Source organism: Notamacropus eugenii, chromosome 4, assembly GCF_028372415.1.
Source record: "Notamacropus eugenii isolate mMacEug1 chromosome 4, mMacEug1.pri_v2, whole genome shotgun sequence".
NCBI lineage: Eukaryota > Metazoa > Chordata > Mammalia > Diprotodontia > Macropodidae > Notamacropus > Notamacropus eugenii.
Window position 1 is genome coordinate 45,480,694 of NC_092875.1, and position 864,911 is coordinate 46,345,604.

The following is an 864,911-nucleotide window of genomic DNA, read 5'->3' on the forward strand; positions in this document are numbered from 1 at the left end:
AGTATCCCCTGCTCTTTCACATACCACACAGTAACTACTTATTCAAATCTCCTATGTGCCTAACAGTTTAAGATTGTCTTTCATAGCATACAACCAACATTTCCCAAGATTGTGGCACTCATGTTTTGAGGATGATTTTTATAAAGCCACATGGTAAGTGGAGTGTGCTCTGGAAGTTAGGAAGTTCTAAACCCAGCTCTGCCAGTGTATGGCTTTAGGCAAGTCATTTCATTCATGCCATTTGTCAGTCAGTCAATTAACACTTATGAAGCACCTTCTATGTCCCAGACACTACCCTAAGCACTACGGATGCAAAAAGAGGCAAAAGACAGTCCTTGTCTTCAAGGAGTTCACAATCTAATGCAGGAGTCAATAAGTAAATATATACAGAGTAGTTCCATACAGCATAAATTGGAAATAATTTGCAGAGGGGAGGTGCTAGAGTTAAAAGGTGTTTGGAAGGGTTTCACGCAGGTTTTGTTTGTTTGTGTTTGTCCTTCCTTGCCGAAGAAGACCATGCCATCAGAGAAATGATGACATGACTTGCACTTGACTTTAGTGAGGGGGGCTGTGCAGGTCACCAGCCTCACTTCTCCTCCAGAGCCATCAGAATCCAGTGACCTGATATTCCTCAGGAAGACTGGAGATGACCCAGGGTGCACTGGAAGACCTTGGGCCCTTTAGGCCAAGGTCTTTGCAGGTACTCAGGGTGAGGCAACGCCCATTTATTGAATAGGCCTGTTTAAGAAGTAGCCAGGGCAAGGCCCCTTTAATGAGGTAGAGAAAAAGAAAGACATCAGGCTGGGTGGGAAACAGCACCAGTTGCTATTGATAATCATTCTAAAGCTAGGAGGGTCCAGAGGAGCCCTTAGGCAGGGGCCCACTGAAGTCCCAGCTTCAGAGTGCAGTAGGTTCAGGGCTTTGGGAGAGGACAGGACATGACATGTAGGTTTTAGTTAGAACCTGAAGGAAGTCAAGGAAGCCTGGATGTAGTGATGAGGAGGAAGAACATTCCAGGAACTGGGGAGAGCCAGGAAAAATGCCCAGAACTGAGATATGCAACAGCAAGGTGGCCAGTGTCACTGGACAGAAGAGTATTGGCTGGAGGCGGGCAGGGAGAGAAGAGAGGAATATAAGGTGTAGCAAGAATGGAAAGGTGGTAAGGAAAGTAGTAGGTTATGAAGAGTTTTGAATGTCAAAGATTTTGTTTTTGACCCTAGAGATGAGAGGGAGTCATAGGAGTGTACTGAGGGATGACATGGTCAGAACTGCACTTTAGGAGCAATATTTGGGGGGCTGAATGGAGGGCGAATGAGAGTCCATAGAGACTTGTGGCAGGTCAAACCACTTGAAGATGTGAGGTGGTAGCAGCATTAGAGCAGTGGGAGTATTTGAGAAATGTTGCCAAGATGAAATTGACAAGCCTTGGCAACAGATTGGATGTGGGAGGGAGGAGAAAGAATGAGGAATTAAGGATGACACCTAGGTTGGGAGCCTGGGTGATAATGGAAGGATGATAATGCCCTTAATAGTTATTGGAAATTTTGAAAGGGGGAAGGGTTTATAAGTAAAGATAATGAATTCAGTTTGGGACATGTTGAGTTTAAGATGTCTAATGGACATCAAATTCAAGATGTTTGAAAGGTAGCTGGAGATGTAAGACTGGAGTTTAGCAGAGAGGTTAGGGATCGATAGGGAGGTTTGAAAATCATCAGCATGGAGAAGATAATTAGATCCATGGAAGCGAATGAGATGATCAAGTGAAGTAGAAGAGAGGAAAAAGAGGGACCAGACAGAGCCTTCTAGGAAACCTGTGGTTAGCAGGTGGCTAGTGGTGTAGGATTCCAATAATGACTGGGGGTAAGAGAAAATGGCTGGACACTATCACCCTTCCAGTTCATCCTCAACTTCTCATTCCACTCTCCCCCATCCAATCTGTTGCCAAGGCTGGTCAAGTTCATTTTTATAAGATTCCCTCCAGCTTTGATACTATATGATTTTAAGTAGTCTTTGCCAGCGAAAGCTTCTGTTACTTAGTACTTGTAGAAAGAATACATTACATTTACTTATCCTTTCAATGACATATAAATAAGTCCAAGGGAACTGAGTCCTAGTTGTAATATCTGAGGATCCAAACCCATGTTTTCTCTCTACTTAGTTTGGATATCCCCATTCCATGATAAAACTGTTCTGAGATGAAAGAATTATTAATTGGCTTGGAAAAGTATGGCTTGGAATGGAATGGAAAAATATGTAGTAAGAACTTATTCTGTGCCAAGCACTGGGATACAGATAGAAAATTTACTAAGTAGTGCTATATCACTGCTAAGATTATATTCAAAAGAAAACAAAGAATAAAAGGTCCTTTATGTACAAAAATATTTATAGTAGCTTTTTTAGTGGTGGCAAAAAAAACCTGGATTTTAAGAGGATGTCTAATAATTGAGGAAAGGCTGAATAAGTTATGGTATGAAATGAGGAAGCAGATGATTTAAAAAAATAGAAAGACATGAATTGCTGCAGAGTAAGATGAGCAGGACTAGAAAAACAATTCAAACTACAATATCAATACTATAAGAATGAATAATTTGGAGGACTTTTATAAAATAATGAAGAATGAAATGAGTAGAACCAAGGGAACAATTTATATAATTTTACAACACTGTAAAAACAACTTTGAAAGCTGTAAGAACTTTGATCAATACATTGACCAGTTATGATTCCAGAGGTCTAAAGAGGAAACATGCTGTTCATTAAAGAGAGCTGATGGATTTGGGCTGTAGAATAAGACACATATTTTTGTATACAGCCATTGTGGAAATTTTCTTTGCTTGACTACGCATATTTATTCAAAGAAATTTGTTTTTTTCTTTTATTTTCTTTTTCAATGGGGAGGGTTGAGAGGAAGAGAAAAGAGGAGTTAATTCTTTTTCAAGTAGAGAAGTAGTGGATGCTACAGATGTGAAATGTTGCATGCACTTTCAGATAAGGTAACTGTATTAGTTTTACTTAGCTTTTACTTTGTTACAAGAGACCTTTCACAGAGTGACAGTAATCTGTAAATGTATGTAATATAAAAACAAAATACATCAACTGAAAGTGACTAAAAAAACCCATAAAATAGTACCTGCTCTCAAGGTACATAGAGGTCAGTTGCAGTTGATGCAAAGGCTCAGGAGTCTGGAGGGCAAAGTAGAGTTGACCTTTGGGAGTAATGACAGGGTAGGAATAATGGCCAGGGTCCTTGACTAATGACAGTTGGGAAATTAGCAGTGATTTTGAGGGTAGGAGTAGGGTAGTCAACTCAGAGAGGGGTAGGGATGGGATTTAGCATCCAGGGCTCAGTGGCAATTGGGATTGGGGTCTCTGATGCCTGTTCCTGTAGAATCCTGTTGTGCCTCTTGGCATCTAGGGAGCAGAAAGATTAGGACAGGATTGGGGCTGAAGGGAAAAGCACTGGTCTGCAAAACCAGGTAGCTCCAATAATAATAGTCATAGTCAGACACAGGCAGGACTTGAACCCAGGTTCCCAACACTCTTTCCATTATACCATCTGCTTCTAGATCAATTCAACAAATATGTAAGTTCCAATTGTGAACCAGAAACTGATGCTGAGTGATCCTCTTAGATGACTCTATTGAGTAATTATTACAAGATGAATCCTAGGGGAAAAAAAGGAACTATTGTTAAAATGTTAAATTCAGTATCTTCATACTAATCTTCCTGATTTTCTCTTCTTTTATCATAATTCAGCCAACAAGTTCACTGTAGCTGTGTGTTCCAGTATATAAGGAGATAATAGATGCAGGTGTCTTTGAGATTTTGAATGAAAGGAATTTAATTAGTCAATTAGAATTAGGGTTTCAATGGGGTCATCAATACAGGAACTTTAAAAAAATCAGAATATCTCTCCTTTATCTTTTACTTTTAAATTTTGAGGCATTTGTATTATAAATAATTTTTACTTGCATCAGTTTCTATAACCATCGAATTAAATCAAATCAGGTAAGGAGAAATAATCCACACAAACATTAAAGAGATACACGAACACAAAGTATTAACAGGTATTTTTACTTACAACAGAAATATTTCTGATTGAGATCACAGATCATTAGTAATACTAATAAGTGTCTCCATCAAAATCAGATTCTGCATTCATGTAAATACCTTTAAAAATCACAAAAGATCATAAAAATGGGGAAAGGATCCACATATGTAAAAATATTTACAGCAATTCTTTATGGAGTGGCAAAGAACTGGAAATTGAGGGAGATGTTCATCAATTGCAGAATGGCTGAACAAGTTGTGATACATGGATGTAATGGAATACTATTGTGCTATAAGAAATGATGAGCAGGTGGACTTCAGAAAAATCTGAAAAGACATATATATGAACTGATGCTGAGTGAGGTGAGCAGAATCAGGAGAACATTGTACACAGTTACAGCTACAGTATGCAAAGATCAGCTATGAATAACTTAGCTCTTCTCAGCAACGCAAGAGGCTCTTCATGTAAAATGCCGTCCACATCCAGAGAAAGAAATTTGGATTCTGAATGCAGATCAAAGCATCATATTTGCTCTCCTTTTCTTTTGCTCTTTTGTTTTGCTTCTTTTTTTTCACGGTTCATCCCATTGGTTCTAATTCTTCTTTACAACATGACTAATGTGAAAATACTTTTAATATGAATGTATATGTAGAGCCTATACCAGATTGTACATCATCTTGGGGAAGGCGGGAGGAAAGGGAGGTGGAGAAAATTTAAAACTCAAAAGCTAGTGGAACTGAATGTTGAAGACTAAAAATAAATAAGTTTTTTTGAAAAGAGAAAAAAAGAAATTGGATCCTGAAAACAACGAAAAATATGTTAATTTTTTTGGAAAAAAATCACACAGTAAAAGGAACTATCAACACAGAGACATAAAATCGGCAATGCTTGCCCTCAACTTTATTTGTGGAATTTTTTAGTCCATGAGATTAAATAGTACAACTTTATTTCTGGTTTCCTTGCTCCATCTGTTGGCAATATCCCTGAACATCTTTCTGATCTCAAAGAATACTCTAGAAGGGGATGGGGGAGTTTACCAACAAAAAAAGATACTCTTTCTTGCTAAGAAACAAAACTATCGCTCTCGGAAAAATCCAGTTATCTGGACAAGTATTGCACATTGTACTTTTCTTTGCTAATATACAGAAGCTACTTAAATCTTCCTTTGGATTCCCATAGCAGTAACACAGTCAGTGCTCAGGACTTAGTAAGGCCCAGGGTCTAGAGCTCAAAGAAACCTTAGAGATAAATCTAGCTTATCTCTTCAGTTTACTTTTAATTATACTGTGTAATAAATTCTTTTCTCAGATGATAATCTCCTATCCTTTCATCTTTCTTTCCACTTCATTCTACCCAAGTAGAAGGAGGAAGCTAGGTGGGGCAGTTGAGAGAGCCCTGGTTCTGGAGTTAAAAATCTGGCCTCAGAGGCTTCCTAATTGTGTGGGCAAGCCACTTAAAACCTATTTACCTCAATTTCCTCATATGCAAAACGAGCTAAAGAAAGAAATGGCAAGCCATTCCAGTATCTTTGCCAAGAAAATACCAAAAGGTGTTATGAAGAGCGGGACAGAACAAAGAAAAAGCCACACCGCTTGTTAGGCGCACAACTTTTTCTACCATGCCTGTTACTACTTCCACACCATTTACCCCACTGAACAGAGAGAAGAGAGAATTAGGAAAGGCTGGATTTTCCCCAACCCACAGCTGAACAATTCTTCTGTTACAGGTCACTGCAAGGTAATGCATAAATATTCTTCCTTTTGGAAACAACACTTTTCTACACTAACCTATGAATTTTCAGGGTTCACTCAATACATCTGCTCTCAGCTTCCAGGGAACTTGCAAATTCAAACACTACTAATGAAGCTTTACGAAGCGACAAGCCCTTAGGAACAACCCTGAAGAATGAAGCCTTATTCTACACTCAGCCCACAGCCCTGGAGAAAAGGGGTGAGTGAAGGCGTAGAAAAGAATTGTTGGGCTTTGTATGTATCATTAATATTAGTAGATACCTCTTAGTGATAGGATTTAGGTCTGGAAGGAACCTTAGAAAGTAGCTAGTCAATTTCCCCCAAGGAGCTCAAGAGCAATTGCAGTCAATTTCCCAGGTGCACGTGTTCCCTTGTAAAAAAAAGTGGGCAGGTAGTCCACTAGGCTGACCTCCAGTCAGACGCCTGGGGCTTCATCAGAAAACCTCTCAAACCTGGGGAGAACGAGTTCTTCCTGCCCCTCCCCACTACGTGCCCCGTGAAGGACAGACATCCCGTGAGGTTCGGGGAAAACTAGCAAGTTTTTCCTACGTCTCCAGAACATGCATAGTCCTGATCAGACGCTGCCGGGGGTTCCTAGCGAGACCTGCGAGCCTCCTCAGTGTCTGCACCCTCGAGAGCCTTTTAACTCCCGCCTGGCCATGGACAACCCTGACTCGAAGGGATTTTCGGGTCTCCAATTGATCGGGTCACACCAGTCCAGTCATTGGCAAAGGTCGTCCACTACTTACTCTTACCGAGATGAGGTGAGCTCCCTTGCAACTCACAATTTACCGAATAGCCCAGCTTTGCCCAGACCAAAGTAGAGCCCTTGGTCACATTATTCCTGGGCTTGGCCCGCGCTCCACCCCGGCTCTAAAGGATGCTCGCGGACCTTGCATACATCCCTGGGTAGCCAATGGGGCCAAAGTGTCCGCGGGGACCGTGGGCGGGGCTGGGCGACGGCCTCGGGCTTTCGCCACGTGCTTTTAATGCCACGTCTTAATTAACTTAGAGTTTCTGACCCCTCCGCCCAGAAAAGGAGATCCATGTCCTCCCTTCCTCTGTCTGCCCAGTAGGTTAAGTTCTGGAGTCCCAGGACTAGCTTACAATGTAGGGGTCACTAGGGAGATTTTGCCAAGCGAAGACTGGGGAAGTAGCCCATTGAGTCCTGGGAAGTGGGAGGCTGGAAACTGGCTGCGGAGGGATCGCGCTGACCGCTGGCCAGCGGCTATAAACTATAACCGTTGGGGCTCGGGGGGGAGTCAGCCGTTGTTGCTCCAGCACCGGGTGGGTGTTGGGGGTCAGGTGGAGTACACCGTGGAAGGCGATTAAGGAGTGTTGCGCAGAGGGACTTCTGCTGGTGAGAATGGTTTGCCACCTATGATAATGCCCCAGTAACGGGGCTACTTGGAGGAGGAGGTCCTGAGGAGGCTGGGTCGTCCCCACAGTCTTGTAATAGAGCCATTTGAGAAGGTCTCGAGCTTTGAGTCGTAATTGCGAAGCAACTTAGGGGTAGACATCTCTTCGCAGCCATGGAAAAGGAAGGCTGCCTCACTGAAACAGAAGGTTATCGTTGCTCTTGATTTATATAAGGGGCTGGGCATCTTTGCTTCACCAAAGATCTTTGAGTTAAGTTTTCTCCCCGCCTGAATTCCGGTCTCCAAGTACTCTCTCCAGGAGGTGCTAAAGAAGGGTTTCTATTAGCACAGCTGATTTCTTTTCAGCAGACATTAGGGAGGGTGATCTTTCCCCGCCTGGCTAAACAGATGAAGTGTTTGTTATTCGTGTTCCAACCTCCTCTCTAAACCAGACCTGCCAAACCCTCCTTGACTTGAGTAAATTACACTTTTTAAAATGTTCAGTTTACACTTGGTCCAACAATAAAGTGGAGAACATGCAGTGACTTCTGTACCATTTTGTTTTCTAATGATTTGACGTGATTTGCCCAATAAGACAATGTTATTAAATGTAACACTATTTTAAGACAACCTTGGATTGACGACACAGGAACGAACTTAACTTAGGAACTGGAAATTATTGTAACCAATATGTAAATCGCTTTTTAAAGTTCACATGCCTTTTTTTTCTTCCAGAATACACATGGACTTCTGGTAAATAGCCCAGGAAAATTCCCCTAACTTTTATCACACGAAGCATAATGTAGTACTTCAGGTCAAAAAAGACAGCTTAAATGCAAGCACTGAGGCCTTCCTTTCTCTCTTCCTCTTTAATAAACTGACTTCTCATCTCCCTTATCCCACAAATCACCTATAAGCCAAGCCTCAGGGTAAAATTAAGCCTTTGTATACATTTACCTTCGAGACTAGTCATTTTTGTGACATTGGCAGGGTAAACTCTAAAGCACAGCTTTCCTTCAACTCAGTGGAGGAATAGTTGAAAACATGGAAAAATGTGTATTGATAATGAAATTTTAGTTTAAGTAAAGAGAAATGTTAATATGTTGAAGTAAATGACAAGGGCAGAATTCTGCTTGAAAAAACTAAATCAGTTATAGCAAAGAATCGTTGTAAATTTAGTTTGAAAAACATTTTATGTTCTTGGGGCAGGTTTTCCAATGTATATTTTCATGCTTGGTTACTCAGGAAAAATTTAGAGCATTTAAACCAACCTACTTTATTTTTTGCGTTTAGAATTTTTAATTTTGGGGGACTTTATTTTGACAAAAGTTTTCAAATACAGAGAGAACTTAATTGAAAGTCAAGGAATTGACCTTCAAATTGATTAGTGTACTTAGAACATATTGCACATTTCAGATTCACACATTTTCAGAAAAAATGAGTGGACGTGCTCGGGCCAGAGCAAGAGGAAGGGCTCGAGGTCAGGAGACATCACAAATTGTGGGACCTGTTACAGTAAGTGTGTTTTTAATTACTGAGGGAACATACTAACCTCATTATTGAAGGACGTGTTAATCCAATACTAATCAGTGAATTAGTGTGTTGAAAATGACTGAAAACTCTGTTATATGAAGGAGGCACATGCAGATGGTAAAAAAGATTAAGGTCTTATCATAATTATAGCTCATCCTATCATATCTAATATTGAGGACTGAAGGAGTGGAAATAGCCTTGGACTTGGAACCAAAAGAGATCAGATTTTGATACTGACTTTGGGATAGTGGGCAAAGACCTTGACCTCTAGTTCCTCATCTGCAAACTGCAAAATAAAAAGGGCAATACCTGTAGTAGCTACCTTACAGGATATAGGTAGATAAGATGAGGTGCATATGAGTGTATGTAAATAAAGCACTGAGAATCTAAATGTCATCTATCCATGAGGACTTTGTAACCTTCTGGGAAATTCTTTTCCCCTGTTCGCTTCCCCGAAATCAATTTGTCATGAAATCCAAAAGTAGTTTTAAAATGCTTTTTATAACTTTGGACCAGTGTAATGACTTTTCTTTTGGGAATCACCCTTTTTAGTGGAAATAGGATATTTGCTTATTGAGAAGATAAAAGATGAACTTGAAAGACTTATTTAAAATAAATTGTAGTACTTAATTGTACACTTCTGTCCTCTACTTGTATGTGTAAGTTATGCTTTTAATTGCTCCTTTTCCCTTTAACAAAAAAACAAAACAAAACAAAAAACACCTCTCAGAGTCAGCAACCTGGATATTTGAAGCCGAGACCTCAGCAGCCAACCACTGAAGGTGAACTTGTTGGGCGTGGACGACAGAGAGGAGCACTAGGAGCAACAAAATCTCAAGGTGAAAGGAGAATAGAAGGGACAGTTATTTTTCTTGTTAAAATTCTGTGCTGGTAACAGATATAAGTAGAAACTCTAGGTCAAAAATCCCTGTCCACCAAATCTGGATCAGATTATTTAATCATATTTAGTTGATTTCAAAGCTATTTGCTGTTTTACACCATGTTCCCTAGAAAGTGAGCTTAAATTCCAGTGGTGAGAAGACAGCCAGAAGCCAATTTTCCTATATACAGATAAGGATTGTACTGTTAATCTGTAATTAAGTACCTACTACGTTCCAGACAATCGTGCTAAGTCTTGGGACTGTAAAGACAAAAATGAAACAGTTCTGCCCTTAAGGAGTTTAGTTCTATGAGGAACCAACTTGTTCTTTGTGTAACCAAGTCTATATAGTGGTTTTCAGAAAGGGCACTAGCATCTAGAGGGCTTAGGATAGGCGTTATGTAGGAGTGGCACATGCATTGAGCATTGAAGGGAATTGGGGTGTAGTGAACTGCAGGTGAGGAAGTGCTTTCCAGGGATTTCAGAAAATCTGCAGTCTTGGAGAAGGGAGATAGAACATTGTGCTGTGGGTCCGTTTTCACTATACTGAGGTTCATGAAGGGAAACTATGTAACGAATCTGGAAGATAGGCTGGATCCAGATGCTGAAGGGCCTTAAATGCCAAATAGAAATGGGTGAATGACTGTGTATTTCTCTCATATATATGTAGATATGTAGATATATGTAGATATGTAGATATATGTATATGTGTTTCCCACTCCCTTGGAGGCAATAATAAAATGGCTTATTGAATGCTTTTGAGTGACATGGTCAGGTTCATACTTTAGGAGTATATTTCTTTGCCAGATCTGTGGAGGATGGATTGGACTAGGAAGAAATAGGCTGATTTGGAGGCTGTTAAAATAGTCTAGGTGAGATGTAATGAGGGCCTTAAGTAGAATGGTTATGGTATGAAAAGAAGGAAACAGTTGTTGAGATATTGAGGTAGAATGTTAAAAATTGTCAAGTGAATGGGGAAGGAGAAGGAAGAGCTGAAGGTAACCATCTTTTTTAATGCAGGTGACTGGATGGATGGTGGTATTCTCAACAGAAATAGGAAAGTTAGGACATGATGAGTTGGAGATGTTGAAGGGACATGAAGCTACCAATATGGTACTGAAGCTCAAGGTAGAGATTGATTGGATGCATAGATCCAGGAGTCATCTGAGATAACTGAAGCTCTGGGAATTTATGAGATCACCAAATGAGGGTGTAAAGACAACAGATGTAGGTCCTGGAGAGATTCTTAGAGTTATACCTGAAGGTAAGGGCAAGGACAGTAGTGATGTAGTGAAGAGTAAAGTAGTAAAGAGGGTTTGAGCCAGATGGTAGGTGAGCCAAAAGAAAGCAGTCATTAAAATCCAGAGAGAATAGGCTATTCAGGAAGGGAGAGTGGTCAAAAGCATAAAACGCTGTAGAGAAATCAAGAAGGATGAGAACTGAAAGTTCTTGGTTTTGACAGTCATTAGTAAGCTTGGAGAGAGCAGGCACTCAGCTGAATGATGAGGTCTGTGTACTGAAGTGCTGGGATACAAAGAAAGGCAAAAGATAGTGCCTGCTCACAAGGAGCTTACAGTCTAATGCGGAGATGTGTAAACTACTAAGTACGAACACGCTATAGACAGGATAATAAACAGAGGGAGGCACTAAAATTAAGGAGAATCAGGAAAGGCTTTCTATAGAAGGTATAATTTTAGCTGGGATTTAAAGGAAGCCAGGAAGTGGAGATGAGGAGGAAGGGAGTTCCAGGAATAAAGGACAGTCAATGAAAATGCCCATAGTTGGAGTATCTTGTGTGGGGAATAGCCAGGAGATTAGTGCCGCTGAACTGTAGAGCATATGGAAGGGAGGAAGCCTATGGTGTAAAAAGGTGAGTGGAGGAGGAAGGAGGCATGTTTTGAAAGTCTTTGAGTATCAAACAGGATTTATATTTGATTCTGGAAGTGATAGGAAGACATAGGAGCTTGGTGAGCAGGGAGAGTGATATTGTCAGACTTGCACCTTAGGAAGATCACTCTGATAGCTGAGTGTAGGATGTATTGGAATGGAAACACTTAAGGCAGACAGACCTATCAGCAGACTTTTACACTAGTTTAGGCTGAGGTCTATACCAGGGTGGTAGCAGTATGAAAGGAGAAAAGGGGGCACATGTGAAAGATGGTACAAAAGTAAAATTGCTAGGCTCTGGCAACAAATTGGATATATGTCGGGTGAGAGTGAGGAGTCAAACATGACACCTAGGTTGTAAATCTGGATGACTAGGAGGATGGTGGTACAATCAACAGTAATAGAGAAGTTAGGAAGAGGGGAAGATTGGGGAGAAAGAATGAGTTCACTTTGGATATGTTGAGATGTCCATTAGTCAGTCTGAGATGTAAGATTGAAGATCAGCACAGAGGTTAGGGCAGGATGAGTAGGGGACACAAAAAGTGCCCCTTTGGGCAAATAGGTGTGTTTAAGGCACTTTAAGTCTTAGGGATCAAATTTTGAGTTACTACTAAACTGTTTGTAACATATGTTTCAACCAATATAGGAGCTGAATTTTAAAGGATCTCAAGCAATTTGGTCAACAAAATCATCCCGCAAATATTCATTCTGCTGAAGTTTTTCCTTACACTAAGTTCTAACCTGCCTAATAACTTGCCCCTTATGTCATTTTCTTATTTCCAACCTCTGTTTATCTTCTTGCTCTTTCACTTTGCCCTACTCATCTTTAAACTTTGATTTGACCTGCTGTATACTAAAGTCATAATTCTCTTCCCTTTCAAAACTGCATCCTAGAGAGCACTGTCTCCCTCTTTTGCCTCTTATTTCCTCATCTGTCTTTCCTCAAGTCCTTCTGGTGTTGCTCCTTACTTCGCCATTACAGTGAAACTGTCCTTTTCAAGTTTACCCGTGACCTCAGTTGCTAAATCTGATGGTCTTTTCCTCTCATAACCTTAATACCTTAGCAGATTTCTCTGGCACATGGGTTCTTAATAAATTTTAGTTTTTATCTTGAGCTTTCTTTTTTCTTGGTCCTTCTAACTTGTACTCACTGAGATTTTGCACCCTCCTGGTTACGTAACTTTCTTTGCCCATCTTTTCCAGCACTAATTGAATTTCCATAGACATCTCCCAACTCACCAGTAATCAAATGGGAGTTGGGACTCTCCTTGTTCCCCCTTGTCACTTAGAGGCATTCCTTACACCATCACTCAGTAATCTTCCTTAAGGTTCATTCAATCCATATTCATCACCTAATCAAGATTCTGGTGAATACTGTCTACTGACCTCCAGGACACTGACTACCCTTCCTTTCTCAGTGAGTTCCGTGCCTGGATCTTGGTTTCTTTCTCCTCTCCAACTCCTGTGCTCATATTAGGAGACCAGCATACCTACTGATACACAATTAAAAACCTCAGTTAACTCATTTCTCATGGCCTACTTCTCTACCCCACCTTAGACAACTCCCCCCATGCACATGGTTATTCCTTTGAACTTGCCATAACCCACAAATGCACCACACCTCCATGGTCATGAACTCTGGAATTCCCTTATCAAATCATAATCTTTTTATTGCCTTTCTACCTCTCCCTCAACCTAATCAGTACCTGACGCTTTTCTTCTTCCACCATGACTCTCAATTCCTTGACCTCTTAGTTCTTTCCCAGACTATCACTTCTGCACTGGTTACACTGTCCTCCCTTGTCCATTTTGACCTCTTGGTGAACCACTTCAACTCTACGTTGTCCTCTTCTCTTGAATTCTTTCACTCATTGAAAGTATTTGACAACATGGCTGAACACATCATACTAAAAAGCATGGGAGCAAACACACAGCCCTGTTTCACTCCATTGGTGACTGGGAAAGCACAAGAGCTTTGTCCATTATCTAGAACCTGGGCAAGCAAGAAATTGATGGGCAATGGCTGATGAACTTCTCGAGCAACCAAATTTTGACAGTTTTCCATAAGCCCTCACAACTAACAGTATCAAAGACCTTGGTCAGATCTACAAATGTTGTGTATAGACCTCTGAACTGGAAACAGCAGTCTAATTGGAGACAATATGCAAATAATTATGTTCAAACAAACTATAAACAGGATAAATTGGAAATAATATCCAGAGAGGAGACACTAGAATGAAAGGGTATTGGGAAAGGCTTCTTATAAGTTAGGATTTTAGCTAGAACTTGAAGCAAGTCAGGAGTAGCGATGGTCACTTACTACTGAAGACTTGTGCATGTATCATGACTTGTTTAATAAGATTAGACCTGATGAGCCAGGCCTAAATCCTGTCACCTTATAGTTCAGACTCTTCACTAACTAGATTGTCTTTTCACTCTCAGAGCTATAAGAGACTTGAGAGATTATTGAGTTTATTTCCTTCATAGGTGAATAAGTAGGCCCACAAAGGGTCAGTTTGTGTGATCCCATGATGTGGGAATATTTATTTAATATTTAATATGGGCTAGATGGGTTATGCTAATGCCTTCAACTTGCTTAGATCTTGAAAAATCTTAACTCTATATGCTCCTAAAACTTCAAAAAGGATTACTAATTACTTTATCCAATGACTTTTTTTCCCCAGTGTTCCTCTAACTCTAATCAGTTTTGACACAACTGAATAAATCCCTCCTTAACTGGATAATCACTTCTGGTTTTCCTTCTTACTCTATTTTAAAATTTTTATTTATGTTTTTTGTTTGTTTCATATCACTTAAATTTATGAAAGCGCGCATTCTTCTCCCAGAAAGCCATCCTTTAAAACAAATTTAAAAAGAAACAAGAATTCAGCAAAACTAACACACGCCAAAAATATCTTGACTTTCTGCAGTGTTCCACACTTACTGTTCCCAGCTGAAAAGAAAAGAAAGTGAGTATTTTTTCTGTCTTTTCTTCTTGGCCAAGTTTGGAAATAGCTTCACAGCGTTCGCGTTCAGCCTTTTCATTGTTGTTCTCTCTATTACATTGCTATAGTTGTTATGTATACTGATTTCCAGGTTCTGACTACTTCATTTCATATAAATCTTCCCAGGTTTCTCAGCAGGAGTATGCTGGAAAATGTTTAACTGGCTCTCCGGAAAAAAAGTAGGCACTACTGATTTTAAAGTTGTATCTGCATGATTAGCATTTATCTCCATCACTTTCTTAAGTCTAGATGACCAAAAAACAATAAATTAAGCCCTAATTTGCAGCATTTGTTGATTTATGAGGAGCAAAATGTTCATAGTAAAAATTTAATGATCAGCTCTCACAAGCCAGTATGAACTGGCTTGAGCTCACCACTGTTTCTCCTTATTCATCATCTTAACTTTTTAATAATGTTGTCATATTGCATTACATTTATATACCATAATATGCCATTACCAAGTCGATAGGCATCTACTTTGTTTCTAGTTCTTTTTACTATAGAACGTGCTGCTATAAATAGCTTGTCATAAGTGACACGTGTCTTAAAAGTATATGCCCAACAGTGAAATTTCTGGGTCAAAGGGTATTGACCTTTCAGTCACTTCCTTGGAATAATTCCAGATTACTTTGAAGAATGGTTGTACCACTGTATACCGAGCTCTACCAACAGTGCTTTAATGTGCCCATATTTCTATCACCCATTCAACAGTGGTTATTCTTCTGACATATATAATAATGTGCTGTGTGTGAGCCAGAACCTAGGGGATATTCTGATTGGTATTTCCCTTATTAGTGATTTGTAGCATTCTTTCATTTAGTGGTCAGTAGTTTGCATTTCTTTTGAGAACTGTTTTTTCAGATCCTCTGACTACTTATCTACTGGAGAATTTGTTTTAGTTTTATATGTCTTAGTTGCTGGTTAGTCAATAAATATATGTTAGGCAACTACTATAAACCAAGAACCTTACTAAGAATTGGGGATAAAAAGAGAGGTGAAAGGCAGTTTCTGTTTTCAAAGAGCTTACAGTCTAATTGGAGACAATATGCAAATAATTATGTTCAAACAAACTATAAACAGGATAAATTGGAAATAATATCCAGAGAGGAGACACTAGAATGAAAGGGTATTGGGAAAGGCTTCTTATAAGGTAGGATTTTAGCTAGGACTTGAAGCAAGTCAGGAGGCAGAGATGAGAAGGGTGAGCACTTTAGGAGTGGAAGAAAACCAGTGAAAATGCCCAGATTAGGGAGAAGATGGAGTAGGTTGTGTAAGGAATATGAAGGTTAGTGTCACTGGCTTGCAGAGTATGGGAGAAGGTGTAGCGTTGAAGATGTAAGAAGACTGGAAGAGTAGGAGATGGGGAAAAATTATGAATAACTTTTAAGTGATTTCTTATTGGATCATGGAGGCAATAGAGAGCCACTGAAGTTTGTCGAGGAATGATGTACTCAGATCTACCGATTATTAGGAAGATAGCTTTGACAGCTTGGTGGAAGATGGACTGGAGTAGAGACTTGTGGAAGGGAAGTCAACTTACAGACTATTTGTAATAGTCCAGGTGCGATGTGATGAAGATCTGCACTAACATAGTGTCAATGTCAAAGGAGAGGAAGGGGCACATGTGATAGATGTTACAAAGATAAAATGGTACCAGACAGGATATAAGGGGAATAAAAGGAAGGTTGTAAGTCTGGGTGACTGGGAGAGTGGTAGTACCATAAATAGTAAAGTTAGGTAGAGGGGAAGGTTTGGGGAAAAATAATTTAGTTTTGGACATGCTAAGTTTAAGATGTCTACAAGACATCTAGTTTGAGACATAATAGGCAGATGGAGCTGCAAGTCTGGAAGTCAGCACAGAAATGTGGACTGGATAAGTAAATTTGATACTCATCAGCATAAAAATGATAACTGAATCCATAGGAGATAAGATCACCAAATCAAATAGTATAGAGCAACACTTCTTAAAACTGTGGATCGCAACCCCACATGGGTTGAATCATTGATTGTGGAGGGCACAAAAAATGTGTGGCAACAGTAAAATGTTTTTGAACATGCAACAACCAAAAATTAATTCAGAGTCAAACGCTAATGAATATGAAGTGTTTCTGGCAGTGCTTGCCATCGTGTTGCAATGTAAAACTTCACTGCAGCCTTGTTTCTGAATGCAAAACATTTGCACTACACATGCCATCGTGCCATGCAGTGCCAACAAACATTGCTAGAAACACCTCAGCTCAGATTCAAGACTATTGTATGTTATAAATTGCAGTGTTTTTTACTGTACATATAAATCATTAAATGAATTTTGGCTTGGGATTAGAACAGAATTTCTAGCAATTTCTGAAGTGGCCTTAAACACATTTCTTTCATTTTATATTTATGCAAAATGGCACTCTTAGCATTGATAATTCTACAATCAAAATATCAGTCAACTTTGAAAAATACGGAGGATGTTCTGCGTCCTGCAGAATCAGATATTCTGCCAAGATTTAATTCTTTATATAAAAATAAGCATATCCATTTCAGTATGCAAATGTACTTTCATCTTTAATAAATGGCAAAATTATGTGTATACCAAAAAATTGTTTTAAAACAGATTTCTTTATGATTTAGAATTAGCAAATGTTGGATTTGTATACCTGTTTTATATATTTGTATGCCCGAGGTTCTGTAAAAAATTTCTTAGGTGAAAAGGGATTGAATGGAAAAAATTTAAGAAACCCTAGGGAGAAAAGAAGGACCCCAGACAGATCCTTTGTGGGACGCCATGAAAATTCATCAAAGGAGACCGAGTTAGGAGAATCAGGATTAGGAAAATGGGGAGAAGAGAGTGCCTGTGACTGTGACAGTGTTAAGCTACAGAGAAGTCAGTGAGGGTGATGACTGAGAAAATGTCATTAGATTTAACAGTTGAGAAATAATTGGTTTCTCTGGAGAGAATAGTTTGTTGAATGAAGAGGTCAGAATTCAGATTATAGTGTGTAAGAATGTAAGAGGATGGGAAGTGTAGGCACTGATTGTGGATGGCTTCCTCAAGGAATTTAGCTGGAAAAGGCAGGAGAGAGATGGGACAGTAGCTTGGAGGACTGACGCATCAAGTGAGAGTTTTTGGAGTTTGGAGGAGACATTTTTTGTTGTTGGATAAGTAGGTCTTGGGAAATGACTAATCTGAGGAACTGAAGGTTGGTGTGTTTGAAGGAGCTGCTTATTATGTATCTTATGTTTCAATCCAATGCCTAAGGTACAAAGATTTTTTTTTTTCTCAATTGACTCCAAGTGGTGTTAATTTTTTTGGTGCTTAACTGTACAAAAAAAAGTCTTCCAGTTCCATGCAGTTATCTGTTTTTGTCCTTTCTAACCAATATTATTTCACTATAAATTATGAGCTAAACTCCTCAAATTTTGCAATATTACAATAAAGAAAGATGGGAATTGTGTGGGAAACTTTTCACTTACATTAAGTTTATATTTAGCTTGGTGTGGTGCAGTAGAAAGAGCTCTGGGCCTAGGGTCCATAAGACCTGAGTTCATATGTAGCCTCAGAGACTTACTAGCTCTGTGATCATGGGCAAATTAAATAAGTCTTCCTCAGTTTCCTCACCTACAAATGGAGATAGTAAGAGCACCCCCTCGGCCCCAGAGGTCTGTTCAGGTCCTGTTCCTCCCAGTGCCATGTGGCCGGAGCTGGGCTCTGCTCTGCTCAGCATTCCGTGAGATAGACCTTTCCTGTCAGCCTTCCAGGTTACCTTTGGCTGGAAACCTCTTTCACTCTGTCGTTCTGTGGCTTCTGCTGCTCTAGAATTTGTTGAGAGTCATTTTTTACAGGTATTTTGTGGGCTGTGGGGGAAGCGCTAGAGTATATGCATCCTTCTACTCCACCCCACCCCCAAGTCATTCTTCTGATTTTGCTCACCTCGGTATCAGCTTGTGCAACCCTTCAAATTGTGTTGAATGCTTTATAATCATATCTTATGGTATCGTACTGTTCTTCCACCATAATCTGTTAAGCCATTTCCCAGCTTGACAGTTTTAAAGGTAATTTAATACAACAATAGGTCTTCTAGCAAGTCCTTTTGTACAGATGTGTACTTTCTCTCTTTGTTCTCTTTAGAGATATATGCATTGTAGTGATATTGCAGGCCAAAGGATTTGTGTAGTTTAATGACTTTGGGCACAGTTTTGAATGTTTTCCGTTCCGTTGGTTGGACCAATTCAGAGTGGTACCAACTGTAGATTAACGTCGATGTCCTGGCTAGTATGTCCCCGCAGGAGCCATTTTCCTATTTTTGTCTTCTCTGTAAATCTGATGGCACTGAGGTGTGGAGCCACAGAATTATTGTAATGTATATTTCTGTTATTATTGATCTGGAGGATTTTTACATAAGTTAGTTGTTAGCTTGCTTTTTAAAAAAAATCTGAAAAATGGCTGTTCTTTTCTTTAAGCCACTTAACCTATTGGAGAACAGTGCTTGTTCTTATATATGTTTGTATCAATTCCTTGTATATTTTGGATATCAGATTTATATGAGAAATTTTCTCTGAAGATTTTCCCTATTTTCTTGCATGTACAAAAGTGTTAAAATTTTAATGTAATAATTGCCTGTTTTATCTAATGTGATGATCACCTTTATCACTTTTTAGCTGAGAATTCCCCCCTTCCTTGACATAGTCATAAAGGTATCTCTTTTCATTTAGAATTTGTTGTAATATAAAATGTTGGCTGAAACCTAATTTCTGCCAGACCATTTGCAATTTTCCTAGCAGTTTTTGTCAAATTTGGGAGTTCTTACCCTAAAAGTTGGTTTCCTTGGTTTTATTGAAAACTGGATCTTATTTACCTAATATGTTCAATTGATTAACTTTCCTATTCTTAACAGTACCAAATAATTTTAATTACTGCTTTATAGTTTGTGTGTGTGCAATATATATATATATATATTATATATATATATATATAGAGAGAGAGAGAGAGAGACAGAGACAGAGACAGAAACAGAGACAGAGTAAGATAGGGTCTTGCTAGGCCCATTTAACTCCTTCCCCCCTTATTTCCCTTGATATAATTGAACTTTTGTTATTCCAGATGAATTTTATTTGTAAAGTAACCTCTTGTTAGCATTTTCTTCTGAACCTTTGATATGGGTTTCCCAGTGATCTTTCCTTGTCCATGTCATTTCCTTCAGATGTCCACTTCTATTCAGATTACTTTTCAAATCCTGAGCTCTCTGCCTGTAGTTTGTACCTCAGAGTCAAACTGTATCATACTACCCTACCTCAGGAGTCAATTTTATTTCCCCAAAGTCTTGAGAAAATTAGTGTGTTGACTAGAAGTCCTTGGACATTATGGATGGTGACAATGAAGATTTTGGGGCAGTTAAGACCAGGTTTATGCACAAAGAAAGGAAGCTTGCTTGTGGCATCGTAGTGAATGATTGATAAAGGGAGAAAATAGAGGTAGGAATACTCATTAAGAGGTGTATATACAGATGGTTGGTAAATGAGGGACAATATACAAAGATTTTGTGCAACTTAATGACTTACAGAAGATGAGATAAAAAAACTGTTGACAGTTTTGGCTATAAGGTAGGAGAGAAAATAGAGTCTAAGAATTTCTGAACATGGGAAACTAGCTGAACTATTGCTCATAGAAAAAGTTCAGTCAGGAAGGCACAGGGTTGTTTGGTTGGGGGAAAGAGAAGTTAGAGAATAGAATGTTTAATATACAATTTGACTTTTAGATATTTGTTGGACATGGCAAGTCATTTAAACCTCTTTGTGTTCCTAAGATACTTTCTGAATTATGAAAGAGTTGTTAGTCTGCTTTGGTAAAGTGAGTTACATCATTCTGAGTTTTCTGTACAAAGCCATATCATAGCAGACATTTAATGAATTTTGTTCCTTTCTCATGAATACAATGGTAAATGGTGTGTGTGTGTGCGTGTGTGTGTGTGTGTCAGATTCAAGAAAATGGCCTTATTCAGTGAAAACAGTGCTTTTTCACTTAGGAAGAGGAGTTTAATTTCAGTTTGGAGATTTAATTTGCCTCCAAAGATGAAGTACAGACTTATCATATCTTGCCTGGGCAATTGTAACAGCTTCTTACCTCTGTGACACGAGTCTAGTTTCTAAATTATCTTTCACAATCAAATTACTTCTTGTAATATCCCCTAATATCTATATACTAAAAAACAAATATAATTTATCATTTTATTAAATCCTTTCAAAATCTAGCCGTAGTTTACCTCAATAGCTTTACTGAATATTTTTCTCTTTTACACACTACTGGACATGTCCTTCTGCTTCCAAACATTCATGCAGCCTCTCCCCCATACTTGGCATGTATTCCTCTAAATCTGTCTTTAAATGAGTCATAAAGGAAGAAAAAGATTCTTAGGTGCTGCCTCAGTGAAATCTGAGTCCCCTTTTATCCCTATCCCCCACCAGCTGAAAGCAGTTTTCTTCCACTTCACTTATTTCTAGAACAATTCAGGTCCCTTCTTTACCCTCATACTCTCATCAGATTCCTCTTTTATTATTTATCTGATTTGTAATATATACTTATCTGTGTATATCATGTTCTCCTTTGCTCTTCCTCAATATGGAATGTAAGATTTTAAGCATAGGGATTGTATTACTTTATTTTTGCATCCCTAGTGCCTTATTAAATGTTTGAATTGAATGAAGCAGTATTGTATATGTAACTGAATCATAGTGGGAAGAGGAGAGAAAGATGCTAGGTTAAGGAGGATGTGGTATGTTAACAGCCCTGAAATGTTAAAGGAGGTAAGCTTATCATGTATTTGAAAAATGACAGATAGCTGGAGTGCTGCTCTATTTATTACCTGTGGAATGTTAAGCACAGAAAATCTCCACCATGTTTGTTATATCCTACATAGGGGACAAAAATTGTCATTGTTGAGAGCGTAAATCCATAGAACTGTTGTATATAGCCATGAGCAGATATGAACAATGGTTTTTATTTTTGCCAGGCATGTTTATATTGGGTGCCTTTTCCATCCAATGGCAAATAGTTTTAAGAAGGTAAGGAAATGAGACCCGGGAAGAATATTCTTTTTTATATGAAAAACATTAATTAAATCTTCCCAATCTCTAAATTAAAATGCAGCCTTGCCTGTAGCACTTATCAATATGTTTTACCTACATGAGTGGCAGTTTTTAAATGAGACTGGTCTGATAGCACAGATTTGAAATAAAAGTTCAATCTAGGAGAAAAGTACAAAATACCGAGTTTAAGTTTAAGCACATAAGACCTTGTTAGTTCTGGATGGGAGGGAGTAAAGAATTATCTTTATTCATGATCTCTATACCCAGATGGGGAAAATTACTTGACAAAGATATTGGGCACATACTGAACAAATTTCTATTCAAACTCAATACTTTTACACATTCCCTCTAAAGGAACAAAGCAGTAACAGCAGAAGTTTTGGTAACTTTCAAGTGTTACCTTGGCTTTCTACTACTTAGAAAACTGCTGTTGAGTGCTATCAATGTGATAAATGTTTTAGTGATGTAATAAAAAAAAATAATATATAGACCAGAGAACAAAACTTGTACAGGTCTAAGTAAGAGATACTACCTTGATGATATTTCAAATTTCTGAAGTCATGTCTTCTAAAGATTGAGAAATTCTTAAGGTTTTATTTTACTGATTATTTTGCCAGCAGATAACTGGAGCAATGTTGCTTTGAGGACTTTAGCTGCTTTCAGGGATCTGTTTTAATAGCATTAGGGAAATGAATCTTTTATAGTCCCTTATTTTCATTTAGGTGGTTTTATTTCTTAACTAATGTATAATTTTATTCTTCAAAATCATGAAGAGCTTCAGATTTCAGCTGGATTCCAGGAGCTATCTTTGGGGGAGAGAGGAGGCCGTCGAAGAGATTTTCATGACCTTGGGGTGAATACCAGACAGAATTTAGAACATGTTAAAGAGTCAAAAACAGGTACATCAGGTTTAAGGAATGTCCTTTTTTAAGGTTGCATCTTAAGTCTATTAAAGTACACACAAGTGTGGGAAGGATCTATTAAATAATAAACCAGACTGTAAAATTGGAGTATCCCATTTTTCTGTCTCTTCCATTTGCAATTTAATATTATATGCATTTTAAAGCAGAAGAGATGGTGTGAGGGTTCTTGGTTTGCCATTTTTATTTTTTTCTCTTACCCTATCTGTCTTGGGGGAAAAACCAGAATTCTCACATCTTGCTTTGAAATGAAACATGTCAAATCTCATCTCATGATTATGAGAGATTGTTAAAATTCTTTACTTTGCCATTGTTTCTAATACTATGTGAAATTTAGTGGGCCATTGGCTAGTTCTTTAACTGTAGTGAGATTATTTAGCAAGTATATGTGATGATAAATAGTAGACCTTGGTAGGCTTAATTGGGTGAGGTAGTGATCTTTAAAGAATTGGTTATAGGTGAGACTGTACTCTTGAGTTTTTTTGCCTATTATTTTAAGGAAAATGATCTACTTAGATTTTTATTTGAAATGTGTTTCAGGGAAGAATGAGCACTTTAAATATTTCACAATGGGATAATCTCTTGCTTTACTTTTCAGGTTCTTCAGGCATTGTAGTAAGATTAAGCACAAACCACTTTCGACTGACATCTCGTCCCCAGTGGGCTTTATATCAGTATCATGTTGACTATAACCCACAAATGGAAGCCAGAAGACTCCGTTCAGCTTTACTTTTCCAGCATGAAGAGCTAATTGGAAGGTGTCATGCCTTTGATGGGACAATATTATTTCTACCCAAAAGACTACAAAATAAGGTTGTGATTATTTCTTTAATGCCTTTTGATATTAAAATCACTTTTTTAAAGATAGGGGAAATCATTAGTTGTGATACTGGATAATTCAGAATATTATATCAGTTTTAAGAGAATATCTAAAGGGTCCCACGATGGAAATTTGGAATTAAACTCAGAGCTACATTGTTTGGTAGTCCTAACTTTTTTTAAAATCCATTTTGTGATATCACCGATATAGGGAACTCTCAATTAAGAATCTCTCTCTACCAATGCAGATCAGCAACAATTGAGCAACTTATCATCTTAAAGAGTTTCCTAGGGCATTAGGAGGTAAAGTGGGTTCTCTAATTGTAATTTTCAGATAACATAATTGAATTGTAATACAAATTTACCAGTATTCTGGATTTTTTAAATGCATAAAATTCATAGTACCAAAATGCCATTATTGATATTGGAGTTACACATTTTACGTTTGTATGCCATTTTTTGTTAACACTATGTTGAAGTACTATGTAAATGGAAATATTTGAGGGTTTAGAGATCACACTCTTTAACATGAAAGCATAATTTAAAAAAAGGTAACTCAAAAAAGAAAATCTAAGAGAATAGTTCTTTATTTTTAGTATTGGCCAATGAAATCTGTCCTTTAGATTCTTTGTAGTTAAGAATAACTATTTGTATGTGTTTCAAAGTTAACAATTAATATTGTGCTGTACGACTTTATTTTTCTCTTTTTAAAAAATTAACTATTAATGGAATTGTTTCTAATGCTTTGCCTTCCATCCTGTCCCCAGCCTAGGCTGTCCCAAAATCCATCCAGGAAGTTTGGACTGCAGGGAAAGCTCACCATCATCAGGCACCTGGCTTCTTGCCACTTTCTTTTGATTTTACTGTTTGACTTCACAGGGCTTGGATAAATTGAGAGTTAATAATTCCATTCCTTTTGATGAAACAGAAGACCACCAACCAATATCTTCCCTGCCATTGCCTTTCAAGATACTCAATCTGCCTTGTAGGATATCATCTTAACTGCATATGTAACCTAAGTACCTTTGGGCCTTGCCGTCTGCCCCACCATTTTATTCTTTGGGATTTGTGAGCCTATGTTTGTATTTTGTGCTATTCTCCCCCCATACCATCCCCCAGATTTTGAATTCCTGGAAAGCTGGGACTGTCCTTTACTGTTTGTATTCTCAGCACTTAAGTATTATTCTAAGCATGGTATTTGGCGCACACAGTGAGTGCTTAATAAATGCTTTTTTATTCATCCATTCTTCACAGGTTACAGAAGTGTTCAGTCAGACTCGAAATGGAGAAACTGTGAAGATAACAATCACTTTAACAAATGAACTTCCACCCACTTCACCAACTTGTTTACAGTTTTATAACATTATTTTCAGAAGGTTTGTTAAAACTTTAGTGTTTCTTACTGATAATGTTGACTATTCAAGGACTAGGTGGTGCAGTGGATAGAGTGTTAGGCCAGGAGTCAGGAAGACCTGAGTTCAAATCTTGCTTCAGACTCATACTAGCTGGACAAGTCACTTAGTCACTATTTGCCTCAGTTTCCTCTTCTGTAAAATGGGGATAATAATAGCACCTACTCTCAGGGTTGTTGGGAGGATCAAATGAAATAATATTTGTAAAGTATTTAGCATAGATCCTGTCACACAATAAGTAAATGTCAGCTGTTAGCTGTTATCCATATCATGTTGAAGAGCAGCTTCTTATAGTTCTAACATTTTTATATGGTATAGCTGTTTATATTTAAACAACTTTAAACACATAATTTTTCTGGTTACTCAAGGTTCATATTTCTGTTCTCATTTATTTTCTAGTTGTCTGTACTTGTGGGTCTTTTCTACTTTATATTATTTTTTTCACTATATTATTTCAAGACTTTTTCTATTCCTTGTGCTTACTGGTTTTAATTATAATATTCTGTTAGATTAATGTACCGCATCTTATTTATTTGGCCATTCCCTCATTTGATGTTTAGGTGGATTGTAGGTTTTTTAATTACAAATGATGCTGTTAGGAAAGGCTTTAAACAGGTGACTCTTTTATAACATCATTAGGGTGAATTCCCAATAAATGGATCCAAGGTCAAGGGTATTGATTGTTTTTACCACATCCTGCGCAATTGGCTTCCAAAAATGTTGTACGAGTTTGCAGTTACTCTAATAATTAATGTATACCTCTTTCTTCACGATATCATCAGCATTTAGTTTTGATATTTAAATTACTTTGTCTAGTTTAATGGGTATGAGGTAGTATCGCAGAGTTATCTGAATCTGTCTCATTAGTAAGGTTGATAGTTTTAAGATTAATGTGTAGCTCTTCAGGGTCCTCAGTTGCCACGACCAAGAATCACAAAGGGTGGAGAAATTATGAGTTGACTGTAGGAAAAAGGAAAGCTCACACACCAAATGATACTCACCAGTAGTATATGTAGGGTCGACATAGCTATATTAGGTAACCAAAGATGATAAAGCAAAACAAATGCCAATAAAACCTTTCTGACATTTTTAATTCCAGGCTTTTGAAGATCATGAATTTGCAACAAATTGGACGTAATTATTATAATCCAAGTGATCCGATTAATATCCCAAATCATAGGTCAGTATATATCTTAGACATTTTGGGAAGAAAAATGAAAGCCTTATTTGATGATTATTTTTCAAGTGTGGCAACTATTAGATAAAAAAACTCAGGACTCTAGAATGTTAAAGTCAGATTAAGTTAGACTAGCTAATTACTAAATGCTCCTTTTATTCAGATGAGGAAAAAGGCCCAAAATACTAAAGCATGAACCCCAAGGTCTTTCAGTCAGTTTGTCCTATAAAAAGTTTAATGACATGTTTAACTTCCTGATATACATCAGGTATAAAATTAGAAATCTTTTTTAAAATCTAGGTTGTTTATAACACATTAGAGAAGTTTAAAATTTTTATTTTTTTGTTGGGGGTAAGGGGAGAAAGGAATTATGAGAAGGTAGGAAGAGCAGTAAAGGGTCTTTTAGGTTAATTAAAGAATAGTTTAATATTGCCAGTGCTAAATTTATAAACTCTTTAGCCAAATCTTATCAATTTTTGGATCTCTTAAGACAACAGAGATTTAACAGCCAAAATCATAAGATTCATTTTATAAAGTCTTACATTGGGCTGAATCAAAGGATCCACCAAAAGGCAACACATGCGGTAGAAGGTGTTAGATTTGGAGTTGAGAGATGTGGGCTCAGATGGAATCTCAGTTACTCAGCTTGTGACCTTGGGGCAAGACACTTAACCTGTTTGGGCTTCCGTTGTCACATCTCTCAGTTGAAGGGGTTGGGTGAGCCTCTTGGGTTATAAATTTGTGATTTCAGAATTAAAAGAGGCCTTAGATTTCTAATCCATCCATTTGACACCTGAATAGTTTCCCCTCCCATGTACACTATCTCCTGAAGGCTTTCACCACCTCTGAAGGTGGTCCATTTCCCCTTTGGGTGCCTTTAATTTTTCTAGGAAGTTTTTCCTTATATTAATCCTGAATCTGTTTTTTTCTTCCTAGTTCTGTTTTATAGGACCAAGCAGAAAAAAAGCTAATTCTCTTTGACAGATTTTCAGATATTTGAAAATTATCATGTGTCTTGAATCTTTTCTTTTCCAAGCTAAACATCCTTCAGCCAGTATAATTATAAGCATGATCTTGAGAATCTTCATGTTTTTCACATTCTTCTGTATATTTTCCAGCTTAGTGAAATCCTTTTCTAAAATATAGGGACCAGAACATAATATTTAATTTGTGGTTTGACCAGTCCAGAGTGGAATGAGATTATCACCTGGACACTTTATGACTGGGCAGACTTAGTATTTCACTAGCTCTTTTGGTCACTATAACACAATGTTTAGTCATTTTGAGTTTTCAGACCAGTAAATACTACCCTTCCTTCTAGTCTTTCAGATGAACTGCTAAACAGTTCATCTGCTGTATATCCCTGAATGAAAATGATTTTAAAATAAGTTTGATATTCTTCACCAACCAAAAAGAAAGAACTAATGACAGTTTAAATAGACTAATGAGATTACCAAATGAAACATAAAAGCTTTCGTTGATACTTTTTGAAGTTTAAATGTAAAACATAGAAAATAAGTAAAAGAAACCTGAATTATGGGTCATGTGTAAATTTAAGATTAAGCATTTATAATACAAACTCTAAAAAAATTTTACACTCTTTGACAGGTTGGTGATTTGGCCAGGATTTACTACCTCTATCCTTCAGTATGAGAATAACATTATGCTATGCACTGATGTAAGCCATAAAGTTCTTCGAAGTGAAACTGTTTTAGATTTTATGTTCAGTCTGTATCAGCAGTTTGGTGAACATCGATTTCAAGAACAAGTCTCTAAAGAATTAATAGGATTAATCGTTCTTACCAAGTGAGAAAGCTTCATTTTGTTTTTACTTTATAATTTTCTATAGAGTGTTTCTGTAAATTCTTCACAGTAAGGATATGGTACTCTTAATGCATGTTATTCGTAAGTGCAGACTGCACCTGTGGCTGACAGGCCAGTTGAATCCTTAAGATAAGGAGAATAGGAGTAAGGGAGAAATAGTTGTCCCTATGGACCATCTCAGAATTACATAGCTTTATTTAAAGGATTACCTTGCTGTACATTTTACCTATACTTTGAAGTGCAAAAGCAACATCATAGGAAGATCTTTAATGACTTGTTTTTCTGATGTGTAAGTTCAGAGATGGCTACCTCTCTCAGTTATCCAGAACAGCCTCCTCAGAATGTCCTTCTTTCTAGGTTTTTTTAAATAGTTCATTTAGAGCTAACTAAAAAAAAATTTGCGCTAGAAAAGACCAAAATTTTGATTTAAGATTCTATCACCTTCAGAGCTACATTAAATCAGAAGAACCACTTAGCTGCTGTTCATTCATTCTGTTACCTAATCTTATTTATAGTAAAAGTTTGCAATTGTCACTTCTGGATTATTGAAATTCTTGGAATTGCTTCACAGGTACAACAATAAAACTTACAGAGTAGATGATATTGATTGGGAGCAGAATCCAAGAAGCACCTTTAAAAAAGCAGATGGCTCTGAAATCAGCTTTTTAGACTACTACAGAAAGGTATAAAAATAAGCTTTAATAAACTTACGTGGTTCCCTTTTTCTCTCATTTATGCTCTCAAGGTAGGTTATAATGATATATGCAGAATAAAAACATTTGTATATACACCTACACAGCAAGACGCAATAGTACCTTATTTATCTGGATGTCACCTATTTAGCAGCTCCAGCTATCTGGAAAGGAGAGGCGGACAAGGGTCTCCGAGCAGCCACAATCACTGTCATAAAGTCAATGTGCCTTGAGACTCTTCACTTGGTGCTTGTTTACTACCATTTTTTTTAGCCACAAAACTATCATGTTTTTATTTTATTTTGTTTTTATTTCTTGTATAATCTATTTATTTTTCAGTTATTAACATTCAATTCCACAAGAATTTGAATTCAAAATTTTCTCCCCATCTGTCCCCACCCCCCATTCCAGGACAGCATGTACCCCATCCACCTGTCTCCAGTCTGTCCTCCCTAATATTACACCCTCTTCTTCCATTCCCCTTCCCTTCTATCTCCTGTAGGGCAAAATAGATTTCTAATACCATTGCCTGTATAGCTTAATTTTCAGTTGCAGGCTAAAACGATTTTTAACATTCATTCTTAAAGCTTTGAGTTCCATATTCTCTCCTTCCCTCCCCACTTACCCTCATTGAGAAAACAAGCTATTCAATATAGGTCATACATGTGTAACAATGCAAAGCACTTCCATAATAGTTATATTGTAAAAGACTAACCACATTCCCCTCTGTCCTATCCTGCCCTTCATTTGTTCCATTCTTTCCCTTGACCTGTCCTCCCACAGTAGTGTTTGCTTCTGATTATCCCTTTCCCCAGTCTGCTGTCCCTTCTATTATCTTCCCTCTCCTGTCCCCTTCCCCCTTGCCTTCCTGCAGGGTAAAATAGATTTCCATATCCAGTTGAGTGTGTGTTATTCCCTCCTTAAGCCAAATCCCATGAGAATAAGGCTCAATATTTTCCTTTCATCTCCCCCCTCTTCCCCTCCATTGTAAAAGCTCTTTCTTTGTTCTTTTATGTGAGATGATTTGCTACATTCTACTTCTCCCTTTCTCTTACTCCTAGTACATTCCATTCAACAGTAAATTTTATTTTCTTTAGGTATTCTCCCTTCATATTCAGCTCACCCTGTGTCCTCTATGTATATATGCATATAGACATGTGTATACACACACATATATACGCACATACATATACACACATACATATACATCCCTATACATATATAATATACACATACATACCCATACACACCTATTTATATATCTATATCTATATCTCCTCTTAACTACCCTAATACTGAAAAAGGTCTCATGACCATGGAAAGAGCATCTTTCCATGTAGGAATGTAAACAGTTCAACTTTAATGAGTTTCTTAAGGCTTCTCTTTCCTGTTTACCTTTTCATATTTCTCTTGATTCGTGAACTTGAAAGTCATATTTTTCTATTCAGCTCTAGTCTTTTCAACAAGAATGGTTGGAAGTCCTCTATTTGATTGCAATTCATTTTTTCCCCTAAAGTATATTACACTCAAGTTTTGCTGGGTAGGAGATTCTTTGATCTCTGGAATATATTCCAAGCCCTTTGATCCCTTAGAGTAGAAGCTGCTATATCCTGTGTTATCTTGATTGTATTTCCACAATACTTGAATTGTTTCTTTCTGGCTGTTTGTAATATTTTCTCCTTGACTTGGGGACTCTGGAATTTGGCTACAATATTCCTAGGAGTTTTTCTTTTAGGATCTCATCAGTGAATTCTTTCCATTTCTGTTTTACCGTCTGGGTCTAGAGTATCAGGACAGTTTTCCTTGATAATTTCTTTGAAGATGATGTCGAGGCTCTTTTTTTTAATCATGGTTTTCAAGTAGACCAATAATTTTTAAATTATGTCTCCTGGATCTACTTTCCAGGTCAGTTGTTTTTCCAAAGAGATATTTTACATTGTCTTCTATTTTTTCATTCTTTTGGTTTTGTTTTCTAATATCTTGGTTTCTCATAAAGTCATTAGCTTCCATCTGCTCCATTCTAATTTTTAAAGAACTATTTTCTTCAGTGAGCTTTTGAACCTTCATTTCCATTTGGCTAATTCTGCTTTTTAAAGCATTTTTCTCCTCATTGGCTCTTTGGACCTCTTTTGCCATTTGGGTTGGTCTATTTTTAAAGGTGTTATTCAGCATTTTTTGGGTCTCCTTTAGCAAGCTGTTGACTCGTTTATCATGATATTCTTGCATTGCTCTCATTTGTCGTCTCAGTTTTTCCTCCTCCTCTCCTACTTGATTTTCAAAATCCTTTTTGAGCTCTTCCATGGCCTTCAACCATTGCATATTTTTTTGGTGGTTTTGGATGTAGAAGTCTTGACTTTGATGTGTTCCTTTGATGGTATGCTTTGTTCTTCCTCATCTAAAAGGATGGAAGGAAATACCTTTCCACCAAGAAAGTAACTTTTTTCCCTTTTTGAGGTATTTTCCCAGCCAGTTACTTGACTTTTGAGTCCTTTGTCAAGTGGAGGATATATGCTAGGGACCTGTAAGTTCTCAGTTCCTCCAAGGTGGCACAATCAAGGGAGCCTGCGCTTTGGTCTGGGAGCAACCACAAGCACTCTTTTCTGCCCAGGATTTGCGAGTAGGATTCCCTCTGCAAAATCTCCACCAGCTCCACCACACCAGTGTTCCTCCTCACTTCAGGACTGAGACCCAGATCAGTTGCTGAATTCTCCCAGGGTCTTTAGGGGAGGGCTTCAAAAGTGAATGCTGCTGCTGCTGCAGTGCCTGTTGCTTTCCTGTGGCTGGGGTCAGACCAAGCTCCCTTCTCACCCAGGTGAAAGAGCTTTCTTACTGACCTTTGCAGCTGTCTTTGGCATTTGTGGGTTGACAAATCTGGGAACTGCAACTGCTACCTGTGATTCCGTACCCTGAAGCCTGCTCCAGTCCTATAACGTGCCCCATGGCCCAGGCTCAGCTGTGCTCCGCTCTGAACCTGGTGCAGTAGACCTTTCCTGTTGGCCTTTCAGGCTGTCTTGGGCTGGAAATCTCTTTCACTATGTTGTTTAGTGGCTTCTGCTGCTCTGGAATATGTTTAGAGTCATTTTTTTACAGGTATTTTATGGGCTATAGGAGGAGAAGTAGAGCAGGTCCTTCTTTCTATTCTGCCATCTTGGCTCTGCCCCCCATGAATAATCACCAAGCTATCATATTAAACTTAGTTGTCTGGTTTCCCAGCCCATGGTTGATGAAAAGGAAACTGCTAGAGGTATATGAACACTTAAAGCAGCAAGAACTAACAGCTGATACACTGCTCACTGGGGAGAAAAAAATAAAATCGCAAAACTCCTAAACATGGTAATCTAGAGACAGACAATTCATGTAGTAGCCAAAAGGCACTGGAGTAACCCTTGACAGTCATCCCTCTAGTAGGATATTTTGCAATAATAATGATGACTTTTTGTCATCAGGAAAAAAATATTCAACAGACTTTTAAAAATAGGCTAATGAATAATAAAACTTAGAATGAGTTCCATCAAAAAGGGCTAAAATAAACATTTAGTTATTTAGAAATATAGCCTTCAGTTGTCTCAAATCTGGTTACATGCAACTATCTCTTTAACATGGATGCCAGATAAATGAAGTTTTACTGTTTTTTTCATATCATAGGTAATTTTCATCTCAAAGATACTTGTATTTTGGTGGTGATGACAATGGGGACAGTTAGAGACCACTAGGGAAATCTCTATTTTTTGGTTAATAGGCACTTAAAGTTAATTCAATTAAATGAATACTTATTGAAGTCCAATATAGAAAGTATTCCAGGGCTATCTGAATGAACTTGGCAGAGGTGAGAGACAATATTTTTGACATTTTAAACACAATTATAAATAACAAAACAGGTTGAAAAGTTTTAGGTTTAAGGCTAGAATTTATCCAAATATCACAGTCAAATATGTAAGTATTCATGAAAGATTTTCCTATAGCCTTACTGTATAAGACTAAAAAAGAAATCTAACTTATGATGTAAAAAGCCACTTAAAAGAGAAGGGTGGAAACACTAGGACAGATTGATTGATAATTGTTATTGATGAGCTCTTTCAGTCACATCCAACTCTTCGCTTGGCAGATACTGGAGTGGTTTGCCATTTTCTTCTCCAGTTCATTTTACAGATGAGGAAACTGAGGCAAACCAATCTGCATTGGTAGTAAGGGGTTTTGCTCATCCAGGAATTTTCTTTAACAGTGAAGTTAGGTAACTTGCTCAGGGTCAATTAGCTAGTTACTGTCTGAGACTGGATTGGAACTCAGGAAGAGGGGTCTACCTGACCCCGTGGGTTCTATTTACCACCTACCTGTCTAGTATGGGCCATGGGAACTAGCATTAGAGGTTTATGTTTTGATTTTGTTTTTTATCATGTCATCCTGAGATACAAGGCCTTGATTTAAGATGGTAATGGTAGAAATATAGAAGTGTTCCTGAGCTACTCCCATCCTTCCTTAATAACACCTTGTAATTATTTCTGAGAGAAAGGTATGGGTGGTCTAGAAGGCATTTTGATCCTTCAGTCTTAACAGAAATTACTAGTTGTAAAAGGTGAGTGATTAGACATTACTATATATTCTTCAGTGGCTGAGAATCTTTAGTGTAGGCAGCACTCTGATATTGATAAACCGGAGGACTACCCAGATATGATGATAAGATGTTAAACTACACAATGAAGAAATCAGTTGAACATAAGTACTATTTTGGTTGAGGAGGGAACTACTTAGGGAAGTTACTTGTAATCTTCAAGTATTTGGAGGATCCTCCCTGGAATAAGGATCAGTTTTATTTTTTCTCTAGAAAGGATTAAAACTAGTTGGTGTATAGGTATATTTCATCTTCACATTAAGAAAACTTTTTAAAATGAGCTGTCATAATTGATAGTGAGTAGCTTATATTGGAGCCTTTAAGTAGAGAGGCTAGATAACACGTCAGGAATGTTGCAAATGGGATGCCTGCTCTAGGCTGAAACTATATGACCTTTGAAATCTTTTCCAACTCTAATGCTCTGTAACCTGTGGCAAAAAAATCAGCGTAGCATACTACAGAGGTGTCAGATACATGATGCACAACACTCCTGTGTAGCCTAAAACATATTAAAATACATTTAACAAAATTAAGATAAAATAACACAAAACATAGATACTACATTTCAAAACTTAAGTCAAAATGCAGTCCATGGGGACCCCTTATGGACACTTTAATTACCCCCGTTTTTATTTGAGTTTGACAACACAGAGGTAGTGGATAGAGAGCAGGTCTTGGAAAAAGTAAGACTTTATTTTAAAGCTTTGTCTCTGACAAAGTATGACTGGGCTCACTTCAATCTATCAGTGCTCTGGACAACTTTATGAGTTGTGTTTTGCAGCAAAGGTGCAATCTGCATTGGTAAAAGGGTTTTGCTTATCCAGGAATTTTCTTTAACAGTGAAATCATAGGAATGAAGAAAGAAATGGCCTTTGGGTAGAATGGGCTGGATGTAAGGAATTAAGAACCATAAAGAAAAAACTTCTTAATCTCTTTCAAAGATGGAGTGAGACGGAATAGGCAGAACTAAGAAGAAAGGAGCACTTATTCAAGTTGCTGTTGGGGATAACTGGTTAAATGTTTTGTAGACAGTGTCATAGGTATCTGAACTGGGGTGATGGGAAGTCAAAGGAAAGAAATCCTGTGAGTTGACAATGACATCATGTGTAGTGATAAAAGTAAGGAAGACAAGACGATTCCCTGATGGATCCTAAGTGGCTTGATACAACCACACAGAATAAACCAAAATTGCTACAGGCATAGGAATTAGGTGAGAAACAGATACTTTAAATAGAAATTGAAGAGAGTGAACAGGCATGATTTATTGTCAAAAGCTTTGAAAACTATCCGGATTTGGCCTTGAAGATATCCTTAGAATTTAGCAATTATGGTTGAGAGAATGCAAGAGTAAGTTTGTCGTATAAGAATTTACAGAGGTTCATCAGTATCATTAAAATGTTTTTTTCTTATAAAAGGCCATTTAAATAGTCTGCAGTTTATATAATGTTTGCTTTTTTATGATGCACATGGAATATTTCATTGCTTTGCTTGCTTTAATGTACAGTATGACTCTTTATTACAAGTATTAGAAGGACTTAATATTAAAACTCCTATAACCTGACTTCACAGCATGGCTCCCTTAAAATAGCATTAAAATTAAGTTCCTTTTAGAGGTGCTATGACTTTAATATGAATAGACTCGGACAAGAAAAATAGTGAAGACTAAAACTTTAAAGTTTAACACGTGACTCATGAAACAAAGAAAACATCTCTTTAAAGATTTAGAGCTGGAAGAAACCTCACAGACTGTCCAACTCCCTTATTTTAGATATGAAAAGGAGGCCCAGGGAGGTTAGGTGACCCTATTAATTAGGAATCAAACACAGAACTGACTACTAAATTCAGGACTATTTCTGTTACACCACAAAGAACCCTTCTTTACATAACTAATATTGCAGTTAGTAGTCCCAGTATTCATTGGTATTGGTAAGAACATTCTGGTATGTCTTTTGGCCATGAAAATTTCATAAGGAAAAAGGTGACATTATTTCCAAGGTATACAAACTGTAAACGATTTTGTGGTTAGATTTAAAAGTAAGACAGCTGTTAGCATTTGTTCTTGTTTTCAAAAGTGTACTTAAGTTTTCTTGTTACTGTGACTGTTACTAAGGATATTTGTTAATGGTGACAGGTTTTCTTCTCTTAAATAGCAATATAACACAGAAATCACCGACTTAAAACAGCCTGTTTTGGTCAGCCAGCCTAAGCGGAGGAGGGGCCCTGGTGGTGTATTACCAGGACCTGCTTTGCTCATGCCTGAACTCTGCTTCCTCACAGGTATTAAATTTTATTTGCTCTGGAGAGAGATGAAAAGCTTACTTTACTATTTTTGTACTTAGTCAACTTTTTTCCTAGAGTAATGAACTCCTTCAGATTTTTTGCCCTTTTCTATTTATTTGGGGGACATAAATTAACTGTCTTTGCGCTTCCTGCTTCTCTGCTCCTTCAGTTACTTGTGTATCTGTTACTACTCTATTCCTCTTCTTCCCCCATTTCCCTTATTTTCTAAATAGTCTTACTTCTTTGTTTAAACATTTCTGCACGTATTTGCATTTAAAGGTCTAACTGATAAAATGCGCAATGATTTTAATGTGATGAAAGATTTAGCTGTTCATACAAGATTGACACCAGAACAAAGGCAACGTGAAGTTGGAAGACTCATTGACTATATTCACAAGTAGGTCTCCTGAAAAATATAATGGGCTAAATGACTTACTAAATAAAATTTTTATGTTAACCAGTCATTACAATATATGATAAACTGTCCGAATTTCATTAAATAGTCTCAACATATTTAGCGAGTGAATTTTCACATAAAATTTCAGAGTTGGAAAGGACCTTCATGCAGTCCATAATCAAAAACATGTCCAGCAAGACAAATAGCTTTTGCAGTAGCTATTCCATTTATGAAACCTAAATCTGCTTCTTTGCAGCTCCTATTCATTTCTCTGAAAAACCATGTGTTCCCTGAGTCTCTTCTAGACTAAAATCCCCAGATCCTTTAAGCCAGTGTTGGCATGAACTCATCACTCTGGTTGCCCTCCTTTGGGTCTTCCCCTTCTTATCAATGTCTTTCCTAATTTTGTGTACTGAATTGAACATAAGAGTTCAGATGTGGTCTCCCCAGGACAGAGGATAGTAGGGTAGAAAAGCAAAATTTATTTAAACAAGTAAAGCAGCTTTGCATGGATGATTGAGTAGAAGTAAGCAACCTGAGGAATTCCATTAGAGGATGCCAGATGAAACAAGATGATAGCAGATACATAAGGCATTTTGTGGTTATTTCTGTGAAAATAAAGTAATATCCTGAAGAAAAAAATTCAAAAATGCTAACCGTAAGAACTATTGTAAAATAATTTCCTTGGGGCTATAGTTAATTATTTTGATTTGTTTTTGTGTCCTAATGTTTTAAATTAATAGAGATGACAATGTTCAGAAGGAGCTTCGTGACTGGGGTTTGAGCTTCGATTCTAACTTACTGTCATTCTCAGGAAGAATATTGCAAGCAGAAAAGATTCACCAAGGAGGAAAAACAGTTAAGATTTCCTAAGTTGCTTTCTTATAAAGTCAGTTTGGTTGAAAGTAAAATAGTTAATTCAGTCATATACTTTACAAAGTTAGAAGGCTATTCTCCTTTAAGGACTACTGCTGCCTGTGGAAGGTGGAGGACAGGACATGGAAGGAAAAGGACTGTGAGGGTTTCGATTGTAAAGTAGATCTTTTCAGACACTGTCAGGAACACAGCCAGCAGTGCTACCCTCTATACTTTGCACACTTTTGCCAAAGAAATTGTTGATTTTGTGCCTTATGTTCTCCTTACTGCCTTCCAAATAAGGGGTATAGGTCAGAATGTACTTTGGGCACAAGGCTGATTTTAAAAATGGGGGAAGATGGTGTGAAAGAGGAGTTGCCACTTAAACCAGGATGCTGAGAACAAAGTTCTAAACACTGGATATGACATACAGCACTTTATGAGATTAGTTTGGCTTCTGTAAAATTCAGTGGTAAGTGGTTTGGTTTTTAACCCAACAGTTCTTCGTTGTTTATGATTTATAAAGTGCTTTGCCATAATTATTTTTATAATAGTATATCAAAAAAAGTCAATTTACAGAATCACAACAATTACTAGACTTGGATTGGGGACATCTCAGGATACCCTTTCTCAAGGAGGATGATATAGCTTTTTTTTTAAAGTATTAATTTTATATTGTAAAACACAGGTTACATCCCCTACTTTTAAAAAGAAAATGGTAGTTTAGAAAAGCAAAAATTTTTAACAAATCTAGCAATTTTATACACACTTAAAGTCATAATAGAATCTGTTGGTGTTTACTCCAGGGTTGGAAATTTTAAATCAATTTACTAATTTTGTTGCATATTAAATCAGTTTTAGACACACTTAGGAATGAAGTGTTCTTTTGTAAATCATGAACTATAGCTTTTATTGGGGCAGGGTTCAAATACAGTTTAGCTGGTGACATATAGCTCATAATTTGTTTTCAAACTTCCTCTTCTAGTTTGATTACAATCCACAATTTGCAGATTGGTCAAAAGAAACAAGAGGTGCTCCATTAATTAGTGTCAAGCCACTAGATAATTGGTTATTGATTTATACGAGAAGAAATTATGAGGCTGCCAATTCACTAATACAAAACCTATTTAAAGTTACACCTGCCATGGGCATACAAATGAAAAAAGCAATAATGTAAGTACAGTTTTAAATAAATTTTAACTTTTCTCTTATTTTGGATGTTGACTATTAGTACGTGATACACTAAATTTAAACCTTAAGGGTTATTTTGTAGAAATCATTCTATTTGCATGAGACTGAAGAATAGTGAAGGAAGAATAATTAATTAAACTGTTGAGATTATAAACGGTTAAAGATCTGAAATCCTTGGCATTATATACTATAATATTTTGAATATATATAGGAAGGCATTCTCTAGTGTTAGTAACTTGAAGAAATAATGAAAAACCTATTTCAGATATGTTCGAAAAATGAGAAATATTATACTGATGTTTTGGAAATTTCTTGCTAAAAGGCCCGGAGAAAACATTTTGAGTACCATAATACTGAAGGAGTAGTAACTGTTACAAACCTTAAAACAAATGATTATCAGATATTATGAGCAGCATGTGTTCAACTTTAGTGGCATTTCTTGTATGTAAGCATTAAAACAATTACATAAAGATTATCTACATTATGTAGAGATTATATAAATGCAACATTATGATTGTTATATGCACATGATTTAGTCTTCTGATGATAAATATGAAAGGACGGCTGTGTGTGAGTATGGAATTGAAGTGATAGTGCTGGAGTCAAATGAAAGCTTAACTGTTTAATTTTAATTTTTTTGAGCCTCCTTAGCTTGTTTTCTTAGCTGTGTTGATGACACAGACTTGAATTGTTTTGATCTTTTACGTCCACCGTGAGCGGAGCTTGAATAAAAATGAGTTTTCTACAATTCTCCTACATAAACTTAAAAAACAAAAGTTAGCAACACCAGGAAGACCCTCTCACTGAGTGGCTTTTTGCTTCATTTTTGCCAGAGAAAAGAAAGTTAAGTTAAAGGAACAATTTACTTATCATTGACAGAAAAGGGGAAAGAATCAGTGAATCACTCTTTCCCTTCTGTTACTACCTTTATGGTCTGTGTCCCAAACTACTGCCACTTCTAGCCCAGTGGAAAGCTATGGGCTAGGCACCCATTTAAAAAAAACAAACAACCCGTCAGTCCTAAGTATAAAGTACTTTTGCTTACAGATGTTCTCCCTTGATTTCTCAGTCACACTGTGTCTGAAGTCAAATTGGCTGAAAGAAAAACACTAGATCCAAATATTTGTTGCCTTTTTGTAATACGGGCTTAGCTACTAGGAGGTAAGCTGTTATTAGTTCTTGGACAAAATGGGAAATGAAGCATTTTGACAGTTGTTGGAAGTTAGTATGAATGTGGACAGGCCTGGTACTCAGAAGTTCCTTATTCCCATCTGCAGGCTTATTTAGAAGATGAGGAATGTGATACTTTGAGAAGTACAGTTTGTAGCATTTAAAGTGTGTTTGTTACTGTTATCAAATACTAATTTTTCATAGTACTGGAAAATCTTCCCCTCTCCTTTATTTCTAAGGCACTTAAAAAAAAAACTTACCATGTTTTAGCAGCATTTGCTTTTGGGCACAAATAGATGGCACAATGAATCGAGCACCCAGCCCAGAGTAAGGACGACCTGAGTTCAAATCCAGCCTAAGATGATTTTCAGTTTAACCTCTGTTTGCTTCAGTTTCCTCAACTTTAAAATGGGGTAATAACAGCACTTAACTTCCCAGTTATTGTAAGGATCAAATGAGGTAATAACCATAAAGTGTTCAGCGCAGTTCCTGGCACGTAATAAATGCTTTACAAATGTTAGCTGCTATTCTTGCTGTTGTTGAAGTTTAGGTTTGTGTCCTTGATGTATTTTTTATTCTTCTTTTCAGTTTGAGTTTCATGAATCATTTCTTAGTATGTAAAATCTGAAGTTAATGAGATTTGTATGAATACCACCCTTCCTACAATTACATGAATCTTTCATTTTTGCTGCCTTCTGAATGTAAGCTAATTCTTTTCGTAGGATTGAAGTGGATGATAGAACTGAAGCCTATCTTCGAGTCTTGCAGCAAAAGGTTACATCAGATACTCAAATCGTAAGTAGCCAATTTATATACAGGCATTTTATAATTGAAGTGTTGTTTAAAAGTTTAAGATCTAGTTATTTAGAACTTGGAATGCATTTTTCCCCCAGAAAAGTGTTTTATAATTGGGATGAGGTTCCCAGGCTAGCTTGGAAAAATCTATTTAACTTGGTGTTAGCCTGTGTTCTTGAAGAGCTAAGACCAAAATAATCTACAGACCATGCCAACATTTATCTGGAATGCCTTTGCTTATGCTAGGCCCCTTTCTCTGTCTCATATTTCAAGCTCATCCCATCTTTTTAAATTTTCCCATTCAGAGTTTAACACAAGCCTTAATTCCTTCGTAAACATGTCATCAAGCTTCCCATAGCTCCATATATCAATGTATTTGGCTTTTCCTCCATTCCCAATGCATTCATTTAGTTTTGTCTCTCCAACTCGATTACTCACCTCCCTACCTTCCCAGGACTAGCACAGTATATAGTGTTCTAGAGTGGGAATCAAGAGTTGGAAGGAACCTTAGAAGGGTGTCCCCTGTTACATTATAAGCCCCTTTGATCACATGATCTTTTGGTCTCCCCAATCCCTTCAAAATGGAAAGCACCTAAATTACTTTGAGTGTATTGAATCTAGTACATTGTTCAGTTGTGGAGGTTATTTCCAGATCTAAATCTTTGACTTTTAATTTTTTTCTGCTAGTTTTGTAATCCATATGCTAGTAAGAGCAGAGAAATACTTGTTCATTTACTTTTATCACTTTAACTTAGATTCCTGAGAAAATTACACAAGTACTACATTGATACCTCCCCTTTCTCAAGTGCCTTGTGGTCAATAGGAAATTGTAGTGTGTTGTGAGGATGCAAGTAACCTTTAGATAAAAATGAACTTTGGGCTAGGGAATAAAGGAATAGAGATTGTGTTCTTTCTTGGCCCTTTATTTCTATAATTCAATGCCACCCTCAGGTTACCATTGCTATATTTAGCTGAATGGTGAAGGGGCACAAAAGGAGTAGTGTTGGAAATAATTTCACCAGTCTGCAAAAGGAAATCTAAACAAACATTTAGTAGTAGTAGTAGTAGTAGTAGTAGAGAAAAAAGGTTAAGAAATAGGTCCCTATTCCTAGACTGCTCACAATTGAGTGGTGCAGGGAAGATGAGATAAAAATAACTAGGATAGGAAACTATACATAAGCATGAGAGGAGGAATAAAAAACATGGTGTAAGTGAGAATCATTGCTGGGGCAAGGAAAGGGGACATGAAGATATGCAAATGGCCCCATGGAGAGGCTACAGATGACCTGTGCCTCGGTAGGTAGGATGTTAAAATGAGGTGGAATAAAAGTGTATTTATTGCCAGCTAAGAGGAACAGTGTGGTTAAGGGGAGGCAGGAACAGCTTGAGGATCAAGTTTGCCTAGGGTATGTGGATGGGGAAATCGCATTTATCTTACTCTAAATTGTCTTTATTGCGTTAAATAAATAGCACTTAAAGTTTTCTATATGATTGCTTGAGAACTGCTTTTCTCTCCCAACTGAATTTCATTTGAACATCCACAGTACACATATTCTACATTTAGCCTTCTTCCCCACACCTCCATTCCCCTCTCTCACTCAGTTTTTATTGGGGCAGCTAGGTGGCACAGTGGGTCTGGAGGCAGGAAAACTCTTCTTCCTGAGTTCAAATCTGACCTCAGACACTTACTAGCTGTGTGACCTTGGGCAAGTCACTTGATCACATTTGCCTCAGTTTCCTCATATGGAAATGGCAAACCACTTTGGTATCTTTGACAAGAAACCCCACATAGGGTCACAAAGTCAGACATGTCTGAAACATGACTGAACAACAATGTTTTTATTGATACAATTTTAAAATATCACCACAGTTTCCTGAAGTATTCTCCCTCCTAGAAAGTCATTCCACATAGACAATATTTTAAAGATAAAAGAGGAAAATGACAAGCAAAAAAGTTGGATAACCAATCAGTATATCAAATGTCTTGAAAATATGTGCAGTGTGTACTATACTTGTGAACCTTTCACTGCTGCAAATGCATGGGTGGGTAAGGGTGGTGTTTTCTCTTCCAAGCCATTTTTGCTATTATCGTAGATATTTGAAATTCAGTTTTCGTGAGAAGTGAGAATTTTATGTGCCACCATCCAATTAGCTATGTGGTAGTCAAGAAATATATGGTTACCTCATCTATTGCAACAATTTGTCTAGAGAAGTTAAGTTGAAATTCTTATGCTTTTGTTTGTTTTTCTGTATTTTTCCCCTAAGGTAGTTTGTCTGTTGTCTAGTAATCGGAAAGACAAGTATGATGCTATAAAAAAATACTTATGTACGGATTGTCCTACTCCGAGTCAGTGTGTGATAGCAAGAACCTTAGGCAAGCAACAAACTGTAATGGCCATTGCTACAAAGATCGCCCTTCAGATGAACTGCAAGATGGGAGGAGAACTTTGGAGGGTAGATATGCCTGTGAGTTTGACTTTACTGTACTCTTTGTTTTTGATGTCTTTACTCTGTCTGGGTTTAACAGTAGTTATATAGAGATCTAAAGTTTTACGATGCTTTTACGCCATTTAAGTATGGCGATTAGAATGGATATTAATTTAGAGCAGAAATCCAAATAAAGTAAAAAAGTAAAAAAAATAAAGGACTCAGGTAAGACTTGTCTATTACATCTGACAGTTTAACAGGGTAGTCAATTTTAAATATTTATATAGACATAAAAATGGCTAAATAAGAAAGTAAAAAAACTAGAACTAAATTAGTACTTAAAATTAATTAGTACTGCTTGTATTCGTTTTAAGAAAATGTATTTCTCTGATTTTGTTAAAATATTTTTGTTGATATCTTTGGGGTTTCATATCACATTTCCAATATAGTCTTCTGCCCCATCATATCTCTTTAGGGCCACGGTTGGTCAATTATTAATTTTTTATCATTTAGTTTTGCATCTCCTTGATTTAAATTGTCATACTTATAACTTATGTGACTGAATTTACTTTTTTTCCCCTTAAGTTAAAGCTAGCAATGATTATTGGTATTGATTGTTACCATGACACTACAGCTGGGCGACGGTCAATTGCAGGATTTGTTGCTAGTATCAATGAAGGAATGACACGGTAAGAAAAGTTTACTATGGAATAGCTTGAGTGAATTTTACAATTAAAAGCCAGAGCTATGACAGAAATGCAAAGAGACCAAACAAGAAGTCAAGGAAGAAGGGAGGATGACTTGCTGGGTAGTATTCTTTTCTGTGCCTAATGTCTCTCTGACCCTGTGGCTGCTAATTTTTCTTGGACACTTTCGGTGGAAGCCAAGGCCTAGAAAACTTTCCCACACTAGAGTCATCTTCTAAAGAGATAGTTATTGGACTTTAAAAGTTGAGGAGAAGCAAGAAGTGTCACTGGCTTATAGAATGATGCAGAAGACTTGGTGGCTAAGGTCTAGGTAAAAGAACTGGGAGTTGTATAAAATAGACCCATTTTCCTTTTGGAAAGAAATAAAAAAAAACATAACTCATCTAGTTCAGTTGCCTGATGGTCAAATCTTAGTTTAAAAAAATACATTTTATTGATATTTTTTACTTTTATATCACCTATCTTTCCCACTGTGCCTTTTACCTTTTCCCCATTCTACAGAACCATCCCTCATAATAAAGAATAACAAAAGAAAGAACAAGAAGTTCCACAAAACAAACCTATCAAAGAACTCTTATATGCAATAGGAGCAGAGTGAGATGTCTCATATTTCTTCTTGGAGGCCAAGCTTAATTTATAATTCCACAGCTTTTAGTTTTGGTTTGTTGCTCCTCACACTTATGTTGTTGTAGTCACTGGGTATATTGTTTTCCTAATTCAACTCGCTTCACTTAGTGTCATTTCTGTCTTTTTGTGTTTCTCTGTATTCACCATTTCTTATAGTGCAATAATATTCTATTACATTTATATATCCCAGTTTGTTTAGCCCTACTGATGGTATTTAATTTCTTTCTAACTCTAGAGTCTCTGGGTCAAAGTATTTGAATATTTTAGTCACTTTTTTGCGTAATTGCAAATTACTTTCTAGAATGGTTATACTAATTCAGAGTTCCACCTAAAATGCATTAATATGCCTATCTTTTCAAAACTACTCCAACATTGACTATCCATTATTGTTTTGATTTGCCTTTCTTTATACAGTTTGCAGTGCTTCTTTTGAGAACTGTCTGTTCATATCCTTGGCCAAAGCTTATTTGTACGATTTAATAATAGAATATAGACAGACTACTTTTGAGGTCATGGAGGGAAGGTTATTTCTGTATCTGAGGTTATATAGCCATTTCAAATATCTGATTGGCTGCTTATAACTTAAAAATAGTTTTTGCTAAAGCCTTCCCTTTGATTAAAAAATACCTGCTTCCTTACCACTGGATAACACATCTCATATAGAGGTGATGTGTAAAGAAAGCTATATTTGGAATGAGAGGATGTTTGTTCAAATCTTGGCTCGTGACATTGTGAGATCTTGAACAAATCATCCTGAGTCCCATGTTTCTAATCTGGAAACTGGGGGCATTGAAATAAAAAAAATGAGAACATTGCAACAAAAAGTAAAGAAGATGAGCATTATAGTTCTAAATCTGTTCAGCTTAAATACAGATCGTATTCCAAAATTTATTTTATAAATCTTGTTTGAAATTCTTGTGTCAATTATCCTGTAAAATAAACTTCATTGCTCAACATTTTTAAGTATTTAATATTGTTTTTAATATGTTGTAAACTCCATTAGGTCAGGAATTACACCTTAATCTGTTTAGTTCCTCTAGCACAAAGCTGTACATGTAGATACTTAATAAATATTTAGTAATGAAGTTCTTTCTGCTGGAAAACAAGCTGAATTAGGTATAATTATGTATTTATAATTAAGTGCATAATGAGAAATAATGGCAAGTGCTCTGTCAGTGTAGAGGTAGGTAAACCTAGACTAAAACAAATTGGGAAAATAGGTAAAACTTCAGGAAAGAGGTGGTATTTCAGTCTTAAGAGAATTATACTTCAGTGTATAAAGCTGGAAAAAGTAGGGATTGTGGAGTAACTTAAATGCAGGGAACTTAGTGAAGGAGTTTTAGGAGAAAAATGAAATGATTTAGAGCAGTGTGTTCAGAAGACTAGATGATGATGGATGGATTATTGTAGGGCATGAAGAAGCCATGTAGTAATGGAAGCCTACATAGGATAGTGACTGGGGGAATATAAAAGGAATGATTCTGAGAGAGATGGTTTTCAGGAATTGCAAAATGTTCCTTAGGTCCCAAGGATCGCCCACAATCACCAAATCAACTACCTGGAAGACAGACGAACTGTATATTGTGTTTAAACTAGCTTTTATTGACTACTTTAGAATGACATGCTTTAAAACAAAGCCTTTATTTGAAGAAGGGGTGAGGGGGAGAAATGACTTGCCAAACCTATCCTCTTTTGACTAATAGGTACATTTTGATATCTAATAGTACTTCCTCATTTTTACATCTTAAAATTCCTAGCCTCTGTTGAGGTTCAGTTCAGGTGCTACCTCTTAAACTACACCTTTCTTAATTCTGCTCCTTTGTCCCCCAGATAGATCCAGGCATTAGTGCTCTCCCTCTTGAAATTACTTTTGATTTACCCATCTGTTTACATGCTGTTCATCTCCCCAAGAGAATTGAAGCTTGAGGGCAGGGATAGTTTCATTTTTCTGTTTACCAAGCACATAGCATAGTGTCCTTTATATGTTAAACTTTATGAATAAACTTGTTAAATTATGTAGTGAATGTGCACTTCAGTGAATCTGTGATGTCACCATTGTGTAGATGACTCCCTTACTGCCCATTCTGTGACGTTTTTCAATGCTCTTCTGTTGCAAGTTACCCACAAGAGATTCATCGAGCCCTTCATTTAGATATCATGACATTGTAAGGATGCCTCTGGAAACTATTCGTTTGGTATCTATATGTCTGGTCCATCTTTTCCACAAACAATATATTCCTGACATCATTACCCAACATGGCCTATGTAGTCCTCATTTATGATGTTTGTTCTTGTTCATACCCAGTGGTGATGTGACTCATGACAGTGGCACTTTGGGTAATCAACATTTTTTGAGGAAGATTATAAAAATCTATCATACATGGCCTTTGTAACACCATTAGCAGAATACTGATTTTAAAAAACATGGGCTTCTGTTCCACAGAGAAGCTTGGAGTCATTAAAAGAACCACATAGTTTACTAAGGGCAGTCTAGTCTACTTCTTTTTGGTTATGGGTCTAGCTCACTATCCATTTGCAGTGTTTTGCCAAGATTATGTGATGAACTCTATAATGTAAAGAGATTGATGACAGTTTGCCAAAATTTTGTATTTGTAGGCATTAATATGTTCAGCACTGATAAACTAATGTAGGTATTATAGTAGAAATGTAATAATATATGTGGTATCTTGGCTCTAAGCTTTTGTTGTTTTTATGTAGTTTTCAGACATTAACAGTTTCTATTTTTCTCTGAAAAGCTGGTTTTCTCGCTGTGTCTTTCAAGATAGAGGGCAGGAACTAGTAGATGGGCTCAAGGTCTGCTTACAAGGTAAGGATCTGATTAGCATCTTACTTTGGCTCTTAAAGGAAGCTATATTTAAAAGCAACATCACTGAAAAATACTTAGCCAGAAATGCTCAGTATTTTGTTCAGAAACAAACGACTTTTCAGCCTTTTGTTCTTTTAAAAACTTTGTTGATTTTCTTTCAGCTGCATTGAGGGCCTGGAATAGTTACAATGAATATATGCCTAGTCGAATTGTTGTGTATCGGGATGGTGTAGGTGACGGCCAACTGAAAACCTTGGTTAATTATGAAGTACCACAGTTTCTGGACTGCCTAAAATCTGTTGGTAAAGGTTACAAGTAAGCACACACAATATAAAATGACTTTCTATGTTATTCTCATGATCTTCTAAAACTCTCGTAAAATTTTTATTGTAACTATAGGGGATAAAGGAAGTATGTTAATCATGGTTTAAAGATGCATAATCAGTCTTGAATTGATGGTAGAAAGTAAAGGAATATATTTTTCCCTTTCTCATTTTATCTCCTAAACAAAGCAGAGTAGGAATGATAGAGTAAAATTTAAATCCTTTCAAGGAACAACTAAACTTTTGCTTTATCTCATGCTCCAGTGTTCTGAAACGTTTTGGTTATAGCTGCTGCCTTGAAAGAGCGCAGGCAACCAGAAAAGGCAGCATCTATATCGACATGCCTCTCCTTACCGTTCCTACTCTTCTCTTTTTGGAATTCTACCATTTTTTTTCCGTTGAACTTTTTATGTATACCAATGCTTTAGCTACTAATTAGATACATCTGACTAAAGTTTTATGATCAATAACCTCAGCGTTTCCTTTCTTTTTGTCCCTTTTTATTCACCATCCCTAAATGGTAAGCTTCCTGAATGCAGGAACTGAGCCTCCTACTTTTTCTTTAAGTGTCTAGCCAATAACCTGTGCATAATAAAAATTTTATTTGGTTCTTTGGGGGTATCTTGGTTGAAAATCCCAGAAAAAATTTGTACAAGGATTTTTTCCCTCCCTAAGCAAAACTTACAACTTCTATTTTGCATTTAAAAGGAAAAGTAAGGAAACTGACATATAGATTAGACATTATTTTTATTCAGCCTTTAGAGCTGATCTAATAGCTGAAAAGTACACCATAGCCCTAAGACTATACACTAGATAATTTTTTCCTCTGTAAAATGAAATATGACACTTGCTTTCCACATTCAGAAATTTTAAGTTTTTGTATTCTGTTGAAAGTAGTGGGGGAAGACATTTTAAATCTATGACCAACGAAAGTATTATTGCCTCCCTAAACTGTCTGCGGTTCCTGCAGTGTGTGTACGTGTACACACACACGGCAGTATTGATAAATCAGAACTTTTAGTAAACAGGTTTTCTTTTTGCTATTGATTCCCTGTCTGCTGCCTGTTTTTCCAACTCTTTAACGTTACATATTCTCATCTTTTTTTTAATGCACTGTTCATATTCTTTAGTAGTTTAAAGAGGAAAATCTTACAAAAGTCGCAAGGCAAGTATGTCATATCTGATACACTATTTTTTCTCTGATCATACACATTCTGTTTTACCTGTCCATTAACTACTTGGGAAACGTGGAAGTATAGTACATATACTATACATATAAAACATATGCCAATGTCAGCAATATCTCCTGCCTTATTTCATTAGCTCTTTTGACTCTGTTAGTTTACTTAAACAACTGGGATGATATGCTAGTTACTTCAGTTTTAGGTCACACAGAAGGGAGGCCCCAAGAAGTAAATAAACATCAGTGTCAAAGTTAACATGCCCATTTGAAACAGTGGAAAGTGGTGCTGAGGATCAGAGTACCAGGGTCTGGAAGCACAAGTTTCCTGCCACAAAGCTAGAGGACTTTTCCTCTGAAGTCTTGGCACAAAAGGAAAGTATTGCTGTAGAAAGAGAACTGATAGCATATAGGACTGAAGTGCCATGGAGTTGACTGTCAATTGATGGCAAAAATAAAACACAAAAAACTGAGGAAATGTGATTTTACATAATTCTCGAGATCCCTTTGGAAATAGTAATTTAAAATAAGCTCCCAGCAATTGTTTGTTCATTTCAGTCATGTCTTACTTTTTGTGACCCCATTTAGCAAAGACAGTGGAATGGTTTGCTGTTCCCTTCTCCAGCTCATTTTACAGATGAGACTGAGACTAAACAGGGCTAAGTGACTTCCCTGGGGTCACACAGCTAAGTTTCTGAGACTGGATTTGAATTCAGGTCTTTCTGACTTCAGACCCAGCACTCTATTTAGTGTGCTTATGAGCAATGTCGTCTATTGAAACATGTTAAATTAATGTTTTTTTTAATCACTCAAAGTAGTTTTTCATGACTATGTAATTCAAAGAAAAAACTTAGTACATTTAAAAAAAAAATGGATGAAATTTATCTCCCTCTCCCTGTGATGAGGTATCAAATTATCCTTTTACCTCCTTAGCTTTTTGCTTTAGTTTGAATGAAGCTAGTAGTTACTTATAGGAAACTGATTATTTTTTTAAGTTACTAAACAGTAGATAGGGCATTGGATCTGGAGAAGGAAGACGATTTAAGGGTTTCAGTATCTTTATTTGTTCAGAGTAATTAAACTTAATTAAATTGAGTCCCTACCAGCTTTAAAGTCCTAATTATAATCCAGCCCTTCTACTTGGTTTCTAAGGTATTTACAAGTGTGTCTAGGAAGGAAGTGGCAATGGTGGCAGAAAAGCTCACTCTAATTGGCTTTCAAGAAAGGTCTTTATTTGATTCAGTTGTACTGGAGATGCCTTTCTCTTGTTCTATCCACATGCATATTGTTGTGGGGCCTTGTTTAGGTTTGTCTGTAACAGTGGTTCTCAAAGTTGGCTTTTATAACCACTTTTTGTAAAACAAAGAAACCTATGACATATGTGCCCTATTTCACTTGCCACTGGGAGAAAAAACTCAAGGAAATATTGGGTATTTATTGTGTATATAATAAAGTTCTGAGTGCAATGAGGATATGATAGTGTGAGAAGCATTCCTGCTTAAAGGTGCTTTCTGTCTGCTTGGACAGTTAACACTCAAATTTTAAAAAACTGACAAGGTAAGTGCTAAAAATGAGAGAGAGAAAGCGTGTGTGTGTGTGTGTGTGTATGTATGTATGTGTGTGTGTAACACGTGCTGATCAGAGGAGGGGAAATTTTTCACATATTTTCATAAATACTGTATACATTGGGACAAAGGATACATATTTTTACCAGAGCAGAGGCTCTTTTGGAGAGTAGCAGAAAACTGTGCTGTACAAAGCTTAAAATAAGGAGTACAGAATTTATCCTGTACGATGGTAGTGAGCCACTGTAGGACTTATCTGAGACCTGAGAGGGGTAGATAATACTTATATAGCACCTACTAGGTACAAGGCACTATGCTAAGTTCTTTTATTTGGGGTTTGGATCCAAAATAGATAGGGAATAGGACAAGATGATGGACCTAGGAAGTCAGGTTTAGGTCCTAAATTTTAGAATACATAAAAAAAAAATCATCTCTGCTCTTTGTGAAAATTCAATGATGATTGTTATTTTATTATTTCCTTAGGAAACAAAGTATACATGTCTCCAAATTATAAAATGTAATGAAAAGTTTATAGATTACACTTCCTCCCACCCCCCACATACCTGGATATTTGGACACAATGTTACCAAAAGAATCATAGGAATGCTGGAATTAAGTTATCTGTGTTTTTGAAATACTTTTTAAGAAGAAGATTTTAAATGTGCGATAGATATGCAATGATAATACTAGGGAAGAAAGAGCTTCTGAATAATACTGGTCCATTCTGCTGTTTTCCACCCTACTATCCAATAATTCCCTTCTGGTTTTGCAACTTAATATTGTTTTTAGTAGAATTAATGCCCATAATACCATGCACGTAATACCTTGTATAGATTTCAACTAGTACAGAGGATTTAATTTCATGATCCTTTTTAAAAATAAGACAATATAAGAATGCTTTAAAAGCTTTTAAGGAGTAATTTTATGATACTTATCACAATATTTTATTAATCTTTAAGCCCAAGACTAACAGTAATTGTGGTGAAGAAACGAGTGAATGCCAGATTTTTTGCACAGTCTGGAGGAAGACTTCAGAATCCACTTCCTGGGACAGTTATTGATGTGGAAGTTACCAGACCAGAATGGTAAGTTCTAATGGAAGATGACTACACTGGGAACCCAAGGAATCCAATAAAGTAGAAAGATTTTCTGGATGAAATCTTAACACTATTACTGTACTTTTTTCTGTAATCTTCACTATATGTAGACTTAACCTACAAGCTCACTCTTTGATTCCTGACATTTTTCTTTATAGATTCCAAGTTCATCTTCATGACTGATTTGTCCTGTTAAACTCAACAAAGACCCAATTGTATTTTCCAATTACATTTTTTGTGATTTATTTTTCCTTAATAGGTTTTTCCAATTACATGTAAAGACAGTTTTCAGCATTCATTAGTGTAAAATTTTGAGTTCCAAATTTATCTCCCTTGCGTCCCCAAGACAACAAGTAATCATGATAACCACATTTCCACACTAGAGAACTAATTTTCTAACCCAAATTCTTAACACTGCCACTTAGTGGTCATATTTCTTGGAGCTTCAGCCATATGAAGCATAGCTGGAGATTCATAACCAAATTGTTGAAGGGAAGAGAGAACCTCTAGGCAATAAAACCTAATGTATCCTTTTATCCAGGGCCATCTTTTTGTTCATCACCTATATAGTTCTTTACAAAGTATGAAGCCGGTTAGAAACAGCACATTGATAAGGAAGAAGAAAGCTGGTTACTGTTGTATAAAAAAAGAGTAGAGCAATCTGTGATCATTTAGTGTATGAAGAAAGCACTCATTAAGTATTGTGCAAAGCTAAGAGCAGGGGGTACAAAGATTAAAAATTAAAGTCTTTGCCCTTAAATTCCCCTGGGAGGAAACTGTATGTCTGCAGCTAAGTAAGGCCCCTCCCACCTCAGATGTAATTGATTATCAAATAACTTCAGATTTAACATAACCATTTATTTTATATTCTAAGCTTAATCCAGTCAATGAATACAGAGTATTTACATACAAGATAGGTTTTACTTAACCAATCCTGAACACTCAACAAATGTTAAATAGAAGCTGTTAGGCAAGCAAGATTTCCTGACCAAACATGCCACCAGGTAGCCAGGAGCCTTGAAGTTGAAGTCTGACCAAATATACAGACATCTATCTATATCTACAATATAACTGATGGGAAATTAAACTTGAATTACAGCTTGATAAAATTATTTATGCTCATGTTGACCCAGTCTTTAAGGATTAAATTATATTTAACATACTGTATTTAACAAAAAGAAGTGCATATTCAGCCTAGAAAGATGCATTAGAATTAAGTGAATTTTCCAGATAACTAAAAGCTTAAGTCTTTTTAAGCATTAAAGCTTAAAATGATGCATCTTATTTCTGTATAGTTAGCTATTACAATCCAAATCTAAAAATTACTTTTGTGATTTAGTTGGCAATATTTTAACTTCCAATTTGTCTCTCAAGCAGATGTTAATTTTCAGGAGGGTGGTTCAAAATGGCTCTGGGTGACAAGGTGAGACTTGAAAATACTGCAGAGATAATGAATTTCTTCATGTTAGTAGCCACATAGCCTTAATTTTTTCACAAGTTGCATTTGTGCTTCATTGTTAAAACTGACATACATTATACAAGGTACCAATATAATTTTCTAATAGTTAACATCAACAGATGTCTGAAGTAGAGTAATTGAAGTGACTTGACAATAGTGTTTTGTGCTAAAGTCCCATAACCAAGAGGGTAAAATAAAATATTTCTGTTTATTGACTTTAATGAAAAATTGACAAGAGATACTTAAAATTTTTGTTCATTTAACATATATTTACTAGAAATACTTTTTTCATGTTACAAAAGGTACCAGATCAGTTAAAATATTGTAAGTAGTACTTTTCAAAACTTAAATAAATGGTAAGATTATTATTCTGAACTGCTTTGCCTGATACTTTCTCAGTTCTCAAAATTTAGCAATACATCTGTGCATCTTATAATTTGCAGGTATGACTTTTTTATTGTGAGCCAGGCTGTAAGAAGTGGTAGTGTTTCTCCTACGCATTATAATGTAATCTATGACAACAGTGGCTTGAAACCAGACCATATACAACGATTAACTTATAAGCTCTGCCACGTGTATTATAACTGGCCAGTAAGTATTTTCCACACAAATTGGTGATTACTATTTTTAAAATTTCAGTTTACTAATGTATTCATTTAACATTGGCAGCATTTGTACCTTTTTCAATACGTTTTATTTCCAGTAACTTTTTACTTCTCTCTTCTCCCTTAAAGGGTGTCATTCGAGTTCCAGCTCCTTGCCAGTATGCTCACAAACTGGCTTTCCTTGTTGGCCAAAGTATTCACAAAGAACCTAATCTGTCACTGTCAAATCGTCTTTATTACCTCTGAATTGTAGAAGAACAGAGAGAATAGTCTGAAAGACTAGCTTCATAGATTTTTTTTTTTCCCTTTCTGCAAATGGAGCTTTCGGAAGTCTTCCTGGATGTAGCATTTTTTTCCCCCTTAACAACTATAACATGGAAAAGGAGATAAGAAATGTGAGTTCTATTGCCAACTCTGCTATTGACTCATTGTGTGACTATGCAAGTGACTCATTTACAGATGGGGAAACTGAAGGAAGAACATTTTATCTTGCTTTTTACCTCTCACAAGGATGTTATAGTGGTTTCGTGATAAAATGTGGATACAGCACTTGAAGCACCAAACAAAAAGGCTATTTGGGAAAACAATGGGCATTACTCATGTTGGATTATTTCTGTAAACAAGTGACATAATTGTATATTTTTTTAAATTGATAATGCCGATATTGTGGGACAGTTTTATTTTGGTTTTTTTAACCTCCTTTATCTTAAAGATATGATCTGCCATTTAAAGATAAAAGCTATACAAGATGGGGAGAAGCTAGAAAGAACAAACTGACATTTTAAAGTTGGAAGCTTCTAGTGATAGAAACAGTTTGGTGCCTTTCCACCAATGGAATAAATCACGGGCTATATTGGCATAATTCATGGGGTTTCCCCCCCATCATTCTAAGTGTTGTTGAAGATTTTGAAATGTGACATTCTGTTAGCTATATTATGTTCTGACAGAGTACTGTAAGCAGAAGAGAACATTACAAGTCTATTTAGGTGAATTCAGAACTATTTTTTTAACTGAAAAGTACATTCATTACTTAGTGAGGTCATGTTGAAATATTCTGCTCAGAAGTTTAGAGAATTCTCCATGCCCTAATTTTCTCTTACCACTTAACTGAAGGGATAGAGTATATAACAAAAACAAAACTTAAGAATGAGAGCATCTACTCAGAAGCGAAATTGAAGTCTATTTTTTTTCTCTCCACTTGAAGAAAAATTAGAGGGAAGGAAAAGGCAACTTAATTTTAACTTTAAATGTCAACAGAGTGCAGTCAGATATGTTTTTCTTAAGTTGGTGACTTGACTTACACCAAAACTGATAGAGAATTTCTTTAAGGGAGCAGACAAAAGAACAGTTAGGTGGCTACTCAGTATTTGAAAAATTAGTGCATGTTGAAATAAACACCTATTCTCTCAACTTCTGTAAAGACAATTTCAGCATCGTCATTCAACATAGACAGCAACATAAAGACACTGTAAATTTAAAGTGATATAGTTTGTTTTAAAATATATATGTTACTATTATATTTGCATCTTGTTGTGTTAGTTATACCTTCTGAACCTGTTAGAAAGTTTTATTTTAAAATTCTCAGTCAATCTCAATCAGCAATACTTTTTTTTGGGCCGCTTGCTCATGTCTAATTTCCTTCCCTCAAGTACTTTGGAAATTAGGGAAAAGAAGCAGTATTTTGTGAAACTTTTGAAGGAAAAATTGATGCCCCAAAGCCCCAGGTGTAAAAGATGCTAAAGTTTATCACAATATTAGAAGAGTACATGTGAGAGAAACTGACTTGCAAAATGTTGTCAAGAGATGGAATAAATTCCATCAGCTTGTAAGCTCCAACGGGGCAGGAACTGTCTTTAATTATTTTCGCTTCTCCCCCAGCACCTGCACAGTGCTTTGAACATAGTAGGCGCTTAATAAATGGTTGTTGAATGAATTTTGTCTGTTTAACTTTATCCATTTATATAAATGAGCTAAACTTTCAGGTGAGCTGGTACTAAAAACTGTTCATCTTAAATAAAAGCCTATCCAGGATTCTCTCTGTGGGTAAAACCTTGGTTTGTGGAAATTTATTTTAAAAGTTAGTTTAAGTTCATCTTGTCCATGCAGTTTTGAGTTTTTCCAACTTATTGGAAAATAGTTGCCTGGACAAACTATATACAGCAAATGAAACTGCTGTCACTAGCTAAAACTCAGGTTTTACCTATTATTGTCTTGTTCAGGGATAGGTAAACATTTTTTAGTAGGCACAGGCCAGCTGTTCACGGAACTTCATGTTTTCCTTTGTGTACAAGGTTTTTTACAAGTTTCACCTTGTTCATATATAGTCAGCTTGTTTATTTCATCTTAAAATATTGTAATAAAAGCAATAGCTGACATATAGCACTTTCAAAGAGTTTATGTTATCTCTTAACCCTATGAGATATGTACTCTCCCCACTTCACAGATGGAGAAACTGCGGCTGAGTCACTTAGCCTAAAGTCACATCTATGTCTGAGGCAGAATTCAAACCCAGGTCTTCCTGACTCCCCAATTCACAATATCCATTTTGCCACCAGCTACTAGTATATTCTGTTTATGTTGTCCTTAAGTACATCAATTTCATTCAATATAGTACACAAGGAATATGCTGAATTTGGAATTGAAAGACCAGAATTTAATCCCAGTACTGTCACTTGAATTACTTGTATTACCTTAGGAAAGTCACTTACCCTGTCTTCCTCAGTTTCCAATTTGTGAATAAGGAGATTGTACTTGGCTCTTAATATCCCTTAAAGCTCTAAATCTATATTTTTCTGGCAACTGAGCCATTAGAGTGCGTTTTTTTTTTTTTAAAGTATAGATTGCTCTAGGGAAGATGCCATCAGATTTTAATTTTTATCCTTATTTAAGTTAAGGTAGATGAATGCTTTGATGTGCAGCTAGGTGGCAGTAGCTAGAGTACTGGACCCTGAGTCAGAAAGACCTGGGTTCAAAATTTGGCTTCACAGATACAGATACTTGTGCAAGTCACTCAACTTCTAGCTGCCTCAGTTTCCTTATTGGTAAAATGGCAATAATAGCACCTGCCTCACTGTGAGGATAAAATATTGCAAAGCATTAAAGCATTATATTCATACTAGCTATTAATATTTAGTCACGTATTACCCTCCCCCAAAGTGAAGCTTAAGACTATTTTATGTCCCCCAAGACTATATTCAAAGGTATGTGATGATGAGTGCAGAACATAGCTTTGATTTAATAATTAACATATTTGCATGGCCCCTGCACTAAATGCACACTGCAACCCCCTTTATTGTGCCTTTGTCAATAGTCTTGGGGTTACTGTGAAAAATTAATTATTGTGGAGCTCTCTTGAGGATGACCCTCTCCCAACACAGTTAAAAGGATTAAAGTGGTAGCACTTGACTTGCTAGATCAGGAAGATCTGAGTTCACTTTGGTTCAAATTCAACTTCTGGTAAGTTGTGTGATAAGGCAGTTGTTTTGAAAGCTATTTCCTCACCCAAAATGGGGATAACTGTAGTTCCTACATCTTATCGGGCAGTTCTGAGGACTGACAATGTGTGTATAACGCACTTTTCAAATCATTAGGCTGATTCTTGGGTGCCAGTTAAGACCGTTACTAGGGTCTTTTACTCGACCTCCTCATGTACCCTTAACCCTTCCCCAGCCCCTTTATTTCCCATTAGTCTTGGTGGGGATGTCCAAGTTCTGTGGTAGAAGTTCAAAGAGTGTCCTATGTCGGGATGTAACATCAGAGAGGACTTAAGTGAGGATTTTCCTTTTATGAAACTACTACATAGCAGGCATTCAATGAGTTAAATATGTCTCTAGGGGTTATTTACAGAGCAACTAAGGGACCAGTGTAAGAAAAATCTAGAGCTACCTAAAAGAAAGAACAATGTCAACCATTTACCCTACACGCGTGCTCCGCATGTACGGTGAGTGTTTACCAAATGTTAAATATTACTTGTGTTTCTGTGCATCTACTAATTTCTTTGGGCAAACTCTGTTCAGTGTGAAAGTTACTCATGCAGTATAACCCAAAAACAACGTGGTTAGAGGTCTTTCCTTTGTACCCACCATGTGAAACCCAAGGCTTGTGTGTGCAGTTTCGTTACACAGTGGCTAAGAAAAGGCTCTCCAAACAGAATAAACTGCATCCTATAGAACAGATTTTTATTTAGATGAACTATACACATGCACACACAACTATGCTATTTTAAACACTTTGGCTAGTAACTGAATTTTTTACATTTAGCATGATAATACATTTACAAAAACTTGCAGTAGAGATCTCCAAAGACACTGGGAAAAGCTTTGATTTTGATTTTCATACAGTACAAAAAAGTTACAAGTGGATGAAAATTATACAGTAGCAACTGCGTAAACTACAGTATTACTTTTGTTTGGGGCAACGTTAAAGGCAGGATCAAAGAGCACTCTGTGTATGAAGGTGCCCAAACGTCATTACCTTAAGGAAGATATTCTCCCCCCAACAAACTAACCATGGCTGTGACCTTCTGGAAATAGCATGGGACTATTTTCAGGAGTCCTGGAATATAATTCTAACACTCTGTGTTAGGATACATAAAAGAAATAGAACTTTGCTGACTCTTTTTCCCAATCTGGAAAAATAAAAGGACTACAATAAATTGGGAAATAAAGATTCCCTTTGCTTGGATGCTAAAAATGAGTAGAAGCATAATATTTTAAAACAGGCAAGACTAGAGTTAGAGTGACACAAATATCTTGTGACAAATATTCTGAAAATGAATTGCCTACCTATAGAGGAAATGCACAAAAGATCACAGAGCCAGGAAGCAAGCTCGATAAGTAGTTATAACCTGTCCTTAAAATTAAAATTTCCCCAAATCAGACTTAATCAGAGTAGATAATTGGCAGCAACAACTTGGGAAATTTTTTTTTTCCTCTTTGTAAAATTTCTCCTTATCTTGATTTGGTGGTAGGTTTAGAATAATTGCATCAGTATCTGAAGACTACTAGTTGGTTAGTGAGGTTTTTATCCAATGTTGGAAATTATTTTCTACCTATACTACAGATGGCTGAGAGATCACTTGTGGGAGAAAACAAAATAAAATAGGACCTTCCTTATCAGGCCAGTTTCACCCTCCCCCCCATTCATTTGAACATTCAGACTTGGGCTTTTCAAATCTCTGTCCCCCAAAGTCAGGCTTTTTAATAATTATGGGCTGCCAGTACTACTAATGCATTGTTGGAGCTGTGAACTGGTCTGTCCATTCAGGAAAGCAATTTGGAATTATGCAAAGAAAGTCACTAAAATTTCCATACCCCTTGACCAAAGATCACACCACTAGACATAATACCCTCAAGGAGGTCAATGACAAAAAGAAGGCCCTATAAACACCAAAATATTATAGCAGCACTTTAGTAGCAAAGGATCAGAAACAAAGTATCCACAGGGAAATGGCATAAACTGGTACATGAGACAATGAAACTATTGTCCTAAGAAATGATGAACATAACAGAACTATGGGAAGACCCATGAGCTGATGTAAAGTGAAGTATACAAAACCAGGAGGACAATGTACACAATGACTACGACAATGTGAATGTAAAGAGGACGAGACAAAAAAACTGAATGTGTACAATTTTAATGACTAGTCTTGGCCCCAAAGAAGAAGAAATAGTCACTTCTCTTCCTCCTCTTTGTAGGGGTGGGAAACCATGTCCATGGAACACCACATTTAACACACTTCTTTTGATATGATAGTTGTGCTGAATTTTTTTCTTCCTCTTTTTTCTTTTAAATAATTGAGGAGATGGAGAAGACGTATATATAGTAAGAAAGTTTGGGTAATATAAAAACGGTCAATAAACATTTATTTTAAAAGAATTATAAGCTGACAGTCAATTATTCATTTGGGATATTGCTACCCTGTACAATCAGAAACTGTAAATTCCACTCACCCACTGTGCCTGTGGTTGGCTAGATGAAAGCTTCCATACCAGGGGAAGCAGGTTAGGTTGTTAAGGGTGTGTCAGAGTCAGCTCTTGTCAAATGACTTAAATTTTCAGTATGAGCATTTGTATTTCAGAAATCACTAAATGCTACAAATTGGGCTAGATTTATTGTTTTGTGGACTGTCTAGACTGAAGAAAGTGATGAAGAAAATGTGTATAATGTAGATTGAACCTAAAATGAAGTTTGTGCTTTTTTTTTCCCTGAGAATTGTTAAACATTTACCAGAACACTCCTAGGGATAGAACTTACATTTCAGTTCTTCCTGTGCTGCCACTGCCTGAAAAAAAAATCTTAAAAGGGAGGGAAATAGTGAGAAAATAAAGGAATCTTTGCAGGTGATACTTTTTCCCCTTACACTTCTCTGCTTCTGTTCAACCTAGCATCCCCAGCAGCTCCCCTTCACCATGGCCACAAAGTTGTGGTCCAGTTCCCTAATCTAGATGGAACTTGTTATCAGGTTTTAGAAGAACAGAAGAGTGACAAAGAACAAACAGGATGAGAAGGAAGCCTGAGGACCCTGCTGCAGCTGGAGGATCTCTGGATTACGTGTAAATTGATGACATTCTCTAATTATTCTGGTAAGAACTATGAGATACGGGGAAAGATTAGAAAACTGCCAAGTTAAATTTGGGGGCTTCTTCGTAAACTCATTTATTTGAAGCTGGAGGGAATCTTGGGGATATTCAGTCCTGTCTCCATTTTGCAGGAGAGAAATAGGCTCAGAGAAGTTATCTGACTTAAGGTCAAAAAGGTATTAAGTGGCAGGACTGTGGGATTTGAACCTTGTTTCTCTATCTTTAGGTCCTCTTTTCCTTACACTCTAGCTGTGCATTATATACATTATTCTCAAAGGTATTTATAGAGGTGGGAAAATAAGCTTATATGAGTTTTTAAATGCACACTTCTATCTTCTAAACTTTTTTCAGCCATAGCAAAGCATGAGTATGGACTATGAAGGCATGGAAGGCTTGTGTGTACAAACATAACACAGAGTTTAGGGTTATATCTGAAGGAAACTATTAAATGATTTGGCAGTTTTACTGCCAAATGGGATCACAGTTACCTAGTGAATTAATTACACTTGCTAAGCAGATGTAGAAATGCCCCTCCCCAAGAGAGGGAAGCAACTTGAGATACGTATAATTAGTGTCCCTCGACCAACCTAATCTAGTAGAGAAGCCCAACCCTAGTAATGACTAGGGCAATGCTGCCCCTCTCTTCCCACTCTCCAGCCAGTTCAAATGCCTGCCCTAACGCACTGGGAATCAAGGTTCCAGCTTTTCACAATGGGGTGAGGGCTTAGGTAATCAAAATTAAGTGAAAGCAGCCTCTCTAATGCCCTACATGGACATTTAAGAAACTATGCAATTGTTTAGGGGTGCTTATCCCCACCCTCTCTGAAGGGGCCCTTTGGTATAATCTCCCATTCTAGGAGAACAGTAATAGAGTACTAATCTATAATAGAAATAGAATGACTAGGTTGCCCCAACCTTGTGCTGAAGTTTGAGTGAGGCTTGGCACTTGGAAATAATTGTTCCCAGACAGAAGACAGTTCAGTGCAATGGAACTTCTACAGCACATGAAAGCTAAGACACGTCTTTCCAAAACTGTAGGCTTTGGGTCATCTCTTCTGTGATCTTTCTTCAGTACAAGTGATCAAACGTCAATCCTAAGACTGACATGCCTGTCTTAGAAGCATAAGTCTTAAGATTGGAGATCTCGGGTCACTTGGTCAGAGTTGCTGCATTTGAGAAGACACTACCAATGAGGGAAGAAAACCAAACTTTGGCCTGACAAGAAGAAATCGCTGTGAAGCAGACAGTGAAGAGTCAAAGTGAAATGTAATAAAGCCTATTCAGTCATCCCACAAACTTCCTTAGTCAGCAAGCATTAAGTGCCTAATACGTGCCAGGCACTTGGTAACTGCTGGGGAAACAAAGAAAGGCAGAAGATAGGAAACCACAGGATAAACAACTACATACAAACAAGATTATGTAAAGGATAAACTGGAGATAACAAAGAGAAGGCATTAACATTAAGGGGTATAAGAAAAGGATTCTTGTAGGAGGTGGGTTTTTAGCTGGGCTGAAGGAAGCCAGAAGGCAGAGATGAGGAAGGAGAAAGTGCCAGGCATGGGGGACAACCTGTGAAAATGCAATGGCCATAAAGAAAGCTAGTGCCATAGGATTGCAGATACGTAGGAATGAGCAAGATAAAAGAAAACAGAGTAAGAATGTGAAGGACTTTGAACAACAGAGGATTTTATGTTTGATCCTGGAGATGACAGGGACCCATTAGAGTTTAATGAATGGAAGAGTGAAATGGTCAAATTCGCACTAGGAAGATTATCTCCAGAGCTAAGAGAAGGACAGACTAGAATGGGGACAGATTTGAGGAAGGGAGGTCAATCAAGAAGCTCTTCTCCAGGTACAAGGTGATGAGGACCTGTAGCAGGATGGTAGCAGTGTCAGAGGAGAAAAGACGACATATACAAGAGATGTTATGAAGGTAAAACTGAAAAGACTTACTAACAGTTTGGATGGGGGGGAATTAGTATGTAAGGAATTGAAGGAGATGCCTTTATGAACCTGGGTGACTGGCAAAATGGTGCCCTCAGAGGGGAGGTTTTGGGGGGAAAATAATATATTTGGAGACACATTAATTAAGTGTTATTAGACCTCTACAGGTCAAACAGTTCCAAGATGTGCAATAGGTAGTTAATATGCTAATATTAATGTTAATACGGTGCCAAGAGAGAGATTAGATTTGAATAACTAGATCTGAGAATCACCAGCATTAAATCCATGGGAGCTGGTGAGATCACCAAGTGAAATTATATAGACAAAGAAAACAAAAGACAGCTGGTAGCAAGTTGAAGATGGCAGAGTGAGAAGAAGCAATTGAGCAAAGTTCACTACTATCCCTTCTCCACAACAATCTAGAAAATGCACTAGTTCAAATTCTGATGAGGATAGCTAAGAAAAAGTAACAATGAGTCATTTTTCCAGCCTTGGACAGTTTAGGGAAAGAGGTCTGTAGATACTGGGGATAGGATCTGTTCAGAAGCATCCACTGGACACTCCAGGGTTCAGGGACAGACAACAGGCCACAATAGGGCAACAGGGCAAAAATGGATCCCAGGGAATCCCCGAATTAGCATTGGGTACAAAAACAGGTGCTACTGCTTATTACCTAGTTTTGGGTCACAGATCAGGGACCGAGCTGCATACTGAGTAAGAAACAAATTCAAGAAAGGTAGCAAGTGGCTTTGATCTCAGGAGCAGAGGGATGATTCAGGTTAGTCTTTAAACCAGCATCTAAGCCTGAAGTAGAATAATGAGGGGTAGGAATCCTAGAACAAAGAGGAGCCAGCAGTTCATTCATTCTGAACCGTTAGAACCTCTAGATAGACTAACAGTGATTGAGCCCAGCAGCCTACTTAAACTCTCAACCACAAGCCAGGAATTTGTAGAGCTCAGAATAGGCGGGTAGTAAACAATCCTTTCTGGATTATACCAATCTGGGAGTACTGTAAGTTTATAGGTGTCCAAACTGAATTCTAAAAGCTGCAGAATGAGGTAAAAGGACAGAAGCTTTGGCCAGACATTTCCCCAACTCCCAAGAAGTGCACAGAGCCTGGTATTCCAAAGGCAAGAAGCAGGCTGGAAGAAAGAGCCAAAAAAACCCTACTCATTATCGTGACAGGGAAGCTTAAGGAACAAACACAGAAAAGAAGGCTTGAAAACATCTACAAGCAAAACCTCAAAAGAAAAATGCAGCTTGGAATAAACCCAACAAGAATTCCTAGAAGAATTGGGGAAAGAGTTAAAAGCAAAAATAAAAAAAGATTTTAAGAACCAAATAAGAGCTCAGAAATATATGAAAAAAGAATTAACATCCTGAAAAAAGGAAAAACACCTTATTTAAAATTAGAATTAGCCAAGTGAAAGCAAATGACTCAATGAGACATCAAAAAAAATAAGATAAAATCAAGCCTAGAGAAAAATAGAAAAAAATGCATAACACCTTAAAGGGAAAAAAATCCAACCTAGAAAATAGATTGCAGAGAGATAATTTAGGAACTACTGGAGAATCTGAAAGCCATAAAGAAAAAAAAAGCTTAGACATCATATTTCAAGAAATCATAAAAGAAAACCACCCAGTTTTTTACAACCAGAGGGCAAAGTAGAAACTTAAAAGATCCAACAGTCCTTACCCTGAAAGAAATTCCAAAACAAAAACCTCCAGGTGTTTTGTAGCCAAAATTCAGAACTCAAAGGTCAAGGAAAGCAGCCAGAAAGAAAGAATTCAAATATTGAGGAACCCCAGGCAGAATCATGCAAGATTTAGCAGCCACAAAGATAAAAAGCATGGAGAGTTGAGAATATATTCTAGAAAGCAAAGCTCTAGATAACTACCCAGCAAAGCAATATAATGCTACAAGAGACAAAATGGACCTTTGCAGAAATGGAGGACTTCCAAGCACTCCTGATGAAAATATCAGAATTAAGCAGAAAATTTGACATACAACATAGGACTCAAGAGAAGCATAAAAAGGTAAATTTAAGTGAGAAATCATAAACTATTTATATTCTTATATAGGGAGACAATAAAATGTTAAGTCCTCAGAGCTTTATCATCACTAGGGTCTTGGAGTCTTCTTAAAGGGCCAAATGTAATTCTATTATATTTGGATGATATAAAAAGAATAATGGAAGGGCATGGAATGCACTGGGAGAAGAAGAGGGAGGGGACAGTAGAGGGAGGGGAAAATTATCACCTAAGTGGGGTACACAAGCAGCTTATATAATGGAGGGGGTTTAGAGGGCAGATGACACTTGATCTTCACTCTCATCAGAACTAGTTAAAAGAGTGATGAATAGACATACACAGAGTTGGGTACCAAAATACATCTTACCCAACAGGCAAATAGGAAGGTAAAGGGTTAAGAGGGGAGAGAGGGAGAGTAGATTAAAGAAGGAAGTAATTAGAAACAAAATAGACTTATAGAGGGAACCAGGGAAAAGGAAAGAAAGTGTAAGGAAAGAAAAGTGTAAAAATAGTTTGGAAGATAATACATAGTTAGCAATCATAACTGTGAATATGAATGAGATGAACTTACCCATAAAACCGAAGTGAATGGAATGGATGAGAAACTAGAATCTAACAATATGTTGTTTATAAGAAATACACTTGAAATAGGAAGATACACAGTTAAAATAAGGGACCGGAGCAGAATCTCCTATGCTTCACCTTATATAAAAAAGGTTGGGATAATAGTCATATCAGACAAGAAAGGCAAAAAACAGATCTAATTAAGAGAGGAAATTACATTTTGCTAAAAGGTACCACAGGCAACAAATTCAACATTAAACATATATACCAAATGGCAGAGCATTTAAATTCTTAAAGGAAAAATTAAGTGAATTATAAAAATAATGGGGAATCTCAATTTACCCCTTCCTGGGCCCAAATAAATCTAATAATAAAATTATTAAGTTAAGGAGATGAATACAATTTTAGAGAAGTTATATATACTAAATATCTGGAGAATATTGAATGGGAATAGAAAGGAGTATACCTATTCTTAGTTGCTCATGGCATCTTCACAAAAATTGACCATTTATTAGGGCATAAGAATATCACAAACAACTAGAATATCAGAAATATTAAATACATCTTATTCTGACCATAATGCAATAAAACTATTCAATAAAGGGTCTGTGAAGCAAATATTAAAAATTAAGTCAAAATTAACAATCCAAAAGCATGGGCAATCATTTCATTAATGATTATGACAACAATGAGACAACATACCAACATTTGTGGGACATAGTCAAAGCACTACTTAGGTGGCAAATATCAATGAACTGGGTATAAAACTCATTAAACTAAAAAAACCTAGAAAACAAAAATTAAAAACCCCAAATAAACACTAAAGTAGAAATCCAGAAATCAAAGCTCTCCCAGCATTGAAGTCAAGCTCTTTGTTTGAAGACCCAGCGATCAGTAAATTCACCAACATGATGATGAAAGGAAGAAACGAAATACTGGCCAGATATCCAATGACTGAGACTCTGGGAACCCTCAAGAGATAGTAATTTAAAAATACCATGAATCTACAGCCAAGGAATGGAAGGCCATCGTGTGCAATCCCTACACCATCTTCTACCAGGCCCCACGCAACTGTCAACTTGTCTGTGGCCTGGTCAGTATCCCAGTCCCTCTGGCTGACAGACACTGGCACTTCTTGCCCATGAAACGGTGTGACACTAAGCACCCCAACATATATGGGGGGTCTGCTATCACAGGTTCTTAGATCTGGCATTTATAAAATGAAAGCAGCTTTCAAGGGGTTAATCACTTCAATCAAGCACATGTATCATTCCTTTCACCAAGCACACATAGCATTCACCTAGCAGGAGAATCAGCATCCCGAACTTCAAAGAAAATAGAGTTATCAAAGATCAACAGACATGGCTTCCTCTGCCTGAATTCAACAGGTCCAACTGTCTGACCACAGTTACCAGAGAGTGAAGCATGGACATCTGGGTTTTCAAAGCCAGGGCACTCTTTTAGAGGTTTTCCAGAGTCCTCATCTGGCCAAACAAAAACTTTCAGCCAATAAGCCCCAAAGTAAAACCTCAACTCAGAGTATTTATATCTTTTTTTAGAGCCAGAGGGCATCATAACCCTTGAGAACCAGTGCCTCATTAACAAAAGGCTTGGGCCTTCCCACAAATTTTCCCTAATCAAATTCCCCTTAGTGGGGAGACCCATTAATGGGTGTGGAAGATCTTTAATCACATTAAAATAATTAACAATACAAATACATATACTGTTTCTAGTTAAAGAAACTCTTGTTTCTGTACTTCTAGTAAAGACTCTTGATTGATAAAAGGCAAGATTCAATCAGCACTTGATTATACTAAAACAAAAACAGCAAAAGATCTTATTCTGCTTGCCATCACAAATGGATGATTCAAGAATTCTAGGAGAAGAAACGCTGGTAAATGCTCATGCCAGAAAAGCTGTCTCATGAATTACAGTAGGCCGTTCACAAGCAAGGCCTTGTGGTTAAGAATAAGCATGACCTGCACAAGATGGTGGAGGCTAGCTGAGTATTTGTGCTCTAGTGCTGGTGGCAGAGGATGGAAAGAGGATTGAGCCACAAAGTGAGAGGCTGGTATAATTATTCAGCCTCCTGTCCTTCTGCTGGGAAAGTCAACCTGAGCAGAAGAAGGTCATTGACTTTTCACCATGCAGCGGGGTAGGGAGTCACTACCCAGAGTGCAGGTTTCAAGCTGAAGAGTGGTTAGAGCTTAGAATGCACTGTCTTCAAGCTTCCTCTCCTGTAGCCTTTCCACTATCAGCTATTCTTAACAGAAATTAGAGTAAAGCATCCATTTAGTTGTTTGGTTGGTTGTTGTCCTTCATTCTCGAAGAGAACCAAAATGATATCGCCATGATAAAGTGAAATCTCAGTGTGTCCGACTGTGGCTGATCAGACCAATACGAGCTCAGAATGCTCTGCCACTGGTTGGGCACAGATAGGCTGCATGAATATTTGGGGTGGTTACTCCAAATTTGCTTATCCTATGTTTAGCTCCACCCCCCTGGGGCTCAGGATCTCCTCTTGGTTCACTGAGGTGGGGCTGTCTGGGGCAGCCCTGGTGATGCACTGGTCCCCTTCAGCCACAGCAAGAGGGACCCCCCTGCCTTTTGTGATTTTCCTAGCTTTATGGGCTAAGAAACTGTTTACCCCTTCGGCTGATTCCACTGTTCCAGGACTTTTCCTGGGGAAATGTTCTATGGGTTTTTCAAGGTCAACAAGAGGAGGGATAGAGCATTTACCGATCCCTCCACCATCTCAGCTCCCTGAAGTTCAAGTAGGCGACTTACAGACATTTAATCTGCAGCTGCTGTAGTTACCTGGGGTTCTGTGGTTCTCTCTTGCTTGGTTCCACTGGTCTCCCATCCTGAGCTGATATGTTTGAGATTCCGCAGTGCAGCTGCTGCTCCAGACTGCCCAGGGCTTCCTGCTTGGCTTTGCTATGGTGGGGTCCACACTGGTACTCTACAGATACACTTCTTTAGGAGGTTAGCCACAAAAGGGAAGAGAGATAATTAATGGGAATGAATGGATCAAGTGAGGATTTTTTGAGGAGGAAGAGACATGGGCATGTTTGTAGGCAGTAGGGCAAGCAGCTTGTAGACACAGACTGAAGATTGGTTGAGAGAGTAGGGATGGATAAAAGGGACAATCTGCTGCAGAATATGGGATGTGGTGGGATCACTTGTACATGTATTACAGTATTACATACAGGCTTTCCTTCATAAAGAGAAGGATGACCTTTCCATTTGAGGAGGTAAAGTTATTTCATGTTTTAATGTCTAAATCTTGACTTCCCACAAGATTGAGTTATTACTTAGTGTTAGTATTTTAAGTTTCCATGCTCACTTGTGAGAGCTTGTTATGCTTAGTATTACTGTTGTGAAGGGGCAATAAGTCCCAAACCTGTTTTTTTACCATACAATGAACATTTTTTCTTCTCCCTGTCTTCTGGGAGACATGAAATAAACCTAAACTCTAAGTAATTTTTCCCCGAGGTGTTGTGGTTGATGTGAAATGAGCCAAAGAGTGAGTATAAGATAAGGAATACAACCTTTCTTCTAAGGGGTCAGCTTCTCCTAGGTTTAAATCTCACTAAAAGCATGTATCTGGATCCAAATCAGAATTACTACTCCTTATGGAGAAGGAGAAAGAATAAAGTATAATTATTTCTCACCTGGCTGTCCTACTTTGGGACCTCTCTGAATGAACAGCCCTCTACCTCAAGTACTTTCCTCATTTGTCTCTCCCTCTTCCCCTGCTTTTCAAGCCTTTTGTCTGCTGTCTTCCCCCATTAGACTCTAAGGTCCTTGAGTACAGGAACTGTTTCCTTTTTTTCATATTTGTATCCTCATTACTTCTAACAGCTCCTGGCACACAGTGTAGGTGTGTAATACTTATTCAATAACTACCACCCCTTGGCTTGACACTTTCTAGGACTAGATTAGTATATAAAGTATAGACAAAATAAAAACAAAGTTTTGTGGAAAAGGCACTAGCAGCTGGGGGATCAAGAAAGGCTTAGTGGATATTTCTTGATCTGAGTTTTAAAGAAAGCAATGAAATCTAACGGAGAAATGATGAACAACTGAATTTCAGGCAGAGGGAAAAGTGTAAAGTCATGGAGCTGGTAGGTAAATTATTATGTGTTAGGAACAGTAATAGAGCCAGTTTGGCTGTATCATAGAGTGTGAAAAAAAGGAATCAGTGATGTATATATAAAAAAGGTTGCTTACTGAAGCCAGTTTGTGAAAGGTTTTAAATGCCAAATAGAGGTGTGTTTGTACTTAATTCTAAATATAATACTGGAATTTTTTCCCTCCAGCAGGGAAGCAACATAGTCAGAACTGTGATTTAGGAAAATTACTTTGGCAGCTGTGTAGAGGGTAGTTTGGAATAGGGAAAGGTTTGAGGTACACATTAATTAGAAGGCTATTAAATAGTCCAGGAAAGAGATGATTATGGCCTGAACTTCAGTGACAGTAGCTCTGTTAGGGGAGAAAAGATGATGGATTTAAGAGATGTTATTGAACTAGACAGGTAAAATCATTTTGAGGGGAGAAAGAAATAATAAAACTTAGTGACTTTGCATATATGAGAAGAGAGAGCACTTGAGTAGTTTGTAAACTTGGGTGATTAGAAAGATGGTGATGAACTTCATGGAAATAGTGTAGTTGAAAAGAGGGGTGGGCTCTGGGGAATAGATAAGTTCCGGTCTGGACAGAATTTGAGATAGTTATGGGGCTTTCAGTTTGAAATGACCATTAAACAGTTGGTGATACAGAACCAGAACTCAGGAGAGAGACACCTACTGGAAATAGAGATGTGGGAGTTATCTGGAACTTTTTTTGGCTCATCTGGCTGCACTCATTCTTTATTTCTTTGACTTTACCATGCCTTCAAGTCAGGCACAACCACATCCCCCATCCCACACACACTTTTCAGATTTCTTTTGTGTGTCTTCCCTCATTAAACTGAGAGCAAGGACTATCCTTTTTTTTTTTCATATTTGTATTTCTAGACTTACCCCAGTGCCTGGTACATAGTATGTGCTTAGTAAATGTTGATGACTATTTACTATCTGCAAAAAGAAAATGATGCCCATAGGAGTCGATGGGGGTCACATAAATTTCTTCACGTTCTCATGTGTAAGCTTCAGTCTTCCCAGATTGCCCCAAGGAACAGGCAAGAGCACCACAGGATAGTGCCTTGGTACCACAGTTGCAGGGTGGCAAACATGATAATCCATCAAAGAAGACTGGGAAAAAGCAGTCAGACAGATGAAAGGAGATAAATACAAAAGACAGTAATGTCATAAAAATCCAGAAAAGAGAGAATATTCAGGAGAATAATCTTAAGAGAGCTGCCTGGGAAACTGTGAAGTTGACTTGCCCATAGTCACACATCTAACCTGTGTCAAAGATGTAACTTAAATACAGACCTTCTTGCTACAGTCATAATCTACTGCCCAAAACCAGATATAACATTATTATAGAATGTGTGTGTGTGTGTATTCGTCCTTTGTTGCTGAAGAAAACCATGCCATTGGAGAAATAACGACATGACTTGCACTTGACTTTGTTTTGAGTGAGAGAGAGCTGTGCAGGTCAACAGCCTCATTTCTCCTCCAGAGCCATCTGAATCCAATGATCAGATATTCATCAAGATGACTAGAGATGACCCAGGATGAGGCACCTAGGGTTAAGTGACTTGCCCAAGGTCATACAGCTAGTGAGTGTCAAGTGTCTGAGGTGAGATTTGAGTTCAGGTCTTCCTGACTCCTGCACTGGTATTCTATCCACTGTACCACCTAGCTGCTTCAGATTATAGAATATGAATTTTATGAATATCTATCAGTGTTCTTATCAAAATCATCCATCAGTGTTCTTATCAAAATCACCCCATTCTCATGTAAATACCTTTAGCAATCACAAGGAAAAAGCTATATTCACAGAAAGAGAAAGAGAACCAATGCTATGTATTCTATTCATATTCAATAAGTCCATCAATAATAATGGTTGAAGGGTTGGGTTGTTTTTTTTTTTGGCAGGGGGAGTATGGAATATTATATGTAAAAATTTATTTCCTGCTTAATTGCTCCACCTGCTGGCAAGATCATATAATATCTGTTTCTGGCAAAGGGGTTATTCTCTACAAGTTGTATAAACAAATGCAAATATTTTTTCTTACTAATTCAGTAATATCTGACCCATATGAACTCACTCATTGGTTCAATAAATATTTACTGAGTGCTGCATTATGCTGAAAGATGAATAGCAAATACATGAACTCAAAAGATATATTAGCTGGAAGCATTTAGTCGAGGGACAAATATTACTCAACAGACCTGTTTTATAATACACTATTATAAATAAATGGTAACAGTACATATCATTCATATAGCATTATACAATTTATTAAGGTGTTCTCACCACAACTTCGTGAAGAAGGGCCCTAAAAATCACAGGGTCCCACTAGACACATAATCAAAGGATATTAAGAGTCAACTGACAAAAGAGGATACAGAGACTACAATCACTTGAAAAATGTTTAACTGTATTAACAGAGAAATGCTATTACATGAGGACTTGATTAGGGTCAGGACCCTGTCAGTTCAGGTTCAATGCTGGGACAAAATGAGGTACTTCAAGGTTTACTTAACCCTGTGTGTGTTCATCCTTCATTGCCGAAGAAGACCATGCCATCAGAGAAATGATGACATGACTTGCACTTGACTTTTTCTTTTGAGTGAGGGAGGGCTGTGCAGGACACTAGCTTCACTTCTCCTTCAGAGCCATCTGAATCCAGTGACCAGATATTCATTAAGAGGACTAGAGATGACCCAGGATGAGGCAATTGGGGTTAAGTGACTTGCCCAAGGTCACACAGCTAGTGAGTGTCAAGTGTCTGAGGTGAGATTTGAACTCAGGTTCTCTTGACTCCTGCACTGGTGCTCTATCCACTGCACCACCTAGCTGCCCCTAGCTTTGAAAGGATATTCAACAAGGATACAGTGGCTCTTGAGTAGAAATGGTACACTCCCCTTCCCCATATGGAAATGGATCAGGAGGGTAGAGTGTGGTTACTTCTGCAGTTTCAGGACATCTGCCAAATGTGAAGTGCCCCAACCCAATGGAGGTGTGTCCTGGTGATCAGTAGACAATGTCAATATGGCAAGAGGCTACCTGGAAATGGTGTCAAGGGAGGCTTAGCCTAAGGCATCCCCAGGCCAAACGAATCTGAGCATGGTCAGCTTTTAGGATGGGGAACCTGCTACCTCAAGGCCACATGTGGCCTTCTAGGTCCTTGGGTGTGGCCTTTTGACTGAGTTCAAGTCCTACAGAACAAATCCTTTTATTAAGGGGTTGTATTTAGTCTAGGGGGATGGCAGATATTGGGTATATTACACATGCAAATTAAAACAACTTTGAGGTAGTACTTCATATTCATCATGCTCATAAAAATAAACATAAATATCCTAACTTCCCAGTCAGCAAGGTGCCCAACTTCACTTCTCATCCTCATCACCCCACCCTGCCCCCGTAGCCAACATCATCATCTGGTAATTTTACCTTTACAAAACATTTTACATATACCCCATTCTCAACTCAGACCCTGTCATCACCCTGGTGTAATCTCACAAAACTTCATACCTGGATTATATTACAATAGTCTGCTTGCCCCATTCTATCCATGCTTCACTCAGATACCAGTGTCCCTCCTATAAAGTACAGACCCAACCATGTCATGAACTTACTCAATATACTCCAATGGCTATATCACCTCTTGGATCAAATATAAAATACTGTCTGGCATTCAAAGCCCTTCAAAACTTCCCTTTCCCCCACCACTCTGATCTTCTTATCCCTTACATTCCACCCCCCATCCCCCTGGATGACATACTCTTCAGTCCAGTGACTTTGGCTTCCTGGCTATTCCTCAAACAAGACACTCCACCTCTCAACTCTGGAGATTTTCACTGGTTGCTCCCCATAACTGTAATTTTCTCCCTCTCTGTCTCTGCCTCCTGGCTTCTTCTGGTTTCCTTCAAGTCTCTGATAAAACCCTACCTTATGCAGAAAGCCTTTCCTGATTCCCCTTAATTCTAGCATTTTCCCTCTGCTGATTATGTCCAATTTGTCCCATATGATGTTTGTTTATACATAGCTGTTTGCATGTTGTCTCCTCAATTAGACTTTGAGCTACTTGAGAACCGGGACTTTTTCCTTTCTTTGTATCTCTAGCACTTAGAATACCACATAGAAGGCATTTAATAAATGTTCCACTACCAAGAAATCCTATTCCACTTAGTTACACCAATTACTCAACAGAACTCTATTCATAACTACAAAAAACTGAAAAGGACACAAATGGCCAATAACTGGCAAAAAGCAGAATAAACCATGGATCATCAATGTAACAAGCTATAATACTATTTAAAATGCTAAAGAAATATAGAAAGACATGAAGCAATATGGAAGGGGGGGAGTAAACTACCCATTTATTAAGTAACTACTCCATGCCCAGGAAATAAATGCTATTAATCCCATTTCTCAGTTCAGGAAATTAAGAAAGGTTAAGTGACTTGCCAGAATGACACAGCTAGTAAGTATTCAAGGTCAGATTTTAACTCAACTCTTCTTGACTCAGCACTCTATCCACCATGACACCTAATTGTCTAAGGGAATGAAGAAGGCAGAACAGTATACATGCTAACTGCAATTATACTTTGATACTTCAATATATCTATGGTATCAGTACACCACTGGTGCAGATAATAATAGCTAATATTTACATAGCGTCTTAAGGTTTACAATGTTTCTTATACATATATTACTTTATTTGATCCTCAAAACAACCCTGTAAGTGCTAATATCCCATTTTACACATGAAGAAACTAAGGTTGAGAGGTTTATATGATTTGTCTAGGCTCACACAGAAGTAAGACTTGAATCTGGATCTTCCTGACTCCAAGTCCAGCATTCTATCTGCATAACTTAGCTGCCAGTTAACAACACAGTAATATATTCTTATTCTTGTCATCTTGTTTACTGTTAATAGAATAGGAAGATCTTCCCTGCCCATTAACAGGCCTAACACATGGAGCCTGTGATCACATAGAGCCTACAGTCACAAGGAGCTCAGACTGGGAAGAGCTTGCCCAAGTAGGAGGGAGAGTGAGGGGGAGAGAGAGGGAGATGGGGGTGGGGGGAGAGATGGGGTGAGGAGAGAGGGAGAGAGGGAGGGAGAGAGGGAGATGGGGGTGGGGGGAGAGATGGGGTGAGGAGAGAGGGAGGGAGAGAGGGAGAGATGGAGGGAGAGAGAGAGAGAGAGAGACAGAGAGAGAGAGAAAGAAGCAAACTGTAAGTGGGCAGAGGGAACTTGTTTTTTGTGGGGAGGTCTGACAGAAAGATGGTTTAGGATGTTGGTGCTCCCTGGATTAGCGATAAGTGCCCTGTTAAATCTTACCTCCTGGTGTTCTAATGATGATCCAAATAAATATTTTGGTTTTGCCTTTGAAGAACAAAGTTTATTATATTTTGCGAATTTACCCTGGAAATACGCATGCATATTCACAGCAGGTACTATGGGTATACCATTGGTGTTATATTCTACTCCTGTAAAATCTCCAGCAATTAACACCTTGAGGGCCTTCCTCTGGGTCTTTAAAATTTACAAGTACCAATGTGCAGTCTCTCTCTCACTCTGAATAGTAAGCCAACCCACCTTTATCTCCTAAGTTGCTTTCTTGGTATATTTGGTACTTCTTCTCACCATACCTTTGTGTTGGTTATCTCTATGCCCAGGATGTTCTCTTTCCTAACTTGATTGTGAGAATACCTGAATTCTTTTTGCGATTAAGCTCAAGTCTTACCTCCTATAGGAGGTTTTTCTCAGTATCCCCAGCCGTTAATGCCTTTCCCCTTAAAGTTATCTTCCATATACTCTGTATTTGCTATGTATTTATATATATATGTATGTACGTACATATGTATATGTAGTCACATTAGAATTTTAAGTTTCTCAGAACCAGAACAATTTATACAATAACAATATTGTAAAGAAAAACAACTGTGGAAGGCTTAAGAATTGTGCTCAATATAATGACCAATAACAGTTCCAGAGGACTTGATAAAGCAACCTACACACTGCTGACAGATAGATGATGAACTCAAAGTACACATATATTTTGGATATGATTTTTAGACTAATATCAATTAGTTACAGAGTCCACTGAAAAGGCCCCCATAGTATTCTGGGTTTTGATGAAATCAGGCTAGTGTCATATACAAACAGGTATCTGGAGAATCTTCTCATTCAAAGGGAATCACTCTTTCCTTTATATTCCATGCAGGGCATCATTCATGATAGTAAACACCTTTGGTAAGCATTTCTCCATTTTATATACTGTTTGATAAGGATGATAAGTATTGAACAAAGTCAAAGTTTTTTGGTCATTGTATCCATCAAAGAATCATAGTAATCTTATAAATAAGAGACACTGTTGAAAGAGGCTCTGTCAACCAACATTTTGATCTAAAGTCAAATAATATTTTGTAATCAACAAAAAAAAATGTAACCTATGCGTCAGAAACACAGTTATAGATTTTCATAGACCAGGTTAAATTCTTAGGAACTCTTCCTGACCCTCCCCTCAACATTTTGAGAAAATGAAGTTTTCCAAAATATCAGTTTGGCTCATTTTGCCCATACAGAGGATTTTTACAGAAGAAATCAGAATATGACAAGTGTCTAAGACTCTACAAGGAAGATCTAGGGTCTTCAGCTACCATGAAATTAGTTAAATTGATTTTTCCATAAATTCAGTATGTACTTTGGATGACAGACCTTTATCAAATACACCTGATACACAGATCTTTTTCAATCAAGTTTCTCTTCATATACTAGTTAGACTGATTTTGCTAATTTAAAACATCTGTCTTAAAATAAAACTTGCCTATATTTTCTTTTGTGGTTTCCTCCATCACTTAGGTCATTAAATTTTCTCTAAACTATAGATCTTAAAGGTTTCCCCTGTTCTTCTATAGGTAGATTTGTTTGCCTTTATGCTAACGTCACTTATGTAGTCAGTTTGTTTTGGTATACAGTTTAATATGCTAGTCTAACTCTAATTTCTACCAAACTTTTTTCCAGTTTTCCCAGAAATTCTTATTGAGCAGGCAGTCTTTTGCTAAGCAGTCTTGTGTTTCTGAGTTTGTGGAACACGGGGCTACTGTGTTCAGAATGTTTCTGGGACTTGTTTATCTAGTCCATTCCAGTATTTTAACGAGTACTGAATAACTTTGATAATTACATTGTTTTTGTAATATACTTTGAAATCTAGTAATGTCAGGCACCTTACAATCCTATTTTTCATGATTTCCTTAAAATTCCTGACTTTTTGTTCCTCTCAATGAATGTTATTATTTTATCTAGTGTTAAAATGTAACATGATTGTTTGATTGGCGTAGCACTAAATCTGGAAAATAATTTAGGTTACATCACTATTTTATTATGCTCTCTTGCTCTATTTAAGTATTCTTATACTATTGTAAAAGGTATCTTAGGGTAATATTTACTAGGTCTTAGCCTCAAATACCTACTATGTACAAATGCTCATATCTAAGCAACAAGGGAGAGACACTACAGGTTCTACAGCACAGAGGAAAATCTGACTTCATGGGTATCAGTGAGCTTTTTTAGGAAGAAATTTGGATTTAGATAGCTATACCATACAGGTAAAAAGGAGCAATATTATATATTAAAAAGGCATACTCATGTGAGAAATTCCAGAAATCAGAAGAGGAAAAGCACTTGAATAAGGTCAACAGAGGAAGATAAACAAATGATTTTTGTCATAGGTGTCTACTCTAGAACACTTGGACAAAAAGAGGAAAGAGCAGTTTCGGAAAGATAATGAAGAGGTGTAGTTATAACAGCAATGAGGGGCTTCAATTGACCAGATACCTATTCTTTCTCTGTCAAAAGCATAACTATTCATTTCTTGACTTGCCTTGATGATAACTGTGTATTTCAAAGATGAAAAAAATCAAAAAGAAGCAACTATTTTGAATCTGATTCTCACAAGAAAGAATTGGTTGCTAGAATGGTAATATTGAGAACCTTGTTGATAAGTTAACATTTCCTCTGAGAGTTTGTGACTGGGGTGTAAAATCTTGGCATACTCTGATATGCACCACAGATTTGGAGATTTCAAAATTCAGAGAAAAGATAAGTAGAATCTCATGGACTAAAATTTTACAGGTAAAGTCACCCAGGAAAGATGGAAGATAGGTACAGGAATAATGAAACAATTCCAATGAGGACCAAAAAAGTAAGGAATTTGAAGAAAGCAATGTGTATACACAGGGAACTTCATAACTTGAATTTTTATTTTCTAAAATTCTGATATTTTTGTTTTTCAAGTCTCCTACAGTTCACCATATAATTATCCCCTCCCTTATAACAAAGAATAAATGGAGGGAGGGAGTTTGGAAAAACAAATCAATATATTAAAAAAAGACTGACATTTTCAGTGTTCTATATTAATTGTCATCTACCTCTTCAAAGAAGAGAGATACATTCTCACATTTCTTCTTTGGAACCTGGGTCATTAAAATTTAACAGCATTTGAAATCCTGGAATAGCCAAGCCAGCAGAAAGATGGAATGGCACAGTCTTTTAGCCCAGGAAACTTGAAGAATCATCAAGAAAGGTCCATCTCACTTGGGTAGAAGGGAGTGCATTCCAGGACATGAAGCATCTCAACAAGCCATCAGCAAGCCCCAACTCAGAAAACCAACAGGAGATCCTGATCCCCCACATGGTGAAGCAGGCAAATCCCAATATCTGGACCCCCCATATGCCTTAGCCAGCAGAGTCCAGCTTGGAGAACCACCACATGCTTCAGCAAAGCCCCAGGCAGGCAGGTGTTCTCTGGGGGCAAGACCTACATAAGCTTCAGTGTAACCCCAGGGAAATGTAGAAAATCCCACCTGGATTCAGCACACACCAGACACCACCAAGTAAGTTGTGAGATACCTACAGCCTCCCACTATCATCACCTGAGGCTCCAGCACAAAAAACTATGACCAGGACCCCGGGTCCCAGCACAAGAAGCTTGGGAGAGTGCTTTCTGTGCCCCAGCAATGAAAGAGCAATTTTAAAAGCCAGAGAAAAGGCAAAAAAGATGAGAAAGAAGCAAAAAAGAACACTGACCATAGAAAGTTACTAAGACGACAGGGAAGATCAAAACACAAACTCAGAAGACAACACTGACAACACACCTACATCCAAAACCTCAAATGGGAATATAAATTGCTATCAAGTTCAAAAAGCCTTCCTGGACAAGCTCAAGAAGGATTTCAAAAGTCAAATAAGAGTGACAGGGAAAAAAATGTGAAAAGAAATGAAAGGTATATAAGAGAGAATCAACAGCTTGGAAAAGGAAGGGCAAAAACAGACTGAAGAAAACAATTCTTTAAAAAACAGTTGGCCAAATGGAAAAAAAATTCACTGAAGGAAACAACTCCTTAAAAAGTAGAATTGGCCAAATGGAAAAGGAGGTACAAAAGCTAACTGAAGAAAGTAATTCCTTAAAAATTAGAATTGGGCAAGTGGAAGCTAATGACTATTAGACATCAAGAATCAGTCAAATAAAATCAAAAGAATGAAAAAAACAGAAGAAAATGTAAAATACCTCATTGGAAAAACAACTGACCTGGAAAATAGACCCAGGAGAGAGAATTTAAGAATTACTGGATTACCTGAAAGCCATGATTTAAAAAAAAGAGCCTAGACAGAATCTTTCAAGAAATTATCAAAGAAAACTGCCCTGATATCCTAGAACCAGAGGGTAAAATAGTCATTGAAACAACCCACCAATCAACACCTGAAAGAAATCTCAAAATGAAAATTCCAAGGAATATTGTAGCCAAATTCCTAACCTATCAGATACAGGAGAAAACACGCAAGCAACCAGAAAGAAACAATTCAAATATCAAGGAGCCATAGTCAAGATTATTATATAGGATTTAGCAGCTTCTACATTAAAGGATTGGAGGTCTTGGAATATGATATTCCTGGAAGGCAAAGGAGCTTGGATTACAACCAAGAATTTGCAAATTTGAGCACAATCTTTCAGGGGAAAAGATGGATATTTAATGAAATAGACTTTCGATCACTCCTGATGGAAAAACTAGAACTTAACAGAAAAGCTATTCTGATCTTCAAATCTGATCTTCAAATACAATACTCAAGAGAAGCATAAAAAGGTAAATAAGAAAGAAAAAAAACACCATGCTATACAATAAGGTTAATCTTTTTGTATTTCTACATGGGAAGATGATATTTGTAACTCTTGAGAACTGAATCTCTTTTAGGTCATTTAGGAATGGTATACTTAGAAGAAGTAGGTATAGGCTGACTTTGATGTGATGATAAAAAAAGTTAATGGGTGGAAAAAAAAGATTGTACTGGGAGAAGAAGAAAGAAGTAGTAGAAAAGAGTAAATTATATCACATGAAGAAGCATAAAGACATATTACAGTAGAATGAAAGAAAGGAGGGGGACAAGAATTGTCTGAACCTTACTCTCACTGGTCTTAGCTCAAAAAAGAAATAAAATACACACTTAGTTGAGTATAGAAATCTATCTTGCTCTATAGGGAAGTAGTGTGAAAAAGGAGAAAGTAAATGGAGAAGGGCTGATAGAAGGGAGGGCAGATTAAGAGAGGTGGTAGTCACAAGCAAAACACTGGTGAGGAGGGAAAGAGTAAAAAGAGAGAGAAAACTATAATCAGGGAGAAAACAGCATGGAAGGAAATACACAGTAATTATAACTGTGAATGTAAATGAGGTGAACTCTCTTGTAAAACAGAAATGGATAGCAGAGTGGATTAAAAACCACAGTCCTAAAATATGTTGTTTATAAAAAATACATCTGAAGCAGAGAGATACGTAGAGAGTAAAAGTAAAATTATGCTTCAGCTTAAGTTAAAAAAAAAAAGTAAAATAAAAAAGTTAAAAAAAAAAAACAGAGGTAGCAAAATCCCGACCTCAGACAAAGCAAAAGCAAAAAGAGATGTAACTGAAAGAAAAAGGAAGGATACTACATCTTCCTAAAAGGTACCATAGACAATGAAATAATATCAATACTAAACATATGAATCAAGTGGTATAGCATTCAGATTCTTAGAGAAGTTAAGCGAGTTACAGGAAGAAATAGACAACAAAACAATACTAATGGGGGACCTCAACCTCCCCCTCTCAAAACTTGATAAATCTAATCACAAAATAAACAAAGAAGTTAAGGAGGTGAATAGAATTTTAGAAAAGTTAGCTATGGTGATCTCTAGAAAGGTGAATGAGGATAGAAAGGAATGTACATTTTTCTCAGAAGTACATGGCACTTACACAAATACTGACCATGTATTAGGGTATAAAACCGTCACAATCCAATGCAGAAAAGTGAAATTTCAGTGTGTCTGACTGCGGCTGATCAGACCAATATGAGCTTGGAATGCTCTACCACAGTTTGGGCACAGATAGTCTGTGTGAATATTTGGGGTGGATATCCCAAATTTGTGCATCTGCATTTACTTTCTGCTGTCTCAATTCCGCTTTGCTCAAAGAGCACAGCACCCTTTCTGATGTGGGCATGCCATGCTGAGTAGTCCTGTGCCAGTGTCTCTCATGTTGCACAGTCAAATCCAAAGTTCTTGAGAGAGACTTTGAGAGTGTCCTTGTATCATTTCTTCTGGCCACCATGTGATCACCTGCCCCACGCGAGTTCTCCATAAGATAATCTTTTTGGCAAGTGTACATTTTGCATTTGAACAATCTGGCCAGCCCATCACAGTTGCACACTCTGAAGCATAGTTTGAATACTTGACAGTTCAACTTGAGCAAGGACTTCAGTGTCTGGTACCTAATCTTGCCAGGTGATCCTCAGAATCTTCCTAAAATAGTTCAAATGGGAGCGATTCAGTTTCCTGGCATGGTGCTAGTAGACTGCCCATGTTTCACAAACACATAACAATGAGATCAGCATAACGACTCTGGAGACCTTCAGTTTGGTAGTCAGTCTAATGCCTCTTCTCTCCCAAACTTTTCTTTGGAGCCTCTCAAACACTGAGCTAGCTCTGGCAATGCATGCATCCACCTCATTGTCAATGTGTACATCCCTGGGAAATACACTACCAAGGTAAGTGAGCTTATCCACAGCACCTAAAACTTTTCTATTTGTTGTAACTGATACGTATGAATGGTGTGGTGGTGGTAGATAGAGCACCTGTCTTTTCTTGGTGTTAATTATTAGGCCAAAATTAGCACAGGCAGCAGATAATTGATCCATAGTTTGTTGCATCTCAGCTTCAGAGGCTGCATGGAGTGCACAATCATCTGCAAACAGAAAATCATGCACCAACACTTCCTCCTTTACTCTTGGCTTGTAGCCTTTTCAAACTGAAAAACTTGCCATCAGTATAGTAGTTGACCTTGATGCTTTGTTCATCCTCATTGAAAGCATTTGTCAACATGGCTGAAAACACCATGCTAAAAAGCATGGGAGCAAGCACACAGCCCTGTTTCACTCCACTGGTGATTGGGCAGGCACGAGAGCACTGTCCATTATCCAGAATCCAGGGACACATACCATCATGAAATTGACGTACAATATTGATGAACTTCTCCAGGGAACCAAATTTTGACATAATTTTCCATAAGCCCTCATGACTAACAGTGTCAAAAGCCTTGGTCAGATCTACAAACATGTACAGACTCTGTTCTGTTCCTGGCATTTCTCCTGGAGTTGTCAGGCAGCAAACACCATATTGACTGTTCTTTGGACCTTTGTGAAGACACACTAGCTCTCAGGTATATGACCATCTTCCAGGTGAAGGATCAGTCTATTAAGGAGGACTCTAGCAAGAATTCTGCCAGCAGTGACTAAGAGAGAGATCCCCCTGTGATTGTCACATGACAATATATTCCCTTTGCCCTTACAGAGATGGACAATGGAGGTATCCTTGAATTCCTGGGGATAATCTTCTCTAGCCATATAACCTGGAAAATTTCAGTCAGCTTTTGTATGAGCAACAGTTCCCCCCCCACTTGGTAAATCTCACCTGGAATACAATCAGCACCAGGTGTTTTGCCACATGAAAGGGCCTAATGGCCCTCAAAACCTCTTCCTCAGTTGGAAGTTCAGCTAAGGAGGGATTGATTTCAACCTGAGGTAAATGGTCAATGGCCTCAGCATTGACTGATGATGGTCTGTTGAGAACACTATGGAAGTATTCAGCCCATTTCTCTAGGATCATGTCCCTATCACTAATCAATGTGGCTCCATCAGCACTGAGTAGTTGTGATGGACCATAGGTTTTTGGTCCGTAAATTGCTTTCAGGGAATCATAAAAGCACTTTGGGTTGTTACTATCAGCATAAAAATGAATTTCATCTGCCATCTTACTGAGCCAGGAATCCTGCATCTCCCAGAGCTTTGCTTCTATTTTACTTTTGATGGAATTAAATACTGCCTTCTTAGAGGTGGATGAACTATCCTGCTGGTAAATCCTGTGGGGTTCTCATTTTTCCTTTAGCATATTCTGAATTTCCCCATCATTTTCATCAAACTAGGCTGGTGTTTGTGAGTGTTCTGCCCCAGATAAGCAAATGCAGTGCTGTACACTAAATCTCTGAAAGCTGCCCACTCCTTTTCCATCCACTGTTGCCAATGGTGTGTTGCCTCAACTTTCCCTCCAAGTTAGCTCAGAGATCAGCTCTAATTTGTTGACATTAATTCTTCTGGTAGTCATTTTGCCTTGGGGGCAGCACTTCTGATGAATGCAAATATTTAGCTTGGGAAGCATAAGTCTATGCTCAGCCCAGGACTCTGCACCACACATTGCCTTTGTCACTCTCACTTCTTGTCTGTCTCTTCTCCTTACAATTACATTGCCTATTAGATGCCAATGTTTGCTGCAAGGTTGCATCTATGATGTTTTATTGTGTTTAGGTAAGCAGAAAACAGTGTTGTGATGAGAAGGTCATGGGACGTGCATGTCTTCTGCAGTAAATGACCATTGCTATTGCTGTTTCCAACTCCATTCCTTCCTAGGACTCCCTGCTAAGTCTGGTAGTCTGAGCCTACTCTAGCATTAAACTGGCCCAGAATTATAAGCTTGTCCTCTTTTGGCACATTGACAATAAGGTCTCTAGGTCTTCATAAAATTTTTCTTTGACTTCATCAGGGTTTGTCATGGTGGCAGCATAGGCACTGATGATTCTGGTATGGCGTTTTCCTGTGAGTGGCAATCACATTGTCATGAGCCTGTCATTCACTCCTTTTGGCAGTCATACCAGCTTGCTGATTAGATTAGTTTTGATTGCAAATCCCATGCCAACTTCACGGTGCTCACCTTCACTGTGCTCATTCCAGAAAAAAGTGTATCCAGCTCCAACTTCAGTAAGCTGGCCTTCATTTGCCAACCTTGTTTCACTCAGGGCTGCAATTTGGATGTGATACCTGTTAAATTCTCTTGCAACAAGAGTAGTTCTTCTTTCAGGACTACTGGATTTTGTGTTGTCTATTAGCATGCACATGTTCCATGTGCCAATGGTGAGTGGAATCATCTTTGTAGATGTTTTATCTTTTGTATGTTTTTTTTTGTTTCAATCACATAGTAGGATTCCCTGCCTGTCGTGGTAATCAGGCCAGGGTTGGGTAAGCAGACAATGTTTAGGGTACCTTTTCTAGCCCCCTTCCTCATACCAGGAGGTGAGTAGTGCAATCTTTAAAAGGCTGCTCAGACACCCAGGGGGCTCCTGAGTCCCACTGCTGCTTCCAGTGAGAAATGACCCTAAGGCCTGGGCCATCTGTGTGCAGGGTTGTGACTACAGCTCCCAGCATATCCACACCTGCTGCTTCATCACTTGCCTGTCGCCACAGGACTTTGAGGTATGATATTGAAATGGTATAGGTGATGTCTTTTGATTTGTGGGTAAATTGGATTTAAGTGAGGCAGAGTTACACGAAGTTGTCAGCCTCATTCTTTCCTCCAGAGTCATCATAGTCCAGTGGCAGGACAGATTCAAGACAGTGGATGACCTTGGCATCTTTGGTGTCTAACCAATCTCTAAGTGCTCCACATTATCTGCTTCATCTGCCTTCACGGCCATTGGAACAGACTGTTCTCATCTACCCATTTCACCAGAGGAAGTCTTCACATGCTTGGGGTAGACACTCCCCTAACTCATCAATGGGTTTGGGAACCCTTGGTTACCCTCAACCTGGTTTGGCCCGTCTGCCAAAATAGTTTACCAAGGAGTGGCCGTTGCACATGCTGCAGCTTCTTGGAACCATAGGTGAGACTTAGGTGGAACAGGTGGACACCAAAGGTGGAAAAACCCCTGAAAAGGGCTCTGCAGCCATCACAAAGGTACTGGTCCTCCCTGAACACACCCTATACCCCATAACTATACCAAATCTTAAATTATATTATAAAGCAGCAATCAGCAAAATTATTTGCTGCTGGCTAAGAAACAGTCATAGATCAGTGGAACAGGTTAGGCATGCAAGACAGAGTAATCAATGACTACAGTAATCTACTGTTTGGTAAACCCAAAGACTAAAGCTTCTGAGATAAGCTAGTTGATAAAAACTACTGGGAAAACTGGAAAATAGTGTGGCAGAAACTAGGCACAGACCAACATCTTATACTCTACACCAAGATAAATTCAAAGTGGGTACATGATTTAGACATAAAGGATGATACCATAAGCAAACTAGAAGAGCAAAGAATAATTTACCTGTCAGATCTACAAAGAAGGGAAGAAGTTATGACCAAAGAAAAGATAGACAACATTATAAAATGCAAAATGGATAATTTTGATTATATTAAAGTTTTTGCACAAAGTCAATGCAACCAGTATTAGAAGGGAAGGAGAAAGCTGAGAAACAGTTTTTACAACCAGTGTCTCTGATAAATGTCTCATTTATAAAATATATAAAGAATGAAGTCAAATTTATAAGAAGGCAAGTCATTCCCTAAGTTATAAATGGCCAAAGGACATCTCCAGGAAATTTTCAGATGAAGAAATTAAGGCTATCTGTAGTCATATGAAAAAATGCTCTAAATCACTATTGATTAGAGAAATGCAAATTAAAACAATTGTGAAGTACTACCTCACACCTATAAGATTTGTTAGTATGACCGAAAAGGAAAATAAATTTTGGAGATGTGGGAAAATTGAAACAGTAATGCATTATTGGCCGAGTTGTGAACTGATCCAATCATTCTGGAGAACAATTTGGGAATTATGCCCAAAGGGCTGCAAAACTATGCACATAAAACTATAAAACTGTGTATGCCCTTCGATCCAGTAATGCCACTACTAGGTCTGTATCCCAAAGACATATAAAAATATTTACATCAACTCTTTTTGTGGTGGCAAAAAATTAGAAACTGAAGGGTTGCCCATCAGTTGGGGAATAGTTGAACAAGCTGTGGTACATGAATGTGATGGAATACTATTGTTCTATAAGAAATGATAACCAGGCAGATTCCAGAAAAATCTGGGAAGACTTATATGAACTGATGCCAAGTGAAGTGAGCAGAACCAGGAGAACATTGTAGAGTAAAGGCAACATTGTGAGATGACCAGCTTTGCTACTTAGCTCTTCTCAGCAATAAAATGATCTAAGACAATTCCAAAAAACTCATAATGGAAAATGCTATCTATCTACAAAGAAAGAAATATGAAGTCTGAATAAATATTGAAGCATACTATTTTCTCACTCTTTCTTTCTTGTGGTTTTTCCCTTTTGTTCTGATTTTTCTTTCACAGCATGACTAATGTGGAAATATGTTTAATATGATTGTACATGTATAGCCTATATCAGATTGCATGCCATCTTGGGAAGGAGGGAAGAGAAGGAGGGAGAAACAATTTTGGAACTCACAATCTTATAAAAATGAATGGTGAAAACTATCTTTACATGCAGTTGGAAAAAATACTATTAAATGAGGGAAAAATGTAACAGCATTCAATCTTTTTTTTTGTTCTTTCTATTTACATTGCTGTTTTCTTTGTTGTGATTACTTCAGTTTGCATCATTTCATGTCTTCCCATGATTCTCCACAATCATCTCTTACAACAGTAATAATTCCATTATACTCAACAGAACACTCAACATAGTAATATTGTATTACACAATTCGTTTAGCCATTCTCCAGTTGATATGCATCCATTTTGTTTCCAGTTTCTCAACACTACAAAAAGTGTTGCTATAAATTTGCTCATATATATGAGACTTTTCTTATCATTAAAGTCTTTGAGGTATATGCATTGCATTGTGAACTCTGGATCTCAAGAAATAAAATCAGTCACTGCTAAAAAGCAAAGTTCAAACTACTTTCCAGATTAGCTAGACCAATCCATCAATATATTAGTGTGCCTGATGTTTCACTGCCCTGCCAATATGAACTATTCCCATCTGTTCACAGATGATCATGCACTCAATGCAGCTTCTGAAGTATTGAACAGAATATGAATTGATTCTCTGCTGCTTGTGCTAATTTTGGATTGATAATTAACATCAAGAAAACAGAGGTTCTCCACCAGCCAGCACCACATTATCTATACATGGAACCATCAGTTACCCAAAATAGAGAAATATTTAATGTTGTGGATAAGCTCACTTACTTTGGCAATATACTTTCCTAGGACGTTCACACAGATGATGAAGTTGGTGCAAATCTGCTTGTTCCCATGGCTATGCCAAGGCATGCAGGGGTGGGGAGCAGGTTCCTGGTGTTGGTACTTGCCTATTCTACTACCTTGGGACTCAGGATCTTCCTTTGGTTTGCTGAGGTGGGGCTTGCCAGGACACTTCTTCCCCACTCCAGTCCTGTACTGCTCCCCCTCTACCACAGCAAGAAGGACCTTTAGCCTCCCAAGCTAAAAGACTGCAGAATCCCATCTTTCTGCTAGCTATGCTATTCTAGGATCTTTCTTGGGGTGGTATTTTCTGGGTTTTTTGAGATCAGTAAGGGAAGGTGAGAGCATGTTGCCTCCTCCATTAGAATTTGAACTCTTTCAGGGCAGGGTCTGTGCTTTTGTCTCTCTTTTGTAATCCCAGTCCCATGCTCATAGGCTTTGGGAGTCTCACTACACCTAAGGGCTTGCCATACTTTGTATCTCTAGCACTCAGCACTGTGCCTGGCACACACTAAGCTCCTAATAAATGCTCGTAGAATGAATAACTCACCCCCTGAAACTGAACTATGCCTACTTTGCTGGCTCTGAAATAAAAAATTTCTCTTCTGAACAAAAAAGTTTCTTGTTAAATAGTAATTTCAGGGATCACACCTTAATGGGGAAGTACTATTGGGGAATGCACCCTGGGAAATAAAATAGCCCTATTTTGCTATTTCTGAAGTTCACTGGACCATCCAGCTTTTTCCTTGTCAAAAAAGAAATTCAATCACCATTCATCAGGTGGAGGGCACCCAATCCTGAAATCACACCAGGCCCAGTTTGTTGCCCCTGACACCAATCATAAGAACAGAAGACTTCCTACTTGGACCCAAATGGTGACTTTTTCCTTGTCACAAAGGAAATTCAATAACCATCTGCTTGCTGGGGAAACATCTGGGGTACACCCGTCTCAAATAAATACTAGATGTAGTCTAGAACCACTCAGTGTTAGAGCTGGATTCTCTGGGTGAGAGGCAGGAAATGTTTAGTTTGCATCCTGCCTCAGATTCTTACTAGCTGTGTGCTGTGTGACACAGGGCAAGTCGCTTTCTCTCTCTATTCCTCAGTTTCCTCATCTGTCAAATAAATAAATACATTTTTTAAAATTCAGGGTTACAAGACCTCAGAGGTTCCTTTCCAGCTATAAATCTATGATCCTATGAGATCCAGCTTCTTGATTTTAAAGGAAGAAACAGAGAGCCAGGGGAAATATCAAAGACCCTTGCCTGATGTCACTAAAGAGGCAGAGCATGGGTCTCAGCCCTGGTCCTCTACCTTAATTCTTCTGCTCTTTCCTTTAATAACAATAGGGAGCATTTCCACAGTGTTTCAAGAGCTTAACAGACTGATCTCATTTGATCCTCACCACAACCCTGTGGGGTGGGTGCTATATTATTAGGGCTATTTTATAGATTCTCACCTGGAAATGACTCCAGAGCTGACTAAATCTGTAAGGAGGGGTTGAGGGGAAGGCAGAGGATGAGGAATGTGCGGAAAGTTGAAAAGGATGGGAGCAGGGATGGATGAAGGAGAGGAAGAGGAAGGGAAAAGGGAGAAGGCAAGGGAAGAGGAGTTGGGAGAAAGAGAAGGAAAAAAGGAAGAGAGGAGGAAAAGGAAGGAGAAACACAGAGGCAGAGGAAAAGGGAGGAGAAAGGGATAAGGGAAAGGGAGCGGGAGAGAAAAGGGAGAGAAGGGGAAGAGGGAAAAGTAAAGGGTAAGGGGGAAAGAAAAGGAAGGAAAGGAGAGGAAGGGGAGGGAAAGTGGAGAAGTGGAAGAGGAGGAAGGGGAGGGGAAAGGGAGGGAGGGGAAAAAGAAAGAGGGGGCGGGGGGAGGGAGAAGAGGACGGAGAAAAAGAGAGGGGGGAGGGGACGGAGGGTCACACTTCCCCACTCATTCAAAACCCGCCCACCAGGCCTAGCCCCGCCCCTCATTTGCATCGAGCTCTTCCAGGCCCCTCCTTTTTTTTTTTTTTTTCCCAGGCCCACATGAAGAACTTTCAGTCAGGATTTACCCAGCCTCAACCTTCGCCTCTTGACAAGGCCTATCAGGCCGGGCCGCCTCAGACCCACCACTTCCCGGACCCGAAGCTTCCGAGCCGGGGCCAGGAACCTCTGCCTTACCTCCAAGGGGAGCTCCTTCCCGGCCCGAGGCCCCAGGCTCCCGGCCGCCGCTCGGCCGCCCCGCTCCTCCCCGGGCTTCGTCCCCTTCGAGGGAGAGCGCGGGATGACAGGCCCAGGCAGCCAATCCCGGGGCAGCACGCGCGCTTGTGGGCGGGGCCTGGCGGGGGTTCGTCAGTTCTCACTACAGGGCGTATTGGTTTATGTCCTTCCGCGCTGAGAAGGAAAAGAAATCCTAGGGCTGGTCTCTCCTGTCCGCCCAAATGCGGCGAAGCCCTGAAGGATGGGGTTTAGATTGTGTGTGTGTGCGTGTGTGTGTGAGGGGCTCTATCGTGGAATTTTACAAAGGGAAAAAGAGGGGAGAATTACCGGGTGTGGGGAGGCGGAGGGATCGAAGTGATGGGGCTACCTCGAGGGGCTATAATCAGAAGGGCTCTGAGGGGCCGGAGGGGCTTTTACGTCTCCCTTGGCTGGAGGGGGGGGGTCTCTCCTTGGAAGGAAGAGGAGAAGGAGAAAGGAGTGATTTTGTGGAGGGGGTTTGCTGGTACCTCCAAGGGTAACTGCCTCTTCTTTCCACTTTAGCCCTGCCCCCAATCAACGGAACGCGTGGGCTCGGCGTCCTGGGAGGGGCTTGGCGTCCTTGGGGGCCTCGGCGTCCTTGGGGGGATCTCTCCCTTCGTGGATGGGGCTGGCGGGATTCCTAACTCCCCCGCACCCCCCTTCCCTGGTGTGTTTGAAGACTCCCCCTCCCCCACCCTAGGAAGCACCCTGGAGGAGAATTATGAAGGTCCCAAGGCCCCCCACTGTGGAGATCCTTCCTATAGCAGGGGCTGATGGAAAGACACGCCCCCTCCCCCCCCCCCCCCCCCCGTCTCCCAATTTGCATATCCCATGGCTCCCACGAGGGATCCATTTATCGCTCCCCTTCATGGAAGGGATTCCTTTGTGTTGCTGTCTATACATTATCCCGTTTGAGTCTTAAACTCTACAAATATTATGGCCATTATAGTAACTATTTTAGAAATGAAGAAACTGAGCTTAAGTAACATAACCATGGTGAGTATACATCTTGTAGAGTCAGACTGGGTTCTTCGTGCTCTGAAGTCCAACACTCACAGCATACTGGAACCCAAAGAACTCAGAATTAGAAGGCAGAAGATCAAGCCAGGTTTGGTGTTTCCATCTCATACTTATGTGATTGCATAGCAGAATACGGAGAAATGAAATTAAAATCTAACGATCTTGGGCAAGTGACTTCACCCTAAACCTTTCCAAGTCTTGGTTTCTTTATCTGTAAAATGAATTTTAAATTAGATAATTTCTAAGGTCCCTTCTAGATCTTATAATGTTTCTTTATAAAACTCAAAGCTGATCAGTTACAAAAAATGGTAAGTCAAGTTTTCTAACTTGAATTTTCTTTCAGGACTAAGAAGCGGGGAAAGATGGTGACTTTTTTATTCCTTGTGCCTCAGGTGTTCAAACTAATGAGAAAGGAAGAATCCTTGTTAAAATTTTGAATTCTATGATGATTTCTCTATATGGTATTGATATTATTAAACATGGAATTGAAATAAATCCATTCAAGATTCCAGTTGTAACTTTAAATGTAATTTGAAAATTTTTTTTCTTTATTATGGTAAGCTACCTATGATGACTGGAATGTCTTGTCCCAAGTGAAAAGGACAAGTTGTGTTTGTTTGGTAAATACATGCTCTTCAGAAGTTCATTTTGAAAGGTTAATCAAAATAAGAGAAATTCAAGGAAGTATTAAGGAAAAGTGAAGTTTAGTGTATTGCTCATTTCTAGGGGAAAAAAATGAGTGGTCGAGCCAGAAAAAACCCAATGGCAAGAGGAAGGCCACCAAAGGAAGCCCAGAGTAGTGCACCTGTTGAGGTGAGTACTCTCATTTCCATAAATGTGGACATACTGAGAGCCATCCATCCATAGTCTTCTGCTGGGCATGTTTGGGAATTCAACATCCCTTACATATTAAGGATAAATGGGGTTAAGTTGTTGAATATTATAGATGGGACCTGTACCAATAATTGGCAGTCTTGCTCTTTTCCCTCCAATTAGCAACCCTCCCTGCCCCCCAGTCTCTCCCCAAAGAATCCTGAAAAGCTATTGCAATTCTGTATCTGCCTAATGACTCCTTTCCAAGTTATTTGACTATGGTGACATGATGCATATTTCCTAATATCCCTAGTTTCCATGAGAGAGTTCCAATGGTAGCTCATAGTATTTTTCTGTTCTGAAAAATATTTAAATGAGGAACAACTGAATAGAAGTCTGGTGTACAAATAGCCTTCAATTCCCTTTTTTAAAATTCTCATGCTGTCTTCTATTTTGGGGATAGTTGGTATTTGTTATTTTAAATATCCTTTCTTGACTATAAAATTGAATCTTCTACTGGCATGTGAGATTAATGCTACTTTTAATTGCTAAAAAGTATATAAATAAATCAAACTGCAGGGTCAGCAAGCTGGTAATGGGAACTCTAGGCACCGACAACAGCAAGGGCAGTGGGCACCGGGCCCAGCTCCAGCTCTAACGCCAGTTCCAGCTCTAGAAGTGACTCAGGCACAAGCCCCGACTCAGACACCAGCGTCAACCCAAGCACGAGGTGGGGCAAAAATAACGGCTCAGCCACCAGCAACAGCTAGGGCACCAACTTTGGCAGAAATATTGGCTCGACCCCCAGGACGGGCTCGGGCACCAGCACAGGCTCGGGCACCCATGCCCATACCACCATCACCGACTGTAGTATCATCTCAGGCACCAGCAGCACGAGCATCCACACCAACACGTGGTCTTGTTAGGCATGAAAAACCAAGAGGAGCAGAAGGAGGAGCTGAGGAGGGAGCATTCATATTTCCAGGTGATGTTGTGGGAATGAGATTTTAAAATTACTAGGAGATATTTTTCCTTCTCTCTTTTTAAAAATTAATTTATTTTTTAACATTCATTTAGAAAATTTTTGAGGTCCAAATTCTTTTCTTTACTCTCATTCCCCCCCCCTTACCTATTAAGAAGGTAAAAAATGTGATATTGATTATACCTGTGAAATCATGCAAACATTTCCATATTAGCCATGTTGCAAAAAAAAGCAAGAAAAATAAAGTGAAAAAACTATATGTCTGTCTGCTTTCAGACTCCATCACTTCTTTCTCTAGAAGTGCATATAGTATTTTTCATTATAAGTCCTTCAAAATAGTCTTGGATCATTGTATTGATCAGAATAGCTAAGTCATTCACCACTGATCATTGTGGAATATTGCTGTTATTATGTAACGTGTTCCCCCTGGTTCTGCTCACCTCACTTTGCATCAATTTATGTCTTTACAGGTTTTTCTGAAATGATCCTGCTCATTTCTTATAATGTGGTAATATTCCATTATAATCATGTACTACAACTTGTTAACCCATTAGCCAATTGATGGGCATCCCCTCAATTTACAATTCTTTGCCCCACAGAAAGAGTTGCTATAAGTATTTGTGTACATGTGGGTCCTTTTCCTTTGATCTCTTTGGGATACAGACTCAGTAGTACTAAGTGGAACTGTGTAGAGTGATATTTTATGCACAGTTTTCTAGCTCTTTGGGCATAATTCCAAATCAATCTCCAAAATGATCGAATCAGTTCACAATTCTACCAACAGTGTATTACAGTGTCCCAGTTTTTCCACATCTTCTCCAATATTTGTCATTTTCCTTTTCTGTTATGTTAGGTGTGAGAATTGTACCTGAGTTGTTTTAATTGTCAATTCTCTAATCAATAGTGACTTAAAGTATTTTTTCACAATTATAGATAACTTTGATTTCTTCATCTGAAAACTGCCTGTACATATTGTTTGAACACTTATCAGTGACTCATATTGTTATAAAGTTGTCTCAGTTCTTTATATATTTGAGAAATAAGGCATTTATCTGAGACACTTGTAAATTAGTTTCCTGTTTTTCTTGTAATCTTGGTTGCATTGGGTTTTTTGGGGAGGAAAAACTTTTAAATTTAATGTAATTAAAATGATCTATTTTATTTCCTATAAACCTGTCTCTTGTTTGGTCATAAATTCTTCCCTTATCCATAGATCTGACAGGTAAAATTTTCCGTGCTCCCCTAATTTGCTTTTTATATCAACCTGTATGTCTAAATCATGTGCCCATTTTGACCTCGTCTTGGAATATGGTGTGAGATATTGGTCAGTACCTAGCTGCTTTCTAGTTTTCACAGCAACTTTTTTCAAGTAGTGAGTTCTTGTACCAAAAGCTTGGATCTCGGGGTTTACATTACTGTGGTTATTTACTATTAAGTATTATATGCCTGATCTATTCCACTGATCCACCATTCTATTTCTTAACCAGTACCAGATTGTTTTGATGATTACTGCTTTGTACTACAGTTCGAGATCTGGTATGGTTAGGCAACCTTTCTTCACATTTTCTTTCATCGATTTCCCTTGGTATTCTTGGCCTTTTATTCTTCTAGATGAATTTTTTATTATTTTTTTTCTAGCTGTACAAAATAATTTTTGGTAATTTGATTGGCAGAGCACTGAATAAACAAATGATTTAGGTAGAATTGTCATTCTTATTACGTTGGCTTGGCCTATCCATGAGCAAATTCTCTAGTTGTTTAGATCGTTATTATTTTTGTCAAAAGTGTTTTGTCTTATTGCTATAGTTAGCTTTTCTAGTGTGTTATTGAATGTTTCCATTTTGAAGAAGAAAACCCTGTTATCCATGCCCTATTATCAGATGATCTTCCTCTTTAGGTTTTTTTGTGGCCCCATTTCCTCCTGTTTCAATCATTCACCAGTTACTTTGTATGCATTTACTATGTGTCAGGCAGTTTTCTAAACTCAGATACAAACCCAAAGAATGAAATAATCTCTACTTACAATGAGCTTACATTCTAATGGAGACAACAAGTACATATAAACGTATGCACAGCACAGGTGTAAAGTGGATAAGTACAAATATGTACTTAAGTAAAAGTTTGGAAAGGAGGGCAAGAGCAATTTGAATGATTGGGAAAGGCTTCATATAGAAGATGGTGTTTGAGCTGTATCCTAAAGGGAGAGGGAGAATAGTGTATTTTAGTTATGGGAGATGCCTAAGGCAAAGACTGGGAGGCAAGACATCAAATATCTTGTGTGTGAAGAGCAGAAAGAGGGCCAGTTTAGCTAAAACAAAGTGTATGGAATGGTGAGTAAAGCTCATTGAGGTTGGAAAGATAGATTGAGGCCAGCTTGAATAGGACTATCAAAGCTCAGTAGAGTTCATGTTTTTCCCTCATATTCTCCTCATACATACCTAATTGTTCCTGCTGTGTCTGGTTTCCTAGATCCATGCCCCTTCTTAAATGTGTAGGTATACCTAGGGCTCTGCCCTGGGTCATCTTTTTCTCTCTTTGTAGTCTTGGTGATCTCATAAGCTCCCGTGGATTTGAGTGTTATCTATATGCAGATGTCTCCCAGTTCTCAGTATCCAGCTCACATCTTTCTTGTGAGCTCTAGCCTCCTATCACCAACTACATGCTAGGTCTTTCCACTCCTTTATCTTCTTGGTGTCTCAAACTCAGCATGTCCAAAGCAGAACTCATTAGCTTCTACCTTAAGCCTGCCGCACTCCCTAAATTCACTCTTGTCTTGAAGAAACCAACCAGTTTCCCGGGTTCCAAACCGACTTAGGCTTCTTCATGTGCATCAATTCCTGCTCATCCAACTCACTGCCAGGTTCTATTGAATGTCACAGCTATTTTGTTCCTTCTATTCTTATAGCAAACCACCCTAGTTCAGACCTTTATGGTCTCTCACTTGACCTACTGCAGTCTCCTAGTTACTTTTCCTGCTTCCATCTATTATTCTCTCCTAGCTCATCATCTACATACTTGCCAAATTCATATTCCTGAAGCATGAATCTGAATCTGTCACTCCCCTGTTCAGGAAAACTGTAGTTAATACTAAGATAAAAAATACATGTTCTCTGCATTTAAAGCCCTTCACAGTCTGCTACTAGCATAAGTCAATGTGTTACTTTCATGTTACTTTCCATCAAGTCCCCTACTTTATAGCCAAACTGCTCCACTTCCTATTCCCCATACATTCCATTCCATTCTGGACTTAGAACCTTTGCACAAGTTGTGTTCTCTTCAAGGCTTAGCTCAAGTTCTATGCCATTTACAAAAGGTCTTTTTTATTTCCTCACCCCCATATTAATTCATACGTGTTTTATATTCATTTATCTATGTATCACGCAGTAGTATGTTAGTTCCTTTAAGGTAATGCCTATTTCATTTATCTTTTGACCCCAAAACTTAATACATTGCCTTGCATACAGACATCTGATAAATGCGTGTTGAGTTGGGAGAAAAATTGACTTAAAAGATGTAGCATGATAACAAGTATAAGAGAAACGAAGTCATTTAAACTGCCGATTTTAAAATTGTCATTTCTAGGCTAAAACTTGATTGGTTTCCTTTAAAGCACTGCTTCTAAACGTAGAATACCAGTAGAATCATGGGTGGGAATGACCTGTCTTTATTAAATCTATGCTTTATTATACCACCCAAATATATCTTCCTTCCTCTTATCTTGTATTCGAGTTTTCTATTGTAATATTACTTGATATCTAAATTTCTTCTGAGCTGTAGTCAGTTTAAATGCAGTCTCTCAGTGATTCAGAATTTCTTGAGGAGAGAGTGAGGTTGATAACTTTGCAGAGCTCTCTGCCTCACTTAAATCCAGTCACAAGCAAGTCGGGACATCCCCTCCGTGATGTCATTAGTCCTGTAGGAGAACAAACAGCAACAACCAGGTTGAGGTAGCCATTGAGGTAAGACTGTAGCTGGTTTTTATCCAAGGTCAACAAATAGTTGTTATAACAGTGAATGAGACCTTTTCTGCTTTATATAATTTGTTATATTTTATTTATACTCATTTTTCACTGTTAGGCCAGCAGAGAATTTGGGAATTTTTACATGGTTAGTCCATCAAAGTGTCCTGAAATAAGTGTGGTTCCTATTTTTCCCTCATAGGTATCATCAAGCAGAGCAGAAAAACCAAGGGAACATTAAGGGGAAAGAGTGATTGGCTAGACTGTGGACTACAGCAGGGAGAATAAGAAGGTTGATAAGTGAAGATGTCACTATGTTGTCAATAGCATTTTGAATGCCAGGCAGAAGAGTTTCAGTTTTATTTGTCCAGCAGTAGGAACCAAAGAAGATCTAACTAGAGGAGTGATGATACTAGCTTTATGAATTAAGAAGATTAGCATAATATTCTTAAAGCAGAATTAGAAGTTGATTAGAGGTTGAGAGACAGTTAAGAGGCCATTGTAATAGTTCAGACCTGTGATAATGAGGCTTTGATCGACAGGTAAGTCAGCAATGCAAAAGAAGGAGCAGAGGCTAGAGATCTTAAAATATATAAAAAAAAAATAGAAGGCATGATGATTTTAGCTGGAATATGACTGAGAAAGGAGAATCGACTAGGTACATTGGACGATAGATACAGCTGACAAATAGTGAAGGCAAAAAAGGAAGAAAGATTTTTGGGAGGGAGGGGAATGGGAAAAAATGTATACATTTTGCCCAAGTTCATTTGAGATGACAACAGCCTCTTAAGTAGTGATAGACTATAAGCAGTTGGAGATTTTGATCCCAACCTCAGAAAAAATCTCTAGAGAATTTTTTGGAATCATCTGTATAGAAGTGGTATTTGAATATCTTAAGTCAATGATAGAGGTGTCATGGCATAATAGATAAAGGAATGGATTCAAGGAGATCTGGGTTTGAATCCTGTGTCTGACATATACTGACCCTGTCACCTTGGAAACATCACCTAAGCTTCCTGAACGTCAGCTTCCTAAGCTGTAAAATGAGGGAAGTTGGACTCAGTAACCTCTAGGGTCTCTTCCCCCTCTAATCTATGATCCTGGCTATTTTAAATTAAATTTTATTTTTTAATTGTCAAATATTTACTTCCCCCATCTATGATCCTATGACAGTACTGAAAAAGGAGACCCATAAATATATTGGGGAATACCCATATTAAAGAATCAGGAAGAGACTAAGCACCTAGAAAGTGATCAAAGACTTTATAACTGGAAGATATTTTGAAAATGATGTCATCCAGATCTTTTTCCTTACAGATGAGGAAACTGAAACTCAGAGGAATTGATTTCCCAAAGTCATGACACCCATGTAAGGAGCAGAGCTGGGAGATAGAAAATGTGACTAGAGAAGTAAAGGGAGAACAAGAATATGGTGTTTCTGAAGTCAAAGGAAGAGATGGAAGAGGTCAGTGGTGTCAGAATTAGTGAGGGAGTCACAAAGAATGAAATCTGAGTCAGGGCCATGGATTTGGTGATTAAGAAGTCATTAGTCCAGTTCTGTCTGCCCCTCCCCATTCTGTAACTGACAATACTTACCTTCATTTTGAACCTCTTCCTCTTGTACTCCTTTTGTCATCTAGCACTCATAGAAACCTGGTTTCCCCCAGATGACCTGGAATCCTAGTCATTCTTTCTAGTACAGGTTGTACTAACTTTCACTTTCCTAACTCCCTTCAACTCTCCCATCCCCATGCTGGTACTACAGAGATATCAGAATTGTTCTTGCTTTCCATTGTCAATTCTAGATTCTCTCTTTGATGCCTGAGGATGTTCAGCACCCTCTCTTCCACTGAAGTTCACTATCAAGTTTTATTATCCAAATACAGATGATAGAGGCTATTGCATACTGTCCTCCTAGTTTGTTCTTCCTTTCTCCTCGAATTTAGTACCTAGCTAACTGTCTTCCTTCCTTTTCCAACTCTTGCATTACACTGAGGAACTCCAGCATTCGTGTGGATATTCCAACACCCTAACCTCCAGTTCCTTAATATTTTCAGATGCCATGACCTACTTCTTAACTCTAGCTACACATGGTGATGCTTGCACCTTAAATCTCACCCTTATCTATAAGCGTTCCACTTTTTTGACCCAAAACTCAATTATTGCTTTTTCTGATCATAATCTTTCATTCTTCCCTCTTTTTGTGTGATTTACCCTTCTTGAGCTTATTCTCCAGTCTCATTGTGACCTACAATTCCTGTTCATTCTTCAGCTGTTACTCCTGTCCTGACTTCAGTTCACAACCTCTCTGACCTTTTTTATAAATTTCTTTATCTTAAACTAAATAAAAAATAAGAAAAGAGGGGGAGGGAATTGCCACGTATACAGCAGTCCATAAGAGAGGATTAAATGTAAAACAATACATTTCCATTTCAGGAAAATCTATATAATAAATGCTATATATGGTAACATGTAAGAGTCCCTCCCTATCCTCTTCTCCCACCCTTAGCCCTTGTCCTCATTTCTTTATGAATTTATATTTTTATACCCTTCTGGATATATATGTAACAACCTCTTTAACCCATTCCTGATGAGAGAAAGGTTCCAGCAATACCTGTCCTCCCCCCACTAGCTTCTTTTGTATTAATTTTTCCTTATATGCCTCATTATGTGAGATAATTACTCCTTTTTATCTTTCCTTACAGAGTTTTATTTTTTTTTTAGAATAACCTGATCATACTCAGCTTAGCTCATGTCTTTCTTTCAAACTACCCAAATAATGAGGACAATCATAAGAGTACTGCTAACATTTTCACATGTGTGAAGTAACAATTTGACCTTAATGAGTCCCTTATAATTGGTCTTCAAGCCTTACCTTATGTCTTTCCTGAATGTTATGTATTGAAATTTCCCTTAAATTCTGAAGTTTTTGTCACAAAACCCATAAAGTGTTTGAGTTTGTTAAATGTGCATTTTTTTTCATTCAGGATTATTAATTTTGCTGGGTGAATTACCCTTGATTGTGACCCCAGTTCTTTTGCTCTACATAGTATTGTATTCCAAGACATGTGGTTCTTCAATGTAGTAGCTGCTAGTTCTTGTATAATCCTTATTATAGGTCCATGATATTTAAATTGTTTTTTTCTTGTTGCTTCCAATATTTTCTCTTTAATCTGTGAGCTTTGAAACTTGACTATGATATTCTCATAAGATTTCCTCCTGGGATCTCTTTCAGGTAATGATAGCTTGATTTTTTTCAATTTCTACTTTGCCTTCTTGTACTCAGACTTCTGGACAATTTTCCCTGATAATTTCTTGTAATATTGTATCAAGATTGTTTTTTTTATTGTAATTTTCAACTATTCTTATATTATTTCTTTTTTAATAATGATTTATTTATTTTTCAGTTCTTAACGTTGACAAGAATTTGAATTCAAAATTTTTTCCTCGTCTCTCCCCACCTCCATCCCCAGGGCAGCATGCACCCCATACACCCCTTCCTCCAGTCTGTACTCCTTTCTGTTACCTACCCTTCTTCCATCCTGTTTCCCCTCTATTTTCCTGTAGAGCAAAATAGATTTCTATACTCCATTGCCTGTATAGCTTAATTTCCATTTACATGCTAAAACAATTTTTATCATTCATCCTTAAAGCTTTGAGTTCCATTTTCTCCCCCTCCCTCCCCACCCTCATTGAGAAAACAAGCAATTCAGTATAGGTCATACATGTATAACAATGCAAAGCACTTCCATAATAGTTATGTTGTAAAAGACTAACCACATTCCCCTCTGTCCTATGCTGCCCTTCAATTATTCCATCCTCTCCCTTGACCTGTCCTCCCACAATAGTGTCTGCTTCTGATTATCCCTTTCCTCATTTTGCTGTCCCTTCTATTATCTTCCCTCTCCTGTCCCCTTCCCCCTTGCCTTCCTGCTGGGTAAAATAGATTTCCATATCCAATTGAGTGTGTTATTCCCTCCTTAAGCCACATCTCATAAGAGTAAGGCTCAATTATTTCCTTTCATCTCCCCGCTCTTCCCCTCCATTGTAAAAGCTCTTTCTTTGTTCTTTTATGTGAGATGGTTTGCTGCATTCTACCTCTTCCTTTCTCTTACTCCTGTTACATTTCATTCAGCAGTAAATTTTACTTTTTTAGGTATTCTCCCTTCATATGCAGCTCACCCTGTGCCCTCTGTCTATGTGTATCTATCTATAACTATCTGGCTATCTGTCTGTAGATATACACATACGCCCATGTACATATACATACATACATACATAACATAAAAAAAATATATATACATGTACATATAATATACACATCCATACCTAACCATACACACCTACACACACACACATACATACATACATATATATACACCCATGTGTAATATATATATTATAACATATATATATATAACATATATATAATAACATCTTTCCATGTAGGAATGTAAATAGTTCTACTTTGATGAGTTCCTTAAGGTTCTCTTTCCTATTTACCTTTTCATGTTTCTCTTGATTCTTGTATTTGAAAGTCAAATTTTCTATTCAGCTCTGGTGTTTTCAACAGGAATGCTTGGAAGTCCTCTATTTCATTGAAAGACCATTTCTTCCCCTGGAGTATTATACTCATTTTTTGCTGGGTAGGTGATTCTTGGTTTTAATCCTGTCTCCTTTGACCTCTGGAATATCATTTTCCAAGACCTTTGATCCCTTAGTGTAGAAGGTGCTAAATCCTGTGTTATCCTGATTGTATTTCCACAATACTTGAATTGTTTCTGGCTGCTTTTGATATTTTCTCCTTGATCTGGGAACTCTGGAATTTGGCTACAATATTCCTAGGAGTTTTCCTTTTGGGATCTCTTTCAGGATTTTCTATTTTACCCTCTGGGTCTAGAATATCAGGGCAGTTTTCCTGGATAATTTCTTGGAAGGTGATATGTAGGTTCTTTATTTGATCATGGTTTTTAGGGTAACCAATAATTTTTAAATAATGTCTCCTGGGTCTATTTTCCAGGTCATTTGTTTTTCCAATGAGATATTTTACATTGTCTTCTATTTTTTCATTCTTTTGGTTTTGTTTTGTAATATCTTAGTTTCTCATAAAGTCATTAGCTTCCATCTGCTCCAGTCTAATTTTTAAAGAACTATTTTCTTCAGTGAGCTTTTGAACCTCCTTTTCCATGTGGCCAGTTCTGCTTTGAAGGTCATTCTTCTCCTCATTGGCTTTTTGGACCTTTTTTTCTATTTGGGTTAGTCTATTTTTAAAGTTGTTGTTTTCTTTAGCATTTTTTTGTTTTCCTTTAACAAGCTTTTGGTTCACTTTTCATGATTTTCTTGCATCACTTTCATTTCTCTTCCCAATTTTTCCTCCACTTCTCTTACTTGATTTTCAGAATCCTTTTTGAGCTCTTCCATGGCCTGAGAACATTGCATATTTTTTGGGGGGGGATTTGGATGTAGAAACCTTGACTTTAATGTCTTCCTCTGATGGTATCCTTTGTTCTTCTTCATCTGAACGGATGGAGGAAAATACCTGTTCACTAAGAAAGTAACCTTCTATAGGCTGGGTTGTGCTCTGCTCTGAGCCTGGAATGGTGCAATAGACCTTTCCTGTCGGCTTTCCAGGCTGTCGTGGACTGGAAATCTCTTCCACTCTGTCGTTTTGTGGCTTCTGCTGCTCTAAAATTTGTTTACAGTCACTTTTTACAGGTCTTTTATGTGCTCTGGGGGCAGAGCTTCTACTTGGTCCATTCTTCTACTTGGCCACCTTGGTTCCGCCTTCATATTCTTATATTATTTCTCCTTGATCTGTTATGCAGATTGGTTGTTTTTCTGATGAGATGTTTCACTTTCTCTTCTTTTTTAATTCTTTTGATTTTGTTTTATGATTTCATGATGTCTTACAATGTGATTAGCATCCCCTTCCCTAATTCTAGTTTTCAAGAAATTATTTTCTTCTTTAAGTTTTTGATTCTTTATTTTCAGTTGGTTGACTTTCTTTTCATTATTTTCTTGATTTTCTTGGATTGCTTCTATTTTTTTCTAATTTTTCCTCATTCTCTCTTATTTGATTTTTAAAGTCCTTTTTAAGTTCTTCCAAGAACTCTTTTTGTGCTTGGGACCATGTGATGTTTCTCATTGAAAAAGGAGTGGGTTTTTTTTAGCTCCATTATCTCCCTCTTAATATGAACCCAGATCTTCTCTATCCCCATTGTAACTATCCATTCTTGGATTCTTTCCCTTTGCTTGCTCATTTTAATTTATTTATTGTTTTATTTTGTTTTTAGCAGCTATTAGTATAGTCAAGTTGTAGTCGTGAGATATGGGGAATGATGCCCCAAGCCTCAGACTCTTTTTACCCTTATTTTCTGAAGTCTGTCTTGGGGCCCAAACTTGGACTTTCCTCTCTACTCCTAAGTCACAGCTAGGGCCTCCAGCCATACTGTCCTGCACTTGATCTTATTCCCTGCAGTCCCTGGGTGGCTGTACACTACAGCTGTCCTCTCTCCCCCAGCTGAAACCAAAGACTCTGCTGTCCTGCAAGTGCCCACAGCCAGAACGGTCCTCACCTCTCTGCTACTACACTTACCATATGTGTGCTAACTCTTTCTTCCTACAGTCACAGCCTAGAACACGTCTGGTCAGCCCAGCTGTGCTTGGCTTCCCTTGACCCTAGAAGGTCCTTCAGTCGTCTACTCAGCCATCAGACCCCCCCACACTGTCTGGGAATTGAAAGTTTCCAAGGCTTAGGTTCCTTCTCACTCAGCTGCCCCAGAGCTTATTGCTTATTGATTTGCAGAATCCCCTGGAGGTGTTTGCACTTCACTCAGCCTAAACATCTGCCCCTAGAGGTCTGGTCTTTCCTAGGATCTTCACAAATTGTCTAAGGAAGACAACTGCTTTCCCTCTGTTTACTTCTGCTGCTCTGAGGCAATGCTCTGTCTTTTTTTTTTTTTTGTGGAGGAAACTTGGAGAGTTCTCTGACCTACTCTGCCATCTTCCCGAATCCTCTCCCTGTCCTCTGCTCTTGAATTCTTACCTTCCTGTTGTTTCTTGTACCATGCCAAACTTGAGCCCTAGATAACTCCTACCATAAGCTTCTTCAGCTTATGTTCACACTATGAGGAATGGAGCTAGAGAAGTAGTTCTCAAATTTTTGATCTGAGGACTCCTTTAAATCCTTAAAAGGGATTAAATCCTTTAAAAGGAGGCTAGAGGTGGCTCAATAGACAGAGTGCCAGACCTGGAGTCAGGAGGACTTGAGTTCAGATTTGGTCTCAAATACTTGCTAGCTTTGTGACCCTGGACAAGTCACTTAACCCTGTTTGCCTCAGTTTCCTCATCTGTAAAATGAACTGGAGAAGAAAATGACATATCACTCTAGTGTCTTTGCCAAGAAAACCCCAAATGGAGTCACAGAGTTAGCCATGACTGGAAAATGACTCAACGACAACTTTACTAACTGGAGACCCAGCACTTTATTTACTGTAGCTGCACTTGGTATACAAGCTACAATGCTTGTAGTCAATCTGAACTGTGGAATTTGTAACTCTTGTCCCCTCTACTATCCCTCTCCTATTTGGCTTCAAGAGTTACAGAGGCTGGAGAATTCTTTACCAAGATCTCTCTCTCTCTCTCCATGATCATCTCTATCAAATTTTGTCTTTCCCGTTACAACATAAGCTCCTTGAGGGCAGGGACTTTTCTTGCTTTTTATTTGTATCCCAGCTACTGCCACAGTGCCTAACACACAGTAAGCACTTAATAAATGTGTATTGATTGACTTACTGATTACTTGCTTTCACTACTTTCCCTTAATAACACTAAGGGGTTGTTTCTTTTTATTCAAATAAAATGAGAATGAATAGAAAGCTTAAAATGCCACTAGAACTCATGCTGTTATGATTAAGTTTTGCATCTTAGTATATTTTTAACTTTATTTTTCACAAACAGAAGAAGAGGGTAAAGTCTCAGAAAGACTGAAGGAACCATCACAGAGGAAGAAACAATCTGTTAGACAGAATTTTTATGACCTTGGTGTGAATACTCGAGAAAAACTACATCATTTCATAGAGTGCAAGAGAGGTATGTCAGTTTCTCAAGAGTCCAGGATTATCTCTTTTCTCTAGTGCTCAGTATCTATGAAGGTAACAAGTACACCTTAAGCAGGATAGGTTAAACTTGGCATGATGGCAGAATCCAGGCTTCTCTCTCACTTTGTCTACATTTTTTTCTTTCTAGTTCAGTTTTATTAGAGGTGGTGTTATCTAGTTGACAGACAACTGACCTTAAAACCAGCATGCTTGGGTTCAAGCCCTGCCACATAGTGTCTGTGTGACCTTGAGCAAGTCACTTAACCTCTCAGGACCCTAGACAACTAACTCTAAGACTCTAAAGTGCTGGGAATATTCCCTGTCTGAATCTGTAAAGAAGGGAGTCCCCCCACCAGGGAAGGGGGGACTGTGTCAGTTATGTCATAGGTCTAGCATCTAAACCTCTAATCAGTTTTACTGTTTAGCATGAGAAAGCCCTGGAAGATTTGGGTCATCTTTTGTCCTTCCCTATGCGAAAAGAATTTCCATTATTTCTTTTTAAACATGAAGCCCACATGAATCAAGCATTATGATTAACTGAAGGAATATCCCTTTGCTCTGAATCCTGGCTGCACCAAATGTAATCCTTTAAATGGGTCGTTTCATTTTTAGAAACATTTGCTCTAGAAAGGTTTTCCTTTTAAAGGGATTTGGCTTTTTTTAGGATTAATTTTGTAAGAGTGTTCTTTTTTGTTTGTTTTTTATAAGATAAAGCAATATATTTTCAGTTGGTGTTATTACTTTGAGATTTTGATTTTGTTTTTGCTTTCGTGACTGGCTTTGATAGTGACCTTATCTTGACCAGAACCAGGACATCACACCACTTTTTGGGCATTAACAAATTATGCTGCTATACTTCTATTCTCGTCTTCACCTCCCATCTCCATTTTCTATTCCCCCCCTACTTTTGATCTCCCCCATTATAACATAAGCTTCTTGAGGCAAAGACTTTCTAGCTTGTGTTTGTATAATCAATCAGTGCTTACCACAGTACCTGGCACATAGTAAACTCTTAAGAAATGCTTTGTCCATTCATTCATTCATTCATTCATTCATTCATTCATTCGTTCGTTCGTTCGTTCATTCTTACACAGCTGTTCTCACACCCTAAGCCATGAGGTAGGTCTGAGGGTTTCTCTGTTGCCAGACTGTCAGCTGAGATGCCATCCTTTGCCCTTTTGTAGAAGATGACTGCCTGTTTAGTAGACAGTACATTAAAAATGTGGACCAGGGAGAATAAGCCAGTTTGCTATTTTACAACCGATTCAGTCTAGCTCAAATCTTTGAAATATGTAGGTCATTGGGTAGTTCTTAGAAATCTTTTGCAGACCTGAGCTTTTCATAGGAGTCTTGATATTACTAGATTAGACCCTTGACTAAGTTCATTTACTAAAGGCATACTTTTGTATTCACTTAAATGGCTTTTAAATTAGTGTCCCTAAGAGTCAGGTTTCTCTCTAAGAACTTCACTGTATTGTACCATTCTAACCTTGAGCCTTGGGAAAACGTCCAGTTAGATTAGAGCATTAGAAATGATGGAGAAGAATAAGTAGACAATGTCTCACAGGCTGTCAAATCTGGCTCAATCTTTCAGGTACTTCAGGGACAGTGGTTCACTTGAAGACAAACCATTTCCGGCTGACATCTCTTCCCCAGTGGGCACTGTACCAGTACCATGTTAACTTCAACCCACAGATGGATTCCAAAAGACTCCGTTCAGTTTTACTTGATGTGCACAAACAACTCCTAGGAAAACTTTATTCTTTTGATGGGGCAATATTATTTTTGCACCATAGACTACAAAACAAGGTGAAATAATATTTTTGATTGATGTTACAGCTTTAGGCTTTTAAAGAAAATGTGGTTCAGTCACTGCAGTTGTGATTAAAGTTAAATAAATATAAAGTAACAGTGTAGTCAGTTTTTAAGGTGGTCCCCAGAGGTCTTATAGCTGGTAGATCTTTGATTAAAATCTAGGAATACCACCCTTTTTGGATTCTCCATAGCCTAAAACAGTATGCTTGTCTTAATAAATGTTTGTTGATTGATTTAAATTTGGATACTGATATTTGCACATGCAAATTTGAGTAAAAAGTTTTTTGCAATAAAGGCACCACATTAATCTAGGCTACACTTCCCCTCACTTACCAAATTGTCTGGCTTGCACAACAAATCTTATTAAGTATCCACTGTGGGCAAAGTCCTGTGATAGGAAGCCTAGTTGTAGCCTGTAATTGTACTCTGAAGAATTTTCCTGTGTATCTTGCTTTCAAAGATCTACATATTTGCACTAATTAAGGTATAGTAGATAGCACCAGACCTGGAATCAGGAAGACTCATCTTCTTGAGTTCAAATATGGCCTCAGACACTTACTAGCTGTGTGACCCTGGTCACTTAACCGTCTTTGCCTCAGTTTCCTCCTCCACAGAATGCAAACCATTCCAGTATCTTTGTCAAGAAAACCCCAGATGGGGTCACAGAGAGTTGAACATCACTAAAAAATGACTCAGCAACAGATAGTTTTTTTGATGTCACACTTTTTTTCAGAAATGTCAGTAGTAAAGTTTCCTCTACTATTTTCTAATACAAAAGTAATTTTTTAAAACCAGTCTGATTGAAAGTTAAAACCAATCTGACTTTGGTTGGGAAATCCTGGGTTCAAATTCTGGTTCTGGTACATTCTGACTGTGTGACTATATCCTTGTACTGCAGGTTAGCTAACTTTACTAACCTCCAAGTCACTCACCTCTTAGAGTCTCTAAGACTAAGTTGCAGAGCAGGTGCTGATCTTCAAGGGAGAGGGAATGTTCTCATCAGAGGGTTCTCTAAATCAGTAAAACTTTAGATACAAACTCTTCCTCTCCCTTTTCCCCATCCCCAAAGGGATGTTTGAAAGACAGGTGACAGTCTTGACAAAGACACAGTTACTGAAATTTGGGTTCCTTGTCTTGTTTTTGTTCTTTGCTATGGTTCCTCTTCCCCAAATTCAAAGCAGAAGTATTTCTAAACCAGACATCACCAGTTCTTTCATTAAACATTTGCTTGAGGTGAATTTTAGAAAGCTAAACTGTATAATTGGATATTCTTTCTTTTTAAGTTTTTATTGCTGGGCTTAGCAATCTGTTTTTAATGAAAATAACTTCCATTTAATAATAGATTATTAGGTTTGCCCCCAGGGTTGACTCTAAAATGCTTGTCTTTTAAATCTGGGCTAATTGTGGAGAAAGAGACTCATACTTCTGGGAGTATCTCAGAAAGTAAACTGCTTTCATAGTTTTGCTTTGCTGTTTGTCGCTGTTGTTTGTCCCTTCTGATCATCTGCTAGGCATACTTTTTATTTTTTTTTTCAGGTCACTGAAGTGTTTAGTCAGACACACAGTGGAGAGAATGTGAGGATAACTATCACTTTAACCAGTGAAATTCTACCTAATTCACCAACTTGCTTACAGTTTTACAATATTATTTTCAAAAGGTTTGTTTGACCATTGTCACTTCCTGGAACTCAGAACATTGTATATTTAGGTATGGTGAACGTTACTGAAACCAAGTGCATCCCTGTAACCCTTTGTGTTTTTTGAATTCAAACATGTGGAGATGGTAAAGGATTACGTAGGCAGTTTGTTCTTAATGCAGACTTCAACTCCCTCCTTTCCTCAATAACTTCATGGGAAGGAAGATCACTCTGGAAGAAGATTGCTTGTTATAAGTATATTTAATAGAGACAAACTATAATCGTTCCAATTTCCTGCTCTGTAGACCCTGAGTCTAATCAGCAGCTTCATAGGATCAACATTGAAAGTATTGGGTAGATTTTTTTTTTTTCTCAGTAAGTGTATTGGACTCAATTCAATAAGTATTAACTAATTCCTTTACAGAGGGCTAGGTTAGTTACTGGTAGAGAGATAAGTTTAGGTAAAACCAGGGTTCTTCTCTCTTGGACTTGGAGTTAGGAATACCTGAGTTCAAATGTGGCCTCAGACATTTATTTACTAGCTGTGTGACTCTGGGCAAGTCACTTAGCCTCTCTCTGCCTTGGTTTCCTAGCCATAAAATGGGGATTATAACGATGGGAAGGCAGAGAAGAAAAAAGCATTTATTAAATGCTTGCTGGGTGCCAGGCACCGTGCTAAGCACTTTACAGATACTATCTCATTTGATCATCACAGCAACGTGGCAAGCTAGGGGTTCTTATTATCCCCATTTTAATAGTGTGTACCTCCTAAGGTTGTAAGACTCAAATGAGATATTTGTGAAGCACTTTGCAGATGCATAAATACTAACTATTATTGGAACTTCTTTTGAGAGGGAAATGTAGTAGATATCTCAAAAGCTAGCGTTCCTGTAACTCTGTAAGGTTTGCATGGAACTTTACGTAAGATAATAATAATAATAATGATAGCTAGCATTTCTATAATACTTTAAAGTTTACAAATATTGTCTCATTTTAATCAGTCTCATTTTCTTCTTGGGAATAAAGTAGAACCAACAAATAATAAATCTTTTGTGTCCTTTTAACTTTTAGACTTTTGAATACCCTGAAGCTTGTACAGATTGGACGCAATTTTTATGACATTTACAACGGGGCAGAAGACATGAGAGATTTAAGGTTTGTATAATAAGAATGGACATTTATATAGCATTAACTCAATAGAACTCTTCATATTTTCTAAGCAAAAAAAAAAGAGCTTATAACCCTTCAAATTATGATGGTGTGTTTTATAAGTGTTATAACCACTGTTAGATTAAATGGTGCAATATCAATTGGGGATAGATTGGGCTTTCAGTTTTTTAAAAGTATATAATTATTATGGAAAACTTTGAGTTCTTTTTTCTTTTATGAGATAGTGTCTTGTATCTATTCATGGCAAAGTTAACTTTTAATCAGACTTGTTTTTTATTACTTATCTATTGGCGAACAGTAGAGAAATCTTTACTATAAACATTCCTGGAAATAGATATAGTTGTGTTAGTAAAAGATTGAGTCTTTTTCTTTCTTGTTTTCGATTTATTGCTTTTAGTGTAAAAATTCATTGATCATGGATCTTTTACTTCCTTTAACTTCTGTTTGTCATAGAGCTAAGAATTTATCTCTTTTATTGTAATCAAAACAACTTTGGGTGAATGGGTATTGCAAATGAGAAGATAACAGAATGTTGTATTTATTCAGAATTTATTGTTGTATATGTTGTGAAATATTAATCTAATAAGCATTTTTTTCAACAAATTACCATCCAATTTTCTGAACAGTTTTTTGTTAAATAATGTATTCCTTCCCTGCTCTGATCTTGGATTTGTTAAACACCTGATTTATTATAGTCCTTTGGTTCTAGCTTTAGATTATTTAATCTATCGCATTGAAATTGAAATACTTGCTTTTTTCATTTAATACTAGATGGCTTTAATAATTGTAGTTCTTTGTTAATTATAAGTTATGTACTATGTATAATGCTATGAGATGTTGTGATGTGAGTATATATTCTTCCTTTTCCCCCTGATTTCTCTTACCAATTTTGTCAGTTTTATCTTTCACGAGATTCATCTACCTCCATTGAGTGTATTCTAATGGTATTTTAAAATACCTTGAATAGTCAGTCAATAAACATTTACTGAGCACTTACTATGTTCCAGGGACTGTCTGAAGCATTAGAGAGGCAAAAAAATAGCCCCTGCCTTCAAGGAACACACAATTTAATGGGAGAAACAAAGAGCAAACAAATGTGTATAAACAAGCTATATGTAGGATAAATAAGAAGTTAACAAGAGGGAATGCACTCAAAAGGGGTTAGGAAAAGCTTCCTGTAGAAGATGGGATTTTGGTTGGAATTTAAAGGAAGCTAGGGAGGGCAGTAGGCAGATATAAGGCTGGCAAGCATTCTAGGCATGGAGGATAGCCAATGAAAAGGCCAGGAGCCAAGAGATAGAGAATCTTGTTCATGGAACAGCCAGGACGTCATTGTCACTGGGCTGAAGAGTACAGGTAAGCAAGTAAAGTATAAGAAGAGTTCTAAAGGGCTTTGAATGCCAAACAAAGGATTTGGTAATTTGATCCAGGAGGCAATAAGGAGCCTCTGGAGTTTATTGAGTAGGAGGATGACATCAGCCCTGCACGTTAGGAAAAATCACTTTGGTGGCTGAATGGAGGATGGACTGAAATGTGGAGAGTTTTGAGGCAGGTAGACCTACCAATAGCTGTTGCAATTGTCGAGGCATGAGGTGATGAGAATCTAATGCAGGGGAGGGAACAGAGTGCGAGGAGAGGATGTATTCAAGACGTGTTGCAAACATGAAATTGATAGACCTTGACAACAGCTTGGGTATAGGGGGTGATAGTGAGGAATCCAGGATGACTTCTAGGTTGTGAACCTTAGGAACTGGGGGGATGTTATCTTCTACAGTAATAGGGGAGGGAGGTAGGAGTTGGGGTGGGTTTAAGGGAAAAAATAACTCTCTAAAAGGTAGAGAAGATAATTAAATCCCAGGGAGCTGATGAGATTACCAAATGAAATAGTACAGAGAGGAATAAGAGGAGAGGGCCTTGGTCAGAATCTTGTGGGACACCTATGGTTAGAGGTTACGATCTAGATGAGGATTCAGCAAAGGAGACAAAAGAGCAGTTAAATAGATAGGGGGAGACAGGAGAGGGTGGTGTCCAGAAATCAGAGAGAAGAAAGAGAGTGACCCACAGTATTAGCAGCTGCAGAGAGGTCAAGGAGAGTGGGAACTGAGAAAGGACTAGATTTGGTGACCAAGAGATCATAACTAATTTAAGAGAGAGAGATACAAAAGTGAGAAGAGAGAAAGTGGAGGCACTTGAATATAGTATTATAGTATATTATAGTATAGATACTTTGTATTACCAAGGCAACATTCACAGCACTGGTGGTGACTCTGAACATGCCTGTGTAGTTCTCAATTGCAAACCATAGCAGACCCTTCATAGAGAAGGCAGAAGAAAAACATTTGTTCAGACGCTAGAAAGCCAAATCCCCAAATCAGAAAGCTAAATCAGTCTTAGTAGTCAGTAAGTCAGTGCACATTAGCACTGCTGGGGACGAAGACATTCCCAAGCCTCTTGGCCGACCCCCCTTTGCTGGGGCCTTCCCACAAAAAACAGACACTCAGGAGACTAGCTGTCTGCTTGCCTGTGTCCTCTGTCTCTCCATCCTAACTGCTTTCACTTACTTCCTCTCAGTTCTGCTCTACCCTTCCTGTTCCACCTGTTCAACAAGGTCCTCCCACCACATGTGACTTAGGCTTCCATGTGATTTAAGCAAGTCACATGGTTCTATTAATGAATGAGAAAGATCTTCCCATTTTAATTACCATTATAGGGTTTAGTTGTCTCTATACATTGAATCAGTTGGGGGTGTGTGTGTGTGTGTGTGTGTGTGTGTGTGTGTGTGTGTGTGTGAGTGATAGTAGTAGTAGTAGTGGAATATTGTAAAGATGGAGAAAGTAGCATGTGGGGTGGTATATATTTTCTTGGCCTATATGTTTTGGATAATTTTATGAAGACTGAGACTTTTATCAAGCTTTTTTACTATCTCCTCTCATTCAAACACTTTGGGAATTGATCTCTTAATGCCCTTGGAATTATCCTATCCAGCTTTATTTTCTTCATCTGGCTTAATGACACTAAAGAAAATATAGTGGGAAGAATATCATCTCCTTCTTTGTCCCGCATGTTGGTGTGTGAGAAACAGAATTATTTCTCTTTTATATGAATAACTAATTTTTGAATCAGGACCAAGGTTTTTCTCCTTTTCTCCTTCTTCATCCAGAAATCAACCAGTGTAGAAAATCTTTCTCAAAGACTTATCCAGGTATAGAAATTGTAAGTTTAGGCTAATGGGTAGAGATTCCTGTTCATTGTGTTTACTCAAAAAGGTCTAGGAAAATGTTGATTCTCCCTTTTGTCAAACAGTGATAAGGAAATTGATGTCTCTTTGACCAAGACTTAAGTGATCCAAGTCATGTACCTCAAAAGCCTTATTGTGAATATAGCCCCCGCATTATAATATACATTCTTTCAATAATTGTTAACCAGTCAGAGTTGATTGACATTCTCAGGAACGCTTCCTTTACCAAGGGCATATAAACTGTAAGCCCACCTTCATGAGGGGTCTTTGGCATTTGAGAGTGCCATTGACCACTTTTATTAATAACATGCTAGCCTTATTACATTAAAACAGTTATTAAATTACCCAGAAATGATATCTCTCCAACATTCTAAATGTCACAGATCTGTGATGTTGAGCTGCAGTGTGATTTCTCTGCTTTCTTCAATTCTCTATCATTGTCAGAAAGAGTTCATTAAAAATAGAGCCCCATTTCTCTTCTATCTGCTTTACTTCAGTCAGTTTTGTCCTAAAATGCCCTTGGGATGACTTTGCTCAGTTGCCAGGCTTTCCCCTTTAATGCTGTTTTATCAAGCGACACCACTTATTTCCTTCTACCATTCTCTTCTACAAATCTTACAAATGACTTTATATTCCAAACCATGATTGCCCCTAGCTGTTATCACTCTCCTCTTGGCAAGTGGATGAAGTGTTTGTCTCTGCTGTTTTGATCTCTGCCTTGTGACAATTGATTTACATTGGTTAAACATCATTAGACAATGGTGATAGTCTGTGTCAATGTTTTTTAAATCATTTTGGATTTTTTTTTTCAGATTCAGCAGATAATTTTAAATATGGAGTTGCCTTAATTTTTACATTTTTTCATTTTTATTCTAATTTGGTATTGATTTTTCTTTGTTCTAACAAATCAGTTTTTTGACTCTATGTGGAAACAGTTTATTTGAAGATGGTTCCATGTCAATAAGCAGCCAATGCCTGTCTTTTAAAATGTAATCATTTTAATTTTGTGGGGGCATAATATTTGGTCTTTCTCTTGCTCAGTGCCTTCCAGTGCTTCTCAGAGAAAGTGTTCATAATATAAAGGCATCAATCCTCTGCCATTTGTTTTTTAATGCTATTATATTTTCCTGTGGTTCCAATGTCATTTTTGCTTTCTTTTGCAATGAAGTCACTGAATATTAAAGTGTTTGTCTGTAATTTTTTAACATAGCCAATGTGTGGATTTATTTTGACTGTGTTTTTGTTACAAGGGAGGAATTTTAAATGTTTTGGTGATAGAATTGAAGGGAGAAGGGAACTTAATGACATGTTAATGATACTAAAAAAAAAAAAGGGAAAGAAGAAAGAAAGAAAAGAAATTCTTGCAGTCTGTTGCTCAGGACAACCTTTCCATCATGGTTGAACCTAATCAATTTTATACCTCTGGTAGAGCCTTCCAGAATCCAGGCTCAATATTAAAATTGCTTCATGGTTGTCTTCATATGAGTCATATGTTTGATGTTCAGGTTTTTGATGCATTTTATCATTAATAGCATCTCCCTTCCATTCCATTTCTTGTTTTTCTGAGTGATAGAGAAATGTTGATCTTTGTGGATTTATCTTTTGTACTTTTACTAGGGCTACGCTAGCCCCCACTACTAAGTGGGGTTACTGTTTGCTAAAGTCACTGATTATAGAAGGCAATTTGTATTTCATCTGACAGGTTGAGTATTTGTCCAGGTTTCATTACCTCTATCCTTCAGTATGAGAATGACATTATGCTGTGCACTGATATAAGTCATAAAGTTGTCCGAAAGGATACCATCTTAGACCTCATAAAGGACTTTCAGAAATCTCGAGGACCTACATCCCGAGAAGATATTTTGAAAGAAATACGAGGGCAAATTGTTTATACCAAGTAGGTCTTTCTGCTTTGTTTTCCCAGTTCTTTTTAAATAAGCAAATGTTTCCTCTAATGTAACTTTATGCTCTTAAGTGCTAAGCCTGGGTAAAATGTAGCAGAGGTTCTGAAGGTAGGAAAGGTATAGCAAGAGGGGAGGGAAGAAATGATGATTGTCCCTTTTTTCCTCCTCAGAATGATGCAACCTTAAGTAAAGGCTGCTTGTATGTGAGTCACCCCACCCACCTGCCCCCCTCACCCCTTGGAAGAGAAAATGGCCTTATTGAGGGAGGATCATTTATTTTTCCTAGCCCCATATTTGTAATTGACAAGTAGCTTCTATGCTGTATCTAAGACACAGCTCTTCCAGAATCTTCTGTTCCATTACTACTTCTGTTAAATGTGTGTATTTATAACTCACTTGGAAAGTGCATAGTTTTTAGGTACTAAACTTTAATCCCTCATCATCCTCAGACCACTGAACCTAGAGAAGATTGTTGGAAGAACCAGTCAGCTGCTACTTTTTTCCCAAATGTTATTTCATGTAGAGAGGTACCAGGCAACTGTCATAAATTTCCAAATGTATTCCTTCCACAGACACAACAATAGGACTTATAGAGTTGATGACATTGACTGGGAACAGAATCCAAGAAGCACTTTTAAAAAAGATGACTCTGATATCAGCTTCTTAGACTACTATAGACAGGTAGGAAACTGACTCTTAAGATTTTATTCTCTATTCCAAAATATTTCAGTTGTAGCAGAACTTCAAAATGCCTTCAATAGAAATAGTTTTTTCCCATCAGTTACAAATTACCTACAGACAAGTGATGCTTTAGAAGCTTCTTTTATAAATACGAATTTGTAGGAGAGTGACAGTCATTTTTGATGCATTATTTTCTGTTGTTTTTGCTTACAGTACTATGCATGTAGTTATATGTCATATTCTATACTTAAACATTTTCATGTGTTTTCTGCTCTCTCAAACATTATTATTTTAAGATGAGTTCAGAGAGATATTATAGTAGTGTTTAAAGAGTAAAAGTAGTATTTAAAGAGCTGGCCTTGAATTCAAAAAGACCTGGGTTTAAGTCTCATCTTTAACACATTGACTGTGTGATCCTAGACAAGTCACTCGGCTACTCAATGTACCAGGCAACGCTGTGCAGTTGAAGGTGATTGAAGCAGTTTTCTCACCTAGGAATTTGTGTACCAGTGAAATCAAAGGTCTGGTCCTTCTGCTATCCCTTAGGTGAACTGGACAGATTTAAACATGTAGATGACCAGCTTTGTTGGTGTGGTTGTGTTTATCCTTCGTTCTCGATGATGACATGACTTACAGTTGACCTTGATCTGAGTGAGGGAGGGCTGTGCAAGGTCAGCGGCCTCGCTTTCTCTTCTGAGCCATCTGGGTGCAGTGGCCTGACATTCATCAGGACGACTAGAGATGGCCCAGGATGCCATGTGAGCATCAGGAGGGAATGGGTGGAGAATAAAAGAGGGGTGGGGATGAAAAAGCTCAGAGGGGAATAGTTACAACTATCAGTGTGATTGGGATGAACTCCTCCAGAATGGAAACCAGCATTTGAATAAGACAAATAGCTAGAGAGTTTTCTACCATGTATATCAAGACTAAGTACATTCTTCTTGTGGTGGCTTAAGAGGTAATAGTGAGACATGTGTGCCTAAGTAAAGTAACACCAGTGAGTGCTGTCCTTTTTGGTATGTCTAGAAGTGCAGTAAAAAAAGCACCAACTTTTAAGTAAAAGGATCTAGATTTGAATCCTGCCTCAGATTCCTTTCCAGAGGGGTCAGTTGGCCTCCCCATGTCTCAGTTTCCTTATTTTTAAAACAAAGGAGTTGAATTAGAAATATTTCTCATCAAAATACATGATCCTATAATCATTTTACAGTGGGGGCATTGGGAAAAGAAGAAGAAAGAAAGCAAATATGGGGAAGGGAATGGGCATTTAGTAAGTGTCTAATATGTGGGCTAGACACTCTGCTAAGCACTTTACAGATATTATCTATCTTATTTGCTCCTGACAACAATCCTGGGAGTGCTATTATTATCTCCATTTTGCCATTGAGTAAACTGAGTCATATACAAGTTAAGTGACTTGCCTAGGATTACACAGCTAGTAAGCGTCTAAAGTAGCATTTGAATTGAGGCCTTGCGGACTCCAGGTTCAGTACTCTGTGCACTGTACCACTTAGCTAGCTGCCTCTAAGAGTTCCTAACCTTGAGTCTGTGGACCCCCAAGACATCCTCTGTCTTACATGGGGGGAAAATTATATCTGTTTTCATTAACCTCTAAGTGAAATCTAGCACTTCCTTCAGTTAGGAATTACTAAAAACAAATGAAAAAAAAAAACCTACCACCACCAAACTTATTCTGAGGAATCTATAGGCTTCAACAGAAAAGGGTCCAGAACACAGAAGAGGTTAAGAACTCCTGATTTAGAAAATCTTGTATAGGAATAGGTTGTTAGGAGTTATTGGTAAGACAATTTGAGAGGAGGCCAATAGGAGGCATTCTTGAGATGGTACATCTTGGAAAGACATCAAAACAGGTGCTGGTTCAGGTTAACTGACTGATAAATAGTAGTTGAAATGAAATGTATGGGACAGGCTTGGTTAAAGGAAGAGGTAGTTCCATTGTAGCCTAGGATAATCTGGTGGATGGGACCTCTAATAGGATGAAGACATTTTTACCTTGTAAGTGCTCTATAACATGGGTGTAGTTCAGAATCATGGAACATCTTTTGGGAAGTTGGAGTGCTGATAGACAGGTTTGAGGGTAGAGTGGGAAGTGGACATTAATTAGAAAAACCTAGGGGAAGAATATGGTATTTCATTAGAATTCTGTTTAGAGGCAGAGGTATATAAGATGTTCAGGAGGACTAGTACCTCTGGTGTGAGGGCTGCTCATCCACCTTTGTTGTCCCCCTGCCACCCAACTATTACCTGTGGCTCCAAGAAGCTATATAGCAAGTGCAGCCACAGCCAGGTAAAACAGGCTCAGCAGACAGGCTAAACTAGGTTGAGGGTAAATAACTGAGAGGCCTCAGACTTATTAAATTAGGGAGATGTCCATCCCAAACATGTGAAGAATGAGTGAGAACGGTTTGTTCCATCTGCTATGAAGGTAGCTGAAGGTGGCCGGGGTCATCCACTGCATTCTGAGTCATCACCAGCTGTGCTGACTTTTGTCTTTTCGGTGGACTTTGAAGATTCTGGAAGAGAGAGTGAAGATGATGATTTTGTGCAACTTTACCTCACTTAAGTCCAGTTCAGGAGCAAATCAAGACATCAGCCCATGATGTCATTGGTCTTCTTTGAAACAAAGGACAAACCACCACAACTGAGCAAATGAGAACCTCAGAGCATTTGAAGATGAGGCCTGTAGTAGACTAGTTTTGTCTTTATGCCCCCAACCCTTAGTACAGTGTCTGGCCTTACATAGGAACTGCTTAATACATACTTGTTAGCTCATCGCGAGTCAGTGTAGCTCTAGTCAATTAAGTAGCAAAACAACACATTCTTTAGGCATTGGTATTTAGGCAACTAAGAATAAACTTGATCAAAAATAAGCTATTAGAACATTTTTGTGGTGTCTTGAAAAAACTAAATATATATGGTTTGTATGTACATATATCTATATAGACATGAATATGTGTGTGTGTGCATGTATACATTTTTTTTCTTTTCTTTCCCTGGACTTTTGAGGAGCTTGTCTTGCCAAAGCAACCTTTACCAATGCAGATAAGTTATTACTCTGAAATTTAGAGTGGCTGGGGAAAGAAGAGAGGGTAGGGGCAAATAAAAGGGTCAGTGACTTGCCTAGGATCACGCAACCTATGTGTGTGTTTGAGGCAGAACTTGAACCCAGCACTTTCTGATTCTAAGGCCAGCTCTCTCTCTTTCTACTACTACTATTCTGTATTGTCTCTGACCTGGTATGTTGTTAATGGATAAGGATCATTCCTGCATTTTCATTGCAATAGGGATCTCACCAGTGAAGACACTTCCTCTTCTAAAGCAGAGAGACACCTTCTCTGCAATCCATAGCTATAGAGGTGGGGCAGGGTGATCTTCCCAGGGTGACATAGCCAACATGTGTCAGAGGCAGGATTTGAACCTCAGTGTTTTGGGTTCAAAGACCAGTTCCTTCATCCAATATGTCATATTTCCTCTATTTTTTTTAGCTCCATCATTGTAGATTATCAGCATGAGCTTGCATACATTGATGAGGCATGGAGTGGAGCTATCTGCTTGTAAAGATGCTGAAAGGGAGCTGTCTTCCAGTGACTAAACTGCCTCCATGACTTAACAACTATGGCATTAGTATCTCAGGGCTTTAAAAAATTGTCAGCTGCTCCAGCTAAGCCCTCACCTTGATTGGGCTTTGATCCTGTGGCTTATGTTCTCTACATTCATGAGTCTGAGGGTCAGTCAGGTAACAAACATTTATTGAGCACCTTCTATATATGAGGTACTATGCTAAGCTGTGGTTTGTCCTTCATTCTGGAAGAGGACCATGACATCAGGAAGATGATGCTATGACTTGCAAGTGGATTAGATTACAGTGAGGGAGGGTTGTGCAAAGTTATCAGCCTCACTATCTCCTCTAGAGCCATGTGGATGCAGTGGCCAGATATAGATCAGGACAACTGGAGATGGCCCAGGTTGCAATGGGAGACCTTGGCCTTTTTAAGCTAAGTCTTTTTAAGTCTTTCCTAGTTCTTATTTTAACTGAGGCAACACCCATTCAGTGATGAGGGCTGTTTAAGAAGTGAACCAAGGGATGGCCCCTTGAAAAAAAAATCAAACTGGGAGGAGAAGACCCTCAGGATTGTTTCTGACCAAAAGAGAAACAATGACTATTTATATTCACTCTGAGCCATCTGGACCCAAAACGTAACCATTAAGTAGTGCTTGGGCAGGGACCTATCGTTGGCCAATCAATGACACCTGGATTGAATTGGGTTTCAGTCATGGTCTTTAATAAAGAAATCTAGCCAGTAAACCCCAAGATATGAAGGGAGGCTTCAGGCATCAGAATTTACCTTTGGGCAGAGTACCCTCAGGTAAGGACGTGACCCATAGAGGAGAGGGAAAGGGAGAGAGTTTACAGAGAAAGGCAAAAATCAGGCCTTGCTTTCAAGGAGCTCACACTTTAATGGGGGAGGCAGTATGCAAACAACTACATAAAGAAAGGATATAGACAGGACAGACTAGAGATAAATTACAGAGAGAAAGGGCTAGAATTCCAGGGAATCCGAGAAGGTTTCTTCTAAGCAGGGTGATTTTAGCCAGAAGTGGGATTTTAGCCAGAAGTTGAAGGTAGCACAAGGAGGAACAGAATCCCAGGCTTTAGGACAACCAGTAAAGATGCCCTTGATCGTAAGACAGCATCAGTACATGAAGAGCCCTGTCCTAGCCCCTCTTCTCATCTTGTCTTTTTTTTCTTCATACTGTTTCATTTGGTGATCTCATTGACTCCCACGGGTTCTATAATTATCTGTATGCAGAAGATGCTCAGATCAGCTACAAACATTTTACCCACCCTCTTCAGTTTCCTGCTTTTCTTCTAATTTTAGCAAAATTGTATTTGTTAATGAAAGACCTTTTTAATTTTATCTTTTCAAAAGTATCCATTTTATCTCCCATGAGTCTTGATCTACTCTTTAGCATTTTCTGAATGCATTATATCATTTAAAAATATTTTTTTTCCTCTTTCTTAATTCCTATTCTCATGATTTCTTTTGTACTATTACGCCTAACGTTTATAGGATACGGTAAATAGTAGAGGTAATAATTAACATCTTTGCTTTACTTTTGATTTTATTGGAAAGTTCTCTAACTCTTCTCCATTATAATGTTTGATCTAAGTTTTAAATAGGTGATGTTTACTTTATTAAGAAAAGATCCACTAATTCCTGTGTTTTCTAATGTGTCTTTTTTTAAAATAGAGACAAGCACTGGATTTTGTCAAATCCCTTCTCAGCATGTTTTCAAGATCACTTAACAATATATCGTTAACATTATTTATCATATTTGTAATCTTCCTTATGTTGAACAAACCCTTCATTCCTGGGATAAATCCAACTTGGTCATACTGTTTAATCTTTCTAATATATTTTTGTAGTCTATTTATTAAATTTTATTTAAAATTTTTGCATCATTGTTCATTAGGGATATTGTTCAGTAGTGGTTTTTTTCTGCTTTGTCTCTTCCTGGTGTAGTTAACAAGACCGTATTTGTATCATAGAGATTTGAGGGGTTCCTTCATTTCCTATTACTGTTAACAGTTTATATTAAATATTAGAATTATTATTCTTTGAATATTTGATAGAATTCACATATAAATACATTTGGTTTTGGAGGTCTTTTTATCCTTTTGGGGTTCTTTTATGGTTTTTTAAAATCCTTTTTCTGATATTGGTTTATTTAAAGTCTAATATTTCTTTTGTTAATATTAACATTTTATATTTTTATAAATATTCATCCATTTCCTTTAAACTTATCAGTTTTATTATCATGTAATTGGTCAAAAATAATTTCTGATAATGTGTTTTGTTTCATCTTCAGTTGATTGTGTGCTTTCCCAGCATCTAACACATTGCCTGGCACGTAGTAGAGACTTAATAAATATTTGTTGATTGATTGATTTGATTGGTTTGGAAACGACTTATATAAATAATAAAGTTATTAGCACCACTTATATTAGTTAGAAACAACTTGTTAAGTGTTCCAAAATGTCCTTGCTTTCCTACTAACCAGCATGTCTGTAGGCATTTCTGGGTCTGAATTTACCTATTTATAAAATGGGAGTTTCAACTAGGGGATCTTTGAAGATCCAGCTTTAAACCTATGATTCTTTTGGCAATGAGAGTTCTGGGGCTGGAAAAGATCACCAGAGCACCTACAATGCCTAACACCACTCACGGGCATCCTTCAGTTTTCCCAAATCAACACAGCTTCTGATTTCCAGGCTTTGTCTTAATAAGAAAAGCTAGTGCTTATATAGTACTTTATGATTCTCCCCCAAATCCTGAAAGTTACACACTCTTAGTATTCTCACTTTACAGGGAAGGAAAATGAGGCTGAGAGGAGAGACCTGCTCAGGGTCATACAATGAAGAAGTATCTGAGGCAGGATTTGAGCACTCAGGGGCTCGGATAAAGTGGGGTCTTTACTGTGTCCACTGTTGGAAGAAATAACCATTAATGATGATGACCTCTCTTCCTTTCTTTTCTTACACAGCAATATAGGACAGAAATCACAGACTTGGAGCAGCCAGTCTTGGTCAGCCTGCCCAAGCGGAAGAGGGAGCCAGATGGAAGACCCACAAACCCTGCCTTGCTCATGCCTGAACTCTGTAATCTCACAGGTACTGACTGTGTGATTATCTTTTCTTTGGAGGGAAGACAGACACTCATCTATTTCTTTCTTGCCCATTAGTTCCACTTCTCTGCTTCATTTAACACCTCCTCTTTCAAGTGCTCTGGACTTTGTTTGAGACCTCCTCTTTGAACCCCTTCCCAACTCTTCAAGAGAAAGCTGCTCCTGCATCCCAAAGCTCACAGCAAACTTAGTAAGCCTTCTTAGCTCCTGTGTCTTTATCCTAAAGGTCTCACACGCTCAATGAGAATGAATGATAGGATCACTAAGAACATAGCTAAACTTACAAGGTTGTCACCCGAAAGACGGCACAGTGAACTCAGAAAATTCATCAAAAGTATTCATGGGTGAGTTTCTTTATTCTAGGGGGTCACAGCCTTTTTGGTGTGTCTTTTGGTAGTCTATTTTTAAATGCACACTATAAAATAAAGGATTGAGGAAACAAATTATATTGAAATACAGTTCTCAAAATACTGAAAAAGAAAAATTCTTAGACCCCAGGTTAAGAACCCCTGTACATATAATAGGTGAGTGATTTATGTTATCAAATTTTCATTCTCATCTTTGGTAACAGATGCTCAGAGTTGGTCAGATCAATCCAGTTCCTAGTGTCCTTCCAAGTTTAACTCAATTATCACCTCTTATATGAGACCTTTCCAGATTGAAATGACTTTTTTGGGTCTGTGTGTATGCATATGAGTATGTATATGTGTATATTATACATACACACATGTATGCACACGTACACACACATAGTAGATAGGTGTGCACACTCTCTCTCCCAAGACAATACAAACAACACAAAAATCAGGAATTGTTTCACCAGTGCCTTCGACATAGCAGGTCCTCAGTAAATATTTAGTAATCAAATCAGGACAATATCAGCTCCGTAGATAGATAGGCAGCAGACAACTGAAAGCTAAACTTAGAGTCCATTCTTACCTTTCTAGTTTGTACCAGACAGCTGTAATAGGAGACACAAGTTAAATGAGTTGGGACAACTCTAACTGTTTCTCAGCTCTGTTTGTCATTCAGTTGCTGGAGACAACCCCAAAAGCAGAGTAAGACAGGACAAAGAGCTGCCTTTGGGCTATCTTTGTGTATCTTGGGGTGACCACAACTTTGTCAGAGCTTGAAGTGGCTTTTCAGAATCTCAACCCAGAGAGGTACTGATGGCTTTGGGAACCCCCTTGAACTCTCCTTGAATCTTTCCACTTGATCTGGTGTTTGCCTGAGGCCATAAGCTTTCATTATCTCTATGTCCAAATCTGTTACCCTCAACCTAGCCTAACACTCCATTGTCTCTCCTATCCTTAATCCTATTCTCTTGGTTCCTGGAGTCCAACCTCTAGTCACCCCTGTTCCTGGCCACTCCCATCAAGACTGTCCCTGGACCCTTCCTCCCATAGTCCCAGATTACTTGGTCACCCCTAGATCCCTCCCACAGTCTTTCAGTACATAAGATCCTTCTTGCCTCCAAGAAAATGCTCAGAGCTCAGATTCAATCTGGCCTGCTGGCATTAGCATTACAAATGTTCAGATTCCTTAAGACTCTGCCCAGTATGGCAGATCTTTAATTTGTTTTTCTTTGGCTGAAAGAAGGCTTGAGTCAAATTCATTTTGGCAGGACCCAGTATGTTGGTATTTTGGGGTCCTGAGCACCCCTAAACCTCAACACTACCACCTAAGACTTTTGGTTAGGAAATGTTTGTCTTGATTCTGGTTCATCTCTTATTGAATATCATATCACTTTTATTTATCAGTGCCCCAATACTTTTAACTTGACAGTAATGCTGATGTCCAGAAAGAGCTTCAGGAATGGGGTTTAAACTTTGAAAAACAATCATTATCTCTCACTGGAAGAGTTTTGCCGGTACAGATACTCAATGAGGACAGAAAAGTAAGTTTCTTGGATTGAGTTGGGTGGTTTTTTTAATCATCAGTTCAGTTTGGTCCAGAGTAAACCTACTCATACAAGTAGAGAGAAGAGCAGAAGTTTTACCTTGTTCTTTTACTAGGCTTTCTGCTGTATTTCCACCTGAATGGAAAAAGTAAACTAACTTACCACCATAAGTATAGTTTGTTGTTTTTTTACAGTGTTTAAAGGTTTGCAAAGTACTTTACAAATATTATCTCTTGTGATGCTCACAATAACCCCCAGAGGTAGGTGCTATTATGATCCCCATTTTACAGATGAGGAAATTGAGACAGATAGGTTACGTGAATTGCCCAGGGTCACACAGCCAGGAAGTGCCTGAGGTCACATTTGAACTCTGGTCTTCTGACAGCAAATCCAGCGCTCTTATCCACTAGGCCCCCTAGTTGCTTCATCACAAATAAGAAACCATTAGTTTGACACATTCCTCTTTAGAAGCACAAGTTACCTTTGTAGACAGTAATGGCATGTCTGTTTTAGGCCTGGGGAGAGTGTCTCTGCTCTTGACTCTCCCTCCTTTCACAGCTGCTGAAGGGATCTTCTTAAAGCATGGGTCTCCCCTTCTCTAAAAGCTCCAGTGGCTCCCCCTTTGTTCTAGAGCAATGGGCTCCTCTGTCAGATATTTATAGCCCTTCACAGCCCCATTCTGTCCTGTCTCTCCAGGCTTATTGCACCTCACCCCCCTTTATGCCCAGGGCATTCTAGCCAACTGGTGTCCTTAGTGTTTATGACTCCATTTCCCATCTTTAGGCTTCCTGCCTCCTCTGCCTGGAATGCTCTTTTACTCCCTCTCTATCCCTTAGAATTCTTAGCTTCCTTCAAAACCAAGCCTAAGTGCGACCTCCCACTGGAAGTCTTTCTTGCTTTCTGTTGTCACCCTTCCCCCGCCCTTCCCCATAAGCACTGTATTAGCTTGCCTTGCACATTTATTGGACAGTTGGCTGGTGCCATAGGGCACAGGATCCCAGAGTCAGGAAGATGCATCATCATGAGTTCTTATCTGGCCTCAGTATTGGTTGTCTGGCACTTGAGAGGCACTTAACTTATATATGTTGACTTATTGGAATTTAAATAGTTGTAAAGCACAGTTAACTTTTTATAACATGTCTTTTAACTCTTTCTTACCTAGGCTGTCTCTATCCAGTGTACAGATTGGTCAAGAGAAATTAAAAAGGGACGCTTGAGTTATCCTAAAGCACTAACTAATTGGCTACTTGTCTTTAATTATGAAAATTCAAGACTAGCACGAATGCTATGGGAGAAACTAAATTTAATTACACATGACTTAGGTATAAATTTGAGGCCCCCCAAATGGTAAGTACAGTTAAATTTTTCCCATGATTTAGAAATTAAATGCTAGTAGTTGACAAGTTATGCATTTGGAGGAGTTTTTTTGCAAATACTTTGAGTCAGAATCTAGGGTTAAATAATCCAGTACAGATTGTTCAGCAGTTCTTAAAATATGCCTTCTTTGACTGGTTATAAAGGGGACCCTTGCTATTTGAGAAAAATAGAGCTTTCACCTGCTGCCTACGTCCCCTCAAAAGCCCTCAGTCCACAAGGTTTGATCCTGGCTCCTTACCTCTAAAAGGTCGGTTTCTCTCTTTTGCCTATGGCTTCAATTTCAGGGGCTCATTTTCCCCAAAATATAGGTAACAGTCTTTCTCAACTCCGACAAAGGCAGTGAGTGTACAGTATGAGTATCATGTGAACATTGTATGTTATGGGTATCACAACCTTTCTTTCACCTACCACAGAAAATTCAAAAGACACACAGAAAACTCACAGGAGCCCATGAATGGATACAAAACCATAGTCCTGAGATAATCCATTAGACTCTCCCACACTCATCCCAGAAAGGTCAAAATACTTTGGGGACTACTGAACAAGCACACTGCATTGATCTTGAACTGGCACTATCTGAGAAGCTCACATCAATAGCAGGGAAAGGTGGGCAAGAAGATATGTTAAAAGACAAGAGGGTGGCATGGTTATTAAGAGGATGCTCATGGACAGCAATCCAGGAACTGGGGCAGAGCATAGGGGTGATGGTCACCAGGGATAGGAAGAGGGATGTCATCATCTGAACATAGTACGTTATGTTCCCCTTAGACCAAAAGAGGAACCAAATGAAGGAATCTGGCCCAGAATGACAATGAACAAGTGATGAAGACTTCATTTCTTCAGTTATCTGATGGACCTATCATTTTTCCAAAGAAACAACAGCAAATAATTTCTTAATTTTCCAAAATGGTAATTCCATTTTTCAAAAATAGGAGGAACCCACTTGGGGAAATACATTTTCTATCTGATTCTCTCCAATGTGGAAGAACTAGTTTCTGCGGCAAAAATGATGAGAACCTTGGGGAGAATGTGGGCTAGTATTAGCTGATTGCAAGCTGAATTTGGGTCAGTGGTCTGATACCTCTCTGATTCGAGGGATGGAGGACAGAGCGAAACAATCCCTTCACAGAGAGCTCCAAATGAAAGAGTTCTGCATTTGTCACTGGGATTTTTGCGTGGATTCAATTCATCAGTCATTCAGTAAACACTTATTAAGCACCTATCAAGTGCCAGGCACTGTGCTGCTAAGCACTGGAGATATGAAAAGATACAGGAGACCATCCCTGCCCTCAAAGAGCTCACTCTCTAATGGGGGAGACAGCACGGAAAGAAGCAAGCTGTAAACAGGATAAGGAGGGGAAAATGAAGAGAGGAAAGGCACTTCTTCCTGTAGAAGATGGGATTTTAGTTAGGATTTGAAGGGGGCCGTGGAGATCAGTAGTCTGAGTTGGAGAAGAAGCCCCCTGAGCCAAGAGAGTGAGGCCGCTGTCACTGGACTGAAGACAGAGGTGTAAGAAGACTGGAAAGGGAGGAGGGGGCTAGGCTTTGAAGGGCGTCAAACACCATCATCATCTTCATCACGCCTTGCCCAGGATGAAGTCATCCCTGGGAAACTCAGCATCATGTAGATCGCTTCAGCTTTGCTGCTCACACTTCGTCGATACCCTGTCGGTAATTTCTTCTCTGTAAGACTGGAGGGTAGAGCGGAAAAGCCTCCTGGCATAGCATAGCCTCCTTTTATAGGTAGTAGCTCAGCATGACAAACGGCTCTTCATTTGCCCCCAGTAACTCTATTTGGTTTCTGCTCTGTCATTGGCTTCTCCCATCCCTTTGAGGCACCCTTAAGCACCTCCAAATCCCAGCTGCTTTTTGTGTTTTCTTCCCTTCTTGAGAGCAGGGGCTGCCTGTCTTTTTCTTATTGAATCCCTAGCACTGGAACGTGGTGGACATTTAATGAATGTTATCATGCTGTTTGTCATATTGCATACCTTAAATAAGAAATCTAATTTAATTTGAGGTTACCTTAAGAGGCATTTTATGGTGTATAGAGCATAGGATATGGAGCTGGGAAGACCTGAGTTCAAATTCTACTCAGACAGCTACTTAGCTATGTGACCCTGGGCAAATCTCAGTTTCCTCATTTGTAAAATGGGAATAATAATAACACCTGCCTTCCAGGGCTGTTGTGAGGATCGATTAAGTTGATATATATAAAGCACGTAGCGAACTTTGAAGTACCATATACATGCTATATATTACTGTCAGTATCGTTAGTCCGATTGTATTTTGCTCTGGTCAGATGGTATTATCATTAGTTCTGAAAACTGCCTGTCAGGAATGACGTTGGTAAGCCTCCAGAGGAAGGTGCTGTGGGTGGTGAAAGACTTCAAGACCTTGCCATCTAAGGACCAGCTGAAGGGAGTAGGGGGCTCAAGGGAGGCACACTTGTCCTTATGTATTCTCAGGATTGTTGTGTGGAATAGACTTGTTCTTCTGGTTTCCAGAGGGTAACTGTCGGAACAAGAGGGAGAAGATTCAGAAGGACCCTCTCCAGGAGACCTGTAGCTAATCAACAGGGCATGCACGGAAGGTGGTGCTTTCCTTCCTCACTGGAGGTCTTTAAGCAAAAGGTAGATGACTTCTTGTTGGCAGTATGGTAGTAGAGATTCTCTTTGCTATGGATGGGACTAAGTGGCCACCAAGGTCCCTGCCCATTCTGAAAAATATCTATGCTTTCTTCTAAAATAGAGTTCTTGTTATTTATCCTATCAATTTAGTCCATTTTTAATGAGACAGCTCATCTACAAATGACTTCCACTTTGGTAAACAGGAATTTTCTAAAACAGTTTTATGTAATCCTAGGGAAATCCATCCAGTCTTCCTTCTTTCACTCCTCCTTCTCTTCCTCCCTCCCTCCTTCCTTCCTTGTTTTCTCCTTTCCTTTTCTCTCTTCCTTTCTCCCTCTCCTTCCTTCCTTCCTTCCCTCTTCCCCTCCCTCCCTCTCTTCTTTCCTTTCTTCCCTCTCCCTCCTAGACTGATTCTGAGAAAATTTTGAGATTCTCCTGTGTAAAAGGCAGCTTAGCTTAAATACGTGTATTTTGAAATGTTTCCTTCATTAGACTTGAAATAGAGAACTCCTTTGCATCTGTAGCCATAAATCGGTCATTTCATTTTCCTGTGCCCAGATGTGGACCCTGAGGTGATTTTCGCACCTGTTCTTGCCTCAGTATCTGCCTGTCACCTCAGCGGCCACAAACCATCTGAGATTCTGAACTCAGTAAATTTGACTTTTAGACTTCTTACAAAAGGAAAGCAGAAGGGTCTAAGAGGAAGGACTTCAGGTTTGCTTCTTAGTAGATTTTTTGGTGCTAAACTTGGCTTTGGACTTAAATATCATCACTGGTTTGCTCTGACAGTCTTCAGTTTCTTGGCCTTCTTCAACTTTGGGCTTATTGGCTGGAGCCTTTGTGGAAGCATTCTTCTTGGACTTGGGCACTGTCTTTTGTGAGGACAGGATAAAGGATAACTTCTGTGGTTTGTGATCTCTTGCCCTCAGTTGGACTTCTGGATTGCAAGAGAAGAATCAGGAGTCATGGGACCTCAGAATACCATAACTGGGGATGCAAGGAAAAGATGTGTCAGTATCTATAGTCTAAAAATAAAGGCTTCGAATCCTGCTTAAGATTGGTTCTGTGATTGGGGATAGACAGTGGTAATCATTATTATTTGCACCTTTTTCCTAAGAAAAGTGAGTCTCTTCTCTTTGTTCATTTGAATAGAGCTTATGTGGTCCTTTGCGCAGAACATCCAAGAGGGAGCAAAAGAATGGAAGGAGAGAGAGAAGTGGAGAGAGTGGGTTAAGGGAAGGGAGAGTGAGACTGAGAGGGGAAGAGAAGGTAGAGATGGTAAGGAAGATGAGAGATGGGGGAAAGGCATGGAGAATGACCTTTTAAAAATATTTTATTTTCATGAAGATTTATCTGTCCTCCCTCCCCCCAGTAAAGCAAGAAAAGAAAACAAAACTTGTTACAAACCTTCATAGTCAAACCAAACAGTAAAAACCTACACATATGTATGTGTGCGTCCTACACACACACACACACACACACACACACACTTTCATAGTCAAGCTAAACAGTTTCTCACATTGACCATTTTCAAATATATACGTATGTACATACATATAATATATATTCACACATATACATACATAAATACACATACAAGTACATATGTACGTACCTGTGTACGTGTCCTGAGTCTTTCTCTTTGTCAGGCCCTGTGGCTGACAGGCTCATTCTGAATGAAGCTCCACCTGGTGGTCAACTCAAATCTTGACCTCCAGGTTTATGTAAACTCCCTGCCTGGATTTTTACCTGTTCGACAACATACATGAACCAGTGCTCCAAGAAAATACCACTCGTGGTAGTCACATCCGAAGACTAAAAACCAAGTTTTTTCTTTTAAAAAAAAAAAAAAACAAATACAAGGAATTTCAGTTCTTGGATTTTAGGGACAAACTTCTATTAACTGTCTTTGATAAGGATGTGTATTTATATAGCCCTCAAAAGTACATTCTTCACAGCATTCTTGATTGGTAAGCAAGGCAAGTATTATCCTCATTTTATAAAAATGAAAACTATAATTTCAGTGATTTGGCAAGGGTCATACTACTAGTGTCAGAAGAGGAAGTCAGTAGACCTGGTCTGGAGCTCAGGCCCTAATGGTGACCAGCCCTGCTTCCAGCATGCCCAGGGGACACTTGCTACAAGCAGATGGGAAAAAGTTTAGGATAATACCATTCATTTGGCAAAGACCCTTAAACTTTGATCCTGAGAATTGAAAGGAAACCTCAAGTATAAGTGGTTTATAGGTAATCTCTCAGTAAACATCCGGATTCTGATTAAATAGAAGTACTGAGAAAAGGATCCAGTTTTCAGTTAACTATAATGCCTGTTATTACTACATAACCTTGGGCAGGTTAGTGCCCTTTAGTAGATCAAACTTTGTTGCTTTGGGGTAAAAGCTAATAATAAGAGGAATATTGAAATGAATGAAGATCAGAGGTGCCATAATAGATAGGAGGAACATTGTATTTGTTAAGAATGATGGGGAAATAATTCCTTCTATTAGAATATCAGAAAGCAGCACATAAGCATATATGATAAAAATCTGTGAGTGGTGTACTGACAGTGAAGGGAAGAGATTGGAAAGGAAAAAATATATGAATATATAGTATCAGATGTTTTGTAGGCAAATCTGGTAAGGGATTGGAAGGTTTTTTCCCCTCCTTTCTGTTGACATTTTTAACAAATATTTTTAGTCATTTCTGGGTGCCTTTATACTATTTGAATTTTTATTCTTAATACCTTTTTGTATTGCCATCTTTCTATTCAGATTTGATGTTCTGAGTTCATCACTATATGAAACCTTTTCAAGCTTGTGTGAGTGATATGGCTTGAACTGGCTTCTGATTTTTGAATATAATGAGAGTGTATTTATTCCCTTCCTAGGTGTCCAGCACGAGATAAAATTGAAGAGTATCTTAAAGTCTTAAAGGACAATATTACACCAGAGACTCAGATTGTAAGTAGCCAGTTGTTCAGTTCTGAAATAGCAAGTATTTGATTCTTTATTTCTAGATGGCTACACTCAACTGCCCTCCTGTGACTTCACACTCAAGAGAGTTAAGAATGACGCGCTGGGGATGCAAAAACAAAAATGGGATGCCCTGACTGAGCCTATGTTCTCTGGTGGGGGTGTTGGGAGAGCTAAGAGAAGGCTATACCACAATCACATATATGTAAGTTGAGGGAGAAAAAACCAGCAACTGGAAGAATGAGGGAAGACTTTGTAAAGGAAATGTCCCCTGGGCTGACCTTTGAAGGACGGTGCTGGATTGTGAAAGATGGATAATCCAGAGAACATTCCAGTAATGGGGGATGGCTTGGGTGAATACAGAAAAGCAGGAGATAGAATGGCAGGTTTGGAGAAGACCGTTTTTTTTTTTTTTAACTTTTATTTTATTTATTTATTTATTTAACTTTTAACATTCATTTTCACAAAATTTTGGGTTCCAAATTTTCTCCCCTTTTGTCCCCTCCCCCCACCCCAAAACACCGAGCGTTATAATGGCCCCTGTCTGTCAATCTGCCCTCTCTTCTATCATCCCTCTCTGCCCTTGTCTCCATCCTATACCCCTTTACCTGTATTTCTTATTTCCTAGTGGCAAGAACAGTACTCAACAATTGTTCCTAAAACTTTGAGTTCCAACTTCTCTTCCTCCGTCCCTCCCCAACCCTTCCCTTTGGAAGACAAACAATTCAATATAGGCCAAATCTGTGTAGTTTTGCAAATGACTTCCATAATAGTAGTGTTGTGTAAGAACTAATTATATTTCCCTCCATCCTATCCTGTCCCCCATTACTTCTGTTCTCTCTTTTGATCCTGTCCCTCCCCATGAGTGTTGACCTCAAATTGCTCCCTCCTCCCCATGCCCTCCCTTCCATCATCCCCCCCACCCTGCTTATCCCCTTATCCCCCACTTTCCTGTATTGTAAGATAGGTTTTCATACCAAAATGAGTGTGCATTTTATTCCTTCCTTTAGTGGAATGTGATGAGGGTAAACTTCATGTTTTTCTCTCCCCTCCCCTCTTTATCCCTCCACTAATAAGTCTTTTGCTTGCCTCTTTTATGAGAGATAATTTGCCCCATTCCATTTCTCCCTTTCTCCTCCCAATATATTTCTCTCTCACTGCTTGATTTCATTTTTTTAAGATATGATCCCATCCTCTTCAATTCACTCTGTGCACTCTGTCTCTATGTGTGTGTGCGTGTGTGTGTGTGTGTGTGTGTGTGTGTGTGTGTAATCCCACCCAGTACCCAGATACTGAATAGTTTCAAGAGTTACAAATATTGTCTTTCCATGTAGGAATGTAAACAGTTCAACTTTAGTAAAGTCCCTTATGACTTCTCTTTGCTATTTACTTTTTCATGCTTCTTTTCATTCTTGTGTTTGAAAGTCAAATTTTCTTTTCAGCTCTGGTCTTTTCATCAAGAATGCTTGAAAGTCCTCTATTTCATTGAAAGACCAATTTTTCCCCTGAAGTATTATACTCAGTTTTGCTGGGTAGGTGATTCTTGGTTTTAGTCCTAGTTCTTTTGACTTCTGGAATATCCTATTCCACGCCCTTCGATCCCTTAATGTAGAAGCTGCTAGATCTTGTGTTATCCTGATTGTATTTCCACAATACTTGAATTGTTTCTTTCTAGCTGCTTGCAATATTTTCTCCTTGACCTGGGAACTCTGGAATTGGGCCACAATGTTCCTAGGAGTTTCTCTTTTTGATCTCTTTCAGGCAGTGATCTGTGGATTCCTTGAATACTTATTTTGCCCTCTGGTTCTAGAATCTCAGGGCAGTTTTCCTTGATAATTTCATGAAAGATGATGTCTAGGCTCTTTTTTTGATCATGGCTTTCAGGTAGGCCCATAATTTTTAAATTGTCTCTCCTGGATCTATTCTCCAGGTCAGTTGTTTTTCTAATGAGATATTTCACATTATCTTCCATTTTTTCATTCTTTTCGTTTTGTTTTGTGATTTCAATTTTGAAAGAACTATTTTCTTCAGTGAGCTTTTGAATCTCCTTTTCCATTTGGCTAATTCTGCTTTTGAAAGCCTTCTTCTCCTCATTGGCTTTTTGAACCTCTTTTGCCAGTTGAGTTAGCCTATTTTTCAAGGTGTTAATTTTCTTCAGTATTTTTTTGGGTCTTCTTTAGCAGGGTGTTTACTTGTTTTTCATGCTTTGCTTGCATGTCGCTCATTTCTCTTCCCACTTTTTCCTTCACCTCTCTAACTTGATTTTCAAAATCCTTTTTGAGCTCTTCCATAGCCTGAGCCCATTGAGTGGGCTGGGATACAGAAGCCTTGACTTCTGTGTCTTTCCCTGATGGTAAGCATTGTTCTTCCTCATCAGAAAGGAAGGGAGGAAATGCCTGTTCACCAAGAAAGTAACCTTCTATAGTCTTATTTTTTTTTCCCTTTTCTGGGCATTTTCCCAGCCAGTGACTTGACTTCTGAGTGTCCTCTCCACCCCCACCTCGCCTCCAGATCGGCCCAGCCAGCACTTGGGGTCTGAGATTCAAATGCTGCTTCCCAGCCTCAGGGCTTTGGGCGGGGGCAGGGCTGCTATTCAGTGTGAGATTAAGTTAAGGTGCTCAGGTCAGGGCAGGGCCTCCTCACGGACTCAGTTCCCTCAGGGGGTTTATGCAGAGACCTTCAACAATGGATCCAGGCTCCTGCCTACTTGGGGAGCCCTGGTCTGCTCCCGCCTCCACTGCTGCCTCCCGAGGGGGCCTGAGTTATGGGGGTACCCCACACCCCTCTCAACCCGCCAAAGAGACCCTCTCACTGACCCTTGTCACCTGTAGGTGGGGGACCCACGCGGCCGCTGGAGATTCTGTCCCTGAAGCCTGCTCGGATCTGCTCCTTTCCACACCATGCCGCAGAGGCAGGGTTGGGCTCTGCTCCGGGTCCGGGGTGCGAGGGGCCTTTTGCGAGAGGTTTTCAGGCTCTCTGGAGCAGAAATCTCCTCTGCTCCATTGTTCTGTGGCTTCTGCTGCTCCAGAATTCGCTGGTGGTTCTTTTTTTACAGATATTTTATGGGCAGTGGGTTCGGAGGTAGTGTATGTGCGTCTTTCTACTCCGCCGTCTTGGCTCCGCCCTCTCTGGAGAAGACCTTCTAATCCAGTATCCTTTTACCTTCCCATCCTTATCACATCTTCATGTATTCTCCCAAACATACCATGGTCCTTTTATGCCCTTTGCATGTGCTATTGAATCACTCTCTCTACCTGTCCTTCTGGGTTCCACTACCTTCTCTCAGATGTTTCCACTCCGCCCTCAGTCTGTAAGGATCTTAACTCCCACATCAAGTAACCTGCTTGATCTCTCTGTTTTTAACTATAACTTAAAATAATGCCTCACATATGAATTCTTTATAATCCTCCCAATAGATTGAGTCTGAAATCTTATCTTATTAAAATTTTGTGTCTCTCCTGATGTCTAGTATGAGGCTAGATACTTTGTGAGGGTTTGTTATATGTAATTGAATTCCATAGGGCCAAATTAGGATCAGGAGGTGAGGGAGGCCAATTTAAAAAAAAAAAAATTATTCAACTGTAGAATTGGCTGACTCATAGTAACCGTACTAGTTGATATTGATAATGCCCTTGGATATTTAAAAAACTATTTATTTGATTTTCTTCAGCCACCCTGGTGAGCACAATCACCTGTCTAGTAAGTGCCAGAGGTAAGATTTGAATATAGGTTTCACCTGATTCCAAGTCTAGCCATTTTTGGACTATACCATGTTGCTCCTTTTTTAACCATAAGCTTCAGTTTGCTACATGTGTTGAGGCAGCACCATGAAGACCATCTGTCAGTGATTTGACAGACTGACCCAAAGCTTTGTATAGGAAATTGGAATAGATAAATTCCTGGTATCTCTTCTCCATATAAGATTCTAATCTTGCTATGGTATAGGGTTTAAGACTTTCCATTTTCTGCCTCATACTGGTACATCCTTACTGGTTATTGTTCTGGAGTAGGACTTGTGTCATGTAAGCTGCTATTTGAACTGCTCCCCAAATTCAGGGTTGTGGTTTGCCTACCTACTGTTGTTCCTGCTATTTTGAGGGGGGGGGGCAATTTATAGATCTATATGTTTTCTAATCATATGCATTTAGGACTCAATTCAAGAGTTCTTTGATGAAATGAGAGCTGGCATTTATAATGCTTTTTAAAGTCTGTAAAATACTTTACAAATACCTTATTTTATCCTTTTGACAGCCCTAGGAGGTGGGTGCTAGGGAGGTCCTCCCTATTTTATAGTTGTGGAAATTTAGGCTTGGAGAGGTTAAGTAAATTGGCTAGGGTCATACAGCTAGTAAGGGACTGAGGCCATATTTGCACTTGGGTTTCTCTGTCTCCAGGTCTACCACTCTATCTACTATGCCACCTCATTTGCCTTACAACTTAATGAGTCTCTAGGAGTGGTTGGTTATCTGCTTTTATTTTATAATCCTGTTAAGGTAGTCTATAAACTCTAAGGGTTCCCTTCCAAGAATCAAGAAAGGGATTGTGTCAGGAGAATTTCTGGCTCAGACTTCTTGCTGCCACTGGGGTAAGAGAAAGACTATGATGAGAAAGGAAACCTGGCTCAAAAGGACACTGCCTCAGCCTTTATTTTGACCTTCTAGACATTGTTCCTTGAAAGATCAAAGGTCACAAAACCTGCAGAATCAAGATTGGAAAAGGAGCCACAGCTCCTTTTTTGTCCAGCTCTGAAAGGTGTCCTTATTTTCCCTCTTCTGTTACTTGTTTCCAGACATATAGTTCTGTAAAGTTCTGCATACTATTTATACTCTATAGATTATCTCTATACCATTTACAGAGTTCAGGTAAAGATAGAAAGCACAAATAATTATGTGAAAATGGAAACTCCAAATTTCAAATTTTCAGATGAGTTAGCTTAATTTGATGTCTTCCCTACAGCTCTGATGTTTATAAGGTTAATTCCATAAGGTGTGATCTGGATTTCCTGGAAAGGTCTAACAAAGGCCAATGTAATTAGGTTTTGTAAGACCCTACTAAGTTATAATCTTAGCACGAGCAAGTTTAAGCAACATGACCTTCCAAAAACTCTTTAAGTGGCCTAGAACCTAGAAAGTTGATCTACTGGAAGAAATCCCTCTGCAAATCTGCCTTAGAAAAGAAGATCCATTCCAGTACTGTTAAGTAACATCCCAATTAAAGATACCAGGAATATCTCAGAGTTTAGGTGGACCAAACTAGACAATTTGTGGATAGTAGGATGGATGGCTTTGATACAGAATTTTCAAGGGAAAGTGCTTCTCAGAAGCAGATAACTTCTGTAGATGAACTTTAAATAACTGTAAATAACTTTAGTAGATGACTAAACCTAGGATGACAGGATAAGAAATCTATGATTCAAATGTACATTAACTGAATGTTGCATATGTGTTTAACCAAACCACTAATATCACGAGGCACCTGAATTGCATTGTGTTGGGATTGGAAGCTCAATTCCGTGTGGACAGTCTCGGGCGGGTAAAGGTGGGAGCTTCTAAATCTTAGAGCTCTCACGAGACCCACCCCAGGAAACGGCAGGGAATCGAGGTGAACCGAGCTATCTCGAGTAATTCCGCCTCTTCCCGTGAGAAACGTGATGGGAGAGAGATCTCCCCGCCCTCGAGATGGTCCCAGATCTGGGCACACCTAGTTACCTAACAGCACGGTATTCAGATGCAAACTATGCGGCTGAAGGTTAAGTAGGATTGAGGAAGCCTGAAAGCGCTCTTAGCACGTGAGGAGCCAAGAGGACAGTAGGCTCCGCTTCTCTTCTTTCCTCTCTCCCCTCCCTCTCTCTCCCCGCTTGTACTTCTACTTCCAATCCCTTAAGATCCTAGCCTCCTTAACTTTCTGCTTAACTTTCTGCTTGCCTGGGTCCTCTGTCCCTCCCGTGTTCTCCCCTCCCCTCTCTCCACTTCCACTCTCATTCCAATCCCACCCTGGCCTCTCCGGCCCTTCCTTACAAAATTCTCGGAGGTCGTTTAACTCTATAGTGACCCCCGCCTCCCTGCATTCCCTGTAAAGTATCTCAGCCCAGACCTCCTGTTCCTCTGGCTTTATTACTGGCAGTAGATTCCCCATCTCTGCCCTTTTCCCATGGGTGTGGGAAGCTTCTCTCACTCTTTCTCTCCTTCCGAATCTAGGATTCGGGACTCGCTTCTTTCACAGCCCCTTCTGGGTGTTCCCCCAAAACACCCAGGATATCTGCGCTCCTGTCCCTGTTCGGAGACGCCAACTGCCAGGCCTAGAGGCCTGTGTGGGCTACCCGAGTCTTCTTACCTCACCTCCGAGGTCTTCGGTTGGCCAAAACCGGATGCTCATATGAGAGAAAGGACGTTCCAGAGTCGAACAAGGGTTGAGCTTTATTTCAGGGTCTCGGTTACAAGTGCAGGGGGGTCTTCCTTAGGAGGAAGAGGGGGAGATTTCCTAAGGAGGCTAAGATCTTAAGGGATTGGAAGTAGAAGTACAAGCGGGGAGAGAGGGGGAGGGGAGAGAGGAAAGAAGAGAAGCGGAGCCTACTGTCCTCTTGGCTCCTCACGTGCTAAGAGCGCTTTCAGGCTTCCTCAATCCTACTTAACCTTCAGCCGCATAGTTTGCATCTGAATACCGTGCTGTTAGGTAACTAGGTGTGCCCAGATCTGGGACCATCTCGAGGGCGGGGAGATCTCTCTCCCATCACGTTTCTCACGGGAAGAGGCGGAATTACTCGAGATAGCTCGGTTCACCTCGATTCCCTGCCGTTTCCTGGGGGGGGTCTCGTGAGAGCTCTAAGATTTAGAAGCTCCCACCTTTACCCGCCCGAGACTGTCCACACGGAATTGAGCTTCCAATCCCAACAGCATTGGGTGTTAAGGAAGGATCCAGAAGAGATTAAAAACGTGAAAGGATATTTAACTGGGACATTGGGGATTTGTTGCCAAGAATAGTCTGGATCAGGGCAGTTTTGAAAACACTGTGTTTTATAATACTTTATTGTGGTAGTTAGTGCTTCCCAATACTTGCATCTACCTGTACAAATGCCTGCCAGATAAATAAAAGTATCTGTAGAAGAAAACAACAGTATATAAGAATGTAGTTGGATCTTATGTGATATTAGACCAAAATGGGCACTGTGGCAGGAGGTCTCTTACTGCCACTGTGATGAAAGAACACATTGCCCAGTCTCTATTTTGAACTTCCAGACATTCTTTTTGAGAACTTGAGGGTCAAAATACCTGCAGTGCCCAACACATGGAAGGTACCAAATTCAGGTAGCCTTGTTGAATCATCATTTTCTATGAGTGAGATTATCTCTGTGCAGATTACTCTCAGAGCTATATATCCAGCTCTCATCTCTTTCCTGAGCCACAATTGTTAAACATTTCCAAATGGATATCTCATAGACATCTCAAACTCAATCAAGTCTAAAGTAACTCATTTTCTTGCCCTCTAAACCTCTCCTTCCTCTAATCTTCTCTTTTTCTCTTGAGAGATACCATCATCCTTCTCATCAGTTCTATACCTCATCTACTCATTGCTTTCCATTTCTATCTTCATGCCTTTGCACAAGCCATGCTTCATGCCTACATTAGCTTCTTTTCTTATTTCTACCCTTAAACGCCTTAACTTCCTTTGCAATTCACCTTAGGTTCAGTGTTCTCCTGGAAGCCTTCTCTGATCTTCCTACTCATTGTTATGTTCTCTCTAGCCAAATTACATTGTATTTACATATCTATCCCAATTCATTGTTCTTCTGGTAGAACAGAAGCCCCTCAAAGGCAGGTGATAGTCTTCATTTCACCTTCCTGCCTCTCTGCAGTGCGTTGCACCATGCCTTGTATACAGTAGGAACTAAATACATGCTTGTTGAATGAATGACTCTTTGTGATAGGAGTTATCTTTTGTTTTAAAGGCTGTTTGTCTGCTGCCCAATAATAAAAAAGACAAGTATGATGCTATAAAAAAATACCTGTGTACAGTCTGCCCAGTTCCAAGTCAGTGCATAGTAGCTGAAACTTTAAACAAGCCCCAAATTCTCCTGACAGTTGTTACCAGGCTGGCCCTGCAAATGAATTGCAAGATTGGAGGACATCTTTGGAAGGTTTCTATCCCTGTAAGTTGTACTTTATTGGAATGTCTCTTTTTTTGTGAATATTTACAGATTAGTGTTTTTGGCTGTAGTTTAGGCATATTTAGAAATTTTGATACTTCTGAGCAATAGTATTGATGGAATTTAGGAATTTTCTTCTGGAAGCCTGGAAATTCAGATAGAATTGAATGCCCTATCTATACAAGTCAACTGAGTAGATGGTCTTCCTGTCAAGCATTAATATAGTGCATGACTACCAGGTAACATGGTAGGCAACTCTGTTCTTATTTATGCTCATGTGATAATTGAGAAAGCTTTTCTTGAGACCTCCTATCATGGGTCATTCAAGATTTCCGTGATAGACTTTTAAGAAAATTTCTTGATTTTTCCATGTATCTTTTTTCTTGTGTTTTTGAGTATTATATTCCTTTTTTTTCCATTTAAGCTCACAGACGCTATGTTCATTGGTATTGATTGTTATCATGATTTCACATCAAGAAGTCAATCAGTCGCAGGATTTGTTGCTAGCCTGGATACATCATTGACTAAGTGAGTAGGACTTGGTAGGTGTAAAATGAATTTTACAAAGCTTTTTAATTTGAGTTCTCTTTGGGGTAAAGACCAAGGGGATTCTAGAGACTTGAATGTCAAGAAGAAAAGATTAGAGATATTTTTTCTGTGACCTAGATCTTTTTCTTTATTTCACTTGACCCCTAGCTTTCATTGAAAGTATCTTCATTGACATTCTCATGCCACTCATTTACAGAGGTGGGAAGTCCACACTTGTTAACTATTTGTATATTTTCAAACTTATATGAAGTATTGATCAGTTATGCCGATTTTTCCCTCTTTTATTTTTTTCTTTAAAAATACTGTTTGTTAAATGGAATGGCTCTCTGAGAAGGTGAGTGGGTAGAGTTACTAGGGAAACTATGATGAAGTAAAAAAACCAAAAGATCTGAATAAAATCCTTATTTTTTTAAGTGTTTCTATTTGCCCTCCCATTGATATTATCAGATATGGTGACAATGAGGAATATGATCTTTGGGGCTAGAGAGTATTTTTTTTTTGCTTGTTTTTCTTCTTTGAATCCAGACCTGTGAATTCATAGGTTTGAGGAACTTCAAATGTGAAAGCTTTCTCCACCACTCAATATCAACTGCCTGCCAGAAATTTAGTCTTAGAGAGTTGCCTGCAGAGGGGGAGGGAGTGGGGATGGAAAGAGGGGTTAAACGATGCCCATCTAGTATGTGTCAGAAGCAGGAAACTTGAACTTGGACTTCAGTCCTAATTATGGTAATTATAATGTTCATATTTATATTATACTTTAAGGTTTGCAAAGTACTTTACATATGTTACCGCTAGATGTAGGGTGTGTTCAGGGAGGACCAGTACATTTGGTGTGATGGCTGCTGAGTCCTTTTTGGGGGCTCTTTCCACCTTTGGTGTCCACCTGTTCCACCTAACTCTCACCTGTGGCTCCAACAAGCTGCAGCATATGCAGGGGCCACACCCTGGTAAACTCTTTTGGCAATGGGCCAAACTAGGTTGAGAGTAACCAGGGGTTCTCAAACCCATTGGTGAGTTAGGGGGATGTCTACCTCAGGCATGTAAAGACTTTTTCTGATGGAATGGGCAGATGAGAACAATTTGTTCCAACGGCCATGAAGACAGATGAACCAGATGATGTGGAGCACTTAGAGCTTGGTTAGACACCAAATGACACAAAGGTCATCCACTGTATCCTGAACCATTGCCAGCTATCTTGATTCTGTCCTGCCACTGGTCTATGATGACTTCATGCAACTCTGCCTCACTTAAATCCAACTTACGCACAAATCAAAAGACATCACCCATACCGTTTCACTACTATGCCTCAAAGTCCTGCAGCGACAGGCAATGATGAAGCAGCAGGTGCAGATACACTGGGAGTTGTAGTCAAAATCCTGCACACAGGCAACCCAAGTCATAGGGTCATTTCTCCCTGGAAGCAACAGTGGGACTCGGTAGCCCACCAGGTATCTGAGCAGCCTTTTAAGGATCACACTGCTCACCTCCTGGTGTGAGGAAGGGGGCTAGAAAAGGTGCCCTAAACATTGTCTGCTTACCCAACCAACTCTGGCCTGATTACTGTGTCAGGCAGGGAATTTCACCATGTGGTTGAAACACAAAAAAATGTACAAAAGATATGAAAACATCTGCAAAGATGATTCCATTCACCATCGGCACATGAAACGTGCACATACTAATGGCACAAAATCCAGTAGGCCTGAAAGAAGAACTGCTCTTGTTGGAAGAGAGCTCAACAAGTATCACATCCAAATTGCAGCCCTAGGTGAAACAAGGTTGGCAAATGAAGGCCAGCTTATTGAAGTTGGAGCTAGATACACCTTTTTCAGGAGTAGGTGCAGTGAAGGGGAGCACTGTGAAGCTGACGTGTGGGTTTTGCAATCAAAACTAATCTAATCAGCAAGCTGGTATGCTTTACAAAAAGATTGAATGATAGGCTCATGACAATGCAATTGCTGCTCGTAGTAAAACGCCATGCCACCATCATCAGTGCCAATACTGCCACCATGACAAACCCTGATGAAGTCAAAGAAAAATTTTATGAAGACCTAGAGACCTTATCGTCAATGTGCCAAAATACTGGATGACTTTAATGCTAGAGTAGGCTCAGACTATCAGACTTGGCAGGGAGTCCTAGGAAGGAATGGAGTTGGAAACAGCAACTGCAATGGACTTTTACTGCTGAAGACTTGAGCATCGCATGACCTTCTTATCACAACACTGTTTTCTGCTTACCTGAGTGCAATAAAACTTCATGGATGCACCCTCATAGCAAACATTGGCATCTAATAGACTATATGATTGGAAGGAGAAGAGACAGACAAGAAGTGAGAGTGACAGAGGTAATGTGTGGTGCGGAGTCCTGGACTGATCATAGACTTTTCCTTTCCAAGCTCAGTATTCACATTCATCAAAAGTGCTGCCCCCAAGGGAAAATGACTACCAGAAGAATTAATGTCAACAAGTAGAGCTCTTCTCTCAGCGTGAATAGTTTGTTGCCAACTTGGAGGAAAAGTGAGCCAACACACAGTTGGCAACAGTGGAGCAGAAAAGAAGTGGGCAGCTCTCAGGGATTTGGAGTACAGCACTGCATTTGCCCATCTGGGTCAGAATACTCCTGAATACCAAGACTGATTTGATGGAAATGATGGGGAAATTCAGAAGCTGCTAAACGGAAAATGAACACTACAGAATTTACCAGCAGGATGGTTCCTCCACCTCTAAGAAGGCAGGATTTAATTCCATCAAAAGCAAAGTATAAGCAAAGCTTAGAGAGGTGCAGGATTCCTGGCTCAGAAAGAAGGCAGATGAAATTCAATTTTATGCTGATGGTAACAATCCAAAGTGCTTTTATGATTTCCTGAAAGGCATTTATGAACCAAAAACCTATGGTCCATCACAACTACTCAGTGCTGATGGAGCCACATTGATTAGTAATAAGGACATGATCCTAGAGAGATAGACTGAACGCTTCTATAGTGTTCTCAACAGATCATCATCAATCAATGCTGAGGCCATTGACTGTTTACCTCAGGTTGAAGTCAGTCCCTCCTTAGCTGAACTTCCAACTGAAGAAGAGGTTTTGAGGGTCATTAGGCTCCTTTCATGTGGCAAAGCACCTGGTGCTGAGTCTACTCCAGGTGAGATATACAAGGTAGGGACACCATTGCTCATACAAAAGCTGACTGAAATTTTCCAGGTTATATGGCAAGAGGAGGTTATCCCCAGGAGTTCAAGGATGGCTCCATTGTCCATCTCTATAAAGGTAAAGGGAATAGATTGTCCTGCAACAGTCACAGGGGATCTCTTTCTTAGTCATTGCTGGCAGAATTCTTGCTAGAGTCCTCCTTAATAGACTGATCCTTCACCTGGAAGATGGTCATATACCTGAGAGCTAGTGTGTCTTCACAAAGGTCCAAAGAACAGTTGATATGGTGTTTGCTGCCTGACAACTCCAGGAGAAATGCCAGGAGCAGAACGGAGGTCTGTACACAATGTTTTTAGATCTGGCCAAGGCCTTTGACCCTGTTAGTCATGAGGGCTTATGGAAAATTATGTCAAAATTTGGTTACCTGAAGAAGTTCATCAATATTGTACATCAATTTCATGATGGTATGTTTGCCTGGATTCTGGATAACGGACAATGCTCTCATGCCTTCCCAGTCACCAGTGGAGTGAAACAGGGTTGTGAGTTTGGTCCCATGCTTTTTAGAATGATATTTTCAGCCATGTTGACAAATACTTTCAATGAGGATGAACAAAGCATCAAGGTCAACTACCATGTTGATGGCAAGTTCTTCAATCTGAAAAGGCTACAAGCCAAGACCAAAGTGGAGGGAGTGTTGTCGCATGATTTTCTGTTAGCAGATCATTGTACACTCCATGCAGCCTCTGAAGCTGAGATGCAACAAAGTATGGATCAATTCTCTGCTATTTGTGCTAATTTTGATCTAGTAATGGACACTAAGGAAACCCAGGTGTTCCATCAGCCACCACCACACCATCCATATGTGAAACCATTGTTTACAACAAATGGAGAAGTTTTGAATGCTGTAGATAAGTTCACTTATCTTGGTAGTGTACTTCCCAGGTATGTACATATTGACAACGAGGTTGATGCATGCATTGCCAGAGGTAGCTCAGTGTTTGGGAGGCTCCAAAGAAAAGTTTGGGAGAGAAGAGGTATTAGACTGACTACCAAACTGAAGGTCTCCAGAACCGTTGTGCTGACCTCATTGTTATATGCTTGTGAAACATGGACAGTCTACCAGCGCCATGCCAGGAAACTGAATCACTTCCATTTGAACTGTCTTAGGAAGATCCTGAGGATCACCTGGCAACGTAAGGTACCAGACAGTGAAGTCCTTGCTGGAGCTGAACTGCCAAGTATTCAAACTATGCTTCAGAGAGCACAACTCTGATGGGCTGGCCATGTGGTTCGAATGCAAAATGTACACTTGCCAAAAAGAGTATTTTATGGAGAACTCGCATGGGGCAGGTGATCACATGGTGGCCAGAAGAAATGATACAAGGACACTCTCAAAGTCTCTCTCAAGAACTCTGGATTTGACGGTGCAACATGAGAGACACTGGCACAGGACTTCTCAGCATGGCATGCTGAGGTGCTGTGCTCTTTGAGCAAAGCAGAATTGAGATAGCAGAAAGTAAATGCAGATGCACAAATTTGGGATATCCACTCCAAATATTCGCACAGACTATCTGTGCCCAAACTGTGGTAGAGCATTCCAAGCTCATATTGGTCTGATCAGCCGCAGTCAGACACACTGAAATTTCACTTTATCATGTTGATGTCATTTTGGTCCTCTTTGAAGACGAAGGACAACAACCAACTATACATGTATGCTTAACTGTAGCCTTTGGGGGTTAGAGGAGGGAGGAAAAAGAACAAACTAAAAAATACACAGCAGAGAACAAAAGAAAATTTACAAGGAAGTAAAGAAAAAATGGACAGCTCTGAACACAATGTGTATTATGTGTAGTATTTATTGTATAAGTTTTCTTCCAGTGGAAATTTATTCCAGTATATTTTGAATCCTCTCATGTTCTGCTGTGCACATAGCAGTTTTTTCTTTTTTCTTTCATATATAAGTTTATAATGTTTCTTTTTCTTGTGTATTTAAGTTTAAAATAAATTAATAAAAAGAGTAATATGGATAGTAGTGGGTTTTTTTTTTCTCAGAAAGCGGTAACATTGAATTGAAACACAAACCAGGATGTTGCTTGGGTTCAATAGTAATTGTAGACTTCACTCTTTCCAGATAAGTTAGAGCTTTCTCAAAATCAGATCATTATGGCTTTTTGTAGTTATCTTAGACATCCATCTTAAAAAATGTCTCTCAAAATGTTTTACATTTACCACTTGGCTGCCTTCTTGTAAGAATAAAGTAACCTGTCCCAGCACAGTCTAAGTTTCTGACAAGTACTTCCTGGTTGTAAAAGCTTTGATTGTGTGTATAATTTTGGGAGGGCACTGGACATAGTAATTCATGAAACTTTCTGCTAAGGCATATGGGGGGAGGGGGAGATATTGTGATGTGTATAAATGGGAAGTGTAGCCATGTAGGTGAAGTTAGACTCTGAATATTAAAGAAGAAAATCTCATGTAGTTAGAATTATAGTAGAGGAAGAAATAATATCTATATGAGGGTAGCTAGGTGATACTGTGGATAGAATGCTGGACCCAAACAAAAAGACCTGAGTTTGAATCCTGTCTCAAACTTTTACTAATTATATGACCTTGGGCGAGTCATTTATCTTCTGTCAGCCTCAGTTTCCTTGTCTGTAAAATGGGAGTACTAATAGCACTTCCTTCACACAATGATTACACAGAGCAAATGAGATAATGTAGTATTTTTCCAAAAATCTTAGTTCAATTGAAAGCTAGTAAAGCTTTATACACACACATACACACACACACACACACATTCACTCACAGTTGTTGAGTTTCCAATGCTTTATTGAACCTATTTTGGGGTTTTCTTGGCAAAGATACTGGAATGGTTTGCCATTTCCTTCTCCACTTCATTTTACAGCTGAGGAAACTGAGGCAGGTAGGGTTAAGTGACTTGCCTAGGGACACACAGCTAGTAAGTGTCTGAGGCTGGATTTGAACTCAGGAAGATGAGTCTTCTTGACTCCAAGCCCCATGCTCTATCCACTGTCCCACCTAACTGCCTCAGGGGAAATGGGCATACACCTATATAGATGTTGGAACATAAAGACCCATTTTACAGCCCAGCGTCCATTCTCCAATAAAGTTCTTCAATGAGATAGGAACCCCAAATACAGTCTTGTCTTTTAGAAAGTTATTCTAATCTATCTGAAAGCCTTATATAAATAAGTGCTACTTAGAATTACAATCATTATTATAATGTAAAATATTATATAATATTGTTACATTGTAATAATCAGAATTCTTATTATATTGTAGAAAAATCACCTGTATATGAATTTGACCATTTTCTTCTTAACAGGTGGTTTTCTTGCTGTCTCTTCCAAAACCCAGGGCAGGAGTTTCTAGATGGCCTCAAGATTTGCTTAGAAAGTAAGTTTCTCAGTACTTAATTACCAATATCTCAAGAAAAGTTAGTTTATTTCCCTTTTCCTCTCTCACTTAATAGTATTTTATTTTTTTCCAATTACGTGTAAATTTTCAACATTCACTTTTATACAATTATGAGTTCCAAATTTTTTCTCTAAATTTCCCTTCCCCAAGACAGCATGCAATGAAAGGTTAGTTTGAATTGAGTGAGTGACTTTACAAGCAACAACATCAACAAATATCACCCCACAATTGGAACCAAGGATGTTTTTTCCAGGTTACAGTCCATCTGAATTTTCTCCATATCTTTTCAGCTGCATTAAGTGCCTGGAGGAGTCACAACAGAGAGTGCCCATTGCCTAAGTTTATTTTCGTGTATCGGGATGGTGTAGGAGATGGTCAGCTCCAAACTATGGTGGATTATGAAGTACCACAGCTGTTGAATTGCCTGAATTCTCTTCCTCATTATTCTTACAAGTAAGCACATGTGAATTAGAAAATGATTACTGAAACAAGCTCTTACCTCTAATCTTTAAAAGCAGTCTATATCAGAGGATCTTCACCTGGGCTCCTCAGGCCCCTCCAAGGGAATAGATTTAAAAGGATGGGAAAGATTACATCTCTGCTTTAATACAGTTGACTTCCTTTGCAATCCTACATGTTTTACATCCATTCATAGACTTCACCAGACTTCCCAAAGGGTCCATAATACCCCAAAATGGTTAAGAATCTCCGAACTACATGGAAAGGAATTTTGTCTAGCATGGGCAGTAGGGCTTGTGGTGGTAGGGAAATATAATTCCAATATTCCAATGAATTAATTATCTCACCAATGTGATTATAACCTACAGTATTAAAGACTACAGTCCATTCATACCTGCCCATCCTATTCAGTTCTCATCCATGTCTTCCTTGGGAGAACCCACAAAATGTGCTGGGAGCCTTGTTTATGTCCTTGACATTGCATTCATACTGTTCAAGCATGTGTACTGCCCATCAGCTGTCTCCAGCTCACCCACCCATCTTTTTTTTTGTCATGTATCTTTTATACTATTTCTCTTTAATTCTTTGTTTATAATATGTTGCAACTTAATCATGATGGTATATGCCTCTTCATTACCTTTTGGGAGAACCCATCTTCATTCTTCAGAGACTGTAGTGTTCAGTGCCTTGCAGATATCCATGTAACATAATCAGAAGAATGCCTGTTTGAATGGGTTTTGTTTCATGCAGAAGCTTGGAATACTGAAAAGACCCAAGTCCAAAGTTGATCTACCCTCTTTCTTCTTGTATTGTTCTGGACCCAGTTCAACATCCATTTGCAGTGTCTGACCCAGATGTGTGTGTGTGTGTGTGTGTGTGTGTGTGTGTGTGTGTGTGTGTGTGTGTGTGTATAGATCCCACCTGCACAGCCTTTGTGTAAAGGCACACCAAAGGATTCCTCTACATACAAAGGATGTTTTCTTTTACATTTTTTGCAAACCATCCAAAATCCTTTAGTGTGCCACAAGCAGTCTGAGGACTATAAATGGTGGGCCGCAGGTTGTGCAGGCCTGGGTTAGATGGATGGATGGATGGATGGATGGTGGATGCACAAACTTGATCAGTTGTCTGTTGAACTGCACATCACAGTATGCATTTACAGTCATTCTTTATTCAGTTTTCCTCTCTGTGTAGATAGTTAGAATTGCCACATAAAACTGAAGGGAATTTTTTTTAAAGTTTGGCAAGAGACCCAACTGAGCGAAATCATCCCAAAGACATTTAAGAATGAAACTGGAAAATGGATAACAGATAGACAAAATGGAAAAAAACTGGAATCGTATTTATAAAAACCTCTTTTTGCCATCAAGAGTTGTAGAGCCTTTGCATTTGAGCTCTTAACATTACTGCCCTACATGTGCTTCCAGAGGAATTGGAATTGGCACTGAAAAAAAAATAAAGACAGGAAAAGCAGCTGGATTAGACCAAGGACATAGAGGTCTTTGCCCTGGGCCTCACAGTTTCTAGGGCCCTGAGGAACCTGGTCTCCAGATACTTGAAGGAAGGGCAGTGTGATACAAAGGTGAGATGGGAGAAAGGAACAGAAAGACTTAGCCTTTCTCATTTTATCCTCTTACCCCCTGCAGCAAAAATCTAAGCACAAGAGGACTGGTGGGTTCGTTTTACTTGCAGAGTTGTTTTCTGTTTTTTCTCCCCATATGTAGGGAAACTGAGGCTTTTCTATCATTTGTATAGCCTAATGCAGAGATGGGGAACCTATGGCCTCAAGACCCCATGTGGCCTTCTAGGTCCTTGTACAACCTTTAGACTGAGCCCAAGTTTTGCAAAACAAATCCTTTTATTAAGGAGATTTGTTCTGTGAAGTTTGAATTTAGTCAAAGGGTGGCACTTAAGGACCTAGAAGGCCACATGTGGCCTCGAGGCTGCGAGTTCCCCTAATCCTCTAAGTGAGCTCCAGTGTTCAGGGAGAGAAAACTTTTCCCAGTATGTGCAACTTGTTATTTATATTTCTGCTGCTGATTGAGGAAAAGGTCTTCTCAAGAGAGAAGAGTATCTTAGAAAAAGAAATGGGATTTGGATTTCAGGACAAGAGCTTAAAATATAGGAATGATGGAATGCATTTCACATGAGCTAGCACAGTATGGGAAGTATGGCAGTAGGAAGGCAGCCACTTACATTTGCTCAGTGGATCACTGAAGGGGGGGGGGCAGCTCCCTCAGGTTCAAAGGTACTGTGTGGGTCTATACTCTGAAAATGTAGCTCATGAACTCTCTTTATTATCAGCCTGAGATAATGAGCTTGAAGCAAAGGCCCTGTAATAGTATGAGCAGTAGCTACAGGTCGTCCCCTACCCCTCTAATATGAGGCAGGCCCTTAGAGCAGACAGAGCATCAATGGGAAGGAAGCATGGTCCCAAACTGAGAGGACTCTCGTAGTGAGGCCCATGTGGTCAAAGCAGCTCTCATGTTCAGTGTTCTCTGGCCCTGTGGCCCCTTCTCCAGTGGTGTCCTCACCCTTCTCCCTCTGGAGCAGGGTTACTGTGGGCTTACTGGGTCTCTTCTTCTCTACAGCCCAGCTCTTGACTAGGTTTAGTTCTGTCTTGAATTTCCAGAAGGAAGGAACACCACCCCAAAACTCTAGTAGAGGAAGGAGAGAGGACCCCGCTAACCCTTCTTCACTTGATTAGAGACACACAGGTCATGCCACAAATCTACTCCCTGCTTTGACTGTACCTCATCTCCTTCCAACTCGGCTGGCAGGCTTAGCTTTTTAAATGCCATCAGAGATAGAGCCAATGTTTCTTCAGCCAATTTAGAATGCCTTCACAGTGCATCCATGGATGACTAGGCATAGACTCACCTTTGTGCTTTTTTTTAAACCATATTCACATTTATTATTAGCACATTACTTTCTGTGATTCCATCAAATAGCTTGAGATGGAGGAGAACCAAATTTTCTCCACTTCAGACAAACCCAAGGAGTCTTATTTATATATAAACACATGAAGAATGGATAGTGAAAAAATTTAACTCCAAATTTGGATGGAAAAGAGACAAACAGAAACTTCCTAGCTATGCCACTGAATGGCATTGACCAGATGGATTTTGGGCTTTGAATATGGCTGTAGGCTATGTATTTTTGCTTATTTAAAAGAAAAAAAAAACAGGCTGACCCTTTTCCCCAAGATGACACTGAAAGTGAAGAAGGAAGCTATTGTCTCCCCCCAGACAGAAGCCAAGTTCAAGGCCTTGAAGGCCAAGGAAACGATGTTGAAGGCGTCCATAACCACAAGAAAAGGTCTGATCATCCCCCACCTTCCACCAACCTAAGACACTAAGACTTTAGAGGCAGCCCAAATACACTCAGAAAAATGCCCCTCAGAGAAACAAGCTTGATCTTTATGCCATCATTAAGTTTCCCATGACACTGAGTCTGCTGTGAAGAAAACTGGGGACAACCACACCCTCGTCTTCATTGTGGACATCAAGAGCAACAAACATCAGATTAAACAGGTGATGAATAAGCTGTATGACATCGACGTGGCCAAGGTCAACACCATGATGGGCCTGATGGAGAGAATGAGGCCTACATCCACCTTGCTCTAGACTGTGATGCTTTAGATGTTGCCAACCAAATTGGAATCATCTAAGTTGTGTCCAGCTATCCCACTCCACGTACAATAAAAAGTTTTTCAGGAAAAAAAAAACAGGCTGAGTAAGAGGTAGGTTTCCATTACATATTTAGATATATTCAATCAAGTCTTTATCACTGTTAGGTGTTAGGAACACAAAGACAAAAAATAAAATAAAATGTAAACTCCTTGAGGGCAGAGATTATTAGTGGAGACAACTTTACGTGTGTGCGCGCTCAGTGTACCTGTGAGGAAATTAGGAAACCAGAAAGAAGGCAGCATTGTAAAGAGTGTTTTTGCTAAGGATCAATAGTAGAAACACAAGCAGCATCACAGGGGAAAACTTCAGACTATCCACCTGGAGGAAATAGATGAGAAATTTTGGAAGCAGGTGACAAACTGGCTATGGAATCATGATGATGTCATAGCAATGAAGGGGTCACAGGACTCAATTATCCTGACATTGGAAGCCCAGTTTCTGCCAAAAGCCAAGCAGTTGGTAAATTATTCTTTCTCTTAATAGCCAATTTTATTCTTCAAAAATGACTGTTCTATTTTATAATTAATAGGATTGTGATTTTTAGATCAAGAAGGTACCTTTAGAAGTAATCTGGTCCATCTCTCATTTTACATATGAGAAAACTGAGAATCAGAGAGGTAGAAAATGTCAAAGCCAGGTTCAAACAACATCCACTTTCTTTTTTCCTTGAATACATCAATGATAAATTGGATCAGTTACGTGATAGATGTGGGAGCTACTCCAATATCATCAATGCTTCCTCATTTTTTATCATTCATATCTGTTTACCATTAAGTATCAATGGTGGCTTTTCTTTCTGTCTTTTCACATTCTTTGGGCACTGAGTGCCTTCAGTCTTTGCTCTTGTTTCATAACTGATTCATATCCCTTTCCAATTATACATTTTCTGGTTTATCTACTTTTTATGCCACTATTCACACAAGTAACCCCTGGCATGTCTTAATTTTGAAAGCACAGATTTCAAAGGATTCCAAAAACGGAATGAATGGGATCTTACAGCCAAATCTTTGACAGAGGAAGTTGGCTGAAGACAGAGAGGAGATTCTCAGAAATGAAATTATGAATACATAGGCTCTTTTGATGAAGAAGAATATGAGAAGTGACCAAAAGGAACCAATGTGGATAATTTTGGGAGTAATTAGCTAAATTAGATTAAAAAAATTTTTTAAATAGAAATAAGGGCAAATAACTGAGAATGAGAATATTATGATTGTTTAAGGCTGTGACCAAAAGTTCTAAGACAAGATGCTCAAGGAGAGAAGAGAAAAGACCAATATTCAGGGCAGTTGGGATGATAAGAAAACAATTTTTCTTCCATAAGCAAAATGATCTTTAGGCTAGAAAGTACGGAACAAAAATAGAGAGAAATTAAAACCCAAGAAGTGGAGAAATAATATAAAAAAATCTAACAGTCCTCCATGAATTCAAGTCACCAGACCTAGATGGACTACATCCCAGAATATTTCAAGAACCAACTGATATGATTAATTAGCCACTGTTGCTCATCTGGGGAGAATGCACAGGATGAGAGGTGTTCAAATGTTCCATTTTTTTAAAAAGGGAAGCAAGTAATACCATTAAATTCTAAACTGTTGATCTTGACTTTATCTCTTGGAAAAATCCTAAAGTGCATTGAAAGGATGACTTATGAACATCTAGAAAAGGAAGTGGTGGTCAAACAGAACTGGCATGGATTCATAAAACAAAAGCGAAACAAAAAACCAGGCCATGTCAGATGAGCCCTATGTCCTTTTTAAGAAGGCTTACTAGGTTGGCAGAGTGGGAGAGTACCATATATGTAGTATAACTAAGCTTCAGCAGAGCATTTTGTGCTGTCATTGTAGGCAAGATGGAAGGATGTGGTCTAGGCAGTAAAACATGTAGGGGTCTCAAGTAGATTAAATGATGATGCAAGAGTGGTCATTATCAAATCAGTATTAACAAGGAAGAAAATGTGTAGTAGAATGCAGGAGTTTATTCTAGGACTTCTAGGGTTCAGCATGTTTGTAACCTTGTCAGTTTTTCTCCTGATCCAGCATGAAGATCATTCTACTTAGAGGAGAGAACAGTCAGAATAAGAATTTTACCCCCTTTCCATGGTTTATCACCCAGTCTCCCTCTCCTTGCACTCAGTGTCTCTGTCTCTGCTTTGATGTTCCTCTTGCTTCTGAGATCTGATATGGTAGAGCAGAAGGAGTCTTGAATTTGGAGTCAGAGGAACTCGATTTTAAATCCCAGTTCTGTTATGTATTAGATGTGTGACCTTAGAGCAGGCACTTAACCACTTAAGGTTATAGTTTCTTTATCTAGAAAGTCTTAAATGAGACAGTTGCTGTGAATTGGGAGGGACCTCAATGGCTGCCTAACTAATTTCTTCTTGTACCATGTAGTCATCTAGCCTTTGCTTAAAGATCTCTGCTGAGGTAGAAACCACCATCTCCTAAGGCAGCTTGCTCTCTTTGGGGAAATTCCAATTGTTTGGAATTTCTTCCTTACTTCAAGCCCAACTTCACCCCCTTTATAACCTTTACCTGTTTCTTTTTCCAGTTCTGCCATCTGGGGTCAAGATGAGTAAGTCCAGCTCTTTTGGATGTTAGCCTTTCAAACACTTGAAGAAAGCTATCATCTCAAACCTTTCACCACTCCTATCCTCACCTCACCCAATAAACAAATTCCTGTGTTCTTCAGCCAATCCTCAAATATCATAAACTTATAGCTCTTCAATACACTGATTGCTGGCCTTGAATACCCTCTCATTTACTAATGTTCTTAATATGTGCCCAGGACCGAATATAATGCTCCAGATATGGGGTGACCAGAGCTGAACTGTTACCTCTTCATTTCTGGATTCTATAACTTTAAATTGCATGTTAAATCATGTTAGCTTGACTGACATATACTGTTGACTCATTGAGCCATTCTAAATCTGTGAGCCTAAAAACTGGATTATGGCATTGATATTTTGTTGATCAAGTTTACAGATGGCACAGGAGAAAGAACTAATAAATGAGATGAGTCATGATTCCAAAAGATTTTCTTCAACCAGAGGCTGCTAGGTCACTGGGTCAACTTAATAAGGAGAGTTTAAATTTGAAATCCTCTTTGAGTGCTTCCTTGTGGCATAATAGTTACCCTGAAAATTTAAAGATTATGCCAAGAGTTAGAGTGAACTCTTGTCAACCAATCTACAAAGGCTTCAATATGATCCCAGCAGTGTGTTTTCTAAGACTCAACCTAAGTATAGAGAAACTCATCACTAATATATGAGCCTCTCAATGACACATTCTTTGACCTTTGACCATGAAACAGAATTCTAAAAAATGATCCTTTGTTATTGTGTGGATCCCTTCTCTTTCTACCGTGATGGAAAAGGCTGAAAAAGGAGGCAGAGGATGCTAAGAATCACAGTTTAGACTGGGAATAAATATTGACTTCAATACTAAACCCTTTTCTGAAATTGATAAGATTTAATTCACATTAGTTTCTTTTCTTATCCTAGACACATTAGTTTTATTTGTACAGAAGCGTTGTGGTTTCACAAAATCAAAACTATCTAGTTTCTCTTTTTGTGATTGCCTCTATCCCTTGTTTAGTTAAGAATACATCTCTCTCCTATAGCTGTGGGAGGCATATGATGTATAATCTGCTTCCCTTTCATTTTTTTTGTGTGATCTTTAATATTCAAGTCATATATCCATTTTGAATATTTTGTGGAATATGGCATAAGATATTTGTCAAGACTGATTTCCCCCAGATTTATAGTTGTTTTAGCAGTTTTTTTTTTTATCAAATCAGGAGTTTTTTCATAAGTAATTTATGCTTATCAAAGACTGGGTTATTGAGTTCTATTGTTTCTAATTCCTCCTTGTCTATCCTGTTCCATTGATCTGTTTTTCTGTTTTTTAAATAACTAAATGGTTTTGATGATTACTGCTTTATGATATAGTTTCAGATATGACAGTGCTAGTCCTCCTTCATCCTTACCTTTTTATCATTTTGTGCTTTGACTTTCTAGATTTCTGTTTCTTTAAATGGATTTTGTCATTTTTTGAGTTAAAGTAAAGTAAGTGGTGGATATGTGGCACAGCAGATAGAGTACAAGGACCAGACTCAGAAAACCTGAATTCAAATCTGTCCTCAGACACTTACTAGCTGTGTGTCCCAGGGCAAGTCACTTAACTCTGTTTGCCTTAGTTTCCTCATTTGCAAAATGAGCTGGAGAAGAAAATGGCAAGCCATTCCAGTATCTTTGCCAGTAAAACCCTGCATGGGATCATGAAGAGTCAGATATGACTGGAAAAACTAATCAACAACAAAAAAGTAACGCTTTGATAATTTGGTATAACATTGTAGCTGTAAATCAACTTTGATTGTATTGACTTTCTTTTATTATGTTGGCTGGGCCCAGCCATAAGCAATGAATATTTCTCCAACTATATGTGACTCTTTATTTTTTTTTTTTTTAGGGAGTGCTTTGTTATTAATTTTTTCAGTATCTTCAGTGCTTTCCTTGAATTTTCTGTGTAAACCATCATGTTATCACCAAATAGGAATAGTTTTATCTCATCTTTGCCTATTTTTATGCCTTTAATTTCTTTCTCTTATCTTCTTCCTGTACCTAGCAAGGCTAGAACTGTATCAAATAACAGTGGAGACAGCAAGCACCTTTGCTTTATTCCATTACCGGGAAAGCAAGTTGATTTAATTTTTTTTCTAACATCACTTCCTAGAAAGTCATATAACAGTGTTTTTTAAGACCAAAGAAAGAAAAAGAAGGGGAAAATTAGTATAAGTTGATCAATATATCAGTGAAGTCTGAAAATGTGTACAATGTACAACAGTTGTGGTCCTTTGCAGAAGGGTGGAATGGGATTGATTTTTAAACCAAAGATGCATTCCCTTATTTAGAGAAGTTAGGTAGGAGTTGTGCATGATTTTTTTTTTTTAATAAAGCATGTAATCATTTCAGAATGATTCAGCTCTCTCTAAAATATCCAATTTGAGTGGCATTTGAATGGCAGTCTTTAGGTCCAGAACAAGGAAGGTAATGATTTCTCTGTTCTGCACCACAGTGTGCATTGGAATATCCTGTAGGTACTCTAGAAGACTGGCAAGACTAGAACATATCCCAGGGAGGAGGAATAGTCTATTAAGTAGACTTGAGATCATACCTCACAAAGATTAATTGAAAGTATTGAGAATTAGTAAGGAAAAAGGAAGAATTAAAGGAAGACAAATTAGCTGTCTTACAGCATTTGAAGGGCAATTAAGTTGAAGATTCTTTTGCTTGGTCCTAGAGAATGAAGCCAGAAAGTTGCAGATTTAAATGCAAATTTAGCCTCATCTCAGGAAAACAAAAACAAATTTAAAAACTTTCCAGTAGAGCTAGCCCGAAGTAAAACGGGTTGCTTCACTATCATTGGATTCCTCTCCACTAGATGTTTTCAAGCAGGATCTGGATGATCAGAATAACAGAAAAGTCTGGAAAGGGGCCTGAGAAGTCATCTAGGCCAACCTGTAGACAAAAACTTCCCACTAATATCCCCAATAAGTGAGGGAAACCCACCACTTAGAGGGCCAGCCATTTAATGAAGTTTTCCTGACCTTGAACTTAAAATTTACCTCTGCAGTTTCTACCCATAACCCTTGGTTCTGCCCTCTGGGGCCAAACAGACCAAATCTCTTATCTTCTCCATACTTTGAAACACTTTGAATATAACTTTCCCAACCTCACCCTGTCAGAGATATAGAGAGCAGACTCCATTCCACAAGGGACTTATACTAAATGACCTGTCAGAACTCTGAGTATATGAGAGTGTAGTCTTTAAATCTTACATGGTCTTTTATCATTTGTATCATAATGTCATGGAAGCCAGTCAATAAACATTTATTAAGTACCTGCTGTGTGTCAAGTACTAGGAATGTACTGCTGTATACTGGTGTATACTGGCCCCCCAAAAGAGGCAAAAAGACAACCTCCTCCTAAGTTGCTCATAGGCTACTGAGAAAGAGAGCATGCAAACAGTGATGTACAAACAATATAGCAACAAGATAAAATGACGGAAATCCACAGAAAAAGAACTCCAGTAGGACCCTCTCTTTGCCAAAGTTTCATACCCTAACACATTAATTCTTAGTTTTGTAATTTGGTGGTGTTTCTGATAGATTGAGGTCCCTTATTCCCCTCCCCCAATTTTATCAGGCTGAGTTAGAGCATTTCAGAGCTAGAATGAATCTCAGAGACCATTTAATCTATATCTTATCTAGATATCTATCTTTCCTATATCATTCCTCTGCCTGAGGCTTTTCCACCCTAGAACATCTCTCCTGCTTGCCAGTTCCCTTCTCCCATTGGTGAGTTCCCTCTGGAGGCCGACGTTTTACGTATAGGCCAAGCCAAGCAGACCATGATTCATTCAGTTCCTGGCTGTGCTGCTGACTCTCTGGACTTTGCCACCATGTCCCTGATTACCAGCTCTCCTTCTCCATTTTCAACCTCCTTATGTACCTTGTCTTTCCCCATTAGAATATAAGCTCCTTGAGTTTAGAGACTATCTCTTGTTTTGTTCTCAGCACTTAGCAAAGTGCCTGGCACATATTAAACATTAAATAAATGCTTATTACCCACCTGTAAAAGTCTGACAAATTATTCCTTATACAAAGTCACTCCTATGTAGTCATTTAGTCTCCCTTGGAAAATGTGAGGGGAGAGCTCACTCTTCACATAGCAGTCCATTCTGCTTTGGGTAGCTACGATTCTTAGGAAATTTTCCCTTATATCAAAATGAGATTGTATTTTTCCGTTTAAAAATTTGGTTTTTAAATGTTTAAAAGATGACAAGGTAGCATGTATTGTTTTTTTTTCATTAATTTGTTCCTCTGCTACTTTCTCCTCTACCACCCCAATCATAAATCTATTTCTTTGCAACTTCTAACTATTATTTTTTTGAGGCCAAGAAGAACCAGTCTGATCCCTTTTCTGCAGTATTCCTTTTCAGTTACTTAAAGGGGAAGGAAAAATATTATAACTTGGTTTTCTTTTCTGCAATCTAAACAACCTTAGTTCTTTCAACCAATTCGCATATGGCCTGTCACCTCCTTATGCTGGTTGACCTCTTCTTGACCTTTGGTTTCCTAATGTCACACCTAATACATGCACTCAGACTTAAATGCAGTATTTCAGATGTCCAACTTGGGTAGAAAACAGTGAGACTGTGACCTTCCTTGGCCTGGGCAGTACTCCCCAGTAAAGGCAAGGATTATATTAGTACTTTTAACTATTGAATCTTAGTGACCCTGCTGAGTTTTCAATCTACTAAAGCTGCAACATGGTTCTCTTGCTTTTATATTACTGATCTTGTAGTAACCCCTTCCCCTATTCTGTCTTCAACTCGATCCTTTTGAAACCAAATGTTCCCTAAGGTAAAATATTCCCCATATTGGGGGGGATAGGAGTGGGGAGTGAGGTCTTACATATTTTTTTCTTTTAAATGAGGCATGTGAGACTTTCCAAATGACTTAACTCCCTTGAAATTATAGACACTTTGAAGGTATGACCTCAAGGACATGCAAATGAAATGCACCATCTCTTATCTTTTAACCCCAAGACTTATAATCATCGTGGTGAAGAAACGAGTGAATGCCAGATTTTTTGTAGACAAAAATGGACATCTCGTAAATCCAAACGCTGGGACAGTCATTGATGGGGAGGTGACCAGACCAGAATGGTAAGTTCAATTAAAAAAAATGAAGGAACAGAGATTGGGGATCCAGTGAAGTGGGAGGAGTCATTTTCACGCCTAATTTCTGTAAATCTATTTGAATGCTGCTTCTGCCATTTAGTGTTGAATACATTTGTAAAATTCAGACTTATCTGATTTCTGTAGTTAGGGTATATGAAACTCTTAAGTTCTTTTCCACTGCTTAGATCCGTGCCTGGTATACTAGGCCCTTAATAAATGCTAGTTGACCAACTGACTGACCATGACTAATTTGTTCTTTCAAATGAGATCCAATCTATGTTGCTTTTAAAGAAGTTCTTAAGTGTTACATCCTTTGCTTATCTAGTTATCATCCATGGACATAATGATTATGATATGAGCATAATCTGAGCCAACTGATAGGTTGTCATTTTGGTTTATTTTTGGAATGTATTGTTTCTTTCAATTTTATTTCCTTTGGCTATTTTTATTTTTAAAGATTCCTTGCTGTAATCCAGGATTTGTGGTTCAGTCGTTCAGTTGTGTCTGACACTTTGTGACACCATGAACCGTAGCATGCCAGGCCCTTCTATCCACTGCCTCTTGAAGTCTATCCAGGTTCATGTTCATTGTTTCCATGATACTGCCTATCCTTCTCATTCTTTGCCAACTCCCCTTCTCCTTTTGTCTTCTGTCTTTCCTAATATCAGGGTCTTTTCCATTGAGTCCCATTTTCTTATTATGTGACCAAAATATTTAAGCTTCAGCTTTAGTATTTGACCTTCCAGTGAGTAGCCTGAGTTAATGTCTTTAACTACTGACTAATTTGATCTCTTTGATGTCCAAGGGTCTCTCAGAAGTCTTCTCCAGCACCACATTTCCAAAGGGTCAGTTCTTCAGTGCTCAGCTTTCCTTATAGTCCAGCTCCAGGATGGTGATGGGGTAATAAAAGTGAAGATTTAAAAGCAATGTCATTTACAGATTTAAAACTTCATGTCCTGTTCTGATAGGGTCCTTGCAAGAGCTTTTCATGGCTAGTTTGGCTGTCAACAGGTTACTTTAGGATGAATTGGGCTGAAAAATGGTGAGTACCAGATAATACCACCCACACACACCCACACACCCACACCCACACACCCCCACACCCACACACACACACCAGATGAAATTGGTTATGGAAATGGCTTGGGTTTTTTGTTTGCTTATTTTGTGGGGCTTTTTTTTTTTTCAGGTTGAAATTCCCTATTTTATTCAGGCTGGAAATTCAGTGGTCACTCATGGGCTTGATTTCAGTGCTGCCTGGCATGGAAGCTTTAACCAGCTCCATTTTTCCAACCTTAGCTGGTTCACACATCCTTACTTGGGCAACATGGTAACCCTCTGTTTTCAGGAGGTCTTGGTATTGTTGCCAGACTTAGTGTGAACATTCTACCAGGGATAGTCCACCTCCTGGGCAAATCCATCAGCCTCCTCGGTGGCAGGGACTTCAGGTATACACTACTACCCTTAGCCAGGAAATGATCTGTTACTGTTATGGAAATCATTCCTGAATGTGTAATTAGTCTGTGTAATTAGTCCACTGGCTTGTTGGAGCAAAGATCAAAAGTGATATAAAACTAGAAGAATAAAAATGAGAAATATAGATTGTACAAGTAAAACAGCCCCAACCTGCCATAAGTAAATAACTTGATAACACAAAAGGGAAAATGGATGGAGGAAAGCTGATTATAACAACTTTATACCAAAGTATAAGCCATGGAAATCAATTGTCATAAGGAAGCCAAAGTTACCTAAAAACCTCTAGAATCAGTAAATTCTCAATCTCCTTGCCAAGGAAAAAGATAGGCCCATGAAAGGCAGGAGCAGCTTAGAAGACAACCTTGTTTATAAAAACCTCACGAAAAAGGATGGTGGAAAATAATGAACAATGTTTCCTCAGACTGAGAAGCAGGAGAAGGGGTAAAAAAGATTCTCCCAATTATCTATCTGCAATACTTGGCCAATACAACCCTACTGGGGCTCACTGTTGAGCTGCATTTTTGCACAAATACACACACACACATTTGTCTCGTTATTATAGAATTCACCGAGGCAACTTGGCACATTCCTGTAATCCCTGCTACCAAAGAGACAGGAGCTGGTGGATCTCTTGAGCTTGGGAGTTCTGGGCTTTAGTAAGCTAAGTCTCACATCACTATGGTGAACCTCTTGCAGCGGGGGATAGCCTAAAGAGGGACAAACCAATCCAGATTGAAAATGGAGCCAGTCAAAGATTCTGTGCCAATAAAAAGTGGGATTGAGCCCTGAGTAAGTAACAGCCCTTTCTGCCCTTCCTGCCTGAACAAGATAGGGAAACTCAGTCTTAAAAAAATAAATAAGTGAATAGAGAGAGATAGAAATTTAAATATATGTATATATTATATATATGAAAATATTAGTTCACGTGCAGCCCAAAAGAATCTGTACAACCTTACATAGAACCTCCTTAGTAAAATCTTTGTTTAGAAAACAAAACTTCACCTGTGACTGTTGTCAGTATTTAGAGCAAGTGTTTCCTCCTCAGCTCAGAACTTTGGCATAATGTCTATAATCAAAAGACTTTTTGGAGCTTGTCAATGTGACATGAATGATTGTGATCATCTTGTCTGAGCAAAGCGTTCAAAGCTGTGTCCTTTCTTCCTCTACTGAGTCCAGTGCTTTTGAAAAAATCAGTACATAACTAGCAGTTCTTCTGTTCTTTTCCTGTCCATAGTGTGACCAGAAGGACATGTTGTACAACAGGGAATTGCCTGTGGAAGCCTGCTCTTCTCTCCTTGTGTTTTCCTTCAGCGTACTCTACGTGGATGTGTCATAATCAGCTGCATGATTTTCTTTAGAGTTGAGAAAGGCGTATATGAGCTGAGTTGTTAATGTTTGTTTGGTAAAAAGCAATTTCTGTGGTTTTTTTCTGTATCTTTGGAAGTTTCACTTCTTTGACAGAGTTTTAGAGTTCTGCCACCATAATCCTTGAAATATTTCCCTAGAGTTCTCTGGAGACATGGACAGGGCCAAATGTGGTGGTACGTGCCTGTCTCGCTCCCACTGGGAGACTGAGGTTGGTAGATTGATTGAGTATAAGGAGTTCTGAGTTAACTCTGTTGGGCATGAAAATGGTGAGCAGGTGGAATGAGGAGGAGGATACATCAGGCTGTTCAAGAAGGAGTGAAACAGTCTGGGTAAAAAATGGTTAGTCAGTAAGGAGTGGCTACAAATAGGTCCTATCCCACTCCAAGTTTCCAGCTTGGGCAAGATGGGGAGATTCAGTCTTACAATTAGTGAGATATGTGTGTGTGTGTGTGTGTGTGTGTGTGTGTGTGTGTGTGTATATGTGTGTGTACTATATATGTTGTTGCCCTGACCTGGTTAAAATGCATGTGTACACACACATATTACATGTACATTATATGTGTATTATGTGTTTGTATATATGCAATGTAACATATACACATGCACATACATAGATCTCTGGTCATCTGTCCCTCTCAAGTACATTGTTGTCACATGGGCTATTAGATGGATATCAGAATGGCAGCATTCAAATGTGGCATTCCATTGTTGCTGCCTATGACAACAGATCCCACAAAAACACTGGCAGATCCACTTCATTTTATCTATCCTTCAGTTTCATCTAAAAATGCTCTCAAATCTTCAGAGGCTCTTTTCCCCTTAAGTGATTTTCACTGTTTTGTGAAGTTAATAACTTTTCATATGCTGGCAAAGGTTTATCAGCTCTCTGGCAAAAAAAGAAGCAGCATGAATATGTATGTATATACATAAGTTTATTTTACTGATATAAAGGATATATAGCACAATTTGCAAATAATAATGAAATGTATAGTACTCTTTATTATAAATTCTGTATAACCAATATCTTCTCACAAATGCTTTTGTTGATTTTTGCCAAACTCTTTTATCCACAGACAATCTATGGTTGTAATTCAACTATAATTTGACAAATTACATTGCCTCACAATCCAACAAATCTTTTCTCAATAAATATATTGCCATTAAATCTGATATGTGATCTGCTGTTACATTATTTCTTTCCCCCATACAAATTATGTTTTATTAAAATGACATCTCTTTCAGCTTCTGCACTAGTGATGACAGTAATATGCTCTTTTTAGTTTCCTGAATTTTGGGAATTGAAACATTGATTCTACACCATTATTTAAAAATTTTCCCAAATCCTTTAAAACAGTTGCATATTTTCAAATTTCACTTGGCTGATATAGTTTGTTCCCTCCAGTGGCTATCCATGATGAAGTTAGCTCTTCATAAGTCTAAGTAGATGGTTCTAATAAATCAGAGTAATTAAAAATGCTTTCATTGGTGAAAGATAAATTCATGTGTTGAAGTATATTTTCTAATAACATATTCCTAGGAAGAGGATTACTAAGTGGAAAGTCTTTAAACTTATCTAACAGTCAAATCTTCAACTGGAGAGTTATACTTTCCAGTACCAGCCTTCAATTCTCCACAGGCTTCTTGGTCCTCTCTCCTTTCTCCTCCCTTATGAGCCTTCTTTTGTGTTCTTTTCCTCTATTGTATTGTAAGCTCCTTGAGGGTAGGGATTGGCTGGTTTTTTCCTTCCATATTTGTACAATCAGCATTTAGCACAATGCCTGGCACATAGTACGAACTTAATAAATATTTGTTAACTGACTGAATATCTGACTATTTTCCTGAAGAGCACTGCAAGCAGAAAATGAGGTTTGAAATCTAAAGCACAAAATATTTCTTTTGGCAGCAATTTTGATATCTTTTATTGTCTGTCTAAACCTCTGTCTTCTCGTAACCCATGCTTCTTGACTCCAAATGCTTGAAATGTAGTAAAATAGTTGTTTGTAGTCTCAAATTAAAAGCTCTCACTATATATTAATGATCCCTGTTGACTCCTCACTTTTCTAATAGGTGGACATTTTTGTGTTTTGGAATTACAGGTATGACTTCTTTATCATAAGTCAGTCTGTAAAGGCAGGCAGTGTGACGCCGACACATTATAATGTGATCTTTGATAATACTGACCTGAGCCCTGACCAGATACAGTGCTTAACTTACAAGCTGTGCTACATGTATTATAACTGGACTGTAAGTATATTTTTTCTTCTGCAGAATTTCTTAACCTAGGATCCCCAGACCTTTAAGGGGTCCATGGATAAAATTTTTGTGAGGATATATATATGAACTTGGCTGGGGGAAAAAGTACATTTTTGTGTTCACTAAATTTTTGTTTTCTTTGTAATCTCATGAATTTAATCTTATGCATTTAAAAAGCTTATTCTGAGAAGGCTTCCGTAGACTTCTCCAGACTGCCAGAGGTCTGGGATGCAAAAATGGTGAAGAACACTTGCTATACCAGCATCTAATTTATATGTAGATTAAATTTATGAAAGCTTGGTGGATGAAATGCTATCCACAAGTCAGTCAGTTAAGAGCTTTCTATGTACTAGGTGCCATGCTAAGCAGTGAGGATACAAAAAAAAAAAAGACAGAAGTTCCCATTCTAATGGGGAAGAAAAATGTAAATCTATATTTACTGGATATATGCAGAGTGGTTGATCAGTAATCTCCTAGGGAAGGCTATAACTTGGAATCATGAAGACTTGGGTTCAGATGTCCTGTCATACCAGTTGTGTGACCTGGGCTCAGTCTACATGCAAGGATTTATCTACTAAGAGTTACTGGATAGCAAGTTGCTGTTGGTGAAAAGACTTACTGATGTTGCTAAGATTAAATTAGGAAAGTGGTTTTTCCAAGTGGAAACCAATGATGTAGATGCTTAATAAACCCTTACAGACCGATTCATTTCTCAGTAAGCTTTTACTTTACTTAACATTGAAAGGACTTAAAATATGGTCAGCAAACTAACTGTTGAATTGTTTTCCTCTCCAACAAAGGGTGTCATTCGAGTTCCAGCTCCGTGTCAGTATGCCCACAAACTGGCTTTCCTGGTTGGCCAGAGTATTCATAAGCATCCCAGTAAAAAACTGTCAGATCAGCTTTATTACCTCTGAATAGCAGACCCTCCAGACTTCATTCACAGAGGGAGATTTTCAGAAGAAGCTTGGAATCACCTTTTTCATAGCCATTACACTAGCTTTCTTCATGGAATACAGAATAGGAATACAGAGATTTTCAGAAGAAGCTTGGAATCACCTTTTTCATAGCCATTACACTAGCTTTCTTCATGGAATACAGAATAGGAAGGGACATGAGGGAGAATTGAGTTTTCTTTACACTTGTTGATAAACATTTTGAAGAGACATTGGCTTCCATGAGAATCCTTCTGCAACACAGTAATAGAATGACAAAGGAGAACCACCCACAGTAGGGGAAGTAGCCATTATGGAGAATGAGACTCACAGAATCTGGCAGACAGGGAAAAATAGTTTTATTGTAGTGATATAATCATGGGTTCTAGCTAAGACTGTGATAGAGAGTCAAGGTTAAACAATGTAGCATTAGCATAGAGGATATTCTTAATTTGTTTAGTTAAAAGTTTCACTTTTCATGTTTTATTTAAAAATGTATGTGTTATTGCCTCTGAACTTAAATGATAGAATACTCCATTTAGGACCTTAATGGGTCTTGGTCCTTGTTGTTCATCCATGAGTCCTCTATTTCCTTTGTCAGTTAACCTATGGAGTAGATTTATAAACATTGTTTTTTGAAAAGTAGGGATCATTTCGCATCTTATCTGTACCAAAGCATCCAATTCCTTTTTTCCAGGAAAAGATAGAGAACCCATAGTTTTCTAGTTTGTTAATCTTTGTAAAAGTATTCATGATGTGTGAATGAACAATATGAAAAGTATGGATAATAATGATAAGAAATGAACAATAATAATACGACATGTCGGTCTTAAATGTAAACCCAGCCCTGGGTATTCTCAGGGTCATGGGGGCCGGGGTAGGTCTTCCTTTTCCAGGGCTGCCTTCTTTCTCATACCCTATCCTGTCCTTTGTTTTTGCAAAGAAAGAGGCTGATCAATAGTACATCCCCATCAAGCCATAGACATAGGATTGAATAAAGTAGAGAAAGGATGTGAACGCATACAAGTTTACATTTCCAGTTCTGATGCAAGAATCATCAAGTGCTTCTTCTGATTATTGATCTTTCCACACTCCCCCGACAGTATAGAACAGTCAGATCCACTGGAGTGATCAATATAAATTGCTTAAGAGTGTCTAAGTAGTTAAGATGTATAAAAGAGCTTTCTCATTGCAAAAAGAATATTGAGACTGTACATGAAGATACCTGTCTTTAACCAGAGGTGAATGATTTTTGCACATTAGATAATGGGCTTCCATGGATTAATTTTTTTAAGTCTAAAATTTCAGTATTTTGATTTAGACTGTTATGCTTAAATAATAACAAATTAATGCTTAAAAGGAACAGTGATCTCACCTCTTAAGGAATTGTATACAAAAAAGTCCCAAATGCTACTTTCCTGTAAATGTGTTAAAGTCATGATAGATAATGGTTGCAGTTGTATTTGAGATTAAGCTGATATTATAGTTAAATAAAATTATGCATGTTACTACTGTTTTGCATTTTGTTGTCATTACAATAGTAATCTTTTCCAACTGGTTCATGAAAACTATTAAACATATAAAGTCAGTCTCAGTAGGTCTCTTTGGCAGCATGCATTTTCCTTAGTCAGTTTCTTATCATTTTGGATTTTTACCCATCCTGCTTCACTTACTTAAACAGAAATCAACAAAAAAATTAACCCGTTGGGAAAAAGATGTTCAAAATCATAAGAAAGAAAATAACTCCTTGGAAATTAGAATTGGACAAGAGGAATATTATGATGTTGCAAGATACCAAGAAATAATAAAAAAATAGAAAAAAAATAGAGAATCTTAGACATCTCATTAGAAAAATAACTCATCTGGAGAATAGATTGAGGAGAGACAATATAAGAATTGTTGAACTACCTGGAAGTTATGATCATAAAAAGAATCTGGATATACAATTATAAGAAATTATTAAGGAAAATTTCCCTGAAGTTCTAGGACACAAAGTAAAGTAGAAATGGAAAAAAAAATACCATTAACCACCAAAAAGAGATTCCAGAATAAAAAGTTACTGCAATGTTATAAACTTGAGTTTCATGATTCCCAGGTTAAGGAGAAAATATCACAAATAGGAAGGAAATAAAAACAACACCACAATACAAATATTGCAGAAATACAATCAGGATTTTGCAAGACCTAGCAACTTCTACACTAAAAGACCATAGGTCTTGGAACATTATATTTCAAATAGCAAAATAGCTGGGGTGGTATCCAAGAATAATTTATCCAACAAAATTGAATATAATCCTGAATGGGAAAAAAAATGGAAATTTGAGGAACTGAAGAACTTGCAGATATTTGTAACAAAAAGACCAGAACTCAATGGAAAATTTGATATAAAAGTCCGAAAGAAATATAAAGAAAACATTAAATACTAATTATAAGGCACTCATTAAAGTCAAAACCTTTACTTATCGTGTGTGTGTGTGTGTGTGTGTGTGTGTGTGTATAAATAAACGTTATCAATATTCTTAAAACTCATCATTACTAACATAGTTTGAAAGAAAGGTTGGTCTGAGTTGTATATGATGGGAGGATTCTATAAAACAAAACTGAGCAGGAAAAGGTAAAAGGAAGCAATTATAAAAATGGGGCATGAAAGGAAGAACTAATACAGAGAAAGCAAGTGGGGGGGGCGGTGTGGAGGGCTGGTTACGCTGGAACCTTACCCTCACCTGGGTTGAAAAGGAAACAATGTGTACATCTAGAAGGGTATAGGAGTCTTCTGAACATGTGAGGTGAGAAAACTGGGGGACAGGGTGGAGGAGGAACTTCTAGGGGGGTGTAGATTAAGATTAGGGGTGTGGGAGGGGATGGGGGACACCTGAAGGGGTGGGTGAAGTGGGGAGTGGGAGGGTGGGGGGAGAAGGTAAGGTAACAAGAGGTTGATAATAAAATAAGATGGAGGGAAATCCACAAATAGTCATTATACTGAATGCTAATGGAATGTTTATAGCAGCTCTCTTTGTGGTGGCAAAGAACTGGAAACTGCAAATATCCCCATCAACTGAGAAATGGCTGAACAAGTTCTTGTGTGTGGTTGTGATGGAATACTACTGTGCTATAAGGAATGATGAGCTCAGTGATCTTAGAATAGCATGGAAAGACTTGCATGGTGTGGTGAATAGTGAAATAAGCAGAAACAAGAGAACATTGTAAACAGTAACAGCAATATTATTTTAGGAATGACTTTAAGCAACTAAACCATTCTGACTAAAAATAAAGGACATATGAAAAAAGATGCTATCTGCATCCAGAGAAAGAACTGATAAATAGAAGTATGTATAGAATAATTTTACATATATATATATATACATATATATGTATATATATGTAGATAGATAGATAGATAGATAGATAGATAGATAGATAGATAGATAGATAGATAGATAGATAGCTATTTGTGTCTAATGGTAGCCATCTCTAGGAAAGGGGTGGGGGAGGAAGAGGAAAGAAAAAGAAGGAAAAAAAGAAATTTACACGATAACTTGGTGGTATATTTGGAGGGAATAGCAAATTATACATGGCAGATTTGCATATTCATGTGTAATCATCTTTTTTATTGTACTGTATTATGAAAATGCTTTTGTTCCATGAATTGAAAACAAATTTTAAAAACTACTATTATCTGCTCCCTTAAATATAATTTAGTGGTTCAAGCTAAACCCCTGATCACTGTTTCTTAATGGGGAAAGGCGACCTCAAGTTTTATATCAAAGGATTGACTCCCTTTCCATTAAATACCATTTCCACAATGAATATATCTATATCTATACACACACACACACACACACACACACACACACACACACATGTTCATACATAATAGCAAAGAAACCCATTTATCCAAGTTAATAGGAAAACAGAAATCCAAGATTATAAAAATCTTAGGCAAGAAACTGAAGATGAAGGGGACATATGTCGTGTTTTAATCACTTGCCTAGTGAAGAGACAGTGTGAAAAAGAAATATAATCTGGGAAATGAACCCCTGGATGAGATGACAAAATGAGATTTGGATTTCTGCATCACAGGTTAAAATATAGAAATAAGAATGTCCTGTCCAGGAATGAAATTAATCTAAGAAATCATGGTAAGAATAAATTATTCTGCATATAATGTGCCAGCCCCATCCTAGAGATACAAAGACAAGGTGGGGCAATCTTTGTTCTCAAGGAGCTCACAGTCTAGTTGAAGGCAGGGGAAACAACATGTACATTTGTAGACAGATCAAAAAAATATATAAGGTCATTTTAAAGGCGGGGCATAGCTTCTGGGAAAATAATGAAAGGAGCACATTTAGGGTTAGCCCTTGAGATGAGCATTGAAGGAAATGAGGATTCTAAAAGGTGGATCATGAGCTCCTTAAGGGCAAAGACTGTGCTTAGTCACTTTGGCTGACCTGGTATATATATATATGAAGGGAAGCAATGAAAGAGTTTATATTTGACCTTTGAATCAACAGTTTGTTGAGTACGGAAGGAATATGGTCAGATCTGTACTTAAGGAAAATTACTTTGATGGCTATGTAGAAGATACATTGGTGTGGAGAGGCTATTCATGTTATCTAATGTCAACTGAGCCCTTGCTGTAGAAAAGCAATCCTTTTAACTTCCTCCCCTGAAACTCAAACAATGATCCTCTACCCCTATTCCACAGAGACTATTCCAAACTTTCTCTTCTCTCCTCACAATTCCTGTCCACTGTTCCATTAATCCTTACACCTATAGACCTCACCTCATACTCTACTAAGAAAATAGAGACCATTCACCAAGAGTTCCATTTTCTCCCTTTCTCTCTAGTCCTTGACATTATCTCCCATTCTGTTCTCCTTTATATCAGTCTCTGATGAAGATACCTTCATACCAAGTCCAACCAACCCTCTACATGTGCCCATGATCCCATTCCTTGAGTGTATTAGAGAGGTGTGAATAAGATCACATTCCAGAATGGACAGAACTAGAGAGGTTTCTGGAAGGAGGCAGCATTTGAGTTGGGCTTCAAAGGATAGTCCCCAGTTGCAAACAGTTGAGCCCCCAAAATGTAGGACAGGGATAAACTTTTCAAGGTAGATAGCATGGATTGCTTTAGGGAGTCAGAACCAAAATGGCTAAGAGTTCTTTCCATACCTGATGTGAACTATTACATTCATCCCCAGCCACTGCCACAGCCCTCTGGCCAGCACCTGAGACCAGCCAGAAAGTCCACTCCCCCTTTCCCAACCCTTTCTAGTTATGAAAGGAACTTTAGAAGATTATCTACAGCCATATGAGCTCATTACACAGCACTTCCTTTCATGCATCCCACGTTCTAGCCAGACTGACCTACTTGTCTATAGAACTTATCTTCTATCTCCCTCCTCCATACCTTAGCCCATGTAGTCTTTCACATCTAGAATACATTCTCACCTCACTTCTACCTCTTAGAATCTCTGATTGCCTTCAAATCTTTTCATGCTCTATCTCCTATTAGAAACTTTGTCTTCCAAGTTATTAGTATTGTAAGTACATATCTATTTACATGTAATCCACAGTAGAATATAAACCCCTGGAGGGGAGGGAATATTTTCCCTCTGCTTGCTTGATTTTCTCAATGCTTTCTGTATTTCACTTAATTAGAAGTACATTATCATTTTCTTGGAGCCAAAAGAAATCTTCCTTCCTTTTCTTAGTGAAGATTCCCCTCCATCTACCCCCAATCTGGGCTGTCTCAAACAGTCATCCCCTCTGCCTCAGTGATGGGCCTACCCTTCATGCCCACTCTATGAAGACCCTAGGGGGAAAGCATTTCTCAGTAGCATAAACTGAATTAGGTGAGATAAGACAAAATCTCTTCTTGGATCTTTTCAGATGGAGCAGTGAGCTGTTTCTGTTCAACCCACCAAGACCTTGACTGACATCCTGGTCTTTGGGTACCAGATCACCCCACAGTGCAAAGAGGCACCTGATCATGATTCTGCTCACAATTGCCTTTAATCAGAGCCTTAACTAGGGCAGAGTGATTGAGGCTTTGACTCAGCTGGGGTGCCAAAATTAAAATGACACTGGTAGCTCTTCAAAAACAGAAACTGCTGACTTTCACACCTCATTATCAAGAAATAACAAGGGAAAAAATGCTCCCAGCTGGTATGCCCATGGCTCTGGCCCAAGTGAACTCTTCTCTGAACCCCTACTGCTGCTTCTCACACTGACACGCCAGGTAGTTTTGTATCTGTGCTACTTGTCCAATCTTGCATTGACTGAGAGCACATTTCAGAAAAACTTGCAGCATTAATATTTTTGTGTGTCATGGACCTCATTCCTTGGAAGTCTGATGAAATCTACAGACAGATTCCTCAAGGACAATGTTTTTAAACACATAAAATAAAATCCACAGGATTACAAAAGAAACTGATTATATTTGAAACACAGTTATACCTAGAAATACTCAGAGTTCCTCTTTCTACTTGAAGGAAGCGCATTCCCCTTTCTTTATTGTGTGTATTTATGTACATGACTAAGTCATACAACATTAATGAGCAAGCCACCAACAAATACAAAGAAATGTCTCAACAACATTCTATAAAATATCAAATATTTTATTTACATAAAATATTTTACATGAACTGTACACATGCACACACCCACACAATATTTAACCACAAGTTTAGGCCAGTAGTTGTCTTGAATTTCATACATCTAGCACACACAAATAATCGCTTTTTTTTTTACAATAATTTACAGTCGAGTTCTTTGAAGACACAATGGGGGAAGCTTTGATCATTTATAAACCTTTCATAAGTTACAAAAGAAAGGCAGTCTGAAAAGTATGTATAAACAGTAAAAACAATTTTCAAGGGGACAAGAGTTACAAAAGAGCTACTGCCAAATAGATTGGCCAGCAACTGGTAAGACCGCTTTTGTTCAGCAGATGCCAATACTGAAAAATGGGCATGGAAGCAGGTGGGGCTCAGAATTCTAGGATGCCTTCCTTGTGCCTTTTGTGTAGTGTTTTTGACACACACGCACATGTGACACTTCACTGATGAGCCCATTTCCATAAGTTCACACTGACATCAATAAAATGAAATATGATTGAACCAAAATTTGCACAGCTACAGAAGAACACGGAAGGGGCAAAAATGTTTGCTTTGCAGCTGGCTGAAGGACTCAGACATTACGTGGAGGAGAGTAAGGACCCCAAAGTAGGTCTTTCTAGGGCATGAGAACTTTATAATTAAGTTGTATGTGGAATTCTTTGTTTTTCCCCCAATTAGTGAACTCAAGCCAATGTCTAAAAACAAAGTTAAAATGAAATAACTTTCCTTTTTCCTTTTCCTTTTTTTCCCAAATTACAGACATTAAATGGAACCAGAATAGGTTATTCAATTTCAAACTTGTGTTTCAATGAGAATGAAGACATTTGAATGTAGAACACATACAAAGTATACACTGTATATTTACTAGACAGTACAAATCACTGTGCATTTTATAAGGCAGAACATCAAGGCTGAATAAACTAGGAATTTCAAGACCATAGTTAAGTGACATTTACGAATCATGAGGCAAGCATTTGGAAAAAGAGAAACTTGAAAGTCATCCCTTTAAGGGCAGATAACAAATGCAGAAAGATGAGATATTGTAGGTGGGGAGTGGGCTACCCCAGTAGCTGTTCATACACCCGTTGTTTAATGGTTCCCTCCTCCCCCACAAATCATACTTTGGGAAATTAGAACAGATTGGCAACAATGACTTGGAAAGAACAGGCCCACTTTTACTCTTGCAGTCAAAGTGGACCATAGTGCAAAATTGCATTTTTTTCCCCTACTGATGTCAGAAAGGAAAGGGGGGAAAAGGAGATGGTTTTAGAAAGTACTTTTTAGTGAGTCATGAAAGCCCTAGTTTGGGATGAAAGGAAATTACATAGGCCAGGCGTTACAAGTCGTCCAGAAGTACATGGGTCACTTCACTGCACCCAGTTTTCTCAGAAGTTTCTTCCCTTTGGAAAGCAGACCCTTTTTCTTTTTCGAGGCCCTTTCCCTGCCTCTCCCAGGACTACCAGAACCCATAGATGACGGAGGTGACCCAGAATGGAGATGGACTGTGGGGGATGGTGCTCTCCTTGACGTACCTGTATTCTCAGGAGGAACCTATTAGGTATATTGTGACAGTTTATTGAATGTTTGAAAGCCAACAACATCAATTCAGTGAGGGTAACATCTTATGGTCCCATTTCCCACCAGAAAGGGTCAAAGAGGCTCATATCTTCTATCAGTGGCTTAAAATATACCAAAGGCAAATTACATATAAGCGACACCTCCCAAAGTACAGCGGCCACCAAGCGTTAAGACACATGCTTTGGGGACCCAATGGTTCTGAACAATTGCCACATTTCATTTCGCCAAAATAATGGCAAAAGAAAAAAGAAAATTTCGGCAAATGATAATTTGAGTTTTTTGAATTCACATAGCAGTTAGCCCAGGATAAGTACAATGGGCTAAGTACCAGCAACTGAATCTTAGGAGCAAAAGTTTCCCGAAGAATTTCCTACTGTATTCAGAACAAAACAAAACAAAACAAAAACACTATTTGATGATGTAAAATTCTGATGTCCTTGAATCCACTTTGCACAATTTACTGTGCTATATGTATATATTGGAGAGAGATGGCACATTGGTTAAAAAGAAAAAAAACTAAAATGAACCTTAATTGCAATCAAAGAAAGCTTAAAGACCCTTATTGTTTTGAGCGTGTGCTTTGTATATTTCAAAGTGAAAATGAATTTTTCTCAGTGCTTAGGACTTGAGAGGGTTTCAGTATATTTTAAATATAATATAACACCAGTCCTTGAACCCCATGGACAGAATTCTTTTGCTCTGATCATACAATGCAGTTACTGTTTGCCTAAAGGAGGCTACAGTTAGATGCAGATTTTAGAGTAGTAATAGAATTCACTTTCCCTACAGCCCTTATTATTTCAGGTCAGACCTTATTTTAATACAAAATGTTCCTTGTTCTACAGAAAAGAAAATTTAGCCAAGGGTCTTCAAGCTTCCTTAGATTTAAAATCAAGGCCTAATTCTAATGGAAAACAACTTGGTAAAGCATCCCAAGTACACCTGAAGATACCATGTATTTAGCCTAATGCATTCATCCACTGAGCTGCATCATCCATGACAATTAACATTGCATTGGTAAACCAAATACTATTCAGGGTCTCCCAGAAGTCGTTTGGTTTGTTTCTTTGTTTCTTAAATGACTGTTACAAGCTACACATCATCGCGTTTTTGTAGTACAGAAGTCGAACTGCCTAAGAAAACATTTCTAGGTAGTTCAAGCCAGGATTTGAGGTTGCTAATGTCATGAGACAACTCCAGGCCAACTTAATTAAACTATTTATGTAAATTATAATCTCCCTTATAATTTTTTTGGAGGGGTTGATAAAAATCTTTACAAGTAAGAGACTGTGCTTTTCTTTTTCCCAGGGATTGGCTAACAATGCAATCTGCAGCTTTTGCTTTTTAGAATCCTTAGACATTGGAACACTTCTCTACATAAACAGAAATGCTTTCTTCATTAAGAAATATGTTCCCAATGTTGACCATTTCATGAATTAGTTATAATATCATAGTGATGAATGGACACGAGAGAATTTGTTTTATGACAAATTCAGTTAAGCTCTATAACTGAGAAAATGCAACATCCTCAGCTTTTTGGGCCAATGATTTTTTGAGACATATTTCTTTTTCTGAATCCCACAGTTAAGTCTTAAGACTACTGCATTAGTTATTGCAAAGTAGCTTAAATTGGTATCTTTATTGGTATCTTCAGTTGCTCACTTACGTGAAGGCTACATTGCCTTATTAAGGTGTGAAATGAACACTCTTCTTCTGTTTCCAAGCAGATGAGCAAAGAAATAAAAATATATATAAAATATATAATATAGAAAAACTTGAAGTGATGAAACAAAATAAAGATGAAACACTCAACACGAATGTAATCTCAGATAAAAAAAAGTATTGGAAATAGTACACCAATGTTAATGTTAGAGGGGGATTGATAAACCTTAATGGAAGGCAAGCAAATAGCAATCATTGCTCACCAAATCAATTTAGGTTTTCTCCATAAAGAAGAGCTATTATCCTTTTGTATTTTATTATATTTTCTGTTTTATCATCTAAGTAAGTAAGACATGGGAAGCTTTTTTATGAATACAAGCTGACCAGATTATAATTAAAGTGGAACTGCTTGGTAAAGCAAATAAAATATAGCTTAAAATTTTAGATTCAGTAAGAAACCAACACTGAGCAACTAGCAGAACACATTGCCATGTTTCAGGTGGTACATTTCCCCTACCCCACTCCCAACCCCCAAGTGTAAAATGTCCATGTGTAAAAAAAGCATGAGACAACATATTATGAAAGACTAGAACATAGATTAAAAATATGTAATATAACTGCTTACCCTTTTAGCCTTGGTACGCATTGGGGCGTCTTGAGAATAACGGGATGGCGTATCTGAAAGGTAGACTTCGACATCATCAGGCACTTCTTCTAGAAAGTTTGAAGGAACCAGGCCCTTTTGTCCATTGAGCTCTCCCTATGACATAGAAAAATGTGTATGTGAGAAGAGAGGGAAACCATTGATTAAGTTATTAGTCTAAGATTAAGTTTTTTATTTCCTCTTAATTTTTAAAGTTTTGTTAACTCAAGTGTATATACACACATATACACAGATGTATATATTTATATATATTTAAAAGCTCTATTTGAATGTTTGACTAGTTTAAAATAACGGATTAATTAAACAATAGTCCCCAATATCTTACAGCTAGTAGTTTAGACTTGAAAGTGTGAATGAATGGACATGAAGTCACTGGGAGTTTTTGGCCAACTAGCCCCACCACAGATGAAAAGGCCAATTCCAGAAACATTTCAACGTCCTGCCACTCAAGTGCTACTTAATAACGATGACTTAAACTGACCATGGGCAAGTAATGTAAAACCTCTCTAATCCTCGGCTTCCTCAGCTGAAAAAGAAGGGGTTGATGGACTAGATGATATATGATGTTCCTTTCTGTGAATGACTGCACCTCTTTGACATCTAGATAACTTTATTTCGACAGCTTATGTGCGTTAGAAGGGAAGTGGGACCAAATCACACATGAATAAGAGCGGTAAGAATAATGAGTTTTATCTGATGTATATAAATCTCTTTAATAAATACATATGACTCAAAGGAGCCTATAAACTACTTGACTTCTTCAAGGACCTGAGAGTGTGATTTTGTTGGCGTGGGGGCAACCTGTATTGACATGTGTCAAAATCTCTCTGTGCCAGATGAGATAGTTATACAAGATACTAAAGCCACAAAAATATCCATCTCCTGGCAGCCAACCGTCAGGTCAAGAGCCTCTACAAGTTTATCCAGGCTAGCCCTGGGCCCACACTAGAAATCTTTGCTGCTTGGTGGATTTGATGGATCTCCAATGACAATAACTGTCAAGAGGCAGTGTTGCTCTCATGAGGGAATTGGGGTGGACTTTAATTTCATAATATATAGCATTCTAATACAAGTGCCTCTCCCTGGCCATCACTCCTTTCTGTGGAACTGGTCAGAATCTAAGCTCCATGAGGTTACAGGCTGTCTCTGCTTCTTTATTTGTACCCCCAGTTCTGAACATAGTGTTTCATGTACTCAGTTTGTGTGTGCTCAGTCTGAGAATCTAGGTGATACCATGAATAGAGTGCTGGACCTGGACTCAGGAAAATCTGACTTTAAATCCTGCCTCATATACTTACTAGCTGTGTGACCCTGGCCAAATTATTTAACTTCTGCCTGCCTCAGTCTCCTTATGAACCAAATGGAGACAATACCTCCCAAAGCTACTGTTAGGATAAAATAAAATAGCTTTTTTAAAAGCATTATATGTTGTAATTTGTTGGTGTCGAGTTATTTCAGTTGTGTCTAACTCTCCGTGACCCCATTTGGGGTTTTCCTGACCAAGATACTAGAGTGGTTTGCCATTCCCTTCTCAAGCTCATTTTACACATGAAGAAGCTGAAGCAAACAGGGTGAGATGACTTGCCCAAGTTCACCCAGCTAGTAAGTGACTGAGGTCAAATTTGAACTCAAGTCCTCCTGACTCCAGGGCCAGTGCTCTATCTACTATGCCACCTAGCTACCCAAAAGCAATATTTAAGTACTAGCTATATTATTATTAGTATTAATCATAATAATTACTTTTAAACTGATTCATTCATAAATACAATCACATGTTAATTTCTATTTTAAGGATACTTAATTTTTATAACTGCTCTTACAACACAGAACATGGTCCCTCTATAGCTTAGCAGAGAGACTTTTAAAGTTATAGTGGGTAAAAAATGAATCCTTTTCACCCCACTTAGCCCAGTCAGGGATGTGCTTCTCCTACCTTAGCTCATGTCTATGATACTCTGTCTCTGGGCCCATCCCTGAAGTTCTTCTAACCTGGTAGTACCTACTAGAGATTCTGACCCTTTGGCATAATTTTTGAGCACCTAAATTAATACTTTTAACTTGTCCTTGGAAAGAATTTGATTTCACTCACAGCAGTCTCTTTTGGGATACAGATCTAACAGTGGCATTACTAGGTCAAAGGGTATGCATGGTTTTATAGCCCTTTGGGCATAATTCCAAACTGCTCTACAGAATGGTAGAATCAGTTCACAATTCCACCAACAATACATTCATATCTCATTTTTCCCACATTCCCTCCAACATTTGTCATTTATCTTTTCTGTTCTATTAGCCAATGTAATCTGTATGATTCTCATGGCAGTCAAAGTTTTTGCTGACAAATAAGGTTGGGAAGAAATTGTTCAATGGACTAGAAGCATATTTATACTCTACCACCAACCCTTGGGTTCTTCCCAAGGCCTGAAAAGAGAAATTCTGTGTAGGGACAAGATCTTTTGTTCTCTCAAACCACAGCATGTATGATGAGGCTTTATAAGAAGAGTTATTAGCTTAGAGTTCTTAGTTATTTGTCTTACTCTTTGAATGATTTTGTACCTACATTAACAGAGAGAGTTTCTTTCTTTGGGAGATACTCATATCAACGAAATTACAGACTGAGTCCCTCTTCCAATTTAGACTTTCAGCATATTTGGGGTTGACTTACTGTATGTACAAAGTTGTTTTTCCCAGTCTTCTAGGTGACTTGAAGATCCCTGAGGGTAGGGCCTGCTTCCATTTTTATTTTTAATCTCTGGAATCTAGTGTGGCACAGACTTTGTTCTTAGATCAGACCTGTGATTTTCTTGGTATAAGAAACTCCCTCCACCATGAAAACTGGCACCTTCTCTACAACTTAGAGGTTTAATGAGTGGCCTGAGAGCCGTGGAAAGGTTGTGACTCACCCAAGGGTCACGCAGGCCAGAGGCCAGACTTGAAGCCAGGTCTTCCTGGCTCTGAGGTTGGCTCTCTACCTGCTACACTACATTTCCTTTTAATTAGTGTATTGTAAATGCTTAATAAGTGTTTTCAGAATTAAATGAAAATAGAAGATATCTATATTGATCTATATCTATATCTATATACATATACAACACACATGTATACAAATAATATAGAGATATTTCAGTTCTGCAATGGATATATAGTTTTTATATTTTGCTATTATTCTTCCTTCCTTTCCCTCTTCCCTTCCACCTTCGTTGAGAAGGCAAGGAATCTGATATAGATTATATATGTGTAGTCATGCCAAATCATTTCCATATTAGTCATGCTACAAACGAATCAAAGAATGGATACATTACTGTAATGAAATTAGAATTATTTCTTTTTCACTGTCTTTCTTCTTCGTCTCTTTCTCTTCCTACCCTTTCCTCTCCCTTTTCTCCCCCTCTCTCCCTGCCCCTTCTCTCCTCTTCTTTCTCTAAGTTCTCTCTCTCCCTCCCTCCTTTCCCCCCATCTCTCTCTGTCTGTCTCTCTGTCTATCCCCCTCTCTTCCTGCTCCCTCTGTCCTCTTCTTTCTCTCAATTCTCTCCTCTCTTTTTCTGTCTTGCTTCCTCCCTCTTCTCCCCACTCTGTCTCTCTCTGTCTCTCTTTTTTTTCTCTGTCTCCCCCTCTCCCTCCCTGCCCACAAGCTAGCACTTTCTCTGTGTCTTAGAAAGTTTCCTAGAGCACAGAGAGTTTGAATGACTTGTATAGGGTCATGCAGACAGTATGTGTCAGAAACAGACTTGAACCCAAGTCTTTCTAGATCAAAGATCAATTCTGTACCCTAACCCTGCTGTACCTCACAGGTGAGTGTTTTGTGCAGGTACACACACACACACACACACCCACTGACACACACACAGATGTAGCAAAAAAACAGGCAAAATTTGTTAGCTAGATTTTCCATAGTTCAAATGAGTCTCATTTCAGGGGGCAACACACACACACACACACACACACACACACACACATACACACAAGAATAACCTCTTTTGGTACATCCAAAACTTACATAGTAAAATCCATCTTCATCAATTTCACCAAACACAGTAATAATGTCTCCTGTGCAAAATGTCAGTTCTGCCTATAAAGATAGGAAAGGAAAGTAGTATTAGGTTGTAATAAAGGAATAGTTTTGAGAAGAAATTTGACATTACTGTTTCTTCCATGTGGTTATCTTAGAAATGGTAGCATATACTTGCCCTATGAAGCAAGTTTTCCCCCTGTTTACTGAGGCTGGCATAAAACCATACAGACTGTCAGCTACCTGTGGACAGAGTATTTCATTTTTGTCTCTGTATCCTCATGACCTGACACAGTATATATTGTGAGTATCTAAGAAGAAATGCTTGTTAAATTTAATTAAAGAGAATAGCACAGAAGGTCAGGAAGGAAAGAAAGAAAGAAGAGAGGGGAGAAAAAAGGGAAGAAGGAATAGAGGCAGAGAGAGAAAGAAGAAGGAGGGAAGGAAAAAAGGAAAGGAGGGAGGGAGGGAAGATGGAAGGAAGAGAAAAAGAGAGGAAGTCAAGGGAGAAAGAGGGAAAGAAAGAAGGAGGAAGGAAGAAAAAGAGTAAGGGAAGATGGAAGAAAGGGAAGGCAGGAGAGAGAAATATAAAAGAGATAGAGAGGGAGGGAGTGAAGAAAGGAAGGTGTGCTATCTTTACTTATCTTGGTTTAGATTTATTTTCTTGCCTGCTTTCCTTTGCAGCATATCTCAAAACTGACAAGTTCCATTCATATTCCCTCTCTTACCTCCTTACGTGTTGTATACACCTAGTAGACAGTAAGCTCCTTGAGGGTAGGAATTGGTTTTTGTCATTGTTTCCTCAGCATGTATTGTATGCACATAGCAGAAATTTAATGCATAATTGGTTGACTGGATTGGTTGGCTTAGAGGGGCTGCACTCAAAAGAACAAGGTTGAATTCCAAATCTGCAGCTAATTGTTAGCTTCCTAATTAGGAGAATTAGGAGAAATCATTTCCCACCTCTTGATCTCAGTTTCCTTATCTACAAGATAAAGTGATGGGGGCAGATGATCTAGAAGAGCATTTTAGCACTGAATCCACTGTTCTCTTTGGAAAATGGTAGAGTACCGCATTCGGAGTCAAAGGATACAGATTTGAATTAAGGTCACCTGTGCGACCTTGAAGTCGCATAAACTTCTTTGAGCCACAGTTTCCTTATTTTGTAAATGGACTGGCTAAGTGGACCCTTCCAGCTCCAAATAGATGATCCTTTCTCATTAGATTGGAATCTCCTTAATGTGAGATCTTAATTTTTAAGAGCATAGGGGCCTTGTCGAGCTGTTCAGTTATCTAGTTGTATTCTAATTGTCTAGTTATTCAGTTGTATCTGACTCTTCATGACTCTGGGGAACATACTGTCCATGAGGTTTCCTAGGCAAAGATACTGGAGTAGTTCACCATTTCCTTCTCTAGCTCATTTTACAGATAAGGAAACTGAGGCAAAGAAGGTTAAGTGACTTTCTCAGGGTCACACAACTAATGTCTGAGGCCAGATTTTAACTCAAGTCTTCATGACTCTGGGTCCAGAACTCAATCCACTGTGCCACCTAGCTGGGATCAGGCATATTTTGAAAAACATGAAAATACAATGGAAGATCCTGAGGGTAGGAATTTTTTTTCAGTTGGGGCTATGTAACTCACTATATAGCACGATACTGTGCATAGAGTAGGCAATTTATTAGTGTTTCTTGAATCAAGTTGCAAGCAAAAACAAGTTGTACTTTCACTATTACCATAGAAATGCCTGTTTATAGTTGTAAGTAAATGAACATAAATCCCACTTCCTCGAAAAAAAAAACAAAACAAAACTTGTTCCATACAGTAAACTTCTTGAGACAAGGGACTTTTCCATCCTTTTCTTTTTTTAAATAAAGTTGGTACTTCACAAATTCTTGCTAAGGTTCAGAGGAGTTTATTTGATTTGTCCAAGGTCACACAGGTGCCCATAATCCTGCCTTTTGAGTACTCTAGTTCCCATAATGTCATCATTTTATAACTTGGTATCTGCAAAGACATGCAGTGGAAAGGGCACAGGGCTTAGAATGAGAGGATCTCCTTTGCGTGTCTTGGAGAAGTCATTTTAATATTTGTGAATCTCAGTTTCCTCCTCTTTAAAATACAAGGTTTGAACTAGGACTCTCTTATTAGCATACCACAAACGTTTCTTACACAAATAAAGTCAGATCTAAACAATTGGAAAGATATCAATTGTTCATGGATAGGCTGAGTCAATATAATAAAAATAACAGTTCTACCTAAATTAATTTACTTATTCATTGCCATACCAAACAATATTGTACAGAGCAAGGACGTCCCACCTCAGACTCTGTGATTTTGTAAATTCTACTGGGATTACCTTTCTGAGCCCCAGTTTTCTCATTAATGAAATGAAAATGACAATAGTAATCAGTTCTATGAGAAACCTTAGTGATCATCTCATCTAGCCTCTTAATTTTGCAGAGCTAGAAACCAAGATGCAGAGAAAATAAATAAAGGGACTTGCCTAAGCTTACGTAGTTAAGTTGCAGATTCAGGATCTGAAACCAGGATCATCATACCACAATTCCTACCTTATAATATTTGACTTACCTCAATCAGTTGTTGTGAAGAAAATCACTTTGAAAACCTCTAAGTGAGAATGAATTGTAAGATATAACCAAGATTTGCAGTGTCTACATCTATACAAAGTTCACTTGCCTTGATTTGATATACTCCAGAGACAAAAAGCTTCATATCCATTTATTTCTTGTATTTTTTCAGGCCCGCCCATTACTTTCCTTAGAAAACAATGGTTCTGGAATGATAACAACTGAGCATCCCTTTTCTCACTCCAAACTGCTGGCAGCTAAGTGCTGACCTCAATCTTTGAAACTAGTGCCTGAGGGTTTGGTGGTGCCATCTGTGTCCACAGGAAAATATTAAAGGGACAGGTGGTCATGTAGCTAGAGAGGCTGACCATATCTTTTATTTCCCTTTGGCTGTTTCCAAGCAGGGCTGGGCACTATTGCTCTGGCAGGGGAACAATAAAGGCCAAAGTCGATGGGATGGTGTTGGTGGTGGGGGCTTTGACAACCAGCTCTCCAAAATAAATGGACACACCACATACTCTTAAGTTTAATTTGCATTATTCTCATTTTATCATCACTTTCTGAAGTCTAGACAACCAATAGAACAATACACCAAGCATGATTTGTAGCATTTACCAATTTTGAAGGTATAAATGCTCATGTTGAAAATTTAACTATTGGCTCTCTTGATTAGGCTAACTAGCTGCCTCTAGCACCCCACTGGAAGGGGCCCTCTTTCGACAAGGTGGCAGGAAGGGGGTTTTGTAGGAACAAACCAAAAGAGTGTTGATTCAATACCTCTACATCAACATTAGGAGAGCTTTCTCTTGGGTCATAGTCGTAGAGGGCAACCATTCTTCTCGTAGACACTGGGTGCTGCCGGCCACTCCGTCTGTTCCTTTCTGCTCCAGGGGGAGGGGAGAAGAAAGCTATCATCAAGTATTTTAAACATAGACAGTGTTTGTCCTCCCTAATGTGGCAGCCATATCACAGATCTAGCAAGCTAGATAGAGACCTACTCCATCCAAGAGGATGGAACAAGATCCAACCAAGGCACAGCACCTACTCACAGAACGAGCTGTTGTTCCTTTACATCAGTTGCCTTGGATTTCATTCGTCCTGTTTTTCTTTTTTTTCTTAAAGAGGTCATTATTCATCATTGGATTGTTTCCTTTTCTCCAATTCATTGGTTAAATTACTTAAAATTTAGGGAGGGAGAGAACAAACTCACCTGGCAAGGGTTTGACTCTACCCATATTGAAGTCATCCAACAAAACTTTTCCCATAAATAACTACATGCCTGGAACATTATCTGGTACAATTGGTTGTGTCCCCCTCCTTCCCCTCACCTAGAAAAGTATAAGTTCCCTGAGAGCAAGGACACTTTTGTTTTTGTCTCTATATTTCTAGCGACTAGTATAAAATATAACATAAAATAGGCGTTTAGTAAATAGTTAATTGAATTAAATTGAATACTCTAGCTATATCAGGAAACAGGACCTCAAAAAATACAGATCATATAAATGTATTCTAGAAATATATATGTGGAGGAAGAAATTCATGATCCCTTGGAAATGATTGGTCTAACGCAGGTGTTCTTAACCTGGGGTACATGGATAGATTTCATAGGGTCCATGAATTTGAATGGGGATAATATCTTTATTTCAATATATTTTACTTCTTTTATAATCTTATGAATTTTATTTTATACATTTAAAAACATTATTCTGAGAAGGGATCCATAGGCTTTACCACACTGTCTAAGGAGTCCATGAAAGAAGAATGGTCAAGAATCTTTGGTCTAAAAGATCTATCTCTCTATCTATCTCTCTATCTGTCTGTCTGTCTTTCTGTCTGTCTGTCTGTCTATCCATTCATCTATCTGTCATCTATCTGTCTGTCTGTCTGTCTGTCCTTCCATCTGTCCATCGGTCCATCCATCCATCCATCTGCCTATCTATCTGTCTGTCTGTCTATCTATCTAATGTATCTCTCTTTCTATCTAATATATCCATTTATACACATACGTGTGTATGTATGTATACACACAAACACACACACACATTTCAAAGATGTGTTTATTGCCGGTGACAGTGGTGGTGGTGGTGGTATGGAACTTTGCTCCACTCGTACAGATAGATTCCACCCTTTTTAGGCCTTAATAAATAGTCTTTGTGAGTTACTGTGACTGAAAAATTCACCTCCCTCTAGCCAACTTGGCGAAGTCTCTCTCTGATCTTAGCTAGACTGGACTTTGGATGATAAGAGTCCAGTGGTAAGCTTACACCAAGAAAATCATTCTGTAGCATTTAAGTGATCAAACTAGCTCTGTGAATGGCGTCCTCTCCCAGAAGAAAGATGGATATTTCTTCCATCCTTCTAAATAGAACCAGGGTCAACCCCTCTCCATCAACACTATTTTTGAAATTCTACCAATAGTGATTAATTTTTTCCTGGTAGTACCAAAAAAATGAAAACACATCCAAGGCAAAAGGTTTAAAAGCAATGAGAGCTGGTCCTGTTCCTTTTGAGTGACCACAAGTGCTTTCTGTAGACTTTCAATTTGTGTTTCCTTAATATGAAGAAATCAAAGCACATCCAAAGCTTACAGGTTTCTTTTTCTTCCCCCCGAAGTTGGATGTGATATGAAAATAGAAGTGATACAATTACAAGGAAATTTGAGAAATGCTCCATCTTAGGATAATGAGAGGCATGGATGATTTTGAAGCGTGGATGAAGCGATACAGGAGCAACATGCTGGTTAGTTTTACTTACAACAAACACTGGGGGCTGGCCAGATGAGCTAGTGAATGACATGGCTTCCTGCCACACAGTACCCTGAACTTGGTAACAACCTGAGGACTGAAGTTCCAGCTGATAGCTGGATCAGCCATGGAAGGAGGGTGGCTGTGAGAAGGAAGCATAGTGAGAAGTATTCTACTCTGGGTCAAAAGAAGGAAGTGTGTGTGTGTGTGTGTGTGTGTGTGTGTGTGTGCATGTATGTATGTATATATACATATATATACATATACAAATATATATATATGTATATGTATATATATATATATATATACATATATATGGATGGATAGATAGATAGATAGATAGAGAGCCTTTTTCCACTGACATGGCAACTAATTCAGAGAAGTTAAGTCTCCTGAGGGAAAGTTGGACAGATATAACATTAATTGTAATGCTGAAAGGGATAAGATGAATCAAGATAGAGAAAGCAGGAGAAGGGAGAATAAAATGAACATATGTATGGAGAAGTAGAAAAGTTAAAAACAAAAAAGGTGGAAGGAAAGAATTGAGACCCCCCCCCTTCATCTTGGACATTCTGCCTTGGGAAAATGAGAACCACCACCCTTGGCACATTTCTTAATAAGTTAGTGGGGCAAGTAGATACTAAGCCTGGATGTCAAGGGTCCCTCTACTACAAGCAAAAAGGAAAAAGAACAAGAAAGAAAAAGAAGAAAAATAAAAGGCATTAATTGAAAAGTCAATCTAGACAGTTCAAAACATTTCCCCTAATTGATCGCATGAATCAAGTTACTGTTTCTTAGCACAGACCTCTTTTAGACTTTTGGGATCTGCAATATAAAGAGAGAATGCTCTCTTTGAAACGATCATAGCTGATTTCTGGGAAGGGATACATACAAATAAAAAAGAGGAGAAGATATGAAGCTGTTCAAAGACTTTCACTCTCTTGGATTTAATGTCAAGGTGGGGGGAGTGAAAAGATACTCATATTTAAACCTTGGACCCTGGGGGTGAGTTTGAACTTGAAACAATGTAGCTATTTATAAACAATTCCAAAAAGGATGGGATGTCTCTTGGAATGGACTTGGAATGGAATTTGGTTGTACATATTTTTTAATTTGAGAATTTGAAGTGGAATTTTTGAATTCTGAATTAAAATGCTTAACCCCATTTTTAAAGAATTAAAATATTAGATCTAAATAACATGAAACTGGACTTTATCTCCATTTCTGTAGCTGTTTAGAAGAAGTGTATGGGGGTGGGGAGATTTTCCCTATTACTTAAAAAAAATGAATAAGGGATGTAAAAGAATTCTGTTGAAGACTTGCTGAAAATGGTTTCAGCCAACGCTTAACCACTGGTTTAAGATCATTGGTTTGAGGTGAGAGGTTAAGAAAAATGAGTGAATGTCAAATACCTAACCAATTAAAACATTAGTCACATGTACCCACCACCACCACCACCACTACCACCACAAGAAAGCTTTTAAACCTTTTGGATAAGCAGTATTAACTTGAAGGATGCAATAACCCTTTGTCATCATCCTTTCCTATTTGTTGTAGATAGGATATTGTTGAAAGAATTAAAAAAGCATAATAAACAAATTGTTATTTTATGCTTTCTAGTTGGGGAACTCTTAGGTACAAATAAAGCGATACTTAAGCATTGAGTTCTATTAAGAAGAGGGGTCTTATGTGTTCAGGACCCTTTTGGTCTTTGAGATATCCAATAAGACCACCAAATCTCTCAAGAACTTTGGATTTGACTGTATAACATGGGAGACACTGGCATAGGACTGCTCAGTGTGATGTGCCCACATTAGAAAGGGTGCTGTGCTCTTTGAGAAAAGTAGAATTGAGACAGCACAAAGTAAATGTAGGATGCACAAATCTAGAGTATCCACCCCAAATATTCACATGGACTATCTGTGCCCAACTTGTGGTAGAGCATTCTGAGCTCATATTGGTCTGATCATCCACAGTTGGACACACTGAAATTTCACTTTACCATTCATCCTCTGATGACAAAGGACAACAACCAACCAAGACCATTAAAATTTTGCCTTGACAAGTTGATTTTGCCCAAGGCACACTGATATTCTCATTTTCCAGAGAGTATGCAACAATTAAAAGACACAGAACATATCCCCTAATGAGCTGACCGTTACAAAATTAGAGAAACAAAAGCTTTAACAGCCAAGGCAACAGCCCCCAAACCTCAGACCATGGGTTGAGCCTTACCTATTTTTTCCACAGGGGTATTCAGAGGGAGAAAGCCTTGTTTAAGGAGCTGGTCCATCATTTCTTCATCATCAGCTTGTATTTCTGAGACCATGTTACATGGTATAAGGCCAAGTCGGGCACAGGTTTCCCCACGGTAGAAACCATCAGCATCTTTGTCTCCATAAACCTAAATGGTGTGTAAAAGTCATGTGATTATATGTGGTCACCTTCCCTGAGGGAAGGAACTGGTTTTTTTTGTCTTTGTATCCCTAGAATATCACATGATGTCTTATTCCTAGGTATAGGGAATAGACACTGATGAGATCACTAATATTATAAGTTGTTAAAATATATAAATAGGGGGATGGATCTCTTCTATAGGTACTCTCTCCCCTATTAGACTCTCTCTCCCTCCTTGAAAAGAAGAATGGTCTTTTCTACTTTTATTCTCAATGTCTAAAACAGTGCTTTCCATAGTAAGCACTTCATAAAGTATTCATTTCATTCATAGAAGTGAATACTGGACCTCTTATTTCTTTTGTATTGGGAAATCCCATATGACAAAATTTCCTCTGTCAATGCAAGCTATAATCACCTTCTCTTCAATTTATGACCTTAGATGCCTAGATTATTGAGAGGTTAATGATTTGCCCAGTGTAATACAGTCAGGATTTGTCAGAGGCGTTGGAATCCAGTTCCTCCTGACTCAGAGGTTTCCTCTCTGTCCACTTCCCCATAGCTGCCTCTTGCCTTGCACATAGCAAGCACTTAATAAATGCAAAATGACTTGGATTGCAAGCTGTTCGTGGGAGGAGTTCTTAATTATGAATTTTAAAAAGTATATTTTAATGATTGAATATTTTGTCTTCTTTGTAATCCTGCATATTTTAATTTATACATTTAAAAATATCGTTCCATGAAAGGATCCAGAGACTTTGTGAGGTTACCAAAGTGGTCTACAATACAAAAAAAAGGCCAAGAACCCTGAGGCTGGCAGGTCTTGCCAAGCTGGATAAACTATGAGTATATCCTGGCAATAAATTATACCTGCTCCCTGAGGAGAAGTATGAAGAGGTTCATCAACCAGCAGGTTATCACTGAGTGATTAATCCTTTGGCCATGAAAATTCTCAAAATGAATTTTGAAAAATACAAATAATGGCAGTCTTTAAATTATGCAAACTCATATTGCCTTGCTAATGGCATTGTGAATCATTCATTTAATCTAACTACCAAATGTATTTAAAATTGGGAGTGAATTAATCATTGGGTTCAGTTAATATTACAGTTATCAAGGTTCTTTTGGAAATCACTAGGCTGACTACTTTTCCCATGGAGGAAAAAGGAAGACTTTGGGAGGCATGGAGGGGTGAGACAGAGAAGGAGATCGAGTATTCCATCCCGTTGCACCTTAATGATCTGTCCTTCCTTAAATGGTAGCTCTTCTTCTGCCCCATCAGGATTGGGAGACATTGTATGTGGATCGTAGTCAAAGAGAGCGACAAATATTCGGACTGAAAGGTCCTCGGCACCGGGGTCTGTTTCAGACTCCTCATACAGTTCTGGAGACAGTCGATCCCGGCTGCAGTATCCATCTAGAAGCATAACATGAGGAAACATAAAACTTGGTGGTTCTTATCAATTCTGTCCCTTGGTTGAATTGAGAAATTCATCTCTGCTTTGGCAGGAAATATGATTTCAAATCAAATTCCATCTAGAAACCTTGTTGGATACTCATTTTTGTTTTTTCTTACATATAAAAATTAATTTAATTAAAAATGAATGCATATCCAAAACCACTTTGAGGAAGAAGACATTCATTGGGCTAGGCAGAAAAATTGTAAAATGGCTATCATTCCTCCGTCTGGTGTTAGCAAACATGACATAGGAGGAAGGGGCAGTTGTACATCTCTTTGAGTGGATTCTTTTGGATCAGAAACCGTGGACAGGAGAAATCTATTTCCCAAGCTGATGGCCTTGTGTAATATAAGAGTCAAAACCACAGCATAGTCAGTGTCTCATTTCGGTAACCAATATTTTCCCTAATGCCGTATTTGTTTTAGTGTTTTTATGGGAATATACGAGTGAGAGTCAAACAGGGCAGGCAGGCTTTGGATGGATTGTAATTTATATAATCAGAGGGACAGTGTCCACATTGATAAAACCATAAACTCACTGAAGTGTGGGATAATGAATAGCCAAGGTATATATGTAATTAGATAGAAATGGGGACTTGACCTATGATTTCAATGATATAGGGAACCCCCTTCCTCCAGTTCATACAAGGAAGTACCTTCTCTGTGACTTGCTGCCTTTAGAGAGTTTTTTAGACTCTAGAGCACTGAGTCATACAAGTAAATGGCTTGCTCAGTCACACAGCCAGTGTGTGTAAGAGGCAAAAGTCAAACCCTGGCTCCGAGGCCAGCCCTATATTCACTATGCCACATGTGAATAAACAAGGGTTAATTCATTATTAGTGAACCAGTACCTAATTTTATTTGCCCTGGAAATAAATGGCAATCTGTCATAACTATTAACCATCACCACCAATGTTTCAACTTTTCGAAAAAATACAAGTTGAATTTTTTTTAGTAGTTAGGTGTTGATTTTTTGGTTGGAAAACTGAAATAATATACCCATATGTATGCATATAGATACATATATATATATGGAATGACATTATATGTATAACTATATAGCTATACATGCACCATAGTGGGTTGATGGGAGATGACTGATGTATATACTAAGTATTCTTTTTGTCCTAAGGTTCAGCAGGAGGGAGGAAGGCAAATGGGAAGATCTAGAAGTGAGGAGGTTGGAAGGACAGTCGAGTTTAGTACCAATACACACATGCACATATACACACAGAAGGGAGAGGAGAAGAAGACAAAGGCATGTAAGAGAAGTGAGAAAATGAGGATAGCACTTAACAGAGCTTTTATTTTTTTTCCCTAAAGGCAACGATCTTCTTTCAAGGGTTGAATGTTCATCTTCTTCCAAGGCATACATCAGTGTCTACTTCCTCCACAAAGCCTTTCCTGGTCCTTCTCTACTCTCACCAGTACTTCTTTAGATTACTGTGTATTTCTGTCTGCCTCTGTGGTTGTCTTCAGGGGCCATATAGATGCTCAATATTAGTGAATCATACTTGAAGGACAACCATCAGATTCATTCAGTAAAAAAAAAATGTGATTTACTCAATAAATTTGTGTACTCTGAAAGCAGTACATTGTATATGTATGTATTATATAAATTATAAAAATATATAATTGTAAATTATAAAAAATTATTCACCCCCAAAATTATAAGAATTCAAATTTTTTCAGGTAAATAATTTTAAAATAATTTATAATTATATATTTTTATAATTTATATGTAATATATTCAATATAATTTCCATGTTCTGTAATTACATATATAATATATAATGATAAATGAATATATAATTTATAATATAATATAACTTTTATATAACTTTTAATAATTTATATTTTTCAGGCAAACAATGATTTGCTTCATAATTGCTCCCTGCTAAGAAACAGGACTTCTAAACATTATTTTGTGGTCCTGGCCTGTTATTTAATTGAGGCTGGGGATCTCCTGGAAAAAGACTCAAATCTGATAACTCAATTTGTTTGTTTTTCCCGGATGTCACACTGCTATGTTCGTGGGCCTTGTGAGGGCTAGGAAAATGCTTTGTTTTTGGTTTGTTTTTAACTTTTAACTCTATTTCTCCAGCACCAAGCTTAGTGACTGGCACATAAAGAGTCAGTTAATAAATAATTGCTGATTGATTAAATTTGTTGAGTTAATGAGTGGATATGTAAGGTATGATTCTCCAGGGTGGGGAAGTTCAGGGCTGGGTAAAAGATGCTTCTGTATATCTTAGTTGGGATGTCAAAGTTTTGCTAAGGAAATCCACATTATGTACATGATAAACATTTATTTAGCACCGACTACATGCCAGGCATTGTCCTATGCTCAGGAGGTATTCTGCTGTGTGCTTATGAGCGTCAAACAGCTATGGAGAGAGAATGGATGATTTCATAGAGGTTCATGAAATGAAGTGTTCCTAGCTTTAAAAAAAAATGCATTATGAAAAAGTTTTCTGGAGTGCAAAGTTGAGAAGTTTGAGGCTTCCCCCCGCCATTTTCTTTTGGGGATTAGGCTGGACTGAATCCCAGAAACTTACCTGCGGTGATACCCCCTTGGCCTCCTGTTAGGCCCTGACATACAAAGTTGTCACAGACACGGAGTTTGATTAATACGCAGTTGGAAGATGCGTCTTTGTGATAAAGGAGGAAGAAATTCTGGCATACCGTGTCTAAGGCCAGGGGTCATGGCACGATGCAGAGGCCGCATTCTGTGTCCACCCATGCTGCGACAATAAGCTTCTTCGTTTACAGAGGGGATATTTCCCTCACTACCTGACCGAGACCGACCGCCTTCACTGTTACTGTCCATTGTAATTTCTATGGAGAAAAAGGGAATGGTCTATTAAACAAAGCCTCCTTTGGCACGGGAGGACCATGGAGATGAAGGGCTCCTTTTTAAAAGGCCAACCTTCACTGATTTCATCTGATTCAGGAATGGGGACAAGTTATAAAAACTGAAGTAGAGTCACCCTGCAGGAGACTAAGCGTGTGTGGAGGGGGAGAAAGAAAGTGGATTTTTGCAGCAGATTCTTACCCTGAATATGCTACTGTTTTGGAAGATTGGACTAATATGACAAGTCCTTTGCACTGATGAATAAAAAGCTAAATTAATTTTAAAGAATTGAGGATTCTGAGAAAAAAACTCCAAGCATAATTAATTAGGTACTTCCTGAAGATTATCTTTTATTGTCTTGCTTAGAAACCCTTTGATACTGGCAGGATCTCCTGGTGTTGATTTTTTTTTCATGGCTACAGAATTTTTGTCATTTTAAATTGAAATGGAAAGAATATTAGTTTTGGAATCAGAGAACTTGAGTTTGACTACAGGCTATGCTACCTACTCCCCCTGCAAGAGAGTAAGTCACTTCCCCTTGTTCGGTTTCATTTTCCTCATCTGTAAAATGAAAGCGTTGGACTAATTGATCGCTTCCGTCTCTAATGTGATCTCTCAAGAGTTCATAGAGAGTCCTCTCCACCAGCCCACATCAGCCTATCTATAACCTAAAGCCCTTAGAGAGTTGGTTGGAGATCAGAGAGGCAAAAGGATTCGTCCAAGATCAACCAGCTAACATCAGAGGTGGGATTTGAACCCAGGTCTCCCTGATAGCAAGTCCAGCACTCACTCTTATCCACCATGCCACACTACTTGATACACTCTAGCTGGGAAATCAGAAAAGGAGCTTCCTTAATAGCCAGGAGTTCCACATAGCATTAAAAGATATTCTTCGTTGTGTGATCACTGGGCATTAAATTTAGCCTTTAGGAAGGGAGATCAGGCTTCTGTTAAAACCAAAACTCATATTTTTGTTTTGTTTCACTTTCACCATATTTATCATAAGGAAAATGTGGATCAACAATTATGGGTGGTCTATTTAACTGGTAGGGCAGCAACGGGTGCTACAGAAAGAACGTAGAATGCAGGACCTAAAGTCAGAAAGAGTTACCTTCCTGAATTCAAATCCAGTCTCAGACACTTACTACCTGGGTGACTCTGGGCAAGTCCCTTAACTCTGTTTGCCTCAGTTTCCTCATCTGTAAAATGAGCTGGAGGAGGAGATAGCACACCCACTCCAGTACCTTTGTAATTCTAACCCTAACCCAAATGAGGTCATGAAGAGTTGGACATGACTGAAATGACTGAACAACAATATTTAACTGGTAGAATCTAATCATTTTCTTGGGTCCTCTGTCCAGTTTTTCCTTCCAAGGGATAAAATGGGCACATTTCCTCCTTATGTTCTCTTTGAAAATGTCAAAAAAAAAGAAAATGTACCCAAATGATCACAATATTGCCCTCATTTTAATGAGGAGAAAAGCTTAATGATTTCCCCATAGCCACAGGTAATGGGCATCAGAGTTGGGATTTGAAAACGAGTCTTTTGTTTCTAGACTCAGTTCTCTCTCCAACACTAGCTCCCGATCATGTTGAAGTAATGTGTTCTATTGAATCATTCCTTCCTTCCTCATTTCTTTGTCTGCTATCAAACTCATTGGAACTCAGGGATCTGACACCTGTGGGATTTCCCTATCCTCCCAGTTCCTAAGTTGTATTCTTGTGATGTGTTTTGGGATTTGTTTCTAGACCTACATTCAGAGGTAGTTCACAAAACAGACTACTGGAAAGCTTTCAGTATCAGATACTCTATTTTTCTCGAATTTGTGAAGAGTCTACTAAATAAAGAGATGTGCCCATACTTGACCTATTCTATTTAAGTACTCATAGTTGCTTACATTTACAAAGCATGTACAAAAACTCGACATACATGACCACATTTGATAGTTCGGACTCCACTGGTTCTGACTCCACTGGTTAACTTGGAGTTAAAAGGGAACTTTGAAGTCATGTACTCCAACTCCTTTATTTTACAGATAAGGAAACTGAGACAGGGAGGGAAGGGTAAAGGTTAGGTGACATTCCTGAAGTCACACAGGTAAGTAAATGGTAAAACCAGGATTTGAACCCAGGCCTTCTGACCTAGAAGTCAACAATCTTCCTGCTACATCTTTCTTTCCTGTCTTTTTCCTAGTGGTCAAAGGGAAACTTCTTGACTTTTCCAAGTCCTCTCAGGCAGCTACTGGGCAGGACCCACCTGACAGTTGGGACAGATATCCAGATGCATTCACATTCAATCAGTGGAAGTGCATAGGACTTTTGGCTTTGGAGTCAAAAGAACTAGGTTCTTTAATGGTTCTTCCCCGACTCACTTACTCTGGGATCTTGGGCAAAACTCAGTCCATCAATGCATGGATCTCAATTTCCTTCTCTCTAGAATGAAGCACCCTAAGGTTCCTCCTTGTTCCGAAGTTCGTTGACTTTATGGCTCTAAATTCTGGAAGTTTTAGTTCAGCAGACTTTACATTCTTAGTCTTAGGTCACTAGAATTTATTCCCACTGTATCTATAAATACAAACTACGTGAATCTGTTGAGTAGTTCAGTTAGCAATAACTCATGGGAACAAGGCATGATTTTAGCCTTCTCCTAATATCTTGACTAAAGGGAAATTCAGAAAACAAATTCAGTGGAGGTTCTCAAGAAGAAATTAAAGGAGTCCCACATGGTTACCAAGTCCTGTTGATTTTACCTTCAGAACATCTTTTGTATATGCTCCCTTTTCTCTTCGGACTCTGCTACCTCCTTGGTAGAAGACCTTATCATCTCTAGCCCAGACTACTCCCATAGCCTGGGAATTGGTCTCCCTATTTCAAATCTCTTCCCATTCTAGACACACTCCAATTGACTGTCAAATTGGTCTTCCCAAAGCATAGGAAGTCAGTAAGACTAGTTATCTATTAACCCAAGGCCAACCCCAGCCCCATTCACTACACTTTGGAGGCTCTTGTCACTTGTTTTATATATAATATAATGTAATATAATATAACATAAATGTATATATATACATATATATATACACATACATATATATATATATATATATATATCAGATACAAAATCTTATGCTTGGCTTTAAAGCTTTCACAACTTGCCCCCTTCATACCTTTCCTGTCTTATACCTTCCTCCTCTTCATACATTCTGTGATTCAATGACACTGGTCTCCTGCCTTTTACTTTAGCAGTACGTTCCATCTTCCAATCGCAGATTTGTCTCCCAGGTCTGGAATACTCTTCATCCTCATCTTTGGCTACTCTGACTTCCTTCAGGTCCAAGTCAAAATCTCATTTTCTACAAGAAGCCTTTCATGATTATGCCTAATATGAATGCCTTCTTTCTAAGATTATCCTCAATTTATCATCTGTAAATCTTGTTTGTGGGCAGTCAGGTGGCTCAGTGGATAGAATATTGGTCCTGGAGTCAGGAAGACTCATCTTCCTAAGTTCAAATCTGGCCTCAGATACTTACTAGCTGTGTGATCCTGGGCAAGTCACTTAACCCTGCTTGCCCCAGTTTCATCATCTGTAAAAATGAGAAGGAACTGACAACCCACTCCAGAATCTTTGCCAAGAATATCTCAGATGAGGCCCCAAAGAGTTGGACACAACTAAAAAATGACTGAACAACAACAAATTTCTTTTTGTACATAGTTGTTTCCATGTTGTTTCTCCCATTAGCCTTTGAGCCTCTTGAGAACAGGGACTGTGTTTTGCCTTTCTTTGTATCTCCAGTACTAAGAGCAATGCTTGACACACAGTTGTTGCCTTAAATGTACTTGACATGGTAGGGTCAACTCTCATTTGATTCTGAGATGTCTTCACGTTACCATCTTAAATCTCTCCTTTTCCAAGCCAGTCTCCTAGAAAAAGCTTTCCAGTTTCCTTGCCTTCATTTCCTCTTAGTTACTTCTTAATATTTTGCAGTTTAGATTCTTACTTCACTGAAACCTGTCTCTCTAAAGTTATCAATATTCTCTTAATTGCCCGTTCTGATGCCTTTTACTGTCCTCATCTTTGTTGATGTCTTAGTAGCATTTGACACTATAGACTAATCTCTTCTCCTGGATACTCTTTCCCTTCTGGTTTTTCATCACACTGCTCCCTCTTGGATCTCCTCCTACCTGTCTGACATTCCTCCTGTGTCTTCATTACTTCATCTACTGAACTCTAGGGATATCTTATGTCTCCATTCAGGCTTTCTTCTCTTCCATTTCCACATTGTCTCTTAGTCTGTTTCTTGGTTTAATTAATTAATTATAGTTTCTTTGCAGATGATGCTGAGATCTATTTATTTAGCCCCAGTTTTACTCTGAGTTACAAACCTCATTACCAACTGCTTGTTAGATACTTTCTACTGCATGTCCTGTAAGCATCTCTAACCCAACATGTTCAAATTGAACTCATTATCTTTTCTTCCAAACCTACCCTTTTCCCAAACTTCCCTATTACTAGTGAGGGTACCACCTTTCTCCAAGTGGCCAAGGTTTGTAGCCCAGGAGTCATCGCCTAATCCACACTCATCCTTACCCCAACACATCAAATCAATTGCCAGCTCTTATTGAATTTACCTCTGCAGTATTGCTCACATCTCTCCCCTTTTCTACTCACATGGCCACCATCTTAATTAAAGCCTTCATCACCTCTCACCTGGGTGTGTGATTGCCACAGCCTCCTAACTGCTCTGTCTACTTCATCTTTGCCTTCAATTCATCTTCCACACTACTGCCAAAACAATCCTTTTAAAGCACAGGTCTGACCACGTCACTTTCTTGGTCAATCAACTCCAGCAATTCCCTATTTTCTTTAGAATCTAAAACAAATTCCTCTGTTGGGCATTTAACACCCTTCAAAAGTTCACTTCATCTTACCTTCCCAGCCTTGTTATTACTCCTCTTTATGTATTTGATTGTCTAGACTAACTGGCCTGCACGCTGGACCCCAATGCCCATCTCTGAGCCTTTGCATTCTTTTTTTCACAGAAGGCACTCTCATTCATTTTCACCAAGTAGAATCTTCAGTTTCCTTCCAAGCTCATCTGAAGTGTTGACTTTTGCATGAAGGTTTTCCAGATCCCCCTGGATGTTAGTGGTTTTTTGCCAAAATTAATTCATATTTATTTTGTATATGTCTTGAATGAATAGGATGTTCTGAAAGTCTTAGAAGAGTATTAAACTTTAATAGCTTAAGACTTTTGAGATACCTCATACTTAGGTATGTATCATTTTCTCTCCCAATAGAATATAAACTCCCTGAGGGCAAAGACTGTTATTTTTGTCTATGGGCAGCACACAGTGCCTAGAGAACATATCTGGCACTTAATAAATACTTACCGATCAGTTGATTAAATGAATAGATTAACTCACCTGCCAGATTGCCTAGTTGTCTTCCTTTCTTTCCCTTTATCTCTCCTTCCCTTTCTTCCTCTTCCCTTCGAGATTAACATCCTCCTTTCTTTCCTTCATTTTTCTTTCTCTTTTTCTCACTTTCTCCCTTTCCTTCATCCTTCTCTCTCCTTCTTTTACTCCATTTTTCTTTTTTCCTATTCTTCCTTCTTTCTGGCTTTCTCCCTCCTTTATTTTCTTTCACATCTTGCCTGGTTTCCTTATTTTTTTCTTTCATTTCCTCCCCTTCTCTCCTTTCTTTTTCCTCGTCCACTCTCTCTTGTTTAGTTTCCTGCCTTCTTCATTAATAAAAGGAAGGCAAATCTTTGGGTAATGATGATAAATCTAATCTCTCTCAAAAACAAATCAAAATTTGTAGCTAGCATAGAGAAACTTCTATACAGAATGAATGCAGATTTGACAAGTGAGGCTTGTTGAGATTATGAATATTTTATAAACCATTATGGAACAAGTTAGGAACCTCACCAAATTCTTTCTATTTGTTCAAGTTGATTTTCAATGCTTTTGATTGCTAAAGATGTTTTCAAGGACAGGGAGTGCTTGGGACTTCTCACATCACTTGAAACCTTGCCATGCTTTTTTAAAAAAATCCTCCCAATATTCCATCAGAATTATACTGACTCAAAAACTAGAATGAGGTAGTCAAGCCTGGTTATACTGAGCTCTCTTAGAGTAACTGGGGGAGTTCTATTATAACTGCAGAGGTGACAGGAAACCTGGAAAGAGAACTCATTGCCCCTTTAGCATTTAGGAGCAGAATCTTGTTAGTGGCCCAACATCAGATGCCTAAATGTTGTCTTTTCTCTGAACTATCTGATAGAGAAACAGCATTTGTTTCTGGTTCTTTTCTTTATTTTTAACTTTATAGTTTATTTGCAATCTTGTTATGCTTTCAATTTTCTTTGAATGTGACAGAGGTTGTGCAAGTGTGTATGTAAGTGTATATGTGCATGCACAAGTGTGTGTTTGTGCATGCTTAAAAAAAACACAACTTCACTCAATAATTGGGTTCCATTATCTTGTGCATGATACTTTTTGGAATTTCTTTCTTTTGTTTTTCCTTTCTTTTCTTTCACTTTTTTCTAGAACAAACCTTTGTATGATCCTGATTCATTCAAACAACAGAAAAGTGAAACTGCCCCAATGTGTCCCCTGACATTTGTCCACAGGCTCGTTTTAATCCAATGGATCCAGTGCAACAGATGGAAGGACAACATTGGCTCAACTTGCTGAATTCCAAAAAGTATTTAAGAGAATGGAAACTGAAAGTTGGATGATGATCAACGAATGGAAGGATGGCTAGGTGGGTGAAAGGAGGGGAGCATCAATTTCAGATTCCTGTATCCATGCCTTGGACTGTCATTCTCTTCAGCTTAGTTTTAAATTGTATCAATCAACATTTCAATATGCAGTCTTCTCCCAGTCATTGCTTTTAGTTCTCAACAGTACCATTTGTCTGGATTCACCTGATCAACTGTCCCTTCCCCCCATTGTCATATTAACTCTCAGTGATCCAAGGACTGATGAACCATTTTGTGGATTTCATTATCTCTTGTTTTTCTTTCCTCTTCCGTCAATTTCTTATCAGTGCCCATTCTAGGATGAACCTCTCTAGGAGAGGCAGAGAAGTTCAGACTGCTTACACATGGGTGCTGAATGGTAGCTCTCTTAAAAAATACAACTGGATATTGAATTAAAGGCTAGCACAAGAAGGCCTTTCCTGATTCCTCTGGGCATTAATGCCCTCTTCCCTCACATGCAATTATGTATATACTTTACATATCTGTTTTCATATTGCATTCCCTCAGAATGTTATCTTCTTGGGGACAAAGATTTCATTTTTGTCTTCGTATCTCCAGTGCCCAGCACTAGTCTGGCACATAGTTAGAAATTAAATTGTACGTCTTAGATTGAAGCAGATTGCTCTTCCTATCTTATACTAACATGGATTATTGAGAGCCGTCTCTATTTTAGCTTTAATACTATACTTTCACATAAATAAATATATGTACACACAACTATATAAACACAAATACACATATGCTATACATAAAGGACTAAGAATTCACTCTGTACTTGCAAAGATCAGAAATGTACCAAACAGGTCAACTGACCAATGGAAGGGACCATCATTGGCCGGGGCCTCTGAGGTCCAGCACTGCCATGTGATAACCTTCGACCCGGGTGATCCACCCTATCCGTCCGTCCGGCAGATGCTGGATTTCCTAAAAGCTGAAGACAAAACAACACAACAGAGTCACAAATTTCACCATCACTAGGCTCATGGACATTTGCAAAGATCATTTCGGTTGGGGAGCAGAAGCTCTAAAGGCAACTAAACTTAGCTTTTAACTGAAAGGTTAGCTGAAGCGCCTGAAAGAGAAGCAGACCAGCGTCAATCTCCAATTAAGTCAAGTTTGGCCATGTTGTACAAAATGATTCACTTGGGTGCCATATTTTGGGTCTGCTGTTGCTATCCATAAAGAACTTGAACAAAAATTGCTAAGGCTTATATTCTGGTAGAATAAAATACAATTGATCATTAAAGACAATGGAGGTCTTCCCTCTACAATTTGAATTCTAAGGTGCCATATGAGTTGTTAATGTGTAGCCAAGGGATGTATTTCATTGGGTCTCTTTCTACCCAGGCAGTGTGGGGTAATGGAAAGAGCCCTGAACTAGAAGGCAGGAGACCCAGATTTCAGTCCCATCTCTGTCATTAACTAAGTATATCACCTTGTAGCAAGTCCCTCCTTTTCTCTGGTTCTCATTTTCCTCTTTTTTCAGAATGAGTAAGTAGGCACTAGGACTTCTACAGTCTCTTCTATTTGTAGATATGATCCAATGATCCATTCATCTCTAGGGTTCTTCCCACATCTACCATTCTATTGCCTGAAAAATTCAAAATTTTCCAAATGTACTGTTTGGAGCATAGCTATCTATGTAACGGTAATAAACCTGTGGACTGGAATTTCCTTTGCATGTTCAGATTGTCTAAGCCTAGATCTTTCTATGCATTGCTCTAAAACAAACCTCAGTGACTTATGGTGAACTAAGGGGAACTCCTGGGTCAGTTCACTGCTCATTTAGATGAAAAGCTTCAATTATTCCAAGGAAAAAACAAAAGATTTGTAATGTTTCATGATACTGATTTGAATACAAGAGCTTATGATGAACAAAGGGAGAGCATTATAATACTAAACTTCCCAAGCTGTGGGCAAGGAGTCCTGGGTGTAGAGAGGTTAAACCCTTGAGACTTCCTGGACTGATGGTGAAATCCTTGCTTGGTGATGGTCTCGTATTTAGTGTCACTTGCAGCAACATAATGGATTGCACCAACTCAGGCTTGGGGGTGGCGTGGGATGGAGTGGATGAATGAGGTTGGGGGAGGGTTTAGGCTAAGCAGTTCAAAGCTTCACCTGCATTTCCATTCCAGCGTATAGTATACAGGAGGGGGTGATCTGAAAAGGGGGTGCAAATTAGAGATGTATGGGAACCAATTCAGTGTAGTAGACAGAATACTGGACTTGTTCTTTGGAAGAGTTGGGTTCAAATACCATCTCTGACACCTGTTGTATGACCCTAGCCATGTTGTTTAATCTCTCTTTCCTTAATATGAAATGGATTAGGTTCAATGACCTCCAAGATTCCTTCCAGGTCCATGTCTTTGATCCTATGAAAACATTTAATCTCTCTGAGCCTCAATTTCCTCATCTGTACTATGGAGGTAATAATATCTGGACTAATAATATCTACACTGCATAGAATTATTATGAGACTCAAATGAGATAATGTCTGTAAGGGTTAAAAAGTGCTTTTCAAGTTTTAAGGAATTATACAAATGCCAGTTATTATTATTATCAAACACCAACTCTTTTAGTGCTAGTAACTCAGGTCCAGGGAACAGGTTAGAGAGCTATCTTAGATAATGAGTTCAAAGGATGGCAAAGGATAGAAAATTCTTCCTCGAATTTGGGTGGTGGGAAGGGTAAGGCAAACTAGAAGCAATACACAGTCTCATTTATGAACTCTTCCCTTCAATTTTGTTTTAAAGTCAAAGAATAAAAGCCAAATACTTCAATCCACAATGATCTTGTCATCAGCAGCAGTCATAACAATGGTGATGGGTGTATAGAGGAAGGGGAAAAAGCACCAAGAAAGCCAAACTTTCTGATAATTCTAGTTCAGCTAACCCTTAATTAAAATTTAGATTCAGTTGTCCTTTAATAAAAGCAGCCATTATTGTAATTCGTTCTGTGGGAAAATCATCATTATAAGCAAAGTAAGGAGGTCTTGAGCATGGTAAGAAGCCTGCAAAATGATGAGGCTGAGAAAATAAAAAAAAAAAATGCATGAAGAATGGAAGGAGAGCCAGTGGAGAAAGTTCCCAAAGATGGGCATCAGAAAATTAAAAGAAGAAAGAAAGAAAACCGATTGGATTGGCAAGCAGATGGTAGAAGGGAGGATTTACTTCACACACCAAAGAACCTTCTCCATCTCTGGGAGCTGATTTTGTAAGCAGGCCAGGAGCCCTGCTGTCACTCATCTGGACCTTCCAGGCACAACAAGGGTCTTCTGGCTTCATGGGATCACTGTAGTGACTCTTCCTGGGGCTAGTTCTCTCGGGGCCAGGTGTGGTCCCATTGTTCCTGATGACCTCACTGGGGGCAAACTGCTCTCCAAAGTCTTCCTCAATGCTGGTCTGCCGGGTCAGTGTTTTCCTACGGGCTAGAAGGGGCCTTGGACTTCTCCGGCATGAACAGTGGCTGCGCCCTGGGCAGCAGGGGGGGCCAGCGTGAGGGGATGGATGACCATGAACATTTCTGAAGCTAAACCGAGACTCTTCTTCCTCACTCCCGCAGTCAAGCCCACTGTCTGGGCTCCGGGTGAGGGCCCGGCTAAATCTGTAACCCTTATCTTCAGGGGCAGAGTCCTCTGAGTGGTGAGCAAACCCAGAGAGCCTGTGCTTAGTTGGGAACCAGGTGGCCTGTTGGGCTTTGTCTTCAATGCAACATCTGGGGAACCTAGGCCCTCTGGGCCCTGGGGCTTTCACCTTATAGGACAACCCTAAACCTTGTTTGTGTAGCAGCTCAGAATAGTCTCCATCCTCTTCGGCTACTTCTGGGATACTAAAAAGTTTTTTACTGTGGTGGGTCTGTTGGGGAAATTCAGGTTGTTCCCAAAAAGTTGCATCGGTGGTAGTCCTATTTTCACAGCACTCCTTGAGTAGTATGGGATGTTAAACCAAACAAAGAACATAACAGAAGAACAGGTGCAGAAGAAAAGTTGAACGAGAAAACAGAAAATGAGGCCAAAAAGGGAAGGAAAGAAAAATAAAGACAGAATTAGTTTTAGACATGATGACAAACGGAAGGCATGCGGCTTACTCAGTGGAAGGGGAATGGCAGGCTCTGGATGATTCTCTGAAAATAAAGACATGTTGAGAGTGTTGGAGAGAAGGCAGGAGGTCACAGTACAAACAGAGGGCAGGCATACTGATGCTTGAAGAGGAAGGAGCCAAAGCAGCCCATTAAAAGAGAGGAAAAAAAGAGAAAGAGAGAAAATCAAAAGTGGTACCTTAGGGAGAGGGGCTAGATGAGGGACAGGTTCTAGGTTCTATGGGGATCAAGTTAAGGATAGTCCCAAGCTCAGTGCCTAAGACAGATTCTTCTGTGTTTTCCATGCTGACAGAGTGGTATCAAGGGGTTACGGTCTATTCTGCTTTTCCCTGGACTGTGTGCGTTTGGAATTCACCATGGATGGGGGCTCACATCTCAGTCAACCTAAGTTCCTGGCCATGTGTCCTGTTGGTTGGGACAAACTTTATGTAGTACCCTTTCTTATTGGCAAAAGGCACCTGCCACAGGGGAAGTACTCCCAGGATGGTACCCCACACTGTAACTGGGGACCCCCACCAGCTGATGACAAGATTACACCAGCAGTTCTTTCACCTCTGAGTTGAAAACTTCACCCAACCAAGAAGCCTGAGACCTTAAATCTGACTTGAAGCCCTCAACCACATCTTGCTCCTAGACACCAGCCACCCCTGAGGAACAGAATACATACCGGGTAGAGAGGATTGCCATTCAGAAAGGAGCAGCTGGAGGGAACATTCCATATAGCTGTTTCTCAGATAGTACATGAGAATGAATTTGTCTATTAAACATGCAAAGTACCTCCATATACTGGAGAGCACATCAGTATTATGGGGATGGGTACCTTTGTGTGTGGGACCTGAGGATGAGCTGGAGAGAGAGGGGGAAGTAAAGATTTCATTGGCTTTCTCTTATGGGGGTGCCACAATGTTTCCCCCCCGGAGGAAGGGTTGGTAATTAATTTCTTTCCTTGGGAGTCCTTAGAGACTGATGCATTTTACCACTATTGAGAGACCCTGTTGGGTGGGAAGGCAGCATTGCTCAGTTTGATTGGACCCTACAAGATGTACATGGAATAGTAGGACAGGAAGGTTATAAAGCAAAATATGGGGAAAAAATCATCAGGCCCCATTTGCACAAAAGCAGAAAAAAAACGGGGGGCACTGTTGTATTGCAAAAGGTTCTGATTAAAAGAGCTTCAGTGCCCAGCAGGGACGAAGTGCAGATTGCTTGGACCAGTCCATAAGGTAGGTGCACTACAATGTCTGGGAAGATGGAAGAATCATCATGCTTCAGATCTGAGAGGGATTTTAGAACTCATCCAGACCAGCCCATGTCTGAACAGTTATTCAGTCTGGTATATCATCATCCCCTCAGTAGAATTTAACTCCTTGAGAGCAGGGGCTGTTGGGTCTTTGTGCCCCCAGTGCCCAGCCCAGTGTCTGTCCTATAGTCAATGCTTGGTAAATGCTATTGGATTGAATTGTTGAACTGCACAATTGAGGATTTAACACTGGTAAGGCACCTCAGAGGTCATCTACCCAACTCCCTCCTCTTACAGATGAAGATGGTAAGACCAGTAGGAAGTTAAGCAACTTGTCCAAGGACATACTGGTTATTAGTAGTAGAGTTGGGATTTGAATACCTTTCCCTTAAAGACCTCCAGTAAAGGGGAACCCAAAAGGTCTCAGTGAGATTTGAACTTTGGTCACTGGGTTCATTACTTTAGAACCATTCTTTTTTTTTTTAAAAGAATCATTTTTAAAGTAAAATAATTTCATAATTTCTTCCGACCCTCCCTCCCCAACTATAGAATCCTCATTTCCCACTGCTTTGTATTTTAACTTTCATGGGATTTAGTCATGGAGGACCATGTCAGCACTGGCCAAATAAATGAGGTATAGAGATATTGGATTTTTGATCCTGTAGACTTTTTACCATGGAAGTTACAGAGGAAATTCCTGGTGAAATATAAGCTCCTTGAGGGCAGGACTATTCCATTTTAGACAGTGCTTGATGCTCTGTAAGTAGGTACTCAACAAATGCTCATTCACTGAGTTTGAATGCAGCTGACTTTGCTGACCTTTAAGGTCCTTTCTAGTTCTGAGAGTCTGGGGCAATAGGAATCGCCAGTAGGGGATAAACCCACTTAGCATAGAATTTGACATTGTTACTCTTGAAGGTCAGGAGGCATGAGAGTCTATGGAATTAGCAGTGGTGGGGCTGTCAAAGTGCACAGTTCATGGGAAAGGAAGGTTTTCAGGATCTAGTCATGGCACTTTGGAAGAACCTGAATCAGATCTATCTCTATGCAAGGCACCACTGACATGGTAGTCATATTGAGATGATGGGTTTGGTGTCTTCCATTCAAATTGCATGAACCAGTGCTCCACTATGGCTCACGGATTTTCATTGGAGAAACAGAGGAATTCAGAGAGCTTTGTTGAGGGCAAGGGGGAGGATTCCACAAACTAGAAAAAAAATTCTCTGCATTCTCTCCCAGAACTGATATGCTCTTAAACTGTTGGAATAGGGAACAGGGCAGCTCCAAGGAAGGAGGAAAGAGAGTAGGTATATCTATTCTGATATGGGTAAGAGAAAAAGGGGAGGGAAAAAGGGCTATATCCCATTTGTGAGATTATTTTTCTTTTTTATGGACCTATGATTTCACAAGTGTGTAGGAGTTTTCCTTAGGACAGGGAGGAAACTTCCTCTGTCAATGCTGATCAGTACTTGCTCTACAACAGATGGTCTTAGATGGGATACTCAGAGGTTAGGCAACTCACTGAGAGTTACAAAGCCAGATCCTTTTCTCTAGCACCTAGGCCAGCACTTGATCCATTATACCTTTATCCCTCCCTAACCTTACCCCACAATATATGGTTCCCTGGCTCAAAAGGTTCCCCACTGATGCCTCATTACCTTTGGGACAACTTTCCTCCTCCTTAGCATGAGACTTTCATGACTCATTTGATCTATTCTCTCCTACTATGGATAGAAAACCAGTCTTGGACTCAGGAAGACCTGGGTTCAAGTCTCACCTCTGAAACACACTTGACTGTGTGATCATGGGCTTTATTTTTCCAACTTCACCTTTTACCCTCAGTGCTCTAGATTCTCTTTAAGATTCTAAGTTGCAGAAAGGGTGTCTATCTGCATTGTTAGAAGAAGTTTCTTCATCTGAGAGCTCGCCATACTGCTGAAATCACAGATCCAGTTTCCATCCCTATCCATAGTACATTCTGAATTCATTGAAGTGCATCCAGGAAGTATACAACAAATATTTTGTAAGGACCAAGGAGGAAAGCTTATTACTCATGGGAGCATGTGTGTGTGTTCATGTGTGAAATCAAGGAAGGTTTCATGGAGGAGGTGGCATGTGCATTCAGCTTTTAGGATGGGTGGGAATCAAGCAGACAGAGAGAGTAGAAGGGCATGCCAGTCACAGAAGAGGGCACACAAAGTTGGGAAAATATGGTGTGTACTCAGACAGAGAATAGACTGCAGAGTATATGGGGGTCAGGAATATAAGATAAGGCTGGGAGGGCATAGTAATACCAGGTTATGGAAAGTCTTGAATTCCAAGGAAAGAAGTTTGAACCATCCTTGATAGGCAATAGGGAGCCACTGAAAATTTTTGACCAGAAGAATTGTATAACTAAATCTCTCCACCTTATTTCTTCAACTTCAAAGAAAACTCACAAAGGGCAGAATTAATGTGTTAAACTTCACTCCTAATTTAGTTGGGCACATAGAAGGTGAATGAGAAATACCTGCATTGGCTTTCTCCTGCCCCTCCCATGACCCAAAGGGGAATTATCAGTGAAGTGAGGCAGAGACATACATGCCATTTCTGATGCCAGGTCAATAGAAAGAAAGAAATTGCCTTGAGATTGAGCATTTTACACGTGCAGTTTGTGGGACCATCTGGAACCAGGGTGCCTGAGTAGAGATGGCCCAAAAAAAGAGAGACTCAGACTCAGCTAGAACTGTTCCTGGCCACTGACCTTAAGAGTGTTGTGTGGGGTTCCACTGGATCTCCTCCTGCCCCCATCCTCCAGCTGCATTTCTGAATAAAGCTCCTCCTCGTCCTCTTCCATGATGTCAGACAGATCAGAGCCCCGGCTGCTCTCCGTGTGGTAATCCTCTCCATGACCATAGTGGGACTGCAGAACCAGAGTTGAGAGAATGGGATACTTGCTGAAAATGGGACCTTGGCTGTCCTCATAGCACATCTTTTTTCATGCAGGATGCTGGGGTTTCTCTAAAAATCTAAATTTTTTAGGATTTAGAGCTGAATAGTCATTTAGAGATCACCAAAGGAGAGAGCACAGACTCTCTTAAATAGTGAGTTAAAGGCACCTAAGTAGCACAATGAATGAAGGGTTAGACTTAGAATCAGGAAGACATGAGTTCAAATCCATACTAGCTCTATGTCCTTGGGCAAGTCATTTCATTTTTTTCACAGCCTCAGTTTCCCCTATCTGTAAAATAGGAATAATAAGAACCTGCCTTACAAATTCTTCTTCTCCTTCTCCTTCTCTTCCTTCTCTCCTTCCTTCTCCTTCTTTTTCTTCTCCTCTTCCTTATCATCCTCTTTATCTTCCTCTTCTCCCTTCTTTTCAATTTTAACATAGGTTTTCTTATTGACAAGTCCAGTTGTCATTTTCCCTCTAGGCTTTTGGAGGTGATCTTGGATTTCATTGTCCCATTTGTCCCACTGAGGAAACTCCCTCTGCCAATACAGATAAGCATCTACTTCTGGACTTACAATCTTTGCTCCTCAGGGCATTGGGAAGGTAAATGTGTTGATCAGGGTTACACAGTCAATACATATCAGAGGCAGGACTTGAACCTAGGTCTTCTGCTGCTAACCATGCAGCCTGATGTTAGGTTGGGGATTCTTAAAATGAAGTCTGTGAATATTTTTTCCCTAATATTTTGATAACGGTATTGCAGTATAATTGGTTTCCTTTGTAATACTTACTGTTACTGTTCTCAGTCGTGTCTGACTCTTTGTGATCCCATTTGGGGGTTTCTTGCAAGAGTACTGGAGAGATTTTCCATTTCCTTCTCCAGATCATTTTACAGATGAGGAAACTGAGGCAGACAGGGTCAAGTGACTTGCCCAGGGTCACACCACTAGTAAGTGTCTAAGACCAGTTTTGAACTCAGGAAGAGGAGTCTTTCTGACTCTCCAGATCCAGCTGCCCTTTTGTAATACCATATAACACATTTCATTAGCAATCCAATAAAATATGAGCTCCTTGAGATCAGGGACTGTCTTTTGACTTTCTTTGTAACCCCCGGATTTAGCACAGTGCCTAGTTTGTAGTGGGTATTAAATAAATATTTGTTGACTAGTTATCTAGGTATTTTATTTTATATATCTAAAAACATTATTCTGAGAAAGGATCCACAGGCTTTATTAAAGAGGCCATGATTTTAAAAAGGTTAAGAACTCCTGCTTTAGGTTAATGAGTGGACCATTCCAGATAAAATATGAGAGAAGGATCTATCTACAGGAGAGAGATCAAGGCCCATATTTTTTACCTTTGCAGGTCAGTTCAATATATATTATTAAGTTCAATATATATGATTAATAATTATATTATTAATATATTCATATATATTATGAGAGCTTTTGATGGGGAAAATTGAATTCTTTGTCTAAAATGACACCTTGGAAATAGTAAAATTCAACTCCCCAGGTGGTGGCCAGATCACTGCCGCCATATGGGAACCATTAAGAACTGGCCACTGCTAGCTATATGGGCTGCCAATTACCTTGCCAAGCTCAGAACCCTTCAGAAAATCATCCACCGAAGCTCCTCTCCTTTTGATGTCTGGTGAGTCATAGCCATCTTCTTCCTCCTCATCAGAGTTTGCATAATGTCCAGCCCTGCTCCTGTCCTCAAACAGGCTCCTTTTCTCCAACTTGGAGGGAAAAAAAAGGAAATACAAGTGAGGTAGAGTTAGTTATCTCTAGTAGAAACTGAAAAAAAAAAAGATGAGTTGGTGTTAGGGATGAGAATAACAGACCTTTATATGTCATTTTACCATCTGCAAATTATGTGAGCTACATGATCTCACTAGAGCCTCACACTGGTGAGGGATATTCTATTATTATATCCCCCATTTTACTGACAATGAAACAGGTATAGAAGGGTTAAATGACTTGCCCATGACCACAGAGCTAGCAAATATTTTGGCAAGATTTGAACTGAGTTCTTCCTGCCTTTATCTTTGAGAATGGACAAGTGGTTAAGGTGCTAGACTTGGAGTCAGGAAAACCTGAGTTCACAGCCAGCTTCAGATATTCCCTAACTGGGTAACCCTGGGCAAGCCACTAAGTCTGTTTGCCTCTGTTTTCTGAATTATAAAACAAAGAACTTTGACTACATGACCTTGGAAATCCCTTGTAGCTGTAAGTCTATGATCTTATGGAATTCTGTGGGCATCTTTGTTCATTTAGAAAGGAAAGGTTGGCATAGATGACCTCTGATGTCCTTTCTAGCTCCAAGTCTGATCTTAAGGGCCTCTCTGGGCCTATTCGCTCATCTAGAAATAGAAACGTTAGCATAGATGACCTCTGAGCTTTCTTCTAGCTTTAGATTGATGAGGTCATGACTAATAATGACTTGACCATTTTACACATAAGGAAAATGACTTGCCCAGGGTCATACAACTAGCATATGTGTAAGGCAGGATTCAAACTCAATTTTCCTTTTTCTAACTATGAAATTCCACTTTTCATATTTAAGACTTGTGTGATCTTGAGAAAAATCATTATCTTCTTCTCTTCACACAGTGCCTAGCACAGAGTAGGTGCTTAATAAGTATTTATTGATTGATTGATTGGCCTTAATGTAGGTTACAATCACATTAGCTTTCTTGTTGGCCATATCACATTGGTGTCTTATATGGAATTTGGAGTCCTTTAAAACTCCCAGGCTTTTTCCAGTGAAGATGCTGCCTAGTCCTATTGTACCCAGTTCTTAGCCTTTAAAAATATACTAGTAGGGAAAAACAACAGCTAGCAAGTGAATTTCAGAGTGGGTCAAGCCATCCCTGGCAAAGTCATTGCAGAGAGTCTCAGGACAGTTGGAGTCTTGGGTTCACTTGTGGTGTCATTTTTAAGGACATTGTCTTGAATATCTTCAGTGGGGTGGGTGGGTGAATGACATGAGACATGATTTTAAGCATTTGAAGGAAGAGAGACTTAGACCTTCCTCCCTTGGCGCCAGAGCACGAACTCATGGGTAGAGGCTGTGAAGTTGACTTAGGCTTGATGTCAGAGAACTGTCCAAAACTGAAAGGGGCTATCTACCATGACAGGTCTTTAGTTCTCCTCCATGGAGGTCAAGCTGAGGCTGGATAACCTTGTCAGGGATATTGTAGAACCTCCTTTCTGCCCTGAGATTAGAGGAGACTGTGCTCCAACAGAGAATCTGAGCTCTACTGAGTGGTCATAGCGGTCATTCTAATTCAGTCCACTGGGTGGCACTAAGTGTTCGATTCTAAAGATTTTGTCTTAGCTCTGTAGATGCTTTGGAGAAGAAATGTAGCATTTTACTGCTCTTGACTACTGTATCGACCAACATCGGCTTTATAAGTCTGGCTTAGCCTCCTGGATTTGGCTTTCTGAAATCCTAGACATTCAGAAAAGACTCTTCATTAAGTAGAACACAGGGGCAGCGAGATGAGGATGCCTGCCCAGAACAGAGAAGATTCATGGGGAACAAGACAGTGTCTTCATGTATTTGAAAAGTTGTCCTAAGGAAGACGGATTAGCCTTGCTCTGCTCTGTCCCAGAGGGCACAGCCAGGAACAATGGGTGGAAGCTACCACAATGCAAATTTAGGGTAGATATCAGGAAAATGTAACAGTTAAAACTGTCCAAAAGTGAAATAGGCTGAAGGTAGTAGATTCCCCTTACTGGAGGTCTCAAGAAGAGGCTGGATGATTGGGTTTTTTGGTTTTGGCTGCTAATGGATAGAGCACAAGGCTTAGAGTCAAAAAAATCCTGAGTTCAAATCCAGCCCCAGATACTCTCTAGCTGTGTAACCATAGATAAGTCACTTAAGGTCAGTATTTTCAACTGTAACATAGACATGATAATAGCACTTACCTTGTAGGGTTATTGTGAGGATCAAAATGAGAAAAGATTTATAAAGTATATAAAATTTATAAGCTTAGCACAGTGCCTGGCACATAGTAGGTAATGCGAGTGTGTGTATATTATCTGGCAGCAGCAGCATTTTCATCATCAATCATCATCATACGGTAGAGAGTATTCTTAGTCAGGTATGGGTTGAAATAGATGGCCCTGAGTAAGATCCCTTCTAACTCTAACATTCTATGATTCTGAACAAAATAGTGAAAGAGAAAGAAGAAACGGAGGAGACCCTTATTAAGACAAAATTCCTCAGAAAGGGCCTTGGGATTTGGATATTCCAAGGGGTCAGAGGTCCCCAGAAATATCACAACTCCATAAAGAGACTTGTTTTCACACAGATCGTGAGGATGGCATTAGTCTGGTCTATTATCATGGGTGGTTTATATTTGTACCTTTGAGAAACTTTCTCAAGGACTGTATTCTCAGTAAAATCTTGCAAATTTATGTGGCTTTGTTGAGACTATATTTTTGAATTTGAGTCATCCATTGAAAGGTATCGGTCTTAAGAGAACCTAGTTAGCACCTTATATTTGCCACTTTCAAATTGGCTGATCATAGGGAACTGGGAACAGAGGGAGGAAAAAGTAATGGCTCTAAAGTCAGATGTGGGTTCAAATCCTGCCTCTTGACATAGTACCTGTGTGACCCTGGGTGAGTCACTTAGTCTCCGCAGCCCTCAGTTTCCTCATGTATAAAAAAAGGAGTTCCCTTCTAACATTAAATCAATGGTCTAATGAACCTTGTTTTCTTCATCTATAGAGTGTTATTAATAATGTGTACACTACCTACCTCTGAGAGCTATAGAAGGAAAGTCCCTTGTAATCCTTAAAAGGCTATAGAAATGTGTCTTTTTAAAATTATTTATTCATTTTTCAAACTTTTCTTTGTCGTACATTAAACTGAGGGAAATTTGCTACCATGGCTTCAAAGATTGTCTGCTGTGTCCTTTTCATGGCTCTGGACTATTTGTGCCTAGCCAGCGTGTAGTAGAGCCCTCTGAGCTCATATTAGTCTGATCAGCCATAGTGAGACATACTGTATATTGACCGACACAGTGATGTCATTTTGGTCCTCCTCTAGAAGAAAGGACAACAACCAACCATTGGCAACTCCCAGGAATGGGTCGATTGACATAGCCTCACTCTTAGGGGGATCTTAAGTTATTAAATCCTGAGACTACACTAAAACTTTAGGGACACCCTCCATATTCCAGAAGTTGTGTCTTATATGTTAGATTTGTCCAGAGGAAATTGTACATTTCTGGATGAAGGTACTAGGATTAGACTACACTTTGCTCATTCAAGAATGGCTAAGAAGGATCCTTCTGTATATTCTGGTCAAATCTTATAGAGACCACCTGATGCAGTGACTCAGCCTTGAATTCAATGAGATGGAAGATGAGAGAAGGCAGGGGACAAAGAAGGGGAGGGAGGAAAATGTAAGAAAGAAGAAAGGAAGGGATGAAGGAAAATTTGAGAAAGGAGAAAAAAGGGAGGGAGAAAAATATGAGAAAGAAGAAAGGGAGGGAGGAGGGAGACATGGAGATAGAAAAGAAGAAAGAAAGGGAAAGGAGGAAGGTGATGAGAAAAGAATGAAAGGAGAAAAGAAGGAAGAGAAAACAGATATCAGGCTCTCCTGCTTTGGTATTTCTTGAGATTCAGGGGAGCAGGAAGTAAGGAGACTTCCAACACAGACAGAACAGATGGTTCCAGTACAGACTGGGCGGAAGGGAGCAAAGGGTCAAATTCTTTCCCAGCAGGAACCACGTCTGTTGCAGTTTGCCCCGTGTCAGCTCCAGCAGAGACCCAAGTGAATGAGGATGAACGTGGGAGAGGCAATCACTTAGGCAGCTCCAGAGCCTCCCTGCTTCGTGCAGAGGAGACAGATACTGCTTTAGATGGGAATTCAGTCCTGCTCAGCCAGCATCTCTCAGGACCTGGAACAGGGGCAGGGATAAGAAGGTCCCTCCTTTGAGCAGACCTGTAGTATCTTAGGACCCAATCCTCTTTTAGATAAATGGTGGTGTTCAGATCATCACAAAGCCTTAGACTGTCAGAGAAAAAAGGGTCTTCAGAACTTGAGTTCAACCCCTTTCTTTTCCTGAGTCCCAAGGAACTACGATTTGATTTAGGTGGTGAAGTGGATAGAGCACTGGGCCTGGAGTCAGGAGGACTCTTCTTTATGAGTTCAAATCTGGTTTCAGACACTAATTATGTGACCCTGGGCAATTCACTTCACCCTGTTTGCCTCAGTTTCCTCATCTGTAAAATGAGCAGGAGAAGGAAATGGCAAACTACTCCAAGATCTTTGCTAAGAAAAACCCAGATGGGGTCATGAAGGATTGGGTGCGAGTGAACAATAAAACTGTGCACATTTCCTGGCAATATGGTGGCATAGGAGAAGACCTAACTTCCCGGGTTGCCTCTTCTCCTTTCCTTTAAAACACCTTCATTACCAGAAGGCCCCTGATGACACTCCCCAGCCTCTGAAGCCCTCATGATGGGGTTCAATTATAATAATCCTTCTAGCTCTAACTCTATGGTCCTGCATAGTTTTACTTTAGTGGTAGATGAATATCTATCTCTAGCATAGAGATATCTAATATCTATCTAACTCAGCATAGCAGTTTTTTTGGAGCTGCTATTTCATTACTATTGGTGAGAAAATTTTTAATAATGAGGAACTTTTCTCTTCCAGCGCAGGTAGCTATCTTCTCTGCAACCTAGAGTCTTTGAAAATTTGCTTGGCACACCTGGAAGTTAAGCCGCTTGCTAGTCACACAGTCAGTCACATGTACCTGTATCAGAGGCAGGGACTGAAGCCAGATCTTGACTCAGAAGCTAGTTAGCCATGGCACCAAGCTGGTTCTTTAATAATAATAGCACTTTATTATTATTAATCATAATAATACTTTAATATTTGCAGAGCACTTTGCATACGTTACCTAATTTGAGCCTCACAGTGACCCAGCGAAGAAGGAAGAAGGAAAGATAGGAAGAAAGAATGAAAGGAGGAAAAGAAATGTAAGGCGATGAGGGGGAAAGAAAGGAAAGAGAAACAAGGTGGGGGAGGGAGGGAAGGGAAATAAATATTTATTATGCATCTTTTAGGTGACAGGAAATGTTCCAAGTACTGGAGAAAGGGAGGAAGAAGGAAGAAAAGGAGAACAGTGGGAAGGAAAGTAGGAGAGGAGATAGAGAACTATAATCTCCACTTTACAGATGAGGAAACTGAGGCAACTTGCAGAGCAGGTCCCCCAAGGCCAGGTCAGCACTCTATCATGACACATTTCCACTGTTAATTACACGTTTCCTGTGTTTAGAAGTTCTGTCATCCAAAACAAATCATGAGCTTTGGAAGGGCAGGGACTGCACTGTATAAGTTTATTACAAAGTCTTTTGTTAGAAAACAATAAATGACTGAGATGAGAAAAGTAGTCAAAATACCAAGGAACCTGGTGGTAGGAATTATTATCTCCTGGGATATTCTCTTCTCAGAACATTTCCTTCCTCTATTATCACCTTTTCAAAACTGAAATCTACGATCCTAATCAGAGCAAGTCCCACGGCATTTACGAGCGGTGACCATATCACACGTGTGGTCTCTGCAAGTAGTTAGCAGAAAACAGGTGGAAAGTGATGAAAAGATATTTCTAGGGGAAGAGAACATTTAGCAAGGGTTGAAGAAACTCTGAAATTTTACTCTAAAAGCATGGGGAAAAACCCCACTTTTTTGTGGGGGAGGATTAGAAATGCCTAAGTTCAAATCCAGTCTCAGACACCTATTAACTGTGTGACCCTGTTAAGACCTCCAAACCTCTCTCAGCCTCAGTTTCCTTATCTGTAAGATGAAGATAATAATGCCCTGTACCTCCCAGGGATATTATGTGGATCACATGAGAACTCCTAATATAATATACGTGATGCCCTTTACTAAATTCAAAGAACTATATAAGTGTTTGCTATTTTTAAAATTACAGCAACTTTTAGGTTTCAATTATTGACTTCTGAGTCTTGCCTCTGACACAAACTAGGTGTGCAGTCGTAGACAAGTCCTTTACTCTCTCAGTGCACTCAGGCAACTCTCTGTGACTCCATGGTATAGAGGAGTAGCCCCACAGAAAAGGAAATCCATACTGATGAAATTACTGCCCCATCCCCCTCCTATGACTGTAAATAATTATATGAGAATATATTGCATCCCTCCAGCAGAAAATAAGCTTCTTGAAGGCAGGCATTGTTTAATTTTGTATCTCCAGTATCTAGCATGTAGAAGGCAATAAATGTTCAATGAATTGAAATGAATTAAACCGACTGGTAATATTCTGTTAGGCACATCCCCAAGGAAAGCCAACCAATGAGGGCAAAGGGATCTTTACTTACTCGATTGCTCTCTGCCATCCGTTGTGCGGCTTCCCGGGCCATGGCTTTAGCCACAGTGTTGGGGACAGGGGCACCCTGTGGCTGTGGGAGAATCCGATTGGGTGAGGGTGACCGCCTCCCAGGAGTTGAACTTGGAAAATTGGATGTTGGAGGTTCCAGCATATGGCCGTGTGTGGGGGCAGCCAAGCGAGTCTGCTCCCAAGACTCATTCATTTTGATGTGGGGACCCAACTGTTCGTCTTTGGTATCTGGGGCTCCGGCACTTGCTAATGGCTTAGGTTTGGGAGTAGTTCGAGGGTGTGGGGTTGGAGGCACCAGTAGGTCGGGTGGAATGGCAGCTGTTAAGGAGTCCATGGATTCACCTTGGGTGGAAAGTGTTCTCACGGTCACCTCCTTGGCTTCCAGGTTCCGGATGCGTATCAGCTCCACCGTTGTGCTGTCAGCTGTCGGGAAGATGACTTCAGCCACCTAAGGACACAGAGAGCCAGCTTAAAGACTGGTCGACAGATGCCCTTCCTGGTGCTATCTATTAGACTCAAATCATTTCTCTTCCCAATAGTCAGTGAAGGGAAAGCTGGCTGCTGTGAGTAGTAAGTAAATGCTAATTACTGCCAGGTCTAACTGCCCATCTAACTGGAAGAAATGTGGAGTTTGCCAAGCCAAGTTCAAACTGGGCAGGAAATCCTGTGCCAAACAGACATGGCTTGAACAAAATATGTTTAATGAGAAACATTTGGGACCTAATGGGTCCAATGAGAGGGGGCCATCATCTTTTCATGTCTGATATGAAGGGATCAGAGGCTGGTTTACTTGATGGCAATCTTTATCATCTAACAGGAAGGTGGGGAATAATCCAAAGTACTACTGGTCTATTACAATGCTAGTTTTAGAGGCTCATTCCTCTAGATCAAGGGTTTTTAACTTGGGATCTATGATCTGTGGACCAATTTCAGGGGGTCCATGAACCTGGATGGAAAAAAAATGACATCTTTCTTTTTACTACTACTGGAATTGTTTCCTTCAATTATTTAAAAGGATAGTTCTGAGAAAGGGTCCCCAGACTTCACCAGGCTGCCATGGGGAAACAAGATACAAAGAAAGGTAACAAACTCGTGTTCTAGATTAAGGCAATGTCCTCTGTTCAAATGTCAATACCCCAAAGAGGCATAGCTCCTTTTAGCCATGATTTCCTTTAGTAATTAAAGACAATTGTTAACTAGGAAAATTAATAATGAGGGATAACTCTTTCTAGCTACCAATAATCCAATTAATAATTAGTAGCAGTATGCTATAGTGTAAAGGTCTCTAGGTCTGGAGGTGGTTGACCCAAGTTTGTAATTCAGCTTTGCTGCTTGCTACCAGGATAACCTTGGGGAAATCATCACCCTTCTGGATCTATGTTTCCTCATCTGAAAAATAATAAGTTTGGATCAAGTAACCTCTGAGGTTCATTCTAGCTCTCAATCTGTGGAATCATGAACCTTTCTAGAGCTGGAAAAGACCTTAGAGAGTATCTTCTCCAGCAAATTTAACTGAGGTTAGCTGGAATAATGTCTTAATATTGTCCAAGAATGGTACTCAGGACCTTTGTTGGGAGTTACAGGAAGGGTTCAGAGAAATGCACTGAGAAGTGTTGGCTAAGGTGAGATACTGAATGGAAATAGAGAGGGTATTTGGGGGTTAGGTTAAAGGTTTCAGGGACATTACTGAAGAAGGAATGCTGAAAATGGAGAGAGCTCCCCTTGCTTCAGAGCATTTTTTTCCCTGAAATTGGTTTTGAGGAGGCCCAGCTGGTCAATGGCCTCTACGTTATACAATAAAATCCCATGGTGCTCAGCAGCAGTGGGGGTACCGTTCGCTTTTTCTTTGGGAGGCATCAAATCCAGTGATGCTGAGAATTGGAATTTAGATATAATATGATAGAATCACTGAATGTAAGAGTTAGAAAGTTGCTTAAAGCTCATTTAATTCAATTCCCTCTCTTTACAGATGAGGAAAGTGAAACCCAGAAAGATTAGATTGACTCACCCAAAATCTTACAGCTAATAAGTGATGGAACTGGAAGTCAAAGCCTCATCCTTGGGCTCCAAATTCAGTGTTCTCCCTACTCATGTGGCACTACTTGGGAGAGGTGGTGTGTGTGTGTATGTGTGTGTAGGGGTGTGTGTGTGTGTGTGTGTGTGTGTGTGTATATAAAACTCACCCTCTGCCCTTTTGCATAAACACCATAACCAGACACATTTGCTCCATTGGACATCCCAGTGGGTGTGAGAGTTGGTGGTTTCCAGGAGACCTGTATGGTTGCTGGAATGGTCCCGGCTTGAATGGTGACATCTTGAGGTGGAGCTGGAGGACCTACAACAGATCAAGAGACCCCACTTTTCATTGAATGACTACTTGAATTTGGAGGGTGGCTGTCACTATTTCTGTTGTTGTGAGATTGAGAGGGTATGTCCTTCTGTATATGACCTAGGATCACACACAGCCTCAGAAAAGCAAAGCCTCTAGGGAAATAGGAAAAGGAATAAAAACTATTTGGGAAATAGTGGGAAAGGATGTCAATAACTAGTTTAAATACAGGGAAAGTGGAAATTACAAAAGTTACAGAATCACAAAGCTAAAAGGAACCTCAGATGCCATCTACTCCAACATCTTGAGCAAAAAATCTACTCTGTGCCATTCCCAACCAGTGACCATTGGATCTTTGCTCAGAGACCTCCAGTGAAGGGGAACACACTAGCTCACAAGGCAGATCATTCTACTTTGGGGAATAGCACTAATTGTTTAGCTTCCTGGTCTACCTGATAGGTAATGAAAGATTTAGAAGGGAAAACAAAAATCCTATATATGGAACAACCAAACAATAACCATGGATTGGATTCTATGCCCAAATAATTCCTCTTTTTCTTCTCAAGGGTCCCCATCTTTTAGGAACCCCCTTGCTCCTAGGAGGGTATCTTTTCTGCTGGGGAGAACTCTTCTCCCAGTCTTTATTTGAAATAACAATTTTGCATGGCTTGGTTCCCAACAGAGAGACAAGTGTATGAAGACTCGAGGCATCGTAATTGCTTTGTGTTTGCCAAAGGCAGATAAACAAATACTTACTGTCTGTCCCTGGAGCTGCCCTGAGATAGATAAATGCCTTTGTTCACAGCATTTCAGCTATGGCACAGATGCAGAAGCTGCCAGGAAAACAGCTGCTTCTTGCTGGGGAGGGCACCTTATCCATCAAAAATCATTTATGGTTTGTTTGGGTTTTTTGGTGGCTTTGTGGGCTCTATGGGATGATTCCACCAATACTGGCCCACAAACCTGATCCTATGTGCTGGGCTAGCATGGTGACTAGCACAAAGTAAGTACTTGATTAACTAGTATTTATGGAAAAATTTAAGATTTGCAAAGCATTTTATGTCCGTTATCTCATCTGAGCCTCACAACAACACTGTGAGGTAGGCACGATTATCACTCACATTTCACAGATGAGGGAACTAAGGCTGAGAGAGATGAAATGACTTACTCAGGGTCACAGCACTAGTAAGGGTCTAAAGCAGAATTCAATATCAGGTCGTCCTGTCTCCAAGTTAAGTACTCCATCACCTATCTCAGCTAGGAGACCACTAAATACTTGTTGAATTGAACTGAATTCTATAATACAAACCCAACATTAGACACGATGACTAACTTATCCTTTTAAGAGCATCTGTTCAAATTTCTCTCTCCAAATCAAATGGAAATCAGGGTGGTCAAGCCATACAGAAGGAGCACAAAGTTCACTAGATGCAACTTTTAGATGAACCAACATTTATTAAAAACCTACTCTGTTCCAGGCAGTGTGCTAATAGGGATACAGGAAGAGCTAGGGAAAGAGCCAAAACAAAACCAGTCCCTGTCCCCAGGAATTTTAATGGAGAAGACAACCTGAACATCAATACAGAATGGACGGATGGTAATCTCAGAGAGAGAGAGAGACATTGGGACATTAACGGAGGCCCCGAGGAGAAGATGGAAGCTTGAATTGAACTTGAAAGAAGCCAGATATTGAGAATGGTTAATAATAGATAGGCATTATGATGAAAACTTGTAAATGAATAGACTTTTTGGTGGGATTCTACTGTTAATATACATGTATCTTCAGCAGTTTAAGGTCATCTCTGAGCTAGGTAGAACAGGGATGGTTATTCCCATTTTAAAGACTGAGGTTGATAAAGATTTAGTGATTAGTTCACATTCACTTAGCTAGTTGGGATTCCATACCTGGTCTTCTCGACTCTACTATGTAAGATGAAACTCATCTTATTCAGCAACTCCCCCTGATGTAGCCCTTTCCTTGCTCCATGAAGGAGGAAGGACAAGTATTGTCATTCAGCTTTTACAGAGGAGAAAACTGAGGTCCACAGAGAAGTGATTTGCTCAAGGCACACAAGCAGTAAGCATAAGAGACAGGTTTTTAACCCAGTTTCTGGGATTCGAGATTCAGTGTTCTCTCATGTCCTATTGCCAAATCTTGTTACTTCTATCGCTATGGTATCACATAACCTGGTACAGCACCTTCATCACCTTGTGCCTGGACTATCACGATAGCCTTTTGATGGCTCTTTCTGCCTCAAATATCTGCCCACCCCAATCAAAAATTGCCAAAGCAATTTTCCTAAATGTTTTCTAAATCACATGTCAACCCTACCCAATAAGCTCCAATGGTTTCCTCTGTCCACCCTAGTACCATCTTGCCAGGTCTGGAGTCAGAAAGACTCATCTTCCTGAGTTCAAATCCAGTCTCAGACACTTACTAGCTGGATGATCCTGGTCAAGTCAATTAACTCTGTTTATCTCAGTTTCCTCATCTGTGAAATGAGCTGGAGAAGAAAATGACAAACTACTCTAGTACCTATGCCAAGAAAATCCTAAATGGGGTGATGATAACCAACTGAAGAACAAAAAGTAACAATAATAGCTAGATTCTATATAGCATCTTAAGGTTTGTAAAGCACTGTTCATATATTATCTCATTTGATCCTCAAAACATAGATTCCTTCACTTGATGGTTATTTTTTATAATTTTGAATCCCTTGACCATCTAGCTTTATTCTCTGTTGGATGTCCTCCAAATTATCAATGTCCTTTCTGAAATGTGAAACCCAGAACTTAATATACTATATCAAATATGGTCAGGGAAGAGCAAAGGACTGTGAGACCATTACTTCTCTGGTTCTGAACACTATTTGCTTTTACCTCAGTCTGCCATCACATTTTTACCTATGTACATGAATCCCCCTCACCACCACCAGAAGAAGGTAAACATCTTGAGGGCAGAGATTATGCCATTTCAAAAATCTTTGCCTCTCCAGCACCGAGCACAGAGCCTGGCATATCATAAATACTTAATAAATGTTTGCTGAATTATGGATAGTGTATGTCCAATATGAATAGATTCCAATCCCATCTCTTCCATAGACGAGGAAACTAAAGCCTACAGGGTTTAAGTGAATTATTCAAGGTCTTAAAGGTAGTGAGTAGCTGTGCTGAGATTTGAGTGAATTTGCCTATTTCCTGAAGGTCTTTTTGACTCCCAGAGGCAGTCTGTTATGTAGCTTTCAAGGTAATGCCCAGGAAAAGACAATTCAGTAATCAATACTATCCAGAGCAAAAAAAAATGATAAAAATTATTGTTACTGTTGTTTAGTTATGTCTGACTTATTGTGACCCCATTTGGGGTTTTCTTGGCAAAAATACTGCAAGTGTTTGTCATTTCTTTCTCCAGCTCATTTTATAGATGAGGAAACAGAGGCAAACAGGATCACACAGCTAGGAAGTATCTGAGGCCAGATCTGAACTCATGAAAATGAGTCTTCCTGATTCCAAGCCCAGTAATCTAATTACCTTCTCTGAAAGTGGCAAGCATAATTGAAGCCAATGTAAAACACATTCATTAAGCAGCATGATATGGAGAAAGGTCAGATTTGAAATCAGAAGATCTGTGCTTTGAGATTTATTTTCTGAGGGATTTTTTTAACAAGTAACTATACATTTCTGAACCTCAGTTTTATCATCTGAAAAATGAGGGGGGTTGAAAGTTAAGATTTCTGGGGTCCTTTCCATGTCAATCTATAATCATAAGCATCTCTTATGGGCCCAGCTTGCACTGTGCTAGGCTCTGGAAAGTCAGTCAACTTGTTTATTAAGCATTTAGTAAGTACCTACGATGTGCTAGACACTATGTTAAGTACTGGGAATAGAAACAAAAGCAGATAATATTTATCTGTCTTCAAGAAGTCCACAATCCAATGGGAAAATAATATGCAAAAAGCTATGTATAAATAGAATACATATCTAGGGTACACTGGAGGTGATCTCAGAGGGAAGGCACTAATATTAAAGGGGATTGGGAAAGGCTTCTTGTAGAAGGGGACATTTTTGCTGGGACTCGAAGGAAGTCAGAGAAGGCAGCAAGGATGAAGAGGGAGAGGATTCTAGGCATGTTACTATCTCTCAAGAAAGAGTGGATTATTGTAAAACAATGAAAAGGACCAGAGGTATTGAAAATTAATTCAATTTAATAATCCAAGAAGGGATAGGGCTGGAAGAAGCAGTGAGTTTGGAGGTTGGATAGATTCAAATATTAACTCTGCCACCTGTGAGACCTGGGGCAAGATAGTTTCTCAGAGCCATGGCTCTCTCCTCTGTAAAATGAGGGGACTGGACTAGAAAAGCTAGAAGATCCCTTCTAGCACTAAATTTATGAATCTATGGGGAAAAAGACAAAAATGAAAATAGCTCCTGCACTCAGGGACCTTGCATTCTGCTGGAGACACAATGCTATCCATTATCTCCAGTGCACAAAATCCAGGCATCATAGACTTTGTGGTGAAAAGGACTTCAGAGGCCACTTTCTCCAACTCCCTCCTCTTACAGGCAGAGACTTCTCCCAAGTCTGAAGTAAGGAAAGAATCTTTCCCATCATTATCAGTAGCAAAATGGGCCAGAGGCTTCCTCACTGGTCCCCCAGCTGCTGAGTGGTTACTTTTCAGGAGGTACCTTACTAGTCTGGTGAAAAGACTGTTACGTTTTGAAGGAAATCTCATCCTTGAATGACAGGCTTAAATTACATTCATTCCATGGAGACTGAATTGAAGACAATTCATTTAGTAATGCCTCATTAGCATGGGTGATAAGGTATTGCCAACCTGGAAGGTTAACAATCACTCTGCTAAACGCCCTTTGCAGGAAAAGACTTATTAAAATGATGACTCTATCTTGAAGCAAAAAAAAAAAAAAAAAAAGAAAGAAAGAAGTAAAAAAGAGGAAGGATCACTAGTAGCTAGGTAGTGGTAGATTGAGTGCCAGGTTTGGAGTTAGGAATACCTGAGTTCAAACTCAGCCTGAGACACTTACTAGTTGTGTGACCCCAGGCAAGTCCCTTTACCCTATTTGCCTCAGTTTCCTCATCTATAAAATGAGCTGGAAAAGGAAATGGCAAATCACTCTAGTATCTTTGCCAAGAAAACCCCAAATAGGATCACAAAGAGTTAAACACAAGTTATCGACTAAACAACAACAAAAGATCACTAGGGAGAGAGACTAAAATATGAATGAAACTTCCCATTCCTCAAGTACAAGATCATAAATGCTCATGCCCTGTCCCAGGTGGAAGGGAAACAAAGGTAATTTATTTCTCAAGTCTATATGACCTTTCCCTCCTCCTCTGAACAGAAGACCGCAGTTCTTACTTTATTGAGGAAAATGGGACTGTCCATCACAAGTTTCCTATACTGTCCCTCAAAATCTCTTTCCGTCGTCATGTATTCTCTCCTCCTTTGTTGCAGGATCTTACCAGTGGTGGTTTTTTAGAGATACCTGACCCCAATACCTTCTTTTTACAGATTTTTCAAGTAGAGGCCCAGAGATATTAAATGATTTACTCTAGATAATGCAGGTATTCTGTGGCGGAGCAGAGACTGAAACTAGATTCCTCTGATCCAGTCCAGAGCTCTGTCCCTTACAGCAAGCTAATTAATTGTTCTAGCCAAAGTTGTCTTCTTTATCATCAGAGACCAAATGTAGACCAGCTCTAAAGCTGGAAGGGAAGTGCAATCCCCCCCCCCCCACCTTTTTTTACAATTGAGGAAACTGAGGCCCAAGGAAGGCAAGTGACCTATTTTTATCTTTTATCCCATCTTATTTGCCTCTTCAGTCATTATTACCTCTTTCGTTTCTCCTCTTCAGTGTCTCCTTAACAATTTGCTTCCTACAAACATTCCTGGCTCACTTCAGCCCTTCATATGCCTTCATATAATCCTGATATCCTTTCAAGCCATCATCCCTAATCTCTCCCCCTTTTCACAGGTAAGAGGTTCAGTAGATAGAACTCTGGACCTGGAGTTAAGAAGACCTGAGTTCAGATCAGGTCTCAGTCACTTAGTAGCCATGTGAACCTGGGCAACTCACTTTTAACCTGTTGACCTCAGTTTCTTCATCTACAAAATAGGAAAATAATAGCCCTTCACCTCTTCTCTATCTACATTCTCTCTCAGTAATCCCATGAATTCTAGGAGTTCAATTATCACGTCTATTCTAACGATTCTCAAATCTGTATTGGTAGCCTTCATCCCTCTCCAGAGCTCCAGCTAATACACTAGATTTGGAGTCAGGAGGACCTGTATTCAGATCCTGTCTGACTTGTGTGACCCTAGTCAATTCTTTTCTCAGCCTCAGTTTCTCCTCGGCAGTAAAATGGGGATAATAATAATACCTCACAGTGTAGTTGTGAGGATCAAATGATAATCGCTATCATCATTATGGCTAGCATTTATATCAAATGAGATCACACATGCAAAGTGCTTTGCAGACCTTAAAGTGCCATGTTTTATGGTTAATGATTACTATTGTGATGGACATCTCCACCTAGAAGCCAAATAGGCATCTTGAACTTAATATGTCTAGAATGGTACTTATTATCATCCCCCTGTTAGAGGGGAAATTTAACAAAACTGAGGCAATTCTCTGAGCAAGATAACATTTATTAATAGTGACTAATAATATAGCTGTCAATAAGTGTGTCAATGACTTGCCTCCATTTATGCCAAAGATCCCAAGTATACAAGTAGTTCCCTTTTTTTTTTCGTTTCTGGGGAATACAGAACAAAGAAGAGAACAGATGACATCATGAGATTGAGGACAACATGACTGGTTACAGAACTGAGGAACATGGAACAATATGATTGGTTGGAAGTTTGGTAATGGGAGCTAGCAATGATCACACCCCTCCTTCTCTCTTAACACTAAGAAATGTTCATTCTTGGAGTGCAGCTGCAAGGTTTAGAGATAGACTAGGTCTTTTGGATAGCCAGCTAGACATCCCTGAAGGACAGCTTAGTGATACAAAGATACTAGACGTGATTCTATTATGTTCACATCCATTCCCCAAGGTCAGCTAAATTTCTTGAGGCGAGAACAGATCAGTGATTAGCAGGAGAGCTAGATCTTTAAACTTACCCCATTATGCATCAGCTGAATCTCTGAGACAAAGAACTATAGCTTAAGTAGTTACAGTACAAAAGCAATTAATTATAAACAGGATCCATAAGAAAACGATAGAGGATCAATTCAATTTTCTCACCTTCAACCTTGCCTTCCTCTAAATTTGCCTACTTATTTTAAAGGGAACCTACATCTTCCCTTCCACCCAGGCTCTAAAGCTCAATTCTCCCTTTACTCTTACTCACCACACTACTCACATAGCAATATATTTAAATCAATAGCCTAGACTTGTTAATTCCACTTCCACAACATCTTTCATATCTGTTCTTTTTTATCCACTGCCATGGTGACCTCTCTTTCAGGCTCTTGTCTAAATCTCTCATCTAGAATACTATAATAGCTTCCTAACTGGACTCCCTGCTTTCAATTTCTCCCCTGCCTAATCCATCCTCTGCACAGTTGCCAAAATAATCCTCCTAAAACACATGCCTGACCTGCCAGTACTGGTTTAAGAATATTGAATTCTTCACTTACCACTTCCTAAGCTTTCCCCTTATCTCTCTGTTTCTTTTCATAGAGCCACTGTCTTTTCTACTCCCCAAGGCTCACCGCCTTGGAGTCATCTAATAGTAGCTAGTATTTATTTAGTGCCATAAGGTTTGCAAAGTGCTTTACAAATAATATCTCACTCAAAAAAAAAGGGGAAAGGATTTATTTGTACAAAATATTTATAGCAGCTCTTTTTGTAGTGGCTGAGAACTGGAAATCAAGGAGATGTCCATCAATTGGGGAATGGCCAAACAAGTTGTAGTATATGATTGTAATGGAAGATTATTGTGCTACAAGAAATGACAAGCAGGATGATTTCAGAAAATCTTGGAAAGACTTATACGAACTGATGCATAGTGAAGTGGGCAGAACCAGGACAACGTTGTACATAGCAAGAACAATATTGTATGATAAACAGCTGTGAATGACTTCACTATTCTCAGCAATACAATAATCCAAGATGATACCAAAGGACTTGTGATAAAACAAGCTATGTATCTCCAGAGAAAGAACTGATATTACATGAATACAGACTGAAGCATACTATTTTCATTTTTTTCACCTTCCTTCCTTCTTTTCTTTCTTTTTTCTGTTCAAGTCTTCTTGTATAAAATGACTAATATAGAAATGTTTTATATGATTGCTCATATATAACCTCTATGGAATTGCTTATCGTCTCAGGGAAGGTGCAGGGGAGGAAGAGAGAGAATTTGGAACTCAAAACTTTTTTCAAAATGCTAAAAATGGTTTTAACACGTAATTGGAGAAAAATTAAAATACTATTCAAAAACCAAGAAAAATATCTTATTTAATCTTTACAACAACCCTGGGACATAGGTGTTACTATTATCCCCATTTTATAGATAAGATAACTGAAGCTGACGGATGTTAATTGACTTGTTCAGGGTCACACAGTCAGTGAATGTCTGGGCTCAAATTTGAACTTGTGTCTTCCTGACTCAGGTTTGAAACTCTATACGCTATGCCACCTGGCTGCCTTTGATTCATCTTTGTCTCTTCCTGGTCCTTGACTGCATGTATTCAGCCAGTTGTCAATTTTTTCATTTTTCTAACCATAATACATTCACATCTAAGTCCCTTCTTTTCTCTCCCATTGCCATGACCTCAGTTCATGTTCTTTTCTAACCTAGGTGATTATGCTAATCTCTTCTGACTTCCAGTCCATCCCCTCCATCCCTCCCTTATTTTTGTAGGCAAGAGATTGGATCTCCCTATCTCACCCAGATGTGATGACAGTTCATGAGGCCAAACCCAATACTGATGAGCCCAGAAGCTTTACCCTGATATTATCTGATATGAGGAGTGGTTGGGAAGTGTGGTATCCCTCCATTTACAGGAATTCACCATATTGATGCCAGATTTAGTGTGAATTTGTTCTAACCTTACGCCAGGTCAGAACTCCCAAGCTCAAGTGATCCACCAGCCTTAGCCTCCCCAGCAGCAGGACATGCAACCACCATGTCCAGCCAGTAACTAAACCCTTTAAAATCCATCCTTCACTCCTCTTGTCTGAGACATCACCCTAATACACCACATGAAATACATGCATCCCCTACTCAGAAACTTTTAGGGGATTCCCATTGTTTATCAAAGGCCTTCATCATCCAGTTGCGAATCACCTGTCCAGTCATAACTTGGGCTGTGTTCCTTCTTAATTAACATTAATTAACTTAATCAATATTCTAGCCAAACTAGATTACTCTTCATCCCTCATTTTACCCCTCATTCCCTCCCCTCTTTACTCACATCCTTATAGGCAGCTAGGTGGTGTAATGAGTAGGTGGAATCAGAAAGGCATGAGTTCAAATCCTGCCTCAGACACTTATGAGCTTGTATGACCCTGAGCAATTCAGTTAACCTCTCAGCCTCAGTTTCCTTGTTTGTAAATGGATATGCCCAAGGTAGTAAATATCTTGTACATATTTACTTATGTACATATAGTCTACTGAACTGGAATATAAACTCCCTGAGGGCAAGGATGGATTGGTTTGGGTTTTTCTTTGTATTCCCTAGTACTTAGTGCAGGGTCTAACACACATTAAATAATAAATAAATATTTGCTGATTGATGGACAATGTAAATGGCTTTGGCAGTCTCAAGATGCTAAAAGAAATTAAGGAAGTACTACCCAGCATGCCTGGCATGGGATAACACGGGGAAACTGCATAGGATGGGTGAGCATAGATGGGTTTTGATTTCCACCTTTGAAGGGAAAATTTGCATTTAAGAGAAGATGCATCCATTGGAGTATTTGAGTATATGATAGGCACTGTGTTAGGTGCTGCAGATAAAAATGAAATAAGGCCCTCACCTCAAGGAGTTCACATTCTATCTGACCTTCTTGGAGTTTATTTAGTATTGATTTTGGCAGTTAGGTGGCACAGGGTATGGAATGAAAAAGAACTGAGTTCAAATCTGGCCTCAGACACTAGCTGTGTGACCCTGGAGAATTTGCTTAACCCTGTTTGCCTCAGTTTCCTCATCCTTAAAATGAACTGGAGAATGGCAAACCATTCAAGTATCTTTGCCAAGAATATTGCAAATGGAGTTATGAAGAGTCAGACATGACTGAAAGCAGCTGAACAACCAGCAATTGATTTTAGCATTAAGTATTAAGTGGGAGTCGTGGGCAACATGAGAATGAGAAAACAGATAGGGAATGTTTGGTTAAAAAGAATAAGTGAGAGATGATATAAAAAAGCTGTTCATTGGAGTTCCCATTATTGCCTCCTCACCCCCCACCTTCACCCTCTTCTCATTGGACTTTTCCTCTGTCGAGTAAGCCTAGAATGAAACTTTAAAAAGAAAAAAAGTGCTTGGAACATAAGCAAATGATTTCACTTCTTGTCCCCAGCAAAGTCCTCCCTCCCCACCTTCCATACCTACCACATATTTTATAGCAGAGGTTCTTAACATTTTTTATATCATGGTTATTTTATTATTATGTTTTTTATATTATTATATACATGGTTTTTATTACATGTGTCAGACTGGCAAAACCTCAGGATAATAGCCTTCATTCATAATTGAACGGAATGCTAAATTTCAGTTAGAGGATATTGAAAATAAAGTCATTTTTTCCCCATCCAGGTTCACTGATCTTTTGAAATCTATCCATGGAAGGTTAACAACTTCTTCTTCAAAGAGTCAAGGAATATTAGAGGTGGATCAGATCCAACGCCTTTATTTTCCAGATGAGGAAACTGAGGCCCATAAAGTTTTAGAAACTAACATAAGGTCACACAGCAAATGAAAGACAGAATTGGGATTCAAACCCAGGACCCTTGACTCCTAGGCCTGAGCTCTTCCCACTCTCCTATGGAGCCAAGATATATGTGGCTTTGTGTGGTGTAGGGGTCAGGGAGAGTGGGAAATCCTTCTTCTAACTCTGCCCCTTGGTTCCTGATGAGAAAGCTCCCCTAATGTGTACAAAGTCAAACCAATTCTAGCCTCATTTCAGCCCCTAATGCATGCAAAATAGAGCCAAATCGACCCATGACCCTTCAGCATGTCTCCTTTCTTCTCTAAAGGGGTGACCTCATACTGGTTTTCCTGACCTGGATCTCTCTGCTAGGGGAAGCAGGCAGGCTGAGTTGCTAATGAGCTGCTCACTGAGCTGCCCGTACTTCCAATAGTTTTAGATGTTATTATTGCTGTTATCATTATTTAGAATTAAGTGCATTTTCTCTGATGATTATCTTAGCCAGAAGAACAAAATACACGTCCTGCTTTCTTGTTGTCTAGGACTGTTGGGGGCCATTGGTTTTATACATTACAGCCCTTTGGAAATACCATGGCTGATCCATGACCATATCTGGTGTCTCCTTTTCTAAGAGCCAGAGGTTCTAGTCATGTTTATAGACAAAGATCTTAAACTCATCATGGTAGTCGATGGGTATTAGGATAAGAATTGGTTTTGAATGGGTTGATCCAGGTTCTCACCTCAGCTCAGCTTCTTACTAATCAAGTCATTTTCCTTCTCTTGGTCCCAGTTTCCTCATACGGAAAATGAGGAGGTTGGATTAGATGACCTCTAAGATCCTTCCTAGCTCTAAATCCTATGGGGACTTTTTGGAGGTCTTTCTAATGCAATGAAATCAAGGGGGTAAGAGCAGGTGTTCTACTTCCAGATTTAAGACTCCTACTACATAAACGGGAGAGAGGGGGAGATGAACTCTGTATTTTACCCCTTTGAATATGGCGACTGTATGAATAAAAGGTACAAGTGGGATGGCAAGCATGGATAGCCATAAGCTTGAAGGCCAAAGGCTTAAGGAAAGGACCATGATGTGAATCCAACTAAAAGAGAAGGGGGGAAGAAAGAAAGGAACTGCAAGAGGGAGGGGGAGAAATGGAGGGAGGGAAAGAGAAACAAAGAGAGACAGAGACAGAGAAAGAAAAGAAGGATAGACCTGAGTTCCAATCTAGGCTCCAATACTTACTAGCTGGATGGCCCTGGACAAGTCACAACCTCTATTTGCCTCAGTTTCCTCAAGTGTAAAATGAAGATAATAATAGGGCCTACCTCCCAGAGTTGCTGTGAGTATCAAATGAGATAATAATTGGAAAGCACTTAGCACAGTGCCTGGCACATTCATTGTTTAGTCATTTTTTTGGTTGTGTTGAACTTGTGACCCTGTTTTGGGGTTTGCATGGCAGAGACACTGAAGTGGTTTGCCATTTCCTTCTCTAGCTCATTTTACAGATGAAGAAACTGAAGCAAACAAGGTTAAATGACTTGCCCAGGGTCACATAGCTACTAAATGTCTTGAGTCTGTGAATTCATTCCAGATGGCCCACCTCTATACTCTGGTCTTTGGAGGTGGGTTCCAGAATTTGTACCCCCTCCCCCTTTTCCAAACTTCATCAGCCTCATTGGAGTTTCTGGGCAAAGACACTGGAATGGTTTGCCCTTTCCTTCTCCAGTCCACTTTACAAATGAGAAACTGAGGCAAACAGGTTTAAGCAACTTGCCCAGGGTCACAAAGCTAATAAGTGAATGAGGCCGGATTTGAACTCAAGAAAATGAATTCCAAGCCTAGTGCTCTGTGCACTATAGTGCCACCTAGCTGCCCAAGGGGCTGGTACCCAACCTTTTAACAAGGATAACTCTTTTCTTATCTACAGCATTGTCTTCTCCACCCCTAAAGGACCCACCTAAGGGAAGTGCCTTCTACTACTATGATAAGAAGGCAGCTCCATGCCCCTTATTCAAAAAAGATTCTCTATCCTGACAACCCAGCCTTCCCACAGGGGAATGGGATGAATGGGATGGTGACTTGGTCATATAAAAATTCTGGATTGTAAACCCCAACTGTCTTTTTCTATATTGAGATCTTTGCTTTGTTCAAGATTCTGTGAAAGTTACTCAAAATTATCTTGGGGCAGAAAGCTATGTCAATGGACATGGAGGGCTATTCCTATTTGGTTATCTTTCCCTCCAAACTAGAAGTTTCTGTATATTAGATTAATGCTAAATAAAATAAAATTGTTTCTCCTAGATGAACCTAAAATATAGGGTATAGTATTCATATTAATGTTGTTTCTTCAATAATTTTATTATCTATGTATCTCCAGTGCCTAGTACAGTGCCTTATACCTAGTAGGCTGAATGGAACCAACCTGCTGGCAGAGTAGAAAACTCCACAAAGGCTTCCTTCTTTTCTCTTTGCTCCAGAGGAAGCTGCCACGGCATCTGGTGGGGTTTCGCCAAAACCTTCACTTTGTAAGCCATGTTGGGCTTCAGGTTAAAAAACTGATACTTATACCTTGCGGCCTTGACGATGTCAAACTCCTCCTCATTGAGAAAGATAATGTGGCTGTAATTGCTATTGGTTGGGAGCCAGGAGAGCTCAGCTGAAATCTGAGTGATGTGGTCTACCCGTAAATGGGAAGGGGCCACTATAACATCCTTGCCCACAAGCAAAGTGCACTGGAGCTCGTCTGAGTTTCCCCGGCTAGTGATGCTCTGCACGGAGATCCGGTACGTGCAGGCTGCAATGTTCAGCTTTTCTATCAGGGCTTTAGTTCTGCTTCCCAGCGTGAGATTCATGCGGGTCTCGTTGTCAACAAGGACATTGTAGCTGATCACTGTCCCCCATCCTGGTGGCACAGCCGGGGGATCCCAGCCCACAATAACACTTTTGGCTAGTTGTTTGATAAGGGTGATTCGTCTAGGGTAAGGCACAATGTCTTCTCCAATCTCATCAATGTTCACGTCCAGCGTCCCAGCCCCATTGTTGATGATGCTGGAGTCTCCTTGGGTGGGCGAATTCAGATCTAGGATACTTTCTCCTTCCAAGCCCACACCAGAATGATTGAGGAAATTCTGATCCTGTTCACTCCCCAGCGTGTTGGACAGACGGGATTCATTATCCTGGACAAAATCCACAAAGTTGGAAGGTACCAGTCCTCTCTGTCCATCTAGTAGTTCCCCTGTTGTGGACAAAAAACAGCATTATCACAATGAAAATAACTGGAATTTTCCCTTGCCTTGACACAACAGCCAGAAACACACTAGGAAGGTTGAGAATCAGGGAGGCATTCTATCTGAAAATGGTCTTGAAGGACATACAAACCCTGAGTTTCTGTGAAGTTCACACAGTTCGATAATACATTACTGTTTGAACAGTTTTCCTAGCCTTGTGAAACCTTACTTTCTCCTATCCTGCCATCCAGTGACACCTGTCTCCTTGCTTTTTCTCCTAAAAGACACCCCCTCCCCTGATTCCCAGCATTTTTACTGTCTGTCCCCCATGCCTGGAATTTTCTCCCTCTTCATGTCTGCCTTCCTTCAAGTCCCAGCTAAAATCTCACCTTCTACAAGAAGCCTTTCCTGATCTTCCTTAGTGCTAGCACCTTCCCTCTGTGGATTATTTCCAATTTATCTCATATATGTACTGCATATATACTGTATATGTATATGCTATATATGTATATGCTGTATGCATCCATCTATTGATTATTTCCAATTTATCACATATACTATATGTGCGTGTGTATATATATCTGTCGATTCTATCCAGTTTATCATGTATATACACACAGTATATTACATACATCCTGAATATGTATATGCTGTATATATGTACACACACTGTGTACACATATATTACTGTATACATATCCCTCCCTTGATTATTTTCCATTTATTATACCTACTGTATAAATAATTCATGTGTACTATATAGGCATATATTTTATATATCCCTCTATTGATTATTTCCAATTTATCTCACATATGTACTGAATATATGCTGTATATGTATGTACTATATATGTATGCGCTGTAGACATCCCTCTGTTGATTGTTTCCAATTTATCATATATACTATATGTGTGTATATATATATCTGTTGATATCCAATTTATCGTATACATACATACTATATATTGCATATATCTTGAATATGGATACTCTCTCTCTGTCTCTCTTTCTCTCTCTATATATACCGTGTACACATATTTTACTGTACACATATCCCTCTGTTGATTATTTTTCATTTATTATATCTATTGTATATACAGTTCATTCATACTATATATGTATATATTGTATATATCCCTCTGTTGATTTCCAATTTATCATATATACATGCAGATATGTACTGTATATATACTGTGTCTGCATGGTGGATTATTTCCAATTCATTATATATACTATATATAATTTGTGTATACTGTATATACCCCTCTTTTGATATTTCCAGTTTATCGTACATACACCACATAGCAATTTATCATGTATACTGCACAAATACTTTATATATAATATATACCATATAGATCCCTTTTTTGATTATTTCCAATTTATCATATATACTGAATATATTATATATGTAAACAGTATATACTGGACACACAGATATAATAAATTGGAAATCATAGATAAACTTGTTTATACATATCTACGGATGTGTTCTTTCCCCATTAGACTTTGAGCTTCTTCAGCGCCAAGATTTTATTTTTTGGTTTTCTTGTGCTAAGTATTCTCAGCATTTAGCATGGCAAATAATAACTCAATAAATGTTTGCTGACCTGTTCACTTGACAGAAGGGCTCTAAATAGGCTCTGCCCAAGGACACTGAAGTTTAGAAGGCTTAGGTGACGTTCATCTTTCTTCATCTCCCTCAACATCGTCATCATCCTCACTGACTACCTATGTGATCTGAGGCAAGTTATTTAACTTTCTAGTCCCCTCATCTCTCAAATATGGGAGCTGTACTAGATGGTCTCTATTTCTAGGTAGGTGATCCTATGATCCTAAGTCATGTCACCTTTACTGAATCTCAGTTTCCTCAGTTTCATCTGTAAAAAGAGATGGTTGGGTTGAATGACCTTTGAGGTACCTTCCATATAAATTGAGGCTCCATCTGGAAACAAAACTAAGCTTAGCTGTTATTCCTCCTTTTTCAATGGAATTTTTCTTTTAAAGTTGATTGGATGCTATATTTCATTCTATTTGCTCCAGGGACATTTCTGGGAAGTTCATGCTGGGTGCCCAAAGTGCTTGTTATAGCTTTGTAGAAGAGTAATGTAAAATACAATTAAAAGCTGAAACACACGCTGATTTTTTCCCATGGTAGAAACAAGCACACAAATGCTGCCTCTTAATCCTCTTAATCAATACATCAGTTCTTCATGGATCTCTGCAGGTTTTCTTTCCATTGATGAAGATCACAGACCTTTTATGCTTTGTAAATGGTATTCGGGATGGAAAGGATGGAAAAATCCTTCACCCTTCAGCCAACCTAGCAAAGAGCCTCTTACACCTTAGCTAGGAGTGGTTCTTGGATGACGGTACAGTGGAAAGAGTGCTGGATCCAGAGCTTGAGCAGTAGAGTTCAAGTGTCACCCTTGAGTCTTACTGCCACTAGCTCAAGCACCTCAGTTTTCCTGATCTGTAAAATGGGGGATCATAGCACCTCTTTCACAGGGTTATTGCATATATGTGAAGTGTTCTGTATAACTTAAAGGTTATGTATTATTATTATAGAGATTGGAACTAATCCTGTGATTTCACTGGCATTGGGACCTCCCGGGTGAGGAAACACTTTCTTCCAATGCAGTTTGGCACTCTCTCTTCTACTCAGAGTCTCACAGAGAGCTCACCTAGAGCTTTGTTGTTCAGTTGTGTCTGACTCTTTGTGATCTGATTTGGTATTTTCTTGGCAAAGATGCTGGAATGGTTTGACATTTCCTTCTCCAGCTCATTTTACAGTTGAGGAAACTGAGGCAAACAGGGTTAAGTAACTTACCCAGGGTCACATAGCTAATAAGTGTCTGAGGCTAGATTTGAACTCAGGAAGATGAATCTTCCTGATTCCAGGCCCAGTGCTCTATCTACTGCACCACTTAGCTCATCTGGCCTATAGCACAGAGAGATTAATCAATTTGTGCATGGGCACATAGTGTATGCTGGAAACAAGGCTTTAACCCAGGTCTTCCTAATTTTAAGACTAGTTTTTTAGTCACTGTATCACACTGTCTTGATAATAATTATTGTTGTTCAGCTGTATCTGACTCTTCATGAACTCATTTGAGGTTTTCTTGGCAAAAATACTGGAGTGGTTTGCCATTTCCTTCTCCAACTCATTTTACAGATGAGAAAACTAAGGCAAACAGGATTAAGTGACTTGTCCAGGGTCACACAAAAAGTAAGTATCTGAAGCCAGATTTGAACTCAGAAAAATGAATGGCTCCCTGTTGTCCCTTTTCTATGTGCTAATTTTATTTCTACATGCATAGGAGAGAAACCTTGGAGATGTAGCCAAAATCATGGTCCTTGTGGAAGGAGAATCACAGAATCATAGATTCTCAGAATCCAAAGGAACTTCCAAGGTCATTGAGTCCAACTGCTTGATCCCTGAACAAGAATCCCTCTCATGACATCTTTAACAATGGATCATTCACCTTTGGCTTAAAGACTTCAAGTGAGAGAAAATCTCCCAAGACATCCTGTTCCATTTTTGGATAGTCTCTGATCTTTATAGTAAGTTGAGATCTGCCCATGTGCAACTTTTCTTTATTGCTCATCTCTAGAGGCAGCCAGGGACTGGGTAGAGTACTGGACTTGGAGTCAGGAAATTCTAAGTTTAAATCTTTTCTCAGACACTTACTGCATGTGTGTCAGGTCACTAAACCTCTCTCCATCTCTGTTTCCCAATCTGTAGAATGGAGATAGTAGTAGTACCTACCTCTCAGGGCTGCTATGAGGAAAAAATGAGATGATATTTATAAAATTCTTTGCAAACCACAAAATATTCTATCAATGCTATCCTCCTCCTCATCATTATTGTAAGAACTAAATTAGATAATAATCAAATGAGATGTAAACCTTAAAGTACTACAGAAACCTCGCCATTATTATCCAAACACCCTGACAATTAATTCTGCACAGTTTTGTCAAAATACTTTTGGAATCATAGACTCACCAGCATTAGAGCTTTAAGGAAATCTAGTCCAATTTATGACTCAGTCAGTCAACAATCCCTTATTATTCACTTGTTATGTGCTAAGTTCTGGTGATATAAAGAAAGGCAAAAATACGGTCCCTGACCTCAAGGAGATAAAATTCTAATGGGGGAGACAAGATGGAAATCAGTAGGCACAGAACAACAACAATGATAATAAACTAGCATACGTGTGTGTGTGTGTGTGTGTATACATATATATATATATATATATCACTTTAAGATTTGCAAAGCACTTTATATGTTAGTATTGTCCCCTTTTACAGATGAGGAAACTAAGGGAGAAAAAGTGACTTTCTTAGAGTCATAGAGCTAAGTGAGGCACGATTTTAACCCAGATATTCCTGACTCCAGGTCCAGCTCTCCATCCACTGAGTCATCTAGCTGCCTGGCTAGACATTGTACAGAGAGTAGATAGATGGTAATCTCAGAGGAGAAAGCAGCAGCAGCTGATGGGACTGGTGGGAGGTGGGATTTGAGAGGAAGGTGGGATTTGAGATAGTTCTTAAAAGATGACAAAACTAAATCAAACAGAAGGGACATGAATTTCTCCAAAGTCACAGTGGGAATAAATGGAAAAGCAACCTGGAAGGAACAGCATCCTTTAGGCAAAGCCACAGACTTGTAAGATCCTAAGCATGGGAAAAGGACAGATCAAGACTCTGTCTCCAAATGTCTTCTTCATTGTTTAATACACCAGAGATATTCAACGTTGACTAGATATCTGAGAGGCAGGAAACATGGGATACGACAGGTCACAGACTAACATTTGAGTTTAAAGTAGGCTCTGGGTGTGGTGACAATATTCTCAACCTACTTATAACTAGTCCCATGGGCTTAGGATTTGGTCAATTCAAAGCCATCCCTGTCCTTGGTTCTGACTGCTCAGAGAGGACCACACTGCTATTGCTACCACTTACCATTCTTGCAGTCATGGGATGCCATGGGCACCCATGTGTTTAGGCTTCAACAATGACTAAGGAAGGCTTTCCATGTAACCAAAGTGCTGCTCATTGGCAGTTGTCCTTGGGCATGGATCCCATGTTCCTGTGTGAATCAATACCAGAATGGTAATTTATGCCAAGGACTCACTCTTTGCTACCAGATGCCTTGGAATTATTTTGAAGATTGAAACAGAAACACTGTGCTAAAAAGTGAACAGGCTCTCAGGAAGTGAATCAGCAAGCCTTCAGAATCACCATGTACAAGGGCCAACAGAGATGACTTGAGAGTGTGCACAAAACCTTCAAGGGTGTTTCAGCCAAGGCTGCACCAAGAAAAAGTGGTAAGGTTAGAAAAGAGGGGTCCATTGGTATGGTGGTTCCAAACCAAAGGAACTGTGTGTTGTTTCACAGCATTTCTATTAGCAAAGGCAAACTGGAAGAGATAATTGATTTCTTAGTTTTTAATTGAATAGTTTAGGGAATGAATTAACTAGACCCTTTGACTGCCAATCCATCCAGCTACTGCTACCAAGTTTACTTGTTTCTCTCCTATTTGTAGAGCAGAAAATGTGACAAATGTATAAACCATTTCAGAGAACTGCAGAATCACATAATGGGTCAGAGTTGGCCAGGACCTCATCGCATTTCAAATCCAATCCATTACTTTTCCCTCTTTTTTGCATCTTTTAAAAATATTTTGTTACCAAATTATATGTAAAAATAATTTTTAATATTCATTTGTGCTTCAAATTCTCTCTCCCTCCTCATTGAAAAAGCAAGCAATTTGATTAAGGTTTTACAAGTGTAGTCATGTAAAACATATTTCCACAGTAGTCATGTTGTGAAAGAAAACACAACCCCCCCCCCCAAAAAAAAACCTCCAAGAAAAATAAAGAAATTAAAAAAAAAGTTTTCTTCTGTCTGTGTTCAGATTTTATCAAGTATTTCTCTGGAGGTGGATAGCATTTTTCATCATAAGTCCTTTTGGAATTGTCTTGGATCAATCAGTGTGTTACTGAGAATAGCTAAGTCACTCACAGTTGATCATCATACAATATTGCTATTACTATGCACACTCCTCTGGTTCTGCTTGTTTCACTTCACATCAGTTCATGTAAGTCTTTCCAGGTTTTTCTGAAAGCATCCTGCTCATCATTCCTTATAGTACAATAATACTCCAATCAACCCATTCCTGAGCTAGAATCCTCTCTATAAGGCTGAAGAAAAGTGGATATCTAATGTTTGCCTGAAGACCTCCAATGAGGGGGAGTTCACTACCTTCCAGGGCAACCAATTCTATTTTTGTTTGCCTCTAATAGTTGGGAAGTTTGTCCTTAAACGGATCTAAAATTTGCTTCTCTATAATTAATACCCATCACTTGTAGTTCTGTCTTCTGGAGTCAAACAAAACAATCTAATCCCTTTATCATATGATATCCCCTGAAATCATTGGATATATCTGTAATGTTCCTTTTTCCCTCAATGGTTCTCTTATCCAGTCAAAATATCTCATTCCTTTCACTGAATTATATGGCATGAGTTTGACATTCTCTATCAATGAACTAGTCCTCCTATGGATAATGTCCAGCATATCAGGGTCCTTTTTAAAATGACATGCCAACAAATGAATATGATGCCTCAGATGAGACCATACACTGTTTTGGTTGGAAAATTCCAACTTTCTTATTCTGCGTACGGATGTGATCAGTTTGGTGGCGACTGAGAATGGCATAAATAGAAAACATCCACAATTCCCACCTGACCCATAGGCTCTTGGTTATTTCCATAGTTTTACTGTTTCTATGCAACAACTAAATGGGGGACTCAGAAGTATGTTCTTTCTTGAATCTGGGAAATGTTACACTGATGTGTGTTCTGACCTGGTATGCAAGAAAAACCAGTTGTGTAGGTAAAGAAAGAACTGGGTGAAGAAATCCTGACAGGCTAATCCTGTTGAATTTCCCCCTAGGTCTTAAAATTGTGGTTTTCATACTGTGGTGACCAACCCTTAATGAGCCATGGAGTTATTGTATGGTGGTCAGGTGGTGGAGTGGACACAGCACTGGGCCTGAGTTCAAATCTTGCCTCAGACACTTACTATATCTGACTCTGAACAAGTCACTTAACCACTGTTTGTCTCAGGTTTCCTCAACTGTGAAATGGGAAAAATAGCTACTACTTCCCAGGGTTATTGTGAAGATCAAATAAGACAGTATTTGCATAGTGACTGGATCATAGTAGGTGCTTGATAAATACTTATTTCCTCCTTCCTTGAATCCATTGATGAATACATAAACAAGCAAACATTCCTTCTTCAGGCTAAGTAAATAGCATGGGTTACACACGTGTGTCTTATACTATTGAAAGTTACATAGGTACTTGAGATAACATGGTGTCTACAGGGTGCTAACTCGAAGTCAGGAAGACGTGAATTCAAATCTAGCCTTTGACACTACTTGAGTAATCATAGGCAAGTGAGTTAATGCCTCTGAAAGGTAGCAACTCAACAGTTGCCATGTTATAGAAGCCTTGGGTGTGAGGAGGAGTGAACTTCCATTACTATTTCACTCACCCATGTAGATTCTATCATTATTATTAAAAATGAATCCATTTACCAAATTCAGGACTCTTAGTTGCAAAGAAGATATACTTGTGCATTGGTAGAGGCAGCTTCCTTACTGGGGGGATGGCATGGAGTTCCCTTTTTGTTTTTGTGAATCTAATTGGCTATAGGGAATGCCAGATGATGACAGGACTTCTATCAATCCAGATAGACAGCAGTACTGCTATTTATAAACCTCATTGTAACTGCTCTTCTCAAAGTCATCAATGATCTCTTGATTTCCCAATCCAATGACTTTTCTTAATCTTCACCCTTCTTGACCTCTCTTTAGCCTTTGACACTGCCAACCACCCTCTTTTCCTTGATACTTTCTTCTCTCTAGATTTTCATGATACTGCTCTCTCCTGGTTCTCCTCTTTTTCTCTGACTGCTCCTTCTCAATCTTTTGCTGGCTCTTGATCCAGGTCATACCCATTCATCATAGCTGTCCCTTAAGGCTCTGTCTTGGGCCGTCTATATTCTTTGGCTCATCTCATTGGCTCCTGTAGATTCAACTATCTTCTCTATATAGTTGATTCTCAGATCTATCTAGCTCTAACCTGTCTCTTGAAACCTAGTTTCATGTCTTCAACTGCCCATTGAACATCTTCAACTGCATATCCTTGAAGATATCAAACTCAACATGTACAATGCCAAACTCATTATTTTCTCCCCTCCCCTATTCCTGATTTCCCTATTACCATGAAAGGTACCATCATCTTCCATTACCCAGACTTAAAACTTAGGTGTCATCTTTGATGCCTCAGTCTCTCTCACTTCTCAGGTCTAATCTTTTGCACAAGTCCCATCAATTTTACTTTCATAGCAACTCTCAAATATGCCTCCTTTTCTCCTCTACTTCTACTCTACTGGTTCAGGTCCTTATCATCTCATGCCTGGACTGTTGCAGTAACCTGTTCATTGGTCTTCCTGATTCAACTTTCTCCCCACTCCAATCCATCCTCCACTCAGCTGCCAATGCGCAGGAATGAGCATGTTACCCCATAGTCAATAAACTCCAGTGACTCCCTGTTATGTCCAGGATCAAATAAAATATCTTCTGTTTGGCATTTAAAGTCCTTTAACCCCTTCTGATCCTTCTGGTCTTCTTGTACTATAATCCTCACCATGTATTCTGTGATCCAATGCCAAAGACGCTCCATCTTCTAAGGCACAGAGTCCTTTCACTGGCTGTCCCTGGTGCCAGAAATTCTCTCCTTCCTTGTTGCCATCCTCAAATCTCAGCTAAAATTCCACTTTCTGTAATAAGCCTTTCTTGGACCTCCTTAATCCTAGTACCTTCCCCGTGTTGATTATCTCCAATTTATCCTTTATATTTATTTGCATGTAGTCATTTGTATGTTATTTTCCCTCTTAGAATCTGAGCTTGTTGAAAGCAGGGACTGTCTTTTACCTTTCTTTGTATCCCCATTACTTAGCACGGTGCTTGACCCATAGTAGGGGCATAATAAATACTTGTTGATTAACTAAAATCCTCCCAAACCTTCTGAATCAGCTTTCTTCACAAGGAGTTGTGTGGTGTGGGAATTAAGGGGGATCAGAAAAGGCTTCTTGTAGAAGAGGAGACTTCATCAGGTACTTGAAGGGATCCAAGGAAGCCAAGAGGTCAAAATGAGTAGGAAAGGATTACAGACAGGGGGGAAAGTCAGTCAAAAGACCCAGGAGATGAAATGTCTTGTGTGAGCAAAAGCAAGAAAGCCAGTGTCACTGAATTTCAGAGTACATGGTAGGGTGAACACGGTTTAAAAAGACCAGAATGGTAGGAAGTAGTTCCTGATGCCTGTGGGAAATTATGTTTGGTCAAAGACCTTCATATCAGAGAAACCTATGAAGATGTGTATGAACTGATGAAGAGTGAAGTGAGCAGAACCTGAGCAATTTATATAATAACATTGTAAAACAATTTTGAAAGACTTGACTGATTAACGCGATGACAAAGCACAATTGAAGAGAACTCATAATGAAGCATTCTACCGACTTTCAAAGGAGAGGTGGATTCAAGATGAAGACTGAGATGTAAATTTTTGGAGAAGGTCAGTGTGAGGCTTTTTGTTGTAGTTATTGTTGACTATACCTATTAGTTAGTAGGATTTTGTTTTAATTTTTGTTTCAGTTGAAGTGGGTTGGTAGGGAGAGGATACAATTGCTTATTAATTGAAATAAAGTAAAATGGAAGTAAAGAATATAACGACCTTCGTAGAATCCATCTTCATCCATGTCACCATATACATAGAGGTATTTTCCTGCTGTGAGGGGAAGTTCGGCTTCCGGGTTTTCATTTGGTCCATCAAAGGGATTGTAACTAGAATAAAACAAATTTAGAACAAATCAGTGGGAGAATGTGAATTTGATCCAAACTTCTCCTTCTTAGGGTTACTTTTCATCTTCACTCAGATCAATGAATCATAGCCAGATGTGGCAGAATCATGGGATTTCTCAATGGAAAGGAATCTCATTATTTCTTTTTTAATCTTAGTACCTTTCCTCTGAGCCAACTCCCAATTTATCCTGTATATATCCCGTTTGTAGATTTTTTACATGTTGTCTCTCCCCAGTAGATCAAGTTCTTCAAGGGCAGGGATTACCTTTTGCCTTTTTTTGTATCCCCAGCATTTAGTACAGTATCTAGAGCATCACAGGCACTTAATAAGGACTAGTTGCCTGACTGACTCAGAGGACTGACTCTACCTGAACAGGAATCCCTTCTTATGGCACACTTAACAGGCGGATCATCTAGCCTTGGAAAACTTCCATTGAGAGGACACTCACCATCTCCCTCATTAGATTATAAGCTCCTTGAGGGCAGAGACTGTCTCTTGCCTCTCTTTGTATTTCCAGTGCTTAAGTGCCTGGTACATAGTAGGTGCTTAATAAATGTTTATTGACTGAATGGTCATTTGATCTCAAGGCAGCCAATTTTTCTTTTAGATAGCTGTGATTCTTAGTAAATCTCTCCTCCTATCAAATCTAAATTTGTCACTTTATGAAAAACTTCCACCTGTAAGTAGAATAAACTATTTAATCTGTCTTCAATATAATGTCCCACCAGATATTTTAATATAGCTCTCTGCTCCTGCAAAAGTCACCTCTTCTCTAGGATCAATGCTCCCAATTCTTTCCTCGTATGGCATGACTTAAAGTGCCTTCAAAATCTTGGTTGCCTCCCTCAGTTTATCAGTGTTCATCCTAAGGTGAGCACAATGCCCAATATATGGTTGGGCTGGGGCAGAACAAAGGGGATACCATCATCTCCTAATTCCTGACATTCTTCTGCTCCTGATAGAACCTAAGATCACATTATCTTTAGTTTTATACATCTCACTGTTGACTCACATTGAAACTGCAATTCACTAAAATCCCTGGATCATTTGCAGGCAAAATTCTGTCTAACCACATTTCCTCCCAGGAAGTTGATTTTTTGAACCCAACTAGAAGGCCTTATATTTATTCCTATTATATTTCACCTTACTGATCTTGGCTCAATGTTTTTGCCCATCAAGGTTTTTTTAATTTCTGGCTATTAGCTAGCCTCCCCAGTACTGTTCTCTCTGAGAAACCAGTTCTCTTAGCTGAGTCCTGAACCCTTGGTATCTGATAATGGATATATAATATTGAAATCCCCTGAACTGTCTGTGCCAACTACTCAAACCTGCTTCAAATCATAATGTATTTGTGTATCTGCATTCATGTTGTATCCTTTAGCAACAGAATACGTTCTCCTTGAGGGCATGGATTTGAGATGCTCAGATTTAGAGACATCTCCCTCCCAAATGATTACACAGACTATTTGAGTCCAACCTGTGGTAGAGCCTTCAGAACTTATGCTGATATGATCAGCCACAGTTGCACACAGTATACATTGACTCCAACATCGTGAGGTCATTTGAGTCCTCTTCCAGCATTAAGGACAAGCAACAACTTCTTGTTTGTATCCTGTGTTTTGTATATACAAGGTGCTTAATAAATGCTTCTGTGGCTGGTTCCATTCACCATCCCTCTGACTTAACAAAAGAAAATACCATTCCCTGGCCACCATCACTCCCTTAAATCTTTTGATTCCCCTTATTAGATTGGAAGCTCCTTGAGATCAAGGACTATCTTGCTTTTGAATTTGTATACTTAGAATTCAGCACTTGAGGACCTAGAGGGCCACATGTGGCCTTGAGGCTGAGGGTTCCCCATCCTTGTTCTAGAGTCATCAGCTGAAATCTTTGTTCTCCTCAGTACTCAAGCTTAAAAACAGAAATCAGTCAGATGGGGTGGGGGGGAGAGTGGGAATGCTGTTGCCAGAGAATCTGGATGGGCAAAGAGCATGAGGGAAGCAGTCTCTAAGTCCTATAGACCTATGCACATGTCAGATCCCATGAGTTGTGACCACCCTCTGAAAAGAGGCAGAAAAGGGGAAAGAAATCTGAGCTGACCAAAACTCCCGTTCCCAGCAGCTGATCTGGAAATAAGTGTCAGCTCACAGAACCACAGATCCAGAAACAGAAGGGGCCTTTGAAGTCCTCTACACCAATCCCATTACCTTCTACATGAGGCTTTTCCTGATTCCCCCTCCTTGCCACATACAGCCAGGTTCTGATTAGTGCAAAAAATGAATTCCATGCAATATATTCAAATTCATACTATTTGAAGTTATAATTAGGTAACATACAATCAACTCCAGCCCAAAGGAAAACATCTAATGGGGGTCTGAACGATGGGTCCTCCTCAGGAGATTCCTTATTTGTTATTGGGCATCCAGATGTAGCTTGTATTTTTGGATTGGTTTTAGAAAGACATATTAATAACACAGACATGTCTATCCCAAAAGAATATAAGCTCCTCCAGGGCAAAGACTTTTTCTTTTTTGTCTGTCTGTCTGGATCAAATGAAATAATATTTTTAAAGCCCTTTAGCACATTGCCTGGTACCTAGGTGATATGTGTGTTTGTATGTAGATGTATGTATGTACACACATACATATGTGCACATGTATTATATGTGTACACACATATAAATGTACATACGTATGCACATACATGCATAGATATATGTGTATATACACACACATGTATATATATGCATGTACATATGTATATATATGCATATACATGCACACAATATATATGCATGTGTGTATAGGTGTATGTTTGTGTGTATGCATATATTTATATGTTCTCCTTTCCCCACCCCTTCATCATTATCTTTCTGGCACCTAACCTGGTATTTAGTAGGTATTTAACTAATACTTGTTAATTGATTTTACGGATGAGGAAACTGAGGCCCACTGAGTGACTTGTCCAAGGTCATTAGGGTTGTATACAAGACAGGATTCAAACCCAAGCTCTGTGACTCCAGAGTCAGTGTATTTTCTCAATATCATGCTTTTTCCCATCAGGCTTTTTAAAGATTTCCTGTTTAATTGCTAGTATTTTCTTTCTAAGCAAAACCATTTTTCCAGGTAGCATCTTGCTAAGCTTTCTGAGTTTAAGCAGATGTTTCACAATCTCTTCCCCAGTCCAACCCTGTGGGGTGCACTTCCTATACCATTCACATTTGTTTTTTTACATTAGTTGGGGGTGAGGAGGAAAGAAAACAATCATAAAAACTTCACTGTTGAAATATCGACCACAGTGAAGCAACCTTAAATGGGAGATAACTCCTGAGAATTGTGTTTGGTTATCCACAGCGACTTAGTAATTAAAGTTTAATAAATAAATTAATGGGGTAATTGTATTTTATTTTTGCCTGGTTTCCTGCTGGCCAGGGAAGCAACTGGCAAGCTATGGAAGCCTTTAGCACCTGCTCCTCAAACGGTCTCTTCCTTCTCTGGGGGATGTGAAGTTAATTCGAGCCTGGCAGGGGGCTGTGTGTTTCCCTGAGTTTCCATGTTTTGTGCTCCTGATCTGCTGTGTCAGGCCCATTAGTGGGAAATGGGACAGGCTTAGCTGGCTCAGTGTGTGCCAAAGGAAACAAAGCTTTGTGATAACATTCTCTCCATGTATTATTCAGTACCTGCCTATCACCACTGAAGTATCCAGAACATCACCCCATAACTGGGCTGCAAAAATATTTGGATGGTTGGGGTCTCTTCATAATTGGTGCCTCCTGTAAAGTTCTGGCAGAACCAGGTCCCATTTCCTCTTAGAGAGGAAGCAAGATGTCCTGAGCTGTTTGTTGGTCCGTCCCCTGCTGTTCAAGCCCCAAATAATGAAAACTTGGCAAGTAGGACAAATCACCCAGCCACACTATCTTCACAGAATTGTGGAATATTATTTTGGAAGGCAGTTTTAGAAATCATCTAATCAACCCCACTCATTTTACTCATCAGTCAACAAGTGTTTATTAAGCACTTACTGTATGCCAGACTTCCCATGGATAACCTGAGTTAAGGTAATGCTTCAGAAAAATTAGAGAGTACAGGATCTGGAATCTGAGGATCTGGGCTTACTTCCTAATTGTGTGACTGTGGGTAAGGAACCTAACTTTCATAGACTTGATCAGTTCTCCCAACTATAAAATGAGAGTGGTGGGCTAGATGACCAAGATCCCTTTCAGTTCTAAATCTACTCTGGTCCTTTTATCAAACTGAAGAAATGATGATTTGGAAGAAAGTGAGGAGAAAAGTTGCTGGCTTTTACCTGTAGCGGGCAACACACAGATGAACCTTCCCCGAGTATTTCTGCTTTGAGGTATTGGAATTCCGTTCATTATCCATCTATTAAAAATACAATGAATTCTTTGGTTGTTGAGGATGTTAAGTATGAGAGCTCAATGTTACAAACCCATGAGAGTTCCCATTCCTGACCCCATATTTTCTCCACTTATACCAGAGAAGTACCCTAAAAATTGTGGTATTTCTCATACTCTTTTAATATAATCATAATCCTTAAATTTGTTTGTTAGGGGCCCAAAAAAGCTTTCTATATCTAAAGTCTTTCTACATCTAAAGACAGTTATGTCATAGCTGAAAATCATGAACATTTAAGCATAACAAAAGCTGACTATAGACTTCAGTATTCTCAAGTTAAGAGGTGACTGAAGATTGGGGACTTCCTATAGGGCAATGGAACATCTGCTTGGTCCTTTGAGAGGCATTGCTATATTTTGAGACTTTTTTCTTTCATGGAATTTTTTATTGATGATTTCTGTTTCTTATATTACCATGGTATCCCACATATCCTTCTTGCCCCTCTGCCCCCACCAGAGCCACCCCATATGAAATATGCAGTTTGTTTAAGGAAGGGAAGAAATCAGCAGAACTGATTGTGAAAGTCTGAAAACACATGCAATTTATAATATCTGTAGACCTCCCACTTCTCTTTTCATATCTCTTCACTTGATCTTTATAATTTCTTTGCATTTTTCATTTTTTGGTGTGTATTGTTCCATCCATTTACATTGTAGTTACTGACTTTGGATTTTTTTGTGGGGGTTGGGAGAAAGTGGCAATAGTTCGACCATTGAACTTCGCAAGATTTCTCTGGGATTTGTGTATTCACTTGGTGGGTGCTGTCCAACTAACACCACCCCTAAAAACTCTTTCTACCGCATCCCCCACCAAGATTCTCAATGCTTTCAGATGCATTAATAACTGGTTCCTAATTCAGCATGAAGACACTATCCCAGCAGTCCAGAAACTACTACTGTAAGTTATATGTAATTTATATATATCTAATACCAGCAATGTTATACCCATCATGATAAAAGTCTGAGAGTGTAGTTAAAAGTTTAAAATATATAAGAAAAAAAATTCCGAGCCATGATTGCATCCTGGTGGGGAAACTTCTTTCAGAGTTGTAAATTAGCAAATTGCTTATAATTAAAGAGTAGCCTGAAGGCACTGGGAAGGTCCCAGAATCAATGTGTCAGAGGCAATATTTATACCCATTCTTCCTGACTACAAGGCCAGCCTTCTATCTACTACCAAAATCCATACTTCCGTAGTTCTTCCTTGGTCTACATAGTATTTTTGCAAAATAGGTAGAGGGAAAGGTTTGGGATGAGCACAACAGAGTAATTAATTGCAAATGGAGTGCTTTGGGTAATTATTAGAAAGAATACAAAATTCTCCAAGCAAGTTATAGCATACTGAGACTACAATCTGAAATTCCTATGTTTCAACCTGGAAAAATTCAAAATCTGTGGGCCATGAAAGGACCAAAAGGTGTATATTCATTCATTCAACTTTGAGACTGGATACTTTACCCTGCTTGGAAGTCTGGGAAGACTTGGTTACCAGGGCTGGAGTCTCTTGAATGCCAGGGGCTAGGAAGCCCTTTGAGGCAAAGGGTATTTTTTCTGCTTTCTGTGCAAGAAGTCAGCTGACTGACTTCATAAGTCACTTATTTTTGTTGTTCTTCGTTCTTCATTCTCAAAGAGGACCATGATATCAGGCAGGTGATGCAGTAACATGCAAGTGAATTGGATTTAAGTGAAGGAGGGTTGTTCAAAGTCACTAGCTTTACTTTCATCTCCAGAGCCATCTGAGTCCAGTGGTGAGATATAGATCAGGATAACTGGAGATGACCCTCAGCGCAGTGGGAGACCTTGGTCTTTTTAAGCTAAAATCTTTAACAGGTTTTTGTTTGATTGAGGCAGTGCCCATTCACCCATTCAATGATTAAGGCTAGATAAGAAATGAAGCAGAGAATGGTCTCTATAGTAAAAAAAAATCAATCTGAGAGGGCAAGATCTTCATGGTTTCTTATTGTACATGACAGGACAAAGGAGCCATGGGAGTACAGGGATGGGCCAAGCCAAAGAGTAGAGCATTCATCTCTTGCATGTGCATCAATAACTTCTTAGCACTCAGTCTGAGGATCATTTATATTACCACATGGCCACTAACAAAAGACCTACCTCATCAAGGGTTTCTTAAAGTCCTTCTAGTAAAGTGGTGGTCTTCCCAGAGATAGTCATCATATCCTCTTGAAGAATTTATACTCATGACATACCTTAGGCCCTCTCAATCAGCCTCCTTAACCATTGCTAATGGCTTAATGCTTGAGGCTTCAAGGATGCTTACTTTTCAAACAGGATCCCTAGACTTCCAAAGTGTCTTCATTGAAAAAATGAGCCTGTCACTTTCACTAACACTTAACGGGCAAACAGAACAAACATGGGACATCAAGAGGGTGAAAGGAAAGGTTGGAAGACAAAATTGTTCCTTTGCATACCCATTCCTCACAGAGGTGAAGACTGGGAAGGGGCTCTTCTGACAAGGACATAGGTATTGGGGAACAACTATCTGTGGAGTGATGTGAAAGGAAGCCTATGTCAGGATGGGATCCATTAGAGGAAGGGAAGAGGGAAAGGAGAGAGAGAGGAAAGAGGGGAGAGAGGGATGGAGAGAAGGAAGAATAAGGGAAGGAAGGAGGAAAGGAAGGAGGAAATCATAGAATCATAAAATTCAGGAGTTGGAAGGTGTTTCAGTGGCCAAGAAAAGGAGACCACACCACAATGTACCCAACAGGAAAGGAAGGAAGAAAGAAAAGGGGAAGGTAAGAAGGAAAAGGGATGAAAGGAAAAGAGGAAAGAAGGAAAGAAAAAATGAGGGAGGAAAGAAGGAGGGAAAGAAAGGAAGAGAGTAATAGGGATGTTCAGGGGAGGAGTGAGGAAAAAAGGGAGAAAAGGAAGGAAGTGTGAGAGAGAAGGAAACAGGGTGGAAGAGAGAGAAAGAACATGGAGGAAGTAAAGGAAAAAGGGGAAATGAGGTCATGGAAGAATGAAGGAATATTGAGGGATTAAAGGAAAGAAGGGAGGGAGAAGAAGGAATAAGAAGGAAAAGAGAAGGAAGAGGAAGAGAAGGCAAAGAAAGGCAAGGGAAGGGGAGGCAAAGGAAGGCAAGGAAAGGGAAAGAAGATGCCTCCTTCTTGAATGTAGTAGTATAATAACATTGGAACTGGCAAATCCATCCATCCCCTGGAACAGTCATATCAGGACTCACGTCTGCTTCAAATCTGCATCCTGGGCTGCCAGATCTTGACCTGGATAGAAAAGTAGGTTTGACAGACAGTGGTTCAGGCTTGTCACCGGAGAGTGGTCGGGGTCGAATAAATTCAGCAAACACAGAATGACTTCCAGAAGTACTGTCCTGACCTGGCCATGAAAATAAAATAAAAAATAGAGAGAAATAAAATAAAATCTGAAACACACATGTACACACACATAGAAATCAAAGAGACAGTTATGTGAACATGGACATTGATGACAGCAGGACAATTCTATTGGGTGTGATCAGAAGTGATTCACCATAGTGGTGAGATACAATGTCACCTTGGGTATATCACTCCAATTTCCCTAGCTTCATTTTCTCCATCTGTAAAATGGGGGGTGGTGGTGGTAATAATCCTACCTATCTCTCAGAGTTGTTATGAAGATCAAATGCAATAACATATTTCAAGTGCTTTGCAATACTGGCTATTGATCACAATAAAAAATCAGGTTCAATCCCCAGTAGAGTCTCCCAGGAGTCCTGCTCCTGAAGGCAGCACAGTATAATATAAATAGGACTTAACTGGTTCCTGAGACAGAATCCTTCTGATGTTTGCTACCTCTATGATCTTGGATATTGTTTCATTCCCTCACTTAATTTTCCTCATCTATAAAATGAAAAGATAGCTATCAGCAAGTTTGAGGTTCTTTTGAGGTCTTTGAAGCTATGATAAGGGTTATTATTCCCCTGAGTGGGAGACTTCCTCTGGGGGGGACCTGATATTTCCTTGGGGATGAGAGCTTTTATCATCTTCTCCTAATGAGGGACCAGTTGACTTCCTGGGTCCTAGGTAAGAGGCAGTTGAGATGTGGTTCTATTGTATGAGGGAGTTAAAGGATGGGGTGAAAAAAATTGGAAGAGTGACTAAAATCATTTCCCTCATATGTACATGTACTCTTCAAGAATTCCCACAGATGTAGACAACTAGTATTCTTTCTCCCACTCTTTTAAGGGTCAGTTCAAGTACTGTCTAACCCATGAAACCTTTCTTGGTAACTCAAGGTCTCTGTGATCTTTCCTTCTTCTGATTTCATATTGTCTATACCACTCTTCTGGAACTTACTATATAGTATCTCTTATTTTTATCTATTTATACATTGTGATATCCTCTCCTTACAATTTCAGGGAAATGACAAGCTCCCTGAAGGAAGGGAGTGTGCCATCCACAGAGTCGAGGTGCTTCAGTCATCTGAAACTTATTATGGAGTATCTCTTACTTTTTAATCTAGCTATTTGTCTCTGTCTATAGATATCCTCTCCCCAGTGAGCTTGTAAACTCCCTGAGGGAAGGAAGTGTGTTATCCACAGTGCCTAGCATAGTGTTTCACATTCATCTGAAACTTACCATGGAGTATCTCTTATTTTATCTATCTTCTATCAATTATCAACTGTCTACTACTCTATTCTATCTATCTATCTATCTATCTATCTATCTATCTATCTATCTATCTATCTATCTATCTGTCTGTCTGTCTGTCTGTCTGTCTGTCTGTCTGTCTGTCTATCTTTCCATCTATCTCTATCTTTGCATCCATCTATCTATCTATCTTGAGACATCCTCTCCTCAATGAGATTGTTAGATCCCTAAGGGAAGGTAATGAGTTCTCTACAGTGTCTAGAATAGTGCTGAGTAGGTATCTGAAACTCCTCATGGACTGTCTCTTATTTTTGTCTGTTTGCATACTGAAATATCCTATCCTCATTGAAATTGTAAGCTCCCTGAGGGAAGGGAATGTGCCTTCTCCATAGTGTCTAGAACAGTGATGAGTGCAGAGAAGACATACATTGGGTCATAGAAGGAACTCCCACCATCTCATTTTACAGACATGTAAACTGAGGCTTGAGAGGTTGAATGACTTTTCCAGGGGCTTGTTTCCTTTATAATAAAAAAGCCTGTGTCTCTGAACTCTTACAGTGCTTCTGGTCTAGTTCATTTTCTCCACTCAGATGATATAGTGCAGTACTTTGGAAAGAGCTTTAAGTTTGTGGTATGGTGGTTCTAGGGCTGGATTTGGAATCACGATGACTTAGGTTCAAACGACTATGTGGTCTTTAGCAAGTTGCTTAACCTCTCTGGGCCCCTTCATACACTCTACAGCAGAGGTGGGGAATCTTGGGCCTGGAGGCCACATGTGTCCTTCTAGGACCTCAAGTGAGACCCTTTGGTTTGGATTCAATCAAAGGGCTGCACTTGAGGACCTTTGGCTGAATCCAAACTTCACAGAACAAATCCCCTGAATAAAAGGATTTATTCTATAAAACTTAGACTAGGTCAAAGGGCTACACCTAAGGACTTAGAAGGTCGTATGAGGCCTCCAGGCAGAAGGCTCCCCATCCCTGATCTACATCCTTCCCTGTACTCCCCATACTGTGTAGTACAGTGACTGCTTGCCATTCATTGAACAAGACTCTTCGTCACCAGACTTCAGGCATTTTCTCCATGTCTGGAATGCTCTGCCTCCTAGTTCCCTGGAGGGAAGTTCTTCCTTCAAAGCCTACCTAAAACCCAATCTTCTAAGGGAAGCCTTTCCTGATCCCCCTTAACCTAGCCTAGGGATTATCACCAATTTAAAGTGTGTTGTCTCCCCGTTAAACCGTCAACTTCTTGAGAGCAGGGACTATTTTTCTTTTTTTCCTTTCTTTGTATTCTCAACTCTTAGGACAGTGCTGAGTATTATAGTAGACATTTAATAAATGTTTAAGGACTGACAGACTGGGCCTCAGTTTCCTCACCTTTAAAATGAGAGGCTTGGACTGACTCTTTTAATAAGGCAATCAGGATTAAGTGATTTTGCCCAGGATCACACAGCTAGTGAGTGTCTAGATTTGAACTCAGGTCTTCCTGGCTCCAGGGCAGGTGCTCTATCCAATGTACCACCTAACTGCCCCAAGAGGGAGTTTTCTCAATGGAAGTTTCATATATTGATAAAATTCAGATTTAAGAAAATATTTAGGGCACTATGCTTGGCACTGGAGGATACAAAAGTGCTTATGGTCTTCTAGGAAAATATAACAGATCACCAGGTAAGTGTATATAAGATAATTTGAAGAAGGGGAGAGTACTAAGAAACAGGTTGATCAAGAAATACTGTGGGTAGGGGGTGCATCTGTGGTGAGCCTTTAAGGATGCTAAGAGTTAAAAGGAAAAGACAGAGAGCATTCTAGGATGAGCTGTTGTGTGTTGGGGTGCACCACTGGTACAAAGGCCCAGGGGCTGGAGGTGGGAGGCTGAGTTCAAAGAACTAACTTGGCTGAAACATAACAGTTCTGGAAGGGTAATTATTATATAATGATGCTCAAAACAGTAGGTTAGAGGCAGACAGAGAAAGACTGTAAATATCAAACCAAGTTCTATTCTAGGGTCCTCTCAATTGTCCTGATCAGCATTGCTATTTATTATTCATTCCATGCAACTTCTCCCAGGCTGTGCCTCATGGCATCCATTCTACCCTCCTCCAAGGCTGCAGTGGCCTCCTCCTGCCTTCTGCCTGCATGCTGCGTGGCTAGTGCCACTCCAGCTTCCTCATCTGGGGATATCTCAGCCTGAGTCCTGTTACTCTGAATGTCAATAAAACAGATGCTGGATCATCAATTTTTCTTATTCAGGACCATAGACTTGAACCTTAGAGATTGTTCAGACCAACAGCTTTTTCATTTTTTATAGAGGCAAAGTTTGATGTCGAAACTAGAGTGTTAACTTCTGACTCAGGAGTGAAAGGAAAGAAGAAGGGAGAGAGAGAAGGAAGGAAAGAGGGAGGGAGGGAAGAAAGAAAAATAGAAGGAAGGAAAGAAGGGAGAAAGGAGGGAGGAAGGGAAGGAGGAAGGCAGTTGGAGAGAGGGGGAGGAAAGAAGGAAGAAGGAAGGGAAAGAAAGAAAAATGGAAGAAGTCAGGGAGGGAGGGGAGGAAGGAGGAAGGAGGAAGGAAGATTTATTTAGCTAAACACTTTACAAATATTTCCATTTCATCCTCACAACAACCCTGGGAGGGAAGTACTTAAAGACTCTGAACTAGGAGGAATGTTTGAGGTCATCAAGTCCAATTGCCTCAGTTTTACAGATGTGGAAACTGAGCCTCAGAGACATTAAGTGATTTACCTAGGGTCACACAGCTAGTAAATGTCTCAGCTTATAGAGACCTGGAGTGCACCTTGGGACAAGTTAAGTGACTTGCCTGGGGTGTCACAGCCAGTATGTGTCAGAGGCAGTACCTGAACCCAGGTCTTCCAGCCTCTGAGTTCAGTTCTCTCTCTACTGTGTCATAATGCCTCTTACAAGGCACTTATGAGAATAAAGTGTACAATGTACTTTGCAAACCTTAAAATACTATGTAATTGTCAGCGACTATTAGTTGGATTTTTTCAACAGATGAGGAAGCTGAGGTTCATAGAGGTTAAGTGATTGTCCTTGATTCCACATCCAGTGGTTTCTCCCCACTCCTGGGCTCCCCCTCCACTGGGATATATGAGATTCTGTCCTTTGTTTAAACAGGTTAAACCATTTCACAAGGCAGAAAAGCAATTAATCTACACAGGAAGTGTTTGTTGTGAATGTCTATGTGGCCAGAGCTCAGATCCTGCTGGGTTTCCCAACAGGGAGACCTGCACAATCATAAAACCTTGAGAACTGGCCTTCTTTGTAGAGAGGATATTTTAAAAGATTTGCTTTGCGAAACTGTTATTAAAAATATATGTACTTCAATATTGCTTTGACCAGAGTGATAGTACTTCTAGACTCTACTAAGCATCTTTTAACTTTTTAAAGGGGCTCCCAAGCAGCTATTGCGAAGGACTCATTGATTTGTCCCTGCTGCAAGATTGATAAATCAGAAGTGTCCCAGTGTATGGCATCCTTCCAGGAAGCCCAGTGGCCTGGCACAAATCACCACTGGGTCCTCCTCCTACAAGAAGAAATGCCAGAGGAATTCATTGGTCTACAAATACTACCTACTTCATCTTTAGATACTTGGAATAGTAAATGGAACCTGGCATCAGAGGGATCAGAAAGGAGGCAGCTTGGGGCAATAGAAAGAGCTCTGGCTTTCTAGTCAGAGGACCTGGATTTAAATTCTGCTTCTCATGGTTACTACCTGCGTAAACTTAGGAAAGTCCTTTAACTTCCTGGGTCCATCCATTAGTGTGTAAACTCCTTGAGGGCAGGTTTGTTTCTTTTTATCTCTCCAGTACTTAGCACAGTACCTGGTGCTTAGTAGGTGTTTAATAAATGTTTATTGATTGATCTGTAAAATGAGGTTGGGCTAAATGGTCTCTAAGGTCCCTTCTGGCTCTGGATCTATGAACCAATTACTCTGAGCCCTATTGTGACCTCAGACCTCTACCGCGACTGTGACGCCAGTGAAGCATTTTGTAAACCTCCCACCCCTTCCTTTCCCACAGGCATCCACATCTGAGTCCAAGTCCTTCCTATTACGGAGGAAAACACTTACAAAGCTCATTCACACTGACCTGTGAAAGACTGAGTATAGTACCCCATCTCTCTCAGGGGAGTTTGCATTTTAAAAGTAGAGTCTTAAGGAAATCAATACAGAATCCAAGGGAATTTACACATAATAGGGACACCTTGGGCAGCACCAGGAGATATATTTTTACTCAGAGGACTTGCTGGTGCTTCTCCAATTGATTTATCAATTGATCAACAGGTATAGAGGCAGAGGAGCTGGGTTCAAAAGCTGTTCCTGATACTTACTAGTTCTGTGACCTTGGGCAGGTTATTTAACCACCCTTGGTCTCACTCTATGCATCTATAAAATGAGCGGTTTGGACCAGATGGGCTCTGAGGTCTGGTTCGTGGTGCAATCAGGAGTTTTGCTGGCCACTGGTGGACACCTCTGATGAAAGTCACATCCAACATACCTCTAGGTAAAAACCTCACAGAGTCATGGAACGTCAGTGCATGAGAGGATCTCATTGGATGTCTAGCTCAAGAGGTTGTGCAATCTCTTCTTGAAGACCTCAAATAATGGAGATTTCTCCATATTCCCCTTCCCCCACATGGTTTCTGTCCCTCTGACTCTCTCCATCCATCCTTTCACAGATATAGACTTGGAGCTAGAAGGGACCAGAGGTCATCTACACTAATCCACTATTTAACTCACCTAAGTTAACATATATAAAGTGCTTTGCAAACATTAAAGTGCTATGTGAATATTATTGTTATATGGTATATGGTATTAGTGTAATTATTAGTTTACAAATAAGTAAACAAGTCCATAAGGATGAAGTGACTTACCCAATAAATGCCAGTAAATGGTAGATTCAGGATTTGAAACCTAGTCCTTTGTTTCTATATCTAGCATCTTTCCTTTATGAATATATCATCCTGTTCCTAGCCATGGTCATCATCTCTTAAATGTTCTCTAGCTTATATTGACAATTTCCCCAGAAAAATATTGTGCCCAAAACTGTATGTAATAGCCCAGATGTGGTCTGACCAAGGAAGAGTGTAATTGAGACTACTGCCTCTTTTCCTTCTGAAAACTATACCTTCTTAATGCTGCCTATAATCTCATTAGCATTTTTACTGCTACTTCACATTATTGAACAATACTGAACTTGCAGTTCAACCCAGATCTTTTTCAAATGAACTATTATCTAACTGTATCTCCTCTATTTGGTAGTTAGGAAATTGACTTTTTGAACCCAAGCATAAGACTTTACATTTTAACTCAAATTTAATCTTAACTTGATTCCGCCCACTGTTGCAATTAAATATCAGCCCTGTAAAGCCCATGGATGAGACTGTAATGTGGTAAGGATATATTTGAGAGTGTCCTGGAAAGACAGAACTCATAAACACATACAATGGCCACCACTGTCACTTTAAGAGCAAGATGGTGTAGGGATGACGAGCTGACCTCGTAATCAGGAGGACCTGGGAGATAAAGTTCTACCTTTGACACATACTGTCTGTATAATTGTGGGTAAGTCATCTAACTTCTCATTGTCCCAGGCAATTTCCTAAGTTCATGAGATACAGAAGAGGTGCTGATCTGAACTGGACATTTCCCATGACCTCCTGGTTGGCTTCCTTACCTCAAGTGTGTCCTCTCCCATGTCCTTCCTCCACACATGGTTGCCAAATGAATATTCCTAAGTCACAGGTCCAACCTTCTTATTTCCTTGCTCAAAAGGGTCACATGGATGACTCCCTACTCCCTTTTGGATAACATATGAACTTATTTGGCATTTAAAGCCTTTCACAATCTGGCTCTGTTCTACCTCGGCAGGCTTCTTACATGTTACTAGATATCTACATTTCAGCCAAACTGGATTGCTTGCTACTCGAGGGCATGGTCTCTTTCTCCCAACTCTGTGGCTTTGTACAATCTTTCTCCCATGCCGAGAATGCGCTCCGTGGTCCCCTGTCTTTGATAACCCCCGCTTTCTTCAATGCTCAGTTTATGTACCACCTCCTACGCAAAGCCTTTCCTGTTTCCCTCAGTGACTAGTCCCCCACTTCTAATTACTTTGTTACTTACTTTGTGCATATTTTATATTTTTAATTTATGTTCACACTGTTTTCCCTAAAAGAATATAAGTCCCATTTTGTTGTTTCTGCATCCTCAGAACCCTAGGACCTTGTTCCTCTTGAGTTATTTTTCAGTCGTGTCTGACTCTCCATGACCCCATCTGGGATTTTCTTAGCAAAGATACTGAAGTGATTTGCCATTTCCTTCTCCAGTTCATTTGACAGATGAGGAAACTGAGGCAACCAGTATTAAGTGACTTGCCCAAGGTCACACAACTAGCAGGTGTCTGAGGCCAGATTTGAATTCAGACGATAAGTCTTCTTGACCCCAGGCCCAGCACTCTATCCACTAGATTCCTAGCTTTCCCCATTTAGGGGCTTAGAGGTAATCTAGTTCAGAGGTAACATTCTCAAGCATAGAGTCAGATTAAAATGTAATTGGAAATATTGGACAAAATAAATAAAAAATACAAAAAAACATAGCTCATGTTCATATGTGCTTTTCTAAGTCAACATGCACTCCCTGAGATTCTTGTGTGTGGTTTTTCTATTTGAGTCTGACACCGCTGATCTTGGTCAATTCTCACATTTTTCAGACCAGGAAATTGAGACACAGAGAAGTAACAGAAGTGGCCTGAATTCACACAGAAGAGAAAGAGATGGAATTCAAACTCTGGTCCTCTGATGGCAAATCCAGGCTTCTTCCCATTGCTTCAGAAATTTAACCCATGTATCCAAAGAAGTCAATGTAGTAGCATTCTTCTGTCTGTTTAATTGAATTTATTTTAATTATTTTTTTCTTTTCTATTTTTCTACTTTTTTTTTAATATCACTAACTACCCAGTTGATTTAAGGACATATTTCCTGCTGCTTGCCTCTAGCACTAAAATTGTTTGCTATGTTTACTGTTCCTAGGGCATCGCAGTAGGAGGACCCCCTAACTAGTCTATGAACCAATAGAGGGTACTGATCCCCCCACCCCCAACAAGGAACCAAGAAAGATCTGCTAGATCTACCCTGGACCAGGAAAAACCTAGATTGTGTTTGATACATCATAGGATCATAGATTTAGAACTAGAAGGAAGACAAGTCGATATTGAGTCCAATCCTCTCACCCCCATTTTACAGATGAGAAAAATGTGCACAGAGAAGGTAGATGAATTATTCAAGACTTGACAGCTGGACAATGTTCAAGGCAGGACTTGAAACCAGATCTTTCTGGATACAAGTCTACTGCATTAGACACTATAGCATGCTATGTCTCTCTCTTTTGCTATTTTTGTTTCAAAGATTAGGCTTTAGTACTTAGCTTTTCTAGATTAGAAAAGGATCAGTTTCTAAAGGCAATGAAATCTAGGGACTCTGGTCTTGCTCCATTTAATTTTGTGTGCATCACGGGCCCCAAACTGCTCTGAGTGTTGCCTAGACTTGCAGAGCTCCTCCCTCTCATCCCTCGAGTTTCCTTGAATAAACCCTGTGATGTTTTCGCTTGTGATCAGGTTCCCACCTCATACAGCTAACACGAAGCTCAGTTGCTGTCACCATGGTGTTTTCCAAGCAGAAATTTCATGGCTAAGATAGAACTTCATCACCACTTTCCTAAGCACTGGTTTTTTCCAAATCAAAGTAGCTCTGACACCTTTGTGGCGATTGTCATCACTGGTGAATTATGGTGATGCCCTCACATATGAATTCCTAAGAGAAGTAGTTATGATTCCTCCCCCAACACAGATGGCAATGATGACTCTGAGTGTAGTGGTATCAAACTCAAATGAGGCCATGAAACCAGACATAAGGATCCCTGTGGGCTGCAGATTGACTCAGAAAACCACATAATCGCATTCTCTATGGTTTTTAAATTTTTATTTATTTTGTAAAATATTTCCCAATTATATTTTAATCTGGTATAGTGCTGGGGTGTGTTGTGGGCCTCATGTAGCCAACATTTTTGACACTTCTGACTTAGTCCACAAGTACTCTGCAGCTGTCCCTGTCCGAGGTACAGGGAATCAACCAGGGTCCCATAGTTAATCACTGTCAGAGGTGGGATGTGAACTGAGGTCTTCCTGACTCCAACTCCAATACTTTCTGACTTCAAGTCTTTTCCTCTCCTGAGATTACCTCAGTACCTACCAGGGGAAATTGAGTTAGGAAGAGGTTTCTGATCTCTTACCTTTGCCAAAGGAGGTGGCTATTCCATTCATAAAGTGGGTGAAAGGCTTGTTAGGGGAGCCCGGGATATCCAAAGACACCACAGAGTTACTGCTCAACAGATCAATCTTCCCCGCCTGCTTCCGAAACTTCTCCAGCTCCCTAGACAGGAGGTTGAACTGCTCACTTTGGATCCGACATTTCTCTTCCAGCTCTCGAACCTTGGACTGCACAACAGGGGCATGGAGATAGGGTCAGTGGGGAGGCAGGCCCCCCAGAGTGGGCTGGTATGGCAGGAGACTGGCTCCTGGTTTGTGGAGTGAAGAAAGGGAAGAGTGGGTGAAAGAAATTCAGGCTATGTGAGGCCCACACAGACTGCCAGCTGAGTCACTGGCCCAGTTCCATCCCATATTAACGTATAAAATCATAGGTACCAAACTGTCTGGCAAGCATTAGGAAGATATTGCTCAGGATTTCTGGGCAGCCTGAGTCTTTTGGGAGTGGGAGGAGTCAGCTTCTGTCTCTGGAAGTTTGATTTGAAGGCATTAGTCCGGGATGTAGGAGGAATTAGGTGGAGTTGTTCATTGGCTATCATCCATTAGACGTACCTAAGAAAATAGCGTTTTTCACCAGGGGGAAGTTAATCTTGGTCTGTCTCCACCAGGGTCAAGTGTACAATGTCAAGCTCTCATAGCCCTTGTATATGTTGTCTCTCCTGAGAGAGTAAGGATTGTCCCATTCTTTGTATGTGCATCTCCAGAGTCTATCAGAGTGCATGGCACATAGTAGGTGATTAATGCTTATTGAACAATTGATTGTTCTGGTGAATATGGTTAGGACAAGGGCAACTGGCAGGAAGGGTCTTTACTCTAGATAAAATTAGGAAGGACAAGTTCAATCAATCGGCCCATCAATAAACATTGATTGGTTACCTACTATGCACCAGCCACTGGGCTAAGTGCTGGAGATAGAGACAAAGACAAAAGAATTCCTGTTTTCAAAGAGCTTACATTTTAGGATGAGGAGATGACATGATAACATATATATCAATATATGCAAAATAAATACATTCAGCTTGGGAGTAGGGGTAAGGAGGGAGAATCAAGGAAGACCTCATGTAGAAGAAGGTAGTGTTTGAGCTGAACTTTGAAGAAAAACTCAAGAAGACTTCGGCTAGACCCTTCTATCTCCTCTTTCCTCTCCGTCCCTGTTTGCTCCCGTCTGTCCACCCCTACCCAACAAAGCAGACCTCAGCATGAGAGAGTGTAAGTCATGCCATGCCACTTCCCAAGGTCCTTAGCCTCTTCATCTCCCATCGTGACACATGGGGCTACGAGCTTCCCTTGGAAGGCTAGCTGGGTGATCTTGGGCAATCTTGCCCTCAGGTCTCTGAGCCCCAGTTTCTTCATCTGATAAATGTGGATAAAAACAGTCCCTGCCCTCCCTGTCCTGTCTACCTTAAAACATTATAGCGTGCATGTTCAGGATACTTACTGGATGGAGCAGAGTAGAAAAACCTTGTGTTTGAGTTTCACTCATAATACATAACATCCTAAAAGTCTTAGGGTTATTTAAAGCATTAATACCTAAAATAGTTATTAAGTAATTATTTAAGGGAGGGGAGGGACAGGTATAGGCATTTATGTAGCATCTACTGTGTGCCAGAAATTGTGCTAAGCCCTTTTAAAAAATATCTCATTTGATCTTCACAGGAATCTTGGGAGTTAGGCGTTGTTATTATCCCCATTTTACAGAGGAGGAAACTGAAGCAAACAAGAGTTTAAGTGACTTGTCCAAAGTCACACAACTGATTAAGTATCTGAAACCAGATTTGAACTCAGGTCATCCTGACCTGAAAAAATTAATTAATTAATTTCTGACAAATAAATAAGTTAGTGGATTTCCGGACTTGCTAAAACATTTAAAAATATTTATTTGTTATTAATTTAATTATTATTTATTTCTGACTTGAGGCCCAACACTCTCTCCACTGTACCACATATTTAATTAATTCAATGATCTTAGGTGAGTTTCTCTGACAGTGAGTTTCTCCATCTGATCAATGAACATAAAAACATTTGTCTGCCTAATCCTGCTCTGCCAACTCTGTGGGATTGTTCCAAAAATCAAACGAGTTCCTCTATGGAAAGGCGCTTTGTGAACTATAAGATGCTATTATACACCTTTAAAGATTATTAATAACGATCATCATTTATAATTCAACCCACAAATAATGATTCACATTTGTAAGATGCTTTAATGTCTGAAAAGCACTTTACAGCATTGTTTTATTCTATCCTTCTTAAATCCTTGCGAGGAAGGTAATATGATTATCCCCATTTCACAAGTGAAGAACTAAACATTGATTAAGCTCCTAATGCATGCAGAGTCTTGTGCTAGGGGACAAAGATTTAAATAATCTCATAACTGATACTATAGAATAAAAGGGTTTGTTCTTATTCAAGAAATTTCAGGAAGAAGGTGGCAGAAGATCCTGTCAGGGGAGGGAGCATAACCAGTTCCCTTGAAATCATGTACTACATAGAAAATCACTAATAATATCTAAGGTTAGATTTGAACTCAGGTCTTCCTGACTCCAGGCCCAGCACTCTATCCATTGCATTTAACATAAAACCTGCTCAGTCCCACATCATTTTATTACAGGGTCTCAGAGTGGAAAGGGATCTCAGTGACTATTTAATCCAACCCATCCCTGAACAAGAATCCCATCTACAATACCTCTGACATGCAGTCATCCAGGTTTTGCTTGAAGTCCTCCAGGGACAGGAATCCACTATCTCCTCTATACTCAGCTGATCTGGATTCTTTGCCTCATGGGACTTCCTTTGGTAAAGCCAACGACTGATATGAACTCTGTACTCCAATCTGATTCAAAGTTCTGGTATTTTAAAATGACGGTCAGTCTTCCTCCCTCCCCCACAGGCAGTAAGCCTGCTGATTTCCCTGGTACAGAATGAAGCGCTATTTGTTTCTGTGAATACAGCTTTCTAAAAATAAGTCTAATGAATTCCAAACCTATAATTAATCTCTTCAATTCATAAAATATCAGTAAGTTTATTCCTGCTCAGAAAAAAACAAACTTGAATGGATTAGGCTGGTGATTTATCCTTCCATGGATGGAACAATCAACAACTGAAACCCACGGACTGCTAAAAAAAATGTCCTTCCAAGAAGATTACCTTTGTCTTCCTTGGCCTGTTCATGTCTAGCTGAGCTCAGTCCCCCAAATTCCTGAATTCACATTGACTCTGTTTCTTCTTAGAATTCCCTGGTACCATTATAGGTTACAGATCATAGAGTCACACAATGTCAGGGTTGAAAGGGACCTCACAGACAACATAAGAATCCTCACTACAATGTATCTAACAAAAGGTCAATCTAGCCTTTGCTTGAAGACCTGTAAAGAGGAGGAGTTCCTTGGCTCCTGAGGGTCAAAGTCAAATCCAAGGTCAAAAAGTAAAGGGCAGTTCCCATACAGTTTTCCATTCAAGGAGAGATAGCATAATGCAGTAGATTTGGGTTTGGTTCTAATCTTGGCTCAGCCACCACCTTTGTGACTTGGGCAAGTCTGTTTCATTTTTCCCATCTGAAGGGGCTAGGCTAAATGATTTCTAAAGGTTTTTTTTAGCTCAAAAACCCAAGATTCTAGATGTTTAAAACATAAAACTTATGGATCTTTCCCATTAGTCTTTATAGAGTCAAGGTCAGTGACTTTGACATAAGAGAATGGGAGTTTTCTCATTCTTGAAACTCCTGGGAAAGAAAGACAGTAGGCTAAATCAAGGTGAAATTAGGACAACAAGGAAAATCTTAGGATGACAGCAAATCCTATTCCCTCATTTTACCAATAAGGAAGCTAAGGTATAGGGACATTAATAGTAGGGAAATTAATCAGATGTAAAGTAGTCCAAAGTCACAAAGGTAGTCATACTTGTCCTACCTATCACAGCAAAACAGAATTTGAACCCAGACCCTCTAGGACCAAGTTGTCCAGGTCTTCTAGGACCCACCTTCCCCTCTACCTACACCACAGCACCTTTTCTCAATGCTGATTACATTTCTACCACCAAGGTTAGACCCAAGGATATATAGGACAGAAGTTAGGCAGGGAAGGGATTATGGTTATTCTTTGTCCCATTTCCAAACAGTTTCTGGTAGGATGATTGACCTCAAAATTCCTCAAAATGCTGAGCAATCAAGGGGCAGGGATGTTAAATGAATTTAACTGGGGCTAATTGCATAATACTAGATATGAGTTACACCATAATAGTTTGTCCCACTGTGGCCTGCACTAGAGGGCCATTGAAGCTACCCTGGCTATACCCCTACCCCCTGGCTCGTGGGGTTTGAGGAAATAGCCTACAATGAGCTCCTCCCATTGAAGAAAAGGAATGCTTAATATAGAGATCATCTACCTATATCTTCTCAGATGTAAATTGATCCTCATTGGGTCTCTGTGGACCCAATTTATGCCTCATTCAGGGAACTCAGATATTTTTATCAATGATTTAGAGAGGGATGTAGATGGCATGTTTACCAAATTTGAAGAAGATATAAACTGAAGAGGAAATTATAACTAACATTTTGAATGATAGTCATAATCCAAAAATACCTCAACAGCCTAAAACATTGGACCAAATTTAATAAGTTGAAATTGAATAGGGATAAATTTAAAATCTTGAAAAAAAATCTTTCCAAGCACAAAGTGAGTAGCATAGCAAAGTTCCTCTAAAAAGATCAATGGTAGAGGAAGCAAAGGATTTAGCGAGCTTCAAATAAAGGTTGATTTTATGCTATAGATCCATATTTGACAAAGTTTAATAGGGACAAATATAATCCAATATTTGGCTAAAAAATCAATTGCATAGGAAATGGAAGGAGGTTCATGTCTGGTCAACAATTCATATGAAAAAGATCTCTGGAGGTTTTAGTATACCACAAGCCCAATATGAATCAAGAGCATGACCCAGCAACCAAAAAAAAATGCTAAAGTGATAGTAGGCTTCATTAAAAAAGAAAAGATCCAGGGAAATGGGGACTATAGTCCCTTTGTAGTCAAGCTTAGTCAGATCATATTTGGAGTGGTGGGCTCACATCTGGGTACCACATTTTAGGGAAAATATTGACAAAATATTGAGAATATCCAGGATGGTAAAGGAACCCAAGTTCAAGTCATTTGGAAAGCCAGGGATGGAAAAGGAAGACTTGGTAGGGAACACAATAGCTATGTTTGGGTACTAAAAGGGTCAGTATGTAGAAGAAAGATGCCTCATTCCATTTGGTTCCAAGAGAACAAAACGTTAGACCTACAATGAGTTACTTGGAGGCAGATTTTGGTTATATATGCACAAAAATGTCCTTACTGAGCTATCCTCAAATGGGAGGTGGTGGGTTTCTTATTATTACTGAAGGTTTTCAAGTGGAAGCCAGAGAGTCATTCATCAGGGATGCTTTAGAAGGGTTTCTCTATTAAAAAAAATGTCAGTGGTTCCCTTGGTTCATTTTCTATTTTCTAGTGTTATACTATCCCCCTTTGTACACTATGTTTCAGTTAAACCAGACAACCTTGCCTCCTGAAAATATGTGGACCTAGAGCATGGACCAAAGTGTACCCAGGAAAGCCAGCACACCCAGGGTCAATCATTACCATAGATTCTTTCTCCTTGTCCTCAAGGTCCATACTGTATGAGGGTCTATGCTTCAGAATATACTCTGTGCTCTCCCATCTCTATACTTTTGCTCATAATGTGCCCTGGGCCTCTACCTGTTGAATTCTTACCCATTTCCTTCTTGAAGGCTCTCCTGTATTCAAAGATTAGTGATGACTTCCCCACTTAGAGTACACATACTTCTTTCTTTGTACCTCTCTAATGCATTTAACCAATAATGCTTGTTTCTTAGTTTCTTACTAGACTATGATGTCCCTGAGAGCAGAGAATGTCTTATTTATTGTGTCTCACTCAGAAGCTCAGGACTCTTTGCTCACAGTGGGTATTCAACAGATATTTATAAAGTTTGATTCAACACATGTTCATGAACTACTACTATGTGCAAGATATTTAAAAGTATAGTGTGGTGGCTAGAGTGTTGACCCTGTGTCAAATACAATTTTGTGACTCTCACAATTTACTTAAGCTCTACGAGCCTCAGTTTCTTCATCTGTAAAATAGGAATGATAATGATAGCACCTATCTCACAGGATTTTTGTGAAAATCAAATGGCACAACATAAAATTCTAATTAATATTATTATACTGGCTCTATGGCCCTGGACAAATCCTTTCACTGCGCCCCTCCCAGCACCCTGGGCAACTTTTTAAAACTCTTAAGTTGCAAAAAAAAAACTCAATAAAACAACAAAAAAAATAACAATCTACATTGGTTCCCTTGGCCAGTGAAGTTACAGGTCTTGATAAAAAAAAGAAAAATTGTGAGATATGTTATTAGGTATTGGATGAATAGATGAAAGAAAGAATGAATGATTTTTCAGAAACAGTCAGCTCCTCAAGCAGGTAGAAATGAGACACTTGAGAAATCTGTCTAGTTTTTCAGGGCACTTGGGCATAATTTTTTTCAAGCCCCAACTCCAGCATCTACTCTCTCTCTCTCTTCCCCTAGGCATCACCATCATAGAAAAGAAGGTGAAGAGATCTGGGTGTATCACTATCCCTTCCCCATCACCCCCAGGTAACTCCCTTGCTATTGAGCCCTGATCTGTAGGAGAGTTATCAATGGATCTATAGATTGGTTTTTGTGGCTCAAGCAGTCACACAGTATCATAAATAAACATCTGGAAGAAACCTCGGAGACCAACTAGTCTAACAACTTCCTGTTACGGATGAGGAAACTGAGGTCTAGGGAGATTAAGTGACTTGCTTAAAGTCACACATACAGTAAGTATCAGAAGAATCCAGGTCAGAGGATCCTATATTTAGAACTAGTGTCCAGCTAGTCTGACCCCATCCCACCCCTGACTTTACAACTGAGGAAACAGTCCCAGAGAGGTAATGATATACCCAAGGATACACAGGGAGTGTTAGGGAAGAGATTTGAACCCAACAAATCCATTCCTCTTGCCACTATAAAACTTCCTATTGCCTGATACTATTTGGGGATGGGGAGGGCACTAGCCACCCAGGGAGGGAATCCCCAGCATGGGACTTTAGGGTCTCCCGGGTCAGCAGCTAGGATTGCTAAGTTTTTGTCTTTTGGAGTTCCAGAATGAAAACCTCCCCAAATGTTGGCAGCCCAGAGGAGGCTTGGATGAATGATGCTCTGGGATATAGCTGAGCTGGAAAGGAGTAAAGAACTGGTCCCTACTAATAAAGGAAAACTGTGCCCCTGAGCCTCCTGCTTCCTCCCTTTTTGTAATCCATGCTCTTCTGCAGCAGGCTGGTTTATTTGCACACCAATATTTATTTTGGGCATTCAGAGGTTTGCCATTTCCCTGGTTCAACTCCTCTGCTGGGTAGGGTGGGACCGTGACTGCATTAACCCTCTGCTGCATTTCTAAATCACTGTTTACACTTGTCCTGATTCTGAGCCACCTGCACCTTTGAAAGTGGCACAGAACCCCAGCTCGGAATCTGCTCTGAGCCGGCAGGCCGCGGGGGCAGCGGGTGGCAGCGGGTGGCAGCATCCCCGTCATCAGGCAGATGAGTTATAATTGGAAGCAACGGTGGAAACTTGCAAATGTGGATGTGGGAATTTAGAAAAATGAGTAAAACAAAACGCAAAATCATGATTTCCAAGAGTCCTTTACTTGGCTTTTTATTTGTCAGACACAGGAAGACTCTTCAAGATGAAACTCTCCAGGGACACAGATATCTATTTCTTTGTTTGGACAGGGACACGTAAATTGCATCCTTGCTAAAATCTGCACATTTGAGTATGTCAGCAATGAAGAAGGCCAATTAATAAATTCATGGGATTAGTGAAGTCACTAATTAGGGTTAATAAGTAAATCCATTAATTAGGGGTTCAGTACTACTGCCTTTTGTGAGGGTTCCGTTTCTAATTCAATGACAATTCTAACGTTTATTTCTTTTATTTAACTTTTTCCATTAGACAGCCTGAGTTCCTTGAGAGAAGGGACAGGTTTTTTGTTAACTTTTAGCCTTTCTTTTTATTCTCAGTGCTTAGCCCAATGTCTGTCACATAGTAGGTCTTTAATAAATACTAGTTAACTGCCTTTGAGCTAATGTCCTCTGCTTTCATTAGTCACTGGTACCAGAAAATGAAAAAAGTATTTGAAGTTAAATATACATGTGTTTGTGTTATAGGTGCAGACCAACATCCTTAGCTGGGCTGAGTCATTTACCAATGCATGACTTGATCTATGAACTTGGAAGTTGGAATGAGCCTTGAATATCATAAGCTTATAGACCTAGAAGGAACCTCAGTGGCCATCTAGTCTATTTTACAAGATGAGGAAACTGAGACCCAGTACAACCTGATCATTTTACAGATGAAGAAACTGGGGCCCAGAAAAGAGAAGTAATTTAGCCCAGACTACACAGAAAACTGGTTGGTGGCTGACCTAGGATGAGAGCCCAAGTCTTGTGACTCCCATTTCCAGGGATCTATATGCGACACCATTGCAATAGTCTCTGATGATCACTGAATTTATAATTTATACCCTTTCAATTGTGGAAGGCCTCCTTTGATTTAAATAGCTATGAAAAGCTTCTAAAGTCATTTCCACAGAACCCTTAGTTGGACCTCAGACTTCTTGCCTTCTGTAGAAGACACTGGAAGAGAATCAGTCACTATGTATATTTTTCATACCATATCTGTCATTTATTCCATAAACATTTATTATTAAGAGTATACTTTGTACAAGAGAATGGCGATACAAAGAAACAGTGAAACTGCCCCTGATCTCAAGGAATCTAAATGCTATTAGAACGAACATCATGTACACACATGCTAAATGTTAAAAAGTATAAAGCAATTTTGCGGGGTGGGAAACCAACAATGAGGGGATCAGGAATCAAGAGGCAGTACTTGAGCTGAGCCTTTAAGGAAATATTTTCCTTAGATTAACAAATGAATACCCATCCCAACAGAAGGACAGAACCGAAATTCATACATTTGTCAACGATTTATTCCTAAAGATATTACCCTTAAGCCATGATATACAAACATCTACATGTCTATCTGTATATATGAATGTATGTATCATACGTATACCAACCTACCTATCTTCTTCTTCTCTTTCTTCCTCCCTCCCTCCATTCCTTCCTTCCTTCCTTCCTTCCTTCCTTCCTTCCTTCCTTCCTTCCTTCCTTCCTTCCTTTCTTCCTTCCTTCCTTCCTCTCCATCTTTCTGTGTCTCTGTCTCTTTCTCTCTTTGTGTGTGTCAATAAACTAAGTGGCATAATGAACAGAGAGCTGGCCTCAAAGCCAGGACATCCTGGGTTCAAGTTCCACCTCTGATACATGCTGACTGTGTGACCCTAACCAAGTTATTTAATTTTTTATGTAATTTTTAGGTGCCTGAGGTAATTCTCTAAAACTATAAATTGTCAGGGAGGGAGGAGGGGAGGGAGAGAATTTGGAAATCAAAATTTTAAAAAATGGATCTTAAAATTATTTACATATAATTGGGGAAAATGAAATATTATTTAAAAATAAAAACAAAACTATAAATTGCAGAATAGTTATAGATCTACATTGGTAGAAGGATTTTTCTCACCTGGGAGTTTCCTACACTGATAAATTACAGGTCTGGATCGAAAAACAAACTTAAATATCTATACAACAAAGATTCTTAATCCAGAGGCCTGTGAACTTAAATGAAATTTTACTAACATCGAGCTGAAATTTAGTATTTCTTTAAAAACATTCTGAGAAGACTTTCCTAGGTGTCACTAGACCACCATGGGAGTCCATCACACAGAAAAAGATAAGAATCCCTGATGAACAGCTGTTAAAAAGAGCAGGGACTCTAGAGTGAGAGAGATTGCGTGCAAATGTTAGCACCAACACTGATGAGTTGTGTGCCCCTGGGAAGGTAAGCTCATTTCACTCATATATGATAACAGAATCAGTAACACTTAGCAAGGACCCTAGGCAGGAAGGTCCAATCACCTCATTTTATAGATAGAAACTAGGACCCCATGAAATGATTTGTCCAATGTCCCGCATGTAGCTAGTAACTTCTCAGATTCCCAATCGATCACTTTTTCAACTATATCCCACTTCTCTGGTGTTAGAGCTTTTTGAGTCTGAGATCTGTATTTTACAGGTGAGGAAAATGAGGTCCACAAAAGCTAAGTGACTTAGTGAAGGTAATGCAGGTAAGTTGTACAGATGATCCTATGATTCTGTGTCTAGTATTCTCTCTCTCCACTGGGCCTAGCTGGAGTAGGCCTAGACTTGGGGAAAGAAGGAGTATTCTATATGATAATCAGGGGTCTCTCTTCTTAAGGTCACTGAGGTCGTAAGTGAGATGCCTGGTTTTCTTAGGAAATCAGATGGAAGTGGGTCCTGTCATTACAACTACCTTGCTAAACAGTAGCAGAAAAGACAGACACACAGCACAGGACTGAAAATTCCTTGTGGGCAGGGAAGGCTTCATGTTTGTCTTTACATCTCCAGACATTGCATAATGCCTGGCATTTATTAAGTGCTTATTGATTGATAGCATCCTAAGTGCCAGACTCAGCTCCAAACACCAGTTCTGCTGATTAACCTAATCCTGAGCTCCAAAATTCTGAGAAAGTGCCTTTCTCTGCTACAGGAGAAGAATCCACTGAAGATGGAATGACCTCACCACCTCTACTGTTGGTCCCTATGATAGGGAAAGAGAAAAACATCCCACAACTTCCCATTGATCCTTAACCTGGTCCCTGGAAATCAAAATCTTCATGAACCTTCCAATTGGCCTTTCCCTTTGCTATCCTCTTGAGCAGATTAGGATTTGGGAGTGAAAGTCATGTTTTCTTTCACTGTTGTTTTTTAGAACCATGCTGAAGTTCCTCCTCCATGGGATGTCCACATCCTGGAAAGAAAGCTAGGTTGACCACTCCTGACCTTCACCAGCCTTTTTCATTAAATAGACAATCTATGATTTCTCATTTGAAAGTCTCTTCTGAACTGAATTTAGGGCTGCCTTTGCCCCTCTCCCCACCCCCAAGCTTCCACTCAGATCCTTACTCAGATCCTCCTAATCTTATCTTTCCCACGATTAGGGAAGAATCAGTCATTCCTGAGACACTGAAGAACTTTCATGGGTGTTCTAAATGAATAATAATAGCTAACATTTGTATAGCACTTTGAGGTTTGCAAAGCATATTACATATTTGGAATGAATCCTTATTTCTTCCATCTCCTTCTTCATCCCAGTAGCCTGACTACTGACATTTGAACTAAACACAGAGCTGAGAATCATTTCTATGCAGATAACCTCCAAATCTGTGTATTTAGCCAATGTGTCTCAACTGAGATTCGGTCCCACATCAACAATGTTGGACATTTCAGTTTGGATATCTCAAAAGCATCGCAGATTCCGCTAGTCCAAAAGGCAGTTCACTGTCTTTCTCCCAAACTCTTTTGTCCTTGAAGCTTCCTTATGTCCATCTTCCATTTCTCCAGGTTTGACAGTTATCCCCCTGATAGAATGGAAATTCTTTTTAAATCTAAGGATTGTTTCCTTCCTTCCTTCCTTCCTTCCTTCCTTCCTTCCTTCCTTCCTTCCTTCCTTCCTTCCTTCCTTCCTTCCTTCCTTCCTTCCTTCCTTCCTTCCTGCTTATCTATTTTATATCCCTGCCACCTATTATACTGCCTGAAACACAATAGATATTTATTAAATGCTTGTTGATTGAAAAATTGAGCAATAGTATGAAGGCAGGATTATTTTTGTCCTTGTATCCCTAGGACATGAGGTTCTGTTTGGGATATGATTTCATTTTTTTGGTCTTTGTATCCCTAGTCCTGGCACATGGGAGGTGCTTAATTGATTATACTTATTGACTAACCTTCCCTCTCCTTCATCCTCTATGTTCAATCAGTTGCCAAGTGTTGCCAATTCTACCTCCACAGTCTCTGTCACATTTCTTTCTTTTCACAAATCCTGGTTCAGGCCCTCATCACCTATCGCCTGGATTATTGGAACTGACTATTAGTTGGTCTGCCTGGCTCCAATCTTTCCCATAGCCAATTTATTCTATACATATCTATGAAGCTAAAAGCATAGATCTGACCAGGTTATTCCCATAGTGAAAAAAATTCCATAGCTTTCTATTATCTCTCAAAAAAATAACCTTCATCCTGTCACGTGAAACCACCCATAGTTGGGTTCCCATCGCCTTTTCATCTTATTCTTTATTTTAAACCCTAGGTCATAAATCAGCCCAAGGTTTCATTCCTGAGCCCTATTTTCCCTGTTTTACTGATCTAAATCATGGCTTCTTAACCTTTTTTGCATCATGGGTTTTTTTGTCAGTCTGAGAAAGCCAATGAATCATGCTTCTTGCCTGTATTCCTAATAGAAAGAAAATGCTAATTTTCAGTTAACAGTAAGTGAAAATAAAGATGTGACTTTTCCCATCCATGTTCATGAATCCCCTGGAATCTATCCTCACATCCTTTGGGGAATCTATGGACCCCCAGTTAAGAATCCCTGCCTGAACTTACTCCTTCAGAACTAGTGTTTCAACAAAGCCTTCTGCATAGATGACTCTTAAACTTGCATCTCTAGTTCTGTCTTTCTTCCAAGGTCTAGTCCTGCATCTCCAAATGCCTGCTGTTCAATTTTATTTCATAAGATTCCCCTTCAAACACGCTCCTTTCCAGTCAAGCCAGTTTCTTAGCTATTCCCAGGCCATATCTAGCATTCCATCTTCTACCTCTGGAGCTTTTGCACAGGCTGTGCCCTATGCCTATGCCTTTCCCACCTCCACCCCGTGGAATCCCTAGTTTTCTTCAAAGCACAACTTAGTTGCCACCTTCTCCAGGAAGTCTTTCTTGATCCTTCCAGCTCTTAGTTGCTCTCTCCTTCTTAAAATTATTTCACATATATTTATGTGTGTAGATGTATCTTCACCCCACCCTATCTTCCACCACCACCCCACTCTGCCTCCAGGCACAGTTCCAGTAAGGAATTTTTTTGGTTTGTCTTGGTGTACTCAGGGCCCAGCACATAATAGGATAGCATGAGGACTAGACTGATCAATTATGTTGGTACAGGGAACTCCAGGTGAGGAAATTCTCTCTACTAAAGTATGTGTGCACCTTCTCTGCATTTTATAATCTTAACCCTGACAAGTTAAGTGAATTTTCCAAGGTCAGAGAGCTAGTATATTATCACTACTACTTCTACTACTACCACTTCTACTAGTACTACCACTACTACTACTACTACCACCACCACTAACACCAGCACCAGCACCACCACCACCACCACCACCACTACTACTGCTATCGTCACTACTACTACCACCACCACCATCACCACCACCACTACTATTCATTACTATCACCACCACCATCATTACTCTACTACACTACTACTGCTACCATCACTACTACTACTATGATGACTGATAGCAGTAATAAATAGTATTTATATAGCATTTTAAGGTTTACAAAGTGCTTTGCAATTAATATCTAATTTTATCATGTGTCAGAGATGAGAACTGAACCTAGATCTTCCAAGTCTGACTGTCTACTACACCATACTGCCTTTCTGCACATAGTAAACATTTGATAAATGTTCACTGAAGAAAATAATTTTAAGTATTTTTTGGCTAAAAAATTCAATGAGTTGTTTTATCAAGGGCTATCAGGTACCACGCAGATAGAATCAAGAGTGACTGTCTATCAAGGAATGATCAAGAACTGCTTAGCTTTCTATGCCTACACATAGATCACCAAACTGAAACTCAAAATATTTTTAGACCAAGACACCATTGAATCTGATCTAATTCTTTGCTGCCCCCACATCCTTCACTAACTTTGGGTTACCACTATAGACATAAACAATCATTGTTGCAATGGAAATGTACGGAAGCAGTGATAGGCCCTAGGGAATTCTAGACAACAGAATGCCAGATAACAGAGGGTTTCTATTCCAGACTCTTTATGGAGTCCTCCTATTCCAAACTTGCCCTGGTTGTCAATTGTCAGGCTTTTGGAAACTCCAGTATCTCTTCTGGGAAGAGGGAAATAATGGGCTGTTTTAGATTGTTGGGAAAGTTGGAGTCCACTTGCAGACTGAAATTTGGCTCTTGATAGGCTGAAAACATTGTCACTAGAGTGAGTGAGTCTAGTTTCCCCCATGCCTTGGAGTTCAAGGACAGAGGTAGATGCCTATAAAATAAAATGCTCTGAGAGCATGCTTAGGAGGTAACAGAAACAAAAAAAAAAACTCAGTTCAGGTGAATTCAGGCAGACTCAGATCCAATTCTCAGATCCTTACTCTTGGTCCATTCTTTAGCTGTGTTACATAGAGAATCAGTGAGGATTAGCTCTGGGGCAGGGCGGAAGATACCCAGCTTCTCTCTTCTGGGGTCATTTGAATTAAGAGGACATTTTCAAAGCCTGAAAGTTACAACCTGGACACTAGAGTCAAACTATGTTCACTGGGTCTGCTCAGGGAGTAATGTTGATACTATTTGGTTATCTAGGACTTATTATTCATAGAATCATAGATCTTGAGCTTAAAGGGATCTTAAAGGTCATATAGCTCAACCTCTTTATTTTATTGATGAGGAAACAGAGGCTCAGAAGTTACTTGCTCAGGGTCACAGTTAGTCAGTAGCAGAGCCAAAATTTGCCAAAAGCCAAATCTTGTCTCTAAATTTAGTGACAATTCCCTCTGCTCCACAGCTGCCTCGTGTATTTATGTAGGAGTTAGGACCCCTTCCCCATTGCGAGCCAGGCAGAGTGACATCCCAGTTACAGAACCCTAGCAACCCGCTATTTGGGTGAACACATTGACCTGTGCAGAAGGCCTTCTGAGCTGACCCAAGTCATAGTGACTCTATGGTAGCTTCCATGCAAGGGGAAGCACTCAGGGCAAGCACACACCAGACTTGAGGACAAATTACGCTCCAAATACCTGCATGCTGTCCAAGGTGGTCTGGAGCAAAGCAAAATCCCAACAAGACACAATAGCAAAGACGAGATAAGGAAATGAAAAAACAAAACAAAACAATTTTCAGCACATCTGGATTCTTTCACCAAACCCCCCCTCCCATTTAAAAAAAAAACAAATAAAGACAGTGACCACATATAAAAGCATGCACCAGGTCAACCACACTGGAGGACACTAATAAAAAAAAATAACTCTGGCACTGTGCCTCAATCTCAGCAAGCAGATTTAAACCATTACAAAATCTCAAACAAACAGGCCTCAGCCCAGCTGCGAAAAGCAATAATGAGTTTCCATCTCTAAGATTATGGCAGATGGAGGCTGCCTTATACAAAGCAAAGGGGTGGGGGAGCATTCAGGCCAGGGGAACCCAGTGATATTTCAGGGAGATAAATGGCCATTTGGAGAGCTCCTTATATCCCCAGGTGTTGCTTCCGCCCCTGGTCCCCCTTATAATTCATCATGGGTTTCCTACTAGGGATTCATTACCTAATAAGTGCTTAAAAATCAGTTTTAAAATGTAGGAGAGGACTGATGAAATCTGCTCCTGGGGGAGGAATAGACTTGGTAAGGCAACCTAAGAGATGTGTTTTCATTAATGGTTTCATGTTCCCTGGGGCTGAAGGAAGGGTCCCTCTGGGAAGCAGCAGCTGTACAAAGGGCCTGGAGATTGGAGATAGGGAAGACAAGTACCCCTTGGCCTTTCTTAATGGAATTAGGCTGCAGGGGAGTATGGGCTTATGGTAAAGATCACTGAATTCTAGGAGTCTAGATCTTTGATGAATTTATGTATGATGGCAGACCATTAAGGGTATGACCTTTGTTTTAAGCAGGTAGGAATCCCTGGGCTCATTATGGCCCATTCATTATGGATGAAGGAGCAGTGGGGATGGGAGGGGAGGGGAGTCTTCAGGTGTCTCACTCCACCCTGGGCCTTGGAAACCAATATGTCCTCAAAGGAGAGAATATAAGCCAAAGACAGAGCTTGAACGTTTGGAGAGAAAACTCTCTAAAAGTTCTCCAAATGGTAGCGATGCATTTATCATCACAAAAACAGTACCCCTAACAATATCCATGGAACCACATTTAGGAAGTTCCCAACAAGTCAGTCTATTTAGTTGGCTTTGGGTGGAGTCATGGATGTTTAGCAAATAGAGAATAACCGAATTTCAGAGTTGGACCTGGATGACCATCTGTTTCAACCCATATTTCCCAAAGAATCCCAACTGCAACTCACCCACAAGTAATCATCCATTCCTAGAATTAGTGGTTATCTTATCATCATGATACACCTCCTTCCCCTACCTGGGTGCTTGTTTGGCAACCTTATTTTTCAGGCAGAGAGCCATAGCAGATGGAGAGCTAGTCTTGGACTCAGGAAGTCCAGGGTTCAAAATTTGCTCCTAGCATGTGCTAACTGTGTGACCCTGGGCAAGTCACTTAAACTCTCAGTGCCCTCAAGTACTTTCCAAGACTTTAAGTTTTAGAGCAGGTGCCAATCTGCACTGGTAGAGGGACTCTCCTCATGTGTAAATATTCTCCACCAACAAAATCACAGGTCCCAGTTAAAAAGGTACATATTAGTAGATGAGAAAAGATTGGTTTTTATCTATTGTCTATATACCAGGCAGCCTTTATATGGGAAAAGAGCTCAGAAATGATCTCATAAAACCTCTTGGTTGGTCTTCCACTCCCCATCAGCTATTCCCTAATGTGAAGTTCAGAATGCATTGGGTTGCTCATTCTAGCCTGGGCTTCATTTTTAAAATTCCTGGCTGTCTTCTTGTTACAACTTTGTGACAGCCTTGTCAAGAATGGACCAACATGTTTCTGCACAGACTTTTGGCGGCATTTAAAAGGTGATTCCTCCCATTGAGGACATCTTCAGGGCCAACTAGAGACAATGATTTTTTTGGCCTCTCTCCCTAGATGTAATCAAAAGGGATTGGTGAATATCTTGCTGTCACTTCCCCCAGTGGTGGGAAAGGGGCCATACAGTATATATGGCATTGGAAACCAAGAGCTTGAAAGAGCCCTGTGTGTGTATGCCATTGAGTGATACCAAAGGAGAGAAGAAGAAAAACTGGTTCACACTCACCTCTAGCAGCTGCACTGCTCCTTCATGCTCTTTCTTGGCTTCAACCTGAGCCTTTTTGTGAGGGAAAGAAGGAAGAAAACCAAGTTAATTATTCAATATCATCTACTTCATCTCCCTATTATACAGGTAACTAAAGCCCAGAGAGGTTCAGTGATTTGCCCAGTGTCATGTAGATAGGAAAGGTCAGGGGCAGAATCTGAACCTAATTCTTTTGTCTCCACACCTAGTTCTCTGTACTCCCTGGAAGTGCTTTATTTTAAATGTTAATCCTTTATACTGTTGCTTGTTTTTCAGTCATGTCTGACTTTTCATGACCCCATTTGGAGTTTTCTAGGCAAGGATCCTGGAGTGGTTTGCCATTTCTTTTTCCAGTTCATTTTCCAGATGAGGAAACTGAGGCAAACAGGGTTAAGTGACTTGCCCAGGGTCACACAGCTAGTAAACGTCTGAGGCCAGATTTGAACTCAGGAAGATAAGTCTTCTGGACTCCAGGCCTGCTGCTCTATGCACTATGGTACCACCTAGCTGCCCCAAATCTTTATATTAGAGATTCTTAGCTTTCATTCACCATCTGTAGTTCTACCTGGTTTCTACCACATGGAACAAGGTGCCTCCATGCTAGACACTCCCTGATGTTCCCCCAACCCCCACCATGCTTTCTAGCTTCCTTTGATATGTTGTCTTCCCCCATTAAAGGGCAGGAACTGTCTTCTTCTTATTTGTATTTCCATTGCTTAATGTAGTGCCTGGCACATAGTAGGCACTTAATAAATGCTTAATGAATTGAACCTGGGGTCTATGAAATTGGTTTTTAAAAAAAATATTTTGATAATTAGCTCAATTTAATTAGTTTTTTTATTGTGTTGTATTTCATGCACTTAAAAAAAACCCAACATTTTCCTGAGAAGTCCGTCTTTTTACTGAACTCCCCAAAGGCTCCACTATATAAGAAAGGCCAAGAACCCCCACTTCACATTAATATCTCACCCTGTCCCCACAACCCTACCAACAGCTAGTGCAAGTACTATCCTACCCATCTGAGAGATGAGGAAATAAAAGTGCAGAGAACCTCATCTTGGGTGACACAGTTCACAGCGCTAGCACTAAGGTTAACTGCTCTTTCCAAAAGGAAAAGAGGCTGCCCCCGGAGTTAGTCGAAAGACTCCCTTTCCTGGAGACTTTAAGCAAAGGTTGCATGACCTCTTGTCAGGCATGATTCAGTAGTGAGCCATGTTCAGAGATGGGTAGGCCTCTGACCTCTCTTCTAGCTCACATTCTGGGTTTGTGGATGAGAAAATGGCAGCTCCTATAGCTAAACTGGCATGCCCGGAGCTGTGTGCCAAGAAAGCATGGAGTTGAAAACAGATCTGCTGACTCTGACACTCTTTCCACTATACCAAGCTATCTCCTGACTATTTTTGTCTTCCTTAGGTTCCTCCTGAATCACAGGACCTACCTGAATGGCATTACATCTTCCCAAGACTGATGGACAGTGCTTTTGTTCTGATTTTGTGGCTTTTGGGGGGAATAGGAGAGAGGGGTGGGTACCTGCCAGAGATGATGGAGAGAGTAACTGCCAGGATTCTGCTGGGTCTGTGAGTGGGGGTGAGGGATCTAGAATGGAAATCCAGAATGGAAGAAACATTCATGTATGATCTATTTGTTACCCCCTAATCCATTTCCAGTGTTTTCAGATGGATTGGCAGTACAATAGAAACACAGATTTAGGGTTATTAGAAAGGACCTTAGAGGTTACCTAGCCCAACTTACTTATTTTACCAATGATGAGGTCCATGAGCCCAGAGAGATTAGATAATTTACCCAAGGTCACACAGGAAGCAAATGGCAGAGCTGGGATTTGAAATCTAGTCCTGTGACCCCAAAGGCTCATTGCTCTTTCCACTGTATTGTATAGCTCCAAAATCCTTTCTGATTTCTTAGAAAAACCAACATCAACTCAGCTCTCTAACAACCCACAATCCTTTTAAATCTCTGCAAGGTTGCAGAGACCCATTCCAGAGCTCTGATGCAGACCACTTTGGATTGGGTTTGCATAACTAAGTGCTGACCAGCTAGAGGATAGCTGGGTCAACTACCCCACCTGGTTTCCTCCAAACTGGCATATCTTTGGTGAAATCCTTCACCTTGTCTCTTATGCACAATGCCTAGAACATAGCAGGTGTTTAATCAATGTTCATTGATTGATTGATACTTTCTGTCTTGTGTGACCTTGGCTAAGTCCCTTCACTTTCCTGGGTCTCAGTTTCCTCAATTTACAAACGAAAATGTTGGAGTACATGGCCTTTGAAGTCTCTTTTATCTTTATCTCTGTTGTCTCTGTCTCTCTCTGTAATCCTCTGATCTTCCCAGCTAAAATGTCTTCCTCCACGTGGTCAGGACCCATGTAACATTTTGAGTAGGTAAAGAGTGGCATTCTGCCTATTTTGTAGGTTGAAAAACTGAAAAGTCTTATCTTCTTCTCTGATTTATCACTGCCCCTTCCATATATTCTGACCATCTGGTCTGAGAATAACTTTATAAGTAGCCTTGTGTGTCTGCTTCCAAAGAAGACTCTGGACATCCCTCCTCAGAGAGGATTATCTGGGAACTCCACTGAGCACCTGCCCTTTGGAAGTCTTTACTGTTTAGAAGGAATTCATGAGCAAGACTGATTTTTACATAGAGGATGCTGAGTCTTTGAATTAGTGATGGATATAGCCAAGAAACAACAAATGAAAAGATAAGCTTAAATTTCAATGGTTTCCCATTTCAACTTGCATCATTCCGTGAAGAGATTTCTGGCCTATCAGAGCTGAAAGGGATCTCAAAGGCCAACCCACACCTGAATGAGACTCCTCTTTCCATTTATCCTTAACAAGCGGTCACCTAGCCTTGACTGGGAGACCTCCAGTAAGAAGAAGCACATCATTGTCCCACTTGCGGATGGTTCTCCTGGGAAGTACCCAGTCTTCCTCTTAGCACTTTCTGTTCTGGGTTCAGGAATAAGTCCATCCCAGAATTCATGAGTCGCAGAAGACTGCAGCAGACATACCTTTATACCATACCTAACAAGTTTCTACTCAAAGATCTTCAAATGGGGGAGGGGTGGGGAATACTCTATCCCAAACCAGCCCTTTGCCTCTGGCACTATTCCCCTTTTTGGGAAGTTTGTCCTGAACTTAGACCTAAATTTGCCCCTAGTTTGCCATTGCTTCTGGAACAAATGGGACCAAACTGAAAGAATCTCATCCTTTTTCCATGGGACAACTATTCAAATACTTGTTGGGGATTATCCATGATTATCTATCAGGAGTCTTCTCTTCCTCGGGCAAACATCCCTTAGTTACTTTAATAGATTCTCTCACAGCATGGAATGGAAGCACAAAAGTCAGGAACTCATCATAGCCACTACTTTCAAGAGCCCTGGAAAGGCTCTCGTTCACCTCTCTGAACCTCAGTTTACCCATCTGAGTAAGAAGATGGATCAGATGATCTTTAAGTGATTGGAAAGCACATCCATTATCCCGAAAGAGAAAGAGGAGGAAGAGGAAAAGGAGGAGGAGGAGAAGAAGAAGAAGAAGGAGGAGGGAGGAGGAGGAGGAGGAGGAGGAGGAGGAGGAGGAGGAGGAGGAGGAGGAGGAGGAGGAGGAGGAGAGAAGGAGAAACACCAGCAACTAATATTAAATAATGTTTACTATGTGGTAGGCACTTTGCAAAGTGCTTTGAAATTATTATATCACTGATTCTAACCTTAGGGATTAGGTGCTATTTTGCATTTTATAGATGATGAAACTGAGGCAAACAGAGGTGAAGCGTCTTGCCCAAGGTTACGGAGCTAGTGAACGTCTGAGACTGGATTCAAACTCAGGTCTTCCCGACTCTAGAGCCAATTCTCTGTGCACTATGGCACCCCCTAGCGCCCCCTCTCTCTGAGATTATTGTTCATTTCTGTTTTTTATATCAGCAGGTGCTTCCCAAATCAGGTGTAAGTTCCTGGAGTGGTGAGCTCTTGCCTTTTACTTTCTCTCCATCTACGATGCTTTACAGAGTGTCTGGTGCATAGTAAGTACTTATCCTCATCAGCATCAGTTATTAAGCAATGCTTGTTAAAAGATTGAAAGGCTGCTTAGATGGGGTGTGAATGGGTATTCCCTTGCACTATTTGTAGTAAGGAATTGATGACTTTCCCACAAACTTTCTCCTTTACCTCTTCATCCCCACCCCCACACTAGGGAAAGTTCTAAGGATCATTGGGTATGGAGTTAGAAGGGACCTCTGAAGTTTTCCAGTCTAACCCCCTACATTTTACAGATGGAGAAACTGAAGTCCAGGAAAATTAAATGATTTTTAAGATAATAGGATCAAAAATTTAGAGCCAGGAGGGACTTCAGAAGCTGTCTAGTTCAGCAAGTGGGGAAATCCAGGCCCAAGAAAGTCAAATGATTTAACACAGGATCCAAGACCTAGGGTTGGAAGGAACTCAGTCCAATCCTCTCATTTGACAGATGAGAAAAACTGAGACCCAGAGAGAAGTGACTTGCCCAAGGTCACATACCTAGAAATATGGTGAGGATTCAAACCCAGCTCCTTCAATTTCAAACCCAGAGCTCACTACTCTCCAAGAGGAATCTTTTTCAATCAGGTTTTCCCTCTAGGTCCTTAGGGTCCTTTTTACTAAGCTATGGTCCCCTCCAAACTGGACACAATCATCTTGAAGTCATCAATCAGGATAAAGGACAGGCTAGAGAAACTATCAAATCCCTAGACTTGAATTAGGGCAGTGAGGTGGCACAGTGGAGAGAGTGCCAGGCACAGAGTTAGGCAGACCTGAGTTCAAATCTGGTCTCAGACACATAGCTGTATGACTCTAGACAAGTCACTTAACCCTGTTTGCCTCAGTTTCCTCATCTGTAAAATGAATAGGAGAAGGAAATGGCAAACTACTCCAGTACCTTTGCCAAGACAGCCTCAAATGGGGTCAACAAGAGTTGGACATTACTGAAACAACCAGACAATAAAAACAATAGTCTTGAATTTCATGCTTCTCTTCACAAAGTAAAGAGTCTTCTTTCCATAGCACATCACACTGGTGGGCAACTGAGTAACCTCATGGTCCCATCATTTATTTCATTCTATGCCTATTTGCAGTGAGTTTATTGGCAGCAAGCGGTCCTAGGAGAACACAGGAAATTAATTACTTCGCTCTTTAAATCAACTTAATAGTTGTTGCCAGAGACGTCAATTTCTCAAAATGGCAGAAAAAAATTGGAGAACATATAGAGCAGATATAAATAACAGCCCCAATGATTCAGTGGACTCAAAGATAATTGTCAACTGGCAAGATTTAAAAATTTTTTTAAAAGCAACAACCACCGCACAACAGTAACAGGCAGCTAAACCTCAGCCAAGTTGGTGATAACAACACTGTTTCTAAGTTGAGCTGAAAATTGGGAGCTCATCTTAGCAGCTACTTCTGAACAGAGGCATTTTGGGGAGGGAGAGTTGAAGGGGACTCAAAGGAGATTATTAAAACTTAACAGTTAAAAGCACAATAATAAACTGAGGCAGAAGGCTAGAAAGGAAGTCCCATGGTCCAGTGATAGCAATTCTGGATACAGTCAGATGATCCAGGTTTGAATCCCAACTATGGTACTTAATACCTATGTAAGTTTTGAGCAAAGGCCTTAACTTCTCAGGGCCTCAGTTTACCCATATATAAAATGAGGGTGTTGGACTAGCTAACTTCCAAGGTCCCATTCAGCTCTAACTCCATGACTGTATGACCTTATGACTTTGAGTGAGGTCCTTCTCTGGATCTGTTTCCTCCTCTGTAAAATGAAGGAGTTAGGCTCTAGTATAGTAGAAAGAATTCTGACGCTGAAGTCAGAAAGATCTGAGTTTGAATCTGACTCTTATTAGCTGCGTGACTTTGGGCAAGCCAGTTGTCAACTCTAGGTCTCAGTTTCCTCATCTGTTCAATGTGGGGATGAACTCAATAATCTCAAAATGTCTTTAGTTCTAAGTTAATGACTCTCAATAGCTCTGGTATAGCTTGTCTCCAGAGGCAACTGGGGGTCTCCAAAAAGGCTCTGGCTACTAAGGCATGTAGTAAGACTTCAGACAAGACTTTCTGGAGGTGGTGATCAACTCAGAGAGAAATACTGTCCTTGTTTACTGGCTCATAGATCAAGGTCTAGAAGCAACCTTAGAGATAATCTAGGTGAAGCGTCTCATTTTGTAGATGAGGAAACTGAGTCCCACAGAGGGGAAGCCAAGTCAATAAGCAGTCATTAAGCACTTATTAAATACCAGGCGGGTAGCTAGAACGCCAGGTCTGGAGTCAGGAAGACCTGAGTTCAAATCCAGCCTCAGAAAAATGTATTAGCTGTGTGACTCTGGGCAAGTCACTTAACCTCTGCTTGCCTCAGCTTCCTCATCTGTAAAATGGGGATAATAACTGTACCTACCTCTCAGGGTTGTTGTGAGGATCACACGAATTTGTAATAATTAGCACAATGCTTGGCACAAAGTAGGCATTATAGAAATAGAATTGTTAGCAATTATTACTTTTTTTCCATTGTACCATGCTTCCTCCTCGAGAGGCCTGAGTGCCCTAGTCCAAGTATGGTGGCTTGGGGGGATGTCATTAATTCTACTACTGCTAAGAACACAGTGGTATGACTATTTCTGCCTGGTCTAGGTAGTCCTAATTTCTTTCCAGTGTCCCTTAGAATTCCAGCACGTCTTAGAAATTGTTTGATTCATACCCCCACTGAGGCTTAGGTGAAGTGAAATCCTGTAGGTCACAGAGATTCCAAACAACATTCTACCACATTGGAATGCCTTCCAACGCCAGCTCCAGTGATCTTCACATCAATAATCCAATAAGCGTTTACTAATTTGTGCCAGGCACTGTGAATACAAAACCAAAAATAAATAGTTCCCACTTGAATCCTATTATCTCACCCCTTTTTTTTCTTTTCTGAGGCAATCAGGGTTAAATGACTTGCCCAGGGCCATAGAGCTAATAAGTATCTGAGGTCAAATTTGAACTCAGGTCCTTCAGGACTGGTAGTCTAATCACTGAGTCACTTAGCTGACCCTCACAGCACACTCTTTATCTAAATGGTTGGATAGGAAAGTATCTCACTCAAATAAACCTAGTTCTAGCATGGGTATATGACAGGGGACCATCAGATTAATCACATACAACCAACACAAATAATATGCCTATAGGTTGTTGGAATTTATATCCAGGGTAGCCAGGAATGTTAGTAGAAGCCTTTCAATGCTTTTGTGTTTGCAATGTGTCCTGGGGAAAATGATTATTCTTGGCAGATCCTGCCTTACCCATGGGTCCTCCGTGTCTCCCAAAGGCACAGAAAGTAATTATAATCAGAGAACCCAAGAGAAGAGTTTGAAATCCCCCAGGAACATTCATTATAGATCTTTAAGTTGGGTTTTATGCAATTCAGTAGCAGCATTTTAAAAAACGAGGAAAATCATTTCACAAGTATGAGAGATTAAAAATAATGACCAAATCAATCTGGCCCTCTAACGAATTGGAAATGTGTAAAAAGTCATTTTATGGTAAAAGCTTCATCATTACAACTGCCGTTTGTGATGGAAAAAAAAGATGGGGGATACTAGGCGTGGAGGAGATAGGAGTTTGCTGTCAAGAAGACGAGTGCACCCAGTCCATTGATAGCTATCAGCCTTTGCCAGGATAATGTTCCTGTCTTCACATTTTGTAACTTTCTGAATAAACTCAAGCAATTGGAAATCTTTCTTGTGGATGTGTTTCCATAGATTGCCCATGTAAATGAGAATGTAGGGAGAGACAAGAAGCTAGAGTTAACAGAATATTGAATTTGGAGTCAGGAAGACCCTAGTTAAAATTCTACCTTAGTCCCTGGGGTCACTGCACCCGCTTTCCTCATTTGTAAAATGGAGAGGATAATAGTAGTTTTACCACAGTGTAGTGAGGATCAATGAGATAACATGTAAAATGCTTTGCAAACCTTAAGGTCCTATATAAATGTTATTATTATCAATATAATTGTTGTTGTTATAGCTAGAAGGGACCTCAAAGCTCATCTAATCCAATCCCCTTATTTTATGGATCAGAAACTGAGATCCAGGGAGGTTAGGTTTGACTCACTCAAGATCCTACAGCTAAGAAATAACTGAGACAAGGGATTTCAGCCCTGGTTCTGCGGCCCCCCCTTTCCATTGTTCTATATCAACTTTTCTATCATATTTCCTTCTCTGAAGTCAGATCTTCCTGGGGTGAACCCAGCCTCAGGACATTGGGTCCAGGGCTGGGAGGAAGAATGAATTCAGATGTCAGGGAAGCACATTCATCTACAGCTCAGTAACAAAGACTTTGGCACCACAGGTGATGAGCAGACTCATATTTCTTCTAGGGCCCTAGTAATATCTCTATCAGATAGCATCTGATAAAATATAGCTTCTTGGGGTGCTAGCAAACCCATTATGACAGCTAATGGAAACCATGGCATTGCCCCTCCCCCTGGCTTAATAAAATCTCCCCTTAATATGAGATCTTGATAAATGATTAAGAATACAATTTCAGGAGTTATCACTCAGCAAGCCAGCGGGGGCTGCTCATAAACTCCAGAGGAGAAAAATCACTTCGTCAGATTCCTATCGACAGTGAGGTTGAACAAGCAATATGATGCTCTTCATTTTGTGATCAGAGAGCTGGATAAACAGACTGTAATCTGTGGGGGTAGCTATATATAAGAAAGAGTAATTATTTGCTACCTTATCACCAGGGTTAAGGAAACACATCAGGAGGCCACTGTCATTAGTTTGGTTTCTGGGATGCCTTTTGAGAATCGCTGAATTTCAGAGTTGGCAGGGAAGCTCAGAGATGATCCTGGCCAACTCACCCCAGAGCAAAAGTTCCCTCTACAAGATCCCTGGCAATTGGTTATCCCGAGCCTTTACTTAAATACCTCTGACAAGGGGGTCCTCCCTATCCCTCCAGACTGCTCATTTTACTTTTAGCTCTCAGAATGAGGACGATCTTCCCTACATTAAGCTAAAATCTGTGCCTCTCTGATTTCCATTTACTGTTCCTTGTCTGCTCTCTGGGACCAAGGAGGTGGAGGATGCTGTGCTATACTACAATCAGAAACCTGGATTTCAAATACTATCTCCATCACTTACTACCCATGTAACCTTGGGCAAGTCACTCCCCAGCCTCATTTTCCTCATCTGTAAAGTGAGAAGGTTGGAATAGATGACCTGTCAGTTCCCCTCCAATTAGACATCTATTAGTAGCTGTCATTTCAATAATTTTTTAGTCATGTCCAACTTTCTGTGACCCCATCTGGGATTTTCTTGGCAGAGATACTGGAGTGGTTTGCCATTTCTTTCTTCAGTTCATTTTACAGATGAGGAAACTGAGGCACACAGTGTTGAGTGACTTGCCCAGGGTCACACAGCTAGGAAATGTCTGAGACACATATCATCCTATGTCTAACCCTTCTTTCCTGTGGTAACTGTTCAAATTCTTGAAAGCAGCCATCCCACGATGCATAATGTTTGTGAGCATCTGATCTAGCTCTCTCAGGCAGTAAATTAGCATCTATTAAGCCCCTATTATATGCCATGTACTATACTAAGTATTGGGAATACAAAAAGAGATAAAAAGTTCCTTCCTTCAAGGGGCTTACAATCCAATGGGGTAGACAACGTGCAAATAAATGTATACAATTTATAACAATTTATGTACAGGATAAATAGGAGATAATTAACAGAGGGAAAGCACTCTTATTAAGAGGGACTGTGAAATACTTTCGATAGAAGGCAAGATGATAGCCAGGACTTTAAGAAACCCAGCGAAGCCATAAGGAAATATGGAGGGAGAATACTCCAGGCATGAAGGACAACCAGAGAAAATACTCAGAATGGAGAGATAGCGTGTCTTCTTCATGTTATAGATGAGGAAACAGAAGCTCAGAGAGGAAAAAATTACTTGCCTAAGTCACAAAAGTGGTATAGCCGGTTATGCTAATTTGACTCCAATAACAAACTAACAGATTTAGAACTGAAAAGGACCTTGGAGATCATCTTATCCAGAAATGTCAAACTCGGGACCACATGGACTACCAAACTCCTGAGCAGGCCTGAACCAGATTAAAATAGAATTGAGAAATGTTTAGCAAAGTAAATAAAAATACAATAAAACACGGAGAATGTGAATCTGTAGTTTTCTGAGTCAACATCTAGCCTTTTCTCTTTGAATTTGATGCCGCCGAATTCTGATTTGGTCTTCTCATTTTACAAATGAAGACAGTGATGTGACCCGGGTCACTTAACTGATGACTTGCCCATGGTCACATGGTTAGTAAATGTCAGAGATAATATTCAAACCCAAGTCCTAGAATTCCAGTCCAGTGTGTTTTCCATGGTATGATATGGCCTTTGCTATTGACTGAAGAACTAATATTTCTATCTACAAGAGTCATCGGGTCATCATTACTGGTCCAGGTCTGTGAAACTTCATAGTCCCAAGGAAATTTCAGAAGTTTGATAACCAAAGGTTAGTTAGTTAGGAAACATAAATGTGTGATATGGTGGAAATTTCTCTAGACTGGGAGTCAGAAGATTTGGGTCTGAATCTGGATTCTGTGTAACCCTGGGCAAGCAAGCCACTTCTCTCCAGACTTTGGTCAAAACTCCTGGCTGCCCCAGGGCCTTTGTTTCTTCACCTACAAGATGAGGGGGTTGACTTAGATGACCTCTACACCCCCAATTCTAAAACTTTGGATTCTGTTTATGATAGAACCTTTAAAAATCCTGATTCTAACACAATAGCTGTGTGACCTTGGGCAACTCCATCAACTCCTCTGAATCTCAGTTTCCTCTTCTGTAAAATGAGGTCGGGTTAGGAATATGGACCGGGGAGAGGGACTTCAGAAGCCTCTTAGTCCAATTCTCTCATTTCATACATCAGGAAACTGAGACCCAGTGAGGTTAAGCAATTTTGCCCAAGGTCACTTTGGTAGTGAGTGACAAAGACAGGTCCTCTGCCTCCAAAGTCAGTGGTCTTTCCTTTGTACCATGCCATCTCCAGATAATCTCTAAAGGTCCTTTTTCACTCTTGTGCTGTTTCCATAATACCAGATTTTGCTTCCCCTTTTAGCAGCATCTAGGATGATACAGTAACCCTTGGGAATATATGCTCTGAACCTTTTTGTCCAAGGCATAAAGAATAATAAAAAGAATAATAAAACAAAATAAAATATTCGTGGGAGAAAAGGCATGGCAAGAAGGGGGCCAAGCCCAGCATCTCCCCTCACCCTCCCTTGCAGGCTTTGCGCTCATTTTCCTTCTCCTGTCACTACACCCCACCTTGCCCCCTCTCCCAGCCCAGACCCCAAGTCACCCACTCACCTTCTGCAGGAGTTCAATTTCCCGCTGCTTCGCGTTGAGAACAGCCAGGGCTTGCTCATGCTCTAATTCCAACTGTTGCCGCCGCTCCGCGGCCTCTCGCATATGCTATTGGAAGGGACAGAAAGAGAATGAGAAAGGACATTGTGTAGAATCCCTGAGGTTTGTGGTTGGCTGCAGGGATGCTGTGGAGCACGAGTCGGCTCCCGGCGTCTGACTCAACATGGAACATTCAGTCTAGCTTTGGAGGCGGTGAAAACAGATGGGTGTTTCCACCAAGGCTGTCCTCCTGAGCAACGAGCAAAGTGGGGGATGGAGGTGTGTGTGTGGGGGGGATCTGCCACGCCTTTATCTCCCATGGGGAGGCCTGCCTGAGCAAGGGAGACCTCTTCTGATGGGAAGCTCCGATGACAAATGTGCCTTCTCCCTCCTGTCTCGTGACTCTACATTCCCAAGAAAAACCTGTCCTCAACTCCCACATTTCCATTTTCTTCTTTTAAATCTCTCTCTTTCTCTCTCTCTCTCTTACTCTCTCTCTCTCTTACTCTCTCTCTCTCTCTCTCTCTGTCTCTCTCTCTCTCTCTCTGTCTCTCTCTATCTGTCTCTCTGTCTCTGTCTCTGTCTCTGTCTGTCTCTCTGTCTGTCTCTCTTCCTCTCTCTCTCTCCCTCCCTCCCTCCCTCCCTCTCTCTCTCTCTCTCTCTCCCCCTCTCTTTCACTCTCTCTCTCTCACTCTCACTCTCTGCCTCTATTTCTCTCTGTGTCTCTCTCTGTCTCTCTCACTCCTTTTGAGGTTTTTCTCTGTGACATATAGAATAAGAGAAGTCCTTTAATTTCAGGTTTATGTAACTACTGTTCCGATTGTGTCACTTTCCCACTCCAAAAATTTCAAAGTCTCCCCTTTAGCTTGGGAATAAAAGGCAGAATTCTTGGTCTCACATTCACTGCCTCTGGTGGGTAAAATGGACTGGGCATGCTTTTCTTTGCCATAAGTTAGATTCAGTGGCCTTTGAGGTTTTCTCTAACTCTGAGATTCTGTGATTCACATTGCGGTCAGGAATAATTTGGTTCCAAACTACTTTTCCAGCCTTTCTCTACACCCCACAATGCAATGTCTCTGCCAAGGGAACATGGGAGTAAAACCTGGAAAGGACCTCAGAGATCACGGAGGCCAAGTCTCTCACTTTGCAGATGAGGAGCTGAGAAATGAGGTGAGTGACCTGGCTAAAGTTGCACCAGCAGCAGATTTCAAGGTCTGGGGTTCTTCAGTTCCAAATTCCATGTTATTTCCTCTGAGACTTGCCATCTCTCCCGCTTTGGTCCACCTCTCCAATCCCTTTCCATCGTGTAAGACCCAACTTTATACTGTCATCCTCCACTCTCCCAAGTAGATGTCACCACTTCTGAAACCTAATGTTTTCCTTCTATCTATCCTGTGCATTTGTAACATTCAGGAACAGAGTAAATGCTTCATAAGTTAGTCATTCATTCATCCAATCATGGTGTGTTGTCACCTGTATATTTGCCTTACCTCTTGAATAGATTGTGAGGTCTACGAAAGCAGGAAATTTATATTATTCATTTTTCTATCTTCTAGTTCCTAACGTATAGCTGACACAAACAGGGCATCTCAAAAGTCTTAGTGTAGCTATAAGCTTTTAATAAAAGAAAACTATACTATGACTTTTCAGACATATGCTGACTTTTAGTATTGTAAAGGGGTCAACATAACAAAGCCATGTTTTCTCCTTCCCTTCCTCTCTCCCTTTCTCTTTTCTCCCCCCCTCGCTCTTTTTACCTCTGAGTTTCTATTTCTGTATTTCTTTTTCTTTCTCCCTTTCCTCCTTCCCTCCCTCTTTCTCTGTCTCTGTCTCTGTGTATGTGTGTTTCTCTGTCTTTGTCTCTCCCAAATTAATTTGCTTATTTCAAAGTCAGCAAGTACTTACTAAGCATCTACTATGTGTAAACACCATGCTAGGGACTGGAGGTAAAAACACAAAAATGAAACTTCCCTTGCCATCAAGGAGATCATTTTGCACTGTGGGGCTTCCCTCTTTACACAGAGAAGTAAATAAAACAAGACTTATTTTTTGCTCCAGACTAGTAACTCTGTTGTTGCAAAGGACCCTCAGTTCAGAAATGCTTTCTGCCGAAGCAGATCAGCAACTATTCTGAAAGTGGAATCTTAAAAGAATTGAGGCTGCAAAATATTGGAAAGTATTCTAGAATAATAGGAAAGATCTCCTGCGCTGGGTCCCACCTGAGCTCTGCTTTGAAGATTCTAAGGGAATGTATTCCAGATGGAGTGTACCAATTGCGCAGAGATGAAGGCAGGAAAGAGAAGGCTATCCATCGTTTTCTAGGTGTCCTTAAGCTTTCAGGTGTGTGTGTGTGTGTGTGTGTGTGTGTGTGTGTGTGTGTGTGTGTGTGTGTGTGTGTGTGTGTGTGTGTGTGTGTGTGTGTGTGACTCCCTAACTAACCTCTAGATTCTTTGCAAGTAAGGGCCAGGTTTTCTAGTTATTCCTTCCCCACAATTAATCAATTGATCAAGAAGCACTTGATGAGTGTTGTAGATGCGATGGAAAATGTGTTAGTCTATAGCAATACAAATACAAAAGTGCTTTCAAGGAACTTACATTCTATAAGGGGGAGATAATTATTACTACTAGTGTTATTAGTATTAAGGGAAGAGAATCTTATAGGTTGGTAGATTTAGAGTTAGAAGCTAATGACCTTAGAGACCACTGAGTCTAATCCTCATTTTACAGATGAGGAAACCGAGGCACAGAGAAGTCAAGTGACTTGCCCAGGATCACATGGAGTCTAAGACAAACATGTCTTTTTCATTGCAAATTTAGCACCCTTCCCATTAATGAATCTCTAGTCATATAATTTCTTAATACCCCCAAGCAATACTCTAAGACTTGAGGTTGAAGGAAATGCACAGATCTGTAGGAGTAGGGGAAGCTCTTACCAAGAGTTCTCTACATTGAAGAATGAAGTTACAAGCCCTATAAAAATCTCTATTTCTCTATCTTGCTTTACAGACGATTTCATTTGAGTGTCATAATAACTTTTGTGGGTAGGTATTATGAAGCCTGTTTTACAGATGAAGAAACTGGGGCTTTCAAAGTTAACTTTCCAATGGTTATCCAACTAGTATCAGAGGCAAGATCTGAACCTATGTGTTCTTGAATCCAAATCCAGCACTATCCATTGCATAATTTGGTTACATTCTAATCAGAAAGTGATTTTAGGTAAAAAGTAGAGTATGACAGTATGCATGTACTAATTTTAATAATAGAACAGCACCTCTATGAAGACCAACACACATCGGAAGAAATAGAGAGCAACGTACTTCATTTTAAGGTATTGTTCATTAAATTTTTGTTGTAGGCAGAATTGATTAAGCTTTAAAATAAAACAGTAAAAGAATAGGTAGCCATATGGTGCCTGTTTTCAGAGCCACATGGAAAATATCTCCCCCTTAAATATTCTGTCCACCCCCATATATTTGTATTTCTACAATGAGGGATTCACTTGGTTGTTTCTTCCATGGTTTTTTACAAAATTTAATTAATTTGTTTTCAGTTTTCAACAATCACTTCCATAAGTCTTAAATTTTCTCCCCCTCTTTCTCTCTCCTCCCTCCCTCTCTCTTCTCTCCCCAAGACAGCATTCAGTCTTATATGAGTTCTACACATGCATTTTTATTAAACACATTTTCACATTAGTCATGTTGCATAGAAGAATTAAAACGAATAGGAGAAATCATGAGAAAAATCTTCCATGGTTTTTAATCTTCTGAATGCAAATACCATTGATAGGGGAAGCATCTTATACTTTTCAGACTATAGGATTTCACCTTTACAGAGGTGAAATCATTGCAGAATTGTGACCCAGAAGTGAGATGGGACAGAACTCAAGGGGGAAGGCTGGATGTGCTGAAAATTCTGGAATGACATTTCCAAATTTGTCCATGGGTTTTTTCCCCAGGTAGGAAGCTGGACGATTTCTATCAAGGATATGGGGTCTTGTGTTCCCACCATCCAAAGGACTTCTGCCCATGGGTCCTTAGCAGTTTGTTTTAAAAAATAAAGTCCTGAACGTAATTTGGCATATTGCTTGAAAAACCTACATGTGCTTGGTATCAGTGACTACCCATGCTTAATTTCTTTCTCTTTTTTAAATCCAACAACCTTTGGGTCCCTTGTACCATCTGCAGATATGGATAGCGTGAAGCTGTGATAGCAGAAGTGGTAATTACCACCACACTCAGCAGCAGGCAGGTGGTGGTTTCCCCAGTGCCATGAGAGTTCTCACACGGACTCATGAAAACAGGAATATAAATCTATGTACAGAGAGGTCTTCAAACCAGATCTAGTTAGGGTAAGGACATATAGCAGGTGTCCTTTGATAATTAAAGGACAGTGTAGCTCAGGAATTGAAAAAACAATTACTCCCCATCTAGTTTTCATTAGTCTTAAACCCTATGAAGGTCAAGTCTTGCTAAAGAAAGATTATATGTTTTTCAATCAACATGAATTTATCATGTGTTGGATAAGTAGATCTCTAGATAGATAGAACATGTATTAAGCACTTAATGTATATCTGATACTGGGCTAAATGCCAGGGATACAAATACAACATAGTCCCTGTCCCTAAGGAGATTACATGGTAGCAAATAAGACATAAAGGAGAGCTAGCAAGTGATTGGGGAAGGGGGAATGCATGATGACAAGGAAACAGAGAGAGCCAGAGAGGAAGCACAGAAAGGAGTGTTTATTAAGCACTTACTGTATAACAGCCACTGGGCCAAGTGCTGGAGATAAACAAGTCAACTTCTACTGAATCCCACAGGATAATATTGAACATATAAGACCAAAGTCTTGGTTCTTCAGACTGGCCTTCCTGATGTGATAGAAGGACTACGCCCAAGCTCACAGCTTCGGTTTGCTACCTCACTGAGTTTAATCAGGCTTAAATGTTCTCAAATTTTTTAATTGAAATACATTTTCAGTCACTAAAATTTAAATTATAAGAATAAATGTGAAAAACAAAGCAGGTAGAAGAAGGATAGTGGGAGAAGAGCTATGGCTGAGAAGAAAAGAGCCTTGATTTGCAGTTAGAAGATACAGGTTCTAGGCCCAGCTACTTTCCTTTCATCCGTGTGACTTTGAGCAAATCAGTTCCCATCTCTGGAAATCAATTTGCTCACCTATAAAATATAGGTGAGGCAGTGGATAAAGCACCAGGACTGAAGTCAGGAAAACTTATATTTATGAGTTCAAATCTGACCTCAGAAACTTCCTAGCTACATGACCTTGGACAAGTCTCTTAACCTGGTTTGCCTCAATTTCCTCATATGTCAAACAAGCTGGAGAAGGAAAACAGCAAACTCCTCCAGTATCTTTGTCAAGAAAACCCCAAATGGGGTCACAAAGAGTCAGACACGACTGAAACAAATGAACAGTATAATTTCCTTCCAACAAGTCCTAGGAATTCTAAAAACGGAGTCCAAATCATTGAACTTGAAAACTTTATTAGAAAGCACTGGACTCTTCCAAAGCACATCAGCAGATTTATAAAAAGTAGAAATTGATTTTCCTTTCCTCTAAGTCCTAATCTATATAATGCGGACATGACCACTCTGTTTTACCTTGTTCCCTGGCATCCCAGTTAGGGCTGATGACTCTGTTAGAATCTGGAGTCTCGAGCCGCAGAGAGAATTATTTACCTCATCTTCCAAAAACTCTGCAGGAGGCCTATGCTTGCACTTGCACCTGGCACGTTCACACATTTGGACTGTTTAGTTAAATGTTTAAATGAATTGGCATTAGAGGGAAGAAAGGTTTTCACCTCCCTTTCAGCTACCATAGTTTGGTGCAACAATTATACAGCTGTTTAATTACACAATTATTCCAGCTAATTTTTGTGCTTCTGTTTATTTTAGAAATGGGCAATGCAAAGTGCAGGCTGGTAATCTTTATTTAGCTCTGGGAAGGAAGTTATTAGCTAGTGGCGGAACTTGCTCCTTTGCAAGGTTTCATTACCAACGTTAACTAAATATGGAAACAATTGGTCTAGACGGGCATGTGTTGCCAGATTCTAGCTTGGGCCCATCGAAGCCCAATGGAGAGGGATGATTTGGGATGGGACATGATAACTAAGAGGTTTGCTTCTGGGGTCCTCTTAATTAGGGTCAGAGAGTAGAGGAAGATGGCACGATTTCAGTCAACATTTATTAATTGCCATGATGTGCCAGGCAGTGTGCTAACTGCAGAGGATAGAAAGAAAGACAAAAAAAAACCCAGACCAGTCCATGCCCTCATGGAGCGTACACTATAGACGGGGAGACAAGGTGTAAATAATGATAAAAGTAGCATTTTACACTCTTCTTAATAAAACAAATCAGTATGAAGGTGATGTCTAGAAAAAAAATAAGAAAAATATGGCCCTCTTGGAACAATAATCTTAATGAGATGATGTGAGGTTAATTACAAAAGAAACTCTGGTATCAGGCACTATTTAACATCATCATTCTCTCTGCCTCTTCAAATCATTAGATGCATGGGGAAAAATGTTCAATCCATAAACATTTTTTAAAGTATATACTAAGCACCTACACAGTCCAGATGTGTGACCATGCCAGGTGCAAGCATAGACCTCCTGGAGATTTTTTGGAACATGAGGCAAATAATTCTCTCTTCAGCTTGAGACTTCAGATTCTAACAGAGTTATCAGCTTTAACAGGGACGCCATGAGACAAGGGAAAAAAGAAAACAAAGTACTGTGCTAAGCACTGGAAATATTGTATGTGTGTGTTCGTCCTTCGTTGTCAAAGAAGACCATGCCATCTTAAAAATAATGACGTGACTTGTACTTGACTTTGTTTTGAGGGAGGGAGGGCTGTGCAGGTCACCAGCCTCACTTCTCCTCCAGAGCCATCTGAATCTAGTGACAGTCATCAGGATGACTGGAGATGACCCAGGATGAGGCAACTGAGGTTGAGTGACTTGCCCAAGGTCATACAGCTTGTGAGTGTCAAGTGTCCGAGGTGAGATTTGAACTCAGGTCCTCCTAACTCTTGCACTGGTGCTCTATCCACTGCACCACCTAGCTGCCCCACTGGAAATATAAGAATAGGCAAAAGATAATTCCTACCTTCGAGGAGCTCATAATTTCTTAAATGGTTACAGAAATATAGAAAGAGATAGGACTTTAAAAACCACCTAGCCCACCAATCTTCTCATTTTACAAACAAGAGAAGTGAAGGTTAGGGAAACTAAGTATCTTATCAGTGGGCACATGGAGATGAAAGGCCAGAGGAAGGACTCGAATTCAGTCTTTTGGGTCCCCAATTCATCTCTCTTGCCAAGGTACGATGTTACTGCCCTCTCAAGACTGCCTACGGGAATAAAGATTTGGGTTGAAAGAGACCTTAGTGATCAGTTAGTATAGCTTCTCCATTTCACAGACGAGGAAACTGAGTCTCTACAAAGGCAGAGGGGCAGAGGGGATAATGGCATTGGCTCTAGCATCAGGGACACCTGAGTTCCAATCCCATCTCTGACACTTCCTGACCACCATCCAACGCACTCTGAGTCTGAGTTTTCTCATCATAGAGTTAGTAATACTTGCAGTCCTGACTCATACAGTTGTGAAACAAGATAATCAAGCTCATTATCACTGTTTGGCAAACTAAAGCGCCATGTATATGTCAGGACTTACTTGTCCAATCCCACACAAGCAGTACTAGGTTGGAGAACTGGGATTTGAACACAGGATCAGATGCCGATCTCCATGGTCTCATGTCCTTTCTGCTGTACCATACTGCTCCCCAAAGGCATAGTGTTAGCCCTCTAGGAAGTCTTCCTTGTCAACACATTTATCTCTAAAGCATATTACTTGTTGTCCGACTCCTTGCTTGGTGATGCATCGCACCTGTGTCCCCAAGTTTGAAGTTTCATGAGGGCAATGACCCTGTCTTCCATTTCTCTTGGGATACTCCAAGATGCAAAGACAGAAGTGGGTAGTGACTCCTTACCCAAAGGGAACCTGGGGAATCTGTCTAGACTGTCTCTGGCTTCACCATAAATCATAATGATGAATGACATTTATTTTACATTCATTTTTACATAAATATGCATATATGTCTATATACATGTGTGAGAGAGTATGCATATGTATATGTGTATGTATATATGCATATATAAAAATTTTATATAAATATATAATATATTTTATATAAATTTATATATATAAATTTTAAGACTTGTAAAGCACTTGATATCCATAAGTTTTGTTTAACTCTCAAGATAACTCTATGAAGTAAAGATTATAGGTATGTTATACTCATTTTAAAGATGAGAAAACAAGTTTAGATTTATTATTATTATTCACATAATAATAACTCGCATTAATATAGCACTTCAAAGTTTGGCAAAAACTTTATGAATATTATCTCATTGAATCCCCATAACAGCTCTGTTAAGTAGGTGCTAAAATTATTCCCATTTTACAGCTGAGGAGACCGAGGCTTAGTGGTTTGCCAGTTTATCCACAATCGTGCAGCTAGTACCAACAGTGGAGATCTCATTTGACTTCATGTTTGGCACTAATAGTGGACATTGAAAAGGTGGAAAGAGATTGCTTGACAGAGATATACACACCTCCAAAGGGTTTGCTTAATGTCTGGCTAAGAGAAGACTTAGTGGGCATAAGGTGGCTATCTTTCAACACTTGATGGTCTGCCATGATGAAGGATGCAATTTGTCCTGCTGGGTCCCAGAGGGCAGGGCTCTAAGCTAGAGAGAGGAAGATGCAGAGAGGCAGAATTGAGCTGGCTAGGAGGAAAAGCTTCCTGAAAATTAGAGCTGTCCAAAAGACTAATGGGCTTCTCTCCGAGGGGGTAGGCTATCCCTGCTCCAGAGTTCTTAACCAGAGGCTGGATGATGCCCTGTTCCATTGAGAAGAGGAAGCATAGTATAGTAGATAATGCATTGGGCTAAGAGTCCCACCTTAGACACTGATTAGCTGTGTGACCCTGGACAAGTCACGCATCTTGCTTTCTGAGCAGGGATGCTTTTGGGCAACAAAGCAAGAAACCAATTTAAGAAGGAATAAGTCAATGCAAAACTTTATTTAGAGATGATAGGAGGGAGGATGATACAATGAAACGAGCCCTGACTCAGAAGGCAGAGGATCTTAGTTCAAATCTTGTCTTTGACATTCACTACCTGTAAGACCATGGGAAAGGCAATAAAATGAAGGAGTTGGATTATGAAGAAGATAGATACAGAGCTCTAGTATATATAATCCTATGACCTCTCTGAGCCTCAGTTTCCTCTTCTGTAAACTGAGCAAGTAAGGACTAAAGGGCATCTGAGATCTATCACCCTATGTGATCTTCTCATTACATCATCACACTCATTTTTACTCCATAAAAACAAAAACAGAACCCCAAAATAACACTCTGTGTCTCACTTCAAGAACGATATCTGACATAAAAACAGAACTGAGTCAGCCCTTCCTTTATCATCTCCATTTCGAGGCCTTGGGTTTTAAACCAAGCTAATGAGCAGTTTAAAAACATTTTTTCTATTCCCACCAACTAGGCAGATCTCAATCTAACTCTGGCTTTTTTGATAAGTCTTAGGTAAGGGGTAGACTTTGTAACCATGTCTTGACTCCCAATGCTACCCACCAGCAACAGGAACTCTCAAAGTAAATACAAAAGACATTATTATTCCCATTTTCCAGATGAAAAAACTGAGATTCAGATAAATTAAGTGACTTATCCAAGGTCACTCAGCTAGTAAATATCAGTGTGTTTTTTTTTAAAACAGGTGTCTCCAGATGCCAACTTGAATATTCTTTCTAGTTTAGCATTCTGCATGTCCTAAAAAATGAGAGCAAAAAGCCTCTATCTTGTAAGTGTGTGTATCTATGTGCAATTGCATGTGTGTGTGCCTGCACATGTGTGTGCATGGGTGTGTTGGGGAGGTGGGAAGGCATCTGGGTGTGTTGGGGAGGTGGGAAGGCATCTTGAAATGGAGAACAAGAAACGATGAGGGGAGTTGAGCAGTAAGGTGGGAATCAAGAGTCCACACGGAAGCTGATTAGAGCCATTCCTTGTGCCAATGGGAACAGCTGTTAACTGTTCTTCCTGACAACATTGACAGGCAGTAATTAAAAACCTTGTTAGTGGTGAAGAAGCCCTACACTTGCTGAGAAAAGGAAAAGGAATGATCTTCTTGTTCCTGTAGTTTGGACATAAACAGATTGCTGCCATGGTGTCTCCAGATGGTCCTCAGGACGCCCCACGTTGGGTTAGGGTGTGGTGCCTGGGTCTGGCAGCATGATGTTAATGTCACAGTAGAACAATCACTGGGACTTGGAGTCAGAGGACCCGAGTTCAAATCATGATATAGTTACTTACTTTATTTCTTGGACAAGTCACTGATCCTCTCTAGGGGTCAGTTTTCTCCTCTGGAAAATGAGATCTTCAAAGATCAGCTCTAAGTCTGATTCTAAGATTGGCCAAGGGAACTGCCAGCCAACTCAATGGGCTTCTGGAGAAGGGATGATGGTATACTTGGGTTCTGGATAGTCTTAAAATTCTTCAGCTACCACACAAAAGACTGGCACATAACAGGAGCTTAATAAATGTTTGTTGAATGATTATGTGCATTTTGTGTCTATGGTACAATGGATAGAGCACCAGCCTTGGAGTCAGGAGGACCTGAATTCAAATCCAGTCTTAGACACTTGGCTGTGTGACTCTGGGCAGTCACTTAACCCTGTTTGCCTCAGTTTCCTCATCTGTAAAATGAGCTGGAGAAGGAAATGCAAAACACTCTAGTATATTTGTCTAGAAAACCCAAAATGGGGTCACGAAGAGTCAGACACAACTGAAACAATTCAACACATCTGAGGCAGTTAAGATATTCAGTACACAGGATCTGAGAGGGGCAAAGCCAGAAGACATCCTTGCACCTTAGCAGAGGAGGGCTATTACCATCACGGCATTATTTATGCCTGTAATGTTTCTCTCTCTCTCTCTCTCTCTCTCTTTCTCTCTCTCTCTCTCTCTCTCTCTCTCTCTCTCTCTCTCTCTCTCTCTCTCCCCTCCCTCCCTCCCTCCCTCCCTCCCTCTCTCCCTCCCTCCCTCCCTCCTCTCTCTCTCTGTCTCTCTCTGTCTCTCTCTCTCTCTCTCTCTCTCTCTCTCTCTCTCTCTCTCTCTCTCTCTCTCTCTCTCCCTGTCTCTCCCTGTCTCTCTCTGTGTCTCTGTCTCTGTCTCTGACCTCTCACATAGCATTAAAACTTTGGACCTCTCTAATGTAGTAACCCTAATAATAACTAACATTTATATAGCACTTGATTGGTAAAATAAAATACTTTACACATAATATCTTATTTGAGTCTCTCAGCAACCCTGCAAGGCAGGCACTCTTGTTATCCCTATTTTAAAGATGAGGAAACTGTGGTACACAAAGGCTATGAGACTTGTCCAAGGCCACAAAGCCAGTAAGTGTCTGCAGTAGGATTTGAACTAGCACAGGGGAAGTGCTTAACAAATTCCTGTTGATCAATAGAGCTTACATCTTCTTGAACCCTACTGGCTATCTCTAATTTATCCAGGGAACAACTTGTTTCTACATAATTGTTTACATGTTGTTTTCTCAATTAGACTGTGAGTTTCTTGAGAAAAGAGATTGATTCCCCCCTTTTTTAGTACCCCAGTGCTTAGCACAGTACCTGACACATAGTGGGTGCCTATTGATGTGGTTGGTTTCACTGAACTCACGTAACATTGCTTTTCATAGTTACCTGATTTGGTGTCTTATCCTGCTGTTAGTGTGTAAACTAACTTTCCATCTTTCTCATTTGTGTAAATGTCAGTTACTCACTTCATCCTTTACCCAGCTACTAAAATTATTTTCCTTAAGTGGAGGTGTGACTATGTCACTCCTATTCTATAACCTCTGGTGGCTCCCTATTACCTCTAAGATCAAATATAAACTCTGCTGTTTTGTCATTTGAAACCGTTCACAGATAGAGCAATCTATTTTCCCAGACTATTTTTTATATGTTAGTATCCTTAACACACACTATGGTCCTGCCTTCTCATTCCTCTCTCTCTCTCTCTCTCTCTCTCTCTCTCTCTCTCTCTCTCTCTCTCTCTTCTTTCCCTCCTTCGCTCTCTCCTTTTTTGCTCCCTTCCTCCCTCCCTCCCTCCCTTCCTTCTTTCTTTCCTTCCTTCCTTCCTCCCTCCCTCCTGGCTATTCCATGACCAAGACTCTCCATGTCTCAGCTCTGGGCATTTTCTCTGACTGTCCTCCATGCCTGGAATGCTTTCCCTCTTCTGCTCCAACTACTGATCTCCCTGGCTTCCTTTAAGTCCTGACTAAAATCCCAACAACTACAGGAGGTCTTCTCTCATTCCTCTTCATTCCCTCTGTTAATGATTTCCTCTTTATCCAGTATATACTTTATTTATAAATATTGGTTTGCTTGTTGTCTCCTCCACCAATAAGATTGTGAGCTCCTTGCGGGTAGGGAGAAGCTAGATGACGCAGTCGATAGAGTGCTGAGCCTAGAATCTGGAAGACATCTTCCTGAGTTCAAATTTGACCTCAGGCAGTTACTAGCTGTGTGACCCTAGGAAAGTCACCTAACCTTGATTGCCTCAGTTTCTTCATCTGTAAAATGAGCTGGAGAAGAAATGGCAAGCCTCTCCAAAATACCTTTGCCAAGAAAACTCCAAATGGGCTCACAAAGAATTGAATGACTAACAAAAACATGAAGGTAGGGACTATCTTTTGTCTTTTTTTGTATCCCCAGTGCTTAGCATAGTGCCTGAAATATAAGTAGGTGCTTAATAACTATTTATTCATTGACTGATTTTACTTTTAAAGGATGATGATTATTGCCATTTTTTTAATATTATATTTCCTGATGGACCTCATCTTCTCCTGGAAGATTTCTACAAGCTCCAAGATTTCTCCAATCTCTCCAAGGTTTTATAGATGGAGAAAATAGAGTCAAGAAAAATCAAGTGACTTACTGAAGTCACTTAACATGGAAGGTATTAAATGACAGGTCTGGGCTTCTCACTCCAAATCCAGTCATTTCCCACTGCACCACACAGTCTCCCTGAAAACCTCTCCCCAGTCTATTGTATGCATCTTGGATCTCCCTGTCTTGGGCAGTAAGGCAGGAAAGCCAGGAGGCCAGTGCAGGATGCTTCCCTGCCCCTCACTTGGCCTCAGTTTCCTCTGGTGACCTTTTAGAAATGAGTCCCATGTTCTCCAGCATGGAGAGCTAGAAAGACTTGGCTTCCTTTCAGCAACAAAGCTTTCACAAATCTCCACATATCCCTTTTTTAAAACATTTTCTTGATTCTAAGGGCATGAAATATGTCAAGCAATGCCAAGTCAATTGTTTTCACTGGGGGAGGATTTCACAGCTAGGAAGTGCACCATAGGACAAGCACCACAAAGCAGCAAAACCCATCAAGAAAGCTTTGCCAGTGGCAGTATGTATTTTTAAAAGAGATATTTATAGTGGATGTCGACATTAACACTGCCTCTTAAGTCGCCTTACTCTGGTTAGAGTCTTGTTTCCAGAAGATAAGGAGGGTGTGACACTGAATGAATGAGCCTGCTTGCCTGAGCCATCCCCCTAACTCGGATTGTTGAGATCAAAGGAGGATTGGTTCTGTAGCCCAGAGCCCTCCCAGTCATAGCAAGGGGGTTCAGCAAAGAGGTTCAGCAAAGAGCTGTTTCTCCTAAGGGGATAGGTCCAACCCTCAGGAGCCAGCACCAAATGGATCAGAGCCACTTTAGTGAGTTCTGTTTCGACAAATTTAGAATCTGGTATGAATCACAGAAAAAAGCCAAGGCTTTTGTTAGCCTTTGTTCTCTCTCCCCTTTTCTTTCTCCCTCCTTCTCTCTCTCTCCCTTCTCGCTCTCCTTTATTGTCTTTCTCTTTCTCTATCTTCCTTTTCTTTCTTTTTTCTCCATCTCCCTTTTCTTTTGCTTTATGTCCCTTTTCTTCTTTCTATTTCTCCCTTTTCTCTTTCTTTTTTGGTTTTCTTTCTTTTTTCTGCCTCTTCCTTTTCTTTCTCTCCCCCTTTCTCTTTCTCCCCTTCTTTTTCTTTTCCCTTCCCTTCTCTTCCCTTCTTCCTTTCTCTTCCCTGAACACATTATACCTTCCTTCTTCTAAAACACATAATTATTTAATGCTTGCATAGACTTATTTGGGGATTGAAATAATATCGAAAAATAGATTAACAAATATTCAACAATTCTTGTCCTTCTCTCTTTCGAGGTTGGAAGGGGAATACTCGATGCAATTAGAAGTAGTTTTAAGTTTATTCTTGTCTTTGGAGTATCCTTCAACATTGACAGTTTAATCCAGGAAAAGTCACTTCTCCTTTCTGAGCTCCTGTTTCCTTATCTATAAAACCAGCATATTAATTGCACTGCCTACAGGAACTTGTGAGAAAGTGCTTTGTAAATCTTAGAACTCCTCCTCTCCTCCTTCATCTCTTTTTTCCTTCTGCTCATCCTTTCCCTCTTTTCCTTACCTTTTCCTTTCCCTTCTGTCCATTTATTTCCTTCTTCCTCTGTTCTCCCTTTCCCTCCTTCTCCTCCTCCTTCTAATTCTTCTCCTCCCTTTCCTAATTCTTCTACCCTTTCTGTTCCTCCTCCTTTTGTCAATCCCCTGTGTTTTTACATCACAATCACTTTTTGGAGTCACACACCTTTTTGTCTCCATCCCCACCAGTCCCAACCCCAAGTTGAACTCTCCCTTATAACAAAGGAAAACAATTCAGCAAAAAACTATCTGAGATACAATGACCTTGCCTGACAACTTAGACACTTTGTACCCGTCTTCACATCTAGAAGCCGGCAAAAAGCCACATTTTATGACAGAACTCTCCTTCAGAGTTGTTTTGAACCATGTGCTCCCTTTCAGAACAGCCTAGGGATTCCACAATCTTCAGATTGTCAGATCCTGAGCAAATCTCTGAGGCTGTATTCGATTTCAGGAATGGGGGGAATCTACTCCCTCTAGCCACATGTGGCCCTCTTGGTCCTCAAGTGTGGCTCTTTGACTGAGTCCAAGTTTTATAGAACAAATCCTTTTATCAAGAGAATTTGTTCTGCAAAGTTCCCCACCCTTGCATTAGAACAATAGCCTCCCCTAAGCCTTGCTCTAAGATTCTGACTTTCCTGAAGAAAGTCTAGACAGTTCCTGTGCACTTATTTCTCCTGTGAGATATCTTTTTTTCTAATTGATCAGGATATCTCATTTCATAGTACTTTGAGGTTTACAGAATACAACACCCTAAGAGGTAGGTAGTGTAGATATTCTTTTCTCCATTTAACATATGAAATAACTAAGACTATAAGAGGTAAAGTAATTGATCATGGGAACAATCAACAGACTTTTATTGAATACTTCCTAGGTCCCAGTCAACAAGCTAAGTGTCCTTGGATACAAAGAAAGACAAAAACAGCTCCTGTCCTCCAGGAGCTTATATTCTAAGGAAGGAGAGAATTCCTAAATAGGAAGGTACATACAAGATATACACAAGAAGATACGGAAGGTAAGTTTTTGAGGGGAAGGCTCTAGCATCTGGGGGTGGGGCTGAAGAATCTAAGTCAGGATTTAAATTCAGGCCATTCTGAATTCAGGGCTAGCAATCTCTTCCCAGTGCCCTGCTATCTTTTTGGTTCAACTTTCAAATTCACTAGAGCAGTATATCTCACTTCCAAGTTCTCTGCTAGAGCCCAGAATCCCAAGAAGAATCAGTCTACTAAGAACCAAAATGCTGGGTTATTTTTCTCAGATAATATTTTTAACTTGTCTCTCAAAAACCCACAGTGACCTACTACTTTTACTGTATCAGTCTGAACACTTCAGCCTAACATTTCCATCCTTTAAGTAATGACATGGTGTTGTAAGGAAAATGGTAGATTTGAAGTTAGAGGATATGGGTTCAAATCCTGGTTCTGTCACTTGCTATGTGACCTTGGACAAGTCACTTAACTTGGGTGGGGGAAGGAGGGTCTCAGTTTCTTCATCTGATAAAATTACAGAATTGGACCAAATCACAGGATCATAGACTAAGAACTGAAAGGAACCTTAGAGGTCTTCCTAGTCCAATGCACTCATTTTACAAATGAAGAAACTTAAGTTGAAAGAAGTAAAAGGACTTACCCAAGGTCACATAGGTAGTGTGACAGAGAGTGTAGAAGGGGAAATTGAACCAAGTCTTCTGATTCCCAATCCAGTCCTCTTTCTGGAGTCCTTCCCAACTCTAAATCTATGACACAATTTATTCCCCACTATTTCCCCCCAATATGATTTCTCTTCTCGTCAAGTCACTCTCAGTATTCCTTGAATAAATCTTTCATGTTCCTACCCACTGCTCACATATTATCCCTCTGTCTGGAATGTATGCATCCTTCTCTCTGACAATTTGTCTATTACTGGCTCCCTATTACCTCCAGAATCCAATACAAAGTCTTCTGGCATTTAAAATTCTTCACAACTTCGCCCCTTTCAACTTTCCAATCTCCTTACACTTTACCCTATTCCATGTTCTCTAGCCATCCCAACAAACTCGTTCATTGTTCCTTGAACAGGACTCTTCATCTCCCTTCTCCATTTCTTTACACCTGCTATGCTCCATGCTGAGCATGCCCTCCCACCTTACCTTCACTATGCCTCTAATGATACAACCACCTCACACTCCATCAACTGTTTGACGCTTTCCAAAGCACATCCATTTTTAGAAAGAACACTGTTCTTGATTGTACTAGTTGCATAGGAGAACTGGGTTTGAAATCCACCTCAAATATCAACTGGTAGTCCCTTAATTGTGCAATCATTTTCTCAACTGGCACATATACCATTCCATCTCCTACCTGAATGTCTTTTCTCAGGCTGTGTCCCTGGAATCCTCTCCCTTCCCCCTTCCACTTTTTGGAACTGCTAGTAACTCCCTTCAAGATTTCACCTCAGGTACCTTTTCTGATTTTTCCAGTTGACCTCTCTCTCCTCCACAACTTTGTATATAATTGGTTAATATCAAGTATTTACTTATCTATAAAAACATTGTATACCCTCTAGGAGAGGGGAGGTTCCATTTCACTTTTGTCTTTCTATTCCCAGAGCTTACCACAGTGCTTGGCACCTAGTAGATATTTAATAAATGCTTGTTGATTGATTGTACACATATTATTCTCCCCTCTCTCAGTGGAATGTAAGGTCTTTGAGGGTTTTGTTTTTTAAATGCTGGGCTTTTATTCTTTGTACTTGACACCATGTTAAATACTTATCAGTTGATTGGTCAGTCTGTAAAATGGGATGATGGTACTTGTACTCCCCACCTTGCAAAGTTATTGTTAGGGAAATGCTTTGGAAATTTTGAAATGCTCTAGAAAGTTAACTCATTATTTTCATTAGCATTATTAGTATTTGTTCTTTTACAACTGCCTTTTGTAGTAGGTGGGGAAGGTCTGATGGATGTTCATTTTATGGGAATTAAATGGGAAAAAAGATAAGAAAGCCAAGGAGAAGAGAGGGTCCCTTAGCAAGTTAGTGAAAGAAGACATCCAATTTTCCAGCAAAGTTGATATTTTTTTTTAATGTGGAAAAGAAGGCTGGAAGGGGCCAGGGAAGAAGATTCATATCTCTCTTGCCCAAGTCACAAGTCAAAGAAGAATGCTAAGGAAATCCATCACTGTCTAGCCATGGTCATTGGACAATTCAGCCTACCCCTGGTCCACCCGTCACAGAGCCCAACTGACATTGTGGAAGCAAAGCGATCTAAGCTAGCAGAGTCTCTTATTAAAAAAAAAATCTGTCTCCATATGTGTGTGTGTGTGTGTGTGTGTGTGTGTGTGTGTGTGTGTGTGTAATGAAACCTCCAAAGTAATACATTTCCTGTGTCTCAAGACTGTCTGAACTGGTAGATAAGTTCTCCAAATATTCTCATTAGACCAGTCAATCCCTGTATGCTGTTCCTATCAGCTGTCGTGCAGCACAGAATACTGTCAGGGACTTCTGGTGGAACAGAGGAAATGAGTTTGAAAACATTAATTAAACTAGAAAACTCCGGTGGAGGGTGTTTGATTCCTTGATAAACCAATGTGACCTGTCATACTACAGAGGCAGGAGGGGCCAGGAGAGAAGTTAGAGTGGTAAAGTCTATTAAGATGATTAGGATCATCATATCCCAGAATGAGAGCTAGAGGAGGGACCTCAGAGACCAGCTAGTCCCACCCCCTCTTTTTATAAAGAAAGAAATTGAGGCCCACAGACATAGAGACATTTGTTCAAGGTCTCCAGCTCTAGGAATTGAGTCCTGGGTATTTTATACTGGAAATTGACAGGCCGGGCCAGATATTAGAATTTCACTTGGTGTTAAGGATCCCCCCCCCGCCCCCACTCCTGTATAACGTCATTGAACGATGGTGCCTTTGCTAAGTTAAATACTGCCACACAAAGACATTTCTGTTTACTTTGGCAAAATCAACTAAGGTTCAAATTAAGAGTTTACTTCCCTTTCTGTGGTGTGTGCCGGTTGAAGAAGGAAATTAATTAAAGTGTTGTTTCCTTAAGGAAGGGGACCATTTCTCCTTTGTCTGCGTATCGCCAGCACAATATAATTATAGCTAGGATTTATATGGTACTTAAAGGTTTGCAAAATATTTCACAGTTAAGTAGTATAGTAGATAGAATAGGGGGCCTGGAATCAGGAAGATCCAAGTTCAGATCCAGCCTCAGACACTTAATACCTGTGTGACCTCTGGCAAGTCATTCAAACACTTTTTTTTTGCCTCAGTTTCCTCAACTTCAAAATGGGAATGATAACAGCATTGACCTTTCAGGGGTGTTGTGAAGATGAAATGAGATAATATTTGTAAAGTGCTTGACACAGTGACTGGCATATAGGAGGTCCCATGCAAATCATTCCCTATTCCCCTCATACAGTTCGATCCTCACAACAATCCTTTGAGTGAGGTAGTTGCCATTATTATCCTTACAATGAGGAAACTGAGGCAGAGAGAGGTTAAGTAACTTGCCCTGGTTCTGAGGAAGGATTCAAATTCAGATCTCCCTCATTACAAGTCCAAAGTTCTATCCACTCTACCCGCTAGCTGCCTCCTTAAAGGGTGGATCTGAAATTTCAGTGGTATAAAGATTTGCAGATGAGGAAACTCTCTTTTCCAATGCAGGCTGGTACCTTTTCTGGACTTTGTGGTTTAGAGAATATAGACTGACCCACTGAGACATTGAAGGATTTGCCTAGGGATACAAAACTCATACGTGTTTGAGGTAGGACCTGAATTCAGGTCTTCTTGGCTCTAAGGCCAGCTCTCTATCCATGATTGCCTTCATATTATGCCTCACCTGTAGTATGTGCTCAATAAATGCTCCATGAGTTTGACGGAATTACCACAAGCTAAGTGCTTCTAAATAAAGGGTAGCAGAATTTTCTTATTTTTGGTCGGCCGCCTACCACAAACACACGTACTTAGACATAAAGGATGCTTGGAAAAATGGATCAGTGGTCAATGGATATGAATAAATAGCTTTCCGATAAAGAATTATAAGCTATTGACAACCATAACAAAGACTCAAGTATGATTAAATGCTAGTCATCATTTTATTATAGAAACTTTCTTTACAACAATATTTAATAATTACAGTTTTAAAAAACCCCAACAACACAGTCCATTAAACCAAACCAATCCAACACATCTGTTCTGAAGTATCTTTTTCTTTGCCTCAGGAGAAAAAAAAAGATAAATTAGTCTTCTATTCAGAATACAGCCAATGAAAATGAATGACTTCTAAAGTGTGGAAAGAGTTTTGGACGTCAAAATTATTTTTAAGGGCCAATTCACTATGTTACATTCTTTCCTAAATTAGATAATTATCCTTTTGAACACAGACCACTTCTCCCATAGCTGTGGTCCAGAGTCTGCACGCATGATCCTTTTTGAACGCTATCATTCCCTTGGATCTGAAGCTGAGAAGTCCCACCTTGCTTGGCGTTTTACATTTGTTCACTTGATTTGGAGACTTTCCCAAGCATCCACTGAGTTTCTCGGAGAAGTTTCTGATCTCACTGGTCACCACTAAGAAGGATACTTACATTAAAAGTGGTGAGAGTCCCTGAAGGATTTTTGTCAGAGTTTTGATTTTAATTTAAAGAAGTGCACAAATAGCTTTTCAATTGCTTGAAAATATGAGTGTGTATTTTGGGAGACATCGTAAACTCCTTGAGGTGGTATTTCTGTGTTCCCAAAGTACTGGGCATGTTGAAGACATTGATTAGATATTTGATGACTGACTGGTTTTAGGCTGGGGTAAGTGAGCTATGGCACTGGGGTCACCAAGGGGTTTCTGAGATAGGAGTTGGTACCATTTTATCACCCATCAATGAAAACACTTCTTCCATTTTCTTCCTTGTTTCTTTTCCTTCCTTCTCTCTCTTTGCTCTTAATTTACTCCTTTTAACTCCAGGGATCATGGATCTAGAACTGGAAGGCACCTAGAGGTCATTCAGTTCAACCTACTTACTTTACAGATGAAGAAACTGAAACCTAAAGATGTTAATAATGACTTGCTCAAAGCCATGAAAGTAGGAAGAGGTAGAGTTGGGGTTCAAACTCTTGCCTTAGTACTTTTTTCCTTTTTCTTTTTCAACGAACAACTCTTTATTTTCTTCTCTCCCTCCTCCCCCTCCCTAATTTATAATAAAAAGGAAACCAAAGAAATGGCACCTGGTATTAGAAGTGGATAAGCACCTGGAGAAGACTAAGGCTTCATTGTAAAATGCTTTAGATTATACTTTTGGCTCTACTTAGCTTTGGCAAGGAGAAACACCACATCATCATGTCAGACAAGGATGAAGGAGATGACTGTGGCAGGAGGTATCTGGGTAAAGGGAGATAAGGAGGGAGAAAGAAGAGGGAATTCTCAGTAAATGGCCTCCATTTTATTTTATTAAAAAATGAGGCAAGGTTCTTAGCTGAGAGGGTGGGAAGTGGGGGAAGCCATGGGAGGTTTGAGGAGGGATGAAAAGGCTTGGAAGTGTCATTTTGGTAAGTGGGATAGTGAGTTGATAGGGGTGATGTAGAGGTATTGCCTAGCAGCAGTGAGGGCTCAGTTGACGTTATATAACATGAGTTTGTAGTGGACCCAATCAAAATGGTTGTGTGATTTGTTTCACTTGTGTGTAGCTGCACAAGTGTAGAAGGAAAGGCAGCAGATGGTGAGAGTGATCCAAGGTTGAGCCTTGGCTGGAAGATTAATTTGACATTAAAACAGAGGATGATAAACTTCTTGGATTTCACAAAGTTATTTATATTTGAAACCAGTGATGCCCATGGCTACCACATCTTTCTGATTGACAAGTAAGTCGAGTGTTTGCTGACTACAATAGTTTTTCAGTTTCCTTTGGTGTCCTTGGGACAAGTGATTTATGTTAAACTTTTGTATGAAATTGGCATAAACAGTGTCAATGTATTTATTCCATTCATTTCCAACTTTTCAGTCTGAATAACATGTTTAAGTAGGTCAGATTATAATTGCCTTCATTGAAATTCATTTTTCTGAGATTTATTCTTTTTTCTAATTTTGCATTCATTTCAATCTTTGTTCTGATTAATCAGTACAACTCTCTATAGTGAGCTGATTCAGCAATGACTACTATATCAAGAATAAGTAGCTTTCTATTTGTCAAAATATAATCAATTTTGGTTTTGTGATCTTAGTTGGTGCTCACCATGGCAAGCATCTTCCAAATCTTTTTTTAAGAAAGTATTCATGAGGGGGGGCGGAGCCAAGATGGCGGAGTAGAAAGACGCACATACACATAGCTCTGAACCCACAACCCATAGAATGGCTACAGGGAAGTAACTCACGGCGAATTCCGCACCCAGAGGCCACGGAACATTGGAGCGTGGGAGATTTCTGTTCCAGAGAGACCTGCAAACCTCTCGCGGGGGGGTCCTTCGCGCTGCGGACTGGGCGCCAGGACTGGGAGCTGAGTGCAGCCCTGCCGCGGCCGCGGCACCGAGAGGAAAAGATCCGAGCAGGCTTCACAGACAGGATCTCCAGCGGCCAAGCGGGTCCCTCCACCCACAGAGGGATCTGCAAACCTCTCGCAAAAGGTCCGTCGCGCTGCAGACACAAAACCCAGCCCAGACCTGCTGCGGCCACAGCTGCGGCACCGAGAGAAACAGATCCGAGCAGGCTTCAGGGACGGGATCTCCAGCGGCCACACAAGTCCCTCCACCCACAGGTGACAGGGGTGAGTGAGAGAGTCTCTTTGGCGGGTCGAGAGGGGAGTGGGGTGCCCCCATAATTCAGGCCCCCCCCGGGAGGTAGAAGCTGAGAGGCGGCTGCAGACAGGGGCTCCCCAAGCGGGCGGGAGCCTGAATCCATTGCGGAAGGTCTGTGCATAAACCCCCGGAGGGAACTGAGCCTGAGAGGTGGCCCTGCCCCGACCTCAGCACCAGAACATAATCTCATACTGAATAGCAGCCCTGCCCCCGCCAAAAGCCCTGAGGCTGGAAGCAGCATTTGAATCTCAGACCACAAACACGGGCTGGGAGGATCAGGAGGTGAGGTGGGTGTGAGGAAAATATTCAGAGGTCAAGTCACTGGCTGGGAAAATGCCCAGAAAAGGGAAAAGAAATAAGACTATAGAAGGTTACTTTCTTGGTGAACAGGCATTTCCTCCCTTCCTTTCTGATGAGGAAGAACAATGCTTACCATCAGGCAAAGACACAGAAATCAAGGCTTCTGTGTCCCAGCCCACCCAATGGGCTCAGGCCATGGAAGAGCTCAAAAAGAATTTTGAAAATCAAGTTAGAGAGGTGGAGGAAAAGCTGGGAAGAGAAATGAGAGACATGAAGTCAAAGCATGAACAGCAGATCAGCTCCCTGCTAAGGGAGACCCAAAAAAGTGTTGAAGAAATTAACACCTTGAAAACTAGCCTAACTCAATTGGCAAAAGAGGTTCAAAAAGCCAATGAGGAGAAGAATGCTTTCAAAAGCAGAATTAGCCAGATGGAAAAGGAGATTCAAAAGCTCACTGAAGAAAATAGTTCTTTCAAAATTAGAATGGAACAGATGGAGGCTAATGACTTTACGCAAAACCAAGAAATCACAGAACAAAGAGAGAAGAATGGAAAAATGGAAGATAATGTGAAATATCTCATTGGAAAAACAACAGACCTGGAAAATAGATCCAGGAGAGACAATTTAAAAATTATGGGACTACCTGAAAGCCATGATCAAAAGAAGAGCCTAGACACCATCTTTCATGAAATTATCAAGGAAAACTGCCCTGAGATTCTAGAACCAGAGGGCAAAATAAATATTCAAGGAATCCACAGAACACCACCTGAAAGAGATCCAAAAAGAGAAACTCCTAGGAACATTGTGGCCAAATTCCAGAGTTCCCAGGTCAAGGAGAAAATACTGCAGGCAGCTAGAAAGAAACAATTCAAGTATTGTGGAAATACAATCAGGATAACACAAGATCTAGCAGCCTCTACATTAAGGGATCGAAGGGCATGGAACAGTATATTCCAGAAGTCAAAGGAACTAGGACTAAAACCAAGAATCACCTACCCAGCAAAACTGACTATAATACTTCAGGGGAAAAAATGGTCTTTCAATGAAATAGAGGATTTTCAAGTATTCTTGATGAAAAGACCAGAGCTGAAAAGAAAATTTGACTTTCAAACACAAGAATGAAGAGAACCATGAAAAGGTGAACAGCAAAGTGAAGTCATAAGGGACTTACTAAAGCTGAACTGTTTACATTCCTACATGGAAAGACAATATTTGTAACTCTTGAAACATTTCAGTATCTGGGTACTGGGTGGGATTACACATGCACACACGCTCACATACATAGAGACAGAGTGCACAGAGTGAATTGAATAGGATGAGATCATATCTTTAAAACAAAATGAAATCAAGCAGTGAGAGAGAAATATATTGGGAAGAGAAAGGGAGAAATTGAATGGGGCAAATTATCTCTCATAAAAGAGGCAATCAAAAGACTCATTAGTGGAGGGATAAAGAGGGGAGGTGAGAGAAAAACATGAAGTCTACTCTCATCACATTCCACTAAAGAAAAGAATAAAGTGCACACTCATTTTGGTAGGAAAACCTATCTCACAATACAGGAAAGTGGGGGTTAAGGGGACAAGCAGGGTGGGGGGGATGATAGAAGGGAGGGCATGAGGAGGAGAGTGCAATTCGAGGTCGACACTCATGGGGAGGGATAGGATCAAAAGAGAATAGAAGTAATGGGGGACAGGATAGGATGGAGGGAAATATAGTTAGTCCTATACAACACAACTATTATGGAAGTCATTTGCAAAACTACACAGATATGGCCTATATTGAATTGCTTGCCTTCCAAAGGGAAGGGGTGGGGAGGGAGGGAGGAAGAGAAGTTGGAACTCAAAGTGTTAGGATCAACTGTCGAGTAATGTTCTTGCCACTAGGAAATAAGAAAAACAGGTAAAGGGGTATAGAAAGCTATCTGGCCCTACAGGACAAAAGAGAAGATGGAGACAAGGGCAGAGAGGGATGACAGAAGAGAGAGCAGATTGGTCATAGGGGCAATTAGAATGCTTGGTGTTTGGGGGGGGAGGGGACAAAAGGGGAGAAAATTTGTAACCCAAAATTTTGTGAAAATGAATGTTAAAAGTTAAATAAATAAATTTAATAAAAAAAAACCAAACAAAACAAAAAAAAAAAAAAGTATTCATGATATATAGGCATGAGGCTTTGGGTAATCTACAAGTATTTGGCCTCTCTCACTGCTTCCTCCTGAACCATATTTTTCCAAAATTTTTTTTGGCCATTTTTGCCTCATCACTTTTGCAGCATGGTATATCCATAGAACACAAACTTAGAGGCAGGAAGACCCAGATTCAAATCCTGTCCTAGACACTTAATTGTGTGACCCTCAGAAAGTCAGTTTGCCTCTGTCAACTTTGAGTTTCCGTATCTGTACAATGGAGATAATAACAATGTTTATCTCCCAGAGTTGCTGTGAGGATCCAACAAGACAATGTACATAAGGCATTATTCACGATGATCAAATTACTAAGTATCAAAATATATGTCAATTTAATTAGGAGTGTTTTGCTGAGTTCTTCATACGATTTCTCTATTTTATTAATTACAACAGAGGCCACGTATAAGCTACAATTATTTTCATGGTGATCTATTTGCAAATACTGAACACAAGCACTTTGATAGAAGATGATCAAATGTTCCATGAAATAATGCTGCTTGGGCTGCCGGTGAAACCAAGTCTGCCATGTCTTTTATTTGCCTCCTGTGAGTCAAATCTTGAACAAGTGTCATCAGAAAACTGCCCAAAGGCCAAATCTGGCCAGCTGCCTGTTTCTCGATGAGATGACAATGATTTTTATGCTTTAAAATAAAATTTTATTGTATTTAAAAGGTAAAAACATTCTAGGCTGTACTCATGTTAATCAACCAATTACAGTTAGCCATAAACTCCTTTTATCATTTGTTTTCATTTATAAGGGGATTTTCAAGACAGATGTGATTCATTTGGTCCAGGAGTATGCCCACTCACTGGCATTTAGACAAGGATGGGCATAGGGATTGGACCCATGATTTCGTTATCATGGGGAAATCCTAAATTAGAATCTCTTCTAAAGCAAGCTGGCTCCTTCTCTTAACTTTAGTCTTAGGGAGTTGTCTGGAACAGTGAGACTTGCCCAGGGTCACATAGTCAGTATATAACAGTCTAGAGTTGAATCTAGGACTTCCTGGCTCTAAAGGCAGCTCTCTAGTCATTGGAGAAGGGTCTCTGATTTTAAGTACCAACAACTATGTCAGTGTCTGCAAATAGTATAAAACTGATCTTTAGTGTCCTTTCCCCACCTCTTGGCCACTGTCACAGCAAAATACAAGGAGACCATATAGGACCATGGGCCATGTTGCCTATGTCTTTGTTTCCTGGATTGCCATGGTCAAAGAATTCCCCACCAAAGATTCAATCTTCTGATAGGTAAGCCTCACTGTCCTAAAACAGACTGATCCCCTTAACCAGACACAATCTAGTTCCAAGACTGTTCTCCTTTCCATCAGTGTAGAAAGGATCATGTGCTCCATTGGCATAGTCTTCTATGCCAACTTGGGTTCATGATGAAAAATCAAAGAGGAGATCTTTCAAGAGGACTCTCACATACAGTAATCACTTAACGAATGCCCGTGGAATTGAGTTGAATATAAATTTTAATATAACTCATGCTTGGTTGGACTCAAGATAAATACGGTGCTTTAATTCAGTAAATAAAATTTGAAAACAAAGAACTGACAAGAGGGCTGCCCTTTCTCCTATTGTTAAACATGAGAGATGAGACTTTGACTGTTTTCCAAAACTAAGTAGCCCAGCGGTTTATAAGTGAAAAATTACAATAAACTTTTTATGAATTTTCAAAGAAAAATTGAACTTTTTATACAATAATGCCTTTCCACTAGGCTGCAAAGGGGTCCAGGATACACAAAATGTTAAGAACTCCTGCTCTAGGCTCATTATCCAGGCCAACTAGACCCTAACTCCAGAGTTGTCCAATGTCTGCTGCTCTTTTATTCAGGGGTAGAAGACAGTTCTTTATTCATACCTAGTTATCTTACGCTATTATTTCTTAGTGAAAAGTTAATTAGCATTGCTCAATATGGCTATAGATACCTCAACAAAGAACTATCCATCCTTGGTTTGATTGCTTAAACAGCCAATTACAGGGCAGTCAGCAAAGGCCCTGTGCTGTCTTTAACTAAATGTGATTGTCAATACTAAGACATGAAAGGGTAGATACGGTAGCACATGCCTGAAAAACCTGATATTGGGGAGGCCAAGGCTGGTCAGTTACTTGCTGGATGTTCTGAGTGGCAGTGGGCTAAGTCAGTTTGATAACCACATTAAATCCGGCACCAAGACGAAGGGGGAATGGAAAAACGGGAGGAGGAGTGACCAACACAGGAGGACTGATTCATAAAAGGGTCAAGTCTGTGAGTGGCCACTGTACTTCCAGCATGTAAAAAAGACAGTCTCAGAATAATACTATACTAATAATAATGACAAGATAGAAGTAAGCAATATTTATTTGGAAGCTAAAAAGTCAACATGAGATGATGCTAATGGTGGATAGTAACTTAATATGAAGTTCGGAAAGGCCCTGCAATAAATGTGGTACTGTACGTAAAGGACTCAGCAAGTCTGAAAGTTCTCCTCCTCTTATATTTGATGGAGTTCTTAAAGAAACAGTTCAGGGACAAGTCATCTTCCTGTTGTTGTTTCTTATGTTCAATAACCAATCACCAAAAGGATTGCTTTTGTCAACTGATAAAATATTAGGATGCAAAGAAAGAAGCATTTGTTGTCATCTTTGTGCAGAGCACTTTATAAAAATATTATCTTATTTGACCATCACAACCACCCTGGGAGGTAGACACCGTTATTATCCCTACTTTACATTTGAGGCAACTGAGACAGACAAAGGTTAAGTGACTTATGCAAGGTCACACAGATAGAAATGGTCTAAGGGATAGATCTTAACTCAGGTCTTCCTGACTCCAGGCCCAATGCACTATTCACTGTGTTACCAACCTGCCTTGCTCTTAGCTCTTTTCTGGGTAAGACTTTGGCCAGATTATTTAAGTTCTCTAGGGCTCAGTGCCCTTCTCTGTAAAATGAGGGGGTTGATTAAAAGGTCTACAAAGCCCCATCAAGATCTAACTCTATATTCTTACATGCTCAAATGTGTCTGTTTTCCTAACAGTTGTCTTAATGCTTTTAATGCTCCCAATCCAGCCAATATCCACAGGGACAGAAAACCTCCCCTTTGTAACACATCTAACAAATGGTCCTTCATCCTTTGCTTGAAGTTCACTAGTCAGGAGGGACCCACTCCTCCTGAGGTGGCCCCTTCTACATTAGAACAGCAGGAAATGATAGAAAACATTACCTAGCATCAAGCCAAAATTTGCCTCTTTGTAACTTCTACCCACTGGCTTTCACTCTGTCCTGGGAGACCAAACAGAACAGGGCCTATACCTCAAATACTAGAGGTTAGTTCTTATGTCCCCTCCCCATGTCTTCTCTAGCCTAATTGCTCCCAGTTATTTTAATGGGTCTTCATTTGGCAAGACCCAAGACTCTTTACCATCCCAGTGAATGCTCTAGGGTCTCCCTTAAAGCAGACAGAACGTTACAATAGAAGGAATACTGTCAGAGGACCTGGATTTAAATGCTACCTTTGTTGCTTATTAATTAATGATCTGGGACAATCAATGAACAATTATCTATTAAGGATTTATTAAGGATCTATTATTATTGTGGAGCTGGGTCTGAGGAAACAGACTCTTTTCCCAGGGAACTTCCATCTTCCATTCTGGTAGAGGAAATAGCACTTGTGTACACACACACACACACCATGAGCACACGTGTATGTACATATATACACATATGTGTACACATGTGTGCATATACACAAAGAATGCCTTAGAGTCTTTGTATACTTGTAAACTTTATATATGTAGATCCACACATATACCTACATTCATATGTATGTGTCTCTGTGTATGTGTATATGCAAGTACATGTATGTGCATATATAACACATATGTATATCCAAAAGAGATAAGAGCAAACCTTGGCAGAGAAGGCATTAGCAGCTAAGGGGACGTCCTGCATAAGTTGCCATTTAAGATTCTTGAAGGAAACCGAGATGAAGCAGAGATAGGGAGGGAGTTTCCTGGGCTTGGGGGCCAGTCAAGGCAAAGGCACAAAGATATGTGAGGAACAGCAGGAAGATGAGTCATTTCTTCTCTGTTTCCTCATCTGTCAACTGACAGGGTTAGACTACAAAGCCTCTGCATTCCCGTTCATTTCTATTTATAATCCCACGATCCTCTTGGTCTTCTTAACCTGAGGTTTGCGAACTTGTTTCTGTGTTTTTAATTTTTTAATTCTTTGATAGCTGTATTTCTTTTTTTTTTACTTTTTTTATTTTAAAATTTATTTTATTTTGAATTTATGGAATAAAGGAAGCATTTTTCTAACAGTATAATAAAAAAGATGATTGCACATGAAGCTACAAATTCATTATGTACTACTTGCTATTGCCTCTAAATATGCAACAAAGTTAACATGTAAATTCCTTTTTTTCCTTGTCTCCACAATTGGTTTAATCTGTGACCCAAAGTATTTTTATCTGAGGCATTGAACGATGCTATTTTGAGAAGGGATTGGTAGAAATCTTCAGGCTGCTACTGAAGGGGTCTGTTTCACAAAACATAATTGAAGAACCCTTGTTCTAGAAGATGTTCTCAACCCAGCATTTCTCCTATGGAACTGCGAACACCAGATATTCGAATCACAAAGTCCCATTATTGTCACCTGATCATCACACTTGGCTGGTATTTTGTTCCCTCAATAATTAGGTGAGAGCATCCTCCATCCCTCTCTCCTTTTCCAGCTGACCTATGGCAGCAGAGGAGAAAAGGTAGGGATCCCATTTGGAAACAAGGCTTCAATTTGAATATGTCCCATCTCCAAACACACTTGGGCAGCTTTGACAAGCAAGGCCTCTTTCCATGTAACAACCTCATTACTGAAGCACCTCTTTGCCCTATATTGCAACTAAGAAAATTATACATCTGAAATTTCCTTGCCCAGGGCCATCCGACTTCCAATGAATAAAACTCATAGGATTGCTATGCAAATTAAAGATGGCATGTTAATATATGCAACCTTATTGATACTGCTTTAGCTCAGAGTATGCCATTTGTACCTCATGGGGAGGATCATATGTCTCTCTGTGTCAAGATCACATTCCTTTTTGTCCTAAGGATGAGGTGATCTCATAGAAAGGAATGTGGTCATGTGAAAAGACTAATAAATTTGGAGTTACTGGCTGTGAGTTTGAATCATGGCCCTGCCACTCATTGTCTGTGTGACATTGGGCAAGTCAATTCATCATCTAGGCCTCAGTTTCCTCATCTGTAAATTGGGAAGGAAAGTTGTCTTACAAGACTTTAAACTATATAGACTATATCCCTATGATCCTATAAATGAGAATTTCCTCCCCAAACTTGGCTAATTTCAGAAACACAGAACTGGAGAATTGGAAGGGCCTTTAGCAGCCGCTGAGTCCAACCCAAATATGAGGGGAATTCCTGCTACACCATACCTGACTTGTCTAGACTCGGCTTGCAGACCTCCAAGGAGGCATAATTTTCCACTTCTTGAGGCAGTCTATTTCCTTCTAAACAGCTTAAATGTTAGGAAAATTTTCCCAACATCAAGACTAAATTGACCTCTGGGCAGCTTCCACCCATTGTTCCTTGGTTCTAACCTCTGGTGTCAAACAGAATGAGATGATGTATGAGAAATGGTTTACCTATCTTTAAGCAGCATATAAATATTAAGGATTGTGAGACATGGGACCAGTCTTTGGAGATTCCTAAGTCCAATCCCTCCTTTCTCACAGATCTTCAGATATTCAAAGAGAGCTCTCACCCTGCCCCTGAGTCTTCTCTACTCTAGGCCAAACATCCTCAGTTCTTTTATCCAGTACTCCTATCGTCTGAGTGCAAGATCCTTCACCATCCTGGTTTAACACCCTCTGGACAGCTCCTAGATTTTCTCATAGGGACAAATAGCCCACAGATACAGAGCTAGAAGGGACCCCAGAGATCTCTTAGTCAATAATAATAATAAAGGGACAGCTAGGTGGTGCAGTGGATAGAGCACCAGCCCTAGAGTCAGAAGGACCTGAGCTCAAATCCACCCTCAGACACTTATCAGCTGGGCAAGTCACTTAACCCCGATTGCCTCCAACAACAATTATAATAACAATTTGTCCAGAGTCAGTCACCCAGCCAAGAGGAGTCAGAGGGAAGACTTGAATCTGGATCTTCCTGACTCAGAGGCTAGCTCTCTACTCACTAGGTAATACTGCCTCTCAGTGTCTCTACATCCTGTTCACTGATCTCGTGGTAGAACAAGGAGCCTTGTGAGGACACAATTACAAATCTGACCCAAGGGAAAAAAAAACAATAACTGACATTTACTTCTATAGTGCTTTAGAGGTTGGAAAGTACTTTATGTACAGAAACCCATTTGAAAGGTAGATACTATAGGATTTTAATGCTTTTTTGTTCCCATTTTACAGAACAGGAAACTAAGATCAAGAGAGCTTAAGTGACTTGCTCATGGCCAAACAGCTGGCCTTACAGGAGCTGAGCCCTAGTCTTTCTGGCTCCAAGTCCAATACTCTATCCATGATGCTACACCTCCAAAATGGACAGATAGGTGGTGCAGTGGATAGAACATCGGGCCTGGAGTCAGCAAGTCCAGAATTCAAATCTGACTTCCCCATATACTTACTAGATGTGTCACCCTGGGCAAGTCACTTCATCCTGCTTACCTCAGTGTTCCCATCTGTAAAATGAACTGGAGAAGGAAATGGCAAACCATTCCAGTATCTGCCAAGAAAACTCCAAATAGGGTCATTAAGAGTCAGACACAACTGAAATGACTGAAAAACAACAAAAAATATATGTGGTACTTTAAGGCTTATAAAGCATTTTACATGTTAACTCCTTTGATCTTCACAACAACCCTGTGAGGTAGAAGCTATTGTTATCCTCATGTTACAGAGAAGGAAACTGAGGCACAGAGAGGTTGAGTGATTTGACCAGGATCACACAGCTTATAAGAGCCTGAGGCAGGATTTGAATGCAAGTCTTCCTGATTCCAGGTCCAGCATTCTATCCATTATATCACCTGGCACTTTGTGCCAATATTGACTGGCTTAGTCAATATTTGCATGAAGACAATACTGGCCAAGAGTAGCAGGGGCTTTCCCAAAGTCACAGAATGAGTAGCAAAGGCAGGATTTAAACCCAGCTACCCTGATTCCAGATCGAATGCTCTTTCCATTTCAACACATTATGGCCATATGTTCTGTGTCATGGAGCATTTAAACATATGTGTCTACTCAGGAACTGGTCAAGACTGACCCCCCCCCCCAATTCCATGTTTTCTTTTGGGTCAATTGACCACTATCTGCCTCTCATTAGAGATGTCAATTCCTTGTTTTACTTAGAGCAGGAATTCTTAACCTGGAGTCTGTGAACTCAAGGCATGCATGTGTACAAGCATGTATGTTTATGGATATATGCATACATGTGTGCATATGCATGTACATGTAGATATAGATAAATATATTTCAATAGAATTGGTTCATTTGAAATCCCATTCTTTAATTTTCTTTATTTTAAGACCTTCTTCTGAGTCTCAGCCCCCAGGATTCACCAGACTGACAGAGACCCAATGACCTCTGGAGAGACTGATTGCCTCACACAATCCATCCCTTTGAATTTCACATCTAAGTCTAGAATGATTTACATGGGTTATGAATAATCTATTGTTGTTGCTAAATGGTTCTAAAACCAATTAGCCAATCAGCAAAAACATATTTAAGTACCTACAGAATGCAGCAGCTGGGCTACATGTTCGGAGAAAAATAAAACTTAGAAAGGCTTTGTAGTGTAATGGAGAGAGAACTGAACTTGGCATCCAAAGACCTGAGTTGGAAACTGACCTCTGACATCTACTCACTGAGTGAGTAGTCATGTACTTACACACTGACTGTGCAAGTCACTTAACCTCTCTGTGCCTCAGTTTCCTCATCTGTAAAACAGGGATGAATAACAGTGTTCACTTCACAGGGTTGCTGTGAGGACTGAATGAGATGATGTATGTAAAACACTATGCAAATTTTAAAGCCTTCTATAAATGTCAACTCTTATAAGAGATGGGGCCTATCTTTGTAGACTCATAAGATTATAGAATGTTAGCACTAGAAGGACATTAGACATCTAGTCCAGTTCTCTCATCTTAATAATAGATAACATTAATACAGTACTTTAAAGGCTTGCATATATTACATATATTGTCTCATTTGATCTTCATAACATCCCTTGGGAGGTAGGTCCTATTATTATCCCCATTTTCCAGATGGAGAAACTGAGGCTCAGAGCGATGAAATGATTTGCTCGGAGGTGCACAGCTAGTGAGTGTATGAAGCAGGATTCAAACTCAGGTGTCCTGACCCCCAATCCACTACTCCATTCAGTACTGCATCATTGGATGTCTGACAGATGAGAAAATTGACATTCTTCCATGGTAACCCTATTCCAGTACCTAATTGTGACATGAAGTTCAGGTGGTTTATAAGCATAAATCAATCAATCATGCTGTTTGTAGTTTAATAGAGTTATAAGACACCAATACCAAGAGTTACAATGTTAATATTCTAAGTATGTTGGATAATTACAAAGTCAAGAACATTCTCCACCTGAGGAACGAAGGAAGTCTTCCTGGAGGAGGTGACATCTTAGGTGAGCTTGAAAGACTAGGTAGTTATTCAAAAGGAAAAGACAAGGTAGGAGGACATTTCAGGTCTGAGGAAGAGACTAAAGAAAGGTCCTGTGGGTTGAGAATGCAGAGTGTGGTCCCAGACGCTTGGGGATACAGGGGAAGGAAGGAAAGAAGAGAGGGAGGAAGGGAGGGAGGAGGGAAGGAAGAAAGGAAAGAAGGGAGGGAGGAAGAGGAAAGAGGATGGAAGGAAAGGAAGGAGATAAGAAGGAGGGAGGAAGGAAGGAAGGGAGGAAGAAGAGAGGGAAGGTAGGAAGAAAGGAAGGAAGGAAGGGAATAGGGAAGGAGGGAGGAGGGAAGGAATCTGGGCTGTTTGTGCTTAGCAGAGCTGTGATTCAAACTGTAGCATGGTACTTAGATTCCCTAGGCCTCAGTTTCCTTGTCTGTAAAATGAGGGACTTGGGTTAGATGGTCTCTGAGATTCCCTCTAGCCCTAGAACTATGAGATTATGATGTCATTGAGATTCCCCATTCCTCACCAGGAAATGAGGCTCATAGAGGGGAAGGGGCTTCACCTAGGTTATACTTCTGGCAGAAGTGAACTTAAACCTACTTCTGTCTCCCTTTACAAGGCTCACTTTGTTAAATCACACTGCTTCTCGCCCTGCTCCTAGCTCCTCCAGCACTCACTTGGACACATGTTGATAGACTTAAAATTGGTTGAGTTCTTACTACATACAGAGCACTGTGCTTGGTGCCTTGACTACATAGAGGGCTACAGAAACTTCTTTGGGGAGTTTACAACACAGTGGTAAGGGAGGTGTGAGGAGCAGATCAAATTCACAAGTAAAAAAAGGAGAGAAGACGAAGTGAGATAAGTGACAAGGGAGAGTTCACACTCCAGCACACAAACAAGAGTATTAGATCTTCTGCGAGGGGATTGCCTAAGTGAGAGGTAATGCCAAATGGGATCTGCCTCTACCCAGAAGGTATGATACCTCTGTGTAGAATTCAGATGGAGTTGAAGATGTGAGGGGAAAGGACTAGACAGTGGGGCTTTGGCATGAACTTTGGAAGCCCAGCTCCCATGGGCAGAAGCCATTAGAGAATTTAGAATCATACCTCAGGGCTGGATAAAGTCCTCTGTGAGCTGGATCTTTGATTGTAACCCAGTTCTGTTTGGAGGTGACCAATGGAATAAGGTATGAGGTTCAGATTCAGAGCACCTGACTTCAAATCCTAATGTGGCATAATGGCTAAGACACTGATAATACTGGGCTTAAATCCCTACTCATTATCTTTGTGATCCCAGGCACATCACTTAATTTATGGCTCAGTTAATGTTATGCCTCAGTTTCCCCATCTGTAAAATGAGGACATTGGTCTTGATAGCTGATGATGCTCCTTTGACTCTAAATCTATGAACTTATACCTCTAAGACTGGGGGCAAGTCTCTGAGTCTCAGTTTCTTTATTCTAAAATGAGGGGGTTAGACTGGAGAGTATCTGTGATTACTTCCAGTTAACTTCTGAGTTCCAATCTCATCTCTGGTACTCACTAGCTTTGTGACTGCGAGTGATACACTGTAACTTTCTCAGTTTCATATCTTTCTACTAAATTGTAATCTATACCTCACAGGGTTGTGGTGAGGTTTGAATGAGATAACATAGATGAAACACTTTCAATTCAATTCTTCAGGCATTTGTTATATTCCAACCATATGCTAAGCAGTATACTTTGTGAGAGGGGATTTGATATAGTGGATAGCTCCGGAGTCAGGAAACCCTGGGTTCAAGTTCCATCATATTGTCAATTCCATAACTGACACATGTTGACTGTGTGTCCCAAGGTAAATTTCAACCTTTCACTGCAACTTTGAGTTGCAGAACAGATTTATATTTGTAGATGTAGGTTCCTCATCAGGAGTTCCTTACATCAAGGAAATCACTCCGTCTCCCAGGACACGTGCCAGGATTGTGCCTCACAAATGTTATAGGGCTGTGTTATGAGCAAGGCTGTTTTTGGTTGTCTCTCCCTACTCCAATCCATTCTCTACTGAGCTTGCCTCTCAATAAACCCTAGTGACTCCCTAATACTTACAGGATCAAGTAGATTCCATCCTTATTCCAGTGTTCACCTCCAAACAGAACTGGGCTACCATCAAAGATCCAGCTCACAGAGGACTTCACCCAGCCCTGAGGTATGATTCTAAATTCACTAATGCCTTCTGTCCATGGGACCTAGGCTGCCAGAGCTCATGACAAAGCCCCAATGTCTAGCCCCTTCCCCTCACATCTTCAGCTTCATCTGAGTTCTACATAGAGGTATCACACCTTCTGGACAGAGGCAGATCCCATTTGGCATTGCCTCTCACTCAGGCAGATTTTGCCATTTGCCTTTTTTTAAAAAAGGAAACTGGTTCCTTCCTACCTTTCCAGTGTTTCCAAACCTTATCCCTCTCTATGTGTGCTACAATCCAGCAATACTGGCCTTGTCGGCTTTTATTCCACAGAACATTCCACCTCCTGACTCTGCCTTTTTGCACTGGCAAATTCCTCATGCCTAGAACACTTTCCTTCCTCATCACTGCTTTCTATCCTCCTGGTCTCTAAGACACAGATTAAACCTTGCATTGTGCACAAAGCCTTTCTCAGTCCTAACTCCCTCTTCCACTGCTAGTATCATCTCCAAATTATCCTTAGTCTATCTTGTATGTATGTGGCTTCTAGGTAGTCTCCCCCATTAAATTTCATACTTCTTAAGGGAGGGGACCACTTTTTCTTTTGCCTTTTGTGCTCCAGTTCTTTGTACACTGCTGGGCGCATAGTGGACTTATTACTATCGACTGACTGGTTGTGAATTGGAATTCTTGAAAATAGACCAGTGAGGACTCATTTTTCATCAGTGAGAATGATGAGAATGATGTGACTACAGGCAGATCAAAGACAGTGGTGACTGGTCCATTCAGATGCTCTGCAAGAATATAGCTGGGAGTTGCTCAGAAACTTATCCTAAGTAATAGAACTTCTTTGCCCAGTGAGCTGTTCAATATGCCATTCCTACATTACTACTAAAGAGTAGAATGATTGATCCCACTGCTCAGGAAAGGGTATGAGTTTAGCATAAGCAATGATTATCCTCCAAAGATATCAGAAGAAACTGAAAAATCCTGAACCAGCATAAAATGGATGCCCAAATGTCCTGAGGATGTAATTATCTCACCACTCTAGAGGAGGGTGGATGGAATATTCTCTCTCTTAGAGGAGAAAAGTCTGGAAAGCTCCCTTCTAGAACTCAGGGGAAGGAGGCCACCACAACCTGTTTCCCAGTGTTCTCATTCACCAAGCCAGCCTCATTTCCCCAGTTATAGGAACTTGGCAAGATCACATAGGATTCTGTAAAAATTGCATAGTGATGATTTCCTTTCAATTATTTAATAGCACATAATTGCCCTCCCTCCTGCCATACTCCTTGTTTGAAAGGACAAAACTCTTGATCTCTCTTTATTCTTTATCCACTGTTTATAGCACTTGGAAATAGCTATGTTTTCCTTCTGAAAAAGGCCACTCTTCAAGGCTGATTGTAAATAGACTTGGCAGCCAGGATGAGATCTAAGTAAACTTATGAAGCGGGCAAAGTTTGCTTTCTCTCTCTTGCTGTGCATAAAAGTCTCCTTTTTTCCTTGCCTCTACACACACAGACACACAGACACACAGACACACAGATACACACACACACACACACACACACCTTCAGCACTCCAAACTTGTCAACCCATGATGAAACCTTGATCTTCTCTCCCTATTTGCTAATTAAGACAGGGTTAATAAATCAAGAGGTGATTTATGCTGACAAGCTGCTTATCCAGTTAATATTACTTCAATTTCATCCTCAGGGGTCTGTGGTCCCATTCATGTGGATTCCTCAGTTTCTTTCTTTGTGCAATGAAATGGGTTGGAGCAGATGATCTCCTTTGAACTGATACATTATGATTGAATGATCCTTCTCCATCACTGCAGATAGCAGCCTCTCCATGACCTAATATAGTAGTTCCACCTGTTTCCAGGCCCTTGAAGCTTGGACCAGAGATTTGATCCTGGGGGGTTTAATCCTTTCAGTTATGGAATTGTCCTGAGTAATGAGAGTCTCTCTTGAGTCACTATTTCAGTCAAGCTCAAGCTTTATTTTCTACTCCTCAAGCCATTTTTTGCCTCATTTCTTACCTAGCCTTTAATCACTGAAAGGGTGTTGCCTGAGTCAAACTAAGAACAGAGAAAGACTTTAAGCCCAGGTCTTCCACTGTATCCGGAATCATCTCCAGTCATCCTGATCTATCTCTTACCATTTGATCCAGATGGTTCCAGAGGAAAAAGTGAGGCTAGTGACTTTGCACAGCCCTTCCTCACTTAAATCCAATTCATTTGAGGTCATGGTCATGGTCCTCTTTGAGAAGGAAGGACAAACAACTCCTCAAGCATGTTCTCAATAGCTACTCAGCTTCCTCATGGATACTTTCCACCTCCACCCCTTCCCACTTTCTAGTTCTGTAACTATAATCAAATTGACACTGTCATTGTTCCTGGAAATGGTGTGTCAATGTATTCTCCCAATGCTCCACTGACCAGCCTTACAATTTTCTTTGTGCATGTTTTTCCCAAATTTATTATTTTTGTCATTCTTTTTTTAAATTTTGAATTCCAAATTCTCTTCCTCCCTCCCCTCCATATATGATGCCAATTCTACATGTGAAATTATGCAAAACATTTCCGTATTAGTCATGTTTCAAAAACAAAAAAGCAAGAAAGACATATTCTTATGCCTTTCAAAAGTATAATCCTCCTCCATGACATAGATGGGCCAGTTGTGGTGGTAGCATATTCTTTCCTCTACTGACTACTGTAACTAAAGAGTTTTAAAACTAAACTTATGTATTGCTAAGAAGTGTGCAGTGTCTATGGACCCGCCCTATAAATTTCCCTAAATCATCTTTGTAAATGTTTTCTCCTATCACAGAAAAACTGTCTTAGAGTTGGGTGGAAGGAACCTCAGAGGTCACTGAGCCCAACCCACACCTGAACAAGAATCCTTCCTATAGCATCCTGGAAAGATTCTTATAGCCTTGACTTTCAGACTACAGGTGAGGGAGAGCTCACTACCTTCCAAGGCAGCCATTCCACTATGAGACAACTCTCCCTGTCAGGAAGTCTGGTGCATACAGCCACGACTGAGTCATATTATTCTAGCATCATATGATCAAAAATGACTCTGATACATGAAGAATTGGAGGAGGGTATGGAGAACAAGATAGGCAAGTCACTTCAACCTCTCTAAGCCTCAGTTTCCTCATTTGTACAATAGTAGTGTTATTGTTTAGTTGTTTTTCAGTCACATCCAACTCTTCATGACCCCTTTTGGGGTATTCTTGGCAAAGAGACTGGAGTGGTTTGTCATTTCCATCTCCAGTTTATTTTATAGATGAGGAAACTGAGGCAAAAAGTGTTTAGTGGTTTGTTCAGGGTCACCTAGCTAGTAAGTATCTGAGGTGAGATGTAAACTCCAGTCTTCCTGACTCTGAGTCTAGTGTTTTATCCACTTGTACCACCTAGGTGCCCATAGCAGTAGTACTCATAGAGTAGTTGGGTATAAGTTGAGTATAAGATGAGTACATTATTTTTAACCTCTCTGAGCCTGTTCCCTTCTCTGTACAATAAGGATAATAATAACAGCAGTCCCCACCTTATGGGGAAGTTTAGAGACACAAAGGTGAAAGTATCTATATACTGTTAAGCAAATTTTAAAGCATTATAGAAATATGAGTTGTGATTACTGTTACTTCATTGTAGAAGGAACTCCCAGGTGCAGAAGTTCCATCTACCAATATATATCAGCACCTCTTTAGCAATAGTAGAGTCTTAGAGAGTTGCCTAGAGCACTGACCCAGGGTCACATATACAGTGAACTCAGGTCTTCCTGAATCAGGACGGTAGTTAGGTGATGCAATGGATAGAATGTTGAGCCTAGAGTCAGGAAGACTTGAATTTAAATCTGGCCTCAGACACTTACTAACTGTGGGACTCTGGGCAAGTCCCTTAACCTTGTTTATCTCAGTTTCCCCATATGTAAAATGAGCCAAAGGAAATGGCAAACCACTCTAGTATCTTTGACAAATGGGATCATGACGGGTCAGACACAACTGAACAACAACTTCCTGAATCAAAGGTCAACTCTCCATCCACTACACCATACTGCTTCTCAAGTAGTTAACATCATCATCATCATCTTCATCTTGTTATGGGTGAAAGATGAATGACTGAGGAAACAAAGGCTTGATCTTCCAAGTATAACAATTTATTAAGCAATGCATGAAAATTGCCTAATTAGGTGGGACCAGACCTCCTCAGATTAGCTATGGGCCCCAGATACAGTGGGAAACAGACTTTTGTACTCTAAAAACAATTAGTCAAATAAGACCAATTAATTAAAAGGACACAATACAACATTAGGTAATTTGATTTCTAATTAGAGGAAAGACTCAGGGTTTTCCAAATAAGAGGATAAGTATGAATAGGTACAATTCCCTGAGAAGGAGGTATCCCTCTCCCCCAAATGGCTGTAAACAATCAAAGGAACATGGAAACAATAACTGATTGATCAGTATGGAACCAGTTTTCAGATAAGACATATAGGTTGCCTGAGATGTACAATTGTGAGAAAACTCTTTGGATGTATCTGAATTTCTGTTCAGCATAACCTAGGTCCTTGGTCTCTAAATAGCAGATAGATGTGTCCAGCTTCTCAGTCATGCATGGCTAGGTTAAAAAAATGCTAAGGTTTTCTCCCAATTCCCACAGTTGAATAATATTTTCTCATGAGACAATAGTTGGTCCAGACCCTTAACCGAATAGAAAGTGAGCTAGCTCCAGAACTGAATAACCAGATGGGGTCAAGGTGGTTCATTCAATTCCCACTACCACTAATCACCTCAATTTCATCATCATGGTCATCTCTCATCTTTGTGTCCTACTGGACGTTAAATGGGAATAGACAACTTCTCAATGTTCTCAAGAAGCAGAGTTCTACAGCTGAAAGATTTCTAGATTTGGACCCAGTGGATCTAAGAGTGATTCTCAATTCTGCCACTTTGGGGCAAGTGCCTTCCCTTATCTGATCCTCAGTTCCTTCTCCAGTAAAATGGGGGCACTTGGGCCAGTTGCTGTCTGGAAGATTTGTCCTTCAAGAATGTGGGTTCCAAACCTTATTTTGGCACCTCCTGGGTGACTTTTGCTGTACTTCCCTGGGCTTCATCTTCCTCCCTTATTAAATGAAGGGAGTTGGATTCAGTTGCTTCTATAGCCTTTTCCAATTCTTTATCTATGATCCTATCATCCTAATGTACAAAGAGCCTAAAAAATACTGGAACCTCACGGTCTCAGAAGAGCTGAGCTGTTTGCAAATCAATTACTCTGTGATAATCTATAAATGAGAACAAAGATCACCTGGCAAATCACACTAAAAAGCCTCACTTGACATTTCTACAGTTTTTAAGGTTTTGCAAAATATTATAAATCTATTATCTCATTTTAAAAATAAAATTTTACTATCTTTTGTTTCTACATCACCAACATTTCCTCCTTCATCTCCCCAAAAAATCTTCCATATAACAAAGAATTTTAAAAGAGAAAAAAAGTTCAGCAACCCAACCAACCCATGCCAAAAAGTATGAAATTATTTTTCTCATCGTTCTACACTAGGAGCCTCCCATCTCTGCAAAGAGCTGCCTTCGCATGGCTCCTCTTTGGTCACATTCCGGCATTTTTAAACTGTTTTACACTTTTATTTTATTGATGTCTTGTTTTAGACATTTACATGTTGTTCCCACTTGGTGAGAGGTCTCATAACAGAGTGAAAGAATAGGCAAAATGAATAATACAGTGACCTTAATGAAAGTGTATACAACATTTCACTCTTGCATTGTTACATTCATCATACCCATATGTTATCTTGTCTCTGCTTCTTGTTGCTGATTCATTTCAGTTGTGTCCGATTCTTCCTGACCCCATTTTGGGGTTTTCTTGGCAAAGATATTTAAGAGGTTTGCCATTTCCTTCTCCAGCTTATTTTACAGATGAAGAAACTGAGGTAATCAGGGTTCAGTAATTTGTCCAGGATCGTACAACTGGAAAACTCTGAGGTCTGATTTGAACTCAGGAAGATGCATCTTCCCGATTCCAAGTCCAGTATTCACTGTACCAACCACCTACCTACCCTTGCCTCTGCTTACTTCCAACGATCTCATTGGAGGCAATAATGAGAGGGTATTAATCTCATTTTATACATCAGAGGAAAGTGGCTGGTTGTCATGATTCTTTTTTGAAATCAGTCTCACTGCTGCAGCTGGGAGGCTACCCGAGCAAATTCCTTGCCCCAAACACCTCAATTAGTTGTTACAGAGATTTTTTTTTAAATTTTCCATAGAGAATTAGGGGGAGGGAGGAGAAACAAACTTTGCCACATTTTCAAATTTTCTCCTGCTTCCCTTTATAATCAGCTTTAGACACTTCCAGATAGAACACCTTCTTGCATTGAAAGGTGACAGATCTAACGCCTCTGTCATCTGCATACTAGCTTGCAAAGTATGAATTAAAATGACTTGTCTACAGGAGGCTATCAGAACTCAAGTCAATTACATCCTTAGCAAATCTGCTCTCCTGTATGCTGCATCCAGGGGAATGGTCTGTTTAAGCAGATTTCCATCCATCAAAAATGCATGGCTAGTAGCCAATTACTTGCTTCCTGAGAGAGTAACTTTTTGATCTAACTCTCCTCATTATAATAAAGGTTGTTAAACATCTGAGAAACAGCTGAAAACTCATGAATTTTTCTTTTTTAAAAAACCAATTCAGATACCTCAAGCCTTTCAACTTAAGTAAGCTACATTTCTAGGTGAATAGCTCTCTGCTCAATCTCCCAGCTCAGTTGTATTTAACTTCCTAAGCCATGGAAATGCATAACTGGTTTTATAGCATTGCTTCCCAAAACATTAATGCTTCATTACTTCGTGTGTTTTTTTCCTTAGCCACTGAGAGTTGTCCCAGAAGTCCATATTGTTTACATTCCAATGGTCCCATGATCTCATTAACTCACCACCCTGTAAATCACATTCTTTCTATCCTGTGAGACCTTTATCCATGGTGTCCCCAAAGTTCACCATAATGGATCCAGTCACATGGGCTGGTAGTCTTTCTCATATTCACTTGGCATAATGAGGCTATCTGGGGAGCCCATCACTCACTTTTACCAAATGACCATGTTGCCATGTTCTTTTTCAACCATGTACTTCTTTGATGATATCCTTTACTGCCTGTCTTAAACGTACCCTATCTTCCACCGTTCTTTCTCACATAGGTCTTGACAGATCCAAAAATGAGACACAATGCTGGACTATGTTCCTTACCTTTAGGACCTGCTCTAGATTCTCCAGTTTGGCTTGGAGCTGGTGTTTCTCCTTCACGGCCAAATCACGTTCTTTGGTCACTATGGTGAGGATGTGGCTGAGTCGATCATAGTCTGCTTTTACCTTTAAAAAAACGGGAGAGAGAAAAGTAGAATATAAGTTTCCTGAGGCATGGACTGTTTTCAAGTTTGTTTTGACTATGCCCAGTGCTAAGCTCAGTGCCAGGCACATAGGAGATATTAATAAACATTTGTTGAATTGAATTACGTAGAATCAAAAGAGACTTCATGTAAGACAGTCCATGAGAAAATAAAGACAGAATATTCCTAATGTCACCACAAAAAGCACAGACACACAATTCCAAACCTTTCTTGAACATGGATAAATTCAGGGGAATAATAAGTCCCTAATTTATTTACATAAAAGCCCCTAGTGGTCAAGGATACACACTCATTTGCTAACCAAGCTACTATAGCTGCACTTCTGGTATCATGGAAAGAGCACTGGGATAGTAGACGAGACTTAGTGTTGAGCTTCACCTCTGCTACTTACAATCACTGGGGGGCAGCATGGGAGAGTGGAAGGAGGGCTAGGGTGGGAATCAGAAGGGCCACAGTCCAATCTACACCAGTCAAACCAAATTTGGGTCATTGTACTCAGTTCTGGGAGCTGCAATTTAAGAAGGGCATTCCTTAATATGAGAAGGACCAGAGGAGAGAGATGAGAATGTTAGAGGGCCTCAAGTTTATGCAATATGACATGAAGGAACTGAGTGTGACAGCCAAGAGAAAAGAGAGTTGAGGGGCAGGCAGGGTATGAGAGCTGCGTCTGAGCATTTAAAGGGCTATCATGTAGAGGAGGTATTAGATTTAGGTTATTTGACCCTAGGTAGTGCACTGGATAGAGCAGTCAGGAAGACTCATCTTGCATGAGTTCAAATCTGGCCTCAGACACTTACTATGTGACCCTGGGCAAGCCACTTAACTCTGTTTGCCTTAGTTTTCTCATCTGTAAAATGAGCTGGAGAAGGAAACAGAAAACCAGTATTTTTGCCCAAGAAAATGCCAAACGACTCATGGAGAGACAGCCACAACTGAAACAACTGAACAACAACAAATTTGACCCCTGAGAGAACTAGGAGAAATAGACAGAAGTTTCAAAGAGGCAAACTTAGGAAAAGCTTCCTAAAAGTAAGAAGTGCTCTCAAGTGGATTGGACTGCCTTGGGAGGTAATGGGTTCCTCCTCATTGGAGGTCAAGACAAGGTTAGATAACTACTTGGTAGGTTTACCATGGAGGGAATTCTTGTTCAGAGATTGATTGGACTCCATAGTGACTGAAGTCCCTCAGGAATTCCACAGTTTGAGAAAATCCTGACTCTGATCTCACTAGCTATGTGACCATAGGCAATCACTTGATTTCACTAGGATTCCATTTTTGCCATTTGTAAAATGAAGGATAATTTAATTACTTACCTCAGAGGAACTTTTTAAGGAGCGCATTATAGAAATGTATTACCTAGGTTCTTGTTCAAACCTTTTTGGTCATGTTCAACTCTTCTTGACCCCATTCAGGGTTTTCTTGGCAAAGACACTGAAGTGGTTTGCCATTTCCTTCTCTATCTCATTTTACAAATGAAGAAACTGAGGCAAACAGGATTAAATGACTTGCCTAGGGTCACACAGCTAGTAAGTGTCTGAGGTTGGATGTGAATTCAGATATTCTCTCCAGGTTTGGCACTGCACCACCTAGCTGCCCCAAATCACTTCCCTTCTCTTGCTATCAGTTTCCTTCTCTGTAAAGTAAAAGATTGGACCAAATGTTCTCTAGCATCTCTTCCAGCTTTAACATTCCATGGTCCATATGTATAACAGCAACTAGGACTCTTTTTGTTTAACTTTATATCTTATTTTAGACTGACTCTCTCTAACTCACCCAGGGTAAAAGCACAGTAGCTACTCACTGGGCTGATCCCAGTTCTGGTCAGTACAGAAGAAGCTCTGACCTGTTCCATTTTTCCCATCTGGACTTGTTTCACCCCTCCTCTGGCAGCCTGATGACCCTCTGCTCCCAAGGCCTTATATTGGTGCTGGACTCAGTGCAGACACACCCAATTAGCCTAACCCTTATTGTATTTCAGAAACCCTTGAACTCAAGTAATCCACCAGCCTCAGCCTTTATCAGTAGCCAGGATTACAGGCCTGCATCAACATATCCAGCCCTTGTCATGATTTTACAAACAATATGACTCATAGAGGGCACTGTGGCATGGCAAACAAAGGACCAGCCTTGGATTTAGGAAGGCCTTTGCCACTAGCAGGATGACTGTAGCTGTATCACTTAACCTTTCAGGGCCTTGAGTAACTGTCTAAGACCATAAGCTATAGACGAATTGCCAATCCATGTTGGTGGAGAGAATTTCAACACCAAAATTCCCTCTATTGATAGAGTCACAGGTCTAAAATCCCCTCCCCTGCTCAAAGCTCCTAGCTTGTTAGTGCTGGAAGAGACCTTTACAATCATGCTGATCCCAAACCTCATTTTACGGATGAATCATTTAAGGATGATGACCTTTCGGGGATGTCCATTTACTCCAAATCTATCGTTTGACTTCAAACAAGTGTGAGTCACCAGAGAGAGATCCAGAAACAGTTTCCCATTTACTTTCAAGTTCTTTTTGTTGATGATAATCCAGAAAGAGTAGACCCATTTTAATCGAGCTGAACATTTGCTTTCTCTCTAAACATTTTCACATGAATCATGCTGCTATAACAGGTCCTCTGAAGGTCATGCTCTTTTGGAGGGGAGCTTCATTGATTCCAAACACTATACATGTCATGATGTTTGCTTAAGGTGACAAGTCAGTGCCACTAGACAAGCAGAAGGTGGGAGCATGAACTTTCCAGCCCCTTCACTGGGATGTTGTTATCTACCTGGAAAATGTTCTTAGAAGGGGTCATGGAAAGGTTTTGTTGATAAGAATATCTTAAAGCAGTTTTGTTTTAGGTGATGCATCAGACAGCCAGAGACAAAAAGAACTTCTAAGTTCTCAGGGGTGAAAATGTCCTGATTGGTCTGTGACTTGCATCAAACCTAGAGGCAGAGATATTTTGATATATTTGACATTTATTCATTGAGTGTGCAGCCATTTAACCCTGTTTGCCTCAGTTTCCTCAACTGTAAAATGAGCTGGTTTTTAACATTTAGCTTCCCAAAACACTGGATTTTTTTTTCCAGGGAGCTGGGGAAAGGGGAGAAGAGAAAAAGGACACTATGGTTCAAGAAAAGCTATTTCAAAGTGGAATGGGCTACCACAGGAAACAACAGGCTTCCAAACATTGAACCAAAGGCTGGGTGCTCCTCGCTGCTGGATGCCCATCCTGTTCCTTCTAGTTGTTGATGAACTCTCCTTAGAAATTACTTCGTAATATATTTTGCATTAATTTTTATGCAGATATCATATAAATGCCATCTTCTTAATGACATTCTGCATTACATTTTTAATGCATGTAAGTGTCATCTTCCTGAGGGCATGACCTTTGTATCCCTGATGCCTACATACAGTAGGTGCTGAATACGTGCATGGTGAATTTGATTGAATAAGGAAAGATGTAGATAATTTGGAGATCATTCTAAAGAAGGAAATCAGGATGGTGAAGAGTCTTGAGATCATGTGATATGAGGATCGACTGGATGAATTAGAATGTTTAGCCTGGTGGAGATTCAGGATGATCACCTTCAGATAGTTGAAAGATTTTCACAAGAAGGAGGGATTAGCCCTAGAGGAAAGAACTGGGAAATGTATAGAATTTGCAGAGGGACATAATGAAGCTTGATAAGAGGGAATATCTCCAGACCGTTAGAGTTTTTCCAAAGCAGAATGGCTTCCCGAGAGGATGAGGGATTCTGGATCCCAAGAAGTCTTCAAGCAGAGGCTGTGACCACTTGTTGCTTATGTAGAAGACATGTGGGATAACTGTTACTGTATGTGTTGCAATGCCTGCCCACTGGGATCCTTGACAAGTCTGACAACTCTGTGTTTCTTTGAAGTGCTTTGCTAGCTTAAGAAGTAGAATACACCTCTCACTATTCCCATGCTAAAGACTTCCATAAAGCATAAGTTCACAATTATTCTTTGTATGGTAATTGATATGATTAGTAGGGAAGTAGCTAGGTGGTGCCCTAGTGCACAGAGTGCTGGGTCTGGAGTCAGGAAGACTCATCTTCATGAGTTCAAATCTGGCCTCAGATACTTCCTATTTATGTGACCCTGGGTCCTGTTTGCCTCAGTTTCCTCATCTGTAAAATGAGCTGGAGAAGGAAGTGGCAGACCACTCCACTGTCCCAAGAAAACCCCAAATGGAGTCATAAAGAGTCAGAACTGACTGAACAAGAACAACAAACCATTAGTAGAAAGCAATCTGGAATTTTATTTTGATAGATATCAAAGCCCAAGATCTAGTAGAGCTCAGAAAAATCAGGAAATATGTTTTAAGGGTCTTGGTCAAATATAGGCATCTAGGTATTACAGTGGATAGAGTGCCAGATGTGGAGTCAAAAAGAACTGAGTTCAAATCAAGCCTCAGACACTTCCCAGCTATGTGACTGTGGGCAAGTTACTTAATCTTTGTATGCTTCAGTTACTTCATCTGAAAAATAGGATTCATAATAGCACCTATCTCACATGATTGTTGTGAGGAGATATCTGTAAAGAGCTTAATAATAACTAATATTTATAGAGAACTTTTATGGTGTTCCACAAATGTTATCTCATTTGGTACTCACAACATCCCTGAGAAATGGGTGCTATAATTATCCCCGGGGTAGGTAGGTGGCATAGTGGAATAGGGCACTAGCCTTAGTTCAAATCCTGCCTCAGACACTTATTTGTTGAGTGTGCAAGCCATTTAACCCTGTTTGCCTCAGTTTCCTCAACTGTAAAATGAGCTGGAGAAGCAAACAGTAAACCACTGCAGTATCTCTGCCAAGAAAACCCCAAATGGGGTCATGAAGAGTTGGATACAACTGAAATGACAGAAAAATAACAAATCATCCCCAACTTCCAGATGAGGACTATGAATCTGAGGGAGGACAAGTGACTTGTCCACAACTGGTTCCATAGCAAGTAAGCTTGTGAGGAAGTATTTGAAAGCAGGTCTTCCCAAGTCCAAGTGCAATCTCTATCCACCATATCAAGGCCATTTCAGGTCTAAGTCTATGGTACTAAGTAGATACAACAGACCATAGGCACTTGGGAGTGATCCTAGGCTGCAAAGAAAAGGTGAACCAGCCTAGAGGAAGATGAACTTTAGCTCAGATGCTTCCAAAATTCCTGGACACGATACCTGACCTGTTTTCCCAGCGTCCCCAACCTTGCTGCTTCAGTGTAGAATTTTATATGATTATAAGCAAGAAATCTAGGCTGGTTCACCTGCCTGCCTCAAGTCTAATCCCCCACTAGCATCCCCAGCCTCTACTTACCAATCAAACTGATCTTTCTAAAAAGTGCAGGTCTGACCATGTCACCCCCTTACTCAGACTCTATTGGCTTCCTATCATCTCTGGGTTCAAATATAAAAAAATAAGAATACATGAAAATATAAAAATAAAAATACATGAAAATATCAAATAAATAACTAAGGGTGTCAAAGTCCTTCCTAAACAGCCCCACTCCCAATCTTTCCAGTCCTTTTGTTCCTTACGCCATGCCCCTCCTCAAAAATTCTTCCATCCAGTGACACTGGACTCCTTACCGTCCCTCAGACAAGGCATTCCATCACTGAGCATTTGCACTGGCTGTGCCCCACTCCTGGAATGCTCTTCTTCTTCATCTCTGCCTCCTGGCTCCCCTGGCATCCTTCAAAACCTAGCCCCAATTCCACCTTGTACAGGATACTTTCCCCACCCTCCTCCCTTAATTCTAGTGGCCCCTGGAAGATGGCCAGGGTCCTTCTCAAAATTTCCCCCCTTGGATCCTCTCTAATTTGTCCTGTATACATTTTATCTGCACATAGTTGTTTTCATGTGGTCACACTCATTAAGCTATGTGTTTCTTGAAAGCAGGAACTGTCTTTTCCCATCCTTCATATCCCCAGTGCTTAGCACAGGGTCTGCCATATAGCAGCCTATTAATAAATGCTCATTGATTCATAGCCAGTATTCCTGTTATGGTGTGGGTTCAATCAGATGCTCTCTCAATTCCCTTCCAATTCTGAGAGTCTGTGATCTTTCTTCCTCACACAGACATACTTTCCCCAGAGGCAGACTCTCTGTAAGCAAAGACTGACCTTTCATTTTTCTGTCTCCCCCTACAGGGGCTAGGAGAGGGCCCATTCTATTAGTCACCATTGACCCTGTCAGGTATAAAGAAGATTCCCCCCAAGTCTCTCTTTAGTGCTGATTGGATGGTGGCCTCTGACCACTCATGCTGAATCTGCAACACAAAGCTCTCCCTAAGTGTGAGTGCAATTAAACTCTCACCCAGCCTTCTGCCCAGGAGCATGTGAGGCATGCGTGGAAGGGGATCACGTGAGGTGCACAGCCGCTCTGTGCTGCTGTACCCTGTGGCAATGGCAGCTGACCCAGATGGTTGCATGGACCACAGGCCTGGTGGGATGATGAAAACACTCGGCATCCCTGGCTCTGCCAGGCGCTGCTCATTTGCCTCGCACTTCAGTCCTGCTGTGGGCCCTTCTCCACCACCTGGTGGGTGATAGTGTTGGCCTGGAAAAAAATCAGCTCAGGAGACTGGAAGAGAAATCAGTTTCTAGACTCCTAGGGCTCCTATATTAGGAGTCATGCAAAGCACAATCTTTGCATGGAGTTTGCACTTGGCTGCCCCCCAGATGGTCTCTGTCTATTGGTGCTGGGAGAGGCCATGTGTACTGGGAAGTGTGCAAGAATTAGTTCAGCTTCTGCCTCTTCCACTAACTCTCTGTGTGGCCCTGGGCATGACACTTGATTTCTCTGGGGCTCAATTTCCTCAAATGGAAAATGGGGCCATCAAGTCCTCCCCTAACTATCCTACAGTCACAATGTGCTTTGTATAATGTAGGCATGATCTGCAGGGCAGTTGTATGGGCAGCTAAGTGGAACTATAGTGCATAGAGTGCTGGGCTTGGAGTCAAGAAGACTCTTCTTCCAGGGTTCAAATCTGGCCTTAGACAAGACCCTGGGCAAGTTGCTTAACCCTGCCTGCCTCAGTTTTCTCATCTGTAAAATGAGCTGGAGAAGGAAATGAAAAACCACTCCAGTATCTCTGCCAAGAAAATTCCAAATGGGGTCATGGAGAGTCAGATACAACTGAAAAACCATGGAGCAAGCATTTAGTTAGAGAAGTAGCAGGTACTGGGGTTAGAGTCCAAAAACCCTGAGTTCACATCTTGCCACTAATATATACTGGCTATATGACCATGAATAGGTAACAGGATAACCTCTCTGTGTGCCTGGGAATTCTTTAAGACTATAAATTACAGAGCTGCAATTGCTACGGAGGAGGGACTTTCTATGCTGGGAGTTCTTGCATGGATGAATTCATAGGTTTGGGGAAAATAAGTTTCACCCGAAGGAATCTGTGCTCCCATAGGTTTGAGATCACAGGAAGGTAGTAATACTAGGGATAATAATTCGCAATTACAAAGAAAGATATTGAGAAATTAGAGATTATTGTGAAGTACTTGATAGGGGGGTAAGGGTGGGAGGAAAGGGTCTTAAGACTCTACCCTGCCATGGCTTGTAGTCTCTGCATTAACCATCTCTTAATAAATCACATGTTTCTTAAGTACCTACTATATTCTGTTGTTCTTTGTCCATCACTCTCAAAGAGGACTGTAACCTCAGGGAGGTAATGCTATGACATGCAAGGGAACTGGATGGGCTAGGTACTGTGGTCAGCACCCATGATACAAGGGTATATGCAGAGGTGATCCTGTGCTCCCAAAAGCTCTGCTAGGGCAGCATAAACTCTGGAAAAGCTACAAGTGTGGGACAAGGGATGTGACAAACGATATGTCTTTTGTCCGAGGATCAACCAAGTGAAGTTGGTTGAGCATCATCTCTTTGAAGATGACAAACATTCCTGATGCAGAAACTCAAAAAGTCCACTTGCCTGGGTGACTTTGTGCAAATAAGTCACTTAACCTCCAAGGGCCTCAGTTTATTCATTTATAAAAATGATGAAGTTAGACAAGAGGATCTCTAAGTCTCCTTCAAACTCTAGATGAAGGAACCTGGGTCCCCACTATACTCAGGTAACAGTAGCACTTCCAGTGGCAAACCATCAGTTCCTTAAGGTACTTCAGGATTATGAAATTTTTAGCTACCCATTTCCTATTTATATCACCATCCTTTCCACCCAATCTGATTGCCTCCCTTCATCTATCTGACAAGGCGACTGACTCAGGGGAGCTGCCACTGAATATTTCAGATGGTCCAATGTTCTATCTTTGCCTCGGTATGCCAATTATCTCAATGCTGACTTCAGGGAGGAGGCAGGCAGAGTGCTCCTTGCATTCACAATTAAGGGTCCCGATAATGAATTTTGCTCTTTCAAGCTCTGCTACCAGTGAAAAGATTGGAAAGCAGGTAGTAGAAACTAAGACCTGTCCTTCCCCAGCTTCCAGAAGGGTTCTGTGTGCCCTTGAAATAGTGTTGATGCCATTACACAAATCTAAGCTGGCACTATCATCTTTCCTGGCTGCCCTCAGATTCAGATGGCTTAAAGTTTTTTATTTATTTCTTTATGTGAACATTTCAGTTTTTTCATCTGTAAAATTGGAAGGGGGAGCCTTTGGACTTGATGGCTTCTGAGCTCCCTTCCAGATTTACATCCATTGTTTTTGCCTTTTTTAAAAACATGGTCCTTGGCACATAGTAGATACTTAATAAATGCTTATAGACTGACTATGAGCCAATAGAGTTTTCCTTCATTACACTGTGGGCACTTTGAGGGTAGGAATTGTTTCATTTTTGCCCTTGAATCCACAGTATCCAGTATAGTACCTGGCATATAGTGGGTGCTTAATAAATGTTTATTGATCAGTTGATTGGTAAATGTCAGAGGTTACAGAATATGGAGGAAGTCACTGCAGAAATCAGGCTCTTCTAGAATACAAGATTTTAGAAGGCAGGAGTTGGTTTCATTTCTGTCTCTTTATCCCTAGAATCTGCACAAATGTTTATTGATCAATCTGATTGAAAGAGAGCTCTGGCAACCAGGACAGACATTTTAATTCAGGTACTTAGACCCCCCACACTTTGCTCTCTGCTACTTAGACAAGAGAAAATCTGATGCTGGGAAAGAAGGAAATGCCAACCAAGAGCTCTGGATGACTTAGGACTTTGCTTGCTGGACTTTTCAGGACCCTGTCATCCTCTCTCTGTCTTTGCCCCTTTCTGCTCCCTTGAAGCTGTGCTATGAGGCTCCATTTACACAGCTGTCTCAAGCAGGCACTGGGGGATCAAAACCTCCTTTTTTAAGGAAGGAACAAGAAAAAGCTGTATAGAGAACAGACTGTGGAGCCAGGGATATTGGGGGCATTATTAGAAAACATGAGCCAGACCCCAGGAAAGGAGGCAAAGAGGCTGTGTGCTTGCCAAGAGGACTATTCACTATTTGACAGCTGCCAAACATTTACCAAGCAGCATTACCGAGCAAATGCCCCGTGTTCCTCAGTCTTGAGCAAAACAGTTTTTATTTTTAAAATGTGAAATTATAGGGATAAAAGAATTTTAAAAAGTGTGATCTGTGATTTGAATCAAACAAGCAAGCAACAATCTTATAAGCACTTATTAATCTCTTTCTATGTACTAAGTACTATGCTAAGCACTGAGGATACAATGGAAAAAATTGTAAACCATTCCCTGCCCTCAAGGAGCTTACATTCTATTACTCTCAACTTGATGAAGTATTTCTTCTCTATAGCCCTTAATCTATGTACTGACTACACCCCCTCCACCTCAGACAACAAACATTGAATTATTAATCACATCCCAGATGCCAGGCACTGTGTCAAATATTGGCAATATAAAGACAATAGGGAAACAGTACCTTCCCTCAAAGAGGGAATATGTACATATACATGTACCTACACATACATGCACACATATATGTACATATAAAATACATATGCGTAGACATACATGCACACACATATATGGAATAAATACAAGATAGTTCTAAGAGGAAGGGAATAATTAGATCTAGGTGCTAGACATCCAAAAATCAAAAATCAAGATGAGTTAGCTTCACTGTCTAGTCTGGAGTTTATTTTGGCAGAATATTTTGCCTCTTCAAAGTATTTTAAGAGAATTGGGGACATATCAAATTCCTCTCTGGAATGTATCAGCCTGTCTCTGACAACTGCAATTCCACCATGAGAGATTCATTCCTTTGGTTTAACACTATGTTCCATCTTCTCCAGAAATGAAATGGGCTACCCTATGAAGCAACGGGATCCCTTGCACTGGAGTTTTCAAGCACAGGCTAGATGAGCACTTGCTGAGGGTATCATTGAAGGGATTCTTAGGAACTAGTTGGACTAAATGACTTTGGAGTTCCCTACATTTTCTGTGATTTTGGGTTGTGTAAAATACCCCTGGGAAAGCTGACATGTTAATGCAAATTAGTAGAACAGAATATGAGTATGTGTGTAATCAGAAATAATAAAGGAAAAAGAAAAAAAAATCCCAACACCAAGAACTGCAGGATTTTTTTTACGTTGTTGTTTCAGTTGCATTTGACTCTTCATGACCCCATTTGGGAATTTCTTGGCAAAGATACTGGAGTGATTTGCCATTTCCTTCTCCAGTTCATTTTACAGATAAGGAAACTGAGGCAAATTTGTCCAGGGTCACACAACTAGAAAATGTCTGAGGCTAGATTTGCCCTCAGGAAAAAGAATCTTCTCCGGGTCCCATGTTCTATCTGCAGCAACACTTAGCTGATTTTTTGCAGCATAATATTTTTTTTTTAAAAACCTTAAAACATGTTTGCAGGACAACCAACTGAATATTCCACACAGGTAAGGTTCCATTGGTTCCTACAGGGCACAGAGAATCTTAGAAGATCTTGGAGACTGAAACACAAACTATGCATCAATTTCAAACTTCTCTCCTGAAGCCCTTGATCCTTCCTCTCTCTCTGTCTCCCTGTCTCTGTCTCCCTGTCTCTGTCTCCCTGTCTCTGTCTCCCTGTCTCTGTCTCCCTGTCTCTGTCTCTCTGTCTCTGTCTCTCTCCAATATTGACCCCTTCCTTCCTGCCTACAAATATGATTGGGTTTCCCCCAACCTTAAAAGACACACACACACACACACACACACACACACACACACACACACACATATACACACACACACAGAGAAAGAGAGAAAGAAAGAGAGAGAGAGAGAGAAGCCCTTTGATTGACTCAACTATTATCTTCAATTATCCAAAGATATCATCTTACATATTTTCAAGGCCAAACTCCTAGAAAAACATACATGTGTAACTCCATTGCCTTACCTTCTACGTATTTCTTCCTGTTATTGTTTTGGTCTATTTCAAATTTAATACAGTACTTTCAGCACTGCCCTGCTTGCACATGTCCCCTGATGAACTAACTTCCCTCTGTTTTCTGCTGTCCTCCTACTCACTCCTGTCTCAATCCCTTGCAATCTGGCTTCTCACTCCACCACTCTACTGAAACTTCTTTCTTTCTCTTACATCTCACAAAGATGTCCCAAGTACTAAATCTAATGAATGGTATTACTCAGTTCTTGAATCCATTGTCCACACAGCTGCCAAAATGTTTCTTAAGGCACAGGCCTGGCTGTATCGCTCAACAACTTTCAGCAGCTCCCTATTGTCTCCAGGATGAAACATAATCTCCTCCACCTGGAATTTAAAGCTCTCTACAGCCTAGCTCCCACTACCTTTCTAGTTTGTTTGTTTGATTGTTCTCCCACAGTACCCTCCCCCAATCTCTCTTCAATCCCTAGGCATTCTATGTCCTGACCAAACTAGTTTTTACTAGCTGTTTCCCAAACTCTGCATTTATAGGATCACACATTTAGAGCAGAAAGCGACCTTAGAGGCCAGCTATAGTCTGACCCCCCACAGATAAGAGAGCTGGAGTCTAGATAGGTGACTTGCCCATGGTCACACTGTTAGCAAGAGACAGAGATGGGATTCGAACCATGCTCTTTTCACTGTAGCACTTCCCACACAGGCTGTCCCTAATGCATTCCCTAACACACCACCATCTCTTAGAATTCTTATCTTCCTTCATAACCCACCCCAGGTGCCATGTGTTATCAGTCAGCTCTTCCTGGTCCCTCCACTGGTTAGAGTTCTCTCCCTCCTGAAACTAGCTTGTATCAACTTACCTGTGTACATGTTGTATCATCTGGCAAAATGTAAGTTCTTTGAGGGCAAGGACTGATTTTTGTCTTTTCATCACCCTTGATTATCCTGTACAGAGCAGGTGTTAATAGATATTTGTTTTAAAATATTGAGATTAAACCTTTAGCTTTGCAGAGAATGAGAGAAGGTAAAGGGTTTGGTCCAGGTCACATACGCTGGTATTATTATCCTCATTTAACAGATGAGGAGGCAGAAAGAAATTAAGTGACTTTCCCAGGGTCATACAACTAATAAGCATCTGAGGCCAGATTTAATCTCAAGTGTTCCTGACTCATAAGTTCACGGCTTTATCCACTACACTACTTAGTTTTCCTCTATGACATCGACAATGTGGGAATTAACTTTGTTCAACTATGCATTTTTATTATGAGGATTTTGTTTTTATTTTTCTCAATATAAGAGATACGGGGCAGGAGGGAAAGAAAATGAGTTTTTTCTTGACTGAAAAACAATAACATTAAAACACTTTTAAAGGAATTCCTGTAATGATCCGACCAGCGGACCTTGTGTCTCCCTACAAGCGGAGCTATGTTGAATGATTTCCCCCCACGTCGGGTCAGTGAATGCGCATGGTTACCTGCTCATACTGCAGTGCCTTGTGGGAAAGGTTAGCATACTGGAGTCTCAGGCGACTCTTCCCTTGTGCAGCATCCTTTAGTTCATGCTCCTAGGAGAGAAGGAAATGGTCCCATGAAGCAGCTTTCATACAGGTCTTAAGAAGTCAGCTAGGTGGGAGGGGGAGGGAGATATGGTTGGGATAATAATAATGGCTGAAACTGACGGCGTGGTATAAATGAGAGGCAAGGTAGAGGTAAAAAAATAGTTATGCTCTGGGTTCAAATTACATTTCTGACAAAATATTAACTCTATGATATTGAATAAATTGCTTAGTCAATCTGGGTCTCATTTTTCTCATTTGTAAAATGAAGTTGATAATACCTATAGTTTCTTCTCATAATTCTGTATAATTTAAGGAAGGAATAAGCATTTATATAGCACCTACTAATATGCGTATAGGGGCAGCTAGGTGGTATATCAGGCCCGGAGTCAGAAAGACCTAAGTTCAAATCTGGCTTCTGACACTTATTAGCTATGTGCCCCTGGGCAAGTCACTTAACCTGTTTGCCTCTGTTTCCTTATCTGTAAATTGAGCTGGAGAAGGAAATGACAAACCACTCCAGCATCTTTGCCAAGAAAAACCCAAATGGGGTCATGAAGAGTTGTACACAACTGAACAACAATATATTTTTATAAATTTCATCTCATTTGACCCTCACAACAACCCTGTGAGATAAATGCTGTTATTAACCCCCTTTTACCTTGAGGAAACTGAGGCAAACAGAGGTTGAGTGACTTGCTCAGGGTCACACATTTAGTAAAAGTCTTAGGTCATATTTGAATTCAAGTCTCCTTTACTTCAAGCCCAGTGCTCTGTCCACGGTACCACATAATTACCTTAAACAAAATAATGTGTGAGTACTTTATAAACCTTAAGTCACCATACAAATGTTCTTCTAAAGTTTTCAGAGCACGCATTTCATGGCATAATAAAGTTATGTGTAAGAACTCTGTATTAATTAGTTCCCCTAAATATTTCAAGAAGTACTCAGACTTGGCTGGGATTATACAACTAGTCAGTGAAAGAACTAGAATTTGAATCAACAATCATTGACGCCCTTCTCACCACCCTATGATGAGGAGATAGCAATCACTTTCCCAGATTCTGGAGTGAAAGGTGAACAAGAAGGTCTATTTTGTGGTGGGCTCTCTTAGGGAAATTAGAATTTATGGTCGAACTTTCTAGAAAATTAGGGTCTGTGGGTAGCAAATATTTGATAGAATGCAGGGGACTGGGAGATGAGGCATTTTGCCCTAGGCCATCCTGTCTCTGTCCCTTTTGACCTGCATGAGCTGAGGCAAGTCACTTACATTCTCTGGGTCTCAGTTTCTCCATTTATAAAATCAGGGGTTTGGGTTAGAAGGCCTCTTAGGTGCCTTCTATCTCTAAATCTATGAATCAATGATCTCCAGAAGGAGTCCAAGGGAGGTGGGAAGGTAATTTGGCCAAGATACTAATAATAACTCAAATTTATATAATACTAAAAGATTGACATTATAATTAATTATCATTAAGCATTTATTAACCACCTACTATATGCCAGGCACTGTGACTGGGCTTCCCTTGAGTGGGCAATGTGGCATGGTATAGAGTCCTGAATATGGCTTCAGACCAACTGAGATCTTTCTGCTTCTGACACCTACTACCTGGATGATCTTGGAAGGCATTTGGTCCTCAGTTTTCTTATCTGTAAAAAGTGAGGGAATTGAACTATCCAGCCTTCGAGGTAGGTCACTTCTGGCTATAAATCTATGATCCTATGAGCCATTCCATTTCACTGGAGGAAAAGGTAGCAAGGAATTATAACAGCTAGGAAATGCGAGGTTACTGGTTGAATGAAAAACCATTTATTAAGTATCTACTGTGTGCCAAACACTTTGCTAAGTGCTAGTGATACAAATACAAAATGGAGATGGTCCCTGCTCTTAAGGATATCACATTCTCACAGGAGAAGGGAACGTACATAGGAGAGTCATGGCCAGAGCAAGAAGTTTCTATAAGGCGAAGCACAGGGAAGTTGAACAGATCCAAAGGGCAGTAAATTGACATGCCCTTTCTATGTGCTATAATAATCTTGATATGATTACTGTATGAGAGCAGAGGTATGTTCTGTGGGGCAAGTTGGATAGGGACATGGTCAAAGTGGACAGGTGCCAAGGTCTGTGTGGTCTCTGGGGCTGGTTAGATAGAGTAAGCCTAGGCAAGTCTGCACTCACCATCAATCAATCAATCAGATTGACCAAGGTAGGAGTGAAATGAGCAATAGATTAACTCCTCCATGGAATGGACTTAATGGATGACTTGGGGTGGCAGAGTCCAAAGGTTCAATCATTTACAGTGGTATTATGACAAAGGGAAAGGGATAAGGACTGGATTTTGCAGTTAATTATTCTTATGTATGTATCCCCAACCAAGTGTAAGCTAGTTGAGGAAAGAAACCATCATTTTTGTCTGAAGAGGGGGAATAGGAAGAAGGGGGGATGGGCAAGAGCAAAAATGGGGAAGGAGATGAAGGGAAGAAAAGGGAGGTGAAAGGGGGAGAAAGATAAGTGTGAGAGGGCAGGGCAAGAGAAAAAAGAAGGGAGGGGTGGGAGGAAGAAGGAGAGGAAGAGAGGGAGAAAAGGAGAAAAGGGTGACTAGAGAAGGGAGAATGGAAAAGGAGAAAAGGGGGAAGGAGAGAAGAAAAAGGAGAGTCAAGAGAGGAAAAGGAAGATAAGTGGAAGAAAGGGGCAGGGCAAGAGGAAGAAAGAGAAAAAGTAGGAAAAAAGGGAGAGAGGGAGGAAAGAAAAAAGAGAGGAAAGAAAGGGGAAATGAGAAAAGGAGAAGGGAAGGAGAGGAGGAGGAAAATCTTGGATTTAATAAAACCTAAAAGCTCCTGCCTGAAGAAAACAGGTTTTTTATGGGCCCAGAATCAGCTCCTTGTTTGCAATCAGTTCTATAAAATGCAAATCCCTATCATCCATTCCTCATTATTCTTTGTGTCTCCTTTGGAGTCCTCTGTTGGTGGGAATATTACTTGTTCTTGACTGTATGTGAATGTCTTCTAATTAAAGTTGACTCCACATTCACATCCCAGAGCGGCTGAGATAGTGATTTAGAACAGGTCAGTGCCATGGTGACAAAGAAGAAATCTCAATATCCCCGCTAGAAAAAATAAAAAAAGCAGATCAGAGGCGGAGAGAGAAAGCCAAACCCATGGAGATGAGATCTTCTCAATATCAGTATTTTTCTTCTGATTCTTACACTTTGAAATATAACACCCAGGAGGATTCTGGCTTCCTGGCCGTTTAATCTAAAGTGCAAGAGGGTCTGGAAATTCAATTCCATGTGATCCAATCCAGCAAATATTTTCTAAGCTCCTACTATATCCCAAGAATTATGTCGGGGCTAAGGATAACAAGACAATAAAAAAAATCAATCCTTGACTGTCTATGGTCTACAAAGAGACCACTCTGTGAGGGGGACAAGATGTATGCGGATTAGTAAACACAAGTCATATACAAAATAAATACACAGTAACATGTGAAAGTAAATACAGCATAATACTTAAAAAGAACAGCTAGATGGCACAATGGAAACAGTCATTGCTGGAGTCAGGAAGACTCATCTTCCTGAATTCAAATCTAGACGCAGACACTTTCTAGCTGTATGACCCTGGGCAAGTCACTAAACCCTGTTTGCCTGATTTTCCTCATCTGTAAAATCTGCTGGAGAAGGAAATGACAAAGCACTCCAGTATCTTTTCCAAGAAAACCCCAAACGGGGTGAAAAGTAAGACATGACTGAAAAACAATTGAATAATACTTAATACGTACAAGGTAACTACAAAATAATTTGGGGGTTAGGGAAAGCCTTAAAAATAGGGAAGGAATCAAAAGAGTTCTTTTGAAGGAAGTGGTACCTGAGCTGAGCCTTCAATGTTAAGGCTTGGGAGAGGTGGAGGTGAAAAAAGAAAGCACTCCAGACAGAGAGCACAGTTTGTGCAAATGCATGGTGATGGGAAAAGAAATGCCATCTATTGGTGAATAGAAAGCAGGTTCATCTGGCTAGAATACAAGGAAATGTGTTGGGGAGTAATGTGAAAATTTCAGCCCAATCATGAAGTGCTTCAAAGTCCAAAATGAGAAGCTTGTATTATATCCTTAAAGCAATAGGGAGCTACCAAATCTCCTTGAGCAGGTGAGTGTCATGGTCAGACTTGTGTTTTTAGCATACTAATTTGACAATTTGCTGTGTTGAGCCTGGTGTCAAACTTAAACAAAGACAAGGGCCAATAGACTATATGAGAATCGCTAGTCAGCATGTTGAGCTAGAAAACCACATAGTAACATTATCTATTTTGTATCGTATCTTTATTTTGTTAGACATTTCCCAATGATATCTTAATCTGTTTGCTACGTCATTTGAGTTTTGTGGGCTGAATCTGACACCTCTGACTGTAGAGGACAGATTGGGGAGGCAAGAACCTAGTGGCAAAGAGACCAATTAGGAGGCTATTACAATAGTCCAAGAAAGAAACAGGAGTTTGAATTAGGGTGATAGCCCTGAGAATGGACATACTGAATTAGATGCCAGAGAGGTGATCTCAAGGGAAAAAAAAAGATAATTTGTAAGACTTGAGTAACATCTGATCTCTGTACCTTTCTAGGAGAGACTCAGACTCTCAGGCAAACAATTACCTATTACTCTCCATTGACATAAATATTATCTCCTTGTTATATGTTAATACATTGAAGTCAGGGCCAGTTCTAAGCAGATACACACACACACAAATACATACATACATATATATACACATGCATACAAATACATGTAGGTATATATGTGTGTATATGTGTGTAGATATGTACATATATATGTACAGTCTGTCATATCAGGTTCTCTCATGTTCCCATTATTAAAACCATTCTTTTGGCTTTTGTGTGTCCAGAAGTGGTTATATTATATTTGCCATTAGACAATGGCAAATGCTACAAATTGGCATTGGATTTATCCTTTTGTTGATTGTCTAGACTTAAAAATGATGGAGAAAAGGTTAATGATGCAGGTGAAATGGAAAAGTGTGTTATGCGTACATATTTCTTGGAAGATCTGGTTGTTAAACATGCACCAGCACAGCATTTTCCTTAGTCTTTCTCTTCTGCTTTCCTCCCCAGCCCATGCCAATATCACCCAGAAACACAAATGGAAGAACAAGGAGTGCTCACTAATCTAATGTTCTGAGAGATAAGCATGCCCCTCTGGCAGGAGAGAGCAGGGACATGACAGACAGAGAAGGATATGAGCCAGGCCCAGAACTCTCACAGAGAAAGCTAATACATGTGCAAGAGTGAGACTTGAATTCCAAGTCCAGTAGCCATGTGGCCTATTTATCAATCAGTGAGCATTTATTAAACACCTGCTGTGTACCAGGTGTGTCTCACAAAAGCCAGACATCCCTGTGCCCTTGGGGAGCTTAAATTCTACTGAGGAGGGGTGCACCATGTTCACAGGTAAGTGATGGGGCAGGGAGAGGGGACATTGTTGAAACTGGGGCAATCAGGAAAGGGCTCGTGAATGAGGCCCTTGAGCTGAACTTTGATGGGACTGTAGAGGGGGAAATTGAGGGGCATGGGTTGAAATAAGTGGCAAACTGAAGTCCCTTTTAGTTCTGAAATTCTACAGTTCTGAATATAGGAAACTGGCTAAAAGCCTCTCCATTTAAGGCGAGGGGATGATGGGCTTATGTTACCACTGTCATTCACCTAGGCAACAGAGAACACTTTCTTACCATGGTTCACTGAAGCAGTTCTGGGAAGGTCTCTTAAAAAAAACAGAACCACAACATGAGAAACATGAACTGGAGAAAGAAGGGGATTAGAAGTTAGAAGGCAGAACGGACTAGAAAATTAAAGGAGCATAGACTTGAAGCTGGAAGGGGCTTAGAGACCACAGAGCCCAAACCCCTCATTTTACAGATGAAGAAACTGAGGCACCAGACAAATTAACTCTGAAGAGTCCCAGAGAGTGGAGAAACCAGTAAAAGACATTGGGAAGGAGACCGGACTCCAAGTCTTCCCTGCTAACATATTGTCTGTGAAAGGAATAGATGATGGGAGCTGTAATATGAGAACTACAAGTGAACTGTTAGTTCAAAACTTTAGTTGTTCTGTGGTGACTCAGGTTCCACAAAGCACATTATCCTCACAACCTGGGAAGTAGGTCCTATTAGTATCTTCATTTTTCAGATCAGGAAACTGAGGCTTAACTGAGGTCAAGTCATTTACCCAGAATCACACAATTAGGAAGGACATGAGGCCAGATTTGAAGTCAGGTCACTTAAAGTGATCTAGCATGTAGCACAGTGCTTAGTACATAGTAGGCACTTAGTAAATGCTCGTTGACTAATAGGTTTTCCTGACTCCAAATCTAGCACTCTATCCATGGTACCATTCAGCTCTCTCAGAATGATTTGAACCCAGGATCATTTTGGATATGTAATATATTCATGTTTTAATTAGCTGACATTTATATATATATACATATATATATAGACACACATACACACATATGAGGGACGGAAGGAAGAAAAGGAGAGACAGAGAGAAAGGGACAGAAAGACAGAGAGAGACAAACAGACAAAAAGACAGAGACAAAGAGAGAGACAGAGGCAGAGACAGAGAGAGAGACAGAGACAGACAGACAGACAGAGAAAGAGAAAACAAATAAGGTGATGGTATTTATCTACGGCCAGACCTGGAATAAAGAGGACTTGAGTTCAAATCCAGTCTTAACTTACTTGCTGTTACTGTGGATAAGTCACTTGACTTCTGTTTGCTTTAGTTTCAACTGTAAACCAGGAATAATAACAGCACTTACCCTTCAGAGTTGTGAAGATCAAATGAGATAACGCGTGTAAGGCACTTAGCACAGTGCCTAGCACATAGTAGGTGCTATATAAATGTGATGATGATGAAGGAGGAAGAGGAAGAGGAAGAAAAAGAGAAGAAGGAAAAGGAAACGAAGACTATAGGGATGATTTTAGTTCTGTCTTTGTATACCTAGCGTCTGGAACATGCTAAGCACTTAATGAAAGCTTGTTGATTGATCTGACGATGTTATAAACACAAACCCACACAGAGACACAATCAAAACATAACAACTTGGCACTAAATTGTAGAGAAAAAGTCCACAAGACTATGGAGAACTCACATTTCTTTCTAAAGCACTTTGGTTTACACTGTGCATTCATTACAATAACTCTGATGTAGAGAAGGGCCAGTACTATCAGCCACATTTTATATCTAGGACACTAACAGAGCCAGAGAAACCAACCCTTGCTCACGCAGCTAATAAGTATCAAAGTCAGCACTTGGACAGAGGGTTTCCTTGGTGTCCTTCCCACAGTACCAGGCTTCCTCTCAGAAGGTCCAGGGAAACCAAATTCTCCCAAAATGCTGCATTCAGTTTCACAGCCCTATTTACAGCTTTAGATTTGTCCACATTAAGAGAACGAATGAATGAGCTTTAAATGGTCACTATTTACCAAGAACTTGATGAGGAGTTGGGAATGTAAAGACAAAAGTGAAGATAATCCCTGTCCTCAAAGAACATACATTTTAATAGGGTGAAATCAGACAACTAGCATTTATTAAGCACCTACTATATACCAGGCACTGTGCTTAAGGCCTGGGAAATAGAAAAAGGGGACTGATTACCAAGAAAGAATATTTGGATTTAGAAAGTTAAAGATATGGCGCATGGAACCACAGAGGAGTAGAGTAGCTCACCCTTCCTAGGAGTAAAGGTGGAGTTGATTTGATCAAGGTTCCAGAATTGGAAAGGTGGTAGAGTGATGGTATGGTTGCTATTGAAAGAGTGGAGAATGAAGAAAAGTCAGTGTATTTTAGAATATATTTCCGACGAAGGTAAATAGTCAGTGTTGGAATTTGTGCAAAGGTGAAAAGAATACTGAATATTCTGTCTCTAGAGATAAGGCTAACAGCTTATGATGTTGACCTGTCTTAAAGTTTACAAAGAGTTATTTCAAGGATCCGAGAATAAGGAAGACCAAACTGAAATTGGGAATGGAGCCCTTTAAAAGAGGTTTTATAAATAACACTGGTGGGCAGCTCTAATTTCATAGGATTGAAGAATTGTTGATTTAGAACTGGCAAGAATCTTTGGAATCATTTAATACAAGCTTCTCCTTTTAATAGAAGAGGATATTCAGGACCAGAAAGAAGTGGTTTATCCAAGATTATATGAATAGTAAGGAACTGAGCCAGGATTGACAAGGGTCAATAACTGCTTAGCATTAAGGGGCACTGACTGGGTCCGAGTGTTGTCTATGAAGTCCACTGGTAGGTCCAAGGCTAAAACAGATTCCAAAGAAAGAAAGAAATGCAGAAGGTAGAATTGAGAGAGAGGGAGAGAAAAGAGAGACAGGGACAAAGACAAAGAGATGGACTGAAACCGAGACAGAGAGATTGAGAAATCTCCATTCCTTTACTCATCCTATTTCCTCAACTTGGAATGTCCTTCCTACAAGCTCTGATTATCTGGTGCCATTTCCTCTTTTCTAGGAGGTGTTTGGTACAATGGAAAGATCTATGGATTTGAAGTTGAGAGCCTTGGGTTTGAATCCAGATTCTGCTACCTATCATGGACATAAATCATGTGAATTCAATTCGTATTTATTTTCTCATCTGTAAAATTAGAGATTTGACTAGATGACCTCTAAGTTTCCTTCCAGCTTTAAATCTATTACCCATGATTCCCCCCTCTCTCCAAAGTCCAATGGCACCTCCCTTATATCTCTCTTATTACACTTTTTGTGCATATTTTAAATCTAATTATATGTGTACATATAGTCTCCCCCAATAGAACAATAAGTACCTTGAAAATAAGAGCCAATTTCATTTTGTCTCTGTGCTCACAGTGTTTAGTACACGTTAAGCACTCAATATATGTTTAATTAACTGACGCTTTTTATGAAAATTATTTGTGCATCTGCTTAGACAGTATCATAAAGTGAAAGGATTGTAAAATTTGAAGTCTGAAGACCTTCATTTGAATCTGGGCCCTGGCATTTATTACCTGTAGAATTCTAGGCAAATCCTTGCTAGCATGAAATCTAGGATCTCTGAATTTCCATTTTTCTAGTGTTTTAAGGTTTGCAAAGTTCTTTCCTCAATATGGGCAGAGCTATCACCGAGGTAGGGCAATTGGATCACCTTTGTACTAGCACACTAAAATTTCAAGGTTAAGAAAACATTAGACAGACAGCATAAAATGACAGTCTCCCCTCCCTCCTACTTAACAACAAATAAATTGTATTATTCTCACAGGATAAACTGCAAAGCTGATTAGAAAGTAGCTTCACATTGTCTTCCATGGGGCATATGAATTTGCCTCAAGCACCAAGATTTCTAGTTACTGTTCAATCAACAAACCTTTGAGGTGGCTCACTTTTTTTTTTCTGGGTCACAGTTCCACATCTGGAAGATGAAGAGATTGGACTAAATATTGTTGAAAAAGTTTGCTTTTTCAAATTTGCTGCAAAGAATCCTAAAATACTTTGAATTTTTAAAAAATGAACATTGTATTGTTTTTTTAATAGACATTAAAATAATGATTTTTGAGGACTTTGCTGTAAGGGTTGTGCTAAAGTTCAGCTAAGCTGCAAAGTTTTGTCATTGTAAAAAAGTTTGAGAACCACCAGGCTGAGGTTCCCCCTAACTCTAAAGCTAATGGCCTATCTTCCTCTCTGTTCTAGTACAGAGGTCCTATCTTTGTACCTGTATCTGTAGCATGCCTTACTAAATGTTTTCGGGACATATAAAGTATTTAGAAGGGGTGCTGGGAGCCAGGAAGACCTGGTTTCAGATCCTTTCTCTGATACCTAATAGGTCTATGATCCTATGGGAGACCTTTCATCTCTCTGGGTCTCAGTTTCCCCATCTGTAAAAAGAGGGGGTGTTCTGAGGTCCCTTCCAATTCTAGATCTTCTTAGCTTGTGATCTCTAACTGGTGATCCTAAAGTGATAGGCTGAAGACCATTTGCTAATAGGTTGTAGAAGGTCTTGTCTTGGCATGACTTGTCTACAATGGTTTCAGAGATCATTGCAGCAAAAGTCAGATATTGGCAGTATTGAGATAGAGGTCAGTGTTCCTAATTTAGAAAAAAAAAAGCACTGAGATTATAAGGGTGGACTCCTGGAGTAATTCTTTATTTGTCGTTGTTGTTGTTCAGTTTTATCTGACTCTTCATGACCCCATTTGAGGTTTTCTTGGCAAAGACCCTAAAGTGGTTTGCCATTTCATTCTTCAGCTCATTTTACAGATGAGGAAACTGAGAGTAGGATTAAGTGATTTGTCCTGGGTCACACAGCTTGTAAGTGTCTGAGAGCAGATTTGAATTCAGGTTTTTTTGACTCCAGACCTAGTGCTCTGCGCACTATGGTATCACCTAGCTGCTCTACTAAGTCCTCATTGCCTTTAGGATAAAACTTCAAACTCCTCAGTCTGTTATTTTAAACCCTCCACAATCTAACTCCAGGATAACTTTCTAGCTTCATTCCACATCATTTACTACCTAACACAAACTCTTATGTTCCAATCATCCAGGATGACTAGCTTTCCCCTCAAATGCTGCAAAGCTATTTCCTGCCTATGGTCATTCATAAAGGCTATCCCTCCTACCTGAAATGCACTCCTCCTCCTAATCTCCCTTGAAGAAATGTCCTCTATAAACAATATTCTACAAACATGTCGAGCATAAATTGGCACCTGGAAGTGACTTTAGAAATCACTGAGTTCAACAATTATAAAACACTTTTTGCACAAATAAAGTCAGATCTAAATCATTGGAAAAACATCATTGCTCATGGGTAGACTGAGCTAATATAACAGAAATGACAATTCTACCTAAATTAATTTACTTATTCAGTGCAAGACCAATCAAAATTACCAAAGTTTATTTTATAGAGTTAGAAAAAGTAATATCAAAAATCATCTGGAAGAACAAAACATCTAGAATATCAAGGGAATTAATGAAAAGAAATGCTAGGGGAGGTAACCTAGCCATATCAGATTTTAAATTATATTATAAAGCAGTAATCATACAAACCACCTGGTTCTGGCTAACAAACAAAGGAGTAGATCAGTGGAATAGGTCAGGCACACAAGATAGAGTATTCCATGATTATAGCAGTCTACTGTTTGATAAACCCAAGGACCCCAGCTTCTGTGATAAGAACTCACTATTTGACAAAAACTATTGGGAAAACTGGAAAATAGCGTGATGAAAACTAGGCATAGACTAACTCCTGACACCATATACCAGAATAAAATACATATGAGTACAAGATCTAGGCATAAAGGCTGATATTATAAATAGATTAGGGAAGCAAAGAATAGTTTATTTGTCACATTTATGGAGAATGGAGGAATTTATGACCAAACAAGAGATAGAGAACATTATGAAATACAAAATAACTTTGCCTACGTTAAATTGAAAAGATTTTGCACAAACAAAGCCAATGCAACCAAGATTAGGAGGGAAGCAGAAAACTGAGAAAGAATTTTTACAACTAGTGTCTGTAATAAAAGCCTCATTTCTAAAATATATAGAGAACTGAGTCAAATTTATAAGACTACAGGTCACTGCCCAATTGATAAATGGTCAAAGGATATGAAGAGGCAGTTTTCAGAGGAAGAAATTAAAGCTACCTATATATGAAAAAATGCTCTAAATCATTATTGATTAGAGAAATGCAAATCAAAATAACTCTAAGGTACCATATCACACCTATCAGATTGGCTAAGATGACAAAGCAGGAAGATGATAAATGTTGGAGAAGATGTGGGAGAGTTGGAAAACTAATTCATTGTTGGTGGAGCTATGAGCTAATCCAACTATTCTGGAAAGCAATTTGGAACTACACCCAAAGGACTATAAAGATATGCATGCCCTCTGACCCAGCAATACAGCTTCTAGGGCTGTGTTCCAAAGAGATCATAAAAATAGAAAAATGACCCACATGTACAAAAAATATTTATAGCAGAACTGGAAATTGAGGGGATACCCATCAATTGGGGAATGGCTGAACAAGTTATGTTATATAAATGTAATAGAATACTATTGTGCTATAAGAAATGATGAACAGGTAGACTTCAGAAAAACCTGGAAAGACGTATATGAACTGATGCTGAGTGAAGTGAGCACAGCCAGAAGAACATTACACACAGTAATAGTCACAATGTGTGAGGACTGTTTTTTATAGACAGCCCTTCATAGCAATGCAAGGACCTAAAACATTTCCAAAGGACTCATGATGCAAAATGCCATCCACATCCAGAAAAAGAACTATGGAGTCAGAATGCAGAATGAAGCAGACAGTTTTCTCTTTTGTTATGTTTTGATTTGTTTTTCTCATGGTTTCTCCCATTTGTTTTAATTCTTCTATGCGATATGACTAATGTGAAAATGTGTTTCATAGGAATGTATGTGTAGAACCCTTATAAGATTGCATCTTGGGGAGGGAGAGGGAGAAAATTTGGTACTTATGGAAGTGATTGTTGAAAATGAAAACAAATAAATTAATAAATTTTGGGGAGAAAGTCAATGAGTTCAATCTCCCTCATTTAATGAATGAAATTGAGACACTGAAAAATTAAATAATTTGTTCATGCTGACATGGCTGATGCCATGTACTCAGATCCTTCTGACTCCAAATCCAGCATTAGATCCACTAGCTATTCAGCCTTTCATAGATACTTAATGAATAGAAATCTCCACCATAAAGAGACAACACTCAGCATAACCCATCCAATATTGTTCTCCGAAAGGCTTCCCCAAGGAACTCCACCTTAGTATACTTGCCATTTCCACTGAACACTAAATCCTCTTTGATATCAAAGGCAGCTCAAAACAATTAAGAAATTTATTGAAAGAGTCCAGTCCTCAAGGAGTTTTCTTTATTGAGTGGGCTCATAATGAATTGAAGACCAAGCAGAGCTCCTCTGGGAAAGCCTGAACAGGCAAAGCCTTTTCCATGGAGTCTGCTGACCAACCCTCTCAGGAAGTTGATTAATGCTAATACCTCGGTCCCTTGGGTAACTCTAGAAAGCACCTTTGGAGCTATGGAATTTTCCCTGGGTGTGCGTATGTAATGATCATAACCACCTGCATTTCTAGAGCACTTCTAGAGAAGGGAAAGTGTCCTCTCATAATAAGTCTGGGAAGGAGACAGTTTAAGCCTTAAGAGATTCTTCATTATAGATGAAGAAATTGAAGCTCTGGGACTTTAACTTGCTTACAATTTCAGTCACTTATTTAGCACCTATATATGCCAGACACCATAACAGGTACCAGGGATTTGAAGATAGAAGGTGAAATAGTCCTTTCCCTCAAGGACTCTTTGAGAATGGAGGAATTTATAGTATATTTCCAATTAGAGTATGAATTCCTTGTGAATACACTGTCTTACTTTTCTGTTTGTATTTCTAGAACTTAACAGAGCATTTGGTACATCATAAGTGTTTAATAATCAGTCAATAAACACATATTAAGAACCCACTCTAGATGTTTAGCTAAGCACTAATATCTGTTCCTTCATTATATAATCACCCACTTGGTCTGAGGTCAGAATCAAACTTGGGTCCCTCTAATTCCAAATCCAAATATGCTATCTATGAGGAAGCTAGGTAGTTTAGTTGATAGAATGTTAGACTTGATGTCAAGAAGGCCTGAGTTCAAATCTTGCCTCAGCTGTTTTTTTTTTTTAACTATATGACCATTGGTAAATCATTTAACCAGTTAGGGTTATTTGCCAGTTTGGGTATCTGTAAAATTGAGATCCACAGGGCAACTAGGTGGCACAATAGATAGAATGCCAGACTCGGAGTCAGGAAGACCTGAGTTTAAATCGAGCTTCACTTATCATGTGATCCTAAACAAGTCACTTCACCCTGTTTGTCTCAGTTTCCTCATCTATAAAATGAGCTGGAGAAGGAAACAGCAAACACTCCAGTATCTTTGCGAAGAAAACCCCAAAAGGTCTCACAAAAAGTTGGACACAACTGAAACACACAAATCACCATGATAAATCTTAAAGCCCTGCTGTTATTATTAAGTCACTTTGCTTCTCAAGAGATGTTCTCCTTGTGATATAGAGGGCTGGCCCAGACAATACATTTGTGTTTTATTGGTGTCTAGCTAGGAAAGTGAAACTATTCTCTCCCTGATGGATACTTGTACTACTATGAAGTTGTCATTATCTTCTCAATGGTATACTCTTTTCCTACAGATAGCTTGGCTTGCTGGAGATAGAGAGATCTGGATTCATGTTCAGACCCTGTGAGCATCAGAAGAAGGAACCAGGGTATTTAGCTTAGAGAGGAGAAGGCTTAGGAAGTATAAGAAAGCTGTCTTCAACTATTTGAAAGGCTACCATGAAGAAGAGGATTGGTCTTACATGGCTAGGCTTTACTCAGTCACTTACTAGCTGTGTGACCCTGGTCAAGTCACTGTTTGCTTCAGTTTCCTCATTTGTAAAATGGGGAGAATAACAGCATTACCCCCTCCCATGGATTGTTTGAAGATAAAATGAGATAATATTTGTAAAACATTTATAGTAGACACTTAATATGTATTGCTTTCCTTCCCTCCTTCTCATGAAAAGCTTCCTTCCTCATTAGAGTAATGACCACTTGTCAGCTATGATATATAAAGGATTCTTATATATGTACAGGTTAGACTAGATGGCCACTGAGGCTTCTTCTAACTCTTTCTAACTCTGTGGAATCCAACTCCTTCATTTCATATGCGTTAGAGATGATCTTTACCTTTGCTACATACAAGGCCCAGAGAGGTCACATAGCTAGTAAGTAGCAGTGCTGCAATTCAAGTCCAGAGCTATTATCTCGAGATTTAATATTTTTTCCACTAGATAACTCTGCCGCCCTCCCTCACCCCGAGCTGAGAACTCAGTGCATCTGTGCTCCCTTCACTGAACCCCTTTGTTACACTCCCCTGTCCATAGTACAGTCTCTGCCTCTTGGTTATGCTGCTGAACAGCTGTGAATATAATAAGCAAATGTATTTTTAAAAGTAGCAAAATAGATTTTACAGGATTAGTATCAATTTGGGAGTGAGTCAGGAGTATTACTAATCAGCTGCTGAGCAACGCCAACAGAGCCAGCTTGAGCCCAGATTGGCTTGATAGAGCACACTCAGCAGAGGACCAGCATTGTGGGCACCGAGACCATTTAACAAATGGCCAGCAAGCACAGAGCCCAGAAAGGAGTGCTCACTACCCAGCTCTCTGGTCCCATTGGACAAGGGGAAGGGAAAGTACATTCATAGAATCTCAGGGTTGAAAGGGCACCAGAAGCTTATCAAAGATTTCAATCTGAAAGAAAGCTGAGACGTTCCTGAATCCAACTCCGTTATTTTCCAGAGGAGGAAATTAAAATTCAGGAGAACCCATGGATGCACAGCTGGTAAATGTCATGCAGGATTTAAACCAATGTCATCTGACATCAAGTCCACCATACTATCATTGTACTAGTGTGCATCAGAAGTCATCTGATCCAATGTAAAACTGAATAAAAACCTTTTCTATACCATATTCAATATGTAGTCATCTAGCCTGTGCCTATAGACCTCTAGTAAGGGAGAATTCACTCCATCTCGAGGCAAGCCATTCCAATTGTTAGGAAGTTTGCCCTTAACAGAAGCCTTAACTTGACTCTTTTCTCCACAAAATTTATTAACTTATTTGTTTTCAGATTTCAACAGTCAGTGCCATAAGTTCCAAATTCTCTCCCCCTCCCTCCCACTGCCTCCCCGAGGCAACATGCAATCTTACATGAGCTCTACACATACATTCCTATTAAACACATTTTCACATTAGTCATGTTGCATAGAAGAATTAAAACGAATTGGAGAAATCATGAGAAAAAGAAAACAAAACATAACAAAGGAGAAAATAATCTGCTTCATTCTGCATTCCGACTTGATTTTTCTTTCTCTAGATGTGGATGGATTTTGCATCGTGAGTTCTTTGGAAATGTTTTAGGTCCTTGCATTGCTGTGAAGGGCTAAGTCTATCAGAAACAGCCCTCACACACTGTAGCTATTACTGTGTATAATGCTCCCCTGCCTCTGCTCACTTCATTCAACATCATCAGTTCATATAAATCTTTCCAGGTTTTTCTGAAGTCCACCTGTTCATCATTACTTATAGTACAATAGTATTGTATTACATTTTTATACCACAACTTGTTCAGCCATCCCCCAATTGATGGGCATCCTCTCGATTTTCAGATCTTGGCCACCACAAAAAGAGCTGCTATAAATACTTTTTACATGTGGGTCCTATTCCCATCTTTATGATCTCTTTGGGATACAGCCCTAGAAGCTATATCGCTAGGTCAAAGGGTATGTATATTTTTATAACCCTTTGGCCATAGTTCCAAATTGCTTTCCAGAATGGTTGGATCAGCTCACAGTTCCACCAACAATGAATTAGTATTCCAAATCTCCCACATCCTCTTCAACATTTATCATTTTCCGGTTTTGTCATGTTAGCCAATTTGATAGCTATGATGGGGTACCTCAAAGTTATTTTGATTTGCGTTTCTCTAATCAATAGTAATTTAGAGCATTTTTTCATGTGACTGTAGATAGCTTTAATTTCTTCCTCTGAAAACTTCATATCCTTTGACCATTTATCAATTGGGGAATGACTTGTATTTTTGTAAAATTTGACTCAGTTCTCTATATATTTTAGAAATGAGGCCTTTATCACAGAGAACACTTGTAACAATTCTTTCCCAGTTTTCTGCTTCCTTCCTGATCTTGATTGCATTGGCTTTGTTTGTGTAAAATCTTTCCAATCTTAACTTGACTCTATAATTTCTACCCATTGTTCTTAGTCTTGACCTCTGGAGCTAAGCCAAACAAATAAGATAATGTGTGCAAACTATGTAAATGTGAACAATTTCAAGAATTCATTAAGTGCCTGCTATGTGCCAGGCCCTGGGATAAGTGTTAAGGATGACAAAGGGGAAAAAAGACAAAAATATACACAGTCCCTTCCCTCAAGAAACTTACTTTCTAATGGAAAGAACAAACACACGATAATAAAATCAAAAAGTGTAACTGATGATAGACAAATGAAACAGTGTTACTGAAAATAACACAACTGAATAGTGTGACTGACAACACTACAGCTGAATACTCTAACAATAATACCCTTAGAATGACAAAACCAAACACGGTGACTGACAATAACACAGCCAGGTGAAACTGACAATAACACAGCCAAGTGTAACAGACAATAACATAGCCAAGTGAAACTGACCATAACACAGCCAAGTGTAACTGACAATAACAGAGCCAAACAGTGTAACTGACAATAACACAAATGAATAACAGTAACAAAACCAAACATTGTAACTGACAATAACAAACCTGGATGGTGACAATAACAAAGTTGAACGCTGTCATAGACAATAACACAACCAAATAGCAATAAAAAAAACCCCAAACACTGTAACTGACCATAACAAAAGAGACTCCTGTAACTAACACTATAAGCTTTGTCCCAAAGAAAAGCTGAAAATATTCAACTCTCTTCTTTGTAGAAGTGGGGGACCAAGTACAGAATATTGCATAATGTTCTAGTCTTAGCATAGTGCCTGGAACATAGTAAATGCATAATCAATGGTTGTTATTTAATAATGCCTCAATTCCACACTCCTTTCTTTCCTATTCTTGGTTACCTGGGATGACTCATTGGGCCAGAAGCACAGGAAGGTTAAATAAATATAAACGAAGGTGATATAAAAATAAAAGATATTAGCAACAACAACTTACTCCGTGAGCTTCTAGGAAAACTGTTCCTACAACTCTTTTTTCTACATTCTAGCATGATTCGTGACCAGACCCACATTTCCCCCAGAAAGACATAAAGGCAAAAAGAGATATACATTGTCCTCTTCTCCCTTCTACTGTTCAAAACTCTTCAATAGAAACTTTCAGGCTTTTTCTCCCAGGTCAGACCCCAAAGTAAATGAGTAATTGATGAACAAGTGTACCATTGAGCATGCCAGTGACCTCTCCTGTCAAAATTCATTTTCCTTATTTTTAGCAAAGGCAATTGTATGAAAGCAGCCACTAAAAATAATCTGTCTACTCTCCAGTTGTTATCAAAAAATTAAAAAAAAAACTGAGGCATAGCAGAGAAGCAGAGATAAAAGCTTCCAGCTTGCTAAGAAGCAGAACAGTATCATGGCTAAAGAGTTGAAAACCACACTAAAATAATCCAACCTCGTTAATATAATGGAACCAGCATAAAGTGAGAAGCCAGGAGCACTCAGGGTTTGCTAAGGAACATTATGGAAAGGATGGATTCAGGATAATTTCAACAAACAGTACGAATTTTCAGAAATACTACAAGAGTCAAATTACTTTCTCTAAGAAGCTGAAGTTGGACATTACTTATCTCTCCATTGTCACCCCCTGCCCAAATTTTCTTATGTTTATTATGCATACATTGTATATATAGTTATATGTGCATGCTGTCTCCCCTGTAGAATATAAGCTCCTTAAAGTCAGGGGTTGATTTTATTTATGTTTTCTATCTCCAGCACCTTGCACATCCAGATAGAAGACAGAAACAAGGGCTAAGATTTCACTGCTTTAGGGGACTTCCACATAAGGGATAGGGTGGGTATGATTGTCTACAAAAGCAGTTTAGCCCTTTCTCTGCCATATGTAACAATAGGGAGTTGCCTGGACCACTCAGTTGTTAAGTGATTTGCTGAGGGTCACATGTCATAAATTGGATTTGCTCCCAGGTTCTCCTGGCTTCAAGGTCAGCTATTCACTATAGTACAATACCCGGCACATAGTAGGTGTTTTATATATGCTTATTGATTAGTTGATTCCAACGTCTGATCTCTTGTTCAGCTCCCTTGGCTAATCTGAGAAATGTTCCAGATACCCCTCAAATATTTATAGTATCACTTTTTCAAATAGCCAAGAACTAGAAACAAATAGATGCCCATTGACTGGGAAATAGCTAAACAAATTATGACCCATAAGTATAACAGAATATTACTGTGTTGTAAGAAAAGATGAATATGAATAATAAAAACAAACATGGGAAGACTTAAGGGAACTAAGGCAGAGCAAAAGAAAACAGAACAAAAACTATCATAACAATGAGTAAAACGACACAAATGTAAAAAGTACAACAAAACAACTGAAACTGAATGCTGTGAAATGTCCACAGTTTGGCCCCAAATTAAAGCATCAGAAGGCAACTTCCTTCGTAGAGGTGAGGGACTATGGGACACTGCTTATGGCTTCATATTTTTCAATATGTAGAAAAGCTTTGCTAAACTTATTTCCATTTGTTTCATCTTTTTTATTCTTCATTATAAAGAATGACTCTATTGGGAGTGGAGAGAGAGCTACTGTGAGAAATAGATATGCTCTGAAAATAAAAGATTTGAAAGGAAAGGGGCCTTAGGTTATCACAGAGCAACCAAAAGTAAGGGTTGAAAAAGGCCTCCAAGACCAGCTAATTCAACCACTACTTGAATCCCTTATACAGGAATAACTATGTAACCAAATAAGATAACATATAGTACTTTGCAAACCTTAAAAGCGCTATATAAATGCTACTAATATACTACCACTAATGACTATTATTATAGCTCGCTCATTTTACAGATAAGGTAACCAAGCCCAGAGCAGTGAAGTTACCTGCTCAGGGTCACTCAGCAAACAAATGGCCAAACTAAGACTAGAACCCATGTCTCCTGACTCCTAGTTTAGTGTCATTTCAATTTACTACATCTTAGATGGCTCTTTTTCCCCTTGATTATTTATCTCCTTCACTTAGAGAGCTTCTAGAATCTAGCTATCATTTGCTCAAATTTGTTCCATGCCAGGAAAACAGATGGATGCCAGGTGAGTGTTCTCATATCACTTCCTCTTTTTGACAGCTACTGGTGACAATAATTCCCTTTCTCCCATGAATCTCAGAGCTGGGGAAGACCTCCAACTCACACCTGGACAGGAATTCTCCCATATAGTGCCACCTGTGCTGTAGGTCTGATGACCTCCAACGAGGGAGTAACCCATCACCTTTAGGAAGTTTTCCCAGATATCAAGTCTAATTTGCAACGTCCTATGCTGATGCTAGTACTGCCCTATGGAGCCAACCACAATGATGCTGAGTCTCTTTGACCAGGTAGCTTTTCCAATACTTGAAGACAGCTTTCAGCCCCCACTAGTTTTCAGTGACACATGAGCTGCTTTCGCAATGTTTTCCATTCACAGAAATAAGGGAAGACACACAAGGGCTAGCTAGTGAGCAAAGCTGTGGAATGACTCACTCTTGAACTGTTTGTCCTCTAGCACAGCTGTATGCCTGTTCTATTCAGGCAAAGCACTCCTGCCTTGACAAAGCTTTGGTTTCCTTCAACTCATTTAACCTTGAAAGTCTGACCAAACCATCCTTCCTTCCCATTTGAGACTCTTGTTTCTAAGGAGTGTGAGATATTTGACCAACATGATATAACACCACTATCGTCACCACAATGCTGATGACGATGGCAATGATGGCGATGATTATGATATTAACTAAAACTTATTTACTACTTGAACATTTGCAAAACACTACAAATACTACCTCATTTGCCCTTCACAACATCTACGGGAGGTAAGTGTCATTATTCACTTTTATAGATGAGGAACTGAGGTAGACAGAAATAAAGAGACTTGTCCAGGGTCACATAGCTTCTAAGTATCTCAAACTAGATTTGAACTCAGGTCTTCCTGACTCCAGGTCCAAGGCTCTTGGCATTATGCTGCCTAGGTCTAGGGCTTGAGAGCCAGCTCAGAAATACAGGTAAGCATGGACCAACATTAAGAGTTAACATTTACATAAAGGCTGCTAGGTGGTTCAGTGAATAGAGAGTTGGGCCTGGAGACAGGATCACTTGAGTTCAAATTAAACCTCAGATACCAGCTGTATAATGCTGGGCAAGTCATTTCACTTTTGTCTACCTCAGTTTCCTTCTCTGTAAAATGTAGATAATAAAAGCACCTGCCTCCCAGGTTGTTTGTAAGGATAAAATGAAATAATGTTTATAAAACACTTTGTAAATCTTAAAATGTGATTCAAATGTTAGCTCTTATTGTTACTAATATAATTATTACTTTAATGTTTGCAAAGGGCTTGTCACGCATAACCTCCTTTGAGCCTGGCAAGGTATTATTATCCCCATTCTGTAAACATGGAAATTAGAGCACAGAGAGGTTGTGACTTGCCTAAGATCACACAGCTAGTCAGAGAAGAGATACAAAACCATATCTTCCTTACTCCAAGCCCAAAGTTCTTTCTCCTGTAACATACTCCTTATTATTGAAATAGTAGCCACTATTGGTAAGGGAGATTGAATACAGTGTGGACTTTACTCTGAATTTATGTTCTTTCTCCATTGAGCAGTAGAGATGATGATAAGAGGGTAGAACCAGGGTTAGTTTTGTTAACTGTACTTGCGTAAATAATGATAACAGTGTGTGTGTATGTGTGTGCATGTTCATGCTTGAATAAAACAAAATTTTCAGCATTAGAACACTCCACCCTGACCCAGGTCGCTGTCCATCTAGGAAGCCAGGTGGTAAAGGAGAGGGCATGAGAAAGATTATTGACTCTTAAGTCAGAGGACTTGGGTCCGAATGCTAACTCTGTCACTTACTCCCTGTGTGATCTTGGGCAAGCCACTTCACCTCTCAGAGCCTCAGTTTCCCTATCTGTAAAATGAGGAGGTTGGACTAGATGAATCATAAGCCCCTCCTAACTTTAAATGTATGATCGTATGATTTCATATTCAAAGCAAAATAAAATAGTTCTCCATCTTCCCTAAGCATATTTCCTACTCTGTCATCCCCAGCCTGGAATGTGACTTCAGCAGGCAGAGAAACATCAGGATACACATAGAGCATACTGCACAACTCTGAGTCCACCAACCACAGATTCTGTTTAGAAACATCATGCCCATAAGTCTCCATTTTCTAAAGCTTCCTTGAGGTTGAAATGAATGTTGATCACAGATCTGCATAATCCCTGGATGCTGCCAACATTTCTAATCCACAGAGTGGAAAAGGAAACCATGAAAGTTGGGGGGAGGAGGAGGGGAACAATCTCAAGATTGAGCCTTCCAATCTCAAAGAATTAGATAAGCAACGATGGTGTGTCCATCAGCTGCCATTCAGGTTTGCATAGAGGAAATCCTGTGACAAGCAGAATATGACTATCAGACACAACTTCCAGACCAATCCCAACTCTACCCCACTCCCCCAAATCACAGAACCATGGAATGAATGTCACATAGCATAACCCTTTCAGAATCCTTCACTAAGCAGTCATCTGGTGATTCCAAAAAGGTACTCTTCTGGGACTAACACTTAGGACATGATTCATTCCTCCAGGATGTGGGCCATTAATGGGAGACAGCAAAAGAGTTGTCAGGGTAAGGGCCCTTGACTGTGTTCTAGAAACCAGCTGCACCACTGTTATTTATTCATTCTCCCATCATGTACCTGTCATATGCTAGGTGTCATGATAAGGGCTGGGGATAGAAGACAAAATATAAACTGTCCCTGCCCTCAAGAAGTTTACAATTTATCAGAGGAAACAGCATATTGAAAGGTAAGTATATGTAAAACATACACATAATAAATATGTAGCAAATTTAGGGACATTAAACTATAAGGGACAGATAGGTGGCTCAGTGGGTAGAGCAAAGGGTCTAGAGTCAGGAAAACCTGGGTTCAAATCTGACCTCAGACATCTACAAGCTGTGTCACCTTGGACAAGTCACTTAACTCTGTTTGCCTCAGCTTCCACATCTGTAAAATGAGCTGGAGAAGGAAATAGCAAACCACTCTAGTCACCTTTGCCAAGAAAACCCCAAATGCAGAGTTGGACGTGACATAAATAGCTCAACAATAAGAAAATAAAATACATAGAATTACAAACGAAACCAATTATATTAAAATGCAGTTATCAAAATATTTTTAAAAACAAATTCACAGACAACAAGTTAAGAACTCTTGGGGAGGGATTCAAAGAGGTTGGACTCTCTTGTAGGTGGCACAGCAGATAGAATGCAGCGCCTGGAGTCAGGAACATCTGTGTTCAAATATGGCCTCATATACTACCTGTATAACTCTGGGCCAGTCACTTAACCTCTGTTTGCTTCAGTTTTGTCATCTGTAAATGGGGATGATAACAGCACCTACCCTCCCAGAGTGATTGTGAGGCTCAAACAGGATAATACTTGTAAAACACTTAGCACATAGTAGGCGCTATATGAATGTTCTTGTTGCTTTTCTTGTTGTTATGGATGAAGGGAAGGTGAGGGTTTACTGTAAAGACTTCATGAAAGGTGGAAGGGAGAATGGATACCTGTTATCATTGATCTAACCAGGGAAGAAAAGTGAATCTTTACTTTCTATGGGATGATAGGATAATAGAGCTCAGATTCTATCTGGTCCAACCCTCTCATTTTATAGATGAAGAAATTAAGGCCTAGGAAAATTATTTTTCTGTGACTTCCAGGATGTGGGAATTACCTCCACTAATGCAACCCATCTCTACCTGAGCTGGATCAATCATAGAGATGTGCTCATGATGCAAAATGGTTAAATGATGTCACCCAGTTCACATAGAGAGCAAGTATAAGATGTGAGATTTGAGCCCAGGTCCTCTCAATCCAGAACCAGGAATCACTCTACAGGAGACCTGGGTTTGGTTCCTAGCTCTGTCATAGATTCATGATGGGACCTAAAACCCATGTGCTGGACAATGGGGTTAGGCTTTTGTTTTAGATTGGACCAGTAGTTTCATCAGCATATGGAACTCCCAGGGTGGTAGTACTTTTAATCAGTGAAGATTGGTGATATGAGAGATACTAAAGTTGTCAATGGCTCCAGTGCTGGATGAGGGTCCTGACACTTGGTCATGGTCATAGAGCTGGTATTTATCAGATGTCATGGTCATAGAGCTGGTATTTATCAGATGTAAGAGATATCAGACTTATTAGAGATATTTCAGTTCAGAATCACAAAATCTGAGTTGGGAGGGACCACAAAACTTTTTTATTCCTGTACTGGAAAAAGAATTCCTTCTATAAAATACTAAAAGTGCTCTTTCATCTTCTGCCTAAAGACCCCAGGTTATTCCTGACTCCAAGTCTTATCTTGTTCCCACTTCAGTATTCTGCCTCTTTGAAGGCATTTTATTTGATCAATGCCAAGGGGAAAAAATACAGATGCATAAATGAATAGGGCTCCATGTCTTTATAAAGGAAGGAGGGCTAAGATCAAAATTCATGACCTTGAGTTCCTGCTTTTATGAGGTTTGGTTAAAGGAATTTAAAGTAATTTGCCTGAAGAAGATGGCTGGGGTGGGGGAGGAGTTGTCACATGACACAGCAGTCTTCAAATATTTGAAAAGTTCCAATGGGGAAGAGAGATCATGGATTGTTTGGCCCTAGAAAGGAAAGCTAGAAAAAGTGAGTCAAAGTGCTAATAGGCAGACTTGGCCTTCATCCACTCTGATCCATCTTCCACTTAGCTGACAAAGTGGTCTTCCTAAAGTGTGTCTGACCATGTCACTCCCTTACTTAATCAGCTCCAATGATTCCTTATTACCTCTGGGATCAAACAGAAAATCCACAGTTTGGCATTTAAGGCCTTTTATGACCTCATTCCCTCCTACCATTCCAGCCTTCTCACATGTCACTCCCCTCTATCACTCTAGTATCCAATGACACAGGGTGTCTTGGGGTTTCTCAAACAACACACTCCATCTTCTGTCTCTGTATCCCAGACTCTGCCCCATACCTGGCATGCCCTGTCCCTCCTCTCCTGTGCCTCTTAGCCTCTTTGGCTTCCTTCAAATTCCGCCTCCTACAGGAGGCCTTTCATAGTCTGGCCCCTTTCCTACCTCCCAATGCTACTGTTTTCCTTCTGAGATTACATCCCATTCACACTGTACATATCATGGATTTACATAGTTGTTTTGATATTGTCTCCTCCATCACAATGTGAGTTCTTTGAAGGAAGGGACTGTGTTCTTGACTTTCTTTGTGTCTCTAGCACTTAGCACAGTGTGTGACACATGTTAAGTGATTAATAAATGCTTGTCAACTGGTTGATCAGGAAAGAAACAGAATTAGAGCTGTCTAAAAGTGGAAGGGGCAGCCTTAGAAGGAAACAGACACAGACAGAGAGATAGATAGAAAGAGACAGAGAGATAGATAGAAAAAGCCAGAGTCAGAAAGAGAGGGAAAGGAAGAGAGGGGGAAGAAGGAAAGAGAGAGAGAGGGAGAGGGAAAGAGAGGGGAGAGGGAAAGAAAGAGGAGAGGGAAAGAAAGGGGAGAGGAAGAGAGAGGGAGAGAGATAGGGAGAGAGAGGGAAAGAGAGGGAGAGAGAGAGGGAAAGAGGGAGAGAGAGAGGGGGAGAGAGAGAGAATATTGTAGTAAAACCTAAGTGGTCATTTGTTGGGGATGTTGTCAAGGGTTTAGGTTGGACTAGTAGCCTCTAAGATCCTTTCCTCAGCTGAGATTCTGTGATATTCCTCTGTCTGTGAACAACAAAACACGACCTTTAGTGATTTCTTCCTTCCTCCCTCCCTCCCCTCTCTATCTCTGGCTCTCTCTCCTCCTCCCCTTCTCTTTCTCTCTCCTCCTCCCCTTCTCTTTCTCTCTCTCCCTCCCTTCTCCTCTCCTTTTCCCTCCCCCTCTCATTTTTTCCATCATGCAGTCAAGAACTGAACCTCTTACTCCAGTATTTTAATCACTTGCCAACAGCACCTCCATCTGAGCAACCCAGGCTTGCAGAGAGGGAAGGAGATCAATGCAGTGGAGCAGGAGGAAGTCAACATGGAGTACAAGAATGGAATAGAACTAGGCATCATGGGAAACAAAGGTGAGGGGGTGAGGAGAACAAAGGAGAGCCCGGGCAACAGAGGATGATTCAGTCTGAAGTCTAGAAGATGGAGGAATCACAGAATCTCAGAGATGGAAAGGACCTCTAGTCCAACCCATCTCAGAACAAAAACACCTTCCTCAACATGCCCAACAAGTCTTCATTTGGCCTCCATTTGAAGATCCTCAATGAAGGGGAACTCACTCTCTTCAGAGACAGCTCATGCTACTCAGATATTTCCTACCTGGATTCATCCCTCTGAACACTGCCATCGTGCCCCTGGACTGGGCACCTCCCTCCTTCTTTTGGTTTCCTTCTCTGTGTTGTCTGCCCTATTAGACTGTAAGAGCATTGAGGACAAGGACCCTTTTTAAAAAAAACTCCCAGCACTTAGAACAGTGCCTAGAACATAGAAGGAGCTTAATTAATGTTTACTGACTGACTGCCTGATGGTTAGGAAGGTTATTTTCTCCCTAATCGATGAAATATCCTTCTTTTCAGTTTCTACTCAATGGTCCAAATTTTGTCCTCTGGAGTCAAGCAGAATATGCCTAATTCCTCTTTCATGTGACAATCCTTCAAGCTTCCAGGCCCCTTAGAGCTCATTTAATTCTCTCATTTTATAGATAATGAAACTGGGACCTGGGGAAGCTAAATAAATTGCCCAAATTTACCAAAGTGGCATCACTTGTTGACAGTTACCATGTGACCCTCCTCCAAGATCTACTTTCCAAGTCTTCCCTTCTCCAAGCTAAATATCCCCAGGTCCTTCATCCTCAGCCCTTCACCATATTGTTTGCCTTCCTCTGGACACTCTTCAGTTTACCATTTCCTTTCCTCAAATATGCCACTTAGAATCTCATATGCTGCTCCTGATGAAGTCTGAGTACTTGAGAGCATCATTCGATGTACAATCATCTCCTCATTGCCAGAAACCATGCCTCTCAGTAAGGTCCAAACTTACCTTCGCTTTCTTGACACACTACATTGCTGACTCACATTGAGGTTAGAGGTCCTCTAAAGCCCATAGATCTTACAGTCACAGAATCCTAGAGGGGGAAGAGACCTGTAGTCCAAATTTTTCTTAAAAAGAGTCCTCTTTACAACATACCCAATGAGTGCATCAACCAGTTTTGTCTTGAAGACCACCTGTGAGGGGCAGCCCATTCCACTCCATTTTGTAGGTGGATTAATAACTGAATCTGCTTCTCAGCAATTGCTTCTACTTATTCCTCTTAGAGTCTGGTCTCCTAAGACCAAGCAGAATGAATCCAGTTCCTCTTTCCATAAGACATCATTTCAAATACTTGAAGCCAGGTCAAGCATGATGACTATCTATAATCCCAGCTACCAGGGAGGCTGAGGCTGCTGGATCTCTTGAGCTCCTGACCCATGATGACCCATGCCAATTGGTTGACCGCACTAGCTTTGGCATTAACTTGTTGATTTGTGGGAAGGGGGACCAGGATGTCTGAGGAGAAGCATACTGCTCCAGGTCAGTAATTAAGCAGGTTAAAGCTCCCACGCCCATGCAGGCCCACGAGTATTGCTTATACTTCCAACCTGGATGACACGGGGAGACCCAATTTTTAAAAATATTAACAAACAAAAAACCAACACTTGACTATAGAATGAGGATCCAGTCTACTGTAACTGAGAGGTCAGTGTTTCTCTCTCTCCCCCTTCTTACAGAGGGGCGCTAGCCAGAGCGAGGCATCTGGACGAGCAGCTGCACTGCTACGTGATGTTGACTGCATGGGGAAAATTGAATTTGTGAGACCAAATTGAAGTGAACTATGTTTCTGCCTATGCTGTCTCCAACAGTGCCAGGCTGCTAAATGTCTTTCTTATTGACAATGTTATGGCTATTTGACTCATTTCATGCTTCATGAGTTTCATAAACCTAGACTGCCCAGCAATCAACATTTCCGTTTGTTTTCCTTGACAGTGTTATCTGACATTTTTAAAGTGACTTCAGGATTATCTAATTCCTACCCCAGCCTCCTCAGTCACCACTCAGTTTATTTTTAGGAAGGAAAGAGTCATTGATCACGATATAATTGTGCCAGTAGGAAAACAGGAAGATGAAAGAATGAAAAGGTAGAGGGGGCTGAAGATACCATCCAGAACAAATTTCTTTTTTTTCCTTCATTATCTAGTCATTTTCTTTTATTAAGGTTATTTATGCCTTTTTGTTTTTACAACACAATCACTCCAGGATCCATCTTCCTTCCCTCCTCCCCTTCAGTGAGGCTTCCCTTGTAACAAAGGGAAAAAATAGCTAAACAAAACCAAGAGACACATGGACCATATCTGACAACCCGTGTAACAATTCCATACCCATAGCATCTTTTCAATGAATTAAGAGAATTACACTTCTTTATTTCTTCTTCATCTAACTCCTTCAGATAGAAAATGACCTCAGAGCCAGAAAAATCTGGGTTTGTGTCCCTTTCTCTGACCTGTATTGGCTGTGTGACCCTGGGCAAGTCCCCTAAGCTCTCTGTGATCTAAGCAACAGTCTGGGACTGTAAGCTGCAAAAGAAGTGCCAAGCTACACAGGCAGATAGAGTTTCTTCATCAAGGAATTCCATGTTATAGTGAAATCACAGGTTTTCTCCCTATACTTAACCTTAGTATCTCTGTCAGCTTCTCACCACTTATAATTCCACCATCCTAGTTCAAAATTTCATTTGATGTCTCTCAGACTATTGGTGTCCATGTCTCTCTCCCTCTCTAATCCATCCTTGCCATCTTCCTAAAATCCAGGCCTAGAATCCACTTTACTTCTGTCCTCAAAGATCTTCAGTGACTCCCTATCACCTAAAGGATAAGATGTATGTTCCTTACCATGACATCAGATCTTCCACAGTCTGGCTCCCATCTATCTTTTCAGTCTTATTTCATATTAGTCTTTTCCCATACACCTCCATCTCAATCAAACTGAACTTTGGGATATTTCCTAGACTCATCTTGCCCTCTCCCACCATCCCTGCCTGGTATACCCTCACTCCTTATCTTGACCTGAAAAAAAATCTTCTTTCTCCAGAGTTTTGCTCCAGGTTAATTTTCTCCATGAAGCTTGCTTTGCCCCCTGCCCAAGTGAAAGGATTTTCCCTTTCTCCACACTTTCCCCAGAGTATTTTGTCTGGCTTTCTCTTGATCATGAGGAAATGCCTTCTGTCAATGTAGGCTTAGTACCTCATCTACAATATATAGCTTTAGACAGTTACCTAGAACATTGCAAATTTAGGCGACTTGCCTAGGGTCACATGGTGGCATGTACAAGGGTAGGACTTGAATTCAGATCTTCCTGGCTTTGAAACTGTCTACTCACTGTGGTACACTGTCTCTACTACCTTCAATGAGCACCTAATAAACAATGATTGAATTCCCTCAGCACCTCTCAAGGGATGGATATATAATAAACACTTATTGGTTGGAATTTTCACCCACCGGAGGGGCCCCAAAACCTACATAGCAAATATTGATTGGGAAACAGCTTTCTTAACCCATCTTTCTAGAGTCCAGGGGTGGAGAACCTGTAGCCTCAAGACCACATGTGGCCTTCTAGGTCCTCAAGTGTGGCCTTTTTGACTGAATCCAAACTTCACAGAACAAATTCCCTTAATAAAAGGATTTATCTAATAAACACTTTCCCATTATTTCCCATTACTTGGTATATTTCAGCACCCTGGCCTGCTTTGCAGAATCACAGAATTTGGGAGTTGAAAGGGACGTTTCTAGCCATATGTTCCAAGCTTTACTAATTAATTCCTCACTATAAGTCCAAAAAGTCCCTAGCACTGAGATGATGTTCCCCTGTCCCCATACATGGGGTCCTATCTCCTGCTCTTATTCCATTGTGTGAGCTGATCTCCCTAGCCTAGAAGGTTTCTCTTTATCTTCACCCTCTTCCAACTGCTAGCTTCCTGTAAGGCTCACCTCAAGTAGCTCCTCCTCCAGGAGGTCCTTCCTGATTTCCCCAGGGTTAGTGTTCTCCCTCTCCCTCCCTAAGTGCCTTGTGTTTATTTTGTCATGTGTTTTGTGTGTATTAAAACACCTTGAGGTCAGTGATACTTTTATCTTGCTACCTAGCTCAGTCTTGGCACATAACTGATGCTTAAGAAATGCTTGGTTGATCATATACTTTGAAATGATTTCTATGCATACCCATTATTCCTAGTAGAATCTAAGCTTTTGGGGGGTAAAGATTGTTTTCTTTTTGGTTTTGTATCTGTAACCTTAGAGAGGAAGTGGGACATGATGGATGGAGATGGTCTTCAAGGGAGGAAGACCTAGACTTGAGTTCCATCTTGTGAAACAGACTGACTATGTCATCTTGGGCAAATCACTGAGCATCTTCAGCATCCCAAAACAACTCCTTAAGATTCTAGGTTGCAGAGGAAGCTAAGTGGTGCAGTGGGTAGATGGGGCTGGAGTCAGGAGGACTTGAGTTCAAATCTAGCCACAGACACTTACTAGCTATGTGACCCTAGACAAGTTCCTTAACCCCAATGACCTAAAAAAAGATTCTATGTTACACAGCAAGTGCTGATCTGCTTTAGTAGAGGGATTTTCCTCTACAGGAGCACCCTACTCCAATGACATCCTAGGTATGGTCCAAAAATATCCTCAGCACCCAGCATAAAGCCTAACACATAGTTGTTTGTAAAGTAAATCAAACTGAATTCTCTCCAAATCAGATGATGATTCTCATACTAAGAGCAAGCTAAAATCATTCAGAGTTTCTTTGCCCTGAGAAAATTCAAGATGGGAAATGATTCAAACTGAGAGCATTGAGAGATTATAACAAGTGAAGGAATTGGGAGAGAAAGTAGATTGCTGAGCCCCACCGATCTACACATCAGAGTCCATCCAACCCTTAGCAAGGGCTCAAAGTGCTTAGAACAGGGCTTGGTACCAGGTACTATATGAATATTAACTACAGTTATTACTATTATTATTAACCTAGGTCCAAAGAATGCTCTCACAGATGCCTGGTCACCTGCAAACAAGGGAAAAGAAAGGTCACTTCTTAGCCCTATGTTTCAGCATATTGTCTTCCTGTCAAAGACCTTGGGTAAGGAATATGGCCTCCTCCCAATCTAATAGGAGGTGCAAAGGATCAGCTTAGACTTAACTCTTGTTGAGGCACCATGGAGAAAATTTAAAAAACAAACAAACAACTCTGCCTCTTTTTGAGTGATTACTTCCTTTCCCAGTTGCCAAAGTAAGAAGATGAGATGAGGATTTGTATGATACCTTAGAAGGTATAGAGCCTGGTAGATTCTAGATCTAGATGCATCAATAGCATCCTCTCTCTTACAATGAATGAATGAATGAATGAATGAATGAATGAATGAATGAATGAATGAAAAAGGTATTTAGTTAGCAACTACTACGTGCCAGTCACCAGAGATACAAATACAGAGACACTCTCTGGCCTTAAAGACATTACCTTCTAATATGGTAAGATAATACATACAGGTGAGCTTTGGTCAAGAAAGGGAATTTTGGTCTGTGTAGTCTCAGGATGGTGAAGTGATCCATAGGATAGTTGTTAATGTGCCCTTTCTGGAAGCAATATTAGCCCTGATTTGATTACTGTGCCTGGAGCAAGACAGAAAACCAGAAGAGAGAGGTCTAAGAAGGTAAATACATGCAGTAAAAGACAGACAGTAAGATGGCAAGGGCAGATGACTGGATATGCTGGGAAGCCTGTTGTGGGACTGGTTAGATATGGTGGCTTAGGTTCATGAAGTCCATACACACTCACCTAACAGATCAGCTCAGACCCAGGGTGGGATTTCGAAAGTCTATGCATTTTGCTTCTGAGGGAAGCAGAAAATAGGTTTAATCTATTGAGGCATGTCTAGGGTCTAGGATCTAGAGGGAGAGATGGAGCTCTGCACCAGAGCAGATGGCAAGCTGCCCAAGGATGGCTACCTGGCTAGGCTGGAATAACACTGCTTTTAACTTTCTCCTCTTTATAAAGGATTCAATTCAGTAAGCAATGATTAAGAACTTACTCTGTGCATGGAATAATGATGCTAGGTGGCTATAAATATAATAATGATGGTAGGTGATGGGGATATAAATGTAGCCCAATTTTAAAGAGTAACAAAAGGGGTCTCATTCAAAGCCCAGCTTCAGAATGACAAACATCAACTAGTCACTGCCCTCAGGGAACTTACATTTTACTGAGAAGAGCTATAGATACAGAGAATTAAATACAAATTAGACCAAGAGTAAAACAAAGTAATTTCAAGGAAGAACTCCAGTGCCTGGAGGCAGTTGGAAAGGCCTCATACATGAAGGTGGCATATGAGTTGTTCTTTAAAGGAATATACAAACTGGAGGATCACAGCTTGGCAGAGTTTAGAAGCATCAGATCCACCTTATTTTGCATCTGATTAAACGAACACACATGGCAGTTAAATGACTTGCCCAGGGTCACACAATAAGTATTTGAGGTAATATTTGAACCATGATCTTCCTAACTCTAAGCCAGTGGAAGGACACACTATACTGTGCTGCTTCCCAAGGATTCCATGAGGCAGAAGTGAGGAGAGAGCCTGAAGGACAGGTTGACATTTAAGGACCATCCCTCAAAGACTAAGAAAGATCCCCCAGTCAATAAACTTTTATTGACAATATGTGTTTGGCCCCATGCTAAGTGCTGAAGTTATAAAGAAAGGCAAAGATAAAGTCTGCAAGGAGCTCACCTTTTAATGGGAGAGACAACCTGTACCCAGCCATGCTCAAATAAGACATGTATGGGGTAAATTGGAGTGAAAGAAACTTTGTTCATGATTCTGCAGCAAAATGCCCTAATCCAGACTAAGAAATCTGGTTTAATCCTCTTGTTTATTAACCAAGGACTTCAGTTCATATAGGGAGCTAGGGGGCTCAGTGGATAAAGCACCAGACCTAGAGTCTGGAAGACTTGACTTTAAATCCGGCCTCAGACATCTACTAGTTGTGTGACGCTGAGCAAGTCACTTCACCCTGTCTGCCTCAATTTCCTCATCTGTAAAATGAGCTGGAGCAGGAAATGGCAACCACTCCAATGTCTTTGCCAAGAAAACCCCAAATGAAGTCTTAGAGAGTCAAACATGAGTGAAACAATTGATTGGCTCCTATGATGATGTACTTGACAAACTGGGGAATATGAACTTCAGCAGAAGATGGGCTCCAAAGGGAGGATGTTTTCATGTATCATCTTCTAACTCTGTTAGCAGAGTTAGTATAACTTTAATCAGATGTCCACATTTCACACTAACGTTTGCTATTGAAATTATTTTCAAATGGTTATCATTCTGAGGCCTCAGGACATCATAAAAGTCAATGGAAGCATTATGATCCCCACAATGAGTTATGGAAGATTATATCGCCTCCCAGCACAAGAGGGAAATGAAATCCCTGATTTATTGTCCTGTGTCAAGTCTGAACAAGGGAAGGTCTTGGCTGTGAACGTAGAGACTGAGAAGGGACTGTGAGAAAAAGATAAGAGTAATACGTATTTGAGCTGCACCTGACTTCTCAGTGTGTTTCTCCATAGAAAGCAGAGACAAGGAGTCGGCCACCTAGGGTGCAATATTTAAGGTGGGGTACAGCAGTGGTGGAGTAGAAGGTGGGCTGGATTTGGACTCAGAAGATCTAGGTTCAGATTCTGTTTCTGCCACTTACTATTCATGTGACCTTAGGCAAATGACTTACCTTCTATGGACCTTGGACTAGGTCTGATGGCCTCTAATGTCTCTGCCAACTCTAAATCTTGGTCCAGTAATGGCTACTGTTCAATACACCTTCACAAATGCAGGCATATTAATGCCAAAAAATTCTGTTTTCCATGGCAGATAGGTATGTATGTTGTGGGAAGCCAAATTTCATTCACTACAATGAAGATGCAAGTCAGAGTCAGAGGATGTGAGTGTGATCCATGGCTCTACTATTACTCTCTCTGTAACCTTGGAGATGAGGGACTGAAGTCAGCAGCAGTAGGTACAACAATGGACTTGTAGATGGTGCTTTAGAGTTTGAAATGTGCTTTAATTCATTTGGACTATCACAATAAACTATCACAAAGGTTTGTGGGTTTTAGATGGAGCAGTGGATAGAGCATTGGTCCTGGAATCAGGAGAACCTGAGTTCAAATCCACCTTCAGACACTTACTAATTGTGTGACTCTGGGAAAGTCACTTACCCCTGTTTGCCTTAGTTTCCTCATCTGTAAAATGTACTGGAGAAAGAAATGGCAAACCACTCCAATGTCTTTGCCAAGAAAACCCTAAATGGGATCAGGAAGAGTCTGATAGGACTAATCAACCAAACTAGAACAACAATAAGAGAGCCATTACATGCATTATCCACAGTTTATGGATAAAGGAAGTGAAACTCAGAGAAAATGGTATGGCATTGATAACACAGCTAGTAAGTGTCAAGGGCAGGATCTGAACCCAGATTTTCTCTCTTAGACTAGTTCTCTGAAGTCACTGGATGTTGAGGAGCCTGTTTCCTCATCTGGAAAATTAAGCTGTTTAACTAAACACTTATCAAGATCTCCTTCCAGTTCTAAATTCTACTTTCCTCCCATGGTCAGTCATGCAAAGGGGACACAATTTTCAAACCATACCTAGGTGTGTGCCTCTGTCATTGAATTCAGTACTTTAAACAGTCAGTCAAGCAACATTTCTTAAGTGTTTAGCGTGCCACAAAGAAAGACTAAAACAGTCCCTGCTTTTGGACCAGGAAGTTGGGGTTAAAAAGTAGATAGAAGGTCTTGTCAAACACAAAGGTTTGTCCTGGTCAGCCAGGGTGCTTCTAGGCATCAAGTACTTGGGACCAGCTGACTTCCAGACCATGTGAGCAACGAGATGGAGGACCAGACATTTCCTCAGATCCCCATGACCTCTTAAAACTTCCCAAAACAGAAATCTGGACCAAAGATAAGAAACTTCAACTGTCTCCATGGTCTAGGGCAGCCAGATTAAAGAGTTAAAATAACCCCAAAACCTCATGAATTCATGTTTGCTGATCTGAAGATCACTCAGTATCCCTCCCCCACCTCTCATACTACCAGCAGCAAAGCTTTACTAGCTCAAGAACCTGACACAGAGGTTGAGGCTTGTAACAAAACCCAACCCCATACGTTGGTCCCTCCTCCCTTTTTCCAATTTGAAGGAGACTCTGGCTTCAGGCTGCAGAAGTTTGCTCAATAGCAGGGAAAGTAGCAACTCTTCAGGAGCAAAAGCCTACTATGCAGCACCAGCAGTAGCAAAGCCCTTAACTACTGGTGCTTCAATGAACAGGAACCTTGTAGAACCAGTGTGAATTGTCAGTGCCAGGGTGTATAACCTCTTAACACTAGCATGGAAACTCTCTGAACTGCCTAGAGAGAGTGGGATAAGAAATCAGGGCTAGAACCTATGTGGCAGGTGAGTGGGGAGGGTGGGAAGGGCCTGAAAGGGACTGTGCAGAACTCTACTAAGCCTGAGAAAAAAAGCACATCCAATTGAATCCAGTTCTGAGCACCCAAAAGTCACTTGGGGCAGAGTAGGATGTTGAATCATGAATTTTCCAGTGTGAGAGGAGGCTAAAAATCTTTGAGAACCAGCTCCCAAGGAAACCACCAGAGGATAAAATCAGAAAGGGAAGAAGGGAAAATTGGGGAAGTGGAGACTGAAATCACCAAAGATCTCAGGAAGAAGAAAACTCAAAGACCTCAAACATAAGTGGCTATGTCAATAGTGAAAACATTAACAACAGAAGGAAACATGGCCTCGTAGATTTAGCATCTATGAATAAAAACTACAAAACAAAAGAAAATTAATAAACATTTGATGAGACAGGGTCTTGTAAAATGTGAGAACATGGAACCACGCAACATACTCTTCTTTATTAGGTGGAACTTCTTATCTTCTCAAAAGATAAATGAGAAAAATAAGGGCAGGATTTATGATAACAAGTGGAACAGAAAAACTAGAATCTGCAATGGTAGGTCTCATAAAAGAAACAAAAGAGAAAACAATGAATTGGGAATGCAAATATGCAAAAAGGAAGGACAATCTAAAAGAAGAGAAGCAAAAAAAAAAACGCTAAGATTTTTTTAAAATATGCTCACTATGTAAGCAAAACATAATGATCTCAAGGACAGGATATGTAGAGACAACCCAAGAACAATAGGTCTTCCAGAAGAACATGATAAGAAAAAACTTTAAAATGATAATGCAAAAAATAATAGAAGAGAACTGCCCAGAACTTCTGGACATCAAAAATTCAGTTCAGAAAGAGGTTCTACATATGATCAGGAAAACATCTTCAAGTACAAAGGAAAAGAAATTTAAATACACAAGATTATTCTTCACCTACCAGAAAAGATAGGAGGTAATGGAATAATATGTTTCAAAGAGCAATGGAGTTCATTATGCAGCCCAGGATGTCCTAATTTGCAAATAGAAGTTTAGCCATACATGAAAAAAAAAAAGGATGCTCGATAATAAAGAAGCATTTGAACATTTTCCAAAAGAAAATCAGAGGAGATTATTTACTTCTTAACTCTCCCAAACAACAGAAATGAAGGAGAATGAATAAATGAAGAAGTCAAGGAGAGCGACAAAATAAATACAGAGACCAGAAAGAATTTTTTTTTCTAAATGTACATAAGGAGATAAGAGTGAAGGCAGAAGTTCTGTAGAGGTAACACAGAAGAGAAGGTTCTGGGACATTATAAACACAATCGAATGACACCCTTAGTAGGACTACATTACAACACAGGAGAGTACATGAAAGGGAGGAGCAAAACAGGAATAAAGAGGAATGTGTGATATTCCAGGGTCAAATCTAGAACTAGCAATATAGGGAAGAAGGAAGAAGCTGTAGGAGAGTGGTTAAGGAGTAGGTGGGAAGGATTAAAAGTGGGGGAAGGAAAAGAAGGAGACTTTGCATGGTAGTTCCATTGATGAATGCACCAAGACAGACAGACTGTGAAGGGAGAGGGGGACCTTGAGCTGGGTATGGTCTAGGAGATTTGGTGCTTGGTAAGTGTAATTATCCTATATCAGGAAGAGATGAGTTGGAACACCTGGAGGAGTAGGAAAGTATGAACCCAGGGAAAAGATTTTGAGGCAAATGGGGAAAAAAAGGTAACCAGAGGAGGGTATTGATCAATGGTCGGCAGCCTCATCAGGGACATGGTGGAGGAGGAGCCCTATCAGGGGGCAATGTCCTCTCTAACAGCTGCAGTAATTGGTATTGTTCTGAGAATGAGGCACAGTGGAAAAGAGGAATCCATAAGGCAAGCTCTGTAAGGCAGAGCTAAAAACCATCTAGAAGGGAGAGTCTAGAATGGATACTTTGGGAGTTTTGATCACATAAGGAATACAGAGAAAAGAAAGAGAGCAGATAATTATAGAGATCATGAATCAGAGAAAGAGAGTGTAGAGCAGACAGAAAGAGAGGGTCGATAATGAAGAAAATGAGAGAAATCTTTTTTGGAAAGGGGTGCAAAATGAAACTAAAATAAAAAGTAATAAACAGAACTAATTGAAATGGAGGAGAAAAGAAGGAATTTATTTGACTGAAAGGAGAAAAAAATGGGGAAAGAATTATGTAACCAGATAAAATAGCAGAAGATAAGGAGCTAATAAGCAAAAGCCAAAGGCAAAATGAGTAACAAATGACAGGAGGGGATCAGGGTGAAGGGGAAGAAAGTCAGTGAGAATGGGGGTAACTTAAAAAAGATAAAGTAACTGAAGGAACATAATACTGTATTGATAAAAGAAGAGGAGGAAAAAACACAACTTGAAAAAAACTCAATATTACAGACGGAGGAAGAGATAGACCTAATTCCTATAGTTTCAAATGTAAATTGATTAAACAATCCAATAAAATGAAAAAGAGTACCAGATTGGATAAGTAAGCAAAACTCTATAATCTGTTCCTTACAAGAAAAATATTTAAAAAATAAAGATAGATACTGAATACATATGAATAATAATAAACATGAATATATGTTTATATTTAAAATATTCATAAACATTAGATTTATAATATATTTAATATATAAAAACATATATCTAAAATATATATTTAATATATAAAAACAAATAAAAATTATAATTATAAATAAAATAAAAATAAATAAAACTGAAAGGATGGCCAAAAATTTATTATGCATCAAATGAATTTTTAAAAAGCAATAACCGAAATCATGCTGAACATGAACAGAACAAAAACAAACATTTAAAAACTAAAAAGGGATAAATAAGGAAACTATTTTCAGCTGAATCATAAACATCAAGCACAATAGTAGCAATAAATACATTATGCCTTTGCATCTGAGAGAAATGATTCTTTCCCTCTCATATCAATAATCAGTTATTGAATTAGGACCAAGATTTTTTCAGAAGCCTGTAGGTTGTTCAGTGTCTGAAGGACACTGCTGATCATGAGACTCAATTAACTTTCTCCTCAATCTTATTCAGACTCAACCCAACCTTACAAGGAATTTAATCTAAGGTGGGGAAACCCATTGTGCTCTACACAGGTTTGGGTGGGGGATAGATTCTTTGATTAGATTGTCCAAGGCTAGGCAATTTAGAAGTAAATGACAAAATCAAAATTATATTCCCCCAATCCCTCATTAGAATAGGTCCACCTCTCATTGCAATTTTCATTCACTCCCAGCTATTAACGAATCAGAGTTGATTGCCACCCTCAGGAACACCTACTCTTCCCAGAGCAATATACTGTGAGCCCATCACCATGATTTGTCTTTGGTATTCGAGAGTGTCACTGAGCCATTTTATTAGTAATATGATAGCATTATTAATAAAATGATTGATTATCCAGAAACTATGTCTCTCAAACTTTTTAAACATCACACATCCAAATTCAAAGAGCTTGGGGACGGGCGTGAGGAATCTCCTGAAGAGTAAGCACCCATTGCCATTATAGTTTTGAGAAACAGACTACCTCAAAAGTAGAAAAGCTGCTAATGATTCATCCCCCATCTACTCCAGTGACTGGGTGTGTTAGGGTTTTGCTTTTATGAAAAGAACTCTAGGAAAAGATGTTCTGAGTATTAAGCTAAGAGGGCAAAGGCAGAGCCCAACTCCTCCTCCTCTGAGGAAATGTCAACACCTAAAGCTAAGAACTCCTAAAGCCAGAAGTTAGAAACAGAGGGGAGTAATACCTTATTACCTAGTAAAACCATTCTTGGAAGTAAGCAGCAGGGACTGTGGAATCACTGAAGCAACATGAAGTAAAGCCCCAATAAGTAACAAAATCTAATAGAGATTACAGGCCATAGCCACATGCCTGGCAGTGATTACAGACTTGGCAGAGGCATCATGCCACTGGGAAACAATAGGAAACAAGCCCAGCAGAACTAGTAAGGTAACATTACCAGATGCATTGGGCAGTATTACAGATCAAAGTCATGAGCTGGTCCTCCACAAATATGCCCTGAACATATAGGATCCATATATGTGTGACTCTCCACACATGTTCTCTACATGTATTCATTCTTTCTATTGATAATGAAAACATTTGTGAGCACGTATACTCAAGATATGATGGAAATATTTTATTACTACTATCCCTCTGATGATATTTAATGAAATGCTTTTGTGGTTCAACTATTATGTCCTCTGATAAATTAGTAAAGGTGAATACATTGATAGGGACTCAGGCGCTAGGATTTTGAGTGGATATGGATCCACAAGGTAGTCCAACACTGGAGTGACCAGTTGCTGAGGGACCAGCTTAGATGTTCAAAACAATGAGAAAACTGGAGGCAAAGGAGATGAAGTGATCTTAAGAAAGAAAGGACAGTAAGAAAGAATTGGGATGTGAAGCCAGTTCTGACTCCAAACTCAGTGCTCTTTTCACTGTGCTATGCAGAAGATACCACTTGAGTGAATTTAAAAGCTCCTGGAGAGAAAGAAAGGCTGCAATTTGCCTTTGGATTGAAATAAGAAAAAAATCAGTGCTTCATATGCTTATCTGGGGAGCTCAGCAGGCTCCCAGCTCTGAGCCAAGAGTTCCCAACACCATCACACATCCCACTTCCCCTTGCTCTGTGTCGGGCTCAGACATGCCAATCACTTCCCACACCCTCATCCTGAGGAGAGTCTCATGTCCAAAAGAAATTGAGAGAGAGAGAGAGAGAGAGAGCTGAAAATGCTCAGAAAGAATCCCTTTTCCTCCAATAAAAATAAGTGGGTGACATTTTGATTAAAAGGAAAAAAATAAAACAACCATCTACCAAATACCAAGAAAGCCTGGGGCTTTGCAACCTAAACGAAAACAATTTTGGAGCAGAAAAGTGAGGCTATCTATCTACAGCCATTCATTGGACACTTGTTCTGTACAAGGCCCCATAGTGGGGGTGGAGGGAATTACAAAGATGGATCAAATGGGTTCCCTGCCCTCAAACCTCTCATAGTCTAACAAAGGAGATGAGGCATAAATGTGAAAAAAAAAAAAAAAAGGAACAAAACAAGGGTTAACAAATATATCTAATGTTTGTAAATAATCTGTTAAAAAAGTTTGATAAACTTTCTTTAGCAGTTTTATATTTTATATAGATAAAGTTTGTACAGATATTATATCGATGTTATATTATTTTATATGGATATTACAAGGGAACCCACAACTGAAAGGCTTAGCACAGTGTTCAGCACATGGTAGGTGTTTAATAAATGCTATTTGACTGACTATGAGATCATGCCTTGGGGGGATCAGCTGAGGTGAAAAAGAATATTTAGCTGAGGAGGAGAAGCCTTGGTGAGGGAAAGATTTTGTTGTTCAGGCATATTTGATTCTTTGTGACCCCATTTTGGGGTTTTCTTGACAAAGATACCAACATATTTTGCCATTTCCTCCTCCAGTTCATCTTATATATGAGGAACCTGAAGCAAACAAGGTTAAGTGACTTGCCCAGGGTCACACAGTTAGTAAGTGTCTGAAACTGGATCTGAACTCAAGAAGATGAACCCAGTACTCTATCCACAGGGTGGAGGAGAAAATTGGGGAATAAATTAGTTGTCCTCAACTATTTTAAAAAGCTGTCATGGCAGACAGAAAAGACACTTTCTGTGTGATCCCAGAGGGTAGAACAAGGATCCATGGGTGAACAATGCAAAGCGGCACATTTAGTTTGGATGTCAGAAAAGACTTCCTCCCAATGGGAGCTGTCCCTAAGTGTAATGACCTGCCTCAGGAGGCAGTGAGTTCTCACTGACTCTCTCCATTCTCAAGCAGAGGCTGGATGCCCATTTGACAGGAGAACTGCAGAGAATATTTGTTTGTTGGGGTATAGGTTGGAGATGGCCAACTGAGGTCCCCTCTGGTTCTGAAATCTTGTTCAAGTTGGGGAAAGATGGGCACAACATAGACAGGAAATCCTTGGATTCACCTTACTCATAGACTTACGATCATTTTAAAGAAAATCTTTCATTCCTAAGATGGCAGCATTATGGAGGAAGTAGGTCTTGGAGAATGACTCATTGGGCGCAGCAGAGAAGTGTTTGTGTTTACATGTGTGTGCATGCATGTTTATATATATGTGTGTTCGTGTATGTTTATGTGCATACACACATGCATATATGTGGGGGTGGTATTCACAGAAAGGGAAAATAACATGCTTGAGGAACATTGTACAGATAAGTTTAGTTATAGAAAAGGGCTTAATATAGAGGAGCAACAGAAATAGGACTGCCAAAGTAGGTTAGGGCCAGATGGTAGAGGGCCTTGAATCCCAGGGCGAGAGATTTACATCACTGAGCTAGTTCCACAATGAAATAAATAGTCCTGATAGTTTAATTTGCATTCAACATAACCTGCTCAATCTGCCTTGGGTATGAGAATGTTACCAGGTAATGGCAGGGGGAGAAGAGGTCAATTATGGGATACAATAGAAAGATTACAAGATGTGATCACCTTGAACACACATTGTTACTTTAGCAATGGGTCTCGGTTTCCTCATCTATCAGGATCAGTGCAAGGATCAAATAAGGTATGGTGCAGTGCGTAGAGCTTGGGGTTTAAAATTGGGAAGTCCCAAGTTCAGATACAGGCTAGCTGTGTGAATTTAGGCAAGTCACTTAAATCTCTATCTGCCTCAGGTTCTTCATCTGTATAATGGGGTCAACAATAGCCCAACTTCTATCAGTCTTAGTTTCCCCATCTAAGAAATGGGGCTAATTATAACACCAACCTCCAGGGCTTTTGTAAGGATGAAACGTAAAGGACTTTAGATGTCTTAAAGCGCTGCATAAATGTTAGTGATTACCACCATGCCTGTCATTTCAAGTGTCTATTCAAAGATCCAGTTTCTTTTTTCCCCTTTATGGGAATTTTAGATGCCTTGAAATTACTTTGTATTTACTTTGTATCTGTTTCCCATTTACTTCTCTGTATACATATTGCCCCCCTCCCCGTTTCCAATAGAATATAAGCTCTTTGAGGGCAACAACTGACTCATTTTTTTAAAATGCCTTTTTCCCCTCAAATACCCAGAGGGACCCAGAAAGAACATAGTCAGTGGTTAATAAATGCTCCATGCAATTCAATTCAAATGCATCACAGGGTACATAGATCACTCGTCCTCATGACCAGTTTCAAATCTCCAAGTAGCCTAGACCTTCCACTAGACGTTGGGACAAAACTCAGAAAAATCACCTTGGGTACAGACAATTAGATTACAGGGATAGCAATGCATCCAGTGGTTTCCCACTTCATCTGAAATAAATGAACCATCAGGCAAAACGTTCCTCCAGTAGAGCAGCTTCCTGAGCCATGTGTTAAGGCGGATAATGGGTGTGCTTGCCAGAACACTTGAGCTGACACCCATGAGGCCTGATTCCCCAATCCTGAGCTGAGAGGGCATTGACACTGAAACATGGAGAGCTCCTTCCTCTGAGAAGGGATTAGAATAGTAATTGGTTTCCTGGGTTTAGGGAAAGAACAGATGGTAATTGATGTTACTTGGGGTGTTTTCAGATAATTTGTGAGTTTTGATGAGCAGAAATGCTAATGAATCAATGTCTTCTCATAGTTATAGGAGGCCAAAGGTCCTTAGATTTAGATAGCTTGTAAGTGGACCAGAGCTTGCTACGTTGGAAATGCCCCTGGCACCTTATACGTGATTTGCAGATGACAATAAATTCACACAAAAGGAAACAGTCATGGCTCCACTGATAATTGCATAAGGCTTCCTAGTCTATCTCTAAAAAGCTCATGGGGGGTAGACTAGGAAAAGCTCTGCGTTTAGCGTCAAGAGGTTCTTATTTTTGTAGAATTCTTCCCTACTCTTTGTGATCCTATTTGGGGTTTCTTGGCAAAGATACTACAGTGGTTTGCCATTTCCTTCTCTAGCCCATCTTACAGATGAGGAAACTGAGGCAAACAGGGTTAAATGACTTGCCCAGGGTCACACAGCCAGTAAGCATCTGAGGTTAGATTTGAACTCAGGTCTTTCTGCTTCCAGGCCCCATGCTCTATCCACTTCACCACCTACTTACCCTATTAGATATAGGCTCCTTAAGAGCAGGGACTATTTACAAATTTTCCTTTGTGCCACCAGCACTTAGGATAGTGAATAGCACTTAATAAATACTTGTTGAATGATTTGACTGTTTTATTTGATCTGAACTCTGTTGTCCCAGTTTTGTCTTTCTAGTTATATTTTTGCAGTCGTATATATTATCCTTTTGACTTTTGATTCTAGAACTAGACACAGATGAGAAATAAGAAGCCCTTCAGTTCAATCCCTGCATTTTATAAACAAAGAAACTGAGACCTGTGATAGTTAAGTGATAGTAAACGTCCAATGTAGGATTTTGGTCATGGCTGCAGTGAGGAGGAGTTCAAATCCAGCCACAGACACTTACTAGCTATGTGATCCTGAACAAGTCACTTCACCCTGTTTGCCTCAGTTTCCTCATCTGTAAAATGAGCTGGAGAAGGAAATGGCAAACTACCCCAATATCTTTTCCAAGAAAACTCCAAATGAGGTCATGGAGAGTCAGACAGGACTGAACATGACTCAGCAACAAAAGATCCAGACAGCAGTCTGATTTGAACTTAGGAAGGTGAGTCTTTCTAACTTCAAACCTGGCACTCTATCCACTGCACCACCTAGCTGCCTGGCACTTCATGAATTTAAGTGACTGCCCAAGGCAAGGTTACTTTACCCTCCTGGGCCTCAGTTTCCTCATCTACAAAATAGGGAGTGAGGTTTGAACAGGATGGCCTTGAAGATGTTCTTCCAGCTGTAAATCTATAGCCACATGAACTCCACAGAAGAGCAGAAGTAAAAGAAGTCACTGAGGAATTATGAGGTAGGAAGAAAGGATAAGCTGATTATGTGAGTGAGAGAGCTGACAGGTAGACTCCCAGAGTACTCCAATGGTACTCATGAAATCTTGGGAGAAAGAAAGGAAAGCTTCCAGCATATTGGATGGACTCCCCTTTGGTGAACTGATGAGAGACAAGTGCCACATGATACAGGCAGACATGAATGGGTTGCAATCTTCATGGTTAGAAGGAAAATTCATATTGATGAGATCATAGATTTATCTGAATATTTCAATATAAGCCTAGAAGGTATCTAAAAACAATCAGAGGCAAATTTTTAAAGTGATCATTTGAGGAATCAGGAGAAGCTGGTGAAGATGTACCTACATATTGGGGGTGGAACATCCTTCAGGAGTCAGGGAGTTGAGGAGACAGTGTTATGCTGCGGAAAAATCACTGCATTTGGAGTGGGCAGATTTGGAAGGTCCAGTTACAACCTACTACCTGTGTCAATAAATGACTAAGTGACCCCCCTTCCCAATAAACATGTGGATCATGAAGACTTTTTTTGCATGATTGGGTCTAAAAAGCTATGGGGAAACCATTCAGGGTTGCATCTAAGGGAAGAAGTCAAGACAAAATGGAAGGGAAATGCTTTGACCAGTCATTCAAATTCATGTCTCCTAGGAAGTTTTCAGATTTTTTTTAATTAGGAAAGGATCCACATGCAAAGTAATAGTTTTCAGGTTGCCCTTCCTGATCTAAAAGGAAATGGCAGGGACTTTTCTGTCCAGTTCCTCTTTAACCTTGGAAATCTTTCTCTAAACTTGTTAAGAGATGATCACATAATAGCCCTTATAAACAATCCAGCAGATACACCAGGACGGGGGAAACTGTTTGCAGTCTTGCTATAAAAACATATGTCCCAGGCTTGGCAAAACTTCATGATGATCTGGCTTCACTTTTTAAAACAATAATTAAAAGGTTGCTGTGGTAGAGTAGCTTGGAGAAAGATGTTTCAACAAACCAGACTGATTGTGATGAACAAAGAGGATGCAATGCTGAACAGGGATATCAGCAGTTGTCATGACAACCACATGGCCCAGCAGGTGAACATTACTGGCCTCTTGTACTTGGGAAGGGAAGATGAAAATGAATAGACTCATGTTCATTTCTGAGTGGGGCTCAAATTGCCTTGTAGACTGCTGTTTCTTTTTTAAACAATTCTTTTTAAAGCCAGCCCTGGAGCGATGTGTTGGAGTTTTTGCACTGCCCCATGTCATGTGTGATGGTTACAAACTGTCTGAGGTACTAGCCTCCACACTGTAGGTTCTGGGTAGCACCAGCACTAGAGAATTTCTTAGATCAGGGAAGGAACACACCCAAGGGATCCATGGGTAGAATTCAAGAGTTTCATGAACTTGAATGGGAAAGAATTATAACTTTATTTCCAAGTGGTTTCCTTTGTAATTCTATATATTTTACTTTCTGCATCTAAAAACCTAATTCTGAGGAGTCAATAAACTTCACCATACTATCAAAGGAGTCTATGACACACACATAAAAGGTGAAGAACTCATACCTTAGGTAATATTCATAGGGTACCTTATAGGTATCCAAAAGTAGGCTGAGTTGCCTCAAAAAGAAGTGGGTTTCTCTTTGCAGGAATCACAGAATATGAGAGTTGAAAGAGACCTGAGCAGCCATCTAATTCAACTCCTCCACAAGAGGAGTGCCCCCATTTAACATCTGAGGTAAGAGGTCATCCAGTTTGTGCATGGGGAGCTCATTACCTCTTGAGACAGACCATTCTTTGAAGGAGGTCTTTGAGAAGCTATATGATTCCTTGAGGGAGATGTCGTAGAAAGCATTCTTGGTTAAGTCTAAGTTAGAATAAGTGGCCTATGAGGTTTCTTTCAACTCTCAAATTCTATGATTCTGTGAATCTAATGGCCAGAGGTAGTTTCCCTGGCATCACTCGGACCAGAAACCTACTCTATGATACTGATACCTACACTGATATTACTTGACTTATAGTTATGAATGAAGTATTGGGTATACACTGTCAAAACAATAATAATATCAATAATTAACATTTATATGATGCATTGAAGTTTACAAAGTGTTTTACATATATTATCTCACTTAACCCTTATGATGACCCTGTAAAATGGTGCTAATATTCTATCTGTTTTACAAATGGGAAAGCTCATTTTACAAATAAGCGGTAAGTGATTTGGTAATGGTCAGCAAGCTAGAAAATGTCTGAGGCAGGATTCACATTTAGTTCTTTCTGACTCAAGTCAGGTAATCTATCCATTATTTCAAATAGTTTTCAGGCCCTCAAGAAGTGTATATTCTAGCAGAAGGTGGTCAATAGAGCTGGAGAGAGAGCATTTAAACAAATGTATAAAAGGAGAGGAAATGAGCTATGACTTCATTGACGTGGTGAACTCCCCATGAGTGGACACCCTCTCTGTGCCAATGCAGGTTGGCACCTTCTACAAAACCCAGAGAATTGCCTAATGCACTTACGGATTAAATGGCTTATCTAAGGTTACATACTGGGTATACGTCAGTTGAAAGACTGGAACATAAGTCTTAATGGCTCTAAGATCAGCTCTCTATCTGCTAGGCACAACTTCTTTCTCAAATATGTGTATATAGACATAAAATCTGAGAGGGGAGGGAATTGAAAAAAGGTCATTAGATTTGCTAATTAGATCACTGGTAACTTTGGAGAGAGCTATTTCAGTTGAGTGGTGAGGTTAGAATTCAGGTTTCAGAGGGTGGAGAAGAGAGTGACAGGAGAGGAAGTAGAGGCAATAAGTACAGACAAATTATGTAAGGAATGTGATTGAAAAAAAGAAAACATAAGATGATAGCTGATGGGGAAAGTAGGGGATAGAGAGGGGTTTTTAAGGATGGTGAAGATTTAAAGATGTACACAACAAGAAAGGAAACCATACACAGGGAGAGTCTGAAGATAAAGGAGAATGATGGTAGGGCTAACCTACTAGAAAAGACGAGAGGTATTAGGAATCAAGGATACATGTAGAGGGGTTTGTCTTGGTAAGGAGAAAGAACTACAAAGTTTTTAGAGACTAAAGGACAAGGTAGTGGGGGATGATGGTAGTTTCAAGATAAGGAAAAGAATGAAGAGGTAGTTTATGGTAAATAGCCTGGATTTTCTCAGGAAAAAAATGAGGGTGGTCCTTAGCTGAGGGAAGAGTAGTGTGAAAAAAGAGAGAAGTGAAGATTTGAAATAGCTGCTGTGGACAGAAGGAAAGAGAATCTGTTAGGGAAGAATAAAAGATGGATAAAATGGCAGGATCTGAAGACAGGAAGACCTGAGTTCGAATTTGACCTCAGATACTTACTGTCTGTATGACTGTGAGTTAGTCACATCTCCTCTCCCACTCCCAGTTTTCTCAATTGTAAAATGAGGATAATTATAACACCTACCTCCCAGGTTTGTTGGAAGAATCAAATGAGATAATATTTGTAAACAATTTAAAAAACTTTAACATATTCTATAAATGCTAGGTGTAGTGATAATAAATATTCATCATCATCATGGAATTGTCTTGCTACAGCAAGGGCCTGGTTGAAGCTGTTGTAGATGTTCAGCCAGTTTCAGTTGTGTACAACTCTCTGTGATGCCATTTTGGGTTTTCTTGGCAAAGACACTAGAGTGGTTTGCCACTTCCTTCTCCAGCTCACTTCATAGATGAGGAAACTAAGGCAAGCAAGGTAAAGTGATTTAGCCAGGTTCATACAACCAGCAAATATTTGAGGCCAGATTTGAACTCAGGTCTTCCGGACTCCAGACTCCCATGCACTATCCATTGCACCACATAGCTGCCCAGTTGAGGTTAGATAACAAAAATTTGTAGGGGACCCAGGCAATATGGTAAAATGACTTTCAGTTTCATTCAGTTTGTAGACAGGAACAGAAAAGGGTCAGAGTTTGTCAAGGCCTGAACACTAATCAGACAAAGGAGAAGGTACTAGAGAGGATAAGATAATATGAAGTTGAATTAAACAAAAGGAATAAAACAAAATTGGGAAAGAAGCAAAGTGTAGTCGAATAGTCAGAATGATGGCCTGGAAAAATACTTAGGGATTGTAACAGGTCACAATAGGATTTGGAGGAATAAAGTATAGGGGAAGATGGAATGATGGGCAATTATCAAAACCCCCAAACCTCACTGATCTCCCTATTGTACCATCCATCCACAAATAATGACTTTCATTTATCTAGAGTTTAAACTCTTATCCAAGAGTTTAAGACATACACAGAAGGGAAGGGCACAAGAGTTTATTAAGTACCTACTCTGTACCAGGCACTGTGCTAAGCACATTACAAATATTATCTCATTTGATAATAAGCATGGTTTACAATAATCTTAGCCTGCACCTCCTCCCTGCCCCCAACTCTGGCTGGTTTCCATGACTTTCTTCTCTTAGGCATCACTCGCTCTCTGCCAGCATTATGTACTACATATCTCACTTGTAGCTAACTGTAGGGCTCTCAATATATCCCCAGAGCTCCACATTTCCCAATGGCAGAATCTTAGGACTAGACATAGGAGGTGGGGAATGGGTACAGCAGGAAAGCAGGGAGCAAGGAGCAGACATGGAACAGACCTATGACTGGCCCATAATGTGATTTCAGTAAGACGTTGAACATCGTCAGCACAGCAGACAGAGCTCTGGACTTGGAACGGGAAAACTTGGGCCCAAATCTCTTTCCTTACCCTTACTAGCTATGTAACTATAGATAAATAATTATCTTCCCTGTGCCTCAGGGTTCCCATAGGTAAAAAGAGAGAATTGGACCCAATGGCCTTTGACATACCTTCCAGTTCTAAATCTATTATTTTATGATCAATCAACATCCAAATACAAACATCTTAGGCCTCATCTACCTGGCCCCAAGAGTGGTTTGTTAACTATTAGAAGGGTCTTACAAGGATCAATTACTGATACAAGAGAAATTGCCTTTCATTTCAACTGTTTACCTAGCTCTTAAAACAAGGCTGAAAATGGTGACTGTATAAAGAAGATTTTAATCAACTAAAGGAGAAAGAGTCCTGTTGCCAGAGGGGAGGAATTTTTCATCAAATCATCAGCCTGGGCCAGATTTCATCTTAACACCATCCATAGAGATGTATTTTCATTTTTTAAAAGTATCAATTCATTTTATTTTGACAAAACAGATATTTCTCAATGATCATCCAGACAATCCCCATGCCCTTACAAACTGTATTCCCCTAATTAGTTTATTGATTGTTGACTACAGTACTAACATGGGTCACCTTAACTGGCTAGAATTCTATCATCTCTCTGTGTTGACATGATCTACGTTGTTGTACTATTTGTCCCTGAATTTCTCTTGTGCTTAACAGAGAGCCTTGCACATAGCAAATGCTTAAAGAATTTAGGCTTAATGTCAGGATAAATTTCTTTTTTATATTTAAAGTAATTTTTTCCCTTTTTTATTTGTATTAATTTATTTTAGTCAACATTCATTTCCACAAAATTTTGAGTTCCAAATTTCCCCTCGTCTCTCCCCTCTCCAAGATGACTTGCATTCTGATTACTCCTTCCCCCAGTCTGCCCTCCCCTTTAAAACACCCTATCCCCCTCCTATCCTCCTCCTCCTCCTCCTCACTTTCTTGTAGGGCAAGATAGATTTCTATTGCCTATACATCTTATTTCACAGTTGCATATAAGAACCAATGTTTAACATTGGTTTTTAAAACTTTGAGTTCCAAATTCTTTCCCTTCTTCCCTCCCCACCCACCCTCATTGAGAGGGTAAGCAATTCAATATAGGTTATACATGTGTAGTTATGCAAAACACTTCCTTAACAGTCATGTTGTGAAAGACTAACTATATTTTCCTCCATGCTAGCCTCCCCATTTATTCTATTCTCTCCTCTGACCCTGTCCCTTTTCAAAAATGCTTGCTTCTGACTACCCCCTCCCCCAATCTGTCCTCCCTTCTATCATCCACCCCCATCCCCTTCAGCCTACTTTCCTGTAGGGTAAGATACCCAATTGAATGTGTATGTTATTCTCTCCTTAAACTAAATAGGATAAATATCTTGATAATTAGAGTTTCCCAAAGTGGAATGAGCTACCTTGAGAGATGGTGCCTTGGAGGTCTTCAAGCAGAGTCTGCATGATCACTTGGCTGTCTTATAGTCTGGATGTTCTTCTGTGTATGGGTTAGACTTGATGGCAGAGGAGGTGAGTCCCTTCAACTATGACTGTGAATTCTTGTTTGATTCAGCATGTTATCGTTGTTATCATTTTAATCTTTGCTCTCCTTGCTCTGTCTATGTTGTTTCTCCCAATCCCACCTCCCAAACCCTAGAATATGAGTTTCTTTAGGATAAAAATGGTTTTCTTTTTTATTTTATCTACTCAGGACTTAACACAGTACTGAGTACATCAATAGTCAATACTCAATAAACATTTAGTAAGTGCCTACTATGTGGCAGGTACAGTGCTAACCACTGGGGATGCAAATAATAAAAAGAAAGGCAATCCCTACCCTCAAGGAGCCTATGATCTAAGAAGAAAGATCCTATACAAAATAAAGCAGAAAAGGGAGGTAGGGCAATTAGAGGAACAGAGGATATGGAGGTGTGAATATCTGATGAGGTATGAGAACCAAAACTGATTCAGTCTCAGTGGATGAGTTCAGTCTCTGAGTTTCCCAGAGGCATGATCATGATGAAATCCAGTCCAAGGAAGGCAGCTGATGGGAAACGAGCTGACTTGCACATAGTAGGTGTTTAATAAATAAATACTTATTAAATTAAATTGTATCACTACATATGTCTTCATACGTTTCTCTGAATTCTTCATATTCACCTTTTACGTGCTGACTTGGATGACAAAATCTTTCCTCTTGGCCACTAGCTGGGTTTGAACTCCTTGATTCCTTATGTCTTCTTGACAAAGCTTAAATAATGTTGGATCATATTCTGAAAGGAAGACAGATACTCCTGGAGGGGTCATGTGGTTGAATGGCCCTCTGAAAGGGTTAATACCCCTTCTCTTCGGGCTTCTGATTACAGAACTAGTGCTTTGTACCCTATGGTTCTTAAGGGCACCTAAGCAAAACGTATCCATACAATGACCATGTCCAATATCTAATGTTCCATTCTGTACCGAGAGAGTCAACAACCTCTTTGTAGAGAGGAGAGTGGGTATCAATTCTCTGGAGTTAAGAATAATCATGACTTATCTGGATGTCTTCTATCTTTCGATTTAATTTTCCTTCACATTCCTGCAGTGATAGGATAAATTGTGAAACATATTTTCCAAGTCTGTTCATTCCTTAAAAGGTAGAGCCTAAGGCAGTCAGACCTAGAATCAGGGAGACCTGAGTTTAAACATTGCCTCAGATATTTACAAGCTGTGTGACCCTGAAAAAGTCATCTTTTTTTACCTCGGGTTCCACATCTGTAAAATGGGGATGATACTAATAGTACCTACAGTGTAGAGCTGTTATGAGAAGAAAAATTAAATAATGTTTATAAAACACTTTGCAAACCTTGACATGGTATAGAAATGCTAGCTACTATTATCATCATGTTCCAGACACTGCTCTGGGTTTATGAGCTCAAACTTTAAATCACAGAAAACCTGAAGGATGCATTTTCATCTTTCCATATCTGCTATGCTTGGAGCGAGCCAGTCTGACACAGTGCATCCCCTTGATTAACTGCTTCTGAGAGAGTCAATCAACACTAATCAATGACAAGGACTCACTGTGTCACAAAAACAGTTTCCTCTTACTTTGCACCACCTGAGATTGTTTCTGAAAATATCCTTGGATGCGTCATAGGGTAAAGAGCCCTACACTTGCAATCATAAGCTTTGGACATCAAATTTGGTGACACTGGTCCAAAGCCTCCAGAGCTCTGAGTCTTAGTTTTCTCATTTGAAAACGAAGGAGTAAGACCCCATGATCCTGAATGCCTTCTGCAACTCTTAAACAGAAATCAGAGATGGCTGGCTCAGATACCTGGGCAGACAAGCCTTCCTCTAACTCAAAAACCACATTCTACATGATGCCCAAAGGCATCTCAACATATTATATCAACATATTATCTCAGCTCATTAATTTTTCCCTAAAGCCTCCTCTCCTCTAAACTTCCATATTTTTAGCAATGTCACCCAACCTTCCCATTCACCCAGACTTTCAATGTTGGTGTCATCCTCAATTTCTCACTCACACTATCTATTGCCAAATCTATTGCCAGATTTGTCTATCTTCAAAACATCTCTTTTATATCTCCTTTTTCTTTCTTTCCTTCCTTCTTTTTCTACTACCACCACCACCACCACTGCCACCATTACCACTACTTCTCCTCCTTCTCCTCCTCCCCTTCTTCTTCTTCCTTCTCTTCTTCTTTATCCTCCTCCTTTTTCTCCTCCTCCTTTCAAACAAGCATCATTCTTCTTCAGGACTTCATCATCTCTATTCTAGACTATAACCATAGCCCATTGGTTAGTCCCCCAGTCTCAAGACTCTCTCCACTCCAATTCATTTTCCACTCAGCTGCCAAAGTGGTTTTCCTCTAGCACAGGTAGGACCATGTCACCCTACTATTATATAATCTCCAGTGGCTCCCTATTATCTCTAGGATCAAATAAAAAACATCCTGTGTTTGGCATTTAAAGTCTTTTATAACCTGACCCCTTCCTACTCCTCCAGTCTTCTCAGACTTCTCTCCCATCAATGCACTCTATAGTCTAGCTACACTGGCATTTGCTGTTCCTCACAGACCATACTCCATTTTCCAACTCTATGCCTTTGAACTTGCTGTCCCCAAATGCCTGGAGTGCTCTCCCTCCTTACTTCTGCAACCGGACTTCCTTCAAACCCCAACCCCCTTTCCCATTCCTATTCCCCTCTCTTTTACCTCCCATTACAAAAATTTCCCTCAAGATAATCTTCCATTAACATTGCATGCACCATGTTTTTGTCTGTTGTCTCCCCTATTAGAATCTGAACTCCTTGAGAACAGGGACTGATTTCACTTTTTTTTTGTATCCTAGGGCTCAGTGAGTCCCTGGAACATAGAAATAAGCTCTTAGTAAATACTTTTTGACTAAGAACCAGAAATTTAAGGAAGAAACCACACAGTTAATGGTAATCTGTAGCAGCAAGCACCCTGACACATCCGGGAGGGCCTGCTAGCACAGGTTCTTAGATCTGCTTTTCTGAAAGGAAATCAACTTTTGAGGGGTCAACAATCTTCTTTAATCACATATACCAACAGAGAAAATACAAGCAGAGAAACAAAGACCAAGAGACAGGGCTTCTAACTGTCTGACCATAAGCAATACGTATGTCACAGATCAATAGACAGATCCAACTGTTTGATCATTACACATATACATAGTTACCAGAGAGAGAAGCACCAGCCTTTGGGTTTTCAAAGCTGGGGTCTTCCTAACTTTCTGAGACTCTCTTCTGGCTTATGAACCTTCTTCCAAAAAGTAAGCCCTAAAGCAAAACCTCACCACAGAGTATATTTATACTTTTTAGAGCCAGAGGGCATCATGACCCTCAAAACTCAGTGCCTCGTTAATTAACAAAAGCTGTGGACCTCCCTACAAAACAAGCCTTCCCTAATCAATATTCTCTTAATGGGCTCCACCTGAGGTCTATTAAAGGGGGCGAAGAAACGATCTTTAACTTGCATTAAAAGAAATCTCATTAACATTACATAAACCTACCAGATGCTCCAAACAATAGCCCCATGCTCATCCCCAGAGTTCACCACTATACCCAACAGATGACTGATAGCAACTCAGGCAACATTCTCCCGGACACCACCACTGCCACCACCACCACTACAACTCTCCCTTCGCCTCAGTGCACTCAGAACTGATTTTACAGACTGGATTCTTTTTTCCCCTGTATTCCAAATCTCAAGCATATTAATTTTGCTATTTCAATTTATTCATGATCTATCTTCCAGAAAAATCTTCTTACCCTAAATATAAATTGCTAATCATTTAATTCACTTAGAATTATCTAACTCCAGTACATTTATACATGTTATATTCCATTCTCTAGAAAGACCTTGAATATATACATCTTCCACCTCCACTCCTTTGCATAGGTGACATGCCCCTCCTTCTCACCTGGCATCTGTCTCTTGAGAGTCCTAGATCTCTTGAAGGCTCAACTTGGATATCATCTCCTCCAGGGTGCCTTTTTTGACCTTCTCATTTGTTAGTACATTCACATCAACTCCAAGCCTTCTACCCAATCCCCTTTAAATTACTTTGTGCTTATCTGTCTAGAGAGGCCACAAGGCAAAGGGATAAAGGATCACCCATGCTGGTGAAATCTCAAATCCATTAACAGATGAGAGTAAAATGAGTCATTCCTTTGCCTTAATAATCATAACTGGGCAGATGGGTGGCTAAGTAGATAGAGTGCTTGGCCTGGAGTCAGGCTAAGCTCAAATCTGGCCTCAGACACTTAATAGCTGTGTGACCCTGGGCAAGTCACTTAACCCTGTTTGCCTCAGTTTCCCCATGTGCAAAATAAGCTGGAGAAGCAAATGCAAAACCATTCCAGTATCTTTGCCAAGAAAACCCCCAAAGTCAGATACAACTGAAAATGACTAAACAATACACATCTATAAGTCTGTGTATATATAGGTAGTATGGTATGGTGGTTAGAGAGTTAGCCTTGAAACCATTAAGTCCTAGGTTCAAATCCTATACCCTGACTATTTAAGCTGGACAAATCACGTAAACTCTCAGAGCACTAGGTATTTCTCTAATACTATAGGTTGCAGAGAAGGTGCCAATCTACATCAAAGGGAAGAAATTACTCCTCCAGGAAATTCCAATCCTTTCGTACTTTCCCAGTGAAAGCCCAAGTCTGGTCCCTATTCCTATCTATGTATGTTGTGATCCTCTCCCCAGAGGTATGTAAGTTTATTGAGGGTAGCCACTGTTTCAATCTTTTGATTTTGTGCCCTCAGCCCCTAGTAGTCAGGCAGCCAGGAAATAGTTATTAGGCTTCTACTTTGCACCTGTAGCTTTAAGTGCACAGGATACAATTAAAGACAGCCCTGCCCTCTAGGAGCTCACAACCTGATGAGGAAGAAAGCAAACAGGTTAAACAAGCCATGTACAAAAAAACCAGGTTATATTAAAAGAAGGAAGGCACGAGAATTAAGAAGGGTTTGGGAAGGTGTCCTGTAGAAGATAAGATTTTAGTTGGAACTTTAAGGAAGCCAGTAGGCAGAGATAAGTAGGGAGAGCATTCCAGGCAACATAGGAAACAGCAGAGAAAAATGCCCAGAGCGGAGAGATGGAGAGTCTTGATCAAGGAATAGCCAAGACCAGAGTTATTGAATCAAAGGAGGGGCAGAATAAAGTCCAAGAAAATTGGAAGTTGGGGTGAGGGGCTTACTAATTCAGGCATTTTATGTATGATTCTGGAGGTGATAGGGAGTCACTGCAATTTATTGAGTAGGAGGTGTGACATGGAAAGTCTTGTGCTTTAGGGAAGTCACTTTGGTAACTGAATGAAGGATGACTGGGATAGGGAGAGACTTGAGACAGGCAGACCCACTAACAGCTATTGCAATGGTCCAGGTGCGGGGGTACGGGGACCTGTACTAGCTGAGAGGCAGTATCAGAGGAGAGAAGGGGGAATATTCCAGAGATATTGCAAAGGTGAAATAGGTCCTACCAACAGATTGGATATAGGGCAAAAGAGATAATGAGGAGTAAAATATGACATCAAGGTTGTGAGTCTGAGGACCCCAGAGAATGGTGGTGTCTTCTATAGTAAGAGGGACAATAAGAGTGTAGGAGAGTTTGTGGGAAAAGACATTGAGTTCAATTCTGGACAAGTTAAATTTAAGATGTCTACTGAACACCTAGTTCCACATGTCTGAAAGACAGTTGGAGATGTGAGATTAGAGGTTAGCAGAAAGGTTTGGACAGGAAAGATAAATTTAAAAACCATCAGCATAGACAGGGTAATTAAATCCACAGGAGTAGATGAGTTCACCAAGGAGTATAAGTAGAGAAGATTGTCCAGGAAAGAACCCTATGGGACAGCTATGGTTACAGAGTGTGAGCTAGATAAGGATTCAGCAAAAGAGACTGAGGAGAGGTCTGATAATTAAGAAGAAAACTGGGAGAGATTCATGTTCCAAAAACCTAGAAAGAAGAGACTATCGGGGAGAAAAGGTTGATCAACAGTGTCAAAGACTGAAAAGAAGTCAAGAACGAGAACTCAGAAAAGGCCTTTGGAGTTGCCAACCAAGAGATCGTTGATAACTTTGCAGTTTCATTGGAATGATGAGATCAGAAGCCAGATGATAAGGGTTAGTATGAAATTAAGGGATTAAGAATTGTGTGAGAAGAGAGAAAGTGGTGGCATCTTTCACAGATGGCTTTCTCAAGAGGACTAGTCACAAAGGGCAGAAGACATATGGGATGAAAATTAAGAGGGATGGAAAGATCGAGTGAGGGGTTTTTGAGGCTGAGGGAGATATTGGGCATATTTGTAGACAATAGAGAAGAATCTAGCAGACAGAGAAATTGAAAATAAGTAATAGATGATAAAGGGAGTGATCCACTGGAGGAGACAGGATGGAATGGGATCATTTGTGCAGGTTGGAGAGGTAAGGCCTTGGCAAAGAAAAGAGTCATCTCTTCACATGATACAGGAGTGAAGGAGGAGATAATGGCAGAAGGCTCCTGAGTGATAGGAGATGGGGCAGAGGAGAGAACAGGGAGCTTTTGGTGAATGGTACAGTGCCTGACGCCCAGCAGACATTCCATAAATGCTTGTTGGTAGATTTAATCTTTGCATCCCTGAGACCCATAATAATGCCTTGCACATTGTCATTGTTTAATCACTTAGAGTAGTGTCCAACTTTTCATGACCTCATTTGGTATTTTCTTGGCAAAGACACTGGAGTGATTTGCCATTTTCTTCTCTAGATCATTTTACAGAGGAGGAAACTGAGGCAATCAGGGTTAAGTGACTTGCCCAGGATCATTCAGCTAGTAAGAGTCTGAGGCCAGATTTGAACTCAAGTCTTCCTGACTCCAGTTCCAGAGCTCTATCCACTTTGCCACCTAGCTGCCCCTTGTATAGTAGGTTTCATACACACACACACACACACACACACACACACAGAGTTACTAAGTGCCATTTGAATTGTTGTTAAACTTATATCTATTTTCCTTTGATGGAGGGACTGAGTGACTGAGGGACAGAGGATGCCCTTATACTCTGTTTCTGGATCCATTTCCCAAAGCACATGGTTGGATAAGAGTCAACAATTATGGGAACCTGCACAGGGAAAAGCCTTATCTTCAGCAACACCCGGTAAAGTAGAGACAAAGAGTCTGCCCTGGCAAACAAGAAGTGGCTGTGAAGCTACAAAAAATGGTGAAGACATCTTCCAGAATTACAGTATCTCCAAGTTGGAAAAACGGGAAAGGAACAAAAAATTAGATACTTATGACATGCCTACTATGTACAAGGCACTATGCTAATTAGGTACTTTACACATATTATGTCATTTAATCTTCACAATGTCCCTGCAAGAGAGATGCTGTTTTTATCCCCATTTTATAGGCAAGGAAACGGAGACAGATAGAAGTTCAGTGACTTGCCTAAGATCACACAGCTAGTGCCTAAGGCTGGATTTGAACTTAGGTTCCTCCTGACTCCAGGCCCAATGCTCTACCTCCTAGCCATCCCACCTGAAGATGAAACCTTTCTAAATAATACCCAACAAGTGGTTTCTCCAGCCTCTACTTCAAGACATCTAATTAGAGGGAACCCTAAGGAACCTCCTAAAGACAGCCCATTTTACTTTTGGCTAGGTCTCCCTTTTAGGAAGCTTTTCCTTCTATTATGCCTAAATTGGCCCTTCCCCAACTGCCACTCCTTGTCCCTAGTTCTACCTTTCTGGACTAAGTAGAACAAGCCTAATCCTTCCATAAACTCCAGTGGCTCTCTATTTTCTCTAGGATTAAATAGAATTTCCTTCGTTTGGCCTGTAAAACCCTCTACCACCTGGCCCCAACCTATCTTTCTAGTCTGATGATGAATTTCTCCCTTTCATATACACTACACTCTAGACAGACTGTCTTTACTCTTCCTCGAACATGGCATTCCATCTCCCATCTCCAGGTCTTTGCATTGACTATACACCACACCAGGTTATTTTCAGTGATCCCTTACAAGCACCACCTTCTACATGAGATCTGTCTTGATGTCCCTAGAGGTTAGTGCCCCCTTCCACCCCTGCCAAATTATTTTGAGTCGATTTTATAATTATCTAGAGATATCCAGAGCCAACTGAATGGTTCAGTAGATAAGAGTGCTAGGCCTGGAGCAGGAAGACCTGAGTTTAAAATCAGCCTCAGATACTTATTAGCTATGTGACCTTAGGCAAGTCAATTAACCTCCATTAATCCACTGAAAAAAGAAATGGCAAACCACTTCCATATCTTTGCCAAGAAAACCCCATGGACCGTATGGTCCATGAGGTCCTGAAGAGCTGGACATGGCTGAACAACCAGAGACATCCATGCTATTTCTCCTGGTAAGACTACACACTATTTAAGGGCATGAACTGTATCATTTTAATCTTTAGATTCTCAGTACTTAGCACAGTGCTGGGAAGAGAGTAAGAGCTTAAAAAGTAATTAATAATAAATAATGTTTATTGAATGACACATGACAACTCTTTAAATACTTGAAGCCAGATGTCATTCCATTCTCCTAAGTCTTTTCTTCTCCAGGTTAAATATCTTCATTCCCTTCAATCAGTCCTCATGTGTCATGGATTCAAGGCCCTTCCCCATCAATAAAATAATTGATAATAATAATAAATGCCCCAAATAATGCCCCCATCTGGATGTTCTCTACCCTATCAAGGCTCTTTCTAAACTGGACACAGTTCTTCTAATGTACTCAGAGCAGGACAGTCAGTAAAACATCTATCCAAACACTTCTGCCACTTGAGGGGACTTTGTCTCAATGAAAACAGCTCACCAATGGTACAGTAACTATTAATATAAAAATACATCTTAGAATAAATTTTCACCACAGTTATGATCAGTTTGGACATCTGTGATCACAATATTTGTGATAATAAATATACACACCTCTGAAGAGGCGAACAAACACAGCTGCATAGTTGTGAGGCTGCCTTATCTTTTTACCCAGTTTCTCAGAATAAATGCACAATTTCACCTCACAGGGAATACTAGCACTGGGAGATTTAGGTCCTGCAACCTTATATCCCAAATTAGTCCAACCAAGTGGTTCTTAACCTGGAGACCATCGGTAGATTTCAGAAGGTCACGGAACTTGGATGGAAAAAAAGAATTCTGTCTTTATTTTCAATGATCCCTTACAAAATTTAGCATTTTCTTCAATTATTTAAAATGTGATTCTCAGAAAGGGCTCATAGGTTTTACCATATTGGGAATGGGGTCAACGACACACAAAAAAGTTAGGAATCCCTGATATAATAGGGAAGGGCTCATGCTATCATTCTATATGGAGCATATCAATGTCAAACTTTTGGTTTTCAAAACCCTTGAGAATATAAGTGAAAGGATTGATATCTAAACTGATATAGCAGCTAGGAGAAGCTGGGGATGGAGTCAGGAAGACCTGGTTTCAAATCCTGGCCTCATATACTTAGTTACGTGATCCTGCATGATTCACAAAACCTCTGTCTCAGTTTCCACAACTGTAAAATGGGGGTATTAATAGCAACATTTACCTCCCAGGGTGGATGTAAGGAACAAATGGGCTATTTGTAAGCCTTAAAGCATTGTATAGAAATGACCAGTAGTTAGACCACATCTAGTAAATATTTATTGAATAAAAGAATGAAATTGGAATGGTCTTCATTTCATAGATGAAGAAAATGAAACTTGGAAAGGTTAAGGAACTGTCCGTGATCTCAAGCAGAATTACACCCAGGTCTTACTGTCTTCAATTTTATACCACATCACTGATATGAACGGAATGAGCCAGCCATGGTCTGACCAGGAGACAATACAATGAGACCACCTCTTTGTTCCTGAAAGCTCTTCTCCTTAAATAGGCCCAAGGCCCCTTTTTCCCTTTGGAGGAAAGAGCACCATGTAAATCTAACAAAAAGCATTGCCTCCTTTCAAGCAGGCCAGGCTATAAGCAGAACAAAGCTTTTTAAAACTTTACGTTGGCAAGCTAGGTCTACTTAGCCCATGGTAAGGTCAGTTCATCTGACTTTTTGGTATTGCTGTTCAGTCAGTTTCAGTCACGTCCAACTCTTTGTGACCCCAATTAGGGTTTTCTCGGCAAAGACACTGGAGTGATTTGCCATTTCCTTCTACAGCTCATTTTACAGATGAGGAAACTGAGATAAATAGGAGTAAGTGACTTGCCCAGGGTCACCCAGCATCTGAGGCCAGATTTAAACTCATGTCTTTCTGACTCCAGGTCTGAGACTATTCACTGTATCACTTTGCAGCCCCAAGGTTACTCTGATAATCCCAGCTCTGTGTGAGGAAGACAGAGTAGTATTCAGAATGGGGGAGACCTGAATTCAACTCTTCCTTTAGACATTTACTCATTGTGTGACTCTGGGCAAGTCACCTAACTTCTTTCAGTTCCCTATAAAATACACTGACTTCACAGGGTTGTGGTGAGGACAAAAGGGGATCAAATAGTGTCCCAAAAGTCTTAGTGCAGCTTTAGTTCATCAAACTCAGAACTGGACTAAGACTTTTGGTATAACATGGATATATGAAATGTTTTGCCAGCCTGAAAGCACCATATAAATGTTAGCTGCTGCTGCTGCTGCTTCTAGCATTACTACTAGAATCAAGAAGACCTGAGCTCAAATATGGTCTCTGATACTTATTAGTAGTGTGACTCTAATCCAGTCACCTAAAAAAAAAAAAAAAACCCTCTATTGTTTCCTCATCTGTAAAATAGGGATAATAATGGCACCTGCCCCCGAGTTGTTGTGAGAATCAACTGAGATAATAATTGTAGAATAGTGCCTGGCACAAAGTAAGTGCTATATAAGTGTTAACCATTACCACCACCACCACCACTACTTCTTCTTCTTCTTCTTCTTCTTCTTCTTCTTCTTCTTCTTCTTCTTCTTCTTCTACTACTACTACTACTACTACTACTACTACTACTGTTACTACTACTACTACCATCACTGTGACCTTGAGTAAGACCTCTCTGGACCTCAGTTTCCTGAGCTGTGAAATGAAGTTAGTAGGTGAGATGGCTTCTAGAATCCCTCCCAGCTCTGTATCCATCATCCTACCCCCCACCCTCAAATCTAACTTAAATTATCTTCGCAAAAAATAAAATAAAAATTATGAGCCTTAACTTAAAAAAATTGCTGTCTTTCCTTACCTCCACCCAATTGTAAGCTAAATCAGAATTTTCCTTCCACAACCATAGGACGGATGCCTCTCAGCAATACCTAAAATTGAGTTTCAGAAATATGAATCCTCCCTAGGCAAAGGTAAAAAAAAAATTGTGTGTGAGTGTGTGTGTGTGAATGAATTCTGCAGCTACAACTTCTTCCCTTCCAGAGAGCTCCAGAAAATATTTTCCTCCTTGGATATTCAACTTAAATTGTCAAGAAGAACATGGATTCTTCCCTGGAGTCCTTCCATACGCATCTCAAATTGTGTTTTTTTGAAAGGAGAGATGAAAGGTGATAAACATTCTTTAAAATGTAAATAGAAAGTTTTGGTTTTACTTATTTAATCAACAAAAATGAATGCATCCTTGTTGTGCGTAGGATTTCTATTCTGACATTACAAACACTTCATCTCCTGACTCTGGGCATTTTCTCCGGCTTGCCCCCAGCCTGGAATGCTCTGCCTCTTCATCTCCACCTCCTGACTTCTTTTCAAGACCCAGCTAACACCTCATCTTCTTTAAGAAAATCTTCCCAATTCCCCCAATTTTAATGTCTTTCTTATATTGATTATCTCTAATTTATCCTGTCCATTGCTTGTTTTTCCATGATTGTTTGCATGCTGTTTCCTTCATTTGAATATCAGCTCCAGGAGAGCAGGAATTGGCGATACAACTGTCTTTGTATCTCCGGAACTTTACATAGTGCCTGGCACATAGTAGGCGTTTAATAAGGTTGATGTCACCTGATGAGAGCATTTGCCATAGAATGCAGTATTCTAAAGCCTCATTATAATACAGCTCCAACCAGGTGTACAAAGAACGCCATATTCGGAGTTAGAAAATCTGACTTTAAGGTCCTGGCTTTTGTGTTTACTACCTATTGTGGCTTTGGTTGAGTCACTTAGCCTACCTAGACCTCATCTATAAATGAAAGTTTTGGACTAGATGATCTTTTAAGTCTCTTCCAATTCTACATCTGATACAATTAATGCAAACCAGCATTTATTAATCACCTACTATATGCCAAGAACTGTACTAAGCATTAGCATCACTCAAATGCATCTGGAATATGATTGATTTGGAAGTTATCTTTAATTGATCATAATCAATCTGTATCTAACCATATCCTTCAATAATTTGTCCAAAGGGGGCTCCAACATGCTGGAAGCCCTCCTTGATTTTCTCCCAACATGGACAATCCATAAAAGCAAGATGCAAAGATAAAAATAAAATAATACCTGTCCTCAAGAAGATTGCATTCCATTGGTTATATAATATTCTGAGAAGATCCAAAGTTCTTTTCCTAAATAAATTTAATCTTTAACAATGTAGTATGTGTTGCTTTATGAATCTGGTCTCTATTAGCAAATATTCTGTAATTTAATTCATTCTCAGCCACAGGGAAAGCTGTGGTCATACCTCTGACTCTCATTGTCTTTGATGGCATGAGATATTTAAATGACGCGGGAATGATGCATATTTGTGCACATTTGTCCAAACCAAAGGACTCCTATTTCAAATGAGCTTTGTGCTAGTACAAAATTTGTACATTTGTCCAACCCAAAGGACTCTTATTTCCAATGAGTTTTGTGCTAGTACAAAATTTCATGCAAAAATTCAGCCTTTCAGATAATTACAAAAAATGGGCCAGTAAAACTTTGACCAATTCTTCTCACACTATGCTCTGAGAAGCTACTAGTTCTTCCCACATTATGCTTTGTAGTTTCCATGGTTACAGAAACTCAGATTTCCCTACAGCTTGATTTTTCTTATGACTTGTATTCTTCTCCAGGCTTAGACCATGGGGTCATTTGAATGACTGGGAGGTTGGTCTGCCTGCTTTTGCTGAAAGGATCTGATGAACTTACCCAATGGAGACATCCTATTATTTCTGGTTCAATTTCCTTCTTTCTTTCTTACTAGAAAGAAGTTATGGGTCTAAATTATGCGGCCAATTACCTTGGCTCTTGATTTTATCTTCACTAGATTGATCATCCTTACACTCTCTGTATTCAGTAGGAATTCTTCAAGTTTGCATCATGTGCTCAATGCTTATTCTTTCCTTCTTCTATCCATCTGTCCACTGTTCTCTATGGTCAACAAGTCTCCATGGAGGCCACCAGAATATCTACCAAGTTCCATGTTTTGGTTATAAGTTTAAGTTTTTCTTCTGTCCCAGGTGTGAACTAAAATTAAAATCAACTTAGAAGCATTTGTAGCTGCAATTTTGTTTCTTCCAAAGAAGTTGTTGATGACTTTGGGTTTCTTTTTCCTATTTAAGCTAACATGTATCATTGAATGACAGAAGGTCTTCAGCAGGCTAGAATGAGGCTGGACCCAATAAGATGATTTTCAATAGAGACAAATGCAAGGTCTTATACTTGAATCCAAAAAAATCCACCATAAAAATGTAAGATTAAAGAAGGGAGGTTAGACAGAAAAAAGATCTAAGGTTTTTAGTCAAGTTAAGTAGTATTTACTAACCACCTACTATGTGCCAGCCACTGTACCATTCACTAAGGATACAAAGAAAAAGTCCATAACCAAAAACAGTCCCTGTCCTCAAGAAGATCAGAGTCCATTAGATTACGAGCTTCTTGAGAGCAGAGACTGTCTTTATTTTTCTTATTTGTATCCCTAGAGCCTAGCACAATGCTTGGCCCATAATAGGTGCTTAATAAATACTTGTTGAATTAAATTTAATCTAACGAGGGAGACAACATGCAAATAGCTATGTACAGATAAGATACTGTCAAGAAAAATTGGCAGTAAGTCTCAGAGGATTGCATACTCAACATGAACCAACAGCATGGCTCATACCAGCTCAATGATCTCTGGTGTGGCCACATCTGGAGCACTACATTTTTGAAAAATCATTGATAAAAGCATGCAGAAGAGGGCAACCAGAATGTTGAAAGCACTCGGGTTTATTTCATATGAGGTTCAAGTGAAGAAAAGGGGATATTTATCCAGGAAAAAGAGAAGGGACATGCAGGAAATAACTGTCTTCAAAAGTACTTTAAGTGTTGTCACATGAGATGGGAATTAAATTTTTTGTAGTTGAAGAGTATCAGAGAATCACAGAATGTGAGAATGCAAGTAGTCTTCTCATTTAACTGTTACATGAAAGAAATACCCACTAGATCATATCCAAGGAGTGGTCTTCTAGCCTCTGTTTGAAAGCCTCTAAAGAGGACCCTGACCTCTTGAGGCAGCCCGTATTTTAGCTGTCATCTGATACTACTAACACACATTGGTCTTGAAGTCCACTGAAACCCCCAGAATTTTTTTTTAGAATATCATTAGTCTAAACATGCTTCTCCCATCTTGTATTGGTAACACTGATTTTTTTGTGTGTGTCGAAGTGAAAGATTTTATATTTATCTGTATGGAATTTTATCTTACTAGGTTCATCCCGATGTTCTAGCTTGTCAAGATCTTTTGGGATTCTCTCTGTATCATCAAATGTGTTAGTTGCAACACTCACAATGTACCATTAATGGCCACTCTGAGTCCAGACATACAATTATTTCTGAATCTAATTGTCCATATTATTCCAAATGATTTTCAAAAATTATATGAGATACTTTATTAAAACATTTGCCAAAATCAAGGTAAGCAATACCACTCTCTTCTCTTTGAGTTGTTTTTCAGTCATTCATGACCCTATTTGGGATTTTCTTGGCAAAGATACTAGACAATTTTTCTAGGAAGCAAAATCTAAGTTCATGGTTTGCTGACTGTTAATTCCTCTTTTGAAATTTGGGAGAATTGTCCTTCTCCAATCTTGTGATATTTCTCTTATTTTGTATGAGCTTTCAAATATCGTTCATGGAACCAAAGCCATCCCACCTACCATTTCTCTCAATACCCGAGGATGTATCTTATCTGGGTCAGGTAAATTCATCAAGGGCAATTAGATGCTTTCTTACTTGTCCTGTGTATCATTCACCCTGTTACAGAATATCGATCTCTTGTTAGCCACTTTTATTCTATCATTCTACTCCAAAGGTCATCCTCCTTGGCAAAGAAAACAGGAGCAAAATACCTGCCATCCTGTCCACACTAAATAAAAAGGCTTATTCCTTCTTTAATCCCCCTTTTTCCCCTAATAGAGATAATAAAAAAATGTTTTTCTAAAATTCATTTTGCTTCCCTGGCCAGCTTCAGTTCCATCTAGGTCTTAGCACTCCTAAAATTTTTATGTGGCTTGCCCATCTTCATCATCTATTATATGCCCTTCCTTTAATCTTCCCTATTTCTTTTCAACATTTAAGTTAGCTGGGGAGTTCCCTATGTATCCACATTGGTATCCTCAGATAAATCCTATTTTTTCCTTTTCATCACAATAGTTTCTTTTTGTTTCTTTGGAATTTTATTCTTAAGCATCTCTCATTCCTACTGGGCTGACTTCCACCTGACAAATCAACAAGTATTTGTTAGGTGCTTACTATGTGTCCATCACTGCTAAAAGCTGGTTAAAGTATTTATTCCACTTTATTCCAACTTACATTTCATTTGAAGCCTTTGAAATACATTTTACCAAAATCTAGGGTGAGGATGTCAGATTCTGCCCAGACTTCCTCTCCTATAACAAACTCTAGAGTAGAATGGTCACTTTCCCACTTTCTAATCCTACAGAATGGAACACAGTAGGACCATGTTCTTTTTTTGCACACAAGCACAGTGCAGTAAATTTGGAACTTAGAGTCAGGAAACCTGGATTCAGATCTTGCCTCAGATACTTATTAGCTGTATAACCCTGAGTAACTCACATAACCTCTCTGAGTCTCAGTAGAAGTTGTAAGGAGGAGCAAATGCTTGTAACAATCAAGCTCTCCAAATAGGGAATAAGCTGTCTTAGTTTCCCCAACTGGAACCCTCAAAACAAACCACTGGAGTGTGTGACTCTATGGGCAAAACCAGAAATATCATCTAATTTATTGCTATTCAAATAAGACAAAGGAGATCAAGTAGATGGACTTCACCAATTGCTTTTAGACTATGGAGGGGAAACACAAGTTATTGAATTGTGTCTGACTGTTACCCCATTTTGAGTTTTCTTGGCAGAGATACAACAGTGGTTCACCATTTCCTCCTCCAGCTCATTTTACAGATGATGAAACTGAGGCAAACAGGGTTAAGTGACTTGCCCAGGGTCACACACCTAGTGAGTGTCTAAGGCCAGAGTTGAACTCAGGAAGATGAGTCTTCCTCACTGCAGGCTTGGTGCTCTCTATCCACCACACCATCAAGTTGCCCATGAAGGATGGGGCTTGGAGTCAAATGCCCTGGGCATAAAGTCTAGCACTGAACCATTGACAAATTGGGCAATATATAGAGAAAGCCATTAACCTCTGGGGAGAGGAGAAGAGAGCCTTTGACATCCTGTATATGGACCAATTTTTCAGTAGGAAATTGCTTTGCCCTTCCTATTCCACAAACTCAATAAATGAATGTTTAAAGCCATATTCCAAGTACATTTTTAGTCTCAAAAAAAATTCCCCAGGTTTCACAAGCATAAAGGGAGCCATCCACATATTACATGTTCCAAAGAAATCTTGAAGGATGCTGTATATCTGACACCTCATCAAAATTCCCATGAGCACTTTCAAGGGAGAAAGGAATTGAAAAGTCAAAAGAAAACCATGCACTGTATGTAGCAACTCACTGTATATCGCCAAATCTAAACAACTCAGTGTCACTTGTCACCATATGCAATCACCACCTGACTCCACTGGTCAAATCTTTCTTGCCACTGAGAATGAAATGAGATCTCGAAGTCCAACTTCTTTGTTGGAAAAAAATTATTATTCCACATGTGGAACCAGCCCTGTAAGAGCTTTTCAAAAAGCATTTTAGAATTTCAAGAGGCAAGTGACACAAAAGAGCCCTTCCTGTCAATTTGATGTCTTCACTTTCATTTTTACCTGTCTTCATTTTCCTCACGTCCTTGGTGCCAGACACTTGAAAAGCCTCTCTGTGTCCTGCCATGCATATTCACAACAACATATCTTTGTGGTGCCAATTCAACCCAATGATCATCCCACTAATTATTTCACACACAAAAAAACTAAATTCTCTCCAAGGCTGAGTGGAGAAGGAGCTCAGACAGTGTGCCTGGATTTCAGTGGGTTAATATTTCAAGATCAAAGGCTAATCTAAAGATTTGGGACCCTCCTCATTAACAAATGAAGTCACTCAAAAGAATAAGTAGACAAACTACCCAAGCAAAATGGCAGCATCTCATAAAGAACATGGCTCTTGGAGGTTTGTGTTTTAAATTTAATATCAGATCCCAAGGCCATTATATCATGCTATCTTCCAAAGGATTATAGATTTAGAATTGGAAGGGTCATTAAATGAAATCTAGACCAAGTCTTCTTTTTACAGGTGTTGAAAGGAAGGCCTGGGGAGATGAAATTTGGCCTTTTGTGATCTTGAACAAATTACTTAAATCTCCCTCATTCTCTGTTCACTGGAAAATAAGGGAATTGGTCAACATGACATCTGAAATGTCTTCCAGCTCCCTAGGAAATCTTTGGTTCCACTTTAGGACAGCTCTAAATATTATGGAGTTTTTGTTGCGTCTTTTTTTGCATTTTCTTTCTTTAAAAAATTATTTATTTTTAGTTTAAAACATTCCGTTCCACAAGCTTTTGAGTTTTATATTTTGTCCTCTTCCCTCACCTCTCTGCCTCCTCAAGACAGCTTGCAATCTGTTATGGGCTCTACATATACATTCATATTCAACATATTATCTAATTAGTCATGACACAAAGAAGAAATAATATAGTCAATAATAACAAAGAATTATAAAGAATAAAGAAGAAATAATATAACTAATGGAAAGAATCATGAGAAAGAGAAACAAAAGAAAACAAAAAGGAGAAGGGCAAATATGCTTTGATCTGCATTCATATTATTGAGTTTTTGTTTTGGAATTGCATGTGTATGTGTGTGCATGTATGTTTCCTAATATCAATCTTAAATTTGCCTGTCTGAAACTTCTAGTCACTCTTCCCACTTCATCCATCTAGGGTCAGGCAGAATTGTACTTAAAGATGGTCATCATGCCATGTCACCATTCTCCATTCCTAAAATCTCACAGTTGGAACAAACCAATATCAATGAAATCCAAGGTCCTGAGATCCCTATTTGTGTAAATCCTTATCTAGTTCAGTAAGAATTGTAGAATCATACCTCTAGAGTTAGAAGAAACCTCAGAAACCAGTTAGCCTACTCCCTGATTGACTCCCTCAGAGAAAACTGAGACTCTTGGAGTTTAAGTGACTGTACTTTGTAAGCTTCACAGGAGGGATTTGAACCCAGCCTCTCTGATTCAAGAACCAGTATTTTTTTCCACTGTACTGCCTCTTTTTGCAAACAACTTGGCTTGCATGGAAATGGACATCTCATTTACTATCATACTGGAAGCCCCAAACTGACTCCTTTGCATTCTCCACTACTACCTGCTTCCCAGGAACACAGTCCATCCACTCTCGCCACTGATCCCGTGAGCACTAGAGATGCTTGTCACTTATGCAGTGAATATTACCTTGTGTTCAAAAAGGATCAATATAAGGAATCGTTTTCTTGTACCAAGCCTTCCCTCTGAAGGTCAGAAAAACATATCGAATAGTTGACCCACAGAACAGCACAAGCATCCAATGCTAAGATTTCAAAGTTAACAAATAAAAGCAGACTGTTTCTTTTGAGGGCTGCTATTGTAGGATATTTTGACTCACTTATATCAGAGAATTAAAAACAATACAACCATCACTAGTCTCTCTGTACATCATCTTGGACTTAAGCATTCAGTAACTGTATAATTTCTAAGACAATATCTCTCAGCTCTAGCAACAGAGGACAAAGTCTGGACAGAAGAGATTTCCTTCTGTCTTCATTGAATTAACTTATGAAATATCAGGACACACTACAATCGACCCAGCTTTCTAATGAGATGGAATACTGCGACATCACTAAAGTGTGCTGTGGAGTAGAGGAAGGAGCAAGGCTTAGGGACAGAAGAATTAGGTCTCAATTCCGCTCCACCCATTCATTAACTCTGGGACCCTGGGCAATTTCACTGCTCCATGCCTTGGTTTGCTCCCCCATGAAATGAAGGGATTGGACTGGATAATCCCTAAAGTCTTCTGCATCTTGGCCCCTGTGCGATTCAGAGAATAGGCATCCTTCCTCAGAGTCGGACAGCTCCTTTAAGCATGGGGACCATACATCTAAGCCTGGAAGAAAATTCAGAAATCATCTAACCAGCACCTCACCCACCCACCCCCAATGGGTAGCTAGGTGGCACAGTGGATAGAACACTGAGCCTTTAGTGTTCTTTAGTCTTTTTTAGGGAAAGACCTGAGTTGGAATCCAGCCTCAGATACTCACTAGCTGTGTGATCCTGGGAAAGTCACTTAACCCTGTTTGCCTCAGTTTCCTCATCTGTAAAATGAACTGGAGAAGAAAATGGCAAACCACTACAGTATCTTTGCCAAAAAAAAACCCAAATGGGCTCACAAAGAGTAGGTCACTACTGAACAACAACTTTTTTTAGAAAAGCTTCCACAGTGTCTCTCTTATCAATCCCCTTCTCTCCAGACACAGCCACCCTCTTTGTTCAGGCCCCCATCATTTTTCACCTGGGTCTTGCAATGACCTCCCCTCTACACTGTCTACATTCAATTCTTTCCACCCTCCACACAAAGATCTAAAATCATCTTCCCAAAGCATATATTTGCCCCTATCTCTTCCCCTGTCCAAGAACAGACAAGTCAATAAACTTGTACTAAGTACCTCCTATGCATCAGACACTGGGGATACAAAGAAAGACAGTCCATACCCTCAAGGGGCTCAGTGTCTAATGGGGAGACAAGATGCAAACAGCTATGACCAAAGAAGATCTAGACAAGAAAAATTGGAGACCATCAGCAGAGGGAAGGCATGAGAATGAAGAGGCATCAGAAAGGGTACTTGTGGAAGGCAGGATTTTAAGCTGGAAATGAAGGAAGCCAGGAAGCAGAGATGAGGGAAGGAGAACATCCAGGCATAGGCGACAGCCAGCGGAGCAAGAGGCTGAGCCAAGGTTTGAACATGGATCTTCTAACTCCAGTTCTCTTGCTATTATTCTATAGTATGTCTACAATTGGTATGTGCTACTGGGGGGAAGCGATGCCTGCTAGGGGTGGCGGGGCTCCATATTTGGAGCATTCTCTGCTCTCGATAGCTGAGAAACAGAGACAGAGAGAATTGAAGAGAGGGAAGGGGAGAGAGAGAGAGCGAGAGAGAGAGAGAGAGAGAGACAAAGGGAGGGAGGGAGGGAGGGAGAGAGAGAGAGAGAGAGAGAGAGAGAGAGAGAGAGAGAGAGAGAGAGAGAGAGAGAGAGAGAGAGAGAGAGAGAGAGAGAGAGAGAGAGAGAGACAAAGGGAGGGAGGGAGGGAGAGACAGAGACAAAGAGACAGAGAAAAATAGAGACAGAGGGAAATAGAGACAGAGAGATATAGACAGAGAGAGACAGAGAGAAAGAAGGGGAAAGAGGGAGAGGGAGCATTAAATCTAAGATTTGACCTCATAGACTGAGAAAAAGAAAGCCTGTTGTAGGGGAAAGACTTTCTACCAGGATGAATTCAAGGGACCTCTTTTCCTCTTAAACCCACCAGCAGAGTAAGGGAGTCAGAAGGAAAGTGAGTCAGTCAAGATCCACCCAAGTTGGAAGGGTGCATGGCATTTAGGGATGAAAAGCCTGGTGTCTTCAGTGACCCCAGACTAGCTGCTGAACATGAATAGAAATAAACCTTAGCTAATAGTTTGTGCAGATTGGAGAATCAGTCAAGAAATGATGATACATGAAAAATACATTTCCACTGAGGACTGATCTTTGAGTCAAGAAGATTTGGGTTCAAATCTTGCCTGTGACCATACACGTTGGTTATATGACTATGAACACTCAACTAACTTCTCATTGTCCCCTTGTCAGTCTACTAGATTCTAAGCTGCCTGTTTGCATTAGTGGAAGAAATTTCCACAAAACCACCTCCATTAAAGAAGTCAAAGGTCTGACACTGATAGGAAATTGAACTCTAAATAACCATCCCATACTAACCAACTTTGGTCTTCGAGATTAAGTAATGAAGCATACTTCCCCCCTTCCAGCATAAAGAATAGGTATTATGAGAACAGAATGTTACATACATTATTACATACATGTATGTACATATATGTGTTATATACATAGATATGGTCAGTGTTAGCAATTGGTTTTGCTTAGCTGTTTCCCCTCATTACAAGTGAGGATTCAATTTTCAGGTGTTAGGGGAGTAAGAGTATCAGAAATGACTAACATAAAAATAAATCATGGGTTTCCCTCAAATCATATCAGCTTAGAGGCCATATATCCTATCTGATGCATTGCAGGAGCTGAGTTCAAATCTCAATTATGATAATCATTTCCTAGTTGATCAGATCTGGAATACAAGATATTAAATTGCCTCACTTACATCACAAGGTTGTTGGAAGGCATATTAGCAGCACAATTTTGTGATTATTAGTTCAGTGTTGGGCGGGGAGAGAGATCAGAGCAGAGTGAAAAGAGGTGTTAGGAACAATCAATCAATCAGTACACATTTACTAAGTCCCTACTATGTGCCAGGCACTGTGCTAGCACTGGAGGCTTTGTGGTAAGGGCTGAAACAAAGTTGATCATTTGGAAAGGGAAGGAATAGAAAAAAAACAACAATGAAAGACAGAAAATCTAAATGGGTGAAAAGAGGAAAAAATCTACCACTAGATTTTAAGTTGGTCAAAATTAAAAATCTGTCTCCCAGTTAACAAGCTAATCCAACAAATGCTTACTTTGCACAAAATGCCATGCGATGTACAGTTAGGTGCTACATGATGTCTTAAACAACTGTGTCCAGAACATAGCCAGTGCTTAATACATATTTATTGACTTATTGATTACTTGATAAATAGGCAGCACATTGATTTCCAAAGATCTTATCTCAGTCGGTCATTCCCAAACCTGACTTTAAAGTTTTGACAACTCGACCTCCCAGGGTCCCTTTTTGGGGAAGATCAATCTAATATGAAATGAAGAATGACTCTGGATTGAAGATAACAGATTTATCTTTAGCTTCAAAATTCATAAATAGTTGAGAGGGGGGTTTTATAATGCTCTGAGTGAAATCAAAGTGCCTGTCACACTAATAAGCCCCTTTTGTAAATTCCTCCTATGTATTCCCCCTGGTTCCCTAAGCAGAAGTGCTCTGCTCTGCTCAGAACATCCCTAGTCCCTAGCACCACCTCAAGTCACATCTCTGAAATAAATATTTTGACAATGATGCCTTTTGTTTAAAAAAAGATTACGTTTCTAGATCCCAGCTGTTAGCAAAGAACCAGATGCTTCTTGGTGAGCAAACTATGCTGAGAGAAATATGGGTATTTTAAGAGACACATCAACTTCTTCTAGACCCCAGGGGAACCATTCAACAGAAGAGGCTAATAATTTACTGAGAGGAATGCATGGAACCAAAAAAGAAAAGATAAAAGGAAATGGAAATGGATCATGCAGGTCCGGGAAGACCTCTGACTATGAAAATATTAATTTCATTTTCAAAAATCTCCGGAGAGAAATCCTTTCTGTGGAGCCTCTCCACACTACTGATATATTCATTATCTACACCAAGATGTTTGGGCATCTTTTTGAATCCTTCAGTGGTTCATGCAAGGCTCTGCCTACACTATTATGTGCAAGAGGAATTAGGATCTTTCCATTTGACCTCAGAGGAGAGAATAGATCCTAGAGAAATGGGTAGATATTAGAAAGAGTAAATTTAAGCTCAATATCAAGAAAAGCTTCCTAATAATTAGAGCTGTACCAAAGTGGAATGGTTTTTCCCAAGAAATGGTGGGATGGGGTGGAGCCAAGATGGCAGAGTAGAAAGATGGACCTATAAAAGCTCTCCCACATAACCCATAAAATATCTGTAAAAATGATTCTAAACAAATTCTAGAGCAGCAGAAGCCACGAAACAACAGAGTGAAAGAGATTTCCAGCACAAGGCAGCCTGGAAGGCTGACAGGAAAGGTCTATCGCACTAGGCAAAGAGTGGAGTGCAGCCACAGAGTGCAGCAGGGACAGGACCTGGAAAAGGACCTGGAACAGGCTTCAGGGAGCCACCAGCAGAAGCAGTTTCCAGATTCCTCAACCCACAAATGCCAAAGACAGCTTCAAAGGTCAGTGAGAAAGCTCTTTTACCCAGGAGAAGGGAATGCAGTCTGGACCACTGGCAACAGTCACTGCAGAGGCAGCATCAATATTTGGAGCCCTCCATCTAAAGCCACTAGGGGAATTGAGCAGTTGATCTGATTCTCAGTCCTGAGTGGCTCTTGGGGTGAGGAGAAGCACTGGCATGGTGGAGCTGGAAGTGGTTGTGAAGAGGGAATTCTACTTGCATATTCTGGGCAGAAAAGTTTTTGTTTGCTCTCAGACCAGTGCACAGGCCAGGAGTAAACTCCTCTCCCTTGATTGTGTCACCTTGAAGGAACTGAGAACTTACAGGTCCCTAGAGTATACCCTCCTCTTGACAAAGGACTCAAAAGTCAAGTAACTGGCTGGGAAAATGCCCAAAAAGAGGGGAAAAAATAAGACTATAGAAGGCTACTTTTTTGGTGAACAGGTATTTTCTTCCATCCTTTCAGATGAGGAAAAACAGTGCATACCAGCAGAGGAAGTCAAGGCTTCTGCATCAAAAACCTCCAAAATAAATATGCAATGGTCTCAGGCCAGGGAAGAGCTCAAAAAGGATTTAGAAAATCAAGTAAGAGAGGTGAAGGAAAAATTTGGAAGAGAAATGAGAGTGATGCAAGAAAATCATGAAAAGTGAAACAACAGCTTGCTAAAGGAGACCCAAAAAAATGCTGAAGAAAATAACACCTTGAAAAATAGGCTAACTCAATTGCCAAAGAGGTCCAAAAAGCCAATGAGGAGAAGAAGGTTTTAAAAAGCAGAATGAGTCAAATGGAAAAGGAGGTTCAAAAGCTCACTGAAGAAAATAGTTCTTTAAAAATTAGAATGGAACAGATGGAAGCTAAAGACTTTATGAGAAACCAAGAAATTACAAAACAAAACCAAAAGAATGAAAAAATAAAAGACAATGTGAAATATCTCATTGGAAAAACAACTGACCTGGAAAATAGATCCAGATGAGACAATTTAAAAATTATGGGACTACCTGAAAACCATGATAAAAAAGAGCCTAGACATCAACTTTCATGAAATTATCAAGGAAAGCTGTCCTGATATTCTAGAACCATTGGGCAAAATAAATATTGAAAGAATTCACTGATCACCTTCTGAAAGAGATCTGAAAAGAGAAACTCCTAGGAATATTGCAGCCAAACTCCAGAGTGCCCAGTTCAAGGAGAAAATATTTCAAGCAGCTAGAAAGAAACAATTTTAATATTGTGGAAATACAATCAGGATAACACAAGATCTAGCAGCTTCTACATTAAGGGATCTCAGGGCTTGGAATATGATATTCCAGAAGTCAAAGGAACTAGGATTAAAACCAAGAATCACCTACCCAGTAAAACTAAGTATAATACTTCAGGGGGAAAAACAGTCATTCAATGAAATAGAGGACTTTCATGCATTCTTGATGAAAAGATCAGAGCTGAATGGAAAATTTTACTTTCAAACACAAGAATCAAGAGAAGCATGAAAAGGTCAACAGGAAAGAGAAATCATAAGGGACTTACTAAAGTTGAACTGTTTGCATTCCTACATGGAAAGATAATATTTGTAACTATTGAAACTTTTCTCATTATTTGGGTAGTTGGAGGAATTACACACACACACACACACACACACACACACACACACAGAGGAAGAAAGAGAGAGAGATGGAGAGCACAAGGTGAGTTGAATAGGAAGGGATGATATCTAAAAAATAAAATTAAGGGAAGAGAGAGGAATATATTGGGAGGAGAAAGGGAGAAATGGAATGGGGCAAATTATCCCTCATAAAAGAGGCAATAAAAAGCTTTTTCAATGGAGAAGAAACGGGGAAGTTAGAGGGAAAAAGTTCAGCTTACTCTCATCACATTTGGCTTAAGAAGGGACTAACATGCTCACTCAACTTGGTATGAAAATCTATCTTATAGTACAGGAATGTAGAGAAGAAGGGGATAAGTGGGAGGAGGGATGACAGAAGGGAGGGCAAATGGGAGGAAGGAGTAATTAGAAGTAAACACTTTTGGTGAGGGACAAGGTGAGAAGAGAGAATACAATAAATGGGAGACAGGATAGGATGGAGGGAAATATAGTTAATCTTACACAGCATGACTATTATGGAAGTCTTTTGCAAAACTATACATGTATAGCCTATATTGAATTGCTTGCCTTGTCAGTGAGGATGGATGGGGAGGGAGAAAGAGAGAGAAGTTGGAACTCAAAGTATTAGGAACAAATGTTGAGAATTGTTTTTGTGTGCAACTGGGAAATAAGACATTATAGGCAATGGGGTATAGAAAACTATCTTGCCCTACAAGAAAATAGAGGGGATGGGGATAAGAGAAGGGAGGGGTGTGATAGAAAAGAGGGCAGATTGGGGAAAGGGGTAATCAGAATGCACTCTGTCTTGGGGTAAGCAGAGGGGAGAGACGGAGAAAATTTGGAACTCAAAATCTTGTGGAAGTGAATGTTAAAAACTAAAAATAAATTAGTTTTAAAATATAAATGAATTACAGTAAGTTGCTTCCTAAAACAATTAATGTTAAAATTATCTTTACATGCAATTAGAAAAAATAAAATACCATTTAAAACAAAAACAAAAAAAATATTCTACAGGGATAAGCAAGAAAGTAGATTATTCTCAGTTAACAATTTATTCCCTGAGCTCAAGCAAGGGTTCTAAAGATCGGAGACTAATTTATTTTGTCTTTCTGTCCCCAGCATCAATCATTGTGTCTAGCACTAGAGTCCAGACCTTTAAAAAATGCTCGCTGTTGCAGAGTATTGGAGCTAATTCCAAAGGAATATAAACCCCTTGCAGGCAGGGTCTGTTTGATTTTTGTCTTGGTGTCTCCAGCTCCCTGCACAGTGCTCAGCACTTTATTTATTGTCCATGCTTAATAAATCTTTATTAGTCCATTAAAGTGCCACAGCCCTTGCTTTATAACAGCTGCAGAACTAGGGCCAAGGACTTCCCAAACTTCCCCAAGCTTTCCACATAATTGTTATTCCAGAACACATCTGGGAGTTCTAATTCCCAAAAGACAAAATGGAAACACTCATTTCATGTCCAAAATTTTATAGACGGTATTGGCTTTATATGCCACAGAAGCTTCCTGCTCTGTCATCCTTCTCTTCCTCCCTCCACCCACACCCCCAGCAAATAGAAGTTTCTCTTGTAACAAGAAGAAAAAAGTTAAGTACCAACCAACAAAGAGGCCATGATCAACAAGCATATACAACACTGTTCCTACGGCACCTCCCTTCTCATTCTCTACCAAGGGAAACACTCTTTAAGTTTGTTTGTTTTTTTATTCTGGTTTGTTTTTTTTTTTTTAATCAAATGGGGGAATATGATTTTTCCCTGCCATAAGAAATAAAAAAAGACCCGAGCAAGCACAACATTTGCCAATTAAAATTGAACACTATTAGACCAAAGGCCAAAATTCAACCCACAATTCTGCTGCAAAGGCAGAATTCTGCTTTCTTTCAAGGCAAAATGCCTTCCACACTCAGAGAAAGAAATATGGAAGTCATTCACAAAATGCAGCAGATCATGTTTGTGTATGTGTATGTGTTTGTGTATCATGTTTTGATTTGTTATATGATTTCTTTCATTTATTTTAGTCTGACTACATAGCATGACTATAGTGAAAATATACTCAATAGGAAAGTATATGTAGAACCTATACAGAATTGTATGCAGTAGTGGGGAGGGAGGGGGGTAGTGGGGGGTAGGTGTGGGGGGGATAAAATCTCAATTGTATGGCAGTGATTGTTAAACATTAAAAAATAATAATAAAAAAAAATTTTCCTGAGTAAATATGATGCTCTTAAAAAATCTTATGTTTGTAGTCTAGAAAATTAAATTATTCAAATGGTTGGCACAAAAAAAAAAAAACGAATTCTGCTTTCTTCCTCAATTTCAGCAATTTCCAAATGGCTCTCCTTTCCAAATCATTGATCTTTAAAGAGAACGAAGAGGTCTCCCATACTTCCTTTCTCTGGGTAGACAGTTGGAGGGTAGGGTAGGGGTGTGAAATGCCCTGTCAGATGGATTTGATGTTGTTTTTGCTTAACCATTTTCCTTTGCTACAAAGGAGAGGTCTACTGGAAAGGGAGTATGGTACAAAAATCATTAGTAAGACTTTTCAATGGGGAAAAGGAACATACCTGCTGAAAAGAAACTATGGTCTATCCCAAACCATAGTTAATCTTAAAAATAAAACCATAATAATCATGAAAATAAACACATCCTCATACCTGGGCTTTAAGAGAAATGGGGTGATGGACTCAACAAGAAACTTACAATCCTTCACCTTTTTGTTGTTTTGTGGTTGTTCTTGTCTCTTTATTTGAGATATGAAAATCCAGGTCCCAATTCAGGAAGGGAAGAGGGATTCTAACTCTCTTATATGAGAGGAAGCAGATGGGTGCTTGTCTATCAGTCTGATGAGTAAAGTACTTTTCTGATGCTTAATCATAGCAGAGGGGTGACCCTGGGTTTTCAGAGACTACTCCAGCAAAGCAAAAGTTGGCTGCATCTACCAAGCTGTAATGACTTTCACTATGAGCTGGTGGATGGACTCTATGTTTGTCAGTTGAGCATCACAAGTTCATGTCCTTTGGAGGATGAGAACTGGAGAATGGATGCCACATGCAAGTAGGAAGTAGGATGTTTAATCAGAAGAGTAGGGTCAGGGGAGCAGGATCACTGTCTTCAAATATTTAAAGGGTTGCCCCACCAAAGCGGAATGAGAATTGTTCTACCATAAGGTAGAACTAGGAACAATGAGTAGAAGTTAGAGAAAGGCTGATTCACATATTTAGTTTTCATGCCAATGCCAGTTCAGCAAAAATGGAACGGGCCAACTTGGAAGGTGTTGGGTTCCATCTCACTGAGGGATCTTCAAGCAAAGACTAGTTTCATTCAACAAACAATAATAAAACATATACTAAAATGCTAGGCCCTGGAAATACAAAGACAAAAACAAAATAGACCCTGCCTTCAAGGGGCTGATATTCTAACAAAGGAGGTCCTGCCATGCTGGAACTTCTTTAAAGATGTGCCTTACAATGAATTATGTGTCTGTCACCTGAGAATCAGCCCAGTTAGTCAATCAACAAGCTTTTATTAAGCACATACTACCACAGGAAATTTGAAGGTTTAGTCACAGGATCCAAAGTGATAATAATATTTCCCTCCAGGAGTTTACATTTTAATGAAGGAGATATCATGTACACAAAGAAGTATATTCAAGAAGCATACAGAATAGATTCAAGTTTAGCTTACAGAGAAAGGCATTAGCTAAGATCAGAGAAGGGCAACTAGGTGGTGTAGTGGATAGAGCACTGGGCATAGAGTGGAGTTCAAATATGGCTTCAGAAACCTACCAGCTGGGTGACTGGACAAATCACTTAACTCTATTTGCCTCAGTTTCCTCATCTAAAATAAGCTGGAGAAAGAAATAGGAAACTACTCCGCTATCTTTGCTAAGAAAATTCCAAATGAGGTCACAAAGAATCACATATGACAATAAGAGGTCCATTAATCCATTGGCCACATGAAGAATTTTTCTACCATATGAATTCTCAAAGACCTAGCCTGGGGGAGAAGGTAGCTACATGTAAGAAAACACACTCTTCCATTTCAAAAGCACTTATTAAGCATTTCCTGGCATTGTACTAGACACTGGGCTTGCAAAGACAAGGAATCAAGGAGGGAGTTGGGTGGAGGCAAGGAAGGAAGGCAAAGTAAGTAAGCTGAAGAAGTGTCTGAAACTCGTGCAGCTGACTGCTTCTTGGAAGCTCATGCTGCATGTAGAGGAGGTGGGGGGCCTCTTGGTGGCCTTGGAGTGCCAAATATTCATAGTAATTCCCCTTGTTTGCCAAGAGATCTCCTGCCTCTTTCTTCCCAATGCCTCTTCCCTGGCTCATTTCTTTCAGCCTTAACCCATGGCTCTGTAGATGAGATGTGCATCCAGGAGCACAAAAAATTGTTCCCAGGTAAATAACAGGCATGGATGTGAGCAACCAGGTCTGCCCTTTAAAGAAAACAGGAGAGCAAATTTAAAATCTAAGACTTATGGAAGTGATTGTAGAACACTGAAAACAAATAAATTATTTTTTTTAAAAACAGCAAGTTTCAACTTAAATGTACTGTCATTGAACTTGAGAGGCTGAATGGAAGTGGATAGAGATTCAGTCTTGAAGGCAGGAGACCTGGATTCAAGTTCTGACACATACTGACTGTGTGACCCTGAGCCCACCTCTCAGAGACCCAGGAAATTTTCTAAGAAAATTAAATTACAGAACAGCTTGTGATCTGCATTGAAAGAGGGAGTTCCCTCATCTGAGAGTTCCTTACACTCGTGAAATCACAAATAAGAACTAAAAAACAAAATTATTTTGTACACGAGTACATGCCATCTCCCAAATACAAGCTCCCTGAAGTCAGGGACTGTTTCATTTCACTCTTTGTAGCCCTAGCTCTTAATGTTTAATAAATGTTTATTAACTGATTGCGCAGGATGAAGAAGCACACCTATGAATTAAATTGTAAGAAAATTAGAAGTAGAAGGAGTCTTAGAGGTTATCTATTCTTATTTTGCAGTAAGAGAAGCTGGTACCCAGGAGGTTAAGTAATTTGCTACAGACATACGAGTAGGAAGTGTCAAGAGTGCAGTTGGAAGCCAGGAATCAGCCAATCCCCAGGCTTGCTTATGCCCAAGGCAAAAAGTGGTCAACGAAAAACCCACCTGAGGTAGGGAGCTTTTGCCAAATCATTAGGAAGCAGTTTTTCTTTGAATCTCTGGAGTGGGAAAAGCTAGGAGGGTGAGATTGGATTAGCATCACTGTGGTGATGATGGTGGTTGGTCTTTCTCTTCCTACAATGTAGAGAAATCTGCTCCTGGGAGCCTTGCCACGAAGGCTAAGGAGCATATGGAGGCACCACATGCTGCAACTTGAGCCTCCTGGATCCTAAATGAATCACATCAGGAAAAAGATTGCAGAACACCAGAATTCTGATGGCAAATATAAAGGCACTATGCCTCCAAGCTGCTAATCCTTAAGCAATTAAAACCTAAATATGAAGTCAGGCCCATGGAGACAAAGCATTGGAGATGGAGTAGAGGTTCGGGAAGATTTAAATATTAAAACTAGAGGCAATAAAAAGGAGACTCAAGGTTTTTTGAGTAGCAGAGTGACACAGGAAGACTCGTGTCTAGGAGCATCAGGGCAACTGTGTGAAGGATGGGTGAGAATAGGGAGACCAAATATAAGTAGACTGTAATATTCCAGGCATAGGAAAGACCTTGATAAGTTGTAGAATGTCAAGACATGGTCAAACATCATAGTTATGAACAGCAGTTTCATGAGGCTCAAAAGGGATATTAGTTGTAAAACACTTTGCAGAATTACAACTCAATTCAAATGCCAGTCATTACTATCATTGTCATTGTAATTATTAATTAACTTATATGACATTTTTAAAAGTTTGAGAGACATAATTTCTGGGTAATTTAGTCATTTTATTAATAACGTCTGCATTTTAATAAAAGAATGGTCATTTGGCTGTCTATCTCTTAGACTAAAGACCATCATGCTGGCAGGCTCATGGCTAAAATATATCCATTGGAAGAGATGTGTTCCTGAGAGTGGCAATCAATTCTTATTGGCTAATAATTAATGAAAGAATGAATATTGCAATGAGAAGCTGAATCTGAACTTTGATCAGGTCATCCACTTCTAAGTTATACCCAATCTTGGTCAATCTATTCAAAGAATTTATTCCCACTCAAACCTGAGTAGAGCACAATGGCTCCCCGACAAAGGTGGGGTCTAGTTAGAGGAGATGGTCAGCTCAACCTTCAGAGACTGAGGTCTTGAAATGAGAATAAAAGAAAAAGGGGGAAAATATGAATCTCTCTAAATGATTCATTATTTCTTTGGCCTCCAGTTGCCAGATCTTCCAGTCTGGTGATGGCTTCATTCCCCAAGTCTTGTACTACCCTTCTGCTGACCTTCGGCAATACTCAAAGAACATACTACTTATATGTGCTGGCAAACATTTAACCAGCAGGCTCCTAGAGGGAAAGTGCATGCACAAAGGTTTTAAGGTTAAAAATATGTATTATTGACACTTTCTTAAATCTAGAAAATCAGTCAAACAACAAATGAAGCCCTGATTTGTAGTGATTCACCTTTCTAAAGTGTAGATGCTTACAGTGAACATTTAATAATCATCAACTCTTGTTAGCTAAAAGTTAGAGCAAAGCCCTGGTGAGATCCTTGAATTCATGTCAAAAAAGGACTGATTCAGGCAACTGAGAAGGGTTGGCTTGGAGAAGAACAGAACTGGGAGAGGAGGAGAGGATATAATAGCTGTCTTTAAGTGTCAAGAAGGATTGGTCTTATTCTGCTTGGTCAAAGAATTAAAGAACCAAGAATTATGGAAAGTTGCGAAGAAGCCCATTTAGACTTCATATAAGAAAGAATTTCCCAACAATCAAAGCTTGGCAAAAACTGAATGGGCTGCAGGTAGTAGCAGATGTCCATCTCCTCCTAACCTCCGAACCCGGAGGCCTTCTGGAAAACTAGGATGGCCTCTTGTTGGTTATAGTGTGGAAAGGATTTTGCTCAGTGGTCTCTTAGATCCTAATCCTAAAACTGTGATTCTGCATTAAAGATCATAAATTTAGAACTGGGACATTAGGAACTAGTTAGTCCAGGGGCTTTTAACCTTTTAGTGTGTCCTGGACCCCTCTGCCAATCTTGGGGGGAGCCCTGGGAACTCATCTCACAATGTTGCTTTAAATGCTTAAAATAAAACTCATAGGATTACAAAGGAAACCAATTATATTGAAATGTAATTATCAAAATATTTTGAAAAGAAATTCCTGGATTCAGGATAAGAACTCCTGCTTTAGCCCAATGCTTCATTTTAAAGACAAGAAGAGGGTGATTTGCCTAGGATCACATCAGAGGCAGGATTTGAATCCAAGTTCTGTGACTCCAAAGCCAGGGCTCTTTTCACCATGGTAGGCTGATTTAAAGCTAGAAAGTACCTCTGAGATCATCTAATCCATTTCCTTCATACTATGGATGAGGACACTGAATGGAAAGGACCAATGGGACATTTTAGAAATAATGACCAATTCAAACTCTTACAAGGCAGGTGTTGAGAGTCAGGAATTAACAGATATAACTAAAAAGAATATAGGAAAATAGGATCACAGGTCTAGAGCCAGAAAGGATCTTGGAGGCTATCTAAGCTAACTCCCTCAATTCACAGATAAGGCAATTGGAGATACAGAGACAGGTAAGTGGCTCCATGGATAAAGAGTCAGATCCTGACTCAGTCACTTACTAGCTCTATGACCCTAGACAAGTCACTTCACCTGTTTGCTCAATTTCTTTAACTGTACAATGGAGATAATAACAGTACCTACCTGCAAGGTTGTTGTGAGGAATAAATAAGATAATATTCGTAAAGGGTTTAGCACAGTGCCTACACAGAATAGGTGCTATATAAATGCTAACTATTAGTAATGGTAGGTACAGAGAACCATAGTTATTTAGGATCATAAATTTAAAAGAGTCCTTGAGGCCATCTAATCCAACCCCCTCATTTTAGACTGGGAAACTGAGGCCAAGAGAGGTGTTGTGACTTGAACAAGGTCACACATGTGAGTAAATTGCAGAGCCAAGATTAAAACCCAGGTCCTCTGACTCCACCAGCCACTGCTTTTTATACTATATGATACCAATATCTATATGGGGGGGGAGACCTTAGAAACCCTCAAATCCAACCCCTTTATTTTACAGATGGGGAAAATGGAGGCCTAGAAAAGTTAGGCAACTTGCCTGACGTCACACAAGTAGAAAGTAGCAGGATCGGAACCTATGTCCTCTGACTGCCAGTCTAGCATTCATCCTCCCATATCACTTGCTGCACATGACACAGCTTAAGAGCTTGGACTGAATTTTTCATCTGAAGAATCAGAGGTAATATGGGGAAACCCAAAGCATCTTTCTCAGGTGTGGCTTAGAAGATAGGAAAAAAAGACTTGAGAAGAAAGAGTGGGAGACAAAAGTCTGCATTTCAGGGAAGCTCGTGACTATATAAAGCTGATCAGCCCTGCTAACGAGCAACTGAAAAATCCATGTTCTTTTTCTCTGTCTTAACATCATGGTATCCTGGACATCCTCAGTCATCTCAGCAAAACACAATTATCTGTTTCAAGGAGAAACACAACAGAGGATCTAGGAAAATAAAATGTCATTAATTCCATTAGCTACAGCTTACCTCCCACACAACTGAAATATGCACACACACATGCACACATGCATACACATTACTTTTAGCAACCCAACTCCCTCTTTTTGTCCTTTTTTGTCTTTCCAGTAAAAAAATCCGATTTTTAGGAGGAAAAAAATAATCCCACCACTTTCTGGCTGGCCATCCCCATACAATGCTTCCTCCATTGTGGCACTACTCCTCATCTCCACCTCCATGGAACCTTGGACTCTGCCTCTGGGACTCCAGGCATCCCTACCAAGAAATGCCCAGAACTCAGCCTCCAAGCCACTGTCAGCCCATCTCTATACCACACTCTCCCCACCCTTCCCCTCTCAATTCTTGTTCTTGTTCAGTTGTTTTAGTCATGTTCAACTCTTCAGAACCCCATTTGGTGTTTTCCTGACAAAGATACTGGAGTGGTTTGCCATTTCCTTCTCCAGTTCCTCTTCCAGATGAGGAAATTGAGGCAAGCAGGGTTATGTTAAATGACTTGCCCAGGGTCATGCAGCTAGGAAATGTCTGAGACCAGATTTGAACTCAGGAAGATGAGTCTTCCTCATACCAGGCCTAGTGCTCTGTGCACTATGACACCACTTAGCCATCCATACAAATACTAGCTATTATTTAATTAAGAACACAAACCCAAAATAGAATAATGGGGGGTAGTGAGTTCCTTCTCATTAGGGTTTTCAAGCAGAGGTTGACTGGCCCTTGTCAGGGAGGTTACAGAGTACGTTGTCCAGTTTGGGGCTGAACTAAACAGCTACTAGGATCCCTTTTGTTCTTAGGCAGCAAGGTGAACAGCACGTGGGGCCTGAAATCAGAAAAGTTTCCTCGCTGTGTAACCTTGGGCAAGTCACTTCATCTCTGTCTGACTCAGTTTCTTCAACCATAAAGTGCTTACCTCCCAGGGTTGTTCTGAGGATTAAATGAGAGAATGTTTGTAAAGCACTTAGCACAGAGCCTGGCACATAGTAAGGACTACATAAATACTAGTTTTTATTACTACTGCTTTTATTACCACTATTAGTTTCAGGAATGTTATGGTTCCCATGCAAATTTGTGGGTATCAGCCACTGTAATCATAATAACAACCTTTATATAGTCCTTTAAGGTTTGCAAAGAGTTTTTAAATATAATATCTTATTTTCTCCAATTACGTGTTAAAACAATTTTTTAAACATTTTTTAAAAAGTTTTGAGTTCCAAATTCTATTCCTTCTCCCTTTAAGCAATTCGATATAGCTTATAGACGTTTTGCAAAGAGTTTTACAAATATTTTATATACTCCAGCCTAAGGCTTGCTCTTAATTAGGACCACAGCAATGGTTCAAAAACAAATCAGTGTTAAAAGAATTCAATCAGATGGGATCCCCCCCCCCCCCCCACCAAAACGACTCCGATATTCATGGTCTAATGTGTCCATTAGAACTTCCAGGCTCACACCTTAAGTCCTATCAGAAATTGAAGAAGGAATTTAGAATTGATTTCCAGAAGTGCTTTTTTTGTGTCATGTACTCTTTGTTTTCTAGGCTAATGAGCATTTTCATCTCTTTATAGAAAGTGATATGTTTCAAAGAAACAACTCCATCAGGCTGAAGTTGCTAAGCAGGGGAAATCTATCCCAGTCTAATGAGCAAATGAAAATTCCTGGTCACATCACCAATGGGATTGACATCAGCTGTTCTCAGCATAGTTGAGTCCCGTTAGGGGAGGGAAATTAGGTCTGGTAGAAGTTGGACGTCCACCTTCCTCCCCAAAGCCATCCAAAATAGATCACTGGAGTGCCAGGCTCAAGTTCAGCATCCTCTGCTAAGTGACAGCATTATTCATGGTTCTTAATTAGTGATCATCTTCTCTAGACACTCAATGAGGGATCCCGAGGTGAGCTGAGCTAAAAAAGACAGTGAGAGCTTTTGATCCTCCTCCAGGAGAATAACCCAGGCCTGCTCTGCATAGAGCCCCCTTCATCTTAGTAGTCTTTGTTCAGGACGCAGAGCCACCTTGAAAAGCACTGAAGGGTGCTCAGGCATCCCATCACACCCATCAAATCAATAAAGATAGGAAAACTCATTGCTGGAGGGCCAGGGGAAAGACAGGCACAACTCCTTACTGTGAATTGGTTCAACTGTTCTAGAAAAAATATTTGGAAATATGCAAGAAAAGTAATTTAAAGCTATTAAATTATTAATTGTTAAAAGCTAATTATTATCTTGATCCAGGGATCCTACTGCTAGAAATGATAGCCCTAAGAAGTTAGAGGCAAGCAGCAAATTTCCCAGTGTACAAAAATGTTCACGGTAGAATTTGTGATAACAAAAAGAAAGGAAACGAATCTATTCCTGTCAATTGAAAAATGGCAGAACTGTTGCATGGATGTTAGAATGGTGGATAATAATAATTCAGAAAAATGAAAGACTTTATGAAGTGATTCAAAATGAAGAAAGTAAAGCAATAATCCAGTGGAAAGGCTCTGCACTCAGAAGTTAGTTAGTCATTTTTTAGTTGTGTCCAATCTTCGTGACCTCTTTTGGGGTTTTCTTGACAAGGATACTGGACCACTTTGCCATTTCCTTCTCTAGCTCATTGTACAGATGAGGAAATTCAGGCAAACAGGGTTATATGACTTGTCTAGGGTCACACAGCTAGTAACTTTCTGAAGCTGGATTTGAGCTCAGGTCCTCCTGACTCCAAGCATGATAATCTAGACACTGGACCAAAATCCTACATTGGACCCTTGCTATCACTTAACCATGAGAGGCCTCAGTTTCTTTGTTTATAAATGAGGGGATTGAACTAAATGGCTTCGGAGGTCTCATCTCTGTCTAGTTCTTGGATCAAAAGCTGAAAGAACAACATATACAATGACTAAAAAAATAAAACTAAAAAGGCAAGATAGAAGCAACAAAAATCAGATTAAGTAAAATAAACCAATCAACAAGTATTTGTTAAGTGTCTACTGTATTCCGAGCATTGTGCTAAATGCTGGTGACCCAAAGAAAAATTCGAAAATAGTTTCTTCCCTCAGTAGCTTACATCTAATAGGGTAGGTAGGTAGGTGGTGACATGGATAGAGCATGGGGCCTGGAGTCAGGAAGACGTGAGTTCAAGTCCAACCTCAGGCACTTACTAGCTATGTGACACTGGGCAAGTCACTTACACCTGTTTGCCTCAGTTTCCTCACCTGTAAAATGATCTGGAGAAGGAAATGGCAAACCATTCGTGTGTCTTTGCTAAGAAGACCACAAACAGGGTCACAAAAATTGGGCATGACTGAAAAACAAACATACAACGTGCAAAAAAATAAGATATAAGATATGATACAACATGCACATAGAAGATATAATTATGTAAATGTAAGATCATCTCAAGCACTAGCAGTGGGGGAAACTGGGAAAGGCCCTCTATAGAAGACAGGATTTGACTTAAGCCTTGAAGGAAGCCAGGGGACAAGAGGTAAGGAAAGTGAACATTCCAGGCATGGACTATAGCCAGCACAGTCATAAAGCTGGAAGAAGGGGTGTGACATTTTTGTACAAAGGGGCCTTTGCTGATTGTCTTTAACTTGTCATTGTTATATTTCTGGTAGTAGGATCCCTGAATCAAAAGAAATGAATAATTAACTTTTCCTGCCTTCTTCCAAATGTTTTTCTTGAACAGTTAAACAGTAAAAAATAAAATCAAACAAAGCAAACAGTTTGGCCCAACCATAGAGTTTGGAGAGAAGAGCTGTATTAAAAAATTAGAAAACTGAGGCCAGGTTGTGAAGAGCTCTGGGCTCTAGTTGGGTTTCTATTTGATTCTAGAGGTAAGAGGGAATCACACACCCCCATTCTCCAGACAAAAATACCGAGTCATTGAATGGTTAAATAACACACCCAGGAATTGAATCCAGATCCTCTGTCTCTAAGTCCAAAGCTCTTTCCATTAAGCCATATTTTCTCCAATACCTTCTCTACTATGTGTATGTACACGTATGTCTGTGTGTTTATGTGTATGTACGCATGTGTATATAGGGGGATGGAAAATCAAAGTTGCTTTGTCCAGTGATATTGTTTAAAAGGGAAGGCTAGTTGATACAGCAGATAGCAGGTAGGGTCTCGAGTTACAGAGACCCCAGTTCATATTTGACTCCAGATACTTAGTAGTTGCGTGACCACTGAAACAAAGGTTCATCTTTCTAATGACGATATTCTCCTGACAATACTGTACAGCGATGAGCCATGGAATACCACTCTAAGGTTTAGCTCAATATCTGGTACATAGTAGGCACTTTAAAAAATGCTTACTCACTCATGATGAAAAGGTATGTGAAGGGGTTAGGACACATAAGCAAACAAGAATTGTATGGAAGAAGCAGCATGAGGGGTGTCAGAGAGTTTGGGGGCTAGTCACATAGGGACAGCAAGGGGGACCTCCAGATGATGGATAGCCTGGACTCTCTGTGGGCATTCACATTATGTCAAAAGATGTAGGGATGGGGCAGGTAGGTGGCACCTTCCCCCTCCAAAAAAAAAAGATGTAGGGTAAGCTCCTGGCATGCTGAGTGCCAGGATTGGGGAGAATTATGAACAAAAGTTGCATAAGATGAGAAGACATACATAGGTTGCAGTTGGCATTACAGACACTCAGGACTGCCTGAATTCATGAACTCTGAGATCCACTGGAGCATCAAAGTGAACAAAGGGAATTCTACAAGGAGGTTACATGACTGGCCCAATGTCACAAGCTAGTGGATGATGGAAGCAAAATCCACACCCAATTCCTATTGACTCCAAATCTTGTGCTCTCCCCAGTTTACCTAGGTGCCTCATGGGTACAGGTGACAACATATCTGCAAGAAGAGACTGTCCCTTTTTTTTCCCTCCACCCAGAGATTCAAAGACTCTTATACACATTCTGCTGTCTCAACACTACATCCTCACAACACTGAACAATTGGCTGGTGGGCAAAAGTGGTAGGTCATCATGGGGGCATGAGCATGACATCAGCTCTGTCTGAAGTATTTGGAACACCACAAATATATTCCTTATTCTGATAATCCAAGCTCAAGCTCAGAGATTCATTTTTTTTCCCACTGGTGTAGAATCATGGGGTGAACGTGTTCCTGTTAGCACACAGCTGAAATTATTGTTAATCTGTTTGGACAGGACTTCACGATCTGCGACTCTGGGCATGGCAGGGCTCAGAAGAAGAGTAAAAGCAGATAATAGTGCAAAGATTGTTGGATGAAGCCTCTTGCAGAAAGGACAAGTGCAGATATGCAAAAGCAGGGACTGCCCCCCCCCCCCAAAAAAGCCTCCACTCTTAAATCCTGGAGGCAGACTGGTCCCTGGTACCAGGAACTGGCTCTGGTCTCTGTCTGGGGACATGGATTGTTGTGGCCATTGCTTGGCCTTCATTCAAAGAGGACCATGGCATCAAGAAGGAGATGCTATAACTTGTAAGTGAATTGCATTTAAGCGAGGGAGGACTGTGCAAAGTCACCAGCTTGACTTTCTCCTCTAGAGCATCCATGGGGTGGCTAGAACCCTAGAGACAATATAGTATAATGCATAGGCAGTAAGGCTTGGGCTCAGAAAGCCATGGGTTCCACTCCCACCACAGATATTTATTAGCTATATGAGAGTGGGTAAGTCATTTAAACTTTGGAAGCCTCAGTTTCTTCATCTGCATAATGTGGTTAACAATAATGATGATAATAATACTTATATGGTTATGAAGATTTGATGAGATAATTGGTTTGAACAATACTTTTTTAAACCTATACCAAGTGGTAGTATGTTAAGAATGCCAGACCTGGAGTCAGAAAGACCTGAATTCAAATCCAGCCTCAAACACTTACTAGCTGTGTGACCCTGGGCAAGCCACTTAATCCTATTTGCCTCAGTTTCCTCCTCTGTAAAAATGAGCTGAAGAAGGAAATGGCAAACCACTCCAGTATCTCTGCCAAGAAAACCCCCAAAGGGTTCACGAACAGTCAGACATAATGAAGACAATATAATAATAACAATAAAAAACCTAATATTATTATTAACCTGGTTCTGTAACTTAGAACATGTATGTCTAAGTTTAACCTCCCTGAGATTCTATTTCTCTTGTAAAACTAGGAGAAGAGGGTGCTGATACAGATGCTTTCCAAGACCTCTGGTACAATCAGGAAAAGTTTCCTGCAGGAGGTGGTGAGATGAGCCTTGAATGAAGTCAGAATTCCAAAAGGGAGAGGCAAAGACTGTGAAATACGGGGAAAGAAGCAATTTCCCAGGGTGAACCATGAGCCTCTTTTTAAAATCACCATACTTGGCGGCCTGTGATTGTTTCCCTTCTAGCTGTAAAAAAAGGCAATGTTCACCAAGTATGCTAACACTTTAGGACATTTTTTTAAAAGCCAGGCACTGCTGCTCTGAGATCTCTGACACCTCCGCTTATCACAATTTATGTTTATGGGAACATTCATTTCACTCTCATGGTGCTTGCATGGTTCCTCCAAGAAAGAACTTCAGACACATTAGAGGCTCTGGGTGACTGTGAGAAGATTTCGTGGTGAGTGAAGAAGGTGGTAGAAAGTTCCCCAAAGCAGGAAAAAAGGAGTTTGTGAAAAAGCTAGGCTTATTCCATGGTAAAGCTCCCAAGATCAGAGGTATAACTAAAGTGCGACAGATGGGCCTTTGTCCCAAGTCACTGGTGGTAGAAGGGGGGCTCTTTTCAGGGTCACCACTGTCTCTATGCCTCGCCTTAAACACATCCACAGTTTCAGGTCAAACGTGGAACAATTAGGCAGAGATGGCAGGTATTCATTCCATGTACCTATGGTCAGACTCTTGCTGCCCAGCTCAGTCCACCTTTTCTCAGCTGATTTTTGCATCAGACAAAATTATTCCTTGTTATCATTCTGGCTAAAGAGATATAAAAAGTTAGTAGCAAGAGCACTGGGTTTGGAATTAGAGAATCCAGGTTGGAATTCTGGCTCTGACACATAGTATTCATGTGTCTTTGGACAAGTCACTGACCTTGGCTGGACCTCAGTTCATCTGCAAAATGAGAGGATTAGATTAGAGGACCTTTAAGCTCCCTTTTAAGCTTGAAATCTACGACCCTATTGCCTGCTTCTTGTTTTAAATGGAAAAAAAGACAAGTGTTGTTTTTTATTTAAATTTATTTATTTATTTTTAGAAGAACAGGAAGTTTAATAAGAAAGAGATTGGAAAGTAGTCAGCACGTGGGAGAAGACTATCTGACAGTAATGGGAACAAGTGAGCACACTGTCCTCATTAGCTCTTTAAAGGGAGCCAGGAAGACGGAGCCTTGACTTTCTCTACCCTAATTGTCCCTGGACTTGGTGCTCAGAGAGAAAACTTGGCCCTAGATCAGGGGTTCCTAACTTTCTTGTGGCATGGACTCATTGGGCAGTCTGATTATGCCTACAGAACCCCTTCTTATTCAAAATAAGGTTTTTAAATGAACAAAATATATAGGATTACAAGCGAAACCAATTAGAGTGAAATATAATTCTCAAAATGTTTTTAAATGAGTTAAGAAGTCCTGTCCTAGATTGCAGAATTAAGGAAATCTTTTCTGCTAAGAAAGGATCTTTAGTTCCCCAAATGTGTGTCTGTCCTTTGTTGCCAAAGAAGACCATGCCATCAGAGAAATAATGACATGACTTGCACTTGACTTTTGATTTTTTGAGTGAGGAAGGGTTGTGCAGGTCACCAGCCTCACTTCCTCTCCAGAGCTATCTGAATCCAAAGACCTGATATTCCTCAGGATGACTAGAGATGACCCAAGATGAGGCAATTGGGGTTAAATGACTTGCCCAAGGTCACACAGCTAGTAAGTGTCAAGTGTCTGAGGTAAGATTTGAACTCAGGTCCTCCTGACTCCTGCAGTGGTGCTCTATCCACTGTACCACCTAGCTGCCCCAGTTCCCCAAATAGTTATAAAGGGGGAACCCAGACTCAGGCAATAAATCTATCTGCTCCCAGGATGGGTTCCTTGTATTAAGGGTTCAGAGCCCTCATAAGCAAACAGAAGCCCAGAGAGGCTGAATAACTTGTTCAGGGTCACAAAGATTAGGTAGTACAGCTGGGATTCAAACCCGGGTGCTCTGACTTGAAATCCAGTGGTCTTTCCACTGTACCATTCTGTCCTCACCAAAGGTCTAAAGAGCTCTGTCTTGAGAAGGAGAACAGTATCTGGGATCTGATGACTTATCTGCTTGTTTTTAATACTGACCCTCAGAATGTACCCAGAGCCATCTTCAATACAAACTGAAATGAAGGAAACAGGAACATTTCATTCTTGGAAGTAGCTGAGGCTTGAAGTTATTTCTAAGCATTATAGGCTGGCATGGCCTGCTCACTGAGCTAGCAGGATCCCACAGGCTAGGGTACAGTGTTGGGCATACAAGCACTCTGAAAAATCCTAGTAACTTCAAGAATGTTAGTAGCATCTGTTGGGTGGGAGAAAGCTGCAAAGTTTCAGTTCCCAGAGCTTGGGGACAGACCCAAATTGGGAGATGATCCAAGCAGAATCGCTTGTTAGAATAAAACAAGCCCCATGAAAAGCCCCTGCTTAGCAACATCTGCTCAGACTACCTCCACCCCTCCTGCTGCACCATTCCTACCTCACTCACTGACCCAGGCCTATGCTGCCATGGGCTGTGGTTTCCTGGAAAATGCCCATCAAAGTCACCTCAGGAGTCAGCACTGGTGCCAGCATCCCTTTGCCCAAAGGAGACACTGAAAATTGACTCTACATTTCCTCCAGGGTAACCCTGAATCATAGGGGGAAAAGGCAACCAGAATCTGTCCCTTGGGAGAGCCAGCTGCTGACATGCTCTGGTACCTCTCATTCATACCAACTCAGCCAAGGCCCAACTTTTATGCCCAAACTAAATATACTAGTGACCAACCCCTTCTCTTCTCTCTCCTCAATGAGAAACTAGAGATGAGGGGATATTGATCATATTTAAAGAGTTTACCTCTCCAGCTTTGTCAACTACCCCTGAAATATTGAGGGATATGCCAAGAATGTAATCTAGGCAGAACTGAAAAAACAAGCCATTTTTGCTACTGGTCCAAGTCATAGACAGTTGGGGGTAGAATGAATTACATGGGATACAGAAGAAGGGAGGGAGCTCTCCATAGGACAGCAAGGATTGTATATACCTATCCAATGTGCACCATCTGCTAAGAGCACCCAATGATGAATTATATTTAAATGGAAATGTTATGCTGGAGAGAGAAATGTCACTTTCTGCACCTATCTTATAAGTTCCCTTCAAAAATTTCCCTTCTTTCATTAAGGTCATCCCCCACAGAAAGAGGTATTATCAACTTGAGAGAGACAAACAGACAGACAGACACAGAAGACAGAGAAAGAGGCAGAGAGACACAACAAACAGACAGAAAGAGGCAGTAGCATTGACCCTGTAGTCAGAGGACCTAGATTGAAATCTACTCCTATATCCATAGGACCTTGGACAGCTGCCTAACCAGCCTGGACCTCAGTTCTCATCTGAAAAAGGAAGGGGTCAATGGTCTTCGAGTGTCCTTCCAACTGTATTTCATCATATCCATAAGGGGTGATTTCGCCCATGTGGGAACTTCTTCCACTGGCTCAGAAAGCAATCTGTCTACAGAAATAATGAGAGAGTTACTAGAGGCTCAGAGATGTTAAACAATTTTCCTATGACAGCTAAGTGGTGCAGTGGATAGAGCTCTGGGTCTGGAGTTGGAATAGACCTGAGATCAAATCCAGTCTCTCACACTTACTAGTTGTGTGACCCTGGGCAAATCACTTCTGTCTGCCTCAGTTTCCTCAACTGTAAAATAGGAGTCATAATGGCATTTCCTTTCCAGTGTTACTTTGAGGTTTGAGTGAGATAATTATCATTACTGAGCACAGTACCTGACACATTTTATTCAGTCATTTCACAGTCACGTTTGCCTCTACATTATTTGAGGTTTTCTTGGCAAACACGCTTAAGTGTTTCACCATTTCTTCTCCAGCTCATTTTTACAGATGAGGAAACCAGGGCCAACAGGGTTAAATGACTTGCCCAGGGGTCACACAGCTAGTAAGTGTCTGAGGCTGAATTTGAACTCAGATGAATCTTCCTGACTCCAAGAGCATCATTCTATCCACTGTGCCAGCTAGCTGCTGATATACAGTAGGTGCTTAATAAATGCTCCTTTCCTTCCTTCCATGGTCATGCAGCTTTTAAGTATCAGAAATGTGATATCAATCTCAAATAGAAATGGATTCCTGCTGCCTTAGAAAATCACAAATTGACACCATTTCCCAATTACATTTTAAACTGATGCCTAAAGCCCGTTTAAGTTTTACAAGGTGAGTGGGGACCCTTGGGACCGAGAGTTTGGTCCCTCTGCCCTATATCCACTGTTTTTGTGCCTTTTTGCATCCCCAGCACTTAGTATGGCATATGGTATTTAGAGGAAATGCTTTAATAAAGGCCTGTTGACTTGACAGTGACTCTACAACAAGAGATTACTGGAAGAATATTAGAGACAAGATGTAAAATCTACCATCTACAAAAATCAGATTGTTTCCCTTCTGCTCAGATAGAAACCTTTCAGACAAAATCCTATCAGGAAATGGTCTATAGACCCAAAGGTTCCCCTGGGCATGGGAAGGTTCATGCTCAGCACCTCTTTCGACATCCAGTTAAAGTACCTATTCTTAGAGTTAAAGGCAACACCAGCTAGGCAATAAAAATGATTCATTCTCCAAGCACCTCTGGGTTTCCTCAGCTCAGTAAGGAGGATGCCAAAGAAGCCAAAAGCAGGGAGCAGAAGGGAGCTTACCTCCTCATGATTTATTCCTCAGTTCCTGAGAGGATGGGAGAGGGGAGATCGGAGCTTACAGACTGGAGAGCATCGTGGGAAATTAATTCCTTCTCTGCTAAGCTGCAAAGAGCAGAAAGGCTCAGCAGAAACTGGATGTGTTCAGTCCCCCCCAGCCCCAGCCCCTGACTCACCAGGATCCGGAAAACGTGCCTTCCATGATTACTAAGAAAGACTGACAAATGCTGCTGCACCCAGGGCCTTCCTGAAGCCAGCTTAAGAGCTGTTCTTCAGACTGCAGCCAGCCTGTTCTGCTCGGCAGGGTGCAGAGGCTGAGCCATTGGTGAGGGGCGTGGGATGGCTAAGAGGCCTTGCCTGGTTTTAGCTGGCCCTGACCCTAGCACTCCACCCCTTCCTCAATGCCCCAGCCATGTCTGGCTTCAGCACTTCTCCTTGCGACTTGACTTGGACCTGCTTCCCCAGCCCCAAATGCTCCCTGAGCCCAGCTGAGTCTCCATCCCACCTTACAAGCCTATGTCTCCAAATGCTACCTGTATCCTGACCTGCCTCTGCCTATGCCCTCAATTCTACCTGACTATAGATTCTCTCCCCCAAACTCCCAGACTTTGGCTAACCTGAGGGAGCCTGAAATAACAGGAGAATTGTGACTGGAGGATTTTTAACTTAGAAAAATAATTCCTCATCTCTACCCTTGCTCTCACCACCATGCCCTTAACCCTGGGAGACTTAACCAGATCAACTGCCACCCTTCTGGTTTCAGTTGACTGCTCTTTCCCTTTGGCATGGCATATCTTTCCTCCAGCTTTCCTTACCTTCAGCTGAACCTCATTGGCTGACCTGTCTCCATCCCCAAACTCCTAACCCTGCCTGACTTCAGCTGTTGTCTCCATCTCCAACCTGCATCAGCAATGCATCCATGCCCCCCTCCAACCATCTCCAAACTCCACCTGGCTTCTTCTTGTCCATAAAGCTTTTCTCTTTGATATGATTATAAACTCCTCAAAAGCAATTCTCTTTCTTTCCTCCTTAAGTCTCCCCAATGGAGCCTAGCATGGTGCTAGCCATCCGGTAAATGCCCCATCACTACTTGCTGCCTTATTTCTTCAGGTTTCCAGAATCCTCTCTCTCCCTTCTTTCTTATTCTCTCCCCCTTTGATTTCCCATTTTACTCATGGTGAACGTATAGGCATTGTTTCATAGTAGTGTTGGGAGTCTGCAATGGAAATTTCGCCACCTCCACACTCATAATTTATGAATAGTATCATTATGATTCTTCACCCTGCCTCACATCTGTATAGGGCTTTTATTTTCAAAATGTTTTGCATTGATTATTTCATTTTATCCTCAACATCCCCATGAGGTTGGCAGGGTAGGTATTAGTTGCATACCACAGAAGCTCAATTAAGACTGATGGTTTGATTTTAACTTCTCCATTTTATAGATGAGGAAAAGAAGTACTGGCCTCAGTTTCCTCATCTGTAAAATGAGGAGGTTGGCCTAAATATCCTCTGAGGTCTCTTGAAACTCTACAACCATGATCCCAAGAGCCTGTGCAAGAGTAGGATGGTTTGCCCAAAGATTATACGGCAAGTTAATGGAAATTCAGAAGCACAGCTAGGAATTCTGCTACCTGAGTGGGGCTAGCAAGGACGGATGGAAGGGGGAAAGAGGAAATAGTCTACCCTGGTCTGGCCTAGACATGCAGGGGAAAAGGGGTCCATTACTCTGAAAGTCCAGACCCTCTAGCATGGCTGACAACCACAAACCTCATAACTTATGGGAGGAGGTGAAGGGAAAAAAGGCATTCAGTCACTAGGAGAAGGCTAGGAAGGACCCTTGGTAGTAGCAATCCCCAGCATGGTATCAGCAAGCCCAAGGACTGGAAAGAGGAGAAATCACACCCCTGGATATTGGCACTCTGGGACCTGCTTGTCTGACTTTACTTCTAACTCCCAACTAGGGAGAACATTCCATTCTCAGCCGCCAAAATGGTTTTCTGAAAGCATATGTCATTCCCAGACTCAATAAACTCCAATGGCTCTCTATTGCCTCTTAGATCACAGATTACCTCCTCTGTTTGGCTTTTAAAGGCCTTAATAACCTGGCCCCAACCTATCTTCCCAGACTTATTATACTGTACATTACTCCCCTCTACACATTTCTATAGTCCAATTAAATGGGTCTCCTTACTGCTGTTCACACATAATACTTCACCTCCTATGGTCATGTGCATTGGCTGTCTCTCACACCCAAAATGCACTCAGTCTTCACCTTGACTTGTTAGGTAGAAAACAGGTCAGACACCACTATCTAGATGAATTTTTTCCTGATTCCTTTCCATCTCACCCCCAGCATCTAGCACCTTCCTACCCAAACAACCCTGAATTTATTTACTGGGGGATCCAGTTTGTTTATGCTTATAATGTATACATTACTGGACACATTGTCTCTCCACTTTAAAATGTGAGAATATTAAAAGACAGACAGTATTGTGCTTTTGTATTTGTGTGTTAGCACCTAGTAGGGTTCCTGACACGGAGTGGGTGCTTCATAAATGCTTGTGGATGGATTGATTGATATAGGGACATTGGGGTGAGGCAATAAGGTGGTAGAAGTCAGGAAGAGCTAAGTTCAAATCTGGCCTGTGATACTTACTGTGTGTGCCTGGACAAGTCGATTAACTGCTGCGTGCCTCAGTTTTCTCAACTGTAAAACAGGGCTAATTAATAGCACCTATCTCCCAGGGCTGTTGTGAGTATTGAAGAAGATGGTATGTGTAAAATGTGTAGCACAGTGCCTGGCACCTAGTAGGTACTTGTTTCCTTCTTGGATACCAGCCCATGGCTCTTTTCACTAGACAAGCATATCAGATAGAGCTCCTTCTGATGGAATGCCCTCCCGAAGGAGTTAGGGCTTCTTTTTCACCAGCTGTCACCTTCCAATTATGCAGCTGCTTTGCCCTATTCCAAAATCAGCCTTTGGGAAAGGAAGGTACCCGCCTAGTCATGAAGATCAGTCACCCTCCGAGTACCAACCTTCCCACTAGCAGTCATCCTGCTGCATGAAAAGTAGACTTTCTCACTAGCTCTCCTGCAGCCAAAGCAGTCTATTAAAATTACATGTCTTTTAACAAACCTTTCCGATTGCCTTGAATAATTAACAGCTGCAATTGCTTTTGAAAATGATGAAGAGATACATTTGAATGTTAATACCAGCCAAGGAAAGGAGGGAAAAACCTTCAAAACGATTTTTAACCTTGGAAAATATTTCCCGGTACCAAGGAAAATGTCAATGCTTAAGTCACAGACCACAGAAGGAACATTAATAGATTGCCCCTAGTATATCCCCTGCATTTTACAGATGGGGAAACTGAGTCAGACTAGGAAAAGAGATCTTCTCAAAGCAACATACCAGAACCCCAGTCACTGTATCTCATGGGCTTTTCCTACTACACCACACACTATTTTCATTCTTTCATCTTAAGTAAGACGTTTGGGCTTCATTAGTTATTCTTGTCCATGGATAGACGGATATGTATTTGGATTCTGAATTTTTCATGAGATTATAGATTTAGAGAAGAAAGGGACTGAGAGACTAGTTAGTTTAAAGTTTCTGGGTCTGGGATCCATGAACTTTTAAAACGACATTTTAATATTTATTTCAATATAATGTGTTACCTTTGTAATCCTGTATATTTTATTTTATGTACTTAAAGACATAATTCTGAGAAGGGATCCATGGACTTTACTGGACATGGCACACACAAAAAGGCTCAGAACCCTTGATTGGATCCAACTCCCTCATTTTACAGGAGAGGAAACTGGGGCTTAGAGAGGTGAAGTGATTTGCCCAAGGTCACACAGGTCAGGTAGTGTCAGAAGTGGAATTTGAACTCACCTCCTTTGAATCCAAAACAAGCACACCTTGTACTGTCCCATGTCTTATCGTTTAGTACAGGGATCCAGGTATAGCACAGAGGCTAAAACTTCAAAGTGGGGTTACTTCTTAAGGCAAAAGTTAACAAATAATTATCCTCAACAACAGAAGCCTGAATAGAACCCCCCACACTCTCTTGCCTCATCCCACTTCTAGCATGGCTCCACATTGCAAGAGAAATGGGATTATGGGTCAGTTTGTAGCCAGAGTTAGAGAGAAGAGGCACCGTCTGGTTATGGAACAAGGTCAGTGAGTCAACAAACATTTATTAAATGCCTACTTTGTGTTAGGCACTATGCTAAGCCCTAGGGATACAAATAAAGGCAAAAGACAGTCTTGCCCTTAAGGAATTCACAGTCTAATTGGGGGAGAGAACGTGCAAACAACCATTGGATATTGGATATTGGAGATAATCAAGGAAGGAATGCATTAAAGGAGATCAGGAAAGATTTCTTGTAGAAAGTGGCATTTTAACAGGGATCTAAGGGAGGCTTGGAGGTGGAGATGAGGAGGGAGACACTCAGGGCAGGGATGACAACCACAGTCAGGAAATGGAGAGCCTTTTATGAGCAAAAGCAAGGAGATCAGTGTCACTGACCCGCTTAGTACAAGTTGAAGCCAATTGGTCGGTACTGGGATGGAATCTGTGACCTAGGCTTCATGAGCACTGTGCTTTGGCCAGCTGTACTACCTGACCTAAGTCAAGCAGGGCTGAGGGTTCCTTAATCGTAATCATTGCCTTGGCTCAGAGAGCTGTCTTCAAGAAGGCAGGCAGCCCTTATGAAAAATGGGAGAAGCCTCATGGCATCCTAGGATTTGAAGCTAGAAGGGGACTTAATGATTATCTAGTATGGTATACATGAGGAAGCCTACGCCCAGAAAGAGGAAGTAACTTGCCCAGAGGCACATAGGAATATAGCTCTTCATTAATGTCTTCCTTCATCAAAATGCCTTGCATTTATTTCATGTATACTTTGTATATACTTACATGTATGTGTGTTGTCTGCCTCCATAAAATGTGACTTCCTTGAAGGTAAAGATTGATTCCCTGCCCCAGATTCAAATATTCATATGGGTCTCCATCACCTCAACCTGGAAGTTCCTTTCAATGACACAAACTGTAACCCATCCAAGCCTGTCCTTCCATGTGACTCTTATTCATCTCCCGCTGTCCCAAGACAGCAAGAGTTCTCCACTATGTGCTTGAGATCTTTCTGTTTTTCTTCTGACATCCTGAGGATACCAATGAAACCCTTTGGCTATCCCTCCCCCTCACCATATGACCAGTCCATCCTCTCCTCCTATCAGAGAATTCCTAAACTTGGCACAATGATTGCTGGGGACATGGAAGGCATTTCATTCAAATCTCTCCTCAGACACTAGTGGTGTGACACTGGATAACTCATCATTTTTCTCAGTCTCAGTTTCTTTATCTGTAAAATGAGAGAGTGACCTCAAGGTCCCTTCCACCTTTAGACTTCTGATTCAACAACTGGAACCTCTCTTCAGCAATATGGTTATTAAACCTGAGACTACAGCAAGATTAGCCTAGGTCTTGGCAAGGATGATGAGAAAAGGAGTGAAATGGCCCATTTTCTTCCCTAGTTTAAATGCTTTCTTCTTCCTCAGATTATCCTGAATTTATCTAGCTGTTTATACATTTCATTCTTTAAGTAAATTGTAAATTCCTTGCAGGCATGGATTGCTTGTTTTTGTCTTGGTACCAACAACACCTAGTACAGTGCTTTGTGCATAGTAGGGGTTTAATAAATTCTTGCTGGAAACTTTGACTCAAATGCACAGTTGTCTTCACTACACCAAGTCCCCTCTTTCAAGATGAACATTCCATAGAAAATGGTTGAGGGGAAGGCAACCAACTAATGGGATGCTACATCGTCATCATCATCACTGACATATGGACCACATTGAAGTCTACAAAGTTCTATAGACAAACCATCTCATTTAATCTTCGTGTTGGTGCTACAAATATCAATATCTCCATCTTACAGACGAAGGAATGAGGCTCTGAGAAGTAACCTTCCCAAGATCACAGAACTAGCAAATGTCAGAGCGGGGAATCAAAGTCCAATATTCCTATTACTCAGAATCTTATGGGATCATAGATTTGGAACTGGAAGGGATCTCAGAGGCCCTTGGGTCCCACCCTTTCCTTTTACAAATGAGGGAGCTCAGACCCGGAGAGGTAGAAGTGACTTGTCCAGGGTCGCCTAGCTAGTAAGTGTGGGAAGCAGAATTTTAGCCTGGGTCTTCCTAACTCCAAATCAAGGTCCTCTCTGGTATGGTATACCCTACTGCCTTTATCTTGTTGGGGAGGAAGAAAGGTTAATTTTTGTAACTAGCTGACTTTTTTAAGCACATGACAGTAAGAGGCAGCGTGATCTAGTAGATAGAGTAGGGATCAGAATTAGGAAGACCTGAGTTCAAGTCCTGCCCCAAATATACTGGCTGTTTGACTCTTGGCAAGTCACTTGATCTAAGACCATAAATTAGTTCAGGGTAGTGACAAGCTTAGGCAGAGGGAACATTGTTCACTGGAAACCAAGGAAATTACAAGTCCAGTCCATGTACAAGATACTGGTGATAGAAAAACAAGCATGAAATGGTCCCTTTCCTCAAGGAAATTACACCCTGGGAGCAGGGAGAGAGAAAGAGAATGCCAACAAGAAAATTGTGGTGTGTAAGAACACTGACAGTGGAGGATGAGGCAGTCAAGAAAAGTGAGTTGAGCCTTGAAGGAAAATGAGTCACACAGGAAGACATGAAATTCATTCCAGGCACTGAAAGTGACTTGTATAAAGCTGAGTTTGAGGAGCACCTCAGTATCCAGTTTGTCTGGAATGTTGGGTTCATGACTTTATGGTCCACACACTCCCCAACTCTCTGGGGTCCTCACTCAGATCTCCATCTGGAGAGAAGCAAAGGCAGAAGGCAATTTTGTGTTTCACCTAATCCCTGGAGCTGCATAAGGAAAGAAAGTAAATTTACTAGAGAATCTGATTATCTCCTTCTCTTTCTTTTTGGATTTCAGACCAGCGGCTTTGTGGCCAATCCATCATCTTGGACTGTGATTTGGGTCCCTAGATAAGAAATTAATTTACTCTTTGGTCTGGCTTCCAACTTGATGACTTCATTGAGTTTGCCAGGGAGCTGATGCTGAGCTTGCAGGCACAATTTGGTCCCAGACTAGAGGTTTCAGTGTTTGCAGAGAGGTTTATGAGGTCCATAATACGATTACCAATCAGCACATACAGAATCCTTATCTTCAAAGACACTTTGGATTGAGCCAGGGCCCTTCCTGCCCATGTACCTGGGGATAGAAGGATTGATCTAATTTATTTAAAAGGATGTGCTCAGACTCACAAGGCCTCAAAGACCTGATAATGGCTGACATTCATCTAGGACTTTAAGGTTTGCTAAGCACTTGACTTTCATAATCTCAGGTGAGCTACACAATGACTCTGTGAGGCAAGCACTGGAACTTATCGTTTCCATTTTTACAGAAGGGGAAACTAAGGCTCAGCAAGGTAAAATCACTTGCCCAGCATTATACACTTAGAAAATGTCAGAGATAGGAGCCAGTCTCTGATGTCCAGCACTCTATTACACTACATTCAGGAAGACCTGAATTCAAATGCAGCCTCAGACCTGCTAGGTTTATGACTCTGGGCAAGTCACTTAATCTCTGTTGATCTCAGTTTCCTCAACTATAAAATAGAGATGATAATAATAGCACCTACCCTCCAGGGATGTTGTAAGGATCAAAAGAGATAATAATTGTAAAGTGACTAGTAAAGTGCCTGGCATACAGTAGGTGCTTAATAAATGCTTACTTGTCCTTCACATTAGAGAGGACTATGAGTTAACTCTTCTAGATGGCCAGTTTGCCACTCAATGTACCTGAAGAGGCAACTGACTCACTTTATAGGGGATTACCTTTAATTGCTATAACCAACTCTTCAAAATACAACCTGTGACTCAGTCCCAGAACTCTGGGCTCACAAGGTCCAGTTTCAGACTTGGAAGCGTTCTTAATGATGAAAACCCTAGATTTAGAGCCAAAAGAGGCATTAGAAGTCATCTAGTTCAACTCAATTGTTTTATAGGTGGGGGAAACTGATGATCAGATCTGTGGGGTGGCTTCCTAGTCACAGAGGAAGCAAGAGGCAGAACTGAGATTTGAACTCAGCTCCCCTGATTTCAAAGCTAGCACTCCTAGTCCTAAGCCATTTAGGCATAGACCCTAAACCAGAAAAGCATGGACTATCCAGGTTTTCCTCCTCCACCACCACCACCACCACCCATCTTCTGTTCCATCTATTGCTCTTGTAAAAGCAATTAAATCAATATTGTCATCACTACCACAAAGGGTATGACATTAGCTGGTCAGGACTCCATCCATCACTATCCCTTTGACTGCCTAGACCAAAATTCCTTTACCTGGCCACTGTTCTTTTATACCCTTTTAGAAAGAGAAGCAGTGCTGTATAAGTGGAGTTACATTAAAATGGCATTTGTAACTCCACAGCACTCTTAAGAAACTACTTTTGTAGGTAGCTTAGAAACGTGGAGTCTCAAAACAACTCTCCCAGCTATTGATAATATTAAACACAGACTTAATCTCACTGACTTTTTGATTAAACTTTCAGTGAGAAATGAAAAGTAAAACTTCACATTCTTTCTTTCTGCCTTTACAACCCTGGCCACCATAGAGATTTTCAGAGACAAAGGCAGACAAGAAAAGGAAGAATCTTCTTTCTGGTTTGTAGAAATTGATGGCATTATAAAATAATTAGAGACTAAATTTGTAACTGAAATATAATAGCTTTACTGTAAATTTCCAAATTATGGTTTAAAGATTTTTGTAACTGCTAAAATATCTTAGTGGATTTTTGAGATTTGTAGCTAAGTTTAAAATTAAGTAAAAATAGCACATATTTTTCTCCTCTTCCTGGAGGGCTGTTTTAAAGGAACCAAAAAGGTTTATGGGAAAGTGAAAAGGCCACTATGAAGGTTTGAAAGTGTGCTAACCAAAACAGTGGGCTCTGAAATTTGAAGGGCTGACAGCTAATGGCCCTTTGGAAAATTGAGATCTTGAGTATTACCATTAGCGATTATAAATCCAAATTTGATTTGGTTGAAATTTGTCCTGAGACTAAATTATAATGTGGTCTCTTTTACAAGGAGATGTATTCTACTATTATGGTAATTGTGGTAAATCAGAACTTAGTGCAAAATACATTTACTATTTGGCATTAAAGCAAAATGCATGGGAAAATGTATGGGTTAGGAAACTGAGTTCCTAAATCATAACTTAATGCAAAATACATTTGCTAAGGCAATATGCATGTAAAAATGCATGGGTCAGGAAACTGAATTCAAATCCTCCAGTCTCAGAAATTTATTACCTGTAACCTTAAACAAATTTCTTTACTTCTGTTTATAGAAGCTCCCTAATCTATAAAATCTATAAAAACCTCCCAGGGTTGTTGTGAGGATCACATGACTGTAAACTTCCTACATGCCTGGCACAAGTAAGCACTAGATAAATACATAAGTAAATATAATATAATAATATAATAAATATGTATGTAAGTAAATGTAAGTACTTCATGTTGGTCTTGAATGTCATCAGTATAGAATGTCAAAAGTAATTAAAAAAATGAATCATTTTCTATGGAAATGTATTTAACTGAATTGATGTCATCTGACCGGGAGTAATTTTTGTTTCATATTTTAGATACATGATATTTTATATATTAATATTGTGTTTTCTAAAATTATTCTTATATTGTGAAATTTGGAAAACCATTATATCAGAAATGCTGTTAGAAAAGTAACTTCTCTTTTAATCTGGATGCTGTTGGATTATGAATTGAGCTATTAAAAGAATGGGGTCAAAATGTTTGAAAACTGTAAACTAATGGGACATATTTTGCTTTAAAATTAATAACTTACTGTTAGGAGAAAAGTAGCAAAACCTATTTAGTTATCTTTACCTGTGTGGTCACTTGGGACTTTCTATTCCAGCAAGGTCACAGGAACTTTTCAGCCCTGAGAGCAGCAGGTTGTAAAATTCCCAAGTACTGAGGTTGAAAAACTAGGACTATTCCCTGCCCAAGTGGGGAAACCTACAATTTTGCTTACAGTAAAGAGCAAGATACATCTGAAATTATTTGACCATCACTTACGAAAATTATGAAATTGCAGCACTTAAATAGTATGTATTGACATTTAAGTCAACTTAGTAAAAACAGACCTTAGATTCAAAGATTTCATTTTGCTGCAGAGGTTAATAGACAATACAAATTGGAGGCTTGATGAAGTCAGCATTTTTCTGGGGCTTGGAGTCACCTGTCATGTATTCACTGTATGTGTGAAATAAAATTATTCTTAAATTATAAATTAGGAGTAAATAAAATATCCTTCCATGTATACATTGTTAACTATTATTCAAACATGAGGAAATGATAATAAACTAGCCCTAAGCTGTGAAATGTTGTTATCTGAGGCAAACTCTCTTGAGACTGTAATTTGATATTATTCTGAGTTCTGATTTCATAGATGATTGTCCAAATTGTCATTAAGTCCACTAATCAAGGGGAATGCCATATGCTGCACAAAGGAAGTGTGGTCCGAGAACTGCTTCAGGTGAATGTATGTGTCTGAGAAAGTTGAGGGGTGACCTTGCACAGGCAAAGATAAGATTCTTTTGGTTTATTTTCCCATTGTGCTAATTCCTTTCTGAACAAGAAATTTTTCCACCTGGTTAACCGTGAGACTGATTTTTTGATACCCTGTGAATAATGTGGAATTTTGCTACAGATTGGCTGTTAAACATGACTAATGCCGGGAATCAGAAAGAGCTAAAGGAGTTTTCTCTGTTATGGCTTATGTCAGCCTGGGCTCTTTAAGGGACAGCCTTGATATCATGATAACCATATCCCTCCTTTTCCTTTCATGGCAAATTTCTATGATCAGGGAAGGTCAGGACAGAGGAAGTTGTATGGTTACAATACGAAACCTATTAATTAATAGATTAATATTTCGACATCTTTAAGTTACTTTAATAAGATTCAAGGATGAAAGACTTTACTATTTTAATCCAAATTCGTGGACAACTTGCTATTTTTATCAACTAGGCAAAATGACTTCTTAAGTTTGTCAGTCTTCACATGGACTAGACTGTCCACTGGGGTGCTCAAGAACCACCTAAAACACTGTTTATGCCTTCTGCTAGTGCAACTACTGTCACAGGATCATGACAAGAGACTGTTGACAAGACTTTGGCAAGAACTGACAAGCGACTGTTCTACAAGATGAATTGTGGGTTGTACCAGATACATTGTATCCATTGCATATAAATGATTAGTTGACCTCTTGAAACAACAACTCCATACCCAAGGAACTGAGACCCTGAGGTCCATCCTGTGTGTTCTAGCTGTTCTTCTTGATAACAGACCAACTCCTTGTGGAAGAAAACCATGACAAAAGTGAGGAGAAAGTGGGTGATGCTACTATTTGAATTCCTATAGACTGAACTTAATGACTTACTAAAGTCTATGGACTTTAGCTATGTTGTGATGTGCAGAGACCAACTGAGTCATTGATTAAAAGCCTTTCTGGTGACACACATAATAGCAAGCACAACAGCAAGGTGTCTGATCGAGGACATAACACCAAGATTGACCAGCCATATACTATTGATTACAACCAAGGGCCAAACTTTATTGCAGAAGTAGCTAAGCAACTCTCCAAATGCTTGGAGATAACTCTGAGCCTGACCAAAAGGGATAAAAACCTGAGAAGGTATGTGATACTTCTGTCTATTTCTCTTTTACAAGTCTGGAAGGAGGCAGCCTTAACACAAATTCTTCCTTTGGAAAAATCCATTTAGGCCAGGAGAGGAATCTGCAATTTCAAGAAGACATCTAGTCTCCAACTCTTCTAGAATGGCCTTTTTTTCAGATCTGGATGACCAGTCATCCTGCCATCAAGGTTGCTGGGTAGATGACCTGGATACATCATTCCCACATCAATGTCCATAGGCATTAAAATGTACTTGATTTGCTTTCTCCCTCTAGCAAAAAGGCATTTTGAAAAGAAAGTCCCCTTAATGTTGGTTAGGTTTCTACAGCAGACCCTTATCAATAAGTTCTTCAAATAAGTTACTTCTCTACTTTGCAGTGACATTGTTATAGTTAACCCTTGGGATGAATAGGGGAATTATTACATTAAAATAGCATGAGTAACTCCATATCGCCTTTAATCACCACTTTGTAAATTTCAGCATCTCATAAGTCACCTAATTTTGGGAAAGTCACAAGACCATCCCCCTCAGTTGTTACTTTGTTCAATCGTTTCAGTTGTATCTTACTCTTTAGTGACTTCACTTGGGGTTTTCTTGGCAGAGACACTGGACATGGTTTGTAATTTTCTTTTCCAGCTCATTTTACAGATGAGAAAACTAAAGCAAACAGGGTTAAGTGGCCTACCCAGGGCACATAGCTAATAAGTGTCTGATGTCAGTTTTGTTTTGTTTTGTTTTTTAACAGTCTTCCTGACTCCAGCCCTGGCACTCTATCCACTGCTCCACCTAGCTGCTCTTAAGACTACTCTCCTCTCTCAACTCTGAAAGTCCCAGTTCTCTCCACAATAAGAAACAAGATGACTCAACCTCTACATCCTGTTTTTTTACTTCCTTCAACTGTATAATATCTTTAGAAAATAAGGTTCAGGGTCCTTGCAGTGAATGGAGAGCCTTGAACCTGAGTTGTTTCTGCATCTGCATGCCTTGCTAAATAAATTGTTGTACAGATGTAACTCAGTGTCTTTATTTTCTATAAGAGAATGGAAAGAGCTAACCTTAAAGTTAGTAAGACCTGGGCAAAGACACTTACTAGCTATGTGACTGTGGACAAGTTATTTAGATTCTTAGTTCTCTGAGAAAACTTGAAAGCTACATGTTTCAGAGAAAATGCTGACCTACATTGATAAAGGATACTCCCTCACCTGAATTTCCTACATGAAAGAAATACAGGTCCTGTACCTATCACCCTCTCCTTCCACTCCCAATGGAATGAAAGTTGTTTGGTAGACTTCAGAAAAACCTGGAAAGACTTACATGAACTGATGCTGAGTGAAATGAGCAGAACTAGGCGAACGTTGTACACAGTCACAGCAACACTGTGCCATGACCAACTTTGAAGGACTTAGCTCTTCTCAGCAATGCAAGGATCTTAGTCAATTTCAAAATTCATGATGGAAAATACTACTCACATCCAGAGAAAGAACATCTGAATGCAGATTGAAGTATACTCTTTTCTCTTTTCTTTTCCTTTTTCATGGTTTTTCCCTTTGTTTTTAACTCTTCTTTACAACATAACTAATGCGGAAATATGTTTAATTTGATTGTACGTGCATAGCCTATATCAGATTGTATGCCATCTTGGGGGTGGGGGAGGGAGGAGAGGGAAAGAAAATTTAGAACTCAGAATCTTATAAAAAATGAATGTTGAAAACTAAAAATAAACAAAAAGAAATTTTTAAAAGAAAAAACTTAATACATCTAATAAAATAAAATTAGGACATCGGACTAAAAAAAAGAATGAAAAGCTGCTTGAGGGTAGAGTATTCTCCTAACTTTTGTATTTTTAACCCCAATGAATAGCAGTGACCAGCACATAGTAGGTCCTTAATATGTGCTTTTATTTCATCATCCTTACCACCACCACAACCACCACTAACATTTATATAGTGCTAGCTATGTCGCAAGCACTGTCCTAAGTGCTGATATTTCTATAGAAAGAAAAATAACAATAGCTACCACTGATATAGCAATTACTATGTGCCAGACCCTATGCTAAGCACTTTATGATTACTATCTCATTTGATCCTCACAATCACCCTGGGAGGTGGGTGCTGTTACCATCCCTATTTTACAGATGAGGAAACTGAGGCAAACAGAGGTACAGTGACTTGCCCAGAGTCATATAGCTGTTAAGTGTCTGAGGCTGGGTTTGAACTCAGGTCTTACTGACTTAAGGTCTGTTGGTCTATACCACATTCATCTCTTTGTCTTATGTTTTCCCTCACCCAGGGATACCTGATTTTAATTTTTCTCTCTTCTTTATGGTTGGCTGTTCAATTTCTTTTGGAAGAAGCCAAGGTTAGCAAGACATGAAAGAAAGAGTGAGTTTGGAACACAAAATAAAGCATACAGAAAGCATTCATGTCAGAACCTCTGAACAACTAGAAAAACTTGCCCTATACATGGTGTCATTAGACTAATCTCTGTGTGAGGTCCTTGAGAACAAGGACTGTTTTTCTTCTCTTTTTTCCCCCTCTTTCCTTGTATCTCCAGCACTTGGCACAATGCCTGATACACACTAAGTGCTTAATAAATGCTTAATGATAGGACATGGTATATACCTTTTCCAGGTATACTCTGATGTAAGAGTGCCACCCTGTGGTGGAGGCCCCATGTAAGAAAAGAACTCGGTTGCTAGTTAGTCAATCGACAAACAGTTAATAAGTGCCTACTGCTATGAGCCAAGCACTGGCATTTTTACATGGTGAAAATGCCCAGAGCTGAGCAGTGGAGGGTCTTATTTGAGGAGTACCACAGAAGCCAGGATCTAGACTGACAATTACTAGAGTTGGGGTTAAAAAAGACTAGAAAGTCAATGGAGGTAGGATAGTTGGTGAAGGGTTTTGAATGTTCCAAAGAAGATTTTCTAATCTTCTCGTTCCTCTTGCATGCACCACCTTTCTTTCCCAAGAACTTAAATAGCTGCTTCAGACCTAGGGTGGCACCCTATCCTACCTTTCCCTCTCTAAAGTTGAGGAAAACTTGAGGTAACTAGAAAGGCAATTCTTCTTCTCCAGGATCTGCATCCTCCCATCTAAACCATTTAAGATATACGCATACAAAACTATCTTCCTTGTCTCTGGTTGGTCCTGTTTCTCTTTCATAGAGAAGTTTCCAGCTATCATATCAATCACATAAAGTGGTAGTTGCCATTTAGTTATCTTATTGCTTTAAAACACAAAGTGGTGCTACACATCTCCCTCCAGGATGTCATCCTAGTGATTCCTGACCACAGGGAAAAAAAACATTGAATTTTCAGAAATCCAAGGTGTAAGGTAGGAGGGGATTCTTTCTTCACTTTCATTTCCATATTCTCTTTAAAAAACAGGTTATATCACAGACATTAGAGCTGGAAGCAACCTCAGAAGTCATCTAGATCAGGGGTGCAGAACCTGCAGCTTCGAGGTCCAGTGGACCTAGAAGGCTACATGTGACCTCGAGGCTGCAGGTTCCCCACCCCTGATCAAGACTAATCCCCCTATTTTTATTCTATAAATTAAGAAATTGAGGCCCATGATTTATCCAATATCATGGAGCTAGTAAGTGCCAGAAACCTCAAAGGCTTTCTGTTCTAATACCCTTTTTATACAGATGAGGAAACTGAGGCACCAGAGAAATAAGTGACTTGCCCAGAGTCACATATGTGGCAAATGCCAGAGGCCCTTTCAATCCAATTCAACAAATACTTACTAAGTGCTTACTATATGTGAGGCACAATCCTAGGTGCTTGGGGATACAAAAACCAGGATTAAAGAATAGTGCTTCCTCTCAAGGAGCTTATTTCTTTTTACCTCTTTTCTGAGTCCCAGAGAAGTTTAGTAGCTTGTTTGAAATCACACTGATAATAAGTTGCAAAGTCAGTCAACTAGCTATTAATTATTAAACCCCCGAAGAGCCAAGGTTTGGATTTTAGTGCTTATTTCAAACTAAAGTCTGTTTCTGCTTTGTTATATTACCTCTGAAGTCCAGAAAAGTTGGGCACCTGGCCTAAGGTCCCATGTATCACTACACATAATTAAATATAGAGAAATGAGGGGGATGTAGCAAAAAGGGACTATGGCTGAGCAAACATTTTCGATCACATTCTGCTGAGTGACTTAGAGAAATCCCCCTTAGTCATTAGACATGGAGAGATTTCACTTCAACTTGTTTTCATCCAAACTGCAATAAAAAAAAAAAAAGCTATCCATGATATCCGTGAGACATGATGTGGTTTGGTAGGGGAAAAGCACTGAATTCAATTTTCTGAGGACCCGGGTTCAGTGTCCAGCTTTGCCACTTAATGCCCTGGTTCTCCAACTCCTTCCCCACAAAACTGACTTGTATTTATTTTGTACGTGCTTACCTGTGACCATGCCATCTCCCTCAGTTGACTATGGGGTCTTTGAGGAAAGAAACCCTTTCATCGCATTTATTAACCCAGTTCTTGACACATAAGTAGGTGCTTAATAAATGTTTACTGATGGATAAATCATGGGACAAGTCATTCTGGATCATAATATCAGTCTCCACTCTACACTTCCTTTACTAATCCCCCCAAATGTCTCTCCAGTCTTAGAATTCACACGTTGGAACTAAGCTCTACCCTGATCACCTACATTCCCTCTGATTGGTTGGGTCCTCTTTGAACCTCCATGTAAGGAACCATTTCTCAGTCTTCTCCAGAACACACTCCAGAATACCTCTATCAAATCCTTTCCTTACCCCCCCGCCGCCCCGCACCCTTCTCAGCTTCTTTTTCTGTGTTGTCTTCCTCCAATAGAATAGAAGCTACTTGAAGGCAGATACTTTCTGCTTGTATCTGTATTTCCACTGCTTAGTAGAGTGTATGGTTGAGAGTAAGCATTCAATAAATGCTAGTGACTATCTGGCTGATCAGAGTTAGAGCTAGAAGAGATGTTAGAGGCCATTTAGTCTAAATCCAACATTTTAAAAAAATTAATTTATTTTTAGTTTTCAACATTCACTGCCATAATATTTTGAGTTCCAAATTTTCTCCCCATCTCTCCCCTCCTGCCACCCCAAGACAGAGTGCATTCTGATTACCCCTTCCCTCAATCTGCCCTCCCTTCTATCACAACCCTCCCTTCTCTTATCCCCTTCCCTTCTATTTTCCTGTAGGGCAAGATAGATTTCTATACCTCATCGCCTGTATGTCTTATTTCCCAGTTGCATGCAAAAACAATTTTTAGCATTCATTTTTAAAACTTTGAGTTCCATGTTCTCTCCCTTCCTCCCTCCCCACCCACTCTCATTGAGAAGGCAAGCAATTCGATATAGGTTATACATATGTAGCCATGCAAAACACTTCCACAACACTCATGTTGTAAAAGACTAAGTACATTTCCCTCCATCCTATCCGGCCCCCCATTTATTCTATTTTCTCCTTTGACCCTGTCCCTCCCCAAAAGTGTTTACTTCTGATTTCCCCCTTCTCCCATTTGTCTATCCTTCTATCATCCCCTCCTCTTATCCTCTTCGTCCCTACTTTCCTGTAGGGTAAGATAAATTTCCATACCCAATTGAATGTACATGCTATTCTAAATCCAACATTTTCTAAAGAGAAAATCAAGACCTAGGGAGGTGAAGTGACTCACTCAAATTCACCTAGGCAATAAGTCACAGCCTGGATCTGAACCTCTGATTCCAAACCCAGGATCCTTTCCAAAACACTCAACCTCTGACTCAAACCCCTCTGAGCCTGGCTCAGTTTCCTCAATTATAAAATGAAGGGAACTGGACTAGATGACCTCTAAGGTCCCCTCCCAGCTCTAAACATATGATTCTCTAAATTGGGGGTGGGGCTCCCAATTCATGGTCTTACAATAACCAGAGATCTCACATTTCTGCTAGTTTCAGGAACTTGAGACTGGGTTTCTCAGCCCTGAGAATACAAATTGGGGGGGGGGGGGGTCGCAGGGGAATGGGAACCAGTTTTACATGACATATAAACTCTGCTTGTCTGACCAGAGATCCTGGACTTCCATGAGTATCCCTTCATCAGGAGGATTCTCTAAATATAGACCCTGGATAATCCTATAATAGCCATGTCCAGAACACAGCATCACAGATTCCAACCTCCAGAAAATTTTCATTAAGCATCTGACAAGGTTCTTTCTACAAGGAGGAAGTGACACAGGGATCATTGCATATGTACTGATCTCAATTTAAAGGGCTAATTAGGATCTAGTTAATAGACCATTCCCTAATTCTGAGATTTTCTCCAAGCTGTTACATACCCACACCCACTAATTGTCACTTTCTGAGCATTCAAAGACTTCATGAGATTCCAGCCACATTTCATACCCAGAGCTGTGTTGCCACATCCCTTTGGGGAATGCATGGCTTATCATGATGTCTAGATCATCTAGTAGGAACTTGCTCAGAGGCAGGAATGAAAACACCACCTCTTTATGTTATCTGGATATGCAAATGTTTCTCCCCATTCAACCATAGAGTGAGTCAGACAACACCAGGATTACAGAACCACAGAATTTCAGAGTCAGGAGGAACCTCTATGCCCATCAAATTCTATAGGCAAGAAGCTTCTCTCTAATATATCTAGCTCAAATATCCAGGCTCTGCTTAAAGGTCTTACTGAGGGGAACCTCAATAAGCACCAACCAAGGCAGTCCATCCTATTTTAGTGGCAATTTCCAAAGTATACTTTATTTCCCTAATTGTGGAGAATACTTCATGGATCACAAATGTCACCAAGCAGAGTCACTGGGGTCATCCCAAGGACAGCCATAGGCCCTGATGGCCCCCAACATTCCTGTCTCTGCCTTTCCCCTTTCTATCACTGACCCCTCGTTTACCTAATGTCATAGGAACATAGATTTAGAATTGGAAGGAGCCTAAAAGGCTGCTAGTTCAACCTCTTCATTTTACTGAGGAAATTGATCACAGAAAAGTTAAGTGACTTGACCAAGGTCACACAGATAATAAATAGTAAGCTGGGATAGTTCCTTTTTCATTGTACTATATGTGCCCCTCTGGCTATAAGTCAATCAACTAGATCCTACTAAGCTCCTACTACGTTCCAGGCACTATATGGTAGATATTAGCAGGGATGGGGAACCTGCACCCTCGAGGCCTGTATCAGTAAGTACCACAACATACACAGGGGAGCCTGCTATCACAGGTTCTTAGATCTGCATCTATAAAAGGAATTTTGAGGGGTTAACGATCACTTTAATCAAGCACATGTATCAATCCTTTAGTCAAGCACATATATCATTCATCTAGTTCAGGGGAGTCAGCACCCCGAACTTCAAAGAAAATACAGAGAAATTAAAGATCAACAGACATGGCTTCCGCTGCCTGAATTCAACAGACAATTTCACCCTGACCACAGTTATCAGAGAGGGAAGCGTGACATCTGGATTCTTAAAAGGGGGGGGAGGAATTCCATAGTGGCTTCCCAGACTCCTCCTCTGGCCAAACAAACATTCTTACAAAAGCTAAGTCCCAAAATAAAACCTCACCCCCAGAGTCTTTATACACTCAGAGTGCATCACATCTCTTGAAAACCAGTGCCTCAATAACAAAAGGCATGGACCTTCTTACAAATCTTCCCGGGCTTGACAATGGATGGAAAAGATCCTCCTTGGTCAAATTTAAATAGAGGCATTATACTTCTTGATTATACAAAAACAGCAAAAAATCCTATTTTACTTGGCATTTCAAGACCACATATGGCCCTCTAGGTCCTCAAGTGCAGCCCTTTTATTAAAAGGATTTGTTCTGTGAAGTTTGTATTCAATCAAAGGGCCACAGGCAGCAGGTTCCCCACCCCTGCACTAAGGCTACAAAGTCAAAAATGAAATCATTTTTGCCCTCAAGGAGTTGGTATTCTATTGGAAAGGACTCGAAGGTTATGTTCCAGAGTCACACCACCTTGGAAATTCAATATCCACTCTCACTCCCTTTTATGTAGGTTCAGATATCCCTTCAAAGTCTAACTACAAATATGTCTACCCATTGCCATGTGCTTTTGCTGTAAGTCACCATTGCAGTTTCTGAGAGGGCATGGAAGGGAGAAATCCTTTCCCCATGCCCATTCCTACATACTTTACAACCCTCCAGAGAAGACTGACTCAATCACCAAGCTTTTGTTAAGTATCTACTACGTACCAGGAACTGGGGTTACATGGACCATAAATGGAACATCTTCTACTTTGAAACATGTAAGGTAAAAAAATCGCAGCCCTGTGTTTAGCATCCAGTATTTTCATGCTATCAATCAGATGCCAAGGGTCACCAATAGCCATGCCTCTGATGGGCAGTCATTCATTCAAGAATTGCTTGTTATTCACTTACAACATGCCAAGACCTATGTGAAGTGCTGGCGGCAGTATAGAGATCAACAGCCATAATAACTCATTCATTTAGCACTTTACAATTTACAATATTTTATCACAACAGCCCTGTCCTGTAAGGTAGGTGGTGCGCATATCTTCATCTTCATTTCACAGATGGTTACAGTGAGACTGGGAGTTAACTTGCTAATGAAACCAATGAACGTCATAGCCAGGAATGAAACTCAGGTCTCTGACTCCCAGGTCTAAGAATTGTTCTCACTCTCCCACATCATCGCTTGAATAAAGTTAGGTTATTTTGCAATAAGTACTTTAAGAATGTAGATTAGGTTAAGAACAAGAAAAAGAGAAGAGAACTGAACTAGGAATTAGGAGATGTGTGTCTCAGATAGATTTCCAAGGTCGGTTCTGAGGTATGCCCATCCCTCCAAGATCAGCCCTGAATCAGTAGTGCAGTGATCAGAGCTCTGGACTTGAAATGAGAAAAACCTGGATTCCAATCCTGTCTCTGACTTTACTGGGTCTTAAGTCTAGGCCTTTCTATGACATTCCTTCTTCTCCTTCATCATCAACATCATCAACATCGTCAGTATTTATAAAGTTCTTTGAGGTTTGCAAAATGCTAGAAACTTTGTGCAAAGATTTTGCAATTAAGTACTCCCTACAAATTATATCCTACATAAAATTATTCTATAAAATCTATAAATTATATCCTCCTTCTATACGTTATATCCTCACATTGGACCTGGTCCCATGAAGCTACTGAACAAGGCCCTTTTCCATGCCTAATATAAGGATCTCTGATGACTCCTGGCTTCATCAGCTTGATGAACCCTTAACCATTTCTTTTAAATCTTTCACTTTTCTAAAAGCAGTGTCCTCAAGAATGTACCAGAGAAAGCAGCGCAGCTAAGTGGTGCAGTGGATAGAGCACCAGTGCAGGAGTCAGGAGGATCTGAGTTCAAATCTCACCTCAGGCACTTGACACTCACAAGCTGTGTGACCTTGGTAAAATCACTTAACCCCAATTGCCTCATCCTGGGTCATCTCCAGTCATCCTGATGAATATCTGGTCACTGGATTCAGATGACTCTGGAGGAGAAGAGAGGCTGGTGACCTGCATAGCCCTCCCTCATTCAAAACAAAGTCAAGTGCAAGTCATGTCATCATTTCTCTGATGGCATGGTCTTCTTCAGCAATGAAGGATGAACACACACACTAGAGAAAGCATGTCCAATTTAGTTAAATTCATTCCAATTCAATTTTTAAAAAGATTTTTTAAGTGCCCACTCCCTAGATACAAACATTCAAAGGAAAGAATAACTGCCTTCAGTGGACTTATATTCTAATGGGAAGGGTTTGTAGGGAAGGAGAAGAAAAGGGCAGTGATGGCAATATGACAAGTAAAAGGATAAGTCAATATAAAATGTATATGAAATGATTTCAAGAGGCCAGAGCACCCACAACAGGGAAGGAAGAGATGAGTGAATACATGAGCATTTAAGAAGTTAATGGCCACTCATTGGGTATACAAATACAAAAGTCACATAGTCCCTGCCCTCAAGGAGCTCATATATTAATAGGATGAGAAAATAAAGACAAGAGAGTAATACCTGGGGGAGAGAATTTTGGTCTGGAGAATCACAGCAATAGTGAATTGATCATAGAACAGCGTTGGCACTCCCTTTCTAGATTTGATTTCAGTGCCCTTTATTTTCCCAACTCTACCCTGGATTCTCTGGACTTCTTTCCCAGGTTGAGCTGCCTTCTACCCCTGGAAGATGCCTCTCTTCCCACAGCTCCCTCCTCTAACTAGTGATTTCCTCACAAAACCACCATCTTGAAGAAATATCCAGGACAGTCAAGCTCATTCCTTTGTTCCTCCCCTGGCACTGTTTCCTGGTACCATGTTGAGTTTCTTCTCTCCCCACCTTCCACCTCACTGCCCACTCCTCTTCCACTCTATTTTAGTTGCTGTTCGGAGTGGAGCCAAGATGGCGGAGTAGAAAGACACACATACGCTACCTCCGAACCCACTGCCCATAAAATACCTGTAGAGAAAAGAACCACCGGCAAATTCTGGAGCAGCAGAAGCCACAGAATGGAGCAGACGAGATTTCTGCTCCAGAGAGCCTGAAAACCTCTCGCAAAAGGTCCCTAGCGCCCCGGACCTGGAGCAGAGTCCAACCCTGCCTCAGCGGCGCAGCGCCGAAAGGAGTGGATCCGAGCAGGCTTCAGGGACAGGATCTCCAGTGGCCGCATGGGTCCCTCCACCCACAGGTGACAAGGGTCAGTGAGAGGGTCTCTTTGGTGGGTCGAGAGAGGAGTGGGGTGCGCCCATAGCTCAGGCCCCCTCAGGAGGTGGCAGCGGAGGCTGGAGCAGACCAGGGCTCCCCAAGCAGGCAGGAGCCCCAATCCATTGTTGAAGGTCTCTGCATAAACCTCCTGAGGGAACTGAGCCTTCTGTGATGGCCCTGCCCCCACCTGAGCACCTGAACTTAATCTCACACTGAATAGCAGCCCTGCCCCTGCCCAAAACCCTGAGGCTGGGGAGCAGCATTTGAATCTCTGACCCCAAGTGCAGGCTGGGAGGATCTGGAGGTGAGGTGGGTGTGAGGAGAATATTCAGAGATCAAGTCACTGACTGGGAAAATGCCCAGAAAAGGGAAAAGAAATAAGACTATAGAAGGTTACTTTCTTGGTGAACAGGCATTTCCTCCTTTCCTTTCTGATGAGGAAGAACAATGCTTACCATCAGGCAAAGACAAAGAAGTCAAGGCTTCTGTATCCCAGCCCACTCAATGGGCTCAGGCCATGGAAGAGCTCAAAAAGGATTTTGAAAATCAAGTTAGAGAGGTGGAGGAAAAGCTGGGAAGAGAAATGAGAGACATGCAGTCAAAGCATGAACAGCAGGTCAGCACCCTGCTAAAGGAGACCCAAAAAAATGCTGAAGAAAATAACACCTTGAAAAATAGGCTAACTCAATTGGCAAAAGAGGTTCAAAAAGCCAATGAGGAGAAGAATGCTTTCAAAAGCAGAATCAGCCAAATGGAAAAGGAGATTCAAAAGCTCACTGAAGAAAATAGTTCTTTCAAAATTAGAATGGAACAGATGGAGGCTAATGACTTTATGAGAAACCAGGAAATCACAAAACAAAACCAAAAGAATGAAAAAATGGAAGATAATGTGAAATATCTCATTGGAAAAACAACTGACCTGGAAAATAGATCCAGGAGAGACAATTTAAAAATTATGGGCCTACCTGAAAGCCATGATCAAAAAAAGGGCCTAGACATCATCTTTCATGAAATTATCAAGGAAAACTGCCCTGAGATTCTAGAACCAGAGGGCAAAATAAGTATTCAAGGAATCCACAGAACACCGCCTGAAAGAGATCCAAAAAGAAAAACTCCTAGGAACATTGTGGCCAAATTCCAGAGTTCCCAGGTCAAGGAGAAAATATTGCAAGCAGCTAGAAACAAACAATTCAAGTACTGGGCAAATAAAATCAGGATAACACAAGATCTAGCAGTTTCCACATTAAGGGATCAAAGGGCATGGAATAGGATATTCCAGAAGTCAAAGGAACTAGGACTAAAACCAAGAATCACCTACCCAGCAAAACTGAGTATAATACTTCAGGGGAAAAATTGGTCTTTCAATGAAATAGAGGACTTTCAAGCATTCTTGATGAAAAGACCAGAGCTGAAAAGAAAATTTGACTTTCAAACACAAAAATGAAGAGAAGCATGAAAAAATAAATAGCAAAGAGAAGTCATAAGGGACTTTACTAAAATTGAACTGTTTACATTCCTACATGGAAAGACAATATTTGTAACTCTTGAAACTATTCAGTATCTGGGTACTGGGTGGGATTACACACACACACATGCACACGCACATGCACATACACATAGAGACAGAGTGCAGAGAGTGAATTGAAGAGGATGGGATCATATCTCAAAAAAATGAATTCAAGCAGTGAGAGAGAAACATATTGGGAGGAGAAAGGGAGAAATGGAATGGGGCAAAATATCTCTCATAAAAGAGGCAAGCAAAAGACTTATTAGTGGAGGGATAAAGAGGGGAGGTGAGAGAAAAACATGAAGTTTACTCTCATCACATTCCACTAAAGGAAGGAATAAAATGCACACTCATTTTGGTATGAAAACCTATCTTATAATACAGGAAAGTGGGGGATAAGGGGATAAGCTGGGGGGGGGAGATGATGGAAGGGAGAGCATGGGGAGGAGGGAGCAATTTGAGGTCAACACTCATGGGGAGGGACAGGATCAAAAGAGAGAACAGAAGTAACGGGGGACAGGATAGGATGGAGGGAAATATAATTAGTTCTTATACAACACTACTATTATCGAAGTCATTTGCAAAACTACACAGATTTGGCCTATATTGAATTGCTTGCCTTCCAAAGGGAAGGGGTGGGGAGGGAGGGAGGGCAGATTGGCAGACAGGGGCAATCAGAACGCTCGGTGTTTTGGGGTGGGGGGAGGGGACAAAAGGGGAGAAAATTTGGAACCCAAAATTTTGTGAAAATGAATGTTAAAAGTTAAATAAATAAATAAATAGGAAAAAAAGAGAAATATTTTAGTTGCTGTTCAATTAGGATGTACGTTCCTTGAGGGCAGATATTGTCTTCCTTTTTGCTTGTATCTATATCCTTAGCACTTAGAGACAACTGGGTGACAACACAGTGGCTAGAGCCATGAACCTTGAATCATAAAGACTTGAGTTTAAATCTGTCCTCAGACACTGAGGCAAGTCATTTAACCTCTGTTTGCCTCAGTTTGGTTGCTGTTCATTCATTTAGTCATGTCTGACTCTTCATGATCCATGGACCATAGCCCATCAAGCCCTTCTATTCTCCACTATTTCCCAAAGTCTGTTCAAGCTCATGTTTCTTGCTCCCATGACACCATCTATCCATCTCATCCTTTGTCATCCCTTTCTCCTTTTGCGTTCAATCTCTCCCAGCATCAGGGTCTTTTCCAGTGAGTCCTGTCTTTTCATTATGTGGCCAAAGTACACAATCTTCCAATGAATAGTTGAATTAATTTCTTTAAGAATTAACTGATTTGATCTCCTTGCTGTCCAAGGGACTCTCGAAAGTCTTCTCCAGCACCACAATTCAGAAGCATCAATTATGCAGTGCTCAGCTTTCCTTATAGTCCAACTATCACAATCATATATTACTACTGGAAAAACCATAGCTTTGACTATCTTAGCAAGGTGATGTCTCTACTTTTTAGGAGGTCCAGACTTGCCACAGCTTTCCTCCCAAGGAGGAAACGTCTTTTCATTTCATGGCTGTAGTCACCATCTGCAGCGATCTTTGAGCCTAAGAATATAAAATCAGACATTACTTCCATTTCTTCTCTCTCTTTTTGCAAAGAAGTGATGGGACCAGTTGCCACAGTCTTAGTTTTTTTTCTTTTAAAGATAAGCTTCAAGCCAGCTTTGACATTGTCCTGTTTTACCCTCAATAAGAGGTTTTTTAATTCTTCTTCACTTTCACTGTTCAACAGTAAAATAAAATAATAACATCAGCTACCTCATGGAGTTGTATTTGTATAGCTAATCCTGTTTCTCATGCCTGGAAAGTCCTCCCTCCCTAGCTCTGCCCTCTGAAATCCCTGATATTCTAACAAGTCAGTACAAGTGCTTCAGGAAGCTTGTGCTCTCCTCTCCCCTACCCATCGGCCAGTGCTCTCAACTCGAAGGTTGTCTTGGGATTTAGTATGCCTATGTGCCCATTCTCTCTACTCCAGGACTTAGCAAAGCACCTTTCGTGTAGAAGGATCTTAACAAATGCTTATTTCCTTCCCTTGCTCCCAGTTAGCACAGTATCTGGCATTTAATAAGTGCTTAATTACAAGAAATGAAAAGGAGAGAGAGGGCAAAGGGTAAAATGGGGCCATCAGCGTGGGTGATTGGACGGCATGGGAAGCATTCTGGGATAAGCAGACAGAGCAGGCGAGATGTATTAGCATTTACTCACTTACCAATCTTAAAGACAGCTCAGCCCCAAGGTCTCATTTGTACATTGAAGAAATCTAGGCATTTTCTAAGTCAGAGGTGAGGAAAGAGTGCATTCCAGCTTAAATTGGTACACTAAGGCTTTCAAAAAAAAATCCACTTCTCTCCCCCTCTTTCAACCAAGCCCTTTTTCTTAGCCTGCCCGCTCCTGACACAAATTCTCAAGGGGAGTAAATGTTGCTTTAGACTCAATTCAAGATTGGAAGAAAACTCCAGCATTGATCTCCTATGAAGCTATTTCCTCCTCTTGGACTAACCCCAGTTGTTTTTTTCCAATAATTAATCTTGAGTTTTTCCAGTTGATAAATGGCCAAAGGATATGAACAGGCAGTTTTCAGATGAAGAAATTAAATCTATCTGTAGTCATATGGGGGAAAATGCTCTAAATCACTATTGATTAGAGAAATACAAATTAAAACAACTCTGAGATACTACCTCACACCGATCAGATTGGCTAATATGACAGAAAAGAAAAATGACAAATATTAGAGAAGATGTAACAAAATTGGAACAGGAATGCATTGTTGGTGGAGTTGTAAACTAAGCCAACCATTCTGGAGAACAATTTGGAACTATGCCCAAAGGGCTATAAAACTGTGGATACTCTTTGTTCTAGTAACACCACTACCAGGTCTGTATACCAAAGAGATAATTACAAAAGGAAGAAGGACTCACATGTACAAAAATATTTATGCAACTCTTTTTGTGGAGGCAAAGAATTAGAAATTGAGGGGATGCCCATCAATTGGGGAATGATTGAACAACTTGTGGTATATAAATGTAATGAAATACTATTGTGCTATAAGCAATGATGAAATTTCAGAAAAATCTGCAAAGACTTACATAAACTGATGCTAAGTGAAGTGAGCAGAAGCAGAACATTGTACACAGTAACAGCAACATTGTGTGATAGCTCTTCTCAGCAATGAAATGATCTAAAACAATTCCTAAAAACTCATGATGGAAAAAGCTCTCCACATCCAAAAAAGAAATATGGAGTCTGAATGCAGATTGAAGCATACTATTTTCACTTTTGTGTGTGTGTGTTTTTTTTTCCTTTCTCTTTCCCCTTTTGTTTTGGTCTAAGATGAATATATGTTTAATAAGATTGTACATGTATAACCTTTACCAGATTGCTTGCGATCTTGGAGAGAGGGGAAAAGAAGAAGGAAAAGAAAAATATCTGGAACTAAAATTTTATAAAAATGATGCCAAAAACTATCTTTACCTGTAATTGGGGGGAAAATACTATTAAGTGGAAAAAAATGAAAATAGACAAAAAATTAGTCTTGAGTCTGGACCCCTTATTGTAAAAGCAACAAATGAAATGAATATTGTTCTTTTGACTTTCTCCGTAGTCCACTAATATACTGGGCAGCTATACTAAATATTCAGTGCATGGAGTGTTAGGTCTGGAGTCATTAAGACCCCAGATCAAATCTTGCCTTCAGACACTTATCTAATGTATGACCCTGAGGAAATCTCTTAACTTTTCAGCCTCAATTTTCTCATCTGCAAAATGAGGGGACTAGATTTGCTGGTGTCTAAGGTACCATACAGTTCTAAATCTATGATCCTATGTTCCTCTATACTAGAAATTTGGGTGATGGGGGCAACCAGAGCTAGAGCCAGCAGCACTCAATAGGGCCAAGGGCCCCCATCCATAATCTCAACCCAGTTTTGTAACAGATAGTGTGAAAATAAAACAACTAAAAGCAAATTTAGAGAATCACAGCTCTAGATGGTATCTCAAAGATCATCTTTCACAATCCCCTCATTTATATAGATGAAGAAACTGAGGGTCTGAAAGGTTAAGAGACTTGACCAAGTAATGGTAAACAGGAAAGGCAGGATATGAATTGTTCTCTGACTCTCTTTCCACTGAATTGTGCAGCCTCTTTACCAATGGAGTAAAAGAGAGAATATTACCTTAAGTGCTCAGCTGATAAAATCTCAGATTCAAAGGCTTTCAGGAGACATTTAGTCCAGCCCGTGGGACTCAGAGACCCAAACTCCTCCTATTCCCTCCTACAGAGCATGCAGAAAGGAAAGCAACATTGGGGTTATCAGCCACCATTGTTAGAGGGAAGTAATTGCTATCAAAGGGAGAGTGGGATCGATGTTGTTCTCCTTGCCAAGGAGAGGAAGAAGAGGAAACTTTCTAATGGAATGGGACAGAGGGTTTCTTCATCAATGAGGAGAGAGGAAGGAAAGACCCATAGCTCCTGGAATAAGGATGTTTTTGATTCCCTGCTCAACATCTAAACTCATATTCCCCTCTGTTTTCCTTCTACTCTGCTTACCAAAGGAGCAGATGTGTTAAATTTTTGTCCTGCTCAATTTCCCACCTTGGGGTAAAGCCCCAGTGGCCACTTGGAGTTACAACTCTCACTAGCTTAATTTACAACCAGCATCCCTTTCAGGTTATGGCTTAAAGAGGATGCTGCCAATCTCAGGGCTTCAACCGCAGGTATAAATTGCAGACATTAACTCTGATAGCAGCTAAAACATTCTTAGATAGAATTTATTTCTATCCCAAGGACTGCTTGAGGTTCAAAAGGTTTCCATCTTCTTGATTTCCTGGGTTCTCTACTGGGTCTGAGATACTGACCGTAATCTCCTACAAACAGCTCTATTCCAGTCCTGGGACATCTGAGTGCCTTTTGAAAAGGAATTATTAATTACACATTTTGTGAATAGCTCATTCCCAGCAAGCACGACACAGAACACTTGTCTACCCACTTGCTGAGAAGGTAGATGCTTAAAAGTAGCTAAAACTGAGGATGCTGAATACTACTCTCAAGCTTGCAGGCTGTTGTAAGGACAACCATGGCCAGGCACAAAGACCTCTCTCTTTGTAAGCCCTAGGCAGGAAGTGGGGAGAAACCTCCCCACATCTGCTACTGTCTTTGCCCATTTAGGAGGCTAAGCTGACAAAGCAACTAGAGAGGACATGATCGTAGGGAAGAAAAAATGCTGAAGGGGTCACAGGCAGAGGAATAGCGCTGGACAGGTAGAAGTAGACAAATCTTCTGGGGAGGTCCTGGTACTCTCAGGTCCCATAACTCATAGTGCAGGCTCTCATCACCTTATGCCTAGACTATTGAAAAGCCTTCTGGGTAATCTTCCATCCTTAAGTCTGAGACCTTCAGTCAATCCTCCATTCAGTTGTCATACTGATCCTCTTAAAGTTCATGTCTAGGACAGCTTAGGGAGCTGTCCCTGGAGTCAAAAGGATGTGAGTTCAAATCCAGACTCAGATACTTGCTGGGCAAACCAGGGCAAGTCACTTCATCCTCTCTGCCTCAGTTTCCTCATCTGTAAAATGAGCTGGAGAAGGAAGTGACAAACCACTCCAGTGTTTGCCCAGAAAACCCCAAATGGGACCATAAAGAGTTGTACACTGAAATGATTCAACAACAACAAAGTCCAGGTCTAATCCTGTTACCATCCCACTCTTTCAAGAAACTACAGTAGCTCCCTATTAACTCCAGGATCAAATAGAAAATCCTCTACTAGGTTTTTAAAGATCTTCAGCATCTGGGGCTTCCCACCTTTTCAGTCTTCTTATACCTTACTCCTCTCTACATATTCCATGATCCAGCATGATCAGCCTTCAGCAGCTCCTGGAACATGTTCTATCTCCCAATTCCACGTTTGTTTCACTGGCTGTCCTCCATGCCTGGAATGTTCTCTCCCCATCACTGAGTCCTCCCTTCCCTGGTTTTCTTCAAAACCACTTCAAATGCTACCCTCAGCTAGAGGCCTTTCTCACTCTCCTCCTCCCTCATGCTAATCCCTTCTCTCTGAGATTATTTCCAATTTATGCTGCACATAATTGTTTGGATGTTGTCTCCCCCATTATACTATGACCTCCCTGAGGGCAGGGACAGTGTTTTTTGCCTTTCTTTGTATCCTTAGTGCTTAGCATAGTGGATAGAATGCTGGGTTTGGAGTCAGGAAGACCTGAGTTCAAATGTGGCCACAGACACTTACTAGCAATGTCCCTAGTCAAGTCACTTAAACCTCTCCCTCATTTTCCTCATCTATAAAAGGAGGATAATAATAGCTCTTCTCTCCTAGGGTTGTTGTGATCATCAAATGAGATAATAACTAACACACTTAGCACAGTGCTTGTCACATAGTAAACATCATGTTAGTTATCATTATTATTAATACCAGTAGTATTGAAATAGGAACAAGCTAATGTTTCACTTCAAATGACAGCCTTCAGAAAAGTCAGAGATGATAACTCAGTATAGAGGCATCTGCTCAGCAAATAGGACTGGGCAGGTCAGAGGACTGGATGGGACTGGAGAACAAACACTTGGGAGAGTGAGCGTATCTTTAATCTACATGCACAGGCTCACTTCTTTCTCTCTCCTTTTACTAGAGCTTCCCTGTGACAACTGAAGTCAATGCAATCTGACACTGCATAAAAAAAAAAAAAAAAGCCATGGTGTCCAGGAATAAGGGAGTGATAATCTCACTATGCTCTGCCCTAGCCAGACCATATATTTTAGTATTAGACCCCAATCCCCAGACACTTGAGTGTCTTGGGGAGAAACTAGTAGAGAAACACATGCTTTCACCAACATGGCAGCCACAGAAGAGAACCACATAATCTGAGTGGTGGGAGTCTGTGAGCAACACCTATATTGTGAAAACTGTACTAAATAATAGAAAAAAGATTGTATCCTGTTAATGTCTTTTTGTGATACCAATATATTTCTGAGCCTGAAACCAGAGGGGAATTGAACAGAGAAATAAACCTACAGAACAACTTTACTAATGAATATGGATATAAACATTTGGGACAGCTAGGTGGTACAGTGGATAGAGTGCTGGCCCTAGAGTTAGGAAGACCCAAGTCCAAATCTGGCCTCAAGCCCTTACTAGCTGTGGGACCCTAGGCAAGTCACTTTACCCTGTCTGCCTCAGTTTCTTCATCTGTAAAATGAGCTGGAAAAGGAAATGGCAAAACATTCCTGTGTCTCTGCCAGACACAGCTGAACAGCAAAATAAACATTTTAGATGAAATATTAGCAATGTATAGCAATATATCTAAAAATTATTCATATGACCACTTATAATAGGAATGCAAAAAATTGAAATAATCAGTAATATAAGTAGCATATCAAAAGATAGATCTAAAGGGGTTTTTGACAAAATAAACATTTATTTATGTTTTTAAAAATCCTAAAAACCATAGGTATTGAAGAGTCTTAATGTAACCAAAAGTATATAGCTAAAACTAAAAGCTATCATTATTTGCCCCAGAAAAACAAAACAAAACAAGGAAAGCTTTCTCAATAAGTAAAGGGGTAAAGCAAGGGCATCCCTTCTACCCATTATTATTTGATGTAGTACTAAAAGTTCTAGCAATAAGATCAAAGGGGAAAAAACTAAAGAAGCAAGCATTAGAAGAGGACATACAATTTCCTCTATTTTCAGACAGGATGATGATTCATTACGAAAACTTCAAAGAATCAAATAAATCAATTCCATTAATGGTTTTAGCAAAATAGCAGAACAGAAGATGAATCCACAGAAATCATCAGCATTTCTATTTAGTCCTAACAAAAACTCAGAGGAAAGATAAAAATTTATAGGAAAATTGCTGCAAAATACATTAAATATCTAGGAGTAACCTACTAAGACACAATGAGGATATCTATAAGAACTATACAATGGAAGATAAATTATTAGAGAGTTATTTATTGGGCCATGATAATATAATCAAAATGACCCTTTAAGTTCCAATTAAATTCCCCTTTTCTACATGAAGCCTCTCAATTCTAGTGCCTTCCCTCTCTTGTTTGCTTCTGATTTATTCTGTATAGCTTGTTTGAACATATTCATTTGCATGCATGTTATCTCCCCTAACTAGATTATAAATTCCTTGAGGGCAAGGACTGCTTTGTAAAAAAAAAAACAACTTTTTGTTTTTCAGTGCCTAGTATGCAGCAGGTGCTTCATATGTGTTTACTGACTGTTAATAATGTTACATAAATTAATTTACACATTAATGATATACCCAAAAGTCTACCAAGAGATTATAGAACTAGTTAAAATTACAATAACAAAACAAAGTCAGGCTTTTCAAGTGAAATAATTTTAAAAATAGGTATTTTTCAAATCTAGCTTTGACAGATCTCAGAACATATTATGGATCAGTAATAATAAAAATTATTCCATAGTAGTTTAAAAATAGGAAAATAGATCAGTGAAAGAGACTAGAGAAGCAAACAAATATAGTAACCTTGTGTTTGATAAAAAAAATTACAAACAGCCCCCCAGCACCCTGGTCCCATGCCGCGCCTCCGACACCAGACTACCCCAGCCCTGACATGGCTCATGGACAGCAGAAGAGTCAATCTCAGTAGAAAAATGTCAAAAAACAAGATGGACAGAAAAAGAAACAAGGACATGATTAGAAGACTGCTGTTAAGGCTGCCTTGATATATACTTGCACTGCCTGTAGGCCATAAATGCCGGACCCCAAGACCTTCAAACAGCACTTTGACAGCAAACATCCTGACTCCACTTCCTCCAGAATTGGCTGATGTTAAGGCATAAAGTTGTTCACAGGTCACTGATTTTGTTTGTTTGTTTTAACGTCAGAGTTGTCCAAGACGGCATGACCATCTCCTAAAATAGTGAGATTAATTTGTCTTATGGCATAAGACTTGTCTGACGAACTTCATAATTGTACGAAAAGACCATTTTGCAGTACTTCACACCACCTCTTCAGAAAACCAAATCTATTTTAACTTGTGCTACTTTAGCCGTGGCCAAAATTAAAAAATAAATGAATGAATGAATGGGGAAACTGGCCAGCCCTGGTCCTCCCAGAATGGAAAAGATAAATTAACTTGAAGAGAATAGTTAATACAGCTGTATTTTGAGAGACTTTGCTTCCCGAAATGATGCAGGTTAATGTAGGTAAGCAGGATAATGCAAGTATTTTACTTGGTGCATGCTGTGTTCTAGTACAATAGGAAAAAATTCATGTATTGTAATCGCTAGAAAACAATCAATTTTCACTCTTGATGGTTTGTTTTGGATTCTCATGCCTCATCCCCCCATCACACACACACACACACACACACACACACACACACACACACTCCTTTAAACTGTCTCTTAGTAAACTGGTCAAAGATCTGTTGCTAGGGTAGTAAAAATCCAAATAGCTATAAAGATCAACTGAATCTAGAGAGTGCTTTTCTATAAAACTCATTGTCACATGTCTGGTTTATTTCTTTCTTGGGCAATGTAAGCAGTATGTAAGAGTAATGTTGTGTAACTGTTACATTCACTGAAAACCTATTCTTACATTTTTATAGGTGAATTCATGGCACCTATTGACTCTTCTACTATCTCAGACCTTAGGTAACAAACCTGCAGCTGCTTTTCTAACTACTGATCAGCGAAAAAAGAGGACTGCAGAAACACTCATTCTCTCGGGCTTCACGCAAAGATAATTTGGTGTAAATGTACAGTTGGGCCCTGATTTGGAAATCCTGAAAATCAGTCCAACCTTGTTATAACAATTTTTTTACAATTGTAATTATATTGATGTTCATATTGGGTAAAATAACTCATTTAATAAAGTAGTCCTTTGATTTTACAACAACAAAAAAAATACAAACACAGTCTACTGGGGAAAGAATGCCCTATTTATCAAGAATGTTGAGAAAGTTGGAAGGCAGTTTGACTGGAACATAGAACAACATAGAACAAACTCCAAATGGATAAGGAACCTGAATGAAAATAATGACATCTTTTAAAAAATAATTAGAGGGGAAGTGAAAGACATACCTTTCATGATTATGTTTAGTAGGAAATGCCATAACCAAACAAGAAACATAGGAGATCCCAAAAGATCAAATAGATAGTTTCTAGTATATAAAAATTAAAACTTTTTGCACAAACAAAATCAATGCAACTAGAAAGTGGCAATGCAACAGAAAAAAGTATTTGAATTTGAAAAGTATCTCTGATAAAAGTTTGTTATTCACTATATATGGGAAATTGATGGAAATATGTAATTATTATGAGTAATTCCCTAAGATATAAATGCTTTAAGGGTGTATATATATATATATGTAGATATATATAGATATATATAGATAGATAGATAGATATAGATATATAGATATAGATATAGATATATAGATATAGATATAGATATATACACACATATATATAGTTTTCTAAAGAAGAAATGAAAATTAATACTATATATAGTTTTCTAAAGAAGAAATGAAAATTAATACTATATGAAAATGTACCAGAAAAATAATACTAAGAATAATTCAAATGAAAATAGCTGTCAGTCAAGTTTTGGCTCATATCTATTAAATTGGGAACAATTATAAAAGACAAACATTGTCAATATCTGGTTGGGGACAGAATGGGAAGATAGGCAAACTAATATACTGTTGATGGAACTAGATTTGTCTCACTTCTAAAAACATTTGGAATCACAGAAGACAGGTTACTAAACTGTTCATACCACTAGACCCAAGTGATTCTAAGTGCATAAACTTTCAAGAAGGTCAGAGTCTGAACTTTATGAAAATATCCACAGCTTCCCTATTTTTACTAGTGAAAAAGTGGAAACAAAAGGAGTGTCCATTGATTAAAGAAAAGCTGAACAAATTGTTGCATATGAATATAACAGAATATTACTGTAGTATGAGAAAGGATCAACATGAGGGACTAATGAGAACTAGAGATATTTAATGTGGAGAAAAGAAGACTAGGGGCAAAGAACACAATTGCTCATTTCAAGTATTTTAAGGACTGACATCTATAAGGAAGATTAATTTTTGTTTTGTTTTTGGAAGGTTTTTTGTTTGTTTTTTGATCCCTGAGTCCACAACTAGAAGCAATGGTGGAGGTAGTACAAAGGTTGATCAAAGGAAAAACTGTCTAATATTTGAAGTTGCCCAAAAGTGAAATGGATCAATTTGAGAAGTAATCACCATCAACCCCACTAAAGATCTTAGAGTAAAGACTGGATGACACCTATTGGGTACATTGTAGACGGAATGGTACATTGGGTGTAGATTAGATTGTGGGGCTCTTGAGGCACTGTCCAACTATAAAATTCTGTGATTTTGTGTGACTTTGAGAAATTTTGATTGGAGTGGGCATAACTTTTGCTCCCTCCTAGAGCCTGCCTCCAGCTGATAAACTATCTTCTCTCCAGTGCCTGGCACATATTAAATGACCAATAAATGCTTGTTGACTCTAATAGAACACTGAGTGGCTTCTCCACTGTCATGGTAGAAAAAGCTTATTAACTCCTGATTTCATTTCTCTGCTCATCAATCAGGATGAGTTACACAGAGATGTCCCTTATGGAGGCTCATGTAGAAGTAAATTCATGTACTTTTTGATGCCACCCCTTTTCCCATACCCAACCCTTTCATTCTGAAAGGGAAAAAAACCTTGAAAAGTGTTTCATTCTCCCCTTTTCTAACATGAATTAGTCTTTCAACCGAGCAGAAACCATTCTCTCCTCTTCCTTTTCTTTCTCTCTTCCTTTCATCCCCTTCCTAATTCTCTTCCATCTTCTTCCCTAAATTTCAGTCTTCTGTCCCTCTCTCCTTATATCTCTCCCTTCACTTCCTCTTCTCTCTGTTCTCGCCTCCCTCTGATTCTCTCCTGTATCTCTTGTTACATCTCTTGACTCTGCCTTATCTTCATTTCTTACTTATCTCTTTCTCTTTCATTTTATTCTTCCTTTTTTCTTCTTTTCTTCTCTTCACTCCCTCTATTTCTCTGTATATTCCCCTCTCTTCTTTTCTTTCTTCTTCACTGCTCCCCCTCTTTTCCTGTTCTCTCTCTCTCTTTCTCTCTCTCTCTCTCTCTCTCTCTCTCTCTCTCTCTCTCTCTCTTTATACCTTCATCATCTCTCACCTCCTCTTCCTTTTTCTCTGTTTCTCTCTTCCCTTCCCTGTTCCTTTCATTTTGGCTCTCTTGTTATGTTTTATTCCTTTTTTCTCTCATTTCTCCTTTCTGCTTCCTCATCTCTCTCTCTCTCTCCCTCTCTCTCTTTCTCTCTCTCTCTCTCTCTCTCTCTCTCTCTCTCTCTCTCTCTCTCTCTCTCTCTCTTTCTCCTCACCCCCCCCCCAGCTCTCACTTTCTCATCTGTAGCATAAGTAGGTTGAACTTCATAATCTTTACATTTGCTACAGGACCCATGATCTTTCTATCCTAACCTTCTCCTTGTGCCTCTCCTCCCTTTTACCACCTCCCCCAATCCCTTTATATGCATGCAAAAATAATACAACGCTAAGGATTTTTCAAAGGAAAGTCAAAGACCTAAGTGATTTTTTCCATCATCTTCTCCTTACCTCCATATCTGTGACTGTATCTAATTAAGTGCTGAGAAAGCTCTTCTGTCTACACATGCCTTGATGGGAGAAGCAGAGGAGCTAATGCATATTGGGGGAGGGGGGAGACAGACAGACAGAGACAGAGACAGACAGGAAGACAGTCACTGTGTGTGTGTGTGTGTGTGTGTGTGTGTGTGTGTGTGTGTGTGCGTGTGTTATAATCAGGCATTGGAGCTATCCATTTATATATCCTATTCTCCCAATAGACCATGAGTTGTCTGAGGGTATTGCCAGGTCTTTTCTGTTCATCACAGGACTGTGCACAAAGGAAGAGCTTTAATGTTTGCTGAATTGAATTGGCTGAATTGAATTGGCTGAAAGGAAATGAATACTGAATTAATACTACTTCCTTTTTTTCCCTTCTCAATAAATAGGTGAGGGAGACCTCTTTTTATCAGGCATCCAAACACGCATTCTATATTTGTTGTTTGCTAAAGATCTGGGGCTTTTAGTGGACTACAAGCTCAATAAAAGTCAACAACGTAGTGTGGTTATTACAAAGGAGAATTGAGATGCTTAACTGAATTGAGACACAGAGACAAGGACTGGGGAGTCGTAATCCCACCGTCCTCTGCTCTGGTCAAGCCACATCTGGAGTATTACAAAAAGACTTTGGGGATCCTTTCTCATGCTTGGCTCTCTTGTGAAGTCACCTAAAAATTTCTGACTACAGCGTGAAAATCAGCTGATATTTCCAACTTTTCCTGATTGGTTGACACTTTCTCCAAAGTTTTCCAGCAATATTCACTTTACCTTATTCTTGCTCCATTAAAAGGTCGCAATCAAATAATGTGATGACAATCAGAGTTACTGATGCTCTGCTAAATTAGGATGAAAGAAATAATGCGAGATTAAAGATGATGACTCATCACTTGGAACCCTGAGATTCAATCTAAGTACTGTCAAAGAAAGGGCTCTATGTCTGGAGAGTTCTGTAGGTATTTTAAGAATATATAGGAAACCTTGGTACTTAGCACACTATTCATTTACTGGGCTAACATTCACTTTTTTACACTCTCAGAAAGAAAGTTCATTAAGCAAATTAATAGGCTAAGCAAAATTTGGAGGGCTGACAGGGACTGTTTATCCTACTTAAGACGAAGGCTAACAAAATGTTTTCCAAACTCCTAAAAATAACTTTGGCAGTAGTTATTTCTATACAAAGTACTCAAGTGTTACTTCAAAAATGATTCTCATGAGGTCATTAAAGGGAGAAAATTAAATGGATAGGGAAATGATGTAGAAAATATACAAGACTTTTCTCCTTTCTTTGCAGAGGTGGGGGACTATGGATATGACATTGCATTCACTCTCAGATCATTTGTTGTGTGGGTTTTGCTGCAATTATCTCCCCTCTCCTTCCCTCTGCTCTCTCTCTTTCTCTCTCTCTCAAACACACACACACACACACACACACACACACACACACACACACACACACACACCTTGAAATATTTGAAGACAGTGCCTGAGTCTTCTCCAATCTAAATATCCTTAGTTTTTTCTACTGATTGCAGTCACCTCCATCTTCAGTACAGAAAAGGATGGGATTCCACAGAGTCAATCAGAAAGATACTGTCATAAAAGAAACTGACTTCACAGCTTCCTGGCTCCTGCGTTATGGATACAAAAATGAAACAAAAGACAACTTTCATTTTTTGTCTTTTTTTAAGAAGCCAAATCCCCCTGAAGTAGCAGCTTGAGCACAGCCTGAGAGAGAGAAAGCTCATCCAGTATTCACACAGTAATGTCAACAAGGTTGGATCCTCCCCAGTCCCGTGCCTGTAGATTTACAAGAGGCCTCGAGCTTTGAGCACCCTTTAAGGATTCAGCTTGTCTCTCAGGTGGGTTGAATGCCAAAGAAATACTTTGAAAAGGGAAAGTCAGAAAGATGTCATTCTTCTGAAGCATTCAGATGGAAAACTTTTTCTCTTCTTGGGATGCTAATCACAGAACTGCCTAAATTTCTGGAGACGAAAGGCAAAGAAAGGCTTTGAATGTGGATAAGCCAGGGGAGACCAAAGAGGGTCTAATACAAAGCCTGTTTTAGTGGGACTAAAGTGGGAAGGACATTAGGCTTGAAGGAACAGGACCTGGGTTCACATCTCACTTCTGGTGCCTAGTACTTGTATGATTAAGCAAGACATTTAACAAGCCCTCGGTTTCCTCAACTGTAAAGCGTGGGGGTTGGGCTAGAATCTAGCCCTTAATAATCCTCTTAAAAAAAGGATTTGTTCTTTGAAGTTTGGATTCAGTCAAAGAGACGCACTTGAGGACCTAGAGGGTCACATGTGGCCTCGAGACCGCAGGTTCCCCACCCTTGGGCTAGATAGTCTCTGAAGCAACTTCCAGTGCTAGAAATCTATGATCTTATGGATACTCTCTTTGAACCTCAGTTTTCTCATTTGTAAAATGAGGGAGTTGGATTCAATGGTCCTTGAAGTCTCTTCCAGTTCTAAATCTAGTAACCTCTGACTAGTAATTTAACCTTTCTGAGCCTTAGTTTACTCAGCTATAAAATGAGAAAACCAAGGTCCAGAGAGATTGTGAAAGTGTAATAACAGGGTAGTAGATATAGTTTTGGAAGGGAATTTAGAAATCATCTGAGATGAGAAACCCTCATTTTACATATAGGGAAACTGAGGTCCAGGGAGGTGAAATTATTTGCCCAAGGTCACAGAGGTAGTTAGTACCAGAGCCAGGATTTGAACACCGAATTCCTCTGATTCCAAAACCACTTTTTCCTATACTACACCACATAGAATATACAGGAAAGAATATATGTGTGTGTATACATATATGTATACATACAAAGAAAAATGGGGTATGGGAAAGAACTGCGGAATATGAATAATTAAGTACGTACAAAGTAACTTTTGGGGACAGCATTAACATCTGGGGGGGGGGGGGGGTCAAGAAAGGTGTCATATGGGAGTTGGCATCTACTCCAGGCCCCACCATAGGGCAATGAACATAGATCATTGATTGGCAGAGTTGAAAAGAACTCCCAAAATCATCTAGTTCAACCGCAACATTTTACAAATGGGAAAATAAAGGCCCACAGATGTTGACTGACTTGTAGAAGGTTATCTAGGTAGTGAGTACAAGATTCAGGTTGCTCTAACTCCAGATCTAGTGCTCATCTCACACTCTACTATGCCCCTTCCCCTTAAGGAGTCCCTTAAGAAAAGATTGCTAGAGCAATGATAAAACTTACCTGCCCAAGAAATGGGGTGCCCACACCAGTTTTGTAAAATGAACAGAGGCAGCTCTCTTTCTATGGTTTACTCTTCTCTTTGCCTTTGCCTCTGCCTGGATTCTACCCTGAATTAACCCTAATATTAGTAATCTCTCTTAATGACCTGCTGACATCATCAGTCTCTTGGCTACACCCAGTATCCCCATAGGAAGCCAATCATGAAAACTCTCAGAAGACATGGACATTATCCCATCTCATGTCTTGGAGTCCAACTAGTTATTCAGGAATAGCCCCAGTGAATTAAACACAGTTTTCAGGGATTCTAAATGCTGCATTTTCTTTAAGTGAGATCAGAGGAGTTAACTTTTAATTCCCAAGAACACTGCGTGCTTAGAAAGATAAAAGCAATTCTTGTCTGATGTGTGTCCATCACTGAGCAAAGTCATGTTGCCATAGGGACTGGGTCTATACCATGTCCACAGGTAAAAGTTAAACTACATCCGTTGTTGTATCCCCTTATCAACGTCCTTTCCAAATCCAAAGCACTTTAATTTATACACTGGGAGCTAATACTCTTTTGTTGATTGCCACAGCCCAGAGGAAATGCTTCCGTTGCCTGGTTACTAATGGGTAACCAGTGCAAGCCCCAGTTAGAGGCTCCCATTCAAAGACTAATGATAGGAAAGGAGGGCTGAATGGCATCTATGGAGACTGGGTCCTGGGGATAGCTGCCTTCTATACCTTTCAGTTCTTTCTATCCTACAACAGAGCTGGGGGGAGAGAGAGAGGAAACAAAAAATGATTATGGAGCAGATGTTAATGCCTGCTTAACACCTGGCAACAAGATGAATTGAACAGAGGAAGGCGTGGACTTGGAGCTAGAGACTGGGTTCTAATCTTGCCTCAGACCTTTACTAACTCCAACCTTTTGGCTAGGTCACTGAACCTCAGTTTTCTAATTTGTAAAATGGGGAATAATAGTTTCACATATCATAGGGTTGGCATGAGGAAAGAAATCACCAGATCATAGATTTAGAACTGGAACAAACAAGGTCATGTGGTCTAACACCCTCATTTTACTATTAAAGAGCTGAGATTAAGTGTGCTTGCCCAGTCACACATAGATAGTAAGTGGCAGAGTTGGGACCTGAATTCAAGTCTTCTGACCCTAGATATGGAGTTCTTTGCACAACACTAAACTTATGAAAATTTGAATTATTATTATATCAAGTACCCCAAAAATCTTCGCACCACTTTGGAGACACAACATATATATTCCTAATGAACCAGGTCAGAAAAGAGCAGGTTAAAGCTCCTATGCCAAATAACAAAGAACTAGGACTGTGTATAACCCCCTGTTCTTCTAGCCTGAGGAAGACAGAGTTATCCAGTCTTATAAATGAATGAAAGAATGACAATCCACCTTTGAGAGAAGTACTAGAATGGACAAATCAGAACATATCCAGAGAATGGACCTGTTTCCTCAGTAGAGTTGTCCCAAATTAGAATGAGTCACATTGGAATGTAGCTCCCCCCTCACTCTGTATTCTCAAGCAACAAGTTGATGACCACTTGGTGGGGGCATGTTTTTCCTTCCCAGCTCTATGTCTTAGAATCTCTACCTTCATTCAAGGCTCATCTTTAGTGCTCCTTTCCAAGTAAAGCCTCCCCTATCCACTCAGTTATAAATGTTTACTCTTATCTTGTGATTTTAGTGTGTACCACACTCACATATAGCCTAGATGAGGAGGCCACTGACCTCTCTTATCTGCAACTGGCCCATCTTTCTGATTCATTCTTATCCTAGGTTCTAGGGTACTCAGTGGCTATGTTCTGATACTTCCACATTAAAGCACTGGCAACTTCTTATTAGACAATTCTCTGTGAGCCTCCACTTTGGTTAACTAAGTAGTACTTATTTAAATAAAAAAATCTCTTTGCATAAATAATTGTGCTCTGTTCCCTCTTTGTCTCTGTCTCTTTCTTCTCCCTTCTCTCTCCCCCTCTGTCCCCCTCTTTCCTTCCTCTCTTTCCCTCTTTATCCCTTCCATCTTTCTTCCTCTATTCCTCACTCTCTCTCTCCCCTTTCTTCTCTCTCTCCTTGTTTCTTTTTTCCCCTCTCTGTCTCTGTCTCTCTCTGTCTCTGTCTCTCTGTATATCTGTGTGCACATCTATGTATGTATGTATATACATGACATAAATATACTACATACATATATACAATCAATTTTAGGCCTAAATAATTATCAAAGCTACTTGCTATATAAATTATCAACAGAATGACAAATAATAAAGGGAATAGGGACAAGATACATGAATTCATTATGATAGTAAACTCCCTGGTGATGAAACTTCCTATACGAATTCAGGTAAGCACCTTCTCTGCAGCTTATAGCCTTAGCTGCCTGGAGAACTAAGAGGACTTGTCCACAGAAACTCAGACAATATATGTCTGAGGCAGGACTGGAACTCAAGTATTCCTAGATTTGATGGTAGCTCTCTATCCCCCTAACAATGTAACACATTGATTCTTAATAGCAACCTTTCAGCTGTGGAAAGAATCCCTGCCAGATTCTCCTCTAACCATCCCTGTTCCTCTTGACTTTTCTTTACTTCTGAAACACAGTTCCACCATTCAGATCTCAGGATAACAGGCAAAAAAATGTTTCTTCACAAAACAGAAGTTGCTACAGTTCTCTCAGTATAGGAGTTCTTTTTGTCCTTTTCCTCTCTGTACTTCATGAAATCATCTTTGGCGATGACAATTAGCACAGAATCCAGAATGACGTAAATTGCTAGACTCTCAACATTTATTTGCCTTTTTAAGATACAGTAATACTTCCTATAATCTCTCTGAGAGAGGCTATTGAAGCTGGTGTTACACTCCTTGGAATCCCTAGCTTATTTCAAGGCTCAGCTCAGGCATCATTCCAGTCCCCTCAATTGTTGCCTTGTATTTAATTTTCTCTGAAGCCAACCCGAACCTCCACCCCCCAAAAAATGGAAACTCGTTTAAAAGCAGGGATTAGTTAGGGTTTTTGTTGCTGTTGTTTTATGAAGGAAAGAATAGAAAAGCATTTATTAAATGCATACTATGTACCAAGCACTGTGTTCCAGAATACAGGCTTACATCTAGCAAGTTCTTATGAAGTATTTGATTTTTAAAAATGTCCATAGATCTAAAGCAAGAAAGGACCTCAGAGACCATCTGTCCCCAACCCCTCACTTTGCACATGTGGTAAATGAGGCTGAGGGTGGCTAAATTACTTGATCAAGGTCACAAAAGCAGTTCATGTCAGAAGCATGATTTGAACTGAAGTCCATGACTCTTGTGCACTTTCCATTTGGCTACATCTCTGTTAGAAATGAGGAAACTGGGGATCAGAGAGTGGAAGTGAATTAGCAAGTACACCCAGTAAATCAGAGGCAAAACCGAGATCAAACATGATACTATCAGAACAGATTTCAAGACCTTCTGAGCAGTTTTCACTGTTTCTGCTGCCAGATCTATATTTGGCCATGAAATTAAAATAACTAAAGCCTTGTATTTTTCTTGGCTAGCATAGTATAGATAAGACCAAAGAAAAGTATCAAAGAATCACACACATCAAGAATAAATGGCAAATTTTGATGGATTGCTGTGAGCATTCTGAGTGGGAGAACAAGAAAGCCTGTCCTGCTTTGATTTCTCTCTCCAATTTTTTTTTAAAAGTAAAGGAAATGTAAAATCCTTAATTGCTCTAATGATGAAGGATGATGGCATCAGGGGCTGCTTTCACAGTGCATTTCCTCTAGAAATAACATTATATTGAGACAGTTAGTCCTGAGGTACAGGCAGATACTGATCCCTGGAACCTGCTTGGAGAAAAGCAAAGACCTTGTCTGATAATGCCATTCCAACTTTGATTCTGAAAGACCAGCTCACTGGGCAGCCAAGGAGCCATTCACACAATGGCTTGGGCCAGCCTGAAAGCAAATGGAGGGACCAGTCAGGACGATGGCCATGTGGCCACCTCCCACCCACAGCACAGAAGGGTTTGGACTGCTTCTTCTCTAGAAATGCATCGTAATTAGATGCAATATGTCCTCCAAGGACCTAAGACACTTTTCAGGGTCTTGACTGGACTTGAACTTGGAACGTCCCAGGTCAGATTCCAGCCCTGCCACTGATTCCCTTGGTGTGGGATCTGGGGCAAGACCCTTCCCTTTGGGACATCAATTTTCACAAGTACAAAATGAAAGAGACCATCCTCCCAGTTCTAATCACAATGGGATTATTTTCTATTGTTCTCCACACCCAATCCATGACTTTGCACATGTCTACAATGCCTTCTAGAATCAAAGGAACATGGATCTAAAATTGGAAGGGATCCAGTGGCCACCTAATTCAACCCTCTCACTTTACAGAAATTAAGCGACTTGCCCAAGGTCACATAAGCAGGATTCGAAATCAGAGCTTTTGACTCCAGAACCAATGACCAATCCACTGTATCCACTGTAGTATTGTCTCAGAGAATCTCTAGCTTCCTTCAAAGCTCAGGAGCTTTCCAGTTGATCCCTGAAGTTGTTAGAGCTCTCTACAATGATTAAATCACTTTGCATATACTTTGTATATATTTACAGGGTGATGAGAAGAGAGGGGTTCAACTTTTGCCTCTCCTACATAGTAGCTGTATGACCATAGGCTAAGTCACTTACCTCTTGATGTCCCAGACATCTCTAAGAATGTAAGTTATAGAGCAGTTGGCAATTGACATTTGCAGAAACGGCTTCCTCACCAGGAGTGTCCTATTTCCCAGTAGTGTCAGACTCAAGTAGAAACATAGGCCAATAAACCATGTACAAGAATCCCTTCAGGCTGCATGTTGACTTTAAAAAACACTTGTTAACATTATTTATGTTCAGCTTTATTTTTATTTATTTTGGTAAATATTGCCTAATTACATTTTAATCTGGTTCTGGCAGCACTATGGAGTAGTTTGGCCCCTCTGCCCTATATTAATGATTAATCAATCACCCACTAAAGATTTATTAAGCACTTACTGCATGCCAGGCACTATGCTAAGTGCTGCAATGAAATCCCAGAGTCTCAGAATTTGAAAGTCAAAGGGATCTTGTCCAATGCTACATGAATGGAATTCCCTCCAGACCACAGCTGACAGTTAAGCAATCATCCAAGCAATACATGAAAACCAAATAAGGAAGGGTACCCACCTACCCCCACACTCCCAAGCAGCCTGTCCCACCTTGGACAGCACCAATTGTTAGGGTGTTTGTCCTGACATCAAGCCAAACTTGGCCTCTTTGTAGCTCCCAGCCCTCTGCAACCAAACCATAATGTCTAGGGTTTTCTCCACAGGATAGTCCTTCAGGTACTTGAACATGACTATCACATCTGCCCCAAATCTTTCCTTCTCCAGACTAACCACACCCATTTCCTTTAACCAATCCTCATATGAAATGATGATAAAGAGAAATTTCTCTCTGACAAACTGAGGAAACTCTGTGAAATATACTTCTGTCTACCTCCCCCCTGCCCCCCACCTCAACCTCTAATTAAACATCTAACCACCTTCAGGAGTGATTAGTCTGCCTCCCAATTTGGAATGTCACATACTGGGCTCTCTACACCACTACCACTTAGAAGAATCATTCAACATTTCTACCCCAAAACATGAGAAGTTAAATTTAAATGAGAAAAAATATAAACTTTTAATGTTGCATCTGCAATTTAACACAGCCAACATTTTATCAAAAAGTAAGATAGGCCAAGTCCAAATTTAGGAAGAACTAACATGCACTCATCAAGGTTCTCTGATGCTTTCAAAATGAGAACAGAACCCAGTCCCAATTAGACATTCTGTGACACAGTCAAAAAAAAAAAATTGGGTAATACATTCTCTATATAACCTGCCTGCGACCCAGGGAGAAGAGAGAGAAGCTTCCAGGCTATGCAAGTTGGTATTGAAAGAATGACCTTCTTTTCCATAGAATCACAGAATTTCAGATTTGAAAGAGACAAAAGCAGCCTTCCACTCAAACTACAGCATGAAACCAAACCAGGAAAAAGAATCCATTAACCAACATTGTCAATATCCAGGCCTTCAGGGAAGGGCAGCCCATCACCTCCAGAGATGCCCCATTTTACTTTTAGACAGCTCTTATTGTTAGAAGGATTCTCTTACTTGAATAAAATCTGCCCCTAGTTCTGCCTTCAGGAGTAGAAAAATCTTAACCCTTCTACCACTGATAACTGTATGACTATGTTTCTTTCTTCTCTTCTCTGGACTAAACATTCATATTTTCTTCAATTGTTTATTCTTTAGTATGAACTCAAGTCCCTTTTTTAAAAAAAAGACTGAATAGGGTTGTTGTGAGAATCATATGAGATGAAAGAAAATGATGTACACAAAACAGTTTTGTAACACTTAAAGCTCCATAGAAATGTGAATTATACTTTTATAATTTATTTTTAAAATGTTAATACTATCCTGGTTGTTATTCTCTGCATATTTTCCTACCTGTCAATGTCTTTCCTGAAGTATGGCATTCAGAATTGAACTCAATACTCCAGATGTGCTCTGCCCAGGGTGGGACCATCATATCTTTATTCTGGGATATTTTGCTTCTCTTTATGTAGCCTAAAATCTCATTAGATTTCTTGTCAATTCCTCTTCTGATAAACCATTTCCATGAAAGCTCTGTTAAGGACACACCTTGGAGGCCTGGGGGCCATTCTAAGGAAGCATTTCATCATTACAGATGCCCAGAATAGCTGGCAGGATGCTCAATTTAATTATATCAGTAATGATAATGATAATGGTAGTGGTCATGGATGATGATGGAGGAGGAAGAGGGCACTGATGATGATCATACAATGTTAAAAGGATCTTCCTAGAAACTCCCCTCCAAAGACCCTGCCTAATGAGACTTTTACAAATTAAATTATGTGTTTTTCATAGCTGGATCCAACACATTCTTTCTTACTGTTCTCAGAGAAAATAAATAAGCATACAGGAAATATTATATCTTGACTCTTATAGCTAGTCCATGTAACATTTATAAGACCCATGCATGCAAATAATAAAAATAATAGCTGATGTTTATATAAGGATTTAAGATTTAAGAGAATTTCACACATTTGATCTCATGTGAGGTTCAATAGTTATTATCCTCAATTTACAGATGGGGAAACTGAGACTTGGAAAGGTTAAAGTGACTTGCCCTTGGTCAGGAGTGCCAGTGTCAAAGGAAGGATTAGAATCCATGCTTTCCTGATTCAGAGTTTAGCACTTTGTCCACAACAACTAAAGTTTTATTGGACTTCTGTCCATGAATCTGTGAATCTGGTCCACCTTTTGTATTAAGGAAAATTGCCCTAGGCCAGGCTCTAGTGAGATTAAGCATAGCCTTCTTCACAGAGAGGGGAAATCAGGTAAGTCTTCTACTTGCAATTGTCTTGCCCAAGGAAAATAAATAGGCACCTGAAAATAGAAAGCAGTCACACATAAACTAAATGGGAAGATTCCTCTTTCTCCCAACAATTCAGGTCAATGGACAATTTGCACTGGCTAGGGTCCCTCCTTCTACTTCCTCCAACCTGGAAAAGTCCAAACAGTAGGATTTCCTATGCAAGTTGATGGGTATGTGCCCTCACTGCTAAATGGGAGAGCCCCTGCCTTTCCTGTGGCAACATATATGAGCCTTTCAAACCCTGCTAGGTTGAGACCCTGTGCTACAAAACATTTTTGCACATGCACCAATATTACTAAGAGTGGGATCCCCAATTAGAAAAAGAAGCCTACCCAGTGTCTAAGCTTAACACGACCAGGACACTGTCACAAGATCATATATTGAGACCCAAAAGGGCATCAAGTACAAGTCTTCCATTTTATAGATGAGGAAACTGAGGCTGGTGAAGTTTAAGTGATTTGCCCAAAGTTACACAATTAGTGAGCGTCCTAAGTGGTATTTGCACCTACAGCTTCCTGATTCCAAGTTAGTATGCCAGTTCTAATGGGAGTTCACATTTAGCATCACAAACACAAGAAATCCATCTGAAAAGTAGACAGACAGCCCTCAGGAATGGGTTCCATCCAGTTGATGCCTCTGAGAGGGATCACCAAGAGAAAAATGTAGCCAAAAGGAAAATAGGAAACTTACTGCAAGGCTCCAGTGGTGAAGATCTGGGTTCAGAGCAGGTACATGGGCTGGAGAAGTCTGTGGCCGCTCTTCTAAAAGTCGGAACTGACCAAAGGCTTTTTGGGGGACTGCAGACTGCAAGTACAGATCATTTCTGAACTGTGGGGAGAAAAACAGGTACATGTCATCAGATGGAAATTATCTTCCCTTCTCTCCTCTCACTTAGCTTTCTCACAGCCCTGTGAGGCCAGCCAGAGCAGGAATTATTGAACCTAATTTTTTTCATGCAGGCACTGAGGTCAATAGATTTAACACACAATAAGTGAATGAAAAAGTAAAGTGAACAAACCTGGTCTTTTAGCTCAGGGTTTTTGCTCCTAAGTCCCACTACCTTACAATGGAAAAAGGAGGCAGCTATTTATTCTGCCCATTTTATAGAGAAAGAAATAGAAGCTTGAAGCAGCTTGCCCATGGTCACACAGACTAGATTTGGACCCACCTTTTCTGGATCCAGAGTCTAGACATTTATCTACTACATCAACCATTGTAAGATACAGCCATGCCCAAGAATCTGACTTATTATTGCATTAGAAAAAACCCTCAGGGGCAAGCCCCAGTGACTTAGAGGATAGAGCACTTAGATGGGAGTCAGGAGACCTGGGCTGAGTCCAAATTCAGACACTTTTTAGCTATGTGGTGGTGGCCAATTCATTTAAACTCCTGGAGTCTCAGTTTCTTAATCCATAAAGTGGGTTTGATAATATTTGTACTACCAAACTCACATCTATTGTGAAAAAAACATTTTGTACATCTGAAAAGGCTACTAAAAATAGTCACCACTATTTACAGGACACACTAAGGTTTGAAAAATACATTGCATATGAAATAGCATTTGGTCCTCACAGCAAACCTGGGGGACATATGTTTCTAACATCTCCATTTTACAGATGAGGAAACTGAGGGGTAGAGAAATCAAGTTACTTGTTCAGAATTGCAGAGCTAGTAAATGTCTTAGGCACAACTTAAAGTCAGGTCTTCCTAAGTCAGTCCAACACTCTATCTACACTAGCCATGCAGCTACAACAGAAATGAGTATCATTTTTTTAAAATCACCTCAAAGGATATGCACAAATGCTGAACCAAAGGTTTCACCAAAGGGTCCTCTTGCTCTCACTAGAAACCTGCCCAAAGGAATAGGTTTGGAGGACCAATGACTGTCAGCAGTAGCTAATTAAGTGTCATGGGTTCTAACCCTACCTCTGATACTTATAAGCTCTGTGACCATGGGCAACTCTCTTTAAGCCTCAGTTTCATCATTTGTAAAAAGAAGATAATTAATACTTGGAGTCACTACCTCCCATGATTGCTGTGAATTTTTATTAAGATAATGTTTGGAAAGCACTTTACAAACTGTAAGGAATTATATACATGTCAATTACCAACACCATTATTAGCTGTAAGGTATTCTGGAATCTGGACAGAGACCAACAACACATTATTTAGCCAATTTCCTCTAGAAGCATCTGTAATTATGCAAGCATGACCAGATGCCAAGTGTCTTATGGGTAGTCTGATTATTGGTTGAATTAATTAATAAAAATCAATAAACACTGGCAGGTTGGTTAAAGCAAATGATCAAGCATTTCCCATGTCTCCCCAATAATTCAGGGTCAGTAGCCTCCATCTTCTATTAACCCTTCATATTCTCCTCATTAGCCACAACACTCGCTCTCTGTCTCGGTCTCTTTCTCTGTGTATGTGTGTATGTCTCTATCTCTATGTGTGTGTGTGTGTGTCTGTCTGTCTGCCTTTGTCTATGCCTGCCTGTCTTTCTGTCCCTTTCTGGGTGTCTGTCTCCATCTCTGTCTCTGTCTGTCTCTCCCCTTTTCAATTTCATATCAATAATTTGATAAGGTGAGGAAGACTTACAGAGGCAGCTGGAAGCCACAGATCTTTCAGAAGATCCCAAAGTCACCAGCCCTAATTTCCATTCCCAAACCTACTCACAGTGTGCAGGGAGAAGTGGAAGAGAGGATCTGTGTATGAGGGAAAGAATTCAACAATGGAGAAAGTAGAAAAGACACCCAAGCATGGTCATTTATTAAGCATCTGCTATGCTCCAGACACTCTACTATGTGCTGGGTCATGCAATACGAAAGGAAAACACTTTCTTCCCTCAAGGACATTATATTCTACCAGAAAGACAATATCAATCAATCAACAAAGATTCATCAAGTATTTACTGTGTGTCAGGCTTGATGCTTAGTCCAGAGAATACATTCACTGCCCTCTCCTCTCCTTCCTGAATGCTCTGTCCAGGGGAAAGTACACTTCCATGGCCAAAAGCTGCCTTTTTTCCTTTGGGTTTCCTGGCTAGATTTCTTGCTCAAAGACCAAACTTAAAACTCACTTCACTCTGGAGCTCATAGACTGGACAACAAGTCCCTGCCCACCAAGCACAGAATGGATGTAAATACTAAATAATAACTGTTTCTCTTTTACCCAGGAACCCTCCCAGTTTGATTTTTTTCAAAAAAAGGGGCCATCCCTTGAGTAACTACTTAAAGGGATCTATTCACTGAATGGGTGTATCTCACTCAAAGTGAGAATGTGATAAAACCTTAGCCTAAAATGGTTAGGGTCTCCCATTGCATCCTGGGCCACCTCCAGTCATCCTGATGAATATCATGCCACTGGACCCAGATGGCTCAGGAGAAGAAAGTGAGGTTGGTGATCTTGCACAGCTCTCTCTCGCACAAATCAAAATCAAGCACAAGTCATATCATCTTCATGTCATGGTCCTCTTTGAGAACAAAGGACAAGCACAACAACAACATTCACTGCCTTTGAGGAGCTGACATTCCAATGGGGGACACAGTGTTGTCATGTCTGGGTATAATGACAAGATACATACAAAATAGGTACATGGGGAAATTAGAGGGGGAGGCATTAGCATGAAAAAGGACTAGGATGACAACTGAATTGAGGAAGGAAATAAGGAATTCCTAGAGTTGTAAATGAAGATACATGGAGGAGAACCAGTACAAAGACATGGGGTCAAGGGATAGAAAGTTGTGTGTGAGGAACAATAAGGCCAGTGTGGCTGGACTCTAGAGTCAGAGCATAAAAGTTCTGCTATTTCCTGCTAGGATTACGAGATTCAGAGCTGCAAGGGATTTTATTGATCATCAGACCAACTTCATAATTTTACAAATAGGGAAACTGAGGTATGGAGAGAAAAAATAAAGTCCCACAGCCAATAAATAGCTAAGCTGGGATTTGAATTTACATCCTCTGACTCCAAATTGACTGTTCTTTCTACTGTACTATATCTATAATACTTAGCCATGTTTCCATTTTCTCTCCTCATAGTTCTATAGTGTAATGGAAAGAACCCTAGATTTGGGCTTGGAGCTTCTGTGTTTGAATCTTGGCTCTTCAAGTCACAGCATCATAGCTATAGAGCTGGAAGAGATCTTAGAGGTCAACTCATTCAAGTCCCACATTTGACAGAGAAGAAAACTGAGGCCCAGAGAGAATGAACACTTGAGACTGGAGAGGGTGGTCAGGGACACACTGCTGAAGATTCAGGTTTCCATTAGCACAAGAAGATGGGAAAAGGTTGGAAACATCCAGGATAAAGAGAAGTTTGTTGTTGTTTTTCTTAAACAATAGCGTGGTGGTTGTAGATGACATAATGGAATGAATGGAAGAGTAGAGAAGGATTTAGGCTTTGATGGAGTAGAGCTGAGTCAAATAGGGAGGAGAATACAGATGTGACTTCTCTCATGCTCCCTGAAGCATTCAGCCAGAAAAGGGACAAGTCATATTCTTTTCTCCTCGCTCCCAACTCAAGACTGTCCCTTTGCCACCACTATTCAGCAACCACTCCCTATTGCAACAATCTACTGGCCTCCAGGTAATCTTCCCTCCTCTTCCAAGGAATTCAGTGTCTGGTTCATTGCCTTCCTCTCTGCACTAACCACTGTCCTCAGACTTGACCATTTTGATCCCCTTGTCAATGTCCCCTCAAACCCCTTGTCTCCCCAGTCATCAGCCTACTAAACTTCCATATCTTCCATCTTTGCTTGGCCTCATACCTGCACACAGGAATGGACAACCCTCAATCCTAACTACTCTACTTAGATGACACAGAATTCTAATACTCTTGTCCCTGAGTACAACCTCCTAGCCTTATAGAAGCAGCTAACAATAATAGCTAGCATTTATATAGACTCCACTGATTGGGGCAGCTAGGTGGTGCAGGGACTAGAGTGCTGGGCCTGGAGTCAGGAAGATTCATTTTCATGAGTTCAAATCCAACCTGAGACACTTATTAGTTGTGTGACACTTAAACAGATTGGCCTCAGTTTCCTCATCTGCAAAATGAGCTGGAGAAGCTCCAACATTTCTGCCAAGAAAACCCCAAATAGGATCACAGAGTCAGACACAGCTGAACACCAGCAGCCTGACTCGAAGTCTAGAACTCTATCCCCCCAAGCTGCGTAGCTGCTAATCTCTCCTTATGACTCAGTCCTTTCAAACCTTTTCATCCTCATCAATTCCCTTTCATCTATCACCTCTGTTCTGGCGTCCCTTCCCAGTTTTCACCCTATGGTTTTCCAATTCAATCATACAATATCTGGGGCTCTGAGAGGTTATAGGATTTTCCCTGAGGTCACATAACCAGTATGGGTCACAGCCAGACTGGAAGCAAAGTCTTATAACCTCATGCTGGCCCCTCCCAACAGGCCCTGTCTCACCAGGGTGTCAGAAGAGTTGGTCAGGGTTTGTAAAGCTCTTAAAAGATGAAAGAGGACTCTCAATGGGATGTGGGAAGCACAGCTATTATTAATTCAGAAGCAGTCGACCCAGCAGTGCCTTGGAGGGGTGGTACAGAACCAAGCCCTAATGAATCAACAACAGTGAGTACTGAACTATCAAATGCCACTTCAGACAAAGTTTTAATTAACAGAGCTGATCGGGCTACTCTGGGTCTGAAAATAAAGACTTATTGATGTATTTTTACTGCCTGGCATAAACTACCTGGAGAAACATAAAACACCACCCACCTGCTCGCCTCTAGAAAAACACCTTCAGCTAAGAGCATGACATGAATTCTCTTACCCCAAGGAAAAGGTCTGATTTTCTACCACTTCCTGGGTTACACAGGCCCTGTCCACTTAATCTACCCATCTGTGGCAGGATTTTCTATACATAGAGAAGATGAAAAGATTTCCTAACCTTCTGATATCCAGCAACATACCCATGTCCAGGAACTTGTAGCATAAATAGAATGGACACCCAAGGAAGGCTGATTTCAAAGAATAATGTTATACCTTCTCTTAATTCTCTGAAAAATTTAAATAGTTCAATCGTAATATTCTGTTAAAAGTAGTGTTGTTGTCTAGTGCTAGTTTTCTTGCTTAACACTGAAAGTCTATCTGTATAGAGAGCTCCCTAGTGATGAAGATCTACTAACGAAGATAAACGAGTCTTCTGCAGCTTAGAGTCATGGACAGCTGCCTGGAACCCTAAAAGGCAAAGTGACTTGCCCAGGGTCACATGGCCAGAGGCAGAATTTAGAAGACAGGTCCTCAGGATCTGAACCCTGGTCTTCAAGGCAAGATCTCCTTCCTTGGAGTTACATGGCCTCTACAATAAAAATTATATACTTATTTCTAATAAATTATTATCATTTAGGTTGTTGTTCAGTCATTTCATTTCTGTCATGTTTGACTTTTCCTGACTCCATTTGGGGTTTTCTTACTGGAAGTACTGGAGGGGTTTGCTGTTTCCTTCTTCAGCTCATTTTACAGATGAGGAAACTGAGGCAAACTTAATGACATGCCCAGGGTAACAAAGCTAATAAGTTTATCTGAGACCAAATTCAAACTCATGATGATGAGTCTTCCTGATTCCAGGCCTGGAGCTCTATCCACTGAGCCACCTAGCATTTTATATTCTATATTTTATTATAAATTATACATAATAAATTGGTTTTTTATAAATTATATCATGAATTATGCTACATATTTTAATTATATATGTAATAAATTATTTTATGTTCTGTTTTGTTCTAAAATTATAATAAATAATTTTTATTACTGTTATTAAAGAGATAACATGTTGTAGTGAGTAGAAATCTGACCTCAGAGTCAGGAAGATCTGAGTTCAAATTCCGCCTCTGACGTGTGGCTGTTCAACCAAGGACAAGTTACTTAATTTCTCTGGACCTCAATTTTCTTCTCTGGAAAATGGAAGTAAAAATAGCACTTCACATGTTTTACATGTGTATAGACATATATATATACACATATACATACATACATATACACACATATTATATATATCATATACCACACAGATAATATATATATACATATATATATACAACACTTTGAATACCTGAAAGCTCTATTAAATATTAGTAATTAGTTGTTAACCTCTCAGTGGTCAAAGACCTAAATTACAAACGAGTTGCAATTTGCATTGATGGAGAGTTTCCTCACCTGAAATTTCCTACACTAGCAAAACCACAGGTCAAACCACATTCCCAAAAAATCCCTGGCATTTATACATGGTGTCCCAAAAGTCTTAGTGCCATATTAAGATATTAAAGCTAAAAACTGCATTAAGCCTTTTTAGAGGTAGCACATTATCTCATTGGAACCCCCAAACAATCCCTGAGGCAGTTACTACAAGTATTATTAGCTCTATTGTACAGATGAGGAAATTGAGGCAGGTACTATTATCTGCCTCAATACTTGTTTAGCATCCTCATTTTATAGATGAGGAAGCCCAGACACAGAACTACTAAGTGTCAGAGTATCTGACCTGGGGTATCTGAACCTAGGTGTTCCTGACTCCCAACTCAGCAGTCTATCCACACAAGGTTGCTTCAAAGATTCACGTGAGACTATGCATGTTGAGAGCTTTGCAAAACCTTAAATCTTTATAAAAATGTTGCTGATTATTATAGTAAATAACTAGTATTCTCCCCAGCCCTTGGTTAAGTCTGGGAAGAGAAACTGGAACCAGCCTGCTTGTAATATGATTCTGTCTATCATACAAAGTCAGAACAAAATGTGGCCTTGAGAGACCAGGATTAAATGTTAAAAATGTTAAGGCCATGGATTCCCCAAGGAGGCAGACCCCTGCAGAAGTCATCCAACACATCCCCTGGCCTCAGACTGCAACAACCAGCCCCTCATTCAGTCTAGACAGAACAATCACCACCATCTGAACAGAGATCAAAGGACAGCCAGGCTTTATTTACAGTTGGAATCCCTTCCTTTTACAGATGAGGTCCAGGCAGGTAAAGGAAAAAATCCTCCTTAGCTAGGAAATAGGAGAGGTAAGATTTGAGTCCACATTCTCAGCCTTCAGATCCACTTTGTAATCACAGATCTATAGCTAGAAGTGACTGCAGGGACCGTTCAGCCTCCCCCACCCCGACCCCCAGTCATTTACAGAAGAGGAAACAGACCAGAGAAACCAGAGGACTCCTGTCCGTTTCCCAAGAGCACACAGATAATAAACATCAGGGGCAGGATTTGAATCCAGAGTCAGTGCTCTGTGCCAGATGCTCCTGCCACTTCACTTCCCTCATCCTGTATCACAGCATCAGCCTACGAGTCTCCCTTGATTGGCTCCTTCTGGGAAAATGCTAGTACTTACGAAATCCTGGCTGTAATCTGGGGCTGCGACACACTCCTAGCCGCCCAGACCCCATGAGCTCTCTCAGATCTGAGCCAAGGATGTGGCTGAAGCCCAGCCCCTCGAGCACTCAGGAGGCCTCTCCACCCGCCAGAGCGAGGACTCTCTGCCTCTCTCCCTGGAAGGCTGGTTACTTATTCATGTGCTACCTAAGCGGGACCAATAGCTTCTTTGTATCAGCTGAACAGAACGGTAATTCAATCCCCCAAATGGGAACAATTCAGCCCACGCGGCATCCATCCTAATGAGACATTCTGATAAAAGGAATACTTTTTATCTACTAGCAGTTGCACTTGTCCATCAACTCTCCAGGCTTGTAAGACTTCTGTTCTGATAAATAGGCAGTGGGTAAACATGGCAGAGAGGGGTCCCCCTCCTTCTCTCTCTCTCTTCCTCTCTCTCTCTCTCTCTCTCTCTCTCTCTCTCTCTCTCTCTCTCTCTCTCTCTCCCCCCATCTCTCTTTCTCTCCTCTCTCTGTCCCTGTCTCTCTTTCCTCTCTCTCTGTCTCTTTCTCCTCTCTCTGTCTCTGTCTCTGTGTTTCTTCTCTCTTTTTCTCTTTCTTTCTCCTACCCCCGTTTCTCTCTGTCTCTGACTGTCTCACTCTCCTCCTTTATTTCTGCCTATCTCTCTCTTCCCTCACCTCACAAAGCATCTCTTTTTAAAGATCTTTGGGCTCCTGTGTAGAGGAAACAAGAGTAAAAGTGTTTATGCCCTCAAAGGAGATCAGAGGATCATAGACCTAGAGCTGTAAGAGACCCTAAAGGGTCCCTTACAGATGAGAAAACTGAGGTCCAGGCAGGATAACTGACTTGCCCAAAGCTGAACAGGTAAATGCCAGAGTCAGTATGCAAATCCAGGCTCTCTGACTCCAAATCCAGCCCTACTTCCACTGAACAACACTGCCTCCATTCTATGGATTCTAAGTCTACAATGTCCCTCTCATCTGCCCAGGTCACCACATAGCCCAGGTCCTCCAGGTCCTTAAATGAACATTTAAGTTCATTGACTGATTGCTCAAATGATAAAACATTTAAAGGGCTTTGCAAACCTTAAAGAGCTATATAAATGCAGGTGATGGAGTAGTAGTAGCAACAGCAGCAGCAGTAGTGGTGATAGGAGTAGTAGTAGTAAAAGGAGCAGGAGGAGGAGGAGGAAGAGGAGGAGGAGGAGGAGTGTTATAGGCATTGGGAGGGAGTATCCAGGGGCCATAGGTTGTTAAAGGATGGTGGAATGGTACAAACTCTTTAGAAACTGAGTACCAGACCTGGCAGTTCTGAATCTCTCCCCATTCTCCATCCCCTACCCTGCACACTCATAATCAGTCAGAGTGTCTGTTTTTAACAATGACTTTGTCAACCCCCAAAAGTTCATTTACAGTTTTCATTAATGTCTGTGTCCCTGGTGCCCAGAGATAATGGGAAAGGCAGAAAGGGGAAATAATCCTATGCAGCAAGGAAGATCTGAGATCAGGAGTGGAGGATATGAGGTTAAATGATAGATATAAAAAAATTGAAGCTATATTCTGGTTCTAAGAGGAATCATGATTAATAGGAACATGTAATTTGGACCTTCCCACCACCTCCAACTTGGGTTGTTGTGAAAAAGGTACTTTGTAAACTTTCAAGTGCTATAATAAATATTAGCTATAATTATTACTGGGATAGAGATAGACACTGAACTTGGGATTTCCACATTATCAAGAACTCCCAGGTGAGCAAGCTTCCCCTACTGATGCAGATAGCACCTTCTCTGAAATATACATATAGTCTTGGAAAGTAGTTTGGAGTACTGTGAGGATGAGTGACTTACCCAGAGTCACATAGCCAGTATAGTATGTGTTAGAGATGAGATTGGAACCCAGGTCTTCCTGGCTTACAAATAATCTCTCCTCTATCCACTATACCACACTGCCTCACATCATTATTACTAATGAATTTATTAATTACATGATGTAGTTACTAGCAATCTATCCTATCATCATTACTAATGATAAGTGTTTTCAGATTCCAATAGAGATAGCCCAGGACCCTTAATCTAGTAGCCTTGGGCACAACAGAAATGGCTAACCACTCTAGTATCTCTGCCAAAAAAAATCCCCAAAGAAGTCACAAAGAGTCAGGCATAACTGAATCAACTGAACAACAAAGGCCCCTCCCAGTTCTGCTTCTGTGCTCTAAGATCCCTTCCAGCCCTAATATTCTGTGTTCTATGGCCACCTCTTACCTCCAACCTTCTGTGCTCCAAGGGCCCATCTAGCTCCAACATTATGTGCTCTAAGCTTCTAGAATGTTCTAAGGCCTCTCACAGTCCTAACATTCTACATTTTAAGGACCTTCCCAGCTCTGACGTTCTATGTTCTAAGGTCTATCTAAGCCCCAGCAATTTCTGTTCAGCCCACACCAACAGGAACTATTTCTGAACAGAAAGAGATAGAACTGATTGGGAAGCAGAAATGAATGGGGCAAACAGAAGAACAACTTTCTCCCAGAAAGTCAAGGGGAAGCCAGTTATCCAGCAATTGGAATTAACCAGGTAAAGAATGAGCAAGCATAGACCAAACAAATCAATCCAAGAAACGTTCGCTTTGTCTTGCTCCAAGGGCAGAGTCAAGCGCAGATTTCAAGAAGAAGGCCTGATTTTTCATACAGATGATGACATCCATCACTTTTTGTCTGACAGCTTAAACTCTTTTGGACTGCTCAAGTGTAACTATTCCATAGAGTTTCAAACAATATTGAGGACAGAATGATACAGTTAGAGAAGCAAATTATATGACGATTTCTTATTTGCCTTGGTTATGGTACAATGCCCTTGGAATGGTGGAGGAGAGCAAAAGGCACATTGAAAGAAAAATCTCAGAATGCTAGAATTTCAGTTAAAAGGACACAGGAACCTTCTAGAACTACCTGGACTTAATAAGAATATCACCTCCAACACCTGCAGCAAAGGGTCATTCAGCCTTTACTGGAACAAAAATGTTTGATTATATGGAATATTATCACATGTAAACTCATTAAGAAAAATAAATTTATTCCTTCAACAAAATTGATGCAGATGGGTTAAATCTTGATTTTGTAGGTTAAAAAATTTCAAGGTATCTTTCAATTCAATAAGTTTTTATGAAGCTCTGTTAAGAGCTAGTCACTGGAAATACAAAGGCGAAAATGATAATGAGACCCTGTCCTCAGGCACTTTAATCTTATTGGGGTTGGGAGAGTAGGGTGGGACATACAATATACAAACAGAGAAATATAATAGAATTAAAGGACTAAGAGAAAGATAGCAAGGAGGAGGAGGGGTGGCAATGATCGGGAAAAGATTTCCATTGGTTGGTTTCTCAAGGAGTGAAAGATGAAAAGGAAAATCCCATATATATCAAAATGTTTAGAGCAGAACTTTTTGAAGTAACATAGAATTGTAAATAAAGCAGGCCATTAATTGGATAATAGATAAATAGATTGAGGTGCATGAATGCCATGGAATATTAGTTCACTGAAGCCCACTATAAATATGAAGAATTCAGAGAAGTACTGAAAGTCTTATATGATCTTATAAAAAATGAGGTAAGCAGAACCAGGAAAATGCTATACGTCTTCACTACAGCAAAGGAAGTGGAGAGAACACCATTGACAAAACAAATAAAATGTAATTCTGTGTATTTTAAATTTTTTAACTTAATTTTTAATTATTTTTTTAAATTTTCAGTCCAAATTCTCTCTCTCCTTCCATACCTCCCTGATCTACCACTGAGTAGAACGTTGTGTATTTATAATGATCAAGTTTGTTCCCCAAAGAAAAGAAGAGAAAAGAAGGAATCTCCTTCCTTTCTTTGCACAGTTGGAAGACAAAATCTGGAATACTGTCTATACCATTGGGTTCTTTGATGTATTGATTAGTTTTGGTGAATTCTGTGTGTGTGTGTGTGTGTGTGTGTGTGTGTGTGTGTGTGTGTGTGTGTGTGTCACAATGGGAGAGGATGGGAAGGGATATATTCAGAAAAAAAGGTGATGTAAAAAACTAAAGATAATCCAAAAATGGCTTCTCAAAGGATATGGCAACTGAGTTGAACCTTGAAAGAAACTAAGGATTCTAGGAGGTAGCTGAGAGAAGATGGGGGAGGGAGGGAGGGCAAGAGAGTACAATCCAAGTGCAAGAGGGGCTGAAAATAGCATTCACAAATGCTACTCCTCCTGATTCCAGCCCCATGTTTTGGCTCAATGCTTGGGTACTTTGAGAATGACTGGTGCTTTCTTCCCAGCAATATGTCACTAAGTATTCTTACACCTTTGAGATACTAAAGCTGTCCCTTATTGGCTTATTTGGCAACTTAGCAATAAGAACTAATGATTCAGTGGCCCTTTAAAAAGGAAGTGATGCCATCTTGGATGCTCTCTTCTATTGACTTTCTCCTATGTGGCAAGTTGTTGTCCCTTTCACTAAACATGAATTGGAGGGTGGGGTTGGAGTGGGGTAGGGGAAGACTTGGTACCTACTCCAACACAACAGCTGGATGAGCTTGTACCTGGGCCTTTAATTGGCTTTTCTACTTTGTGTTTCCTTTCTTTAGTGACTAAACATAATTCTTGAAATGAAAGTTTCTTCGTTTGGAAGTGACCTTGTGAGTTCAAGAGGTCCTGGGTCTTTCAGGTGGCATTAAGTACTAGTAAGTTCCTTCCTTGGAGGAAATGACCACCAGCAGAGGGATAGACCCAATCCCCGACCTGAATGTGGCAGAAGACACTGACCAAGAATTGTGTGGACAGTTCAGAACCAAGGTGAAAAGTAGAATATCTGTCTGGTGGTCTCATAAAACTACTTTGTGTTTTGAAGTTTATGATTCAACCTCCCAGCAGATGATAAATAGTAGTTATATAAGTTACTGCTTGCTTATATTTTGGTGATGTGCATTGTAACTCTTTTGTGTATAGAAAAAAATGCCTGCTCCATATCTGATTTGTGCCTTTTTCCCCCTAACCCTTTAAGGGACACCCTTAAACAGAAACCTAAGCCTTATAACATTTCCCTGTAGGATTCCAGGATAGGGGACATAGCTAAAGATAGTAAGGGGAACTTAGCCCCTCTTATTGGAGGCTAGATTTGCAAGGAATTAACCTTGTCTGTCAATGTGCATGAATCTAGTGAGAAGGAATCTGGTGGAGAGGAAGAAGGGAGAATGTTGCTACCCTCACCTCCCCACACCATGTAAGTGAGGCATTTATTGTTCAAGAAGTATGGGAAAACAATGAATCAGCTTGTTTGGTAGGAGTATGTGATGAACAATAAGTCTGGAAAGGTTGTCCTCATCACATTCTGGCAGTTGTTACATATACTATTTTATTGTTTTGACTATCATCACTGTACATCAGTTCATCATCTCTCCTTAGTCTCACTTCCAGCCAAAGACAGTCACATTCTACTTCTGCTCTATCTGTCTGACCCTCTCGTCCAAAAGAAATATGTGTCCTGAACCCAAGGACTGAAGCATGAGATGGAAGAGAATGGAGATACTCTATTTTTCCAGAGTTAACCCTTTCACGTCGATCAGTAGGAAGGCTAGACTCCTATTTCATAGCCTGTTTTTCCACCCTAAGCCTAACTCAAAAATATTTTATACCTTTTCTTTGGATACTTAAGTATTTTCAGTTCTTGATCTGGCATCATGCAGGACAAAAAATGGAGGCCCCAGTAGGTCCATTGTTGAAACATACAGTCCCTTCCCCCATCCAAAGCAGAAGAGTTGTCAATACCCCAGAAGACCCAGAACAATTGATGCAAGAATTTTTAATAAAATTTTATAATTATACCATAATTACTCCCATATGTGAAAATATACTTTAAATACAAAGGATTATAAGCACACATTATAATTCTACTTGGAAATAAAGATTTGCATCCTTTCTCCAGAGTTTAGTACAATCCTTGGCACATAATAGGTGCTTAATCAATATTTATTGATGGACTGATTAGTATGTGCAATTAACATGGTTGGTTCTTTGAGGCATTCTTAAATTCTGGTCCTTAATTAATTAATTGGTGAAAAAATTCCAAAGAAAGACCATAAGATGTAAACCAAAATTGTGAGAAACTTAGTGTCGTGGAAAGGGATTTGGCATAGTAGCACTTTCATTCAAATCCTAACTCTACTGTATACAACCTATGTGAACCCAGGTAAAGCACTTGACCTCTCTGAGAAATTCTGTGAATTTCTTTATTGTAGAATATGGAGGTTAGACCAGATGACCTCCCTTCTAGCTCCAAATCTATAAATCTATGACTTACCTTCTCTGAGTTCATTGGTAAAATAAGGGAGTTGGACTAAATCTCAACCTCTTTCCTGGTATTGGCTAGAACAAATGGCCTCTGAGGTTACTTTCTACTTTGTGACTCTCAGATAAATTGTAAAGGTCCCAGAAAAGTGTTACCCTGCCCCACCCTGTGACTTGGAGATTAATTATTCAAAGATAATAATCGATAAGGAAGTGACTTCTGTGAGATGGCTGCTTATAGAAAATAAATTATAATAGGGGAAAGAGGGCATGAAGTAATTTTGTAAGAACTGAGCCTTTGGGCACTCAATGAGGAAGACTGAAAAGGGAGAAGTGGAAGATGAGAACCAGTAAATGTGTTTGTAGGTCTGTCCCAGGAAGGGCTGATTCCAGGTGACCGATGCTGGTTCTTTAGATGGCAATATCCCTGGAATGGAGGGGAAAAACATGTAAAGTAATATTCTCTTGATTTAAGAACCATTCTGCTACCAACCAATTTCCTTTCTGGATGCATCTTTTTTACTATAATCTAGGCTCCTGAGTGGACCTATCGAGCAGGAAAGGAAGGAGCTCATGTAAATAACTAGGATGGCAAATAGAGATAACTACCCTTATTAATGAATATTTGAGTCAGCTAGATGAATCTGGAGTCAGGAAGACCTGAATTCGAATATTGCTTCAGATCCTGGACAAGTAATAATAATTATGGTTAATAATATTTATTATACATTACATATAATATTTTTATATTATGTTATTATTAATTTATTGTATGTTGTTATATAATAATCAATATTATATAGTTACTGCTCTGTACCAGGCACTGTGCTAAGTGTTTTTGATAAATACTATCTCATTTGATACAACAACCCTGGGAGGTAGGTGCCATTTTTATCCTCATTTTACAGTTGAGGAAAGTAAGGCAAACATATTAAGTGATTTGCCCAGGATCCTACAACTAGTAAATGTCTAAGCCAGGTTTGAACTCAGGTCTTCCTGACTCCAGGACCAGCACTCTATTCACTTTGTTACCTAGTACATATGCAAGTTTATATAAAATAAATGGAATGAGAGACAACATGGCACAAAGCATAAAGACACAGAGATGCCCCTCCCTGATACTACCTGCTACCATCCCCCAATGCCTTGAAATAGGTTAGGAAAGGCATAGATTGGCCTCTCCTCAGACAACTGGTTGTAGCACTTACATCAGGAACCCAATATGTTAGTCCCTAAGCCATTGGTGGTTCCTTATCCTAAGGCTAGAGAAATGAATTAGAGTGGAGAGAGATTAGTGGAAGGGAGGCCAGTGAGAAGAGTATTTTACAATAGTCAATTCAAGGGGTGATGAATATTTGAACTAGGGTGGTGGCTGTGTAGAAGAAAAAGAAAGGAATGAGGGTGAGCAGTAACAAATAGGTTAAAACCAAGAACAAGCAACATCTATAATGGAAATAAACTTGAAACCTTCTCAGGAAAGTCAGGGGTGAAGCAAAGATGTCCATTATCACCATTATTATTAAATATTATACTAGAAATACTATATGAGTAGGACAAGAAAAAGAAGTTGAAGGAATAAAAATAGGAAATGAGGAAACAAAACTATCACTCTTTGTAAATGGAATGACAGGATACTTGGAAAACCCTAGGGAAGCAACTAAAAAACTAATTGAAACAATTAATAGCTTTAGTAAAGTTGCAGGACATAAAATAAACCCATATAAATCCTCAGCAATTCTATATACTGCCAACAAAACCCAGCAGGAAGAGATAGACAGAGAAATTCAATTTAAAATAATGACAGCTAATATAAAATGCTTAGGAGTCTACCTGCCAAAACAAACCTATGGATACAAACATAATTACAAAGCGCTTTTCACAGAAATAGAGACAGATCTAAACAGTTAAAGAAATGTTAATTCCTCATGAGTAGACCAAGTCAACATAATAAAAATGACTACTCAACCTAAGTCAATTTACTTATTCAGTGCCATACCAATCAAACTACCAAAGAATTATTTTATAGAGTTAGAAAGAAAATAACAGAATATATATGGAAAAACAAAAGGTAAAAAATATCAAGGGAATCATTTTTTTTTAAATGTGAAAGAAAGAAGCCTAGCCTATACCAGATCTCAAACTATACTACTATAATATATGTATATTAGTCATTATCAAAACACTACTGGCTAAGAAATAGAGGAATGGGTCAATGGAATAGATTAGGTACAGAACACACAGTAGTAAGTGACCATAGTAAGTGTTTGATGAATTCAAATATCCAAACTTTGGGAGTAAGAACTTGCCATTTGACAAAAAAAAAAAAACATTTGGGAAAACTGGAAAGCAATTTGGCAGAAACTAGAAATAGACCAACATCTCACACCAAGATAAGGTCAGAACAGATAAAGATTTAGACATTAAAGGGTAATAATATAAATAAATTAGGGTAGCATGGAAAAATGTGCCTGTTAGATCTATGAACAAGGGAAGAATTTATTACAAAACCAGAGACAGAAAGGATCATGGGAAATAAAATGGATAATTTTAATTACATGAAATTTAAATACTTTTGCACAGACTAAACTAACACAGTCAAAATTAGAAGGAAAAGAGGAAGGGAGGGGGGAATTTTACATCAGATTTCTCTAATAAAGACCTCGCTTCTCAAATATATGGGGAACTGAGACAAATTTATAAAAATAAGAATCATCCTCCAGTTGATGAATTGGTCAAAGGATATGAAGAGGCAGTTTTCAGAAGAAAAAATCAAAGCTATCCATAGTCACATAAACAAAATGCTCTAAATCACTATTGATTAGAGAAATTATACTGAGATACTACCTTTTATCTATCAGGATGACTAACATGACAGAAATGAAAAATGACAAATGCTGAAGGGAATGTGGGAAAACTGAAATACTAATGCGCTGTTGGTAGAATTGTGAACTAATCCAACCATTCTGGAAAACAAATTGGAACTATGTCCAAAGAACTGTAAAACTGTGTGGTCCATTTGACCCAGAAATACCACCATTAGGTCTGTACCCCAAAGAGATCAAAGTAAAAGAACCTATTTATACAAAGATATCTATAGCAGCTCTTTTTGTGGCATCAAGAAATTGGAAATTGAAGGAATGTCCATCAATTGGGGAATGGTTGAATAAGTTGTGTTATAAAGTTATGATAAAATACTATTGTACTGTAAGAAATAAGCAAAATGGTTTCAGAAAAACCTGGGAAGATTTATAGTAACTGATGCAAAGTGAGTGGAACCAGGAGAACACTGTACACAGTAACAACAATACTGTATGATGATCAACTGTCAGTGATTTAGCTATTCTGATCAAGACAATAATCCAAGATAATTCCAAAGGATCCATGATGAAAAATGCTACCCACCTCCAGAGAGAGAACTGATGAACTCTAAGCGCAGACTGAATTACACTTGGTAAAAAATTCTTGGGGGAGGAGCCAAGATGGAGGAATAGAAAGATAAGCATGCTAGCTCTGAACCCACAGCCTATAAAATACCTGTAAAGAAGAACTCCCAACAAATTCTGGAGCAGCAGAAGCCACAGAACAACGGAGATTTCTGTTCCAAAGAGCCCTGAAAAACTGACAGGAAAGGTCTGTCACACCCCAGACCTGGAGCAGAGCCCAGCCCTGCCTTGGCCTTGCAGCACCAAGAAGAGCAGATCCGAGCAGGCTTCAGGGACAGAATCTCCAGCAGCAGCACAGATCCCTCCACCCACAGACACCAAAGTCAGTGAGAGAGTCTCTTTGGCTCCCCAAGAGGGGAGCGGGTGTCTCCATAACTCAGGCCCCCTTGGGAGGCAGCAGAGGAGGCAGCAGCACACAGGGGCTCCCAAAGCAGGCAGGAGCCCCGATCCATTGTTGAAGGTCTCTGCATAAACCCCCTGAGGGAATTGAGCCCCGCCCCAGTGGCCCTGCCCCCACCTGAGCACCTGAACTTACTCTCACACTGAATAGCAGCCCCGCCCCCACCCAAAGCCCTGAGGCTGGGAAGCAGCATTTGAATCTCAGCCCCTAAGCGCTAGCTGGGGGTATCTGGAGGCAAAGTGGGTGTGGAGAGGACACTCAGAAGTCAAGTAACTGGCTGGGAAAATGCCCAGAAAAGGGGGAAAAAAAAATAAGACCAAAGAAAGTTACTTTCTTGGTGAATAGATATCTCCTCCCATCTGTTCTGATGAGGAAAAACAATGCTTACCATCAGGGAAAGACATAGAACTCAAGGCTTCTGAATCCCAAGCATCCAAAATAAATATACCATGGGCTCAGGCCATGGAAGAGCTCAAAAAGGATTTTGAAAATCAAGTTAGAGAGGTGGAGGAAAAACTGGGAAGAGAAATGAGAGAGATGCAAGAAAAGCATGAAAGGCAGGACAACAGCTTGCTAAAGGAGACCCAAAAAAATGCTGAAGAAAATAACACCTTGAAAAATAGGCTAACTCAATTGGCAAAAGAGGTTCAAAAAGCCAATGAGGAGAAGAATGCTTTCAAAAGCAGGATTAGCCAAATGGAAAAGGAGGTTCAAAAGCTCACTGAAGAAAATAGTTCTTTCAAAATTAGAATGGAACAGATGGAGGCTAATGACTTGATGAGAAACTGAGAAATCACAAAACAAAACCAAAAGAATGAAAAAATGGAAGATAATGTGAAATATCTCATTGGAAAAACAACTGACCTGGAAAATAGATCCAGGAGAGACAATTTAAAAATTATGGGACTACCTGAAAGCCATGATGAGAAAAAGAGCCTAGACATCATCTTTCATGAAATTATCAAGGAAAACTGCCCTGAGATTCTAGAACCAGAGAGCAAAATAAGTATTCAAGGAATCCACTGATCACCACCTGAAAGAGATCCAAAAAGAGTAACTCCTAGGAACATTGTGGCCAAATTCCAGAGTTCCCTGGTCAAGGAGAAAATATTGCAAGCAGCTAGAAACAAACAATTCAAGTATTGTGCAAACACAATCAGGATAACACAAGATCTAGCAGCTTCTACGTTAAGGGATCGAAGGACGTGGAATATGATATTCCAGAAGTCAAAGGAACTAGGACTGAAACCAAGAATCACCTACCCAGCAAAACTGAGTATAATACTTCAGGGGAAAAATTGGTCTTTCAATGAAATAGAGGACTTTCAAGCATTCTTGATGAAAAGACCAGAGCTGAAAAGAAACTTTGACTTTCAAACACAAGAATGAAGAGAAGCATGAAAAGGTAAACAGCAAAGAGAAGTCATAAGGGACTTTACTAAAGTTGAACTGTTTACATTCCTACATGGAAAGACAATATTTGTAACTCTTGAAACTTTTCAGTATCTGGGTAGTTGGTGGGATTACACACACACACACACACACACACACACACACACACACACAGAGCACAGCACAGAGTGAATGGAATAGGATGGGATCATATCTTAAGAAAATGAAATTAAGTGGTGAGAGAGAAATATATTGGGAGGAGAAAAGGAGAAATGGAATGGGGCAAATTATCTCTCATAAAAGAGGTAGGCAAAAGACTTTTTAGTGGAGGGGAGAGAAAAGCATGAAGTATACTCTCATCACATTCAACTAAAGGAAGGAATAAAATGCACACTCATTTTGGTATGAAAACCTATCTTACAATACAGGAAAGTGGGGGAGAAGGGGATAAGGAGAGTGGGGGGGGATGATGGAAGGGAGGGCAATGGGAGGAGGGAGTAATTTGAAGTCAACACTCTTGGGGAGGGACAGGATCAAAAGAGAGAATAGAAGCAATGGAGGGCAGGATAGGATGGAGGGAAATATAGTTAGTCTTACACAACACAACTATTATGGAAGTCATTTGCAAAACTACACAAATATGGCCTATATTGAATTGCTTGCCCTTCCCAAAGGGAATGGGTTGGGAGGGAGGGATGATGAGAAGATGGAACTCAAAGTTTTAGGAACAACTGTCGAATTCTGTTCTTGCTACTAGGAAACAAGAAATACAGGTAATGGGGTATAGAAAGTTATCTGGCCCTACAGGACAAAAGAGAAGATGGGGAAAAGGGAAGGGAGGGATGATAGAAGAGAGGGCAGATTGGTGATAGGGGCAATCAGAATGCTTGGCGTTTAGGGGTGGGGGGAGGGGACAAATGGGTAGAAAATTTGGAACCCAAAATTTTGTGAAAATGAATGTTAAAAGTTAAATAAATAAATTTTTTAAAATTCTTTATTTTTCTTGGGATTTTCAAATCTATACTTTCTTTGCAACATGTTTTTTTTATGAAAATGTGTTTTGTAAAACTTCCCATGTATAATTGATAACAAACTGCTTTCCTTCTCAAGGAGGGGGGGAGGGATTGAAAGGGAAAAATTTGGCACTCAAAATTTTAAAAAATGAATGTTAACTAATTCACATGTAATTGGTAAATATTTCATGAAATATGCAAAATATGTTAAAAATAAAAATAACAAATGGAAAATGAAATTGAATGCAGAACAACTGAATAAACTGTAGTATATGAATGGAATAAAATATTAAAACAGTAAAATAATAGATATGAGAAATTCAGAGAAACATAGGAAGATTTCTATAAATAAATGCAAAATCAAAGGAACAATATATATCATATTCATATATATAAAATGTGTCTGGTAAGGAAAATGAAAACAGTACTCAGAAACAGCTAGATTCAGATTAATAGCAATGAAAAATCTTTAATATTGACAACAGAAATTGCAATGTATCCTTCCTCTTGGTAGAGAGGTCGGTCAATGGTCAGGTTTCATTGGTTGCACTGTTGGTTTTGCCTGACTATTTTTCTTTGTTATAATGGAAAGTTTGAAGTGTATTTCAGAGAGATGCTAAAAAAAAATGAAAAAAAAAATACAGAAAGGGAGCTATTGCCATCAATGACAAAACCTTTGGACCTTGCTCATATGAGGAGGCTGCTACTTTCCAAAGATTTTATGACTGCTAACCAAATTTGGCTTCTGTCCTGTTCACACCAGCCCTCTTCCCCCAACATCCATCCATCCACCTGAACTTATTGAAGTAAGGAGGTGCCCTTCTCCTTTGGAATGGAGGAGGTCCCTATGTTTAACTCCTAGAGTGAAGATCCAGGAGAAATGTGATAATGACCCAGCTGCTCATTTCTGGAATATTAACCTAGATTATATTTAACATGTCTCTTTCTTTGTCAAGATTCATGTAAATATTATCTGGGATCTTCCAGGGGCAGACAATCATGCCAGAGGCCATGTATCACTTTGTACATCTCTTTCCAAACTAGAAATAGTTTGGATATAGATTGATGATATATTAAATAAAATTGTTTCTTGTAGACCTGAGCCTAAAAACACAGTTACCTGGTTGTTCAATTGTGGAATGGAACCTTGGCTGTATTTTAGCATATCTTTTCCTTTTTCAAGATTTTGATAAATGCTATGTGAAATTTTCCTGAGGCAGAGAGTTATGCTGGAGGGCATGGAGACTGTGCCAGTTTATACTTCTCTCTTTCCAAGTTAGAAATGGTTTGCATATAAATTCATGACATATTAAACTGGATAGCATCAATGGGCCAGCCAGGTGGCACAGTGAATAGAGCACCAGGCCTGGAGGAAGGAAGATCTGAATTCAAATCCAGATTCAGACACATACTAGCTGTGTGACCACAGCCAAGTCACTTCACCCTGTTTGCCTCTGTTTTCTCCTCTGGAAAATTAGCTAGAGAAGGAAATGACAAACCACCACAGTATCTCTGCCAAGAAAACCCTAAATGGGGTCATGAAGAGTAAGATATTACTAAAAAACAAGTGACCAACAATAAAAATATTACTTTTTTTAGAGATTTGAGCTTAAAAACAAAGTATAGCATTAGTAGTAACAGTTTCTTTGACACAATATAATGTGTAATGCATGTATATATTATGAATATTTACATATGCATAAATATGTGTATATATGTAGATAGATGGATGGATGGATAGAAGGAGAGATACATATAGACAGACAGACAGACAGACAGACAGACAGACAGACAGACAGACAGACAGACAGATAGATAGATAGATAGATAGATAGATAGATAGATAGATAGATAGACAGAAAGAAAGAAAAATTCATTTCAGGAGACTGGTATTTTCCATACAAATTTACCTATGTAAAACCCTAACAAGTCAATACTCAGTTTGCTGGTCCATGAGAGATCCTCCTAGCATCTCTGCTCCACCATTTACTGTCCTGCTGAAGGGGACAAGGGATTTAAGAAACATTAGAGTTAAAGAACTAACCTTAGAAATCAAAAGTCCAATACTCTATTTTGCAATCAGAGAACTGAGGCACAGGAAGAGGAAGGGATTTGCTCAAGTTCTGATAGTCAGTAAATGAAAGTCAGAATCTGAATCCAGAACTTTGCATCTCTAAACCCAGTGTTCTCAGCATAGCACCATACTAATGTTCTACCATGACAGGTGGCTAACTGCATTAACAATTCTTGCATTGGAAGGGCAGGTTGCCCATGGAGGTTTTCTCACTATGCCACCTGACATCTTATATTTCCCATCATGTTGGGAGGATGTTAGCAGAAAGTCTTCCTTTTGAAAGGAATATATAAAAAGGCCCCCATGCCCAAAAAATCCAATCCCAGCTCAAATCAGGACGTCACCAGGACCTAGGAAATAGGACTGCTTCTGAGGGCCAACCTAGATCCCTGCTCAGCCACCAAGAATTCCTGCCCTGTATTTAATTAAACACATGAGCACTCAAAAGCAAGTCCATCATCTTAAATGAAAATTAATTTGGCTGTCTCTAAAAGGGAGCACTGGAGTAATTATGTACCCAACCACCTTCTAGCACAGAAGATCAAAGTTTCCTATGGCCTAATTGTCATTAAAAATAGCCCCCCTTTCCAATTATTTGACTTGCTTGCTAATCAGAAGTCAAAAGAAGCTGGCACTGGCCTATGGGAAGCAATGAGACCCTGGGGAAGGTTCTACAATACTTCACAAAACCACTTTAGGGTCACATCATATTATAGATAGCAGATCTGTTAGCATGTTACCCTCATCCCCAACAAACTGCAGTGGCTCCTTATAACTTCCAAAATCAAAAACAAAACCTTCTGTTTGCCCTCAAAGTCTTTCATAACAAAGACCCTCCCCCCAATCTTTCCAATCTTCTTACACCTTATACTCCCCACCTCCAATGACACTGATCTCCTGGCTGTTCAGGAATAAGACATCCCATCTCTGGGCTCCGGGAATTTTCTCTGACTGCCCCCATACCTGGAATACTCTCCCTTCTCCTCTTCACCTCCTGGCTTCCCTGGCTTCCTTCAAGGTCTAACAAAAGTCCCACCTTCCAAAGGAAGACTTTCACAAGGCCTCTTAATTTTACTACCTTCTCTCTATTAATTATTTCCTATTTATCCTGTACAGAACATGATTGTGCATATATGCTTGTTGTCTTTCCTATTTGATTGTGAACTTCTTGAGGGTAAGGACTATCTCTTGCCTTTCTTTTATCTCCAGCACTTAGCAGAGTTCCATGGATATAGGTAGGAGTTAAATAAATGGGTGTTGATTGACTGACTGACAAGTAGATATGGTCATTGAATTTTGTTACTCAAAATCAGGAGAAAAAAAATGAACAGTTAATTCATTCATTTTAAATTCAGCAAGTATTTAAGATGGTGCAGTAGATAAGGCTTGGATTCAGGAAGACTTGAGTTCAAATGTGACCTCAGACAATTACTATCTGTGTGACCCTGGACAAGTCACATAACTTCTATTTGTCTCAGTTTCCTCATCTATAAAATGGAGATGGGGCAGAGAGGTGGCACAGTGGCTAGAGTACCAGGCCTGGAGTCAGAAAGACTGATTTTCCTGAGTTCAAATCTGGCCTCAGATACTAATTAGGTATGTGGCCCTGGGCAAGTCTCTTAACTCTGTTAGCCTCAGTTTCCTCATCTACAAAATGAGCTAGAGAAGGAAATGGTAAACCACTCCTGTATCTCTGCCAAGAAAACCCCAAATGGGGTCACAAAGACTTGGACATGACTGAAATTACTGAATAACCAGCACAAAATGAGAAGCATAATAGAACTTTCCAGGGTTGTTGTATCAAATGAGATAATATTTACAAAATATTTATAAAAATGCTCAGCACAGTACCTGGCACATATGGTAGGCACTTAATAAGTGCTTATTCCTTTGCCCTTCTCTTTTAAGTATCCTCTATATTCCAGGCACTGGAAACTTACCAAATTGTCCATATTTCCTAGGAGAAATGTATATTCCTTTGAGCAAAGATGATGAGCACATCAAGCTTTGCTGATTGGGAATGGGCCAGTGGAAATATGGCAACAACTGAAGATGGTTGGCAAATGTTAGATCTTATGCAGATTTAAAAACAACAACAACAGACAAGTCCAGAAATATCCTTTAAAAGAAAGATGCAAATCAACAGAACAACTCCAGACTATTTCTGTAACCAATCATGCAAAGGGGAACAAAGAGCAGTCATTTTATTCCTCTGGCATCCATGCCTAGAGCTAAAAGAGTTTCTAACATTCTCCTGAAAGACCGAACTAGCAAGTCATTTCTTGGATTCTCTCTAGAAAATGAGAGTCCCCTGATGCTAACAGAAGCATGTAGGTGCATGGAAGTTCAAAAACCTAGAGCTGGAGGAAAGGTGCTCATTTTACACATGAGGAAACTGAGGCCCACAGAAGTAAAATGAATTGTCTAAGATCAAACAATTTTAGAGGCAGGATTTGGGTCTTTCTCCTAGGTGGTACTGCCTCTGTGATGGCTACTGGGAAATTCTTCATGAGTAGAAAAAATGTGTCAGATGTGCTGCTGACCCTGGCCTAGTTAGGTAGTCTAGGTATCCCTTTGGGGGTCCCTTAGTACTTTGCATTCAAGACCACGCTAGACCCAGCTGCAAGCATGGCTGTGTGAAACACATCGACAGAATTCATAAGCAGGACCTGAGAATTTCTACATTAAGAAATTCCAAACATGATCAGGCCTAAATTCTCTTCAGTTCATTTTTCTATTTGTTGTTATTTAGAATTAAAAACCATATTTTGTGTGTTTTTTAATCTTACATTTATTCTCTTAGAGAGTTTCCCGTAAAGAAAAACATCTGCCTGGGTACACTTGTAAAGGATTACGATGAGAGTGGGGTATCATTGGTTAGACTGTTGAGTTTAGGGATAAAGCTAACATACAGCAACTCTCACTGTACTCAGTATTTTATCCTCCTTCTCTGTTTCCCCAAAGCTGGGAAAATCTTATTGTACATCCCTCCCTTCAGGTATTTCTCCAAACTAACTTAATGTGACCATACTACCAGATCTACCATCAACCTCTTCTCTCCTCTCTCCTGAGCTTTTCATAAAATCATAGATCTGGCCTCAGAAACCACAACATTCTATCCCTTCATTTTCCAGATGAGGAAACTGAAATCCAGCTCCGTGAAGTGGTTTCCCAGGTAGGAAGCATCAAAGTTGAGATCTGAACCCTGCTCCTCTAATGCTTGAGCCAGAGAGGGATTTGCTCCTCCCCTCAGTCCCTTCCAGCTGACATACCCTCCCATCTCTCCATGTTCAACTAAAAGGCCACCTGTAAAACCTCTCCTTGACTCCTCCCACCCACCTAACCCAGGCGAAGATGAGTTCTCCTTCCTCATATATCTCAGTATACCTTACTTGTACCTCTCCTCTGTACTCATCCCACTCTCCCTTGAACTATTTTTATTTGTGTATGCCATTCCCTTTCCATTGGAGGGTAAACTTTCTGAGAGCAATATCTGTTATTACGCCTGATCCTGGGCATGGAATGAGGACATTGGTTGGGGAGAGACACGAAACTGACTCTGCCCTGGAGCAAGTCAAGTTCAAGCCTCTCTTCCTGGCTTTGAAGGATGGCCCTCTACATCCTAGTACCAGCATCATTTTGCAGCCTTACCTTATACAGGTATTGGCCCCCTACATTCTGGTACCACAGTTATCTTTCAGTCTTATCTTATACAGTATTGTTGTTCAGGCATTCTTTGGTCATGTCTGACTCTTCATGACCCCATCTGGGGTTTTCTTGGCAGAGATACTAGAGTGGTTTGCCATTTCCTTCTCCAGCTCATTTTACAGATAAGGAAACTGAGGCAAACAAGGTTAAGTGATTTGCCCAGGGTCACACAGCTAGTAAGGGTCTGAGGCCAGATTTGAACTCAGGAAGTTGAGTCCTAGCTGCCTAGGAAGGAACTCAATCCTCTCATTTTACAGATGTAAGAGCTGAGGTCCAGAGACATTTAGACTTGCCCAAGGCCCCACAGGTAGTAAGTGACAGAGACAAGATTTGAACCCAGAAAAAAGATCTAGGGTCTGAACACAGATTCTCTAAGATCAAATCAAATCAAAGCCTGTTGCTTTCCCTAGGTAATCATACAGGCATCTCTTTATGCTTTCTATTGGAATGAACTAACATAGCCTGTTGGACTCACCTGGGGATAATTATAATAACTAATACTGAAATTTATCTTCAAAGTTTGCAAAACACTCTACCATCATCATCTCACTGGAGTCTCATAATAGCTCTCTGATGTAGATTGTCTGAGGAACTCCTGGTAAGGAAATTCCATCTCCCAATAAAGATCAGTAACTATTCTATAACATCCCACTGGAATGCCAGGACCCAGCCAACATGAACATTATGCCATCTGTCTTCTCACTGACTGTCCCTCCCCACCATAAATAGTGATGCTCCCAGACTTCCAGAATTCTCTTTTCCCATGGGAGATTGGGGGAATCAGTAGGGTATTCTGTCCTCAGCTTTGAGAGTTCCCCTGGGGCTACTGCATTTCACCCATTATCATCGTACCTTGTTTTGTTTTGGTTTGTTTTTTAGCCCCCAAACTGGTTTATAACCCACGGTATAATTCTGTTTATCATGCCACTTAAAAGGTAAACAGAGCAGCAATGTATTCATTCACCAGTGATATATGGATTCACATTTATCTCATGCATTGCAAGCCCCAGCCTAGAACTCTCAGCCCAGACACTTTGTTGGTATATTCCGAAAAGTGGACTTACATGATTTGTTTAGAGTTGCAGTACTAACAGCTAACAGTTGCTCAACCCAATGAAGAGTGGTAGATGCAAGGGGAGCAGGTAGCGAGAAGCTGCCATGAATAAGTCACATGATACAATAAGACTTGCATCTTCCTCATTTTAATGTATATTTGTGAGTATTGGATGCATCTTAATCTTGAAGCAAACACAATTTAGTAATAAATGATTTTTAAGTTTTATTGGCACAGCTTTTTTAAAAGCTTCATATAATGGTCATACTCTATTTTTTTGCAAAAATAGTAGCATGAAATATGCCATGATTATGCAGAATACAGTAAGCTGTCCTAGACACTGAAGAATGTATGAATTAAAACCCAGCTCAGATCTCTATGATGGTCTAGACTTAGACGGTGCTTTATCAAAACTCAGCCACCCAATCCTACTGCTTTCCATCCTTTACTTAGGAAACAACCATCAAATCACTGTCACCACTGCTACTGGAAGTCATGTGAGTGTCCACTATCCTACTGTTACATTTACATTTTTGCAAATGCCTAGTCCAAAGCTTTCTGACCTGGCTATTAGCCCTGCTGTGTGTTCTAAACTCCAGAATATGACCTTCTTACTGGTAGCTAAGATGGCACCATAGTGCACAGAGAATCAGACCTGAAGTCAAGAAGACTCATCTCCCAAAATTCAAATTTGACCTATGCTTAGCTATCTGACCCCAGGCAAATCACTTAACCCTGTTTGCCTCAGTTTCCTCAGCTATCAAATGAGCTGGAGAGGAAAATGGCAAACCACTCCAGTATCTCTGCCAAGAAAACCCCAAATGGGATCATGAAGAGTCAGACATGACTGAAAAATGACTAATAAAAGGAGGGGCAGGGGAAAAAATTCACATCTGTATTCCTCATACCTAGAAAGTAACTGGCACATATTAGATACTTAATATATGTTTGTTAAATGAAAAGTCCTAAAGACTCATGTCAAGACCTGTGATTTCATCAGTGCAAAAAATTCCCAGTCTCAGTGAGAATTAACTTCACAGAAGCTTATTGTCTGGGAGAGTTGGCTGGGGCACTGTAAAATCAGGGGATCATTGGTTTAGAGTAGAAAGGGACTCTGAGACCAAATTTGTTATTTTTTAGCTAAGTAACTGAAGCAAACATATAAGTGACTTGCCCAGGGTCACACAGCTAGTAAATGTCTGAAATGGGATTTGAACCCAGGTCTCCCTGACTCCACATCCAGTGCTCTATCCACCACACCACAATGTTTCTTTAGGTAGTCACTCCAGAGTCAGAGGCAGGATCTGAACCCAGATCTTCCTAAGTATAAGTCCAGCTTTCTTTCCACGAGCCCCATGACTGAATAGAAGACCCTGTTCTCAATAAAGTTGGTAAGGGCCCCTTCAGTTTCCCAAACCATCCATTTCCCTTCCATCTTCAATGCACTGATTATTCTAAACCACTTACAGATATATGACATCATAATTAAAGAGTTCTCCAAAGCATTAACTAGTTTTAATTCTTCTTTTATTATGCCCCATTTCAGAGATAGGACACTAAATAATTAGCCAGACTATACCACCTGATCCTTTACCCAAGGGACAAGCCTTTAAGTGGTTGGAGAATAATTATGCTTTACAGATAATTTCTTCTACACTAAGCCTTACATCACAACAGCTTATTTTCAGGATTACAATTACAGTCAGTTTTCCTCCCTCCCCCATCATAATTTCAACTTTTAATTCTCTTCTAATCAACCACATGGACTGATAGCCACTCATCAGTGACTGAAAATTAACTGCTGAACTGCTTGAGAGCAAATTGTGTTCCCCAGCATTGCATGGCTTGGAGAAAGCATCCATATCATCTGAGCAGTGGAAGCCCAGACCTAGAATAGTCTGCTAATCATAGGAACTACGAAGGAAAAGGGAAAAATAGAAGAGATTGGGAAACTGAGCACTCAGTCTAGCAAGTGGTTGCCGCCACTAAGCCGAATCTGCTACCATAGAATAAAAAGAAGAAGACGAGTTAGACAAACAAAAATAATGATGATGACAATGATAGCTAGTATTCATACAATGCGTTAATGTCGACACATTACCTAACATATGTAATCTCATTTGACCCTCATAGAAACCCTGCAAATTAAGGTTATCCCCATTTTACAGATGAGAAAACTGAATCTCAGAAAAGTGATATGACCTGTCCAGGGTCACACAGCTAGTAAGCAGCAAGGGAGGATTGAAACTCAGGTTTCCCTGACTCCAAGTCCAGCGACTCTTTTCCTATCCAGTAGAGTGGAAAGTGGCCCAATTCCGAAGGCAGACATCCAATAATTCAGTTCTTTGAGTCAAAGTTGGCTGATTCCTTGTCAGAGATAGCTTAAGGATTCTTATTCTGCCATAGGTTGTAACTTGTAATCCTAAAACTCTGGAATATATCTGTGAATCTAGTTCAATCCAACATTTATTAAGTGCCTATTATATATAAGGTGCAGAGGTGAGCCCTAGGCTCTAATCTCAGAAACTCCAGAGTTAGAACTAACCTCAAGAGGCCAGATAACCCAATCCATCAGAATGCAAGGTGGGAGGAAGGAAGAGATGGGGAGAAAAATTGGAACTCAAAATTTTGTGGAAATGAATGTCAAAATCTAAAAATAAATAGATAAAACTACTAAAAAAAAAGAATCCCTTGAAGGATTGGGATTCTCCTCTCCCACACACAGGCCTCCAGGACACTAGGACACTCCAGAGAAAGCCATGAGACCATGGGGAGAATGCCTTGCACAGATGACCACAAAGCCTTTGACTTTTCCCAGGCCAATCTGATCCTTGTAGGATCCTAACATTACCTCTGCCTCCTAAATACTTCCTCCAATTCAATTGAAAAATTCATGAAATGTCTAGTATATACCAGGTGCTATGTTAAAGGATAAATACAAAGACAAAAAAAAAAGCATCCCAGTCTTCAAGGAACTAACATTCTACTAGGAGGGAACAATATGTGCAGAAATAAGTAAATACAAAATATATAAGATGTAAGAGGGAGTGGAACTAGCTGAGAAAAATGATTTTTAATATATTAATATCCAATTTTATATAGGAGACCCAAAGATCCTCTTTTTATTTCATCATTCCAAGTCCAGTCTTTGCGAAGAACTGGACTGAAAAAGAGATGGTCTCCTCAATTTTGGGACCGACCCCACCCAACTGGGAGAGTTTATTTCTGATTAAAGGGTAAAGAGAATCTAATCTAGGTGAATTCCAGCCCATTGTTCTACTCTGGTAAGACTGGGTGGAGATGAATCCTTTGGTCTAGATTGTTCAAGGGAAGTGGTCTGTCTTGAGATGAGTCTCTCTGTCCCAAGAGCTCTGACAAGATCAGTCACATCACCCAGCCACTCACTAGAATAAGCCCACCACAATATTCATTCTCTCATTAATTGTTTACCAATCAAAGTTGATTTCCACCAGTCAGGGAAAACTCCTTTTCTGGAGGCATATAAACATTCAAACAGCCTCCAGTTGGGGTCTTCTGAGAGAACCATTGACCTCAATTGATTGATTGTCTGCTAGCCCAATTAACAAATTGATTATTATTTACCCAGTAACTATATCTTTCAGACTTTTCATTCATTTCATAACAAATAAAGTATTTGGAAATGGCTCGTGTAGAAGGCATGAGTCTTGAAGGGAACTGGAGATTCCAAGAGGCAATGGGCCAGTCAATAAGCTGTTTGGTTGTTGTCTTTTTCCTCAAAGGGGACCAAAATGCCATCACCATGATAAAGTGAAGTTTCAGTGTGTCCCACTGTGGCTGATCAGACCAATATGAGTGCAGAATGCTCTACCACAGGTTGGGCACAGATGATGTGTGTGAATATTTGAGGTGGATATCCCAAATGTGCACATTCTATGTTTACTTTGTGCCAATCAATAAGCACTTATTATTCAAATAACATAGTGCCTACTATGTGCCAGGCACCATTCTAAGATACTCAACAAATACTTTGCAAATGAATGAAGCCCTTCAGGTGGGGCATCACCTCAAATGGCAATCTGTCAGCCAGTCCCATTAAGGATATAATCAAAAGGGATAAAAGTCATTTGTCATGCTCTCACCTGAGGGTGCCAGCTGTGGAGGGGGATAGGGGAAGGATTCAGACACCTCAGTCTCTGTTTTTCATGAGCTTTGATGGGGGTGGGGTGGAGACAGAGACACAGACAGAGACAGAGAGAATATACAGTATATGTATGAGAGAATATATAATATATGTAAAGAGACAGAGATTGTAGAAAGATGATAGAGAGATAGCAAATATAGATATTACTGTTATTAAGACAGTAGAAAGCCTTAGGGGAAACTAGATGACACAGTGGATAAAATGCCAGGCCTGGAGTTAGGAAGATTCATCTTCTTGAGTTCAAATCTAGCCTCAGAAATTTACTAGCTGTGTGACCTGGCCAAGTCACTTAACCCTGTTTGCCTTGGTTTCCTCATCTGTAAAATGAACTGGAGAAGGAAATGGCAAACCACTCCAGTATTTCTCAAGAAAACCCCAAATGGGGTCATGAAGAGTTGGATGCAATTGAAACAACAGAATAATGACAAAAAAAGCCTTAATTTAAAATCTTTGATGTAAGAATGGACCTGTGATTTCACCAATGTGGGTGATTCCTCCAAAAGAATACATTGATTGGACTTAGAATTGTAGGGTACAGAACTACCACATTACAGAATCTGAGAGTTTCAGAGCTAGAATGGATGGATCTTGGAAGCCATCTATTGTGATCCATTCTTGAAAATAGAATAACCATCCCAACACATCAGATGAGTGCTAGAAACCAATTCTGTAAGAAAGACGACTTGTTGCCATCTTCCCAGACTAGAATCAGCTCAAATGGATCTCACCACCCTTACAACATTTAATCTGGTTCCTTGACCTTTGTATCCTTGATTAGGCATGCAGCAAAACCCAGCCTAGTTACACAAATTGCATTAAAAAGCCCAATTCAATAATAGATTAGGGCTGTGTCAATGGCTTCATGCATTAGCCTCTGTAAGAAGATTAACCATTAAAAAATCAATACAAATGGGATGGGGAGATTAAAAGTGTCATTATTTCAAAAGGGCTCAACTTCAAGAGGAAATTAATTTGTGTCAGATGGCACCTGGTCCCAGATCCAACCCCAGAGAATGAGACCTGGAAAGTAACCTCACATTTCTCTAATTTTTTCAGGTTTGGCTAACTTTTCTCACAACAGGTAGATCTGCAAGTATAATTACTCTCATTTTACAGATAAGAAAACTGAGGCTCTAAAAGGATGAGTAACTGGCCAGTGGTCACACAACTGTTTTTTGTTGTATTGTTTGTTCTTCATTTTTAAAAAGGGTCAATGACATCACAGGATGATGTCTTGACTTGTGACTGAATTGGATTTAAGTGAAGTGGATTTGCACAGCCGTCAGCCTCACTCTCTCCTCCAGAGTCATCAAGGTCCAGTGTCAAGATGACTGGCAATGGCCTGGGATGTGGCGTCGTAGATGTTTGACCAAGCTGTAAGTACTCCACAGCACCTGCTTCAGCCTCTGGTCAGAACAAATTGTTCTCATCTACCCTTTCCATCAGGGAAGTCTTCACATGTTTGAGTAGATATTGCTCCAACTGAGTGACTGGTTTGAAGCTCATCATTACATTCAACCTGGTTTAGCCCGACTATTAAGTATCTGAGGTAAGGATTCAAGCCCAGATTTCCTCCACTGAAAGTTCAGCCCAATTTCCACAACACCATGCTTCCTCTCATAGAGAGTAGGTTTTAAAACACAGAGAATGTTTAGTTACATTTGGGTGTATGAATCATTTCAGAATAACCAAAGACATAGTTATTCAATTAGGATGTAAACCCCTTGAGGAATAGTATTATTTAATTTTTGTCTTTGTATTCCCAGCATGTGGTATGTGCCTGACACACAGTAGGTACTAAATAAATGCTTGTTGAATACAATTTCATTGAAATGAATTGAATAAAAAGTAATTGAATTGAATGAAAATTTACATTGAATTTAATCAAAAGGAACTTAGTTGAGCTGAGTTGGGTTGAGGTGAGTTGAGTTGAGTTGAATTGAATGATCTTTGGAAAGACCTCAGACCAGACTCAGATGTTTAGAACTAAGGATCTTCAGTTCCCTCTGACTGCTGCATGTCTCAGGTGAAAGCCTTCATGCTCTCCCCAGCATCAAGGAAAAGTAATTAAAACCCAACTGATTCACTTCATGAAGCACTTATTAAGCACCATGGTATGCAAAACACCATTGAGGCCTTGAAAAAGATGGCAAGCTTGGATATGACACCATGTCTGTCTTACTGTAGCTTGCACCCTTTGAGGAGGGGGTGGTACTCTAAAAAGAGGAGTCTGTGCCCAACTAAACTCAAACCCTACCTCAAATATTTTTTTGCTGTTTCCCTATGGCTAACACACCAGCCTGAGTGAGCCAGGCACCTCACCACAACTCACAAAGACTGTGTCTTGAAGCCAGCAGCTGAGTCACGAGGCCAAGAAGAATAAAGCAATCTTAGCAAATTTATCGAGTAGGAGCTGACCTGCATTCATCCCCATCCATGTCATACTATTACAGAGGAAGCTATGATCTAGTGGAAAGAGACTTGGATTTGGCTTCTGGCAAGTGGGCAACATAATGGCTAGAGTTCTGGACTTGGAATGAGGAAGTCTTGAGTTCAGATCCTGCCTTAGAGACTTAATATCTGCCTGATCCTGGGTAAATCATTTAATATCTCCTTACCTGAAAGATTTGGATGATATATTTCACAAGGTTGTTGTGAGAATCAAGTGAGATAACATGTCAAGCACTTTACAAATCTGAAATCATTACATAAATTCTTTCTTGTCTTTATTCAAACATGTTGGATTCTTCATGATCCCATTGGTCATCCCCATTGGGGATTTTCTTGGCAGAGATACTGGACTGGTTTGCCATTGCCTTCTCCAGCACATTTTGTAGATGAGGGAACTGAAGCAAATAGGGTTAAGTGACTTGCCCAGGGTCATACAGCTGTCTTCGTCTGAGAATGGATTTGAACTCAGGTCTTCCTGACTTTAGGTCCAGTACACTCTCCATTGTGCCATCCAGCTGCCCCATATAGCAATGCTAGCTCGTTTTATGAGACTGAGTTTAAATCCTGGCTCTGTCATTTACCACCTGTGCGGGTGTGCCCTTAACTCACCAGCAGTTTCCACAAGGTGAGTATAATGCTCACATAATAAAAAGAGGTTGGTAAGGTGAAAGAGCATGATTTTGAGAGTCAGAGGACCCTAGTTTAAATTCCACCTTTGATGTTTATCTGTGTGATACCTGGTGAGTCACTTTACCTCCCTAGATTCCTGATTCCTCATCTATAAAATGAGACGGGTGGCATAGATGACCTCCAAGGTCCCATCTAGCTCTTAATAGATTTGTGATTCTTGGATGAGCCATTTATAAGCTCACCAAACGTCATTTTCCTCATTCATAATACATTAACAACAGCAACAACATTACCTGAATGTAGTGGAAAGAGCTTCATCTTTGAAATCAGACGACCTGCATTTAAATAGGAACTCACCACTGTGACTCTTAAATCACTTGAAAACTTTTTCACTTCCATAATCTTAAAGGAAAATGTTGGTGAACACCACTCAATATTCCAACCAAACCATTTAACTCTATGAATGGAGAGCAGTGGAGCACAGCAAGGCATTAAAAACACAAGACAAAGAAGGACGTGGATGGGGGAGAGTTAGAGGAGGGTTTCCATGGCTCATAATGAACAACCCAGCTCATCCCATTCTCAAGGTATAATTTCGTAGAAGAGAAGACTTATGGGAGGACATAATTATTGACTTCAAAGCATATGGAAGAGGTATTATACTCATTCTTCTTAGCCCCTAAGAACAGAATTCTTGTTCAGTCATAACTTGTTGTTCAGTTGCATCCAATTCTTCATGACATCATTTGAGATTTTCATGGAAGAGATACTGGAATGGTTTGTCATTTCCTTCTCCAGTTCATTTTCCAGATGAGGAAACTGAGGCAAACAGTGTAGTGACTTGCCCAGGGTCACATAGTATCTGAGGCCAAATTTGAATTCAGGGAGATGAGTCTTCCTATTCATTGAGTCACCAACGTGCACAAAAACAGAACTACAAGCAATAAGGGGTGGAAGTTGCAAAAAACGCAAATTTAGGTTTGATTTATGGAAAAGTTTCCTAACATGAAACCTGTCCAAAGGCTTCCTTCGAAAGTAGTAGGCTCCCCAAGTCAACAAGTACTTCTTAAGTGCTTATTGTGCTAAGTACTGCGTTAAAGCATTGGGAATAGAAATACAAGCATTAGAAGATAATCCCTGCCTTGATGGAGCTTACATTCTAATGAGGGGAACATAACACATAAAAGGGAGCTGAAAAGCTAGAGACAAGAAAGAAGAAAGTACCCTTGTGTGAGCATGGTGTTCCCCCAGAATCAGAAGTGAACCCAGAGAAGGAATGAAGACATGGCTGATCTAGGCACATTCCTTTTGTTTTTTTAATTCTGACATTCATTTTTTAAAAATTTTGGGTTGTCAATTCATTTTTCCCTACCTCCAGCCCCTCCTCCACCCACCAAGGAGGCAAGCAATATATCAATTATGCATGTGAAGTTATGCAAAACATTTCCAAATTAGCCATGTTGCAATAACAATAGTTAAAAGGTACAGAAAAAAATAGGTGAAGAAGTATGTTTCAATCTGTGGTGAGTTCATCAGTTCTCTTCCAGAAGTTGATTGTATTTTTCATCATTCTTACAATATAGATGATGATGAGTCCTTTGGAATTGTCTTGGATCATTGTCTTGATCAGTGTAGCTAAGTCTTTCACAGTTGATCATCCCTAAAATATTGTGGTTACTGTGTGTAGTGTTCTGGTTCTGCTTGCTTCACATTGTATCAGTTCAAATAAGATTTTCCAGGCCTTTCTGAAATCCTCCTCCTCCTCATTTCATTTATAGTGATATTCTATCACAATCACATTCCACAACTTGTTTAGCCATTCTCCCAGTGATGGCATTCCCTTGATTTCCAATTCTTTGTCACCTCAAAAAGAGCTGCAATTTTTGTACAAATAGTTCATTTTCCTTTTCCTTTGATCTCTTTGGGACATAGATCTAGTAGGGGTGTGTGTGTGTTCATCCTTTGTTGCCAAAGAGGACCATGCCATCAGAGAAATGATGACATGATTTACACTTGACTTTGTTTTGAGTGAGGGAGGGCTGTGCAAGGTCACCAACCTCACTTTCTCCTCCTGAGCCATCTGAGTCCAGTGACCAGATATTCATCAAGATGACTGGCGATGATTCAGGGTGAGGCAATTGGGGTAACTGGGGCAATTGGGGTGGCTAGGTGGTACAGTGGATAGAGAACCAGTGCAGAAGTCAGGAGGACCTAAGTTCAAATCTCACCTCAGACACTTGACACTCACTAGTTGTGTGACCTTGGGCAAATGACTTAACCCCTAGTAGGGGTATGTTGGGGTCAAAGGATATGCAGAGTTTTATAAGCATAATTTCAAATTGTTGGAATGGAATAGGTCAGAATTATAACAGCAGTGTGTTAGTATACCTATTTTTCCACATTCCTGAGCTCCTTCCTAAAAATGGAGGTTCTGGGAGGAGGTGACCACTCAGAGGAAGTGACCACAGGGTCAAAGTGAGCATCCAGAGTGAGAATATGGTAGAGAAAGTTCTAATGGAATGGAATGGAACCCAAAAATTCTCCATCAGTGGAAGTTCTTAAACAAAGGATGGTTGAATACATATCATGGATTCCCTTATATCCCTCTTTTCCTTCCAAGACATCTCTCCTTTACAATAAAGAATATTTCAAGATTAATTTTCTCATACAGGTTGAAGTAGATAGTATCCAAAGCCCATTCTAATTCTTAGATGCTATGGTTTTGTGATTGTTCTAATATACACTGCTGACACAAGGGCCACATTCTTAATGAAACATGTATTCCAGTCTAAACCCCTTATTTTTCAGGAGAAGGGCAAAGCTTAAAGAGGAGAAAGGATTTACCTTCAATCAGATGTATGACTTGAATGGGAGCATTTGGCATCCCAATGAGGAGATACCTCCATCAATAGGAAGTCTTACTAGGGAATGGATCTCAACAGTTATAAGAAAGCTCTAGAATATAACACTCTAATCAAAACTATAACTAGGTTATTGTGGCCAGGCCTTTGTCCCAGGGTGCCAAAATTTGGACAATGCTCTTAGCACTTGTACTTCCTTCAATAGAAAAGACACAATTAAACTTTCATTGGTTCATTATTTGTCCTTTGTTTTCAAAGAGGAAAGATGAAATCAGGGGTGTTAGCTTGACTCACACTGGAACTGGATTTAAGTGAGGCAGAATAACAATAATACAGAAATTCTTCAGCCTCATTCTCTCTTCCAGAGTCATTGAATTTCAGTAGCAAGATAAAAGTCAAGATAACTGTCAATGGTCTGGGATGTAATGGATGACTTTGGCATCTTTGACGTCTGACCAAGCTCTAAACGCTACACAGCTCCTGCTTCTGCTGCCTTGATGGCCATTGGAACAAATTGTTCTCATCTGCCCATTCCATTGTGGGGAAGTCTTCACATGCTTGGAGTAGACACCCTTCTAACTCACCAACATGTTTGAGAACTGTCAGTTACCCTCAACCTAGTTTAGCCCATCTGCTGAGATGGTTTACCAGCGTGTGACCACTGCAGAGGCTACAGTTTCTTGGAGTCACAAGTGAGAGCTGGGTGTAGGTGGACACCAAGGGCGTGTGAGGGCTCAGCATACACCCCAACGGAGCTTGGCACCTAGTTAATAAGAATACTTAGATGGAACAAAAAACCCAACCACACTCCTCTCCCCCTCCAATCTCTGTACCCTCTCCAGCTATATTTGGGGGCATATTTTGTGCTTACTGACCTGGGTTTTTTTTTTTTGTTATATTACATTATTACATTGTTATATTACGTTATATATTTGTTATATTTTGTTATGTTTGTTGCATCTGCTAAAAGTATTGTAGATTATTGCGCTACTTCTAAGTTACCTGACCAACCTAACAGCGAGATCAGTCATACCTTTCCTCGTTACAGCCAGAGTCTACATTCATTGATTCATTCATTCAGCCACTATTATTTAAGTATCTTTTCTGTTCAAAGACAGAAGGAGGTGAAGAAATTCTGAGTTTAACGAAAAGCTTATAGACTGTTCTGGTGGGAATGTACAGTATATGAAAGATAGCAACATGAAATAATCCTAGAAAGGAAGGCTGAAGCTAGATTATGAAAGGTTGAAGTACCAAGCCAAGGACTGTAAGCATTATTTAAGCATTTAACCCTGTGCTCAGCACCAGAGAAATAGGATTTGGAGCTTGGAAGGGATGTAAGAGATCATATTGCCAAACCTTCTCTTTTTAAAGGTGAGGAATGAGAAAGAGAGGTTAAATTATTTGCCCAAGGTAACAAGATGAGAATCAGGCCTTGAACCTGTCTTCAGACTCCAAATCCAGTGTTTTTTTCTCTTACATGTTGTGAGGTCATCACATCCATCTTCTTGTCACTGGGTTGACACTGTCTGGTCTCACTATCTCGATACACACTGTCTTTTCCATTCTTAAAAATCCCCAGAGGAGAAGCTAAGCTTTCTTTGGTAGCATGGCACATCTTTGTATCTCACTCTCTAAATATAGCCTCATTTAACACTGTATCTGTGCTTTTTATATTTGCTACTTCCTTCTGCTCAGCTGGACCAGTGCGTAAGCTCATCATAGCACACCATTTCCCCTTGCTATGGCAGTGGAGGAGGGGAATCCCAGCAGGAGCCCTCACTGAGATTAGTCCTTTGTAGAGGGCTCTCTGACCCCACCCCCTCTAACCTTGTAAATTAAACCAATACACCCTTTACACTGTTCTCTGCCCTCTCCCCTGGCCTTGGCATTTGAAATTGATTAGCAAGGTCCTCAAGATCATGTTGTCATATATAAATCTGTTCTTCAATCCTCTAACGAGGGAAGCCTAAATTTAAATGCCCATGGACTCCTGATGTTCCTCCGATATTCAGTCAGAACTGTTTGTGGTTTGAATGGAGGGCTGTTTTCTTTGGTGAACGAGTGAAGTGGGCCCAAGAAGAGAGACTTCACTTCAAACCTGGAGACTGCTTCTGGAGTTTAAACTAAGCCCACATCTTAAAAGAAAATGGCTTGTAATAAGACTGAGCTTACTGACCTTGAAGGGAAATCACAGGGAATTAAATTTCAACTAACATCATCTTGAATCAAAATTATTCGCTGTGTTTGTGCTCCCACAAACAGCTTTGTAAATGTCACAGGAATGATGATAATCCAACAGACTGAGAAAACATTCCAAGCAAAAAAAAAAACACACAAGGGTACACACAAGCACAAGCACACACACACACACACACACACACATACACACATACACACACACATTTCCTCCTGTCAGAAGAGGACCAAAACCTGGATTCAGCAGAAATAAGCATCATCCCCACTATACTCATTAATGTCCTTATTTCAGTGCCTCAAAAGATGGGTGATCTTATTAACGCAGGCAACCCCTTTACCATCACAGGTCACACACCATCCACACCTGCCCTTCATGTGTGACTCTTGTCCATTTGCCTCCATAATTCCTTCATATAAGATCATCACAAAGCATGGGAGACCTTCCTCTGGATTTCAGAAATGTTTATGGATCTAGCAATTTTGACCAACATCCAAAAGGTCACTAAACAGCACACCTTTTGATTCAGCAATACCACTACTAGACATATGACCCAAGAAGGTCAAAGACAGAGGAAAGGAACCCAGGTACATAAACATATTTATGATATCACTTTCTGTTGTAGCAGAGAATTGAAAAGAAAGTGGGTGCTCATCAACTGGACAAGAGCTGAACAAATTGTATATGAAGATAAAATGGATTCAGAGAAATTTGAGAAGACATGTATAAACAGAGACAAAGTGAAACGAGCAGAACCGAGAGAACAACTTACACAATGACCACTATATTATAAGGGAAAACAACTCTGAAAGACTTTAGAACTCTGATTAAAGTAGTGACCAGTGATCATTTCAAAAGACTGATGATGAAGCAGGTCCCTTGTCTCTTGATGAAGAGTTAGTAGACTAGAGGTTTGGAATGAGACACATGTATGAATTTGTTTTATTTGGTTGAAGTCAAAATAAATCTGGTGCTCTTTTTACATCCTTGATGCAGTAGTTGTGAGAAATCTGGCTGCCCTGCTTCCATTTAACTCTGTTATCTTCAAAAGAGTTATTTTATTGTCCTTTTTTCATCTTCCAATGACCAGTGACTTCAACAGTGCTTGCAGTCTATTAAAACTTTCAGAACATTGGCATGCAAATTGTTGTCTAGCCACACCTCCCCCATCTTGGGTTCATAAATTTTGGGGGTTTTTTGAAGTCCTGTAAGATTTATATTTATCCTTATTCTATTTTAGCTCATTAGATTTGTCCCAAGGTTCCTTCCTGAGGAGATCTTTGGGAATCCTGATTCTTTCATCCAATGTTAGCTGTCCTTCCTAGGTTTGGGCCATCTTCATATTTAATAACTGTATCATCTACACTTCCATTCAAGTCACTTATAAATATCTTCAACAACATAGGGTTAAGTACATATCCCTACTGCACTTTTGACATATGTTAATAAAAAAGATAATAAGGTGAAGCACATAAAGAAAAGTACAGCCTGAAGGTGCTATATGTGTCCATAGGGTAGAACAATCATTATGGTCTGAGGCAGTCAGGAAAGCCTTCATAGAAGTGATAAGATGATATGGAATTTTAAAGGACAAAATTTTGGGTAAGCAGTGACGGGAAAAGGGAAGACAAGAACATTCAATGTGGGAGGCACAAAATCATGGATGTAGGTAGGAAGAGTCTGAGAAATATTTAGCGGGGTTGTTGCTTAGTCATTTCAGTTACTTTTTGTGATCCTTTATGAGGTTTTCGGGCAAACATACTAGAGTGGTTTGCCATTTCCTTCTCCAGTTCACTTTACAGATGAGGAAATCGAGTTAGTAAATAGGGTTAAATGACTTATCCAGGGTCATCCAGCTAGTAAATGTCTGAGGCTGGATTTGAACTCACAAAGATGAGTCTTCTGGACTCCAGGTCCGTTACTTACCCACTGTGCTATCTAGTTGCCCTGTATTTAGGGGGTTGGTGGTATTCAAGACCCCCCGCCTTAATCTAGGTGGCATAGTGGACAGACTGATGGAATTGGAATTGGAAAAAAAAACTGAGTTTAAAACCTCTTTCATATACTTAAGAGCTTTATGACTCTGGGAAAATTATCTCACATTCCCCAGCTCATTTCTTCATCTATAAAATATAAAGGATAATAATAGTACCTACCTCATAGTGTTGTTGTGAAATTAAATAGATAATACATGTAAAGAGCTTTGTAAATCTTAAAGCAATATGTAAACGCCATCTATCTATGTATCACTATTATTTATTACTATTCCTGGCTTCTTCTCTACCTTCTTAACCTTACTTCCTATGATTTCCCTTTATACACTCAACACTTCAGTCAAACCGGAAAACGCTGTACCCAAATACTTTGTACTTTCCTGCCCCTGACTTCTGGCTCACACTATTCCTTATGACTAAAATCCCCTTCCTCCATTCTTGTCTTGACATACTCTTTAAAGCCCATCTCAAATGGTATCAGCTCCATGAATCCTTTTGACACCCTCCTGATTGGTAAAGACCTTTCCCTTCAAACATCTAGTAGCAACTTGTTTTGAAACTCTTTGATACTCTTATTATGTGATATTGTGTATTATAATTGGGCAGCCAAGTGACACAGTGGGTAGACTGCCTGGCCTGACGTCAGGAAGACCCATCTTCCTGAGTTCAAATATGGCCTCAGACACTTACTAGTTGTGTGATGCTGGATAAGTCACTTAATCCTGTCTGCCTCCATTTCCTCATCTGTCGAATGAACTGGAGAAGGAAATGGCAAACCACTCCAGTGTCTCCACCAAAAAAACCCCAGATGAGGTCACAAAAAGTCAGACAGAACTGAAAATGACTGAATAATAAATATTATAATTATCAGTATTTATGCATATCCTACAATTAAAATGAGATGTCTCATATAAATTTTGCATTGCCACTCATTCCAAGCATTGTGGTTTTCACAGAGGAGGCATTTACTGTTCTTTGAATGACTAAATGAATGAATGAATTTCAATGAAGAGGCAAACTTTCTGTGCTGCAGTTTTGTGTTAGAAAGTAACAGACCATAACATGAGAAAGGTAGCACTATACTAAGTGCTGAGGAGGGGATAGAAAGGGAAATATGACAAACGGTCCCTAACTTCAGTGAGCTTGCCTTTTTTTAAGAAGACATTATACACAGATGCTATAATTAAAGAAAACAGAACAAAATGAATAAGTTCTAAATTGAATAGATTTAAGTACCAAAATGTGTACATACAGGTGATGCTACAGGTGGTTGGGTAGAAGAGGGTTAATGTAGAATAGAGTTTGGGGAAAGGTTACATGGAAGAGGTAGGATTTGGACTGAGCCTGGAAAGTAGAATTGTATGTAGTTATAGAAAAATTAAGGAGTAGCAGAGAGTAGGGAATGCATGTAAGTACTGGGAACAGGATAAAGACTGGTCTCATTAGGTGGGAAGGAAGGAAGGGAGGGAGGGAGGGAGGGAGGGAGGGAGGGATGGGTGGAAAGAAGGGAGAGAGAGAGAGAAGTAGGAAGGGGGAGGTAAAAAAGGAAATAAACATTATTATGCACTTACTATATGCCAAACACTGTGATAAGCAGTCTACAAATATTATCTCATTTGATCCTCAAAAGACCCTACAAAGGAGGTACTATTATTATCCTCATTTTATAGTTGAGGAAACTGAGGCAGACAGAAGTTAAGTAACTTGCCCAGGATAATACAGCTAGTAAGTGTCTGAAGCCAAATTTGAACTTTGATCTTTCTGATTCGAAGCCTCTATCTGCTGTGCTACCAAGCTGCCTTGTAGTTAAAACACAAGGTCCTTATTTAGGAGTAGTTTTAAAAAATCACCTGAAGACTTCTTCAGGAGATTATATACCTATCTAAGGTCTCTTCAGTTTCAAAGCCATGTGTAAAAGTTTTAATCCAAGAAGAGATGTCTTGAGTTCTGAAAGCAATCCTTTAAAAGTGTTTATATTACACCAAGACTCCTAAAATTGAGTGGGGAAAATGCTATATTTAAAGTTTAAGGATCTGGGTTTGAATCCTTGGTATAGAATTTACTATCCCTGTGACTTTTTGCAAGTCCCTCAAGGTCACTGGTCCTTAGTTCATTCTCTGTGAAATAAGCAAGTCAAACTAGATCATCTCATAGGATTCTTTAAGCTTTAAATCCACAGTCCTATGATCTTGGAGAGAGCATGATATGGTGGAAAAACCACTGACCCTACCATTCCAGTTTTCTTGCAGCTTACATCCCAACACACTCTTCAATTCAGTGACCCTGGTTTCCTGACTGTTCCATGAACAAAATCACTGCATCTCTTGGCTCCTGGAATTTTCTCTAGCTGTCCCCCATACCTGGAACACTCTCCCTCCTCAGCTGACTGCTGACCTCTCTGATTTCCTTCCATTCCCAAATAAAATCCCACCTTCTACAAGAAGCCTCCCCTAACCCCTTTTAATTCCAGTGCCTTCTCTCTGCTAATTATTTCCTATTTATTCGGTATATAGCTTGCTTTGCATATGTTTGTTTACTTGTTGTCTCCCCCATTAGACAGGGATTGTCTCTTACCTCTTTTTGCATCCCCAGCATCTAACACAGTGCTGGGCACACAGTAACCACTTAATAAATGTTTACTGACTTTAAACGACCTGAATTCAAACCCTGTCTCTAATACTTATTAACTGCATGATCTTTCATGGACTTCAGTCTTCTCATCTTTGAAATTAGGTGGTTGGAATAAATGGCCTCTGAGGACTCCTCTGGCACTTCATCCATGTTCCTAGTTAGCTGCCTCCCATTTGTATGCCTTGTCTCCCTGATATTATGTTAATATGTATGCCTAGTCTCTACAACCTGACTGTTAACTCCCTGAAGGTTGCTCTTGTTTTCTCCACATCACTAGACATGACACACAATAGGCACTCCTTATAGACTTCGAATAGATTTGAACAGGATGACTTGTGTTCATAAAATACAATGAAAGGACAGCCTATTTTTCTAACAAAGAAAAGCTTTAGACTATGGACTTACAGAATGAAATGAAGAAGTAACACTTTCAAGAAGGTTAAAAAGAGATGCTGCATTTATGAGCCCTCAGCTTGGGGGACTCACTTATGCAGTAAGCAAATGAGATGTTTGGCTTATTATTTAAGCATAAAAACATCAGGAGAATCAAAATAGAGAGGATGAAAATGACAGGGGTTATTCCAATACTTGAGCTTTAGGATATAATCTGATTGCCAACTCAGTTCAGGGAAGAGAGAAAAAGAGATGGTGATTCCGATAACTAGTATCACCAAGCAACTAATTCTTCTTTTAACTCAGAGTGAATTTCAGTTTATTCAGCTAAGATAAGGAACAATAAAATATATTTTTTAAAAGACTGCTAGTATATCATGCAAAAGAAGAATTTCCCAAATCAGAACAGGCACTCAGCAAACTTGTGAAGTAAATGAGATATGGCTTTGAAGCCTTCTCTCTTTATGTCCTCTTAAAGGGGGACAATAGATCACATCTCCCTGCCTTCACTTCCCCCTCTCTGTTAGTCAAACCTGGCCAGAATTCCATATAATAGTTGTGCACTGGATATGAATATTCACCCATCTCTATCTAGACCCTAATGTTAATTATTCAGATGTCACACTGGAAAAGATTAGAAAAGTTAATTTAAACTAAAATGAATTAGTTATTACGTCTGGTGTCTCCAAACACTTTAGGTTAAGCCTTTACAGGGACACTAACCCCTTGACATATAGTGATAGTACCAAGTTCTGCTACAAAAACACTAGGCACCAAGGAAAGAGACACACAGATACATATATTTTCCTTTAGCTAGGATCCCCTGGGGTCATAAAATCATAAGATTATAAATCCTAGGTTGATAGATCAGTGCAATGGAGAAGAGATACAAAATTAGCAGAGAAAGGCAGATAATACTGCTTAGTAGGGTCCTTCCTCTGCCCCAGAGATTCACCTGGATATTAATTGTGACTATGTGACTGACAATGCATAAACACAGAATGATCTAATTATAACTACCAAGCCCCAGTACAAACCTGTCCTTTTTAAATAGCCTGAGTAATAAATATATTGTGAAGGCAGCTGCAAGGTTTGAAGCTATCCACTACCTCAGTGCTGAATCATCCATCACCCCTAAGCTTTAATATGACTGCTGACCACAGTGCTGAAATAATAATGCTAACAGGGATTAATAATAGCTTTGTGGGTCAGTCAACTAATAAACAATTATTAAGTGCCTGTTATGTGCCAAACACTGCTAAGCACTGAGGATACACAAAGAAGCAAAAGATAGTCCTTGTCCTCAAGGAACTTAGAGCCATTTTTTCCTGGGGTACCTCTCCAACTTTGGCATTATTGAACTAGTGACTTAGGAGAGGGAAAGTTGAAGGGGAAAGGATCTTCTCACTTCTCTTCTAATCACACAGTGGATTTGGCTGGATATTCTTTATATGCCATAGCTCTGGAATTTTGTCATTATTAGATGATTATGGGAACAACATGATGGAAGGACTGGATATCAGGTCTTCTGATAGGCAATTATCTCTGACAATGAACAGCAGACAAAGTTATGCTCTAAAAGGTCCTTCTGGGTACTTTTTCTGCCCCTATGTTCTTAAGTAGATGGCACTGCTTTGAAGTCAACCAACTCAAGTTTAGGTTCTAAAAACCTACATGTAATCGTTTCCCTGGTGTGAGGAATGGAATTAGCAGAGATGTACCAGTTCTCTCCTTTCAACATCTGGACATAAGTCACATGAAAAAGGAAGAATAAATGTGGCTACATTTTTAGGTTGAGATGCTTTGATTTAAGAAAAAAATCAAGCAATTTGGTCACACAAAAGAAAGAAATAATTACAATGTAAATCATAATCAATGCAGAAAGGAGATCCAAACAAAGTTTCCTTAATAGGATTTAGAACTAAAAGAGATATCAAAAGGGACATCTTTGTAAAATACTTCTAATTTTTGCAGTCAAGGACACTGAGGTTTAGAGAAGCTAAATAATCTATTTAAGATCACACAGATAATAAATAACAGATAGGGTGTCCTGGAATCACAGTCCCTGAAGTTAATAAATGAAATTTAAAAGGGATAAAAACAACAACATATTCTTGGTTTAAAAAATTGACTTTGCAAGTACAAGGCATGATTAGACATAAGTTAATTTCAAAACCATTTGAAGGACTTGGAGCTCAATATGAGCCAACAGTATCACATGACAATTAAAGAAGCTAATCTAGAGTCACATTAAAAAAATGAAAAAAAAAGAAATTTACATGACAACTTTATTATATATGTAAATGGAATAGCAAGTTGTATATAATAGATTTGCAGTTTCATTTGCATTCATCTTTTTTTAATTACACTGTGCTATGGAAAGAATTGTTTTATTCCATATATTAAAAATAAGATAAATTTCAATATTTTTAAAAGAGACCTACCTTTCATAAAAAAGAGATAATAATCATGTTCTGGTCAGGGCACACCTGCAGTATCATGTTCAATTCTGGATATTAAAGATGGGAAAGGTGAAGGTGTCTTTTCTCTCTTCAAGTTTTTGAAGAAGGATTAAACTTATTGTGTTTGCCTCCAAAGGGTAAAAACTAAATGATGTGTAGAAGTGGTCTATTCAAGCAAAGGGCATAACTTTGTTTTTTAACAGTTAGAACCATCCTAAAATATGTTAGGGTATATCAAGAGGCAGTGGGGTTAGTTGCCCATCATTAGAGGTCTCAGCTGCCTGCACTCCATGACCACATATTGGATATCCTGTAGGAAGAATCTTTTTTAAGGTAGAGGTTAAAGTAGGTGGTTTCTGAAGTTGCTTCCAACTCTGAAATTCTATGAAACTTTACAATAAGAATATCTTGGATTTATACAGTGCTTTAAGGTTTGCAAAGGACTTTATAAATATTATCTCATCTTATCCTCACAACAACCTTTATTACTTCCATTTGAAAAATAAGGAAACTGAGGCACAGAGGAGTGTCTTGCCCAGGATCACACAACTAGTAAGTTCTGAGGCCAGATTTAAACATAGTCTTCCTGACTTTAGGCCCAGTACTCAATCCAACATGCCACCCAGCTTGACCAGTTGGAAACCTTTCAAATCATATTGAAAATATTCTTTTATTGACTGAAAGACAAAACAAGGATTATATTAGCCATCCAATGATTAATCCCATGGTTGGCTTTGTTTCCCTATTCTTTGGTCCCATTTCAATATCAGGTATTTCCTTGATCTTTTCCCAATCCCTGAAAAATAACCCAATTTTCACGAACAAAAGATTCCCAAAGAAAATGCCACTTTTCCCTGTAATAGATATAATTTTTTCATTTAAACTGAGTTTCCAATAAATATCTGTTTAATATTTTAGAATGAAACCTTAGCATTTTCCCCTGCTTCTGGACATTGGAGAGGTACCATTCTCGTTTGAAGTCAAGTAGCAATCCCTATCATTTGACAAGAAATTGTCACAGATTTCTTTAAAATTATACATCCTATATTTCAGGCAATTGTAAAATACTTCTATATCCATGAGGTCAAAGCCAGCTCTTACGTTAAGTTAACTCTAAGATTTCTTTCATATCTTTGATAATTCTATCTCCTGCTCAACCAAATCTAAGGTATCTCATCATCTCTTCACTGCCTGCTGTTCACCATATGTGATATCATATCTTTCACATCCACACCTTTGCACCAACTTTCTTCCATTCTTGGAATGTTTTACCTTCAATCCTTGGAATCCCTAATTCCAAGTTTTAGATCAGGTACCCCAATGTAAGGCCTTTCTTAATTCCTAAAGTTCTTACTGCTCCTTAAAATCATGGTGTAGTGACTTAGGCATATATATGTATATATGTGTGTATGCATGTATATCTGCTTATGTATTTATTGTACATATGTGCGTATAGTTGTTTGTCATTCATTCATGAAGAAGACCATGACATCAGGAAGGTGATGCCAAGACTTACATGTGAATTGGATTTAAGTGAAGCAGGCCTATGTAAGGTTGCTAGCCTTGCTTTCTCCTCCAGAGTCCTCTGGGTCCAGTGGTAAGATATGGATCAGAACAACTGGAAATGACCCAGGATGCAATAGAAACTTTGACTTTTTGAAGCTAAGGTTTTTAACAGTTCTCAGTTTGACTGTGGCACCACTCATTCAATGATTAAGACTGAATTAAAAAATGAGGCAGAGAAAGGTTTCTTTACCTAGCCAAAAAAAAATCATCCTGGGCCATCTCCAGTTGTCCTGGTCTATATCTTGCCACTGGACCCAGAAGGTTCTGGAGGAGAAAGTGAAACTGGTGATTACATATATGTGTGTGTATATATATATGAAGATATATAAATATGTATATATGTATGCATATGTCTTTATATGTGTATTGTGTGTGTATATATGTGTGTGTGTGTGTGTGTGTTTATACATATGTTATTTCCTCAAATAGAATATATGATCCTTAAGGAAATGGACTTTTAATTTTGTCTTTGCTTTTACTAAGGCCCAGCACAGCACCTTGTACATTACAAATGCTTAATAAATCCTTGTTGAATTATATAAAATTTCTACACTGGGACTACGATCTAGGAGTGAGTGAATATACAATGGTATTCTCTGAATTCTCATGATGAATTTTAAGACTTCCTTCTGAAGTATTTAACTTTTCATTTCATTATAACAAATGTTTATAGGATATCTATGTGTGCACACCAAATTACTTTACCAGTTCTTTGGAACAAAAATCACAGTTGTTATCCCTTGAAAAGGTATCTAATTGTCCTTATCGGTACTGTCCACATATGTGTATGAGAGAGAGGGGTGTCATATCAGATTTGTGATTTTGTTGGCATAAAGAACTTTTGATGAGCAAATTCCTGCTTCCACTTTCTACTGGTACCTACTCTGTAGTCTATACTATAGGTTTAAAGACCTGCCTGGGGAAGAAAGAGGCTATGTGACTTGCCATATAACCAGTATGTGTCAGAAGTGGGATTTAAAGCAGGGTTATCCTCATTCTGAAACAGGCTCTCTATCTATTCAATCAGTCAACATCTATTAAGCACCTACTATGTTCTAAGCACCAAGAGTGCAAATACCACACTGGCTAAAAACCAGCCTCTGCTCCATAATCCATCTTGCACCTAGCTGCCAAATTGACATTCTTGTCACTTCTCGTCTTAAGAAGCTTCAGTGGCTCCCTAATGCTTCTAGGTCAAAAAATAAACTTCTCTGTTTAAAGTCACAGCACGGGTGGCTCATGAGCCTGCCAGCCTTTCTGGGCTGATTATACAATCAGTCTCCTCAATTCAATTCAATAAGAATTTACTAAGTGTCTATGATTCGCAAGCCACAGTCGAAGATACAAAGGTTAAAAAGCTATGCAATCCCCTCTCCGTAAAGAGCTTGTAGTCTCCTGGGGGAGTATACTACATACACTAATTGCACTAATGCTTTACAATCTCTCCAAAATCTCTCATCCTGCATGACTATTGTCTCATGTGATGCAATATGTACTCTCTTTATAATATGATCATCTATGTACCTGCAGTTCTGTATTTCAATGCTAACCTTAATCAAGTCCTTTGTCCTTTTTGGACTCCAGTTTCCAACTTTGTAAAATAAAGGGGTTAGAATAAATTATCTCTAAATTTGCCTTCATCTCTAACATTCTCTGCATTTATAATTCTTTAATCAAATGTAGAGACAAAGATATAGTTTAAAAAAACGGGGAGTATTGGATACCATGCGGCTACTTCAATTACAAAAAAAATGCTAAAAGGAGTCCAGGAAAATCATATTTCACTGGGCAAATTAACAAAAGGTCAAAAAGCTTGATCTTTGCCACTGATGTATTGCTTTGAAAGCTGAGTTGCCATTTAAATATTTATAGGAAGGCCTTGCAGCTGCAGTTTGTGATGACCCCAAATGTATGTTAAAGTGGGGTTGGGACCTTTTTTGGAAGAGATAAACAAGTCATTCCCCCTCCCCCTCAAATGAGATCTGCATAAGTGTTTTGCCCACCAGCACCTCGATCTGAATGTCCTCTGTGCTCAAAGCACTGTGTGCAAAGTACTAAAAGAACCAGGATGTATCACTCTTGCAGTCTGGGAGCTCCAAATACAGGCATGAAAAAGTGTAAGAGCATTTGGACAAAGAACTGACTGTCTTGACCTTGGTATAATCCATAGCACATACCACAGTGCATGGTACACCATAGATCGCAATAAAAAATAAATGCTGATTGATTGACTAATACAGGATGAACTGAGTCTCTCGATTCAAAAGGAAGTCCCAGGAGCAAAGGAGCTATGGTGCATGTGGATGTGGGAGAGTTGAGGGGAAGCTGGTTGGGAGCATATCTACATATAAGAGCTGAGTCCCTACCTAGCTAATTCACAATACAGTACAATAAACATTCATGCATGCTTGAATGCGTATATTCATTCAACAAAGAGGTATGAGTTACCTACTATATGCCAGACACTGGGGACACCAGAACAAAAACTGTCAAGGAGTTTATATTCTACAGGGAGGAAAACAACGGATATACAGATCAGGAAATAAAAAATAAATTCAAAGAAATACAAAGTCATATCAGGAAGAGGAAATCCTCACAATAAACTTGGCTCCCAGCTGCTAATGGGAGAAAGCCCAAACCCTTTATCCTGGTGTTTGAGGTCATTCCTCCTCTCTCCTTAAATCCCCCCCCCGCCCCCACTGCCCTTCAAGTCTTACTTTAGAGCCTTAGCTCCCTTCATAGCTTAACAACTGAAGTGTTGTGTGCATGGGAGTGGGGAGTATTGGGAGATGGGCAAAGAAAGAAGCTGGACATTCTAAAAAGCATCAGATGCCTATTTTTCTAGGTCCTAAGGAAGATAGAAAGCTTAGATGTGAGAGTCCCTATGTGCTGCTCACAGCGAGAAAGGAAAGAAATAAGCACTTATTAAGCACCTACTATGTACTAGGCACTATGCTAAGTGCTTTATAGATACGATCTCATATTAAAGTGCTATTATTATACCCATTTTACACTTGAGGAAACTGAGGCAAACAGAAGTTAAGTAACTTGCCCAGGATCACACAGCTAGTAAATGTCTGAGATTGGATTTGAACTCAGACCCTGTCCTGACTGTAGGTTCAGTGCTCTATCCACTGTGCTACCTAGCTTCTTCACAGAGTAGCAGGGGAATAAGACACAAATAAAGGTAGTCACATTACCCTAACCTTAAGTGCATTCAAGAGGCTAATGTGAGGCGTGAGAAGGAAGGCCATTACCAACAGGAAACTCTGGGAAAGAAGGCAGAGGTATGGAGATAGTGGGTTTGAGTTAAAGGAAAGAAATGGGGAGAGAGAGGTCACTCCAGATAGAAAAGAACACAAACAAAAGAATATGACAAGGCAGGTGGGGAGAGGTTAGTACATATTTGCAAGGAGGGACAGAGACTTGTCATGTCAAATTTGGCTAGATTAATGTGGAGTCACACTGGACGGAGCACTGGGCATGAAGTGAGGAAAACTCATCTTCCTGAGTTCAAATCTGGTCTCAAATGCTTACTAGCTGAGTGACCCTGGGCAAGTTATTTAACCCTGTTTGCCTCAGTTTCCTCATCTGTAAAATGAATTGGAGAAGGAAATGTCAAACCACTCCAGTATCTCTGCCAAGAAAACCCCAAATAGGGTTATAGAGAGTCAGACATGACTGGAAAATCATTTGAAAACAGCACTGTATAAGGCTGGAAAATGACTGGTATCAGGATGTAAAGAGCTTTTCCTCAAAGCCAGAGAAAGAGGGTTGAACTTGACTTGCTCCGGGGTAGAGCTAGTTTTCTGTCCAGTATCATGACATCCGCATCTCCCACCAATGTCCTCATTCCATGCCCAGGAGCACACCTAATATTATGTCATATTCATCCCTCTTAAGAATAAAGCAAGCTAAAAAGGCGGTTCAGAGAAGACATTTACCATGTTTTGCCATCATTCTTCCCAGAATGAGAGTTTATGAAAACCTGCTATTGACTAGAGATTGTATAGAAGCCGAGAGCACAATTCATTTCTTCTACTGCTACTGTGGGGCTGGTAGAGAATAGTAATTAGGAAGCATGTCTGAAATGCAATTTATTAGGTGGGGCTGAGGCTTGAACAACCATCTGGATGGAAGCTCAGCTGAGACACAGCTATTCTCATGTCTGAAACAAGGTCATTGAACCATGTCCCTGGACCAGATGCAAATGGCAGTGGGGTGTTACATTCAGATTGGGATTTTTAAAAAAAAATTGTCTTTGTATCCCCAGAACCTAGAACCATGTCAGCCACATAGTTACCACTTAAAAAATGCTTGTCGAATGAATAAATGGAAGGAGACCCTCTTCCAAAAAAATACCAGGATTAACTCATGGGTATAAGTCTGACCTTTAACTCCATACAGATTACTGAGTTTGCTCAAAGGGAAGGAATAGTAGAAAGGACTTTAGAGATGGATACATGCCAACATTATTCATTTTAAAGATAAGAACGCTTCATGGTACTATGGAAAGAACTTTGCCCCTAGAGTTAGAGAATATGGATTCAAATCCCATTTCTGACACTACTTGGGTGACCTTGGACAAGTCATTGTACCTTGTTGGGCTTTGGTTTTTTCATTTGCAAAAGAAAGAGTTTAGATTAGATGAAGTCTGAAGTTCCTTCCAGCACTAGGTCCATGAGAAGGGATATGACTTGTTCAAGGTCATACAGTGAGTCCCAAGCCAAGTATTCTGACTCTCAGTTCAGTATTTATTCTGAGTTGCTTCTCAGCTTTATCACAGCATGAAATAAAAAGGCAACCTGGTATTTGTGGAGAGTAGGGAATCAATTATCAGAGTCAGGAGGACCTGAGTTCAAATCCTGCCTCTGACGTACAAGGTATTCCAAAATTCTTAGTGCTGTTTTATGACACTAAAACTTTTGGGACCTGATGTATACTATGTCATTTAACCTCTCAATGTTGCCCCCTAAGCCACTAGAAAATCTCTAAAAGTAGGTTTTTAACCTGAGTGAGGCTGCAAGCTCTGGATAGATTCCAGGGAATCTATGAACTTGGATGGGAAAAAAAAAAATACATTTTTCTTTTGTATTTTAACTGAAATTTAGCATTTCCTTTAATTATTAAAAAATTTTAAATTACTTAAAATTGTTTAAAATTAATTTAAAATTTCATCAGACTGCCAGAAGAATTCAGGACTCAACTAAGGTTAAGATCCCTCTTCCAGAAACCTATAAATGGTAGTTTGGGTATGAATCTGCACTGATGGAAAAGTTTTCTCTTTGGATGTTCCAGGAACCAGTGAAATCCCAAATCTTATCCTGAAAATAATAATAACAATAGATAGAGCCACTGGGCTTGTAGGGTTGAAAAGGAAGTGTTCCCATTTGAAGACTCTTGGGCATCTCTCTGCATCCCCACCAGGCTCTGCTTGGGTTCTTTGGACCCCCAGGAGGTGATGCCCTAGGGAACTTTCTCAAGACAGTAGTGGTAAGATAGAGTTATGGCTGGGAACCTACAATGATTGATAGCAAGAGAAGGCAGAGCATCTGTTTCCTCTGCTCCTCCTCCTCCTTCCCTCCATTTGCAGGCACAGAGCAGGCCAGCCATCCCAAAGACAAACAGGAGAGAAAAAGACAGATGGCCACTCCTAGGCACGACCAGTGATATCAAGCTGACAATAAAACAAACCCACTACACTTTTTGACTCAGCTTGACATTACAAAAATCCACAGGCTGAGTAGTCCCCTAGCAACCTTGACCAGGGCCAGCGAGAAAGGGAATGGTTATCAAAAGGCAATCATGTTTTCCTAAAATAGTCCTTTCCTTAATGAAATGGATACTAATGCCCTCAAGGCAGACCAATGAATAGGAAGAGACTTGAGCTTTCTTGCCTCCTGGAACTGAGCTGAATTATGAGGTCAGCGATATTAACAGGAAAAGAATTTGAAACAAGGGGTCCCCCTCTGTGATTTCAATGAAGCTTGAAGCTAAACATGGGGCCCCTGTGACGTCTACATCTACCAGCCAAATACCACTCACATGCCTCCCAGCTGGTGGGAAATTCAGGCAGCATTTCCAACAGAAGGTATTGACTTTGTCCTGGCCCTTAAGAAGAATTAAGGTTACATTTAGGCAGAAAGGTTGTGTTCAAAGGTGACCAGGTGAGGCAGGGGACTGGAGACTGTATCTTGTGAATGTTCTTTGAAAGAAATGGGATGTTTAGCCTGGAGAAGAAATCTATCAATCACCATTTATCAAGTACCTACCCTGTCCTAGTCACTGTACTATATACTGATAAAACAAAGCAATGGATGTATGGAAAAATATTTATTAAGCACTTTATCATATGCAAAGCACTATGCTGAGAGCTGAAGATGGGAAGTAGCACAGTGGATAGAGCACCAGTCCTGGAGCCAGGAAGACCTGAGTTCAAATCTGACTGCAGAAACTTAATAGCTGAGTGACCCTGAGTAAGTCATGTATACCTGTTGGCCTCAGTTTCCTCATCTGTAAAATGAGCTGGAGAAAGAAATGGCAAACCACTCCAGTATCTTTGCCAAGAAAACCCTGAATGGGGTTACAAAGAGTTGTACACAACTGAAAACAACTAAACAACAAGTGCTAAGGATCTAAAGAAAACAGTACAGACAATCTCAGCTCCCATCATTCACCCCTAAAGGGTGAGACAACCCACCTAGGAGGTTTTAGCTATGAGTCAGATGAAAAGGCCCTGTGATCCTCAGGGCAGAGGGGGAAAGGAGATGGAAAAGTAGCTTTTCCAGTGTCATTTCCATTAATAAAACCATAACGACTCCTGATGCCAAACCATCTGACAGCACCCAGGACTTGGGTGGTGAGAATGTTGTTTTTTACATCTTCAGCAGCTGTGGCTGTAGTGCCCACAGAGGCATTTACCAGGGGGCATCTTCACAGGGGTTGCTCATAAGACTATGGCTAAGGAGCTAAGCTTGGGCTTTTGGGGGGCAGAGTGCCACTGTTCATAAGGCTCTTGGGTAAACCTGCCTCTTAGCAGTGGATCCCTCTTTCCACAAAGGTTTCTCACCATAATGATGACTCCAGAGCCAGTGTCCTCAGCATCACTTAGGACTCTTGGTTTCAAGGTCTTGAACTTTCTCCTGCAGGGTCTGAGGGGAAGTGATTTGACCTGCCTAGTATATGCTGACCCCTGTCTCTCCTTTACTATTTCAGCCACTTCACCTTTCCCTCTCATCATTGACAGTCCATCTGCAGTTTTTTGTGGGGAGGGGGATGGCGGGCTCCTTATCCACTAGGATTGCTCTGCTTGTTGAGGCTATAAAGACCAAGCAGAGGCAATAGTGTGTTTTGGGGGAGGGTTCTATTCCCAGGATTCTTGGGCTCAAGGTCCTGGGCTTTCTCTAGCAGGCAGTTGAGGTAAATAATCCTCTCTTTCCAAGGGTGTTTTGCTACTTCAGCTAGGCTAGCTTGTCTTTTTCTTCATTAGGAACAATTGGTTGGCAGTTGATGCTGGTGGTCTTGACCTCAAGGGGCTTCCATTCTAGGGGGTAGGGGCAATCACTTTATCTGCATATATATCTAATCTATATCTGCGTCAGCACATTTAGCAACTATATACTTACATACTGTATATAAAAGATTAAAATATACTATACATATACTTAAATGTCATATATACTTATATATAAAAATTATATACTGTAGCATATATAAATACATAAAATAGCATATATACTTATATACAAAATATTATATACAAGAATTACATATATAAACCTATATGTGTATATATGTGTACGTAACTATGTACACACACACATGAAATAAATAGTAGACAGCTTATGGGGGAGGCATTAGCAGTTGACAAGATCAGAAAGGACCTCAGGTAGGAAGTGATGAGTCATGAAGGAAACCAAGGATTGAAAGGGGCACGGCCAAATGGGAGTATATTCTTATAAAAATACTTACTAGAGATTTGATAGCTGTCTCCAAGAATTTGAAAGATTTGGGAATAACGATAGCTAACGTTTATATAGCATTTTACAGCTTCTGTGTAGTATCTCATTTGATAATTATATATTTGATTTTTTATATCAATATACATATTTGATACTTCACGTTACCTATGTGAGGTAGTGCTATTTGTTTTTTTATTTTAAAGACATACTTAATATTTTATTTTCCTCTGATTGTGTGTAATAACATTTTTTTAAACATTATTTTGTTTGTTTGTTTATTTTGAATCAGTTCACAACTGGTAGCCCAACAAGGTTCGACGATGTGTCAAAGGTCACAAATGGTAGCCCGTTTCTCCAGACAGGTAAGTGGAGGCTGAGAGATGTTAAGAGATTCGCCTAGGGTCCTTCAGCTATTACATGTCTGAAGTAGGATTCAAACTCAGATCTTTGTAGCTACAAGTCCAGCTCTCTATTCACTAGCTACCCAGAAGCACAATAGTAAATTCATTCTGCTCGGCCCCAGATGACCACAGTAGGAGCAGAACTGGAAGTTATAGAGAAGTAGCTTTGGATTCAATGTTAGGAAAAAATGACTAACAATTAGAGGCACCCAAAGGTGGCTGCCTTGAGAGGCAGTCCATTCTAAATGCTTTTTTTTCTTTCAGTCAGTCAAGGTGAAGTGACTTGCCAAAGATCACACAGCTAGTAAGTATCTGAGGTCCAAATTGAACTCATGTCCTTGGGACTCCATCCACTACACCATGTAACTGCCCTTATCCTAAAGGTCTTAAAGTGGATGGTGAATCATAAATGTTTGTTGAGGATGATGGAGAGAAGATTACAGCCCAAAATATAGGCCTTTTGTTCTTAGGATTCCTTCACACATTTAAAAAGTATTGAGGATCCCAAACAGCTTTTGTTTTTGTGGGTTATATCTATTGTCATTTACTGTGTTAGAAATTAAAACATCTTTGTATTATGAAATAGTTTGCAGATGCTCTGAAAGTATCTCAGGGACTCCAAGGATGCCAGGGCTACATTTTCAGAATTCCTGGGCTAGGCTAGGGTTCAGAGATTTCATGCTAGAAGGCACTTCAGAAGCCATCTTGTCATCCAATTCCCTCATTTTACAGATGAGGACAATGAGGCTTAGAAACATGGAGAGGGTTGCCCAAGCTCACACAACTACAAAGTATTCAGATTAAAAAAATGAGAACTGAATATGACCTTGGAAGACAACTGGTCCAAGTCTCTGCTTTTATATATTAGGAAATGAAAGCCAACAGAGCTAAAATGATTTGCCCAAGGTCAAACAGCTGGCAAGTGCTTATGGTTTCATTTAGAGCTAGAAGGGGCTCCAGATATCTTCCAATCCTGAGATTCTATAATTCTGTTCCTCAAGGTGGCTCCCACCAACAGGCAATTCAACTTAACAAATGCCTTTTGACTCCTATTGGTAGAAACACAAGATTAGATAGACAGGCAGATCTTGCACACTCATGACAGGCTTATGGGGAGACCTTCCCCACTTCTAACTATGGGGCATCCTTGGAAAGTCTAGATTGGTAAGAAACGAATCTGGATCTCTCAATCAGCATCAGAGATATAGAATCTCAGAGTTGGAATGGACCTCAGATGGCGTCTAATCCAATGAAGCGCGTAGTGGTAAATATTTAACAACTGTCTCTCCAGAAAAAAAAAAGTATGAATAGCATATATTAAAGTTTAATCTCCATTATTAACATTCTTAAATCCAGACAATCAATGAGACAATAAATCAAGCTGCAATTTGTAGCATTTTCTCATTTCCAAGGCGTAAATGCTCATGCTAAAAATGTAGCAACTGGCTTGCATGTGAGCTGGTTTGAGCTGATTCCAGCACACCCCTGAATCCAATCTGTTCCAGGGCAGCAATCCTGAGCACATCTGACCAATTGTCATCCAGATTCCACTTGAAAATCTGCAGTGTTTAGTGAGGCAGAATCACCCTCAAATCCAAGATTTCTTCTGCAAATGTTTCACTAGCCTCTACCTTAGGATATCTTGCTCCTGAACTCCCACTGTCCCAACCATGGGACTCTTCATTTTTTATTTCTTAGCTCCTATTCTAGGATATTCATCACTGGAAGTAGTAATGAAACTGAGCTTATTCCAACCACTGAAAAATCATGGTATGCAATCTCCATTGGGTACTCACCACTGTTCAGCAATCTTACTTTTTCTTTAGTAACTTCCTTCCTTCCTTCCTTACCTGAACTGTTCTAAACCATTTTTGTGATTTTCTGTTGTCCACTACCCACCATCACCACAGATGATTTAGCTTCCTATTTCATTAAAATGATTGAATCCATCTAAAGTGGATTCCATCAAACTCCCTCCTCCACTGCATTAGTGCAAAAATTAATTTATTAAGTATTCACTATGTGCCAGGCACTGTGATTGAGCATTAGGAACATAAAGGAAAAAAAAATAACAGTTTTTACTGTCAAGAAGCACAGATTCTATTAGGTAAAGATAGCACATAGAGGAAAGTAGTGACCAGGGACAGGTTTTTAAGCTGGGAAATCAAGAATGGCTGGCATTGATATGTCATTTTAAGCTTTACAAAGAATTTTACACATACTAAATCACATAATCTTCACAACCCTGTGAAACTGTTCTCTTACTATAGCTGCACTTTATAGATGAGGAAAATGGAGTTCAAAATTAAACCTCTAGGAAATGGCTAAGTCATGATTCATGTATGCTGTTTTCTCATGCCAGGATCCTTTACCTCAATGTTACTTTACTCAGATTTTCATAATGTCTACTTCCTAGAGTTGTTATGAGAATATGTATGTATGTGTGTGTGTATACACAGTGCTTTGTGAACCTTAAAGTGCTATAAAAATATGAGCTATTATTATAGCACTCTCTCCCAAAAGAATGGTTATCCTTATTACAAATTAAGTAAGGCTTTACTCCTATTCCCTCCTCTCCCTCAAGGGCCTTGCTGCATCAGTCATTCTCTTTCTTCTGCGTGTGTGTGTGTGTGTGTGTGTGTGTGTCTTTCTCTGTGTTTGTCTGTCTCAGTTTCTGTCTCTCTGTTTCTGTCTCTCTCTGTCTCTTTGTCTCTCTCTGTCTCTGTCTCTTTCCCTGTCTCACACACACACACACACACACACACACGCACACGCACACACACACACACACGCACACACACACACGCGTGCACACACACACGCACACACACACACACACGCGCACACACACGCACACACACACACACACACACACGCACACACACACACACGCACGCACACACACACACACACACACACACACATATACTCTCTTGCACATGTGTACTCTTTCTCTTTCACTATTGGGGAATTGCTTCTCTTAATCATTTATCAATTTCATATTCCAAAACTCACTGTCCCCTCCTCTTTATTCCCAAGATTTCATTTTCATTAATTAGCCCTCATTGACACCCCCTTGAACTATTGTAATAGCCTTACAACTTCCACTCTGCCCTTGACAATTTGCCATCCTTAGGATTGCCAGGAAAAGCTTTCTTTTGTATGGATCTGTTCGTCATCCCTCTGCACAAAAAACTATCAGTACCTCCCTCTTACAACATAACACTAAACTTGGAGGACCAAGAACCTAACATAATGGCTTGAAAATAATAGGTATTTAATAAATACTTGTTGAAGTGAAATGAATTGAAGAGTCTCCACCACGTTGGACTCAATCTTATTTCATGTTCGTGCCCTCCACACACTCTGGGCAACTGTCTGTCTTCCAGTCATGGACTGGGCTTCCATGTTTCTACCTCTAATGCCTTTTCTCACACTATTTCTTCAGTCTGTAAGGCCCTCCCTCTCCATTTCTACCTATTGAATTTCTTCCCATTTTTTAATGCTCAAGCCAAATGATGCCTCTTCTAGAAATCGTTCTTGATTCTATCTGTCTATAATCACCTTCTCCCTCCAATTCACATAGTACATTTTTGGTAACTAGTGCATGCACATATCTTGCAATATTGTGCATTATAGCTATGTTGGTGTCTTACAGTATCTTCCTGCTACAATGCAAACTCATGAGAACACAGACTGTGTCTTACCTCAAATGTTTTCTCCCCCCAGTCTTATACAGTGTTGTGCACAGAGTAAGTGTAAATAAAAGTGTGCTTTTTGTTGTTTGATTGCTTCTTTTAAATAAGGAGTGCTTGATTCATGGATTCCAAGTACATATCTCATTCAAAGTATTAAAGTACCCAATAAGTTCTACTTTTCCATAGCCATATCTTTTTATCTACTTTCCATAGATGCTCTTCATCATTACCTACCAGGCTTCCTTTCCCACATTTTAAGCCTCAGTCTAGGAATCCAAATTCTATTATGGGTCAATTTTTTCTTAAGCAGTGGTTCACCTCCCTGGCAAACATCACCAGAAGACCCAGTCAAGGAGAAAAAAACCCACCTCTGCCCCTGATGCATTAAGTTAACATTCAGTCCTTCTGACAACCAACCCCACAGGCATTCCACTAAATCATACTATGTTCAGAATGATTCCCTAAAATTCCCGCTCATTTATTTTTTTGGAAGGAAGCAACTTTGGCACTGGGAAACCAATGACTGGGACATATCAGAGTAATGATAATATTCACATGGTACTTTAAAGGCTTTTTACAAAATTTACAAAGCACTTTACCTACATTATCTTAGCACAGAAGTCCTTTGAAGCAGTTACTATACTTATTACTTGTGCTGATAAAGAAGCTAGGACACGGAGTGGTTAAGTGACTCCCTGGTCATACAGCTAGTAGTATTGGAGGCGAAATTTGAATTCAAGTCATCTTGACTCTAATTTTAGCAATTTCTCCTCTCTTAGAAAACAGCAGGACCCAACCAGGCAAGTGTCAAATACCTTCTCCCAAAGAAAAGGTAACACTTCATGCCCAGAGGCAGCTGGGTGGCTAGAGCACTGGTCCTGGAGTCAGAAAGATCTGAGTTCAAATCCAACCTTAGACACTTACTAGGTGTGTAGTAATTTAACCTCTATCTCAATTTCCTCAACTGCAAAATGGGAATAATGATACTATCTACCTCCTAGCATTTTGAGGATCAAATGAGATAATATTTTTAAAATGCTTAGCATAATGCCTGATGTGTAATAGATGCTTAATAAATACCTATTTCTTCTTTTCCTTTCCCTTCCCTTTCCTTTCCTTCTATTCTCTCCTTTTTTCTAGAAGGAACTTTTAACTGTTGTTATTCATTCTTCATTTTTGAAGAGGACCATCATCACAGGAGATGTCTTCACTTTTGCATGAATTGGATTTAAGTAAGGCAGAGTTGCACAAAGTCATCAGTCCCACTCTCTTTCTGAGTCATTGAAGTTCGGTGGCAGGACAGTAGGCAATGGTCCAGGATGCAGCAGATGACTTTGGTGTCTTTGATGTCTGACCAAGCTCTAAGGGCTCCACAGCGTCTGCTTCAACCACCTTCATGACTGGTGGAAGAAATTGTTTTCATCCACCCATTCTGCTGGAGAAGTCTTCACATTCTTAGGGTAGACATCCCCTTAATTCACTGACAGGTCGGAGGCTTGTTGGTTACCATAAACCTGGTTTAGCCCTTCTGCCGAAACAGTTTACCAGGGTGTGGCCACTGTTCATGGAGCCACAGGTGAGAGCTGGGTGAAGGTGGAGATCAAAGGTGGATGAGCAGCCCTGAAAAGGGCTTGGCAAACCCTCATACCAGAGGCACCAGTCCTCCATGGACACCCTATATACCTCATTTGGCTCCCCAAGAAGCCATTAGCACCTGCTTAATGCAAGCTTCTTGAGGGCAGAAACTGTTTCCCTTTTCAATATGTATCCTGGGCATCCACCACAGTGTCTACGATGCAGTAGAACATGAAAATGTCTTTTGATGAATGGATGGATGGATCAATCACTCTAGAACGGACTGTCCTTATGATTGAGTTTGCTAGATACCTATTGAATAACACAGAAAAGCTTCTTTTGACCAAAAATGTCTTAGGGCTCTCTTATCCCAACAGAGGCAGAGTGCCAGCCCTGAGATGCTGAGTACAATTGTCTGGAACCTGTCTCCTCCTCTGGCCTTGTGTCTGGTTTCCACTGCCATGAAGGCAAGAAACTTGTGGAGATGGAAGCATTTTGATGAAGACTGAGAATGGTGGTTCTATTTTCCCCCATTTGATGAATTCTGGGCCAAGTTGTTAATTACATCAAGACTCAACATTAGGTTGGAATAAAAAAAAAATGAGGCAGAAGGAAACTCATTGTCACTTTAGTTGGGTTATAATTTAATTCCAAAATGGTCCACCATTTGACTGCTCTCCTGGGAACTAAACAATGTGGAGTCTTTAGCATCACAGCTGCCCACTCAGGCCCCAGGGGTGGGAAGTGGGTGGGCCATGCCCAGTGCCTCATATTTATCAACTCTGTACCAGACAGGGCCAGCAACTGAAAGTATCTCCAGCTGCTACCAAAATGGCTCCTAGGCCAAGACCCTGAGAGAAATTAGACCAGTGTAAGACTTATGTTTCTATTCTGAAAGGGTTCTTGATATTTTTTATGTTAGTACTTATATTATCATGGAATTACAGAGTTGGAAGGGTCCTACTTATCAGAGGAGAGGATTACTAATTTGGAGCTGAATGGGACATTCAAGATCATTGAGGCCAACCTCATCATTATGTAGATGAGAAGAGTGAGACAGAGAGAGGTTTATAGCTAATAAGTGTTTAAGGCAGGATTTGAATGTTGGTCTTCCTGATTCCAAATCCAGTGCCCTCCATTACACCATAAGAATGCCCTGTACAATATACCCATCGAATGGTTATCCAGCCTTTGAGGAAACATATTATGAATAGATTAATTAATAGCAAATTAATAATAAACTAATTACATTACTAAATGGGGGAGGGGGAAAGGGAATACGCATTTAATGAGTGAATGAATAAATGAATGAGCAAATGAAAAAAAATATGTTGAGAGCCTACAATGAGCCAAGCACTAACTCTCATTCTCCCACTTTGTGACACCTCTAATTATTAGAACACTTTTTCTGACAACCAGCCTAGATTTGGTTCATTGTAACTTCTATCCACTGTTCCTAGTTCTGCTCCCTTGGATCCAACCAAAATAAGTCTAATCCTCTTCCCTATGATAGCTCCTCACCCCACAAGTACAGATTAATATCCCCTGCACACCTTAATAGATAAGAAGGAGCCTTATTCCTGAAATGCTGCTCCAGACAGAGTCATTACTCAGCTATAAACCTGGAGATGGACCTCTTCAGATTTAGCTCATCTGGTCCTTCAATGGTAGGCACTCATCTTGCCTCCAAATCTATAACTGAGGCCTTTCGATCTTCATGAGACTTCCATGTCATTGTTGTGTAGTGCCCCTTCAAGAATTCAGCATCATCCCCATGATATGAAAAGGCATCAGAGGAGGACTTAGGATCATAGATTCAGATACTTAGAAAAGGAAAGGGATTTAGAAGCCAACTAGGCCAACTCCCTCATTTTAGAGGTGAGGAAACCAAGACCCAAAGACGTAAAGTAACTAGTCCAAGGTCACATGAATAACAAGTATCAAAGCTAGGACTGAATTCAAAGTTCCTTTGGATCCAAAATTCCCAGGTTCTTCCATGGTACCACTTCACTCTGTGTCTGCTTCAACTCTAGAACAAGGTGTTCCTCCTTGGTTAAGTTCATCACCTCTAATCTCATCACTATTCTGCTAACTCACTCCTTGACTGATACTACTTACCTCAACTTCCTCCACCGTCTGATTGGAGGGCTGGAGGGCAGAGTATCAAACTGCTCCCAATGTCTTCTTTTATAGAGGGCAGAAACTGGACTGGGAAGAATAGGAACTGTCTGGAGATTTCTGTAGATTAGCAGATGTTGATACCTTATTCATAAAAGTGTATTGTCCCAAGACACTCTGATCAACCCTTACTTTATTAGTGGACTATCTGGTTTCATCAGTTTGGATTTAAGTAGCCATTAGGAAATGGTGTGTGTGTGTGTGTGTGTGTGTGTGTGTGTGTGTGTGTATGTATGTATGTACATACATATACATACACGTATTTATTTAAATACTTTTCCCTGAAACAATATAAACTTATTGAGGGCAAGAATTATTTCTTAGTTGTCTTTATATCTCTACCACCAACCCCAGGTACTTGGCACATAGTATTTAATAAATGATTATTTATATACCTACCACAGTCCTTCAAACATAGTAGGCACTTAATAAATGCTTCTTGACTGACTAATAAAGAAACTTCAGACCATAAATGGCAAATTCCAATCCCTAGCCCTCAACTCCATAAAGTTCCTTTAAAGATTCAAGCCCTTCCTCCCTTCTCCTTGGCAAAGATGGACGTTGGTAAAAGTTTATTCTTTGGAGGATGGGAATGGGTGAAAATCTTTACAATTCCTTTTCTCTTCTAGTTCAAGGCTGTTATACCCAAGGATCCAAAGCCACATCTGTACATTAAAGCACTAGTGATGTATCAGATCAGTGAACAAAAAATGGAGTGAGGGCAAAACAGGACATGTGGAAAAGGACCTATGAAAAAGAAGATCCAGCTTTCATATGAAACACAATTTAAGAAAGGATCCAAGAAAGAAAAGTAAACCACTGAGCCAAAGAACCTGAAAATGACAAGAGACTGAGAGACAACAGATAGAATACTGGGAAATGATGTATTAGTTCTCTCAAAGGACATGCAAACTATCAGCAAAAAATTCTCCTTCCATCCAATTAGGAAATTGAACATTCGTCTTGGGGATGGTCTGGCATTGCATCTGCATGGCATTTATACAACAAAAGAGCTGGTACAGCAAAAGATCATTGCCCCCACAAGTTTCCCCCCAGGGGATCTATTTGTCCAGTTGCCTTGAACCCTTTTTACATCACTCATTAACTAATAAGAGCCATCCTTGCAGTGCCTGGAGAAAATATTTATCTCCTATTATTTAAAAGAAAAACAATGCTTCCACATGTGAACACCAGTGATTTCTTTGTCATTCTCCAAAAGGTTATTTGAAAGGGGAAATGTTAATGCCTTTGAAATAAAAATGCTAATCATACTACTTCATTAATATTTAATGATTGATGTCATTCCCCAGAAAGCCAAAGGCACAGAGTCTAGAGTATCATCAACATTGCCCTTTGTCTCAAAGCACAGCCACCCCCAACTCTCACTACCACTAATATAGTCCAGGCATGTTCTTGTAACTTCCTGCCTGGGCTTTCAGAATCACATCCCGGTGGCCTCCCCGCCTTTTCAATCCACTCCATTTCCCATCCCCATCCCCAGACTCATCTTAGTGCACAGACTTGAGGAACAGCAAGGCCAGGGAGCTGGCTTTGGTCCTGGGGTCAATCCTGCCTCTGTCACAAAGTCAGATTCAGACCCTCTTACCCCTACCTCTAATAGCAATGGGCCTACTATTCATGTGGAGAAGACAGAGAAATATGGATTCAATCAGATGGACTCAGAACCAGTCTGATGACCTAACTCAAAGGCCAGTTGTTAATAATCAGACTGTGAGCTACCTGAGAGCAGGAATGATCTTTTGCCTTTGTATGCATTTAGCACAGTCTAATAAATTAATAAATCTTTGCTGACTTCTTGACTTAGGTCCATGACAAAAAAAAGAAGGTCTCTAGTGGAGTACCACAGGGATCTGTGCTTGGTCCTGCATTCTTTAACATTTTTATCAATGACTTAGATAAAGGCATTGATGGCATGCTCATTAGATTTGCAGATGACACAAAGATGGGAGGAAGTGCTAAGACACTGGATGACAGATCAAACAGAATGTTGACAGGCTAGAGTACTGGGTCAACAAAAGCCCTAAGTAATAATAGAACGTTGAATCTAATAAGATGAATTACAATAATATTTTCAATGTAAAATCTTATACTTGGGAACAAAATATCAACCACATAATCATAAGATATCAAAGACATGATTAGGGATCAATTGTTTAGAAAAGGATCTAAGGGTTTTAGTAGACCTCAAGTTCAACATACTAATGTGATCTTGACCTTTATTAAGGGTCATAGTATTCAGGACAGTTTCACTGTATTTTGCCCTAATCAGGCCTGAACAGTATTCAGTTTGGGTTCCACTGGTTAAGAAGTAAATTGATAAGTGAGACAGCATACACAAGGGGGCAACTAGGTTAATGAGGGGCCTTAAGTCCATGTCAGATGAGAACTGGTCAAAGAAACTGTTCATATCTGGCTTGAAATAGAAAAGGTCCTGGGAAGACATGGAGGCTATGAACAACCTAGACTTGTATTTAAGGAACTAGACTTATCCCATTTGGCCCCAGAGCAATAGATGGAAGCCTGAAAGAAGCTAATTGAGGCTGAATGTTGAGACAAACTTTCTAAGCATTATGGCCATCCCAAAGTGGGATAAGCTGCTTAGATGGGTGGTGGATTCTCTCTCCATGGAGGTCTTCAATTAGAGACTGAACCATCACTCACTGGTTATATTATAGTGAGGATTCCTTTTGTCTAAGTGTTGAACCAGATGACCTCTGAGCATCCTTTCAATTTTTAGATATTGTGACTCTATAAACCTTGATTTTCCCTGTTGTGACTGCTCTCTCTCCTCAGATTACCTTAGAATTACTTATTTTACTGTATTTGTTGTATGTCCCTAGTAAAAGCAAACTCCGTGAAGGTAGGAATTGTTTTATTAGTGTCTTTGCATACCTAGAACTTCTCACAATATCTTGAGCGTAATATTGTGCTTAACAAATATATATTGGGTCACATTGAATGTTATGGGGAGGCAGTATATGATGGAGTTGGCCTTAGACTCAGGAAGATATGGGTTCAGATCCTGCCTCTGACACATTCTGGTCATATGATCCTAGGAAACGGATTCATCCTCTCATTGCTCTAGGCTAGTAGTGGTAAAAATCAAAGAAGAAGGAGGGTCATTAAACTGTGCATAAGGGCCCTCTGACTTAGAAAACCAAATATTAATATTTTCTACGTTTTATTGTGATTTTATTTACTTTGTTAGATATTTCCCAATTATATTTTAATTTGGTTTGGGCTGCGTTCTGGAGTGTTGTGGACCACACAAGGCCTGGAGGCTACATGAGACCCACTGGCCAAGTGTTTGACACTCTGTCTAGTAACTGCCTAAGACCATAAGGAGTTTCTTTGTTAAGAAATGACAAAATCACAAGCCTCCCCTCCCCTCTCACAAGCTCCTTCCCTCTCCCTGACCAAATCACCCTGTAGTCCCTATGAACATCAAATGAAAAGATGTAGGTAACATGCTTTGCAAATTATAAAGTGCTACAAAAATATGAGCTATTTTCATTCTTCTCAAAGGCATTCAAAAATTCTCAAATGCCTACAGGATAAAGTCCAATTCTCTTATCCTGGCATTTAAGGCCCTCCACAAAGCTTTCTTCTATTTACCTTTCCAGCCTTAATCTTACACTATTTCCCCACTGATATTACATGCTCTATCTTGTTGCTGAGTTGTATCTGACTTTTAATGACCCCATTCGGGGTTTTCTTGGCAAAGATATTGGAGTAGTTTGCCGTTTCCTTCTCCACTTCATTTTACAGATGAGGAAACTGAAGCAAACAGGGTTAATTGACTTGCCCAGGGTAACACAGCTAGAAAGTGTCTGAGGCCAGATTTGAGCTCATGTATTTCTGACTCCGGGCCTGGTGCCCTATCCACTGTATCACCCCACTGCCCAAGTGGTTTGGGCCCCTCAGCATTTGGCATATGTACTAGCCCTGATCTCCTACATTCTAGGCCCACTTTATCAAAAGCTTACTGAATATTTTGAACTGAATGGTCCATTGACATCTGTGATAGGGATCTCCACATAAACTAGGCTAGTTTTCCCCTAAAAATGCAATGAAACAGTCCCAGAGACTTAATTAGTTTCACCATTAACATAGTCTCCCTGTCACCCAAGATGTAAAAAGTGAATCTAAGGACTCTAAGTTTCTTAGGTTTAGCTCACCCTTCAGACCCACCTGTACCATGTCAAATTCAGAGGCAAAGGGAGTGACACTCATGTGTATCAATGCTGTGTTGTTGAATAAACTCCTGCTGTTTCCCTCCCAGCTTATGTCTTTCTTTTTCTTGGCCTCATCAAAGGGGCCATGCCTTGTCTACTTCTTAAACAGGCCTATTCAATGAATGGGCATTGCCTCACCCTAAGCACTCATGCCTAAAGGGCACAAGGTCTCCAAGTGCATCCTGGGTCACCTCTAGTCATCCTGATGAATATCTGGTCACTGGATTCAGATGGCTCTGGAGGAGAAGTAAGGCTGGTGACCTGCACAGCCCTCCCTCACTCGAAACAAAGTCAAGTGCAAGTCATGTCTTCATTTCTCTGATGGCAGGGTCTTCTTCCACCACAAAGGATGAACACAAAACAAACAAGTTGTTGAATAGCTTTTCCATACTATTATTAGATAACTTTCTTTTGTTAAATGTTTCATGATCTATGAGCATCTCATTTCATGCCAACTACCAGACTGTGTCAGGCCTAGCCCACAATGAAATCTCAAACCCAATATGTCCTACATAAAATTTATTGTCCTCACCTGAAAGCCCACTCCCACTTCCAAACCTCCCTATTTCTGTCAAGGGCATAACTATTCTATTCTCCTGGTTTCATAGCCCCTGTGTTATCCTTAATTGATTTGGAATATTTGAAGATTAATTTTTTTCCACATCAGGAATGTTTATTCTACTTCTAAGTAACTTTTAAGTAAGTCTCTAACTTGTCCAAAATATCATAGACCACAATATATTGGAGATCCCTCCATTTCAGCCTGCCTCTTATCTTATCTAATTATCCCTTTCCTTGCATCCTGACTAGGGACTAGAGCACGTCAGAAGCAGCACAGAAGAGAGGAGGGGAAGAGGGAAGGAAGGAAGAAAGAAAAAGAAAGAAGAAAAGGAAGGAAAGAAGGAATGAAGCAAGGATTGAGAATAACAAAGACAGGATTGTGTGGAGAATAAGGGGCTTGGTAGAATATCTCAAAGACAGGGGAAAACCTGAAAATGAGGGACAACACTTTAATTCATCCCAAGGAGGCTACAGGACATGGCAGTTTTGGTATGTCCAGCTCCCAAGTAAGAAGACCATGTGAACTGGGTTCCTCGAATGTTTGTATAAGATGATGAAATAGAGGTAGCTACACTTCTCTTTTCAAAACATAACAAAGAGGGCAGACGTCCACATTACGCACACATTGCCAAACTACCAGTCATCTGACTTAAGAGGAAGTCTTCAAGTATGGATTTCCAAAGGCCTTTTCTCTAATCAGCACTTTGGCTAGCACCATAATACACATGAAATAAATAGTTTTGAGACGCAGAAAGTTTCTGTGTTTCCAGGGAATCAGAATTGCAAAAGGGACCAAAATATAGAGAGAAAGAAACAGATATATAGACAGAGACAGAAAGAAACAGAATCAGAGAAAAAACAGACAGACAGAAACAGATAAATAAAAGAAGGGAGGAGAGAAGGAAGGGAGGGAGGGAGAGAGATTTTTCAGCATAAGGACCAAAAAAGGCACAGATGTGTAGTCAGGCATATCAGCTGGCAGACCCCCCAGGGCCAAATGGTACAGTAAATTTCCACAATTTATTGCCTGGCATTGTAGATGCTCATATTTGAAATGCCAGCTCCTTTTTACATTGGGCTTTTATTATTTCCTCTCCAGAGGAAACTGATGGATTTCCTTTACATCTAGATGGAACAGACAAACTAATTGCCACAAGAAAACTACCAGTGATTTAGTACAGAAAATATTATCATACTTCATAGCCTGAAACATTTCACACACAGTCATACATGCATATAATTTCCCTCTTCTCCCTTCTGTCCTCTCCATTTTCTCTTTCTCTTTCTGCCTCACTGTCTCACTCTCTCATTCTTTCTTCCTCGCTTCCAATCACTCTCACTCTCTGTTTCTCTCTGTTTCCCTCTCCACTTCTCTCTCTCTCTCTGTATATCTCTCTTCTCTGTTTTTCTATCTGTTTCTGTCTTTGGTTCTGTCTGTGTATCTCTCTCAGTTGTATATTATACTGAGATTGTTTTGTATTTATCACATAAATTTTAAATTTCCTCATCTGGGTACATACTGTTTCTCTCAGTAGGATTTAAACCCTTCAAGAGTACAGACTGATTTGTCTTTGTCTTTGTACCCTCAGTAATGTCTGGTATATGGAAAGAGCTTAAGAAATACTTATCGGATAGAATTCTCTCTCTTCATAGGTTCAGAGGTGTTCTTGCCTGAACTATTGCAAGGATCTAATTAGGTCTTCCTGATTTGTCTCTCCTCTCTCCAATCTTCCATACAACTACCAAAGTGACTTCCCTAAAGTTCAAGGCTACCCATATCATTCCCCTACTCAATAAACTCCAATGGCTCCCTATTGCCTTTAGTTTAAAACTCAAGTTCTTCACTTAAGTTTTTAAAGTCCTTCATATCTGGTCCCAGGCTACCTTTCCATTCTTATTGTACATTACTCCTTTTACATCATTCCTATTTTCACACTCTAGAATCCAGTCAACATGGGTCTTCCATTTCACACTTGCCTTCCTCCTTTGTACTAGCTATACCCCATGACTGGAATTTCCTCTCATCTTTGTCTCCTGGAGATACATTATCTTATTCACATCTCCTTTGCACTCACTCTTTCTATAACTCTCTCTCTCTCTCTCTCTCTCTCTCTCTCTCTCTCTCTCTCTCTCTCTCTCTCCTTCTCATCCCTCCTTCACCCTCCATATGTCTATGGGCAAATGTACACAAGAAATGGATTAAACAGAATGGGAGATGCATTGTACCATGGCAACAGTCATTGTTCCTGGGAACCAGGTTTGAAGGTTCAAAGGAAGAAAGGGCTTTAGAGATCATTTAGTAAAATCTTCCCTTTTTACAGACAAGGAAATTAACAGAGAAGTTAATTTACTTGCCCAAGATCATGCATGTTATCAGGAGCAGGGTCAGAATTTGAACCCAGGTCCTCTGAGGGAAGAGTCAGTGTTTTTTCCTCTTCATCATGCTCTCTCACCATTAAAAGATCTTTGTTTCTAATTCTCTGAGACTTTAGGAAAGATACTTAACCCTTAGAACCCTGGGTCCTCTTCTGTTCTCAAATGAAAGACAATGTAGTATTTACCTCATACATAGGATTTTGAGATGATTGAGTGAACACTACTAGTCTCATTAAGCCAAAAAACAAGCAGAGGGGGGTGTCAAGTCAAGTTAAGTCAATAAGCATTCTATTAAGCTCTAGTATGTGCTAAGCATTGGGATTACAAAGAAAGGCAAATCTCAAGAAAGTTCTAGTCTAATGGAGATGACCGGGTGAATGGGACCTGGATTCTGAATTTTCCCACACAACCCAGTCCCAGGAGTTTCACCTGAGGCATCTGGCCCATCCCAGCCTCCCTAGAAAATCAATAACCCTTTCAACTGCCCTTTTTTCACTATGGTTCTCCACCACTTACCTCCTTTTATTGTCTGCACTTTGACCATCCCAGGCTATTTACCATTCTTTAATCCCATTCAGATCTTTTCTCAGTCTTTTCTTATGTATAAGAACCAATCTTACCCTCATTAAATTGCACAGATTCACTTAGAGTCCTAGCCTGCTTCTGTTGGCATCACAAATAAACCTCACTACTTTGACTGAAAGAAAACTTGAGTGGTTGAATTCTTTCAAGGCAGACCCACCCCGTACCCTTACATTTCAAGGTTTCCATCACTCCAAACTGCAACAGAGACAACATGAAAACAGCTATATACAAAGAAGACAAGTAGATATATGTATATGTCTACATATATATGCATATAATAAATTGAAGATAATCAATAGAAGAAAGGCAGTAGCAGTAAGATGGGACAGACCACATGCTCTATGAGGGCAGAGCCTATATCTTAACTAAACTATGTAAGATTCCCGAATGCCTAGAACAAAATAGGCATATAATGCATTTTTAATTGAATGAGCTAAAGTAAAGATGCCAGTGGGGACAGGAGGTGTGAAGCATGTCTTGGGTATAAGACTGAGTCTCAAAAAGACAGTTTGCATGAACAGAGGTCCTAGTCTGACCATGCAATGAAAGCCAAAGGGTGAAGTACCAGGAATTTACCAACCCAGAGTATGGTACAGTGTCTCAATATGAGTGTGCACATGATGTTTATTGATTATTTATTGTTTATTATTATTTATTTATTATTATTATTTATTATTTATTGTTTATTGATTTCAAATGAATTCAGAGAAGCAAAGAATCCCAGAAATCACTGAGTCCAGCCTGTGCCTAAATGGGCATTTCAGATTTACTTATCTAGACCTAATCTCTCTGACCTCCAATGTTACATTTCCAACTGCTTATTGGACATCTTGAACTAAGATGCTTTATAAACATCTTAACTTCAATCTGTCCAAAACTGAAGTCATTATCTTTTCCCTAAACACTCTCCTTTTCTAAACAACCCTATTACTCTCAACAGTACCATAATCTTCCCAGTTACTCACACTCACACAACCTAGGTGTTCTTAAATCTGCACTCTCTCACCCCACCCACCCCCACATCTAATATGTTGCTAAATCCTGTCTATTTTACCTTTCTAAAAGTTTATCCATTTCTCCTCTCTACTCTGACACTGTCAATATCCTAATATACAGACCTTCATCACCTGGAGTATAGCAATAACCTAGTGGCTGGTCTCTCTTTCACTCCAGCCCATCCTCCACTCAGTTATCAAATGAACTTCCTGCCTGGCACATAGTAGGTGTTTAATAAATGTTTATTGATTGATTGACCATGTCACTACCCTCCTCACCTCCAAATTTAATAAACTCCAATGACTCCCTATTATCTCCAGTATCAAATATTAAATGCTTTGGCATTCAAAAATGTTCATATCCTAATTGCTTCCTACATCTCTAGTCTCCTTAGACCCTGCTCCTTCCATGTACTCAGTGAACTAATGATATTGGCCTCCTTGCTTTTCCTCACACACAACACTCTTATCTCCTGAATTCTAGCATTTTCACTGGCTCTCCTTCATGCCTAGAATACTTTCTCTCATCTTTGCCTCCAGCTTCTTTCAACTAAGGTTTACCTTCTACACCAAGCCCCTCCCAAGTCTCCTTAATCTTACTGCTTAGTGCTTACAGACCCCACCCCACCCCAATTATCCTGTAGATATCTTGTTTGCACATAATTATTTGAATGTTCTCTCCCTCATTAGACTATTAAATACTTCCCTTACAACAAGACCTTCCCCCCTTTACTTTGTATCTCCAGCATTTATACAAACATGCCCATAATTAAGTATCCCATATTTTTGTGGTGTTTCAAAAAGCTCTTGAATACTGGGCAAGAGAAAATGGGAGTGATGGTGCAGTAGAGTAGGGAGATCCCTTTTCTATGTTCTCTAAGCTCCTAGTAGTTTCACACATTCTCTGAGGGTAATCTGTCCAGAGCACTTTTCTGTTTGACCCTGAACTTGAATGGGGTTAATAGAGTCAGCCAAGAGAACATGAGACAAAAAGGAAAGTCACAGACTATAGCCTGACAGGATGACCGGAAAATGGTGGAGTTGGAAGCCAGAGAGAGCAGCAGGATCACTGGAGTCTGGATGCTGAAATCTCTCGTTGAACTTTGATCTGAGTTCATGTATTGCCACTCCAGAACTGAAGAGCAAGGGAGAGTATCCCAGAACCAGCTAGTGATCATCTGGGATGCAGGAATGGGACAATGATGAAGTTGTCTAGTAATGGCGACACTCCTAGCTTTCCTGGGGACAGAGACTCTCTCACCCTCCATTGGGCCCCATTCTCCTATATTACCTTATATTACCTGTTCTCTGGATGGAGAGGAAGCTAGTCACACAGCTCTTAACTTCCCAACCCCCACCCATGGCAGCCGACTCTAGCTGCTCTTAGAACTGCTATTTCTGTAAACCATATTATTTTAAGCATTCTCTTATTGCGTGTGAGTATTAAAATCTGGATGGCCATTTAAATCTGTGCCAGCTATACTTACTTTAATGCTAAAAATGAAATTGGAACTCAGGGAGGGCAAAACTCCAGGAGCGAAAGAGATATAAATGACTAGGGTTTAATCCCAATATGACTCAAGTTAATGCCACCAAGGCAAGGCTGGAGATTCTAAGAACCAGGCATGAAAAGAGATGATAATTTATTTGAGAAAAGGAACAATTCTCTGAACCAGATACTCTTAGCACAAATATGAAGGGGGAGTCAATTAATAGTTACATGGCCGCATTTCTTACCTTCGCCTGTTCTTGGTTTTCTATATGAAACCTTTTCAGATCACCCCCACTGGGAAAGTCATCCTCTAAAAACTACCTTGTATTTATTTTGTCCATGTTCTCCATATACTTATACAGGTATGTAAGGGTGAGAGTCCATTAAGTCAATTAACTAAATTACCCCACCCCACTTAAAGTAACTGACAAGATACAACACCTTGATACAACTGTACAAAATATTTATAGTGGCTCTTTTTGGGGTGGCAAAGAATTGTAAATTGACAGAATGTCCATTAATTGGACATTAATGAACATGAACTTGGACAGACTTTTGGAAATAGTGGAGGATAGAAGGGTCTGGAGTAGTATATTCCACGGAGTCACAAAGAGTGGGACACAAATGAAAAACTGAACAACAACCATTAATTGGAAGAGTGAGTGATTGTCATTGTTGAGGCATATGATTATGAAGGAATATTATTGTGCTATAAGAAATGATGAGGAGGATGATTTCAGAAAAACCTCAGAAGACTTACATGAACTGATGCAAAGTGAAGTGAACAGAACCAGAAGAACATTGTACATAGTAACGGCAATATCATAGGGATAATCAACTGTGAAAGGTCTTAACTAATCAATACAATGACCCCCAAAATGTTATTCTTCTCCAGAGAGAGAACTGATAAACTCTCAGTGCAGATTGAAGCATATTTTTTCACTTTCTTCATTTTTCTTGCTTTTTTTGCAACATGGTTAATATGATAATATGATTAGCATGCCTTCATGTATAACTGATATATTACTTGTCTTCTCAACGGATGAGAGGGAGGGAGAAATTTGGAACTCAATATTTTTGTAAAATAAATGTCAAAAAATCAATAAAACCTTTAAAAATAAAGGCATTGGGTGAATTGGAGTGACGTTGTACTTATATTTGAATTGGCTGAGAAAACTTGGTCACACACTGTGGATCATCTTTGGATGACCCACAATGCAACTAACAAACCAGTTTGTAACCCAGAGATTCAAGTGTCTGGCAGCAGAGGGGAGAGGGAATCATTCCTAAAACAGAACAGTTTAGGGAAAGAGGAAAGATAAGAGCTCTGGAATCAATATCTGTCTCCTCCCTACTAAGTTGGCCAGGAAAGGATCTTAGGAATTTCAGAGGACTGGAGGATTTGGACTTTTTCAATGCTGTCCTTAGCCTTAGCAGTGTAGCTGGTGTATTAGAATAAAAAAATGAGAACAAACGAAGTATGCTGAAGAACTGTAGCTTCAAGTTTCTGTAGGAAGATGGAGAGGAAAGGACTTCAACCAAGAATTATACTTTCTCCAAATTTGAGTCTAATTTCTCCTGGACTCTCTGTGCACTGTTGGAAGACTATGTCCCATACACTGGGGAAGGGAAAGGTTTGTACCAACTGTTCATTCTATATGCTATGCTATATGATATATAATGCTTTGTGATGTTATGCTATACTCCCTTAGTAAACATCCCTTTCTAGGTAGACTTCGGAAAAACCTGGAAAGACTTATATGAACTGATGCTGAGTGAAGAGAGCAGAACTAGGAGAACATTGTACACAGTGACAGTCATGTAGTTCAATGACTGACTTGGATAGACTTAACTCTTCTCAGCAATGCAAGGACCTAAAACAAGTCCAAAACACTCATGATGGAAAATGCTATCCACATCCAGAGAAAGAAGTGTAGAGTCTGAATGAAGATCGAAACATACTACTTCTCTTTTGTTTTGTTTTTTCTTTCTCATGGTTCCTTCCATTTGTTCTAATTCTTCTATCCAAAGTGACTAATGTGAAGTATGTTTAATGAGAATGTATATGTAGAGTCTATATTGGACTGCAAGCCATCTTAAGAAGGGAAGATGGGAGAGAGGGGGAGAAAATTTAAAACTTATGGAAGTGAACGTTGAAAACTAAAAATAAATTAATAATTTTTTTAAAAAACCCTTTCTAAAAGCTGTTAAAGTCTCTGACTAATTGATAGCAATGAATAATAGTCAGAGGAAGTACATTCGGGGCTCTTGAGCCATAGCACTACAGGTGGAGGCTGGGAGAATCATCCCAGAGAATATCCTAGAGGTACCTGCTGTCTCCCCAGTTAGAATAGCAGCTCCTAGAGAGCAGGTATTATTTCATTTTTGCCTTTGTATCTCCAGGGCTTATTATAGTACCTGTCACATATCGAGTGCTTAAGAAATAGAAGCTAGGTAACACAGTGGATAGAATGCCAAGCCAGGAGTCAGGAAGACTCTTCTTCCTGAGTTCAAATCTGGCCTCAGATGTGACCCTGGGATAAGTCTCTTAATCCTGTTTACCTCAGTTTCCTCATCTGTAAAATGAGCTGCAGAAGGAAATGGTAAATGGTCCCGTGTCTTTGCCAAGAAAACTCCTAAGCATCAAACAATATTGAAATGATGGAACAGCAACAAATGCTAGTTGATCTAACTTCCTAAGGCTTGGCTCTGACAATAATAGTCCCTTATTCAAATGAACTCCAATGGCTCTTTGTCATCTCTAGGATCAAATATAAATCCCTCTTTCTGGCACTTAAAACTCCTCATAACTTGGCCCCTTCCTATCTTTCCTGTATTCCTACACTTTCCTCTCCTGTTTACTCTATAATCCAGCAACATGGCTGTTTGTCGAACATGATACCCCATTTCCCAGCTCCATCTCTTCTCATTAACAGTCCCCTCATGTCTGAAATATTCTTAGGCAATCAATTGATGATCATTTATAAAGTGCCTACTATGTGCCAGACACTTTGATAAGCATATTTGGAGATAAAAAAACCCCAAAAGGTGGTCCCTGCTCTCAAAGAGCCTGCTCTAATGGTAGCAACATGAGAGCAGCTATATATAAACAAGATGCAGATAGATTTTATTGAAAATAATCATTTGAGGGAAGGTACTAGCATGAAGGGAGATTGTGAAAGGTTTCTTGTAGAAGGTGGATTTTTAGTGGGGAAATTGAAGAAAGTCAGGGAAACCAGGAGGCAGAGGTGAGGAAGGAAGGCATCCTAGGCACAGGGGAAAGTCACCAGTGAAAATGCCCAGAGTTGCCTCTCCCCTCTACCTCTTGGTTACTGTGGCCTCCTTCAAAATCCAGCTTAAATTTTACCTTCCTTTCCCTGTCCCCTCCATTGGGACATCCAATGCTTTCTTTCCAAGATTACCTTTCATCTACTCTGTAGGTACATACTCTTACATGCACAGTTTGCTGCATTTAATTCTGCCACAACCATCACCTATGATGTCCTTGAGGGCAAAGACTGTAGCTTTTGACTTTTTTTGTATCCTCAGGATTTAGCACAGTGTCTAAGCTCATAGTAGGTACTTAATAAATGCTTGTTGACCAACTACCTAATTAAGACAAACTTTGTATGATGTGATCTCCATCTCCTTCACCATTCTGGTTAACCAGAATGCCAGATGAATTGAGTTGAATTCCAGGACAGGCTGTTCTGTGACACCCTTTCCAGTCCTCTTGGGGGCATTCTGGTGGAAACAACTGGGAGCTATAGACACCCCTGGGTGTCTGAATCATAATGGTTTGATTTATGGGTTTGGGGTTTTATGGTTGGAGAACCCTAAACTTGCTGACTAATTAATTGTCCAAAACAGCTGTACAAGCTCTGCTGAAAAGCACCAGGTGCTAATGAAAGGCATGAAAGGATTGATCATTTTGGTCCTCATCCAATATGAATCTCCACACCAGGAGCATCAGTTGCTCAGATGCTCAGGGTCCAGAAGGAAGGCACCTACCTGGAGAGAGTCAGAAGCCCATGTGCCTCTTTGCCTCCTCACACAGCCCATCCTCTGTCACTGTCTGACCTGAAGTCAGGTACTGCTGAAGCCTCTGTACAGAAATGGGAATGCATTACTCTGAACCTGTCCAGGCACAAACATCCTAGAGCTGGGAAAAGAGCCAATCGTCTTCCCCCTTGGCCATCCTGCTTTGAATATTCCATCGACCTTCATCCTGACAGGGTCAAACCCACCACAGTGGGAGACATCTCAAAAACCTGCAGGAGGCCAAGGTTAATTCATCTTTCCCATATTCTGTTTTCCCAGCGTCATTAGACCCTTGAACGAGAAGGAGGTCTGTAATTTTTTACTCTGAAAATAGAGTGAGTGTATTAATAAGTTTCTAGAAAACACTAACAGACTTGTTAAGGGAAATAAGTGGGTTCAGAGGGCTGATGGTGAAATATACCTCCTTCTTCTTGGTGGAAAGGTGGAGAGAATAGGGTCAGAACAAGACATAAATTGCCAGACATGGCCAGTGTGTTCCTTTGTTTTGCTAACTGTATTTCTTTGTTTTGAGTGTAACAGGAGGAAGGCTAGGGAGTAGACTTCGGTGTGCTAGGCTGATGCAAAAATCTCCTAAGTCGAAGAGGCTGAGAGAAGGGTTGTATGACAGAGATGGGGTATTCTTATCAGAAATTAACAGAAATGTAAAAGGATTAAAAAATGGAAGTAGATTATCTGGATTCAGACAGTGTTGAGTGGGTCAGAAAGCATAGGTATAGACATTTAGAACTGGAAAAGGCATTAAAGGCCATTCTAGATCAACCCATTCTCTCCATGCTGGCAGCATCTCCTGTCCGATCACCGCCTCTTCCTCCTTCTCCTGTTGGTGAGTTCTTCCCCAGGACTTCCCTTTGAGGAAGTAGTCATATTTGTCCTAATCAGCCTTCAACTCTCCAATTTTCCATTCAGTCAGTCACTATACATTAAGTACCAACTATATGCCAGATTTTGTTCCAAGCACTGGAGATACCAAAACGGGGGTGGGGGGGCACAAAAACAGTCTCTTCTCTCAAGGTAATGTGGAAGACAGCAAGCAAACGACATTGTACAAATAAGCTCTATACAGGATAAATAGGAAGTAATCAACAGACGGGAGGCACTGGAATTAAGGAGGCTTGGGAAAGACTTCCCTATAGAAAGTGAGATTTTAGTTGACATTTTAAGGAAGCCAGGAAAGCCAAGACATAAAGAGGAAGAATATTCCATGAATTGGGGGGGGAGGGGCAGCCAGTAAAAATGTCAGGAATTGGAAGATATAGTGTCTTGTTTGAGAATCAAGGAGGCCACTTACACTGTAAGTGCTGAATAAATTCTCTCTCTTTCTCTGTTTCTCTCTGTCTCTCTATTTCTGTCTGTCTCTGTCTCTTTCTCAAATGTTTGAATTAACAGAATAGATGAGTTACTGAGAGTATCAGAGAAGACTTACTGGAGAAGGTGGCATGTAAATTGGACTTTAAATGTTCCACCTACCCCTAGATACTTACTAGTTATGTAACTCTAGGAGAGTCCTTTAAAGACTCTCTGCCTCAGTTTCTTCATCTGAAAATGAGGGGGTTGGTTTCAATGAACCTATGAGGAGAGAATTTGAAGTATGGGGAGCAGTTTGTACCAAAGTCTAAAGGCAGGAACAAGCAGGCGATGTACAGGGAACATAGCAGGTTGGCCAGTCTGGTTAGAGCAAAAATTAATACTTTGTTGCTGGGATCATAAGCATGAAGGCAGTTCACTCATGCTGAACCCAACTCCAAGTTTACTGAAATACCTGCAGCTGTTGGGCTAGAAAGGGGAGCCTCAGAAGTTGCCTGCAGGTACACACACTGACGGTTTCTCTTCAAGAAGCAGCTTCAGGGGGGCGGAGCCAAGATGGCGTAGTAGAAAGACTCACATACACATAGCTCCGAACCCACAACCCATAGAACAACTACAAAGAAGTAACTCACGGCGAATTCTGCACCCAGAGGCCACAGAACATTGGAGCGAGGGAGATTTCTGTTCCGGAGAGACCTGCAAACCTCTCGTAAAAGGTCCTTCGTGCTGCGGACTGGGCGCCGGGACTGGGAGCTGAGTACAGCCCTGCCGTGGCCGCGGCACCGAGAGGAACAGATCTGAGCGGGCTTCAGGGACGGGATCTCCAGCGGCCGCACAAGTACCTCCACCCACAGGTGACGGGGGTCGGTGAGAGAGTCCCTTTGGCGGGTCGAGGGGGGAGTGGGGTGCCCCCATGGCTCGGGCCCCCTCTGGAGACAGAAGCTGAGGGGCAGCGGCAGACCAGGGCTCTCCAAGCAGGCAGGAGCCTGGATCCATTGTTGAAGGTCTGTGCATAAACTCCCTGAGGGAACTGAGCCTGAGAGGCAGCCCTGCCCTCACCTGAGCATCTGAATTTAATCTCACACTGAATAGCAGCCCTGCCCCCGCCCAAAGCCCTGAGGCTGTAAGCAGCATTTGAATCTCAGACCCCAAACACTGGCTGGGAGGATCAGGAGGTGAGGTGGGTGTGAGGAAAATATTCAGAGGTCAAGTCACTGGCTGGGAAAATGCCCAGAAAAGGGAAAAGAAATAAGACTATAGAAGGTTACTTTCTTGGGGAACAGGCATTTCCTCCCTTCCTTTCTGATGAGGAAGAACAATGCTTACCATCAGGCAAAGACACAGAAATCAAGGCTTCTGTGTCCCAGCCCACTCAATGGGCTCAGGCCATGGAAGAGCTCAAAAAGAATTTTGAAAATCAAGTTAGAGAGGTGGAGGAAAAGCTGGGAAGAGAAATGAGAGACATGAAGTCAAAGCATGAACAGCAAATCAGCTCCCTGCTAAAGGAGACCCAAAAAAATGTTGAAGAAAATAACACCTTGAAAACTAGCCTAACTCAATTGGCAAAAGAGGTTCAAAAAGCCAATGAGGAGAAGAATGCTTTCAAAAGCAGAATTAGCCAAATGGAAAAGGAGATTCAAAAGCTCACTGAAGAAAATAGTTCTTTCAAAATTAGAATGGCACAGATGGAGGCTAAGGACTCTATGAGAAAGCAAGAAATCACAGAACAAAGCCAGAGGAATGGAAAAATGGAAGATAATGTGAAATATCTCATTGGAAAAACAACTGACCTTGAAAATAGATCCAGGAGAGACAATTTAAAAATTATGGGACTACCTGAAAGCCATGATCAAAAGAAGAGCCTAGACATCATCTTTCATGAAATTATCAATGAAAACTGCCCTGAGATTCTAGAACCAGAGGGCAAAATAAATATTCAAGGAATCCACAGAACACCACATGAAAGAGATCCAAAAAGAGAAACTCCTAGGAACATTGTGGCCAAATTCCAGAACTCCCAGGTGAAAGAGAAAATATTGCAAGCAGCTAGAAAGAAACAATTCAAGTATTGTGGAAATACAATCAGGATAACACAAGATCTAGCAGCTTCTACATTAAGGGATCGAAGGGCATGGAATAGGATATTCCAGAAGTCAAAGGAACTAGGACTAAAACCAAGAATCACCTACCCAGCAAAACTGAGTATAATACTTCAGGGGAAAAATTGGTCTTTCAATGAAATAGAGGATTTTCAAGCATTCTTGATGAAAAGACCAGAGCTGAAAAGAAAATTCGACTTCCAAACACAAGAATGAAGAGAACCATGAAAAGGTGAACAGCAAAGAGAAGTCATAAGGGACTTAACTAAAGTTGAACTGTTTACATTCCTACATGGAAAGACAATATTTGTAACTCTTGAAACATTTCAGTATCTGGGTACTGGGTGGGAGTACACACACACACATGCACACATGCACACACACATAGAGACAGAGTGCACAGAGTGAATTGAAGAGGATGGGATCATATCTTAAAAAAAAAAATGAAATCAAGCAGTGAGAGAGAAAGATATTGGGAGGAGAAAGGGAGAATTGAATGGGGCAAATTATCTCTCATAAAAGAGGCAAGCAAAAGACTCATTAGTGGAGGGATAAAGAGGGGAGGTGAGAGAAAAACATGAAGTCTACTCTCATCACATTCCACTAAAGGAAAGAATAAAATGCCTACTCATTTTGGTATGAAAACCTATCTTACAATACAGGAAAGTGGAGGATAAGGGGATAAGCAGAGTGGGGGCGGATGATAGAAGGGAGGGCATGGGGAGGAGAGTGCAATTTGAGGTCAACACTCATGGGGAGGGATAGGATCAAAAGAGAATAGAAGTAATGGGGGACAGGATAGGATGGAGGGAAATATAGTTAGTCCTATACAACACAACTATTATGGAAGTCATTTGCAAAACTACACAGATTTGGCCTATATTGAATTGCTTGCCTTCCAAAGGGAAGGGGTGGAGAGGGAGGGAGCTAAAGAAGTTGGAACTCAAAGTGTTAGGATCAACTGTAATGTTCTTACCACTAGGAAATAAGAAATACAGGTAAAGGGGTATAGAAAGCTATCTGGCCCTACAGGACAAAAGAGAAGACAGAGACAAGGGCAGAGAGGGATGATAGAAGAGAGAGCAGATTGGTCATAGGGGCAATTAGAATGCTTGGCATTTGGGGGGGGAGGGGAGAAAAGGGGAGAAAATTTGTAACCCAAAATTTTGTGAAAATGAATGTTAAAAGCTAAATAAAAAAAAATAAAAAAAAAAAAAAAAAAAAGAAGCAGCTTCAAAGGCTCATGGGAAGAATATTACCAGCTGGGAGGCAAGAGAATCTGGATTCTGTCTCTTGACTCCTGATTCCCTTGGGAGCATTTAAGTTCACTGCCTCTCCTTTTGCCCACCTGTGAATCAGGTGGAGGAGCAGGTTAATACTGCCTGTTCTCACTAGGTCTAAGAGAAGTCCATAGAAAATGAATGAATATGAACACCATCTACCTCTTTCATTCCACAGTCTCTGAGTCTACAGTCAGGGGATTTGTATTCAAATTCCACTTCTGATAGTTAATATCTATGTGACCTTGACTAAATCCCCTACCCTGTCTAGACCTCAGTTTCTTCATCTGTAAAATTTACTAGACAGCCTCAGAGGTTTTATTTAACTACAGATTGATAATCTTATGATCCTACAATTTGTCCAGTACCCAAATTGGTGCTGAGATCCAATACTGGTGCTAGAAGATAGCAGTGAAGGACCATCAAATTTAATACTAAGAGGAACTTTAGACATCATCTAATTCAGTTCCCTTACTTACAGAATAGGAACAGGACACTGAGACTCAGACCCGAGGCATTAAAATCTAACTGGGAAGATTCAGTGCATATATAACTTTAAAAAAACACTTAAGAAGGCCTGTATTGTGGCATACAGCTTATATGTGGTTAACACACTCACAAGTGTCATCATTGCAGAGTGAGACAATCAACCTACGTCTTCTGAGCTCCATTCTACCTCAGTAGGATAAAAACCTCTTTACAACGACCTTAGATGAGTGGTGAGATTAGAGAAAACTACTTAGAGGAAGAGGGTTGTGAACTGGGTGTCGCATTGACATTCTAAAGTTCTGAATCAAAATCTGATAACAAGAAAGAACAAAGCAATATCAAGGAAGTCTTCCATCAAGGGTAAGAAAAACTGGGCAAGGCTGACAGTGTTGCAGAATTCAATCCATAGGGGAAGGCTGGCACATAAGGCAGTCTAATCATTCCAGTCATATTGGGACAGGATGGGACAGGATTGGGAAAGATAGGACCCATCTTGTTTTTTGCTAACATTCCAGTAGGGGTTGAGGAAATGTGGGCACCACGGTGATGGGTCCCCAAGAGTGATGTCTTAGGGGGAGTTGTACCTCGGTGGCAATAGTCCAGAAGACTCTCATTTGTGTGTATATTAACATATGTATGTATGTGTATGTGTGTGACTGTATATGTGTGTGTGTGTATAGTTACCTCCCACCAGACTTTAAGTTCTTTGAGGGCAGGGATGGTTTCATTTTTGCCTTTATAACTCTAGTGTATCGCACAGTGCCTAGTACATAAGTACTTTTGAAAAGATTTGTTAATTGAGTTGCAAAAGGGAAGATTATGCCCCATAGATGCTGGTGCCCTGTGACAAAGCTCCATTTACCTTGTGCTGATGTTGACTGCGGGTTGCAGGTGTGGTAGAGAGAGAAGTGATACAAAACAGAAGAGACTGTGCAAAGAAATTCTGCTGGACCTAGGATACCTGAGTAGCTGTCGAAGACTGACCCCAGTCTGGCTCAGAGCAGCCCATACAGAGGAACGCTTCTCATCAGCATTACTACAGTGCTAATATCATTCTCCTTCTTTCCCCCTTCTCTGTTTTGCTTGTTTTCAAATGAGCATTTTAATTGCCAAAGACTGAGCAGTGAAAAATGAAAAATGATTTGTTTGTTCCGTGTTCTTTTTTTGATTCGTTAAACTTTAATTAAAAACCATTAAAGGAAATCCATTAAAAGAACCCAGCCCTAATTCAAAAGAATAAGTAACATTAACCACTAGGGGGCTCTTCCCAGCCCAGTATTTTTCCACCATACTCTGGGTTCCCTTGGAAGGGGTGCCAGTGGGCCATTTCCAAACCTAGACAATTTATTTGTGAAAAGGGAACTCCTGTGTAACCCATTTGATTCAGCAAATATTTGCTAAATGCCTGCTAGATGCAAGACATTATACTAGACACTGAGAACAGCCTTTGATCACCCTAAGTAAGTGCTTGCAACTTGACCTAAAGGGCCCAAGGTCTCCCAGTGCATCCTGGGTCATCTTCAGTCATCTTGAGGAATATCTGGTCACTGGATTCAGACGGCTCTGGAGGAGGAGTGAGGCTGGTGACCTGCACAGCCCTCCCTCCCTCAAAACAAAGTCAAGTGCAAGTCATGTCATTATTTCTCTGATGGCATGGTCTTCTTTGGCAACAAAGGATGAACACTACCATTGTTGTAGCAAATAACCTCTAATCCAAGGCCATGCCTTCTCTGCCTAGAGTACTGAGAGAATGAGTGATTTGCATGTGATCACATGTGTGCCAGTATGTGTCAGGAGCAAGATGTGCCAGGCTTTCTCCATTTTTCAGGTTATTTTTCTATCCACTATAACATGATACTGCTCATGAACTGAAGATACAGGGACAAAAAGCTAAAGCCTCTACTGTCAAAGACTATCTAATAAGAGGACTGTGACCTTCACACACTAATGCATGTTAGAAGGTTGGGCGTGATGTATTGTTGCCTCCCTGTCATTCCTGCTATTGGGAAGATAGAGGCTGGTGGATGATGGGATGTCAGCACTAAGTCCAGCACCAATATGGTAAGCCCCCAGAAGCAGGGGACCACCAGACATTCCAAGGAGGGGAGAAAATGGGTTCAGTCAGAAGGGAGCACGCAAAAGTTCCAGTGACAAGTAGTGGTGAGTTCAGGCACATGAATGGCTACTGAACTTCCAATATGGGTGATATAGGGAGATCCAATTTCAAAACCTGGGCAACTAGGTGACACAGTGGATAATGCACTAGACCTGGAATCAGGAAGATCTGAGTTCAAATCTGGGCTCAGACACTTAGTAGCTGTGTGACTCTGGGCAAGTCTCTTTACCCTCTTTGCCTCAGTTTTCTCATATGTAAAATGAGCTGGAGAAGGAAATGGGAAACCACTCCAGTATCCTTGCCAAGAAAACCCCAAATGGGGTTATGTAGAGACAGATGCAACTGAAACAACTGAACAACAACAGCAAATTTCAGAAAAATCAAACAAAAACCCAAATACTTATGAAAAAAAGATAGAATGTTATAGGGGCAAATCAGGGATCTCTCCGGCCCTCAGTTTCATGCTTTGTAAAAAATAGGGTGTTTGATTCTGTGCCAATCAATCAATACACATTTGAAAAATAGCTACTTTTTTCAGGTGTGGTAGTAGATGCTGGGGAGTCAACGACAATAATGACACAGTACCTACCCTCAGGAAGCTTATATTCTATTAGGGAAATACTGTGCTAAATTCTAAGTCTAAGATTCTGTAATTCTATGGAAGTTTAGATATCATATGACACCTGAGTTCCTGTTTACAGTCCAACAAAGGAAACAGACATAACATGTGCCATTAGAATATACATTATAGAATAGGAGGGGTGAGCTCTAAGAGGACCTGCACAGCCAAAAGAAAACTTTTCCAGGATGGCAACAAGGCTTAGTGAAGAGTTAGAGGACATGGATCTAAATCTTGGCTCTGCCACTTCCAACCTGTGTGGGCAAGTCACATTGCCTCCCTGGACCTTACTTTCCTTACCCGTGAAATAGGTATGAGGGGAATGGTTCAGATGAGTTTCCATAGTCCCTTCTAACTCTAACACACTGATTCTATCAACTGGGATGTATGGGGAAAGAGTGAGACAAAATAATCTCTAAGTTCTTGTCCAGCTTGATGATTTCTGATGGCTAGATAGTATCTAAGGTCCCTTCTCACATTCCCATTGTATTGTTCCACAATCCAGCTCAGTCGGAATTGGACTCAACTGAACAGCCACAGAACTGTCAGAAGAAGGCATGCTGTGTGACTTGTCTATTTGCTCAACACTTACCTGCCATATATAGTAGGCACTTAATAAATGCTCCATCTATCATCTATCTATCTATCTATCATCTATCTATCTATCTATCTATCTATCTATCTATCTATCTATCTATCTATCTATTCATCTCACCAGATGTCATGGACTCAATTATTATGTCTATGTCTATGATTCTCAAATCTACTTATCAAGTCTCTCTCTTAACTTTAGACTAGCATCTCCAACTGCTTATTGGGCATCTCAAACTAGAAGTCCCAATAGAATTTTAAACTCAATATGAACTAGTTATCTTTTCCCCCAAATTCTCCCATCTTCTAAATTCCCTCATTACTGTAGAGGGTACCACCATCCTCCCATTCCCTCAGGTTCACAACTCTAGTGTCATCCTCAATTGCTCAACCTCTATATCCAATCCAGTTGCTAAACCCTGTCAATTTTACCTTTGCTTTATTCCTTCTTTTCTCCTTTGACACTGCCATCACTGTGGTTCAAGTCTTCATCAACTCATATTCCCAATCTTTCTTGTTCAAAAACCTAATGTTCCCATCAGCTATGCCAGCAAGTTCTTGGACAGGATGGAACCTGGATGGACTAATCCCACCATACCCACTATGGACACAAATTGTCATAGATGTTCATAGATGTATTAAATAGGATGCTACTCTCACTTGGGCAAGAAAGGGCAGGTTGAGCTCAGTTCCAAGTTATTTGCTCTCATTCTTCTTTGCCCACCTCCAGTACATGCTTCGTCTTATCATTACAGATTTAGAGTCGGAAGCATTTGAGACATCTTCTGTTACAACCCTGTCATTTTTCAGATTTTTCAAAACTAAATACCTAGAGAGGTTACATGAGTTATGAAAAGTTGTAGCAAAAAAAAAGACAGTCAAGCAAGCTTCATCATCAGTCATCTAGAATAGAAGTTGATTATTCTATTGATCAGAGTTTTCAAGCTTTTCAAAGCTGTTTTTCTTTACAATGTTATTATTGTAGAAATTGTTCTCTTAGTCCTTCTCACTTCACTCTGCATCAGTACATACAGATCTTCTCAGCTTCTCTGAAATCATTCATTTCATCATTTCTTACAGGTTAGTAATGCATTCTCCAATACATAGGTACCTTCTTAGTTTCTAGTTCTCTGCTATTTTTTTTAAAAAGCTACTATAAATATTTTTTATACACACAAGTCTTTTCCCCCTTTCATCCCTTTAGAGTGTAGAACAACTTGTGATATAGCTGGGTTGATTCAACCTGTTTTCCACTCATTCATCAATGTGAATTTCTTAAGGCATAGATCTGATGATGTCTCTCTTCCCTCTATTCAATTAACTCCAATGGCTCCCTATTATCTTCAGGATCAAAAATAAAGCCCTATATTCATTGCACTGTCCTTCACCACTCTATAGTACAGCAATATGTGCAGTTCCTTGAACCCAATAATCCATCTCTTGACTCCATGTCTTTGCATTGGGTGTCTTCCCATGGTTCCAATGGCTTTAAACTCAAATACTCTCCTTTACAGGAAGGCTTTCACCTTACTAATGCCATTCTCTCTGAGATTGTCTTCCATCAACTATATCTCTATCTATCTATCTATCTATCTATCTATCTATCTATCTATCTATCATCTACCTACCTATCTATCATCTATCATCTATCTATCTATCACCTATCTATCATCTATCATCTCTCTCTTTCTATCTATCTATCTATCTATCTACCTATCTATCATCTATCTATCATCTATCTATCTATCACCTATCTATCATCTATCATCTCTCTCTCTCTCTTTCTCTATCTATCTATCTATCTATCTATCTATCTATCTATCTATCTATCTATCTCTCCCCTCATTGAAATGTAAACTCCTTGAAGAAAGGAATGAAGATTTTGCTTCTATTTGTATGTCCATCTCTTACCATGATGCTCATTAGACCTAAGCTCCTTGAGGGCAGGAGCTGTCTCTTGCATCTTTTGTATGTTCACAGCTTAGCATAGTGCCTGGCACACAGCAGGTGCTTAATAAATGTTTGTTGATTGATTGACACATAGTGATTAATAAATACTTATTAATTGACTATCTGCATGATCATGAATAAAACATTTCTCCTCTCTAGACCTTGGTGTCCCTATTTGTAAAAGGAAAGGATTGGACTGATTCCTGAGGTCCCTTCAAGCTCCAAGTCCATGATCTTATTACTGTAAACTCCTTGAGGAGAAGGATCCTAAGACCACAGCTCTAGATCTAGAAGGGATTTTAGAGATCATCTACTTCCACCCTTCATTTACAGTGAAGGAAACTGAGGCACAAAGAAGTTAAGTGACTTCTAGGGCCACAGAACTAGGACTGGAAGGAACCTTTGAGTTAATATAGTTCATCTTACAGTTGTGGGAGCTAAAGCTAAGAGACGCTAGGTGGATTGCTCAAGGTCACACTGGTAGGTGACCAAGTTAGGGTTGAAATCCAGGTATTCTTGATGGGAAACCCAGAATCCTTTCCACTATTGCCATACTACCTATCATTGCTTTTGACTACCATGGTCTTGAGCTTTCTATAACAGAAAAATACAGATTTGTTGATTTGGACAGGATTAATAAAAGGCTCACTAGGACAGAATATTCCGTTGAATTATATTTTGGTCAACCCCAAATATGAGCCTTTCTCCTTCACTCTGGTGGCATTTTTTAAAGGGGTGGGTGGTTCTGAATTCCAAGTTTATCATTATTGCTTTCTTAGGCTGTAGGACCCTCGAAGAAAATTCCATGGGGCCTAATGCCTGTTTTCTAATGTTCCTATTTATCTTCATAGACCAGTTCAGTTGTGTCTTCATGAACCCACTGTGAATTTTCTTGGCAAACATACTGGAGGGGTTTGCTATTTCTTCTCCAGCTCATTTTATAGATGAGGAAACTGAGACAAACAGGATAAAATGACATGCCCAGGGTCACACAGAGCTATTAAGTGTTTGAGGTCAGATTTGAAATCAGGCAGATGAAGGTTCCTGACTCCAGGTCTGGTGCTTTGTAGACTACACCTCCTAGCTGCCCTCTTCATTAGTCATTCCTCTGTCAAACTGTTGGGTTGGGAAAGTCTGAAAGAGGAGAGCTGGATCTTAGAGGGACACTGGGCTATATGCTGCTCAGATATCCTTTACCAGCTTACTTCCAATAGGTAATGGGATATCTCATTACCTTCTAGCCTGTCACACTGATCCTGCTCCCTTTGTTCTAGTGCAAGAGTAAGGCAGATAATGACCCTGGTGGAGCACCCCTTGTTGGAGATGCAAGAGACAAGGAAGAACTTAGACTCTAGGTGGTGAGATATGAAACATATACACACATGTACAAAACACCTTTGGACAGTTATGTAGCAATAATAGCAGCTAGCCATTATATAGCATTATATAGCTCTTAACATACGTTGTCTCATTGGATACAGCAACTCTGTGAAGTGTGTTATGATTATCCCATTTTAAAAATGAGGAAACTGAGGCAAGGAAAGATTAAATCACTTACCTAGTGTCACATAGCTAGTAAATGCCTGGGGCTGAATTTCAACTCAAATATTCCTGACTCCAGCACTCTATTTACTGTGTCATCAGCTGCGTACTAACAAAGGTTATTTAGGAAATGAAAAAATAACAGGAATTTTAGAGGATCTGAGAATTGGAAGAGGAGGCTTCAAGGGTGAGAGAAAGTAGAAAAAACCTTGAGATTTGGAGTCAGTGAAGCTGGATTTCACCTGCAACTCTGCTTCTTTCTACTTGTCAAATAACTTAATTTCTCTGTCCTCCATTTCCTTACCTATAAAATTAGGCAGTTGGACTACATGCCCTCTAAGGAAGGAAAGAAGGAAGGAAGGAAGGAAAGAACAAAGTAAGGAAGAACAATTTTAAGCAAAACAAACAGACACGAAGATGACACCTTGGTAGTATATGCAACATGCTTCACCCATACTCTCCCATCTCTCTCCTAAAAGGAGCAAGGTTATTTTCCTCATCTTTCCTCCAAGGCCAACATCAGACTTTCTAGACCATTTTACAAGAGAATGAAGCAAAAAGTGATCTTGAACAACCCAAGCCATGAAACAACTAGCCTTGGGGACCAAATAATAAAGAAACATAATCACAGCTTCCCTTCCAGAAACCCTTCTTACCTGTACATCTAGCTACTATGTCTTGCTGCCTCCTAATACATCTATCTCAGACTTAAGGAAAGGGAAGAAGGAGGATGAAGGGTCCCACTGGGTAAGGGAAGAGCGACCCACATCCTTGTAGCCAGAGGAGCATGTGTCTGGGCTGTAATCACACTCACTTGAGAAAATTGAAGGTTTATTGTAAAACTACTTCCCTGACTGTAGGGAAGAAAAATCTGATGAAAGAGCAGTCTAACTTGGGGAAATTTGTCATGTGCTTGGATTCTGGAACAGAAAACAAAATAAATAATGAGCCTGGGACTCAGTCCAGACTTCACTTCTCTGTAGCTGGTATAAAAAAAAAAATTTTTTTTAACGTGAAATACTGTATTCAACCTGGGGAGTTTTCTAGCCTGGAAATTAGCAAAGGAACTTTTGGGCTCTGTGAGCTTCTAATTATAGTTTCATTTAAAAAAGAAAAACCCAAGCCTCATTCCCACATCAGTCTTTTTCTGAGATTCTCTCTCCTTGGAGATTGCTTTCCCCTGCTTGTAGTCTGTTCTAACTAACGTCATTGATGGAGGACTTCCAGGAGTCAAGATGGTGGACTAAGAAGTAAATCACTATAGGTCTCCCATATTCATCCTCAAACAATCATAAAATGGCATCCCAAAACAAATCCTGAAACAGCAAAACCAGCACAAAGACAAGACAAAACAATCTTTTAGCTCAAGAAATTTGGAAGTTCTCCAGGAAAAGTCTGTTTTACCTGGGTAAAGGAAGTGTGCAGTCCAGGCAGCAGCAAGCCAGCAGGCAACTGCGAACCCCAGTGCAGTGGAGTAGACAAATCCAACACCAGGATCACTCACATGCCTCAGCATAGCCAGTATAACGAGCAGATTTCAGGTGCAAAAGTCACATAACCCCAGACAATCAGGCAGCCTCTAGCAGCCAGACCACCACATGCTTCAATGTGGCCCAAGGAAATGAAGAAACAATCCACTGGCCTCAGCACATGCCAAACACCAGCATTAGGACTCTGGCTGAGTCCCAGGTACAACCTCCAACACGGCCACCCAAACCCCCAAAACCCTCTCAGTACAGCACCAGATATGAGGGTCCCCCATAAGCCTCAGGGAAACATTGGTGAAGCACCAGGTAAACAGCCAGGGCCTGTAGCCACTGGCACAAGAAGCCTAAGATAATGCCCCTTCTATCCCAGGAAAGGAGCGCAAATTTAAAAGAAAGGAAGAAAGCTGGAAAAGATGACCAAAAAATCACCAAAAAAAGAATCTGACCATAGAAAATTACTATTGTCACATGGAAGATTAAGACACAAACTCAGAAAAGGACAACAATGTCAAAACCTATGAGCAAAATCCCAAAGAGAAATGAGAAGTGCTTTCAAGCCTAGAAAGAACTCATGGAAAAGCTCAAACAGGAGCTTATAAATCATATAAGAGAGGTAGAAAGAAATGAAAGAGAACTATGAATAACAAGTCAATAGCTTGGGAAAAAAACAACTGCTTAAAAAAGTACAATGGGCCAAAGGGAAAAGGAAACAGAAAAACTAATTGAGGAAAACAACTCCTTAAAAGTTAGAATCAGGCAAGTGGAAGCTAATGACTCTATGAGACATCAAGAATCAAGCAAGCAAATTCAAAAGAATGAATAAACAGAAGAAAATATAAAATACTTCATTGGTAAAACAACTGACCTGGAAAAAAAATCCAGAAGAGACAACATCAGAATCATTGGACTACCTGAAAGTTGTAATCAAAAGGAAAGCATCTTTCAAGAAATTATCAAATAAAACTGCCCTGATATTCTGGAACCACAGGGCAAAACAGGCATTGAAAGAATCCAAAAATCACCTCAGGAAATATATTATAATATAAATCCAAAATAAAAACTCCAAGGAACATTATGGCCAAATTTCAGAACTATTAAGTCAAGGTAAAAATACTGCAAGTGACCAGAAAGAAACAATTCAAACATCAGGGAGCTATAATCAGGATTACACAGGACTTAGCAGCTGCAACATTAAAGGATTGGAGGTCATGAAACATGATATTCTAGAAGCCAAAGGAGCTAGGACTACAACCAAGAATCACCTACCCAGCAAAATTAAGCTTAATACTTCAAGGGGAAAATGGTCATTTACTGAAACAGAAGGACTTCAAGCTTTCATAAGGAGAAGATCAGAACTGAACAAAAATTTGATCTCCAATATCAATACCCAAGAGTACCCCAGAAATATAAGAAGGGAAGAGAAAACATAAGGGTTTTAATGAACTGTTTATATCCCTACATAGAAAGATGATACTTGTAATTCTTAAAAATTGTACCACTAATAATATAGTTAGAAGGAATATACATAGACAGAGGGTATGGTTAAAAGGTGAATTTGAGGGAATGATATAAAAATAATTAAGGGATGAGAAAGAGGAATACACTGAACACTGAAGAAAGTGAAGGGTAGAATGAGACAGATTTCGCATGAAGAGGTGTGAAAAACCTATTACTGTAAAGGGAAAGCTGGAAGGGTGGGTGATAGGCAACACTTAAACATTACTCTCATAGGGACTGGCTCAAAGAGAGAATAATATGCACAATTAGTTGAATATAGAAATCTATTTTACCTGACAAGAAAGTAAGAGGGGAGAAAAGTAAGTAAGGGGAAGAAGAAGCTTGACAGAAGAGAGAGTAGACCAGGAAAGGTGGCAGACAGAAGCAAAACACTGTCAAGGAGGGAAAGGGTGAAAGGAGAGAGAGGACAAACAGGAGGTAAAAATAGGATGTAGGGAAATACACAGGTAGTAATCATAACTGCGAATGTAAATGGGATGAACTTTCCCATAAAACAGAAGCAGATAGCAGAGTGGATCAGAAACCAGAATCCTTCCATATGCTGCTTACAAAAAACATGTTTGAAGCAAAGAGACACACAGACCAAAAGTAAGAGACTGGAGCAGAATCTCTCATGTTTCAGCTAAAGAAAAAAAGTAGGGGTAGCAATTCTGATCTCAGATAAAGCAAAAGCAAAAATAGACTTAATTAAAAGAGATAAAGAAAAAAACTACATTTGCTAAAGGTACCATAGACAATGAAGTCATATCCATAATAAAATAGTCTACCTGTCAGATCTATGAAGGAAAGAATTCATGACCAAACAAGAGATAGCATTACAAAATATAAAATAGATAATTTTGATTATATCAAATTAAAAAGCTTTTGCACAAAAGAAACCAATGCAACCAAGATTAGAAGGAAAGCAGAAAACTGGAGAACAATCTTTACAGAAAGTGTTTCTGATAAAGGTCTCATTTCCCAAAAATGAAGAGAACTGAGTCAAATTTATAAGGATACAAGCCATTTCTCACTTGATAAATGGTCAAAGAACATGAATAAACAGTTTTCAGATTAAGAAATCAAAGTTGCCTATAGGTATATGAAGAAGTGCTCTAAATTATTTTTCATTAGAGAAATGTAAATTGAAACGACTCTGAGGTGTACCACCTCATACAAATCAGAGTGGCTAATATGACAAAAAAAGGAAAATGACAAATTGGAGAGAATATGGAAAAATTAGTACATTGATGCACTGTTAGTGGAGTTGTGAACTGATCCAATCATTCTGGAGAGCAATTTGGAATTATGCCCAAAAGACAACCAAACTGTGTATATCCTTTGATCTGACAATACCACTATTAAGTCTATATCCCAAAGCGATCATAAAAAAGTAAAAAGACCTATATGTGCAAAACTATTTATAGCAGTCCTTTTCATGGTGGCAAAATATTGGAAATTGAGGGAATACCCATCAGTTGAGAAATGGCTGAAGAAGCTGTGATACACAAATGTAATGGAATATTATTGTGCAATAGGAAATGATAAACAGGCAGATTTCAGAAAAAACCTGGAAAAACTTGTACAAACTCATACAAAGTGAAATGAGCAGAACCAGGAAAACATTGTGTATGGTATCAGAAACACTGTGTGATAATCAGCTATGATTGATTCAGCTCGTCTCAGCAGCACAATGATCCAAGACAAGTATAAAGGATTTACAAAGGAAAATGCTATTCATATCCAGATAAGGAACGGATGGACTCTGAATACAGATCAAAGCAAATTTTTTTCACTTACTTTATTCTTTCTCATGTTTTTTTCTTTTGATCTATTTCTTCTTTCACAACTATGACTAATATGGAAATAAGTTTTGCATGATAGCACATATATAATCCAAATCTAATTGTCTACCATTTTAGGAAGAGGGGAGGGGAAGGAAGGAGGGAAAAAATTTAGAACTTGAAATCTTTTAAAAATGAATGCTAAAAATCATCTGGACATGTAAGTGGAAAAAATATTATTTTAAAAAATAAAGTCTTTGATGGAATATTCCAAGATCTATCTTGCATAGTAGTTGTGGGGCTGGCTTAGGAATCAGAGGAACAGGGTCCTTTATATTCTGGTTCTGCCACTTTATGACCTGGACATATCATTAGGCCTCAGTTTCCTCAACTGTTAAATGAGGGTTGGACTAGATGACCTTTCAATTCCTTTCCAGCTCTAAATATATGATAGTTTTAAGATAACAATAATAATTAGTAGTATAATATAGGACCAGATCATCTACACCAGAAACTACAGAAGGATTGTCCTTAACCAAGTTCTCTGATCCCAGAGTCATAATAGTAGATAATTAATAAATATTTCTTGAATTGAAGTAAATTGAAACAGGACTTTCATGCTTTTATTTATCCCCATGGAAAAAGAAAGGTGGGGAATCTCACATGTCTTTTTTGCTGCTGCCTCTGTTTTCTGCCCTGGTGTGGGTGACACAAAGGACAGAGAGCTGGGCCTGGATTTCTTCCTGAGTTCAGATCCGGCCTTAGATCTTTTTTAGCTATATGAACCTGGGCAAGTCACTCAACCCTGTTGGCTTCAGTTTCCTCATCTGCAAAATGAGCTGGAGAGGGAAATGGCAAACCACTCCAGTATCTCTGCCAAGAAAACCCCATATAGGGTCACAAAGAGTCATAGAGGACTGAAATGACTGAACAACAAGTAGGTGGTAGGGTTGGGAAAGATGACACCAGTGCCTGAACCCTCTCATTCTCCTGCCCCCTAGCCTCTTTCCTAGAGGTTGTAGCACATTTCCTCTGTGGATTATCTCCACCATTTCCTGTCTATATCTTGTTTGTCTATATCTTGAGTGTCTCATCTTGTTACACTGTGAGATCTTTAAGGTGAGAAATTGTCTTCTGACTTCATATTTCAGGAGATAACAGACTAGACATATTGTAGGCACTTAATAAATGCTTGTTGACTCTACTGATGCAGATTATACAAGAAAATGGGAAAAACTGTAATACATCACTTCAGGCTTCCAAAAATTTAGCATCTACTGAATACAATGCAAGGCAGCCAAGTGACCAGAATTATGCATCAAAAGTTTTCTGTTTCATATACTAATACACAACAGATCCCTGTACTACAAATACAGATCTCAAATATCTCTGAGAATTTAACTGATAAACTGTAGAAAAAGGGCAGAGTATTTTCATCTTCAAAAGTGTCAACTACAACCACCTGGACAGAACATTTAATTCATAAAGATTTAAGGATATTTTAATACCTGTGTTCTGATAAAGATTTAATAAACAAATCTTGGGAGGGGGTTAGCATGTGCAACACAGTTTTAAATGGAATCTGCACTGTTATCATTTTCTCAATCACTTTCTGAAGTCTAGAAAACAACAAAACAACCAACTGAGCCCTATTCTATAGCATTCCAGGAATAAAGGCTCACATTGAAAATTTATCAATTGCCTCTCACAAGCTGGCTTGAACTGACTCGAGCTAGCTCCAACATACCACTCAGTAGATGTCACCATACCAGATATTCATAATTTCCAAACTCTCTAGAATGAAAGACCTTCAAAATATATATGTACATATGTGTGTATGTATGTATATATACACACATATATGTGTATGTGTGTGTATATATATGTTTGTGTGTATATATGTATGTGTATATGTGTATGTGTGTGTATCAGGATAGAAAACATCCAGATAATGACTTGCCCCAGGATCACTTCTATTTGAATGCCATCAATGTGGATCATAATTACCACTGAAATGCCTGTAGCACTTTAGGGGTAAATATTAACCTCATCTAACCTTATTTTCTTCATCTACAAGTTGAAGGGATCTGGACTAGATTAATTTCAATTTCAAACTTCTATTCAAAAACCACTTACTAAATGTCTCTGATGTACCAGGCACTGTGTTTGACATTGGGGATACAAAGACAAACCAAAACAGTATGTGCCTTCAGAGAGTTTCCATTCTACTTGATAATATTCAAGGTCACTTTCAGACTTATGTCCTCAGAGTCTATAATCCTGTCACAACAGTGCAAATTAAGACAATAAAAGAAGCTCACAAAAATCTTTGTGTCAAATGCAATGGATGAAGTTGGCACTGAAGTATCAAGATTGAAGTCCTTCATTTCTGTTAACAATCAGTGAGCTATAAAAATTGTAAATGACAAGCCCTATCTATCAGACAGTCACTCTATTACATGAAGAGAAGACTTTTTTCCTTTAAATAAGCAAGTGGTCTCATTCCATCTCATCTTTTCTAGCAGATTGTGCCTTCTATCCTCTCCTCTGTCACAAGTCTTCAGTATTTCTGAATCTACTGGCTGATTTCCTGATGTCTATAAACATACCTGTGTCTCCCCCATTCTCAGAAAACCCTGACTTGTTCCATCTGTCTCCGTTAGCTTTCATCCTATATCTCTCCTCCCTTTCATGGATAAGTTCCTTGAGAAGGTCATCTACAATCTATATCTCCACTTACTTTTCCTTCATTCTCATTTTAACTCTCTATAGTCTGACTTTCAACCTTGTCGTCAACTGAAACTGCCCTCTCCTAAGTTACCAATGATTTCTTAAATGCCAAATCAAATGACCTTTCCTCCATCCTCCCTCATCTTTCTGGACCTCTCTGCAGTCTTTACACTGTCAATCACTTTTTTTCCTGATTACTGTCTTCTTTCTGGATTTCATGACACTACTCTCTCTGGTTTCCTTAATGAAAAATGGCAGTTTCATGGCAGTGAATTTTTTTAAGGAGGATCCATAGTCATGCAGCTTCTTACCAGATACCTGTCTTCCCCCCCACATCTCATGCTCCAAACACATTCCTTTGGATGGCAGATATGACCAAGTATGTGTCTGCCAAATTTAGGATACCTCCTTGAGAAATAACCATGAATAATTCAATTCAATAAAAATTACTCACATTCCTATAGTACTTTAAAATTTTACAGAGTGCTTTCCATATAGGAACCCTCTGAAGGAGTCCGTATAACTGTTACTCTTTACATTTTATAGATATTTATATAGAAAACTGAGTTTTGGAGGTAGATTAAATTGTTCTAGATGACGTAGAAAGTCACTGGTGATTACTTCTTCACTAGATCATTGATTTAGACCTGTAAGGAGTGTAAGAGAAAATCTAATTTACATAAGAGAAAACTGAGGTCCAGAGAAGTTGCCCAGGGTCAAGAGAGCTGAAATTCAAACCCTCATCCTCTCCAAGTCTATCCGTTTTGTCCTTGCACAATCAACAACAACTAATCCTCTGCTCTCCAGTCTCCTAACCTGGGCTTCTATGACTCTTAACCAATGGATCTCACCTTACGTAAGCTGCAAGTCTCAAAGGAGGCTGTTTTCAGTCATTTCAAGTAGTCTACAAATTCATATTGTGCCAGGTATTTTCATTTTTGTATTTATTTATCTCCCACAAAATAAGGTGATGCTTGATACAGAGCAAAATCAGCAAATCTGAGAGAAAATATGTCCAATGACTACACCGTTAATCATTTTTTTTTAAAAGAGTATCAAGCAAGTGTAGGCAAACACACAGAAGGAAAAAAGAAGTGAAGAAGAGGACACAAACAAGCAACACATAAAATCTACACTCAACAGATGTTCACAATTTCACGTATAACCTTCTTTTTGTTGTTATTTTTGGTATGTTGAAATGTTCCTTTTGGTTGATGATTAAATACAAAATAAAAAGGGAAATTAAAGACGAATGAAAAGATCACTAAGAGGCAGCTAGAGTCTGTGGAAAGACCCTAAGAAGCAACATGACATGGACATGTGCGTTGTTGTCAAGAAGACACCTCCAGAAAGTCCTGCCCCTGCCAATCCTGGCTCTGTGTGACTCTAAGCTGATCACTTAACTTCTCGATACCAGGGAGAACTCTCTGACTACCATACTGGCCCCTGGGACGTTTCCCTCCTATTGGAGAGCAGAGGGCTCCTCCCAGGTTTAAGAATGGCATCCAGGTCAGTCATTGCTTCATCTCCCCCCAGACCTCATTCCTGTGATTTTTCCATCTTGTCCTTTTGCACTGAGTACCTTCTCTCCAGTAACAGAGCAAACTATCTTGATGTGGGTGGGCTCTCAGCACCTCCTTTCTAGATTTAAAATAACCTTATAGACTAAAATAATAACCTAAAGATTAGACTTCAAATGGGTTGGTATCCTTGCCTCAAGTCTTTCCTCACTTCAATCTAAATATGACTAAGCTCCGGAAGTGATTTTCCTAAAGCTCATCTAAATGACATGTAACAAGCCTGTCCCAATGTACATGCAAATTGAAACATGAATAAACATAAAAAGGAATGATATCAGACAGTATACAGATAATAGAACACACATAAACAGTAGCATATATGCCAACAGATAAATGACAACGTTGTTCTTATCTAATAGGTTAATGAGTCTGTCTTATACAAATGTGCAATTAATTACCACGTGCTTCAGTGAACACATGCAATTACGTGCAAGGAACAGACAGACAAAAACACTAGTACTGTCGTTGGTCTACATAACCCCTTCTCCTGTTTCTCAATTAATAGCATCGGTTCATCTAATCACAAGTCTGTTAGACCTAGGACTCCTGCTGACCCATTTTTCCTTGTTCTTGGACTAGCGGATGATGTGAATTGATCCAAGTCCTCATCAGAATCAGAATCCTGCAACTCAAAAGCTGGATATATGGAGGCTCCAACCAGGCTCACTGAGATCTTAGGCTCAATATCCCAGGATCATCTACAGCTAAGGAAGGTTCTGTCTCTGAATTCTGTTCTCTCCCCCTGATTGGCCTCGTTGTTAGGTTAGAGTGCACTCAGTTTTCTTCCCTTGAAAAGTCAGTTTCAGAGTCATCGGGTAGTTCAGACAGTCTTTGAAAACTCCACGGGTTGTCTCTTCTGCCCAGAGTGCCCTAAGCTCAGGTAAATACCCTTTAGTCTCTTCCTGCCCATCAGGGAGTCAGACTTACTCTCCTTTAGACAGTAAGTAGTAGCAGTGAATTGTCTCTACAGGACCTCCCTTTCTTCTAGTTTCTGGAGCTATATTCTGTAAGTGGGCAAGATGTCACGTCTCTCAACAAGCAGGAATTGCTTGATCTGCTAACTCATACATCTTATGAACAACAACATTGCTTTTAAAATGGATTTTTGATTACTTTTGCTTTTACATCACTGAGATATCCCCCTGTATCCCTTCTTCTCCCCTTCCAGAGATCATTACTTACTACATTTTTTTAAAAGAAAGTAGAGGAAGAAGAGGGAAAACAAATTCCATAAAGTTGATCAAAAAGACATCAAAAAAGTCTGAGGATACAGGTGATGTTCTACACCTCTGGACACCCATCTCTGAAAAGGAAGAGAGGAAGGTGTCTACTCATATCTATTCCAAACACCAAAATTTCTTAGCAAAATTCTTGTCTCGTTGCTATTATCAACCTCAAGTATCATTTGTTTCTGTCAAGGCTCTTGTGTAGCTAGGAAGTAAGTTTTTTTCAGTTTCTCAGCCAAAAGTATGCAATTGTTAATAATGATCATGATAATAATAATTAGCATTCATTTAGCACTTTGTTTTGCAAGGCACTGTACAAATATCTCACTTGAGTCTCACAACAACCCTGAGAGATAGGTCCTCTTATTATCTGTATTTTATAGATGAAGAAACTGAGGCAGACAGAGCTTAAATGACTTGCTTAGGGTCACACAACTAGTTAGGTGTCTGAGATCAAATTTGAATTCAGGTCTTCCTGACTTTGAGTCTAATGCTCTACCCATAAAGCTACCTTATGTCGTCTCTTTATCTTCAGAGTTCACAAAACATAAGCCACTAGGTAGGTGGGGTTTTCATCCCCCTCAAATATCAGCAAATATGGTGTCAAGCCAGTATCTTTACCAAGAAAATCCCAAATGGGGTCATGAAGAGTTGGACACAACTGAAAAATGATTAAACAACAACAAAAATGAATCATGTAAAATATATAGCATCCTTCTTGGTAATGTTGAAAGTCTGTGTGCTGAGAGTGTCATTGAGATGTCTGTTCTAGTCTCCATGTGGCCAACATGTCCAGCAGTGAACAATTGAGGATATCGGTGACCTTGAAGATGATTGGAGGTGGTCCTAGACTCTTATTTTAAGTGGTATACTTTCAAAGTCTCTTCCTTGGTCCAAATAGACGGATCCTGAAAAGAAGTCCTTATACTGAGGAATATTTCATCCACAATAATTGAGGAAATTTGCTGGTTTCTGGTTCTGGTCTGCCTGTACATACCTTGTGAAATGGGCAGTCATCTCCAGACTATGACTTGTATTCTTACTCTCTCCTTCCAAGACAGAAAATCAATGCAAGCAAGTTCAAAGGGATGGCAAGTGCATATATTCTCCAAATATATGGCATGAGGTGGTAGTACATTTCTTTCCACACAATGAGCACGAGTCTCATACTTCTTAGTGCTTCTAGCAGTCATTTGGGACCAGTAAAATCTGTTCCTTACTAGCTCTAGGGTTCTCTCTTGATCCATATGTCCAAAGTCATCGTGTAAAGCCTTTAAGATCACAATGCACTATGCCCTGAGTAGCATCAACTGTTTCCTGGTTCCATGTGTGGGAACAGTGACAGACAGGTACAATATTCAGTGGCATTATTCAAATCTCTTCTATTGTCTCAACAGTAGGATAATATCTTTGGATTGGAAATTTAGTGCTCTAGCCCAGAGGTGTCAAAGACATGGCCCACGTCACTCCTGAGTACAGCCCAAATCAGCTTAGAATATAATTGGGAAATATTTAACAAAACAAATAAAAATACAATAAAACATAACATAAATATGCAGTTGTCTAAGTCAAGGCAGCCATAGGGATCCTTAGGTTACCAGGGGCTCCCCATCTCTATTTCGATTTGACACTTGCCTTCCTTCTCAGCTGTATCACCCATCACCCATCAATGACCTATAGGCAACTGAGGCAGGGAAGGTTGGTTCAGTGGAATGACATGTCCTGGTGGCATTCTATCTAATGGATGTCTCAGACTCTCATGTGTAGCTGTCATTTGCCTATAGTCAAATTCAGTGAGTGTCACAAATAGTCTGACATCCTTAGGTATCGCTATAGAATTGGTGTCACATGATCTTCAAGAAAAGACATCTGCATTCACATTGTGTGTGTATGTTCATCCTTCATTGCCGAAGAAGACCATACCATCAGAGAAGTGATGACATGACTTGCACTTGACTTTGTTTAGAGGGAGGGAGGGCTGTGCAGGTCACCAGCCTCACTTCTCCTCCAGAGCCATTTGAATCCAGGGATGACTGGAGATGACCCAGGATGAGGCAATTTGGGGTTAAGTGACTTGCCCAAGGTCACACAGCTAGTGAGTGTCAAGTGTCTGAGGTCACATTTGAACTCAGGTCCTCCTGACTCCTGCAGTGGCACTCCATCCACTGTACCACCTAGCTGCCCGCATTCACATCAGTGTTTCTCTGCCAATAGTGCTGGCTGAATTCAATTACTAATAACAGTAATTGGCAAGTATACATGGCTTTAAGGTTTGCAAGGCCCTTTACAAATAAAATCTCATTTTGATCCTAACAATATCCCTCGGATGGTAGGTGCTTTCATTATTATCTGAGGAAATTAAAACAGGTTAAGAGAGTTGCACAGGATCACACACTTACTAAGTTTCTGAGGTCAAATTTAAACTCAGGTCTCCCTGCCTCCAGGTTCAGTGTTCTGTCCATTGTGGTCCTTAGCTGGCTCTGGACTAATATTGCCACCTATCTCTGCCAAGCAGCCTGTAACTTGGCACTGGTTAGAATATATCTATCACTTACTTGCTATGTGACCCTGAGCAAGTCACTTCACCCAGTTTGCCTCAGTTTCCTCATCAGTAAAATGTACTAGAGAAGGAAGTGGCAAACCACTCTAGTATCTCTGCCAAGAAATCCCCAAGTGGGATCACAAAGAGTTGGACATGACTGAAAAAACGACTGAACAAGTATATCCATAGATTGTTGTCAGTCTATGTCTGCAAATTGATTTTATGTACTTAGTCTCTGAACTTTAACTGAGAGCCAACTTCAAAACCAAAAACTCCACCTTACGTATGTGAAAATGAGTTTCTCTGTCATTCAGTCCTCTCCTGGCAAATACAGTTGGTTTCTAGTGACCATCTCTTTTGGTAAAGGACTACTCCTAACCCCTCCAGGCTGACATCAGGTTGTTTTTTTAGGGGGTGGGGGAAGGGAGATTTGTTTGGGTCATCATTAGCCAATACTTATTCAAGTGTGGACTCTTGGAAAGCTTGTTCACATCTGTCCATTTGGTTCCCAAAGGTTTTGTGAATTTTAGGGCAAATTACCCCTTTTTTTCCCTTTTGCTTCTGATTCAACTCATTTCAGTGATTCAATATTCAATCATGAAAGCACAAAGGAAACTATTTAGTGGTTTAGGAACAGAAATATAGTCTGTAACAAATTTCTAGTAGGCTTGGCAAAGGCCCTGGCACATCTAGGTTCTTAGTAAATGGTTATCGACTTGACTTGACTTGTGATACTTGCCTGTTAGGTTCTATGGGAGGGGCCAAATAAAGTAGGCATCTCTCTTTTCTGGGTCAGTGCTCACACCTTATCCAGGTACTAGTGACCCATACTCATACTTGAGAGAACTCTTCAAAACTCTTGTTTTTCCATTGAAAACCTCAGGTAATAGTCCTCTGACCCATTCTACATATTAATTATTGGGGATCTTCCCCAAAGACAAAGATGTCACCAGCATAAACTAAAAATACTTTCACAGGTTACGCCTCTAATCACATTTTCAGTGAAGTATTTGGAAGTGGCAAGTGCCCCTGATGTGCCTTGGGGTATTTGTTCACATTGGTAAAATCCAGTTGGGGAAAGAGAATAAAAGCCATATTTGTCCTCCTTGCATTCCTCTGCTCGTGTCCAATAAGGAAAACCTTAAAGGTAGTTCAGAGTACTTTCCTCTGTGAGTATCTCTCCTGGACTCAGGAACCTGACTTTTAAAGTTCACCTGAGGTATGTCTTCCTATGCTTCATCCTGTGGTTTGGGGGGAAGGAATTCCCTCTCTGATTCATCCAAGAGACTAATTCTACCTCATAAAGTGTCTACCTGCTGTGGCCATTTAATACTTTTTTGTATTAGGTTGTGAACTGTTTTGCACTCTGTTATAGGACACCATTCAAGCAGAGAAGGGGATCAATGAATATTTCCAGAAATAACAGTAACAGAAAACCAAAAGGCGATAATACAACTTAACTGAAAAAAAAAATCTATGCAGTATAAATACAGCTATTATCATAGGGGAGAGGGAAAGAGGAGAAGACAACTGACTCAGTCCATTAAGTTGTTCATATTGTTGTTGGGGTAGGGGAGGGGAGGTCCGTGCCCAAAGGAGACTCTAATATAAAAACAAAGGGTATCAATAAATGCATTCTTTAAAACAGTAATTTGCAGTGAGAATGCATCTACTATCAAATTGTGTTCCATGAAGGAAAGATGTGATATAAAAACTAAAGGGAATTTTTTTGTTTTAAAAGAGGGATATCACCATCCAGAAAGGTTGTTTCTAGGTCCAAGAAATTGTTGGGAATAAAAAGATAGATAGATGGATAGATAGATAGATAGATAGATAGATAGATAGATAGATAGATAGATAGATGGACAGATGGAGGGAGAAAAATGGATGTATGGATGGAGAAATAAATAAATGAATTAATCAATCCCATGGGAAGGAGTTCACATAAACAATGCTTTCAGAGAAAACTGTAGGATACAACGGTAGGAACACTAGATTTGGGATCAGAAGACACAGAGACTAGGCACAGATTGAAAGCTATAAAAGATGTCTTTATGTCCTATACCCCTATAGAAGTCAGTCTGACAAAGCCCTATGGACCCCTTTAGCAGGCTGGAAGGAAGAAGCCATGATGGAAGGAAAGGTTGATCTTCAGCTAGCGGTCAGTGAAAGTAAAGATGCATTTGTTGCTATCCAAGTACATGGATCCCAAATTAAGAACTCCTAATCTAATCCAGACTCCTCAGTCTGCAAATGAGGAAACAGGCCCAGGTCACTAGATTTAAGCCTTACCCCCAGAGATCATGCTCAGGACAAGCTAAGCCAATTAGCCCTCAGCTCCCTCCCTGGCTGTTTTCCAGCCTCCCCTCCCCAATTCCATCTCTGGTCTTAATCAAATCAACAATACTGGAAAGGCTGTGACTGTGAGCTGTACTGTGGTTCTACCCAGAAAGAATCTCAGAGGCTTTCCCAGACCAAAACACCACTCCCCTCTATATGGTATCTGCCCCATAAGAATGTAAGCATCTTGAGGTCAGCCTTGTACCAGCTGGGTGGGGCACTGGATAGAGAGCCTGGAGTCAGGAAGACTCACCTACCTGAGCTCAAATCTGACCTCAGATGCTAGCTGTATGACCCTGAATAAGTTACTTAACCCTGTTTGTCTCTGTCTGCTCATTTGTAAAAAGAGATGGAGAAGGAAACGAAAAAGCACTCCAATATCTTTGCTAAGAAAATCCTAAATGGGATCATGAAGAATTGGACACAGTTAAACAATAACAAGTAGTTGACAAATGTTTTTTTATCCATCCATCCATTCATTTTAGAGCTAGAAGGGACCTCAGAGGACATCTTTTTACAGATGGAGAAACTGAGGCCTAGTTAGATTAAATGATTCACCTAAGGTCACATAGGTAATAATTATGGAAGGCAAAATCAGAAAACCCAGATCCTCTGACTCAAAGGCAGACATTTCCCACTGTTCCACATTGCCTCATTACTTTCAGGAGAGCACCATCATCAGGACCCCAGGCAATGAATGCCAAGTCCAGCACAGTCTTTGCTCCCATCCCAGTTCAGTCATTTTACTTTCCACGAAGTGACTTGAACAGATCCATTTTACCCTCCAGGCCTTGGTTTCTTCATCTATAGTTTTAATGGACTGGATTAGTTTAGAGGATCATACATTTAAATCTAATCATCTAGCCTACTTATTTTACAGATTATAAAACTGAGGTCCAATGAGGACTTGCCCACAATAGTAGAGGGCAGAGCCCAGATCTGAATTCATAATCCTCTAATTCCAAATCTAGATTTCTTTCCACTACATAATGAGGTCCTCCTAGCCCCTTCCTTTACAGATCTAGAAGCTGAAGCCCAGAGAAGGAAAGTTAGGAATAAGGGTATAGAAGAAAACGAGCCTTTATTAAGAACGTATTACATGCCAGACACTGTGCTAAATACTTTATAGATATCTTACTTGATCTTTATAACAACCTTGGGAAGTAGGTGGTATTATTATGTTCATTTCATAGTTGAGGAAACTGAGGCAGACTGAGCTTACATGACTTGCCCTGGATCACACAGTTAACAAGTGTCTAAGGTCATTGTTCACCCAAGATCTAATATTCTTCTCACCAAACCTCACTGAATCTTAGCTAAAAGCAGATAGAGAATGGGCGGAGAACATGGTCATATCAAATCAAGTTGCATTTATTAAATGCCTCCTAGGTGCCATGTTCAATACTAGTCATATAGAAGAATGGGTGGAGTATAGGACACAGAGTCAAATCCTGACTTGGGATGACTCTCTAAGCCTCAGCTTCCTCACTGGCAAATTGTAGAGGGTGGTGCAGTAGATAGAGCACCAGGCCTGGAACCAGGAAGACTCATCTTCATGAGTTCAAATCCTGCCTCAGATACTAGCTATGTGACCTTGGCTAAGTCTGTTCCCTTAGTTTCCTCATCTGTAAAATGAGCTGGAATAAACCCCAAATGGGATCACAAAGAGTCAGACACAAGTGAAATGAGGCAATAGCAACCACAAATTGTGGATAATAAAAGCATGAATATCCTAGCTTTGTTATGAGGCTCAAATGGGATGAAGTTCATAAAAGGCTTTGCAAACTTTACATGAATGGTGGCTGTTATTGTGAGTCATAGGAAGGGACCTGAGATGCTGGCTAAGCCGACCTCCTCAGGAGGTCAGGAAGCCTAGTCCTAGAAGAGTTAAATGAAGGTCACATAGGTTACAAACATCAAAGGTAGGATTTGCACTGTAGTCTCTTGATTTAAGAGCTATAATGTTATAACTTATAAATGAGACTTCTGACTTTCAACCCTCTAGTCCTTTGTGAGCCCGTTCTGATGCAGATGAGCTAAACTCCCTAGTCTGACAATAGGTGCTGGGGCAGGCAGGGACTGGAGTCGGGGGCATGGCCCACATCCTCCTCCCCTCCAGTATGACCTGCTCTTGCCTGAGCCTGGCACAAACACATCAGGAATCCATCCGTGCCCTCCTCCCAAAGATCCAGACCTGGCAAATAGCTAAGCCCTCTTCAGCCTGGGTAACTGCTCGCTGAGCTGCCTGTCAGGTGGGCCCAGCTTGGCTGCTGCCTCTGCCCAGCTCCCAGCACACACACACAGTCTCTGCTGCCAGCCAAGATTATGTAACAGCAGCTCCAGAGGGCATTACCTCTCACGTGACTCTGATCCCCTAATACCTCGGGCTGCCACCTACAAATTCTAATTAGCATGCTGCAAACAAGCCCCACACTCCAGCCTCCTCTGGAGTGAGCAGAGCTAGGAGGCTTCTCTTTATTTAAATAAGATTAGGGTTTGGTTGTTTCTAAAGTGTGATGTTGTGGGTTTATTTTAATGGTCTGGGGAAAAAAAAACATTCCAAAACAAGCCCAACTAGGAAAACAATGGGGGAGAGGGGAGGGCGGGGGAGGAGAGAGAGGAGAGAGGAGAGAGGAGAGAACAGAGAGGAGAGAGGAGAGATGAGATCTTGGCTTGACTCCCTCCATTCATGGGCCCTCTACCCTAATTCAGACCTTCGTTATCTCTCTTGGACTATAAAAATAGTCTCCTAATTCACTTCAGTTCTCCAGCACTGATTAAATGCCAGTTATGTGCCATGCCAAGATGCCAACCTGATATTCCTAGAACACAGATTTGACTGTGTCACTACCCTACTCAAAAGGCTCCAATGGCTCCCTGTTATAGCATGGCCTCTGAGATCCCCCCACCTCTTTTTTTCAGTCCTATTTCCTAGTATTCCTCTCCATTTCAGTCAAACTGACCAGGCAGACATCCCCTATATACAATATGCAATTTCCCGTCTCAGTGACTGTGGGGAGGGAATTCCCCCAAGTTTGGAATCCTTTCCCTCCCTCCCTTCACAACTCGAGTCACCTCCTACATAGCAGTGATCCACCAAGTTGTTCCTGCTTTCCCTCTCTCGTTATTTTGTATTGACTTGTGTCTCTTTGTTTATCTGTATCTGTGATGGGCAGCCCCAGAACCTAAGCTCTTCGATGAGAAGGATGGTTTATTTGTGGTCTCTGCATGCCTGACCAGAGCCCAGAAGATGGTAGGCGCTTAAAAGCTGACTGATTAATTCATTGGTAATCCCAACACCTAGAAAAAAACCTTGCACAGAGAACGTGCTTAATTAATAAAAGTTTGTGGGTCCCATTCAAATCCTCTTCAGTGGGAATCTATAAAGCTTTGTTGTTATAATTATTCATTAACTTAAATTAAATTAATTAAAATAACTGTACTTTCATTTAATCCTCATAACTACCCTTTAAAGGAACAGGGCAAGGGTAATTATCCCCATTTGAGAGATGAAAAAACTGAGACTGAGAGAGAAAAGTGACTTAGTCAGCATCACTCATTAAGTTAGTCACAGAAGTGAGATTAGTTCTAGGGAGTAACATGGCAGCAGCATCAGAGGACCTGAGTTCAAATTCCACATATGATGTTTTTTATTGTTCGATCATGTTTGACTCTTTGTGACTCATTTAGGGTTTTTTTGGCAGAGACATTGGAGGGTTTTGCCATTTCCTTTTCCAGGTCATTTTAAAGATGAGAAAACTGAGGCAAACAGGGTAAAGTGACTTGCCCAGTTAAGTGTCTCAGGTCAGATTTGAACCCAGGTCTTCCTGACTCCAGTTCGGCCATCTATCAGCTGCACCACCTGGCTGCTCCTGATCTACCCTACCTGGGTCTCAGTTTCTTCATCTATAAAATGAGAGACTGGACAAAGAGCCCCAGAGGCCTCTTCCACCTCTGTATCTGTGATCCCCATTCTTCTGACTCAGGCCAGTCTTTGGGTCCCCATATTCTGCTCTAATCTTTACTTCAAAAGCAATTACATTTTGATCCAGGTAGTTGATTTTTCTTTTCTCCATTTAGACCATCATTACGTAGTGGATAGAAGGCTAACCTAGGAGTCAGCAAGTCCTGTGTGACCCTGAGCAAGTCACTTAACCTTTCCCTGCTCCTAGAGGAGGCTAGAGAGACCATAGGACATGGGAGAGTCACTGATCTTGTAGGCAGAGGGGATTTCTAACCCTGGGAGTTCCCTACACTCTTAAAATTGTAGGTCAGTGTCCCCTCCTCCCCACACCCCACCCCCAAAATAGAGTCTGCCTGAAAGAGGAGTTGGAAGATGGGGGAGGAGGGATGCAAACAAAGCCATCCTAGCCACTTCCCTGGGCTTCCAGTCTGACTTGCTGGGCAGCCCGTATATTAGCAAAATGCACTCTCTTCTATAAAAATCCACTGTTGTTTCCTATGCACTTTGCACTGCCTAATGAAAAAAATCAATTGCAGGGGCTTGCTCCCATACTTAGGTATTATTACTCCTATAACCATCTTTAAAATCTCCACTTTAAAAATCAAAAAACTGTTTTCTTCATAATGCTTTGCTGGGTATAGGAGGTTGGGTATAGATGGGCTGCTCTGTCTAGTCTCAGCAGTCGGTTTGCTCAGATTGAGGAGAGGAGAGCAGACATCACCATGGCCCAAAGCCTTCAGGCTCTGTAAATAGAACTGTCACCTCCCTGTCCTGACAGTTTAATTCAACAATCATTCCCTGAGCACCTATTAACCACAGAGAGCCCTAATCTAGGCCTTGTGGTATGGTAGAAGAGAGGAGCAGACTGGGAACATATCAAGAGGAGTGTGCTGGAGCCAACTCAGAGCAGCCCTCAAGCCAATTGTTAAATTCTCAAGGTGAGCATTTAGACCTCAGAAACTGGGAAATACTACAAATCAGGGCTTAATTTATTGTTTTGTTGATTAGGTAGACCTAGGAAAGTGATAAAGAAAATGTGAATAAAGCAGATTAAACTTAAAAGTGTGTCATTTGCATATATATGTATAGTTTTTTTCAGGGAGCCAGTTGTTAAACAGTTACCAATATACCCCTGCTTACATGATCAGGACACAAACCTTGAGTTCAGGGGGCTTATAATGTATTTAGTGATTCAGGCATGAGGATGTGGCTTGCTGTCCTGAATTGAAAGCTGGATCTAGAGTTAAGGGACCTGGATTTGAATTCTACCACAGGAATTTACTAGCTACTTAATCATAAGCAAGTCACTTGCACTCAGTGCCTCAGTTTCCCCATCTTTAAAATGGGAATAAGGAGCTAAATGGAAAAGTGGAGAAGAATTCTAGAATTGAATTCCAGGGCTTAAATCCTGTCACTGACACTAGTTGTGTGACCTTGAACAAATCACTTGTGTGTCTTAGGTGAATCCTTAAGGCACCTAGATGGTGCAGTAGATAGAACAGTGGGCCTGGAATTAGGAAGACCTGAGTTCAAATCCTGCCTCAGACACTTACCAGCTGTATGACCCTGGACAAGTCATATAACCTTTGTTTGCTTCAGTTTCCACATCTGTAAAACGGGGATATAATAATAGCACCTACCTCCCAGGGTTATTGTGAGTATCAAATGAAATAGTATTTGTAAACTACTTTCTGAACCTTAAAGTGCCATATAAATGCTAGCTGTTACAATTTTTATCAAATAAGTCATAGATTACAATATGCATTGGTGGAGGCAGTCTCCATCCCATCTGTGGTAGGAGCAACATCTACCAAGGCTCTCTCTCATAGGGGTTTTTTCGCACTCTTTTTTCACTAAATGGCAACAGAGTTATCCTCCAGACTTAATTGGGCTAAAGAATTAAGGCTTGAATTGTTGATGAAGTACCCTGGCTGGCTAACTATAAAAAAGTCTAGAGACTAGTTTGTGTGATCTTGAACACTTGATTTTTTAAGTCTCAGTGTGCTCATCTGTAAAATGGAACACACTTATAGTATGTACCTCATATAGCTGTTGCATGATTCAAAGGAGATAATGTGTGTAAAGAGCTTTGAAAAATTTAAAACTACTGTCAGTTAAACACAGTCACTTGTGTCGCTGGATGAGTCACCAAGCCTTTCCTAGCCTTAGTTTCTTTAGTTGCGAAATGGGGATAATAAAAGCGTCTACCTCACAGGACTGTGAGGCTCAAGTGAGATAATATAGGAAAAGCCATGTACAGAGCTTAAAGCACTATATAGGAAAGATTTCTATTATTATTACTACTAGCTAAGGAATACAAGTGCTGTCAATGCCTTATAAATTTTGGCAGCCAGAGGAAAAAGTCCCAAATGTCCCACCCTAGTTACAGCTCTACTTCCTATAGCACATCCTTTAGCCCTACTGACAAAAACACCATAACTGGAAAGACCCTTCCAATCTGTTAACTTTGGCAAAATATAGAATCAGCTTCAAGAATTAGAGCTTCCCTGTCTAGGAGGGCTGAAGCAAAAAAACAAACATTCTGAAGACATAACGCAATTAGTACTGAGGCTAATGGCCACTTACGCTGATTAAAGTCAATCCAGTACCAACATTCAGTTCCCACTGTGCCCTGAACCAGCGTTCAGGCTGATTGAACTATTAAAGGGATAATAATACATTTGCTCTCTGCACCCCAGCATCTGATATATGATTGCATGGGTCTGACCTCATAACTATGGGACCCTTCTAGCTAGTGAATTTGACAGAGTGCAAGGGATCCATGGCATAATAAACAGGGCACTTTGAATATTCAAGTCAGGAGAAACTTCCTGGGAAATAACAATTCAATGTGAGGGCTAGGCTAATATTTGCTTCTGATGAGAACATTCACATCGTGCATTTCTTGATTATCCTGAAGCTCTAAAATTAGGATCCTTCCATTTGACTTTTTCCTCTGTATTGAACTTGGAGTCACCAGACTTAGACTTAGGACCTGACTCCAGCCCTGGAAAAGCATTGAGGTACAGTAGAAGGAATAGTCAGGGAGTCAAAGGTCCTTGGTTCAAATTGCCTCATTGATGTCAAGTCATTTCATCTAATGGAAACTCAGTTTCTTCACTTGCATGTAATGGTACAGACTGGTCAATTGGGTTGGGGGGGGGGGGAGAGGGCAGTCTTTGATGGATGGATAGATATTCCCTGCCTGATTCCAGCCCAAATGATCATGTAGAAACTGGGTAGGAAGGGAGGTACTTTGTTTCTGACCATGTATAAAAAGGGACTGGTACCTCATTGTGATGAAAACTCTTCTAAATGGTTACAAAGCATGAAGAACTAATGACTTTAGGGATTGCTGAGCCAGAAAGAGAGTGCAAAGGAAAGGAATAGCCTAACCATCTTTCATCTTTTTCTTTGTAGCTGAGGATCTTTTAAGCCTGTCCTGAGAGTTAGGCAGGAGAGGTACAGCAGCCCTATCTCTCCGTCTTGGACATGGTGACTGTGAACATAGGGCTGCCTTTAACTCTTTGTTTGAAGAAACACAAAGTCTTTATTTTAGACAAAAAAATATTCTGAGACTAAAGTACTGGAGTAATCTTGAGAGGTTACATTGGTCATGCAGTGGATGGAGTACCAGGCCTGGAGTTAAGAAGACCTGAGTTCAAATCCAACTTCAGACACTTATAAGCTATGTGGCCGTGAGCAAGTCACTTAACCCAGCTTGCTTCAGTTTCCTCATCTGTAAAATGAGTTAGAGAGGGAAATGGTAAACCACACCAGTATCTTTGCCAAAAAAAAACCCCAAAACAGGTCACAAAGAATTAGACGTAATTGTAAATGACTAAACAAGAACAAGAAAACCTTGAGAATCTGGGATATCCAGAAGTCCCTTTAGCAGTCAGAGATGAATGATGCCAATAGTAGTAGCCTCTGAAGTGGCAGTTTGACCAATAGTGATGGAAGTTGCTTCATACAAATGTGGAAAGAGTTATTTGAGGACTGCAGCAGCTTCAGGGAAGTGTGATCTTTCATGGCAGAGAGAAGTGTTAACTATGAACTCTAGAAAGGCATGGATCCTTGCAGCCTACCAGAGGGCTCCTTAAAGAGGGTTACCTGATGAAGACCTCAGAGAACCAGTCAACTAGGATTTATTAGGCACCTACAAGGTGTTAAATTATACGTTAGAGATATAAAGAAAGGCAAAACCCAATCCCAGCTCTTGATGACCTCTCAGTCTTGTGGTGGGGGAAACAACAGAATCCCAACAAGCTACAGATAATCTCAGAGAAAAGGCACTAGCACCATGAAGGATTGGGGTCAACTTCTTAAGGAAGATGGGGTATTAGCTGAGACTTGAGGGAAGCCAGGAGATGGAGATGAAGAAGAATGTTCAGGTAGGGATGGGGCAGCCACTGAGAACACTCAGTAGAGAGATGGATCAGTCTTTTGCAAGAAAAAGCAAAGAGGTGTTGGAGTCAAGGTATAGTGAGTCCAACTGTGGCTGATCAGACCAATATAAGCTCAGAATACTTCACCTTGTATGGTATGGGGGCATAAGGTATAAGAAAAATGGAAGTTGAGGGGGAACAATAGGTTATGAAGAGTTTTGAATGTCAAATATATTTGATTCTGGAAGAAATAAGGGACCCACTGGGATCTAATCTCTATGTTTTGTAGAAGAGGAAATAAAGTCCAAAGAAATAAAGCAATTTGTCCAAAGTCATAGAAATAGTTACAGAGACAGGATCTGATCTCAAGCCCTGACCCTCCAAAGTCAGTGTTCTTGTAATAATACCTTGCTGTCAGACAGGGTATGAACCAAGGGATATGCACCCAAGTCTTCTTGGCTCCAAGTCCAGGACAGAGAGAGAAACATCACTTGGTGTTACCCTTCCCAATCCTCTACTTCCCTGAGGTTCACCAATATCATTGATCCTCTCAAATCAGCAGCACCTTCCTGAGCGATTATCATAAGCACTTGCCACAGACTGCCCCTCAACAGAAAGGCAGATGATTTTTGGACAGCACTGGGACCAGTAGCTATTTCTTAGTTCAAACCAAGGCTAACTGATATTATCTGGGCTCCCTCGTGGATCATAGATCTAGTTGGAAAGGATTTAGGGACCATTGAGGCCAACTTCTTTATTCTATAGATAAAGAAGTTAATTCCAAAGAAGCCAAGTGATCTGTCCAAGGTGAGCCAGGTATTTAGTGCTGGAACCACAGCTTGAACATGAGTCACCTGAGTCCAAATACAACATTCTTTACTTTGTATCATGCTGCCTCCATCCAGAAAGGAGCAAAAAACCACCCGTGCTGCCTTCTTTTTTCCACTTATCTCTGGATCAGATGTAATGAACTGGCAACATTTCATCGGGGAAAATCTGAAAAATTATGGGGGAGTATTATTTCATTGGAGGAGTATTATTTCATTGGGGACAATAAAGTCAATAATGACGATTAATAATCCGATTGTTAGAAAGCACTTAGATCCACCAATGAAGTAGTCTCTTCTAACTATCATCATCAATGCTCACATGCTGGCTTTGGCTGCTGGACTGTTTCATCAGGGAGGAAATCTTACCAAAAGTCTCCCTGCTAGATGGGTTTGCTTCAGAGAAGAACTTTCATTGAATGAATAAATGAATTTTTAAAAAGCATTTGTGATGTGCTTACAATGTGCCCTGCACATGGGGAAAAGAAAGATAAAAACAAAGGCAGTTCTTACCTTCAAGGTGCTTATATTCTTAAGTGAAGGAGACACCCCACTTAGGGGAGTGGTGGTCAGGGAAGGGTGTTTTGGTCTGGGAAGCCTGGGAATGGTGAGGAGAGCCATAGGAAAGTTGACTAAGATACACTCTGTAGGGACAACGATAGTGTTGAGTTTCAATTTCCCAGAACAAGAAGTGGAGGTGGAGGGTAAATAGTACATGTAGCTCATCTGGGGCTGGCTAGATAAATAGACTAGAATCATAGCCCAAGCACGGGACCAGGGATCCAGAGCTTCTCCAAAGCAATGTCTCTAGAGGTTCCATGGTAGCAGTAGATTGGGAAATGAATGGGGTAAGGGAGTATTGTTGGATCTGGGGCAGTGAAATTTTGCTATAAGAACAGGCTGTCCCTAGAATGGGAGACTGGTCCATCATCCAGGAAAGGGTTAACGGGCAGGGTAACTTCAAATTCCAGAGAGAAGCAAAGAGTTTCCTCCAGGCATGTCAAACACTGGCCCAGACCACTGATCCCAAGACTGATGTGGCCATGACATGACAAACTTTCAGCCCGATTTTTAATCTGCTGCCAAGAAGCCTGCGACCCAATCATAAAATCATGGCCCTAGGAAATCTTGTCATCTCCATCCTTAGTCTGCTACTCCTCAAAGAGCAAAGGTCATAGTATTGTGGGTTATACAAGTAGAAGGGACCTCAGGAGCCATCGAATCTGATCCTCTCATTTTACAAAGGGAGAAATTGATGCCAAGGACCATGAAGTGACTTCCTCAAAGTTACGCAGTAAATAACAAGCTGAGATTGGAGCCCAGCTCCTCTGACTTCATAGAGCAACTTTTAAATGATTAAATAAAGCACTTAAAAAAACTTTTAAAATTAAAAACATAGCACTTTAAAAATCTTTTAAAATTAAAAAATATAGCACATTTAGAAACTTTTTAAATAAAAAATATAGTACTTAAAAAACATTTTAGATAAAAAATACAGCACTTTTTAAAACGAAAAGCTGTGATTTCCCCTCAATTTTTAATGGACCCTCTCAAAACTAACTTGTATTCACTCTGTAAATATGATGTAGGGATGGGTACGGGAATAGATTTATTATTTCAAAAGAACTCTGTTCTAGAGAAACTCATTCCATTAAGGCACATGGGTACCTTCTCTGAGAGCTGCCCAGAAAAATGGAGTCAAACTAAAATAGAAACCAAGGGCCCCAAGAATGTACATCAGGATCACTGGGGTCCCATATTAACTCAGAAAATTGACTCACATATTAACATTATATTTTATTGTATTTTTATTTTATTAAATATTTCCATTTTACATTTCAACTCACGAGCCCCATTTTTGATGCCATTAGTCCAAAGCATTATGGCATTAGAGGCATCATTTGCACCTGTGTCTTCCTGGCTCCAAGGCCAGCTCTCCATCCACTACACCAGGTTACTGCTTATGTTTTGCAGAGACATATGTATTCATGTTTTCTCCCCTATTGTATTGTGTTCCTTGAAGACAGAAATCAGGTCACTTTTATCTTTGTATCTCCAGAACTTAGCTCAGAGTCTAGGACATAGTAAAAGTTTAATAAATGCTTGCTGGGTTGAAAATTAAAATCCAAATCTCAAGATTATTCCAGATGATTTTTAAGCAAATAAAAACGTTAAAATATGTATCTTTTTTTTAGGAGGTGGAGGAGATGGGGTTGAGGTCAGGACCCAAGATTGCATAGGAATAGGGAACTTCCAATATGTAAAGTCCTTCTACTGATATAGATCAACAGGTCATCAGAAATATTATAGAAACACAGGTTTAAAGCTGAAAAGAACTTTAGAAGCCATTGAATATAATGCCCTCATTTTAGAGATGAGAACACTGAGGCAAAACAAGGTTAAATAATTGGACTGTCATAAAAAATGCCAATGATAAGCCCCAATCCCATTTTCTGTGCTGTTACTCTGGGCTCCCTAGTAGAGCACATGTCCTCTCCTCTCTGCTTCTCATCTCTCTCTATCTCTGTCTCTCCCTCCCTTTCTTCTCTGTCTTTCTGTCCCTCTCTCTTTCCCTTCCTCTTCCTCTTCTCTCTGTCTCTCCCTTCCTCTCTTCTCTGTCTTTCTGTCCCTCTCTTTTTCCCTTCCTCTTCCTCTTCATTCTTTATCTCTGTCTCTCTGTGTGTGTCTTAACTCCTCTCTCCCTGTCTCTCTGTCTCTAAGTCTGTTCTCCGTCTCTTTGTCTTTCTATCTCTCTCTTTGTCTCTGTCTGTCTCTCTGTCTTTCTCAGTCTCTCTCTCTGTCTGTCTCTGTCTCTCTCTCCCACCCCCACCCCCATAGGAAGGCTTCTCTAACCACAGCCTACCATGATTCTGCCTCCCTTGTCTAAATGCCTGTGGTCCACATTGCTGGCATCACTCCTGGGAGCACTTTGTATTATTAACTTTTCATGTGGGTATGTACATAGGCCCATAGAAGCTGATGATTCTCAGATCTACCTATCCAGTCCTACCCTCTTTTCTGACTTCCAGTTTCACATCTCCAACCACTGATCATCCATCTCAAACCAGATGTCCAATAGACATCTTAAACCCAATATATCTACAACTGAACTCACTAGCTTTCCTCCTAAACCTTCTCCCCACAATTTTCCTATTATTGTAAAAGGTATCACTAAGCTTCCAGGTCCCTAGGCTCCCAACGTAGGTGTCATTCTCAACCCCTCACTATTGCCAAGGCCTGTTGATTTTTGCCATTTCCTTCTCAATTATTTATCCTTCTCTGATTTTGCCACCACCCTGGATAGATCCTCATCAATTCATGCTCGGACTATCCAATAGCCTGCTGGTGGGTCTGCCTGTCACAAGTCTCTCCCTACTCCAAACCATCTTTCATTCAGTTGCCGAAGTGATTTTCCCAAAGAATAGGTTCTATCACATCACCCATCTACTCAATAAACTCCAGTGGCTCCTTATCACCTCCAAGATCAAATATAAAATCCTGTTTGGCATACAGAGTCTTCCATAACCTACCCTCTTCCACACACAAACACAACTTTCTAGGCTTCTTACACCCTATGCCACCAAAACCCACACTTATTCTTTGATCCAATGACACTGATCTGTTGGATGTTCCACAAACAAGACACTCCATCTTTCAGTGATGGATGTTCTCTCTGGTTATCCCCCATGCCAGGAACGTATTCCTTCCTCCTCTCCAACTACTGACCTCCCTGGCTTCTTTCAAGTCCTCACTGAAGCCTCACCTTCTACATGAAGCCTTTCCCAACTCTTCTTAATTCTAATGACTTCCTTCTGTTAATTATTTTCTATTTAACTTATATATAACTTGTTTGTGCATACTTGTCTGCTTGTTATCTTCTCCATTGGACTGTAAGATCCTTCATGGCAAGGACTATCTTTTGTCTTTCTTTGTATCCTTGTAGCGTGGTGCCTGGTATATAGTAGGCACATAATAAATGCTTATGGATTGACTGACAATATAGTTGGTTTCTTTTGAATTCAAATTGGATGCATTTTAAAATATTATTTTATTTAATTAAATAAAAAATTAAATTAAATATTCTTTTATTTAAAAAATATTAAAGTATTCTTATAAGAAGGGGTTGACAGCCTTCACCACACTGCCAAAGATCACTCTGACAAAGAAAAGTTTAAGACCCTTTGCTTCTAGTCAAATTGTGAAGTTAGCTGTGCCCCCCTCTACTTAACATTCTATCCCCCTCTTCTACATTGTCATACTAGTAGAATGTACTTCATATCCTAGGAGCATGTAGTTACTATGCCACTGGTATAAGACAAGATTATCATGTCTACAGAGCTTCTTTCTTTTAAAAAAAGGTTAATTTATATCTGTTGTTGTTCAGTTGTTTTCAGTCATGTCTGATTCTTCTTAACTCCATTTGGGGTATTCTTGGCAAAGATACTGGGGTGGTTTGCAATTTCCTTCACTAGCTCATTTTACAGATGAGGAAACTGAGACACATAGGGTGAAGTGATTTGCCCAGGGTCACACAGCTAGGAAGTGTCTGAGGCTGAATTTGAACCCAAGTCTTCTTGACTCCAGGTCTTACACTCTCTCCACTCCACTATCTAGTTGCCCTTATTTTATATCTAAACATTGTTAAAGATGAAGTAATATATGAAATTAAATTTTAAGTACATTTGTTATTTAATATAGCACTTGCCATCAGTCAGTAAAAAAGTAAATATTTTATAAGTAACTATTCATTTTTCTTGATCAGCCTAGATGGTTAAAATATTTTTTAATATAAATCTCCAACTGTCAACAAAGAAAGTGCATAAAATTGCTCTACTATCACATATTTGTATGAGCAAACATTTTTTGTTGTTTAAACCAAGATACAGAAATAAACCCAATGAAGAACCAAATTTAAGATTGCATTGGCTTAGTATTGACCCCAATATTGCAAAGCCTTTGTTCAAATAAAAAGGCCCAACATAGAAATTAAATTTACATATTTTTATTATATTATACTAAATATCTTCTCAGTTGTAACTTATTTCATTAACAATTATATTCACGTTCAAGAAAATTTGTAAAACAAAAAATTTTTATGGAGTCTTATGGATAATAGTAAGCACATGAGGTCTTAGTGGATTACTTCTTTTCATTCTTAGAGTATATCTCCCAATTATGAAAATCATCATAATTATTTTATAATTAAAGTTTTCAAATTTCATAGCATTTTCATAATTATAAATAGAATCCAATTTTGTTGTTATTATTCAAACATTTTAATCATGTCCAGATCTTTGTAATTCCATTTGTGATTTTCTTGGCAGAGATACTACAGTAGTTTGCCCTTTCTTCCTCCAGCTCATTTTATAGATGAGGAAACCGAGGCAAACATGGTTAAGTGACTTGTCCAGGGTCATATGTAAATGTCTAAGACCTGATTTGAATTCATGAAGATGATCCAGGTCCAGTGCTCTATCCACTGCACCACCTAGCTGCCCTTAAAATATAATTTAACATGTCATAATCATAATAATATAATGTACATTTTAATTTGGAACTTTTGAGGGTCAAAAGTTATGAATGTAGCTATTATAAACTCTTAACTAAATCTAAGAGAATATTATGAGTCATACATTAAATGATCCTTGTAGTTAAAGACACATTTTGTTGTGTCTTTAACTAAAGGGAGCAGGAGTTTCTATCTAGGTTTTGTCTTTGTGTCCCTAGGCCTTAGCATCATGTCTAGTATCTAATAGGAATTAATTACATGTACCTGATGTCTCTGCATAAAATGCAATCTTCTTGAGGGTAGGGACAGCTTCATTTGTGAAACTTTATATCCTCAGCACCTAGCATAGCTACCTGGCTTATATTAAGTATTGAGTAAATGTTTGTCAATGAATTGGTTGAATGACTAAATACATATTGAATGGAATTGAATAGGCAGTACTAGAATTGTTTTGACCGCCTTCATGAGTGAAACACTAGGAGGCTCAATGAAGAAGCGAGTCTGGGGAACCATCATTGGTTCTTCAAATAAATTTATGTTTGGGAGATTCAAATTCTCTAGAAAACTCCAGAGAAGATACATTGCCATACAAATCAACCCTCAAGCTGAAGAACTCTTCACTGTTGCCAGACCTCAAACAGAAATCTTACTTCTCTGCAGGAAAACACTAGCCTCTTCTGCTCAAGTAACTTTATTTTTCATGGAATCTATGGAGCTCTTGGAGGACTGACAGTTAGAAGGCTCCTTAGAGACCACTTACTTTGATCTTTTCATTTTACAGAGGATAAAACTGACAGCCATAGGAAAAGAGGCTTTCCCAGGGCCATACAACTAGTAACACTTGAACCCAGGACTCATGGACACCTTGCTGCTTCTTTCCATATTTCTCAAGTTTCTTTAAGAAAAAAAATCAAATGAGTACTACTACTAATTAAGAATCATAATTGTTATTGTTATAGCTAGCATTTATATAGTGTCTACTATATGCCAGACACTGTGCTAAGTATTTCGTAAATACTGCCTTCTTTGATCATTTGGATCGTATTAATTTCCAGTTTTCTGGGAAAAGAGGTAATGAATATTTACAAATTCTGGATAAAATCAGAGATCCTATGTACCATGAGAGAGGAGTCAGCAAGGAGGTCTTTGGATCCACTGGCCAATGCTGGCTTCCCTAGTTCTGCCTCTAGCTTCATGCTCTTGGTCAAATCATCTGGCTATCTCCAGATGCCAATAAGGCTTCTGCCATAGGCACTTCAGCTTCAGCTTGTGACTGTCCTTCCACACCCCATGGACACTCACCAGGGACAGAGCATTAACCTCCTAGTCAGCGCCTCCCTCTTTGTGCTAAGCCTACAGATCAGTAAACAAAGACAATGAAATCAAGATTCCAAGGGTCAGCTTGATTGGTCCCCTGTCAGCCAGGAGGTAGAAATTCAATTCATTTGGACCACGTACCTCCAAGATAACCACAGACACCCTTCTTTGGACATACATACCCCAAGAGACTTTAACAATATTTGGTTTTCTGGACAAGTAAACAATAATTTCTGAACTGAATATGTTGAATGCTGTTATTTTTTTAAAAAAGGAACTGAGAGAGGAAAGATTCAAAAATTATCTAAGTAGCCTTCACATGCTTTTTTCTGCGTCCTGGGTAAAATACCATATGGCCATGCATTGAGAATTCCTAAGTATTTCTGTCTGCCTCTCTCCATGCTGCCCCAGTCATGGGAAGGGAGCCAGTCTGTCTCAGCATGAGGTAAAGGAATTTGGAACCTAGCGGGGATGGAGGGCAGAGATCATACCCTGTCTGCATAGATGGCCAGGATATCCTCTTTATTCAACACATAATCTGTGTCACATTCACCATCACTCTACTAATTGTCCCCTGTGATACACAAGGATCCCCAGAACCAGACAAGAAAGAAATGGTGATAGATTTCAGCAAGACTGAGGGAAATGTTGGGGTGAGGGGTGGAAATATTTTCCAGGGATGATTTGTCACAAAGGGTAAATCCTGGTCAACTTTGGTGGGAAAGCCAGTTTTAAAATGTCTACCCTGCTAACCTCACACACACACACACACACACACACACACACACACTATATGTAAATCATGCAAACATATATTGTATACATACACTTGATATATATTATGTCTATACATACATATATCACATAATCATATGCCATGGAAAACACTTTATATACAACTATACATATATGCATACCACCTACATATCCTATACACTTCTGTAACCAATACCCACACCACATACAGATGCATGAACACATATCATACATGCCATATACACAATGTACATGACAAATATCATACATATATGAACATATCCTGTACGTATAGTACACTCTTATATGTACCAGTTCCCCGTATCACATATACACCCATTTAATGAAACATAAACATGAATACACACACTAAAATATTACCACAGATATATACATCTCACATTTACAGCATAATCTGCTCATCTCATCCATAGACATGTACAATCAACTTTCACATAGCACACACCCATATATATACCACATGCATGAACATATATACACAAATGCTATGCACACATACACAATACAATACATACACAACATAGAGATATAACTCAAACACACAGACATACCATATACACCCAACCTGCTCTCACACACATATATATCTCACATGCATGAGTACATATATACAATGCTACATACACACTTCACATGTTATATATACACAACATACATATACAACTCAAACGTATAGATGAACCATGTACACCCAGCCTACACACACACACATACACATGCACACACACACACACCACCACACCTAATCAATCACTAGTGATGGTGGAGGGAAAAAAAAACTTTCCAGGTATCAGACATAAGAAAGTTATTGTAACTGCTAGCTGTCCTGGTCCTCACATGATACTACTTCATATCTTATCTATCTCCCATTGGAAAAGGTTTCTCTTGTCTCCTTTTCTTTCTACTGCTTTCTCTGTTCTTTGCTAATTCTTCTCTTGGAGCAGTGATTTTCCCTTCCCTTAGTTGTAGCCTCTCCATCCGTCTCTGCCTCCCCCACCCCACACCCTCCATGACTGCCAGGATGCTGGGATGGAGATGTGCTGGAGGTCAATGGAATTACTCCAGGGTCTTTAACACATGCTTTTAACTGTTCTTGAGAAATCACTGCTTCCCCCCTCCCCTCCCTGGCTCCAAAGTGTGACAAGGCAGAGTGATGAATGATTCCCCAGAGATGGCCTTCATCATTCTCCCCTTAGCTTCTCCTCCCCCTTGCCTGACTCTCCCAGCCTGGATTGAATTCTTTCAGAAAGGGCACAATCTCTGAATGGCCTCTTCTGTATGTTTGTTGCCCCTTTTCATGGAATGGATGCTTTTGGAATCCTGTGGCAGGAAACAAACCACTTTGGAGATAGTTACCAGACCACCCCTCAGCTCTCACTCAGACTCAGTCACAACTTACTTCAAAGCCTGGTCAGGCACGGAGATCTGGCCATGCCCCTCCCAGGGCGGTTTGCATTTCCAGGTGAAACTGAGCAGTGCATTCTGATCACACACTGGCTCTTTGGCCAACAGCCCACGCACCCACGCCTGGGGAACATCTGTCTTGACAGATGAATTATTCAACTTGCTCTCTGAGGGACGTTCTGCATGGAATGAGCCTTTTGCTCAATATCTTTTAGATCAGAATGGGCCTGGAATAATACCATCTACCTATTGCACTGCCTTGGACCACTGACCCCGACAGGACTGATGTGGCTGACACTTGGGTGCTAACCTCTGAAGCCTTCCTTTTATCCAAGCTGGAAGGGGTGGGGGCGGGGGAGGAGACCATCATCCAGGATGGTGACTAACTTTGCCCAGAGGAGAAAAGGAATAGGAAAGAGAAAGCAATACAGACAAAACCAGACAGACCACCATCACCAAAGCCAACCCTTGAGAAACCTGTCGTCCCTCTCCCAGGAAACCAGTAAAACCTGGTGTAAAAGAAACAAAACAAAACAAACAAACCAACATAAACCCAGCAGTCCAAGGGTAATGGGCTAAAGTCGGTTTGAATCTCTTTAGGCATCCCCTCTCTCCCACACCCCACAGCCAGCCAGCCAGTCCATCCTTCCTTTTGGACAGCTACCTGAAACGCACACTGAAGGACATTTGCAAAGGACTGCAGGCTAAACTTTATCTTTCTGGCCTGAGAGTTCCAGCCTGGATAATATGGCTCTCCTCACTGCAGCTTTTTCTTTCCCCCTTCTTCTGGTGTGCTAGAAGGTGATGGAAAATGGTCAAAGCTATTTTTAGGAGGAAAAGAAATCTCAGCATACCTTGGAATCGAGTGCTTCCCAAGCTCTCCAGCGACCGGCTGCTGAGACAACTGCAGTCTACTGTGTCAGATTACAAACTGGGGGGAGAGAGAGAGAGGAAGAAGGGGGGGAGAGTCCAAGAGAGAGAGAGGAAGGGAGGGGTGGCAAGAGGGCAGAGGCAGCGTCAGGCGGTGGAGGCAGCGGCGGCAGTAGCCCCTAGCAGCCCCACATTTGTGTGTATGCCCTGCCTGGATGAAGGTAGAAATGATTCATTAGCTGTCTGCAGGCAAGCAGAGAGAGAGAGAGAGAGAGAGAGAGAGAGAGAGAGAGAGAGAGAGAGAGAGAGAGAGAGAGAGAGAGAGAGAGAGAGAGAGAATCATCAGCCATGCAGCAGGAAGCTAAGCCTATGAGATGGCAGTGTTCAGACGCTCGCAGACACACGAGGACAGGGACACGCACGCACACACACACACACACACACACACACACATGCATACATATACATACGCATGCACGCTCCGCATACACATACACTCACACACGCACACAAAGATGGCTATCCCCATCTCCCCCACTCTCTTTTCAAGTAGATTAGTCCTGACATTATGACCAGCACTTTGGACAGAGACATGAAAGAGTGGGGCACCTCTCAACCACGCAGGGCTCTCTTACAGGGTCTAGAGGTTTTTTGTGGGGAGGAGGCTATAACTATTGGACTTTTGTGTAATAACATCCCAGGATCTTCCCCACAGAGGACTGGGAATGTACTATAAGGAGTTCGTCCATGGCCAATGTTGAGATATTATTTTGCTTCCCCACCACTGCCCCACTCCATAAAATAGAAAGATGAAATACTCAAACGCCCTAGGAATTAAGAGATTACTTGGATCATCCCAAGCTGTCACTGTCCTCACTATCTTGTTCCTCCTCCCTCTAGCCCTTGCTATATAATCATACTATATATGTGTATACATAGAATCCATACAGTCATATTATATGTGCATGTACATATATGTATGTACAAACACATATGTGTGGAGAGACAGACACAGATAGACAGATAGACTTGTCTACCACCCCCAAAAGTTCAGGTTCTGGTTCTAACTCTCCAGCAACAAGGGACAAAGTTGCTTGGGGAATGGTCTAAGAAGAATCCCAAATCGTGAAGCACATGTGCGCAGGCCCCCTCCCCTTCTTTCCTAGCAGTACAATGCCTGTATCTGTTATTTAAAGATATTCATTTAACTAATCTAAGAGACTGCCACAGGAGAAGCCTCAGAGTGCTTGTATGCCCTGACTGGGGCTCCAAGTGAGACTATTAAAAGGTAATTGCCCATATGATAGTACAGAGGTGGGTTAAGTGAAGTCTTCGGTTATCTGCCTGGACTTGGGGGTAGGGGAAGAGGGAATGCAACTCCAGGGTGCTCTGCTGTTTCTTCTCTTATTCTGGACACTTTGGAAAACACAATGAGCTTGGGGAAGAAACATGACCCAGGAGTTACCCACAACACCTGTCCAGCCAACATTGCATCAATATTTACCCTCAATTAGCTGGTAGAAAATAAAAGGTAAAAATGAGAAAGGAAATTCTCTCCAAACACAGCTCATCCACCATCCTGGCACTGGACTTGGAAGAGAATCTCACGTGCCAAGACTCACTCTTCACTCCCAGAATGCAGGCATGGAAGGGAAGACAAGCCCGGGGAGTGTTGCAGGGGCTGTCCTCTAAGGCTTAATCTAAAAAGCATATTAGAGCTCATTTCCTCTAGCCCCTTCATTTGACAGATAAGAAAAATGAGGCTCAGATTTACCAAATGATTTGATTTACCTAAGTCTTACAAGAAGGCAAGCAGCAGAGTTGGAGCTAGAGGTTAAGGTGGACTCCCAGTTCAGGATTCTTTACCTGATAGCATACAGATGAGGTGGTCATTTGTTCCTCCTTCTCAAGGAGGACCATGATATCAGGAAAGTGATGCCATGACTTGCAAGGGAAATGGATTTAAGTGAGGCTGGACTGTGCAAAGTCAGCAGCCTCACTTTCTCCTCCAGAGACAACTGGATCCAGTGGCAAAACATAGATCAGGACGATAGGAGATGGCCTCCATACGGATAAGGAAACTGAGATCTAAGGAGGATAAATTACTTACTTGACATTGAGTTAGTTAGTAGTGAGGAGAACTAGAATGAGGACCTGACTTCCTAATCCAATACTCAGTAAATTAGAGGAGAAAGTCACCACAGAGGGCATCTAGTCCAACCCATATCTAACCAAGATTCCACTCTACTCATCATCCTCTCTGAATTATTTTCATAGGTTCATGAGCTGGAAAGGGACTCAGAGGTCACCTAGTCCAACTCACAGCTGTACTCCAGAATCCCCTCCACTGGGACATCCCTGATAGGTGGTTCTCCAGGCTCTTCCTCAGGATGTTCAGTGAGAGGGAGCCAACTGCTTCCCAAAGGATCCTCTCCACTTATAGACATTTCTAATTGCTAGGAGGACTTTTCTCACTTTGAACCTAAATTGTCCCTTTATAACTTCTATCCATTGTTCCTAATTTTGTCCTCTGGGACCAAGAAGATCCTATCACATGACAGTCCTTCACATATTTGAGGACTGTAGCCCATGTTCTCCCTGAGTTTTGCTTTTTTTATTTTTAATAATATTTTATTCAAAATTGTATTTATTTGAAAACTATTTCAATAAATTTTATTAAGTATATTTTATTTGCAATGTAACATGTAGATATTATTAATAAATATATTAGTATCAATAATCATAGCTAATGCTTATAGAGACCTTTAAGGTTTATAAAGCACTTAACATGTTATTTTATTTGATCTTCACAATAACTCCTTGAGGGAGGTGCTATTATTATCCTCATTTTACATATGAGGAAACTAGGTGAGAGAAGTTAAGTGGCTTGCCAAATGTAACATAGCCAGTAAATGTCTTAAGCAGAATTTGAGCTCAGGTCTTCCTGAGCCTTTTATCCATTGCACCACCTAGTTGTCTTTGTTCAATTGATTTTTATCAAGCATTATCTCAATTATTTTTCATCCTGTTTGCATCATCTGGTCATTCTCCAGCTTATCAATATCCTTCCCTAAGGACAGTGCCCAGAATTGAATGTAATCCTGTATTCTTACAGGCAGAATACACTGATGCCATCGTCTCCCCAGTCCCGAATACAAGGCTTTTCTTAAAGGTGCCAATGAGGGCTGCCATATTATATTGCTGAATCATTTTGACCTTGGGATTCAATAAAATCCCAGATCTTTTCCATTCATACTACTACCTTGCCTAGTCAAACTTCCACTATTCTCTATTTGTAAAGTTAGATGTTTTTGGACCCAGGTTAAGGATTATAAGTTTCTCCCCATTTGGTTTGTTCTTACTATTTTAGCCCAATATTCTAGCCTGTCAAGGTTATTTTAGAACTTTAATCGTTATCTAACTTCTTACAGCTCTTCTTACAAACTCTGAGTCATCTGAAAACTTGATAATCATTCAACTGATAATCAACTTGATCCAAGTTATCAGGGGAAAAAAGTTTAAATAGCACAGGGTCAAGTACAGATTTTTGGGTTACTTCACTAGAGACCATCTAAGTCAGCACCAAACTGTTCAGCAATGTGTACATCAGTTCAGTCTTTTTCACTTGTGTCAGACTCTTTGTGATCCTATTTGTGGTTTTCTTGGCAAAGATCTTGGGGTGGTTTGCCATTTTCTTCTCCAGTTCATTTTATAGATGATGGAACTGAAGCAAGCAGGGTTAAGTGACTTGTCCAGGCTCACACAGCTAGTAAGAGTTTGAAGCCAGATTTGAACTTGGGAAGAGGAGTGGTCCTGATTCCAAGGGCCACACTCATTCCACTGCACCACCTAACTGCCACATATATGGTCTGTCTGTCTGTCTATCTATCTGTCTGTCTGCCTGCCTGCCTGACTATCTGTCTATTTATCTATCTGCTAATCTGCCTTTCCAATCTGTATATTTGTCTATCTATCCATCAATTATCTGTCTCTCTGCCTACTTGTCTGCTTCTCTCTCCTTTCTCTTTCTCTTCTCTTCTCTCTCTGTCTCTCTGTCTCTGTCTCTCTCTCTCTCTCTCTCTCTCTCTCTCTCTCTCTCTATATATATATATATATATATATATATATATATATATAATATATATCTGTCTGTCTTACTATATCTATCTATCATCCATCTCCCTATCTAGATATAGCATATATGTCTATCCCATATATACAGGACTACCAAAAGTATTATTGAGATATGTGTGTGTGTATATATATATACATTATACACACATATGCATATAATATAAACATTCCCACGTAACCCATGTGTATGTGTGTGTATGGGGAAAGAGAGAGTGAAGAGACACAGAGAGATAAGGAGAAAGGAGGGAGTAGGGGTATAGTGAAAAAGCACAAGCTCTGGAACTAGAAAACCTTCAAATTTCACTTCTAATTATTATTAGCTGTATGACCTAGGGCCACTAATTTCACCTCCCTAGGCCTCAGTTTCTTCATTTGTAAAATGAAAGCTTGCACAAGATAGTCCAGGAGGTCCCTTTCAGCTCCAAATCCAGCATCCTCTGATCCTAAGACTATTTTTTGAGCCCTGACATTCAACTAGTTCCAAATCCACCATACTGCGCTATCACTTAGCCCACATGTCATCATCATCTACACAAAGATATCATGAAAGATTTTGTTTAAAAAAATCTAGGTAAATAAATGTAAGCCTTTCCCTTGAACTATCATAGTAATACTGTCAAAAAAGGAAATGAGGTTGGTCTGGAATGAATCGCTATTGATGAACAGCTCTTGGTGCTCGTCACTTCCTTTTCTAAATGTTCAGTAACCATCTGTTTGATAATATAATACAGAACTTAGTCAGACATTGAAGTTAAACTTACTGGCCCAAGGTTTGATGACTACTCTTTTTAAAAATCAGGACACATGTGGTTCATAATACTTTTCCCAGTCTTAACAATACTTCCAAGATCATTGACATTGGCTCAGCAATCATAAGCACCAGTTACTTTGGTAACCTAAGATATATGTAGTCTCAGCTTGGTGATCTGAAACTCATCAAGGGCAGCAATGTACTCCTTTAGTATCTATCTACCAGCCATTTTTTTTCTATTCCTTCTAATCCAAAGGTTGGTCTCCTTGACAGAGAAAACAAGCAAAAGCAAAGTTGAGTATTTTTGTCTTCTTTCCATCGTCCATTATCATGGTCCTGCCAACCCAAATTCTAGCAATTTCCTGATTATCCTCTTTTTTCCAACATTTTTTGGTCTCTTGATCAATCAAGTAAATATTTTGATAATGATACCCTTTGACAGATGACAGGCATAGTATCAGGGCTATCGTTTCATTCCTGATTCATACCCTCTCACCCTCGCTAACTAAAGTTTTCTTGTGTGTTCTCACATTTTCTTAGAGGACTTTGTCTAGATCTCCACTTCTCTCCCTTTATACCCAACTTGGACCATATTTATCCATGCATATGCCGTATATAAGAGGCAGCTTGGTGTGGTGGAAAGACAGCTAGCTTCCGCACTGAAAGACCTGGGGTCAGACCCCATTTCTAACAGGTACTGGCCATTTGATCCTAAATAAGTTATTTATCAGCTTGGTGTTCTAACCCACCCTGTAAAACCCTAAATTCTGGAGATGTTGACCTACTTTGGTAGAAGGAATAGACCAATGAAATCACACATCTGGTACCCTTCTCAACATAGATGGGGAATAGAGCACTGGATCTGGAGTCAGGAAGACATGAGTTTGAATCCTGTCTCAGATTCCCTGTATAAGGGTCATACATTCTGACTGCCTCAGTTTTCTCCATATAAAATAATAACAGCACTTATTTCCTAGGGTTGTTGTGAGGAGATAATAGAATCAGACATGACTGAACAACAAAAATATTTTAAAAGCTCTTTGTAAATCTTAAAGAGCTTTATAAATGCTAGCTGCTGTCATTATTATTATTAAGTGCAGGAACCAGATCATTTTTAATCTATGTATCCTCAGTGCTAGTGTCAGTGATACGGATGGAAATCTTGAAACACTATATAGTCTCTGAAAAATTGATAATGGGCACCACCCAGAGGACAATGGAGAGGCTCATGGTGAATCTGAGCAGGCTACAGTACATATGATAAATAGGGAATCATGGAGGAAAGCAGGAATAGAATCCTCTATTATCCGTGGAGTATATAAGCATAGAAGAGGGGTTAGTCATTAACAAGAGCAGGTGATAATCAATGAACAATAAGCCTATGTGTTCTCTCAGTATCCTTGCAGTGTCATTGGGCCAACCCACCATGGTGGATTTATGGAAGGATATGAACAAGGGTTAGGCATAACAGATGGGTATATTTGGGTTGTATTCAACACCATGGGACCCACATCAGTGAGTTCACAGATCCATTGCAATATTAGGGCTTCCTGAGCGCTTAGCAAAGCTCCTTTTTACGTAACAGATACCTAATAAATGTTTATTGAATGAATGAGTGACCTTCACCTAGTGCAGAAAAAAAGAGCATTAGATTTGGAATCAAAGAAACTGGGTTCAAAACTTAGCTCTATGATTTACAATTGTGGGCCCTTGGTGAGTCAGTCACTTCACCTCAAGAGCCTCAGTTTCCTTATCCTTAAAATGAGGTGGTTGGATTTGATGGCCTGAGGTTCCTTCCAGAACCTGGGACTTCATAGTAACAATGAAGAGTGGTGGGGAGGAAAGAAACCAAAATTAGACTTTCCCCTCACTCCCACCACAATCACTACAAGAATAGGTCATTTCTTTGGAGAAGTCCATGCAGTATTTTAAAATGTCTCCCTGGCCCTGATTTCCCCCTCAAAGACGCTATTGATTAATGCAGCTTTGGTGCATATTGAGACAAGTCCAAAGCCAAAGGTCCTGAGAAATCAGGCAATGACAAAGAAAGCAGGCCTTTTTAAAGGACACCCTCCTTGCAGGCTACAGCCATTCACCTGATAGATCCACCAGGACCATCAACAAGACTTAGTTATCTCTACAGGATACAAAGGATTCTTCCTTCAGGAAGGGGTAGAAGTAAGTAGCCTTTGAGGTCCTTTGAATTCTAAGATTCCATGACTCTATGGTTCTATGAATTATCAGTCCCATTTCCAGCGTATTTTAGGCATTATCAAATGAGGTAATAGATTGAATTTTGCAAAACTTGAAGTGCGTTATTGTACTTTATTGTATTATATTTTATATTGTATTACATTAACACTAGCTATTATAATAATAATCTGCATAAAAATTACTATCATGATTATTAAAAATAATAAATAACATAGGGTCATAGCTCTAGAGCTGGGAAGGACCTCAGAGGCTCCATTAGTCAACCTTCTCATTTTTCAGATGAGAAAACTGAGACCCAGCAATTACGTTTCAAGTCCTTACTAAGCACCGGACTCTTTGCTAAGCACTAGGGATTCAAAGAAAGGCAAAGAATCTTTGCCTTCACAAAGCTTACATTTTAATGAGGAGGACAATATGCAAACAACGATGTACAAACAAGCTATCTATAGGATAAACTGGAGGTAATCTTAGAAGGAAGGCATTATCAACATTAAAGGGAATTTATCCAAGACCACACAGCTAGAAAATGATGGAGCTAGGATTTAAAAACTAGGTCCACCCAATCAGTAGGTGTTGGGGTGGCCCAGAGAGCTTAAATTAGTTACATAATTAATTAATTTACACAACACAGCTTGTAAATGGTAGAGCTGGAATTTGAACCCAGGTCCTTCCAATCAATAGGTGCTGTGGAGGATCATGAAAGTTAAGTACTTAGAGTGTCATAGCTCTAGAGCTGGAAGGGACATCAGAATCCATGTAGGCCAATCCATTTTACAGATGAGGAAACCAAGACCCTGAGAGGTGAAGAGCCCAAGGCCACACACATAATCCCAGAACCTGGATTTGAGTGCAGGTCTTTAACTCCAGAACCAATGTCCTTTCTACTGTACTTCCTTTTCTTCCTGGGCTTTAAGGTTCACAGAGTTCTTTGCACAAATGTCCTCATTGGAATCTCCCAACAATCCTGTGAAGTAGGTGCTATTATTATTTCCATTTTACAGATGATAAAACTGAAACTGAGAGGAATGAAGCGACATCCTGAGGGTCACACAGCTATTAAATGTCCGAGATGTCCTTCAAACACAGTTCTTCCAGACTCCAAGTCCAACACAATCTACCATTCACAGCTCTAGAGAAATCAGTCTATCAATACACATTTATTGAGTGCCCACTATATGTCAAGCACTGTACTAGGTGCTAGGGATACAAAAAGAGGCAAAAGACAACCAAGGAAGTTTCAATCTGATGGAAAGTTAGCAATAAATCCATTGTTTACCCAAATGGGAAAAACACATTCCAGAGTGGATACAGGACCTTGGAAGTGCCATCCTGCCCCTACGGATCCCACTTTGATTAGATGGTTCTTCTGAGAAGCTCCATTAAGGAGCACGCCTCTTCATTTCCTAACTTCCTTTGGTTGTGGTTGTTCAGTTGCATCCAACTCTTTGGGGTTTAATTGGCAAAGATAATGGAACAGTTTAGCATTTCCTTCTCATTTTGCAGATGAGGAAACTGAGGCAAACAAGGTTAAGTGACTTGTCCAGGGTCACACAGCTAGTAAGTGTCTGAAGCCAGATTTGAGCTCAGGAAGATGTATCTTTCTGATCCCAAGCCTGGTCCTCTATCCATTGTGCCACCTAGCTGCCCCTGCTAGCTTCCCTGGCTTCCTGTAAATCTTAGTTAAAAGTCCCTTCTTCTAGGAGAAGCCTTTCTCAATCCCCCCTTGATGCTACTTCCTTCCCTCTGTTGCTGATCTCCAATTTAGACTGCATATAGCTTGTTTGTACATGATCGTTTGCATGTTGTCTTTCCCATTAGACACTCCTTGAGAGTAAAGACTGTCTTCTGCTTTTCTTTGTATCTGTAGTACTTAACACTTTGACTTAGTGCTTAATAAATTCGTGATGTTGTGACTGTGGTTCACTGTTGCTGAATAGGTGTTATGGTACAGTAGTAACAGAACTGAGTCTAAAGTTAGAGGACTCAGGTACAAATTCCCACGTTGTCATTTTCTACCCTTGTGCCAACCTCTCTGGGTCTCACTTTCCTCCTCCATAAAAAACAGTTGAACTAGATCATCTCAAAAGTCCCTTTCAGCTCCAAATCTATAATTCTATGATGCTAGAAATTCAAAATAGTTGGAAGGAGTCATCAGGTTCTGAAACAATAAGCTTTCCCCTACCAAGGGCAACTTCAGCTTAGAAATAAAAAATCAACTCTTTGGATGCTTATTATAGATACCTTATAATCTCCTGACAGAGAAATAACCCTCACAGAGGCATTGCTATTAACTTGGGCTATTCAGCTATTAAAGAACCCTATAAATTATTCACCATTTGTTTATCTAGACCTAGATGTAATGGGTCTTGCCAGATGTCAAATATGCACCAGCTGCAAAGTTGCATAATTACCATTCAAAGAACTGGAGTTTTCCAGTGCCACACAAAACAAAAACATAACTGGACTGTTTCCACTGGGAAATGCAATCAAGGGAAACACCAGCCATGACTTTGATGCAACAGTGTTTGGAAGGTCAGGCAAATTTTGCCATTGTCTTTTGAGTCATAATAGTCTTGAACTTTGGGGAGGCAGTGGGAAAAAAAGATTAAAGTCATGTGGTATAGAGGAAAAGAGAGTTGAACCTGAAGGCAGAAAAACCTATTTTTTTTCATTCCATCTCTGATACTTATTAGCTATGTGACCACAGGCAATCAGTCAGTCAGTAAGCATTTCCTAAATGCCTCCAATGTACCAGGCACTGCACTAAATCCTAGAGATTAAAAGAGAAAAATTAAACTGCCCTGCCCTCAAGGAATTTATATTCCATTGTGGGAAACAACATGTATAAGTAAATAGAAAGATATACAAAGTAGGGGAGGTGGGATTTAGTAACCCTACTGGAAAAGAGCCGTTGACGCATTTTTAAGTACAAAGAAGATAACAAAAGAAAACACAAACAACTATCTTATTTGGAGGTAACTGGGTTTAAGTTACTTGGCCAGGGTCATACAGCTGCTTTGAGTCCAAGGCTGGATTTGAACTCAGGTTCTCCTAATTCCAGGACCAGTGCTCTATCCACTGCACCACCTAGCTGCCTCCAAAGCAGTCTTTGATGCTCGGAATTTACATATTTTTTTAAAAATTCAAATTGATATTTTTAATTATGTATATTTTTAAAAGTACTATAAGGTAGAAATTTCATATATGATCTTCTGTATGTTCTGCTATTTATACAGAGATTTCCTTTTTGATGTTTAAGTTCAAAGTAAAATATAAAACGCTTTTAAAATATACAAAGTAAATAAAAGGTAATTTTTGGATAGAGGTTGCACTTGAAACTGGAGTGAGAGGGGTCAGGAAAGGCTTCATGTAGGAAGTGGTCAGAGATATGCTGGTAAATATTTAACAACCAGCTCTCCAAAAAGCACAGGTGGCACAATGAATAGCGTGTTGGGCCTGGAGTCAAGAAGACCCAAGGTCAAATCTGACCTCGACATTTACTAGCTGTCTGACTCTGGGCAAGTCATTTAACACTGTTTACCTCAGTTTCCTCATCTATAAAATGAGAAGGAAATGGCAAACCACTCCAGTATCTTTGCCAAGAAAACTCCAAATGGGATCACAAAGAGTTGAACTTAACTAAAACAACTGAACAGCATCAACAAAAACTTCCTCTGCCCCCCCCCCAAATGTAGTAATGACACAGTTTTAAGTTTAATCTGAATCATTCAAATTTTCTCCATCATTTTTTCCACTCTAGGCAATCAACCAAGCAATAAATCAAGCCCTGATTTGTAGCATTTTCCAGTCTCAAGGTGCAAATGCTTATGCTGAAAATTTATCAATCAGCTCTTGTGAAATGGCTCAACTCAGCTCCAGTACACCCCTAGAAGAGGGTCATAAGCAAAACTCTGAAAGATGACTGAGATTCTAAGAGTTTATGAGGAAGAGGAGGTACTTTCCAGGCATAAGAGAGAGCCTTTGCTAAAGCACACGTGGGAAATGAAATGTCATGTAGGAGGAAAGTAGGACAGTTTGACTGGACCACAGAAGGCATGAAGACAAACTACTTTATCTCCACATACATAAAATAGAGATGACAATACCTGTATCACCTAAACCAAATTTTCATGAGGCTCAAGTGAGATGTCTGTAAAGCACTTTGTAAATCTTAAAGTACTATATGAGAGTCAGTTAGCATCATCATCATCATCATTTATTATCATTAGTAGTAGAAAGTAGAAGTACTAGTAGTAGTAGTAGTAGTAGTAGTAGTACTAGTAGTAGTAGTACTAGTAGTAGTAGTAGTAGTAGTAGTAGTAGCAGCAGCAGCAGCAGCTAGGTGAGACTGCCTCCAAATTTTTACATAGCACAATTAGACTTCTCAGTGAATGAGCACATATTAAGTCCCTACTATGTACCAGGCACTGTGCTAAGTACATATAACTTGTCTAAAAGCACAGGTCCAATCACAGGGCCACCTTACTCAAAAATCATTGGTTGCTCTCTATTGCGTCTAGGATAAAATTGCCTCAGATTGGCATTCAAAGCCCATTATAATCTAGGTTATATGGGGTGTTCAAGAGAACTAACACCTCTGGTGAGAAGATTTGTGAACTTTTTTCAGAGCTGCTCATCCACCTTTGTTGTCCACTTTTGCTGAACTTTTGCATGTGGCACCAAGAAATTGTAGCATGTACAGTGGCCACATCCTGGCAAAACAGTCTCAGAAGACAGGATAAACCAGGTTGAGAGTAACTCACAGGCCTCAAACTCATCAAGGAATTAGGGGGATATCTACCCCAAGCATGTGAAGATGTCCCCTGGTGGTGGGTTGGATGAAAACAATTTTTTTCATGGCCACAAAGGAGCTGAAACAGGTTATGTGGAGCTTTAGAGGTTAGACATCGAAGATGCCAAGGTCATCCAATGCACCCTGGGCCATCATCAGTCATTCTGACTTTTGTCCTGCCATTGGACTTTGATGACTCAGAAAGAGAGAGTAAGGCTGATGACTTTGGGCAACTCTGCCTCACTTAATCCAATTAACTTGCAAGTTAAGATGTAACCCTGTGATGTCATTGGTCCTTTCCAAAAAAGGATGAGCAATGACAATAATCTCACCACAGCCTACTATTTCAACTAAGAATACCTTTCACATACTAGAAGAAGCAACCTATTAGCCCAACTCCAAACCAAACTAGCCCAAACTTCAGAACTTTGAAGTTATGTTTGATTTTTCCTTCCTCATAACTTCTTGCATCTAGTAATTTACCAAATTCTATCAATCCCAATTCTTCAAGATCTTGTTATCCATCCCCTCTTCTCTGTTCCCACAAGCAGCAGCCTGAAATGCCATGGTACAAGTACTATGTACAATCACATAGTACTGACTTTGTTGTCATGGTCCTTTGTTCTCAAAGATGACCAATGGCATCTGGAAGGCGATGCCATGACTTGCGAGTGAATTGAATTTAAGTGAGGGAGGTCTGTGCAAAGTCACCAGCTTCACTCTCTCCTCTGGAGCCACCTAAGTCCAGTGGCAAGATGTAGATCAGGACAAGTGGAGATGTCCCAGGATGTGGTGGGAAAACTTGACCTTTTTAAGCTAAGGTGTTTAACAAGTCTCAGTTTGACTGAGGCAACTCCCATTCAATGATTAAGGCTAGGTAAGAAATGAGGCAATGAATGGCCTTTTACCCAGTCAAAAAGAAAACACACCTCAGTCTGGGAGGGGAGGGTGGGAATCCTCAGAGTTTCTGGCCAAAACAGAATAAATTGCTATTTATACTCACTCTGAGCCATCAGGGCCATGGGATGAAACTTATTGTTGGCCAATCAATGAGGTCCTTAAGAAAGAAATCTAGTCTGTAAACTTCAAAATATCTTGCAAGGTTTCAGTGATCAAAATTTACATCCATTTGGGCAGGTTACCGACAGGGAAGAGTATGATACCCTATGTGTACAGAGGAAAAAAGGGAGGAAGGGGAGGGGAAAAAAGGAAAAAAAAGGAAGGAAGGAAGGAAGGAAGGAAGGAAGGAAGGAAGGAAGGAAGAAGAGGAAGGCTGTGTTGCTCAACTGGAACTGGCCATCTGGGTCTCCAGAGAGGCAACTACTATTATCCATAGGTTGTTGTTTGTCCTTTGTTCTCAAAGAGAGCTGTGATATCAGGAAGGTGATGCCATGACTTGCAAGTGTATTGGATTTAAGTGAGGGAGGGCTGTGCAACGTCACCAAACTCACTCTCTCCTCTAGAACCCTAACTAGAGAGCTTCCTAATGGGTCTTCCCATCTCCTTTCTCTCTCTGCATTCAATCCTTCCTTCTTACTGTCATAAGAATGATCTTTTGTAGGCATGTAACTTATCACTTTACTTACAAATCTTTATGGCTTCCTGCTACCTACTGAGCAAAGTTAATATTCTAGTATGTGTTTTCTTGCCCTCTGTTAGAAAGAGATGGAATGTCTTGTTTTTGTATTTATACCTACAACCCTAAGCATAGTACTTGGAACATAAAAAGAATCCAACAAATGCTTTTTCATTCAGTCATTCAAGGCTCTAATAGACTATGAGCTCAATGAGGGTAGCGACTACCCTTTTTTAAGCTGTATAACTCCTCTAATTCAACCCAACAAAGAGCTGAAACTATACACAGTCCTTAATAAGACAAAGTGTCTGGCACATAGTAGGTGGTTAATAAGTGTTTGATGACTGCATTAAAGTCCTATTCATCATATGAGACTTTTCCATCTCACTTATTGTTTCTCCCATTAGAATATGAGTTCCTTGAAAGCAGGCATTGCCTTATTTTCCTATTTGTACCCCTAGCACTTACTACAATTCTTTATACATAAATGCTTAATAAATACTTCATTCATTCATTCAATCATCATATCATAGAGGTCACTCTGAATTCTTAGACAAGACTGGGCAGGTGCTCCTTGAGTCAACAGGGTATAGTGGCAGACCATGCTCAAATCACTTAACTTTTCTGAGCCTTAGTTTTCTAACTTGTAATGGAGATAATAATATCTATGCTTTGTTGTTCAGTCATGTCCAACTCTTTGTGATCCCATGGACCATAGAATGCCATCACTGTCCATGGAGTTTTCTTGGTAAAGATACTGGAGTGGTTTGCATTTCCTTCTCCAGCTCATTTTACAGATGAGGAAAGTGAGACAAACAGGGTTAAATGGCTTCCCTAGGGTCACCCAGCTAATAAATGTCTGAGGCCAAATTTGAACTCAAGTCTTGACTCCAGGCCTAGTGCTCTATCCACTGAACACCCAAGCTGCCTCAAATACCTAAGCTACCTACTTCCTGGTCATGGTGAAATTTAAATTAGAGAATATACATAAAAATCTTTACAACTTTGAAAGTGCCATGTAAATGTAAGTTATCATCACAACCACCACCACCACCACCATCACCAAGCTGAAATAGGCTTCCAGTGAGAGTCAATGGTGCACTAGGTGTCTAGAACTCTGCTCATCTGGAAAGCAGCCTTGAGATGCTGCATGGCACCATGGATAGCAGGCTGCCTTTGGAGTCAGGAAAGCATGGGTTTAAGTCTTACCTCTGAAGTGTACTGGCTGCCTGACCCTGGGCAAGTCATTTCCCTAACTTCTCAGGACCCCCAGTCAGTTCAGTGAGACATGACGGAACAATGACAATTACACTTGAGAATTCCACATTAATGAAATCGTATCTCCAACTCTACTCCCCCAAGGACACAAAAAACAAAAACACAGCTTAGCTAAATACAAAGAGGTTCATCACTATGCTCCCCATACAGTGATGAATTTTTTCTCCCAAGGCAACTCTTGAAAACAATGTACTGAAGCTGCTTATGGGAAGCAATAATGAAGGACTATCATCATTTTACACTAATGAAATCGGAGAACCTTAAGGTATTAATGAATCAAATGTATTAGAAATCTTTTTTTGCAAAAGATGACATAATATTGTAATTAATTATGATCATAATTAGGTGGCACAGTGGATAGAGTGATGGGCCTGGAAGCCTAAAGATGAATCTTCCTGAGTTCAAATCTTCCCTCAGACACTTCCTAGCCATGTGACCCTGGCCAAGTCACTTAACCTTATTTGTCTTAGTTTCCTCATCTGTAAAATGATCTGGAAAGGAAATAGCAAACCACTCCAGTGTTTCTGCTAAGAAAACCCCAAATAGGGTCACAAAGAATCAGACACAACTGAATAGCAACAACAAAACTAAGTGTAATAAATTAATATCAAACATACTTATTAATTACAATAATTAATTCTTAATATGTGATTGCAATTATTGTCATCATTATATTTTGCTTAGGCTGAAGTTAAAATTGAACATGTATTCGTTGAGTACAAACTAAATGACAACAAAAGAAGAGAGAGAGAAGAACCTGACGAGGCAGAGGGAAACTAGTCTTTCTTCTAATAAAAATCACTCGCTGACAACCAACTACTAACTGGATAATTCACACATGTATAATTAGGAGTCAACGAGAATTTTAGACTTTTAAAAAACTATTCTCTGTCTTTCTTTGTTTGGGCATTCAAAAAATATAAGACAAAGTCAGCCTTTTTTCCCCACCCACACCCCATGCAGTCTGCCTGGAGGCAGATGGAGCAGGGACTTACTTGGTCGGGAGGAGGCAGGAGGTAGGTGGGACTTCCTGTAGAGACGAAGGCCAGCTGCCTCTGTAGCCAAAGCAGCTCCCTCTGAGACTGTTTGAGCAGCTGCTCCATATCAGCAGGCTTCTGCCCGATCAGCCCTTCCTGTGGCAGAAAATGGTCCCTCCTGAGCAATCATTCATCTACCAAAGCCCAGCCAAGGGGACCCAGAACCCAGGGGTCATCACCAGGACCATGGTCTTTGGAGCAAGAGCATCTGGGTGTTTCTGCTTACATTGGCCAGGAAAGAATGGATCCATCACACCATTTAGTCAATTTCTGCCTAGTCAGTAGTATCCACTTACTCCACCTTGAGCAGAAGATGCTACTTTTTCCTTTTTTTTTTTTTTTAATGAACTAATAGTCTTGGCTGGAGATCTGTGTACTAAAACCTTGCAGTCAGTGGTTGCTCCCATCAGAGGCCCATCCAGGAAGTCAATGCTTAGCTAGACAGAATAAGAAACCCTTTACGTCAAGTTTTGTCTGATACATTGCGCTGGTCTCACTATTCAAGCAAAGGAGAGTTCATTTTTAGTATATTTACCCACTAAAACAATGGGACAGAGGATGAGGAGTGACAGGTGGGATAATAAATAGTGTTGGACTTAGAGTCAGGAAGCAGCAAGTTCAGATACTGTCTCTGATACTTATTGTGTGACCATGCACAAGTAACTTAGCCTATCCCATCCTCAGTTTCCTCATCTGTAAAATGGGGATAACAGCATCTACATCATAGATGTTATGAAGATCAAATACACTAACTGCACTTTGCAAATCTTGAAGTGTTATGTGAAACACAATTTTAAAAATTTTTCTTATTACTACCCATAGAAATAGAAAGCAGGATATGATGGAAACAGCAAGGATTAGGTACATATAGTACTGGAGTTAGAATTCAAATACCACACTTTCTCTAAACTTTGGAAACAGGCAAATCTCAACCTCCGAGCTTTGACTTCCTCATCTGAAAAATGGAGACCACAGACTCTTTAGGATCTGCTTCATAGAGTTGTGTTCAGGCTCCACTGTGACCAAGAATGTCAAATGACTCTGGCAGGAGGCCTTTTCTGATCCCCCTAGCTGCTAGGACTTCTACCACACCGATTGATATTATGTACATAAAGAACTTTGTCAGCAATCAGCATCATTTGTGATTATTATTTCAGACTCAGCATTCTAATGAATATGTTGAGGAGATGTTTGATATTGCCACAGAAAGAGCCCTGAATTTTGAGTTTGGAGACCTAGATCTGAGACCTTACTCTGCCAATGGCTTAATGAATAACCTTATACAAGTCACTTGCCCTGTGTGCATCTCCTCAGCCTCCTCCTCTGTAATGAGGGCATTATACTACAGATCCCTCCAAATCTACGATGCTACCATTCCAGGATACTGGCTAATGAGCTACCTCCAAGAGACTGCAAGTTTGGCGAAATAAAATGGAATCACTTTTTCATTATCTCCAGGAAGGGAGAAATGGTCATATCCACTTCATATTATCCTTCTAGGGAGGGAACAAAGCATAGTGGAGAGAATAGTGGAATTTGAGTCAGGAAGACCTTGTTTCCAACTGGGTGGTAGAATGGATAGAGTCAGGAAGACTCTTCTTTGTGAGTTCAAATCTGGCCTCAGGCTCTTACTGGCTGTGTGACCTTGGGCAAGTCACTTAATCCTGTTTGCCTCAGTTTTCTTGTCTGTAAAATGAGATAGAGAAGGAAATGGAGAACTGCTCTAGTATCTCTGCCAAGAAAACTGAAAATGGGGTCACAGAGTCAGACATGACTGAACAATGCTGAAAACCAAAAGATCTTGTTTCTACCACCCGACTAACTGTATGACTCCGGGTGAGTGATTTGATTTCTGAGATTCTCAATTCCTCATCTGTAAAGTAGAAATGATCACAAAACCTATTTCTCTTATGAGGCTCCAGTGAAATCACATGTGTAAAGTACTTTGCAAATCTGAAAGTACTATTCAGAAGCAAGCTTCTAACTTTTGCTTTCAGACCTCATCTGGAGAGCAGAAGCACTAAATGGGACATGGAGAGGGATCTCCAGAGCCCATTTCAAGGAAATCTCATTACATTGTTCCAATGTTTTCTCAGAAGCTCACACATAATATTCAAACACAGAAGTCCCTGAGATGCACTTTCCAACTATTTTATCTTCACTCCAACTAAAATATGTATTTTTCTCCAGTCCCTTGAAGATGATTGCAAAGGTTGGTTTACTGCAGTTGGACTGTCTCCAAAAGTTTATGGGGGCATAGCCCCAAGACAGCACGCTAATGACTGCCAGACAATGCCAGGTTTCCTGTACATGCCAATGGAATTTCTTTCTGTGTATCTGGACAGTTTAAAGACTATATGAACATTGAGAACTAAGGATCAGAGATGTCTATGTCAAATACCTTTGGGATGGGATACAAAGAGTCTTTGAAAGACTGTTCCTTAAGCTATCTATGAAATCTTGAGATCATAGGATTTTAAAATCAAAAGGGTGCTTAGAGGTCACATTATTCAAGTTCTTCCTTTTCAAAAGATCACAGATTGAGAGCTGGAAGGGACCTTCACAATCATTCACTTATTTTACACATGAGAAAACTGAGGAAATAACTTTTCCAAGGTCACATAAGTCAACAGTGGCAGAGCTAAGATTCGAATCTAGGATTCCTCACACACAGTGCCTAGGACTCTGTACAAACATCACACGAGACTCCCCAGCTATGCCCTCTTAGCCTATCAATCTCTTATTCATCAAATATTTTTCAGTGTCTCCTATGTCACAGGGCTGAATTAGGTACTGGGAATCAAAAGGAGTCGGTCCCTGTCCTCAAAGACGTTCCAGTCACAGAGGGAGACAAACAAGTAAGGAAGGAATCAATCAACTTGCATCTTTTAAGAGTCTACACTATACTTTTTGGCCCTAGGGATACTAAGAGAAAAACTAAAATATTCCCTAATTTCAATAAGCCTACTGGCTAGCCAGGGGAGACCTCTGTCTATATGTGTACCTATATAGATATATAGAAAATAGAACTAAGCTTTAAAGGAAACTAGAGAGTCTAATAGAGATGTGTATGTGTGTGTGTGTTGCATAAAAACATATCATATAAATATATTAGAGATGTATATGTTATATAACATGTTATATAGAGAGATAGATAGATCATGCATGCTCTCTATATAATCTATACATTATATTTGATATGCGCATATATTATACAGAATATAATACAAATTGATATGTGTATATATCCCATATCACACATATAATATAATATACATGTATTGTATGTGTATATTTTGTAACACATACATTTATTATATGTATATATTCTATATAACACACATACACATATATTATGTGTGTATATTATATATATAACACACACAAATGAATATATACACATTCACATATATAGTGTATATATACCTATATTTATAGGTATGTATATATATTTATGAATATATACAATTATGAATATATGTATATATTTGTATATACATGTATTTATCATATATAAATATCCTTTTCTCTAGACAGATATCTCCCTAGAGATAGATGGGTAATTTGAGAGGGGATACTAGCTTTGGGGTTGGGGATCACAATTCAGAGCTCACCAAGTATAGGCTTCACCTCCAACATCCCAAGCAGCTCAGTAAGAGCCATTGCAGACTATAGATAAAGCAGGTTCCTATTTCCCAGCTAGGACCTCAGTGCTGAATATGGCCAAGGTGGAGTTCAAAAGGCCTGTGTCATCTGCAAGGTCAAAGTCAAGTAGACTTCACTCTCTTTCACCCTAGCTGGTGATATGGCTGTAGGCACAGATTAGCTATGGTTGAACTGAAAGCCTAGGGGCTGAACAAAGATGAAAATGCATTAGTCTGTCAGCAAGCTTACAATGTGAGCACTGTGGGTACACTGCTGGCAAAAAAAAAAGTGTATAATATCAAATATGCTCATAATAACATTAGTGGCTGAAGTGGTGCCATCATCAGAATAATGGGTGACATTTATATAGCATTTTAATATGCATAAAGCATTTTACATGTATCATTTAATTGAATCCAAAGGCAATTCTATAGGGGTAGACACACTAGTTATTATCCCTGTTTTACAGATGAGAAAACAGAGGCTGAGAGCATTGTAGTGACTTATCCAGGGGCTCAGGTTTATATGTTTTGAGAATCTATTTAACCTAGAGAAGAGAATATTGAGAGGGGGAATGAGAGCTGTGATATGGCAGAGAAATTAGACTTCTGTTTGATTCCAGAGGACAGCTAGGTGACGCCATAGTGCCCAGAGCCCAGGGCCTGGACTCACCTTCCAGAGTTCAAAGCCAACCTCGCTTACTGGCCTGGGCAAGTCCTTAACCCTGTTTGACTTAGTTTCCTCATCTGTAAAATGAGCTGGAAAAGGAAATGGCAAACCATTCCAGTATCTCTGCCAAGAAAACCCCAAATAGGGTCATGATGAGTCAGATACAACTGAATAGCAAGCCTCTTTTTCTCATCTGTGAAATGGAGGCGTTACAAGGTTACTACGATGCTCAAAGGAGATAATGTATATAAAACATCTGTCATGAGGCATTTTCTAGTACTTCTAACTAACTACTGCTAGTCCTTCCCCCAAGACCCCAATAATTATTATTTACTTTACACACACACACACACACACACACACACACACACACACACACACACACAAAATGCCTGATAGAGGTTTACATTTGCTTTGTATACAGAAAAACAAAAGCTTGAGAGAGGTAAGATACAAAAAAAAAAAAAAAGAAAAGAAAATTGTATACACAGATACTATACTTGGGTGTCTATGTTGCATTTTGTTTCCTCCAAAAGAAACTAAGTTCCCTGAGAACAGGGGGTCTTTCATTTTTGTCTTTGTATCCCTAGAAGGAGCTTGTTAAATGCTCGATTGAGTAGCTGAGCTAGCAGGATTCCTGGGATAGAATATTACATCTGCTTGACCCTATTCCTTTTATGTATCAAACAGTTATTAAGCACTTATTGTCGTTCAGTCATTTCAGTCGTGTCTGACTCTTTGTGACCCCATTTGGGGTTTTCTTGGCAAAGATACTGGAGTGGTTTGCCATTTTCTTCTCCAGTTCATTTTACAGATGAGGAAACTAAGGCAAACAGGTTAAGTCACAGCGTCACACAGTTGGTAAGTGTCTGAGGCCAGATTTGAATTCAGGAAAATGAGTCTTCCTGACTCTAGGCCTGGCACTCCATCCACAGCACCAACTAGCTGCCCAATAACCTACCACGTAGGCTTAATCAATCCATAAGTATCTATTAATTGCCTACTACGTTCCAGGTACTGGGGATGCAAGTCCTCATAGAATCTTAGGTCTGGAAGGACCCCAGAGGCCAGCTAGTCCAAGCCCATTATTTTATAGATGAGAAAAGTGAAGCCCAGAGATGTTACGTCACTTTCCCAAGGGTGCATAGTTAATACATGTCAGGGCCAGGATTCAAACTCACACATAGATCTAAAACTGAAGGAGACTCTAGAGGCCATGTATTTCAACTCCCTCCCATTTTATAGAGGAGAAAACTAAGGCTTCAAGTAAGATGGCTTGTTCAAAGTCACATAGGTAATAAGAAACAAGTGGAGACTGAATCCAAGTCCATTGACTTCAGTCAGTATTTTTTTCCACTTCACCAAATGGTGCCTCCCATGCACTGATCACTCTTCTTAAAGATGTGGACACTATCAAACCCTAGTTAGTGCAGGAAAAATCTGACTACTCCTGAATAATTTATCTCTTTCTTTGGAATTCCTCCTCTTCTTGTGGCAGGAAGAGATGGAGAGTCAGGAGACACAGATCCCATAGAATGAGGAGGCTGTTTCCAAGGAGGCATCTACTGTATCTTTGGTGAGGAAGATAGCTCTGAGTCATTAAATAAAAGAATTCCCTCCTCCCCAGAAAGAGCTGACCAGCCTCAGAAATGACTCAGGGGATGATCAGAGAGAAAAGCTGTCTCACCTCACAGGGTTCAGCCCACTCTCTTTGGGCCAGGTCCCTGAGTCCATGTCCTCCAGCTTCCAGACTCTCTGGTGGGCCCACAAAGCGAAGGGGATTGACCCGAAGATGTCCCAGCTGGCCCCTGAGCTCCTCGTGCTCCATCTGCAGCAGCTGGATCTCAGGGTCTTTGGTGGTAATGGACCCCTTGGGGGTGAGCTGGAGCTGGGGTGCTCCTCTGCGGCCCAAGTGACCTTTGGGCATCTGAGAACGTCCTGTCCTTGGTTCGGCGGAAGATGAGGATGAGGATAATGAGCTGCTCTTCTGAAAGGAAATAGGAGAGACCCTGAATGTCACTCAATTTGAGCTTAGATTGGGAAACGAATTTATTACAAACTCAAGGAAACATCTGGGGTGAATCAAGCTCCATCCTGTATTCCTGGAGCCTCTTCTCCTCCCCAAAGAAGCTATTTATACAGATAGACTATGGACTTAATTCTAAAATCCTGATTCAGGCAAATCTCCCATGGGAAGAGAATTATGCGCTGGACTCATAGTTCCTATTTTCCTACCCCAAACTGAACACTTACACATCTGTTTAATTATTAACATGCAGCAGATATATTTAAGATATGACCATAGCATAAAATATATTTAAAACACAAGCGTTTCCATTATGCTACTAAATAAAGAATGAGATGTATCAACCATGCCTCCTTCTATCTCCTGGCTGCTCTCACACCCACTTGTAGATGATCAATCTCATCCTACGAAGGAGAGGATGCCAAAGAGAGAGGAGAGTGTGGCCCCAGAGTTCTAGGGGGAAAAGATTCAGAAAAGAGTAAAGACCAAAGTGGAGTGTTCAAAGTCAAAGGCTATGTTCTCCAAAATGCTTTCTCTGATGTCAGAACTAAAAATGAACATGATACCATTAAAGCTAGGTGCTAGATTTGTTTTCAAAGGACTTGAGTGTGAATCCTGATTCTGTCATTTACCGCTTGTAAGAACCTGAGTTCACTTCATCCCTCTGGGTCTTGGTTTTCTCATCTGCAAAATGAAGGTGGACTGGAGAACCTCTGAGGCTTTTTCTAGCTCTGTCTTTCATCTTATATCCCACATGACTTTGGACAAACCATTTAATCTTTTGTGCCTCAGTTTCCACATCTGTAAAATTAGAGATTTGGTCTAGACAGCATGCCTCAAAGGTCCCTGTTAGTTCTCAATCTATCATCTGATTCTTCTCCTTTTCAGTCATATTGTAATCTGCATTATATTTATTTGGGATCATAGTTTATCTCCTTGCCTTTTCATGGGGTGTCCCCAATGCCTGGAATGCTCTTCTTTCTCAATGTCAATCTCTTAGAATTCCTAGTTTCCATTAAAGCTTAGCTTAATGCCATCTACAAAGAAAGAGGAAGGGGCCTCTGATGTATCTTAGCATGAGCAAAAACAATAATAACTAACCGTCATATGGTTCTTTAAGGTTTTCCAAGAACTTTGTAATATTCTCTTTTATTTCTCACACAACCCTAGGAGGTAAATACTATCTTGATCATCTTTATTTTACAGATGAGGAAAGACAGGTTGGTAGATTACGTGACTTGCCCAGGGTCACATAGCTAATAAGTGTAAAAGGCAGGATTTGAATTTGATTCTTCTCAATTCTAAAACTGCCATGCTTTGTATGATTCCATCTACAGCAATTCCAACAGATAGATATCCAGTCTCTGCCTGACCACCCTCCTCCACAGAGCTTACTTCATCATTGCCATCATTAAAGAATTCTAATTGGGAAGAGCTCTTTCTTCATACTGAACCAAAATTGGCTTCCATGTGACTTCCATCTATTGTACTGGATCCATCCATCCATAAGTTCCTTCTAGAGATACAAAGACAAAAATGTTCTCAGGGAACTAGTTTCTTTTGGAGGAAACAACCTTTAAAGAAAAGGATCAGAATTCTTTAAAAGCTTGAGATTATTTATTCAGAAGATTTTCTATGAAATGATCATCTTCTTCACCTCTGCAAATTGTTTTGTGTCTCAATCTAAAAGATTCAAGGTTATTTCCAATGTTGTTTCCTCTTACAAGATCTTTCACTTCCAAGGGCCACTCTTGAAGACCAAGGATAATTTTCTCAATCTTGAAATTTCTTACACAGTTGCTTGCTCCTTCCTCAGGCCCATTCCAGGAGTACAGATGCTCTGGCAAGTAAATGCTACACTCAGGAACCCACCCGCTGATTGGAGCAGATGTAATGGCCCAGAGAATTGCTGAAGCTAATTCTTGCTACGTATTCTGAGTGCCTTAAATAGGCCTTGGCATCTCATGGACCTTCAATTACTTAATGATGGAATTATAGGCCCTAAGGAGCCCTTGGGAAGAAAGCCAGACAGATGAGGGGGTGGGCTGCTCTGAGGGACAACAGGCCCTTTGCCCGAGCTACTACTTCAGTATTTCAAGGTGCTGCAGTTTCTGCTCAAACTATTAGATGATGATAGAGATGAGGATGAAGAAGATTATGATGAAGATGAGATGATCATGAAGATGATGATGAAGATGATAATGATTCACCTATATATAGCATTTTAAGGAAAGAGTTTAAACTTTTCTTCTCTTGCAGGTCCAATACATGATCTTGCCTGTGGACTTGCTCAAATACTCATTGAATTTAAGATACCTGACTCAGCTAACCTATCACAGAATTCAAAATCCTCACTCCTAGAGTCATTCCTCATCAGTAACTACGTCAGACAAGAGGCTTAGGACAAAGTTTTATGGGAGGTAATGTTGAGCACTGGAGTTGGAGTCAGAGGACCTGGGTTCAAATCCCATTTGCACTACTCACTATGTGTGTGACCTTAGCTTACCTATTTAATATCTCTGAACTCCAGTTTCCTTCACTGAAAAATGAGGAGTTGGGGCTAGTTGGCTTCTAAAGGCCCTTTTGTTTCTAGGTCTATGAGCCTATGCGCTCTTCACCTCCAGTCCTATCCCCAAGAAGGACACTATTATGAAACACCAAATGTTATAATCTTACTGTGGTGCCTCTCAGCTGGTTGATGCACGATGCTCACAAGACCAGAGTCACGGGTTCAATCCCTGTATATGCTAGTTAGCTTTGCTCTGTTTCCCAAGGCTACTAGTCATCTCAGAATCTTAAATTCTAGACTCAAGGTCTTCCTGGTGACATAGTGCAGATAACTATTACATTGACCTTCTCACTTGGGGATAATCAATCCAGAGAAGAAAAGGTACAAAGTAGGAAAACCCATCATTACTTTTTGTTATCTGAAGACTCATCACAGGAGAGACATCAGGCTTTTATGTCATTTGGCCCCAGCTGGCACAGTTAAGATAAATGAATGAAAGATACAACCAAGTAAATTTCTGTTTAATGGAAGACAACATGGAGACCTCATATAGAGGACAGAAAGCTAGCATTGGAAGTTAGGAAGATTGGGTTCTGTCTCTGATGCATCCTGCCTCTGTGACCTTGGACAAATCACTTACCTTATCCCAGCAACTCTCTAAGACTTTGCAGAACAAGTATCAATCTCCATGGACAAAGGGAATTTCCTTTTATGAATGAAATCACTATATAAAAATTAGTTTAAAAAAAGACATGGTGGTATATAGGTAAGAATATTGAATATGGTTTCAGAAGATTTATGTGCTGTCCGAGGCTGTTTCCCCATTTCTAAAATGAGGGCTTTCAACTAGATCAAAGGTTCTTAACTTTTTTGTGAGTTATGAATGCTTTTGACTCAGTTTCCTCTTGTGTAAAATGACCCAGTTGGACAAGATGACCACGGTCCTTTCCAACTCGGAGTCCAAATACAGCAGAAAGAGCTTTGGTTTTGGAATTATGGGGTCTGGATTCAAATCCAAGCTTTGCCTCTCATACCCTGAGAGGCTTTGAGGCAGTGCCTTATTCTCTTGGGCTCAGGATGTTTCTAAATGCGTAAAATACATGGAGTTATGAAGGAAGCCAACAATGGTGAAATGCAGTTATCAAAAAAAACCCAACCCTAATCAAGTTCTAGACCCTAGTGGTGACTCTGCCTGGAAAAAAGAGATAAACATAAGGACTGGAAATGTGATTTTACTGGTATAGGAAACTCATCAATGAGGAAACTCCTTTCCCCAATGTGGGTCAGCACCTTCTCTGTCACTTATAATCTTAGAGCTGAAGTTGTTAACCATTTTTGTGGTCATGAACCCTTCGGCAGTCTGGTAAAGCTTATGCACCCCTATGATAATGTGTTTACATGTAAAAACAAACAAAGATACATACAACTATAAAGATAAAAATTTAGTGAAAACAAAAATCATAATTTTCCCCCATCCAAATTCACAATGTTTAAATGACTTGCCCAGAGTAATATAAACTAGGATGTGTTTAAAGGCAATACTTGAAGCTAGATCTCCCTGGCTTAGAGGTCAGGTCTCTATTCCCTATTCCACTCTGCCTCTTCTCCAGTTCCATACATTGCAGGAGTCTTTCCAGTACAAAAGGATTCGCTTTTGACTTCTCTGGGTCCCCATATTACCCCAAACAACCTGGTTATTTCCGCCTCCCAGAGCTCAGAGAGGATGAGGACATTCCTCTTGAGAGTATTCTACCCTATCCACTTCTTTTTCTCTTTCCTCCTCACTAACATCCGACCCTGCAGGTCCTCAGAGGATATTAGACATAGTGCACCCCTCTTTGGCAAAGTCTTTCTGTTTATTTCCCCATCAGCTACTCCACCATTTCTCCAGACATGTCCTCCATTGACCTTTGTTTTGGACCCACCTGCAGTAGATTATCTGATTTTTAAAGGCCGCTTCTTTAAGCTTTTCTGCACTTTGTAAAGCCCTGGGTATACTTACAGCACCCTTGATAACTATAATTTGTTATTACCTAACACTGCAACATGGCATTTCTCCCATCAAAGATTGCTGGAGCCAGAGAGGAGCTCTCCAGTTTCAGAAACATGGTGGCCATCACATTCACAGAGATGTGGACTGGATTGGCAGGGACCAGGGAAGGGGGAAGAGTCTACCTACCCCTAACAATTAGAAGACAACTTAAAACATACAGCCTACCAAAAACATGGATCTTTTGGTCAATGGTCTGATAGAAAGGGTCCTAACTTGAAAATCCAGAGAAACGGGCTCTTGCTCCAACTCTAATTTGCTTTATGGTCATCTCTGGACGCCAGATGCCTTTATTTGTAAAATAAGGGATTTAAATGTGATGGTCTCTTGACTACCTTAGAGTCTGGACATTCTTTGAGAACAAGGACCACTAATCCATCCATAAGGATCTCTAAGGGCCAAAATGATAGTTGTTAAATGTAACATTCTCTATGTATTTTTGTTTTGTTACATATTTCCTGATTACATTTTTATTTGGTTCAGACTGCACTCAGGAGTGGCAGCATATTTGACATCTCCGATACCACAGAAGAGCACTGGTTCTATAATCAGGAAGACCTGGGTTTACATCCCATATCAGATACTAACTATATGATCCTGAGAAAATCACTCAATGTCTCAGCCTCAGTTTTCTCATCTGTAACATGAGGTTAGTAATTCCCCATCTTACCTACTTCTCAGGAGTTTTGGAAGTCGGTTACCAAGCATTTATTAGAGTTTATTATGTGCCAAGCACTGTGCTATGTTAGTCCTGGGGAGCGCAAAGAAAGGCAGAAATAGTCTCTGATCTCAAAGAGCTTAAGATCTAATGGGGGAGACAAGATGCCAGCAACAACGTAGATACAAAATATAGGCAATGAAACGAGAGGGAATCTCAGAGGGAAGATGCTAACATTAGCTACTGGTAAAAGCCTCTTGCAGAAGGTCAGATTTAAGAGTCTTAAAAGGCTAGCCCAAGAGAATAAGGACTGCCTCAAAGCCCGTCAGGGTATAAGAGGCAAAGCTTGGATAAGAATGCAGACCCCCTAATTCCAAAATTAAGGCTCTTTCTGCTATATTTAGACTCCAAGTCAGAAAGGACCTTGGTCATCTTGTCCAACTGAGTCATTTTACACAAGAGGAAACTGAGCCAAATTGCCCAAGGTCACATACTTAATAAACAGCAAAGCTTGAATCCAAGTCCTGTACCTAGAAATACATAGCGCTCCTCACTTTATCTCGCTTTACTTTTCTGGGTCTTGATTTACTCATCTATAAAATAATGACAACACCTCTCCTACTCCCCCTATGGGGTCAAAGTAAGGATGAAAGCTTTTTGTAGAGCCTATAGCACTATGCAGATGTGAGAATTTGAAATTATAATTTGCCTGTATCATCTCCAGTTAAACACTTTGCCCTGCCACCTCTCAGATAGGAGTCTATGGTAGGCATTGGGGACACAAATAAAAGAATGAAACAGTCCCTACCATCAGAAGGCTTATATCCAAATGGATAAGATGGCATGTACATATGTCACCATGCATATATAGAATAAATTAAAATAAATGCAAGGAAATCAAATACAAGGTAGATAGAGAGGGGAGAACTGGCTGATAGGTAGATATAGGCAGCTAGGTGGTGCCATAGTTAGTACCCAGAGCACCTGTCCTGGAGTCAGACTCATCTTCCTGAGTTCAAATCTAGCCTTGGATTACTAACCAGCTGTGTGACCCTAGGCAAGTCACTTAACCCTGTTTGTCTCAGTTTCCTCATCTGTAAAATAAACTGAAGAAGGAAATGGAAAAACCACTCCAGTATCTCTGCCAAGAAAAACCCAAAGGGGGTGGGAGAGTTGTACGTGACTGAAAAATGAGTGAACCAGCAGTAGGGGGGTGGGAGGAGGATCAGGAAAGGCTTTGGATACATGGGAGTAATTAAAATAAGAAAAGGATTCTATAAAATGGATACTAGCAGGGAGCGCAGTGTGTTCCAAGCATGGGGAATGACCAGTGCATAGAGAGTCATGGGCAAGTCATTTAACCCAATTTGCCTCAGTTTCCTCATCTGTAAAATGAGCTGGAGAAGGAAATGGCAAACCACTCTAGTATCTCTGCCAAGAAAACCCCAAATGGAGTCATGAAGTCAGACACAACAGAAATGACTGGACAACAACAAAAGAGCATCATGTATGAGAAAAGAAGAGGTCACAGAGTTTTTAGTAATATATAATGAGGCTGTCATCTTGAAGGAATTCATAGAAGTTGTATTACCTTTAGTACTTTTTCAAACTGTGCTTCTAGACAACTTAAAGTATTTAAATGGAACCTGAATGTACTCTTTGTAGATTCCCACTTTTAGAATCTTCACTTCCTTCAAGACAGTTTATGTACCACCTCCTACAGGAAGCCAGTCCAGATTTCCCTTCTTATCAGTACTTTCTACCTCCTCAAATTTTCTTTTACTTACTTATCTGTATACATGTTGTGTCTACCCTGTAGAATGTGAGCTTCTTGAAAGCAGGAACTATTTTTGGTTTTGTCCAGCTCTCTCCAGTGCCTGACTCATAAAAGTTTCTGTATGAAGAATTGTTGAATTGAATGAGGTCTGTGATCTCTATCAGTCAGGAAGCCAATAAACTTTTATTAAGCATTTAACTATGTTTTTTGCTAGGCATACCAAAAAAGACTAAAAAGAAAAACCCAAAACTCTATCCTTACTCTCAAGGAACTCACATTCTTGTGAGGAAGAATACTTCTAAAAAAAAAAAATGTCATACATACAAGTTGTATCTAGAGTAAATAGAGGGTAATTTTTTAGAGAAGGCAGTAGCAGAGGGGAGAGGGAAGGGGATACTGGGAGGAATCTGGGGTGGGGCGCAAGGAAAGAAGGGAAAGACCAAAAAATGCATCCTACAGAAGGTGATCCCATTGTTGGCATTCATTCTTATCAGTGCTGATCATATCCCAGTGCTTTCTCATTCATGAAACCCTGAAAAGGCTATGTCCTGAGAAATCCGAAGTGCCTACCACAGTGTCTGGTGTATAGTAGGCACTTAAGAAATACTTGCTAACCAACAAACGATCAAAAGTCAATGTTACACAATTACAAAGAATAAGAGTGACCCAAAAGAAAAGCTATAAGAAGACTTCCACAACCTAATCCTTTGCAGAGGTGGGAGGTCCACAGGCATGGTACTTTGCATATATTCAGATTTTTCTCAATATATTGATTAACTTTTGTTGATTTCTCCTTACTTTTTCTTTTATTTTTAAAAATATTTTATATTTAATTTATTTTTAAATGGTATTTCTTTATTATCTATATTTTTTAAAATATTATTTGAGCTGTATGTGATGAGAGATTTCAGCATGTATCTGTGGAAAGGGGTAATATTGGGGTATCACATTAAGATTATACAAGGTTCATTGACTCAGAGTTAGAAGGGAACTCAGAGGACCATCTAGCACCACACCTTTATTATAAAAAGAATGAATTGAAAACCAAGAGTGATTAACTGAATTGTCCAAAGTCACCAGGGCATAAGTTACTTCTTGGCATTAGACCCAGATCCTTTCATTTCCTAACAAGTGCACTTGTTAGGAATACCTGGTGCATAGCCTTAATAAAACGTTGACTGACTACTCATTCTGCTTCACACCACGATAAAAGTTAGTATTGGGAGTGGGGTCAGTCAACTATCCGTATCTTAAAAGACAATTGTGTAAACACTTTAGATTGAAAAGAAAGATAAAAAGACAGTCCCTGAGCTCAAGGAATAATGAATAATGATAGAGGTAGCACGGAAAGGAAAAGATGAAATGAAATAACGAAGTCACTAATCCTTATTCATTTTTAACAGACCATGGGCTACTTGATAGGAAGGAGTCTCGTGTTGGAGGAGACACTGAGGTCTAAAAGTCAATCAGAAGTCAGGAGAAACATCTCTGAAATTATCCTGAGCAGGTTTCGGGACAATGAAGCGTGAGCCGATAAAATTCAATTTATGTTATTTTTTTTTTAACAAGGGACGGATGAACCAGCTAATGACAGAGGGAGGTTGCTCTATACTTGGGAAAGATCTCTCCCCTCAAGTAACTGGGAGACACTGACCTCTAGTGTTCTGTCTAGGATTCTGCAGCCCCACTGTCCATCCCTCCACCTAGAGAAGTTGGCTTTGAAATCTTAGCTTTTCTTGTTATCTCAAACTTGACATGTCCAAAAAAATAACTCACCCCCAAACTCTCTTCTTTTCCAGATTTCTCTGGTGCTATTGAGGGTAGCACTATCCTTCCAAGATGTCTGGAAGAGGGCCAGATAGGTGGCAGAGAGAGCACCAGCCCTGGAGTCAGAACCTGAGTTCAAATTTGACCTCGGACATTTGACAATTACTAGCTGTGTGATCCTGGGCAACTCATTTAACCCTGATTGCCTCACAAAAAAAATGACCAGAGGAATAAGTGAGATAACATAGACAAAGCTCTATGAAAAAAAATAAAGTGCTGCCTTAGCTAGCGAAGGCAGTGTTACTGTTGCGTGGTGGTGATCTCATTCAGCCAGATATGGAATAGCAGTGTCATCCTTGGTGCCCCTCTCTCATACCATATAACCAATCACTGGCCAAATTGTGTCATTTCAATCTCCACATCTTTCAGGTATGTCCCCTTCTCTGACACAGCTTCCATATTCATTCAGACCCTCTTGCCTATAGACCAGTAGCTCTCAAACTTTTTTTTCACAAGATTCTTCTACACTCATAAAAATTATTGAAGATACCTGAAGAACTTTTGTTTAGGCAAGTTATATTTACTGTATTAAGAACTAAAAATATCTTAGTATTGTTATAAAAATAGTTTTACCCCATTGATCCCCTGAAAGGGTCTTAGGGGATCCCTAGGGTCTCTAGACAACACTTTGAGAATCCCTTGTCTACCAGGAGTTGAGGGGGAGGGCAGCTAGAGGGTGTAGTAGATAGAACACCAAGCCTGTAGTCAGAAAGACCTAAGTTCAAATCCAGCCTCAGAGAGTTATTAACTGTATGACCCTGGACAAGTCATTCAGCCCTGTTTTGTCTCAGTTTCCTCATCTGTAAAATGAGCTAGAGAAGGAAATAACAAACCCACTTCAATGTATTTGCCAATAAAACCCCCGAATGGGATCACAAAGAGCTGGACATAATTGAAATGACTGAACAAGAACAAAAGCCAGGGCTTGACAAACTATGGCCCATGGTCTGTTTTTGTATGACCAGAAAACTCAAGTACAAAAGCATTCAGTGGGCTGATCTGGCCTGCAGACTGTGGTTTAAAGCACCTGACCTAGACTGTTACAAAAGCTTCCTCTTTTGGTTTCCTTACTGTATGTCTCTTCTCCACTCCAATCCTTCTCCACTCAGTCACCAATGGCTGCAGTACAAGTCTAACCATGTCATTCCTCCTACTTAAATTTTAATAACTGCCCATTACCTGGAGGATTAACTATCTATTCCTCAGTCTGTCATTTTGAGTTCTTCATAACCCATCACCTTCCTTTCTCTCCATTTTTCTTACACATTATAGTTTAGCCATATATATCCATTCACTATTTCTCACACAACAGGGAAAGTCTTCTATCTATGACCTGTCTGCTGTGTCTAGGATGCCTTCTATCCCCTACTCAGCCTCTCAGAATCCCAAGGTTCCTTCAAACACCACCTTCCACAGGAGACCTTTCTTAAATTCCTTTTTCTAAGCTGTTTCCTCCAAAGCTAACTTCCATCTACTCTGTATGTATCACATACATAATTATCTACGTACATGTTGTCTCCCTCTTTAAAATGTAAGCTCCTTGAGGGGAGAAAATACTTTTTCTTTTTCTTTTGATTGTCGGAGCTCAGCATAGTATCTAGCACATTTGTGGTTGTTGTGCAATTGTTTCAGTCTCTTTGGTGACCCAACTTGGGGTTTTCTTGGCAAAGATACTGGAGTGGTTTGCCGTTTCCTTCTCCAGCTCATTTTACAGATGAGAAACTGAGGCAAACAGGGCTAAGTGACTTGCCCAGGGTCACCCAGTTAAGGAAGTGTCTGAGGGTGGATTTGAATTCATGAGGATGAGTCTTCCTGATTTCAAGCCCAATGCTCTACGTATTGGGTAGATGTCACCTAGCTAAGTTGGTACATAGTAAGCACTTAATAAACATTCATTGATCATTGATTAATTCCAGAAGAATAGAACCTTAGCTCCACAAAAACATTCGTTAAATCAACAGAGGGAAGGCTGTCATTGGTGGCAGGGCCCAAGTTTGAACATAATTTTCCCAGAGGAGAAGACATTTAGGTATGGATTCCAATAGACCTTGACACTGACCATTTACTCCTTCTCTGAAGGATATGCAGTTTCCCATCCTTGAAACGGTTCATTTTTGTCATGAATGAACAGCCAAGAGAATTGAATCAGGCTAAAATGGACCATGAATATTTAAGAGATGAGCTGCTACTAAGTAGTTGGATACTAAGTAAATGGCGGGAAGTCTTCACTCCCTTTTTGTCTCCCCCTAGACCCTAGCAAACTCAGTGATTACCAGACACTTAAACTCTTACTGGTCTCTTTAAGTGAGTTTTTATAGCTTATACAAACTACAGTTGGCTGAAGACCCTAGAGACTGGAGAGTCCCTCTCATTCATCCCCAGGATGGCTGAAGGTAGCTGCTATTGATCTATCTCGTTGCTCAGAGACCCAGGCAATGATCCATTCAAGAGAGTGGATCAGCCAGGAAATATATCTGTCACAAAGGAGGACTGTAGAAATCAAAGAATAGATCTTCCTCCCCCAGTCTGAGAAAAAGTATACCAAAATCTAAGGGCATTTGCTAGTATAAAGTATTGTTCTTGTACATAGGAAATTTAATCAGATCTATTATATAGGTTTAATAGAGGTTTCTTGAATTGAACGGTAATCACACACACACAAACATAAGGAGCTTTCCCATGGCCCTGATTTGGGATGGTAAAAGACAAACCTAAGATTTGTTGACTGCAGACCCTACCCCCTGACCCTACCGCTTACACACACACGCACACACACACACACACACACACACAAACACACATACACACATTTTTTCAACAACACAGATTCAACAAAAATTCACTAAGAGAGAAAAGAGGAAGTCAATTCACTGAGCATAGATGGCTTTTTCAAGTTTGAGAAAGGGAAGAGAAATTTTAGCCTATAACTAGTAATAAGGGAAGGGTCTAGTGATATTTTTATAAGAATGAGGGAGACCAGGAGCAGCCCTGGAGTCAGGACCTGACCTGACCTCAATTCAGTTCAATTCTGACCTCAGACATGTACTAGCTATGTGACCCTGGGCAAGTCATTTAACCTTGGTTTGTTTCTATTTCATCATCTGTAAAATAGGAATATCAACAGCACGTAGGATTACTGTGAGGACTGAAGAAATAATCATCGTAAAGTACTTAGCATAGCACCTGCCACATAGTAAATATTTAATTATCTATCTCCCTAGAGAGAAGCATGAAGAAAGATAACACAAAAGACCCAGGTTTGAATCCTATCTCTGCCACTTCTAACATGACCTTGGGTAAGTCTCTTCTTTCATAGACCTCAGTTTTTGCCAAATGAGGGTTGCCTGGACTCTACACCCTCTAAGGTCCCTACCATCTTTAAATTGTAGAAAATGTTCATTTGACTAATAGGAAAAATGAGGAATTGTTGGACTTCATCCTTGCACATAAGTAGAGAGGATAAACATTCTATTCAGTTGCGTACCTTATGCTAAACATCTGAGGAGGCAGTTGGGTGGTGCCATGATGCACAGAGTCCTGGGCTTAGAATCAGGAAGACTCATATGCCTGAGTTCATATATGGCCTCAGACACTTACAAGTTGTGTGACTTTCAGCAAGTCACTTAACTACGTTTGCCTCAGTTTCCCATCTACAAAATGAGCTAGAGAAGGAAATGGCAAGCCACTATGGCATTTTTAACAAGAAAATTCCCAAAATGGGGTCCCAAAGAGTCACAAACATCTGAGAAAAGCCAGAGATCAAAAAAAAATTTTATTTTAATTTCTTTTTGAACTTTTTTTTAATTTTAAGAAGTTTTGATAAAATTGAGTAGCTTTTGGAAAATAAGGCCTCCATTGTGGCCTTTGTTGTGGTATCTGGGATCAACTTGATCGCAGAAGCACAAGGAAACTGCTTCTGTTTTTACTCTGCCCAGAAGAATGACTTTTGGACTGGAAAGAACCAAACAAAAATGACCTATAAATAGGTGATATACAAGATAAATAGACAGATAGCAAGAAAGTCCCTGGCTGCCCTTGATGACTTCAAGTCTTTTGTTGTTGTTCAGTCATATCCAGCTACCTGCGGCCCTCTTTGGGGTTTTCTTGGCAATTATACTGGAGTGGTTTGCCATTTCCTTCTCCAGCTCATTGTACAGATGAGGAAACTGAGGCAAACAGGGTGAAGTAACTTGCCCAGGGTCACACAACTAGGAAGTGGTTGAGACTAGATTTGAACTCCTGAAGATGAGTCTTCCTGATTCCTGGTCTAGTGCTCTGTCTACTGTACCACCATCATCTGTCTCAAATGAGCTACATCATAAGTTACTGAAAGAACCACAGCATGTATTAGAGAGTAACTATCAATGAACAACTGTTCATTGAGCTATTCAGAAATGAAATGAGTCTCTCTGGGAGACAGTAGCCTTCCATTCATCAGAGTTTGACCAAGGAAAGGCTAGATGACCCCTTATTACTGTATCATAGTAAGTATTCTTTTTTCTGTTTATAGGAGAGACTAGATGTCAGCTAGGTGGTGAAGTAGATAGAGTGCCGGGCCTGAAATAAGGAAGATTCATCTTCATGAGATCGAACTGGTCTCAGACACTTTCTAGCTGTGTGACCCTGAGCAAGTCACTTAAGCCTGTTTGCCTCAGTTTCTCAGTCTGTCAAATAAGTTGGACAAGGAAAGGGCAAACCACTCCAGTATCTCTGCTGAGAAAACCCCAAATGGGTCATCAAGAGTCAGACACAAATAAACAACAACAAAAGATGTGTGATACTTAGGTTCCTAGCAACTCTGAAATTCTGTGATTCTGTGACATTGCCTAACCACCACTATCACCCGCAGCCCTCCCTCATTTAAATCCAGTTCTCTTGTGAGTCATGGCCTTCCTGATGTCATGGTTCTCTTTGGGAAAGAAAGACAAATAACAGCCATCACCCCCTCAGGGAGATTGTAAACTCATTGAAGGAAAGGACATTTTTTTACCTAGCACAGCAACCAGCACGTGTATTTGTTGAGTTCAACTCTTTAGTAAAGACCTTGGGGGACAAAGTTTTGCTACTGCCCATACCTTGCTCTTCCCCACAGACCCAGGAACCATGCTGACTGGCGGGGTGGCCTGGACTCCTCCTCTCTGAAGTGGATGTCTCCCCACAGTATTTCTCGTCACCAGCTGGTCACAGTCGGCTGCTTTTGCCTGCAAAATATATTGTGGATAGTGAAGCTTCTGAACTTGAGGTCTTAGGATTTGGGTGCTACAGGGGATGCAAGGATGAATTCCAACAATTCGTCAACCAGTTTATCATGTGGGGCAATGTAGCAATGACAGGTGATGTGAACTGTTAGAAAAAGCTGGTAATAAAAAAGACCTGTGTCTGAGTTTTGCCTCTCATACATACTACCTTAATGACCTTGGGCAAGTTCCTCAACCTTTCAGGTCTCTGACACTACTAATTGTTGAGAAATTAATGACCTGTGTGGGTTGAGAGAGTTTCCTCACCTGGGACATGAAATCATCAGTCCAGTTCATATCCAGTGGTTAGAGCAATGAAACTGTACCTCTGGCATTTACTGGCTGTGTGATCCTGGGCAAGTCACTATGTATTTCTCCTCAGTTTTCTCACCTGTAAAATGGGGATAATGTTATCTATAGGACCCACTTAAAGAATCTTTATGGAGATCAAATGAGATAACATATGCAATAGGCTTTGTAAACCTTCAGCCACTACACTGATCAATCAACAAGCATTTATTAAGCACCTACTCTGTGCCAAGCACCATACTAGGTGCTGAAGATACAAAGACAAAAATGAAACAATCCTTGTGCTCCAAGAGCTTAAATTTAAGTTTTTTTCATCATCATCATCATTTTCAATCAATCAACACGGCCCATGAAACTATCACTTCTGTTTGGTTTGGCTTGGTTTGATTTGAAACTGGGTTTGCTTGTCTTGCCCAGGTTGGAAGTACAGTGACCATTCACAGGTCCAATTCCTATGCCAATTAGCACCAGAGTTTCAATCTACACTGTTTTTCCAATGTGGGCTCTCAGATTCTTAGTTCTCATTTTTAAGAAGTTTTTATATAGTTCCTACTACGTGCCAATGTTTATCCTCAAAACAACCCTTCTATAGCTAGGTGCTATTATTATCCCCATTTTACCAATGGGGAAACTGAGGCTAAGTGGTTTGTCCAATGTCACAGAGCCAGTAAATCTCTGCAGCTGAATTTGAGCTTGAGTCTTCCTGACTTCAGGCCCAGAGCTCTATCCACTTGGCCACCTAGATGCCCCTAAGGGGATGTTTCTTGAATTGAATTTCAATGGACCTCTTTTACCTTCAGTTTCCTTTTGTAACAGGTTTTCAAACATGCTCAGTTCACCTAAAATGGCAGCGCATAGATCTCATGAAGGGACCTGCTCTTAGCACGTGGGTGGGTTTAACCTCCTTTCATTGATTGCATAACTGGAATGGCTGCATCTTTAAAGGTGGCCAGGCCCTCTGTGAGTGCCACCCTCTTTTCTGTGTGCTCTGTCCTGTGCAGGAGGTAGATGCCCCCATTCATCCACAGCATAGGCATCATGGACTGATCCAGTGACAGGAGAAGACTTCTTCCAGTCTCTCTGTCTCTGTCCTCTCTCTGTGTCTCTGTCTCTGTCTCTCTCTTTCTCTCTGTCTCTCTCACTGTCTCTGTCTCTCTGTCTCTCTCTGTCTCTGTCTGTTTCTCTATCTTTGTCTCTGTCTCTCTCTTTCTCTCTCTCTGTCTCTCTTTCTGTCTCTGTCTGTCTCTGTCTGTCTCTCTGTCTATCTTTGTCTCTGTCTCTCTGTCTTTGTCTCTGTCTCTGTCTTTCTGTCTCTCTCTGTCTCTCTGTCTCTCTGTCTCTCTGTCTCTCTCTGTCTCTCTCTCTGTCTCTGTCTCTCTCTCTCTCTCTCTCTCTCTCTCTCTCTCTCTCTCTCTCTCTCTCTCTCTCTCTCTGCCTCTCTCTCTCTCTCTCTCTCTCTCTCTCTAGCTCCAAGTAATGAGCCCAGGGGAATGTTGCTCTCTATTCTTTGTCATCTCACCTGCAATGATTTCCCCCTGCCCCGCCGTGACACAGGTTTGAGTCATATTGACCATGGAACTAAGATTCCAGGCAGGATGGTACAACTTGCCAGTCAGGCAGGGAAGGCCAAAAAATTGCAGCTGCCTGAAGGGGATCGTCTGGGGCAGGGGTGGGGTACCTATGGCCTTGAGGTCACTTATAGCCCTCAAAGTCCTCACATACCTGGGTGCCTGGTTGGGATTGTGCACTCGAGTAGACATGCCTTGGGACAGGGGCAAAAAGAAAGTATAATTGAGAACTGTTTTAAAAAATTAATGAAGATACAATGAAATATGGAAAATGTTAATTTGTGGTTTTCTAAGTCATCATTTGGCCCATGGGGATTTATTTCTATTTGGAGTTTGATATAGCTGTTCTTTTGGAATTGAACTAAATTCTGCACCTAATCCCCTTCCCCTACCCAGAGTCTAAGATTGTACAAAAGGGAAAGAAGATTATACCTCTTAGTATTAGAGGAGTAAGTTTGTATATTTGTGGGTATATCTTTGAGTAAATATTTCCTTGTAAAATCTAATCCGATTGTTAGTGGCTAAATGGAACTGGGGTATAGGGGATCGCCCCCTACAGTTGGAGGCTGGAGTCATTGGTGAAGAGCCAAGACACCCTCTTACCCACTTTAAAGGTAGTGGAGAACCTTGGGGAAGGGGTAAAAATTTAACACACTTGGCCTTCAGGCAGGAATATTAAAAAGTGATTCAAATGTGTAAGGACAAGAGCTAATGCCATAACTGACAAATGATCAAATGACATAAACAAGGAAAATCTTCAAGGAAGAAATCCAAGCTCCTTATAGTCATATACATATATGTGTATGTATATATATATATACACACACACACACACACACACATATATCTAAAGGCTCCACATCACTAATAATTAGAGAAACATACATTAAAGCAATTCTGAGGTTTCATCTCACAATCATCAAACTGGAAAAAGTAAAAGAAAAAAACAACAGAAAATGACAAATGTTAGACAAACTGCAGGAAAACGAGAACATTAGTTCACATTTGGTAGAGTTGTTAACTAGAACAGTCATTCTAGAGAGTAATTGGGAACTATGTCCCAAAAGTTATTAAGCTGCCCATATGTTTAACCAGGGATACCCTACAGAGATCAAAGAAGAAGAAGAAAAGGTCATATAAGTATAAAAATATTTATAGCAACTCTTCTTGTGTTAGCAAACACCTGGAAACCAAGGGAAACACCCATCAATGGAGGCAATGGATGAATGAACTACAGCATATGACTATAATGGAATACTATTATGTCATAAGAAATGAAGAAGGGAATGGTTTCAGATAAATCTGAGAAGATTGGAATGAACTAATGCAGGGTGGAGTTATCAGAATCAAGAAAGCAATTTATAGACAGCATCATCAAAGCCTCCAGAACTCTGATCAACATGATGATGAGTGGCGATTCCAGAGGACTAATGAGAAAGAATGCCTTCTTGCTCCCGACAAAAAGGTGATGAACTCAAGATGCAGACTGAGACACAATTTTGGTTATAGCTAATGTGGGAATTTATTTTGTTTGACTGTATGTATTTGCTTATAAAGATTTTGTTTTGTTTTTCCCAGGAATGGGAGGGAGAGAAAATAAATGCTTGTAAATTATTTAAATTAAATTTAGTTTTAAAGAAAAGTCAAAGGGCTTAAACACAATTTAAAAAAAAATGAAATAGTCATATTGAAGCAAGAAGTGGTATAATGTAATAGATGAAGAGTGGGCTTTGTAGCCTAAGGAGACCTGTAGTCAAGTATATGTAGTAACATCCTGTCCTTGTGACCCTGCACAAGTCATTTCATCTCTCTACTCTCTAAGGCAACTTTGTAAGATTATAAATTGCAACAAAGATGCCAACCTACTTTGGTAAGGGAACTTTTTTCTCCTGGACATCACAGGACCAGTCTCTATATCTGACCCTAATGTTGAGGCAAGTGAAAAGGATTAAAGCTAGATATACTAAGTGAAGAAAAGAGGGGTCAGATGCCAGTTGTGGGTGAATTATTTCCCCTTTCTAGGACTCAGTTTCTTTCTATGTAAATTAAGGGAATTGGAATAAATTATTTAGAAAGCCACTCTTGTCTTCTCCTTCAGTTTAATAAAAGCATGGTCCTTCTTTTCTGGGGATATTCACAGCTCAGAAAGGGAGGGTTCTTTTCCATGTCCTGCTCCCCATCCCCACCATCCCCACCTGCTTTTTCTGTCAACTAACAGCTGTTCTCTCTCTTTATGTAATGTTTAATCTTAGTTAAAAACAGCTGGTTCCATTAAACAGACTGATTGCAAACACATCATTTCCTTCCTGCCTCCCTCTTTTCTACTCTCCCTTTCTTCCATCATTTCCCGTACCCCTTGCCTTGCCACTGAAACATTGCTAGCTGGGTCCCAGATCATAGGATTATAGACTTAGAGCTGGAAGGCCCTCTAGGACTGCACTTGGTCCAACACCTTCACTTTCTAGACAAGATAACTGAACCCCAGAATAAGTGAGCTGAGAGTAGTGTGTATGGTGTGATCTAATCTTTGGGAAGGAGTCTGCCCATTTCAAGAACATCTCCAATGACTCAGAGAGCTCCCTCAGGAAACGTGGGAGCACCTTGTGCTAAGAATTCACCATCCCTCAGGAAAACAGAAACCCTCCTGCAGAATTTCTAGGGGAATAGTTTGGGTAATTTTGGGTAAATTTCTTGGATAATCAAGTTGGCTAGATGCTCTAACCATGGCTCTTTCTCTTAACCAACCAACGGTCTTTTTCAACATATCCATCAGGATAGCCCCATGCTCTTGAACAGTTTTAACCATGACTGAAAAAGACATAGAATTAGTCCTCATCAAATGTGCAGGTGACACAGAGGCATGTCAGGGATGACTGACTGGAAAGAGGACTAGTATACTGGCTGACAGAACCAGGTTTCAAAAAGATACCTGCTATGTTGTGAAAAGAGTGGTCAATGAGTTCAAATCCCAGCTCTGTATCCCAGTATGACCTTCGTTTCCTCACCTATAAAATGAAGGAGAAGGACTATCTGATTTATGATAGGTGGCACAGTGAATAGAGTGGTGGGCCTGAGTCAGGAAGACCTGAGTTCACATTTAACTTCAGACACTTACTAGCTGTGTGACTCTGGGCAAGTCACTCAACACTATCTCAGTTGCCTCAACTGTAAAATGGGAGTACCAAAAGCACCTGCCTCACATGGTTGATGTGAGGATCAAATGAGACACTTCTGAAGTACTTAGCACAGAGTTAAATCAATGTTTATTCCTTTTCTCCCTCCCATGATCTCCCCACCCCAAGTCTAGATCATTGACTCTTTCATCTCAATGTTTTGTTGGTCCTTATTGTCTAGGAAGAAATTAAATAAGTATAAATGTAAAGTCTTACTCTGGGGCTTAAAACATCAATTTCCTAAGTACAAAATGAGGGAGGCGGAGTTGGATAGAAATTTGACTGAACAAAAGATATGGGAGTTTCAGATGACTGAAAGCTCAAGATGAATCAGTCATGTGGTACAGTAACCAGGAAAGATGAAATGATTTTAAACTGCCTTAAGAGAGAGATAGTATTCAGGAAGAAGGTGATGTAGTCTGCTGTACTCTTACTTCATTAAACTACTTCTGTTCAGTTCAGAACCAATATTAGAAAGAACATTTAAGAGTTATTCCATCATCAACAAACTTCCCTTCATCTTTAAATCCTTTATCATTCCTGTCATCTTTTGTCACTCACTATGAGGTGGCTCCTTCCTGATGACACTATTTCCCTTGCCAACCAATCTAATCCAATAAACATATATTGAGTGCTCACTATGTGGCAGAAACTATGGGGACATAACTAATTTAAAAAATAATTAATAAAAAGAAAGACAATCTTTGCCCTCAAGGAACTTACAATCTACTTGGAGAAGACAATACACAAAAGAAGGCAGGAAAGTGGGATGTGAGAGGATAGAATCAGAGGGTACGCCATCATGTTCTATGGAGTTGAAACCAGGCAGGGCAGCAGATGCAAAGTGGAGCCACCCTTTCCATTACTGGGTATACCTTCCAGAGTTTCCAGGTCAAATAAAAAATACTGCAAGTAGCCAGAAAGAAATAATTCAAGTACCAAGAGCCACCATTAGGCTCACATAGGACTTAGCAGTCACCACTATTAAGAAAAAGAAAACTTGGAATCTGATATTCTAGAAGACAGTGAGCTTATAGCCAAGAATAACTTACTCAATGAAACTAAGTATAATGCTACAGAAGGGAAAGAGACCTTTAATGAAATAAGAGGATTTCTAAGCATTCTTGATAAAAAAAAATGCAACTATGGAGAAACCTTGAAGTACAAACACAGGAATGAAGAGAAACATGGAAAGAAACATCATGATAAAGGACCAAAGATGAACTGTTTACATTCAAATATGGGGAAATAAAACACACATTCCTTCTGATCCCTATCATCATCAAGCTTCATAGAGGCAATTCAATTAAATAAGGTCTGAGAATGGTTCTGTTATGTCTTGATGATCTTTAAAAAAGTATGGAAAAAGAGGAAAGAATACACTAGGGAAGGGGGTGGAGAGTAAGGTTAGAGAAAAATGTCTCACAAAATGAGTGTTCATAAGTAGATATCTATAAAAACAAGAAAGAAGGGGTATGAAGGAGTGGCTGACTCCTGAATCTGAACCTCCTCTGACTTAGTCTAAAGAAAGAACACACACAGTTGGGTATAAAAATACATTTCACTCAACATGGAAATAGGAAGGAAAGGAGAGAAGGGAGATGGAACTGGAAGAAGGGTATTAATCTAAAGGAAGGATTGGACTTCAGCAAAACAAATTTTAAGGATGTACAAAAATATTTATAGTTCTTTTTGAGATGGCGAAAAATAGGTATCTGGGGGGTACCCACAAATTGGGAAATGGAGGAACAAGTTATGATATATAAATGTGATGGAAAACTATTATGCTAAACTCTTTCCAGTATAATGACCACACAGTATTGCAGAGAATGAATGATAAAACATGCTACCTACCTGCTGATAGAAAGGTGAAGTATTCAGAATGTGAATTGAAAAAAAATATTTTTAGGACATGGCCAGTAGGAAAATTTGTTTTTAATGTACTATATATGTCTGTAATGGGTTTGTTTTTCTTACTTTCTCAGCGTTGGAGTCTGGGGTAGAGGAAGCAGGAAGTGGAGAGTTGCTCTTTAAAATTAAATTAAATTTTAAAAATTTTTAAATAAAAAACCCTCTTAGCCTCAGTTTCCTCATCTCTGAAATGGAGAGAGTAATAGCATCTACCTCACAGGATCATTGTAACGATAAAATTAGATAACCTGTGTAAATTGTTTTGTAAATCTTTAAGTGATATATAAAGGCTAGCTATTATCTTTGTTATTATTGTTATAAGATTTTTCTTTTTTTCTTTTTTTTTTTAGTGGCAGGGACAGAATGGAGAGGAGAAAAAAATGGGTGGCTAACTGAAAAAAATTTTTAAAGAAAGTAAAAGTAAACATGGAGTATATCCTAGACAGATGACATAGATCTGAGGGTCCCTACACTGGCATCTAGTTCAGTCCTCTGCTTCCAGGCAAGATAGCACCTAAGTCAAAGGTCAGTGGAGATAGCCACCAATGTGTTTCAAATGCCACCTTTATGAAAACCCCATGATCAGAGGTTAATAGCCCTTGTTCTAAATCGATCTGTGTTTGAAAAAAAGGAAAATTGCCATTAGCTTCAATGGAAATTATTCTAATGTTTAAATACTTTCACTGTCTAAGAGATTCTTCCTTGTAGCTAACTTAAATCTTACCTGCCACTTGAGCATTCAGGTTATCAGGAAAAAGATTCAAGGTTATCCCCAATAGCAATAATTTTAAACAACTCTTGCCTCTTTTCCCTTTCCCTTCTCCCCTTAGAAGGTCAAAATCCACAATTCTCTTGTGTTTGACAAGATCAGCCTCGCTACAGTGATGATGAAATATTGAGACTCTTGCTCCCTAAGTAAAGTACAGGATATAGACATAGGATTTGGAGTCAGAGGTCCTAGATTTGATTGTCATTTACTACCTGTGTGATAAGTGTAAGACAGCTACATGATACAGGAGATAAAGGAGTCAGGAAGACCTGAGTTCACACCCTGCCTCATTTACTAGTTATGTGACCCTGGACAAGTATGCTTCAGTTTTTTTAATCTGTAAAATGGGGATAATAATAACACCTACCTCTCATGGTTGTTGCAATAATTTTGTAAATAATTTGTAAGGTTCTTTGCAAACTTTAAAGTTCTATGTAAACACCAGCTAGGATTATCATTCTCCTCTTTGAGTCTCAGTTTCCCCCACTGTAAGATGAGAGGGTTGGACTAAATGATCCTTAAGTTCCTTGTCAGCTCGAAGTCATATGTGCTAACAACCACATCTACTTCACTCACCAGCTTTCCAGAGTCTTCCTGGGATTGGTTATTGATCTCCTTTTCCTTCTTTGTGGACTTGAGGTGCAGGCTATATTCCCCAGGGGTACTAATGTAGCCATTAGGATGGTCATCCCTGACCACTCCCTGTAAGAGAATTCAAATTCAAAACTCATTCAATCTCTCATAAAATAAGACGAAGAAATCAGGATGGAAAGCTGACTTGGCTTTACCAAAACTAAAGTATGTTTCCTGGGGGGAAAAATCCAGGAAACTATTGCTCTCCACCACCCCTATTGCTTCTCTGGATTGAATGTAGGAAATACCTGTGCCAACCCAATTCTATTTGGAGGAGCCCATCCATGAGGTATGAGGTGCCTTGGTATGTGTGTTCCCAATGTATATGCCCCTCTACTAGTGTATTCTGCATGTGTACCAACTCTTCCTATTGATGCTATGTATAGTTCTGGCAGAGTACACTCCAGGTTTTGAGAAGTGATGATTTTCTGTTTTCAGTATGTCATTATAGTTAATGTTTTTGCCTTCAGTTAATCGTATCAACTGGCTGACTAAAAAAAGTGAATGCACCACTAGGGGCTCATGAGTTATTTGTGGTATTAAGAATATGAACCTACATAAAACCCTGAAACTCAGGTAGCCATTTACCCTTGGGAATTAATCTTCAAGTGTGAGTTAGGTGGGTGTCTCAGAAGGGACACTACAAACACAATGAATGAATGAGTGAATGAATGAATGAATGAATGAATGAAAGGATGGATGGATGGATGATGAATGAATGAATACAAGATAATTACATCTATCCAGACTTAATCTTCATATCTCCACCTGAATGGTCTCATCAGCAACCTCAAACTAAAAGTATCTCTGTCTAATTCCCCTTTCAAAAAGCTGCCAAAATTACATTTCTAAAACCCAGATCTGAGCCCATTATTTCCCTGCTCAAAAATTCTCTCTCTCTTTTTCTCTCCATATATATGTATATATACACATATATGTACACATATACACATATACACATGTACATATGCACATATATATGTGTGAGAGAGACAGAGGAGACAGGAATCATGAAAGCTGATTTGGAGGCCATTGCTAGGTGAGGAATGATGAGGGTCTGACCTAAAGCTGTTGGACATATGGAGAGGGGTCTAGATGCAAGTTATGGAGGTAGAATCAAAATGACCTGACAATTCACTGAACGTGAGAGCGGAGGATGTGGGAGAGGGAAGAGTCAAGGTGGAAATGTGTGTGTGTGTGTGTGTGTGTGTGTGTGTGTGTGTGTGTCTGTGTGTGTGGAGAGAGAGAGAGAGAAAGAGAGAGAGAGAGAGAGAGAGAGAGAGATACTGCTTGTAAAATAAAAATACAAACTCCCCAACCTCACATTAAAAGCCATTCATAATTTGGCTCCCATTTACCATTCGTGAGTTATCTTATATTACTCTTGTACATATATTCTTTAGGCAAACTTACATACTGTTTCTCAAACTTGACATCCTATTTTCTCCTCTCTCCTTGCTAATGCCCACATAGTTTTCCATGCCCAAAATAAACCGCTCCTGATTCCTGCATAGAGGAAGCAGCAAATAGGCCAGTTTGTTTGGAAAATATAGTTTTTTCCCCAAGGGAATAATGTGAAATCCATTAGAAAAGACATTTTTACAGTGTTGCTGTAAATGGCTTTAAATGCCAAGCATTTAAAGAAATATCTTTATCCTAAAGACAACAGGGAATCACTGAAGCTTCTTGAGCAGAAGTTATTGATTTGGTCATATCCTTATTTTAGAAGTATCAATTTGGCAAACTGTGTGGAAGACTGATGGGGGGGGAATTGGGGGCTAGGAAACTAATTAAAAGGTGAGAGATGATGAGAGCCTAAACTAAGGTATTGGTTTAATGAATGGAGAGAAGGGAGTGAATAAAGAGACATCAATGGGGTAGAATCAGTAAGATTTGGCAGCCAGTTCTGTGTAGGAAAGGGGAGGTAGGTGAGGGTCCAAAATGACCTTGAGGTTGTAAACCTAGGTGTCTAGAAGGAAGTGAAAGAGAAATTTCTAGAGAAATAAGGAATTTGATGTAAAGAATAACTTTTTAATAATTAAAGTTATTCAAAGGTAGAATGTCTTGGCAGATAGCGAATTTTCCCTTATTACATGCAAGAAATACATAATATCAAAGGGCATGGATGGGTTAAAATACGCATTGCTGCCGACGTGGATAGCAAGAGAGACAGACACCATGTTGCTGTGAGCAGTACCCATGTCAGATAGTAAGACAGAAAGAGACAGATTGAGAGACAGACAGAGAAAGAGAGAAAGACAGAGATACAGAAACAGAGACAAACAGAGAGAGACAGAGAGGCAGAGAGAGGCAGGAGAGGCAGAGAGACAGAGAGGCAGAGAGAGAGAGAGAGAAGGTGGGAGAGAGAGGCAGAGAGAGAGAGAGAGAGAGAGAGAGAGAGAGAGAGAGAGAGGCAGAGAGATACAGAGAGAGACAGAGAGAAATAGAGAGAGGCAGAGAGAGAGAAGGAGGGAGAGAGAGAGAGAAAGCATTTATTAGACATTTACTAAGTGCTAGGGCCTGTATTTAGCACTGGAAATGTGAATATAAGCAAGTAAAACAGTTCCTACCCTCAAAGAACTTGTATTCTAATGGGGGAAGACAACACATGAGAGGAGCTGGGAAGCAGGTGGGGAGGAAGATGGAGCATGACATGGAAGTGACCTCCATGTTTGATGGCGGCTTGGATTTGGGCAAGAGTCCAAGGATGGTTCCAGGAGCAGAGTCCAAAGACTGGTGAGGAGGAAGAGATGATAGACCCTGTGGAGACTGTATGTTGTGTAGATAAAAGTAAATACTTATAAAACAATTTAAGTTTTCCAGTGTACTTTCCCTATAACTGCAAATATCAACAGAAAACCCAAGACAGACAGAAAAGCCAAGAAAGAGAAAAAAAAAAATTCTTTTTCTCAAACTATGAACCAAATTCCAGTCCTTTCTTCTGAATTATCCTTGCCTAATTATTTCATTCCAAACATTCCAAACACAAGCTCCTGAATTTCAACCTGTGTGTACCCAGTAGCCTCATTTGATCCCTGCGCTCTAGACTAGAGGGAAACTCATAGTGGAGGGTGGATGGGGTAGTGGATAGAGTCCTAGCCTTGGAGGCAGAAGACATCTGAGTTTATATCCCAACTCTGACATTAACTTTAGGGGTAAGCCACTTGACCTCAGTTTCCCCATCAGTGGTACCTAGTTCTTCGGTTTGTTGTGAACCTCAAACAAGGCTCTCTCTCTCTCTCTCTCTCTCTCTCTCTCTGTCTCTCTCTCTCTCTCTCTCTCTCTCTCTCTCTCTCTCTATATATATATATATATATATATATATGTGTGTGTGTGTGTGTGTGTACATACATATATACATACATATGTACACATACATATGTGTGTATATATGTATGCATGTATATACATTCATATATGTATGTATATATATGCACACATATAACATACTTCTGAAACAAAGCCTGTCTTTTTTTAACATTCAGTGTTCTTCTTCTGATGCTGTGTGTGTCTGAATAGGGTATCCCAAAAGTCTTAGGGAAGCTTGATGCTTCAATCGCTTAATAACCTCAAGTTTTAACAAAGATTTAACAATAAAGCCATTTAATAGTTTAAAGCTGCCCTAAGACTTTTGGGACACCTTATCCTTAGGATGGCGGAAAAAGAACTCAAATTTCCATAACACTTTAATGGGGTTTTTTCAGACATTCATTATTTTAATTCTGAGTTCTAAATTCTCTATTTCCCTCTAGACCCTCCCCCACAATAAGCAATTTGATGCTTATTATACATGTGAACCCATGCAAACCACATTTCCATATTAACCATATTGCAAAAACAAAACAACACTTTCAGATTTAATGCCACATTCTATGGGAAGTCTTTCCAGGTGCCCCCCACCCGTAACTGCCAGAGCCTTTCCTTCTAAGGTAACCTTGAGTATGCCACTCTGTACACATCATATATGCACCTGGTTATGAATATACTTTCACCTACTATAAAGAACTTCGGTTTCAGAGAAACCTGAGAAGACTTCTGTGAACTGATACAGAGTGAAGTGAGAAAAACCATGAGAATGGTTTACATAATAACACAAATAGCAGAGACAGTTTTGAAGGGCTTAAGGATTCTGATCAACACAATGATCAACCATGATTCCAGAGGACTGACAATAAAGTGTGATACCCACTTCTTGACAGAGGGGTGATGGACTAACATGCAGAGTGAAACACTCAACTTTGGATTTAGCCATTTTTGTTTCAGTTGAACATGCTTATTTCTTATAGAGTTTTGTCTGTCTTTCTTTCCCCCTTCCTTCCTTCCTTTCTTCCTTCCTTCCTTCCTTCCTTCCTTCCTTCCTTCCTTCCTTCCTTCCTTCCTGGCTTTCTTACTTTCTTTTTTTCTCTCTTCCTTTCTTATTTGTTTTCATTGGAGTAGGTGAGAAGCAGAAAAAATAAATACTTATTACTTTTACAAAATAGCATTTTAGTTTTTAAAAGATTGTAAGGTCCTTGAAGTGGTGACCATTTTTTTTTTATTTTCTATCCCCAATACTCAACACAGTGTCCGGTACCTAGGAAGGACTTACTAAATGCTTATGAGCTGACTGATTTGCAAAGGTCTTTCCTCAAAACAACCCTATGAGGGTGCTTAATGCAAGTATGGTTAACTCCATTTTACAGATGAGATCAAATGCTTCCTAAAGGTCACATTGGTACTAAGTATAGGAGCCAGAGTATGACCATGCCATAATCTCTGAAGAATTCAAGTCAAAAGTTCACCTAGACCGCAATGGAGAAGGGCATGAAACATTGCCAAGCAAGAGGTGGAATGCCAAGGATGTTTTCAGAGAGATGGATGACAGGAAAAGAAGCCCAGCTGGGCTGGTTATATTGGGAGAGTGAGGTATAACCAGTGGATGGTCTCTATGCTTGGACAAGAGCCGTAGAGTTTTTGTTTCTTTCATTTTTATTTTATTTTTTTGGGTGAGGTAATCATGGTTAAGTGACTTGCCCAGGGTTACACAGCTGGTAATGCTAAGTGTCTGAGACCAGATCTGAACTCAGGTCTTTTTGACTCCAGGGCTGCTGTTCTATCTACCGCGCCACCTTGCTGCCCCTCATATAGGATAAGAAGTCATGGATGGATTGGGATTTCTATCCCTGGAGGGATTGCCCATATTAATGAAATCACTCTGCATAAATGCCATCTCTCACTGCCTGGGTGAGGTCAAGATGTAGTTGCCAAATTCCACAGGACTTTTCCCATCCCCTGTGGTCCTCAATGTCAACAAGTACCACGTGTGAAATTCTCCAACCTGAGCTCACCACATCCCAGTATCTGAAGAAACTGGGGAAAACTCCTCCTTGGTAACAAAGTCTTCAGTGTGACTGTGTTCCCCCTCTCTTGTCTACATCAGGAGAAGATGCCACCAGGGGAAATGGCCCCTGCTGCAATGATTCAGCCTGGAAACTATGGAGGCCTGACTTAGGGCAATTGGGACAATGCTAGATCAAGAATGAAAGGATCTGGGTTCATATCCTCACTCCTTAGTAGCTATTTGTCTTTGGGCAAGTTATTTAAATTCTCTGTGTTCCAGTTTACTCATCTGCAAACCATTCTACCACTCTGGTTCTTCCTCTGTAAAATGATAGGGTTCAATTAGATCAGAGCTTCTTAATTTGTTAAAGAAAATCAAGACCCAGGGCAACTAGGTGGTGCAGTGGATAGAGCAGCAGCCCTGGAGTCAGGAGGTCCTGAGTTTAAATCTGGCATCAGGTATTTACTAGCTATGTGACCCTGGGTCAGTCACTTTACCCCAATTGCCTCCAAAGAAAAAAGAAAGTCAAGACTCCCAAGACAGTCTGGTAGAAACCAGTCCTCAGAATAATGTGTGACTTGTTCATGTTGTTTGCAACTAGGTCTCTCCTCTCTGGAAGTACAGCAGCTACTTACTGTTTTACCCCACTGCTGGTCCACGCTGAAGCTTTGATCAGTTCCATTCTAACCCGGGTTGGCTTGGCCCTCCATTCCTAGGGGCTCATCATATGGATGGGCAGCTAGGTAGCACAGTAGATACAGTGCAGGCCTGGGGTCAAGACTAATCTTCCTGAGTTCAAATCCAGTCTCAGACACTTACTAATTATGTGACCCTGGGCAAGTCACTTAACCCTGTTTGCCTCAGTTTCCTCATCTGTAAAATGAGCTGGAAAAGAAGATGCCAAACCACTCCAGTATCTCTGCCAAGAAAACCCTAAATGAGGTCATGAAGAGACAAGAAATGACTGAAAATGACTTAACAACATATGGATGCCAGGCATAGTGAGGTCACCCAACCGACTTTAGCTCTGCAGCAACTCAGAATTCCCAACTCAAGCCATCCCACAGCCTCAGCATTCCTATAGCATGGATTATGGGGATTTACCACCCTACTGGAGGATAATAATAATAGCTAACATTTGCATAGCACTTAATATATAACCAGGCACTAGTTAAGCACTTTACAATTATTATATTTGATCTTCACAACAACCCTAATCTTATTTGTGAATCTGATTTGAGGTAGGTGCTATTATTATCCCCATTTTACAACTGAGGAAACTGAGGCAAACAGAGGTTAAGTGACTGGCCCAGAGTCACATAGCTTATAAGTGTCTGAGGATAGATTGGAATTAGGGTTTTCCTGACTTCAGGCTCTATCTACTATGCCACCTAAATGCACAAAATAAAATGAATAGGATGGTAAAGGAAGTCAATTATACTGAAATACAGTTATCAAGATTTTTTTTTAATTCTCAACTCCCAGGTTAAGAAACCCTTAACTACATATGTTGAGGATCTCTTCCAGCCCTCAATAGATTCTAGATAGAAATCCCTAGAGAACTCAATAGATGTTCATCAGGCATTGCTATGGCCAAAAATTCATTGCCCCTTGGACCGTCATGGGGATGAGCATCTCCAACCTTTCCTTGATTGGTTGATTTTCAGATATCTGACACGGAGCCCAGTGCCAGGTTGTACCACAGATCCTTAGGTCACAGAATGCCTCTGAGCCTCAGTTTCTTGATATATATAGTGAGGGCAATAATAACTACAGTGTCAACTTCACAGAGTTATTTTAAGGATCAAATGAGAAAGTATAGATTATTAAGTGGCCCAAGAAATAGAGGGTTGGAGCTGAAGTCAAAAAGACCTGAATTCAAGTCCTGCCTTATACACTTACTAACTACATGACCCTGGGCAAGTCACTTAACCTCTATTTACCTCAGTTTCCTCATCTGTAAAATGGGGGCAATAATAAAAGCACCTATCTCCCAGGGTTGTTGCAAAGATGAAATGAGTTAACATTTGCAAAGCACTTTGCAATCCTTAAAGCTCTATATAAATACTAGTTATTATTCTTACAGATGGACCTGACACCAGCTAGCACCATGTTGATTTAGATTTGATTTGGGGATGAAATGAGGCACTCATAAGTCATTGACCATTAGAAAGGAGATTTACTTTGCCCTAAGACATCAAAGATATGCAAGCATGATACAACTGGTATTCCAAAGAGATAATTAAATAAGAAAAGGACCTATATGTACAGAAATATTTAGAGCAGCTCTTTTAGTGGTATCAAAGAATTGGAAATTGAGGGAATGTCCACCAATTGGAGAATGACTGAACAAGTTGTGGTATATAATTGTGATGGAATACTACTGTGCTATAAGAAATGACAAGTAGGATGATTTCAGAAGAAACCTGGAAATATTTACATGAACTGATGCAAAGTGAAATGAGCAGAACCAGGAGAACATTGTATACAGAAAAAGGAAAAATGGATGCTGATCAACTCTGAATGACAACTGTTCTTATCAGTACAATGATCCAAGACAAAAAAAAAAGCAAAGATACAGCTGTCATTGGAAAGTTTCTATAGATCAACTCCCCTTATCTCCATATAGAAACTATTCTGGCCAGCAAGACAGGGTATGGTGACTCCTATAATCATCAAGTTGGAGGGACCTTGATTGCACAGAAGTGAACTGCATCAAGGGAGGTGGATGTCAATAAGGTCCCAGGGATGGCTTTGTTGTCCTTTAGAAAAAATTAATGCCTATTGCAAGGGGCAGAGGGAACCCTGGTAGGTAAAATGCATTATAATTGTTGCAAGCCTTAGCGTTCCATGAAAATGTCAGGTATTATTTAATGTTACTCCTATAGCTGAAGCCCATCCTGCAAGGGAATTTGTTCTCCATTGGCATGCTCTCTGAGAAGTAGGCACTGCTCTTTCTCAAAATAAACTATTAGGACAACTCCTTGAGCGAGTTGCAGGCAGAGGACAGGGCAACTGCATCTCTTTGCGCATCTCTTAGATTTTGCAAAATGTCCTCCTAACAGCAACCCTGAGAAGCAGGAAGTGCAAATATTATTGTGGATAAGAAAATTGAGGCACAGAGGGACAAATCAGCTTGCCAAAAATCATACAACTAGCTGGAATTTGATTCCAAGACTCCTTGCCTCCAAACCTAGTTCTTTGCACTGTAGACATTGATACAGATTGCTGACAGTGAGTGGGTTTAGAACATCCTAGAAGAATTAATAATGGACAATAGAAGGAATGAGCTGTCATTATCACAGGCTGTCCCAAACGTCTTGAAGTTTAAAAGCTGCACTAAGACTTGGGTTTGTAAAGTATTTTATAGACCTCTCATTTTAGCGGGAGTTTGGTGCATCAGTGAGAGTACTGTACATGTAGTCAGAAAAACCTGGTTTTGAATCTCACATTAGACACCAGTTGTATGAGCCTGGGCAAGTCACTTAAATTCTTTGTGCCTCAGTTTCCTCATCAGCAAAATGAGGGGGTTATCCTCCGTGGCCTTTAAAGTTCCTTCCAATTCTAAATCTATGACCCTCATAACCACCTGTGATTTGAGGTATAACAGGTATTATTGTCCCAACTTTATACATAAGGCTCAAGTATGAATACAAGGTAGTCAGCACCAGAGGTTAAGATTTAAACCCAGGTATTCCTGATTCCAAATACAGAAATCCATCCACTATGCCAGAATGAGAAAAGCCTTCTCAGCCAAAAGATCAGGGGCAATAATTCTTTCAAGGCTAAACAAGGGGTCTACCAAGTGCTCATGTGGGCTGAATCCTTGTAATAGTAAGGAGAGGACCTTACATGGGGTTGGTGATCCTCAGGAAACCAACTCTTCAGACCTCTTGGGGGATTCTATTTTTTAAAGTATGCATAGCCTGCATGTATATGTACTCCCCCAACTAGAACCAGCCTGGCTTATTTGCAGGAAGCCAAGTCATATGAGCACCCCCAGCCCCACTTCCACTTCCCCCAAGAGCTATTAGGAAGGTTTTGTTCCAATTTCTAAGCAGTAGATAGTCCCACTGGCCCTTAGAGACTAGCCTAGACCTAGGGTACGGCAGCTAGGGCTTTGTTCCAGGGTATCAGAATTCGGAGGCAAAGGTAGCAACCTTCAAGCCTTCATCAGACAGAAACATCATATTCTTCCTTCCTTTATTTCTTCCCAATCTGGCCCTATCCCTGTCTCCTTCATAACATGGAGCAGTGCCCTCAGATCTCATAAGCCCCACAAGGTCAAGTTTCCCTGGACATGTGTATCACCCCTTTCCTTATATTTGCCTCAGGTCAGATTTTTTGCCCCTGCAGCTGTTGCTGGTCACAGCCCTTCCTAGAGGGGCCCTGCCTGGGGAATGTGGGTGAAAGGGAGGCGGAGACAACAGCCCCTGCACCCCTCTGCTGCAGTCTGCCTTCCCCTCCCAAGCTGACACATCCCCTAGAATGGGGCGTTTGCCTGCAGATGGAACTCCCCCGGAGCTCCAAGCAGTCGTGATCAGTCACCCCCGTTTGCCCAGGCCTGCTGGGAAGCTGTGAAAAGCACACAGAGATGTTCCTTGTCCTCCCCTCCCCCTGCCTCTGACCTGAGGGAAATTTACCCAAGACATGAATCAGCTTGCTCCTAAGTGAGGGGAGCTGGAACAGAACAGTAAGGGGGAAGGCTTCTGCAGAGGCAATAATTTGGGTGGGGAGAAGAAAAAAGGATGAAAAAGAATTTATTCAGTGCCTACTATGTGCCAGGCACTGAAATGTTATCTCACTGATTCTCACAGCAACTTGTGAGGTACGTTTTATTATGATCTCCATTTTACATTTGAGGAAACTGAGGCACACAGAGGTGAAGTGACTTATCCAGGATTATACAGCTGGTAAATATTGGAGAGAGGATTTGAACCAAAGTCTTCTTGACTCCTGGACCTGTGCCCTACCAACATACCACCCAGCTGCCTCTAGCTCCCGCCAGAGACTTTGTGTAAGATATAGGGCTTAGGCAGAGTTTTGAAAAAAAAACTTAGGATTCTAAGATGCAGAGATGAGGAGGGAGGGTATTCCAGGCATGGGGGACAGCCAGGGCAAAGGTACAGAGATAAGAAGTCAACTGTGGTGTGTGGGGAAAAACAATAAAGCTGGCCTGGCTGCCCCACTGGGTGCTCAAAGGGGAGTGGGATGTACTAGGCAAGGTAGGACACAGCTAAGTGACCCTAAGCTGAGGGCCAGCTAGGGGACACCACAGTGCATAAAGTCAGTAAGACTCATCTTCCTGAGTTCAAATCCAGCCTCGGACACTTACTTTGTGACCCTGGGCAAGTCACTTCACCCTGTTTGCCTCCGTTCCCTTACCTGTAAAACAGGCTGGAGATGGAAATGGCAAAGCACTGAAGTTATGGAGAGTTGGCCATGACTAAACAACAGTAAGAGGGAATAAAAAGATTTAAGTGCCAGAATGTTTGTATTTGAGTCTAGAAGCAAATAGGGACTCAAATTTAGGTGTCCTGCCTCTGCAAAGCCTTCCCTGACCCCACCTCCAGTCCAAATTGTTCTCAAACTTCTCACAGCACTTGGCCTGCCCCTCTCTGTTGCCTGCTCTCCCTCTCCCTCATGGCTCTCCCTTCTGGTTATTTGTAAATACACCTCCCACTACTCTACTTGCTCAAGTTTTCTGTTGTAAGATCCACAGAGGACTGGCTTTGGGCTCATAAATCCCACATCAAATACTTGCTGGGCAAGTCATTTGACTTAAGCCTCACTTGTTTCAAATAAGAAGACTGTGTGTGTACATATACATATATATGTATGTATGTATATACATACACATATGTATGCTACATGTATGTATATGTAATGCTTGGTAAACTTGGAAGCACTACATCAACGTAGTTATTTTAATTATTATTGGTACATAGTAGGGGTTCAATAAATATTTCTTCAGTTGAGTTAATGGAAGTAACATGGAAAAGAGGACCTGGTTTTTCCTTTCCAGGAAAAGAGATGGAGAAAGATGGAAAGAGATAGAGGGGGGAAAGACAGAGGAGAAAGGAAGAGAAGAAGAGAGAAAAAAGACAGAGAAACAGAGGAACAGGGAGAGAGAAAAGTAAAGATAGAGAAGGAGAAAGAGGAGAGAAAGGGAAAGAAATCAAAGAGAGATGGGAAGAAAAAAGTGTCAGAGAGAAAGAGGAGGTGAGAATGAGACAGGGGAGACAAAAAGACAGAGACAGAGAAAGGGAGAGAAGGGGAAAGGAACCTGAGGGAGAAGGAGTTGAAAGAGAGAAACAGAAAGAGAGGCAGATAAAGGTAGAGAAAGAGAAGGGGAGGGAAGACCAGTGGAAGAGGGGGGAGAGAAAAAGAGAGATAGAGACAGGGAGACCAGGGGGAAACAGGCAAAGAGAAGAAAAGGAAGGAAGACAAAGACCCAGAAAGCTAGAGTCAGAGAGTAAGATGACGGGAGAGACCAAAACAGAGAATCAGTTAAAGAGAGCGGGAGAGAGAGGTAAAAAAGAAGGGGACAAAGTGATAAAGAAGACAGAGATGAGAAACTGAGGCAGAGGGAGGTGACTTGCCCAAAGTCACATAGACAGTTAGGATCAGATAATGAAACATGTCTCACTCCTTACAGAAAAGAGGTAGGGAGACCACTCAGGTAGAATATTATAAACATCACAGGAAAGAAGGAAACAAGTATTTATTAAGCACTTACTGCATGACAGGTACCATGCTAATCACTTTACAAATATTATCTCATTTGATCCCATCGACAACAGCCCTGGGAAGTAGGTGCTATCAATATTCCAATTTTACAGATGAGGAAATTGAGGCAGACAGATAAAGTGACTTGCCTAGGGTCACAGAGCTTGTGTCTGAGGCAGGATTCTCCACTGTACCATCTTGCTGCTTCTAGGCATCATAATCAATTGGTTTTGCTTCAGTATTTTTCTTGGTCACAGAGAGGGTTTGCTTCTGGGGAAGAAAAGGGTAGGAAGTTGGATTGTCAAGATATACCTACAAAGGCCACAATTTTTTTTTGTAAAAACGAGTCATCAATAAGACATTAAAAATAAACATAATCACTTCTTTTTTGTCTTCAGCTTACTACCCTTTCTCTTCATCCCTTTTTCCCTTTTAGTATTTGAAATATGGCCCTAACTTTTGAGCATTGTTTTTGCAACCTAGATGGTGTTCCAGGTCTACTCAAATGTGCTCCATAATCCATAGGACTGAGTTATCTAATAGCTGGCCCCTTTTTTTTTCTTTCCCTGCTCCCCCTCTTCTTAGCCTAGAACCCTCTGTCTTAACCTAAAACCATCTCCTTTGGCCTTCCATGTGACTTCATGTTCCTCCCTTTACAATCCTACAAGGGCAACAACTGTAGACAGTCTCTGCCATGTAGAATCACATAAAATTTTAGACTTTGGAAGGACCTTGGTGGTCATCTACTCCAATGGGTACCTGAACAAGAATTCCCTTTCCCAACATATTTGTCATCTAGTCTTTCCCTGAAAATGAGTGAAAAAAAATCTAGGGTCACTTTTACCCTCTGTGGACAATGACAGACTATACACATGCTAGGATGGCCCTAGAATTCAGTAAGATGTCAAGGACTGGATTGCTTTATTGTTTGCTAATTGTCCCTAATTACAAAAGAAAATTTCCAGTCACTTAAAATGAACAAATGGATGATTTTTAAATGAAATTGAGAGTGGTTCCCAGCATTCTAAGTGTGACCCTGTGGCATCCATTAACCACCCAGAGGATGGGCCCATTGACCACAACCATGGTGCATTGAGATTCCATCTACCAAAGACCCATTTCCTGCATCTCTGGGAGAGTATCCAGTCAACGGGCAATTATTGATCTCACCAAGGACTGGTTCTTTGCTAATGCATGCCCAGGAAGCCAGTGAATCCTCCAGGGTCTTCTGTTTGCTGTTTCTTGTACTCACTTTTCTCAAGGGAGACGAGTACAAGATTGTATGCCAAGATTGGATCTACACTGGTACAGTGCTCTTTCCTTTCTCTACTAGCCATGACCACATATTCTCTACTTATGCAAGAAAGACCCCAGATCTAATGAAATGCAGAAATAAACCCATGTCCTAAATGGAGCTTACTCTGATTTAAACTGAGTTTGTGGCTGTAACTAGGGCAGGACAGTTAAGTTTTTTCTCCAGGGAACCAGCATCTAGTAGGGCCTGCTTCCTCTCCACCATTCCCAAGACTAATGATTCAGGAGCCAAGATGGCGGAGTAGAAAGACACACATACACTAGCTCTGAACCCACAACCCATAGAATATCTGTAAAAAAGAACCCCCAGTGAATTCTGGAGCAGTAGAAGCCACAGAACAGTGGAGCAGATGAGATTTCTGTTCCAGAGAGCCCTGCAAACCTCTCACAAAAGGTCTGTCGCGCTGTGGACACAGAGTCGAGCCCAGCCCTGCCATGGCCACATGGCACCGAGAGGAGCTGATCTGAGCAGGCTTCAGGGACGGAATCTCCAGCAGCCGCGCGGGTCCCTCCACCCACAGGTGACAAGGGTCAGTGAGAGGGTCTCTTTGGTGGGATGAGAGGGGATTGGGGTGCCCCCATAACTCAGGGCCCCTTGGGAGGCAGCAGCAGAGGCGGGAGCAGACCAGGGCTCCCCAAGCAGGCAGGAGCCCAGATCCATTGTTGAAGGTCTCTGCATAAACCCCCTGAGGGAACTGAGCCTGTGAGGCGGCCCTGCCCCCACCTGAGCACCTGAACTTAATCTCACACTGAATAGCAGCCCTGCCCCCACCCAAAGCCCTGAGGCTGGGAAGCAGCATTTGAATCTCAGACTCCAAGCGCTGACTGGGAGGATCTGGAGGCAAAGTGGGTGTGAAGAGGATATTCAGAAGTCAAGTCACTGGCTGGGAAAATGCCCAGAAAAGGGAAAAGAAATAAGACTATAGAAGGTTACTTTCTTGGTGAACAGGTATTTCCTCCCTTCCTTTCTGATGAGTAAGAACAATGCTTACCCTCAGGGAAAGACACAGAAGTCAAGGCTTCTGTATCCCAGCCCACTCAATGGGCTCAGGCCATGGAAGGGCTCAAAAAGGACTTTGAAAATCAAGTTAGAGAGGTGGAGGAAAAGCTGAGAAGAGAAATGAGAGACATGCAGGTAAAGCATGAACAGCAGATCAGTACCCTGCTAAAGGAGACTCCCAAAAAAATGCTGAAGAAAATAACACCTTGAAAAATAGGCTAACTCAATTGGCAAAAGAGGTTCAAAAAGCCAATGAGGAGAAGAATGCTTTCAAAAGCAGGATTAGCCAAATGGAAAAGGAGGTTCAAAACCTCACTGAAGAAAATAGTTCTTTCAAAATTAGAATGGAACAGATGGAGGCTAATGACTTTATGAGAAACCAAGAAATCACAAACCAAAACCAAAAGAATGAAAAAATGGAAGATAATGTGAAATATCTCATTGGAAAAACAACTGACCTGGAAAATAGATCCAGGAGAGACAATTTAAAAATTATGGGACTACCTGAAAGCCATGATGAGAAAAAGAGCCTAGACATCATCTTTCATGAAATTATCAAGGAAAACTGCCCTGAGATTCTAGAACCAGAGGGCAAAATAAATATTCAAGGAATCCACAGAACACCACCTGAAAGAGATCCAAAAAGGGAAACTCCTAGGAACATTGTGGCCAAATTCCAGAGTTCCCAGGTCAAGGAGAAAATATTTCAAGCAGCTAGAAAGAAACAATTCAAGTATTGTGGAAATACAATCAGGATAACACAAGATCTAGCAGCTTCTACATTAAGGGATCGAAGGGCATGGAATAGGATATTCCAGAAGTCAAAGGAACTAGGACTAAAACCAAGAATCACCTACCCAGTGAAACTGAGTATAATACTTCAGGGGAAAAATTGGTCTTTCAGAAACTAATGATCCAATGTGACGTTTGTCTTCTACCAAGAGTTCATCGCTATAAAGGGTGAGTGGAAATCTAGGCACTGGGAGAGGGAAAAAGATTGGAGTTTGGGACCCATGAAGGATGGAGGATGAAGGGAAAAATAGGTCAGAGGATACCCCTATGCCTTTACAATACTCCATACCTCCAGGTTGTCCAGTGAGCCATCACACAAAACATACAACATACACACAATAAAACAACAGTTTTTGACTCAGATTAAAAAAATATTCCTAGTTATGCCTTTTCAAGGGCTTAAAGAGAAACTAATAAATCCATCCTGATTATCAAAGGAGTCAGCCCACAATTTAGAGCTGGAATGGGACTTTAACTCACTACCCTGTTGGTGGTGGTGGTGGTGGTGGTTGTTCAGTCAGACTCTCCATGACCCCTCTTGAGGTTTTCTTGGCAGAGATAATGGAGTGCTTTGTCATTTCCTTCTCTGGCTCATTTTGCAGATGAGGAAGCATAGGCCAAATAGGATTAAGTGACTTGCCCAGAGTCACACAGCTAATAAGTATCTGAAGCTAGATTTGAACTCAGGTCTTCCTGACTCCAGGCCTGGTGTTCTATCTCCTGTACCACCTAGCTGCCTCTTGTTTTTTGGGTTTTTTGTTTGTTTTTAATGGGTAAAACTGAGACCCAGATAAGTGATTTAGCCAAAGTCACACAAAAGAGAAGAGAAAGAACCACAGCATGAAGTCATATTTCTTCACTCAGATTCTAATTCTATGGTCGTCACCATCACATGGAGCAGCAAACCTCCATGGTGACTTCTTTTCCTGTAGCGAAAACATATTTAGAGTTATCGTTACCACTCAGTAAATGGGCGCCCAAAATAGCCCACTCATACTCAGCCTTTCAAATCCCATCTGCCAAAGTCAAATACTCTGACCATCGAAGAGGATGCTACGGCATGAAGCGTGAGTCACAGCCCTTAGGAGGAAGCTAGTTGTTCCTTCAGATCTCCTACGACAGGCAGTGTGGACATCCTACTCAGGAAGAAGCACCCAAGGAGTTCTTGAAACTAAAACACCAGAGCATGAAATGATGACGTCCCCCACTCCGGGTCTCGTCCAGTTCTCAAATTCAGAGGCAGCTATGTGTCACAGTGGTTAGAGTCCTGACCCGGAACCACGAAAACCTGGGTTCAAATCTAGTCTCAGTGATATCCTAGCTGTGTGATCCTGGACTGTCTGCCTCAGTTTGTCCACCTATAAAATAACCTCCCAAAGTTGTTGGGAGGATAAAATGAAATCATATTGTTTCAGTAGAAAGAATATTGGACCTGAGTTCATATCTAGCCCCAGAAACTTCCTAGCTACATGATCCTGGGCAAGTTGAGTAATCTCTGCCTCAGTTTCCTCAACTATAAAATAGGGATAATAACACTACATACCTCATAGAGTTGATGTGAAGATGAAATGAAATAATATTTGTAAAGTATTTAGCACATTTATGGTATTATTATTCAGTCAAGTCAGTCTCTTCACGATCCCATTTGGGGTTTTCTTAGCAAAGACATTGGAGTGGTTTGCCATTTCCTTTTCCAGTTTACTTTACAGTTGGGGAAACTGAGGCAAACAAGATTAAGTGACTTGCCCAGGGTCACACAGCTTGGAAGTGTCTGAGGCTAGATTTGAACTCAGGTCTTCCTCACTCCAGGGCCTGTTGTTCTATCCACTGCACCACCTAGCTGCCCGACACAAAATAGGTGTTTTACAATATTTATTCCTCTTCCTTCCCTGTCCTCTCTCTTATTTGTAAAGTGTTTTACAGATTTCAATATGCTACATAAATGCTATTATTATTAAATTCTGTGATTCTGAATTTAAGATATGAGGGACCTTAGAAGGGAAGGAGAAGGGGAAATGCAGGGAAGGGGATATGTGTGTGTGTGTGTGTGTGTGTGTGTGTGTGTGTGTGTGTGTGTATTTTTCACCTATTATATACCAGGCAGTGTGTTAAGTGCTTTTTACAAGTGCTAGAAACACAAATAGAGAAATTAGTCCCTGCTCTTAAGATGCTCACATTCTGATGGGGGAGGCAGCATCTATAAGAGCGTCCAGCCACAAGTCATATGGATAGGTCTCAGTGCAGAAGAAAAGTGAACGGTAATGTATCTTCCTCAACGTCATCTCCACCATTTACAAATTCATTTCTGATACTGAACCACTGGCTATTTCCAAGGACTTTGGTGGTAAGCACAGGGATTTTACAGTTGTTGCTGTTTCTGCATAATGCAAAACGAGATGTGTATCTGCCTCTCTAAAAGAGTCCTTTGCATTCTACGATTATCTCACTAACCTTTGCAACCAACAGTGGAAGTGGAGTGGGGAAAGATTCAGAATTCAAATCCTCTGTCTGAGGCTCCCTAGCTGTAGGACCATGGAGAAGTGTCTTGGCTTGTCAAAGATCTTACAGATAAGATGAAAAGCATTTATTAGTGAATGGAGAATTGGCCTTAAAGTCTGAACAATATGGGATCAAGTTCCATTTCTGATCATCCTGATAGAGTGATATTGGGCAAGTCCCTGAAGCACCTCTATATAACCAATAACTGCAGACTAGGGGTGAATATTAGAAGTTTCCTGTACTAATGAAGCTACAGGTATGAACAAAAATAAGTAAATGAATGAATAAATGCATTGATGAATAAATGAATGAGTAGATAAATAAATTATTAAATAGATAAATGAATGAAAAAGATAGATGAGTAAACAAATGAATGAATAAAAATAAACAAGATGAGAGTGTGGGATTACAATATATCTAATATTCATTTTCAATTTAACTCTTTTTAATCTGCAAATAAATAAATGGAGGAAGGTTGTTTGATTTTAGGACTAGGAAAGACTTTATACAACATATAGTTTTACTGCCTCATTTTACAGGTTAAATTTATTTCAACAAGTCTTAATTAATCACCCACTCTATCCAAGACACCATGACAGATGCTCATGATCCAAAAGGAAAAAAAAAAAGAAAAATCATCCCTACTGGAATATGTAATAATAATAAAATAAAAACAATAATGCCTGGATATTTTTTAGCATTTTTTACATCAATTATCTCCTCAAATTACTCTTGGGCACTCCAGGCAAAATGATCTCCATTTTGGATCTCAGAAAACAGAGACACTGGGAGGTTAAGTAATTTACAGATGGTTCCATAGCTTAAAACTGTCAGAGAGGGGATCTGAACCCAAGATTTTTCCCTCTGAGTCAAGTACCCTGAGTTCCTGGAAGAGGAAACAATTTCTCCAACATACCCACAAATACCTCACAATTTCCCCAATACACTCACAATTTCTCCAACGTACCCACAAATACCTCACAAAGTGAGGTTGCCCAGGATTACAAATCTAGAGCTAGACAAGACCTTAGAGGTCATCCAGTCTGACCCCTCATTTTATAGATCAGCAAATGGAGGCTCTGAGAGTTTAGCGGTCCTTCCCAAGATCACAGAAGTAGTAAGGGTCAGAAACAGAATTTGAACTGAGGTCTTCTCTTCTCCAAGTTCAGCACTATCTACCACATCATGCATCACATCTCGTGCATTTCCTCAGTGTATAAAGGTAGACAATGAACTAAGAGTTTTCTTTCATGGGAATTTTTGAAATCCTATGATTTTAGTAATCAGGTAATTGAACATTTCCAGAATTCCCACAGAGCCAAACTTAATGCTTCGGGCATCTGATCAATACTATTTTACTTTGACTTCTCAAATGTGGACAAGCCTACAGAAGCACACAGCAAGAAGGGAGCATCATTGATCACCTACCTTCTTTTTCTGCCTTGAACACCAGGGCCCTTGCCCCATTCAGAGGGCAAGGGTTGGAGAGCAGCTGCCTGGACAAGATCACTGAGTTTCCCTTTGCTCCACTCACAGTTTCCAGAAGTCAGCCCTCCACTCCTTCCTTTGGGAACTGTTAAGTCCAAAAAGTCTCAGGGTCACTTTGCTTTTAGAAAACTTGCCTTCTCACAACCCAAGTTCCTTTAGAGATGCCTGAAGCTGTGTAAGGATAGAAACTCCGTGGTCTGCTTTGCTGGGAGCCTGGATCCTGGTACCTCCCTCCTCTTTCCCCCACCACACACACACATACACACACACACACACACACACACACACACACACACATACACACACACACACACCTCTTCTGGGTTTCTTTGGGTGCTCCAATATCCTTGAACAGAAGAATAGTGGCCAGCCTTTGAGGGATCCCTTTGGGTCTACAAGCCAAATGATCTGGCCCATCCGAAGTGCTACAGAGGCAACGCTACTCAGAAAGAACGAGATGCTCTGTTTCCATAGCCTCCTGCTGAACAGCAGCGATGTCTCAGGCAGAATGGGAAAAAAATTATCCCTCTGGCTCTCATTGACAAATGGAAAAACACACAAGTCTCTCACCCACAGGAGTGCCACCAGAAATTCCAATCTCCCCCTCCAGCATCATCAGCTACAGAATGCCCAGCTTCCCTGAGGGGAGTCCAGATGCCCTGAGTGTGATAAGAGTCAGCCCAGTGGGGGAGTCAATGGAGCTCCTAGGGGCAGGAGAAATGTCAGGTACAGGACAGGAGTTTTCTTGGAGAGCACATGATTCTGCCCACATCTACATGGGTGGGAGAAGTTGGTATCTGAAGATTACCCATTAGACTCCAAAGCAGAGGAGATCTGTTTGCCAGTGCCCATCTAGGCGGTGAATTCCCTCCCCCCAAGCCATCCAGAGAAATGTGTCATGCCTTTCCTGATTGCCCAGCTGCTAGTGCCTTCCGTCTGTAACTACCTTATAGTTTTTCTTCATGTATTTACATAAGAGTCATAGAGCTAGAAGCGGAAAGGACCTCTAATTCAACTGCAGATGAGGAAACAGGCACAAGGTAATTGAGTGGGTCACACAGACAAGCATCAAAGGTAGAATGTGAACTCAGATTTTCTGACTCCTACTTTACCCTGCTGTATCTCTCCATGTACATGCTGTCTCCTCCAATAAAATGTAAACTCCTTAAGAGCAGGGACCATTTCATTTTGTTTTGTGGGGGGAGTTGTATTCCTAGCACTTTACAGTGTCTGTCACATAGAAGATGCTACTTCAATATTCAGTGATTGATCCGAATCTGAGTCCATTTTCATCCCTGTTCAAGTTAGAAAAATGGGGAGTGTGTGGTAACATAGCTTAGATTTAGGGCTGGAAGGGGCATTCAAGGCTATGAGTCCAATCCTCCTCATGTTACATGAGGAACAGAGAGGTTAATGATTTGGCCAGTGTCACACAGGGAGTAAGGTAGCAGAACTGGGATTCCCACCCTGGCTGTCTGTCTTCAAAGGCAATGTTCTTTCTACTGTATTGAAAGCCATTCAGTCTACCTAGTCCAACTCATAACCAATCTCCACTAGAAAAATAGTTATCCAGTCTTCACTTCCAGTAAATTGGAATCTGCTGATTCTAGAGGCAGCCTGCTTTGCTTTGAACTAGCTTTAGTTATTGAGCAGTTCCTGACATCAAGCTTAAATCAGTCTCTTTGCATTTCTCCCAGTTCTATGGTCCCTGGGACCCAACAGAAAAAAAAAATCTAATCCTTCTTCTAAGTGACAACCACTCAAAACTCAAAGACAACTATCATTTTCCTCCTAAGGAAATTTTCTCTTTTTCAAGCTAAGCATCCCACTTTCTTCAACCAGGGGTCCCCCTGCTAGAAGTCAATGATAAAAAGAAAGGAACCATATATACCAAAACATTTATAGGAACACTTTTCATGAGAGTAAAGACCTGGAAACAAAGTGAGTTACCCATTGATTGAGCAAGTTGTGGTGTGTGAACATAATGAAATAATACCCTGCTGGAAGAAACACTGAATATGATGAAGATGGAGAAGCATAAGAAAATTAGTGAACTGATGCAAAGCAAAGCAAAGCAAACATAACCAGGAAAAATCAATATGCTCAACGACTATAATAATATACTCAAAATTTACAGCAATGTGAATAGAAGTAACGACCACAAAAAAATGGATGCTGAATGCTGCAAAATTATGACAAACAAGCTTGTCCCTAAAGGAGAGCTGTAGAAGGGCACGTCCCTTCCTTCTTCACAGGTGGGCACCTATGAGTGTGGAATACCACAGATAATATCAGACTTTTTTACATATGGTGGCCAGTTTTGCTGAATTGTCTTCCCTTAACTCCCTATTCTTTGTTTAAGGGATTGCTGTCTGGAAGGTGGGAGGAGGCATACTTTAATAAATGTACGTGATTAAGGACAAAAGGTATCAATAAAAATTAATTTATAAACTATGACAACATGAGGGGGGCTGGTTAGTGTACTACCCACTTCATATTAAGACAGAAGTGGGATACGGTAGCCCAAAACAAATACTATTCTTTCTTATTGTTATTCAACTGCGTCTGACTTTTCATACCCCCATTTAGGGTTTTCTTGGCAAAGATACTGGAGTGGTTTGTCATTTCCTTCTCCAGTCCATTTTACAGATGAGGAAACTGAAGCAATCAGGGTTAAGCAAATTGCCCAGGTTCACCCAGCTAGTGTCTGAAGCTGGATTTGAACTTGGAACATCTGAGCCATCTAGCTCACCCAAAATATACTGAAATGGTTTACTATTTCCTTCTCTAATAGATTAAGGCCAACAGAGGTTAAGTGACTTGTCCAGGGTCATATAGCTAGTGAGTGTCTAAGGCAAGATTGTACTCAGGTCTTCCTAACTCCAGGACCAGCATTCTGTCTACCGAGCCATCTACCTAGCTGCCTAAATACCATCCCACACTGCATTAAAAGAAATACGGTACCCAAAACAAGGTATATGGGTTCCACTATACATGGTGTACTTCATGCAGATCACATGTAGCCTATTACATTTAATTCTAGGTTCCACACTTTAGGAAAGACAGACACATGCAGAAGAGAGTGAGGAGGATGGTCAGAGGACCAGAGACTTTGAGGACAGATCGAAAAAAAAAAAACCCTGCCTATTTGGCCTTTCTTTGTATCCACAGTGGCACACAGTAAGGACTTTATAAATGTCTACTGACTGATTAGCCTAGAGAAAGGAAGACTAGACAGATGTGAAGAAGGACTTTGTTTTATTAATAAGGCAGCCTGTCATAGTGAATAGGGTCCTGGATTCAGACTCAGAAAGAACTATGCTCAAATTTTGCCTCCAGATGCTTACTAGCTGTATGATCCTGGGCAAGTTACAGAAAATCTCTCAGTCTCAGTTTTCTCAAATTTAAAATGGGGATAATAATAGCACCTGCCTCTCAGGATTGTTCGGAGGAAGAGGATGAAATGAGATAATATATACAAGGTGCTTTGCAAACCTCGAAGTGATATATAAATGCTAGCTATTATTGTTGTTAATTTGTGTGTTTCTGGGCAAGTCATTTAACTTCTCTTGGCCTCAGTTACCTTATCTATAAAATGGGGATAATAATTGCTCCTATCTCATAGGCTTGTTGGATCAAATGAGATAACGTATGCAAACTTTGAAAACCGTAAAATGCTGTATAAATGCTATTATTATTATTCTCAATAATAATAACTATAATCTGTGTGACTCCGGGTAGCTTACTTAACTTTTCTGTGCTTCAGGAATGAGAAGTTCCAACCAGCTAGTTATAATCAAAACTCTTCACTCACTATTAGTCCTATATTTCCAGTGATGAAACTCTCCTGCCGGACTCTTAGTCAAAGACTTTTTTGAGGAAAATTGCCCAAGGATATGTCAATTCAGGAAACTATTCATTCCTCCATCCCATCTGGAGAAGCAAGAGCAACTGTCATGAGTCTTCTGAAACTAAGTGGGGAAAAACAGAGTTCATGTACTGAAATTGGGTCATGGAGTCTTTCTTCTGGCCAGTCCAAATCCACTGACTTCCTCTTCATTCAGATTTGGGACCTGCCCTATCTTTAGAACCATAAGAATCCCAGAATGTCAGAAGTGAAAGGAACACCCGAGGTTATCCAGTCAGACCTTTGCTTATACAAGAATCCTGTACAAGAGGTCTGGTTTTGGAGTCGGGGGGCATGGGTTCAAATTCTGACTGTCACTACCTGTGTCAAATTGGGCAAGTCCCTGAACCTTTCTGGTTTCCTTCTATATTAGATGAAGGGCATCCAATTTCCCTTCCAGTTCTATATGTACGATCCTATGATTCTTTGACTTAACTTCTTTGAGACACAGTCTCCTCATCTGTAAAATGATGTGGTTGGACTATATAGCTTCCAAAGTCCCTTCCAGTTTATAATTCTATGATAATGATAACAGCTCAAGTAAAGCATTCTATACACATGAACTCATTTGATCCCTGCAACATACCAGAGAGCAGTGCTATCCTTTATCTGACTTTGCAGAAGAAAAAATAGGCTGACACACATGGTAAGATCGAAGACTTAGAGAAGGAAAGGAACTTTAGAGGTGCAGGTGACAAGACTGAGGCACAGAGGAGTAAAGTGTCTTACCTAAATTCAAGTGGCCAACCCGGGATTCAACCTAGGACCTCTGACTCTGAAACTCTTTCCACTGTACCAGGACACCTCTCAGTACTAATGCTGGCTAGCACTTTAAGGTTTGCAAAACACAACATATAGCTAGACAGACTCCTGAGTCTCAGCTCTCTGAGGCAGCTGAGTGGCAAAGTGGGCCTGCAGTCAGGAAGGGCAGAGCTCAGATTCCTCGTCAGACTAGCTGTGTCAAGTCGCTTAACATCTGCCTCAGTTTCCCCATCTGTAAAATGGGAATAATCATAATGTCTATATCACAGGATTGCTGTGAGGATAAAAATAAAATAAAATGTGTAAAGTGCCTTGCATATAGTAGGTGTTTAATAAATGCTTGTTTCCTTCCTTCCTGACTTCAAGTCCAGCCCTCACCTAGCTCCCTCCAAAGTACAAGTCTGATTCGCTCCTGCTCAAGAAAGTTCAATGGTTCCTCATCTCCCTTAGCATAAAATATAAACTCCTCTGTTTGGCATTTGAAGTCCTTCCCAATCCATCTGTATGCATCCTTTAGATCATAAGCTCCTTGAGGGCAGGGACTATCTTTTTATTAACTGTATCTCTAGTGCTTGGCATGGTACCTGGCACATAGCAAGAGATTAATAAATGTTTACTGAATTACCTTACAGGGTGATTATACATTATTCTCCCTCACATACTTCCCAGGCCTTTTTTTTTTGGAGGCAACTGAGGTGAAGTGACTTGCCCAAAGTCACACAATTAGTATGTATCTGAGACTGTATTTGAACTCAGGTTCTCCTTACTCCAGGGCCAAGCTCTATTCACTGCACCACCTAGATGCCCTTTCCTAGTCTTCTCACATCTTAATTATTCATTGTTCAGCTGTATCCAACACTTCATGACCCCATTCTTGGCAAAGATACTGGAGTGGTTTGCCATTTCCTTCTCCAGTTCATTTTACAGATGAGAAAACTGAGGCAAATACTGTTAGCTGATTTGCCCAGTGTCACACAACTAGTAAGTGTCTGAAGCCAGATTTGAACTCAGGGAGATGGGTCTTCCTGATTCTAGACCCAGTGCTCTATGCACCTAGCTACCTCTTACTTGCTTATATCCCCAACTAACTTTTCAAGCTAGTGACACCAGCCTCCTGGTTATTCTATAAGCAAACCCCTCCAACTCTCAGCTCTAGGGCATTTTCTCTGGCAGTCCCCTGCCTAGAACACTGTCCCTCCTCATCTCCCAGTGTCCTTGGCTTTCTTGAAGTCCCAACTAAAATCTCACCTTCTTACAACTCACCTTTCCCAATCTCCTCTGTTAGTGTCTTCCCTCTGAGGTCGTCTCCTTTAAGAGAGCTCCCAGATATTCGAGATTCATCCAAATCACTGTGCATGGGTATGTGCATGTATAAACATAAATAGATATCTTGTATGTACTTATCTATATACATGTTATATCCCCCTGGTAAATTATAAACACTTTGAATATGCTAAAAATAACATGATAATTTAATATATGTAATCATATAATATATAAACATAAAATTATAATCAACATAATAATAATAGCTAATAATAATAGCTCACTTTTACATTTGTAACCCAAACTTAGAGCTGGGAGCTGAGAGAGGTAATCTGCTCCAACCCCCTCATTTTACAGATGAGGAAACAGAGACTCAGAAGAGTCTCTTTCGAGACTCATTCAAAGTCACACAGCTAGTAAACAGAAGATCAAGGATTCGAACCCTAGTTCTTTGACTCCAAATCTAACATTATTTTCAGTGCAAGAGATGCATCTTGGAGAGACTGTGGAGCATGTCCAGCCTCAGCTTCTTTATCTGTAAATGTGTACACATTTGATCATTGGTTCTGGTTGGTTAACCATATGGTTGGGAGGAGCCTCATTCAGTTGACTGTGTCGCTGGAATTATTGGCATCTTCCTAACCATTTTGGCTTTATCCAGGGATTTCTTCCCCAAGAGTATCCGATAAAAGACTACACCGTAAGGAGAAAGGTCCCTGGGCTTTCTTCCTCTCTGAGACTCTATGGTTCCTGAGAAATGCGCTTCAGTCCTTGGCCTTTCCCTTTTTTCCTATTCCAGGAAAAGGAGTATAGTCTCTGACCTTGGGAGTTTCAACAGTCAGGAGAGAGAACCACAGGAATTTGGAAGTTGGAATCCAGGCTGAGTGCTGAAGCCAATGAAGCATCGTTGCTCCAAACAGCAATCTTCAGGAGTGACCTTCAGGACTCTAGCCTCTAGTAGAAAGACTCAGCCAACAGTCATGACACATCTGAATTTGATGAGACCCATGCTAGGTAGAAGGTAAGCTAAATTTTGAGTCTATACTCCTTCAGCGACCAAGTTGCTGCCATGGGACAGTGGATCACAAAGTTTTGGGAGAGGGGGGAATGCCAATTTGTTCTTTCTATATGTTTGAAGTAAATATCCCTTTATAAAAACTAATTGATGCTGAATGGTTAAATGGAAATGGGGCACTAGTAACTGGCCCTCCTAATGGGGGGAATGCTGGTGGGGGCTCAAGCTGATGGCACTGGAGAAGAAAGTTCCTCTGTATAACCCTGACGGTTGATGTGAAAGGCCTTGCTCTGAGAAAGTGAGCCAGAGCCTACTTGTTACACATGGAAATGGAGGAAACTGCTTTGATTGTTGTTGAGTAGACCTGAAATCAAACCAAGCTGATATCTATGAGGTAGGTGAGATTTAGACACAACCAAAAGCAACCCTGCATCACTCTCCTAACAGGGTAACGCAGGCCCAGTTCACAATCCGACAGCTGCTCTGTGATGAGTAATATGTTGGCCAAGATGCCTCACTGGAGTTGACTCTGCAAAGTTATTTTTAAATGTATTGTAGCGTGGACGCCTGAAAGCTGCTGGTGGCATTTTAGAACACTGACAATATAGGAAATATGAGGTGTTGCTGCGTCAGGTGCCCCAGGGATTTCATCAGGCCAGCCCATTTCCACTACAGGTTTGGGAAAAGGGCTGAGGGTTTGTTGAGTGCTCCTAATGGCATATCATACCATCGACAGATCTTACAGCAAATCCTGAGATACTAACTAGCTGTTGGATCCTGGGCAAGTCTCAACCTCAGTTTCCCCATCTGTAAGATGGAGATAAAAATAGCTCCTATGTCACAGGATTGTTGTGAGGACCAAATGAGACAAGATATGGAAAGCATTATGTAATTGTTTGTTATTTTTATTATTAAAGTCACAGAACCTGGGTTCAAATACCAGTTCTACCCACTTATCACCTCTGTGACCTTGGATAAGGACCAGCTTACTGTCTGTTTCTAGCACAGGTCACTCCACCTCTCATCTCCATGCCTTTGCAATGGCTGTCTGCTATACCGGCAATGCTCTCCCTCCTCACTGGAAGCCCTGGTTTCCTTCAAGACAGCTCAGACTCTACTTTCTATTGAAACTTTTCCTAATTCCTTCAAATGGGAGTGGCCACCCTCCCTCCCAAAACTACTGTGCATGCATTTTGCCCATATATTTACATACGTCAATGTTGTCCATCAGAGTGTAATGGACACTTCCTGGTGGCAAGGTCTGTTTTACTTCTGTCTTAGTTTCCCTAGTGCTTAACCCAATGCCTGGCATATATACAGAACGTAACAATTGCTTGTTGTTTGTTTAACTAACCTCATCACTCTGGGCCTTAGTTTCTGCATTTGTTAAGTAATGAGGTTAAACGGTCCCTAAGGTTCCTTCCACCTGTCAATGTATGATCCTAAATTAGAGTGGGTTCAAACAGCAGACCTTAAGTTTTGCTTCCAGGCTTAAGTTTGTATTCCCTGGGAACCAGTCTCTCCTGGCTCCCACTCTCTTTCCCTTCTAAGACAGGAACATGTCCCTCATTTCTCTCTCCCTCCTCAGTCCCCCCAAGATCCAGTTTTGATGCTTCACCTTAAAGATGGTTCTAAGGCCATCTTAGGACAGATAAATCAGGGACTCACAGCCTGAGATGGACTTACTGGAGCCTATACCCAACACGAAAGTGGTCCATGAACATCTGTTTCAGACGGTGGGTGGTGTGACATTTCTCTTAGGTAGAACTCATATCCTGTTCTTTAGTAACCACAAAATATGTTGATTTATGCACCTATTGGGCTTTCCAGAACCCAAGAGTAAAGGATCCCACCTCTACTCACTGACCTAGGAATCTTGATAGTATTCATAGTATTCATAGACCTAATATAGAATAGCCATAAGGGTACAAGGTTCAAGAATGTGGGTTTTTTGAAGACTGACCAATCACCACCACACCTCATGATCTAGACTCTTGGATACTGCTTTCATGGAGGCCTCCTTTCACACTGAGACTCAAAGACAGCTGCTTAACAAAGGGAAGGGGGTAGGGCAGTGTCGACACATTTGATAACAGCAGCGTTCCCAGAACACTCCAGGAGTGCAGGATTATGGCGCCCAGGGTCAACCAGTCAAAGAAAATTATAAAGTGCCAGGCATTGGGTTACAGGGCTACAGGGACAGAAGTGGAACAAACCCTGATCTCAGGGAGTTTATACTCTAATGGGGAGCAACCCCTTCAGGATTGCTAGGAATGGACCACATGACTGTGATTTCTACCTGGTCCTTTATCTCCTTCAATAAATATTTCTAGGATTTAAGTTGTTAATCCTTATTCTCATGTGACAACTAGGTGGTGCAGGAGATAGAGCCCTAGACCTGGAGTCAGGAAGCTCTGAGTTCAAATATGGCCTCAGTTTCTCCATATGTAAAATGGGGGAAATAGCAGCACCTATCTCCCAGGGTTGTTGCGAGGATAAAATGAGATAATATTTGTAAATCATTTTGCACTGCTTACAGCACTATGTAAATGTTGGCTATAATTATTATGTAGCTATTTTCAGCACCATATAATTCAAACGCAAGCACTGATTGGCTGTTCTGTCAGCAGACTAATAAAGGAATGAAGAAATAGGTATTTTTTTTCCTTCTATCACTCTCTTTCACATCCTCTGAAATCTGGCCCATTCAATAGAAATTAGTCTCTCCAAAGTCACCACTGATCTCCTAATGGCCAAATCTTTTGGGGGTTTTTATTTTCCTCAGTCCTCGTTCCTCCCGACCTCTCTGCAGCCTTTGACACGATTCATCACCCTATTTTCCTGGAAAATCAATCTTTCCTCTCCAGGTGATCCTGGCAATGATCCTCCTCTGGTTCTCTTCTACATGTCTGCCCTGTCCTCTCCTTTGCCTGTTCATCTATGTCATGACCACTAACAGTGGACATGCATCTCCCAAGACTCCCTGGTCACTTTTCTCTTCCCCTCTCCTATACCACTTGGTAATCTCATCATTTTCCATGGGTTCAATTATCATCTCTGTGGAAACTATTCCTAGATCTTTACCTCTATCACTGGGTTATCTCTTGAGTTATGGTCTCATATTACCAATTTTAAACATCATTGGGAGTAACTCAAATATATCATGTTTAAAACACAAATCAGTATCATTTTACCCAAAAACTCCATTCTTTAGAACTTCTCTATTACTAGAAAGGGCAACATTATCTCCTAGTTACTTCAAGGTCAGTTTCAATGCCTCACTCTCAAGAATGCTACATATACAATTTGTGGTCAAATCTTATTGCGTTTACCTGCACAATAACTGTTTCAACTGTGTCCTCTCCCTCACACAGTCACTACCCTAATTAAGGTCTTTGTTATTTCTTGCCTTCTAATAGATCTACTTACCTTAAGTTTCTCCTCACTCAAAACGAAGTCAAATGTAAGTCATGTCATCATTTCTCTCTGATGTCATGGTCTTCTTCAAAAATGAAGGATGAACACAGACTCTCCTCATTTCAATCCTCCCTCCACTCAACTGCCAATACAGGTGTGACCAAGTATTATTGACTCAGTCGATAAACCCCACTGACTCACTCTTACTTCCAGAATCAGATATAAAATATCCTTTGGCATTTGAAACTCTCCAGAAACTGACTCCTACCTATTTTTCTAGACTTCTTACACTTTACTCCCCTCCATGAACTCCACAATCCAATTATGCTGGCCTTACTCACACAGAGGACACTCCATTTCCCATCTCTGCCTTTACATCAGCTGTTCCTCATACTTAGAGCTTCCTCCTCATTTCTAATTATCCCTGGCTCCCTTCAAGGCTCAGTTAACAAATCCCACCCTCCACAGGAGGCCACTTCCTGACCCTTCAGCGATTAACGCCTTCCCTTTTCATATTAACCTCCATTTACGTTATTTATACAAGGCAGCTAGGTAGTACAATGAGTAGATACTGGGCTTGAGAGTCACAAAGACTCACTGAGTTCAAATCGCCCTCAGTCAGTTACTAGTTGTGTGATCCTGGGCAAATCATCTCACCCTGTTTGCCTCAGTTTCGTCATCTGTAAAATGAGTGGACAAGGAAATGACAAACCACTCCAGTATCTTTGCCAAGAATATCCGAAGAATCGGACGGTTCACAGGGTCGCAAAAAAGTTGGACATGACTGACTGAAAACAACTGAGCAACCAGAGAGACAAAAGTATGAAATGAGAAACGCTTTTTTCTCTCTGTCTAGTTTTATACCTTTAAATGATGCTTTCCCATGGACCTTCTGCTCTCCCTTCACCTCACTCCCCTGCCCCCTCCAAGACGTTCAATTAAAAAGCTCTTGAAAAGGATTTCCCCATAAATGAGAGTGAAGATCCACTGCCCCATACTGTTACATTTCTGCCCCTGAAATAGCTTTAACTTCTAATTTCAGATCAGTGGGGGTATCCATCTACATTTTTCATATCTGTTAACGTTCACTGTTTCTTTCTATTATATTTCAGACTTGCCCCTTCCACTGAGAAAACCCAGGAAGAACTACATCTACATTTGACCTAAGACATCATAAATTAAATCACAGACCCTTTCAGATCAACCTGCCTCTAGACAATTAGGATGTTGAGCAAGACTTGATCAATAGGTATTTATTAAACACCCACTGTGTGCCAGGCACTGGAGATAACAAGTACAAGGAATGAAATAATCCCTACTCACAAGGAGGTCTAAATGGGAATGAATGGATGAGGAATGAGGAAAGCATTTAAGACTTACGAACAAAGTACTGTGCTAAGCACTAGGAATACAAATAGAAAAGGGGAAATAAAAGGATACATAGATAAGTGCAATGGGAAGGCTGGAACCCTTATTGCTTCAAGTACATAGCATCTAACTATAAAGAGAATAAATTGTAATTAAGTACATGGAAGAGGGGTAAGGGAGGGCAAGCATTTGGGAGGCCTAGAAAAGGCTCCATGAAGAAATTGGCACTTGATCTAGGTCTTGAAGGGAGAGAGATTTTATAAGGCAAAGTGGAGAAAGGAGTGCATTCCCCACATGGAGGATGGTCAATGCAAGGTAATGGAGATGGGAAATGAATATCCTCCTTTGTAAAAAACAGAGATGGAAATACTGTTTATGGACAAGTTGTGAAATGCTCTAAAGGCTAAACAAGAAAGACTAGTTGACTGATTGATTGATTGACTGATTGATTCTAGAGGTAATAAATAGTGAGCCACTGGAGCTAATAGAGTAGGAGAGTGGCATGGTTACATCTGCTCCTATGGAAAATGATTTTGGCAACAATATGGAGAGTGGACTAGGGCAAGAAAGAGACTTGGGGCAGGTGGATCAATTAGGAGGTAGCTGTAATAATCTAAGAGAGGACTGAACTAAGGTGGTAGGTGCAAAACAAAGGGTAATTTGGGGGAGACAAATGATTAGATATATGAGGTGAAGAACAATGAGGAGTCAGGCATAAGACCCAAGTGATGATCCCTGCAGACTAGAGGGATGGGAACTGATAATTTAAACACTGAAGTACAACCCACCCCCAACCTACAGCCACGCCCACTGAAAGCCAACAATACTGTTTTCAAGCTGTCATCTGTGTATTACAACTAAAAATAATTAACTCTAGAAAAAGTCTTTTATTAAAAAAAATAATGTTCAGGAAAGCTTCAATGTATATTCCTTTTTCCTAATATAAATCATAACCAAATGCACATGTATACTTTAGGATAGTGACTACATCTTGTAGTCTCTAAGACACAGAACACTTTTTGTCTCTGCTCTTGGAATGGAATACCAACTTCATCTCCACCTCCTGGAATCCCTATAAGCCTTCACTCAGACTCAGCGCAAGTGTTATGGCATGCCTGAAGCCCTGTCAGATCCCCACATCCCCATCCCTACCCCCAAGTTCTGAACCAACATACACATATCAGGGCTCTCCCCTGCCTTATTACCTTTATTATTTTCCATGTTATGTTCCCTCCCATATTGAAGGCCCCTCCCTTAGTAGAACACAAGCTCTTTGAAGGCAGAAAATTATTTGGTTTTGACTTTGTATCATACACCAGAGATATCAAACATGCAGACAGTATGGGGCCCACAATGCTCTCAAGTTTCGTGAACCAGATTAAAATTTTAATTTTAAAAATAAATGATTTTAATATGTTGATATATTGATAAAAATAAAAAAGAAATATACAAACATGTGGATTTTTCTGTCAATATGAGGCCCACAGGAATGTACAGAGTACTCGCCCACTACTTCTATTTGAGGGGGCAGCCAGGGAGCATCATAGTGCACCGAGCTCTGGGTCTAGAGTCTGGAGGACTCATCTTTATAAGTTCAAATCTGGCCTCAGACACTTACTAACTGGGTAACCTGGGACAAGTCACTTCACCATATTTGTCTCAGTTTCCACATCTGTCAAATGAGCTGCAGAATGAAATGGCCAACCACGCCAGTATCTTTGCCAAGAAAACCCCAAATGGAGTCACAAAGTGTCAAACATGGCTGAAACAGCTAAACACATTTCTATTTGAGCTTGACACCCCTGTTTTTCATTGCCAAAACAACTGTCACGCAACTTTTGTTTGAGGTAGCCTGGATTTTGCTCTTTCACTTATTCAGTATTTAGAATTGAAGCTCTTGGTAGGTAGGGATCATGTCATTCATAGTCCTGGTATCCTCCTGAATGCCTAGCACAGCACCTGACCCACAGTAGCTGTTTTCAGAAATGCTTATTGACAGAACATGATTGCCTGACACAGTGTCCTACCTTTATCAGGTGTTTAAAGATGCCTGTTGAACTGAATTAACCTTGATTTGATTCAATCCATCCACAAGTGACTTGGAGAAGTTACTTACCCAAAGTCACATAAGTGAGAAGTACCAGAATGTGTAGATCTTCAGACAAAAAAATTAGAGCAGGGGTGGGGAACCTGTGGCCTCAAGGCCCCATGTGGCCTTCTAGGTCCTTGGGTCCAGTCTTTTGACTGAGTCCAAGTTTTACAGAACAAATCCTTTGATTAAGGGGATTTGCTCTGTCACATTTGGATTCAGTCAAAGGGCTGCATCTGAGGACCTAGAAGGTCACATGGGGCCTTGAGGCCAAAGGTTCCCCACAATGGAGCTAGAGCATGGCCTCTGTGCACATCAGGAAAATCCTTGGTTGGTGCTTGGACACCTGTTGATATTGCTTGCTTGAGGTGATCGGAGATTTGGATTTTAGATTGGAAGGTAGTGCTAAGGTCACAGAAAGAGCATGGTACTTGGAATCCAGAAAGACCTTAGTTCAAATCCTTCCTCTGACTTTTCAAATCCAATAGGGCCTCAAAGTTACATCAAGAGCTGGTATTCACTTGACAAACAAAAGAGCCACTTTGCAAAAGTATACATCAAATGACTTTCTTTGGGCAAGAAATAATCAAATTAAAACACAGCTTTCTCAGAACTGGCCCATTCCATAAAGTAAGTACACTAAGATTGGATCACTGGGTCAGATTTCCAACCAATTTTGCTTTCTTACAAGGAGAAGACCCAAGCAATGAGACTTGGGTGGAAGGGGTGGGAGAAGAGAGGTTAGGGTATGTCAAGCGTTGCTCTAAATCTCATCTCACTTCACATTCAAAGTGGCAGGATGGCAGGATGTCACACTAATTAAATTATCTCCTAGTCTTTCTTCCTAGCCATTCTGAACACATCCAATCCATTTCCACACTCTTAACTGCAAACAATTTCAGCTCAGTACCCCACTGCAATCAACCGTTTGCTGACGGCTGAATGTGACCAAAAATGTTAAAAATGAGCATTTAACAAGAAACAACAGCTCTGTCAAGGCCTGCTGGTACTCACCATGTCCATTTTGTCCCTTGTAAAACCGATCCTGTTCCCCAACACAATTAACAAAAACAGCAAAGCTAATCATTCACGTAAACACTTATGTTTCCCAATACTCAAGGGATGCTTTTCATTTTCAGGAACTGTATTTTTCCTTAAGAATACTTGGCCTCGGAGAGTCCAGTTTTCACTTAGTTAAGACTGTTCTGAAGGCTCAGACTTAGCACGCTTTTCTGTGTTCTCTAAAATAGAGACGGTGACTTCGTAGCAAAGGAACCAATCGCCGTACATAGGGGAAGAAAAAAAAAAACCTTGAGCTGCTTCCCAGGTGCAAGGATTGGCCCACTGACCCAAGTCAGAAGAACCCTTGGATATTTATATTTAGCCTGGTACATGAGTCACATAGAAGAATATCAGCACATTTAATACCAGCTCATAGCTGTTTCTGAAGCTTTTCCAGAAGGCCAAACCTTATTAAATATCCTGTGGCTATTCTTTTTATCACTCACCAGAATGATTTTCTAAAATAAGCTTGTTGAGGGTATTTTTTCCCCAACGCCTAACAAAATTCCTCCCCCCAAAACTCTCACTCCTTCTCCCCGCCCGTTATCATAAGATCATAAGATTTGAAGCTCAAAGGAACCTTAGAGATCAGCACCGCCAACCCCCTCATTGTCTAGATGAGGAAAGGAGGCCCACATTTTCAAATCTGTAGTTTTCAGAATTCTAGGAAAAATATGGGTTTGTTCTTAAAAAAAAAAAAAAAAGGTATCTAAGTGATCACCAGTAAGCCACTTAAATCTTCTAGTGTTCCAGGCAACTGTTGATCTACATTGGTGGGGAGGGACGGGTTTCCACATGGGAAGTCCCCTAAACCAAGGGTGTCCTCTTAGACATGCTGGCAGACAACAATCCCAAATTAAAATGTCATTGGGAATCATTTGACAAAATAATCAAAATACAATCGAACATATATGGATAATGTTAAAATGTGGTTTTCTAAGTTAATAAGTGGCCTGTCCAGTTCAGTGCCCCTTCACCTGAGTTGATAGCGTTACCCTAAACCGACTAAATAAAAGGGTCAAAATCCACCTCCCCCTCACTCCACCAAAAAAAAAAATTACCTTATTTTAATTTTCTTTTAAAAATATGTGAAGGGAAACAATGATTCGGTTCAGACTGGAAATATTATTTCTGAGATATTCAAAAATTTTATCTAGATATATAAGAATTATTGGCCCTGTGACTTTACAGCAGATTGTCTCATTTTTTTTTATCATTCATGTTAGTTTTGACAAAATGCTTTCCGTGATCTTGGAATTTCCAAAAAAAAATGTTAGATAATAGTATGTGAGGAAGAAATGTTTGAGGAGGATAGGATACTAATAACTGATGACAGAGTTGATAACTGATGATAAATGATGATTCTGTTTTCCGTGCCAATGAGAATGGTCTTTAGATTGGAAAAGACTGAAATGATTAATGGGGAATAGTTATCCAAGCTAAGTCACTGGGAGCACCAAGCTACCCCTGATGAGGTCATCACCAGGCCCATATAAACAGCCTCTTTGGGTACCAGTGATCTCTCAGTTGCCAAATCCAATGGCCTTTTCTCAATCCTCATCGTTCCTGACCTCTCTATGTGAAGCTGTTAAACGTTCACTCTTTCTTGATATTCTGTCCTCTCTAAGTTTTCAGGACACCACTCTCCTCGGATTTTCCTCCTAAATATATCTCCTTTTGTGAATCTTCATCCAAAACATCCCTACTAACCTTGGGTGTCTCACGGGGATGTGTCGTGAGCCCTCTTCTCCCTCTATTCTATTTCACTCAGTAATCTCATCAGTTCCTATGAATTCAATTACCATTTTTATGCTGATAATTCTCAGGTACACTTATCTAGCCCTATATTCTCTTCTGTCCTCTAGTCTCCTATCACCAACGGCCAATTAAGACATCTCAAGTTGGATTTTCCGTTGACATCTTAAACTCAACATGTTGAAAACTTGACTACTTTTCCTCTGAAAGAAACCTTTTTTCTAATTTCCCTATTTCTATGGGCATCACCATCCTCCTAGTCACCAAAGCTTGCAACCCATGCGCCATCTTTGAATCACTGCTCTCTGCCCCACCTCTCTGCCCCAATCAGTTGCTACAGCCCATCGATTCGATTTTTTCTAACATCCCTTGTATAATGTCTCCTCTCCTCTAAATACTGTGGTATAATAGGTCCTAGTCATCTCCTGCCTACACACCTATAAAAGCCTGCTGGTAGATCTGTCTGCTTCAGTCTCTCCCTACTCCACCTATTAATAGTGCAGGTGTCAGCCCTCAGACCTTCTATCCAACAAACTCCAGTGGTTCCTTATTACCTCCAGATTGGATGGGAAATCCCATGTCTGCCTTTTACAACCCTTCAAAAGTTGACCCAGTCAGCTTTCCAGTCTTCTTATACCTTATGACCCTCCACTCTACCATTCAGTGACACTGGCCTCCTGGCTGATGCTCACAAGCACTACTTCATCCCCCTTCTCCAGGCCCTTTCTCTGGCTGTCCCCCATGCCTGTACTGCTCCCCCTCCTCATCTCTGACTCCCGGCTTACCTGGACTCCTTCAACTTCCAGCTAAAATTCTTTCCAATGTCCCTTAGTACTAATGCCTTTTCTCTGAGAATAATCTGAATTTATTCTGTACATATTTTGTTTATATGTAGTTTTTTTCATGCTATCTCCCCACATTAGACAGTAAACTCTTTGAAATAAAGACCATTTTGGGGGGCTCTTTTTGCTTTTCTATGACTCCTCAGCCATTAGTGCAGTTCCTGGCACACAGAAAGTGCTTAATAAATGCTTGTTGAAAATTACTAATATGGAAATGCTTTACATGGTTGCACATGTACAATATATCAGATTACTTACTGTCTCAGGGAGGGGAGAGATGAGGAAGAGAATAAAATTTGGAACTCAAAACTTTAAAAAAATATTAAAAATTGTTTTTATGTGTAATTGTGGAAACAAAATACTATTTTTTTAAAAATTAAAATAAATGTCTGTTGACCTGGCTTGATTAAAAGAACTGGCAGTTTTGATGACCAAGCCACAGTGACCTTTGAAAGGCCATGGAAAATGAAGGAAGTCCTACATGACAGGAGAAAGGCAATTGTTGTCCTGATTTTTCAAAATGGGGAAGAGAGATGAGACTTGTTCCACTTGGGTCCAGAAAGTGGAAGTAGGAGCAATGGGTGATTATGCACAGAGGTAAATTTAGGCTAGACCTCAGGAGAAGACACACACATACAAAACCAAAAAAATCTCTCCCAAGGTGGCATGTGTTCCTGAGATGGTAGTGAACTTTCCCTCCCTGGAAGTCTTCAAGTAAGGGCCTGGTCACCCCTTGGGTATGTGGCAGACAGGATGCTTCTTCAGGCATGGGTCAGGCTGAGGGCTGAAGACTAAGGCAATTCTGGGGTGAAATCAAGAACCACAGGAGGTAAGATAGAATGTTGAAGGTCAAGGATTTCTGGTCCAATGGTTCAATGCAGAACTTTGCATTTATATAAAATGCTTTCAGATTTCCAACGAGCTTTTTATGCATTGTCTTGGTTTGGTCTTCACAATCACCCTGTGAGGGAGGGGCCGCTATTGTCCCACTTCACAAACAGAGTAACTGAGGCTTAAAGAGGTAAATGAGTTGTCTAGGGTCACATAGCAACTAGATACCTGGGGCAGGATTCAAACTTGGGTCTTCCTGACACCAAGTGGTCCAACCTTTTAGCCACTGCCTCACTGCCTCTCTCCTTGGATGCAGCTCTCATGAATCTGGTGAAGGCTGTACATGACAAGTAAGATTTCTGAAAAGAACCCAAAACATGGCACTACCTTCTATAATGTGAAAATTTCCAAGAAGTGAGTTCGCCCTCTCTTCTGCCGCTTCCAACCAAAAACACATCTCACTTATGTAATGAATACTGTCACCCATGAGCATCAGGGGTGTCAAAGTCAAACAGAAAACAGATCCCTGCCAGCCCCCTACTGACTTAGAAAGCCACAAATTAACATTATCTGTGTTGTACTGTTTTAATTGATTTTGTCAAACATTTCCCAGTTACATTTTAATATGTCTTCTTGCAGGGTGGTCTGAAAGCGTGACACCTCGCTACCCAATTCTCCATAAGCCAAGGAAGCCCAACTGAGTTATGGTTGTGAATTTAGGGATAAGCATTTTAAAGGCTCATGGATACATTTTAAAATTAATAAAAGCAAAAATATAAATACACAGGATCACACATTTTTAGCTAGAAGGGTCCTAAAACAGAATTTGGTACAAACCCTTCATGTCCAAATAAGGAAACGGAGGCCAAAGAAGCGGCATGTCCTAGTTGGTACAAGCATTCAGTAGCAGATGCTGGATTCCAACCTAGCTCCTCTGTTTCTGAACCTAGAGCTCTCTCCTCGCTGTTATTAACTTGCAGATATGTAATAATGGCCACAGACAAAATACTTTTCTTTAACAGAACAATTTATTAATGCAGATGCAATAAAATATTTCTCCCATAGAGCTTTCCAGAAATAAGAATGCAAGCATAAATTTCCTGTGTGGAACCTCTGTGAACTTTTTTTTTAATAGAAACATGCAACATTTAGAGAACAATGCAAACTATAAAAAGTCACAAAGAAATCTACAAATATATTCTAAAATTCTAACATCAAGTAAGTAAATGATTTGTGTACATTAGTGTGCCATCTATGGATTGAGTTAAATATCTAAAAATAAATCAAGATCATTTCTATCAATTCAAACATACACACTTAAAAAAAAATCCAATACTTCAAATGAGGTCAGAAAGACGCCACCAGAATAAGAATTATTATGAATGCCAAGTTCCAATGTGACCAAGCCCAGAAGAACCAGGACTCGAAGGCACAGACAGTTGGTTGTTCAACATCACAAAGTTCTACAATTGTACATAATTCTGACAAATAAATGTACAAAAGCCCATATAAAACAATTTCACTGACAGGGATTCTAGCTAGAGAAGCTTAGTATCCAAATATCCAAAGGGCAAAATATGTACTAGATTAATAAACATATTGTGCTTGATGTGTCTGTTTAAAGATACTCATTAATTCCAAAATGTACAATCATGTATAAAAAGCAAACAAAATGCAGCACTATAGAATGAAGAAGATATATTTGAGAATATACTCAGGAATGTGAACGAAACTCATAATTGTATTAAAGAAAAAACCTGCCTTTAGCCATTTCAATACAACTATTGTATACCTATGCTTTCATCTTACAGGTTGTATACAAATGCAACTAACTCCACGTACATTCAAACAAACATCTGGAAAGAGGCCCGTATTCCCCCTCAGTCATAAGTGGCTCTCCTGCCCCACCATGCAAGCTGACTTTCCTTTGGAAACACTCGAACATTTACTCTGAACGTGAAACTAGTGGAAGGGATATATGGTCAGCAGGAACACTTCACCCACTTGAAGCCCCAACAGCAGTCCTTCATACTCAGAAATTCCAAAGAAGCTAAGTAATGAGACTCCAGGCCTTGAAAACATCATTGAGTCATGTAAACTTCAAGAAACTAAAAGATCAATGGTCTGCAAGTCATCAGACACAAGCCTACCCAGCACTGTAAGATTCCAATAAGCAGGGAAATGATCTCACTGGCAAAGTGTGACTTAAGAAGAAGATCATTCCTTGGATTTGTGCCCTGGTCTGGAGGTTTCACCATATTTCCATTTCGAGCTGAGTTTTGCAAACCAGGGAAACATGTAAACAATGAACAAAGAAAACAAATCATTATTCCAGGGTAGTAACTAATTTATTATCATGGGTAACAAAACAGGAAGAAGTAGAGCGAAATACAATAATCTAGACTTTTCTAGAGGGTATAAAAATCATCTTGAATTAATCTGTAAATTGCTAATAACAAGATTTGCTATTTGTTAATAACAGAAGGCACTTGAATTACTATTTGGGTGTTTCATGTCCATTGTTCTGATGATGATGGCAACTGTTCTTTATTGACAAACTTACTTAAGGATACTGTACAAAGATGGATTAAAAATTAAAGAAGCTTTTATACAAAGGCAATCTTTAATATATAAAAATAGGATAAAGAAAGATGTTAATGTATTAAGTTAATATATTAAAATTGTCTACATTTTACAAAAGAGTTGTTTGGATAATTAGAATTATTTTGCCAACAAGAAATAAACATGAATAAACATAGTAGAAAAACTTCTCTTAATGAGCACACACAAGCTGTGGAGAGGAAGAAAGTCACCGAGCTGGAACCCAACTGCTTCATAACAGCATGTATTCCTAATTAAACTTCACATTAATTTAACACTGAAATGTCAACAATTGAAGTCTTCGATCATTCCTTATTTTAAGGCCACTAAAGCACATTTCCCATTGTCAAATTCTTGGTGTCTGTCATTTACAATCAAAGGGTATTTGTGGTTAACTCACGACATCCATCACATCTCCTCTGGTCGATCCTGTGCACGTCACTCTCTGGAATTTTTTCCCTGAAGTCACTAGTCGTAAGTGGCAGCATGTCTCAGCGTGTGTGGTGCGTTTGTGAAAAGATGGGGTGTGGGTTTCACCACAGATGTGCTCTGAAGCTCCAAAGATAATTAGCTCCTGAGATGCATTTGCTATGACAATGTTGTTGCTAGGATAATTCCAAGGATCACAAGCAAAATAATTACACAAATAATTACGAACATCATTTTCTGTAAGATAAAGAAAAACCTCAGTTAATTTTTCAAATTGTTACAAAAATGGATTGCATCAACAGGAAATAAATTACAAGTGTCACTCCCTCGGACAACATCTGGCTACAACAGTGTGGTACCAAGAACAACAAAAAATAATGAAGTCAAAACAAGAAGGACCACAAGGAAGGTGTATTTACTTCAGGAATATGGAAAGTTATTGGTTTAGTACTACATCTTAGGACACCCTAATGAAGGCATTACAACGCAAAATGACCAGTCACATTTATACTGGTTCACTCATACTTTGCGTGACTGTATCTGACAAAAATGGACTTTTTCTAGGTTTTCATACCTAAAAACTACTTGAAGTTGGTTTCTCCCATTTTGTTTATGACCTCTATTTTATCCAGTACAACATCCTGTTATGTTTATGCTGGTTTGCTTAATAAATGCTTTCATGATGCAACTGTCAAGAAAATGCTTCCACCTGTATGCACGATGACATTTTTTCAAGCCTTTGATGAGTTTCTATTTAATTTGGTTAATAAAATATTGCTGAATTTGGTTGTAATTATGCCCATTTGATCAGGTTCTCAGGTTAAAACATTTTTTCTTTAAATAAAATGTGTCAAACACGCTACTATTGACTTCCTTCCTATGGAAACATATGCCTTGTATGAGAGTTCCATCCATCTCTGGCTAAAAGCCACAGCACTTCCCAAAGGATGGAGGGAAGGAGGATTCATGGGTCAAAGGTCTGTTATACTGTAGGATCTCCCCTTTCCTTTTAGAAAGCATAGACTCTAGAGAATGCATCCTCCTTGGAAGTAGAGACCTCTTCATCTTTCCACCTCAGGGCCTTGCACAGAGAAAGCACATAAGACATATTTGTTGAAGTGAACTGAGTTATCAGCATTTGAACTAAGGGTACCAAACTTCATAGTGAAGGGCCAAGGCAGAGAATGGCCTCTTCCATCAATGTCTACAGCCCCTCGCCCAAGAGTGGGCTGGGGACTCCTTAGGCCTCTATTTTCAATGAAATTTCAAATTGCTCACAAGTCCCTTGAATATACTTTTACCAACTGAGAATTTCCCCTGTTGTTCCATCATTAGGAACCAGGCCTGTCCCCCCTTTCTGATTGTATCTTCTTTGCATTATTAAGTGTATATTTCATTATTAACTGCAATGTATTCCCTTCTCCAACAATGTATATCTCTCATCTCCTTCAAAACCTAGGAAGCCCTCCTCTCATACAGTTAGCCTGCCTTCTAGATTAACCCCTTCCTATCTACTTCCCATGGGAACTTGGAGAACAAGAATTTACCCAACTAGTTTGACCTTCAGTTGTACTATTTCTAAGTACTCTACTGTTTTATGTGTATATATTTTGTCTCCCCTTGAAGACTATCAAATCAATTTTTCCTTTTCTCTTCTCTAACACCCCATACCATCCTCTGCATACAGTAGGTGCTCTGTATCAGTGTTTCTTAAACTGTGGGTTGCAACCCCATGGATTCATGAAAAATTTGGCAACAGTAAAAGGTTTCTGAACATGCAACAAAATAAAAATTAATTCAAAATCAAACACATAATGAATTCAAGGTGTTTTTGGCAGCACTTGCCTGAGTTGCATCTAGCAGCTTCACTGCAGCCTTGGTTCTGAAAATGCAGCATGCGCGCTTTGCACTGCACATGCCCTCAGGCCATGCCACAATGAAGTCTGCCAAAATGAGAACAGGGGCAGGAAGTAGAAAAAGCAGAAGCCCAGTTCTATGTGAAAGACAACAGCTGCCTAAAGCAGGAAGTGCTCCTCTAAACGATTTGTGAATCTATCAAATAGCATTCCAGCATAGTGACTGAACATACACTGAACAACTGTGAATTCATATAACTGCATTGAGGAACTGTGAATACATCTTACAAGAGTCCTGCTCTCATGCCCTGCTTACGGCTACAAAAGTAATGCCTGGGCTTAACCTTTGCATCTAGTTTTACATTTAAATCTGTATCAAATCTATAGAATTTTGTAAAAAGACAAATTTCTTCTGTTCTTCAAATACAAATATAAGGAGGCTGTACTTGGTGTTTTTACCATATTTTTGTTAGAATTATACTGATTCATCCATGTTTTCTTGCACTAGTAAAACATCTGGCCAGAGTTAAAGGTTTAATGTGTGAAACAAAACACTTTAACACTAAATGCTGGTCAACTGCATGTTTTACTCAAATTGGGGTGGCTCTTGGGATTGATTCTACACTAGTTAGGAAATGCTGCCTTGATGATGAAAATGTAATAATATTCAATTAACTATTTTATGTTCATAGACCAGTGTTTACCAATCATCTTAGTCTCAAGACCCCTTTACATCCTTAAAAATCGCTAAGGAGCTTTTGTTTATGTGAGTTATACCTACTGGTATTTACTATACTAGAATGTAAAATGTCTTAGCATCATTATGATAATAGTTTTGACCTCACAGATCCAGGATCAGTGAGTACAGGGCTCTCAAGACCACACCTTGAGAACTGATGGCATAGACCACAAACTGAGAAACTCTTGAGATATCACATTTTAGGAAAACTTTGAAGAAAAACAACAAAACACAATGATTCCCTTATTAACATGGAACTGTTTCCCCTGAATCTCATGTATCATAAGGTTTACTGAGGGGAGAGACGACTAGAAGTCATTTAGTTTAACCCACTTTCACTGAATAAATGAAGCATCCAGGGGGGCGAAGCCAAGATGACAGAGTAGAAAGATGGACCTGTAGAAGCTACCCCTCCATAGCCCATAAAATACCTGTAAAAATGACCCTAAACAAATTCTAGAGAAGCAGAAGCCACAAAACAACAGAGTGAAAGAGATTTCCAGCCCAAGGCAGCCTGGAAGGCCGACAGGAAAGGTCTACTGCACCAGGCTCAGAGTGGAGCAGAGCCCACAAAGCCCAGCCCAGCCTTGGCCACTCTGCACTGGAAGGTACAGGACAGGAGCTGGCCTCAGGCACCAGAATCCCTGGCAGCAACTGCAGTTCCCAGATTCCTCAACCCACAAATGTCAAAGACAGCTTCAAAGGTCAGTGAGAAAGCTCTCTCACCTGGGGGAAAAAGAAATGTGGTCTGACCCCACTGGCAGCAGCAATTGAGCCACTGATCTGGATCTCAGCCCTGAGTGGCACTGCTGGGGTGAGGAGGAGCACTGGCTGGCATGGTGGAGCTGGTGGAGACTCTGGAGAAGGAATTCTACTGATAGATCCTGGGCAGAACAGAGTGCTTGTAGTTGCTCACAGACAAGAGCGCAGGCCAGGAGAGGAGTAAACTCCTCTCCCTTGATTGTGCCATCTTGGAAGAACTGAGAACTTATAGGTCCCTAAAGTATACCCTCCTCTTGACAAAGGACTCAAAAGTCAAGAAACTGGCTGGGAAAATGCCCAAAAAAGGGAAAAAAAATAAGACTAGAGAAGGCCACTTTCTTGGTGAACAGGTATTTTCTTCCATCCTTTCAGATGAGGAAGAACAATGCAAACCATCAGAGGAAGACCTAAAAGTCAAGGTTATTCTGCATTCAAAACTTCCAAAATAAATATGCAATAGTCTCAGGCCATGGAAGAGCTCAGAAAGGATTCTGAAAACCAAGTAAGAGAAGTGGAGGAAGAACTGGGAAGAGAAATGAGAGCGAGGCAAGAAAATCATGAAAAATAAGTCAACAGCTTGCCAAAGGAGACCCCAAAAAAATGCTGAAGAAAATAACACCTTTAAAAATAGGCTAACTCAATTGGCAAAAGAGGCCCAAAAAGCCAATGAGAAGAATGCTTTAAAGAACAGAATTAAACAAATGGAAAAGGAGATTCAAAAGCTCACTGAAGAAAATAGTTCTTTAAAAATTAGAATGGAGCAGATGGAAGCTAATGACTTTATGAGAAACCAAGAAACTACAAAACAAAACCAAAACAATGAAAAAATTGAAGACAATTTGAAATATCTCATTGGAAAAACAACTGACCTGGAAAATAGATCCAGGAGAGACAATTTAAAAATTATGGGCCTACCTGAAAGCCATGATCAAAAACAGAGCCTAGACATCATCTTTCATGAAATTATCAAGGAAAACTGCCCTGAGATTCTAGAACCAGAGGGCAAAATAAATACTGAAAGAATCCACTGATCACCTCTTGAAAAAAGATCTGAAAAGAGAAACTCCTAGGAATATTGTTGCCAAATTCCAGAGTTCCCAGGTCAAGCAGAAAATATTGCAAGCAGCTAGAAAGAAACAATTCAAGTATTGTGGAAATACAATCAGGATAACACAAGATCTAGTAGCTTCTACACTAAGGGATTGAAGGGCTTGGAATATGACATTCCAGAAGTCAAAGGAACTAGGATTAAAACCAAGAATTACCTACCCAGCAAAACTGATTATAATACTTCAGGGGAAAAAAATAGTCATTCAATGAAATAGAGGACTTTCAAGCATTCTTGATGAAAAGATCAGAGCTGAATAGAAATTTTGACTTTCAAACATAATAATCAAGAGAAGCATGAAAAGGTAAATAGGAAAGAGAAATCATAAGGGACTTAGTAAAGCTGAAGTGTTTACATGGAAAGATAACATTTGTAACTCCTGAAACTTATCAGTATTTTGGTAGTTGGAGGGATTATACACACACATAGAGACACACGCACACATACAGAGAGAGAGAGAGGAAGACAGACAGAGAGTATGGGTGAGTTGAATAGGAAGGGATGATATATAAAAAAAATAAAATTAAAGGGTGAGAGAGGAATATATTTGGAGGAGAAAGGGAGAAATGGAATGGAGCAAACTATCTCTCATAGAAGAGTTAAGAAAAAGCTTTTTCAATGGAGAAGAAAAGGGGGAAGGTGAGAGGGGGAAAAGTGAAGCTTATTCTCATCACATTTGGCTTAAGGAAAGAATAACATGCACACTCAATTTGGTATGAAAAATCTATCTTACACTACAGGAAAGTAGCAGAAAAGGGGTAAGTGGGGTGGGGGGATGATAGAAGGGAGGACAAATCAGAGGAGGGAGCAATTAGAAGTAAACACTTTTGGGGAGGGACAAGGTCAAAAGAGAAAATAGAAGGAATGGAGGGCAGGATAGGATGCAAGGAAATATAGTTAGTCTTACATAACATGACTATTATGGCAGTCTTTTGCAAAACTACACATATACAACCTACATTGAATTGCTTACCTTCTCGGTGGGGATGGGTGAGGAGGGCGGAAGGGAGAGAAGTTGGAATTCAAAGTTTTAGGAACTAATGCTGAGAATTGTTTTTCATACAACTGGGAAATAGGAAATACAGGTAAAAGCGTACAGAAATCTATCTTGCCCTACAAGATAAGAGAGGAGATGAGGATAAGGGAAGGGAGGGGTGTGAGAGAAGGGAGGGCAGATTGGGGGAAGGGGTAATCAGAATGCACAGTGTCTTGGGGTGGGGGAGAAGAGAGATGGGGAGAAAATTTGGAACTCAAAATTTTGTGGAAATGAGTATCAAAAACTAAAAATAAATAAACATAAAAAAAATAAACGAAGCATCCAGGACCTCAAGAGATAAAGTAACATGCCCAAGGTGACACTGGTGCAACCAGTGGGATTCAAACACAGACCCCATGGACTCTAAACCTGTGGAGTAACTGTACTGCTCAAGTGTCCAGAAATTCTGGACAATAAATGTGCTAAAAGTTGTGCTAAAAGCACAAATTCCAACAAAGCTGGAAATGGGACCTGCTGACAGCATTGCATTAGTCTGTTGCTGAAACAATGAGGAGGAGAGTTTTGCCACTAGAACAGATGACTAAGGGCACATCTTAAAGAAAGAAAAATTACTCAATTCAGAGGCAAACTATGAGTAACAGTTTACTTCACCTCTGACATGAAAGTCCATTCTAATGCTCATGGTATAACAGAAAAACTGCCCTTAAATTAAATGAGGTAAAATTTCCCTTGTATTCCATCCATCACATTCTTTCTTTTAGTTATGATGAAGTTAATAAAATCTTATTAGAAACTGGTTTGTAACTGCTGTCTTCTATAAGAGTTAAAATGTCGAAATGTTATAACATCTTAGAAACATTACCTCCATTTACCCCTGTTGAATAAAATCTGCATTTTTCTAAATAATTTTTTTAATATTAATGATTTTTTCAATTAAATAATAACAGAGCAGTTAACTGGCACAGTGGATGGAGTGCCAGGCTTGGAGTCAGGAAGACTCATCTTCCTGACTTCAAATCTGACCTCAAACACTTCCTAGCTGTGTGACCCTGGGCAAGTCACTTGACCCTGTTTGCCTCAGTTTCTTGAGCTGGCGAAGGAAATGGCACACCACTCTGGTATCTGCCAAGAAAATCCCAAAAGGGATCACAAAGAGTGGGACATGACCGAAACCCCTGAATGACAAAAAAACAGTAACGAAACACATTCATGCATAAAAAGATGAAAGGTATTCTAGATTTAAAAGAACTGAAATAAAAATTTCAGTAAAAATGTTATTATTGTCATATTGAAGTAGGTGATTCTAGGGTGAAACTCCAGAAGAACCCCCATTCAAAAACTAATAAAATTCCATATAATAAAATGACTTTCATTAGAAAGTGAATTATCGAGACCAAATGCACTACTTTGGGGGCACAGATTTCCAAAAGACAGACCAAATGACCCATGGAGGATAGCATTGGCACCATGCATTAGAAAGGAATAGGTGAGGGGACAGCCAGCAGCCAGGCTTTCATTACTTCTAAAGGGGAACTAAAACGGGATTATCGCTACTGCTGCAAATCATGAAAGTTGAAAAGTAACAAAAACAAAGTTAGTCACTTAGTTACTTACTGCCGCAATGGCAGAGAGGCAAGCATGCTGCAGTTATCCACACATCATCATTTGCCAACTGATAAACCAATAATTAGGGCAAGGAGGGCAGCCAGCGCCAGCGAGACAGCAACAATTATCCACTTTTTCTGTCAAAGAAAAGTAAGCTGATTATATCACAATTAATGTTCAGCCTCAGGATTACGACCTCTTTGGCATTTTAATACAACCCAATGGCCTAACACAAGTCAATTCAAACTCCAGAAAATGACTCCCTTAACCTTGTTTGACCTAATTCTCAATTTAAAAAAGTTATCATTAATTTGCTACAGTGAGACCATTAGGCATAGAAACTGCCCTACAAATACAAATATTGCTAAACTCCTATAATCCTCAGAACCAGGCTATACATTAGACAGATACATGAAAATCCTTTGATACTTCATGGTAGCTTGACAGTAACTCTGGATTCTTAAAGACTGTGTTAGTAAAGTGGATGTCCAGGTAGGCAACGTAAGCCTGAGCTGAGAAGGCTTTGAGTGTGGACCCAGAGCTGGCCTGTCCTCCTGTTCCCAAGAGCAGCTGGGCTAAGCTTACAGATGCTCCTTAGCAGATGGGCCACAGTTCAGTGATGAATTCTTCAGCCAGAGTACTTCTTGGAAAATACCTACGAAGGGGCAGGGCAGTGATTCTCAAAGGGCATGTACAGCACAGGTGCCATAGGATGTTGTGTTATTGCTGACAAAAGGAAATGTATGAATAGCTGATGTGCTGATGACTTGCCCCACATGTGCAGTAAGATAAATAAAGCATCTACAAAATCCATAAAACTTGCCTATCACAAAGATGCACTATCCACAAAACACATCAGACCTTAAACCTGCAAAGACCTCAACAAAAAGCAATGCTCTTAGTGCAGGAAGCCTGCAGTTACACAAACTAGAGTCTCCTACCCTCACACATTTGGTGGAGTGGGATTCCTCCTGGCAGAGGAGACGGTACCTGACACTCACTGGAATACATACACAGAGGGTGAGTCACATCCATGAGGGGGCAGTCACACTGACCAAACCCCACTTGTGGATTAGAGGAATGAGTGAACTTGAACTTTATGGGAACAACAATGTACTCTGCCCTTTTAATCTGTCTCTAATGTCCTAAGATTACAGAGCACATCTCTGAACGATGCTAAATGCTTCAGTGCTACCTACTGGGTCACCATGTTGAGCCAATCATGTCACCAATGCTACGTGGCACATACCACACAAAACTCCACTGTCATTTCAGCAGCAATGTTGCAATATAAAGGGGATGCTTGTGAATGGAACACCCAAGTTCTAGAACAGGAACAACAGTGAGTCTAAAAAGCTAATGAAAAAGCTGTCAAGAGCTCTAAGCGTTAGCCATCAGGTTCAGCTGTCTCAACAGAGTCATGGAATCAATGCACAAGAACAGGCATCCCAGGCCCAGGTCCTTTACACTCTGGAGGATTAAGAATCCCTATGAATAAGGTTGTGTTTACCTAACCAATTAAAAAAATAAAAACACAGTCAATGTGTATGCTCTATCTAGAGACCATGGCAAACAATTTAGGACTGTTCTCACTGTTAACTTGCTACCCCTACACCTAATTAAAGAACCCCTTAGATTCTCCTGCCCACAGCCCAGGGCAGGAAAGGAAGATAAACCAGAGTAAAGCTGAAGGGCATGAATTTTACTTTAAAAATCAATACCAAATCAATGATCAATTCTGAGTATTTTCTTGCTTTTAACTTCTTCCTAGTACTACTGATTTCTCTGCTTAAGTATTTGGTGACAATATCATTATTTCTGCCTCTTTTCGCTCTGATACTACCACCAAACTAAAAGGAGAACCTGCCACCAAGAAGACATTTTCGTTCAAAGTTGTCTCCCCTACCTCCAGGCGTGTTCTGAAGGACAATGGTCTGACAGTATCCTCAGGTGGTACTCTGAGAACAACTCTCCTTAAGACAATGTTTTATGCTAGTCTCTCTATCTCCAGTATCACTTGGGAGCAAGAAATTGAATGGGGAAACAGGACAGAGAATACAGGTGGCTTTCCAGATTTTTAGCCAGCTCTTCACTATTTAGTGCCAATAACTTCTTTTAAGCGTTTTGAAATTCCAAACACATCTACAATTCAATATGAATATAAACGTGCATTCCCAAGCCACATGACATTTTTGCATTATTGTAAAATGCTAACTGCTAAGTTCCATTAAGGCCAAATAATCCAAAAATCAAGGGAAGAGCAACCAAACAAAATACATAGCAAACTATTAATTTAAAAATTTAATGAGAAAATAGATTAAAGGAAACATTTTATTCTGATCTGACACTGTTCTTACAAAGATTGACAGAATAAATGCAGAAAATTTTTTCTACTTTAAAACAAATAACTGTTTCAGTCAGTCTAGTATGTGAGAAGTGAAACATTACTTATGGTTATTTGTAAAGGATCTGTGCTTATTTTGAGTACCACAAAAAAAAAAGTGTAGATTCAGCAGAATTTACCTAATAAACTTCAATGCATTCAACAAATGCGTTATGTTTTAGCCTCGAGTGGAACAAGCACCTAGCTGTATTTCTTCAACAAACTTTCTAGCAAAATGGCATCAGTGTGCTATGAGCACAGACCAATTTGTAGCATATTATTAAATGTTCGTTTTTAGCAGCTCTACTCCATAAGCTTACCCTTCTGGCTTTGCTCTGGTATTTAACAGCTTTTTTAGTTTCCTCTTTAGCATGCTCTACATAGTCTGAAGCATTCATCACATTCTTTTCTATGTTGTTGATCATTTCACCCTAAAAATAAAAATTTTAATTTTAGAAGACATTAACTTCCAGATGTCTACCCAAAAGCAGCCCCATCACATCAATAATGATTTTGAGATCAGAATGCATCTTATGGAAGGGATGCCTGAAAGTTTTCGTTCACTTAGGAAGAAGATAAAATCTCTTCTACACTTCGCCAAAAACAGTGGTTTAAAATTCCATTCCAATTTTTAAAATTAAAGATAAGATAGATATGGTTTCAATGATGATAATTAAAGGCAGATGAGTTTTTCTAAGTAGAAATAGTAAAAAACAAATTTAAGGATGAGCATAAAGATGGAAAGGAAGCTAGTGTTGGATTAAATATTTTACTACATGCACAAACATACTCTAAAAACATACATATATACACACAAAGAGATTGACAGTTTTTCAGATGAGTGTAAAACTTTCATTACTTTTACAAATGTAACTATACTAAACATAGCTTATACATTGACACTAAATTGGCTGAATTAATGAGCAAATTTTTAAACAAGGAAATGTGGTGAAATGTTAGGGAAGAAAACACATTACCTGGTTTCTGTCCATTCGCAGACATAATCTGCAGCAGTGAATAGCAAAGCATTGAAGAATGATGCACAAGTAACTCATTCATTCACAGATCTAAATTTCCCAACACAGACTAAACCAGATTCGATCAACACAATTACTATTCCCAAGTGTGCCCATGTAGGAGGAATTATGCTAATGATTTCTACAAGTAATTGACAAGACAAATCTATAAAGTGCTAAGATTTTTCTAATGAATCCTAATGAAATTGCTTTCTTTCTGTAGGATCTGTATAACAAAACAATAACTCAACAAATACAAGCATGCTGTAATAATTCTCACCTAGCTAATTTGTTTTCTTTGGGATAATTCAGGAACCAGGAAATTAGTGGTACTGTCTGTTAATCCATTCATGTTCACTATCATTAATGGACACTACACAAATACAGAGTGCGAAGGAAAGTGAAATAAGCCCTTCCCCAAACATGCACATATATACAGTAGTGGTTAACTTCTTTCGGCAAAAATGCTGCAAGTGTATGCCAACTTCCCTTAGTCAACTTTATTGTCTGTTATTTAAAATAAAGATGTCATACTGAAAAGGTCACAGAAGTCTACATTACATGAACCCTTGTCATGAACCTCCTCCCCCACAAATTACGAGAAACATAAGAGGACCTAAAGTTAAGGAACCTTCTCAAGATGAGAATAATGCTTACGAGTGTCTCACTGCCTCTATACCTTTAATCATAAAGAACTCTTCTGCCAGGAGCACACAAGAAAGAATAATTTACCCAAATTTTTGCCAGAAGGAAAAGTGCAGATTGGAAAAAGGTTTCATAAAAATCCATTTATAAGGAAATAGTCTATTGTTGTATTTGGTGGGGAGAGAGGAAGGTGAAGGGCAGGTATTCATCTTTAATGGACCCAATGGATCCACACTGAGCTAAATCAAGACCCTCCAAGGCTGGACAAAAATCAAGAGCAAAATCTCTTCAGGGTGACACAATCTGAACTCTGGGGCCCACACTTAGTTTTACACTTTATATTTTCATTAATCATTTAGAGAAACTGAAATACCATTTACAAAATCTCCATATTGGAAAAGACCTCAGAAGCCACCTGATGTAACCCACACAAGAACGAGGGGCCCCTCCTCAGCATCCCTGGACAAGCAGAGATCCAGCCTCTGCCTGCCCAATGGGGTCCAGTAAGGAAGAGCCTCCTCTTGATCTAACAGAACAGAAAATACAGGCATACTAGAAGCTACTATTCAACCAAACATAAAATCACAGGCATGAAAGGAAGATTTCCTTTTAAAGAAATTAATTCAAATCAGTTTAGTTACCTGAGTCTCAACAAACATAGCCATATCCATAAACATTTCGTGTAGCTCTCGTATACTGGACTCCAATTTCATAATATCTTTGTGACGTGACTCAATTTCATTGAGAGCTTGCCTAGTAATTTGAGAATCTGATATTATCTTTGGAATGGAGAAACAAGAAAGAAATGCTAATGAACATATGGTTGGTTTGCAATATTTTTTTAAAAACAAAATGCATATCCAGTCCTAGTGACATTTGTATGCTTACATCTGAAGTGAAAATAGAAGGATTCCCACTTTCCAACATTTCTTCTAGTTCCTCATCAGTGGTAGTTTTTCCAGCTAAGAAAATATTAACATAATTTAAAACACTTCAATTAGAGTGTTGTACTTCAAAAATGATGTATTTCTTACCATAACAATAATGACTCACACTTATACAGTACTTTTCTGACAACAACCTTGTGAGGTACTAGATAGTGCAAGTATTCTTATCCCAATTTTACACTAAGCAAACCAAAGCTCAAAGAAGTTAAGAGACTTCTTCATGGTCACACAGCTGATGAGATTTCAGCCAATCTAACAAGGTTATTTACTCACTTATTTCTAGTTGGCGCTGTATCCGTCCTTTGCTTCGTTCCCGAAACAAAGTCTGTGTTTCATTATACTCTGTCATAACTTCCACAAATTTCCGAGACAGAACAGAATGCTGTAAACAGGGATAAAACTGATCAAAATGTTACATTTTTCCTCCCATTAAGAAAATGAATTTCAACAATCCAACCTACTACACTATTCCTCCAAATGGAGAAATACACATATTAAGTATATTTCTTTATACTCCAACTCTTACTAAGCATACTCCAATGCCCAGAGTAGAGTTATGTACCATGTGAGCACTAGGCACTTCTTGTGGTTGTTCAGATATTTCAGTCATGTCTGACATTTCCTGACCCCATTTGGGGTTTTCTTAGCAGACATACTGGAGTGGTTTGTCATTTCCTTCTCCAGCTCATTTTACAGATGAGGAAACTGAGGTAAACAGGGTTGAAAGACAGGGTCACAGCCTGTAAGTGTCGGGGGTCAGATTTGAACTTCGGTCCTCCTGACTCCCAGGCCCAGTGCTCTATGCACTGTACCACCTAGCTGCTATTTCTAGATACTTAACAACTAGCTACCTTAATAATTCTGCACATATTACAGCCCCTACTTTGAAAACAGACTGTGTGAAGAGAAACATGCAATCAGAAAGGAATGACGGAGATTTTACTTCCACCAAATGAAGCTGATGGTCAAACCTGTGTTTTTCGTATCCGAAGATCCACTGACGTTCGGTTGGCATTCTCATCTTGATCAAAACTTTGTTCGATAGCTGAGGACAAACAAAACAGCTTTCACTTTCTTTTGTTTCAAATGAACCACGGAATACTGACCACAGATTGCTTGCTTTTTGGCATGGGATCCATTTCTTTCTGATCTCCTCCCCTAAACAAAACTAAGTTGATAAATTACTAAAGAGAGATTTAAAAAATAAGTTAAGAGATTACTATTGATTAAATTGAAAATTTTGGTAGAAAGAGACTTTGATTTTTAAAAGACCTGTGTTTTATCATAGTCACAAAGGAATCTCTATTTTTAATTCACACACGAAGCAAACACCTCAAAAACCATTGCTACCAAAATTGAGTAATATTAAACCATAAAATAAGTTACATTATGCTGAAGCTTTTAAAATGCCAGGTCTAGGTTTCTCTTTTTTCCACTGGAGTGGCAGAACCAAGGTGGTGGAGAAAAGGCAAGGACTCGCCTAAGTGCTCCCAAATTCCCCTCCAGGTAACTAAAATAATGCCTTTAAACAAATTCTGGAGTGGCAGAACCCACAAAAACACAGGATGAAACAATTTTCCAGCCCATGATAACTTAGAAGGTCAGCAGGAAAGGTCTGTCTCATGATAGTGAGAATGCAGTACAGGCCAGAACACGCTGCACCCCAGTAAACCAGCAGCAGACTTTGAGGCCAATTAAATCAGCAGTAGTGACTCCCAGAGCTCTCAGCTCAGATAGTGAGGGGCTTGGAAAACTGGTCACAAGGAGATCACAGGGGTCCTTTTAGCAACAGAGACATTTTATTGCCCACATGCAGATCCAGGCCACAGTCCTGGATGGGTCATAGTCCCAGGGTGATGAAGAGCATTAGTACACTAGAGCTTGAGGCCACAGGGAAGCAGGTACCCAGGTCCCAGTTTCAGAGTGAAAAAGACTATTTGTGGTCACTCACAGACCACAGCATAGGCCAATAGATTAGTAAACATGCTTCTCCTTAGACATATGACCTTGGAAGAACTGAAAACTTACAGACCTGCAGAAGAACTGTGGAAACAGTTATATAGAAAACCTGAAGTAAACAGTGCCCCATCTACTTTGAGAACAGAGCCCAACTTTAACATAAAATTAAAAGATGGTCTAGAAAAACGAACAAACCACAACAAAAAAGGACCTGACCACAGAAAGAGCCTTCCACCGGAAGATCAAAACACAAATTAAACGTAGACCACAAAGTCAAAACTGCTGTATCCCAAGTGTCACTGAATTAGTCTCAAGCCCAAAAAGAATTCCTAGAAGAGATCAAAAAGGATTTTAAAACTCAAGTAAGAGAAACAGAGGAAAAACTGAAAGAAGAAGTGAGTGATGCAAGAAAATTATGAAAAAAAAGAGTCAATACCTTGAAAAAGGAAACACAAAAAATACTGAAAAAAATAACACCTTAAAAAAATAGAACAGGCCAAATGGTAAAAGGAACACAAAAATCTACCGAAGAGAACTCCCTGAAAAAAGCAGAATTGGCCAAATGGAAAAGGACTTGCAAAAACTCACCGAAGTAAAGAATTCCTTAAAAATTATAACTGGGCAAAAGAAACAAATGATATCATGACATATTAAAAAAACAATAAAACAAAATCAAAGGAATGGAAAACCAGAAGAAAATGTGAAATATCTCATTGTAAAAACAACTGACCTAGGAAAGAGATTCAGGAAAGATAATTTAAGAATTACTGGAATACCTGAAAGCCATGATCAAAAAAAGAGCCTAGACATCATCTTTCAAGAAACTGTTGTGGAAAACTGCCCTGATATTCTAGAACCAGAGTGCAAAATAGAAATGGAAAGAATCTACCAGTCATCTCCTGAAAGATATCCCAAAAAGAAAAATCCCAGGAATGTTATAGTCAAATTCAGAAGTACTCAGTTCAAAGAGGAAATATTGCAAGCAGCCAGAAAGAAACGATTGAAGTATCATGGCGCCACAGTCAAAATAACACAAGACTTAGCAGCTTCTACATTAAAGGACTGGAGAGCTTGGCATATGATGTTCCAGAAGGCAAAGGAGCTAGGATTACAGCCAAGAATCTCCTAACCAGCAAAACTGAGTATAATCCTTCAGCAGAAAAAAATGGAATTTCAATGAAATAGAGGATTTTCAAGTATTCTTGATGAAAAGACCAGAGCTGAACAGAAAATCTGACTTTCAAATACAAATCTCAAAAGAAGCATGAAGAAGTAAACGGGAAAGAGAAATCATAAGAGATTTGATAAAGTTAAACTATTTATATTCCTAAATATGAAAATGATAACTTGTAACTCCCAAGAACTTTGTCATTTTTAGGGAAGTTAGAGGGAGGATACATGGAGAGCATGGGTGTCAGTTGAATATGATGGGATGACATCTGAAAAAATAAAATTAAGGGGTGGGAAAGGGAGAGGTAGAAAAGGGTAAATTATCTCACAAAAAAAGAGGCACAAAAACGCTTTTATAGTAGAAGGGAAGACCAAGAAGGTGGACAGGAGTCCTTGAACCTTAGTCTTATCAGAACTGGCTCAAAGAGAGAATAACATGCACACTGAGTTGGGTACTGAAATCTATCTTACCCTACAGGAAAGTAGAAAGGGAAGAGGGTAAGAGAAAGGGGGGGTGGGAAGGGAGGCGGGGAGGATTGAGGATGGAAAGAATGAAGGGAGAGAGCTGGATAAACAGGGGTAAAATAAGATGGAGGGAGTACACAGTAATCATAACTGTGAAAAAGTTTTTATAGCAAGTTTCTCTGATAAAGGTCTAATTTTTCAAATATATAGAGAACTGGGTCAAATTTATAAAAATAAGATTCATTCTCCAAGTGATAAATGGTCAAATGATACAAACAGGTAGTTTTCAGATGAAGAATCAGTTACCTATAATCATATGAAAAAATGCTCCAAATCTTTACTGATTTAAGAAATGCAAATTAAAACAACTAGAAGGTAGTGCCCCACACCTATCAGATTGACTAATATAAAAGAAAAAGAAAATGACAAATGTTGAAGGGGATGTGGGAAAATTAAGATAGTAATGCACTACTGAAGAGTTGTATACTGATTCAACCATTCTGGAAAGCAATTTGAAACTATGCCCAAAGAAAACTGCATACCCTGTGATCCTGCCATACCACTACTAGGTCTGTATCCCAAAGAGCTCAAAGCAGAAAGAAAAGGATCTATATATTCAAAAATATTTATAGCAGCTCTTTTAGTGGTGGCAAAGAATTGGAAATTGAGGGCATGCCCATCCATTTGAAAAAGGCTGAACATGTTGTGACATATGATAATGACAAGCAGGATGACTTCAGTAAAACTAATTATTGCATATTATAATTAACTATAACTAACTATAACTATAATTAACTATAACTAATTCTCATTTCAGGGAGGGGAGAGAGGAAAGAGGAAGGGAGAGAATTTTGAATTCTTAATTTTAAAAAACAAATGTTTAAAACTGCTTTTACTTATAATTGGGGAAAAAATAAAATATTTTTTAAAAGGGCCACTGACCACATACAATATACATGAGTGTGCACAAATGTATACATACACACATATATATAAGATCACAAATTATCTTGAGCTTGAAATAACAGAAATTTAGTAAAAACAGTATCAAAAAATAAAATGTGAGACTATGAGAGATCAGTGCACCATCAAGTGCTCCAGGTAACACAACTCAGTGATTGATACTATTGAACAGAGGCAGTGACTGGCACAAATGATAAGAATCAATGACGTTCGTGCTCCTCGCACTCAGCTCTTCACAGTAGTCAGTTGTTCAGGGATCCTAAAGCGGATAATGGACGGGGCCTGGAAACTCAAGCAATGACTTCCAAGCAGTTAGACATTCAAACTCACCTTTTAACTTGGCTCTAATTTTATTAGCAATTTTCTTGATTTCTTTGTTCAGTTCTTCCAGCTCTTCTTTTGTTCCTTTAAAAATAAAGTGCAATCAGAGATAAAAAATTTAGAGACCAAGAGTAAACAGAAAAGCAATGCAACACCACTGTTTGTTACTTCTGAGGCTCTCTCAGCAACAATGCACTGGCATTCACCCCACTAATGATCCAAGACAGAACTTACTCCAAAAACAGACCCAAGCCTTCTTGGGGTGCTTCAATTTCTACCACATTCCCCACACACCCATCGAATAAAGACAATCATCACTACACCTTGTTGTCACACAAGGACCTTCTATGGTACAAGACCAACTGGCTAGCACAAGGATATTTTCCAAATGGCAGCCCATTAGTAACATCTTAGCAGGTGCATAACACATTATGATGTTACCATCTATACATGGTCTTACATCCAGAGCCAAATACAATCATCCTGATCTGGATCTGGCCACTGGGCCCAGATGGCTCCAGAGGAGAGAGTGAGGCTGGTGTCTTTGCAAAGCTCTCCTTCACTTCAATCCAATTCACTTGCGAGTCATGGCATCAGCTTCCTGACGTCATGGTCTGCTTCAAGAATGAAGGACAGAGCGCAGCAGGGCGGAAGGGACCTGAGAAGCCTGAGAGTGGCGGGCGAAACCAGCTGAGCAGGAGACAAGCCAAACCGAGCTGGTGAGAGCTGCTGAGCGCCAGATATCAGCGCAGCAGCCCCTGAAACCTTCAGCCTGAAGACTAAACTTCGGTAAGTCACCTACTTGAACTTCCGGGAGCCAGGATGGCGGAGTGATCAGTAAATGCTCTCTCCTCCCCCCTGATGACCGTGAAAGAACCATAAAATATTTCCCCAGATAAATCCTGGATCAGCGGGAACAGCAGAAGGGGGCAAATAGTTTCATAACACCAGAGGCTAGAAAAATAGCAAAGGGGGATTCTTCCTACTGTGGCGGAGGCGATCTGGAAGGACAGACAACCCAGGGCAGAGAAAATTCGCACTGAGACCCAGGCAAGCCTCAGCACCGGGAGACGAGCCCCAGGAGGGGCGGGAACACGCATTAGCTTCTAGGCGTGCCCCAGCCCTCCAGCGGAAAAGGGAAGACAATAGGGAAGCTGGGAGGCGTGCCCCAGCCCTCCAGCGGAAAAGGGAAGACAATAGGGAAGCTGGGATCAGCATCCCCTGACCTTGCCTTTGCCTCAGGTCAGCTGAGGAGATCTCCTGAGACCAGACCACCCCTCCCACACACCTAACAAGCTAACCCCAGGGTCGATCTGGGAAACAAAAAACAAAAACCTGCTTTTAGCCTCGACACACATCAGCTCAACACAAAGATCTGTATCTTCTGACTGAAAGAACCAGAAGCTACAACACTCAGCCAACATCATGAATTGGAAAAAGCAGATGAAAAGTGAAAAAACCATAGAATCTTTCTATGGGGATAAGGACCAAAACACAAACACCAAAGAGGTCAGAGCTGAGACTGTACTTCCATCTGAAACCTCAGAAGGGACTATGAATTTCTCGCAAGCACAACTAGATTACCTGGAACAGCTGAAGAAGGAAATAAAAGAAAAACTGGCCAATGATTTTAAAATTATAAAAAAAGAATTCACTGATGAGAACATCACTCTGAAAAGGAAAATTGAACAAATGGAAAAGGAAGTTCAAAAATTAACTGGAGAGAATAACTCCCTAAAAGAAAGAGTTAATCAAACGGAAAAGGAAACCCAAAACCTAATTGGGAAAATTGATCAAATGGAAAAGGAAACACAAAACCTAACTGGGAAAATTGGTCAAATGGAAAAAGAAGTACAAAAATTAAATGGAGAAAATAGCTCCTTAAAGGGAAAAATTGGTCAGATGGAAAAGGAGATGCAAAAGCTAACTGAAGAAAACAATACGATGAAGATTAGAATTGGGCAAGTAGAAACTAATGACTCAATGAGGCAACAAGAATCAGTCAAACAAAATCTAAAGAATGAAAAGATAGAAGAAAATGTAAAATATTTAATTGGAAAAACAACTGACCTGGAAAATAGATCCAGGAGAGAAAATTTAAGAATTATTGGCCTGCCAGAAACCCATGATGAAGAAAAGAGTCTGGACAATATCTTCCAGGAAATCATCAAGGAAAACTGCCCAGAAGTACTAGACTCAGAGGGCAAAATAGTCATCGAAAGAATCCACCGTTCCCCTCCCGAAAGGGATCCCAAACTCAAAACCCCAAGAAACATCGTTGCCAAATTCCAGAGCTATCAAGTGAAGGAGAAAATACTACAAGCAGCCAGAAAGAAACAATTCAAATATCAAGGACATACAGTCAGGATCACACAGGACCTTGCAGCTTCTACATTAAAAGATCGAAAGAATTGGAACCCAATATTCCGTAAGGCAAAGGAGTTGGGACTTCAACCAAGGATCAACTACCCAGCAAAGTTCAGCATAACATTTCAGGCAAGGAGAAAGTCATTCAACGAAATAAGGGATTTCCAGAGCTTTCTGACCAAAACACCAGAACTCAATAGACAATTTGATCTTCAAATGCAGGTCTCCAGAGAATCATAAAAAGGTAAACAGAGGGGAAAAAACAAAAACAAAAACTTGCTACTCAATTAGGGCAAACTGTTTACCTCCCTATAAGGGAAGATGATACCTGTTAATCTTGAGAACTGTGCAGCTATTATGATAAAAGGGATATATGTAGAGGGAACGGGCATAAAGTAAATGATGTCATGGCAAAAATATGATTTAAGTATGAGAAGGGAATGTAATAGGAGGTGTGGAAAGGGGGAAGCAGAAAATGGCAAATTATATCACAGGAAGAAGTACAAAACCATAGTAGAGGGAAGGAGGGGAGGGAGATGAGCATTGTTTGAGAGGTACTCTCATCTGATTTGTTCAAAGGAGGGAACAATAACCTTAAGCAGATAATCCTAACTAGCTCTATAGGTAGTAGGAGGGGAAGGGGGAAGAAAGGGGAGGGTGGCCAAAAGGGAGGAAAGAAGCAATAAGAGTAAAGGGGACTAAAAGGGAGGGGGGTCAAAAGAAGGAGGGGAAGGCTGCAGGAGGAGGGGGAGAAAAGTGAATACTATTGAGGAGGGGAAGGGAGACGGGAGAGCTAAAAGCACAAATGGTGGGAAAGAGGTTGGAGGGAAATACACAGATTGGAATCATAACTGTGAATGTGAATGGAATGAACTCTCCCATAAAACGGAGACGGATAGCAGAATGGATTAAAAGCCATAATCCAACAATATGCTGCTTACAAGAAACACATTTGAAACGGGGGGATACACACAGGATAAAGGTCAAAGGCTGGAGCAGAATATATTGTGCTTCAGCTCATGTAAGAAAGGCAGGAGTAGCAATCCTAATCTCAGACAAAGCAAAAGCAGAAATAGATCTAATCAAAAGGGATAAGGATGGAAACTATATCCTGCTAAAAGACTCCATAGACAATGAAGCAATATCATTACTAAACATGTATGCTCCAAGTGGTATAGCATCCAAATTCTTAGAGGAGAGGTTGGGGGAGTTGAAGGAAGAAACTGATAGCAAAACTATACTAGTGGGGGATCTCAATCTCCCCCTCTCTGAACTCGATAAATCTAACCTCAAAATAAACAAGAAAGAGGTTAAGGAGGTAAATAAAACTCTGGATAAGGTAGATATGATAGATCTTTGGAGAAAATTAAATGGGAATAGAAAGGAATATACCTTTTTCTCAGTGGTACATGGAACATTTACAAAAATTGACCATGTACTAGGACATAAAAATCTCACAATCCAGTGCAGAAAGGTAGAGATAATCAATGCATCCTTTTCAGATCATAATGCATTAAAAATTACATGTAATAAAAGGCCATGGAAAGAGAAACCAAAAATCAATTGGAAACTAAATAATTTAATTCTAAAGAAGGGTTGGGTTAAAGAAGAAATCATAGAAACAATCAACAATTTCATTCAAGAGAATGACAATAGTGAGACAACATACTGAAACTTATGGGATACTGCAAAAGCAGTTATTAGGGGAAGTTTTATATCTTTGAATGCTTACATAAATAAAATAGAGAAAGAGGAGATCAATGACTTAGGCTTGCAGTTGAAAAAGCTAGAAAAAGAACAAATTGAAAATCCCCAAGTAAATACCAAATTAGAAATACTGAAAACCAAAGGAGAGATTAATAAAATTGAAATTAAGAAAACTATTGAATTAATAAATAAAACCAATAGTTGGTTTTATGAAAAAACTAATAAAATTGATAAACCTTTGGTCAATCTGATTAAAAAAAAGAAAGAAGAAAATCAAATTACTAATATTAAAAATGAAAGGGGTGAACTCACCTCCAATGAGGAGGAAATTAAAACAATAATTAGAAACTACTTTGCCCAACTTTATGCCCACAATTCGATAATCTAAACGAGATGGATGAATATTTTAAAAAATACAAATTGCCCAGATTAACAGAAGAGGAAGTTGAATACTTAAACAACCCCATCTCAGAAAAAGAAATTGAACAAGCCATCAATAAACTCCCTAGGAAAAAATCTCCAGGGCCAGATGGATTCACAAGTGAATTCTATCAAACATTTAAAGAACAGTTAATTCCAATACTATATAGACTATTTTTGAAAATTTGGGAAGAAGGAGTCCTCCTAAATTCTTTCTATGATACAAATATGGTTTTGATACCCAAACCAGGAAGAGACAAAACAGAGAAAGAAAATTATAGACCAATTTCCCTAATGAATATAGATGCAAAAATTTTAAATAAGATTTTAGCAAAACGAATACAGCATCTTATCACGAGATTAATACATTATGATCAGGTAGGATTCATACCAGGATTACAGGGCTGGTTCAATATTAGGAAAACTATTAGCATTATCGATCACATCAACAACAAAGCTAACAAAAACCACATGATTATCTCAATAGATGCGGAAAAAGCTTTTGACCAAAATACAACACCCATTCCTACTAAAAACACTGGAGAACGTAGGAATAAAGGGAACTTTCCATAAAATAATAAGCAGTATCTATCTAAAACCTTCAGCAAGCATTATATGCAATGGGGATAAGCTAGATGCATTCCCAATAAGATCAGGGGTGAAACAAGGTTGTCCATTATCACCACTATTATTCAATATGGTACTAGAAATGTTAGCTGTAGCAATTAGACAAGATAAAGATATTCAAGGAATAAGAACAGCCAAAGAAGAAACTAAGTTATCACTCTTTGCAGATGATATGATGATTTACCTAGAGAATCCCAGAGATTCAAGTAAAAAATTACTTGAATTAATAAACAACTTTGGCAAAGTTGCAGGTTACAAAATAAACCCACACAAATCTTCTGCATTCCTATATATTAGCAACAAAGTCCAACAGCAAGAGATAGAAAGAGAAATCCCATTTAAAGCTAGGGTAGACAGTATAAAATACTTGGGAGTTTACCTGCCAAAACAAACCCAGGGATTATATGAACACAATTACAAGACACTTTTTGCACAAATAAAGTCAGATTTAAGTAAGTGGAAAAACATTAGTTGCTCATGGGTAGGCCGTGCTAATATAATAAAAATGACAATTCTACCTAAATTAATATACTTATTTAGTGCCATACCAATTAAATTATCAGACAATTATTTTCTAGAGCTGGATAAAATAATATCAAAATTCATTTGGAAAAACAAAATGTCCAGAATATCAAAGGGACTAATGAAAAGAAATGCTTGGGAAGGTGGCCTAGCGCTACCAGACCTCAAACTGTACTATAAAGCAGCAATTATCAAAACCACTTGGTACTGGCTAAGAAACAGAGAGGTAGACAAGTGGAACAGACTTGGCACTCAAGATGCAGTAGGCAAGAAATATAGTAACCTTCTGTTTGATAAACCCAAGGACCCCAGCTTCTGGGATAAGAACTCATTGTTTGACAAAAATTGCTGGGAAAACTGGATAACAGTGTGGTGGAAATTAGGCATAGACCCATACCTGACACCGTACACAAGAATAAAGTCCAAATGGGTACATGATTTAGGTATAAAGATTGATACCATGAATAAACTGGAGAAGCAAGGAATAGTGTATTTATCAGATCTATGGAGAAGGGAAGAATTCTTTACTAAAGGAGAGATAGAAAGCATTATGAAATGCAAAATGGATAACTTTGATTACATTAAACTGAGAAGTTTTTGCACAACCAAACCCAATGCAACCAAAATCCGGAGGGATGTAGTAAATTGGGAAAGAATTTTTACAGCTAAGCTCGGGGATAAAGGCCTCATTTCTAGAATATATAGAGAACTGACTCAAATGTATAATCATACAAGTCATTCCTCAATTGATAAATGGTCAAAGGATATGAACAGGCAATTTTCAGAGGAAGAAATTAAAAATATCTATAATCATATGAAAAAATGCTCTAAATCACTATTGATTAGAAAGATGCAAATCAAAACAACTCTGAGGTACCACATCACACCTATAAGATTGGCAAACATGACAGAACAAGAAAATGATAAATGCTGGAGAGGATGTGGGAGAGTTGGAACACTAATTCATTGTTGGTGGAGCTGCAAGCACATCCAACCATTCTGGAGAGCAATTTGGAACTATGCCCAAAGGGCTACAAAAATGTGCATACCCTTTGACCCAGCAATATCGCTACTAGGACTGTATCCCCAAGAGATCATAAAAATGGGAAAGGGTCCCACATGTACAAAAATATTTATAGCAGCACTCTATGTAGTTGCCAAAAACTGGAAGTCAAGGGGATGTCCATCAATTGGGGAATGGCTGAATAAATTATGGTATATGAATGTAATGGAGTACTATTGTGCCATAAGAAATGATGAACAGGAAGACTTCAGATAGGCCTGGAAGGACTTATATGACCTGATGCTGAGTGAAAGGAGCAGAACCAGGAGAACTTTGTGCACAGCAACGACCACAGTGTGCAAGAGTTTTTTCTGGTAGACTTGGAATTTTGTAATAATGCAAGAACTTCTTATAAAAAAAAAAAAAATCCCAAAGGTGGTTCTCAAGGCAAAATGCCTTCCACACTCAGAGAAAGAAATATGGAAGTCATTCACAGAATGTAGCAGATCATGTTTGTGTATGTGTATGTGTTTGTGTATCATGTTTTGATTTGTTATATGATTTCTTTCATTTATTTTAGTCTGACTACATAGCATGACTATAGTGAAAATATACTCAATAGGAAAGTATATGTAGAACCTATACAGAATTGTATGCAGTCGTGGGGAGGGAGGGGGGTAGTAGGGGGTAGGTGTGGGGGGGATAAAATCTCAGTTGTATGGCAGTGATTGTTAAACATTAAAAAATTAAAAAAAAAAGAAACCCTGAAAATATTAAAAATAAATAAATAAATGAATGAATGGATGAATAAATAAATAAAAAAAAAGAATGAAGGACAAAAAAGAATGGTTTTACATGGATTAACTCATTTAATTCTCACAATACCCCATAGGGTAGGATTGCTACTACCATTCCTCTTTTACAGATGAGTGCAATAAGGTATAAAGAGGTTAATGGACTTGTCCAAAGTTACTGAAATCAGCAGAGGGACAGGGCTCAAAAATGCAAGCCTTATGATCTTTCCACAACATCATGATAACTACCCCTTGATAAAAGTAAATCCCACTTTACCTATTCCTACATTTATTCATTACACAAATATTTCAGGAGGGCCTACTATGCACGCAGCACTAGATTAATGCTGCCACCTCTGGTCTTTCTCTTTAGCCAGCAAACCATTCCATTGGTTTCTGCCTTTCCCTTCCTTCCAACTGTTTCCAGGACTGCCTGGCAGGTACTATGGGTCATGACTGCTTACTGCAAAGGTTTCTGTCTTGCATGGATCCCAAGTTAATGAGGAGTACATATGACATCTAATATAGACTCTATTAGCAATCATTTGTCATAGATTCCCCAATGAGGTGTAGCATTCATAAACCAAAGGATACAGATAAAAGTTAATACTGATGATAGAAATATCTAGAGTGAAATACTATAAAAATAGAAGTTAAGAAGAAAATATTTCACCTTAGAGAAAACAAAAAAATCTTACATTTAATTTTTTAATTTTCCCTTTTTCAAAATTTGAGTTTTTTAAAGACCAAATAGATTATTGGCCACTAGCAGCTCTGTGCAAATTTCTGATAGATAATATTCTGCAGAAAAGAAAAAAAATCACTTAAACAGTGACAAGAGAATTTAAATCAGACTATACATAAATACTATACTAAAAACTTAAGGAACTCTAAACTTACATATGGGATGGCTCTCTTGGCTATTACTCAGCAACAGAGATTTGAAGGATAACAGTTAATGATAAGAAAGAATGACTAATGTTTATTTTACAAAATAATACTGGATATGTAGTGACCATCAATTAGTGAATATTAAACAAACTGTGGAATATAAAAGTAACAAAATATTACATCACTGAAATATTTCAGAGAAGCATAGAGAGACTTTTAATTATTGCTACACAGTACAACAAAAGGAACCAGGAAAACAATAAATATAATGATCAAAACAGTGTAAATAAGAAAAAAGCGAAAACAAACAAAAAAAAACCCAGAATGCTATTTAATTATAATGACCAAATCTGTCCCTGAAGGAAAGAGGAAAAAAAGTCTCTGCCCTGGAGAGGTGAGAGGCTGCAGGAACAGAACATTCCCAGTGCTCTTATGATCAGTGCATTGGTTAGGCTGGGTAGGAATCATTTATTTTCTTTCTTTCTTTTTTGATTATAAGGGATGACTTGCTGGATGGAGGGGAGGACAGGGGGATATTGAGAAATGAAGGTAATATAAAAACAAAAGATAATAAAATTTGGAATTTCTTAAAAGAGAGGACATCTAAACAGAAGTAAAATATTCAACAAAACTAAACTTACATTAAAACATGCAGCCTATATGAAATTAAGATTCATAGAATTATTGAATCACAAGAAGTGTGTTCATCCTTCATTGCCGAAGAAGACCATGCCATCAGAGAAATAATGACACGACTTGCACTTGGCTTTGTTTTGAGTGAGGGAGGGCTATGCAGGTCACCAGCCTCACTTCTCCTCCAGAGCCATCTGGATCCAGTGACCAGATATTCGTCGAGATGACTGGAGATGACCCAGGATGAGGTAATTGGGGTTAAGTGACTTGCCCAAGGTCACACAGCTAGTGAGTATATCACAAGAAGTACAAAAGGCCTAAGCAAACACCAAATTCAACCCACATCTGAACCATGACAAAAAAGTGTCTACAACACAGGGAACAAGTGGTCATCCAGCCTTTGCTTTAAAAACTTCCAATCAGGAGAAAGCCAATACTTCCCAAGGCAAAGCAGGGCACTTTGGGCTTCATTGTTAAGTTTTTCCTTAAGTCAAGTCTAAATTTGCCTCTGTGCAACTCCTAGCCCTTCCTCCTAGCTTGGCCACATGGGAGCAAGCAGTCTAGGTCCAATATCTCTATGCTACACTACAACTCTGGAAATACTGGTAGACAGCCATCATGTACTGCCTTTGGTATTTTCTTTTCCAAGCTAAACACCCTCAGCTTTTTTGAGTAATCCTCATATGATGTGATCTCAAACCCCTAGTCTTGCCACCCTGTGGATATCATTCAGCTCTCTAGCTTGTCAATGTCCTTGCTGAAATGTGGACGTCAAGACAACACTTTTGTATGTTCTGACCAGAGCAGAGTACAGTGGGACTGATGCCTCCCTAGGTCCAGTCATATGAATCTCCATGCAGAATAAGGTCATGTGACAACCTGAGCTTTTCGTGGCAGCTCCATCACAGAGCTGACTCACATTGTGGTTCACTAACAGGCCCAGTTCTTTGTGGATGAACAGGTGTCAAGCCTCCTCTTTCTTATACTTGTAAAGTTTATTTCTGGTGCACCAGAATATGAATAAATGTATCCATATTAAATTTCATTGTACCTGATTTTCCTCAATGTTCTTTCTGCTTCCTTATGCTAGGATCCAAGGTGTTAGCTATCTTTCCCAGATCTGTGCCAGGTGCAAATCTGATCAGCATACCAGTAAGCCTTCATCTAAGTATGCCATTGAAACATGCCATGCAAAGGAGCCTGAGACACTGCACTAGTGAGCCAATCAACAAGCACTTACTAAGTGCCTACTATGTGCCAAGCACTGGGATGTAAAGAAAGACAAACCTGTTCTTTGCACTCAAGAAACTTCATGCAAACAACTATGCAGGAGCAAGATATATAGGGGATAAATTGTAGATCATCCCAGAGGGAAGGCACTGGCATCTAGAAGGGAAAAGGAAAGACCTCTTATGGAAGGGGAGTTTTGAATTGTGTTCTGAAAGAAGAAAGGGAAGCCAGGAAGGGGAGGTGACAGAGAGAAAACCTAGAACTGGGAGAAAGAATATGGCATGTGAGGAGGAGCTGGTACTGCTGGGTCCTCCAGAGGGGTGAAGTCTAAGGAGATGTGAAAGGAGGAAAGAATCAAGCATGAAGGGCTTTAAAGACCAAATGGAAGACGCTATTCTTGCTCCTTTACTGAAGGGGGAATGACTGCTCTGGTCACTGAGTGGAGGACAGGTTGATCATATAAAATTCACTGGAGGATTTAGAGAAATCATTTATTTCTCTACCCAATGAGGCTTTTTAAAACATGGAAACATGCTCACCAAAGAAGTTTGCCAGTGGAGACTCTCCTGAACCATGTCTAAATGAAGGAGGAACTTCCTAGAAGTAATAAGCTATCCCAGAGCTCCCGTCTGCAGATGACACTGTGCTGGCTACATCAAGCCCGTAAGGCTGTCTGGCCTCCCTCCCACACTTAAGATCCACAGTCATTCCTCATGATGGATACAAAAAAGATTTACGGAGCTTGAACGCAGATCGAAGCAGACTATTTGCTCTCCTTTTTTTGTTTGTCTCTTCTTTCTTGTGGTTCCTCCCACTGGTTCTAATTCTTCTTTACAACATGACTAATGTGAAAATATGTTTAACATAAGACTGCACACTGTCTTGGGGAGGGGGAGAAAATTTAGACCTCAAGATCTTATGGAAGTGAATGTTGAAAACTAAAAATAAATAAATTTTTAAAATATAAGATCCACAGTCATTCACAAAAGATCAGTCCTTAATATGAAAATGTTCTATATTATTTCACAGGTATATAGGGTATCATATTACTTGTCTTTTCAATGCATAGGAAAGGGACTGGAGAGAATCTGGAAATCAAATAACTCAAACTTTTAAAAGTGAATGTTAAAAAAAAAAATCAGACTGGTACTACCGACAGAAAAAAAAATCAAGTTCATATTGCCAGATTCTGACTTGCAGCTGTAATGGCAGCCCATCTGTTTGTCCTTCAAAATATCTTGATCAAGCATTTCGGATGGCCACAGAATTGGGCTCAGAACTGACCATGAGGACAAGAAGCTGGATACCATCAGGGAAAGTATAGGATGCTTGGAATGATTCCATGCAGTTTTCTGCTGCCAAAACCATCAATTAATACCAGGAATACTACATGGGTGTGAACCATGGAAATACTGCAGTCTCAGGAGCATCGAAATTATGTGACTGCATGAAGGGCATTGGAAAAAATATATGGTAGATATACTGCAGGTTGGCTAGGTGGCGCCATAGTGCACAAAGTACTAGGCTTGGAATCAGCAAGAATCATCATGAGCTCAAATCTGGCCTCCGACACTTAGGGGTCACTGTGTGACCCAGGGCAAGTCACCTAACCTTGTTTGCCTCAATTCCTCATCTGTAGAAAGGCTGCAGCAAGCCACTTCAGGATCTCTGCCAAAAAACCCCAAACAGGGGCATGAAGCATCAGGGATGGTTAATGACCGAACAACACTGTGCACAGTCTGGAGTATGTTCTCAAAAGCGACTTCACATAAGGTGGGGCATAAAAGTCAGCATTGAACAGAGCAGAGCGTGAGAGGAGAGGAAGACGCTCTCGTAGGTAAGATAAGAAACAGGTGTCCCCAGTGCAGCTCTGGACTCCATGAAACATCAGAACCAGAAGAGGGTTTATAGAAGGAAGGGTGTGAGGCAGAAGGATCATTCTCCTGCCTCAGATTAATGCAGTCACCGAGGGTAAAGTGGAGGTTCAGGAATATTCCAGCACTCTACCGCAATGTACAAATAAATCTTGATCAGTCTGGGAGGATAACAGAGCCTTGGGTCACAGGCTGAAAACAGAAGACACTACCCAGACACAGTCCAGGTAAGAGAATCGCACTGCTCAGCTCAGCTTATATATAAAAACAACAAGCTAGTCAACAGTGCAGAAGAGGCTCTAAGCCTATAGCAGAAGGCTGTGAGCAGGGTAAGGGATGGGAGAACTATCCCTCCTCTCCCACCTGGCATCAGCCATGTCACTGGAGCTATTGGACCAAAAGACAAGATATCCTGCCAGGAACAGAGACATAGGGATGGAGAGATGGTCTTCCAAGAGAAGAGGCTGCCCCAGGGATTACTGGTAGTGGTGGGGTATCAGCTATGGAGTTAAGAAAGGAGCAGAGCCTAGGAACCCAGAAGAGCAACACCCAAAAGGAACAGTGTGAAGCCTCTCTGAAGAACAAAAGGTTCCCTGGTCCCCCAAGGACCAGGAGCAGTGATGGGTTACATGACGACTGTGCTTTGAGTTGGAGCCCACTCTTCTCTAGGGACAGCAAGTGTTTTTGTGAGAAAGTCCAGCATAGGGGAGGAAGAACATTTCACACAATTTTTGCTAGACTATCTCAGCAAATTCCTAGGCTCAAACGTAAGTCGCTGTGACTGTTTTTTGTCAGTTACTCAAAATCTGCCTTCTTCCCCTCTCACTTCTCTCCCACCCCACTGCCACTGAAAAAAGAAAAATAAAGCCCTTTTAACAAACAGAGAGACAGAGAAAACAAATTCTCCTGTTGGCCCTGTTCAAAAGATATGTGCCTTAATCTGCACTCTGAGTCTATCGGCTCAGGATGGGAGGAGGCAGGGCACATATTTCATCATGAGTTTTCTGGAATCCTGGTGGGTCGTTGCCTTGAGCAAAGTTCTTAAGTCTTTCAAAGATGTTTGTTTTTACAATATTGTTGTCACTATGTAAATTGTTCTCCTGGTTCTGCTTACTTCACTTTGTATCAGTTCATACACATCTTCCCAGGTTTCTGAAATTCCCTTCATTCCCTGGTTTGTCTTGGCAGATAGACTCCCAAGTATTTTAAATTGTCTGCAGTTAATTAAATGGAATTTCTTTTTCTGTCGCTGATGGACTTAGAAAACCACATATTATTAACATTATCAATGTTCTATTACATTTATTTATTTCATTGACTATTTCCCCAATGCATTTTAATCTAGTTCAGCATGTGGCCTGTAGACTGACACCTCTGTCTTATTAGTTGTAGAACAGGTTCCCATCTGCATTGGTACAAGGAGTTTCTTCACTAGGACTTCCCTATACCAAAGAAATCAGAGGTCCATTCCAAAATAATTTATTTTAAAAAGTCATTAAGAAGATGGTGAAGTGATTGGTAACTGCTATGTCTCTCCCCTTGTTGACCTTGACCAGCCCAGAGATTATCTCCCCAGAAAAAATCCTGGAACAGTGGGAGCAGCAGAAGGGGTGAACAGACTCTCAGCCAGTGAGGCTAGAAAGATCGATAAGGAGGGATCCTCTTGCTGTGGCCAAAGGCGACCAGTGCAGGTTCAGAGCTGTCCCAGACAGTACCACCTCAACAAACCGGATGAAGATCCTGAACCCCAGGGGGGTGAAGCCAGCAACTGCCAACACCAGGACCCCAGGCATGCCTCAGCTCCCCAGTGGAATCAGAAAGACACTAGCACAGAAAGCTGAACTTGCCCATGATGCAGCTCAGCAGAGGAGACCATCAGCGTCCAGACCACCTCTCCCCACACTTAACGAGCTACCTCCAGAATAACTTCAGGGAAACTCAAAAAGACCTAATCGGCCTCTGCTTTCAAACACCAGCCAGCTCAGCACCAGGTAAGCTGAAGCATTTAATTTCTAGCTGAAAGAACCAGACGCCACAACACATAAAACCGCAAGTCTCAGGCACAAGAATTGTGGGGTGGCTCCCTGCGCCCCAGGTGCAGTAACTTACTTCCATCTGGATTTGGTGCTGACAGGATGATGCTGTGGTTTTTCTTTACTTCTTCAACAATCTGCGCTATTTTGGATATATTATTTCTAATTTCTTCAACCTGGAAAAAGAGAATTTGGCAAATTAAAATTTACTATGAATTTTTACATGCCGTATTTCAGAAAATAAATTTTCAAGTTAACCTGAGAAAGAAAAGGCTAAATGGGAGCCCCTTTCTCACTTTCCTTATTGATATCCTTTGGTTTAAAAGGCCAAGAGAAATATCAGTACATTTAAGCATTTCTCTTCTGGCTAATGCAACATCAGTGACAAGCCCAAATTATTTACAGTATTTCACAATTTGGGATTAAATATGACAGATAACAATAACAGTTAACACATATAGAGCTCATACTACATGCCAGCACTGTGCTAAGTACTTTACAAATACTATCATATTTGATCCTCACAACACCCCAGGAAGGGAAGTGTGTTATCCTCTTTTTACAGATGGGGAAACTGAGGCAGACAGCCATTAAGTGACATGCCCAAAGTCACATAGTTAGTAAGTGTTGAAAGCCAAATTAGAACTCAAGTCTTCCTGACTCCAAACTTAGGAGTAACCTAGCTGCCCATGTATATATCAAAAATACATTAGGCACTATGATCATCAGTACCAGTAAGTGAATTAAGGGTCCATGCTTACTAAACATTCCCCCAGAGGCCCAAATTAGTCTCAATGTTTCTAAACATAATCTATTCATTATCAAGTTTGAGCCAAATGTACTGAGGATAGTCACTCATGATTATATCACAGACAAAACACCATAAACTTTCACTGCTTCCAAATATTAAGGTCTTAACAATCGACCATATTACTCATTTCACAGGAATCACTTAAATAAGTCATTCACATTAACATTCATGTAGCATGGTTTCATAAGATGGCTTGTTCTGGTCAATGTTTTTGCTTAGTAGCTTCCTGTATTTAAAGGAGGAATCAGTTTCACTTCCAAAACTCATGTGATGGGGAATGTTCAAATATGCAGTTCTGCTTATTTTCGATGACAAGGATTTCCTACACTGAAGTTCTACATGGACGCCTTAGCTGTATTCATGAAGGTTATATCAGCAGGGAGGAGGCTGTGGCCAGGGCCAACAAACTGATAAGCAATGGTCTTGTCATGCGAAGATCAGCCTAGCTAAATTTAGAAAGGCTATCACCAGAAATCTGCTGTCCAGATGATGGGCCTTTTTTAGGCCATAGGAACTCAAGAAGACCATTTCCTAAGGTCACAGGATCATATATTTTAAAGCTGAAAAGCATCTACTGTGAGGATCAAATCCAAGACCCATTTTATACATAAGAAAACTGAGGCCCATGGAAATGAAGTGAGTTGTCTAAGATCATAGGATTTGAGACTGAGAGCCAATGAGGACAGCAGGAGTCATCCAGATTTTATATCAGAAGAAACTGAGGCCCAGAGGCTGAAGAGCCTGGCCAAGACCACTCAGGTTGAGCCAGCATTTGAACTCTGATCCTCAGATTCCAAATCAAATCCTCTTCCCACTGCCCCATGCTATCTTTCTACCATTGTTACTGTGGGGAAGTAAAACCAGTGAAGAGTAATTTGTATTTTTTATCTGTCTCATGGGTCACTGTCACTTTTTAAAAAATCACCAATTAGCTTGGATGCTGAGCTCCCCTCTATGTGGCTCTCCATGTTGGTTTCTAGACAGGAGATAGCCATTCTATCCCAGAGCCTGTTCTGGAAGACTTCTGAGGTTGTTAGCTGCTCTAACAGTTCAAACCCCACTGGAATAACCCCCAGGAACTCAAGGCTAAGAAGAGACTACAAGGTCAGCAAGAAAGGACTCTGATATCCATTGGTGGAGTAAGCACTCACGTAGATAAAATCACACATCTTTGGGCCTCAATAATATTTCTAATTTTATACACTGTGAAATTTCTATACTCCTTTTATTAATAGTTCATACTAATTTTATTATTCATATAAAAGCAAATTAAATACAAACACTTTACAAAAATTTGCCATTTAAAAAAATGACGTATTAAACCATGAGAGTTTTGAGTTTTTATACACCAGCCTGTATTGACACTGCCATCCTCAACAACTCCCACACAAAAGGAAATGCGATTGTAAGCTTGCATCAGAAGAAGCATTAACAACATTTTCTGTTGACTTTGCCTGTCCTGTCATATGTAACAATAAGCAGCTGCAGGCCTAAGGAGTCAGAATGACCACAGTGCAGCCACGTACCATTTACTCACGTTCATTCTTAACAAAAGACAGATTCTTTGCCATTTCCGTTACAAATTATATTCACTAGAACTGGATTTCTTTCAAATCACAACTTTCTTGCAGTGTGCCCCTATTTTTAAAACCAAAGTGACATTTTCATAGAAGGGACCTCTGCCATAGCAAATATCTCCTCCACATGAATCTTGGTGGTGATGTTTTTTAAAAGAGCAGTCCATTTAGTTCACGATCAAATAAGAATAAGAGTTCACTTTATAAAGCTAGTTACTGTTACACTAACAACAATTTTATAACCTAGGGATAATCTGCTCACTTTTTTGTATCCTTCACACTGATGGCAAAGATCTGGTCCCAAAAAAGACTCCAACTAAACTGCATTCAATGAATCTATACATCTTCTCACTGAAATACGACAGCAAAGCTTAATGCTGTATGAGGTTCTTTAACAAACAAGTGGGGCCAACCACTTAAAGAGTTACAGACAACAGAAGCAAAGCCCAACATACTACAAAGAGATACAGGGATTTACTATTAGATTGCTAATGGGTACCAATAAAGCAGTGCATTGTGGAAGCTGGCTACAAGAATGAAATCAGGAAATCTAATACTTTCTAGTCCATTTTAATTTCAATTAATTCATCTTTATTTTGATATCTTTAAATCCTTATGATTAAAACTAAATGACATTTCCAGAAAAATGGAAAATCAAGTTGCTCCTTGATATTCAATGAAGCTGAGTGATCTGATAAAGGTTTAATTTCAAAACTGTCTGTCTGATTGAATATTACTTAGGTTGAGTGATGTAAAAAAATAAAATCCATATTTTCTCCCTATATTAACTATTATAATACTACTTCTAATGACAGAGGTTTTCATTCAAACTGCAACTTGCCAAAATCCTATATTCTCTGCACCTGAGAACTGCCTCTGAGCATCTTACCTGGTGAAAGAAATCATCCATGAAATGATCCTTCTCAACAACAACCGTTGTTTCTCCATCTTCATTACTTTTACACTGAAAGTGGGGAAAAGTTTTGGAAAGGTCAGACTGCACTAGGAGACACATCAGCTCTGGAAACAAAACCACAATTTGTAAAAGAACTTGGCTTATTCAATTTGTTAGAACCCCAAAACGTAACCAACTGGCAACTCCTTAGAGAGGAAGCAGGTAGAGTGGATAGAACATTGGCCTAGGAATCAGGAAGCCCTGAGATCAAATCTCTAGGCTGTGTAATCTTAGGTAAATTACTTCTATGGGCCTCAGTTTCCTCATTTGTAAAATAAGGGAGTCTGACTCTCTAGAAGGTTCCTACTATTTTAAGCTCTCATAATTTAATTTTGCAGCCCCTTGATCTCCACCTTACAGCTGGCTAGAGGAAGGGGGAATGGAGGGACCAGGAATTCAAGTGCATTGCATCAGCTGAACAGTTTGGAAGCATGAATTTTATCTACATGAACCAACTCGTGTTTCTTTAGTCTTTCAGGTATCAAAATAAATAAAACTCTGTATCCTCTTCTCGCTAGAGACAGCAATAATAATACATACCATAAATTAACTTTTCTACAAAATAGTTTTTTTTTAAAGCCATTTTATCAAACATCAACTAAAATTGAACAAATTTTTCTTAAGAATTATTTCTCCTCGAGTGGTTTGGAACTATGCCCAAAGGGCTACAAAAATGTGCATACCCTTTGACCCAGCAATACCACTTCTAGGACTGTATCCCCAAGAGATCATAAAAATGGGAAAGGGATCCACATGTACAAAAATATTTATAGCAGCCCTCTTTGCAGTTGCCAAAAACTGGAAATCAAGGGGATGCCCATCAATTGGGGAATGGCTGAACAAATTATGGTATATGAATGTAATGGAATATTATTGCGCCATAAGAAATGATGAACAAGAAGACTTCAGAGAGGCCTGGAAAGACTTATATGATCTGATGCTGAGTGAAAGGAGCAGAGCCAGGAGAACTTTGTGCATAGCAACAACCACAGTGTGCAAGAGTTTTTTCTGGTAGACTTGGATCTTCATAGCAATGCAAGGATATAAAAAAAAAAATTCCCAATGGTCTTCTAAGGAAAAATGCCTTCCACATCCAGAGAAAGAACTATGGAATCCAATCCAGAATGTAGCAGATCAGAGTGAGAGTGTGTGTGTGTGTGTGTGTGTGTGTGTGTGTGTGTGTGATGTTCTGCTATATGATTTCTCCCATTTATTTTAGTTCTTCTACACATCGTGACTATAATGAAAATGTATTCAATAGGAACGTATGTGTAGATCCTATATAGAATTGTATGCCGTCCTGGGGAAGGAGGGGGATGGTAAGGGGTAGGTAAGGGGAAAAAAATCTAAGTTTTATGGTAGTGACTGTAGAGCATTAAAAATAAATAAAATGAATATATTAAAAAAAGAAATAAAATGCTACGGGAGGGGAAAGGGGATAAGGGAGGGATCTTTAGACGGGAGAGAGAGAGAACAGATTAGAAGGGGACGTAGAAGGGTGTTTAGATTAATGGGAATGGGAGGATAAGTGAGGGATCCTTGGGAGGATAAGGGAGGGTCAAGAGAAGAAGTCAAAGGGGCATATAAAATGGTGTTTAAATATAAGGGAATGGGAGGATAAGGGAGTAAAAGTTGGGGGTGGAGTTAGATTAAGTGACAGGAGGGCAAGGTAGTAGGCAGAAGTATAGGCGTCAGAAGGGACAGGAAATAAGTGATATGTACAAACATAAGAATAAAGATTAGGAGTGGAATCTGTTAGGGAAAGTATATATTTATATATGTATGTGTGCATATGTATTTCTCTCTATATAAATATATCCATGCTTAATTGTAACCTCTAAGGGGGAGGTGGAAGGAGGGAAGAAAAAGAACATAGTAAAAAGTATCCAGCGGAGAGCAAAAGAAAACTTACAAGGAAGCAAAGACGGACAGCTCTCAACATAACACATAGCATTTATTATATAGGCTTTCTTGAAATGCAGATTTATTGCTATATATTTGGGATCTTCTCATTCTGCTATGCACATGACAATTTTCTTTTCTTATTTTGTATTTGTTTATAATGGGTTTCTTTTTCTTTTCACATAAGGTATTTGTTTTACTATTTAAGTCTAAAATTTTAAAAAGATAAAAGGGAAAAAAAGCAAAAAAAAAAAAAAATAATTATTTCTCCTCATCACACTAAAAACTAGAATCAAGTCTCTGGTGATAAACAATAAACCAAGCTATTAGGAAGCACAATTAAAGGAATAATAACAAATTTCTAGGTATGGACTAAAAACAGACTTGAACACTGATATTTTTAAAGAAATGTGGGGCAACTTTTCATTACAACCAACACTATTTATTAAATTCTTACTGTGTACAAAATACTGTGCTAAATGTTGGGGAATACAAAAAATAAAAATAAGATACTCGGAACCCATTATCTTTCCCTCTGGACACTCTCTCCCTCTTACTTTCCCTAATACTGTCAAGGGCACCATCACCCTCCCAGACCCTCAGGTTCCCAAACTAGGAGTCTTCCTGGACTCCTTACTGTCTCTCACCCTCTAGATCCAAGCGGCTGTCAAGGTCTGTGGATTTCACCTTTGCAATATGTCTTGACAACATCCCCTTGTCTTCTCTGCCAAGCCCCCTAGGGCAAGCCCTCATCACTTCACACCTGGTGGGTCTGCCTGACTCAAACCTCTCCCCACTCCAGTGCATCCTCCATTTACCAACAAAATGATTTTCCTAAAATATGAGTCTGACCATATCCTGTCAAGGAGTTCATCACCTGGCTCACCATCTTCTTCTTCTGCAACTCCTGTCCTTACCCTAGAAGACTCTGACATTCAAGTCAATGATCTTTTAAGTTCCCTGACTTCCCAACCTCCCCAAATCTCCTGACCTACTTTGTTGTTTTGGAGGCAATCGAGGTTAAGTGACTTGCCCAGGATCACACAGTCAGTGTAGGTCAAGTGTCTGAGCCTGTATTTGAACTCAGGTCATCCTGACTACAGGGCTGGTGCTCAATCCACTGTGCCATCGAGCTGCTCCTTTGACCTACTCTTCTACTTCAGCCCCTTACAGGGACGGTTACACCCTCGACCACATGTTTCTTTTCCTCCAACAAAAACTCTGATATTCCTCTATTCCAGCACTTTACCCTCCTCACGACTTCTAATGCCTCCACCAATCAGTACTTTTCTCAGTACATTACCCCAAGTTTGACCTCATCTCAAGCCTACACTGTCCTCTATTATCAAACCCTTTACCCCCTTACCCTTTACCTCCTTGGAATAAGAATGCCAACATCAAACCTCAATGACTCCCACAATCCCCATCCGCTGCTCCTACTCCTTCCAAACCATTTTCTCTTCCAAACCTCTCTGTTTCAGTCCTTAAACCCAAATCACTCTGGCTTTTACAGAGTGGCCACAACAGGTCCCAGCCCAAGCCTCACTTGGTCATAGTTTAGGCCCTGATGGCTCAGTGAGTATAAATAGCAATTGCTTCTGTTTGGGCCAGAAACCCTGAGGGTCTTCCCCTCCCTCCCAGATTGATTTTTTTTTTTTAACTAGGTAAATGAAGTCATTCCCTTTGCCTCATTTCTTTCCTAGTCATTAATCACTGAGTGGGCATTACTTCAGTCAAACTGAGACCTGGGAAAGACCTTAACTTAAAAAGGTCAATGTCCCCTACTGCCTCCAGGGCTATTTCCAGTCTTCCTGATCTGGAGCCACATGGCTCCAGAGGAGGAAGTGAGGCTGGTGATTTTGCAGAGCCTTGCCTCACTTAAATCCAATTCACTTGCAAGTCATGGCATCACCTCCCTGATGTCATGGTCCTCTTGGAGAACAAAGGACAAACATTTAAGTCAAGTACCTTGCAGGCTCCTAGGTTTACAGCTTCAGCTTTATCTTCAGTTTCTCATTCTCCCTCCACCTTATTTGATTATCCATTAACTGCCAAATCTTGTCCTTTTTCTATCTCCACAATTCCTTTTGAATTCACCCCTTGGCCTCTACTCATCTGTCACTACATTAATTAAGGGCCTATCAGTTTCTCTGCCTCAAGTATGGGACCACTCTGGTATATCTCACACCAAGATGCACAATCGTTTTCCTTCAGCAGAGATCTGATCATGTCACTCCTCTACTCAATCAACTCCAGTGGCTCCCCATTGCCTCTAGGATCAAATATAAATTCCTCTTTTTACCCTCTGAAGCCCCTTCACAAACCAGCCCCACCCTATCTTTCTGCCCTCATTTAAGCACTCTCCCTCCCCTACTCTGAAGACCCAGCTCCACTGGCCTTGTCTCCCTCGTGCATAGCACTCCATCTCCTGACTCTGAGGCTTTGCACTGGTCAGGCCTCAGGCCTGGAATGTCCTCACTTCTCATCTCTACCAGAGAATCCTTCTCTTTCTTTCAGGCACATTTCCAGCACTACTTAACTGGGGAAGGCTTTCCAGATCCCCCCATCTGCTAGGTCCTGCCTTTCTATCTACTTTAAGAGGTCATCTAATCCAGCCTCCTCATTTACAGAAAAGGAAACTGAGGCCAAGAAAGGAGAAGTGTTTTCCCCAAAGTTTGACCAAAAACAGCAACTGATTCTGGATTCTCACCAGTTTTTATTTAGAGGCAAGAGGGAGCTGCTGGAGTATAATAAGCAAGTGGGGTCCCACAGTTAGACCTATGCTTTAGGAACATCAATCTGTCATCTGTTTGGAAGAAATATCAGAGGTGGCCAGTGATGAGATCAACTGAAGAAGAGAAGTATGTATCATAGGATAGCAAGGACACAACCATAACATAACAACATAGTGGAAAAAATAAGGTATTAGGTAGAAATTACTATTAGACTATTTTAAAAAATTACATGATAAGAAAGTCCATTACAATGTCCAATGGTGGAAACACTAAAACTGAGTAACAGAAAATGAAGCAACTGGAAAATAGATGGTATAGGGAAATGCTCTCAATTCTTTCCCTCAAGACAGACTAGAGAAGTTGGCTGGTTTGAAGCTAATTCTGGGAAAGCTTAAGTGGTGATGTATTCTAAACTTTACTCCATTACTTCTGATAATCCCAAGGACAAGGAATCTAGAATGACTGGCTGGTCTCAATCAGAGGCCACCATGCAGTGCCCCATTCACTGATTAATTTAAGAAAACTGGGCAAAATATGGAAATAACCTTGGATTTCACCATCAACTATGCCAAGATATGTGAAGAAAGAACTGCTGTATTCATCCTAGTCCTAACCTGAGCTGAATCATTTTGACCATGTTTGAAAGATTAATTAACTTCTCATTGTTTTCAAACACTCTCCTTTTTTAGCCTAGTGAAACCATACTTAATGAGAAACTTGTCTGAGCAAATTAGCTCAGCTACTTAAAGAAAAAGCTAAAGGAATTGGGGTTCTTTCGTGTACCTAGAGGGAACAAAAAGGAGGTCACCTTAAATGTTCTGTCTTTAAAGAGAAAAAGGATGTTAATACAAATACTGAATGACTATTCAAGAACAGCTTTTTTATCATGATGACGAAACCCTATTATGGGAAACCATGGGAGATTATCTGGAACTCTCCTTCGCCCTTTCCCTCCTATTAGGCAGCAAGCTCCTGGACGGAAATGGTTACTTTTCGTATTTTTATTAGCACCGGACACCCTGGGAGTACACAGCAGGAGCTTAAGAATTGTTTGGTGAGCACGTAAAATGGCACGGTTTCTTTCCAGCTACAACAACGTCCAAGAAGAGACTAAATAAATAATTCCCTGCACTGAATTGTTTCAATGCCTAAAAGCAGGGCCTAGAATGAGAGATGGTTACAAGGTCCACTGGACCTTCCGGAGTCTATATGCTAGGATGACACCATTTACCCACGAGCACTTGAAGGAACATCTGCTTGGATGGTGATGAACGACACTAACCCATTACCATTTTCTTCTCAGTTCAGAGTTTTTGTTTTGAAGTATATGATGTAGGTTACGCAATGTACCCATGGAACCGTTTGGTTGCTTGTTTGAATTTTCGTGTGGGGGTTGGGGGGTGGGAGAGAAGGTATTCCCCCATCGTGTGACACAAACTATCTAAACACCACTTTAGGAAGGACCCCAACCATGCTTCACCTCATAGGCCTAAACTCTTTCTCCAGACTCCTTTCCTTCTCTTCACCGGCCACCTTGTTCCTTCCCGTTCCCCCTCAGTGACGTTTTAGAAAGGACCCTAGCTATATTTCTTCTCACTCACTCCTGAACACACAAATATTCATACTCTCCCTTTTCTCTCCATTCTTTTCTTCTCCTCCTCCTCTCTCTCTATCTTTCTCTCTCTCTCCCCTCCACCCTTTATCTGTTGTTCTCCCCTATTACGATGTAAAGGGTTGAAGACTGGAGGGTAGAGGCTGTCCTGTTTTATTTGTATCTTCAGCAAATAACACAACATTCTGCACATAATGCTCAATAAACACTTCATCTGTCTACACAGTGAAATGAACCCTAACCATGCTAACTTAATGAACTACATGGTTAATACAAGTTTCCTTTTAGTTTTCATACCACATTTATGATACAGTGTGGTCAACAAATTAGGAGTCGTAAGAACTGAGTTCTATCACCAGCAAAACTATCTTTAATATTTATCTCTGACACTGGTTTTCCTATTCGTCAAATGAGACTAAACCTCCCCCATCTACCCTATAAGGTGGGTTGTAAAAATGAAAAAAGAAAGATAATTTAAGTGAAAGCACTCAGTAAGTTATAAAGCATTTTACAGGTAATAGATGTGCCAACAGCACATAGCTTAAAAAAACCTACAGTGTTCTAAAGACTATTCCTCCTTGGGCCTTTCAATGATGTTCCCCTTTCTGTTGAGGACACCCACAATCTTGCTCGTCAGTCAGGGCCACAACCTTGCAGTCATCCTTCACTCTCCCCATTCCCTCAACAACAACATCCAAATCTCATGGATTCTGCTGCCACATCACTGATAACATCCCCTTCTCTCTACCTATACAACAAAGTCCTTATTCCGACCCCTACCACCTCCACACAAGAGCGTTGGGTTTGCTTCCCTACCTCTAGTCCCTCTCCTCTCCAATTCAGCCTCTGTCCAGCTGCCAAATGGATCTTTCTGAGGCACAGATCTGACCATACCACTCCCTTATTCGATGATTCTCTGACTCCCTCTTGCCCCAAGGACAAAACATCTCAAGGTCCAAGCTACCACTCTAGGTTGACCCCACATGACTCCTCTTCCTGAATTCGACATTCTGACAAACTGGCCCCCTTCCTTGCATTCCTTTTCCCCAACATTCCATCTCCCTTCTCAGAACCTTTGTACAAGGCACCCCACAGACCTGGAGCAAACTCCACTCCTCTGAATTCTTAGCTTCCTTCAAGCCTCCTCTCAACTGTCACCTCCCACATGAGGCATGTCCTCATGCCCACTCCCTACCTCAGCTGCCATTGTCTTCCTCCCACTTCCACTAATATTACTTGTACATCACATCTATGTGCAGTTGGAACATCTAAGAACATGCTGTTCCCTCTGCCTCTCATACACTATAAGCTCCCAGAGAAGACAGGCAGGCAGTTGCATTTTTGTCTCTATATCCCAAGAGTCTAGCAAAATACCTGGCAATCTTGTTTTTGGTCCAGACCTAAGACTTTATTGGTATAGGCACATCCCTTTGACGAAGGCCCCTCTATCAAGGCAGATGGGCACCTATTCTACACCTGGCAGTCTTGGAAAGTTGCCTAGGGTACTGAGAGGTTAAGCACTTGCCCAGGATCATACACATGGAACTCGAAGCCAGTGGTCCTGGCTCTGAAAACAGCTCTCTATCCAATACAGCTGCCTTTCCACTTCCTTAATAGATACTGGTGTCAAGCACACTGGACAGAGTACAGAAAATGCAGGTCCTGGTTCAAATTCTAAGCTCATGTTCATGAACAAGGCCAAGTCTGTCACTGTCACTTACTATTATGACAGTGGTACAGGCCAGGGCTTCACACTTGAGCAAGGGCCTGATAAAGTAAATCAAGAATACTTAGAAGGAAACAACCAAGAAAGGAAAGGACCTTGATACTTGTCATATAAATCTCAGCTGAAGGAACTAAGGATGTTCAACCTCGAGGACAGAAGTTTTAGGGGGTCCTCAAAGTGTGGAACAGTAGAATGATCACAGGCCCTGGAGTCAAGAGGGCCTGAGTTAAAAATTTACTTTTCACATATACTACTTGTATCACTCTAGGAAAGACATTTAATCTGAATTCTCTCATCTGTAAAATGAGAACATTACGCTATTTACTCCAATAAGTATGAGAAAGGAACTTTGTATCTGTCTCTCATACCCAGAATTCAAGTTCTAGCCAAAATCCCACCTTCTGCGAAAAGCCTTTCCCAATCTTTTCTAGGTTATTATCACCAGTTTATCCTGTCTATAGCTTGTGTGGATCCAGTTGTTTGCATGTTGCCTCCCTCACTAGACTGCACACTCCTACAGAGGAGAGACTTTCTTTTGTATCCCCAGGGCTCGTCACAGAACTTGGCACATAGAAAGCATTTAATAAATGCTCATTCGTTGACTATTACAGTCCACTCTTACTACTCCAGATAAAACCGTACATAAATTAAACAAAATAAAGAGCTGTAGATTCTATTCCAAACTAGCCAATCTCATTCGGGGGCCTTCACTTTCCCTTACCTGTCAATCCTATGAGCTTTCAAGGCGGCTCAGGGCATATTCAGACTATTCCAGGCCATGCGAACATCTCCCTTCTTGGAATTCCTAGAGTACTCACCACACACGCCACTCCTTTCTGCCCTCACTAGACTAGGCAGCATACAACAGTCACTCTTTGACATGTTTGTATTTTGTTCCCCCGACTTCCCATAGGGCAGGGATTGTGATTTTTTTTAACTTTTCAATGTTCTCACGGCTTGCTACAGTGCTCTGCATATACCTGCTGGTGGAACGAATGTATCCTCTTGCCGTCTTTGAAATTTGTATCATTATTTCAGGATTCCTCCACCAAAGCCCTACTTTAATGACTGGGCAGCTAGGTGGTGCAGTGGATAGAGCACCAGTGCAGGAGTCAGGAGGATCTGAGTTCAAATCTCACCTCAGACACTTGACACTCACTAGCTGGGTGACCTTGGGCAAGTCACTTAACCCCAATTGCCTCATCCTGGGTCATCTCTAGTCATCCTGATGAATATCTGGTCACTGGATTCAGATGGCTCTGGAGGAGAAGTGAGGCTGGTGACCTGCACAGCCCTCCCTCACTCAAAACAAAGTCAAGTGCAAATCATGTCATCATTTCTCTGATGGCATGGTCTTCTTCAGCAATGAAGGACAAACACACACACACTTTAATGACTCATCACAGCATAGAGAGGATCCTCCATTCTCTGAAGCTATGCCAGCTGGGCACAGGTTTGACCAACCCTCTAGTGACTTAAGAAGGCACATCAATAGAAGACTAGCCAGAGGATGCTTCATTTTGTTTTGTTACAGCAAGTCCTGAAACCATTTGTTAAGGCAGGCAGGAGCTATGATGTGCACAGGTAGAAGGCTTGCCCATTTCAATGAAATTTCAGGTTTTGGGGAGCATTCTAGAAGTACTTCAAGATAAATCAATAGCTGAGTGACTGAGTGCAGATAAAAGAGTTACTGTTTCTCCAGCTGTAGTCAATGAAAAGCCACAAGACTAGGGGAAGAAGTCAATCAATCAGTAAGTACTTACTATTTACTTATTTTGTACTAGACACTATGATAATAATTGGAGATGATGATTATGAAGAAAAGGAAGAGGAAGAAGAAAAAAAAAGAAAGGACTAGGCCTAAAGATGTGAGTATGAAACTTTGACTCCTATTAGCTGTGTGACCAGAGTCAAGCTATTTAATGACTCAGTTTTCCCATCTAAAAAATGGGAATGGTAGGAATTAAATGAGATAATATATGTAAAGTGGAGCAATTAGGTGGCACAGTGGATAGAGAGCAGGGCCTGAAGTCAGCAAGATTCATCTTCCTGAGTTCAAATCTGGACTCAGATACTTACCAGCGAGGTGACCCTGGGCAAGTCCCTTAACCCTATCTGCCTCAGTTTCCTCATCTGTAAAATGACCTGGAGAAGGAAACAACAAAACACTCCAATATCTTTGCAAAGAAAACCCCAAACAGGATCAGGAAGTTGGATACAACTCAAACACCACAACAATGTGTAAAGTGCTTTATAAATCTTAAAGTGTTATATAAATGTTGCTATTATTATTACTGAATTTTATAAGGGATAAACATATATGAACAAGACATGAATCACATATGAATAAATTAAAAAGCATTTCTTAAATGTGATTCAGGCTGTTCTAGGTACTGTGCTAAGGGCGAGGAATAAACATACAAAGATAAGACAGCCCCTGCCTTTAGGGAGCTCATATTCTAATATTCTCAGAGGGAACAACACTATTTAGAGGAAGCAGTAACCAGAGAGGGGAATTTTTGGCCTGGGAAGTTATGGGGATGGTGAATGGAGGCATACGGTAACTGAATGAAATGTCTCCACCAGTAATGGTGGCGTTGAATCCCAGAACCAGAGATGGAAAGCTAGGTAGAAGCATTTGTTTGGGGTGACAAGCATTTGGGTCAGGTTGGATGTTATTGATTCTTACCAGTCAAATGCAAGGCCAGGGCCCTGAAGCTAGGACTGGATAGAGGTCAAGGTATACAGCAGCATGGTGTAAAGGTGGCCAATAAATCCATAAATACAATATAATTTGGGGGGAGGAAGGAGGAATCAGGAAAGATCTGGTATAGATGGTAAGGTAAGGCCTGAACTGAGATGTGAAGGAAACCTGGGCTTCTAAGAAGGAGAATGAGGAGTAACTCCATTCCAGGCATGAGCGACAGCCTCTACAAAAGCCCAGACTCTAGATGGAAGTGTTGTTAATGAGGAACAGCACGTTCCTCCAGTATGACTGGAAAGGGAGGAATGTATAATAAGCCTAGGAACGGTTGGAGCCAGACTATGTAAAAAAGAAGTTTGTATTTGACTTTTATATTTGAGGTATTTCGTATTTGACTATTTGTATTTGAGGTACTAGGGAGCCACTGGAATGTGTTGAGTAGTGCAGTGATGTAATCAGACCTGAGCCTCCTCAGGAAGGTCACTTAATGGACTGGAGAAGGAAGAGGCTTAGGCAGGGAGATCAGTTACAAGCTTACTACAGGTGTACAGGCTCTGAGAGGTGATAAGAGACTGAATCAAGAAGGTGGCCAAGGGAGGGGAAGAGACCAATGTGAGTGACACTACAGAGGCAGAATCAATAAAATGTGGCACCTGAATGACTACGTGGGGTGAAGAAAAAGGGAAGATTTGAGAACAACTCTGAAGTTCTGAATGTGGCTAGTTAGGAGAGTGATGGTCTCAATAGAAACAGAGATGTTTGGAAGAGAAGTGGAGCTAGAGGAAAAGTGGGGTTTGATATACCTACAGTACATTCAGTTCAAAAGCTCTAACAGAAAGTTGATTCATTTGCTGAACCCTCTACCTTCCTCTATGCGGTTTCTCCACTATTTAGAACACGAGGTCTTTGGGATCAGAGATTTTCTAGGAGGCTTATTTGTACCCCTAGCCTACAGCACATTAGAACAATATCTGCTTACTTAATGGTTTTCCATTCCATTCTATTCCCATTGCACCCAAACCCTCTTAAAAAAACACTAAGTGATAAGGAAATAGAACTCAAGAGAGATACCAGGGCTATGTATAGAGAGAATAGCAATAGTAATATCAATAACAACAGTTTATATTGTGTGTCAAGGTTTGCAAAGTCCTTTACAGATGTTATTTCATTTGATCTTCACAACAATCCTCTGAAACTGAAGTTAAGAGCTTACTTGACTTATCCAGGGTCACAGATAACAATGTCTGAGGCAGGAAGCACCACCCAGCTGACTCAGATCTCTTTAGGCATCATCTGCAAAGAGCTACTATCTAAGCCTGCAAGAGTTGATGACATTGCTAACAGTAACCCTGGGGACACTTCCACCTTACACAGATGTCCCTCTGAATGCTGCTACCCTCCAACCTGGACTGCCAAAGGATGTGACTGACCCAGTTTGGTCCCTGGGGCCACACATTCTCTTCTTCCCTTTAACCATTTGCTCCTAGCCCTCAGATCCTCCTATAGATCCATCACCCACACCAGGCCTCCAGAGCAAAAATATTCTCCTCCTCCCCACTGGGACTTTCCATCTCTCTCTCTCTCTCTCTCTCTCTCTCTCTCTCTCTCTCTCTCTCTCTCTCTCTCTCTCTCAGAACTGTAATCAAATCACCACTACCATTTTCTCATGAAAGCTTGTGTTAATGGATGGCTCTATTGCCCAACTTCCCATATTTGTGACCTGTAACTTCCCATATCATAATTTCATTTCCCACCCACTGTTCCTCCAGATGTGCTGTCCTCCCCAACAGAATGAAAACTCTTTGAAGGCTGAGCACAGAAAGGTCCAGGAAACCTAAGAATGGTTTTCATATTTTTACAACTATTCTTAGTTCATGGGCCCTATGAAAACATGCAGTGTGCAGATACCTGGTCTACATATTTTTGGACTTAGCACAGTAAATTAGTACACAGTAAATCTCAGCTCTGTGACATAGTGGAACGAGCCTTGGACTTGGAGTCAAAAAGACCTATTGTCCTCCAATGGTTACTAGCCATGTGACCCTTGGCGAGGCACTTAACCTGTTTTTCTCAGTTTCCTCATCTATAAAGTGCAAATAATAATGGCCCCTACCTCCAAAGGTTGATCATAAATCACTTGCCACAATACCTAGTACATAGTAAGTGCCAAATAAGTGTTGGGGGCAGCTAGATGGCTCAGCGCATAGAGTGCAGGGCCTGGGGTACCTCAGTTAAAATCTGGCCTCCGATACTTACAAGTTGTGCGCAAGTCACTTAACCTCTGTTAGCCTTAATCTATCAGAGAAGGAATGGTATCTTTACCAAGAAAACCCCGTGGATGGTATGGGACAAAAGGTAATGAACAGTAACAAAATACCTATGATTGCCAAACGTCGTGCTAAATACTGGGCTTACAAAGAAAGGAAAAAAAGACAGTCCGTGTCCTGAAGGAGCTCACAGGCCAACGGAGGTAACTACAAGCTAACATATATGTACAAATGTACAAACAAGCTGTGCTGCTGTTACTCAGTTGTGTCTGACTCTTCACGACCCCTCTTGGGGTTTTCTTGGAAAAGATGCTGGAGTGGTTTTTCCAGTTCATTTTACAGATGAGGAAACTGAGGAAACAGCATTAAGTGACTTGTCCAGGGTCACACAGTCAGTAAGTGTTTCAGGTCACACTTGAACTCAGGAAGAAGAATCTATCTGACTCGAGGCTCAGTACTCTACTCACTGTGCCATTTAGCTACTCACAAACAAGCTATACACAAGCTAAAACTGAAATAACTGACAAAGGGAAGACACTAGAATTAAGGTTGCATGGGTGGAGGACTTGACTTTCATCACAAAGCTAAAAACCAAGCCAGGTCTTGAAGTTTTAAATCTAGTGGTGTTTTTTTTTTTTCATTAAATCATACTGCTACCAAGATACATATAAATTAATTTATCAAAATTAGAAAGAAAAAAAAATCCCTGCTTCCTAATTAGATAGTCAAGGGTATTAGTTTAAATACATTTTTTCCAATATTTTCTTTGTCCTCTCATTTTTATTTCTTTACTTTTGAAACCTGTAATGGAAAATTTTAAGAGTATGATGTATGAAACAACCCCTAAGTCTCCTAAGAATTAAAAACAAGTATTGCACACAGGGTAATGGAGAAATACATAGTGGGTATGAGCAGGCTGCCACATATAACCAGAAGAGAAACACCAAAGAATAAGGCATCAAAGATGGATTGCCTAAGCATAAGATAAGGCTTGCCTAAGAATAAGAAAAGATGGGTCAATCATGTGGTAAGAGCAAGGCATGAGAGGTGGATGTCTACTGGGCTCCACTGGCACCCTGGTACTACCATGACATCAGGACAAAGTAAGAAAGAATATTTAGATGGACCCCCAACAGTGACCTTTAAGGATGTGGAATGGGCTGTGATCTCTGATACTAAAGAGTCCTTTTTAAGTGATTAGATCAAAGACCCACATAAATATTGAGCATACAGACATGATGGCTTTTTTTTTTAAAAAGGATTATAAAAATACTGTAGAAACTTAAATGAGATTTCATTGATATTAGAACAATCCCTGATAGAGGCATTCCCAACCAGCTGCTATATGTTGATGTATTTTTTTAATGCATAAAATCTCTTAATTTTTTGGTTCTCTAAATGTCCCTATCTCACAGAGCAGGTCAGAGATTTTAAAACAACAGGATTACCAAGTGGAAAGTTATTTCCCAGAGGTTAAGTTCTGGCTATTCCTTTCTAAAGAAAGGATGAGATAAAGGAAGACAAACAACCCAGGACATGTTTATGCATGCTAAGGGTACCTGTATTACAGTCAACAAGACAGGAGAACCTCCAGTAGAGACCCCTTTGGGATTCCCTCATTCGATGGTAAACAAAACTGTGCCAAGGTAGAATTAGCACTCGAACTGCAACCTTGAAGGAAATCTGAAACAATCCCTTAAAGTTTATTCTTTTCAAGTAAAACAGTTTTGAAAACACATTAAGGAAAAAAATCTATTTGAAAAAAGCTTTTCAAAACAATTCTAAATCTTAATGTATTGTTTAACCTCATTTGAAACCTGGACTTTAAAAAAAAGATTATGGGGCATTTTCCCCTTTATTCTGAATTATAATTACACTAGCCTGGCACATTTAGCAATCTGCAGACATGAACTTCATCCTATAAATGTGAAATAACTATTTCACCATTTCCTTGGGCTTAATGGAGTAGTGAGCACCATGCATTCACAGAGTGTGACTGGCAAGACTTCATCTTTCACAGCAAGAAAAGCAAATATGTTTGCAACAATAATCTTCTAGGATGAAAAGCTTAAGCTTAAGATTCACATCCTCACAAATACTTATTTCATTATTTTTCCTATGGTCTAAATCTTAATTCCAAAGGATTTAAAAAAAAATTAAGACATCTTTTTAATAGTTTCTACACATAAGACAAATATAAATGTATGTGTATATATGCATACACGTTAGTAAATATATGTAAAACATAGCTGGTGAATTGTACAAATCAATTAAATCTAATTCAAGTTCTTATAACACTACTGTCTCTCTTTTTCATTCAGCGTAAGAGCTGTGATCTCAATACTTCAAAAGTTCCCTCCAACAATGTTTCTCCTAGAACCATCCATACCACAGACATCATTCATGTACCCAGAGAGCCATTACATTCCTCATGGGCAACTAACTCCTATTAGTCAATATTTAAAGGAGCTTCAATTTCATCAGCATGGATACATTTCCTCCACCATTGCAAATCACATCCCCTCTATGGTGTGACAAGTTTTTCAAGAGATGCTGTGGCCCCCAAATTATTCGCATGGAAGTCAATCTGTCACTGAGTTTCTCCAAACAGATCTAGACTCAGGTGAAAGACATATACACCACTGTGAGGCAACAAAGATGGATTTTGGTGAAGCACTAATAGTATCACATTCCCCACATTCAACTATCCATAACATCACTGAAATATTTTCTCTACTGTACAATAACCAAATGTTAACATAAGGGAGTAAGTAATAATAACTTATTTGGTCTAAATTACAAATACAAATTCAAAACAGTGGAAAGATTAACTTTCCAACCTAGAATACAATTCATAAGAACTGTAGAATTCTTCAAAATTAATCAGTCTCACAAAAATGAAATGATATAGAGAATTATCCCTCTTCCTGTAAAGTTAAGGTGTAAAGCTATTTACTGATGCAACCAAGTGAAAGATTTCATTGTCCTTCTAAAGAGTCAAACATATATGCTTTGGCGAAATGAAAGCTTTTCAAACTTGGCAATCCAATATTCATGTTAGGGTTATAAATCTGCTTTCCTATGTCTGGGTAGAGGGCTGACTTTTCAATCAAATTAATAAAGGAACCTTTAACATAGACAGATGTTGGACTCTCAGACTATACAGAAAGGTGAAGAGCAAAGTCTTGCCAATTGAGAAGCGGACATTAAAAAAGGACAAGTTGAGTCTACATTTATAAAGTATTACAACCCGACACCAAGACATTAGGTAAACTAATTCTCATGCTCCTTCCAAATTAATTTCACAGAAAACTTTTTTCTCATCAGAAATCACTCAAATATTTCAACATTAATGACTACATAAGAGGAAGCATGGTAATGGATAGAAAGCTAGCCTGAGTCTGGAAGAAAAGAGTTCCAATCTTGCCCAGTAACACTTGTCATCTGTTTGACTCCAGAAAAGTCACTTATCTTTTCTTTGCCACCCTGCCAGAATATTAACTGCAGAGCAGCTATCCTTGGCACTGGTAGGTCTTCCCCCCACAAGAGCTCCCTACACTAATGAGATCAAGAGTTCAGTTCAAAACCAAACAACAAACCCACGAATCCCAAAACCTAAAGTCTGCAGGTTTCTTTTTGTGCAATTCCATACATTTTGTTATGACTGACAGCAGGCACAAAGACATACGTTTGTGGTTGTTTAGTAGTTTTTCAGTTGCGTCTGACTCTTTGTGACCCTATTTGGGGTTTTCTTGGCAAAGGCTCTGGAGTGGTTCACCATTTCCTTTCCCCGCTCATTTTACAGATGAGGAAACTGAGGCAAACAGAGTTCAGTGACTTGTCCCGCATCACCCAGCTAGTGTCTCAGGCTGGATGATAAGTCTCAGGGAGAGGAGTCTCCCTAACTCCAGGCCCAGCACTCTATCCACTTCCCTGCCTAGACGCCTGAAAGACATATTTAATGGCCTTAATTGGCCCTTAAACTTTAGCAAAGGAAAAACACCCAACATTCTTCAGGGGGGGCTTAAAAGCCTTCCTTCCTCCCATCCAGGACATATGCAGCATTAGCACATCCTGAGTTTATCTATAAGCTTATGGATATTCATATTCCTAGGTCTGCATATATCTATGTATATATATTATACACATATATATACACATAGGTCTATGCTATATCCATCTGTATACATCCAAAATAACCCCCAGGGAAAGTACTTAAAAGCAAAAAAGACATGAGGACATACTGATTTAAAGTTACCTCTCACTTTATTATGACATCTTCCTTTATTCCCTACAACAGATAAAGGTAACTTTTTTTTTTTTGCTACAATAGCCATAATTAACTTTGGTATCAACAAAACATGTCTTCTATATCATAATAAAACCCAGCTGATAACAATTTACCAAGGCTGGCAGATGATACCTCCTTCACATTTCATAAATGCTAAATGGTTGACTACAGGAAAGCCAAGAGTTTATAACTGAGAAAGTGAAAAGAGAAAGATGCTTCCTCATCAAAGCACTCAGTCTAGCAAGGGAAATATTACTAGTGTCTCCTAAACTCTTCTATGGGATGCAGATAATTCTTATATATGATTGCCCTACAGTGCATTTAAGAAATTCTCCTCTCTCCATTTCACTAATGTGTGTTTATGTATCTACTAATATCAAGGGGGAAAAAAGGAGGGATAAGGAAAAAGTTTTAGAGAATCCTAGGAAGACTCGTACGAATTGATGCAGAGTAAAGTGAGCAGAATGGGGAAAAAATTCTTACTCTTTTAACAATGAAAAACACAAACAATTTTCAGAGACTCAAGAACTGTGATCGATGCAGTGGTCAATCAAAACTGCAAGGGAATGAGATTAAAGGCATAAAGAGGAAGGCTTTACCACGCAAAATGAGAGGCATGGCTAATGTGGAACTCTTGTTTTGCTTGTCTATACCAATTTGTTACAATGATTTGGGTTTTTTTTCCCCCCAGTAGGGGTAAGGTGGAAGGGAGAGAAAATAAATGCTTGTTCATTGAAAATATAAATATAACTTTAAAATAAAAGTGAAAATGTTTTAAAGAAAAACTGATTAATACTTGGAAAGTCCTTTAAAAACCAAAATGCTATATTAGGTAGTGTTATGTGTGTAATGTGACTACCGATGTCTTCAAGAAACTGTCATTTTTCTGAATTTTTCATAAAATTATTCCAATTTTCAATTTACCACTGTTCCCTCACCAAAAAAAAAAAAAAGAAAAAAAAAGGCTGCAGTCAATATCATTTACTGAATCCCTACTGTATACTATACTGATTGCTATAGGAGGATAATGAATATGCGAGAGCTAGCTCTCAAGAAGCAGGCATATATATATATTATATATATAATATGTGTATATTATATATATATAACGTATATCGTCACATTCCGGTACTTTTAGCAAACAATTTATCAACGAGGTCAAAGTAATTCTGAATAGCAACGTTCATCTGTGCTTAAGCGTATACAGGTCGGGTAGAAAGGGCTAGCTGAAGCCCTGGTTTTTCTATGAAACCTTTGGCAGCTACAGCTCCCTTCTCTGATCTCCTTAGTGCTGCTACTGCCACCTTTCACAGGTATCTGACCTGCTCCCTGTACCTATGTCCTGTTTCTCCCATTGCACTGCTAAGCCTGAGAGCAAAGACCCTGGTACATTTTTCTTGTGGTGTGTAAAGGAATTTACAAGGGTTCGGAGGCCCTGTAATCCAGACACTGGGGTGCAATTAATTCATATCCCAAACCTGTCTACAGATTCACAAAATGCCAAGCTACATTCTGTGAATCCAAATAAACTATAAATTAACAGAGTTAAAGCTTGGAAGAAGCCTTAAGGGTAACCTAGTCCAACCCTCTCACCTGATGAGGGAGGAAACGAAGGGTTCATAAAGAAGTGACATGCTCAAGGTCAGAGGCAGGAATCCAAGTCCTTTGATTTCAAATCTAGGGTCTCAATTTAGGTTTTAAAAGCAGAATACATATTAGGAGAGTCACCTATAGGATTTAAGGTACTCCTCCCACCCTATTCTATAACTAAAATTAGACTATCCCCGGCTGGAAAAATATCAGAGCCAACTTGTCCAACTCCCACTTGATGGTGAACCCCCTATGTAGCATCCCCCAAAAGTGATCTTACAGCCTTTACTTGAAGACCTACAGTGGAACAGAACCCATCATTCACAGGTAGTCTAATTCACTTCTGTATAGCTCTAATTATGCACAGATCCACAGATCTAGACAGACTTATTATAGATCTCTCAGGTCATCTAACACTTCCATTTTACAGATGAGGAAACTGAGGCCTAGGGAGCCTAGGTTACGTGGTAGCAAGCATCAGACATTCAACCTTGTCATCTGACTCTAGTCAGTTGACAAGCATTTATCAAGTACCTACAGGAGTCAGGCACTGTGGACACACACACAGGCAAAAAGAGCCCCTGCTCTCAAGGACCTCCCAATCTAATATGAAGGAGAAAACTAAAAATCACCATGTCCATACAAGACCTACAGAGCAGATGGAGGATCACCTCAGAGGGAAAGGAGGGAGGGGAGAGGGTCAGAAGCACACCCTCTCCAATAGGAGGGAGGCACCACCTAAGTGACTAGGTCCATAGGGCCCTACAATGTAGAGGGAAGGTCAGGTTGGACAAAAAAGGGCTGGCAGAAGGGCTCCCTCTCCAACACGGGATGGGAAAACAACATCTAAATGACCAGGCCACAGGGGCCTCTCAGAGGAAGGGGAACCAGAAGGTCACTCCCTCCACAGGGAGGGGGACATTTAAGTGACCACCAGGTCCATAGGGGCTTCTCAGAGGGACGGGGGGCAGAGCGGCACTCCCTCTATGGGGAGGGGGCATCTAGGTGACCATCAAGTCCACAGGGGCCACTCAGAGGGAAGGGGGGCAGAGGGGCACTCCCTCTATGGGGACGGGGCATCTAAGTGACCACCAGGTCCACAGGGGCTTCTCAAAGGAAGGGGGTCAGAGGGGCACTCCCTCTATGGGGACGGGGCATCTAAGTGACCACCAGGTCCACAGGGGCTTCTCAAAGGAAGGGGGTCAGAGGGGCACTCCCTCTATGGGGACGGGGCATCTAAGTGACCACCAGGTCCATAGGGGCTTCTCAAAGGAAGGGGGGCAGAGGGGCACTCCCCCTATGGGGAGGGGGCATCGAGGTGACCGCCAGGGCTACGGAGGCCCTACAGAGCGGACAGGGCGCAATGGGGGTAGGGAGGGGATGGGGCAGGGGTGCAGCCCCGCAGCATTCCCGGGGGGGGCCCAGGCCCGGAGCCCGCCCCCGCCCCTCTAACGGACCCGGCCGGACGCGAGCCCGCCCAGGGCGGCCTCCGCTCGGGACACTCCCCTCGCTTATCCGGGCCAGCAGAGCTGGGCGCCGGGTGGGCTCCAGATGTGCGGGGCCCGGCCCGACGGGTCATCGCGGCCCCGCGCGCCCCCACGGTGGGGGGGCCCTCCAGGCCGGCTCTTCGGGAGGGGCGGGGAGCGCTGCCGCTCGGCGGGGGGTCCTCCCCTCCCCCTACCCCGGGCGCTCCTCCTCTTCCCCCTCCCCTCCCCCCAGCCCAGGAGACGTCGGGCCCGGGCCGGCCCAGCCGGACCCCCGCCCGCTCACCGCTGTCAGGTCCGGCAGCCGGTCCCTCATCCCGCCCCGGCCGGCTCCGCGCCCCGCGACGCCCCGGGCCGCTCTCCCGGGGCCTCCTGGCTCCGCTCGGCTCCTCCGCTCCCTCCCCGCCGCCCGCAGCCCGCAGCCCCCGCCCCGGCCCGATGCCACGGCAACCACCGCCAGCCCCCGCTCTGCGCATGCCCGGCCGCCCCACCGGCCTTCCCCACCCCAAACCCAAGGCGGCCCAGCCTGCCCGAGGGCTGCTAGCCCGGGGGCGGGGGCGGGGCCGGGCCGGTCGGGGCCGCGGCGCCCCCGCGGGCCTCGGGGGAGGGGGCGGGGCGAGGGGGCGGCCCCCGGTGGGGACGGCCGCTTCTTTGTTGTCTTGGAGAAAAAACGTGCCGGGTGCGGCCGGCGCTGGGTTACAATGTATCCTCGGGACAGCTCCGAGGACCGGCCGCAGAGCCCGCGGGGCAGCGAGCTCCCGGAGCAGCTCCCCTTCTCTGGGATCTAGACTCTTACTGGAGAAAAGGAGAGCCCTACTATGTGCCAGGCACTGTGCTGAGCGCTTTACAAATACCAGATAATTAGGTCCTCGGAACAACCCCGGGAGGGAGGGGCTGTTATGATGCCCGTTTGGAAACTGAGGCAGACGTGGTCAAGGGACTTGCCCAGGGACACCCAGCTCCTGAAAACCTGGGATCACATTTGCTGTCTTGTCTTCCTTGCTTCAAGACCTAGATGGCCACCCTAGACGGGTGAATCACTTGTGCAGGGTCAGGGAACCAGTGTGTACTGAAGGTGGGGCTTGAATCCAGGTCTTCCTGACTCCTCAGCTAGCTCTGGATGCACTTCGGTATGCCATACATATGTGCACAGACAGACACACTTGTGTGTGCATGTGATGTGTGTGCATAAGTTCCTATGTATATGTGTGTGTTTGTCCTTAGTTGCTGAAGAAGATTATGCCATCAGAGAAATAATGACATGACTTGCACTTGACTTTGTTTTGAGGGAGGGAGGGCTGTGCAGGTCACCAGCCTCACTTCTCCTCCAGAGCCATCTGAATCCAGTGACCAGATATTCATCAGGATAACTGGAGATGACCCAGGATGAGGCAACTGGGGCAGCTAGGTGGTGCAGTGGGTAGAGCACCAGTGCAGGAGTCAGGAGGACATGAGTTCAATTTTCATCTCAGACACTTGAGGCTCACTAGCTGTGTGACCTTGGACAAGTCACTTGACCTTCTATGTATATATGCAAATAGAAATGGCACTGGCGGTGGTGGTTCTTCTCTGAAGAGGAGCAAAATGACATCACTGAGCTAGAGAAAAGTTTCAGTGTGTCCAACTGTGCCTGATCAGACCAAGCTTGGAATGCCCCACCACAGGTCGGGCACAAATAGTCTATGTGAGTATTTGAGATGGATATTCTAAATTTGCTCATCCTGCGTTTCCTTTGAGCTATTTCAATTCCGCTTTGCTCATAGAACACAGCCCCTTCTCTGATGAGGGCACACCATGCTGAGCAATAGTGCCAGTGTCTCCTATGTCACACAATCCATTTCAAAGTTCTTAAGAGAGAACTTGAGTGTCCTTGTATCATCTCTGACCACCATGTGAATGCTTGCCCTGTGTGAGTTCTCCATAAAAAAGTCTTTTTGGCAAGCCTACATTTTGCATTTGAACATGTGGCCAAGCCTTCAGAGTTGCCCTCTGCAAGACTGATCCTTCACCTGGAAGATGGTCATCTATCTGAGAGCCTGTGTGACTTCAGAAAGAGCTGAGAAATAGTCTATAAAGTGTTTGCTGCCCATCAACTCCAGGAGAAGTGCCAGGAGCAGAACAGAGGTCTGTACACAACATTTGTAGATCTGACCAAGGCCTTTGGTACTGTCAGTCTTGAGAGCTTATGGAAAGTTATGTCAAAATTTGGTTGCCCTGAGAAGTTCATCAATTGTTGCTGTACATCAATTTCATGTTGGCATCCTTGCCCAGGTTCTGGATAATGAACGATGCTCTAGTGTTTACCCAGTTACCAGAGGAGTGAAATAAGACTGTGTGCTTATTCCCATGCTTTTTAGCATGATGTTTTCAGCCATGTTGTCAAATGCTTTCAATGAGGATGAACACAACATCAAGGTCAGCTATCTCACTAATGGTAAAGTCTTCAATTTGAAAAGGCTACAAGCCAAGACCAAAGTGGAAGGAGTGTTGGTGCATGATTTTCTGTTTGCAGATGATTGTGCACTCAGTGCAGTCTCTGAAACTGAGATGCAACAAAATATGGATCAATTCTCTGCTGCCTGGGCTAATTTTGGCCTAATAATTAACCCCAAGAAAACACAGGTGCTCCATCAGCCACCACCACACCATCTATACATGGAACCATTGGTTGCAACAAATGGAGAAGTTTTGAATACTGTGGATAAGTTCACTTACATTGGTAGTGTACTTTCCAGGTATATACCATTGATGGTGAGGTTGACGCACGCATTGCCGAAACTAGCTCAGTGTTTGGGAGACTCCGAAGGAAAGTTTGGGAGAGAAAAAGTATTAGACTGACTACCAGACTGGAGGTCTACAGAGCCATTGTACTGACCTCATTGTTGTATGCCAGGAAACTGAATCGCTTCCATTTGAACTGTCTTAGGAAGATTCTAAAGATCACCTGGCAGGATAAGGTACCAGACCCTGAGGTCCTTACTGGAACTAAACTGCCAAGCATTCAAACTCTACTTCAGAGAGTAGAACTCTGATAGGTTGGCCACATTGTTCAAATATAGACGTAGGTATGTATTGAACTTGATGAGGGAAGAGAACTGCGTCATTTTTTTTTCTGGAGACCTACCTAGGCTTGACTCATTCCTTATAAGGTTGTAGACAAGTCACAGGGCCTCAGTTTCCTCATCTGTAAAATAAAAGAGTAATATTACATGATTGCTAATATTACTTCCAGTCCTAAATCTTATAAAACTACTTGGTAAACCTTGAAAGGACAGAGAGGAGGTAGGGAGGGGTGAAAATTACTCATCCTACCAGGTCATAAATTTCATGAGAACAGGCAGTGAATTATATTCAAATATGTTATATCTCCTAGGCTGCCCTGTGATTGAGGTACCACATCTGACACATACTGGTTGTGAATAAGTCACTTAACCATTCAGTGTTATAGAAAGCTCATTCAATTCAATAAGCGTTTATTGAGCATCAACTGTGTACCAGTCACTGTTTTAAGCGCTGGACCATAAGTTACAGAAAAGCTGCTGACCTATGTTGTTAGGAGTTTCCTCATTCTCAGGGTTCCCTACAAAAATGAAATCACAGATCCTATCCCTAAGAAAAACTTTTAATAGTTAAGTGATGTTGGAGATACATTTTCCCCCCAAGTTTCAATTCAATTAAATAAATATAATATTACCCATAATATGCAAGGAATATGCTGGGGTTACAGATATGAAAACTAATATTGTCTCTGACTTCAGAGAGTATACAGCCTAATGGGAAGATGATTGGACAGGAATCATATATAGTGATGGCTGAACTCTGAAAGTTTGGTTAGAGAAAGAAAAGTAGGAAATTTAAAATAGGAATAAATTCATCACAACTTTTATTTATTAAAACAATGGTATCAGAAAGTCTTTGGAAGAATTTCTAGAAAAAAAGCATTTAATGATCATATTCTTTTTTTAATTATGTAAATAATACTTATTACAACTTCTATTTTTCCAAGGACTTTACAAGTATTATGTTATTTCATTTTACTTGATAATATAAATGAGCTTATATATATATATATATATGAGTATATAATGAAGAAGATATTGGTAGATCCATATAATCACATTAGTGTATTAAGGATAGGAGAATTTACTTCTTAAATTGTTTGACTGTTGGAAGCAACAGTCCCAGAAAAATCAAGTGACTTACCCATGATCATGCGGATTGTAAATGACAGAGCTGGTTTTCAAACTCAGGTTCTCAGAATCCAAATCCATTTCTCTTCTCATTGCATAGATTTGTACAACACCATGCCACAAATACTTATCAAAATATTCGTATTCTACTATACAGTATAGTAACTGATAGACAAGGAAATTCACTGAAGACTTTAGAGGAATGATGGAGCAGCTTATTAGAAAAATTACACTTGCAGCTCTGGGAAGGAAAGAAGGAAGGAAGGAGGGAGGGAGGGAAGGAAAAGGAAGGAAGGAAGGAAAGAAGGAAGAAGCTTTTCTGTGAACCTCCATAGTTCTTTGTTTATATCTCTTTTGCTTCACTTCTCACATCCTAACTTGTACCATCCCTATTTGTGTATTTGTCTTATCTCTCTACTGTGAAATTCTTTAGGGCTGGAGCCACAACTTTCTTCTCTATATATTTCCCATACTCGCCAAGCCACAGAAACCAGGCTTTGGAATCAGGAAGGCCTGGGTTCAAGTCCTTTTTCTGACACATGTTGGCTGTTTGACCCTGAACAAGTCACTTAATCTCTCAGCGCACCTGGCCCTCCAAGACTCTGAACTGCAGAGACGGTGCTGGTCTGCTTAGTATAGGAGTCTCTCATCAGTGGTTGCTATACCAAAAGTCACAGATCTGATTTTTTAAAATAGTATAAGGTTTGTAAAGTACTTTCCTTACCACAACACCATTGGTATTATTGCAACCCTGAAGTAGGTATTGCAAGTAGTATGGTTCCCATTTTCCATCTAAGGAAACCAAGCCTCTGAGTCTTCTTGTCCATAGGTACCAACCCAGGTCTCCCATCTCCCATCTGCTATACCACTCTGCTTTTCATTTACTGAGCCACTGCTTCTGTGTTGTCTATACAGAAATTTGAATTCAGAAGTTAACTCATAAATAACATGGAGAGCTAGTCAAAGGTGGGCACTTAAGTGGCACAGTGGGTAGAATACCAGACCTGAAGTCAGGAAGGCCTGAGTTCAAATTTGACCTCAGATACTTACTAGCTATGTGACCCTGGGCCAGTCATTTAACCTTGTTTGCCTTAGTTTCCTCACCTGTAAAATAAACTGCAGAAGAAAATGGTAAGCTACCCTAGAATCTTTGCCAAGAAAACTCCAGATGGGGTCATGAAAAGTCAGACATGACTGAAATAACTAAACAGTAGCAGAAGCGTCAAAGGCAGCATGTAACTTGTATCCAATGACCTCTTTCATCCTGTATTTTCTAATAATATTGAATAGTTTCAATGATTATTAAATATTTACAACATATAAACTTCCGAAGTTAGCTCTGCAAGTGGAGCAATTACCTTCTAAACATTTTTATTATGAATCTAAGTCAACAAAAACATTTCAGTATGCAAAAAAAAACCAACAAAGAGGTTTGATAAGAACCCACGAACTTTTGATATATACAGTTCAGGTTTTTAAGTATATAAATTTAACTGATTGTTACAAAATTACTTTGTGTCCCTTTCTGAACTGTTGTTGCTTTCTTCTGTGTTTTTTAAATGCTTTATTAATGTTCTCATAATGAAACTTGCCCACCATGGAGCATCCAAGGAGTTGGTTCTGTGAGGGCCATCCCACAAAAGATGCTCTCAGTTTCCCTGGACACTTCTGGGAAAATATATGCTCACTTATTAAGAACTTATTTTCAAATATTTCAGCAAATCGTGTGTGATGCCTTGATCCCTTACTCCATGAAGACTGAAGGGAAGGTGGGGGAGGGACAGATCTATGTGTAAACTGTGTAAGATTGGCTACTAAGCCAGGATCAATTGCCAACTCAGTGGACCTTAAAAAGGAAGTGACTACTCTCTGTTACCCTCTTCTTGAGAGGTAACATGATATAACTCTAAGACACTTTATGACAGATTCTCCTCCGCAGAATGGCAACTGTTCCCCCATGGGCAGCTAGAGCAAAGGGCAGTCAACAGGCATCGTCCTTGACATATTCAGGGTCTCTTGCTTGCTGTGAGTTCATTGTTTCTGGAAAATATGGCAACTCAAAAATACAAATTCAGGGGACTCCCTAACATCCCTTAACATCTGTCAGCATAGTGGTCTTGATCCTTGGCTTCTGGTTATCTTCCCTGATGATTCTTTGCCTGATTATGAGTGACTGAGCAGTGATCCAAAACCGAGCAGTTGCTCCAGGGTTGAAGGAAGTCTCATGAATTTGAGAGGTCAGGAAGTAATGAGTGCTAATAGTTGGGGCTGGCTGTACTATAGGAAATTCCCTCTCTACATTCACTCTAATGAGGGCTCAGGAAAGACAGAGGAACCCCAAAACTGGAGTTCCCTGCATGGGCCATCTGGAAAAGAATTTCATGGACTCAAGCATTCTTGAGGTCAAGGTGTTAAAATTTATTACAATTTTCAACAGGCAAGACCACTTAGGGAACCTGCAATTTGAATGGGATACGGGTAAAGTTTATATAGTATATTCCATAGTAGAACATGCCAAGTATGTTGACTAGGTGATTCAGGGTGGGATTAGGGAGTGGCTAAGGAGTGGTTAGTTCTTAAAGAAACATGCACTTTTAGTATCTACTGCACAGGTATTTTACCCAGAGTTCATTGGGAAATAGCCCAAGGCAGGGGTCTACATGGAGATGTGGTTTTAGGCCTGAAATGTCACTAAGTAAATTATTGGTCAGGACTGACTAAGGAGTACCAGGCTGTTCTCATCAATGTCTTGTTAGACAAGATAAATGTAAGGGAGTATACGTATGTCTAAGTTTAGGATACATATGAGTGGTAAGTGAGTAGTAAATGTCGTTATGGCCCAGTGCAGAGCCAGTTCAGCCAGTACATAGCTGGTTCAAACTAATAAATTCTATAGATGCAACTGGCTACAAGAAGAGAGATAGCAGTTGTTGCTAGAGCAGGCTACATTCTTGGACTGGGGAGAAACTGCCTGGGATAGTGTTTTGAGGCTAGGGAGAAATGTGATTTTTGAATGAAATGTGATTTTAGAATTGGGTCCAAGCAAAGATACCCAAGCACCCCATCAGCTCCAGTGCTTCTTAGAACAGAAGACAGCCACTAATAAGAGGAAGAATCTAAGTCATGACCTGGTTTGCCAGAAGACATGGGCCTGGAGAGAATTATTTAGATAGCGTAGAGATGAGATGAAATGTAAAATGTCTGATGAGCAATCCGACAAATTGCATCACTTTTTTTCCCCAAGATTAAACTTCTACAATGTTATTTCTGTATGAAACACTAGAAAAATGTTTTTCTTAAAAATTAAATAACGAAATGCTAAAACAATTATATACAATATGTGTAAATGAAGTAAAATATCCATTGCTTGTTCTCTCTGGTGGCAAGAAGTTCTAAAACTTGTCACTAGAAGGTAATTCAGGCAAGACCCCTGACTCATGAAATACTCAGTGAGAAAATGTTTACAACCTTACACTTCACCTTTAGTGGACAGGTTTGACTGAAAATTCTCCTAGGAGAGCTCTTCTGTCTCATTACTTCAGTGGGTAAAAAATTACTCCTTTATTCCTGATACAACAGCTGATGTTGTCCTTTAGTTTCACTGCCTGTAGCACAGAGCTATGTATTTAAGAGTAATACTTTGCTTGGGTATCTGGTGATTTGTCCATTTGAAAGAAATCCCATTTGAATGGTCTCTCTTGATCATTCTGGCATTTGCTTTACTGTGGTAAAGCACTGTGGCTTCAGATATGAAATCAAGAAAAAATAAGAACCCAAAGAATCAGCTTATCTCTAAGAAATGACTTCAGAAACACAAAGAATCCATCGATAATCTATGTGTACATCATCAAAAAAATCCTTATTTATATATTTGCAAAGCTGCCTTTTACCTTTAGAAATCTGAGATCTCAGCTAGAATGCTCCACAAATGTCCTATTGCCACCAAGACAAGATAGACCCTCTTTTATGTATTTAAACTATCTTCCTCGCAAGTGTAGATATACTTCTTAGCCTCTTTCTTCATAAATTGTACGTCTTGAGCATCGACCTCTTGAACTGTAGTTGTAAGTTATTACTTTTTATTTGGACTTTTCTGACAATAAGCCTTTGTTAGATTGTGTGGTGTGTGTGTGTGTGTGTGTGTGTGTGTGTGTGTGTGTGTGTGTGTGTAACATTTCATTTGCATAAAGGAAATAAGTTATCCTATACCTGATCTACACTGTACATTGAGTGTCTTCCTACTATTCTCTTTTGGGGAAACCTAGACAGTACTCAAAGTAAATTTTAAGTAATTTCTCCCAGAGATCTGACAGGGTGAAAGATGTAAAGAGCCAGAATATAATCCTTTTTTCAAGTGATCAGATTCCTCAGGAATTAGCCTGGTCCATGTTCATGCATGGGTCCAGAGCTGAGCTGATAGAGCCCATTAGTGAGGAGAAAAAAGGCAAATGCCTCCCCAGCCCCTTTGTCCATGCAGTGGAAGTTTGTATTGTTATACTCTCTTTTCATTTTTTTTAAACTACCCTACCTTCCCCACTATAGTAAACAAATATAGTCAAGAAAAACAAATCAACACATTAACCATATCTGAAAATGTATATTTCACATTGTACTACTAGACCTTCACCTCTCTGCTAAGAGGCAGGATGCACACTTCATCTTTAGCTTCTAAAGTTGTCATTGGTCCTTGTGGTTATTAGAGTTCTGAATTCTTTCTGAGTTATTTTCTTCTCTGTTATTGTGGTCGTCTTATAAATTGTTCCTCTGGTTCTACTTTTTTTACTCTGGATCATCTCATACAAGTCTTTCCAAATTTCTCTGAATCTTTCATATTCTTTGTTTCCTATAGCAAAAGTATATTCCATCACATTCATATACCTCAATTTGTCCAGTCATTCCCCAATTGATAAGTAGCCATTTTATTTCTAATCTTTTTGACTACAGAAAGTGCCACTATCATTATTTTTGAATCTATGAGTTCTTTTCCTCTGTCTTTTACCTCTTTGGGCTATGTATCTATGGTGACAAAAGAGCATAGTTCAAAATTGCTTTCCAGAACAGTTGAATCAATTCATATCCCCACTATCAATAGATTTGTGACTCTCTCCTTATATTGCCTATTCAGCAACTGCCATTTTCATCTTTGCCAATGTGACAGGTATGAGGTTGAACCTCCAGGTTATTTTAATTTGCATTCTTCTTATTATTAATGTAGGTGTATGTACATTGTTCATGTAGGTTGTGTCCACATGACTTGTCTAAATGCTACTTATGGGAGGCAAGAACACACACACACACACACACACACACACACACACACACACACACATATGGAATCTTTCTCACCAAAGGAGACTTTGATTCATGCCTGGAAAGGAAAAAAGGGAGGGGGTGACAAGGTTATCCATGCTGTTCTTCTCTGAGCTAGAAAACAAGAAAATAATTATATCTGCCTACTTCTCTCTCCAAATATTACTGGTCTAGGAGAATGATTTTGGGGTGTTCAAACCACTTTCCTGATCACTTTTCCTTAGGGGGGAAGAGGTATCCAAAGCTTAAAGCCACAGGCTCCTTAGATCCTTCCCAAAGATAAAAGACCATCACATATGCCAAGGAGCAAGTAAATCCATTTATCCAAGCTAAGAGCAAACAGAAGTCAGAGAAATTATACAGATTAGAATATACTAGAAAATACACAGAGTGAATGAGCTTTCCCACTGGGAACATGGAGATGCCTTAGCTCAATTAAAAGAGAGAGGCTCTGATCTCACCCAAATGGAAATTTCCCAAAGTCTCTTGGAAATCAAGCTACAAATCAGGGATATTTTGAAGAGCCAGCTTTCTTCTACATGACTGCCTCCAAAGTTTCTTCTCTCCATTTCACAAGTGGGGAACAGAAGTTAATAGTTACGTAGCAGAATCTGAGAGCTGTAAGTAACATCAGAGGCAATTTTGTCCTTCTGGTACCTGAACAATAATCTCTTCTACAAGGCATCCAGGGGGCATCCAAAACCACTCTTGGGTAGCTCTAATTGTTAAAGAGATATTCCTTATGTCACTCTTTTTATATTTGCTTGCTTGCAACTTTTCTGCATTGTTCCTAATTCAGAATCAGAAAAACAGTTCCCCAAAGAACAATCTGTAAATAGAGCGATAGCCAAACCATGTTTATTTTCATTATTTATCATTATAAATTTATTATTTGTTTCATGATTTTTATTTCAGTCTACCTTTTGTTTGTTGAATATAATTGAATTCAACAAACATGAGAATCCGGAGACTAAAGGGAAAACACCTTTGTTCTAAATAAGCATATATTCAAGTAAGGGGAGGCTTGGGGGGGATACAAGATGTGCACAAGTAAGAATGAATCAAGGAAAACCGAGATGGGTGAGAATACTAACAACTGAGGTCTAGGAATCACGGGGGATACACAGAAGAAGTGGTTTCTAAATTGAATTTGAAGGAATACAAGTATTCTGAAAGGTGGAGATGAAAAGGGAATGAATGCTAGGCATGAGAAACAATCTGTGTGAATGCACAGACTCTATAAATGATTTTTGTGGTTCAGTCATTTCTTTTCAGTCATGTTCAGCTCTTTGTGGCCTCTTGTGGGGTTTTCTGGGCAAAGATACAGGAGTGGTTCGCCATTAATAATGGTGTCATCTGATTTGGCTAGAATGTAGAGTTAATGAGGAGAGTAGTATGAAATAAGGCTGAAAAAGTAGATGGGAAGCAGATTGTGGAGTGTCCTAAATTCTGAGCTAAGGAGCTTTTATTTTATCCTATAGGCTATAAGGAGTCACTGAAGTCCAATGAACAAGTATTTATTAAGTGTTCACTATGTGTCAGGCATTGTGCCAAGTACTGATACAAGGAAAGGCAAAAATGGTCCCTGGTCTCAAGTACCTTACATTCTAAAGGGGTAAGACAGCATGCAAGTAACTATGTGCATATCAAGACAGACACAGGTATGCTGGGAGTAATCAGAGGGAAGGGCCCAGCATTGAAGGAGATTGGAGAAAGGCTTCTGGGAGAAGGTAGGATTTGAGCAGAGACTTAAAGGAAATACAGAGAAACCAGGAGACAGAGACAAGAAAGAGGACTTCAGCTACAGGGACAGTTAGTAAAAAAGCACAAAGTTAGGAGACAGAGTGATGGAGTGTTATATGTAAAGAACAGCAAAAAAAAGACAGTGATGTTGAACTGAAGGTAAGTGGAGGGACATAAAACACAATTAGGGGAAGCTGGGTGGTACAGTGGGTAGATTACCAGGCCTGGAGTCAGGAAGACTCAACTTTGTGCATTCAAATCTGGCCTCAGACACTTACTAGCTGTGTGACCCTGAACAAGTCACTTAACCCTGTATGCCTCAGTTTCCTGATCTGTAAAATGAGTTGAAGAAAGAAATGGCAAACCATCCCAGTATCTCTGCCAATAAAACCCCAAAATGGGGTCACGAAGAGTCATTCATGACTGAAACAACTGAATAACCACAACAAAGCCTAAGAAGTCTGGAAATGTAGGAAGGATTCAGGTTGTATAGGCTTTAAAAGCCAAAAAGAAGGTTTTATATTTAATTTTGGAAATAATAGAGAGCAATAGGAATTTATGGAGTAGGAGAGTAGACATTCAGACCTGCCTTTAGGAAAATCACTTTAACAGCTGAGGGGAGCAATGGATTGGAGTGAGGATAGACTTGTGGCAAGGAGACCAACTAGTAGACTCATAGTGCTAGTCCAGGCCTGAGGCAATATGGGCCTGTACCAGAGTGGTGGCAGTGTCAGAGGAGAAAAGAGAGTATATATGAAAGATGATATTAAAGAAGAATTGATAAGACATGGCAATAGATTAGATATGGGGCCTGTGAGAGAGAGTGAGAAGTCAAGGATGACACATAACTTTTAAGCCTAGGTGACAGGGAGGATGGTGATACTTCAACGGTACCACCCTCAACAGTAAAAAGGAAGTTTGGAAGAGGGGAGGATATGGGAGAAAGGAGAGTCAATTCGGGTTTGAACATGTTGAATTTAAGATGTTTATATGATATACAGTTCAAGGAATCCCAAAGGCAGATTGGAGGTATGAAGATGGTATTCAAGGAAAAGGAAGGGGCTAGATATACAGATCTTAGAATCATCTGCCTAGAGATGGTAAATTCATCCATGGTCACTGATGCGATAATCAAGGGAGATATATAGAAGGGAAAAAGAAATGGGCCCAGGACAGATCTTTTATGGATATCCCACACAGAGTTAACCTAGATGTAATTTCTAGCAAAGGAGACTATGAAGGGAAGGAGTTCAGCCTGAAAAGAGCAGTGTCCTGAAAACCTAGAGGGGAGAGAGTATCTAAGAGAAGAAAATGATCAGTAGGATCAAAGGTTGCAGAGAGATACAAAGGATGAGAACTGAGAAAAGACCATTAGATTTGGCAATTGAGAAATAGCTGGTAACTTTGGGGAGAGCAGTTTCAACAGTATGATGAGGTCAGAAGTTAAACAGCAAAGAGTTAAGAAGAACGTGAGAAGAAAGGGAGTAGAAGCAGTTAACTTTATCAACGAATTTAGTTATGAAATGGAAGGAGAGAATTTAAGATAATGGCAGCAGAGATAGATCAAGCGAGCATTTAAAGAGGAAGATTTTGAGCAGGGTAGTAATAGAAACCAGTGCCCTATCATTTTAGCAGCTATTTACATGATGGCTTGGTGAGGAAAGATAACAAGCATTTATAAGGCATCTGCTGTGGCTAAGGCACTGTTCTAGGTCCTCAGAGAGCTTATATTCCTTAGGGGAGAGGGTAGGATAAGGAGAGGATGGAAGCAACATTTCTCAAGATAAGTAAGTGCACGTAATTTGAAGGAGAGCTACAAACAACTAAGAGGATCAGGAAATGCTGAAGATGCTCACTGGAGTTGACACCTGAACTGGACCTCAAAAGACTAGAACTGAATTAAGTTTATTCTCAAAAACAATTCTTGTTCGTTTGTTTTCAGTTGTATCTGACTCTTCATGGCCCTTTTTAGAGGTTTTATTGGCAGAGATACTGGAGTGGTTTGCCATTTCCTTCTCCAGCTCATTTTTAAAGATGAGGAAACTGAGGCAAACAGGGTTAAGTGACTTGCCCAGGGTCACCCAGCTAGTAAGTATCTAAGGCCAGATTTGAACTCAAGTCTTCCTGACTCCAGGCCTGGTGCTCTATCCACTGTTCCACCTATCTTCCCCTTCTTGCGCTTTACTCCCCTCCATTTACGCTACAATCCAATATCACTGGCTTTTTTTTTTTTTTTGCTGCGTTTTACATACAACACTCCATCATTCTGTATCCTAACTTTGTCCTTTTTACTGGATGTTGCCGCACCTGAAATCTTCTTTCTCATCTCTGTCTCCTGTTTCCCTGACATGCTTTAACTCTCCCACCTTCTGCAAAAACCCTTTCCCAATCTCTCTCAATGCTAGGTCCTTCCCTGAGATTACTTCCAGTACACTCTGTATCTATCTTGATACATGCATAGTTATTTGCATGCCACCTAACTGCCTTTAAGAGTAGACTAGCATAAGTCAATGATAAACAGAAGTTTAATTGGTTGGAATGTTTTGGTGCCTTTCTTTTTAGCTAGAATAAGCATGTTTTCCACAAGATGGGAAGAGAAAGAACTGGAGGACTTTTTAAAGAAAGAGATGACTAACCCAGTTCCACAAAGATGAAAACATTTTGAGTATAACCCAGTAACAGTATCACCAAGTTGACTTCAGGGTTAATTTTTCAGCCATTGCCATCCTTGATGATCATATTCTAAGGTATCAAAAAGATTGGGAGCTACATCCTTGAAGGGAGTCCCACACCAATAAAATCACCAAAGATATAACTAGGAATTTGGGGGTACATGTCTAATTCAGTGGAAGATGAGAGAATTGTGAATTCCAAAGGATGGATACAACTGAAATTGCATTCTGGAGTTGACCTGGTGGAGGTTAGGAATCTGGAAGAAGGCAGGTTAGAGGAATGACTCAGAAAGGAAGCATGTCCCTGAATGTTAACAATGACACCTGGTTGCCTCACCCTAGTTACTTGAAATAGTGAGTGATTCCTTCTATGTATATCCTTGTCTCTAGCTTAATTCCAACATGTGGAGATCTCCTTAAGCTCCTGGAGTGTATCCAGCATTCTTTCTGTAACAACCTCCATGCTCAGTATAGTGCTATCCCCATATATGATAATTAATAATGATTTGTTCAGTGAACGTTGAATGACTGAACAACAAATTCTGAGAAGTCAGGGACAAGGCTGCCTAGAACTAAAGCTGACTTTCTACCATGATTTCTGGAACTTGCTAATATAGTGCTTTGAATTGTTCTCTTGCTATCTTCTGTGTGTCCTATCCCTACAACTAGATTATTAACAACTTGAGAGAGATAATATAGAATGAAAGAGGTTGATAAGCATCAAGTACTATCCTAACGTATGATTTGTTATTTCACTGTCTCCTTTTGTATTTCTCATAATGTGTGCCTAGCACAGTATTGGCTTTTAATTGCTTGTTGAATGGATGGATGAATGAACAGTTTGTGTTTCTGAGTAATGGTTCATAAGACCCAGGATAGAGTCCCTTTCTCCTCTAAAACATTTAAACCATTATTATAAAGAATGAGATTGTCTTTTAAAGAGTTCTTCTAAGAACCAGGAGAATAATGAAAAATCTTCATGATATACTAAATGAAATACTAATAAACTCTTTACTGCTCCCTAGAGGAAATCTACAAAAGGTTGAAAAAACTCAAATATCTTTTCAGTTTTTGTTCCTTTAAGAAAACAGTCAATTCAATTCAAGGGAACAAACTTTATTGGAAACCTACTGTGTGCAAAACACTAAGATAGGTGAAAGGGATAGAAAAATAAAAATCAAATGGACCCTGCCTTTAAGCAGCTTGCTTTTTGCTGGTCTGAAAGTTAATTTACATAATGGATATTAAAAGCTTATATATGTATACGGTGAGATCCTGAAGATGCTGCTGGTGTTGAATGGCCTTGTGCTAATTGCCTCAGGTTCAAGAAAACCACAGGGCCTCCTCACCATGATCCACAGACACTCAAAAGAGAATGACATAACAATTCCCAAGGGATAGCATGAATGAAGAATGTGTAAGTCTCTTCATTTCCCACCTGGTTGCACTCATGGCCAGGAATCTCTTCAACCTGGAACATCATTTCAGCCCTAGAACCTGCCTCATCGGTGTTTTCTGCCCATGGGTCTCCTTCCCTCTGATTAGATGGTGGAAAGCTCTTCTCAGAACCTCCATTTAAAAGGTGGGGAACCCAGGCCAACCATCTCTTCATTTCCCATCTGACTGTACTCTTCTGGACTTCATCATGCCCCTTTCCCTTCTTCCATTGAGAACCTTCCCTCCCCCCACTTCTTTTCAAGTTCCTTTTGTGTATTGTCATCCCCATTAGAATTTAAGTTCCTTGAGAGCAGAGACAATCTTCTTTTCTGTGTTTTCATTCCTGCTTTTTAGCACAGTACCAGACGTAGTAAATGCTTAATAAATATTTGTGGATTTTGCTGTTGACTCAAAAGAGATTAATTTAGCCACTTAGCAATTGATTTAACAAGGAACCACATGGATGAAGAAGGTATCTTGACCAGATTATACAGCTAGATATTGAATTAGCACATTATGTCTGTCTTATGATCTCTTGATGTCTAATGTATACCAATGGAGAACTCAGACTATCAGTTAGCTTTTTTTTTATCCTGGTCTATGGTTGACCCATCTTTTTTGATTATATGTTTCTAGCATATTCTTCATTCTCACTTATGTTGAATATTAAATCAGTGGAAAAATCTTGTTGCTTCTGCACCTCAACAATTTTGGTAACTGTTCCCTTCTTTTTACTCACATAGCCACCATCCTACTCCATGCCTTTATCATCTCTTGCCTATACTATTACGATAGCTTACTATTTTGGTTTTCCTCTCTCTAGTCTCTTCTAAATTTAAAATATACTCCACAAGGGTGCCAGTGATTTTCCTAGAGTACATGTCTGATCATATCACAACGTTACTCCTTAAACTCCACTGGCTCCCTATTTCCTCTAGAATTAAATATCAATACTTCTCTTTGGCATTTAAAGCTCTTTGCAGTGACTCCTATCCACCTTTCCAGTCTTATTGGTCAATAGTCAAGTGTTGACCCACTGTCTCACACATTTTTTGTATTCTCTGTATATTTCAGTCAATTGCATAACTATGAAAATGTCTGCTCTATCATATTCAACCAAATATCATATGCAGAAGCTTGTTTCTTCTCTTCTACATTCAGTGATGCCTTTATTGTGTGTATATTTCCAATAGAAATCTGTTAGCCCTCCACCATACCTTGAATCTTCTCCCTCCTTACCTCTGCCTCTTGGAATTTCTAGTTTCCAACAAGACTCAGGTCAAAACACCATTTCTCCGTAAAGCCTTTCTTGATCTCCTTAGGTGCCCATCAAATTACATTGTGTCTCTTTTGTATATATCTATATATGTACATGTTGTTTCTTATGATAGAATGTAAGCTCCTCTGGGGAAGGAATTGTTTCAATTTGGTCTTTGTATCCCTAGTATCTAGCAAAGTGCTTAGAGCCTGGGAGGGTCTTAATAAATAGTTGTTGATTGGTTGATTGTCCTATAATTCCTTATTTATATTGTATTCCAGCTTGCTCACATCCACTGTGCATTTCTTCATTGGCCTTTGGGTAACTTGCAACTTAATTTCTTCAGAGACTATGATGTTCCATAACTTGGAGCCATGTAACATCACTGGAAGAACATGGGCATAAAAAGGCCTTTGTTTCAAGACTTTTGGGTGGAGGGGGGAGTGGGTCATCAAAAGACCTCAAATTTCCCAAAGACAATCATTTCTGCTCTTCACTTTCCATTCAATTCCAAAACTCATTCACTGTCCATTTGTGCATTTGTCATATCTGTCAGACAGACAAATAGACAATCTCTATAGATCTTCCCTCCAAATGCATATTCAGTCTGGACAATAGATATTCTTTATCCATTTCATTTTTCCTATGTGAATAATTAGACCAAACTCTTCTGAGTGATTATAGAGCTCATTTAGGATGTTCTGCAATGTTCTGCAGTTTGATGAAATTAGAACAATATCATCTGCAAAAGGAGTTTCTGTACCATTTTACTATCCATAGGGAATTTCTCTTCAAAAATGGGAGCTCTGTTACAGATCTCTGTCTTTGGTGAGCATACATTTCCCTCTTTTATGTCTTGCTTAACAATAATTACAAAGCTATTGAACAGGTATTCTCTATTGTTATAGCTTTCAAATCAACTTTTATGATTTTGACTTTTGCATAGAACACACTTTATTGAAGGAGTTGGGGCTTTAAGGTGGTATTTTGCTCTACCAAATCAAGTGCTTTTTAAAGCCAAAAACACCCCCCAAAACCCTACATGGTAGAATTTTATGTTCTCTAATATATCTCAGTCATTTATGCACTTGTGAAAATATCTGCTAGATAATATTATATTATATACCAAAGTCTATGTCTTCCTTTCAACATTTATTATGGAAGTCTTCATTTCACTTGCAGATTATTCTCATAAACCTTGTATTACAAATAGCAAAGTAGGCACATGGGTCAGTGTTTAACTATACTCTTTCCGGTCTCCTTTTTTTTTTTTTATCTATAATAAGATCTGAGTTTAACCTTAATCCTATTATAACCCAACTCTAATATCATATGTCACATCTAACTCTAACAGCTTTCCTCTTTCAGATACCCTAAGAATCAGTCCCTCAGTACCCTTGACTGTCTAGACTCATTCTAATCCAGCTGCTTTACACCCTCTACCCATTATGCTCTGTGGCTGCAAATCATGAAACTCTGCAATCTTAAAAAAAAAAAATTCAAGCCACTCAAAAAATTGTGAAGAGATTCATGGTGGAAATAATCAGGCTATAAAACATTATCAGTGAAGATACCAAGGATGACTTCCACATAGGAAGTGGTATTAAAAAGACCATACATATAAGAATCTATATGCCCAGAAAAAAGCAAGTGGGCTGATCATGTAGCAAGAGAGGAAGATATGCCCCATTATCCATGAAATAGCATAGGATACAGTAAAAGACCTTCAGCACAATGAAAAGCCTTTATGTGAGAAAGGATACAGATAAAGATTATGCATTGATGAGGAGTGTCCCCACTGACAAAATCATGGATGGAGTACCAAAATAAGTATATTGATAAGATAAAACTCTTAATAGCAAAATTACATTAATTCATATTAATTAGGGAAATCATAGATTTGGAAGGGAACCTTAAAAGCAATCAAGTACAAGTCTAAATAGCTCCAAAAGGATGAATTTTAGAATCAAGACAATGAAAATATGTTTAGATTTTTAAAATATTATAAACTATCAAATATGATTGAATACATATTCTAAATATTGATTTTTGAATATTATATACAGAGAAAGAATATAAGTAATGAATAGAACTGTATTATGAATTGGCTTGGTATATTTTTCCTTTTCTGAGAGTATGAAGTAAAATTTCAGCTCAGAGCAGGTTGAATTATCATAAATTCCAAGTTGGTGAGGAAAGAACTAATCAATAAAGCAACAAGCATTTTTCATATGCCTACTAGGTAGGTGGCAGGTCCTATGTTAGGCACCAGAGATACAAGAACAAATATGAAAGTCTCTTAAGGAGTTTTTATTCCATTAGAAGGAACACTATGTACACATCTTATCAGATACAAAAATATATACAAAGTAATTACAAGGTACATGGGAAAGGGGAAAAGCCACTGGCAGCAAAATCAAGAAATATCCCATGTAAGATGTGGCAGTTGAAATGAGTTTTGAAGAAAGCTAGGGATGCTAGTGGTAGTAGTAGATATTAGATGGAGTGGTAAGAAGGAAATACATTCCAGGTAGGGGAGACAAGACTGTGTAAAGGCAAAGATAAGGGGTACTGTGTGTGAGGGATAGCAAAAAGGAAAGTTCAACTGATGCTTACAATCCACAAAAGGGAGTACAACATGTAAGACATTTGAAATGGTAGGCTGAAGCTAGATTACGAAGTGCAAGGCAGTGAAAAACCTTAAGGTTTTCTTTGTTCTTGCCACTGTAAGAGTTTTAATATACAACAAAATGAAAGAGGAAATTTGGAGTGTCTTGAAAAGCACCAGTCACCCAATGCTAAAGACGCTGACATTTATTTAACAAGAAGCATTTTGGCTCATAGTTAAGGTGAAAGATCAGCTTAAGGCATTTTCTTTGTTCTGGAAACAGGATATGCTCCAGAATGAACCTCATTAAAAGTATTCTTGTCTAAGTTGATCTAACCTGCTTAGCACAGAAATTGTTAATATTTTCAAAAATCATTAAATACATTACCTCTTCTCTATTACCTTTGATTTTCTTTTTCACAGAATTGTTTGATTCATAAGACTTAGGGTAATGAAAATTAAATGGGACCAAACTTTTTTTAAAATTTATACTTTTGAATCCACATGAATGTAACCTGAGTAGAAGCCAGGCAGAGTGGATAGTGCCAGGTTTGGAGTCAGGAAGACCTGAGTTCAAATTACATTTCTGCCACTTAATAATTGGGATCTCTCTTAAAATCTTTGGAGTTGATTGTGTGACATGGGAGACACTGGCACAGCACTGCTCAGCATGGCATGCCCTCATCAGAGAAGGGGATGTGCTCTATGAGCAAAGCAAAATTGAAATAGCTCAAAAGAAATGCAAATCTAGAGAACCCACTACAAATGTTCATGTGAATTATTGGTGTCCGACCTGTGGTAGAGCATTCTGAGCTCACATTGATCTGATCAGCCACAGTTGGACACGTTGTAACTTGACTCTAACATAGTGATGTCATTTTGGTCCTTCTTGAGAACAGAGGGCAACAACCAACCAACCAACCAAGCGAACAGGTAACTTGACTGTGTGATTCAAGCAATTCCTTAGGACTTTTCTACTAAGTCATAGTTGGGTTGTAGTCTGCATTGGTAGAAGGAGTTCCCACATTGGGAGTTTCTGATGCTGTTGAATCATAGATCTTTGGTATAGTCAAGTAAGATTATTATCTTGAAAGAAAAAAGGACATCACTTCCTGGAAACAGTGCAGAGCAAAGGGTCTTAACCTGAGGTCTGTGAACTTTTTTTTATTATTATTATTATTTTTTAATGTTTAACAATCACTGCCATACAATTGAGATTTTATCCCCCCCACACCTACCCCCCACTACCTCCCTCCCTCCCCACGACTGCATACAATTCTGTATAGGTTCGACATATACTTTCCTATTGAGTACATTTTCACTATAGTCATGCTATGTAGTCGGACTAAAATAAATGGAAGAAATCATATAACAAATCAAAACATGATACACAAAAACATACACACACACAAACATGATCTGCTACATTCTGTGAATAACTTCCATATTTCTTTCTCTGAGTGTGAAAGGCATTTTGCCTTAGAAAACCATCATTGGGATTTTTTTTTTTAAGAAGTTCTTGCGTTATTACGAAATTCCAAGTCTACCAGAAAAAACTCTCGCACACTGTGGTCGTTGCTGTGCACAAAGTTCTCCTGGTTTTGCTTCTTTCACTCAGCATCAGGTCATATAAGTCCTTCCAGGCCTCTCTGAAGTCTTCTTGTTCATCATTTCTTATGGCATAATAGTACTCCATTACATTCATATACCATAATTTATTCAGCCATTCCCCAATTGATGGACATCCCCTTGACTTCCAGTTTTTGGCAACTACATAGAGTGCTGCTATAAATATTTTTGTACATGTGGGACCCTTTCCCATTTTTATGATCTCTTGGGGATACAGTCCTAGTAGCGATATTGCTGGGTCAAAGGGTATGCACATTTTTGTAGCCCTTTGGGCATATGTGAACTTTTTTTTTTTTTTTTAACGTTCAGGTTTTAAGTTTAAATCTTTGGGTTTTCCCGTCTTTCTCCCTTTGTTTTTATTCTTTATTAGCTATCATGTATCATGGGATTGCATCAGCTTCTCCTAGATCTTCCAGGAACCTTCTCAATTTTATTTCTGCTCCCTTCTCCAGGGGAGATTATAAAAACTCCTCCTGATTTTTCATGGGCCTAGCGTAGTCCTTCCAATTTATTATTTGCATTGTTATTATTGTTTTTATATTAATGGTAAGTGCAACCAACTTTTGGTCCCTGAAACATTCAGGACTTTTTGACAAATTATCTTTGGGTAATAATGAATAATAGTTTACATGGAAAGATTACTTTAAGATATTTGAAGTACATTTCCTCATAACATCCCTGAGAGATATGTGGTGCTGAAAGTGTTACCCCCATTTTACAGATGAAGGAAGTGAGGCAAAGTGATTTGTACAGTTATACAGCTGGGAACTCTCTCGGGCAAAATTCAAGCCCTTGTGTTCTAATTCCAGACCCAGCACTTGTCCCAATATCCCATGTTGCCATCTTAGTACAGGAATTAGGAGTTCATGTTTCTGTTCTCATCGTTCCCTCAGATCTGCTTGTCTTCCTTCTTGGACCTAAATGTTGAGATAACAAGGTAAGTTCCATCCCCAGGAACATCTGTCCTACTCTGGACAGTTAGCAAGCATCCTTTTTTAACTCCTTTTGCCCAGGGAGTCAACTGCTGAATCTAATAAGGAAGAAGCCTTTTAGAATCACATGAATTAGTTTTTTTTTACAAGGGATATATTTGCAGACACAGCAAAACAAAGCCCAAATAGTTTCTCCCAACTCCTTACGGACAACCTTTCCCCTATCCCATCTCATTCTCTGAGGAGAAGGGGCTCATTCATCTTACATAGCATTTGTCCCACCAAATTCACATCCAAATGTGGTATCACTGCTGGATGAGCCCTTATTTCAATTACCACTGTCTGGGTTTCAAAGGTTACTCCTTGCTCCTCAGAATGTTACTGCTGAACTGGATATAAAACCTGGGCAATGGGACACCAGAATGCCCACAGATTTGCTCTCCTAACCTTTCAAAATTCATAAGGCCTGAGCCTCCAGATTAATTTCCTCCCTGCAAATGGGAACCACCCCCCCAAAAAATGGTAAGGCTAAAGGACAGAGGCCCAATTCCATGGGGCTATATGTTGTCCTCAGAGAGAAGAAGACCGAAAGTCTTTCCCCTTACAGGATTGCTTTTCACTGGACACCATCAGCAGATTCAAACCAAGAAAGCTGAAAAGAAAATTGGTGGAGGCTAAGGCCTTTTCAAGGTGCCTCCAGTTCCAGGCAGCTATCCGATCATAGGTTAGCACACCAGAACTAGTTATAGAATGCTTAGACATGCTGTTTAGTTTTTCCCAGGCACTTCCATTATATATCATCATAATTCTCCTGGAAACTGATTTCAGCCTTTCCTTGTGGGGAGATATCATGTAAGGTATCAGATCCTACTACACTGAGAATCACTAACATGACACTGAGGTGAAGAAATTAATAATGGAGTAAAAGGTCATTGAAGTAAGACTATTCTCTCTCAAATTATTTCAACTTAAATTCCAATGCAAAAAGTGACACTTAATTTACTCATCAATAATTGTATCTTATTAGATAGTTGAGTAGTAAAGAAAATATTCCATTTGATAAGTCATTTATATTCAGCATTCCATGCAATATTAGTTAATTTAATGTTTTAGAGAAGCTCCCTTGTTGGTTCATCACCAACAGGGTTTATGGGAAATACATAAGCTTGACTCTATATTTGGCAAACATAAAACATTTGCTTAATGGTTTTATTTGGGCATAAAATATAATTGTAAAATGTCTAAAAATAATAACAAAAATGAAATATATTTTTATAATAAAATATAATAATATATTATAATGCCATATATAAATATATGATATATAATATAATAATAATATAAAAATAGTAACAATTTGGGCATAAAACATAATTGTAAAAGGCCTAAAAATGGTAACAATGTTTCATACTCATATTTAAATCCCAAACCCTTATAGGAGGATATGTAGAATCTGCTTGCAGTTGGTATCTCTTTGCAGATTTGAATGGAAAAACTAATAATGCCTAGTCAACAATGCCTTGTGTCGCATAGAGGATACAAAAAACTTCCCTTTGGTTTGTGAAAATAAAAGCAATTTGCAAAGTCTGGCATTTCCAGGAGTATTTGTATAGATAAGTTCTTTTGAAACCTTTCTTTAGGAAGATGCCTGATTGCTGCAGGTCTGGTTGGTTTGGTCTCTTTGCTGTTATTTCTTGACACTTGAAATGAAAAGAAAATTCCATATGACTCAATACAATGCCACTGATTCAGCATGAGATGACAAATTTTGTTTTGATTTTTTTACATGCAAAACAAACAGCTAATTCATTGGAAAGGACCACAAGGTGTTTTGCTAAATTTTATGTAATGCAAAGGAATTGCTTCTTCTGTCCTGAAAAATATCAACCAGATGCAAAATCTAACAAAAAGGCCTAAATACTTCATTTCCAATTGAATGTTTATAATCAGTTTTTACTATACTAATTTATGCTTTGAAAAATCAAGGTTTCCTAAGTGTTTAGCTCTGTCATTTTCATTATTAAGGTATAAGCAGGTCACAACCTGTTACCCATAATAACTTGCAAACTGGAAGTACTATATATGTAATATTGGAAAAAACTCATTTAACCTCTGTGAGCCTCAGTTTCCTCATCTGTAAAATGAGGACTGAAATTAGATAGCCTCTGAGGTCCTGTCCAGTTCTAAATATGTGATCCTAGAACAAAGGCTATGGTCAGGGAGTGGGTTTATGGTGTGCCCATAAAAAGTAATGACAACTAGATAACCTCATGTTTCACTAGTATCCAAAAAATGTCAGAACTAAAAAAAAAAAGCCTCTAGTGTGTTGAGTAGAAAACTTATGCAGGGTTTGCAGAAAGATATGATCGAGAATAGCAAGGGGGTCAGGCAGCATGGGTAGATAGGAGTGCCTGTATCCCTGAGTTCTAATTGAATACATTGGCATCCTTGATTGTTCTTGGCTTTATTTTTTCAGAGAACTATTTCATAATTCTATCTTTAGGTTCTTTAAAAAATAAAATCACAGTACAATTGAGATAAGTAAAGATGATTAATCTCAGCACCTAGCACTAATAGAACTTTCACTTTGTGCCACCCTGAACCAAGCTTCCTCACCACTTCCTACACTTGTCCTCACCTCCCTCCTTTCCAGTTCCTCCTCATGTGTTGTCTTTCTCTATTCAAAATAAGCTCTTAAAGGCCAGGGACTGTCTTGTTTGCTTGAATTTATGTCCTTGGCACTTAGCAGCGCTTAGTATAATATCTGGCACATACAATGCACTGTGTGTTGTATTATGTTGTATCATACTGTATGCATTGTGTTATACTATACTGTATTGTAGTATATTGTATCATACTCTACTATATTGTACTATAATATACTGTACTATATAGTACTATACTGTATCATTATATGGTATTGTATTATATGGTACTGTAGTATATGGTACTGTATTACCCCCACTCTACTGTACTAGATTTGTATTGTACTGTATTGTATTACACTATATAATTGTATTACATTGCATTTAATTGTATTATATTATATATTGTATTGTATTTCCTTAACACTGTTCTTGGCAAATCCTACTGGGGTAAGAAACATTAAATGCTTTACCATGTGCCAGATGCTATGTAAGGTCTGGCTCAGAATATAAATAGAAGAAAGAAAGAAAGAAAGAAAGAAAGAAAGAAAGAAAGAAAGAAAGAAAGAAAGAAAGAAAGAAAGAAAGAAAGGAAGGAAGGAAGAAAGAAAGAAAGAAAGAAAGAAAGAAAGAAAGAAAGAAAGAAAGAAAGAAAGAAAGAAAGAAAGGAAGGAAGAGAGAGAGAGAGAGAGAGAGAGAGAAAGGAAGGAAGGAAGGAAGGAAGGAAGGAAGGAAGGAAGGAAGGAAGAAAAGAAGAAAGAAAGAAAGGGAGAAAGAAAGAAAGAAAAAGGATGGAAGGAAGAAAATAAGAAAGAAAGAAAGAAAGAGAGAGAGAGAAAGGAAGGAAGGAAGGAAGGAAAGAAGAAAGAAAGAAAGAGAGAAAGAAAGAAAGAGGATGGAAAGAAGGAAGGAAGAAAATAAGAAAGAAAGAAAGAAAGAAAGAAAGAAAAAGAAAGAAAGAGGATGGAAGAAAGAAAAAGAAAGAAAGAGGATGGAAGGAAGGAAGAAAATAAGAAAGAAAGGAAGAAAGAAAGGAAAAAGGAAAGAAAGAAAGACAGACTTTACCATCAAGGAACTTATATACTAAAGAGAAGACAGCAAATAAAAGGAAGTTAGAAGGAAGGAGAGTTAAAAGTTATGGTTGTGGGGTAGTGTAGAGAAAGACCAGGAGGGAAGCCAGGAGTACAGCCTGGAGAGGAATGAAGACATGAGGGTCTGAGTATCTTCCTTAAAATGGAGATCCTGGGAGTAACCAGCCTGTCAGATGGGAGAGACCACAGGGGGTAAGGTTATTTCCATGGTGTGAAGTTCAGGGCTGGAATGAGATTACAGGGTGAAAAAGTTTCTGCGGCTTTGTTGACAAAGGAGATGGAGAGTCAAGGGCACAGCCTGGAGAGGTTAATGAATGTTTTCTACTTCTATTTAGTTCACAGTATTTTTCACACAGAAGGGGCTTAATCAATGTGTATTGTGCCAGTTTGGATGCATTGAATTTTGGTTTTGGCTATAACTGAAGCAATGTAAAGCCCAATAGTATGTATTAGAATCCAAAGATCAGGGTTTGATAGCCCAGCTCTGCTCTTGACTATGTATCTGACCTTGGGCAAATCGCTTTATTTCTTTAAGTCTCAATTTCAGCATCTATAAAATAATGGGGATGGTGTCTAAGATCTTTTCCAGATCTAAATCTATGATAAATATTCCAGTCATTTTCCGATGTGATTTGCCTCCTCAATGAGATTAAAAGCATCAGGAGGACAGGAGCTATCATTTTTATTTCTTTTGTTTCTCCCCCACAGTACCTAGTATATTTTGTACATGATACTCAACAATTGTCTGGTTAAGTATAGGGTTGCATGCTTTTTGGCTCATCTTCAAGTTTCAGTGCCTGATCAAAGTACAATTGGCAAAAAGAGGACCTACACCACTTGTTAAACCACTGATGATCAAAAAGCTTGGGCAAAGTTTTAATGGTAAACAAAACTATTATCCGTGTTAGCCAGAGGTTCATTTCCCAATTTTCTTCTGGTAATATGTAAAACAGACTAATTTAAGTTCTGAACTTTGGGCAATTACACCTAGTATAAAAACCAATGTGTCATTTAGTTCTGAAGGGTAGTGTAGAGAAAGGAATATAGTCTTACTCTGGCACTTTACTTGACTTTCTCGGGAAAGGCACTATTAAGTTTAGCTTGGGCTTTCTCCTTTGGTTCCCAAGAGGCAGACAGTTGAAGGTATTACCCCAATTTGCGTCACCTGGGTTCCCCAAGGATTTGCTGGTAGGCAAGCTCAGCACTTGGTAGTTGACTCCTTTGTGGTCATTGAGCCCAGCCTGATCTTCTACCCTGTGGGAATGCTATTCATTTCTCCAGGGTGGAATCTTTTCTTAGATGACTAGCTACTTGGTCTTCATGGTAATAGTAAGTACTTTCATATTTATTATTTCACAGAATACCAGAATTTCCAAAGTGGAAGGGACCTCAGTATCCATCTGGTGTAACCCATACCTGAAAAAAAAAAATCCCTTTTAGATAAAATGGACTATGTTTTTAAAACCTGTATAAACAAAATGAATATAATTACAATTAGAAAGGAAACAACTAAATGGGCAAAAATCTTAGCGGCAAGTTTCTCTAATAAAGATTTTATATTCAAAATATTTAAGGATCTGATTTAAAAATCTATGTATATACAAGAACTATTCCCCAACAGGTATTAGGATAAAAACAGGCAGTTCCCAAAGGAAGAAATCCAAGCAATCAACAACCATAATAAAAAAAAAAACAACCCTTCAAAATCACTCATAATAAAAGAAATACAAATGAAAACAGTTCTGAAGTTCTATCTCACATCCATCAAATTTTAAAAAAGATTGAAAAGATGATAGACTTAAAAAGACAAAAAAAAAAAAAGAAAATGGCAGATTTTGGAGGAGATGTAGAAAAACATGCTGAATCATCTGTTGTTGGTATAGCTGCAAATTGTTCAGCCATTCTGGAAAACAATTTAGCACTATCCCTATAAAGTTACTAAACCATTTTTTTACTCTTTGACTTATGATATCACTATTGGCCTATATTCCAAAAATGTCAAAGGAAGTAAGAAAAGACCCATATATTAAAAGAAATACTAATAGTAGCTTGATTTGTTCTAGTGAAGAACGGAAACTGAAGGAATGCCATCCACTGTATAATGGCTCAATAAATAATGGTATTTGAATGTAATAGAATGTTATTCTGTCATAAGAGGTAATGAAATGAAAGGTTTCAGAGAAACTTGAGAAAAAAAAAACCACAAACTTGTATAAATGGATTCAGAGTGAAGTGAGTAGAACCTAAAGAACAATTTGCTCAATGACCACAACAATGTAAAGTAGAACACACCTTCAGGGATCACTAACCCAACTTCCACGTAAGCAGGCTGGAAACCCAGAGGACAGTTGATTATCTTTCATTCCATGGTTCTAGGGGTAATTCTGAGGTATTAGGGATTTTTCTAGTACTATTTCTCTTGAGCCCCCATCAGTGTACTCCCCATTGCTTAACCAGTTAGTATCAATTAGCAAGTCAGAGTTAATTAACTTTTTAGTTAGGGGTACTATATTTACTAAAGCTGTATAGTAATAATAATTGGCCAAAAACCCCAAAACATTCCCCCCAAAAGACTGGGATATATTCACCCACAACTATATATAGCATCTAGGGGAAATTAGGTTAAACTTTAGAAAATATATATGGCAAAGGGGTAATTCACAGTTCCTTGATAGATGGAAGTCCTTTCTTTCCCTTCCTGGAGTCCTTCTGCAGTTCACTTGAGGTGTGCTCTGAACTCTGAGGGTTGGGGTCCTTTTAGAGTCCATTCGTAGCAGGGCTTCATGTCTGAGCCTGTTGTGTTTGTCTCAGCTCAGGGACCATTAGTTACAGAAGTGAGTGCAAAGGATTGTTGTTATGCTAAGTTCAGAGTACAACTTGCTTGCTGGGCTTTAGCTCTGCAGAACGTGACATCTCCTTATATCTTGATATAAGGAAATTTTTTTCTGATATCAAACCTAAACATCATTCTTGACTTCTCCAGGATCTACTTCTGACTCTTCTGACATCCTCAACCATGCCATGGTAGCCTTCTCACCCTAGAAATTCTCTCTGCCTCTTCTTCTGATTGGTCAACTCCTCCCCAATCCTCTATTTTAAGGAGAGTGCCCAGGCCAGTCAGGTTGTCCTTCTTTTCTGGGCTCCACCCTTGACTCTCTGGACTTTCTCCATCATGCCTAGACCCTGGTACCTTCTCAGCTTCTTTCTATACATTGTTATTGCCTTCCTTCAGGGCAGGAACTATCTTTCCTAATGCTGGTATTTGTATTTCCTGCACTAAGCATAGTATATGTTTGTTTAAAGCCAATTCTTTCTTATATAGTGGATTGAACTACAATAGGTCCCTGTCCAATCTCCACTTAATGACTGTTTTTTGGACCCTCCTGGGTGAGAGGGTCCTCCTAGAGTGAGTCTCAGTGGTAAGTGTTGCTCTTTGGAACAGCAACCCTGAGGGCCTTACCCTCCCAGCTTGACTTTTTTTTATTTTTCTAATTAAAGGGGCCTTCCCTTGACTACTTAAAGAAGCCTATTCACTGAATGGGCATTACCTCACTCTAAGGGAGTACCAAAAAAAGCCTTAGCCTAAAAGGGCAAGCCAGGGTCTCCCTTTGCATCCTGGGCCATCTCCAGTCATCCTGATGAATATCAGGTCACTGGATCCAGATGGCTTATGGGGAGAAAGTGTGACCTTGCACAGCCCTCCTGCACTCAAGTCAAAGTCAACTACAAGTCATGTCATCATTTTCCTGATGTCATGGTCCTCTTTGAAAATGAAGGACAAGTACAGCAACAACTAAGCATAGTGCCTAGGACATAGTAGGAGTTTAATAAATGTTTGTTGATTTCAGTTTGCAACTTTTACCCAATGCTTTTAGTTCTACCTTCTAGGCATGCAGAACCCCGTCTTCCCTGTGTCAGCCCTTCAGATATTTGAAGACAGATACCATGTCTCCTCAGGATTCTCTTATTTAAGCTAAACATACATGCTTGTACAAATAATATTCTCCAGTCCAGATTTTAATTTAGCTTCATGTCCAAAGCATTTGTATTTCCTTGTTACCTCTCAGAATTTCTGGCTTCTTTCAAGGCTCAATTTGTGTCATTTCCTAGAGGAAATCTTCCCTGATGCCCCTGATCATTAGTGTTCTATCAATCTCAAAAAAATCATGTGTGTATATACTTAATAAGTCCCCACTCTGCCTCTTGTAAATTCCTTGAGGGAAATGGATTGGGTTTTGTTTTCTCTTTTTAATCCCACCATTTAGCATGATATTTTAGACATAATGGACACTTAAAAATATTTCTTGGAGTAGACTGGATTGTTGGATTTGCCCATGGAGGAGGGGCAGCACCCTCTCCCAGAATTTCTATCTATGGCTATCTGGCCATTGAACAAGTTCAAAATAGAATGACTACTTGTTGGGAATGTTGTTTCTCTGGTCAATTACAAGTTCCTCTACCAGTGTATTCCAGATTCTCTAGACTTTTTACTGTGCATCAGCCACCTTCTCAGCCTTGAAGTTTCACTAGAGTCAGTGGCTTCCTCACTCTGGAACATCCCTTTGTGCTAAGACCCTCTTTTCTCATTGGGGAGTTCCTTTTGAAACCTCCGTTTTGGGAAAGTGTCCAGGCCAGTCATCCTTCCAGCCTCTCCCAGCTCTACTGGCTCTCCAGACTTTACCACCATTCCTTTAACTCCCAAAACTTTTGTCTTGCCACTGGACTTTGGTGACTCTAGAAGAGAGTGCTAATGCTGCAACTTCAGTTCTCAGATTCAATTCACACACAAGTGAAGACATCACCCTGTGATATTAGTCCTCTTGCAAAACAAGGACAAGCAACAACCACCATCTCCCTGAGCATATACTTTATCCCTCCCCCTCCTTTTTAGGCTGATTTTATTTTTTATCTTCCCCCACTATAATGTGAGTTCTCTGAGAGTAGGAACCTTCAGCTTCACTTTATATGCCTAGCACTAACAGGGTCCCGCACATATTAAGGACATAATAAAAGGTGCTTGATTGACTGATTTGTTTTGACAAGATGTCTTGAAGGTTCCATGAGAGGAAGACTGGTATGATAACAGCTAATATTTATATAATGCCTTCAGGCTTGCAAAGTGTTTTACATGTATTTTACATTTGAGCCTTACCACAACCTTGTGTTTATAATCTTATATCCAATTTGTAAATAAGGAAATTGAGACTCAGAGAATGACAGTGGAAAGAATTGGACCATTCATCCATCATGAATTCAAATCTCAATTTGATACTTTTTCTTATCTGTAAAAGTGATAATATTTAGGCTATTTTACAGGGTTGTTCAGCGAAAAGTGTTTTGTAAACCTTAGTGTTATATAAATGGAAATCATTATTGTATAGAATGTGACCTCTTTGTGGTCAGCAACTGTCAGTTTTTAGTTTTGTATGTCCAGGACTTAGCACAGTATCTTACAAAGAGTCCAGGCAGCTAGGTGGCACAGTAGATAGAGGACTTGAGCCCTTTCTGAGTCAGGAGGACCTGAGTTCAAATATGACCTCAGACACTTAGTAGCTGTGAGACCCTAGCCAAGTCACTTAACCCTCATTGCCTCAAAAAAAGAGATTTTTTAAAAAAAACCTGCTCTGTGCCAAGCGTCTCATCCGATCCTCACAACAAGCCTTGGAGGAGTCTGAGGCAGACAGAGACAGGTTAAGGGGCTGGCCCAGAGTCACACAGCCCGGTGTTTGAAGCCACACTTGAACGCAGCTCTGGGTCCCCAGGATCCACCCTCTGCACCCCTAGCTGCCTGGATTTCTTCCAGCGCTAGGGCTGACCCTCATGGCTGGAGGGGCAGAGGATTCACCCATCCAGACCCTCTCCCTCCCCGTCAGACCCTTTACGCAGCCCCGAACGTGCCCGTGTCCAGCATGGTTAGGATGGGAGTCACTGCAGCTGGACCTGGGCTGGCTGGGTGGCTCAGCCCCGGATGAGCGCATCAGCATTCATCTCCAGCACGTGCACCCTCCCCGCTCTCCATCTACCGGGGGTGAGCCATCCCGGGGCCCAAGCCGGACTGGGCGAAGCTCCTTGGGGGAAGGCGGCTTGGCTCCTCGGAGGACTGCCGAGCCTTTAAATCCCTTGGAGGAGAACCAGCGAGGGTCATCGAGGCGGGCGTGGGGGGCAGCGGGAAGGAGGCCGGGCGAGCCTCCCTGACTCAGTTTCCCCTTCCGTGACGCGAGGGCGCCGTGCCCTCCACACAGGCCGCGCTCCATCAAGGCTTGGGCACGACCTCGCTGTTAGCGAAGGCCGAACCAGAGGGTGCGGATGTTGTCAGCAATAACACCGCGGCGCGTAGGGGGCGCTCTGCGAAGCGCTTCGCCCCGTCTGACGCCCACGGTTAGCTTTATTCTGGTTAGTGCTTTGCGTCTCGGCTTTTGCGGTTTCCTGGAAGGTTCAAGCTCGGACCCTAAAGCCCGGCAGACATCGGGCCTGACGCAGGAGAGGCCCTCGCGTCTCCCGTTGGCGGGAGCCCACCTCCCTCCAGAGGCGGTTGGGGCGCGCGCTCCCAGCAGGTCCTTTGGGGCGCATGCGCACGAGCCGGCTGCGCGCCGAGGCGGGGGCGAGAGCGCGGTGAAAGGTAGGTGGGGCCGGGAAAGAAGGAACTAGAGCTCGAGCGCGCTCCCGCGGCTGCCTCAGCAGGGCCTGGGGGGGCCGCGTGCGCATGCGCACACGCCAACCGGGAGCCGAGGTGGGACCGAGGCCAAGCGCCAGAGCGCGGTAAAGGTAAGGTAAGACGGCATGGATAAATCTCTCCACCGCGGTCTCGCGGTCTCGCGGCATGGATAAATCTCTGCCAGGCTTTTGAGAAGCGCATGCGCAGGGGGGGGAAAGCATGAAGGCGAGAGCGCGGTAAAAGCTTAGCTGGGCGGGGGTAGAAGGGATTAGAGGAGTGGGGAGCGTTCTCGTTTGAGGTGGCGCATGCGCCATAGTCCGCCGCAGCGCTCCCGATTGCATTGTAAAGCCCAAACGTCGGCGCGCCCCCGGTCTGTCAGTCCGTTTCTCTCTTCCCGCCCCCGTCCCCTAGGCCCCGCCCTCTCTCCCTTTTTTGGGGACAGCCGGTAACGTAACGTCGACTTGGGCGCGCGGCGCCCGGAGCACGTGGGGGCACGTTGCGCCGTTGCCCCGCCCCCCTCCGCTCCCCTCGGCCCCTCCCTATTCCGCGCGCGCGGCGGCGTCGGCTGCGTCTCCGGGTATTTGAATCGCGCTTCCGCCATCTTTCCATCGTTCAGTCAGGCGGAGACGGAGACGCTTCTGGAAGGTAGCGGCGGAGTGGGGCGCGGGGGGTTGGCCCGGGCTGGGGAAGGGGGGCCGGGCGGGCGGGTGTTGGACAGGAAGGCATCGAGGACCGACGCTGAGAAGGAGGCGGCGGGCCGGGCTCCCCGTCTCTCCTCCTAGGGGGGTGGGCGGCCGCGGCGGACCGGGCCGGGCTTGGCGCGCTTTGTGTGAGGAGGCCCCGGCCGCCAGGCCGTGCGGAGGCCGCGGATCGTGAGGCAGCCGGGGAAGGGGCGGGAGAGGCTGCGAATGCGGTGCGGGTGCGGTGGGGGGGGCGGCCTAGCCTTCCCTCCCCGCTCCTCCAGCCACTCCCGCCCCTCCCGCCGCGGGCCCCATGACCAGGCGGTTTTCCCGGGCCCGGTCCGGCCTCCACCGCCCCTTTTTGGCGTCTCCTGGAGACGCCCTTCGGGCCCTGACGGTTGAATGAACCCGAGGCTCGGGGGAAAAAAAAGGGCCGCCGCCATTAGCGCCTCATTCATCCCCCTCCTCCTCGCCGTCGGCGCCCCACGCGGGCGGGGGGAGGAGCCGCGGCCTGGGCCGGGGATGAATGGGCCGAGCAGGGGCGCGGAGGGGGCGCTTTGTGGGGCCGCGGGGCACGTGGCGGGGAGGGGGAGCCCGAGCATGCGGCCTCGGGTCCGAGGGCCTGACGCGCTTGTGTCTCTCCCCCAGAACCATCGCGATGGCCGCCCAAGGAGAACCCCAAGTGCAGTTCAAAGTACGTAACTCCTGGGGGGGGCCGAGATCGCCGAGGTGGGGGCTGGGGCGGCTCTTGAGGACACAGGAAAGACCGTTGGATCCCAAGGCCTTGTGATGAGAAGCAGAGTTTGCACGCCCGTATCCCAGCTTACATAACAGGCCTTGAAATAATCTTTATAAATTGATTACCTCCTAAACTGTAGTAAGGCTTTTTCATCCAACAAGGAACTAGTTAGTATTTGCCAAATGAATGTTCCAAAAAAGTATTTAGATGATTTAGTTGATACATAAAACAGTTAAATGTAACCTGAAAACGGTCTGATACTTGATTACTTAAACTGTGGTAGCTCTCTGAATCCACCATAGTATGTGGAAATGGATGTTAAGACATTTAGATGGTATTGTTTGATACATGGAATGGAGAATGTTTGTGTGTGTTTTTGAGAAGTCCACCTAAAATATTTTATTTTTCAACAGCTTGTATTAGTTGGAGATGGAGGTACTGGAAAAACCACATTTGTGAAACGTCACTTGACTGGTGAATTTGAGAAGAAATATGTAGGTATGTATCTTTTTTACAAGTTAGTTGCACCAATTTCAATAAAATAAAATCAGTGAACTAAGTCAAAACCTTTTGCTGTTCCAGCCACCCTGGGTGTTGAGGTCCATCCTCTCGTGTTCCATACTAACAGAGGTCCTATTAAATTCAACGTATGGGATACAGCTGGCCAAGAGAAATTTGGTGGTCTGAGAGATGGTTATTACATCCAAGGTATGTATACAACTGTTTTGCATGTTGTTATATCAGCTGTATGTTGCCAGAAGTTTTTTTCAGATATGTGTATGTATAAACATTTTTACAAGTGACTTCTGGTCTTTGGGGAGCTCCTGTGTTTAATAGAGGACTGAGATTTGAATCTCAGCTGGTCTGCTTGGATATACCAAATCCAAGATGTTTGATGATAGGTAAAATGAAAAGGGTTCAGCTGAAGTTCCTTTCCTTAAGATCTAAAATGGCTATGACCTTATTAAAACAGCAGAAAGGAACCTCCATATATTTTGTCTGAGGTATTAAAGTTGTAGCATAATATTTCATTGGTTAGTCATGTAACATTTAACCAAGTTGTTTCTAATAGGTAAACTTTTATATTTGAATTTTTGAAAGGTACCATGTCAGTGTGCATAGTTGTAAAAATCTTTACACTTTGAAAATAAACTAAATATATAACAGTAAGTGTTGGAGCAAAAATTATAGGACTTAGAACTTGAAATTGGATTTCTCTCAAGCTTACACTGAAGTCTAGAGTGTTTAAGCCCATTGTCCCTGGGACTCCAAAAAATTAAGTCTTGCCTCTGGAGCTTGAAAAAATTGTTTAAGATTTAATGTTGTAAAGTCAAGACTTTTCATCACTTAAGTTTCTGATTTTATTTGAAAATGACTGTATTTTGTCTTTGGTTAAAATTATAATGAAGCTTTTTTGAGGTCATTTAATAACTAGCATTTCTTTAGAGCTTTTATGTTATTTAATTTTCCTAACAACGCTGTGAAATAGATGCTCTTATTATCATCCGTTTTCTTCAGATGAGGAAACTGAAACCTAAAGAAAGTAACTTACCCATGGTTAATGCAGGCAGTGCCTCTCAAGGCATGCTTCAGCCAAGGACTCAGAATTTCCTGTCTCCCTAGTCCAGTACTTGAACCGCTGTCTCCAAGTAGTTTTCTCAAGATTATACAAAGTTACTCGTGGCAGAATTAGTAATACTAAGCAGTCTCCTGACTTTAGTTCCACTTAGTTCACTATATTTTGCAGTAAGTTGTCTTCATTATTCACTTAATATTCATTGAATTGCTTTTCAGCTCAGTGTGCCATTATAATGTTTGATGTAACATCAAGAGTTACTTACAAGAATGTACCTAACTGGCATAGAGATCTGGTACGAGTATGTGAAAATATCCCTATAGTGTTGTGTGGCAACAAAGTGGATATTAAGGACAGAAAAGTCAAGGCGAAATCAATTGTCTTCCATAGGAAGAAGAATCTCCAGGTAAGTCTTAAAATTGACCATTTACTTAAGTGTAGGATTCATTGACCTATCTGTTCATGTGGGAAAAAAGACTCTTAATCAGGCATGTAGCATTCATGATGAACATTAAACAACTTACTTTTAATGATTTGTGGAGTGCTTCTAAATATTTGTGTATTTTTTCTTAAGCCTGTACATATTAGTTGTGTTCTATAAGGAAGTAATAGTTTTAACTGAAATTTAAAGAGTTTTAAAATTGCATGTAAGGGACAGCAAAAGAGCTTAACTGCCCAACTTGTGGAATAATCTGCCTGAGTGTTGGCAAATTTAAAATTGCATATATTTATTTTTTGACAGTACTATGACATCTCAGCCAAAAGTAACTACAACTTTGAGAAGCCCTTCCTTTGGCTTGCTAGAAAACTTATTGGAGACCCTAATTTGGAGTTTGTTGCCATGCCTGCTCTTGCACCTCCAGAGGTTGTCATGGATCCAGCACTGGCTGCACAGTATGAGCAGGACTTACAGGTATTGGTTATATTCCAGTTAATCAGACTGTGTTATGTACTTTATTTCCTATTCTTCCTTGCTAACCTTATAACTTCTTAACCACTTATTTCAGATTGCTCAGACAACTGCGCTCCCTGATGAAGATGATGACCTGTAAGGGAATGAAGCTAGAGCCCAGCGTCAGAGGTCTAGTTTTATAGGCAACTGTCCTGTGATGTCAGTGGTGTAGCGTGTTTGCCACTTTATTATATAGCTGAGCAGAACATGTGCTTAATCTTTGGGATGCTGAAGGAAATGAATGGGCTTCGGAGTGAATGTGGCAGTTTAAAAAATATATAATTCATATTTTGGACCTGCGTATTTAGCTGTTTTGGACCGCAATTACGTCCCCTTGAGTTTCAAATATAAGACTGCTGCAGTCCCATCACAATATTCAGTGGTGAATCTTGTTTGTTACTGTCATTCCCATTCCTTTTTCGTTTAGATCATAATAAAGTTGTATTTCAAATATCTAAGCAAGTGAGCTCTTATCCCTTGTTTACAATAAGCATTTTAAAACCTGTTTTGTAAGGTCTGTGGTAGATGTGTACCATGTTACTGTTTAAATGGCCTTCACGTTTTTATGACTGGTTGTTTTAAAAATGTATTTCAAACATATCAGTAAGATACATCTGAGTCATACATTTCATGAAGTAAAGCTAGGGGCTGGACAGGTTAAAAACTGTGCTACTGTTAGATGACTGGTCACAACTTGGTAATACAGTTGAAAGGTGTGAGTATATATAATTTAAGGCAGTTAAGCTAAAAGTTTTCACACTAGCTAAGTAGTATACCTTACTTAAGGTGGCTTGTGGAAGAAGGGGTAAAGTTGAAAAAAAATCACATGAGTGTTGTACATTTTTCCTGTGTATGAGCTGTCAATAGAATAGGATTTTTAATTTATGTGGGTTGAGTTATCAATTGAATGCAGCTTTTAAAAGACTATTGCTTAACATACATGGGAATGGTAACCATGCTTTAAAAGGGTGGCTTAAGGTGATTATGGAAGAAAGCTAGATTCTGTTCAACTTTGATAAGCTTTTTAAATCCACTGTAGGCAAAGTATTCTTGTTGGGAAGGAAGCATATCAAGACAAAAGTCATTAATCAGGTAATGCTGTGATGACCACCACCAGAATAGTGAGAAAATGGACCATATTCAGTGATGTCAATCTAAATTGAAGCCTTGGAATGAGTTTTGTATTTTGGGTTCTATAATAAAAGTGAAGCATTTAATTTATTTTTATTTTGCATGGTTTCTCCATTATAGCATTTGGTTTTCACTGGAGATGGATGGGCCCAGGGCAGCTATTCCTATGAAAAGGAAGAAAATCTTCAACATGTGGGCTTTTTTGCGTAGGGATTTCAGCCCTATTTATTGACTGAGAAAGGGTTTCTAGGGAACTGGCTACTCAACAAATTAGAATTAAGAAAGGCCATGTATGCCATGAACAAATCTTATATCACCTATTCTGATGATAACCAAATTCTCAAAGTGTAATACTCAAATAGAACAAAAATGTATTTTGTATTAGTATGTTAGCTCCTGTACCCAAGTTTTAAAAAGTACATTTCTGATTTTTTTAATTCATATGATTTTTTAAAAAATTCATTTGGTAAACTTTAACCTGTAGATAGGGCTACACAATCCACATGACTAAGACTTTTACCTTAAATGTGAGACTTCAGCTACTCCTAGTGGGGAAATTGCTGCATAGGAAATTATTAACAGATCCAAGAAAAAGTGTCCCCAAGAGCACTTAAGAAAAACTTAAGTTACTTCTCCCTCCCCTTCCCCATCAGATGTGATATAGATTGAAGATGGGTTACAAAATAGGAAATAGTTTTAATTTTCAGAAATAGTCCTATATTCATAACTGCCAGTGAAGTTATTTGTGAAGAAGCTACCGAAGTTGAGAGTTGAGGTGCTACATTGCATTTGGGGGGGAGAGGTTGACATTTGAGATCCACCTTAAGTAAATTGGGCAGTTCGTGGTAGTCTAATAAAAAATTAGAGTAGGATTTGTTTCAAGCTTTATAGTAATACAGTTGGCAAATGTTAAATGCCTAATAGCTAGATTCTGGGGATAAAAATCCCACTATAAAGTCAAATGTTTGAATGGGATAAAGACTAAGGGAGAACTGGTAAGGGAAGGGAGGCTGGGCATAGGTAGTTTTCAGGGATTAAGAATGGAGGCAAATTGTCTCCAGTTTTAGTTTGATTGGGGTGGGGTAGAAGGTACGCTCCATGCCCAAAAGTTACCTTTTTTCCTCTGGGTTTACTGGCTACATTTCTTGCTCTTAAGATCAAGCCTTAAACCCAATTCACTCTGAAACTCAAGACTGGACAACAAGTCCCCACCCACTTAGCACAGAGTGAATATAATTACTAAATAGTAATTGTTTCTCTTTTACATAGGAACCCGGAGGGTCTTTTCCCCACCCAGTTTGATTTTATTGAAGGGGCCATCCCTTGAGTAACTACTTTAAAGAAGTGAATTTATTGAAATGGGTGTATCTCACTAAAGTGAGAATGTGGTAAGACCTTAGTCTGAAAGGGCCAGGGTGTCATATTGCATCCTGGACCATCTCCAGTCGTTCTGATGAATATCAGGCCACTGGACCCAGATGGCTCAGGAGAAGAAGATGAGGTTGGTGACCTTGCACAGCCCTCCCTCAAATCAAAGTCAACTGCACACCATGTCATCTTGATGTCATGGTCTTCTTGAGAACAAAGGAGAAACAACAACCAATTTGATCTCACCAGCTCCCATAAATTTAATTCCCATTTCTTGGCTGATGTTCAATCTCTCTTCTTGAAGTGGATGTCCAGGAGACATCTTGAACTCAGTGTGTCCCCAAAATATCCTCTTCCTGCCCTATTACTGTTGAGAGCAACACCATCCTCCCAGTCTCTTAGGCTCACAAGTTAGGAGTCATCCTGGACTCCTAACTCTCTTACCATATCCAAACTCTTGCCAAGGCCTGCTGGTTTTACTTTTACAACAGCTCTTGAGTATGCCTCCTCTTTTGTGACAACTGCAGACCCTCATCTCATTCCTGGACTACTGCAATAACCTGTTGATTAACCTGCCTCAACCCTTTTCCCCACTCCAATCCATTCTCCATTCAGCCACTAAAATGATTTTCCTAAACTTGATCAGATGTCCCTTCCCTACTCAATAATTCCTTATTGCTTTTAGGAGCAAATACAAAATCCTTTTTGTCATTCAAAGCCCTTCATAATCTAACCCTTTCCTACCTTTTCAGTCTTCTTACACCTGACTCTCTGATTTGTACTCTTCAATCCAGTGACACTGGCCTCCTAGCTGTTCCTCCAATAAGACACTCCAGCTCTTGGTGGGAGGGCGGGCCAGGATTTTCTCTGGCTATTCCCCATGCCTGAAACACCCTCTCTCCTCTGCTCCGTTACTGATCCCTCTCTCCCCCCCACCCAGACCTCCCCTTTCCTTTAAGTCCTAACTAAAATCCCACTAATATGGGAGACTTCCCTAACCCCTCAATTGAGTCGTTTCCCCATATGTTTTTGCACGTTGTCTCTTCCATTACATAATAAGTTCCTTGAGGGCAAGGACTGTCTTTTGCCTCTCTTTATATCCCAGCACTTAGCACAGCCCCTGGCACCTAGTAGCTACTTTATAAATGTTTACCAAATGAATGAATACCATTTATAAACTAGCATATTAAGCTTGCTTTCAATTTTGACTTAGTTTAATTTGCTCAGTCATAAATTTGGCTAATGTCTCTTGTTCCACATTTGCATATCCAGCTAAAAACTTTCAAGGGTCTAGCAAATCTCATTTTTAGCAAAAGAACTTTCTCTTGTTCCAGTGAGGGCGAAAGGGAAATTCTCTTAATTTATTCACCTTTCCTTCCCCAGGGGAGAAAAAATTTACTGTCTCTTAAGGTGTTGTGGTTCTTGTTTTTGAAGGACTACATTCAGGTATTTAAAACAGAAGAAATACGAACATATTTGAATAGTCTAGTAGATTTCTTTGTCTTTTTCTGGCCACTTTCTAGGTTACCAGGCGTAGACTTTCATTTAATTTTTCTTTCTAAATTCCATAACTTAATGAAACAATTTTCTATTTCACTTCCCTCAAAATACAAAGCCACTATATTAAGGACAATGGAACTATACAAAGAAAGGATTACTGCTTTCAATTATTACCTGGGGTGATAATCTGACCCATGCTCAGGAAGTGGTTGCATAGTCAACTAGAATTGTAGAAAAATATATGCTTAAGTACAGAGGCTTGGTTGATAACTGAAGTGAATAGAAACTAGGTGGAATTAGTTCCCAGAAGAGGGACTTTGGAGGGACAAATGGAAAGCATTTATTAGATATGTATAGTGGGATGAGCAATGGGGTGACAGTTACAAGAGCAAGAGCCTCTTTCCTCAAGGAGTTTGTCTCTTGGAGATGTGTAGGGAAGTTGTGGATAGCTTGGGAAAGTCACAGGGATGGGATTGAGTAATGGGGCATTTGCCTTTCCAGATACAATTGTAAATTGATTTAGTATTCCCTGAGTAAGAGATGGAAATGAGATCTGGGAAAAGGTGGTGTTATGGCAAGAAGAAAGGACGAATAGCATTGATATAGTGCCTACTATGTGCTAGCCCATCTCTCTAGGATCATGTCCATATCACTAATCAATGTGGCTCCATCAGCACTGAGTAGTTGTGATGCACCATAGGTTTTTAGTCCATAAATAGCTTTCACGGATTCATAAAAGCACTTTGGATTGTTACTATCAACAGAAAACTGAATTTCATCTGCCTTCTTACTGGGCCATGAATCCTGCATCTCTCTTAAGCTTTGCTTATACTTTGCTTTTGATGGAATTAAATGCTGCCTTCTTAGAGGTCAATGAACTATCCTGCTGGTAAATCCTGTGGAATTCTCATTTTTCATTTAGCAGCTTCTGAATTTCCTCATCATTTTCTTCAAACCAGTCTTGGTGTTTGAGAGTGTTCTGACCCAGATGAACAAATATAGTGCTGTACACCAAATCTCTGAAAGCTGCGCACTCCTGCTCCAGTGTTGCCAACTGTGTGTTCCTTCCAAGTTAGCAACAAATTGTTCACTCTCAGAGAAAAGCTCTAATTTGTTGACGTTAATTCTTCTGGTAGTCATTTTGCCTTGGGGGCGGCACTTTTGATGAATGCAAATATTTAGCTTGGAAAGGATAAATCTGTGATCAGTCCAGCACTCTGCACCACACATTGCCTTTGTCACTCTCACATCTTGTCTATCTCTTCTCCTTATAATCACAATCTGTTAGATGCTAATATTTGCTGCGAGGGTGCATCCATGATGTTTATTGTGTTTAAGTAAATGGAAAACAGTGTTGGTGATGACAAGGTCATGTGGTGCACAAGTCTTCAGCAGTAAATGACCATTGCTATTGCTGTTTCCAACTCCATTTCTTCCTGGGACTCCCTGCCAAGTCTGATAGTCTGAGCCTACTCTAACATTAAAGTCACTCAGAATTATAAACTTGTCCTCTTTTGGAACATTGATGATAAGAGTCTCTAGGTCTTCATAAAATTTTTCTTTGACTTCATCAGAGTTCATCATAGTGGGAGCATAGGCACTGATGATGGTGGCATGGCGTTTTCCTGCAAGTGGCAATCGCATTGTCATGAGCCTGTCATTCAGTCCTTTTGGTATGCATACCAACTTGCTGACTAGATTAGTTTTGATTGCAAAACCTACACCAGCTTCACGGTGCTCCCCTTCACTGTGGCTACTCAAGAAAAATGTATCCAGCTCCAACTTCAGGAAGCTGGCCTTCATTTGCTAGCCTTGTGTCATGCAGGGCTGCTATTTAGATGCGATCCTTGTTGAGTTCTCTTGCAACAAGAGCAGTTTGTCTTTCAGGTCTACTGGATTTTGTGTTGTCTATAAGTGTGTGCAAGTTCCATGTGCCGATGATGAGTGGAATCATCTTTGCAGATGTTTTTGTATATTTTGTACATTTTCTTGTGTTTTGACTGCATTGTGGGATTCCCCACCTCCTGTGGTAATCAGGCCAGGGTTGGGTAAGCAGACAATTTTTAGGGCGCCTTTTCTAGCCCCCTTCCTCACACCAGGAGGTGAGGAACTGGCGAGTCCCACCACTTCTTCCAGTGAGAAATGACCCTATGGCCTGGGCTGCCTGTGTGCAGGGTTGTGACTACAGCTCCCAGTGTGTCTGCACTGGCTGCTTCATCACTGGCGTGGTGCCACAGGACTTTGAGGTATAATAGTAAAATGGTATATGTGATGTCTTTGGATTCGTGCATAAATTGGATTTAAGTGAGGCAGAGTTGCACAAAGTCGTTAGCCTCACTCTCTCCTCCAGAGTCATCATAGTCAAGAGTAAGAGTCAGAGTCAAGACGGCTGGCAATGGCTCAGGATGTAGGGGATGACCTTGGTGGCTTTGGTGTCCAACCAGTCTTTAAGCGCTCTACATTGCCTGCTTCAGCTGCCTTCATGGCCATTGGAACAAATTATTCTCATCCACCCATTCCATCAGAAGTCTTCACATACTTGGGGTTGACACCCCCCCTAACTCACCAATGGGTTTGAGATCCCTTGGTTACCCTCAACCTGGTTTGGCCTATCTGAAACAGTTTACTGGGGTGTGGCCACTGTGCATGCAACAGCTTCTTGGAGCCACAGGTGAGAGTTGGGTGGAACACGTGGACACCAAAGGTGGAAAGAGCCCTGAAAAGGGCTTATATGATTCCCTGAAAGCTATTTATGGACCAAAAACCTATGGTGCACCACATCTACTCAGTGCTAATGGAGCCACATTGATTAGTGATAAGGACATGATCCTAGAGAGATGGGCTGAACACTTCTCTACTGTTCTCAACAGACCATCATCAATCAATGCTGAGGCCATTGACTGTTTACCTCAGGTTGAAGTCAATCCCTCCTTAGCTGAACTTCCAACTGAAGAAGAGGTTTTGAGGGCCATTAGGGTCCTTTCATGTGGCAAAGCTCCTGGTGTTGATTCTATTCCAGCTGAGATTTACAAGGTAGGGGACCATTGCTCATACAAAAGTTGACTGAAATTTTCCAGATTATATGGCAAAAGGAGGTTATCCCCAAGGAGTTCAAGAATGCCCCCATTGTCTTTCTCTAAAAGTAAAGGGAATAGATTGTCCTGCAACAATCACAGTGGGGTCTCTCTCTTAATCATTGCTGGCAAAATTCTTGCTAGAGTCCTCCTTAATAGACTAATCCTTCACCTGGAAGATGGTCATATACCTGAGAGCCAGTGTGGCTTCAGAAAGGGCCGAGGAACAGTAAATAGGGTATTTGCTGCCCAACCACTCCAGAAGAAATTCCAGGAGCAGAACAGAGGTCTGTACACAATGTTTGTGAATCTAACCAAGGCCTTTGACACTGTTAATCGTGGGGGCTTATGGAAAATTATGTCAAAATTTGGTTGTCCAGAGAAGTTTGTCAGTATTTTACATCAATTTCATGATAGCATGTTTGCCCAGGTTCTGGATAGAGGATAATGCTCTCGTGCCTTCCCAGTCACCAATAGAGTGAAACAGGGCTGTGTGCTTGCTCCCATGCTTTTTAGCATGATGTTTTCAGCCATGTTGTCAAATGCTTTCAGTGAGGATGAACGCAGCATCCAGGTCAACTACCTCACTGATGGTAAGCTCTTCAATTTGAAAAGGCTGCAAGCCAAGACCAAGTGAAGGGAGTGTTGGTGCATGATTTTCTGTTTGCAGATGATTGTGCACTCAATGCAGCCTCTGAAGCTGAGATGCAACAAGGTGTGGATCAATTCTAGGCTACCTGTGCTAATTTTGGCCTAATAATTAACACCAAGAAAACACAGGTGCTCCATCAGCCGCCACCACACCATTCATACGTGGAACCATCAATTACAACAAGTGGAGGAAAAGTTTTGAATGCTGTGAATAAGTTCACTTACCTTGGTAGTGTACTTTCCAGGGATGTACATGTTGACAATGAGGTTGATACACCCATTGTCAGAGTTAGCTCAGTGTTTGGGAGGCTCCAAAGAAAAGTTTGGGAGAGAAGAGGTATTAGACTGACTACCAAATTGAAGGTCTACAGAGCCATTGTGCTGACCTCATTGTTGTATGCCTGTGAAACATGGACAGTCTACCAGCACCATGCCAGAAAACTGAATCTCTTGGAATTGCTTTTATTGGGAGATAAAACTCAAAAAGACAGATTGAGACTAGGTTGTAGAGGGCCTTGATTGCCATGCTAAGTGTGTTGAATAAGTAAGCCATCTTAAGCAGGGGTATAGCATCAAAGCTAAGTTTCAGGAAAAAATGTGGTGGTGGGAGGGATTGCCTGGGGTGGGGATAGTCAGGGCCATCAGTGGGGAGATGGTTTATGAAACAATAGTGAGAGCAATACCAGTGACAGTGGGGATCTAATGGGTTAAATATGGGAGATTGGAGAGGTAGAATGGACAGGTTTGGATGTGGGTATGTAAGTAAAGATAGTCATCAAATATGATTCCCAGATTTCATTCAAGCCTGGAAACTTTGGTGCAGAAATAGGAGGAACAAATTTGTATTAGATGATGAATTTTTATATATTGAGCTTGAGTTGCTAGAGGATATACATCTGGAGATCCCTACAAGGCAGTTAGGAATGTGGGCCTGAAACATCATCTGCCCTTAGTGCAGAAAAGAAGCCAAGGATCAGAGGGTTTTTATAATAATATTTTATTTTTTTCCCCCAATTACATGTTAAAACAATTGTTTAAAACATTTTTTTAAAAAAAGTTTTGAGTTCCAAATTTCATTCTTTCCTTCCTCCCCTTGCCACTCCTTGAGACAGTGGACCAGAGGTTTTAAGATTTTCTGAACTTAGGGGATGGATGATAACTGATATATGATCTAATCTAGTCGGTTGCTAAACGTCATTACTTCTGCTTTTATGTCTATTATCCCTTCCACTTTCATTGCCACCACCCTAATATCTTCTATCACTCCCTTTTGCCTCTAGGTAAAATAAACATTCAATAAATCCTTCTCACTCTGGCATCTAAAACCCTCCCCAATCTGGCTCCTAGCTAACTTTCCACTGTTATTTATTATTCCTTTTTATGCATAACTTCCAGTTAGACTGGCTTTCCAATTGTTGTTTGTAGATGGCCTTGTCTTTTGCCTCTCTACATTTGCGTAAGTGGTTGCCCATATCTTGAATGTACTCCTTACTTAACTTCTCCCTGGGAAAATCCCCATCTTCAAAGCAAAGCTCACACCCAGTCTCCTACAGGGGATCAGAAGTGATTTTCCTACTTGTTAGAATTCTCTTTGAAATTACTTGGTTCTTCTGTCTGTACTTTGTATACGTGATATAATCACCCCAGTTGAAAGTAAAATCCTTGAGGGCAAGAACTGTTTCTGTATCTCCACTGGCTAGATTATAGACATAAATGCTTGTTGAATTAATTGGCCTTCAAGGCTCTTTACCACCTGTTACCACCCTACCCTTTCAATCATATCTCCTGCTACTCTCCTTTATTTAACCTTCTTTCCAGGTAGAACAAATTCTTAACTTCCTTTCCTTGGTCCTGCCTTTACTTTCCTGCCTCGTCTTTGCTCATACCATTCTGAATGCCTTGAAGGCCTTCCTCTTTTTAATTTGTGTCTTACTGTAGGATTCAGGCTAGTATTTTCTTTGACGACTAATTGTTTATTGAGCATTGTGGTAGATGCTGTGAAGACAGAAATATAAAACATTTAGGATGCTAATCTACAATATATACTAAATGCTCATTGATTTCTTTTGGAAATTTCCATCTTGTTTCAAAGAGCTTTTTACACCCTGAAGAATAACATCTGCTACTTTGAACTGACAATTCTTACTAATCACTTATTTCCCTGAAACTAAAAAGGCACAGCCCAAGCTCCTCAGAATATATTATAATCTTTCTCTTCCTGAAATATTACCTGCAATGCATCTGACTAACCTAAATGAAAAAACTAAAGGTTTTGTGCAGCTGTGTAGCCTCCTAAGTAATTCTTACTGTGGGGAAGAGGTTTTTAAATTCGCATACAACTTAAGGGATATCATACCACCATTAAAGACCTTTATTGGTATTAGTAAATACTTAAAGGGGCAGCTGGATGTTTCAGTGGATAGGGAACCAGACTCATCTTCATGAGTTCAAGTCTGATCTCAGACACTCACTACCTGTGTGACTCTGGGCAAGTCACTTAACTGTGTTTACCTCAGTTTGCTCATTTGTAAAATGGGCTAGTAAAGGAAATAGCAAAGCATTCTTGGCCAAGAAATCCCAAAAGGGGTCCTGAAGAGTCAGATATGACTAGAAAAACTACCGAATAACAAATCACTGCAAACAATTCTGCTCGTTTATCATAAGTAGTCAGCATTTCTTACAGTCTTTGCTCATAGTTTTTGGTCTTTGGAAATATTTCAAATATTTCTCTAGTGTTACCCGTACAGTTCTGCTTAAATGTGACCCACCTACCTGACCCAATGTGGGAGACAGTATTACATGGGACTGTGGTGTAACTTAGCAGAATGAAATGAGGTCAATGACTAAGTTTTTTTATTTTTCTATCCTCAGTATCTAGCTTTGCACATAGTAGGGATTTAAGTTCATTGAATAAATAGGGCAATGGGATTAGAGACTGACTAGAGGACCTTCCACCAAGGTTTCACTGGACACTTTTCAGTAGCTCTTCAGTAACTCATTTTCTCTCAACCCCCCAAACCTGTTTTCTTCCTAATATCCATACACTGCCAAGAGTAATCCATCCTACTGTCCTCCTAGCTGTGCAGGCTCACAACCTCACCCCCTTGCCCCATATCCAAATAAGTTGTGAAGTTCTATTATTTCTACTTTTATAACATACATCATATATGCCTCTTCTCTCTTCTGTCTCTGCCACCATGCTGATGTAGGCCCTCATCACCCCATGCCAGGCTATTTCAAGAGCTGTTGGTTTGTCTCCCTGAAACAAGTCCCTCTTCTTTTCACTCCATCATCCACTCAGCTGTTAAACTGCTTCTTCAAGTGCAGGTCTTACCATATCATCTGCCAGTTAATCAAATTAAGTGGCTCCCTTATTATCTCCAGTAAAAGATAGAAAATCATCTGTTTATCCTTTAAAGCCTTTCCTACATTTCCAGTATTCTTCCACCTTATTCCTCTCTACCCACTCTACTTTCCACCTACTCATGCAAAATAATGGAATAGTCATAGAGTATGACTCAGACCATATTCTAGGATGCTGGTGGCATGAGCATCCTTGCTATTCCTTGTGCAGGACACCCTATTCCTGGGCCATGAAGTTTTTCACAGACATGGGGCCCTGCAAAGCTTCCTCCTCATCTCTGCCTCCTGGCTTCTCTGGCTACTTCAAATCTCATCTTAAGTACTACTTTATGCAAGAATTCTTTCCCAGCTCTTAATCTTTATACTTTCCCTCTGAGACTACCTCCAATTTATCCTGTGTACGTTTCATTTCTACATAGTTGTTTGCATGTTAACTGTTCCTTTAGAATGTGAGCTCCTTGAGATAAAGAATTGTCTCTACCCTCCCACCCTTATTTTTTGTATCCCCAGGGCTTAGCACTATAGTCCCTGGCATAGAGTATGAGCTTAATAAATGCTAGTTTATGACTCACTGACTGAATTCTCAGACAGTAATAGAATTCTTTGGTAGCTCACAAGCACCATGAAGCATCTCGCAGGGGTAGTGGTCCTCAAGTTTTCATTCATTCATTTATTTATTTAAAATGTTTTTTCCCCAATATGTGTTTATTTATTTCATTAAATATTTCCCAATTACATGTGGATTTTTTAACATTCATGTTTTTAAAAATTTGACTTCCAAATTCTCTTCCTTTCACTCCATCCCCTCCTTAGAAGGCAAGCAATTTAACGTTGATTTTACAAATAAAGTTATACAAAACATATTTCCATATAAGCCATGTTGTAAAAGAAAACACAGACAAAAAAACCCCAAGAAAAATTAATAAAGTAAAAAAATGCCAATCTGCTTCAACCAGTATTCAGAGTTTATCAATTCTCTCTCTGGAGGTAGATAACATTTTTCATCATAGGACCTTTGGAATTGTCTTAGATCATTGTCTTGAGCAGGGTAACTAAGTCTTTCTCACAGCTGATCATCTTTACAATACTGAGTACAATGTTCAGGTTCCACACACTTCACTTTGCATGAGTTCATGTAAATCTCTTCAGACTTTTCTGAAAGCATCCTGCTTATCATTTCTTAGAGCACAGTAATATTCCATCACAATCATATACTACAACTTATTCAGCCATTCACCAATTGATAGGCAGCCCCTTTATTTCCAATTCTTTGCCATCACAAAAAGAGCTGCTAGAAATATTTTTGTACAAATAGGTCCTTTTTTCTTTTCTTTGATGTCATTGGGATGTAGACCTAGCAGAGGTATTGCTGGGACAAAAAGTAGGCACAGCTTTATAACCTTGTGGGCATAGTTCTTAATAGCTCTCTAGAATGATTGGATCAATACACAACTCCACCAAAAGTGCATTAGTGTTCCTGTTTTTCCACATCCCCTCAAGCATTTGTCATTTTCCTTTTCTGTCATATTAGCCAATCTTATAGGTAGGAGGTGGTACTTCAGAGGTGTTTTAATATGCATTTCTTTAATCAGTGATGTCTTGGAGCATTATTTTCATGTGACTCTTGATAGCTTTAATTTCTTCTTCAGAAAACTGTTATATCCTTTGACCATTTATCCATTGGGGAATGGTTTTTAATTATATAAATTTGACTCAATTCCCAATATACCTGAGAAATAAAGCTTTTATTAGAGAAAGTAGCTGTAAAATTTCCCTGCAGTTTCTTGCTTTCCTTTTAAACTTGGCTACATTGGTTTTGTTTATGAAAACCCTTTTTAATTTATTGTAATCAAAATAATCTGTTTTACATCCCATAATGGTCTCTATTGGTTCTTTGGTAATAAATTCTTCCCTTATGAATTAGAAATTTGGGATAAATTTTTTATAACTAATGTTTCTGATAAAGGCTTCATTTCCAAAATATATAGAGAACTGAGTCAAATTTATAAGAATACAACTCATTCCCCAATTGATAAATGGTCAAAGGTTACGAGCAGGCAGTTTTCACAGGAAGAAGTTAAAGCTATCTGTAGTCATATACCAAAATGCTCTAAATCACTATTGATTAGAGAAATGCAAATCGAAACAACTCTTAGGTACAATTTCACAACTATCAGATTAGCTAACATGATGGAAGACAGGAAAATTATAAATGCTGTAGAAGATGTGGGAAAATTGGAACACTAAGGCATTGTTGGTGGAGTTGTGAACTGATGCAAACATTTTGGAGGGCAATTTGGAACTATACTCAAAGAGCTATAAAAATATGCATGCCCTTGACCCAGAAATACCACTTTTATGGCTGTATCCCAAACAGATCATAAAAATGGGAAAAGGACCCACATGTACAGAAACATTTATAGCAGCTCCTTTTGTGGTAGCCAAGAATTGAAAATCAAGGGGATGCCCATCAACTTGGGAATGGCTGAACAAGTTGTGGTACATGAATATAATGGAATACTATTGTGCTATAAGAAGTGATGAGAAGGTGGACTTCAGAAAAACCTGAAAAGACTTATATGAGCTGATGCTGAGTGAAATGAGCAGAACCAGGAGAACATGATACAAAGTAACAGCCACATTGTGCAGTGACTGACTTTGATTGACTTGACTCTTCTCCTCAATGCAAGGACCTAAAACAACTCCAAAAGATTCATGATGGAAAATGCCATCCACATTTAGAGAAAGAAATATGGAGTCTGAATGCAGATCGAAGCATACTGTTTGCTTTTTTTTGTTGTTTTTTTCTTTCTCATGGTTCCTCCAATTTGTTCTAATTCTTCTATACAATATGACTAATATGAAAACATATTTAATAAGAATGTGTATGTGGAGCCTATATTGGATTGCATGCTGTCTTGGGGAGAGAGGAGGGAGACAGAGAAAATTTGGAACTTATGGAAGTGAATATTGGAAACTAAAAATAAATAAATTTATAAAAAAATGTTCTTCCCTTATCTGTAGAACTGTTGGGTAAAATTTTCCATGCTCTCCTAATTTCCATCTGATATCACCATTTATGTCTAGATCATGTATCCATTTTGACCTTATCTTGGTATATGGTATAAGATGTTGGCCTATGCTTAGTTTCTGTCAAACTGCTTTGCAGTTTTCCTAGCAGTTTTTGTCAAAGGTAAATTCTTTCCCCAAAAGTTTGGATCTTAGGGTTTATTAAACACTAGATTACCATGGTCATTTAGTACTGTGTATTGTGTACCTAATCTATTCCACTGATGCACCACTCTATTTCTTAGCTAGTACCAGATTGTTTTGATGACTACTGCTTTGTAATATAATTTGAAATCTAGTATTGCTAGGACTCCTTCCTTCACATTAAAAAAAAATTGATTCCCCTGTTATTCTTGACCTTCTGTTCTTCCAGATGAATTTTGTTTTTAATTTTTTCTAGGTCTACAAAATAATTTTTTGATAGTTTGATTGGTATGGCACTGAATAAATAAATTAAGTAGAATTGTCCTTTTTATTATACTGGCTTGACCTACCCATGAGAAATTAATATTTCTCCAGTTGTTTAGATCTGTATTTGTGTGAAAAGTGTTTTTTAATTATGTTCAAATAGTCCCTGGATTTGTCTTGGTATGTAGACTCCCAAGTATTTTATATTGTCTGTATTTATTTTACTTTATTTTAAAAAGTCTCTTATTTTATTTTTTCAATTACATGTAAAAACAATTTTTAACATTCATTTTCAAATATTTTGAGTTATAAATCCTTTCCTTCTATCCCCTCTGTCCTCCTTGAGAAGGCAAGTGATTTGATATAGATTATACATGTGCAGTAATGCAAAACACATTTACCTATTAGATATATTGCAAAGGAAAACACAGACAAAAAAACAGGAAAAGTAAAGAAAGTAAAAGAAAAGTATGATTTAATCTGCATTCAGACTCTATCTTTTCTTTTTCTTGAGGTGGATAGTATTTTTCATTGTAAGTCCTTCAGAATTGTCTTGGATTGTTGTATTGCTGAGAATAGCTAAGTTATACACAGTTGATCATTGTACAATATTGTTCTTACTGTGTGCAATGTTTAATTGGTTCTCAGTTCAGTTTGCATGAGATCAAATAAGTGTTTTCAGGTTTTTCTGAAAACATCTTGCTCATCTTTTCTGATAACACATTAGTATTACATCACAATCATATACCACAACTGGTTCAGTCCCTAATTGATGGGCGTAACCTCAATTTCCAATTCTTTGCTACCACAAAAAGAGCTGCTATAAATATTTTCAAATATATATGTCCTTTTTCTTTGATCTCTTTGGAATATAGACCTACTGGGGTATGGCTGAGTCAAAGGATATGTATAGTTTTATAACCCTTTGGGCATAGTTCCAAATTGCTCTCCAGAATCTTTGAATCAGTTCAGACCTCTACCAACAGTGCATCAATTTCCAAATTTTTCCCCTCCAGCATGTGTCGTTTTTCTTTTCTGTCATGTTAGCCAATCTGAAAGGTGTGAGGTGGTATAATGGTAAGGGAATTTGAAGATCTTTCTTGCCCCTTAATAGGTGCATGTGATCTGCTTTGAGCTCTGGTTCAGTCCACGGCTTGAGTCACATGAAGCCGAGGATGGGAAGAGCTTGCCAAATGGATAGAGCAGGAAGGATGCAGCTGAGAGAGTAGGCAGAGCAGAGAAGAGCAGCTAGCGTGGGTGAGAGAGGGAATGATTTGGTCTAAGGGAGCTTGTTTGTGAGGAGGCTTGATGGAGGGAAGGCTTGGGGGATGGTCGTGTTCCCTGCATTAATAATGTGTATAGATTTCTTTGTTACTATGATGGATTTGGCTTTATGGTGTTTGAATAAATGTCTTAGTTTTGTCTCTGAGGAAGAGAGTTTATATTTCACAAATTTACTCTGGAAATATGCATGCATATCCATAGTGGCTGCTGTGGTTATCACATTGGTGCTATAGGTGGTACCTCAGAGTTGCTTTAATTTGCATTTCTCTAATCAATAGTGATTTAGAGCATTTTTAAATATGACTTTAGATAGGTTTAATTTCTTTGGAAAATTGCCTGTTCATATCTTTTGACCATTTATCAACTGGGGAATGATTCATATTCTTATAAATTTGATTCACATACCTATGTACTTGAGAAATGAGGCCTTTATCAGAGAAACTTGCTGTAAAATTTTCCCCCAGTTTCTTGCTTTCCTTTTATATTTGGCTGCATTTGTTTTATTTATGCAAAACCCTTTTTAATTTGGTGTAATCAAAATATTCTATTTTACACCCCATAATGCTCTCTATTGCTTGTATGATTATAAATTTTTTCCTTATCCATAGAACTGATGGGTAAAATTTTCCATGCTCCTCTAATTTCCTTTTGATATCACAGTTTATATCTAGATCATGTATCCATTTTGATCTTACCTTGGTATATGGTATGAGATATTGATCTATGCTTAGTTTCTATCAAACTACTTTTCAGTTTTCCAAACAATTTTTGTGAAATGTTGAATTCTTGTCTTAAAAGCCTGAATCTTTGGGTTTATCAAATACAGATTACTATGGTCATTTACTATTGTGTATTGTGTATCTAATCTATTCCACTGATGCACTACTTTATTTCTTAGCCAGTACCAGATTGTTTTGATGATTACTATTTTGTAATATAGTTTGAAATTTGGTACTGCTAGGCCATCTTCCTTCACATTCTTTCCCCATTGATACTCTTGACATTTTTGGTTTTTGTTTTTTCCAGATGAATTTTAATATTTTTTAGAGCTCCATAAAATAATTTTTGATAGTTAGATTGGTATGGTACTGAATAAATAAATTAACTTAAATAGAATTGTCATTTTTATTATATTGACTTAGTCTACCCATGAGCAATTAACATATCTTCAATTATTTAGCTCTGACTTTATTTATATGGAAAGTATTTTGTAATTATGTTCATATGGTTCTTGGGTTTGTCTTGACAGACAGACTATCAAGTATCTTATATTGTCAGTTATTTTAAATGGGATTTATCTTTCTATCTCTTCTTGCTGGACTTTGTTGGCAATATAAAGAAATGATGATGATTTACATGGGTTTATTTTATATCCATCAAGTTTGCTGAAGTTGTTGATTATTTCAACTAATTTTTAAGTTAATTCTTTGGGATTCTCTAGGTATACTGTCATACCATTTAGAGTGATAGCTTGATTTTGTCACTGCCTATTGTAATTCCTTCAATTTTTTTCTTCTCTTATTGTTATGGCTAACATTTCTAGTAAAATTATGAATAATAGTAATAATAGTAGGCATCTTTGCTTTACCCCTGATCTGATTTGAAAGGCTTCTACCATATCCCTCTTACAGATAATAGTTGCTGATGGTTTTAGATAGATGTTACTTATAATTTTAAGGAAAGCTCCATTTATTCCTATGTTTTCTAAGTGTTTTTAATAGGAATGACTTGTATTTTGTTAAAAGGTTTTTCTGCAACTATTGAAATAATTGATGTTTTTTGTTGTTATATATATATGTTATATACATAAGGTTTTATATATATATATATACATATATATATAATTATAGTCAATTATGATGATAGTTTTCCTAATATTGAACCAGTCTAGCATTTCTGGTATAAATCCCACCTGGTCTTAGTGTATGACCTTTGGTATGTATTGCTGTAGTTCATTCATGGCCTTTTATTTAATTTTTTTGCATCAATATTCATTAGAGAAATTGGTCTATAGTTTTCATTCTGTTTTTGCACTTTTTGGTTTAGACATCAGCATTATATATTTTTTTCATAAAAGGAATTTGGTAGGACTCCTTTGACTATTATTACAAATAATTTATATAGTATTGGAATTAATTGTTCTTTGTTTGTAGAATTGACTTATGAATACATCTGGTCCTGGGGATGTTTTTTAGGGAACTCATTGATGTCTTGTTTATTTTCTTTTTCTAATATAGGGTTATTTAAGTATTCTATTTCCTTTTCTGTTAATCTGAGCAATTTAGATTTTTGTAGATGTTCATCTATTTCACTTAGATTGTAAGTTTTACTGGCATATAAGTGGGGGAAATAACTCACAGTTGCTTTTGGTTTTATCTTTATTGATGGTGCATTCATCCTTTTAGTTTTTGATACTGGTAATGTGGTTTTCTTCCTTTTTTAAAAATCAAATTAACGATGGTTTATTCATTTTATTGCCTTTTTCATAAAAGCTTTTAGTTTTATTTATTAGTTCAATGAGTTTCTTATTTTCCATTTTAATAATCTCTCCTTTGATTTTCTTGTATACAATTTGATGCTTAATTGGGAATTTAATTAGTTCTTTCCCTAATTTTTTTAGTTACATGCCCAAGTCATTGTTCTACTCTTTCTCCATTGTGATTATGTAAGTATTTGGAGATATAAATTTCCACTTAAGTATTGCTTTTGCTACATTCCATGAATTTTGGTTTGTTATCTCATTGTTATCGTTCTCTTCAATGAGATTACTATTTATTTCTGTGATTTTTTTCTTTGACCACTCATTCTTAGGATTAGATTATTTATTTTCCAATTAAATTATTATCTATGTTTCCATGACCCTTTATTAAGTGTAATTTTTATTGCATTATGGTTTGAAAAGGATGCATTTAATATTTCTGCTTTTCTGCATTTGGTTGTGAGATTTTTATGCCCTAATACATTGTTAATTTTTGTGAAGTTGTCATATGCAGCATGGTATGCTTCTTTCTGTTTCTATTCAGTTTTCTCCAGAGATCTATCATATCTAACTTTTCTAAGATTCTATTTATCTCTTTAACTTCTTTCTTGTTTAGTTTGTGGTTAGATTTATGTAGTTCTGAGAGGGGAAAATTGAGGACCCCCATTAATTAATACAGTTTTGCTGTCTATTTCCTTCTTTAAGTCATTTAACTTTTCCTTTAAAAATTTGGATGCTATTCCATTAAGTGCATATGTTTCGTATTGGTATTATTTCATTGTCTACGGTCCTTTTATCAAAATGTAGTTTCCCTGTTTAGCTCTTTTAATTGAGGCTCTTTTTGCTTTTTTATTGTTTGAGATCATTTTTACCCCTATCTTTTTTTATTTCAGCTGAAGCGTAATAGTTTCTATTCCAGCCCCTTATTTTTACTCTGTGCATCTCTTTGTATCAATTGTGTTTCTTGTGAACAACATATTGTTGGATTCTGGTTTTCAATCCATTCTACTGTCTTCTTCCTTTTTATGGATGAGGTCAACCTATTTAAATTTACAGTTATGACTACTAACTATATTTCCTTTCTTCCTCTTTTCTCCTGTTTATCCTTCTGTCTCTCTGCCTCCATCTTTCTCTCCCCTGTTCCTCCTCAACAGTCTGTTTTGCTTTTGACCACTACCTCCTTTAATTCACCCTTCCTTTTTTCCAACCCCACTCCCTTTCTTATCTCCTTCCTTTCCTGTTTCCTAGTAGGGAAAGAGATTTCTATAGCCAAGTGAGTGTGTATATTATTCTTTCTTTGAGCCAATTCCAGTGAGAGTAAAGTTTAAAGTTGACCACCTCCTCTCCATCTTCCTTGCCACTAAAAACTCTTCCTCTCCTACCTCTGTTATGTGAGATAATTTTCCCCTGTTCTTCCTCTTCTTTTCCCCTTCTCCCAGTGTATCCTTCTTTTGCACTCTTTTACTTTTTAAAAAAATCGTCCAGTAACAGCCAACTTACATCCCTGCCATCTGTCTATATATGCTTCTTCTAACTGTTCAGATAATGATTGCTGGGCAGCTAGGTGGTGCAGTGGATAGAGCACCAGTGCCAGAGTCAGGAGGACCTGAATTCAAATCTTACTTCAGACACTTGACACTCACTAGCTGTGTGACCTTGGGCAAGTCACTTAACCCCAGTTGCCTCATCCTGGGTCATTTCCAGTCATCCTGATGAATATCTGGTTACTGGATTCAGATGGCTCTGGAGGAGAAGTGAGGCTGGTGACCTGCACAGCCCTCCCTCACTCAAAACAAAGTCAAGTGCAAATCATGTCATTATTTCTCTGATGGTATGGTCTTCTTTGGCAATGAAGGACGAACACACACTGAAATAATGGTTAAGTTCTTAGGAGTTAGGAGTGTCATCTTCTCATATAGGAATGTAAACAGTTTAACCTTATATAAACCTCTGTGATTTCTTTTTCATGTTTACCTTTCTATGCCTCTCTTAAGTCTTGTATTTGAAAATAAAATTTTATTTTCTGCTCTGGTCTTTTCGTTGGGAATGCTTGAAAGTCATCTATTTCATTAAATATCAATTTCTGACCTGAAGGATTATGCTTAGTTTTTCTGCATAGATTATTTTTGGTTGAGTCTTAGTTCCTTTACTTTCTGGAATATCATATTCCAAACTCTCCAGTTCTTTATTGTGGAAGCAGCTAAGTCTTGTGTGATCCCAACTGTGACTCCACCAATATGGCTGCTTCCAATATTTTTTTCTTCACTTGGGATCTCTGGATTTTGGTGATAATATCCCTGAGAGTTTGCATTTTCAGGATGTGAGTGGTGGGTTCTTTCAATCTCTGTTTTACCCTCTGATTCTAGCATATCAGGTTGATTTTCCTTGATGATACCTTGACATACAGTATCTAGGCTCTTTCTTTGATTATGACCTTCAGCTAGTCCAATAATTCTTAAATTATCTCTCCTTGATCTATTTTTCAACTCAGTTGTTTTTCCAATGATATAGTTCACATTTTTTTCTAATTTTTCATTCTTTTTTTATTTTATTGTATCTTTATGTGTCATGGAGTCCTTATCTTCTATTTGTCCATTTTTAATTTTTAAGGAATTATTTCTTCTATGAACTTTTGTATCCCTTTTTTTCATCTGGCCAATTCTACTTTTTAAGCAGTTCTTTTCTTCAGTGGATTTTTGTGCCTCTTTTTACCAAGCTGTTGAGTCTCTTTTCATATTTTTTTTGTACTACTGTCATTTATTTTCCCAATTTTTTCTCTTCCTCTATTATTTGATTTTCAAAATCTTTTTTGAGTTCTTCCAATTCTTGTTGGGCCTATGTCTAATTCATATTTTTTCCACCTTTGAGGCTTTGATTCTAGGTTTTTTTTTAACATAGTTTTCTTCCGAGTTTGTGTCTTGACTTTCCCTGTCAGCATTGTAACTTTTTATGGTCAGATTACTGTTGTTTGATCATTTTCCAGTCTATTTCTTGATTTTAACTTTATGTTAAAGTTGGACTCTGCCTCTATAATTTAGGTGTCATTGTCCCAGACTTCAGGTTTTTCATGCTGCTGTTTTCAGAGCTACTTCTGAGTGTCTGTAAGTTTTCAGTGCTTCCAAGAGGGCATGCCCTAAGAAGCAGTGTGGTCATTGCTCTCCTGGTCTGCACTCTGATCTTTACCAAGGTAAGCTTGACAGAGGACTTCAGTGTCTGGTGCCTTATCTTGCCAGATGAACGTCAGAATCTTCTTATGACAATTTGCACAAAAACAATTCGCTTTCCTGTCATGGTGCTACTATATTAGGTTTCACAGGCATACAACAATGAGGTCAGCATAATGTCCCTGTAAACCTTCAGCTGTGTAGGCAGGCTAATCCATCTTCTCTCTCACACTTTCCTTTGAAACATCTCATATATTGAGAGTTAGCTCTGGCAATGCATGTGTCAACCTCATCATCTATGTGTGCATCCCTGGAAAGTATACTGCTAAGATAAGTGAACTTAATTACAGTTTTCAGAAATTTCTCCATTTGCTAAATCAGTAGTTCCATGTATGGATGGTGTAGTGCTGGCTGGTGGAGAACCTGTGTTTTCTTGATATTGTTAGGATAAAACTAGCACAAGTAGCAGAGAATAGATCCTTTGTTTCATCTCAGCCTCACAGGTTGCGTTGAGTGCACAATCATCTGCAAATAAATAACAAAAGTCATGTACCAACTCTCCCTCCATGTTAGTCATGGCTTGTAGCCTTTTCAAGATAAATAATTTACCATCAGTGCAATAGCTGACTTTGATGCATTTTTTGTCCTCATTGAAAGCATCTGGCAACATTGCTGAACACATCTTGCTAAAAAGCATAGGAGCAAGGACACAGTCCTGCTTCTCTCCACAGATGACTGGGAATGTGTGGGAGCATTATTTATTATCCAGAACCTGTATAAGTATGCTGTCATGGAAATGAAGTACAATACTGATAAACTTCTTCTGGCTACCAAATTTTGACATAATTTTTCATGTGTCATGACTGACAGTATCAAAGGCCTTGGTCAGATTGATTGTGTACATTGTATACAGACTTCTGTTCTGCTCCTGGCCTTTCTCCTGGAGTTGTTGGGCAGCAAATACCATATGAACCATTCCTTGGCCTTTTCTGAAGCAACACTGGGTCTCAGGTAGATGACCACCTTCCAGGTGAATGAACAACCTATTAAGGAGAACTCTGGTAAGTATCTTGCCAGCAATGACTAAGAGAGAGACACACCTACCCCCATGATTGTCATGGGACAACCTATTTCCCTTTCCTTTATAGAAATGGACAATGGAAGCATCCTTGAACTCTTAGGGGCTAACCTTCTCTTGCCATATAACCCAGAAAATTTCAGCCAGTTTTTGTATGAGCAGTGGATCCCCTTCCTTGTAAATCTCAACTGGAATAAAATCAACACCAGGCACATGAGAGGAGCCTAACTGCTTTCAAATCTCTTCTTCAATTGGAAATTCAGCTAGAGAGGGATTGATTTCATCCTTAGGTATGCAATCAATGGCGTCAGCATTGATTGGTGATAGTCTGTTGAGAACACCATGCAAGTGTTCAGCCTATCTCTCTAGGATCTTGTCCATATCATCAATTGATGTGGCACCATCATTGCTGAGAGGTTGAGACACGCCATGGGTCTTTGGCTCCTTGATAGTCTTCAGGGCATTGCAAAAGCATTTTGGATTGTTACTATCAGTGTAAAACTGAATTTCACTTGCCTTCTTATGGAGTCAAGAATCCTGCATCTCTCTGAGCTTCACTTTGCACTCTACTTTTGATGGAGTTAAACATTATCTTCTTAGAGACAGATGAACTAACCTGCTGGTAAACTCTGTGGAATTCTTGTTTTTCATTTATTAACTTCTGAGTTTCCCCATCATCAAACCAGTCAATGTTTTTGAGTGTTCTGACCCAGGTAAGCAAATACAGTGCTGTACACCAGATCTCTGAAAACTGTCCACTCCTTTTTCTGCTTCACTCTTGCCAACAATGTATTGGCTCAACTTTGCCTTCAAGTTAGCAAAGAGAACTGTTCCTGCTTAGAGAAGTGTTCTAATGTATTGACATTAATTTTTTGTTAGTCATCTTGCTTTAGGGCCACAGCTTTTACTGATTGTGAATATTTAGCTGGAGAGGATAAGTCAGTGATAAGTTCAGTACTGTGTGCCATGAATTACCTTCATCACTCTCACATCCTGTCTGTTGCTTCTCCTTACAATGACATAGTCTATTAAATGCAGCATTTTCTGCAGGGGTGCCTCCATGAAGTTTTACTGAATTTAGGTAAACGAAAGACAGTATTGGTGATGAGACCATGAAATGCACAAGTCTTCAGTAGTAAGTGACCATTGCTATTGCTGTTTCCTACTCCATTCCTCCCAAGGACTCCCTGCCATGTCTGATACTTTGTGCCTATTTTAGCATTAAAGTCACCCAGAATCATAAGCTTGACCTTTTTTGGCACATTGATGATGAAGGTCTCAAAATCTTTGTCAAATTTTCCTTTGACCTCATCAGGGTTCATCATGGTGGAAGCATAGACACTGATGATGGTGGTGTGGTGTTTTCCTGCAAGTGGCAATCACATTGTCATGAGCCTGTCATTCATTCCTTTTGATAAACATACACACTTGTTGACTAAGCAAAACCTATGCCAGTTTCGTGGTGCTCTCCTTCACTGTGGACATTCTAGAAAAACTGATTTTGGTAAGCTGGCCTTCATTTGCCAACCATGGCTGCTATTTGGATGCAATACTTGCTGAGTTCTCTTGCAACAAGAGCTGTTTGTTTTTCAGATCAACTGGATTTCATGTTGTCTCTCAGTGAGTACACACTCCATGTACCAGTGGTGAGTGGAGTCATGTTTGCAAAACTCTTTGTGTATTTATTTTTGTGTTTTTACTGCAGAGTAGGTTCCCCACTTACTGCAGTTGCCAGGGTTGACTGGGATTGCCAACAGGTCAGGGTTGGGTGAAGCAGACAAATTTTAGAGCAGCTTTTTTAGCCCTTTTCTCACACCAGGAGGTGAGCAGTGTGATCCTTAAAAAAGACTGCTTGATCACCTGATTGTTGGTTGGTTGTTGTCCTTCGTTTTCAAAGAGGACCAAAATGACACCACCATGATAAAGTGAAGTTTCAGTGTGTCCGACTATGGCTGATCAGAACAATACAAGCTTGGAATGTTCTACCACAAATTGGGCCAGATAGTCCATTTGAATTTTTGGGGTGGATACTCCAAATTTACACATTCTGCGTGTACTTTGTGCTGTCTCAATTCTGCTTTGCTCATATAGCACAGCACCCTTTCTGATGTGGGCACGCCATGCTGAGTGGTCCTGTGCCAGTGTCTCCCATATTGCACAGTCAAATCCAGAGTTCTTGAGAGAGATCTTGAGGGTGTCCTTGTATTGCTTCTTCTGGTCACCATGTGACCACTTGCCCCATGAGAGTTCTCCATAAAATAGTCTTTTTGGCAAGTGCACATTTTGCATTCAAGCAACATGGCCAGACCATCGGAGTTGTGCTCTCTGAAGCATAGTTTGAATGCTTGGCAGTTCAGCTTGAGCAAGGAATTCAGTGTCTGGTACCTTATCCTGCCAGGTGATCCTCAGAATCTTCCTAAGACAGTTCAAATGGAAGCTATTCAGTTTCCTGGCATGGCATTGGTAGACTGTCCATGTTTCACAGGCATACAACAATGAGGTCAGCTCAGTGGCTCTGTAGACCTTCAGTTTGGTAGTCAGTCTAATACCTCTTCCCTCCCAAACTTTGGAGCCTCCCAAACACTGAGCTAGCTCTGGCAATGTGTGTGTTGACCTCATTGTCAATGTGTACATCTCTGGAAAGTACACTACCAAGGTAAGTGAACTTATCTACAGCATTCAAAATTTCTCCATTTGTTGTAATCGATGGTTCCACATATGGATGGTGTGGTGGTGGCTGATGGAGCACCTATGTTTTCTTGGTGTTAATTATTAACCAAAATTAGCACAGGCAGCAGAGAATTGATCCATACTTTGTTGCATCTCAGCTTCAGGGGCTGCTGAATTGTTCAGAGTGCACAATCATCTGCAAACAGAAATTCATGCACCGACACTCCTTTCACTTTGGTCTTGGCTTGTAGCCTTTTCAAATTGAAGAATTTACCATTAGTATAGTAGTTGACCTTGATGCCGTGTTCATCCTCATTGAAAGTATTTGACAACATGGCTGAAACCATCATGCTAAAAAGCATGCGAGCAAACACACAGCCCTGTTTCACTCCATTGGTGACTGGGAAGGCACAATAGCGTTGTCAACTATCCAGAACCTGGGCAAACGGGCCATCATGAAATTGGTGTACAATACTGCTGAACTTGTCCAGGTAGCCAAATTTGGTTCTCCCTGAGCACACCCTACACCCTGCTAGGAGACTGCCAAATCCTACTGCTGCTTCAGCCCAGTGAGAAGATGACCCTATGACCTGGGCTGCCTGTATATAGGGTTGTGAACCTACTGCTTTGTCACTTGCTTTTGACCACAGGACTTTGAGGTAGGTAAAAATGGTAAAATGGTATGGGTATGTCTTTTGATTTATGCCTAAACTGGATTTAAATGAGGCAGAGTTGTGCAAAGCTGTCAGCCTCTTGTAGAATCATCATTTTCCAATGGCAAGACAGAAGTCAAGATAACTGATGACAGACTGGCTTGTAGTGGATGACCTTAGCATCTTCGATGTCTGACCAAGCTCTAAGTGCTTCATAGTACCTGTTTCAGCAGCCTTCATGACTTTTAGAACAAATTGTTCTCATCTACCTGTTCTTCTGCAGTATGTCTTCACATGCTTGGGGTACACACTTTCCTAACTCACTGAAGGGTTTGAGACCCCCTTAATTATGCTCAACCTGATTTTAGCCTGTCTACTGAAATGGTTTACCTAGCTTTGGCTGCTGCCCATGCCACAGCTTCTCAGAGCCAGAAGTGAGAGTTGGGTGAATCAGTTAGATGGATGAGCAGCCCTGAAAAGAGCTCAACAGCCTTCACATCAGAGGTGCTGGTTCTCCCTCAACATATCCTACACTCCTTTTTCACGTAATCTCCTTGCTAGTATTTTATTTTAAATTTTTATATCAATATTTATTAAGGAAGTTTACCTGTAGTTTTCTTTCTCTGTTTTTGCTTTCTCCAGTTTAGGTACTAAAACCATATTTGTGTCATAAAAGGAATTTGATAGGACTCCTTAACTATTTTTTCAAATAGTTTATATAGTATTGGGATGAATTGTACCTTAAATGTTTGGTAGAATTCATTTGTAAATCCATCTGGTCTGTGGAATTTTTTCTTAGCGAGTTCATTTATGACTTGTTCACTTTCTATTTTTCTAAGATAGTGTTATTTAAGTATTCTGTTTCTTCTATTAAACTTGACAGTTTATATTTTTTGTAAATATTCATCCATTTCCTCTTAGATTATCAGTTTTACTGGCGTATAATTGGGCAAAATAACTGCTAACAATTACTTTAATTTCTTCTTCAGTGGTGGTACAGTCACCCTTTTTGTTATTGATATTGGTGGGGCAGCTAGGTGATGCAGTGGATAGAGCACCAGTGCAGGAATCAGGAGGACCTGAGTTCAAATCTCACTTCAGACACTTGACACTCACTAGCTGTGTGACCTTGGGCAAGTCACTTAACCCCAATTGCCCCATCCTGGGTCATCTCTAGTCATCCTGATGAATATCTGGTCACTGGATTCAGATGGCTTGGGAGGAGAAATGAGGCTGGTGACCTGCACAGCCTTCCCTCAATCAAAGCAGAGTCAAGTGCAAGTCATGTCATCATTTCTCTGATGGCATGGTCTTATTCAGCAATGAAGGACAAACACACACATAGCCAATATTGATATTGGTAATTTTTTTTCTTTTAAAAAATCAAAGTAACTAATGGTTTATCTATTTTATTGTTTTTTTCTTTCTCATGAAACAAACTCCTAATTTTATTTGTTCAGTGTTTTCCCTCCTTTCTTTGTATTTTATTAATGTCTCCTTTGATTTTCATGAGTTCCATTTTGGTGTTTAATTTGAGTTTTAGTTTGTTTTCCCTCCAATTTTTTTTAGTTGTATGTCAGCTTCATTGATCTGCTCTTTCTCTCTTTTATTGATATACACATTTAGAGATATAAAATTTTCTCCAAGTATTGTTTTGGCTGCACAAATCCCACAGATTTTAGTGTATTGTCTCGTTGTTATTCTCTTTAATGTTTTTCTCTGGTGATCTGTGGATTCTACCAGTCTATATTCCAGTATTTCTGAGAAATTTTTTAACAATGCCTTAAAGTATAGTATTCAGTGCTTTTTTTGTCTCATTATGTTTTACTGGGAGTTAAATTATTCTTAGATCATCTCTTTGTGCTTTGTTTTTATAGGAAAGTAGTGTTGTTGTTTGTTTGTTGTGGTTGGAGCAACTAGGTGATACAGAAATAGAGTGCTAAGAGTCAGAAAAGGCTGAGTTCAAATCTTTCCTCACATATTACTAGCTATGTGACCCTGGGCTAGTCTCTTAACCTTTTTTGCTTTAGTTTCCTCATCTGTAAAATGCATGAAATAATAGTTTTTTAAGTGTTGAGTATCTCTGTGCACTGTGACACCCCTTAGTTGCTATTTCAACAAATATCTTGGTTTTTAGTCACAGAGAACAGACAGAAACATGCACCAAAATACCTAATGTATGCCTGTAACTTGGTATTTCTAGAGATTTAATACCTGCTTTCAAGTTTTGGCTTTAATATAGATTGTGTGGCCTTGAAAAAGTGGGCCTCCTTTGGGCCTCAATTTCCTGAACAATTTTATTTGTCATTTCTATATGGTTTTTTTAGTTTACTATTTCTCCTCTAACTATTAATTTATCCTTTTTTGTGCTTATTTTAGGTTTGTTCATTTGCTGACTTTCAGTTCATTAATCCTCTGTTTTTCTAGTTTGCTATTATATGCTGGTAGGGTCATGATTTCCTCCATATATTGCTTTAGCTGCATTCCAGAAATTTTGGTACTTTTTTAGATCATTATTATTTTCTTTCATATAATTATTGTTTTTATTATTTATTCTTTGACTCATTATTTAAAATTGTTAAGTCTCCAATTGAGTCTGTCTTTTGTTTATGGTCCCTGAACCAATGACTGTTGGTTCTGTAAAGGATTCACTTATTATTTCTGCCTTTTTATATTTGTTTTTTATATCTGTCTTCTCTAATACGTGGTCAATTTTTGTTAAGGCTGTTTTAAAAAAAATTATTCATGGCTTTCAAGCACAACAGTAATTCTTAAATTATTTGTCCTCAATCTATTTTCCTGGTCAGTTATTTTTACTATGAGATATTTTATATTTTCCTCTTTTTTTTTTCACTTTGGGGGATATGGGAGAGATTCTTGATGTTTCATGGATTCATTAGCTTCTGCTTATCCAATTCTAATTTTTAAGGAATTATTTTCTTTAGTATTTTTTTGTTCCTCTTTTATCAAGTTGTTGGTATTCTTTTAATATTTTTTTACATGGCTTTCATTTCTTTTCCCAATTTTTCCTCTATCACTTTTATTGGATTTTTAAAATCATTTTTCACTCATTTTAAATCTCTTTTTTTTAGCTCTTCTTGTAATTCTTGTTGGACTTGTGTTCTGTCTGCACTTTTTTCTTTGAGGTTTTTTTCGTAAACGTTTTCAAGTCATTGTCTTCTTCTGAGGTTGTGCTTGGGCTTCTCTGTCACCATAGCAGCTTTTTGTTGCAGGTTTTTTTTTATGTTCTTTGCTCATTTTTCTAGCCTGCTTCTTGATTTTGGACTTCATATTAGTACTAGGCTCTGCTCATCCCTAGGGGTGATGGGGAGAGAGCCTCTGTTATACCCTTCTACTGCATTTTGCAACTTTCACAGCTCAGTCTAGGGACCTATAGGTTTTTGGTGTTTCCAACGTGGTGTAATCTGGGGTGAGGTCTGTTCATTCTCCTCCTAGTCATCATTTTAGTTCTTATACAGGTACAGCCTCTGTTCCTTCATGACCATGACCACTACTTTCCACTCTGGAAGACCTCAACTAGGAGACAGAGCTGTTAGACTGAAATTGTGACACAGAACTGGGTAAAGGGTGACAGAGCTGCCAAATAGCACCTGATCTTTCACCCTGTGCTAGTATAAGGGTCTCCTGGCATCTCTTTCTGCACAAGTTTTCAGTTCCCTTACTGTCCCTCGGTATTAGGTTACTCTCTGTTGCTGCTGGACACTGCCTGGTGCTACTTCTGTTGTGCTGGGTTCCTGGTCAGTCCCAGTATCTGCAGGGTTCTTTTTCTATCTTCCTAAGCAGACCTGGGCTGGGAAAATTATTTACCGTGACCTTTGCTTGGCCTTTCTACTCAAAATTCTGTCAGGCAACTTTATATGGTCATAGTAAAAGTGATTTTAGGGGAGATTTGGCATTTGTGCCATCTTGACTCCCCCCCACCATGGTCAATTTTTTAACAGTTCTGGATGCTGCTGAAGAATACTTATTTTCTTTTGCAGTCCCAATTTCGAAGACACCATAAAGCTCTGGTTTCTCCAGTAATTTATTCAGTTCTACATTTTCTCTTTTGTTTATCTTTCTGTTAGACTTATTCAAAATTGAGAGAGGGACAATTAAGTCTCCTGTCAGTATTGTGTTACTGACTGTCTTCCTGTTGCTCACTTAATGTTTACTTTATGAATTTGGATGCTTAGGCATTTGAAGCATATTAATTTAATATCAGTATTGATTTGTTGCCTATGGTTCCTTTCAGCATAATATAGTTTCTTTGTTTACCCTTTTTAAATTTGTGCACATTTATTTTTGCTTTGTCAAACAGTATAGCATGATTGCATTTCCTGTCTTTTCAGATTTACTTGATGCATAGTAAATTTTTTTCCATCCCTCAGTTTTATTCTGTTACATCTTTGTTTTTTAAAATGTGTTTCTTGTAAGCAGCAGATGGTGGGGTTTTGTTTTTATTCATCTTATCCCTCTTTTTTATTTTATTGGCGTATTTAATCCATTCACATTTAATATTATAGGAATTAAGTTTATATTGTTCTTTATTTGTCTCTAATATAGATATTTTTTCAGGTTATGGTTTTTCCCCTTTTTTTCTGATATAAACACAGTGCTATATCTCTTTGGTTACTTTAGGTTAATCTCCCCTCCCCCCCCCCCACTAACTCTCTTCTACTTACTCTCAAACTTCTCCCCCTTCCTTTTGTTAACTTCTTCCCTTTGGATTTTTGCTTATTTGTTGAATTTAATTTCTGGTGCCACTTTCCAGAGAAGATTTCTGTCCCTCACTCTCTTCACTATCCATCTTCCCTTTCCATCTACTCTAGACCCTCTTTCTCTGGTCCATGGCCCCTGTACTTATCTAGTCCCTGTCTATTCTGTATTCCTCAAGGAACCAAACCTTCAAGTTACTCATTCTGGACCTCTCTCCTCTAAACAATTTCCACCACTGCCTTGTAGAACTTGCCCCCTGACTCCTCTCTTTCCATTGTTCCTCATTTCTGGATAATGTCAGTTCCTGCAGGTGAGAGGACACTGCCCCATGGCAAGACCCTCATCCCCATCTTTGATTTTGCCATCCACCATGGAAATACCGTATTCCTAGCCACCTTCCCTCCCTCAGAATTTGCCTCAAAAATCTTCCTGGATCCATGTCTTTCCACTCTGTCAGGTGTCAATTGCCCCTCAGAGCTCTCTTTCCCTCCCAAGGGAGGATGATTGGTCTCTTCAAGTACTCAATCTCTGTAGACAACATTCAGTGCAAGGCTCCTATCTCCCTTTACAGAATATGTCTCTTTACCCATAAGAGCATTCATCAGTGGAACCCCCTTTCATCACCATAACAAAATCTCCCTTTCCCTACAATTTCCCAATTTGCCAATCCTTCCTTCTTTTTTTCTTTTTCAAAATTATTTATTTTTAGTTTTCAGCATTCATTTCCACAAGATTTTGAGTTCCAAATTTTCTCCCCATCTCTCCTTTCCCCCACCCCAAGACACCGTGCATTCTGATTACCCCTTCCCCCAATCTGTCCTCCCTTCTCTCACACCCCTCCCTTCCCCATCCCCATCTTCTCTCCTTTGTTGTAGGGCAAGATAGATTTCTATACCCCACTACCTGTATTTCTTATTTCCCAGTTGTATGCAAAAACAATTCTCAACATTTCGTTCCTAAAACTTTGAGTTCCAACTTCTCTCTCTCCCTCCCTCCCCACCCATCCCCACTGAGAAGGTAAGAAGTTCAATATAGGCTATACATGTGTAGTTATGGAAAAGATGTCCATAATAGTCATGTTTTAAAAGACTAACTATATTTTCCTCCATCCTATCCTGCCCTCCATTTATTCTATTCTCTCTTTTGACCTTGTCCCTCCCCAAAAGTATTTACTTCTAATTACTCCTTCCTCCCATTTGCCTTCCCTTGCATCATTCCCTTCACACCCCACTTATCCACTTCTCCCTTATTTTCCTGTAGTGTAAGATAGATTTTCATACCAGATTGAGTGCGCATGTTATTCCCTCCTTAAGCCAAATGTGACTAGAGTAAGCTTCACTTTTTCCCTCTCACCTCCCCCTTTTTCTCCTTCATTGAAAAAGCTTTATCTTCCCTCTTTTATGAGAGATAATTTCCCCCTTTCCATTTCTCCCTTTCTCCTCCCAATATATTCCTCTCTCACCCCTTAATTTTATTTTTTTAGATATCATCCCTTCCTATTTAGCTCACCCTGTGCCCTCTGTCTTTATGTATATAATCCCTCCAACTACCCAAATAGTGAGAAAAGTCTCAAGAGTTACAAATATTATCATTCCATGTAGGAATGTAAACAGTTCAGCTTTAGTAAGTCCCTTATGATTTCTCTTTCCTGTTTACCTTTTCATGCTTCTCTAGAGTCTTATGTTTGAAAGTCAAATTTTCTATTTAGCTTTGTTCTTTTCATCAAGAATGCTTGAAAGTCCTCTATTTCATTGAATGACCATTTTTTACCCTGAAGTATTATACTCAGCTTTGCTGGGTAGGTGATTCTTAGTTTTAATCCTAGTTCCTTTGGCTTCTGAAACATCATATTCCAAGCCCTCCAGTTCCTTAATTTATAAGCTGCTAAATCTTGTGTTATCCTGATTGTATTGTAAACAATTGATTGTGATTATAAACAATACTCGAATTGTTTCTTTCTGGCTGCTTGCAATATTTTCTCCTTGACCTGGGAACTCTGGAATTTGGCTACAATATTCCTAGGAATTTTTCTTTTTGGATCTCTTTCAGGAGATGATCAGTGGATTCTTTCAATATTTATTTTATCCTCTGGTTCTAGAATATCAGGGCAGTTTTCCTTGATAATTTCATGAAAGATGATGTCTGGACTCCTTTTCGTCATGGCTTTCAGGTGGCCCCATAATTTTTAAATTGTCTCTCCTGGATCTATTTTCCAGGTCAGTTGTTTTTCCAATGAGATATTTCAAATTGTCTTCAATTTTTTCATTGTTTTGGTTTTGTTTTGTAGTTTCTTGGTTTCTCATAAAGTCATTAGCTTCTATGTGCTCCATTCTAATTTTTAAAGAATGATTTTCTTCAGTGAGCTTTTGAACCTCCTTTTCCATTTGGCTAATTCTGCTTTTTAAAGCATTCTTCTCCTCATTGGCTTTTTGGACATCTTTAGTCATTTGGGATAGTCTATTTCTAAAGGTGTTATTTTCTTCAGCATTTTTTGGGATCTCCTTTAGCAAGTTGTTGACTCACTTTTCATGATTTTCTTGCATTGCTCTCATTTCTCTTCCCAATTTTTCCTCCACCTCTCTTACTTGATTTTCAAAATCTTTTTTGAGCTTTTCCATGGCCTGAGACTACTGCATATTTGTTTTAGAGGTTTTGGATGTAGAAACCTTGACTTTTATGACTTCCTCTGCTGGTATGTTTTGTTATTCCTCATCCGAAAGGAAGGAGCAAGTACTTGTTCACCAAGAAAGTAACGTTTTTATAGTCTTATTTTCCCCCCTTTTTGGGCATTTTCTCAGTCAGTTACTTGTCTTTTGAGTCCTTTGTCAAGTGCAGGGTATACTCTAGGGACCTGTAAGTTCTCAGTTCCTCCAAAGTGGCACAATAAAGGGAAAAGAGTTTACTCCTCTCTTGGCCTGTGTTCTGGTCTGGGAGCAACCACAAGGTTTTCTGCCCAGGATCTGCGAGTAGAATTCCCTCTCCAGAGCCTCCACCAGCTCCACCAGCCTGTGCTCCTTCTCACCCCAGGGCCGCCACTCAGAACTAAGACCCAGATCAGCTGCTTGATTCCCCCAGGGTCTTTAGGCTGAGGGCTCTTAAAATGGACACTGCTGCCTCAGCAACTGCTGCTGCCTTGGGACTGGGGCCAGGCCAAGTTCCCTTCACACCCAGATGAAAGTGTTTTCTCACTGACTTTTGAAGCTGTCTTTGGTGTTTGTGGGTTGGGAAATGTGGGAATTGCAACCACTGCCCATGATTTTGCACCTTGAAGCTTGCTCCAGTCCGAGCCAAGACTGGGCTGTGCTCCACTCTGAGCCTTGTGTGATAGACCTTTCCTATTGGCCTTCCAGGCTGTCTTGGGCTGGAAATCTCTTTCTCTCTGTCATTTTGTGGCTTCTTCTGCTCTAGAATTTGTTTAGAGTAATTTTTACAGGTATTTTGTGGGCTTTGGGGGGCAGACCTATAGCAGATCTGTCCTTCTACTCCACCATCTTGGCTCTGCCCAGTGGCCCCTTTCTCTTCCTTCTTACCCAGTCCCCTGAAGGCTCTTTTCTTCTGGAAAGACCATAGGAGTCACTTTTTCCTCATTGTTAGCTCTCCACCTGTGTAGGGCACATCACATATTCCCCTTTATTCTCTCTCTCTTCCATGAACCCTCTCATTTTGTAATTTATTCTCACTACTTCCTCCTATATGGATTCATTGATAGTTTGGATCTCTCAAGGTTCTGTTCATAATGCCCATGGCCCACCACCTCTCCACCATTATCTCCATCCAACTTCCCCTTCTTCTCTTCCCCCTTCCCTGCCCCAGTCTTTCTATGTATATTTAGGGAGAAATCTTTACTGGCCTCTCTGTTGTCACTGTTACTGTTGTTGCCCTTGGCTGTTGCAATAATTCACACCTCTTGTATTTCTCTTGTCTGGGGTATTCAAGGAACAAAGAATATCTTCACATCTGATTTCTTCTTCTAAGTATGTTTCAAATGCTTCTTTTTTATTGAATGTCCAACTTTTTCATTTATGGTTAAGCTAAGATTTACAGAGTAGATCACCTTGGGCTGTATTTTAAGTTCCATTACTTTCCTGAATACACTATTCAATTCCCTCCTGAGTTTTCTTGTGGGTGCAGAATAATTTTGTGTTAATGAAGTTTCCTTTCCTATATTTGAAGATCTTTCTCCTGGTGGCTTGCCGAATTTGTCATTGTGAGTATCAGATGAGATAATATTTCTAGAGTAATTTGCAAGACTTAAAGTAAACATTAGCTATTGTTGCAAAACAGGAAACTGAGACTCAGCCAAATAATCACCTAATATCACATTGGTAGTAAGTGGCAGAGGTGGAATTTGAATCCAACTCTTTCAGATGACAAATCCATCACTCTTTTCACTGTGCCGCACTGCCTCATCTTTATTGTCTTTAAGCACCAGGAGCTTCTGGCCAAAGCACCAGATAGCTCCACCACAGTCTCATAAATACACCTGCCAGGTTTTGACCTTTTGTCCTGGCTTTCTCAATGATGTCGAAGCTTCCAGTGATCTTCACAAAGAGTTTCCTACACTGATGAAACCATAGGTTTAGACCCCAAAAGGAGTGTAAATAAGAGAGACTAGGCCACGAGATCATAAAAGCATAGATTTAAAGCTAAAAGGGACTGTGGAGATCACCTAGTCTTGTGGATACAGAGTCCACAAGGAGTACTGCAGTATCCCATAGACAACCTGAATTCAGGTTGTCTCCCAAGAATCATGAAGAAGAGCAACCCCATCTGTGATTAACCACCACTGATAGGTAGGGAAGTTGAATGGTACCTGGAATGGTAGTGGCTCTCCCAATCACCAACCCTGCCATCAGTGTAGCTCCTGCCTCCATTACTTGGGGAAGCAAGCCTTATGGAGATGCTAGCCGTCACGTGCTTCTGCAGGTGTGGTAGCCCCTGACCCCTTAGAAGCTATAGTTACCCAGGACCCAGAAAAGAAAGTTTTTGTCACCAAAGTCCTTGGCATTGTCAAATGGTTCAGTATCAGAAATGGACATTGTTTTATCAATGGAAATTACATTAAAGATATATGACCATCTGTTTTGTTGCTGCATCCGCAGGTTCATGGGACCTTTCCATCTGATTTGTAGCTGATTCATGTGTTGTCTCTATTAGAATGTGAGCTCCCATAGAACAGGGACTGTCTTGCCTTTCAGTTTGTATTTCTGGTGCTAGAAAAATGCTTTGCAAATCTGTAAGTGTTTAACAGTTTTTTCTTCCTCCCTCCCTCCCTACTTCCTTCTTTCCTTCCTCTGCTTGAAGGTGTTCAAGCAAAACAAAGTTACCACTGTTAGAGGCAGCACTGACTGACATCAAGCCTAATTTGCCTCCTTGAAATTCTACCACCCTATTCCTAGTTCTGCCTTCTGGGGTCAAACAGAACATGTTGAATATCTTTTCCACAGGACAGTCCTTCAAATACTTAAAGACTGCTGCCATGTCTCCTCCCCTCTGCTTACTTCTTCTCTCTTTCCCTTTCTTCCTTTCCTCTTCTCTTCCCCTCTTGTAATCTCCCCTCCCCTCCCCTTCCCTTTTCCTCCTCTCCTTTCCTCTCCTCCCCTCCTCTCTCCTCTGCTCCCCTTACTTCTTCTCTCCTTCCCTTTTTTCCTTTCTCCTTCTCCCCTCTCCTAATTTCCTCTCCCCTCTCCTCCCTTCTCCTTCCCTCCCCTCTCCTGTCCTACCCTCTCCTCTCCTCTCCTCTCCTGTCCTATCCTGTCCTATCCCATCCCATCCTGTCCTGTCCTGTCCTGTCCTCTCCTCTCCCAATCCCCATTCTCCCAAGTCCTGGGAGTATTTCATGGTATCAGGATAGAACCTTTCTCTTACAGGGAAACTCTACAGAGAATTTGCTGTCAGAATACATCAAACACCATCAGAGATGGCAAAGAGCTTTGGAAATGAGTTGCAGTAATATATAGACTAGTTATAGATTATGAGAGCTGAGAGAGATGTCAGCCATTATCCAGTCAACTGAAATAAGAAATAGGAGAATAAGAAGAGGAGTGTCCCAGATCTGATGCTAATATCCAGCTCTTCTGCACCCATAGGCTTAGACCATAGCAGTATCAACCATCAAGCCCCAGGACCTCGAAGAAACTGGTCTAATGCCATTTATAGTATAGTGGAACCTGTTCCATTTGGAGTTAAAGGATCTGGATTCAAATTTTGACTCTTCCACTTACAAGTGTGACCTTGGACAAATTAATTAGTGTCTCTGTTGGGCCTCAGTTTCCTCATCTGTATTAAGGCAAGAATTGGCCCAGATGACCTCTGAGGTCCTCTCTACCTCTTTATTCTAGCTAGCATTTATAAAGCTTCAGGATTTGCAAAGCACATTACATATCCCATCTCTAGATCAATGACCTTGGGAAAATCACTTTTCCAGGTCTTTGCTTCCCCTTGCTGAGAAACCTTCCTTCTACCTATGAAGCTCAGCTATGGGTCTACAATTTATTATCTTAGAGAGTTCATAATGAGCAATGAAAACTCCAGAAGACTGATGAGAAATCATCTTTCCCACCTGTGGGCAGAGAGATGATGGACAGAGATGCAGCAGGAGACATTCATGTTTATACAACCAATATATGGATTTGTTCTGCATGACTTTTTTTTTTTTTTTTGCAAGGGGAGTGTTTTCTGTTTTGTTTTGTTTTTGGAGCAGGAGGGGATTGGGCAAGAGTTGGGGGTTGGCAATAGTGCTCCTAAAAAAAAGAGGAAAAGAAAGAAAAGAGAAGAAATAAATGGAAGAGAGCTGATGAAAATTCTAGACAAGCAGAACAGTTTTGGAAATATATTCAAGTTGAAATATTTTTTTAAATTTTATTTTTAATTTATGAAATAAAGCAAGAATTTTCCTAACATGGAACAATAAAAAATGATTGCACATGAAACTGCATATCTACTATGCACAACTTGATACTTCTTTCAAACAAAATTATGTAATTTTTTTCTTTTAAATTAAAAAAAGAAAACAAACCATGTTAAAGCTGTACATGGTGGAGATTCAAAGTTCCATATACAGCTAACTTTTTCTGTTCCATTCTCCTCAGAACAAAGAAATATGCATGTGTATTTATGTTTGTCAATTTCATAATAATTAAAAGAAACATTTTTTTTTAGAAGACATAGCTTTAAAGTAGTATTTGTATCAGCCACTTGGTGGTGCTAGCTCTCCATACTTGTGGTTACTAAGCCCCTGCACCAATTGTGTTGGAGAAGACCTGTAAGGATGAACTGGAGTGATATCCCTTTTAGGTAACCTCCACAGCAGAGGGTCTGGATGCATATTTATTAATTAGCATCCAGACTTTGGCTTTGCAAGTTATGAAAAGGTGACGAGAGCCACAGCCAGTGTGTTCTCATGCTGGAGGAAGAAGAGACTCCAAGAAACTATTGTTCCAGATGGGGCAGCTGATTCCAAACCAAAGGACAGGCTCTTTTCTCTCTGCATCACATTTCTATAGTTTCCCCAAGAATACTCTGGATGTAATTGCATTTTTATAGAGTTATTTGTTCATACTTAATGAAATTTTCCAGCATTGCAAAGCAGTATATAGCTTGCGGGTGGGAGGTGCAGCAGCGGGGAAGGCAAGGACTGTGGTGGGCCTTTTGAAAAGTCAAATGGGGAAATGCTGGGAGTCAGGATGGCTTTACACATGGTTAATTTTTTCTTATTTCTCTTTTTGGGAGAAAGTATCAGACTCATCTGCATAGTCAGCGAAGGAATAATTGGAATAATGATAATATAAATAAGTAATATTTCAACTGGTGATAGAATCATCTCCTCCAATAGCTCTCAGCACATTAGGCAAGCATGCACAACCAGGTTTATGCCAAATCCTTTTAAGTCAACAAACATTAAAATCAAAAGAAATCAGCCATAGTCTAATTGTGGTGTGGTAGATAGAATATTACCATTGGGAATCAGAGAAACTGGACTCAAATCTTCTCTGTGCCTCTTGGCTTCTGTGTGACTTTGGATAGATGAGTTCACTATTTTGGGCCTCTGTTTCCTTTTCTGTAGAATGAGAAATTGAGACTAGATGATCTCTAAGATCCCTTCCTGCTCTAAAGCTATGATCCTAAAAAGACCATGTTTTAGGCATATCAAGAGAAGACAATCTTAATAAAGAAACTTCCCTAATGACAGAGTTGGCTACGAGTAAGTCGGGACAAAAGGTCACACAGGCTAGTGGACATATTTGTGGGACTCTGGAAAGGCCTGTGGTCAGAGGCAGTTCTTATGCTTAAGAGCACATTAGGTTTTGGTTTTCAGATGAATCAAGGCAAAGGTTTGAAGCTACCTTTAACAGAGAGTCTTCTGAACAGTCAGATGATACGTTTTTGTGGGAGGCACATTCATTCATTTGTTGACAGTGTTTGTTGTTCAGTTGCTTCAGTTGTGTCTGATTCTTTGTGACCCCATTTGGGATTTTCTTGCAAAGATACTGGAGTGGTTTGCCATTTCCTTCTCCAGCTCATTTTACAGATGAGGAAACTGAGGCAAACAGGTTTAAGTGACTTGACCAGGGTCACACAGCTAGTATCTGAGATGAGTCTTCCTGACTTTAGGGCTGACACTCTATCTACTGTCACCTTCATGCTCTGGGTCCAGTGTTTCTAGAAAATATGGCAACTGAAAAAGACAAGTTCAGGGGACCCCTTAACAGTCCTTATCACTACTGTGCCACCTAGCTGCTTCTCTTGGTAGTACACACTTAATAAATGCAAGCTGAATTCATTCATTCATTCATTCATTCATTCATTCATTCATTCATTCAGTAAACAATTGCCAGGTGCCTATTTGATGCTGGGTACTAAGGAACAAATGATAATGATAACATGTTTTATGGTACTTACGATGTACTGTGCTAAGTCCTTTACAAATACTATCTCATTGGAGTCTCACAACAATCCTGGGAGGTAGGTGTTATAATTATCTCCATTTTATAGATGAGAAAACTGAGGCAAACAGTGGTTAAGTGACTTTCCCAGGGTCACATAGCTAGTAAGTATCTAAGGCTGGATTGGTAAATCAGTACAAAATATATACAAAATTATCATCATCATCATTAGTTATTTTGATTGAGGAGAGTACTAACAATTAGATGGATCAGGACAGGGAGTCTAAAAACCATCAAGGAAGAGGAAAAGCATTCCAATTATGGAATGACATGGAGACATGATGGGATGTTGTGTATAGATAGCAGCATATGTTAACCTGATATCATATGAACTATAAACTATATTCAGGTGAACTATGGAGTGATTGGGGGAGTCATGTGACAGTCTGGAAAAAAAACAGTTTGGGGTCAGATTGTGAAGTCAAAATATTTTAACAGAGTGGCAATAATAGGGCTTCTTGAGTAGAGGAGTGATGTAGTCAGACCTGTACATTGGCAGTCTAGTGGAGGAGGGGTTGGAGTAGGGGGGGATTTGAGGAAAGGAGATCAATTAGGAGTCTATTATAAGAATCTAGGTGAGAAATCTTCTGAAGGAGGATGGGAGCTGTTTGACTAGTATGTATCAGAATAGCCAAGTTATTTAAAAACAAATCCCTACCCAATTCCCTAGATTTCACCATGAGTTTATATTTAGGAGAGGTAATATGACAAAAGTCCATATAATCAGTTATGGTTTTTCCAATAGCAAGATGCAGCTGTGAGAGCTAGACTCTAAGGAAAGCTGAACACCAAATTGGGGTGCTGGAGAAGACTTTGGAGAGTCCTTTGGACAGCAAGGAGATCAAATCAGTCAGTACTTAAAGAAATTAATTCAGGCTATTCACTGGAAGGTCAAATACTGAAGCTTAAATGCTTTGGCCACATGAGAACCCATTGGAAAAGACCCTGATGTTGGGAAAGATTGAAGACAAAAGGAAAAGGGAATGATAGAGTATGGGATGGATAGAGAGTATCATGGAAGCAACGAACATGAGTTTGGAGAGACTTTGGGAGACAGTGGAGGATGGAAGTCCCTGGTATGTTATGGTCTGTGGAGTCATGAAGAGTTGGACATGACTGAACAACAAAAAATATGATATGGTAGAAAGAACCAAGGTGTTGGAGATAGATTTTCTGAATTCAAAGCCTGGTTCTGTTACTTCCTGTGTGACCTTGGGGATGTCACTTAGGATCAAAGCTGAAAGGCACACAGAGGTTAGCTTGTCTATCTTATTTTTTGGGACAGTGAGGGACAGTTAGGTCACACAGTTAGTATGAGAAGTAGACTTGAAAGCTGACCCTATGACTCCAACCAGGGTCAGTGCTCTTTCCACTGTACCATAATTTGCCTTTCTTTGCCTCAGTTTCCTCATCTGTCAAATGCAGATCACCTTTAAATTTCCTTCTGGCTCTAAATCCTAATGCTGTTAACCAGCTTAAAATTCGTGCAGGGAATTTTTAAAAACCAAGAGAGAATTAGAGGAGCCAACAACTTTACCCCCTTTTCCAGTCAAGTTGGAAAATTGCCAGTTGATAAGTGTACCCATCAAACCCATAAATTAGTAACAATTTTATTTAATAGCCCGCCGATCTCCGACGTTAAAACAAACTGTGGCGTACACCCAGGCAGATCGCCAGAGGGCGATAGGGAGACGTAGTTTATAGCTCTGAGCCTGGTGAGCAGATTACAGAATCTAATGCCTGAAGGGCAGGTTTGCTATAAAAATCTTTGCAATACCTTGCGGCGTTGCTACATTTCTGCAACATTGTAGTTCTCCAAATGTGTCCCAGAATACCTAGATTACAGCCTGAATCCATAACAAACTGCTCTATGTATATTCGATCCATATCTGTGTTAATTTAACTCTCTCACAATAGCTCCTAGGTGAAAAATTAGGAATCCCAGAATCTCAATGTGGAAGGGATCTCTGGAGGCTTGAGCATCTATTCTCGCTACTACCTGAACAAAGAATTCTTTTTCTGACATTCTTGATGAGTGGTCTATAGAGGTTCCTTTCTACAGGGGAGCTCACAACCTCCCGAAATCTCTTCCTTCCATTCTGCTTTTGCCTAGCCCTAATTATGAGGAGGTTTTTCTCCCTGAACTTGGGTTAAAATCCCACCTTCCTTGATATGAGATTCTGGGCATGTCATTTAACCTCTCTGTTCCTCAGTTTCTGGATTTGCACAAGGAGAGGGAAGATTCCTTCTGGCATTAAATTTATGATCCTACGATCCTAAGAGATTTTTCCTCTTCAAGCTAAGCATCCTTAGTTCCCTCAGTTAGTTTTTGTATGTATTATTAACAATGCAGGGTGCTTGTTCTCTAGCAGGCACTTACATGTGTTGAAATGAATCCTGGCTGATATCATGCTGGCAGACTCCATTTTGCCAGTGTCCTTCCTAGAAATGAACACAATTCCCTGAAGGCAGAGTAAAGAGGCAGTCTGTTATTGTGGATACTAAACTTTCATGGTATCTTGCTATTCATTTTAAGCTTTCAGAGAGGCCATGTGGTACACTTCGTAGTAGGCTGACTGTAGATCTATAAGACCTGTGTTCAAGTCTTTTCCCTGACTATGGGCGATCTTCCATCAAGCAGTCATGTGGTATGGTGGATAGAGAGCAGGACTTGGAGTCAGTAAGACCTGAATTTAAATCCTGCCTCAGATATTTACTAGCTGGGCAAGTCACCTAACCTCTGTTTTCCTCAGTTTCCTCATCTATAAAATAGAAGTAATAATAGCACCTATCTCCTAGAGTTGTTGTGAGGATCAAATGAGATAATAATTTTAAAGCACTTAGCATAGTGCTGGGCATATAGTAAGGGCTATACTAAGTGCATATAGTAAGTAACATATAAATGTTAGCTATTATTAATATTTGTAAAGCACTTTATAAGCTTTAATGTTCTCTTTAAATCTTAGCAATTTTTCTAGTTCTCCAACCCAATAAAACTTGGTTGTTGTTTGGTCATTTTAGTCATATCTGAATCTTTGTGACTCTGTTTGGAGCTTTCTTAGCAAAGGTATTGGAGTGGTTTGTCATTTCCTTTTCTAGCTCATTTTACAGATGAGGAAACTAAGGCAAACAGGGTGAAATGACTTACATAGGGTCATGTAGCTAGTAAGTGTCTAAAGTTAGATTTGAATTTAAGAAGGTGAATCTTCCTGATTCCAGGACAGGCTCTATCCAGTATGGCACCCTAGCTGCCAATAAGACTATAGGTTGTCTTTCTATAGGGAGCTCCTATGCTGGGAGTTTTACACACTGATGAAATCACAGATCTAAACCTTACCTCCTTCATTCCCTAAAAGATCACATAACCTTTTAGGAGGAGTTGCCACTGTTAGCTCATATTGTTTACAGTGAACTCAAATCCAGATATTTTTAACACATGAAATATACTTGCCATATTTGTTCCTGTCCTATACTTGTGAATTTTATTTTTTTTTAAATTCAGATGGAAGGTTTTAAATTTATCTCTATTAAATTTCATTTTATTAGATCTGTCTAGTTGGTCTAATCTCTTGCAAACTATTTGACTTGTGACTCTTGTCTGACATGCTAGTTATTCCTTCCAGATTTGTGTCATTTGCAAACTTGATATGTATGATATCTATGACTTCATCTAAATAATTAGAAAAACACTATTGAGTATCACAGGGCTAAGGACAGAGCTCTGGGAATAGTATGTGTTATCTATCTATCTAACTATCTATCTAGAGAATTCTCTTCAAGTTGACAGTTGGACCATTAATGAGCCTAGACATTTAACTTGTTCTAAATCTGCCCAACTATTCCCCTATATAGGTTGAATCTCTCCATTTTGTATATGATTTCCCATTTTGTATGCAAGGATAGTGTGAGATTTTGTTATTTAAAAATTTTTTTCATTAATGCTCACATAAACCTCTAGGTGGCAAAATAATTAGAGCATTACACATAGAGTCTGGAAGATCAGAGTTCAAAGGCAGCCTCAGACACTAGCTGTGTGACCTGGACAAGTCAATTAGCCATTGCCATTCTCAGTTTCTTCGTCTGTAAAATTGGGATGATATTGGCATCTACCTCGTAGGATTGTTATGAAGACCACATGAGAATAATGTATGTAAAAGTGTTTGTAAACCTTACAGTGCTACATAAATGCTAGGTATTATTATTGTCTGAATTCACTGGGCTTCTGACACAATTATTTCATCTCTATCACTAATTGGTCAATAAACACGTATTTGTTAAGACTTGATATATACCTTACACTGTGCTAAATATTGGGGATACATAACAAGCTGTTAAACTAAGTACAAAAGCAACCACACCTGGCAATTAAATTAGTGGGGGAGCAACTCATTGACTGAAGAAGAGATGTATTCAAGTGAACCCAGGCAGTAACTGTACTTGAGAAGGAGTCCATTCCAGTGAGATGTAGAGAAGACAAGCAGAGATGGAGAAAGCTTTGGGAAGCCGGAAGAGTGGAAGCTCGGACAAAGGCAACTACCACCAGAAACCGTTGCCAGGGTTCCAGGAGTGAAGCTTTATGGAGCAATCAGGCACCAGGAATGTTAGGACAGATGCTGTGTCATTGGAACCCCATTAGGCTACAGACTCCAAGTCTGCAAATTCTGTATTTTCTTGCTGCTCTTGAGCTCTTGGGAACCTGAAACCTTTTCATCTGGGCATTAAAAAAAGTCTGTTTACCTTTCCTTGTTTTAAATGTTTGCTTTACCTTTATAAATAATGTTAATGTTAGCCATTTGCTAGTCTGGATGTACTTACTGGGACTGAAGTTGGGAGGAGGCAATTGAGGGAGATTATCCCAGGAAAGAGTGGGGGGCAGGATGGAGGGAGAGAGAGAGAGAGAGAGAGAGAGAGAGAGAGAGAGAGAGAGAGAGAGAGAGAGAGAGAGAGAGAGAGTTGGGGGTCTCAGAGCTTAGACAATAGTATAGAGAAAATTATAGATTCTTTTGTTAGCTTCCTAGAGCAGAGAGAAAATGTTTTGTTGGGAAACTCATTTAGGCAATGAGTCAGTAGGGGGAGAGGGGGAGGGCAAGTGAATTAGGATGGCTAAACTCATCATTCTTCTCCACCCTACTACTGCTACAAATGACTCAGTACTTAGATAGGTTTCCTGGTCTAAGGTTGTAACAAAATGATTTCATTCTCTCTCTCTCTCTCTCTCTCTCTCTCTCTCTCTCTCTCTCTCTCTCTCTCTCTCTCTCTCTCTCTCTTTCTCTCTCTCTCTCTCCCTCTCCATCTCTCTCCTCCTTTACTCTGGATGAAGTGTCTTCTATTGGCAAGTAGTTTTGATGCTAAATACCATGGTGTTTCATTAAGTGGAGGGGTAAGAGAAAATACCCTCCCCACTTCCAATACAGGTGCAGAGATCTCTCTTCACAGTAATATTTCTGTCTGGGTCTGCTGGGATTAATTGATAAGCTTCAGTCTTTTAAGGAGCCATTAGGGGTTTGGCCCACCACCCACACATGGAACCATCAATTACAACAAATGGAGAAGTTTTGAATGCTGAGGATAAGTTCACTTACCTTGGTAGTGTACTTTGCAGGGATGTATACATTGACAATGAGGTTGATGCATGTGTTGCCAGAGCTAGCTCAGTGTTTGGGAGGCTCCAAAGAAAAGTTTGGGAGAGAAGAGATATTAGACTGACTACCAAACTGAAGGTCTATAGAGCCATTGTACTGACCTCATTGTTGTATGCCAGGAAACTGAATCGATTCCATGTGAACTGTCTTAGGAAGATTCTGAGGATCACCTGGCAGGATAAGGTGCCAGACACTGAAGTTCTTGCTCGAGCTGAACTGCCAGGTATTCAAACTATGCTTCAGAAAGCAGAACTCCTATGGGCTGGCCGCATTGTTCAAATGCAAGATGTACACTTGCCAAAAAGACTATTTTATAGGGAACTCTCATGGGGCAGGTGATCACATTGTGGTCAGAAGAAGCAATAAAAGGACACTCTTAAGGTATCTCTTAGGAACTTTAGATTTGACTGTGGGACATAGGAGACATTGGCACAGGACCACTCAGGCTGATGTGCCCATATCAGAAAGAGAGCTGTGCTCTATGAGCAAGGCAGAATTGAGACAGCACAAAGTAAATGTAAGGTGCACAGATTTGGAGTATCCACCCCAAATATTCACAGGGACTATCTGTGCTCAACCTGTGGTAGAGCATTCCAAGCTTGTATTGTTCTGATCAGCCACAGTCAGACACACTGAAACTTCACTTTATCATGGTGATGTCACTTTGGTCCTCTTTGGAAACGAAGGACAACAACCAGGGGTGTGGCCAGTTTTCACCCAGTCAATGATATTATTGGTCAGCTAGGTGGTACAGTGTGTAGAGCACCCAGCCTGGAGTCAGGAAGACCTGAGTTCAAATCAGATCTCAGATACTTTGTGACCCAGGGCAAGTCACCTAATCCTGTTTGCCTCAGTTTTTTCACTTGTGAAATGAGCTGGAGAAGGAAATGGCAAACCATTCTGGTAACTTTGCCAAGAAAACCCTAAAATGGGGTCACAAACATTCAGATATGACTGAAACAACTGAACAACAAGATGATATTATTACCCTTTCCCATTCTATCAAGGAAAAGCTTGTCAACACCTCCTAAACGGATGACTAATTATATCTTTATAGTTAAACATTTTGTTACCTGCCACTTTATCACTGGTGGGGATGGAGAGTTGAATAGGAAGGAGGAGGGGAAAGAATCATAGCATAGTAGCAGGTAGGCTCATAGAATCATTGATTTAGAGATGGAAAAGATCTCTGGAGCCATTGAGTCCAACTCCCTTTCTTTACAGATGAAAAAACTGAGACCCAGAAAGAGTGACTTTCCCAGGATCATACAGCTAGTAAGTATTTGAGGCAGGTTTTGAGACTAGTTCTTCCTTACTCTAATCCAATATGTTATCAATTGGTCAGAGACTAACTGACCTCCAACCTCACCTCCATGGATTAGATGGTGGTACAGGCAAGAGAAGTTGTTTGAAGGTCATTCTAATCCTTCAGATGGGTAGTGATTGGGACTCATCCTGCATAAGAATGCAATGGAGATGAAATCCATTGGAAACATCCAATTTAGTAGCTCAACTGATGTCTCTGGATCTGATTCTGGAATCAGGTTCGTATAGACAGATTATTGTCATCCCACAGTGGCTCATCCTGGAGAATATCCATGACCATTATAGTTCAGCTCAGAGTCTTAAAATGGGATAGCAGCTTCTTTTTGTTGGTGTTTTTCATGCCTATCAGTTAGGATTAGGGGTTCTTAAATGTCAGATACATTCCATTATCAATTCATAGTGTAAGTAGGGGCAGCTAGGTAGTGCTCTGGATAGAATACCAGTGCAGGAGTCAGGAGGACCTGAGTTCACATCTCACCTCAGACACTTGACACTCACTAGCTGTGTGACCTTGGACAAGTCACTTAACCCCAATTGCCTCATCCTGGGTCGTTTCCAGTCATCCTGATGAATATCTGGTCACTAAATGCAGATGACTCTGGAGAAGAAGTAAGGCTCGTGACCTGCACAGCCTTCCCTCACTCAGAAATAAAGTCAAGTGCAAGTCATGTCATCATTTCTCTGATGGCATGGTCTTCTTAGGCAATGAAGGATGAACACACACACACACACACACACACACACACACACACATAGTGTAAGCTAGAGAATGCGATAGAATTGATTGACTTGGTGAGAACGTTCCCACAGAGCTCCCTCTGAACATCTTCCCTCTGATGTTTTCTTGGGATCTCTGCTGGCCAGGTAGAGAGAATCATGAGACCTAACTCCATTCAAAAAGTCAAGTGTTCTTTGGTAATCTACCTCTAGCTTCATAGGTATAGATTTAGAGCCTAAAGAGATCATTGTGTGACCTTGGGCATGTCACTTAGGGTTTAGATCATTGGAATATGGAATCTTATAGATTTAGAGTCAGAAGGGAACTTGGAAGTCATAAAATCCAACCCTTGTATTTTATATTTAGGTAATTGAGGGACAGAGAAGTTAAGTCACACAGTAAGTAGAAGAGTCAGGATTTGAACCCGGGTCTTCCAGGTACATACATGCACATATAAGTGTATCTATGTATATATACATCACACACATGTATACATACACATAACATACACACATATGAAACACATACTTACATACCAATACAGTTGCTCCATACTGCCTTCATAGTGCGTTCAGCCTCTGCTGCATTCTTTGCAACTGGATTTATGTGGAAGTGCTGTTTGGATTGTTGTAAATTCACAGGATACTTGCCACAGGACCATGCCAAGGGTGTGTCCAGCAAGGCCATCTTTCAGCATTCATGTGTGCAGTTTGTGGAAGGGGGAGGTGATAAAAGAGGGTGGGGACTTTCAAATTGGATGGAAGGATTTCTTTTCAGTCTGTATTTGAAGGGAGTGTGTGACTGGGGGGTGTAAGTATCAGAGGTAGGGGGACCTTGAGAATTCAGTGCTGTCCCAGGTATGTGTGAGATTGTCACTAGTTGTCTCCCAGACAATGTGAGCCCTGGGAGAAGCTGATTTCTCAGCAGGGTTCTTTGCCTTAAAAAAAAAAAAACAACAAAACCAAACCCCAAAACGCTAGGTTGCAGGGGCAAGAGAAGGGAGAATCTGGCACAGATGGGAAGATTTATCGTGGTCAAATATTTCTCTAATTGCAAAAAATCAAGTGCCTGAGCTTGAGCCAAGAAAATAAAACCCAAATGTACTGGGTGGAGGCATTTTGGCAAAGCAGATTTGGCTGTAATCATTTTTTTTAGGAGATATGAAAGGAATTGCCTCATTCTCTGTGATCATTTAAGCCTGACATTTGTCTGTTACTTCAGAAACAATATATTTTGAGGGAAACCATATTAGCTGCAGACGGTGAATTAGCCTCTTAATAGTTTTTGTGAATAAATCAGAGCTAGGATGAACACAAATAAAGAGCTTAGTATTACTGGTAGACTTAAGTAAAGGGGTATCCCTTACTGGGTTAAAATTCCTGTTTTTGCAGGGGAGAATGAATGTTTTAAGGTTCATAGAACACACATTTTATATTACTTAGAAAGATAATGGAAACTGATTATAAGGTTACAAATATTCTTGCTGGTTAATAGGTGTTACAAAAAGCTTCTTAGACTGATTAGTTTCAGGGTAAGCGTTCTTAGTAATATTTTAAGTGAATAAATATCATTTAATTTGGAAGAAAGGAGCTGGGGGTGGTATTGTTATGGAATCACAGAACCTCAAAGGTTATCTATTCTGTCCCCTACCTAGAAAAGTCCAATCTCTTCCATTACTGTTCAATTGTATCTGACTCTTCATGATTCCATTTGGAGTTTTCTTGACAAAGGTGCTCTGCCATGTCCTTCTCCAGCTCATTTTACAGATAAGGAAATTGAGGCAAATAGGGTGAAGTGACTTGCCCAAGGTCACCCAACTAGTAAGTGTCTGAGGCCAGATTTGAACTCAGGAAGATGAGTCTTCCTGACTTCTGGCCTGGTATTCTATCCACTGCACCACATAGCTGCTCTCCTCTCTTCCATAGTACCCCCAATAAATGGTGATTCTGCGTTTCATTGAACTCCTCTAATGATGAAGAACCCAATGTTTCCCAAGGCAGCCCAATCCACTCAGTTAGGACATTTTTCCTTATATAAACCTGAATTTATTCTTTATGTACTCTATCCCTTAGTTTTGGTTTTATCCTCTGGGGTCAAGCAGAACACATTTAATCCATTTTCCATGTAATGGCTCTTCACATACTTGAAGACAGCTTTCCTGTCTCTTCTTAGTCCTCTTTGCTTCCAGCTAAGTACCCTAGTTTTTCAACTGAGTCTTACAATGCATGACTACTTCCTGGGATCTTCCCTCTTCCTCCTCTAGTCCACCCCTGAGAAGCTGTAGGATGTCTATAGCCATTGTCGGCAGGCACTGACCTCTCCCTCAGTCAACCTTCCTCAATTCTCCATTGTCCAGTTTCCATTGGGCAGAAGTCAGACACTGTCAATTAGATGAAAACCCTGATATGTCTCAGGACCCTGGTCCACTCTAACTTTGACCTCCGCTGTCTTCTTGCACTCTCCAAAGTACTTGGAGCCTTGCCATATAGCCTACTACTTTAGTCAAGGAAATAAGTCAATGAGGCTTTATTAAGTGCTTACTGTATACCAGGCAACTGCTAAGCACAGGGGTTACAGATAAAGACAAAAACATTTCTTTCTCTCCAGAGGATCACAAGCTAATATTTTACCTGTCCAGGTACCACCTGGCATTTCCATATGTTATGAAATGAACAGAATAATAATCCTCCTTTATGTGCTCTCTCCCAATTAGAATATGAGCCCCTTAGAACTGGGAGTGCTGCCTCCTTTCTAAGCTTCTGTTTCTAGTACTTAACATAGTACTTCATATTTAGTAAGCAGTTAAGAAATGTTTTGTTATTTTGCCTTGAACCCAACACCTTTGACTATCCTGGTTGTCCTCCTCCAAGTACCCAATATGCTCTCTAAAATATGGTGCTCACAACTGAACTTAGTACTCCAACGTAGTTGACCCATTCCCTACCTTAGGGGTATAAAAATTCATAAATGTGTCCGTAATGGTTAGCTTATTTACCTGTCATCAGGGCTGAGTTTTCTTAGGTAGTCACCCCTGCAAATAAATCAGTGCCACTGACTGATTTTAACTTGTGTGAAAGAACCCTCGGCTAGCTACAGTTAATAGTTAAGATGAGGAAATCTAGTCCATGCCTCTGGGGAATCTGATTAGGGATGGACATTGTGTACCCATGAAGAAACTTCAGACCATCTAGAAAGCAATGTTTAAGAGGTGAGTTCATACTGAGATGATGCGTGACCCAGTGAGAAAGAATTGAAGTGCAAAGTGATCATCATAGGATGCTTCCCAAAGGGTAGGCGTTCTGAACAGAACTTTGAAAGAGAATTGACATAGATCTTTAGACAGAAACAAAGAAACTTGGGGGATGAGATGTCAAGAAATCTCATTGTAAACTGGCTGTCTTGTCATCTTAAGACCCCTGACATCTAATGATGTGGTCATGGATTGAGATTACCTGTGATGTAATTCTGGACTTGGTGATGGGCATAAGTTGGGGAGGTGATACATAATGGAAGGCTTATGTTCATGGTAGATGGAAGGCAAGGTTGAACATAGGCAGGAAAGGTGTTAGGAGAGATGGTAAGAGTTCAAGACCTTGGGTAATAATGGCAAGGCCGTTGGTCTCTCCCAAGAGGATAATGAGTCCAAGCATTACTGTGGAGTAGAATGGGTCTTTGGGATACCTCTCTCTCTGTTTCTGCCCTTTTCTTTGTTTATCTCTCTTTATACGTGTGTACACACATATACATACACATGTGTACATATGTATACACACATGTTTTTATATAATATACATATATGATTTTTCATCATACCTATAATTTTAGTAGTGTAGAGAGCTCCTGATATAGGTGGTTGCTAACCTCTTCTTTATCATTGTTTGCTTTGGTAGTCTGATGAAACCTATGGACTAGTACTTAGAATAATGTTTTTCAAATGTATAAAGTAAAGTATACAGAATTACAGGAAAGAAATTACATTGAAACACAGTTATCAAATAAAAAAAAAACACCCGTAAGAGCTCAAGTTCATGAACCCCAGGTTAAGAACTCTTGCTTTACAAACTTTGAGATCTCCTTGTTTGTGTGTGCTGTATTGCAACCTCAATTTCTTATCTTTTATTCCTGACTTTGAAACAGGTTGTCTCCCTCCAGCTTTTCTTACCAGCTGCCTTATTCCTCTCTCCCTACCATCCTTCTTTCCTTCCCTCCCTGCCCTGCTCTCCCCCCCACCCCACCCCCATTTCTGAACCTATAAACTGCTCTTGCTTTAGGATAATATGTGCTCATCTACTCCCCAGTGACACTAAACCTCCCCTGTAACTTTCCTGGCCTTGGTGCCTCTCCATGGCTTCTACTCTTATCTCCCTATGAAAATATAAATTCCTCATTTTTGCTTTTTGTTTTAGTATTCCCAGAGCTTAACAAAGCGCTTGGTACAGTAAGTGGTTAGTAGATATTTTTCCAATTGATTCATTCCTCCTGTGTGAATCTTATTATCATATGTTGATCAGCAGAAGAAACTGATGTTTAGCGTTGAGAAAAGAAGACTCAGGCTAGGCATCCCAGCTGTGTTCCTATGGAAGACTGACCCAAACCTGTTTGTCCTGGCCCTAGAATTCAGACACGGGACTTGTTTGTACCTTAGTTTTTTATCCCCTTAACATATTGAATAGCAAATAGTTAAGTGTTTAATATTTGCTTGTGAGTGAAAGTGACAAGGATGAAAATTGAGGTTCCATGTCAAGGAATGCAGCAACAACCACCAACTTTCCAAACAATGAAAGCTGTCCAAAAGTAATAAGTGGTGGGTTTCTCTTCCTTGGAGGTCTTCAAGCAAAGACTGAATTCAGACCACTTCCCTTGAGAAGGAGAGTGTGGTTATTGTTAGAAGCCAAGAGAGTAGAGAATTGAAGGAAAGGGTGGTCAACAACATCTAGGTTCCATGGCTTGAAAGTCACTGTGTTTTACGTGATTGAACACCTCAGTGTAATGCTATGAAATTTATAAAACAATTTATGTGAAAAAATTTTTATTTTTTATTCCTTGGTATAATGTCAGACTTTATTAAGCATATGTCATATACTGGTTGACTGAAGGACAAAGGAAAATGGAGGATATGTCCCTTCTTTGGCCAGATGGGGCCAAGATGTTCATGAGCAGCAATCATGGTCCTGGTACAAACCTAAGTTCTTCTCTTTATCTCTTTTAACAGAGATAGCAGAGGAATCTTGGGAGTAACAGGGTTGAACTCCACCAATAAGACCCTCAAATTTAGGTCCCCTTTGGGAAGAAAGGACTGGACAAGACAGCTCCAATGGCTCGACTTCCTTGTTTAGAGAATTAGGGCAAAATTCCCATTGTTTGCTTGTTATCTCTTATTTTTATTTGAATTTCTCGATGATTATTTGCATCCTCTCTTTTGCTCAGAAGCTCTGACAAGAAGGTGGGAAGCAAAATGAGCTTAAAGTTTCTGGTCAATTAGTCTGATGTTTAAAAGTGTCAGAGAATCATTAGTTGGGACCAGCAAAGAATTTCTTTTCCCATTTATGTAGGTGTGCTGTGGTTGGTTTCTCCTTCAATATTCACTTTCATTCCTATTATCCCTTTAAAGGTTTGATTTATAAAAGAATTTTTCTGCCCTTGCCACAAGGGCCAGACAAAGTCTTCCAAGGGGAACCTCATGGTTCTTCTTTGGAAGCAAAGGCTGGTGATTTCCTGCTACTAAATTCAACCCTTAAAACAGTCATTCCCAGAAAAACACTTCTCATTCTTCAACTTCTCCACCTCCTCACCCTGGAGAAAACATCTCCCTGTCAGGGCCACCCTTCTGATTGGTGAGTCCCTAGCATGGACTCATGGATTTTTATGAAGGCGCTTGTCCTTAACCCCTTGCAACAACTCTATATTTTCTTTGCTCCATTTGAATATAAACTCCTTGAGGGTAGTCTCTCTCTTATTTGCTTGTATTTGTATTAGCAGATTTGGCACAGTGCATATTCTAAGAAGGTGTCTGTAAGTTTCATTAGACTGCAAAGGGGTTCCTGACACAGTAAGGATTATGAATCTGATCTATCTAATGAATTCCTCATCAACTTCAGTTCATTCTCACCAGGGTATATCCTTGGTCCTCTTCCCTCTACTCTATGCTCTAGCTGACACTATTTTGTGTGACTCTTGTAGTCATTATTCTTTACTTGATTTTACTTTCTTCCATATATGTCTTAAAAACCTAGGTTGGTTCAAGAGTTCCCTGTGCCTCCACATTGTTGTCTTTCCTTTCCTAAAAGTAGTTTTGTTGATGCCTTCCCCTTGCCTTGCCTTCCCTTCCCTTGCTTTGCCTGTCCTTGCCTTCTCTTCCTACTCATCATTATGAGTTCTCTGATCTACCTGCACTGGCCTCTTTGCTGTTCCTAATTCCATTTCCTGACTCTGTGTGTGTCTTTGCACTGACCATCCCCCAAGCCTGGAAAGCTCTCCCCTCTTAACTCTTTCTCTAAGAGTCCTTGACTTTCTTGAAGATTCAGCTCATTCAATGATTCAAGACATTTCCAAAGGACCCATGATGAAAAATGCCGTCTACTTCTAGAGGAAGAACTGATGGAGTCTAAATGCAGATTGAAGCATATTATTTTTTTTACTTTATTTTTTGTGTTTTTGCCTGTGTTTTCTTTACATCGTGACTAATTTGGAAATATGTCTTGCATGATTGCACACGTATAACCTATATCAAATTGCTTACTGTTGGGGAGAGAGAGAGGGAGGGAGAGAATTTGGAACTCAAAAATTTTAAAAATGAATGTTAAAAATTGGTTTTACATGTAATTGGGAAAAGTATTATTAAAAAAAAGATTCAGCTCAAATTATACCTTTTGCAGGCCTTATCTGGTCTCTTCACTTTGTCTATCTACTTAGTTCACATCTTGTATATACCTGGGTGTTTGCATGTCATTTTCCCCTTAGAACATTAGCTCTTTGAGGTCAAGGACTTGTTTGTACCTTATTTTTTTATCCCTAGGTGCTTAACATATTGAATAGCAAATAGTTAAGTGTTTAATATTTGCTTGTGGCCTATTATTTCCCACTGAATACTTTTCCCTTATCACCACCATCATACTCCCTAGTTACTAAGAAGTGCAGGCACGTAGAATAAATCAATATATTGACCATGTGTGAAAACATGTACCTCAGTCTACACCTCTAGCCCATCACCTCTCTGTAATGGGTCAGAAGGCATGCTTCACCAGCAACTTTCTAAAGTCATGATTGATCGCTGCACTAATCAGTATTTCGAAGTCTTTCGTGAGTTGTTTTTTGACACAATGCCCTCTTTCCTCCTCACTGAGGAATTTTTCTCTTTCATTCTTCAGACTTCCATTCTGAAGAGCTTCTCATTCTTTCAAATTTTAGGCTATGGGAGCTTACCTGTCCTTTCTGAAAACTCTTTGTGATGAGGATTGTAAAAGTGTTTAACGTGATTCCTGGCACATAGTAGGCACTTCATAACTACTTATTCCCTTTCCTTCACCTTTGAAAATTACAAAGTGAGAGAACATACTAGCCTATGTCAATTTTCCTTTTTTGCTGTGTCACTAATTCTAAGGTAAAACAATCACCCTCTACTTTTTTCTATTTCTGCAAGACTGTCTGTGTTGGTGCAATTTAATAGCAATTTTCAAATATTTGAAAGGCTGTGATGTAGAAAAGGATGCTTTTTCCCAGAGGATGGAACCAATAGCAATGGGTGAAAGTTATAAAGAAGTAAATTTAGGCTTGATGTCAGGAAAAAAAAAACTTCCTAAGAATTAGAGCCATTCCCAAATAGAATGAACTGTCCAAGGAGGCAGAGGGATTCCCCTTCACTAGAAGACTTCCAGCAAAGACTGGATGCCCATTTGGTTAGGACCCAGTTGGAGGAGGTGGCTGTTGACATCACTTCTAACTCTGAAATGCTGTGAAATTATTCAGTTGCAAGTTAAATTTACTACCAGGGTGTAAATGGTATCGCATCTATGTGATAGTGTCTGTTTTTTTGTTTTGTTTTGTTTTATATGCTTGAGTATATATATTTGTTATTATACACTTGTATGATATATAATATTATATACAATTGTTACATATATATATAATATTATATGCAAGTATTACTAAACAAAAAGAGAAGGGCAACTAGATAGCACAGTGCTTAGAGTGCTAGACCTAGAGTCAGGAAGACTCATCTTCAGGAGTTCAAATCTGTCCTCAGAAATTAGCTGTGTGACCCTGGGTACTTTTAAATACTAAACTCCTGTTAGTCTCAGTTTCCTCTTTTGTAAAATGGCTGGAGAAGGAAATGCTGAACCATTCCAGTGTTTTTGCTAAAAAAATCCCTAAATGGGATCTTGAAGAGTCAGAAATGACTCAACAGCTGCAACAAACCCCCCAAACCATCAGTGATAGTTTAGAAGAATGAATGAAAAAAAATACATTGTGCCCTTACTACATGCCAAACAATGAGCGAGGCTGGTGAGATACGAATACGAATACAAAAACAGACTGCCTCTGCACTCAAAGAGTTTACATTCCAGTAGAGGAGACAACATACATATCCTAATAAAAAACTGCTGGTTGGTCTCCCTGTCTCAGGTGTCTCCCTCCCTCTAGCCCATTCTCCATTTAACCGCTGATTTATTCTTCCTTAAGAACAGGTCTGACCTTGTCACCCTCCCTCACTTCCTCACCCCCAACATGTTCAGTCAGCTCCAGTGGTTCCCTGTTACCCCCAAGATCAAATATAAAATCCTCTGTTTGGCTTTTAACCTTAACCTGACCTCTTCCTACCTCTCACCTTACTGTCCGTATTTAGTGATACTGGCATCCTTGCTTATAGGACATATCATCTCCTGACTCCCACTGGTTGTCCTCTGTCCCTGAAACTCTTTACCCATCTTTTCCACCTTCTCTTTTCCCTGGCTTCCTTTAACCTTCCATTAAAGTCATTCCTTGTGCAAGAAGCCTTTTCCATTCTGCTTTACTCTTAGTGCCTTCCCTCTGCTGATTATTTCTAATTGATCATATACATATATATAATTTGTTTGCTTGTGTGTAGTTATTTGCATGTTGTCTCCCCATTGGAGGGAGAGCTCCTTGACACCAAGGACTGTTCTCTGCCTTTCTTTTATCCCCAGTGCTTAGCACAGTGCCTAGCACAAGGAGACCATTAATGAATGAGACCAGACTGGCATATAAGGATGTTCAAGCCAGCAAGATGTCTTTTGGCTTAGAAAGTTACAGGGATGGTAACTGGAGCAGATCTACCCACCATTACTAGTTGCAATGGTGGTCTTGATTTGATTGTGATTCTGGAATGAAAACTAGGCGGTGGTGAATGTGTGTGGGGAGGAGCGCTGGCCAATTGACTGGTCAAAAGATAGTTGGAAAGGGAAGTATAAAGCAAAGCATGGCTGGGATGTACCTGCTATTACCCGTAACCCTGTGCCACTCATCAATGGGAAAGAAGAGCTGGTAGAGCTGGGGCAAGCAGTTCGGAGCTGAAAGTTTATTCTCCAGGCCATAGTCTTTAGTCCAATTGAGAAGAAAGAGTGATGAATTATCTAAAACTTAGAGTTTTACAAAGTACTTTTTTCTTAAATGATATAATAAGATAGTACATATGTATATATTATATATATAACTATATGTATGTATGTCCATTATATAGACGTACATAAATCTATTCATCCAATACATATGATATACATAATGTGGATGTGTATATATGAATATATGTATGTGTGTATGTGTATATCTCTCTATATGCATATGCCTGTAAATATGTGTTTGTGTGTATATGTATGATTATCCTCATTAAAGCTGGAAGGAACTTGGGAGGCTATTTAGTACATACCCCTCATTTTATAAATGGGAAAACTGAGACCCAGAAAGAAGAGTGACTTGCCAAGATCAGATAAGTGATAGAGCTGGATTTGAACTAGAGGTCTTTCTACTACGGGCAGCTGGAATCAAGGAGACATGAGTTCAAATCCAGTCTTATTAACGGTGTGACTCTGAGTAAGTCACTTCACCTTGTTTACCTCAGTTTTCTCATCTGTAAAATATAAAATGAGCTGGAGAAGGAAATGGCAAACCACTCCAGTATCTTTGCCGAGAGAATCCAAAGTGAGGTCATGAAGAGTTAAACATGACTGAAACAACTAAACAACAACAAAATCGTCGTACTTTATCATTGTTACTTCCATTATCACGGTTTTAGTGTTTACCTTTATGAGAATGGAGGCAGCTAGTGCACAGAGGGCTGGCCCTGGAGTCAGGAAGATTCTTCTTCCTGAATTCAAATCTGGCCTCAGACACTTCCTAGCTGTGTGACCCTGGGCAAGTCACTTAATCTTGTTTGCCTCAGTTTCCTCATTTGTAAAATGAGCTGAAGAAGGAAATGGCAAACCATTCCAGTGTCTCTGCCAAGAAAAGCCTGAATGGATCATGAAGAGTTGGACACAACTTAAATGGTTGAATTATGAGAATGATTCCCATATTAATATCTTCAGTTTTCCCCCTTACTTGAGCTGCTGATGTTATGCTGCACACCTCAAAAATGAAACATTCGCAACTTAATTCATCATCTCTTCCCACTAAACAGTCATTCTCTTTGTCTCATAGTTTTATTTACATGGGCTGAAAATCTTAGAGTTATCTAGTTATGTGTTACTTGTCTCCCTGGAGAGAGGAAGCATGGTATAAGGCAAAGAGGACTGGGTTTGTGTCCCAGGGCTAACACTAAATTCCTTCCTTCTTTCCTTCCTTCCTTCCTTCCTTCCTTCCTTCCTTCCTTCCTTCCTTCCTTCCTTCCTTCCTTCCTTCCTTCCTTCCTTCCTTCCTTCCTTCCTTTCTTCCTTCCTTCCTTCCTTCCTTCCTTCCTTCCTTCCTTCCTTCCTTCCTTCCTTCCTCTCTTCCTCCCTCCCCTTCTATCTTTCCCTCTACTTCTTCCTGCCTTCCTTCTGATGGACACCTTTTATTTGATATCACATTCATTGCCCTATATAGCCCTACCTGTCGATCCTCTCCCTTATAACAAATAAAGACAGTTAAACAAAACACAAGAAATACCACACGATACAACAAAGTCAGGAGGAACAGGACTCGTGTCTAGCCTCTGACACATGCTGGTTGTCGGACCCTGAATATGTTTCAGTAGCCCAGGCATCTCTTCAAGTCTCTTAGTAAGACTCCAAGATATGCAGAGAAAGCTACTCATGGGAAGTCCCTACATGGTCAAAGTTAAAGGTCTGATTCACAATCCTCTGATTCCACAGCACAGTGACCATGTCAGACAGTACTTTGCCTTTCATAAGTTCATTGAGCTTTTCAAGGCCAAACTCAACTCACCTATTCCCCAGAAAGCTTCCCTAATCACTTGATCTCTGCCTTATTTCCCATGAACTCCTACAATCCTGAAATAACATACTCTAGTGTTGAATCATGTCAAGAGGCAATGTGGCACAATGGAATTTGGAGTAAGGAAGATTAGGGTTCCAATTCTGCTTCATTCATGTTCATTCTGCCTCATTTTCTTCATCTGTGAAATGGGAATAATCCTAAACACCCACTTAGCAGGGTGGCTGTGAAGTTCAAATCAAATAATGGGCTGAAATATGCTGTGTAAACCTTAAGGGTGTATAGAGCAGTCAGCTCTTATTATATTGGCTTTTGTTTTATTTTTATTATTTTGAGGATGTTTGTGGTGTCAATCCAATGGAACTGTGAACTCTTTAAAGGAAGAGATTTTGTGTTAAACCACTGCATTCCCTAAGAGCCTAGTACAGGGCTGAGTACATTGTAAGATGCTTGATGAATGCTTGTGGATGGAGGATTCCACTAAGAGCTGTTAAAGCAATTAAAATGATGGGGCCTGCAATTTCCTAAGTATACTAATTTCATAAAGTAAAGAAAACCATCACACAAATTGGGGCTTTGAGATTTCTCTCTCAAGCTGTTATTCAGAGGATCTGAGAAACCTCATGTGAAGTATGGAGCTAAAAATGGGCCAAAAAGCTTTCAAAACACATGGGATTCTTTCACCTGTCATTTACAAAGCCTTGTAACTGGGAGAACAACTTCTTTCTTTTGGGAGTCCAAAGGAAACAAAGAATGACTTAAAACATAGAGCTAGTTAAAGGAGAGCAGTAAATCCTTCTTGGCCAGGATTCTCGCTGAGCAGCAGAGTAGGTAAATAACCAATAACTAGAAAGGAAAAAAAAAAACAAGAAAACCCTAACAGCTTAAGCCATAACATTAAAAGATGAATGGATGGAAAATTAAGCACTCAGTGAGGGGCACTGCAGAGTCAATCTCATATATCAAAATAAGACAACCTATCAACCTTTTCCTCTTCCAGATGTCAGGATCTCACCAGTCATGGGTGGCCTCTTCTCCTAATGCAGATCACAGCTTCTCTGTTTTAGTAGAATATTTCATGAGCTGTCAAGGCTGAAAAAAGTCATTTTGGGGATAAGCATCTCTGGACACAGCTAGATTGGTTATCCAGAGTCAGATAGCCAGTCTGTTTCTGAGTCCATATCTAAAGCATTTCCAGTTTGATTAAGACTGAATGAGCATGATCAATCCTGGCATATCCTTCAAGGGTTTATGGCCAACCTTACCCAAATATGGGATGATCTACCAGAGGAGGAATTGTTTGAAGTCTAAATAAATAAATAAGCCTCAATTTACCCAGTTAGACATTTTGGTTACATTATCTGAGAAAGTGGAAATATCAATTTAGAATTGTAAGGAGCATTAGAAGCCATTTAAATCTGACTCTTTCATTTTGTGGGGGAGTGGGGATGATGGAGAGGGAAGGAGGAACTGAAGCCAGGAGATTAAATAATTTACCTAAGTCATATGGGTAGCAATGATAGAAATTATATTGAAACCCAAGCCCTTTGACTCAAAATCCAATGCTCTTTCCATTGTAATGAGAGAATTGATTATTACTCTTTTATATGAATGACTAATCATTGAATTAGGACCAAAGTTTTCTTTTTACTATTTCCACATCCAGATATCAAGAAGTGTGGAAAATCTTAGACAAAAATTTATCCAGGGCAAGATTTAATCAGATAGTAAAAGAAATTCTAAGTTTAGGCTAATGGATGGATTGCTGCTCATTGTGTTTGCTCAGACAGGTCTGGGGAAGTGTTGATTCTCCTTTTGTTAGACAGGTGATACTAAAACTGATAAATCTTTTTGACCAAGACTTGAACAGTCCAAGTCACATACCCCAAGACCCTCATTGGGATATTTATTCTCTCATTAATTATTAACTAATCAGAGTTGATTGCCACCTTCAGGAACACTTGCTCTTCCAAGGGCATATAAACTGTGATCCCGCTGCCGTAAGGGTCTTTACTCTAAGAGAGAGATGGCCAAATAACTATTCTTCTATTAATAAACATGCTGACATTATTAATAAAATGATTAAATTATGTCTCTCATACTTTTTAAAATGCCACCGTAAAATCTGGAATCTTAGAAAGAGGACTTGAATTTCCTAGGCTCCTCCCTTCTTCAGACCAAGGTCTCTGTATATTTGCTTCAATCTGGGAAACATTTATAAAGCACTTAATACAGGCCAGGCACTGTGTTAGAACAGAAAGGCAAAAACAAACTAGTCCTGCCTTCAAGGAGTTTACCTTCTTTTGGGGGTGATAGAACAAATATCACAGTACATGAATGCAAAATTTATAAAATTAACACAAAATTAACACAAAATCCTCCTACAAGGAGGAATGTGTACTAATACTTGAGGGAATAAGGAAAAGACATCAGGAGCTGACAACCACATTGTCTTTTGAAGGAAGCTGGATATTGCATCAGGCAGAGGCAAGTCTAGAATTTACTTCAGTCAGGGGAATCACTGTGTCAAAGACACAAAAAAGTTGCAGATACAATAGGCAACAGCAACAGTGACGTGAGAATTACTGGAGAGGAGCAGTGATTTTGATTTGGTTTCATTTTTCAATGACAATGATTGTGCATATCCTACTACTGATACAAAGCTAATACAGAGCATCTGACTTGGACCAAATGATCCTTTTTAGTTCATTCTCTGTCAGTTTATTAGAGCGAATGGATCTCAGGAAATACAAGTGTGTCTTATTATTCTCTTTCTCTGTGATTTTAGACCTGTGTTTAAAAAAAATGGGTATTACCCCATGGAAATGTGCAAAAAGTTGTAGTTCTCAAAATGTACACTTCAATGGCTATTAGAGACGTTGCTGTAGCTGTTGATACGGACAAGGCAAATGTCATAAGGATGGATCAAGTCTATAGTGAAATGGGGGCATTAGCACCAAAGTTCAAAGTAAAAGAACTGGTGAAAATGAAAAGCATTGCCAAAAACTGAAAAAAAATTGCTGCAAAACAGCCTAATTAGTCCTAATAAAATAAGCAAAGACCTTCATAGGGATTCTATGGCTGGACTAATTGCTATTGATTCCCCTGTAGCATGCTGTAGTTTTCTTGAAGTTGGAGGAAAATTGAGCAAATCAGTAAAAAAACAAAACAAAACAAAAAATCCCCCAAAACTGCTAAATATAGATATGAAGAAAAAAATGCTTGTCCTGAGAAAGACAATATAAAGCCTAAGTAAGATTAGAAAGTGATAATTTTTACTGATGAAAATAATCTTTTAATTCAAGGATATACCAAAAGCAATATAAATATCTTCATTTGCCTGTAAAACATCTTCCCCCACCTCCCTTCCCCTGCCACACCCCTGTAATGTTTTGAAAATTTTTAAATTCCAACAAACCCTGTCTAATTTTCAGTCTTGTCCTCACTGAGGGAATGATGCATAGTGATTAATAATATATTGATTTACTGACTAGTAGAATTGTTCCAGATTTATAGAAATTCCCAAATAGAGATGAAATACTGCCTGAAGTGAGCTAGAATCAAGGTCAGACTTGGAAAAATGGTCTGCTTATCAAAAGTATACTTAATGTCCAAAAACATGGTTTCATGATGAGGACTTAGAATGCTATATCAAAATCTTCTGAACTCAATGCATAACTCAACACATAAAACAAGTCATTGTAGCAAAATGAAGACTATTGAAAGTTTAAGATACTAAAAATTGTAAGGTTTATTTTATAAGTAAATACATTTAGTTATTTTTTTTTCCAAGAAAATTACAAACCATTGTAGCAGGCCAATTTGGCTAGAGTGTCCAAGGCCAATTAACAGAAAAGGACTGACTCTTGAAATCTCAGTCTTGGAATTCTTTGATTCTTCTCAATTTATTGGGTTGACTTCCTGAAAGTAAGTCATCATACAAATGCCTGATGGTGACATGTGTTGATGCTGGCATATTCATTTTAGGGGGTTGTATCTATTTAGAGATGTACCTGAGCTAGGTGGCCAGTGGATAGAGCACTGGGCTTGCATTCAGGAAGACTTATCTTCTTGAGTTCAAATTTTGCCTCAGACACTTACTAGATGTGTGACCCTGGGCAAGTCACTTCACTCTGCCTCAGTTTCCTTATCTATAAAATGAGCTGGAGAAGGAAATGGCAAATCACTCCAATATCTCTGCCAAGAAAGCCCCCAAGGGAGGTCATCGAGAGTCTGACACGGCGGATACGACTCAACAACAATTTTTCTTCTTATGACCTCTTTATTGCAATCCTTGGTCTACAAGACTGACCCCTGTGCTAGTGCTACTTTAAAATCGCTCTCATTCTTAGCAACCTTGCAAAGAAAATCAATCGTGTTCTTTTCTTGCTCCCATTCCTGGCTTCAGTTTCTGTTTGCTTGCAATTTCTTTGTACATTTACTTTGTACTACCTCTCAGCTGGCCTAGGAAATCTGGCTAGAAAGCTAGTCTGAACCTTCCCTTATTTTGATCCTTGTGGGTATAGATACTCTCCCATGGTACAGAGTGCAATTCATTCAACCCTGCCCAATCTGTGTGATCTCTGTCAATGTCCTCCTGTAACTTAGCTTCAGAGTATCTACCTAATCCACTGGGAACTTTCCTCTCATTCTCTTTGTATTACCCGGATGCCTGTAGAACATATAACATAGCCATTGGTTATCCTCTTGCCTCACTATATGGCGCACGTCTCTTTTTCTTTCATCATTTGTTGTTGTTGTTGAGTTGTGTCTGACTCTTTGTGACCCCATTTGGGATTTCCTTGGCAAAGATATTGGGGTGGTCTGCCTTTTCCTGCTATAGCTCATTTTACAGATGAGGAAACTGAGACAAATAGGGTTAAGTGACTTACCCAAGGTCACATAGCTAGTAAGTATCTGAGGCTGGATTTGAACTCCAGTCTTTCTGACTCCAGGTCTGTCATTCTATCCACTGCACCACCAAGATGCCTTTCTCTCATTACACATCTCTCCAAAGAACAGCCTTCCTACAGCTTTGCCTATTTGATAAGATTGTCTAATAATTTTTTTTACATTTTATTTAATTTTTTTCCAGAGAGAATTGGGGGTAAGTGACTTGCCCAGGGTCACACAGCTAATAGGTATCTGAGGATGTTTTATAATTTTTAACCATTTTGTTGGCAAAGTAACCATACATCTTATATCAATCTTCTTGATGCCTTTGGTGATATTTCACACCTTTATTGCTTTTCTCATATCATGTTTCCCTCACAAATGAACCCATCAAGTCAACAAGCATTTATCAAATTTCTGTTATACATTAGGCACTGTACTAAGTGCTGAAGGTAAAGGACAACAAAGAAACAATCGCTTCCTTTAAGGAGCTTAAGATCTGTGGAGGAAACAACATGTACAGTTATTATTCCCTTCCACATTCCATGGGTTAGTCACCCTGAGCCCCTGTGATCTAGAAAATCTGCATAAAACTTTTTGGCTCTTCCTGCATACCAGAGAAGTTTGAATTTTTTCTCTTATGGGATGTTTACAATAACTTACTGTAAAATTTGGGTTGAATATTTGGTCATAGGCTCTGTATCTGCTGGCCTTCTGTAAAACTCCCTCTTCCAGACAAACAACAGTACAACTCCACCAAAATTTCCATTTCATTTCTTATGCCGACTTTCCAGATATCGAAACTGTGATGGGGAAGGGATAACTGTATTTCTATAGGTTTATACAAAATAGATACACAGTAACAAGGGATAGAGGCAGAAAAAACTTCCTTTTAAAACCCCATCCCTCAGGCAAAATGGCTTAACAGTTATACCTCACGTTGATTTTGGTCTTTACCCTAATGTAGATTCATGATTTCAAAATTCTTGGCAAGACCTGGTGACTTTTCTACTTCTCTGTACAAGATGGGAGTTGTCCTGGTTTTCCCCAAGGTAGCTGACCTTATTCATCCTGCCAATATAGATAGGGAAGCTGTCTTTTTCCGACCCAGAAAACAAGAAATTAGCATCAGAAGGATTTAGCAAGGGTTGACTAGTACAAGCTTTTCCTTAAGTTAAAGAGAGAGAGATAAAAAAAAAATCAATTTGAAAGATTCATTGAAGCCTAAAGTCTTGGGTTGGCCACAGATGAAATCCTTTCAAAGAGTACAAAAAAAATCCCCCAAGCAATGTGCTTGTGAGAGGGAGGAGAGAGGAGACAGAGAAAAATGGACAGAGTCAGATACACACACACACACACACACACACACACACACACACACACACACAGAGATGTAGGGAGGAGGAGGAAAGGAGAGACAGAGATACAGAGATAGAGAGATTGATACAGAGAGAGTTGGTAAAGTATGAGTATGGTAAAGTAGAGAGCAGTCAGCACATTTATGCATTAAAATCTTTGACTGGCCACAGATGAAATCCTTTCTGAGAGGGAAAAATATCCCCCAATGTGTGTGTGTGTGTGTGTGTGTGTGTGTGTGTGTGTGTGTGTGTGTGTGTGTGAGAGAGAGAGAGAGAGAGAGAGAGAGAAAGAGAGGGAGGGAGAGAGGGAGAGGGAGAGAGGGAGAGGGAGAGAGAGAGAGAGAGAGAGAGAGAGAGAGAGAGAGAGAGAGAGAGAGAGAGAGAGAGAGAGAGAGAGAGAGAGACGGAGAGGGAGAGGGAGAGGGAGGGAGGGAGGGAAAGAGAGAGAGAGGGAGGGAGGGAGAGAGAGAGAGAGAAAGGAGAGAGAGAAGAGAGAGGGAGAAGTGAGGGAGAGGAGAGGGGAGAAGAGAGAGAACTAAAGATACAGACAGATGAAAAAAGTCACGGAGAGGACAGACAGTTGGAGACAGACACAAAGGGAGAGAGAGGAAGAATGACACAGAAAGATAAAGACAGCTGATAAAATATGGATATGGAGAATAAGAAAGCAGCTTGTACATTTATACATTAATGTCTTATGATCTCAGATAACATCAGTTCACTAAAAACACATGCAAAGTCTCTGTGATTGAAAAGCACCACTTCATGAGTTCAGAGTTCAAAGGTGCCCATTCCAAGTAGAGAAAACCAAATCAAATCCCTTTCTTTGTTATTATTAGGGTGGTGGGTTCCCATCTTCAGCCACCCTTCCCCCATCCCCATTCCTTCCACTCCTTCCCAACAATATCTGCCATGTTTTCTCATCTACCAGGAAGAAATATAACTTCATTAATACTGATATTTCTTCTGCGGCTACTTCAGGTTTTGTTAAGTTTCCATTTCTGTGGTTCTTTGTTCCAGCAGCTGCCCAGCTTTGATGTTCATTTTTTGCTTCAAGGAAGGTGGGAAGTAGGTGTTGATTGCAACCCCTGTAGCTCCAGGGGCAGGAGAGGGCTGAATCCAACAAACTTTGGACTGGGGTAGCATCAGCTTCTTTCCTTCTCCCAAGTACAATTGGCTGTAATTAGAAGTAATGGAACCTCTTTTACTGGAATTCTTTAAGCAAAGGCTTGATGACCACTTACTTGTCACCTTCCCTTTTTGGCCCTTTTGTCTCCCCATCAGTGAAAATGAAGGTGGTGGTGTGATAACTTCTAAGATCCCTTTCAGTTCTACATCTATGTTTGTGATACAGAACAGATTGCTGTTTGGTCATGGGTTGGACTAGATGGTCTCCCAGGAGGAGACTTTACATCTATCTACCTTACATTTGATTCTTTTAAAACTAATAATAGCTAGCATTTCTATAGCTTTGTAAAGTTTGCAAAGTGCTTTACAGATATGATTTCATTTTATCCTCACAACAGCCCTGGGACGTAGGCACTATTATTATTCCTATTTTATAGATGAGGAAACTGAGTCAGAGAACATCTAAGTGACCTGCCCAGGAACACATAGTAAGCGTTTGAGGTTGTGCACTTGAGTGCTCTATCTATTGACCACTGTCATTTTTCGTAACCCAAGTCTTTTCAAATTCCATCCTAGTCTCCCCAGACTTTGTCCTTCTGAGCCCCATTTTACCTCCTCCCAAAAATCCTTTGTGAAAGGATTTTCTTAAAATTACCAATCCACTCACTGATTGAGGCTTCCCCCTTCTTCCCAGCCCTTCCGAAGTCCAGAATTTTTCCCAGGGAGACAAATGCTAACTAAGCTTTGATATCTGTTCTCGGAAGGGTAGGCATCATGTTTGAGGATATCATCTGCTATTATTCACACAGGATGTGACTTGGACCTAAATGAATATACTCTGGAAGGATAGGTTGTTTACTGGCTTGGCATCTTTGATTTTTAAAAACTTTGAAACTATATTATTTACCGTATTTATGGTGCTTATTGAATGGAGTCCCTGTCTAATGGCCTCTGGGCACATTTCCCAGGAAAATGGAAAATCACGCCATTCCTGACATTGTTCCTGCTAACCTAATTAGCTGATAGCCTGGGAAAATGCATAACCATGCCACTTTTAAACTAATATTGGTAATAGTCACTAATTGGCTTAAAGTAACTCATAGGAGAGTTTGTTTGGGGCAAGGTTAAAATTATGGCCTTTCAAAAGCAGCAATGGTTCAGTTCAACTTATTTCACTTCAACAAACCTTAATTAAGTTAGGTATTGTATTCACAAAGACAAAAATGGAACTCTGTTTCTGGCCTCAAGGAGCTTACCTTCTAGTGGGTCGAGATACAAACATAAGTGTTTTTTAGGTTGGTGAAATAGACCTGAAAAGTGGTCTTTACAACCACAGAATCTCAAGGTGGGATTGGAATTTACAGCCATTTAGTCCAAAGAATCTGATAAGTAGTCATCCAGTTGTTACATGAAGACCTCTAGTGAAGGAGAATTCACTACCTCCCATGGCAGCCATTCCATTTTTGGATAGTTCTAGTTGTTAGAAAACTTTCGATGATATCAAGTCTAATTTTCTTTCTAATTTCCACCAGTTGCTTAGTTTTGACTTTTGGAGTCAACCAGTACAGGTCTAATGCTTTTGTTCTCATGCAGCCCTTTCAGATATTTGAAGACAGCTATGTGTCCTCCTAAGAATTTTCTTTTTCATACTTATCCTGACTAGACCTATTCTATGGGGAAAATGGGCATTCACAGTTGTAATGTTAATTATGTAAATGAGAGCTAAAGATCTTCTCCACCCATTAATGGGCCTGCCCGTTAAGGGAAGTTTGATTAGAGGAGATTTGTTTTGTAGGAAGGCCCACACCTTTTGTTTATTTCTAATGAGGCATTGGTTCTCAAGGGTTGGAATGCCCTCTGACTCTGAAAAGTGTATATATACTCTGAGGTGAGGTTTTGTTTTGGGGCTTACTCATTGGAAGTGTTTCTTTGGCCAGATGACCCTCTGGACAGCCACTGAGGAGTCCCCCTCACCCCTCTTTGAAAACCCAGATGTCAATGCTTCTCTCTCTGGTAATTATGTATGTGTGTAATACTCAAATAATTGGATCTGTCTGTTGATCTGTGATGTATGTATTGCTTATGGTCAGACAGTTGGAAGCCCTGTCTGTTGGTTTTTATTTCTCTGTATTTTCCCTGAAGTTCAGGGTGCTGACTTTTCCTCCTGGATGATATATGTACTTGATTAAAGTAGATTGTTGACCCCTCAAAAGTTGCTTTCCTTTTAGAAAAGGAGATCTAAGAACCTGGGCAGCAGGCGCTTCTGTGTATGTCTGGGTCCTTGCTGTTACAACAATGTTTTTGGAAGGCAGCACTTTCTAGGGTTAGGATCTTTCTCTCAGCTGTCTCCCATGCCTGGAATGCTCTCCTTCCTCATCTTCATCTGCTGGCTTGTTTGGCTTCCTTTAAGTTTCAACTAAAACCCTATCTTCTACAGGAAACTTTTATCAACTCCTCTTCATTCTAGTGCCTTCCCTTTCTTAATTATTTCCTATTTATCCTGAATAGAACTTATTGGTATGCTTTTTTGATTCTTGTTTCCTCTATTAGATTGAGGGCAGGAACTATTTTTGACTTTTTTTGTATCCCTAGCACTTTGCACCTTGCCTGGCACACAGTAAGTGCTTAATAAATGCTTTTTGATTGACCAATTTCTAAAGCAGGAACTCAACCTTTTCTGTATTCTGGACCTTTTGTCAGTCTAGTGAACTTTGGGGCCCCTTCTTAGAACAAAGGGTTTTGAAAACATAAAATAAAATATATAGGATTACAAATGAAGCTAACTAGATTGAGATAGTTATAATATCTGTTTTAAAATGTTATTGCACCTAAGGCTAATAACCATGTTCTAAAGTTTTGTCCTTATAAGAGCAGTAGAATGTTGAAAAAACTAACTGTGTAACCAAGACCAAGGAAACAGAATTATATAGTATTTCATATCAAATTGAAGGATAAAATTTTTTTTTGATGGAGTAATTAATTAGATTTTAATAATTACCTTTATGGGGCAGCTAAGTGACACTGCACAAGCTAGGTGGTGCAGTGGATAGAGCACCATACTTGGAGTCAGGAAGACCTGAGTTCAAATCCAGACTCAGACACTTCCTAGCTATGTGACCCTGGGGAAGTCACTTAACCCTATTTTCCTCAGTTTCCTCATCTGTAAAATGAGCTGGAGAATAAAATACAAAACTCCAGTATCTTTGCCAAAAAAACCCCAAATGGAGTCATGGAGAGTGAGACATGACTAAAACAACTCAACAACAACATTCAGCTTTATTCTTAACTTGGTACAAGTTGCTCTATCATTTGCATAATTATATTGTTATTTTAAAATTATTGTTATTATTGTCTTTCAGTTTTCCCCTTTTGAGTTTGCCTTGGGGCCCAGGGTTCCATTCTCAAAAGATTCATGATTTCTTCTGGATAAGGAATCTGTTCCCACTTGGAGATTCTCAAGAAATCAGAGAGCACAGATCTCAACTCTCTAAGGCTTCTGAGACAAGTCCTAGGAATAGCTTTAGGACCTTTGAGACTTGTCCCAGGATCAGAATTTGAACTCACATTTTCCTAATTCTTCTTTCAAATTGAAGAATTTACCATTAGTGTGGTAGGTGATCCTGATGCTGCGTTCTCATTGAAGGTGTCTGACAACCTGGTTGAAAACATTGTGCTAAAAAGCATGGGAGCAATCTTGCTGACTGGGAAAGTGGGAGAGCATCATCTGTTGTTGAGAAACCAGGAAATCATGCTGTAGTGAGGTTGACAGAAGTAGCTCAGTATTTGGGAGGCTCCTAAGGAAGTAGGAGAGAAGAGGTATTAGACTGACCATTAGACTGAAGGTCTACAGAGCTGTTGTGCTGACCTCATTGTTGTGTGCCTGTGAAACATGGACAGTCTACCAGCACCATGCCAGGAAACAGAATCACTTCCATTGGAACTGTCTTAGGAAGATTCTGAGCATCACCTGGCGGGATAAGATAGCAGATTCTGAGGTCCTTACTCAAATAAAACTGCCAAGCATTCAAATGCTACTGCAGAGAGTGCAGCTCTGACGGGCTGTCCATGTTGTTTGAGTGCCAAGCACACTTTTGTCAAAAAGAGTATTTTATGGCGCTCACACAAGGCAAGCTTTCACATGGTGGTTAGAAAAATCAATACAAGGACACTCTCAAGGTCTCTCTTAAGAACTTTGGAATTGATTGTGTGACATGGAAGTCACTGGCATAGGACCACTCAGCATGGCGTACCCACATCAGAGAGGGACTGTGCCCTATGAGCAAAGCAGAATTGACACAGCTCAAAGGAAACGTAGGATGCGATGCTCAAATTTAGAGAATCCACCCCAATTGTTCACATGGACTATTTGTGTCCAACCTGTGGTGAAGCATTCTGAGATCTTATTGGTCTGATCAGCCAATGAGGTCACTAAACTATACAAAAGGACCCCGTGGGTTGCAGATTGACTTAGAAAACCACATATTAGTACTATCTATGTTCTATTATATTTTTTAAAAATTACTAAATATTCCCAAAATAAAAAACGTTTTTTATCTGGTTCTGCCACACTGGAATGCTGTGGGATGTGTGCCTACACTTCTGTCTTTACTCAAGCATCGGCTGAGAGCTAGAAGGGACCTCAGAGACCATTTCATTAATTTTATCATTTTACAGATGAGGAAACTTGAGAGCCAGAAAAATTAGGTGTTCTTGCTTAGTTAAAAGCAAGTTATAGCAGATAGTTATAATAGGCAGGATTTGAAGGCAGGTCTTCATAATTCCAAACTCAACACTTTCTTCATTGTGGTCTGTAATGATAACAGCTTTTATTTGTAAAATTTAAGGTCTTTAAGTCTTAAAATTTAAGGTCTCTGTAGTGTGATAGCTCTAGGGCTGGAAGAGACCTTTGACGTCACTTAGATAACCTGGTGATTTTACAGATGAGCACACTTAAGCCCCAGGAAAATGAAATGATTTGCAAAAGAGTACCCAGTTCTTTTACTCCATAGACTTTTACTGTATTATGCATTATCTCATTGCATTTTCACGACACATGTGGGGTAGATGCTGTTCTTTATTATTTACATTTTACACATGAGAAAACTGAGGCATACAGAGGTCAAGTGACTTGTCTAGGATGACACAGCTAATTGGTGTCAGAAACAGGATTTATATCCATGTTCTCTTTACTGAGTCTTGCTGCTTGGGTCACAAGTCCCATTTGAAAAATAGGAATCCAAGCCTCTGAAAATTCTGCTTCAGCACTTAACTGGAATTGTGACCTTGAGCAAATCACTGAATTTCTCAGCCTCAGTTTTCCCATCTGCAAAATGGAGATAATATGCTCCCAGGATTATTGTCAAGGTCACTTAAAATGCTACATAAATGACAGCTATTAGTATAGTTTTTCAATTCCTGTCAGCTGTGAGTGGTAAGGGGGACTTTGGTTCACTGAACCCCAATACTGTCCATGTATTCATGAGGCAGCCAAGTGTCAGATCCCCGAAACAGTTAACAGCCTTGATTGCTGATTTAGAAGCAGTCCAATGAGAGATAACCCATCTTGCCTGGAATTTTTAGTGAGGCTCTAAGTATTTATGGGCGATGAGACAGATCAGTAATGAGGTCTAACAGCTGGAAAGTGCAAGGAATTCGTTAAACCCTCTTCCTCTAGTATTCACTAAATATTTCAGGGCTAGAGATGAGCTGAGGTCTCTCGACTATTGTACCAACTCAATTCCAATGAAAACTGTTTTCTCTACCTCTTTAAAAGTATTACAAATTACTGCCTTTTTCAATGTAAAGCAAAGGATGGGGGATAACAAAAGATCCCAAGTGAACCTTGTGTTTGACTCGGCTGAGAGGATTCTAATGAATCTCTGCCATGTGTGTCTTTATGTGTGTTTGTCTCTGTCTCCGTCTGTCTCTCTCTGGCTGTTTCTCTCTTTGTGTCTCTGTCTCTTTCTCTGTGTTTCCATGTCTGTTGGTCTCTCCCTTTCTTTCTCCCCCTTCACTGTCTCTCCACATCCCACTTTTTAATATCAATCTCCTCTTCTATTTGTTTCTCTCCCTGTCCTCTTTCTCATCTGTTTGTCCCAGCTAAAATAACATCTAACTATGGGCTCCTTATTGTGAGCATTAAAGTCTGGGATATTGCCGGGGTCATAGGGTGAAGAGCTGGAGTAATTGAATTAGTGATGGATGGCAGCAATGCAATGGAAATGTACCTTTGCTTTGATTCAGAACAGGGCTTCCCCCCACCCTAAACAAAACAGAACAAAAACCACTCGATTCTGGTGCTGGTGAAGAAAGTCAGGCAAATTCAGTGGGTGCTTTCAGCTTTTAAGGAATCCAGGGCCCTGTCAGCTGCCTCCCTCCACCTCCTGCTCCAGCAGAATTGGCAAGAAAGGAGCATTCCACAGACACTAGAGAAATAACAAATAGAAAATAAATAAATTGGGGGTAAGCCCAACATCCAGGATACTATAGAAAAGTCTGAGAGGCCTCTGAGGGACTCTCCCTCCCTACCCCAACCAGCAAAGTCCCAGAGCCTGGAAGACAAATGCACCTTAAAAGCAGATCGGGGCCGATTTAGAAACCAAAGGGAGCAGCTGGGTACCTCCCCTCCCTAAATCGCAAACTACAGGGTAAACAAAGCCATTTTTAGTGAGGCAGAGCCCTGTCAAGTGGTTCCTTCACGAAGCACAAACTGCCAAGTACTTCACAGCCCCTGAGGGTAAAATGCACCCAGCAATCCCTAAATTGTGATTAGAACCAGAATCAGAGAAATGGAAGGGTCTTCTGGGGGTCATCTCATCCCTACCCCTGTCTCTAAGCTGAACTGTCTTACCACCTTTTCCCAACCCACCATGAGAATCCCAGCATCTTGGAATTGGGAGGGACCTCAAAGGCTGCTCTGGTCCAACAGGTACCATAACCTGATTCTCCTCTATCACATCCATGATTAATTGTCATCTGGTGTTTTTCTTGAAGGCTTTCACCGAGAGGAAACCCACCATTTCCCAACACATCCCATTGCCCTTACACATAACAACAGGATCATAATTCTTGATATAGGAGGGATCTTGGAGACCATCTACTCTGACTTCCTCATTTTACAGATGAAGAAACTGAAGCCCGGAGGAGGTTGTGATGTATTCAAGGTCATATCAGTTGGGTCAGAGGTAGAATAAGAACCCAGGGGCCCTAACTCTAGAGCCACTGTTATTTCTATTGCGCTACTCTGTCATCATCAGGAAATTTTTCTTTATGTTCCATGAAACTGTCTTTACAATTTTCATCCATCTATAGCCCCTGAGTCATGAGAACAAATCTAATGCTTTAAAATTTTTTTTAATGCCCTCCTTCATTTTATACCAGTTTTATCCCATTGATTCCCCCCTCCACTAGACACCCCTCCCCCCCTATAACAAATAAGGGCGGTCAAGCCAAATCATTGCATTGGTAACATTTGAAAATATTTACCTACTTCTGCTCTGAACAGTATACTTCTCTCTGCTGAAGGAGAGGCAGCATGCTCTGCCATCTGTCCTAGGAAGTTTTGATCAGTTATTGTGTTGTTTAGTGTTGTGAAATGTTGTAGTATCGTCTTCTTTTATGATATTGAGACCATTGTGTGACTCATTCTCCTGGTTCTCCTGTATAATAATACACATTTTATACCAGTTTTATCCCATTGATTCCTCCCTCCCCTAGACCCCCCCCCCCTTATAACAAATAAGGGCAGTCAATTCATACAAATCTTCCAAAGTTTCTCTGAATTCTTTATATTCCATTTCCTCCCTCTTTCACGTGACAGCCCTTCAAAAACTAGAAGTCACCTATCATGTGTCTTCTGGGTCTTTTTTCCTCTAGGTTAAATGTCTCCAGTTTTTCCGGCTTATCCTTCTGTGAAGTGATCTCAAAGCCATTTTTCACCCTTATTGTCTTCCTTTGTTTGCTTAGAAATGTTCTCCCTACAATTAAGGTTTCATAAGTGATCATGATATTACAGATGTGCTTTGATTAGTGGAGATCAACAAGTCTATTACCTCCCTAGTCCTGGGCACTCTGCCTCTTTCTTGATACAGATTAAGATTTTGTTAGTTTTTTTTGACTACTGTATCACATTGTTGGCTCATATGAAACTTGTGGCCCACTAAATCCTTTAGTAGTTCTTTTTCACAGCTGCTATCTACACATACCTCCTCCATTTTGAGTCACATCTAAAGAGTCTAGTATAATCCCATGTCTAATTCAGTTGAGTCAAATTCAATGATCAATAAATTAAGCCCCTTCATGGAGGCATTGCACCACAGATTTAGAGTTGAAAGTGACCTCAGAAACTGTCTGGTCCAACTCCCTCACTTTATAGTTGAGGGTCCATAGAGGTTAAGTGATTTCTTAAGGTTACATCAATAGTTCATCCTTTGTTTTGAAAAAGACCAATGCCTGACATCACTGGTGACATCTTGATTTTTGAGTGAATTGGGATTTAAGTAAGGAAAAATTACACAAAGTCAGGTCAGCCTCACTGTCTCTTCCAGAGTCATCCAAGTCCAGTGGCATAAGTTAGATTAAGACAATTCATGATGGCCCAGGATGCAGTGGATGATCTTGGGGTCTTTGATGTCTGACTAAGCCCACCACAGATCCTGTTTTAGCTGCCTTCATGACTGTTAGAACAAATTGTTTCCTTCCACCCATTTTGCCACTAAAAGTCTTCAGGTGCTTGGGATAGACATCTCTCTAACTCACTCATTAGTTTGAGACCTGTTGGTTACCCTCAACCTGGTTTAGTTAGAATGGTTTTACCAGAAAATGACCACTGAACATGCTGCAGCTTCTTGGAACCATAGGTGAGAGTTGGGGGGCAGGTGGATACCAGAGGTGTGTGAGCAGCCCTCACACCAGAGATGTTAGTCCCCCTGGAACATTCCCTATACCCCCATAGCTAGTGAGTGGATAAGGAAAGACTTAAACCTATATCTTAAGTCCAACATTCTTTTGCATCTCACCAAGCTGCTCTTCTACATGCAAGTCACCATGCTAGGCACTGGAAATACAAAGACAAAAATGAATTAGTTCCTGTCTTCAAAGAGCTTAGATTCCTACAAAAATTTACAAAGTAGTCACAAGGTAATTTCAGGGAGGTGAGAGAAGAGCTAACAGCTAGGGGAGATCAGAATATGCCCAAGACACTGGGGCTGTAATGATGGACCTTTGTAGGCCACTGAAATGCAGTTGAGTATCATGCTTCCATGATAATACCAACTCTCCTTTCTATGGGGCTTTAAGATTTATAAGATGCTTCCTCACAACCCTTTGACATAGATTTAAAATGATGGAATTTAAGATTTGAAAGGGACCTTAATACACAAAAGGAATCCCTATTATAATACACCTGGCGAGTACTTATTCAATATCTGCCCAAAGATCTCCAGGGAAGGGAAGGCAGTTAGGTGGTACAGCGTGGATGAGCATTGGGCATGGAGTCAGCAAGGATACTGGGGCTGTCCAGGGGAGACTGACTCAAATGGCGAAGGGTCTCCACTCTCTGTCCCATGAGGACTGGTCAAAGAAACAAGGGATGTTGAGCTTGGCTAGGACTCAGGGTGATACATGCTAGGTCTCTAAGTGCTTGAAGAGGAATTTGATTTTTTTCTCTTTTTCCCCAGAAGGCGGAACAGTGGGTGGAAGTTGTGGACAGATTTAAACTTAAGGTCAAGAATAACAAAACTTTATAACAATTATCCTAAAGTAGACTGGAATCCTCTGGAGGTAGTAGATTACCCCTCCCTGGAGGTTTTCGTCAAAGGCTCAATGAATATTCATTCATTTATTTAATTATTCATTTCACTTTCATTGGTCATATAGGTGGCTGAGAAGTTTCTTGTTCGATATGAGTTGGACCAGGTGGAGTCTGAGGTTTCTTCCTACTCTGAGATTCTGTGATTCTGGGAAGCTTTATCCTTAAGCGGATAAGGGATGTGAGACCTTTAGTTATGTCACCTGGAGAATTTCTGAAGACATAAAGGCATGGAATGACTTTTGCCTTGTAGCTGACTGAACCTCCAACCACAGAGTTTGCGTGATGATTTGCTAACTGCTCATTCTGGTGATGAAGCAGGAACGATGATGGCTGAGGGTTACTCAGTTTCTTGTTTATTAAGGCCCCTGCTGTCCCATCTGTTAACATGCGTCCTCTTTCTCATCTGCTGGTTTTGTGGGTTGTCTCTCATTAGACTCCGAGCTCCCCTAGAGTAGAGACTGGTTTTTTTTTTTTTAACCTTTCCTTGTATCTCCAGAGCTGAGCATATGGGGTGTTTGGCACATGGTGCCAGATTGGCAATTAATAAATATTTAATGATTGACTCACTGAAAGTGGAGACTTGCTACCTTGGGTGTCAAGTCCGGCTTATGCCCACACTGAGTGATCTCTGGGGTGGGGCACAGTAACTAGAGCTAGCATTCATATGTGATCAATTTTGTAGAGTACTTTGCATAAGTGATTATATTAAATCCTTGTGGCAATGATCCTGGCTGGTACAGCGAATATTGCAGGTTATCACTGTGTCCATTTGCTAGATGAGCAAACTGAGGCTCCATGGTCTGGAGGCAGGATTCAGACCCCAAATTTCTAATCTCCAAGTCCAGCATCCTATGCACTTTACTAACTTATCTCTCCCTGAGGCAGTGACAGAAGGCCTGAGTAGTTCAGGTGCTTCCCTTTATGTTCTTTGACAATCACGGATTTTTTTTTTTTTTTTTTGATAAGGCAATTGGGGTTAGCCAGGGTCACATAGCTAGTAAGTGTTAAGTATCTGAGGCAGGATTTGAACATAGGTCCTCCTAACTCCAGGGCCAGTGCTCTTTCCACTGTACTACCTAGCTGCCTCAGATGGTCGCTTTTAAGGTGACTTAGATGAGTAGACACCAAAATTCATTACCTTTTAACCAGATAGTTCAGTAGTGTGTGAGAGATGCCAGTCAGAACAAAACTAGCAAAGGAGACAAGGGGGGTATTTGCCAGGTAGTCTGTGGGGAGAATATAGAATTATGGGATTATAGAAATACAGTTGGAAAGAAGGACTTCTGAAGCTATCCAGGATGTTCAAGCTCTCCTCCCATTTTGCAAATGAGGAAACTGAGTCCCACTGAGATTTAAACAATCTGTCCAAGGTTATACAAGTAGTGTGTCTCAGGCAGTCATTTCTTCGGACTCTCAGCTGTACCATGTTGCTTGTCTTTCTCAAAGGGAAGGAAGAAGACAATTGTTGGAGCCCTGGGAAGCTTTAGCCTTGGGAATTCTGCCTCTGGGAAAAAAAAAAGCATAGTCTAAGTTCTCTCAGAATTTCCTCTCTCCCTGTACTCAGCATCCTAAGGAGTTGTTGTACCACCCTCTGCCCCTCAGTGAAGTGACATCAGCCATGTTTATGAGAAGCAGTGGGGGGAGGTGGGAGTGCCACTGGGACTGGAGCCAGAAGTTAAAGTCTGGTTAAAGTCAGTGCCATAACTAGGGTGAGGCAACAGGGTCTTTGTCCCAAAGTGCTTATATTTTTAAAGAGCATTGGCAGCACTTAACAGTCCTGGAAACAACTGAACTCAGAACTCATTAGCACAGATAATTAGTTACTATCAGAAGTCACCAAATGGTGAGTTTATAGTTCAGACACTTCCTCGCTTTAGGATTGAAGGGATATTTTTTGGGGGGGAGGGGGTGATGAGGGGCAGGTAACAGTATTTGACTTGGAATCAGAAAAATCTGGGTACAGATCCAGCCTTTGATATGTACAGCTATGTGATTCTGGGTGAGTTATTTTCACTTTCCTGACCTCTTTTTCCTCATCTGTCAAATGAGGATGATCAGAGCACCTGCCTCACCAGAGTTGTGGAGAGGTGTAAACCAGATTATGAACAGAAAGCATTTTTCCAGCCTGGAATGTTATTGTTATTCACAGGTCTAGAGCCAGAAAGGAACTTAGAGGTTATTTATTGTACAGATGAGGAAACTGAGGATCACAGAACCTCTCAGTGATTATTTTTCTCTTCTGATCCTCAACTTCTTCATTTATAAAAGGGGGTGGTAGTGGAAATGATATGTATTTCCCACCTCCAGGCCTTTTTGCTCTGACTGCCCCTTCCACCCCTCCTACTCCCCATGCCTGGAATTCACTTTTTCCTCCCCTTGCCTATCAGAATCCTTTGCTTCCTCAGGTCGGGTACCTTTTCCTCCATGAATGTTGGGGGTGTAAGCTCAGTTCCATGTGGACAGTCTTGGGTAGGTAAAAGTGAGGACTTCTAAACCTTAGAGTTCTCATGAGGCCCCCCAGGGAACAGCTGGGAATTGAGGTGTGAGACCTGGGCTATCTTGTGCATTTCTGCCTCTTCCCTGTGGGAAACTTGCTGGGGAGAGCATCCCGCCCTGGAGATTAATCCGTGGTCTGAGCACACCTGTTGTTGTCTAAGGGCTGAGAACAGGCACGTATTCAGGTGCAAACTATGCGGCGGGAGAGCTTAAGTAGGGTCAGGAAAGCCTGAAGGCACTCTTAGCGCTGAGGGGCCCTTAGAGGACAGAAGGCCCCTCTTCCCTCTCCCCTCTCCCTCTCCCACTCCCACTTCCATTCTCTTACTGTAAGATCTTTGCCTCCTTGGGAAGAGGATTTCTCTCTCCTCAGGAAGAATTCCCCCTGCACATGTAACCAAGACCCTGAACAAAGCCTAACCCTTGTTCGACTCTGGAAAGTCTCTTCTCTCATACGTTTATCCGGTTTGGCCAGCCGAAGACCTGCGACAGGTAAGGAAAGACTCGGGTAGCCCTCAGGCCTCTAGGCCTGGCACATGAAGTCTTCCCTGATTGCCTATTTGACCCTTTCCCCTCCCCTCCCCCACGTCTGTGTTCCCTCCCTTGTTCTTAAATATCTGTGTACTTGTTGAATCTCCACAGGAGAATGTAAGTTCATTGAGGGCAAGCCCTGTTTCTTCTTTAATTTAAACGTTGTATCTCTAGTACTAGGTGGCACAGTGTTTAGATCACTGAGGTTGCAGTCAGGAATTGTGTTCAAATCTAGCCTCAGACACTTCCTAGATGTGACCCTGGGCAAGTCACTTTACCCTGTTTGCCTCAGTTTCTTCATCTGTAAAATGAGCTGGAGAAGGAAATGGCCAAGTACTACAGGACTTTTGGAGCACAAATGGTCAGACACGACTGAAAAATGACTTAACAAGAACAATAACAAAATCCCCAGAATGTTACAGTTTTTAGAGAGCTTCCTAATGCACTGAAAGATTGAATGATTTGTGGGTATGTGAGAGGCAGGACTTGAACACAGGTCTTCTTGGCTCCAAAGCCTACTCTCTATCTCTCTCAAAATATCTACCATCTTGTATACAGTAGTTGCTTAATAAATGCTTCTTGCACTGTTTTGTATAGAATTTTACACGCTACTGCCCTGGGCCTGGGAATAAGGGTAATAAATATTATTTGATGACAGCTTCATAACTGAATGAGAGAGAGAGAGAGAGAGAGAGAGAGAGAGAGAGAGAGAGAGAGAGAGAGAGAGACAGAGAGAGAGAGACAGAGAGAGAGACAGAGAGAGAGAGACAGAGAGAGAGAGACAGACAAAGAAAGAGAGAGGGAGAGAAGAGAGAGGGAGAGGCAGAGAGAGAGAGAGAGAAAGAGAGAGGGAGAGACAGAGAGAGAGAAAGAGAGACAGAGAGAGAGAAAGAGAGAGGGAAGCCCATGATGGGGAAGGGGCGTCTGACTGGTGGGAGAGGGAGTGTGTCTTGTATTCACTTCTCTGTAGGGCAAATTCTGCTCTGCTTCTCCCTCCCTTCTTTCCTTCTCTCCCCATTACTTTTCCTCCCCTGGAGAACCAGTAGGGGAAACTGCAAACTTGTTGGAGAGTCCATGGTTTAGTGGTGGTGGGGTAGGTGGTAGGAGTGGAGTGGATATAAATAAGCTCTCCCATGGGTGGGTGGTGGTTGTGGAGAGAGCTAAAGGTCACTCACTCACACAGGGTCGAAGGCTAGAAGCAGTTGTTTCATAGCTAAACTTTCAGAGAAAGAGTATATAACCTGACTCCAGTCCTGTAGTGAGGACAAAAGATGGATTGCTAAAGCCAGTGAGATGGCTCTCTCACTTTTGGGAAAGAAGGAATAATTCAAAGAGATAATGAGTATAAAGCCCTCTGCCAGTTTGAAAAATGTTGGTTAAATAAATACCAGCTACATTGTCTCCTTCATAGAATATAAGGGCAGGCACCATTCACTTTTGTCTTGGCATCGAGGAGTAGGTGTTTATAGGCAGGTAGGTGGCACTGTAGTGCCTAGATCATTGTGCCTGGAGTCAGGAAGACTCATCTTCTTGAGTTCAAATCCAGCCTCAGAGACTTAATAGCTGTATGACCCTGGGGCAAGTCACTTAATCCCGTCTGCCTCAGTTTCCTAATCTGTAAAGCGATTTGAGAAGGAAATGGCAAACCACTCCAGGATCTTTGCCAAAAAAAACCCAAAACCCTCAAATAAAGTCTCAAAGAGTCAGACACAACTGAAATGACTCAACAACAAGAAATGAGAGTTTTATTGATGCTTTTAATTTATTAATCAAATCAAACATTTATTAATGCTTGTTGATTGTCATAAGATGAAAGTGCACTGATAAGGTTTGTAATTTGCTTTAGGTTTTACCTCAGTTGATCCTCAAAATAACCCTGGGAAGTAGGTGATATTATTATCCTGCCCCCTCACCTCCATTTTACAAATGAGGAAGTTGAGACACAGAGAGGCTCCCTGCCTTGCCCATGGTTACACATCTAATAATTATTTAAGGTAGGATTGGAATGCAGGTCTTCCTGACTCTAGATTTACAGAACTCTATCCATTATGTCATCACCTTGCTGCCTTTCATAAGTTAAGCACCCAAAGGGACCTCAGAAGCCATCTGGTCCCCATCCAAACCCCTTATTTTTCAGATGAGGAAATAGAGGCTTACAGTGATTAAATGGCTTGCTCAAGCTCACTTGGGCATAAACTTCAGAGGTGGAATTTGAACCCGGTTCTTCTGACTTCAGAGCCAGTTCTCTTCCCACCATATCGTGTTGACTTCTAGGAACTTATATAGCTGAAAATATAACCACTGTCTTCCAGAATGGAGAGAGGGCTCTTTTCTGAGTGGATAACACCATTGGGGAATATATTTGGGGAAACTGAGGCACAGAGGAACTAAGGGGCTTGCT

General features: G+C 39.9%; 5 protein-coding genes, 1 long non-coding RNA gene and 1 pseudogene across 16 annotated transcripts; 5 read left to right on the forward strand and 2 right to left on the reverse strand.

Moving 5' to 3' along the window:
- Nucleotides 1-6,205: 6,205 nt before the first annotated feature.
- LOC140499390 (piwi-like protein 1) lies at nt 6,206-54,421 on the forward strand. Of its 2 annotated transcripts, none has more exons than XM_072600733.1 (21): nt 6,206-6,563; nt 8,574-8,672; nt 9,421-9,529; nt 22,304-22,429; nt 23,049-23,263; nt 24,524-24,645; nt 25,781-25,861; nt 27,467-27,664; nt 28,254-28,365; nt 35,134-35,260; nt 35,543-35,660; nt 36,404-36,518; nt 37,501-37,688; nt 39,599-39,671; nt 41,937-42,137; nt 42,684-42,787; nt 46,189-46,259; nt 46,421-46,574; nt 50,287-50,412; nt 52,327-52,474; nt 52,618-54,421. In XM_072600733.1, the coding sequence occupies exons 1-21, from the start codon at nt 6,360-6,362 to the stop codon at nt 52,732-52,734; spliced, it is 2,808 nt and encodes a 935-aa protein (XP_072456834.1). In that variant the 5' UTR covers nt 6,206-6,359; the 3' UTR covers nt 52,735-54,421. The 2 variants fall into 2 exon arrangements, with proteins under 2 accessions (XP_072456834.1, XP_072456835.1); XM_072600734.1 differs by lacking the exon at nt 6,206-6,563 and adding an exon at nt 7,038-7,159.
- Nucleotides 54,422-87,930: 33,509 nt separating this feature from the next.
- LOC140499392 (piwi-like protein 1) lies at nt 87,931-163,151 on the forward strand. Its single transcript, XM_072600740.1, has 21 exons — nt 87,931-88,038; nt 89,289-89,375; nt 89,955-90,360; nt 102,276-102,407; nt 104,010-104,224; nt 105,767-105,888; nt 106,939-107,022; nt 111,978-112,172; nt 112,752-112,860; nt 119,425-119,551; nt 119,792-119,909; nt 121,351-121,462; nt 122,628-122,812; nt 128,356-128,428; nt 136,386-136,586; nt 137,008-137,111; nt 143,627-143,697; nt 144,009-144,171; nt 155,477-155,596; nt 160,552-160,699; nt 161,509-163,151. Exons 2-21 carry the CDS (start codon nt 89,298-89,300, stop codon nt 161,623-161,625), a joined length of 2,880 nt encoding a protein of 959 aa, XP_072456841.1. The 5' UTR covers nt 87,931-88,038; nt 89,289-89,297; the 3' UTR covers nt 161,626-163,151.
- A 5,097-nt stretch (nt 163,152-168,248) lies between these two features.
- RIMBP2 (RIMS binding protein 2) lies at nt 168,249-643,968 on the reverse strand. Of its 4 annotated transcripts, XM_072600739.1 has the most exons (26): nt 643,848-643,968; nt 629,613-629,912; nt 623,570-623,707; nt 483,041-483,178; nt 339,868-339,957; nt 326,892-327,014; nt 283,957-284,061; nt 272,530-272,580; nt 255,338-255,542; nt 245,632-245,783; nt 242,324-242,400; nt 237,890-237,999; nt 227,281-228,093; nt 213,818-213,969; nt 211,615-212,082; nt 204,841-204,990; nt 203,061-203,219; nt 198,159-198,899; nt 195,793-195,910; nt 188,050-188,202; nt 185,138-185,322; nt 183,747-183,915; nt 179,545-179,648; nt 176,165-176,236; nt 172,132-172,266; nt 171,465-171,557 (listed from the first exon to the last, which is right to left on the reverse strand). In XM_072600739.1, the coding sequence occupies exons 1-26, from the start codon at nt 643,875-643,877 to the stop codon at nt 171,531-171,533; spliced, it is 4,965 nt and encodes a 1,654-aa protein (XP_072456840.1). In that variant the 5' UTR covers nt 643,878-643,968; the 3' UTR covers nt 171,465-171,530. The 4 variants fall into 4 exon arrangements, with proteins under 4 accessions (XP_072456838.1, XP_072456836.1, XP_072456839.1 ...); XM_072600737.1 differs by lacking the exons at nt 171,465-171,557; nt 198,159-198,899; nt 483,041-483,178; ... (1 more) ...; nt 629,613-629,912; nt 643,848-643,968 and adding exons at nt 168,249-169,817; nt 365,767-365,855; XM_072600735.1 differs by lacking the exons at nt 171,465-171,557; nt 198,159-198,899; nt 339,868-339,957; ... (2 more) ...; nt 629,613-629,912; nt 643,848-643,968 and adding exons at nt 168,249-169,817; nt 328,896-329,060.
- LOC140499393 (uncharacterized) lies at nt 364,398-371,100 on the forward strand. The gene is made up of 3 exons (XR_011965427.1): nt 364,398-365,028; nt 365,794-365,911; nt 370,887-371,100. It is a non-coding gene; the product is annotated as an uncharacterized lncRNA (long non-coding RNA).
- LOC140498090 (zinc finger protein 706 pseudogene) lies at nt 467,617-467,845 on the forward strand (annotated as a pseudogene).
- Nucleotides 643,969-690,837: 46,869 nt separating the features above from the next.
- On the reverse strand, nt 690,838-747,993 carry STX2 (syntaxin 2). 2 transcript variants are annotated; one of them, XM_072600741.1, is made up of 11 exons: nt 747,836-747,993; nt 727,173-727,247; nt 723,972-724,071; nt 709,804-709,878; nt 705,888-705,961; nt 705,190-705,298; nt 704,858-704,931; nt 704,611-704,748; nt 702,629-702,739; nt 699,935-700,062; nt 690,838-693,095 (listed from the first exon to the last, which is right to left on the reverse strand). In XM_072600741.1, the coding sequence occupies exons 1-10, from the start codon at nt 747,863-747,865 to the stop codon at nt 699,982-699,984; spliced, it is 867 nt and encodes a 288-aa protein (XP_072456842.1). In that variant the 5' UTR covers nt 747,866-747,993; the 3' UTR covers nt 690,838-693,095; nt 699,935-699,981. The 2 variants fall into 2 exon arrangements, with proteins under 2 accessions (XP_072456842.1, XP_072456843.1); XM_072600742.1 differs by lacking the exon at nt 699,935-700,062.
- Nucleotides 747,994-779,380: 31,387 nt separating this feature from the next.
- Nucleotides 779,381-784,124, forward strand: RAN (RAN, member RAS oncogene family). 6 transcript variants are annotated; one of them, XM_072600747.1, is made up of 7 exons: nt 779,381-779,457; nt 781,048-781,093; nt 781,552-781,636; nt 781,721-781,846; nt 782,933-783,120; nt 783,457-783,627; nt 783,722-784,124. In XM_072600747.1, exons 2-7 carry the CDS (start codon nt 781,058-781,060, stop codon nt 783,764-783,766), a joined length of 651 nt encoding a protein of 216 aa, XP_072456848.1. In that variant the 5' UTR covers nt 779,381-779,457; nt 781,048-781,057; the 3' UTR covers nt 783,767-784,124. The 6 variants fall into 6 exon arrangements, with proteins under 6 accessions (XP_072456848.1, XP_072456849.1, XP_072456846.1 ...); XM_072600748.1 differs by lacking the exon at nt 779,381-779,457 and adding an exon at nt 779,599-779,683; XM_072600745.1 differs by lacking the exon at nt 779,381-779,457 and adding an exon at nt 779,653-779,829.
- Nucleotides 784,125-864,911: the final 80,787 nt, after the last annotated feature.

What these genes read in the sequence shown, in the direction of transcription:
- LOC140499392 (XM_072600740.1), top strand. Translation starts at nt 89,298, where the DNA reads ATGAGTGGTCGAGCCAGAAAAAACCCAATGGCAAGAGGAAGGCCACCA. An exon ending in CCTCAAGATTTGCTTAGAAA is followed by an intron (nt 143,698 to 144,008) that starts GTAAGTTTCTCA and finishes ATATCTTTTCAG; the next exon opens with CTGCATTAAGTGCCTGGAGG. An exon ending in ACATGTATTATAACTGGACT is followed by an intron (nt 160,700 to 161,508) that starts GTAAGTATATTT and finishes TCTCCAACAAAG; the next exon opens with GGTGTCATTCGAGTTCCAGC.
- RAN (XM_072600747.1), top strand. Translation starts at nt 781,058, where the DNA reads ATGGCCGCCCAAGGAGAACCCCAAGTGCAGTTCAAA. An exon ending in ATTTGAGAAGAAATATGTAG is followed by an intron (nt 781,637 to 781,720) that starts GTATGTATCTTT and finishes TTGCTGTTCCAG; the next exon opens with CCACCCTGGGTGTTGAGGTC. An exon ending in ATAGGAAGAAGAATCTCCAG is followed by an intron (nt 783,121 to 783,456) that starts GTAAGTCTTAAA and finishes ATTTTTTGACAG; the next exon opens with TACTATGACATCTCAGCCAA.
- LOC140499390 (XM_072600733.1), top strand. Translation starts at nt 6,360, where the DNA reads ATGCATAGTCCTGATCAGACGCTGCCGGGGGTTCCTAGCGAGACCTGC. An exon ending in TTACATCAGATACTCAAATC is followed by an intron (nt 39,672 to 41,936) that starts GTAAGTAGCCAA and finishes TTTTCCCCTAAG; the next exon opens with GTAGTTTGTCTGTTGTCTAG. An exon ending in GCTCAAGGTCTGCTTACAAG is followed by an intron (nt 46,260 to 46,420) that starts GTAAGGATCTGA and finishes ATTTTCTTTCAG; the next exon opens with CTGCATTGAGGGCCTGGAAT.
- RIMBP2 (XM_072600739.1), bottom strand. Translation starts at nt 643,877, where the DNA reads ATGGTTCCTGGGTCTGTGGGGAAGAGCAAG. An exon ending in AGGCACTGCAGTATGAGCAG is followed by an intron (nt 327,015 to 339,867) that starts GTAACCATGCGC and finishes GTTTTTTTAAAG; the next exon opens with GTAAAAGCAGACTATGATCG. An exon ending in GAGCAGTGCAGCTGCTAGAG is followed by an intron (nt 255,543 to 272,529) that starts GTGAGTGTGAAC and finishes CCTGTTGTGCAG; the next exon opens with TCCAAGGTTCGAGAGCTGGA.
- STX2 (XM_072600741.1), bottom strand. Translation starts at nt 747,865, where the DNA reads ATGAGGGACCGGCTGCCGGACCTGACAGCG. An exon ending in TTCGGATACGAAAAACACAG is followed by an intron (nt 705,299 to 705,887) that starts GTTTGACCATCA and finishes CCCTGTTTACAG; the next exon opens with CATTCTGTTCTGTCTCGGAA. An exon ending in ACCAGAGCAAAGCCAGAAGG is followed by an intron (nt 700,063 to 702,628) that starts GTAAGCTTATGG and finishes TTTCTTTGACAG; the next exon opens with AAAAAGTGGATAATTGTTGC.